The sequence below is a fragment of the Oryctolagus cuniculus genome, chromosome 11, assembly GCF_051225735.1.
Source record: "Oryctolagus cuniculus isolate XC-2025 breed Fujian yellow rabbit chromosome 11, ASM5122573v1, whole genome shotgun sequence".
NCBI lineage: Eukaryota > Metazoa > Chordata > Mammalia > Lagomorpha > Leporidae > Oryctolagus > Oryctolagus cuniculus.
The window spans coordinates 6458040-7611472 of NC_142877.1; the positions used below are offsets into that span (position 1 = coordinate 6458040).

At 43.8% G+C, this 1153433-nt stretch overlaps 5 protein-coding genes, 4 long non-coding RNA genes and 1 pseudogene across 36 annotated transcripts; 4 read left to right on the top strand and 6 right to left on the bottom strand.

Moving 5' to 3' along the window:
* Positions 1-48338: 48338 nt before the first annotated feature.
* Positions 48339-451198, bottom strand: LOC149123309 (uncharacterized). Of its 2 annotated transcripts, none has more exons than XR_016215733.1 (3): positions 447342-451198; positions 178761-178833; positions 48339-48501 (listed from the first exon to the last, which is right to left on the bottom strand). It is a non-coding gene; the product is annotated as an uncharacterized LOC149123309 (long non-coding RNA). The 2 variants fall into 2 exon arrangements; XR_016215732.1 differs by having other exon boundaries at positions 447411-451156.
* On the bottom strand, positions 422764-424168 carry LOC149123310 (uncharacterized). The gene is made up of 2 exons (XR_016215734.1): positions 423544-424168; positions 422764-423473 (listed from the first exon to the last, which is right to left on the bottom strand). It is a non-coding gene; the product is annotated as an uncharacterized LOC149123310 (long non-coding RNA).
* Positions 451199-452083: 885 nt separating the features above from the next.
* DOK5 (docking protein 5) lies at positions 452084-610416 on the bottom strand. 4 transcript variants are annotated; one of them, XM_008274150.5, is made up of 8 exons: positions 609558-610416; positions 540377-540484; positions 510899-511013; positions 510695-510814; positions 507796-507985; positions 493146-493281; positions 460032-460152; positions 452084-452539 (listed from the first exon to the last, which is right to left on the bottom strand). In XM_008274150.5, exons 1-8 carry the CDS (start codon positions 609621-609623, stop codon positions 452475-452477), a joined length of 921 nt encoding a protein of 306 aa, XP_008272372.1. In that variant the 5' UTR covers positions 609624-610416; the 3' UTR covers positions 452084-452474. The 4 variants fall into 4 exon arrangements, with proteins under 4 accessions (XP_008272372.1, XP_008272373.1, XP_089163120.1 ...); XM_008274151.5 differs by lacking the exon at positions 609558-610416 and adding an exon at positions 609130-609328; XM_089306994.1 differs by lacking the exon at positions 609558-610416 and adding an exon at positions 572618-572734.
* A 31900-nt stretch (positions 610417-642316) lies between these two features.
* LOC100349868 (amidophosphoribosyltransferase-like) lies at positions 642317-713520 on the top strand (annotated as a pseudogene).
* On the top strand, positions 711842-712659 carry LOC108178879 (small ribosomal subunit protein eS6). Its single transcript, XM_017350465.4, has one exon. It carries the CDS (start codon positions 711849-711851, stop codon positions 712596-712598), a length of 750 nt encoding a protein of 249 aa, XP_017205954.3. The 5' UTR covers positions 711842-711848; the 3' UTR covers positions 712599-712659.
* Positions 713521-762049: 48529 nt separating the features above from the next.
* LOC149123311 (uncharacterized) lies at positions 762050-848803 on the bottom strand. 8 transcript variants are annotated; one of them, XR_016217078.1, is made up of 5 exons: positions 848397-848803; positions 807944-808013; positions 807765-807815; positions 785374-785486; positions 762050-762606 (listed from the first exon to the last, which is right to left on the bottom strand). It is a non-coding gene; the product is annotated as an uncharacterized LOC149123311 (long non-coding RNA). The 8 variants fall into 8 exon arrangements; XR_016217082.1 differs by lacking the exon at positions 807765-807815 and having other exon boundaries at positions 848397-848617; XR_016217076.1 differs by lacking the exon at positions 785374-785486 and having other exon boundaries at positions 848397-848603.
* Positions 848804-872101: 23298 nt separating this feature from the next.
* PFDN4 (prefoldin subunit 4) lies at positions 872102-882472 on the bottom strand. 3 transcript variants are annotated; one of them, XM_002720880.6, is made up of 4 exons: positions 882440-882472; positions 877054-877161; positions 875464-875604; positions 872102-872495 (listed from the first exon to the last, which is right to left on the bottom strand). In XM_002720880.6, the coding sequence occupies exons 1-4, from the start codon at positions 882461-882463 to the stop codon at positions 872364-872366; spliced, it is 405 nt and encodes a 134-aa protein (XP_002720926.1). In that variant the 5' UTR covers positions 882464-882472; the 3' UTR covers positions 872102-872363. The 3 variants fall into 3 exon arrangements, with proteins under 3 accessions (XP_002720926.1, XP_051688627.1, XP_089163123.1); XM_051832667.3 differs by having other exon boundaries at positions 881314-882472; XM_089306997.1 differs by lacking the exon at positions 882440-882472 and having other exon boundaries at positions 875464-875606; positions 877055-877161.
* Positions 882473-907190: 24718 nt separating this feature from the next.
* On the top strand, positions 907191-924546 carry CYP24A1 (cytochrome P450 family 24 subfamily A member 1). The gene is made up of 12 exons (XM_002720881.6): positions 907191-907947; positions 908090-908280; positions 909383-909476; positions 911275-911371; positions 914851-914942; positions 915934-916045; positions 917253-917398; positions 920045-920211; positions 921657-921735; positions 922584-922781; positions 922881-923001; positions 923432-924546. The coding sequence occupies exons 1-11, from the start codon at positions 907294-907296 to the stop codon at positions 922989-922991; spliced, it is 1941 nt and encodes a 646-aa protein (XP_002720927.4). The 5' UTR covers positions 907191-907293; the 3' UTR covers positions 922992-923001; positions 923432-924546.
* Positions 924547-1008852: 84306 nt separating this feature from the next.
* On the top strand, positions 1008853-1123667 carry BCAS1 (brain enriched myelin associated protein 1). Of its 15 annotated transcripts, XM_017350466.4 has the most exons (13): positions 1008854-1009010; positions 1020060-1020136; positions 1023133-1023211; positions 1045018-1045589; positions 1077268-1077423; positions 1078399-1078443; positions 1080848-1080982; positions 1088282-1088494; positions 1098644-1098694; positions 1104335-1104496; positions 1111955-1112020; positions 1115995-1116258; positions 1122604-1123667. In XM_017350466.4, the coding sequence occupies exons 2-13, from the start codon at positions 1020065-1020067 to the stop codon at positions 1122676-1122678; spliced, it is 1890 nt and encodes a 629-aa protein (XP_017205955.3). In that variant the 5' UTR covers positions 1008854-1009010; positions 1020060-1020064; the 3' UTR covers positions 1122679-1123667. The 15 variants fall into 15 exon arrangements, with proteins under 15 accessions (XP_051688623.2, XP_051688621.2, XP_017205960.2 ...); XM_070051667.2 differs by lacking the exon at positions 1111955-1112020; XM_070051669.2 differs by lacking the exon at positions 1104335-1104496.
* LOC108178880 (uncharacterized) lies at positions 1120312-1126337 on the bottom strand. The gene is made up of 3 exons (XR_011379823.2): positions 1126206-1126337; positions 1121662-1121897; positions 1120312-1121032 (listed from the first exon to the last, which is right to left on the bottom strand). It is a non-coding gene; the product is annotated as an uncharacterized LOC108178880 (long non-coding RNA).
* Between the last annotated feature and the right edge of the window lie 27096 nt (positions 1126338-1153433).

The window sequence follows — 1153433 nt, forward strand, 5'->3', positions numbered from 1 at the left end:
TTTTTTTTTTTTATTTATTTTTTTTATTTTTTTTTGACAGGCAGAGTGGACAGTGAGAGAGAGAGACAGAGAGAAAGGTCTTCCTTTGCCGTTGGTTCACCCTCCAATGGCCGCTGCGGCCGGCGCACCGCGCTGATCCGATGGCAGGAGCCAGGTACTTATCCTGGTCTCCCATGGGGTGCAGGGCCCAAGCACCTGGGCCATCCTCCACTGCGCTCCCTGGCCACAGCAGAGAGCTGGCCTGGAAGAGGGGCAACCGGGACAGAATCCGGCGCCCCAACCGGGATTAGAACCCGGTGTGCCGGCGCCGCAAGGCGGAGGATTAGCCTAGTGAGCCACGGCGCCGGCCAAAATGCAGCTCCTTTGAAATACAGCAGGTAAGTGGAACGCTACAGTCAACCAAATAAGGGAATTAATTGCTGCTGGCTTCTCTCTTTGTGTTCATTGAGGACATTTCTCTATTTTTTTGTTAATAGAAAATATATTTAAACCATTTTTTGGTACTTTTAAAACTTTTGGATTAGCATGAAGTAATCCATAGGCCTCTGGTTTGTAGGGCAATGTTTCGGTAGAGGTACACAGAATAAATCAATTCTATAAAGCTATTGCTCCTTCCTTTTCCTTCATCTCAGGCCATAGTTACCTCCCGTTCTGCAGAACACCATTACTCATCCCCTTCCCATCATCAGCAGCCAAATGTGCATTGATAACCATTATGGGAGCTCCCAATGCTCCCACTCTTCCAAGCTTCTAGTGATCACTATTTTATATTCAAATATACGTGTTTCTATACACACACACACACATACACACCATACACCATTAGAACAAAAGGCAATTTTTTCTGTTATGACTTATTTCTCTTAACATAAAGATCTCCAATTCCATTCATGCTATTGTAAAGTCAAGATTTCATTATTTTATGACTGTGTAGTATTCCACTGTGTATATGTAGCACTTTTCCTTTATCCATTCATCTGTCGATAGCCACCTGTTTTATGATTTTCATAACCTTCCTTTGTGTTTGGGAATCTGGCCTAAAGTCATTATCATCCACCTGCTGTTTAGCTTCCTGTAAATGAAGAGACACCTATTTGACATCATGAATGATGGAAGCTTTGATTTGAACCCTAAACCAATCTCCTCTTTTCTATCTTCCAGCTGATTTTTCAGCTGACAGACACCACTAGTGAAGTTGATATTGTGGGGAAAAACTTCGTTCCAAAGCCAGTTCCAAAACAAGAGCAACAGTTCACTAGGGTCTCTGGCATATCGAAGGGAAAATTTTAGGAAGACATATGGAAAATGAGGGAAAAAATTAAATGTAAATTCCCACAATATTTGAGCCCCGTAAACAGTCAAAATTACAGTCAATGTGTTATTTAACTTACAGCTTTTTTCTTGAGTGTCCTGATGTAGTATACTTGCATAAAATACCTTTATTTTAATATGTTGATCCTACCAAGTACTCATGGAGTTCCAGACATTGAACTAGTTTCTACAAACACAAGATTGAGAGAGGCCTGCTTTGATAATATAAAGCATTCATTCTAGAGTGAGAGAAGGGAGTTGAAGTAATGAAATCATCAGGAGAGTACAGGAAGTGGTAGGAGGATGGAAATAAAGTAACAATAAGGAATGACACAGGTGGTTGAGAAAGGGCCAGGGAAAACTGTAAGGAAGAAGGCTCGGGTGGAAAAGATGAAAAGACCAAGTAAATGGCTCAGGAGGGGCTAAGTCTTTGGGTAGGGATGCAGGATATTTACTACGTGTGACAATAAATGATGTGGTTGGTAGTTACTCTCTTCTTACTTACGGAGAGCCACCATCCCTGTCAATCTAACAGTCTACCAGATAAGCCCATTTTGCAATTCAGCTCTGCATATTTATAGAACTGTGTTTGGCTTTCTAGAGATTGTACCTGGATCATTTGCGCATTTGTTCCTTCAGTCCGCACGTACTCCTAAATGGGTACTCTGTGCTAGAGCCTGTGGTGGTGCTTCTCAAAGGGGCATGGGTAGACCTTCACACAACATTTTATAGGAAGCATATTTTGATTTTAAAAAGATTTAAGGAGCTTGAGTCCTCATAGGTGGAAACATGGGAGTAGAATCTTTGTTTTGAATAAGACCACAACTTTCCAGGTGGTTCTTCCTTACATAGCATGCTAGGAGCCTCACAGCAATAACACATGCTGTTTGTTCATTTGGGAAGAAGGAAGAACCCAGAACTCAGAGCACAGTGGCTGCTGGCTGAATGAATTGGACTCCAATCACATCTCAGCCACTAGTTTACTTGTGGTGGGGGGGGGAATCACTTCAGAAAAAATGTCCTCTACTGAAAGATGAGCTAAAAATTTTTACCTATACCTGTGGACTATTGTGTGGCTCAAGTGAGATGACTGATCCATAAATCTGACCTGCAGTAGGCACTCAACTGAAGCTTGCTTTTGTTATTCCTAATTTGCTGGATCTTTTATTTGGCTTAATTGATAATGTTTAAGAAAAGAGCTATCAAAGGCGATAGAACACACACATTATCTGAAGGGATTTTTGTTCCAAAAGTCAAAGCGTAAATAAGGGAAAAACTACACATAAAAACAATTTAAAAGTCACTAATTCTCCAGGGAATTAAAAATATTAGCGACCTCCCTAAATATATGACTCCACATTGTGGTTTGCCAAGGACATGTGATTCAGAATTTTAGTCAAGTCTGTAGTATAGGTACATAATGAGCTTTCATCATTTGTTAAAGTGACTCAAAACCCCACCCAAAGAGAATAAAATGATTTATTGTCATTTAAGCAACTTTAAGACATTCAAAAACTTGTCTAGAAATCAGCACACTTTCTACTGTCACCTTGTTTCCCTGTTTATAAATGTAAGTTATTTCATTTCATAGGTTTAAAAATCAAATTTATGAAAACAGAGAGAAAGCGAATAGAGAGGCTACTGAAGAATTTCACATCTCCTAGCTATGCACATCATCTTCTGAGTCCCTCCAAGTGAGCCTCTGGAAAGAGTTATCCATCATCATCCAAAGTCAGAGCAGTCCATCAATCACGGAGGTGCAACACAGGTGGGCCCCCAGATGACCACCAATGACCTCTTCAGTCCCGCTCACATCAAGTAAGACCATCTCCATTTTAAGGCTAACACCTCTGAGATGCATCCTTTACCAAACACCAGCAAGGAATGTGACCATGCCAAAGCTTGTCTTAATGCCATTAAACAATGATAACAAGTCATCTACAGGAGTGGGCAGAAAGTCAAGAGGTCTTGTGAAAACGTTCCAAGACTCTTTTAAGATTTATTTATTTATTAAAAAGGCAGAGTTGCAGAGTTACGGAGTGCCAGGACTCTAAAAACCTCAGCTTCAAACTGGCACTGTTGGTCCCATCAGCATTTCTTTAGCCTCAGGAAGTCATGTGGATAAGCCTATGGGGCAGAAAGCATTATTTTGCCCTTGCTTAATGAATCTCAGAAAGAAGCCACTGTACAAACAGCCCTGTACCAAGCCACTGCACAAACTGCCCTGTACCAATATAGCTCCTACCACTTTGGAAGTCTCTGAGCCAGGCACAAAATACCGCAAGGTGTGACTTTCTCAAGCTGACTCTAATTTTCATGTAGGAGAACTATCAGATGACACAGAAAGGTAAACCCAGCGAAGAGCTTAAGTGGAATCCAATAGGATGTCAGGCTGGAACACATGGGAAGAGAAGGATCTGCAGCCAGCAGATACCACATATGTCAAGAAACCCATAGAGGAGGCCCGCACTGTGGTGTAGTGGGTAAAGCTGCCACCTGTGGTGCCAGTATCCCACCAGTTCGAGTCTCAGTTGTTCCACTTCCAATCCAGCTCCCTGCTAATAGCCAGGAAGGCTATAGAAGGTGGCCCAAGTCCTTAGGCCCCTGCACCTGTGTGCGAGACCTGGAAGAACTCCTGGCACCTGGCTTTGGATCAGCGTGGCTCTGGCTGTTGCAGCCATCTGGGAAGTGAACCAGCAGATGGAAGACCTCTCTCTCTCTCTCCCTCTTTGCCTCTGCTTCTGTGTAATTCTGCTTTTCAAGTAAATAAATAAATATTTAGGGGGAAAATGACATCCATAGAGCACCATGAAGTACTACTGGGAACACTGCCCAGTCCAGTTCAGTAAAGCACTGGCATATGACTTCAGTAACAGTTTCCCAAAGATCGTAGATGCAATCACTGGAGACCATCAGCCCAGGCTGTCAGGTGTTTGCTCACACACAACCAAGACCAGAAATTTCTTCCCTTCATTTGTTAGGTGCCCACACTGCGAACCTGTGTAACAACTTACACAGAGTCTGGAAGAGGATGAGATCAATGAAAAAATAGAGTGATTTGAGCTAACTGAAAGCCAATCTCATAAATTGACTGTTTAAATATACATGAGATCATACAGTTTTTAGAATTTGGGACAAATAACAAATAAGTTATAAATAAAATAGTTATATTTAACCCCCTGGTTGTGGCATAAAAGAGTTTGGTACTGTTATAACTAATGATGTATTTCTGAAGTTATTTATGTGGTAGTCACTCTTACAATTCCCAATTTAAATAGGAGGAAACAGGGTGCAGAATTAAGCAATTGCATCTGCCAGAGTTGTTGATTACAGATAACAGAATCCATGCAAGATGGTTAGGCAGGAAAAAAGCTAAAACATGGCATAAGGTAACTGATAGAATGATTAGAAGACCATAAGAAATAAGCTCTTAGCTAAATTTTCAAGAAAAATTCAGCACCACACAGTAAACTGCCCCTGCTGTGATGGGGAAGCTGTCTCCCCCACTCAGCCAGGAACCTCACCACCTCTGCAACAATCCAGGACAGCAAGGTGAACACCACAAGCCCTGCCTGCTTCCTGGTGGAATAAATACATAAAATCAAATTTCCCAGGGTTAAGTCTGACTGGCAGCACCTACAACAGATATGCACCTTAGCAAGAGAAAAGAATGCGTATGCATATATATTCTACATTTTAAAGGCAAGAATCCTGCTAGTAGAAAGTAGTAAATATGAAATATTTAAAAATCCATAGATGCCCATGCCTGTAACTTGCCTGCCTCCATAATGCTTAAACATAGGGATTGTAGCAGCACAGCCAAGGTCACGGTGGTCTCCCCCTGCCAATTCCACAGCCAAGGCTCTTACCTGTCCTTGTCTATAGGTAAGGCATGGCTTTCCCCAAGCAATGCTCTTTCTTTAGTAATAGAATTACTTCACCAGGCCCTCTCATACTCTACATGAACACTTTTCAATTTTTTGCCTTAGTTTATGTATGATTTGTGGTTCACACCTTAGCCAAGGAACATCTCCTTTATAAAGGACTGTAGGTGGTCTTCCTGTCTGTGTTCTCAAAACACTGCAAGCTTATTTCCATCCCTTCATTTCTGGGTTATTTTCCAATAATATGCATGTCTGCGTCCCAAAGATTGACAGATCTTTGAGCACAGGGGTTGTGATCTCAATAGATAATCTTTATCTCCAAAAGCTAACACAACGTTTGACAAGGAGTGCTCATCTGTTAAGTATTACTGAGTGAATGGCACAGGAATTCACTATTGTTTCTGGACATGGTTTTAAAACATCAGGTTTGGGGGGAAAGTATATACCTGTTTGATGTTTGTTTCTTTCTGTCTACTTAAGAAGGCAGAGTGATAGAGACAGAGAGGGCTTCCATCTACTAGCTAACTTCCTCAATGCCCTCAGTCAGCCAAGTTGAAGCCAGGAGCCTAGAACACCAGCTAGGTCTCCCACACAGGGTACAGGTTACGGGGGGCGGGGGGGCACTTGAGCTATCATCTGTCTCCAAAGATGCATTAGCAAAAAGCTGGATCAGAAGTGGAGGAGCTGGGACTTGATCTGGTACTCTAAAATGGAATGCAAAAATCCCAAGTGGTGGTTTAACCCACTATGCCACAATACCCACCTCTCAGAAAAGAAAATTATGGAAAAAGTACAATTCAAGCTCTTTATTAAGTAGATACAATATAGCCAAAAGAGGGACTTGGCCAAGGTTGCACAAACAAAAGGACTGAGCTCCTGGGTGTCTAAAATTACAAACTTCTTATCAAATATCTATCATATTATCCAATAAGGAGAAGCAATTACAAATTTTAATCTAAATAATAATTCAGAAAGAACCACATTATCCCCACTTGACTATTAGAAACCAAGACTCACACAAATAAAATCATTTTCTTAATGACACATGTCTGAAACCAGATTCAAAGTCACTTGTGTCAAATCCAGTGTACTTTCTCTTTCTCTTTAAAATGTTCATTTTATGGGCCAGCATTGTGACATAACAGGTAATGCTGCTGCTTGTGATGCCAGCAGCACATGTGGGCTTCAGTTCGTGTCCTGGTTGCTCCAATTCCCAAACAGCTCCCTACTAATGGCCTGGGAAAGTAGCAGAAAATGACCCAAGTATGTGGGTCCCTGCCACCCATGTTGCAGGCCCAAATGAAGCTCCTAGCTTTTTACTGTCCCAACCCTAGCCATTGGAGCCATCTGGGGAGTGAACTAGCAGATCAAAGATCTCTCTTTCTCTGTCTTTCCCTCTCTTTCTGTAACTCTCATTTCCAAATAAATCCTTGCTAAAACTTCTTTTTATTATTTGCTTCCTCTTTCCTCTGCAATGAGTGAAAATAGTAATAAAGTGTTGAGTATGTTTAGGTGCAGAAATTTAGGTGGACACTCATTTCATGGATTTCTACTAGGTATATATTGACACTCTCCTCATATAACATTTGTAGAGACTTGGGTATACAGAAAAGCGAAATAACTTAGAGAATTTCACATTTGTACCCCCCAAACGCTATATTTTAGTACAAATTATTTCCTTCTGAACCTGGAATTCATCTGAAACTCCCATACTTCAAAAAAAAAAAAACTTTTATTCTTTCTTATTGCTGATCCCTTGACAACACCATTTGGGAATGACTGAGTTTTATATATTTTCCTAGTAAGAAACCCGCAAGATCATCAGCATTGTATTATACCATGCTCGCGTACTTTCCTACCGATACAAACAACTACATTCCTAGAATTTTCTACTAGGTGAAATGATGACTGGATTGTCAAAACCCACTTCCCCATGTGTCCACACTGATCAAAATACTGAGGTTGCTGTGAGAGAGCCCAGTGGCCTGCGGAACTCAACAGGACCATTCCACTTCATGAAGGAGGAGACATAATCTGAGGAGAAGCCAGCAGGAGGCATGACACAGCTACCGCACCTGTTGACAAGAAAGCTTCTCTGCTGTAACCAAGTCTACCTTCAATATAGAACATTTTCCTGCACAAAGTGTCATCTACTGAGACAGCAGCTGGGATGAGTGATAGAAACTGGGGATTAAAGGGCTGTGCACTGGGAACAAAAGTCCACATGGCCTCCCAGTGTTTCTTCATGGGAGTGCGATCTTGAAGGCGCCTGCACAGGGAGACGACACATGTCCCAGGATGGCTGCAGAGTAAGTTGCCAGGGCTTTCTGGTTTCCTCCCCTTCAACCTCCTCGTGAGGAGGAAACCAAGAAAGGCAAAGTGGCCATAGTCCACTGGTGAGAATATTACTACTAGGAAGGCTCATTCAATCCTCACTGTATCCAAGTGCTTCTCTTTTCTATTTTTAAAGTTTTTTTTTTATTTATTGAAAGGCAGAGAAAGAGAGATAGATTGATTGATTTTCCATCCATTGGTTCACTCCTTAAAGGGCCACGCTAAGCCAGGAGCCTGGAACTCTATCTGGGTCTCTCACGTGGGTAGCAGGACCCCAAGTAACTGGGACATCTTTTGCTGCCTTTCCAAGTGTATTAGCCAAGAGCTTGATTGGGTTTCCAATGCAGCCAGGCTTGAACCAGATTCCAGTGTGGGGTACCAGCTTGCAAGTGTCAGCATAACCCTCTGAACCATAATATTCACTCCTAAGGTGCTTACTATACTTCCATTCATTTAATGTGTTCAACTATACCATACATAGGGTTTATTGGCTTATTAAATCTCAACTTGCAGTTAATATGGATTATTTTAGCTTAAAATGATACTCATTGAAATGTTACTTCTTAACACATAGAAGTAAAGGAAAGGTCAGGTGACCAGGTCTTTGAAGGCTGAGTCAATATTGAGGGAGTCATTGGCAGTCTCTTTGGTGCACTCCCTATCATTAAAATGACTCAGTTCAGCCGTTTTCCTTTTGTTTCTGTGCTGGAGGCTGGAATTCCCAGAAGAATGAGTGTTTAAAAAAAGCACTTATTTAATTTATTTGAACAGCAGAGTTAGAGAGAGAGGGAGACACACACACACACACACAGATATCTTCCACCTGCTAGTTCACCTCCAAATAGCTACAACAGCCAGGGCTGGGCCAGACCTACGCTTCTGCTCAGTGTCCCACATGAGTGCAGTAGCCCAAGCGCTTGGGCCATTTTCTGATGCTTTCCCAGGGCACTAGCAGGGAAGTGGAGCAGCTGGGACTTGAACTGGCACCCATATGGTATGCCAGCCTCACAGGCGGCAGCTTTACCTGCTACACCACAGCAATGGCCCTGAGAATGAGTTTTAATGGCTCACTCAGAATCCAATGCTCACCTTGAGATAATTACAGTAGTACAAGACCTCTCATAATAGTGAGAAGTTATATCCAAACAGCACTTACTCAAGTGTTCAAATCACGGGGAGGAACTGAGAGGAGGAGAAATACAGTAAGACATCCCTGTTGTCTGAATGCGTGTGCTGCCCAAACTCATGCTAAACCCTAAACATCAGTGCAGTAGCATTAGGAGGCAGGCCTTTGGGTGTCCCACCCTCTGAAATTGGATTAGTGACTTTAAAAGAGGTTCTTCAGGGAGCCAGTTTGTGAAGATGCAGGAAGAAGGTGCCAACTTCGCAGCAGAGAGTAAGCACTCACCAGACAATCTACTGGTGCCTTCATCCTGGACTGCCCAGCTTCCCCAAGTGTGCAGAGTCAGCTTCTGTTGTTTATAAGTTCCTGATTGTAGGTAGCTGCCCAGTCTTTCCCAGAGACAGATACATCTCAAGCAAAGAAATGGATGCACATTAGGTCAGTATTGCCCAGGTCACAGGCAGCAGGGACAGAAATTAAACTCACCTACCTGATCCAAGAATAATCTTTACATTTAATCTTTACATATGCAGCCCTTCCCACAATGCTGGCTGTGTTTATGTTGGGAGAATACTACCAGGTAGGACTGAAATTAACAGAGACAATACAAAATAAGATGATTCTGAGGTGCCAAATATTGTAGATAGAAAGCAGTTCAAGAAAACTAATTTGCAAATAAAAGACATTAATTACAGCAAAGAAGAGTCCCTTGTGTGAAATGAAGCACTGACAAGAGGGAGCCAAGAGCTATGTAGAATTGTTTCCAGGCTACGGGATTGCATGCTATTCAAAGGATCCTTGCTGCCTGCTACACCAGATTCCAGCATCGCTGTGGACCACCCTACTCCCACTTTTGGATAAGAGAATCTACAGCTGTTATGCCTGTACATCTTATCATTTAATATTGGGCATATGGGTGTAAATTCTCTCTTTAATATATAGAGAACAACAGGAACTCTACTCAAATGCCTCTAAGAGATCATACCTAAAAAGTGCTACCCGTGCCTGAACCTCATTTGGATAACAGACTCTGACACTTGGAGGTTGAACCTGATGTCGAAGTGAACAGTCTTCTTAGTCTGAGGGGAAATACCAAATGCACTAGACATGGGGGAAGGATGTGAATGGTTACAGCCAGAAGGTAGATGTGGAAGGTTTCACTTTCTAAAGATAGACGTAGCCCATTCCACTTGTTCTTTCTACGTTGTGATTGGCGGTTCCTCCCGTCAAGGGTGGTATCAGATTTTTCTGCCCTTGAATCTTAGGTAGCATCTTGTGACTGCTCTAACCAATAGAGTAATTGGTCATATTTTATTAATTAACTGGTAGTGCTTTAAAATTACTTGATTTCCAGCTCCACATTACCTATGGTCTTAAGTAGACTGAACTGTCCTTCCCTTGCCCACAAACTTAAATACTGCAATTATAGTAATAATCACCTTGTATCTTCCTTGATATTTACATTTCTATTTCTTCCCAAATACACTCCCAAGGATAACAAGTTAATTTTTCATTCTAGGCCATCAAGCATAAGGCCTAGAATATATTAAGTATGCAAGCTGCTCAATTACTTTAAAATCCCGGAAGTCTTAAAGCAGAATCCCTGTAACCAGAGCAGGAGATTCAAGGTGTACACAAGGGGAAAGAGTGAGCTAATGGGTCAGGCAGGTGTGGTCCAAGCCTTTCTTTGCTTCGTGGCAGTTTACTGGCCTCAAGGAAGTAACTCAGTTCTTCTAAGCCTCAGTTTACTTGTCTGTTAAATTAGTAAAAAAAAAAAAAAAGCTGTAGGTCATAAATTCATGAGAATGATATGAGACAAAGCATTTACAGCTCTGTAAGAACTATTTGTTTCCACCAAAAAGAGAAAATACTGTAAGGAGTAGATCAATATTCTCATGAAAGTAATCGCTTATAAGTCTTACAGATTTGGGAGGTTGTTAAAAATTGGGATACGGAGAAAATTAAAGACCTACTATATATATACAGGTCTGCACAATGCAATACCTAATACATAATATGAATTAATAAGCATCAATTATCATAACTGTTTTTAATGTGTGACAAATATTGCAACAAATCCCAGAATCATTCTTTCCTTCTTTCTCAATGATAGAACCCAAATTTTGGTTTGCGGAGACAACGTGCCCAGATAAACAGAACATTTTGCTGCCTCACTTACTGTTTCTGGTGCCAGGCAATACAGTTCTCCCTGGTGCACAGGCCTGTTGGAGAGTTTGTGGGAAAAGGATCTTTTTGTTTGTTTGTTTGTTTGGGAAGGTGAGTATCCAGCCCACAGTGTACACTTTCAGTCTCACTCATAGCTAGAGTAGCCATGGATCACAAATCTGTCAATGAGGACATATCACATTTCCCTGGGGTTTTTGAGAAACGTCTAGCTTTCCTGATAGAGGAATTCCTTCTTCCTTAAATATCCAGCTTATTTCTACACAAAGTGTATCATGGATTAGTTTACTCTGACGGCAGACTCAGACAAGTATGCAGAGAGGTTATTCTCCTCACAGGATCAAAACATGCCAACCAAGCAGAAGGTGGCAGGATTGGGCACGGAAGGAAGAAAGGTCATGCAATGGTACTGGAAGACGCAGACAGAGCTGCAGGAACCTGAAGATGAAATGAGGTTTCAGAGCCACTTCCTGTTGCACAAAAGGACTGAGCTCTCCAGCAGTGCGTTAGTGTATAACTGCCCCTTTAGAAAACAGGCATGACTTTGAGCTAAGACAATTCCTATGGGGATCTGGTGGCTGATAGCCTTAAACCTGTGGTTCTCCAGTCCTCCATTCCTGAAGAGGGCGCTAAGCAGTGGCTCAAGACACTCACAGAATTCAAATTCAGGCTGGAGACAGAGCAGTCATCTTGGGTGGGTAAGGCAAGCAAGGAGGATGAAGATCATATGCTAAGCACGGTTTAGCAAAAAGAGACAAGGATTATGGGATACAGAGAACGTGGCATCATCATTTCACCAACCCTGGACTGCCTTTCATATCACTTGCTATCTACTCAGGTCACTGTATTTATCACTCTGCTACATTCATGTTATCACTGTTTACCAAAAAACACATGTATACAATCAAAAATAAAATTAACTATCTTCATTCTAATTCATTATTCAAGGTCTACCCTGTGTCTTTGCAGATCAGTTTTTGTAGATCTGATGCACTGTGAAGAATATTTTTTCACTCTTCTGCCACTCTTCTGTTCTACTCAGTAGAACCCATGGCTGGGCACACTCACTTCTATGATGGTTCACATTTCCTTCTGCTCTTTTTCATGTACTCAGGCTGTGTTACGTGAGAGTTGCATGTTTATCTCACAGGTCTTCCCCAATTCTCCCATGCAAGTCATTTGAGAATAGGTTTTACATCACATATTACATTTGTATCCTCCTCAGTTGAAATGTATAACAATATGGGATATATAAAAGTGATTGATCAATGCAAGGTGGAATGAAAAAGACACTCTAAAAACAATTTTAAATATACAGTAGGCCTCCAATAATATGATAAACTAATAAGATACTCTGTCTCTTAAAAGAAATAAAATAAAAGGTCTGTAAAATAAGATTGCTTAATCCCCTCGCAGTGTTCTTGAATTTAATGAACGCCGACTGCATTTGAGCACACAGCCTCCCTCTCCTGACGCTTCCGCCATTCAGCCTGAATGCTGTGCTTTGTTTTAAATGCCCTTTGAGAGCAAGAGGCGTTCGAAAGCAATGACCTGATGTGCTCCATAAATGATAAGTGCAGAGTCCTCATCAGTAGTAAATAATGCAGACAACAGGAGCCGTGGGGAGGGCACTCACCTCGTACATATGTATGGAGGGCAGTTACTCTGAGGTCCAAGGACAAAGCATTCTGAGGACTCTGAGACAGTGCCCTAGGCCTGCCTGCTTACAACTGCTCCTTTCAGAGTACATCTGGGGACTTGCTGGGTTGCCCCGAGAGCCAACATGTTGTAAGTGAGGAAGGCAGAGGTGACCAGAGGGCCACCCACGTCAGTGTCGAGGCAGTAGCCTCAAGCTTTTGATTATGATGTTGTCCATTGCAGCAAACCACCTTCATCCAAAGCCCGTTTGCCAACCTCAGTTGCCAATTTTGTTAGCTCAGCTCCATGGAAGATACAGTCTGAAGGAACTTGTCTGGTGAGGATTGATTGGGAGGCCTCCCAAAAAGGGCAAGACAATGTAGATTGGCAAGTGAGTTTTTAAGAACAAAACACATCCGATGAAGAAATCAAACAAAATGGATCAGATGCAGTGATTAAAGAGCACTGTGGAACTTTAGAATGCCTTGCCTTAGCTTTAAAATTCCAATCCTCCCATCCCTCAAGAGTTTTAATTAGACATTTTAGCAAGTGACTCCTAAATTAGGGTTAAGGAAGCCATTGTAAGAAACCTGAGACTTGCAGTGATGGAATTAGTAATAAATCTGGGAGGGGATGACCACACCCGGGAACTATCACTTTCCTTTATTTTAGATCCCGGTGGTGCTTAAAGCAAAACCCTGATCTCTTTTTACAGGGCCCATACTGAAAGAAAATAGCTACAACACTAAAAAACTTTACAAGCAAAGCAGCCCTTAAAAAGAAAGATGCACATGCTGCTTCTACCGCCTCATGCAGGCTCACGCCAGCACCCCCTGCCGAGGATGATGGGAACAGAGCCACCAAAGGACAAGGATGTGCATCCTGAAAATCAACTCAGCCCAAACAAAGGGATGCAGATAATGCAACGGGAAAGTGGGCATAAGGCTTACCAAGGTGAGTAAGTGGATGGCAACCAAGTACCTGAAGGTACTTTCAACATCAGCAGTCATGAACAAAGCATAAATAAAGCTTATTGCCATGCACCTACTGTCATGGGTAAGATTAAATAATTAAACAATGCTAAGTGCTAATGAAGATATGGAACATCTTATTTTCAAATGGAACGTCTCTCCTTTTTAAACTCCGTTTTCCTGTTAAGCTAATCCAGCATGCCTTTCTATTTCATTGCATTTTTCACTCTCAGAATTGCTTGTTTTTCAGGATCTTTGTTTCTTGGCTAAAATTTCATATGGTTTTATTACTGCAGATGTATTTTGCTTTACTATATCAAGCAAACTCATAATGGCTCTTATTGCCCTTTTAATGAAGCAAGCTCTCCATCATCCCAGGGTTGGTTGTGGGTAAGCGTCTTTACTGTTCTTTGGTTCTCTTCAAGTCCAGTAACAGGGACTTGTTCCCAGCATATTGTGATGCTGGGACTTGGCTGTTTTTCTTGTTCTTGCAGAGAATTAAGCTGGTGAGACTGACGCTGTGACCTCTGCTCTCAGGAAGCAGCCTGCATTTGAGGTCATGTCTTTTCTCTTGAGGTTTTCTCCTCGTGCTCACGCATTTCAAGGATCAGTCAGACACACGGAGAGGATTTCTGCATAAAATCCGGATTTTTGTCCTCTTGGGCTGGAGTTTGGTTTCTTGAGATTCCTATAAAAAAGCCTCACAAACTCAGTGGCCTGAACAGAAATTTATCATGTCACAGTTCTGGAATCCAGACGTCCTTGATCAAGGCATGAACAAAGGCAATTCCTTCTGAGGACTGTGAGAAAGAACCTGCCCTGCACCCCTCTTCTGATATCTTAAAAAATAAAAGATTTATTTATCTACGTATTTGAAAGGCAGAGTGATGGGGCGGGGAGGGAGGGAGGAGGAAGGAGGAGATCTTCATGTAATGGCTCACTCCCCAAGTGGTATAACAAGCCAGCTCTGAGCCAAGCTGAAGCCAGGAGTCAAGAACTCCATTCTGGCTTCCCATGTATGTGGTGGGGGCCACGCACTTGGGCCATCTTCTGCTGCTTCCCAGGCACATAAGCAGGAAGTTGAACTGGACGTGGAATAACTGGCCCTCAAATTGGCTTTCTGATATGGTATTACAGTGACATAGGTGGCAGCTTAACTCTCTGTGCCACAATGCCAGCCCCACTTTCTCTTTCCTTTCTTCTCTCCTTCCCATCATTTCTTTGAAAGATGGAGTTGGAGAGGGAGAGATATCTTCCATTCACTGGTTCACTCCTCCAAATGTCTGCAACAGCCAGGACTGGGCCAGCCCAAAACCAGGAGCCTGGAATTCAATCCAGATCTCCCACATGGATGCAGGGGCCCAGAGCTTGGGCCATCCTCTGCTACGTTGCCAGGCATATAAGCAGGGAGCTGGATCAAAGTGGAGCCACCGATTCTCTGGCAAACATATGGGATGCCAATGTTGTAGATGGCGGCAACTCACTGCGCAACACTGGCCCAGCCCCACTTCCTAACTTCTTGCTGTTTACTGTCAGTCCCCGTGTCTCCTGGCTTCTAGATGCATCACTTCAGTCTCTGCCTTTGCCTCAACATGGCATTCTCCTATATCCTTACCTGCTCTTGCCTCTCTCCATTCAGCACCTAATGATCTCATTTTGGCTGGATTCTGTCCATGAAAATCTTATTTCTAACTCAGGTCACACTCTGAGGTACTGAAGGTTAGGTTCCAATACATATTTTGGAGGCACACAATTCAACCCATAACAAATGGGGGAAAAAAAAAACAGACAGCGACGGAGCCTAGAACCTGAATAGCCAAAGAAACCAGGAGGAAAGCGGGAGGACCCTTTATCATTTTCTCTCTCCTTCTTAACAGCACCCAAAAGAGATACCAGAGAAAGTGAGAAAAAGTAGATGAGGATTCTGCCACTTCCTCAAGACAAACCTGGCCTGTTCTTTTACAGGGATAGGAGGAAGGCAGGGTTTTCAGACTGATGGTCTCATAGCAAGCGCTTCACTTTTTCACACTAATGTAGTGTACCTATAAAGTTAGAAGTCTGCTTTGACCATAGGAACCCAATCCTCTGACATAGTAATTCATTCCAATGTTACTTTTAAATTTGATCTTGCACTTAGCTTGTAATTAGTCTATGTCTTTAAATGGTGATCAAAAAAAAAAAAAGTATTAAAGACCATATTGCTAGGATTTTGTTTCAAACCAGTAGCAAGTAATTAACTTTCCAAGTTAATTTTCCCTTTGTTTTCAGCCTGAATATAGAAGGACAAAAGGAAATGTAATTCCCTTTGATGCTTCAAGCAAATTTACTTAGCTTGGGTCATGACAAAGCCTTCATTAAGATCTGTAATTTAAAGATGACTCAAGCCTCTTGACAAGTGTTAGCTGAATTTACAGCATCCTATCAGATAACATTGAAACCTGAGGTGTATTATTGCTATTTCAGAGAAAAGAGGGAGGAACTCAGACACAATTGATAACTAATATCCTTGAGAGTCATCTATAATTAACATTTTCATAGGTAACTCCCTGCATATAGTGCTGTTGCTTTGAAATTTATAAGACAAAAGGACAATGCATCAAAATGCTTGTCCTGCAAAGGATCCTGCTTGACATCACAAACTCCAGGCAGAGATTCCATTACTCAACATGAACAAATAAGCAAAAAGAAAAAACAAACTTGGGATAAATTCAGAAACTGCAGTGTAGCATCCTTTGACAATTATGTCCTGAATTTCCCTGATTCCAGGGAATTTTGATCCTTTTACTTCATAATAGATAGATTCAGCAGTAAGTGTATAAACATTCTCCATTTTAGACCTCGTCTGCACAAAAACATAAATGAAGTCAAAACGTTTGGTTGGAAATACATTTTTCATAACAATATTCACTAATGAGAAATGTTCCATGTGATGCATACAAGGGCCAACTATTTTTGCTCCTGGATTGGCTGCAAGCTTCTATTGTTTGGGTGCTGCATACTCAACACTACAGCCCGGAACTTCTCAAATCATCCCCAACTGCAACATTCACACCGCAATTTCAATCTTTCACCCACCACTGAGGTAAATGCAAAAACAAGTATTTTATCTTATTTCACACAAATTTAAGTCAATACTTTTTGGATGATATAATTGATCGAATATATTTAAAGCAAGAAATGCACCTATTTCCTAAGAACAACTATTACAAGTAATTACTAGATTCATCTGAAGAAATAAAAAATCTGCTCTGGGGTCATAAGAGAAAACTTGAATGAACAGAAAAATAAGTCCAGTCTTGAAAACAAAGACTAAGTGTTGCCAGAACTAGCAATGTTTTCTAAATCAATCTGTGGCTTCATGTGATCAGATTAAAGGTAGAATGAGATAGTCTTTCACTGTGATAAAGTAACTCATAATTTGATCTACTAAGTAATTGGGATGGGTCCAAAAAGGCTTGAATAGAGAGAGTCTGCCGTCACCTCTGCCACAAACAGAAAACCAGGACAACATAGCAAGCATCCTATTTCCAGATTGACAGTGGGAAAACAATAGGAAGAGGAACCCCACACAGCACAGAGACTCTGAAAGCCAGCAGAGAGAGGGAGGGAGAGAGGGGAAGAGAGGGGGAGAGAGAGGGAGGGAGGGAGAGAAAGGAGAGAGGGGAAACGAGGGGAAGAGAGGTGGGGGAGAAAAGGAGGGAGAGAGGAGAGAGAGGGGGGGAGAGAGGAGAGAGAGGAGAGAGAGGGAGAGAGAGGAGAGAGAAGGGAGGGAAAGGGAAAGGGAGGGAGGGAGGGGGAGAGGGAGAGAGAGGAAGGAGGGAGGGGGAGAGAGGGAGGGGAGAGGGAGGGGAGAGAGGGAGAGAAAGGGGGACAGGGGAGAGAGGGGGAGAGAAGGGAAAAAGGAGGGAGAGAGCTGAAGAGAGGGGGAGAGAGGAGAGAGAGGAGAGAGAGGGAGAGAGAGGGGAAGAGAGGGGAGGGAAAGGGAAAGGGAGGGAGGGGGAGGGGGAGAGAGAAAGGAGAGAGGGGGAGAGAGGGAAGGGAGAGGGAGGGAGAGAGGGAGGGAGAGAAGGGAATGGGGCAGGGAGGAGGGGAGGAGAGAGGGGAAGAGAGGGGGAAAAGGAGGGAGAGAGGGAGACAGGGAGACAGGGAGAGAGGGAGGGAGAGAGGGAGGGAGGGAGAAACAAAGCACACCACAGCTCCCACCCTGGCTCCGTGGACAGAGGGACTCCATCTTGCTGGGAAGGGAAACCAGGCTCAGCACGCCTACCACTGCTACAGACTGTCAGCCTTAACACCAAAAGGGTTTCACAGCCCTCCCTGGCTTTAAACCAGCCTGGACAATGGACTGAGGCCCAGGCAACTGCTTTCTTCCCAAACAGGAATCTACATTGCCTCCCTCTGCCCCCAAAATCACAGCTGTGGTACAGTTGATCTCAAACTCCCTTTTGTCTGGTGGCTTCTATTGCCACCAGAAGCCCCCAGCGACAGCCAGAACACAGAGCAGAGAGCAGGCCCTTCTGCACCCTGAGCCTGCAGAATTGCTGGGCACAAGCCCTGGAGTCCTGCTTGCTCTGTATGACCTGGGGAGTTTGCCTCTGCCTCTGTGCCCACTGCTCCAGATCTCTATCTACCAGTGTGTAACCCCCAACATAACCCAGACACAACCTTGAGACCCGAATACGGTTTCCACAGCACCCTGCAGGTCTGGGATTGGGACTGCTGGCTCTGTGTGTCCTGGGGACACCTGCACTGTCTTGTGGGAACTGGGAAAGTGTCTATCTCTGTTTCACTGTTGCATGCCCACAATTACCAGGGTGCAATCCACAGCGTAATCTATGAATTTCCCATGGGACCTGAGCAAGATATCCTTTCTGTCCTCAGCTCCGGGACTGGCAGTACTATATTCCTCAGAGTCACAGGAGCCCACACTGTGGGAGCTAGGGAAGTCTCCATCCGTACTATACTGCTGCATGCCCACACCTGCCAGTGCACAGTCCCCAGCACAACATGTGTCTACCCTGTGGAACTGAGTCAAGGTGTCCTTCACATCTCCCAGTGCTAAGACTCGGCATTTGTCACCATAAGCAGCTGCATGACCCAGGCTCACTCAACAGAACCTCAGGGAGATGCCTACCACATTACAGGTTTGCAGAGCAAAAGCTCTTGATACCACAAGTCCCAGCATCACGCAAGCTTGTCCAACAGGACAAGGGGATAGTCCCATGCCCACCAGCCCAAGAAAAGTGGTTAGTGCCATTGCAAACCATAGTGTGACTGCCACCCACTTAACACCCTGGGGCCTGAAGACATACTACCACCTACATGAACTGCTGCAGATAGACAACTGTGGCTCTCCTAGACACTGCTAACATGGATTGCAGCTGAAGATATTGCTCAGAGGTTACACTTCCAGATTCACCCAGAACAAAGATCAAGCAACTACCCAACTGACACCTCATATTCCATCTAAACAAAAAGCCTTTTCCAACATAAGCTATTCCAAAAGAAGAAACTGTTACCTGTTCAGATGTCAATGTAGGAATATGGAAATATGACACTTGCAAAAGAACACAATAGTTCCCTTGAAACAGATCCTGATTCAAAAGGAATCAATGAGATGCCTGAAAAGAAAATCAAAATAATTATACTAGTGAAACTCAATAAAAGGCAAGAGAATACAGAGAAATAATTCAAAGAAGCCAGAAAAACAATGCAAGATGTGAATGAGACACTCAACAGAGATATAAATATTTCCAGTGAACCATTCAGAAAGTTTACAGCAGAAAGGCTTAATCAATGAAATGAAAAATACAACTGAGAGCTTCAACAGCAGAACTGATGAAATGGAAGAGAGAATTTCTGATCTTAAGGACAACACTTTTGATTTAACCCATGAAGCAAAAATAAAGACAAAAAACTAAAAGCATACAGGATAGCATTAGGTGAACAAGTATTTGTTTTATAGAAGTATCTGAAGGAGAAGAGTAGGAAAAAGGCACTGGGAATCTATTGAATCAAACAATACTTGTACTTTCCCCGTTATTTACTATCATGTGTTCATTTGTTTTATTTAGATTCATCTTCTGCTCTATAGCTATCAGCTGCACAAGATGAACACACATTAACAGGTGCACACACTCTTAATGCTTACTATGCTAGAGACTATATTTACAGGCTTTTTTTCTTGTTTATAAAATTTGTAAAGGAGCCTAAGGAAAATCTATTGAGTTTTAGGGGTATTTGATTTACTTTTTCTGTGTGTTCTCTGAAAGAAAATTTTGTGTTCCCAGAATGTTCTTAAAAGTTAAATTATTTCTAAAGCATGAACAGTTGGGCAGTACAACTGGGCAATTAGTAACAACAAGTACAATAGCAAGCACTGGGTTCTAATTAATGTATTCTGGAATGTGACTGGAAATTGGTAGGGAGTTTTAACTACATTAGATGCAGTTTGTGCTCAGTTTCTTTTTGTATTCCAAGTATTACCACAAAATTTAATTGAGGCATTACATTTTCATTAATTCAATAATAAAAATTTGCCACTGTTTTCCTAACAACTAAAACAAATTACTGGGAATACAAGAAGGTGAATTAGCAAGGGGCAAATATTCAATGAGTCCAAAGCAAATGAATGGAGAGACACCATGGAAAGACTATTGAGGATTAGAGAGCTTGGAAAGAGAAGTCAAAAGTTTAGAAACAAAAAGAAAAAAAAATCATATCCTTTGTCTCTGCATGAAAACTATATTTTACTTTTGGTTTTTGATAAAAGTGGAGAATACTCATTCACATTGTTAGCCTGAGGCTTCTCAGGCTTCAGACTATTGATAGTTTGTTGTGGAATTGTTCTGTGGGTTGCAGATTATTTATCAATACCTCTATCCTGTAGCCACTATGTGCAGATACCACCCCCTCAGTACTAACAACAGAAAGGTTGTGTGATGTTGCCAAATGACCTTAAAGGACAGAACTACTCCCAGCTGAGGACCACCAACTGAGGATCAGTCAGATCCTAAACATTTTGAGAGCTGAGGTTCCATCCAGCCCTGGGCTGTGTTCAGAATATATACTAAAATGCAGTCTTGCCTCCAAGGACCTCAACTGCCAGAGATATCAAGGAACAACACAAGACTGAGCATGGCACCTACTTCAACTCAACAATCTGGGAAGCTTCCTAGGGGGAAATGCAAGTGAATGGAGTCCTGAAGACTGAGTTAGTACTTAGCGAGCTGAGGGAATTTTACAAGTCCGTTTCCAGGAATGTAGAGAAAAGAGAGTGCTTTCCGAGGTAGAGCAAAGCATGTTGGAACTTGAGGCTAGAGGATTCCATTCACATACAAGATACTGTAAAGCCTACAGTAAGTGAATCATATAATGCAAATGAATAAAAAGTTAACAAGAACCACTTGGCAAGCAAGAATGTCTTATTTTTGAAATGTGAACACTTAGAACAGGTAATTCAGCTGAATTATTTCAAAAACCGAAGAATGAGACAAGAGAATTCCAAGTATTTATTAGCAATAGGAAAATAGTTTTTCTAAATTTTATTTCGTTTATTTGAAAGGCAGAGATTCTGAAACAGAAACAGAGACACAGATCACTCATTGGCTAGAATATTCCCCAAATGCCTATACTAGTCAGGGTTGGGCCACACTGAAGACAGAGCAAGGAACTCAATCCAGGTCTCCCACATGGGTGGCAGGTACCCAAGTACTTGAACCATCACTTGCTGCCTCCCAGGGAGCATATTAGCAGGAAGATGGAATTGAGAATACAGTTAGAAATGGATCCCAAATACTCTGGTATGGGACCAAAATATCCTAAGTGGCATCCTAACCCCTGCCCTGAACAGCCACCTTTGTAGCAAACAATTTTGGGCTAGCTCTAAGCAGTGGACACTTCGCTAAGATCTAGATGTGTGAAGACAGGAGGCAATCCTAACTGCAAGAAAAGCAGGCAGAATTCAAACTTTTCCTAAAGCTGTGCCTGAAGTCACCAGGAAAAAGCAACAGAACTTACCGCTGTTGCCACAGAGTCTGCAAATGTCTAACACTCATTAATAATGGATATCAACGCTATTTCCAAAAAATAAAAATTGAGAGTTAGTATCTGGGTGAATTAGATGATTAGTTACATATGATAGGCATTACTGAGGTTATTTATAGAAAGATGCACACAGGGGCACCTGAAATCTGTTGCTCTCACCCAAAATCCTGAAAACAGATTAAAACACATCACTGGCCTCACCTTCTTCCAGTAGAGAAATTCCAATACTGATTATCTGACGGTTGCTCAGAGGTCCAGATATCAGAACATGGGCAAAGTATGCAAGAGACACATCATCCAGTCCTGTCCTCCCAATAATCTGAATCCAAAATATCTGAATGCCCAACAAACATCTTCATCAGAAAAGAACTGAAGAGTTGAGAGAAGGCAATATGTAAAGCAAGATTCCTTGACAATTTCAGCCATGCTCATCAACAAGGAGACAAAAGGATGGACCAAGTATCTTGTGTTGAGATCTGATCATTCTTACCACTCTGCTTTCTCATTAATCTCATGTCAGATAAAAAAAAAACTACTAAAAATCTAAGTTTTAATTAACTAAAATCTACTGATTCTTGCAATTTCATATTCTGACTTCTCCTTCATCCCAGTTATCCTTGTGTAGGGTAGATTTGTTGTGGCATTATCTTTGGGATCTCTGCCAAGTAGCAATACTGTTGAAAATGCATTTGTTTAGAGGGATAGAATTATTTGGTTTACAAACACTTCCAAGTATAGTTAAAGCATTGCTAACATTCAGGGGCATCTGAATAGCTCTGGAAAACATCGCTCTTCACCCCATGTCGTCTTATCTGGGCAGAGGTGAGAACAGTTCTGCAATATAATCAAACCTACACAAAAATCTTTGGATAAAGAGAAACAGTTTTTACAACATAGGCATCCAGTTTCAGATGGTGTATCATCATCCTCTGATCCCTTGAGATCACATTTTTATGATTCTACACATGCCTATTGTGATGTGCAGTGTTGAATGTGCCCATGCTGGGGACTCTGACAATTCTAGGATATTCTGGGAGCCTGGAAACCCAGCTTCCTTGAGCCTGGACAAGACATCTTTGGCATCAGGGTAGTCATCATCTGTGGACTTTGACACCTCCTACACCCTCGGTTTTCTCCTCTTGCATGGGACAATGTGCTCATTTGAATCACTTGTAAGAAAAATCTAATCTTGGCGCTTTTGTCTGGAGAAGCCAATTTAACCCAAGCCGGAAGTTTTTGTGATATTTGTGGTATGGGTCAGCTGTCACAAATACAATTCAATATTCTAATATTACGATAAATAAATGTTTGCTCTTGTGTCTAAATTTGAATTTTACATTTTTTTCTTCAAGAGGGATGCTAAAATTGTATAAGATCTGCATGGGTACTCTGCATGGGGTAGAGTAGCACTAAGATTCCATCTGTACCTATCAGTGGGGTAGGAACACAAGACATGAGCCAAGCTTTGGGCTGGCACTGTGGTGTAGTGGGCTAAATTTCAACATGTAGCACCAGCATTCCCTATGGGCACTGGTTCAAGTCCCAGCTACTCCTCTTCCAATTCAGCTCTCTGCTGACAGCCAATGCAGTGGAAGTCAGCTCAGGTGCTTGGGTCCCTGCACCCATGTGGGAGATCTGGAAGAAGCTCCTGTCCCCAGAGATCAGCTCAGCTCTGGCTGTTGCAGCCATTTAGGGAGTGAACAAGGGATAGGAGATCTTTCTCTGCCTCTCTCTAACTCTACAAAAGAAAAGACAGACAGAAAGGATGGACGGACAGATGGACAGAAGGAAGGAAGGAAGGAAGGAAGGAAGGAAGGAAGGAAGGAAGGAAGGAAGGAAGGAAGGAAGGAAGAAGGAAGGAAGTTAGTTAAAAAAAAAAAAAAGGCTTCCAGGGCAAGGGAAAGCATTGATTCTTCCAGAACCAGTGTTACAAACAACAAGTACACTGTCCCCAGTAGCAATGACAGGGAAAGTCCTAATCCAAATCCAGTGTTGATGACACTTAATTCACAAAGTGGAGCTGTAAACATTTTTTGTAGGCACTAAGTTAGCTAGGTGATTATTTGGCAAATTATTTAACTAATGCTGCTTGAGAAGAAAGTGGAGGATCCTTGGATTACAAAAGTCAGATGTAGAAGCAAGGGGATCTAACAACAGGTGATGTCAGAGAAAGAAAGCTGAGTGGACATTTTCACAATGAGGGATTCACGCTTTACAGCCACATCTGCTGAAAGCTCCAAGGTTCTGTGATGGGTTTGGTACTCAGAATTTCACAGCGTCCCAAGCAGAAACAGAGGATGCTCTGCTGTCAATATCATCTTCTACACTCTAACTCGCAAGGTCGTTATTGAGCTATTTTAAGGTTGAATTTGTAATATTTTACTTGCACCACTATCATACATGCTGGCTTGAGTGAGCTCATTAACCCAAATAATCCCCACAATAAATATTTCACCCTTTATCTAAGTTTTAGAGAATGTCGTAAGAATTATGTGATGCATGAAAGATTTTAAAATGCAATTATAAATCCATGCGGTCTTGGAGAACAGTTGAAGTCTGATCATTTTAATATTGTCCATAACTGTGCATTTATGAGTAATTTCTTTTAGATCTACCAATAAGTCATTTAAGAATAATATTTATACTATTGTTATGTTTCTCTATACAGAAATACATATATAATTTTGGACTGTTAAATTGTTTTATCTGATTTAAATATCATTTATTAATTTTAGCACATTTTACCATTTTTCTTCACATTTATTCTACCTTGCATTGATTTTTTTAAAAACATGTGTACTCCATCACTACTTTATATATTGTATATGTGTAATACAAATTTTTAAAGTTATAAATTTTCCTTTGGCCAGAATTTTTACTATATCAATATTTTAATATATGTTGTTTTCTCAATAGTTTATTTTTGCATTATATTATGTAAGTCAGTAGATTTACTATTGGATCTAAAGACTGAGAAGAACTTTTTTTATAAGGTTAAATATTTATTTTTTACTTAGTTTATATTGCATTATAACTAGTAAAAGGCCTATTTAATGGTGTGGGGTTTTTTTTTTTGAGGATTTACTGGTTTTATTTGTACCTCTAATATGTAAATTTAAATAAAGCTATTCCACAGATGCTTCCAAAAAGAGGTGGAAGTTATTAGGTTTTCACAGCTACCCTTATTTATGGTATTTTCCTAAGGTAGTCATAGACTCTTTTATTTTATAATCTTTCAAGTGGTTTAGGAAGGCCTCTATTCCTCTGCTTCTTTGATTCCATAATAATTTAACATTAGCTTTGATTTTCCAGTAAGAAATTTCTATGTATTTTGAAACTCTCAGATCCATTCCCATATATCTCATTTTTCTTTTTATTACATTTTATCTGTTGTCTTTTAGTTTCTCATGTTTATTTTCTACTCCGTTGATTTGAGGATTTGTAATACATAATCTGGAAATTCATATGTTCATTATTGCTCTAAATTTAGCAATCTTGCATGACGTAGCACAATGCCCTTGTAATTAGAATTTATGTATAGTATTCTCCTGAAACTCCAACCAAAATTCTAACAGGTTTCCATTGGAGAAAGTTCCATGCAGATTCTAAAATGTATATTGAAGTGCAATGAGTCAAAAATATTGAAAATAATCCTGGAAAAGGGTAACAAAGTTAGAGAGCTTACACTACCATGGCATAGACTTATTCTAAAGCTACAGTAACTGAGAACGTGTGCTATCATCTCAAGAACACACGAAGAACCAGAGAATAGACTCCAAAACACACACACACACGTATGAACGAAGTACCAAAGTCGACTGAAAGGTCTTTTTGATTTCTATCAATCAATGTGGCAAAATGTGTACCTTTATAAAAATAAAAGTCCAGCCTCATTCTTTATACAGATAATATTATATAATATTAGAGGATTATAAATATAAATGTGAAAGGCAAAAATAAAAAAAAAATAAACAGCATTGGAAATAATTTAGTGGATACTTTCCAAGATTCTCATGGATGCCTGCATGTTTAGGTAGTACTAAACTATACCTACTATGATCTCTCTATGGATGCATCCTCTGATAAGCTTCCCTTATAAAAGATGAACAACAGCTTACTCAAGGTCTAAACAATCTCAGTGCACTAGTTTTTCCCTCCTTATTAAACAGAGAACATTCATCTTCAATTAGAAGAAGCAAGGGAGCCGGTGCTGTGGCTAGCGGGTTAAAGCCCTGGCCTGAAGCACCAGCATCCCATATGGGTGCTGGTTCTAGTCCCGGATGCTCCTCTTCCAATCCAGCTGCTATGGCCTGGGAAAACAGTAGAAAATGGCCCAAATCCTTGAGTCCCTGCACCCACGCGGAATACCTGAAAGAAGCTCCTGGCTCCTGGCTTCGGATCAGCGCAGCTCCAGCTGTTGCAGCCATCTGGGGAGTGAACCAGCGGATGGAAGATCTCTCTGTCTCTACCTCTCTCTCTAACTCTTTCAAATAAATAAAATAAATCTTAAAACAGAAGAAGAAGCACGAATCATCAGCATCAATCCCCTTGTACTTTGGGACCTATGAAGTTAAAGAAGGGCTACTTGAAGGGGCGGTTCTGATCACTGAGTTGGCTGGCAAGTGTCCAAGGACCGGGCAGGGGTAGCACATGCAGCTTGGGCCCTCTGGACCAAGATGACTCATGTCCCCAGAGAGTGGAGCATGACAGCATGGGACTTCACCACACTAATGAACAAATTGCTTCCAGAATTTTGCATTTAATATTTTCAGACCATAGTTGACATGGGCAATTGAAACCACGGGAATATGAAATGGCAGATGGGAGAGAAGCAACCACAAATCTTCCTGAACTGAAACAGAGCACTAACGGTGTTACCTATACAGGAGAACTGGAATCATTGATTTATTAAAGCTGCAAATTAGACAACAAAAAGGCAACCTTTGACATAGAGCGTGAAAGTCATTACTTTCATTCTTATTATACAAAAAAATACTGGGAAAAAAACCTGAAAAATCAACAACTTTTCTGAGGTCTCTCAGATAATTTAGGACGCAAGACAAATTGCCAACCCCAAATTTGGAGATGCAACTGATTGCAACGAAAGACAGATGCCTTGGAGCAAAAGCTGAAGACACAGTGAATGGACAAACACTGAGGGCTGAAAGTGGACTGGCTTGAGAATGAAAGCCTTCTGGGAGTGCAGCCTTAGGACACCTGCACCCCAAGAATCCCACTAACAGAGGAAGATCACAGAACTCTCAGGCATCAGGTGGAGGTGGGTGATGGGGGTAATTTTGGAAATCTGCTAAGTGCAACACTCCAAAGCCTTCCTCCAGTGCAGCTACTTGAGAAAGACTCCTCTGAATTAACGGAGGGGAAAATGAACTCCTCTAGGCCCTTGTACCCACTGGCTCATGAAAGGGGAGATGCTTTATAAATGGCTAAGAAATGTTTCAGAATGTCACATCCCTATGGTTCAGGCTCACTAAAATATAATGATACAATTACAGAACGCTTCCTTCCCAAGGCCTTCCCAAGACATCAACAGGGCTCCAGGATGACAGTAACTGGGAGAGTTGCAAGACACAGATTCAATTTAAGAAGGCATTCTTGGGAGCAGCATTGTGACACAGCTGGTAAAATCACAGCCTACAACACCAGCATGGAAAGTGATGGTAGACGGTCCAAATGCTTGGGTACCTGCACTCATGTTCCCCCTTTTAAATAACTAAAATAAACATTTCAAATGAATGTATATTAGTTGTAAACACATATTCCAAACTATAAGGAAGCCGTTAATTTAATAATACAATTATACAGTAAAAGAAGAAAATGTACTCATAAAATAGTCTATCAAAAATAGAAAAAATTGGAAAATGAGAATGGGGCTTAAGACAAAAAAAGAACAAGGGAAAGAAGTAGAAAGCACTTACAAACATAGTAGAAATTAACTACATCAATAATCACCTGAAATGACAATCGTCCAACTATGCCAATTAAAGACTTTCACAATGAATAAGAAGTTTGGATAAAAAGAAATTAAGGGGTGGTGGGTGTGGTTTCTTAATTGTTCCAGATACACTAATATGAGATGTTAATAATAGGGGAAAGGATCAAGGGGTATATGGGAACTATTCATACTAATACCTCAGAACTCTTGCTTTATAAATTAAAGCTAATCTCAAATAAAATGTTAAAAATAGTAAGATCCAACTACAGGCTGTCTCTAAGAAATTTGCTTTAACTCGAAAGACTCATTTACAAGTACATTAAAGAACAAGAAAGAGAGATACCACGCTTACACTCATGCAAAGAACAATGGAGCACCTATACTTATTTTGAAAAAGCACAATACATAGTAAGAAAAATAATCAGGGATAAAGAGGAGCACTACATAATAACAGAGCCAAATTTCCAGTTTATAATATTCGCTAATTCATGTACAGCTAACAGCATAGCATTAACACATATGAAGCAAACACTGATAAACTGCAAGGAAAAATAAGGCAGCCATGATAGCTGGAGACCCCAACACCCTCTCTATCAGCAACAATCAGTTCAGTAGAAAACCAGTAAGGATATGGTTGAGCTGATAAAAATCATCAATAAGTTGGAGCCAATAGATACTTATTAAATACTTCATCTAACAATAAGAGAGCACACATTTTATTCAACCTAACATGGAACTTTCATAAGAGAGCATATTTGGAGTCATTAAACCTACTCAGAAAATTCAAAATAACAGAAATCACAACAAGTATGTCCTCAAAACACACTGAAATTAATTGAAAATCAAATTCAGCTGGAGATTAGACAACTTCTAAATAACATATGGATGAAAGGAGAATACCCAGGAATATTTTACAAGCATTTGGGATTTAAAAAAATACAACTTAGCCAAATATGTGCCATTAGCCAGTGCTTAGAGAAAATATAGCACTGAATGTGTATATGAAGAAAGACCAAAATCAATAACCTAAGCTTCAATCTTAGAATAGTAGAAAAAAAATCAATGCAAATCTAAAGCAAGTAGAAGGCAAAAAAATAAAAGTTAAAGCAGACGGTGATGACACTGAAAGGATGAAATCAAAATATAAAAAACTAAGAATGTATTATTTGAAAAAAAAATTAATTGGTAAATCACTCTTCAAACCAACCAAGAAAAAGGGAAAGAAGACACAATTACTAATGATAGCCATGAAACACCACTGATCTCACAATTACTAAAGGATCATCCAAGTGAAGGAATCATTACAAACAACTCTGCATGCAAACACAGGGAAATGAATCGATTACATGAAGGACACTACCAAAACTCGCAGGAGAAGAGGAGGTCATCGTAACTAGCCTGTATACGTTAAAGAATTTAAATCAATAATAAAAGTCATCTAAGAAAGAAAACACCAGGGCAAGACACTAGTGAATTTTTTTTTTTTTTTGACAGGCAGAGTGGACAGTGAGAGAGAGACAGAGAAAAAGGTCTTCCTCTTCTATTGGTTCACCCCACAATGGCTGTTGCAGCCAGCGCATCACGCTGATCTGAAGCCAGGAGCCACTGCTTCTCCTGGTCTCCCATGTGGGTGCAGGGCCCAAGGACCTGGGCCATCCTCCACTGCACTCCCTGGCCACAGCAGAGAGCTGGACTGGAAGAGGGGCAACCGGGACAGAATCCGGCACCCCGACGGGGACTAGAACCCCGGGGTGCCTGCGCTGCAGGCGGAGGATTAGCCTATTGAGCCGCTGTGCTGGCAGACACTGGTCAATTTTATCAAAAATTGAAGGAAGAAATAACACTAATACTCTAAAATTGCTTCCAATATTATCCTATAACCAGATGAAAACAGTCATGCAGAACTAAAGAAAAATATCTTAAAGGTAATGAGAAAGAAAAAGACATTTTACTTATAGGACAAAAATAATTTGAATTATTGTATAAAAAGAAATCTCCGAAATCAAGAATAAAAACAGAAAAATTTACAAGTAAGCAAGACCGTACACATATCTCAATATAGACACTAGATAATAAATCCTTGAAAAAATGTTTAATGTCATTATTCATAAGATAAATACAAATTAAACCATAGTACTGATAATTTCACACCTATCAAAATGGCTAAAATACAAAAAATAGTAATGATACTAAAGCTGTAAGAGATGTAGATAAACTGAATAATTCACACAACACTTGTAGGAGCAAAATGGTATCCCTACTCTAGACAACATCAAATATTTTATTTTTTTTTATTTATTTATTTGAAAGAGTTACACAGAGGAGAGGAGAGGCAGAGAGAAAAAGAGAGAGGTATTCCATCCGTTGGTTCATTCCCCAGTTGGTGGCAATGGCTGGAGCTGTGCCGATCTGAAACCAGGAGCCAGGAGCTTCTTCCGGGTCTCCCATGTCCCATGTGGGTGCAGGGGCCCAAGGACTTGGGCCATCTTCTACTGCCTTCCCAGGCCATAGCAGAGAGCTGGATCAGAAGTGGAGCAGCTGGGGCTCGATCTGGCGCCCATATAGGATGCCAGCACTGCAGGCCAGGGCGTTAACCCACTGCAACACAGTGCCAGCTCCAACATCAAATAGTTTCTTAAAGAGACATGTAAGAAACACATAAACTGGCCATCATGCCTGTAGTCATTTATCCCAGAGAAGTCTAACAATGTTTTCACAAAATTGAATGAATATGAAGATGAACATGAATGAGTATAGCACCTTAATCGTAGTAGTCAAAAACTAGAAACAAAACTGCATTGGTTTAATATTGTTGCTGTAACTATCACACACTTAGTGACTAAAAATAACACAAATGTATCATCTTATAATTGTTCTGGGGTTGAGAAGTCCTAGGTGCAAGGTGTCAGCCTTGCCTTCCTTCTACAGACCCCAGGGAAGAACCCGTTCGTTCCCTTGCCTTCTCCAGTTTCTGATGGTTATCTTCATTTCTCCACTCTGGGCTGTCTTACTCCAAACTCTGTTTCCATGCTCACACCCCCTTTTTCCTAACTCTGATCTTCCTGCTTCTCTCTTGCTAAAATTCTGTGATTACATTTGTCCCACCCAGATAATCCAAGGTACTCTGCCCAACTCCAGACCTTAACTTAATCCTAAGTGCAAAGCTTTTTTTTTTTTTTTTTTTTTTTTTTTTTTTTTTGCCATGTAAAAGATGCACAGACTGCAGGCATTAGGACCTGGACATCATTGAGTGGTCGTTAATCAGCCCACCCAAAGCCAGATGTCCTTCAATGGATCAACGACTAAACAAAGTGAAGTACCTCCCTATCGCAGGATGCTACTCCGCAAACACAGCAAACTGCTAAAATATGCAACACCTGAGACTACTCAGAATTATGCTGAATTATACTAATGTGTTGTATATAATTCTATTATATAGTTTTTTAAATGACAGAAGTAGAGGAATAGAAATAGTTTCCAAGGAGTAAGGAAGGGATTTGTGTGGGAGGTAAATGGATATGCTCATATTAAAAGAAACATAAAGGTGTTTTGTGGTGACGGAAGAGTTCTATATCTCGAATGCACCAGTGTCAACATCCTGGCTTCACATTCTACTCTAGCTGTTTAAGACATTACCATTAGAAGAAACGGGGTAAAAATCTACACAGCATCTCCCTCACAAATGCATCAATTTGCAATGATCTCAAAATTAAGTTCAAGTATTTTAGAAGACCCTGGTTGTCACCTTTCCCACTGCTGCTTGCTCTTCAGAAAGCAACTGACATATTGCAGCACCCCTAAAGGGAGGCCAGTATGGGAAGGGCTGAGAGAGAGGTCCACCCCACTTTCTGGAGGAACTGTGGCTCTCAGCCCAGCCACCACCAACAGCCACGTGAGAAAGCTTGGACGCAAATCTCCCTTCCAGCCTCTGCAGATTCCTGTCCCAACCACTCTGCAACAATTGAGGTGTTCGTTGTTTAAATGCAGTAATAAAAAAATGCAACTCTGCATGATCAAGCTATTATACTATTATGGGTATACACCTAGGGTAACATATATGGACCACACAATATTTGTAATGTAATATGCATGTTAGCAATATTTATAATCATTGAGAGACAGAAACAGTGCAAATATTCATCAACAGAAGGGCAGAATGGAAAACCTTACTCTTTTCTGTGATAAGATATCCATTAAACAGATGAGTTTTTCCCATGAGTGTTGTTAGCTTATTCATTTAGGAGGCCCTTGTTTTGTACAGCAAGTTTTCCCAGGCTTCATTTTTATCCCAAATTGGGTGCTGCTTTTGGATTTCACTGCACTATGCAGCTACTGTTCCTCAGCATAAAGCCACCGCTCGATAGATTTTTCCAGAATCAGCCACATGTTGTGCTGATGCCAGCCATTCCCCACAAAACTTCATGTTTCTGTGTTTAGCTCATTCCACTGGGACAGACAACTTTGATTCCTCAAGAAAAGTTTATCTGAGGATAAACTTGTCCACTATTACTAAGGCCCGGTCAATCCCACCCTGTACCAATGTCACCGCTCTCCCTAATTTAGATTTTGGGTATAGCATCATTCAGGTATCAACTTCTTTCCTTCCAGGTCTATAGAATCCTTAGGCCATCGCTCCAACAATTCTGGGGAGACACAAGTTGTAAGCCACACTAGACCCAAAGTCTTGTCAACAAAGCTGGGTAGAGTAAGTATACAGGTGGTGCACTCACACTGCCCAGCTACTTTTTGGGTGACATTCAACTTCCCTAAACCTGTTTCTCCACTGGAAACATGGAGCAGAGTGCACTACTGAAGGCTGTTGTCAGCATCAATAAACTTCAGCACAGTGTCTGGCATAAAGAAATTAATGTGTCAGCCACCGTATGAATTATTTTATTTTACTATTACTACTGTTATTCTCATTTTACATAAACACCTTTGCATCTAGCTTTCTATGTTCAGATAATACATATGTGATCAACTTCCATACTCCTTGCTCATCCTTGGTTCTAAAAACATAGATAGGTATGGTCTGCCCTGTTCAGAACTTTTGCCATTGTTAGTCTATTTACAGAAACATTTGAGTTCGGGCATGTGGAGTGGTCAATATGTTGTTTCTTTCTTGTTCCGAGAAATACTAAAGAGAATTGAGAATGGAAAAAGCAGCAGGTGTTTGTGCTACGTTCTAGCTGTGCCCCATTGTCACTGCCTGGATCCTGGTGTTGAGGAGGATGCAGAGGTCCTGCTTTGGTTTAGCGGAGAGTTTCACTCAGGATGACTGCTATAAGTACAGGAGAAGCAAGCATCCATGTCTTTGATATGCTCACTTTGTACTCATATTTAGTAACTGACTTGTGAATTTGAAAATAAAGGAACTAGTAACTGTATAATTCTGGATTTGCTCTCAGTGTGCTTTGTCATTCCATGAAGTTTAAAGAAAACAAAATTAGTAGCATGAACCCCAGCTATTGACATTTTCCTCTATTTCTTGGCATCCTATTATCTCAGCTGGTCTAGGCATAGCTCAGCAATTACCAAAGTTGTGTGAGTGGCTCTGAGGCCACTTAAGCTGACAATCTGAAATATTTGTGAGGAAAAGGCTGCAGGTGCAGTGGGCTGGCAGAGACCCAGAAGCAGCTTTGCATCCTTTTAGGATTTTAAAAAGTTTGTTCACTATGCCTTATGTTATTAAGTTGCCGCAATTAGTGGCAAAAATCTTATTCTTTCTGTCAGGGATCTTGGTTCATCCATAAAGCACCATCACTCTCCCATTGAAAAAACAAGCAGCATTTTCTAGGTTTCTGTTGTGGATGCATCATGGCTGCGTCTGCTACTGGGGAGCAGGCACAGCCAGAGCTGTGTGTGACAGGCTGACAGGACAGACGACACTCCTGTACCCACTCAGGTTTCTCGCCTCTCTGAACACTTCACATGCAGGCAGACTCTATAAAACAGCCTCACACGTAACCCTCTAAGAGCAATTTTTTCCTTTAATACTCTGATCCATATTACTCTTACGTCCCTCACTAGATTTTGATCATCTCTCATGTCCCTGGGTATTAGGTGAGATGATCAGCTAAATGAAATGAAAATCATGTATAATCAAAATCACATTTTAGACACTGTTAGTATTACATGATAAGTACGATTTATCATAAATGTTGTTAGATGTGATAAGGGAATGGCAGCATACATAATGGACTACATCTCAGCAATCAAAAGGAATAAACTATTGATATATGAAAAAAAACCTTTATGGGCTTCAAAGACATACTGAGAAAAGTCCATCTTGTTGATGCATATGATATCATATGTATCATATATAATAGCCTCAAAACTGTAGAGACAGAAAACAGATTAATGGCTACCAGCAGATAAGATTATGGATAGTAACATGAAGATGGGTGAAAACAAAGACTTAGCAGAAAGAGTTCTTTTGTGATTGAGAGAATAGCTCTGTATATGGATTGCATGGGTGGTTACATGAATCCTCGCATGGGATATAATTACTTGGAAATACATACAACTTAAATAAAATGCAGGTTTGCAACAGTGTTAAAACCTGAAGCAGCCGGTAGCTTAGATAGCAATAATATACAAATATCAATTTCCCGGTTTTGACATTGCATTGAAGTCATGTAAGATGTCACAATCAGGGTGACAGAGTGAAGACAGCTTGGGACTCTACACTATTTTTGCAATACTTCTGAGTTTTTTTTTAAATGCTTTCCTGGAAAATGTGTTGACACCTCTCCCAGCAAGAAGGGTATCTTTGGCTCTACCTTTGAACCACCTTGATGAATAGAAAATGACAGAAGTGCTGCTGCCTTAGTTCTGAGGCTACGGTGGAAAAGGACACAGAGCTCCCAATGAGCATTCGCTGAACACTTGACTGGGGTGTCTCCAGGGGCCACATACAGGGTCTACAGTCCTAGGCCATGAGTACAGCCCACATAGAGAGCTCATAGAATGGAGAAGGAGATGCTGAAGAGGCCAGCTATGCTCCATGCCAGCTGCTTAATTGGCTCCATCCCTGCTACCAAGTATTTTGAAGTCTTTGAGGAGACCCCAAATCCAGCCAGGATCTGACTGCAACCATGTGCGAATTCGCAAGGTTGTCTGAGCTCAATCAATCTTCAGAACTGTAAGCAAAATGAATTAGTGTTGTTACTGTTTTAAACCACTGTGTAGTGGTAGTTTGTTCTGCAGAAATAGATACCGAAAGTACAAGATAAACAAGTTCAAAATCACATTATTGAGGCAGGGGCCACATTGTAAAGGAAGATGCATTTTCTACCCCTGACCACTCTAGTTGAGGTTTAGAATTCTGCATTATCTCACTGCTCCAGTTGGCTTCTCCCAGTGCCTGTAAGTCTATCAGGGGCTTCTTTGCTTAAGAGTCTACAAGATCGATGTCTCAGTAGTGGTTAAAATAGTTCAATTTATTGATGTTATTTGGTAACTCCCATGTTTATTCTTACTTCTATTCTTCATGAGACAATAGAGTAAGCCCTAAACCAAGCCTCGGACCACCTATGATCCAGCAGCTCTAATAGAGCCAGGACATTTTTGGCTTACAAGTGAAGAATGCTAACTCAAAATGTCTTGAATTAAAGATAAATAAATGTGTAAGTGAATGAATGAAATAGTGAAAATCCCAAGATGTCGATCTGTTGTTTCAACAATACCATCAGAAGTCAATACTCCTTTATTTCCTCTCCTTGCTGTTCGCTGTGTTGGTTTCAACAGTATGTCCATTAAGTTAGCAGAGTCTCTGGACGATTCAGAAATATGTTCTCCCACGCCAGCAACAGAACTACCCTATTTCAACCACATTATGTCAGGTTGTATATCATCAGCCTGGCCGGGGTCACTAGAACATATTTAATCCAATCAGGAATTGGCCAGATTTGGGTCCTGTGCCAGCTACTTGAACTTGGAGCTTGTGGGTTGGTCCTGAAGCATTCTCTGATCAGCCTTTTCGGAACCATATGCACTAGAAATTTGAAGGCTATCTACTAAAAGGACAATTGAGGATTTATCACAATATTATGGTAGAGGTAGAAACACTGCATGCTAACAGGAATCTGTAGCTTTATATATCCCAGTTAACTTCCTGGGTCTTCTTCATCAGACCTTTCACGTGACTGCTAAATCCCTACCCAACTTGAGAGGTTAATGATTTACAAGGATGCAGCCTAAACCTATCACTGTGACAGCACAAGGAAAACCACATCTGATACCATCACTGTGACAATTTATGCCCAGAAGACTGTCAAAAACAGGGACAAAGGTGGATTGAATCCGCACAGCAAAGACAAGACAGGAAAAATCCAAAGCTCTTCTCCCCTGATCTTCCAACAATCATACCAAACAAGCCACTTGCCAGGATTGTAAATCATGCAAGCTGTTCAAGGATCTGTGTTGACTCCAGTCATCATCTGATTGTTGAGGACTTGAGCCTAGGAAGATTTTTTTTGTTGTTTTCTGCATCTGCTAATGAAGCTCGTTTTGATGGACAGTCCTAAGCATTTTGGTGTCTCAGTGAATCTGCCATGATTTGATGCATCCTAGTGCTACAGGCTGATTTAATGAGGCACTATGTTGGAAATGATTACAGGGCTGATGGAAGTGGCACGTGGTCCTGGGTGACTTAGAAAGCTGCCTGCCACCAGGATTCTTTGGGGTGCACATGAAAGCACTTGATGCTAGAAATCTGGATAAGCATAAAGGTGGTGGTCAGATTGTGCACCCTCTAGAAAGGCAATTAGCCTTCCATTGCTCCTGCTGCCACCGAATTAATCGGTGTCTTGTTTCATTCACACCTCTGGTCACCCCTAGGAGCCTCCACCTAGCTGCGGAACAAGCTCACACAGTGGGTTTTCCAGGTGCTGAGCAAACCATTTGCACTTGTCACTAGCATTTTTACCTGTGACTTGCTGAAGCCCGGACTGGAATGTTTCCATTCACTTTTTTAAGGGGGCATATATACAGCTCTCTTTCTTTGCCTCCAGCACTGACGTCTCTGACCTCTCACCCACGCTTCTGAGTTGTGACGACGCACTGGAGAGCACACCTGATTTGCTAAGTTTGCTTGCCGCTTTTGTGTTATTTCTCATTTTTTTGCCTTGCTTTAACTCCTCCTGGCAATAACAACATGGACAAGAGCAATAATGAAATCATGAATGCTCAGTGTTCACTAAGTCGAGGCACTGTCTGGAGTGCTTTGCATGTCTGATCTAATTTAATTCTCATTAACAGCCATTTCCCACACTTTACAGACAAGGCAGGCACAGATTAGATGGCTAAGAATCAAACCCAGCTCACGCAAAGGAATCAAATGAAGTCTCCAGATAGACAGACAGACAGACACACACACAAATATTTGACTCAGACCTCATACTCACTCATATTGCACTGGGATAGCAGAAATTATAGAATTACCCTGGCTCATAGACAACTTAAGATAGCAAACTTGCATTGGCAGCTCTAACCACATGGCTAGTGAGATTGAAACAAGGCTTCTGTGAACTTGGAAATTTGAGGGTAGGTAACTTTTGCTTTGACACCGAAAGCCCAGAGAGAATTTTTAGCTGGTAAATCTGGGACAGCCTGTGCTTGCCTTGTGTCACTTGTGAAGCTGATGAAACTGGTACTGTTCTGGGGTTCTCTGTGTTGATACATCACCTACCCACTTTTCTTTCTGGGAACATAGGAACCAGAAGGGAGAGAAACAAGAGGGACTGGCACCCAGAAGTGAAATCCATTCAGTGAGCAGAGAGCGGCCCCTCAAGGATTCTCCCACGTATCTCAGCAGTGGCAACCAGGCCCCAGGGCATTTCCAGAGCTTCACCTGCCAGCGCTCAGGACATTTCAATGGTTTCAAAACTCACATGGCTCTGGTGAACACTAATCCTTGACTCAGGGTCTCTACTAAAAGCTGTTGCACCACCAAATTAAGGAGAAATGGGTGTGATGTATATTTTATCACCTATAGAAGTCATACAATCCAATTCATTTTTTGAATTGATTTGTACCAAGACTTCACACGTACCAAGACTGTGCATCTTTCCATCATGCCTTGAGTTCCGCTGGTGTCCTGACATCACCCTGCCTCCTCTAGAACACACGTCTATTTCAGTTCTCAATGCCTGTCACTTACTGTGTGCACCACAGAACAGCACTGCTGTATCCCTTCCTCATCTGCATTCGCTAGTTGTTTCACTTCTGCATAGTCGAAGTTACTAATTAAATTTGTGAGATGGTGTAGTCCATAATTTCATTGCGTTTCTTCAGAGGCCTCAAACCGAACCGATTCTAGGCTTAACACGATGAGGCAAATAGATGGCCAGGTGGAATTGGCTTTTTTCAGAACCAGGAAATGAGACAAGGGTGGCTATTAGATTTTTTTCAAAAGAAATCATAAATTCAGTCAGTAGGTATGTGACATGACTTCTCCCAGCCTCCAATAAAGCCCCCCATTAATAAACAATCTCACATTAGCCAAATAAAATGTCCATAGAAAAACTTTGCTAAAGAGCTACCATTTTGATTAGAAGGCTATATAGTGAGTCATAAGCTTCAAGGTTAATAAATCAATTGGCAAATATATTGGGAAACTGTCAATATTCCTGGAAATGAACTCCTTGCTTTAACTACTTAGGCAAAATGTTTGATTTTTTGTTTGAATTTTTTCCATCTACAAAATTGGGATATCCAAATTACCAAGGTCACAGGATAAAAGTGAGGATTAAATAAGGAGATATATACAAAACCTGAGTAAAGTGGTTGACATATGGAAATACTAACCAAATAGTAGCCATCATTGGCGTAATGGCTATAGTAGTATTTGCCATTACTGCCATGATCATAGGAAAAATAATGATACTTACTGTTCATTAAATGTTCACTAATCCTTGTAAAAACTATGATAGAAGAATTCTGTATAACTGTGGTGGTGATCATGGTAGTAGAGATGGAAGGAGTAGCAGCTATGGTTACAGTAATAGCAATGAGAATAGAAAAGGCCAAACAGAAATGTATTTAATGTTATTAGAAACAGTATCGATGGTTGAAAGAAAGAGGGTTCGTTGTTTGCGTTTTTTGTGTGTTCTTCTCATCACCATCAAGGTCTATAAGGCACTGTTAGGCACATGGCATGTCAATAAATACTTGCTCAATTGGTTGTTTTTCCCTAGAAACCCATTAAAAGCCTAGTTCTATTCTATTTATGTCCAGGAAGGATTTATGGTGTCTGACTCTTTTTATGTGGCCTCTGATAAGCCTTCAGCCACACCATAGAAATCTTCACCTACGAAGCAATTCTCTCAGGTCTCAAGGACAGAGAGATGAAGCTACTCTTCACCTCTACAACAGGGGAAAGGTGCCCTGTTGGGGAAACACAAAAACACCAACAACCGAGAAAATTTTATTTAAAACAGCTGAGCATAGAAAACTGTGTGTTTTAATGCCAGAAGCTGTCAGGAAGATGCACCAGTGAAATCTTTCACACTTTTTGTCCACGCAGCAAGATAATTTGAGTGGCTTCCCTTGCCCCAGCTGTGAGACAATCTCATTTCTTCCTTGCTGAGGCACAGCCAGATGGTAGGGGCAGCTCACCATACCTCTGCGATCTCCCTGACACCGAAGAAGTCACCAACTGTGCCGTGACCTCCTAATGGAGTCCCTGACCTTGTCTTTGTGGTCACAGGGTTCAAGGCAAAGCATGCTTCATTTGTTGTAGGTTTCCTGGGGGGGGGGGGTACCTTCAGACTTTCAGAACAGATGGTTACTCCTCCATGTAGGAACCAGAAGCCATGAAAGCAGCAGACATCCAAAACACTTTCCAAAATCAGGGAAGAAGATCCACATCACATCTTTGCAAAGATTCTGGTGTAATGAGCAAATTCAGTTTTATCAGTTAACTCTAGAGGCCACTCTTGGTAAGAGAACATTTAAAGAGATATTTGTAAATCTGATTCTCCATGTCAATAGATTACCTTCTCATTTAGACCTATCTCTGTTTCTGCTCAAGATTAGCAAGCTCCAAGCTAAAACACGTATCTCCTACTTTCAGTAGTTCCTTATTGACAGCCTTCTTATACCCTCAGGTTCCAAGCAAGAGTTCCGGGAACCATTCACGTCCTTTGATTTGTGCCCCAAACCCAATCATCACTGTAGTTTGATCAGTCTGTGCTCTACACTTATCTGTATTTCCAACAATCAGTATTGCTCATGGCTTTTATTCCATTTTCTGCACAGCAGTGAAAATAACTTTTATCTACAGCAAATAGGATCCTCACCTATTTAAAATCTCTTCAATGGTTTCCCATTGTCCTTGGGATGAGAGTCAAAAGTCCTTCACATAGCTCACAAGAGCCTCAGGAACTTGAGCCAAATCTACCTCTCCAGCCTTATTTCTGTTTTCTTAAGATACTATGTTCTAACTGAACTAGACTGATGATTATTGGTTCTTGGGGAAAAACACTGTAATAGCCATCATGTTTAGGAGAGCTGTTCTCCAAGATGGACCTCAAAAATCCTTGCCTCCTCTTATTGATATCCTTGTGAAGTCCCCTAACACATTGTATTAGGGTTGGTCTAGCCAACCAATAGAAATATAGATCGAGAGTGTGTGTGTGTCTGTGTGTGTGAAACCAGTTACCATTTCATAGGAACGCATACGCAGCCTTGAGAAACCACATAACATGCAAAAGCTTCCTGCCAACACCAGCACCAACATGCTGTTGAGAGAAGATCAGATTGAGAAAAGATCCCATGGCCCAGTCAACTAATCTTTTAAAAAAGGATTTATTTATTTGAAAGTCAGAGTTACATAGAGAGAGGAGAGGCAGAGAGAGATAAAGAGGTCTTCCCTCCGCTGGTTCACTCCCCAATTGGCCGCAACAGCCGGAGCTGCACTGGTCTGAACCTAGGAGCCAAGAGCCTCCCCTGGGTCTCCCATTCAGGTGCAGGGGCCCAAGGACTCGGCCCATCTCCCACTGCTTTCCCAGGCCATAGCAGAGAGCTGGATCGGAAGTGGGGCAGCCAGGACTCAAATCGGCACCCATACAGGATGCTGGCACTGCAGGCAGTGGCTTGACCAGCTACGCCACAGTGTTGGCCCCTCAGTCAACTATTGATATGACTACAGCTGGCATGTTATCTGCACTATCTTGAGAAATCCTGAACAAAATCACCCATCTACCTGATCTCTTCTTGAATCTCGAACCTTCAGGCACTGTGTAAAGTTAAATGTGCACACATGTATACATGTTTATAACCTTATAGAGTATATAACTATGTATATGTATAATATAAATATGTATAATAATGGGGTTCTCAGAAATGAGTCACGAGGTGACTTTGTCATGTGAGCATCACGGAACGTTCTCATACTAAGATGGCCATATCACCAGGTGATGTCATATGAAACTACTGCTGTATATGCAGTAGTTATCAATCAAACCATCATTACATGACACAGGTATGTGTGTGTGTGTTTGTATATGTGTGTAGCTGTTTCAAGCCTTTGAGTTTTGAGGCAGTTTGTTAAACAGAAATAGATAACCAATAATAAAAACAGTTCAACTTATTGTATCTAATGTAGCTATGCTTAATATTCTATATATAGTCACTTTAATCCTCACAATGATTCCTCAAAGTAGCCTCTATTGTTTCTCCCACTTTAAAGATGATACAATGTGGGCATGGAAAGATTATAAATAATTTTCCCTTTGTTACAAATTTTTTAAATATGACATCTGGGGCTGGCACTATGGTGTAGAGGGTAAAGCTGCCACCTGCACTGCCAGCCTCCTGTAAGGGTGCCAGTTCAAGTCAGGGCTGCTCCATTTCTGATCCAGCTCTCTGCTATGGCCTGGGAAAGCAGTAGAAGATGGCCCAAGTCCTTGTGCCCCTGCACCAGCATGGGAAGCCTAGAAGAATCTCCTGGTCCTGGCTTTGGATTGGCTCAGCTCCAGCCATTGTGGCCATCTGGGGAGTGAACTAGTGGATAGAGGACCTTTCTCTCTCTCTGACTCTGCCTTTCTGTAACTCTGACTTTCAAATAAATAAATGAATCTTTAAAAAATAAACAAACATTATGACATCTACTTTTCTCTATTATTTCATGATTCAAACTTGGGTTTTCCAAATGGAATTACTCATCCCTTTCTTCATTATAGGGCTTCCCATCTTATGTATGTTCTTGCTGTTCCGGAGGAATTGATTTTAACAGCTTCCCTTGACCTGAGATGCTTGGAAAGTATTGCCAGTAACCCCATCATTCCAGCAGATGGCTGATGAATTTCAGTCCCACAGTGGGACATTGTGGAAGTGTGGCTGAGATACCTAATGAAGTGCTAGATTTATATTATGTCCTATCACCCTGCTCATCCCAATTAATTAACAACTATCCCTGAAACTGAAAGTGGAGACATTAGCAGGCCAACCTGTAGTTAAGGTCACAACCAAATGGGGAAAAAATAAATGTAGATAAAAGACCAATAAAAAAAACCTCTTGCATCATCTGGCAGATTCAGTAACAATTTGTATCATTAGCAATCCTTCCAGATAATTCCCAATTAACTAAATCACCTGGTATAATGATCCTATAAGTGCTGGGAACTTTGAAAAAGACTGAAGGAGTCATTAAGAGGCCATTACCAACCTTGATCCAAGGTCACATATGTTTGTAATTCAACCTTCAATAAACAAAGAGCAAAATACTTGCCTAGACAAATAATGGTAACAAATCAATTTCTTAAATCTGCAGATATATGGGGAACCCTATCTTATTGCTACCATTGCCAATGATATCTGAGTATTTTTCACAGAAAACTTTTCCCTTTCCTTAAAATGAACAGAGTGTTTTCAACTAAAACTCTGCTTTATTCTTTTCCAAAATGTCACTTATGCATGCTTTTATAGACACCATTTTCAGCTTCCAAGTTATTGAGAATACTTTCAAGTATTTGGAAAAGATAGAACTGTATTTCTATGTAGCTACCCTCACATTTAGACACTACAGTGTATAAACCTTCATATACAAAGCATGACCTTTACTTACATCAGACCATGTCAGAGGGCTTACGTAGCCCTACAGAAAGGGAGAACAGTGGTAGGTAACTGGTATGATTTATTGTCCTTCTACATCAAGTAAAATGGCATGCTGAATATTCTCAGCAAATATTTTCTTTAATTGATAAATTAATATACTGTTTTCTTCCAAGTTCTGTTTTGGTAAATTTCAAATAATTATAGTGAAAAGGAAAGCAAAGCCTTGCCTTCATATAATATATTACCTGGTCTCAGAGGAAACAAAATTAAAACAAAAACACACAAAATTAAATGAGTAAATAAGTAATTAAATTTGGGTGTGCCTACATCTCAGCAGAGAAATCTCAGGGCCAGTGTTGTAGCATGGCAGTTTAAGTCTCCACCTGAGACTCTGGCAACCTATACACACTTGCTGTTGTCCTGGCTGCTCCATTGCCAATCTAGCTCCTTATCAGTGTGCCTGGGAAAGCAGTCGAACATGTTCCAATTCCTTGGGCCCACATGGGATACCTGGAAGAAGATCCTGGTTCCTGGCTCTGGCTTGGCCCAGCCTTCGCTGTTATGGGAGTGAACCATTTGGGGAGTGAACCAGTAGATGGAAGGTCTTTGTCTTTCTCTCTCTGCAACTCTACCTTTCAAATAAATAATCTTTTTAGAAAGAAAAAAGGAAATTCTCCCTCCTGCTGAATCCCTCTGCTATACTGACTCTGATTTCTTCTGCTACCAGCTAGAGAAATCACGTTACTTTTATAGGGTTTATGTTATTAAATTGAGCTTTCATTGATGATTAGTTTATCACATTTGAAAAATTTCTTTCATCATATAAGGTGATCATTGGATTAACAGCAGGGAGTCCTAGTTACTGGGATCATTAAAAAAAAACTGCCTGAGACAGCATCTGACATCTACACATATAAATCTGAGTACAACCCAATTCATACACATGGGCACTGATGCTTACAGACTTCGGTTTTAAAGAATACTCAACTTAAATACAGGAAAATCCTCTGTCTCCTGCTGAAACATTCGAAGGGCCAGTCCATACTTGGGGAGACTTAATCTACTAGATATGCGGCCATGCCTTGATTGAAAAATGAGCCAAAAAAGCAACTCATGAGAATGAAGAGCTCACTCATTCCTACAACTCAGGTGCAACCCGTAGGAACAGGGATCATTATGATTGTAGTTACTGCAATAGCCATCACATATCAGAAGTTGTAGGCTAAATCAGGTGAAGTCAGCTTAGAAGGGAGTGTATGCCAACCAGAGCTCACTTATGGCATGAAGGATAAAATCCATTCAAACTCATAGTACAGCAATTCAAGTGTGATTGAACACTCTGCAGATGTACAGTATCAGGTAAACATCTGTTTATTTAGCAAGTATTCACTGAAGGCTTAGGAATTTGTTTAAGAGACATATGAGGTCCCTTCATTCACGGAGATGCCAATCTACAGGTAATGAATAAACAAGTGGATAAAAACTAAGTGATGAGTAATTGTAAGTGCTATAGAAAAGTTATAAAATGGGGATAGAATTGATAGCAGAAGCAAGGATAGCTAGAGAAAGACACCTGAACTGAGACGTGCATACATCCCAGGGGAGTCTCAGGAGACACTGACTACAGGAAATGTGGACTTTGGATGGGATCTTGGAATAGAGTATTCAACAAAAATTAAGGATGTAAATAAAGTACAGACTTTATTTACTAATAATGCATCAATAATGGTTCATCACTTTTGAGAAATGCACCATATTCATTGAAGACATTGATAATATCAGAAACTAAGCACAGGAGAAATGGAAACTATGTACTATATTCATAATTTCTCTGAAAATATAAATATGTTCTAAATTTTAAAAACTTTTTATAAAGATTTATTTATTTGAAAGTCAGAGTTATACACACAAAGAGAAAGAGAGAAAGAAAGAGAGAGAGAGAGAAAGAGAGAGAGAGAGAGTCTTCCATCCACTGGTTCACTCCCCAATTGGCCACAATGGTCGGAGCTGCACTGATCCAAAGCCAGGAGCCAAGAGCATCCTCCAGATGTCCCACGCAGGTGCAGGGGCACAAGCACTTGGGCCATCTTCTACTGCTTTCACAGGCCATAGCAGAGAGCTGGATTGGAAGTGGAGCAGCAGGGTCTCAAACCGGCACCCATATGGGATGCCAGCACTTCAGGCCAGGGTGTTAATTCACTGCGCCACAGCTCTGGCCCCTAGAGAATTATTTTTAAAGGCCATTTAAGTGGAGTCATGAATGGGCTATGATTTGCTAAAAAAAAAAATTAATTCCTTAAAAGATTAAGTGGGCTGAAAAAGACATCTTACAATACAGAGAAGAGGAAGATCCTGAAATGATGAAATTTATGATATTCAAAATGGAAAACAAGAAATTTAGGAAAGATTGAATATGAATTCAAGATGAAAAGAGTGGAGCACAAAAGAATAAAGGCAGTAATTGAAGCGGCCACTGGAGGGTGAACTAACAGAAAAGGAAGACTTTGTCTCTCTCCACTGTCCACTCTGCCTGTCAAAACAACAACAACAACAAAAAAAAAAAAAAAGAAAAGAAAAGAAAAGAAAACTACATAAACTGAAAGTCTATAGTTCACGTATAATCTTCACAGTTTATTTTTTCAAAATTCTAAAGGATTTGGCAAAACTGAGCAGGTTTGAAACTCCTGTGATAATGTTTAAGTGGGAAGTTGCTAGAGTAAGGGAACAGAAGCAAAAGACATAAGAAGAACTCATGACAAGTAGGAAACAAAGGTGAAAAAGTACCAGGAGTTACTGCTTCTTTTTAGAAGAACGAAAGAAATAATTTTAAATGCTTAGCATTAACTCTTATGATAAATGCAACTAAGCCTCTTATTTCATATTCCAGAGGATCTTCAATAAATATTTCCATCTCTGTTTAATGTGTTTGTTGTTAAGTATGTCTGTGAGTCTGTGTATATCTGCAGGTGTATGGGATATGCAATAAAATGCTAAATCTGGCTTAAAGATGAGTGCCAGGTGGCTTATCTACATTTAGGTTACATAATAGCACAAGTAAAGCAGATTTTAAAGAACTAAGTATAAGCTCCATTTAATAATAAAGAGAACGCAATAGAATGATGCATAGAATTATACTATCAAAGGTGATATTACTAGTGATATTTATGTTTCCTGGTTTCAAATTTGATCCAGGAATAAATGTTACATTTATTTTTTTTTTAACTTTTATTTAATGAATATACGTTTCCAAAGTACGAATAATGGATTACTATGGCTTCCCCCCCATACCGTCCCTCCCACCCACAACCCTCCCCTTTCCCACTCCCTCTCCCCTTCCATTCACATCAAGATTCATTTTCGATTATCTTAATATACAGAAGATCAGCTTAGTATACATTAAGTAAGGATTTCAACAGTTTGCTCCCACACAGAAACATAAAGTGAAAAATAATAGATGATTTTTTTTAATGATGATGAAATCAGATCAGACCTATTGTCATGTTTAATCCCAGTGAGAGTCAAGTTGGGAGTTGATAGTTTCTTTTCTTTTTTTTTTTTTTTTTTTTTTTTACAGAGGATCAGTTTAGTATGCATTAAGTAAAGATTTCAACAGTTTGCACCCCCATAGAAACACAAAGTGAAATATATTATTTGAGTACTCATTATAGCATTAAATCTCAATGCACAACACATTAAGGACAGAGATCCTACATGAGGAGTAAGTGCACAGTGACTCCTGTTGTTGACTTTACCAATTGACACTCCTGTCTATGGCATCAGTAATCTCCCTATGCTCCAGTCATGAGTTTCCAAGGCTATGGAAGCCCCTTGAGTTCTCCGACTCTTATCTTGTTTAGACAAGGTCATAGTCAAAGTGGAGGTTCTCTCCTCCCTTCAGAGAAAGGTACCTCCTTCTTTGAAGACCTGTTCTTTCCACTGAGATCTCACTCACAGAGATCTTTTGCCAGAGTGTCTTGGCTTTCCATGCCTGAAATACTCTCATGGGCTTTTCAGCCAGATCTGAATGCCTTTAGGGCTGATTCTGAGGCCAGAGTGCTATTTAGGGCATCTGCCATTCTATGAGTCTGCTGAGTATCTCACTTCCCATGTTGGATCACTCTCCCCTTTATTTATTCTATCGGTTAGTGTTAGCAGGTACTAGACTTGCTTATCAGAAAATATTGGTAGAAGTAGTTAACAGATTATTTCTTCGATGCCAGGACAGTAAGAGTCTCCCATTAAGATATAGATGCGGCATTACAAGCAGCATAGGAGAGAAAATCAACCTCCAGACAAGCTGGTGAATACCAGGAAGATAATAATCTGTATTTGTAGAGGAGCTGGTATATACTAATCTTTATAGACAATTAGGATCCCCAGAAGCATCTGATATCAACTCCTGCTTCACATAAGGCTGAAAGTTCCCACATCCACTGCTTGTAGAGGAACTTCACAGCCTGCATCCGTGTCTCCTGACACCACATCACAGTCCCTTCATGATGGCATCACTTCCCACTGTGAAGCTAAGCTTCAGTTTCTACCACAGTTCAGAGTCTGGAGTCTGTCCTGCCCCACGCTTTATGGCACTCCCCATCGCTCTCCATACCACAGTTCAGAGTCTGGAGTCTGTCCTGCCCCACACTTTATGGCACTCCCCATCGCTCTCCAAACCACAGTTCAGAGTCTGGAGTCTGTCCTGCCCCATGCTTTATGGCACTCCCCATCGCTCTCCATGGTCCTGCCACCTTCGATTTTCTCTCTGTTCTGTTTTTCCTTCCTGAGAAAATTACTTCCCCCATGCGAATCTCTCCCAGTCTTGCTGACTCCCTTTCGTTTCTCACCTCTCAGCTGTTGTCAAACAGGTATTATTATCCAGTGCTGATCCATAGATGAATAAACTCCTTCCCCCTTTAAGAAATAAATCCATATGGTTCTTTAACAGTGTTTTCCTGCACTTTTCAAATATGCTGAGGAAAATACAGTAGACATATTAAAAGGATATCCCACAAAATTTTAGCAACTATGGGTAATCCATACTAACTTCAGATATGCTCATATTTTCTTTCATGCCAGGAGCCAAACTGGCTCTATGGACAGATGGTAAACTACTTTTTTGCTGCTCTATCCACCCAGATATCCATTTGTCCAGCCATCCTTGTTCTGTATATAACGCATGCACAGAGAGAGTCACAGAGACAAAAATGCATACGTATGTACTGCTTTCATGGTGGCACACTATTCGTAGCATTTTGTATCCTTCTTCAACTTAACAGTATGTTTGTTTATCCATTTGTTCCCTTGATTTATTAAACAAAACATTTCTGAACATGTCAGACATTATTCAAGACAGTGAAAAGTTACGGACAGGCCATAATTTGTAAAAAGGGATGACAGATCAGATGACATGAATAAATAAAGATCTTTTTGCAATAAAACAGGACGATGAGATAGACTTACTGGGGATGGAAGCTGTTGCTATGGTGGACATAGATGGTTTCTCAGAAGGTGATATTGACCTGAAAGATGCATGGTTAGAAGCAGCAAGCCAGGGTGCAGAAAGACCTCAGGCTCTGAGTAATGCATCAGTCAGCACTCACTTAGCAAGAGCGTCAATATTACACCTGCATACTGTTCCATTATATGGATGCCGTAAGTGGTTGTAAAATATTTACAGTGCTCTCATTTTTAGAATGTACATGTATTTTGCATGTATAAAATGTATTTACATGTATTTTACATGTATAAAAGTGTCTGTGCTTTGTAAGAGACACTTACCTTCCCATGCAAACATCCACATGACATTTAAGAATGGTTTATTTTCTCTTACAGAAAGACACTTGTAATACAACATTAAGTGATAAAAACCATTAAGAACCATGTACGGGGCTGACACCATGGCATAGTAGGCGAAGCTTCTGCTTGTGACTCTGGCATCTCAGATGGGCACCGGTTTGAGTCCCAGCTGCTCTACTTCTGATACAGCTTCGTGCTAATGGCCTGGGAAAACAGTGGAAGATGGCTGAAGTGGCTCATGCACCGGTATGGGAGCCAAAAGGAAGCTCCTGGCTCCCGATAAGCCCAGCTATGGCTGGTGCAGCCATCTGGGGAGTGAACCAGTGGATGGAACCCCCCCACACACACCTCTCTCTCTGCCTTTCCCTCTCTGTGTAACCATCTCTCAAATATATAAATAAATCTTGATTGTGCATTTGTAAAAATAGGTGTGTAAAATGTACACTTACAGTAAAAAGATAACTTATGAAATGGATAAAGAAGGAAACATTAAACTAAAACTGTAGAACTACTTCTGACTTTTCTTAATGGAAATAGAAAAGTTGTAATAAAAGTAGCTTGCTAGAGGAAAAAATCAAATTATAGAACACAAGTTAGTATTTTTTCAAAAGAACTATTGGTATATTTACTCGTTTCTTTCTAGGAAATAGGTATACATATCTGCACACAGGTTGTGAGACTGAATGATCGCCCACTTTCTTCTCTGATCATCTACTTTCTGTAAGTCAAAGATATATCCATTTTATGATAAAAAGTTTAAGTGAACATTTTCCTCATTGTAAAAATACATGTTTGCAGCCGGCGCCGCGGCTCACTAGGCTAATCCTCCGCCTTGCGGCACTGGCACACTGGGTTGTAGTCCCGCTCGGGGCGCCGGATTCCGTCCCAGTTGCCTCTCTTCCTGGCCAGCTCTCTGTTGTGGCCAGGGAGTGCAGTGGAGGATGGCCCAAGTACTTGGACCCTGCACCCCATGGGAGACAAGGATAAGTACCTGGCTCCTGCCATTGGATCAGCGCGGTGCGCTGGCTGCAGAGGCCATTGGAGGGTGAACCAACGGCACAAAGGAAGACCTTTCTGTCTCTCTCTCTCACCGTCCACTCTGCCTGTCAAAAAAAAAAAATTCATGTTTGCAAAAAATAATTTAAAATTCTTGAAGTATTCAAAGCAATTAAAATGATTTCTGCTATTGAGTGACCAAAATCCACATTAAAACTCATGTAACACATACACAGCAATTCACATATAAAATGGTATGTAGTTACAAAAACTTTACAACACGTTATACAGTAGGTCTTATATCAGGGACTCAGCATGGATGTGTGTTTGTGATGTACAGCCGAGGTCCCAAATCTCTTTCTGTAAAGGGTCAGAAAGTAAATATTTTATGTGTGGTGCTCGATGTGTGCTTTCCACACGAAAGCAGCCACAGCCCGCTGCACCACAATGAACACTTACAGACGCAGAGATTTGAATACATTGCTTTCATGTCCTTAATATTAAAAATTTCAACCACTAAAAATGTAAAAATTCATTCTGAGCACACTAGCAAAATCCGGTGGGAGGCAAGCGGAATTTAGCCCAGGTTCATGGCTTAGGGGCTGATCTGTTTACCTTTCCCCTTGCCTTTTAGAGATGCTATGACTTCTGCATAATATTCAGCCTCTGTCAGTCCCGGGCAGCAGCACCATGCCCCTTCCCCAGCAGACCAGAAAACAAACTGCCTACTCTGTTAGCACCGTGCCCACTGCAGTCTCCACAGGCATTAATGGGAAATGTCCTTCTCAGTATCAAACCAGATTTCGATTTCATCCTGAAGAAATATTGCCCTGGCAGAAAACAGAGTCACTAAATTTTTCAAGCTGTACCCAAGGGGCAGCTTTTAAAGTAACATGACTATCAATGGGAACTGCCCAGAACGATCAGCGTGCTCCTGAGTGGAAAACTGTTGGCTGCAGGTTGACCAAAACAACTCAACGGTATAGAAAAGACTCAAGCTACATGGAGGTCTCCCACCAAACCAGAAAGAAATGGCATGTGGTAGTGACATCTAATAGCACTCAGAAGGATTCCCTGACAGCTTCCAGACTGCTTTAGAAAGCTGTTTCACACACATCTGTAGGCAACATCCAAAAAGAACTTCAGTAATCTCCACATAAACATGTGCTACCCAGATTTCCAAAAATGCACATTCTGATTTACAAGATAAAATATGGTAGAGGGATGGCTACAGATCTTAAGGGAAAATATCTTACAGCCAGTGAGGATAGTTGTAACTCAGGACATTTAATTAAATCCAAGGTCCCTTACACATCATGCACATCTCAAAGTTCAGTACCGCTTTTGTTCTGAAGTAATTTTGTCCAAAGAATTCAGTCATTTCCAAGATGGCGGTCGTTTACCTTTTCCCCTTCAATACCATGAGCATCTGTAGGTATACAGGATCCCCAAGAAGTAAAGAATTTTAATATACAACACCACCTTTACTTTCAGGAGAGACTGAGAAATTTAATCGTTAAGAAGTTGAGTGATTTTACTACGTACATTCAGTGTACTATGGTAACTGATATTAACATGTTTGCAATTTTAGTCATTCATAACTGATTTGTACACTCATGGCCAACTATTTTGTAATTTTACCAAGACACAAATTTGTATCCAGTGGGACAGATACTATTTCTTTCATAGGGATTGTCACCCTCATTGTCACATTCAAGTATTGTTCTCATCTGGGTCATACATACATCAAGAATTTAAAAATAGTTACTAATAATAATTTAAAATTTTATTTTCTTGTGAAAAATGAACTTCAGTAAGTTATAGAACTGAAATAAAAGTTTAAAAGGTGATTAACTTGTAAAATACCATGGGAGAACTTTCGGCATGCAGAAATTTTTAGAAAGAATGAGAGAAACTCTACAATCATTTCTGCCTTAGAGTCCTTCAAAAATCTGGTGGAAATTTAAAGTAAAACGTTATTCTGATGCAAATTGTTTTGAAATGCATGCTTTTCCATAATCCACATTTACTATGAACTTTTTGAAGTACTCTCAGATTTGTGGAGTATCAGTGCAGATTGCCAAGGATTCGCTGTTTAACAGAAAATGCTATGATGGATAGAACTGAGATTCACAGTCCTACATATGTGGATGGTGACAATAAGGATGACAACGATGATGATACTATGAATACTTCAACAGTACTAGACACTAGCAGGCTATTCAGAGCCCCACTGGCATGCACATCTTCCTAGAAAAGGGTCAGAAGCAACATTTCAATTCTTCAGTCTCTGGTATCAACTCCACCCTTGCCGAGTTGTGTTGTGTTGTGTTGTATTTCCTTTCCTTTCCTTTGATAAGTAAAACAGTCCAATGCTTGTGTACTTTAAGAATATTCAAACATATATATATATGTGTGTGTGTGTGTATAATGCATACAATATAATGATTGAAAGGGTGTATGTTAATGCAATTCTACTTTAACATTCAAAACTCAATAAATTTAACTCACCATATTAACAGACTAAAGAAAAACTACATGATTGAACCAATCGATAGGAAAAAGCTGACAAAATTTAATGCCAATTTTTGAAAAACATTTCCATAAAAATAGACATGAAAGGGAACTTGCTGAACTTGTCTAAAAAACACCTAAAATAACCTACAGATAATGCTCCACTTAATGACAAAAGACTTTAAACATTTCACTTTGGATCAAGAAGAAAGCTTTGATTGTCCAGTCTCACTACTCTTTCTCAACAAAGTGCTGGAAGCTCTAGCCATTGCACTAAGAAAAAAAATGAAATAAAATGGACACATGTCAGAAAGAAAGAGTAAAAATGTCTCAAAATGCAGATGACTATATAGATTTTAAAATTCCAAATAATCCACAAAAAGAAGTGAGTTCAGTAAAGTTGCAGGATACAAGATAAATGTTCAACATTATTTCTACATTTTAGAAATAGACATGTGGATTGGGAGCCTATGCTGGGTTATAGCAGATTAAGCTTGCTCCTGCAGACACAGCACCAGTTCATGTCTCAGCTGTTCCTCTTCTAATCCAGCTCCCTGCTAATGTGCTGGGGAAAGCAGCAGCAAATGGCCCAAATGCTTGGGCCCCTGCACACACATTGGAAACCCAGAAGAAGCTTCTGGATCCTGGCTCCACCTCTTGTCTCTTCCTCTGTCTAACTCTCTCTTTAAAATGAATAAAATAATCTTTAAAAAAACAGACACATGGACAACAAAATTTAAAATGAAATACCAATTATATGAAATATTTGAGTATAAATCTAACAAAACTTATATAAGACTTGTATTCTGAAAACCCCGAAATGGATAAAAAAAATAGAGTACAATACAGACTCATTGTATTCACAGATCTGAAGATTCAGCAGAGTAGCAATGTCCACTATCTCCAAACACATTCACAACCTCGAAATGATTCTCATCATAATCTTCACAAAGATCATTCTAAAATGTATAATGAAAGGCAAAGGAATGGAAATAAAGTTATTGAAAAATGGCAAACAGTGGGAAGAATTAGTCTATTCAATCCCAAAACTTATTATGTAGCTGTAGGAATTAAGACTATGTGGTGCAACAGAGGGTCACACAAATTAATGTGATAGAACATGCAGAAAGAGTCACACACAAATATGCCCAACTGCTTATAAAGGTGAGAATTCAATTAAATGACAGAAAGATCATGCTTTCAACAAATGGTTTGAGGTGATTAGGCATTCATAGACAAGAAATGGATAGCAACCTAAGTGTCATCTTGTATAAAAAGATTACTATCACTTGTATAGGTCTATGATGGCAAAACTACTTTGGGGAACTATTTCATAGTTTGTTTTTTTTTTTTTTATGAAACATGCAATGTGGGATGGGCATTGTGGCACAGTGGGTTAAGCTGCCATTGGGACTATCAATCCCACACCAGCGTGTCTGGTTTGAGTACCGACTAGGCTGCACTTAAATTTAGCTTCTTGATGATATGCCTGGGAGACAGTGCATGATGGCCCAAGTACATGGGTTTCTGCTACCCATGTAGAAGACCGGGATGGTGTTCCTGACTTCAGCCTGGCCTAGCTCAATCTGTTGCAGGCATTTGGCAAGTGCACCTGCAGATGGAAGATTCTTTTCTCTCTGTCTTACCTCCTCAGACACTTTGTCTTTCTTTTTTTTTTTTTTAACTTTTATTTAATGAATATACGTTTCCAAAGTACGAATAATGGATTACTATGGCTTCCCCCCCATACCGTCCCTCCCACCCACAACCCTCCCCTTTCCCACTCCCTCTCCCCTTCCATTCACATCAAGATTCATTTTCGATTATCTTAATATACAGAAGATCAGCTTAGTATACATTAAGTAAGGATTTCAACAGTTTGCTCCCACACAGAAACATAAAGTGAAAAATAATAGATGATTTTTTTTAATGATGATGAAATCAGATCAGACCTATTGTCATGTTTAATCCCAGTGAGAGTCAAGTTGGGAGTTGATAGTTTCTTTTCTTTTTCTTTTTTTTTTTTTTTTTTTTTTTTTTTTTTTTTTTTTTTTACAGAGGATCAGTTTAGTATGCATTAAGTAAAGATTTCAACAGTTTGCACCCCCATAGAAACACAAAGTGAAATATATTATTTGAGTACTCGTTATAGCATTAAATCTCAATGCACAGCACATTAAGGACAGAGATCCTACATGAGGAGTAAGTGCACAGTGACTCCTGTTGTTGACTTTACCAATTGACTTTCAAATAATACTAAAAAAAAAAAAAAGGCAACCAGCCATTAGGCATGCACTCAGTGTTAGCAATCTTAGTTGAATATGTAAGAAAAGTTATGTCCATACAAAAATGTGTACAACCATTTATAGGCAATTTATTGGTAATAACCAAAAACTCAAAATAACCTGAATGTTCTTCCAGAGCAAATCAGCAAACTGAAATAGCCATACCATTCAACAATGGAAAGGAACCAATAATGACATATGCAACAATCTTGATGAATCTCCACAATTATGCTGAGCACAAAAACCAGTCCAAAATGATCACCTGCTATAACTCTGTTTTTAAGACATTGTTGAAACAGTGCAAATCCAGAACTGGAAACCTGTGCTAGAGGTTAGTGATGGAGACATGGATGGGAGGAAAGTGTGGGTGACCAAAACAGGCAAACAGCAGGGATCTCTTAAACCCTGGAGTGTTTTGACTGTCCGATGTGTCCATGTCCTGGCATGATCTGCTCTCACACATTTTGCAAGCTGTTACACAGAATACAGGGCATACAACACCTGGCTGTGCTCAATCTTGCAACTGTACATTAACATATAATTATCTTAAAATCAAAAGTTTAATCTTTAATGAATAAATGTGCCTTTACATTCGGATCTGGCTGAAGAGCCCATGAGAGTATTTTAGGCATGGAAAGCCAAGACACTCTGGCAAAAAATGAAAAAACAAACAAACAAACAAAAAAAAAACCCACCTAAATGAAAGATCTCTGCGAGTGGGATCCCAGTAGAAAGAACAGGTCATCAAAGAAGGAGGTGCCTTTCTCTGAAGGGAGGAGAGAACTTCCACTTTAACTATGACCTTGTCTAAATAAGATCGGGGTCAGCGAACTCAAAAGGCTTCCTTAGCCTTGGCAACTCTTGACTAGAGCCCAGGGAGATTACTGATGCCATAAACAAGAGTGTCAAATTGTTAAGTCAACAACAGGAGTCACTGTGCACTTACTCCTCATGTAGGATCTCTGTCCTTAATGAGTTGGTCAATGTGAATTAATGCTATAACTAGTACTCAAACAGTATTTTATACTTTATGTTCTGTGTGGGTGCAAACTGATGAAATCTTTACTTAATATATACTAAATTGATCTTCTGTATATAAAGATAATTGAAAATGAATCTTGATGTGAATGGAATGGGAGATGGAGCGGGAGATGGGAGGGTTGTGGGTGGGAGGGAAGTTATGGGGGGCAAAAGCCATTGTAATCCATAAGCTGTACTTTGGAAACTCATATTTACTAAATAAAAGTTTAAAAAAAAATAAATGTGCCCTTAAAAGTGTGCCCACCACTTAACATTTATACAACATTTTTATAAACACCTTTTCTAGATATCTCTATGGCTGCCCAAATTCAATGTAAACAACCCATTACACAGATTTAGAAAATACAACTCAGGGGCTGGCACTGTGGAGCATGGGTTAAGTTGACACAGTAGCCTGCAGTGCCGGCGTCCCATGTGGGCGCTGATTCGAGACTTGGCTGCTCCACTTCTGATCCAGCTCTCTGCTGAGGCCTGGGAAAGCAGAAGATGGCCCACATCCTTGGCCCCCTGAATTCCTGAAGGAGACCTGGAGCAGGATCCTGGCTCCTGGCTTCGGATTGTCGCAGCTCTGCCCATTGAGGCCATTGGGGAGTGAACCTCTGGATGGAAGACCTCTCTCTCTCTTTCTCTCTCTCCCTCTCCCTCTCTCCCTCTCTCTCTGTGTAACTTTGGCTTTCAAATAAATAAATCTTAATAAAAAAAAGAAAGTGCAACTCAGGAGATCAGCAGAAGGCAAACCTCATTCTTTAAACCAGGACTCCTAACATCCTACTGTATACATCATTTTCCTCCAACAAATTTGCCCACAAGATATAGTTCCTTCCACACAGAGATCTCTTAAGAAACTTGCAAAATACACCAACCGCTTAACCTTAGCTTTCTATTATTCTTGCTCCTATGTTTTGGAGGAAAAAAGGAATACTTAAATGAAATTTTACAGGAAAAACTATTGCCAAATTAAAAAAATTTTCATAGAAGAAGAATCAGAGGAATTTTAGTAACTAGCTTTTTCTCACTAAATGAATTCTTTTGATTTTTTTCTTTTATATACCTATTTCCTATCAATTATGTATTTGCATTCAAAATTTTCTTCAGTTTATTTTTAATTTTTTCTTTAAAGATTTATGGAGAGAGAAATGTATGTACAACAATCTGCATTATATAAATGAGAAAAAATTTACATACATATTCATGAAAGTACATACAAAATCAGAACAAAGAGAGTAGAAGAATCTATATTCATTGTTACAATTGCTGACTGAGGAAAATGTTATGGGCTGCATTATATTTTTCTATTCTTTCCATTGACTTCTCCCAACCAACAAACATGTATTAGTGTTATCCAGTGGGAGGAAAGTTGCTTTAAAATAATACTAAGGTACAGAATACACAAAAAACCCACACAAGAAAAGACAACTTGAGTTCTATTCTCTATTAATCAAGTGCCCATTGATATTTCATGATGAGGAGTTGTAACCATAAATTTTAGTCTTGAGAGAAAACTAAAATAAAATCCTTCTTGAACTTTACACATGGCTGAACAGAGAACTAAAAGGCTGTGAACTGATGAATTTGGGGCGGGGGGGTTAGACAGTAATCAAAACTCTCCTGATCCCCCTACTTAAACTTTTCCAACAAAGCCCTCAACTTTTCCAAGGAAGACATTCCTTTTTGACAAGCAAATCCGTTTCAACAATATCATTAGCACAACAATGCATTTGATGAGCAATTTTCAGCTGATGAATGTTCTAGGTTTTTACATTGATATTGCTTTCATTTTCTCCTTAAAACTGCTAAACAGGAGAGTGGCAAAGTGTACCAATCAAGCCAGCTACTGATAATCAGGATATATTCTGACGTGATTGAAGAATCCTGGAACTGTAGACCAGCAATTTGTTTCCTATAGGAAGTCTCCCGAAAGAATTACACATCCCTAGTTTTTGAAACCTACTTTCATTTTTTATTGCAGTGTACTGAAGATTTTCTGGTCCTTCAATTCCAGCCTTCCTCATTTTCATCAGTAAATACGAATATTGTTCAGCTTCAAACTCAAAAATTACAAAAAAATGATGTACTTGATTTCTCTCTCCAATGGGACAGTCATGGTCAGAAGCATATCACTGTACAACTGCAATGTCAACCAAATGAAACCTTCTTAAATGGAAAATAGAAGACTCGTGGCTTTAACACTTCAGGGAAATCTCAAGGAAGGGACACACATGGAGTTCTCCCTGAGTCATTGTTCTGATGCACTGTCATGTCTTCATGATTAATATTTATTATTGTAGTCATCTTATTCACTTGGATGTAATTCTTCATTATTTGTATCCACCCAAATAAATGATAGGTTCTAAGGCCAAGTGACAGGACCTGGCAAAAGATACACAGGAAATAGAATTGGAGCAAAGAAGTGTTTTTGGACATCCTGAAACTGTCATAGAGAAAGTCTCCTAGGTGAACAGCTATTTAAATGTTGTTCAATTGAGAAGCATGGAAAAGATAAAAAGAACCACACTCTTAAAATCATGATATTCTTAAGCAAATCCTGGATCCTTTCAGACCTGAAGCTAGTTCTATGCTGCCATGATGTTTCTTCAGGCTTGAAGCTTCTTGTCTATACTCTAATGTCATCTCCTGCCTCTGCCTCTCAGTCTCTATCCTGGGTCAGTACATTTTGCCAACCAAGTGGTTTTGCAAATAAAGTTTTATTGTAACACAGCCATGCTCATTTGTTGACATGCTGCCAGTGGTCATGTTCCTGCTACAACAGCAGAATGGGGTAGCACAATCTGCCCTACAAAGCCATGGATATCTACGGAATCCATTCACATCTTTTCCAAGCTCTACTCAGACTTGTTTCTTGAACATTTGGGTGGAGGCGTTCAATGAATCATTTCCCTTCAAAGATTTTTCCCTGACTTTCTGAAAGGCTTGTTTCTTCTACTTCAGTTTTAGCCTTAACATCCTCATCTTTCACAAATTAGGTCTTCCTGTCAGATGTCTCAAAGTACTAGGCACAATTTACATTTTGGGTTACAGTAGCTCAGTAAGTTTATACTGAATGGAGAGAAGAGAGAAAGGAAACAAAAGGGATACAATGACTTCAAGGTAAATGGTAACAGCTTTGTCTCTATCTACCTATGTGTATATTATCCCTAAACCATGTAGCCCACGATTTTGGAGCCCCTCATTCCTTTTCTGGCTTGATTTTGGAGCCCCTCATTCCTTTTCTGGCTTTACCACTTGTCCTATTATAAACAAGTTTATGAGGTCTTTTCTGCTTCAGGATTCACATCTGTGAAAACAAATTTAAAACAGAAGATAAAAATCCCTATGATTCTTAATATGTAGTGATTCCATAAAAACTCATTTTTATAATCTTAATTTTTACGCTCAGTTTGGCAGATGATTCTTGTTCCCAGCTGTCCTGTTTGTCTGGTAAGAGTCCTGATTTACTTGGCTGGCAGCTACCATGCAACTCCCGTGGGTTAGTCTTATCCCTGGCTCTGGATGTGGGCACATGAACGACACAAGATTAATCAGAAGATTCCATCTCTTGAACATATTAATTGCAGATTTTATGGCTGTGATACCCTAGACAGACCAATGAGGTCTGAGAACTTTAGAAGAAGCAGTCACCAGAGAGATCACTTCCTACCAGTTTTATGAGCTCCAGGACATAGAAATCTGTAACTGCCAGGGAGCCACCACATGGAGAGAGCTGGCCTATACAGGGGCCCAACAGATAAAAAAGATAGGCAGAACCAAAAAGATAGCAAGAGAAATTCACTTTCTCAAAATCCTTAGTTCCTCTGGAGCCGGCCATACCTGATCGTAGCCCACGCTGAACTGTCACAACACGTGAATTAATAAATCGTGTTTGTCACTATGCATTTAGCTTCTTTGACTTTCAACCAAGAATCTTGGGCAACACTCTCAGATTATCTGTTTTCCTGCTTGAATTTCTTTTTGCAAGAATGCTTTATCTGCTTGGTATTGAACTTTCTACTCCCTGCTGGCCCAGTCTCCTTCCACACTTCCACACTCTTGAATCTTTCTCAATATCTGACATCTGGTCATTTGCTGCCATTAATAGAAGACACAAAAGCAGGTGTGAAAATGGATATTTCCTTGTTCTGCTGGCCCGGGTACCTATCAACAGTAATTATTTTGTATAAATCATTAAAAATAATTGAATTGCCAGGACAAAATTTATCACTGTGCCACCAATCTCACAAAAATGACACGACTCTGGCCCCGTTAGCTTTAAGCTGAGATAAAAAGTAGCCCAGGGTATTCACCTTACTGACTTAAAGAGACCCAGCAGGGAGAAATCAAATCACACTGTGATTATTGAGTATTCCAGGCATTGTAAACCATAGGCTTGCTGGGCTGTGAATGTTCTATGTTGGAAACTTACCAACACTTAACCAGTACAAGTGGAGATTGACACACAATTAAACTGAGACTTTCTGGCCATGACAGGGAAGCACAAAAATCCCATGAGACCTTTCTTTGTGTAGTTAACATTTAATACATTTTTCATATTCTTCATCTCATCATTTCATTATGCTTTTCTGAAGATTAAACCCATTACACGGATAATGACAACTGAGACACACAAAGGCAAGTGGCTTATATGAGACCACATAGATACTTATCAGCAGAGACTACAACCATGCAAACTTAGGGACACCAGCTAAAGCTTAAAAGTTGAATTAAAAATGATTGAAAACCCTGATAAAATCCATAGTTACTTTTCCCAAACACAGGTACAAAGATGTAAAATTCTAATGCAGAATCAGAAGAAATGGAACCCTAAAGCCTATTAATTAAAGTCATTACTATCAACGATGAAGAAATCACGTTTTGATTCCCAGTGTTGAAGTCTTACAACAATGGGTACTATTAACCCATTTTTATCACTTTGAGATAAAAAGCAGTACATTAACATGTACTCAAGTTCGAAGTTCATGCTCCTCTATAGAAGATACAACATGCCATTCCTCCTCCTGTTACAATGAAAACTGCAGTTGTACATTAGCTCCGTTATGCCATGATTGTTTCAGGCCTCTCGGAGATTTTAGGTTTCCACAGCCTAGATGTTAAAAAAGGATTAAACAGTACTCTGTGCTTTGCGTGTCTGTGTGGGTGCAGTCTGTTGAAATTTTTACTTAGTATATACTAAGTTGATCTTCTGTATATAAAGATAATTGAAATGAATCATGATGAAGGATGGGATGGGAGAGGGAGTGGGAGACGGGATGGTTGCCGGTGGAGGGAGGTTATGGAGGAAAAGCTCCTGTGATTCAAAAGTTGTACTTTGGAAATTTACATTTATTAAATAAAAGTTGAAAAAACAGAAAAAAAGGAAGAATTAAAGGGAGGCAGAAAGAATGAGAGGGAAGGGAGTAAGAGGAGGAGGGAAGTGTCTGGTGGTTGTCCACATCATTACTATTTGTGTTTCTTACAACACCATCAAATGTTTTAAATTCTGTTTTAACTTTTTTTCAAGACTTATTTTTTTGAAATAGAGAGAGTGATCAATCTTTCATCTCTGGTTCCCTCCTTAGATGGCCACCATGGCCACGGCTGGGCCAGGCTGAAACCAAGAGCCAGGAACTCCATCCAGGTATCCCATGTGGGTAATAGCGGTGAAAGCACTTGGGCCAACCTCTATGCTGTTTCAGGTACATTAGCAGGGAGCCGGATCTGAACCACAGCATCTGGGACTTGAACCAGCATTCCAATACCGGATGCTGGTGTCCCAGATGGCAGCAGCACAACCCTGACCCTTGTTTTACTTTAATGGTCATCCTTTACCTTATTTCTGGAATTCCACTGAGGATTTATCATGTATCTTACAAAATAATCCTATTAGCCAGTGTTGTGCATTTTCCTTTTAATAGTTTTTGCATATGCTTTCTGCTTTCAGGGAAAAACATCCATATACTGTGGCCTGCACATGATGTCACCATCTCTCAGAGGCACCACCATATGGAAATGGGCACTTCTGTCCACGTGGTCTCTGCCAACCTCAAGAAGGTAGATTTTCTCAGATATCCAAGTACTCTCCCAACACGATACAGAGGTCTTCGAATAGCAGTTTTTTTTAACCTACTGCACTCTCCCAAGTACTAAAATTAAGTCTATGCTGGGCATGACCACTGGGTTGTTCCACTTCATCTATCAATAAGAATTTCTATCTGAGAAGTCTGGTGGGATCTTTAGTGATTACTCCTAACAGTCTTTCCAGTTCAACATTGCCACTCTGGGGTGTGTATTTCCCGCTGCCTGAAGCAGAGTTTGTTCTCCCTTGGTTTGGGCAGTTCAATATGATGGCAATAATTGTGTGCACTGGTTCTGAGCCTGGGTTTCAGGAAGCCCTCAACATGACTGCGCTTGCTGCAACCCTGAGAATCTTACATGAACTCAAGAATCTTATCTGCAAACAAAAAAGCTGTTTGCACCTTAATGTTTATTGCAGCTCAATTCACAATAGCTAAGATATGGAATCAACCCAAATGCCCATCAACAGTAGAATGGATAAAGAAATTATGAGACATGTACTCTATAGAATACTATACAGCACTAAAAAACAATGAAACCCGGTCATCTGCAACAAAATGGAGGAATCTGGAAAACATCATGCTGAGTGAATTAAGCCAGTCCCAAAGGGACAAATATATGTTCTCCCTGATCGGTGACAACTAACCAAGCACAAAAAAGGAAACCTGTTGAAGTGAAAGGGACACTATGAGAAACAGTGACTTGATCAGCTCTTGTCCTGACTGTTGATGTACAATGTAATACTTTATCCCTTTTAGTATTTTTTTTGTTCTAGTAATACTATTGGTTGAACTCCATAATTAACACACATTTATTCTTAGATGTTGAAATTTAACTGAAAAGTGATCCCTGTTAAATATAAGAGTGGGAATAAGAGAGGGAGGAGATGTACAATTCGGGACATGCGCAATCTGACTTGCCCCAAATGGTGGAGTTAGAAATGTGCCAGGAGATTCCAATACAATCCCATCAAGATTGCATGCACCAATGCCATCTCACTAGTCCAAGTGATCAATTTCAGTTCAGAATTGATCACACTGATAGGTCTAAGAGTCAAAGGGATCACACAAACAAGACTAGTGTCTGCGAATACTAACTGATAGAATCAAAAAGGGAGAGAACGATCCAACATGGGAAGTGGGATACACAGCAGACTCATAGAATGGCACATGTCCTAAACAGCACTCTGGCCTCAGAATCAGCCCTTAAGGCATTCAGATCTGGCTGAAGTGCCCATGAGAGTATTTTAGGCATGGAAAGCCAAGACACTCTGGCAAAAAAAAAAAAAAAAAAAAAAAAAACAAAACACAACACAACAACAACAAAACAAACCAAACCTAAATGAAAGATCTCTGTGAGTGAGATCCCAGTAGAAACAACGGGCCATCAAAGAAGGAGGTGCCTTTCTCTGAAGGGAGGAGAGAACTTCCACTTTGACTATGACCTTGTCTAAATAAGATCAAAGTCAGTGAACTCAAGAGGCTTCCATAGCCTTGGCAACTCATGACTAGAGCCTAGGGAGATTTCTGATGCCATAAACAAGAGTGTCTAATTGTTAAGTCTACAACATGAGTCACTGTGTACTTATTCCTCATGTAGGATCTCTGTCCTTAATGTGTTGTCCAATGTGAATTAATGCTATAATTAGTACTCAAACAGTATTTTACACTTTATGTTCTGTGTGGGTGCAAACTGATGAAATCTTTACTTAATATATACTAAATCGATCTTCTGTATATAAAAATAATTGAAAATGAATCTTGATGTGAATGGAATGGGAGAGGGAGAGGGAGATGGGAGGGTTGTGGGTGGGAGGGAAGTTATGGGGGGCAAAAGCCATTGTAATCCATAAACTGTACTTTGGAAAATTATATTTATGAAATAAACGTTTAAAAAATACAAAAAAAAACAGTAAGAAAAAAAAAAGAATCAGAAACCTCAAGGAACAAAGTCAAACCTGCTCATTCATCCTCAGCAGTGAGGCAACCTATAGTCACATGGAAACATAGTAAATCTCTTATGGACCAGTCGTCCCCCGTCATTCCTTGCACGGCTGAGCTACACGCCTGTGGTTTTAGGTTCACAGCACTGAGGTGACTTGTTACTTGGCGACAGCTGACTGGCACATGTTCCTTTCTTCAGAATTGTTTTTCCTCTAGGAGGGCTTCATTTGGTGATGCGAATGCTGTGCAGAGGACCTGCCTTATTAGTTTGGCAAGCAAACTTCATGGCTCTGAATCTCATCAAGGTGATACAGGTTATAACAATCCTGTAGTATCTAAGTTATTGGATTTTTTTGTTTTTAATAGGGATTATGTCAAATAACTGATTTACCTATGTAATGCTTTATATTTCCTTAAAAAGTAGATGTTGAATTATTTTGATTAGTCAAATAGTTTAAGATTTTTATATGGAGCCAACTTTTCATTACTTAAAAACATTTCCTTTTATTTTCTATAAGACCCATTGATCCAATTGCTCCACAAATTTTTAAAATATTATCTTAAAATGGTAGAACTCCAGTAATTCCTTTGTAGAGACTGAATCAATAAATGAATAAACAAAAGTAACCACCTCTTCTTTACCAAGTGCCAGGGTTCAGTAGCTAACACTTATTGAGTTTTTACTATGTACTAGACATTCTGCTACATGTTCTAGATGCATTTTCTCAGTCCTCACAACAGTCATCTCAGACAGGTGCAAATACCTCCCATGGTACAATGCTTAAGTCACTTGGTCAAGATTATAAACCAAATGGCATATTATGGATCAAAGTCATGTCTTGCAAAAGATTTATCATTATTTCTGACTCAGGCCTGATATTACTGCCTCTCTTCCTGACTTCCATCATTGGTTTCTCCAGAACTTGATCAGGTTGTTTACTCTGAGATATTAATCACCACTTCATACATATCAAGTGGTCATTTATATATCATATATAAATATATGCACTTATATGGGAAATTTATATATATATTATACATTTTATAAATTTATACATTCTATATTCTAGGAAATCTCCTGGGCATCTCTGAGGTGTGAATAGGATAACAGGTTCCTCCAATGAACATTGATTTTTCAACACTGATGCTGTATTAGTGGAAGGTGTTTCTTGAGTAAATTTATTTACCTGGCAATATTTCTAGATTACCTTTAATGCTTAAATTATCAGTGGTCTCCAAAATCAAGCTTTTACTTTTCTCCCTCAAATTTCCAGGTTTGGGGGGATTGGCTCATTTAGCGAGGCTGGGTTGGGTTCGGCTCTGTGTGGAAGTCTTCTCTGCACATCTTGAGTGCTTAGGGTCCAACATCCACTGACAGGATGTTCTTTCCATGGTTGCATTGAGAATTCAAGAGCAAAAGTCAGTTGTGCAGATATTTTAAACCTGGTTTGCACTGTGAACCCTAACATTTAAAGGGGGCCAAGAAGGTTACTTGGCTAGAGCCAGTGTTAAAGAGCACACAGATGTACTTCCTCGACCACAAAATCATGGCCACAGTGGAAAATAGAATTCTGTAACAGAGAAGAGTCACAAATTTGGAACCATGATGAAATCTACAGGAATCCTAGGATATTTTTGAAGATTTCCACGCCTCTTAGGTATAATTGACCAATTGAACTTGATAGAAATTTCCTGGAGGTTTCTCTGATAACCCTTCTGAATATGCTGAGTTTAATTCTCAAACAGCAAACTCCCCTCTTGCTATGAAATGATCTGCACAAGGAGAGATGTAGTTAGAGACTAGAGGGACAAAAACACTTCTAACTTCTGTCCATGCTATCAATTAACCACCTTCAGGCAATCAGATATAGTATTTGAAAGATTGGTTTCTGGAGTCATAACAGCATTCAAATCCTGGCTCTGCCACTTACAAGTTGTGTTACTTCTTACAAGTTACTTAATCTGTTAACTCATAACTTCTGCAAAATATGGATATTATCCACCTTCCAGGGGTGTCTTTTGTGTCCCAGCTTCTATAAAGATGTCTACCTCTAATTCCTGGAATTTTTGAATATGTTATACTACATGTCATCATGAGCTTCGTAGATATATAATTGTGTTTACCAGGAAATGACCTTTTAATGAGATTAACCTGGATTATCTGAGTGGGTCCAATCATGAGTTATTAAAAGCAGACAACTTTTTGCAAATGCAGGAAGAGTATGGTAGAACATATGAGAGATTCTAAGCAGAAGCACTTGATATTCTATTGCCAGCTCAGACACAGCAACAGCTGGGGAGAGGCTTTCAGAGCTAATGACAGCCCTAGGTGATGGCCAGGAAGGAATTGGGAACAAGGACCTAAAGCTTCCATATCATCCTGAGTGAGCAAAGACTCAGGTTTCACAGCCAGATTGTCCATTCAGGAAAGAAACATTGCAAACACCTTGATTTCAGCCTGGTGAGACCTGTAGGGCTTCAGACCTGCAGAACCGTGAGATAATAAATGGGTGTTGTTTGAAGCCAACCTTTGCAGTAATTTGTTGCGGCAGTGATGAAAAACTAATGCATCATCTCACGGTGTGGTGGTGAGAGGTCAATGACGGATCAGGTGTACAGCTCTAAGTTTCAACCCCTGTTAACTTGTGTATGTAACTTCTGGCAATTCCTACTGTTTTAAAACATTCAAAATGAAATGCAATTTCTCAAACTCTCTTGGCACAAAAAGATCATTAGTTGAATGTTTTGGGTTCTAGCTAATTAGATATGATACCTAACCAGCAGTGCACTTTGTGTGTTTGTGTACCAAAGCCTTCTGCTACCTGACTATCACAGACACCAAGTTGTTACAAATCCAACCACTGTAACTTCTCATTAAGTTTCCCAGGTTACTGCCCATCAGTAAAAGCCTTTGTCCACCTTGAAGTGCAAATTTTAACATTTCTCACCAACCAACTAAGCAAGATGAAAAGATCCTAAAGTATAGTTACAGAATTCTGGAGATTGGACAACTTAATTTCCTGCGTGTTTCTTTTCCTGCAATATTTCTCTTCCTGTCTGACTCCTTTATTTTCTTTAGCTTTCCTTTCCCAAAGACGTTCATGCTGTAGAGCTTATTCAAAGAATGACACCTTAAAGTTGAAACGAGGAGTTAGAAATTCTGGAGCAGGAAAATTTGATTTTGAGAACAATACCACCACACTGAGTCAGCACGGCAACTTTGCGAGCCAAGGATACTTGCAAACTAGGTTATTCCTGCCTTTCTACAAACAGATGCATTTCTTCTACGTGTTGCCATAAGCATCACTTTCCTCTAACAGATGGGTCATTCTGTAGGGGAAATGGCTGTGAACGGCCATGCCCAGGCAAGACTCTATACTGCTGGTGTGCTGCTTCCTCGGAACTAGTATCTTGTGACCCTAATTAAGAAAACCTCACCACAAAGTGCTCACAGCAGAAAACCACTGTGATGGTGGGGAATGGAGCAGCCAGTCCTGCCACACAACATCACTCCAGCCAAAATGTCTGGAGTGTTTAGCAAACAATGAAAATCCCAGAAATTACCTGCTGTTCTGAGACTTCAGCAAGTCATTCTGCCTGTTCTTCAGCAAATCCTAATTGTGTTGGGCTTGCTACAGGACCAGGATGGAGTACTGAGTCATACTAACTAAGCCTAGAGCAGCAATGAAATTATTGTGGGGACGAAGTCCACAAAGGGCTTTTTCAATTACTCTAACCTGAATTGCCACTATCTGGGGTATGGACAAACAATTGCCATGGCAACCATTAACTCCAGCATCTTGTAGTCTTTGTTCATTTTTGTTTCACTTTTGCAAAGCCTTAGCATTTTCATGGTTATTTTTTTTTAACCAGTCCAATTATGCTCATGTGCAGCCATGCTTAACATCACCTATTCACACTGATATATTTTTCAACGGGCTAGTATTTGCCCATGCATAGTGAAGATAATTTCTTTTGTTATCTCTGAATTAAAATCTACCTGCTTATAGCTCTGCTTTTATCACCAAAGTTTCTTTCAGAATGATTGAAGGAGAGGGGCTGTCTTGAGGTATGTACCATCTCCCAGCTCTTTGTAGTTGAGAGCTGGTGAACAGGGCTGTCCTGATCCGGGCAACTTTTAAGGATGAAATTGAAAGAAAAAAAAAAAAAGGTGGGTGCCTAACTTGATTCCAGTGGCCCTTCCTCTAATCAAAGTGCCAGCCTTGTACATCTTTGCTTTCTCTAACCCTGTACCTGTCTCTCTACCATTTTTCACACATAAAAGTGCAACGTGCTGAGATCTGTCTCTTCACAAGCCTTTAATATCAACGTTCCTCTACTTTCATGAAAAATAATTATGCATTCTTCTAATCCTTTACCTTGCCTAAAAGTTACTTTGGGCTTTGGTGCTATGATTAGAGCAAAAAATAAATGTGTCTCCCCTTTCCTGCTGCATGAATTATGGTTCCTCTGAATGCATTTCTCATCCTGATGGACAGAAACAAGGAAGTCAGTTCTATTTGTTACCAAACACTGTGGCATAGACACATATTTTTTAATGCCAAAAATATCAAGCACTATTATGATGTGCTAACTACAATGCTATGTGCTTTATCTAATTGAATTTAGGCCTTGCTACCATATTTCACACTAGAGGGAAAAGGCTATTTAGAAACATTAAATGACCGGCCAAGGTATCAGAGGCTGTTACATGGAAACCTAGGTACTCGTCCCTAGCCACTGGAGCAACACTGTGGTGGTTTTCAACCTGCAGCATGTTTCAGAATGGCCCGGAAACCTGGAAACCTAGAGGGCTGGGACACAGTCTGGGGCAGGGCTTGATAATCTGCATTTCTAGCAGCTTCCCAGGGAATGCGAATGGCACTGTTGAAGGTTCCAAGTGTTCAGGAACTTCACACCATGGTCTATCTGACCACATCTGACCACATGGTCTATCTGACAAACGGATGTGATCCAGTTGCCATGTGACAGAGGTCACAGACTCTTTCTGAGTAGTATCCAAATATGTTATGTAGGCGACGTGGTGGAGTAAGAAGTCCACAGAGCCTCCCAGGAGGAATTCCATACCACAAAAGGAACTAGGCACGCCCAGTGCATCCCAGTATGGACATGGTTTACTGAGGGGCAGCCTTGAGTTCTGCGGAAAGCAGGTGGATGCAAGGGAAATCTGCAAGTGGACCCTAAGAACCTCTTCTTTGTTGTCTTCCTAAATTGGACTGGGCACAAGGGAGGGGTCTCTCCCGACTCCACCCACCTCACCCCTAGAGAGAGTTATGCTGGTCTAGCAGAGCTCCTGTGCATTTACTGCAGCTGCTAGTGAGAGGCGGGCAACGCCCAGAAGAGGCAGAAATTCTAATAGTAGCCAATACCGTCACACCCAGTGGACACACTGAAGACAGGGTAGATATCAGTGAGTGCTCAGAGGGGGACAGTTTCCCAACAGACCCAGAAATACATGGAGAATATCCAGAATAAAGTTTATAATGAGGGAAGAAATAGGAAAGAAATGAGCATAAATGAGAAAACCCTGAGTCGAATGCAAAAGAATTTTACGTCTGTTCGTTCTCTGTTGAGAAGTGTGCTTTTGTGAAGAGAGAAGCAACACAAATAAAGGTCTGTCTTTATGAATGTTATAAGGCACAAACTAATAAAATGATTACATATTCTATATACACTTATTGTGCAGAGTAGATAATGAAAAACTCTGGCACAGAATGACAAATACTGCATATTCTCACATGTGGAAGATAAAAAGAAAGCATTGATCTCATAGATGAAAAAGTAGAATAGTGGTTACCAGACACTGGGTAGGGTGCTGGGGAGGTAGAAGTAAAGAGGGTGGTTAATGGATATTGGGGTGCAATTTGAAAGAAGAAATTTCTAATGGTTTATAACACAATAGAATAATGAATGGACAACAATCAATTGTATTTCAAAATAAAGAGGGTTTTGAAAGTTCCCACACAAAGAAAAAAATATTGGAGGCAATGGATATGGTAATTACCCTCATCTTGTCATTACACATTTGTATACATGTGTTGGAATAGCATATTGTATCCCATAAACGTATACATTACATCAATTTTTTTAAATGTAAATAAATTCTGGTTGGAATGCCTTATGAAGGAAGGAGGATACAATTTTAGGCAAGAGATAAATTTACATGAAAATATTTTGTGTCCAAACAGTATGTCTTGATGATGTGTTGGGTTTCTTACTTAACAGCTACATATTCTACAACAATGTATGAAGGATGGGCTATTTGAATAAAAAAAAAACAAACACAAGAAATGAATCGGAACCAATCTTCTGACTTCAGGAAGGCATGACAATAGGTCTGATCTGATTTCATCATCATTAAAAAAAATCATCTATTATTTTTCACTTTATGTTTCTGTGTGGGAGCAAACTGTTGAAATCCTTACTTAATGTATACTAAGCTGATCTTCTGTATATTAAGATAATCGAAAATGAATCTTGATGTGAATGGAAGGGGAGAGGGAGTGGGAAAGGGGAGGGTTGTGGGTGGGAGGGACGGTATGGGGGGGAAGCCATAGTAATCCATTATTCATACTTTGGAAACGTATATTCATTAAATAAAAGTTAAAAAAAATTTCATAAAGGAAGAGTGGAGTAGGAAGTGGAAATTCTGCATGGAGGATGCATCTTGAGTACAAATGGTTTTCTGTTGAAACCTGGGCATTTGTGGCCTTGTGTTATGAAGATCTGGGTATTTTAACCTGTATTTTATCAGGCTTTTTCTGATACTGTCCCAGCAGAAGAGACAATGTCACCTCATTACTATCAAAATGGAACAGAATTCCTTGTTCCCCCTTAACTTCCACTGCTACTCCAAGAGGTGAGTCCACTTCACCACTAGGCGGAAGAAGGTGGCTCCCACTAATATATTCCTTACTGGAAGAGGTGAGAGTGGTATATGGGGTAAAAGGAGTGGTGGTCTCCTTACCACTGCGCTGTACTAAAAGTCTTGGCTCTGCAAACAGGCTTCCATGATGCCTTCCCAACAGTGAGAAGGAGCAGCTCTTGAAAGCCAAGTGGAGAGGCCCAAGTGTTTTCCACTGACATTGTGGGTGGTGAGGACAAAAGCCCTTCCTCCCCACTTGGCATTCTCTTACACCATCCTGATGTGGGAATTGGGACCTTGTTAAAGCCTAGGAAATTTGGAAATTTGGGCTCCCCATGCAACCCTGCTTCTTTGCCTTAAGGTGGGGACTTAGATTCCTTTACAATCTTTGGTGACCATAGAGCCAATTTTATGTAAAAGATTGTTGTCTTTCTAGGCGTCCCCATCCTGATTCTTTGCCTAAATAAGTGGATTCTGTTTGGGGATTTCTACGCATGTGCCATTGGCAGTTCTGAGTTGCCAGCTGCTTTGGCTCTAAGTTATGAATAGAGGCAAAAAAAAAACCCAAGGAGTTCACTACCTTGTTGTCTACTTCCCCAACCCCTGGCCCAAGGTCCTTTTTTTAAGCTATTCTGCCTTCTTCCTTTCACCTTTCAGTTTCTACTTATATTTATTTTATATATGAAAGTACTTAAAAGTCTGGAAAAATCAAAGAAAGTTTATCATAGTTATTTCATAATGTTTTTCATAAGCTTTTTGAAAATATCTCAGATCATGAATTTCAAAGTGTTTTTCCATGAAAATAAACATCTTTTAATTCTATTCTCCACAAACTCTTTGAAGTACCATTACACAATGTGTAGGGCTTTTAGCTGTGCTTACCAAGACAAACAGGAAAAAGTGTCATCATATATAGTCCATCTTCCTGGAAGCAGAAATCCAAGAAACACTTTTATATAACCAAATGTCATTGTTTTTTAGAGCAGAACAAGGTTGAGGATGAATGTGGGAAAACAATGGAAGATCTCCAGCAGGAGGTTTAAGTAGGAGAGAACATGTATCTGGTTAGGTTCCTTAAACTTTTAATTATTTTCCTAAAGAAAAACAAACATACACTCTGAACATATTTTTAAATCAAAAAAAGCTTAGATCTATGCATTCAAACTACATCTCTGTGCAGGCTGTTCTTTATGTTCTGTGACACTTTTGTTGAAATTCCTTTTGGTAGTTTCTGCATCATTTGAAAGTGTTTTTATATTTTCTTCATTGAAAAGAAATAATATAAGTGATGACTAAAAACCTCACCTCCTAAAACAGGGCGTTAGAAAATAATCTGTAACCTTGCTAAAAAGATCTGTATTTCTCCTGTCCTCATTTGTATTGGTAGAGTGTCCAACATAATTACCTGCAGCCATTTTGTCCCAAGAGAGCTAAAGACAAGATTACTTGAAGCATATCAATTGTTGTTGGATTCTACCCAACCATCTATTTGCTCATTGATTTTTTTTTTCTAAAAGCTTCACTTCTTATGACAATATCTATTTTCACTTTGTCCCTTAAATATCGTTTGTGCTCAAGTAATAATATCAGAAGTCATTTTCAGGGGAGAATTGGAGGTTAGGTCTCATCACACAAATTGGGAAGTGTCAAGCAATGTTCCTCATCCAGGAGAAATAATACCCCTTTAGATGTACTTTTTGACAGCAGTCCTCAAAGTGATAAATCACAAACTGTAACTAATTTATCCCACATATTCTCACGCTGTGTGCACATATACACAGGCTGGCATAAAATGAGTAACAGAGGCCGGCGCCACGGCTCACTAGGCTAATCCTCCGCCTAGCGGCGCCGGCACCCTGGGTTCTAGTCCCGGTTGGGGCGCCGGATTCTGTCCCGGTTGCCCCTCTTCCAGGCCAGCTCTCTGCTGTGGCCAGGGAGTGCAGTGGAAGATGGCCCAAGTGCTTGGGCCCTGCACCCCATGGGAGACCAGGAAAAGCACCTGGCTCCTGGCTCCTGCCATCGGATCAGCGCGGTGCGCCGGTCGCAGCGTGCCAGCCGCGGCGGCCATTGGAGGGTGAACCAACAGCAAAGGAAGACCTTTCTCTCTGTCTCTCTCACTGTCCACTCTGCCTGTCAAAAATAAATAAATAAATAAATAAATAAATAAATAAAATGAGTAACAGACCCATAGAATGGCAAATGTCCTAAACAGCACTCTGGCCTCAGAATCAGCCCTTAAGGCATGCGGATCCAGCTGAAATGCCCATCAGAGTATTTCAGGCATGGAAAGCCAAGACACTCTGGGGGAAAAAAAAAAAAAACCTAAATGAAAGATCTCCACGAGTGAGATCCCAGTGGAAAGAATGGGTCATCAAAGAAGGAGGTACCTTTCTCTGAAGGGAGGAGAGAACTCCCACTTTGACCATGGCCTTGTCTAAATATGATTAGAGTCAGTGAACTCAGGGGGCTTCCATAGCCTTGGCAGCTCATGACAAGAGCCTAGGGTGATTACTGATGCCTTAAACAAGAGTGTCAATTGGTTAAGTCAACAACAGGAGTCACTGTGCACTTACTCCTCATGTAGGATCTTTGTCCTTAGTGTGCTGTACATTGAGATTTAATGCTATAACTAGTACTCAAACAGTATTTTTCACTTTGTGTTTCTGTGTGGGAGCAAACTGTTGAAATCTTTACTTAATGTATGCTAAACTGATCTTCTGTATGTAAAGAGAATTGAAAATGAATCTTGATGTGAATGGAAGGGGAGAGGGAGTGGGAAAGGGGGGGGTTGCGGGTGGGAGGGACGTTATGGGGGGGAAGCCATTGTACTCCATAAGCTGTACTTTGGAAATTTATATTCATTAAAAAAATAATAAAATAAAATTTAAAAAAATGAGTAACAGCGCTTTTTCGGTAGTACTTGGTATTTTCATTGAGAATTCAGGCTCAATAGTATTCATAACTTAAAAATTTTACCATACTAAATAAATTCTTATTATCCTATCTCTGTCTTCTCAATTATGATAACAATTTGGGTTAGAAAAGATTAAATAAGTTATCATTTAAATTTCCGAATGTAATCATTATGACTCAAGAAAATAATGGATTTTTTAAAAAATTAGCTAATACATACCTGCAACTATCATTATTGGCTGAACTGAACTAAAATGTGACATAATTTATATAAAATATCAAAGCAATAGCATTTAGAACCTATTTTTAAACTGAAAAATTCTAGGGAAAGAGTGATTCTCTGAGATGCAGACATGATTAAAAAAAATAATGCAATGATTACTTTTTTAAAAAACAGCTTTAGTGAGGTGTAACTGATAAATATGATGCACATTTAAAGTTGGTAACTTGATATGTTATGACATATGTACAAAACTATTAGATTAGGTAAATGAACATTCTCTTCATAGTAAAAAGTTAATTTTCACACCTCTTTGCAAGCCTGTGGTCTCATATCTCATACCATCTTGTTCCCTCGGCAACCACAGATTCACTTCCTATTACTGCAGATTAATTTATATTTTCTAATACTGATATAAGTAGAATTACTCAGCATATGCTTTTCAAATTTAACATAAAGAGAGCAGATTTCATGTATTTCATAGATATGATTCTCAGAAGATAATCCTACTTCCCTCTCTCCCTCCCTTTTTTTCAATTTTTTCAGTAACACACTTTTATTTTATAATCAGATTTAATGAATTATTAACCATAATGGTTAAAACGTAAAATTTAGAGAGACCACTGTTCCCTAGGAGTGTGGACAAGAGCCAATTTGATTGTTATAGTATATATTCTTGTTTGGTTTCTTATCTCAGAATTGTTATTCAAGATGCATCCTTGTTGAAGCATTAACAAATAATCCACTGCTATATATCGTTGAGTAATATTCCATTGTATGGATATACCATAGTTTGCTTAGTTCTTAATCTATTATGGCTATTAGAGTTATTTCCTGAGTATTTACAATGAGTAAAAAGCTGCATTTCTGCTCAAGTATTTGCCCTATCTAATATTTTTATTTCTCTTCATTAGTACAAGGGATTACAGTGGCTGATTCATGATAGGGTTTCCCAAAGTTCTTGTATTGCTCGACATTCTCATTAACAATGTATTTGTGTTCCAGTTCCTTTTAACTTAGTTTTTAAAAAACCTAAAATGTTAGCACATCAAGTCCAACAACATATAAAATGTTAATGCATGATGCATAAGTGGAATTGATCCAAGAAATGTGCTAATTCTGCTTCACATTTGAAATCAATGTGATTGATCTAGTCCATTCATTTATGCAACAGATATTCACTAAACATATACCATGTGCCAAAACTATAGTAGACTCTACAGATGCAGCAGTTAAAAAACTATACAACTGTGTGCCTTTGAAGAAATCAAAATATAATGGATTCAAAAATACATTACAGGAGAAACAGATCATTGAATGACAATTGCCATGATATAAACAAAGCAAGGACACAAGATGGATTGTGTGGTTTTTATGTAGGTAAGGTAGACTAGAAAGTCTTCATGGAGTAGACAAAGTCTTGAATAAATGCATCAAAGAAAGGTGGAAGAAGTTCAAGTGGGCATTTGGGGAAAGTGGGCAGAAGGAATGAGTACAACACCTTTGAGGGAGAAGTAGAATGAGCCAGAGGAAGAATAATAGGAAGAGATTATGTTAGATGAACAGAGGGTCTGAAATCATTTCCTAACTTGTGGACCACTTTAGAGATTTTGAGTTTTAATTCTGAAATTGTAAGTCTTGGGAATAAGGTGAACAAGGACTGCCATGACCTGACACACATCAATGCAGTCATTATTCTCCTTTCAGAAAAGACTATAGCAGATTAAGGAAAGAAAGTCAAAAAAATTGCCAAAGAGGATACTCAGTGAGTCCAGATAAGAGATGAATGTGGTTTCCATCAGAGATTCTGCAGGGGAAACAGTAAGATGTAATACATTTTAGATGCATTTTGAAGATACATCAGTTTGTATATTCAGTTATGAAAGAGATCAATAAGAATAAAACTTGTGTTTGTTTGGTTTGGTCTCAATATTTAGAAGATATTTCTACTTGCTTAAATTTGGAAGGATGAACAGGTTTTCAGAGAAAATCAGAAGTGCGTTTTTGGAAACATTTAGTTTTAGAGGCATTTGAGAGACTTAGCTTAAGTAGACTGTTGAATATTCAAAAACTGAGAAGTTTGATTTGAGTATAAATTCAAGTGTATTCATCATATAGGAAGCCATGAAATTTTTTAGGGAGCGACCATTTCTAGGTATGAGATGGGAGAAACAATCAAACAAGATAGAGTTGTATGCTGCCATCTGGCCCAAACTAATTGGAATAGGCAAGCGCCTTTGGGATGTGAACAGGTAAGTAATCCTTAAGACCAGCTACGTGCAAAAGTGTGGCCAATAGTAAAGGAAAGAAAAGAGGATAGTGTATGGTCTCGGAAACCAGATTCTTAAAACTGTCAAATGGTTGGCATTGATCACTTTCTATTCCACAGGAACCAACAACTACACTGAAAACCAGCTTAGGCATTTCTGTTATGGTGGTACTAAAGGCATGAAAATTATCCTGTTTCACCATCTAGAGAGACAGCCTTTATTAGGGCTCCCATGATCTCTGGTTGACCCTGGAATTCCCTTCCCCTCTTGAGTGTGTAGGGACCTGTGAAAAGTCTAATAGAATATAGCAAAGAGGTTAGAGGGTTTCTAGTGTGATTACATTAGATGACTGAAGATGCTCTCTTGCTCTCCTGCCTTCCTTGAAGCAGTAAGTCATCATGTTGTTACTTGCAATGGGGAAGACCACAGGGCAAGAAATTGTGGGTCTTCTAGGACGCAAGGTGGCTTCTAGGCAAAAAGCCACAAAATACTGCGGCTCTCAGCCCTGCAACACCAAGAAAGTTCTCTCTAGAGCAACAGAAGTGAGTTAGAAAGAAGATAATCCCCCAGTTGAGCCTCCAGATAAGAATGCAGCCAAGCTGACAGATTATACCCAAACTCTTGACCTACAGAAACTATGAGATAATTATTAAATGTCTCCTTAAGACAGTGACTGTGTGATATACTGTTACATTAAAACAAACAGCAAAACTAATACACAATCAGGGTTTAAGGAAACTCCTGTTTCCCACACCCATGTCCCTTTCTGTGTAAACCAGAGACTTGGTTCAAGACCAGATGCCTCATGAGTCTACTTCTGAGTAGTTCTTCAGCTAACCCCACCCAGTTTGCTGTTTTTATTTTTCTTTGAAACAGAGCTAAATTGGTACCTAGACCAGGTTGTCTGTCACAGTACTAACCCATCTGCTTTTGTTAGACTAGATTCCATCTTATTCTCATTCCTTTCATTGGATTGAGATGGATGGATTTGAGTTGCTCTCTCCGGATTATGCCTTGGTCTTGCCTCATTTGGCCGTTCTCTGTAATCCTTGATCTTATCCTGCACTTTCCAAGTGATTATTTGTGTGATTTCAACACTACTACCCAAAGTAAAACACACTGGACAATATGTAAATGTGAAAAGAATTTTGTCTTTGGGTTCAGATACAATTTTGCACCCATAACTTACTAAGTGACTGTAGATAAGTCATTTAACCTATCTAAGCCTAGGTTTCCACATCCACAAAATGCTGATAACTCCTTCAAGATTAATAGGAGGATGAAATAAGAACTGTGCAGGAATCATGAGACTTACTGACAGACCATAGATGTCCAATAAAATTGTTGGTTTTATTGACAAATTTCTTCTTTTCAGAATTAACCTAAATACTTGAAGATTTATAGTTCTTAATAGAGAAAAATGTAACTTGTTGCAAATAGATCTACTCTGATATTGACTTGTATTCAAAATATCCATTAAATTCTGAAAACAAAGAATTATTCTGAGAAAAACAGAAAAATCATTAAAGGCTTGGGAAATATATTATTTGCATGTACCGCCAAGGACTACCATTGTTATCAGCTGGATTCACTTGACACTCAGCTCACAACAACTTCAATGGGCTTAAAGGATGAAGTTCAAGGGCGTACATACACTTAAAATGTTCTCAGGCAGGCTTTGATCAAGAAGAAAATAAGTGTATTGAAATACTTTTTGGATAATTGATACAAATTAAACTAAGCTTTAAGTCAATACTATAATTACTAGGATAATGAATAGTGTAAAAAAATATCACTTGGTGCACATGAATTCAGGTTAAGCTTCATAGCATAGTATAACATAGCATAGCTTGGAGCTACATCTACACAACTGTCAATGAAAATGCATACATAACATTTTACCTTATCAGGCCAGTATGTCCTAACCTCATGACCTAAAGTCCCAACTCCCTTTTATCTAATTTTTATCATTACAACATATTTACTAAAGCAAAAGGGTTCAGTTGACCTAAAATTTGACCTTGTGTTATACTGTAACCATTTTAATGAAGAAAGAGTTGAATAGTTTGTATTACTTTTTATAATAATGGGCAACTGATGGAAAAGTAGTTACACACGAATTTCCACTTGCAATGTTTTCATTGGTTTTCCTGTGATTTTTTAACTTGTCAACTAAAATTTCATTGTGCCTTTTATATTTCATTTAGAGTGTTTTTTTCTTGATTAAAGATAGAAAACTTATTTATATAATATAGGATGTAAATAGTCTTCCTAGATTTTGTGTTCAAAATCCCTGAGAAGCAAAGTTACTGGAGGGTTGGCCTGATGGATTTTTTGAAGCATTTTCATTACATAATAATTTCCTTGCAAGTGGTTCTTCCATGAGATTGCTTCTCTTCTAGTGGCTCCTCATTCCTTGGGCTTTTTTGGCACATCTTCACCTACAAGTAGCATATACTTTGTTACCTGGCTCACAAGAGGACAAGCCCTAAGGCACCAAATATTGTGTCTGAGTTAAAATCACTGATACTAATTGACAAAGTCATGCCACATGACCAAGTTAATGTGATGGACAAAGAGACATCCTCTGGATGGAAGAACAGCAAGGTGATGTTGGAAATGAGTGTGGATGTTGACATAAGTGGAATTTATGGCCATTGCAAAATCTACTGTGGCAGTTTCCCATCCGGCCATAAATGATGCATATTCCTCCTACATGAAAATTATGCTCATACATGGATTTGCAATAACTTCACCTGTGTGATAGAATGGGATGTGGGCTCAGGTTTGAAGCTCAGAATGTCATGTAAATGAGGCCAGATATAAAAGAATTTCCTTGGGTACAGTTTCTCTTGATCCAGACACCTGTTAACTAAAAAGCTATTTGCATCTTTCACACCTACTATAATGGTATGATAATAGCAAAATACTGACACATTGGGTTGTTCTAAATGGGAAATGACAGAGAATAGTAGTAACTAATCCATGACAACTTTGACAAGTACTAAGAACATTCCCATCTATGATCAGAAAATATCCATAATGTGGGCCCACTTCTGCTCCCCAGGAGAGACTTCCCAATTGATTCAGTCCTCTTCCTCTTCTTCCTCCTCCTATTCTTCCTTTGTACCCCACTCTTCCTACCCCCAAGCTTTTGGTTCAATTTTCTGAGATAGTTAAAATCCTTGAGGGACTTTAGTGGTGAGGAGGCAGAGTTCTTCCTAGGTTCTACCTAGGTCCAAATCCAAGCCACTTTCTGAGATGAATCCCTCTATTTGGGGTATATCAGGCTTCTATGAGATAAATTCCTTAAGCTATTAAGAGCCATTTTTATCAAACTGAGAGGGTTATTATGCACTTTAAATCTTTCTGAATCTTAAAAAAGGATCATATTCCAGCTCTCTGCTATAGTCTGGGAAAGCATTAGAAGATGACCCAAGTCCTTGGGCCCCTGCACCCACATAGGAAACCCAGACAAGGCTCCTGACTCTTGGCTCCGGATCAGTGCAGCTCCAGCCGTTGCAGCCAACTGGGGAGTAAACCAACGGATGGAAGACCTCTTTCCCTCTTTCCCTCCCTCCCTCCCTCCCTCCCTCCCTCCGTGTTTCTCTCCTTCTCTCTGTGTAACTGACTTTCAAATAAAATAAAATAAATCTTAAAAATAAAGGATCACAGAGCTTGACTCGTGATTTGATATTTACCCTGCATTTGTGATTTTGAGGATGTTTGACCAGCTAGAGAGAATGTCTAGAACCCTCTATGCTTTCTCTAATTGTGCTTGAAATCTAAGCAATTCCTCCTTCACTTCACCTCTTTTTTTTCCCATATTTTATCATGTGCAGTTAAAAGAACCCAGTTGGAACTTTCTCAACATTTTTCTAGGAACCTCATTACCAGGATCCACAAATACATATGTGCATTTTTTTCATCTTGTACATTATTGACAAATATTCCATTGCTGTATGAGACATGCCACCCTTTCTCCAACCTCCAGTAGTAACGATCATTATCCACTCTGAGCTTTCCTGTTTATGTTGGGAATAGATTTGTTTAGAGGGACATAAAAGACTCCAATCACAAAAAAGTTGAAATGCATATATTTTTAAAAGAGCATTTTTAAAGTCAAGCCATTGGGAGGGAAAAGATATTGGCAGTTTGTTTAACTTACAAAGGGCTCACAACCAAGTTATGTGAAAATATCTTCTACAAACCAATAGGTAGAAAGACAAGAAGACAGAAAGAGGCAGGTCAAATGGAGGAAATCCAAATGGCAAGAAGAATGAATGAATATATATGTAATATGTACACACACACACACACATACACATATATATAAACAGACTCTCTACCAGGGCTAAAATAAGTGACAACGTGAAATGAAGCACTGTACACAGTGGGAAGGAGAAAGTTTTGCATAATCCACTACAGTTGAATGTCCCCTCAGCTTCCCACACAGAAATGTCAATAAATATAGACCCAATAGATTATTAATTTAATAACCTCAAACTGGAAGCCATCTAAGTGCCCAGTAAACAGTGATATAATTACACACAGTAACTTGCACATCCATGAAAATAATCAACACAATAGTATTCTAAACAACACTGATAATATTCACGTACATAATAATGATCAAAAGAATTTTAATTATAAACAAAAAGGATTCAATGAAGTCTTATACTTTTGGGGGGTGTATATTTAATATGTGAAGACATGGAGAAATAATAAGTGGTGATAACTATAGAAGCAGAAGTCCGTTGGGACTGGGCTGTATCAGGGGACCTGACCACTACATCTCAAGTCCATGTTGGTAACTTAAAACCAGCCAGGCTGGAAATACTTACATTATGAAAATTAGCAAACAACGTACATCCAAGCTGCGGTTTTTCTTCCAGAGAAAAGGCTGTGAAACATTTGCTAGCCCCTTGCTGCATCAGGATCACAATACTGTCCACTCTCAGGAACCAGGAACAATGGTTATTGGGGACAAAAAATCCTAGATCTTTGCAGATGCTGACGCTCACAGAGCTTGTCAGCTGGAGTTTTAGTTATGCAGGTTTTCCTACACATGTAACGAATCCCAGTGACCCAGTTTTTCAAGGACATAAAGTATATGCAGTAAGGCAAGAAAAATGAAAGGATAAATTTTGAAAAATAAAAGACAAAGGCATCATTTTACAGGGCAGATGATTAACCTACTTGACATGAAAGAAAAACAATGGGCAAAGTGTTCAAATTAACAAGTTCAATAATGTGTCCAGATATAAGGTCAATAAATGATACTTTAAATTCTCCTACATAACCACAGTAATCAGAAAAAGGCAATGAAAACAATTATGAGTGGAAACAAGTATGTATGTCTAGAAAGCAAAGTAACATGCTATACTGCTAGGAATAAAACTACAGAACTTTTCCAGAAGAGAGCTAAATAAACAGAATAAAGATCACATGTCTGGGTTAGAGGGCTCATTATTTTAGCATTGTCTATGATCCAACCAAACTATAGATTGAAAGTCATCCCAACGATTATCACAATACATTATTTTTAAACATTTAAATTGATTACAAAGTCCAAAATGTAAAGAACAGTACATATAACCAGAAACAATGGAAAGAACATATCCTATCAGCCATCTTCATGAGTTATAAAGGAATATTAAATCAGCCAGTACAAAATTGATAAAGGAAGAGAAAAATGGATCAGAACAAAGAGTTGAGGAACATATTTCTGCTAACTTCTGCCTTCATGGTACTTGAAGTGAATTCAGAAAGCCCCCATCCTCATCTGTCGGGCGAAAACAGAACCAGAGCACAGTGCTGTGGGATAGTAGTTCTACTTCCAGCCTTTTTTCAGCCCTTTTTTTTTTTTTTTTTTTTTGACAGGCAGAGTGGACAGTGAGAGAGAGAGACAGAGAGAAAGGCCTTCCTCTGCCGTTGGTTCACCCTCCAATGGCCGCCGCGGCCAGCGCGCTGCAGCCGGTGCACCGCGTTGATCCGAAGGCAGGAGCCAGGTGCTTCTCCTGGTCTCCCATGGGGTGCAGGGCCCAAACACTTGGGCCATCCTCCACTGCACTCCCTGGCCACAGCAGAGAGCTGGCCTGGAAGAGGGGCAACCGGGACAGAATCCGGCGCCCCGACCTGGACTAGAACCCCGTGTGCCGGCGCCGCAAGGCAGAGGATTAGCCTAGTGAGCCACGGCGCTGGCCTACTTCCAGCCTTTCAACTTGAAGAGTGCCCATTTCAGGGTGCCACTACCTGGCTCTGACTTAGCATTTATTTACTGAAAAAAAAATGTGACTATGACAAGGGCTGGAGGAGTGGAGAAAATACAAAAAAAAAAAAAAAAAAAAAAAAAAAAAAAAAAAAAAAAAAAAAAACAACCCTAACAGTTGAAATGTTTTTGCCATCATGTTGGCAAGAAATGAATGATTGAAGCATTCAGTATTGACAACGATATGGGGAAACTTAGGATGTACATGATTCACTACAAATAGTAAAGCTCTTCTGTAAGACCATGTGTCAGTATCTTAACAGAATTTTTATTCAAATTCTTTCCATGTCAAAATTGCTTCTAGAAATCTCTCCAAAGCATATGGCACAAGTGTGCAATGAAAATACTATCATCAGTGTCATATGCATAAAAATCCGAGTACTAACTGCCAGACTGCATTACACAAGTTACACTTTATTGTATAGATAAGAAAACAGAGGCAGAAAAAACTCAATGAGTCATCCCAAGGTTTCAAAGTTAGCACTATAACACCATTTAAAACAGCCAAAAGCTAGATACAGTGTAGATATTCATTTACAGAAAAGTGACTACACAAACTGCAATATGTTTTTAGTCTAGTCTAGAATTCTTCAAAACTTGTAAAATTGGTAAGATTGGTCTATATGTACTGACTTCAACAGATTTCCAAAACAAAATAGGTTGAAGAAAAATGTTTTTAATTTAATCTCATTTGGAATTTGTGTATGCTGGTATTTCAATTTCCCTCGGTGGCATGCAAGCAAGAGAGAGTAGTATCAGGCACTTCAAACATTAACTGATTACTTGAAGTTGGGGAACTTGAAAGGGTCGACTTCCAAGGTTAGACAGCATCTTTATCTACATTCATACACTGAGATACTTGGAACTTTGCAAACACAAGTTTCTCACAATAGTTTTTAGTGATAGGGAGTGAGATCTAGAAAGAGACAGAGACAGAGAGAGATGAATTTCATCCACTAGTTCACTCCCCAGATGCCTGGAAGTTGGGAACTGAATCCAGATCTCAAACATGGAAAACAGGGATCCAGTCAATGGAGCCACCACCAATGCCTCCCAAGGTGTAATGATCATTTACTGGAAGCTGGAATCAGTACTGGAATAGAACTTAGGGACAATGATCTTAATCACTATGCCAAAAGCTCCTCCATGATTAGTATTTTTTTTAATATGAGATGAAAAGCAAAGTGAAACAAGCCTAAGTTATGTTATGCTCTCACTTTGTAGTATTTTGAATAAAGCTAAGCTTATGGCATTTGAACAGAAATTAAGCTGGGTGCATTATAATAAAAGGCATGCAATTGTGAAATGAATGGGGAAAGCAGCAGATGTGTAGAGAAATGGTAGAGTGAACCTGAGAAGTTTGAGACCCTTCTCTATGAGGCATCTGCCATCATTGGAGGAAAGAAGGGGGAACTGGGTTGAAAGGTGGGTGCTGCATTTGAAGAAATAGGATTTACCTGTTGGGAAGGCAGTGGACAGCCGTAACAACTGACAACAACAGTCAACCCCCTTGGGATTCCGACTTCAACAGATCCCTTTATACTTGAAGGAGATGTCCCAGGACTCCTTAGGAACGGTCAGTGGCAACTGGGGAATATAAACTATTCTGTCTTAGCATGCAAAATACTTTAAAACAAGCACCAAGCATGGACGGACACCCATGCACGAGAGAACCACTCAGAAGCAACCTTATTGTTCTGTGTTGCACTTGAGCTGGAATTTTAATTCTCATCTGGGTGTTTATATGTAGAGGCAAAAAAAAAAAAGATAAACAGAGAACACCTAGAAAGGATGATGCCAGACAAGTCACACCTTTCTTATGGAAATGCCCTCTAAATTATGGAAATGGAAGAGTGGATGTGAACAAAACTATAAATTCATGATGACTCTTATAAACACACATACCTCAAAAAATAAGATAACTCGTATTTTTAAGTTGCTATACTTTTTGCATTTTCCACATTACATTAATAAACTCAACTGGTTTTTATTACATTATGGGAGAATATTTTAAATACTTTTAAAAGCGATTTTCTCCAATTAGTCATTTTTCTTAGTAATATGCCAATCATATTCTGTATCTATCTTTGCATGTACAAGAATCCTATAATCTTGAAAATCTCTATAAGAAACAATATCTTAAATTTTTATTTCACAGGGCCAACATGGTGGCATAGTAGGTAAAACCACCACCTGTAACACCAGCATCCGATATGGGTGATGGGTTTGTGTACCGTCTGCTCCACTTTCTTTCTAGCTCCCTGCCAATGGCCTGGGAAAAGCAGAGGAAGATGGCCCAAATGCTATGAACCCCAGCTACCCACATGGGAGACCCAGATGGGATTCCTGGCTCCTGGCTTCAGTCTGGCTCAGTCCCTCCCCCACTTCTTTTAAGGAAAACAAATACTAGAAAATATTTGAAACATTACATAAGAAGATATGAAAACTGTAATTCATATTCCCACAAAATAAAGAAGCAGCTGAATTTATGTGAATTTATGAACTTATATAAGGTGGGAAGGGCTGATGTGGAAAAAGTAAAAGATAAAATAGTGCAAATGATAGGAGCCCATTTATGAGTATTACAATTAAATAAACCATAAGGCCAGCACTGTGGTGGAGTAGGTTAATCCTCCACCTGCGGTGCTAGCATCCCATATGGGCACTGGTTCTAGTCCTGGCTACTCCACTTCCAGTCCAGCTCTCTGCTATGACCTGCGAAAGCAGTATAAGATGGCCCAAGTCCTTGGGACCCTGCACACACGTGGGAGACCTGGAAGAAGCTCCTGGCTCCTGGCTTCAGATTGGTGCAGCTCCAGCCTTTGTGGCCATTTGGGGATTGAATCAACAGAAGGAAGACCTTTCTCTCTGTCTCTCCCTCTCACTGTAGCTGTACTTCTAAAAAAGAAACAAAATCTTTTAAAAAACAAATAAATAGACCACAAAGGATAAAAACACATACACAACATAGTGGTCTGAGTGATTTTTCTCCCTGAAAAACATCCCAAGAAATTATTAACAGTAGCGTTGCTTATGGAGAGGGATGGAGCAAAGGAGAATTAGAATGAAATTTATTACTTTCCTTTAGTTGATCTTTTATATTGTATACATTTATATACAATATAAATATATAAATCTTTTGAGGTGTATGTTTTATATTTCATATATACTAACTTGAGATATTCAAGACTTAAAAATAAACTTGATTAAACCTGAAGAAGGATGTGACTTTGAAAAGCCCCACATGGGAAAGAACGGGTCATCAAAGAAGGAGGTACCTTTCTCTGAAGGGAGGAGAGAACTCCCACTTTGACCATGGCCTTGTCTAAATATGATCAGAGTCAGTGAACTCAGGGGGCTTCCATAGCCTTGCCAGCTCATGACAAGAGCCTAGGGTGATTACTGATGCCATAAACAAGAGTGTCAATTGGTTAAGTCAACAACAGGAGTCACTGTGCACTTACTCCTCATGTAGGATCTTTGTCCTTAGTGTGCTGTGCATTGAGATTTAATGCTATAACTAGTACTCAAACAGTATTTTTCACTTTGTGTTTCTGTGTGGGAGCAAACTGTTGAAATCTTTACTTAATGTATGCTAAACTGATCTTCTGTATATAAAGAGAATTGAAAATGAATCTTGATGTGAATGGAAGGGGAGAGGGAGTGGGAAAGGGGAGGGTTGCGGGTGGGAGGGACGTTATGGGGGGGAAGCCATTGTAATCCATAAGCTGTACTTTGGAAATTTATATTCATTAAATAAAAGTTAAAAATAAAAAAAAAAAGTTAAAAAAAATATGGGACATGTACTCTATAGAATACTATACAGCAGTCAAAAACAATGAAACCCGGTCATTTGCAACAAGATGGAGGAATTTGGAAAACATCATGCTGAGTGAATTAAGCCAGTCCCAAAGGGACAAATATCATATGTTCTCCCTGATCGGTGACAACTAACTGAGCAGGAAAGGGGAAACTTGTTGAAGTGAAATTGACACTATGAGAAACAGTGACTTGATCAGCTCTTGTCCTGACTGTTGATGTACAATGTAATACTTTATCCATTTTAGTATTTTTTTGTTCTAGTACTATTGGTTGAACTCTGTAATTAACACACAATTATTCTTAGGTGTTTACATTTTAACTGAAAAGTGATCCCTGTTAGGAATCTGGAAAGCATTATGGTGAGTGAAATAAGCCAGTCCCAAAGGGACAAATATCATATGTTCTCCCTGATCGGTGACAATTAACTGAGCACCAAAAAGGAAACCTGTTAAAGTGAAATGAACACTATGAGAAACGGTGACTTGATCAGCCCTTGCCCTGACTGTTGATGAACAACTTAATATGTTATCCCTCTTAGTATTTTGTTTGTTCTACTTAATACTTTTGGTTGAATACTGTAATTAATACATAGTTATTCTCAAGTATTGAAACTTAACTGAAAAGTGATCCCTGTTAAATATAAGAGTGGGAATAAGAGAGGGAAGAGATGTGCAATTTGGGACATGCTCAAGCTGACTTACCTCAAACGGTAGAGTTAGAAACATGCCAGGGGATTCCAATTCAATCCCATCAAGGTGACATGTACCAATGCCATCTCACTAGTCCCAGTGATCAATTTCTGTTCACAATGGATCATAATGATAGGACTAAGAACCAAAGGGATCACACAAACAAGACTAGTGTCTGCAAATACTAGCTGATAGAATAAAAAAGGGAGAGAACGATCCAACATGGGAAGTGAGATACACAGCAGACCCATAGAATGCAGATGTCCTACACAGCACTCTGGTCTCAGAATCAGCCCTTAAGGCACGCAGATCTGGCTGAAAAGCCCATGAGAATATTACAGGCATGGAAAGCCAAGACACTCTGGCAAAAAAAAAAAAAAAAAAAAAAAAAAAAACCCTACATGAAAGATCTCCACGAGTGAGATCCCAGTGGAAAGAACAGGTCATCAAAGAAGGAGGTACCTTTCTCTGAAGGAAGGAGAGAACTTCCACTTTGACCATGGCCTTGTCTAAATATGATCAGAGTCAGTAAACTCAGGGGGCCTCCATAGCCTTGGCAGCTCATGACAAGAGCCTAGGGTGATTACTGATGCCATAAACAAGAGTGTCAATTGGTTAAGTCAACAACAGGAGTCACTGTGCACTTACTACTAATGTAGGATCTCTGTCCTTAATGTGCTGTACATTGAGATTTAATACTATAACTAGTACTCAAACAGTATTTTTCACTTTGTGTTTCTATGTGGGTGCAAACTGTTGAAAGCTTTACTTAATGTATGCTAAACTGATCTTCTGTATATAAAGAGAATTGAAAATGAATTTGATGTGAATTGAAGGGGGGAGGGAGAGGGAAAGGGGTGGGTTGCAGGTGGGAGAGAAGTTATGGGTGGGGGGGGGAGCCATTGTAATCCATAAGCTGTACTTTGGAAATTTATATTCATTAAATAAATGTTAAAAAAAAGAAAAGCCCCACATGACTCTGTATTATTTTATCTATGAAAGTATGTGAATAGCATGTGTGTATACATACATGTGTGCATACATGAAAATTTTATATAGTTCTATGTAAAATAATGAGGTGTGCACATTCACATGTTTGAATTACACAGTGAGATCTCTCAGTAAATTAATTATCTCACCAGGCATATTTAATTAAAAAGTTTTCCCTACAAAGAACTTGTCTTCACACAATCCCCTTCCAACAAAAAGCATTGTTCAGCTCTGTATGGGGAAAAGTATTTGAATGGATTTACCAAGGGTTAAAATCATATGGAAATTAATTATTATCTCCCCTACATTTTATTAATCTGGGCATTTTCTCGCTTGAGAACACATGGTGTGCTGAATTTATGGTATATGATCCTGGTTCAGAGAAATAAAGCATCTTAGATTATATCCTTTTTAATTCATTGAAGTATAATGGATAATAAATTATTTAGTTTAATTAAAATCTCTTTATCAGATGGGCATTTACCCATGACATTGTTATGCACAACTAGTGCCTCTGCAGAAGGCATCATTTTCATTTCTCATTTCATTCACGGGTTCCTTTAATTGCATTTCAAATTACATCTATTTCCACAAAGTCTACTATAAACCTGTCAGACATTTGTGCCTATTCCTTTGCCATAGGCATGTTAAAAATCCTCATATTTGCTTTTTAAAAATCATTCTTTCATCATGTTTTTGAAAGAAGCAACCAAGGAACAGCAAAATAGAGTATTTAATGAGTGTACAGTAGACTGACCTGGCTTGAATCACAGCTCTACATTTGGAGAAAGTACTTATCTCTTATGAGACTCAGTTTCTTTTTTTGTCTATGAGGCTAGTAATGGTGCTGAAAATTCAACGAGAAGATTCATGTAAAATAGCACATTTTCTGACATCTGGTAAGAGATACGTTTGGTAAAATCATAATTATTTCAATCAAATTTTACTTAATATATTGAAGTCATCTTTCATTTGGGGCATGGGAAGATAGAGGAATGACATGATGTAGACACAGCTTTGAACATTAAATTTCAGACAGAGAGACTGGAGGTTTTACTAGAGCATTATTAGAATTTTGGCGTCAAAGTTTAATTTCCTTTGAGCACAGGGATTCCCTGAATTCTCAAGGGTTCCACTTTCCCTCTTTACTCCCTCCCTTACAAGTTCATTATATTCTCAATTTTAATATCATTCTGAAATGTTGTAATTTTAAAATGTTGCTAGAGTCTTTGCTTTATTGAACTATTCTAAGAAATGAATGGGATCAAGGTATATAAAATCTATAAGGTACCAGAAGTGAATGTTTTACTAAAGATTTTGTGGAAAGGGAAAATAATTAAAATGCATACCACAGGGCAAAATACAGAGCTGAATTCCCTGTCTTAAAAAGCCTGTTTATCCCTCAAAGGTTTTCTTCTGTTCCACAAAAACATCTCTCTCCTTTCCCATCCTAGCACGGCCTGGGGTGGGGATGGAAGAATCCGTGACTCTCAAGTCTTCAGAACCCCATTCAGCAAAACAAAGCTGATAACTGCCTGAAACAGTGTTAATGTTGCCCCTCAAGCATAGTGACTTGGGCTCCAATCACAGAAAAACCTTAGGCATTGGTGCAACCCAAGGTATTCCAGGTGTCGAATTTTCAGGACATAATTATTCCATCTTAGGGAAAATCAATCCCAGGCCTCTTTTCCCACATCCGAGAGAGAGAAAAAGAGAGAAAGAAAGAAAGTCATACATGCAATTATATTATATGTATATATAAAAACACTCAAATACATGACTGCTTGTAAACAAAAGGAAACATTACACCAGATATCGTGGCATATCTTAAAATTGTATTTCACAGGCCGACACCATGGTGTAGCATAGTAGGCAATGTCGCTACCTGTGACACCAGCATCCCATATGGTGCCAGTTTATGTACTGTCTGCTCCACTTCTGATCCAGCTCCCTGCTAAAGGTCTGGGAAAAGCAGCAGAAGATGGCCCAAATGCTATGGGCCCTTTCCACCTACAGGGGAGACTCAGGAGATGGAAATTACGAAGAAAGGGAGTGGGAGATGTGGAAATGCAGCTAGTCACCTCATCAGAGTGCCATGAGGAGAGAAGAGCAGGAAGTTATACAAAACTATTTTCAGAGGCAAAGATTATATTCTATAACAAATGAAATAGCAAAATAAAGTTTGAAAAATCGCAGAGACATGTTGTAGGGGACTTGGAGTAGGCTAAAGATGCGTTGCAGGCAGAGTGAGAAACAGATACCAATCAAGGAAAGAATTATTCTAATAGCTTTCTTCTCTGCAGCAATGAGAATCTTGCGATGAACTAAAAGGAAGTAAGTTTCCACTGAGACAGCTGCTATCAACACCAGAAGGGGAAGAAAGCCATTTTTACATAAACGATAACTAGGAAAGTTTATTACAAGGAGGATTTTATTAAAGAAGTCTTATAGAGTATGCTTTAAAATATTGTGTTCAAATTACCCTCCAGAAGAAAGGTTGAGGTGCTAGAAGGATTAACAGGAAAATTGATCCAGGAATGTACAGCTAAACAAATATTGTCAATTTTAAAAATTCATATTAATTTATTGTATTCAAATGACAAAATGAAAATGCCGAAGAAAGGCATGTTTCTGTGAAGGTGTAATCAATTTTGTGTTATAAATTTGTTTACTGATTTTGGAAGGATTATGATAATGAATCCAGACTAAGAGGAGGGTGTATAGATTTCAACATGGAAGAAAAGGAGAAACTCTGGAATAAGAGTATCAAGAAGTACTGATGCCATCTTAAGAGAGAGAGGAAGAAGAAAGGAGGAGGAAGAAGAGGAGGAGGAAGAAGAGGAGGAGGAAGAAGAGGAGGAGGAGGAGGGAATTGGGGAGAAGGAGGAGTAGGAAGCAGCAGCAGCAGCAGCTACTGCTTCTTCTAACAGTTGAGACCAGAAAGAAAAAATAAAATCCTAATGACAGAACTCAGCCCAGTCTAAATACATGAGGATATACTAGAATATTCCAGAAAATGTTGCTAATGAAATGAGAAATACAGAGCTATTATTTAAATGAAATTCTGAATAAGGTTTTCTTGGCATCTATGGAGAAATGCTTTTTAAGTGTTTATTGATGGCATAAATTGCAAACTGTCATTCAAATTCCAGACAGAAACTAATGTTGATGGAATCCTTACACTGCAATGGACGCTTTAATCCCCGCAACTCTGTCCTGTATTTTTTTTTTATTTTTTTATTTTTATTTTTTTACAGGCAGAGTGGACAGTGAGAGAGAGACAGAGAGAAAGGTCTTCCTTTGCCGTTGGTTCACCCTCCAATGGCCGCTGCGGCCAGCACGCTGCGGCCGGCACACTGCGCTGATCCAAAGACAGGAGCCAGGTACTTATCCTGGCCTCCCATGGGGTGCAGGGCCCAAGTACTTGGGCCATCCTCCACTGCATTCCCTGGCCACAGCAGAGAGCTGGCCTGGAAGAGGGGCAACCGGGACAGAATCCGGCGCCCCGACCAGGCCTAGAACCTGGTGTGCCGGCGCCGCAAGACGGAAGATTAGCCTAGTGAGCTGCGACGCTGGCCCTGTCCTGTATTTTTACATTAGAGATGAGACCACAGAGGCACCGGTCAATTGGGAAACACAGTCAAGGTTCCACATCCAGGGAACAGTGGAGGGACCAGTGTTAAATCCAAGGATTGTGGGGTAGGAATGACCCCTCTTGATGCAATTTCGGAACCCCAGATAGAAAAAGACTCAAAGAAATAAACACACTAAGATATAGCAATAAAACAAGTTGCACACATGCTGGTACCTGCCATGTGCCCAGCATTCCACGATCTACAGCAGAAACACGAGTCCCTTTCCAAGCAATCACCTGCATCAACATTAACCAGTTATTTCTCTGCATTTTAGGGTGGTTCCCGAGGGCAGCCTCCTGAAATTGACTTTGCCTCTCTCCCTTTCATCTCGGGCCCCATTTTCAATAGCTCAGCTCCTGTTGTGTACAAGGGAACATAAATGGTTGGGTAATCAAAAACTGACCCCATCTTGGTCCCCAAGCCAAGGCAAAGACAGACACAGTCTAGGAAATGTTGCCCTTAAAATTCCAGACCATATTCTGCCAGGTTTGCTGCCAGGTGATCATTACAGGAGTGGGCTTGAAACACTGTAGCTTAACGGAGTTCATTTTCCGAGCACCACAAGGTCTTGTTTTGATCCTGGGCAAGCCTGACAGGATACTAGAAGTGGGAAATTGTTTTCAAAGATGAATGTGAATGTATCAATATGTTTTCCAGGACCAGTGTGCTTGCGCTGGTAGCAATTTGGATGGGGTAGGGCAAAAGGTCAAAGGTTCAGAAAGTGCAGAGGAAAGGAATGAACAAGAAACCGGGAGCATAATTCACAATTTTCCCCCAAACCGTGGCCTCATGGATCCTCAGATGACACACCTTGAACAGTACTCCCTCGGCAGGTGGGGGTTTCATGTTTGCTTCCCCCCTAACTAGGCACAAATTTCAAACAAAATTGGGGTTATGCCAAATGAATAGTTGGCAGCATTTCAACATACATTCTGACGGGCTCACAGGTGTGTCTCATGTCGCGTGGTCTTGGATAGCTTTGTTTTTTCACGCAACTCCCTGTTGCTGCCCTCATCACAAATGTGCATATGAGAACAGGGATGGTCTCAGGAAACAGCACTATGTCTGCTCACTTTTGCCTCTTGGCTGATTGGACAAGTCTACTTTTCTTCAGGAAGTTTTCCTCCCAAATTAGTCAAATCACTCCTTGCTTAATAGATCCTCTCTGCTCTAAATAAGAATTTACTGAGCTGGCATTGTGGGTGGAGATAAAGAATGGAAGAAACTGAGTGGGGATGAGCTCCTCAAAGCACATTTTCAATATTTTGTGTTAGGGTCCATATTTATCATATTAATGGCTGATTTATTTAATCAGTGCAATTGTAACATAATTTTAATGTAAGAATTGCAAAATATTGATCACTGATCTGTCAAATGCTAAATCTATTACACACTTTATTTTATTAAATCCTTACACTGTGATCCTTGTTTTCCCATTTAATCATTGAGGGAATTACACTTTAGAGACATGAATGTGCCTTTTTCACGTAGCTGAAAAGTAGTAAATTCCAACTCAGACAGCATTATCCCAGCATCTATGCTCTTACCTGTGGGTTGCAGAAGATGCTACGTGACTTTAAGGAGGAGAGAGAAACTAGAAAACAAGGTTTTCCACTGAGCACTCTACCAGGTGCCACACAGGAGGCTTTTGATGTGATGTGTCACTGCTCAGAATCCTATAAACCGAGGAGAGAGGAATTATTGTATTCAATTTTAGTATATGAGCAAACCAAGTTGGAGAAATGTTAAGATACTTGACCATTTGACAAAGCTAGTAGTAGACATGCAACTAAAATGCAGGTCTATCTGGTTCCAAGACTTAGCCCTTGCATTTGTTCCAAGGTCGAGTACGGTGTGTTGGGGTAGGCAGCTCTGAAACGGCCTTCGTTATTCCTTATGTACCAATATTCATATCCTTGTACAGTGTGTCACATGGAGTGTGGGCTGGATCTGCTGATTTACATCTGATGAACAGAAAACATGAAAGTGATGGGATGTCACTACAAAGAGTACCTTACAAAAAGGCTGACTTCCATCCCTCCAACGTTCAGAACTCACTGTGGAGACCATAAACTCCCCAGCTGTGAGTAGCTGTAAGGAGACTTTCCCATGCCCGGGAATGGAGGACTCCAGCTACCAGACAAGGGCCATGTGAATCATCTTGGAAATGAATTGCCCAAGACCTCCCTGGTGAGTGAGTGGGAAGTAGATCCTACTGATGTTGAGCCTTGAGTAATCTGTAGCCTCTCCCAACCAACACTTTGAGTGCCACCTTAGGAGACACCTGCCACACAGACACCCAGCTAAGCTCGGCCAGGGTTCTTGACCTAACAGTGACTCTGGGAAGGTCAGTGTTTTTCACATTCAACTGTGGTACTACAGGGCCATTTCTTACATGGCAAGAGACAGCTGACTTGACCCCAGTGGGCAGTGGGGTAAACAACAGAACTGTAACGGGCAGTGGGTTCCAGAAGTTTCTCTTTCCTTTATTAGATGCTCTGCATGCTCCCTCCCAATGCACGCTGGCTCTAAATAAACAAAACATCCAGTAATCACACATGAGTGTGCATTCATTTGGGTTTCCTAGGTTTCTGTTGGAATTCTTATACCTCTATAAGAGATAAAAGTTGGGTCACTTTAATCGGTTCTACACATCACCTGAACTTAGCCTCTGAGAATAAGATATATATATATCTCATCTGAAAGTCAAAGTTACAGATAGAGAGGGAGACAGAGAGGGAGAGATCTTCCATTTGCTGGTTCACTTCCCAGATGGCCACAACAGCCAGTACTGGGCCAGGAGCTTATTCCAGGTCTCCTACATGGGTGCAGGGACCCAAGCACTTGGGCCATCTTCCACTGCTTTCCGAGGTGCATTAGCAGGGAGCGGGATTGGAAGTGGAGCAGCCAGGGCTTGAACTGGCATGCCTATATGAGATGCCAGCATCATAGGCAGCAGTTTAACCCATTACACCACAATACCAGCCCAAATAAATAAATATAAAAAATATAAAGGGCCGGCTCTGTGGTGCACTGGTTGAAGACATGGCCTGTAGCATGTGTATCCCACATGAGCAACGGTTGGCGTCCTGGCTGGGCTGCTCCCTCTCAGTCCAGCTCCATGCTAGTGTGCTTGTGAAGGCAGCAGCAGATGACCCAAGTCATTGGATACTTGCACCCATGTGAGAGACCTGGAAGAAACTCCAAGCTCCTGGCTTTTGTCTGGCCTAGCCCTGGTTGTTGTGCCCATTTGGGGAGTGAACCAGCATTTGAAAGATCTCTGTCTCTCCTTCTCTCTCTCTGTAAATCTGCCTTTCAAATAAAATAAATAAATCTTTAAAAAATAAAATTGTATCTTCTTCAGCATGCATTCATTTATTCATTTTAAATTTAGGACTGTGGTTTTCTCTTCCTTTACAAACCAATATCCCTATAAACTGGATCTGAAATTTTCACACAATTAGCCAACTTTTCTACACACTTCTGAGCAAAAGTGGCAAATAAGCCACTTACCAAGAATATCTGCAAGCTATTCTCAGACAAGCATGATCTAATTTTCAAATCCTCAGGAATTAACATACAACTGCTTGGAGTGCCACCTTCAAAACAAGAAGGCAAACCATGGTGCTCATACAAAAATACTGATCCGGTGGACCACTGAATGTGATTCTTCACAAGACTGTTAGTCTGAAGCAGCATAGTATGTGGAATTTGAAATGATAGCATCTAAGAGCATTTTACATATTTTCACACTTATCTAAAGGATTCCCTTGCAATGAGATTAGCAGACTTGACCTGTGTTAGATTAAACTGGGAATGGGTTCAGGGGATGCTCCTTTTTTTGAAACATTGACTACCCTGAGGAAAAGTAAAGGGTTAGCTGGAGAATTATGCATGAGCAAACAGTGACACACATTCTAGAGTGAAAATACTAGGTTAAGGCCTGCCTTAGAAAACTGCAGAAATTCTAACATGCAGAACGCTTGGCAGCCCCAAACGTTGCCAGTATCATTTTCATTTATCTTTCCTGCCAACCTCCATTTTTCCTTTCAAATCAAAAGCTAAAGTAAGACACACATTTGGGGGAAAGTTGTCAAAATTCATTTTATGGAAATGCACTGCTCCCAAGGATCCTTTGATCAGCAACAGCATCTTTTGAAATTGAAATTGAATAGATTATAGGGTGATCTGCCTCTTCCTCCTTCAGAGTTAGGCCAGAAATAAATTGGAAATACATGTGAAAACGCCAGCTTCAGCGTGGTTTGAGCTTCCCTAATATGGGTTTTGTCCCTTCTTTGAACAAGAAATGCTACAAAGCTGCAAGCGAACATGGCTCATAGAAAACTCTTTAGAAAGAATGGCCTGCTTCCCCAGAAGAAACTATTCATAATTTGTCCATATGAAATTTGCAATTAAACTAAAAATGTTGGGTCTTTGAAACATGAACTCCAAGACTATGCCACACCAAACTTCTAAAGAATCAAATAGGTCTCTTTAGCTTTAGTAAGACCAGCTTGAATTGGCAATTTTTCAGGTTCAAATGGCACAAGTATAAGTCAAACTCAAAGAAAAAATAAAACAACTGAAGTAACTTAGAAATCTAAGAGGGTACCTAGGCTGCGGCATAGCCAGATCCAGGATTCTCAGATTCTCTTCCCTGTCTCCAGCTGTCTCCCCACTCTACTTTTTGTTTTTAATTTTTATTTATTTATTTTGACAGGTAGAGTTATAGACAATGAGAGAGAGAAAGAGAGAAAGGTCTTTTTTTCTGTTGGTTCACTCCCCTAATGGCCGCTATGGCTGGCGCTGAGCCGATCAGAAGGCAAGAGCCAGGAGCTTCTTCCTGGTCTCCCACATAGGTGCAGGGGCCCAAACCCTGGGGCCATCCTCCACTGTCCTCCTGGACCACAGCAGTCCCCACTCTACTTTCTACTCTGCTCTATCTTTGGTCTTGCAGACTCCTCTCATCTGAAGGTTTTGGATGCTCCAGACCTCCGTCCTCACATCCTTTGATCCAGCAGAAGGATCCAGTCTCCTTCCTGGTGACTTCAGCAAACACCGTGAAATCAGGCTCACCTTGAGTGGCTGGCCTGTTTCTGAACCCACTCAGAACAGGCCCAGGATCAGCATGTGCTGACTGGCCAGGCTTGGCTGTGTGCCCACCCCTAGAGAGGATGAGAACTGTGTAACCAGTCCAACTCGAATCATATGGATTGGGTGGGGGCAGGTGGATCTCCAAAGGAAATCTGAAAGGATGTTGTGAAATGGGAAATAAAATCTGAGCAGGGGAATGCAACAGATGTTCATCATACTGCCCCCCAACCAACAAATCTATTAAGCAGGTGCTTTTTTAAAAAACAATTCCTAATGTGTCTTGAACTCCTCATTAGGTTTGACAACTTGGTGATGCACTCCCTTTTATCAAAAGTGATGGAAAACTCCAAATTAAGAAAAATATCAGTAGGCATTTATCACAGATGGCGAATTGGATTCTAAGTGTGGCCTGGCATCATTTTTATTGCCAACACAGAGAATGCCAGAACCTGCACAAATCACTTAAATTGATTCTTACCGCCCATCTGATTGGCAGTGAAAAACAATTTGACCAAAATTGTCTAATGCGCTTGAGGAACCATTCTGTGGGAAAGAAAAGAATGAACTTTCTGAAACCTCAGCTATGTGGCTGGAATACAGCCATGGTGTATACACAGAGCACACAGATTTCCTTTCCAGAAAGACTCCTTTGTAATCTCTAGTGCTTGGCTTCAAGATACCTGGGCCTGATTGCAAAGGGGAAATCCAGGTTCCCTCAAAGCACAAAGACAGTTCACATCCTGAAACAAAACCTCTATGACATGATAAATCTGCTGTGCAATAGGCACTGTGGACAATTCACTTGATTTATTTGGTGGTTCCTAAGCTGAATAATCAGTGTAGTTTCTAAAATGAACACTAAACAGGCTACTGGCAAAGAATGCCAACAAGTTCTGCCATGTCTTCTTGGTCATGTCTATAATTTAACATCCATCTGCAGAAACAATTACAACTGCAAATTAACAGATGGCTCTGTCCATGTAGAGAGAAAAGAGTGTTTCAGACTAGAAAATGATAGTTTTATAAAATAACTATGGGAAAACCATTAGCTTCAAAGAAATTTATATACATTTTCTTTTCTGGCTTTTTAAATCAATACCATCATACAGTCAATCATAATTTCCTGTGTACCAACTCTATACCATGTGCCAAAGTCCTATAAAATAAATCCAAGACAGCTACACATCAGCTTGGGGAGACACAACAGAAACCAAGAACCACCTCAGTCACTCAGTGACTTCACTCCAAGGAGCAAAGCACAGGTTAGTGTGGCAAAGAAGGCATGTGCTTGAGAGTGGGAACTGGAGACAGCAGAAATGATCTAATGTAGAATTTGTAAATAGGAGCAACCTCTTTGAGGAGGAGTTAGAATGAAGAGAAGAAACCAACAAAGTTTTCAGGAGGGTTAGAATGAAAAAAGGGAGCAAACCAAGAGAAGCTTCAGTAGGCAATCTTTTTAAGGAGAGAGCAAGTGCCAGGGTCTTGAAATCATGTTGAGGAAATGAATGCATTTTATTTCTTTACTTTCCTTTATTTGCAAGTCAGGAGAAATATTCTAATGAATTCTTCTCAGAAGCTTTAAAATGAGTTCTGTGCCTTTTATGCTTATGTGTGGACCACAGTCCCTAGTCTGTAAATGTTCATTTTTGTATCAGAATGTAAACTCTTTGATTTTCACTGTTCTCACCACAACAAAGGTATGTAGGGTAACACATCCATTGATTAGTTTGGTTTAGCCTTCCACAACATACACATATTTTAAAACATCATGCTACACAACAAATATATAGTTTTTTTGCTTTAAAATGAAGAAGTGGGGGAGAGAAAGAGACAGGGGGAGCAAGGGAATGAAGAAAAAAGGAAAGAAGAGAAGTTCGGTTGCTATCTTGAGGCCAGGGGTTCTTTTTCAGTGTTGTGAAACTACTGCATTCCCAGACCGCAGGCTTGTTCACAACGTAACAGGCACTCAGATATTTATTGACTGACTAGATGCTCAGCATCAAGTACCACAAAGTACTTAAGAAATTAACATCTAGGGCATGCAAGATGTCTGAGTAGTAAGAAGTGTTTCCCAACCAGGACCCAGAGCTAGGAAAGTCAGAGGCTCTGGATGGGTTCCTGTACACCCACCTGGCCTGGCTGCAGAGACCTGGAGCTCTCTGCACACAGGGGGTGGATGCCACAGTGGGGTCATGGGACACACTGCAAAGTGAGTTAATGCTCTTGGCAGTGCACACTAGGGTGGGTGTGCTATGCTGACACGGTGGGCTCTCTGTGTGGGAATGCAGTAGTTTCTCAACACTGAAAAAGAACCCCTGGCCTCAAGATAGCAACCGAACTTCTCTTCTTTCCTTTTTTCTTTATTCTTTTGCTTCACCCCCACCCCCATCTCTTTCTCCCCCACACCTTCTTCATTTGGAAACAGAAAACTGTGACCAGAGAAACAGACTTTGGGCTCAGCAGTCAGCTCCAACCTGCTCTGCCCTTTCTGACTGTGGCCACAGGTGCCCTATCATGCCCACCTTGGATATCACTCAGGACTCTTACCCACCCACAAATGGTGGCCCAAGCTCCCAGCGCCCACCTAGGACACATTCCTGTAACTCAAACATAAGCCTTAGATGCTCTACTAAGCTACAGAGGTAAATTTTCAGGAACAAATATTTTAATCAAAATAAAAAAAAAAAACCTTCCAGAGGAGAGAGAAAGAAGAGATTCCCCCAGATGCCTAGAAAGATCAATGTTGAAATACAAGAAACATAAAAAAGTAAATATGACTCCCCAAAGTCACAATACATTAATAGTTAAATGTGAAGAGAGATTAGTGTAATACCTGAAAAAGAATTTTAAAAACTGATTATAAAGTTCTCAAAAACAGAGGAATAGTTAAGTGAAATCAAGAAATCATTACATTACATGGACAAGAAATTCACTGTATTTGAATGAAGTTAACTCTATCGTCATTTAATTATTTTTTGTAACCCTTTGCCTGTGTTCCTGTTGAACTATGGCCTTTTATTGCTTATTTAACTATTTAGTGGAGCATTAAGCCTTGGAATATAATGCAAATCAAAAATGTTGCCTCAAAAGTAATAAGTAAAATAGTAACTTGAAAAAATTTAAAACCCTCTTTCAGGATGCACTTTGCTAAATGAAAAAAAAGCATAAAAAGCTGTAAATATTGATGACGTGCAGTAGGATTTTAACTGCATTTCTGCTTCTAACTCCATGCTGAGACTGATTAGGAAGAAGCCGAAGGAGCCACCTGCGAGCCTGATACAAAGTCCCAGTGGCATAATTTTCTAACTACCTTGAGCATTCACCACAAAATATCACTTTTGTTTTTAACTGATTCTCATTATTTGACATCTGCATTATATTTATTTGACAGCCATTTGAGAGCCTTCTACAAACTGGACCTTTCTAAAGACTGAGAACATAAGTTAGTAAACAGTGAAAAAAACCTGAATTCAACAAGATTCTGATATACACAAACAAAACTGAATTTCTTGCAGATTGGCAAATCACAACCAGTTATGTGAGTAGGAGGAGGCAGAGATAAGCCAGAGGGGAATGGAGTAGATGCAACCTATCTACAAGTGTACATGGCTTTTCAAACAACCAGGGTTCCCCACAGATTCCCACCTTCCGCTGACTCTAACACCCATCCTTTAGACTTGGCTAGTCAGGAAGAGGAATCTTTGTTGTGCCTTTCTCTTTAATACTCAGGCTTATAGCAGCATCCAGAAAAACTTGCATTCATAATCCTTGTGCTTAGGGCTTAGGCTGAGTTCTTTAAGGATCTGTGGGAAAGTGATCCAGTTAAAAAATGTCCCTGGGGGCTGGCACTGTGGTATAGCCCGTACAGTTGTCATCTGCAGTGACAGCATCCTATGGCTGCTCCACTTCCAATCCAGCTCTCTGCTGTGGCCTAGGAAAGCAGCAGAAGATGGTCCAAATCCTTGGGCCCCTGCACTCACATGGGATACCTGGAAGAAGCTCCAGGCTCCTGGCTTTGGATCAATCCAGCTCCAGCCGTTGAGACCATTTGGGGGAGTGAACCAGTGGATGGAAGACACCTCTCTCTCTCTCTCTCTTTCTAGCTCTCTGCCTTTCAAATAAATAAATCTTTTAAAAATATTTTAAAAAATGAAATGAAAAGTGTCACTGGAAAAACCAAGAGAGCAGTGAGGGAGTTGGGCTGTGATGGGAGAAGCTGAGAAACCGGTCAGTGTCAAGTAAAGTTTCACAGAGTGGAACCTCAGCTGAGTCCTGCAGGGTATCTCAACTCAGGGCAGGTCACTCCAGAGTCTCCAGTGGGGATGAGCCATCCTGACCTAGGCAGCAGCATTGCATGATGGGGGTTATCCCCGGGAAGGAGACATCTCTCCCTGTGTTCTGGCAGAGCAGGTTCTTGGTGATGGGATTAGAAGCATACTGGGAACTGCTGTCTAAGAATGTGATTAAGGAATCAAAGGATCATGTGTGCAGTTTCGGCAACATCTCCTACATCAGCAGTTCTCTAGACAAACTGTACCAGCATTACTTAAGGACTTGCTAGAAATGCAAATATTGGGATCCCACCCACACCTGTAGGCTTAGCCACAGAATACCAACCAGCCAGCTCTCCAGGTGACAGTGATGGACGCTAAGGCTTAACAGCAGCAGTGCTGTAGAATATATTGACATGTATGTGGGGTTTTTTGCTCATCTTCCTCTTGGGGTTGTCAGGCAGAGGGGTGCCCACTGAACATGAACAGAGCAACTCCCTTCCAGCTTCCCAGTGCCACAGGTAAACCAAATCTGTCTCTAATTTAATAGCTTTCTACCTGGTATTTTTATAAGCAAAGTACAATTCAAGGATTGGAATGGGGACTGAATTTCTCCTCCCAGTTAAGACAGCATCTCTTTGAGTACTGGTCCATGTTCCATGCTCATTACAATGAAATATAGTTTTTAAGGCCTATACCAGAAGTTAGAAACATGATTCTCTAAGAAACAAGGAAAACACACTATATCTGCCTTCTGAGAAGAGTTTAAAATATACTGTGATTTGCACATTCTGGAAGTTTGTTTCTTTGGAACGTTTGACATCTATGGAAGTATTTTTACTCTTCTTGAAGAAAACCATATTGTAAAGCAGTAAGACATAGGAAATAACTGCAAAGACTTGTCATCAGAAAATCCAGGTCTGGAACTTACCAGACCTAGATCTAGGTCAGTCATTTTCCAAGCGTGGACCTCTCCAGATTTCCTTTTATTAAAGGGAAAATTCAAAAGACCTGCCCCATAGGGTTGTTAGAAAAATTGTGGGAGATGACAACCATAAAAATCAACATGGAGTTCATTGTAAACACTCCAAATGTAGTGGCTGTTGTCATTGTCATGATTATTTTATTGATTTTTCAAGTTAAATTATATCTATGTTCACTTAAGTAAAATGTATCTTATATTTATGTCCCAGAAGCTGATAAGGTGATTCTGAATATTTTAACAAGAATTATTAAGCTACCTGTCTTAGAAATATTTTCTGGCCTTTCCTACAAACAGTATATGACCAGTTCTAAGTAATTAGTTTGTGTAATTCCTTACATGACTTGTCAGGTTGTGTGTGTATGGGGGGGTGTGCATTGTAAAGTTTTATAATGTTAGCAAAAAAGGTCTCCAAGCTTCTCAAGCAAGAATATCAGAAAGCTACATCCACCCTGTGTGAAGCAGAGAGCAGCACTCATGGACAGCAGGTGCGCATCCACAGTCTCACTCAGAACTGGGTTAGCACCTCATCCCCAGCCTGGGATCAACTGTGCATGGCACACGTTAACACCAGACAGATTCCTGAGGGGAGACCCCATGTCAGGCCTGGAAAAGAAGGAGAAAAGCTCATTTGGACTCCTTCTGAAAAGAGACAGTGGGAAACCAGGACCTGGTCTTTGAGTGGCGGCCTTGAATCAGCTTAGGTTACACTCTGATCCCTGTGACTTTCTCTATTAATGGGCTTGCTATTACCCAGCCTTTGATCTATGCTGGACTTCCCACTGCTTCTCAGAATAAGACAACTCCCTGGGTTTATTACAGCCCAGCCTATCCATAATGCATTTAATATGATTTCGCCATCCATACTTCCACCCACATTATAGTTTCATGGAGCAGTGATTTTCCTCCTCTAAAAATAAGGCATCATACTCAGTATTACATTTTTAAGATGACAGTAATCCAGTAATCACTTCTAAGAACCCACACTTATAGGACAACATAATGTAATAATTATCATGCATTTAGATAGGTGGCAGGGAATACAAGTCTCATCTTCCCTGATAGTTCCCAGAAGTGAGAGAAGTAGATATAAATTAAAGGTGAGCCGGGAAGGAAAGCTATTTGGGTCTTTTTTTAAAATCTGAGCAAATTCTCTCCAGGTAGGAAACAAAATATTCAAGAGATCCAAAAATTAAAATCTTATTTAATATATATTGCATCAAAGTTCTTCTCCCATCCCCATTTCACTCACAATTACCCAGACGAGTGATTTTCTTGCATTATCAAGTATGAAATTACTTCAAAGAAGATAGTCATTTTCTTCCCCTACCCTATTTGATTTAAACTAGTATTCATCATAGGGTGGTTTTCTTTATCTCCTGCAGGAAGGAAAAAGGAGCCTTTTAGTATTATACTCGCTCCTAATCCCGTTTTCTCTTCCTTCACAACAGACAGCAGGCTTGCCTGGAGGAGGCAGGAATGTTTAATGCCCTTAGTGTTAGGTATCTCATAAATTGCATCTGCTCATCAGTCAGCACAAGCCCAGGCATCCTACATGGAGATACAAAGTTTCACTCCAAGAAATCCTTTCCATGTAAATTGCAGAGAGGGGTCGGGGAGAGAGAGGGGGAGGGAGGGAGGGAGGGGAGAAGGAGGGAGGGAGGGAGAAAAAGAGAGAGACTGTCAAAGCATATAATGCAATGTTTTATGTGACAGTAAAATTATATCCTGGGCTGCTTCCCCAAGGAGAGTTCACTTAGAAATAGTGCTGAAAAGTCAGTCAGTAGGAAAAATATTTCCATCTTCATTTGAAAGATTAGCACCTTATTCTTTTTTGTTACCAAATTGGAAAGAAAACCAGTTTTCTTGGTTTGCATAAGCTATGAGGGAGGAGGCATGTGACTGTATGTGCTGGATCCTGCCGGCACTAACTGTTCTGATGTCAAGCAGCTCCCTCCACTGGGCTAAAAAGGAGTGAAGCCATCAGAATGGGAGATTTTCTATTAGTGATGTCCCCACTATGCTCTGACCTGGTTAGTCTCGTGTGTATGACATCTCAAAGCTAACAGTATGTGTGTATCTCTACTGCAAAATGCCCAAGAGAGTGCACACACACAAACATTTCCATGCGTGGTGGTGTGTAGTACCCAAGAATTCTTGATTCTTTCCATATTTGTGTTGGGTTATGTTACTAATTTCTTATATATATATATATATATATATATATATATATATATATATAAGAATATACAGAAAAGCTTGGAAATGCATGTGCAAAATAAGGCATAGGAGTATCTCAATGAAAAGAATAGAAAAGCTAGGCACAAGGAGAAAAACTGTGTGTAGACTTTGAAACAATTAGCATTTAACTGTGTGTGGTCATGACTAGGATTGTTGTCCTGGCTTAAATAATGCAGCATCTAGTCCAGGACCTGTTACAAAGCAAGCATTTGGGATCATCAATATTTCTTCAGCAGCAGAACCCTAAATAAGCATGTGATTCCAGTTACTGGAATGCCCACGCAGTACCTTCAGATTGGGATAAGGAGTTCAGATGATATTTTTCTGTCTCTTGACTATTTTTCCTCTGTGATGGCTTCATCCTTAGAATATTCCCTTAATTTGGTTATAAGTTGCTCACCAGCAGCTACAGGTTTTGCGAACCTGTTTGCAGGTAGAGATTTAAGGATGGGTGGGAAACTTGTCTCTCCCTATAACACCAGCACAAATCTGGAAGCTTTTCCCATCGTGTCCGAGTGTTATATATTTATGCAAACAGATTTCCATGACTCTGGTTGTCCAAGTATGCATCTCATGGCATTCCTACAACTGGGAATGACTATGCCCTCAAACCCATTGGACAAGGAATGAAAAGGGGGGCGGGCATCCCACAAGGAAACATGAATGGCTGTGATCAGAAAAAAAGAGGAATGCCATTTAGGTTGCTAAAGGAAAGGAAGATGACCCTGGGTCAAGAGGCACGATTGGATGGTGACCAGAAATCAGATCACTTGATGTGGAAAGAATAACAGTCCTGACTCTTGGGGTCAGAATGAGCAGCATGCATGTAAGAGGTGAACAGCTTGAAGGGATCTGTCTGCAAAAATAATATGAGGTTGATTAGTTTTGAGCAAAGATGAGGAACTAATTAGTGTCATAACATAAAAGTGAGCTTCAGGAATATGGAATTAGCACCGTTAACTATAAGGGGCATATGTATATTTCAGCACTAGATTCAAGTACAAGAGAGAATCAAGACTGAAAACTCAAGTTATGTTAGAGAGAGAGAGTCCTCAGCAGGTTGAAGCCATCACATCAAAACTTGTGTGGGTAGATGATGGATGAAGGTGTTTTTAAAAGGATAACCATCGGGAGTGTGTGCAATTGGGCACACAGGAGAGTTAGCTAGATTTGGGGCTGACACAGCTAAAGGGCTGTCTTGAATCCACAGTTCATCTCACTACCATCTCTGTACATTGGTATGAAAACCCAGAGAGTGCCCCTGGGCATCTTGTGAGTCGGTTCTACACACACACACACACACACACACACACGAGAAACAAATTTAGCTAAGCTTAAGAATGACATTTTTATTCCCCTCCATCCACTTTCATGCTTCTCATCAACTTGTAGAACTTGCTGGGTCTAAGTATTTTAATGTCATTATTTGAAAAAGCAAGAGACAGCATGGAACTATTTCCCCTCATAGGATTCTTAGATGTTACAATGAAAAAATTCAATTGAAACATTGCAAAGGCTGTCTCACGTTTTTAAATGTTTTAGAGAACTACTTAATATTGGAATGGTAGTTGGTCTCTGAGTTAAGGAATAACAAGCTTGAAAATCACTGCATTGGGATTAATTTCAGGGCTCTGTTTAACTTCTAAAAATGTGTTTTCTAAATATTGCTTTGCAAATATTACCTCAAAAGCATGTAAATAAATATTTTGTGTTCTTTGAGCTCTGTGACCAAATGCCAGATTCAAACTTAGAATGTTTTGCTAGAACTTCACAGAAATTTTAATTATGAATATCCAAGTGAAGGTTAAGGTTTATGGCATTTCTCAAATTTGCCTCCAAAAGCCTTGTGTTCCATAATGCATCTAGTGTGATCACTGACCCACAGAGCACACTTCGGCAAACAGACTTCTAGACTGCTGTCATTCAGATGTATAGTAATAAATGTGAATCATACAGAATTAAAACATTTAGAAAATGTTATTCTTTTCAGAATCTATTGACAAGTAAAATCAAGATAAAAACTGCAGACCCCTTTGAAATTACAATTTTTAAAATGTTATAATGGAGTAGTGGAACTGAATTTTCTGTCTTTAATGAAGTCATTCCTAGCATTGTCAGATACACGGAAACGTCTACACAAACTAGAGTTTCAATGTTTGAATTTGCTGGCATTAATCTTAAAATGCCCATGATTCTAAAGCAGTCAAATTACAGGCAAGTCCAAAGTGCCATAAAGTCACTTGTCCTTGGGTAGTGTCCCGGATTGCATGACAGCTGAATATATAGTAATTGAAACTGCAGAAACAAGTGGAGATATTTTACATGTGCAAAATTAAGACAAAATCACCGCAAAAAGGAATTGTTTTTCTGGTTAAAAAAAAAAGCAGAGTAATATTTGCCCACCTACTTCATATGCTTTTGCTCTTCTCCCTTCCTTATGGTCCTGGGCACACTTAGGGACTTGGAGGAACTATTCCTACACAAATCATTAGTATGCTAAGAAATGTGACTAGCCCCTCGGCTTTTCCTTCCCCAGGACTCAGATAACCATTGTGATTTTTCTCTAAGAGAAAACGGGAGCTCCACCAAGGATGCCTTTTTAAACCAGCTCTCACAGATTGAAGACGAGCTATCTATTGTGTTCTCATTATCCCATTGGTTTTAATCTTATTCTCCAAACCATAAATCAGACTCCAGGGTAGATCCTTTGAGGACATTGCATGAGAGAAAAGTAGAAAACACTTTATTTTATTCATAGAAATACAGTGGCCTCTTTTGAACATAATTTTATATATAATAATATAATTTTATATGGCTTAAGTTGAGAACAGCCATATAGTCTTCTGGGAATGAAGCTGTTCTTTCCAAAAATAGGTTAGGCTTCTTTACAGCATCATTGTCTTATTTGGAAGGGGACACATGGAGGCTTGAGAAAGCACATGAGGGTAACAAAGTCACAGGTCTGGAGATATGGCATGGAAGGTTAAGCCTCCGCCTGTGGGGCTGGCATCCCATATTGGCACCAGTTCGAGTCCCAGCAGATCCACTTCCGATCCTGCTCCCTGCTGATGGCCAAGGAAAGCAGTGGAAGGTGGCCCAAGTGTTCAGGCCCCTGTACTCACATGGGAGACCCAGATGAAGCTCCTGACTTCAGATTGGCCCAGCTCTGGCAGTTGCAGCCATTTGGGGAGTGAACCAGTGGATGGAAGACACACTCTCACTCTCTCTCTCTCTCTCTCTCTCTCTCTTTTTCCTTCTGTCTGTAACTCTGCCTCTCAAATAAATAAATATTTTAAAACATGAACAAAGCCACTGAAAGGGTCTACCCAGGACATGAAAATGAGCACTGGGCATGGATGACAGTAAGGCTTAGGATGATCTAGGATTGAGAAGTCACATGAGAACCATCCAAAACATCTGACTGAATGTGAAATGCACATAAGGTATAAGCATAGGCTTTCTATGCACAAGAGATCATGCTAGAATAAATCATTGCTTTATCAGCCTCCTTCCAAACACAATAATCCGTTCAGACTTTTCAACATTGTCCCTCTATTTATGTTCCTGGTTAGAAAATTAATGTCAGGATTGAACATTACAACAGGAACTAAAGAAGGAATTTGTGCTCCTGTTTGAGCATGAGGCATTAGCACTCCAATACTTCCAGAATTAAGAGACCATAAACACCTGCACGCTTGTTTCCAAGTTGTCATCTTGTGGCAACACTTGGTAGCTGTCAATCTAATGTTCACTTCCATCTGTATTTTTCACTAACAGAACTCCAGGCATCCATTGTGTTCATCTACAAAATGAAAATTATTTCCTAATCTTTCCTTGGGGTCCTCATGCACCATTGCTCTATCCAATAAGCCATGAGCAGGAGCTCTACGGATCACAATTTTTCCCGAATAAAAAACCAGATCTCTGTTTCCCCCTGCTCCTTTCCCCCTTCCTGGATCTGGGTTGGAAATAGAAGCGTCAGTGTATACTGAAGATTGCATGATCCAGAAGAATGGATCTTTGATAGTTGATAGAAAATGGAATCAAAAGACAAGGCTATTTTGTTGCAAAGCAAAATGAAATCCAAGCAGTTTCTCAGAATGTGCGTTTCTGTGAAGTTTTTTGAATACCCTCATTTCTGTATATCTGCAACTGGTGAACATATCATGTTTATTAGGCACAAGCACACTCACCAAAAAAAGGCTGATTATAGGACTAGAACAAAATGTAAGGTGATTTGTGAAAACTTTTTTATAGGCCTTTTTTAGATTTTTCTATTTATTTGAAAGAGTTACACAAAGAGGAGAAGGAGGGAGGGAGGGAGGGGGAGAGAGAGAGAGAGATCGTCCATCCAATGGTTCACTCCCCCAAATGACTGCAAAGGCCAGAGCTGAGCTGATCCAAAGTCAGGAGCTTCTGCCGGGTCTCCCATGTGGGTGCAGGGGCCCAAGGACTTGGGCCATCTTCTACTGCTTTCCCAGGCCATAGCAGAGAGCTGGATTGGAAATGTAGCAGCTGGGACTCGAACTAGCACACATATGGGATGCCGGCGCTTCAAGCCAGAGTGTTAACCCGCTGAGCCACATCGCCGACCCCTGTGAAAACATTTCTACACCAAGAAGTAAGGAACTGTTCTCAAACTGATGAAAATATGCCCAAGGAACATGGAAATATGTATAGTGCCAAATTTGGAAAATGTTGAGCATTTCATGGATCAGAAACTGATAATATACTGAATTAATCCCTCTAATACTGATACAAATATGTATATATGCACAGATACACGCAAATATATATACACATACACACACACACACACACACACACAAGGAAGATATTTTCATGAACAAAGGAGGTTTTCAAAATTTTTTCATCTCTATTTCCCAGCGGGATAGTAAAAATACTGAATGTGAAAATAACAAGCATTAAAAATTCACCTTTTTGCAAAAAATGTAATGATAGATGATCAAGGCAAAGGTTGGCAATGGGGGTGAAACTCTGCTGTGGAGAGGACTTCTACACGGCTCCAAGTGTCTTGCCACAGAATGTTTAGCAATCTAAGTGGAAGCACGGAAGTAACACAGCAGTAAAGAAGTCTGGCAGATGCCATTAAAATCAGCTGAGCAATGCAAAGTACTCAAATATGGCTCAAGTTGACATCATGTACTTTAGGGAGATACATTGAAAAGGACACACCAAGGGCTAGTGCTGTAACCTAGCAGGTAAACCTGCCTCCTGGTATCCAATATGAGCTCCAGTTCGAGTCCTCCACTTCTGAACCAGCTCCCTGCTAATGGCCTGGGAAAGCGGCGGAGGATGGCCCAAGTGCTTGGGACCCTGCACTCATGTGGGAGACCCAGAAGCAGCTCCTGGTTCCTGGCTTTGGCCTGTCCCAGCTCCAGTAGGGGAAAGCGGCGGAGGATGGCCCAAGTGCTTGGGACCCTGCACTCATGTGGGAGACCCAGAAGCAGCTCCTGGTTCCTGGCTTTGGCCTGTCCCAGCTCCAGTAGGGGAAAGCGGCGGAGGATGGCCCAAGTGCTTGGGACCCTGCACTCATGTGGGAGACCCAGAAGCAGCTCCTGGTTCCTGGCTTTGGCCTGTCCCAGCTCCAGTAGGGGAAAGCGGCGGAGGATGGCCCAAGTGCTTGGGACCCTGCACTCATGTGGGAGACCCAGAAGAAGCTCCTGGTTCCAGGCTTTGGCCTGTCCCAGCTCCAGTAGTTGCGGCCACTTGGGGAGTGAAACAGCGGATGGAAGATCTCTCTATATATACCCCTCCCCCTCTTTAGTTATCCTTCTGCCTTTCAAATAAATTCTTTTAAAAAAATAAAGAAAAGGACATGCCATCCAAAATGTACTACCTGGTGCCAGTGTTGTGGCATAATGGTAAAGCTGCAGCCACCACACACACACACATCCCATGTGGGTGCCAGTTCCTGTCTCAGCTTTTCCACCGCCTATCCAGCTCCCTGCTAAGGGCTTGAGAAAAGCAGAGCAAAACAGTCCAAACACTTGGGGCCCTGCCACCCACAAGGGAGACCCAGAAGAAGCTCCTGGCTTCAACCTGAGCCTGGCTCAGCTCCAGCCATTGCGGCCATCTGGGGAATGAATCAGCTGATGGAGGTGTGTTCTCATGCCCCCTCTCGCTCTTGCTCTCTCTCTCTCTCTCTCGCTCTCGCTCTCTCTCACCCACTTTCCTTTTCTACATCCCTCCCTCTCTTCATAACTCTTTCAAATAATTTTTTAAAAATGTGCTAGCTAAATCCAGTCACAAGAAAAGGACCTGAAAAACCGATACTAAAGGAATTCTACAACAGCATACATGCTTCCCCGCTACATTGCCAATATTAAGAAAAACAAAGTAACAAACTATTTACCAATTAAAGGAAACTAAAGATGCCATAGCTGAAGGCAACACCAGACTCTATGTTGGATCCTGGAATTGGAAAAGTAAAATGTTTAGGATATTTTCTTAAACATTTGTGTAATACATGTATATTACATTATAGAATTCAAACAATGTTAATGTTCCCAAATGTGATAAATGCTTTGTGATTTATACAAGGGATTATTATTTTACTCAGCAGATACAAGCCGATTGTATAAGTTGGAGGAATTACAATGTCCACACGTTACTACCAAATGGTTCAGTAAAAGACACACAAAGAGCTGTGTCTCCACAGCCTTGGCTGGAGGGAGGAAGGAGTGAAGAGGGGAGAGGTGTAGGCAAATGTTGACAGTTGGTGGATAAAAGTGTGGTATTCATCAAATTGCTTTTTAAAATAAAATTGAGAACATATTCAAAAAGTAGAATATTCAGAGATATCATGAGTTTAAATGGTTTCATGTGGAAAAACAGAATTCTAAAAAGGCAGACCATGAATAGAGGGAATAAAGCCAGGAAAAGGAGTACATGATGTAAAATTTAAGACTTGATTAAAAAAAAAGTTACCACCATGCCAAAAAAAGTTAATTTCAACACAACTATTAAAAACACTGTTTACAAAAAAGTAGAATGAAGAAATTGAAAGAGTTTAATTTAGAATATGTGAGAACTACAACAGTTCCAGAAAATATACAAGTCTGTATGTATATACAGTCATTTCACTCAATTGTAACAATTACCAAAATTCACACATTTAAAATTTCAATTTTGAAAGCACGTTTTTCCTCAATTACTGCTCAATGATATTTCATATACACACACCCCTATTGTTTGATAATTGTTTTCTAAAAAAAAATATTTTGAGAAAGACAGACTCCCGATTGCTACTTTATTCTTCAAATGCTCTCAACACACAGAAAGGGTCAGGCCAAAGTCAGAAGCTAGGAACTCAATTCAGGCTCTCACTTGGGTGAGAAGGATCCAAGTGCTTGAACCATCACCTGCTGTCTCCTGGAGTACTCATTGGCAAGAAGTTAGAATCAAGAGCAGAGCTAGGACTGAAACCCCGGAACTCAGGAATGATACGTGAGCATCCCAAACAGCAGTGTAAATGCTGAAAAAAACTACTCACCCCTACCATATTTTTAAAAAGATCTCTCCAGTTCCACTTTATTTAATTTATATATAATCCCTGTATAAAACTGGACAAAAATAAAAGTACAGAACCATCTCAACTTGCAAACACAGATTCAAAAATCCTAATAAAATGTTGGCAAATTATTTCTAGCAGTCCATTAGAGGATAGTAAACCATGACCAGAAAGACTCCTTTAAGGAATCAAGAATCATTTAGTAATAAAAATGGCTGAATTTTATTTTAAACTTCAATAAAGATTAAAATTTTAGAAATGGGATACATTCCAATATTTTTAAATACCTATAACCATATAAGGTATGATTATATATAATAAAATTATACATACACATAGGGACAAGTGAACTAAAAGGAGATAAAGGCAAATGTTTGGTGATAGTTTTATGGGAGATACTTGTTTTTCTTTAATTTTAAATTTGTTTCGCACTTACCAAATCACCTACCAACAATGGAAGACAAGGTTATAATATCATGGAAAAATATATCTAACTGTTAAGATCTTCAATAGAAATTGAATGATCAAATGTGTTTGTTTTAGAAAATGAATCTAAAAATTTGGTAATTTTGTTTAGCATATGTTTCTGAAAATAAGTTTCTTTGGGAGTGTGTCATAAGCTCGGAACATACCATCAGCAGCTTATACATTGTTTTTATTTAGTTATTTTTGGTCCTTTATACTCTCTTGCAATGGTAGACTACTAGAAATTGATTTAAATAGAAAAAGACCAAATGATTTTCTCCTCAAATCACCCCAATTATTTTTATAATGGATAAGTGAATAAATTAGTAAAATGATATTTTAAAATTCCTGGGTTTTTACAAAAAATATTTTTAATGATTTTTGAATTACATTAATCTAAAGAAATTCATATAAATTTGACAGTCTGAATCTCACAATCTTATTTTTGTAACAAAACTGACATCTCCTCTTTAAATTTTAGACTTGATATGAGATCAATTTTTATGATTAATTAACATTAAAAATGATTTTGTTTGTGAGACTCATTTTATTGGCTGAATTAGTGTTAATATATTGCTATTGAAATGTCTTAAGGGAACAAGAACTTGTCAATAGCATCAATACGCCTTTCACTCTTTATAATTAATAGAAAAAGAGGTAAAGTTTAATATTATGAAATTATTTTTAAGTCTTTCTGGTTTATGAATACAAGGCAATTGTTTAGAAACTTATTGAATGAGAATTAATTAGTATTCTGAATTCACTCCTGCTCTTTTGTTTGAAAATAAATGAAGAGAAGGGAAACTAAGCTTTTAAGACGGAATGATCTACGGATAGTCTAATTAATGTGCTGGACCATTTCATTAGCACTTGCATGTTTTATGCAGATTGACAGAGCTCTTGTGATAGATTTGGATGGTAGAGAGCCACCCTCAACAAGAGGCCAGAGTGCTGTCTTCATGTCTGTGCTCTCAAGGGCCCTGGGTAATCTAAGCAGCTCACGTTCATGGCAGACACCAGACAGCTGAAAATGATCATGAGGACAGATACCGGCCCTCCCTAGGGCAAATAGAACCACTGGTGGTGACTTGTGAAAAAACTTGCAGGAATTCTGTTTGACACCCTTTGATAATCTAGAAAAAAGTTCTGACCTCATCTCACATTAGATATTATCCACAGGACACACAGGCATATGGGGGCGTGGGTGGAGCAGAGAGAGAGCAAGCGAGAGTACATGCACAAGCAAGCTGGCTGGCAGTCCTTTCAAGCTCTCACCCACTGCTGGCACTCACCACCACCACCCCTTAACTGTACAGCAAGTGCACATGGTGTATTGTAGCATATATGCTGCTGCTTTATCACTCCTTTCTCCTTTTACTCCTCCTCCTCGTCATGCTCTTTCATCATTGTTAATATTACTCAACTAAGTCATCTAATAAAATATCCTCTGGCTGTGAAATCATTCATTTTCTCCTGCTATATTCAGCCAAGCACTAGAGTCACAACAACAAACACAGAATCGACAAAAGACCTGTGACTTCCTAGGACGTCCCATGTAGTTAGGGATATCATCTGCAAATTAGTGAGCACCATCAAAATAATCACAAATTATGCTAGGTACCAAGAAGAAAGCAAACAGCATGATGTGCCAGAGGCCAAACGGTAGAACCTTTATACAGGAAATCTGTGAAGGCACGATGCTGCAACCGAAGATGTAGCCCAAGAGGAAGATCACCAAATAAGGAGCCAGGGAAGGCATTCTTTGAGAGAAAACAGCAGAGAGAGCAGAGAACGTTGTGTGTTCAAGGAAGCGGCAGGAAGCCAGTGAGAGTCAGTGTGGTTGAAGCACAGCAAAATTGTCCTAAGATGAGGTCTTGTGGGAGTCCAGCCTGCTCTTGCTGAGCCTGGTCACCCATAGGAAATTGTCAGAATTTCATTCTACACACAATGCTTCTATTCAGGGCAGTTAATCATATATTTAATATTAGCATATTCTGTAGTGAAATACAAGGTGCATATACATACATAAATATTTAGTGTATTTATATTCATAGAGGTACATAGAACATAAAAGAATAGATTTATTATTACAAAGTGCAAAGTTACAAAAGCACAAATGCAAAGCAAGAAATAGAGCTTTGCTAGCACCCTTGAAATTCTCTTCTGTTCTTTAATACTCAGAACTTCCTGTGCCCCCATAGGCAACTGGTATTTTGCATTTACAGTAATAACTTTCTTGTGCTTCTTTAGGCCTTTTTCCTCCTAAGTACAAAGAGCTGAACACCAGAGTTTAACTTTCCAGGTCTTTAAATTTTTCAACAAAATGATATTTTGTATCATTTCAACATCTTTTTAAAAATTTCCCCATCTTGTTGCATTCATGTTGTTTCATGTACTTGTAACCTGCTCATTAGTATTGCATGGTTGTATTACGTTATACATCTATCCCTCAAATGAACATTTGTATCCATTTCATGTTCTATATATATTGAGTTCTCATTTGGGTCTGTTGTGAACACTTCTGGTGTGTTCATCTACACATTTCCTGGTTAGTGCATATACTCATTCTGATTGACAGGCTTCTGGTAACAGAACTGATGCATCTCCTCAACTTTAATTGGCAACCCTTTTCCCTTTCAAAGTGGTTTTTTCAACAAAAAGTTATTATGTGTGTGAGATCTGATTACTCCATATCCTCATCATCAATTGGTACTGTGATTCTTTTTAACTTATTATGGTAGGTTATTTCTATTTTTAAAATAATTTTAACGAATGTTAAGTTAAACAGATGCACATAGCAGATTCTGAAGGTAGAACTAGTAGGACTTACCAATAGATCAAACGTAAGAAAAGGGAAATGAGGCGTGGGACTTCCATCTTCTAATTCTAAAAACTGGAATAATGACTAGATCATTTTCTGAGAGAAGACTAGAATTGGAGATAGCTGGAGTTTGGGGAGCCATCAGCTTATCTGAACGTGCTATACAAGAGATATTTATTGGACATCTACTTGGTGCCACATGAATATCCTAATACCTACGTCTTGGACTCAGAGGATCTGGCACCAACAGATGCAAATGTACTATCTAGGGAACCTGTCTAAAACGTAGTTTTGGGAAAGTCTAACATTTAGTAATCCAGGGGAAAGGAAAAGGCCAGAAAGAGCTGGCGAATAATGGAGAAAAACCAAGAATATGATATTTAAAAAATAATCACCAACAAGAAGGCGTTTTACAACAGGATTGGTAAATTGTGCAAACTGCTGTTAAAAGACTAAAAGAAATGCTGTCCAGTGACTTTGTCAATCCAGAGACTGGTGATTTTGAGAAGAGTGGTTACAATGGGCTGGTAGGTAGACAAGCAGCGTTGACATGGGCTGGGAAAGCACTCTTGAAGATGGCGACATTATTTGTAACCTATCCTCAAGTTGTTGGGCCAGAAAGATGAGTAGAGGTAAGAGTCAGAAAGTTAGAGAAGGGTGCAGTCAAGTTGAATATTTTTATATATGATATGATAAACTGGTGGGGAGAAAAAGTGAAAATGAAGAAACAGGAGAAGAGAAATAATTGAAGTCGCGGAGACAGGCAGAGGAGATGCAGATCTAGAGCAGAAAGGAAAGGTGTGGCTATTGAGAGCAGGGCCCAGAGGGCACATATATAGAGGGGGTCAGCTGGGGACAATGTCCCTGAAGGCTGCCATTTTCTGAATAAGATTTAGGCGAGTTCTTCAAGGGACAGACATGAAATGGTGACCAAAGAGATTAACAAAGTAATACAGAAAAACTCCCTTATTAGGAAAGTACGGTAAGATTTTAAAAGCAGAAACTCTGTGTATCTTGTAAGTGTGATTAAAATAGACACCAATCACAGGGGTACATCTTCAACAGTGTTCAACTATGAACACACGTGTAGCAGTGTCATGAACCAAGTCAGCTGCAAGAGGCAGAACTGGGGATTTAGGGATCTGTTTTCCTCTCGCTGTTACTTCCTGGTATTCATTCAGTAGCTAAGGAGTACCACTGAGGATTCCTGCTTTTTTTTTTTCTTTTTTCTTTGCGCTGTCATACTCCATATAGTGCTTTCATTCTCATTACATTAGTATTTATGGTAAGAATAAAACGGAAGAGGCTTCACCAATTTCAAGAGTTTGTATATAGAAAAAATAAAGAGGATTTCCAAGAAACATCCACCGAATTTTCACATACATAATGGTTGTTAGGACAGTGGCACATAGTCTACAAAGAAGAAACAAGAATCTGAAGGCTATCTCATTGAAGTAAACCATGGTTCAGACAGAAAAGACAGAGAGAGGAGCTGGCACTGTGGCATAGTGGGCAAAAGCGCTGCTACCTGTGGTGCTGGTATCCCATATGGGTGCTAGTTCATCTCCTGGCTGCTCCACTTCCAATCCAGTTCCCTGATAATGACCTGGGAAAGTAGTGCAAGATCCCTAAGTCCTTGGGCCCCTCCACCCATATGGGAGACCTGGAAGCAGCTCCTGGCTTCAGATCTGCGCAGCTCTGGCCATTGTGGCCATTTTGGGAGTGAACCAGCATATGGAAGATCTTTCTCTCTCTCTCTACCACTCTCTCTCTAACTCTGCCTTTCAAGTAAATAATTTTTTTTAAAAAGGGGGGGGGGCAGTGCTGTGGCATAGCGGGTAAAGTCGCCACCTGCAGTACCAACATCCCACATGGGCACCAGTTTGAGTCCCGGCTGCTCCACTTCCAATCCAGCTCTCTGCTATGGCCTGGGAAAGCAGTGGAGGATGGCCCATGTACTTGGGCCTCTGCTCCCATGTGGGAGACCTGGAAGAAGTTTCCGGCTCCTGGCTTTGAGTCGGCCCCATTCGGGCCATTGCATCCATCTGGGGAATGAACCAGTGGATGGAAGACCTCTCTTTCTCTGTCTCTCCCTCTCTCTCTGCCTCTGCCTCTCTGTAACTCTGCCTTTCAAATAAATAAATCTTTAAAAAAAGAGAGAATTAATATGTGCTTAAATACATTGCTGTGGCACATGAGGGTGGTGAATATTCGAATTAAACCGCATTGAGGTTTAGTAGGTTGATTTAATCAAGGAAGAAAGAAAGGATTAATGATCTCTGCAAGAACATGATTATCTGCACTAGTAGGATAAAATTGGCCATCACAGAGTGTTGAAAATAAAACACCTTGTGGGAGAGCAATTTCCAAAGAAGAGTTTAAGGACAACTTTTAGTTAATAAACTCGCTGGCATAGATGAGTATGATTTCTAGTCTTTGCTTGTTTTTAAACAATAAATCTTCCAGAAAGTAAACTCCTCTAAAATAATGACTAATCAATTATAGATGCAGAATAATTTTAAATGTATTCATTCTGAAAGATTATATGCCACCAGGTTATGATTTTCCTTTAATGAATTAAAGTGAACTGTGTATGTATCTCTTTGCAAATGGAAAATGTTTTGGTGCCATGACTCTTTTTATGGCCAAAGCTGCATTTTTCATCTGGACTAAACTAATAGCACCAGTAAGCAAGTCAAGATTTTAATCTGAAAAAGAATAGTACTTGGTTGTCTTTCTTTAACCACCCAATTACTTGAGACAATTCATGCACAAGTAGATTCTCACCTCTGCCATTCATAGCAATGGCATCTTCCAAGCAAGTGGCAAGGAGCTCTTTGATGTCTTGTGTATGTGTGTCCGTTTGAACTATCATTGTGATTCATCCACACAGAATTAAAATGGTTAATTATTAAATTGCATTCATTTAAGAGGCAGGGAGCTCCCATTCACTGGTTTATTCTCCATAAAAGCTAGAGCTGGGCCAGGCCAAAGCTGTCTAAGAACTCTGTTGGCAGAAATCCGACTACTTGAGCCATTATTTCTTTGTCCCAGGGTCTGCACTGACAGGAAGCTGGAATCAGAAGCCAAAACCAGGAATTGAATCCAGGTATTCCAATGTGAATTCCAATGTGAATTCCAATGTGAATTCCAATGTGAACACAGGCATCTGCTAGAGTGCTATGGCCTGGGAAAGCATGCTAGAGTGTAGCATTTTTCCATCAGAATGGCTTTGAGTAAGAGAAGCTCACACAGAAACTGCCCCATCTCACAGCTTAAATGTATTGCAGTGCAAGCCCAGATGCACACAAGTAAGTGGTGAAAAAATTCCACTTACGCACATGATGACAGTCTCCTGTCCATTGCACCAGTACTACAAAGAGTTGGTCCCACTGCCCTGGATGAATAAGTCCATCTTGCCATAACCTGGACCTACAGGTAGAATACTACTAGGTTTTTTATTTGAAAACTTATTTTACTTATTTGAAAGACAGAGTTACAGAGAGAGGTAGAGACAGAGAAAGAGATCTTCCACCCACTGGTTCACTCCCCAGATGGCCTCAATGGCTGGAGCTGCACTGATCCAAAGCCAGGAGCCAGGAGCTTCTTCCGGGTATCCCCTGTGGAAGCAGGGGCCCAAGGACTTGGGCCATCTTCCACTGCTATCCTAGGCCATAGCAGAGAGCTGGATCACAAGAGGAGCAACCAGGACTAGAACTGGTGTCCATATGGGATGCTGGTGCTTCAGGCCAGGGTGTTAACCCGCTGCGCCACAGCATCAGCCCCCATAATGCTAGGTTTAATAACAGAAGCTAAATGTATTGAGTACTTGCTATGTACCAGGTACTCTACGGGGGACATTATATGTTTATCGGGAGCAATCCCACAACACTCTTATATGGATCATATGAGCAGTATTCCCATCCCACAGAGGGAGCAATGCTCCTGGAGATGAAGTTCCGTTCTAACATGACGAAGCTGAAATGCAATGGAGCCAGAATTAGATCTCACTCAGGCAGTCAGATTTCAGAACCTATGATTTCCACCCCAATTTTACTTCCATTCAACCCTTCAAAATGCAGGATATTTCAAAAAGTCTCGGGGAAAAACAGAACTAAATGACAAGTTCATTTTGGTGCAAAAAAATTTCTAGGTCTATGCATAGTTTTTTTCATAATACGCAATTTTCATGACGTCTTAAAAGTTCTTTGTACAGATTTTGATTTTTTGCACCAAAATAAATTCATCTTTTAATTCCATTGTCTACAAACATTTTGCAGTACAGATAAAAAGTCACACCTCCAGATCATTTTCCAAACTGAAACAGCCCCTTAGCTCCCAACCCAGACTCCCAGGCGCCTGAGCAGGAGTGGGTTCCTCAGCTTTCTTCTGCGATACAGGCAGCCGGGTTTGGTCAGATTCCTCTTCCTCTACAGCCTTAGAAATCACATTCTCAGAAGGAATACGTTCAGAGGAGAAAGAAAAGGCAAACGAAAAAACCTTGCTAAAACGTAAACCTACACTGCTGAATAAATTGGGCATACTCAGCAAGGCACCTCACAGCCCAACTGATTCCAGGAGGAAAATGTTATCATTTGCCACTGCTTGATGATCATGTGTGCCTTTAATTTCTGTCACATCTCTTTATTTATATCTCTGTGGGTTCTGTGTGTTACTTCCCTTAAGGGAAATAGCACAAAAATAACATCAAACAGCACCCACATTCTCATAAGGGCCTAAGTATCACCTTAACTCAGCCTTGCTTCATCATAAGGGACTGAAGGGCCAAACACAAAGGCAGGCCTACATTTCAACAGCTCTTCACTCCTTCAACCATTTGTTTCCAAATTGAATCTGTCATTTACATTTAGATTAGCTGCCCGTTTTCATTTTTCTTCAAGTGCTGTTCAGGGAACGGCCCATATAATATAGGAACTTTGATTTTTCGTGAAGATCAATCTTTACTTGTTTGGAAGAAAACGTGCCAAAACCTACTGCATTTTAAACTATTAGTCCAGGATCTCATGGTAATTCTACAGGAGCTGAAATTGTTTTATTTCCACTTATTTATCTTAACAATAGTGTGATATTAAGAATGGCAGTGTGAAATATTCAGAGAACCCTACTAAAAAATTGCAGTTTTTATGAAAACCAATAATTGACTCCAGCCTACTTCACCCATTCCTATTCAGACTTGACCAAAATAATCACATCAATTAATTAAAACCAGGAAGCATTGGACTTCTAATTATGAATAATATGCAATTTTCATGAATGTCTTGAAAGTTCTCAGTACAGATTATTATTTTTTGCACCAAAATAAATTTATCTTTTAATACCATTATCTACAAACGCTTTGAAGTATAAGTAAAAAGTCACACCTCCAGATCATTTTCCAAATTGAAGCTTCTAATTTCTTTGCTGATTGTCAAACACCAGTGAAATTATCATTATGCAGGATAACTGTGTCCCACAAAAAATGAAATAAAAAAGGTAATTTAAATTATGAGTTTTATTGTGAAAGCAAAGAAATTGTTTAGTCAAAATTCCTAATTCCCTCCCCCACTAAACTGGTTGGTTTAGTTCCATGAAATACCAATATGTCATATTAAAAATTATTATTCTGCACTCCGTGTGCTCTATAGCTTTTATGAGAATAGTGAACAAAGGCAAGTTCTCAACACAATGCTCACAGCATGGCTGTGACTTGTGCTAACACAACTGCTTAGCACAAGTTGCAAAATGAAATGAGTCGCCCACTGCATACAATTTTCTATCCTTGAATGAATTGAGTCTACTTTAGACATTATTGTTACATGGTCCTCCCCACTCTTCATGCATCCTTATCAATTTTACACCTTTGATTCCTTCTTTTTTTTTTTTTTTTTTTTTTTTGAGAGGCGGAGTGGACAGTGAGAGAGAGAGAGACAGAGAGAAAGGTCTTCCTTTACTGTTGGTTCACCCTCCAATGGCCGCTGCAGTCGGTGGGTCGGTGTGCTGCAGCCAGAGCACTGCGCTGATCTGAAGCCAGGAGCCAGGTGCTTCTCCTGGTCTCCCATGGGGTGCAGGGCCCAAGTACTTGGGCCATCCTCCACTGATTTCCCTGGCCACAGCAGAGAGCTGGCCTGGAAGAGGGGCAACCGGGACAGAATCCAGCACCCCGACCAGGACTAGAACCCGGTGAGCCGACACCACAGGCGGAGGATTAGCCTAGTGAGCCATGGTGCCGGCCATGATTCCTTCTATACCATTTTCTAACATGTTTCTTCCACCTTTTATTAAACACAAAAACTGCAATACTTCCAGCAGTGATGCCTTATGCAGAAGTAACTTTTATTTCTGTTAGCATTTAATAAATATAAATTTTGAAAGTACAACTTTTGGATCATAGCAGTTCCCCCCCCCATAAACTCCCTCCCACCCACAAACTATTCAATCTCCTACTCCCCCTCCCATCCCATTCTTCATTAAGATTTATTTTTAATTATCTTTATATACAGAAGATCAACATAGAATATATGAAGTCAAGATTTCAAGTGTTTGCACCCACACAAAGTATAAAGTACTGTTTGAAGACTAGTTTTACCGTAAATTCACATAGTACAACACATTAAGGACAGAGATCATACATAGAGAGTAAGTGCACAGTGACTCCTGTTGTTGACTTAACAAATTGACACTCTTGTTTATGGTGTCAGTAATCACCTGAGGCTCTTGTCATGAGCTGCCAAGGCTATGGAAGCCTCTTGAGTTCACAAACTGAACTTATTTAAACAAGGCCATAATCAAAGTAGAAGTTCTGTCCTCCATTCAGCAAAAGGTAACTCCTTCTTTGAGGGCCAATTCTTTCCACTGGGATCTCACTCACAGAGATCTTTCATTTAGGTCATTTTTGCCACATTGTCTTGGCTTTCCAACCTGAGAAACTCTCGTGGCCTTTTTAGCCAGATCTGAATGCCTTAAGGGCTGATTCTGATGCCAGAGTGCTGTATAGGACATTGTCATTCTATAAGTCTGCTGTGTATCCTGCTTCCCATGTTGGATGGTTTTCTCCTTTTTTATTCTATCAGTTATTATTACCAGACACTGGTCTTGTTTATGAGATCCCTTTGACAGTTAATCTCATCTTTATGATCAATTATGAACTTAAAACTGATCACTTCAACTATTAAAATGGCATTGGTATATGCCAACTTAAGAGGATTTGGAGTCCCATGACACGTTTCTAGCTCTACCATTAGGGGTAAGTCCGAGTGAGCATGTGCCGAACTGTATATCTCCTCCCTCTCTTTTAATTTTTTTTGACAGGCAGAGTGGACAGTGAGAGAGACAGACAGAGAGAGAGGTCTTCCTTTTGCCGTTGGTTCACCCTCCAATGGCTGCCGCGGCCGGTGCACTGCAGCAGGCGCACTACACGGATCTGAAGGCAGGAGCCAGGTGCTTCTCCTGGTCTCCCATGGGGTGCAGGGCCCAAGCACTTGGGCCATCCTCCACTGCTTTCCCTGGCCACAGCAGAGAGCTGGCCTGGAAGAGGGGCAACCAGGACAGAATCTGGTGCCCTGACCGGGACTAGAACCCCGTGTGCCGGCGCCGCAAGGTGGAGGATTAGCCTACTGAGCCGTGGCGCCAGCTCTCCTCCCGTTCTTATTCCCACTCTTATTTTTAACAGGGATCAATATTCAGTTAAATTTAAACATCTAAGAATACTTGTGTGTTAATTAAAGAGTTCAACCAATAGTATTAAGTAGAACAAGAAAAAACTAAAAACAATAAAATAGTTGCTGTTCCTCGACAGTCAGGACAGGGCTGATCAAGTCATTGCTTCTCATAGTGTCCATTTCACATCTATGCGTTTCCTTTTAGGTGCTCAGTTGTCACAGATCAGGGCGAACATATGATATTTGTCCCTTGGGACTGGCTTATTTCACTCAGCATGACGTTTTCCAGATTCCTCCATTTTGTTGCAAATGACCGGATTTTATTTTATTTTTTTTTACTGGTGTATAGTATAAAAACAGACTACATGTCCCATAATTTCTTTATCTAGTCTTCTGTTGATGGGCATTTTAGGTTGATTCCATGTCTGAACTATTGTGAATTGAGCTGCAATAAACATTGAGGTACAGACAGCTCTTTTATTTGCCAATTTCCTTTGGGTAAATCCTGAGGAGAGGGATGGCTGGGTCGTGTGGTAGGACTATATTCAAGTCTGAGGAATCTCCAAACTGCCTTCCACAGTGGCTTTACAAAATTTTCATTCCCACCAACGGTGGATTAATATGCCTTTCTCCCAACATCCGCACCAGCATCTATTGTTGGTAGATTTCTGAATGTGAGCCATTCTAACTGGGGTGAGGTGAAACCTCATTGTGGTTTTGATTTGCATTTCCTTGATGGCTAGTGATCTTGAACATTTTTTCATGTGTCTGTTGGCCATTTGGATTTCCTCTTTTGAAAAATGTCTATTGAGATCCTTGGCCCATCTCTTAAGTGAGTTGTTTGTTTTGTTGTTGTGGAGTTTCTTTATCTCTTCGCAGATTATGGTTGTTAATCCTTTATCAGTTGCATAAATTGCAAATATTTTTCCCATTCTGTCGGTTGCTTCTTCAATTCCCTGTTTCTTTTGCGTACAGAAACTTCTCAATTTGATGTAATCCCAATTGTTAATTCTTGCTTTGAATGCCTGTGCCTCTGGGGTCTTTTCCAAGAAGTCTTTGTCTGTGCCTATATCTGGTAGGGTTTCTCCAATGTTCTCTAATAATTTGATGGTGTTGGGTCTTAGGCTTAGATCTTTAAGCTATGTTGAGGGGATTTGTGTGTAAGGTACGGGTCTTGATTCTTGTGTCTGCATGTGGAAATCCAGTTTTCCCAGCACCATTTGTTGAATAGACTGTCCTTGCTCCAGGAATTGGTTTTAGCTCCTTGATGAAATATAAATTGGTTGTAGATGTTTAGATTGATTTCTGGTGTTTCTATTCTCTTCCATTGGTCTATCCATCTGTTTCTGTACCAGTATCATGCTGTTTTGATCATAACTGCCCTGTAGTATGTCTTGAAATCTGGTATTGTGATGCTTCCAGCTTTGTTTTTTTTTATACAAGATTGCTTTAGCTATTTGTGGTCTCCTGTACCTCCAAATGAATTTCAGCATCATTTTTTCCAGATCTGAGAAGAATGTCTTTGGTATTTTGATTGGTATGGCATTGAATGCATAAATTGCTTTTGGGAGAATGGACATTTTGATGATATTGATATTTCTAATCCATGAGCATGGAAGATATTTCCATTTTTTGGTATCCACTTCCATTTCTTTAAGGTTTTGTAATTCTCATCATAGAGATCTTTGACATACTTGGTTAAGTTTATTCCTAGGTATTTGATTGTTTTTGTAGCTACTGTGAATGGTATTGATCTTTTTCTTTCTTTTTTTGACAGGCAGAGTTAGACAGTGAGAGAGAGAGACAGAGACAAAGGTTCTCCCTCCGTTGGTTCACCTCCCAAATGGCCACCACAGCCAGTGCACTGCGCCGATCCAAAGCCAGGAGCCAGACGCTCCCTCCTGGTCTCCCATGCAAGCACAGGATCCAAGCACCTGGGCCATCCTGCACTGCCTTCCCAGGCCACAGCAGAGAGCTGGACTGGAAGAGGAGCAACTGGGACAAAACTGGTGCCCCAACCAGGACTAGAACCCGGAGTGCCAGCACCACAGGCAGAGGATTAGCCCAGTGAGCTAGGGTGCCGGCCGGGATTGATCTTAGAAGCTCTTTCTCAGCTGTGGCATTGTGTATACAAAGGCTATTGATTTTTGTGCATTGATTTTATGTCCTGCTACTTTGCCAAACTCTTCTATGAATTCCAATAGTCTCTTAGTAGAGTTCTTTGGATCCCCTAAATAAAGAATCATATCGCCTGCAAAGAGGGATAGTTTGAGGTATTCCTTCCAAATTTGTATCCCTTTACTTTCTTTTTCTTGCCTAATGGATCTGGCTAAAACTTCCAGAACTATATTGAATGGCGGTGGTGAGAGTGGGCTTCCCTGTCTAGTACCAGATCTCAGTGGAAATGCTTCCAACTTTTCCCCCATTCAATAGGATGCTGGCCGTGGTTTTTTCATAAATTGCCTTGATTGTGTTGAGGAATGTAACTTTTATACCCAATTTGCTTAGGGTTTTCTTCATGAAAGGGTGTTGTATTTTATCGAATGCTTTCTCTGGATCTATTGAAATAATCGTATGCTTTTCTTCTGCAGTCTGTTAATGTGGTGTATCACATTGATTGATTTGCAGACGTTGAACCATCCTTGTATACCAGGCATAAATCCCACTTGGCCTGGGTGGATAATCTTTCTGATGTATTGCTGAATTTTATTGGCCAGAATTTTATTGAGGATTTTTACGTCTATGTTCATTGGGGAAATTGGTCTGTAACTCTCTTTCTCTGCTGCATTTTTTCAGGTTTAGGAATTAAGGTGATGCTGGCTTCATAGAATGAATTTGGGAGGATTCCCTCTCTTTCAATAGTTTTAAATAGTTGGAGAAGAATTAGAGTTAGTTCTCCTTTAATATCTGGTAGAATTCAGCAGTGAATCCATCCGTTCCTGGGCATTTCTTTGTTGGGAGGGCCTTTATTACTGAATCAATTTCTGACCTGGTTATGGGTCTGTTTAGGTTTCCTATGCCTTCATAATTCAATCTAGGTAGTTGTATGTGTCCAAGAATCTATCCATTTCTGATAGATTTCCCAGTTTGTTGGCATACAACTCTTTGTAGTAATTTCTGATGACTATTTCTGTGGTGTCTGTTGTTATATTCCCTTTTTCATCTCTGATTTTATTGATTTGGGTCTTTTATGCCCTTTTTTTGGTTAGTTTGGACAATGGTGTGTCAGTTTTATTTTTTCAAAAAACAATCCCTTAGATTTGCTGATCTTGTATTTTTTTGATTCAACTTTGTTGATTTCTTCTCTAATTTTAATTATTTTTCTTCTACTAGTTTTGGGTTTGGTTTGCTGTAGTTTTTCTAGATCCTTGAGATACATCGGAAGCTCATTTATTTGGTGCCTTTCCAATTTCTTGATGTAGGCACCTATTGCTATAAACTTTCCTCTTAACACTGCTTTTGCTGTATCCCATAAGTTTTGATATGTTGTATTGTTATCTTCATTTTCTTCCAGAAAGTTTTTTATTTCTCTTTTGATTTTTTCTATGATCCACTGTTCATTCATGAGCATGTTGTTTAGTCTCCATGTGTTTGCATATGCTCTAGGGATTTTTGGGTTTCTAATTTCCAGCTTCATTCCATGGTGGTCTGAGAAGATACATGGTGTGACTTCAATTCTTTTCAATTTGCTGAGACTTGTTTTATGGCCTAGTATGTGGTCAATCCTAGATAAAGTTCCATGAACTGCTGAGAAGAATGTGTATTCTGAAAATGTAGGATGAAAAGTTTGTAGATACCTGTTAGATCGATTTGGTCTGTAGTGTTGATTAAGTGTGTTGTTTCCTTGTTGATTTTCTATCTGGTTGATCTGTTCATTGCTGAAAGTGGAGTACTGAAGTCCCCCAATACTACCGTATTAGACTCTAAGTATCCCTTTGAGTCACTTAACATTTTTTAAATAGCCCAGTGCTCTGTAATTAGGTGCATATGTTTATAATAGTTACATCTTCCTCTTGAATTGATCCCTTAATCATTATATAGTGACCTTCTTTGTCTCTTTTAACAGCTTTTGTGTTAAAGTCTATATTGTCTGATATAAAGATGGCTATGCCAGCTCTTTTTTTGGTTTCTTTTTCCAACCTTTCACTTTCAGTCTGCATGCACTTCTGTTGGAAAGATGTGTTTCTTATAAGCAACAAATAGATGGGTTTTGTTTTTTAATCCATTCAGCCAGTCTGTGTCTTTTAACTGGAGAGTTGAGGCCATTTACATTCAATGTGACTATTGATAGTGACTTTGCCCTGCCATTTTTTCCAAAGATACTTCTAACATATACTTTGAACTTCCTGTGATCTTTTACTGAGCGATTTCTTTCTTTTCCTTTTTGACTGTATTTCTGTGTTTCTGTGTGTAATATCTTTAAGCATCTTTTGCAGGGCTGGACGAGTGGTGACAAATTCTTTCAAGTTCTGTTTGCTATGGAAAGTCTGTATTTCACATTCATTCACAAATGAGAGCTTTGCAGGATATAATATTCTGGGTTGGCAGCTTTTTTCTCTTAGTACCTGGGCTATATCTCACCATTCCCTCCTAGCCTGTAGGGTTTCTGATGAGAAGTCTGCTGTGAGTCTAATTGGAGATCCTCTGAGAGTAATCTGACGTTTCTCTCTTGCACATTTTAGAATCTTTTCTTTTTGTCTCACTGTGGTGAGTTTGATTACAATATGTCGTGGTGATGATCTTTTCTGGTCATGTTTATTGGGAGTTTGGTATGCTTCCTGTACTTGGATGTCTTTTTCTCCAAATCCAAGAAATTTTCTACTGGTATCTCACTGAAAAGGCCTTCTAATCCTTTCTCTCCATGCCTTCAATAAATCCTAGAATCCGAATGTTGGGTTTTTTAATAGTATCCTGTAGATTCCCAACAATGTTTTTTAGATTTCTAATTTCCTCTTCTTTTCTTTGGTTTGACTGTATACTTTCCTGTGCTCTATCTTCTAAGTCCGATATTCTCTTCTAACTGATTCCGTTTTTATGGCTCTCAACTGCATTTTTTATTTGTTCTATTGAATTCATTTCATTTGATTTCTCTTCAATATCTCAGTTTCATGTTCTACTAGTTTCTTCATTTCATTTTGATTCCTCCTTAAGATTTCATTTTCATGAGAGAGATTTTCTTTCATATCCTGCATGGATTTCAGTAGTTCATGCATCTGTTTTTGATTACTTCTAAGTATTCTTCTCATCAATTTTTTGAGTTCCATTTCTTGCATTTCTTCTATCTCATGAAGTGTCATCTTCTTTTGGGAGCATGATGTTGTCTTCCTTGTTCTTGTTTCTTGGGTTGTTGCATTTGATGTTTGGCATTTGTAGAGATACTCATTGGTTTCTTCTTTTTTCTGCTGTGGTGGCTTTTCTCATTGTACTATGACTCTGTAGATAAATGGACTGTCTGCTCTCAGTGAATCTCTAGAAGCCTGTGGTAGGTGTGGCCAGAGAGCTCTGTTCAGTTCTTCAGGGTTAAGGGTGCACCAAAGGTGACACACCCAGGTTTGGTGTGGCGAATCTCATCAATCTCTCTCTCTCTCTTAATCAGAAGGGAAGTAATCTGCTCAGCTGAGCTCTTCTCCTTGGTGGTGATCTTTGCCTGAGCGCTAGCCCCAGTGGGTGTAATATTTGCTCTGTCCCAAGGACCACACAAAGGATTGTGCAGTCCTCATTGTAAGCTCAGATTCCCCTGTGGTGTCTCTCACCAGGTAGCGAGGGCTGCCTGAGCTTGTGGTGTCTGCCACCAAGACCACTCAATGTCTCGGCCACACTGTGAGTTCTCCTACACACCCTGTTCCCCCCCCCCCAAGTCCGGTTCAGAAGCTCCACACATTCACTAAGTCTTAGTCTACTGTTACTAGTCCCCGCCAGAGTCAGGTTTCTCTGCTTGGCTGATTGCCAGGTACAGCCCCGAGCTGGCACAGGTGTTACATATGTCCAAAATGGCACCTGCACTATCAGCTCGTACACCTTTGCAAGGTGATTGGAGAGAGAGAATCGTGTCTGTACTGTCCTTTTAATTTTTTCTCTCCTCTAGTTAGGCTGGGGTACTTTCCCCATGGGGCTTCAAGCCTCGTTCCCTCCGGGCTCTTCCTGCTGCTTTTCTTCCTGCTGCTTTTCTTCCTGCTCGTCTCACCTCACTCTCCAGTGCTGGTGTGGAGGCTCTTGGCAGCTAGAGTCCCGAGCTGTGGGCACCCGTGCCCTCCACGTAGGTCCACCATGTCCTCTAATTACAGAAGAATTTCCTCTGCTGTTTTTTCCCTAACTCTTCCCTGAGGCTACACTATCTCCACTTTTATTAAACTATCTTCTCCTGGACTAGATCAGTAAGCTGCCTCCCTCTTCTGCCATCTTGTGTTAGCATTTTTAAGGATTATCATTGTTTGGGGGGTCATTCTTGTGACATAACTGCATGCCTTCAGTGATTTGCTCACCTCGTTTTCCCCATAAGTCCCATTGTTTTTAGGAAGTTATTCTGCAAGGTTTTTGGGAAGGCATCTGTTGCAGCACAGCAATGTAACAGCAGGATGTAGTGCATATAGAGCACAAGGCATTTGCCGTTCTGCTTTGGAAGTCTAGTACCTTGCAGGAAGAACTAGAATGGCTTTGTCGTGTAAGCTCTGTAATTTGCATAACTTCTCTCTTTATATTAGACACCTGTCTAATCTGAGAAATTTGAGTCTGAATCTACCTAATATACAGGATTTGATAATATGCATTTTTATTTTAAACATATTTCTGGCTCACTCCATTTCTTTTGCTTTTATGATGGATATTGGTATTTCATCTTTTTTCTCCCATTCCTTTTATAGTCCTGATGCTTTGTATTTATCCTTCTAAACTGCCAATAATATTGTCTAAAAAAGCGGGAGAGTCCAATGCACATATTTATATATACACACTTAGTTATAAATATATACATATAACTAGCACACATATATGCAGAAAGTATACTCTGTATTTAGAACTACTGAGTTATATAAATGAAAGTTGAATGTAAGCAACAGGTGGAAGGAACCCAAAATAAGTCATTCGGCATTAAATAGAAGAGACAGATTTATTACCTTCCTTTCAACAACTTTTAGACCAGTTAATCTAAAGTTGTGGAAAGACTCAATTGCCCCACTAGGAAAGCACTTGTCGTACTGGAATAGTACCAGCATTTCCTGCAAGACATTCTGGATTCATTAAGAAGTTAGTACATTCTCTCAAAATCCCTAACTTACCCACAGCAAGCATTAACAGACGTTGAGTGAATTTGAGTCAGCAAGTCGTAAACGTTGTGTATACACAAATGAGAGAGAAGAATTGGAGGTACAGAGTGTTCAGTGAGATAAAAAGCCAAACTATTACCAAGATGTACAATAAAAGAACTTAAGGAACTTCTATCATCCCAGTTACACAAAGTCTAAAATGCAAAAGAGACAAAGTTTGAGTCACTTAGATTAACATGGGATGAGACTGCAAATTCCACACATTTCATCCATCCAACACTTATTTATTGCCCGCTGTAATGATGGATGCACTCCTCTGTTGGCGCCTCGCCTCGATTCTGTGCCCTAGCAGGTGCACACGTCCCCCAGGTGCTGTAAGTGCTGTCTGCTAATAGCCCTCAGCTGATGGTAGCCACGTCTCATGGCAATGACTTGCTCATGCTGGGCATGGCTTCACTGGCTTCAGAGTGAGACAACTGTTCCTGAGCTCCCTATGAACTGGAGGCTGGGAGACATCAGTTCTGCTCTTGCTACAACTGCCCTGTTTTCTCCCACTGAAAGTGCTGGAAAACCATCAAGCACAACCAAATAGGATGGTCGATCACTCTAGAGCTGAACCACATCTTTCTCATGGGCTTCTTCCCCTGCACTGTCCTGCTCCTCTCGCTTCTCTGCAGAGAACCATCAGTGAAGCCCTTAGACCAAGAAAACTCATCACAGATTCTGCATCTGGAAAACACAACATACACTGTCCACTCACAATGTGCTGGAGGCCGTTAAGGTCCTTAACAAGCCAGGCACAGCCTATTGATAAGTGCAGACAGATATTCCAATGGGTAAACAGGGTGATGTTATAGTGTCTGGGTGCAGAGGAACAGAATCATGTAGAGTGGCCAGGGAAAGGCCTCCTAAAGGAGAAACAAGGGGGATTTACCTAAAATGTTGAGAAGCAGCCAGCTGTATGAAAACATAAAAAGAAGGTTTCAGATAGAAGGAGCAGCAGGTGCAAATGTCCTGGGGCAGAATATGCTTCTCCATTTCTGATGTCCCCTCCTGTGAGGGCCACTCCACTGGAAGAACTCCTGGCATCTCTCTGTCCTCAACTCTCTTTGCATCTGAGAAGTGCACAGACATCTGAGGCATAAATTTGGGCAGGGTACTTATCCATGTATACCCATTTGCACCCATTCCCTTAGGGCCACAGGATATCTTCTAAAGGAGTAGATTTTATTTCGCTTCTCCAGAGGCAGCTCTGACCTACGCGAGGTAGGGGGAGAATGCTGCCATGCTGGAATGCTGCACATGACTGGCCTGGTTAGTCCATCCAACCCTGGAATTCACAATCAAACAGCCTTCTGACCAAAGAGGTCTCAAACTCAGTCATCCTGGGATTCACAATCAAACAGCCTTCTGACCAAGAGGTCTCAAACTCAGTCATCCCCGCTGGCCTATGCAGGTCACCATGACTTATAACTCCCATCTGACATCTCATTATTTCATAATTTTGTCCTCAAAGTGTCCTCCAACCTGACAATATTCTCCATTAAAAATGAGGCCTATAAAAAAGAAGGTTGTATTTGGGAAATAGTATTGTGTGTACTTACAGTACAATTGGGCCAATAAAATTATAATGAATTACATAGTTGCTATAATACACTTAAGCTTAAATTAATGTTATGAGTTTTGATACCCCTAGTTTTCAATTATTCAACATACTTTGCATCTCTTGAATGTTTAAAAAAGTATTAAAAAGTGCATAAAAACCTATGCATACATGTACATTTTTTTCTCTCTTGCCTCGGGCTCAAATTTGATTTGTCAGGGCACTTGTCTTTATTTAAAATTTTGATACTTACAAATTGGTAAAGCCACTATGGAAGTCAGTTTGGAGATTCCCCAGAAACCTGAATACAGCCCTACCATACAACCCACCATACCACTCCTTGGAATTTACCCAAAGGAAATTAAATTGGCAAACATAAAAGCTGTCTACACCTCAATGTTTATTGCAGCTCAATTCACAATAGCTAAGACCTGGAATCAACCCAAATGCCCATCAACAGTAGACTGGATAAAGAAGTTATGGGATATGTACTCCATAGAATACTATACAGCAGTCAAAAACAATGAAATCCAGTCATTTGCAACAAAATAGAGGAATCAGGAAAACATCATGCTGAGTGAAATAAACCAGTCCCAAAGGGACAAATATCATATGTTCTCCCTGATCGGTGACAACTAACCAAGCACCAAAAAGGAAACCTGCTGTAGTGAAAAGGACACTATGAGAAACAGTGACTTGATCAGCTCTTGTCCTGACGGTTGATAAACAACTTAATACTTTATCCCTTTTAGTATTTTTTTGATCTACTTAATACTATCGGTTGAACTCTTTAACACACAATTATTCTTAGGTGTTTAAATTTAACTGAAAAGTGATCCCTATTAAATATAAGAGTGGGAAGAGATGTACAATTTGGGACTTGCTCAATTGGACTTGCCCCAAATGGTAGAGTTAGAAATGTGCCAGGGGATTCCAATTCAATCCCATCAAGGTGGCATGTACCAGTGCCATCTCACTAGTCCCAGTGATCAATTTCTGTTCACAACTGATCATAATGATACGACTAAGAGCCAAAGGGAGCACACAAACAAGACTAGTGTCTGCAAATACTAGCTGATAGAATAAAAAAGGGAGAGAACGATCCAACATGGGAAGTGAGATACACAGCAGACCCATAGAATGCAGATGTCCTAAACAGCACTCTGGCCTCAGAATCAGCCCTTAAGGCATTTGGATCTGGCTGAAGAGTCCATGAGAGTATTTTAGGCATGGAAAGCCAAGACACTCTGGAAAAAAAATAGAGGACCTAAATAAAAGATCTCTGTGAGTGAGATCCCAGTGGAAAGAACAGGTCTCCAAAGAAGGAGGTACCTTTCTCTGAAGGGAGGAGAGAACTTCCACTTTGACTATGACCTTGTCTAAATAAGATCAGAGTTGGTGGACTCAAAAAGCCTCCATAGCCTTGGCAACTCATGACAAGAGCCTAGGGTGATTACTGATGACATAAACAAGAGTGTCAGTTTGTTAAGTCAACAACAGGAGTCACAGTGCACTTACTCCCCATGTAGGATCTCTGTCTTTAATGTGTTGTTCAATGTGAATTAGTGCTATAACTAGTCTTCAAACAGTACTTTACACTTTGTGTTTCTGTGTGGGTGCAAACTGTTGAAAGCTTTACTTAATATATACTAAATTGATCTTCTGTATATAAAGATAATTGAAAATGAATCTTAATGTGAATGGAATGGGAGAAGTAGCGGGAGATGGGAGGGTTGCAGGTGGGAGGGAAGTTATGGGGGGGCGGTAAGCCACCATAATCCAAAAGCTCTACTTTGGAAATTTATATTTACTAAATAAAAGTTATAAAAATGTTGATACTTGTTTCATCATGGATATTTTTACATCCTTTTTTATTCAAAAATAATGCATTAGAGTAGAATTTCTCCTAGTGACTGTTTTGGGGTCCCCTTCATTTTGTGACCGAGTACCTTTCTGAGGCACAATGCAGGAGGTGGGAATGATCAGCATTTTTTGGTGCTTCATGTACCTCACTCTAGTCCCAGCCTCACATGTTGGGTGTCCTAGAAACAGGAGGACAAATGTATAAGTTGAACTTTGTGAGTCACTGCAGGAAAACGTGCAAGGTTGGTAAGAGGTGGACATGTAAGGTGCTTTGGTCAGGGATCAGAACACAGAGCTCAACTGAAGGAGCTGGGAAGCAAGAGGCCGATTCCTTTTCCATGCCCACGACCCACAACAATACCACGTCTAAGCACAATTGTAAGTAATCTCTGGTATTCATGACAGGCATTTTGGGAGCAGGCGTCTAAAAGTTAATATACTGGTTAAAGCATCTGTGACTCATCTTAGGATGCCTGGCTTCCATTGCTCCAACTGGTGACTCCCACTTCCTGCCAATGCAGACCCTGGGGGGCAGCAGTGATGACCCAAGCCAGTCAGTTTATAAACCACGTGGGAGACTTGGATTGTGCTCTTGGTTCTTGGTTTCAGCCAGGCCAAGTCCAGGTCACTGTGGGCATTTGAGGAATGAAGCCGTGGATGGGAGCTCTTTATCAGTTTCTTTCTCTTTGTCTCTATTTCTCTATCTTCCTCTCACATAAATAATAAAAAACTTCTATAATCACAACAGCTACCAGCAATGTCATCTTTCTCATAATGGTTTTCTGAAGAGTTGTCTTCTATCTATTGTATTCATGTGGCTCTGAACAGGACTAATGATATAAAAAAGTAGAAAAAGCATTAACAATCCTAAGGAAGCACCAGGCACCATGAAGTTAAAAGTTGTGAGGTAAGCGAAAGTGGAGAAACTCTTAGGTTATTTTCATTAAAAGAATGTTCTTACCAAATTACAAAAACAATGTTTACATGACCAAAATTTGCTTTATGTAGTGCCAGGCTCATTTGTCTTTGACTATTTTGAATAACAGTTCAAATAGTTCAATAAATAGTTACTAAGAGATGAAGCTATCACAATGCTTTATTCCAAATATATTAAAGAATAAGATATTGGAACTCAATTCCTACCATATTAATATTTTAATATTACTGAAAATATTTTAGAACTTTTATTCAACCATAAAATAGAATGAAATTCTGTCTTTTGCCACAAAATGGATGCCACTGGAAACCATCGTACTTAGTGAAATAAGCCAGTCCCAAAAAGACAAATACCATATGTTTTCCCTGATCTGTGGTCACTAGTAGAGTACCAAAGAAAGTAATTATGAGTGAAATTGACATTTTGAGATTCAATAATTGTTTACAGTCCTCCTTCCTACTTTGAAGAAGTTTTTTTTTCTATTTGTTGAGCCTTTTACTTAGTGTAGAGTTAATCGTATGAGTATAAAGTAGACTGAGAGTATATTGTTGTAAAAATTAAAGTAAAGAAAGGGAAAGGAAGGAAGGTGGGGGCGTGGTTGGGAAGGAGGCAGGGTGGGAAGTATTACTATGCTCCTAAATCTGTACATATGAAATACATGAAATCTGTTTACCTTAAAAGTTAAATTCTGTTCCGTGGAATTTTTATTTCATAAACTTTTGTTGATATCTTTGAGAACTCCCAAAATTGAACACCCATGAGAGAAACAAATATTTACCTAATGAAAGATGACAGGGTGAGTAGTAGGGAATATTATAAATTGTCAGTCTGATGCTGACAGCTACTTTTCAATGCTGCCTGCCAAACAAAACTAAAAGCAAACCATTCCTCTCCAAGTATTTACAGCTACTGGCCTCGTGTTATCATTCTGAATGGGCATCATTGTGCTTAGCTGAATTACGGGATTGCTTTCAAAGGGGATGCTGAGGTACAAAGCTCTAATTGCCTCTAACAGCTCACACTTCCCACACACATTCTCTTAATGTAGCAACTAAAATAGAAGTAAGGGAGTCTGTGGAACAGTAGGCTTATTCCTACCAAATCTGAATCCACTATTCTTTGGATTGCAGATCAAGGCTGGCTTCTGAATTCTCAGGTGAGAGAACATGCATGCCCTTAGTGACAGCTGCTTATTTCCCCATCTGGAGATGTGTTATACTTGTTCCTGGACATTCATTTCTACTCCAGAATTTCCCAATGCCATGACCCCAGTACCCTACATCAATGCCATCGTCTCTTTTGTAAGAGCCCTCTTACCTCATCAGCAGAAGGGAGATCTTCAAATATACATTAGTCATAGTTTTTAGCTGCATGTAGGATAGAAACCTAGGACAAATGTTATGAAGGAGGTTATATAATTCACCAAATGGACAGAAAGGCTATGGAGGCTGGGTGGAGAAAAAGAGAAGAGTCAAAGGAAGATAAGCCATGGACCCATTGCGAAGGTCATGGCCAGGAGCAGTTGCTTGAATAGGGAGAAATGTGCTACTCTCTCTTGTTCCCTTCTCCTTCTGCCATGTGCCTAGTCAAGCCTCTGTTCTGTGCCAGACACCCTTGCTAAAAACAGGTGGGAAGAACAAGATCTATAATGACTGGGAGAGGGCTGGTGAGCTGATCATGGAAGCCTTGTATAGGGGAAGATCCTACTGCACACAGAAAGTCAGACACTGGACAGCCAAATGTGGCAAATATCCATTAACTCCTATTTTACATGAAATTCTGCTCTCATTTTCCATGTCCTTAATAAGATCCAAATTCCTAACCGAACCCCTTCAAGAACTGGCCTCTCCTATGCCCCAACCTCGCCTGTCTTCTTTGAGAAATACGTTTTCCAGCCACAGCAACTGCTTTACGTTCTAGAAACACACCAGCTCCGTGATGTCTCAGTGCCATAAAACAAGCCTCCTTCTCGTCTCAAATTCCTTACCACGTACGCCACCATCCCCAGGCCCTGTGTTGCTCAAGGATTGGCTTCAGTATCACTGTATTGTGAGGAGCCTTCAAGACTTCCTATTAGACATGCAAATTCATGAAGCATTCCATATTTAAAAAAAAAAAAGAATGCTCTCAGGTTTGCTACAATGTTCTCTAGTGGCTTCATGGGTTTCTTTCCTTTGCTAAGATTTTATTTTCATTGTATTTGAAGGGCAAAGGCAGGGGGCCAGAGAGATAGAGAAAGGTCTTCCATCCACTGGTTCACTGCCCAAATGCACACAAGAGCGAGGGCTGAGTCAGGCCAAAGCCAGGAGCCCAACCCTCAGTCCAGGTCTCTCACATGGGTGGCAGGAGGCCAAGTGGTTTTGGCCACGATCTACTGCCACCCAGAATGCACATTCGCAGGAAGCTAGAACGAAAGCAGAGGAGCTGGGACTGAAACCAGCCCTCTGATGCACACATTCGCATGTGGCATTCCAGTTGCCATGCCAGTGCCTGGCCCTTGTTCCTGTGCTTTTTATAACAGTCTGAAAATACATATGTGTTCGTTGGCTTGCTTGCTGTCTTTATTCTGTAGTAGTCTTCAAACTTAGTAAGATGGCAGAAACCTGTCTGATACTGTTTTTGTCTCAAGCACCTAGTAGAGCACTAGGCATGGATATTGTGTTCAGTAATTATTTGTTGAGCACACAAGGGATGTAGAGTTTCAGAAGCCTTATAGAGGAGAATGCTGGCATTTTCAAAATGTGTTTACAACACTGCTCCATGGGTTGCATCAGATGGGGAACAGAACAGAACAATCTTGCCAGACCCTACTTCTACATCACACAGGGCATCTCCTTCTCTGTCTCAAGTAGGCTTCTAGGGCAGACCTCACAGAAAGGATATGCATCTAAGTGAAATTTGACAATGAGTATTTAACTGGAAGAAAAGTTAGTATCTTGATAACTGTCATAGTCTAGGTGGTGAGGAGTAACACTTAGAGATCATTATTATTTAAACAAATTAGTTTAGCACATTAGTCTTGGGAAATCTCTGCTAGTCTAAGTTTAAATTTGCTTATAATGTTTCTGCATACAATGGCCTTTAACTCTGTTGTGGTCTATATTACTAGTGCAGTTGTATACCCACTAGAAAATAATTAAAAATGTAAAAGTATAGCAATGCTTTCTGGGGGTAAGCCAGACTCCAAGTGAGGAGGGATCAGGTTAATTTTGTTCACCTCTCTGTGTCTTGTCATTGGAACAGTGAGTGCCACAGTGAATGTGGTTCATAAATATTCAATGAACAAGACCCTGAAAGAGATGAAGAAAGCGCTCAGAGGCAAGTGTGACATTGGACACCTGGTGCAAAGTCTCAGCCACCAAGCAAGGTAAGGACGCACATCCAAACAGGAGAGGTGGGGTAGTACCTAGAGGGAGTATCAATTCACTGGGTAAAGATATTAAGGACAACAGAAGCTGGATTTTTCACTGTTGGACAAAGGGGCTACACATTTGAAAATTGCAAAAAAAAATGGTTGAAAGATAAATAGATACAGACAGACACAGATACAGGTTAATAATCCAGGGTATATATATTTTCTAACTCTGTCCCCTGAAACAGCCAGGAAGCACAGACAATAGTCACCACACTAGTGCCCATGTCTTGATTTAGTCTCTACTAAAAGGAGTAAGGATGATCCCAGAGCTGAGGTAGGATGAGAACTAGATGAGCCAAGGACCTCTTACGCCACAAAGTGAAGCAGTGGTCAGAGTAGTAGGCAAGACAAAAGAAACCGCTGTCAAACTTCAAAATGTTCCCACTGGTCAAATCAATGTTATCATTAAAGCAGATAATGACAATAAACAATGCTCATTGAATAAAATATGAATCCATCAGATTGCCCTGATATAAGTAGGAAAACAGAAGTTTCCTTATAGTAGACTGTCCACTAACAAATATGTAGAGAATCATGCAGTTAGACAGCTACCATTTTTGGCAACCATAAAGTAATAATGAGTCAAGAGACATCCATAGGGGCAGGCATTGTGGTGAGCAGTTAGGCTGCCACCTGAAGTGCCGGCTTTCCTTATGGGCACTCGTTCAAGTCCTGGCTGCACTACTTCCCATCCAGCTCCCTGTGAAACCCAGGAAAGCAGAGGATGACCCGAGCGCTTAGGCCCCCGCATCCATGAGGGAGACCTGGAAGAAGCTCCTGTCTTCGGCCTGGCCCAGCCCCAGTTGTTGTGGCCATCTGGGCAGTGAACCAGCAGATGGAAGCTCCATTTTTCCCTCTGCATTTCTGTAAGTGTGACTTTCAAATTAAAAAAAAAATCTTTAAAAAAAAAGAGACATCAATAGACACAGAACTAGTAAAAGTTTGCTGTGGAACTAGATATTTATGTATTTTCAAATGCTGTCTCATTACATACCCATTAATTACAAAGGGTAAAGGGTAACTTTCCACTGGAAAAACCTGGAAGTGATCAAAATGAGTATCAATATCAATTAAACACATCACCAGTGAGAAGTGCCCAGCCTTGATACCTGGGACATCCTTGCCCAGGGCATACAACCTGAATGAATGTATGAGGAAGCATCAGACAAACTCAGATTGGGAGACATTCTGAAACATAAACCATCCGTAAAATTCCAAATCGCCAAGTCAATGTCACTAAAGTCAAGGAAAGACTGAGACACTGTTCCAGGCTGAAGAAGACTAAAGAGACATGACAACCTGATGCAATGTGATCTTGGGTTGAATTCTTTAGTTATAAATGGAATTTTTGGAACAACTGGAGGAATGTGGATGGGTGCATAGATGAGATGGTAGTAATACGTCAGTGTTAATGACTTGGGTTTGATGGCTGCTTTGCCATTATATAGAATAATGTTCTCATTTGTGGGAATATACACTAAAATATTAGTGGTGATGGGATATTGTGCCAGCAACTTACTAATGAATAAGGTGGGAGGGGAGTTCCTTCAGTAGCTTTTTATCTAAGCTTGAAATTATTTCTAAATAGAAGAAAAATATATTGCTATATTCTACATCCTCAAACAAGGCAGCCAGTACATCAGTTGATAAAAATCAATTCAAACTTGAACAACATAGGACTATTTTTGAGATGGGAATGTACTGATTTTTTTTAACTTTTATTTAATGAATATAAATTTCCAAAGTACAGCTTATGGAATACAATGGCTTCCCCCCCATAACGTCCCTCCCACCCACAACCCTCCCCTTTCCCACTCCCTCTCCCCTTCCATTCACATCAAGATTCATTTTTGATTCCCTTTATATACAGAAGATCAGTTTAGCATACATTAAGTAAAGATTTCAACAGTTTGCTCCCACACAGAAACACAAAGTGAAAAATACTGTTTGAGTACTAGTTATAGCATTAAATCTCAATGTACAGCACACTAAGGACAAAGATCCTACATGAGGAGTAAGTGCACAGTGACTCCTGTTGTTGACTTAACAAATTGACACTCTTGTTCATGGCCTCAGTAATCACCCTAGGCTCTTGTCATGAGTTGCCAAGGCTATGGAAGCCCCCTGGGTTCACCGACTCTGATCATATTTAGACAAGGCCATGGTCAAAGTGGAAGTTCTCTCCTCCCTTCAGAGAAAGGTACCTCCTTCTTTGATGACCCGTTCTTACCACTGGGATCTCACTCACCCAGATCTTTCATTTAGGTGTGTTTTTTTTTTTTTTCCCCAGAGTGTCTTGGCTTTCTATGCCTGAAATACTCTCATGGGCTTTTCAGCCGGATCCGCATGCCTTAAGGGCTGATTCTGAGGCCAGAGTGCTGTTTAGGACATCTGCCATTCTATGGGTCTGCTGTGTATCCCACTTCCCATGTTGGATCGTTCTCTCCCTTTTTTATTCTATCAGCTAGTATTTGCAGACACTAGTCATGTTTACGTGATCCCTTTGGTTCTTAGTCCTATCATTATGATCAGTTGTGAACAGAAATTGATCACTGGGACTAGTGAGATGGCATTGGTACATGCCACCTTAATGGGATTGAATTGGACTCCCCTGGTATGTTTCTAACTCTACCATTTGAGGTAAGTCAGCTTGAGCATGTCCCGAATTGCACATCTCTTCCCTCTCTTATTCCCACTCTTATATTTAACAGTGATCACTTTTCAGTTAAGTTTCAGCACTTAAGAATAATTGTGTATTGATTACAGTATTCAACCAAAAGTATTAAGTAGAACAAACAAAAAAAATACTAAGAGGAATAACATATTAAGTTGTTCATCAATAGTCAGGGCGAGGGCTGATCAAGTCACCGTTTCTCATAGTGTTCATTTCACTTTAACAGGTTTCCTTTTTGGTGCTCAGTTAGTTGTCACCAATCAGGGAGAACATGTGGTATTTGTCCCTTTGGGATTGGCTTATTTCATTCAGCATAATGTTTTCCAAATTCCTAACAGGGATCACTTTTCAGTTAAAATGTAAACACCTAAGAATAATTGTGTGTTAATTACAGAGTTCAACCAATGTTACGAGAACAAAGAAAATACTAAAATGGATAAAGTATTACATTGTACATCAACAGTCAGGACAAGAGCTGATCAAGTCACTGTTGATGGGCATTTGGGTTGGTTCCAGGCCTTAGCTATTGTGAATTGAGCTGCAATAAACATTGAGGTACAGACAGCTCTTTTATTTGCTAATTTCATTTCCTTTGGGTAAATTCCAAGGAGTGGGATGGCTGGGTTGAATGGTAGGGTTATATTCAGGTTTCTGAGGAATCTCCAGACTGACTTCCATAGTGGCTTGACCAGTTTGCATTCCCACCAACAGTGGGTTAGTGTCTCTTTTTCCCCACATCCTCTCCAGCATCTATTGTTGGTAGATTTCTGCATGTGAACCATTCTAACAGGGGTGAGGTGAAACCTCATTGTGGTTTTGATTTGCATTTCCTTGATTGCTAGTGATCTTGAACATTTTTTCATGTGTCTGTTGGCCATTTGGATTTCTTCTTTTGAAAAATGTCTATTGAGGTCCTTGGCCCATCTCTTAAGTGGGTTGTTTGTTTTGATGTTGTGGAGTTTCTTGATTTCTTTGTAGATTCTGGTTATCAACCCTTTATCTGTTGCATAGTTTGCAAATATTTTTCCTATTCTGTCGGTTGCCTCTTCACTTTCCTGTTTCTTTTGCAGTACAGAAACTTCTCAATTTGATGCAATCCCAAAGTCTCTATTATTGCTTTATTTTTTCATTATTTGAAAGGCAGAAAGGCAGAATGACACAGAGAGAGTGAGATCGATTTTCTATCTGCTGGATCATATCCCAAATGCACCCAATAGCCAGTGCTGAGCCAGACCAAAGCCAGGAGTGCCAAGAGCCAAGACCCCAGTACTCAGGCTATCTTCTGCTACCCCACAGGCACATTAGCAGGAAGTTGGGTCAGAAGCGTGGAGTAGACAGAACTCAAACCAGCACTTTGCTATGGAATGTGGGTGTCCCAAATAGCAGCTTAATCTGCTATGCCATAATGCCTGCCCCTCGATCTCTCTTTTAAGAAGTATTTATGGGCCATGTCCCAGGGTTCAAAGATAGGAGGTGATAGAATGAACAAAATGAATCCTGTTCCTGCTTGCATGGAACCTGCCTTTTTGCTATAAACTTGAACAATGAACACATTTCAACCAAGGAGTATGTAGAGATGTGTGTGTGTGTTCTTGAGTATTATGATAGTCCATTCAGTAAGCCACACATAATTTTAAGTAAAAAAAAGATGTAGCTTCCCTTCTCTCACCACTCTTATTTTCCTGTTGCATTATCACCAGTCTTCCTGTCCTGTTAATTCATTCCCATAATTCAACAATCAAACACAAAAGATAAAGGGGGAAAGAACTTGATGTTCCAAAAACCAGAAAAAATATTTCATTATTTTAGGTAGGTTTGAAGAAATCTGTTATATAAGGAAGTCACCACACTGGGAAACTGACTCTGTAACTACTTTCCAGGGTGCCTACGGGAAAACACTAAGATCAAGAAAAACATCCTTAATTTGTTTTTCTTCCAGATGAGGGGAGAATACAAAGCTAAGGGAATGGACCTAATGCTCTCTTGCTGCTTTTGGTAGAAATAATGCATTTTGGGAAAAGTAACACCATAGGGAGAAATTCAATTGAGAAACTCATTGACAATCTCAAAGAGAATGACAAGCTATAGAGGAAACTATACAATCACATAGTTTGTTCTGAGCTCCATGTATGAACTAATGTATCTTAAGATACTAACTGCACATATCATGATACATATTCATTTTAACCTAGACTTTCCTTCTGGCTTAGTTTCATAGCTGAATAAAATAACACTAAGTCTTTTTTAACATTTATTTAATAAATATAAATTTCAAAAGTACAACTTTTGGATTATAGCAGCTTTTTGCCCCACAACCTCCCTCCCACCCACAACCGTCCCATCTCCCAATCCCTCTTCCATCCCATTCACTAAGTCTTTATCTCTTGCATATAAGAAAAAATCCAAGATGACCATATATCAAGAAAAGGGTATTAGGTATTCTTTTCACGAGATTTTAGCTAATAGGATTGTCATTGTTCTGATTATGACCAAACAAGTTGTACGTTGCAGAAAATTTTGAAAAAAATGGAAAACCATTTTAGAGAAAGAAAATATTAATCTATATTATCACTTGATCACTGTATTTTGATGTATGTCCAATCATATTCAAACATACATGCCACATATACATGTATGTATATGTGTATTTAGATGCATGTCATATATACGTGCCTCATAAAGCAATTTATAAAGCTATGAACATTTCTTAAAAATATTGTTATTTTTGGAAGTGAGAGATACAGAGAAGGGGAGAAACTATATATATGTATATATATATAGTGATATATATATATATAGTGTATATATATAGTGATATATATAGAGAGAAACAGAGAGACAGAGAAATCTTCCATCTGCTGGTTTACTCCCCAGATGGCGGGGGCTGGGCCAGGCTGAATCCAAGAGCTTCAGCCAGTTCTTCCACTGGGTACAGGGTCCCAAGGACTTGGGGATCTTACACTGCTTTCCCAGGTACATTAGTAGGGAGCAGGATGGAAAGAGAAGCAAATGGGGCTAGAACTGGTGCCCATATGGGATGCTGGCATTTCAGGTGGTTGCTTAACCTGTTACGCCACAATGACAGCTCTGAGCACATTCTTTTATGTACTATTTGGTAACTTGCTTTTTAAATATGAAGTAGTTTATAATAGATGCATCATAATTATTTCAACTAAGCCTTTATTTCTGGGCACATTAAAATTGTCTCACCATTTCTTTTTATAAATAATGCTGTAATAAATAATGTACGTAAGGTAGAATATATTATGATAAATTTATCAAAATAGAAGTACATGTTATTGGATACATGTGTAAATTTTATGTGTAAAATTTTTTCTTCATTTTATTCTTCCTTTCAACACTAAAATAAGAAAACAGTAAGTGGGATACTAAGTGATTTGGAATTGTGGCTAATATCAAAATATCTACTTATCACCTATTTCTTATTAACTTAATGCAAATTCATAGGTAGACCATAAGTTACAAATTACTATTGAGGTTTAAAGAAATGTGTACTTAGGCTGGCGCCACGGCTCACTAGGCTAATCCTCCTCCTGCGGCGCCAGCACACCAGGTTCTAGTCCCGGTCGGGGCGCCGGATTCTGTCCCGGTTGCTCCTCTTCCAGGCCAGCTCTCTGCTGTGGCCAGGGAGTGCAGTGGAGGATGGCCCAAGTGCTTGGGCCCTGCACCCCATGGGAGACCAGGAGAAGCACCTGGCTCCTGCCATCGGATCAGCGCAGTGCGCCGGCCACAGCACGCCGGCTGCGGCATCCATTGGAGGGTGAACCAACAGCAAAGGAAGACCTTTCTCTCTCTCTCCCTCTCTCTCTCTCTCTCACTGTCCACTCTGCCTGTCAAAAAAAAAAAAAAAAAAAAGAAAGAAAAGAAAAGAAAGTGTGTACTTGGAGGGAAAAAAAAAAAACACAGGAAAGAACTCTCACTTCTCTATGATGAATTCTGGGTGGACCAAGAACTGCAAGAGTTTTAGGAAACGAGTGAGCAAAGATGGAAACGGTAGGTGCTGGTCACTCATACAACACAGATGTTAAAAAAAAGTGTGACCAGAGCATGTTAAGATTTACAAGGCATAGATTGATACTGCTGGGTATGAAACAATTCGATTTTGTTGGCCAGATCTGTTCTCAAAATGAAATGAATGTCAACCCCCGAACATATTTAGATTCTTAAGACTGCTCTTTTCTAGACCTTTTAAAAAGGTTTTGATAGCATGTCACAAAATTTTGTGTCACATTAATCTACAAGTCAACTTGTTTGGTCGTTAGGCAGTTCCTCAACTCACTGCCTCCAGTTTTCCCACTTGAAAACTGATAATAACACAGCTTTCTAAAATGCAGCTGTGTATTCTAGCGTGTATCTTTTGGGATATGAGTTCAGCTCTCCATGGTTCTTTTCCTCTACTACATAAGTTCCCAGCCACAGAATTTCCCGTATAGAGTTCTGTGCCACCAGTGTCGGGAGCCCGTGTGTGCACCTGGCCAAGCCACATCCATCACAGTCATTTCTTAGACAACTTGGAGTTTGAGCCAAGAGACTTAATGCTCAGAGTAGGACAGAGAGGACATGACATCCAGGAGACCACGGCAGCAGCAAAAGAGCAGGGAGAAGCTGATCAGAAAGAGGAGAAAACCGCTCACATAGCCTCTATCTACTGTCTACCTGTGGCTCCCACAGAAAAACCCTGAATCCTGCAAAGGATTGCTCCCTTGTTGAAGCTGTTTCTAATGTCTAAGCTATCAACGTCTAGCAATAAACATGACTGTCTCCATTTCACAGCTGAGACAATCAAGGTTTAAGGGGACGCATCTCTTTCCACACCACTAGTAAGTGGAAGAAGAACTTTATGAATGAGCTTTGTGTTGTTTCCACCTCTTACTGTATTCTATAATTGGTAAAAGTTTTGTTTTGTTTTGTTTTGTTTTGAGAGACAAAGAGCTCACATCTGCTGATCTGGTTCATTCCTTAAATGCCTGCCTCAGGCTGAGGTAGGCTCAGAAATTGGCAACATAATCCAGGTCTCCCATGAGGTAGCAGGAACCCAATTACTTGAGCTGCCACTGCTGCTCCCAGGATCTGCATTGTTGGGAAGCTTAAGCCAGTAGCCAGAGCCAAGACTCAACCCTAGCTCTCTAATGTGAGATCCAGGCACCTTAACCAACAGGTAAAACACCCACTCAAGTAAAGGATTTTTAAATTTATGTTAATATATAGGTGTCTGTGTGTGTTTATGATAGAGACAGAGATGGAGGGAAGGAGGGAGGAAGAGAGATGGAGGGAGAAAGAACATGTTACTTACCATCCCTCTGTTGGATTTTCTATCATATTAGTGATAAGCATCAGAATGCGAGAAGCCAGATGAAGCATGGCATGGGAAGGCAAGGGCAGCCTGTGGAGGGCACTGAGACGTGGCTCCCATCTCCATGAACATTAAGTCCTGAAGTCCTGGTCTGCATGTACACCTCCACCATGAGGGAGGCACATGTCAGATATGAACTTCACAGTGTTCAACATGGCTACGGCTTAGAACCAGCAAGGCAGATGCTACATTACAGCTCCAACCTCCAACTGCCCTGGCTGCATGCTGGCCAAGAGTGGCAGGTGCAGGACCAGGAAACCCTGGTGTCATGTACCTGTGCTCCTCCTCAACCACCCTTCTTGGGAAGAGGATGCTAAGACACAGGTTGGCATCCTTAGGAGCAAGGCAGGCAATGCAAAAACACTGAGTAGATGGGAGGTCACCAAAACATTCAGCTGTTGCGCATTAGTCACGGAATATACAGTTCCTCTTCAGTTGTGTTCTCCAACTTCTTGTATTATCTGTAGATGTGGATACCAAAATATGCCAACTTTTCTTCTTAGCTTTAATATTAAGAAAGCAACAATTCAAGGACAAGGTTAAAAGGCAAGCTTGGCCTTAGTGTTGGGAGTCGAGGGTGTGATGGGAAATGTCCAGAGATGGAGAATGGGTAATCCATTAAAATAGGAAATACCCTAATAAAACACTAGTAATTTTTGCCATCAGGGAATGAAGCATCGATACTACCTGGTCATCCGACTGCTTTTGTCTTTAATAGAATTACTTAACTCACATAGTGTAAAAATTCACTTATAGTGTTTATTGACTTGATTGCAGTGCATAAAAGTCAGTGGCTTTTAGTCCACTTACAAGCTATGTAATTATCATCATAAGCTAAATTTTAAATTAGTTCACCATCCCCCAAAGAAATCTCATTTCCCTTAGCAATAATTTTCATGGCCTTTCTTTTGCCTCTTCCAGTTTCTGTCTCCATAGATTGGCCTATTCCAGACATGTCACATAGACAGAGCCACTCAATATGTGCTTTTCTGTGACTGATTTTTCCAGTTATCAGAGCATATTAGAGGTTCACCACTTGTAATTTGGCTGCAGCCAGCAGCTGAGATTTTCATGTAAACTCTGCATTTTTCCACAATGCCTACTGATTTAAAAAAACACTGTAGTCCAAATAAAATATATGTGGAGGTGATGTGGTCATTAAGTCACTATTTTGCAAGCTTTGAGGAAAGCATAAACTTTAGCATCCATTAAAGTTATTTATCTCTGGGTCTCTCCTGACTGGAGTAACAGGAAATAGTGGTAGAAAGGGTCAGTCCTAAGTGCAGGCATCATTTTTATTTGAAATGCAGACAGAAACAGACAGGGAGTGAGAGGTCTTCCCTCTTCTGGTTCACTCCCCAAATGCCTACAACAGCTGGAAAGGGAACAGCCAAAAGCCAGGAGCCAAGAACCAAATCTGGGTGTCCCATGTGGGTTGTACAGGTTGCAGGAACCTAACTATTTGAGCCACTACCCACTGCCTCTCTAGGTCCACATTATCAAGAAGCTAGGCTTAAAAGTCAAACCTGGACTTGGTCCCAGGCACTGCGATGTAAGATTCAGGCATCCCACGTCATGTCTTAACTGCTGTGCCAAAAACCTGTCTCCACAGGGAACTTTGAATGAAAATAAAATGACTGAAAGTTGGTCTGTTTCTAATTACCACTATATCAACAGTGTTAAACATTATTAATAAGAAGAACAGTCCTCCTCCAAAAATGTGGTGTGTTTGTCTTAGTTCTAATCAATTGCTGTGGTAACTGCTGGGTTTTATTTAATAATATATAGAAAGTTTCTGGTAAGCACAGTGATATTTTGTATTTCATAAACAATGTTTTGTATAAGGACTGTATTTGGAGAATCTCCAGTTATAAACTAACCCTGCACATACACAGACTCAGTCACATGCATTTATTCCAAGAGAAAATTCTTAAATATTTGGAGCCTTGAAGTTGACTTCAGGCATAGCTTGTCTTTTCAACCCCTGTGGAATGATGGAGTTTATATTGAAATGATAGATGGGAAATAAACACTGCTCACCCAGAGATTATAATAAAGAAAAAGCAAAATATGGGGTACTTCAATTCTGTCTTATGTGACCTCTTGGAGTTTTTGAGTTTGAAAATTTTATAACTTGCTTAATAGACAGAAGCTCCAAGGTTGTTTGCTACTAAGAAATACAGATGTGTAGATAAAGATTTTCCCTTTCTAAAAAATGCATTAGTGCTGGGCCAGTGTTGTGGCTTAGCAGGTTAAGCTCTTGCCTGCAATGCCAACATCACATATAAGCATCAGTTTGAGTCCCAGCTGCTCCACTTCCAATGTGCCTAGGAAAGTAGCAGAAGATGGCCCAAGTGCTTAGGCCCCGGCCGCCCAAGTGGGAGGCTCAGATGGAGGTCTAGGCTCCTGGCTTCAACCTAACCCAACCCATGCCATTGCAGCCATTTGGGGAGTGAACCAGCAGATGGAAGATGTCTCTCTCTCTCTCTCTCTCTCTCTCTCTCTCTGCCTCTTTTATGTAATTCTATCATTCAAATAAATAAATGAATCTTTTAAGAATTCATTAGTGTAATTTAAAACTATAACTTTTTTTCAGTTATTTTTAAAGAAATAAACTGGCATTCCCTTATGGAATGCTGGTATCTCAAGCAACAGCTTAATTCACTGCACAACACCAGACCCTTTATACAGAAAATTTTCTGTCTGAATTTCTTTATGTTATTGAGTTTTGTTGTTATTATTTCACTATGCAATAGTTACTAAAAAGGCTTTTGTCATATAGAGGATGGGAGTGATAAGAAATGATAATGTATCAAATTTACGTGTGTATGCAGGCTTACACATATTGCAGCTAAATGTATCTGTCAGGAATATTAGCAGTGGGGTGCAGAGGAGTCACAGAAACACTTGAGTTTTAAGCCTGGGCAAAGGAAAGAGAGGGATTCCCATTTAATGTGGTTAGGAATATTGCAGCAGTTGGAGCGGATCGAGAGAGGGGTCAAGAAGTTAGGTTTGGGGGCCGGCGCTGTGACTTAACAGGTTAACTCTCCGGCCCTGCAGCCAGCATCCCATATGGGCGCTGGTTCGAGATCCGACTGCTCCACTTTCAATCCAGCTCTCTGCTATGGCCTGGGAAAGCAGATCGCCCAAGTCCTTGGGCCCCTGCACCCATGTGGGAGACCCGGAAGAAGCTCCTGGCTCGGCATAGCTCCAGCCGTTGTGGTCGATGGGGAATGAACCATTGGATGGAAGATCCCTACCTCCCTCCCTCCTTCTGTACGAGTGTCTGTCTGTCCGTCTCTCTCTCTCTCTCTCCCCATAACTCTGACTTTCAAATAAATAAATCTTAAAACAAAAAAGGATGTTAGGTTTTTACCCTTTAAGCTTCAAATGCCTATTAAGCTTGCCAGGATCAACTAGCAGAGGGAGTGTAGGATTCCACAGGGAAGTCACAGCTAAGGACACACATTTGAGGGGCAACAGCATATTCAGTATTGAGTGTCTCAGGACTCTTAAGAGACTGTCCAGAGATTATGTGTTGACCGGGAAGAAAGGACCATTCCTGTAGCACGGGGTTGGCAAGTGAGGCAGGACAACCTAGGAAATGCACAAGAACCCCAGATCCGTGATGGACTGTACACCAAGGCAAGAGCTGGCTCGAGACTGTGATGAATAACTGACCCCAGAGTTCTGACTGTGGAAGACAGGACTGAGAATTAAGCACAACTTACAGCAACAGAGACGTCACGGTGCCCTTGGCTAGTGCAGTGTGGGAAGTAGCCATGGTAAAAGTCAAATTAGACAAATGTCTGAGAAAAACAGAATGGAAATTTGATGGCAGAACATATAGACCGTGCATTGTGAAGCTGCTTTTTTAAAACGGTGACCAGAGAAATGAGGTATTAGCTATAGGAAGATACGCCAATACAAGAGAATTTTATAAAGCATAAAATGATCTGTCAATGAGAAATATATGTATTTGTTCACATGATAATTTTAAGAACAGATTGTATATTACAGTTTTCCAGATATCTACTGCTGTCTTAAAAACTGCTCAAAAACTTCAATGCTCCATGTTTTTGCTTTATAAGAAGGAAGAAACCCTCTCCTAAGTGTATGCCAAGAATTATTACCCAGAGAAAGGAGCAAAACCACTGATGGAAGAGAAAGGAGGAATGTCTGCTGCCCAGAAGTCAAATAAGAGGAAGCTAGAAATTGTGCAAGTGGCAGGATAGGGTCCTGGTTAGCAGGCTAGACAGACACACTGCTTTTGGGTCTGAGCACCCTCAGCCTGGCTCTGAGACAGCTGCCCCCTCATGCTCCTCCCTAATGCCCAGCAGGAAGAGCCCCCACTTAGAGAGAGCATTCTACCTGCTGAACAAAGGGCGTGAATCCACTTCTGGGTCCTACAAGATCTGCTTCCCAGAACCGTCTTCCTGAGGATGGAGCACACATCTAAGGGTGGCCCTTACTTGGGAGAGAGGAAAGAAAGCTGAAAATGAAGGGAGTCTGGACATGAGCTGGGATCTCCAGTACTACTCCTTCCCAAGCCCTGCAATGTTCACAGTAGGATTATCAGATCACTCACCTGTGGTACTTGGAGGTAAGGCAAAGTACGCCATGAAGAAGCTTGTCAGTGGGTAGACACCCAGTATTTATTTATCATGGAGAAGCTCCCTTACGAGTGCTACCCTATCAATAAAAGAGAAAGCAGCAGCAGCAGCCAGGTTCATGTAAAAAGCTGTGCGGGTTTAGGAAGAAAGTCAAAGGGTCCAGGAGAATGGGAGAGTGAACAGACTACAGAAGAATGATAGGGAAGTCAGCAACTTGAAAGACCCACTTTAGGTTTGTGATTATATAGTTAAGGTCAGTCTAGGTAGTAGAATGTGTTCAGGCATAGAAATAGCCCAAAGTTGGATTTCATGTTTGATAAAGTTGAGGACTAAGTGACAAAAGCAAGGTGTAGGTCAACAGCGTAAGAAGCCTTTCTTTGAGTAAAAACTAAAGGACGTAGCCATGGTCTCATGTTTATGTATCCTCCCAAGGCACACGGTGATTCAGAGGCATTAATTGGTGGGCTCTTCAAGCAGAAGACCAGAGTCCAGATCCCTCAAAGTGAAGTCCAAGGAAACTCCTTCACCTCTTCCTTGTGTGAGGAGTCAAAGGAAGTAACAGTCACGAAGCAAAGAATGTCAACAAATATTAAATCGTTGACACCTTGATCTTAGATTTCCCCAGCCCCCCAAATCATGAGCACCGAATTTCCTTTGTCTATAAATTGCCACATTTAGAGAAATTTACTATAGCAGTCGCAAAGGACTAAGATACTTGCTAAGATGGATCTAAACAGCCTGTACACAGCTACATGCATAGTTTCCGCTCAGGCTGCTTCATAATGTACAGACAATTCTGAAAAGACACACACAGAATCCTATCTAGCGTTGCTCTGACGATGGATTCTGGGGCACCAGCAGACCAAGGGGGGAAGGGGTCCTTTTACTTTCTTCTGAAGATAACCTTTTGCATTGTCAGAACATTTTTAATATACCTACATTATTTCCGAGTTCAAAAATAGAAGCAAACTGCCAGTTAATAAAAAAACAAAAATAATACCACTGATCCTAACTGGATTTCTTCATCCAGATTGGCTTTTGGTACAACTCTCAAGAAGTGCTCAGGCTTTTAAATGGAGCCTGTTCTTGAGAATAAAACTCTCAATGCAATCAGGACAATTAAGATGTATTTAAACATCTCTGGGTTGGGGGAAAATTAATTTTCCTTGCTGCTGGCAAATGTGAACAAAAGTCCTATTCTCTACCCAGCTTACTTGAGAAAGCCTGCATCTTGATCAAAGTCCAAATGATTGCAATTTAGCCACCAAATATTTCCTTGCTGATTTAATTAACACAATCCTCCCTTAACAAAATATAACAACATTATTAAGCTGTGTTGATGAAGTGCAGACTCAATACTCACAGAAAGGCTGCCAAAGGACTTGGGCTCAGAGAATATTTTCCCACTTCATACAAGAACAGCTCAAATGGGTGGTGATTATCAACGTTTTAGTAATTGAGGGAACTCATGTGGAAGACTGCAGCCAAGCCCATAGTAGGAGAATTGCATTAAAGCAGACAATACAGACCGTGCATTGACACATCCCAAATATTCCATCACTTCTGGGGACCATCCACTGCATGGCTGAGTGTCATTGACTCAGAGCAATCTTTTTAAGGATTTGCAAAGGCATCATCAGCCACATTGAGGAAGGAGATGCTGCAGATTTACCAAGAAAGGGAGAGGTTCCAGGAGAATGGGCAAGTGAATGGACTGAGAAAAGTTGTTGGAAATTACTAGATGATGTCTACAAATGAGAAGAAAATGCCGAGGACAATTTCCCCCATCTCATCACCAGCACATCTCTCTCACCCCAAAGGGTAAAGAGTGTAACTCCCTACATTTTTTACTTTCCTTTGTTTGGAAAACATAATTTAGAGAAAGTACAAGCTTGCGTGCCCAAATTAAGATACAAACCCAGCATCTACAACAACGTTCCTACAGTACCAAGGCAAATTATTTTGGGTAGTGAACTAAGTCAAATACAAAGTAACTCATCCACTTCTGTTTACACCCACTACCACCATCCCAGCTCAAAGGAATGGGAATGAACTCTTGCAAGCTGGAAAGCTCATGCCTTTGCTAAAGGGGAAACCATTACATGTTTATTGCATGAACTGCAGAGTAGCCACTTATTAGGGGCTGAGCCCAGACTGTGCATCCCATTCTGTCCCTTGAATACTGAGCCAGGTTTTTATAGACAAAAAGCACTCTTCTCGCAGCAGTCACTATGGCTTTAAAAATTTTTTAGTAGTTTCATTCCATTTGAAAAGCACAGGGACAAAGAAATGGAGACAGAGTCAGACAAAGATAGATCATCCGTCCTCTGATTCAGTCCCCAAGTACTTGCAATAACCCATACTGGGCTACACCAAACACAACCCGGGCTCTCCCATGTGGGTGGCAGAGACCCAAGTATTTGAGCCATCATCTGCTACCCCCAAAGTGTGCATTAGTAAGATGCCTGCCTGCAAAGTGTGGCTTTTAAAAATGTCCTTCAAATAGTTTCACATCGCAGCCTGCTTCCAGATCTCTATTGGTTTCCCATTGTTCCTAACGCTCATGGTATAACCTCCTCATTCAGTAGAACCCGGCCCTGCCTCTTTCTCCATCTTCATCCCAAGTACTTTCCTCTCCCTCCTGAAGCCTCAGCCCAGTTTAAACTTGGCCTTTGTGAGTTTTTGTCTGAAATGCACTTCCAAACACAATCATCAACTCCAGCTGACAGATTGTATCCCATTCTTCATTTTCAAATTAAAAATTTCTCCCCAAAGGGGCCATCTCCAAATTGTCATCCTCACGCTGACTGCACTATTCTCTCTCCCTGAGCTCAGCAGCATGCCCCACAATTTGGGTATTAATTCACTCGGTGCCACCCCTCTCATGACAGCCCACGCTCTAGCAAGGCAGATGACATTTTTGTTTTATTCACTACCAAGTCCAGGACAGTGCCCAACACACAGTAGTTGTTCAAGAATATTGCATATGATTAGAAAGAATGTAGGAAGCATGTTGCAGGCACCAGACACACATCCTGCTAACTTAGACTCTCATCAGCTAGGAAGTAATGATTATATTGCTGGTGTAGGCTAGCCAGTTCAAAATATTCAGAGAAACCTGGCATTTCAATTCATTTCAACACACAAAATTAATGCAGGGCCATGAATGTGATTTCAGGGCTTACATGGGAGAGCTTCCGCCTTCCTACCTGGGCCTCTAACCTGGATGGCCAGTGAACGTTGCTATGTTCTTCCCTCTGCCAACAGCAGACCTAATTAATTGGTTACAGCACTCTCTAAGCTGGGAATTAACTTCTGACTCCTTTCCAACACAGGCCAGGCAGCCGCCTACACTGAATGATCATATTCGGCAAGAGAGATGAAGCTGTTCTTCCATCCTCCTCTCCAGCCCTTAAGACATAAGTAAAATAGCCATGGCGTGAACTGACAATTGTTTAAAGTGACACATCGTTGTCTTGCCTTGGGGACTCAAGTTGACAATTAGCTTTCCAAAGGACCATCAATGACAATGCACTGCATCCAAGTCACTCAGATCATACGTCGGCCCAACTCTCAGGCATGTTCATACATGACCTAGGTGGATCATTTCCACAGTCTTTGTTCCTGTCTGGAGTCTGAGAATTTTGAGAAAAATGGACAAAATTTTCCCAAAACCATTTTCAAATATTTCTATTTTCATTAAAACCAAGAAGGCTAAGTTTTGAAGGAATGGTTCAACCTTTAATTTTTAATTCTAATAGGGCAACCACATATCACCCTGTTTATGATGCTCATCAACTCATAAGCCTTCATCATTTTGAATTTAGTTATTCATGAACTTAATTATTCCCCAGCACAAATGAGTGTAATTCAGCCCTTAGAAAAGGATTTCAAGCCATTAATGAAAATCCATAGAAAAAATAAGTCTAGACTTCAACTCCATGTGTTTTTTGTTAGAAGTAAATGATAAAGGAAACACTTTTAATCATTAGCCACTCTAGAGTGTGGGTGTGCTTTGTTTAGAACAGTCAACTCTAAGTCATAACTTTGAGATTTTTAGCTCTTCATAAGGTACTAAAATAAACTGAGTTAATATTTAATGAATCACCAAAAGTCTTTTTTTCACAGAGAAATCAACATCTTTCTCATTAAATATGAAATAGAACAGTAATATAAATTAAACTATTGACTATAAATAATGATTCTGCAAAGGCTAGACTTTGGCTCCTAAATCTTGAAGAGATATTCTCACATACCTACAAAAATTTAAATTTCAGTTATAACAGCACATTTACAGTGCTCATGGTGTGCTCATTACCCCACGTGAAGCATTTCAGAGAAATTGTCATGTTCTCTTTAGAACTATCTTATTATCCCCATTTCATCTATGAATAAGTTGAGGCACACACAAGTTAATTACCCAAAGCCATCCAGCTGGCAAGGAGTCTATCAGACCCAGCCCAGTGTCTCACAGCTGACAAGGTCTGGCTTCAGAGTCCACGCTCTTGATTCCTACACCATGCTGCCACTAAGGTTGAGCAGAGTTTTTTTTTTTTTTTTTTTTTATCCTTACAGGCAACCCAGGAGCATTTTTACCCTATTGAACCTTTTGTTATCTCTTGTATCAACAAAGACCAATAGGAACTCTTGCAGGCAAAGATTGATGAGAAATTCTATGTTTTTTTCATTTTTCACATTGAAAGCCTAAATTTTAGGGCTATTAATATCGATAGATTTTAAAAATGTGCCATCATTGACTGATTCTGGTACTTTTTGCCCACTGGGGAGTCCGCTTCTGATGTCACAGGACATTTGACTCATGATATAAGTAAACTCCCCAATGTAAAGGTCCCCCTTATTAAATCTATTATGGGTGGTAGGGATTCTACCATTTCTAGATCAGAACAGCTGAGCTGAGAATCCCACGCATAGGAAATTAATGTATACTATCACAACGTTCAACTGGAATAAATTGGCCTAAAACAGCTTCATCCTTGAAAATGAGTTGGCCTCTGTGTATAGTGAACTACAACGTAACTTGAAGGGCAAGCAGGTTGTAATATGAGGTATGTTCTTGTAACTAAGCAACCAAGCCTTAGCCCATCACAGCAACCAATCCCTCTGCTAATCCCAGGCTGAAAGCTGCCAAAGTATGTCCATGTAAGGAAAATACTAAACTGCAACAATTGGTAGTTTCTTGTGTGCCATTTCCTGTCTTTCTGATTATAACAGTAGCTCACTACATTGTAGGGTTAATGGGTTGGAGCATTCTGGATAATCTTAGTCTGTAATGCTGTTTTTCTTTTAGTAACACCATCACTGTCCCAGCAGACTCAAGTGTCCAACCAGGCAGATTGCTCCAAAGGAGAGAGAATCTCATCAGGCCACAGCACCCTACCCATGACTTTTTCAAAAGGGCAACACCTTCTAGGAGAGGTAAAAAATGGGTGTAAGGAAACTTGGAGTAAAAATCTCTCAATTATTATGCAGTTGAAACATGAGCTCCTCTGTTCACAAATTTCTAAATTCATTTCTTGACATGAAAAAAATGAAATATGTTTTAAAAGAACATGGAAAAATGTGGGATATGATGAACAGTACAGAAATAATAGGCACTTAAGGAGGTGAGAGTGAGCAGGGAAATTATGAATTAAAATAAATATGAGAGAACAGCTTGAAATGTTTAAATCAAGACATCTGAAAGGGTCAAAGAAACAGAAGTAAAATTAATCCTAGAGATGGAAATCTTCAAGTCTATGAATAGGATTTAGAGATTAAGCCAGAACAAGTTAATTATTGAGAAGACTATCATGAGAGTCTCAGAAGGAATATTATCAACGATGAAACCATGGAAGTAAAAAGACATAAAACTGAAATATAATTAAGATTAAGGACTTAACAATTAAGGTAAACTGAGTCAAAGTGAACAAACCAACGTCTAGTATATACTCCGAGCAGTGGTTCTTATACTTGAGGTAACAGTTGAATCATCTAAAAGCAGAGGTTAGTGACCCCTGGGTTTTCTGCATCAGTAGGTGTGATTTGGAGCTTGAGAATCTGTGTTTCTAACTGGCATAGTCCACTTGGGCTGCTGTAATAATGTACCATGAGCTGAGTGGCTCATAAAAACAAAAATGTATTTCTCACTGTCCTCAGGGTTAAGAAGTCCAAAATAAAAGCTCTAACTTGTTCCTGGTGAGGATTCAATTCCTGTTTCACCGATGGAGCCTTCCAGCTGTCTAATGACAAGGTGGAAAGGGTGAGACAACTCGGTGGGGTCCCTTTTTAAAAGGCACTAATCCCATGCGGGTGGGTTTGGCTTTCATGACCTAATCATGCTCCAAAGGCTCCATCATCTCCTAATATCCCCACCTTGGGAGTTGGGATTTCAAACTACAGATTCTGAGAGTACACAAATATCCAGATCACAAAGCAAAAATTCTCAAGTGATGCTAGTGCTGCTATGGGTTTAGGGAGCCCAGCTAGAAATCTGTGCTCTAAAAAAGCTCTGAAACATTGCTACATAGACATATTTGCAATAGCACTTCCCAAAAATCAAAAAGGAAGCAGTTCAAATAGCCATAGAAAACACATTGGCCAAAAACAATGTGCTCTGATTCCCCGAGATCATTTCACCAGCGAAAAGGAAAGAACTGTGGCTACACAGGATGACACAGAAGAGCATTAGAAACAGTGTTCCCAGCAAGTAACAGGTGACTGCATGCGGAACACAACTGTGTCTACAGCCCAAAAATAAAAGTTACACAGAGATGCGTGTGTATGCAGTGGAAATATTATTTCTGTGGTTACATATGAGAGGTAACACAAGTCAGAGAGAGACTGGGCGAGAGGCCAGGTAATGAGCACAGGTGGTCTCACCAGCATCAACATCCTTTGTGTGGCAGTGCATGGCTACCCGTGACTGCCCAGGTGTGGCTTCATTGTTACTCCTTTCAACTGATAAATGGCATAAATATGTATATGCTCTCTTTCTCATATCAAATACTGATTTTTTTCAGCCATATTCAACATGATGGTTCATTATACACCAACTTGGCTAGGCGCACATATCTGGCCAAACAGTACACTAGATGTTTCTGTGAAGGTAGTGTTTACATAAAGTTCGCATTTAAATCAATAGACATTGAGTGAAACAGGTCATTCTCCATCATGGGAGTGGGCCTCATCTGCTTCATTTAAGGCGTGCAGAAAAAGGGGTCCCATCAACAGACTGCCTTCAAACCACAGTGGGGTCAAGGTGTCCTGGGTCTCCAGCCTGCAGATTTTGTACTTGCTAACACCCATGAGTGCCAGTGAATATATGTACACACAAATGTACAGTTATGAATTTACAGGTATATGTATATATGGGATATGAGCATAAGGATACAAACATGAGGGTACTTCACAAAGTTTGTAAAAAAGTAGAATTAAATGATACATTTACTTTGTTGCAAAAAATTGACATTTGAAATCCACTCATGATGTTTTCATAATTAACACTCCCATGACATTTTTGAAGACTCTGTATATACATGTGCATGTGGATGTAAAATTTGTCCCCAAAATACTATGACTGGACTTTGACCAAGAATAAAAACAGAGCTTGAGGAAGGGTCTACAAGAAGGGTTTCTAGAAGACAGTCGCAGCTGAGACACTGGAGGTGTGACAGGCAGAGTCCCACACCTGTAGAACCCCCAGAAGGAAATTCTTTTCAACCAGCCAGGTGCACAGGGTGAATTGGCCTCGGTTCTTGCATCTCTCAGTTATAAAAATAGACTTAGGCAAGAAAAGTGACTACACATTGATTCTTGAAACAAATCTTCCAAAGAGGAGTCTGGTTTTAGGATATAGGTTGATGCAAGGACTCAAATGGTGTCACTAGCCCTCAGCAACCACAGGTAAGAATGAAGGGGCTTCAAAAAGTTCATGGAAAATGGAATTAAAAGATAACGCTCATTTCCCATATGAATATCCTGAGGACCTCTCAAATAATCCCAGATGCCTGCCATCAGTGAATTGAGTGTTTCTCTTTTTGATATTCGCAACAAGCGTTCTGAAATCACATTTCACTGGAATGTGATGATAGGCTTCAATCTTAAGCCTAATTGCTCTGGCCACCTCTCCCTGTCAAATCACACACATCAAAAGTAGCAGGTGGATTGCTCCTCAATGGAAATCCAATTAGAATGTTGTGATACTGGACAGACTTTGAACAGCCCTTGTCTCGACCGTTGGGGAACATTTTTTTTTTCTCATTCTATTTGTTGAGCTCTTTACCTAGCATAGAGTTAATCGTATGTGTATAACGTTAATTGAAAATAGCTCTTGGTAAAAAATGAGTGGGAATAGGAGAAGGATGAGGAAGGGAGTGGGAGTGGGAGGGCGGGTACGGTGGGAAGAATCTCTATGTTCCTAAAGTTGTATTTGTGAAATGCATGAGCTTTGTATTCCTTAACTTAAAGGTTTCCGGGGGAAAAAATAATCAAATCCATGGGGAGAATGGTTTTCCCCTTGATCCAGAACAAATGACCTTGGCTAATGCTGTTGAAATTGTGAGCTGGATGTAAGAAAACATCCCTCCATAGCCCCAAAACACAGGGAATGACAGAAGCTTGGCACCAAAAGAACCTTTAGATTCTAGAACGTGAAAACATCACCTTGGAGATGAAGAGATTAAAGAGCAAAGATAATAAAAATGGGTACAGGTACAATAAAATAAGCATATGGCAAAATTAGGGCACTTTCTTAATTTCATTTTCTAACATTTTCTTGATATGTACAAAGAGAAAAGGGGAAAATAGATGACAGATAGGAGCTGCAAGCATGGGGAGACCCGGAGCAGCATCCGCAGGAGGAATGCATATGAAAATGGTTATTTTTAAATCCCTGCATGTTAAGTACTCGAGAAGCTTGAATGTATAATTCTTCTAAAACGTATTCACTTTAATGCATTTTCAGTTTTTATTTAGTTAAGGCTCATTCACAGCAGAACTGTTTATTTTGTCAGCTAAGGTCATAACAAATCCAGCTTAATAGCATATACATCTAAATTTCTATAGCAGATAATTCATGTTCGTGCAGTATTATCTCCCATTAGAAAGAAAACACTGTCAAATCCAACTGTCTTCCTCATGCCAAAAGTTAAATTTTCATGTTTTCGTATGCTAAATATCAACTTCACATGTATTTCTAAACCATTTTTATTTTAGCTACTCAGAGGGAGGATGGAGCATCTAAAAATCTGATTTTTCTTCTTGTTGATAATTATATTTTGTGTGCTGAGAACACTTACCATGAGATCTAAACAGATTTTTCAAAATTTGCATTTATTCACTTTCATAATTTATTTGAAAGGCAGAGACAAAGATCTTCCTTCCACTGATTTACTTCTCAAACAGCCAAAACAGCCAGCATCAGGCCTGGCAGAAGCCAGGTTCTCCCACGCAGGTGACAGGGGCCAAGGTACTTGGGATCATCTACTGCTGAATAGGGTGCACGTTAGCAGGAAGCTACAGAAGCCAGAGGCAGGACTCGAACTTGGCACTGTGATATAGGATGCAGGCATCCCAAGTGTTGTCTAGCTGCTGTGCCAACACTCACCCTAACGAGATTTTACAAGTGTGAAAAGTATCAAAATAGCATCCAGTAGACAGAAGGTTGTAGAGCAGATCTCTGGAGATGGTTGACCTGCCTAACGGAAACCTCATGCTTGTTGACTACTGCTGCACATTTGCCCACCCAACTTCCCGCCCTTTGATTCTATTTTATATTTTAGATAATTCCTATGAGTGCAATCAGGCAGGATTTGCCTGTGACCAGATTATTTCACTGAATAATAATGTCCTAAAGCTTCATTCCTGCTGTTGCATATGCAGAATTCCCATTGTGTGTTCTTTTTGAAAGTACAAATGATGTTCTACTGTGTGCCTACCACATTTTCATTATCATCTGTCTGGTGGAAATTTAAGATTTTCCTTTCCCACATCATGTCTATTGTGAATAGGGCTAAATAAAGATCTGATCTCTGAAGTCATGATTTTCCTGGAAAACTCCGTTAGTCTCTCCCGTCCCCTCTTGAGGTGTTAAGCATCAGAAGTACTTATCTGCCCCAAGATGTGGAATGCTCAATCAGAGCACGGCAGAAGATTTATTATCCTACTAACAACCTGAGTGGAACTTACATAAACGTGCACTTCATTCTCCATCTTTGAGGTAGCTGCTGACTACAGCAGACTGCTGGCATTCTCAACAGATGTGTCTGCAGACCCGCCCAAGCCTGTTACTCCACATGTTGCATTTGACTTGCTCCATAAATACATTAATCATGAACCATAGTGCTCGAAGTCTATTGGTATATGTGCAGTAGTAATAAAAAGCAAACACATAACTTTGAAGCAACAGTGCTAAGAAACTGACGATGTCCAGGCCTTGAATTGGTGATAGGCAACTTCACATCTACATCATAGCACAAGTTTAATTTTGTTTCTCCACATTCTTACAATAGATTCCAAGCAGCAGCCCAGAACACAAAATAATATAGCACTTATTTATTGTCTACTAAGATTACCATGCCTTAACTATTTATGATATCTGCCTCCATTTAAAAAATACATTAGATATAAAACACTTCCAAATGTTTGTGAGAAATGGAATTACAATTTATTTTGATACAAAAAAATTCATGCATTATTTCAGAACACATTTTCCATGAGTTTTTGAAGAATCCTCATATACATGGCTTCAAAGATTTTTTTTCTGCATGAAAATAAACTGATAGTTCCACTTCCCCATGGGCTTTCTGAAGCACCGTGAGCAGCTCTAGTACTTTGTGCTGTATATGGAGGACACAAATCGGGAGTGATCCAGCCTAGGGGTAAGGGGCCTTAATTTGGCATCACTATCGTGGATTTGAATTCCAGCCTCCGCTCACTGGCTGTGTGAACTTAGGCCAGATCCTTAGCTCCTGCATGCCTCAAGCGTCTCACCTATGAAAATGGGAATAATGATGGTGCCTGCATCCAGGCTGACAGTGAGGATGAGACACCTTCATTCATGGAGGCACCTTCATTCCACACGCCATACAAGTGAGCAGGGTCACTGCTCCTCCCACGATGCCAGCGTCAGTTTGGTTTTCCATCAGTGTTCAGGCAAAATGGAAACTTTTGCAAACACCCTCTCCAAATGCTCATCTTACTACCGCACCTGATATTCAAGTGGCGTACCCTTGAATGCCATTTGAAACTGTGATTCAGACAAAACATATCGGTTAACAAAATATACCACAATATGAAAAGTAAAACTTCTATCAAAACAGAAATGCTAGGAGGCACTGAATAAATCCGTGGCAGCAAGAACGCAAACTCTGAATTCAAATAACTACAAAATTTTCTCACTCCATCTCTAAGGCTCTAGTCAAACATTGTAAAGAAAGTTTATGTGTAATAAAGTTTTTGAATTTGACGCAAGGGTAACAAATAAAGGAAGTAAATAAAAATTTGAAAAAAGCAGTTTAAATACCTCACTGATAAATCAGAAAAATGTGCCTATGGTTATCATCCATTCCACCAGCATAGTTTATTTTGCTCAGAGAGACAAATGCATTTAACATGCTGACAAGTTCAATTTCCCTACAGCTTTATTACCCAAATTACTTATAACCTGGGAAAATGTCAAGTGTCAGGTCTCTTAAAGGGTAGGCATAGCTTCGCAGCACATTTGTGAAGTCTTAGGAAGAAGCCCCAGAGGCTTCTCCTGCCACTATCTGATTGGCTCTTTACAAAAACAATTTTTTTTAGGGTTGTCATTTTCATGAAGTTCACTTTTATGCTCATTTTCTATCTTTTGATAATTAATTTGCTTTAATGGATCAAGCTATTGAACTTCAAGTTTCCTGTAAATATTTCATTAAAACAAGTTTTTAGGAGAAAATAATCTAAATAGACTAACTGTGGACTTTGTGTATATTGTAGAATTATCTTTGTTAAAGAGAATATCTATTGAGGTTAGAATATGCATAACTAAAGGTATGCTCACCATAAAATTTTATGAAGTTACAACATGAATTTGATTTTTTTAAAGTTCTTCAATATATAATACAAACCAATGGTTGTTATATACCTGTGCTAAATATTTCTCTTACATTAAGAGAATATCCAGGTGCCAGTGCTGTGGCATACAGGATACGGCAGCCGCTTGCAGCAACAGCATCCCATATGGGTGCCAGTTTGTGTCTCAGCTGCTCCTCTTCTGGTCCAGCTCTCTGGTATGGCCTGGGAATGCAATGGGAGATAGCTCAAGTGCTTGGGCCCCTGCACCAGTGTGGGAGACTGTGAAGAAGCACCTGGCTCCTGGCTTCAAATTGGCCCAGCTCCAGCCATTGGGGCCATTTTGGTAGTGAACCAGTGGATGGGAGACTTCAATGTCTCTGCTTCTATTTGTAACTCCCTCTAATAAATATTTTTTAAAAAAAGAGCAGACCCAAATCTACTATCATATACAAAAATCAACACAAGATGGATTAAAGACTTAAATTTAAAACCTGCTGGATGAAAATGTAGGGAAAACATTCCAACATACTTAAAGCAAAACTAAACAAATGGGTGTCTATCAAACTCAGAAGCTTCTGGACAGCAAAATAAATAGAGACATTCAATAGAATGAGAAAAATATTTGTGAGTTACCTATCCAACAAAGGATCACTATGAATGATTTATCAGCAACTCAAAAAAACTCAACAAATAAAACCAATCAAGAAATGGACAAAAGACCTCAAAAGAAGAAATAAAAATGGCCAACAAATGTAGGAAAAAATACTCAGCATCACTAACTATCAGGGAAATACAATTCAAACCACAATGAGATATTATCTCACCCCCCACCCCCATCAGGATAGCTATGTAAGTGCAGGTGAGGATATGGAGAAAAGGGAACAGCCATATTCTGTTTTCTTAATTGAGGTATGTTTACATCAAAATTGATACTTTTGCAAAAGCTATACACTGCAATGGATGACATTTAACTTTAACATCATTGTGTAAAGCCAAGACAGGATTATAGATGTTTATACATCATCAATACACTTGAGTCAAAAACGCTCTCTTATGTAAGAAATGCTTAATGTACAATTTGGTGAATACTATGGGCTAGTACTTCTATGATTAACTATATTTGACTCCAGTTTATAGTCCTGTCTATGAACTGTATACATATTTTTCTGATGAATTCATAAAATCATAAATACTATAATTTAACCATAGCTTATCTGATTAATGAATCCTCTTAAAAAACCAGATATCATTAAAAATATCCATTCCATTTCCTTGGAGATCTAAACTTGCAATTCAGTTGCACAGCTTCTGAAACAAAAATAAGTTTTAAAAAAATGAGAACCTGGGGGCTAACACTGTGGCACAGCTGGTTAAAGCCTCAGTCTGCAGTGTTGGCATCCTATATGGGCACCAGTTCTAGTCCTGGCTGCTCCACTTCCAATCCAGCTCTCTGCTATGGCCTGGGAAAGCAGCGGAGGATGGCCCAAGTGCTTGGGTCCCTGCACCTGCATGGGAGACTGGGAAGAAGCACCTGTCTCCTGGCTTCAGATTATTGTGGTGCCGGCCATAGTGGCCGTTAGGGGAGTGAACCAACGAAGGAAGACCTTTCTCTCTGTCTCTGTCTGTAACTCTGCCTGTCAAATAAAGAAAAAAAATGCCTTTCTTATCGTTGTACCTAGAGAAAGGAAATTTAAGAGAAAAAATGTTACAAGAGTAGTGAATATGATCTTCCTTTTATTCTTTGTATAAATTCTACTGAATTTTTACTAAGTGATAATTCATTAAATAATCAAAAGTGATAAAAATACTACAAAGTTACCACCTGTTCCATTGTTTAATAGATATAGCCACTTACATATAAAATAGGACATGGTATAATATGCTTATATCACATTTGGCATATCATTATAAAGCAAAGAAACTACAGATTATTAAATTGCTTATTGATCCCAATTTCCCAGAAGTGTCCAACTCCATCTCTTTATATTATGCAGAAATATTCAAGATGTTATAACTTATACCCCAGAATTAATAACCATGAGGATTCTGAAAATATAAAATTTCCAATTTACAGGTAATTTTTCTAAAACAAAATATGCCATAGGTACCTGAAGTGAACAGAATTATAACAACAGAAGCCAAAAAGCTGTGATATAATTGGCATTGCATTCGTTCCATCAACTGAAATGCAATCATCTACTCATTATGCTAGGAGAGAAACTCAATGAAATACTTTATGTTGCAAGTGCTCCTGAAAGGTTAGCAACTGAACACTCATTTCAGCATGGGAAGAAAATCACACACACACACATACAAAAACACTTCAATTTACCCACATGAATGTTTATCACTAGGAAGTCAAAATATTCACATACCTCCCTAGTGGGTTCATATCCAGTTGACAGTCTATGTAAGAAATAGACTAGAATTTCCACTGATGTTGTCACATAGGCATAGAGCGCCTTCCACCATCAACCACAGCATTTGCACAAATTATCCAGTCAGGTAGGTACAGTGTGGTCCAGCCTTCAGGCATACGAAATGCTCTTATCAATAGCAAACAGAAAATCTTAAGAGCTCAGCTTCCAGCTGCTCTTCCTTAGAAGCCATGACCCCATTCACACTTCATCAGAAATACTTGGATTTGAGTTGGGGGCATTCAGTCCCCAAACCCACTGACTGAAGTCCATGTCACTAAGGCCTGACCTAAAGGATATAAGGGGAAATGTTGTGTATTGCTGTCCCAAAAATGTTCTTAATAAATACGTGACTTTATGACTGCCAACTTCCATTGGCAGGCCTGCAAACAAGATGACTAGAGCTCAATCAGCCGTTTTGGATTGAGTTAACAAAACCAGCACCAGGAATGGCAGAAGCCATGAGGTTGACACAGCCTTGGTGCTTGACATGATGGAATACCTTACCCAGTTTATCCTACCACTTCTGGCTATTTCTTTAGAGGGGAGAAATAAGTATCTACCCTGTTTAAGCCAGTGTGTTTAAGCCGGGGTAGGGGATAGCAGGTGAGTCTATTTTTACTTTGGGTAGGCCTGAGAGGAAATATCACGCATTGAGCAGGTGCAGTAATTCTTATGAATACAGAACTCAACTAATATTTGTAAGCTGATGGATTCCCTTCCTATTTCCTAGGAGATCTGGGCATCCTATCCTAACAGCAACTAACAAGTTGTACTCAGCACAATGGCCGGGGCACAGACTTGAAACCTGCACACACGATCATGATTTCTAGGGAAGAAAACTACGGAGGGAATGTTGTGGAGTGGCATTACCAGCTAACCATTCATTCTCCAAGTAGAATTGCAGAGGTGTTATTTCCATAGCATCATTTTATATCTCTTTTGATCCGCATCTTTATTTCCTACCTATGCCCATGTATTTCTCAATTGTTGAAATCACAATTTTCCCTAAGCTAAGCTTGATTCCTCATCTATAGGTTTGTCTGTCCTCTTGTTCTACCCCTCTTACCCACAATGAAATCAATATAAATCAAAATGTAAAAACCCATCAAGAAAGGTATCCATTTCTGAGATGAGAAGGTAGAAGGAAGAGGAAGGAGGTTTTATCTGTCTTAGTCAAAGAGAAATACTTGTACTTGCTTTAATATTCAGCTTTAACACCCCTCTTCTTTTCTGGGGTAATTTCCTCAAGAATCTATGTGAGCAACTTGTAAGTTGAATATATTTCTGAAGTGTATATCACTTTTCTTGTTAGTTCTCCTCCAAGAAGGAGAAACCTATTTGAATATGCATGTCGATGCATTGTAAATGGACATTTATTTCTGCACCTCAGAGGAAACACTCTAACTCTTTCTGATAGAATTCTGCTGTTTTTTCCAAAGTATTCCTCCCCAAAGCCTCCTATGCTGTGACTTATGTTTAAAAGGCTCCGTAGACTTTTTAGCTGAAGACTGAGTATCTCCGGAACTGATGACCGAGATGTGTGTGGAGGATTCTGTCCAGAAGGCTTCTCTACCCCACCCCCCACATTGACAGGGCTTGTCCCTCATCCCCGAGGTCTGTGATCAAATGTTCACTTTCTCAGTGAGGTTTCTCCTGACCTCTTCATTCAATACTACAGCTCCCCATAGTCCATCCACCTGGCATCACCATTTCCCACCAACCTTCTTTTTAACAACACTTCCTGATACGTGCATATTCATTTATATAATATTTTTATTGCCTATCTTCACCTTCCATACTGAAAATGTGAAAAATCACAGAGCAGATATCAGTCTATAAGTTAACATAGTTCCTGGAAAATTGGATATCCATATGTGAAAGAAACTATACTCCTCTTTCTCAGACAGAAAAATCAACTCCAAATAGATTAAAGACTTAAATGAAGATGCCCAACTATGAAATTGTTAGAAAAAAACATAGGCAGAACTCTTTAGAACATAGGTTTGGGTTAAGATTTTCTGGATAGTACCCCTAAAGCAAAGCAACAAAAGCAAAACTAGATAAATAAGATTGGAAGGCTTCTGCACAGCAAAGGAAATAACAGAGATGAACTACAGAATGGGAGAGAAATTATCTGTAAATTACTCATCCAACAAATTGGTAATATTCAAATCTATAAAGAACTTAAACCACTCAACAGGAAGAATTAGTCTGATTAAAAAATGGGCGAATGATCAGCTGAATGGACATTAGCCAAAAGAAGACATACAAAAGACCAAAAGGTAAATGAAAAATGCCCAGCATCTGTTATCAGGAAAATCCAAATCAAAACTGCAGTGAGATATTATCTCATTCTAGTTAGATGACATCATAAAAAAATAAGAAATGCTAGAGAGGATTCAGAGAAAGAAGAGCTGTCATATGTTTCTGATGGGAATATAAATTAGTGCAAGCATGAAAAGAGGTTCTCAAAAAAAAAAAAAAGAGAGAAATAGAATTTTCCAAAGGATCCAGCAATCCCATAGTGGGTATAGATCCAAAGGAAATAAAATTAGTCGAAGTAAAGGCATCTGCACATGTTTATTTTTCTTTTTTTTCTTTTTTTTCTTTTTTTCTTTTTTTCTTTTCTTTTTTTTTTTTTTTTTTTTTTTTTGGAAAGGCAGAGAGTGGACAGTGAGAGAGAGAGAGAGAGAGAGAGAAAGGTCTTCCTTTTTGCCGTTGGTTCACCCTCCAATGGCCGCTGCCGCCAGCATGCTGTGGCCGGTGCACCGCACTGATCCGATGGCAGGAGCCAGGTACTTCTCCTGGTCTCCCATGGGGTGCAGGGCCCAAGCACTTGGGCCATCCTCCACTGCACTCCCGGGCCACAGCAGAGAGCTGGCCTGGAAGAGGGGCAACCGGGACAGAATCCAGCACCCCGACCAGGACTAGAACCCAGTGTGCCAGCGCCGCAAGGCAGAGGATTAGCCTAGTGAGCCACGGCGCTGGCCTCTGCACATGTTTATTACAGCACTATTGATACTGGCTGAGATATGGCATCATGGGCTAGGCGCTTGGTAAAGTGGCTAAGATCCATTTTTGGATGTCCACATTTCATATCAGAGTGCCTGGGTTCTAGTCCTGGCTCCATTTCCCAAGCTGAATTCCTGCTAAGGCACACTCTGGGTGGCAGCAGATGGTGGCTCAAGAGCTTGGGTCTATGCCACCCATGTGGGAGTACTAGATTGGGTTCTGAGCTCCTGGCTTCAGTCTGGCACAGTCTTGGCTCTTGTGGGTATTTGAGGATTGAATCAGCAGATTGGGAGAATTCTCTATGTTTGTCTCTACTTTTCAAATACTTGAAATATAATTTAAAAAGATATGCAATCAACCTAGATCTCCACTGGTGGATGAATGTGTAAAGAAATACACACACACATACATACACACACAATGGATTTCATCAAAAATGGGAGTTCTGTCACTGGTAGCAATAGAAATGGAATTGATCACATAGGAGAGGAGTGGTCATGCAGACCAAAGAGAGTGCGTGGGGAAGTAGGTAGAGAGGATCCAGGGCAGAGTTAAATACAAGGGATGACAGATCATGTTCTGTATCCCAGTAGGATTACCATGGTTGACAACAAGCAGTAGACTATTTCAAGATAACTAGTCGAGAGGATTTAGGATGTTCCCCAGATAAGAAATGATAAATGTCTGAGGTGATAGATATGCTAATGACCCTGATATGATTACAAATGGTGTACATGTATAGAAATGGCACACAGAATCTCATAAGCATGTATGATTGCTGTGTCAATTAAACATTTTAAAAATGTATTTTTGGGCCAGCACTCTGGTGTAGTAGACTAAGCCACATGCAGTGCCTGCGTGCCCTGTGCATGCCAGTTTGTGTCTTGGCTGCTCTTCTTCTGATCCAGCTCTCTGCTATGGCCTGAGAAAGCAGCAGAAAATGGCCCCAGTCGTTGGGCCCCTGCACCTGCCTGGGAGACCTGGGAGAAGCTCCATGCTGCTCACTTGAGATCCACCCAGCTCTGGCCTTTGCGGCTCTTTGGGGATGGAAGACCTCTCTGTTTCTCCCTCTATCTGTAACTCTCTCAAATAAATAAATCTTTTAAAAAAACCTATTTCTATAAATAGAAATAAATATAATCTTTTTCTATAAATCCATAAATATAATCTATTTCTATAAATCTATAAAAAGTGCTTTTTATAAGTCAAGCAGGCCCCTGCATGCATGGGCTCCACCTGCAGTTCTGGAAGGCCATTATCTGGTAACAATATGCCCTCAGACCTGCCATGATTGTGCCACGTTCTTGGTGGTTACTTCCAGGGATCTGGTTTTAAAGGATAGATTGGTAAGGGTGAGTTTAAGAGGTAATGTCTGCAGAAGCAGCACTAAGTAGTACAACAGTAGTGAGCCTCTATCTTTATCTGAGCTAAGGTGATTCTTGCCTTGAACAAAGAAAAGTGAAATATCCAGGTTGAGAACACGGCTTTGAACCAAGGGTACAACAATCACAGTCAATTGGGGACAAATTATGGCCTGTATGCAAATGACCAACTTCACTGAAATCTGCAGAGGAATCTTTATGAGCCAGTTAGAGTTCATTTAATTCTTTTCATCAGACCTCCCATAGCTCCTTCTCTCTCTCAATTCACATCTTCATCTCCTTTACTCTCCCTCGTCTTTAACCAACCAGGTGAGTGCCTGCATCTGAAACACGGATTTGAGAAGAAAATTTTTTCCAGCTGTCATGTACCAAAGACAGCTTGGCAGCCACTTTATAATCAGCAACTCAAATTTCCAGCCAGCTCATCCGAATTTCTTCTGTAGCATGCCTGCTTGAGAACCAGAGAAACTGACAGCGTTTGGGACCAGGCTCCTCAGCACAATCTGCGCTACAACGCTTTGATGGAACACGCCAGCCTAGGTGTGTATCTTGCATCCCACGTGTGTTCTCCTTGGCTCCAAAGCCTTTCGTACTGAGCTGCAGGTGACATTTCCTTTGACACAGTGTGACAGGCCTTCATTGCTACACACATCTATGCATCACTCGTAGGGGCCCCTGGAAAACCGGGGGGAGCTTCTGTCAATCACATGCTTCCTTTGTGTGCCTCCAACTCCCTTTGCTGCTTTATTACTCTTAACACTGAGCGTTTAACGAGCCACATCTCCCCGGGCTCAGGCCTGGCATCTCTGCTTGAACACAGAAACCGTTTGCATGCCTTGTGGGATTGTCTAATACTCTCAAGCCAATAAAGTGAAAACTGTGTACTTAACTAGTACCCAGCGAGGCTGTAAATTGTATCCACGCTACAACTGGTTCATGCAAAGGTAATGCTCACTCTTTGGTGACAATTGCTTAGCCTCTCTAATCTCAGTTCTTCTTCTCTTCATCTCTTTTCTAAAATGGTGTAGTAGGCAGAACGCTAAGATGCTTCTGCTGGAGGAGACATTTTTTAAAGATGCATTTGTTTGTTTAAAAGGCAGTTACAGAGACAGGGACAGACACAGAGAGAGGAGAGATCTTCCATCTTCTGGTTCACTCCCCAGATGGCCACAATATAGCCAGGTTGGAGTCTGAAGTTTTTTCTGGGGCTCCTACCAAATTACAGGGACCCTAGTACCTGGGCGATTCTCTACTGCTTTCCTAGGCACATAGCAGGGCGTTGGATAGGAAGTGGAGCAGCTGGGACACAAACAGGTAGCCATATAGGATGCCAGTGTTGCAGGTGGTGGCATTACCCATTATACTACAATGCTGGCCCCTGGAGGAGAATTCTGACAAGGTCAAGAAAGTTTGTTTCAGGTTTAAATCATTCTAATTCAGAAACTGTAGTTGAAAGAATACATTGTTTTCATTATCTCCAAGGGAAAACTGTAACGGTCAACCGTCTGACTATCCTGTCTCAAGTCCTGTACCAATCCCTGGGTAGTCAGTGTGAGCATTGCAATCATGGATGTTGCATGTTCCCTACAGACATTAGCATGTATGCTTAGGTCCAATGTGGCGGGTAGAGGGTGCCTCAGCCACATCCGGGGCATGCCCCTCTGAAATTCAACTGCCAAGAACTGCATCTCTCTGCTCAAAAACTTTATCTATAGCCAGAGTATACTCAGAATTGCAAGGTAAATACAGCAAGTCTGGTTATACTTATATTGCTGATGTCAATAAATAATGTTCAGCATGAGTAAAGACCAGACCTTACAATGGCAGCTTTTTTTCTGAAATTAAAATTTAACCAGGCATGCTGTGTGTCAATTTTTAAACCTGGAAACCCTGTCCACTCTATTAATATATATGCTAGACTACACATGGCAGGTTACAAACTCCTCTGGGAAGAAATTGTCAACTAAACACTGTATGAGTTTCATCCCAGGTGATTCACTCCTTGAGTGGCTTAACTCAAAAGTACCTGTACTGGCTCCCTGAGCACCTCGGCTGACTCCTTCCGTTCTTCCCTCTACTCCACAATTCTACTATCAGTATTCCTGGTGACTTTCTCCCTCCTAAGACATCAGTACTTCTTGCCACACAGTTTTTTTGTTTGTTTTGTTTGACAGTCAGAGTGAGAGAGAGAAACAGAGAGAAAGGTCTTCCTTTGATATTGGTTCACCCCCCAATGGCCCCTGCGGCTGGCACACCACACTGATCCGAAGCCAGGAGCCAGGTGCTTCTCCTGGTCTCCCATGCGGGTGCAGGGCCCAAGCACTTGGGCCATCCTCCACTGCACTCCCGGGCCACAGCAGAGAGCTGGCCTGGAAGAGGAGCAACCAGGACAGAATCCGGTGCCCCAACCAGGACTAGAACCTGGTGTGCCGGCACCACAGTTGGAGGATTAGCCTATTGAGCCGCGGCGCCTTCCTGCCACACAGTTTTAAAGGACTTTCTTACCCTTTTCCCGTTGCAGGATGCTACCCAGTGCTTGCCCCTGCACTACCAGAGGGCACCAGTACACCAAACCTTGGCACTATCTCCACTTTACAGAGCTAAGCTATCACTTACAGAAGGTAAATCAGAGGCTGACAAGGGTCAGAACCAACACTCAGAGTTAGCTAAGTCCCAACACCATGTGCCCAGCAATGTTTCTTTTCTGAGGTCACAAACTGTGTTCTACCTTATTCCTCCTAAATGTGTTCACAGAGTAGGCTCTTGGTAATCAGAATTAAAGTGGACTTAGACAACTGATGTGAACATAGAGACACAGAGTCCAATAAAAGCCATTCAAAGAACAGAGTCCCAATAGGAGGAGAGTGTTCCTAATAAAATTTACTATCTGCTAAGTACCGAACATGCTCAACCTCTGGTAAGACTTAGAGTAACTGTTCTGAGACTTCTATTAGCACTGGCACTGTCTGACACAACCTTCCTTACTATTGCAAATTAATAAAATGTGCACACACAGATATAAACTGATAAAGGCCAGGAGCAGGATGAGAACATGACCTTGATATAGTCACCAATGCTGTTGCTGTCAAGTGCAGTCTCAATAGATTGTTCTCCTTCGGGAGTCAGTCCAAGAAGTCAAATCCTATCATGAAATTATTTTGTTACATTAGTGAAACTGTTTGTCCTAATTAACCCTACTTTCCTTTGGATAATGACATTTTCGATCTCCGCCATAAGCTGATTGCTTGTCTGTTATCACTACAACTACATTGAAACAGGCCACGGCTCTCTCCCAGACCTGGAGACATTTTTAGCTGCTGTCAGAGCTTAGGGTGAAGGGTGCAACTGGCATCCACACTCCACACTCCAGAGGGCGACCTCCAATGACAAGGAAGGTCCCAACCCAAAGTCTCAATAGTGCCGAAGGCCAGGTTCTCTGGATTCAGTCCAGATCTTCCTGGCATGGACTCCCCCACACCACCACACATCTACCATCAAAGTAAACTCTGGGAGTCTGTTCACATGTCCACAACCACAGAGCCTGCCCTCAACCTCTGAGCCCCAAATCCAAACCATTGGTTCCTGCTTAGCCCTCCGTGTTGATCCCCCCAACATATTTTTGTATTATATAGGATTAGATTTTATTGGAGTGATTTGGGTTGCAAGGTCCTTCTAGAGAAAATGTTCCTTAATCATTGATTTTTCTCTCATTCTTACATTCAACAAATGTTTACTGAGCTCCAAATGAGAGAACCTGTGGTGAATTATTATCCGTATCATTGGGCTCCCAGGCACTGGAGTGAGTAAGTAAATAAATGACAGCCTGGCAAACAGTTATCCAAATGCACATTAGTGATTTGGGGGAAGTCGTCTTGAATCAATTGGAGAGATGTGTCTGTTAGAAGCAGGAAGTGGGGACAAGTGTTCGGCACAGCCAGTTCAGACCCCCCTTGGTGCTCCCACATGCCACAGCAGAGTGCCTGAGTTTCAGGCCCTGGTCTGCTCCCTATTCCCCTCACTGCTAATGCACACCTTGGGAAGCAACAAGTGACGATTCCAGTGATTGGGTCCTTGTCACCCATGTGGGACATCTGATACAATTTCTGGCTCTCAGAGCTTCTTTCTGGCTGCCACAGGCACTTCGGCAGTAAACCAACAAATAGGAGATCCTTCTCTATACGTCTCTATATCTCTTGATTCAAATAAATAATTTTTAAAAACACAGAAAAGAGTCATTTGTCTAGAAAAAGAGGAAAGAACCTGATAAATTAATAATCCAGGGTGCAGGTATCAGACCACGTGGACTTGACATTGGGTCTATAGTATACTTGCACAGCAACAGCCACTCTGGGTCCCAGTTCTCACTTGTGTAGACTGCGTATAGGAATGCTCAGTCTTAAAGGGGGTCAGCGAGGGAGTTCAGGTAAGATTGTGCAAGTAGAAGACTAAAGGGCCCTGGCACATAGTAGCTTCTCAATAAGCTCCAGCAATCACAGTTATTTGTGAGAAATGAGGAAAACAGTTGCAAAGGGGAAAGGAATCACATCTTTCTGCCATGAAAAATCAGTGTGTTCAATTGCTTGGGTACCTGATTGGTTTACTGATTTCAAGACTGTCTTCCTAACTAAACTGTTAATGCCTCTGTGGGGACTAGATCTCTATAGTCAACTACCTACCACAGCCTCCAGTCCAATGTCGGGGCACAATAGGTGTTATGGTTATGTGATGACTGAATAAATATTTGTGTGTAAGCAAGAGGAGACCAAGCATAAAAGTTGTCCTCGGGCCGGTGCCATGACTCACTTGGTTAATCCTCTGCCTGCTGCGCTGGCATCCCATATGGGTGCTGGGTTCTAGTCCCAGTTGCTCCTCTTCCAGTCCACCTCTCTGCTGTGGCCCGGAAGGGCAGTGGAGGATGGCCCAAGTGCTTAGGCCCCTGTACCGCATGGGAGACCAGGAGAAAGCACCTGGTTCCTGGCTTTGGAACTGTGCAGCACGCTGGCCGTAGTGGGCATTTGGAGAGTGAACCAACGGAAGGAAGACCTTTCTCTCTGTCTATAAATCTACCTGTCAATTTTTTTAAAATTTAAAAAAATAAAAAATAAAAAAGTCCTCATCAGTCATTATCACATAAACCATAGAAAATCTAGAAATAAAACCATAGTCTCTCCCAGAAGTCTTAAAAATAAGCTTACTATTGCATTGGTCTTTAAAATCTAGCCTAGAGTGGCCGGCGCCGCGGCTCAATAGGCTAATCCTCTGCCTTGCGGCGCCAGCACACCGGGTTCTAGTCCCGGTCGGGGCGCCAGATTCTGTCCCGTTGCCCCTCTTCCAGGCCAGCTCTCTGCTGTGGCCGGGAGTGCAGTGGAGGATGGACCAAGTGCTTGGGCCCTGCACCCCATGGGAGACCAGGAGAAGCACCTGGCTCCTGCCATCCATCAGCTCAGTGCGCCGGCCGCAGCGCGCCAGCGGTGGCAGCCATTGGAGTGTGAACCAATGGCAAAAGGAAGACCTTTCTCTCTCTCTCTCTCTCACTGTCCACTCTGCCTGTCAAAAAAAAAAAAATCTAGCCTAGAGTAAATTTAATAATTATACAGAAAGAGGCCTATTTCTTTAATAAAAAGTAAATTATTAAATGCACAGATACGTATGCTTTACAAATACAAATTATGGAGTGCTAAGAAGAGGGAAGGAATTGGCCAACATCCTAATACTCACAGAAGTAATCACTGGAAGAAGATAAATTCCTGAAAGAAAATACTGGTGAGAATATCACAACTGTGACTTCAAGTTCTGATGTTGCTGCTTCAATTTATCAGAAACAAGAAATGAGACAAAAAATCACTCTTTAAAAGTCATCTGTTGGGGACTGGTGCTGTGGCACATCAGGTAAGGCAGCTGCCTGCAGTGCTAGCATCCCATATGGGCACCAGTTCAAGTCCCGGCTGCTCCACTTGTGAGCCATCTCTCTGCTAAGGACTGGGAAAACAGTGGAAGATGGTGCACCTGCACCTACATGGGATACCCAGAAGAATCTCCTGGCTCCAGATTGGCACAGCCATTGTGGCCATCTGGGGAGTGAACTAGTGGATGGAAGACACCTCTCCTTCTCCCCCACTCTCACTCAATCTCTCTCTCTTCCTTTCAAATAAATAAATCTTTTTTTAAAAAAAAGTCATCACTTCCGTGGAGGTTCCAAGATGGCAGAATAGTGACAGGGCAGTCTGATCTAGACTAGGTGAACTGGTAAAGGATTAATTTCCAGAATCTATAAAGAGCTCAAGAAAATCAACACCAACAACATCAACAAAAAACCCAGTGAAGAAATGGACACAGGACCTCAACACACATTTTTCAAGAGAGGAAATTCACATGGCCAACAGACACATGAAAAAATGTTCAGGATCACTAGCCATCAGCATCAAGGAAATGCAAATCAAAACCACAATGAGGTTTCACTTCACCCCCATTAGAATGTCTCACAGAAATCAACAACAAATGCTGGCGAGGATGTGGGGGAAAAGTACCCTAATCCACTGACAGTGGGAATGTAAACTCATGCAGCCACTGTGCACAGTGTGGAGATACCTCAGAAAACTGAATATAGATCTACAATATGACCCAACCAGCATACACTCTTGGAAATTTACTCAAAGAAAATGAAATCAGCATAAAAGAGTTATCGGCACTGCCCCCCAGCATGTTCATTGCAGCTCAATTTACAATAGCTAAGATATGGAATCAATCCAGATGTCCATTAACTGAAGACTGGATAAAGGAATTAGGGTATATATACACTATGGAATACTACACAGCAGTTAAAAAATGAAATCCTGTCATTTGCAACAAAATGGATATAACTGGAAACCATTAATACTTAGTGAAATACGCCAGTCCCAAAAAGACAAATACCATATGTGCTCCCTGATCTGTGGTAACTAATAGAGTACCTAAAAGGTAATGTATAGGTGTGAAACTGACACTTTGTGATGGGATAGTTTTGAATATCCCTTGTCTTGACTGTTGAGGAAAATTTTTTCTTCTTTTTTCTTCATAGTATTCAGTGAACTCTCTATTAGTGTAGGATTAATCTTATGGATTATAAAATTAACTGAAAATATATCTTGGTAAAAAATAAGAGTGGGAATGGGAGAGGGAGGAGAGTTTGGGCTGGAGGGAGGGTGAGAAGAATCACTATGCTCTCAAATTTGTATATATAAAATGCATGGAGTTTCTATTTCTTAAATAAATTTTTTGAAAAATAAAAAGTCACAAGTTGGGAGAGTAGGAGAGGCAAAGTGAAGAAATATTATCTGTAAGTAAAAAGGCAAAAAAAGAAAAGTAACTTTAAGAAGTGAAGAATAAAGGAAATTCATGACAGCACAAGGACAGTTCCACTTTACTGAGGGCTAGAGGGGAGAATCATTCATTTTTAGGACAAAGGATAAAAACAGAACTGGGATAACAATAAGGGAGAAGCCAAACTCATTGTTATGGGAGAGAAAAGAAAAATCTCCTACACACAGGAAGAAAAGACAGACAAATAACAACAAAGGATCCAGTATTTCATTTTAGGGAAGGCATGGAGGGTATTTGCAGTAGAACTGACGGCTGGAGGGGAAATAGTCTATGTGATATAATGGCTTCAGAAGAGAATGCCAAAGACTAGCACTTCAACATGATGACTCAGGAATACTTTTATTTCTTCCTGGCTCATCAGAACGAGAAACAGAAATGCAAACCTTGAGACCTTCAAGGCTGTCACCCCACGCCTTTACACGTGTTTCAGACCTGTGTGTTTTGGAATCTATCAGCTACCTGGCAGCTCCAGCCTTGTGCTTCACAATTGGATGCATGAGTGGTAATCAAACCCAAGCAAAAAAGCCTTTTAGCCACAGATTGATTTGGGTAACTTTTAGCTACAGGGAGAGTGTGCTGGAAATTAGAGGTCAAAGGGAAAAGGTGATAGAAGATAATAACTATTGTCAAATCTCAATGAAATATAACCTTCTCAGTTTCATGGCACAGAAACATGTCTTTGGCCAATAGTCACACTCCCCGCACCTCCCTCACTCACATCACCCAGCAGGTTGTAATTTTCTGCCGTAATTTAATCTCAGTGCTCCCTACCCTCCTCCTCCTCACCATCCCAACTTCCCCATGAACGTGTCTTCATGCAGCTTTTATTGACAGGTCCTTGAGGATTCACACAACTGAGTATCCAACACAGCCCTCAGCAATACAATCTTACAAATAGAAACACAAAATGTTGATTTGCCTTTTTAATCCTTAACACCAACTTCTCCAAAGGAATACTCAGAGGTTTAATATATTAAAGAAATATGACATATTATTGAGGAGAGATAAATGGGAAAATAAATCCATAGAAATTAAGAAGAAAGTTAGTCACCTCTGGATTCTCAAAAAACATCATTGGAAGGTGTCTGTGAAAAAGGATTTTACTGCAAGTTATTCTGAGTGACTTTCTCTGAGTAATCAGAAATTAGTCATAATCATTCATAATTCCCTGCAGCAAATAGAGCACTTTTTCTAATGACAATCTTTTCTTCCGGTAACTTGTCTTGCTTCCCCAAATAGGTAGGTGGGGAAATACACAAATGTGGTTTTAAAATCTCACTTCCCAAAGAAATGGTGACTATCTTCACAAAACAGTTTTTAGTTGTCATTACACAATTCTGAAAAAAATATGCTTAAAAATGCAATACAATTTTCAATTAGTATCTATGTTCAAATAAGAAAGTTAACCATCTATGTCAAATGAACACCTGTGTGTACCTCCCTGTGGCACCCACCTCCCTGCCTGCACACCCCTGCCACACACACACCAGAGAATTAGCCAGTCCAAAGGCTCAATAATGCTCAGGTGACTATGTCTACTTTAACACACTACTGACTCTTGAGGCAGCGAGTATCATTCTCTCAAAATGTACTAATGAACTGTTGCTGTCCATTTGCCTGTACTGTATAGCTGGCTCTCTGTGACATTAGCAGGAGATAATGCAGACGTACTTATGGTGGCTGATCATTCATAGCCCAGTGGCACTGTCTCCCGAATTTCTCCTGATTCTGGCATCCTGAGAGTTGTAGAACATGTATTAATTCTCATGACTCCATCTGATCCTAATGACTTCCTCATGCAACCACCACATCAGGGGTATGAATTGAAGAGGTCCACAAGTATTCAGTCCATAAAAATCAGCAAATGGCCACCTAGAAACGCTGACCCAGGCAAGATTTGGTCTTTTTTTCCGTGCAAACCTGAAACTGTGTGGATGAGGTCCAGTCACAGTATACAGGGAACCATACAGTACTATACTGGTTACAATAATCATAAAATTTAATGTTTCAATCTTCTAATTTAAGTATTAACCTCCTCTAAAAGCAACCACACAGAAACCCAGAATCATGGTTGGCCAAAAATCTGGGCACTTCATGTCGCAGTCAAGTTGACACCTAAAATGAACCCTGACCAGAAAACCACTCTACAAGGAGAAAGCTGAACTTTGTGGTCATCTGAAAGCTGTGCTTGGAGAGGATGTGTTTTAAGAAGTGGTCCCATGCAGAAAGAGAACCTGGAGTGACAGGCTGTCCTGACAGGAGACCAAGGAAAAAAATCGGTCCAGAGGACAGTGATGGTGGTAAAAGAGGTTCAGAGAGAGTTATACCCACTCATAACCCACATTCCCTTTCAAAGGAGAAGCAGCTCTGCCCATTGACTAAAGACCACCAGGAAATGTCTGCCTAACACAGCTATCAGTGATTATGAAATCTAAGGAGAGAATTGCTGTTCCTGAGAGTCAGATGAGCCAGAGAAAAAGAAAGCCAAGCAGGAGTGAAAGAATCCATACTATTTGTTGGACACTTTTTACTTAGTGTAGGGTTAACTTTACGATCATTAAGTAAACTCAAAGTAGATCTTTGTAAAAATTAAGAGTGGGAATGGGAGAGGGAGGAAGAAGGGTTGGAGAGGGAGGAAGAAGGGTTGGAGAGTGGGTGGGAAGGAGGGTAAGGTGGGAAGTATCACTATGTTCCTAAATCTGTGTAAATGAAATACATGAAACTTATATAACATAAATAAATTAGAAAAAAGAATTTGGTGAAAGCAGAAAAAAATAACAAACATGAACTCCAAGAAGGAGGTGATGGTACCACCGTCATCGTATTTGCACTGGTACTTACTAATGGGGAGACGGTACCACCATCATCGTATTTGCACTGGTACTTACTAATGGGGATGATTATCTCAAATGGCTGGATGTTGGAGGAAAACCGGGGCCAACTTGTGGATTACATGTAGCTCTGTGGATAAAAAAAAAAAAGATGTTTTGAAGTTAATAATCTCCAAGGTAAAATTTATAAATAAGTATATATTAGACATGTACTTCACTGCATTACCAAATGAATGTTCATGGAGTTTGGTCAATAGGGGAATCCAAAAAAAAAAAATCTAAACTATTGGGAAATTACTTGAAAAAACAAGAACTAGCTGAAAGCTCCAATGTCATAGTCTACGAATGTGTGAGTCTGTTAAATTTTAAGGCTGATATGATTTTTTATTACTCGGAAGTAAACCATGTAAAATGAGACCAATTCTCTTTAGAACTAAGTCAAATATTTATCTTCATATTTCAATCTCTTTCAAAGCCTGCTGTTTGAGTGTGGGGAGAGTGGCACTGGGTGCCGTGGTTAAGACACTCCTTGGCACACCCTCATCCAGTAGCAGAGTTCTCAGCTTTGAGTGCCAGCTCCCGCTCCCAATTTCTGCTTTGTGCTAATTCATGACCTGGATCAAGTTCCAGGATCCCAGGCCACCGTGAGTATTTGGGGAAGGAACTAGCCGCTGGAAGCACATGTTGTCTAATAAAAATTACATAAATAAAAAATTTAAATTAAAAGCCTGTTCTTCCATAGTGCTTAATACTCCACATCAAAGTAATGGAGCCGGCGTTGTGACATAGAGAACAAAGCTACCACCTGCAGGGCAGCATCCCCGTGGGCTCTGGTTCACGTCCAGGCTGCTCCACTTCTAATCCAGCTCCCCACTAATGCACCTGGGAAAGCAGTGGATGATGATCCAAGTGCTTGGGCCCCTGTACCCACATGGGAAACATGGAAGAAGCTCCTGGCTCCTAGCTTCACCTTGGACCAGCCCTGGCAGCCATCTTGGGGAGTGAACCAACAGATGGAAGATATCTTACTCTCTGCCTCTCCCTAACTCTTTCAAATAAATAAATAAATCTCTTTAAAAAAAAAAACTGAGTTGGGTATTAGTTTGAGTGCTTGGTAACATAATTGCTACACACACACACAATATTTATGTATTTGTGTGTCTATGCACATTTATAAATTAATTTCTAGAATCAGCTTCCCTCCACACGTACTGAGAAAATAAGTAAAACTGGCTGGCGCCGTGGCTCACCTGGTTAATCCTCTGCCTGCAGCACCAGCATCCCATATGGGCACCAGGTTCTAGTCCCAGTTGCTCCTCTTCTGGCCTAGCTCTCTGCTGTGGCCTGAGAAGGCAGTGGAGGATGGCCCAAGTACTTGAGCCCCAGCACCCGCATGGGAGACCGGGAGGAAGCACCTGGCTTCTGGCTTCGGATCGGTGTGGTGCACCAGCCATAGCGGCCATTTGGGGAGTGAACCAACAGAAGGAAGACCTTTTTCTAACTCTGCCTTTCAAATAAAAAAAAAAAAAAAAGTAAAACTGTGTCAAACAGCCTATATCATGGCTTTCTGTTATATTAACAGACATCAGCTGTTTCTATAAATACATTAACATAATGAATACTGTTTCTTCAATACATATAGACAGTACAGTTACAGTTAAAATAAGTTAAAATAATGCAATATTAAAATATCAGCAGGGCCGGCGCCGCGGCTCAATAGGCTAATCCTCCGCCTTGCGGCACCGGCACACCGGGTTCTAGTCCCGGTCAGGGCACCGGATTCTGTCCTGGTTGCCCCTCTTCCAGGCCAGCTCTCTGCTGTGGCCAGGGAGTGCAGTGGAGGATGGCCCAAGTGCTTGGGCCCTGCACCCCATGGGAGACCAAGAGAAGCACCTGGTTCCTGCCATCAATCAGTGCGGTGCGCCGGCCATGGCGCACCGGCAGTGGCGGCCATTGGAGGGTGAACCAACAGCAAAGGAAGACCTTTCTCTCTGTCTCTCTCACTGTCCACTCTGCCTGTCAAAAAAAAAAAAAAAAAATCAATAAATCTCAGCTTTGGCACAAAATTGTAAACAGTGCAAATAACCGAAAACAATCAGCACTGTGTGGTTTCACCTTACATTTTGAAAATGATTTATTTATTTGAAAGGCATAACAACAGAGGGGGAGAGGGAGAAGACTGGGGCAGGGGTGGAGAATGAAAGGGAGAGCAGGATAGGGGTAAGAGGGGAGGGTGAAGGGAGAGGGGTAGGGAGGAGGGAGAGGGGAGGGTGAAGGGAGAGGGGTAGGGAGGAGGGAGAGGGGAGGGAGGAGGGGGAGAGAGAGGGGAGGGGGAGGGAGGAAGGAGAAGGAAATGGGGAGGGAGGAGGGACAAGGGAGAGAGGGAGGGAGAGGGAGAAGGAAATGGGGAGGGAGGAGGGAGGGAGAAGGAAATGGGGAGGGAGGGGGCAGAAGGGAGAGAGGGAGGGAGAAAGAGGGAGGGAGAGGGAGGCAGAGAGAGGGAGGGAGAGAGAGGGAGGGAGAGAGAGGGAGAAGGAATTGGGGAGGGAGGGAGAAGGAAATGGGGAGGGGGGAGGGAGAAAAAGAGAGGGGGAGGGAGAGGGGGGACAAAGCAGCGGGGCTGTAGGGAAAGGGGATGGGGAGGTTAGAAGGGAAGCAGTGGGAGGGGGAGAAAAGAGAACAGAGAGGGAGAGGGAGGAGGGAGGGAAGTGCAGAGAGGAGAAGGAAAGGAAGAGGAAGTGGGGGGAGGGGGAGAGACAGAGTACAAGAGGGGAGAGGGAGAGCAAGGGGCAGAGAGGGGGGTGAGAATGACAGGGGGAGGTGGGGGAGGATGGGGGAGGACTTGGAGATGGGGGATAGGACAGGCAGAGAGGGGAGGAGAGGGGCTCACTCTCCAAATGGATGCAATAGTCAGGTCTGGGCTGGGCAGAAGCTCGGAGCCTGGAACTCAGTGTTGCTCTCCCGTGTGGGTAGCAAGGGCCCAAGCACCTGGGCCATCTTCTTCTGCCTTCCCAGGTGCAATACCAAGATGTTGCATCAGAAACAGAGGAGCAGGGACTCAAACTGGCACTGGCGTTGCAACTTGCAGCTTGACTTGGCTATGCCACAACACCTGCCCAGCACTGGGTGACGCACGTCATAGTGATCAAGTGAGCTGCACTCTTGATTTCATCCTTGCTGCATGCTGGCCCACTCTCTAGCTGGCCACCAGGAATGATTATCAACCTTCAGAAGTACTAAATGGGACATTTTTTAAAAAATGAATCCCCCACAAAGGCATCATGATGCTTTTGATGTCAAAGTTTTAACATGGATTGTTATAAATTAAATTGTTTTCAATGTATCTCAAGAGTCCTCTAAAGAGAAGTTTCCTTTGTGCTAACACTGGAAGCCATCCCTGAAAATCAATGATATCAGCTGTAATAAAAAAAATACCAGGAGGATGTTTAAATAACCACAGTAATACCCTGTGCCATTAATTTCGAGAATACCTTCATGTGAAATATTAGCAATCACATTGTGGGAATTTAAAGTCGCATTAAAGAAAACATTTGCTACATTGGTAGCAGATTTACAGGAACCAAAAATATACTCCTGCAAACTTTACTTTTACTCTTACTGGAAAAATGATCTTTGAATTATTTGAGTTTAGGATCATGGAGTACCTTTAGGAAAACATGCTTTACATAAATTGTCATTGTACATACAGGCTAAGGCAAGGTGACTGATTTTTTTAAAAATCTACATGTCTTATAAGTAACAATTAGATGTTTGACCATCATTTCCTCCTCTAATTAAATCTTAACTTTTTTATTCACAAAGGTATCTATGTAACATTGTTTACTTGTGGAAATTTAGCTACTAATTGGCAGTACATTATGGATTAGTTTATGCATTTTGGTACAATCGATGGAATGTACAAAATTTAAGTTCATATATATAAGAATAAAAAACTATGTATAAATAAAAAATAAATCTAGAAAAATATGCAGTCTAAGAAGTGGAACTTAGATAGGTACGAAGGAACAGGTAGTTTGATAGAGAAACTTGCATTTTCTTATATAATATTTGAATTACTTATAAGAATGTATATTTTATCACCAAATAAAATAATGGTAATATCTTTCTACACAATCTCTTCCTTAGCTTGTAAGTGAACTTGTGCATTTGAGGGTTCAAAAAATTATAGAAAATGGAACTAAAGTATAAGATTACTTTGGTATAAACAAATTTGGGTGTACATTTTTTTCATGATAGATGTAACATGTGTATTATGAAAAAGGTATGAAAAGGTATGCATTGACTTCAAAAAATTCATGGGTGTGGTGCAGGTAGAGCTAAACACAAAAATGTTGGTCATCAATCCATTTAAGAGGCAACTGATACAAGTATTCTTCTTCACCCCAGTGGAAAAACAGATGTTTTCTGGTTACAAATTTCCAGATGTAAGTTTAAGAAAGATCAGTATATGGATTTTACCTGAAAATATTTCCATACATGGAGGGGGAAAAAGCTTTAAAAGCTGAATTTGGCTTTTCCTTGGTAGCAGATATCAAGGACAGGGAGAGGAGGTAGGAGAGGCCTGTTCGTGTCACTACAGCAAAATAATTCAACTTTTATTACTTTTAAGCTATTTGCATACATTAATACTTATTTTTAAAAGAATTACATTAGTAGGCATAAAATTAAATCAAAATTTTCACTTCTTTGGCTCACTCCCAATATATTTCATTGATTAGTTTATACATTAACCATAGTGCAAAGATTTCTTTCTATAGCTGACATTTGATGAAAAACTTAAAACAGATATTGTTTGATTTTAAAGGTTCTCAAACCACTATGTGTGTAAGCTAGAATTAAATAAATGGTGGTAGTTACTAGGAACTAGTTTGGAATGGAATACACAGATGCACAATGACCCAGGTGGTAACAAAAACTAGAGTTGGAGGCACAGGTGTGAGCTCACTCTCACACTCCTTGGCTGCTTCCTCCCCATCACCTAAGACTTACTCTAGGGTTTTCAGTAGTCTTTTCATTCTCTCGCTCAGCCAGTCACATGTGAGTGACTCCCAAATCGTATCACAGTCTCTAACCTGTCTCTACTGCATCCAGGCTTCCTTCGACAACATGCTTAACAGTCTCGCTGGACAGTGTCCGAGCAACGCCTCCTTCCAGTTGCCCAGCGTGAAGTTGGAACTCTTGTGTAATGTCCTTTTCCATCTTCACAAAGGCACCAACATATTCCTACTGCTTACTACAGCATTCTCCTCTTTCTTACTCCTACTTCTCATTTGTCAGTAAGCTGTGCCATTGTCCTTCTGATTAAACCCCAAATTTCTTCAATGACCTCTTTCTCAACGTCAGCCTTGTCCACAGACCCATCCTACCTGTTTGCCTCCCTGCTTGCACTCTTGTCAACCGTCGATTCATTTCAAATATTCCACAACATACATTGCCCTGCATTTTAATGCCTCAAAAATCGGAGTGCATCTCACAATCAGTTGGTAGAATTTCAGAATTGCACTTGCTCCTTTTCTTCCAAGTTTTAGCATATCAAAACCAAGAGTGGATATTACAATCAACAGTGTCCTTGATGAAGTATGTGGCGTGCATTCTCCACACAAATGTTAAAAATTTTTATAAACCAGAGCATGTTATTTTTCTATCAATAGTATCCCAATGGTTTCTTATTGCTCAGAGAAGGAAAGAGCAAGAGTGAGAGCAAGCAAGTAAGCCCGGTACTCTCCCTAACATGCCCTATGTGGCCTTTTATTATCTGGCCTCTGCCTAATTCCTTGGCTTTTTTCCTCCACACATGCACTCAAGTCTTCATGATTTAGTTGCCCTGATGTTCCTCCAACTTCATGGAATATGCCAAGCCCACACTACTCTTAGGAGTCTCTTTTCTGTTTTTTTCTTAAGATATTTTTATTTTATTTGAAAGGGAGAGTTATAGAGAGAGAGGGAGAGATAGTGAAAGGTCTTCCATGTATTGATTCACTCCCTAAATGACTGCAGTGGCTGGGGCTAGACCAAGTTGAATCCAGGAGCCAGGAATACCCTCTAGGTCTCCTATGGGGACAGCAGGGGCCCAAGTACTTGGATCATCATCTGCTGCTTTCCCAGGAGCATTAGCAAGGAGCTGGCTTGGAAGTAGAGCCGCAGGGACTAGAATCAGTGCTCCTATGGGATTCTGGCATTGCAGGTGGCAGGTTAACCCGCTGTGCCACAATGCCAGCCACCCTTTTTCTGCTGTTGCATAATTTTGTCTCTGCCTTCTTCCTATCACCATGTCCTAATGCACACATGACTTATGGAACCACATGTCTAATGAAGCCATTTTTCATCTCTTACCCCCCCAGCAGGCGTTATTTTTGTTGTAGTATTAATAGCCAATTGGGAAGCCTGCATCCCAAATCAGAGTGCTGGTGCAAGTCCTGGCTGCTCCACTTCCAGTGCAGCTCCCTGCTAACCACCTGGGAAGGCAGTGAAAGATGGCCCACGTGCTTGGCCCCTGCCACCCTTGTGGGAGACCAGGATGAGGTTACTGGCTCCTGGCTTCAGCCTGGCTCAGGCTTGGTTGATTTAGCCCTTTGGGAAGTAAGCCAGCCTGGGAAAGATCCCCGTCTGTCACTCCCTCTTTGACTGTTACTCTGCCTTTTGATCAAATGATGCTGTTTTCAAAAGTTACTTTCTACACAGTACTATTCTATGAAATTACTTCTTTTACTTACTTTTTCACTTGTTTATTGACACTGTTCTCCCTAAGGATATAAATTGTATGATTGCTGATAACTTCACTGGCCCAACTGGCTAATTCTCAGTGCCCAGAACAGGGTCTGGCCTATAAGAAGAGCAAATAATTTTGGTTGATTTTAATGATGAAAATAATTTTTAAAAATACTTAGAAAAATATCATTTAAAATGTCCCTTGGGAAGATAGCATGCCATGATAAAAAGGAGAAATACCAGAACGTACTCAGTACCCACACTTTGGTTTTCAATATTATTCTCCAATACAAGGAACCAGGGCTTCTTAACTGTTTGCTTCTAAAGCTAAGACTGGGAAAATGCAGGATGAGCCAGCAGCCTCTTGACGCACAGGAAATTGAGATAGTGCTCAAAAAAACAAAATGTCAAAAGGTGACAAGGCTGGCTGAGAAAGTTCCCAAAGCCAAAGCTGCAATGCTATGGGCAACACAGTATTGATGATAAGCCAGTGTGTAAGATACACACACACACAGGTCCACACTAACAAATGGCTCAATAAGTGAGGGAAAAGAGAAATCATTTTCCTGAGGAACTCGGACAGCACTTGCAGATTCCTTCCCCATCAAAGATGGAGCTTCCATACATACAAGGAGTCTTCTAAAAGTAAATGAAGAATATGTATTATGAAACAACTATGCATGAATTCCAAATCGTCTTCTACCAACATCAACTAATCTTTTAATTCCATTTCCCATGAGCTTTTTGCAGCACCCTCATACTTTGAGTCTAGGTGGAAGTCAGTGGCCAACTTCCAACAGAGAGTGAACAAATGAGGAAGACCAAGCCAGCCCAGAATCCTGAATACACCTTCACGGTGGACGCACAGCAAAGGCACGTGGGTGTCACATAAAAGGACACAAAGGGCTTAGCACCTCTGTGCTGCTCTTCCTCAAAACTCCCATCATGAGCAAAGCTCAGAAAAATCCACATTAATAGACTGTCCACAAGATAACTAATAAGTAATCCCCAGAACCATCATTATCTCAAAACACAAGAACAATCTGGGAACGCATCACAGACGAGAGAATGCAGGTAAACACAATGATTAAATGCAATTTGGAGGCCAGCACCATGGCTCACTAGGCTAATCCTCCGCCTGTGGCGCTGGCACCCCGGATTCTGTCCTGGTTGCTCTTCTTCTAGTACAGCTCTCTGCTGTGGCCCGGGAATGCAGCAGAGGATGGCCCAAGTCCTTGGGCCCTGCACCCGCACGGGAGACCAGGAGGAAGCACCCGGCTCTTGGCTTCGGATCAGCGCAGCATGCCGGCCATAGCGGCCATCTGCAAGATGAACCAACGGAAAGGAAGACCTTTCTCTCTAACTCTGCCTGTCACAAAAAAAAAAAAAAAAGCAATGTGGAATCCTAGAACAGAAACGCAGGTATCAGTGGCAAAGCCAGTGAGATACAAAGAAATCTGAAGTTTTGTTAAGAGTAACACCCCAGTGTCAGCCCCTCAGTTGTCAGTCACCATCATCACCTGATTTGTAACCCAGGGTGACCTGAACCTGGGTGAGGACACAAGGGGCCTGTTTGCATTCTTCATCCATTTTCCTATCAATCTAATGTTCTTCTAAAATTAAAAAAATATTTATAAAGCTCAATACTGTGGGAATATTTTTAATAAGTAAAATTTCTAGAAAATGGCAGTCACAGGGCTGGGAAATTGACATCTGAAAAAGGAACTTTCCAGCCAAACCTGTGTAGCTCAGGGTTAGTCTGCTGCTTAGCTAGAGCCCTTGTTCCCACTGTCCCTGATATCTCCAAGTCCTGTGTTATGTCACAGCTATGCAGTGAGATACAAGATCAAGTCACTTAGAAGAATTTCCAGGAAGTCTTCTGAATGGAGAGACAGCTGGACAAAGCTGCATTTTAGATTTTTCTCCTTTCTCTTTCCAGCTGTCTAGGATGTGGATAAACAGCTACAGACTTGGGAGTCATCGCCCATCAGAGTGACCCCTGAGGAAGAGCGGCAGGTGTGTGACTAGAACAGCAGCGAGAACCAGAAACCACAGCAGCTCTGAACTGGGCAGCTGAGCATCGCTGTGACGGGTGTCCAGTGAGGTCGTCCCGAACGTCCATACTCTGCCCTGCACCCTCCCATCTTCATGATTTGCATGACGGAAGATTCCGAGGTGGGGAAAAAGTTTAGGCAGTCCTATTGAAGTTTTCACATGTGCAGCATCTATCCTATGCTGGAGTCTCTACAAATGTTTGCTGAATGCAATGCAGAGTTTCAAAAACACTGGGCTTCAGAGAACAGCAAAGTAATTTCCAGGGGCCCTACAGTTGAATCTCACTCATCTTATCAGAACTTCGCAGCAAAATTTTTAGATACAGAGCTGCTAAGGTTAAGCACTTTTTATCTGTACTTGGAGTGGGCGGATGTTTTACGTGCGAAATTAGACGAAGACATGAGATTCTTACAAAGCCTTTCATTTCGGCTTAGCTCTGTTGCCTGACTGCACAATCTGAAATTAGAATTGGTTCCTTTTGTGTGCATCCCAGGCTGTCATTTTCATGACAATTATTCACTGTTTCATTTTTAAAAAACCGTCCACGCCGTATTACAGGGAGTTGGTTCTGTTTCCATTTCTACCCTTCTGACATCACATGACAATAACCACAAATCTGAAACTCAAGGTGGACTAGGAAATACCATCCCTTCTATACCTCTTCTCATTAAATGAATACCAGGTGGGTAGCACATAGATTAACAGGAAAATATTGGGGCCATAGTCTGATTCATTTTTATGGAGGATTCAGACCAATATATCTCCCTGACTTACCTCAGCTCCTCATAAAATAGCACCTGAGCTATTTTAATTATCTCTTCACTCCTGGCATTCCAAAAATTATTCTACTCACTCAGTTATTTATATTGTCACCATAAAATCATTTAACCTGCAAACCTGATGTATTTTACAAATCATCTGGGAGCTGCCGGAGATTGAATCCCCTTATTTTTAGGTTTGCCCAGCATTATATTCTAACCAACTAGCACCATGCCTGGTACAAAGTGCATAGGTGAATAACTTAACCCAAACAGAAAACTGAATGTATAAGTGAGTATATTACTCTTTCTCACTTAAACCCCCTCAGTGATCATTATTTATCAGACATCAACCTCATTTAGGAATCTTCTTGGGTATCAGATATTTTTACTGCTGCAAATATTTTTACTGCTGCATATATTTTGTTTCATAATAATTTCTGTCCATTAATGCTCAGATTAAAGGATAGATAGATGGATGGATTGGTCTGGTTGTGTTTGCTCTGTGAAAACAAACTCACTGAGAACAGAAGCTACCTTTGCCTCCATCTCAGTTGGCACAGTGCCTAGATCATGGTTGGGGCTCAATGAACATCTATCAAGTGTAGCAGAGCTGTTTTATTTCAAGGTGTAAATATTGAAAAATGGTATCTTAAATGATTTGGTAGCTAAATTGTTTGCAAAAAATGAAAAGTCCATTTCTCTACTTTGCTCTGCACAAATATAGGTTGGAGATCATAATCACTTCCACTTCTCATCCTCAAATCACTATCACACGGTAAGAGTCTTGTTTATGCAATGAACATGTAACATCCATGTGCTGCAACAGACTGACATAATAGGATTATTCTAATGATGAAGATTGCACTGCTCCTTATCAATATCTGAGATCCCTTGGCAAAGTTCTTTCTAAGTACCATTTCATTTTGACCCTCTTAAGAACCAACTTTGGAGAAGCTAAGGAAGTTCTATCATTTGCTCAAGCTCACATAACCAGGGTCAGTGATGACGTGGCAGAGGCAAAAATTTGTGCTAATCAGTCTGCTACATCTCTTAGTGTTTACCACAGACTATTGTGCCCTTGTAAACGAGATAAAGCATGGCAAAAACTGCAGTCTTGGAAATGGGACACATGGACTCATAAGAAACTCATCAGCCTTGCTTGTCTTTTAAAATAGAGGGATTTTTCACTTATATATCTTACAGCGTGATGAGAGCCACTTTTCCTAACACTTGGACCAAGCTGTCTCCTGCCTGCATGTATGTTGGTGAGGTGCCAATGTCAGAAGCTCGTCCCTGGTCAATCACATCTTCATGCCAGAGAAAAACAGCCCTATCTCAGAGTTTGTTATAAATAAAATACAGAGTGGCATATTGATTGGTAGTTTGAGTTCTAATATCAGATTCTTGGGACAAAACCTGAAGAACCTGCTATTTTGGTCAAGTCATTTGACCTCCTTGAACTTATAATTTCCTTAGCTGTAGGGAGAAGAGTAGCCATAATTAGTCAGATGGCCACTATGGGAATTAAGTGTATTCACACAGATGAAGTACTAAGCAGAACGTCCAGCTTATCTGAGGACTCAGCCAAGGTGAACGATTTTTCCTTAAGACAGATGACCTCACTGATACTATTTGTGTGCCACTCTGTTTCATTTTTCTTTGAAGCTATTTCCATAAAGTGATGCATTTGTCAACAATATCCATTTGAAATCTTCTTGGCTACAGATGAAAGAAGATGGAGTTAGACAATTACCTGTAAGAGCGAGAGCATCTGTTGACAGATCCTCAAATTTATCGTTCATTGCAGGCCATGTGGCCCTGGTTACCATCGTCTTCCCAATGCTGTGCACCCAGAATTAAAGCAATGAACATGATAAACGGAAGCTCAGCTTGTTTGTGTAATGACGGAAAGATCCAAATGAGCCTTTGTCTCTTATTAAAACCAGCAGATTTCGCCCCAGAGTATTAAAAGTTTTAATCCAACATTCTGTTTGCCTGCAGGCAAGGCATTCTGTTAGGTAAAATAAAAACACAGCATTTCAAATTCAGCTCTGGATGTGATCAATCAAGATTTTAAACAAAAATGACAAATGTGGTTCCTTTTCATAAAAGTAATTTTGAAGCCCAGCTCCGTAATTGCCTCCAGATATCTTAGTTCTTCATGTATATTTCCTAAGAAACTTCAGAATGTTTGTCTCGTTACTAATAAGTTCTAAAGGCAAGTGCAGTTTTCCTTTAAAATGTAGACTCTTCTGTCTTGGATTAATGGGACTGTGTGAGCTTGATGATTTCTTATTTCCTAACCACCACAGCGGAAAACACTGAACTTGTTTATTCTGAATTAAAATAGGATGCATCTTCAAATATTTTTCTTAAAATTCTTCCTTAAAAAAATCTGACTCTCTCAAATGGCAGCCAGTTGAGAAATCTAACACATTGAGGTAGGATCTTGGCACTCAAATCCCAGCCGATTAACCCAAAACGCATCTCCATTTTCTTTGAACATGTCCTATTTTTTTATTTGAAAGTCACTGTGACAGATATCTCCTACTGACTGGCACTATGATACGGGTTGCAGGCATCCCAAGCAACAGCTTAAGCCAGTGCATTACAAAGTCCACCCTGATGCCTTTGCAGCTGATTTCTAAACTGTAGTAATGGGGCCCCCAAGAAGTGTCTGGTAAAGGATATGATAGCATGTCCAATTTTCTCATTTGAACGTTAACATTAACCCTTAGAATTCCCTCCCTCTCTCTGCCCCTTCAACCCTTCTCAACAACAAGCAGCCGCTCTAGAATCTGACGTCAGGCAGAGCTGTCCTCACCTGTGGACGCTCTGTTGCAGGATCATTTCTGCAGTGTTACTAACAGACCAATATAAAGCATGGCTCAATGAAGCAAACAAAGCTGCTAGCATCAGAAAACAGTGTCTTTTCCACTTTACTGTCAAGACCTGTGTGTGGCCAGGAGAAGAACTCTTCTGCCCAAGATGGAAATGTTAGGGATTATTGGGGAAGCATGAACCTTTCAGACTTTGTACGTCTTGTTCCCTCAAAATTCACCAGGCAAAATTGAATATCTGTGTCCCTAACATACAAGTAACTTTTGGGACTGAGCTAATAAAAACCAATAGGGAACAACGTGTTCATCAGTTTTCCAAGCATGTTATAATTTATTCTAGGTAATGCTTGTGAATTACAAACTGACAATTATGAAAGAGAAAAATAAAAGCAGCAAAAACAAAACTCAACATTAATTTCATCACTCAGATAACTGCTTCCATTCTTCCTTCCCCCTTCCCTCCTTTTCTCTTTAATAATCTGTTGCTGGGGGCAGGCATTGTGCCTCAGTTAAGCCACTCTCAAGTGACACTGGCATCCCTTATTAGAGTGCTGGTTTGAGTTCAAGCTGCTCCAATTCTATCCAGCTCCCTGCTGCTCTGCCTGGATAGGCAACAGAAGATGGCCCAAGTGCTTGGAACCTGCTGCCTATGATGGAAACCAGGATGAAGCTCTGAGCTTTGACCTGGCTCAACCAGGACTGTTACAGCCATCTGGGGAGTGAACCAGCAGGTGGAAGGTCTGTCTGTCCCTCTGCCTTTGAAACAAATAAATCTTAAAATGAAATTTGTCTTTGCATCCCAAGATGAGAGTTTAATGACTCTGAGCAAGTTATTTCCCACATACAGAAAGTATGTGTCTCATATTGTAGGGATTAAATTTCCAAGAGCTAAATTTCAGTATAGTGCCTAGAAAATAGGAAATACTCTTGACAGTGTTTATTATGTATCAACACTTCATACAACTGAATCATACCACTTATGGTATTCTGTTAAATAACTGTCTTGAAAATTATATAATTTCAACTTAAGTATTTCTACAATATCATAAATGCATGCTCGAGTTCACTTACACACACACACACACACACACACACACACACACCCTTCTTTCTCAATCAGTTCCCTGCGTGTGCCAATTTCATTGATTTCAATTTTCCAATATGATTATCCAGCTATTCTCTAACCAGAGATCTCATTATTTCACAATTTCTTCTTTATTCCATTGTTCCTTTCCTACTGTTTGAAACACTTTGTGTGAAGGAGACTGGGTTAGCAGTGAAGAAATGCAGATGTGGGGCCAGTGCCATGGCTCACTTGGCTAATCCTCCACCTGCAGCACTGGCATCCCATATGGGTGCCGGGTTCTAGTCCCGGCTGCTCCTCTTCCAGTCCAGCTCTCTGCTGTGGCCCGGGAAGGCAGTGGAGGATGGCCCAAGTGCTTGGGCACCTGCACCAGCACCAGCACCTGGCTCCTGGCTTTGGATCAGTGCAGCGCTGGCTGTAGCGACCATTTGGCGGGGGTGAACCAATGGAAGGAAGACCTTTCTCTCTGTTTCTCTAACTCTGTCAAATAAATAAAAAAAAGAATGCAGATGCCCCACAGGTTGACAGGTTGCCAACACTAGACTGGGAGGACTTCCAAGGGAAGTCATCATGATCCTGGCATTCGATGCCCTGCAGAGGGAGGGGTTCCCTCTCATTGGCAGGCGGTCTTGGCCAAATCACTGAAAATCTAAGCTTCCCCACTTCTCAATGGAGAGAATTCACACACAAGCTAATACCATGTAAAGATTAAGTCAATGAGCACACTAGCAAACTCTTCATGAACTATGAAGAGTAAAGCAAATAAGAACTTCCTTGGGCTATCAGTTTCCATTGATTACTTTGAAATAAATTTTAAAAATTTGATAATATATTGTGCCATATAGATTGTGAAGAAAGGGATTTTCTCATAATAAACAATTGACATATAATTTCTTTGGAGAAGCTATTATCATTAAGGTTTTAATGTAAATGTAACCTTTCTACCAGTGTTTCAAGTTCTGGATTTTATCACAGTACACAAAGAAAGTATGGTCTTTTACAGGAAAATCTTAAAAAATATTCTCATGATTAATAGATAGTTGGTTAAATAAAGCACGAGACACTGTTACTTGGAGAACTGTGCGGTTATACCAAGGATGAGACCAGATCAATGCAAGAAAAGCAAAAATTACAATGAGACAGTTACACATTCACGAGGACAGATAAAACATAAAATGATCCGTAATATCAAGTGCTAATGAAACGTGGAACACCCAGATCTCCTGAACGCTGCTACCCAGAGTATATTTCATGCTACCTTTTGGGAAAAATGTTTGGTGATACAAATATGCCTATACCACTCTCAGGTATATACTAGGGGAAAATAATGCCTATGTCCACCAAAAGAATAAAGATATTTCTAACAGCCTTACTCACAAAAGGGAAAAAAAAAGAAATTAGAAACAGCCCAAATAAGCAGATACAGAATAGACAGTTAGGTTATATTTATCACCATATAGAAATAAATCCCTGGCTTCAACAACAAGGAAAATGACTTTCACAGATAGAACAATGAGTGAAGTCAGGCATAACCAAGTACATAGTGATGACTTAACCATTATGAAGTTTAAAAATAAGCCAATCTGTTTTGACTATTGCTCTGGGTAATAATTTTTTGGGGTACTATACCAAAAGCATAGCAACAAGGACAGAAATAGACTAATGGAATTAAATGAAAATGCTTCTGCACAGCTAAGGCTACAATACAATCAGAGCAAAGAGACAACCTAGGAAATGCGAGAAAAATATTTGCAAAGCATGTATCTCATAATGTGTTAATATCCAAATTGTATAAGGGTCTCAAACAGCTCAATAACAAGTGAACAATTAAAAATGGGTACAGGACCTGAACAGGCATCTCTCTAAAGACAACACACAAATCACCAGCAGGTATTTTAAAAAAATTCAATGTTATCAAGGAAATGCAAGTAAAAACTACAATGGAATATCTCCTCACATCTCCTAGAATGCCTCAGAGAGATAATCTAAAAGTATACAAAATATAAAAGGCTAAAGTATTAAAAAACCACTCTTGTATACTACTTATGGGAATATAAATTTGAAGAGCCATTAGGAAAAGCAATGTAGATAGCCCTCAAAAAATTAAAAATGGAACTACCATACGATCCAGCAATCCCACTCCTGGTTATATATGCAAGGTAAGAGGAGTAAGTAGGCTAAAGAGACATCTACATTTTCACGTTCATTGCAGTATTATTCACAATAGGCAAGATATGGACTCTACCCAAGGGTTATTTGATGTATTAATAAAGAAAATGCGGTGTATACACACACACAAAGTCATATTGAGCTTTTAAAAGTAAGGAAATTCTATTTTTTGTGACAACGTGAATAAACCAAGAAGACATTAAGTGAAATAAGCCAGGCACAGAAAGACAAGCAGTACATGATCTCCGCAATGTTGTGATCTAAAAGAGCCAAACCTATAGATGCAGAGAATAGAAATACATAAGGTCTAAGTCAAAAGATACAAAATTTGGGAGAGCTGCTATAATGAGAGGAATAGTTTCAAGAGCTCTACTCTACCACATGGTGGTTACAGTTAGTGACAATGAATGTATATGTCAAGATTGCTAAGATAGTACACTTTCAATATTTTCACCACAAAGCATGAGGCAATTTATGATACATAAATATATACATTAGCTTGATTTAGCCTGTCCACACGCAATATATACATATTTTTAAATAATATGTAAACCGTAAATGTATTCAAGTTTTGTCCATTAAATAATTTGACATAAGCTACATGATAAAAGCAAAGATTTCATTTTTAAAAATTAGATATTCCTAAAGTAGGCTTAAAATGTATCTATTTAGCATTTAATGAAATATAGGGAGAAAAAGCAGTTTTCCTGAATACTTTCTTATTGTCTCAATGATTTGATCAGTTTTTGTTGTTTTCGTTTTTTAAGATTTATTTATTTTATTTGAAAGGTAGAGGCCAACATTGTGGTGTAGCAGGTAAAGCCACTGCCTGCATACCACATGGACATAGGTTTGAGTCCCGGCTGCTCCAGTCCCTATCCATCTCCCTTCTAATGGCCTAGGAAAAGTAGCAAGAGAGGCCCAAGGTGCCTGGGCCCCACCTCCCACGTGGAAGAACTGGATGAATCTCCTGGCGTCAGTTTGGTTCAGCCCCAGCCATTTCAGTCTTCTGGGGAGTAAACCAGCAAGGGGAAGCATTTCTCTCTCTGTAACACCCCCTTTCAAATAAATAGGTGTTTATATACTTTTAAAAAGAAAGAAGGGAGGGGGGGAGGGGGAAGGGGGGAAGGGGAGGAGCGGGAAGGGGGGAAGGGGAGGAGCGGGAAGGGGAAGAGGTAGGGGGAAAGAGGAGGGAGAGGAGGGAGAGGAGGGAGAGGGGAGGGGTGGGGGAGAGAGAGAATGAGAATCTTCCATTCTCTGGTTCACTTCCCAAATGGCCGCAATGCCTGGGGCTGAACTAGGTCAGGCCAAACCTGGGAGCTAAGAGCTTCTTCTTAGTTTCCCGTGTGGGTAGTAAGGACCCAATATTTGGGCCATCTTCAACTGCGTTCCTCAGGCTCATTAACAGGGAGCTAGACTGGAAGTGCAGCAACTGGGACTTGAACCAGCACCCACATGGGATGCCAGCACCACAGGTGGCAGTTTTACCCACTGTGTGACAATGCTGGCCCCTGATTTGGTTGGATTTTAAAAGGGGTGTTACTGTATCATTTTGTCATTGGGACAAAAATCCTGAAGATTGAAGTAAAGTCCCTATAATTATTATTTTTATCTAAAGCTCTGATTATCACCTTTTGCTTGATATAGAGAAACAGATAGGCCAATGGATGGGAATAGGAGCCAGAAAATTTACTTCTGATTAAACCATGTCATTACTTGCAAAGATACTAAATTCAATTTTCTGTATGTAACTTGTCAGAAGCAATGGTCACAAAGCACCCAGCATACAATGAATGTTCATGGAAAGCCAACGACCATTATTTCATCTTTACATATTCTACACATGCATAACATATGTAAGTACTCAGTTTTTTAAATATTATTCAAAGAAGGAATAGAATGTCTATCGCTTTCAGGTGGGAGATTTCATATGGAAAAAATGTATAGGAATGAAATAGAAATCTTGTGATTTAATTGTTGGTTTTAGCTCTTATTTATATTCTTCTAGAAACTGTGGTCTTTCTAGATTTTATTTGTTGAATTTTATGGTTAGTGGTACATTAAGTAAGGCTCTGATTATAGAGTGGATTGAAATGTTCTTACAAAAATTAAACAAAAAAAAAAAAAGGCAAGAAAGGGGAATGGAGGGAATGAAAAAATCTTTCCTATGATTTTTCTTATACTTTTCCCTGTGTGGTCTCTGATAGGGTCTGGGTATTTGTCCTTTCCAAAACCACTTGAAAAACTTAATCCCTCAGTTCATGTGTTCATGGTACTTGTAGGTAGGGCCTTATGGAGGTCACTAGGACTAAATGGGGTTAGGGTCTGGGGCACCCGTGCCGGCATTTATGGCTCTTAAGAAAAGACCTGTGCCAGCATGGATGCTGTCTCACCACCTGATATCCTCTACCATGTTGCAATTCAGAGAGAGGTTCTCAGCACATCTTCCGCTATGCTCTTCGACTCTCCAAGACCCTGTGCTAAATCATCCTCTGTCCTTTATAAATTACCCAGCCTGTGGTACACTGTTAGAGCAGCAGACAATGATGTAAGACTGTCTCCAAATCTGCTTCACCGTGCTTGAGTCATACCTGTATGGAAAAGGGGTGCCTAAAGAGGAGCTTTATGATAGACTGAGCAATGCCCCCTCATAAGGGATGGAGTCCATGGCTCTGTCCCAGAGCCAGCACAGCCTAGCACATAGAAGGGGCTCAGTAAATATGTGTTGTCTGTGCAAAAAAAAAAAAAAAATGACTCCACAGACATTTGAAAAATAAGAATCCTCGGTTAAGAGGACATAAGAACCACTTCATTTTCCCCCAAGAAGTCTGCTAAAAACAAAGCAGATGTTCTCAAGGATAGTTAGGGAGGATGGATTACAAGCACAGAAGTTCAGAAGTTTAGTGTAATTATGCAGTTGAGTTTATGGATACTCATCAGGTTTTGCTTCCTCTCACAAAAGAAAGATGGCATGAAGTACAGTGGATTTGAAATTCTAAGATTTATCAGTGACAAAACATTAAAATATAAACCTCAGTAGAAGCAAGTAATAAATATTCCATAAGGAATCAGAACTCACATTACCAAATATTCAATAGTGTCCTTTGTCTGGAAGAAACGCCTTTGATGGCAATAAAATGAAGCAAGTGGATTCAATTCCCAGTCAATCAGAAGGATGAACTAAGGAACCCAAAGCCTCACTCTCCATATTTGTTACTATGGAGCAATACAAGGCCACTCCTGACAGTTTACATTGAAAGCTCTGATTCTGTGTCATAATCACACCTCTGCATAAACACGCGAGGACCCCTGATAGAGGGAAACCCTGAAGTGACAGACACAAGACTCCTGGGCAACTCTGACCAGATGTTTACACGTCTTGACCTCCAGAATCCTTCTAAGCAAACTTCTCAGGAAACCAATTTAGAAATTCACTTCCTAGGAATCTCCTAGGAAGCCATTCAGGCTAGCACCACCACCACCCACCCACAACCATACGTACGCATGTGCATGTGCACACGTGCATACACAAACACACACACACACATTCACCCCTCCCAGTAGTCCCAGGGTAACCCTCACTGTGATCAGGATATGAACCTTGTTGCTTTTGGAAAAACATGCCAGGTGGCTGCCACTAGCACTGAACTCATGTTCTAAGTCAGTGACTCACTACCCATTGAGGATTATGAGTTAAACTCTTCAGACCCCAGTGATTAAGGGGAGACATGAAGGAAGAGAGACAGGAGCTCCACTCTTGTAGAACCTGTATTCTGGTGGGCAGAAAAAAGCAAATAGACAAATGACACAATTTCAGATATGAAAATGACTGAATAAGGCAAAATGAGAGCAAAGTGGAAGGCTGGGTGGCATTAAGCTCAGAACTGAATTGAGGTTGAGTTCACTGGGTTAGGAGAGGCTCATGGAGGAAGTGACTTTTGATGGGGAACCTGGACACTAGATGATAACTGAGTAGAGATGGGGGAGAAGGGTATTATAGAAGCAAGGGGCTGGCACCGCGGCTCACTAGGCTAATCCTCCACCTGCGGCGCTGGCACACCAGGTTCTAGTCCCAGTTGCCCCTCTTCCTGGCCAGCTCTCTGCTGTGGCCAGAGAAGGCAGTGGAGGATGGCCCAAGTGCTTGGGCCTTGCACCCCATGGGAGACCAGGATAAGCACCTGGCTCCTGCCTTCGGATCAGTGCAGTGCACGGGCCTTAGCGCACTGGCTACAGCAGCCATTGGAGGGTGAACCAATGGCAAAGGAAGACCTTTCTCTCTGTCTCTCTCTCTCTCTCACTGTCCACTCTGCCTGTCAAAATAAATAAATAAATAAATAAATAAATAAATAAATAATAAAAAAAAATAAAAAAGAAGCAAGGAACAGAAGGAGTGAAGACCCTTGTGGTGAACCAAGTTGTGGCTCAATTCCACTGTTCAGCAAACTCTCTCTGTGAAGTGGCAGCTAGTACAAATTTGTAGGTTTGCATGCAACAAAGTCTCTGTGGCAACAACTCAACCCTACCATCCCCATTCAAAATCACCACTGGCAATATGTAAATACCAGGGCTTGGCTATATTCCAATAAAACTATTTATAAAAACAGGCAGCAGGCACTGCTGGTCCTTCAAACTAATTTACCTACCATTGATCTATTCCTAATGATATTTATTCATACTTCTTCCCCCCCAAATTTCAATCGTATGTGTCTACTTATCTAATAACTTATTAAACTGCAAATCCCATTTTCCAAACTCCCCTGATGTAGTCATTTTAACTCAGTTTTATACTAGCTCTTCCTCACTGACAACAGAAACTAAGATTTTATACCATGCATTAATAGTAAAAAGCACTTTTATTTATATGCAAAATACTGCCATCCATGGATAATTAATATCCCAATAATTTATAGCCACTCTACTACATTACGCATTATAAAACAGGGATAGAATAATCTATAGTGATGTTATAGCTCAGAACAAAAAACAACCTACATGGTTACAGTTTTCTAAATGATAATGTTGTCTTTTATAGGCAATTCACCAATTCACATTTTAATTGTTCTATAAATCAGCTGATTTCTCTTCCCAGCTCCTCTAACATATTTTTCCTTCAGGAGTTAGGGGCAGTCAGAAGAGAAAAATAGAAAGAGATATTTGGAAATCAGCAGAAACACAAAAACACTAGTTATTAAGTTATTCAATATATTGACAGTCTGTCTAAAAGATAAAGTTTTCATTCACCAAAGTTGACTTGGGTTTTAGAAATTTTATGACAGGGTGACCATTATCTTTATAGAATAGAACTGCCAAGTTGAGCATTGTAATCATTATTATATATTTTATTTCTCCTCTTAGACTATAAACATCTTGGGAGCAGAGAATTCTGTCTCACTCACTCCCTATAGCCGCCACAGAGCACAGAATTATTTGCTTATGGTATAAAAAAAATGGCTCAATTTAATTATTTACATTGAGGGATTCAGAGAGTTTGTGCAGTGTGATTAGATACAGATGGAATTGAAGGAAAGGAGATCCTTCCAGCAGACCTGCCATTGGCATTTGCAGCCATCCATTGATTCAGGCACGGGAGCATCTTCATGGGACGTCTCTGTAGACAACAGACTTCTCAGACCAAAACAGCCTGGATCCTTGAAATCTTTATCCATGTGTTGATTCTCTGGATGATGAAAATTACCATTGAACTTAAGAGCTTACCAAACTATTTGACAAATATTAATTGTTCTTTTTCAAAGTACCCACGGACATCAATATTTATGAACCAGTAGCAATAATTTTTCTGTCACAGTTACTACAGGGCTACTTGTAACAGTTTGTAGAATATGGAATCAAAAGATAAGTTTATTTTGATGTAAAAATTTAAGTCCATGCATAGTTTTTTCATAGAATGTTTTCCATAAACTTTTTCGAAGACTCCTTCTATTGTTACTATTGTGCAACTCAGTAATCTGAATAAGATTACAGCTATTTAGTGGAGACACGGGACTTCAAGCCAAATGGACTATCGACTGGTCAAACTCCTAATAGCCATCTCTGAAAGAGACAAAATTTATGGCGCCAAAGTTTTTTCCCATTTCTCTATTTTATTCTATTTATGTTTCATGTTTTCCAAAGACGATTATATTTGTGTTGCAGATTCTAGTTATTCACCTGCTAATATTCCCTTCCCTTCTTCTATATTAGAGGAATCTTTAAATTTTTAGCTGAACATGATAATCCATTATAAAAAAGACTTATGCTGCCTTTGCTGCTAGCTCTGATCATGTGAACAAATTATGGATAAGTTAGATATCAGACCAAGTATCAAATATGATGGAAATTTCCATGATAACACACATGGAATTCTTCCTAAATGATAATGTGTATCCATCTGTTGTCTTTTCTTCTCCCCTATCTTCTTTATCCTGCATAGAGTGCAGGTGCAATTAGTGGTGCTCTAGCCACAATTTTGTACCATGAAGGATAGCACTTCCCCTACAAAATGATAAAGCCCTGAATCTAGGTCCTTGAAGATTTGAGAACCAGAAGAATGACCCCCAACTTTAATTGGTTGTCTTTTTAAATTTTTGTTTAAGTTATACAAGTTTTATATATTTCATACACACGGATTTAGGAACATAGTGGGACCCCCCCCCCAACTCCTTCCTGCCCACATTCCGGCTCTTCCGCCTCCTCTCTCATGGATCCCCATTCTTGATTTCTACAATGATCTATTTTCAGTATATTTAATGATCATACAGTTGACCCTACTCTAAGCAGAGGAGTTCAAAAAATAGTATGAAGAAAAAGAGAACAAAACAGAACCTTGTTCTTCAATGGAAGAGATTAGGGCTATAAACAATCATCTATTCTTGAAACGTCTGTTTTACTCCATACATACAATATCTGTCTTTTGGGGACTGGCTTATTTCACTAAGCCAGTAAATTGTGCTGCTATGAACCTGGAGGGTACAGATATCCTTTCATATGCTGATTTCTTTTGGTTTGGGTAAATTCCTAGGAGTGGGGTGGCTGGATTATATGGTAGGTCTATATTCAGATTTCTGAGGTACTGCATGCTGTCTTCCATAGTGGTTGCACCAATTTACATTGCCACCAGCGGTGGATTAGGGCTCCTTTCCCTCACATTCTTGCCAGCATTTGTCATCTGTGGATTTCTTATGTGAGCCATTCTAACTGGAGTGAGGTGAAACTTCATTGTGGTTTTGATTTGCATTTCCCTGATGGCTAGTGATCCTGAGCATTTTCACAAGTGTCTGTTGGCCATTTGAATTTCTTCTCTTGAAAAATGCCTGTTTAAATCCTTTGCCCATTTCCTCTCTAGATTGCTTGTTTTGTTACTGAGTAATGACAAACCCATGGCCAGCATCCTGTTAAAATGGGAAAAGCTGGAAGCATTCCCCTAAGATCCAGCACCAAACAAGGATGCTCATTCCTACCATTGCTATTGAATATAGTCCTAGAAGTTTCAGCTAGAGCCATTAGGCAAGAAAAATAAATCAAAGGGATGCAAATTGGAAAGGAGCAAATCAAACTATCCCTATTTGCAGATGACATGATTTTATATATAGGGAATCCAAAAGACTCCACTGAGAGACTTCTGGAATTCATAAGAGTTTGGAAGTGTCAGGATATAAAATCAACACAAGAAAATCAATACCCTTTGTATACTCAGACAATGTCACAGCTGAGAAAGAACATCCAAGATCAGTCCCATTCACCACAGCTCCAATAAGAATCAAATACCTTGGAATAAATTTAACCAAGGATGTCAAAGATCTCTATGACAAAAATTACAAACACTAAAGAAAGAAATAGAAGATGTTAAAAAATGGAAAAATCTTCCATGTTCACAGATTGGAAGAATCAACATCATCAAAATGGCAATGCTACCAAAAGCAAGTTACAGATTCAATGTGCTCCCAATCAAAATGCCAACAACATTCTCTGCAATCTAGAGAAACTATGCTGAAATTCATACAGAAACAGGAGACACCTCAAATAGCTAAAGCAATCTTATACAACAAAAACAAAGCCAGAAGCATTACAATACCAAATTTAAAAACACATTACAGCTTGGTACTGGCATAAAACCAGCTTGATACTGGGAAAAAAATGTATTTGTAGACCAATGGAATAGAATAAAACTCCAGAAAGCAAACCATGCATCTATAGCCACCTTATCTTCAATAAAAGATCTAAAATGAATCCATGGAGCAAGAACAGTCTCTTCAGTAAATGGTGCTGAGGAAACCGGATCTCCATGTGCACAAGTATGAAATTAGACCCCTACACCTTACACAAAAATCCACTCAAAATGGATCACAGACCTAAATCAACGATCCAATACTATCGAATCATTAGGCAATATGGAGGAAACTCTACAAGACATTCGCATAGGCAAGGACTTCTTGTAAAAGATCCCAGAAGCATAGGCAATCAAAGCCAAGTTGACAAATGAAATTACGTCAAGCTGAGGAGCTTCTGCACTGAGAAAGGAACACTCAACAGGATGAAAAGATAACCGACAGAATTTGCAAGCTATTCAACTGATAAAGGATTAACATCCAGAGTCTCTAAAGAGCTCAAGATACTCACAACAAAATTGGCATCTTTTGACTATTGCATGAGAGGGGAAACCTTCTGTTTTGTCTAATCTGTTGCTACTCTAAGTCTCTATTACTACATCCAAAATCCAAGCAAAATAAATACCTAACAGGTTTTTACCTCCCACTTTTCTAAATGCAGATGTTTATGAGATATTGTTTAGAAGGGATCAAGGGCCGGCACTGTGGCTCACTAGGCTAATCCTCCGCCTTGCGGCGCCAGCACACTGGGTTCTAGTCCGGATCGGGGTGCCGGATTCTGTCCTGGTTGCCTCTCTTCCAGGCCAGCTCTCTGCTGTGGCCAGGGAGTGCAGTGGAGGATGGCCCAAGTGCTTGGGCCCTGCACCCCATGGGAGACCAGGAGAAGTACCTGGTTCCTGGCTTCAGATCAGCGTGGTGCGCCGGCCGGAGCACGCCAGCCACGGCGGCCATTGGAGGGTGAACCAACAGCAAAGGAAGACCTTTCTCTCTGTCTCTCTCTCTCTCACTGTCCACTCTGCCTGTCAAAAAAAAAAAAAAAAAAAGAAAGAAAAAAAAAGGGATCAAGAAAACATGTCCGTGGTCCCTATCTGCTTTGAGCATATTACATAGACACATATGCAACAGACAATGCTTCAAGATACAAATGTTTAAAAAAAAACAATTGCTAAGGCTCACAGTGAATTATTAATTTCATAAGTTTAATTAGAACTTGAAATATTAATTTTCTTCTGACTTAATTTTCCAGTAACACTAGGTACAATTTATAATCACAGAAATTCAAGGATATTTGAGATGATAAATCCATAGGAAAATTTGTCACTCAAGTTATTATAAAATGCTTTACTACCTTGACAAAATAAGATTAGATGAAATAATCACCAGACGTCAAATTAAAGCTCTCATGGTTTTGAATTTATTGATAAAACAGAGTTATGCAAGGAATTCAAAAAGTTTAAGGAAAATATACATGATCTTCTAATTCCATTCTTCCATTAACTTTTCAAAGTCACTGCCTTGTGTTTGTGAATCACAAGTTGCTTGAATTATTTGATAGGATTCTGTAAATTGTCCTCAATTTCCTTTTTAAGTCTGTTCCTTCCTGACTGAGGCCCTAATGTTGGCTTAAGAGACGTGGGTCTCAGTGGACGAGAGGACCCATTAGGAGGATAAGCAAGGCTCCATGAAGGCTGGCTGCCCTGGTATCTCCTCCTCAGCACACACCTGGCTCCTGGCTCCCAAACAAACTTTGCTCTTCTGCCTTTTTGCCACGGTCCAGCCTCAATGACGTCCATACTCAAACACTATGGGTTTGTCCATGCTTCCCTGTCTTCCTATGTGTGGTGTTTTTGCCTGGGGTGTACTTTCCCTGACTGTCACTGCTGGTTCAGGACTTGACTCAAATGACAATTCCTCAAAAATTTCTTGTCAGATTTTCTCAGTTAACATTTCTTTAATCACTTTCAGGACCACAACGCTACATGTTTTAAGATATTTTTGTAGTGCACATGACCCTTTGAATATAATGTTTAAAAAATATCATTACTGTTTATCATCTGTGTGCTCCCATTCATCCACATCTGAATGATTTATGTAGCATTCTCACAGTATTTGGCACCAAAGTCATCATTTAATATTTCTCAAAAGAATGCATGCGTGAATAAACCAATCATTCTTTCATTTCTTCCATGTTCTGAATGCAACATATCTTGTTTCACACTCTAGGAAAACCTGGTAATAAGAAAAACTCGAGGACAATTATTGGAAACTTGTGAATTGAGTCTTTGAGCAGAAACCCTACTCTCATTTTACCCATAAACATCATCAGTGTAAACAGTAATTGAGTTATAATGCAAAGGCACACTAAACACAGCTTATGTTTTCTCCACGTGGTGCCTACAATGACTGTCTTCAGGAACGAAAAGAATCACTTGATGGGCTGGGTTCTTCCAAACAACCATGTTTGACTTTTCTTTGGCTCGTAGGTACTTATCTATTTCCTTTCCTATCTTTTCCAGCAGATGCAACCAGAGAATCTTAGGTGACAAATCACACAAGATAAAAGATGACAAGCAAGATGCAGAATCACCTTCTCATGAAGTCTCTATAGTATATCTGGACCTTCATTCGTTCATTCATTCATTCATTCAAGAGACCGACTTACAGAGATAGTTCCCATTTGCTGGTTCACTCTCCAAATGCACACAACATTCAGGGCTGTGTAAAGGCCTAAGGCAGGAGCCAGGAACTCAATCCAGGTTTCCCACATGGGTGGGAGGAGCCCTATCACTGCATTAGTGGGAAACAGGAATTAGGAGTTGGAGTTCAGAAAACAAACTCAGGCATTCCAATGTGGGATGTGGATGTCTCTTCATTTTCAAAGGCCACGGCTGCCATTTGGTCAGCAACAAATTACAATGATTTATTCACAAAGTAAATATTAATATAATCCCATTGCAACTTTCAACATGATGCTTAGGTCTATTACTGAAACCACAGCACAACAACGTGAAAGGTAGAACACTTACTCATTAATATTAAAATGCAGATTCATCATGTCTGCTTGTCTAATTTATTTGGCCTGAAAGCTTTTAACTTTTAAACTGAATCCAAGTGTGAACACTTGCAATTTAGTGCCTCTTTTAAAACTTATCTGTTCAGAATGCATGAATATTCCTCCAGCAGAAGGGATAATGGGAAAGTAAATTAATTATATTTTAACTTTCCAATCTCATTTTCACTTTGCAAGAACTGTACAGGATAACTATTAACCTTTCAATTTAAATGAAAAATTTAAAGAATTACCATCAGGTAATTTCAAACTACAACACAAAGCGACCACATATCATGGATCCCTTTTTGCCCAAAAAAAATCATCCTGAAGTATAGATCGATTTAGCATCATCCAAGAATACTTTTAATAGCCTTTAAAAGTTTTTTTTAATTCACAAGTATTCAAGCAGAGATGCTCATAAAATTGGCAGTTATCAAAGTAGAGAAGTTTCAAAAATAGAGCTTGTTTAAATCAACTTTCATTTTTTTCCAGCTAATATTGAACAGAATTACATCTATGCCTGTCTGATCTCAAAATCCATTTATTACACAATACAGAGATTTACTAATTTTATTTAAAACCACCGTATATTTTTGGATTGTAAAGAACTAAGTCTATTTCTTCTACCGCATGGTTTAGAATCTACAGATGTGACGTCGCTGGTTTCTATGCTAGGAGGATCATGTCATGCCTCTTCCAGGCTTAAAACCCTTCAAAGATCTCCTTTGCTTTGAGGATAAAGCCTATAATCCAACAAGCCTGATCAAACGCAACTCCCCTCTCTGGCTTTCTCTCTCTCTACTCACCTCTTCACAGTCTTCACTCCAGATATTCAACGTGCTGTAACCTAGACACTTGGCTGTTTTGTTTTTCTTCCCTTTCATGCTACACTGGTGGAGAGGAGGGACACTTGAGCCACATGACTCCTTTTTCCCATTGCCTCAGTTTCCAATACGGTTCAACACAGCACTTGTAGGTTGAAAATTCTGACACTTTGTTTATGGTAGATTTCTTTGCTTCTAAATAATATTGTATTAAAGTATTAGCTATCTTTATAACTGCTTTTTTGTTGTGCCTTTAAGTTTGGGTCCCAGGGAGAATGAGGCTCTCTCTATGGACCCTCCCTATCACACCTGCTCCCTGCATCTCTGCCTATATACAGCCTGGTACCCGAGGCCTGTGTCGTGCCTATTCACAAGTATGTGAAGACTTAGCAGTTCTGCCTTCTACGAAAAGGGAGCTGGTTTTCCATTCATTACGTGATAAACATAACTCACACCTGTAGGGCATTTGCTGTGAGACAAGTTCCAAGTCTGTTAATCTTGTTGTACCTCAGTGAGGAAAGCAGTTCAGGTGTGGGTCCTGGAGTGCATCCAGGTTAAACCCTGAGAGACATTAACCTTGCTCCAGAGTTCTCAGATTTGAACTTGGAAAATCTGGCACCAGAATTCAAACTTGTATTAATTTTACTACACTCTTTCTCAATGAGTCCAGCTCTTGTTTAATGAGCAAGTGAAGTCCCTCAGAAACATAAAAATTTGAAGGGAAAGCATCAAAGAAACCTACAGATAGGTTAGGACTGAGTAAAATGATTGGTATGGGACCCCAGGATGTTTTTCAGGGGGCAGCACATACTGCACAGGAAGTGCTAAGTGGGTCTGTCTGGTGATGGCTGCTAAATGGCCCAGAGCGTCCTCACAGCAAGAACCTCCGTTCACTTGCATCTGAGGTTGGCCCAGTCCATCCTGATGCTATCTCACACTGGAGACTACCAATACCAGATCCATCCTGTCTCAGCCAATGCCAGTCTGGCAGCACTGAAGACACCTCATTTACTATGCTCCATTGCTCAGTGGGGGTCAGTGGTTAGAAATAGTTATGACCACAAATAACAAAAAAGATTTATGAGTGGCATCATTGGTTACTAATCCCCTGGTTGTACTGATTATATCAAGTGTTTTCAGGAAACGCTCTGTCACCTGCTTCCCATAGAAGAGCCTCAGAGCCCAAGTCACCCTTACTCTCCGCTGACATTCCACCCCTCTCCTTCTGCTCACAGAGAATTCCTACCAACATGAGATGACAGCTCAGATCCCATCTTCCCTGTGAAAGCGCTATCCATCCCTACATCCCTGGCTATTGGTCTAGGCAAGAAGTCAGCATGTTAGACTTCAGCAGACATTTTTGGCTCTGCAGGTGTATATTCTTTGGAATGACCAAACTCTGCTGATAGAGTGAAGCAGCATCCACAGACAATGCAGGTTGCTATGTTTCAATAAAACTTTATTTATAAAAACAACCACTAAGCCCGGATATGGCTCACAGGCCATTGACTATTGACCCCAAGTCTAGGTTAATGTAGTCTCCATCAAAGCCCTTTTTCTCCCACACCAGAACCTAATGTAAACTATGTAATTCCAATATTACTAGTTAAATAAGTTGAAAGAATTAGTTAATGTTAAACCTAAGTTATTGGTTTCATTCCCATTTGAGATCAGTAAATTGTAGCCTTTGGTTAAAAGCAATCTTCAGTGCTTTGAAACAAGATGGTACTTCAGTTTTTGAAACCTAGTAACTAAGTATAAACTCTGTAAATAGATCTGTGTGCATATTGTGTGCCCTTAAGAAAATCTCAACTACTCTGAATCTCGTTTTGCTTATCCATGCATGTGAGTAATATGATCATTTTGTTGTATTAAATGACATATTTCATGTGAAATCTCTATCATACTAGTAATCTAATATTTTATATGGCACTCAACCATACTTGTCTAAAGAACAAAGAAAATGCCACCTCTTCAGTAGCTTGGCTGATTTTTTTTCTCTTGAACATTACATCAAGAGGCAGCCATGCTGACAGACCTACTTAAGTGGACAGACTTACCTAAGAGGATTTGCATTTCCAAATCACCAAAGTAAACACTTACTATTACTCAAAAGATCAACCTTCACTTTGTGTTTAAGCAGAGAGCACAGGACTTTCAAGTACCTCAAAGAATGTTTTCATCACAAACACAGCATCTTTAATGCCTACACCAGTGATTCTACCCACACCATGAAGGACCACTTAAGACTAGCAAAAGCCACCTCTGGAAATGTAGAGGTGAACTGAAATGAAACTCTTCACATTTGAAATTTGTAGAGAGGTTTTCATGGGGAGAATCATGGAGGAAAAGGCAAAATGAGAGGTCTGTATTTTTCGCTTTTGTACACAGCCTATCATCGGGATCCTAATGCACAGGTAATTCATTAATCTTTGCAACAGCGATCCAAAAACCAACATTTCATATTCAGATTGCAAAATGTAAAGGTAAAATGTTGGCAAGATTTTTCATATTGTTTCATATTCCTATTTATATTATTTGCCTGTTTAACATGTGTTTAACAATCCTATGAATTTTATGCCATGTTGAATAAAAATTTTTGAACCTGCACAGAGAAAAAAAGTAAAACATTCCATGTGCCCTCTAAGAGCTTGAGATGTCAACAGAAAAATAGAGGTTCTTAAAAAAAGTTGCTGCATTTCTTATTGCTACCCAATTGTAGTCAAAGTGCGATGCACAGAACTCTCTTCCCTTCCCTCTTTGCCTGTAAGCCTTACTTTTCCTGCAGTATTTCATCTATTCATCCAATTTTCTATTTGTCTATTTGACCATACAAATTTCTCATATAAGAATGCATTCTGCATTTTAGTAATTGTTATTTCTGAGTCCTGGGATCTTTTCTAAAAAGAAAAGTGTGAATATGTCAAGTTGGGAGATTAACAATCCTCATAAAGAGGAAAAACCCACAAGAAAAACAGGATGAGATCATCACAGCTGTTCAAGAAGAGTCCAGCACTGTGGCACAGGTTCATCCTCCGCCTGCGGTGCTGGCATCCCAAATGGGCACCACTTCTCATCCCAGCTGCTCCTCTTCTGATCCAGCTCTCTGCTATGGCCTGGGAAAGCAGTGGAAGATGATCCAAGTCCTTGGGCCCTGAAGAAGCTCCTGGCCCCTGGCTTTGGATTGGCTCAGTTCCAGCCGTTGCAGCCATTTTGGGAGTGAACAAGCAGATGGAAGACCCTTCTGTCTTGCCCTCTCACTATCTGTAACTCTACCTCTCAAATAAATAAGTAAAAGCTTTAAGATTTAAAAAAAAAAAAAAAACCAACCATGATTGGAACTCACGATCCATTTCAATCATTTCGCTTTCTAGATGGTAAAACTGAGAGCCAGAGAATTAAAAACCTTTGTCATCAGCAATGAATAATGTGAGAGTGGTGTTAATATCTAACACTTACTGGGTATGTTCTAGAATAGAGAAGTAGACTTTGTCATTGTTTGCACTTTACAATTGAAAAAAGCAGCAGCGCAGAAATTCCAGATAGCTTTACTAGAATCATTAACCTGGGAAAAACTGAGAAGGTTTTCAAGCCAAACAGGTTCAACATCACATTTTCAACTCTAAACTGAAACTCAGTAATGGCTCTAAAACTAGAGGCATTATTTTAACAGCGTTCTTCCTTTCCTTTTTTCCATTGTAACACCCTTCTATTTGCTCATTAAAATTCAGTTAATTGATAAGAAGTTCCCATGAAAGTCACCTGATCAATTTAACACCCTTGCAAAATCAGAGAAATCTTGTCAGTCTGCTGCTTTGGTTACATGAATAGCTTTTGGATCTCTTGAATGTATCGGTCATTTCCTTATTTAAAATTGTATACAAAGAATTAGCCCACAGGAGGATCATTTATGAGTTCAGCCTGTGGCTCTTTCTACAGTTGAATGGCACCTGGTTGTCCCTAATTTTCCTAAGCCTTCTTTTTTTAAAAAAAGGAGCTAGCATTTTATCAGTTGGAGCATTCTAGCCATGATTCCCTCTGAGACCTGTTATTCAAAGATTATTTGCACCTAGCAATGCATGTTTAACAGTCCACAGTTTGGAAAGCAACTGTTTGACATGCAAAGACTCGATCAAATGAATGCCAGCAAACTCCCCAATCACATAATTTATGTACAGTATTTAGAAGTGAAAAGTTTCAGATCAGCAGGCATGTTCCACCTGACAAGAACTTAGAAAGGGTTTTACTTTAGCAAAAAAAGCCCAAAGGGTATTTACAGAAAAGTTTACTTTGCCTTTCATCTTTTCTCAAACACTGTGGCCTGTTTGCTAATGGGAAGCAGTTTCCACACATCCTGCCTTTCCGTCTTCATGTGTGATATAGGTGGAATGAATCTAGCCACCTGAGGGGCCCAACTCAGGTCAGCATCCATCCACAAATTAAGGAAACATGAAATGTCGTATGAAAAATACTCATTGTCTTACATTGTGAGGGTACTAATATGTTCAAGATTTGCAAGTGGTGTCACCATAACCCTAGCTCATGAACAAAGATTTGAATTTAACTAGAGCATTAGCCAACTGCATTATTCCTAGAACTTTCCAGGTCAGTCAACTCAAGGAGAAAGGGGAGAGTTTGACAACCCTCCCCCTTCCCCTGGAAACGGCAAAATGCTAAGCCAGTCCAAGAGTCCTTCACGGTCAAATACTTGATCCAGCCAAACAGTGAGATACGTTCTCATTCTCTAAAGAGTATTTTTAGGAAACTAATTCCTATGTACAAAATGTGAATTTGGCTAAAATTTTCCTAAATAAAAATTCTAGATTTCCAAAAAAAATGCGGTCTTTTTTTCAACTTTTGATTTCCCCAACCATTACAACACTCTCAAAATAATTACCCTTTCCTCTCCAGCATGCTTCCCAATATTAAAGAAAGGTATTTGGGAACATGGCCTTTTGTTTGCTACTGGCACAGTATCTCCCTGACACCTCAGTAGAACTGAGCTGCGGAATCCTATTAGAGTAATGTTTGATTTCTGAATCTGCAGACGCGGGGAAATGTGATTAAATCCCAGAACATGTAGCATGTCAGCTTTATGATGTTCCCAGTTAACTTCATTTCATACTAATTAAGGGTAAAATTTCCTACTTTGATCCACACTAGAGCATTTAAATGCATAGTGTACAATCATTGTGTTTGTGGAGATTGGGAAGAAAGCCAAAGGCAGTGCCTAATAAAGAAGAGCTTTGTGGAGAGCCCCTGCAAGGGAGGATTCGGGAACTCCTTGGAAAGATGGGGGCAGGATAGCTCCTTCTTAGTTCAGAGCATCCCTCTACCCCTGCATTCCCATCTTGGATATCATCCAGTTTAATGTGTGGCAAGTAACCCTGAAGATTTGAGAAAGAATAAGGGAATCCAACGTACAATACCTTTGACACATTGTCTGGTTCTCAATGAGAGATGAATTTACATAGACTTAGTAAGTGCAACTAATACAAGTCATGGTGGAAAGTGAAACATTCAGATGATCCTAGCAACCTTATGTGTGCTTGTTGAGGGGCTGTATTTACTTATTTCTATTGTTGAAAAAAAATATACATAATGTGAAAGTTATAAATGAGCTATCTTTCAGGACACAATTTCAGTGACACTAAGTACATTTGCATCTCTGGAAAACTACCATGTATCTCCAAACTTCTTTTTCATCACAAGTGAAAAAAAAAAAATCTGTGCCCTCTCAACAGTAACTCTCCATCCTTGGGGCTGGCATTGTGACCCAGCAGCTGAAAACACCACTTTCAAAGCCAGAATCCCTTATCCGAGTGCTGGTTCCAGTCCCGGCCACTCTGCTTCTGACCCAGCTCCCTGCTAATGTGCCGAGGAACGCACCAGATGATGGATGACTCAGGTACTTGGGCTCCTGCTGCATGTGCGGGAGACCAGGGTGGAGTTCCCGCTCCAGCCTAGTCCAGACCTGGCTATTGTGGCCATTTGGGAACTGAACCAGCAGATGGGAGCTCCCGGTGCATCTATTTCTTCCCTCCTCTCTCAAATAAGTACATTTTAAATGTAATCATAGCATGGGAGAAAAGTGTGTAGTTAGAACTTGAAGACATGCCAAGCACATCTTAATTACCTGGTATGAAGTTTTCCATTTAATACTCCCCAAATCCCATGAGGAGATACCATTATTACATCAATTTGACAAATGGGAAAACAAGCAGGTACGAGTTAGGCATTTTGCTGCTGATAAAACAGCTGGTGGCTGAACTGGGATTGAAACCCAATGGTGTGATTCCTGAGGCTGCAATCTTACATTTCACGCTTTGTTTCATATCTACTGCTAAAATATAAACTGCTTTAGATGCTGACTTGCCATCCACCAGAGAGTAGATTAGAGATGACAAACAAACAAAATGTGAGGAAGAAAGTGAGTTTGTGAAATTCTTGAACACAGAAGGAATTTAAAATGGAATAAAAAAAAAAACCACAAAGGAAACCTCAAAGAACATGAGAAAAGATTTAACCAGTTCTCCCTTTCTTTCTCCTCTCCCACCTCTACCTCATTTCTCTCCAAGCACCCAAATCCACACTGCTAACAGAAGATATGGAAGGCTATGGAGACGATGACATTTTAAAAATAATATTTTTATTTTATTGCAATGGGAGCTCTTCCTTCTCCTATTTTGCATCTCAATTTCAAACAAGATTAAAAGAGACAAGGAGGCAGGGATGGCCCCATTAGGAAAGAAAAGTGGCACACACTCCCAGGTGACACGCAGCCTGCACTGCAGTGGTCTCACATTTATCTCAAGGTATTCCAGAATCCAAGGAGGCCAGAAAATAATAAGTTATAATATTGAATATAAAGTTATAAGTACAGTAATAAATTGATATTCTATTAAGAAAAGAGGAAAGTAGATATTGATTAGGCAAGTAATGATGAAAAGACATAGAAAATAATAAAGCAATATTTTATGACATTTTAAGATGAAATATCAAAATAAATCAAGAAGTTTCAAATACAAGAGGAATGAACAGAAAAAAAATTACCAAAAGCTATCAACATTGAACATATAATAAAGTAAAACACGAATAAAACCTTAGATGATTAAAAACTGACATTATCTTAAGCAGCAAAACTGCAGTCTTCAGAGACTATATCTGAGAATATTTAGTATTTGAGACAAAAGTCTCAAAGTATTTTTTGTATCAACTCTGCACTGATACCTCACAAAAAATACAATAAAATTATACATTTAAAAGCAGCTTGATTTGTGCTTTATTGGAAAACAGATGTTTCTACAATTTGTTCTGGAACAATTATGTCTCTATACACAAAGAAACCTCTACACAGGTCTCAGTTTGCGCAGAAATAAGCTCAAGTGCATGATGAACTAAAATGCAAAATAAAAGTGTAAAACAGCTAGAAGAAAACAACAACAACAAAAAAACTATGTTCTATTTGATGACAAGTTTTCACATACAACATGAAAAGCATAAACAGCAAAAGAAAAATTTGATTAACTGCACTTGATTAAAATTTAAAATTTTTTTACTGGAAAGACACTGTTAGAAAATGGACAGACAGCAGTTGCCGAAATAGCTCAGTTGGGAGAGCGTTAGACTGAAGAAAATGGACAGACAAGCCATAGGCTGGCAGAACATTTCTAAGGCATATTCCTGATAAAGAATATTTATCTAAAATATGCAAATAACTCAAAAAGCATAACAAAAATTGTGCAAAAAATCTGGACAGACTTCTATCAAAGAAAATGATAGGTAGATACGTAGCCGAAAAGCATATATATGTAACTTTATTTGTCACTAGGAAAATGCGAACTCAAACCACAGTTAGATACCACTACATACCTAGAATAACTAAATTAAAATACAAAACAAAAAACTAAAAAATCAGTGACATTCTCAATTGCTGGCAAATATGTAGAACAACAGGAACTTTTATTAATTGCTAGGGATGCAAATTGATAGTACTACTCATTTTGGAAGATAGTTGGACACTTTATTACAAGGTTCAATGGTCTCAAATGATTTGAAAAGAATTGTACACACAAAAACATGTACAAGAATTTATATAGCAACTTTATTCATAATTACTGAAAATGGGAAACAATCAAGGTATTCTTCAATTAAGTGAATGAGCGGACAAACTGTGGTACACCCATATAAGGGAAGACTACAGATTGATAAAAGGGAGTGGGTTATAAAATCTTACAAAATTTCAAGCGAATCAAAAATATTTTGCAATGCCAAAGAAGCCAATTTGCCAAGACTACTGTATAACCACATTTATATGGTACATTAATCCACTTTCATTACCTTGACTAAAATACTCAAGAATGCCTTAGGAAACATTTACTTGAGCTTACAGTTTGGAATTGACAGTTGAGGGTTGGGTGGCCCCATAGTCTGTATCTGATGGAAGCTGACATGGCAGGTCCAGAAAACACTCACACAGTGAGTCAGGAAGCAGAGAGGTCAACTAGACAGACTGTGAAACCAAATAATCAACCTTCTTACAAGAACCACCCTCCAAGGGCATGACTTCAATGACCTAAAGACCTCCAACCATACCCACCTTTCAAATGCTATAATTAGATCTAGTCTGCACCCTTAATATATCTATCACTAACATTAACACATCAGAGTTTATACATCTGTACAAGTTTGGGAAGATAAGTCATTATCAATTCATAATATATGGCATTCCGAAAGAGGCGGAACTGTGCTGGTAGTAAAAGTATCCATGTTTTTCAAGAATCTGGGGAAGAGGAAACAGTCAAATTGGTGAAACAGAGGACTTTTAGGGTAGTGAACTGTGTTCTATGATGCTGTATTGGTAATACGTGGCATTATACATTTTTCAAAACCCATGGAATTGTGCAACAGAGTAAAATTTACTGCATGAAATTAAAACTAAAATAATTTATGAGGTCAGAGGATCCAAGGACAGAATACAGAATATGAAAAAAGAATGTATTACCAATGCATGAAATTACCTCTCTCAATTCAATGGGTAAAAGGTGAAAACTTAACTTTGTAAATATGTGACGCCAGCAAGACTGAGCAAAAGGGACTGTGTCTGAACACTCCAGTCTAGTGATAAAATGTTTTCCCATGAGAGCAAGAGCTGGCAACTCAGAAACCATTATACTTCTAGACTGAAACTGAACAATTAAACAGTGGACAATGGACGGTGGGAGCCAGGATTCACAGTATTAGAGAGGGAGACTAGAGATTAAATAGGAGACTCAGTCAAGATGCACCATGTGGTAATAGAATTAGAAATATCAGTATGAGCTAGTATTAATAACTGGAGCTCACTTTCAGACATATGCATTTATATACATGCGTGAATAACTTGGTTGTGTGTGTGTGTATGTGAGAGACAGCAAGCACACAACCAAGTTAATCTATATGTTTTCTTGCTTAGTCAACTGAGACAAACCTACAAGCAACAGCCATGAATAGATCTAGGACTGATAATGTGTTTTTTAATATCACTCTCCAATAAAATCAGCAAACTCTTTGAAGAAATTGCCAATTCTAGAACCAGGGCTGGTAACATTCCACTACAAGATGAATCTAGAGTACCTCACATTGGCAGAAGGAAACACTACAACAAAAATCCCACAGAACTAGAGCAAACTTCAAGGCCTCCAATGGCCAAAGGTGGAACACTCGAGTTAAAAATATCCTAACATTGTTATAAAAAAAGATTGAATATATAAATGGAGGATAATGGACAAACTGGTACAAAGGAATTCTGAATAATTCATACAGATGTGTTACCTTCAAAGCAGGGACCATAACTTCCCAGTACTTAGGTCTTTACCTATGCACAGTGACTTCACATTCCAAAAGATACAGCATGGGGAGGGGCAGGAAAGTAACTTTATAATGGAGAATCCTAACAGATACTGTCTCAGGTAGGTGATTAAGGTCAGCATCAATGGACATAAACCATATTACCCACAACGTCCTGTGATGAAAATACTTCTGTAGCCTTCCTCCCAAAAGCTCATCAGTACAGCCTAGTGTGAGGGGAAAAAAAAGATCCAAATTGGGGGGATAGTCTTCAAAGCAACCGATGTACACCTCAAAATGCTCCGAAGTGATTAAAAACAAGGAAAATATGTGGAATTACAATAGCCTACAGAAGCCTAAAGAAATTATCCTGGATGTAGTCCTAAAGGAAAGCTAAATAGACTTTAATTGATCATCTTGTATCAATATCTGTTCGTTAATTGGGACAAATGCACCATAGGCATGTAAGATATTCTTAACAGGAAACTTGGGTCTGGTGGGTGTGGGAACTCTGTCCTATCTTCACATTTCTGCAAATCTGCAACTGTGCTAAAATATCATCTATTTTTTTAAAGTTTAAATGTAAAAAACAATTTCTTTCTAGAATAAAGAATTCAAAGCTCTAATTGCAAACCATTTGTTGTAGTTACAATAAAAATTTTCATGTGCTTTATGACTTTAAACCAAAATTGAAAATAAAAGCCATGACTCTAAATGTTATAATTTATAGCAAATAAAGAATGTAGATGAACTTATAATCTAACTTGAAATTAGGAAAATGACAATTTGGTAGAAAAAGTACCAAAAATGTAGGAAAATACTTAAAATAACAATGAAATGAATTGACATAAAAAAATGGGTTGAATAAGGCAATTCAAAAGTGGATTGGAAAATTGATCAACATAAAAGTTTTGTATTTTATATCCTTTTAAAATATTTATCAATCTATCTTTCTGTAAATTAGGAAGTACATAAACATATTCATAAATTTATGCAAAATGTATTTTGATATATTTTATAGGCAGAAAAATCAGGCTGGAAGGAAATACAATCAAGTATTAAGTTTATCTTAATTTTTTAATTTTTTTCCTTTTACCTATATTTTCTAGTCCCCTTTGGTTAGATTTGTCTTTAACAATATGAATGCACTTATTTTTAAGATGAAAAGCATGAGCCCATGCCACCCATAGAATGTTCTCCATGAAGTGATTACCAAGACTATATAGTCTGGTAGATTTTTAAAGGCAACACAGACAGAACTTCCTAGTTCTCAACGTGAAAGAGATGATTGTCACAATGGCATCCAAAACAAATAGATTTTCTCCCACTGCTACCATGACACAATTCTCACTCTCCTCCTTGCACACAGTGGCGCATCTGCCATTCACTTCTTCAAAGCAGCCACGGAAGAACAAATGAAGGTATCCCTCGCGTAGGGTCATGTTAAAGACACAGCAGCTGCAGTGTGCAGCTATTCCCAGAGCTAAGTCAAGTGTTTGAAGACTGTGTCTCCATCAACAGCACAAGAAAAGAGTAAAATCTCATTCCCAGAGAACCTTGATGGATCAGTGGACACCACAGCACAAAGACGACTTTGGGAGATAACCTGTATAGCACATACAGAAGCTAACAAGTGCACATCTTGAGCTGTATTCTGGACACATCCTTTGAAATAATAGCACAGTGGTGGATTCCCTGGCATCCAGGGAAGAAACTGTGTGTGCACTCTCACACACACACACACACACTGAAGTGGGATATGAAGAAAAATGCAAGAACCTCTTAAAAAGTTCTGCTTTAAGAGAGCACAGGCCTGGTGTTGACTCTCCCTCTCCTACATGATCACCATGTGACTTTGGCCGAAACATTTGATGTTTCTGGTCTCAATGCCATCTGCAAAAAGTGAATAATAGCTCTGACTTCAAAGGTTTACTTTTAGGATGAAATTTATTAAACACACAGGAGTACTTAGGATAATGCTTGGAACATGCTGGTCACACAGGTTGAGTTGTTAACAATTCTGTTTCTACTTACTCTTAGCACATCTAAGATATATATTACATTAAATACACTGGGGTGCATACTCTTGGTGTCCAGGCATGCAATCAAGATGGCTTGAAGATTGTAGATTAGAGGGCAAGGGATTTGCCTCACGAAGCCCTTCACAGGGACTACCTGCATGCTTATGGTCCATTTGCTGGAATTTTATAGTCTCTAACTTCTACAAGGAGTTAGAACATGCACACTGTGAAGACATTAAGACAGCTCATGGGGCACAGTAGGCTAAGCCTCCGCCTTGCGGCACCAGCACACCGGGTTCTAGTCCCAGTCGGGGCGCCGGATTCTGTCCCGGTTGCCCCTCTTCCAGGCCAGCTCTCTGCTGTGGCCAGGGAGTGCAGTGGAGGATGGCCCAAGTACTTGGGCCCTGCACCCCATGGGAGACCAGGATAAGTACCTGGCTCCTGCCATCGGATCAGCGCAGTGCACCAGCCGTGGTGGCCATTGGAGGGTGAACCAACAGCAAAGGAAGACCTTTCTCTCTGTCTTTCTTACTGTCCACTCTGCCTGTCAAAAAAAAAAAAAAAAAAAAAAAAAAGCTCATGGCTGATGGGATGAAACCTTGTTTTTGAAATATCTCCAATGGAGAAGACAAATTTTCTCTACAGAAGAACTCCAAACAATATGTAGACTCACCCTACCCCTTGAGAGTGCATCTTCACTCATTCACACCTCCCCCTACCCCAACACCAACACCACCACCATCTTGAGTGTGGACTGGACTTAGGGAATCACTTCCAAGGAGAGAGATGAGGAAAGGAAGTTAGAAAGACTTTATACAGCAGAAATAACAGTGTTCTCCTCATTTTTACTTCTGATGCAGGCTCCCTCCAGGGTTTTGGGTAGGGCTAGCCTGGTGGTGATGAGTTCTCTTCTCAGTTTGGAGAATTTATTTCACCCTCACTTCCAGAAGTTTGCTGGATATATTATCCATTTAAAGTTTTTTCTTTCAAGACCTTGAATGTATCTTCTCAGCTAACCCATAGGGCTTCTGCTGAGGAGTCTGCTGTTAGTCTAATGGCTTTTCCTTTACATATAACTTGATGATTTTCTCTTTGATTCCCTCCTCGACCTTAACTTTTGACAAGTTGACTTTAATATACTGGGAATCGTGCCCTGGAAACTGTGGGCATGCAGGAAGGGAATGAAGGTACAGCCATTCTAAGGCTGCGCATTGCATGCAAAGTTGTTTGAGGGAGTTAACAGAGCCAGTAGTCTCAGTCTCAGACTATAGGATTCAGAGGATACCTTATCCACATTTTACAGGTTATGCTGGGTATTGTACACTAGCCTTTGCTAGCCAGGATCAGCGGGATGCAGGTAGAGCCTTCGCCAAAGCCCCACAAGGGAACACAGGTGTTCCTGGGACTTAGAAAACCAACAGTCACAATTGCAGAACTGCAGAATGCAATACGGCCTTACACTGGTCTCAGAGTGCAAGCACAGTTTATGCTGGGTATTGGGGAAAGGCAGGGGACACCCAAGAGCAGAGCAATGTGATGGGGCCCTTCAGGTCACTCCAGGGACAGACAAGTCCCAGTGCTGCAGGATATACAACAGAAGGCCCCTGGTTCCCACAGAGCCTGCAAAGATGATGCCGGAGCTTTTGCCCTTGTCACCCAGCACCCTGTGCTCAGAGATGCAGAAGGGGACTTTCTCAAGTCTTGTCCTCTGAGCGTGGCCCTGAGCCCCAAAAAGCAGAGAGGAAATCACCTCCATGACACAGAATGAGCGAGTGTGCCTCTGGGGATTGAGCCCAGAAATCCCAAGCTCTGGCTGTTGGGGCGTCTGGTAGTGATGGGGTTACCGGCTGGCCCCTAAGACAAAATGGAGCTTGGCAGCAGCTGGACCGCAGCAACCCAGGTCCAGAGCTTTGAGGGTGGAGGGTAGCAGTGGGTTCCTAGTTGTGGAGCCGAGTAATCACCTGGAACACAGTGTTACAGTGTCTGGAACAGTTCCCAGCTGTGTGTTATCCAGATAAACTAGGGCACATCCTATACCTAAATTGTAAAAAAAAATAAAAATAATTAAAACTAAGTAATACTAAGGTCTTTATTTATGCATGGATTCACTTCAGAGTCATCTACATTCTGGTTTGAATAAACAATTTTCCAAACAAATCTATAGTGCTAAATACAGCCAATTGTGGTATTTTAAAATAACCTGGGACTTTTGGTGACAAATAACTATTTTAAATGATTTTTACTTGTTTTAGCATATTATGATTTTCTGCAATTTTATGCTTTTATTGTAGAACTGCCTTGAGTTCTAAACTGCATTATTAGAATGAGGAGCCATTTAAAAGTAAATGAAGAAATACCCTGTGTCCAGAGATGCTAATGTTGGTAGAAATAGAAATCCCAAATCATGGAACATTTTTATGAGACTAAGTGCTATTTGAATATTGCCTATTAATGGTTATATTTAAAGCCTCGATATACCATGATTACCTAAAACTCTTAAGAAAAATTGTGGCATTTAAACTAGAAAATTTTGACATGTTGGAGAATATTTCAGTGTGATTCAATCTACCTACCTGGATTTAAGACAGCCTCATGGTACTCAAAGGTAATAATAACCATTTTCCCTCCACATTTCTCCGCTTCCTCTGTCTGGGGCTCACCTAATCAATTGTATTTCAATGTAGCTTTAGGGTTTTGTTCTTCTCCAACCGCTGGCAGGTATATGCCAAGCATAAAAACAATATTACAACTCCAATGAAACCCTTTTACAGTCAACTTAACTGAAATCGTTTAGAGTAGGGTAGAGGGACTGGCCATACCACTGATTTATTTAAACTCTTGGATACTCTCTTTTCCAGAGCATTCTTTTGTAATAAGAGGCTCTCTTCATCCTAAAACATTCTCATGCATTTAGTGGCTATGAATTCTATTCTGTTATACTTGGTGTAAGAAATGTCATATTACTTTTATTTTTCTAAATGGAATGCAGTCCGAATCCAAGCATCCCAATTGGTCTGTTCTTATGTCAGAGTTACTGGGCCTCCTCCAACCTTCTCAGCTGTTACAAGGGCTTCCTCACCAGAAATACATCTAAGATTATTCAGGACAGGAGATGAAGAGCTATAAATAGCCCAGACTCAAACTTGAAGAAAGATCTTTGGTTTCCATTAGCCCTGGTCACTATCCTTTATGATCATTTTTTTGTGGTCTGCTGAATCAGGCAGCTCTGTGACATCAGTGCTAAGCACCAATACGGGGGGCTTCACCTAAATTTGAAGGCATTAACCAGACATTTCACATGGAGGTCCTTGCAAGTTTATGGGACACTGTGCAGGCTGGAGCCAGATCTGGCTTGCATAAGCTTGCGAGAGCTGATTGCTACCTGGAATTTTGCAAGTAGATTGCGAAATATATTATTCAATTGTAAATAATATAACCTTACAATAACATTAAAATCAAAGGTAAAAATGTGCAAAACCTACCATTTCTTAATGCCTATGTTATCTGTGTGATGGTAACAATGCACAATGGGGTCTACTAATCTCTTCCCAACTCCACATCCAATGTCCCTGCAACAGTGGCTTCAACTGATTGGCAAATGCTCCAATCAGGTCTAGATTTGTTGTCCTGTTAATTTCTAGACAAATTCATGGGGACAACATGGATGATGTAGATTAATCTAAGAGTGTACCATGATTGTGGCCAAATTAATGAAAAACATATGATACACACACACTATTAAAAGTAAAGAGTCACTCTACGCTTTCTAAGCCATTATCTGAATCAACAAGTAAATTTCTCATATAATTGATGAGTAATTGACATTACAACATGTCTTTAAATTTACACTTCTGTCTTTGAAAAAATATCAATATTTTGTGGACAGCATTTTTTGGTCAATGGCAACCATTAGTTCTCCACAGTAATGAGAAAATATAAAACAACCAATTGACCATATGGAATTTGCAATGAAGAACATTGTAGGCTTAACTGAGTATATTTCATGTGATACATCCTTTTCTCAGAAAAAAATCTAATATTCTCTATTTACATATTTATTCACATATTTAAAAATAGGAATTTTCAAACTGCCTATTTTTTTTTTTGACAGGCAGAGTGGACAGTGAGAGACAGAGACAGGGAAAAAGGTCTTCCTTTTGCCATTGGTTCACCCTCCAATGGCCGCCGCCGCTGGTGCGCTGCAGCCAGCGCACTGTGCTGATCCGATGGCAGGAGCCAGGTACTTATCCTGGTCTGCCATGGGGTGCAGGGCCCAAGCACTTGGGCCATCCTCTACTGCCTTCCCAGGCCACAGCAGAGAGCTGGCCTGGAAGAGGGGCAACCGGGACAGAATCCGGCGCCCCGACTGGGACTAGAACCCGGTGTGCTGGCACCGCAGGCAGAGGATTAGCCTATTGAGCTGTGGCGCTGGCCCAACAGCCTATTATTAAACATTTACTAGTATATTATTAACATGAGATTTCAAAACACAAAAGAATAACCAACTTCTTCCTGCCTTTTCCTGCCATCAGTCATGTGGAATTTTTCCAAGACACCTTATTCTCAGCATCCTTTTAACTACATTTCCAAAAAAAACAAACAAACAAACAAAAAAAAACACCTTAAAGTTTCCCTGGACAGCACAGCCATCTAATATCTAATTCCCTTTTAGCAAATGTTTATGCACAAAGCTGTGGCTTCTTCCAGATAGGATTGAGTAAGTGGATGGTCAAACTTCTCATATTGTCTTGTGTTTTGTTGTTGGCTTTGGTTGTGATTTTCCTATATAACTAATCCTATTAAACAGGCTATGAAGGAATTTTCTAATCTCAAAATTCTAGACTTCAAGCACAGTCAACTTAAAAGATTTTAGAAGGTAAAGTAAATTATCTCTTCTGTTCCCTCCGCTTCTTCTCCAACACCTAGTGAGCCCATTGGCTTAGTGAGGTCTCCATTCAATAGTTAAAATTATAATGCTATGTTTCCTGGATGCCCGAATAGACCAGACTGAGAAAACTGAGCCCTCGTCACTAAGTACCACAGCAATATAATATGGGAGAAAAGAGGGAATCCTAATTATTTTTGTTGCTGGTAGATTTAATAAGTCCACGTGTACATTTAGTTACTACACAGAGCAATGGTTTTGGATGAAGTGGGGTGGGTGGTTTTGTCTTCCAGGGAACATTTAAAAATATATGGAAACATTTTTGGTTGTCACAACTTCTGGTAAGGGTTTGTTGCTGGCCTTTATGGGATAGAGAAACAGGATGTATTTTTTTTTTAAATCCTACAAAGGCCAGGACAACCCCCATGGCAAAGAATTATACAGCCCAAAATGTCAACAGTGATGTGACTGAGGATTAAATTCTGTAAAAAAAAATGTGCTCTTCTATATAAAATATTGCCCGTTGTATGACATTGCCCCATTCACAGTTCCATTGTTGGTGTCCTCCCTTCACTTCTCTAGCAGCATGCAAGGTTCAAGCCTCCTGCAACTGCTTTCTGATCTCATGGCCCTTTAGACGCACGTGGGCAAGAGGACCCATGCTTCACACAGGTAACTTGTGAACTCAAAATCACTGGCTAAAGAGTTTAGTTCTGTGCTTTTGAAAAATGTTGCAAGTTTTCTGCTGTGGTTTGAGTGATGGAATCCCCTCCAAATTTCATGTTGAATCCTAATCCTCAAGGAAACAGGTTTAAGAGGTGTGATGGGGAGGTGATTAAACCCAAGCCCTCCTGATCGAGATTCACACCCTTTATAAAGGGCTGGTGGTTGAAGGAAAGCACTCTTGCCCATCCACCTTCTGCCATGTCATGATTTAGAAACAAGATACCAACTCTAGACTACAGAACTATAACAAATTTCTGTTCTTTTATCTATTACCCCATCTGAGGTATTTTGTCATTGCAACACAGACTAAGTGCTCTATTTCAAAATGTTACATTAAACCACCATTCCCTTTTTTAAGATTTATTTATTTGAAAGTCAGAGTTACACAGAAAGAGAAGGAGAGGCAGAAAGAGAGAGGTCTTTCATCCACTGGTTCACTCCCCAATTGGCCAAAGTCATTCCCTTTTAAGGTATGTTTCAAGGATAACCAAAGCAAGCAATCCTCTCCAGATTCTGGTAAAATTCGGCAACTGCACCGTGAAAGTGGAGGAGCTCTCCAATTGCACCGAAATAGCCACACCACATATATCTGACAGAATAAATGCAGAATTTTTTTCCAGCTGATTATTTAAATTTTATTAGTACTAAGTTTCTGAACGATATCAAGTCAATTAACTAAGATTTTATATCAACATTTTGGTAGTCCAAATGCAAAATGAACCAAATTTTTAAAAAATTATTTTTTGAAATTGCTGTTTCATAGTCCCAATTTGTATAATATATGCACATTTATGGGACATTTATAAAGGACTTTTCTGAAAATAAAGATTTCATGATGGTAGCAAAAGTTTTTTCTCTTGCTTAAAGAAAACATAGTGGTCTGTATTTGGCCACTATCTTAACTGCTAGATTCAGTAAAAAAATCATAGGGTTGGATGTTTGGTACAGCAGTGAAGACTCTACTTTAGACACCCACATCCAATATCGGGGTCATGGGTTCAAGTTCCAGCTCCACTCCCAATTCCAGCTTCCTGTTAATGCATACGCTGAGAGGCAGCAGGCGATGGCTCCAGCATCTGTGTCCCTGCCACCAACATGGGAGACCTGGCTGTAGATGCTGGCTCCTGTCCAGCCTGGCCCAGCCCCAGCCATTTGCAGGCTCTTGGGCAGTGATTCAGCAAAAGGAAGATCTCACCCCCACTCCTTGTCTACCCCTCAAATTAAAAAAAAAATGTTTTCTTAAAAATAATTATACAAATAAAGCTTTAAAAGTTAACTTATATTTTTGGCAACAAAAACAGTTTCTCTACTTCTTAGAATTAAAGAAAAATTAAAATTGAGACCACATGGATCAAATGTAATTGTGCATACAGTGACATCTTGTCTTTAGATGCTGACTCAAGAATGCAGAGCGAGGCTGCGTGATAAGAGCCTGTGTTTGTGCATAGCTGAGTTTCCTGCCCCGCACAAGTGATTGCTTTTCCTTCACATGATTCCAAGTCTCATTAACTCTGATTTTGTCATTCAACTCAAATTGCTATATTTATTATAATGCCTTAACCCAGCAGAGGTATTCTCCTTATGGGAAAACAGCCCCTGATCTTTGTCATTGCCGTGTGGCAAAATGTAAAATGCACACTATAAAATTCAATTTCTGAGCTAGTGCATATCATAAGATGACTCACTGTATAAACAAAACTGATGGCAACACAAGCTGTACACTCAAACTGTTTATTTAGAAAGGATCAGATCAGATGCATTGTGTATTGAGAACATTTAGACAAGGATTGCTTCCCCAAAGTCTCTATTTAGCAAGAATTATCCAGTTATGGTACAGAATATGCCTCATCACCAAATCTTATCAACATGCATTAGCAGTACACCACAGATGAGTGGTAGAGAGTTCCATTGTCTGCCAGCTGAAATAATTTTTTAATATTCAAATTTGATTTTTCATTACACAGAGTCAGGCTTCACAAAAGAGATCTTGCCCTCTCAAGCACACTCATATCAATTCCTTTCAAATAGCTCAGATTCCTGTGACTTTGCAGAGAATGTTTCAAGTTTAATATCCTTGAAAAATTACCTGAATGAACAAGTCCAGATATTAATTTCTCCCTAAAAGTGCCGAATTCTGAAACCAACCTTTAGTCTGTGGATATTTACATCCTCATTTTATCAAACAGGTAATAAATACAAAATTCAAATAAAAATCAAACTTCTTTGCTCTGCTCTCTTGTAATATATCCTGAATATAGATGCCTTTTCAGATAATGAGTGTATCATGCAGGCTTTGAAAGGCCCTATGAAAATTACACCATTTGAGAAGAGCCCCAATCGTGAGACCTGTCTGGGACATGTGAGTTGCTTTGGAAGGTGCAGAGATGACGTCCAACCCCATCTGCATGGACCTCAACGCAGAGATATTATCAACTGTCAATCAACAGGTCTCTATGGAGTCTTTACTATGTGCTTAGAATCTTGCTAGGTTCTGGGGAAAATTCAGGAACAATAAAAACACATGGCATCTAGCCAGAGAGCTGTGATAAGGTAGTGAGGGGGAGCTAGGACACACAACACAATCAATAAGGCTGAGTGTGACCAATAAAGCTGCTGGTGCCAGAGTTCATTCTCCTGGCTGTGATGGCTCACAGAGGCCTGAAGGAGCACAGGCACTGGGGAGACAAGAACAGTGACGTCGCCTCAAGCAGGTCAGGCCCGACTTTGCATGGCACTGCACAGGGTATCTAAGCTCTCACGTTCCACAGCTGCCCTGCCTTCTCCGAACTGTTCTTCCAATAACAGAAGAGGCCACAGTGACCCCAGCGGGGGACACTGACCATGAGTAGGTTCAGAGCGTACATTGAAATTCCAATTTTCAGCACTTTACACAAAAGCAGGGCTGATTTCTGAGGGACCTGTGTTGTGGCTGCCACTTGTAATGCCAGCATCCCACTCTGCAGTGCTGGTTTGAGTCTTGGCTACTCTGCTTCTGATGTGGCTTCCTGCTAATGCTCCCAGGGAAGGCAGTGGAACATTGTCCAAGTACTTGGTCCCTGCCACCCACACGGAAACCAGGATGGAGTTCCTGCTCCTGGCTTCATCTGGGCCCACATCTGGCTGTTGCGGACATTTAGGGAGTGAACCAGGAGACAGAAGGTTGTTCTCCCTCTCCTTCCTTTCTCTCTCCCCACCCTACCAAACCTCTGTTGCTCTGCCTTTCCATTCAGTAAATATTTTCAGAACAAACAGGTCTGATTTCTTACAAGAGAAATGAGAGGACATGGGGAGATACTTTAAATCTTAATTGTGTCAACATAAGTAACCCAAATCAGGACTGTCACTGTTGAACACATTGCCATCCGAACCAATGGAGGGAGATTGCTAGAAGTGGGGGAGGAGATAGACTCAAAGTTAGAGACAGACCCAAACCTCTGAATCCTGAGATTAATGTTAAGTTTTTGTAACATTAGGCCCTTGCTACTTCAAGTTATAGAAATTTCACGACTATGCTAAATATTACAGAACCTATATATAGGAAAGTATACCCAGCTACCGTATCTCTGGGTTTTGCATCTGCAAATTCAACCAAACCCTGGCCAGAAATCCACCCCTCCAAAAGAAATGCATCTGTACCAAACATGTACAGAATTTAGTCCTTATTATTACTGCCTAAACAAGACAACAACCACTTACATGGTATTCACATTATAAATAGGGGTAATGAGTGGTATTATTTATAATTACAAGTATTATAAGTAATCCAGAGTTGACTTAAAGAATAGAGGAGGGCCAACGCAGCGGCTCACTAGGCTAATCCTCCACCTAGTGGCGCCAGCACACCGGGTTCTAGTCCTGGTCGGGGCGCTGGATTCTGTCCCGGTTGCCCCTCTTCCAGGCCAGCTCTCTGCTATGGCCCGGGAGTGCAGTGGAGGATGGCCCAGGTGCTTGGGCCCTGCACCCCATGGGAGACCAGGATAAGCACCTGGCTCCTGCCATCGGATCAGCACGGTGTGCTGGCCGCAGTGCACCATCCACGGCGGCCATTGGAGGGTGAACCAATGGCAAAAGGAAGACCTTTCTCTCTGTCTCTCTCTCTCACTGTCCACTTTGCCTGTCAAAAAAAAAAAAAATTGAGGAGGATGTGCATAGATTATACAGAAAGTCTAATTCATTCTATACAGGGCACTTGACCATCCTTAGATGTGGAGGTGTGACAGGATTCTGGCTAGATATGGAAGACTGTCATGTGCCTAGAAGGAGGAGAAGGGGGAGAAGTAGGTGAGATAGAAAGTATCCAACATTTATCGAGTAATAATCCTTCTATATCTGAAGCCATGAGCCGGACACACTCAACGACCCCTCCCACTCGCGAGGTAACGGTGTCAATATCGTTCTAGTTTGCAGGTGACAGAAGTGGCACTCAGAGGCGCAGTGAAGCACCAAGTTGCAGGCAGCTGTGATTCTAACTCAGGAGCTAAAGGACACAGAAAACAAGGGCCGTTGGTGAGCCTGTAAGATGGAGAGTGAGACAGGACAGCCGGAATGTTCTGGAAGAGTAAGAACCATCAGCCGCTGAGGCCGCCAGGCAGCCGTCTGTCTACTTCCACCGAGTCCAGTTCTCCAAAAGAACAATGGGCGCTCATCCTGTGTGCACCCCATTCACAATGATCGTAGGACAGCAAGATGAGACTTCTGCCTTATCTTGTTTGGATTTGGAGTTTTAATTAACTTTATTTTCAAAGGACTGCGAAGGCCTGAGCTGAAGCAGAAGTGTTTCGGTTCTCTTCGTGCCTCCTCCTCCCTCTGTCCCTCCTCCACAGGCTCTTCCTCCTCTATCCTTTGCTCACTCACCCTGTCCCTTTCCTTCATCATGTCATCTTCTCTCCTTCCATTTCTATTTCTCACCCTGTTCTTATTTTATCTGACTCGTGTGTGTGTGTGTGTGTGTGTGTGTGTGTTTCTCCTAAGTAAGCCAAAATCAAGCCCTTACTGGCATTATGTAACATGGAAAACAAACAAGGCCAAGGAATTCCAAGTGGGTCCATCATCCTCTACAAATCTTCAATGAGTATTCGTATCATACTCACCATCCCTGAGCCATCTGGGGCTCTGTCTCCTCATCTTTAATATCTCAAAGTGGGACAAAGAACAATTTAATAAAAAACATGGGAATGAGGAGTGGGAAAGGCGAGGGTTGCGGGTGGGAGGGACGTTATGGTGGGGAAGCCATTGTAATCCATAAGCTGTACTTTGGAAATTTATATTCATTAAATAAAAGTTTAAAATAAAAAAATTTAAAAAAAAAAACATGGGAATGTATATCACTTAGACCATAAATAAGGGCTAACTCACCTTCTAGACAAAAGGAATCATTTTTAAAAGCACAAATCTCATCCAAGCTTCTACACCCTTTCTGTGCAGCATGAAAATCTACATTTAAAGAAATCAGGAAACAAAAATAGCACAACTCCTATTTTAAACTTTTTTGGGACAAATATCCTAAGCAAACACACACGTTTGCAACTCATTAAAAGGAAACAATCTGAAAAGATAAGCTAGTTTTATATAATGCCTTTAATTACATATGCAAGTTTTATTTGTTTGCTCCATGATAAAAATCTTTTTTTCATAGAAACAAATTAAAAAGGAACCATCATTTGCATTATATCTAATTTGTGATTTTTATTCTATTGTTATTCAAGAGGTAATAATTTCATTTCTCATATTTAATTCAAGCAGATAGGCAGAGTCCTTGCTACACAGAATCCTCAAAGATTAAGAAAGTCCCTGCAAATATCAGATCAATTATGAGAACAATAGTCTGGTTAGAAGTCATTTGAATTGTATTCTTATTCACCAAAGGGTATTTTGGGCAAGTGTGTGCAGCAGGGTAGGACTTGGATTGGAATTGCTAAAGGATGACATGGCTTGAGGAAAAGCCATATGGTCTTGGAAGCCTGGGGGAAGAACTTTCCCTCTTTGGGATTATAAGCATCCTTTATGGAAACAGATGTTTCAGATGCTACCTCATTACACGGGTCCAATTTCAATTGAGAGATCAGAACTTCACACTGAAACCCTACATGAAAGATCAACACCTTTAGACTACATTTGTATTTTTGTGTCAAAGGCACCAATAAAATGCCCTTACAGAAAAATTCTACCTGTAGGTACATGCTCTTAATTTAAAAAAAAAATACACTTTTTTAAAAGTCACCTTAACATTCCCTCGCAACCTAAATTTTGGCTCTTTCCAGGTAAGTCCTGTGTCTTCTGCATATCTATTAGGGAGTTTACCATGAGTATTTTCTCCTTCCTTCCAGCCTGCCTCCTACTGTTCCATTCTCCGAGTTCTTGGTTACCTGTTTCCTTCTATCCACAGAAACATCTTCAGATCCAAGTATGGAAACAATATGGAGCAGCAGTTAAGAGTACAAGTTTTGGGGGACAGGGCAACCATCTTGCTTCTGTGAGGGACAAACCTACTTGATATTCAGTTTACCACAGAGTAAAGAAAAGCAGCGGTGAGCACCAGAGGAGGAGAGGAGACTAGGCTGAGGAGAAACCATGTGAGCCATGGAACAGAACTGAGCCTGGGAGTTTACTTTGAAAGCTATGTGTGCTCACGAATTCATTCTCTTAACTTAAGCCACTTTAAGTTGTGTTTTTATCACTGCTTATTGAGTCCTGATTTTTAAAACATTTTGCTTCTATCAGAGAATTTAATATGAATATTTTATTAATTTATTCAATTAATAAGTACTGTGTCCCTGATACATTTGGGGCTTTATGAAGCAAATAATGACATGACTAATAAGATATGACCCCTGCTGGGGATACAAGCACCTGCTGCCAACATGTTAAGTGCTACTAATGTTACAGCTTTATACCAAGAAAAATATACCATCAATAATTAAATTTTCCTTAGTGTCAGTGACTTAATATTCTAAAGAAACTGAAGATATAAGAATGCTTCAAAAAGTTTGTGGAAATGGAATTATAAGTTTATTGAAGTGCAAAAAATTATCATTCATACATACAGGTCTTCAAAACATTCATGAAAGACACGTTTTATGAAAAACTATCCAAGAATTTCAAAAGTGTTTTCACCAAAACACTTTCACATTCATTTTCCATGAACTTTTTGAAGTTCTTTCACACAGATGGTCAATGGTCAAACACTATATAAAAACAGAACTCTCACTTATACCCTGAAAACAATCCACCCTGTAAACAACCCAGAAAACCAACCTGCTCACGCCAGCAAGTCAGACTCCCATCAGTACCAACCTGCTAAGACATAATGTGGTAACATTTGTAGCTATTTACCCAAAATGGCCAGGACTTGATTAACAATTATCAAATTCCCCAATATTCACCTCTGCTTCCGACCAGAATAAGTCAAATAGCCAATCACACAAGCCGTCTGGCTGCTAGTTAGCCTGCCTTCAGGTTCCCTTTGCCAACATATGCCAACCATAAATTTCCTTTATTCCATTGTAAACTTTTCCCATTCCTCTGCCTGCCTTTGAGTCTCTGCAAAACACAAGTAATGGTGGGTGACTCCTTGCTCTTGCAACCTCTGAGTAAACACCATTTGTGTGCTTTTATTTGAGGCTGTATTCATTTATTTTCCCAAAATAAAAGCAAATTCCAGTAACCCTAGCCTGCTCAATGACCTTAGTTTTGAGTAGACTCCATCAACATTGGGACAGACTGGTTCCTTACATGCGCATTTATTCCTGTTCACTTTAGAACTCGATTATACAACACCTGCTGCCTGATTTCTATTACTGGAATGTTGCTTTCACTCTCCACATCTGTCTACCTACACCACTCTGTTTCTGGGGCTTCACCTCCACATTATCTCTAACTCTACATCTACCTGCATCTATCTGCTACTGGAATTTCACTCTCCATATCTAAGTGTGTGTATCTACATCTCAAGTAGGTCTTTCAAGTATCCTCATTCACGGTCCTTTGGTGTCGTACTTTGGAAGGAAATTTTCCAAAGTGGGTAAGATCATGCATCTCAGAAAATCAAGCTATGTGAAGTTTTTAAAATAACATCCAGTGATTAAATTACAGGATCAAGTAAATGGTATAGCCAAGTCTAGCAGAGAAGTCAAAGAGATACCTATATGGAACAAGTTATTTAAATGAATATGCAAATGAGCCTTATGAGAGGGGAGCAGAATTTACATTCATAACTACAGACAGAACTATTTTGCATTTCTAGCAATTATCAATCATTTCCAGAAATGTAGAATAGAATCAGAGACCCAATAAGGGTGTGCTCTAGAGAGCGTACAATTTCATTGAAGTGAGAATTTTTGATATAGGCGATGATTATTTTACATTATTTTTAATCTGACAGTTGTTAAGGTACAGGCACAAAGGCAAGCACAGGAGATGGTCAGAAAAACAAACCTTATTGTATTCGCAGGTTCAGGAAAGAGGGTGTGTTTCATACCCTGCAGCACCACATGGGTATGACACATGGGAGGTAGGAGAGAAAAACTTTAGCCCAGAGCCCCTGCTCTGGTGTCTGTGGCAAAAGCAAGACTGAGCCGGGTAAACAGTTTGACAATGTCAGTGATCTCTAAGCTATCAGGGTGGGCCATTCACGTCAGATACCTGGTCCTGGGATCACCAAGGAAGAGGAGTATTGCCTTCTGGGCCTAGTGTAGTGGCCAGAAAGAGGCGTTCTGGCTCTGCGTTATTCGGGTCACACATCAGACATGCTCCTGATCGAAGACTTGCTGTCTCTAAGAACCGGCTAGCCTTTGCACGGGCAGTCTGACCCTTACCATAAATTTTTATAAGATGTCAAACATAATATATAGAAAATTTTAAAACAGAGATGCAGGATTGGGCCTGATGTGCAAGACGCTCATTAGGATGCCTGCAGCCCACACTGGAGTTCCTTGGTCCAACACCCCACTCGCCTTCCCATCCCAGCATCCTGCTAATGCAGACCCTAGGAGGCAAAGGTGATGACTCAAGCAGTCGGGTTCCTGCCACCCACATGGGAAATGTGGATGGAGCTCCCAGCTCCTAGTCCAGTCCAGCCCCAGCCATGGCAATCATTCAGGGAATAAGCCAGCAGGAGAGAGAGAGGGAACTCTTGCTCTCCCTCCTTGCAACTCAATAAAAAGAATACATATAAAATATAATGGCCAATAAGAATGTTAATGAAAATAAGATAAGCCACCATTTATGAAGGGTCTATTTTTGGCCAGGGCCTTTCCTAAGCACTTTATAAGTACCACCTCAGTAAGTCTACACAATGACACTATCAGAAAGGAATCACCATCCCCATTTCACAGGATGAAGGAATTAAGGCTTCAAGAGGAATTAAGTGTTTTAGGAATCAGAACCAGAACCCATGGTCCTTAGCCCAGCACTGATCAGCCAACACTGTCCTGGGATGAGACCACTCATTAAGTACACACTGTGCTTACAAGGTGATGTCACAGTGTATCTAGCATGTATTTGCTTGTAGCCTGACTGCTCATTTACATATGCAGGTTCCTCTGAAAGTGAGTTTGTGATGCTTTCCTACATGATCAATCAGACATAACATCGTTACAAAAATCTGTTTACATTCAAAAATAACAGCCCTGGAGTAAAAGCTAGGAGTACCCTTGATTCTCACCTTTCCCTCCAATCCATAGCCAATGAACATTACAGCTCTCCATTATGATACAAACATGACAGCAATGTCAAACTCCACACAATACCTGCTGTTATCATGCCTTTTGTCACAAGTAAAAAATAAAAAAACATAGAATTCATGCTGTTTTTATAACAGGATGCAAAGGCATCTGACTTCCATGTGGCTTTCACTTTAAGAAAATCTTCGGGAACAAGAGTACATTGTTTTCCTAGACAAGCACAGAAAGGTAGCTTAGCAAACTAAAGACTGGACTTAATGGATTAAGCATCTGGCTTAAGGAGACTTACATCTGACTTAATGATACTACAAGTCCCCAGAGCCACTGGTTCAAATCCTGACTAAAACTCTCATTCCTCATCAGAAAATGCTGATGCGTTTTCTATAGATTAAAAATTCAAAAACATTTCCATGTCTCCTATTTGCAGTCTGAAGATGAATTTTCTAAAAAGCCACTTTCTCATAGGAGATTCTATGTCCTAAGACTCTAACCCTAGAGGCCTATTCTGTGCCTGAAGAACAATTTCACCACTGCTCTAAGTTCTTTCTTCCCTATCTCACTCTCAGCCCTACCAGTCTTTGCTTAAATGTCATCTTAACAATGAAGTCTCCACTTAAAACTTCTTTAACTTGCAAACACCTCCATTTCCCCTATTCTCTTGGTTTATAAGATTTATTTATTTATTTGAAAGGCAGAGTAATGGAGAAAAGGAGAGACAGAGCTAGCAGTTTCTTCCGGTTTTCTCACATGAGTACAGGGCCCAAGCACATTCCCAGGCACATTAGCAGGGAGCTGGATTAGCAGTGGAGCACCTGGGATTAAAATCAGCAGATATACAGGATGCTGGTGCCACAGGCAGCAGCTTTACCCATGACGCCACAATCCCAGCCCCTCTCCCTTCTCTTTTTCTGCTTTGGTTTCTCTGCTCCTACCCCCATCAATATGATATATATTTTATATGTGGAAACTGCCTCTCTCTCCACCAGGAGAGAAAAAAACTGAAGGAGGATACTGTATGCTTTGTATGTTTACCTCCCAGTTTTACATCTGGGTCCCAGAACAAGGGCTGGTTCACTGCAGAGCTTCAATATACTGCCTCCCATGAATGGATGAATCTTGGTAAATGGCTCCACCAGGGCCCAGTTACCCAAGATCAGAAGTCTTGGTAAAAGGACATGAGGATCATCCTTGAGTCTTCCCCTTTCCTTCTACTCATACCCAGTTTATCAGTATATGCAGCTGGATCAGACCAATCTTACCTCATGACAAATGCATAACACCCCCACCTTCATCATTCAAGTGCAATCCAGTATGAGTTAATGACACACACTACTGAGACTGACCTGAGGTTTTCTGACTGTCTTGCAGTAGAAATTGACAACAGGCCAATGAATTTTGTTTTGGGAAGGGTGGGAGGGCTTTTGCTCCAGCACAAGGAGATAACATGTTAGGAAGTTTCCACCAACTTGCTCCATGGGGGACGCTGGGGCAGGGGTTTTGATCGCGTAGGAAGGGATGGCAGACACCCCCAGCACTTCAATATCAACCTGTGCAGGTACCGTTGTTTCTCTTGCACCAGGCAAGCTCACCACCGCCACCCCAGATGGTCATCTGTCAGTCATCCTCGAGTGACTCTGGCCACGTGTGCAGGCAGTAGAGGGGTCCTTTGTGGTTAACCTGTGAATGCTCTTTACTCATGGCTATTTGCAGCAGGAGATACTTACATATCAGGTTGCTGGGGCTGGATTTTGAAAGTCTGGCTTCTCTCCTGTCTCACTACCACCCTAACCTCCCACCAACCTGCATTTGTCCAGAAGTCCCAGTGCAGGTCACAGTATGTAACTTCCACGTAGCATCAAAAATGGGAAGAGGAGCAGAAATCTTGTGGGACTGAGCATTCGTGTGTGGTTCAGCACATAGTACTAGAATTAAATTACAAACATGGCACACCCAGTCAATGTTCATCAAAGAATTGGTTGGTGTGTCCGGAAGCCCTTTCCACCCTCCCCCCAACATGCCCACACACCTGCTCTCAGTTGTATAATGTAGAATCCTATCAGAGTAGGAAAAACTAATTTTATTTTTATGGAAACACACAGATTAACAACTGAAATCCAGCAGAAGTGCAGGGAGAGTAAGGGATTTGAAGTAGAGTTCTTAGCTAGAGAAAAGGAAATCTGTTTGGAGACTTGAACAAAATCAGGCAAAGAAAAACAGAACAAGAAGTTTTCAACCAGACAGAGCAGCATGGTCAAAGACCAAGGGTAAAAGGTACATTGCACCACAAAGGGAATTGGAAAATCATTTTGGTTGGCATGAGGATGGCATGGGGGCATCCAGAAGAACCTACAAGGCAGAGATCATTGGGGCTCAACCAACTAAAGAAGTCTGGGGTTTGTTGTGAGAGAAATGAGAGGGCTTCAGGAGCTCCTTCATGTTAGTGATATCCTGCTGCTTACTTCTGAATCCACAGCCAAGTGCCAGCCCCAGGACCAGGCTCTGACTCTTCACCTGTTGTTATGCGAGCTGCTGCTGGCTGATTTCCAGTGAAGCCTCCGGCTTTCTGCATTGTCCTCACAGCACTGGAAGCCTTATCACATAGCTTCAGGAAGAGTTGAATTCTACTTCCAGTGTGCATTTGGGGACATTATGCCACCTCTTTCTGAGCATTAGTTTCCTAAGTTAGAGATTAGGATAAATCATCTTTCCTCACTGTATTACCATTGTGAGTAAACCAGACAATATATGTAAACTGCAATAATACTTGGTACCTAAGAGATTCTCAAAACATGACAACTGACAGCCTATTTTATTTCTGATGGCTGTGATTGTTTTTGTATATTAATAAAGCGATTACTTGTATCATTAATTTATTCCCAGAGATGAGTAAATAAATGAGGTTATAGTCATTCTAACAACAAATATGATAAACTCGCCTGGCCAAAACAAAAAAATAAATGTTAAATAAGTGTTATTTATCCATATATGCATTTTGTCAGTTTTAAATACAGTTAAAGAAATTCAGGAGTTCTCATTTGCTGTCTTTTCTCTCAGTTATCTGATATTTCACACAAAGTCTTGCTTTGTCTTGAACAACTGCTTCAATTCTTGCTAATATGAACACAGAAAAGCATGGCTGGAAGGTATATCTAACCAGTGTTCAGCAGTTCAGAAGTAATCATATTATGCTAAACTAACCCAGCCCCTTCTGATAACTTCTTTGCATTCAGTTAATTTATTCTTTCCTGTGTCTCTACTTAAGCATAACTCCCTATTGCTTCATTAACAGCTGCAGCTGTATTACTGCCCGATTACATTAACTTAATGGAAGAATCTATGAAAATTGAACGGTTTCTGGCTGGCCTGGTATCTGAGATTCATCCATTCATTTGTTCATTCATGCCACAGAAATCATATAAGTGAATGTGCCTAACTTTGGATACCTCCAAAAGCAAACTCTGAGATTCAAAAGGTTTCGAAGGGCTGACACTGTGGTCAGTGGGCAAAGCTGCCAGCATCCCACTCTCGATCCAGCTCCCTGCTGTTGCCTGGGAAATTAGTGGAAGATGGCCCAAGTCCTTGGGCCCCTACAGTCATGTGGGAGACCCAGAAGCAGCTCCTGGCTTCGGACCAGCTCAGCTGTTGTGGCCATTTGGGGAGTGAACCAGCAAATGAAAGCTTGCTCTGTCTCCCCCTTCCCCCTATCTCCCTCCTTACTCCCCTCTCTCTCTGCCTAACTCTGCCTTTCAGATAAATAAATATTTTTTTAAAAAGTATTGAGTGCATGAGGATGATTTGGAAGTCACTACTAAACAACAATGATAGTGAAGAGAAGACAGCAAATCTGAGAAAGGAAAACATCAAGAAAGTGGGAGACAATGCACCAGTTCCAGTCAGAGGCATCTGGAGCTAACCTTTTTAGAAGTCTTTGAAGCCATGAACAAAATACCTAAGAATCCCCCCTGCTCCCCGGGGACTGAGCAGCCTGTGCCATTTATCCACGATTTCCTATTTTTTCCATTGGTTGAAGGTTGCCCCAAGCAATATGAACTACTCTTCAATTCCACCTGCATTGACCTAGCAAACTCACTGCTGGAAAAACCAGAGAGCTAGAGAAGAATTCCCAGGTGCCAGGGATTGAGATGGGCAGCTGTGCACTGCTGCTGCCAACAAACTCAGGCTGGGGGGATGGTATCTGATACAATGTAGCAACTGTTGTTCTGGAGGAATGAAATCACATATATATTTAAATGCTTTTTTTTCCTGACAGGCAGAGTTAGAGAAAGAGAAAGGTCTTCCTTCCATTGGTTCACCCCCCAAATGGCTGCTACAGCGGCCAGCGCTGCGCTGATCCGAAGCCAGGAGCCAGGTACTTCCTCCTGGTCTCCCATGGGGTGCAGGGCCCAAGCACTTGAGCCATCCTCCACTGCACCCCCGGGCCACAGCAGAGAGCTGGTCTGGAAGAGGAGCAACTGGGACCAAACCAGTGCCCCAACCGGGACTAGAACCCGGTGTGTCGGTGCCGCAAGGCGGAGGATTAGCCTAGTGAGCCACGGTGCCGGCCAAATGCATTCAACAACCCAAATGCTTGGGTTATGGCTCAGGTTAAGCTGGGTTTCAAAGCCCAGTATCCCATATCCGAGTGCTGTTTCGACTCACAACCACTCTGCTTCTGACCCAGCTTTCTGGTGATGTGCCTAACCACCAAAGACAGCTCAAGGCCTGGAATCCCAGCTACGCTTGTGCGAGTCTTCAGCCTGGTCCAGCCCTGGGTTGTTGCAATCACTGGGGGAGTGAAGCAGTGGGTTGAAGCTCCATCTCTATGCCTTTCAAGTAAGTAAGTTCCTTTAAAAAGTAAACTATGTGAGGCACAGAGTAAACGGTGTAAGCGAAGTTTACTTTGTATTGTTTAAAGAGTTAGGCCCCATTCTAGGTGCTTGGGAAATCGAAAAAAAATTGTGGCAATGTTCCTGTCCTAGATACGTACTTAGACTCAACTTCAAAAACCAACACCAACCTTCGGAGAAGAGTATCCATATATATGTATATATTCACTGCTATTCTAGCAGAATATTTAATGATTTAGACTTGGATGTCCTTTTTTGTTATATCCTTGATACACAATGGAATTAAAGTTCAAATGAAGAAGAAAAAGCATATTTTTCTTTCTCGTGTGTGGAGAGAAAAAACAAAGAAAAACTTTAGAATTTTCACTCTTGCTTGTCCTCACTTGCAGTGTTCCAGAATGCAAAAGTGACTTCTTTAGGTCCGAGATGTGAGTGAGTCTGAATCTCTGGAAAATAAGTTCTATATTTTTCTTACAGAAACACGTTTCCATAATTCCATTGTGCATTATCTTTAGGCTCATAGCCTTGGAAATATGATGGGGAAGAGAAAAGCAAAACAAACACACAAGACATTCGCTGCTATCTGACACCTGCTGTCTATTCAGAGGGTTCATATCTGATCAGAATTAATGTGGCAGATGGAGCCAAATGAATACTGACTGTTACCTTCCTGCTATTATTTCAGGTTATTCTGCAACTCCAGTCATACATCAGGAAGAATAAAATGGAAAACACACACAGTATAATCATTTATGAAAAATGACAGGTTAGGGAAGCCATAACTATAACCTAGCAAACCCAGAGTCCATTAATTTACATGTTCTGGTTTCTGGCTAAAACATAACTCCCAAATGATTTGTAAACTCCCCAATATAATTGCTGTGTGCATTAGCTTTGATGGCCTTCAAAGTCAGTCTTGTTCAGAAATTTGAAGTAATCTCTCTGAGTCCCTGAGTCATATTTAATAGCTCTCTCCTCAGCAAGAAAATCATATCTGTGTAGCTTCTGTAACATGTGCAGAATTATTCATACATGGCATTAAGACTATATTTTCCTATCCTCTAGAAGATCTTTTAACTTGCATTTGCATTTTCACATGTTCACCAAGTTGTTCTTGGTTTCCTATACTTTGTTGATCTCTAGGTATCTTTTAAGTAGCACACTGTAGGGTTCCCGATTTGAATCAAAGCACACATTTTTCTGCTATCCACTAATTATCCTCTGGTGAAATTGGCTGTTAATACACATTAACTTTTTGGAATAGCTGAAAAGGGTGAGTGGCCAGTGCAGGCAAAAATGGAAACTTAAAGGGTTATGGATTTTGTTAATGAACTAAAGGATCCAAATGCTTATTTCAGAAGCTAATATTAAGGGTTTAAATGAAGTTAAAGAGTTACATCTCAAATTTGATGCTGGAAATGCTCTAGTTTAATATGTTTTAAAATTTCCTCCATTTATCTTTGACAATTTAAACAAAGAAACGTAACTTACAGCTTGTGAACAAATGTTATTTAAACAGTGACTTGATCAGCCCTTGTCCTGATTGTCGATGAACAACTTAATACTTTATCCCTTTTAGTGTTTTTTTGTTCTACTTAATACTATTGGTTGAACTCTTTAATTAACACACAATTATTCTTAGGTGTTTAAATTTAACTGAAAAGTGATACCTATTAAATATAAGAGTGGGAATAAGAGAGGGAGGAGATGTACAGTTCGGCACATGCTCAATAGGACTTGCCCCAAACAGTAGAGTTAGAAACGTGCCAAGGGATTCCAATTCAATCCCATCAAGGTGGCATGTACCAATACCATCTCACTAATCAAAGTGATCAGTTTCAGTTCACAGTAGATCATAATGAAAGGATTAAGAGTCAAAGGGATCACATAAACAAGACTAGTGTCTGCTAATACTATCTGAAAGAATTAGAAAGGAGAGAACGATCCAACATGAGAAGCAGGATACACAGCAGACTCATAGAATGGCAGATGTCCTAAACAGCACTCTGGCCTCAGAATCAGCCCTTAAGGCATTTGGATTTGGCTGAAGAGCCCATGAGAGTATTTTAGGCATGGGAAGCCAAGACACTCTGGAAAAAAAAAAAAATTTACCTAAATGAAAGATCTCTGCTAGTGATATCCCAGTGGAACGAATGGGCCAAAGGAGGAGGTACCTTTCTCTGAAGGGAGGAGAGAACTGTCAGGGAATTATGAAGATGAAGAAGCTGCACTCTAAGTGGCCCTGCAAGAGGACATCACTAAACCTAAAAACCGCATCACCATAGCTACGAGACCCTGGGAGGGCGGCAGTTGGGCAGGGCTGACCTTTAGCAACTGTATATAAGTGGACCCTCAGACTCTGTAAGCAGAGGTTGCTCAGCCTCTCTCCCCGGTCCATAGCACCTTGTGCCCGCAGGAGTTTGGCTGAGTAGTCTCTCCCTCTAGATGTCATAATAAAGAGCTTTAAGGTATGTACCTGAATCTTCTCGGTCTCCTTTGTTGAACCCATCATTGGCTTCCTTGCCAGTTGCTAACAATAGGGAAGCTGACAGTTGGCGCCCAAACAGGGTCATGATTGAGGCAGTGTAAGGAGAAGATGACAGAAGGGTGAGTAGCGGTGGTTGGAAAAGACCATGATGGGTGGGACGTCCCAGTCTAAAGAATATAAGAGGGCACTAGAGTGTATGGGAAAGGTAAAAGTCTTTCCAGGACAAACGCAGAAAGGAAAAAGGGTAAAATGCTACACACCAGGTAATGTAACATTGGCTTGTAAGCTGGCAGCAGCTTGTACAGAATGTGACCTCTCCAGTCTTAGGACAGTAGAAGACAGAGAAGATGTTAAAGGACTCCCTTCTAAAGGGAGAAAGTAATCTTGGAAAGGATTATAAGTGCGCAGCCGAGACCCTTAAGGTGCTTGTCTGCTGTGGCAAGGAGCTATGCCCTAGGAATACTGAGGAAGCCTGTAGTCTATATAACATGATTGCAGACTTTCGAGACAGACCTTCGTGGCATGAGCCTTTGCCCACTATGACTGAAGAATGAATGAAAGAGCAAGCAGCCTACCCTGTAGTAGTGTGAGCTGGAAACACAGAATATGAACCATTGGGTCCTAGAGCAATTTCAGCTTCAGTAACAGGTACAGGAACATGGGTTAACAGGAACCCCTACCATTACTTATTTTGGGGTAGTCTCAGTAAATCTTACATCAGTAGATATAAACGTGCTTCTAAATGTAATACCAGGGGCAGCATCAGAGAAACAGTTAATTTTAGAAAAAATAAGAAAAAGCAGAAAATTGGGATGAACACCACCCACCCCTGCCAGCCGGCGCAGCAGGACCAGCACCATTAACATCTGACCAAATAAGGGGAAAAGGCATGACGCCACAGGAAGCGGCTGACCCTGCATTTAATAATGCCCGAGCCCTATACAGTCAGTGGATAATGGAGGCAATGCAAGAAACCCTGAGGGTAGTTAGTGGGGCTCCAAGAGCAGTTAGCATAAGGCAAGGACCAAAAGAACCTTATTCTGATTTTATTGACAGGCTATATTCTCAAATTGACTTAGAGGTACCTAGAGAAGAATTTAGGGAGTACTTAAAGAGCACCATGAGCATTCAAAATGCCAATGATGAATGCAAGAAACTGCTTAAAAACTGCTTAGAAATTTAAGACCAGAAAACTCCTTAGAGGATAAAAATGTATGCTTGTCGAGAGTTTGGGTCCACAGCCTTTAAGATAGCAATACTGGCAGAAGCATTTAAGGTGGGAAATGAAAAGGGAAGCTCTAATACACTTAAAGGAGATTGCCATAAGTGTGGAAAAAGAGGTCATATGGTAAGAGAATGCCGTGGGAGGGAAGCCAATAGACCTCCTTTAAAATGTTATAGCTGTGGGCTACTTGGAGAATTGTATCAAGAACTCATAGTAAAAATGATACAGGAAGGAACATGGGAGCCCTCCATGAAGAACCCGTTCAAAGGACTCCAAAAAGAACAACAAAAACAAAAGGCAGGAGAACTGCAGGAACAGTTGCAGGAAATAAAAGAGAAACTAACTGAATGGGAGCCAGTAAGGTATACACAGGTAAGGAAAAATCACCGCCTCTTATAAAAGTGAGATTCATATCCTCAATAATGTTAGTGATACTACTAGTAGTGCAGTCTCAAATGCTGGGTTTAGTTGAAGTTCCTCCAGCCTATAAGATTCCTGGCATAAGGGAAGTACCATGGACCCGTGAGTCGAAGGTACCAAATATAGGATGTGAACTTCCAGGGACTCTTTCCAACATACGGTACCATAGGACTAAAACCATCCAATGGACTGCACAGATAATGGAGCTCACCAAATTATGTTTACAGAAAATAGAATAGAAAGTTCATGTAAGACAGAAAAAATAGGATGTTCAAATTTCACATGCAGAAGCAACTCAGATAATATTGCTATGACCTGTGACGGTACAATAAAGACATTAAAGGAACCTCTAAATATCCTAGTACGAGAAAAAATTAGCATACAGGCAGTAGATTCAGCAGGGCCTTACGACGGGGGCATGAGTTTCATATCTATACCCAAAAGGCCAGTAATGACATGGGATTAGAGGATAAGAGCATTCTTCCCGGAGTACATGGTGGTGCACACTCCAGGGTTCACTTATGTGCCAGTCAACACGACTGACCTGGTTCCACTGAGACCAAAATGAGACTTTGGAATAACAGCAGCCATAATAGCAATGGTAGTCACAGCAGCCACGGTCACGGGAGCTGTGACAGGAGCGCTGGCTCTTGGCACTGCCTAATTACAGGGGGAAGCCTTGGAGTCTGTTCTGCAGGCAACGCAGAATGAGCAGGCTCAGCTAGTGCTCCAGAGTTGCTAAAGGCACATTCTTGAGGGTTCCAAATTCTGGAAGTATGGATAAGTCAGATGGAACAACTAATCACAGTGTTAAAATAGGAAAGTGAATTAAAATGTGAAACAGTGTATCCACGGCTGTGCATCACCCATATTCCATGGAAGAATCTCTCAATCCCTAATTGCACACAACTGGCAGAGATGTTTGCAAACTCCTCCCTGACTTGGCAAGACTGGGTTAGTAAAACCTCTTCCTTAGAATATAATATCACCCAAAATGCGATAAATTTAACCACCACCATAGCCAGAGCTAAGCTTAATCTAGATAGAGTACAAACAGTGGAAAATATAATCACATCCATGAGCAGTACGCTTAGTAACTGGTTGCCCACATGGTCTTGGATAAGATCAGCTATTATCATCCTGGCAATTATAATATGTCTACCTGTTCTCCAGTGCCTTTTCTTGACTGGAAGGAATTTGGCGAAGAGCTACCCTGTCTTCCAGGAGCAACAGTCCCAGCAATAGAGAAAGAAAGCGACAGCGAAAACTACGAGGACACAAAGGGACATTCTGGAAGAACATGCGAGCCTTGGTCAAAGGCATCTGCCCCTCTGGCCCAGCAGCTCAGCAGGCTCTACAACAATATAAACAGCTCTAAAATAAAAGGAAAGGGTGAACTGTCAGGGAGATACCAAGACGAAGAAGCTGCACTCTAAGCAGTCCTGCAAGAGGAAATCGCCAAACCTAAAAACCGCATCACCATAGCTATGAGAACCTGGGAGGGCGGCAGTTGGGCGGGGCTGACCTTTAGCAACTGTATATAAGTGGATCCTCAGACTCTGTAAGCAGAGGTTGCTCAGCCTCTCTCCCCGGTCCATAGCGCCTTGTGCCCGCAGAAGTTTGGCCGAGTAGTCTCTACCTCTAGGATGTTGTAATAAAGAGCTTTAAGGTATGTACCTGAGTCTTCTCAGTCTCCTTTGTTGAACCCGTCGTTGGCTTCCTTGCCAGTTGCTAACGATCGGGAAGCCGACAAGAACTTCCACTTTGATTATGACCTTGTCTAAATAAGATCAGAGTTGGTGAACTCAAAAGGCTTCCATAGCCTTGGCAACTCATGACTAGAGCCTAGGGTGATTACTGACTCCATAAACAAGAGTGTCAATTGTTAAGTCAACAACAGGAGTCACTGTGCACTTACTCCCCATGTAGGATCTCTGTCCTTAATGTGTTGTCCAATGTAAATTAATGCTATAGCTAGTACTCAAACAGTACTTTACACTTTGTGTTTCTGTGTGGGTGCAAACTGTTGAAATCTTTACTTAATATATACTAAATTGATCTTCTGTATATAAAGATAATTGAAAATGAATCTTGATGTGAATGGAATGGGAGAAGGAGCGGGAGATGGGAGGGTTGCGGGTGGGAGGGAAGTTGCTGGGGTGGGGGGCGGGAAGCAACTGTAACCCAAAAGCTGTACTTTGGAAATTTATATGTATTAAATAAAAGTTTAAAATAATAAAATATAATATTTTAAAATATAAAAAAATCAGGAAAAGCGAAAGTGCAAGGGAACTTCAAAAAGTTTGCAGAGACTGGAATTTAGATAAATTCATTTTGATGCAAAAAAATTTAAACCCATACATAGCTTTTTGCATGATACACATTATTCCATGAACTCGAAGACTCCTGTGATGAGTTCCACCTTTTTTCCATTAACATTTGCAGTGTTATTTGTTATGTCAGGCATTCTTTAAGAACTTCCCACCCATACCTCTTTCTTCTAACACCAGTGTTAGCAAGATTGATTCAATGGGAAGAAAGCGAATGTAATGTTTGGGACAACTGGGACTCCTCTACTGAACAGTCACTTGCAGTTTAGACGTACTCTCTTTGTGACAAATATTTTTAACACAGTCCACTGAGACCTCTTCTATAGATAAACTACCAAAAGTTATCTCCTTGTCACAATCCTTCCTCTACAAATACTTGTTACCCATACAAATTAAAGAGCTGCTATGGGGATGCAGGGTGTATAGTGAGATACAGGCTGTATCTGTCTCCTGTCACGGAACCACCTTGTGGCTTCCAACAGTGACTAGTTGGTGCCCAATGCCTGGAAAGCACAGAGCTCATCACTGGTGCTGAATAAATGCCGATTCACTCACTACTGAGTGAAGAATTTGCGGACTTTTAAATCACCTTGTCCTCCAAATCATGAGTCTAGACAACTAACAGCTCTTCACCTTCTATGCATATAGCATTCATACCTACCTCGTACTGATGTTCCAGTAATTAAATGAGTCATTTTTTGAAAGAGTTACAAAGAGAAGGAGAAACAGGGTTCCTCCATTTGCTGCTTCACTACTCAAAAGGTTGCAACAGCCATCTCTGGGCCAGGCTGAAGCCGGGAGATTCATCCAGTCTCTCACAGGGCTGGCAGGGGCCCAGATGCTGGAGCTACCTTCCGAGGCTTTTCCCAGGCTGTTAGGGAGCTGGATCAGAAATGGAACAGCTAGGAAATGAACCAGCAACCACATGGGATGCCGGTGTTGCTGGTGACAGCTTTTCTTGCTATGCTGCAACACTGGCCCCTATCATTAGATATTAAACACATAAAATCATGTGGCACATGACAGGACTTCATAAAATTTGTGGGATAATAGAATGATAAGTGTGTTTTGGTACAAAAATATCTGAAATCTGCCTTTGTTTCTCCCTGTCTATAACTATCTCTCAAATAAATAAAATCTTACAAACACACACACACGCATACACAAGGGGACTAGCAAAGTAGCGTAGCGGGTTAAGTCACCACCTGCAGTGCCAGCATCCCACATGGTCACCGGTGATAGTCCTAGCTGCTCCTCTTCCGATATAGCTCTCTGCTGTTACCTGGGAAAGCAGTGGAAGATGGCCCAAGTCCTGAGCCCCTGCACCCACATGGGAGACCTGGAAGCAGCTCCTGGCTCCTGGCTTTGTTTTGGCCCAGCTCTAGCCATTGCAGCCATTTGGGGAGTGAACCAGCAGATCGAAGACCTCTCTCTGTCTCTCCCTCTGTAATTCTATTTCTCAAATAAATAAAATCTTCCCCCCAAAAATCTGAAATCTATACAGGTTTTTTAAAATACACTTTTCCATTTTTCCATGAAATTTTTCAGGAAAATGTTTGTAACATTTCAATACTTATTTGATACTGATATTACCATCATTATTAGTGTCTTATGAACATCTATCCCCTAGCTAAGAGCTACAGCATAATCTTCTTTGTGGTAAAAATACTTTTTTCCCCTCTCCAGTAAGTCCTGCGGTTTTAGGTGGGACCACCTGTCCAGCTCTCCCTTCTACCTTGAGTGCCAGGAGACCCAAGTGTGCCAAAATACACAAGCCCATGTTTCTAAGGGCACGTGGCCATGTTGGAACAATATGAATCAACTTATTTCAAAATTTAAATGAGACCAACAGGAAGTAAAACTTATCCTAACATTGTGAGTAATATTGAGAGAGGAAAATTTAAGAAAGGGAGGAAGTGGAAGAAAGGCAAGTGGAAGGAGGGAGGAGAGAAAGAAGGGACACCAGAGACTTCATCTGGAACACCTGAATTTAATAATCCATCACCTGTACACCGTGAGCCAGTTCATTTCTTAAACTCCTTCTTAAAAAATGTTAGCCAGGCCGGCGCCGCGGCTCACTAGGCTAATCCTCCGCCTAGCGGCGCCGGCACACCGGGTTCTAGTCCCGGTCGGGGCGCCGGATTCTGTCCCGGTTGCCCCTCTTCCAGGCCAGCTCTCTGCTGTGGCCAGGGAGTGCAGTGGAGGATGGCCCAGGTGCTTGGGCCCTGCACCCCATGGGAGACCAGGAAAAGCACCTGGCTCCTGGCTCCTGCCACCGGATCAGTGCGGTGCGCCGGCCGCAGCGTGCCGGCCGCGACAGCCATTGGAGGGTAAACCAACACCAAAGGAAGACCTTTCTCTCTGTCTCTCTCTCTCACTGTCCACTCTGCCTGTCAAAAAAAAAAAAAAAGTTAGCCAGTGGGAGTTACGATTCTGCCCATTTCAATCAATAAAAAGCCCCGATTCCTACAGCCATTGGTCGCTTGTCTGCACAAGGAAGGCATTAGACAAAGCATCTCCACTGAACTTCTGCAATCCTGTGCCGACACAGCAGCCACCACATTCTCAGGACAGTCTACTGGAGGGCACAGGTTGCATGTGGTGCTGTAACAAGCCTGCTGCCCTTTCTTATAATGAGTTTGCCATCCTTAGTCTGGGGTTGCAAAGGGTCACCTACAACAAGGCTGACATTGACTTGGAATGATCTTTGAAAGACCAAGTCCTCTTTTCCAGATCACAAGGAGAAAGTGGTATAAAATGGCTGTATTTCCTACTTTTTAAAAAAGCAACCATTATGGTCAATAAATTAGGAAAGCAAAAGATCAAAAAGAAAATGCAAAAAGGCTAATATTCCATATTCCTTAAAGGGATACTCTTTCTGTCCAATCAATTCAGGAAAGGTAGACATTTATGATCTTGAGCAGGATTTTTTTTAATTTTATGAACTTAAATAAAGAGCCTATCATTTCTGTTAGATAACCTAAAGTTCTTAACAGAACTGAAATTAACAGAAGATGTTAAGCAACCTTAGTTGTAAGCTTGGTACAAGCATGTAGAAGCTAAGAATAAGTTCAGGTAAATCACTTTAAGCCTCAAATTCAGTTTTTTTGAACTTTAAAATGTTTGTGGGGAAATAGAATTAAAAGATAAGACTACAGGGACAAGTGTTTGGCCTAGCATTTAAGACACTGCTTGGGATGCCCACATCTCATACCACAACGCCTGGGTTTGAGTACTGCCTCCATTTCTAGCTTCCCACTAATGTGCACCCTGGAAGATAGCAGGTGATGGCTCAAGTGGTTGAGTCCCTGTCACACACATGGGAAGTCTGGACTGAGTTTCTGGCTCCTGACTAGCCTGGCTGAGACTCCTCTGCTACAGAAATTTGTAGAATGAAACAGTAGATGCAACATCATCACACTTACTGTGTCTGTCTCTAGCTCAGCCTTTCACGCAAAATAAAATTTGGAAAAAAAAATTAGTCTATTTTGGTGCAAACATTTGAAACCCATGAATTCAAGAGATCAAAAAGTTCATGAACAATGCTAATCATGAAAACTATGCCTGGATTATAAGATCTTTGCACTGAAGCGAGCTTATCTTTTAATTCCATCTTTCTACAAACTTGAGAGGCCCTTGCATGTTAGTTAGCTTTTTGCTACTTTAGCTAAAATACTTGGAAGGAGCTACTTAGGAAAGAAGAATGTTCTGGATTACAAGTTTGGAGATTCACAGCCCAAAATCAGATGACCCTATCAGTCTATCATCTGATGAGAGTGGCAGAATCCGCGTGCAAGGAGGATCATAAGGCAAACTGGACAGAGACAGTAGCTGAACTGATGTGGGCTGATATGGCCAACTCTGTTGAGAGCCACCTGCTGAGGACACACCCCCAAGAACCTAAAGACCTCCCATAGGGTCCACATCCTAGCTGCCAGAATTAGATCAAGTCTCCATTCTTAATACATTAATTATTAGTTATTAACAAGACATTGGGGACCAAGTCCACAACACATGGGCCTTTAGAGACCACCAGAACTCTTATCCAAACTGTAAAATTCTGTAGAAGAATTGAAAGAGGTGATATGCAATGTTAACTCTATAATTCTACAGGGTCCTAGAAGATTGTGAAGGTAGAATCTCATCATGAAAAGGAAATGTCTGAGATGAGAGCTGTAAGAAGGAAAGATGAGCTATCACTTTACACATGAACAATGACAACAAGATACGACAAGCAATCATGGATCAGTAAGCTACACTTGTCAGAGAGGCAGCTGATAAGTCTGAGATGTGTTAAAGACCTCCCTAGAAAAGTGCCCCAGAAGAGAGCTTCAAAGCCTGAAGATTGAAACTTGCAACATTCCTTTAAGTGTTTTAAAGGTTTTCTTTTCCCTTTCAGTTTTTAGAGATGCATATTAGTAAAAAACAAACAAACAAAAAAACAAACAAAAAAAACCACTTTGTTTATCTAAGAGGTATAGAAAGAATGTGAACTTACTCTTCATGTGGCCATCTCTTGTTATTTTTTTCCTCCTCTCTTAAACCTCAGGAAAGCATTGAAGGGATCATAGAAAGTGAGAAGGTGCTTAAACAGTTCCTTTTTAATTAGAATCCTTATCAGGAACTCTGGCCACATTTAATGTGGTAATGTCCCTTGACTGCAATGTAGCAGACCCAGCAGGGGAAGAGATTTCCAGTTAATGACTCCTGAGTAGGCTTCTGCTCCTATCCCCTGGCTCCCAGCCCTAGCTTCACCCTGTCACTTTCAGTCTTGGAGATTCAAACAGATTCTGATGTTATTCTAAAAAGTTTTTAGCCTTCACACAGTTCAGACCTCTTGAGTCTGCCCCCATTACCTAGAAGGCTTGAGGAAGTCATTAAGCAAGCCCCTGTAAATCGGGCCTTGGGAGTGTGATTTTCATTGGCTGTGAAAGTCAAGGAAGTCAATATTCTTGAATACAGTTGGACAGAAAGCCATTTTTTCATCACACCAATCCCTCCTAACGAACAGCACCACAAGAAAAATTTTGAGTAGTATGTGTACTTAATCAATTACACCATAAAAATAAAAGAGGAATGTCCTCATTACATCTTATCATAAACAATAGCGAGAGAGCTGGAGGAAACGACTTTAAGCGGTTTTCCATCATTTCTTATCAGACTCCACAGTGCACCCCAGGAAGTGACACCAGCCCATTTCCAAGTTAGTAAGTATACCACTTTCATTTAATCTAAAAACTAATTCCGTCTTATTTTCCCTCTGTGATCTCAATCTACAACTGTTCCCATCTATATCACAGTGTATAATTTACATGCCCAACTCCTTTCTACCTACAAGGACCTTTATTTGAATATTTCTTAGTTCAGAATCTGGTAGTCTCCAGGTACACTGCGGGGCACGGGCGCGGCCAGGCCAGGCGACTCTGCACGCGCAGGTGCCCCCGGGCACCCGCACCCAAGCCACACAGAGCAGAGCCGCGTGGAGCTGGGCCCGCAAACCAACCCGAGCTCGCCCGGAGCCGGCCTGCAGGTGTCCTGGGGATGCCGGCAGCTGTCCCAGGCATGGCGGCGGGTGTCCGGGCATGGCGGCAGGTGTCCCGGAGCCAGCCTGCAGGTGTCCGGGCATGGCAGTGCACACGCGGCGGGTTCCCGGGCATGGCGGCGCGCACGCAGCACGTGGCCCCGGACGCCGCCATGGCAGACGAGGAGGGGTCAACATGAAGCGCGCCTGGCTCCAGGAGGCGCAGGGCGGCTGCAGCGCCTGGAAGGCTTCATCTCCAGCCTGCAGGCGCTGGAGGAGCGGGACTGTGGGCCGGAGCGTGTGCACCGCTGCGCCATGATGCCGCTGCGCCCAGGGCCCGCCAGGAGCAAACTGCCGCCGCGCAAGCAGGGGGAGTGGATCCTGGAGCAGCTGGCGCCGCCACAGCCCCCTGGCAAGAGGACCACTGGGAGCCAGATGGAGAGGGACCCGGCGGCTGACAACGATGCCGGCCGCCTCCTCTCCACCCGGCCCTACGAGAGGGGCAAAGATGGCGCCCAGAGGAAGCAAGATGGGCGGAGCTCAAAGTTTACCACCAAAGCTGATTGGCTGTGCAGCATCAGGGGAAGTGACGACAACTGATGACGAGTAGATAGACATATGGCTAGTCCTATAGAAATCGCCCCGTAAAATGATCTTTTAAGTGATTGGTTGGTCCTTATGCCCTGCTCCAATGACTCTGCAGTTTTGTGCTTTAAAAGGCTCTGTTACGCGTGAAATAAACGAGTCCCTCCTTGACTTGGCTCCCTTCTGCTTCTCATTGTCTCCCGGGTTCCCAGGCTGGGAAACGGCAAATGGCACGCTTACCTTTCCTTGGACCCAGTCCATCCTCGTATGGGTGTACTAAGACCCTGCAGTACCCTATGGAATTCCATAGAAGAGCTATCACAACCAAATTTAAATTCATGACCTATGAAAGCTGCTCACAGGTGTGGCATGATTAGGTTACAGTAAGAATGCTAGGGTGTTGTCCCTTCTAACATGCTGTGATCTTACAACATTGTGATTGGGCAAAGCCATTTTGAGATTATGTTAATTCTAATCATGGAAGAACTAGTAGCTTGACTAACTGGAATATCAGCTCTTGATATATTCTTTCCTTTTTCATAGTCATCCAGAGTTACATTAAATAGGCCCAAATAGTAGTCACCCTGGGTCACTTATTCCTACATGAGTTTTTATTTTCCACTTAAGAATACAAATAATACCCTTAATTCCATCTGCATCTGGAAAGAGAGGCAAATACTCGCACACAAAAGATGGGGCGTATCTAGTGATCAAAGTCTGCCAGGAAAAAGCACAGTTGTCCTTAAACAGCTACCACTCCAAAATTAGTAAACAGTTTCTACAGGCTAAAAATCTTTACTTGTAGACAATAGTTAGATTGGAGTTCAGAAAGTCATATCCCAAAGCATGATGCCTGAATGAGCCTGAAGAGCAGATAATGGCCTGGGGCAGATTTCCCCCTTGGCTTTGAGTGAGGCACTCGCAAATTATAGAGAGGAGGAGTGGAACTCTGTTGAATATTTCATCTTCCCTAGGTATTTATGCGATGCTTTAGGAATATAAGGCAAATGCTCTTCAGGCTCATTCAGTAGCGTTACTGCCCTTCTAAAACCTTCTATCCGTTATGAACAGGGTATTTAAGACTAAACCATCTGGCCCTTCTTTGAATTTCATATTTTGCATGACTCCATGCTTATATATATGTGAATAGATTTGTATACCTTTCCTCCTGTCCATCTGCCTATTATTGGTTTATTTCAGCAGAACTTCACAAAGCATAAGGGAAACTTCCCTTGCCCCTACAGTTTTGATCATAGTCATATTAAGGGTGGTACTAGTAATAACAGTAACAAGAATAAATAATGAATACTCTACATTTTTAAGTTGTTTTTCTATGTATCAAATCTTCTGTTCTTAGCATGAGCCTGAGTCAGGTATTATTGTTCCTATTATTTTACAAATATGGAAATCTGGTTTCATCCAACTTGCTTAAAGACACTCATAGTAAGTTGTGCAACACATGATTCCAAGTCCATCTACTAGCTCCAAGACCACAGAGCCACCTAAGCTTAGCAGCACTCGGGCTACCATAACTTGCTAGGGACACAGGACAGGAGTAAAGTACAGCAGAGCAGGAGTATTAAAGGAAGAACCCAGGAATCCCAAAGACTTGTACTGAGGCAGGCTTGTCTTTGCCACGTCCTAGCTGAATCGTCTTGATTCTATTTCTGTTTATTCTTCTAGAAATAACACATGTCAAAAGTATGGCTTATTAATTGTTCAATAAATGGTAGCTTTCAAGATACTGATATTCTCTTTTATACTCAGGTAGTCTTGCTAATTATTATCAAAAAGTCATTATCAGTAGAGGATGGCAGTGCAAGAAAAATGGAGCAAGTTATTGGAAAAAAATCAAACATTAGGGGCCAGCGCTGTGGTGCAGCATGTAAAGCCACCACCTGCAGTGCTGGCATCCTATATGGGTGCTGGTTCGAGACCCAGCTGCTCCACTTCTGATCCAACTCTCTGCTGTGGCCTGGGAAAGCAGTAGAGGATGGCCCAAGTCCTTGGGCCCCTGCACCCATATGGGAGACCTGGAGGAAGCTCCTGGCTCCTGGCTTTGGATCAGCACAGCTCTGGCCATTGCAGCCAACGGGGGAGTGAACCAGTTGATGGAAGACCTCTCTCTCTGCCTCTCCTTCTCTCTGTGTAACTCTGACTTTCAAATAAATAAATCTTAAAAAAAAATTGAACGGCAGGCAAAGTAGTGTGGGTATTACATTCTTCATCTTCAAGGTTCATCCATGCTGTTACTTTCACTCACTCTCACAGTTGTCAGCTCCATTTAATATGCCACAGCCATTTTTTTCTTTCTTCTCCTGAATATGGTCTATTTTAAATATGGTTATCTCATCTTTCTCATCCACTTTCTTTATGGTAAGAAATAGTTCATATTTCAGTCTTTCATATTTCATGCAAATATGAAGTCAAATTTATTGACATACTCCGTAAGTCTCACCATAGTGCTTGACAAGTGACATAAACTCAACTAATTAATGTATGTCAAATTCAATTAATGAGATGATTACATGGCACCAATTATATCTGCTTCCCATGGCAGTGTCCTGATGAAAACTTGAGCATTAGGAAGATTTTCAACAGAATAGCATACAGGGTGGATAATAATATAAAGAGAATCAAAATATAACACAGACGGGGGGAGGATGCTATCATGGACACAGTGAAATGGAATGCAAATCTGGTTTTAGGAACAGGGGATTCAGCATACCAAAACAATGAAGCTGAACTTGATGACAGAGTCAGCTTAGGAATTAAAGAATGAACAGATGATGTCCGGGGGACTAGATTGGGAAGGATAACAGTGATGTGAACAACAACTGCTATCACGACACTTGCAATGGATGATTGGTTATTACAGTTCTGTCCACTTCTTTAATGACATTAATACCATACTTTTTTTTTCCAGAATCACTATGAAGACTCTTATTGGCTTAAATGTGGTGAATATTACCAGAACAAATGTCATTAGTGTTGGTAAACCCAATGTCTGAGTAAACAAGGAGATCTGATTTTCAAAGTTTTTAGGTTATACTCATAACACAAATGTATTCCAACCCATTATGCCCTCAAATGTTGAAAATTTTTTAAATCCTTCAATATTTTTCCCATTTAAAATATACTTCTCTTAAACAGAACCATGGAGGTAACAGAATAGAGAAGCAGGACGCTTCCAATATTATCCAAGTAAACACTAAAATTGTTGATTAGAAATTTTAGATAGTACTGTCTCAGTTCTCCACTTCTCAGATTATATTATTTGAAACAAACACCTGGCTTTAGTTGAAAGTTTAAGTGTATGTTTTACTATGGTGTAAATAAGCCATTATCTATGATCAAATATGATGAAATATAATTTTAATAATGACAAACATACTAAAAAACTGAAAAGTCACACCCAGCCTCTAGAGTATGTTTAAGATGTAATGAATAAATTGAGTTATTAAATGAAGTTGTTCACAATTGTCGAACTAATTGTCCTTAAGCAACAGGGAAATTGCTCATTGTATACTCAAATGTGTAACACTTTAAAAATTGATTTTTTTTCTAAAAAAATAAACTTAAGAGTTGGATGGAATAGTGTAGAAAATTGACCAGTCTCTTTTATCATCATGTATGAGTCAAATGGTAGGAAAAAGAGGGTTTTAACAGTTTTCTCCTCACAGTGAATGAAGAAGCACATTTCACAGCTGCTTAATAACATGTTTCCTCAAAGTTTGAGTAATGAGATTGTCCAGGCAAGCAAAATAGAACATCATGCTCTGGCAAGAAAAACTGACCAAGCAGCCAAAGCCACTGCCAATTCCACTCTTTCCTATGAGTTAAAGCCAGCTCAGCAAAATAAGATGACACATTCATAGTCAAACCTTGGCCTTCACCTGCTAATCAGTACAGTAAAAACAGCCTGGAAAGAGGCACTTTAAATCACTAAAAAAATTATCTAGCTTCTACCCACGTGACTCAGAAGTTGCCGTTGAAGAATTGCCTGAGTAACTTCAGCCTTAAGACAGGCAAAGGCTCCAGGGCAGAATTTGCCAAGGCCTCCTCCACGTGGCTCACGCGTAGGAAGCTGGTTCTCTCCCTTGAACACCACAGCCCATCTCTAAGTTCCTGCAGCATCACTGAAGCTCAGATCACAACTGCAAAGTTCTGGCTTGAAAAGAACAGTATTTGCTGACACACGCACAGATGCAAAAACGCACCCATCCATACTGAGAATGCACAGAAATCTACATGTCTATATGAACATAAACATACATGCATGAAGGTACACATCTACTGTATATGCATATGTACATACACATAATTGGATATTATAAAGACAAGCACATAGATACATGCACACATACACATTCACAAGCATGTATATAAACAAATGTGTATATAGATAAGTGCACACACATGCATATACCTTCAGTTACACACAAAGATGTTCATAACACACATGCACATGTATATATGTATATATTCATAGTTAGACAATATGAAGTTAGCTATAACAAGCTTGGTTTACAAAACCCATGAAGAAATATCCCTTCTCTTGAAATCATAACTCTTTATAGTCACATCAAACAGATATTCTTGGGAGAGTAGAAAATGAAATCAGGAATTGGAAACCACCTATGAGTATGGTATGAAAATATTTTCCAAAAAATGGGACCTAAAGAGTAATGATTTGCAAAAGATTCAAATAATAGATTTAACTTTCTTAAAACATGAAGAGTTTTTGCATACAACAAAGGTATGTACTGTTTCCTGGAGCAAAAACATAATACACATGACCAGATTTCTGAACTCTGTCTTCCATGAAGGTTTAGAATGTCTGACCTGGAGCTACTTCAATATGTCCCTTTAACCTCAATTTCACTTCTCAAAAGGTCAGAAAAAATATTTCTCATAGTGTAAACCTCTTTATTTGCATTTTTGAAAATCTGAATTTCACTTGTTGTAACTATCTAGTGTAACACCCAGAAATATCCGATCAGCTAGGAATCTTTAAAATAAAGAACCAGAGACTGCAGTAGAATTTCAAACTCAAATTTCTGACATTTCTTATGAGCTTGGAAAAAAAAGAAGTCAGAAGCCAAATGTTATGTAGGAGCATCTTGCATAGGCTCTGTAGGCAAGGAGGTATTAGATCAACTTGATAGTGAATTATAGCTGCAAAATTCAGACCTAGACTCATCTGTGTGGGCAAATCTTACATTTTGGAAAGGGCAGTAGGCAAATATTAGAATTTGCAAAAGCAATCCCTTTCTTTAGATCAGTAAAACATATCTCTTTACTTTCAAAATTTGGATTTGATTGTACTTCAAAGTCTTTCTCCAGGAGACCTCTAACTTGAAAGGAAAATCAAACCATTCAGGCACAAAAGATTTTGTGATGAGATTTTGAAAAGAGCCACAAGGCAAAACCAAAGTTTTGAGGTGAGAAATAACCAGAGGGCACCTACTTCTGACTTCACTGCCGACACCACCTGGACTGTCAATTTCAGAAGGCGACAACAAAAACCCTAACCTTCAGAGCAGCGATCATCCTCTTGTCCAGCTAGATAGTAAACCACATGAATAAGAGGAGCAGAGTTACAGGAAGTCTTTGCCTGAGTGCTTCAAAAAGGAAGTGAAGACAGACAGGGAAAAATGTTTTCCGAGTAGGTGAGGAAGCAAAACTCACAGGAATGTCTGTCAGGGTGTGGGCCCTGGAATATGTTAGCCTGACGTTCCTGTATCACTCCATCTCCTGTTCTCCACTCTTGCCAGATAAATATCTGGAGCTCAAACAGGCATCCGTTGCCCAGATGTAATGAAATGCAATTAAGAATTTATCTTTCTCTGACAAGTAGAAGAGCAATCTTCAAAGGAAACCATCTAAACTTACAAGGATTCTACTTTATCTTAGAGTTCCACTTTAACTAATGGTTTCTAAATTACTTGAGTGGAAAATTAACAATGCAAAACTTCACTTAAGGATGCATTAGGAACAAAGTGTTTTGCAGTAAAACTTTCATTAAGGAAGCCATGTACACAAGCATTTAAAAATACACAACTATGTTTCTGGAACGAAGGTAAAGAGACAAGGTAATCTGATTAATCTGGACACATTTAAGTTTTTTTTTTTTTTTAATCATGCTTATCCAACATTGAGTTCTAAAGACAACCACTTTCCCCACCCTCATTCTCTCCTTGAGAGTCTAAATAATTTCTGCATCAAAAACTATTTTTATTGGGGGGAGGATGCTATTTTGTCATCATAACTGCTTTGGAAAATAAGCAAATAGAAAGCAAAGTATAAAAACAAGCAAAGCTTCTGGACCACTGCTGTTTAAAAAAATTTGAAAGAGATACAGAGAGAAGGAGAGACAGAATCTTCCATCCACTGGTTCACTTTCCAAATAGCCATGACAGCCGGGAATGGGCCAGACAAAAGACAGGAGCTTTTTACAGGTCTCCCATGTGGGTGCAGGGGACAAAGTACTTGGACCATCTTTTGCTGCTCTCCCAAGAGCACTGGCAGGGAGCTGGATACAAGTGGAGCATCTGGAACTTGAATCAGCACCCATACAGGATGCCTACACTGCAGGAGGCAGCTTAACCTTCCACACCATAGCACCAGCCCTGGACCAGTGCTTCTTAAATTGTTAAAAACTGCAGATTGTGATGCAATAGCTTTAGGGAAAGAGCCCAAGCTTCTTCACATCTAACACTCTCCCAGGGTACTACTGCTGTACTGACTCACCCTCCCATTACCAACCCCAGAACAAAGGCACCAGGACAGTTCTCTGCCCCCACCAAGGCATCACACAGGGCTCAGTGCATACAAGTGCTTTTTTAAGCACACCCACAGGCCCTGCAATTCCTAGGATGCATGGTGAACTTTCACTCTTATGTACACAAGGAAGCAAATTAGGAAAGCTAATAGTGTTGGGCATAGAATATGGAATCATCACTAGTTGAATATCATTTGCAAAATCAACCATCTCATCTATTATCGCCCAGTTGGTTGGCCTTTTGAGAATTGCTATTCCTAAGGAAAATTAAAAGCCATCATTAAATATCTAAACAAATTCTTGCTGCTGTTTATCCCTGGGAAGTTCTACAGAGTTGCCCAAGTAGGAAGTACCTCATTAATGAATTAGCACTGGGTGTTGGGAGCAAATACTCATATGGCTATTAATTGTGAGTCTCATAGTAATGCTGTCATGCTCCCCTTCTCTAGAGCACTGGATGTGTCTGCTCCACCCTTGGAGGCTGGGAGACACATGCACTCTCCTGCCTTTGTCTGGGTTTCAGTATCTGAAAAATGACTGCTACATTAAGGAACTTTCTGAAATACATGCACCTATAACACATTGGTTATTGGGTGTATATCACTTAGTTTATTTCTTTTTAAAGATTTATTTATTTGTTGGAAAGGCAGAGTTACAGGGAGGCAGAGAGACAGAGACACAGAGAGACAGAGAGAGAGGTATTCCATCCATTAGTTCACTCCCTAAATGTCCACAATGTTTGGAGCTGGGCCATTCCAAAACCAGGAGCTTCTTCCAGGTCTCCCACATGGGTATAGGGCCCAAGGGCTTGGGCCATAGCAGAGAGCTGGATTGGAAGTAGAGCAGCTGGGACTCGAACACATGAGATGCCAGCAGTGCAGGGGGTGGTTTTTATCCACTATGTCAGCTCCAGCCCCTCACTTAGTTTATGTAAAGGCAATTCATCCTGCGAATACTGATAGAATAAAAAAAGGAAAGAACGATCCAACATGGGAAGTGCGATACACAGCAGACTCATAGAATGGCAGATGTCCTAAACAGCACTCTGACCTCAGAATCAGCCCTTAAGGCATTTGGATCTGGCTGAAGTGCCCATAAGAGTATTTTAGGCATGGAAAGCCAAGACACTCTGGCAAAAACAAAACAAAACAAAACAAAACAAAACAAAACAAAAACAGCAACTAAATGAAAGATCTCTGTGGGTGAGATCCCAGTTGAAAGAACGGGCCATCAAAGAAGGAGGTACCTTTCTCTGAAGGGAGGAGAGAACTTCCACTCTGACTATGACCTTATCTAAATAAGATCAAAGTCAGCGAACTCAAGAGGCTTCCATAGCCTTGGAAACTCATGACTAGAGCTTAGGGAGATTTCTGATGCCATAAACAAGAGTGTCAAATTGTTAAGTCAACAACAGGAGTCACTGTGTACTTATTCCTCATGTGGGATCTCTGTCCTTAATGTGTTGTCCAATGTGAATTAATGCTATAACTAGTACTGAAACAGTATTTTACACTTTATGTTCTGTGTGGGTGCAAACTGATGAAATCTTTACTTAATATATACTAAATTGATCTTCTGTACATAAAGATAATTGAAAATGAATCTTGATGTGAATGGAATGGGAGAGGGAGCAGAAGATGGGAGGGTTGCAGGTAGGAGGGAAGTTATGGTGGGGAAAAAGCCATTGTAATCCATAAACTGTACTTTGGAAAATTACTAAATTAAATTACTAAATTACTAAAATTACTAAATAAAAGTTAAAAAAAAGAAAATTCTACATAACAATTACAATAAGGAGGGCAGAGAGCGAAGCCTTCCTATGAGTAAATTCATATGATCTCCATCATTATCCAAAGGAAAATGGATGTAACAATAATTTTATTCTAAGAAATTCATTATATACCAAAAAAAGGCAATTCATCCTAAAAGTATTTTCAAAAATTGGCCTAATTTTTGCAGCCATGTATATGGTAATATAGATTTTTAATTTCACTTAATTCTCCATTCCCAAAATGTTAATGATTTTGTGGCATTGTTAGGAGAACCACTGTTCTAAATAAGGCAGCAAAATATCCTATGACATGTATGTTAACGGGATTAAATTTGAGAAGAGAATAGTGGTGCAACATTAATATGCCTAGGCCTGGTGCTCAGTAGGCACACAAAGATGACTGAAATAAATCTGCAGACACAGTCAGCAGTACCGCCTCAGAAAACACTGCACATTCTCAACCTCATCACAGCCATGCTTCAGCTATAACTCATGGTTTTAATCAGGATTTTTCACTTAGATTTATGATGTTTAACGCAAAGACCGGGAGCGGGAAATTAAGACAGCTTATTCCGGATCCTTTGTTGTAACAGTTTGTTACTAAAAAATATGACATGAAAATTCACTCAAGATATATTTACCCAAATCACAGTACCACAAACCCGTGGCTTAGATTAGTGGTTGCATTTCATTCCTTGTTTTAAAACAACTGTTGTATTACAATGTGTTTAAAGTAAGACAGAACTCAGTATGAGACAAAGAGGATGCCCTTGACATACATTCCTTTATCACACAGCAAAGTCTGGAGCTCATGCTTCTTTAAACAAAGGCCTTCCTCCTGGTGTGCAGTCAGCTGGGAATCCCAAGGGCCCCATGAAAACTAACCCAAGGACCACTGGATGGTAGAGAACAATGATAGAACTGAACATTAAAAAAATGAAATAAAATCTATAAGTGGCCATTTTAAGAAGAAAGAGGCAGTTTTAGATACAGGAGGCTAGACGGATATCCAATCATGCTGAACACTTTTTGTTCTGTGTCCATGTGAAACCAAAGTGCCAATCAGCCAATGACAATGACAAAACAGAACAGTCAGGCCCTTGCCTCACTCCCAGTGACAGATTCCTGTTCGCTGAGTCACAGTGACATGGTGGGGGCTCAGCTCGCTCACTCTTCAATCACACAGAATCAAAGCACCTGACATGGGGTGACCATGAACTTTGCGTGTCTGGCCCTGACACATTCAGTATGCTCAGGTGCTTCCCCTCTTCTAGAAGATTCCTGACTTGGGTGTCTCCCTGAAGCATCCAGGTGGCTCTCACGGTAAAATGGACACCGAGAGCCCTCTCAACTGCTTAGCAAAGCCATTTTCTGAAAGTCCCTGTATGCATTCCAGGTCAAGAATTACGCTGGGGTTGGGGAGGGAGACACAAGTGTGCGTGTTTGCTATTTTGTCAGTTTGGTCTCTCATCCTTGAAGGGATAAAAAGCTCACTCTGAAGAAACACTTCAGAAAACCTTTTTTCAGGAAAAAATATTTGGCTCTTCCTCTACATTTCTATTTGCTTGGCTTTGGTACGTGTCCGTCTATACACATGTGTATGTTGTTAAAAAGTGTGGGAAGCAAAATAATGGAACTTAGATTTGGTCCCCACATGGGATGTAATGAGAACATCAAGAAACAGATGTTAATTTTGTGGGAAAATTCACCCAGTAAGGTATCTTATTAAATTACATGGTTGAATTAGTTAAAATTTAGTGCCTCTTAATTGTTCACTAGCTGAATTTTTCCCCCTTTTCAGTAAATACCTGCAATTACTTAATTAGTCTGGATCAGTGATAATTCTTGTGGTCAGACAAGCAGACAGTTCACAGAGGAGGAAGTAGCTCTCGTTGTGGGTCCTTGTTTCTTTCTAAATGTTTCTTTATTATTTGTTTTCATCTACTTGAAAGGCAGAGGGACAGAAAAAACAAAATTTCCATCTACTAGTTTACTCCCCAAATGCCCACAACAGTAGGGCTAGGCCAGGCCAAATCTGGGAGCCAAAAACTCCATCTGGGTCTCACACATGGGTGGCAGGAGTCCAAGTGTTTGGGACATTATCTGATGTTTCCTAGGATGCATTAGTAGGAAGACAGATTGAAAGTGGAGCCAGGACTCCAATTAGGCCCTCCAGTATGGGATGCAGGTGCATCTGGGTGGCCTTTCCAGAGGCGAAATGCTGACAAGGCGAATCTCCTAGCACCAGATGTGATACTTGGCAGAGGGGATATTGTCTTTGTGGGACTAGTTCGTTTACTGCATGTGGTTCAGGTGAGGACAGGAGATCTAAGGACTGCTGGAACCAGGACAGGGCCCTCCAGGATATGCAAAGGCATAAAGGGCTTAGAAGACATGCAACTATAGCTCCCAGAAAGAACACTCTGCAACACCAAATGGGGAGAGATCACAGAAAATTAAATTTCACTTTGATGAGTCTTTTAGCAGTGGTTTGATATGCACTGACAATGTTCCTGTAGAAAATCCAAAATTAAACAACCTGTACATACCTTGGTCCATGTTTTAAACTCTATGCCACTTTGAATGTTAAATAATCGAGGAGATTTATTGTGCAGATTATTGAGATAACCAACTCAGAAATTTTGGCAAGGACCTCGGCATCTTTCTCTCCCTCACTCTCCAATATGCAATCCAGTCCACCTCCCATGGATTTGATCCAATCCGTATTCTCCATGTGTGACTTCCTAAGTTCCAGCCTCCACCCCTCCATGCCTTAGTTTAACCACCTCCAACCTGCACCCCGTTTGTACCCTCTAGGGCTGGCCACTACACTGGTTTTGTCTGCTGAGGGGGGAGCAGGGCTGCTGACCAGCTATGGCCTCACTCACCCTCCTCCTATGATAAACCCAATCACCAGGTCCGCCACCCCTCCAGAGGAAGGGGCACATTTGCAAAAGGAATGAATTGTTCAGCCTGTACTAGTGTTAGCCCTCCTTACTCTCCATCAGTGTCTTTGCTAAGATATCATTGGCTATGTGTTAGCATTTTGTTCAAAAGCTTTCAAAGGCCTGAGACCACTGCTCTTAGATAAAGTGAATAAAATCCATACTTTTTAAAGCACACCTTATAGAACTTTGTATGGCATTGGCCAACCACAATCCTCTTGAGTTCCACTCAGCGTTCATGCTAGAGTCATATGAAACTAACTTGAAGAACCCAACCCAACCTACTGTTCTATGACTCAGTTCACAAGCCTTCCCAGAGACTTGTACCCTACGTATGCAGCCGTCAGCATGCTTCGTGGATAGGCAGAAGCTGTTTTGAATTCATCTGGAGCCCCTCTCTTGGCTGGCATGGACCTTGGTATCCAGGAAATGCTTGATTAAGTTGCCAAATTACTTTAATTGGACATCAGAATTTACGGGTCTTCCTCTGCTGACATTCCTGATGCTACCTCTGAAGGGATGGAGTAGAGAGAGTTGACGGGAGAGGTGGTGGAATAGATTCTGAAGATTCATCCTCTGACACTTATATTAAAAATCTGTCAGTGAGAGGGAATGAGGAGCTTACTAGTTGCATTTTCTCCACTGTGACTTTAAATGATACCCTTGTCAAGGAAAGGCATGCAGAGAATTACTTAGGCTAAAATTGTTTTTCAAAAAAAGATTCAACCATTAGCAAGAAGTTAATTTTGCTTTCAAATACTTGGTTAACTTTTGAGTTCACTTTGATATATTCATGTATCTCTCTTTTATGGTAAAACTTCAAAAGAAACTGAAAGATTTGAAAGCTATAAAGCAAAGTTCTGTACGGTAAAATATGGAAGTCCTTGTGAACACAAGACTTGCACACACACATATACACCCACACATACCCAGTAAATAAAATGTCACTGTCAAGTCATTTTTATTTCTGTATCTTATCAATCTCAGCATCATTCCAACCTACCACACTCTAGATTCTCACACAAGGATACTTCATGGGGGCAGATATTTGGCCTAGTGGGTAAGCCACCAGTTGGAATACATACATCTCATATCAGAGTGCCTGTGTTCAAGTCCTGGCTCGACTCCCAATTTTTTCTTTTTTGACAGGCAGAGTGGACAGTGAGAGAGAGACAGAGAGAAAGGTCTTCCTTTTGCCGTTGGTTAACCCTCCAATGGCCGCCACAGCCAGTGCGCTGCAGCCAGCGCACTGCGCTGATCTGATGGCAGGAGCCAGGTATTTATCCTGGTCTCCCATGGGGTGCAGGGCCCAAGCACTTGGGCCATCCTCCACTGCACTCCCTGGCCACAGTAGAGAGCTGGCCTGGAAGAGGGGCAACCAGGACAGAATCTGGCGCCCCGACCAGGAGTAGAACCCGGTGTGCCAGTGCCGCAAGGCGGAGGATTAGCCTAGTGAGCCGCGGCACCGGTGTCGACTCCCAATTCTAACTCCTAGGTGACGTATACTGCACAAGACAGCAGTGATCACTCTAGTTGTTGGGTTCCTGCTACCCCTTTGGGAAACCTAAACTGAGTTCCCAGCTCCCTGCTTCGGCCTGGCCCAGCTGCAGGTGTTATGAACAGTTGGGTGGTAAACCAATGGATGGGAGCTTCATTTGGTGTCTAATAATTTTTTAAATCAATTTATTAAAAAGGGAAGTAAAATGTAAGTCTTCTTTGGTCCAAGGAATTTGAAATCCATGCATATGTGTGATCTTCAAAAGTTTATAGAAAATGCCTGTTAGAAAAGTAAAATGCAAGGATTACAAAATCTGGGGCAGCGTCAAAATACACTTTTTTTTTCCATGAACTTTTGAAGCTCCTCATTTAAATGAAAATCACTTGCCACTTGGGCTTCTAACTCTGCAGGGGTTCCCCACGAAATCCTGAGCATCACAAACCACATCCATCATCACTGGGTTATTCCCCCATCAGAGTGAAACCAAGCCCCAAGATTCTTCACTACCTTTGCTCCATCACAAGAAGTCCAGACAGGCCACAGAGTCGTCTACCTCCTTGGCCCTGTGTCTCCTGCTCTGCCACCTCTTTCTGGACACTAATTCCTGTCTATGCTTTTTATTCTTGCATGATACTCCTCCAGGATCGCCTCTCCCATGAAGGCTCACCACAGCATCTCTTTCTTGTGCTTGCCAAGGAACTTTTATTCTTACTCTTTGGGAACCCCATCCTTCGGCATAAGTTTTGGACGAGTCCCACACTCCCTGGGCATAGCCAAAGCCTGAAACTCAGAGACCTCAGTCCCTGGATTGGTTTGCTTGGCTTGCCAGTCTCAGGAAGAAACTAGTAGGAATGATGAAGGATTCTTTTCTTGGAGGAGCTGGAGAATGGAAGAGAAAATGTGAAACAAAGCAAAATAAAGAGCAAGGTCACTTCTGAGGCAGGATTTTGCTGTTCAAGGATAAAGTAAATAAGCTGTTGCTGGAGCCAAAGCCGGAAGTCAGAGGAAGATCCTCAGGTTGGTTTGGCATGCAGCTAAAGATCTGGAGGTCCTTGAAGACCTTCAGTCCAGGGGTTGGACTGGATCTAGAGCCTGGGCAGTGCTGAGCCAGCCTCAGTCAGCTAAGTGAGCTTGCACTGCGCACTGACATGCTCACAGCAATCTAGCAAATCTGCACACTGAGGGGTGAGGCATGGCCTGGTGGAACAGGCTCTTGGACTCTCTGGTTGTAACCCTGGATCAGATCCTTGAATTTTTCTGAGCCACAGTTTGCTCACCATTAAATAATAATAAAAAAATGACTTAGCAGAGCTGTGGTGAGACTTATGAAGATTATATACAAAACACTTCACTCAACCTTAAGCAGAATAAAGTCCTCATAAATTCTACATTTCATCATTATAATCTCTAAGGAAAGATGGGTTCTCAAAATATGGTCTACCCAAGTGCCTATGAAAATTGCCAATTCCTGGGCCTTGTGACCAACTCACTAAACCAAAATTGAGATCTCCAAGTCTGCATTTTAATAGCCTTCCAAGTAATTGTTAAATAAGAACCATAAATCTGAGATTCCTTTTCAAAAAAGATTATTTATTTTGAAAGAGTTGCAGAAAAAGGTAGAGACAGATCTTACATCTGTTGGTTTACTCCCCAAATGGCCGCAGTAGCCAAGGCTGGGCCAGCTGAAGCCAGGAGCTTCACCCAGGTCTCCCAACACGGGTGCAGGGTGCCATAGACTTAGGCCATCTTCTGCTACTCTTCCTAGACCATTAGCAGAGAACTGGATCAGAAGCAGAGCAACTGGGACGTGAACCAGCACCCATATGGGCTGCTGGTGTTGCAGGTGGTGGCTGAACCTACCATGCCACAATGCTGGCCCCCTGAGGATCCCTTAAAGAAGCAGGAGTTCAAATAAAATAAGACAGAAGGGTGGAAGATAATAGGCAAGAAAGACAGAAGGGACATGGGCTTTCTACCGCTAACAATACTCACAGAAACAATCAGAGCAGTAACAGCAGCAGAGGAACTACAATCAGAACAACGAAAACACACACAGTATTCCCAAAGCATTCTTCACTGGACTGTTCTAAATGCTTTCGATATACTTAGTCTTCATAATAATTCCATGAGAAATGTCCCACCACTATCCCCCTATCTCAGCTGACAGAACTGAAGTTCCAAGAACTCAAGTCACACACCAGTTAATGATAAGGCTGTGATTCAAAGGCAGTGTTTTTCCTTCATACAATTTGTTGAACTCTTTAGTTAGTGTAGGGTTAATCTTTTGAGCATAGAGTAAACTAAAAAGAGATCTTTGTAAAAATTAAGAACAGGAATAGGAGAGGGAAGAGGAAGAAGATTTGAAGCATGGGCAGGAGGGTGGTGGGGGGCAAGTATCACTCTGTTCCTAAATCTAAATACAGGAAATACATGAAGTTTGTATACTTTAAATAAACCTTTTATAGAAATATTTGTTCGTTTGAAAGGCAGTTATGGGGGGTTTGGGAGCAGAGGAGAGAGAGATCTTTCATCTGCTGGTTCATTGCCCCAGATAGCCACAATGACTGGGGTTGGGCAAGGCCAAAGCAAGGATCCTGGAATTTCATCAAGGTCTCCCACATGGGTGGCAGGGGTGCAGCTTCTTGGACTATTTTCCACTGCTTTCCCAGGCGCATTGGTGAGGAGCTGCATGGGAAGTAGAGCAGCCATAACTTGAACTGGCGCTCCTATGGGATGCAGGGGTCATTGGCCATGGCTTGACCCTCTGTGCCACAATCCTGGCCCCTAAAGATGGTTTTTGAATTACCACCTAGGCCAAACTCTACACTCAAGTTGTTTATAACCTAACGAAGAAATAAATGTATATCAGCATTGTGGCAATAGCAGGTAAACTCGCCGCCTGCAACACCGGCATCCCCTGTGGGTGCTGGTTTCAATCCCAGTTGCTCCACTTCAAATCCATCTCCCTAATGATAGCCTGGGAAAACAGTGGAGGATGCCCTAGTTCTTGGGCCCCTGTACCCACATGGGAGACTCGGAAGAAGCTCCTGGCCTGGGGCTGGCACGGTGGGTAAGTCTGCTGCCTTCAGTTCCAGCATCCATATGGGCGCCAGTTCAAGTCCCGGCTGCTTCACTTCTGATCCAGCTCTCTGCTATGGCCTGGAAAAGCAGTAGAAGGTGGCCCAAGTCCTTGGGCCCCTGTGCCCACTTGGGAGATCCAGAAGCAGCTCCTGGCTCCCGGCTGCAGATCAGTGCAGCTCTGGTCATTGTTGCCATCTGGGGAGTGAACCAGTGGATTAAAGACCTCTCTCTCTGCCTCTCTAACTCTGAGAAAGAAAGAAAAGAAAAATATTAAAAAAAAAAAAAAAGCAGCAGCAGTTCCTGGCTTCTGTCTGACCCAGCCCTGGCTATTGCTACTGCTTGGGGAGTGAACCAGTGGATGGAAGAACTCTAACTCTGCATTCCAAGTAAATAAAATATATATTAAAAATAAACATATTAATGCCATATACTGTGTTTTCACAATAAAAGAATATCAAAACTCACACACACACACACACACACACACATAAAACAAAGCCAGTCAGGCTGCTTATAGAAGACATAATCTCAGCCACTGTGCTACAAGAGGCAGCACCCCAGCATGGGCATACACGCTCCGGTCAGCCCCACAGTGGTGGCCATGCATGCCACGGGACCCAAGCACCCAGCGTCCCTCACATCTCTGCATCCTCGCAGTGCTTGATGATGCCAGGTGGAAAGGGAGACAACTGAGGCTTGGATGACTTAAGACCTTGTAAGGCTCAGGCCCTGGCCTTCTAGATGGGAGCCCAGCCCTCTTCACACCGTGCAACGTGGTGAGGCTTGGATGACTTAAGACCTTGTAAGGCTCAGGCCCTGGCCTTCTAGATGGGAGCCCAGCCCTCTTCACACCATGCAACGTGGTGAGGCTTGGATGACTTAAGACCTTGTAAGGCTCAGGCCCTGGCCTTCTAGATGGGAGCCCAGCCCTCTTCACACCATGCAACGTGGTGAGGCTTGGATGACTTAAGACCTTGTAAGGCTCAGGCCTGGCCTTCTAGATGGGAGCCCAGCCCTCTTCACACCATGCAACGTGGTGAGGCTTGGATGACTTAAGACCTTGTAAGGCTCAGGCCCTGGCCTTCTAGATGGGAGCCCAGCCCTCTTCACACCATGCAACGTGGTGAGGCTTGGATGACTTAAGACCTTGCAAGGCTCAGGCCTGGCCTTCTAGATGGGAGCCCAGCCCTCTTCACACCATGCAACGTGGTGAGGCTTGGATGACTTAAGACCTTGTAAGGCTCAGGCCCTGGCCTTCTAGATGGGAGCCCAGCCCTCTTCACACCGTGCAACGTGGTGAGGCTTGGATGACTTAAGACCTTGTAAGGCTCAGGCCCTGGCCTTCTAGATGGGAGCCCAGCCCTCTTCACACCGTGCAACGTGGTGAGGCTTTAAGAGACAGAGGATTTAAAACGAGAGCCTGCCAGCTTTGAAGAAGTCTTCTTTCTGTGATGGTTTACACTGTCTTTTAGCCTGTAGTAAGACAGATTAATTATAAACTCACTCATGTTTGTGGTACTTATTATCTCTCAACTGGACTTCCTATGAATTAATTTTAAAAAAGCATACTTTAAGATGCCAAGTGATTTATTTTAACTTGCTTTCCATATATCCTATCATCCCTTACATTTATAGAATTTTTAAAAGTAGGGGAAAGCACTCTTAAAATAAGAAAGAGAAGACACCAAAGTGTCATTTAATATAAAGTTTTATCATGACATCAACTCGTAGATGATTTATTGAACCCTGATAATGGATCACTGAGGTGACTGAGGCTTGGGAAATGATGAATCCTGCCTTCAAGGAAGCCATTGCTCCATGGGTGTTAATAACAAGGACTCACATTTTTAGAGCACCCAATAAGCTCTGCATATAGGCATACACTCTTGGGCTCCCACGGCCTGCCAGGGAGGAGACGAGGCTCAAATGGTTCAGTTACCCAGTGTCGCAAGGGACCACAGGACGGAGTCAGCATCTGAATCCAGAACCGAGTTTCAGAGCTCACGCTTTCAATCACGATTCTAGGTTGCTTTTGGATAAGATACACAAATTAATACTGCACTACCAGAGAACTGCAAAGATCGGGAAAAAAACAAACAGGAACAAAATCAGCCTGAGAAAATTAGGGAAGTCCATGGTGGCGGCAGCTTTTGACAAGGCCCCCGTCACCCCCACCTTCTGGTGTGCAGCCCTTGAGTGTGGGCCAGACCCAGGGACTCATTTCTCAGGAGTGCCACACACGAGACATGAAGGGCTGTCACTGCTGGGGGTTCCAGAAGACAACTCCATCCTACTCCTGCTCTTCCTGGTACTCTGATCAAGTCAGCTGCCATGTTGGCAAGAGCTCTGTGGGCAAGCTTGTGGGGAAAGCAGGCCAGGGGGGACTCTGGCCAAAGCCCAGACAGAAACTGGGCCCTCAGTTCAACCACTTGCAAGGAGCAGATTCCTGCCACAACCAGAACTTGTCTTAGTCTGTAGACTGAGCAGTTTCAACAACAGAAATTCGTGTTCTGGAACCTGGAAGTCTAAGAATCAAGGTGCTGGCCCACTTGGTACCCATAAGGGCCAGCTCCCAGGCTTGCGTGTTGCTGAATTCTAGCTGTATTCTCACAAGACCAGTGAAGATTCTCTCCCGTCTCCTAATGATGGCTCTAACCCGATTCATAAAGGCTCTATCTTCACACTCTGATTTCCTCCCAGAGGCCTCATTCCCCAGATACCACAGTGGGAATCAGGACTTTAACACAAGGGTTTGAGGCTGAGCAAGGGTCAAACATTCAATCCACAACATATGCCTTTTCCAGTCAAGCCTTGAGATGTTACAAACCTTGCAGGAACTCAGCTAAGCCACACTGGATTTCTGACCCGCAGAAACTAAAGTAGCATAAGTAAAGGTGTGTTGTGACAGTCACATGATTCAACAAGCCTTTCCACCATCTACACCAAGGCCTGTTTCAACTTCATGGGACCCCTGGGCTAGAAGAGCAGGGAATCTAATGTCCCTGGAGTAACCCCCACATGATGCAAGCCAGAGGAAAACGGTCCAAGCTAACCCTTCGCATAGTTCTAGAAGGTTCTCAGAACCATTCTTAGGAGGCTACCAATAGGCCAGAATTCAGCTTCACTGCCAAGAGCAGAAGCTTAGATCAAGTACCCAAACATGGGTGGCACTTGGTTCTCATGCCTGGCTCATTTCTCACTGCCTTATCCCATTGGCCAGATCATGTACCAAGTAAACTACCTGCATTCAAAGTCTTGCTGTAAGCTCTAATGTGAGGGAGATTACAATAATGTAACAGTAATTAGAATGGATCCCCCATTGTAGAAGCAGTTACTTTGAGAACTCTTCTGACAGGTAAAGTAATAATAATAGTGATGATAATTATTATAGCCCACGTCTGGCTTTGAAACATACATACACTTGCTTGACAATTCCACAAATTGGTATTGGAGGAGCCAGCTGTATTTACAAAATCATCTGGCTCTGGCCAGCATGACCAGCAGCCTGCATGCAGCCAGCCCTTTCCTGGGTCCTTCTTGCTCCCCCCTCCTTCAGCCCCTGTCAAAAGCTCTCCTGCTAACTTGAGGATCTGAGAAGGTCTTGCTAGGAATTATTTCCACCATTTCTTCAAGACTGCATTTTTTAAAAGATTTATTTGGAAGGCAAAGAGAGAAAGGGGTAGATACAGACACACAGAGACAGAAATCTTCCATCTGCTGGTTCATTCCCCACAAATGGCCACAATAGCCTTGGCTAGGGTAGGCTGAAGCCAGGAGCTAGGCACTCCATTATGGGTCTTCTCTGTGGGTGGCAGAGGCCCAATGATGGGGCTATCTTCCACTGCCTCCCCAGGCACATTAGCAGGGAGCTGGATCAGAAACAGAGCAGCCAAGACTCAAATCAGCACTTGGATATAGGATGCCAATGGCACAGGCTTAACCTGATGCACCACAACACTGACCCCTGTCAGCTCTTTGAATAAATCTGATTTCTTTGCATCAACTCTTATATCTCAAATATTGGTCTTTGATTAGCAAGCAGCCCCAAGCACACAGGATTGAACTGACAAGGGTTATCTAAAGGGCCTGTCTATGCCACGCGGATCCTGGGCAGGTACCTGGCTTCAGTGGAAGAGAGAAAGCAAGTTAGCAGTGGAAAAGCAAAAGAGCCTTATTAAATGAAGCAGCAAAGAGCAGACCACGTCACAGAGCATCCTTGGGTGTTGTTGGAGTTCTACATTTATGGGGTCTGGGAAATGTATGTTAAGGTGAACATTCTGTCCAGTTATTTCTGGAAGAGGGACATGACTTCCAGGAAGGAGGGATTCACCTCTTTTTTCTCCCTGAATGATCATTTATGCATGTTGTCCTGGTAATTTTAAGTTGTTGTGGCATGGAAGGAGTAATTTTTATTATGTTGATGCATTGCAATGAGGGATATAATGAGGTCAGGGATCAGGTAGCAATTACTCTAGACACAATATTGGATCCATCCAGTTTGTACCAGTCTCTGGTTTGCCTCCTGTTACTGCGGTCTTGGCAATATGCCAACCTTGCAGACTAGTTTTTGTGGGTGGGGGCTGGGGCTTGCCACAGACTGCCTCAGAACCATCCTTGGGGTAGGATTTCAATAGCAAAATAGTTTCTGGTAAACCAAAGAGGAGAGGGGAGGGAAAAGAGGAATCATGTTCAGGAGACAGCAAACAGTGTGGTTTGGTGTGGCCACCATGTTATGACCAAGTACAGAATTTAAGAAAGGGGGTAGGAGAACAAGAAACCCAGGCAAGGACTCTGGCACCAGCCTATTTTCCACGAAAGCATGCATTTTAGCATCATACTTCAGAGCATCAAAGACAAGGAAACGTGCAAGCAACCCACCTTAGATTTTTGAAGGAGCAACCCATGCATGTTGCTGGAACAGGAAGAGCCTTCCTACTTCCTGTTCTCCACATCCTGGACACTGCCCTAAGCTTTGCTGTGTAAGCTCTGGCAGGGACGGGCGTCATGGTGTAATGGGTTAAGCCGCCACCTGTGCCACCATGCTGCTGTCTGTGAAGACGGCACTGCTCCATTTCCAATCCAGCTCCCAGCTGATGCACTTGGGAATGCAGCAGATGATGGCCCAAGTACATGGGTCCTTGCACCTACATGGGAGACCCAGAATAAATTCTGCATTGGGGGCAGCAGTTTTCTCTAGAAAACTACAGCTTTTGGCCAGTGCCGTGGCTCACTAGGCTAATCCTCCACCTAGCAGCGCCGGCACACCGGGTTCTAGTCCCGGTCAGGGCGCCGGATTCTGTCCCGGTTGCCCCTCTTCCAGGCCAGCTCTCTGCTGTGGCCCGGGAGTGCAGTGGAAGATGGCCCAAGTGCTTGGGCCCTGCACCCCATTGGAGACCAGGAGAAGCACCTGGCTTCTGCCATTGGATCAGCGCGGTGCGCCACCTGTAGTGGCCATTGGAGGGTGAACCAATGGCAAAAAAAAAAAAAAAGAAAAGAAAAGAAAACTACAGCTTTCCATTGTTTCCTTTCCTTGTCATAAGCATATTTTCCTCTGAGCAACTCACACTTGAGAAGTTGAATGTTTACAGACCCCTTGTGACCACAAATAATTTTCACTTACCTGAAAGATTTGGGTTGCTTGCTACACTAGACATCCCAATCTCCAGTCCTGGAGACCCTGATTCCTGGGGAAAAGATCTGTGAAACTGCCTCCTTTTAATCCATAACTGCACTGATTGCATTTTTAGCCATTAAATTTCAGAAATACTGGGTTGGATGCAGGATGAGCCTCCTGGGGGACAGGGAGGGAGTGAGGGATGGATCAACTGCAATCCCAGTTAGGCTCACAAAGAAGAAACTCAATCTTTCTTAAAAAGTGGAAATGTACTCTGAAAGCAACAGAGAGCTACAAAAGTTTTTGCGCAGACACCTATGATGACTCAGGCATTATGAAATCATCTAGGAATAGCAAGACAGAAATATGTTTCCAAAGACAAGAATTTAGAGAAGATACAATATTAGAGCATGAAGGCCAGTAAAAAGGTTATTGCAAATCTTCAGGTAAAGTGGAACAGGGATTCAACTGAAATACTCAAAACTGATCAAAAAGGGGAGAGGAAGAAGCTTTTGTGAAAGAAGCCTGAAGTTTTAATAAAACAGGCTCGCCTCCCTGCATTTCCCTCTCTGTGCCTCCTACAGACTGCATTTGTAGTAGCTTGGTGCATTTCTTTATCATTTTTGGCATGCAGTATTAATTTCTCTCTGGTAATTAATTACCATTACATTAGCCTCAAAGTTATAGAGTTTTCTCAGGGGAAAACTCTATTGCACACTAAAGAAATGGATGGTTATTTATGTAGCTGGACCTCCTGGAAACATTTACATTTTGCTACATGATGATTAAAGTCTAATGCAAATAAGTTTTTAACTTAGGTTCCAAACATATTTTTATGTGTATAATTGGAAGTTTGACACTTACCTGAGTGTTAGTTTTGAAATGAAGCAGATTTTTTAATTAAATTAAATAAGAAATTCATTACTGCCTTAAAACAGAATGTTCTAACACAAAGAAGGGAAAGAGACCAACATAGTCTCCTTGTTTGGATTCCATTCGGCTCTCGTATTTGTCTTTTGGGCTAGAGAATTAAGCAATACCTACCACAAGAAAGACCTTGCATTTTTTTAAAGATTTATTTTATTTTTATTTGAAAGTCAAAGTCAAAGGAGAGGCAGAGAGAGAGGTCCTCCATCTGATGGTTCACTCCCCAATTGGCTGCCTTGGCCACAGCTGCTCCAATCCAAAGCCAGGAGTCAGGAGCCTCTTCCAGGTCTCCCATGTGGACCATATTCTACTGCCTTCCCAGGCCACAGAAAAGAGCCGGATTGGAAGTGGAGCAGCCGGGTCCTGAACCGGCGCCCGTGTGGGATGCTGGTGCATCAGGCCAGGGCGTTAACCTGCTGTGCCACAGCACTGGCCCCAGATCTTGCATTCTTAACACTGAGGTTTTGTTTGTTTGTTTGTTTTGCTATTTTAACAGCAAATGCATATTATCTTCCTCTCTCTTCTCCCTGCCTTCCTCCTCCACCCTTCACCTCCTCCTGTTTTACAATAGTAGTAATAGTAGTAGTAAGTATAGAGCACAAGAATTCTATTACTCTCAGATCTCAAGAGGAAGCTTCCTCTTTATGACACATGACCCACGTGCACATGAGAACTGGAACTACAAGGAGTGGAGGCCACCCAACTAGTTTCCATCCCAACTGTGACATCTGCATGCTTTGTGTTCGTGGACAATCTTAATACCAAACTCATGGAACAGCCATAAAGATGAAAATCAACAAATTAGAGATTCTTAAAAGAAAACCTGGGACCAGAGTTATAGCACAGGGGGTTATGTTGCCACTTGCAACCCTGGCACGCAGTTAGAGTCCCAGCTGCTCCACTTCCAATCCAGTTTCTTGTTAATGCTGGGAAAGCAATGGATGATGGCCCAAGTACTTGGGTCCCTGCTACCCATGTAGGAGACCTAGATGGAATTCCAAGCTCTTGGCTTCAGCCTGGCCCAGCCCTGGCTGTTGTGAGCATTTGGGGTGTGAAACAGATCAAAGATCTCTCCCCCACCTCCTTACTCTCTCCCTTTCTCTGTCACTCTTTCAAGCAAGCAAATCTTAAAAAAAAAATGGTACTTTATAAATGACCCCATGAAGAACCCTCAGTGTTTATTGCACCTCACACCCCTGCCACACAGACACCTTGCTCTCATCTCCGAGGCAGGCAGTGGTGGTGGAGGGGTTGGGACACATGGCTCCTGGGCAGATCCTTTGTGGCTGCAGAGTCCACAGGTCCCCCTCCTCCACTGTCATGAATGAAGCAAGCTCCCAACCTTCACTGCATGTCTGAAGAACTGGAATTATATAAACTTACTGTATTTATTTACTCATATGAATCTATAACCTTTATCATCACTGAAATAGATTCAACTCCCTTTTTGCTTGGTTAATTCAGAGGACACTTTTTTCTGGGATAAATTATTTCACATATCTGTTATTATGGAAAGCTGAGAGGATAATGAAATTAAGTAGTATCTTATTCGTTCTTTCAAAGTATTTGGGCTGTCGGAGAAGATATGGCTATTCTTGAAGCCTAATTTATTTTCTTTAAAACAAAAAAACAAAGTTCAGAAGGCCTCCAAAGGTAAGTTAGGGAATCCGTTTCCTCTTCCATGACTTTAGGTCACTCAACAGCAAATGCATCATCTCACAAAGCCACCGTTATTACGTTTTGCTGGGATTAATGAAGAAAGAAAACCTAATGGAAACTAGAATATCTTTCAAAAAGGAAGAGAAAAAGAGTTGGGGTTGAGGGAGAGTGAGAGTGAGCAAGAGAGGAACGGAGAGAGAGGAGGGCGAAGAGAGAGATGCTCAAAAGGGGGAGGAGCCACGGCAGAACCATTCGTCTGAAATACAGCGAATCAAGTTCTGTTAATAGGAAGGGAAGCCAGTACGCTGTGCATTCTAGTACTCTCATGTTCAGGAAAACAACCAAGAAGACAAATAAGGCTTCATGGCGCCGGTATCCTTACAACCGCAGAAGCTGCAGGAACCAGGACCACGGCTGGAATTCAGCAAAATGATGTGAGGAGCGCAGCTACTACTGAGAGCACTGGCGCCCCTCCTGGTGGCCAGGACAAGTGCGCCTCACGTGAAGGACCTGGCGTGCAAGCAGAAGGAGCCTGACCCACAGAAGGAGCAGGGTGTGGGGCAAGCAGCAGCCCAGGGCAGGAGAATGGCCCAGGGAGGGATTTGCAAAGTGTAGAAATAATGAAATCATGAGGGGGTGAACTTGAGTTGGAAACACAGTGGGTTGGATTAGCCCTAAGAGCAAGAATTTTTTGTTCTGAATACAAAATCGCCCCTGTCGGAATGCATAGTCAGTACTGGCAGAGCAACAGCGACCGCTTCAGGGATACGCCACGTGACCGGGAAACGCCATGTGACCAGGATACGCCACGTGACCGGGATACGCCATGTGACCGGGAAACCCACGTGACCGGGAAACGCCACACGCATTTCCCCGCGGAGAGAAGTGCGCTTGGGTCACGAGGCAGGTGTCAGCCTCCTGGAGCGATGGTCTCGCTGGCCCTTGCTCCACCCAGGGGCCGGGGGAGATGGACAGGCCCATTCACCGCTTCTCTTCTCCTCCCAAGCCTGTGTGTCTGGCGACAAGGAGTATGGCCGTGAGTGTGGAGTGGCAGGTCGAAGCAGGAATCCCCCGTGGACAGCCTCGCTCGTCTGGCAGGGAGCTGCGCACGAGGAGGAGCCGGGACAAAAACGGACCTCGGTGCAGAGGGAGACAGCGATTTCCCATCGCACAGAACAAGCGAGGCAGAAATGTTTATGCTGCCGCAGTTTACCCGCTGTGAGGTCGACTATTCCCCCAACACGGTGCAAGACAAACCCTTAAATGTATAATCTTAATCCTCCCCAAAACACGTATTATTATTATTATTTCATTTTACAGGTCAGAAGAACTTGAGCTGTTAGTCCCAACACTGGGGCCTGAGTCCTACGGTGGCTCCATGGCGGCACTGGCAGCGAATCTCGAGATTTTAGTCTGCAGTTCAGCCTCTTAGCTTCTCTGCTCTGTTGCTTCCTGAATTAATCTTGCTACACAAATATTTTTAATATAATCTGTAGTGAGAAACTACGGTCCAGTTTCAGGTTTCATGATAAGTAATCGTGATCGGTTTAGGGGTAAAATCTTCTACCACTTACACTCCATGAAATTAAGTATGTGTTAACACTCAAGACTGTTGCTTTGGAAGAAAACTGAGAGGCAAGGGGGAAGCAGAAACACAGCACCATCAGTCGGAGGGTGGGAGGGATCTTCTCCCATGAGAGTTTGATGGATTCTCAGCTTGTTACCCCAGTTACAGCTGCCGCTGTGGTTCTCACAAGTTCCCTAAAATCTGTCTCCTTTTGGACACTTTCCAAGCCTATGTCTACCTTCTATTTTATGACGGAGGAAGCACTGCAGGTCCCTCGGTATAGATTTACAAGAAAGCTTACTGAAGGAATGCACACAGAAGTTCAGCATCACAAGGAAAGAGCAAAAGGTGGTTATTTTTAAATTACATTTTCTCTGAGCATTGAGTCCACCATCAAGATAAACTAGAGTCCAGTTGCAAATAATAAACTTAATCTAAAGAAATTGATTTTTTTATGTCGTACCCATCTTGCTGTCTACATTTTTATAAGCACTATGCTAATGCAAAGTAGATACTGGGCCACATTAACACAAAGGCTTGACTTTCTCTTACAGTCCTGTAAGCACAGAGCTGCTTATTTTATTACTAAATATATGAAACACAATACTGGCCCAACCTTTGCTGTCAGGAGGAAATGAAGAGAAAAAAAATATGCCAGGGGGAAAAACTGCCATAGTCTTTCCTGGTCCTTGTGACAATCAGAGTTCACCAGTTTGCCTGTATTTCTTACTCCAACTCCTGCAAACTTAAACTTCAAATGACAAAGATACATAAGAGAGAAAGCGATCTAGCTCATGCCACAAACCATAAGGAAACTGGCCATTTGTTTATAGTTTTAAGAATGTGTAGCCTCATAAATTAGAGCTAATGAATGATAGTACATGGACAACACAAACCATGAGTAACTTCGCATAAAAAAACAAGCTGGGGTGGGGGGGGCGGTATGGTAGTGCACTAGGTTAATCCTCCTCCTGTGGCGCCTGCATCCCATATGGGCACCGCGTTCTAGTCCTGGTTGCTCCTCTTCCAGTCCAGCTCTCTGCTGTGGCCCGGGAAGGCAGTGGAGGATGGCCCAAGTGCTTGAGCCCTGCACCCGCATGGGAGACCAGGAGGAAGCACCTTGCTCCTGGCTTCGGATCGGCGCAGCACCGGCCGCTGCAGCCATCTGGGGAGTGAACCAACGGAAGGAAAACCTTTCTCTCTGTCTGTAACTCTACCTGTCAAATTAATAAATAATCTTAAAAAAAAAAAAAAAAGACAAGCTAGGGGCCGACACTGTGGCTTAGCGGGTAAAGCCGCCACCTGCAATGCCAGTATCCCATATCCACGCTGGTTTGAGTCCTGGCTGCTCCACTTCTGATCTAGCACCCTGCTAATGGCCTGGGAAAGCAGTAGAAGATGGCCCAAGTCCTTGGGCCCCTGCACCCACGTGGGACATCCAAAAGAAGCTCCTGGTTCCTGGCTTCAGATCCCTCTCCCTGCCTCTCCTCTGTGTAACTCTGTGTAACTTGAAAGTGAATGAATAAATGTTAAAAAATGAAAAAGAAAGAAAGATGAGTTGTCCAAGTGAACGAGTCTATGAGAAGAACCCATGTGAAGGCAGAAATTGAGAAAAGCTATGTGGTGTGGATCAGGAGAAACCACACAATGCTCTTTAGGGGTAGGGCCTGGATAAATATTTAATGTCATTAGTGCAAAAAGACAAGGGAATGGGTGTGTGCTCCTATGGCCAGATCATGTTTTATTTGGATGGCACTATATGGCAAAGGAAAAATTTCAAATATTTAAGCAAAAACACTGAATATATGACACCAAAAGTCTAGACAAAGATAAAGGCCTAATAATTCATGTAGAAAAAAATGAAAATGTATTAAGCCCTTGTTTTAAAAGATAAAAGATCTCAGCTTGTAAATTTGTTTTAAAAAAATTGGCTAAATAATGGTTAGAGGAAACACAACTGAATTAAAATGGTAAAGAAAAATAAAGGAATAGTATCCTTTATTGAGTACGGCCTGCTCGGTAGCCACCACTCTAAGTGTTGTTACAGATTTTTATGTTTAATATTAATAATCACACAAACGTAGGTACTATTTTATAACCATTTTGCAGCATGGAAAACTGGGTCACAGAGGTTACTTTTTTCCAATCCAGATTTTGCTCTGTGGCAGATCTCAGGGGCCAAAAAAAAAGTCAAAGTCTAACAGATAAATTCCAATGAGAGTAAAGAGGCATGGGATAGTAACATGAGTTTTACTACTCTCCGTTCGCTTGATGCTGCCGTATTGAACAGGAAATTGGACATGCACCCCCACGTAACACAGTAAAATTAAAAATTAAATATTGTGGGCCGGCGCCGCAGCTCACTAGGCTAATCCTCCACCTAGCGGCGCCGGCACACCGGGTTCTAGTCCCGGTCGGGGCGCCGGATTCTGTCCCGGTTGCCCCTCTTCCAGGCCAGCTCTCTGCTGTGGCCAGGGAGTGCAGTGGAGGATGGCCCAGGTGCTTGGGCCCTGCACCCCATGGGAGACCAGGAAAAGCACCTGGCTCCTGCCATCGGATCAGCACGGTGCGCCGGCCACAGCGCGCCAGCCATGGCGGCCATTGGAGGGTGAACCAACGGCAAAGGAAGACCTTTCTCTCTGTCTCTCTCTCTCACTGTCCACTCTGCCAGTCAAAAAAAAAAAAAAAAATTAAATATTGTGATAAAAAAATCAAGAGATGTAAGGGTAGTATTTCTTTTTTTAACATACATAGAGCACAAGGAGACTACTCAGCCAGGTGAAATGATAAAAGGTCATTCATGAAAAACCTCATTGGTTTCTTTGTTGAGAACAACCATGGTCTGCTACAAGGTGGAGGCCAACTATGATTTTCCCACAGCTGAAAGATTGTGGGAACCCACGCACGCCTCTCAGTTTATGACAGTCCAGATTGTTAAACAATTTTCCAAACATGTAACATCTATTTTGCTATGTAAAATAACCTGGAATCCTGAAGACAGAAATTGCCTGACCACAAGGTAAAAATTTTAACTAGAAACAAGCAGCAACATGAACCACTTACATTTTTAAAACCCAACAAAAACACTCTCCAAAAGACAAGGCAAAGCTGCAAGTGCCTGCCTAAGCATATGACAATGGTAAGGAAAACCTCGGACAGAAAACACTTAAACAAGCCTTCAAAAACAAACCGCCACGGCTGACGCTGTGGCTCACTAGACTAATCCTCCAACTGCGGCACCAGCACCCTGGGTTCTAGTCCCGGTCAGGGCACCGGTTTCTGTCCCGGTTGCCCCTCTTCCAGGCCAGCTCTCTGCAGTGGCCCGGGAGTGCAGTGGAGGATGGCCCAGGTCCTTGGGCCCTGCACCCACATGGGAGACCAGGAGAAGGACCTGGCTCCTGCCTTCGGATCAGCACAGTGCGCCAGTCCCAGTGGCCATTGGGGGGTTAACCAACGGAAAAAGGAATACCTTTCTCTCTGTCTCTCTCTCACTGTCCACTCTGCCTGTCAACGAAAAAAAGATTAAAAAAAAAAAAAAAAAAAAAAAAAAACCAGTCCGCCAGCCACTGCAATTTGGGGATACTATTCTAAATAAATAGTGATGAGTGGGTGTGATCATTTTCCTGAAACAATGGTACTCTTGTCTATGACAGAGCCCAGAAGTCTATCAGAGAGAGAGCTAATTAAAGAAAACCGCCCTGCATTCATCTAACTTTTTTTACAATAGAGTGATATTCTATGTATGATAAAAAGTTAAAGAAAGCATTTTACTATGATATTGCATGAAATAGGTAGGAAAAAAAAGATGTGTATGTCTCTATTTAATGCCAAGACTGACAGACTTATGTACTAACAGATGCTAATAATGGAAAGGTGAGTTTTTATTCCAACCTGTGGTTTGTATATGCATTAGATACCTGGAAGATGTGTTAAATATGCTCATGTATTTGTCATCCATTGGCCACATTTTCCTGACACTGTATCTATCAAGTATTTTCCATGCATAACCTTCTCATAACACACATTTTCCATGAACTTTCTGAAAACCTCTCCTACGCATGGATTTCAGAACTTTCCATAATAAAATAAATTTCTTTTAATTTCCTTTTCTGAAATGTTTTGAAGTACCCTCATGCTGTTTCTCAGGAAAGTCTTCAAAATCCTTCTCACAAGAAAAAGCTAACCTTGTCATTTAATTAAAGACAGCCTCTTCCCAGTCTACACACACACACACACGCACACACACTTCACTGCTTGGTAATTTTTCAAAATTGTGGATTTAGTTTTATGAGATAAAGGGTGACTCTTCTAACCAGGAGTTACTGCAGTAAAATGGATAGCCATGCCTTTATAATTGCCTCTAAGACTCATTTTTTAAAAAGACAAAGTATGACAGATATATTCATTTTTCTGTCTTAACATATTCCTTTAAGGAAAAAAATAGTGTGTTTTCTGCCAAATTTAAAAGTTAATTACTGTGTTGTAATTGTGAAATCTTTTTTAAAGGAATCTCTTATCATCCCTAAATTTAAAATAACTTGATGACAGTAAAAGTAATTGTTACAATCTTCCAGTGTCAGAGTCCCAGATGGCGTGATAAAAAAATTATCAATAGCAATTTAGCACTCATTATATTTATAAAAAATTATAATGATTAGATTCAACATTTGCACATATTTCTCAAAATGCACTTATGCATAAAATTGTATTTTGTGCAACTTAATTACATGTTGCATTCATATTATACATAATTGTCAAGGTATAGTCTTCAGTTCTATAAATTCCCACATGAATACAGTGACAATTCAAAGCACCAGTACATCGGTGCAACTGAGGATCATATTATGCAGAGAGCAAGCTGCTTCTGGGCTTCGCGGTCATGGGTGCATTTACTGTGAATAGCGAGCAGTTTCCAGAGAGACAGGGATGAGGACAAAGGCAGGACACAGAGACCCTGACAGGAAGCGGGGTTGTGAGGAATGTGGTCTGCCCGCAGAGGTGAGCGAGCACTTTTGCCTGAACCGTGTGACTTGAAAAGAAACAAGACAGTGTGTCCACTACAGAAGAAAAGCTTAAATGAGGGAAACAAAGCTAAGACATTTTCAACAACTTTGGCTGAGATGACCCTGCTCAATTCAATGAGTGATGGGGAGGTATGTGATCTCTTTAGAAGAACAATTATGTGCGTATAACTTCAAGGTGGAGATACTTTTTGGCTATATACTATTAAAGGGAAGAGGAATAAGAGTCTACATTCTAGGTTGTCAATTGAATCATTGTTCTATTTTAGTGGCTCAGCCACTTCAGTGTCAGGATCAGAATCATCTGGAAGTTTTGTCAAAATATGGATCACTCGGGCCCCACCCACAGAGTGCCAGGTTCCATCAGTCTAGGATAAAAGCTTGAGTATTCACATTGCCTGGATATAGTTGACTCTTAAGTAAATGTAGAACAAGAGAAAAAAAAAGTCAAGACAGCGAAAGCATTGATTCATACAACCCAGTAAGCAGAATGACCCTGGGGCAGCACCTTACAACCCTTGATGAGGGATTCCCACCACCTGGTTATCCCTAGATCCTGAGGCTAAGAAGATGGTATGGCCAGACAGGGTCTTTGGGAGAGCTTAGTGTTGCCTTTCTTAAATGCATGTATGTTAGTTTAACCTATAAGAATACCATAAATGGAGCAAAGAATTCCTCAAAATGTAGATGGCTACACAGCTCAGGTTTGCAAGTTTAGCCAATACACAAGGCTACATTTAAGGTTGGGGAATACATCTTGTTGAATATCTACAATACTGTATATAGCACACCTTTCATAAAGTTTTCACCTTAATATTACTTGTGAAATTATTCCACTAGGTGGAAATCTTCATGAGGACAAGGAGCCTCATGAATGATAGGAGATAGAGCATAGTTAGCAAAACCTAATACTAAAAACTCATTTGTCTGTCATTTTCATTCCTGTAATATCAGTGGTAGGAATGTCGGTTGTGTTTTTATTTCCCATTTTCTCACCATTATGTCACCACACCAAGTCCAGCATTAAAGGAAGCATTTCACAAATATCTGACAAATAAGTGGGATAGAAATCGAGCCAGAAAATCCCTTTCTCTATATTTTGACCCTTTCATCTTCTTTGAAACAAGCTTCAGATAAAAATAAAATATCCAGGTATTTTTATTTGAAAGGCAGAGAGACAGACACAGCGATCTTTGATCTGCCAGTTTTATTTCCCAAATGCCCGCAACAGCTGGGGCTGGGCCAGGCCAAAGCCAGGAGCCAAGAATTTAACCCAGGTGTTCCACACCGGAGGCAAAGAACCACTTACTTTGCTGCCTCCCAGGGCACACATTAGCCGGAAGCTCCAACTGGAAAAGGAGCCAAGACTGTAAGCTACGCACTCCACAGTGGGGTGTAGGTGCATCCCAAGCACCATCTTAGCTGCTTGGCAAGATGCCTACCTGCAACACGTTTTTAAACTAAGTGGCTAGAGTTTTAGCATTTTTTTTTGTAAATCACAAGTCATACTGGATATTTTTATGGTTCTCAAACTGAATACAGAACGTACTACCTTCACATCACCATGTTGTCCAATGAACCCGTTCCTTCCCAAACCACAGACCTTTCTATTTAGATGCATGAGCTGATAAAGTCCACCCAACCTTGAACAATCACTGCCACTTATTCAGGAAGAAGCTGCCCTCACACACACCACCCACTCCTGTGGAAGGAGAGTGGGGCTGGTGGCTGACTCCGAGAGCACTCAGAATGCAACATCAGTCTAGGAACAAGGGTCAGAGTGCACAGATCTCAGGCTGTTTCATGGGGTGCTGATGAAGCCACAGAAACTGTGCCTTTTTGCTGATCAGAGATGACAAATGAGCCCAGGACATCTGTCAGCCACCACAATGCTGAGCAACACTCTCAAACATGATCGTGATCGATTGGTGTCGCACACAATCTGGAGTCTCAGAAACAAGGTGTCACCTGCAGATCACTGCCGACACGTGACATGCGTGGACGTGAGCTGTGTGTGCATACCCAACGTTCTGTGCTAAAAAGACAAGACAGTGGTTCTAATTCAGAGACACAACAAGCAGAGTTCACAGGCCTTCACACAGAATTCTATGGTTCTGGTCCGGCTCTCTCATAAAACAATACGGCTCCTTTAAAAGGTGTCTGTTGACATTAGTTACAGTGGGAAAACAGAATGAAAGCTATGGTCAAAGCAGCCATTAATTGCCCATTCACTGTTCGCCAAATGCTCAACCTATTTGATCACATTTCATCCTCCCAACAATCCTATGAGGCAGGAGTTCTGTCCCCATCTGGGAGATGGACCAACCAAACGAGGCCTGGAAAGATCGAGGACTCTGGCCACAGATGGTGCACTTTGGCCTGCATTTGTGTGATCAAAGCTTGTGCTTTCCATCACTGCATTATATGGACTCATTAGGGTTCCATTTCTCCATGCTAAGAACTCAACACAGAATACAGGACATTACGAGTTACCTGGCCCATGAACACCTTATACTCAGTAACAGAATACACAACTATTTGAATTTATCTTTGAAATCTTAATATATTCATATACATCATTAAATGATTACGAGGTTGGTAAGCAATATACTCAAGTCAAAGAATATAGCTTGAAATTTAAATGTCCCTTGAAAACACTTGCCCAGGACAGATTGTTTGGAAACACATTGGCATTTGATTTGAAAGGTACTGAATTTCCGCATCCAGTATAGCTATTCATGGACTTAGAGTGACGTGTGTGTTTGAGTTTTTTTCTGTTGACTGCCACATATATAACTGCATCGCAACATTTTTTGTTTTTAAGGATTTATTTCAAGGGCAGAGTGAGAGGAGATACAAAATTATATTTCTTGTTTCCCTCATGACGTCAAAGATCTTGGAATGCAGACTTATGACTTAAAATGTTTTATGTTCTTACATCTGTCTGTAATTGCTTTACAAGATAGATGCTCAATAAATATTTGTTGAATTGAATTATTAAGCATCTTAACAGTCAATTTCCATGTGAGTTGACTCCATGTTATCTTGTTCTACAGGAAGTAGAGTGTAAGTTATGGGGAATCTGTCTAGAATTTCAAAAAGCTTCAGAGAAAAACCTGAAGATTAGAGATCATGGCTTTTGATTTGTGACCAGAAATTTACTCCAAAAAGTCACTCAGCCTCTCTAAATTATATATGGTCGGCTCCCCATTATACTGCATAATATCAACCTAATGTATTATTCATGAGAACCTTGATTTACTCTCCTTCATCAATTCCCAGCTGGTTATCGTGTTGCCGACATCCAGGCTAGCCCTAAGAGCCTGCATACGGAGAGCAGAGGGCACCTGAACAGATGTCCTCAAAAGGAATAATATACCAAACACCTACTACGTATTGGGCATCGTGCTGGGTGGTTTACTCATATAAACTCATTTCATCCTCAATCGACCTTGGGGAAAAAATTCTAGTCTTATAATTAAGATGTAGAACATTAAATAACTAGAAGCAATAGGAATAGGGCAGTGTCGCTATTGTTCACTGCTCTCTTCCTTGTGCCTAGAATTCTGCACGTCAGACAGTAAGCGCCTAGTAAATATCCACCGAATGAATGAATTTGCCTCAGGTTATGGAGTCACTAACACAGGAACCGGGCTCTACACTGAGATTCTGCCCGTTTCTCCATTAGGTATCTCCTAGGTATGTTGAGCTCGGCAACAGCAGCATCAGCATCCTTTGGAACTTTTTAGAAACAGAGCCTGCATTTGACAAGAATCCCAGGTGATTCTTGCACACATTGAAGTCTCAGAAGCTCTACTCTGTGGCATGTTTTACAGTGTGTATCCCAACTGTTATAATAATTCTCATTGCTACTGACATGTTTCTCTCACTCAACTAAAATGGGAATAAAATCACTGATAATGAAAAGTTAGGTGATCAGTGTAACAGTAAGTGATGCGGGCCGGCGCCGCAGCTCACTAGGCTAATCCTCCGCCTAGCGGTGCCGGCATACCAGGTTCTAGTCCCGGTCCGGGTGCCGGATTCTGTCCCGGTTGCCCCTCTTCCAGGCCAGCTCTCTGCTGTGGCCAGGGAGTGCAGTGGAGGATGGCCCAGGTGCTTGGGCCCTGCACCCCATGGGAGACCAGGAAAAGCACCTGGCTCCTGGCTCCTGCCATCGGATCAGCGCGGTGCGCCGGCCGCAGCGCGCTGGCCGCGGCGGCCATTGGAGGGTGAACCAACGGCAAAGGAAGACCTTTCTCTCTCTCTCTCTCACTGTCCACTCTGCCTGTCCAAAAAAAAAAAAAAAAAAAAGTAAGTGATGCCCTTCATCCCATGCCCCTGCGTCAGGGTACACAGGCACAACTATCAACAAAGAAAATTCCAGCCCACATTTGTTATCTGGACCCCTGGCTCAGCTTCCCTACCACCTGCATCCCGCTTGTCATTACACACATTGCACTTTGCACTCATGGGTTTGAGCAAGTGCTCACATACGTGCATATTCAAAAACACACATCCAAGGTCTTAATCCAATGGTAAAAATCACTTCAGTTTGTATTTTTCCTTTTTCTAAATTTTCCTGCACATTCTAGGCTTATTAGGTTACTTGTTCTACTCTGGTTCTAAACTATATCACCTAAATCACCGGAGGCATTTATTACACATTCAGATACCTAAAACCTTTCCTAATCTACCAAAAGCATATATTCAGGGTTAGAGGCCATGTAATTACAATTTTAAACAGCTTTTAAGGTGATTTTAATACTCCACCGGTGGGGAAACACATGCTCTATATACAACCTTCTCAAACATTAATGATGTGCCTCACAACACTACAAAACCTTACGAAAACCCGGGTTCTGGTGAAACGCATCTGGGCACAGGCCCGAGAGTCTGCCTTTCTAACAAACTGCCGATGCTGCTGGCTTGGGTAACAACTTTGAGTAGCAGCTCTGCTTCCCTTTCTATTCTCATATCTTCTATATCTATTCTCGGGATACTCTCGGCCCCAATTTTAGTGCTTGGTAACTCTAGAAACAGTACACAGATTTGAGGACCACACCCACAACATAGAAGAGACTGTAAAGAGCACTGGAGGTGATATTGCTTTGGTGGGTGTTTCAAGGGAACCCTACAAGAACAGGTGGCGAGGTCCGGGTGGGAAGACCACCTGATGTTTTCAATGGCAGAGCTCCCTGTAGAGCTTGCCAGCAGGGTTACTTGTTGAAACACAGAATGATAAACTCAGTGTTACTAAGTTGTCATCAAAGAATGATGACCGTTTTCGAAATGCAGGTCTTCCATGATATCCTGTAAAGAGGTGATGGAAGACACAATATTTTATTCATCCCAAGGCTCAATCAACAATTCTTTGAGGCAGCTGGAACGTTCGCACCTTAGCTGAAAAGCCTTCCCTCGGACTGGTGTGTCGCTCCCCCTCTTCGTGGAGGAACAACACAGGACCCTGCGCTGTTCTTTCGTCTGCTCGGCCCTCCCCGGGTTTGCTGCTGGTTCTTCCCGGGTTGGCTACTATCCCTTCCACCTCCGTGGAAGGGCAGTTCCCCCTGGCCACATTCCCCACTTCCGCAGGGGAGCGGCACACCGCCGGCCGGCTTTTCTCGGGGGCTGCACGGGTGTTCCTTCAGCTAGATGTTCCCCATAGATGTTCCTGATGCATGCCGTCTCTCTCCTCCTTTATAGTCCTCCTCCGCCAATCCCAACTCGGCTGCCCACACGCCGAGTACGCTGCTCTCCTCCAATCAGGAGCAAGTCCTACAGTTAATTGGTTGAACTGGAGGCAGCTGTGCGGAAGCTGTTTACTTCTCTCCCAGCGCCATATTGTGGGAGAGCAGATGCATAGAATAAGTCTTAATTCCAGTAACTTAGTCTAGTCCGAGCTGCTCCCCACAGAGGAGAGCAGATGCATAGAATAAGTCCTAATTCGAGTAACTTAGTCTAGTCCGGATTGCTCCCCACACTGGTGTAGTAAGAAAACTTAAACATTGCATTAAGCAAACACCTTTGGAATGGAATCGCACAACATTTCTTCTGCCAACCACACATGTATAGGTAAAGTCACATAACTGCAGGCATATTGCTGTAAGTCACCAGCTCATTATACAGAGGGTTAAAGCAGCAACATGCAGGAAAAAAATCGAGTTCCAAGATATGCTGTATTTCCAGTAATTATACAATGACTACTTAAATAAAAACACCAGCAATCATCATATCCCATAGAAGTTTTAAGAGCTAATAACAAATCTGAAATCAGCATAAGAAAAACAAAGAATTTTAAAACTGCACAATGCATTGAGGCGCTGTAATGAGGAGCAAGGCTTTTGCTTTCTTTCTCCCTGCAGCTGATCACCTGTTTCTGTGTCCTACTTCCTGGTACCAATTTCTCTCACAGGTGGATCCCATTCGTACAGAGACAGGAGCTCCTGAAACTTAGGATTTGTATGTTTAGAAGAATTCCTGATAGTAAAAGATTCTTGGCCCCTAAGTCTCACTGGACCAGCCTGCATCCTATGTTCTTCATTGAAACACGTCAGTATGGCCAGAGGATGACCAATATGGCCATCCCCTTAAACAAGTTAATATGGTGAACAGATGACCCATCTGTTACTGCAAGCAGGTGGGGATGGCACTGTGGCAGTGCAGCTTCCAGTCGTCCCTCAGGATCTGTAGGGGATTGGTTCCAGGACCCTCCTTTTATACCAAAACCCACAGATGTTCAAATCCTTCATATAAATGAAATGGTGTTATATTTGCACTTAACCTTATCACATCTTCCTATTTGTTTTAAATCATCTCTAGAGCACCCATAATACCTAAATGTTGTCTAAATGATGTCATATTGCATTGTTTAGGGACCATGACTTGAATAGCCTACACATGGTTCAGTTTAGACACAACTTAAAATTTCTATCTATGATTGATTGAATTCACAGATGCAGAATCGACAAGTCTATGTTCTTTTTTTTTAAGATTTTATTTACTTATTTGAGAGGTAGAGTTACAGACAGTGAGAGGGAGTGACAGAGAGAAGGGTCTTCCCTCCACTGGTTCACTCCTCAGATGGCCACAACGGCTGGAGCTGCACCGATCTGAAGCCAGGAGCCTCCTCCAGGTCCCCCATGCAAGTGCAGGGGCCCAAGCACTTGGGCCATCTTCTACTGCTTTCCCAGGCCTTAGAGAGCTGGACCAGAAGAGGGGCAGCTGAGACTAGAACCAGCACTCACATGGGATGCTGGCGCCGCAGGCAGAGGATTAACCCACTGAGCCATGGTGCCGGCCCCAACAACTCTATGTTCTTATTTTTCATATGTTTTCATGAAAGGCAACTGCTTATTTTCCCCCAAAAGAAACCTTTTATTTAAGGAATACAAACTTCATACATCATATAAGTACAACTTAAAGAATATAGTAATTCTTCCCACCACACCCACACTCCCACCTTCTTCCTCCTCCTCCCATTCCCAGTTCCATTCTCCACTAAAATCCATTTTCAATTAACTTTATACACAGAAGGCCAACGCTATATTAAGTAACAGGATATAAAATCAACACAAAGAAACAGACTTTGCATGCACAGACAATGCTACAGCTGAGAAAGAACTTCTAAGATCAATCCCATTCACAATAGCTACCACAAAATTCAAATACCTTGGAATTAATTTAGCCAAAGATGTCAAAGATCTCTACAATGAGAATTACAAACATTAAAGAAATAGAAGAGAGGCTGGTGCTATGGCGCAGTGGGTTAAGACCTGGCCTGAAGTGCCAGAATCCCATATAGGCACCGGCTCTAGTTCCAGCTGCTCCTCTTCAAATTCAGCTCTCTGCTGTGGCCTGGGAAAGCAGAAGATGGCCCAAGTCCTTGGGCCCCTGCACCCATGTGAGAGACCCGGAAGAGGCTCTGGCTTCGGATTGGCACAGTTCCGTCTGCTGCAACCATTCAGGGAGTAAACCAATGGATGGAAGACCTCACTCTCTGTCACTCTCTTTCTAATAAATAAATTAAATCATTTTAAAAAATAAAGAAATAGAAGATACCAAAAAATGGCAAAATCTTCCATGTTCATGGAAAGGTAACATTAATATAATCAAAATGTCTATTCTTCTGAAAGCATTTTAGAGATTGAAGGTGATACCAATCAAAATACCCAAGTCATTCTTCAGAAAAATGGCTGCTGAAATCCATTTGGAAACACAGGAGACCTCGAATAGCCAAAGCAATCTTATACAGCAAAAACAAAGTCTGAGACATCATAATACCGGATTTCAAGAGATACTACAAGGCAATTGTAATCAAAACAGCCTAGTATTGGTACAAAAACAGATGGATATACAAATGGAACAGAATAGAAATATCATAAATCAATCCAAGTATCTACAACCATCTTATGTTTGACCAAGAGCTAAAATCAATCCCTGGAGCAAGGACAGCCTCCTCAACAAATGGTGCTGGGAAAATTGGATTTTCACATGCTGAGAGAAATAAGCCAGTCCCAAAGGGACAAATATCATATCTCCCTGATCTGTGATAACTAACAGAGCACCTAAAAGGAAGCCTGTAGAAGTGAAATTGACACTATGAGAAGCAACCACTTGAACAGCCCTTGTCTTGACTGTCGAGGAACAGGTTTTTTTTTCCCCCTTAATACCACTGTTTGAACTCTTTACTTAACACAGAATTAATAATGTGTATAAAGTCAATTGAAAATAGATCAGTTAAAAAAAAAGTGCAAATAAGAGATGGAGGAAATATATAGTTCTGCATACCTTCCTACAGACTTACTTCTGGGGTAGAGCTAAACACTTGCCCTAGGACCCCAAATCCTATCAAGCTGGTGGTAATAATACCATTTTAAGTGTTAAAGTGATCATATTAAGTGTTAAATTGATCATACAGATAGGATTAAGTGTTTTAGGGAGCATATAAATAAGATCAAGTGTCTGGTAATAGCAATAGATACATTTAAATTGGAGAGAATGTTCTAACATGGGAAGCAGTCCACACAGCAGACTCATAGAAAGACAATAGCTCTAATTAGCACTCTGATCTCATAGTCAGCCCTTAAGGCATTCTGATCTGTCTGAAAAGCCAATGAGAGCATTTCAGGCATGGAAAACCAAGACATTGTGGCAAGAAAAAAAAAAAAAAAAGTCCTACATGAAGGATCTCTGTGAATAAGACTCCAGTGGAAAGAAGAGGCCAAAGAAAGATGGCCCTTTTCTAAAGGGAGGAAAGAACTTCCACTTTGCTTACAGCCTTGTCTAAATACTGATGGAAACTGTAAACTCAAAATGCTTTCATAGCCTTGATAGCTCATATCAAGAGGCTTGGGTGATCACTGATGTCATACATAAGAATGTTAATTTTTTTTTTTTTTTTGACAGGCGGAGTGGACAGTGAGAGAGAGAGACAGAAAGGTCTTCCTTTTGCCATTGGTTCACCCTCCAATGGCCGCCATGGCTGGCGTGCTGCGGCCAGCGTACCATGCTGATCCGAAGGAAGGAGCCAGGTGCTTCTCCTGGTCTCCCATGGGGTGCAGGGCCCAAGGACTTGGGCCATCCTCCACTGCACTCCCTGGCCACAGCAGAGAGCTGGCCTGGAAGAGGGGCAACCGGGACAGAATCCGGCACCCCGACCAGGACTAGAACCCAGTGTGCCGGTGCCACTAGGTGGAGGATTAGCTTATCAAGCCATGGCACCGGCCAAGAATGTTAATTGTTAAATCAACAACAGGAGTCAGTGTGCACTTACTCCTCATGCAGGACCTCTGTCCTTAATCGGTTGTACCATGAGAATTAACTGTAAAGCATATTCTCAAACTTTTTTATCTTGTGTGTGTGCAAATTATTGAAATCTTTACTTAGTATAGAGTTGGTCTTCTATGTATAAAGTTAATTGAAAATGAATCTTGCCGGCGCCGCGGCTCAATAAGCTAATCCTCCACCTTGCGGCGCCGGCATACCGGGTCTAATCCCGGTCGAGGCGCCGGATTCTGTCCCAGTTGCCCCTCTTCCAGGCCAGCTCTCTGCTATGGCCCAGGAGTGCAGTGGAGGATGGCCCAAGTGCTTGGGCCCTGCACCCCATGGGAGACCAGGAGAAGCACCTGGCTCTTGCCTTCAGATCAGTGCAGCGCGCCGGCCATTGGAGGGTGAACAAACAGCAAAGGAAGACCTTTCTCTCTGTCTCTCACTGTCCACTCTGCCTGTCCAAAAAAAAAAAAAAATGAATCTCAATGGAGAATGGGACTGGGAATGGGAGAGGGAGGAAGAGGTGGGATGGAAGTGAGAGGGTGGGTGTGGTGAGAAGAATCACTATATTAATAGAGTTGTACTTATCAACATTGTACTCATTAAATAAAAGGGTTTTTGGGAAAAAGAAGAAAAAGAATAGCATATAGTACAAAAAGTACAAGGAAGCAGATAATAAACCTAACAGCAGAAATTGATGAAAGAGAAAATAAGAAAATAATGAGACAGATAAGTCAAATCTTTTTTGAAATAAAATCAACCAATTCCTAGGTAAACAAATAAAAAAGACAAAATCAACAATGAATGAAACAATAATGCCACAGACCCTCCAGACATTAAATAGAAAAGAAGAATCATCAATAATTTTGTGCCAATAAATGCTATAATTTAAATGCAATTGTCAAATTCCTTGGAAAAAATTACCAAAACTAGCAAAAGAACCTAAATGAAATAATATGAGTAACAGTTTACTTCTGAAGAACATAATTTATGACAACAAACAAACTACAGGACAAAGTGGCTTCATTGGTGATTTCTAGTAAATAGTTATAGAAGAAATATCCATATTATAGAAACTGTTTCAGGAAACAGATGAGGAAGGAATGCTTCCAAACTTATTTCATGCTTCAATGTTCCTGTGGAAGTCTCATTTAGGACGTGAAGCCAAGAAAATAAAATGAAAGGTAGAATAGAGACTAGAAGTTAAACTGTCATTAGCCACAGATGACATTATCACTTATATACAGGAGTCTTTAAAATTTATTGATAATTAATATACGAGTTAACCAAGGAAGCTGGATATAATTTAAAACTGAAAAAAATTCATTTGCAGTACAAATCAAATTCAGAAACTATCAATTGCAATAGGATCACAAAATATTTAGAAGTCTAGCAAAATACATGTAAAACCTGTATACTACACAAACAATGCAGAAATTAGTGATCTAATTAAATGGAGAAATACATTATATTCCTGGATTAGAAGACTCGATGCTGTTTTCACTCAATTCTTCCTGTGTTTCCAGAATTTTTCTTAAGTGTTTAAATCCATTTGAAAATTGATCCCTGTTAAAAATAAGAGTGGGAATAAGAGAGGGAGGAGATGTACAGTTTGGCACATGTTCCCTCAGACTTACCCTTAAGGGTAAAGCTAAAAACTTGCCATGGGACTCCAAATCCCATTAAGTTGGCAGGTACCAATGCTATTTTACTAAAGTGATCAGCTTAAGTTCATAACTGATCATAAAGATAGGATTAAGTGTCAAAGGGATCACATAAACAAGACCAGTGTCTGCTAGTAATAACTGACAGAATTAAAAAGGAGAGAACAATCCCACATGGGAAACAGGACACACAGCAGACTCATAGAATGACAAATGCCCTAAACAGCACTCTGGCCTCAGAATCAGCCCTTAAGGCATTCCGTTCTGGCTAAAAACACATAAGAACATTTCAGGCATGGAAAGCCAAGACACTGTGGCAAAAAATGACCTAAATGAAAGATCTCTGTGAGTGAGATCCCAGTGGAAAGAACGGGCCATCAAAGAAGGAGGTACCTTTCTCTGAAGGGAGGAGAGAACTTCCACTTTGATTATGGCCTCATCTAAATAACGTCTGAGTTTTGTGACTCAAGAGGCTTTCATAGCCTTGGCAACTCATGACAAGGGCCTCAGGTGATCACTGACATCATAAGTAGTATGTCTATTAAATCAACAACAGGAGTCACTGCACTTGTTCCCCATGTAGGACCTTTGTCCTTAGTGAGTTGTACTATGATAATTAACGGTTAAATTAGTCTTCAAACAGTCCTTTATACTTTGTGTGTATGTGTGGGTGCAAACTGTTTAAATCTTTACTTAGTATAAAGTTGGTCTTCTGTATATGAGGATAATCAAAAATGAATCTTAATGAAGAATGGGATGGGCGAGGGAATAAGAGGTGGGATGGGAGTGGGGTGGGAGGGAGGTATAGGGGGAGAAACCGCTGTAGTCCAAAAGCTGTACCTATGAAGTTTATATTCATTAAATAAAAGCTTTCTATTAAAAAGATTCACTGTACACCATTTAGAAAAATCTAAGAACTTAAAATAGCCAGATAATCAAACAAAATAAAAGAAATAAATTAAGATTTTTTTCTTTTTTTTTTTTTTTGATAAGTTTTAGGGTTACTTTGAAAGGCAGCATGACAGAGATGGAGAGAGGGGGAGAGACATAAAAATAAGACTCTTCTATCCACTGGTTCACTCCACACATGGTGGCAACAGCCATTGCTGGACCAGCAGCAGGGACCTGAATCAGCACGCCAACGTGGGAAGCCTGTGTCACAGTGGCATCCCCTGGGCAGGGCTTTTTTTTGTTTTTTTCTTGTCTAAGACTTTACGTGTTCTGAAGTTATAGTTACTCCATGTTCTTTTAAAAAGCTTATAGTTTTAACTTTTATATTCAGGCCTATTCCACATCTCAAATTAATATTGAATATGGTATGATATATGAATTGGGAGTCAATAGTTTTCCACATAAATATCCACTTATTCCAGTACTGTTTGCCGAAAAGACTGGATGTTCCATATTAAAAATGCACACTCATGGAGGAAGGAGTCCCCAATACTTATATCTGACACAGGGTTTTGATCTAGAATGTATGGAGATCTAAAACAATTCATTATTTTAAAAAAAATCACAAAGCCATTAAGAGAAGTCAAAAGACTGAATTGCCTCAGCACAGGTGTATCAATGGCTAGTAAAAGCAGAAAATGTGTTTAACACCAACATTTACCAGGGAAATGCAAATTTAAGAAGCACAATGAGGTATCACCACACCTAGTAGCATTTCATGTCTGAAAGATACCTGAACTTCTATATCCAAATATTCTATTTTATCCCACAATATATGCTTATAATTAAAATTGATCTTTATTTTTCTTAGTGGCACATAATATAAGGATGTATTTTAATGTGGCGTTTTAGATTTGCTGTAATATAGTTCTATTATTAGCCAATATTCCCTTATTTTCCAAATCATGCAGTGCCCCTGTGGGGGCAATTCCAAGCAAATCTGACCCCGCCAGTTAGCAGTTGCCTATCTTGACCTCATCAGCTCTGTACCCCACTCCCAGCTCATGTGTCTTGACATGACAAAATGTTCCAGCTCATTCTTTTTTCCACCCCTTCATAATCTCAGCTTTTATGCTTAGTTAGGTCTTAAAAGCAAAAAGGTATATCTAGTAAAAAATAGGAAATACAAATTAATTCAGAGAATGAGAGACATGTTGTTTCTCTGACCCATAACCTCAATTCTGGTTCAGCAGACAATCTGTGCCTCTCCCATTCCGGAAAAACAGTAAATCCCTATGGATAGACATCTCATCAAGGGGACTTTAGGGAAGACGGGAAGTGATTGAGAAGTTTTCATTCCACGTAAAGGAACGGGTGGGAGCCCTCCCAGTCTGCCTGTTTCAGGAGTGTGTCTGTCAAGGGAGCGTCACACCCTACAAGTTGCGTCTCAGATTTTCTTCCATGTAGACTCTTGCTCTCCCACCTCCCCCCATTTGTATTTCTGTAATTGATTCATGGTGTCTGTGCCTAGTTGGAGGGCTATACATAAATGAAAGGCAAGCTTAAAATAATTAGCTAAAATCCTAGTCATTCTTCTGGTGACAATGTAACCAAGCTTTAAGTGCTCTTTGAAATAAGTGTTGGCAAAATATTCCATCCAGAATTAGGTTTCTGAATACTGCAGGATGAAGTGACTAATTAACAAGGTAACAAAGCTGAGGAGGGAAGGGAAGCCAGCAATGCGTGCTTACAGGGCTAAGGTTCTAGAAATGACACAATAGAATACGTCCCTCAGACTGAGCACTCACCTGGGTCTCACAACACGGGACAACCACCATACTTCAAAACATGCTGTGTGTCAAAGAAAACGTGCAGAACTCAGCAAAGAAGGGTGAAATCATTGCTGGCGACTTCGGAACCTTATACATCACAGCAGTTTTTGTAACAGACATCATTTAATTGACATTCCACTTAGTCTGCTCCGTTATCTGTGAATTTGATACCTTCCCCTCTAAATGAGTGTACCAGCACGAATGTAAATTCATTTGCTCCAGAAAAAAAACATGCAGAAAGGAGAGAACTCTGAGTGCTCATGTCAGATCAGCCTTCACAGGTTTGACTGACACTGTGAAAGAAGTAAAATCGCAGGCATATTCCTCAGGAAAAAACAAAATGCACACTGTATCATGCTTTCTACTGGCAAGACCATCATCTGGGTGCTTCACGCCACTTTAATCTTACAAGATGGATACTGTTATTTTCCACATTTGACCCACCAGATGACTGCATTCTTAAGGACAGAACTGACTTGGAGCTGCTTGGAGAGAGTTCTGTTCTTTTTCTCTAGGGAGTATGGCTGTCCAATTTTGACCCCAGGATAAGGGAAGTGGGCTTGGTGCTGTGCTTTTTGAAGTCAGAGACTCCTAACTGAGCAATTGGAGCAAGTTTTCACTGGTGCATTACAACTGGCCTAAGTTAGTTGGTTTCCCTTAAGGCATTCGGATCTGGCTAAAAGGCCCATGAGAGCATTTCAGGCATAGAACCAAGACACTTTGGCAAAAAAAAAAAAAAAAAACCTACATGAAAGATCTCTGTGAGTGAGATCCCAGCGGAAAGAATGGGCCATCAAAGAAGGAGGTACCTTTCTCTGAAGGGAGGAGAGAACTTGCATTTTGATTATGGCCATGTCTGAGTTTGTGGACTCAGGAGGCTTCCACAGCCTTGGCAGCTCATGAGAAGAGCCTCAGATGATCACTGATGTCATAAATAAGAGTGTCAATTGTTAAATCAACAACAGGAGTCACTGTGCACTTACTCCCCATGTAGGACCTCTGTCCTTAATATGTTGTACTATGAGAATTAACAGTAAAACTGGACTTCAAATAGTACTTTGTATCCACAAATACACACGAAGTATAAACTGTTGAAATCTTTACTTCATATATAGAGTTAATCTTCTGTATATAAAGACAATTAAAATTAATCTTAATGAAGAATGGGATAGGAGAGGGAGTAGGAGATGGGATGGGAGTGGGGAAGGGAGAGCGGGTATGAGGGGGAAAACCACTATAATCCAAAAGTTGCATCTATGAAATTTACTTTTTTAAATAAAAGCTTTCAAAACAAACAAAAAACAAGTTAACTGGCTTGACTCAAAACCCCACGGGGAAATTTCACACACAGGTCTTGGCGATTTAACCTGGAGAAAAGGAACTTAGGCTTCAGTATCTCCTAGACCTTGCTACATGCCTGCGCTCTCTCTTGCTGCTTTCTGTCATTTGACTTTAAGTAAAAGCTTTTTATTGTGAATATTATCTGTGAGTCCTTTCACATGTCCCATCTGGGGCAATCTTCCCATGAGGCATGCTGTAACCAGCCCAAGTCCAGCAGGCTAGTTAATGACAGTACCAGATGGTGAAGCTAGGGCTTCTGGTTCCAGCATCTTGAGGCTATGCCACTTGTCACTAACATCAGTGCCCAAGTTATAATAACCTGGAGACCTCATTAGCTTCCACTTCCACCCTTTCTCAGTACTGACAAATGTTTCAGGGAACCCCTGAAGTTTCATTTAGGATTGCAGTTGATCCTACAAGGTTCTTCTGCATCAGCAACCCAGCTGATGTTCTTGGTATCAGTAGAATTCTAGAACATCCCCCAAGATTTTTGAACCCAGTGGCATAAACTAAGCCCTGCACATTTCCTTGGCTGTATGTGGTGTATTTTATTCCATGAGGAGGCTACATTATCATATGTATGCAGTGGTCTTCATGTCAGGATAGTGACTCAAATGGGCCTGAACTAATCAGGGAAGCCCTATAGCACCAGCAAATACCCACAGTGTGTTAGTGGAGGGACTGAAGATGGACCAGCCCCCCAAGGAGACGACAACTGTGGACCCTGCCCAGTCTGAGGATGGTGCCAGAAGAATAGGCATTAACAAGCTCTACTAACTAGCCTTTATCTGCCATTTATTTGCTTTCTTCCAAGTTGCCACCATCAAAGACTCAAAGTCCACTTTCCCTGTCACTTCACTGAAAACTTATTAAGTCTCCATTGAAGACAGTATATAAGCTGGAGTTCCTAGACAGCTTTAAGAACTCATTCCAGGGCAAGCTCTGTGGTATAACAGGTTAAACCACTGCCTTTCGCACCAGCATCCCACATGGGCATCAGGTTGAGTTCTGGCTGCTCCACTTCTGATCCAGCTCTCTACTAATGTACCTGTGAAAGTAGTGGAAGATGGCCCAAGTCCCTGGGCCCCTGCACCCATGTGGGAGACCTGGATGGAGCTCCTGACTCTTGGCTTTGGTCTGGCCAGCCCTAGCTGTTGCGGCCATTTGAGGAGCAAACCAGCAGATGGAAGATTTCTCTCTCTCTGCCTCTGCCTCTCCCCTAAATCTGCTTTTCAAACAAATAAATCTAAAAAACAAACTCTGATGTTTTTTTAAAAAAAGAATTACTCATCCCCTAGTTATCTCCCTTGTATAGCTGAAATACAGGTTATTGAACATATGTATATTTTTCTCATTAGACTGCCTTTTGTCATGAAGTTCCACACCTCCTCAGCACCTGCCAGAGTTATTCTTCCCCTATATCCACCCACCTGGACTTCTGGTCTACAAATTGAGAGATAATAAATGGGTGTTGTGGGAAGCTGCTAGGTGTGTAGCAATTTGTTATGCAGCATAGAGAATGCATGGATCACCACAGTCACTTCCCTAAGCTCTCTAGTCTCAGTCCACAATGAAGGCTTCTGTAGCTTTAGAGTTGCAGTGCCAGGGCTTCCTGGGGCAGTGTCTCCCAGGACTCTTCCCAGAAACGAGGAGCACATTCTCATCACAAGTCTGTGCATCCCTCTGCCACCAGAGCCCAAGCCACACTCTATGCCATGCCACAGCCCGACTACCAGAGAAAACAGCAATGGCAACCTTGGCTGTCAGCTATCTCACTCCACAAGGCTCGGACTTCATCTGTGAGCTAGCTGAGGACTGGAGGTATTATCATCCCCTCTTTCCTCTTCTCTCCCTTCTCTGACCTGGCCGATAGACCTAGTCCCCATATTTGTGTGGAACTGCTCAAGAAAATTTTATCAAGTCCATGGTTGTCCTCCACCCCCAAACTCATATGCTGAAGCTCTAACCTTCAATATGGTGGTACTCGAGGGTTGGGTTCTTGAGGATGTACTGATGTCCAAGGTATGAGGGTGGAGGTCCCATTACAGGATAAATCCCCCTACCAAGGATGGAAAAGACCAGGGCTCTTCTCTCTGCCATGGGAAGACACAGCAAGAGTATGTCTACAACCCAGGAAGCAAGTTCTCACCAGGAACCAAATCAGCTGGTACCTTTGGATTTCCCAACTTCCAAATCTGTGTAAAATATTTGCTGTTGAAGTTACCTAATCTATAGTATTCTGTTACAGCAGACCGAACTGATTGAAGTAGTGATTCTCTTTTTTTTGTTTACCAAGATGAGAAGAATGGAAGTACCTGATAGATGGATGCCACCATCTTGGGCATTCCTGAGAATAAGACCACCATGAGCACGGCAAAGTCAAGAGATGATGAGAAGGGGGCAAGGACGAGATGGCAGCTTCACTGGGACCCATTGACCCAACCATCTAGACAAGAGCCAATGTCTCTCCTTGACTCAGCTGTCTGAGTTCTTGCCATAGCCACTGAATCCCTATTGTTCTCCTCATCCAATCAGCTTCCACTCAGTTATGTCGCTGTGCTGTAATTGTCCTCATCCTTGATGAAAGGGTCGGGTCACTTATGGGACACCATTTTCTTTTCTCACACATGTCCCTGTTGGTTCCTGCTTTATGACTCATGTAGCATTTTGCTTGATTTTTACTTATTTTTAATGCTCAGCCATTGTTCATATATAATCTCTATTACCCTGGACAAATATCAAAGAAAGTTTCCCAAAGCCTTTAATTAAACTTCATGAGCTACTTCTTCTTAGAGCACTTTAACCACCCACCACAGTCAAGTATTTTATGATCTTTCTGGGGGCAAGAAGCATGGAGAAAGGAAGATGTAGAGGTGCTGTAAACAAACAATTGCCCGTGGCACTCGATTTGGGAGATGAGACTGTCAAGGAAGAAATAGTACACATAAAAGTAAAAAACGACCTTGATGTTGGTGCAAGGGTGTTTGTGTTGAACTTACATTGGAGATTTGGAAAAGCTCCTTGAAAGCTTTAAGTGGAGAAGTGCCACCATGTTCCAAAGTTACCCCTACAGACGTGCTTTTTTGCATTGAAGGAGAGATCCTTCCTATCAGAGGACCCTGAGAAATTTGCTGAAGAATCTTAATTTGTTATTTTATTCATTCCATGGGAGCAAAGTTGAAAAATCTTCTAGGTAAACTTTACTATTAGAAAACTCAAGATAGTATATAATAATGACAACTGTTACCTCCCCTTCCTCATTAAACATCATTTATCAGGCACTTAATATACACTGAGATAAACTTTACACTCAATTCTCATGAAAGTCAGAGAGCTTGTAATAATAGTATCCTATCTTACACTGGCTAACTATTGAGTCATGATCTCATCTTAATTTCTCTGCCTCCAAGATTGATCTTTTGGGGGTAGCAGTTTCCTTCACACATTAGTTTCAAGACAGTGGCTTCCTAACAAACCATTACCTCCTACACACATCCACATTCACACATGCTGATCCACATGTGCATATAGGAACACACATGTGCGCACCCATATATACACAAACATGTACACACTTCTCCATCACAGGGGTTCCCATTTTGTTTTGTTCATCCTCATCCATGGGTTCTAAGAAAGTGACCATAGCCACAGTTTTAGGGATAGCTAAGAAGTCATGTGGGGCAATCATGGAAATTCATCTGTTACTTAACTGGCTTGAGAAGTGTTGAGAGGCTCTGTGACCCCATTCTGTCAAGTGAGATACATATCCAAGTCCATGGCCAGATCTTCCCAGGAGCTTCTCTTTGGTTTTAAGGAAAGAAACCATGTAGAAGGCCTGCCCCTCTTCTGCTACTGAACACTGAAGCTGCTCAGGGCACTGTATGCCCATGAGAGCGCTGAGGTAGCATACCATAAAGGACAAAGTAAGAAGTCAGAAAGGACCCAAGTTCTTGATAGTATCGTTGAGCCTCAGAATTAATTGAGCTTGAAGCTGCTCCAACATGGGACTATTTGAAAAATTTTTTTCATTGAGCCACAGGGAATTGAATCTGTGGCTTTCCATCTGATACTTCTAAGAAACCCCCAATTTTTACTGCATGGTCTGGTAAAAGAAATATTCATTAACTTAAAACATTTGCCCTCTTCACACCTTTGGCTCTTCTAGGCCCACAGGCTACCCCTGGACCGTTATTAACTAAAATCATCGTCCCTAACAAAATGAAGAGAATAGAGCAAGCCAACCTAACGTGTGATGGTATGATTATGTCACCCAAGGTGACAGCTCCCTTCTCGCTGAATTCTCATTCCTGTTCTGGCTTTGGGAAAGTGAGCGTCTATGTCAGAGAATTCCAAGTGGCCAGGAACTAAGAGACACCTAGAGGAGCTCAGAGTGACCTCCAGCTGGCAACCAACAAGCAGCCAGAACCCTCAGTACCACTGCAAGAAAACAAATTCTGCCAACTATGCAAGCTTCCACTTGAGACCCAGCCCTTCCCGAGACTGTGAAGTCACCCTTACAAAGCACCCTGTCCACTTACACTGGGACCTCTGACCCACAGAACCAGCGAGCTAGGAAATATGTCGTATTTTAAAGGATTCAGCTCGTTACAGTGCGCTGTACAGAAAAAGAAAGTGGACATGGATTTGAAAATGTGCACAGAGAGCTTCTTCATGTTGTGATTTAGGCTCCTGCTTCTACATCCCACCAGATATTTTTTTAACCTAGAGTTTAGGAAGATTTGACAAAAGCTGAGCTAAACTGGATTATTTTCCCTATACAAAGTATTAAACACAAAATTATACTTGATAGCTTTGCTAAACTATTAACTACATTTTTGAGAAAACATATCTTCCTTGAAATACCAGCCCCTGGTTCCATAAATACCAGTCCCTGGTTCAAATAAAGATTTCAACACTGGTCAGGATGCCAGCTACAACAGGATTTCCAGTTTTTTTCCCTTTTATTTAAACATTTCAAAAGATATGTGATCAGAGAAACTCAAGTTATCAAACTTAAAAATTATCTCTCCTACTCTAGGTCATACATGTGAAGGGGGGCAGAGATTACACCAATCACAAAGGAGAAAACTTTAGTGACACAACATTGTTAAATATAAAAAAAGAAAAATAACTTAAGTTATACAAGTTTCAAATAATTCATATATACAGATTTAGAAACATAGTGACATTTTGCCCCCTACTCTCCCCTCTCCCCGACCCACGCTCCAACCCTTCCCCGTCTTCTCTCTCATATTCCCACTCTTAATTTTTACAAACATTTATTTTCAGTTTGCTTAATGATCAAATCGTTAACCCTACACTAACAGTTTTTGGCATATAAATAAACAACAATAGAAAACATCTAATAAACATCAACTATATATTAGGAACTGATCTATCTGTATTAAGTTTTACTGTACTGAACTCCTATAAAAATGTAGTTTTTGGGCCAGTGTTGTGGTGTGGCAGGTAAAGCCACCCACCTGCAATGCTGGCATACCATGTGGGCAACTGTTGAAGTCCCAGCTGCTTTACTTCCAATCCAGCTCACTGTTAATGGCCTGCAAAAAACAGCAGAAGATGGTTTAAGTATTTGGGTCTCTGCTCCCATGTGGGATACCCAAATGAAGCTCCTGGCTTCTGCCTGGGGCAGCCCTAGACATTGGAACCATTTGGGGAGTGAATCAACAGAAAGATCTCTCTGTGTCTCTCCCTGTCAATAACTCTTTCAAATAAGACAAGTGAATCTTTTTAAAAATAGTTTTATTATGCCCATTTTACAGAAGGGGGTGCCATGTCCAGGAGAGAATAGACATGTGTCCGTGGACAGTCAGTGGTTCAAACAGAAGGAAACATTAGAATCCACTCTTAACATATCACAGGCCCCTCCCCTCTCCTCCCTCTGCCCACTGTTCACTGCCCTTGACAAACATTTGATCTCCCTATACTTCTTGTTTTGAGAGTGAGCCTATCTGCTAACATGAGGTGCTGTCTATTATGAAGTTATGATACAAGGAAAATGGGTCTCAGGTGGTCTTTCAAAGTTGTGCTTTGCTGTCAGTAGTGTTTATGTTTTCTCTGCCTTTTGTTTCTTTTTTCCTTTTTAAAAAGATAGGCTTGGCCGTCTTCCCAATTCATGTTATCTGATGTGCTCTTCCAAAAAGAAACTAGCAACCATACATTACTGCAGTCACTGGACACTTCGAGTGAAGAATGTTAACCTCGCCTTGCAACAAGTGATTGTACCTCCTGAAGGGGAGTGCCCTCTCCTTGTGCACCCAAAGCCACCCACTCTGGTTCATGACTAACACTAATGCAAAGGAGAAAGATAGATCCTAGGATTTCACTCTGCCATTTATTAATTTATATTTGAATAAACAGATTACTCCTAAATGAACTTTGAAGAACAAAAAATGCAAACCACTGACATCAGATTAGAATGCAATGATTATAAATGGGATCAAGGAGAGAGTATACGTCAGGTAAACATATTAGTCCTGAATTTTCTATGCATCTGAAATATTTCCTTCCACTGCTCTGGCCCATTGAGGTGGAAAATTGATTCACCTCTTCTGCCAAGGTGCACTATGTCTGTCCTCCATAATCCACTGAAGATCTTAATTGATGTAGAACCACCTGTCTCTTTGGACACATCATCCCCACCCCAGTCCTGTGAAGTATTCTCTGCTACAGGAGGGTGAGTAAAACAGCCTACAGGTGTCACACCGCAGATCATCATTAACTTCTCTCTCCAACCTGTCCTCAACCAATCCAGGGGCTCATCAATTTCATAAACCTAGATGTTCAATGAAAGCATGACATCAAGGGATGAAATTTCATTGACTATATGGAATCAAGTAGTTGAGAAGGGAGCTGGATTATTTTCCCACAGAAATGAAATTCAGAAATTGCAATGAGTCTTCAAAGCTTCCTTCGCCACATTCACTTCCTGCATTCCAGCCACCCGTGAATGTGTAAGGGCACATTTGCTTGTCTGGTCTCACAAAACTTGATCACAGGAGAGAGAAGAGCTCCATTCTCAATCCTAGAACTGAGCCAACCAAAGTGTTCTGAGAACCACTGAGGGTGGACGTGTTGCCTGAGCTGGGCCAACGTGAACCCTGGGGCTTTCGTGAGAGATGCTGGAGAACAGAGCTTCGCTTTTTCTCTGCTGGACTTGTCCTAGGGAGGATTCAGCTCCAAATTCCCTTGACTGTCATGGTGCGGAAACAAGAGGAAAGGGCAATGGAGTCAACTGAGAAGATGCAGAAGCGAGGATGGGAAATGGAAGCAAGGAACTTTCTGTAGTCTGAGTCTCTGCTTCCAGTCCAACCCAAAGTTAGATCTGCTCCCATTCCATTCATATTTGTAAGCCAGAAATTCTGTATTTTCTACCTAGAACAAATTAGAATGGATATTTTTTCACGCTTGCCACCAAAGGCAAGTTGAAAGATACAGTCTTTGAAAGTTGCTTTTATTATAAAAACAAAGACCCCACTGTACATTCAATGAACCTCACTGACAGCACCTACTGTCAGATGCTCCTTATCCTAAGTCCTGGTTGTTTTTTTCTTTAAAGCAGAGTGACAGAGTCAAGAAACAGATCTTCCATCTGCTGGTTCACTCTCTAAATGGCTGCAACAGCTGGGACTGATTCACATCAAAGGCAGATGCCCAAAACACCATCCAGGCTTCCCACATGGGTGGCAAGGGCCCAAGCACTTGGGCCACCTTCTACTGCTTTCCCAGGAGCGTTTTCAGGGAGACAGATGGCAAATGGAGCAGTCAGGACTCAAACTGGGATGCCAGTGTAGCCATCAGTGGCTTAACCTGGCATACCACAGCAGCAGCCCAGTCCTGTTTCAGCCAGGCATGCACCCACAAGGAACACTGGCTGGGAGCTCAGGCCCGGAGTCAGCTGAGCTCAATTCAAATCAGGAGTCATTGTTGACCAGCTGCATAGCCCTGGCCAGTCCTCTCGCCTCCGTGTGCTTCCATCTCCCCATTCTCAGGTATTACATAGCACATTCGTCCTATGGGATCACAAGCTGACAATGGAATAATGTATGAGAAACCGTAGAACTGAGACTGTCATGCTCTTAACATAAATGAATAGAATGTCAGCCTTAAAATCTCATTCACCTGACAGTTGTCAAATGTAAAACAAATATCTATATAAATCAATATGAATATATAAAAACCATGAACGGTTTTTTTCAAGCATCTTCTCCCTTTAATATCATCTCTTTCCTGTAGGTGCCCACGGCCATTTTGCTGCCCCGATTCCCCATCAAAAACTTACATCCACAAGAAGCAATTTGGAATTGTGTCCCACTTCCCTCTGTCCTGTCCTATGCAAACTAAACACACAAAAGCACATGCATAGTGCCTCTCGTACATGTGAAAAGAGCATGCTACAGAGTTAAGATGTGGTCACCATATGGTATGCATATCCTCTGGTTCACACCCCAAATGGCCACAAAACCCAGATCTGAGTCAGGTCAAAGCCAGGAGCCTAGAACTCCACCAGGGTCTATCACCTGGGTAGCAGGGGTCCAAGCAGTTGTGCCATCTTCTGCCACCTTCTCAGGTCCATTAGCAGGAACTTGATTGGAAGCAGAAGAGCCTGGAGTGGAACCTACACTCTGACACAGGATGCTGGCATCTCAAGCAGTGGCTTAACCAGCTACACCACAAAGCTGACCCTAGGGTAGCCAACTCTGTAACTGATTTTCATTCAGTGTCATCTGGGGACAGATGGTTTGTGGAATTTCTGGGTGTTCTTGTACTGAGAACATTATCATGGTTGAATCCCCAACATTCAGCTTGGCACTTAATAAATGAATCAGAGCCTGTGTTTTTGACTGAAAGTTTTATTGTGTGGGAAGCCATCTTTAAGTAACCTGGTGAAAATGTGTACATGTACTTATGGAAACCAGAAGTGAGGAAGAATACTTTGCCATCCTTTCCTAATTGGTTGTGGGCACATGGGAGATAGAGACTTGGAGCTGGGGCTACACGTGCTTTGCTTTCTTGGTCCACTGCAATCATGTTGACATGGTCAACTTCACCCAGATTAGGAGCTACGCTCACACAGAGTTTGCTCTATGCTAGAGAGAGGTAGTCTCCTCAGAGCAGGCACTGAATGACCCCCAGTGAAAGTGATGGATGGAAAATAGAGAAGCTTGACTATAGTATTTAACACAGAAAAGGCATTCAAAGGAAAAAAGTTATAGAAAAATAAAATCAAAATTGTGGCTGTAAGGCAAAGTAAATGAACCTAACAGCTTATGCTCTGTCAGCAACATTGCTTAAAGCCAGCAAATTAAGAAGTAGAGAGATAAATACATGCAAGTCATTTAGCTTGACAGAGGTAAATACCAGAAAACCTAAAGCAAAGATAACCCAACACGAATGGTGGTGGGAGTCAGGGCAGAAGGAAGGGTCCAGCTTTGCACTCCATAGTGCTGTGTTTTTGCCTGAACGCATCCCCCTTCATCTTCCCCTGTAAGGTTGGCAGCACGCACAAGGCCAGCTTCCACGCACCTGTCCCTCCCACCTTGCACATATCCTCCTCTGAATGTACATAAAAGAAGTCATAACTGTGTTGTACAATCAAGCATTTTTATTTGCATGTGTCTCTAGCAATTCTAAATTCTTCAAAATCAATAAACACAAGTCCTTTGAGTCTAGTATATGTTGAATAAATGCGACTGACATGTCAAAATGTTTCCTACAGACAAGATACTAACACAATAGAACAATTTAGTGTCCTCTCATCAGATGGCCATATAACTTTACCTGTCTGAAGCGTTAGGATAACTAATCTGTCTTAAATGTGGAGGAAGGAAGCAAGCAAGCTAGAAGGAGGAAAGAAGGGAATGGTGAGAGGGGGGAGGAATGCAGAAAATTAAGTTCTTAAATGAGAAGGGTGTGAACACAGTTAAATTTTGGGCCTTCTACACACAGGCCAGAGAGCTCCAATTAGTTGGAGTCATGGTGAAGGGGGTCTAATTAAAATCTCCCCTTTTGTACAAAGAGAAAACCACTTGGGAAAGGTGGCAGGCATGACTGGATGTCAGCTTCCTTGCAGAGAAGGCAGCCTTAGCAATCATGAAGACGAGACCTTAGACACTTCTGGGAGCTGCATATTGCAACAGGCAGAAACACGAAATCTAAGAATTTTGTGCAGAAGAAAACCCACCAAAAAAAGTAAAGGTTGACCGCAAGATAGGTAATGTGTTGACAGAAAAAGGTTTGGCTAAACAAAGTTCAGATTCACATAGATTCCTCTTTGTAACTAGGACAAATATACCTTGGTATAATTGTGAGATAAAATTATTTTTAAATCAACTTTAGTTGAGCAAATCGAAGGAAGGAAGGAAGGGAAGCCAAGTGGAGGGGAGAAGAAAGCAAAGAGCCTGGAATCCTTATAAATTGTTCAAAGGAGGGGGCCAGCACTGTGGCACAGTGGGTTAACACCCTGGCCTGAAGTGCTAGCATCCCATATGGGCGCCTGTTCTAGTCCCAGCTGCTCCACTTCCGACCTAGCTCTCTGCTATGACATGGGAAAGCAGAAGATGACCCAAGTCCTTGGGCCCCTGCACCCACATGGGAAACCGGAAGCAGCTCCTGGCTCCTGGCTCCGGATTGGCGCAGCTCCAGCTGTTGAGGCCATCTGGGGAGTTAACCATTGGATGGAAGACCTCTCTATCTCTACCTCTCTTTGTAACTCTTTCAAATAAGATAAATCTTTACAAAAAAATTGTTCAGGCCGGCGCCACGGCTCACTAGGCTAATCCTCCACCTAGCGGTGCCAGCACACCGGGTTCTAGTCCCGGTTGGGGTGCCGGATTCTGTCCCGGTTGCCTCTCTTCCAGGCCAGCTCTCTGCTGTGGCCAGGGAGTGCAGTGGAGGATGGCCCAAGTCCTTGGGCCCTGCACCCCATGGGAGACCAGGATAAGTACCTGGCTCCTGCCATCGGATCAGCGCGGTGCACCAGCCACAGCGCGTCTGCCGCGGAGGCCATTGGAGGGTGAACCAACGGCAAAAAGGAAGACCTTTCTCTCTGTCTCTCTGTCACTGTCCACTCTGCCTGTCAAAAAAATAAAAAAATAAAATAAAATAAAATTGTTCAAAGGAGAACATTCCCTAGAACATAGTTGGGGGGATGGAATTAAAGACTTGTTTTTATGCAAAAATTAAAATCTTTGCAAGTTTTTTTTTTCATAGTACACATTTAGCATGAACTCTTTGAAGGCCCCTAATATAAGCTCCAAGCAAACAAGACTTGAAAGCTTCTAATTCACTATATGTCCTTGGTGACTGAATAGAAAAACCTGAGCAGAGTAGGTATTTTATAGATAGTCATTGAGTAGACACCTGGTTTTTGACCCAAATTATTGATAATACACAAATTATAATTCCCTACATGAACAGAAGGGGAAATGACTGTTCATATGCTATGGTGGACATAAAATTATAAGCTTTACAGAGGGAGCTTGCAATGTATCTCAAAAGCTTTGAACATATGCTGCTGCAAGACCACCTCCACCATCATCATCATATAACCTCAGAGTAGTTCATCTGATTAATCAGGCACTGTGCCAGATACATCACTGGGGGCACTCATTTTTAACTCCTCACAGCTTTATATACGGCGCTCACTTTATCTCTGGGCACATGTGCAAGAGAACAAGCTGATGCTTAAAACAAGGCAGGTGCAATGCACCCAACAAGCAAGTAGTGTAAGATTCTAAACCAGCCAGTTCTGATTTAAGACTAACTCCTCACCACAATAGTGCATTGTCCCCAAAGAGAACATTGGATGCATTTTCATAGGTCTTCCAACGCCACTTCTAGGAATTATGTTAGAGAAAATGATCGCATGCTTTGAAATGTAAAATAAGTGTAAAGTTTATTTAACATTCTGCCTTACGCTTCTGTGTTTTCCTAAAATTATTCAACTTGAGCCTTTAGTTCACATCCCTGCAAAAGCATCATTTCTCACTGAAAGTCTGGAGAATTTTTGAAGCAACAGAGCATCTTAAAATTAAACACCAGTTACTGTCTAGGATGAAAGCTATTAGTGAGCCTCCTGTGGCCATCTCTCTTCTTGGGTCATAAGGCCACTGGATTTCTATAAAGTGCTCCTTCCGTATCAAGTCACTTCTTCATTTCTCCGTATATTCCCACCTACAGAACCCTTAGTTTGGTGAATTGGCTGTCAGTCAACTGGCCCATATTCCCCATACTAGGGTCACAAAGGGAAAACAAATGCACCTCCTTTATTATACAGAACAATTCACCTTCAATTTAATCACTCCACTTAGACTAGACTCTGGGACTGCCTGAATAGTTTATGGCACAATACACAGAATACTATAGAGCAAAGGTAAATTGTATCATAGCAGTTGAGAATTTTTTGCAATTTAGAATACACTGAGTAAAAAAGGAAGACGTAAAAAAGATCCCATGCCATGCCAAACAAACATTTAAGTTGCATTAATACTTGCAATAATGTATATCAAAGCTTATCATGGAAGTATTTTCTACACTGCGAGAATATAAAGTTTAACCCATAAAAATATACATAAATACAAATGTATATGAAATTACATATGTAGATTACATTCTGGATGAAAATTTAAAATATTTATCATCTAAATATTCTGAAATAAAAATTACAGTTCGTAAAACCATAAGAACAGTCATTATTGTACCTTTTATTTACTTCTGCATTTCTGAGGTGGTCACTGAAATACAGTGAGTTTTTTATTTTTGAGGCAATAAATGTGAATTCTTTGTAAAATAAACCATAGATTTTCTAAAAAATATACAGAAAAAGGCTAGTGCTGCGGCTCACTAGGCTAATCCTCCGCCTTGCGGCGCCAGCACACCGGGTTCTAGTCCTGGTCAGGACACCAGATTCTGTCCTGGTTGCCCCTCTTCCAGGCCAGCTCTCTGCTGTGGCCTGGGAAGGCAGTGGAGGATGGCCCAAGTGCTTGGGCCCTGCACCCCATGGGAGACCAGGAGAAGTACCTGGCTCCTGCCATCGGATCAGCGCGGTGCGCCAGCCGCAGCGTGCCAGCCACAGTGGCCACTGGAGGGTGAACCAACAGCAAAGGAAGACCTTTCTCTCTGACTCTCACTGTCCACTCTGCCTGTCAAAAAAAAAATACAGAAAAAAATTATCTGTACAAGAACTAATCTCTATATCATACTATGTACCAAAAATAAATTGCAGATAGGTAAGAGTTGGGTATAGCTCGTTAAGTCAGTTTTCCTACTTCAATCTATTTCCGATACAGCCAGAATGATCTTTCCACCACATACACTTGATCATATCACTCCTCTGTTGAAAAAGTTTCAAGAGTTTGCAACTGAGTTGGAACTGAGTTTAAAATGTTAGCAATACTCAGCACAGCCTAGAGCTCTGCGTGGGACGGTGCTGCCCACTCTTCCACTCCCTTACTTTCTCTCCATCGCTGTAGCGTGCGGGGCTGAGACTTTTTTCCAAAACTCCAAACTCTTAGTCTCAGGAATCCCAAGGAGTTGCCTTCCTTCTGAAATGCTGTGTCTGCCAACCAGACAGGATTCCCATTCCCAACAAATCTCTGCAATTGCAACTTTCTGGAATTTGCATGGTCTCAAAGTATTTTGCCACAAAATGCACGCTTGTAACAAAGGGAAAACTAACTTGACAGTACAGTAATCAGGTATCTCCTTCCTCAAGTGCCAAAGCCTCCAGGGGGTATGCATTGAAAAGGACTCAACCTTGCCGCACAAATACGGGACCTGCAGCTGATGGTGAGCACTCACCATGAAAGCAACCTGAGTGACAGTCTACGACAGGCCAGTATTCTTCAAAAACACCAAGGTCACAAAAGACAGGGAAATACTGACAAAGGTGATGGACAAGACAACAAATAAATGCAAAGCAGAATTCTGCACGGAATCCTGGACCAAGAGAGGACATGAATGGGACATTGTTGGAACCTGAAAAGATCTGTCAATTAGATAGTAACATTGCTGTTGTCAATTTCCTAGTTCTGTAATTAGTATTTGGGCTAATACAACATTACACTGAAATATCTCTAAGTGAATGGGCATGTTTGCAAGTTACTTTCTTTTTATTTAATAAATGTAAATTTACAAAGTACAACTTTAGTATTGTTGTGACTCCACCCCCCCAACCTCCCTCCCTCCCTCGGCCCTCCCCTCTCCCATCCCACCCTTCATCGAGTTTCATTTTCAATTAACTTCATATAGAGAAGATCAACTTAGTCTATACTAAGCAAGGATTTCAATAGGCTGCACTCACACAACTGCACAAGGTATAGAGTGCTGTTCGACTAGTAGTGTTGTCTTTAACTCTCATAGTAAAACACATTAAGGACAGAGATCCTACGTGGGGAGCATGTACCCAGTGACTCCCGGTGTTGATTTAATAATCGGCACTCTTATTTATGATGTCACTAATCACCCGAGACTCTTGCCATGAGCTGTCTAGGCTATGGAAGCCCCTTGAGTTCACCAACTCTGAAACAAGTTACTTTCAAACACTTGGGAAAATAAAAACATAACTGTAACGTAGATACATGCATATGTACACACACAGTGGTGATGGGGTGGGTCATAAACTAAGAAGGGTAGCGAGATGTTAGCATCTGGAGCACATAGGTGAATGGATATAGAATTATTTGTTCTGTCTTTGCATCTTTTTATGAACTAAAACTTGCATACAGTTCACATGCAACTGCAAGAACTGGAGACATTCCAGTATACCTCACCCTGTTTCTCCTAGTAGCAGCTTGCAAAACTACAGCACAGTGTCACAACACTGGCATTGAGGCAGTCACCCTACAGAACACGTTACCGCAAGATTCCTCATTACCTTTTACAGCCACATGCTTCCCACCCACAACACTCTTTTTTTAGGGTTTATTTTGAAAGTCAGAGTTACAGACAGGGAGGGAGAGAGGGAGAGAAAGAAATCTTCCAGACACTCCTTCATTCCCCAAATGGCTGCAACAGCTGGAGCTGGGCCAGGCCAAAGCCAAAAGCTCCATCCAGTCTCCCACTTCAGTGTCAGGGGCCTAAACACGTGAACCATTGTCCATGCTTTTCCTTGGCCTTTAGCAGGGAGCTGGATGGGAAGTGGGGCAGCCAAGACAAGATCCAGCCCTATATCCAGTTAACCCTCTGTGCCACAAGGCAGCCCCTACACTCAACAGGGCTCTTTAACCCAATGATTTGCATCTGTTCTCCATTTCTAATGTACTTATTTTGGGAATCTTAAGTGAAATAAACCACAGCTTTAGGCTCTTGGAATTGGCTTTTTCTACTAAGCATAATTCTCCGGGGATTCAGCCAGGTTTGCAATTGGTTACAGTAAACTTGTTCCTTTTTATTCTGAGTAGTATTCTGTAATATGCATTGCCACTGTTTCTTTATCCATTGCCTCCACTGAAAAACATTTGGTCATTTTCAGTATGGGGCTATTATGAATGAGCTACTGTGAACACAAATGGACTGTGTTTTTATATGACTGCAGGTCTTTTTTCATAGATTTTTATAGAGATCTATGTGTAGTTTTATATGTGTTATATGTTTAATGGTCAGACCATTTTCTCTCGTGACTGTGCCACTTTAGCTCCCCTTGCTGGGGTGGTCTAGATCCTCTCCGTACTGTCATGACCTGTGAAAGTCATTCCACTTCCGATACTGTGTAGTCTTAAGCTCACTGTAACTATATTGAACACTACCTTGCGGCCCAGTGTTCACATATTTTCATGTTCCTACTTGGCATTTATATACCTTCATTGAAATGCCTCTTCATGCCTCTTGGATGGGTTCCTTCTCTTGCTGTTGAGTTTTGAGTATATTTTCGTATCAACACTGCTTCTCTGTTAAGTATGTGGTTTGCAAGTATCTTTTCCCACTTACCTTTTCATCTTCCTAACAGGTAAACTTTGAGGAAAAATAGTTTTTATTTTGATGAGGCTCAACTTTCCAACTTTTCCTTTTAGAAACTGCATTTCCAGGGTTAAGAACTTTGAGATTTAAATCCTAAAGATTTTCTCCTGTATATTTCTAGAACTTTTACAGCTTTAAATTTTACAGCAAATTCCATGATCCTTTCTGAGTTTATTTTTGTATTTGTGCGAGGTTCGGGACAAAGTGTGTTTTGTTGCCTGAAAACATCCAGTTATTGCAGGATCATTTGCTGAAAAGGGGCACCATTGAGGAGTTCCTTTGCACCTTCATCAAAATGAGTTTGGTAAGAACCTCTAGCTCCATGTCTGAAATGTAAAGATATTGGAACATCTCTCACTCATCCTTATAAGAAAAGATGAAAAACTGGAAAATGAACATTTTTTCTTAGACATCTCAGAGGGCAAACCACTGCCCCCTAAGCAACAGATAACCCACGAACCCAGAGTCACAGCTTTGATCCACTTGCTTACAGCGTAAGTCACTGGAACCAGGAACCAGTAGAAACACATTAAGAGTGATTTTGGTGAATTCTTGGTAGCTGACTTTAGACTAGCATAAGAGAGGCCTGTGAACCAGAGATCTAAGGGAATGTCTGAAATCAGAGATGACCCCCTAAAATTCATGCAGTTGTAGCCTGTATGCCTGCCTACTTCACCTCCACTTTTGTGGATATTACTCAGTAGTGTTCCTACCCGATTCTCCTTGTGGAGGTTTGAAAGAGATAATGAATCATGTGGACAAACTCCTAGTACCTCTCCCTAATAGGGACAAAAGGCTGTATCCCATCTAGGCAAAGGGGGTTTCTTCATCCAACCCTTTCCAACCTTTGCATCTCATCTAAGGGAGCCATCCCCCAAAGAAACATGTGGTAAGGTCACAGTACAGCGACACATGCCTTCTAAAAGTCTGCGACTTCATGAGAAGATTCTAGGGGCCTTCCCTCCTCCCATATTTCCCAACCACAGAGAGCTCCAGTAGAGTTAAGAGCAAGTTAAAACTAAAGAGTTACAAGAGGCAACCTGTCCTTGATAAGGATTATTTAGGTTCACAGTCAGAGAGGCTGATAGGGGACTCTGAAATCCGACAGCTAAATACCAAACAAATTAAACAGCCCAACTCATAGGAAAGGAAGTGTAAAATCTCAGTTCCTACTACCAAATACCCTGACTTTGTGCTCAAAATAGAAAATATACCAAAAGGCACTTTTTAAAGATTGTCTGACCAAAGCAAGCCAAATTGACTCAACTGTGATGCACATGTTGAAGTTCTCAGAATTTAAAATAACCTTGATTATTATGCTAAGGGCTCTAACATTCAACTTGAAAGGACAGACAGGTGATATAAACAGAAAGATGGAAGCTTCAAAGATGAGCCCAAAGACAAGGCTAGAAATAAACACCACAGGGCCAGCTCTGTGGTGTAGCGGCATCCAATACAGGTGACAGAGTCCCAGCTGCTCTGCTTCGATCCAGCTCTCTACTGTGGCCTGGGAAAGCAGTGGAAGATGCCCCTGCACCCATGTGGGAGACCTGGAAGAAGCTCCTGGCTCCTGGCTTTGAATCAGCTCATCTCCAAGCTGTTGCAGCCATTTGGGGAGTGGATGGAAGACCTCACACTTTCTCGCTCTCTCGCTCTCTCTGCCTAACTCTTTCAAATAAATTAACTTAAAAAAAAAAAAACATCAAAATAGGATACTCAGACTACATACAATAAGGAAAAAGTTAACAAGCTTAAAAACAGCTTAACATAAACCTCCCTAACTAAAACACAAATAAAAAATCTACAAACTCAGGAATGATTTCAAAAGGCTTATCATGTATAAATGGACTATGACAAGAAGAGCAAAGAAATACTAAGAACTTTCCAAAGTTAATGACAGGAAGAATGGGAAATACTCCGTTATAGGTTGCTGTAGTGCATATGAGTAGCACAGCATTGAGGGTGCACTTTGATTACTTCTTTCAAATCTTAGAAGTGCTTTAGAGCAACCACAAAATACTCAAACTTGAAGAATCATTGATATACTAACAGATGAAGATAGAATCTTACAAAACATGATTTGGTTTTTTATTGTTGAGATTTTAAGAGTCTCTTGAATATTACGGATACAAGCGTTGTATCAGATTTGTGTTTTGTAAACATTTTATCCCAGGCTAAGGCTAATCTTTTCATTCTCTTAACAGTGATGCTCACAGAGCAGAAACTTTTAATAGGGGCAGTTAATGCCTGCTTCATAAATCATGCTCTTGATGTTGCACCTAAAAACTCATCACCAAATCCAAGATCACATATGTTTTCTTATGGTTTCCTCTATTAGTTTTATGATTCTGTATTTTAAGCATACTTCAGTATTTCAATTATTTTTGTGAAAAAAAAGTTAACATATTTATACCTGACTACAAATGGTCAATTATTCCAGTATCATTTGTTGAAAGACCATCTTTTCTATTTTGAGTTAATCAAAAAACCCAAGGAACTCACCGCCATGTTATTCCTTGGTCCTGAGGTTCCTATCATATCGGACTCTTCACTGCACCTGTTGGAATGTCTTGTAACTTGGGCCAGCACTGTGGGGCAGCAGGTTAAAGCATCTGCCTGCAGTGCCAGCAGCCCATATGGGCACTGGTTCAAGTCCCGGCTGCTCTACTTCCGATCCAGCTCTCTGCTATGGCCTGGGAAAGTAGTGGAAGATGGCCCAAATGCTTGGGCCCCTGCACCCGTGTGGGAGACATGGAAGAAGCTCCTGGCTTCAGATCAGCACAGCTCTAGCTGTTGCAGCCATTTGGGGAGTGAACCAGCAGATGGAAGACCTCTGTCTCTGCCTCTCTAACTCTTTCAGTAAATAAAATAAATCTTTTAAAAAGAAAAGTTCTGAGACAATGCGCACTCATCCAGTCCCGGTCTTGTTTCTGCTGTTGCAAGACTCTCCCTAGAGCATAAAGATGTTCCTTAAGGTCAAAAAAGAAAAAAAGAAAAGTTCCAGGGCTTCATACTTCCCCATCACACTGCTCAAATTACAACTGGGTGCTTATTAGTGCAATTGTGACCTGCCTCACACACTTAGCCTAGAAAACTCACAAGGTCAGGGCTGGCACTGTGGTTAATCCTCACTTGGTTAATCCTCTGCCTACAGCGCCAGGATCCCATATGGGTGCCAGGTTCTAGTCCCATCTGCTCCTCTTCCAGTCCAGCTCTCTGCTGTGGCCGAGGGGGGCCTAGCAGTGGAGGATGGCCCAAGTGCTTGGGTCCCTGCACCCTCATGGGAGACCAGGAAGAAGCACCTGGCTTCTGGCTTCGGATTGGCACAGCGCCAGCCGTAGCAACCATTTGGGGGGTGAACCAATGGAAGAAGACCTTTCTCTCTGTCTCTAACTCTACCTGGCAAATAAAAAAAATTTCACAAGGTCACGAAACATCTCCACTGTTCTCAAAACCATCCTTGTTAAATGTTTATAAATATAATAAACTCGTACCTAACATAGATTTCCTAAAGATTAAAACATTGTGCAATCTACAAAGGAAGAAGCACCAAGGGCTAATACAAAACAGAAATGCAAAATATTCTATTCATATTAAAACATTTTTAGTGATGATGTATGCATATTAAAATAGTAATAATGGGTAAATGTATTAGTCAGGGAATCAGAACTTCTTCAAATATTGCAGATTAGGAAAAAAATTGACATTTTTGGAGGAGCTTTTGATGGAACTTATAATAATTTTGTGTAGATAATTACGACAGTATTCAAACAAATGCTCTTTTATATACTTCAATCTGGATTTTTTCTTTCTGGATTTATAAGATATGTAAACAAAGTGTAACTGAAACTGAATAAAAAATTGTGTACTTTGAAAACTGTATCTATAAACATATGTATATTCTCCAACATTTTCTTGGAACTGAATGTGTAAAAGCATGCTTTTAATGGCTGCTTCATTATATCCAAATCTGAAAGAAAGTCCCCAAAATGTCCATCAACAGAATTATGAAACATTTATTCTATGAAATACTTGTCAGCAGTGAAAATGAAACACCAGTCTAACACAAAACACAGATAAACCTCACAACCACGAGACTGAGTAAAATAACCCACACACAAGATCATTTACTGTATGATTCCATTTATGTTAAGCTGAAAAGCGGGCAAGATCAATCTATCATGGCAGAGGTAAGCATTCCCCTTTGAGACAGAGAATGAGGGTACAGGCTGTGCGTGGAACCTAACAGAGGGCTCTAACTTCAACTGTGTGACCTGTCAGTTACCTGGGGTACAGAGACATCGACATGTATCAGAATGTACATTTGAAGTGTCGTCTATTACGTATAGGTTATGCACTAAAAATATACATTGGGATGCATCCATCAGATAGAATACCACTAGAAATGATGTAGAAATTTAGTAATGTTAGACACACTGAGCACAAAAAGCTTAGGAGCAGTTGTTCAGCCTCCTGATTTAGAGGCCTACCTCCCATTTGCGAGTACCTGAATTTGGTTCCTGACTCTGACGGCGGATTCCATCTTCCTCCAAGTGCAGACCCTGGGAGGCAGTGATGACGACTCGAGTAGGTGGATGCCACCCACCCACATCAGGGACTTGGATTGTGAGTTCCCAAGCTCTCAGTTTTGCCCCAGCTCAGACCCAACCTTTGCGGGCATTTGAAGAGTGAGCCATCCAAATGGAGTGTTCTCTCTGCCCCTCAAAAATACAAAATGTTTATTTGGAACACTAAGAAGCATAAAAAATACCCATGTTTGGGCTGGCACTGCGGCATAGTAGGTAAAGCTGCCGCCTGCAGTGCCGGCATCCCATATGGGCACTGGTTCAAGTCCTGGCTGCTCCAATTCCAATCCAGCTCTCTGCTGTGACCTGGGAAAGCAGAAGATGGCCCAAGTTTTTGGTCCCCTGCACCCATGTGGGAGACCTGGAAGAATTCCCTGTCTCCAGATAGGCACAGCTCCAGCCATTGCAGCCAAGTGGGGGAGAAAACCAGCAGATGAAAGACCTCTTTCTCTTTCTCTGCCTCTCCTTCTGTCTCTGTGTAACTCTGACTTTCAAATAAATAAATGAGTCTTTAAAAAAAATATTCAAAAATAACATGACAAAATTCATCCATTGGCTTTTCCAATAACTAGGGAAATAGGATGATTATGGTGGATTTACTTCTAATATATGAAATTTTCTGTGCTTCTGGAATTTCTTCTCAGATACTTTTCCTAACAGCTTTATTAAGGTGAAAGTTACATGTCATAGGAGTATACAATTCAACAAACTTGATAACACAGAATTGTACAACCTTTATCTCATCCTAATTTAGAAAATATTTGTATTACCTCAAATAGAAGCCCTGTGCCTACTCCCACACCAGCCCTATGAAACCATTAATCTTCTGCCTTTTTATATCTGCCTTCATTTCTTTCTTTCTTTCTTTTTTTTTTTTTTTTTTGACAGGCAGAGTGTACAGTGAGAGAGAGAGACAGAGAGAAAGGTCCTCCTTTGCCGTTGGTTCACACTCCAACGGCTGCCGTGGCCGGCGCACTACGGCCGGCATACCGCGCTGATCCAATGGCAGGAGCCAGGTGCTTCTCCTGGTCTCCCATGGGGTGCAGGGCCCAAGGACTTGGGCCATCCTTCACTGCACTCCCTGGCCACAGCAGAAAGTTGGCCTGGAAGAGGGGCAACCGGGACAGAATCCGGCACCCCAGCCGGGACTAGAACCCGGTGTGCTGGCGCCGCTAGGCGGAGGATTAGCCTAGTGAGCCGTGGCGCCGGCCTGCCTTCATTTCTTATAAATACAATCATATGTGTATCTGACCTCTGTTGTAATATAGTGTCTTGAATGTTGATATGTTATAACATCTATATAGTACTTCATTTATACATATTATTTATAATTTTATAATTTTTTTATTTTTAAAGGGAAGGGAAGGGGGAGTGGGGAAAGGGACACATAGGCAGAGAGAGAGAGAGATCTCTTACTCACTGGGTTTACTCCCCAAATGCTGACAATTGCTGGGGCTGGGCCTGGCCAAAGCTGGGACTAGGAACTCAAACTGGGTCTCCCACATACATTGCAGGGACCCAAGTATTTGAGCCATCACCTGCTGCTACCATGGGTCTTCATGAGCAGGAAGCTGGGGTCAAGAACAGAGCCTCACTCTGTTATGGAATGTAGACATGAGTGATGTTTTGATCACTCTGCAAAAAGATGACCCCACACATACATTATTTAATTGTACTGACATGCCACATTTTATCTATTCTACATTGGATGGATGTGTTGATTGTCCCCCTCCTGCTTTTTAAAAAATACTTATGTATTTATTTGAAAGCCAGAGTTACAGAGACAGAGGGATAGATAGAGATCTTCCACCACTGGTCCACTCCCTAAATGACAACAATGGCTGGGCTGGACTAGGCTGAAGCCACGAGCCTGAAACTCCATCCAGGTCTTTCACATGGGCAGCAGGGGCCCAAACACCTGGGCCATCTTTCACTGCTTTTCCCAGGCCATCAGCAGAGAGCTGGACCAGAAGTGGAGCAGCCAGGACAGGAGCCGGCACGCACCTGGGATGCCGCCATCATAGGCAGCGGCTTCACTGCTATGCCGATCCCTCATTTCCCCTTTTTGGACACTGTAAACAATACCAGTAGAAACATTGTGTGAGACTCTATGTAGACACGTTTCTCTCAGTTTTCCTGGATCTATACCTAAGAATAGGATTGCTGGGTCTTACGGTACTCCTACTTTTAACAGTTTGAGAAATTACCTAATGGTTTCCAATTTACATCGCTTTCCAGTCCAACCTATAGCACGTGAGGGCTCCAGTTTCTCCACATCCTTACCAAATGCTTTTGCTGCCTTTCTGTTATAACCATAGTAGTGGATGTGAAGTTACAACACAGTGATTTACATTTTCCTTCTGACTAATGATGTTAAGCATGTTCTTATGTTCTTACTGGTCGTTTATATATCTTATTTAGGAAAATATCTATTCGAATCCTTAGTCTATTTTTGAAATGAATGACCAATATCCTTATTTTTAACTTTTTTCATATATTTTGGGTATAAATGCCTTAACTTGACTTGAAAATTTTCCAGCCTATAGCTTTTTTTTTTGTACTTTCTTGATTTGTGTCTTTTAAAGTGCAAAAGTTGTTTTAATGCAATGCTAAGTATTTTGCACCAGATATATGTGTATATACCTAACTAAGCAAATAACAATTTTGAAAAAAATAATTAAAATGTATTTGTCACATACTCTGCTAAGGAGTTCGAAAATGAAAGAGGTAAACAATATACAAGTACAAGTGTAACACCCATATCAAACTACATTCTTTTTCTCATTACCATTTACATACACACATCCCAGACTGATTTAGTGACTATTCTACCAGTTAATAGGAGGTTTAACGTAGTTAAAATGTCAGTCTTCTTCATTGCCCATAGCAACAGTGTCGATTAATGATAACAGTTCGGGTTATTAAGCTGGTAGAATGAAGATAGACATTTGCTACAATTGAAGTCTACCCAAGACATTTTTATTAAAACCTGAACATGATCACACCAAGAATCCATCAAGTATTCATTATGTCACCTTTTGAAAAAGCTTGTCTGAAGTGGGAAAAAAAACACTGCTACAAAGAGATTTTTGTTTCTTTCTAGGTTTTTAGTTATTGCTGTTGTCATTTGCAAATTTATTTCGAAACAGAAGGACACCTGTTAAAAATGAATGCCTGGTCAAAAATTTTAAAAAATATGTTTCTATTTCAAGAAAGGAAATCTAAATGGCCACCAAACACATGCAGAAATGCTCAGGATCACCAGCCATCAGGGAAATGCAAATCGATACGACAAGGCCTTGAGGATGTGGAGGGAAAAGGCACCCACATCCACTGCTGTTGGGAATGTAAACTGGTATCACCACTGTGGAAGATACGATGGATACACGCAAAATCTGAATATAGGCGTACCACAGGAGCCAGCCCTTCCAGCCCTGGGAATGTACCCAAGGGAAATGAAATCAGCATACGAAAGAAGAGTTATCTCTGCCCCCATATTTACTACAGCTCAATTCACAAGAGCAAAGATATGCAATCAGCCAAAATGCCCGTCCCCTCAAGACTGAATGAAGACATTATGGGCTGTGGACACCACACATGCGTCTGCAGACTGCAAAGCCTGGCTACTGTGCATCCTACTGCAATAAGCATAGGCCTGTGAAAGCCTCTCTGTCTACACAATGATTCCGTTTCCTTCAATATGCTCCCAGTAGTGGGTACATCCATACAGTTTTCCATGTTGACAGGACTAATTTCAGAAAAGACTTTTTTGTTAGGAATTTGAGCACTAGAAATAATGGAAAGTATTTACAAAACATTTTTAAAATTAGCCTTTGACTTAGGATCTGCCTAAAAAACCCATCGGAGTTTCTCAAGCATGGAAAGCCAAGACACTATGGCAAAAAATGACCTAAATGAAAGATCTGTGAGATCTCAGTGGAAAGAACGGGCCATCAAAGGAGGAGGTACCCTTCTCTGAAGGGAGGAGAGAACTTCCACTTTGACAATGGCCTTGTCTAAATAATGTCGGAGTTTGTGAACTCAAGAGGCTTCCATAGCCTTGGCTGCTCATGACAAGAGCCTCGGGTGATTACTGACATCATAAATAAGAGTGTCAATTGGCCAGCGCCGTGGATCAATAGGCTAATCCTCCACCTAGCGGCGCTGGCACACCGGGTTCTAGTCCCGGTTGGGGCGCCGGATTCTGTCCCGGTTGCCCCTCTTCCAGGCCAGCTCTCTGCTATGGCCCGGGAAGGCAGTGGAGGATGGCCCAAGTGCTTGGGCCCTGCACCCCATGGGAGACCAGGAGAAGCACCTGGCTCCTGCCTTCGGATCAGCGTGGTGTGCCGGCCGCTGCGCGCCAGCCGCGGCGGCCACTGGCAGGTGAATCAACAGCAAAAGGAAGACCATTCTCTCTGTCTGTCTCTCTCACTATCCGCTCTGCCTGTCAAAAAAAAAAAAAAAAAAAGTGTCAATTGTTAAATCCACAACGGGGCTGACGCCACAGCTCACTAGGCTACTCCTCCGCCTGCGGCACCGGCACCCCAGGTTCTAGTCCCAGTTGGGGCGCTGGATTCTGTCCCAGTTGCTCCTCTTCCAGTCCAGCTCTCTGCTGTGGCCTGGGAGTACAGTGGAGGATGGCCCAGGTCCTTGAGCCCTGTACCTGCTTGGGATACCAGGAGAAGCACCTGGCTTCAGATAGGTGCAGCGCACCAACCGCAACGCTCCAGCCGTAACGGCCACTTGGGGGGTGAACCAACAGAAAAAGGAAGACCTTTCTGTCTAACTCTGCCTGTCAAAAAAAATCAATAGGGTCACTGTGCAGTTACTCCTCATGTAGGATCTCTGACCTTAACGTGTCTTACTATGAGAATTAACGGTAAAACTAGTATTTAAACAGTACTTTATACTTTGTGTGTCTGTTGGGTGCAATCTGTTCAAATCTTTAATTAGTATATACTAAGTTGATCTTCTGTATATAAAGATAATTAAAAATGAATCTTAATGAAGAATGGAATGGGAGGGGGAGTAAGAGATGGGATTGTTTGTGGGTAGGAGGGAGGTTATGGGGGGAAAACTGCTATAATCTAAAAGTTATACTTTTGAAATTTATATTAATTAAATAACCATTTTCTTAAAAAATTAGCCTTTGAAATATTTTTCCTTAGAAGAATCATCAATAAAGCAGCAGCATTTCAGTCCATATTTTGTCAGTAAAATGGGAAATGCACAGCTAAGCCAAAGTTAACTCTATGTAAGGTCATAAAAAGCCAATAGTTAGAGGAGAAATTGGGACCTCTATAAAGATTTTTATTCACAAAAAAGATACTGTTCCCTGCAAATGAAAATCAGACCAGAATTCCACTAGAAAACCGTTAACATGGGCCCATCCATAATTTATAGAAGATGTTTAATGAAATATTTTAACAAAGAACATTGGTGTTGCATGTTCAATAAGGAGCAGGCATATTTGGATATGGCATAAAGTGTGATCCTACACTGCTCTGGTTTTTCTTCAAATCATTATTAATAAATTATTATACTCAAACTGAACATCAGTTTATAAAGTCCCAATTATTGAAGTAATTATTTGGGGATATCCTTGTGTATTTGCTGACCTGGAGATTCAATATTTGTTCAGAGAGGCACAATGGTGTTGTCCTAGGGCATGCCTTTTAAACATTCAGATTTTAAGATCTAGTAATAATTTATAGTAATCTCGATTATTATAGGCTTCAGTAATTATACTTGACAGTGGAATTACTGGAGCCTTTCTTCTGTCATTAGTGGTTATTTGATGAACAATCCCTATTAAGCATTAGTCCCAATTATCCCTTCAAATTCATGCATTCAATGAACTTACAGAATACTATGTGTCTGGACAGTGTGTATTCCTTTCACTCGGGACTTACTTATATCATTCTAAGCACCATGCATATGCCCACGCAATAACCATGTGATAAGAGTAGTGCTATTAACCTTGTGTTATGAAGGAATCAGCATTAAAGACTAGTAGCTTCACCTAAGAGGTAATAGTTTGTAAATGGTAGATTAAGTACTTTGTCTGTAGAGTCCAGTTCTTAACCATTCCATGCTATCTTCTTGTTGAATATCTTTAAGTGTCATAGTGGATGTCTAACCTAGCAGGTAAGTTTCCTTGTGTCTCACATCAGAGTGCTTGGGTTCAATTCCTGGCTCTGGCTCCTGACTCCAGCTTCCTGCTAATGCAGACCCTGGGAGGCAGTAGTGATGGTTCCAGTGATTGGGCTCATCTCATCACATGGGAGACCAGTATTGTGTTTTCAGCTAACAGCTCTGGCTCCAGGCCCAACCCCAGCCTCTGTGGGTATTTGGGAAATAAAGCCAGATGGGGTCTGTGTGTGTGCGCGTGCGTGCACATGCGTGCACAATTGTACACCACTAAAATCTTTAAAAGAGAATATTTAAACAATGTCTTCCAAGCAAACTGGAGTCCTCAATCTTTTATCTAAATCCTGTGAGGAGGGGAAGGGTGGAATTAGATTCTGAACGGAAAGTGTTCCTAACTTAAATTTTAATTCAAAATCAGTTATATAATTTATGGGATTAAATGTTTTGATATAAGTAGAAAGATAATGTACTTGTTCCAGTAATCAATCATTGTACTATTAGTGCCATCAAACACATGAGTGACAGTTATGGTTTGACTCAACTCAATCTAGATTATGTTCTATGAACTGAATTTTTGGCAACAATTTTACCAAAAAATGAAAAGTTTGACATCCAGGATTTGCTGCACTTTAGAATTACAGTGCGATGTTTGGGGACTGTTTGCTGCCAACTGTGGCTGCCCAGAATCACTCCACAGGCACATGTGGCTTCCTCCAGTCCCAACTGACTCCCCGAGCTTTCTGATTCCAGTTTGCTCAACCCTTTCATGGAAGGAAATGAACTTGGTCTACCCTTGGGTTTAAAGTGTCAATAGTAATATGAATTCAGTGAAGATTCTCATCATTTTTCTTTAAGGTTTAATATTTTATTTTTGCAAATCCAATCAATAAATGCAGGAAAGAAGTCTGAAAGTTACTCTTGCATATTTAGGAATAGCAAGTGCTTAGTTTGAGAAAACAAGAGTTTAGAATGGTTGACCAGAAGAGAGTATGCTGCTATTGTGTTTTAAAGACATTGTGATGCTTTTTGCTTAGCACCATTTCTTTCCTCCCCAACAGCTCTGGGGTGAGCCACAATGCAACAATGCATTTCAAAGTTCTAGAATCAGAGAGTTAAGGATGTCCAGATGTACATTTTTTCTTACACGATGCTCGTTTGGCACTTGATAAAAATCAAGCACTGGTGACACACCACATTGAACAGAAGCGTCCCTCACACTTTGGGTTGAAGATCCTTGTCCACCTATTTCTGATCCTGGGACTTTAACTCTTCATCACTGTAAATATTTTCAGCCATTTGACATATCTGCAGGATGTCATCCTCAAGGCACAGAAGTAGGCTCCAAAAACTTTATCAAAATGTGTTCACAATGAAGACAGCTGCTTAAACTTTTATATATAAAGAATTGATCTTAGCCTAAAAATACGTTCACAGTAAAGAGGAAAAAAGCATGTTAGACTCGGGCAAGTCTGTTACAATAATATTTGTGTCTACGGATCTAGAGAACAAAAGAAAAACAGTCATTGGGATGTTAGTTTTAACATCTGAATAAGTTGAGAATCATCTTTGTTATACCATACCTGCATCTTTTTAAAATAAAAAATAGGGGGCCCACGCCACAGCTCACTTGGTTAATCCTCTGCTTGTGGCACCGGCATCCCATGTGGGCACCAGTTCTAGTCTCAGCTGCTTCTCTTCCAATCTGGCTCTCTGCTGTGGCCTGGGAAGGCAGTGGAGGATGGCCCAAGTGCTTGGGCACCTGCACTCACACGGGAGACCAGGAATAAGAACCTGGCTCCTGGCTTCGGATCGGCGCAGCGCCAGCTGTGGTGGCCCTTGGGGAGTGTACCAACAGAAGGAAGACCTTTCTGTCTCTCTGTCTATAACTCTGTCAAATAAATTAAAAAATATAAAATAAAAAATAGTTGTTTTCTATCAGGTTAAACTGTTGCTTGACAGGCCCGTGTCCTATATCAGAGTGTCAATTCAAATTCTAGCTGCTCCACTTCTGGTTCAGCTTTCCGCTAACACACCTAGGAAGGCAGCAGAGGATAACCCAATTTCTTCATCCCCTGTCACCCATGTAGGAGACCACAATGGAGTTTCTGGCTCCTGGCCTTAGCTCCGCACAGCCCTAGTGGTGCAGCATTTGGGGGGAAATGAACCAGTGGACGGAAGAGCTGTTTCTCTTTGCTTCTCCCTGTTACTGTGCCTTCTAAGGTCAATCAATTTTATTTTTAAAGTTCATTCTAATGTCTTGACATTCACAAAGCATCATTTTTCCCATCTTATTTGCATCCACAAATATTTAACACAAGTAGATTTTATGTGGCTGGGACATTCAAAAAGTCATTTAAGAAATCAGACTTGGAGCTCATGCTGTGGCATAGTAGGCTAAGCCTCCGCCTGTGGCTGTGATTCATGTCCCAGCTGCTTTTCTGCCAACAGAGCTCTCTGCATATGGCCTGGGAAAGCAGCAGAAGATGGCCCAAGTGCTTGGGGACTGCACCTATGTGGGAAACCTGGAAGAAGCTCCTGGCTTCAGATCAGCCCAGCTCCAGCCTTTATGGCCATTTGGGAAATGAACCAGAAGATGTAAAACCTATCTGTCTCTCCCTCTCTAACTTTACCTCTCAACCAGATTCAATTTTAATTTCAAAAAGCTATGAGAACTTGCTTTGAGATTGAACAATCCTGAATTCTTATTTATAGCAATGTCCAATGTCCATATTTCTCTCCCTACTGTAAGAGAATCATTGAGTTTCTTCATTAAGGTAGTAGTAACTTATGAAATCTTATAAATACTATGCCACTTAGGTTTCTGTGTATGCTCCAAGTAAAATTATTTTGAGATTAAATTGTGCAAAGGCAACTTAAAGAGCTATACATGTACCTCCAAATTGTACGTATTTGAGAAGTCAAAGATTATTGCAAAAGAAATAAACTGAAAATAATTTTAAAAGTCAGGGAAGTATTTTAAATTGCTATCAGTGCTAACAACGATGTCTCATTTAACCGTTTATCATATGTCATCTTTCCATTTTTCTAAATGTCTTTATACATGTATTTAGAAAACATTTTGATGTGCACGGATTCTGTATTCCTTGTTACTCCATGAATGATTAGATCAATGAATACTGTAGATTTAGGATATGATTTAAAAATTATGAGCTTCAAAAGTCCATAGCCTGGTAGAAAGTAAACACAATGCAAATAGCATTTTGAACAGATACACTAAAATCTCAGCAAATCCCTTAAAGTGGGAGAAAGGAAACTCAATTTAAATTAATTTTAAAGTTAGAAATGGTTTTAATTCCATAGCTTTATAGTATTTAGCCATACTACCAAGTAAATAGGGAAACATTTTAACCAAAACTTAGCAAAGTTTTCCAAGAATATAAAGGCTACTGGAACATTAATGAAGATTCTTTCAATTTTGCTTATTCTATTAATATTTTCTTATATACCTCCCCTTCTCAAAAATTGGGCAGAGAGATACTGTACCACAGGAGTCCTGAGACAGCAGTTTGAAAAAGGAAAAATGGAACCCAATATATGACCTATCACCTAAAAACTGATTAATACCCATGAATAAGTCATAATATAGTCATTGTTCACCAGACGTAACCTAAATGCTCCCCAATTTACTATGGGATTATGTCTGTTAAACCCATCATAATTTCAGCACATCTTAATTTGAGACTGCATCAAACACGTGTAACCCATTTCAGATCCCTGCCCAGTAACACAGCACACAGAGCACTGGGTATTCCCTTAACTGGGATCTGGGACCCATGACTGCTGCTGTTGCTGGCCAGGGTCACAGACAGGATTAGGCTGCATTGTGTTAGCCTGGGACAAACATCTGACTTCAGGATTCAAAGTAGCTTCTCTTGAACACACATCACTTAGGCACCATCATGAAGCCAAAAATTGTAAGTCAGAGACCATCTGTATGCATTATGCATGATGTAGCTAATGCATATGCAAAGAGCCCACCATATAGATATAATGCACTCTAGCATCACTAAAATAGAATAGGATGTGTCCTCATTGAGTCCCTCAGTCTCATGTAAAATGCAGTCTCTGTTAGTTTCCCAATACCTGGCAACTTGGTCAAAATTCCATCTTTGTTCTCAAACAAAATTTAGCGAGACTAATCATTTTTCCTCAAGAACTGATCATGTATCCTGTGGTAACTTGCACAATAGAAGCCATGTTCAAATGACAAGCAGGAAAATGTGGCCAAGACTATTCTAATATTGCACAGGACTTTCTCCTTCAACCTTCAGAGCAACCCTATGAGGCAGACATTATCCCAAACCCTATTTTAGAGCCAAGAATGCTGCGAGAGAGAGTTTGAAAGAGTTGCCCAAATTATACAGCCCGATGTCAGCTAACTTATTTGCTTAATTGTAAGTTAGCTAATATAGGTTGACAGAACAGAACATTTAAATCTATTCAGTGGCTCCCCTATAAGTCTATCCAGATATGGTTCCCTATTGATTGCCCAAATCTTTTCTTCCTTCCAAAGATGACCAGCCCCTAAAATAGAATTACTAAGAGTATCAATTCTCAGAATATCGAGGGTAGGCAGCACAATGATAATGTGTTAATTTGAGAGGAAAAGATACAGCTATCAAATGAAATATGAAATTCTGGGTCCATGTTACTAGAATATGTTCTGTTTTCTGCCATGTAAAAGTGAAGCTTCATGCAAAGATCAAAACATATTTATAAAACTTTTCATCAATGTACATGACAACTGATCTTTTCCTGGTTAGGTGGCTAAGATGCCACTTAGGGAAGCCAGCAATGTGGCATAGTGGGAAAACCTCTGCCTGCAGTGCCAGCATCCCAGATGGGCACCGGTTCAAGACCCAGCTGCTCCGCTTCTGATCCAGCTCTCTGCTGTGGTCTGGGAAATCAGAAGATGGCCCAAAGTCGTGGGGCCCTGTACCCACATGGGGGACCCAGAAGAAGCTCCTGGCTTCGAATTGACTCCGCTCCAGCCATTTGGGAAGTGAACCAGCAGGAGGATGATCTCTCTCTAGTTCTGCCTTATAAATAGGTAGGTAGAAATAGATAGAGCGAGCCAGCCACTGAGGATACCAATATCTCTTATTGGAGCACCTGTTTCAACTTCCCATTCCTGATTCCTGCTAACGCAGGAAAAAAAAAAAAAAAAAAAAAAAAAAACCCTGGGAGGTAGCAGGTGATGGCTTAAGTTGTTTGGTCCCTGCCATGCATGTGAGAGACCTAGACTCCAGGATTCCATCTTCGGCTGTTATTGGGGTGAGTGAACCAGTAGATGGAATCTATCTATCCCCCTCCCTCACTCTCTTCTTCTCAAAAATAAGCAAAACACTGTTCTCAAACTGGAAATACTTACAGACCATTTGTTGAGCCCTTCTACAGACTGCCTAAGAATCATGCTATTCACAGATATACCACAAGCAACTAGGGCTCTTTGAACCAAAAATGTCCTGCCATCTACTAATATTCATTTTTTAATTCAGTAAGCACAGACTGAACAATATGAAAGAGCTGGATATATGAGTGAATAGGACATACTAGTCTGATAAAGATAATCTGATATCTCAGCAAAGATACCTTGATGAATTCCTTTTAATAAGAATTGTTTTAATGAAAACATGAAAGACACTTATAAGCACTTTGCAAGTACTAATTTATCACAATCACCTAAAATGGTGTTAATATAATCCCCACTTTACAGATGGAAAAACAAAGGCAAAATGTGGTAAGGAAACCACTTTAATATCATAAATCATTCAACAGTGCATCCAGGAAATCCCTATCTATGTGCATTTATACATACACACACTCACTCCATTATCACTTCTGTATGAAAACACAGAGCCTGTGGACTCAGATTTCATTTCTCCTGGACAGAACTTGGCAACTGCCAATATTTCTCAACATGATTTTAATTTTTCCCCTGTTAACTGTTACTTTATTAAATAAAATATATCATGGACCTAATCTGAAATGATTTAAAATTATCTCTGCCCTGACCAACACGATGTTGATTTTTGTATGTTAATCAGCATAATTGGTTATGCACAAATATTTTTTCAAACTTTGTTGTAAGTAAAAATACTCAAGTAAAAGATATACTTCCTGACACTACCTCTCAGCCAGGGTTAGTTTCGGACCTGTGATCAAGTTACCAACTATGTCAGTGAGAATCCACTGCATTGGGAAGGAAAGCTATCATTTTCCTGAAAAAGGGAATATAGTTGTCTGGCCCTTGCTGTGCCCTTTGTCCTCCTCATTCCTGCCTGGAATACACACAAGATGGCAGCAGCTTCAACAGCCATACTCAGGCCATGGGTTTCGAAGCCAATGACTGAAGAATGAAAGTAAAACCAAGTGAAGCCTAGATCTCCATCACAGTCATGGGGCTACCATTTCACCCCCAGCTTTCTTCCTCCGCCCACTCACTAGGTGAGAAGAGTAATCGCCCATGTGGTTAATCTGCTGTAGAATTTGTATTCCATGCATCTGAAAGTAATCGTACTTAACAGACTAAGTTTCAACAGGAAATTATTGATGTTATTTTTCCATCGTCAGGGTACATCTTAATTATTATGCACGTATAGAAAAAATATATATAGATAGCTGACAAAATGTTATTGAAGAGAGAGGTATCTATTTTAAGCAATCACATACAAAGAAACATGATTATTCTGAAATTACCTTCCCTGCTATTTCTGCTACTTTTTCTTCTTTTGGTTATTTCCCAGTTCACTACGCTACACCAAATGACTATTAGAAAAATAAAAGTTGCCCTTTGAATTAAGGTGATTTTGTTATTGTTCAGTCATTTGGAATGACAGTGTTCATTGGAAAAAAAAAAAGAGGTATAGAGGTTAGTATTTTAACTATTCAATTAATAAATATAAATTATACCACTAACATCTCAGATATAATTTGAATTCAAACAATTCAAGCTGATATTTAAGTTCATTGTTTATGAAAAAGAATGTAAGTTTTTTCCACAGGATAGTACATCCAAGTAATTTCTCAGCTTCATGAAAATCCCATTCATTACTTTTCAAGCATCTTGGGCTCAAAACCAACCATTTCCATAAATTCAATCTTCATTTGTAAGTAGCTTTGCAGTGATAATCAAAGAAAGATCGGAAAATGCAGTGGTCCAGATTATTGAGAAAGAAGAGGGTGACATGAAAAATGGTCACTGGCATATAATTTCACTTTTGAGAAACAGAAACCTAGAGGGAAAAAATATAGACACTCAGGTCTCTGAACTGTCTCAGAAGGAGAAAAGCCGTTTAGATTGCTGTGCTGCCGTAACAAGCAGCAGAGTTTATTGTTTTGTTTGCAGACCGAGGTCTACAGAAAATAACCATCTGCAGCTGAGGGCATCCGGAGATAATGAACACCCACAAGTGCAACTACACCCCGAGGTACTTTGAGAATCATCTCACTGACAGAGAAGAAAGGAGATAAAGCAGCAGAGAAGAAATTTTTGCAGTGGTGAAGCAGAGGGGCGGCTGCACGGCAGAGAGAGCAGCCGCCTGGTAAAGAATGGCATCGCCTTCCCCCCCGGCCAGCAGCCACATCCTCTCAAGGCTTATTAAAGAACAGGATTCACTTAAATTCTGGGGCAAGGCCTTTCACGTAGGGAATGCTAATCAGCTAGAGAAGTAGTTGTGGTTTCACGAAGTTGACCTGCATCCTCCTCCCTTCTCTTCCATCAGCCACAACCCCCTACAGGGGACACAGCAGGACCAGCACAGCTCAGGTATGGTTGGTTCGTGTTCATTTTGATAAAATAATCCCTCATGAGTGTTAGAGAAGAGAACTAACTCAACCAGAGTTGTCTCTATCAGTTATAAAAATTGAATTTGATTATTTATTAGCTCATTTCAGATCCTAGAGAGCAAAGTTTGAATACTAGGTCCTTAGAAAACCGTGAAGTGCCCTATGTACCGAGTATCCATTCGATTACCTTTGTTCATTCACGTATGAGTCCACCAGTTCCACAAATGTCCACTTACTGCTTACACCTAAAGCACTAGTTTCAGGTGCTTGTCTCTACTGAGACACACTGGGCACAAACACTGCCCTAAAGACATGAGGGTATACAGCAAGGAAAAAAAAATGCACCAATATTACAAAGAGATGCAAATAAATAGAGAAGTGGCAGAGGAGTATCCAGAAGAACAGAGTGGAAATAGTTCTAGCTATTAAATAAAAGACGACTTGATGGACAGTTACGTATTTGACCATTACTGCTGTTTAGAATTTGGTTATGCCAACATAGGAGCCAGAAAGACAGTAAGCTTAAGCATGACAATTGCTGTGTCTTGTTCCTATGGAAAATGCTAAGCATGTGTCTGCAAAGCACTCATTCAAATCCAGAAAGTGAAATCATTATATCCCATCATCCATTCGTACCAGTCCAACTGTTAGGAACCTTGGATAGCACCTCTTTCAATGACTTCATTTTCTTATTATATTGATTCTTAGTAACTCTTTACATTTTAATTTGAAACTATCACAAAAATTTTAAAAATCAGTATTTGACAAGAAGAGAAAAACAGACATAAACTTAAACTGGAAAGAAAGCAAAGTGTTTAAGTTCTCCACAGATCTGCTTGGTGTCCTGTGCTAAACCATCAGTGTTAAAAATGGAGACTAGGGGCCTTCATTGTGGTGTAGCAAGTAAAGCTGCTGCCTGCAACACCAGCATCCCAAATGGGCTCCAGTTCCAGCCCCAGCTCCCTACTAGTGTTCCTGGAAAGAAGCTGAAGATGGCCCAAGCGCATGGGCACCTGCCATCCATGGAGCAGATCTGGAAGAAGCTCCTGGATCCTTGCTTCAGACCAGCACAGCTCTGGCTGTTGTGGCCATTTGGGGAGTAAACCAGCAGTTGGAAGATTCTCCCACACACACACATCTCTCTCTCCTTCTTTATAATAAATAAATCTTTCAAAAACTGGAGACTAACAAGACATAAAGAGGGATCACTAGTCATTGGATCCAAAAACGCTTAGTAGGTGAGATGACAGATATGATAATTAGCTTGATTTAGTCATTCTGCATTGTATAAATAACAAATCTTTATAAGTTAACTTAAAAATTTAAACTCCTATTTAAGTCATATCAAGAGTTTGCTCTTGACAAAAATCACAGAAGAACAGGCCATCAAAGAAGGAGGTACCTTTCTCTGAAGGAAGGAGAGAACTTCCACTTTGACTATGACCTTGTCTAAGTAAGATCAAAGTCGGCGAACTCAAAAGGCCTCCATAGCCTTGGCAACTCATGACAAGAGCCTAGGGAGATTACTGACACCATAAACAAGAGTGTCAATTTGTTAAGTCAACAACAGCAGTCACTGTGCACTTCCCTCCTCATGTAGGATCTCTGTCCTTAATGTGCTGTTCAGTGTGAATTAATGCTATAACTAGTACTGAAACAGTATTTTACATTTTATGTTCTGTGTGAGTGCAAACTGTTGAAATCTTTATTTAATATATACTAAATTGATCTTCTGTATATAAAGAGAATTGAAAATGAATCTTGATGTGAATGGAATGGGAGAAGGAGCGGGAGATGGGAGGGTTGTGGGTGGGAGGGAAGTTTTTTTTGGGGGGGAAGCCATTGTAATCCATAAGCTGTACTGTGTAAATTTATATTTATTAAATAAAAGTTTAAAAAAAATAGGAAAAAACAAAGGAAAAGAAGTTTCTCATTATTGAATGCTACTTAATGTTATGTATAGTAAATATGCAGCTCATTTTTACTAAAGATATCAGTGGCACACTTTTGAGCGGGGAAATTAACCTACAGAGGCATCCAGACTTGGATCCAAATTCCAGCCACATAAAGTAACTGAACAATCTTATGGGTAAACTTTAAACTTCCCTGTGAAAGACAACTCATTCTTCTTCCTCTTATGAAGAATATTTATTTCTAGAGACACATATATAAAACAGTTACAGACACAGATATCCATATGCATATGGATATATAGTTCCTATATGGAGGGAGAGAGATCAAAATAGATGACCATATCTAGAGAAACGGTGGCGGGGATGGGAGGGAGGTGACAAACATCTAGTATATAGGATGTATGTGACAGGATTGAAATCATAAAAATGAAGTTAAATAAAATTTGAAACCAAGCTACGGTCCTTTCAACATCACTGAAAGCTTCTATAAAAACCAACAATACATCAGAATACTAATACAGTGTTAGAAGGGAAAAAAAAAAACAATAAAAATCAGTGCTAAAACAATATTCCAAGAGAATTCTAAATCTACAAAGATTCAAATCTAAGTACAAATCAATATTTGTGTCTACATACAGAAATATCTGCTGGAATCTATTAAAAATAAATTGTAAGATTTAGAATCATTCATATAGTTGTCTTCTGAGCATATGTTTAAAATATTAAGTAATTCTCCATGTAAGATTTTTCAGGTAAGGAGAGAAAAATCCAGATAACCATCTGCATACCTCATCAAGCAATTATCTTGTCTTTTCTTGGGACAATGTTCCTCTAGATATTTTACTGATATCTTGTGTTTGGTAAAACAGCTAAGTATCTGGGTGTTCTAGCAAAAGAGCACAAATGACTGCTGCTTGCAATGAAGACTTAATTATCCACATGCAAATAATTTCTGATTATTTGTGTGTGTGAGTCTGTTACCACCCTTCTGCCAAGCAGTCTTCTAGGCCAGTTTTCTCCACTGTTGGTTGGGATGCTTGAGGAAATCCATACACGTTTCAGTAGAGCCTCAAAAACTGTAATTATATGAATCTGCTTGACAAAATGTAGTCAAACCACATAATGTATTCTAAAACCAAGCATCAGTTAGAGTAGACGGTACAAGCTTCTTGGCTACTGTCCATCGGAGAGGATATATGAAAACTACAGGTCATCTTCATCTACACTTGAGTTCACATGAAAACAAAGTCACTAAATTCTTACATCTGTCCCACTCCAAACATTCACGTTTTAAAAGGGGTTGGGGCCGACACTGCGGCTCACTAGGCTAATCCTCTGCCTTGCAGCGCCAGCACACCAGGTTCTAGTCCCGGTCAGGGCGCCGGATTCTGTCCCGGTTGCCCCTCTTACAGGCCAGCTCTCTGCTGTGGCCAGGGAGTGCAGTGGAGGATGGCCCAAGTACTTGGGCCCTGCACCCCATGGGAGACCAGAATAAGTACCTGGCTCCTGCCATCGGATCAGCACGGTGCACCGGCCGCAGCGCGAACCAACGGCAAAGGAAGACCTTTCTCTCTGTCTCTCTCTCTCTCTCTGTCCACTCTGCCTGTCAAAAGAAAAAAGGGGGGGGGGGGGGTTGGGAGGGTTGTGTATCCTGGTATAGTGTCTCTGTCCATGGTACTGTAAAGCAGATTTGCCGTTCTTAGTTTATATTTACCATTTGATCAAGGAAATCATGCCATTCCTGGTTTCTGTTCACCTCCTCATGGAAAATAAAAGCAAAAGATGCATCTGATTAGGATGGCTTGAGTTTACAGTTCTCAAGGAAATTAGTAGTTGGCTTGTCCAGCTAGTGAATCTAATTGAAGAGAAATTGACATTGCCCTTAATTGGAGGTAGTATGTAATCTAATTGCAGTAACTTTGAACTTGTATTATCTATGCACCAGATACTTTGGTAAGCATTGGAAGAATATGTTATCTTATATAAGACAACAATATTCTAAGGTAAAAACTATAAACCTATACATTACAAATGAGGAAATAGATTCAAAAGCATTAAGTCCTTCACCCAGTGACAGTTGAGGATGGCAGAGGCCGGACCCCTGGCAAGCCTGACTTCATGCCCAGGATCTTAATCACTTTGCTCTTGTGTCTCCTTTCCCATTTCCAAAGTTAGGAACAACATCACACTCAACTATCACAGGCCAGAGGCATTAAGATCAGCAACAGTTAAACTCAAAGGCTGACATCCTCAGATGTGATTTACTTCAGCTTGGAGCCCTCACAAAGCAAAGAAACAGACACTGGAAATTATCTGGTGGCCGGAGTACAATGAGATGAAGGCCATCAGCTAGAAGGTCAGAGAATCCTCCATGCAGATTTCTAGTGCTGGCTGTCTCAAGGTTACTGCTTGATTTTGTTGTCTTTTCTAATTTGTTTACTCTAAAAAGGTCATTTCAAATTCCGTGTCTGCTTAATAGTGACACTGATTTTTATTAGAATTTCCAACTGGATGGACTAAAGCTTGAGAAGGTCAATGACAATGAGTCAGTGGCTCTGGCCACATTGGAGTGGAGACTGTTGGAGGTTCTCACTGCAATTTACTCTTTTATTAATCACATCACCCTTACTGTTTGTTTAGTATATTACTGTTGTTCATCAAAATTCCTAATGTTAGGCTAAGGATTAAAACAATCAACACCACTTTCCATCTTATATCTTCCAAATCAACTTTTAATTTTACTTAATTAAAATGCATTGGGATGACAGGATATTTTTTCCATGTAAGAGGAATCTCAAATTTATTTTAAAAGTGCACAGAATTTCCATGTCCTGTATAACAAGGACCCAGAAAGGTAAGTACGCTTACATTCAGATTTATTCTAAAGAGCACCTCTTGTTTTAGTTGCTACTTCTTTGATTATTCAAAATTGATTGTCCTGTGATGAATAATTGCTTTACTTCTGAGTCCACACAGTGTGGACAGATCTCTCTCTAGTGTTACAACTGAGTGATTGAAGGGGGAGGGAATATCTGGCCCAAGCCTGATCACTCAACATTCTCATTGCTATCACTAATACTGATGGTGCCAAAGATGGCTAAATGGTCCAAGTGAAAAAATGAAACTTAATTTTAGCTCTTTGTTGTGACTTTTGGAAAAGTGGCTGCATGTTGAGATGGTAGAATATGATCCTGGAGCCACTGGTAGCCATCTTGTTACCACATGGAAACAGACTGCCTAGGAATTTCTCCCTGTCTCATTTCCATCCACTCTCTCTGTCCCTCCCCCAACACACACACAACAGAAAAGTAGAAAAATTCCTGTGATGATATTTGAGCCCACAGATTCAGCCAGAGTCTACCCTGGAATTCTTATAAGACAAAATGGACTTTTGTCTTTGCTTTGTTTTTCTTCTTCACCTAGGCCAAGCAAAGATTCTGATTGTTTGAAAGCAAGAGTTTCAATTAAAAATAGATTTAGCCTTTGCCTTTTTAAAAAGTATTTCCAACATGAAGATTTCTGCTTTCCTGACATAATAAATATAGTATCACAAGCTTTTCTTACCAAGTTCGGACCTTACGCAGAGTATCAATTCTCAGTCTCATACACGTAGGAGGAGATTGGCTCTGCTGTTTTCTGGCTCTGACGCACTTGACAGGTAAGGGATTTTGAAATAAATCGACATTCTCGGTTTCTAATCACTTTCCATTTTCTATTAAAAAATCAAAGGGAGTGAAAAATATTTGTACATATACACATAACTGATAAATAGCTTTTAATATTGGTAGGGACAGAGGTAATTTTGTTAACGGTTCTTGAAAGCCTGCCTTCAGAGTTGCAAAGCTAGCTCACGATGAGCTCAATTTGTCCTCTGAGCAAAGTGACTACTCCCATGCCTCAGCCTCCTAACAGATATGAGAACCTACAGCCTAATTTGCTGAAAAACAAAATGGATGAAGGCAAAGCACAAATCGTGGGGTCATAGAAAAGGATCTGTCATTTGTTTAATGAAGCAAACCAATGAGTGAAAGCTAAATTATCAAGATAAAAAAAGAAAAAATTGTAGTTTGAGGTTATCAATGAGAACTTTGACCATGCAAAAGATCTCCAACAGGTTCAAAGAAAGTAAATATTATGAAAAAATTCAAACATTTCTGCTCCAATATAGATTTATATTTTAATTCCATTTTTCATGACCTTTTGCAAGTACCCTTATCTCAAGGTGACAGAGATTCAGTAAACCTCAGCGGTCTCAGGACCATCTGGCATTTATTTCATTCTACATGTTCTGACTCATTTTCAGCAGCAGAGATATCATAAAATAGCATACCCCTTTGGGATAAAGAACCATGTTTAGGATGAAGTGAAAAATCCCTTCACCCAGCCTAACAGATCTTACAGGTTCTGATGCATGCTTGTCCATCCTTCCTCAACTCTTTCCACAGTCCCTCCTGCCTCATTCTCTGACTGTTCATTTTAACATTTATTTTGGATGGGGAGGGGGGTAGTGGTGGTGGAGTGGTGCTCCTTCATTCCCCAAATGGCCACAATGGCTGGGGCTGGGCCATGCTGAAGCCACAAGTGTGAAGCTTCTTCCGGGTCTCCCACATGGGTACAGGAGGCCAAAAACTTGGACTTCGTCGACTGCATTCTCAGGCACAGTAGCAGGGAATGGATCGGATGTGGAACAGCCAGAACTTCAATCAGCACGCATGTGCGATGTCAGCACTGCAGGCAGCAGCTTCACCTGCTATGCCACGATGCCAGCTCCTGTTCTCATTTTCTAACACACCAAGTTCCTTCCAGCCTCAAGCCCCTCCCCTGTGGCTTCCTTAGTCTACAGTTCTTTTTAAGCACTTTTCACCCAGGTAATTCAACCACTCCTATTAAACTCCGTTTACCCTCTATTAGGAGTTTTCTTTGATGTTTCTAAAATAAAAGACTGCTCTCATATTTTCATTTAATTTTCCTTTAAGAATTTGCTATCATCTTTAATTATATATTCAACACATAAAATTTTCTTTAAAACATTTCACTATTCTTTAAGCTATGAAGTCAGAGGCTGTGTTTTCTAATAAGCTAATTGTACCATATATGAAGTTTCCTCAAAAGGCCCCTGCAAAAATTAAAGATAATGCATATGGTTCCAGGAACTTTTTCAACATCCCTTGTATAATAGGTATTCAAAAATTTATTCAAAAAGAATTAACAAGGGGCCGGCACTGAGGCTTAGTGGGTTAAAGCCCTGGCTTGAAGTGCCGGCATCCCGTATGGGTGCCAGTTCGAGTTCCGGCTGCTCCATTTCTGATCCAGCTCTCTGCTATGGCCTGGAAAAGCAGAAGATGGCCTAAGTCCTTGGGCCCCTGCACCCACGTGGGAGACCCAGGGGAAGCTCCTGGCTCTTGGGTTCGGATCAGCGCAGCTACAGCCATTGCAGCCATCTAGGGCGTGAACCAGCAGATGGAAGACCTCTCTCTTGCTCTCTCTCTCTGCCTCTCCTTCTTTTTCTGTGTAACTCTGACTTTCAAGTAAATAATAAATCTTAAAAAGAATTAGCAAATAACTGGGAATACCTGAAGAAATAAAATAACAGGCTCAGAACAGAAAAATGTCCAGGTGCTTTCAAAGTTTGACTGATAATAGTAGCCTGAATGACTAAGACTAACAGTGGTCTGGGATTCTGTTGTAAAGTGACTTATAAACAGACACTTACGCCCCACAGTGCAGGAGGCTGAGAAGTCCAAGTTAAAGTCACTGTCGGAGTCAGTTTCTGGTGAGGGCCTGCGTCTTACCACATGACTAGTTGTCTTCCCACTGAGCCCCCACTCAGTGGAAGGGATATGGGAGCTGTCTGGGGTTTCCTTTACAGATGCACTAATTCCATTCATGGGGGTGGAACTCTCACAGCCTAAACATTTCCCAAAAGCCCTACTCCAAATACCAACATAGTGGGGACAAGGTTGTGACATTAGAACTTGGGGGCTACACAAGATTTCTGTGAATGGTATTCCAGTAGCTCTTTATCATTTGTTTATAAATGTAATCATGTTTTATGTGCATGTGTATACCTGCAAATCACGTATGTGTATATACATATATACACACTGCAATTTGTTGAATTTTCACCTAATGAATGTTCAACTGCAAGTTCCAATTCATTATCATGTTCAAAAAACACAACTATAAGTTAGGTGTTCCATGTACTCATGTTTACGTACACATACACATAACACATGTGCATCTACATATACATGGGTGGGTATAGTAGGTAACAAAATTTACTTTATGAATTAAAATCAAAATACATGAAACGTACTGTATTAAACTTGTGTTTCAATGATGTGGCTTCTTTGGTTTCCAATTTTTTTTTAATCACTTCTTTCACCACTACAGTTGAAATAGGTCACACTTTGATTTCCTGTCTTTTTTTTTTCATTAACACAAGACAGAATGAACTCAGAATTTACAACCAATTCTATATTGCAGTTTTTAAACAAACAACTAAGGCTCTCTGAGCTTCAGCTTCTCTACCAAATGAGGCTCACCTCAGACCCCTGCAATAATTGTCAAGCTAAGTGCAATGATAATCCCTTTGAGGACAAAGACTATGTATTTCACACACTTTGTATTTTCACCCATGGCAAGGCACTCAAAAAATATTGATTGGCTAAAATGATACATAATTATATTGCATGCATAATCTAACATAGTGCCTTACACAAAATATTAACAATACAAGAAATTATCACTAGGAATTAGAAACAAGGAGAGTTGGGAGCCACTATTGTGGCTTAGCAGGCAAAGCTGTCACCTGCAATGCCAGCATCCCATAGGCATGCCGGTTCACATGCCAGCTACTCTACTTCGCATCCAGCTCTCTGCTAATGGCCTGGGAAAAGCAGTGGGAGGTTGGCCCAAGTGTTTGGGCCCCGCCATCTTGATTCAGCATGGCCCAGCTCTGGTCATTACAGCCATCTAGGGGAGTGAACAAGCAGATGGGAAGATTTCTTTTCTCTCTCTCTCCATATATATGTATGTATATATGTATATAAACTGACTTTCAAATAGACAAAATCTTTTTTAAAAAGCAAGGGGAGTTATCTTAAGTCATACCACGGACATGTAAAATGGAAATATTTATCTGAAGGACTGTTGACACTTTTTGCATAATGCAATAATGAAAACTATGTAGTTTCAAGCAATTAACAGAGGACATTCAAACCAAAGGACAAGCAAACCAATGTTAACACATATATACTGGGGCCGGCGCTGTGGCACAGCGGGTTAACGCCCTGACCTGAAGCACCAGCATCCCATATGGGTACTGGTTCGAGACCCGGCTGCCCCACTTCCCATCCAGCTCTCTGCTATGGCCTGGGATAGCAGAAGATGGCCCAAGTCCTTGGTCCCCTGCACCCACGTGGGAAACCCGGAAGAAGTTCCTGGCTCCTGGCTTTAGATCTGCGCAGCTCTGGCCGTTGCAGCCAACTGGGGAGCGAATCATCGAATGAAGACCTCCCTCTCTCTCTCTGCCTCTCCTCTATGTAAGTCTGACTTTCAAGTAAAATAAATCAATCTTAAAAAAACATAATACATTTTGGAATGAAAAATCTCCCAAAATGAATGCCCTTCAGGAGAAAATTCACACTGCCTGAGTGAAAGCACAAAACCAGAACAAGATCAGTGACTCAAAGCCCAAGTTCCCAAATCCATTTAAAGGCTTCAAAGTTGTAAGATCGCCAGGAATTTTCTCAAGTCAAGTCCATATGTGTGTATATATAGAAACATACATATTTAATATGCACGTGTGTATAGATGTCTTGTGTGACTATATTTATGTAGCATCTCCCCTCTATCATAGATATACATAAAATTTTCTCTACATTCCTCAAAGAAAAAATGGTTCAGAATTTATCAAAAGAAAAAATGAACAAGTCCAAGAAATAAGTGCTTCTTCGGCAAGATTTGCAAAAACTAAAAAAGAAATTATAAATCAAAGAACAAAATCTTCTGTCTGAAACCCATTAAGAGACTGTCTCCTATTTCCAAATAGTCTAGTGTTTCTATGGTCTTCAAAAGCCGTTATTCTGGGAGATTCCAAGGTGGCAGATTAGGGGATGCCATACTGTGCTAGGCTAGGGATAAGCAGTAAAAATACATACATAAACGTGAAGGAAGTGCCATTTGGGAGAATTGGAAAGAAAACTGCACTGGAAATTCTGTAAGAGGAAGAACGTTGTTGAGCTGAATTGGAGGCTGTAGATGAGCAGCACAAACATGAACACAAGCACGTTGTAGGCGCCAACAGCAGAGCAGGTGGCAGCTCAGAGACCGAGGTGAGACCAGGATGCAGCAAACCACGGTGATGTAGCCTGGGGGAGACGGTGGTGCGAGTCCAGACTGAGCCCTGGGCACTAGCAGCTACTAGTGGTTGCCCTTGGACCCTGTGGAACTAGAGGGGGCACATTTATCTCACCTCAACTTCCCCACAACAGCACCCACAGGCGAGCTAAGAAAGGATAGGTGCCATTTTGGGTTTGGGCAGGAGCTGTGCGGGTTTGTGTGGAAGATTTTGTGTGCACACACAGCAACTGGCTGAGATAGGACACCATCTTCTCGGCAGTACTGGAGGCAGTGGAGGGAGAGAGCAACTGTTGACTGGATACAGAAATTATGATATATATACACTATGGAGTACTACACAGCTGTAAAAAAGTGAAATCCTGTCTTCTGCAACAAGATGGCTTCAAGTAGAAACCATTATACTTAGTGAAATAAACCATTCCCAAAAAGACAGATATCATAGGTTTTCCTTGATCCGAGGTAACTAACACAGTACCCAAAACACAATGTACTGGAGTGATAGAGACATTTTGAGATTTGATGATTGTTTGCAGCCCTTGTCTCTTCCATTTAGGAAGTTTATTTTTTCTTCATATGCGTTGAACTCTCTTACTTAGTACAGGGGTAACCATACAATCATTAAGTGAAAACAGGTCTTTGTAAAAATTAAGAGCAGGAATGGGAGAGGGAGGGGGAGGAAGTTTTGGAACATGGGCAGGAGGGAGGGTTGGGGGAGGGGAATGTCACTATGTTCCTAAATCTGCATATATGAAATACATGAAACTTGTATAACTTAAATTGTAAAAAGTCACTATTCTAAAGTCATATCTTAGTAAATGAAGTTTCAAGCAGACCCTTAGTAAAAAATATACTCATATACTGGACAATGGGTACAAGTAGTGGTAAAGGCAGTATTTTCTACATTGATAAATTAACCAGGCCTTAAGCTAGCCTGGTCTCTGATTTCTCATCTCCTTGTAGAACATTGCTAATGCCTTGCAAAAAAAAATTAAAAAGGATAAAATTAGCAAATTCAGTAAAAATTATAATCATGGTGACTGGGACATACAAAGAGCCAGGATACATTTGCTACTGTTAGTTATATTTAGGGTTTTCTGTATAAACCCTTGTCTCCTCATCTGCTCGAGTCTTTAAAAGATTTTATTTATCTGAATGGCAGATTCACAGAGAGGGAAGGGGGAGGAGAGAGGGTGAGAGGAAGGGAAGGAGAGGAGGGAATCTTCCATCCGCTGGTTCACTTCCCAGGTGGCCTCCATGGCTGGAGCTGGGCCAGGCTGAAACCAGTTTGCAGTCCCTCAGAACAAAAACAGGGTAGCTCCAGAGTCTTCCCTTGTGTGTTCTTAGTAGTAGACCTGTGTCACATACTTGAGTACAACTCATAGGGAAAGAGTCGGGGGCACCAGGAGGGAAGAGGGACAGCGGCAGAAAGCAGGAAAGGCAAGAGTCCTCTCACGGGGTGGGCGCCAGAACTTAACCCTGTCAAGGAGACGTGGTGCTGGTGCATGCCTGGAAATACCAACACAGCAGAGTCAAGAGGCGAGGGATCCTATCAGGACCAGGAAACCCCGGCCCCAATCAGCCTGCTCATGCTATTGAGGGCAGCAGGAGTTTCTGCTATTAGGTGTGAGTGAAGAACTCGGGCACAGTGACTGCTGCAATCTACCAGGGACCCAAGAGCTTGGGTATTTGGCCCAAGTGTCACAGAGAGAACAACCTACTTAGACTCTGGGGAGGAATAAATGAGCTGGTGCATAAAACACACTGTGCACGTTGAGTGCTCAGCATGTGGTACGTCCCAAAGGAATGTTAGCATGAGGTGACACAGAGAGGAAATGTTTGGTCCACTTTTCATGTGGGAAAACGTTTCTTGTCTGCATACCCAGGAAGAAGTCACTGTCTCATGGAAACCAGGTCCACTAAGAAAGTCTAAAGGATGTCCTAACTTTATTGATGTCCATCCTTAATAGAATGTCTCCCAGTTCATAGCTAAACAAACATTTTAAATGGTGCACAATTATCCTGATTAAAATACTCTAGGGGCCGGTGTTGTGGTACAGTTGATTGAGCCGCTTCCTGTGGTGGCATCCCATATGGGCACTAGTTCAGGTCCCAGCTGCTTCACTCCTGATCCAGCTCTCTGTTAATGGCCTGGGAAAAACAGAAGATGGAACAGGTCCTTGGGCCTCTGACACCCACGTGAGAGACCCAGGTGAAGCTCCTGGCTTCAGCCTGGCCCTGAGCCTCTGCCGTTGCAGCGATTTAGGGAGTGAACCAGCACATAGAAGGTTTGTCTCTTCCTAATTCTGACTTTCAAATAAATAAATTTCAAATAAATACAGGAACTCTCATTTTTCATTGTACCTGCATGCCTAACTGTAATGTTTCTATTTCAGTGTACCGGAAGATCTAAGTTCAGTTCCATTCAATTATACACTATGTGTTTGTTGAGCATCCACTATGTGCTGGGCAACATGCTCTCTATTAAGGATATAAATATGCAGAAAACCAGTAACTTTTACATTAAAAATATTTTCCATTTTGTTTTAATTTCTAGTATGATTGGGGATTTTGTTATATCCAGTTTCTTTCAGTAAAACTTTTAGTAAACCTCTAGAATAGTTTAACCATGTAGCAGTATAATGTTGAATAATTCAAGAAGCCAAAAGTTGCTTTGCTGCATTTTAAACAAAGCTTTACGAAGCACAAAACTAGACATTCTGCTACCAAAGCTTTTTTTTAAAAGATTTATTATTTGAAAGTCAGTTACACAGAGAGAGGAGAGGCAGAGAAAGAGAGAGAGAGGGAGGTCTTCCATCTGATGGTTCACTCCCCAATTGGCTGCAACTGCTGGAACTGTGCTGAACTGATGCCAGGAGCCTCCTCCGGGTCTCCCACGTGGGTTCAGGGGCCTAAGGATTTGGGCCATCTTCTACTGCTTTCCCAGGCCATAGCAGAGAGCTGGATGAGAATTGGAGCAGCCAGGTCTCGAACTGGTGCCCATATGGGATGCCAGTGCTTCAGGCCAAGGTGTTAACCCACTACACCACAGCACCAGCTCCCCTAAAGCTTATCTTCTTGCCATCATTAAAACCAAATAGCACTCTGGCCTCAGAATCAGCCCTTAAGGCATTTGGATCTGGCTGAAGAGCCCATGAGAGTATTTTAGGCATGGAAAGCCAAGACACTCTGGCAAAAAAAAAAAAAAAAACCGACCTAAATGAAAGATCTCTGTGAGTGAGATCCCAGTGGAAAGAACGGGGCCATCAAAGAAGGGAGGAGAGAACTTCCACTTTGACTATGACCCTGTCGGAATAAGATGGAAGTCAGCGAACCCAAAAGGCTTCCATAGCCTTGGCAACTCATGACAAGAGCCTAGGGAGATTACTGACGCCATAAACAAGAGTGTCGAATTGTTAAGTCAACAACAGGAGTCACTGTGTACTTACTCCTCATGTGGGATCTGTCCTTAATGTGTTGTCCAATGTGAAGTAATGCTATAACTAGTACTGAAACAGTATTTTTATACTTTGTGTTTCTGTGTGGGTGCAAACTGATGAAATCTTTACCTAATATTTACTGAATCGATCTTCTGTATATAAAGATAATTGAAAATAAATCTTGATGTGAATGGAATGGGAGAGGGAGCAAGAGATGGGAGGGGTGCAAGTGGGAGTGAAATTATTGGGAGGGGGGGAGCCAATGTAATCCATAAACTGTACTTTGGAAATTTATATTTACTAAAAAAAAAAAGAAGAAGAAGAAGAAGCCAGGCACCGGCACACCGGGTTCTAGTCCCAGTTGCCCCTCTTCCAGGCCAGCTCTCTGCTATGGGCTGGGAGTACAGTGGAGCATGGCCCAAGTTCTTGGGCCTGCACCCGCATGGGAGACCAGGAGAAGCACCTGGCTCCTGGCTTCGGATCAGTGCATTGCGCCGGCTGCGGCAGCCATTGGAGGGTGAACCAAGGGCAAAAGGAAGACCTTTCTCTCTGTCCACTTTGCCTGTCAAAAAAAAAAAAAAAACCAAATGAACAAAAATTTTATTTATTATACTTGTGTATACTTTATCAGATTTTTTTAAAAGTTTGATACTTCAAATTATAGCAAGTTATAGAGGTCTGTGGGTGATTTCTGGTTTTTTCTGAGATGATTTAGATCTTATTCCTGCCACTAGCCATGAATGGAAAATGTACCAACTTCAAAACAAAGTTTGCACCACATTATTTTCAGCAAAGCATGTGAACTGACTGAGGGTTTCAACATCATGGGGGCTGACAATGTTCAAGGATGACAAATAATGAAATTGGTCAAAGATTCATTGTTAGCTCCATCTCTTGCTTCCAGCAAGGATCAGAAATCACAAGAGTTTCCCTCCTAAGAACTTGGAGACATCAGAACAAGGAGAAGCTTGATCTGTTAAGGTCCAGATCAGAAAATCTTGGGATTCAAACTCTCCTTCATGTTTCCACAGGAGTGCATGAGCTGTGCCTAGGCTGTGTGTTCCTGAGAGGAAGGCAAGCAGCACTAACGCTACCAGCAGACGGTATTTCCACTGACCACACACCTTCCTCCATTGCTTTGTATACAGAATGTCCAAATACTTGGCCTTCCTTTTATCTAAAGTGATTATTTTAACAGTAACTATAGCTGCATATTAATTTATATTCCAAGGCAGATTTTATTTTAAATGTAGTATCAGTTGTCAATGATTTTTTTTTTTTATTTCACAGGTAGAGTTAGAGAGAGAGAGAGAGAGAGAAAGGCCTTCCTTCCATTGGTTCACCCCCCAAATGGCCGCCATGGCCGATCCGACGCCAGGAGCCAGCTGCTTCCTCCTGGTCTCCCACACGAGTGCAGGGGCCCAAGCACTTGGGCCATCCTACACTGCCTTCCCAGGCCACAGCAGAGAGCTGGACTGGAAGAGGAGCAACCGGGACTAGAACCCGGTGCCCATATGGGATGCCAGCACTGCAGGTGGAGGATTACCCAAGTGAGCCACGGTGCCAGCCCTATGGCTGCATTTTCTACCCTTCTTAGCAAGGCATGACGCTGTATGGGAACAGTCCAGAGCATAGAGAACAAATTACAGTAGAAGTGGCCACAGTGCAAGGGACTCCTTGGAGCCACTGAGGAACAGAGGCTCGCCATCTTCCATACCAGGATTTCCCACTCGTGGGAAATTCTTCAGCTGAAATAGATGCCACAGAGCTGAAATAAACTCTACCTTTTATTTATATCTAAACGCCTTCCTCTTGGTATCTCCTTGTGTCTCTCACCTTAACTTCTCTCCGTCAAAGGCTGTGTGAGCTAGAATCCCCAGTGTTCCACGTACCTACTATTTATCTAAATTGTATGTAGCTTTTCCCATAATCATCTCAGTCATGATGGATAGCGGAGGGAAATCCCATAACCAGGACAAAGGGGGCATGGGCTCCCCAGCTTGAGTTTAGCTGGCACCTTGCTCCTCTTCTTTGTCTTACTTCACAGTGTCTAAGTCATACATACTCTCCTTAATTTCCTGATTTTTATTTCAGTTAATTGTTATGTAAAATCCCCTAAGCATATTTAATCTCGTAATTATAAAGTCTCAGAATTTACTAAATCTCTTACCAAACAACAGCTCTACTGAGAGACCTACATGACAGAAACCATTCCAAGAACTTCCATGTATTCAGGCAATTCTCACAAACCTCCTGTGGAGTAGACACAGTGCACAGAGCGGTGGAGCAGAAAAGAAATTAACTCTTAAAGCTTTGGTGTTCGATTACAAACCCAAGCATTCCAGATACAAAACCCACATCCTTAATTACAGTATTTGTGTTCCATATATTAATTCTTCTCATTCTAACACAGAAGAAAATTCTATACAGCATCGTTCATCAACTGATATAACGTGTAAGAACTGGGTAGAAGCAAGGCTTGCCAGTACATTTAGATGTGTAAGGTTATACCTAAACAGGTGGGCCCGAGGCGGCCATAAATTCTTGCACTAATGACTGCCTCCCCCTCACCTGCTCATCCCATATAGATAGTCTGCTCCAGGCCACCCTGTGTCATGTTCATTTCCAACTACCCATGATGAACCAGTCAAAGCCCATCTCTCATCACCTGCCAGGACCAAGGATACAAGTTATGCCCATCAAGCTCTCTGCACAGAGACTTGGAGTTGGGGTTACAAGACTCTGTTGGGCTCTCAACTCAAATATTTGGGTGAAGTAGGAAGGAACATTTCCTTTTCCCTGTTTATTTCCTTATTTCTTAGTTTACAAATAAGTATATATTGCACACACGACTTACACAACATGTGTTTACATATGTATGCGTTATGCAATCGGTAAATTAAGCTAATAATATGCATTACTACATTTTGTGGCAGGAACATAATTTTCTGTGATCAGAGTACTTAAAGTCTACTCTTAGAAATTTCAAAGCACACAGTATATTGTTGTTAATGATAGCTCTCATGATACACTGTAGGATCCCTTCAACTTCAAGATTTTTATATCCTTTCAACAACATCTTGTCTTCTCAGTATTAACCCAGTAACCACCATTCTCCCCTCTGTGGGATCAAATTTTGTTGATTCCACGTATGAGCGAGATCATGTGTTATTTCTCTTCCTGTACTTGCTTTATTCCACTTCATGTAATGTCCTCCAAAGTCATCCAACTTGTTCTAAATTACAGGATTTCCTTCTTTCTGAAGGTTGAATGGCATTCCACTGTGTATATGCACTTTTTTATCCATTTCTAACATTTAGGTTGTTTCTATATCTTGACTGTTATGAATAATGCTACAATGAACATGGGAGAGCAACTCTTCTACATACCGATTTCTTATCTTTTGCACATACAGTCAGAAATAAGTTTGCTGGATCATGTGGTAGGTGCATTTTTAATTCCCTCTGAAACTTCCATACTGTTTTCCATAATGACCATAGCAATTCACATGAGGGGTGGCCACTTCCTGTCCAGTGCAGGGAGAAGCAGAAAAAGCCTAACCATGGAGACCAAGGGAAATAAACATCTACAGAGACGAGTGGAAATGAGACCCCATTTGGCGGTTGAGCAATGAAGAGAAAAACTCCAGTTGATAAATTCAAATTCTAGTCCCTCAAACCTTTGTGCATTTCCTGCCTGTGACATTTTAGATGTCCTGATCCTCTCATAGTTACACATACTTTTTCTAAAATTTAATCAATTTCACTAAGCCTTTGCTACTTGGAACTAAAATGTACCAAATTTAAAACAAAACGGCAAAGCCAAATGTTCAGTCGAATCTGCTTTTCCCAAACAAAATGCTAGCATTCCTGTATCGTTAATTCAATCAGGGGACATGACACATGAACAGACTCCTGCACTTTACTCTTAACTTACGTGGACCAAATATCTAACACCTCAGATTTCGTAGGACACATAAATGCTCATCTTTTGTTGCACTACTTTTCTGGGGGCAGAGATCTTTTATTTCACTTATTTGAGAGGCAGACAGAAAGAAAGGGTGAAGTTCCATCTGCTGGTTCACTCCCTAAACACCTACAACTGCTGAGGCTGGGACAGGATGAAGCCAGGAACTCAGTCCAGGTCTCTTAAGTGGATGGCAGGAGTCCAAGTATTCGATTCATCACGGCAGCCTCCCAGGACCTGAATTAGCGGAGAGTTGGAGGCTAGAGCCAGAGCCAGACATCAGACCCAGGGAGTGCCAGGGTGGTAGGTAGGCACCCCAGTCAATACCAACCGTTAGCCAAATGCTTGCCCTGGGCAGAGGTATTTGAAGTGGCTACAGAGTCCCAGATTAGGACTATGAGATAACATGGACTCCAGTAGACTGTGTTAAGAGTCATTCAACCCATGGACTCAAGATTCAGTAAGGTAGACATCTGAAATCAGGGACCTAAGTTACACACAGTCCTATGGCTGACAGCGCTGTGCGATCCTTATGCACCTGGTTTCTAAGATGTTATTCACAGATCACCAACGGATCTCTCAAGAAAGATAGTTTTCCTAGCTAAAAAATGTAAACTTGTATTAGATTCCTTATGTGGCTCTTTTCAGTCATTAGATACCTTACTTCATTGACTGGATATTTACTTCCATACCAAATAACGCATTAATGCAATGTATGGTTATCACCGTGGCTTTGTGGGTAACAGTGTGATTCTGATGCCAGATAGATGAGAAGTTGATAATGCTGCCCCTTTGTAGCTATGTGAACCTCTCACTTGCTCCGAGCCTCAGCCTCCAAACTACATATAATACAATTACAGAAACCCTTTCCCAAGATAATGAAGATGTAATGAGATGGTGCTGTCAAGGTTTTCAAGAATCCCCTAGCACAGAGGAAGTGCTTGGCGCTTGGTGCCGTCACCACCTCCATGTGCAGTGTTAGGAAGGCACTACCTCTTCTCACCATGGTTTATTAAGTACAGATAAAAAATTTTAAATAAAAAATGCATCCCTCCTGATGTTAATTTATATCACTTATTTGCATTGATTTGATGGCTACAATTGTGTTTCCTCAAGTTAAACATTTAAGACCAAAGTTTTTTTTTTAGTTTTTATTTTGTAGAAATCCTATCTCCTACCTTTTCAAATCCTATATTCCCAGAACAATGTACTATCACATGATCAAGAAAACCTAGATGACTTTTGTGGAAGTGGCCTTTTTATTCTGTCCCCTTGGGACTGTCTCTCTTGCTATGACCCAAGTTGATGGACCACAATTCATCGCATAAACAAATGCTGTTCAATTAGGTGACTACACTAATATATGAAGGAGGTTTGACCTCTGAAAGCAGGAATCATGAAACCACTTTGCTGCATAAAAGATGAGTATTGACACTTGGTTTAGCTTGCACTTGGGACCCATGAAACTAACCTCATGGTAGGAAGTCTCAGAATAGAGAAAATGCATCATTTGAGACCATAACCTCCAGATGTTGTTGACTTTGTTCAAACCTTGTTACGTAACAGTTTGCCGACACTGCCATATGTGATTCATTCATGTCCGGTGGCTAATACGTCTGTAGTTTCAGTTGTTACTCTGAAAAGCAGGTGCGAGGTTGTGTGGCAGTGACACTATGACATTTTCTATTTAATCTCCAGCATATTCCCTAATTAACAGGAAATGGCTGGAATGCAAGAGAATATTATCTGTACTAAACCAGTGGTAATCGTTTCAGGCATCTATTGTAGGCATGCTTGTTTTATCTCTTTTCAATTAACTATTGGCTTTTTCTCTCCATACTGTTTCAAGACTGAATTTTCTTCAGTTTGGCATAGCTGGCTATGCATTCTCAGTCTGAAAGGTGCACTACATAAAGCTCATACAAATTGATACCAACTCCTTGAAGCCAGTGCCTGCCAGCCAGCATTACAACTGATTGACCCTTTTTAATGGCAGGTGCCTCTGGACAAGTGGAATGCATGAGGAAAACTAAGAGGTGGACATCTGGTGGAACAATTCCCTTTCTGAAGAATGAATGACCAAAAGTCCACTAACTGACTGTACCTCTCACTCCATTTTCACTTGAGCATGAACAGAAAACGGCCACATTCTATTACCATTCAACAGCAGTTTGTTTGCACAGAAAAACAAATTATTATACCCAGAAACCAAAATAAAGTGTGCTACTGTCCTGTCTAAGGTGTCTTTAAAAAATAGTAGCTTGGTGTTGGATATAATGATTCATCAAGCAAATCCAACAGCTATGAAGGCAAGGAATTCTTGAAGGTCACAGACAAAGGTTGACGACAACCTCCATCAAGAACAACAGCTGAAATTTAGGACTAAATCTCCCTGGTAATGTTAGAGGAATAGAAACTTTGTGTCAGACACAAAGAAAATCAAAGTACAAGAGGTCTTTGAAAAATTCACAGAAAGCCGGCGCCATGGCTCAATAGGCTAATCCTCCATCTGTGGCGCCGGCACACCGGGTTCTAACCCCGGTTGGGGCACTGGATTCTGTCCCAGTTGCCCCTCTTCCAGTCCAGCTCTCTGCTGTGGCCCAGGAGTGCAGTATATTATGGCCCAAGTCCTCGGGCCCTGCACCTGCACAGGAGACCAAGAGAAGCAGCTGGCTCCTGGCTTCGGATCAGTGTGGGGCGCCGGCCGCAGCGCGCCGGCCTCAGCGCGCCGGCCTCAGCGGCCATTGGGGGGTGAACCAACGGCAAAGGAAGACCTTTCTCCCTGTCTCTCTCTCACTGTCCACTCTGCCTGTCCAAAAAAGAAAAATCCACAGAAAATGCGTATGATAAAAACAATGCATGAATTTCAAGTTCTCTTGCGCCACAATTATCTTTTAATTCCATTTGCCCCAATTTTGAAGTGCCCATGCACTAAACAAAGATGATTATCACTGGTTTTATAGTTGCTGCTACTGCACCTAAGAGGCCAAGATTCTAAACATGGGCTTAGCCATGGACTACTGATGATTTCAGTTATTTTTAATCCAATTAATTCTTTAATGGTGCATGGGAAGAAAAGTGTTTGCAAGTAGTCCTGAAGGCCTTTCTTCTGGTTCTTGTGTATGTCTCATGGAGAAAACGAAGAGCCCGGGTCAAATCTCCTTGATGATATGCTAATGAAAGAACAACAAGCAAGCTCACAGATGGTATTCACTAGTGGGAGCACTCATATCTATGAAATACAATCACGAGGCCAGCGCTGTGGCACAGCGGGTTAAAGCCCTTGTATCCCATATTGGCACTGGTTCAAGTCCTGGCTGCTCCACTTCCAATCCAGCTCTCTGCTATGGTCTTGGAAAGCAGAAGATGGCCCAAGTCCTTGGGCCCCTGCACCCATATCAGAGACTGAGAAGAAGCTCCTGATTCTGGATCAGCTCAGCTCTGGTTGTTGCAGTCATTTGGGGAGCGAACCTCTCTGTAACTCTTTCAAATAAATAATTTTTTAAAAATGCTATCACTAGAAGATATTGGATTCATCCAGGGTTGTTAACCAATCTGAAACCTACGGCTCCCTGGAAAATGCTACATACACTATCTAAATGAAGTATAAAATGGAAATACTGTGTAAGTTATCTACCTGCATACACTTGTTAGCTATCCCACATTCTTAATTTTGGCTGGAGCATGCCAAAAAGGAAAATAAAAAGGAAGCTATTTGACCGTCTTCACATCTTCTGTGTGTTTCCTCTATGCCTCCTGATTGCTTTCATGCTTAGCCTTCGATTAATTCAGAAAGCTTAGTACACGGTTCTATGGTCTCAATGTTTTTCTTCAGAACTCTGAGTTTGAAGCTTAATCACCAACATGATTGTGTTGAAAAGTGGAGCTTTCAGAGGTGATTGGACAAGTTGGTGCCCTTATGAAAGGGGATGGGAGGGAGCTCTGTGCCCTTCCTGCTAAGTGAGGACCAAAACCACGCCGTGGGCTTGAAGCAGAGTAGGATTTTACCCAACACTGAACCTGCTGGCAGGTTGATGTTGGACTTCTTAGCCTCCCAAACTGTAAGAAATAAGCTGTTCCTGAGGCACTGAGTTGGACTTGGTTTCTGTGAGTCTTGTGTAACAATTTGATCAAAAGACAATAAACGAAGGGACTTCAAAAGGTTCATGAAAAATAGAGCTGAAAAGTTAACTTATTTTGATGCAGAAAATTTCTGAATGCATGCCTGGCTTTTCTGATACATATTTACCTCAAATTTCTTGAAGATCTTTCATAACAGTGTAGTGATTCATTAGTATGAATATAATAAACTTTAGTTACATGTATTATTTCACAAAGCAGAACTGAAGTTGAGGTTATCAAATAACAAAATGGTACATATACCAAAATGCTCTTTGTTAAGTGCACATGGGTGCACCCAAGTGCATACACACACACACACACAGTAAGTGCTTAGGAAATAACCTGAAAGCCTCCATATATCAAACTGTTAGTGGTGGTTGCTCTGTGGAATAAAGCTGAGTGGAAGAAATTTGAGAGTCTCATTCTTTATTCACTTTTTTCTATTTAAGGAATAAAAACATTGCACATTTCATATACACAAATTTAGGAACATAGTGATTCTTCCCACTCTACCTCCCTCCCACCCATATTCCTACCCTTCTTCCTCCTCCCTGTCCTATTCGTTTTTTTTTTTAAACAAAGATCTTTTTTCAGCTAACTTTATATTCCTAAGATTAACCCTACACTAAGAGAGTTCAACATATAGTATGAAGAAAAAACTAAAAAACGTTGTTCCTCAACTGTCAACACAAGGGCTGTTCAAAAGCATCGCATCACAAACTGTCAATTTCACTCCTATAGATTACCTTTTTAGATACCATATTTGTTACCACAGATCAGAGAGAACACATGGTATTTGTCTTTTTGAGACTGGCTTATATCCTCTTTTCAAATCCAACCTTAACCATGACATACTTAAAGGTAAAGGATAAAGTATTTGACATGAAATTCAGTGGCTTTGAAGGGTACAAAATGCCCCCCCCTTGTCCTTGGGTTTGTCACCCTCATCATCCAACTCGTGTCTTTTGTGCTTGCATTCCATACAGTACTGTTTAACATTGCAGCCATTTGGGGAGTGAGCCAGTGGATGGAGAATATGTATCTTACTCTGCCTTTCAAATAAATAAGTCTTTTTGAAAATTGCAATTGAGATACAGATAAATTCAAGGTGATGTGTTCTTGTAACAGCATAAAACTGCGTAGGAATTAAATGAATGCAATCAGGATGGATTGTTTTTAGCATGACTAGATCTCAAAAAGAGCCAATAGCCCTGGCTTTGCTCCGCCCTCCACAAGTGCGCCTGCCTGCCAGTGCACCACAAGCATTCCTGCCTTTGTCCTTTGAACCAGGAGTGGCTTCAGCTTTAGAGCAGAAGCTTTGGAATTAAACCTGGCTTCCAAATAATTTTTAAAAAGGAAGAAAAGTTAGAGAAGTTTGAAGCTGTTTTTAGCGAAATATATATTTGTGCTAAAAGCTTATGAAAAGGATGGAAGATACACAGAAGCTTCACCTAGCATTACTGAGGGAATAGGAGTTGTGATAGATAGGAAGAAAATGGATAGAGGAGGAAGCCCCTGTATATGCCGTGCTTCCTGTAAACAGTCAGGTACAGTTTGGTAGGCTGGTATCTATTATAATCAGATAATAGACATTCTCTGGATAATTTATAACATTTTCTGTATTTTCCTCTTTTTCAGGTATTTAATTTATAAGTGTTTTATCTAATGTACACATATACTTATCTATGAAGACATTTGTATAAAAATATGCTGTAGATATTTATATGTACACAAAATATGTGTATATAAAGCTATATTTATATTTTATTTATAATATAAAACATCTTTTACATATGTTATATAAATTATGTTATATATGTAATATGTAATATATATAAGCTCAGATTTCCATCAACTGATGACTAAATAAAAAATTGTGGTATATACACATGATGGAATACTATACCATAAAAAGATCAAAATCCCATCTTAACAAAAAGGGTCCAGAGACCATTATGCTTACAGAAATTATCCAGTCCCAAAAGATAGGTATCATACATATTTCCTAAGTTGTGGTACCTAATATACAGAGTACAAAATAAGTATGTATGTGAATGAAATTTACACTTTTAGATTCATTGTTTATAGCTTTTGTTTATACTCCTGAGAATAGTGGTTTTTCTACTTACTACCTGTTGCATTCCTCATTTAGTGGAGGGTTAAAAAAATTTAAAATATGTCATTGTAAAAATTAAAAGGAAAATAAGGAAGGAGAAAGGAGAGTGGAACCCAGGAAGGGAGGGATGGAAAGTATCATATTCTTGAACACTGTACATATAAAATTTGCTCCCTTTATATAAATAAAATTCTACAGATATATAAAACCCATGGACCAATATCCCTAGTGAACATAGATGCAAAAATCCTCAACAAAATACTACCTGATCAAATCTAACAACACATCAGAAAGATCATTCACCTACACCAAGTGGGATTTACCCCTATTATAAAGGGATGGTTCAATATTTGCAAGTCAATAAATGTGATACATCATATTAGCAAACTGAAGAACAAAAAAACATATGGTCATTTCAATATGCCAAGAAAACTTTTGATAAAATTAACTTTCTCTCATTATGAAAGCCTTAAGCAAATTGGGTATAGAAAGATTATTCTTCAACACAATCAAGGTAATTCATGACAAACCCACAGCCAGCACCTATTGAATGGAAAGGAAAATTGGAAGCATTCCACCCTAAGATCCGGAATCAGACAAAGATGCCCACTCTCATTACTATTCAACATAGTCCTGGAAGTTTTAGACAGACCATTAAGAAAAAGAAATCAAAGGGATTTAAATTGGGAAAGAGGAAGTCAAACTACCCCTATTTGTAGATGACATGATTCTATATTTAGGAGATCCAAAAGACTCCATAAGAGACTATTGAAACTCATTGAAGAGTTTGGTAAAGTGGCAGGATATACAATTAACACACAAAAATCAACAGCCTTTCTTTACACAGACAATGGCTGAGAAATAACTTCTAAGATCACTGGCATTCACAATAGCTACAATAGAATTATATCTTAGAATCAATTTAACCAAGGAAGTCAAAGATCTCTACAGTGAAAATTATAGAACATTAAAAGAAATAGAAGACAGAAGTAAAAATCCTCTGTTTATGGAAGAATATTAAAATGTCCAAACTATCAAAAGCAATTTATAGTTTCAATGCTATGACAATCAAAAAAATCAATGACACTCTGAGATATAGAAAAACCAATGCCAAAATTAATATGGAAATACAAGAGACCCCAAATAGCTAAACTAATCTCAAACAACAAAAACTTGGAGGCATCACAATACCAGATTTCAAGACATACTACATGGCAGATAGAATCAAAAGAGCCTGGTATTGGGAAAAAAAATAGACATGGAGACCAATGGAACAGCATAGAAATTGCAGAAATCAATCCATGCACCTACAACAACTAATCCTCAATAAAGGAGTTGAAATCAATCCCTGGTGCAAGGAAAGTCTCTTTAACAAATAGAACTGGAAAAACTGGATCTCTGTGGGAAGAAATATGAAACAAGATGCCTACCTTACCTTACACAAAAACCCACTCAAAATGGAGCAAAGATCTAAATCTTTGACCAAATACCACCAAATTACTAGAGAACATTGGGAAAACTCTGCTAGACATTGGCATAGGCAAAGGCTTCTTAGAAAAGATGCCAGGCTGGCACCGTGGCTCAATAGGCTAATCCTCTGCCTGTGGCACTGGTACACTGGGTTCTAGTCCCGGTCGGGGCACCGGATTCTGTCCCGGTTGCCCCTCTTCCAGGCCAGCTCTCTGCTGTGGCCCAGGAGTGCAGTGGAGGATGGCCCAAGTGCTTGGGCCCTGCACCCCATGGGAGACCAGGAGAAGCACCTGGCTCCTTGCTTTGGATCAGCGTGATGCACCAGCCGCAGCGCGCCAGTTGCAGCGGCCATTAGAGGGTGAGCCAACGGCAAAAAAAAGACCTTTCTCCCTGTCTGTCTACTCTGCCTGTCAAAAAAAAAAAAAAAAAAAAAAGAAAGAAAGAAAAGACAAGACCCCAGCAGCACAGGCAATCAAAGTCAAAATTGACAGATTACATTACACCAAGCTGAGAAGCTTCTGCACTGTAAAGGAAACAACCAGCAAAGTGAAGAGGCAACCAACAGAATGGGAGAAAATATTCGCAAACTGTGCAACTGATGAAGTTTAGTATCCAGAATCTACAAAAAACTTAAGAAACTCAACAAAAACAAACAATCCAGTTAATAAATGGGCAAAGGACTTGAACAGGCATTTTTCAAATGAGGAAATTCAACTGGCCAGACACATGAAAAAATGTTCAGGATCACTAGCCATTAGGGAAATGCAAATCAAAGAAAGCCACATTGAGGTTTCACCACACCCCAGTCAGAAAGGCTCTCATATGTAAATCAATAAATAAATGCTGGTGAGATTGTGGAGGAAAAGATACCTTAATCCACTGTGGATGGAATGTGAACTGGTGCAGCCATTATGGAAGACAGGTTGGTGATAGAAAGCTGAAAATAGATCTACCATATGACCCAGCAATCCCACTCCTGAGAATTTATCCAAGGGGAATGAAATCAGTATCTGAATTATCTGTACTCATGTTTATTGCAGCTCAGTTCACAATAGCTAAGACATGGAATCCACCCAGATGTCCACCAACTGATGACTGGATAAAGAAATCATGGTGTATATACACACTATGGAATACTACAACAGTAAAAAAAAAAAATTGCAATTTTGTCTTTGACTACAAAATGGATGTACCTAAAAACCATTGTATTTACTGAAATAAGCCATCCCAAAAATACAGACCTAATGTTTTCCCTGATCTGTGCTAATAGAGTACTTAATATATAATGTAAAGAAAATGTACTGTTAAAAATATTACATATATAAATTGCTGTCAAAAGAGAAATAGGATACACCCCAAAGAGACATGATGCATGATGGCTTCCTCCCAATATGACATTATACGTTTTTTATTGCTTGCTCTAGCATAGTAACCATCAGTATAAATTTGTCCTGAATTAAGGTACATTAATGTCATAGAACAATTTACATAACTGGACATGCATGGCTGTGGTTATATATATTTTTATGTATTAAGTGTTTTTAGAAGATCAGAGTAGAGTTTTAACATGCCAAATCAAAGATTCATTTAAAAGCAGTCAAGTCAGTTCTGTGTTCTGCCCAACAGCCTCAATGCAAATAACAAATCAAGACTGCCTTTCATTTTGTGTGTTCTGTGGGCCAAATCCTGTTCTAGAAGATGTACCTGTTTAAAGCCATTCACTTCTAAGCATCATGAGTTCACTTTTATCATTGTACCTGCCTTGTGTATCACAAAGAATGTAAGCAATTCGCCTTCTGTGAAGAAGTGCTGAAAACACCATTTGCAGAAGGACCTGTGACTTCAAAGTCTGCATTCCCAAAGATTTAATTTGCCAGAACCAACCAAGAGCTTAGTATTCTCCAGTGGGTTCGATTCTACCTAACACACACGTAAATGCACTTGTTTCCATTGGTATTTCCAAACTAGCCTAAACAGGTCTTTAAAAAGAAATAGAGCAAGTTTTCCCACGAATCCTCTGGCCATGCTGAGCAACTGTAGAGTTCCACAGAAAAATACTGCAGCCCAATGCAAGAAGTCTTCAGTGTCTGTGAGATAAAAATTCTGAGACTTCCAGGAATCCCACTTAAGAATACTAGTTCACACACAACATTCTCCCACAAGTCAGAAACAGGGGCAAACCATCAGGGTGAGCACAGGTGGCCAAATTTCAGAAAGGAACTATGGCTCTATCAGGCATTCTTTAGGTGGGATGATAGAGGCAGCATGGCCCCAGTCACAGGCAGGTGTTCCTCATGCCACTGGGCTTGCTCACTTCCCTCTGCACCTCACAGACTCCAAATTCAAATCCTGCCTCTAGTAAGACACCCAATGACTGCACATCAGGTCATTTTTCAGTAGCTTTCTGCCCCCAGAAGATTCTTCCAAACACCAACAGAGTAGAGTGCTCAGGGTTCCTTTAGGAAGAGCAAATACAGCAAGGGGGGATGGAGGACACTCTCAGCAGGTAATCCAAGTTCATGCCACCAGGTCCACAGTCATTCAGAGCCCTTAAGATGACCTGGTGTTCTAGAATATTCTTACATCTTTGTAACTCTGTCCTCCCGGATAACTGGCTCATCTTCTAATGGCTACCAATTGCTGACCCCTCTACTCCCAATACCAGAGCCTCTTCCTTCTCTCCATGGGACTCCGAATTTCGACTTCACTCTTCTTCCATATCCTGCTATACCAAGCAGAGACTTCTGATGTGATCTGGTGGGACCTATCACTCTTCCCCAACCCAGACCAGTCTCATTGGCCAGAGTTCTCTCTCCAGGCCCTCCCTAAGGCTACTAAGCCTTCTCTCCCGACAGGGCTACTTCCTGGCTCTGTGTGAATTTAGGAAGTTCTTTTTGCCTTGGTTTCCCTGAATACAAAAGGGGAATTATCAGAGCCCACTTCATTAGACAAAGCAACATGTGCAGTGGCAATGGGCAGCGTCCAGGTGAGCTTGTGTTTCCTTTCTACACTGAGCACCTCACTGGGTCACCCACAGAGCTATGCTTTTACAGATTCCCCTTGTGGCCCCAGTGAATTCTACAAAGCACTCATGCTAACCCTCAAAGGACAAACGTTTACTGTAGAGCAGAAACAAAACTACAATTTCTCTACAGAGTAATCTTCTCCCTTCTAATCCCTTACACTGAATTTTTTGGTTAACATCCAAAACAGGTTGCTTCCATTTCTCTTGGTTGAAGCACAACACATAAGCCATGACTGGATTCACTCATCTTGCTGGAAAATCAGCTCAGGCTCTTCCTATGACAGAGCAAAGACCCAGATAACATTTACTCCAGGCCCAGGTTTATGGAGGCAGACCACGTCAGAAGTCAAGAAGCAGAAGAGGAAATGTAACTTGACACTTGCTCCTTGCCAAATGCCAAGATGTACGCAGAGTCACTTCTGCAACCAAGAGTTCCCAGATTCCAAATGGCCACATCAGAGTAAGACCATCTCATTCGATACTTAGCTTGCTGCGGTCTTTTGGGTCTAAAGTTTCCAGAAAAAAATTATCAGCAAATTCAGAGCTTTCATGCCAAGACTCAAGATACCAGAGTGAAAAAAACCATCTGTACCTCATTATTGAACCGGGTAAAGTGGCAGAAGGAAGAACTGGCCGCTACATCTGTTGTCTAGAATTTATTAAGCCAGAGCACATGTAGAGAAAGCCTTAGACTTTATTTTTTGTCTTGTGACTGACACATGCTGTAATGATATCCTACATTTAATAGAACACAATAGCAGCATTCACATACAGCATGAATAAATTGCATGTGCTGGACAAATTCCTGATGGAGGTGGAGGCTGGGGCTAGACGAGTCCTAGAAGTATTCAGCATCTCAAAGAAGCCCCAAAATAATTGAAACAAGATATTTTTATATGTCTTGAAACAAGTATGGGAAACACTATGCATTATTTATTTTTTAAATGGTGTGTTTTTATTGTGTCAGCTAAAAACATTTTTCTCATATTGCTGATAAAACAACATGTACCACAAGAGAGAAAGTCCATCACAGAATCAAAGATAAGGAGCAGAGAAGTCAGATTGTGGTGTCTAACTTTTAAATTCTCATCCAAATATTGCAATCTGTGCTACACTTATGTAAGTTCAAATGAGCAGAACCTAAATACAAAGACTGGGAAAAACTAATATTCAGAAGTATTTGTTCTGTGATTTTGAGATTCAGCCCTTTTCTGTGTTAATTGTTTAAGCCTTGGAAAATTCAAGCTAATAAGATCCTTGAGGGGGAAATTAAAGAAAATGACAATCGGACTATGAAAGTCAGAGTGTTTAAACGAGGGATTCTTGCTTCGGGGATCTGGAGTTCGTGAATAAAGACCCCAGAATAATAGTGGCATAAATGCTTATAGACAGGGGAGGAGGGAGTCACTCACCAAAACAGAGGTTGAGAAGTCTCACAATCTACCCTCTGCCAGTTGGGAACCCAAGGGGATTTCCTTCCCCTCTCCCCTGTGGAGACCCAGGAAGTCTAGTCATATAATTCAACCTGAGTCCAGGGGCCTCAGGACAATGGGGACTGATGGTCCAAATCACAGACAGAGACAGACAAGAGAAGGAAGAGACAGACATCTCAGCCCTAGCGGTGAGGTAGAAAAACAGACGACTTCCTCCTTCCTCGCCTTTCATTCTAACCAGGTCCTCCAGGGATTGGATGTCGTCATCCATTCATACAAGGGGATTGGCTGGTGCCATGGCTCACTAGGCTAATCCTCCGCCTGCAGCGCTGGCACTCTGGGTTCTAGTCCCAATTGGGGTGCCGGTTCTGTCCCAGTTGCTCCTCTTCCAGTCCAGCTCTCTGCTGTGGCCCGGGAAGGCAGTGGAGGATGGCCCAAGTGTTTGGGCCCTGCACCTGCATGGGAGACCAGGAGTAAGCACCTGGCTCCTGATTGGTGTAGCTCTGGCGTGGCAGCCATTTAGGGGGTGAACCAACAGAAGGAAGACCTTTCTCTCTGTCTCTCTCACACTGTCTAACTCTGCCTGTCAAAAAAAAAAAAAAAAAGGCGGGGGGAATAGAGAACAGTTCACTGAGTCTACACACTCAAATGCTAGTTGCATCCAGCAAATTCCCATTTAGGCACACTCAGGTGTGATATTTAATTTAATGCACCTCATGGCATAGTCAAGTTGACAGGAAAAATTAACCATCAAGACTTGAAACAACATTAGACCGTGACCAACAGCACTGTGTTAGTGAAGAGAGTTGGGAAATGCAGACTTACAGGGATTGGCTAATAGCTGTGACTGGTTAGGAGGTGTCTCTAGAACACGGCCTGCCCTCCAAACCAGACTACACCACAAGTCAAGATTCCAAAGACCCCTACATCTTTATTGGTAAAATGGAAAAAGGAATACCCAACTCTTACAGTTCACTGGATATTTAAATGAGGAAGCATAGGTAAAGTATTGACTGATTAATATTTTCCATAGTGAGGGGAAACAACTCTAAACACCATTGGTGAGAATGCAAAAATCTTACATTGGGCAATATAGCAGTGTCAACCACAATTTTACAAAAACATACCTTTAGACAAGTCATTTTTTTCTCAATGTTTGTCTTACAGGAATATTGATCCAAGTATTAAAATTTGAATAAGAATAGTCATTACAGCATTATGAGTGATGTTTATTAAATGAGATCTGAGTTTTTATCAATAAGGAATTGGTTAAATAAGTTTTGTCACCAACAATGATTTGCTGTGTAGATATTCAGAATAACAAATGAATTAGAGACATACAGAAAATATTGAGTATGTTTTACTTTAAATTATACATGCATATTGATAAACAGTATTCAACTATGATCATGCATTGTATCAAGCCCATGGAATGCTAACATATTTGATGTATATGCATGTGTATGACAAATCTAATTCGTGTATAACTTTAGAGACAGCTCTGAGGATTGACACAAAAAGAAACATAGGATTAGAGATTTCTTCAAGAGTTTTTTCCCCTGTTATAATTTATTTAATCCTTTTCTTTAGTTTAAAATGGAAAATATGAAAAAACAAAAACTGAATAACACATCACAACCTATGTTCTTGGGGCCGGCGCTGTGGTGCAGTAGGTTAACGCCCTGGCCTGAAGCGCCAGCATCCCATATGGGCACCAGTTCTATTCCTGGCTGCTCCAATTCTCATCCAGCTCTCTGCTATGGCCTGGGATAGCAGTGGAAGATGGCCCAAGTCCTTGGGCCCCTGTACCCACGTGTGAGCCCCTGAAGAAGCTCCTGGCTTCAGATTGGCACAGCTCCGACCTTTGCAGCCAATTGGGCAGTGAACCATCAGATGGAAGACCTCTCTCTCTCTCTCTGCCTCTCTTCTCTGTGTAACTGACTCTCAAGTAAAAAAACAAATCTTAGAAAAAAAAAAACCTATGTCTTAACTTATCAGTCCAATAAAGTACAGACACATCTAACCTCAAATTTTAAAAGACATAGAGGGGATTGGATTGAGATGATGGAGTAGGAAGGGAGCTTGCTGCTCTTATCTTGAAGATAGCTTTGAAAAAGTAGGAAGTGCACAATCAGGGAAGAGTTAGGGAGAAAGCAGCAGAGGAACCTCTACCCAAATTGGAGGGACACAGTGGACCTACATGGAGAGCAAAGAAATGCACAACTCAGGACCCCAGCCGAGAGCCTCCACACTAGCATTGGATAGTGACGTGAGACCAAACTGCAGCAGCCCAAGCAACTGGTGGGGACAAAAAGCTGCAGTAAGAGCCTACAGGGAATCGGCTTGGGGCACCATGGTGGGTAGTGTACCTGCCAGACTAGAGTAGAACAAACAAGGGGAAGGGCATGTTTTCTCTCTCCCTGATCACCCTACAACTCTGTCCTGTAACAAGCTGACAGAAAGCAGGTGCCATTTTGGGCATAAGTAACAGATGTGCCACCTCCTGTCAGCACCCAGCAACCAGCCAAGTAGAGACTCCTGAGCCTGGTGGGTAGAACAGATGGGGCTAGGTTCTTGTGACTGTGGGAAACTTGGGTGAAATTACAGAGGTTGTATGGGAGGACTCAGGGTGTGGACATTGGGCAGTCACATGATCAGGGCTTCCTAGTTACCTGGTGAGGTACACTGCTGGAGAATCTGAGCTTTCACTGAGGACAGCACAGATCCTTTGTGTGGTCCTTGTGGCAGAGCAGACGAATAATATACCCGCTGGGGCTACTGCTCAGGCACTGTCTCCTTTGAGGAGAGAAGCTCAGCTGAATCGACAGAACAGAGAATAACAAATCTCCCTTGGGAAAAAAAAAAAAGACCACTGCAGACATGGGTGTGTCACCTCAGACCTTCCCTTTACCCTGGAGCACTAAACAGAGCTCCTTGGATGCACCCACCACATCCCTCTATGTATTCCCTAAAAGCAGAAACTCCACTACTCTACACATAGTCTAAAGATAAAAGCTGCCACACTTAAAAAAAAAAAAGAGAGAGAGAGAGAGAGAGAGAGAGAGAGAGAGAGAGAGAGAGAATCTCCAGTAATTTCAAACAACAAATGTGCCAATTCAAGAAACAAGTATAAGGAAGACAATATGGGCTAGCACCACAGCTCAATAGGCTAATCCTACACCTAGTGGCACTGGCACACCGGGTTCTAGTCCTGGTCGGGGTGCCGAATTCTGTCCCGGTTGCCCCCCTTCCAGGCCAGCTCTCTGCTGTGGCCTGGGAAGGCAGTGGAGGATGGCCCAAGTGCTTGGGCCCTGCACCCCATGGGAGACTAGGAGAAGCACCTGGCTCCTGCCTTCAGATCAGCACGGTGCGCCGGCCGCAGAGCGCCAGCCGTGGCAGCCATTGAAGGGTGAACCAATGGCAAAAGGAAGACCTTTCTCTCTGCTCTCTCTCACTATCCACTCTGTCAAAAAAAAAAAAAAAAAAAGACAGACAATATGGCACACTAAGAACACAACACTTCTAGATTGCGAAGATGAGATTGCATTGCCAAAAATGAATTCAAAAAATTGATCATAGGATTACTTAGAAGTAATCAGAAGCAAATGCATGAACTAATGAAATCCATACACGACATGAAAGAAGATTTCTTCCATGATATTGAGATCTTAAAGAGAAATCAAAATGAAATCTTGGAAATGAATAATTCAATAGAATAAAAAAATTCAGTGGAAAGGTTTAACAACAAAATCAGTGATCCAAATAAGACAAATCACATGAAAGTATAGAGTCAGACAAAACAAAAGAAATTATAAAACTAAGACACTGTTGGTAATCTACAGAAAACTATCAAATGACCCAACATAGGGGTTCTAGGAGTTCCTAAAGTCATGGAAAGAGAGAAAGGATTAGAAGGCCTTTTTATTGAAATAATAACAGAAAATTCCCCCAATCTGGAGAAAGGGACATCCAAGTACAGGAAGCACATAGAATTTCTAATAGACATGACCAGAAAAGATCTTTACCATGACACATTGTAATCAAACTCACAAAAGACAAAGGATTCTAAATGTGCACAAGAGAAATGCCAGATTATTTTCAAAAAATCTCCAATTAGACTCAGAGCTGACTTCTCATCAGAAACCCTACAGGCTAGGAGAGAATGGCAAGATATAGTCCAAGTCTTAAGAGAAAAAAAAAGTCAACCCAGAATACTATACCCTGCAAAGCTCAAATTTATAAGCAAAGGTGAAAGGCCTTTCATGACAAATCAAAAGAATGTCACCTCCTTCCAGCAATACAAAAGATGCTTAAGCATGTGCTGCACACAGCAACACAGAAACATGCTTATCACTATGAAAGAAAGTAAAGCAAGAAATATCCCAGTAAAGGAAATCCAAAGGAAAAAATAGGAATATTTATGGAAAAATGGCAAGGTAAAGTCATTACTTATCAATAGTCACCTTGAATGTAAATGGCTTCAAGTCTGCAGTTAAAAGACAGAAAATGGCTGAATGGATTACAAACAAAACCCATCTAATTTGATGCTTACAAGAAACACATCTCACCAACTAAGATGTACACGAACTGAAAGTGAAAGGATGGAAAAAGATTCCACATTAACAAACCAAAAAAGAGCTGGTATAGCCATCCTAATGAGAAAAAAATAGACTAACACATAAACTGTTAAAGAAACAAAGAAGGGCACTATGTGACGATTAAGGGAGCAACTCAACAGGAAAATATAACTATTATAAACATATACGCACCTAATTACAGGGCACCTGGCTATTTAAAAGAAATATTAAGGGAAATAAAGAGGCATAGATTCCAGTACAACAGTAATGGGGGACTTCTATACCCCACTTTCATCAATGGACATATCAACAAGACAGAAAATCAGCAAACAGCAGAATTAATCAACACTATAGATCAAATGGACCTAACAGATATATACAGAATTTTCCATCCTACAGCTGCAGAATACATTCTTCTCAGTAGCACACAAAACTACTTCTAGGATTGACAACATGCTAGGCCCTAAAGCAAGTATTGCCAAATTAAAAAAAAAAATCTGGATCATACAATATATCTTCTCTGTTCACAATGGAATGAAGCTGGAAATCAGCAACTCAGGAATCTCTAGAACATATGCAAACATATAGAGACTGTACGACATGCTCTTGGATGAACAGTGTGTCAAAAAAGAACTCAAAAGATAAAAAAATTTCTGGAAAAAATGAAGATAACGATAAAACATACCAAAACTTATGGGATACAGCTAAAGCAGTGTTAAGCGGAAAGTTTATACCAATTGGTGCCTACATCAAGAAATTGGAGCGCCAAATAAATGAGTTATCAATGCATCTTAAGGATCTAGAAAAACAGCAAACCAAACCCCAAACTAGGAGAAAAAAATTAAGAAATCAAAATTGAAACCGAAATAACACAAAATCTCAGCAAAATGAAGAGCTGTTTAAAAAAAATGATGCACTATTGGCCTAAGTAACCAAAAAAAGGAGAGAGAAGACCCAAATCAATAAAATTAGAGATGAAAAAGGAAATGTAACAGATACCACAGAAATAAAAAGTCATCAGAAATTACTACAAAGAACTGTATGCCAACAAACTGGGAAACCTAGAAGAAATGCATAGATTTCTGGACACAAACAACTGACCTAAATCTAACCATTAAGATATACAAAACCTAAACAGATCCATTGCCAAGACAGAAATTGTATCAGTAATAAAGACCCTCCCAACAAAGAAAAGCCCAGGACCAGATGGCTTCCCTGCTTAAGACACCAGACATTTAAAGAATAACTAATTCTTCTCAAGTTATTCAAAACAATTGAAAGAAAGGGAGTCCTCCCCAATTTTTTTATATGAAGCCAGCATCACCTTAATTCCTAAGCCTGGAAACAAAACCACAGAGAAAGAACTACAAGCCAATTTCCTTGATGAACATAGATGCAAAAACCCTCAACAAAATTCCAGCCAATTGAATTCAACAACACATCAGAAAGATCATTCACCCAGACCAAGTGGGATTTATCCCTGGTATGCAGGGATGGGTCAACATTTACAAATCAATCAACATAGTACATCACATTAACAAACTGAACAAAAACGATATGATTATCTCAATAGATGTGCAGAAAGCATTTGATAAAATATAATACTCTTTCATGATGAAAACTCAAATTGGGTATAGTAGGAACATTCCTCAACACAACCAAGGCAATTTATGAAAAACCCACGGCCAGTGCCCTAATGAATGGAGAAAAGTTGGAAGCATTCCCACTGAGATTCAGAACAAGGATGCCCACTCTCACCATTGCTATTCAATATAGTCCTGGAAGTTTTTAGCAAGTTTAGCAAGAAAACTTTAGGCAAGAAAAAGATATCAAATGGATTCAAATTGGGAAAGAGGAAGTCAAACTATCCCTATTTGCAGATGACATGATTCTATATGTAGGGGATTCAGAAGACACCACCAAGAGACTATTGGAACTCATTGAAGAGTTTGGTAGAGTACAGGGATTTGAATTAATCCACAAAAATCAACAGCCTTTGTATACACAGACAATCCCATTGCTGAGAAAGAACTTCTAAGATCAATCCCATTCACAATAGCTACAAAAAAAATCAAATACCTTGGAATAAATTTAACCAAGGATGTCAAAGATCTCTACGATAAGACTTGCAAAACATTAAAGAAATAGAAAATACAAAAAAAAGGAAAAATCTTCCATGTTCATGGATTGGAAGAATATCAGAATGTCCATTCTCCCAAAAGCAATTTACAGATTCAGTGCAATACCAATCAAAATACCAAAGACCTAAATCTATGACCTGATACCATTAAATTATTAGAGAACACTGGGGTTACTCTAAGATATTGGCACAGGCAAAGAAATTTTGGAAAGGACCCAGAGGCACAGGCAATCAAAGCCAAGATTAATAAATGGGATGACATCAAATTGAGAAGTTTCTGTACTGTGAAAGAAACACTTAGCAAAGGTGCAACTGACAGAATGGGAGAAATTATTTGCCAATTATGCAACTGATAAAGGATCAAAGATCAACAAACTCAACAATGAAACAACCCAATTAAGAAATGGGCAAAGGAGTTCACATTCCATTGTGAACAGAGAAGACATTTTTCAAAAGAGGAAGTCCAAATGGCCAACAGATACATGAAGAAATGTTCAGGATCACTTGCCACCAGGGAAATGCAAATCAAAACCACAATGAGGTTTCACCTCATCCCAGTTAGAATGGCTTTCATACAAAAATCAACAAATAACAAATGCTGACAAGGACGGGGGGGTGGAGGGGATGGTGCCCTAATGCACTGTTGGTAAAAACGCAAACTGGTAAAACCACTATGGAAAAATGTATGGAGATACCTCAGAAGTCTGAATAAAGACCAACCATATGACTGAGCCATCCAACTCTGGGAATTTACCCAAGGGAAATGAAATCCGCAAGTATGTTTTCTGCACCCCCATGTTTACTGCAGCTCAGTTCATAATAGCTAAGACATGGAATCAACCTAAATGCCCCTGAACTGAAGACTGGATAAAGAAATTATGATACATGTATTCTATAGAATACTACATAGCAGTAAAAAAAAATGAAATCCAGTCATTTGCAACAAAATGGATGAATCTGGAAATCATTTTTAGTGAAATAAGCCAGTCCCAAAGGGACAAATACCATATGTTCTCCCTGATTTGTGAGAATAGAGAAATCAGTCGAAGTGAAATTGACATTTTGAAAAGCAATGACATGAACAGCCCTTGTCTTGACTGTCAAGGAAGTTTTTTTCTCTTCTTCATGCTAATTTTGAACTCTTTAACATAGGTAATCATATGTGTATAAAGCCAATTGAAAATAGATCAGTAAACGAGAGAGAGGAGCAAGTTTGTAACTAAAGCTGAATAGTTCTGCATGCATTCCTACGGACTTAATTCTAAGGATACAGTTTTTAAACTTGTTTAAAAACTTGCCATGGGACCCCAAATCCCATTAAGCCACATGGTAAAAACGCCTTCTTAAGTGTTAAAGTGACCATATTACATGTTAAAGTGATCAGATAGATAGGATTAAGTGTTAAAGGGATCATGTAAATAAGATCAAATGTCTGGTAATAGAATTAAAAATGAGAGAATGTTCCAACCTGGGAAGCAGTCTACAGCAGACTCATAGAATGCCAATCACTATAAATAGCACTCTGATCTCAAAATCAGCCCTTAAGGCATTCTGGTCTGGCTGAAAAGACCATGAGAGAATTTCAGGCATGAAAATCCAAGACACTGTAGCAAAAGCATATTGTATATGAAGGATCTCAGAGACCACAGGGGAAACAAGGGGCTATCAAAGGAGGATGTATTGGGGCCGGTGCTGTGGCTCACCTGGTTAATCCTCTGCCTGTGGCACCAGCATTCCATATGGGCACCAGGTTCTAGTCCCAGTTGCTCCTCTTCCAGTCTAGCTCTCTGCAGTGGCCCGGGAGGGCAGTGGAAGATGGCCCAAGTTCTTGGGCCCTGCACCCACATGGAAGACCTGGAGGAAGCATCTGGCTCCTGGCTTCAGATTGGCACAGCGCACCAGCCATAGCAGCCATTTGGAGAGTGAATCAACAGAAGGAAGACCTTTCTGTCTCACTAAATCTGCCTAATTAAAAAAAAGGATGTACTTTTCTCTGAAGGAAGGAGAGGACATCCACTTTGCTTGTGGCCTCATCTAAACACTGACGAGATTGTGGATTCAAAAGGCAGGTCATGTCAAGAGCCTTGGGTGATCACTGACATCATAAGAGTGTTAATTGTTAAATTAACAAGAGTCACTGAGCAATTGACTCCCCGTGCAGCACTTCTATCCTCAATGAGCTTTTTTATGAGAACTAGCTATAAAACTTGTTCTCAAACTTTACGTGTGTATCCAAATTATTGATATATTTACATAGTATAGAGTTGGTCTTCTGTGTAAAAAGTTAATTGAAAATGAATCTTAATGAAGAATGGGACTGGAAATGGGAGAGGGAGGAAGAGGTGAATTGGGAGTGGAGGTGGGAAAGCGGGTATGGTAGGAAGAATCTATATTCCTAAAGTTGTACTTATAAAATTTATACTCATTAAATAAAAGTTTTTAGGAAAAAAAAAAAAACTTGTAGCATACCCTTTAATCCAGAGAGGATCCTGTCTACAGCTATGTGTGTATGCCAAAGCTCTCCGGACTCAGTCTTTCAAGAAATCCAGTATCACATTTACATGTTCTGGAGTTTTCTTTGCAGATTTGCCTCAAGACTGTTGGTTTGTGGAGCTCAAGGGCTGTGAAACCCCCACCGGTTTCTTTCCATAACACTGGGTTTCTGCTGGTTACAGCACTGTTCCAACACAAAGTAGTGTTAGCCTACTACATAAAATGTCACTGTTTAGTCGTAAGGAATTTCCTTTGAGACTTCAGTGAAATGGGGCAGAGGAGGCTGGACACAAAGGACTACTTTTCCTCACTTTTCTCCAAATCATATTGTGAATTGTATGGAGATATAGTTAAATATTTTTTTTAACTTTTATTTAATGAATATAAATTTCCAAAGTACGAATTATGGATTACAATGGCTTCCCCCCCATACCGTCCCTCCCACCCACAACCCTCCCCTTTCCCACTCCCTCTCCCCTTCCATTCACATCAAGATTCATTTTTGATTATCTTAATATACAGAAGATCAGCTTAGTATACATTAAGTAAGGATTTCAACAGTTTGCTCCCACACAGAAACAAAGTGAAAAATGATAGATGATTTTTTTAAATGATGATGAAATCAGATCAGACCTATTGTCATGTTTAATCCCAGTGAGAGTCAAGTTGGGAGTTGATAATTTCTTTTTTTTTTTTTTTTTTTTTACAGAGGATCAGTTTAGTGTGCATTAAGTAAAGATTTCAACAGTTTGCACCCCCATAGAAACACAAAGTGAAATATATTGTTTGAGTACTCGTTATAGCATTAAATCTCAATGCACAGCACATTAAGGACAGAGATCCTACATGAGGAGTAAGTGCACAGTGACTCCTGTTGTTGACTTTACCAATTGACACTCCTGTCTATGGCATCAGTAATCTCCCTATGCTCCAGTCATGAGTTTCCAAGGCTATGGAAGCCCTCTGAGTTCTCCGATTCTTATCTTGTTTAGACAAGGTCATAGTCAAAGTGGAGGTTCTCTCCTCCCTTCAGAGAAAGGTACCTCCTTCTTTGAAGACCTGTTCTTTCCACTGAGATCTCACTCACAGAAATCTTTTGCCAGAGTGTCTTGGCTTTCCATGCCTGAAATACTCTCATGGGCTTTTCAGCCAGATCCAAATGCCTTTAGGGCTGATTCTGAGGCCAGAGTGCTATTTAGGACATCTGCCATTCTATGAGTCTGCTGAGTATCTCACTTCCCATGTTGGATCACTCTCCCCTTTATTTATTCTATCGGTTAGTGTTAGCAGGTACTAGACTTGCTTATGTGCTCCCTTTGACTCTTAGTCCTTTCATTATGATCAATTGTGAACTGAAATTGATCACTTGGACTAGTGAGATGGCATTGGTACATGCCACCTTGATGGGATTAAATTGGAGTCCCCTGGTATGTTTCTAACTCTACCATTTGAGGCAAGTCAGCTTGAGCATGTCCCAAATTATATATCTCTTCCCTCTCTTATTCCTACACTTATGTTTAACAGGGATCACATTTCAGTTAAATTTCAACACTTAAGAATAACTGTGTATTAATTACAGAATTAAACCAGTCATATTAAGTAGAACAGACAAAAAAACTACTAAGAGGGATAATGTATTAAGTTGTTCATTAACCGTCAGGGCTATGCTGATCAAGTCACCGTTTCCCATAGTGTCCATTCCACTTCAACAGGTTTCCTTTTTGGTGTTCAGTCAGTTGTCACCGATCAGGGAGAACATATGGTATTTGTCCCTTTGGGACTGGCTTATTTCACTCAGCATGATGTGTTCCAGATTCCTCCATTTTGTTGCAAATGACTGGATTTCGTTGTTTCTTACTGCGGTATAGTATTCTAAAGAGTACATATCCCATAATTTCTTTATCCAGTCTACCGTTGATGGGCATTTAGGTTGGTTCCAGGTCTTAGCTATTGTGAATTGAGCTGCAATAAACATTAGGCTGCAGACCGCTTTTTTGTTTGCCAATTTAAATTCCTTTGGGTAAATTCCAAGGAGTGGGATGGCTGGGTCGAACGGTAGGGTTATCTTCAGGTTTCTGAGGGATCTCCAGACTGACTTCCATAGTGGCTTGACCAGTTTGCATTCCCACCAACAGTGGGTTAGTGTCCCTTTTTCCCCACATCCTCGCCAGCATCTGTTGTTGGTAGATTTCTGAATGTGAGCCATTCTAACCGGGGTGAGGTGGAACCTCATTGTGGTTTTGATTTGCATTTCCCTGATTGCTAATGACCTTGAACATTTTTTCATGTGCCTGTTGGCCATTTGGATTTCCTCTTTTGAAAAATGTCTATTGAGGTCCTTGGCCCATCTCTTAAGTGGGTTGTTGGTTTTATTTTTGTGGAGTTTCTTGATCTCTTTGTAGATTCTGGTTATTAACCCTTTATCTGTTGCATAGTTTGCAAATATTTTTTCCCATTCTGACGGTTGTCTCTTCACTCTCCTGACTGTTTCTTTTGCAGTACAGAAACTTCTCAATTTGATGCAATCCCAATAGCTAATTTTGGCTTTGACTGCCTGTGCCTCCTGGGCCTTTTCCAGAAACTCTTTGCCTGTGCCAATATCTTGAAGGGTTTCTCCAATGTTCTCTAGTAACTTGATGGTGTCAGGTCGTAGATTTAGGTCTTTAATCCATGTTGAGTGGATTTTTGTGTAAGGTGTAAGGTAGGGGTCTTGCTTCATGATTCTGCACGTGGAAATCCAATTTTCCCAGCACCATTTATTGAATAGACTGTCCTTGCTCCAGGAATTAGTTTTAGATCCTTGATCAAATATAAGTTGGCTGTAGATGTTTGGGTTGATTTCTGGTATTTCAATTCTGTTCCATTGGTCTATCCATCTGTTTCTGTACCAGTACCATGCTGTTTTGATTACAACTGCCCTGTAGTATGCCCTGAAATCTGGTATTGTGATGCCTCCGGCTTTGTTTTTGTTGTACAAGATTGCTTTAGCTATTCGAGGTCTCTTGTGCCTCCATATAAATTTCAGCACCAATTTTTCCAGATCTGAGAAGAAGGTCTTCGGTATCTTGATTGGTATTGCATTGAATTTATAAATTGCTTTTGGGAGAATGGACATTTTGATGATATTGATTCTTCCAATCCATGAGCATGGAAGATTTTTCCATTTCTTGGTATCCTCTTCTATTTCTTTCTTTAAGGTTTTGTAATTTTCATCGTAGAGATCTTTAACGTCCTTGGTTAAGTTTATTCCAAGGTATTTGATTGGTTTTGTAGCTATTGTGAATGGGATTGATCTTAGAAGTTCTTCCTCAGCCATGGCATTGTCTGTGTATACAAAGGCTGTTGATTTTTGTGCATTGATTTTATACCCTGATACTTTGCCAAACTCTTCTATGAGTTCCAATAGTCTCTTAGTAGAGTTCTTTGGGTCCCCTAAATAAAGAATCATGTCATCTGCAAAGAGGGATAGTTTGAGTTCTTCCTTCCCAATTTGTATCCCTTTAATTTCTTTTTCTTGCCTAATAGCTCTGGCTAGAACCTCCAGAACTATATTGAATAGCAGTGGTGAGAGTGGACATCCCTGTCTGGTACCAGATCTCAGTGGAAATGCTTCCAACTTTTCCCCATTCAATAGGATGTTGGCTGTGGGTTTTTCATAGATTGCTTTGATTGTATTGAGGAATGTTCCTTCCAAACCCAGTTTGCTTAGAGTTTTCATCATGAACGGGTGTTGTATTTTATCAAATGCTTTCTCGGCATCTATTGAGATAATCATATGGTTTTTCTTCTGCAGTCTGTTAATGTAGTGTATCACATTGATTGTCTTGCGCACATTAAACCATCCCTGCATACCAGGGATAAATCCCACTTGGTCTGGGTGGATGATCTTTCTGATGTGTTGTTGCATTCTATTGGCGAGAATTTTATTGAGGATTTTTGCATCTATGTTCATCAGGGATATTGGTCTGTAATTCTCTTTCAGTGCTGCATCTTTTTCCGGCTTAGGAATTAAGGTGATGCTGGCTTCATAGAACGAATTTGGGAGGATTCCCTCTTCTTCGATTGTTCTGAATAGTTTGAGAAGAATTGGAGTTAGTTCTTCTTTAAATGTCTGGTAGAATTCAGCAGTGAATCCATCTGGTCCTGGGCTTTTCTTTGTTGGGAGGGCCTTTATTACTGTTTCAATTTCTGTCTCAGTTATGGGTCTGTTTAGGTTTTCGATGTCTTCCTGGTTCAATTTAGGTAGGTTGCATGTGTCCAGGAATCTATCCATTTCTGATAGGTTTCCCTGTTTGCTGGCATACAAGTCCTTGTAGTAATTTCTGATGATTCTTTTTATTTCTGTGGTGTCTGTTGTTACATTTCCTTTTTCATCTCTGATTTTATTGATTTGGGTCTTTTCTTTTTTTAGTTAGTTGGGCCAATGGGGTGTCAATTTTGTTTATTTTTTCAAAAAACCAGCTCCTCGTTTGGCTGATTTTTTGGAATGTTTTTCTTGATTCAATCCTGTTGATTTCTTCTCTGATTTTAATTATTTCTCTTCTCCTACTAGATTTGGGTCTGGTTTGCTGCAGATTTTCTAGATCCTTGAGATGTGTTGAAAGCTCATTTATTTGGTGCCTTTCCAATTTCTTGATGTAGGCACCTATTGATATAAACTTTCCTCTTAACACTGCTTTTGCTGCATCCCATAAGTTTTGGTATGTTGTGCTGTTATCCTCATTTACTTCCAGAAAGTTTTTGATTTCTCTTTTGATTTCTTCTATGACCCATTGTTCATTCAGGAGCATGTTGTTCAATCTCCATGTGTTTGCATATGCTCTAGGGATTCCTGAGTTGTTCATTTCCAACTTCATTCCTTTATGGTCTGAGAAGCTGCATGGTATGATTCTAATTCTTTTGAATTTGCTGAGACTTGCTTTATGGCCTAGTATGTGGTCAATCCTAGAGAAGGTTCCATGTACTGCTGAGAAGAATGTAAAATCTTTAGCTGTAGGATTGAAAGTTCTGTATATATCTGTTAGATCCATTTGGGCTATAGTGTCGTTTAAATCTACTGTATCCTTGTTGATCTTCTGTCCTATTGATCTGTCTATTTCTGAGAGTGGAGTATTGAAGTCCCCCAGTACTATTGTATTGGGGTCTAAGTCTCCCTTTAAGTCCATTAACAAATCTTTTAGATAAACCGGTGCCCTGTAGTTAGGTGCATATACATTGATAATTGTTATATCTTCCTGTTGAATTGATCCCTTAATCATTATGTAGTGTCCCTCTTTGTCTCTCTTAACGGTTTTTGTGGTAAAGTTTATGGTGTCTGAAATTAAGATGGCTACGCCCGCTCTTTTTTCATTTCTGTTGGCATGGTATATCTTTTTCCAGCCTTTCACTTTCAGTCTGTATGGATCTTTGTTGGAAAGATGTGTTTCTTGTAAGCAGCAAATAGATGGGTTTTGTTCCTTAACCCAATCAGCCAAACGGTGTCTTTTAACTGGACAGTTCAGGCCATTCACGTTCAATGTGACTAATGATAAGTGGTAACTTTGCCCTGCCATTTGCCAAAGATAAGTTCTAATATATGCTTTGAATTCCCTGTGATCTTTTGCTGTGAGGTTTCCTTCCTTGGTTTCCTTCCTTTACCTTCTTTCATATTGATGACCGTGTTTCTTTGTTTCTGTGTGTAACACATCTTTAAGCATCTTTTGCAGGGCTGGACGAGTGGCAACAAATTCTTTCAATTTCTGTTTGTTATGAAAAGTCTTTATTTCACCTTCATTCACAAATGATAGCTTTGCAGGATATAATATTCTGGGCTGGCAGTTGTTCTCTTAGTACCTGGGCTATATCTCGCCATTCCCTCCTAGCTTGTAGAGTTTCTGATGAGAAGTCAGCTGTGAGTCTGACTGGAGATCCTCTGAGAGGAATCTGACGTTTCTCTCTTGCACATTTTAGGATCTTTTCTTTATGTTTCACTGTGGAGAGTTTAATTACAACGTGTCGTGGTGAGGATCTCTTTTGGTCGTGTTTATTAGGGGTTCTGTGAGCTTCCTGTACTAGGATTTCTCTGTCCTTCTCCAAACCTGGGAAATTTTCTGCTAATATCTCACTAAAAAGGCCTTCTAATCCTTTCTCCCTCTCCATGCCTTCAGGAACTCCTAGAACCCGAATGTTGGGTTTTTTAATAGTATCCTGAAGATTCCCGACAATATGTTTTAGATTTCTAATTTCCTCTTCTTTTCTTTGGTCTGACTGTATCCTTTCCTGTTCTCTGTCTTCTAAGTCCGATATTCTCTCTTCTGCTTCTCCCATTCTGTTTGTAAGGCTCTCTATTGTGTTTTTCATTTGATCTATTGAATTCTTCACTTCAGTCACTATCACAGTTTCCTGTTGTACTAGTTGTTTCGTTTCATTTTGATTCCTCCTTAATATTTCATTTTCACGAGAGAGATTTTCTATCTTGTCCATTAAGGATTTCTGTAGTTCAAGAATTTGTTTTTGAGAACTTCTTAATGTTCTTATCAATTTTTTGAGATCTGCTTCTTGCATTTCTTCTATGTCATCATCCTCATAATCTTGAATTGGGGTGTCTTTTTCATTTGAGGGCTTCATGGTGACTTCCTTGTTTTTATTACCTTGGTTTCTGCGTTTGTTATTTGTCATATTGGAGATATTTGGTTTCTTCACTGTGGTGCTTTTTCTTGTTATACTATGACTCTAGATTAAGTGGACTATCTGTTTTTGATGGAGCCTTAGGGCTTGAGATGGGTGTGGCCTGAGAGCTCTGTTTGGTGTGCCAAAGGTGACACTCCCAGGTTAGGCGTGGTAAACCTCTCTCTCTCTCTCTCTTTTTTTTTGATTCAAAAGGGAAGTTATTCTGCACAGCTGAATGAAGTTGGAGGTAGTTAGCAGGCAAATGATATACCCACAGGAGCCAGAGATCGGAAGCTCTTTCCCAAGGACCACACAGGGAATCTGTTCGGCCCTCGGAGTGGGCTCAAATTCTCCTTCAGTCTCCCACTGGGTTGCCAAAGTTACGGAATTGTAGCGTCTCTGGAGAGTGCTCACGTGAATTCCGTGAGTTCTCTCCCCCACCGTCTCTTTTTTCACAGTCTCAGTTCAGTAGCGCCACAAATTTACTAGGTCCTAATCTCCTGTTAATTCGCCCCACCCAGAGTCAGGTTTTTCTGCTAGGCTCAGGGCCGGTGCAGACCTGAGGTCGCTCTGCTTATGACGTATGTCCAAGATGGTGCCTGCTCTTTGTCTTGCTCGCCCTTGAGAGGTGAGCGGAGAGAGAAATCCGTGTCCGTACCAGTCACCTTTTTTTTTTCCCTCTCTCTCTCTTCTAGTTAGCTTGGTGAAGTCCCCCCACCGGGGGGTCGTTCCCTCTAGTCTCCTCTCTCCGCTTGCCTGCCGGTGTCTCGGGTCATTGAGGTTCGGCTCACCTCGCGTTCCAGCGCTGGTGTGTTGAGTCTGCCGCTGGTGTCCCGAACTGTGGGCTCCCACGCTCTCCACGCAGGTCTGCTCCCCTTCCAGCGCCGATGTGTGGACTCGGAGCCCTGGACGTCCCAAGTCTCCCCGCTGTTGCACTCCCCTTCGAGCACTTGCGCGCAGACCCTGCAGCTTGCGCAGCTCAGTCCCGCGGCTCGGCTTCCGCGGCTCAGTCCCGCGGCTCGGTCCTGCGGCTCGGCTTTCTCGCGCGGTGGGCGACCTTGTTCTCCCAGTAGGTCCTCCGATTCACGCCCACTGGATCCAGAAGAGTTTTGTCTGCAATATTTTCCTGGTTCTTTTTTCTGAGGCTACCATAACTCCCCTTTTATTAAACTAAATTTTCCCGGACTATCGGTGCGCGCCCTCACTATTCCGCCATCTTGGCTCCGCCCCGATATAGTTAAATATTGATCTGTTTAATTGATGGCCTCTGATGCTTCAAATAGAATTTCCAAGGTGTTTTGCTGTATTCTCTTTTCAAAATATGGTTCCTTGTCTCATCCAAGGTTTCTCATCCAAGGAACACTGAATGGAAACAAAGCATTCTTTGAATACCTTAACAAGCACAAATATACTACTACTTCAATACTAATTCATCTTCTTCAGCACAGCTATAGCTTCTAACTTGACTTTAGAAAGAATGAAAGTCAGGGACAAATTGCAGCCGTTGGCTTAATAAGATTCCATGAAGTCATTACAGGAATCACAGGCACACCTGTTTAAGACACTTAACCTAGAATTAATAGATATGAGCTGTGCAAGAAATGGAGACGCTGTATCAGTTTGCTTGGGCTGTCATAACAAAACAGCAAACCAGGTGACTGTAACAAATGTATTTTATCATGTCCTAAAGGCTGGAGGTTCAGAATCGAGGTGTTGGTGGACTTGACTCCCATGAGGCCTTCCGCTGGGCTTGCAGATGTCCCCACGTGGTTTTTCCTATGTGCTCACACATCACTGACATCTCTGTGTGTCCAGATTTCTTCTTCTTATAAGGACATCAATCATATTGTAACAGGGCCTACACTAGCAGCCTCATTTTAACAATTTTTTAATTTTTAAAAATTTTTTGAAAGGCAGAGTTAGGAGGAGAGACAGATATTTCCATTTGCTTGTTCACTCCCCCAAATGGTTACAATGGCCGTGACTGGGCCAGGTAGAAGTCAGAAGCCCAGAGCTTCTTCCAGATCTCCCAGCTGGGTGCAGAGGCCCAAGCACTTGGGCCATCTTCTGCTGCTTTACCCAGGCACAATAACAAGGAGCTGGATCAGAAGCTGAGTGGCCATATGGGATACTGGTATTGCAGGAGGAGGCTTAACCTGATATGCCACAACACCATCCCCAACTTAATCATTTCTTTAAAGGCTCTATCTCAGACACAGTCACATTCTGATGTACTGGGGATTAAAAATTCAGCACAAGAATTGATCATGGTGGAGGGCAGGGGAAGAACACAACTCAGCCTTTAACAGATAGGTACACTATAAGCTCTAAGTATACAGTTGGCCTTATGTTTTTCAACAAGAGAATAGACTCCTATTTGGAACCTACCCATTCCTACTCTGGTTCTACAAGGATTACGGAAATATCCAGTATGAAGTTCAAAACTAATGCAATAAGACTGAGTATCTGGAGCAGAAAGGAAGCTCTGTTTCTTGCTGGATTTTGCCTTGGATGTTCTGCAGCCAATTTGCCTGTAAAGTTAGCAGAAGATATGGTCTGCTCCCTGGTCCCTAATCATAAAATTAGTCCCAGGGAAATGAGTAACCAGGTGAGAGGGAATAAAATTCTATCACCATCATTTTATCCTGAATCTAACCATATCCCTAAAAGGAGCATGACCCTACAACTTTTCAGTTGTGTTATATAAAGTGGATGTGGGTTGTTTTTTCTTGGACCTAAAAAAGCCTTGACCAATCTAATGCATACCTTTCATTATGGAGATGTTGAAACTCTCAGGTTTTACACAGCTATTCCATGAAAACAAAAGAAAAAAATGACTTGTCTATGTTGCAAAGCAAGCTTGCACATAGAAAGCACTACCAAATGGTCACTGTAAAAGGCACTGCTCTAGGTAATACAGCCAATGGTATTGTGAAGGTGGAAACAATCTGGTGATGATGGTCAGCAAGTTTGGCCCGGCCAGAGATCCTTAGGGCACTGGGGGCATGCCCACAGAAGGAAATCCTTGTGAGAAGGTTTGTCACAGAAGTCCAAGTAGGGTCTGGTCGCTGTTTCCACACGTGATCCTTCCCTGTACACGCTGTCATTACCATCCAACTTGCTCAGTGGTAAACCAATGGGGCTGCCCAGCCATGGACTTGAACCTCCAAAACTATGAGCTAAACAAGCCTCTATTTGCTTTGTAAGTAGTTTATCCTGAGGACTTCATTGTACTAATGAAAGCTAACATAGTCACTCTGCTTTGCAGCCACGTGAGAACAATATTGCTATCTTTCTAGAAGTAGCAAGCATTTTTTTGTTTTGTTTTACAGATAGAGTTAGTGAGAGAGAGAGAGAAAGGTCTTCCTTCCATTGGTTCACCCCCCAAATGGCCACTATGGCGAGAGCTATACCGATGAAAAGCCAAGAGCCAGGTGCTTCCTCCTGGTCTCCCATGTGGGTGCAGGGGCCCAAGCACTTGGGCTATCCTCCACTGCCCTCCCGGGCCACAGCAGAGAGCTAGACTGGAAGAGAAGCAACTAGGACCAGAACCCGGCACCCATATGGGATGCTGGCGCCACAGGTGGAGGATTAACCAAGTGAACCACAGCGCCGGCCCCAAGTAGTAGCATTTTAATCACTAAACTTTAAGATGCCCATGCCTCATCATAAGACTCTCTAGCACCATTTTGCTTTACTCAAATGGTCAGCACATTCATAATTCTTCCCGCAGAGCACCTAACAAGTCACACAATTCCCTGCATAGCACTTTTCTCTCATCTGTGGTGAATATTTTGGGTAAGGGGTTTCAAACATATTGAAGCCACACCATTTTGGAACCCCTTAATCAGGGATACTTTCTTTAAACATGAATATGCAAATTTTGCAGACATTCCTAAGCTATGGCTTTGGAAACTTAATGAAGATAAATTTCATTGGCATTTCGGTGTTGTACTTGTACTGGGACCAGCCAAGCCCCTTTAAATACATTATGTAAAGTGTTTATCATGTACCTCCACCTACTCAGAATGCTGCCTTGGCATGGCCAGAGTCTCTAGGGTAAGCAGGCCCCAAGACATTGAATTCTACAGTCTTAATAAAATAAAAGTGAAGTCCTGGAGTCTGCATAATGTATGTGTGTTAGAGAGAAAACACACCCATTAAACTGCAGCCTTTCAGAACATGATGTCACAAGTCAGATCCTATTAAAGGAAGCAGAAGATGAATGTTTGCTCCAGGCAGCTGGAAGGAGTCAAAAAGAAAATACATTATAAATCTTCCCACTGCGTGCCCAAATTGTAAAAGATGACTTTCAGCATCCCCCAGACTTCTTCCAATGAATAACTTCTTCCCCACAAAGAAATTCCAAGCAGTTGGTAAATATAAAATATGGATAGTCTGATTAGCAGAGGGAAACTCAGGCAAGTGATACAGCACATTCTCCCAGTTGGAACCTGACCAGATTTTAAAGATGGTATCTAAGGGCAGACAGAGACTCTGCATCAGGAAAAGAGAAGAGACAGAGAATTCAGAGGAGCAACTTTATTCACATAAATAACCCCATGGGAAACTCTATCGTCTTTACAACAGAGAGGAGTTTGTAGATTACCTCCCAGTTGGACTAGCTGTATGATTACAACAGCTCTCCACTCCATTTGCTGTGTCAGTTTTCTCTAAGTTTTGTTAATGACTTTGTATTCCATGGAATCTTCAACAGATTAAAAATAAGGTCATTGGGCCTGCTCTCCAGCACAATTCCACAGGCACATATACACACATGAAACCCGCCTCCTGGGCCACTGCTGGGTCCAAGAAAGAGCTGCCAGCGAGGAGAGAAGATCCTCCAGGAACCTGATGCACGGAGGAGGAAAATCCTGTTTGGAAAAGGATCAAGAACCTGACATCCAAGCTATCACATTATTGCCCAATATTGCTAAGTGTCTCTCATATATTACACACTGACACCTGCATACATCTGGGCAGCCAGCCACAGCATATGTCTTCACTTCCGTGTGAGCATGGTATAATGATAGATGCCACAAAACAGGTTTTTGAACACACAAGAAACAATGTGCAAGGACGAAGAATATAAAAGAACAAAGTGAACAGAAAATACAGATACAAATTCTGGAAAGAGAATACGAATGGAAAACAGGCTCATTGCCAATGGGCTTCCTGAAGTGTCATTTGGCATGCTTCCAAATTAGAAACTCACATTCTATTGAGTTGAAATTAATGAATGACTGCCATGTCGAATTGCAGAAATATTGACTATTGGACAGAAGGTTCGTTTGAATTTACAGTGGGGAATTAATGTTCCAGTTCATCATTCTAAGATAACAGAATCGCCTTCCCCCTTAGATTGACCTTAACATCTTCGGGGAGAAGGAATCCTGTATTATAGATTTTTCATCTAACATTGATTACAACTTTCTCAATACCAGCCTTCAGGTTTTAGAATGGCTGGAACAAGAGAATAAGGGATTAGTTTTCTTAAAACTCCCCAAGTTTATCCTAGCAGGGCCAAATGTATCTAAAAAAATTAACATACTGACAAACTGAGAGTGTACTACAGTATCTCATGAATGAATGCCACATGAAGAGAGATACAAAATAGTCAAATCCACACTTTTGGAAATTGTCCACATACCCAGGATAGGAACTCTACAGATTGACTCACCCACAATATTTGAAGACAAGTATTTTTCAAGTTCCTCCTCATGTCTCTCTGAACCCAAGTCCTCACCTGTGCTGAGAATTCTGAGGTTGTCCAGACTCGGGAGAAAAGTGTACAGTTATGGGTGCAGCAAAGGTGTCACCCCACCTCATCCTCAGTTATACACACACACACACACACCTGCTGCAGGTAAGGAAACGGAGGCTCTGCCTGCAGAGAGGTTAGAGCGGTTCCCTAACAGTACAGAGTGAATCACGGGAAATGGCATTACAAGAGCCACAGTTCACTATTTCTGCCATCCTCAGGGTGGGATTTTTTTTTTATAAGATTGTTTATATAAGAGGTAGAGTTAGAGACAGTCAGAAGGAGACAGAAAGGTCTTCCTTCTGTTGGTTCATTTCCCAAATGGTGGCAACAGCGGGAGCTACGCCTATCCAAAACCAGGAGCCTCCTTCCAGTCTCCCATGAGGGTGCAGGGTCCTAAACACTTGGGCCATCTTCCACTGTTCCCAGGCCACAGCAGAGAGCTAGATTGGAAGAGGAGCAGCCAGGACTAGAACCAATGCCTATATGGAATGCCAGCACTGCAGGCAGAGAATTAACTTACTGCGCCAGGCGCCAGCCCCCAGTGTGGGATCTTTCACCAAGTCCTTTGCCTCCTATACTGGTGTCCTGATAAATTCAACCTACAAGTGGAGAAATCAACTGAACACCTAACATTGAAGATGGCCCATTATAAACAGCCTCACAATTTATGAAAACTTCATTCAATTAAGCTGTCCAACGACTTGATCCCACTAGGCACAATGGTCGCCAAGAATGTTGAGTTATATTGATAAAATTCTCAGACCACGAATGAATCCAAGTCTTATTGCAGCTTCCTAAATTTTAACACAAGGAGTTGTAAACAGAAGAGCAAACACACACCTTTATATTAAAAATGCCAGATCATTGGCTAGTAGCAAATTTCAGGTTGGCTGAAACTTCCTAAACTTAATGAAAAAAATTAAAAACACCTGAAAAACACAAAAGCAGTGCTGTAAATACTTTGCCATCTAAGCTTGTTACCAGAGTTTAACTTATTTTGACTTCACTTTTCTGCCTGTGCTATACTCTTTTGGGTTTGTATCCAATTTTACATTCTGAGGTGTCTTTCTGCATCATCCCTGTGGAGGTCCTTGTTATACTTGGCCCTTTAACAATTTCCGAAGCACTGATTTAGTAGTAAAGTTGACAATGTGATAAGAGGCATTTTGTAATCTAACATTTAGGCAATCAATTTAATATTTAACATCATGAGATAATACATTTTAACTGAAACAAAATATGGATTCATCAATTAATATACTTTGGTTACTGTTAACATAATTACAACTCCATAACTGGGCTATTATTTGATCAATTGTCCTTTTTTCATTATATGTTGAAGAATTTTTGCCAAATGTTTTTCTGCAATCTCAATCTATCCTGTATCTAAGCCATTTGTCTGTTTTAATAATGTGATCTGCCAATTTTTTTAAGTTTGATATTTATTTTTGTTAACTCCAGGGAATAATCAATTCTTAGTGTGCCTGCTTGTTTAATAATGTGTTCCAATATATCCCAGTGATTGATCTCAAACATTCTGGTTTATGGCTCCCAAAAGTGACAATTTACCACCTTTTAGAAAATTAGTACGCAAGTTTGTCTCCAAATTTGATCCCTCACTCAGCCAACACCATCTGTTATAAATTGATGGTTCCTTAGACTTATCTCCAGGTTTTTCAGCATGCTAGTATATTTTGTTTAATAGCAGAGAATTTCATAACCAGAGTAAAAATGGCTAAGTGATCTCTTATGTTAGAGTTGTCATATTGCCTCCAATCCAACTCTGGTTCAAATATTTTTATAGATATCAAAAAACAATTGCTTTAAAATATGTTTAAGTAGTGGAAAAACAAAAACAACACTACATGATATGTGAATATTACATGCAATTTAGATGTCAGCATCCACAAACTACGTTTTATTAAAACAAAGTGACACTGACCCATTTGTGTATTATCCATGTCTGCGTTTGTGCTACAAAAACGTGCCTGAGGAGGTACACCAGGGACTGTTAGGATTGCAATGCCAAAAATATTTACATTCTGGCTTTTACAGAAAGTTTGCCAATACCTGATGATTTTAATGTTGTAAAGGCATCTTTAATTCTTCCATTAATGATGGTTGCTCGACACATTGAGACTGAAGATCATATTTCTAGGTAAAGAATATTGAGACAAGAGGACTGAATGACTCTGCCATCATCTAACTTCTTTCTTTGCCCCAAGCTGAGAGCTGCCTGTCATTTATCTTCTGCCTGGCATATCACTACAAAGCATTATTATGAAGGTGAGGCTCTTGAACTCATGCAGATGGTTAAAATTTAATCTCCAAAGTCTTGTATTGACTCTACCGGGAGAGTGGAGACTTGGTTCAGTTATGACATTTAGGAGGTGGGCCTGGTATGAGTCCCTCGGGTCAGTGGGGATAGGTCCTCGGGAGGTGGTTCTTGAGATAGTGTTGGTTCTGAAAGCCCGAGTCCAGCCCAGCTGCTTGTCCCGTGCTTTTTGGCTCACTCTGACCCTTCCTCCATGTTCTCCCCTTCCCACTGCCATCTCTGACCTCAGCAGATGACCAACCCATGGGACCTGCCTGCCCTGATACTGTGGTCTTCCAAAACCATGCTCCCAAATGAGTCTCCTTCCTTCACACATGGCTTGTCTTGGTATTTCACTGTAGCGATGCTGACTGATACGAGCATTCCTCCCTTGTCTGTAGTATTTCCATAAGCTTTAATATGTCATTAGCTTTAGCCTCCCTAAAAATACTCCTGTGTGTCTGCAACATGTTTTTCTTCCATAGTTGGTCTTGTTTATATTCATTTTAGTTCCCTATTTGGGCAAATACATCACAAATCTGCTTACCTATACACACTGGCTTCTTTATATGTCTCCCTTTTTTGCATGAACATAAATCAAAATATTAAGCATAATTAACTGATCACCTACTGTTAGCACCATTATATTTTGGAATCTCTTTTCAAGTGCTCCTACTATTTCCAGTGTCTTTTTACAACTGATTCTTCTCAAGTATAGGCCTGGGATCTGTGTGGCACCAGCCCCTCTACTCTGTATTTATAGGTAGTAAATATTGCTAAAGATGAGTGTTCTATTCACTCAATCCCAGTCTAAATGTGATCCCAAGTTTCTGATCAAATAGGATAGTAAGAAACCTATCAGCACCTCAAACCGCTCCTGGTTTAGCCTCATAGTCTGACAAGCAGAAATTTTGCATTCAAACCCAAAATCTAGCTCTTCTCTTCTGGGAAGAAGCCAGTATTATTAATTGAAAATTGTAAGGTTTCTGAATTACACGTCTGGCTCACTAAACTTCTCTATCCTCAAGAGATGAAAGAGAAAATGCCTGATCAGGATTTGCTATGTAGTCAAAAGTCATTTTTTAAAAACTGAAAATGTTATTTGTTAGAAAAAGAATCTATCTCACAGTATAAGAACATCAGAAAATGTATTCGATAATGGACTTCTAGGTTGCAAATCTCTTTTCTGGTTTAAAAAAAAAAAAGAGGAAAAGGAAAACAGAGAAACTGACAGGTTCCCAAGTCATTCCTGAGAGATTCCCCTAACTGACCACGTGAGGTAATAACGCCTGTCTCAAACAATCCAGAAAAACTGGATGCGAATGAATGGCAAAGTCTCCTTGTTCCTTCGCTTAAAAATGTGCAATTCATTCACTAAGGGATGCATAAAAAAATTCTTAACTATTAAACATAAAATTGCTGATTTAATATTTGATTGCCAAACTAATTTTTAACATTTTTGCTTTGTTTTAGAATGATCCAAATTTAAAATATAATCAAACTAAGGTCATTATGAATTGAACTCAAAATAAGAAAGCAATAAAGAAATTAACTTTTAAATTAAAAAGTGACTTAAAATTTTCTTTCACTTATTTGAAAGGCGGACAGCACTCCCATCTGCTGATTCATTCCTCAAATGTCCGTAACAGCTGAGGCTGATCTAGGGGCAAAGCCAGGGACTCAGAACTCGATTCATGTCTCCCACATGGGTGGCAGAAATCCACCTACTTCAGTCATCACCACTGCCTCCCAGGATCTTCATTAGCAGGAACCTGAAGTCAAGAGCCAAAGCTGGGAATGAAACCTGGGCACTCAGATGCAGCACATGGGTGTCTTAGCCACTAGACTGAAGTCCCACTCCGAAGAGAAACTTTAGAAGCCTTATTTGCTACTGTCTCCCCGCCACCAAGAATCCCACGTTCGTTTATTAAAAAGAACCCTTGACTCTGTCAGCTCTATTATACCACACACCAGTTTAAAAAATTACAAAGGTTGGGGCCAGCGCTGTGGCACAGTGGGTAAACACCCTGGCCTGAGACGCCGGCATCCCATATGGGCACCAGTTTGAGACCCAGCTGCTCCACTTCCTGTCCAGCTCTCTGCTGTGGCCTGGGAAAGCAGTAGAAGATGGCCCAAGTCCTTGGGCCCCTGCATCCACGTGGGAGACCTGGAAGAAGCTCCTGGCTTCGGATTGGCACAGCTCCAGCTGTTGCAGCCATCTGGGGAGTGAACCATTGGATGGAAGAGCTCTCTCTCTCTCTGCCTCTCCTCTGTGTAACTCTTTCAAATAACTAAATCTTTACAAAAAATTTACAAAGGTTGCAGTATAACTGGGGGTCTTGTAAAGATTGACATCTATCCTAAAAAATTGACAATAGACCTTCTGCCAAGATTGTTCCCTCAACACAGGCAGCAGTCTATGCTCCTTCCAGATCCCCATGGCAATAGCCAAGGAACCAGAAGGCAGAGTCAGAACTGGAAATGAAGAAGGTGCCTCCAACATCTTGGATTCCAACAATTTTTGACAATGAGTAGATGGGATAAACTACAGAAGCTATAGAAAAATCATTCTGTGAATGAGTTATCTCCATGGATTATAGAAGAACCAGTCCTAGAGCTGGGGATGGGGGGAATAAACCACTGTCATGAAGCTACACCAATGTGCATGGTTAGCTTCAAAATATAAACATATTCCTTGGATGTGGGAGGAAAATGAAAGATCTGAGAAAGGAAGAGAAAATCATTAAGATTGAATGGCAATGAGAGAAGACTGGTACCTAGATTCCTGCAAGGGGAAAAAGGCAACCCTAGAGGAAGGCTGCCGATAGTGTGAAGCATGAAGAAGTCATACACCACACACTTAAACAAATTGCCCAGTAGGTGATGAAGCAACAATGAATGACTGGTCCTCCAGGGCCTTGGTGACCAGGACAAAAGTTGTCTTGGTGGCTCAGGGGAGGGTTAACTGACCCAGTACCAGAAGACATCTAGTCTTCAACATCATCCCATTGCTCAAAATTGGAAATGAAGGCTCTGGACTTCTTGACTTCTTTTACTGCTTAACTACTAGAATAAAGTTTCATTTATTAAATTTTTTTAGATTTGAGAGTCAGAGTGAGGCAGAGTGAGGCAGAGTAAGGCAGAGTGAGGTAGAGAGAGGACTTCCATCCACCCATTTACTCCCCAAATGGCTGCAATGGCCAGATCTGGGCCAGGAGCCATGTGGGTGCAGGGGCCCAAGCACTTGGGTCATCTTCCATTGCTTTCCCAGGCCATAGACAGCTGGATTGGAAGAGCAGCAGCCCAGACTCAAACCTGCACCCAATACGGGATTCTGGTGCCATGGGTGGACACTTAGCCTACTATACCACAGCACCAGCCCCAAGAGTAAGGTTTCAGAGTCAGGAATTAAAGGGATTTTTAAAAACTGAAAGTAAGCATTCCTGTAGAGCTGATGCTATGGACCATGTCCTACACCAATTACAGCCTAAAAGAGTGCAAGGTGGTGCACTGTTTCCTTCTCCCTACAATCAACTGAACAAGCTATGTGGCCCCCATGGCAGGACATCTTTGAGAAGTCAAGGGTAGAACAAGAAGCTCCTTTTAGTGGCAGAATGTGTCTTTGTACAAGACCTACTGAATAAGGAGACAGTCTGAGATGGGAGGTTTCCCAGGTCAGAGCACAGAAAGCAGGGTGACTATAGGGGCAATAATGAGGCCACCCCAAAATATGAAAACCACAGAAATTCCCTCAACCTGTGAAATGAGGTACACGCCCAAGGGGATGTCACTTTCTAAATTAAACTTTACTAAGGAAAATCAGATTTTAGAAATGACATTACATCATTATCGACACAGCGAAGAGGGACAAGACCTGACGTTGCTACACTTGGAGCTCACAGTCAAGGAAGAGGACAATAAAATCAAGCAGCGCTATGAGAGGGCCAGTGCTTTGGTGTAGCAGGCTAAGCCTCCACCTGTGGCTCTGGAATCCCATATGGGCACCAATTCAGGTCGCAGCTACTCCACTTCTGATCCAATTCTCTGCTATGGCCTGGGAAAGCAGTACAAGATGGCCCAAGTGCTTGGGCCCCTGTACCCACATGGGAGACCTGGAAGAAGCTCCTGGCTTCTGATTTAGGATCTGCTCAGCTCCAGCCAATCCACCATCTGGGGAGTGAACCAGCAGACAGGAGACCTTTCTGTCTCTCCTTCTGTCTGTAATTTTACCTCTCAAAATAAAAATTAGTAAAAAAGTGCTACAATTAAAATAAGCATCAATTGGCTGAACCAAGAAGCTGGATAGAGGCTCAGAATGATATAGTGGCTGCTGTAGAAAGAGGAATTCATGTTGAAATGACTTGAAGACTTTACCTCTAGAACTACAAAAAATATATTAAACGAGAAAGCAGTAGAGTTGAACAGAAAAAAAAAAAAAAACTTGAAAAACAGGCTGAATAAATCAAACTCAAGTATAACAGAAACCCCAAAGGGGCAGTTGCACTTAATCAACAGATATTGGAAGACAACCTTTTGCGCATTCCTGGCCATTGCTACACATCAAGACTCCTCCTGGATGGGCTTTGTGGTGTAGTAGTGTAAGCCACTGCTCACATCCCATGTTAGCGCACTCATGCCGGTACCAGCTACTCTGCTTCTGGTCCAGGTTTGTGCTAAGAAGCATTCTCGCAGCCAGTGCTTGGGTCCCTGCCACCTACACGGGAGACCTAGATCAAGTTCCCAGCTCCCGGCTTCAGCCTGGCCCAGCCCCGGCTGTTGTGGTCGTTTGGGGAGTGAAATCAGCTGAGAAAGAGCAATCTTCTGACTTTCAAGTAGATGAAAATCAACATTAAAAATACTTCTTCTAATACTAAGTAACTTAATAGATTCTGGTACCTATAGCTTGTTGGTTATTTTTTTTTCCTTTAGGAAGATATTCCACAAAATTTCTTAAAAATTTATTGGTATGAATAGAAATGTTCCCATTCAACCAAGTCTTCTACATTTAACAACTATAAACTAGAAAAAACAAAACCACCTGAAGGCAGGAGAAAAGAATACAAGTATTTAATGGAAGAATGTAATGATATTTAAGACTAGATCTTAGCATTTTGAACTGTATGGGGGAGGGTGTTGGGGAGGGGGAGAGAGAGGGAGAGAGAAAGCAAAAGTAGAGCAATGTTAATTGTAGAATCTAGCTGGTTACTACATGGGTGACCCTAGTTCTTTTATTTTCTTTCCAAAGAACTATATAACTTTCAGAAAACTAAATAGATTCAGTTTTTGAAGACAATAAATCACAAAACTTTTACCTAAGGTTCACCCAGAATTTTCAGAGAAATTACTTTGGTCAAGGCTATATATAGTCAGAATTCACTTGCTTAATGGAAAATGTTGGCAAGATTTCTACTTTCAGCATCCCCAAGTGCCTCTCTACTGCATGAAGAAATCCTTAACAATTTAGTTTCAAGCTTAAGATGTGTCACTACATTTAAAAATTAAAGATTGTAAGAAGAATGTACTCCAGGACTGTGCTAGTTAAAGACAAGCTTTCAGAATGTGAACATGGTCTTTGGAAGTGGATCTTAGTTTTATCTTGGTTTTCCATTCCCAGTTGACTACAAGTTCAGTAAGAGACCTGTAGAGTCCACAATAGCAAAGAATGCACACATCTCCTAAGGAGAGATGGATATATATTCCATGAGAAAAGTAAATACGAAACATTCATTTGAAGCCAGCTTGTGAAACTCATTGGACTTTTGGTTGGATTTCATCTTTATTAAGTGCTGCCAACTTGCAAATTCTGTTCTACCTCTAAGTGTTTTCTCGTTCTGCACAGCCAATCACAGAAAAGATGTAATAAAGAGATTCTATTTCATGGGCCAGCGCTATGATATAACAGGTAAAGCCACCACCTGCAATGCCAGCATCCCACATGGGTGCCAGTTCGAGACTCAGCTGCTCCACTTCCAATCCAGCTCTCTGCTGTGGCCTGGGAAAGCAGCAGAAGTTGGTCCAAGTCCTTAGACCCCTGCACTCAGGTGGGAGACCCAGAAGAAGCTCCTGGCTCCAGATCAGCCCTGTTCTGGCTGTTGTGGCCATTTGGGGAGTGAACCAGCAGATGGAAGATCTAAGTAAATAACTTTTCTTAAAAAAAAAAAAAAAAAAAGATTCTATTTCACAAAAAAAAATTGAAAAACTGTTTGCATTAGAGACCAGTGGGAGGGGGAGGGGCTATGCACACACTTTATATGATCCATCATAACCTATGCACTGAATAGAGTATTGGAGATAAAATCGAGAAATTAGAGATAATCCAACTGTCAAGGAGTTCAGTTTACTTAGTGCCTTCAACATGGCAAATAATTAAATTACACACATACACAATGTTATTGGAATATAAAGGGAACATTTTAAAGAATAGCTAGAAAACAATAGTAATGTAAGATGTGGAAAATGGAGAATGGAATTTGCAAATGGAATCGGCCTGGGCATAGCAACAGGCACCAAGCAACCTGTGTTCATAGAGAAGAATTTTTGAAAAAACAGTAAACAGAAAAGAGATGAGGGTACTAAGTAGGATGGAGTTAAGACACAAAAGGCTGAGAAAGCCTTCAAAGAACCACTATGAGGCAGAGATCCAACAACTTGTTTTTATAAGCAGGTGACATATTACTGTCAATTCTGTACAAAGATAACTTGGCTGGAAATGGGGAAGAAGAATCATCATGCATTTGCATGAATGGGTACAAACAGGAAACCCATCATTCCATCTGATATTGAAACTACTCCCCAGATATATTTTCTCACACGAACACTGGCAAGACAACCGATTATCAGTGAGAACTTGGGAAGAATTTTAATTTCCCTAAAACGTGTTAATATGCCATGCCATCAGTAAGTGAAATGTTGGATGATTGATTCTATTTGTAAATGTTTCTGTAGTGGGACAGCCTTTCTGAAGCATATTGCCATTTGGCGGTTCATCACAAATTACTAATATATTACCACCATGCTGTGGTAGCCCCTTCTTCCCCAAGCTCCAGTGAAATTCCTGTAATCAACACGTGCTTATTCTACCATTGATGCCTGGAGACCAATACTGGAGAAGAAATAAAACACGAAAATGTAATGCCATTCAGAAAATAAGTTCAAGATAATCCAATTAACATTTACCATTTGCCTTCTGGACCCAGACTGCCATTTTGATATGAAGACTTACACAAATAAGCAATGAGAATATATAATGTGATGTGGAGCCATCAGTCCCCATATAGACACCCAGGACAAGGAATTTTACTTCCTGGGCCACTCCCAGTCCAGCTGGATTGTACCATGGAAGCAGAATGTGCATGAATGCAGCCCATCTTCAATTATCTGCTCTAGGGGAAGGATAATCACCTTTCGTGTTTTATTGTAATTTCTATTTGCTGTGCTCCGTCCGAACTTGACTGGGGGCAGTACAGAGTAAGGGTAGCTAGCATATGAGATAAAAACATGAATTTTAAAGATCATATTTGAAGCCTTTTTTTGGCAATATAAAGGCATCTACTAAATCTGCTAATACTCATTATCTTTCTTGTGGCAACAACAACCTGATATTTGTTATTAAACATCCCTTCTTCACTTTCTGTCCCTATAGATGGTACAAATCCATTTGCCCCTTACACTTTCAAACTCCAGTTCCATGAATGGTAACACCTCACCTACGATTAGTATTCCAGTAACCATAGCTGCAAAACAAATGTTCCCAAAACTTAGTGGCTTAAGACCATAATGGTATCTTTTTGCCTAGGCTCATTACCCTCCAAGCCTGAAAATCATCTAAAATCTCCCTCATGGGTCTAGTTGTTGATGTTTGCCATCAGTGGAGACCTTGGCTAAGTTTGTGCCCAGAACACATATAGAAAGCCAATCCATTTGACCTTAGTTTTTTTTTCCCCTACACATTGGGGTTATCAATGTTGGGTGTCTTAAGAGATTCAGGTGAGGGCACTCTTGGTTTTTACAACCTAGACACAGAAGTTGTTTATCATTCACTTCCAGTGAGTTTTCTTCTTTGAAACAATTACAACCCTATTATAAACTCTACCTTTCAATGTAAATTTCTAGAAGAAAATATGAAAGCCACTTATTGTTTTGGCTTTAAAAAAAATACCACCTACCAGATCTACATATCATGTCTCTCTCACCACATACATTGGTTCAGCAATTGAAATTCCACTCCAAGGAAACCAAATTCTAAGACTTTTCATGAAATTACTGTAAAAAAATGATTTTTTTCTTCTGATGAAATGTGCATGCTAAATAAAGATAATCCAGAATCAAGAAATACAGGAAGACAGATACCACCACAGGTGCACTGCTATATTGCAGACCTTTGCAATGAATTCTTTTTTCAATCCAGTTTAAGTCTGGTTATTTCTTCACTTGTGACTAAGCCATCTTGATTAGTGAGGCCATTGACCAAGTGAGAAATTTCAGACAAGATATCCAACTTGAGTGTTCACTACTTTCCTACAAATGGGAGGTACAAGTCCCTACCACATCATGTTCTTTTAAGGATAGGGGGAAATATAGCTTGTGGAAATTAGTCATACAAAATATTCTTTTTGCAGGTACATCTACAAAAACCAATTTACCTCCCTTCAATTCAGAGACCCTGGTCTGAAATACATAGAAATCCTAGAGATATTATAAAGCAAAATTTCCCCACGCAAAATGGTAAAATTTCAGTTGATCATACTAGGAACAGAATCTAGGTAAAGGGTGCATTTTTATTGAGGAACTGGAAATGTCTTCTTTACCCACTAGAGCATCAGCTCTAAGAGAGTAGGCATCATAGTCCCCTTGTTGGTACCTGAATCACCTGGGCCTTGCACAGTGCTCACTGTTGTGTAAGGATTCATACATCAATAGACTGACCCAGGGGTGGGCTAAATCTTAATGAGTACCTTAGAAAATATTTCAGAAGAAAAAGTAACTGAAAAAACATCAAGTTGACACTAGCAATCTACTCAAAATTTAACTTCTAAGGAGCTACTGAACTCTAATTTCATTACTGTGTCCTCTGCCCTGTCCACATACAGTCCTGGTCACTGAAAATTCAAGTTCTTCATTCTCTTATTGAAAATATGCCATGAGCCGGGCTTTGAAGAGGACATTCTCTCAATAAATCAGATTGATTGAAGTTTCACATACTCATGGCATAGCTAAATGAAGCAAATCCATTATTTGGGTATATTATAAACTGGTTTTATATCTTTGATCTTGGAATAAGAAAAACAGTGTGCCAGAGATTACAAACTGGCTGTCTGTGGGATGTTTCTGTCCTGAAGGTGTGTTAGTTTGACCTGCACTATAGAAGGACATTTACAACTATTACTAGGGGCCAGGGCTGTGGCATAGCAGGTAAAGCTGCTGCCTGCAGTGGTGGCATCCCATATGGGCACCAGTTCGAGTCCCGGCTGCTCCACCTCTGATCCAGCTCTCTGCTATGGCCTGAGAAAGCAGTGGAAGATGGCCCAAGTGCTTGAGCTCCTGAACCCATGTGGGAGACCCAGAAGAAGGTCCTGGCTCCTGCCTTCAGATCGGCACAGCTCTGGCCATTGTAGCCAACTGGGGAGTGAACCAGCACATGGAAGACCTCTCTCTCTGCCTCTCTAACTCTGCCTTTCAAATAATAAAATCTTTAAAAAAAAATACAGGAGTAAATCAACATAAATATTTAAAAAGGATATTTACTACACATTCACTGTAAATCAGTAACCATAGTTTAAGCCCACATGAAAATCCAGATTCTGAGGCAGGGTTTTGGCACTGCAGCCAAAATGCTATTTGGCAGGCGCGTATCCCACATCAGATTTGAGTAGCAACTCTCCTGACCCGGCTGCTGGGTCCCTCCCACCCATGTGGGAGATCCAGGTTGAGCCCCAAGATCCTGGTTCCGGCCTGGCACAGCCCTAGCTATTGTAGGCATTTGGTAGTAGAGAAGCTGATTGAAGATCTCATTCTCTCTCAATGTGTCTCTATCTTTCAAATTAAAAAGATGTTTTAAAATCCAGATTCTCATCTTGCTTCATAAAATGAAAACACAGAACAAGTTTCTGTCTGCATTTCCAAGAAGCAATAATAAGCTGGATTCAAGTGGCAGCTGGATGGTCCTGTTGGCTGACAGCCCGCTTCACCCTTAGCCTAGCTCCTCTGGGTATTTGTTCCCAGCCCCACCCCGACACAGGGTATAACATGTGCAACAATCAGGTACATGGCTGTAAGTTCCTAACAACCCACATTTGCTGTCCAGCTCTGCACTGCCCTAGTCAGATGTGGCTTTACCTCTCAGCCTCAGCTAACCTGTCTCCAAGGTAGCAGTAAAAATAGAACCCTCATCAGTGATGTTGTGAAGGTTAAGTAAGCTGATTCCCAAAATCTGATTAAGGAAAGAATTAAGCTTAATTATTTGAATCTTTATTAAGCTACTATATTAGTCCTCTGGGGCTACCATTAAAAATACACCAGCCAGGGTGGATTAAACAAGCTAAGTGTTTGCCTTGCCGTTTTGGAGACTGAAGTTCAAGATGAGACGCCAGCAGAGTTGTTTCTGCTGAGGCCTCTCCCCTGGGTTTGCCAGGTGCTGCCTTCTATGTCCTCCCGTCATTTTTTCTCTGCTGGCACATTCCTTTTTTCCTAAGCAATTCACTTGTCCTACTAGATAAGCCCTCCCCTAATGACCTCCTTTAATCCTAATTATCCCTTTAAAGGCCCCAAAACCCAAAAAGTTTGCACAAATAGAAAACTATTTCAGTGCAAATAAAAATGAAGTCCCTGTATAACTCCTTCGTACTACCCGATCCTGTCATCGCTTCAGTCCCTTCTATACATGAGTTTCAGTAACTTTTGCCCCAAATTAAACACATCTTAGTCCCAGTGAATGTTCAGGTCTCATCTATGGATTTAGGGAGGAGCAAACAGGTACACGGTGCAGATCAGCTTAACAAGCTCGGGGGGGGGGGGGTGGAAATTAATACTCATTTAACAGAAAAAGAAACAGCGTCCAGAACACCACCATTTGCCTGATATGCAGAGAGCAGTGGTGGAAAGCAGGTTCTAGTGGGTCAGTCTGGCTCCAAATTCCCCCGTGCTCTTCTAAAGGAGGCTTCCCTCTAGCTCTCTCCTATGCATTCTCCATCCTCATAGTCTCTATTCTTTGTCTATTTACAGGAACCTCATAAACCTGTCTATGTACCCAAATTGGAAAGTTGCTACCCAAAAAAAAAAGGTCCCAGTGAAATTGAAGAATAAAGAATAAGAAAACAGGCAGCTCAGTGTAATCCAGACACACACAAGTGCTAGCACTGGACTTTGACATCACACCTTTTACGTGCTGACCACTGGCTTAAGGAATCAATGACCAAGAACCTGTGGGATGAGACACCCAACCGGAATGGCACAACACAGATGTATACGTGTTACAAGGATCCAACAAGTTTGGGAAAACTGTCATTTTGTAGACCCACCCTCAGACCTATTGTAGATCGATTTTGTACAGCTTGTGTAATAAATTAGCACTCACGTAAGGGCTCACATGTAGGCCAACTGTCCCCTGTTTTTGTATTTCAGAAATCTGGCTGGGTGCAACTCAACTTGGTCCTCTGCCAGCCTGGGCTCTTATCTGGAGGAGTTGGGGTAGAATCCCCTCCAGACTTGTCGAGGTTTCTGGAGGACCTCAGTTCCATGCTGTTAGAAGACTGATAGCCCTGTTCCTTGCTGGCTGTTGACCAGGCGTAACTCAGTTTCTCGAGGCCACCCACAATCCTTGGCACATCGCCCTCATCTTCAAAACACATAGCCAAGCACCCAACTCTTCCCTGCTCAGGATCCGTCTGACCTTTTCCCCACTTAGGCACGAGCAAGCTCTGCTTCTAGGGGCTCCCATGATTACCCTGAGCTCACTCTGATAATCCAAACTAATCCTATTTTAAGGTCAAGCAAGTAGTAACATTAACTGTCTACCGACTCTGACTGCACAACTTAACACACTTAGAAGCATGAAACTAGGGGTAGGTATCAAAGGAGCCAAGATACTGCCTACCCTATACAACACACAGAAATGAGTACTGGTCTTCATTAATCAGGCTAATTTCCAGCTGAAAAACTGATGACCAACTTGGAAATGCATGTACAAACAGAGGAAACAGCACTTTTCTGAGTTTTTTTTTTAAACATACATAGGCTCTGAACTCAGTGTGAAGACAAAGGCAGAAGGCGTTACAATGGGGAAGGCAGAAGGGTGTTCCACCATCACTCACTGCAAGAGGGAGGGAGGTGGGTTTGCAGACATGGAACCAATCCACCTGAATCAAGGAGAGGTGGTTGCTCAGAGATAAATGAGATAAAAGGGATTTTCTACAAATTAATGACTACAAAGTGCCAATTAAATGCAGATAAAGAAATGTTTCTTAATCCAGGATAGAAAATAAAAACAGGGGCTGGCGCTGTGGCACAGCTAGTTAATGCCCCGGCCTGAAGTGCCAGCATCCCATATGGGCACCAGTTCATGTCCTAGCTGCTCCACTTCTGATCCAGCTTTCTGCTATGGCCTGGGAAAACAGTGGAAGATGGCCCAAGTCCTTGGGCCTCTGCACTCACGTGGGAGACCAAGAGCAGGCACCTGGCTTCGGATCAGCACAGCTCCAGCAGTTGCAGCCAACTGGGGAGTGAACCAGCAGATGAAGACCTCTCCTCTCTGTGTAACTCTTTCAAATAAATCTTAAAAAAAAAAAAAAGGAAAAATAAGAAATGACATTGAAAACTTTTTCTGTATGGGATTTCCACTCAATGACATGGCTTGTCAGTGACACTAATAAGAGGTAACATGTAACACCCTCGTGTGACAGAGCCCTGAGGTCAGCAGGCTTGTCATTACTCACAGGTAATAAAGTGAAGCATTGGCACAGTTTAGTCGCTTGTCCAAAGCTTGACACAGCTGGTAAAGCTGAAGCCCAAATGAAACCTAGCAGTGTGACTGCAGAACCCACACTCTGAAGCATCCCTGTGCTTTCTAGGAAAGGGACTCCCGGATACGTCTGCACCTAAACACCATAGAGCTAAAGTCTGCAGAAATAATGAGGTCAGCCACTGCCTTTTGAGCTCAACAGAGCTGGAAGTGGGAGCAGAGGGAAAAGACAGTGGTATATTTCTCTCTACACTTTCGAACATAAGCAAAAAACCATGCCAATGACAAAGCCTGCATCCACACAGCCAAGTCCAGAGATCCAGGCATTTGTAGTCATGTCCTCAGACATCTGCTTCTAACCTAAGTCAACATTTTTAAAGTTAGCTTAGCTTACAGACTTTGAAACTGTGAATGTTAAATATAAAGACCATGCATTCGAGACAAGATAAATCTCATGATGGGTTTATTATTCATGGTTTTAGACTGCATAATCTAGAAGTTTTTGGTAAAATTTGTGGGTCAAGGACTATTCTTTCTGCAGACCCAGAATAGGGATGTTGTCTTTCCATGACTATTTTCCACAGCTTGATACAATAGGGCAATTCATGACTTCCTCCCATTCCACGGAGCCTACGAACATGTACACTTACGTGGCAAAAGGGACATTGCAGGTGTGATTATGCTAACAATCTGAGACCCTAATCCTGCACTATCCGGGTGGATTCAGTACAGGATCGGCGACAAAGAACAGAGATCAGCGCACGCACAGGAAGAAGAATCAACATTAGGCTTCTGGCTTTGATGACGGGCATCCAAGGATGCAGGTGGCCTTGAGAACCTAGAAAAGGCAAGAAAACCTCCCTCCCCTAGAACCTCTAGAAGGAAATAGCCCTGAGAACACCTTGATTTCTGGACTTCTGACTTGCAGAACTTGATAAATCGGAGTTGTTTCAAGTCACTACACTCGAGTATTTTTTTTTTTACAACAGCAATAAGAAACATACCTGGTCATAACCAAATATTTTCTGGTATATCACAGTAGCTGTGAAGCTCCAAGTCTCTTTCTTCCTTGCTTGTTCGTTCTATTAAAGTGCAGGGAGATATTAAGGCAGAGGATAATGGCAAAAATGAAGTATTATGAAGTAAGCATGGAGCAAAGTCGACTCCCTTTACTATCCCAGTGAGTTAAGAGTTCTCTGCCTCCCCAGTCAGCTTCTCTTCTCTCCAAGTGGGTTTCTAGTGAAGGTACAGGGAATAAGAGACACAGCAGCGATTCCTGAATACGGTCTCATTCATTGGGACTGTGACAGATTCTACCCTCTGGTTTTAGTCTGAGCAAACATAGATGACAATAAAATAAAGTTGGAGATTTTTGTAGATCAAGTAATAGAAAGTTAACATTTTATTACGTGTAAGAACACACCAGTTCCACATAGCCCCTGCCAGCTGCGCATTCAACATTCTGTGCAAAATCCCACGACACGATTCAGCAAGTGGACACCAGGAACCACAATTGCCGAGAGTGGGAGCTGAAGAAAAACCATTTGCCTGCAATTCTTCTGTAGCTGAAACAGCTTCCCAGGCCCTCTGGCCCTAGAAATCTGTCCTCAATCTTGGGGATTCATTTCGATTTCATTGCTTTTGTCCCTGCCTCCAATTTATGGTCCCCTCCCAGAAGTTTAAGTGACAAGCTCAACTCCAGCTGCAGACAGTTGACAGAGAGCAACTGAAACTTTACCTCCACCAAGTTTATTCTCTCCTGATGGCTCAATTGGGCTTGACTGCCTACCAAGCAAAAAAATCAAATAGAAATGTAGGCCAGATTCTGCACAGGGACATTCTGCTCTTTGCTTCGTCTCTGATAACTTTTTTATCCTATTAAGCAGATGCAGACAGCTTCCAAAGGCATCTATGCAATGCTTATATTCTCGGTATCTGTGCAAACAGTTTTTGCACTTTCATTTGTGTGAGAGGAACAACAGCATATTAAAAATTTCTGACACCTCTGCAGCAGAAATGCAATTAAACTTCAGTCAAGGAAAATAATATAAACTGGAAGTTGTAACTAAAAGGCAACACAGAACGTCATGGGTAAGGCGTGGGGATTGCCAGTCATCTGAAAGTCGCATTCTCGTAGCGTGGACCATACCAAGGCTATGACTCAATCCTCTTCACACAGTGACATTTCTTTTTGCTTTCATTCTGGCTGTCTGATTCACAGCTGTAGTGATAACAAAAACCTTGCAATTTAAAAGCAATGAAATTCTCAGTTGATAGGGCCTGGAAAGCTGTAACCAGCTAATCTGATTGTGTTGCAAACAAGTTCACCCTCAGAAAAAAAAGGCAGCAGGAAAACCAGAGGATACAGCTGCCCACCAACCAACCAAATCACCACCAAGCTCCACATCTGCAAAGATAATTAAACTGTAATTAAATGCTCGGTCCCACTTCAAGCTATAGATCACACAATTTAAGCACTTTTCTGCTAGGATTAGGCAGTCACGTGTCCTGGGGAAAGAAACAACTTTGGATTGATTTTGCTTCACTGTGTAAACAAGTAAATGAAATAATCCATTTGAGAAGCAAATGGCAGAAGTAACAGGCCTGCTCCTCCTCTAACCCAGTTTAAACAAAATTTGCGTTGCTTATAGCTGCTTAAGATCACTTGTAATAAAGGGGTGCAGCGGGGGAAAATGATCCAATCAGGGAAGGGTCCGAGGGTCTTCGGATGGGTGTCACTGTGGCTTCTCCTGCAGTCGCTATGCCCAGTTACAGAATTCCAGCAACCCCACCAACAACCTTGATATTTTAGATAACACATCAATTTTTCAATGACCTCAATTAGGCTTCATCTAGTTCCACAACTCAAGTGTTTAATGACTGAGGATGGATTTGTCATTGCTTATGTAAGGACACATACGTAAGCCTACTAGAGAGGAGGTGGTTGCAAACAGAGATGCATGCTCTTCTAAAAGCTGGCTGCTCAGTGACTCTTAATCTTACACAAAGCAGGCTCTGCCTGTTTCGCCAAAATGTCACGTGCTGAGAGAGGCTTCCTTTCTAAGACAGTCTACTTCGATCACAGGTGCCCCCCCCACCACTGGACAGCACCATGTGACATGTGAACTTGTTGTTTCTTTATTGTCTCCCTGTGAGAGGGACATGTGAGTTCTTCGGACTTATTATTCAATACACTGACCATTTCTAAACTCTGCTAGTGAATTATGGGCCCATCGCTCTAATATACATAAATATTTTCCAACTTACTAGAGCCCACGACAGACATACGATTGAAATTTCAGTCCATCTCAGAGCTTGGATTTTCAATTGATATTTTAAATGAAAAAGCAAAGGCTCTCTCCCCCTTAAAAATGGCCTTTTCTTTATACTTTAACAGGTGTTCAGTCAAGAAGCCAGATTTGGAAATCCAAGAGACCCAAGTTCTGTATTTATCATAGTCTTCTCAATTTCTCATTAAATAAGTAGACAGGTAAGCAGACAGGTGGACAGCTGGACACGGAGATGACTGACAAGTAGACATTTTTTGCCACCCCCACCATCTGAATTGGTGATCTGTAAGACTAAGTCCACCCCAACTATGAGACCCATCCTTAGATTCAATCTAAGGCACTTCTTCTACATGATTAATAAGCAAGACGGTCCCACAAACTTATTGGATAATCACCTCTGGTACTCTAAGAAATTATGACAGAGGCAAAAGTCTAATGTGAAAAAAAGAATGAAGAACAGTACTTAACATGTTAAAAATTTCAATACCTTTAAGAAGGGCTTTTCAACATCAGTAAACACAAAAGTATTTCAAAACCAAGCTTATAAATATCACTTATGACAAATAGTTCTACAGAATGACCCCTATAGCTAATACTCCATTGTGTGTGTGTATATATATTTTAAAGATTCACTATTTATTTGAAAGGCAAAGTTACATAGAGGCAGAGAGAGGTCTTCCATCCACTGGCTCACTCCCCAATTGGCCACAACAGCTGGAGCTACGCCAATCTGAAGCCAGGAGCTTCTTCCAGGTCTCCCATGTGCGTACATGGGCCCAAGGACTTGGGCTATCTTCCACTGCTATCCCAGGCCACAGCAGAGCCGAATAGGAAGTGGAGCAGCCAGGATACGAACTGGCACCCATATGGGATGCTGGGACTATAGGAGCTGGCTTTACCCACTATGCCCACTGTCTATTTTAAGTTTACTGAGATGGTAGATCTTAGCTTAAGTATCTTTCCAAAAGGAAAAAAAGAGAAAACAGAATAAAGGAGGCAAAATGGAACTTTGGGAATCGGTATGTTTAAGTCCTCAGTGATGATCCCCTAAGTCAAGTGAGATATATACAAAGATGTGCAGCTTTTGTATGTCAATCACACCTCAGTAAACAGTGAGTTTATAGCCTTTGTGCGATGTAACTTGGAAGCATCTAGTAATTTTTGATCATTCCTATTACTTGCTGTAGCCACCCTGGGTTGGACATGTACTAGAGTGACACACCTCACTTCCCCCAATGAGACTTTCCCTAGATGGTTTCCTCTTGAGTGCAAAAAACACATGCTTCTAAATCAAGAGAATATGGCAAAAGCAATGGGATGCCTGAGCCACCTTAGACTTTGTCTCTGTCTTAACAGACTCCTCCTTACCTGGAGGAAGGCAGCAGCCATGTTGTAAACTCTATGGACAGGACTACAGGTGCTTCCATGACTTGAGAGACCTCAGCCAACAGCCAGTAAGAAAATGGGGTCTCAGTTCAATACCCACAGGAGAACAAATTCTGCCAACAACCTAAATGACCTCAGCCACGCTGGGGGGAGGTCATAGCCCAGGAGATGCCTTGATGGGGCCTTGCGAGGATACAGGTACTCTAATTGGGTAGGAATGGCCTGAGAGACAATAAATGGATGTTCTCAGCTGCTTAGTCTAAGGTAGTTTTTATGCAACACTAAGAAACTCACAAAAACCTTCATTGGGGTTTTCTAGGCTCTTAGAATGAAATAGAAGCACATGACAATGTCTGTGGCAGCACAGTTCATAATGGAAAAAAATAATCAGAATGTATATCAATGACAAAATGGCTGGAAAAACTAGTGGTTTATTCATATTATGGAATATCACTTTAAAAAAAGTCAATTATCAATAAGTAACTGACCTAGAAAAAAATCCATAATCAATGTTTTAAAAAGGGATTCAGAACATTTACATTACAAAAAAAAGCATTTGCTTGTTTGTATGGAATGTAAATACGTATTTGACATGTCTTATAAGACTCCAGCTGTTAGTACTGGTTACCTTGCCATGAGGGAACCAGCAGCACAGTGGGGAGACAGATTCCCAGTATCTGCTTGTCCTAGATGACTCACTACCTCAGCTCATTCAGATCTCTGAATGTCCATAGCACCAGGCATCTCTCTAGGTGATGGAGGTAACTGTGTAGGAAGACTTGGACAAATGAGTAAATGAATCAAGAAGATGTTATTTGGTAACAGTTGCTACAGATACAATAAAATGGGGTAACGTAATACAATGTGACCTAGGCTGAGTGCTGTCACCCATCAATTGAATTCCTATTTCATCTAGGACGCTGGCAAGGCACCTTCACTGCTATGTTCCCTGGAGGGATACCACTTAGCTTTGTGTTTTTAAGTTTATTAGTTGTCAACTCTCAAAGCACAGTTTAGAGCTGCCAAACTAATAAACATACACCCTGGAATTGAAGACAATTTCATCCTGGGCAGATGTTATTCATGCCTTTAGCTAACAAACAAGTCTTTGATTATGAGTAGCCATCTTTAGAAGAGATTCTCTATGCCTCTAGTTATGACTAACATGTTATATTTGTATGATTTTTACCAATGATGATTCTAAAATTTTAAAAAGGTAACCAAAAAATCCTTCCCCATTGATAGAATATTTAACAAGCCCCATCCACTGGGATTTCCAGGACTGAGGCACCTCTCTGCCCTCAGTCCTGCTACAAGTTGAGTATGTCATGGGCTGATCCCCACTCCGATGACTGCCCCAGTTCATGGGCTGTGGAGATAGGATGCCTGTTCCTTCCTTGACTGTCACAGTTTCAACCCTGGGGTGGACACTAGGGATGTTTCTTCATCAATGTCTTCTCCTTAGCCTTCAGTTGGGAGTCCTTCATCCCGAAATTTACCTCTCCCTTGTTCACCCCCAGAATGTAGCCATATAGCTCATAGACTCAGGGATAAGCGATGTTGTTTCAAGCTAGATTAAGAGCAAGAAAGAACCCCAAAGATCACCATCAAAAGTCAGATTCTGTGGAAGACAAGAATTGATAAGCTGAAGAAAGGGAAGTGTTAAGTGCGTGACTGCGGGCTCACCTGCCATTGGCCACGGTCTGCACTTAGGTGAGTTATTGAGTACTTCAGTGTGGTTCAGGAAAACACCAGATACTTCCTGAACACTGCCCTGACATGGGAGTTATACTGGAGAATATGCAAAGAGCTCTTGCCCTTCATGGAGCTTACAGTCTAGTGCCTATAGTAGTATTTACCTCCTAGTTGCTGTGAAAATTCATTGATGAACATTGACAGAGTACTTAGATTAGGGTGAGGCATGTCATAAGAGAATTGTGATATAGTTGTATAGTTATTGTTGCCACAACTTCACAAACATAGAAATAACATTCCAAGCTCAGTATGAAGATGAAATGAGTAGTTGTAAAATACTTTATAAAATCAAGTAGAAAGTGTTCAATACATTATCTATTATCATTGTTATTGCTAAGTTAAATGGTTTATGTCAAAGCCATAGAAGTTATTGGCAGGGCAGAGCTGGGAGTTCCTCCCGCCTGTCTATGCATTTGTGAAAACTCACAGCCTGTGTCATGATCATTTGATTCCTGACCATCATTCCTGTTTAGTTAGAGCCATGGAGCCAAGTTCTCTGTGGCTCAGATTCACCACACCCATCCCAACGCTGGATCTCTGCTCACCAGGGCCCTACTACTGGAAGCCGCTAAGAATAGTGTCCATCATGTGTCAACAAACATGATAATCTCATATACCTTCCTTTGCAATACATTATATCATGCATTTACTCCACATTTGTTTCAATGAATATTTGGTTTTTGAGTACCTTATATCATCGCCCATTCATTATTTAGATAAATCTCAGTTGAGCCCTTTATAAGACAACACCCCAAGCTAAACACAGACCCTTGTTACTATTCTTTCCTCCTTTCTTGTTACAATACCTCAACTCATTTTAAAGTCTACTTGGTTTTTTGCCCGTTTTTCATGAAGACTATGTAACTCATGGCAAGAGTGAGTATTGCTGACTCATAGATGTATCACTAGTATGTGGCACATAGTAGGTGTGCTACACTATAAATTTAAATTGAACAAATGCCATCAGATCACTGCCCTCAGTGAGGACGAATCCCAGCAGAGGACAATTTTCTGATACTGCAACATAATACATCATGCAACAGAGACAAAAGCCTGTATATTAGTTGATGCTATCCATGTGTGATACCCAAAACACACAGAGACAAAACTTCTCGTGGCTGCCTATAGCGAGGGTGGATTCGGGGGGACTGCAAACTGGCACCAGGGATCATGTAGGCATAAAGGAACTGTTCTTAAATGAGGTTCTGATGAGAATTACCCAGCTTTATATATTTACCAAAAATGGGTGATCTTTGTAATCAGTTACACCTCAATAAAGCCATTTGAGGAAACAGACAATAAACAAATAAACCAATTATTTATTTGGTTCCAGTTGCAGCAAGTCCTTTGAAGACAAAATCCACAGTGCTAGGAAAGCATAAAACAAGGGCCGTGACTATGGTATAGTGAGTAAAACTGCGTCCTGCAGTGCCAGCATCCCCTATGGGCACTAGTTCAAGTCCCAGCTGCTCCACTTCCGATACAGCTCTCTGCTATGGCCTGGGAAAGCAGTGCACGATTGTCTAAGCCCTTGGGCCCCTGTACCCACATAGGAGACCCAGAAGAAGCCCCTGGCTCCAGATCACAGCTCCAGCCATCGCAGCCAATTGGGGAGTGAACCATCGGATTGAAGATCTCTCCCTCTGACTTAATAAATTTTTAAAAAGGCATAAAACAGGCTACGACGTCCCAAAATCTGGACAGAAAATGTGTAAGGAAGGGCTGCTGCGTTCATCATTGGAAGGGAAGTGTCACTGTGGGTTCAAAGAGGCCAGGGCCAAGTTTGCACACAGCATCTGTGGGCTGCTGGAGAGGCTGAGGTGGCGGCGTGTCCCTGCAACTGTACCCAGACTGCAACCAGGGGGGCTCAATGCGACATTGAGGAGGACATAGGATGACAACCACAGGGGTCTATTAAGGACTGAGTCACTCAGGCCTTTTAGAAACATCTATGGAGGCAGAAGCTGTGGTGTAGTGGGCTAAGCCTCAGCCTGGGGAGCCAACATCCCATAAGGGCGTCAGTTTACATCCCAGTTGCTCTTCTTCCCATCCAGCTCTCTAATGGCCTGGGAAAGCAGTTGGAAGATGGCCCAAGTGCTCGGGTCCTGCTGCCATGTGGGAGACCTGGAAGAAGCCCCTTGCTTCAGATTGGCCCAACTCCAGCAGTTGCACCATCTGGGGAGTGAACCTGTGGATGGAAGACTATTCGGTCTCTCCCTCTGTAACCCTGCCTCTCAGATCAATCTTAAAAACAAAACACCGATAGTTGCAGGGTGGAGAATGGGATTGCAAGAGTAATGCACAAGCTGTTGCAGAAGCCAACTTTCAACTCGCCTTCATCCTTCTCCATTTAGCCAAACTGATGGCGTTTTGCATAGCATTCCAACAGGTTCTGCCTGATCAATGTCCAATGCATTGCTGATTCAAACAGCATTAGAAGAGAACAGAAAACTGCCTTGCTATGAACCCAGTGTTTTATAAATCAAGTTTTCAAAGAGAAGCTTCTAAGATTTCCACCACACATACAGCAATACTTTCAGATAAACCCCATATCACTAGTACATTATGGTCAACTTTTAACAGTCCATTAAAAGGGTAATAACTGTAGAACACCTACATTTGCAAACAACCTTCAGGATTTTCGCTCCCAATATAAAGACAATTCCTCAATTTGGACAAAAACTTCCACAAACACTGAAAGGTAAAGTGTCAGATTACTTGGGTTGTATTAGAATATGAAGATCTATTTTCAAGACAACTATTTTGAAGAACTTTCCATTTTAAAAGAATTTGCACACATTTTTCTTTGAAGCATCCTGCTCTCTTCATTATGAATCACCTCTTTCATTCTTCTGCATTCTTCTAAAATATATATACCGTATTTCATTAGGACCAGAAGGCTCTAGGTTTTTTAAAAAACCAAGATTTGAAAGGTAGAGTGACAGGCAGAGGAGAGAGAGAGAAATCTTCAACCACTGGTTCAGCCTCAAAATAACTGCCAACAGCCAAGGCTGGACCAGGCTGAAGCCTGGAACTCTATCCGGGTCCCCCACACGAGTGGCAGCAACCCACGTGCTGGGGCCGTTACCTGCTGCTTGCTCAGCTGCATTAGCAGGGACCGGATGGGAACCAGTGCTTCAGTATGCAGTGCAGCCATTCCAAGGAGGGCTCAGTAATGCGCACCCCAGAAGGTTGAGACATTCGATGTTGTGGAGAAGCAAATGTTTTGTGCGATGATGACTGTCTGCTTTCCTGCGTATTCTTACAGAGCAGTGACTTCAAGGACGTGAGTGAGTAATCTCCCCCTGCTTCGGTTGCACATTTTTGAAATCAACCTTCCCCAACCACCTCAAACATCTCCACTTCTCTGCACAACCAGCAAGGGAGGCTGTGAGTCACCCCTCTGGGTCAGGATGCCCCCAGCAAGTCCAAGGACTGAACTGGGACCACAGCAGGGCTCCTGGGCTCCCACTTTCTCCTACATGACGAGGTTTATTTTCAGAGCCAAACTAGTTGGGAAACAGATCTTTGTGTAGCCAAGTGTAGTGGAAAGCTTATAGAGACTAATTGTCTTCAAACTGTACATGCTACATACAAAAATAACTTTATGTTCATATATATGCATGTATATATCCATTACCCATCTATATAGCTATTGTGTATACACAATCATCCCCTTTGGAAAAATCAAACATGAATGAGGCGTTTAAAATGTTGAAGTCATCCTAGATGATAGCCCGCTCGAAACCCTCCAGAGATGTTTCAAAGTGGAATACAACAGCCTTCTAGGGTCTGCAGGGTCCTAGGTATTTGCCATGACTCCCATCCTCATCAGGCTAATTTTCTAGATGTTTCTCCTTGCCGGCTTCATCATAACCACACTGAATCACTGCTGCTCTTCCAACACAGTCCTAGTCCTATCTCAGGGCCTTTGTATTTGCTGCTTGCTCTGCCTGCAACATTCCTCCCCCAGAGAGGCACTTGGCTGGCTCCCTCCCTTGGCTCTGTCAAGCAGCACTTCTAGCCTATGGGTTTCCCTGGCCAACCTCTCTCCCCCACTTCAGTTTTGCTCCTTGCCTTATTGTAACCTGACACATTCTTTATAGACCATTTCTTGCTTGTATCTGCCCCATTCTCATGGATCCTTCAAGGTAGTGGGAGCTTTGTCTTTTTTTAAATACCACAAATGCCCAGAACAGGGAGGTTTGCAAAAATTTGAACGAGACTTGTTCTGATGCAACTGGACTAGACTGCATCACTCACAAAGCTTGCAATTGGAGAGGAACTGGAGGTAGCAACTCATGTATGTCCCCTGCTGGGGGAGGGGAGTGGGTATCACATCCCCATCATGTTCTGAAAGTCAGGAGAAATATCACAATCCAAAAAGACAGCCTGGGAAACCAGCCACTTTGGCAAAGGATCCCTTCAGGCAGCCCATGGGGAGAGTCCCTAGACACTAGGTTGCCATCAATCAGGTAAGCAAGTTTCTTAGACCTGTGAGTCACAGGGCAGTGCCAAGTGGTAGGAGTCACTGGGGCCTCGGGGAATGTGAGCCCCAAAGAACATGTACCTGGTTTTCTGGGCAGTTTGTATGAAACCACCAGAAGCTAAATCCACAAATAAAAAGCAAAAGGGCCAGTGTTTGGTGCAGCACTTAAAAATGCTGCTTGAGATGCCTGCACTCCATATTCCAGTCCCTGGGTTCAAGTCCCAGCTCCGATTCCAATTCCAGCCTCCTGCTAATGCAGATCCTGGGAGGTGCAGGTGGTAGCTCAAGGAGTTGGGTCCCTGCCACCCATGTGGGAGACTCAGATTGATATCCAGGCTCTCAGCTTCAGTCTGACCCAGCTCTAGTTGTTGTGGGCATTTAGGGAGTGAACCAGGGGGTGCAAGATCTTTCTCGGCCCTCCCCACCACCTTTCAAATAGATGGAAAGCACCAGAGCTGAGAAGCTGAGCAATGAACCTCTGTGGCTCCCTAGATCAGGTGGAGTCTTATCAACAAGGTCCATTGCAACGTCATATGGTCAGGTGATAATAGTTGAAGGTTCCAGGGCAGAATGTGACCCAGTAGAGGACACTCAAGCCATCTGGGTCCTACCTGTGACTGCCCAGCAGGACTTGAAACAAGGAGTAGCAGGGAGACCACTTGTGCTGTCTCCACCCGCCTGATGCTCAAGGCAGGTCTCCTGCTCTGTATTTCCTGTAACTTCTCCACCATTTCTCTGCTTCAGTCATCCTAGCCAGAGCCCGAAGTCCGAAAAAGATTTTCTTTCATGTGAAAAAAACAGGTTTTGCCCTGCTTTTCACCATGGGAGATCCTGTAGGTGTGCAGGCTGCGAAGGCCCAGCATCACCTTCCCATTAAATAGAGGAGGATGCCAGCCAACAAGGGACCTATAGGGAAGGGCAGGAAAGCAACAAAAGAGGAACAAAGTATTTCTCGGGGAATAGAAGCAGATGCGCAGATCCTGCACACAAGAAACGGAACTGGACAAAGGAGGGGAAGGGGAGAATGGGGCTGCTGAGGGAGGTGTCTCAGGAGAGGAAGGGCCAGGTGAGCCCCAGGAAATCGCTCAGTTCAACCACAGCAATGCCCACTGTCGCCGTCCAAGGAGATGACCTGCTCAGGGCAGCTCACCCGCGACAGCCTTAGATGCAGCATTTCCCAGGCGCCACCTTGTCCCCTGCCCTCCTACTGTGAGGGATGAGGACATGGCCCCTGGGGATGAACCTCCGGCTGGTGCTGAGCAAAGACTCCACTTCGTTCTGGAAGAGCACCATCTCCCCCTCACCTCCTCCAGGGCTCACCCTCACCCTGACCCTGACCCCAGCTTCCCAGCTTCTTCCTTTGTGCTGGGGAGGAGAGGGGAGGGAGCAAATCAGGATTCCAGAACAGTCCTTTCTCTCCATGAGGAGACAAAGCTCAAAAGGGAAGCAGGGAACAGGCTACCTTTTCCTCCCAGAGAAGGCTGGACAGGTGCCTGTGCAGGCCGAGGGAGGGAGGGAGGATGCTTTACAAAAACAGGTAGAAACCATGGGGACCAGGTGTTCCTGTTCATCCAAGAATGACAAGGCTGGGGCAGGCGTTGAGGCAAAGCTGGTTAAGCCGCTGTGTGTGACACCAGCATCCCCATCAGAGCACTGGTTCAAGTCCCAGCCGCTCCACTTCTGACCCAGCTCCCTGCCGACTTGCCTGGGAAAGCAACAGATGACGGCTCAAACACTCGGGCTCCTACCACTCAGGTTGGAGACCTGGCTCAGTGCTGCTCTTGTGGCCATTTGGGGAGCGAACCAGCAGAGGGAAGAGGTCTCTCTCCACCTTCCTATCTCCCGGACAGATCAGTAGATAAGAAGAAAAAAAAAAAAGACAACACTCTAACCCACCATCCAGATTGGACCCTGTCATCTTCAGGTGAGAAAGTCCACAGGGAGCAGACGTGGACGAACACCTGGTGGCTGCGGCGTTCCCTCTCCACGACCTCCCGGAGACCCTCGGGGCTCTGACGCCTGCCCTTCGCTGCTGGTCCCCCTTCATCCACTCGCCTCCCACTGGGTCTCCCGGCTGAGCGGCTCCAGATGGACAGGCTGGTTCCCTGTCCTGTCCTTGCAGCCGGGTCTTGCGGCCGCAGACTCTGAGCTGGGATACGCGTGTCTGGGGAAGCGGAACGGAAGCCGGCAGGTGCAGCGGTTTCCGCCCTGGCTCTCGCCCAGGCTCTGGGACCACGTAGCCCGAGCGCGTGCCGGCAGACAAGGCGCTGGGGCTGCGATCGCCGCAGAAATGAACGGCCTGGGCTTGGCGTGGCAGGGAGGCAGACAGCGCCGTGAGCTAAATAAGAGGAAGCGTGTCCGCTGTTTTGACTTTATTAGCGATAAACCCAGGCTTAGGCAGGGATCAGAGAACCCAGCCAACCACTTTAAACAAGTTGCTCATTCTCTCGCGCCTCTCCCCGCTTTTCCAAATGAGGACGTCGCCACCTGGTGGGCAGTGCCTCCACCTGCAGCGTCTGGAACAACCTGGCGTCGGAGCCGGAACCCCTGGTCCTGGCCCGCGGTCGGCGGCTGGCAGGGAGAGGGGCTGCAGACAATGACCGAGCTCAGATCTCAAATTACTGGATAACCTTTCAGAGTCCTTCCATGTGGTCTGCTCCTAGGAGACTGGGTCTCTGACAAACCCTCCGCTCCTCTGTGGTCTTACCGGGAGGCATTCTTCCAGGAACACCTGTTCCTGCCGCTACTCCCTCGGATTTTGCCTCCATGTAATGTCTCCTACGCTTCTCCCTCCCCAGAGAGCGCAAAGACACCGTTTCCCACTACAATGGTCTTCAGGTGCATCCCGCGTGCCACAAGACTCTTATCCAGATACCAAAAGCTTTTTTGCATCAAAATAGCCATCTTTCAATTCCATTTTCCACGGACCCCTGGAGCTCCCGAGCGTTAGCTAATGCAGCAGCTGTCTGGAGGTCGCCTGCTGGAACATCCAGACTGGGGGATGAGCTCCCCGATCTCTTCGACCGGTGCCAAGGTCTCAAACCCAAAGTCCAGGGAGACAGTGCAGCCTGGAGTCTGTGCGGTTTGGACACTTACACTACAAAAGTAAGACAGCTGCCTTTCTTTCAAAATTGGTAGATTTGACAGAAGAAAAATAGCATTCCTGCAATTTCTAGAAACCCATTTTAAGTTTTATTTATTATTCACTTGAAAGGCAGGGAGATACATCTTCCACCAGCTGATTTACTCCCCAAGCCAGAGCTAACAGTTGTAAGTTCAGCCCAGGTCTCCCACAGGAGTGCCAGGGACCTAACCACTTATGCCAGCACCTGCTGCCTCCCAGAGCATGCATTAGTAGGAAGCTGGAATTGGAAGCAGAGCTGGTACTCAAATCCAAGCACTCTGCTATGGGATAACAGTGACTCTTGGTAACTACCATCACAAATACCTACTGCCCCTACCCCCAAAAATGCTGTCTGCCAAAGCTTGGTCTGAGCGAAGCAGGCATGTTACTACTTCACCACAGTCACCACACACCGTTGTCCCATTAATACCAAGTTTGGATTTCAGTTGCCATTTGTCATCACGCTCTCAGTTTTCTTGTATTTAAGGATTTTTAGGGGCTGGTGACGTGGCATAGCAGGTAAAGCTGCTGCCTGTGTCTCCGGCATCTCATGTGGGCACGGTTCAGGTCCCAGCTGCTCCACTTCTCATCTAGCTCCCTGCTATGGCCTGGGAAAGCAGAAGATGGCCCAAGTGTTTGGGCCCCCGCACCCACATGGGAGACTTGGAAGAAGCTCCTGGGTCCAGATCAGCACAGCTCCGGCCATTGCAGCCATTCGGGGAGTGAACCAGCAAGTGGAAGATCTTGCTCTTTATAACTCTACCCTCCAAATAAATAGATCTTTAAAAAGAAAAAGCTTGCCTTTAAACAGATTAATAAGGACTTTTAAAACAGAATGTTTATGCTTATTTTTTTTATCAACAGTAGAGAATTAAATCATAGCCCAATTAGAGAAACCTTTTTCAAAGTGGCAGAATATCTTTTGGGATCCTATCCATTTAGCCTGCACACACCCACCTCTGTCCTCTCTGGGCTCCATGTCTGGCCTTGACAGCATCTGTGTCTGTCCTGCCTGCTTCTCTGTAGGATGCTCTGCGCTTCCCACAAGGGTTTTGCTCAAGAAAGCTGCTTTCCCTGCCCAGCTGCCCCATGGCCCTGCACTGTGCCTGTAGAGCAGAGGCTGGAAATGTTTTACGGTTATTTATCGGCAGAGTGACAGAGACAGCAAGAGACGGATCTTCCATTCATTGGTTCACTCCCCTAATGGCTACAACGGCCAGGGCTGGGCCAGGTTGAAGCCAGGAGCTCCATCTGGATCTATTGCATGGTTGACAGGGGCCCAAGCACTTGGGCTATCTTCCAGTGCTTTTCCCAGGCCATCAGCACGGAGCTGGATGAGAAGTAGAGCAGCTGGGATTCGAACTGGGCCCATAGAGGATACTGGTGTTGCAGGTGGTGGCTTAACCCTAGGCCACATCATCAGCCCTGGGAAATCATCTTTGAAAGGGCTTTTCAGGCTAATGAGAAGACTTCATAAAGATCATGGAAATGGAATTAAAAGATCAGTTTATTCTGGTGCACAAACATTTGCAATCATTGTTTTCATAACATGCATTTTTCCCCCACAAGTTTTTTGAAGATCCCTCAGAAGTACAAATTTCATGATCTTTGGACCAGAATAAAACTTATCCTTTCAATGCCCTTCCAGACTTTCTTGAATTGCTTGTATGTTGTCTGTGACAGCTACTGGACTCAACCAGTCTAGCACAAAAGCAGTCTTGAGCTAGTTGGCATGACTGTGCACCAGTAACACTGGACCTGCATCAGCAAACAAGGCTGACAGTCCCTGCAACAGGTCACCCACCTCTCCTCCGGTCCTCCTTTTGACATCACTTCCTCCAGCCTCTGCCAGGCCTTACCGCCAGTGTGTTCTCAGAGCACCCTTATCTTGACTAAATCCAACCAGATTTTAACTTAAAAACCCAATTAAAAAAAGCAACCAACTTCAAGTCTTTACCCCCTACCAGACTGAAAGCACCCAACTCTTAGGACAAAGACTCCTGTAAACACAAGTCCACAGTACACATGGGTGGAGCCGAAGCAAGGACCCCGAAGGTCGTAGCAAAACCCCCAAGGACCCTGGCTTCAATGAGATTGACGTCTCCTGCTTCTCTCTCCTGCAGCAGAACAGAGCAGGCAGTACCACTGTGGGATGAACCCAGGCTCCTCCTGTCTTGTCTGTCATCCTGAGAACTCCTGTCCCAGGTTCCGGATGTCAGAGCTAGTCCCCACTACCACGTGTGCCTGGAAGAGATCAAGTTCTAAGGCAAGTTTTTCAAAACAAAAGCTGAAGAAGTACCTGAAAGATGCCATCAGCACCATTTCTCTTTTCTCGTCGGCACAGAAGTGGATCCTCCAGGAGGACAAGTTGTAGGGACCAGCCCTGTGGCACAGGCTCTGATGCTGTTTGACATGCCCCCATCTCATGTCGGGGTCCACTTCTGCTTTTCAGCCAGGTTCCTGCTAACACTCCCAAGAGGCAATGGTGCCTCAAGTACTCTAGTCCCTGCCACTTATGTGGGAGACCCAGATGGGTTCCTGGTTCCTGGCCCAGCACCCATGGTTACAGACATTTGGGGGATGAACCAGTAGACAGAAAAATCTCACTCCCTCTGTTTATCACTCCACCTTTCAATAAATAGGAAAAAAAAATTCTCAGGGACCAGCACTGTGGTATAGTGGATAAAACTGCTGCCTGCAGTGCCAGCATCCCATATGGGTGCTTGTTTAAGTCCCAGCTGCCCCTCTTCCTATCCAGCTCTCTGCTATGGCCTGGGAAAGCAGAAGATGGCCCAAGTACTTGGGCCCCTACACCAGCATGGGAGACCCAGAAGAAGCTCCTGGCTTTGGATCATGAAGCCATTTGGGGAGTGAACCAGTGGATTGAAGACCTCTCTCCCTCTCAATCTGACTTGCAAATATATTTTTTTTAAAAATTAAGATAAAATCCCATTTCCTGTTTAAATAAATCCAAGAAGGATTAGTTAAAATTCCATCATGCTATTTCAACAAGGTTCCTGCCTAGAATGTTTCCTAAGAGTTTAAATGGTCGCTCCCCACACACAAGGCAGCCCTCTACCTATACCAATTTGTTGGGAACTTTTTTTTTTTTATAGAATCAATCAGATATTTGTTTACTTGTTTATTGTCTGTCTCAGTTACTCACCTTAAGGATGAGGAAGGCCTGGTACTTGGAAGATTGACAATCAGTATTGATCAAGTGACTAAATATGTCTTTTGCCATTATTTTGCAACAGAAGAGGAAAAGAGACCACTCATTTCTGCCCAATTCATATGGAGAACTTAGCGTCCCAAGTCCAAGGTCACCGAGCTTCCTGCTTTGCCATGATCCCAGCATTAAGAGAAACAACCTTGTTCAACTCAGTCCCTGCGCACCTGTTTTGCCCATGGAGCCCACACTGGGGTTCTGCTGTGACTGCCTTCCCTGTGGAGACGCATGTAGCTGAAGAGGACATCGACGCCTCCATCAGCTCACTGTACACTGGAGAACCGTGACTGCGCTGTTCAATGAAGACGAACGTATTTACTTATTCACATGCTGTTTTCAAAAACCAGCTAAGTGGAATGTTGATTGAATGAAAGTGAACAAAATTCCTCGGAGAAATTTTTTGGAATTAATTCAAATCTAGGTGTTCTTTTTTAGGATTAATGAGATTAAATTCCCTTGACTTACAACTTCACCCACTTCATGAATAGTGCCACCTCCCTATCATATAAAACAGGAGCTTCCAGCCTGGCCAAACTTCTGTATAAATGTCACCCAAAACCAGTCAAGCTGCTAGACCTGAGGACAGGGGGAACCAAAGCCAAGCTCATTAGCTCAGAGGTGAACAGCAGCCCCTCGGTGCTTCAGTGAAGGACCCCAGGACCTTTGTATAACCCAGGTGAGACTGGAGTCTTCCACCTACCAATTCAGCTGGATGGGGGTCCAGGGAGGGATTTAAGTAAAAACATACTTGGTGTACTTGAACTTGGTGACTAAGATCCATGTCTACCTTACAACCTGACCAGGACAGACAGACATGGAAGCATACCCCCACCAGAGTACCAGATCAGCATCTCTGTCTTGCCAGAAGGAAGCCAAGTGCCATGGCCAGGGTCATCCCCAGCCCCCACGGAGATGGTGCTCACCTTGAGAGGGGCAGAGCAGTGTAGCCAAGCTAGATGGAAGACAACGCCCAAGCCACCCATTCCTCTCCCCCAGGAGACCCAAGTGGGCTCCCCAGTGACTTCCCACTGCCGTCTTCTATCCCTCAAGTGCCTCTCCACAAAGCAGGGATCCTTTCAGAATCAGACCAGCTTACTCTCCATTCCCTTTAAGCCCTCTAGCGACCTCCTATCAAACCTGGTGCCTTACTCTATGTGACACCTGCTATCCCCACGGTCCACTCCTCTGCAGCCTCCATGGCCCAACACAGAGCTTTTACTCTCACCACCTCCCTTCCACTTGAAAAGCTTCGTCCCCTCAATGTTCCTCTTGGCGCTCTCGCTCTCTCTGGCTCGCTCTCTTTCTCTCTTTCTCTCTCTCTCTCTCTCACACACACACACAATTTTATTCAGATCCCTGTTCTCAACCTCTCCCTCTGCCACACTATCTTGCTTTACTTTCTCCCTAGCAGTAATCACACTCAGTATTGTTAAATGTTGTTTTAATGCTGTCTGCTTTATCCTTAGAAGATGCTCTTAGAGAATAGGTCCTTGCTTCCCTTTCCCACTTTTCCTAGTTTAAGTAAAGAGCCCGACTCCGGGAAGACTCCTAATAAGAACCATTTAGTTAGCAAATCTATCCATCCGTCCTTTGAAGGTTTTATGGTGCTTCAACAAGATCATCAGGGAGAGAGTGGGCTTACTTCTCTGGAGACATCCAAATGGTTTCTGAACTACCCTTGGCAGAGTCTTGTAGTCGGGGATTAAGGTATTTGACGTGCTAAAACGTCAGGATGCTTTATGCACCAAGATTCAGACACCTGCATGGTTAACCTCAAGGGGTCCCATGATCCTGTGGATTATCTCAGAGTTTAATATGCACAGCTTAATTTTTCCAAAGGAAGAATTCAAATGTTCACTGAGTATTCCTCAGATACTGTCAAAAATGTGGAGGATCCAAGGTAAACAAGGCAGGCACAGCCCCTGCCTTTGTGAAGTTCAAGTCTAATGGGAACAAATAGTACAGGGGCACACAAGGAAATTGGACTTGTGAAATGAACAGTGCTGAGAGCCAAGACAAGGGTCCCACATCTACTCTTTGGCTCCAAGGCATTAACTTTTGGGTAGAAGCACAAAGAATGTTTTGGATGTAACCGGGTAAGGTTGGGAACCTAAAGGATTGAGATCCAGTGGCCTGAAAGTTTCTTTATAAGAATAGCACATAAGCATATAAGGCTCAGGGCATGCCCAGAACGACCCAGGTTGGCAACCAATCCCAAACTCTTGAAGAGAAAAATTCTTTTTACTCTGAGACACAGACGTCAATACTGAACTGGCAAGACATCAACAAGGCCACCAGAACCGTGTCCACAGAAATACACCCTTAGTGCTCAGGTCCACGGACCAACCTGCCCTTGCAAAAGCAATGAGCATGTGGCAGTAGCAGAGAGCCCAAGCTCTGAGCAGCCCAGATTCATTAATAAGTACTGTTCAGTGCCTCCAGTGAACAACATTAAGGCCCTTCTGTCTTTCCGTGTGAATACAGGGTCTTTTAATTGTCTGAAGTCTATTACCCAGGCTTGGAGAGTTTAGCTCCCATTAACAGAGTTCACAGCCCCAAGCAAGGCATTGCATGACAGAACCCCATTTCCCTGGGTTCTGGAGAAGGCCCCATTGAGGAGGGTGGCGACATACAGATGTGCCGTCTAAGGCAGTGCGTATCACCTAGTGATCTTAGGAAGCTTAAATTCTGTCCCTCCAGCTTATCAAATACACAGGAGTGTTACCTTCCCTGCTGAGCTGTAGTGAAGGATAAATGTTTCCTGTACATTGAACCGGTTCCAGCTCTTCCTCCTTTAACCCTCTGCTTCCGCCCAAGTTCCTAAAGCACTGACTACCTGGGCTCTCTCTGAGACATGCTAAAGCCCTCAGGCACCTCATGCACTGGAATCAAGTCCAGCTACGTAACTGGAGGTTACGTGCCAGGTTCACGATGCGGAGCCACCTGTTCCAGACTTAAAACCAAGCCTAGGCCCCTCATACGAGCAGAGCCCCGAGTGACTGCACGGGTCACACATCCATGAAACCAATCCTGGATAGCCTAGCAGTTTCATCACGTCAGTGTTAACTTCCAGAAAGGGACAAAACCACTGACATCGTAATTTGACCTTATACTGTCTTATTTCATTCTACCTTTATAATAGACACTATTATTTTTCCCATTTTACAAATGGGGAAGCCAGGTTTCAAGGAGTGGGTATGGTTGAGCCAGTTGACGAAGGTTAAAACGCCTTTGGAATCTAGATCTTTCACCCGAAGACTAACACTAACCAGGGGTCTATTCAGTTAAATGAATATTCAGGACTCCCAAGATCACTATTGGCCACTCTTGATCCTCTTAGGGCAACAGAGCAAGCCAACAGGACAGCAGAGGGCATGCTACCACTGGAGAGAAGAGGCCCCAGGCAGAGGACATGCCTCCCGAGTCCTCAAACACACCAAAGCCTTCAGCTGTGGCTTTCCATCATCCAATTATGGTTCACCTGTGGCTGCTCCCTGGCCCATACAGTTTGTCACTCGGCAGCAATTTCTATACTGACCAATGTTGCCTGGTAACACAGCAGGCATACTGTCTTCATCAGGTATCCAGGGCAACAGAGGCAGAACAGGAACTCAAAGTCCAAAACAAAGGGAATTTCAAATTTATGGAAAGTGGGAATAAAAGGATAAGTTTGTTGGTATAAAGAATAGTTGAAACCCATGCATACATGGGATCTTCAAAAAGTTAATGGGAAATGGGTATTGCCAACTATGCATGAATTTCAAGATCTTTTTGCACCAAAATAACCTTTTAATTCCATTTCTATCAACTTTTTGGAGCATCCTTGTGTGTTACTTCAAAAAATTACTTTGTTGACCCCTTTCCTCCAACTGCTATCAATAAAAATCTGTTATCAAAACAAAGGAATCTCCTAACATGTAAGGAACTCTCAGGGCAGCAGGAGAGCAAGTGCTATGAGCAACACTACCTCATGTCTTGCTTTATTCTCAGCACCTCCACAAAGGCTGCCATGACTTCTTCTACATGAAGATTTGCTCCTTTTAGCGGTAGTATTTATTCATAGCAAGGCAACAGTCAAATGGGCATAGCGAGATGACCAGGGCAATACACATCCTCAACTCAGTGGTTCCCCTTCTAGGACTCTGAGACCAAGGTACACATTCATGGATTCTCATTACAACACCACTTTTGAAAGTGAGCTTTCAGGAAATATTCGAGTATGGAATAATCATTTATGTAATTTTTAACATATTGAAATATAATGAAGAAAAAGCACATGTTCTAATATTCTTTAATGATCTGTAAATTCTTGTAATGTCATTGACTAAACAAAAGCAGTTGTTTATACGGTGTAGTCATGCAATTCCAATTTTGTGATCGTAAATGGAACACACATATACACCTAGAAGTGGCAAAGGAAATAAAGGTGTCCAAAGTAACTGAATTCAGCAGTTTCAAATACAACTTATCCGATTTTCTTTATTCTTACCTATGTCTGTACTTCAAACAATACATTTAAATTTTTAAGAAATGAAAAATGAGTTTAAGTCAGTATCTTTAAAAATCTGTTTTAAATGAAATTCTACAACTTGCCACAGAAACACACATACCTGAGGCTTATTTGCTGAAGCTAACCATACGTCTGCTGCTGCTCTAAGAATACACACACTAAGGAATTATTCTATGTAATGATTCTATCCAGCAATTCTATTCTAAACACTAGAGATAAGAACACACAAGATGAAAAGGTAGGAATGGATTTTTAAAATAAGGATGAAATAACAGCTCGAGATGTTGAGCTGCGGAGTTTTCGGCCGAAAGGTATTTGGGGACAAATTCTCGTTTAGCCTGGAGTTCAGAGGAGTCCGTGTGGGAAGGAGCTGGGAGTTCACTGCAAGTGCCCTGCACGGCAGGCTCCACTTTGCCTTTGTAGCCCCGGCAGACTCCACAAAGGTTTGCTTCCAACAAAGATGCAGAACAGTCTCAGACAAACCTGCCACACTTTCAGCTTCAACTAACTTATTTAAAAAAATAAAAAACACCCTAGAAACTGACTTCCATGCATCCATTTCCAGGATGCAAGTACTACTTATTCCCTGCATAAATCAGAAAGTATAAAGTTTAAACTTACCCCAAAATCCTTCAACCCAGATTACCAGCAGCAGTTGACATGTAAGCTGTTTGCTATGCTGACACTCTGAATTTTGCATGTGTGCGTACGCACTGTTCACATACACATATTTGTAAATCTACATTTTTATGAAGGGTCTACAGAAAGTTCATGGCAAATGCATATTTTGAAAGAAACTAAATGATTTCAAAAGTATTCTAATTATTTAAGTTCCTTCACAGAAGTCCATGGAAATGGTGTAGTCTGTGCACATTATTCCTTAATCTTTCCCAGAGGAACACATCATATCTGAGCGCTTACGTGCCAGACACTGCACTAGGCTTAGTATAGATCCATAAATGCAAAGTTCTTTGCCTTCATGGAACTTATGTTTTAGAGAAGAAACACAAGGTACGGAAGTCCGAGAAGAACGAAGTTTGAAGTCTGTTAGGAGTTGCTATCAGAAGCGCGAGCAGTCCATCAGGGGTCTGAGGCACGGCCAGGCAGGGGCCTGGGGCAGCAGAGTTACTTTTACTCAGTTGAGGACCTAGAGAAAGGCTCATCTGAGCAAGTCAGGGATGAGAATCCCTGGGGTAGCAGGACAGAATGCAGAGGATTGGGTCAGAGCAGGCCTGCATGTTAAGAGCAAGACCGACCAAGAGTGAGAGTCAGGAGTCAAGGTGTGGAGGTGACTGATCACCAAGGACTTTGAAAACTGTTATTAGCACCGGTCTTTTCATGAAGGTGGCAGGAAAGGTGGCTGTGACTGGCGACACACCACGGGCCACGTATTCCTCATCGCCAACAACAGAGACATCTTTGGGGAGCTGACCGACTCGGGGAAAAGATACCATGGTGGTGAATGAACCCTGGAATACCCTTTCCATTTTAAACCTGTGACGGGAGCGGTTGGCATCCCAACTGTCGCTCCCCCTCTTCGTGGGGGAACGACACTGAACCCTGCGCTGTTCTTTCGTCTGCTCGGCCCTCCCCGGGTTTGCCGCTGGTTCTTCCCGGGTTGGCCACTATCCCTTCCACCTCCGTGGAAGGGCAGTTCCCCCTGGCCGCATTCCCCACTTCCGCAGGGGAGCGGCACACCGCCGGCCGGCTCTCTGGGGGCTGCACGGGTTCCCTTAGATGTTCCCCATAGATGTTCCCTGGTGCATGCCGTCTCTCTCCTCCTTTATAGTCCTCCTCCGCCAATCCCAACTCGGCTGAGTACGCTGCTCTCCAATCAGGAGCAAGTCCTACAGTTAATTGGTTGAACTGGAGGCAGCTGTGCGGAAGCTGTTTACTTCTCTCCCAGCGCCATATTGTGGGAGAGCAGATGCATAGAATAAGTCCTAATTCGAGTAACTTAGTCCAGTCCGGATTGCTCCCCACAGATCCCCCTTTCTTTTTATTTTTTGGCGTTGATACGCGCCTGTCTTCGGTGTCCCGCAGCACACGCTCTGCTGTACTTGCTAGAGTTGCCACAGGCTCTTACAAGTCCTATCAATCAGGAAAACCGAATCCGGGTCCTCTCTTCGCCATTGTGAGGAGGTTTTTAGGCGCTGATGCATGCCTGTGTTCGGTGCCCTGCAGCGCATGCTCTGCTCTGCCCGCAGGGGCTTACAAAACCTATCAGGCAAACCGAATCCAAGCCTTCTCATTGCCTTATTGTGGGGGAGACTTATTAGTGTTGGTTCGTGCCTATCTTCGGTGACCTGCAGCTCATACTCTGGTCGAGCTTTGCTGGCGCTTACCGCCTTAAATCAGGCAGACCGAATCCAAGCCTTCTAATTGGCATGTTGAGGGGAGGCCTTATTTTTCTCTATTTCTCTATCTCCGGGCATTCCTACCTCTCCCATTTCACTTCTATCTTCCAGCATTCCCATTTCTCTTTTACTTCACTTCCAAACTTCTGTTTCTCTTATCCCTGCGGCTTTCCGGCACCTCGCCCCGCCGGCGGGTTCCCGGCTCTGCGCCGCTTCAGCCCGCGCGCCTCTCTGCGCGGCTTCCCGGCTTTGCGCGGTCCGCGGTCTCCACGCTTAACCCTTTCGCGTCTGAACCACGGCCTACGCCAGCGTTCCCTATCTATTCACGCCCCGTGCTCTCTCTGCACGCGGCGGCTTCCGCGAGTAACACAGCGTAGCTTGCGTCTCCGCCACTAGGATTCAATCTAAGTTCCCCGGGCTAGCCTGGCGAATTCAACCCAGCGTACGTCTCCGCCCCACGATCTGGCTTCCCGTCCTTTGCTCCCCGGGCTAATCAGACGGATCCCAATCTGGCTTACGTCTCAGCTTCTGGTTTTAACTTTTCGCCCCCTATTCCCGGGCTAACTTGAGAATCCCAAAGTGGCTTTCGTTTCCGCCTCGGCCTGCCCCCCGCGGCTTCAATTTCCCTAACATTTTTCTCTACCCGGTATGTTTCCCCAAGCTTTCCTCCAACGATATTCCTCCCTCATTTCTCCTGGCCTCTCCCCACAGTCCGCGTCCGAGTCTGTTTGTTCTAGCTTTCACTTTCGCTTTCGACCTTAGAGATTTCTCCCAGCTTCCCCCCGTAGTCCGTATCCGAGTCTATGCCTAGGCTTTCAATAGCTTCTTCCGGCTCCTTTTTCGTCCGGCTTTTCCCTAGGCTGTTTCGAGTCTATGCCTAGGCTTTCAATAGCTTCTTCCGGCACCCTTTTTCGTCCGGCTTTTCCCTAGGCTGTTTACTAGTCTCTTTCTCCGGTAATTTCCCTAGGCTCTTTGCTAGTTTCTCTCTCCGATATTTTCCCAGTTCTTCCCGTTTCTTCCCTCCTAAGTTTGCTATCCGTCCTAAGTTTCCTATCCGAGTCACGGCACCATTATGTCGCTCCCCCTCTTCGTGGGGGAACGACACTGAACCCTGCGCTGTTCTTTCGTCTGCTCGGCCCTCCCCGGGTTTGCCGCTGGTTCTTCCCGGGTTGGCCACTATCCCTTCCACCTCCGTGGAAGGGCAGTTCCCCCTGGCCGCATTCCCCACTTCCGCAGGGGAGCGGCACACCGCCGGCCGGCTCTCTGGGGGCTGCACGGGTTCCCTTAGATGTTCCCCATAGATGTTCCCTGGTGCATGCCGTCTCTCTCCTCCTTTATAGTCCTCCTCCGCCAATCCCAACTCGGCTGAGTACGCTGCTCTCCAATCAGGAGCAAGTCCTACAGTTAATTGGTTGAACTGGAGGCAGCTGTGCGGAAGCTGTTTACTTCTCTCCCAGCGCCATATTGTGGGAGAGCAGATGCATAGAATAAGTCCTAATTCGAGTAACTTAGTCCAGTCCGGATTGCTCCCCACACCAACTCTGCACCTGCACACAGAAGTAAAGATGATTCCACGAGGCCGGGCTGTTGGTGCAACGACTAAGTCACTGCTTGGGATGCCCTTGTCCCAAATCCAGGAGGCCGGTTCCAGTCCTAGCTACTTGGCTTCCAGTCCAGCTTCCCAATGATGTACTGGGAGGCAGCAGGTGGTGGCCTGAGTGCTTGGGTTCCTGCCACCTGTGTGGGAAACCTGGGTCAAGTTCAGGGGTTCTTCCTTCCCCATGGTCCAGCCCTGGCTGCTGTGAGCATTTGGAGTATGAAACAGAGGATGGAAGCCTTCTCCCACCCTCCATTCTTCCCTCTCCCCGTGTGTGTGTGTGTGTGTGTGTGTGTCTCAAAAATGAAGCTTGTCTGACTTGCCCCAAATGGTAGAGTTAGAAACATACCAGGGGATTCCAATTCAATCCCATCAAGGTGGCATGTACCAATGCCATCTCACTGGTCCAAGTGATCAATTTCAGTTCACAATTGATCATAATGAAAGCACTAAGAGTCAAAGTGATCACATAAACAAGTCTAGTGCCTGCTAATACTAACCTATAGAATAAATAAAGGGGAGAGTGATCCAGCATGGGAAGTGAGATACTCAGCAGACTCATAGAATGGCAGATGTCCTAAACAGCACTCTGGCCTCAGAATCAGCCCTAAAGGCATTTGGATCCGGCTGAAAAGCCATGAGAGTATTTCAGGCATGGAAAGCAAAGACACTCTGGCAAAAAAAAAAAAAAAAGAAAAAAAACCCAAAAAACCAACCAACCTAGATGAAAGATCTCTGAGTAAGATCCCAGTGGAAAGAACAGGTCTTCAAAGAAGGAGGTACCTTTCTCTGAAGGGAGGAGAGAACTTCCACTTTGACTATGACCTTGTCTAAACAAGATAACAGTCGGAGAACTCAAGGGGCTTCCATAGCCTTGGCAACTCATGACTGGAGCATAGGGAGATTACTGATGCCATAAACAGGAGTGTCAATTTGTAAAGTCAACAACAGGAGTCACTGTGCACTTACTCCTCATGTAGGATCTCTGTCCTTAATGTGCTGTACATTGTGATTTAATGCTATAACGAGTACTCAAACAGTATATTTCACTTTGCGTTTCTATGTGGGTGCAAACTGTTGAAATCTTAATGTATACTAAACTGATCTTCTGTATATATAGAAAATTGAAAATGAATCTTGATATGAATGGAAGGGGAGAGAGAGCGGGAAAGGGGAGGGTTGCAGGTGGGAGGGAAGTCATGGCCGGGGGGGGGGGGAGCCAATGTAATCCATAAGCTGTACTTTGGAAATCTATATTCATTAAATAAAAGTTAAAAAAAATGAAGCTTGTTTTTCAAAAACAGTCTTCACCATTACCAAGTAGTTAAGAAGGTGCAAACCCACAGGCACAAATGGGCACAAACACCCACACAGGCAAGATGGAAAGCTTCCTCTGAATACAAGTATTGGAACTGGCAAGAACTGTTTTCCTACAATTTATTCTTCTGTGTCAAGGACCGGAACCGGACATCTTTTATGGTCACCACCTCCTCCATCATTCCAGCTCTCATTAAGGACAAAGGAAACACCCTGGGGGCTTTCCTGCCCTGCAGGTGCCACTCCCACTGGGTGGTGCTCTGCACCCTGAACCCATCTCTGACTTTGTTCCTCCCTCCCCTCCAGCAGCCCTGCCCTGTTTTAGGACAACTTCCATTCCTTTGAAGTCCTGCCCCACAGCTTTTGACCTCCCTGCTCTCCTTCTTGGAAGCTTTCCCCTTGAATGCCCATGAAGTGGAGGCTATGTCGTGTGTCCAAGCTCCCAGGAGTCACATCTGAAATACTTTCACCTTTCCCTTCCCCTCAGTGCCCCCTCAAGCAGGAAGCCTGGAGATTTGAACCCTTGCCAGGAGGGCAGAGTGAACCCCTACACAGGGACAAGAGGCACGTGGGCATCCAGCTCTGGGCAGGGTGGTCAGGAGCCCCAACCCGTGTCTCCACCATCCTATACCATCCTAGTTCTTCCCACCTGTGGCCAGCAGCCAGGTCTGTTACAGTGCTTTATTCCCTCTACTTCCTGCCTGGTATTTTCACAACATTGTCTTTCTATTCCATGGACACACACACCTGGAAGGCTGAAAGATGTTCTGGGCTGTCCCCTGCTCCTTTTTCTCCCTACTAAACTTGCCCCACTCTGGGGCAATGCCTGTTCAGGTTGCAATATATCTTCAGACATTTTGTAGGCATTATCTCCTCCAGGAAGCCATCCCTGGCCATCCAGACAGGATGAAGACCCTCTCCTCCCAGCTTTGGGACTTTCAGGCTTCCCCTGTCTTCACAATCTTATTGTCCCCAGTTGTCGCACTGAACTAGCATCTCAGTCCTCTTGGACTCTCTCACGTGGAGTTTAGCTGCACTTAAGGAGATGAAGAGCCCTTCAACGTAGTTCTTCATATTCCCTAGACCCTAAGGTGATGCTTGGCACCTAATAAAGCTGAGAGTCTCACTCGAGGAACAAATAAATGCAATCAACATGTGTGCCCCACACACTTGTATATTTACACTCGTGTATGTTACTCTGGATTTCTGCGAGAGCACATGGATAAGTCAAAAAGCCAAAGTCCGGCTTTCAGCAAGAGAGTAATAGGTAGAGAGAGAAAAGGAAGACAGGAGCATGTCTGATCAACTCGGGCATTCCAAGTCTCCTGCTATCTGTGCCTCTCAGATGTTTTGTGGAAGGTGCCTGGTGCTTCCAACAACCAAATCTCTTAATGGAGCAAACACCATGGGGAATTCAGAAAGTCTCTGGAAGATGGAATTAAAACCTAAGTTTATTCTGATTCCAGAAATTTTGCCATCTATGCATGGTTTTTATATACACACTTTCCATGAACTTTTTAAGACCCTTCATTTTGCACAGTATTCTCTCCAGTGCCGCTTTGGAATTCCTGAACCAGGAAGGAGGCAAACAGACTGAACACAGGCACATCCGAGAGCAGTGAGAATGAACTCTTTAGTCCGTCTCCTGCAGAAAGAAAGCACCAGTGTTTCTTCTATAGAATTTGAATAAGTTGATACAAGGGAAATTTCTTCTTCCCCACCGGCCACTTCGCAAGAGGATGTTTTCTTATCACAGCAGGATCCATCACTGTGTGTGTGTCAAGTTCATTTGCTGTATTTTTCTGCATGCAGTAGAAAAATATAAAGCAGCCCCGTGCATAGGATATTTACATACAGATTATATTTCTCACTTTTATGGCATACTACAAAATCATCAGTGTACTCTGATGTGTCACTGTATAATGTTATAAAGGGGGAAATACACATTTTTCTAATACCCAACTGCTTCCGTCCCCCCATGGACAGATCTGAAAGAGTTATAAGAAGAAAATCTCTACAACAGAAAAACCAAGTCTGGAATTCTGACAACTTCGTCCGATGAAAGTTGGTTAAATGAGTCTGAGTTAATGGATCTTACCATGCTGTCTGATTGCTGTGCTTGGACCATGGGTTTTCTAACAATCCTATGGAACAAAATCATTAAAGGAGGGATGCTAGGATATCGCAGTAATGACTGTAGGAGAGAGCACTGGGCCTTAATTAAATTCAAGTGAAAAGATTGCTCTTTTGCAAAAGTTAGTGAATGCCACTCTGAGAGCAAACAGCTTCTATGACCCCAGTTCTCTGCACAACAAGATAGAGTTTACAGTGGATAGATGCCAGACAACTTAAGGGCATTAAGTACAATGTTTACTGAGTGCCAACCATACGCCAGACACCAAGTTGCACATATATAAATGCCCATAGTCCTTTTTAGAACACAACTCCAGGGCCAGCACTGTGGTCCAACAGGTCAAGTGTAGCTTGCAACAACAGCATCCCAAGTCAGAGGGCTGATTCAAGTGTGCACTGCTCCTGCCAATATACCTGGGAAAGCAGCAGAGGAGGGTCCCACTACTTGGGTCCCTGCCACTCATGAGAGCAGGCTGGAGTTCCAGGGTCCCAGCTTCACTCAAAGTACTGTGGGCTTTGACTCTTACTAATTCAGCCAAGGATTAAATCAAATGTGTAAAACTGATACCCAGAGAAATCAAAGAATTTGCCTCGATCCATGCTAGGGTTCATACTTAGTTCTTTTGGATGCTGAAACCTTGCCAGGGCCCCTGCATGAGTGGGGACCGTGTTCCTTTATCCGTGGGAGAAAGACCATAGCAAGAGCAAGAAGAAATGAGACCGACTCCTTGTTGAAATGAGGCAGTATCCCAGGCCATATAATAATTTTCATGGGCTATAAATACTTTCATCTTCATTGTCCTATTCCTCTATAAAAAGGTATTAAAACTGTATTACATGGTACAAATACAAATGTAATCTCGATTAGGTTTTTTTTCTTTAAAAGAAAGTAAAACATTTTCATGAACCCCTAAAGCCCAGACGCTGTATTCACTGGGCCTCATATCACGTAACATCCCCATCGACTACAAATACTGTGCCTGTGTGCACATGCATGTAGACACACACACACACACACACACACACGAGAGAGAGAGAGAGAGAGAGAGAGAGACCTGCTATAAGCCATGCTCCTGCAAGGTTTTGATGCTCAAAGAATTTACCCAACACCAATGAAATAAATACCTGCCAGCTAAATTGGAGGTGTGTATGGATGCACACACCAGAGTTTCCTGTGATTTTTTCCTGTGAAACAAGTCAAGACATGTGCATTGCATGGGTAGTACAGCTATTCAAGGCGAGTCTTGACTGATCTTCCTTCTAACTTCTCCAGCATCCTTACTTCAGAGGATTTGTTAACTCAGGGAAGCAAGATGGCTTTTCTACCTTCACACATCCACCCACATTCCAAGCACGTTGGAGAGGAAAGTGCGGAGGACCAAGGCTTTCTCCTCTAGAGGCTTTGTTTAATGGGGAAGGGATGTCTTCTGCCTACATCTCAGTGACTGTAACCGAGTCCCATTAAAACCACCAGAGAACCTGAAAAACTACTTTCATATACAACCATTGCTTCCTCCACACAAAATCAGGATTGTCAGCAAGGACAAATCGGATCCCAAGGCCAGTCAGCCATAATTTCTCTAAAATAAGATGACTCTAGTCCCACTGTAAGACTACATCTGAAGGCCGGTGCCGCGGCTCAATAGGCTAATCCTCTGCCTGCAGCGCCGGTACACCGGGTTCTAGCCCTGGTCGGGGCGCCGGATTCTGTCCCAGTTGCCCCTCTTCCAGGCCAGCTCTCTGCTGTGGCCAGGGAGTGCAGTGGAGGATGGCCCAAGTGCTTGGGCCCTGCACCCCATGGGCGACCAGGATAAGCACCTGGCTCCTGGCTTCGGATCAGCCGTGGTGGCCATTGGAGGGCGAACCAATGGCAAAAGGAAGACCTTTCTCCCTGTCTCTGAACACTCTGCCTGTCAATAAATAAATAAATAAAATATAAAAAAGAGACTACATCTGAAAATACTACTCAAATCAGGAAAGTTTCCACCCAGCAGAAAATGAAGTCCTTCGGTTTTCACTAGAACTCGAGATAACCTAGACCCCCCTGGCCTCTGTCAGTTTCTGGGGCAAACTGATAACTAGAGGTGACATCATGTGTAGGTGACACGCGTCCACAGCTAGTACATCTATAGCACCTACCTCCACAGGCTGCCTGTACTTTCCCAAGTCATTTCTTTTAGTACAAAACACTTGGCTCTTGTTTTCTAGGTCAATAAAAATAGGTGTGTTGTTTGCATCTGCTTTTGCCTTGCTAAATCTTACCTGTGGGCTAATTTTGAACTCAAGTGCTATTCTCTCAATAGCCACATTGCTGCATGCACCAAGAGGGCCGAATGTGCCTCTTGGTTCAATGCTGGTGACCCACACCCAGCCCAGGGGCAGGCGTTTGATATGGCAGTCAAGACGCCCTCTTGGAACCTTCAGGTCCTGGCTCCTCTCCTTTTGATTCTACTTCCTGTTAGTATGCACCCTGGGAGGCAGGGGTGACAGCTTAAGTACTTGGTAACCTCCCACCCAAGTGGGAGATCCGGATTGAATTCTGGGCTCATGGCTCTCCCTGGCTTTCAAATAAGATGAAAATTAAATTAAATCAATAAAATTCAATCTATTGTGTAATGACCATTGTGATTCACTCTAGCGTTTTCTTTCATTTTTAAAAGTGTTTTAACATGTTAGACTTATTTTATCCCCAGTTTAAAGAAAAAAGCCTCAGATTGAGCCCAACCTCATGAACTCTAGAGGTGACAAACCTTTAGAGTGAGAAGGCACGTAAGTGGTTTCTTAAAGCCAAAGGGCTCAGGAGTTGATTGCAAGGAATCAGGAGGGAAATTTGAGGCAATACAACATTCTAGATCTTGGTATTTTGACCATGGTGGTTAAAGGATATGCTCCTTTATCAAAACTCAAGCCACACTTAAAGTATGGATATAGTGTTAATTAGAACTCTAATCATTTATTTTTTTGTGTGTTTTTTTTTATAATTTTTTAATTTTTAAAAAAGTTTTAACAAGCTTTTAACAGGTTCAATATATAGCATATACAGTTCTTTAACTTTTTTTATTTTCAATTATCTTTATAAACAGAAGATCAATTTAGCGTATGTTAAGTAAAGATTACCACATTTTGCTCCCACACAGAAACATAAAGTGTAAAATACTATTTGAGTACTAGTTATAGCATTAATTAAATACCTAAGAGTAATTGTGTATTAATTACAGAGCTCAACCAATAGTTTTAAGTAGAATATAAAATGCATCTTTTGCATTGTTGTGGCTTCCCCCCGACCTCCCTCCCTCCCATGGCCCTCCCCTCACCCACTTCCTCTCCCCTCCCCCACCTTCATCACGTTTCATTTTCGGTTACCTTCTTATACCGAAGATCAATTTAGTATATACTAAGCAGGGATTTCAACAGGTTGCACTCACACAACCGAACCAGGTATAGGGTATTGTTCGACTAGTAGTGTTGTTTTTGAGTTTCATAGATAAACATATTAAGGACAGAGATCCTGCAAGGGGAGCATGAACCCAGTGACTCCCGTTGTTGATTTAACAATTGGCACTCTTATTTATGACGTCAGCAATCACCCGAGACTCTTGCTATGAGCTGTCTAGGCTATGGAAGCCCCTTGAGTTCACCAACTCTGAATTTGTTTAGTCAAGGCCATATCACAGTGGAGGTTCCTTCCTCCCTTCAGAGAAAGGCGCGTCTCTCCTTGATGGCCTGATCCTTCTGCTGGAGTGTTGTTCACCAGGATCCTTCATTTAGATTGTTTTTTGCCACCGTGTCATGGCTTTCCATGCCTGTGAGACTCTCATGGACCTTTTAGTCAGATCCGAATGTCCCAAGGGTTGATTCTGAGACAGGAGTGCTGTTTTGGGCATTTGCCATTCTATGAGTCTGCTGTGTGACCTGTTTCCCCCGCAGGATCATTCTCAACCCTTTTGATTCTATCTTTCATTATTTGCTTACACTGGTCTTATTTGTGTAATCTCTTCGACACTTACCCTGTCTTTTGGATCAGTTGTGTATTTATATTTGTCTCTTTACCAAGTGTGCTGGCATTGGTACCTGCCTCCTTGGTAAGATTGAGTTGAAATCCCCTGGCACATTTCCAGTTCCACCATTGGAGGTAGGTCTGAGTGAGTATGTGCCATCCTATATATCTCCTCCCTCTCTTATTCCCACTCCCATGTTCCACAGAGATCAATTTCCTATTAATTTTTAAACGCTTAAGAATGGTTGTGCATTGATTGCAGAGTTCAACCAGTGGTCTTGTGTAGAGCATACCGAGCAACAACAACAACAACAAAAATACTAAAGGAACAAAATAGTAAGTTTTTCCTCAACAGTCTAGACAAGGGCTGCTCATGTCATTGTCTCTCATAGTGTCCATTTCACTTCAATGGGTATCATTTTAGGTGCTCGTTTAGTTGCCATCAATCAGGGAGAACATGTGATATTTATCCCTTTTGGACTGGCTTATTTCACTCAGCATGATGTTTTCCAGCTTCCTCCATTTTGTTGTGAATGCCCGGATTTCGTTGTTTTTTACTGCTGTATAGTGTTCCATAGAGTACATATCCCATAGTTTCTTTATCCAGTCATCCGTTGATGGACATTTAGGTTGATTCCATGTCTTAGCTATTGTGAATTGAGCTGCAGCAAATATTGAGGTGCAAATGGCTTTTTTCACCCCTTTAATTCCATTTGGGTATATTCCAAGGAGTGGGATGGCTGGGTCCTGTGGTAGTGCTATGTTCAGGTTTCTGAGGACTCTCCAGACTGTCTTCCATAGTGGCTTTACCAGCTTGCATTCCCACCAACAGTGGATTAGTGTCCCCTTTTCTCCACATCCTCGCCAGCATCTGTTGTTGGTTGATTTCTGTATGTAAGCCAATCTAACCGGAGTGAGGTGGTATCTCATTGTGGTTTTGATCTGCATTTCCCTGATGGCTAGGGATCCTGAGCATTTTTTCATGTGCCTGTTGGCCATTGGATTTCCTCTTTTGAAAAATGCCTGTTAAGGTCCTTGGCCCATTTTTTTATTGGGTTGTTTGTTTTGATTCTGTGGTGTTTTTTGATCATTGTGTAGATTCTAGTTGTTAATCCTTTATCTGTTGTGTAGTTTGCGAATAACGTCTCCCATTCTGTTGGTTGCCTCTTCGCTTTCCTGACTGTTTCCTTTGCTGTTAAGAAACTCTTCAATTTTAGGTAATCCCATTTGTTTATTTTATCTTTGATTACCCGTGCCTGTGGGGTCTTCTCCAGGAATTCTTCGCCTATTCCGATATCTTGGAGGGTTTCCCCTATGCTCTCAATTAGTTTCATGGTGTCGTGGCGCAACTCTATTTCTTTGATCCATGTTGAGTGGATTTTTGTATAAGGTGTAAGGTAGGGGTCTTGCTTCATACTGCGGCATGTGGACATCCAGTTTTCCCAGCACCATTTGTTGAAGAGGCTGTCCTTGTTCCAGGGGTTGGTTTTAGGTCCTTTGTCAAATATGAGTTGATTATAGATGTTTGGATTGATCTCTGGTGTTTCTATTCTGTTCCATTGGTCTATCCATCTGTTTTTGTACCAGTACCAGGCTGTTTTGATTATAACTGCCCTGTAGTATGCTTTGAAGTCTGGAATTGTGATGCCTCTGGCCTTGTTTTTATTGTAAAGGATTGCTTTAGCTATTCTGGGTCTCCTGTTTCTCCATATGAATTTCAGCATCGTTTTTTCTAGGTCTTTGAAGAATGACTTTGGTATTTTGATTGGTATTGCATTGAACTTGTAAATTGCTTTTGGGAGAATGGACATTTTGATGATATTGATTCTTCCAATCCATGAGCATGGCAGGTTTTTCCATTTTTTTGTGTCGTCTTCTATTTCTTTCTTTAGTGTTTTGTAATTTTCATCATAGAGGTCTTTGACCTCCTTGGTTAAATTTATTCCAAGGTACTTTATTGTTTTTGTGGTTATTGTGAATGGGATTGATCTTAGTAGTTCTTCCTCAGCCCTGGCATTGTCTGTGTATACAAAGGCTGTTGATTTCTGAGCGTTGACTTTGTATCCTGCTACTTTACCAAACTCTTCTATGAGTTTCAGTAGCCTCTTATAGGAGTTTATTGGGTCCTCTATATATAGTATCATGTCATCTGCAAACAGGGATAGTTTGACTTCCTCCTTTCCCATTTGTATCCCTTTAATTTCTTTTTCTTGCCTGATGGCTCTGGCTAAGACTTCCAGGAATATATTGAATAGCAATGGTGAGAGTGGGCATCCCTGTCTGGTGCCAGTTCTCAATGGAAATGCCTCCAACTTTTCCCCATTCAATATGATGCTGGCCTTTGGTTTATCATAGATTGCCTTAATTGTGTTGAGGAATGTTCCTTCTAACCCCAATTTGCTTAGGGTTTTCATCATGAAGGGGTGTTGTATTTTGTCAAATGTTTTCTCTGCATCTATTGAGATAACCATATGATTTTTGTTTCTCAATTTGTTAATGTGCTGGATTACGTTGATTGACTTTCGAATATTGAACCATCCCTGCATACCAGGGATAAATCCCACTTGGTCTGGGTGAATGATCTTTCTGATGTGTAGTTGGATTCGGTTTGCCAGAATTTTATTGAGTATTTTTGCATCTATGTTCATCAGGGAGATAGGTCTGTAGTTTTCTTTCTCTGCTGTGTCTTTTCCGGGCTTAGGAATTAAGGTGATATTGGCTTCGTAGAAGGAATTTGGGAGGATTCCCTCTCTTTCAATCGTTTGGAATAATTTGACAAGAACTGGGGTTAGTTGTTCTCTAAATGCCTGGTAAAATTCGGCAGTGAAGCCATCCGGTCCTGGACTCTTCTTTTTCGGTAGTGAGTTTATTACTGATTCAATTTCTTCCATGGTTATGGGTCTGTTTAGATTTTCTATATCTTCACGGCTCAGTTTAGGAAGGTTGCATTTGTCCAGGAATCTATCCATTTCTTCCAGGTTCCCCAATTTGTTAGCATACATCTCTTTGTAGTAGTTTCTGATGATTCTTTTTATTTCTATTGTGTCAGTTGTTACATTTCCATTACTATCTTTGATTTTACAGATTTGGGTCTTCTCTCTCCTTTTTTTGGTTAGTTGGGCCAATGGTGTGTTGATTTTGTTTATTTTTTCAAAGAACCAGCTCCTGGTTTTGTTGATCTTTTGTATTGTTTTTTTGGTTTCAATTCTGTTTATTCTCTGATCTTTAGTATTTCTTTCCTCCTTTTGGATTTGGGCTTGATTTGCTGCTGTTTTTCTAGTTCCTTGAGGTGCATGGAGAGAACTCTAATCATTTAAAAGAAGGGTGTTACGGTGGCCAATAGATGCCACTGAAGTATTCTACCAAGTTTAGAAGTTCTTGGCATTCAAATTACATAATAAAGGAATACTCAGATTTGACACCTATGGAGCCTTGAACTCTACACCTTTGTTGGTCAACCCTCAAAACTGGTAACTGACAGGATTCAAACATGACTCCCCAAAATATGGCATCATGGCTTTGATTAAAACAGCTTGTACCTTCTCCATGTCTACTGAAGCTGGCCATAAAACCTAGGACAAGTAATTCCTGCCTTCTCAAGCCATGGATGTGACAGGTGTGTGGCCCTACCTCCAGGAGAGAAGGTCACAGAGTCCCCAGAGAAGGAATGTCACACAGGAAGGCCAAGAAGAGCCTTAACACAGGAAGGCCTTGCTGAGCCTCCCCAGGTCATTACCATTGGATGTTGCCTTTGTCTTCCAATCCCATTTCTGTACAACCATCTAGAAAAATACACAGGTTTACCTGTTTCTTTGGAGGCTTCATTTCTGAAGGTGCTTTTGTCATGTAAGATGTGTTAAGTACATTTGTGCACTATTCTTACTAGCCTCTTAATAGAGGAGTCATCCATGAACCCCATGACAAGTAGAAGAGAGATCTCTGCCTTGCATGACAAGTGCTTGAAAATTCCTACCATTCCCAAGGCCTGTGTAAGATCTTGTTATTTCATGTAGGCATCACAGCCACAACTCAAGTTAGTTATTGCCATGAGTTTTATTTTTTAACTTTTATTTAATGAATATAAATTTCCAAAGTACAGCTTATGGAGTACAATGGCTTCCCCCCCATAACTTCCCTCCCACCCGCAACCCTCCCCTTTCCCACTCCCTCTCCCCTTCCATTCATATCTAGATTCATTTTCAATTCTCTTTATATACAGAAGATCAATTTAGCATATATTGAGTAAAGATTTCAACAGTTTGCACCCACACAGAAACACAAAGTGAAACATACTGTTTGAGTACTAGTTATAGCATTAAATCACAATGTACAGCACATTAAGGACAGAGATCCTACATGAGGAGTAAGTGCACAGTGACTCCTGTTGTTGACTTAACAAATTGGCACTCTTGTTTATGGCATCAGTAATCACCCTAGGCTCTTGTCATGAGTTGCCAAGGCTATGGAAGCCTTGAGTTCGCCGACTCTTATTTAGACAAGGCCATAGTCAAGGTGGAAGTTCTCTCCTGCCTTCAGAGAAAGGTACCTCCTTTGATGGCCCCGTTCTTTCCACTGGGATCTCACTCAGAGATCTTTCATTTAGGTCATTTTTTTTTTTTTTTTTTTTTTTGCCAGAGTGTGTTGGCTTTCCATGCCTGAAATACTCTCATGGGCTTTTCAGCCTGATCCACATGGCTTAAGGGCTGATTCTGAGGCCAGAGTGCTGTTTAGGACATCTGCCATTCTAGGAGTCTGCTGTGTATCTCGCTTCCCATGTTGGATCGCTCTCTCCCTTTTTTTATTCTATCAGTTAGTATTTGCAGACACTAGTCTTGTGAGTTTTATAACTGAGAAAAGTGAGGTATGAACAGTCCAAGTCTCTTGTCCACGTTTATGCAGTTAATCAATGGCAGAAGGTGAGAGTCCAACTTTAGTCTCTGAATCCATGGCTCGTAGTTCTTGCCCTTGGAGCCATGACCTCCCATACCACGGGGAATCTTCATTTCCTACTTCCCTTTAAATTCTCAGACACTTGACTTCGCCAACTACTTGTCATTGCCTTAAACCTTGCATCCAATCTGCTTCTGCCACTTGAAGCAATATATCCTACATGTTTTGACAAATGTTGGATGTTTACACATCAAGTAGATATCGTATTTTATCAGTTTGGTTTTCTGTAAGGTTGATCAACAAAACAGCAGTAACAACTAAGCTAAGCTAAGTATAGCTCTTGAAAGGACAAGGTCTTGGCACTTCATCTTTCTAGACAATGGAGATCAAGTTTCACCACACCTGAGTCTGTCAACAGTGTCTGGACACAGGTTTTACTGGACTGTCACATAAGATAACACGCTGAAGATGAGTTAAGAGATCAGAGCTTTCAAGTCTCTGAATGGCTGGGAGTGAATGGAAGTGCAGGGAGAGTAAATTTTATTCAATTCTTGGAATCATTCATTAAGAGTCCCTTACTCTACCCCAGGAAGCAGTCATCTAGTAGTGGTTACCGTACTATGTGCTCATCACGTTGTCTTTCTCCATTTGCAAAGGTAATATCAATGGCTGATACATGATTGAAGCCCTTGATCGCAACCCCATTTAATATGAGGGATTTAAAAATGGCAAATCCAGCCGGCGCCGTGGCTCACTAGGCTAATCCTCTGCCTTGCAGTGCCGGCACACCGGGTTCTAGTCCCGGTCGGGGCGCCGGATTCTGTCCCAGTTGCCCCTCTTCCAGGCTAGCTCTCTGCTGTGGCCCGGGAGTGCAGTGGAGGATGGCCCAAGTGCTTGGGCCCTGCACCCACATGGGAGACCAGGAGAAGCACCTAGCTCCTGCCATCGGATCAGCACAGCGCGCCGGCCGCAGCGGCCATTGGAGGGTGAATCAACGGCAAAGGAAGACCTTTCTCTCTCTCTCTCTCTCACTGTCCACTCTGCCTGCCAAAAAAAAAAAAAAAAAAAAAAAAATGGCAAATCCACTGATTTTTGGCTCAGTTTTGTCCCCCATACTTTTCCCTACAAATTGTTACCCAGCTTGATATTTAAGGTGGTCTCCAACTCTCAAAAGTAGGAAAATTTTACAAGTTTAGAAGATAGAAGCAATAGATTAACTGAAAACAGAACAGAAAAATCTTGAAGACTTAGCAATTCTTGAACCCACATCCCAATGTGGCAACCATCAGCTTAGTTTGAGTAAACTTGACCATGGGACAAGGACTATGTTCCCCATCCCTACAACTCATTCACGGGCATTACACGCACAGCCCACTTGGCAATTGAATTCAGGCTGCAGTTTATTTTTATTTTTATTTGACAGGCAGAGTTAGAGAGAAAAGTCTTCCTTCCATTGGTTCACCCACCAAATGGCCGCCACGGCCGGCGCCCTGCACCGATCTGAAGCCAGGAGCCAGGTGCTTCCTCCTGGTCTCCCAAGCGCGTGCAGGGCCCAAGCACTTGGGCCATCCTCCACTGCACTCCCAGGCCACAGCAGAGAGCTGGACTGGAAGAGGGACAACCGGTACTAGAACCGGCACCCCAACCGGGACTAGAACCCGGGGTGCCGTGCCACAGGCGGAGGATTAGCCTAGTGAGCTGCGGCACCAGCAGGCTGCAGTTTAAGTATTAGCACGACTACTTTCCTAAAATATATGTACTTTCTGCCCCTATCGCTGCTGACACACGGCCCAGCCCTCAGGTGGCTGCCTAACAGGTGGGCCACCACTGACACAATGAGTACCTTAAGTGTTCACAGTAGCTTTCTCTGGGTGAGCAATCAGAGTGGCCCACTGTTCAATGCACATCAAGGCCAAGGAGAGCTACGCTATTGTATGCTTAGAGAAATGTCAGTTTTTGCCGGCTCTACGACTCAATAAGCTAATATCCTCTGCCTGTGGCACCGGCTCACTGGGTTCTAGTCCTGGTCAGGGTGCCGGATTCTGTCCCGGTTGCTCCTCTTCCAGTCCAGCTCTCTGCTGTGGCCTGGGAGTGCAGTGGAGGATGGCCTAAGTGCTTGGGCCCTGCACCCACATGGGAGACCAGGAGAAGCACCTGGCTCCTGGCTTCGGATCAGTGCGGCGCACCAGCCACAGCGGCCATTGGGAGGTGAACCAACGGCAAAGGAAGACCTTTCTGTCTCACTGTCTACTCTGCCTGTCAAAAAAAAAAAGAAAAGAAGAAATGTCAGTTTCAGAGTTCTGATTAATTCAGTTCAAGGTCATTCCTGCTTCCTGGCTGAGAGAATTTGAGTACTTGCCTCTTGTTGTGTGCCAGTTCTCTTCTGAGATGAGGTAAAACTCTTATGTATATGAAGATGCAATGAGACAATTAAACAATCTCAATTTCTCAGTACTAACTCCCTATACTATTTTTTATAGTTTATTAACAAATTCAATGTAGTTCATAGAATTCTAAGAATATGAAAATATTCCCTTCCTCCCTCCCATTTGAGAGAACATTTTTAACTTATTTTTACAGTCAAGGGCTTATTGCCCCACTTAGTGAAGAGTTCAAACAAAAAGACCCTATTGAATCATAAGTATAGGCAAGGGTGATCAGCCATGAGCAGATGGAGAGATGACCATTTACCCGACATCCAGCAGGTTTCCAAGTAACCACAGAGCGTTAGAACTACAGTAGTATCACATTCTTAACCAGTGGTTTTTACAAAGGTATAGAGAGAGGTTTGACAAAATTCTGTTTGCAGTAATACTGACATACCCAAGTATTCTTTTGATTCTCGAGTTCCTTCCCTGTTTTTAATTTAGCTCCTGCACATAAGGGAGAACATGTGGTATTTGTCCTTCTGTGTCTGGCTTATTTCACTCAGCATGATGTCCTCCAGCTGTAACCATTTTGAGCAAATGGGCGAGTTTCATTCTTTTTATAGCTGAATAACATTCTATTATATATATGCACGGCACATTTTCTTTATCCATTCATCTAATGGATACCTTGGTTGATTCCCTGTATCCTTCTCCTACAACCTGGAATTTGAGTCTTTATAAGGTCACAAGGATATTTCATTTTATCTACTTTCCATAGGAGTCTTCATCTCATTTTAGGAGAGCCAACCGATAAAGGAAGAACTTCACCAGCACCTCTCATTGAATCATTTTACCATCTCCAAAGGATTGTCACACTCAGTAGACTTCAATCAGCTTCTGAGACAAAATTGTCATTCCTACTTTGTAGTGGAGATAGCAGATGCTAAAGGAAACGAACTTTGGAAAAGGGTAAATGTAAAGTTTATTCAGGAGCCAGTGCTGTAGCATAGTGGGTAAAGCCACTGCCCACAGAGCCAGCATCCAGTATGGGCACTGGTTTGAGTTCCAGCTGCTCCACTTCTGATCCACCTCTGCTATGGCCTGGGAAACCAGCAGAAGATGGTCCAAGTCCTTGGGCCCCTGCACCTCCTTGGGGGACCAGGAGGAAGCTCCTGGCTCTGGATTGGCACAGCTCCAGCCGTTGCAGCCATTTGGGGAGTGAATCAATGGTTCTCTGCTCCTGCCTCTCTGTAACTCTGCCTTTCAAGTTAATAAGTCTTAAAAAAAATTTATTAATATGAGCGGCCTAGTCTGGGAAGACATAAGCCTGATAACTTCTGATGAGTCTTGGGAAGTAGTCAGAGCTGACATACCCCATGACAGTAAATTTTCATTTATCATCACAGCAACACTACATTGACTTGGCCAGAAAAAGCAGGCTTTTGGTAAGTGAGGACAGGCTCCCCACATGTTGAAGATTATTGTTTTTAGAACATGATTTGTTGCAAACACTTTGGGAAGCATGGTATGCTCGAGACGGCGTCTGATCAATTCTGCGAGGGACTTTTTAGGAATAAGGAAGTTTAAAAACAGGGTTGTAGAAGCCAGCTCCAGATGGACAAGACAAAATACCCTGTGTGCACATCATTCGTGTCCGATTGACCTCTGGAGAAGGTTAATAGCTCCGTCCAGACATGGCTCAGATAGGTCTAAGGTATTGCTCTTGGATGCTTTGCAGCACATGCCAGCTGCCTCTGGAACATTTCTAGTCCTTATTATCGTCTTGGGTAGAGCTGTCAGGGTACAAGGAAATACTACCAACGTAGAACCCCTTGGAACTGAAAATACAGAAGCAGGCGGGTCCTCTCTGACCCTTTTCCACTGAAACAGGTCACCAGAACCATAGTTCTAGTGACTTCTGAGGGCAGCCTCAAGACCCAAGAAGGTTACTCTGACCTCTTCTGAAGGTCCTCGTGTGACATGCATGATCCATGTTATAGAGGGAGATCAAGAAGGAGCTGAAAAGAAAGGTCTCACTGGGGCCGGTGCTGTGGCCTAGTGGGGCTAAGCCACTAAGGGGCCACTAAGCCCAGATTCACTCCCCAGATGGCCACAACTGCTGAATCAGCGAATGGAAGACCTCTCTGTAGCTCTACCTCCCAAATAAGCAAAACCTTAAAAATCAAGGGGAAAAAAAAGGCCTTGCTAAGTTCTTTCCAGTTTGTTACCCTTGAATCCTTTTTTTCTTAAAGGATTTATTTCACTTGGGGTGGGGACCAGGAACAGGAATCTTCCACCCAATGCTAGGAGCATCTTCTGTGTCTCCCACATGGGTGCAGAGGTCCAAACATTTGGACCATCTTCCACGGCTTTCCCAGTCCATAGCAGAGAGCTGGATCAGTAGAGGACAGCCAGGACTCGAACCAGCACTCACATGGGATACTGAAGGCAGAGGCTTAACCCACTATGTCACAACCCATGGATTTTTGTTTTGTCATCCAATCCTACTTCTGCATAGCTGTCCATACATATAACTTTCCCTTGTGTGTGTGTGTGGGGGGGGGATTATATTTCTGCAGGTTCTTGTGGCACATAAAATTTCTAAGATGGAACTTTTACTTTCTTAATCTGTGATTTGTTATAGGGACCCAAACATAAGCCTAGTGATAAACGAACAAGGATGTTTGTTCCCCCCTAAGGCACCCTAAAGAGCATTTTTAAATTACTACCTCACTTGAGTAGGATAATAGTAATCAGGACAGAGAGATTAAATGACTTGTCCAGGGTCACACAACTATGTACGGAGAACTCTCCAGTTCCTAAAGCAGGGTTCCTGGGATCCCAGTTCTGAAAGCTATTTCAAGGAAATAATTCTCTCAAGTTCTAGAAGTGCAGTATCGATTTTTACAAAGAAAATGATCAGTATATCAGCATACTTCAAGAAGTCAACTGGAATTAACAAAATTCATTTTGATGGAAGTAATTTTTATAATCCATGCATAGGAGTGTTTTAGTTTTAATCTATACATGTAATACTTGCAAAACCCTAACTGGAGATCTACATTCCAGGAGTGGTAAACTGACGTTTAAGGAAAGGAAAAAAATCTTACCAGAACCTTTACTGCAAAGATGGGTTTTTTTAATTCTCGTACCCAATGCCAGAGCATTGTTAACTAGTTTAGCAGTTGCTAGAAATGTTTGTTAATAAGTGGGTGTGCGAGATCATGACTAATCCTGTAGTCATCCCCATTCCTGCAGGATTAGACTCCTGTAGGCCCAAGAACATTCTCCTTATGAACTGGAGCCCTCTTAGGCTCAGGACTCCACCTGGTCCCTCCCATGGGTGCTCTGAGATGCCCCCACCTGGCACAAAATCCTCAGCAGACCACTGGTGCTGGAATCTCTGCAAGGTAGTGATATCAGAGATTACCCCTAAAATATATAGCAAAATGAGGCCCCTTAAAGTTCCCCAGAAGCGCCATCTGGGATGCCACATATGTTATCAGAATTTGGGGTACCATACGCTATCACCATATGCTTGTTAATAAATCCCCAATATTAAAAAGCCTGAGAGGGTTCTTGCCTAATATTTAGAGAAGAATTCTAAATACCGGCATAAATCAACGAGGTAGCATGGTCCATTTTAGGCTTTTATTCAGTGAGAGAAATCACAGGTGTGTGAGAGCTTTATCTAAGAGAGGCAAATCCGGGTTCATACCGAGCACCAGGAACCAGCCACGTGGAGGAGCATCTAGGCCAGGAAGCCTAGGGCAGGTGGCCCAAAGGCCACTTGCCCTAGAGGCACAGGGCTATAGCTACCCCCCTCCTGGCAAGAGGCCAGGGCAAAGAAGAGACAGACACACTGTGTCCCAGGCTTTTAACCCACTTCCAAAGGAGTGGTTAATTAACCTGATTGGCTGGCGGGCCATCAGGTATGGCCAGGTAGAGGCATGTGGTTACACAGGGGCGTGGTGAAGGCGTGGTCTTCTAGCTCACAAAGCTATCGATTTTAACCTGTATGCCTGCCTGCCTGCTTCATTAGTACAACCTGAACTCCTCATAGGACTGAGAGCTCCCTGCTCAGGTCATAGCACTGTTCTTGTGCCTGCCAGCTCATGACTATTACAAGTGTGTAGAAATGTGGTGCAGTTTGCATTGAGGAAAAGGGAGAAGTTCCATGTCCTAGATTTCATTACAAAGGGCCAGGAATGGAAGAGAGGAGAAAGGGGGGTTGATCAGTGAACAAGTCTACAGGCTGAAAAGAACAGACCTCTGTTTCCTGAATGTAGCCTTTAGTAAAAACCTTAACTCAAATCCCAGCACCTGCTTCCTCCCCTCTCCCTGGCCTGCATCCTGCTTACAACCCCACCAAGCCAGAGTTAATGATTTCTGCCCTACAGACAGCCCTCCTAGCCAAAGCTCTTCCTGCTTCATGTAACCCCACCCATTCTATCTACATCCAATGGAGGTTCAGTGCACACAACTGAAGCCTGCCTTCCTCAATCCTCATTACATAGATCCTGTGGACATGCTCCCAACAGCTGTATCCACTTGCTGCTGGGAGCTCAAGGAACTTGTCCATCATCCACAATGGCTCAACGGGTCTCAGGCTTCTTGGTTTAGTGGAAGTAACCATCTGACGGCCGTCTTTGAGGAGGAAGACACCTGCCCTGGCCTACCCAAATGATTGGAAGCCACAGATTCAAGAGCCATCCCCACCAGCTGTCACGATGGCTTAGGTCAGTTTGCATCCTGTGTTGCATTTCCTAAACTTAGACTTCTGGAAAGCCCAACCCAGAAACCAAATTGGTTCAACTCAGTATGCATGAGAACTTCACTGAAGAATGAACTATTTTTCCCCCATGAACCTCAACTGGCATCTCGTGAGTCACACTCGGTCAAAATCCTGGCCTCGGCTTGTCTGATCCCCTGCTCTTCACTGGCATTTCCTCCTCCAGGCACGAAAGACCAGAATCAGGCGTCCGTCTTTCTGCCTTCAGAGCCCAGTTCATCCTATTGTTCTCTGCCCTTTTCTTCCGTCTCCCGGTAAATCAGAGGATCATCAGAGGCGCCATTGAAGCCTCCCCAGGATCCCACTGTGATCTTTTATCTTCAAAGCCATCCCTCTAGGCCTCTGGCTGGAAATTTGCATGACAGCTAAAGGAAAGTAAATTTGGGGGCTGGCTCCCTTTGATAACCAAATGCTCCTCTGTCTTTGTTCTGAAGATAGGGCTCCAAAAGGAATTCAGCGACGAGGAAAATAACTCCACAGCGTTTAGCACCGTGCAGTCTGTGACTGGCATGGGGACTCTGCTTAGTAGGAGCTGCATGGCTTCCATTTTGCACCCAGGTCAGTCACTCATCGAGTGGACTCCACAAAAAGGTGGGTGTCGGTCCTGGGAGGGAGCCACAGGCAACAAGGAGAAAGCAGAAGTCCCAAGTCCTATTCACCTTGCCTTCTGCAGAGGGCTGGCTCCACGATTCCAAGACCCAGACGAGGGCTCCTTGTCCAAAAATTAGGAAAAAGCACCCTACAAAAGGGAAGTAAAGTGCAAAGTGTTTTTCTTCTTTCTCCCATGTCATTGCATTTTTTAAAATTTGTTGTTTAATGTCATTGTTAGTGAAGAATTAGGATTTAGTCACGGGCACAGAATTTACCATCAACCTTTATATTGTACGACAGCTGCTGTGTCCATGTGAGAACACATCATACATACGCTGGAGCACAGACCTACAGAGCTAACCCATAGCTCACACACGCACCTGAACAGAGCCACAGAAGGCAGCACAGAACTCCCCGCGGGTTTTCATTTCCCTCTCCACCTTCGGCCAACAGAGAAGGAATCACAGGAAAAGGCACCATGGGTTGTTCCAACTTCACTGTAGTGTTGTTTAGAACTGAAACTGAACCCCAGTAATTTAAAAGCTGGACGCGGCCTCTTGTCCATCCATGCCCCTTAGCCTAAAGTGTCCCTGCCTGTCCTTTATCAAAAGGAATTCACTGACCTGCCCAAGTGATCCAGCTGGCCTTACGAGGTTCTCAGTAGATTAGAACCTCCATGACTGGTGCTCCCCTGGGGTGGTTTGTGTCTGGGAATTCCAGGTCTGGGCAGAATGTAACTGTCACTTGCACCACCTAACCCTCAGACCAACTGGAGCCCACCTGGCCACCACAAATTCCCCAAACAGCACGGCATCGCCAGCCAATCAACAGAAGGTCACGAGCTCCATTGACCAACCAGGAGCTTGGGCACTTGGGTACCTCTCAGCTCCAATTTCAGTCTGAGAACCTTCACCCCCAACTCCTTGGGGAGCCAGGGAATTAAGTGCCAGCTACCCGGCTCCTTGCTCTGCATTTTGCAGTAAATACTTCCTTTCGTCCACCACCCTGATGTCAGCGGTTGGCTTTCTGCATGTTGGGCTAGCAGAGCCAGTTTGAGGAGTTGTTCGGCAACAGAACCAACACTTGGAATAGCCCACACAGCTGGAAAATGAAACATTATGAATGTGTCAACATTGGAGTCAGACTGTCTGATTTGCAAGCTGCCTCCTAAAACCCGGGACCAAGTCGCTACCTGTCTCAGCGTTTTAGGTTCTGCAGGTTAAAATTAGGGTCAGGGGGAAGGGCAGACACCTCACGGAGTTGGAGTTAAGTATTACCCAAGGCACCCAGCAGTTTCCGTAATGGAAACAGCATTAAGGTTAGGAAAAGAGGCACAGGATAGAGGGGAGGCAGTGTAGGAATTTACAGCCAGACCGAATTTACGCAGAGAAAGTGAATTTGCAGAGGTGGTTGACCAACTGCCTGCCTGCACACCCTGACCCCCAGAGGCCGGATCTCTTTATATTTCAGGAGAGCTAGGGATGGGGGTGGGGTGTGCATGCTGGCAGTTGGTTTCTGCTGCCTCCTTCTCCCACCCCCATCCCTAGCTCTCCTGAAATAAAGAGAGGTCAGGGAATTCTGGAACAGGGCGGGGCCTTGAGAACTTGGAAAAGAATGTAAGGTGGGGTATGAAGGCAATAGGCTGCGAGATCCACTGAGATTCAAGAGCAAGAAATACCTTCCGACGTTTATCTTTTAGGCAATGAGCGAGACTGGCTGAGGTTTATGTCTTTGTTTTATCAAACACTCTTCATCTGCAGTAGAAGCCCCACTACCCTATACCATGACTCAATGCACTCTCTGCTCTCACTGTCCATTTGTTTATAAATGAATATTGTGAAGCACCTGCTAACTCGACCAGGAATTTTAGTGCTGGGGGTACAGTGCTGAGCCAAAGAGAGTGCCTGCCCATAGAGAGCTTACAGAAGCCTGGAGAAGGCTCTCACCATACACACAGGAATTATCAGCAGTTACAAGCACCATGCATAACTTGAGAAGTAGATAGCTGGCAGCCTCAACTGGCCTAGGGAGCTCAGGAAGACACTCCGAGCCCTTGGCATTTAAATTGACCTTGGAAGCAGCATCATTATTGAAAGAGTGGACAAAGCCAGAAGTTTTCCAGGCAACAGCAGAAACAGTGAGGCTTGCAGTGGGAAGGAGCGAGCCTTGCTCCGGGAACAGCTCAAACTTGCAACCCATGGGACATGCCGATTTCACAGCAAATACCAACAAGACACACGTGCAGTAGACTGCAGCCTGGATGAGCAACTGGCCCCAAAGGGTGTCAGAGAGGATTCTGCCAGCGTAGACAGCAAATGGTCTCTGCGACAGCAACTGACCTCTGCTGCCACAGCACAAAAGCAATCATCAGCGAGACTTCAATAGTCACAGCCACATACCAATAAACCTGATCATACAGAAGCAGGAAGCACAGCGGCATTGACCCTTGGACAAGCTTGAGGCTCTTACTATCAAGGACTTTCCTGGGTCCCTTTTTTTTTTTGCCTTGCTACAGAGTTGGGTCCAGAGAGGGTAACTATCTCATGGAAAAACCTTCCAGGATCCCAGGTCCTAGGGCTGGGAGGGTTCCCAATGTCCACAAGCAAATGGGAACAGAACAGGTGAGCCCAACGCAGCAGCTGAGGTCTGCCACAGCGCCCAGCAGGAGTCTAGCCAAGGCTGAAGATGTTAAAGGTAGTGTTGCAGTGCCCTGGGGAGGAGACAGGGCGGGAGAGCAGCAGCTGGGCTCTGGCCCAGCACCACCGGACTCATTAGCATTAGGGGCCGTTCTCCGGCTTCTCCTGTCTCTCGAGGTCTGTGCTTTGTGTTCACAAGCTGCTCCCAGCTGGTTATTTCCTATTACAAAAAAAAAAAAAAAAAAAAATTGCAGTGCAGGAAGCCCTTGCACTTCAAGCATCTCAGAGAAACAGAGACAACCAAACTGAGTCTCCTTATTAGTTGTTGTAGCAACAAAGAAAATACCGCAGACACATACACAATGCCAGGAGCGCACTCACTTGCAGGGCTGCAGTGACAACCCATCTGCTCTTCCTGTGTGTAGCTGATTCACAGAATCGTGGTCCTACCTGTGTCCAAAAATCAAAAATTGTCAGGTCTCGGAGCCGGGAGTGTCAGACATCCTACACGACTGGAAGCAACCTACTTGTCTTCTCCCACTGACTTCCTGCAGGTGTCCCATATATGGGAGGCTGATGATGGCCTCCAGGTGCGGAGACTTACCTGATGGGCACTCTCAATTTCTGTAACCTCAAGGTTTTCTTCAACTGAGATTTTATACCACTTACCAAATGCATTTTGAAATCCCCTAGAGATGCCAATTAAATGTGCAGTTTCTTTTTTTTTTTTTTTTTTTTTTTGACAGGCAGAGTGGACAGTGAGAGAGAGACAGAGAGAAAGGTCTTCCTTTGCTGTTGGTTCACCCTCCAATGGCTGCCGCGGCTGGCACACTGCGGCCTGCACACCGTGCGGATCCAAAGGCAGGAGCCAGGTGCTTCTCCTGGTCTCCCATGGGGTGCAGGGCCCAAGCACTTGGGCCATCCTCCACTGCACTCCCGGGCCACAGCAGAGAGCTGGCCTGGAAGAGGGGCAACCGGGACAGAATCCGGCGCCCTGACCGGGACTAGAACCCGGTGTGCCGGCGCTGCAAGGCGGAGGATTAGCCTAGTGAGCCATGGCGCTGGCCCAAATGTGCAGTTTCATGGGCTCCCCCTGAGATCTGCTGAGTCCTGAGCCCGTCGTCTGAGTTCTGCTTAGAGTGAGGGCAATGGTTCCTTGTTTAGTACAGATGCAAGCAAATGGTTACTGTAGCCCTTCCGTGGCTGAATCAAAGCTCAGTAGATTGCTCCAGCGATCAGCCAACTGTTGATATTCATCAGCAGATGCACAGCCTGTCCCCATCAACATTTCAACTACAGAACTCGAATTCTCAGTCTGAAGGGGAAATACCAAGTCTGCTGTCTTAACAGAAGTCTGGAAACAGGTAATTTTTTCTGGGTCAAAAGGGAAGAGAATTCTCTTGGTTAATTGTCAGTCTAGGACTCCCCTTCTCAAAAGTCAAGACTGTCCCAAAAAGAGATAGTGAAAAATCTCTATAGAAATGTATCAAGGCATATCAAAGAGCTTATAGAAAGATGGAATTAAAGATACATTTATTTTCATCCAAAGAATTTTGAAAGCCATGTATAGTTTTAGTAAAAAGTGTTTTCTATCAACTTTGTGAAGACCTCACATGCGTTCTCTTCAGCTTTTTGTTTCTGGAGCAATTGGCTTAAACAGTTTGAACCTGAGGGCCAGCCTTGCTAGGAGCAGGGACACTGCTCTTGGCATACCCAGGGAGGACCTGAAATACTTGGTAAATAATGAGTGACTTTCGGAGACTCAAGGAGTTTTACTCCGGGGAGCACTTTAATAACTGCTGCATGATTCTGCCGTAAGCTGGATAAAGCATCTTTCTAACCCCGGCTGAGCACACAGAGAGGAAAACACGCCGTTGACTCTCCCGTCCTCCACCTCACCTTCCAATCCCCCTCCAGTGTTGCTTCTCCCAGTATAAGATCAGAACATCAACTCTGAGAAGCATCCCATGACCCAGCTTCCAGGGGTGGCGTCAACGGTTTATTATTTAGTCTGAACCAGGTACCAATACATCCACCACAGCTTAGAAAAACCTATGCATTCCTCACATTCACGTGTTCATCGTTTAGGTTAGAGATTTAGAAAAACAAAACATTCAACATCGCCTCAAATTGCCGTTCTCTTCACTGAAGGCAAGAGATGGCAGAGTTTCCATTCCCCATGGTTTCTGCTTGCAACTAATCAAATGTAGTAGTTGAGGTTTGTATTATCCAAGACTGGTGCTTTAAAAATCAAGTGTGGATGAACCCAGACTGCCACTTGTTTTCCTGAGCAAAGCTTTGTTGAAACGTCACACTTGTCCATTTAGGCATTGTGTGGGGCCCCTCTGGCCCTCCAGAGGCCATATAACCAACAAAGGCTAAAATATTTACATTCTGACCCTTTTTAGAAAAAGTTCGCTCTGCCCTGAGCTGTTGTTTATGAGGGATTTACAGAGCAGGCTGAGGAATCAGATTGCTGTCTGGATTCAAAGGTGAATTTACCTTGCAGTAGGTAAGAGATCCTGGGTGTATTAATTCATCAGCCTCCTAGAGGCTGTTTTTCCATCCATAAAATGGAGATAATTATACTTACCCATGGTGCTATTGTGGGGATTAAATAATACAGCTAAACTACTTGGAATTGTGCTCAACAATAAATAAAAGCTGTTAGGATAACCTAATAAAACGCCTTTTCTGCTAATGTTTCTTTTCTTTGAACCCCTAAAGGAGGCTCCCAGTAGCAGTTAAATGCATCTAGCAACATCTCTCTGCACACTCATTAGCTTGAGACTTGCTTCAGCAATTTAACTTCATTAAAATTATAATTATTTCTTTAATTCCATTTCCTTTATCTACTTCTTCAACTTAATCCCCCTGGTGGCCGACAAGGCTCTGGGAATCAGAGACTCTCTTACGAGACAGTCTTAGAAGAGAAAGAAAATAAAGAACCAGATCCAGTCAGGAAAACGAACAGTGAGGAAATTCTCACGTGTGCCTGGCAAAGCGAATTTCTCAAGATGGAAATGGATGCCCCTGAGCGAGCACGAGGAGCTAACGTGTGGTGAGACATAGCCACGGGGAACGCAGGGAGAGCCGACCCGTGCCGGTGAAGCCATGAGCACCAGGCCGTGAAAACATGCCTGAACCCCTAATTAATTGTTAGCTGAATCCAATCCTCCTTTCCCCAATGGCTCTCAACCCCTGTGAAAGGACATCTTGACCAGCAGTGTCCATGGAATCCCAGAGCCCAGGGAATTAACTCAGCAAACCTGGATTTCAACCGGGCTAAATACATTAGGATTCCATGATGTAAAATATTTATTTATTTTTATTTATTTGAAAGGCAGAGAGAGAGAGAGCTCTTCCATCTGCTGATTCACTCTCCAAATGCCTACGACAGTTGGGGCTGAGCCAGGCTGCACTCAGGAGTCAAGAATTCAAGTCTTCATGTGGTAGCACTGCAGCCATCATCTGCTGCCATCCAGGCCCATTAGCAGGAACCGGGTCAGAACTAGAGGAACCAGGACTTGAAGGTCGCACTCTGATATAGGATGTGGTGTCGAGAGTGGCACCTTGACCTGCTGTGCCACAACACCCTCCCCTTATGTACATTTTGGAAGGAACACAAATGAAATGAACCCCTTTACATGACCCTTTCTTAGGGCTTAGTGAAAAAAGGAAAGATAGAAAATACAGGATACCATTTTCCTGTTTATCTGGAATTCAAGTTTAATTGGGATCCTGTGTTGTATCTGGCACCCCTACTGCAGACGGCAATGAGTAAGACTGACACACGCCCTGCACACCCTCGGGTGCCTACAAGACTCAACGCGCATCTGCACTCCCCTGGTGAGGCCTGGAGAACAAGTGACTGTCCCTTTAGAAACTTGTCCAGGGCCACCAGGGCCATTCAGCAGGTGCCACTTGGTATTGTCATTGTGACTCTTCCCTTGTCCATCCTCCTCCGGAATTAGGGTCCCAGCCAACAGGGTCTGTATCTTTTTTTTTTTTTAAGAATTTTTTATCTGGGGGCTGGCACTGTGGCGCAATGGGTTAACGCCCTGGCCTGAAGTGCCAGCATCCCATATGGGCACCGGTTCATCCGGCCTGCTCCTCTTCCGATCCAGCTCCCTGCTATGGCCTGGGAAAGCAGCGGAAGATGGCCTAAGGATGCACCCATGTGGGAGACCCAAAGGACGCTCCTGGCTCCTGATTTTGGATCGGCTCAGCTCCAGCCATTGCGGCCATTTGAAAAGTAAATCAGTGGATAGAAGACCTTTCTCTCTCCCTCTACCTCTCTGTGTAACTCTTTCAAATAAATAAAAAATTTTTGAAAAGATTTATCTGAAAAGCAGAATTACAAAGGCAGAGGTAGAGAGAGAGAGGTCTTCCAACTACTGGTTCACTCCCCAAATGACTGCAATGGCCAGAGCTGGGCCAATCTGAAGCCAGGAGCCAGGAGCTTCTTCCAGGTATCCCACATGGTTGTAGGGGCCAAGAACTTGGGCCATCTTCCACTGCTTTCCCAGGCCACAGCAGAGAGCTGGATCAAAAGTGGAGCATCCGGGACTCGAACCAGTGCCCATATGGGATGCCAGCAGTGCAGGTGGAGGCTTTACACGCTCTGTGTCTTTTTACCTTTGTGCCCCTGGAACTAGGCGGTGTTCATCACAGCTGGGCTTAATGAATGAGTGAGCAAACATGTCAATGGTTGGTTTTATGTGGAACACAACACAGAAGCCTACTCACAACTCCTGGGGGAATGTTTCCCTCACTTCTGAGACACAGAGGACTCAGCGAAACCCATAGTGTCAGAATCCAAAGACCATGGCGCCAAAGAATGGCGTTCGATTTTAAAATGTCTTTAGAAGTTTCGCCAAATGGAATAAGGGCTTTAAAAAGGGGGTGGGGATGAAGAAGCAGAGGATGAGGACAGCGGACGAGAGAGAAGCTGAAACCCAGGGAGCAGTCCTGAGGGCTCCTTGGAAGGGATGCCGGTGAGCAGAGCCGGTGAGAGTGAGTCACGGCACTGATTAGGTAATTGACAGTCTAATCAAAGATGATTTCCAGGAGTTAACCAGAACCACAGGACTAATAGCCGGCAGGAACAGGGTATAAACAAATAACCAATAATTAAGAGCCATTTTATTGTCAGTACTGACTGTGGTACAATTGAAACACTCAGAAGGAAAATCACAAGAATCCACAAAAGGACAGATTCAGAGCAGCGCAGGGGGACATGGTATCTACAATAGAAAATCATTTGGTGGGATTGACTTCTCTCTGCCCAGCTGTAAAAGACGAACGAAAAGTCGATACCTATAGAGCATGTTTGAATTACGCTAAGACTTAAAAAAAAATTGATTGTATTGCAGAGTTTCCCGAGGACCGCACAACTAGCCCGGACTTTATGCTGTTTCTCTCGGTCGTGGCGTCCCTTGCCATCACTCTGCGACCTCCAGCGTGGCTGACTCATCTCATCCCAAGTGAGCGGGCGATTCTTGGTCGTCGCTGTCAGTGCTCGGATCGGTAGGTGGGAAAAGTCTCTGTTCTGTGCAGCTTCAGAGGGCTGGTGACATCTTTTCCAAAAGGAACGGAAAGGCAACAGTTAGTTCCAGAAAAGCCCACGATCAAATTAGCCAGTAACATGAATAACTCACATACTCATGATGGGGTTTTCTTCCCCAAGGCCACTCACAGAGCTAGGCAGGAGTCCTGACAGATTACATGATTCACGTGGCATTTGCAGGGGGCCTTACACTAAGCTGTGGTCAGTCCATTAGCAGTTGTTTTTCCCTGCATCAACCCCTACACCCGGGGTGTTGAGGGAAATGAAACTATAACACAGGACTATGGGGCCAGTGCTGTGGCATAGCGGGTAAAACTGTTGCCTGCAGTGCTGGCATCCCATATGGGTGCTGGTTCGAGTACCAGCTGCTCCACTTCTGATCCAGCTCTCTGCTATGGCCTGGGGAAGCAGTAGAAGATGACCCAAGTCCTTGGGCCCCTGCACCCACGTTGGAGACCTGGAAGAAACTCCTGGCTCCTGGCTTGGAATCGGCACAGCCCCAGCCATTGCGGCCAGTTAGGGAGTGAACCAGCGGATGGAAGACCTCTCTCTGTCTCTACCTCTCTCTCTCTCTCTCTCTAAACACACACACACACACGCACACAGGAATAGAGGAGCTAGCTCATGGTCTGGACACTCTGGAAAACTGATCAGCAATAAGATACTTGTTATGCTTACACTTGAACCATCTTGTTGTATCTGTAAAGAAGGATTGTCTTTTAACTTTGCATAATTATAAGGCAGAGAGAATGAGAGAGACAGATGAGAGAGAGATCGAGAGAGAGAGAGGAGAGAGCATCTATCCACTGATTCACTCCCCAAAAGCCTGCAACAGCCAAGATTGGGCCAGGTCAAAGTCAGGAGCCAGGAGCTCCATCTGGGACTGAGCACTGGGGTCATCTGCTGCTGTTTCACAGGTGCACTAGCGGGGAGCTGGCTGGGGAGGGGAGGAGCCTGCACTTGAATCAGCGCTCTGAGACAAGATGCGGCATCAGTGCTTTAACCCATCCCAAGAAGGACTTAGCAAAACCCATTTGGCATTTATTATTTCAGGTTTATCTCCCAAATCAAGCAACATCAAGAAAGCCAAGGAGACGGCACACAAGGCACTATCCACCTCTGTTATGGCACGACACAGGGGTTAGCAAACGTTTTCTATAAAGTGCCTGGCCTGCATAAGGAAGCATGAGTGATATGTGGTGAGTGGGCATGGATGTTCCAATAAAACTTTATTCAGGAAAACAGCAGACTGGACTGCCCAGAAGCACAGCTGGCCAGTTCTTGTAGACCTACTCCCTTGACTGTAAAAAACCAAGCGGTTTGACTGCCATCTGCCATCTGCTGGCTGAGACAGTAGTTGCATTATCCAGGACCTACTTCAGGTAGGGAGATCAAACAGGAAGGGGTGACCAAGGCAACTGTCCTCGGCTGTGCCTGGTTTTATTCGTAGCATTTTATCCCGCCATGCCTTCATAACCAAATGCAAAAATCAAGGGGTCAGAAGACACAGGGGGACAGGACTGAAGCCAAGTTGAGCCTGCGTGCTGGTCCACGTGTGTTCACAAGGAGGCTGCTTTCAAACTCTGGACCCTGGTGGTGTGCCCTTGGGACTTCAGTTGGCCCTGGCCACAGCCCACCCTCCATGAGAGTCCCAGGAGACCTCCTGGAAGAAGTCAGGTGAGGAAGCACACAGCTGCTGTCTCATCGTCCACTTCTGCATACTGGGAAGTAAACATTTGCTTTGCCCTCCCCAGCATGTGGCTGAGAGCCAAAGAAAACAGAAGGGACTCTGGGACCTGTGGAGCCTCCTGGAAGCCACTATGGGCCCAACACCCAAACAGAAGCAAACAAAAGAGGTACTTGGGTTTGGAGATTCACAAGCCTCCAATCCAAACCAGAATATAAAAAGGATTCATCCAGTCGTAGAGGTCCTAGGACACAGTGGCAGTGATTATTATTAGAAAAGTCTTCAATGTAAAGTCTCCCAAATGATGAGAAATCATTTCTTCCAAACTCCCAGTTTGAAGATACATTCTATTCACTTTCCAACACAAACACACACACACACACACGCACACACGCATACACACACACACACATACACACAATGTGGTAGAGCAGAGATGGTGAGCCTTGTTACCTCCAGGGGCCATGTGAGTATTTATAACATCATTCATGGTCCATACAAAAATTATCAACTTAGAAATTAGCCTTCTCTAGGGATTGAATTTCAAGTCCCTGCTGTGGTTGCCTTGGCAGCCAGACCAAATGATTTTGCAGGCCTTACACCCAGGTGTAGAGAAGTGGTTTTAATGGGTTGCAGTACTGTAAGTACAAATCTCCATCTGTCTTTAACAAAGTCTGATCAAATGCCCTGCAGGAAGCAGGCAGGGCACAATAGTGTTGATGCAAAATCCAAACCTCAGTCAAGTGCACAGCCCTCGCCTGCACCTGCAACGGTAGCTCCTTAAACTCTATGAGTTCGCAAGCAAAGTGACTGCATCCACGCGGGTTCAGTCAGGGGAAAACGGCTTCCAGCACAGTGGCTGGCGCCTCGTTCGAGCTCGGTTTGACTGCTGTGTTTTGCTGAAGGAAGGGCAGGGATGGAAGGACTTTCCCGGCACGGACTTGCGGTGCACATGAAGCTCACAAGCTGGTATGGCCGTGACCACATGTGGGCCCAGACATTCTCTGGACTACACAGGTTCCCACAACATCCAGGCTCTCAGGTCACTGTTTACATTGCTGCAAACTTCCCACATAGGTGTCAGTTTCTCTGTTCTCTTAGCAAAACTGCAAGACATACTGGCCCCATATTCTGCCACCACCTGGCTGGCTAGAGGTGGCTGCAGGGCACCGTCGGCCGAGGACCTGTGCCTCTCCCACACTCACGAGGCCCCAGGCCACTCCAGTCCTGACCTCCTTCTTGTTCATGCCTTGCCCAGCCCCTGTGGACCTGTGAGCTTGGGACCCTGGCTGACCTGTCACACACACACACACACACACACACACACGCCATATGTCCTCACTTCTTAATCTTGACTGCTGCACACACAATATATGTGACCACCTTGGAATTAATCTTTCAAAAGTAATGTTAGTAACTTCCAAGTAGCCACCTGCTCCCAGAATCCATCATCCTCGAAGCAAACACTGGAGGCGCACAGGCTGATGTCCAGGCATTTCGGCGCCAGGGATTTCCTCCCATGCATGAGCTCCTCTGCTGGAAGAAAGAGCTCCAGGCCAGGAGTCACAACAATGCCACTTCCTCTGCCCGCTGGTCTGGTGTCCTTGGGCAAGCATTGACCTGCAAAGGCCTCAGGTTCTTGCTTCATTGCAATAGAGAGGACTGTCCTACTCTCGCCAGCAGAACCAAGCAAGGCAATGTGGCACGTGCCTGGCACAGAGACACGCACACCTAGGACCCCCCCCCCCTCGGTTTCCTAGCTGTTTGGTCACAGGGTGCCTATTTTTGGCTTGGTTTTTTGTTACCAGTGATGCTATCCGCCCAAGCAGTGCCAGTAGCAACAGTGTAGCAATGGAGCATCTTGTGCACAAGGCGGAGATTCCCACGATGGTAACCGAGAGAAGGACATGGGTCCGAGGGGAGCACTGTGCTGAGACCACACTCCGAGCTTGTGTGCGCTGGCCTCAGGGCTGGCAGTTGCTTGCACTCAAATATGCATAAAATCTGACACTGTCACACCTTGGTCCTTCTTTCCATCACACTCCTAACAAGGAAATCTTAAGCACCTGGGACCATCACCCCAGCCACCTCATCACACCCTGTGCGCACCAGCCATGCAGCCTCTGTTCTGCTCTTTGAATGCCTGGATCTTTGCACTTGCTGATCTCTCTGTGGAGAATGTTTCTCCTCCACTCTCTCTATGGCTGCCTTTTCCAGACTTAACATCTTAGGGTAAATGCTGAGGCTTCCAGTGCCCACATGTAATGAAGCCCCTTTCTCATTATTTCCCTAGAACCGACATCGGCCTCCACAACAATTTCACCTCCACTGTTACATGTACAGACTTGAAATTAAATAGGTTTGCTTAATTACTGTGACTCCCCTTGGGTCAGAAGACCCAGAAGGGAATACATGCCTGTCTCCAAGCCTTGTGTACACCTGTCACTCACCAGCATGCATGGCATAAACATTTCTTTGCCAAGAAAATGAATGAGTGGGTGGATGAAGGAAAATGGATAAAAGCTTAACATCTTAACTCCTTAGTGTCGCTCCCCCTCTTCGTGGAGGAATGACATAGGACCCTGCGCTGTTCTTTTGTCTGCTCGGCCCTCCCCGGGTTTGCTGCTGGTTCTTCCCGGGTTGGCTACTGTCCCTTCCACCTCCGTGGAAGGGCGGTTCCCCCTGCCACTTTCCCCACTTCCGCGGGGGGAGCGGCACACCGCCGGAGGGCTCTCTCGGGGGCTGCACAGGTGTTCCTTCTAAATGTTCCTGGTGCATGTTGTCTCTCTCCTCCTTTATAGTCCTCTTCCAGCAATCCCAACTCTGCTACCCACACGCCGAGCACGCTGCTCTCCTCCAATCAGGAGCAGGTCCTGCAGCTTGTCAAGTTGGTGAGAGGCAGCTGTGTAGAAGCTGTTTGCTCCTCTCCCAGCACCATATTGTGGGAGAGCAGATGCATAGAATAAGTCTTAATTCGAGTAACAGTCTAGTCTGAGTTGCTCCCCACACTTAGAAGATATGTGTCGAATACACATCGCCAGCCCTTCAAATTCTTGGATTCTTAGTGAAAATAAGCATAAAATACTCTATCAGAAGCAGTATTGAGATGCACATGGATTATGTATCTAGGTTTCTATGCAAAGCCTAGTGCACAATATGTCCTCTGAAAGTAGCTTCTAAATATTTGATATTAAAAATTTTAAATTATTTTTATTTATCTGAAAGGGAGAGAGACAGAGAAGAGAAAGTGGAGAAAAAGATATCATCCATCTATCACTCCTCAAATGCTTGCAACAGCAGGGCTAGAATAGGCCGAAGGCAAGAGCCAGCAACTCAATCCAGGTCTCCCACATGGGTGCTGGTGCCCAAGCACTTGACCATTACCTGCTGCCTCCCAGGGTGCACATTAGCAGGAAGCTGGAATCGGGAGTGGAGCTGGGACCCAAACCCAGGCCCTCCTATATGGAATGTGCTCCCAAGCAGTGTCTACACCACTGCACTGAACACCTGCCTCCAAAAGAGTAACTTTGTAACAGACACTCACTGGAGAGGTCCCGCCTCTCTTGGAAGGAACAAATCAGGGGCCTCAGCACTTTTCCGGCGGTGGGTTACTGTTGCTTCTATAAGCAAAGGAGAGAAAGGCTTTGTTTCTAATGATGCACTCTCTACTAGAGGACATCTCAGAGCCTTGAAAGCACCGATTTGCAGCCTGGCACTCTAAGAAGAGAAATAAACATGTACCACTTTCCCCAAACCTGCTTGACACGATCTGTTTTCTGAGGGCAGGGGAGCTCTCTACCAGGGCTAGAACGCCACAGAACATCGGGAGACACCACTCCTGTTGTTTTATCCATGTCCTCCTAAAAGAATCCTAGGTCTGGTGCAGTGTTCAATATAAACTCCCTGAACGCTTCACTTTCATCAGTTCTTCCAATTTTCATGATAAACCTCCCTCAGGTGCAGCCTGCAGACCTGCCTTGCTGTAGAAGACAATTTCTATGAAAACTGGAAAAGGCATCGGGAGAGGCCATGAAGGGAGATTCATCCAAGTGGCCGGATCACAACCGCAGTGATAAAGTGATGATTTCACAATCAACCAGCAGGGGGCATTCTAGGACTAAATTTGGGGAGGAGCTGACCATTTCTCCAATCAGTTTGACGACGTCCCCGGGAAGGGTCTGTGTGATTTTCAAGATTAACCTCTAGCTCTGCCAAGAAAAGCCAGCCTGGACTCTATCACACACAGTAGTGAACTGGCTGGAAGAATTACAACGCACGAACACCAGCAAAACAAGCTTGCGTCACAGGCACACACAGAGTAACCCGGGCGCGTGATTTTCCCAATTTCTTTTGGTTTCTAGGAGTGAATGAACTCATTTTCCCAGGTTCTGGTTATGCAAATAACCACCCTTGATAAGGAAGATAATGTTAGGTAGGTAGTGTGTAAGCATCTTTTACCTTCCATAATTATTATTTATCTTATAGTTTATTTTAAAAGTATAACCAGTAGTTATAGTAGAGGAAGTAAAATATATTTTTATTTTAAAAAAGACATTTAAATAAAAGAGACTAAATAAAATTGAAAATGGTTTAAGTACTGGGTATATGTTATATACCTATTGCTACCAGCAGTAATTATTAGCAATAATTTCAGTCACATGTATATGGCAAAAAATGATATCGCAAAAATTACAAGATTTTCCAATTTGAAAGGGGAATAAGTGGTATTCACGACAACCTGATCCAGCCCAACTCTGCAGCTGTCTTGGGAGGGAAAGTCTTTGTCCACCCCTCATCAATTCAGCCAGCTACTCAGCCACTCAGACGGGCACTGGGGATCTATTTGTGCAGCGTCTGCTGTGTGCCAGGCTTTCAGTGAACAGAGCACGGAGTCAGATAGACTAGAGATAAATACCGCTGACACCGTCTTAACGTAACACGCTCTCAACGAATGCTAATGGAATGACTTCTCCATGCGAGGGGCGGGAGGGTGACATGGGTAAAAAGGGCCACAGCTCTCCTGCCCTCCTGAACAGCGTTGCTTCCTGGAAGAGCCAGACACAAGTCAGCAGCCACATAATTAAGCATGAGATGAAGGCAGAGAGGGGCCAGGCAGGAGGGAGCGTCACCAGCTTCCCCGCACAAGGGCAGTGATCAAGTGATCAATGCCACCCTAGTTATCATAAAGTGAAAGGTGGCCTGCAGCCAGGGGGCTCTGGAGGGGAGACCCCAGGTGGGCAGGAGATAACTAGCCCAGGGGAAAGGGCACAGCATTGGGGAATAGAGAACCAGAACAAAGGACTGAAAGGAAGCTGGTGTGACCCGGCAGAGTAGCACTGTTTTCTGTGATCACTCCTGCATTCTTGCTTTTGTTTATTCAGCAAAGATCTGCTTGCAAAGAGCAGGTGCAGCCCATGCATACTCTCTCAAGGCCAGGGATCCTGCACCCCATCTGCTCAGTGTTCACCAAGGATTCTCCACACAAGGTGAGTGATTTATTAGTTACTGATTTATAAACTGTATATACCCTTGCCTTGACCCTGTCTAGGGTTTGCTACAAGTATACACTGCTACACCCCAGGACCCAGGATGTCAGCAAAGAAGGGCCCAAGAGCCTACCTTGCAAACAACTCCCCCCAAGACATGGTGGTGGGCGAAAATATCTGAGAATCAGGCTCTAGAGATGAAGTGTCCCGTGTCCTGACGCCTTGATGGGAGCTGAGCCTCTGGAGCAGGGGGCTGGCCAGCAAGATGTGCAACAGCAGTTTGAGCTGAGCCCCGCCCCCAGAGCTGCCGCCCAGTGGGTGGCGCTTACCTTGCAGGCGGTAGAGCTGCCCGGTGCTGTGCTGCCGGGTGATGTGCTGCCAGTAGGCGCTGCGAGGCAGGGGCACCATGGTGCTCAGGGAGGCGGCTCGCTCGCTCATCTTCATCTGGAGCTGCAAAGGGAAGAGAGGTGCATAAGCAACGCTGCTCTGAGACTGACCGGGGAGCCGCCGGGAGAGCAGGGCGGCGGAGCAGCAAGGAGCTGGCCTGCCCCCAAATCCAGACACATTTCCAGTGGTGATGGCCGGAACGGACTCCATTCTACCGCCCACTGGCAACATGCACTGAGTTTCCTTTGACAAACCTCTTCTATTCGGCTCCATGCCTCTCGCCGTGGTGGCAGAGCTCACTACAGTAGCCAGGGTTGGGCTGGGGACTCAAGCCAGGCCAACAAGACTCAGTCCCTGAGATCCTTTCTAGGACTTCGTGGAAGAGAAAATTGCTGGAGGCAACTTAAGTCCAGGGCCTGTTATGTTCATCGCGCTATCTCCAGGGTATAGAAAACTCACTGGTGCATAGTAGGTGTGCAAGAAATACTTGCTCAACAGAATCAATGAGCATTGTGAGTGGTCGCTGGGCACACAGCAGACACGATGGCAGTCTGTCTCGGAGAAGGCGACAGTGGTTGGACGCCACTCGGAAGAGGATGACCAGGAAAGCAGAGGGAGGCTCTCACCAGCTCCCCTGAGACCTGGATCCCACCTGAAACCAGAGGGCAGCCCCAGACCTTTCCATTATACGAGCCGTTATTTCTTTTTCACCAATTTGGATATTTATAACATGATTCACAGACCTTACAAAACGATCAACTTAAAAATGAGCCTGCTACAGTTACTGAATTTTGAGTCCCACCTGTGGTTGCCCCAGCAGGGCCAGACCCAGTGACATCTCACACCCCTGGAGGATGGACTGGATGGGTAGAATAAAAGGAAGAGGAAAATGAGGAAGTGGTAAGCATGGGAGGGCCAGGTGAGCAGCCCTGCAGTGCCCTGTCCTCAGCCATTGTTGTGCCATGGTTTTATTGTGCCATTGCACAAGAAGTGACTATTGGCAACATTTGATTTCCTGGACACTTGAATATCAAGTCATGCTGCTCAGTCTTCTGAAATGCACTCACAAATATATAGATTTGTACAAGATTTTCACTGGGATGTAATTTGCAATGAGCGAAAATGAGCTAACTGAAGTATCCCTCAATCGAGGCCTGGTTAATTGCACAGGATAACCCAAGGATGGAAGACTGACACCAACAGAAAGGAAGCAGTTCCACCTCCTGCTGTGAAGGAAACCCAGTGGGACGCAGAAACCAGCCCCAGCACAATGCCATTTTAGCTGCTCGCATGGAAAACAGTTGCGTTCAACGCCTACCCATTTGGATTGTGGCAGTACTTGATGCCTACTTCATCTTGTCTAGCACAAAATAAGGAAAGGACAAAAATGGAGATGGTGATGATGGCTACAAATTGCAATGCTCATATAAAGAACTTTTTTTTTTTTTTTAAGAAATTCCTCCTGCTACACATGTTGTCAACCTGGCAGCTTAAGGCATACTCTCTGTACATAGCTCACTAAAACCAAAATAATATGCAGCTTCATACGCCAGAGAACAAAACACAGGGGCAGATTGAGGAGAGTTGACTTGAACAAAGGGGCCGGTGCTGTAGCGTAGCAGGTAAAGCCTCCATCTGTGATGCCAGCATCCCATATGGATGGCCCAAGTGCCTGGGTCCTTGCACCTGTGTGGGAGATCCAGAAGAAGCTCCTGGCTCCTGGCTTCCGATTGGCCCAGCTCCGGCCATTGCGGCCATTTGGGGAGTGGATGGAAGATCTTTCTTTCCATCTCTCCCTATCTAACTCTGCTTCTCAAATAAATAAATAAATAAATACTAAAAAGAAAAAAACTTGGACAAAAGATTAAGATTAAAGCAAATCACCACAAAGATCATTTCATCTACATGTGTTACATTCACTATTGCTGAATTCCCGTCCCTGTCAAAACAGCAAAGTGACCAAAACATGACCGAGATGGAATTAAACACTAGGCTGTATCAGGACTGTTTTCTTGTTTCTAAAAGTGTCCTCTTAGATTAACTAGTCAAAAAGTCAATCACTAAGTAGAGAAATTCTGTAGCTATTTTTATGGGTGAAAGAGAGAGAGAAATAGAGAAAGGAAGGGAGGAAGGAGGGAGGGAGGAAAGAGAGAGGGAGGCAGAGGAAGGACGGAGGGCAGAAGGGCATTTGCTGGTGGCTTCAGGTGACATTCAACCTCATTTACATGAATGCAAGAAAATTAAGGGAAGAAGAGAACCAGGTTTAAGGTACGGGTTATTTGATTTTCTTAATATGAAGAGATTAGATGTAATACAATAAAAAGTCAATATAAGAAAGACACTTGGGGAATGGCAGTCACTTCAAATTATTCACCACTTGCAAAATACAGGAAGGCAGTGCGGCATGATTTGGTTGTATTTTTAGAAGGCTTATTTAGGGAGAGAGTGAACTGACACCAGCGCCGTGTTTTGCAGCGAACAGTACAAAGCCTGGCTCTCATTTCCTCCTGAATCCTTGAAAGACTATCTAATTTACGAAAGCAGCATTTTAATTGCCTTTGGAGAAAAATGACAAGAAAAGCCTTCAGTTGGCTCAGGGTCCGAGAGAAGAGTCCCGGAGAAGACTTGGGACGTCCTTGGGTGGAATCAAGCGGGGGAGACTGTCCCAGTATCTATCTCTGTGAGCCGCACTGGACCCTGATAGGAGCAACAGGGCAGGAGAAGTGCGCAATGTTCTGGACAGCACCAGCAGAAGCACCCACTGGGCAGAGGCTACAACTGGGGAAGCTGGAGCAGCAGAGAGACAGCCTACCTGGAATTAAAACAATCAAACACTTTCACCTAGTTTGATTTTTTTTGTTACAATAAATAAAATATTTCCACCTTAAGCAGTAAAAATGCAAACAGGATTGTAAAGTCTGGGGACTTTGGCTCTAACATGACACTGCCGTTCCTGAAAACCCTCCCATGGACACAGCTGTGCGGAAAGTCAGGTTGCGGGAAGCCCACTCAACACGGATGCCCATCTACAACCACAGTCACCGTCCCTTTGCTGGGTAGGCTGGAGCCCCGTGAGGCGGGAGGCTAACTCGAGGTTACCAAAAAGTGCAGGAAAATGCTTGGCTGGAAATGTTGGTTTGAGGAAATCCAGGTGACACAGGCAGAGGTAAAGGCCAGTACCAGTGGCCACGTCGCCACATGAGCCACAGGTGAGCTGGCAGCACGGGGCTGGGCACACAGCCATAGTGAGAGGGACCCTCAGACCCACGGGCACTGCTCTTGGACAGGGCCCTGCCTGGCAGGAGCTTATCAAGGACTTGTCCCTTCCAGCCGAAGGTGACAACTTCAGTCCTGAGAACGTGGGCTTCCCTGGCCTAGGAAAAAGCACTTACGGACAGGCACAGCGTCAGTGAGGTGAGGAATCCTCAGGCATGTCCCTGAGCTTAGTGGGAACAGAAGCAAACTGTCTTCCTAAAGCAAACTGCATATGATTTCAGACCCACAGCAATACCCTATCAGCCTATGTCCTTAAATTCTGTAAAGAACACTAACAACTGGGGCCGGGGCTGTGGTGTAAAGGGTAAAGCCACCACCTGCAGTGCCGGCATCCCATATGGACACTGATTCGAGACCCGGCTGCTCCACTTCCGATCCAGCTCTCTGCTAGGAGAGCAGTAGAAGATGGCCCAGGTGCTTGGGTCCCTGCACCCACATGGGAGACCGGGAGGAAGCTCCTGGCTTCTGTGTTCAAATTGGCCAAGCTCTGGTTGTTGCGGCCATTTGGGGAGTGAACTAAAAGATGGAAGACCCCTCTCTCTTTCTCTGCCTTTGCCTCTCTATAACTCTTTCAAAAAAAAAAATACTAACAACAACAACAAAACTCACAAACCATCTGTATTGCTTGCCTGCAGATGTCAGGGAAATTTAACAGGATCATGGGCTGTGGGAGTTGGAGGGACCACAGGGGCATCTGCCCAGTCTCCTGAGTTAACGAACCGGGAATCCTAGGCCACCTAGCAAATCAGAAGCACTGTTCACCCAAGGCTGAATGCTTGCTGAAACTTCAGTCCAGGATAATGAACACAGCCATCGCTGGCCGTGGCGGGACATGGTAATAAGACGCTGGTTCCACTCTCCTTTGCTACTCAAGTGAGAAACACAAGGACTCAGGAAGATACGCTTGTGCACAGATGTACAACCATTCAGGACAGTCCTACAGCAGAGGGCTGTGACTCTATACACTTGTTCCCTCTGTCAGCAGTATCACCTAAGATCCCACTAAGACCAGGCTTCAGGAAAGTCTAAGAGATGACTCCACCTTCCCACTAAACAGCCGGGATACATGCAGGTCTCTTCCTAACCCAGCCTACGTGAGCTCTGCTGCTGCCCAGAGACTTGATATCTCAGAGAAATCCATCAACCTACATACTTGATCCGGGTCTGAACAGACAAAAAGCACCTTGCTGCCAGGCAAGTGGAGCCGACAGTGGGCCAGGAGATCCCAGCTGCAGTCTGAGCTACAGTCTGAGCTACAGCCTAAGCTACAGTCTGAACTAGTCTAAGCTACGTCTAAGCTACAATCTGAGCTCTGCTCCACCTGAGCTGTTTGCACTGCATTGTCTGTTTTCTGGTGGCATTGAGAATGACAATGAAAGTAAACACAAATTAACAAAAAGGAGTGAAACTTTGATACATAGTACAATATATATGAGCCTGAAAACTTGGTGTTAGATGGAAAAGCCAGCTACCAAAGACCATATATTATACTATTCTGTCGATCTGAAATGCTTCAGATAGGCAAATCCCTGGAGGGAAAAAGCAGATCAGTGCTTGGCTGACTATTACGTGTTTCGCAGATTATTTTAAAAAGCATGACGTCAGGATTAGGGATGTCCACATCCCATATCTGAGTGCTGAGTTCAGATCTGGCTTTGCTCTGGATTGAGTTCCAGCTCCTGGCTTCCAGTCAACCTGCTCCTTGTCATTGTGGGTATTTGGGGAAGTGAATGAGTGGCTGGGAGATAGCACTATCTGTCTCTGTTCCTCTCAAATACATCCACAATTTTTTAAAGACTGAAATGACACGATGAATCACTGGGTGGCTACTTCTGGCCAAATGGTTCCAGGGGGAGGTAACATTTAAAGGGAGACCTGAGGGAAAACCTTGTTAGCATAGTCTCAACAGTACGATAAGAGCCCTCTTAAAATCCCCTAATATTCACAGTGAACAGGAGGCTCATGACAAGGTCCCACCTCATAATGATGAGAAAATCAGATCAACCGTCTTGGGAGAGAAAATAATTCTAATGACCAGCCCACTCTGCATAGCTTGTTCGTTGGAAAAGAAAACCAATTGCCGTGCCCCTGTCCCCAGTGCTGTTGACTGCAGGGTTGATTTTTGTTCTTCACAGGCAGTGGGCTGACACTACTTGCTGCCAAAGCTCATCTTTTAAGAGCCTGGGACAGGAGTGGGAGCCACGGCAGGGCTCAGCCACAGCGCTGCACTACACAGCCCTTCTCTGGACTCCAGCTGTTTGCACTGCAGAGTACCATGTTTTGCGAAGTTGAACAGCACGGCAGGATGTAACTGTTTGCTAGCGCAGTCCATTGTGAACACCGTATGTTGAGTGTGTGACATCAGCCAGGGTCCATTCGCAGCAAGCACAAACCATCACAGTGGCAGAGATCCACACCTCAGGACCTCATTCTGTCCCTACCAGACTTAATCTTCACCCCAGGGTGCTCCTCAGAGCAACTCAAGCAGGGTCTCTGCCAAGAGCAACTGTGCATTTGCAAATCACATGGTGATTTTCCACTCATTCAACCTGGACTGTGACACAGGGCTCAGAGGAGAGGCAGAAGCCACACCCGGATGCCTCCTCAACCTCAAAACCTTCCAAGGGTCATCCAAGCCTGAATTATTCTTGGTTTAAGACAAAATGTAAGGGCTGGCATTGTGGTGCAGGGGATTAAGCCTCTGCCTACAATGCTGGTATCCCATTTGACTCCCAGCTGCTCCACTTCCAATCCAACTCCCTGTTAATGCACCTGGGAAGGCAGTAGAAGATGGTCCAAGTCCTTGGGGCCTTGTACCTGTGTGGGAGACCCAAATGGAGTTCCTGGCTTTGGCCTGGCCCAGCTCTAACTGTAGCAGCCATTTGTAGAGTGAACCCACAGATGAAAGATTGAAAGATCTTTCTCTGTCTTTCCCTCTCTTTCTGTAATACTGCCTTTTAAATAGACGAATCATTTTTTTAAATGACAAATGCATACACACTAATTTTCTATGGAATTTTAAGCATAAAATGTGTTCAAAATTCGAGTCAGAAAGGAGAACTCATTCCAAGAGAGAAAGAGGAAAACTGGGTTCCCAATGGAAGCAGCCTGGGGATAATTTCTTTCTCCCATCACACTCCAGGCTCAGCTGTCTCATCCCTACTGCCCTACATTCCTGGATGTTCTCCAGCAGGTTCCTGAATGATGCCTTCAGATTCTGCCTCTGTTCTCCCTGCGAGAAAAATACTTGAAAACATAATCCACCTGTGCTCTCTGCGTCCAGGGTCCACAGCTCTCCAATGTTAGCAAACACCACCTGAAGGGGTCATTACAATGCACTTCTCCAGCCCCAGCCCCAGCCCCAGAAGAGTGCATTTCTAACAAGTTCCCAGATGGTTCTGCTCTTACTGGTCCAAGGATCACAGTTAAAGAACCACTGTCTTACACTGTTGATAACCTCTGGATCCACCACTCTAGGAAGAGTTCCCACTATGGTAAGAGCTCAGACTTGGGAGTCAGAAAAATCCAAAGAAGTCTGGGATCTGCCACTCGCAAGGAGTCATACGACCAGACTTGCCACTTGACCTCCCATAAGCCCTTTGCAGCTTTGCCAATTGCAAAAGAAAGAAGGGGCCGGTGCTGTGGTGCAGAGGGTGAAAGCCCTGGTCTGCAGCACCAGCATCCCATATGGGCACCGGTTCTAGTTCCAGCTGCTCCACTTCCCATCCAGCTCTCTGCTATGGCCTGGAAAGCAGTGGAAGGTGGCCCGAGTGCTTGAGCCCTGCACCTGTGTGGGAGACCCAGAAAGAAGAAGCTCCAGGCTCCTGGCTTCGGATCAGTGCAGCGTTGGCTGTTGTAGTCATTTGGGGAGTGAACCAGCAGATGGAAGACTTCTCTCTCTCTCTATCTCTGGCTCTACAGCTCTATGTAGCTCTTTCAAATAAATAAAATTAATCTTTAAAACAAAAAAGAAAAAGAAAGAGAATAGTTCTTGTCTTGCAGCTGCTTCCTGGGATACACATGACACATGGTGGGGTCCTACTAATGTCAGCAATACTCACCTATATAACATCAGCCCTGTATAGTGCTACTGTCTTTTTTTTTTTTTTTTTTGACAGGTAGAGTTATAGACAGTGAGAAAGAGAAACAGAAAAGTCTTCCTTCCGTTGGTTCACTCCCCAAATGGCTGCTACGGCTGGTGCTGCACTGATCCAAAACCAGGAGCCAGGTGCCTCCTCCTGGTCTCCCATGCAGGTACAGGGGTCCAAGCACTTGGGCCATCTTCCACTGCCTTCCCAGGCCACAGCAGAGAGCTGGACCAGAAGAGGAGCAACAGGGACTAGAACCCAGCGCCCATATGGGATGCTGGCGCCGCAGGCGGTGGATTAACCAAGTGAGCCACGGTGCCAGCCTGCTACTGTCTTTAACAAGAGTTTCTGATCAATGTCATTACAGAAACATTCACACTTTCTTTTATATCCTAAGCAAGTGACACGTTTCTGGCTCAAGGGAAGAGGCTTTAGAAATGTAAAACAAACAGAAAAGCAACACATACAATCAAACACATACAGAGGCTCAGAGAACAAATTTCAGCTTCTGATCCCAATCAGCATATGACAATGTGAGTGAGCCGGCAGTAAGATCCTACAATGAGGGGCTGGTGCTGTGGTGTAGTGGATAAAGCCATGCCTGCAATGCCGGCATCCCATATAGGCGCTGGTCAAGTCTTGGCTGCTCCACTTCCGATCCAGCTTGCTGCTGTGGCCTGGGAAAGCAGTAGAAGATGGCCCAAGTGCTTGGGCCCCTGCACCCACGTGGGAGACCCGGAAGAAGCTCCTGGCTCCTGGCTTGGGATCAGCGCAGCTCCATCCGTTGTGGTCATCTGGGGAGTGAACCATGGGATGGAAGACCTCTCTCTCTCTGCCTCTCTCTCTGTGTAACTCTGACTTTCAAGAATATAAATAAATCTTAAAAAAAAAAAAAGATCTTACAATGGGCACACACAGCTGTGACACCTGGAAAACTGACTTCTAGGACTCATCTCCTACTCAGGCTTCCCAAGTAGTCTGCTTTCAGATCACCAGCTTTCTCGCACACCAACATGCAAAGCACAGAGCTATCTCAGGGCCTTGGCACAACTGGCCTAGGGGAAGCTTCATGGCTTGTCCCTCATCCTCACCCTCTGCTGCTTTACATGGTCATCTTCACAGCACCCAGCAGCTCTTAATCTGTGTTTACACGCTGCTTGCTGATTGGCTGCCTCCCTTCACAACAGTGGAGTAAACTCCTGGGGAATAAGGACTAGTTCCTGTTCTCTGCTGTGCTCGCAGTCAGTCACAATCTAAAACAATACATGGAAAATTAAAGAAATAAATAATTCCTAAGTGCCAAATAACTTTTACTATAGCACAAGTTACAACTGCTCTACTTTTTACCCGTTGTTGCTGTTGTTATCTTCCTGTGCCTAACATAAAGTTCATCTTAGAAAAAATACACATACGCAGGGGTTCAGTGTGATACACACTTCCAGGCACCCACCAGGGACACTGGACTGTATCCTCCATGGATCAGCAGAGGACTGAACTCATATTTGTAGAAAGAATGGGTTTATTAATCAGTGGACATGTTTTACATCTCATAGGGAATCCATATTCTGCAAGGATGCAGAAGCATCTGGTAATGTGTTTCTGGGAATGTAAACAGGGTTCTGGGACGTCAAGCAGGTGGACTTCACAGAGGACATTCTCGGGCACTGTCTGTAGTTTACACCATACGCAAATGAAATCTTTTCATCTGAAAGCTTTATCTTGAGGTAATGCATTGCAAAGTACACCTTTCATTCAGTTTAAAGGTAAGGCTTTGAGTAAGGCTTTGAGGGAGAGTTAAGGACCTCACTATCCCAAGAACAGGCTCGTAGAAAAGAGAGATATTCCCCTTACAAACACTTCAGGGTTCTACACGTCCTCCTTCCAATCTTCAGCCCACCCCTCCCCCTTTGGTTAAGTTTGTTAAAAATGTGATTGAGAGGCTCAGAGAAAGACAGAGAGACCAAGCTTCTAATCATTGGTCCACATCACAGATGCCTGCAATGGCCAGGGCTGTGCTGGGGCTGAAGCCAAGAGCCAGGACTCAGTCCAGGTCTCCCATGGGGGTGACAGAAATGCAATTACTTGAGCCATCACTGCTGCTTCCCAGGGTCTGCGTTAGCAGGAAGCTGGAGTCAGGAGCCAGAGGTGGGGATTGAATCCAGGCACTCTCATATGGGACATGGGCATCTTAACCAGCAGGCAAATGTCCAGCCCCAGTCCAAACCCCTTTGGCTTTCTCTAAAAGACACTAGGGAAAAAAAAAAAAAAAAAAAAACACAGAGGAAGTTAAAGGGAGACCAGAAAAGAATTCTTAAAGAAACAACCAATTTCAAATCTCAAACTCGAAAGAAGTAATTCATGAATAGTAAATATGTTTTGAACTTCATTTTAAAATGTTAAGTTTATTTTGATAAAATCCAGACCAAATGTTCTCCCTTTAAAGAGAACATGGTCTGAGAAAATAAACTTTCTAAGAAAGACTTTCAAAATCAAGCATGTGTAGCATCCTTGTGTAGCATGCAATCTATTTTCTAAGTCTGACAAATGTCTCTTTCCGAGGCTGATCAAATACCCTTATGGCTGGAGCTGTGGTGTAGCAGGCTAAAGCCTCCACCTGTCATGCCAGCATCCCATATGGGCACCAGTTCAAGTCCCAGCTGCTCCTCTTCCTATCCAGCTCTCCGCTATGGCCTAGGAGAGCAGTGGAAGATGGTCCAAGTGCTTGTGTCCCTGCACCCATGTAGGGGATCTGGAAGAAGCTCCTGGCTTCTGGCTTCAGATCGGCTCAATTCCAGCCGTTGTGGCCATTTGGGGAATGAATCAGTGGATGGAAGACTTCTTTGTCTCTCCCTCTCTCTGTCTGTAACTCTACCTCTCAAAATAAATAACGAAAATATTTTAAAAGAATACTCTCATAAAGTTCTCACCAATGCATCGGGTGTGGTTTAGTGCTGGCGTAATTTATAAATACACTCGCCACATTCTTTGGGGCTCTTGTTGATGAATTTGGTTCATGTAATGAATACAAACTGGTTAAAACGTGAATCGCTATGCTAAGCAGCAGCAACGAACTCCTCTGGAACAGGGCCAGAGGCGGTGTCCAGCAAGGTTTGTAGTCTCCGAGAGGCCACAAACGGTTGATGAGAAGGGCCGGTTATCTCCAGGCGTGCAGGCACCAGCGGAGTGGTTCCTGCGCACTCTCCCTCCCACTAGCTTGGACAGGCACAACTGCCTTCGAGTTAAAGGAACAGTATTTTCACAATGGGATCTACTTTTCTCCAGTGAGAAAGCTTAACTTTACACTTCCCTCTAAATACACAAAACCTCATGAACACACACTGGTGCTATCCTCGTAATGACTGGTCGGTGACCCTATGATTAGACAAGCAAGAAACTGCGCCACTATTGACACTCTGTTCTCGGCACCAGGTTTTAGATCGTCTCCTGGGAAGCACAAAGCCCATGTGATGCCCTCCAACTCCTGCTTTAGTCCTTGTCTTCCTGAGACCGTCACACATCCTGAAAACTCACACCATTGTTTTCCAGGGGCACTTTAGAGCAGTGGTTCTCACAGTGTGACTCTTGGACCAGCAATATCAGAGTCCTATTGAAAATGGGAATTCCAGGGGCTGGCACTGTGGTGCAGTAGGTTAATCCTCCACCTGCAGAGCCGGCATCCCATATGAGCACCAGTTCTAGTCCTGGCTGCTCCACTTCCAATCCAGCTCTCTGCTGGGATTTCCAGCCTGGGAAAGCAGTGGAGGATGGCCCAAGTCCTTGGGCCCCTGCACCCGCATGGGAGACCAGGAAGAAGCACCTGGCTCCTGGCTTTGGATTGGTGCAGCTCCAGTCATTGCGGCCATCTGGGAAGTAAACCAACAGAAGGAAGACCTTTCTCACTGTCTCTCCCTCTCACTGTCTGTAACTCAGCCTCTAAAAAAATAAATAAAATCTTTAAAAAAAAAAAAGAAAGAAAATGAGAATTCCAAGGCCCCACCCCAGACCTGCCGAGACCTACAGGTGGCACCCACCACTGAGTAATCTGCAGCTTAATGGGCCAGGCAGGGGCCCTGGCACACAGCTGGAGACCCCCTGAGTCTTCACTTTCCTTCCTTCACCCTGTCATTCCGACCCCACCATATACACACACCCGGGCCCTAGCAGCTCTGCGCTTTTGACCTTGGAAAGGAATTGTCAATCTATCCCTTCTTCTCAGTTCCCACTGGGTACAAGTCTAGGACTTTATGTTCCCATCCTGGGTTACTAATTACGAACCGCTGAGCCTCAGGTTCCTCCTCCATGAAATGGTCCTACTAATACCACAAATCAAATACAAAGTACACCAGGGTTTTGGAAGAAAAAACAGTAAAGCCTAATACAACTTAAACAAATAATTATACTCTAGTTCAGTGTCGCTCCCCCTCTTCGTGGAGGAGCGACACTAGACCCTGCGCTGTTCTTTTGTCTGCTCGGCCCTTCCCGGGTTTGCTGCTGGTTCCTCCCGGGTTGGCTACTGTCCCTTCCACCTCCGTGGAAGGGCGGTTCCCCCTGCCACATTCCCCACTTCCGCAGGGGAGCGGCACACCGCCGGCCAGCTCTCTCGGGGGCTGCACAGGTGTTCCTTCAGATATTCCCCTTAGATGTTCCCCTTAGATGTTCCTGGTGCATGCCGTCTCTCTCCTCCTTTATAGTCCTCCTCTGCCAATCCCAACTCGGCTGCCCACACGCCGAGTACGCTGCTCTCCTCCAATCAGGAGCAAGTCCTACAGTTTATTGGCTGAACTGGAGGCAGCTGTGTAGAAGCTGTTTTCTTCTCTCCCAGCGCCATATTGTGGGAGAGCAGATGCATAGAATAAGTCTTAATTCCAGTAACTTAGTCTAGACCGAGTTGCTCCCCACAGTTCAGCACTCCTACTCTTGAGTTTAAAAACTCAGTTAAGAAGCCAGCACTGTGGCACAACAGGTTAGTGCCCTGGCCTGAAGCACCAGCATCCCATATGGACACCGGTTCAAGTCCCAGCTGCTCCACTTCTGATCCAGCTCTCTGCTATGGCCTGGGAAAGCATTGGAAGATGGCCCAAGTCCTTGGGACCCTGCACCCACATGGGAGACTCGGAGGAAGCTACTGGCTCCTGGCTTCGGATTGGCGCAGCTCCAGCCATTGCAGCCAACTGGGGAGTGACCCATTGGATGGAAGACCTCTCTCTCTCTCTTTCTCGCTCTCTCTGCCTCTCCTCTCTCTGTGTAACTCTGACTTTCAAATAAATAAATAAATCTTAAAAAAACTCAGTTAACTTTAGTTTAAAAAGTCAGTTAAATAAAGCTAACACTATATGGATGCTTAGTATTGTTATTTTTTCATTTTCATATATTTATTTAGTTTTTATTTGAGAGAGAGTGAGAGAGAGAGAGAGAGATCTCTTATCTGCTAGTTCACTCACCACATACATCTGGGGTTGAGCCGGCCGAGCCAAGGCTGGGAATTCAATTCAGGTCTCACACATGTGTGGCAGGGACCCAAACGCCTGGACCATTACCTGCTGCCTCCTGTGGTGCACATTAGCAGGAAGCTGGAATCAAAAATGGAGCCGAGACTCAAGCTCAGGTACTCTGACAGGAGATGCCCGCATCCAAGCAAAGTCGTATAACCACAAGGCCAGATGCACCTCCTAATTTAGTATCTTATTAACGGCAACACACATCTGATATCCCACAATCAGACTTAATTACATTACATCAAAACCCTGAAATGGCATACAGGCAATACAAAGAATGAACAAGGCCAAGGCTGGCTAATTTTTCTGTTACGGGCCAGATAGTAAATGGTTTTATAGATGGCACACTCTCCACTGGCAACTACTCAACTCTGCTGTTTCAGTGTGACAACAACCATAGCAAATATATAAATAAACTTTGAGCACAGCTGTGTTCCAATAAAACTTTACTTATAAAAATAGGCACAGGCTAGATGTTGCCAGTAGGCTATAGTTTACCAACTCCTAAATTAGAACTACACTACATGACTTGGAAGGAGTGTTTCCATTAGGAATTTATTGTTGATTGAGAAAACCGGGGAGTAGTTTTTAAATGTGTAATATGATCAGAATTTCATAAACAATGGCCCCCAAATTCCCAACTTCTTTTTGTATTTATGTGCATGTCTGCCTATGTATTTATGTAGATAGAGACATCTGTGTAGGATCATATGTGTACACAGAAAAACATGGAAAGACACAAACTTCTTAAGGTTTAGAAGTCGCTAATAAGGGGACAAAAGAGGAAAAGAGATGTGTTCAAACACATAATGAAAAGAGAAATACAGCACTAATCATCATCTATATGATCATAATTTTGCAGTTAGTTAAATTTTACCTACATGTGCTTATGTAAAAATAAATTAAATAGCATTCAGAAACCGGTCCTCATCTCCAAGGATAGTTGTGGAAATTAACTGAAATACAGTGCGCAGACTCTCAGCAAAGAGCCAGATGGAGCTGCTCATTCCAACTCCAATTATCCCTCAATTAGACTCAGCCTGGTAACCAGGTTTCTGCTTATCCGCTCCCTGCCTGTCGACCCCAGCCCCTTCCCTCCTTGCTTTCCCCGAATTCCACACTTGGCCCCTTGGTTCCTGCATTCACTCGTCTCCTCCATTTAGAACTCGAGCTGCCCTTTAGAAACCTGCACCGTGCTGGGCCCTGCACACCGACAAGTGAGTGACTGACAGTCGCTCTGCTCCTCGGGACCCTGTGGTGCACAGGTAGCTGAGCGTTGCAAGCCCAGCTGTGCTCACAGGGCCTGCTGCCTCCTCTCCCCTGTGAGAGCGAGCAGACCCTGTGCTAAGCAGAGCTCCTCTACCTTGGGGCAGGAAAGACGTCTTGTCGATGCTCATACACATAGAGCACACAGTCGGTGCTTAATGAAGCCTGACTAAATCACTGACGGATGATTTCACTGGCTGACTAAATCAGTCATTAAGGTGACGAGAATCCTCTACAATCCACCTTCCCTTTGCCATTTTAACCTTTCTTAGGGCAAGTCAATGACAGCCGCAGTTCAGATAACTTCTGTGTTTAGTAGGTACCGGGCACTGTACCAATAAATTGCTTTGTCTTGTCTCACCTGGTAAGGTAAGAATGAACACCTGCTGTAAAGCAGGGAACAAATACTCAGGGTGGGAAAGCAACTCACAAAAGCCACCGAAGTCTGCTGGGAAAAGCAGCAAAAGATGGCCCAAGTGTTTGGGCCCCTGGCACCCACATGGGAGACCCAGAAGAAACTCCTGGCTCCTGGCTTTGGCCTGCCCAGCTCTGGCCATTGCAGCCATCTGGACAGTGAACCAGTGGATGGAAGATCTATCTCACTCTCTCCCTCTCTGAAACTCTTTCAAATAAATAAATATTAAAAAAAAAAGGCACCAAGCCTGAGTTGAAGACCCAGCTCTGATTCCAGGGCTATTGTTCCCACCACTGTCATGTGTAGTTCTCATAGGAGTATTGGAGTTGTTATGAGGACCCTGAAAGACGGGCTAGTGTCTGTTCTCTTCACAATGTCAGGCTCCCGAGTTTCACTGCCAAAGCTCAGAGAAATGGGAACTGGTCCAACCTGCAGCGAGGCGGGAGTGCCCCTGCACCTCGGGACAGGGCATCAGAATTCCGACCAGGCCCTCGCACCCCTCTCTGTCCCCCAAGGCCTTCTTTCCAGCAGAAATGAACTTGCTCCCAACACATGCTCTCTCCCAACCTTCTGCAAAAGTCTTCATGGGCTGCCTCAGCTCTGACAGGTGTCTGGCAGGGCCCACCCCTTACCCCAGCCCCTCCCCCCTGTTCTGACATCTGGGGGAGCAGTGCTGGGCATTCCTGCCTCCAACACGTGATGGCGCTGTCAAGGAAATGCAGCAAGCAGGGCCGTACTTCTTCCACGTGGCACAACACAAAACCAAAGAGAACAAGAAACAGTGGGCAGGAGAGAGGAAGACTGCTCTCCTGCTAAGGAGAAAATGCAAAAGAGACCCGGCTTGGCAAGCAGAACTCTGGCTAAAACAATGCCGCCATTGTGGCGTAGAGCTTTGACAAGCAGGCTGGTAGTGAAATCAACCATTCGGGGCCAAATTTCCCAGTGCCGTATTTTGCTAAGCACCAGATGCACGCAAATGGTTATTTTCATGGGGAATGAAAGCGATTTGCATCCATCTATTCAGAGCCATCTGAGTTCTCAGCGCATGCATGAAACAACATCACTGCTCCCTTTGCTTCTGCTAATTTTCTATGGCTCCTCACCAAGGGAATCCTCTCCCACCTGTACGCTGAAAGAGAAGCCCCTCCCCTCCCCCCAGACTGAGTTTCCCACGACCTTTTCAAGGAGACTAGCTTGGAGCCTGAGCCTTGTTTGAGCCTTTGGTGGGAACTGGATTACTGGATTTGGTGTTTTGGCTTCTTTTTCCTTTTTCTCTGTGCTTGTAAAATAATTGTTTTCAATTACTCTCAATACCGCATACAGAGCTTAGTACAGAAAATGTGGCCTTGTTCTTGCCTTCCAGAGGGTTATACCCTAGCAAAGCTGCTGGTTGCTCAGAAGGCAAATTTTAAAGTGAATGCATAGGGCAAGAATTCCATGTGGCCAGAGTGACCCTGTCAACTGGACTCACAGTTAATGAACTCAGGGACTTCCTGTTTCCTATCTTTAAAAAAATTCACCAAGTTATTTACTTTGATTTGAAAGGCAGCGAGACACACAGAGAGAAAGAGAGAGACAGATGGAGAGAGATCTTCCATACACTGATTCACTCTCCAAATGCCTACAACATCCAGGGCTGGGCCAGGCCAAAGCCAGAGCCAGGAATTCCATCCAGCTCTCCCTTGTGGATGGCAGGGTCCCAAGTACCTGAGTCACCATCTACTGCACCCCAGGGTGCTCATTAGCAGGGCACTGGAATCTGAAACTGAGTAGCCAGGATAGGAACTAGGCGTTCCAATATGGGATGCAGATGTGCCAAGCAGTGACAACCATTGTGCCAAACGTCCACTGTATGTTTCCAACCTTATGCTCTTCTGGGGCCCAGGTTCAGAGTGCAATGGTGGAAGGGCAGGCAGACTCAGCAGCACCATGTAGATGTGTTGAACTTGGCTTTGTTGTCTGGCTGTCCTTGGCTTTGCAGAGTAAGCACGGCTCACTTTCTGTGCATATCCACGAAGCTCCAACTGAGTGGGCAGGCTCAGCCTAATCAGAAGGCAGAGGTCTTCCCACATAGTCTGATGGGGGCATGCTTGCTCCATTATTGGATAACACACCACTACCATCAGCCCCGTCACCCAAATTCCCTCTGTTGCCTGTTTCTACCCCCATTGCTTCAGGGTAAATCCCAGGTTGTACCAGCTTGTGTAAAAAGGGCACCATCAGAACAGATTACAAAGCCCCACACTTTGTTAGATCTTCCTCACATGTACCAGCTCATGTGGACCACACAGCACTGCAGGCACAGGCCCTCATCATCGCTCGTGCACTGCATATGAAGTGCGAAATGGCAAAAGGAGGTCAGGCTGCAGCACTCAGAAGGGACATCCAATCACAGACATACTGACCCATCCAATTCTGGCCCAGCCTGAAAGCAGAACCTTGGCGCCACTGATATTTGGGCCAGGTTACTGTGTGTTGTGAACGCCATGCTAGTGGGAAGAGTCAGTCAGGGTTTCCTGGTGGGAAGTGAGGGTGCAAAATGCTTGCTTCCCCCAAATGTTTTGTTCAGCATGGTCAAAAATGCCTGCTCCACTCCTTGGGAGCTTCCAATCTTACCATGAGAATAGCAAGGGAGTACGGATTTCATCCCTCTGAGCTCACAGTTTACTGTAAAAAACAAGTTACCCATCCCACCCCTCAGCAGCTAAGATTACAGATCAGGTCTTTTGATGGGTTTTATCCTTGCCTTGTAACTGAATGTCAGCTGATAAGTGTTTTTCTTCCCCAAAATTGTGCTTAAAAACCCTAGTACCACCAGCCCATTTAGGTTTTTCCTCTCTTGGAGCCTCCTTCAAGGCCGCTCTCGCTGTAGGTTTCCGACTTAAATAAATCTTGCTTTTAAATACTTTGCGTTTTTATCTCTGCCTTGTATGCTTGGAAATTCTTCTTCCACCAGTGGATGTTAGTAGGATCCCCAGGACTGACCACCAGAAATGACTACAGGTAGCACAAAATGTCTCCCTGGAAGCAAAACTGCTACCCATTGAGAACCAGTGCCTTCGTCTGCCTGCTGGCATCCTGCATCAGGGCTGGCTTCATGGACCAACAACATGGACAGTCACACAGGGCCCAAGGATAAGTACCTAAGGGTGGTTTGCTGTTTTGCTGCTGCCATCTTGAAAATCTCAATAGTTTTTGAGTGATATTTTCATTTTAATCCAACTCTATAAGCTACTTAATCGGTTTTCTTCATACTATAACCCACTTTTACTCTCAAAGGTGTCCCAGCTTGGAAAAAAAATGCCCAAAGTCACCATTCTGATCTACCTGAAACAGCCTTGGAAAGCTTCCCATTCGGTTTTTGCCTTACTGACTGAGAAATACAACAGCCTGGTTTACTGTCCTGTAGCATCACCCGCTGGCTCACACCACGCACAGTCACACACTTCTAAGCTTTGGAATGCACATCTACCTGACACTTTCCTCAGTAAGAGCTGCCTTCGCTACCACCGCAAAGCCTACAGCCTTCAGTATAAAGGGAAACCTGGGACATAATTTTCCTGACAAAAGTATACTGGATAACCAAGTATACGTTGCTCCCCTAAACCAGAGGTTGCAAACTCGAATGCCTACGTGAGTCACAGAGGCAGCACCAATAAGTAAAACTTTCTGGTTATTCAGACAACAAGAAATGGTAAGACTTAGGAAACACAGAGAATGAACCATCTCAAAATGACAGCTGATATTAAATTTTAGCTCAGGCAGGCTGGGTGTTGTCAGATATCCTCATATTTCAAAAGATAGAAATCTGTACTTCATGTGGAATCTCCCAAACATTGGGAACAAATTTAATTAAAAAAGATCATTTGAGCCAATACCTTGTAGACCAAACATAAAGCAGCCTCCATGGGCCACTTTATAGCACTTTCCCCACAATCTTTGGTAATTTTAATTCCTTTACCTTGGTCTGGCCATTTGAGACATTGACCAATGTTTGCTTGCTGCCCGAACTTGAGCCAACAGATAACTTGCCACCTCTCCCTTAATAGTTACATCACAGAGAAGGTCTCCTATTCCGTGTTTGGATAAGTGAATAATTAATACTTGGGCAGAGACCGCTTAAGCAGCCAATTTCTAGCTCTGCAGAAATCATTGACTCGACCTCCCCAAAATGCTCATCCCTTCACAGCAGATGTCACCATCCTGGCTTCTGGTTGTCAACTGCTGGTTATATCTGAAACTTCAATGCCATGGAAGAAAGAGCCATGAAACAGGGCAAAGCCTTAGTCTGCTGGGGCAACCACAAGCTGGAACCTTCTTTGAATTATCTTTATTATCTCTAAAAAGTGCTGATTCTGGTTAAAAATCATAAATGACCTCTGAATCCATGGCTGGGCTTTTGGGATTACCGTTTGGGGCCTCAGTAAACTCTAAGAGGAAAAAGTGACTGCACATGGTTTGGAGAGGAGAGACCGGTGGAGTAAGTACAGTTGTATCTAATGCCTAAGAAAAAAAGGTTGAGAGCAGGGATCAGAGAACTACGTCTGCAGCCCACATCCTGGTTTTGTGTGGGCTCAGATTTAAATAGATCTTACCATGCTTTAAATAAAGATGGTGAGGAAGAAGAGGCAGTGGCAAAGAAAGAGCAGCAGGGACAATCTGTGGCCCACAAAGTCAAAAATATTTACTTCTTGGCCCTCTATAGAAAATGCCAACCTCTAAAGGAAATGCATAAATCACCAATTTCCTGACTTCTCAAATCAGAGTAGAAACAGCACTGAACTGATCCCATTCAGCCCTCAGACCTCATCACCACTCCTGTCGCTGTCTCCTTCCAGTCTCTGTGAGTGACACCAGGAAACCACGTTACTGACCGCTGTCCACATGGCCAACCACGGGCACCCACGAGCCTCTGCTCTCAAGGGGTGAGGAGAATCTCCCAGCTGACCTACTGTCTTGCCACCATCAGACTTTCAAGCGGCTGCTTTCTTACGGAGCCACTATCTTAAACATTACTGTTAGTGCTGGAGTTCCTAAACAAAGCTGCATTGTTAGTAACGTTCAATTTGTGCAGTCAGGAGCTAAACAACCACAGCACGGGGACAGGAATGCACAGCCCTGGGGAGGAACTGCATAAGGTAAGGCAGCCAGTAACAAGCAGGAGAGAGTCCTGTTAAACACACCACTGCACTGTGCAAGTTATTATGCTGTTATGAGACTGCGAGGGATGTGCTCAGAAAATAAGATCATTTCTTTAATCCAGGGAGCAAATTCATAGCAAATTTCAGGAAGAAGCCTGAGCTTCGCCTGCATCTACCCTGTCCAAATGAAGTTGAGTCTGTCTCATCTTGAGGGGGAGGTGAATCCCATTTAGCTTCTTTTAATTTCTAAATACTTCCTGCTGAATGCTCTGTGACTTAATTTGGTCAATTTACCTTGAGCTGGGTTGCAGTGTCGGCACTAGAGTGAGCAGCCACTCCAGTTTAAGTTCTGGCTTCATTGCTTCCTCAACCTTAAAAATGGGATGATAGCGCCTGCATCAAAAGGGTCACGTCGAAGATGCAATTGTGACACACATCTAGTGCTTGCAGTATGTCCGGCACACTCCTCCCCCTCCTTCCTCCCTCCCTTCCTTCCTTCTTTCTTTCCTTCCTCTCTCCCTCCCTCCCTCTACCTCTCCCTTCCTCCTTCTTCCACTTCCTCCTCCTCCTTATCAGCAACAGACCTGAGTAGCTAACTCTTGTTCACCTTAAAACTGAGCTCAGGCATAAAACTCTCAGGAAGACGCTCTTGACCCCAGACAGAGACTCAATGCCTTGCCTTGAAGCTTCCTATCAAGTTTGTAAGCTCAACCACTTAATTTTTTTAATTTGTTATCTTTTACCCTGCATTTTATATATTCTGGGCAAGAGGACCCTCCCTCCCCCACCAGTTGCATCAGTTCCATTTGCCCCGAGCTGGAAAGTTAACCACCTTTCTCTACCTTTGTGAATATAATTAGGTAGCTATGGCTTAAACAAATTAAGTGGGAGAGAAAGACACAAAGTGATACATAAAAGTCCCTGTCCAGGCGCTCAGACCTCAGTGTTGCTCCCCAAAGGCAGCCATCACTCACACCTACATGTGCATTCTGCTGGAAGATAATCGCTATGCTTATAGAAACACACATGAGTATGCCACAAGCTGCCTATTATTCTGCCTCATCTTCATTCATTTATTTTAGACACCTGACATTAATACACACAACTCTTCCTGTAGTCATTAATGCATATTATTCTCTATTTCTTTTTTAAGCATTATCTATTTTATTTGAAAGAAAGAGTTACAGGGAGAGGGAGGGAGAAGGGGATGGAGAAAGAGAGAGAAAGAGAGAAAGAGGCCTTCCATCTTCTGGCTCACCCCTTAAATTGTCTCAATGGCCAGACTGGGCTGGTCCAAAGCCAGGAGGCAGGAGCTTCCTTCAGATATCCCACGTGGGTGCAGGGGCCCAAGCAATTGGGCCATCTTCCACTGCCCTCCCAGGCGCGTTAGCAAGGAGCCAGATTGGAAGCGGAGCAGCCAGGACACAAACATGGGATGCCAGCACCGCTGGCAGTGGCTTCACCCACTACACCATAGATTCTCTTCTATTTCTGCCTCATGAATCCCTCTTACATCATGTGCCATAATCAGTTCCCTGTTGGTAGACACTTAACCTCTCTCTAGTCACTTCCATTACAAATAAGGTCCCAGGAGTAAGAATTTCTTCTTCTTTAGAGTCATTTCCCCAGCACCTCATGTACTACCTAGTGCAAGGGTGGGGAACCTCTGTTCTGCCATTAGGAAGTTTGTAACATCGTTCGTGAGCCATACAAAATAAACAACTTGAGAATTAGGTTGCTATAGATTTATTGAGTTTCAAGTCCCACCCTCAGTTGCTTTGGCAAGGCCTAACCAAATGATTTCACCAGCCCCATGCAGCCCAATATTCCCCACTCCTGATGATTCCAGTGGATAGCAGGGCTCATCAACTATTTGTTGGAAAGAAGAAAAGACGTTTGGCTAGAGATAAACCTTGGTTAAGACACCTCTTATGCCAGAGAACTGGGTTCAATAACCGACTCTGGCTCCTGACTCCTGGCAACCTGCTAATGTGGACGTCAGGAGGCAGCGATATTCACTCAAGTCCTTGGGTCACTGCCATCCATATGAGAAACTTGGATTGATTCCTGGCTCATGGCTTCAGCCCCACCCTAGCTTCAGCCATTAAAAGCATTTGGAAGAGTGAACAAATAGATGGGAACTTTCTCTTTGTTTTTAAATAAAAAATAAACAGGGGCCAGCATTGTGGTGTGGAGGCAGAGGTGCTACCTGCAACACCAGTGTCATTTATGGACACTGGTTTGAGTCCCAGCTGCTCTACTTCCAATCCAGCTCCCTGCTAATGCATGTGGGAAATGCAGTGAAAGATGGCCCAAGGGCTTGGGCAGCTGCCACCCATGTGGGAGACCTGGTTAAAGCTCTGGGCTCCTGGCTTTGGCCTGGCCCATCTTGGCTGTTACGGCCATCTGGGAAGTGAACCAGTGGATGGAATATTTCTCTATGTAACTCTTCCAAATAAATAAATAAATCTTAAAAAAAATGACAACAAAGAAAAGAAAACCCTGTTTTTAAAAAGAGGAATGGGAGAATAAAGGAATGGCAATCTTCCTCCTCCCCTCCTTAAGCCAATGAATATTTGTGAACCCCTCAGCTTTGCTTGTGCTAGTATATCTTTAAATCTCTAAAAGCGCTACTGATGGGTACAAAGCTGTGTGAATTTAATTTTGATGAATAAGGGCAAATTAGTCTTCAAAGAGAACACAACAAATTAAACTCACAGAACAATATTATTGCATATTTTGAGTGGTAGATGTGGGGAGCAGCTCGGACTAGACTGTTACTGGAATTAAGACTTATTCTATGCACCTGCTCTCCCACAATATGGCGCTGGGAGAGAAGAAAACAGCTTCTACACAGCTGCCTCCAGTTCAACCAATAAACTGTAGGACTTGCTCCTGATTGGAGGAGAGCAGCGTACTCAGCGTGTGGGCAGCCGAGTTGGGATTGGCAGAGGAGGACTATAAAGGAGGAGAGAGACGGCATGCACCAGGAACATCTAAGGGGAACATCTGAGGGAACACCTGTGCAGCCCCCGAGAGAGCCGGCCGGCGGAGTGCCGCTCCCCTGCGGAAGTGGGGAAAGTGGCCAGGGGGAACCGCCCTTCCATGGAGGTGGAAGGGACAGTAGCCAACCCGGGAAGAACCAGCAGCAAACCCGGGGAGGGCCGAGCAGACGAAAGAACAGCGCAGGGTCCTGTGTCGTTCCTCCACGAAGAGGGGGAGTGACAGTAGAAATCAGAACGTTTTATCTGGATATTAAGCTCCTGTAAAAATGCAAAAAAGGCCAGTGCCACAGCTCACTAGTAATCCTTCGCCTGCGGTGCCGGTACTCTGGGTTCTAGTCCCGGTCCGGGCGCTGGATTCTGTTTCTGTCCCGGTTGCTCCTCTTCCAGTCTAGCTCTCTGCTGTGGCCCGGGAAGGCAGTGGAGGATGGCCCAAGTGCTTGGGCCCCTGCACCCGCATGGGAGACCAGGAGGAAGCACCTGGCTTCTGGCAGCGTGCGGGCTATAGCGGCCATTTGGAGGGTGAATCAATGGAAGGAAGACTTTTCTCTCTCTCTCTCTCTGACTCTCTCTCTCTCACTGTCTAACTCTGCCTGTCAAATAAAAAAAAATGCAAAAGATTTCTTCATGTTTTATTATAAATTATCCATAAAACCTAACACATTGCTTTTACAAGCACTACACAAGTATCCTATAAAAAGAACTTAATTCAGGAGGGGGAAAAGCTGATAAATGCTTTAAGTAGTACATTAGGAAATCCATAAATTAACCCAGTTAATTAGAAGGGATACGGATTCATGAAGATCTGATAAGAACACATCATACAGAGGTCAGTTTCAATGCCTGAAAAGCAATGAAATTGATTCCATGATTTCTTTGATGCCCTCTATATATTAAAAAAAAAAAAAGTAGGAGAGCATGCTGGTTTTGAAACCAGGTTGAATATAAATTAATTTGGTTTCAAGAACCGTGGAAGAAACCCACTTGAATTCTACAAATTTGCCAGCAATGCTTATGTGTGAAACCCAGCTTGGAAGTAACTCAATCCATTGAACAAAGGAGGAAGAAGTGAGGAAGAGTAGTTCAGACTTAGCATGCCAGCCTGTGTGTCCTCGGGGCCCCTGAGTCCGCAGGAGCCCGCCCTCTGGGGCCTGTCTGTCACCCTCAGTGGGGCCGCCTCTGCAGCCCCAGAGAAAACCTGCTAAATCGCAGCCCGCCTTCACCCTGAGGCGCCCGCCTTGAAGGAAATTCTAAAAGTGACAGATCGGGGAGTGAGGAACATCCCACACACTGCCACTCCTCGTTCCAAAATTAGACTTTGTCATAGACACTGCTCTCAAAGGCGGCAAAAATAGCCGGCTGCTCAGGGGAGGGCCGGGCTGCCCTGCGGTCCCTGCCGCTCGAGCGAGGCAGCTGGCAGCTGGTGGGCGAGCAAGTCCTCACCCCAGCGCAGGCAACGGGCGGGCGGGCCCCTCCAACGCTGCACGCCCACCTCCTCAAACACCACCCTGTAGAACAAATAACATTCCTGCGAATTACAAGAGTGGGAAGGTGTGGGAGGAGGAATTATAAGATTGCTATCTGGTGCCAAGACTACAGAAAGAAATGGAATTTCTCTTAACAATAAATTATTTTTTTAATGTAAGTTGGTGGATGCTTCTGCAAGGTAATCTTGATATTCAAGCTGTTGTAGGCTGAGTTTGATTTGTCTCCCCAGAACTCATGCAGCTGTTTAAACTCCGATGCCTTGATGTTTCCGGTTGATGGATTGGGGATTTTACCTAATTATGGTGTCCGAGAGGTTGGACCACTGGGACATCTTTGAGTCATTGGGGGCTGCCCTTGGAGGGTTGATCTTGTGAGAGGTTTGATTGCTAGAGTTCTAGTTCAACCTAGGTGGTCTCTCTCTCTCTCAGTTCCTAGTTTACCACGTACGTGATCCTTGTGCCTCCACGCCCGTCATGACCAGTCTCCATCAAATACAGGACTATGGAACCGCCTGATTTCAAATCCGTCAAGAGAGTCAGACATTGTCCTCATTCCCTTGAGATAGGGGTTCAGGAACCACGTAAAGCTATCCTGCATTCCTGATGCCAGCAACGACTCTATACCTGCAGAGAAGTGACTTGATCCCACTAAGGCATCATTTTTCACCTATACAGTTGGGACAATGACTCCTTCCAGGTCAAAGTCATGAATAAAACATTGTGTTCTACGCCCACTGGGGGTGTGGGCCTCACGTGTCTATTTAACGCTGTACTCTCTAGCACACAGCAAAGTGTAGTACATTCTCAATAAACATCTTTGATTGAGCAAGTGAGTAAGAATGAATGCATGGATCTCTAGCGATTAAGAAAAGGCAACGAGAGCTTCTAGCATGTTGTAGGAGGCCTGAAAAATGACAGTGGCTTCTTATTGAAGCATCTGGCATATAGCAGAAGTTCAATAAATATGTTATCATTATGGGGACGGCATTGTGATGTAGTGGGTTAAGCTGCCGCCTGCAATGCTGACAATCCTATTTGGGCACAAATTTGAATATAGGCTGCACCACTTCCAATCTGACTCCTTGTTAATCTGCCTGGGAAAACAGCAGAAGGTGGCCAAACTGCTTGGGCCCCTGCACCCATGTGGGAGACCATGAAGATGTTCCTGGCTCCTGGCCTTGGCCTGGCCCAACCCTGTCTGTTGCAGCTGTTTGGGGGATGAACCAGCAGATGGAAGACCTCTTTCTGTCTCTCTCTATGACTCTGACTTTCAAATAAATAAATAAATGTAAATAAGTAAAATAAATAAATGTTATTACTAGTAAAATCAAACAGTAGGAAAAACATTAAAAAGGTAAAAATCAGAACAGGAAATGAATATGAGGGGCTGCTGTTGTGGCATAGCAGGTAAAGCCACTGCCCGTGACACCAGCATCCCGTATGAGTGCCGGTTTGTGTCCCAGCTGCTCCATTTCCGATCCAGCTCCTCCCTGCTAATGCCCTGGGAAAAGCAGTGGGAAGATGGCCGCTGCCACTCATGTGTAGACCTGGAGGAGGCTCCTGGCTTCAGATCGGATTGTCTTAGCTCCGACTATTGCAGCCATTTGGGGATGAACCAGCGAAGACAATCTCTCTATATACAACTATTTCAAATAAATAAATATTTTTTAAAAAAGAAAGAAATATGATTCCAGATATTCACATGGTGTAGAGGAGAGACATGAGCTAGCCCTATGTCTACTCCTTCTGACGCTCATGGCTTCTGGGCCCCTACCTGGACTGACTTTGAATCAACAATGAGGTGGTCCACAGGGTTGTGGCCTCTCCCAGAAGGAGACCCCCACTCTTGCTAGCTTTGATAAAGTAAGTGGCTATGCACAGAAGGCCACGTGGCAAGGAGTTGAAGGTGGCCTCCAATCCAATGGCCAGTGAGAAACCAAGGCCCTAGATTCCATAAGCACAAGGAACTAAATTCCACCTCTGATCACATGAGCATGGCAGTGCATTCTCCCCCCCTCTAACCTTAAGATGAGATCACTGCCCCAGCCAGCACCTGCACTGCAGCCCTGTAAGCAATGGAGGCAGGAGGCCCGGCTAAGCTGCATCCAAACCCCTGACCCGCAGGAACTACGAGATAATGCATGTGTGTTGCCTTAATGGTGCATAGTTTGTAGTTCTTTGTTATGCATAAACAGAAAACTAATACCTGTAGTAATAGAGACACCCGTGGGCCACCAAGGGACCTCCTGTGGAGTGGAGCCACAGGGAGTCGGGGGCGGGGGTGGGGGGGGAGGACCGTGAACTGAAGATGTGCTCTGACTGCAGTGGGCAGACACTACAGGGCACCTAATCAGCGCCACAGCAGGATGTGAGATTGGCCTCCCTAGACTCACTCACTTTGAAGACAGTGCAAGGATCTCAGTTTTAGAAGAAACCTCTTAGCTTTTCAGCATTGGCCACTAACTGGGAGTTTGTAGAGCAGCAGTGAGCCAGTCTCTCGCAGGGCAAAGAGAACATGTGTAGGGCCTTGACTCAGATGCACTGCAGGTGGGGGTCATCCCACACCTGCTTCCAATTTGAGCCCCATTACCTCCACGCAGAGGCTTTAAGCCTTCAGCCCAAGGGCCATTGTGAAAGAAAGTTCCAAAAATGTCCTTAAAATACCGTCTATTATAGAGACACATCATAGTTTCATTTTAGTATTACTGATATTATTATATTAGCTTTTGTAATAAATTATCACAAATCCGTGTCTTAACACAAACATATTGCTCCACAGTTCCGGAGATCAGAAGTCCAAACTCAGTTTCACCGGGTGATGGCAAGGCATTGGCAGGACTGGAACCTTCTGGAAGCCTAAGGGCACAATCCATTTCCGTGCGATTTCCGACTTCTGGAGGCCACCGACTTCCTCTGGCTGACGGCCCCTTCTCTACCTCTTAGGCCAGCCACCTGGCATCTTTCAGTCTCTCTCCCTTCTGCCTCTCTTCTTCCTTTGTCACATCGCCCTCCATCTCCCTCATGATTCCCTCTCTTATGGACATGTGTGATGGCACTGGACCCACCTGGATAATCTGGGCTAATCTCTGCATCTTAAGATCCTTAATTTGATTAACACTTGCAAAATCCCTTTTGCCACATAAGCGAACGTTCACAGGATGTAGGGATAAGGATGGGGATCTCTTTGGGAGCCATTATTCGACCTACCATAACTATTATTGTGATTATCCATCCCACCAGCCTCCTCTTGATGAGCTCTGGGACTCCAGGTCACAGGGCTGATCCAAATCAATCCACACAAGGCTGCAGCATCAGACGGGGCAAGCCCCTGGATCCTGCTGGCCGGAGATGCCCTCCTGGGAGTTTCACGAGAGCAGCAATTAACAGTGATTAGGACTCCCTGATGATGAGGCCAAGGCCAGAGGTGAGTCTCCCCAGCTCTCTCCAGTCATAACCGTGGGCATCTCGAGGAAGCAATGGCTCCGAGATTACTCCTGCAGGACACGGCACTTCTCCCTTGCCAGAAAACTCAAACAGCAGCCCAGGGAGGGAGGGCCAGCAGTGCTGTCTTCACATCCTGTCTCTTTCCTCCCATGGTTAGGGATTGTTTCAGTACATTGATTTTAAGCTTTTCACAATCCCAGCTTAACTTCCTTGAGATTCAGATCCCATTTTCAAGCCTCCTCATTTCATTTAAAAGAGGAAATTGTTGCCTTAAAATCACATCTATTTTATTCAACTCGTTAAGCACACGGTAAATTAAGAGCAAATGACATTATTTTCTAGTTAAATTTGCAAAGGGATGATCTGAACGAATTACTCATATTCCTGATTAATTTTTAGCGGAAATAATGAGGAGGCTGTAAATGGAAAAACATGTGCATACAGAACCTGCTTTTCAAGCACAAAATAATGTATGCTAATTATGGCTTTATAAATAAGGTAATTCTGGAAAAATGTCTTTGGGTGCTTAAAGGCATCTAAAGGGATAGCTACACAATTCTAATGCAATAATGTCTTGCCCTATAAGTTTTAAATGACTTGAATAATATTTTACAGTTCTCTCTCCCTCTAACTCTTTCTCCTCCCATCCATCTACCTATCGACCTCTCCTAAAATATCCAGAGTTGGTGAGCATTTGGGGAAATGGATATCAAGGCTATTTGGAAGGAAAATCAAATCCTTAAAATCAATCACAGCCTTGGATTCAGTAATCAATATTTAAAAATTTATCCTAAGCAAATCATCATTTATACATACAGATTGAAAAAATATGGAATTAGTATATAACTCTGAAATATATTGCAGATTTTTAAAAAAATTTATTCATTTATTTGAAAGGCAGAGCTACAGAGAGGCAGAAGCAGAGAGAGAGAGAGGACCTCCATCCGCTGGTTCTCTTCCTAAATGGCTACAACAACCAGAGCTGAGCCAATCCAAAGCCAGGAGACAGAGCTTCTTCTGGGTCTCCCATGGGGGTGTGGGGGCCCAAGAATTTGCGCCATCCTCCACTGCTCTCCCAGGCTAGAGCAGGGAGCTGGATTGGAAGTGGAGCAGCTGGGGCTCGAACCAGGGCTCATATGGGACACCTGCACTGCAGATGGCGGCCTAACCTGCTACACCACAGCACCTCCCCCTGCAGATTTTTTTTAAAGATTTTTTTTTTAATTTGAAAGAGTTAGAGAGAGAGAGAGAGATCTTCCACCCACTGATTCACTTCCTAGATGATCCCAATAGTCAGGGCTGAACCAAGCCGAAGCCAGGAGTTCCATCTGGGTCTCCCACATGGGTGGCAGAGGCCCAAGCACTTCGGCCATCTTCCACTGCTTTTTCCAGGCCATCAGCAGGAAGCTGGATTGTGGGGAGCAACTCAGACTAGACTAAGTTACTGGAATTAAGACTTATTCTATGCATCTGCTCTCCCACAATATGGCGCTGGGAGAGGAGGAAACAGCTTCTACACAGCTGCCTCCAGTTCGACCAGTAACCTGCAGGAGCTGATCCTGCTCCTGATTGGAGGAGAGCAGAGTACTCAGCGTGTGGGTAGCAGAGTTGGGATTGGTGGAAGAAGACTATAAAGGAGGAGAGAGACAACATGCACCAGGAACATCTAAGGGGAACATCCGGATAACATCTGATCAGCCCCCGAGAGAGCCGGCCGGCGGTGTGCCGCTCCCCCACAGAAGTGGGGAAAGTAGCAGGGGGGCCCGCCCCTCCACGGAGGTGGAGGGACGGCAGCCAACCTGGGAAGAACCAGCAGCAAACCCGGGGAGGGCCGAGCAGACAAAAGAACAGTGCAGGGTCCTGTGTCATCAGTGGGGGAGTTGGGACACAAAGTGGTTGGGAAGCCAGTGTCACGGGTGGTGGCTTTACCTACTATGCTACAACACCAGTCCATATATTGTAAATTTTTAATGAGGTAGAAATATATAGACAAAATCTTTTTGCAAAAAGCTAGTCATAAGCAGTGTGTTCAGTATAATTCTATTTTCTAAGTACAAATAGTCTAAATACTAAAAGGTTACACACAAAAGTTAGCAATGAAGGAGTGAGCATTTAGCGTACAGTGTAAGACACCCACATCTCATATCAGAGGACCTGGGTTAACTTTCCAGCTCTGGCTCCTGACTTCTCTTCCTGCCAATGAAGAACCAGAGAAGCAGCTGGTGATAGCTCAAGTATTTGGGTCCCTGCTACTCTTGTGGGAGACCTGCACTGAATTCTGGGCTCCAGGTTTCAGCCCAGCCCAGACCTGACTGTGGGCATTTGGAGAGTGAACCAGTGTACAGGCATACTCTCTATCTTTCTCTCTCTCTATCTGCTTCACTCCTCAAAAATACAGAAAAGGGGCTGGTGCTGTGGCTTAGCTGGTAAGGCTGCCGCCTGCAGTGCTGGCATCCATATGGATGCTGGTTCGAGCCCCAGCTGCTTTACTTCCAATCCAGCTCTCTGCTATGGCCTGAGAAAGCAGTAGAAGATGGCCCAAGTCCTTGGGCCCCAGTACCTGCATGGGAGACCCGGAGGAGGCTCCTGGCTCCTGGTTTCAGCTCAGCTCAGCTCCAGCTGTTGCAGCCATCTGAGGAGTGAACCAATGAATGGAAGACCTCTCTCTCTCTCTCTCTGCCTCTGACCCTCAGTAACTCTGCCCTTCAAATAACAAATAAAATCTTTACTAAAAAAAAAAACACACACACACACAGAAAAGAAAAAAAAGGAAAAAGAAAAATATTTAAGTGAACGGTGGCTGTATTCCTGTGTGATATATGATTTCTTTTGTTCTTCTGCATTGTATTGTCTTCAATTTTTCAGTAAGAAGCCACTTTCTTTGGAAATAAGAAAATAGCAAATGCATATGGTTCCTATCATTTCTATGGTTGCTTCTGATTCTCTAAAACCTATAAATTACATCATTCTCAACTCCTTCCTATCTTCTCTATAGTTTTTCTCTGCTCAGGAACTCAGAGAAAGATGTGGTGAAGATGAAAACGGACTTGATGGACTCAGTGTTTGCTGGACAATGCTCTCTCATGGCCATTCTCATCAAGCATGGCTGGGACCAATCTGGACCAAGCATTCTGCCCAGCTATTAGTAACTGGGGTGATAATAGTGCCCTCCCATCTTTTTAGCAGCTGCCTTCCACTGAAACTTACTGCATCATGGCCTTTTGGCTGAATGTGTTACAGCAGTATCTCACTTAAATCTCACATGAGCAGCATAAGACAAACACTGTCTGTAACTTCCCCATGCTATAAAGCGGAGCACTGGAGCTTTGAGAAATCCAGAAATTTGCCCTCCTCTGTAAGGCTCGAATGTTTCAGGGTTGGCATTAGCACCAGCTCTGACTCCACAGGCAGAGATCCCCTGACCATGGCCCAGGCCTGCACAGCCCGTCCGTCATGGCCACCTTGGCAACTGGGCCTCCATTGGCAGGTCCAGCTTCATCTGTTCTGAATGCATAAGCCAGGGCTGGCACAGGTGTGCACCTGTTCCCTTCTAACAGTAACCCAGGGCCACAGCCCAAATCCAGCCTGTGCCTGGTTTCTAGGACACATAGCAAAAATGTTATATATATATATATATATATATATATATTTTTTTTTTTTAAGTGGTGAGGGAGGGAAATAAATCTCATGGTAAAGGGAAACATGGATTGCAGTGTCTTTATAAAGTATGTTCGGAGCACAGCTGTGCCCATTTGGTCGCATGTTTTCTATGGCTACTTTTGTGCTACAGTGGCCTTTATCAGTTCCAACAGGGACTGTACTTGTCCACAGAGACAAAAACATTTACCATCTGGCCCTTCACAGAAAATTTCTTGACCCTGGCTCTCATAGCCAGAACACTGTACACAAGGCACAGGGGACAATCCGGGCTTCCCAGGATAGGTCATGCCAGTGGCACTCTTAGCCTGCTCTTAAAGTCCAGCCACCCCACAGGTTAAATCAGACATCTTCCAACTACCCTAATCCTACCAGGGAGAGCCAGTTCCTCCCAGATGGGCAGCTCTGTGTGGGTGTTTACAGCCGCGTTTGTGGGGTTTGCTTTATTTCACAGTTGTGCATTCCTTTAAGACGTAATGAATTCACTCAGCTTGAAGAAATTCCTGAATCATAATTCTACAGATAGTCCAGAGCACAATCCAATAAGAGTAGGAGCTCTGAGGGCAAGCTAATACATCTCACACATCGATACATCGATGGCTGTGAAGGTTTATCAGTCAAAGACAGCAAACGTATGGCTATGTGTGGCAGGCAGACTGGTTCTTTTTATTCCACAAAGTGTCATTATTCTAACTGGAATAATTTCTAACTGTTACCAGCTAGAGGGTTTTACACATACACACGCACACACACAGGAACTTGTAAAAGTTAACAGAAGTGAAATTAAAAGATGTACTTATTTTGATGCAAAAATTTTTTGAAATTCATGCATACACTAGTCTTCAAGAAGTTCATGGAAATGGGTATTTTGGGGAAAAGAGCTGCATGGATTTCAAAATTTTTAAAATTCCATTTTATGCTTTACATTTTAAAAAATTATTTACTTGAGAAGCACAGAAACAGAGAAAGAGAGATACAGAGACAAAGAGAGAAAGCACTCTCATCCAATGGTTCACTCCCTAAATGCCCACAATGGCTGGGCCAGGGCCAGGCTGAAGCCAGGAGGAAGAACTAAATCCAGGTTTCGCATGTGGGTGGCAGGAACCCAGCTACTGGATTCATCACTGCTACTTCCCAGGGTCTGCGTGAGCAGGAAGCTGTGATGGGGACCAGAGCCACCAGCACTTGAACTCAGGCATTCCAAAATGGGATGAGAATGTCTTAAGCACTAGGCCAAGTGCCCACCAACTTAATTCCATTGTCTTACAAACTGAAGTATCCTCACACACACACTCAAATCTTTGGCTTCCGCTGAAAAATCAAGAGATCAACTTTGCATGGAGCCCATAATCTTGTGCCAACCACTGTCTCGGGCTTCTCATTCCAGTCCAGCTTTTCTCAGTCCACCTCTCTCATTTCTGTCTTCACTGTGGACTGCGCTGGTATTTGAGCTTACTGTTTCTATTATTTCTGATGCAGCTATAAATGCATATCCATAGGTCGGTGACCCACACCCCAGTGTCTGCTGATCTCTGTACACACCCAGATTTGCTATAGACATACACAATAATCAAATCACAAAGCACACAGACACATGATGAGGAATACATGATGATAGTGTTACCAACTGGTCACTCTGGATGGGATTTAATCCAAATAATACATGATTGAGTACAGGAGTAACCATGTGTTCAAATAATGCTGGCCATATTTTAGGATAAAAATTTCCAGGTTGCATTCCACAGTGGCATATTCTGGGTCATAAGGAAGAAATTCCAAACATACCATTGAGTTTTTCACGCTCTGTAGCAAGCGCTCATGCTGCTCAGCTATGGCCAAGGCAGCAGAGTGAACTTTCTGATAGATGGCTTCACCGTCTCGCGTCTGAAAGATAAACAGCCCTTCTCCAGTCTCGCACATCCTGTGAAAGCAAAAACAAGAGGTGTCTGAAAACCCAGCTCTCAGCCTATCAGTGCACAAGAGCATAATCCACAAGGCTGTGTCTCTATTTTTCACAAGATTAAGATTCTTGTTCCTATTTGGAAATCGGAATCCAAACGGCCCGAGTGTCCAGTGAATTGTTAACAACATGGGCAGGGAACCCAATCACTCTAGACCAGCATGTACAGAATGTGGTGTTATTATTTTTAATCACCAAGCAATGTAGAAGGCTAATTTTAAGAACAGGCACTGGATGCAGCAGTTCAGGCACACTTGGGATTCTCCACAATGCTATCAGAGTGCCAGGGTTTGCATCTGGCTTTGATTCCAACTTCCCTCTACTGTGCCTCCCTTGGGAGGCAGCAGAGGATGGCCCAAGGCCTTAGGTCCTTGCTATCACATGGGAGGCCCAAATGGAGTTCCTAGCTCCAGGCTTCAGCCTGGCCCTATCCTGGCTGCTGCAGGCATTTAGGGAGTAAACCAGAAAACGGGAAATCTTTTTCTACTACTTGAATAAAAAAGGAAAATAAATAAAATCTAAAAATTTTTAAGCCATTTCTTGATTCTCAATCTAACCCCCACACTCCACCTACGCCTCCAGAGAGGCTGCGTGTGGCTGTATGCCACAGAGATAGTCCACAGAGAACTCCTCATCAGAGACGAGCCCAGGCAGCTCAGAAGGAGAAGGGAGATTCTACGCTTCTCTCAAAAGTCTAGCCTTCCACACTGACGATGACTTTCAGGATGCCTTCATTTCTAGCATCCCAGGTCACATTTGACTTCAGCTTCCACTTGGTGTGATGGATTAAAGACGGAACTTTTTAAAAAAAAAAAAAAAATACAAGCATGATTGTGCAGAATGGATGTGTGGGGACGAAAAGGAGTTCTTCAAGGCAGGCTAAGTGGGTTGGATACATGAACGTCATGTGTCAGGTTCACCTCCACCCCAGACCACTACAAAACAGAGACAAGCTTCATCAGTGAGGGGAGACTGGCACCAGAAGGGGGTAAGAACCAGACAAAGCAGGGTCGGGGGCAGGAGGCAGCAGGTTAGACTCCCACCTAGGACGCCCGCCTCCCCATCCTAGTGCCTGAGATCAAGTCCTGCCTCCCCACCAAGTCCAGCTTTCTGCTAACGTGTACCCTGGGAGGCAGCAGGTGATGGCCTAGGAATTTGGCTTCCAGCCACCCACGTGGGAGGCTTGGAGTGAGTTCCTGGCTCTTGCTTTGGTTTGCTCCAGCCTCAACTGCTGCGGGAATCTCTATTTCTCTGCCTTTCAGATCAATAAATCTTAGAAGAAAAAAAAAAGAAGAATCAAGCAAACGCTTTTAAATTACATACATATTAGTATACAAGAGAACTTCAAAAAGGTCATGAAAGTGAAATTAAAAGTTAAGTTTTGGTGCAAAAAAAATTGAAATTCATGCACATTTTCTTAATTCATATTCTTCATGAACATTTTGAAGATCCCTTATATACATGTATACTAAAATATATTTAATTATCATAATTATTTTTACAGAATATTCACAAAATCATATACATGGACATTAAAACATATCTGATTTTGGATATACATATGTCCATAGTAAACTATGAGGCTACTCTTGTTTGTTTCAATTATTCGAATGCATAGTACCATGCCTTCTGTGTCAGAATGGTATGCTGAAAAAATTAAACACCAACTTTACTGCCTGAGCCTTCCTTGTTAGTAAAATGGCGCAGTCTTATCTATGGCACAATCTACACCTTGACACATTTTAGGCTCCAGCCCCTCCGCCAGGTGGCCGCATGGCCCAACCAACAACCACCGATGTCAAGCTCCACACTTATCCTAATGGGATTCGCTGCTCTTGCTACCCTGCCTACCCCCTGGCAAAGTTTTGAAAGGACCTGTTCCTGAATACGTGTCTTTCTCTCTCTCTCTTCCTCTCCGTCTCCTGACCTCTGTCTGTGTCTCTCTTACACTCTCTTCCCTCTTTTCCTTCTTCCCCCCATCCCTCCAGTCTGTCAGGTTTCCCCCAATAAATTCTTTCCCTAACTCCGGTGTTTGGTGTAGATTCCTTACATCTAAAAAGCTATTTAACACAGCATGGCGACGAAGCTAAATTTCAACACAACACTGTTAACATTTTAAAAAATCTACCCCAGTCTATAAATTAATGTAACAAAACTCATTCTGGATTGAGTCCTGACTCCTGGCTTTGGTGACAGCTCAGCACTAGCTATTGTGGGCCTTGGGGGAGAGAACCATAAATAAATAAATTAAATAAATAATTTTCTACCTAAGAAAGAAAGACAAAATGCACCAAAGACCTCTAAATAGAAATTAAGCCTGTGGTTGTATCTGCTCAGTGGCCTGTGATCTTCCTCCGGAAGCCATGACCCAGGAAGTTGCTAATGAAGCAACCCTGACCTTTAGAGGCTCTTCCACAAGGTCTCCGCTACCTCCAGCCAGAGTGCTTTCATCTCGTTCACCCCCTCCAAATTCCTTTGTTTGGGACTGTTTCATAAGCAGCTTTCCAGCACACTAAAATGTTGCTCCAGGCCCCCATCAAAATTATGTAATGGGCTAACTCCCCAAGGCAGAAAGAAGAAAGGGGAGGGGTGGGGAAGAAGGGAGGTAAAAAGAAAGCACAGCAAATCAATCAAACAGGCTAATGGTCTTACATGATCTACTACAATGTCTGCTTCTCCTCCAGGGAGAAAGCACAGCCCCCAACAAAGATGCCTTAATGGGCTCACCCACAGCAGAACAGCAAATCCACATGTTTCCCCTTTTGTTTGGTCCTCAATTCCTTTCTTATCTTCCCCCATGGATTTTTAGCTGGACACTTGTCCACCAACCAAAGTGGTAGCAAATGACCCCATGCTCTTCCCTCGAGGCCTCAATACTCACACAAATCAGTGGATTCGAAAACCAGAGAAGATGAAATAATGATGTCTCTGTGCAGATAAAGTTTCAGATATAAGAATATCACAGCCATCATGAAGCACTACACTTTCGAATTTCCTAATAATTATTTTGCCTAAATGATATGCCTATCATTTCAAACCATGAAGTATTCAATTTGTCAAGAACTCAGAAGACATTGGGAAATCTGTTAATTCATCCACGTACCAATCATTTCCCAACAAACATAAGAGGCAAGAGCTTGGGCTGGGGATCAGCTGGCCAGAACCATTCCCCAGCTCTGGGACCCAGCACAAGCTATTTCACCTCTCTGTAACTAAGTGGTCTCATTGGTTAAACCACCATAACTATAATAACTCTCACCAAGACTTACTGCAAGTATTAAACACAATATGTAGAGTACAGAATGCACTCTTCAAGTAAGGAGTGCTTCCGCTACTGCACTGGAATGTAAGCTCCTATACACAGGGATTTTCTTCGGATTTACTCACAGCTTTTCCACTCCTGGCTAGGACATGGCATGGCTTATCAATGGACTGTGAAACAGTAGACGGTGCTTGGAGATGCCCTGTTGGAGGGCTGATCCATATTTCCTTGAGCAAGTTTGGAAGAGACAGCAAGAAACGCCCTAACAGAAAGGACTGCACATATCAAGTGTGCAGGTGCAACGCAGATGAGAAAATCCATTTGAGGAGAGGCTGTTGGGGCAGCCAGCGTGGCCAGGGTGCAGCGGACTGAACTTGAGCACCCTGAGACAATGGCATCTCCTTCAGCAAGGACATATTACACCAATGTACTTCCCAAAACATCAGGATAAGATTGGACTTAGGAAAAATCAAAGTAAATTATGGTTGACAGTGTTAAGAGGCGCACTTAGGAAATAAGTAAATGAATGTCACATTTCTTCACCGCCAACATGTATTTTGTCCATGTGTGTGCACGCACACATGTGTTTCGAAAATTTGGATATTGCTAGAAGAACTCATTTTGTATTCAACATATATATTTAAGATTTCCTTTTCTCCAAACACCCCTGCAAAAACAACTATTAAACCAGAGCTGAGTTGTCCATTTCCCATGACTGATAATAACTGAAAGAATAAGGTGCTGCTCCACCTACCGCGAGGCAGAACCTGACAGGTGCCATGCAGGATGTAAACAACATAAAGACTTAGCGTTTTTGCCTGAGAAACTCCGAATTTACCTGGTGAGACAAGACCTGCACATGTGAAAGTTCAAGAATAATATGGTTGACCGAGCCACAGTGATCAGAAGGGAAGGAATAATAGAAACGGAGTACAGAAAAGAGGGGTGTTGTCAGAGCTGCTGAGGGGGGCAAATCAGAGGGACCTGACCGTGGGAGAACCCAGATTAGGAGTCAAAAACCTGCACTTTTCTACCCTTTTGTCTGTAACACGGAGGTGAACTGAAACTACAATTGGAACGAATGGACTACAAGTCTCGTTCCAGCCCCAGGACCATTGCACTGCCAACAACACTGGGCAAGAAAACACACAGAGAGACAAGAAAGGAAACAAACAAGAAGCTTCCCCACATGGGATCTGGTAACTCCATTCTGAAGAAAAGTCTAGGAGGAGTGTTTGGAGCTGGTGGTGGGGACTCTGATACCAGGACCTGTGCCATCAGCACTATTGGTACCTCCCTGCCACTCTTCATTAGGTCCTGAGCCTTGTAGAAGGTTGAGTCGCACATCCAGCCTCTACTCACCGGATGCCGGTAGAATCTTCCTATGTGACAACTGACACTGGCTGGCAGCATTGACCAATGTCCCCCATCAGCTGAGAACTACTGAAATAGCCCACAAACAAGAGGACTGGGGAGGAACGGAGTTATACTTCAAGGCAAGGGGCTGCAGAGTTGAGGCAGCTTCTGGGTTCAAGGAAACTATCGGCTCACCATGCACCAGGCTGACAGGGGCATTCTGCAGCGGTGCCATCGCTGCCTTTCCTGTTCTGGTCCTTGGCATCATGGCCTGGTTGATCTCAGCTCAGGCCGATGCAAATTCCATTCCCCGAGGCCCTGAGTGAGTACTGGCCAGGGATGAGGGCAACCCAGCCCACGGCTGCTGTGAATGCTGTGAGCAGCAGGGTGAAAACCAGGGACCCACGTGAGACTCTCTGTCATTTCCCATTGTACGGCCGGGTTTCTGAGCGCAGGGCCGCTCGTTACATCAAAGCTGGCCTAGCCCTGACCACTGTGGGCTTCAGGGGAGTGAACCTAAGTGAGTCCTTTTTGTTTGCTTGTTTGTGTTAAGGTTCAAAATGGAGACTTAAGAGAAGTGATGTCATCATACTGATGTAACATTATGGCTGTATTACCTAAAATTTGGTAATACATTTTGGGAAACATAGATGCAGCTCCTAGGGCCTGCTCTGGGACGTTTGGGAGCAAGGGTGAAAGACGGAAGTCTCAATTCCAGCTCCCTCACATGGCAGAATTAGGACTCTGAACAACTCTAGGACTACTTGAAGCTTCTATCCCAAATGTGAGGAGTAAGACAACCTAGAGCTCTTGAGGTGCTGGGAGATCATGTTTGGTATTTGGCTAAGGCTCTGGCTTCATTCAGATGAGTGTTTCATTAAGATCTGTTGTTGTGACTTTAACCCATTAAAATATCAAGGCTGGTGAGGCCAGGCTTTTCAGGGGGACTTCTTAAGGGGGTCTCTGTCTTTTTTTTTTTTTTTTTTTTTTTTGGACAGGCAGAGTGGACAGTGAGAGGGAGAGACAGAGAGAAAGGTCTTCCTTTTGCCATTGGTTCACCCTCCAATGGCCGCCGCAGCCGGCGCGCTGCGGCCGGCACACCGCGCTGATCCGATGGCAGGAACCAGGTACTTATCCTGGTCTTCCATGCAGGTGCAGGGCCCAAGCACTTGGGCCATCCTCCACTGCACTCCCTGGCCACAGCAGAGAGTTGGCCTGGAAGAGGGGCAACCGGGACAGAATCCGGCGCCCCAACTGGGACTAGAACCCGGTGTGCCGGCGCTGCTAGGTGGAGGATTAGCCTAGTGAGCCGCGGCGCCGGCCAGGTCTCTGTCTTAAGGGAAATGTGGGAGGCCACATGCCAGAATAACTGTGGGGAGGAGAGAGTGGCAAAGGGACATGGGCATGGAGCAGGTGGGGCCAGAGGGAGACTGATGCTGGAGGATCCCGGGCAGCAAAACCAGGATAGCACCAACCCTTTCCTTGAGAGTGAAAATAGGAATTGAGAAACGGGATCTCCTTCAAAGAACACCAGCAGCTTTAGTGAGATAGACACCAGGTGTGTTACTTCCCTGGCTCCAGAGCACTGGGCACACCTCACAGGATCCAGAAGCTTCTTCAAGGGCTGGGTGAGCAGGACAAAGACACAGGTCCCACTTCAGGCTGAGCATGGCCTGTTTGTCCTCACCGTGCACATCACCATCACCATCACCAGATTTCCTACCAGTCAGAGAGTTCATCAACCTGTAGAGACCACTGCTCTTGCTTTTCGATATAAACCCGAACCCTTACTGTGTGGACTTGAAGATTTCTAGGGAAATAAAAAATGAGATAACGATCTGAAGTCACAGGACACGGCTAGTGTTAAGAGAGAGTGGCTGTTTGTCATCAAATGCATCTGTTCTGAATCACTTAACACGGAAAATCAAAGAAGGGTCGTTTTTCTCACTGTCGCCTTCTCATTTCATGACAAGAGACAGATCCGACTTCTGGTGTCAAGGAAGCGTTTTCACACGTCCTGCGAGAAACCACTTTGTAAGGCACAGGTGGGAATTACAAGTGCTTTTAACAGTTGCTGAACCCAAACATTATGTGCAGCTTTATCAGTCCCCGACAGGATGCAAAGCCCGTTTGGTAGATGGGGCATTTGCTGAAGGAGTCTTGAAGTCAACACGAACAAAACCAGACTGGGTGTCACCATCAGCCCGGATGCTCATGCCCCAAACTGAGCTGTTCCTGGAGGGTCTCTACCATCCCTCCTTCCCTCCTACACCCATCCAACCTGTCAGTAAATCCTGGTATTGTTACTTTAGAAACACTTAGAGCCTCGCTCACTGTAACCAACCTGCCTGCAGCCGCCTTCACCCCTCCTGTGAGGACCACAATGCCTTCCCCTAACTAGTTTTAGGCCAAGAGAGGAAAAAAAATTAAAAGATCATGTCACATCTTTGTTTATCACCTTCTGTGTAAAAAAGAACTCAACATTGTCACACTGCCATGAGCTCCTGGGAGGTGGGCTTTGCTTATCTGGGGGCCTTGGGCTTGCCAAATAGAAACATTATTGGGGGGGGGGGTGCTTCAGGTCACGTGATCCACAGGGCTCAGTCATGGACCATCAATCATCACGTCAAGTTTGGAGTCCCAGTAAGCAGTCTGCCCCAGCTGGCAGCACTCTGCGTATGCTGTCACACAGTCACAGGGGTTGACTCCCAGCACAGGGACAACAGGGGCTCCACCTTTGCTACTCTCTGAACCCCACCCTGTGCACTTCTCCCCCTGGCTGATCTTAATCAGTTTTCTCTACTGTGATACACTGTAGCCATGAGTTTAACAGCATTCAGTGAGCTCCATAGGGAGCCATTCTAGTGAATTATCAAATTTTAGCATGGTTTTGGGAACCTAGGAGTTTGCAATTGGTGTCAGAAGTGAGGGTGGTCTTGGGGACCATCCCCTCAATTTCTGCTGGACAACCCTATCCAATGCCCCATAGCGCCCCATCTGGCTGGACCTGGAAGCCCACTCCTTCTTTGTCATGCATTGCTCCCTCCTCATTCTGCTCAGTCTTTCTTGGAACACTTCCTCCTTGGCATCTTTCCATCCTTGTTTGGGCAGGAATGATTTTCTCCTGGATTCCTCCATGGCTCACTCTCACCCCTCTTCCAGGTCTTCATTCACCTTCTTTACAACCGTAGTCCTTCCCTGGCACTCCTATTGACCTCCTTCTTTACTTTTCACTGTGGGACACAACATATATATGACTTTTTTAAAATTCATCACTGTCCACATTCTCTCTATTGAGTTAGTTTCACAAGGACAAAGCACTTGCATGCTGCGTTCAGTTCTCCATCTGCAGTGCACAGAACCACATTTAGGCTGCACTGGGTGAACATCTGAGGAGTGACGCATGTGTGTGATTTCTTTCTAGAACGCTGAGGTACCACTACAAATAATGTGATCACACACACACACACCAGTAGGCCACCACCTACATGAAGACGGCCACAGGACAGGGTACACTGCTGAGCGCCCAACTTTGCCTCAAAGTTAGAAGAAAGTCATCTTTTCCATGGGATGACTTTTCCAATTATTGAAATTGCAGAGGCCAGCACCGCGGCTCACTAGGCTAATCCTCCATCTTGCGGCACCGGCGCACCAGGTTCTAGTCCCTGTCAGGGCGCTGGATTCTGTCCCGGTTGCCCCTCTTCCAGGCCAACTCTCTGCTGTGGCCAGGGAGTGCAGTGGAGGATGGCCCAAGTGCTTGGGCCCTGCACCCCATGGGAGACCAGGATAAGTACCTGGCTCCTGCCATCGGATCAGCGCGTTGTGCCGGCCGCAGTGCGCCGGCCGCAGTGGCCATTGAAGGGTGAACCAACTGCAAAAGGAAGACCTTTCTCTCTGTCTCTCTCTCACTGTCCACTCTGCCTGTCAAAAAAAAAAAAAAAAAAAAAGAAATTGCAGAAGCGCCAGGATAGATGGGACACAGCGAAGCTTCCTGCCGTGGTGGTAACCTCAGCTGTCTTCACGCTGCCTCACCTGGCACGGCATGGCACAATGCTGAAACACCAGGAAGAGGATGCCCATGGAGGTCACTCTGTGGACCGGAACAGAGAATTCTCCTTTCTGGTCCCCTGCATGCCTCCACTACTGGAATATTTGTAAGTGCACATTACTTTATAATTAAAATTATTTTTTGAGAAATGATAATGAAGAATGAATGCTATCTACATGGTGTACTATAGTTTCTACTCTCTTGCAGAAGAATTTCCTTTCTCCTGAGCAGGCCTGTCTGTGAGCTCCAGCACATCTGTGTTAGACTCACTCTACTCGCCAGAGCAGGGAGAACTGGGGATGCTGCATTGCTGATTTGCTTTCAATTCTTTAATAAGAATTAGAACATGCCCTGTAAGACGTTCAGAAATTAAATGCCTACGACGCTAGAATCACAAAGGAAAAGAAAATTCAAATATTCACTTATTCAGATAGACAAAGATTTCAGATACCCAAACAGAAAAATGGAGACTATTCAAAAAATACAAGAACAGCTATCATTTGACCTGCAAACTTACCAATTAAAGGAGGAAACAGTTTTTTTCTCCAATGAGAATTTATTTCAGCAGTTAGACTATGTCTAGGTGAAATATGCAAGAAATGAAAGCTTTGGTTCCCAAGGCTATTCAGACGCCTTTACATGCAAACAACTTTTTCACAAACTTATGGACTCCATTTAAGGAAAAGTAGTTGTCTATGCACTTTGGATTTTCATATTTTCTTGGCATACCTAAAGCTTCTTTTAAAACAATGTCAAGAGCATGAAAGAGATTCCCTCTGGCTGGTGAAGAAAGGCACTCATGGGTGGTAATTATTTGGTACATTCTGCCAAATGTCACCTGGGCTGCTCTCACTCCTGCAGGTGCAAAGCTCAAGGTATTAATTTAAATCAGTCAGGAGGTAAGGTGGAGTCTGACACTGAGGCTCGCCACCTCAGCAGCCGACTGTAAAATTAACGGGAAAATGTACTGGACACCTGCCACCCTTCTTTAAACAATAACATTTCAACAATGGTTGCATGGGGATGTTGCTGCAGTCAGAACCTCGTGTCAACTGGCTCTTCCCCGAGAACATCAGAGCTCCTGCCAGTCTGATGGGTACAAATGAAGCACTGGGCTGTGAAGTGGAAAAAAAACAAACAAAAGACTAAAGAAACCTCAAACAAAATAAGCACTACGTCTCTCAATCCCTCCAAACCAACTCAGTGTTCTTTATCTCCAAGGGCAATTCATCGTGCGATGGCACCTTATAAAAAATTTCATATTTCAACTCTGAATCTCCCCAAGGGAAAACACAGAGCTCTGGCCAGATCAGCTCATATTAGAGAAGAGGAAAAGAAACAGCAGGTGGAAGACCCCAGTGATCTACAAACCCTCACATTGCTGCCCGGAAACGACGGCCAGTCCTGTCCTTAGGTGTCTATACTCCAGAGGAAAAGAACACATAGGAATTTGCAGAACAAAAGTCACACGAAGAATATTTACACGCTAGTGCACAGCTCAGGAGGCGTGTGCAAATTACCAATAGCTTGCAAGTCTGAGCACAATGAAGGAGGCCTTCCTCACTGGCACCAATGAGGGGGCTAATATTCTGACACAATCATCCAAAATAGTTATAGAAAGCGTTGGCTTTGTGTGTATACCTTGCCTTCCTTAGCTCTGCAGAGGCTAAGTAAGACTAGTTAATTAATTAATTAAGCCTTCTCAGAAATGGATAGTATGAAAGCAAAGGAAGCAGGCATGAGCCCCAAATCTACCACTTGGTAGCCTCATGCCTTCAGGTGTCAACCATTTCCCAAGATGCTTCTTAAAATAGAAACGACAGTAACTCCTAGTTTATAAGATCAGAGAGTGGTTAAATTAAATGGTGCATGTAAAATGCCTGGCACAGTGACTTTCATACAGTAAGGGCTCAATAAATGTTATTATTTCCAGTGGCTCCAACACCTGCTGAGCAGGGTTTCTCAGCCACATAATTGGATGTGGTGATTCACGGTCACGGTGACTGTTTAGGGCAGAGTAGGATGCTTGGCAGCCTCACTACACACAAAGTGCCAACTGTACCTTCTACCCAAGTTGTGATGACCAAACATATCTTCAGAAATTATCAAGTTTCTCTTGGGAGCAAAATCACTCTTGATTGAGCACCACTGTTCTGGAGAGCAGCACTCTAATGAATAATATTGTTCATTACTCTCAAATAGCCTCATTACCCTATTTGCTTTGAAAATTTGTTAAAATCTACATTGTACATATTTTGGTAGTTTTAAAAAATCTCATATCCATTCCCTTTCTGATGGCAAGAATACCCCCTTTGTGTCTTGGGATAACTATCCTTGTTCTGGTTGTACTCTGTGGGCTTTGGACAGTGCCTGGCACATAGCAAATTTAATAGTGACACCCAGTAGTAATTTAGCTCTCTTCTCTGGAACAATGGTGTGGAAGGTTGCCACGTGCAGCCAGAATGAAACCACTCTAGAAGCAACTGGACTACTGAGTGAAGCCTTAGGTCACGATTTAGACACTGAACCAAGCCACACCTGAAATCATGTCTTCTTCCCGGCTTCAGAGTTATAATAGAATCCAGTGACTTTCTTTTCTGTGCCGGTCTGGATCGCTACAACTGCTTGCTCCATGCCAGGCACTCTTCCAGATGTGTTTACATGTGTCTTTATCTTATCTCCATAGTGTCTTTTGAGACAGTAATACATCATTGTCATTTCACAGAGGACAATGGAATCTCAACATGTTAGGTGACATACTCACGTTCTCACAAACAGTATGTAGTAGAACAGTTGTTTAATGCCCTTTCCTCCAATTGCCGGCCCAGTTTATTACAAATGACCCATTGTCAGTTTTGATGGGCGGAACGGGGCCTTTGAACAGGGATAGCTCTCGGTTCTAGTCCTGGATGTGCACAGAAATTTGTCCCCAGGCCTTGGGAAGAATAAATCTGGTGTTCTGGAAGAACATAGTGCCAAACCTTTTGCAGGTGCATGTTGGATATGGGAAGACTATTTGACCAGAGACTTAACTCCTGCTCACTTCTTGATATGAAAGAAGAAGCAAATTACATTAGTTAATAGGAAGCTGCCTTGTTTTGAACACATCCAAAAATAGGAAAGGAAAAAAATTATCTCCACTAATAAAGTAAGGCAGATATGAAACCTTCACGCTTGGGGAAACACAAATGATCTTATTATCCTGTGCATCTTGATGGTAACTATAAAAATTCATCTTTATTTGAGTTTCAGGCAAAATATAAAATAGTAATATTACCTTGCATTTAACACTTTCCATACCCTGTTAGCCTGAGTCCTGCACCAAAAGTAATCAGAATAGCAAAGATACTATTTAGGAGACCTTACTATGTCATCTATGTGCATGGCTGCTTTTACCTATAACAACCCTAACAGAAAGTATAAACTTACAAGAACAGTTAAGCACTTTGTCCAAGACAAACAATTAGTAAAGAATCAAGACTGGAACCTAGAGTCATTCTGACCCTCAAACCAGTGTTCTATACCTACACCACGGTGTTCGAGAACTCAGAAAGATGCTAAGAGCACATTCCCCATACTTTTTCTTCTGATCCTTTAACTTTGAGTCTGCACCAGCCCTACAAAGCATGGCCAGTGAACAAAAATGTCATTCAAAACCTCAATACTCTGCATGTTAACAATATTGGAGTACAACCGTGTGTAGCCTGGACTGTAGATACTATTGTCACCTAACTGCACTGTCCTTGGAAGAAATACCCAGAAAGACAGACCATAAAGGGGCCATCGGAGTCATGGGATAAAACGCTTTCATTTTCCAAGTCAGCACTTTATAGCTTTTGGTCAAAGAGCACTGAAATACTTCTGGAATGTATGTGCCCAATATAACCCTACTTGTCATCCACCATTTCTTCCACCTGACCTACTTTAGTATCTTCCCATATCCACACCTGTCCCCTCTGTCCTGTTGTCCACAGTGCTGTCACAGTGACTTACAGAAAATATGACTTCAATCACCTCTCTCTCTCTCTCTCTCTCTCTCTCTCTCACACACACACACACACACACACACCATGTTTATAAACTGTATGGCTTTCTATTATACTTGGGAGAAATATCAAAAATTTTTGAATAATTTTATAGATCTTCAGAAATTCTACTAGATAGCAATAGGAACAAATTAAATTTTTGCATGACATGAGTAGTAGTCATTTTATACCTGGAAAAGTCATAATTGCAAAAGAAACTTTGAAATGATCATAAGATACCATATATATTTAGTAAGGCTTAGCTCTCAGATATTACCATGAAAGCCATATACTTTTTCTCCTCTAACATTTCATAAAAGCAGTAAATCAAAGAATTGAAATGCTTGAATAATAGCTACCCAAAACAAGCCCCTAAGTCCAAATCAATACAGAATTCTCTGACACAACAATAGGAATGAGGAATGATATGATGTGTCTAGTCAATAGAAAAGTCCATTTCTATTATGAAACATTTTCCAGAGCTAGGCTTCACTGGTTACAATTAACACATAAAGAATTTCTGAGATCCAAAGATAGACGTATACCAACCTTACCAAGCAAATGCTTAATTTTCTATAAACACTTTCCCTTGGGGATAGTAAGTAACTGACAAAAGAAGAACATTGCTATAAATATTAAAGTTTTGTATTTTTAACATAAAGATATTGGTAGTCTGGGAGATCCACTGACTCATTTCCAGATACTTGAAAATAAAATAAACCAGAAAAGAGCTGCATTGTACAGAGGTATTTTAACACTTTCTAAGACAGCTATAAGAATATCAAATGTGGGTCTTATTTCTGAAAAGCAAAATTTAAATAATTGGGCTTTGTCTAAAATAGAATGAATGGAGAAATTTGAGGGGAGTGTTTTTAACATTGAGTCACATGAATTAGGGTCTTGGGGTGTTTACTCTTTTTATTCTCTTTATGCCCAATATTATATACCTGCAGGAAAAGCTCAACTTTCCTAAAGACTTTTTAAAGTGTTACATGTTGATGGTTTTCAACCTCAATGTCATGTCAGGCCACATACTGAAGAATCTACATTTTCTAAAACTTAGTCTTTAAAAAATTTTAAATGTCAAACTTGCTTTTGGTGTTTTACAAAACAGCCTATATTCCGAGGAAGAGTGAAAGGGACAAAGAAAATGAGATACTGATAAGTAGAACCACACTGTAGGTATCGATCAACCCAAATATTATTGGCACTGTCTTCTCTCTCCCAAATGAACATCCGAAAGGAGCTAGGGAAAGCCATAAATGTGCTTATGAAACAGTCACAATCAGCAAGTTTTAGAATGAACCTCTGCAGCGCCAGCGTCATTCACCACCTTGGGAGCAAAACAGACGGGACTGCAGGTCTGCAGCTTAAAGACCTGCACGGCTCCTTCTGGGAGGATCTGCCACTTAGCTCAGATGATAACACACACATGGAGTAGCCACAGGCGCGTTTCCCAAAACCAAGACGTTGACGTCTGTTCAGCCTGACTTAGTAAAACGGCACGTTTTCAGCATTTTTACCTCCCTCAACTTCAGTCTGTGTTACAAAACCAAAGTGGAATGAAAAATTCATAACACATTTGTGAAACATTAGGATCTCCCCCAGGGGAGAAAACGCACACAGATAGATGAAAAGCACACAACACCTCCCACGTGACGCGATTTACCACTTTCGGAGTTTCTGGAAGTACTCTGCAGGTGGGCTGCTGGCTGAAAACCCAGGCCTCATGGGATGGGAGACCGGGAAAAACAAACCAAAAACCTGGAAGAAGAGTCACTCACCTCCCTGCCTCAAAAGTGAACCACGTAGTGTCACGTCCATATCGCCGCAGGGCGCTTAGTGGCCATGAGATGAGTTTGACTCTGGGATTCTGGATGTCCCAAAGACAGATATACTCATATGTAATCTGCAAGGCACATTCGCCATGTACATCTAAGTTAGGAGATGGCATCAAATACACATTGAATCTCTCTGGGAGAAAAACAGAAGGTTAGTCTAAAATCCCCAGGAATAAGACATCAAAGACATTGCAGGAACACAGAAGCATTTAAAAATAATTCAAGCTCACATGCTAGGTTTTGGTTCAAGAAGATAAACGAGTCTCATAAATGAACAGTTCCAGAAAATGGTATTTTATATGCAGACCCTATTAAATCACATAATAATGATATAGTCTGGCTGTCAACATCACTAAACACTATTTACATGAGCAAATACCATTTTTAGAATTTTTAAATTTGCATAATAAAAAAATTTATATGCCAATAAAAGACTAAAGCAATGAAACCATTAAAAGCTATTTTTTTCCTGCCAAGCAAACATTAATTACACCCACACTTTTGTGTTCATAAAAGATGCAGGTGTATGATAATTGTTTCATGGTTTAATGATACTAAAGTTATAGTGATCAACTTATAATGTCTATAACTCAGTGAACAAAACTGGATCTCAAATTATTTAAATTAAATGCACAGTTATTATTTTAATTAAACTCAACACTAATCCTGACTAACTAACCAATAATTTGAGAAATTGCCACAGATAATCCAATGTTAACGAAAAACTTTCTTTGGCCAAATCTTGGAAAGAACATTCATTTGTTTGTTTGGATGATTGTTAAAATGTAACAAAGATTACTCTACACAAACTGCTTGGCCAATCACAGAAAAGAAATTCTGATACCCACAAATATTTCCATCACATTTCCAAAACATGCATTAGCTTATGAAATTACAGAATCAGAACCTTTAAGTGAAATATGAACAAAAATATTACTCCTATAGCAAACACATTTCCACTAATCCATCACTAAGGTAGACTGACTACATTTGACAAAGTATTGTGCCAGTAGCAATTTTATAACGGTGGTATTCAAAATTAATTGTTTTAAAAGAACCATTAGGATTTCCATAGATTTCAGTTAAATCTAGTCAACAGTAATGTAAAGACTGTGTTCATGGAATGTTCATATGTATCTACAATTCAAAAGTTTTCTAAATAATTTCAAATTCCCAATAATCATATTTTCTGCTTTCCAGTAACTGTAAGTTTTAGTATATATTCTAATGAGGCAAACTCCCTCCCAAGTGTTCTAGACCAAGGGAGAAAGACTTTCTTCACGAAGCAAAAGCTAAGAGGGGTCATCACCCAATATTTACTCAGAAGTTCTTCTGTGACTCTACCCTACTCAGGAAGCACAGCAGAGAAGTGGCGAGAATGAACACTCCAACCAGAAGTCATATCAATCAATAGCGTAAAGTGCTTTGACAGACATCACTGGTAGTTAGGTACCAAGCGATTGACAGAAGGGAAAACCAAGGCACTGAAGACTGGCCCGGGGAAAGTAACCTCTAGGCTCAGACAATTCTTGAATTCAGTTTATAGCACCATCAGGATACTGCTTCACAAATAGAGCTGTGAAAATTAAGTGCTGATCTGAGCCCTCTAGCTTCAAAACAACAATACTAATCAAAACCTGTCATACTTTCTTCTTGATGTTTGGCTCCCAGACATGTGTCTATGGGGCATTCTGAGTGCATCCACTCTGCCCAGGGGCGTTCTGATTTAGTGAACCAGAGAGGGAGGGGACTGGGGATGAGCCGTGTGACCCCAATAAACAACTCAGCCTCTCTATAGTTCCCTTTCCCAGCCTATAAAGAGGCTCCTTGGAAATAGTAGCACTCCTACGACTTGGTCAATAACACTGTCCTGATTACAGATTATGGTAGATAGGGTGTATCTGGTATAGTTTGATTGCAAACGTATCAAGAAGACACAGTTCCGCTGGGAGGGACAGCACTGTCCACTAACACTAGGGAGTGTGTGTTCTGGGGAGGGTCAGCACCACTCCACTTCTGCTGAGTTTGTATCCAAGCCAGGTGACCCCAAGCCCTTTAATGCCTCCTCATGGATCCAATCGTCTGCCTTGAGCAGAACCCCAGGACCCAGTCCACCCTGCACGAGGCTCAGCTGTTTGGAAACGAACAAACGATGCTTCCCTTTCAGGCTCACACTCTAAACTGACCCTGATTTCTGCTGAAGTGTTCGTGAATATTTTAGTCATTATTATTTTAAATGATTTATTCCTACATTGGGTGTTGAACTCAGAGTTGGGTCAAGTGCTTCAGTGGGAAAAAAAAATCATAGATGTTTTAGGTGGGTTTAAACTTGATGAAATATTCATGACATTTGAATTCTAACAAAAGCACGGGAAAATGCTCAGTAACATTACAAGTGAAAAAGGCAGGAAAAACCCCCCTACACTCTGAAATCTGTGCATTGTAAATGTTCATACAGACACACAGGTGTGGTCTAGAATGAAACATTAGGTAGTTATTGGAGTTGGAGCGTGCCTTTAGCTCCTCTAAGCTTCAGTTTCCTCATCTGTAAAATAGGCAAAGGGATAATACTTATGCCATAAGGCTGATGTGAAAATTATATAATTTAATATGGGCAAAGCACCTGCCACCAAACTGGCACATGGCAGGTTCTCCTCAATTTCTAGCTAATCCTACTAACACAGATCCATTCATATTATGCACTGAAAATAATATCAAGGGAAAAATACATTGAAATGTTAACACAGGCTGTGGGTTGTACAGAATAAAGATATCTTACATGTTATTATATGGGAACCAAAGTAGTTTTGAAAGACAGACGGGAAGAATTCCCTCTACGTACCACTCTGTTCTCGTTCAACTCCGGTAGCCAGTAAGTCGGGCTCTCCAAGGCTGATGTCATTGATCCGTGTCCCTACGCATTCCATCTGGAGGACTTTGCACCACTCGTCGGCCTCAAGATCTGTAGAAACATCCAGAAGATCACCCCAGGTGCCCAGAACCCACTCACAGGCTAAGGGCGAAGCTTCCTCTGCCCGAGACAAACCTGATTCACAGGCGAAGGTCTTGGAGGTGTCATCGTTGAAGTAGATCCCCACTGCGTGTTTCTTTGTGCTCTTTGGCAGCCGAGCTACGTTCTTCACGTTGTTGAGCTCTGTAACCTGAAAAACGACAACCGGAAGTTCACTCACACCCGCTGAGTGAATGTCTCCAGTGTGTAACACCGAAGCTAAGGCAGAAGGAGCAGAAGGGTTGGCACACACATCGTGCATTAAGCTGCCGCGTGGGACACCAGTACTCACAAAAGGGAGGACTGATTCCAATTCCAGCAGCTCCGCTTCCAATCTAGCTGCCTACTAACACACCCTGGGAGAAAGCAGATCATGACTCAGGTGCTGGAGTCCCTGCCACTGCATGGGAGACCTGGATGGAACTCCTGGCTTCTGGACTTAGCCTAGCCCAGCCCCAGCAGTGGTGGGCATTTGGGGCCTGATCCAGTAGGTGGAGGATCTCTGTCTCTCATCTTGTCACTCCACCTTTCAAGCAGGTGAAAAGAAATATACAAACATTTTTAGAGAAGAAGCAGTAAGGCACATCACAGATGCCCTCCCCACTCCCCACCGTGAAGTGCCTGTGTGCTGGGAAGCTAAGGATTATTTAAGTGAATTCAAGCGTTCTCTTAAGAGAGCCAGGAAAGTTAACGAAAGATCCTTCCAAAATTTCCAAAAGCCTGTTAAGTGGCATAGGCTCAGACCTTCTTAGAGGTTAAAAAACTTGCTTTAGTTTTTAAATTTTATCTTCCAAACACTCTGCCCGATCAGTAGTTGTCATGCTTGTCCCACGGTGGACAGCCTGCATCTTCAGCTGACGGCAAAGCCTCCACAGCCTCTATCCCTTTGGTACACCCCAAGTGTGAGTGCCTTACACAGTGACCCAGAGGACGCAGGGGTGGGAGGCCCCCTTCAGAACTAAATTATCTCATTCTTTGCTGTCAGAGATGAAATGTCAGGAGTCTCAGAAACCACCTCCCGCTCCAGTTCAAGTCGTAGAGGCCGGCACTGGTCCACGATAACTTGGCTTCCCAAGCACCCTCACGCTCTGACTTACTCCTAGCCTCTCAATGGCTGCAGGGCCTCTGTTTCCACATCTGAGGATGCTACAGGCTACCGCCTGCTTCCCATCAGCTGAGACCTGTCCCCATTGGACGTCCTTTCTCCTTCCCCTCTCCCACTAACCCTACACCCCAGAGTGCTGGAACCTCGTGTCTCCACAAGGGCGGCACTCCAGTCAGTGACTTCTGGGTCCTTTGCTCTCCTGCCCAGAGGGGTGATTATTTGGGTCCTGCTTGAGAGGCGTCTTAGGCAGCTTCAGAATATTTATAAGATAAATAAGCCTTTCATCCCAACAACTTTAACTTCCTTTTATTTATCTCTTCTGTGTGTTGTACAAAAGAACCAGCCTCCCATCAAGCTTTGCCGGCAATGATGCTGTACTATTTCTCCCATCTATTACTCTAAATTCAATAAGTGCCTGGCTCAGGAATGAGGTGGGAAGAGAAATATCCTCCATGCACACAATCTGATGATTTCATTTCCCTGCTTCTTAACCTCCACCAACCTTTTTTGCAGGGCAAATGCAAATCTCTTAGCCTGAAAATCATACTAGTGGCTCCTTAGAAACTGGCTAAACCAACCCCTTCAGTGACCCAGCACCTCGCATCTTATTCCCTAACTACAGCACATCACTCAGGGTTCACCAGATTGACCCACCTGATTTTACTCGTTTATTTATTTTTGTGCCATCACCCAACACAAGACACCATCGTCTCATCACAACCACTGATTGGTTTCTCTCCACTTCCATTCTCATCCCCATGAGACGATCTTTCCAAAGTGCAAGTCTGAGTCCAGCATTTCTATGCATACAACAGGGCACTTCAATGACTTCCCGTGGCACTTGGAACAAAGTCCAGCATCCTAGACTCACCGTGAAGACCCTCCAGAGTCTAAGCCCTGGCTGTCTCACCAGCATCCTGTCTGCCTCTTTCCCCATGCTTAGCATGTCCCAGCCACACTGGACTTGATTCAGTTCCCAGAAGGCACCAGGATGCTCCTGGCATGAACTTTCCCCTCTCCTTCCCAACTGCACCCCTACTCACCCTAAAGATCTTGGTTTAAAATCAGTTACCCAGAGAGGTCCCACTGGAACCTCCCACCCAGGACATCTACTCAAACTAGGGCCACAACATCCACTGGCATCCTGGCCCTTTCCTCATAACGTCTCGTGGTTATATGGGCTATCAGTTTAGTCGCCATCCTGCTCCAAGAATGGAAGGTGTATGGGGTAGAGGCAGTATTTTCGGTTAACATTTTGTTCCCTGAGTCTAACACAGAGCCTGTCGCTTGGGGAGAACTCAATAAATATTTGTGGATTCTATGAACAAAAGACGAAACTCACTCACTTGCATGGTGCTTCCATGAAGCAAATGCCTCTCTTCTCTCTCCCCTCCCCTCCTTTTCCCTCCCCTCTCCCTCCCCTCTCCTTTTTCCCTCTTCCCCTCCTCTCCTCTTTCTCCTTCCTCTTCTCCCTCTTCTTCTTCTTCTTTTCTCTCTCTCCCCCTCCTCTCTCTCCCTCACTCTCCTCTCTCTCTCTCCCTCACCCCAGAACATTTTTCACTTTCTCTTCAAAGATCCCTTCCTCAGGATCTTTATAATAATCTGAAGGTAAATTAATCATTCCCTTCTTTATGCTCCCATATGTGTTACACAAAATTCCACTCTATCAACTGTTATTACAATTAATCTCTCTCTCCAGCTCCCAGGTGAAACTGAGTCATCTGGAAATGACTTACTGATGGACTGAATCAATGAAATACAATCATATTGAGAAACATAACTTACTGAGCCACCAAATTCCACACTCTGTGCCTGATCATTTACATAGACTGCCTCATTTGATCTTCATAAAACCCCTATGACGTAAGGGCTGTGACAGTCTGCATTTTCCAGAGCAGGAAACTGAGAATGACAAAGGTTAAGTTTACGCAACCAAGTTCACAGCTGAAAGCCATGGAAATGAATGAGGCAAACACAAAACACTAAACCCATCTGAAGCAGTAATGGCTAACTTTAAAACTTCCAGCCCAGAGGAGCATCAGCCCCTGAAATCACCTCCCGTTGGAAGGAATCTTTCTTTTCAACATGATATCTCTTGAGAGGTGTAAGTAAGGCACAAGTGTGCCAGACTTTCTTCTAACCCTTCACCGAGATGTTATGTAAGAGCAGCCCACCCTAGCCTGCACACAGGGATGACTTTGAAATATGTCATACATTACAGACCCATTGGGGGGACACAGGAAACAGGTCATCCAATGTGGCAGGGGTGGGGTGGCACCTGTTTGAGTCAAACTCAACTGCCTGTTCTGGAAACTGATTTAGGGAATAAGAATTCAACAGCCTCTGCAGGGAGGCTAGAGAAGACGGAGTTCACAGAGCAGGTAGGGTCCTGATTTTCTGTGTCAAAGAAAAATTAGGTTATAAAGTAAAAGCAGCTGTCCCCACCTTGGAAGCACACCTCAGTGAGCACTTGCAACACACACATACAACAACACTCACCCTTGTAAATACATCCAGACACACTTCCAAGAGTTACAGTCTACACTAATGCCTAAGACAGCCTTCCTCCATATCATAACAGTGACAGAGGCTTTGTAAGTCAGATAAAATGTTCATAAGATGCATTTATTTCCCCATTGCTCCATTTTGCAAAAGAGGAAACTGAGGAAGGACTGTTTTTAATATTAATAGTCCTTTTACAAGGAAATAAATTTTCTCCGAATGACTTTTGAAGAAAATGTACCTTTTGATAAAACCTCAGATTCTCACTTGATATCAATGTTATTTGCAACAGAGACTCCATAACAGAAAGGAATCATCAAAAGTGACCTTTATATTACCACCCACCTCAAAGAGGACGGGTCCTTGATAGTCCTCTGGCTCACCTTCGGGTTGAATTTCCTGAAATTCTGTCCTGAGCATCTGTAGTATGAATTTTATTCTTTGTTTGCAGCCCAAAAGAATAGACGCACTGTAAACTCTACAGTAACGATGTTCACTCACATTGTTTTGGTCTTCCACCAAAGCAGCTGGGTCTGTATTGTACGTCTTTGTGCACAGATTCAGACAGAATGTTCTTCAGGATGAAAGAACATTTAAGGAGGGATTGGGGAACAAACCTTGTAGTAGAACCACATTCCTGCTCCAAGAGTCATCCTTGTCTCCATCCATTAGTCCTTCAAAAATTGCAATTCTTCATTTACTCATTCATTCATGTACTTTCAACACTTACTCTGTGCTTAGTACTGTTCTATCCACGGAGAGCAGAGGACAACTGATGGAAAATGTTCCTGACCTACCCGAACCACATTTACATCAAGGGAGAAAACAAACATAAACTGGCCACTATCTAGAGAGAAGCAGGTGCATTGAAGACAATAAAGCTGCCTAAAAGCATTTAGTGTGAGCTCAGCAGAATTTTGCTCTTTTGGATAAGGGGCCAAAGAAACATTTTCTGAAAAGAGAGTATTTGAGCTGGTGCTCCTAAGATCTTATGTGAGGAAATCACGAGGAAAATTTGGCCCTGGTTTTCCCAATCCAGGTGATTGGCCTTGTGATGAAACACCTTTGGCAAGCACTCAGTTTTAGCATTGAGTCCCTTCCCTTGATAGCTCCATCCCAAAAGTAGCCATGCTGCAGTCCCCTGTACCTGCCCCACCCACCTTCCACTAAAGGCTGTGTAGGGCAGGCATACACAGGGTCAACATCTCTAACGCTCACTTCTTCACTGGCTTCCCTTCAATTCAGCCAGAACTCATTTGGTTGCTTTATTTTGTGTCTCAATTTTAACTGAAAATGCCACACATACAGTAGAAAAATGCAATCATATAAAGAGACAGACAACAGAAAGTCTACCAAGACTCTCAGTCTTCCTCACCCTACAGTCAAGGTTAATGTGAACATGTGTACTCTCACCACGCAGTCAAAGTTAAAGGAACACATATACCCTCACCCCACAGTCAAGGTTATGTGGACATGTGTACTTGGGCACATGTACACATGATCTATTACAGAAAGGGAACAAACACACCAATGAGAGCATTGCTCTTCGAATATGGACTTCTAACATTTTACTTTTCCACTCAAATGTTTACTTTTCTTTCAATTTAAGTGTGCTACATGGATTTAGCTAGATATATTATAAACAAGTGTGGCTGTCTTAGATTAACATATCGACTCCAAAGGATGAATTAAGCTGTAGCTTTGGGAAGACGTCTGAGGAGTCGCTCCAGGTGACAGAACCCTGTGGTGACATCCCAGAGAGCACCTGCCCTGCCGCTTCTGTGGCACATGCACTCCTGTATTTCTATCTTGGCTACCTCCACCATGTCCACTTCTTTGAGTCATAGTATCCTAATTTCTTTCTTTTATTAGAATATTAATTTGAAAGGTGGAGTGAGAGAAAGAGAGAATCTTCCATCCATTGACTCCAGATTCTTACTCTTGAAACAGAGCTAGAATCTGTAACTATCAAAGAAGACCAGAAATTTCTACATGACTTACTGACAATGTTAAGACCACTGAAATGCTGGATTTTTTGCAGAAGTTGGGTGTTTACGTTAAGATGTCTAGTTTAGTTTCTTTCTTTCTTTCTTTCTTTCTTTCTTTCTTTCTTTCTTTCTTTCTTTCTTTCTTTTTTTAACAGGCAGAGTGGACAGTGAGAGAGAGAGACAGAGAGAAAGGTCTTCCTTTGCCGTTGGTTCACCCTCCAATGGCCGCCGTGGCCGGCGTGCTGCGGCCAGCACACCGCGCTGATCCGATGGCAGGAGCCAGGTACTTATCCTGGTCTCCCATGGGGTGCAAGGCCCAAGGACCTGGGCCATCCTCCACTGCACTCCTGGGCCATAGCAGAGAGCTGGCCTGGAAGAGGGGCAACCGGGACAGAATCCAGCGCCCCGACCAGGACTAGAACCCGGTGTGCCGGTGCCTCAAGGCGGAGGATTAGCCTAGTGAGCCGCGGCGCTGGCCAACCTAGTTTAGTTTCACTGGTTTTGCACATCCTGGAGTTAGTTCTTAGATAAATTACCATAGACTAATGTAGAATGCACAGAAGAGAGTGGATCCACAAAGATCCAGTTGGCAAAGGATAATGAACTCTCAACAGAGAGCTTTGTCAGGCATGAAGAATTCTTCAGTGTGGAGACTGAGAAAAGCTTAGGTAAAGAAAAAACGTGGCAAAAAGAATCCCTTCTCTAGCACTTAGAAGTTTTTCAGCCAAACCAAATTCTGCATCTCACAGCCATCTTCATATTTTGGCCTTAGACTAAGTTACTTAGTCACAATCATTCATTCTCTCCCAGCCCTTGCAATTCCTTTCTGAAGACTTTCGTCCTGGTCTCACAGCCTGCTGTAGCCAACAGAACATGAGCCAATCTGACACATTCAAAGAGATGCTTCCAATGCTTGTGTTTTTTGTTTTTTTTTTTTTTTTTTTTTTTTGTTATTTTTTTTTTTTAACTTTTATTTAATGAATATACGTTTCCAAAGTACGAATAATGGATTACTATGGCTTCCCCCCCATACCGTCCCACCCACAACCCTCCCCTTTCCCACTCCCTCTCCCCTTCCATTCACATCAAGATTCATTTTCGATTATCTTAATATACAGAAGATCAGCTTAGTATACATTAAGTAAGGATTTCAACAGTTTGCTCCCACACAGAAACATAAAGTGAAAAATAATAGATGATTTTTTTTAATGATGATGAAATCAGATCAGACCTATTGTCATGTTTAATCCCAGTGAGAGTCAAGTTGGGAGTTGATAGTTTCTTTTCTTTTCTTTTTTTTTTTTTTTTTTTTTTTTTTTTTACAGAGGATCAGTTTAGTATGCATTAAGTAAAGATTTCAACAGTTTGCACCCCCATAGAAACACAAAGTGAAATATATTATTTGAGTACTCATTATAGCATTAAATCTCAATGCACAGCACATTAAGGACAGAGATCCTACATGAGGAGTAAGTGCACAGTGACTCCTGTTGTTGACTTTACCAATTGACACTCCTGTCTATGGCATCAGTAATCTCCCTATGCTCCAGTCATGAGTTTCCAAGGCTATGGAAGCCCCTTGAGTTCTCCGACTCTTATCTTGTTTAGACAAGGTCATAGTCAAAGTGGAGGTTCTCTCCTCCCTTCAGAGAAAGGTACCTCCTTCTTTGAAGACCTGTTCTTTCCACTGAGATCTCACTCACAGAGATCTTTTGCCAGAGTGTCTTGGCTTTCCATGCCTGAAATACTCTCATGGGCTTTTCAGCCAGATCTGAATGCCTTTAGGGCTGATTCTGAGGCCAGAGTGCTATTTAGGGCATCTGCCATTCTATGAGTCTGCTGAGTATCTCACTTCCCATGTTGGATCACTCTCCCCTTTATTTATTCTATCGGTTAGTGTTAGCAGGTACTAGACTTGCTTATGTGCTCCCTTTGACTCTTAGTCCTTTCATTATGATCAATTGCGAACTGAAATTGATCACTTGGACTAGTGAGATGGCATTGGTACATGCCACCTTGATGGGATTAAATTGGAGTCCCCTGGTATGTTTCTAACTCTACCATTTGGGGCAAGTCAGCTTGAGCATGTCCCAAATTATATATCTCTTCCCTCCAATGCTTGTGTTATTAGGTAGGTTCCCCTCTCCTTGAGCTTCCAATCCCCCTTCAACCCTGAATACACACACAGCTCTCAGCTGTGTCCAACTAACCCAGCTGCACCCAGGACACCCACAGTCAGTCTGGAGCGCTGGTGTAACGGGGGCAAGAGATGGGATGTGTCGCTATAAGCTGCTAAAATGTTGGAATGATTGTCACAGCAGATGTCAGCTAATACACCCTCTGTTTCAGTTTTTCTCTCAAATCCCACTGTGTAACAATATTGCTTTTCATACGAAGGAGGCCAGATTTCCTAGCCAAATGTACAATCATCAGGGAACTGTACTAGAATATAGGTGATCAGTTTTATTGTAAGAGTTAAAGCATGTTGGGAATGGTGCTGTGGTGTAGTGGGTTAAGCCGCCATCTGCAGTGCTGCCATCCCATACGGGTGCCAGTTCGAGACTCAGCTGCTCCACTTCCAATCCAGCTCTCTGCTATGGCCTGGGAAAGCAGTGGAAGAAGGCCCTTGGGCCCCTGCACCCACATGGGAGACCCAGAAGAAGCTCCTGGCTTCAGATAGGTGCAGCTCTGGCCATTGTGGCCAATTAGGGAGTGAACCAGCAGATGGAAGACCTCTCTCTCTCTCTCTCTCTCTCTGCCTCTCCTCTCTCTGTGTAACTCTGACTTTCAACAAAAGAAATAAAATCTTTAAAAAACAAATAGCTAAAGCATGTTTCTTTGATGTCCCATTGTACGGAAGTAGATCTAGGCCAATCAAAGGAAGAAAGGAGCCCACATTATCCCTTCCCATAGAAATATTTAGAAATCTACTTCACAAGAGGGAAGCCTGCTCACTTCAAACAGAATACTGCTGATCACATGTGATGCTAAATCCTCAAGACAATGTGACATCCTGGGCTCTGTTACCAAGCCCATGGCAAGGATGAAACAGTGAGAACCAATAAAGTAACTTAATTATGATTCAAATAGAAAGGGAGGGTGGAGACACACTCATACCTAGAACTCCTGACTTCTCTACAGGAGTGTTTTTCCTAATTCTACTCTCCATAGCATGTCCTCCCTCAAAAGAAAATAGGAATAAGTGAATGAATGAATGAGTGTATGAACAAATGAATACAACAAGAAATGCAAACCATCTCAGAGGAACTATGTCAGAGGATATTTTTGCAAATTGTAAACTAGATCTGTGAAACTGTACCACTTGGGAGTAGAGATAGAAATAGCAATGCAAATCTTAATTTCAAAGTAAAAATAAAATATATGTCAATTCAAAAGAAGGCAGTCCAAATTGAACTCAGCTTTTCTCCTTGCACCTTACTATGCAGAAGCACCTTGGTCTTGAAGCCCCAGCTATGGCTCAGGTGCAAGACTGTCCCAGCACAGGCTGAATGTCAGGTCTCAGGAAGAAAACACATGCAGGAAAAGACAGAAATCTCACAAACCCTCAGGTGTGCACACCTCTGTAGCTACCACCCACATTCACACAATTCCACCCAGCACCATCTCTTCCTGGTCAGCACTGACTGTCGGCCAGGAAAATCATTCTACACCCACACCTATACCTACACCACCACTGGTTGGTTCTGCACTTTAAAACACTGTATATAAATGGGATCATGTCATAGTCTTTTCTGCATCTGGATTCTTTCACCTGATATGTCAGTGTGATTCATGCACACTCTTAATATATGTTTTCATTTCCATCTACTACTCCATTATATGAATGACCATTTTATTTAAAATTTATCTTAAATTTTTGTTTGCTCTCATCTTAGAGCTCTTATAGTATCAAATAACCTATTTTTAAGAAACGTACATTTGGATTATCATAGTTTCAGCCAATCTAAGATATTGTCTCTTTGTATGAGTGTTAAATAAATTTAAATTAATTATTTTCATTGACTCTTTTAGGAAATTATTTCAGTCTTTTTTTAGCCTTTCTAACTCCTTTAATGTTTCATTTATTTAAATTTTTCCTTCCCGTGCGCTTCTCTCCAGGAATGTTTTTTTCATGGTTGTCTTATCCAGACTTTTCTTTGGAAGATCTTCAAACACAGAAAAGCTGCAAGAATAACACAGTAGACACCCATGTGTCCTTTACCTAGGATCAGCGGTGACCAACATTTGCTAACTCCACTGCATTGGCTCTCCCTCTGCCTTTACACACAAATGCAACAAGCCTCTGTGCTTCCGCATGTCCACATATGTGCACATACTTGGTTTTGATTGGACTATGTGAAAATAAATTACAGGCATTCACATGCAATCATCTCTACAACTTCAACAAATATTTCATAGGTAACAAAGCTTGGAGCAGGATTCTCACAGAGGCCATGCCGAGGATTTCAGCAGGAAGCTGCCTTATTTATTTTTTTTAAAGATTTATTTATTTATATGAGAGGCAGAGGTATGGAGAGAGAAGGAGAGAGAGATCTTCTGCTCCTCAAATGGCCGGAGCTGGGCTGATCCAAAGCCAGGAGCCAGGAGCCAGGAGCTTCTCCCAGATCTCCCACATGGCAGGGGCCCAAGGACTTGGGCTACCTTCCATCGCTTTCCCAGGCACATTAGCAGGGAGCTGGATGGAAAGTGGAGCTGCCAGGACTAAAACTGGCTTCCATATGGGACACTGACACTGCAGGTGGAGACTTAACCTGCTATACCACAATGCTGACCCCAGGAAGCAGCTTTATTTTATGCCAGCAGGCCCAGGGGATTTTTATCCAATGTCTGGGCCATAAAACAAAGCAGAGTGTTGTCTTTTACATGCTGGTACAAACAACCTTAAGTCTCCCTTTACACATCTAGTTACACACAGCTTGATTGGCTATAAGGCTGCACATGCACATACTAAAACTGCTTAGGTTGCCAGGTGGCTTTTCTTGTCTCCTTCACCCCCTTGGTACCAGAAGGCCCCGAAGATATCTGCCCCTAGTGGGTTCCCCTTACACCTTAACTTCTCACTTCCTTTTGTTTTGCAATGGGTCTCTGCCAGAGGCTCCCCTACATCTCTTCAATGCCATCTGCACAACTTAGAGAGTAGGCAAGAATTCTTTGCAACATCCAATTTCCACTCCACCTATGGGGTTCCCTTAAAGTTCCCAAAATATTCTCTAGCACTGAGCCCACACCTGTCTGCCATTGCTCCACTGGTGGACTCACGCATTTTATGGCTTCTTCTCTCTCTGAGGTTTTTAATCTAGAAGAGATGCAAACCCATGCTGTCAATGACACTTGCCTTCTGAGGAGACCACGTCATCCTTGCTGTAGAAGGCTCTGTATGTTCTCCTACAGTTCCCTTCATCGTCCCAGCCCCTGAATCTCTTCTAAAACAGAAGCCGTGCCTGAAAGCTGGATGGGATTCAGAAACACGTTTCTGATGTGAATACTCTGTAGGTGGTGTTGTGGCCTTCACGCTGCACCACACCACCGGGCCAACAACGCCAGAACCTCCCTCTTCTCCCACTAGTGAGGCTCAGCTGGATTACCCGGACATAGCTGCCACTTCTCTGGATAGTAACACAGCAACTTTCCTTTTTCTAATTAGTGCCGGGGCACACTGTGGCATCATGACAATGTCCTGTTCCCAGCTGCATCTCGGCGACGACTCCTCGCAGCGAGGGCTGCCTGCCGCCTCACAACGCTGTTCTTTCTAATCCCGCTGGTTTGTCAGCCTAAGCCCACAGATCTATGATTGCCAGATCCAAGGCAAACACAGTCTGAGGATGCGTTTCCTGTCTCCAGCCCACACGGCTTTTTATTTAAGTAATAAACACAGAGCCCAGTGATTGCTGGAACCACTATAATTATTCACTTTTTAATTAAAAAAAAAAAAAACACAACCCACACAACTAGTGTATCCGTGCATGCGCGGACACCCTCATCTTGTCTCCAGCTTAGACTTGTCAGTGAGGAGCCTCTTGCAGCCCCTCAGGTAGTGAGCTCTGGAAGGGGACCCTGCCACTGAGACGTCACAGCATCGTCTCCTCATGGGCATTCCAGCGGGGACAGCCAGCCAGCTGTTGTCACGGTCCTAAGTGCCCACTCTAGTTAATTAGCTAAGAACACCAAGCACAGGTGGATACAAGGATCCACTAGGTGCCGTTCCTAGACCTACTGAGAAGGGACCTGGGTGATGCGCTGCCCCGGACCCATGGGTGGCACCTGCATTCACTGCGTCCTGAGCAGCCCCTTCCCTGCCTCCTCCTGCTGGCGACGTCCCTTAAGCAGAGACACGCGGCAGATGGTGACAGCGGTCCGCCTCGCCTTTCCTGGAGCCTGGTAGGCAACGACAGAAGGCCAGCTTGTTGGCGACGTGCTTTTTGGCTCCGGCATGTAGTGAGGTTGGACGTTGCTGCCTGAAAATCAGTCTGAAGGAACTCTGGTTCACGTTCTCCAGATACATTCTCGCAGGAGGCGTACTCCCACACACTCTGCAACCCCGGAGAGAACCGGCTCCCGCTGCACAGCCGGAGGAGACACAGCTGCACACGGGAGTCCTGCTTGCCCGCTGGGCAGGGCCTGGACATTGCAGCACGCTTCCACACACCGCTCTGTGAACCACACCTCTATCTTAGACGCACAGTCTACTCCAGACTTGTCAGTGCATGGCTGAATTTACCATCCTACATGCCCAACTTGATTTTATCTTTAAAGCTCAACAGAAACACATTATTGATGTTGTTTATTCTGTCCTACCCAACAAGCATGCCCCTGTTCGAAGACTTGCACACTTGGTCTTCCTTAGTCTGGAGCCGCTTCTACCTACGCCATGGGTTCACTCACACCTGACCTGCAGCTACTCACAGATGATTTTCCTAGACACCTCGCTGATTACTCTATCCAAACCCGGAACACTCTCATTCCGTTTCCACTACCCCCTCCTTGGATTGATTTCCTCCTTGGCATATTTCAGGCACACTGAAACACTATGTATTTCAAAGTTTCCTGTATGAGTCTCTTCCCCACAAGGCAGAGCCAAAGATCATCTGCCTTCTTCACCACTGTAGCCACAGTGCTTCCCACAGGGTGGTCCTGCCGTTAAGTGCTGCTTAATTAGGAGCTCTGTCTCCTGCAGTAGCTGCTCTTCATTCCATTATAAAAGCAGGAAGACTGGGGCCATTGTTCTGGCATAGACTATAAGGCCCCCATCTTGCAGTGCCAGCATCCCATATGGGTGCCAGCTGGTGTCCCGGCTGCTCTACTTCTGATCCAGCTCCCAGCCAATGGCCTGGGAAAAGCAGCAAAGGATGGCCCAAGTGCTTGTGCCCCTGCCACCCACATGGGAGACCCAGAGGAAGCTTCTGGCTCCTGGCTTCAGCCTGGCCCAGATCTTGAGGCCATCTGAGGAGTGAACCAGCAGATAGAAGATTTCTCTGTCTCTCTCTTTCTGTAACTCTGCCATTCAAATAAATAAATAAATCATGGGGGAAAAAAAGTAAGTTGAGGCCTAAAGAGGTTAATTTGTTCACACAGCTGGCAAATAGCACAGAGAGTAACTGAAACACAGAGAAGCATACCACTCTCTCCTAAACCACCAAAGGCCACCAAGTGCATACAGTGCAGGCAGGAGGCCATCATTCCCAAGTCAGGTCTCGTCAGTCCAAAGACACGTTGGAAAGGATGAGCAAGGGTTCATGAGGCAAAGAGGAATCTCCAGGCTAAAGAAACCACATGTGCCCTATCATGAAATAGCAGAGTTGGGAGAGATGCAACCCGGGGAAGAGCAATGGTGAGGCATGAGGCTGGGGCTTCTGGACCAGGGCTAGTTCCTAAGGGGCCTAATTGCTGCCATAAGGAGTTTAGTGTGAATCACAAAACATGATGAGGATAAATTACATGACTTATGCAGACAAATGGGATGATCATATCTGTGCATTGTCTTCCCACCCAAGACATTTGGCAATGTCTGAAGACACTTGTGGTTGTCAAAATGAAAGAGTGCCACCAGCATCAAGTGGGTGGAAGCCAGGGATGAGGCTGAAGATCCTACCATGCACAAGACAGCCTCACAACTACATTGTCAGCAGTGCTGGGTAGACAGTGAACAGAGAGTAGACAGTGGACAAAGCCGCTGCTCATGAAACCACAAGTGGCATTCTTAAGGAATTGCTAAGTGGGGGGCCTCCTGAAGTTGTGTTGAGTGCAGTGGACTTGGCCTTAACCCTGGAGAGCATGGGAATAGGACTTGCGAGCAAACGATGAAGCGTGGAGAGCCCCGGCGACAACACAGCAATATAGTACTGAAACTTCCACTTGGCTTAGAATTGGGAGGAATGAGAGGGCAGAGAGGGACTTAACTTACCATACAAGTCCTGCTTGCTAAGTACCCAATACACAAAGTACTAGGTGGTTCCATCAGAGGAAAGAACTACTCACAAGTCTCCTAGATTTCTGACAGACCTGAAAGTATGCTGTCCAATTAGGAATTCCCAACAATGGACTGCCGGAGTGTCTGTTTAAAGCCACTGGAGACGTCTGATTCTCCATAACTGATGGTTTTTATCGGACTCAATGTTTAACAGTCAGTGATTAACAAAGTGGTCGTACGTTAAAAGTTTAATTTGCTACCGATATAGTTTTTGCATTAGCAACTTGGGAAACAATTGCAAATTGCACAATTCAATTTTCCAAATGGATTATTTTGTAACTGGATGGAGAAAGTCGTGAAATTTCTTCTAGTGTCTCAAGGGACGAGGAATACAATCAGATTTTTAAACAGCACAATCCCTTGAGAAACCTGCATATTCTTGTCAAAATTATGCAATTAGTGGACACTGAGGGGGAATATTAAGTAGGTTTCTAATGTGTGGTGGAGGAAAAAGCCATTTAGGAAAACAAGAATTTGATTTCCAATTCTCCCTCTTCTTTCACTGATGGTAATTCACAGATGATGATTTATTTATATTTACCAAGTGGAAACGAGACTGCTACCTAAAAGGCAATTTTCTGCCCAGCCTTCGTAGGCTGCATTCTAATTATTTTTTCCCTTGTGGGACTGAATGAATTAAGTGAGCAACTCACTTTGTATATGCAAATTGCCAAGCTCTGCAGAAGCTTCAAATTACTTCATTCTTAAAAAAGAAAATTAAAGTCATTATCCTACTGAAAATGGATAGGCACAAGCCCCTCTAACTTTTGTATGTTGTCTTTGGAAATAAAAATAATATAAACACAATCCACTTCTGGGTCCACAATATTATCTGATGTAGCAATAAACAATCAATTAAATTACAGAATAACAATGTTATCTAATGTTTGATGTACTCTAATAAAAATTTCGATTAAAAATTTCCAAAAGACTTTATGTAATGCGTTCCAAAACCTTTAACTTTCTCATGTTAGTTTTCTTTAAAAAGCACAAATGGTGGGGCTGGCACTGTGATGTAGCAGGTGAGGCTACATCCCATATGGGCACTGGTTCGAATCCCAGCTGTTCCACTGCCGGGCCAGCTCTATGCTATGGCTTGGGAAAGCAGTGGAGGATGGTGCAAGACTTTGGGCCCCTGCATCCACATGGGAGACCCAGAAGAAGCTTCTGGCTCCTGGCTTCGATCGGCCCAACTCTGGCCATTGAGGTCATCTGGGGAGTGAACCAGCAGATGGAAGACCTCTCTCTCTCTCTCTCTCCCTCTCCCTCTCCCTCTCTGCCTCTCTGCCTCTCTGTCTCTGCCTCTGCCTCTGCCTCTGCCTCTCTGTAACTCTGCCCTTCAAATAAATGGGTGAATCTTAGAAAAAAAGCACCAACAGTTTAAACAGTGTCAGGATGGAGGGACAGGCAAACAAGGAGAGACATACTCAATTCTAAACAAAAGTTGGAACACAAGAACTTGACATCCAAGTCCCCCTCATGTCCCTGGGACAAAGCAGTCCAAGTCAACATCCTATAAATATTTCTTAAGAAAGAAGCAGTCTAGACACTTACACCCCAACCGCTGTAATAGATGGCTTTGTTCTTTCCAGAAGTAGCCACATGGCCTTGGTCACTGAAAATAAACTGGACCAGTGCCTGTCTGAGTGATAAATCTACCCTGTCTCCCTGAGGAGCGTATCTTTATTTGCACAGTGCAAGGCCTGAAATCCACTGGCTCACTGTGTCTTCCTTAAAAACTGTATACACTGAAAAGTTTACATCTGCAAGGCATAGCATGGAATGTGGCATGAGGGACATTTTCATAGTTTGTCAGTGAGTATATGATTCTGTACCACTGTTCTAGCAATAGCTACAGATAGTCTCACTTTTAAGACTCTTCCATCCAAAAACATTAGCTTAAGCACATAAAGATAGATGCACAGTTCTTCACTATAACAGACTTTGTGTTAGAAACCTTGTTTTCCATCAATGTGGAAAATGAAAAGGAAATCTGAAAAAAATTCTAATGAAGTATGCAAATTTCCATCCTCTATTGACAACGACTTTCTGAGCAGCATTGGCCTGTGATTTCTTCCAGAAATTGGCCTATTAGCCTGTGATTTCTTCCAGACCAGAACCAGTGGCATAGTTTTCTCCCCTGACCACAGACTTAACAGTTCATGAAAACTCATCACATTCCACACCAACCAAGATTCTGGGATCCCAGAGCTGGGCACACAATGCACACCTCTGGTCTCTTGGGGCTCACTGTCTACAGGCAGTCAACAACACACACAGATACACGACATTATTGCTTTGTTATAAATCCTGTGAATCTGAGACACTAGAGAAGCATGAGTGGGAGCTGCATGGAATGTTCAAGTAAGGTCTGTGTGAGGCGATGACATTGGAGTCGGTATCTGAAGGAAGAGAAGAAACCTGCGGGAAAGCATGACACAACAAAGCAGCAGCAGTGCAAAGGCCCTGCAGGGGCCAAGTGGGTGAAATCCACTACAGCAGGGTGGCAGGTGGCATGGGGTAGCTTGAGATATAGGCTGGAGCCGAATCGTGCAAGGTCTTGGAGTCCATGATAATAGCCGGCGTCCTGACATAATTCCAAGGGTGACCAGAAGCCTCAAAACAACAAGAACAGCAGAACCTGCAGAGGCACAGCTTTGAGGGTATCTTGTACTTGCCGCTCACAGGGGACACGGGCTCAACGCTCACGACTTCTGACGCAGTACATGGTGTGACACGGGACTGACGCCCTTCTGCGGTCGTGGGCATGCTGCATGGTGGACTTACACTTCTCCTTGATCTTCCTCTTTGTCTTCCTTGAAACCTGTCATTCTGGCTTAGAAAAATCTGCAACTTTGCAATCACAATTGGGCACTCTTGTAGAAGAGACACAGAGAACAAATTCACCGTTGGCAGTCTTAATGGCATTTTGATGAAAATAATACTTCATGAAGACTCTGTGCCTCTGAGAGTATAGCTGAAACGTTTGTGATGTTTTTCATCACAATGAATGTATATTAGTAAATGTAGATGAATAACTGAAAGAAAAAGCTAAGTTCATTACAATGAAGTATTTGTGGCAGTTTTGTTTATAATTTACACATTCAGGGAACCTCAAAAAGTTTGGGGAAATTTGCATTACCTTCTCATTTCAGTTCTTTAAGAGTTTTATGAAGCATTAAAATAGTAGACCCACCAAATATAGTGTTATGTGTTGACTTCTAGCAAGATGATCATTGTTCTATTTCTATTATTAGTTCAAGAGGTAAATAAGAGCTTTAAAACAGAAGAAAGAAAGAGAAGAAAGCAGCTTACAGGACAATGCAGATAAGAAATATTCAATTTGGCCCATATGGTAGTAAAAACATACTTAAATATGAGAAGTTTCAACTCAAAATTCTGAATTTCCTGTTCTCTTGAAAAAAAAATAGGATGTGTGACAGCAGTGGGCCCACATTTCTATTGGAAACAATAACATGGAATTGGACAATGGGAAAACAAAGAAGAGCTGACAAAGTAGACCAGAGAGAAGGGATGCTACCCAACAAAGTAGAAACACAGTCTCCAGTATGTGAGATTGACCTCAAGAAACAATTCTCCACTTGGATGGGGAAGGGCACTACCTTTGTGTACATTACTGAATGTCACACATGTAATCAATAGAACACGTCTTTAAAGCAATGCAATCATCAAAATGTGTAAGGAAGAGGGAAAATGCATAATGAGGATTACAATATGACAAATTAGGGAAGGGCATACTGCTCTAGGCTGGGGTAAAGAGTTAAAAAAAAAATAGGGCTAGCACATGGTATAGTGGGTAAAGCCACAATCTGCACTGCCAGGATCCCAAATGGGCATTGGTTTGAGACCCAGCTCTTCTCCTTCTGATCCAGCTCTCTGCTGTGGACTGGGAAAGCAGTAGAAGATGGTCCAAGTCCTTGGGCCCCTGCATCCATGTGGGAGACCCAGAAGAAGCTCCTGGCTACTGGCTTCAGACCAGCCTACCTCCAGCTGTTGCAGCCATTTGGAGATTGAACCAGCAGATGGAAGATCTCTCTCTTCTTCCCTCCCTCCATCCCTCTCTCTGCCTCTGTGTCTCTGTCGCTAATGATGTCTTTCAAATAAATAAATACATCTTTAAAAATTAAATTAATAAAGAAAAAGAGAAATATTTAAAAAAGTGGAGGAAGTCCATTCTCAGGGGAGAGTTAGAGAGAAAACAGCAATGAAAATTCTACATGGGGAAGAGCGACACTGGATCAGTGTGGAAGGTGCAGACGCTCAACACGAGCTCAGAAAGAACACAGGACCCCAGCATCCGAGAGGCAGAAAAGCGCCAGCTTCAGAGAGCAAGGCGAGAACAGACTGAGCAGCCCATGCCACTGGCGATATAGCCCGAGGAAGAGCTTGGTGTGAGTCTGGTCTGGAGCCCTAAGAGGAATAGGATGCCTGCTAACCCAGTGAAAAAGTATGGGGGGGCACGTTTCTCTTTCCCTATCCCCCAGCAACCAGCTGAGAGAGGGCAGGTGCCATTACGGGATGCAGCAGCAGCTGTGGAAGGTCTTGTGCATGCACCCAGGACGGGATGCTCTCTTCCCATCAGCAGCTGTGGCAACAGCTCAGTGCATGCACCCAGGACAGGATGCTCTCTTCCCATCAGCAGCTGTGGCAACAGCTCAGTGCATGCACGCAACAACTGGCAGGGAGAAGGCAACATTGTGAAATGAGTACAGGCTGCAGCCAGCGGCTCTTGTGCATGTATAATCCAGAGATTCTACCAGAGGGAAAAGTCCACGTTCCCCACTGACTTCGAGACTGGGTAGGAGGATTGACAGAGACTGGGTGCCCACGTAGTACTATGAGATGCCTCCAGTCTTTCAACATATCATATCATAAGCTCAAACTGCCTAAGCAGAGCACCCACAGGCAGCTGGCTTTGGGACCATCTCAGCCTCTCTGTGCACAGGACAGGCTAGCGGGGTAGAGCAGATCCTCTGCACCCCATGACTGGAAGCCGTGTGTGCTGAGACTATGGGAACTCTGTGACTGCACAAGAGGGTGCAGTATAGCTGGGTCTCTGGGGAATCAATGTGAATGGCTCCATAAGGTAAGAACTCCCTGATTGCCTGGGTTGAGTCATTGCAATGGGATCCATGTTCATACTGATGACTCAACAGATCCTTTGTGTGGTTCATATGACAGCATGGATGGGTATTGCACCAACCGTGAGCTAACACCTAGGCACTTATCACCTTGGAAGAGAAGATGTGAAGTTATGATTGTATCAGCAGATCATGCCCTACCCCTGCGGAGATTAGAGGGATCTACCATGTTCAACTCGGGTGCTGCCCTGGATACTCACCCCACCCTGGAGCACTGACCAGAGCTCACTGGCTATACCCAGCACACACCTCTGGGTATTCACTGAAAGAGCAGACACTACGCTAAGCCACAGAGCCTAGATGAAAGCTATCAGAGGAAAAAAACCAACAAGTATCTCCACGAATGCCTAAAAATAAACACAGAAATTTGAGAAACAAGAATAAGAAAGACAACATGACGTCCTAAAGTAACATAATAACACCTCAATATTGGAATATGAAGATGAAGAGATTGATGAAATGCCTGAAACGGAATCCAAAAGATTTTTCATAGGAATACTCAGAAGCAATGAGAGGCAAATTCATGAATTAAAGAAATCCATACATTACGTGAATGAAAAATTTTCCAATGAAGCTGAGATTTTGAAAAGAAATCAAAATGAAATATTAGAAATGAAAGATTCAATATGTCAAAAAATTCAGAGGAAAGCCTTAAGAACAGACTTGGTGATGCAGAAAAAAAGAATATCTAAGCTAAAAGATAAATCTTTGGAAATTTTTCACTCAGACCAAAAAAAAAAATAGAAAATTTAAAAAGAGTGGTGCAGATTTATGAGATACTATCAAATGACCCAACATACGATCTTAGGAGTTCCTGAAGATATAGAAAGATAATGGATTACAAGGCCTATTCATTGAAATGATTACATAAAGCTTCTCTAATTTGGAGAAAGAAAGGAATGTCCAAGTTCAGGAGGCACAAAGAACTCCTTATAGACATGACCAGAAAAGATCTTTACCATGACACACTGTAGTCAAATTTTCAACAGTAAAACATAAAGAAAAGATTTTAAAATGTGTATCAAGGGAAACGCCAGATTATTTTCAGATATAATCTCCAACTAGATTCTCAGATAACTTATCAGAAACCCTGCAGGCTAGGAGAGAATGGAGAGACATAGTCAAAATCTTAATAGAAAAATTGTCAACCCAAAATACTATACCCTGCAAGCTCTCCTTTATGCACAAAGGTGAAATAAAGACCTTCCATAACAGAAATTGAAAAAATTGTCACCATTCACCCAGCCTTACAAAAAGATGCTTGAGGATGTGCTACATACAGAGACACAGAAAGACAGTCATCATTATTAAAGAATGTGAAGGCAGAAAATCTCCAAGTAAAAGTACAAAGGAACTCCAAAGGAAACAATAGAAATATTTATGGATATGTGGCAGGGCCAAGTCATTACTTATCAATAGTAACCTTAAATATAAATGGCTTAAACTCTCCAATTAAAAGATAAAGGTTGGCTGAATGGATAAAAAAACAAGACCCATCTGTTTGCTACCTACAAGAAATATACTTCACCAACAAAGATATACACAGACTGAAAGTGAAAAGTAGAAAAAAATATTCCATGCTAATGAAGCTGAAAAGAGCAGGTATAACCATCCTAATATCAGACAAAACAGACTTTAATACAGAAACTCTTCAAAGAGAGAAAGAAGAACAGCATGTAATAACTAAGGGATCAATTTAACAGGAAGATGTAACTATAATAAATGTATATGCATCCTATGTCAGGGCACCTGGCTATTTAAAACAAATGTTAATAGATCTAAAGGGAGACATAGACTCCAGTACAATACTAATGGGGGACTTTAACATGCCACTTTCATGAATGGACAGATCAACTAGACAGAAAAGCAACAAAGAAACACAACAGAGCTAACTGACACTATGGATCAAGTGGAACTAACCGATATCTATAGAATCTTTCATCCCATGGTTGCAGAAAATACATTCTTTTCATCAGCGCACGGAACTTTCTCTAGGATAGACCATATGGTAGGCCAGAAAGCAAGTCTCAGCAAATTCAAAAAAACTGAAAACATACCATGCATCTTTCCTGACCACAATGGAATATAGCTAGAAACTGATAACTCAAGAATTTCAAGAACATATGCAAACACATGGAAGGTGAGCAATGCTCATGAATGAACACTGGTCACAGAAGAAATCAAAAGAGAATTCAAAAAATTTCTGGAAACTAATGAACACCACAATACAACATACCAAAACTTATGGAATACAGCAAAAGTGGTGTTAAGAGAAGTTTATAGCAATTGGTGCCTATATCAAGAAATTGGAAAGGTACCAAACAAATGAGCTGCCAGTGCATCTCAAGGACCTAGAAAAACAACAAACCAAACCCAAAATTAGTAGGAGGAAAGAAATAATTAAAATAAGAGAAGAAATAAATAAAATTGAAACAAAAAATACAAAAGCTCAGTGAAATAAAAAAGTGTTTTTTGAAAAAATAAACAAAATTGAGTCATGGAGACATAGAAAGCCTAAACAGACCATTACCAAGATAGAGATTGAATCAGTAAGAAAAACCCTCCCAAAAAAGAAAAGCCCAGGGACTGGATGACTTCACTGCTGAATTCTACCAGACATTTAAAAGAACTTTCACCAATTCTCAAGCTATTCAAAACAACTTAAAGGAAGCGAATCCTCCCAAATTCCTTCTGTGAAGCCAGCATCATCTTAATCCGTAAACCTGAAAAAGATAACAATAGACAAAGAGAACCAAAGATGCAAAAATCTTCAACAAAATACTAGCTAACTGAATCCAACAGCACATCAGAATGATCATTCACCTTGACTAAGTGAGATTTATCCCTTGTATGCAGGGATGGTTCAATTTTTGCAAATCAATCAATGTGATACATCACATTAACAAACTGAAGAACAAAAATCAAATGTTTATCTCAATATGCAGAAAAAGCAATACGCCTTCATGATGAAAACCTTAAGTTAATTGGGTATAGATAGAACATTCCTCAACACAAATAAAGCAACTTCTGACACACCTACAGCCAGCATCTTACTGACTGGGGAAAAGTTGGAAGCATTTCCACTAGATCATGACCATGCTTGGTCACACCTTTCTGCACAGAGTATTCACTTTGGGGAGCCTTGTGTCCAACTAAAATTCAGACATGTGGGATGGGCACTGCAGTACAGTGGGGTAAGCCACCACTTGGGACACCCACATCCCATACTGGAGTGCCTGAAATCAAGTTCCATTTTGCCTCTGCTTCTGATTCAGTTTCCTGCTAATATGCCCGGGAGGCAAGCAGTGAGTCCCTACCACCTATGTAGGAGACCTGAACAGAATTCCTGGCTCTGGTCTTCAACTTGATACAGCCCTGTCTGGGGCAGGCATTTGGGGAGTGAACTACTGGATGGAAGATCTCTTTCTCTGTCACTCTAGCTTTTGCATAAACAAAAATGAATAAATAAGCATTTAAAAAGAAAAATCACACATCCATTGGGTCCGACTAAGCAATCATCACCAGCCAGACAGCACCAGCCATCACCAAGAACAGAAGTCCATCCATGCAGCAGGGGCCCTGTAGAAGGAGTAACTCAGGTGGGTCAGGAGGAGTAACTCAGGAGAGGCAAAGACAAAGGAGAGAGTTTGAGAGATGGATAAAACATTTGCTCCCTGGACCAGGACAGGAAGAGAATCTATGCAGGGGGAGCAGTATGTGCAAACCTAGTGATGAATTGGATATGGGAGGGTAAATCAAGGGCCATTCGTTGCTTCTGCCATGGGTAACAGAATGGAATTTGGTGCCATTCAATGAGACAGAGAACCACAGAAAGGAACCAAGCCTGGGGAGGAAAGATAGTTAATTCAGTTTTGAACATATCGTAGGAGGCTTTGGCACTCTGGTACATATGTGCACCTTCCAGACTAGTAAAAAATCAGACTAATTAGATTAGACTAATTGCTTCTAAGTAGTCTAATTAGATTAGACTAATTGCCAGGACCAGCCCATTCTGTCCACCCAACCTACGTCTTAGAAACGTGGGTGTACAAGCATTTACCACAGTATATTCAGCACAGTATATTCTAATTTAATTCTTGGAGATGTAAAAGTCCTGTCCACTTCAGTGTATGTTAAGGAAACTTCGAGAGCATGGCCTGGTGGATAGTTTCTTGTGCAAGAGGGGTGACTCCAAAGCAGGTATTAGAATGCTGAAAGAGGCCGGCGCCGCGGCTCACTAGGCTAATCCTCTGCATTGCGGTGCCGGTACACCGGGTTCTAGTCCCGGTCGGGGCGGCGGATTCTGTCCCGGTTGCCCCTCTTCCAGTACAGCTCTCTGCTGTGGCCCGGGAAGGCAGTGGAGGATGGCCCAGGTGCTTGGGCCCTACACCCCATGGGAGACCAGGAGAAGTACCTGGCTCCTGCCTTCGGATCAGCGCGGTGCGCCGGCCGCAGTGCACCAGCCGCGGCAGCCATTGGAGGGTGAACCAACGGCAAAAAGGAAGACCTTTCTCTCTGTCTCTCTCTCTCACTGTCCACTCTGCCTGTGAAAAAAATTTAAAAAAAAAGAATGCTGAAAGAAGCATCAGCTATACATATTTTCAGATCTTAAAAGACATACTATAGACAGCCACGTCAGAAGAGAAAATGATTTACAAGAGAGAGAAACTGAGTAAAAAGTCATTAGTATAGAAAAAATTGTGATCACCCAGGCATGCACACCTGCACACAAACGCACATAAGTTGACAGAAACCCCAGAGAAACAATTTTTGTTATATTTCCTCACTGTACAGAACTTGAGTCCAAGAACAACCTCTGGCACTGAGCTAAGGACATTCAAGAGTGACCCGGGGGCCGGTGCTGTGGCACAGTGGGTTAAAGCCCTGGCTTGAAGTGCCGGCATCCCATATGGGCGCCAGTTCTAGTCCTGGCTGTCCCTCTTCTGATCCAGCTCTCTGCTGTGGTCTGGGAAAGCAGTAGAAGAAGGCCCAAGTGCTTGGGCCCCTGCACCCGTGTGGGAGACCTGGAAGAAGCTCCTTGCTCCTGGCTTTGGATCGGTGCAGCTCCGGCCATTGCAGCCATCTAGGGAGTGAACCAGTGGATGGAAGACCTCTCTCTCTGTCTCTACCTCTCTCTGTAATGCTTTCAAATAAATCAAATAAATCTTTAAAAAAAAGTGACCTGGTCACCAAGGAAAGATAAAATGACAGAACAAGCCTGGCAAAACAACAGGAATAACAACGGCAATTATTCCCCGCTGTCAAAAGGGCCTTTCATTTCTCAAACACATTCACAAACACCTGATCATGTTGTCCACAGGTGCACCGTAGGATTTCAAGGAAGTGGGAACCACCATGCTTAAACAACAATGGGCCAAGTAGACCGTTAATAAATAAGCTAACACCCAAAGGAATGTATCCAAAACTGTGCTCCTTAGAATTCAATTTATTTGTTCTATGGGACAAGATATTAAATAATAAACAAGTCCATGATGCAACCTGCTTCTGGAACTCGGGCTTCCTCACTGCAGGATTTGTCAGAGCCCAGGAAGCCACAGTGGACGGTGGACCTCCAAGGGCATAGAAAAGCCACAGTGGACGGTGGACCTCCAAGGGCATAGAAAAGCTGCAGGTCCCATATGTCTTTGCCTGCTCAACACTGTTAATCCTGAAAGTCTCTTTTGCCACTCTCTAGTACACACTTTGCAAAATGCTATACTCAGGATTTGCTGGAATTGTGCACCTGGTCCAAAGTGAACTGAATCCTGCGTTTCAGCTGTATGTGATGATAGGGAAGACAATGTGGGCCTTGCCTCAGAGGTCACCTTTACACAGACAGCAGAAACTTGCCAGAGACACACAGTGGCAAAGCCAGGATTAGACCCAGGCTTCCCAAATCCAGGACCGGTACCCATCCCTCCTCACCGCTGGCCCTGGTCTCAAAGGCAGCGGATGGCTTTCCTTCTGCTTGGATTTCCTCCCGATTGTCATTCATGTGAAGAAGGTAAACTATGTGTGCAAACTCTGAACCCCTACCGAGTAGGGTGAGCAACTTTTCTTTCCTGAATGGAAACAGGGAACTTGCATTGAGCGAGAAAGTCAGGCACTATATTTAAAGCCAGTGGAGTCTTAATGTTGTTGCAATTACAGTTAATCAAATTCACAGCCATCTCTGACAGCTCTGGGTGCTTGGGGGCGCTTCACGGAAGAAGTAAAGAAATGAAAAATGAATTGTTCCATATGTGCATTATTCATGTATTTATTTCCCACTTTTTGCATGAGAGCACCTTTAGCTACATTTTCAGTGAGAAATAGCCCAAGTTTTAAAATTCGACAGCCAAGTTCTCATGTTAAAACTTCTAAAATCATTCATGTATGGAAAATTGGCATTTTCTCCTTAATAATATCTTTTAAAATATTATTATATGTGTTCTTATAAATGCCCTAGGTTTCCTACAGGAGGGATATGTCCATATATTCCATCCTTGCGTTGATCAAATACCATAATGTACATTCCCTCATTTCTCTTGGAAATTGTTTTATTTTTATTAAACTCTGAAATCTGGTCACAGTTTGCTACTTATAACCCCAGTGTTTTATTATCAAGATTCATAAATTACAGAGCATTTAGATTTAAAAAATGCATATCTCAGAATTACTCCAGCTTTTTATATGCCCCCAAGAGATTAATACTCAACATATCAGATCTAAAAGAGTAAGGAGGATGAATGGCTACAGGAACTCATCAGGGCCTGCAGGCTTACTGTAGATAATTCTTCCCTTCTAATGCTTTGAACTTTGGTTAATGATTATAATAGATGAAAGAGAATGTGGCTTACCACATTCCCCAAAGATTTACATATTAAATTCCAAAGCCAGCAGGTAGAAGTCTGAAATAGGGCAAGTTTGTCCTAAACGTCCCCTTACTCATTTCACATTCAAGGAAGAATTTTTCACTGCAGGTTGGTTTTACATTTGAGTTCTCTTCTTTACACCTCCCAGGCCTGGCTTTTTCTGCTTCCACCACCATCCACCCCATTTCTTCTTCCTGGTTTGACACTTCAGGTAGATTTCTTCAGGCAAGCAAATAAAAGCAGGACACATAAACATCCATTTGTACCCCAGTTTCTCTATTAATAACATACACTGCTTTCCAGCAAATACTTTAAAATGTGTCTACTATGTGTTCCTTGCTGGTAATTAATGAGGTACCATTCCTCTACCAAAAATAAAGTAAACAATAACAACAACAACAACAAAAATCCTGTCCTCCTGTACTTCCTTTTATGATAGGAAAAAAACCACCCAGCAGGTGCATAGAGAGTGATCAGCATAGGGAAGAATGCGAAAGAGGTATGTAAAGTGGGCATGTAGATAGATTCCATCTTCAGTAAGGGGGTCAGGGAACAGACTCACTTAGAGGACGAATTTGAATGATGCCCCAGCAAAGTAAAGGAATGAGGTATGTGGGAAAAAGCAATCAGGGAAAAGAAAGAGTAAAAACCAAAGGAATGTGCTTACATCTTCTAAGGAAAGCAAAGAGCCCAGGGTCTCTGGAGCAGAGTAAGCTAGGACTGAGGAGACAGAGACGAGCTAACCAGGAAACAGACAGCCAAGTCATGTGATCACATGGCCCTTATCAGGACTGGGCTGAAGGATCAGGACTGGGCTGAAGGATCCGGAGTGAAGCCTGCCATGTGTTCCTATGCAATATTCTTCTCTTGCCCTTTCTCTTTTTCTAGGTATCTATTGGTCTGTCGGGAAAAGAGAGAGGCAAGTGTAGGGAGCTGCACAGATTCAGATATTTCTGGACCTATTTGGAACTCTACCAGAACAAGAAAGCACTGGAGAACATTAACAGCTGCATATAGGCCGGCTCCATGGCTCAATATGTTAATCCTCCGCCTGCGGCGCCGGCACCCTGGGTTCTAGTCCTGGTCGGAGCGTCGGATTCTGTCCCGGTTGCTCCTCTTCCAGTCCAGCTCTCTGCTGTGGCCCGGGAGTACAGTGGAGGATGGCCCAAGTCCTTGGGCCCTGCACCCGCATGGGAAACCAGGAGAGGCACCTGGCTCCTGGCTTCGGATCAGCGCGGTGCACCGGCCACAGCGCACCAGCCACAGCGGCCATTAGGGGGTGAACCAACGGAAAAAGGAAGACCTTTCTCTCTGTCTTTCTCTCTCACTGCCCACTCTGCCTGTCAAAAAATAATAATAATAATAACAGCTGCATACAGTGACCAATGCATGGATATGACGGTGAATCATGAAGTTATAGGCAAGCTGGGCTTCCCAAGAGAAAAGCTGATGGGCTGGCGTTGTGGCACAGCGGATAAAGCTGCCGCCTGCGACACCTGCATCCTGTATGGGCTGCTCCACTTCCAAGTCAGTTCCCTGCTAATGTGCCTGGAAAAGTAGTGGAAGATAAGCCAAGGGTTTGGGTCCCTGCACCCACAGGAGAGACCTGGTTCCTGGCTTCAGCATGGCCCGGCCTTAACCATTGTGGCCATTTGGGGAGTGAACCAGTAGATGGAAAACTTCTCTGTTTCTTCCTCTCTCTGCCTCTCCCTCTTCTCTATGTAATTGTGACTTTGACAGAAACAAATAAATCTTGAAAATAAATAGATAAATCTTTAACATTAAGAAAAAGAAAAGTCGATGTGGAACTGTAATTTCTGGCCACCTAAATGTTGTCCTTGTTCCTTAGATAAGCCCAACACCCTCTTGGGTATTTTCAGGTTCCTTTGAAGGTAAGGCCTCTCAAGAAAAAGTAAGCACATCTTGTCATTAGGTAGGATATACGTACATGGGAAATAGCTGGCACATAACATGTCTAGCCAAAAACGGTTGTATCTCAGTGGTCTAGACTATCACAGAAATGGAAAGTTTGGCTGAAGCTTATTTGCAAAGGTTGAAAATTCTGCTATCACTGCTTTTATGGATCACTGCTCCTAAGTAATAGGTTTGCAACTGAAGGACTCCTTCTGGGAGACAAAAAAAATCTTATTTGAAATAGCAGAAAGACCTAGCATTTAGCAGATAAAGAGCAGCCGAGACCTGGTCTCTACTATGGGGAGAAGGCAGGCTGGGAGTAGGGCTGGTCTTGGCAGGGGGAACTACTGGGCAGAATGCAATATGAGAAGATGTTCCCCTTGACGCCTGTCTCTTCTTGTCTCAAAGCCTCGTCTTGTGCTTTCTCTCCTCATGAATGTACAGATGTGTCTGTAGGGCACAGGACACTCTGCTGCTGGCACTGGAAGGGGAATGCAACTTCCCCACTGCATTTCCTCACTGTACAAAGAAGGCCTTTATAACATGTTGTAGGGTCGCTACCTTCAGAGAATTTGCACTACTTAGCCATGTTTCTCCGCTAATGGCTCTACTGCCTTCAAGTAAGATTTTAAATGGCAAAGAGGCCCAACCCCAGTGAATTCTCACTAAATGAGAAATAAAGAATCTTCAAGATGGGAAATAAAAATTAAAATATTTATCATTAAAATAAACATAGTCCCTCCATCGATAAAAGAGTAATAATTTCTCAATATCGGAAAAATCGGAGCTTTTGGGAAGTACTTTATACCCTTTCATGAGGAGATAAAATACACAGGCTGCAAATTATCAGGGAACATGAAAAAAATATTGCCATATAAAAAGACTTACCTAATTTATGAATCCAAATGATAAAGAGATCTCCAATCTACTTTAATTTTCTACTCCTGAATGATGTATTTTATCACATAATTATTATTGTTAGCAAGGAGGTCTCATTACTACTAAAAATCTGTGAGTCTGAATAAACGTTAGTCACCAAACTTAAGTAAGTCAGCGAATGGGGAGAACTTTCTCCTCTTCCACGGATCACCTGCTTTCGGCCCACCCCGACCCCCACTGCCACTCACATTTCCCAAGGTTCAGTCACCATCTCTTCTGCACCTGACACTGTCTGGACACAAGGAGATCCAATCTTTACATCCAAGAGCCTTCTGTGTTGGCAGTAGGGCTACTCACTCAAATAGAAAATTCACATAACGACAACACAGTACTTTTCTCTATTAGCTTAGAAAGCAGCAACAAATAACAGGGAACTAGAAGAATGGCTTTACATAAGTTAATCAGTTTAAATAATAAGCAGATGCTATTTTGCAGATGTGTTTTGTCCTTGGAAAAAGTATAATTCATACCTTTGTTAAATAAGCAGAAGATTTTGGTCTTGTGAGTCTAAATTACCACCTTATAAAAAGATTTCTGGAAAGCTACCACAATCGAGTCTTACCTTATGATAACACCTAAAATATGCAGCACGTTCATCAGAAAACTTCTCCAGTCGTTTTGGACCCTTGCTTGAAGCTTTCTTGAATACCAACCAGCATCGCTGATAAATCTAGAAGGAAACACAAAGGCTGAGCTTAGCATTTCCAATGACTCTGCTATGTCTGATATTTGCATTTAAATGTTTTCTTTTTGATGTTTTCACCTGCAATATATTCACAAGCTAGAAGTGTGATGCTACTTTGGGAAAATAAAATTTGAAAAACCAAAATTGTTTCCACAATGGGCATATTATGTTGTCGTTCAGACAATTACTAGAATAAAAAGAAACTTAGTATATGAAGGTGAATTTCTTCATGTTTTGATAAGAACATCACTAGGCACATTTCAGAAAATGTCCCAGAGATAAAAATAAGTTCGAACGGCATAGACCTTCATGGTACATACTCCAATTTCCAATGCAATTAAATCTGAAAATCATGAACTTGTTATGCTAAAAATCTCACTGCCAATCACAGAATGAGACAGCCAATGTGTGCCATGTGACATTCCTCACAACTGATGGTGAAGAGTTGGGCCAACACAAGACTAGCAAATAACTGGCTGAGCCACACCAACCAGATTCTTGATGGGAAATTCAACCCAGAGGCTTGAAGTTTGTTGCCAGAGTGGCAGCCTGAGCTGGGAAGTCAACACTGGAGGTTATAAACTGAGGTTGGCTACGGTGCTGAATTCTCTGCAAGGGAGATAAAACGTGGAAACTGCCACAGAGAACTACAGCATCTCTGCTCTAGGAGGGGGAGACTTTTCAGTCTTTATCCATCTTTCAGTTCCCAACGTTGAGATCCAGTCCTTCCTCCAGGCTTCTTGGAAATCTCCTGTACTCCCAGTAAGCCACCACCATCACCATCTCTATGACTTTTAACTGAGCTAGGCTGAATGTAGATCTGATTCAAATAACCAAAACTGTGCTGATAGGAATAATCAATGTAAACTAAATGAGTACATTGAAGGATTAATAAAGCCAAAGAGAGAAACACAAAAAATGAGCACATGGAAAGCAGCACTGTCCAAAAGAAAAATCAAATGAGTTGCTTTGAAAGCCTAAAAACTAACAAGGGTTCAAATCATGATAATATTCGCAGATGGTAAAGATCTGAGTGGCACTATTATAATCTGCCTGTGACTGCTAAAGGCAAATGTCAACAAATGATCTGAAAAGATTAGGAACCCAGCCCCCCAACAAACCCAAAAAGCAATGACGAAAGAACACTCTGTTCTGTTCAAGTACAGGTGGGTGAACACTGCTCAGACATGATCATCCTTGATCCTTAAATCAGATTCAAAATATCATGTATATGTGGTTTGTGTATTCAGCCTATAAATAAATTTTATGCAATATAAGGTTTAAGAACCTCTGAGGCAATAAAAAGAAACAAAATATAGTCAACATAAAACACTGGTCATTAAAAAAACCACAGTTAATTTAAAATCTTACAGTTCTATTAGTATCTGGCAAATGAGTGAGGAATTCAGGTTTGCTACTAGCTGTTGCAATGTTTGGTATATTTCATTTTACTCTTCTGCCCTGGCTATATGAATATAACATTAATTTCCTTGTTTGGGATGTTAAAGAGAAAACGAAATCCACTGTATTCTGACTACAGTGGAAAAGAGATGTGTCTGATACTGTTGAACAAAAACAAAATGTTAACAGTATTACTTATACTAGTTAAAATTAGAAACTACTCAATCTCCAACAATAAGGATTGATGGCATAATTATAATAGAGGTTGTTATTATTTTGAGTAAATATGGTACACATAAATATAGTCAATATGCAGTACATGTTACATCTAAAGTATGCCTCTAACATATATCTATAATATATGCAGCTATATAACATATGTAATATATAACATGATGTAATCTAGAAATAACAGCCATATGCAAATAGTCATAGGAAGTATATAAGATACATAATAGATCACATCTATAGTATTTCAGAAGAAATTGATAAATACACAGGCAAGCATTAATAATATGTTATGCTGGGAGGGAAGGCCGAATATAAAATTATTTATCTCTTGTCCTGCACTATATTGCAAACACATGGAAAAGACAAAGAAAACAGCAAAATGCTAATACTGTTTTCTCTGAGTCAGGAGACCATGCTTTGGGTTTTGTTTGTTTTGTTAATACATGTTAATGCTATAAATTAAATGAAAGAGAATGTTATTGCTTAAATACCCAGAGGTATTAGTATAATTAAAGTCAATTCTATTGCACAATCATTGAATCTACCAAGGGAACATTTACACTTGGAGACAGAGGTACACAAGCAATTCAATGAAGGAAGAGTCACCTTTCAACAAACAGTGCTGGGGCAACTGGAGATCCCGATGCAAAAAATACAAAACAAAGCAACTTTATATAAACATTAAAATACCCACTTTATGTAAAATTTAACCAAAATAGACTTTAATACAAAATAAACCTAAATAACTTGTAGCAAAAAATGAAAAAGATGCTCAAGATCAAGACAGCAATTTTTTTGCCTTTGCCAAAAGCGCAATCTATAAAAAAGAAAACTAGATAAATTGGGCCTCATCAAATTTAAAAACTTTTACTGTGTGGAAAATGCCTGTTAAGAAAATGAAAAGAGAAGAGAGAGCCTAGAAGGAACCATTTGCAAAGCACAAATCTGACCCAGGGCGCATATCTGCAATAGATAAAGAAGTCTGAAATCTCAAAGTGAAAAATCAAACAAGCCCAGTACAAAATGTGGAAAAGATATGGACAGATATTTCACCAGAGAGGATATACACATGGCCCAGAGCACATGAAAAGGTGTTCACATCACTAACAACAAGGGAGCTGTAAGTTAAAACCACATGGGGTACCACTACACATCTATAAGTCCAGTAACAGTAATAATACCAACACCAAAGGCAGACAAGAATATGGAAAAACTGGATGCTTCATACATGGCTACTAGCAAAATAAAATGGCACAGCCACTATGAAAAGCAGGTGGCAGTTTCTTTAGATCCCAACATGCTACCTGTGACTAGCAGTTGCATATTTAGAAATTATCCCACAGAAATGCAAACCTATACCCCCACCAAAAAAGTTGGTAGGCAAGTTATTATTCATGGGCCAACACTGTGGCTCAGCAGGTAAAGCCACTGCTTGCAACACTGGCATCCCATATGGGCACCGATCTGAGTCCTGGCTGTTCCATTTCCAATCCAGCTCCCAGCTAATGTGCCTGGGAAAGCAGTGGAAGAATGGCCCAAGCGCTTGGACCCCTGCACCTACATGGGAGACTCAGGAGCTCCTGGCTCCTGGATTCTGCCTGGCCTAGACGTGGCCATTGCACCCACATGGGGAGTGAACTAGCAAATGGGAGACCTCTCTCTCTCTCTTTCCCCTTCTCTTTCTCTGTAACTCTGCTTTCAAATAAAGAAATAAAATATTTTTAAAAAGTTATTATTCATAATAGTCCAAACCTGAAATAATCATGTGTCTCTCAGTAGGTGAAGGGTTAAATGAAATATGGTGCTTCTATGCCATGGAATAGTACTCCACAATGAAAAGATGAACGAATCTCCAGAGAACTATGTATAAATAAAAATTAAAAGAGAGTCAAACCTAACAGTCTACACATAATACAATTGCATTTAGATACCATTCTTAACATGGCAAAACTATAGAAATGGAAAACAGATGAGACATGTGAGAATCAGGTATTAATGACAGTGTTTTGATTTGACTCTGTTTATTATAGTTTTGGGATTCTTCACTACCAGAGAAATTGAGTAAAGGGTATCAGATCTTTGTATAATATTTCTCACAACTGAATGTGAATCTATAATTATCTCAGAATAAAATGCTTAATTAATTTTTTAAAAAGACATAGAATGGGGCTGGCGCTGTGGCATAGTAGGTAAAGCCACCGCCTGCACTGCCAGCATCCATATGGGCACTGGTTTGAGTCCCAGCAGCTCCACTTCCAATCCAGCTCTCTGCTATGGCCTGGGAAAGCAGTAGAAGATGGCCCAAGTCCCTGGACCCCTGCACCCACATGGGAGACCCAGAAGAAGCTCCTGGCTTTGGATCAGCACAGCTCTGGCCATTGCAGCCAATTGGGGAGTGAACCAGCAGATGGAAAACCTCTCACTCATGTGGGAGCTTTATCTGGGTCTCCCACATGAGTGCACTTGGGCCATCTTCTGATGCTTTCCCAGGAGCATTAGCAGGGAGCTGGATCAGAAGTAGAGGAGCCAGGCTATGAACTGAACTGGCGCCCATATGGGATGTTGTCATTGCAGACGGCAGCTTAACCCACCATGCCACAGCACCAGCCCCTCACGAAGATCTTAAGAGTTCAGCCAAATCTAACAACTGTCATCTACATTCTCCCTCAGTCCTGTGTGCCATGCCTACAGAGCACAAGTAACTAACCACTAGACTCAGCAGCTTAAGAGGAACCATTGGTAAGAGCGGAAGCACAAAATCCTTTTCAGGCTGCAGTCAGCCATGAAAATCAGCATTCTCAGGCAGAGTCTTATGGATGCCTTGCTTGTGTTGTAATACCTGGTGAGAAGTTTGGCTTCCTTGAGATACTACCAGCATCAGCCGACTGCAACTACAGGGAGAATGACTGTCACTCTGCCTGTCCAAATGCAGGGTGTGGCAAACAGCCATCTTCCTGTCACTCTGTCCCTGGCGCCCTCTCACTTTTGTGCAACCCCAGAAAATGCATTCTGCAGCTGGACATCCTAGAGGTGTGTAAAAAAGCATGCCACTGTAAGAGAAAAGAACATATTTTTACCGAGGATGAGATCTCGCATTTTCCAATCATGCCTCCGTTTCCAGGCTTCATCTGTAATGACAGCTTTCCTAACATTCTTTCTTCTAATTTGTTTATTTTCTGCTCAGGGGAGCCAGTGTCTGTCTCCCTTATTTCCAGGTGCTGTTGAAGGGGAGTTGAAGATTATTCAGTTTCAGCTTGTACCTCTTTGACACCGCTATATCAACTTGAGGGGTTGTTGTTTTCTTTCTTTTGGTGGTGTTGTTGTTTAGTAGTAGTGGGAAATGTGCAATCTTATAATCAATTAACAGCAAAAATACTACCATATAAATTCACACACAACACTGCTGGATTAAGCCAGCATTGTGTGCCTGCCAAGGCTGGCATCCATATTAAAATGCCACTTCCAGTCCTGGCTGCTCCACTTCTGATCCAGCTTCCTGTTATAATGTGTCTGGGAAGGCAGATGAAGATGGCCCACGTATGTGGATCTCTGCCAACCATGTAGACCTGGATGGACTTCCAGGCTCCTGGCTTTCACCAGGCCCAGCCCCAGCCATTGTGGCCATTTGGGTAGTGAACCAGCAGATGGAAGGTCTCTGTCTCTGTCTCTCTATCTCTCTCTTTCTCTCTAGCTCTGCCTTTCAAATAAATTTTAAAAAATTTCCGGACAGGCACTATGGAATCAACCAAAACATGCTGGCTCACTATGAGACAAAGGAAGCAAATCTGATTAACGAAAGGCAGCTGAAGATGTCAGGGTGTTGCACACAAATGCTGAGTGCGAAGTGGGCACACAAAGGCTGAGAGTGGTCTGAGTAAGCAGTCACATTCACCTTGGTAGTGATGCTCCAAGTGTAGCTAGCATCACTCAAGAGGACTGCTCAGCATGTGGGTTCCTACATAACCACCAAGGTCTACGAAATCCGAACCTTTCTGGTAGCGCCACGTAACTTTGCTCCTTAACATGAACATGTTCCCCAGCCATTTTATTCCTAATTTGCAAGCCACTGCCACGAATATTTACAGAATGTTCACAGACCTTGTGCCTCCCCTGTGGGACTACTAATGAGGATTCTCCCGCTAGTGCTCGCCATGGCTTCTGAGATGATTTCCAATAAGAGGCACAAGGCGGCCTTCACAATAGGGCAGCACAAGATGTTCTCTTGCGTTTGAGAGAGACAGTGAAGATAAAATGGAAACTGTGGTGCCAGAGTCAACTGGCCCCCTCTGCCCTACAAATGCTAGAAGAGCCACCTAGTACCCAGAGGACTAAACACAGGCCCAAGATAACTGACAGCTGACAACAGGACATAAAACAAGAAGACTCACTAATAGTAACACATGGAAATGAGTTGGATTAATCCTGAAGAAAAAAGGAAAATACCTCTTTCACTTAATAGTTTATGGAAGTCTGTTTAAATTAACTTATTCAACTATTTCATTCATTATTTTACATCACAAAGTTAATTACATCTATGGTATTACTTAATTAAGATTTTTACTTAAATTGACTTTAAGATTTTATTTTATTTATTTGAGAGGTAGAGTTAGAAAGAGGGAGAGACAGAGAGAAAGGTCTCCCATCCACTGGTTCATTCCCCATATGGCCACAATGGCTGGAGCTGCGCTGATCTGAAGCCAGGAGCCAGAAGCTTCTTCCATGTCTCCCCTGTGGGTTCAGGGGTCAAGCACTTGGGCCATCTTCCACTGCTTTCTGAGGCCAGAAGCAGAGAGCTGGATCTAAAGAGGAGCAGCTGGGACTCAAACCATCACCCCTATGCGATGCAACACAGGCAGGGGCTTAGCCTACTATGCCACAGCAAATGCCCCCAGATTGACTTTTCTCACTAACAAATGTTTTTATTTAAATGAGGAACATTTCATTCCAAAGGAATAGTTTCACCAGCCATAAACAGTAGAAAATGCTGATGATAAATACACTGGGAGAGAATGTGATCACAGTATCTTTTGCTGAGACATCTCATGGCCTATTCATCAGTGTTTCTCAATTTCAGCACTGATGTTTCCTGTTGTTCCCCAACAAGGGGCGTGGAGCTGTCCCGTACATTGTAGGATGCTTATTAGCGTTTCTGGCCTCGAGCCATCAATGCCAGTAACATCCTCCCCTACACACCCCAGCCAACAACCAAGACAAGCCAAATGTCCCCAGGTGGGGGAGTGGGGAGGCAAAATAAGAACCAGTGCCATAGATTAATGCTGATCTAAAACTGCAAATTTGAAGACTATGAGGCTTTGTGATTTTCTTTTCTTTTTTTTTCCTGAGGCTTTGTGATTTTCTTCAAAGCCCCTGATTTGAACAAGTCAATCCATACAAAGTACTACCAAAGCTTTCACAGATAAGCACATCACACAGTTCCAAGAACCCAAACAGATACACAAGCAGATTAGTAGTTATATGAAAATTTTATTTCATGTGTATTTGGTCATTGGTGATGGTTTTATTATATCTAATTTTCAGCCTTAAATTGTCACCAATCCATAAAAAATTTGTTCTATTTTTTCCACTGTCTTTTTGTTTCTTTAAAATTTGATAGCCTGAATAATCGTTTAGCTCTGGTTTAAAATCCATGACATGTTTATTGGCTTATTTTCCTAGCAAAGAATACTTTCATAGGTTCACCATGATTTCCACAGCTAAACTGAGCCAACTGAGAATTTGCTTAGAGTTCCTATTTTATTAGCAGCCAATCACCAAGTCTTTATCAGAGTCACCATAATACTTCTGGAGGCCACCTGGACAGTGATGAAGATAACAGAAATCAGGTTTTGGTAGCAAAATTCCTAAGAAAAGAAAGTAGAATAATGCTTCCATGTAAGCTGTAAGTAAACAACAGCCTAATAAGATGTGATCATTTAGGCCTTTATAGTCTACCACAAGAGTCAGCAAATTCTTTCTATAGAGGGCCAAAGAGTAAATAATTTAGTATTTGTGAACACTACAGTCCTTGCTGCCACTACTCAACTCTTCAGATACAACATGCAGGCAGCCACAGAGAATATAAATGGATGTGGCCACCTTCCAATAAAACTTTATTTGCAAAATCTCAACCAGTGGGCCACAGCTTGCCAACCTTTGATCCACAGTAGTATTTCTCAACTCTCAGCTCTTTAAGCTCAGGTCATCTTTGATGAGCATAAAAATCTGTTGGATATGTCCCTCCTGGGGACTGCCACAGATGAGAATCCCTATATTTCACATCTCCTGACAAGCCAAAGTTTTACCTCAATAAAATTAGATGGAAACATGGACTTGAAGCCTCTTCAATGCCTCTGACAATTGTCTAGTCTCCCTTCCACTACTGGGGAATCACCACCCTATAATTAATGGGGTTGCCATCTTGAAGAGTACTGTTAGTTTCTCCATCTCTAGCCTTAGGGTATAGTTAGGTGTTCGTAGTCATTGTACTATATGAAAGCTAAGTCACTACTGTTTCCCATTTGGCCAGAAGTCCTTTTCTGTAAACACATTGGGTTTCTCTTTTCGGAGCATTCTCTCCAAACTCTAAAGACAGATCCTCAGCCACACAGTGCTAAATGAGACTCATTTCTCAAGCCCTACCCTCTAAAATTCTTCTTCACCCAGGAGGCTAGTACTGATACCCAGCATTGGTTGCACACTTTCTCTGTGTACTGCAGAATGCTGAGCCTCCTCTATGCTCAGCATTGAATGAATCCTCGAGGCTAATATCACCCCTATTTACAGATGAGTAAACACAGCCCTAGTAAAGCTAAGGTCTTAGTCAAGGTCATGAACCTGTAGAAATAAGCCAGGATTTCACTTCAGTTTGCTTGATTCTGGAAAGCGGGCTCTTAACCATTACTCCAGGATTTTTCCAAAAAAGTTGGATTCCTGGGGATGCAGAAACTCATGCTGAGGGTCGAGCCATCTGTAAAAAGTTTAATTTGAAGCTTATCATAGTCTAAAAAGAGACATTCAGTTGTAACCATATGTTCTTTCATCTGGACGACCATTTTATAGCTGATCTATTTCAGCGTGACATTTGCATTTATGATTTTAAGTTCAGTAGCACCAAGTGTTCACCTACAGTCATAGTTTTTAAAGTGTTTCTGAAACTGGAAACTAATCCAGGACTTGAAGTTAGACTTGTAGTCCACAAGGAAAGGATTCTATACTCTCTCTCCTAAGTGAGAACTTACTCAGTCTCCCTGATGGAAGTCCAGAAACCCAAGTGCAGGGAGCAAGTCCAACACTAGACACAGCTCGTGCCAGTCTCAGTTTTCCTTGACCTTCCTCACCTAACTCTCAGCCTCTTGTGCTTCCTTAGTCATGGCGGCAGCAAACTGTGCTGGGTCCTGGACTCCCTGCTGGCCCGTGAGGCCACTCCCTGGGGCTGAACCGCCACTTCTCCATGAGCACCTGACCACTCCCTTTCGACTAAGGCTGCCCACTCAGATCTCAGACTCCTCCATCATCTTCAGATGGCTGAAAACACCACAGTGCAAAGACTCTCCAACAGCACAGACAATGATGCTGACTGTGACAACCTAGAAGTCAAGGGAAGAAACTGTAACCAGAGAAAAAACAGGACAAAGGAGGGAGGCAGTTTGATACCCCATTGCCTGCAAACTTCTCCTGCTACAATATCAGACTCCGCCCAATCATCTCTGAGACTAAGAAATTCAAACTTCCCTGCCCTGTTAATGACTCTGCTGTGATAAGATTTCAGAGGTTGGTATGAGAAGAGTGCAAAGGAGGGAGTTCTTTGCTATCCTTGAATCATTACATGGAGGCTGCTACCAATTCCACTTAGAAAAATAATGAGCTGCATCCGAAGCATGTATTTTATGAAGGAAAAACAAATCTTTTTTTAATGTGTAAACAATCTGATTCCATGCCAATGATTTGCATAGACCTTTCATTTGTAAGGAGAGAAATGCTAATTTGCACAATGGCTAGCAAGGTAAAGAATGTCTGCAAAAGTGCCATAAGGAATCATAAAATAAAATATGTATAAAGAGGACTGAAAACACTCAAAAAGCATTCATGGGCAATAAACCACCCATGTGAACCCCTTACTTATGGTGAACTAAATCAGCACAACCTTCCAGGAGGCAGCGTTAGGACTACAGTTAGACTTAGAAATACCACTTCTAGGAACTTCGCTCTAAGGAAATGACTAAGGAAACATGCAAACATACGGGAATAGGGTCCTTGGCACAACCGGAAATCCTCTAAGTGTTCCAGAGGAGCAGTGTAATTAACTGCAGCATATCCGTAAACTGGACAACTGCCATCATTAAAAATGATGCTGTAAAACAATATTCATACTATAGAAAATGCCACTCATAAATTATTCAGTATAAAAAGGAGGTTATCTTTGCTTTTTATTCTTACGTTCATGCAGGGAATAGGGCCCAGTTGCTCATTAAGATTATGAACTATATTTGATTCTCTCTCTCTCTCTCTCTCTCACACACACACACACACACACACCCTTCTAGGGGAAAAATATTTGTGCTTCCATAGGAAACACTTTTACAGGATGATCTGCCTCTTATTTTGTGGGAACTCTTCTCCAACTCTGGAAACCTTAGGTAGCTGATCGCAATGCGAAATAACTCTTGTGCGTAAAGAAGCAAATCCTGTCCTGTTTTGTTGGCGATTCCATTGATTTTCCCACCCCCAGGATGAAGCCAGACCTGCCTCCTTTGAGCATGCACTTCGCTATGGATATATAAACATGTGGGTTCTTTCAATTGCCCTTTGAACTTCTTACAACATTCTGCTTTGTTCCTTCATTCAATTAGCGAGTTAAGTAGAATCTTGAACACATGTTCGCTCCGCGTCTGCATGCCGTGACTTTACTTGTTTCTGAAAATTGTCTTTTAACACAATCCATCAGTCATCAAGTCCTGCTCCCCTGCCCCTAGCTGCAAGAGCAACACCTTCATTTCCGCCCTAACCTCAGACACCACCTGCGGCTCTTCAGAGCACTCCCTGCTTTCCTTCTTGCCATTTTTAATCTACTTTCCACAGAACATCTGGGCTGACCTTTGAAACACTAAGCCCGCCCCATCATTCCTCTGGGGAAAGCCTCCCTGTGGCTGCCCGCTGCCTCCAGGGTGGAATCCAGCCTCTTAACCAGGCATTCCAGAACCTGCCAGTACTGGCCACTGCCTACCCCACACTTTTTTTTCTTTTTTTTTTTGGCTGCTTCCTTCACTTTATATTCTTCACTTGTAAATATATGGCCTGTAGTAAACATGCATTTTCAATATAATCCAAAGGAGTCATGCTATTTCTGAAAAAGTCCTCCTGGAATCAGTATCCACCATGAATTTCTCAGGTCATTCTTGTCACACAGGAAACCCCTCCCTGGTGTGCACAAGGCTGACCCCTGTGCACAGACCCAGCACTAAGAAAGAAAGCTAAGTTCCTTTTTCCTTCCCTCCAATGCCTTCTGTTCTCCACATCTATAAAGTGGGAGTAACAGCAAATAGGAAAACTGCAGGAAGACGTCACTGCAATTATATTTATCTAGCTTCTAACTAACAGATCTCAGTAGTTTATTTTTTTCCCTTTTTTAAGATTTATTTATTTATTTATTCATTTGAAAGTCAGAGTTACAGAGAGAGAGAGAGAAAGAGAGAGAGAGGTCTTCCAGCTGCTGGTTCACTCCCCAATTGTGCCAATCTGAAGCCAGGAGCCAGGAGCTGTCCGGCAAAGGATAACAGCCTATGCCAGAACTCTCTCCCCGTGACGTTCACACAGTCTACTTCTCTTCCGTCAGGTCTCAGGTAGAAATTGTGCATCTGAAACCCCTGCTATCAAACCACCCCAACGCTTAGGAGCTTAGAGCAACAACCATTTATCACTTCTTGCGACTGTAACGGTTGAGTGGGCGGTTCTGCTAATCTGACCCGGCTTCATCAATCACCGCCAAGTTCATTCACATGTGAGCAGTCAAGCCATGGCGTGTTTAGAGGTGGCCTGGGACAACGCAGTTCTGCAGCAGGCAGCCTCTGATTCCTCAGCAGGCTACAGGGGCTTATTCTCCCGCAGCAAACAGGAGCCCAAGAGAGTAAGCAGGACCTTGTAAATGCTTTTTTACGTTCTAGTTCATCTTTTTATCTGAAGATGATGAAAGATTCTCATACAGTTGTAGCAGATACTAGAGAGAAATCTTCTGTACCCTTTACCAGTTTTCTCCAAAGCAGGGGTGGAGAACATCTGGCCCATGGGCCACATGAGGTCTACGAAATCATTCGGTCATACACTGCCAAGGCAACCATAGGCGGGACTCGAAATTCAATCTACAAACAGCAGGCTAATGTTTAAGTTGTTAATTTTGTATGGCCCAAGAATGATTACGTAAATACCCAAATGGACCTTGGCAGGAAAAAGGTACCCCACCCCTTGCGAAACTATAGTATATCATAATTAGTGCACACACCAACGTCAGGACACACACATTTCCATCACTGCTTGCCCTTCCATCACAGCTACTCCCCACCCCAACCCCGCAGTCTCTGTATCATCTGGGGATCAGTCATCTGCTCGCCTTTCAAATAATTTCAGCGCCCCAACAACATTCTGTAAGTGTAATCATAGAGTACGCAACCATCGGAACTTGGCTTTTGGCACTCAACACAATTCTCTGCAGACTCATCCACGTGCTAGTATTCCCTGATACTAATGCATCACCGTTGGTTTACCTTTTCTCTCGCTGAAGGACATCTAACTTGTGTCCAGTTCCTGGCTGTTAAGAATAAAGCAGCTCTAAATGTTCACATAGAGGTTTTTTGTGTGGTCAGAAGTCATCATTTCTCTGGGATCAATCTTACCACCCTTCAGTGAATGCTAAATATCCCATTTATAACTGTCTTGCTTCCTCTACACACATTCAGAGTCATCCCCCCAGACAGTGATAGAATTTTTGCTTGAATGTCAAACACAATCCAGGAAACCTGAAAGGGGAAGAAAGACCTGCTGCTCTCACCTACAGTTTCACTCGCTGACTTCTTCCATCCCTCATGATCCTTCAGGAGCCCCTCCTACACACATTCCCTTCTGTTCTGAACTCTTGCATTAATTACAGTTTTTAGGGTAAGTCCAAAGGTGACCAATTCTCTTTGGTTTTCTTTGACATTTCAACTCCTCATTAGGGATGAGATTCAGGGTTGAGAGTGCCTTTCTTTGAGCACTTAAGAGTAAACTTTCTGGCTGGCGCCGCGGCTCACTAGGCTAATCCTCCGCCTTGCGGCGCTGGCACACCGGGTTCTAGTCCCGGTTGGGGCGCCGGATCCTGTCCCGGTTGCTCCTCTTCCAGGACAGCTCTCTGCTGTGGCCTGGGAGTGCAGTGGAGGATGGCCCAAGTGCTTGGGCCCTGCACCCCATGGGAGACCAGGAGAAGTACCTGGCTCCTGCCATCGGATCAGTGCAGTGCACCACTGCAGCGCGCCAGCCACGGCGACCATTGAAGGGTGAACCAACGGCAAAGGAAGACCTTTCTCTCTGTCTCTCTCTCTCACTGTCCACTCTGTCAAAAAATAAATAAATAAAAAATAAAAAAGAGTAAACTTTCTGCCAACCCCTTTCGCCCATTATTTCTTCGAGAACATTTTTACTACTTTTTATTCTCTCTTTCCTTTTGAGCTCTAATAAAATGAACATTAGAATTTTCATTATAATCCCACTGGTCTTAGAACTTCAGTTTTTGGGTTTTTTTTTCTCTCTGTTGTTCCAACTGAGAAATTTCTTTTGTTCTATCTTCCTCCATCTTTCCATTCTGCTGTTGAGCTCATTGACTAAGCTTTTCACTTGAGTTATTGTATTTTTCTGGTCTAAAATTTGCACTTGGGTCTTCTTCATGTTTCTCTTGGGGGAAAATTTCTGTTTCTCTAGTGAGATTTTATTTTTTAGAGTGTCTTAAGCCTGTCTATTATTGCTCATTAAGGCATTCTTAATGTGGTTTCTTTAGTGTCTTTGTCATACAGTTCTATCATTTCTATAATCTCCAGGTTGGCATCCATTGTTTCAGATCCTATGGATTCTTAGTGTGATGAGAAAATTTATTGGAACCTGAGCATTTCAGGATATTATGCTATGAGAGTTTGTATCTTAGCTAAACATATTCTCTCTGGATCCCTCTAACACTGCTACAACAAGAATGGGAGGCCTGGCTCCCTACTTGGCTTTTGTAGATACTCCCTGGGTGAGGTGTTGAGCCACCTAACCATTGACTCAGATGGTTGGAAGTCTAGGTCTCTCACTCTGCCTTCATGGATGAGGGTGGAGCCATGGTCTTTTCTGTGGTGCCCGGCTGTTGTCAGCAGTTATTATCTAGAAATTTTGTCTTACTAGGCTGTCATCTTTCCTGGTTCTCTGGCCAGAGAGAGAAGGCTCTTGTTGGGCTTTTTTTTTTCTGTGTTGTTGGTGTTTCGGGGTTGCTAACTTCTGCAGTTCCAGAAGTGGGATATGTGAGGCCAAAGTCAGCCAACCGCTCTTTTCTCTGCCTTTCAGATCTTCTCAAGTTGGATTTATATACACAGTCATGAGTTTATAGTCTCATCTACCCACCATTCCTGGAAATGAAAGGCTATAAATGCTTTTATATACCTTTGCTTATGTCAGGTTTGCTAATACTTCATCATTCATGATTAAGCCTAGACTCAGAGTGGTTGAGCACAATAAAGTCTCAGGGTAAAGATTAAGGTAGTAATTGAGGCCATTAATTCATTCACAATCTACACGATGCTGTCATCTCAAGAGAAACTTCCTCACCTACCAACCATAAAGTACCCCCAGGCCTCCCACGTTGACTTTAAATCAATATCGGAAGTAATGTTGCTTACTGACTTGTCTGCATTTCTATTTTTTGTCTCCTTCCTTAAAATATAAAAAAATACATATTTTTATCTTAACCACTTTGGGACCACAAGGCCTAAGAGAGCACTAAGTTCTAATTTCCTTATTTTTGAATGGCTAACTAAACAAATGAGCAAATAAATGAATGGTGGAAAGCCGTAGCAAGAATTCATGAGGTTCTTAGAATTTCATTAATGATGCCTTTGGATTTGAGTATTAAAGAGCATCAGAGAGGCCGACACTGTGGCGTAGCGGGTAAAGCCGCCGCCTGCAGTGCTGGCATCCCATATGGGCATCAGTTCGAGCCCCAGCTCCTCCATTTCCAATACAGCTCTCTGCTGTTGCCTGGAAAAGCAGTGGAAGATGGCCCAAGTCCTTGGGCTCCTGCACTCATGTGGGAAGATCTGGAGGAAGCTCCTGGCTTTGGATTAGCACAGCTGCAGCCATTGTGGCCAATCAGAGAGTGAGCCAGCAGATGGAGGACCTCTCTTTCTCTGTCTCTCTCTCTCTCTGCTTCTCCTTCTCTCTATGTGTAACTCTGACTTTCAAATAAATAAATAAATCTTTAAAAAAATAATAAAAAAACAAACAGTATCAGAATGGGTCTAACTTTTCCAAATCAGCATCTCTATATGAGACAAAGACATAAAATAAAAACCAGGATACACAGAATACAACATTCAGATCATTTCAAGAAACACTGTTTTAAAACAAATATTCTTTTAAATAATTATGTAACATAGTTTTTATTTAAAAAGTCATTCCAAAAAATGTTATTTTTTTATACTGTGGAGAAAGGCACCAGTGGTCATTCGTCATGTCAGTGTTTTCCAACATCACTGGGTTTTGTTCTAAAACCACGGAACCTCAAAATGAATGAATTTCCACATACACTAAAACAAGTACATCCCCCCAATGAGAAGCAGGCACTAACAAAATTGGGGAAATGCCAATCACTCATGGCAAAAAATAAATTAATTAATTAATTAAGGCGTTTTCACTAAAACTGACTATTTTGAACCAGAATCAAGATAATGATTCCAGAAGCAGGGCAGGGCCCTCCACCCTCCACCCTCTACATTATTGGAGCAATGCTGAGTTAAAGTCCTTCTGTCCAAGGGCTCAGTACAGAAAATTAGAATGTCACTCTCTCCGAAAGGAAGAGAAATGAATTCCATGGTTGAGAAAGCACTCTTAACACACACACACACGAGGAACAGATGTTACCCGCAAAGGGCAGACAGCTGAAGAATAATGGTCAGGATGTAAAAAAAATTTAAGCCAAGAATTCAAGAGAAGGGAGCCTGGGTGGCTATCGAGGAAACAGCAGCAGATTTTCATGGGCAATTTACAGTGAAGAAACGTGTTTGCAAAATCTGTTCTTGCTGTGAAGAGATGTCAAACTGAAATTATGTGCAAGGTGTTTTTTGTTTTGTGTCTTTTTTTAAGGATGAGAGATACTGAACACGGCCAATATACTAACAATTTATTATGCTGGTACATCATCATCATCCTCACCGGCCTTCATTACTTCCTGTCATGGGTGCTCAGTGAGGTACTAGGCCACTTTAAATAAAGTCTGTGTGGCAGTAGGCATTCGACAGAGCAGCTAAGACGCCTCCGGGACACTGGCGTCCCACATCAGAGGGCCTGAGTTCGAGTCCTGACTCCTATTCCTAGTCCATCTTCCTGCTAATGTGCACCCTGGGAGGCAGCAGGCGGTCACTCAGGTAGCTGGGTCCCTGCCACCCACATGCAGGTGCCAGATCCAGCCCTAGGTGTTGCAAGCATTTGGGGCATGAACCAGTGGATGGCAGATCTCTCTGTCTCTGTCCATGCCCCTGCCTTTCAAATAATAAAAAGTCAGTTAATTTTTTAAAAACTAAAAAATTCAAGGAAAATAGGATTAAAAGATATGTTGATTTTGGTATAAAATGTGAAAATCAGTTATTTTATGATATGACTTTTCCATTAACTTTTTCAATATCCTTTATATGTATGAATTTAAATAATTTTCGTACCAAAGTAAATTTATCTTTTATTTCCCCTTTACACAAACTTTCTAAAATTTCCTCTTATTTAACATGTAATTTCTCATTTAATTGTCCAGCAAGCAGTGTGGATGAGGGCCTAATAACTCAGCTATACACAACTTTTTTAAAAAGGAAAAATCAAGGCAAAGAGACTGTGCAACATGACCAAGATCACACACCTAAAATGCAACAGGGCCACAATCTGAACTCAGGCCTCCCTGGCCCAGCCCTGCAGCCTGAGCTCAGACCCCAGGGTTTGATCCAAAGCAGATCTTCAGAACCACTGGTTTCGCATCATCGGCAGTCCACCTACACTGCCATCTTCTTGGTGAATTCATTCTTCAAGGATTGAATTTACTCCTGAGGATGAAGGAGCACTTTCCAAAGTCACCACCAGCACAGACACAGGGAGAGGGTTAGGAAGGAAGAAGCCATGCTACTCGGGCCACTGTCCAGACACCACTGTTTCAAAACAGCCACCAGCAAATTTTCTCTAAAATTACAATATCAATCAGAAATACAACTTCCATCTTTTAACTTGACTTTTATTTATCAAAAGCAATAATTTATCTTTGAGTTAAATAATACACAGTGATTAAAAAATCAAAGGTTGTTTATTAAATCATAAAGTCAATATTGAGAGAAGTGCAACCTAAGCTGTAACAATGGGAAGCTTGGGATGAAATCAGGTTATAAAATATCACTATCCATCTGACTTTGAACAAACAAACGACTGGCCCTTTTGAGCTTCAGGGTTTTCATCTGTTAAACAATGATGACAATGGCACATCTCCTTAAGTTTGTGTAAGGCATCCAGTGTTTAGCTATTGCTAAAGGTCAGTTATTATTTTCTAAATTGTGTGCTACATTATTACCTATAAAAGATTAGAGAAAAAGTCTAAATCTAAAATTATTGGAATGCAGTAAAACACCTTTGCTCTGTATTTCCCAGGTCATAAAAACAATCAGTCATGCCCCGTGCTACCTACCATCCAGCATGAGAGAAGAATCGTAGCAGTGGCCCCTGATCCATGGGGGTCAGGTCCAAAGTCTCCCAGAGGATGCCTGAAACTTCAGATGGTACTAAGACCTCCATCTACCATGATTTTTCCAATATCACCTACCTATGATACAAGCCTATTTTATAAATTAGGCACAGTAAAAAACTAACAACAATAACAAGGAAATAAAACAAATATAACTACAATAAGAATTCTGTATTTATGGCAGCACTTGTTCTCTCTCTCAATATCTTTTTATTTATTTGTTTGTTTGTTTGTTTGTTTATATAAGAGGTAGAGCTACAGATGGAGAAAGGGAGAGACAGAGAGGTCTTCCATCCTCTGGTTCACTCCCCAGATGGCTGCAACAGCTGGAGCTGGGATGATCCGAAGCCAGGAGCTAGGAGCTTCCTCCAGGTCTCCCAAGCAAGTGCAGGGGCCCAAACACTTGGGCCATGTTCCACTGCTTTCCCAGGCCATAGCAGAGAGCTAGATGTGAAGAGGAGCAGCCGGGACTTGAACTGGCACCCATACAGGGCATTGGTGCCGCAGGCAGAGGCTTAGCCTACTATGCCACAGCAACAGCCCCATCTCTCTCAGTATCTTATGGTACTGTACTCTCTTTGATATATTCCAACTGTCAGCACCACTCCTCTTGAACTTTGTAGCCATTATTAAACAAAATAAGGGTTTCCTTGAACATAAGCCCTATAATATTACGACAGTGACCAACATGGCTACTAAGTGACTGACAGGTGGGTAGCACATACAGGGAGGATATGCTGGACAGAGACATGATTCACAGCTTGGGCAGGAGGGAGCTGGGTGGTGCAAGATTTTGTCGCACTACTTCAAATGGCATGTAATCTAAAACTCATGAATTGTTTTAAGAATTATCTAATTAATATTTTTAGAAGTGTGGTTGACCCCAGGTAATTGAAACCACATAAAAGTGAAACCATAGCCAAGAGGGCACTACTGTGAAGACTGATCTGACTGTCACAGCTGGGAGATACCACAGGCTGAGACCAGAGTCAGAGATGAACAGAGAGAGGGAGAGAAAGAGAAAAAGACAGGGGGTTCAATCTGGTTCAATCTACAAATGCTTGTGACAGCTGGGGTTGGGACAGGCCAAAGCGAGAAGCTTTGCACTCCATCTGGGTCTCCCATGTGGGTGGCAGGAACCCATTACATGCTGCGTGTTACATGTTAGCAGGAACCTGGAATCAGAAGCAGAGCCAGGACTCAAATCCAGGCCCTTTGCTGATGTAAGATGCAGATGTCCCAAGCAGTGTCTTAGTCACTGTGCCAAATGCCTACCTTTAAATATTCTTATAAATGCACAGAAAAGCCCTCATTGAAAGAACTTTATGACCCCAAATGTCAACAGTATTGATGTTGAAAAGATGTTAGATAAGCAAAAGCTTTCTCAAAAATAAAGTCTGTATCCCAGTTTTAAAAAGAATAATTGATCGGTGTTAAGTCCAGCTGATGAGGAGGCAATGTACAAGTATAACTAAAGTGTAGCCAGATGCAGTAAAAGCAAGTATGAGGTTGGAAACCAGACTTCAAGATGACCGAGCGACTCCGACAGTGTGGAGATCGCTCTGGGGTCAGGTAGACACAAATCCCCACTTTGTTTTTCAAGCTGAGACGTGGCTGTTGTCCCAGGAGAAGACATTCAAAACTTCAAAGAATTTTCAGACTCAAGTGGCAGTAATTAGTTCTGGCCCAGGAGGTTTGAACAAAACCCCAGGAAATGCCTCTCAGACCGCAGGTCTCTGAGCCTCCTGGCTTCGGGCCCAAACTTGAGGCTGGCCAGAAATGTCCTTGCCAACGACGCAGACGTGGGAAACAAGAGGAAAGGTGACACAGAAAGCATCAGTCAGAAGGAACAGAAGCACAGCCGAGGCTGGGAACAGCAGCAGCCCTGCATATAAAGGCTCCAGTCTGCCTGCGACTTACAAGACTTGTGCTAAGCTGTGGGGCCATCCCCACCTACAACCTCCCATGCCACCAGCCTTCCTCTCTCCTGAAGCCACCCCCGTCTTCTTTCTTGTACCTGCGTGCAGCAATTTTCCTCATCTCATCCCTGCTACCCAACTTCGGTCTTTCCTTCACGGTTCCCGTTACTTCTTCTAGGAAGCCTTCCCTTCCGCCTTCGTCCTTCTTCCTGCCACCTCCACGCCAATGTTGCACACACAGCACGCAGAGAAGTGGGTGCGACACAGTGAAGAGCACAGCCTCAGGAGCCCCCTTGCAGGGCTTCACGTGGATTCCAAGATGTGCATGCTGTGCAGGCTTCGCAGGTACTCCACATCTCCATCCTTCCCCTCTAGGTATAATAGTGCCTACGCGCCGGCGCCGCGGCTCACTAGGCTAATCCTCTGCATTGCGGCGCTGGCACACCGGGTTCTAGTCCCAGTCGGGGCGCTGGATTCTGTCCCAGTTGCCCCTCTTCCAGGACAGCTCTCTGCTGTGGCCCGGGAGTGCAGTGGAGGATGGCCCAAGTGCTTGGGCCCTGCACCCCATGGGAGACCAGGAGGAAGCACCTGGCTCCTGCCATCGGATCAGTGCGGTGCGCTGGCTGCAGCGCACCGGCCGCGGTGGCCATTGGAGGGTGAACCAACAACAAAGGAAGACCTTTCTCTCTGTCTCTCTCTCTCACTGTCCACTCTGCCTGTCAAAAAAATAAAAATAAAAAATAAAAAAAAATAGTGCCTATGCATTGGGCTTTTGGGAGAGTCCAGTGAGTTATTACTACATTTAAAGCAACTTGGGATAAAGCCTGGCACATCCTAAGCATTTGATAAATGACAGACACTCTCACTAGAGCGTACCCTCCAGGAGTGGGGGGTGTCTGTGTGGATTCTTCCTTGTTTTGTCCCCAGCTCCAACACAACGCGCGCCGTGTTGGGGGTACTCAGTACACACTTGATGTGTACATAAATTACGTCCAGAGCCTCCTGACTCCCCGCCATAAGCAAACTGTGTACTTTATGGTAACTGTTTAATGATCTCTCTTTAGACTTCAAGCTCTGTGAGGGGTACAGCCAGCTTTATGTACTACTCTAATTAATCAGCTCATACACAAGCAAACAGTTCCCCAGCGGAACCAAGAAATCAATGAATCCCAGACTTAGAGCATCAATAGCTAGCGTTGTCCATAGAGCCCACAACACTCATCTACATTCCTTCTCCGGTTTTTGTAGAAATTTGTTTCTGCGCAATTTGACTGGATTTGTCTTTGTTTCTACAAAGGATACAAAGAAAGTGGTAGTCTTTGCATGAGAAAGGAATTGGAAGCCAATTTCCCAAAACCTTTGTCTCTAATACCAACATACGAAGACAGATGGCTCGACTTCTGAGTTCCTTGTATTCTGGACCACCGGGAAGAGCTGTTATTATGAAGCTCTGGAGTAGTCTCCCACTCTGGTTCATTCAAAATGAAGTCACACTGGTGATCTGTTCCCCACAACAACAATTTATCCTGAGGTGTCCATCTATGGTGGATTTTCCCAAAACTCGTCCCAAATTTAAGTGCTTCCCTATCTTTAAGCCACATTCTAGTGCAATCTTTGTCTTTTGGAGCAAAAGTCCTATAATCAAAATTTATTCAAGACTTCTCTGAGTGAGAATTTTAAGCTTCAACATAATGGTTTTCCAACACCATGTGATGGACCAAAATGAATCGACACAAACATAAAAATCCATAATGTAATTTCAGATACTTTTTAATGGTGGGCAACAAATTTGGTTCTCAGCAAGTAACATAATGCAAACTTGATGAGTTATGCCTCACATTCTCTGTAAGATTAAAAAACCCGATCATCAGGGAGTCATAGCTATCCTTCACATGCGGTCCAGAGAGAAATGATGCCTCAGGGGGTTTGCAACAGATGGAAGTGCGGTTCAGACAACTGCCAAGAAGGGTAATTTGGCAAAATCATGCCCCCAAAACATTCATAGCCTTTGATCCAGCAATCCCACTTGTAGAGATATACTTACTCTTGCACACGTGGGTAATAATGGCTGTACAATGGTATTCACTGCTGCACTCTTTGAAATAGCAAAGATTTGAAACAACAGGCATGTCCATCATACAGGCAGCAGTGAAGCGGAATAAGACCCCCACGGATGAGCAAGCTGGAGGCAGCCCTGCCACCTATCAATATGACCTGGTCTCCTCCCAAAGAAACTGAAAAAGCAAGGTGAACACCAAGAGTAATTTAAAACACACATTTATTAAAAAACTCATACTCAAATATTCACAGCAACAAGATTCATAATAGTCAAAAAAGAGAAACAGCAAAATGTGGATCAACAGAAGAATAAACAGGCTGGCGTCCATACACTGGACTTGTATTCAGCTTTGAAAAGGAATAAAGCCGGGAATAGGTGCTCCAACACAGTTGAGCACTGAAAGCATTATACTAAGTGAAAGAAGCCAGACACAAAAGAACGCGCATTATGATTGATTTCTATGAAAAATACAAGAAAAGCCAATCCACAGAAAGGGAAAGTGGATGAGTAGTGTCAGGGATTTGGGGTATGCAGGATGGAAAGTGACTTCTAAGGGGTGGGAGATTGCTCTTTGGAGTGCTGGGAAAATTCCATACGTAGTGTAGGGATGGTTACAGACCATAACTCCACTGAATTGTACATTTTACTTTTTTTTTAAAAAAAGATTTGTCTATTTATTTGAAAGGCAGAGTTAGAGAGAGAGAGAGAGAGAGAGAGAGAAATAGATGGAGAAAGAGCGATCTTTCATTTGCTGGTTCACTCCTCAAATGGCCAAAATGGTCAGGGTTAGGCCAGGCCAAAGCCAGGAGCCAGGAACTTCTTCCAGGTCTCCCTCGTGGGTGCAGGGGTCCAAGGACTTGGGCCATCTTCTGCTGCTTTCCCAGGCAAATTAGCAGGGAGGTGGATCAGAAGTGGAGCAGCAGGGACCAGAACTGGCACCCATATGGGATGCTGGCACTGCCGGTGGAAGGCAGCTTAGCTCGCGGTGCCACAGTGCTGGCCCCCTGAATTGTACATTTTAAAGAAATGAATTTTACATGATATAAAGTCTATCTCAACAACAAGTCACTAACATGGACTAGTTACAGGGCGAAGTCAGCATGTGGGTGCGCACCCTCATCTCACGGATATCGAGCACTTACTACTGGTCAATCGTCTGCGTGTCATTCACTATCTTCTTCAATGTCTAAGGCACTTCCAATGGTACATGGGAATTAGCAGAACCATTTTGGAGGTGAGAATCTGAGGTTTAGAATAAGAACCATTCTGACTCAAGAACCAGCCACTTCAACAAAGCGTCTAACATATTTTAGACTTATTATTGTAATAATTATGTCTGGCTTCTTTAACATCCAAGGCCTTTTAGCCACCCAGAGGCTAAACGGCAGCTAAAATTTAGTACTTCATCGTTAGCATTGTATATATGCAAATAATTTTAATAGTAATAAAAAAATCCATGAAATCCGAATTTAGTCTGCGCCCTGCTGTCTGGTCCTGGGCTGATCAGGAGTACATGGGGTCTCTGGGAGGTGATCCCTTCTAAGATTCAAAGATGCTCTGACATTCTGTCTCAGATCCAAGCAGGACACAGAACTCCCGTTTCTATCAACCTGCTCATCTTAGAAAGATGGGCCCCCATCTCCCCACTTAGGGTTTTACATCTTCTTTAAAATATATCATTCTGGGGCCAGCACTGTGGCATAGTAGGTAAATGCCACCTGCAGTACCGGCATCCCACATGGGCACCCATTCGAGTCCTGGCTGCTCCACTTCTGATCCAGCTCTCAGCTATGCCTGGGAAAGCAGTAGAAGATGGCCCAAGTCCTTGGGCCCCTGCACCCACGCGGGAGACCCGGAAGAAGTTCCAGGCTCCTGGTTTCAGATTGGCCCAGCTCAGGCCATTGCAGCCACTTGGGGAGTGACCCAGTGGATGGAAGACCCCCCCTCCTCTGCTTCTGCCTTCTTAACTCTGCCTTTCAAATAAATAAATAAATATTTAAACATATATATATATATATTTCTAAGTGCTTTTTTACTGATTAATTTTAAAATGATCATTTTAAGAGTCAGCTATAGGGATGGGAGTTATAAAGCAGCAGGTTAAGCTGCCACTGGGGAAGCCCACATCCCATATTCGTGCGCTGGTTCGAGTCCCTGCTGCTCCACCTCCCATCTTCCTGCCTGCTGATGTGCATCCTGGGAGTCAGCAGTTGATGGACCCAAGCTCTCGGGCTCCTGACACATTGGAGACCCCAGTGGAACTCCTGGCTCCTGGCTTTGCCTGGTCCAGCCTGGGCTGTATGGGCATTTGGGATGTGAACCAGAGGATAGAAACTTTCCATATCTCATCTTGCTCTGTCACTCCTCATTTCAAATTTTAGAAAACTAAAAAATTTTAGTCAGTTATATGTAGGTAAGAAAATGGAAAGCTCCCTGGCCAGGATCTGTCGGGCCACTGGGTGCAAGTCATTAACCCGAAGCCTGGTGGAATTTTTACAGTCTAGCAGGTACTCTGTCTGGAACATTCCAAACCACCAGCACAATACATTGTAAATCAGCAGCTGCACCTCCAATTTCCTCTTATCACAGTCAATAGTTACCGCTGGGGCTTTCCAAATTCCTGTTCAGTTACACACGAGCCTCCTACTGGCCAGTAGCTTCAGAGGGCTGCCACCTGCTGCCCTAGTGGACGGATGTCTTACTTCAGGCCCAGCTGTGCTGGTCTCCTAAAATAAGTCTTTTCTGTCTTGACAAGTTGCCTCCATGGTCCTTGGGGCAGACACCGCGAGCCTGGCATAGCCTCCGTCCGCCCTCCTAGGGCCCAGAGGTTGCTATTTGCAGAGTTCCAGAAAGTTGCCTCCCTTCAGCTGTTCTTTCCTATTCAAAAGCAGAAAAACCCTGAGCCACAGCCAGCTGAGGGACTGCCTTTCTGAGGCTTCCAGGAGAAGCCAGGTAAGCTAAACACCAGGCAAGGAGGTATAAGAAGTAGGATTGGAAACAGAGCAGCCAGGACACAAACTGGCGCCCATACGGGATGGTAGCATCGCAGGCTGTGGCTATACCTGCTGTGCCACAAGGCCGGCCCTGCAGCAGCCATACTGGACCATGAGGCAGCCTTGAGGTAGAAAGCCGTTACCAGAGTGCTAGAACAGACATACAAAAGAAACCTCACCTCGTTACTTATTACCCATGGGAAAGAGCACAGTAACTTTGACTCCTTTTCCATCAAAGAAAACAAAGCAACCTGAATAAGGTGCTATTATTCTGAAGGTTGGGGCACATGCAGGCAAATCTAATTCAAATAGAGATATAATTATGCTATTTTATTCACAAACGTGTGTCTCAAATAATAAAGCTCATATCGAGTACCATGTTCTGCAGAGCTTTTGCTGACTTTTCCACATGAAAGTAAACCAAAGGCAACTTCCACTCAAATACGCACCACCCTCGTCCTTTGTAAGGCTTCCACAGTTTTCTGAGGGAGGGAAATAACCATCTTTCCCGTATCTCAAAGCCTAGGGTGGACACAAATCGTTTCCCTGTGTTCCCTTGCCATTTTAAGTTCTTTGTTTAAATGCATCTCTTTCTAAAAAAAATAAGATAAAATAGATCCTTTCTTCTCTCCTGCTTTCCCATGGCAGTGAGCTTCTCTAAGCAACTGTGTTTCTCAGCTTCCGTTTGGGGACATTAACAACAAGCCCCTTGGGGTTAGCGTTCCCCACAGTGGGTACTGGAGCATATGCCACAGCAGGGTACATCCACCTGAGAGCTCTGCTCTCCCCCGTGAACTCAGCTGCGGGTGCCATGACAACAGCCAGTCAGGGGAAAGGAAGCAAGCGGAGGGCACCTGCCGAGGAGCACCGAGGGAGCTGCAAGTGCAGAGGAGCCCCGTGAAATTCTACTCACGGAACATCTGCGAAGACTGCATCTTCTAGCCACACCAGAGCCACGAATTGCCAGCAACATGAAGAGAAATAAAATAAAAATAAAGTAGAACATTTGAAAGCGGCCACTCCCCAAAAGAAGACAAATTCTGAACCAAAGTTCCCGAAGGTTGCTGCTGGAATAAGAATTGCAACCAGGTGGCTAAAACAGACGCCATCCATCATTCAAAGACCAAACCCAGGCTTTACAGCAAGTTGCTCAAGCTTCCCATTTTCAAGAGAAATGGGAATAAAAGAAATTCTCTGGGTTGCTCTTTCTGCCCAAAGTACATTATGGCAGTGTCCTTATCAGCCCTCTATAGAAACCTCAACTATTTCAAACCACCTCTCAGTGAAATACAGAAAGAGGCAAACTGTACAAACAAAGAAAAATCTCATTATTTCATAGGCATTACCCGTTGGTGGTATGCAACTGGTCTTAAAGCATCGCTGTGTCTGAGTAAGAAATCGCGCTCGCCTCTCAAACTGGGCGTTAGAGACGAAGAAAAGAACAAGAATCAGCTTTTAGATAGCAGAGAGCACTGCAGTTGGCTCTGGAAGTCCAGACACAGGCCTGGGCATGAGGAGATATCTATTACGGGGAGGTGGAGTGGCTCCAGGCACTTCTCAAAAACACCTTAGTTTAATTACATGGATCTAAGGGACTCCCAGCAATTGGACATCGTTTTGTAGTTGTGTGTGTGTGTGTGTGCGTGTGTGTGTGTTTTCACTACCTCTACTTGGCTTCTGCCAAAAAGCACTCATTTGCTTCAGAGTCAAACCCTGAGTCCCCAGCAGGGTCCGAATGCCCAGGAGACAACCTTGACTCCTAAGGGTCTATGACAGCAAACTCATCAGCCTGCTCCTTTCCCTTGGCTTCCCAGCCGCACCCCAGGCTGTCAGCTCTGGGTCAAAGGGAACACACACACCTCTTTCCCGAATATTCACAAGTTTCAACTCCCTGGGTGCTGGCGCCACACACAGGGCCAGGGGGACCAAGCTTTGGGGCCTGGCCACACACAAGGCAGAGAAAAGAGAAATGGGCCAGCTTGGCAAGGCGGAAATCTGACCTCTTCAAACCGAAAATAGAAGAATGCAGGAAACAGTTTAAAAAAAATCCTCTTGGTTGCCTTGACTCAGGTTCCCGGGCCTGAGATCAGAGAAGAGGGAGCCTTGAGCCGTTAAAAAACAAAACCACACACTCATGCACACAGATTTTTAAAAGTTGATTTCCCTTTTAATATACGGCCCCAAAACTGCAGGCAAATCTTGAAAACAAATTGAACCAGCAAATGGGGATGTCTCAGAAGTCCTAACTTCTATCAAACCCCTCTATAATTTCAGTAAATATGAAAGGATTGCCTAAATCACAGCTTTAAAAGACAATTTTGAATTATAAAAATAGCAGCACACTGTTTGCTTTCAATTTGCTTCTGTGTGGATGTAGCCTAAGTAACTCCACCAACAAGGTGCCTGGCCACGGGCTGCTTAAGGAACGGACAGTTTCTGAGAAATGGGTCCACAGGCAATGTCACCATGTGAGACCACAGAGTGTACTTAGTTATGGATGAAACGGCAGCAGAGAAATGTCTAACCCAGTGCTTCGTCTCACATGGGGGAAGCATTGCCTAGCGGACAAGGCAGAGGAGAAAGCAAGATCTATTTAAGTCAGAGGCCTCCAGCCAGAGTGGCCTGCAGGGGGACTCCAAGAGAAGCAAAACTCAAAAGAGCTGGTGGGAGTGGGGCTTCTAAGCAGGATTTTGGGGAAAAAACTGTCAATCAGCACAAGGTGGAACAAACCCATCGGGAGACCTGATTTGCAGTCTTTCACCTTGTCTGGCTTGCTTATGATAAATAAGCCATCAGAAGGGTGGGGTACCTAACTAGTTCTACAGTAAAGTGGGAGCTCGCAAGGGTGGCGTCCCCACTCCCTTGCTGTCCCCACTCCCTTGTAAGACTGGAAGCTCCCAAGGTGTGGGCGGGCAGGCACTTTTGATCTCTTGCTAAAGATAATTCTTGAGGAAAGCAAGTATTTTGCACCCTCAGTTTCCACCATGACCAACCTGACTGCCTATTAACCTGACTCCTCATTCTCATTCTCACAGACTGAGACAGGAACTGTTAGGAAAAGGGTCACAGATTGCTGCCTCCCCACACAGGGCACCAAAAATGTCAGGAAAAGAGATGCAGAATAGAGAGGAGGCAGTGTACGAATTTACAGCCAGACCGAATTTATTCAGAGAAAATAAATTCGTAGAGATGGGTGACAAAGTGCTGGTGTACACATTGATGGAACATGTGGTAGAGGACCCCGACCCTCAGGGGCGGGGCCTTTTTATACTTTAGGGTGCGGGCAGGGGGCAGCAGGCAGAGGTGAATTCCTAGAACTGGGCATGAAATCGGAGGTGACTCCCTAAAATCTATACAGAAATGTGGCCCTTTAGAGTTCCCCAGAACTATCTGGGGTGCCACATGTGCTACCAGAATTTGGGGTGCCATACAATATCACCATATGCTTATTAATAAATCCCCAATCTTAATAAGCCCAAGAGGGTTCTTGCCTAATATTTAGATGAGAATTCTAAATACCGGCACAGATAAATGAGGCAGCATGGTACATTGTAAGCCTTTATTTACTGAGAAAAATGCATAGAAGAGTGAGAGCTTTATTAAGGGAGAGAGGTAAATCTGGGTTCATAACAAGCACCAGGAACCAGCCACATGGTGGAGCATTTAGGCCAGGAAGCATCTAGGCCATGCCTTAGGGCCACGTGCCCTGGGGGCGCAGGGCTACAGCAAGCCCCCTCCTGGCAAGAGGCCAGGGAAGAAGAGAAAGGTGGGACACACCCTGTCCCAGGCTTTTAACCCACTTCCAAAGGGGAGTGGTTAATTAACCTGATTGGCTGGTGGGCACCCAGGTGTGGCCAGGTAGGGGCATGAGGTCACACAGGGGCGTGGTGAAGGCGGGGTCTTCCAGCTCACAAACCTAATCAGTTTTAACCTATATGCTGCCTACTTCAGGCAGAGGCCTTGGAAACCTGGAAAAGAATGCAAGGTGGGGTATGAAGGCAATAGGGTGTGAGACCCAGTGAGATTCAAGGCCAAGGAATTCATTCCAGTGTTTACCTTCGGGACAATGAGCAGGAAGGGCTGAGGTGTGTGTCTTTGCTCCACCATCTACAAGGACCAGCACTAATTACAGTATCCTCATCTCCATGTTATCAATGAAGAAAGCCCCAAGGGGTAACAGACCTGGCCATTCCCACATCCTCTTTCACCTGTTGTCCTAGCACTACAGGGAAAACGGCAGCGACAAAGAAAGTGACCTCAGTCCTTGCCTCATCCAGAAGAATTTCCACACAGATAAAGCAGTGAGCAAGGCAAGATTTATTTATTTTTCTTTTATTTATTTATAGGAAGATTTATTTAAGTCAGAACCTTGCAGCCACAGCAGCCAGGAGGGGGATCCAGGAGGGGGATGGTGGAGTCTTTGAAGCACAATTTGGGGGGAAAGCAGAACAGTCAGGGGTAGGGACAAAACCCAGCCAAGGCCTGGACTGTAATCCAGTATAGTGTGCTCCTGATAAAACAAAAACGCCATCAGAAGGGTGTGATTGGTCACTCCTTTCTACTCGCATGATAAATTAAAAACTCAGAAGGGGAGAACCACTACTTCCTTACTCTTCTTGTGATAAAATTGGAAACTCAGGAGTGGAATTAGCACTTTTATCTTGCTAAAGGAGCTTTGGGGAGAAGCTGGCATTTTCACCATCTTAAAGAGACCTGGCCAGCACCGCGGCTCACTAGGCTAATCCTCCACCTTGCGGTGCCGGCACACCGGATTCTAGTCCCGGTCAGGGCACCGGATTCTGTCCTGGTTGCCCCTCCCACATGGGAGACCAGGAGAAGCACCTGGCTCCCGGCTTCGGATCAGCGCGGTGCGCCAGCCACAGCAGCCATTGGAGGGTGAACCAACGGTAAAGGAAGACCTTTGTCTCTGTCTCTCTCTCTCACTGTCCACTCTGCCTGTCAAAAAGAAAAAAAAAGAAAAAAGAGACTTCCCCTTTCCTCATTCTCAGGGACCCAGTCCGTGTACCCCTCACACTAGGTGTCTCACTATTCTTGCTGGCATAAAGTAATAAAACATAGAAGTATATGTTACTAGTTCTTGGGGATACTTCACGGGAGGATGTATTCATTGCATACATATGTTCAGAGGATGCCTACTGGAAAATGAAATAAGAATTTACTACTCAAGCCCAAAAGAAAATTCACTTAGACTCGATAAATTTCCATATGTGTCTCTAATACTCCTCTGCACCCACGTTCAACAGAATGACTAATACAAGGATACCCAATGAACGCAGGGGTTAAGACTACACCTTCCTGTGCCACAGCTCAGTTTGTCGGTCCATCGCCCACCCTTGGGGAAACACTTCCTCTCAGGAAAAGGACACTCATAATTAGACCCACTAAAAATAACCTGGGCGTTCAGAGCAATGCCACTCCGAGTATTTAACAAGTGGGCCAGGCAAGAGCTCTTGTCAGCTCTCCCACAAAAAGGTGACCATTTGCCACTGAGCCAGTCCTGGAATAATGTTCTTTTCCAAAGGGCTGTCCTCTGGCTAACAAAATCCCAACCAAACTTCACAACTTCAAAGCAATACAGAGTGACAAAAAAGAGAGAGAGAAAGAAAGGAAGGAAAAAGAAAAGCTCACTCTGTTTTTAAAGTCCAATTATTAATCAAGAAAGGGCTGGTACAGGTTGGTTTCAGCTATAAGCTCAAGAGCATGCTAAGTGTCTTAATGCAAATTACTCACAAAGACAGACAAAATAAGACATCAGAGAGGGAACATTAAAAACCCCAAGAGGCCGCTGCCACGGCTCACTAGGCTAATCCACCTAGTGGCGCCGGCACACCGGGTTCTAGTCCCGGTCGGGGCACCGGATTCTGTCCCAGTTGCCCCTCTTCCAGGCCAGCTCTCTGCTGTGGCCCGGGAGTGCAGTGGAGGATGGCCCAGGTGCTTGGGCCCTGCACCCCATGGGAGACCAGGAGAAGTACCTGGCTCCTGCCATCGGATCAGCGCGGTGCGCCAGCCGCAGCGTGCCGGCCACGGCGGCCATTGGAGGGTGAACCAACAGCAAAGGAAGACCTTTCTCTCTGTCTCTCTCTCTCACTGTCCACTCTGCCTGTCAAAAAATAAAAATAAAATAAAATAAAATAAAAAACAAGAAATTATGTGCATTGTAAATCTCCTTTACTATCAGAGAGAGCGGAGTTCTTCCACCCTGTGTCCTTGGGCATATACATCCCTAAAATCCTTTGTCTCGGCTTTCCCCAGTTGTTAGTGAAATGGTGTTGTATTATCTGAGGCCCATTTTGGGCTCTGGCCCAGCCGCCACCTTGTACACCAAGTTCTGGCCTCTCCAGGATCCAGCCTGGCTCACCAGGAGTCAGGTGACCAAATGGCCCAACCATAAGCAGCAACTCTAAATCGGCCCTCACGGGATTCGCTGTTTCCACTCCCTCATCCCTGCAAAGCTACACAAAGGCCTGCCTTTCAACACAGGCCCTCTTCCCGCCCTCTCACCTCTCCCTGCAGCCTGTCAGGTTTCCCCCTGAACTGACAGTAAACCTCTCCTTTAACTCCAGTGTTTGCTGTTTGGTGGTGGCCTTTCACCAGCCAGCATCTTCATTGCTCCCCTACAGCATGACTACAGGTGATACAGACCTACGGTAAGTGGTTTCCGTGTTAATCACAGGTAGCAGATTTCCCTAAAATCAGATCACTCGAGGGGGCCTTGTGGTTTGAAACACAGAACTGAGGATTTCAAAGAGCAAGTGCTGCTAATTATATCACTGCTCTCTAACGAGAGCTTCGTCAGCAAATATTTGCTTTTGAGAGCATGCGAACCACACTGATTCTGCGAGAACTAAGGCACTAAGTAAGAAAAATCCCAAGTTAGAGCCTTCCCGGAGGCAGAGCCGCCATTCACTCCTCCCAGCCTCAGCGCTGATGCCACGTTCCCTCTCCACTCACCGAGCTGCCTCCCAGCCCCTCTCCCCTCTCCCGCCACGCTCCGTCCCCCTTCAGCTCCCCACCACCAGAGAGGCACTGAAGTTGAGTGTGATCTGGGAGAGGTGAGTGGGATGAACCACTGCCTACCGCCCTTTCATAACCCTCTGGTGCTGATCTTCAGACCACATGTTGAACTAATTGTTGTAACATTTCCATTGGAGTTTTCAAGGTAAGTGCCCTCAGGGAGACCGTAGTTGGTAGCTCCCTGCAGAGTCTTTTCTGGGTTTCCAATGTCAGCACCACAATAACAAGTACTCAGATATGCAGGAGTTTTCTCCCACCAGGCAACAGAAGCTTTTCCCTGTGTAGTAATTGTCCACTCAGTCAACAACTACTTACTGAACACCTACTATGTGCCAGGCACACGTCTTTTATCCTTGTGGGCTTAGAAGGGTTGCATTAGCCCAGGTACTCCAACTTAACAAAAGATGGAAAAGCATGCAACATTGCAGAGAGAGGCAAAGCACTGGGAACTTTCCAAGGAGAACGAAGACATCAAAAAGGGTTAAAACTCACACCAGAAGGTTCTGCAGAAAACAACTCAGTTCCTTTCTCTTTCTCCGAGCTTTGTGGGGCATGCCCACACTCAAGTCTGCCTCTACCTGCGGTCTTCTTCATTAACTACCAAATTAATTGATTAGTGCTTAATGTAATTCTGTTAAGTCGTTCAGTCAATAGGTGCTTGTGGCACACCCGGCACCATTCTGGAGGGTCTGTAAGGGCAGTCACTGGCTGCAGAGTGGGAGTCCGGCAGGTGGAGATGGACAATACACCTGTGCACACACTATGCAGCAGGCTGGCTGGTGTGACGCAATAAGGAACAGATATTTCACCTGTGCCCCTGATTGCTGGCAAAGAGCTCCTGAAACCCTTGGGGTTTCCTAAATAATAGGAGTCTTTGGATTACCCTTCCTTATTCAGAACCAGCCCCTTTCAAACAGATCAGAGTTCATTCAAATGAGATGACCCTCCACCAAAGGAACCAACTCTGTAATTCGAGGACTGGACCTGAGAGCCTCCCCCTCCGCTCAGAAAGGGAGAGGAGCTGGAGACTGAGTCAATTACCATTGGCTGGGGTGAGCACTGTGGCACAGGGGCTTAAGCCGCTGCTTGGGACACCCACATCCCATGTCAGAGTGGTTGCTCTGCTTCTAATCCAGCTCCCCACTAATGCACCTGGGAAGGCAGCAGAGGATGGCCCAAGCGTTTGGGTCTTATCCACCCATGTGGCAGACCCAGATGGAGTCCTGGCTATTGGCTTTGGCCTGGTCCAGCCCCAGCTGTTATGGGAATTTGGGTAGTGAACCAGCAGGTGGAAGATCACTCTGTGTCTTTTGCTCTTAATCACTCCACCTTTCAAATAAATATATATACACATTTTTTAAAATTACCAATGGCTAACAACTTAATCAGCCACAGCTATGTACTAAAATCTCCAGAAAAACAGGGTTTGGAGAGCTTCAGCACTGAACGCAGTGAGGTGCCAGGAGGGATGAGCCCACGGGACTCTGTTCCCTGGCCCCACGTCTCTTCCGTTGGCTGCTCTCAGCTGCATGCGCTGCAATAATCCACTGAACACAAGTCACGTGCTTTCCTGGGTTCTGTGGGTAGCATGTGGATAGCCCGGCACCCACATGCACTCCGCATGTGAAACAGGGCCGTCTCGGGGGGCTGAGCTCCTCACCTGTGGGACCTGTACTAACTCCAGGTCTCAGCATCAGAACTGAATTAATTCCCGGACACCCAGTCAGTATTAGGGAACTGGAGAGGTGGCAAGGCAAAGTTCTCAAAACTTACGTCATGATAAAAAGACATCTGCGCTAGGGACAAGCACTGTGAAGCCAGCTAAGGAAAATGGGGGAAGCCATGCGCTGCTGCGGAGCTTGCTCGTGAGTGATTTCTCCCACCGGCGCCACTCTGCACAAGCAGGGAAGGAAAATTACAGGTAGTAAGAAGTAAATCTAGGGGCTGGCACTCTGGCCTAGCGAGTTAAGCCACCTGCATCCCATATGGGCATATCAGTTCAAGTCCTGGCTGCTCCACTTCCAATCCAGCTCCCTGCTAATGGGCCTGGGAAAGCAGTGGAGAATGGCCCAGGTGCTTGGGCCCCTGCACCCATGTGGGAGACCCAGAGGAAGCTCCTGGTTCCTGGATTCCAACTGACCCAGCTCCAGCTGCTGCAGCCATTTGGGAAGTTAACCAGTGGATGGAAGATGGATCTCCTCTCCTCTCCTCTCCTCTCCTCTCCTCTCCTCTGCTCTCCTCTCCTCTCCTCTCCTCCCCTCCCCTCCCCTCCCCTCTCCTCTCCTCCCCTCTCCTCCCCTCTCCTCCCCTCTCCTCCCCTCCTCCCCTCTCCTCTCCTCTTCTTTCTTTCTTTCTTTCTTTCTTTCTTTCTCTCTCTCTCTCTCTAACTCTGCCTTTCCAAATAAATAAATAAATATTAAAAGAAAAAAGGAGAAGTAAATCTAGATGTATTTGAGCATCAAGCTAACAAAGTTTGCCAGGGGACCACAGATGAAATGTGAGAGGAAGAGAGGAGCCAAGGATGACTCAAGGTTGACACCCTGTGCACCGGAAGGTGTCGCTGCCCGTGGCTGATGGGCGGGACTCAAGAGGAGTGTGTGTGGGGAGCTGGACTGAGGTCCTGTGCTCCAGTGAGCCGTGGCGGGGGGGGGGGGCCATAACATGAGCACTGCAACAGGAGTCCAGGGGTCCGTGAAGCTGTAGCCAAACAAACAGCACCTATGGGCAGGTGCATGTGCCACAGGTGCCCAAACACAGACACCCCAGGTCCCTGCCTTACGACAGCTCCTTATAATTTTCTACTTGACAATCTGTGAGGAGGCCACATGCATTCAGTAAAACCATATTTCCAGGTGTGTAGTTTGATCGTTTGCCCGGGCCAGTGGCAGCTGCACAGTCTGATTCTCTCCCACACTGCTGGGAGGTGACAGCAGCCACAGGTCCTGTCAGTGGCCGTGGTCCCCGCCGTGGGTACACTGACACCCTGTGATGAGCTGCACTGCTAAGCTCTGATGCTCAGTAGGTCCCGGGCACTAAATGCATTCTCCAGTCCTGCCAGTTTCAACGCAGCAACAGGTTTGTCAGACACAACCCCGTCCTGTGTTGAGCAGCAACCGTACTTGACTGTCAAAGACCAAAACATTACGAATGCAACAGGATTCTCCCTTGAGGTTTTGAAATGAGGCGTTACTAACAGCCTGCAGTCAGATTTGCCACAGATCATCTGCTATTTCTAGTGCGTCACATTGCTTTGAAGCCAAAACAAGTATTAATTTAATGATAAAATAAGACAAATAGGTTGGTAGCATAGAGCCAAATTCATAAATATGGTTACTGGACGCATCATTCACCTTCAAATGAACCAGTATAGCTCCATGTTTAAACAGCTCATTTCTCTTTCTTAACCGAATCCAAACAGGATGGCATTATAGACTTAAGATTTGTTGAAAGGACAAGCTAGTTATTTGACAAAAATTACTGCAAGTCCCATTCAAACTTGAAACTTTGAGCTACATGAAGAATGTAGTTCTGCTTTTCGGTAGACTTGATAGCAGTCTTGTCGCTACCTTAACTTCAGTGATTTGGAAACTCCCAGAATTGGCATCACTACAAAGGAGAACAAACCATTTCAGAATTTCTGGATGGTCTTAAACTTTAAACGCAAAAATAGAAATATCATGAACAAAGTATTATTTGTGTGCAGATTAAAGAAATGGCTCTAATATTCACTAAATGCCTCGATTCATTTAACATATACAAAGGAACAGATGCTAAACGTTTAGCATACATGTCCCTTTTAATCTTCCTAACACCTGATTCTTGATAGAGGAAAATGCAGTTCAAACTACCAGAGCACAATAAAAACATTAAGAGACACTGTACACAGTAGAAGTGGGAAAAATTTACATTGAGTTCCTAGGTGTGTTGATTCCTACCAAGGTGAACACAGAGATGTTAATGGGCTCCACTAAACTTCACTTTCCTCATTAAAATGCAGGATTATGACAGCAGCTGCCACCCAGGGGCACAGAGGTAACACAGTTAGAGCATCTGGAGAAAGTCGGGGCTCAGCAGCTCTGAGGCCGCCTACGTCTTTTCCAGCTGCTATATCGAAATATCCCAGACTGGGTGGCTTAGAAACAACAAATGCTTATTCCCCACAGTCCTGGAGGCTGGGCAGTTGAAGACCACGGCCCTGGCCCATTTGGGGTCTGCTGAGGGCCTGTTCCTTGGCTCACCCACAGCAGCGCTCTGGTCTGTGTCCTCCGTGGCAGTAGGGCGAGCAAGTACTCCAGTGTCTCTGTTGTCAGGGCCATCCTCACGGTCTCACCACCTCCCGGGAACCCACCTTGTGTTACCATCACCGTGGGAGTCTGAACTTCAGCCCATGAATTCCAAGACTCAAGCATTGAGTGTCTTGCAGAGGCTGCAAACCCACCAGCATCACGAGAGGAAATCCACTATGATTAAATGAATTACCCAGAGCCACACAGCTTGTGAATGGCAAAGCCAGCACTGACACGAAGCACATGTCACTTCGAAGAAGACACAATCCAGATTCAAGGTGTCCAACGCCAGCATGTTATCCCACATCACCCACAGCACAATGCTGCATTTCCGAACTTAATCACGTGACAGTACTACCTGGCTTTATAAAAAACTCCCACAAAACAGCCCGGGATCCCCATGAGAATCCACGCCCACACCCATTCTTCAGGTGAAGGAGCCGAGGCCAGCTTAGCCCAGGTGAGCTATCCAAGTGCTAGTAAGTCTAGACGAGACACAGTCGCAGGTGTAACAGCAGCTACATTTGAGTCACAACAGCTCCACTAATTCTTCAGGGGCTTTGTATAGGGCAGCACCACTTTTAAATTCTCAAATAAAGAAAATAAAATGGGGAGATTATGACAGAGTAAAAAGTACCAACATGGCTTTCAGAAAATTCGATCATGGGAGGGATTTTGAGCCCAGGAGATAGTTTGTTGAAACAAAATTGCTACCAGAAAAAGAAAAGTTTTAAATCCAGCTTTTGAGAATAAATGCAAAGATGTTAAAGATTTCATTGCACGAGGCCAGCACTGTGGCACAGGAAGTTAATCCTCGGCCGACAGAGCCGGCATCCCATATGGGCCCTGGTTCTAGTCCCGGCTGTTCCTCATCGACCCAGCTCTCTGCTGTGGCCTGGGAAGAAAGTGGAAGATGGCCCAAGCTCCTAGCTCCTGGCTTTGGATCTGCACAGCTCCGGCCGTTGAGGCCATCTGGAGAGTGAAAACAGCAAATGGAAGACCTCTCTCTCTGCCTCTCCCTCCTTCTGTAACTCTACCTCTCAAATAAATAAAATCTTAAAAAAAAAAGATTTCATTTCTAGGTTAGAAGTAAGCCTACCTCTAACCTATAAAATCTTTGAGGGCAGAAACTAAATTCAGTCTATTTCCAGGTCTAGTACAAATCCTGACTTTTAGTACCTATTTAGTAGTTGAATGAATGTGTGAACACATATTCTAATTTTTTCATCATTTATTGCTATGCCAGATCTTGGGTCATTCCCACATGTCTGGGGTGAAACTGCCTAAGCTAGAGGCCCACTCTGTCCACCCCTTGGAGGGCCCTGAGCTTTTGTGGGGATGCAGTTCTTAACACAGGTACACCAAGGGCAGAAACAGCTTAGACATGGCAGCATTCTCCACCCAGGCCCAGGGAAGATAAGATGTCCCAAAAGCTAATGTATTTCCGAAGGGTTACATTTAAATTACTTTCTCCTCTCATTTCTATCTTTCCATCTGCTGTGCCAACGTCTCTCAATAAGGCAGCACTATAGAACACACGCATACATCCTCTCTCCTAAGAGGCAATCATTTCAACAACACTGCTCAGTTCTTTTTAGCCTGAATTAGAATCCCTATTTGAATAAAATCAACCCCCACATCATATTCAAATTCACCACTTTTTTTCTTACAGTAATTAAATATGGCTCTGTGGCTGACAATGAGTGCTCCACATGCATATTTAAAGACAGCTCCTCTTCCCACTATAACAGGATTATATAACCAGACTCACTTCTGTCCACTTAAGGAATTACAGACAGGGAAATGAGAAAACGGGAGCAGGACTATGAGACGCTGTCTATCTTTAGCCTGAGGGTGTGTGATACGCTGCAAGTGAACATTTTATTCTCGCACACACTACTCTTTGGGTTTCTCTTGTCCACCGTAAGCAATGAGAGTCAGAAAGAGATGGATTGTGTCAGGGATTGCTGTCGGCAAATGCCTTCTCCAGTTACTGCAGCATCCCAGACCCGCATCAAAGCGAGCCTTGGACACGCCAGCCGCGGCCCACAACGCTGGCTGGGTGCCAGCGATCCGCCCTCCCTGGGTGACAGGAGCACATTTCTGTGTCACTAGCACCTCCTCGGGAGGCTCAAAGCCTGACAATGCTTCTCCTCCCGGGCTGACCATGTTGCTTTTTGTTGTCAATCAGCAAAAATAATGATTTGCCCTCTTAGTAAATAAGGTCACTTTCTGAAAAGGATTAAATGAGAGAACACAAGCTCAAAACTCTACAAATTTGTATCTGAACTGGCCTGGGTAGCATGTTCCTGAATATAAGATCTCAAACTTAAAAATTCAGTCATCACTATCAACATAGTGTATTACTACAGTAGATGAGAAAAAAAAAAAAGCCCCTCGTCCCCAGATGCCCATGTCCTAATTCCTAGCATAGATAAAGGTAGCACTTGGGGGCTGGTTTTGTACTGCAACAGGTAAGCCACCACCAGCAACACAAGCATTCCATACGGGCACCGGTTCAAGTCCCAGCTGCTCCATTTCTGATCCAACTTCCCACGAATGCGCCTGTGAAAGCAGCAGCAGATGTCTCAAGTGCTTAGGCCCCTGCCACCCATGAGGGAGACCCAGATGGAGTTCCAGTTCCTGGCTTTGGACAGGCCCAGCCACGGTCGTTGTGGCCATTTGGGGATAAGAGGATAAGAGCCCTGTCTCTGTGTCTCTCCCTCTCTATAACTCTGCCCTTCAAATTAATTAATTAATTAATCCTTTTTTTTAAACGGGTTACATGGCAAAAGATATTCTGTAGCTGTAATTAATTGAATTAAGGCTCCTGAGATGGAGAGATTATCCTGGATTATCTGGGTGGACCCAGTGGAATCTGTCCTTTTATAGGACAGGCAAGGGGGCCAAACTGAGACAGTGGAAGCTGATGTGACAATGGAAACAGGCTGGAGTGAGGAACTCTGAAGATGAAAGAAGTGGCCATGCGGCACGGAATGAAAACAGCTTCTAGAAGGTGCAAAAGAGGAACGGTTTTCCCCTTGTGACTCCAGAAGGAATACTTGAAAAGTACAAGTTCAGAACGTGTTATTCTACTACACCTCTGCTTACACATGTGTATTTCTCTCTAGGTAAGTAAATTTTAAAATAATAATAATAAAAACCACTTTGCAGACAATTCTTTGTAAGGTGCCATTTACATGGCAAAAACCTGACAATTGCATTTCCAGGGATACACATATTTATGTAAATACCTAGAAATCATCCATAATTATATTGGGCAAATTGATAACAAGGGCAACTCCCATTAAGGAACGGAAGGCAAGAGGACACCCTAGCGCTAGCATTGCTTTGTACTTTTCTAACTTCCCATGGAGAGAACGCTATGCATCATTCACGCACGTACTTAGAGTGAATGATGAAATATCAAAGCTGCATAAGTGAGCAGGCATCAACTGAGTAGAACTTGAGGCAGAGTCAGTCAGCTCTGGAAGGGAAAAGCACAGTTGTCTACAACACGGGGTACAAAGGAAGACAGGAAAAAATAAACAGCAGAAGACTGGACAAATGACCCGTCCAGTCCAGGGCTGGGCCTTCAAGGAAACCCCCAAAAGCATTCAGCCCAAAGAACAAGGTCACCACCTCTCTGAAAAGCCTTCCCTAAAACACACTGTGCCCACAGCATAGCTACCGCTATGGTGAACCAATCGGTTCCCAGTAGATTCAGTGCCTTTCTACTTCTTGAATACTAAGGTTTTTTATTTGTTTGAGAAGCAGTGAAACAGAAAGAAGGAGGGAAGGAGGGGCAGGAGGGGAGAGAGAAAGAGAGCGAGCGAGCAAGCTCCCCGTTCACTGCTTAACTCCTCCAAATGCTAGCAGGGCAGGAGCCGGAAACTCAACCTGGCACTCCGCCCAGTCACTGATACCAACACCTGTTGCCTCCCAGCGTCTGCATTATCAGGGAAGCTGGAGCCAGCCCTCAAACTCCAGCACTCCAACGTGGCATACAGGTGTCCTAACGTGTAGTAGACTAAGATTCAGGATGTTCCAGGGGCATTCATTCAGCCTGATGCCCACATCCATGCACCTGGCTCAGACATGACAGCTAACGAAGAGTGTTAACTGAATAAAGTGCAGTTTCCTACAGCACATTGTACTAATGGTTGCATTAACTTACATCACATTTCCCCTCAGTTTTCTTTTTTACAAATCAAAGCTAATTTTTAAAGACAGAAATAGCACAATTGGGCCTCAAGGGCAGAAGGCTGTACCAAGTGCCCATTGATGGCTCACACACCCCCAGGTCCCCACAGAGCTCTTTAATATCCAATGTGGAACAGATCAACAACTTAGTTGTAGAACCAGACTTAGAAAAATGGGCGGTGGGAACAACTAGGATTTGTCTTCACCAGTAGTGCTTTCCCAGTAGGTTAAAAGGATCAGAAGGAAGAAGAAGAGGGAAAATCTAGTAATAAAGCCTGTTATAACACAAAACTTAGAGCGTGGAGGAAGGCCCATAGAACATTATCTAGGTTGCTTTAAAAAAAGACAAGGAAAAAACAAGATCTGGAGGGAGAAACTGAGGGCACTTCCACAACTCAACTCCTTTCAACACACTTCAAAGTAGTCACAGTGAGAAAGGACAACACACCTTGAACCTGTTTCTCATCACCTCCAACAAGGACCTATGGGAGTGCAAGGCCCTACCAACATCAGTCTTGTGACCTCAAGCCCCAGAGAGATACCTTAGTTCCCATTCACTTCTCAGTGAACCACATCTCCCATTGGTCTCCCATGACTGCCCCTCTGTGCCAGGAAAAATAAAGAATTAAATAAAAGTCAAATCTCTTAGAAAACTAGTGAAGCTGCAGTTACCAGGCAACCCTCCATATATTTTAAAATAATTTGAAGTTCTTTGGCAGAAGGAAAGAATATTCAAGACCCCATTAAACGCTGAATTTTTCAAGCACATCTGAGCCAATGTTCACAAGAAGAGAGATGGACCTCCACTGCCGGCACCCTTGGAATTCCTTTTCTGTCTGAAAGCTGAAGTACAGCCATGGGCTCCCAGAAACTCTTGACATCTCATGACATGTGGAAATGGCAAATGCTCACACTTGGTACAGTATCGGGGTGATGAGGCTTTGCAGAATTATCCAGAATAATGAAAGAGGAGAAAAATGTCAAGTTGGCATCTGTCAGGCAAGAAGAAGTGACTCCCCAAGGGGACTCCAGAAGAAATCCTGCACTCAAAGTCAGGTGCCCGTGAACGGGAGTGGTGTTGGCACATGAGCGCCACAAACCCCTCATAAGCAATCAGAATCCAAAGCCACTAAGTACTCGTTAGCTATCACCCTGAGCTGAACTCTGCAGTGAACAGGGTGCAAAAGGTGGGCACAGCCCCGAACACCTTCAGGCTAAGCCTCACAACTCCAGACAAAGGTCATCCCCAGTACACACACAAATTCCTCTCAGAATCTAAGTTTACAAACACCTCTACAGAACAAAGGTCAACAGCCTTTCACCCCGTTCCGTCTAAAACAATAATTCTCTGTATCCAGAAAAATGTCCTTACTTTTATTCAAAGTCCTTCCCCTTAAAAAATAGATCAACTGGATTTTTGTACTGTATTCCAGAAGAAAATTGGTCAACATCATCTGTTTAAAATCTCTTCGTAGGGTTGGGTATTTGGTGCTAGCGGTTCAAATGCAGGTTGGGACACCTGCAGTCCCTACCAGAGTGCTTCCAATCCAGCTTTCTACTAACGTGCACCCCAGGAGGCAGCGGGTGGTCACTCAAGTACCTGGGTCCCTGCCACTCACATGGAAAATGCACCTTGAGTTCCTGGCTCCTGACTTCAACCTGGCCCAGCCCCCACTGATGTGGGAATTTGGGACGTGAGCCAGTGGACTAAAGGTGTCTCTCTACCTTTCAAATAAATATAAATACTTATAAAGTATAAAATATTTCAAAAATAAATATAAAATCCCTTCATGTATTTGAAAGCTATTAGTCAACTTGTAGCTCACTCTACTCCAACTTTAATAATCTCAGGGTTGTTGTTTTTTTTAATCTTCTTTCATCTTAGCATAGTCCTCCTTCTCTAGTCCTTTTGTGACTCACTTCCAAATCACCTTCAACTTATCCATGGCCACTGAATGACTAACAAAAGGAATGAAGGATCATAAAGGCAAAATAGTAGCCAGTAAGTGTGCTTCCCCCTCCCCTGCTAGAGAATTAAAACCCAGATCTCCAAGTTTGCTTTAAAGAACTGGAAAAGCTGACAACTCTAGGTAGCCAGGCTGGATGTGAGAAGAGCCTGCTTCATTGCTATGGGCAAGTGCTCTCTATTTTACTGCAGTCCCCACACAGTCCTCTTTACTTATTTATGCCAACAACTTGCTCCAAAATATTTGGGTTTCTGACTCTTTGGAATAAAGTCTTCAACAGTCATAGCTCACTGTTGAGCATTTAAGTAGGGGCCAGTCACCCAGAAATAACACCATCAACAAGGCACTGAGTCCATTAATTCCCACAATTCTCACCTACTGGTTTAGGTATTACGGTTATTCTGATTTCACATAATGAAGGTGGTGAGGCTAGGAAACAGAACGACAGATTTCAACTAGGTTATCTGAAACCAAACCAAACCTTCCTCCACACTGAGCCCTGTCTTCCACGTGGGGTGAAGCATCTACCGATGATACGGAGGTGATGTACCTGAGCAACAGCCAGGCCATCAGGCACAATGAAATCAAGCAGTGCACTTAACTCCCACTGCTCGTCAATTAGTCCACAGCCAGTTAAGCAATCGTAGGAACCAGGATTAGATTTTCCGACCCTGGAAGTCATTCCTGACTACAGATGCTGACCGGTTTAAAGATTTGGGACAGGCCAGTGCCGCGGCTCACTAGGCTAATCCTCCGCCTAGTGGCGCCGGCACACCGGGTTCTAGTCCCGGTTGGGGAGCTGGATCTGTCCTGGTTGCTCCTCTTCCAGGCCAGCTCTCTGCTGTGGCCCGGGAGGGCAGTGGAGGATGGCCCAAGCGCTTGGGCCCTGCATCTGCATGGGAGACCAGGAGGAAGCACCTGGCTCCTGGCTTCAGATCGGTGCAGCGCACCAGCCGCAGCAGCCACATGGAGGGTGAACCAACAGAAAAAGGAAGATCTTTCTCTCTCTCTCTCTCTCTCTCTCTCTAACTCTGCCTGTCAAAAAAAAAAAAAAAAAAAGATTTGGGACAAAGGCATTTAATTAATTTCTCTGTTACTTGTCAAATGCAATCTATCAGATAACTGCCACCTTCCCTTCTTTATGTTCTTTGGCTTCATCTTTTTGGTAGGGCCAGAGGGCATACTTGTTGTATGAGATCAGCAAGTTAAAGAGGTTACTTCTCCCTCCCACACCTAAGTCCTCTTTGGCAAAGCAAGGTCAATGGCTAATTACTATCGAGCAGTTACTATGGACCAGGCACCACAGTATCCTACTTAATACCGCAGTTCTCTTGTATATTTTTTAAGATTTATTTATTTATTTATTTGAAAGGCAGAGTCACAGGGAGTAAAAGGCCGAGAGCGAGTAAGCGAGCAAGAGAGAGGCATCTTCCATCTGCTGGTTCACTCCCCATATGGCTGCAATGGCCAGAACTGAGCTGATCCAAAGCCAGGAGCCAGGAGCTTCTTCTGGGTCTCCCACACAGGTGCAGGGCCCAAAGTTTTGGAACATCTTCTATTGCTTTTCCCAGGCCATAGCATAGAGCGGGATGGGAAGTAGAGGAGCCAGGACACGCACCGGCACCCATATGGGATGCCAGCACTGCAGGCAGCAGCTTTACCCACTATGCCACAGTGCTGGCCCCAGTTCTCTTGTATTTTAAAGATGTGTAAATGTGCAACTCCAGGTAGTAGGACATAACTCAAAGACACAAAAGTAGGAAGTGGTCAACACAGTGCGATAGCCAAGAGAGAGTGATTTCAAGCTCCTATTGCCTAAAGTGATGCTACCCAGCTCATGAGGTTGTGGTAAGGCTACATGAAAAACAACGTGAACATGGTCAGCTCAGCACAGACGCACAGAAAATACGCTCTCCGTGATAGCTACCGCTGTTGTTGTCATTGTTGTTGATATCGGGTGGCCTTGGCTGTCCTCAGACACAAATGCTATTCTGTATGGTCACGCTGAGCACCATGCACAGTTAGCATTGAACAAGCCAGCCTTGCCGAGCCCTCTGGCTCATTCCCATTTTAACCGGCTGCTCTTTCGACTGCAGAGGCCCAGAAGTGAAATCAAGTGGATGCACGTGTAGATGGGATGTGTGCCCAATGGCTGAGCAGGGAGAGTAATTCTGGCCCATTGAGCTCACAGAGCCAGGCAGCCTTCCAAGCCACCACAACCTGGGGCCATGTAAGTGAATGCAAGCAAAGCAGAGGGGGATGGGCTAACCGGATTCCCAGGTGAGGAAGGAGAAATGCTCTCTCCCAAGCCAGGCCATCGGATCCAATGGCACATCAATTTTGAAAGCCTCTACAATATTTCTCTCGGTGTACCAACAATATTGTCAGGCTTCCCAGTTAGTCATGCTATAAAGTGATTTTTCTGAGTGTACATCTCTGGCTGTGGTTTAACGAGATTAACAATGAAACACTTCTGTTAACCATGACCAGAAATTTACCATCAAAGGGCTTATTCTTTCTTTAAATCTAGTAAAAAGCTAAAAACGTGCCCAGGTGCAAAGTGTCAAAGTGGCTGTTTTAAAACATCGCATCATTGACGTATACACTTATATTTTAGGATTAAATATAAAATGTTCCTCTTAATTACTCAGCATTAGTGGACAGGGCAGCCGCCCTCCCCAGCAAGCTTCTCTGATCAAGGGAGGAAGACAGGAGGCCGCAAGCCAGAAGAAAAATGAATGGCTCCGTGCAATGCAACAGCATCTTTTCCAGGGAATCCTGGCGTAAATAAACAAAGAATGCAAACAAAGGGCGAATCGATGTTTTTCAGAGTCTGCACTGTGGTCTGAAAGCCGCCAGTGGACAGTTCCAGGTTTCAGTGCCACTGGACCGTTTTTAGTGGATTGGCCCCAGGCAGCATTTGTCTTCTGGAGTAGTGCAGGCCGGGGTCAGGGTGAGCCGGCGAGCAGGCTGTCCAGAGCGAAATTTCTCTCTGGAAGCAAAGTGTCGTTGTTAGCAGCTGAGTTCTCCACGTACAGAATCTAATTAGAGAAAGTGGACGGGAGGGAGGGAAAGTCTTCTGGCCAAGAATTAATGCTCCTGTCACCATCTGGCTATAAACCCTTTCATTTGTTCTGGCTTTGCATATACTAAAGACAAAGCGGAGGAGAACAGGAATGGAAAGTGTTCAACAGAAGGCAAGACCCAGACCGACCCGTCTCATGCTTGCAACCCACCAATCGCCTCCCATCACTTACAGAAAGACAGTCGCTCCCTGGGATCCATTAGGACGCTTTCCAGGACCCCCCACAGAAACCAAAGTCCACAGATGCTCCAGTGGCCTTGCACACTCTTTGTATGCAACTCCCTCCCCCCAGCCTCCTGTATGCTGCAAGGCTCCCTATGTGGCTGATAGCATCTAATGTTACGTAAATACTTGTCTTACTGTATTGTTTATGCAATAATGACAAGGAAACGCCATCTGTACCTGTTCAGTATGGATACACATTGTCTTCCTATTTTCAAGTGGCAGTTGGTTGACTCCCCTGGTACAGAATCCATGGAAAGGGAGGCCCAACAGAGCTGCTCCAGGGCGGAAGTATTTTCTATGCGATTTGTGCCTTGACCTACCATTTTCATCCACTTCCCACATGCCTCCCCCCAGGACCCTGTGATCTTGCAGAAGGCAGGGGCTCCATCTGTCTTGTTCACACCACAGCTTCAGAGTTTCAGGGCATTCCAGCTCCTGGAACATGGGCAGGACTTAGTGATTTTTTTTTTTTAATTTTGATTTACTTATTCTTTAAAGTCAGAGTTACACAGACAGAGACAGAGAGATCTTCCATCTGCTGGTTCACTCTCCAGATGGCTCCAACAGGCAGCGCTGGGCCAAGCCAAAGCCAGGAGCCAGGAGTTTCCTCTGGGTCTCCCATGTGGGTGCTGCTTTTCCTAGGCCATTACAGGGAGCTGGATTGGAAGTGGAGCCACCCCTATGGGATGCCAGAATGGCAGGCGGTGGTTTTACCTGCTATGCCACAACGCTGGCGCCCAAATGAATGATTTTATAGCAGCTGTTGTATCAGTGTTGAACACTTAGATGCATTATTCAAATAAAATTGATATCCCTATTTAACAGATAAGGACAGGGACATAGATTAAGTAGGCTGTACGTGGCTAATTTTTTAAAATCATGACTTGGACCCAGGCCCAGTCTATGTTATTCCCCCAACGCCATGCTGCCCCTGAGCACTGAGCTCTCATACAATCTCAATCCTATTGTTTCTTACACATAGTAGGAATTCAAAATGTTTACTGAATAAGTCCTTGGTAAGGACATCAGCCATGATAACGAGAGCTAACATTAACACTTCTTGGATCCATAATGTGCGCCGTGGATGGTTCTAGCCATTGACATTGCCACCAAGACCCCTTCCAGGAGCCTCAAAATGAGAATGTGCAATCCTGAATTCTTAATCTTTGCTCGACAATGTTCCCTGTCTCCATTCGTTCCACTTTCAGTTAGGGGAATTCCATTCTCCCTGTTGAGTAAGTCAAAGTACGAAGTCCTTTTTGCCTCTTCTCTCTGCTTCCCCAAGTCTGCCAGGAAGCCTTGTTTTCATTGCTCAGTGCCTCCAGACCCCGACTGCTCCTCACCTCCTCACAGTGACAGCCCCGCTCAAGCTGCCGTGAGCACTGCCACGGTCGCCAGATGAACTCGCGGCTTGTGCCCCGTGCAGGCAGCCAGAGTGGTGCCTTCGACACAGAAGCAAAGCAAGCCGCTCGCTGGCTCACAGCCATTCACGACTTCCCACTCATTCAGAACAAAACGCAACATCCTCTCAGTAGCTGGGGAAGGTGCTACCCCACGGACTGTGCGTGGGCTCCTCTCCACGGCTCACTCTTCACGCCGCCACGTGCCTCCATCTCTGAACAAACATCATTCAATGTGGGTTCACTGATCACCCCAAATACTACTGCCACTCACACATTACACACACACTGATACACTCAGGCTTACCCACTAACTCTCTCACTCTCTCTCTCCCTTTTTCTCCCTTCCTGCTTTTTCCTCTCCATACCACCCAACGATCTGACATCCCATTTTTGCTTCCAGTTCTGTGCTTTAATGTCTGTCTCTGCCAGTCCCAAGAAGCTAGTCCTACACACAATGGCCACTCACTGAAAAGGCACTGAATAAATGAATGAACGTGTGGGAAGTATGGATCCACGATCAATTAAGTACGTGAAATATTTTAAACTACAGGACTGACTGGGTCACTTGTATAATGATCATTAAATTGGTCTCTACTGTTAATGTGGTTTCTTATCATGTTATAAACATACCACAAATAGCCAGAAGTGACTAAAAGGTATACTTTCTCCTTATTCTTATCCTTCCCAGCACTGCAGTAGTTGGAGCACAACTGACCAGCCAGGAACCTCAAAGCCACACTCAGTGCTCTCCACAGCTACCAAGTAACAATCACTGCATTCAGAGAAATGTTTTAAAGATTTACTTACTTACTTACTTATTTTTTATGTGAAAGGCAGAGTGACAGAGAGAGAGAGAGCTTCTATCCACTAGTTCATTTCCCAAATGGCCACAACAGCCAGCTCTGTGCAAGGTCGAGGCCAGGAGCCAGGAACTCCACCCTGTCTCCCACATGAGTGTCAGGGGAGCCAGTAATCCTCTACTACCGTCCCAGGCCCACTAGAAGGGAGCTGGAACACAAGCAGAGTAGCTAGAGCTGGTACCAGCACTCTGCTGTGCGACACCGTCATTGCAAACGGCAGCTTATCCCATCGCGCCACAACACCAGCCCTGCCTCCAGAGTATTAACAGAAGAACTGAAATGTGCTCAGAGCTCAGAGATCCACATCAAGTGTTCTCTCTTCAGTTTGGAGACAAATGAAATCGGGATGTTCACTGAGATACTTAATGGCAGCTTTCATGTGTTGGAGACGGCCCAGCTCCCCATCAAAAAGTGCATATTTAATTTTCTCTGGTTATAATGAAATTCCTAAATAAGTTAAAGCATTTACAGAAGATCTAAATTATGGAAGCCACAAAACACTGCATTTGTCTTCGTGGTAAAGGCCAAACAGAGAACTGTAGAGATGACTTTATTTTGTTACTCAGTTTGGGATCCTGAGCCAAGCCCTGTACCCAGAGCATGGATGACTGCAAAGCAAATGCATTGTTACCACCCGGCTACACTCCTACTCTTAAAAACTGGTCATTGAGGCTGGTGCTGTGGCACAGCGGGTAAAGCTGCCGCCGGCAGTGCCGGCATCCCATATGGCTGCTGGTTCAAGTCCCGGCTCATCCACTTCGGATCCAGCTCTCTGCTATGTCCTGGGAAAACAGTAGAAGTTGGTCCAAATGCTTGGGCCCCTGCACCTGAGTGGAGACCTGGAAGAAGCTCCTGGCTTCAGATCGGCTCAGCTCTGGCCATTTTGGCCATTTGGGGAGTGGATGGAAGATCTCCCTCTCTTTCTCTCTGCCTCTGCCTCTCTCTAACTCTGCCTTTCAAGTAAAATAAATAAATCTTTAACAACAACAACAACAAAGTCATCATCCCCTTGGACATTTCTGGCAGCCATGTGCATATCTGTGGCCCACAGGGAAGTTGGTTTATGATACGTATCTAGGGTCACACACATATTCAAGTTCTCTGGCCTCATCATCACAGCCACTCCCAGGAAACAATCCAAAGCATGGGCACAACGACAAGCCTGAGTGTTAGTTACAATGAGAAACAATGTAAGTGTTTTAACTATCAAGTAAATTATGTACACAGGCATCAGAAGCTTCAAAATTATGGTTTTATAGACTATGTAAATATTTGCAGAAGTACTTAAATGCAATACTTTAAAAACATAGGCAGGGTATGACTGCAAATATGTAATAACCAAGTGAAATCTTAGATATTTAGGATGGGAAGAGATAACGTAAAAGGATACTGTAGGGTAGGTTTACATGATTTTCTTATGAAGAAAACATTAAAAAATCCAGTACAACAAGTAATAATAAGAAAGGAATAACTTTTATTTGTATCAGTGTTTTGTGAATATTATAAGCTTAGTTTACTAAACTGAGATGACCTTGGTGATTAATTCTTCTAAAGGCTTATTTACGGAATTCAGCTTTAGTCAATGTTTCCTAAGGGAATGCAAAAACCCAAGTGCCCTCAAACCTCCCAGCTGCCCTCTTCCGCTAGTGTTTTGCAAGTCAGTAGCACGACATTTACTTTGGTTTCCTTGTATTTCTGTTTGTTTGTTTGTTTGTTTTTATTCTTTTTTCCATTAGCAACTCTGTGAAGTTTCTTCTCATTTGCAGAGAATTGGGTGACATCCTTCAAGATGCGACCTACAACAGATTCCCAGAGCAGTGACTCCGGTATTTGTCAAGTCTTACTACTAACACTGAAGTTAAATGTGTTGCAAATAGAAGGCCGGCGCCGCGGCTCACTAGGCTAATCCTCCGCCTTGCGGCGCCAGCACACCGGGTTCTAGTCCCGGTCGGGGCGCTGGATTCTGTCCCAGTTGCCCCTCTTCCAGGCCAGCTCTCTGCTGTGGCCAGGGAGTACAGTGGAGGATGGCCCAAGTGCTTGGACCCTGCACCTGCATGGGAGACCAGGAGGAAGCACCTGGCTCCTGGCTTTGGATCGGCGCAGCGCCGGCCATAGCGGCCATTGGAGGGTGAACCAACGGCAAAAGGAAGACCTTTCTCTCTGTCTCTCTCTCTCTCACTGTCCACTCTGCCTGTCAAAAAAAACATTTAAAAAAAATGTGTTGCAAATAGAAACATGTGCCAATAAATGATCTGGAGAAAACTGTGCACCATTCCAAATTCTAACTTCTTCAGCTGTACAGTGAAGACACTGACAATCCTCCCTAAGAGGTGGACCTGAATGCAGACCTAGATTTGATCAGCATGCTACATGAGCGACTTCAAACAGTTCACGGGACAAACAGAATTAAAAGACAAGTTTCTTTTGATGCCAAAAAAAAAAAAAAATTGAAATTCATACCTACAAGGGGCCTTCAAAAAATTAATAGAAAAATGTGTACTATGAAAAAGACTGCATGCATTTGAAAAGTTGTTTGCAACAAAACAAACCTTTGGTTCTATTTTCCATGAACTTTTTGAAGTCTCCTTGTATTGCCACTTAGTCAAATCATGTCATTAACCATAAAAACAGAAGCAAGGGCCTATCTGGTAGGTTCATCTGTGTCTTTATCTTACTAATATACACAGAGATCCTTTCAAATCAGCCAAAGAGACATTGTGAGTGAGGCCGCGCACCTCCCATTTCGTCACCATTCCCTCCCACTTTGTCACAGGCTCAACAGCAATACAGGAAATGCCGTCGCAGCAGAATGTCCTTAGTGCAGCCAAGGTCCTGAGGCAGCTTCTGGGATTGTGTGGGTCAGGGGAGGTCCCGGGGGCAGCTGAACCAGCAAAGGCACCAGCACCACGGTTATAACTCAAACCCGCTTCAGTCCGTCACCATTTCTGTGACTCTGCCCAGCTGCTCACTTCTCTGCGCCTGGGTTTCCTGAAACCTTATGTGAAGCTGATAACACGTGCCTTAAAGGAGCAGTAAGGACAGAATTCAAAAGATGATGAATATGGGGTGGGTGCTGTGGCATAGCTGGTAAAGTCGCTGCCTGCAGCACTGGCATCCCATATGGGCACCAGTTCAAGTCCCGGCTGCTCCACTTCTGATCCAGCTCTCTGCTATGGCCTGGGAAAGTAGTGGAAGACGGCCCAAGTGTTTGGGCCCCTGCACCCATGTGGGAGACCCAGAAGAAGCTCCTGGCTCCTGATCGGCCTGGCTCCAGCCATTGCGGTCACCTGGGGAGTGAACCAGCAGACAGAAGATCTCTCTCTTTCCCTCTCTTTCTCTCTCTCACTGCCTCTGCCTCTCTATAACTCTGCCTTTCAAATAAATAAAAAATAAATAAATGCAAAAAAATAGATGATGAATATAACAAAGCTAGCATAGTATGTAAAATTCCTCCCTTCCCTTCCAAAGGTAGTAAAACCAATAGTAAAATGTTGATCCAAGAGGTAACTCAAGAGTCAATTAAATGGGCCCAAGTTCGTATTCTGGCTTTTCTCTCTGGATCATCTGACCTTACACAAGTCTTACAAGAGCTCTGACCCTGATTCACAAAAAGGAGTCACAGGCAGTAACTGCCCTGCTATGCACCTGGTGCTCTGCCTACGGTATCACCTGCTATTAAGTGTCCCACAGTTAAGTTCAAACTCAGAATACTTATTCCTACACTTCTATTTCTGTGCTACAACTGACCCCACTGATGCGGTAATTACACGGCTTGATTTCCACCATAGAAAAATTCTTATCTGGCTACAGAGTCAAAATCTACTAAAATATTAGCTTTTGGAAACAAACTTTTACAAAATAAGCTCAAGGGGACATGATGTTCTTCCTCATTTTCTAATATTCTCCTAAACATGACACGTTGCTTCTATAATTTTTACAGTTCATCAGTTCTGGTTCTACATATTTAATATAATTTTGCTACATAAAAGCAAACACCAATATTTGTGAGACCACTGAAAAACTGGAAGTGACCAAATTAGCCAAGTCAAATTATCAAAATCAGCTTGATTTACTCTGAAAATCTGACCCATCTGCCTTTTCCCAGTTGCTCAATCTAAGTATAGTTTCTCACTGCCCAAGTTGCAATATTTGAATTTATGACCATAGGGATCTAAATACTATCTTTCTCTCCCTTGACAAACTGGAACTGCTATTTTTCCCTTGATAGCCATAATACAAAATATAAAGAGACAATTTAATCTTCTAATCTGTAACAATGAGTGAGATGTTGTTAAAACTCTGAGCTATCAATGCACCTAATAAAACATTAATAATGGTCACTAAAGGAAAATATATTTCATTCCAATTGTCTAGCTGTCTTGTGCAATTTTTGGCAAAGCCACAATAATCATGCTAAGGTACCAAAAGTAACACCACCCACTACCTCTCATGCAAAGGAAACTATACGGAGACAATAACAAATGCATAGATTTACATAAGGATAAACAGAGTAGGTCACTATCCAAGGTCCCGATAGACATGGAGGAGAAAGGGTCAGTAACACTACTGGACTATGTCTTTCTGGATAATATATGAGTATATGCCCTTATCCCACAGAGAACAGATTTACAATATATCTCAAATAAAATGGGCTTGCAAAAAAAGCTCTCAGTCCCCCAACCACTGTCCCGTCCCTTGTCTCTACCGAATTATGGACACAACATTTGTTTTTATTATACAACCAAAGGCATGACTATACATTGTAGAAACAGATAAACAAAGAGCCAAAAAATAAGAAACAAAGAACCACCTAACTCACCTCACCTCCACCCAAGCCCACATTTTTAGTGAAAAACACACTAACTTCAAAACAATTGCAACCGAAACCCACACCTTCCTTCCTTTTTCTTCATCCATGCAGAAAGATACATGTGCTCACATTGGTGCCAAAAATCCTTCCTTTTTCTTGACATTTCATAATGTACTGGGACAATTTTCTACAAGGAGTAGAAAAGGAGCAAAGTAGAACGGAACCTTCAAATCCACTGTTGATCCATTTATGAAGGCGTCAATTCATTGGTGGGTGATTCTTCGCCTCACAGCAGGTTACGCTGCCTTTCAAACTCCCCAACTCCACTTCACAGAGGACTTCTGGGTGGGTGTCATGGAGCAGCAGGTTGAACACTGCTTGTGATGCTGGCAACTCATATCGGAGCGTCCGTTTGAGTCCCAGCTGCTCTGATTCCAACCCAGCTCCCTGCTAACGCACCTGGGAAGGATCCCTGCCACCCACATGGGACATCTGGATGGAGTTCCTGGCTCCTGGGTTGAGTGTGGGTGTTGAGGGCATTTGGGGAGTGAACCAGTGGATGGGAGATCCTTCCTTCCTCCCTCCCTCCCTCCCTTCTTTCTCTCTCTTTCTTTCCCCTTCTATTCCTCCCTCCCTTTGACTCTGCCACTCTGCCTTTCAAATGTATGAATAAATCCTTAAAAAATAAATACATAAATCTTCAAAAATAAATAAATAAGCAATGACTGCCATGGTTTGAATGTTTGTGTCCCCCTCGTGTTGAGACTTAATCCCCAATGCAACAAGTTAAGGGGTCTGACCTTTGGGCAGCGATCACTTTATAAAGACTCTACCTTTGTGAATGGATTAGGGTCTTAGAAGAGCTAAAGGGAACTAGCTAGGACCTTCATAGCCTTCTGCCTCCACCATGTGAAGACCCAGCACTCGCTCCCTTCCGAGAACACAGCAATGAGGTACCATCCTAGAAGCACCAGACATGACAACCAACCTGCCAACGCCTTGCCCTTGGACTTCCAGCCTCCAGAACTCAGAGAAGTGAATGCTTGTTCTTTGTTAATGACCCAGGCTGCAGGTTTTGTCATAGCAGCACTTCTGAACCAATACAATGTCTTTTACCAAAACTACACAAGTTCATACTTTAATGACAAGAATTTGGAGACAGATATTCAAGGAGGGAAGAAACTGCATGTTGTTTAAATGCAAGACTCTTAACTGACACTTAGAACTGACAATGCGTTCAGCCTTGGGAGGGCACACAGCACGTGGACCACATTTTGGTTTGTGGTGTTTACCCAGTGATGCATTAAGGGCCCAACAAGTTCCTGGCTGTGTGAGGGGCTCAGGGATCCAGTTCAACAGCCAAGCCCAGAATCTGCTTTCCAAAGTCAGCAAGGCACGACAAAATGCACTACATTGATTATTCAATTTTCACAACATTCCTGAGACAGAAACCATAGCTGTTTTGCTGATCCCTTTTAATGAGGAAACTTAGGAAATGTTCAGTAACAGGCCCCAAACTGAAGTGAATCAGTAGCACAGAAAGATCTGTTGGCCACATCTCATGGCTTTATGCCCTCAGTCCTAGTCATAAACTTTACAGCTTGAAAATGTGGCTTCTGGTGGCCAGCACTGTGGCGTAGCAGGTAAAGCCACTGCCTGCAGTGTTGGCATCTCAGATGTGAGCCAGGTCAAGACCTGGCTGCTCCACTTCCAATCTGGCTTCCTGCCAATGCACCTGGGAAAGCAGTGGAGGTTGGCCCAGGTGCTTGGGCCCTTGTACAGTGTGGAAGACTGGAAGACGCTCCTGGCTCCCGGCTCCTGGCTTCAGTTTGGCCCAGCCCTGGCCATTGCAGCCATTTGGAGAGTTAACCAGCAGATGGAAGATCTCTCTCTCTCTCTCTCTCTCTCTCTCTCTCTCTCTCTGTAACTCTGCCTTTCAAATAAATAAATAAATCCTAAAAAAGAAAATATGGTGTCTGGGATTGGGCATCTGGCCTGGTGTTGAGACACCCATATACTCCACATCAGAGTCCCTGTTCAACTCCTGGCTCCCACACCAGCTGCAGCTTTCTGCTAAGGCAGACCCTAGGAGGCAGTTCTGATGGCTCAAGTAATTGTGTCGCTTGCACCCACATGGAAGACCCAGACTGTGTTCCGGATTCGTGGTTCTGGGCCTGGCCTAGTCCCAGCTATTGCAAGCAGTTGGAGTATAAATCCACAGATAGGAGTCTATCTGTTTGTCTCTTTCTGTCTCTCAAATAAATATTTTGAATTGAGTTTTGTATATGTTAATATTTATATTTAAAATTTAAACACACATGTCTATATGGTTTCTGAGTGGCTAGAGCCTTAAAGAAGTCGTGAAATCCCCCTGGGCCTGAATTTTCCCATCAGCAGATTCACAGGAATCCTGTCCATTAAAGTCCCCACTCCACATCTCTTGGATTCCCGAGTCCTTGAGAAAATGATGTCGTGGTTACATATAACCTACACACAGCCTCCCTATGATTTAAGTCACCTGTGAATGACTTACAATACTTCATACACTGTATGTTCTATATAAGCAGCATTACACTGAGTTGCTTCCAGAATGTCAAGTTCATCAACTTTTTTTGTGGGTTTTTTTTTTTTGCTTTGTTTTTTAAAGATTTATTCATTTATTTGAAAGGCAGAGTTACAGAAAGGCAGAGACAGAGAAAGAGGGGTCTTCCATCCACTGGTTCACTCCCCAAAAGGTCACAACTGCTGGAGCTGCCCCCATTGAAGCCAGGAGCCAGGAGCTTCTTCCAGGTCTCCCACGCTGGGTACAGGGGCCCAAGGACCTGGGTCATCTTTCACTGCTTTCCTAGGCCATAGCAGAGAGCTGGATCGGAAGTGGAGCTGCTGGGATTTGAACTGGTGCCCATATGGAATGCTGGCACTGCAGGCACTTTACCCGCTACACCACAGCGCTGGCACCAAGTTCATATATTTTTTAAAAAAATACTTCAATCCACAGGTGGCTGAATCCTTGGATGCAGACAAAACCTGTGGTCCAAAGGGCCAGCCACAATATCAAATCTCTTTGCATTATGAACGTTGATTTATGCTGGCCTTTTTCACTTTTCTCTGATTGTCAAACTTGAACTAACATTGTTCTTTGAATATACTATCCTTTGAATTCAATATAATCTTCACTTGTATGCCTCTTTAGGTCAAAGAAGAGTAAGAAACATTTTTAATAACCCTTTTATTCTCCCTGCTGGCCTTTCCTCCAACTAATATGGCACTGCTTTCCTCAGCTTGAATCTTTGGGAGAGAAAAATGAAAAACTGCCATTTCTAACTTGCTATGCCCAATGCCTATCTACAGTCAAGGTTACAAACTCCCTAGTATGCATGACCTTAACCTGTGGGGGTCTGACCCATTCTTTGAGTTAAAATTAGAGCAATTAGTCTAACAAAAGAATTTTTCTCATCTTTGAAATAACCAACTTCATCTATCTCTAAAAACTAGGCTTCAAAATTAAGTGCCAACAAAATGTCCAATCTCCTTCACACACACTTGATCCTGTGTCTATCCCTCCAAAATGAACTGAACTTCAGAAATGTATTCCGTATAAGGAGGACATTTCCAGATCTACACTGTCAGTCTCCAGAGGTCACCCAGCAAGTGTGCTTCCTTCTAAATCTCTAATCCACCTCGAAGCATCTGCTGGTCGGCACAGCTTTATAACTCCACCTATTATACAAATATTCCTCAAAAAATTACAATCGCCCAAAGAGTCGGCAGTGATGAGGAAGAAAATAAGCAAATTATGTCTTCTAGGCGACTAAGTGATTGGGTCAAAGTCATGTCAGGATTAAGGTGGAGTCAAATCCACGCCCAGCAGCTTTTCCTTCCTTCTGGCTGCAAGACGCTAGAGCTAGAATCTCCTTTCGTGATGGTATACACTGGTGCTCAGAAAAAGATCAGTAAGGCCGGCGCCTCGGCTCACTAGGCTAATCCTCCGTCTTGCGGCGCCAGCACACCGGGTTCTAGTCCCGGTCGGGGCGCTGGATTCTGTCCTGGTTGCCCCTCTTCCAGGCCAGTTCTCTGCTGTGGCCCGGGAATGCAGTGGAGGATGGCCCGAGTCCTTGGGCCCTGCACCCCATGGGAGACCAGGAGAAGCACCTGGCTCCTGCCATCGGATCAGCGCGGTGCGCCGTCCGCAGTGCGCCGGCCGTGGCAGCCATTGGAGGGTGAACCAACGGCAAAGGAAGACCTTTCTCTCTGTCTCTCTCTCTCACTGTCCACTCTGCCTGTCCAAAAAAAAAAAAAAAAAAATCAGTAATCAGGCTTTCAAGCAAAATAAATCAAATCAATATGCATATAAACATCACTTACTATTTTTCTGGAGCTTTGTCCCCCACAGAAAAACATGGTTGACAGTGATAATTTACCCAGTCTAATTCAATGCACTAAACCATTAAGGTATTTTCCTCCTTCTTTCAGTAGATGGATCTATTGAAGAAACTACAGTGTTTAACAGTATAACAAAAGAAATAAGCTACAGGCTTCCATTTTATGAAAATTAAAGAACCATCTTGCTTTCAAGAACACTGAGTGAAATACAAAGAGACATCAGAGGCCAATGAGCAAGCAGATGCCCGCCAACAGTCCTGGACCGCTTTCCAGCAGGGCAAAAGCTGCAGAGTTTCCGTGACCTCAGAGCTGCTGCCCGCTGAGATTCCCAGGAAGCGGATGCTGAGAAGGAGATGAGCCACAGGACGATCACTGCGGAGGGCTCTCAGGGTGGAGACGTCAGAGGGACTGAAGACCTCCTAATGGCTTCCACTCCCCCTCAGAAACCTGCAGCAAGTTCAGCTGGCCAAAACCGGGGCCGTCATTCAGTGGGCTGTCCCCAGGAAAAGAGCTTGCTTTTTGGTAATGCAGTACTCTGGCCCCACTGTTAGCAGCTGGGGAAGGAATGAGTCAGTCCTGGAAGAGGGAGGTAGGGGTCCAGGAGGCACCCCACCTCTCCACGGTCAGGGAAGGGCCACTGGAACATCTAACCTCACGGGGCAGGTTAAATATTCCTAGATGATGATGTGAAGACATTAAGAATCCTGCCAAGGTATCAAGCTGGGAAGCACAAGGGGCTGTGGATAAAAAGTATGGATATCCAGCCCTTGTGAAGAACAAAACTGAACACTAAGACACAGTGCCAGCATCCCATATGTGCACCAGTTTGAGTCTCGGCTGCTCCACTTCCAATCCAGCTCTCTGCTATGGCCTGGGAAAGCAACGGAAGATGGCCCAAGTCCTCAGGCTCTGCACCTGTGTGGGAGATGCAAAAGAAACTCCTGGCTCCTAGCTTCAGATTGGCACAGCTCCAGCCGTTACGGCCATTCGGGTAGTGAACCAGCAGATGGAAGACCTCTCTCTCTCAATCTCTCTCTCTCTCTCTCTCTCTCTCTCTGCCTCTCTGTAACTTCGCCTTTCAAATAAACAAATAAATCTTAAAAAAAAAAAAAGTTAAACACAAGCACACACCCAAGGTAAGCATCCCCTGGGTTAGGACTAGTTGAAATAAAATCTTCATGCACACTCAGGTCACAGCGTAATTGGTTCAAGTTCTTCAAAGGAGATTTGCTGCATTTATCAAAACTGCAAACGCTCACACCTTTGGAAGAGCACCTTCCTTCTCAGGATTCTTCTGAAATATCCCGTATCATAGGGGCGTAAGAGTATGCCCAAGGCTGTAACTGCTTCATTGTTCAACCAGTAAAAGGAAATTACCTAAAAATGTCCGTTATCAGTGGGCTGAGGATAAGGAAATCACAGCATGGTCCGATGAATATTGGATTTCTATATAACAATTTCCCATAAAGATTCAGAGAAAATGTCATGATTTATATGTTCCTAAATGCCTAATTCGCAGCCACTTTTTAAGTAAATATCACTGTTAGAGAAGATGACAAAATTGCAAAAATTTCTAATTGTAAAATGGCCTAAAAACCAGTATTACGCTTGAGAAAACCTATACACAAAAAAGTCCATTTTTCACTTCAGGCAAAACACAAGAAAACTCTCCAAGCCCAGTGCTGGGGGAAATGGGCTGCCTCCGAGGAGGCTGGGGCACATCCTTCAAGGTGACTCAAATTTATGCACTGCTGGGGGAGAGGGGAGACCTGCACCAGTGTGCAATGGAGGGGGAACAAAGGGAATTAGTTCACCAAAGAGATGCAGTTTGGATTCCAATCTGGCTTGGCCGCATAGAGATGCGTAACTTGGCCAAAAACTCAACCTCTTAGCGTCTCAGCTTCAGGGTTCGTAAAACAGGCACCACCTTCTTTCCAGATCTATTTAACAATAAGTTTAAGAAAGGAAGGTATGGAAGCAGAAAGAGTGAGAAGTCGTTACTGTGAATGTGAATGAAGGGAAGACGAGACAGGGGCTCGGCAAGTCGGAGATAAGTTTGTGTGATCTGTGGGCTGAGAGGTGACACACACCCAACCGCCAGGACGGAGGGAATTTCCATACCACAGTGACACTGGGAAAATGGTATTGTGCACCCTGAAAGTCCAATTGTCAGGGTATTTTAATAAAATAAAGCCCCATGTCAGCTTTACAGAAATTTTAGAAAATCTATTAAAAATGTCCCTGGGTCTCTGAACCTTCAGTCCTGCACGGGCCACTGTTTGGATGGGTGCTGTCTCGGCCAAATATGCCTCCTGCCATGATTTCTGTCGCTTCTTGCTGACACCTACAGTTTAAGATATAATAGCAGCCAGCGCCGCGGCTCACTAGGCTAATCCTCCACCTGCGGTACTGGCACCCCGGGTTCTAGTCCCGGTTGGGGTGCCGGATTCTGTCCTGGTTGCTCCTCTTCCAATCCAGCTCTCTGCTGTGGCCTGAGAAGGCAGTGGAGGATGGCCCAAGTGCTTGGGCCCTGCACCCACACGGGAGACCAGGAGGAAGCACCTGGCTCCTGGCTTTGGATCGGCGCAGCTCCAGCCGTAGCAGCCATTTGGGGGGTGAACCAACAGAAGGAAGACTTTTCTCTCTGTCTCTTTCTCACTGTATAACTCTGCCTGTCAAAAAAAAATACTAAAAAAAAAAATAGCTAGTATCTATCATAGATAATAATTTCATCGCCTTTTAAATTGAATAACCTTATATAAAGGGAAGCTACATATTCTTACCTTAAACAGAAACCAGTGTCACTTACAGTAAGTGCAAAATTATAAAATAAAGTTATTAGCATTGAAATATTGGTAATGTGAAGACTTTGTGCCCAAGGATGGCTCGCTCCCTATTAAAGGGCCTACTAGCTGGCAACTCTTTGAGATACACTGAATAATAAGTAATACTTTTCTCATTTTATAATTCAGTGCTGGTAGGGCCAGCATTATAGTGTGGTAGGCTAAGCCTCCACCTGTGGCACTGGCATCCCACATGGGCACCGGTTCCTCTCCTGGCTGCTCCTCTTCCAATCCAGCTCGCTGCTAATGGCCTGGGATAGCAGCAGAAGATAGCCCAGATACTTGGGTCCCTGCACCCATATGGGAGACCTAGAATAAGCTCCTGGCTTCAGATCGGCTCAGCTCTGGCCATTGCAGCCATCTGGGGAATGAACCAACTGATGGAAGACCTCTCTCTGTGTCTCTCCCTCTCTCTCTCTGTAACTCTGCCTCTCAAATAAATAAATCCTTAAAAAAAAAAATTCAGTGCTGGTGTACTGTCCTAAATCTCTCTCCAGATCTATAGTTTTACTATTTGGACACCACTACTGGAGTCAACAGAGCTGGTGCTGTGGTACAGTGGGCTAAGCCACAGCTTGCAATTCCAGCATCTCATATGAGAGTGCCAATTCAAGTCCCAAATGCTCCACTTCCGATCCAGCTTCCTGTTGATGCCCTAGGGAAGGCAGTGGAATATGGTACAAGTACTTGGACCCCTGCTACCCACGAGGAAGAGCAGGATGGGGTGCCTGGTTCCTCCTTTGGCCTGGTCCAACCCTGGCTGTTGAGGGCATTAGGAAAGTGAACCAGCACTCGCTCGCTCTCTCCCTCTACCTTTCAAATAAGTAAATAAATTTAAATATATATATATATATGTGTGTGTGTGTGTATCACTATACCCCTATAAGAATGGCTAAAATAAAAAAAATAATACCACCACCAAAAGCAGTGGCAACAATATCAAACACTGCTGATGATGCAGACAGACTAGATCAGTCATATGTTGCTGGAATGAATGCGAAATGTTACAGCTGCTAGGAAAAACAGCTGGGCGGTGTCTTAAAAAACTAAACAGGCAGCTATCATACAACCCAGCAACTGCATTTCTGGGCACTTCTCTCAAGGTATGAAAACGTGTGTTTACCTAAAAACATGTAGATACACATTGATATCAGCCTTATTCATAATAGCTCCAACCTGGAAACAACCCAGAAATCCTTCAACAGGTGACCAGCTGAACAAATGATGGGGCATCCGTCCACCACGAGGGGGCTGTGTGGAGAGGGAATGCCCTGTATCTTGGCTCTCAGTGTCACTCTCTGCGACACTGTACTACAGGTTTGAAAGACAGTACCTCTAGGGGACCTGGGTAAGGAGCTTGGGTATCTTAGCGCTCATAGCACCCCTTATAATTGCATGGGAACCTACAATTAACTAAAAGTAAAGAGGTGCATTTTGAAAAGTGAGACCATGGTTCTTAAGCTTCTGGAAAGTATAGGGAGGGACTTGGGGAGGGCCTGGGCTAGGGAGATCCACAATCTGATACATGTGCATCTACAACGCATCTCCTTTGGAAAGTCGCTCCCCTTGTCTCCCCCAGGAGCGGTGCAAAACTCACTCAAGAACACAGTGCATGCAGCAAACACCATTTCTGTGGAATATCATGAACAGGGGCTTAGAATACAGCCCCCGCCGCCCCCACCACCAACCACTCCACTAAAGTCAGCTTCCAAGACCTAGTCATCTGCAGTCTAGAAAGAAGCTACTTGGATTTCAATATTCACATACAGCTTGTGGCTTCTGTGAACCCACAATTTTATCTTGAATTCCTTGGGGAACATGGGCTGCCTAAGGGAAGGTTCAACGTCCCTTCCTGACTCAGAATCTCCAAAGGTTTCATTTCTACCTGGTGGGACCACAGTCAGGGTCAGAGCAAACCAAATGTGCCCTTCGTCACTTCACAGAAATGGAATAGGGAGTGGCCGAAGCGGCCATGGTGGGTGGACCAACGGAAAAGGAAGACCTTTCTCTCTGTCTCTCTCTCTCTCACTGTCCACTCTGCCTGTCAAAAAAAAAAAAAAAAAAATGGAGTAGGGAGAAATCCCCGGATACCTTCCCACATCAGTATGTGGCCTGTTCCTCAGACTAGCTCACCCTCAACTACAGCAACTACATTAATCTCTTGTTAACAAGTTAAATATTGCAATGGCAATTCCTTGTGGCTGGTGATTATACCTGCCTTTATTAAGGTGGTTTATACTGAGGTTAACTCTAATAGGCACTCAACACGATTTGACAAATGCTGAAATAATGAAAGCAAATAGATCCCAAATGAAAACTAAATTCTTCAAATACCGAAGATAACGAGTCTCCACAAAATTGATAAAGCTGCTTAAAAATAAATATTTCTAGTCATCTAATGAATATGATGAAACAATACACTGGCAGATGCGACAGAAATCACCACATTGGTAATTTGGTTTATATCTACACACAAAGCCACTAAATTAGTCATTCGTTGCTTAAATCAATTTGGGGGAGGGTGATGAAAGGCTTTTATGCATAATTAATCATATTGTCCACACGGACAATTGGATACAGATGACTAAAATATTAGCTGGAAAGCACTTCCTGACATGGAAACCACATCAGTGAGGCTGATACCCGTGGAGCTGAAACATGGAGTAGTCTTGACTTACACACATGCCTGGGCTTAGATTTCCCTATTGGCAAAGTTATCCTCAAGCAATTTCATGTACCTTACCAACGGGTTGCATGTATACGTGTGAGAGTCCATAAATTCAGCTAACAATAGCATACGATCAGTAGATTCTATGATTTTCATATTGGATTATTATGACTTTGCCAAGGGACTATAAAAATGCATATGTTCTTGAATGACTAAGTAAAAATCTTGAATCAACTATCAAAGACTCTGGCCTACTGGGTCAGGGGGACCAGAGAAAGGAAGGGGTGAGAAAATGCCTCCTTGTAAGACCTGGCCGTTAACTGACCAGCCTTTCCAGTCTGTTCTCTGCCACCCAAGTGCCAGTGACTGCACTCAAATGGAAGCTCCATGGAGGTGCACTTCCACGGTGGAAATCTTTCAAAGATGAACGTTCTTCATGTACCCTACGGTCAGTGGCGAGCAATATTTGGGTTTGCACACTGATTGTTTCACAGATGTTAAGTTTGTTTTCTTAACTAAACCAAAAGTTCTTTGAGGATAAGAGCTGTTGTTGCACCAGCCTTGAAAACAAGAACCTCTAAGTATCATCAACCGCTGACAGCATTAGTTGCAGGACTGGGAGCAGAAATAAACATTAATTGGGTTTGTGCTGTGTTAAGTCCTCTGTGATGAGCCTCTATTAGGTGGGCATTAAGTCTTTCTATTTTTACAGAAGGCTGAGACTTATCCATATTAAATAAGCAGCCCGGAAGTCACATAATCAGTCAGTGAGTTGGGATTTTCATGTAGTCTTATGTCCAAGTCTAAGCTTTTAAACCATTACATGGTAATGGAGTCATTCATCCACCCACTCTTTCAACAAATCTGCATCAAGTGCCCTCTCTGTATCAGGCACTGTACTAGGCATTAGGGTACAACTTAGAAAGAAAGGAGAAAAATCCTAGCCTTCCTAGACTTACATGCTCTTTGGGGAACAAAGACAATAAACCCACAAATAAAATACAGAAACTCCCATAGGAGTGGGTGATAAGTCCAGGCAGAAGAAGGGGGAGAAAAGAAATAAGATACAGTGATCCAGAGGACCTCATGGAGAAGGGGGGATTTCAGGAAAACCTGAAGGAGGTAAAGAAGTCAGACCTATGAGGAACAGCGCTCTAAGCAGAGGGCAGAGCAGAGCAAAGATTCTGCACAGTCATTGGTGGCATCAGCCACCAGGCAACGTGGTATGTATTACATATCCGAAGGCTCACTGGGGCTGCTGTATTGATAATGGATGAGGGGAGTGAGGGGCCGGGAGGGAGACAAAAGAAGAAATTATTGCAACATCACAGAGGCAGAGGATGGGGTGCTGAACCAGGTTAGCAGCAGTGCATAATATAAGAGAGAGTCCCAGTCTGGACAGAGCCCACAGACAGGGGTGGGGAATTTCTTTTTCTTTTTTTTTCTGCCAAAGGCCATTGGGATATTTAGAGCATCATTCGCAGGCCATGCAAATTGTCAACCTAAAAATTAGTCTGCTATAGATTTATTGAATGTTGAGTCCTGCCTGTAGTTGCCTTAACAGGGCCAAATCAAATGATTTCTCAGGCCTTACACAGTCCACAGGTTGGATGTTCCCCAGCACTCTCAGAAGGTCTCCCAGTGGGTTGGTTATACAGTGAGACAAGGCAGAAGAGAGAATGACCAAGTTTGCTTGCTTGCTCAACTGGTTTTTAGCTTGGCAACTAAAACATTGGGACAATTGGTGGCTGAGAGAGAAATGACTCTAGGAGAAGTAGACGGGAATGAGTGCAGTAAGTTTGAGATGTTGGTTAGAGTTCTAAGTAGAGGTATGGGATTGACCAGAGAATTTGCTAGAGTGGAGTTCAGAGAGGTCCAAGTTGATAAATTTTTGATAGAGCAAAAATATTTAAAGACAAGTAACTGGGGGCATTGTGGTGCAGCAAGGTAAGTAGCTAGCTGGGATGACCCATATCAGTGGACCAGTTCAAGTCCCAGCTACTCTGCTTCCAATTCAGCTCCCTGCTAATGAGCCTAGTAAGGCAGCAGATGATGGCCCAAGTGCTTGGGTCCCTGCTACCCACATGAGAGATCCAGATGGAGTTCTGGACCCTGGCTTTGCCCTAGCCTAGCCCAGATGATGGCAGGCATTTGGGAAGTAAACCAGCAGAAGAAAAAATAAACTGATCTCTCTCTCTCTCTCTCTCTCTCTCTCTCTCTCTCTCTCTCTCCCCCCCTACTTTTCAAATAAATAAATCTTAAAAGAAATAACCAAGACAAGTACCTGAGGGGCTACATGTAAACAAAGAAAATAAGTCGAAGGTTAAGGTCTGAAAGTTACATCAAGGACAGCCATGACAGTTTTCTAAAATTTTTAAGAGAGTTAAGCCTCCACCTGCAGTGCTGGTATCCCATACTCTGCTAATGCGCCTGGAAAAGCAGTAGAAGATGGCCTACATGGGAGATCCAGAAGTTCCTGATTCCTGGCTTCACCTGACCCAGCCCTGGCCATTGCAGCCATCTGGAGAGTGAGCCAGTAGATGGAAGATTCTCTCCCTCTACCTATCTCTCTTCTTTCTCTCTGTGTATCTCTGCCTTTCAAATAAATAAATTAATCTTTAAAAAATTTAATTATTTGAGAGGCAGAGTGACAGGGGAGGGGGTGGGTGTGAGAGGAGAGAGCTCCCACTCACCCACTCACCGGTTCACTCCTCAATACCTACAATGACAAGGATTGGGCTGGGGCTGAAGCCAGGAGCTGGGAACTCAATCAAGATCTCCCATGCCCACTCCTGGCCACCCCACCAGGTCTCTGACTTAAATAAATATTGCTTTTAAATAAAAAAAAAAATCTCCCATGAAGATGGCAGCAACTCAGTTCCTTGAGCCATCACTACTGCCACCAGGGTCTACACTGGCAGGAAGCTGGAGTCAGGAGCCGAGCTGGAAACTGAACCCAGGCCCTCCAGTATGGAACACTGGCATCTTAACCGCCAGACTAAATGCCCACTCCCCGTGGCAATTATTAATTTAAAAATTCTCTCCATTGCAAGTGAAGAGCCCATATGACGCCATGTAAATCATGCACTGGTAGGTTAGTGATGTGCAAATTGCCTGATTCACCACTCATCTAAGAAGAAATTTTTAGTGCTTTTGGTGGATGAATCAGATGGTTATAAATAACCACTCTCCTCCCCACCCCAGGACCCCCAAATAGTAACACCGACATTCCCGAACAAACACCGCACCCAGGGCGTGGCTTGAGACCTCTGTGAGCCCATGTATTTAAGAAAAGTTGATGTGAAGATTCCAAGATTTCTGAGTTAATCAAATAATATTTCATTAAACTTTCTCAAGTTAAAAAAAAAGAGTCTATACATATTTGATTGTTTGACCACTAAACTGGTCAGGATCTCAACTAAAGATAACCACTTACCTGTGACCCACTTGAACAGAGATGTTCTTAGAACGCTCTCTGTCTTGGGACAGGGATTCGGAGCAGCAGGTAAGTTGCCACTGGGGATGCCTGCCTCCCTTATCAGAGGCCTGGTTAGAGTTCTTCTCCCGCTTCTGGTCCAGCTTCCTGCTAACATGCACCAAGGGAGGCAGCAGGTAATGGCTCAGGCACTTGGGTCCCTGTTATCCATATGGGAGACCAAGACTGACTTCCTGACTCCTGGTTTCAGGCTGGTCTGGCACTGACTGTTGTGGGTACCTGGGGAATGGTCCAGTGCATGGAAGATCTCTTTATGTCTGCATCTCTACCTTTCACAGAAAATAAAAATAAATAAGCAGATAACTTTTCATACTAAAAGTAGTAGCTGTCCCATAAAAGTATATACCATAGAAATATATATTCATTAATTTGTAAAAGCTTCATCTAGTAAAAACATCTAGAGCTGCATAAACATTTATGCCTTTAGACACTTCTAGAAAGAAAAACAGACACTTCTACATAGGAAAACAGAAATCAGTAATTCCTATATCTCTCCACCAATCCTAACTCAGACTAGAGTACACCAAAGAACACAATAAACCAAAATCAATCTTCTACATGGTCATTGCATTTTCACAACTATTTCCTGATCTCCTGCTCTGAGGAACATCATTAAGTCATGTTCACTGTGTAGACTACAAAGCCAAGGCCAAGAAAAGCCAAGAGTCCTAACACCAACAAGTACAGAAGCAGAATGTGTCCCTCACCCCTCTTTTCTCAAACCTGAGGGAGCATTCCTTGCACAACAGCTGCTTGCCATAACGTGCTGTTTTCTAGTTTAATTATAAAACCTCCCAAACATGGTGATAATCCACAAATGCTTGTTTGGATTCCATTAATAAAACCATTGTCCAATTAGTTCCTAAGGAGGACCACAAATTGCAGGCCAGACGCTCACTCTGGTCTCCAGTGCACATTTCAGCAGGCACCTACTGCACACTCTCTCCGTGCCAGGCACAAAGCTCTTCTCTTGGAGATGAGAATATCCATTCAAACTTTAGTTTACATAGCGTTTTGACAACTATGCAATCAGCCCACTCTATAAATCATATTCCAGGACATTTCTAAAAATTAACAAGTCATTAAAAACCAATGTTAACAACTAAGATGAGATTTATTTTATCATATTTTGACCCTTTCTCTCCATAACTATAATTCATTGGATATCCTGAAATCTATTTGGATGTCAACACAGACAAAAGGAATAAATCTTAAGAAAATACGCTGTTCACTGGCATCCAAAATACTATAAAATATAAACTGAATGCAGACTAAACTATATTTCATTTCCTTCTGCTTCAAATATCTGCCCATAAATGTTGGCACACATATAGGACAACTGTAATAACATAGGAAAATAATCTCAATTACCACAAACTAGAAAGTAATGGTAACCAGTCTTTCAAATAAATCACCATGTGTCGCAATTTGGCCTAAACTCTGATCCTTATGAATAATGCACATTGTATGCATTAATAATGCATGGCTTCTTCCTATTGGAATGCTCCTTAACACAGAATGAATGTCTATTACCAATTCTCTGAATTGGCAGATGGAATAAATCTAATGTAGAATGGTATTTTTAATGCTCTCTTTAAAAATGTAATGGTTGGCAGACCCATTGGTTATCAAAAAATAAAAGAGTTCCTACAGTTCTTGCCTAATCCATGGGGGTTGCATGGTCAAATATCCCAACACTGGTTGCTCTCCCAGATGAGACCATTTGCATAGCCCAGAAGAAAAGCAAGGAAACTTTGGCAGAGCTGATGGGGATGGGTTAACTGTTCCATTTCTCCCTACTTATACATTTACATATTCACAATAACTCAGTACATAATTGCCAAAACAATGATAACGATAACCAGGAGGGGGAAAAAAAGACCAACATGATTCAGACAAGAGTTTTATTATAATTAGGGACATTCCTCCCTAGCTCAGTTTTCCACAGTGAAATCTGTTTTCAATGTTCAGGGAAATTATCAGACATAGAAGAAAAGTTCAGAGCCCAAGGGAGAGCAAGAAGCCAAACGACAGATAGGGGTCAAGAAGGATGCTCAGCCCACCACTCCTGCACATCAGCACTCACCCACCCATCCTGACTACTGCTAAAGTAAACTTGGCTCCCCTAGCCCATAGCACACCACCAACTGCAACAGCAAGAACACCTGCTACAAGGCACATGGGCAGTTGAAATGAAATGAAATGAAATGAAATGGGAAGAAAGAGAGAAAGAAAGAAAGAAAGAAAGAAAGAAAGAAAGAAAGAAAGAAAGAAAGAAAGAAAGAAAGAAAGAAAGAAAGAAAGAAAGAAAGACTGACTCCAGCATCTCCCCCTCCCTCAATAATTCCTTCGCCCTCACGCCAGCCCAAAGAGAAGCAAACAGAACAGGTTCTCTCCCTGTTAGTCCCCCCAGGAAGAGCAGAGTAAGGGACAAAAAGCGCGTTTGGAACCTCCTGGGCCCACATCCGTCCCCACGCACCCTCAGACTCATTCATGCTTTGCTTTCAGAACACCCTCAGGACGCACTTGCTCTGGGGTTCGCATTCTGGTCCACCGTAACTCGTCTTCCAGTGGGGGTCCAATGCGTATTCCACCCCGACTAAGGACAAGGAGAAATTAGGATTTGGGCTTCTACGCGAAATGGGCCTGCCCGGGGGCTGCCCCACTCCTCCTTTGTCAACACCTGGGACAAGGGGTAGTCATTGCCCGGGACCACGCGTCCAAGAGACCCCTCTCCCGGCAGAATCCTCTCCCCGGGGTCATGGGGTCACCGACCTGGTTCACACCCAGAGCGTCTGCGCCCTTCTCAGCCAGGCGACCCATGGCCTGGAAAAGTTAAGTTGGCGTCGGCCACGGAAGACAGGGGCGCTGGGGGCTCCCGGCAGGCGCAGCACCCCCGCCCGGCTTCTCAGCTCCAACTCCCATGGCTACGGAGAAATATTTATTTCGAGTGGATGGGCACCGGTGGCCACTGAAGCCGACACGCGGCCACCGACAGAAAGCCAAGTCATCCGAGAGATAAAGATAGATCCATTACACACCCAGACGCCGGCCGGGCAGTGACAGCCCCGGGAGATGTCCATTTCGGCGGCGAAGCCACAGCGAGATTGAGCAACGCGCGGCCAGGACCTCCTGGGACGCTGGCTAAGGATAAAAACCATGGATCAGGCAAAGGGGAAAAAAGGAGGAAGATCGATACTTACCCCTAGGCGCCTGCTCCGGATCCTCACGTACCCTTGCTTCACTATGTCATTAAAATTGGAAGCCATCCCAGACAGCCGGCGACCGCCGTACCCAAGCGCACGCACTCTAAGAGGCTTTGGCGAGGATTGAGGGCAGGGTCAAGAGAAGGAATGGGAGGGGCGGGGAGAAAGTTGGGCAGGTGAAGCGGCTTCGGCTGCGGCTCCGCGGGGCTTCAGACAGCGCACATCACTTTCTCTGCGCCCCAAACCCTGGAAGTGGGCGGCCGGCTTGCAGCCACTTCGGGGAGCGCAGAGCGCGCGGCGCAGGGAGGCGAGGCTGGAGCGCCGGCGTCAGCTGACTCCGTAGCCAGCCAGGAGGAGGAGCGGCGGCAGCTAAGGGATCCAGGAGGAGAAGGGGGTGGAGGGAAGAGGAGAGGGGGCGGGGGGCGCAGAGGAGGGGCCGTGCGGGTCCCAGCGCCGCGCCGCGGCCACCCGCGAGCAGACGCACCGGATTGCGCCCCTGCCCTCCTCCCCTCGCCGTCCGCCCACCTTTCTCCGCACGGCAGCCCTTCCGATCCCTCCCAGGCCTCGGCCTCGGAGCGCGCCCCAGCCCGCCCCCACACCTCGCCCACAGCCTGCCGAGACAGCGCGAGCTCTCTTCGCGCTCCCGTGGCTTATTTTGGAGGAGAGGAAATTTCACTTTTTCCCAGCTGCTGCCTTCCCCGCCTCTCCCCGAGCAGGGTTGATGTTCCGTGCGCGCGTCCGGGGAGGTGGTGTTGCCATGGTGTGCCGTGACCTTGGCAGAGAGCAACGGGGGATGCTGTGGTGGCTCGAGGAAGCGCCTCCTGGGGTTGCCTGCATGCCGGGTCTAGCCCTCAGACGAGTGCCTTTCTCGCGGGACTCTCTCCCCAAACACTGGCCCCGAGGAGGTGCTCAGCCAATCCTCAATGGCTATCAAGTGGCTATCTAGACCCTTTGCAGGGATCCGCTTACCTAGAGTCCCTGCAGGGTTTGGGTGCACCCATGTGAATTCCAGGTCTAGTTAGACCTCGGGAGACTGGCAGTAGAGCTCAGCCTGCAACCATTATGAGAGTCTGTAAATGCGGCCTAGAAAGTCAGATTAAAAGGGGCCCGGATTTGACTCTCACCAGCCCGCGGCCATATCATCTTCCAGGAGCTGATCAGGGTTAAAGCCGGTGGAGCACCAGCCTGCCCGGCATTATGCTAATCTTGTTAAGGGGATGATGAGTCAGTTACTAGCATCCACAGGTGACAGAAAGTGAAAATCAGAAGCGTTCAGCCGCTGGCACTTGCCCTGGGCCCCACTGCTAGCCACCATCTGCGCCGGGATGGAAGGGTGGGGTGTGTGGTGCCCAGGTCTGCTCCTAAACGCTGGGCTGGACCTTCTTGGAAGAGCACATGTTAGTGCTTTACCGTTTTCATTGTCTATAGAGGCAAAGAAGGAATCAGAAGTTAGACAGTTCCTGTTCACCACAGTGGATCAGACCAAGTGCAGGTGACCCACGACCAGCGTTAAGGAGAATTCACTTATCCAGTGGCCTGTTTGTTCTGATGGCAACGCCAATCCTTTCAGCTCCAAAGCTACGTGACTCTTCCCTTTCTTATTACCGAGAACACAGATGTTTGTCACCTGACTTAGCTGGTGTCCAAGAAGAGAATCATCGGGTGTCCCGTGGGAGAACCGAGTCTAAAATTGCAACAACAAGAAGCAAATATTCCAGCAGGGAGAACTCTTTCTGTCATTTAGTGAATCATTCACTCTGGGTTCACATTGCCCTTCTATGAGAATTGAATTTTAAGTATGGATCTTTCACTTAATAGGGTAAAATGGTAAGATCGTTTGGAAAGCTCTTTCTGAAGGGTTAAAACTTTTTTAAAAAAACATACTTTCCATGCTTGCCATGAAATACAGATGCTCATGGAAGGCACTTGTCCAACACTTCATTGGTAGACCAAATCTACACTATCATGGAAATAAAGAATGGAGATGTTAAGGGGTAAAGAGCTTGAAGTGCATGGCCCAGAAACAATTATGACAAAAACTAAGGTGGAGAAATCTACCCCGTGACAGTCGATGTTGAGTATATAATCAGCATCCAAATATCATTAAACTGGACACGAAGAAACTAGAATCAAATAGAAAATATCAAACCATATCTGACAAAGCAACTGATTTTTTTTAGTTGCAAGATTGAATTCAGCATATGGTTTTATTTCTTTGATAAATGCAACCTTACATACATGCGAAATATGCAGGCTATGGAGACTGGCTGTCAAGGCTGAGCGGTGCTGAGATTTGCACATGCCTGAGAATGAGTGCTTCCTTCAGTCTCCCGTCCCAGTGCTGGTGCCTGGTCCTGATACTGTCCTTATTAAATTAGGGTTCATTAAAAATCATGGATGTGTGCTCCAAAGAGAAGCCATTTACGAGCAAGGACTCTTGTCCTGCGTGGGCATCATCGATCTGATACCAAGCTACGCCATGCACTGAAACAGGGCCTCCCTGTGCCCGCAGCATGGCAAACAGCAATCCAGGGTGAACGTGGCCCGCCACATTCAAAGCAGAAACTCGTTCTAATGGAGACACACAAGCCGCTCTTGCCCTTCCCTCTGCATTCCATTCCGCAAAGTGCTTTTTATCAACATCGTTATTAGCACACGATAGCTGCGCAGGACAAGAAGTTATGTTCAGAAATGCAGGCTTCTGCGCTCTCCCAGAGCAGGCGCTCAGTTTGTACGCTTTATTAAGGGAGGTTGTATTCTTGCCAACCAAGTACCAGAGAGCACCAAGGCTGGGGCTGCCATGGCGCTTGGCCAACACCCTTCCCAAAAATAACTTGAGCTTTGGCCCTGCCGCCTGCTGCTCTCGGTGGGAGTGTCACAGAAACATATGCAGCTTTTCCTCGGGCAAGGTGAGACGGCACTGACCAAAGTGACCTGGCTGTTGCCAAGAAGGGCGGTGGCTTGCTCTGTGGTCAGGGCTCTCCTCCGCCGGTTCTTATAAGGGGAAGAGGAATGGCTTGGAAGGTGACACCAAGTCAGATGAGAGAAAATCTGGGAACAGGTCTGCTTCCTTCCTTCCTTCCTGCACTCAACAAGTATTTGTGTGAGTACCAGCTCTGGGCAGGTATTGCCCCAAATAAGATTACACTTGCACCCTATAAGGTTCCAGTCCCAATAGAACAGGTAAAGCCACCGCCTGTAGGGCTGGCATCCCATATGGGTGCAGGTTCGAGTCCCAGCTGCTCCACTTCCGATCCAGCTCCCTGCTAATGCTCCTGGGAAAGCCGGAGAAGATGGCCCAAGTCCTTGGGTCCCTGCACGACCTGGGAGATCCAGAAGAAGCTCCTGGCTCCTGGCTTCAGATCAGCTCAGTTCTAGCTGTTGCGGACATCTGGGGAGTGAATCAGCAGATAGTAGAGCGCTCTCTCTCTCTCTCTCTCTGCCTTTCAAATAAATAAATCTTTTTAGAAAATGGTTAAGATGGTAACTTTAAAAAAAAGACTGAAGGGGAAAAAAAACCCCACATTAAATAGCTACAGATGGTGGTGGGAAGAAACTCAGTGACATTCAATGTGGGCAGTTTAAGGAGCTCTACTTCAGAGAAGAAAGAGAGCGTCGGTCAGGGAAGCCTTCTTAGAGGAGGTGACATTTATGGTAGGATATGGAAGATGAGAAGCAGCTGTGGAGACTGTGGGGCGGGGGTGGGAGTGTGGTCCTGCTGTACAGAAGAGAATCTGCAGAGCCTGCAATGCCAAGAAAGAACCAGGCAAGTTCAAGGAGCTGTAGAAGGGACAGCAGGTCTGACGCCCAGAGGAGGGAGTGAACGGTGTGGAAGGCAGGCCTGGGGGTAGGAAGTGCCAGTGTGACCCAAGGCCTCGCAGGTCCCAGCAAAGAGACTGCACTTTCTTCAAAGTCACAAAGAAGAAGCATCTGATCTGTGTTTTAAAATATCGGCCAGTCTGATGAATTAAAAAAGAAAGACAAAGGACTGAACTGGAAATGGTGAGAGCATATAAAATCTACTTCTAAAGGCCGTTACCCCAGGTCTTCAGAATAATGCATGCCAGTGGGAATGTGAGTTTATATCAACTGATACAAGTGTTTGGGAGCATAAGTGATGACAGCTGGTAACGAATTAAAAACTTTGATAATTGCTTACCATTGATCCCCACAATTCCAATTCTGGAGATGTATCCAAAGTCACAAATATTTACTTACAAGAATGTTCACAACAGTGCTACGATGCTGGTGGGAGTACGACCGTTTGCTCTTTCTCATGGAGCTTGTAAGAGTGCCTGAGTGATGTATGTGCTAACAGCTCCATCTGCAACCGTCTCTGGCCACCCTTACCCAATCAGCTTTCGGGAATCCAGTGCCCCAGAGGTGTGCTGGGTTTCCTTTGCCCTTCCAGGTGGGGCCCTGGGGGCATCTACTCTAAGACAATCCTAGTTGTTCACTCTGTGGTTAGCTGGCCAGAGGAAAAGCTCACTGCGGGCTGTCCCCATCAGCTAACTTCCAGGCAGCTGCTGCTCTTATCTGTGCCACAGGCAGGACAGTCAGCCAGCCTCAGATCTCACCCTGAGGCTAGCGGGGTGGGTGGGGCAGACACCTGTGCCTGTGTCCCCTTTCTGGACAAGTTGCATATCTAGCCTTCTGGGTGATCTTGAAAACCGCTCCACTGCTTTCAGCTCTGTGGCGAGTTCCCCTGTCCATGGTTCCCAGGGGAAGGAGAAAGCTGTCCGTGGAGACGCCTTCTTTCATCTCTTTCACCACAATGTCGCATTTGGGGTGCAGGGGCACGATGCGCCCCTGCTAAGGAAACTATTGTGAGCTGTGCTTTGTGTCCATTTCTGCATGGATGCCCCAGCACCTTGCTTTAGACTGTTGTCTAAATGTTTTTCCTCTCCAGGCCTTTAAGGCTTCTGCTGTCATGAAGCCACCAGAAAGAGTCCCATTTGCCATTTAGCATCCTGTTACAAATCCGTATCATCACTGTTAAAATGTGTGGAAAAGGTGTCCCTTGTTTGCTCATTCGGCAGGTGTTGTTTGAGCCAGCCAGGCTCATATCCAGGGAGGAGGGAGTGGATGGAAGCGGCCAGATGCTCCAGCCTCGGGGAGGTGGCAGTTGGTGGCTGGGAGTGAGGTTCCAGAGGAGCTGGATTGTGTACAGTTCTGCCCGGGGAAAGTCGCATGGTGCTGTATCAGGTGGACGACGACAAAGGACCTGACACGTTGGGAGGTGGAGAGAGAGAGACTGGGGGGCTGAGATGGGATGAGGGTAGAGGGAGTGGTGGGGAGAGGGCCAGCAGGGGCCGACACAGGACAGAAGGGCGTGTGGACGGTGAGCACCAAGAGAAGGTGAGCAGGGCTGCAACTGGGAGAATGGGCAGAGACTGGTGGGCAGTGGAGTCAGAGAGGACGGAAGTGTACAGTCTGAAAAGTTGTCTGTCCAGCAAGGTCTCACTTTTTAATGACATGCTTTTTATATACATACAAACCTGGCTGACTGTGTCTCCCCTAAAATACTAGCGGTGGATGTTTGGTAGCAGAATAATGATGTCCGTGTTCACCTGTATAATTTTTTTTCTAAAAACAATACATTCCAAGTGCAAATTACTGTTTCTTTGTGCACAGACAGGTTATGCATCCTAAGTTTTATAACATAGGACACAAAAAGTTCACTTCTGGTGTACTTGGCCGGGACTCAGGGAAGAGTCTACGACCCTTCGCCTCTCCCCGATATTTTGTTTCTTTTGGATGAGAATTGCCCTCCTCTCTATAGGTCACAGCAAAACATTCAGTGAAAATCCAGGCCAATGCACAAGAAAAACACCAGCGAGAGACTCGGCACATAACAAAGGCATTTGGCATTTAGAGGGCCAAAAGGAAGCATGTACCCAGGGCTTGTTGCAACAAGATTAGAAGTCAATATTGCAGAGGCCTCTTTAGGGCCATTTCCCTACTTCGCGGGGTGACTTTGGGCTAGCCATTAATTTCTCCCTGCCTCATAGCCTGATCTGGAAAACAGAGATAAATGGGCGCAGCCTTGTTGGTTCCGTCTGTTGAGGTCCCTGGATAAAACGTGTGAAGAGGGCACAGTCTCGCATTCCAAGAGCTCTGCCAATGTTAATTAATCCTCACAGCACCCAAAGCCCTGTGATATTATCCACGTTTCACAGCTGAGGGACTTGAGGCAGAAAGTCTAAATGACTGGTCCAGAGACACAGAAGCCTGCGTCAGGGTGGGAAAGGATTAGCACTCAGCAGCACTGGCATCCAAAGAGTAAGCATTTTAATGTCACTTCGAGAATGCCATTAAATCAAGTCTGAGAGGTTTATATTTTCAAAACATAGTTTCTGCATCAATGAATTTTAGGCACGGAAAAAAATTAAACACAATGGGGCCCACCCATGTGCAGTTTCAGGGACTGCTTTTCTGACAGTTGACTATAATGAACGTATTTATTTTCATTGTATTTGCAAGGCAGGACAGAGAGAGAGAGAGAGAGAGAAAGAGAGATCTTCCATCCCCTGGCTCACTCTGTAAATGCCTATAACTGCCAGGGCCAGACGAGGCCAAACCCAGGAGCCAGAAATTCAGTCCAGGTCTCCCACGTGGGTGGCAGGAACTCGAGTAATTGAGCCATTATCTGCTGCCTCCCCGGGTACACAGGAACAGGAACTAGATCTGAAGTGGAGCTGGAACCAAATGCAGTCACTCTGATAAAGGGCGTGGGCCTCCCAAGCTGCACCTTTAACCTCTGTGCCAAATGCCCAGCCCCCAGTGAGTACACTCAGCTGCCCGCCCCGATTCACCTTTAACCTCATGGGTCCTAACTTCGTCACGTGGCCTTGATCTCACAACCTGGTGGGAAACAGGCTTTACTCTGGGAGTGTTGCGTACAAACAGAAGCTGCTGTGTGGGGATGGAGCAGAAAGACCCTCAGAGGATGCGCCTAGCAGGGGACGAGAGGCAGCCCCCACCCTAACGCCCTGATCTTGACATGTCGAAAGACATTCACAGGCCTCTCCACATCGTCCCCAACTAGTGTTCCCTCCTCCATCAGTTAGCGTGTTTGTAGCTGAAAATAGCTAACACTCAGGCACCAGAATTTCAAATCTAAAGCATTCATTGTTGTAGTTTATGAGCTCAAAGATGCCACTACTTTTGAAAATGCACCACCATCCTATGTACTAATAAGGAAAAAAATTACTACCAAGTCAACTTTTACTAACAATGAACAATCATATTTTGGGGGGCAGCTTCATTGAGATATAATTGGCATTCAGTGATCTGTACATACAAGTAGATACAGTGTAAAATCTCATAAAGATTGACCTATATGCACACTTGTGAAGTCATCACCATAATCAAGAGAATGAATGTATCCATCGCTCCTCGAAGTCTCTGTGTGTCTTGTCTCGTCTCGTCTCGTCTCGTCTCTTCTCTTCTCTTCTCTTCTCTTCTCTTCTCTTCTCTCTCTCTCTCTCTCTCTCTCTTTCTCTTTCTCTTTCTCTGTCTCTTTCTCTTTCTCTCTCCCTCTCTCTTCCTCTCACTGACCTCTAATCCTCCGGCAACCACTGCTCTGCTTTGTTACTATAAATTACACTTTCTAGATTTTTACATAAACAGAATCATATATATGTATTCTGCTTTGTCTGGTTCCTTTCAATCAACACAGTTACTTTGAGATCCAGCCATGCTGGTGAAAATATCAACAGTTGTTTTTTTCATTGCAAAGAAGTACTCCACTGGCCGGCGCCATGGCTCACTAGGTTAATCCTCCACCTTGCAGCGCCAGCACACCAGGTTCTAGTCCCGGTCGGGGCACCGGATTCTGTCCCAGTTGCCCCTCTTCCAGACCAGCTCTCTGCTGTGGCCAGGGAGTGCAGTGGAGGATGGCCCAGGTGCTTGGGCCCTGCACCCCATGGGAGACCAGGAGAAGCACCTGGCTCCTGCCATCGGATCAGTGCGGTGCGCCGGCCGCAGCGCACCGGCCGCGGCGGCCATTGGAGGGTGAACCAACGGCAAAGGAAGACCTTTCTCTCTGTCTCTCTCTCTCACTGTCTACTCTGCCTGTCAAAAAATAAAAAAATAAAAAAAAAAGAAGTACTCCATCGCATGGCTCAGTTTGCTCACCCTTTTTACCTACTAATAGATGCTTAAGTTGTTTCCAGGTTAGGGTTATTACAAATAAATCTGCTGTGAGTATTTGTGTGCTGGTGTTTGCACAGACTGTGTGCTCTTTTCTTCCCCATTAATAGCTACATGTGCAACGACTGGATCCCATGATAGTTTGTATCTGAAGGAATTTGTCTATTGACATAAATCCCTACATTTTCCGACTATCCTTTCAATGTCTGCAGAATCTGTGGTGATTTCAGCTCGCTCATTCCGGATGCTGATAACTTCATTCTTTTCTTTTTTTCTTGAGCCCCTGACTAGAGGTGTGTCAATTTTATTTACTCAAAGAAACAGCTCTGTTTTCAGTGAGTTACTGTAGTGTTTGTCTTTTTCCATACTTGATCTCATGCTAATTTTTATTATTTCGTTTCTTCTGCTTTGTTTAATTTACTGTTGTTTGTTATAGTTTCTTTATATGAAAACTGAGGTCATTGCATACTTTTCACCTTTTTAAATATTGGTTTATAGTGCTATGAATTCCCTTTTAATTATTACTTCAGTAAGCCAACAATTTTTAATATTTTCACATAAGCTCAAAATATTTTCTATCTTTAAAATTTATTTCTTCTTTGTTTTATGCACAACTTAAAGTGTGTTATTTGCTTTGAATGTTTTCCAGATAGCTTTCTGCTTTTGATTTTTTAAATTTGAAGTTCAGAGACACAGAAAAGAGACATATAGAGAGACAGGCAGCCAAAAATCTCCCATTCTCTGGTTCATTCCTCAAATGCCTGTCAAAGGGCTGGGCCAAGCCCAAGCCAGGAACCAGGAACGTAATCCGGGCCCTCCACATGGGTGGCAGGGACCCAACTACTTGAGCCATCATCTACTGCTTCTCAAGGTCACCCTGGGAACTGGAACTGGGAGTGGAGTCAGGACTCGAACCCATGCACTCCAGTATGGGATGTGGGTGTCCTCAGCAGTGTCTCAACTGCTATGCCAAACACCTGTATCTCAGTTATTGATTCTTTATTAATTTCATCACTGTCAAAGCTATTTGTACGGATCCTTTTCTAAAACCCTTGTTTTGTGGTGCAGAGTATTATCTGTCTTGGTAAGCATTCCGTGTGGGTTTGAGAGGAATATGCATTCTGCTGCCATCTGGGCAGACTTACAGAAATCTATTAGGTCTTGTTGATGATGTTCTGTCTACTCTGCCAATTACTGAGAGGGGAAATTGAAGTCACTCGCTACAATGGTGTAGTTGTTTATTTCCCCCTGCTATTTTTGCTTCATTCATTTTGAAGCACTGCTATTAAGTCAGAAACACTGAGGGATACTTGCTCTCTGGGTGAGCTGGCCCCTTTATCAATATCTCTGCATGTTCTCTGCCCTGAAATCCACTTTGTTGAATGTCAACATCATCACCTCAGATTTATTTTGAGGGATTGCTTGATATTGTTTTTTCCATGTTTATTCTAATCTGTGTCTTTTTATTTATAGTAGTTTTTTGTAACCACTACAGAATATCATTTATAGTTGGGTCTTTATTTATGCACTCATTTGATTTGTTCATTTACGTGAACAGCAAAGTGACACAGAGAGAGGAACAGAGATGGGGGAGAGGGAGAGAGAACTCTTTTTTCTGCTGGTGCACTCCCAGAATGCTCACAACGTAAAGGCTGTCGTGTCTGTGCAGGCAAAGGCCAGGATCCAGGAACTCCACTCGGGCCTACACACGGCTGGCAGGGGCCCCAGCAGGGCCAGCCTCTGCTGTCTGCCCAGGCACATCGGCAAGGAGCTGCATCGGAGGTACAGCAGCCATCACCCCAGCTGGGGCTCCTGCATGGCACGCTGGCACCACAATGGCAGCTGCAGGCGTTCCATTTGTACACTATCTCTTCCTCTCAATTGTAATCCAATGCCATTATCAACATGACTGTGAGTTTCTCATCTCGCTATTCATTTTCTGTTTGTCTCTTCTAGTCCTCTTCTTTCCATTTTCCCTATTTCTTTAATTTTTAAGATTCCTATTGTTTCCTTTGACTAGCAGCTGGCATACAAGGCGCTCAGTAGATATTTGATGAATCAAAGACCAGTGCTTTGTGCAGGAGTTGCTCTCTTATTTTCTTAGGCTAAATCCCAAGATAGGGGATTGATGTCAAAAGGCAAGCTAACACCCACATTTAACATTTTCTTCTTCCTACAAGTTTCCTTCCCTGTTTTTTTTTTTTCCTAAGACAAAATTTGCATCCAATAAGATGTAAAGAATTTACGTTCGCAACAGACAAGTTCTGACATGTGTGTACCTCTGTAGCCAACACCTCAACAGAGTCCCCACCTCCATCCACGGGTAGAAAATTCCCGTTAACCTGGAAGCTCCCTCGGGCCACTTTCCAGTCTCCTCCCCCTCCCCCAGAAGCATCCACTGCCTTAATCTCCATCCTTTAAATTATGTCCATGCTGGAACTTCCTAGAACCAAAATCAACATAAATGAAATTCATAAAATTCAACACAAAAGAAACAGCAGTTGCTCTTTCTTCTGGCTTTGCTTTTCACTGTGTTTTGTTTGGCTCTATAACCAGCACGCTGTTGAGAACTGTGTGTGTTACTGAGCACATCACATCTAATTTGTCGTGTACGGTGTTCCGCTGTGTGCGGACACAACAATTATTTGTATACAGTGATGGCCTTTGTTTCCAGTGTTTAGCTATTAAGAATAAAACTGCTGTGAACACATTTGTAAGACATTTTTTGGTCATTTCCCTGGGTTAATACCTACGAAAGGAAGTCCTCCATGCTAAGAGGGGCATGTTTAATCTGCAGGAAACTGTCAGTTTTCCAAAGTGGTCTTGCACTGATGAAAAGTTCCTGTTACCCTACATCCTTCCTAATGCTGGGTATTTTTCAGTTATTTTATATTTTAGCCATTCCCATTGCAATAAAATATATCTAGTCTTGGCTTTCATTTTGGTTTATTTGATGTTGATAGATATAGAGCACAAGTGAGTGTGCTTATCAGAAACCCCTTAACCACAAGCTCCCTATAAGGACACACACCAGGTTCAGCCCTGGAAACGCCTTCACAAGCTTGTCCTCAATAGCTGTGTGTCTTGCATGGTGTTAGCGCAATGCACTTAGAAAACACCAAGCAAATACATAGACAAGAATGGTGAAAGAGGCAACAAGCGCCCACAAGAACACTTCAGAATTACCAAGTCTTAGCATTTTTCCTAAGGTACTCAGATCGTTTTTAATACAAATAAAACAGAACCGCTGAAGTTGAATTTCCACTTTGTCCCACTCTAGTCCATTTTCCTCTCTCCAAGTAGAAATGAAAAACTGTCTAAAACTCCTGACAACCATTGGCACTCAACATCAGAATTCTTCAAGAATATCGGTGCCCCTGGGCTTTTTAAAAACAGAAATCAAATACTCTATAGGCCTTCTAAGGAATGAGTGCAATAAAGTAGTCTGTTTTGTAGAAACTCTGCTGGGAAAACAGAAACTCAACTAATATAGTTTAAATATTTCTTTGATTTCCCTTGTAAGCTTCAGTCTTTCAAACCCTCTTATCAGTCTATTTAAATAACTGAACATGTAAGTAGGATGATGGGAGGAAAAGCATGCACGACTTGGCATTAGTGTATTAGCTGAACAAAGGACTTTTGTTCTTCCTTTTCTAGTGGCCTGCAGAAGGTCGTGTTCCGTTCACACCCAGAATAAAATCCACAGCCCTCCAGTGGCCTGGGATGTCGGCTATGCGCTGGTCCTCATCCCATGCCCAGCTCGTGAGGTCCCGCCTTCCCCTGGCCCTGTCACTACCCACCGGCTCAAAAGCTGCCTTTCCACTCCTCAAACACTCCAAACGCACTCCCACGGCAGCCTCTCGGTGTTTGCTTGTTCCCCTCTTTTAGCAAATATTTACTCATTTTTTATTTATTTGGAAGACAGAACGACAAAGTGGGGGGGGGGGCCAGGGGTTGGAGAGAGAGAAAGAATTGATCTCTCAGCCCCTGGTTCACTCCCCCAATGCTAGCAGCAGCCAGAGCTGGGCTAAGCGGAAGCCAGGAACCCAGGACGCCATCCTGGTCCCGATACGGGTGGCAAGGACCCAGTACCCGAGCCCTCTGCTACCTCCCACGTGCCTTAGCAGGAAGCTGGACCTTACACAGAGGCAGAGGTGGACCCAGTCCCGGGCACTCTGAATGCCTGCCCCACCCTGTTCACCTCTTTTGTGAACTCTTCTCTCAGGTTTTTCTCATGACTGACATCTTCTTGCCATTTAGGTCTCAGTCTGTTGTCATCTCCTCTGAGAAGCCCTCCCTGACCTCTGACCTCTGAATCCAGATTAGCATCCTGCCCCCGACCAAGTCACTCACCTTCTTGAAACTGTTTTTGTTTTTCTTTTTTCAAAACACTCACTACACATTGGAAGGACCTTGCTTCCTGCCAGGTTAGCAGGTCTCCTGTCTGCTCTCCAGCCCCGTGAGAGCAGGCGAGAGTGGGGACTTCTCTGACCTGTCCATCTCAGAGCCTCGTGGCCTATGGCCATGCCCCGTATTACTGAATGGGCAAAATTAGAGCAGCACGGGCAGTGCTTGCAGCCCGATACTTGATATTCCATATGTCCTGAGACGTGCAACACACGGTAGAAACATAAGCTAGTGTGCATACATCCCTCTCACGTGGAGCTTCCTCTACAATTAGCTACTTGTACCTAAAGACCTCTCCTCATTGCGTTGCTTTAAAGTTACACAGTAAAATCTGAAACCTCTGTGTTCAGACAGACTGGCAGTCTTGCTGGCTAAATCCCTACAGTGGCAGAGAGCGTCACAGGGCAAGTGGGAAGGAGTGGCGTGTCTGCCTGTGTCCGTGGGGTGTCCCTAAGATCACCAGGATTGGATAATGCGGGCTCAACCTTAAGGACCCAATGGATCCGATCACCTCACAGAAGCCCCACCTCTGAGCATCATAACTGTATTACGTTTCCACTCTTGGTGCCATTAACTGAAGATGTCCGGGGCCAAATACCTAAGTTCACAGGGACAAATAGTCAAAGCTACTGGTGGGGTCAAGCAGAGTCACAGCGGTGACAAATGACAAAGCACTGGTCAACGTCAGGCAGCCAGGCCAGCTGTGCGTGTGAGCCGGCCATCAAGAAGTCAGGATGCTGTCTTCCCAGAGACTGGGAGGCCGAGGTACCCCACCAAGGCAGTCCTGAGGCGTGAGAGAGCGCCAGAGCAGGATTCACAGCTCTGAGCCCTTTTTAAATAAAGGCTTTAAGAGAGGGAGGTCGGAGACTAGGGTCAGGTATGGGCGAGAACACGCAGTAAGTGCTTTGAGTAGCCTGGAGCCTTCTCAGGCAGGCACTTGAAGGAGGGCTCAGGTCATCTTAGGGATGCAGCCTTGAGCTATTGGAGTTTGTTTGTGTCTTTCAGTGTGGCAGAGAAGGGTGGATGATGCCATTTGGGCCAAGAGTCTGCAGTTTTCCTAGGCTGAGCTTGAGACCTACGGAGAAGAGGTCTCGGAGGACCTGGCTATGTAGTCCAGAGAATCTTCGTTGCCTCTCTCCTAAGTTCCACAGCTGTAGGCACAGTAACGGCAGCTTACTCGTGCTGAGTACTTACTGCAGGTCAGGCCTGATCCGGGAGCTGGCCAAACATTAGCTCACTGTTCACCGAGCAATGCAGGGGTAGGTCCTGCCATTATTACCCACAGTCACCGTGGTAGACGAGTGGCAGAGAGAGGTTAAGGAACTTGCTCCAGGCTTGGAACCCACGAATGCATAAGACAAGTTCTGCACACCACCGGAGCATGCAGAGCGCACACATTTAACCACCTGGTCTTCTCTCTGCCTAAATCTGGGCTCCACAAGGCTCTGCTCATGCATGCTGTGAGAGCTAATACCCCAGAAGCTTCTGTCCTCACCCGACTTGAGCGAAGCAACCAGGATCATCGTTCACATCAGCTTGGTAAGAGGCGGACTCTGCAACCTGGAGGTCCCTACGGCCTGGGGTGCAACCGAGAGCACCCAGCAACTCTCCTGGCCTCACCAGCCTTTGTTTTAGCTCCTGGGTCACAGATCTCAGAAGACAAAGAGATGCCATCCCAGGTAGCTCTCATGGCCCTGGACTCCGTTTCCACTCAAGGTCCTCATTCTGTCCCATCCCAGCAGTCTGTACTTCCCACCCAGCTTGCATCTTTTAAGAAATATATATTTATTTATTTGAAAGGTCAAGTGACAGAGGGAGAGAGAGAGAGTTACAGACACACAGAGAGATCTTCCACCTGTTAGTTCTCCATAAAGTGCCTGCAACAGCCAGGCCTGGGCCAGGTGAAAGCCAGGAGCCAGGAACTCCATCTGTGTCTCCCATATGGGTGACAAAACCCTACGACTTGGGCCATCACTGGCTGCCTCCCAGGTGCATCCACGGGCAGTTGGATTGGAACAGCAGAGCAGTCAGCCCTTGAACCAGGTACTCGGACATGGGCTGCAGGCACCTCATGGGGCTTAACCCACCCTGCCTCGATGCCCACCTCTCGCTTGCCCGCTTGACTACCACTCACAGCTCCCTGAGGATGGAGCCGCGGCTCAGAAGATGACCCCAGACACGGTGCTTGGCATACTGAGTCTCTTAAACCGAAGGAAACGGAGAAAACCACAGAAGTGCAAAGGTCGCTTCCTGACTGCTCAGTTTTCTCCCTAAAAGCCACGAAAAGACTTCTCCAAGTTAATTTCCCTCAAGGTGGGTCCTCTGTCCTGTACTCCAGAGCCATCCCATCCTGCGCTTGGAAGGAAGAGATGCTACACAGAGAGACCAGGAGGGATCTCAACAGACAGAGCTTAGCAGATTTCCCCCAGGAGTTTCTACCACATCACGCCCCCTTTGGCCAGCTATGCTCCTCCCCTACTCTTCACCACAACACACGCCTCTCCCCTGTTCTCTGAGGCGTCCCTCCTGAAGGCTTCTCCCCTCATAAAGCTTACATTAAGTGCCTTTGCTATACTTTTTCCTGAGGCAGGGGGCCCACCATGAGCCTTGAGACAGATGAGGAAAGACGTTGCTTTCTCTGCCCTGTCCTTGACATCTGTCAATGTTTCCTGTGTCAGCCTGAAGACCCGTGGCTCGGTCAGGAGTCCTGAACTCTTGCACACACTCTTCACTTAGGACCATGCAACTCTCACCAAATGACATCCCTCTCTACCTTGTTTTCTCCTATTTAACGTGGGAGGCATCCCTGACACCTTCTCAGTCCCACTGCACACTTCCCTAGCCCCCCAGACCTACCTAGGGGTGACACCTTCCCCCACTCATGGTAAGCATCATGGCTGACACTCCTATGATGCAAGGTTAGCAAGAGGAAAGAATAACAAACTATGTAATCAAAGTTTTCATTGACGACAGGGCCTTGAGAAATGAAGATCCCAGAGATCCAGAGAAAACTTGCTCATGTTCTGCTTAAACAAATGAATGAACAGCCCTGCAGAAACAGGACTCCACAAAGGATGATGATCCGATGGTCACAGAAGCAGTATCTGTGCATTTATCCTCTTCTGGGCCTCTTCCTAGTGTGCCAAGTGTCAGGGACAGGGCAGGCCCTGCCTGGAACGGGAGTCCTCAAGAGAAAAGGGAGAGCCTGTCCTCAACCTTCATGGCTGGCTCCGGGAGGGAGGGGTTCCAGTTTCCAAGGCCTGTACCGGGGAAGAGGAAAAGGAGGGCAGCAGGAGGGCAAAGACAGCTTCTTGGCCGGCGCCGCGGCTCACTAGGCTAATCCTCTGCCTTGCGGCGCGGGCATACCGGGTTCTAGTCCCGGTCGGGGCGCCGGATTCTGTCCCAGTTGCCCCTCTTCCAGGCCAGCTCTCTGCTGTGGCCAGGGAGTGCAGTGGAGGATGGCCCAAGTGCTTGGGCCCTGCACCCCATGGGAGACCAAGAGAAGTACCTGGCTCCTGCCATTGGATCAGCGTGGCGCGCCGGCCACGGCAGCCATTGGAGGGTGAACCAATGGCAAAGGAAGACCTTTCTCTCTCTCTCTCTCACTGTCCACTCTGCCTGTCAAAAAAAAAAAAAAAAAAAAAGACATCTTCCTTCGGAGGCCCTTCCAGTGACTTCCAGCCACAGCACAACACTTCGGGGTGTCATGTCCTGAGCCCCAATATCTAGCTGGCCTTTCTCTATATTCCATCCCAGCTCACTCACTCTGTAACAAGCATCTCTTAATATCCCAGCTGGCGCTTCCACCCTTAATTTCTCCATCTCAAAATCCACCCTCTCAAATACTTTATAAATTTTTTCATATGAAAGAGTGATGGGAGGGGTGATGGGGGGAGGAGGGAGGGGTGGTGAAGGGTGGGGGGGAAGGTATTCCATCTGCTGGTTCACTCCTCAAATGCCCATAACAGCTGGGGCTGGGCCAGGCCAACGCCAGGAGCCTGGAATTCCATGCAGTTCTCCCAAGTGGGTGGCTAGATCCCCAGTAATCTAGCCATCACCTGCTGCCTCTCAGGCGCATTGGCAGGAAGCTTATTGGAAGCAGAAGAGGCAGGACTCAACCCTGCGCTCCAGTATGGGATGAAGGCAAGTGGCAGCTTAGCCTGCTGTGCCATGGTACCCTCCCCAGTATCACTTGACTTACCTATTTTATATATACTTTGTTTTGTGCATAAAGATACATGATGATTTTTTCATTGTGTTGTAAAATTTGAAAATCAAATGAATTTCCTTTGTAACAATCATTTCTGTGTTCAGTTATACTTTTTTAAATGAATATAATTTCGTGTGTACAAGATGCTGTGCTAGGCTCACACATCACTGTCCATCCTTCATTTTACATCTCTGGATATCATTTTAAAGTATGCTAGTTTTCAATTAGTAAATAATAGTAAGCATCTGTTCACTAAGTAGTTCAATTCATGTTCATTTCTATCAGTTATTGTTATATTTGGTCTCCATTCTGCTTTCTTAATTTTGGCTCTCTGTTTTACACTCGCTTTATGTTTCATCTCTCCCTTTGTCTATAAAAGTTATGTTTCCTTTTAATTTTAATAATGCTAATGTTGCAAAAATGTTGACAACTGGTATATTCATCCACATGACTGACATTAACATAACCTTATTGTGCATTATCTTCTGGACTGGAAATTTTTTTTTAATTAAAAAAAATAATTTTAGAGGAAGAGAGAGAGAGACAGGCAAGCAGGCCTCCCATACACTAGTTCACTCTCTAAGTGCCTGCAAAAGCTGGAGCTGGGCCAAGCTGAAGCTGGGAACCAGGAACTTGGTCCAGGTTTTCCACAAGGGTGACAAGGACTCGGGGCTGCCTCCCAGTCTGTGTTTTATCGGGAAGTTGGAATCAGGAGCCAGACCCAGGCAGTGCTATGCAGGTGCCCGCGTCTTAACTGCTAGGCTAAATACAGGACATTCTTTCCTGGAGAGATGAAGTTGCAAATAACTTCTCTGTTTGTTTCAGAAACTTCCTGAAAATCCTTTTATCTGAACACATGGTTTATCTTGTTCTCTTGAGATCAAAAAACAATAGCCCTTTCTCCCTATTAAACTATGGATTTGTCAAATTATTGTTTATTCTTTGCACGAGTCACCCAAATACCCTTATCTCCACACACCCATCAAATCTGGACGACTGCAATACAAAGTGTGTCCAGTCACAGTCAGGGACTGAAACGCTCCCCTAGGACAAGAGCACAGGAAGGTCACTCTCTTCTGTCTTCCCCTTGGGAGCCTTCCCAGGGTGGGAATGGGCACACTTGGCTTTGCTCCATCTGCACGTAGTTTTCACATCTTCCATGGAGTCAGCAGCCAACAATAGTTTGCAGGAGCCCCTCAGAAGAGTTGGTTCAAGGATTACTTGAAGCTGAAGGTCTCTGAGATTCAACAGATTCTAGGGCGGAAAAGTCTTGTAGGAGCTTCCGTTATCTGAAAAAAAACCAACCACTTCCGGGAAAGGAGGGGGCTCTCCATTCTCTTCATGGCAGACCCATTGTGAGAAAGAAGAACCCAACCTGCACCTACTGCACACCCCAGCTCCAGAGTCATGCTCCTGCAGGAGAGGGAAATCACTCATCCTGGAGAGAACACCTTATCATGGATTCCTCACCTCCTGTGTGTTCTCCCGAAAATCCACTTAGCTTTCCAAATAGTTATTTGTTTTCCCCTAAGTGCCTTGCGGCGCCGGCACACCGGGTTCTAGTCCCGGTTGGGGTGCCGGATTCTGTCCCGGTTGCCCCTCTTCCAGGCCAGCTCTCTGCTGTGGCCAGGGAGTGCAGTGGAGGATGGCCCAGGTGCTTGGGCCCTGCACCCCATGGGAGACCAGGAAAAGCACCTGGCTCCTGCCATCGGATCAGCGCAGTGCGCTGGCCGTAGCGTGCCGGCCGGCCGCGGCGGCCATTGGAGGATGAACCAACGGTAAAGGAAGACCTTTCTCTCTGTCTCTCTCTCTCACTGTCCACTCTGTCTGTTAAAAAAAAAATGATATATAAATTGAAAACCCTAACTCCTTTGAGTTACTTATCACTGAGTTGGCCTACATATATGCACATTGTACATGTAAATAAACTGCTTTTCTTTTTCTTCTTGATAATATGTCATTAGTTTAATTTGCAGGCTATAGTGATAGAGTCTAAACAGGAAGAGAAGGTTTTTTTTTTCTCCTCTCCTACACTATCTTCTTTCTATTCTCCAGGCAATTAGTTACTCTTACAATTTTATGAATATATTTGAATTTATATTAAAAGTCCAGCTGCTTGCAAAAGACAAAAACTAAGCAAGTTGTGTTTCTCCTTGGTCCAAGTCCTTTCCTTGCTTTTGCTTATATAATATATGGAATTATAGAAATGATGATGATTTTACATCATCGTTGCTTTTCTCAAGAACTATTTTGGGGCGTGGCCGTTACACTCAGTGTGAAGCCACCGCCTGGATGCCCTCAGCTTCCTGGGATGGATCCCAGGCTCTGCTGTTTCAGCTTCCTGCTGATGGACCTGGCAGGCAGGCAGCAGGTGATGGCCCAGGTTCCCACGTGGAAGACCAGGTTGGAGTTTCAGCCTCCAGACCTCAGCCTGTTTCCGTCATGGCTGCTGTGGGCATTTGGGGAGTGAACCAGAAGATAGAGAATCTTTCTCTCTGTTTCTCCCTTTATCTGTTGCCTTTCAAATAAATGGACAAAAGAAAAATTATGTTTTGCTTTTGTATTAGTTTTGATGATAAGTATATAAACATCTGCAGTTGAAAATTTAATAAAATGTTTTATGTCATTGCTATCCTACCCTTTCTAGTATCTATTGATAGGATCTGGTGCTTTTAATCTAAAGATCTATTATTCGGGGCCGGCGCTGTGGCTCACTTGATTAATCCTCTGCCTGTGGTGCCGGCATCCCATGTGGGTACCAGGTTCTAGTCCCAGTTGCTCCTCTTCCAGTCCAGCTCTCTGCTGTGGCCCAGGAGGGAAGTGGAGGATGGCCCAAGTGCTTGGGCCCTGCACCTGCATGGGAGACCAGGAGGAAGCACCTGGCTCCTGGCTTTGGATCAGCATAGCTCCAGCCGTAGCAGCCATTTGGGGAGTGAACCAATGGAAGGAAGACCTTCCTGTATCTGTCAAATACATAAATAAATAAATAAGATCTATTATTCATTTTTTCCTTTATGTTCTCATTCAGAAATTGTTTTAAAAATTTGTATGTAATATCTTTGATATATTTAACTAAACCCTACCATGAAATTATATCGCTCTTAATCACTGCCAGTTTTCTGTTTTTTTTTTTTTTTTTTTTTTCCAATCCTTTCATTTTCCTTCTCTGAAATCCTTCCCTTTGATGAACTTATTTTATTTTGCTTGGTCTGTCCATTTTCATTTTCCTTAATAGAGAGAGATAGAGAGAGACAGACACAGAGAGAGTATCTGCTGCTTTACTTAACAGACACCACGACAGCTGGGGTTGAGCCTGGTCACAGCCAGGAGCTGGAAACTCAGTCTAGGTTTTCCACAAGTGAGTCCTTGAGCCCTAGCTGCTCCCTCCCAGGGTGTACATTGGCAGGAAGCTGTACAGAAGCACTGGAGCCGGGACTCAAAGCGTGCACTCAGCTACGGGATGCTGGCTTCCCAAGCTGAGCCTGAGCTGCTGCAGGCAAGCCTCCCTGCCCCCCATGCGTCAGGATGAGCAGCAGGAGGATGTCCTTACTCTCATATTCAGGAAAGGTGCCCACTTCTCCTGCCAGTAGAATGACCTCATGAATTTAAGTGCAAATCAGACACAGGCCATGTGAGGTCTACAAGAATTCAACTGGAAATTATTATAAACATTTCTTCCATCAGTTCCATGAATTTGAGAATATGTTAAAAATGAGCTCATCAGTCTGATGAGTCTTTATCCTTGGGCAGCAATTATATTTATGTCTTTAAAATTCCATCACATTCATGGGTTTAAGTTAGCAAGGACCAACGTAATGTGCTTCAAGAGGCAGGGGAGAGAAGCAAAAGGTGTTGAAAATATCTGAGGCCATGAGGTTTTGTAAAAGGAACAAGATATTTGTCAAAGATCCCTTAAAGGGGATTCTTAATATCTGCTGGATTTACAAATGCACGAGCCACACTTAAAGGCTAAGAAATAGCTAATTTACTTTTTAATTTTTTTTTTTTTGACAGGCAGAGTTAGACAGTAAGAGAGACAGAGAGAAAGGTCTTCCTTCCGTTGGTTCACCCTCTAAATGGCTGCTACGGCCGGCGCGCTGCACTGATTCGAAGCCAGGAGCCAGGTGCTTCTCCTGGTCTCCCATGGGGTGCAGGGCCCAAGCACTTGGGCCATCCTCCACTGCACTCCCAGGCCATAGCAGAGAGCTGGCCTGGAAGAGGGGCAACCGGGACAGAATCCTGTGCCCCAACCGGGACTAGAACCCAGGGTGCCAGCGCCACAGGCGGAGGATTAGCCTAGTGAGCTGCGGCGCCGGCGAGCTAATTTACTTTTATACTTCTAACTTAAATAAATTAAATGCTAATTGTTATAAAATCTCTGAGTAGTATTTTCTGCATTAACTAATTTGAGGGCACACAAAACACTCACAGACACACACACACACACACACACACAGCCCTCACATAACTACATCCTTTTTTTTGTAGTGCTTCATCAAGCATTTACTGAGTCATTCAACACAGATTTATTAAGTGCCTGTTTCAGCCCATGTAAATGGGGAAGACATCGGGGATACAGCGAAAAATGAGGCAGCATATTAGCAATATGCTTACACAGACACACATTTTCCTATTTTTTGTAAATTTTAACCACAATTCATTTAGATGGCTTTCTTCTTCCCCACCAGTTGCCTGTTGTTGTTTTTTTTTTCAACCTTTCCCTTTTTATTAAGTAGTGGTTGACTATTTGTGGACGTTGGTTTGACCTGGCTAAGGAAAAGATGAATTTGAGAAATACTGGCTTCGGGTTTTGTGGGATATATTTATGTGATTCATAGTTATTGATGTGCTCATCTAAGGTTTTTTGCTGACGGCTTTGCTGTGGAAATTGCTTCTCAATCGATTCCCAGTACCTACTGGGTCGACCTCTGGCGTTGGAACACAAGGTCAGAAGTGGTTTCAAAAATGAGACATGATCTTGACCCCACCAGTATGTGGGTCTGGGAGAAGACACAAGTCTGGGAATGCTCAGAGTTAGATGGTAGTCGGCGGAAAACTCTAACACCAAAGATCTCTGTCACTGAGACCCTACTCAGCAACATTACACACGGGACAATAAATCCAAACAATTTTATTTCTCTTTTGATAGAAATGGAGAATTTCAGGAATTGTGAATTCCTGGCATACATGCCACCATAGTACCAGCATAGTAAATCACATCCTAGGGTTATCTAACACATCCTGTCTTGATGAAGTCTTGGGAACCCAGACAAAACAGCACACAGAGCTGCCCTCAAAAGAGAAATTATCAACTCTAGGAGAAAAAACACTGAATTATCTTTCAATTCTCCTTCTAGAAAATGATGTTGTAAATCATAGTCACAGGAAGGAAAGATTAAGAGGTATGCCCATAAAAATGTAGATTAAAAAGTACTATATGGATATGAGTGATAATTTACCAACAAAAATGTTAACTGAGTTCACTTTATGACTTATGTGGTTTTCATCAACTTTCATATCATTTTGTGAGGGTGGGTGTTGTGATGCAGTGGGTGAAGCTGCCCCTTGGGACACCCACCTTCCATATCGGAGCGCTGGTTCACCGCCTGTCCACTCTACATCTATCCAGTTTACTACTACTGCATCTGGGAGGCAGCAAGTGATGACTCAAGAGCTTGGGTCCCCAGTATCCCCAGCACCCACCTGTAGGTCCCAGACGGAGGTCCTGGATCCTGACTTCAGCCTGGCCCAGCCCTGGCCACTGGAGTCAGTTGAGGAGTAACCAGCAGGTAGAAGATGTCTCTTTCTCTCTCTCTATGCTTTTCAAACAAATACAATAAATATTTTAAGTGATTTTAAATTTGTAATTTATGATTTTTTATAATTTGGTTTGTTGACTTATTTATTCTCTTATTCTAGATAAATGTTCAGTCTGTATCTAATTTTTTATCTGTAATTTTATATGCTTTTTCTTTTTAACAGGAGTTCTAACAGTTGTAAAAGCTTCAGACCACAAGAACCAGGACCTGTCACTAGTGTGGAACAAAGGCTGAAATTCCCGGGTTCATGCTTTCGCAGTGGGAGGTACCTGTCCCACCCTTGAGGAGTAACAGTGACATGCTTAGGTCTAGATTCTTACTTTATTTTCTTTCATCCCCCTAAATCTACAGACGTAATTCCCGTTGAATTTGGAGTACAGTATCACAGAAGACTGGCAATGGGGAAAGGAGAAGACACCAGAGCCACTGTGACGGGAAGGCCATCACATACAAAACCTGTGTGCATGGGCGTAGTGGGTGCAGGTTCGAGTCCTGGCTGCTCCACTCTCTGCTATGACCTGAGAAAGCAGTAGATGGCCCAAGTCCTTGGGCCCCTGCACCCATGTGGGAGACCCAGAGGAAGCTCCTGGTTCCTGGCTTTAGATTGGCGATGGAAGCCCTCTCTCTCCCTCCCTCCCTCCCTCCCTCCCTCCCTCCCTCTCTCTCTCTGCCTCTCCTTCTTTCTATGAAGAACTCTGACTTTCAAATAAATACATAAATCTTTAAAAAAAAATGTGTGCCAGTGGAAGAAGATGCATTGTGTTTGCCTGCAGCTCATCTCAGCATCGCCTTGCTGCACATAAATGTGTGCTTCCTTGACTTTCCCCTTAAACTGGCTGGAATGTCAGCCTAAACTCTTCACAGAAGTAAAATAAAATCTTTCTTTTTAAAAATGCATTTTTTTAATTTGAAAGGCAGAAAGAGAGAGAGAGAGAAAGAAATGAGAATCTTCCATCTACTGATTCACTTCTCAAATGGTTGCAACAGCCACGGCTGGGCCAGGCTGAAGCCAGAAGCCAGGAACTCCATCTGGGTCTCCCACACACGGGTAGCCTGTATCCAAGTACTTGAGCCATCATCTGCTGCTTCTCAGGGGCATTAGCAGAGAGCTGGATTGGAAGTGGAGCAGCTGGGACTCAAACTGGCACTCCAATAGGAAATGCTGGTGTTCCAAGTAGCTTGATCTGCTGTACCACAACCACCACCCCTAAAATAAAATCTTAAGCATAAACATATGTTCATTTTGATATCTGTATAGGAGTCACGATTTTATCTCTTTCAAAAATTATCTTTCAACAATGATCAGACTGTCACTGAAGGGAAGGATGGAGAGAGTAGAATGTTCCTTTCCTTGTAGATAATTTGCTTTTCCCCCTCTAGATAATTAAGACATTTTTCTTTATCGTTGAAGGTATGAAATGCCACCATAAATAAATGCTATTAGTTTGTTGTGATATGGAGAATTTAAAAATAAAGAAGACAACCTCTAATTAAAGCCAGGCAAAAAATTCAGCAATGATTATATTGACTGTTTTTTAATTATCTGGTTTAACAGAATTTATAAATGTTGCCAAATATTCTTGAACTTGTAACCAACTATCAATTATTTTACATTAAAAAATCAAGTAATATTAGAGTTAGACAAAGCCTTAGAGACATGAAAAGCTCATATTCTCATCCAGTTATTTACTTAATGCCCACTGGGTCTATTTTGGTCCATCCTAAGGGTATTATTATCTTGAATTTCAAGGGTAAATAAAAAATCCGATGTGTAATATGATGTTATTTTGCTCTCAGATTTCTTCTTCAGACAGGTTGAGATTGTAATATTGTCAACAACGCTCATGTGTCTTGTAATGATGCAATTTATAGCATTCTGAGGCTTAAAGGGTCACATGTTTAACATGCTCAGACTAAGTTTAAATAAAGCGGGGGTGCCTATTTTTAGTACACAAATGAAATGCTTCAAACCTGTTGTGTTCATGCATCTCCCCAAGACATTTTCTTCTGCACTGATTACTTAACATTCCTCTTCAAACACGAGCAGTCGTCTATTTTTTCTTCTGTAGAACACATAATGGAAAACACAGCAAGACTGAATCGTGTCAATAGCCAGGAATGGTCGGCACTCAAAAGTGTTTGGCAAATGCTGCCTTGATCTCATCTAAGACCCTCTCCTTACTACCAGAGTTAATCTTTTTAAAATGCAGATGTGCCAAAATACTATTTGGAAAATTTCCTTTAGGATGAAGTCTAATGTTAATTCCAAAAAAAAAAAAAAAAAAAGGCAGAGGGAGGGAAACAGAAAATTCTCTTGTTGGAAAGATGCATAGATAGAAGTATAGATATCTCAATATTCTAAAAGAGAAACTATGAAACAAAGAATATATTGAATTGATTCAAATATATCACACTGAAGGTTGTACACGAAACACTAAAAACTGGGTGTTGAGGTTAAAGGTGATCTCAATATTCATATTTATAGCTGTCTACACTGTGCAATCTACTTAACAAGCTCAGATTAATGAAACAAGAGGCAGAGTAGTCTTGTGTAAGTAAAGATGTTACTGTGCAGTGACAGAGTTCAGGTTCCTCCGCACAGCATGAAGACATCTGCAACCCACAGCAGCCTGCCCGTGTCCACGTCCGTGCCCCCGTGCCCCCAGGCCCCTGGCAGCAGACACTGCAGCGCCACACGAGAGACAACACGGATTCCACACTGCTGGTGCGGGCACAGTCACCTTCCTGGATTCCGGTTTCTGCCTTGAGGAAATCTTCCCCGATGTCTCTCCATGGCACAAGTTGTATCTGCCGCGTTCTGCAAACACATCAGTGGAACTTGTCACCTCCCGGCTGTGAGTCTAGAGTTTTCTCCACTCGCCTGTGGGTTCACCTGGGGTGCTGGCCTCCTCTTGTGTCTCTGTCCCTCCGGGGTCAAAGCCTGAAAGTGCTCTCTGTTTGCTGACGGCATGAGCAGTCAGCAATCACATTCCAAACAAGATCCTGGGAACTTTATTCGTTGAGTTTCAAACTGTAGAGAGCACTTCCTGTGTCCTCCATAGAGCTGCTCTCCTAATTGACATCCTTTTCTGTGAGTTCGGTGAGAAAGCCGAATGTTGACTGTCTGTGCTGACAAAACCTCGCTTTTCTTCCAGAACAAACACAAGAAACACTCATTCACGTCTCTGGGGAGAAACTGGTTTCCTCATAAGAAATCTCCAGTGTATAAATAAAGGAAGCGATTTCTGAAACCTGCCGTGGAATCACATCTAGGTCAGAAATTATCATCCTTTTCTGTGTATCTCGTTTATTTTGGAGTGATTTATTATTCTGGCAAAAAAAGAAAAAAAAAAGACGCCCAGTGGGGGAATTAGCTCTTGCATGAAGGAAGTTGTTGGGGTCATAGTAAAAGGATTCTTGACTTCATGAAGGCCATCCCATGAATACTTCCTCATCTTCTGGGTTAGCTGGCAGTGATAGGTTTAATAATTATACAGTTTTTCCTCAGAAAACTTGAATCTCATACCCCCCTCCCCTGCTCTGTCCCCTCTACCAAAGGCCATCTTCTTGTCATAAAACCCAGGAGGTCCAGGAGTCTTTGTACGGTGGGGTCAGACTGTGCCTCCCGAAAAGATATGTTGATGTCTTAATCCCCAGTACTTTATTTAGAAAGGTCGCCGTAGGTATAATTAGCTGAGATGAGATCACAGCAGCTGGGCTGGGCCTTTAATCCCACAGGACGGATGGCTTTCTAAGAAGAGGAGAGCAGATACCCAGGGAGGTAGAGATCGGAGTGATCCTCTACAGGACACCACGGATTGCCTGCGGCCACCAGAGGCTGGAAGAAGCGTGGAAGGACCCTGCCCCAGAGACTTCCCCGAGAACACAGCCCTGTTGACACCTCGAGTCTAGATGTCTGCCCTACAGAACTCTGAGACCACGGATTTCTGCTGTTTGAGCCACACAGTCTGCAGGACAGTCATGTGTCACTGAGTGACAGAGACTACACTTGGAAAAATGCAACAGTAGACCCCATTGCCATTGTGTGACTGTCCTAGAGTGACATACACAAACTTAGATGGTGTTGCCAACAACTCACCCGGGCTACATGGTGTAGCCACCAGCCTGCGTGTGATCCACCGTTGACCAAACATTATACGCAGGTGTGACTTGACTGTGGCATGGAGCCCTAGAAAGCTAATACATATGGACAGATTCAACCCATTTTCAGGACGTTAGGTGTGGTTTTTGGTGAAAATGGGCCCAAATCCACATCTCCTGTTTTCAGGCAGTATGTTGTGGAGTAGGAGACAATTGTAACTCTTGAGTTATGATTTTCCTGGTTCTACCATAAATGTTGGCCGTGACTGTTCAGTCCTTAACTGTAGATGGTGGAACATAAATTTGCAGAGAGATGGACTTCTCTTTTCTCTTCTGCAAACTTGGTTTAAGTGTCAAGAACAAACCCAGTAGGGTTAAACGAGGCTATAATTGTGTATTACCTTTCATACATTTATCCATCCTGATATACTGAGGAGTCAAGGTTTCTGCTTAGTAGCCTTTTAGAAAAAGCAAGCCTGGCTTTTTGGTTAGAAGCTAGAACAGTAGGAACAATGACCTCAAGTGGCACTGTAGTTCCCATCAAGGAATTTGGCCTTGTGGATGTCTTTTTGTGAGTGGCCACTTGTTACCTGGAAGAGGAAATGGAGATGAGGACAAATGATGAACTAAAAGAGAATAAAATGGACAGATCCGAACCAGGAATTCATTCCAATGCTTGTAAGCAATCGATCTGTGACATCCACGGAAAGCAAATGCTTGACATGAAGGCAGAAGAGGGTGGAGGTTAAGAGGACAGTGTTTGGAGCCAGACTTCTACTTTAAAATTCCGCATTCTGCCCTTTATCAGCCTTCAGAACCTGGATGACTCACAAAAGCTGTGCGTGCCTCAGTTGTCTCAAACAGCCAATGGGGATAAGAGTACCTTCCCTATAGGGTTGTTACTAGCATAAAAAATTCTTAGATTCCAAATTCAAGAGGAAAACAAAAAGCCACTAATTGTACTTCAAAATTATTTATTGAATATTTGAAAGGCAGAGACAGAAAGAGATGTTTCAGCCTCTGCTTCCTTCCCCAACTGCCTACAACAACCAGGGTTGGGCCAGGCTGAAGCCAGGAGCCCAGAACTCAATCCGGCTTCTACGTTTGGGTGGCAGGGTCCCAAGAACTTGGGCTATCATCTGCTGCCACCTAGGGTGTGCACTAGCAGGAAGCAGGAATTGGAGGCAGAGCCAGGATTAGGACACAGGCACTTCCATATAGAATGTGGGTGTCCCACCCAGTGTCTTGATTGCTGCACTGAATACCAGTGCTCACAGATACTGTGCCCTAGTTTGTACCAGGAACAAGTAACCACCAGAAAGGCGTTTTAAGTACACCCCAAAGTATGTCTGATAACTTACCCAAGCACTTTGATCTGACAGGGTGCCCGGCAGCCTTACACAACTGGCCAGGCCTCCAGACCTTGGCCAACAAGCCCTCAACCATTTGGAAGCCCACAGTCACTTACCACCACAAGCTCACAAGCAGCAAAGAGATCAGCTCTTTGCAAAGTCTCTCTTGGTTAGCAAGCGATAAATTCTGACTCTTGTTTCAGACAATTGAATGGTGGAAGCTGCCTTCAACCCTGTAAGAATAAACCTCTAAAGATGGAGCTTCAAAAATTTTGGTAGAAATGGAATTAAAGGGTAAGTTTATTTTGGTGCAAAAAATTTTGAAACAGTACCCATTTTTCTTGAAATTTTTGAAATGCCCTCAGACAGGTAGATGATGATGATGTTAAATAGGGAAGATAAAGTAGATCCCTTATACAGTGCAGTGAGCATTCAATAAACATTTATCATAGTTATGAAAAACTGTGGGAGGTGGGGCTGGTGCCATGGCTCACTTGGCTAATTCTCCGCCTGAGGCGCCACCATCCCATATGGGCCACCGGGTTCTAGTCCCGGCTGCTCATCTTCCAGTCCAGCTCTCTGCTGTGGCCCGGGAGGGCAGTGGAGGATGGCCCAAGTGCTTGGGCTCCTGTACCCACGTGGGAGACCAGGAGGAAGCACCTGGCTCCTGGCTTCAGATTGGCATAGTTCCGGCTGTAGTGGCCATTTGGGGAGTGAACCAATGGAAGGAAGACCTTTCTCTGTTTTTCTCTCTCACTGTCTGTAACTCTACCTCTCAAATAAGTAAATAAAATCTTAAAATAAAATAAAAAAACTGTGGGAGGGAGTAGTGTTTGGGTTCGTGGTTAAGATTCCAGCTGGAACACGTGCATCCCGTGCTGGAGTGGTCTGGGTTTGAGTCCTGCCTTCATTCTCAGTTCCTCCTTCCTGCTTCACACCAGCCTGGGAGATAGCAGGTTATGGTTCTGATATCTGGGTTCCTTTCACCCACACGGGATACCTGTACAGAGTTCCCAGCTCCTGGCTTCGGCCTGATCCAATGATGGCTGTCACAAGCATTGGGGAGCGAACCAGAGGATGGGAACACTCTGTCCAATCAAAAAGGCAAACAAACAAACAAACTGCAGAAGCCCTGATGACCTGATAAGCCAGCAGGAGGAGAGAGAATACCAGAAGCGTACTATTCAAAATAGACTCCAGGATCAAGACGATCAAACTCCAGCTGCTGGCTGGCCACTTAGACACAGGTAAACTCCTTGCAGGACTGGCAAGCTCCAGGGACTACGTGCAGCCTAGGGCTCGTTGGAAGCAGAACTACTCCCCTTTATTTATGTAACATGGGTGGCTGCTTTGAATCTACCATGGCGGAGCTGCAGAGTTGGAACCCAGACTCCAAGGCCCACATAACCTAAAATGCTTCCCAGCTGGCATTTACGGAAGAAGTGAGTCCTGCTCTGCAAGGCTTAGGTGCTGCAAACATAAATGATGTCAACATGGGCAGCTGTGGATGTCAAAGGAAGCAGCGTGTGTCAGGCACACCGGAAACCCTTAATATGAAGAACCAGCCATCCACACAGTGGGCAGCAGCACAAGCTACAGTTCGGTTGTTTTTTTTTTTTTTTTTTTTTTTTTTACTTGAGCATGAATTCTCTTAGCTGGGACCTGACTCTTGAGTGTGGCCACAACACTTCCTTTCCCCGCTTTCTTTAAAATTAGACTGACCTTCACCTGCCTAGCTACTGTAGCCATTTTAAGTTTCACACTACAGCTGATCCAAGTATCAGGCATTACTATTTTAACAATTACTTTCTTCTAAGGGGTCACCTTATATCTCACAAATCTTCCTTGGTTCTAAGATTAAATGACTAAATATCCTTTTAGAAAGAGAACAGTAGGCATAGCAGAGAATCATTATGTATGTGATTTCAATTTATTGCAGGCAGGTGCCACACAACGACATTTCCATCCATAGCATACCACATAGATGATGCTGGCACCATACGATCATAATGGAGTCGAAAAACTCCTCTCCCCCGTGACGTCATAGCACAATGCCTTCTCACTCTTAAGTGTGTGGTGACACTGGTATAAACAGACTTGCTGTGCTGCCAGTCATATGAAAGTATGGCACCGTTATGCACAGTGAAGAATGCTTGATGGTGATAACAAGCAGCGAGGTTACTGCTTTAATGTATTTATCAAGCTGTACTTTGTTATCATTATTTTAGGATGTACTCATTATAAAAGAAAAACCAAGGGTGGCATTGTGGTGTAGCAGGTAAAGCCATCGCCTGTGATGCCAGCTTCCCCTATGGGTACTGGGTGGTGTCCCACCTGCTCTGCTTCCAATTCAGCTTCCTGCTAATCAGCTGTGAAAAGCAGCAGAGGGTGCCCCAAGTGGGCCCCTGGGTGAAGCTCCTGGTTCCTAACTTCAGCCTGGCTCAGCGCTGGCCATTGCAGCTCTCTGCAGAGTGAACCAGGGGATGGAAGATCTCCCTCTCTCTCTGCATCTCCCTCTCCCAACATAATTATGACTTCAGAATAAAAATAAACAAATCTTTTAAAAAATGAGAGAAAAAAAGGAAAGAAAAAGCAGTCCTGTGAAGCAGTGTGCTATGTTATGTTGGCAGCAGCCTCGGGCATTGTGTGTGTGCGTGCAAATATCCTGATTGCATCATTTCATCTTGTGCTTGATTTGATCTCACATTGTTTAGATCCTTATGGCCCTAGGGGCAGTAGGATGGACACACACACATACACACTCACTGTATAGTCTAGATGTGTAGTAGGCTATACCATCTAGGCCTACATATACACACTCTGATGTTTGCCCAGTGACAAAATCCCCTAACAATGCATGTCTCAGGACACATCCAACTGTGGAGCCATGTGCCATTGTAGTTACAAGCACTCTTCTAGGATCTAGCAAAGGGGGAGTTTCTTTAATAAGGTGTAGAACAGCCTCCCTAGGGAGGAAATCTCAGAGCCTGCATCAGTGATAGGAGAAGGGGCAGAGAAAAGGCTTTGCGGCTGATTCAGTGACAGGTGCAAAGTCAGGTGCACCACCAGCTGTGAGACAGGCCAGGGCAGAGCCAGGTGAGTGGGCACTGAGCAGTGCCTCGTGGCAGGGAACACGCACACGGCTGAAGCTTTAAATCATGTCAGAAATGGGATCTGATTTACTTACTTGAAAAATGGCATTGGGTGCTCTTTGGGAAAATGGATGGATGACTAAGAGAATGAATGGTGAGTCAGTTTTCTGTGTTCATTATTGAGGAGTCGACAGGGAGTGGTTTAGTAACTCAGCTGAAATCAGGAGGCACGACAAGTACATCTGAACCTTCGCTGTGGGAAGGCTGGGCACCCTCAGTCAGGTCTTGCCTGGGCTGTGTACGCCAGAGGTGAACAGGGAAATGCCAACTGGTGAAGAGCTGGCCTGAGACTGCTGCAGCAGGGACAACTCTCCTCCTAGGGCAGTCTTTAAAAAATCTGTTGTGCAAATTTTTTATTTATTATTTTTATTTATTTGAAAAGCAGAGAGAGAGAAAGCATCCATCTTTGGGTCCACTCCCCAAATGCCCACAACAGCTCAAGCTGGGTCAGGCTGAATCCAGGGGCCAGGAACTCTTCCCAAGTCTACCAGTCTCCCATGTGGATGGCATGGACCCAGCTACTTGAGGCATCCTTTGCTGCCTCCCAGGGTGTGCATTAGCAGGGACTGGATCAGAAGCCGAGGTGAGACTCCAACTCAGGCACTCCGAGGTGGGATGTGTGCACCCAAAGCATGACTTAACTCACTGAGCATAATACCAGCCCCTGTTGTGCAAATATGTAATTAAACTTTTTAAGTTCTAGCTAGACACAGCCAGAAATACATTCAACTATGCAGAAATTTTTAGGGTCTAGTTTAAAAGAATACAGACAAGAGATATCTTGTTAGGGGTGGGTGTTGTGGCACAGTGGATTAAACAGCCACTCAGGACAGCTACAACCCAGATCAGAGTGATGCTTTGAGTGCTGGCTCCCATGCTTCCAACTCAGCTTCCTGCTACTATGGTTGGGAAGGCAGCAGATGATGCCTCAAGTATCTGTGAGACCTGCCATCCATGGGGCAGACATAGATGAAGGTCTGGGCTCCTGACTTTGGCCTGCCCAGCCCCATATTTGCAGGCATTTGAGGAGTGCAATAGCAAATGAAAGATTTCCCTCTACCTCTACCCTCCCTCTTTGTCACTCTGCTTTTCAAAATAAGTGAATAAATAAATCTTAAAATGAGAGAGAAAGAGAGAGAGCACTATCGCTGTTAATGTGTTTTTGTGAATTCTGGGAGGGTAGGATATACTTTGAAAATAATTTGCCCAGAAAGTCTTGATATTGCTCTTAAAATTAAATACCTAATACAGACTGAGCTCTTTGGCTATGTCTAGATACATAATTCGTTTGTCCATGTAGACATGCCTATCCATTTCACTCATTCAATTGATATTAGTTGAGTAATGCATATTTTCAGGTATTTGTTATGTTTGGAGTACTGTGCTAGGCATATAACCCTTGCATCTTGTCCCCACAAACCCCTATAATTACTAATATTAGGAATAATCAGCAAGTGAGCTTAAAGAAGGAAGTCCTGCCACCTGTGACAACCCAAAGAAACTGCAAGGTATTAAGCTAAGTAAGCCAGACACGGAGACAGCACTGCATGATCTCACTGCTATGTGGAAGAACCGAATTCAGAGAACCCTGGAGAGGAGAAGGCTGTTTGCTGGCGAGGGGCAGAAGGGAGATGTTCGTCAGCGAGTACAAAGTACCAGTCATGCAAGACGAGTCAGTTCTGGAGATCTAATGCATAGCCCTAGGACTGTAGTTAATAATCCTCTATTATGAACTTGAAATCTATTCAGGGTAGATTTAAATGTTCTCATCACACACAAACAGCAAATGGTAACTCTGTGACATAGGGAAGATGTCAATTAGTTCCAGTGTTGTGATTATTTCACAAAGTATCCACGCAGCAAAATCCAGTGGTACACCTTAATCATACACATTTTTGTACCAATTATAGCCCAGTAAAACTGGAAACAATGTGAAATGAGTGAAATCCTGAGACGTACTGAGAGCAGTGCTCTTGGTGACTATTAGCTGCTATCACCACCATCAAGGTCATTACTATTACCGATGTCTTTATCACCACTGCTTCGCAATTATTAACTCCATCAATAGATGAGGAAACAGAGGCGAGGGAAATTAAGTCACTTTCTCTGGGTCAAGTAAAAGGGTGAGGATTAGAATCGTGGAGTCACCCTTCAGAGCCACATTGAGCCACCAGACCCTCCCAGACCCACAGTGATGACCATCTGGCTGAAGATGCTGCTGCCGGCACCAAATATTTGCATGTGTTGTCTGTATGAATGCATTCTGGATGTCCCTTTGCCATGTCTGATAGGCCAACACACACGTGTATGTATGCACACACAGATACACACACAAACTGTCTGCCTTCCAAGTTCTAGGTGTACTTGGGACATGCAATAAATCACAATAGATTCTCTGTGCGGAATGTGCTGTGTATGCCAGGGAAGAATCCACAGGCAGGCTTTTTAAACCTTTAAAAATACATTATAGGCCAGCGCCGCAGCTCACTAGGCTAATCCTCCGCCTTGCAGCTCCGGCACACCGGGTTCTAGTCCCGGTCGGGGCACCAGATTCTGTCCCGGTTGCCTCTCTTCCAGGCCAGTTCTCTGCTGTGGCCAGGGAGTGCAGTGGAGGATGGCCCAAGTGCTTGGGCCCTGCACCCCATGGGAGACCAGGAGAAGCATCTGGCTCCTGCCTTCGGATCAGCGTGGTGCGCCGGCCGCAGCACGCCGGCCGCGGCGGCCATTGGAGGGTGAACCAACGGCAAAGGAAGACCTTTCTCTCTGTCTCTCTCACTGTCCACTCTGCCTATCAAAAAATAAAAAAAAATACATTATAAACATGAGAATATAAAATCATTGCCAATGAAAAATATTCCCTAATTGTGATCCATTCTTAACAATACATTCCCTAGTGTTGCCATTATTTCAACAGAGGCATAACTTTGTGTGCAAAAAGCCTGGAGGAAATTCCAAAGGCAGCTTCTGGTGAATGGACAGTTTTCTTTTTTCTTCCTCTTCTTTTGCTTAGCTCAGGTGGTTTCTCAAGCAAGGTCTCAGGGAAGCAAAAAGGAAGGATTATTCCAATGGGAGCATATGCAGAACTTAAAAGTTGCAAATTACTGTCAATATGGTGGATATTATTAAAGGAGGAAAACAGTGCTGATGAAGCTGCAGGCAGACAGAATCTGCTGAGCGCCGGGCTGCGTCACCCACTGAGAAACGTAGCCTGCATTTTGCTTGTTTGGGATTTTTGTGACAGGTTCCAAGCACACGAGCCGCTTTCTCGCCACCGCCGTCTGCTTTCAGACTGCCGACAGCATATGCCACGAAGACCTTCTCCCGCTCTGCTCAGTGACTCAGGAACACCCGAGGCTTAAGTCAGATTACAAAATAATTCCCATTCGACCTCTCTTGCACTCTTTATCTAAAGTTCACTGAAGTGCAGCTCTTTGCCAGATTAATTGGCTGGCTCTGTAGCCCTCTGCCAAATCAGGCTAGCAAAAGTGACAGAAACCCCTTCTGGGTTACCCCAGAGTCACAACCCATCAAAAAGTCACCACGGGTACTGGTAACTGTGGTCTACCAGTGGACCCCTCTTGCTCGAGGCCCTTGTCCAAAGCTGTGGAATGAGTGGGGTAAAAGTGTGTCAACCCAAAGGCCAACAATAACACTTTCCCCAGTCACAGAAAGCTATGATCTAAATGTTCATACTTTTATTTTTGTATTCTTCTATTCCTATTCAGAATTCGTATGCTGAAACCTGGTCATCAATACAATGTGCTGGGAAGTAGGGTCTTGGGAAGATAATTAGTCCATGAGGGTGGGGCCCTAAACTTCCCCTTGCCTTGTCTACCAAGGCAGCAAGCAGAGAGAAGACTCTTCTCTATGAACTGGTTCACAGACCCTACAGACGTCAGCCTGGCCGATGCCTTCATCTTGGACTTGCAGTTTACAGAATTGTGAGGAGTGACTGTTGTTGTTTATAATCCACCCAGGATATGGTATGTTGTCATGGCAACCTGAAAGGACTAAGACACAGGATTTCAGTTTTATTCAAATATCCGGCCCGGGGTCCTGAGGAAAGAAGGGAGTAAGCATGGGGTCAGGAGAGCTGAGTGTGACAGGAGGGGAGGACACAGAGATTGTTGGGCTGCTGGAAGGGGGGCTCCATCTCTGACAAAAGGGGACACAAGTTCGCTGTTAGTAAACTGGTGCCGTCTTAAGCTGTGGGCGCCCTGTTAGGCTCTGGTCCCTATCGTCAACTCGCACAGTAAGCTTCTGTCTTAAGCCCAGCCTGGCTTGCTAGAAGTCAGGTGACCAAATGGCCCACCCTCAAGCGTCAGCTCCCCACCTCCCTAAGGGGATTCATTGCTCCCACGTCCCTACCCCCTGCAAGGCTATAACAGGACCTGCGTCCCCACACGTGCGCTCTCTCTCTCTCTCTCTCTCAACACTTTTCCCTTTCCGCCCTCTCTTGCCCTCTCCAGCCAGCCTGTCGGGTTTCCCCCACTGGACAATAAACGTTTCCTTTAACTCCGGTGTTTGTGTTTTGTGCTGGCCTTTCACAGGCTGCTCCTCTTTGTCTTCAAAGGGGTTGGGGTGGGACACGGGTGCAGGACAGTCAGGGCCATCTTGGGAGATCAGGGTTAAGTTTGGAGTCGCAGGGGAGCTGACATGGAGCTGAGCCATCCCCAGCCTTCATGTTGCTCCAAAAACTCGGTTTATGTGATAAAACAACACACTCCTTTCACCAGCCTGATCTTCCACTTACAGCCCAAAGAAACCTACAGCAACTGTTTCCTGGAGGTCACGACAATGCTTATATAGCACAGGAGAGCTGAGACTGAAGCCAGGAGGGGTTGTGAGCATCCCAAGTGGTGGCTTAGCCCGCTGCGCCACAATGGCCACCCCTTTTTTTCTTTTAATAGTGTTTTTCTTACTTACGATCTATCCTCATCTTGAACTGATATATGCAGAAACTTCTAGCCTTATGCATATGCTGTGATAAGTTGTATTTGAGACCTTGGGATCTTTAATTTGTCAAATGTTTGGAAGAAAAATATATTGCTCTAATTATAGCATGCAGATGGTGCTTTGAAAGCTTACAAACTATGTCATTTAACAAAGAGAACGTAAGAGAATCATGCTTTACCAAGTGACCTTATTTTCTCAAAGGGATTTTGTGTGTGTGTGAATCTCACTTTGAAAGGCATAAACAAGCTGTCCACACATTCTTATATGGATACCTCAAATGCGTCCATTAAACACTGGTTACAATAATCTCAACCATCAATTATAAAAGTGGGCCTTTCTAATTATAGGCAACATGGAACATTTGGGACTCATTTATTGCTGGTTATATAAATTGCAGCTCTCCCTAAAGCCAAATACACCCTGGATGGATTTTTACCCCACATTTCTAAATTTCTAATTATATTGTGATGTCATCAGCACTCCTTTGGAAAAAAATGTAAAACCTCATGTCTCAAAATCACCTACAGGGAAACTTCTAGAAGCAAAGGGGCAATGTAACATAGTGCATGGCCCCAAATCAAAGCCAAATATCCATGGGAACAAGCTCTGAAGAGCACGAGTATCTTCTACCAACACCAGGCTCTATTTCCTTGTGAGGTTTCTAGAAGGGACCCAAAGCTCTTGGACTTGGCCATTTCCTCCGCAGGTTCACAGAACACCCACAAACCCGATGCCACAGCCATGAAACACGTCGTGCAGGTTCCACTTCTCCCAGGGAGTGTGGCGTGAAGGGCACCGGGGGCAAACACCAATGAACGAATGAATTCCATGTGTTTGCACTGAGTACGGGTAAGACCAAACACTCCACCTTTACAGACTGCATTTTCTAGCTGTTATTAACAGGATTATGAAACTCACTCAAGGCATTTTTGAAACGAAGGTTGTCATTTATCAGACATGGTGAAAAAGGGTCTCCTACCTAAAGGGCATACTCATTAGTGTCAGGGCCGGAGAGGGTGAAGCCGCTGCCTGCGATGCTGGCGTCCCATATGATCACCAGTAACATATGTGTGTGTGTGTGTGTGTGTGTGTGTATTTAATGTATCCCAATATACAGTGTATACTTAGAGGGCTTTTCCCATTTAAAGAAAAGCATTAAATAAATAAGAACAGATTTTTGATGACACAAAAATATGGCAAAAATTATGAGAGTGACACACAAGTGACCTCAAGGTTTTGCATGTACTAATCTCTTCAGAAGGCGATATTAGTGAAAATGTAATTCTAAATTGTGGGCACGTAAATGCTTGATATTAGGAAGAATTGTTTAACTCTAGACTGTTCATTTTATCAACCGCATGGATTCACGTCTAGGTGTGCATATATGACAATACATATCTACACCTGCAAATAACTTGATTAGAGACTTGTTATATTCCAGGCACTACTCTAAGCATTTTACATATTTGACATCATTTAATTCACACAATATTTTGAAATAGATAAAATTATTGTTTTCATTTGCAGTTTAAGGCATGGAAAGCCAAGACACTCTGGTAAAAAAAGTTTAAGAGTTTAAGAAACTTTGGCACATAGAAAAACGTGACTAGAGGAATAAGAGGTAAACCTGCCTGTTTTCAGATGGTATATTTACATATCTGGGAGACCTAATGAAATCAGTGGAATATTTTCACAAATAATGAGCTCACATAGTAAAGTAACAGGTATAAAATCAACATGCTAAAGCCAATAGTCTTTTATGTGTACAGTCTAAAGTACAATGAACCTGAGAACATACAGTGAAAGAGAAGTAAAAAAATGAACAAATGGATACAATATCCAAGTGTAAACTTTACAAGAAATATTCAAGAATGGTCAAGAAAACTATAAAATATTCCTGTGAAACACGAAAATTAACTTGGATCAAATGAGAGACACAGAATCATATGAACATATTGCATCATAAAAATGTCAATTCTTGGTAACTTAATTTATAAATTTGACATCTTCCCGATAGCAATATAAAACTATTTTATGGAGGTAGACAATTCTATTATAAATTGCACTTGACAAAACAAAAATGTCAAAAGTAGTCAGGAAGACCCTAAAAAGAAGGAACAATCGAGTAGAGAATAGCCCATCCAAGCAAATATTAGACATTCATGATGAGTATAAAATGCCTATAAAAGTGATACTGGCGCCTGAATGGACATTGAGAATTATGGATCAGAAAAGAAATCCAGAAAAAGACCCATTCACAAAGATAAATTTATTATGCAAAAAATTCAGAATTGCAATTCAATTAAGGTAGATATTTTAGTTAGTGATGCTCCAATAACTAGACTTCTACATAGAAAGATCAAATAGATACAATCCTCACAGTTTACACAATGATAATGTCCAAATTGTTAAATATTTACATGTGAAGAAAACAATTATTAGAAGAAAATATTGATGAATCTCTCTATAAGTTGAGTATGCTGAAAGTTTTCCTAATTGTAACTCTATATCACAATTGGTGAATTTAATTACTTAAAAATATTCTTTTGTACTATAAGCAAAAGGAAAAAAAAGGAAACCATAAACCAGCAAAAAATATGTAGAAACTGAGGGGAGCATTTGGTGTAATGTTCAAGGCAACACCTGGGACACCGGCATCTCATCTTGGAGTGCATGGGTTCTAGTCCTGGCTTTGTTCTGGATTCCGGCTTCCTGTTCAAGTGCCGCTGGGTGGCAGCAGGTGATGGCTCAAGTGCTTGGGTCCTCTGCCCTCCTTGTGGGAGAATTCAGTTCTGTGCTCCTGGCTTTAGCATGGTCCAGCCTTGGCTCTTGCAAGCATTTGGGGAGTGAACCAGCAGATGGAGGATCTCTGTCTCCACACATAAATATGTACAATTTACAATAAAGAATGAATACCCTAATCCTTGTAGAAATATAAATGATGAATTTCAACAGATGGTTCACAGGAGAAAATGCAAATACTTCAAAAACATAAGACAGGGCATTCAACCTTGACTCATAAAAAAGTTGCTAATTAAAATGACTTGGATGCTGTGAAAGAAAGAAATACTAGCAGACCTGTGACCTCCTGCCTCTTGCTTCTGGGCAATGCACTTCAGACAGGCTTCCTGATAAACATGTTAACACTTTTCCCAGGATGCAGCTGGCTGGTCAAGATTGCTTAGCATAAACAAGCCTAGAATCTGAGTGCACGGAGCAGGGCAAGTTGCAGAATGGAAGGTGGGTTGCATTTGCATAACCTCTCTCTGTATATGACTAGCAGTATCAAACTGTGAAGCCCCAACCTTCCCCAGCCCCCTCTGAGCTAACCTGTGTCACACACCTTGTTAGCATGTGTCTTACTCTGACACTGATACATCATCCAAACGTGTTCCTCAATGAGAAAGGGATTATCTTTTGGAAGCTGCACGTTATGGTCTGGGGTCCCTCCAGAGACGTGTGGGATGTCTCTGTTGCTACTTGCTTTATCTTTTGAATCATCAGTAGAGTCTGGTGTTGGATAAGATCTATGATCTGGGTGATTATCTTTGACAAGCTGACATTTTGTGGTAAAGTAGACTATATTGCCCACCTGTTAGGCTGGCAATCATCTGTTGGTGTTAGTGTGGGGGCAGAAGCAGGTTTATACATTGCTGCTTGGAAAATAAAATGACGTGCAATCTAGCAATGTAGACTACCATCTTTTATCCTCCTACCTTTTGATCTAGTGCTCCCTCTTATCAGAATTTATTCTAAAGATATGCCACCCCCCCAAAAAAAAAAACAACATAGGCACAAGGTTATTAATTGAAGCCCTATTTGAAATAGCAGAAGTTTGAAAACAACTCAAGTGTTAATCCATAAACAACTGATTTATTAAGCAATAGAATATCTACACCATGGAGAAATATGCAACCGTCAACAAATGTAAAGTTCTTAATCTGCTGCCATGGAGAGGTTTCCAGAATCTATCATTAAGTGAAAAAGCAAGCTGTAGAACAGTGTATTCAGTGTCCACATTTTATCTAAGAAATGAGCATTACATAAACATATGTACACATGGGCTTATTTTGCAAATAATCAATAGGAGGACAAACTAGGATCTTAAAGTAATAGGTCATCCATATGACAATTGAGAAGACAGAGGGCCAAAGATGTAAGCTAAACTTCCTTTCCCTGAATATTTTTTGCTTTGAGTTTCTCATCTATAAATCAAAAATAAAAGAAATTTTTAAGAAAAAGGAATCTCGGAGAAGGCAAGATGGTGGAATAGGAAGGGAGCACACTGATAGTCCGGGGAGAGATAGTTTAATAAAAGTGGAGATACTGTAGGTTCAAGGAAGAGTAGGGGAGGAAACAGCAGAAGAAACTCTTCCGGAACGCGTGATTCACAGCGGACTTGCGTGGAGAGTGTGGGAGCCCACAGTTCGGGACACCAGCGGCAGACTCAACACACCAGCGCTGGAATGCGAGGTGAGCTGAACCTCAATAGCCCGAGACACCGGCAGGCAAGCGGAGAGAGGAGACTAGAGGGAATGACCCCCGGGGGGGAAAAGTTCACCAGGCTAACTGGAAGAGAGAGAGAGAGAGAAAAAAAAAAGGTGACTGGTACGGACACGGGTTTCTCTCTCTCCGCTCACCTCTCAAAGGCGAGCAAGACAAAGAGCAGGTGCCATCTTGGACAACGTCATAAGCAGAGCGACCTCAGGTCTGCACCGGCCCTGAGCCTAGCAGAAAAACCTGACTCTGGGCGGGGCGAATTAACAGGAGATTAGGACCTAGTAAATTTGTGGTGCTATTGAACTGAGACTGTGAAAAAAGAGACGGTGGGGGAGAGAACTCACGGAATTCACGTGAGCACTCTCCAGAGACGCTACAATTCCGTAACTTTGGCAACCCAGTGGGAGACTGAAGGAGAATTTGAGCCCACTCTGAGGGCCAAACAGATTCCCTGTGTGGTCCTTGGGAAAGAGCTTCCGATCTCTGGCTCCTGTGGGTATATCATTTGCCTGCTAACTACCTCCAACTTCGTTCAGCTGTGTGGAATTACTTCCCTTTTGAATAAAAAAAAAGAGAGAGAGAGAGAGATTTACCACGCCTAACCTGGGAGTGTCACCTTTGGCACACCAAACAGAGCTCTCAGGCCACACCCATCTCAAGCCCTAAGGCTCCATCAAAAACAGATAGTCCACTTAATCTAGAGTCATAGTATAACAAGAAAAAGCACCACAGTGAAGAAACCAAATATCTCCAATATGCCAAATAACAAACGCAAAAACCGAGGTAATAAAAACAAGGAAGTCACCATGACGCCCTCAAATGAAAAAGACACCCCAATTCAAGATTATGAAGATGATGACATAGAAGAAATGCAAGAAGCAGATCTCAAAAAATTGATAAGAACATTAAGAAGTTCTCAAAAACAAATTCTGGAACTACAGAAATCCTTAATGGACAAGATAGAAAATCTCTCTCGTGAAAATGAAATATTAAGGAGGAATCAAAATGAAATGAAACAACTAGTACAACAGGAAACTGTGATAGTGACTGAAGTGAAGAATTCAATAGATCAAATGAAAAACACAATAGAGAGCCTTACAAACAGAATGGGTGAAGCAGAAGAGAGAATATCGGACTTAGAAGACAGAGAACAGGAAAGGATACAGTCAGACCAAAGAAAAGAAGAGGAAATTAGAAATCTAAAACATATTGTCAGGAATCTTCAGGATACTATTAAAAAACCCAACATTCGGGTTCTAGGAGTTCCTGAAGGCATGGAGAGGGAGAAAGGATTAGAAGGCCTTTTTAGTGAGATATTAGGAGAAAATTTCCCAGGTTTGGAGAAGGACAGAGAAATCCTACTACAGGAAGCTCACAGAACCCCTAATAAACACGACCAAAAGAGATCCTCAACACGACACGTTGTAATTAAACTCTCCACAGTGAAACATAAAGAAAAGATCCTAAAATGTGCAAGAGAGAAACGTCAGATTCCTCTCAGAGGATCTCCAGTCAGACTCACAGCTGACTTCTCATCAGAAACTCTACAAGCTAGGAGGGAATGGCGAGATATAGCCCAGGTACTAAGAGAGAAAAACTGCCAGCCCAGAATATTATATCCTGCAAAGCTATCATTTGTGAATGAAGGTGAAATAAAGACTTTTCATAGCAAATAGAAATTGAAAGAATTTGTCGCCACTTGTCCAGCCCTGCAAAAGATGCTTAAAGATGTGCTACACACAGAAACACAGAAACACGGTCATCAATATGAAAGAAGATAAAGGAAGGAAACCTCACAGCAAAAGATCACAGGGAATTCAAAGCATATATTAGAACTTATCTTTGGCAAATGGCAGGGCAAAGTTACCACTTTTCATTAGTCACATTGAACGTTAATGGCCTGAACTGTCCAGTTAAAAGACACCGATTGGCTGATTGGGTTAAGGAACAAAACCCATCTATTTGCTGCTTACAAGAAACACATCTTTCCAACAAAGATCCATACAGACTGAAAGTGAAAGGCTAGAAAAAGATATACCATGCCAACAGAAATGAAAAAAGAGTGGGCGTAGCCATCTTAATATCGGACAACATAAACTTTACCAAAAAAACTGTTAAGAGAGACAAAGAGGGGCACTATATAATCATTAAGGGATCAATACAACAGGAAGATATAACAATTATCAATGTATATGCACCTAACTACAGGGCACAAGTTTATCTAACAGATTTGTTAACGGACTTAAAGGGAGACTTAGACCCCAATACAATAGTACTGGGGGACTTCAATACTCCACTCTCAGAAATAGATCAATAGGACAGAAGATCAACAAGGATACAGTAGATTTAAACAACACTATAGCCCAAATGGATCTAACAGATATCTACAGGACTTTCAATCCTACAGCTAAAGATTTTACATTCTTCTCAGCAGTACATGGAACCTTCTCTAGGATTGACCACATACTAGGCCATAAAGCAAGTTTCAGCAAATTCAAAAGAATTAGAATCATACCATGCAGCTTCTCAGACCAAAAAGGAATGAAGTTGGAAATTAGTAACTCAGGAATCCCTAGAGCATACGCAAACACATGGAGATTGAACAACATGCTCCTGAGTGAACAATGGGTCATAGAAGAAATTAAAAGAGAAATCAAAAATTTTCTGGAAGTAAATGAGGATAACAACACAACATACCAAAACTTATGGGACACAGCAAAAGCAGTGTTAAGAGGAAAGTTTATATCAATAGGTGCCTACATCAAGAAATTGGAAAGACACCAAATAGATGAGCTTTCAATTCACCTCAAGGATCTAGAAAACCTACAGTAAACCAGACCCAAATCTAGTAGGAGAAGAGAAATATTTAAAATCAGAGAAGAAATCAACAGGATTGAATCAAGAAAAACATTACAAAAAATCAGCCAAACGAGGAGCTGGTTTTTTGAAAAAATAAACAAAATTGACACCGCATTGGCCCAACTAACTAAAAAAAAGAAGAGAAAAGACCCAAATCAATAAAATCAGAGATGAAAAAGGAAACATAACAACAGACACCACAGAAATAAAAAGAATCATCAGAAATTACTACAAGGACTTGTATGCCAGCAAACAGGGAAACCTATCAGAAATGGATAGATTCCTGGACACATGCAACCTACCTAAATTGAACCAGGAAGACATTGAAAACCTAAACAGACCAATAACTGAGACAGAAATTGAAACAGTAATAAAGGCCCTCCCAACAAAGAAAAGCCCAGGACCAGATGGATTCACTGCTGAATTCTACCAGACATTTAAAGAAGAACTAACTCCAATTCTTCTCAAACTATTCAGAACAATCGAAGAAGAGGGAATCCTCCCAAATTCTTTCTATGAAGCCAGCATCACCTTAATTCCTAAGCCGGAAAAAGATGCAGCACTGAAAGAGAATTACAGACCAATATCCCTGATGAACATAGATGCAAAAATCCTCAATAAAATTCTCGCCAATAGAATGCAACAACACATCAGAAAGATCATCCACCCAGACCAAGTGGGATTTATCCCTGGTATGCAGGGATGGTTTAATGTGCGCAAGACAATCAATGTGATACACCACATTAACAGACTGCAGAGGAAAAACCATATGATTATCTCAATAGATGCCGAGAAAGCATTTGATAAAATACAACACCCGTTCATGATGAAAATTCTAAGCAAACTGGGTTTGGAAGGAACATTCCTCAATACAATCAAAGCAATCTATGAAAAACCCACAGCCAACATCCTATTGAATGGGGAAAAGTTGGGAGCATTTCCACTGAGATCTGGTACCAGACAGGGATGCCCACTCTCACCACTGCTATTCAATATAGTTCTGGAGGTTCTAGCCAGAGCTATTAGGCAAGAAAAAGAAATTAAAGGCATACAAATTGGGAAGGAAGAACTCAAACTATCCCTCTTTGCAGATGACATGGTTCTTTATTTAGGGGACCCAAAGAACTCTACTAAGAGACTATTGGAACTCATAGAAGATTTTGGCAAAGTAGCAGGGTATAAAATCAATGCACAAAAATCAACAGCCTTTGTATACACAGACAATGCCATGGCTGAGGAAGAACTTCTAAGATCAATCCCATTCACAATAGCTACAAAAATAATCAAATACCTTGGAATAAACTTAACCAAGGACGTTAAAGATCTCTACGATGAAAATTACAAAACCTTAAAGAAAGAAATAGAAGAGGATACCAAGAAATGGAAAAATCTTCCATGCTCATGGATTGGAAGAATCAATATCATCAAAATGTCCATTCTCCCAAAAGCAATTTATAGATTCAATGCGATACCAATCAAGATACCGAAGACCTTCTTCTCAGATCTGGAAAAAATGGTGCTGAAATTTATATGGAGGCACAAGAGACCTCGAATAGCTAAAACAATCTTGTACAACAAAAACAAAGCCGAGGCATCACAATACCAGACTTCAGGACATACTACAGGGCAGTTATAATCAAAACAGCATGGTACTGGTACAGAAACAGATGTATAGACCAATGGAACAGAATTGAAACACCAGAAATCAACCCAAACATCTACAGCCAACTTATATTTGACCAAGGATCTAAAACCAATTCCTGGAGCAAGGACAGTCTATTCAATAAATGGTGCTGGGAAAATTGGATTTCCACGAGCAGAATCATGAAGCAAGACCCCTACCTTTCACCTTACACAAAAATCCACTCAACATGGATTAAAGACCTAAATCTATGACCTGACACCATCAAGTTACTAGAGAACATTGGAGAAACCCTTCAAGATATTGGCACAGGCAAAGAATTTCTGGAAAAGACCCGGGAGGCACAGGCATTCAAAGCCAAAATCAACTATTGGGATTGCATCAAATTGAGAAGTTTCTGTACTGCAAAAGAAACAGTCAGGAGAGTGAAGAGACAACCGACAGAATGGGAAAAAATATTTGCAAACTATGCAACAGATAAAGGGTTAATAACCAGAATCTGCAAAAAGATGAAGAAACTCCACAAAAAAAAACAAAACAAACAACCTACTTAAGAGATGGGCCAAGGACCTCAATAGACATTTTTCAAAAGAGGAAATCCAAATGGCCAGCAGACACATGAAAAAATGTTCAAGGTCATTAGCAATCAGGGAAATGCAAATCAAAACCACAATGAGGTTTCACCTCACCCCGGTTAGAATGGCTCACATGCAGAAATCTACCAACAACAGATGCTGGCGAGGATGTGGGGAAAAAGGGACACTAACCCACTGTTGGTGGGAATACAAACTGGTCAAGCCACTATGGAAGTCAGTCTGGAGATTCCTCAGAAACCTGAAGATAACCCTTCCGTTCGACCCAGCCATCCCACTCCTTGGGATTTACCCAAAGGAATTTAAATTGGCAAACAAAAAAGCGGTCTGCACCCTAATGTTTATTGCAGCTCAATTCACAATAGCCAAGACCTGGAACCAACCTAAATGCCCATCAACAGAAGACTGGATAAAGAAATTATGGGATATGTACTCTTTAGAATACTATACCGCAGTAAGAAACAATGAAATCCAGTCATTTGCAACAAAATGGAGGAATCTGGAACACATCATGCTGAGTGAAATAAGCCAGTCCCAAAGGGACAAATACCATATGTTCTCCCTGATCGGTGACAACTGACTGAACACCAAAAAGGAAACCTGTTGAAGTGAAATGGATACTATGAGAAACGGTGACTTGATCAGCATAGCCCTGACTGTTAATGAACAACTTAATACATTATCCCTCTTAGTAGTTTTTTTGTCTGTTCTACTTAATATGACTGGTTTAATTCTGTAATTAATACACAGTTATTCTTAAGTGTTGAAATTTAACTGAAATGTGATCCCTGTTAAACATAAGAGTGGGAATAAGAGAGGGAAGAGATGTACAATTTGGGACATGCTCAAGCTAACTTGCCCCAAATGGTAGAGTTAGAAACATACCAGGGGACTCCAATTCAATCCCATCAAGGTGGCATGTACCAATGCCATCTCACCAGTCCAAGTGATCAATTTCAGTTCACAATTGATCAAAATGAAAGGACTAAGAGTCAAAGGGAGCACATAAACAAGTCTAGTACCTGCTAATACTAACTGATAGAATAATTAAAGGGGAGAGTGATCCAACATGGAAAGCGAGATACTCAGCAGACTCATAGAATGGTGGATGTCCTAAACAGCACTCTGGCCTCAGAATCAGCCGTAAAGGCATTCGGATCTGGCTGAAAAGCCCATGAGAGTATTTCAGGCATGGAAAGCCAAGACACTCTGGGGAAAAAAAAAAAAACTAAATGAAAGATCTCCGCGAGTGAGATCCCAGTGGAAAGAACAGGTCATCAAAGAAGGAGGTACCTTTCTCTGAAGGGTGGAGAGAACCTCCACTTTGAATATGACCTTGTCTAAACAAGATAAGAGTCAGTGAACTCAAAAGGCTTCCATAGCCTTGGAAACTCATGACTGGTGCATAGGGAGATTACTGATACCATAAACAGGAGTGTCAATTTGTAAAGTTAACAACAGGAGTCACTGTGCACTTACTCCTCATGTAGGATCTCTGTCCTTAACATGCTGTACATTGAGACTTAATGCTATAACGAGTACTCAAACAGTATATTTCGCTTTGTGTTTCTATGGGGGTGCAAACTGTTGAAATCTTTACTTAATGTATACTAAACTGATCTTCTGTTAAAAAAAAAAAAAGAAGAAATTATCAATTCCCAACTTGACTCTCACTGGGATTAAACATGACAATAGGTCTGATCTTATTTCATCATCATTTAAAAAATCATCTATTATTTTTCACTTTATGTTTCTGTGTGGGAGCAAACTGTTGAAATCTTTACTTAATGTATGCTAAACTGATCTTCTGTATATAAAGAGAATCGAAAATGAATTCTCATGTGAATGGAAGGGGAGAGGGAGTGGGAAAGGGGAGGGATGCGGGTGGGAGAGACAATATGGGGGGGAAGCCATTGTAATCCATACTTTGGAAATTTATATTCATTAAATAAAAGTTAAAAAAAAAAAAAAGAAAAAGGAATCTCTAAAACGGCAGAGAGGAGCTGAGGTTTGACAGCCCCAGCTTGCTGTTAGCACATGCAGGCCAGCCTACGTGACCGTTCCAGCTGCCCACGTGGAAATCCTGGCCGGCCTCTCTGCACCAGAAACCCCCTTTTCCTGCACTACCCAACCTCATTTCTGGGTAATACCCAACCTCCCTTTTCATGCACTGCCCAACCCTCCCTACTTTTGTATAGGAGAAGCTCAAATTCTGTGATGTTGCAAACTCACACCATGTGCCAGCTGGAAACATGAACATGCCTACAGGCTATGTCCCTGCCATGACCTGTAGGCCATTATAAAAAAACTGCCACGGCCGACACTCGCACTTCTGTCATGCACCTGACACCATCATATTTCACATAGAATAAAAGGCCAGCTGAGGCCAACGCTGCAGTGCAACGGGTTAAAACCCTAGCCTGAAACGCTGGCATCCCATATGGGCACGGTTCTAGTCTTGGCTGCTCCTCTTCCAATCCAGCTCTCCGCTATGGCCTGGGAAGGCAGTAGAAGATGGCCCAAGTCCTTGGGCTCCTGCACCCATGTAGGAGACCCAGAAGAAGCTCCTGGCTCCTGGCTTCGGATCAGCTCACCTCCGGCAGTTGTAGCCATTTGGGGAGTGAAGCAGCGGATGGAAGACCCCCCCCCCCACTCTGTAACTCTGTCTTTCAAATAAATAAAATCAATTAAAAAAAAAAATGGGCCAGGAAACTGGCAATACTCAAGCCCCACCCCAAACTCTGACCCTTTGCATATTCAATTATTGCCCCATCACTTGCTGTCCTCTGGGATGTATTAGCAAGAAGCTGGATCAGAAATGAATTCACGGCCGGCGCCGCGGCTCACTAGGCTAATCCTCTGCCTTGTGGCGCCAGCACACAGGGTTCTAGTCCCGGTCGGGGCGCCGGGTTCTGTCCCGGTTGCCCCTCTTCCAGGCCAGCTCTCTGCTGTGGCCAGGGAGTGCAGTGGAGGATGGCCCAAGTGCTTGGGCCCTGCACCCCATGGGAGACCAGGAGAAGCACCTGGCTCCTGCCATCGGATCAGCACGGTGCGCCGGCCGCAGCTCTCACCGTCCACTCTGCTTGTCAAAAAAAAAAAAGAAAGAAATGAATTCACCAGGACCTGACCAGGCATCCAATATTGGATGCAGGCAAAATAAGGGAAGCTTAACTTGCTGTCACAACACCTCTCTTGGTACTATTGTGCATGCTTGAAGGTTTCCATAGTAAATGAGTGTATACACACACACACACACACACACACATACACACACACAGCAAGAGAAACAGTCGCAAGATGTTAACCAGCTCACCCAGTGTCACACTGTCATTAAGTACAGGGCTGTTAACCACTATAAAAATTAAAGATATTAAGATTATGAAAATTTTGAAGAGTGGGACTAGATCTTATCTTTTTTCTAACCCTCCAGGTCTTAGCAGGGTATTCGGTATCAAGTTGTCTAAGAAAGCTTTGCTGTATGAAATATTTTTAAATACGATCTTGTTTCTAAAAGGATTTATAATCAGATGATGGAATGAAGTTGACATGCAAAGAATTATTATGGAATTAGGATGTTTATTTAAATGTAATAAACATTTTTGATATATTTTTGAATATATGAGGAAAATTTAGAAAGTTCAGGTAGGGGTGGGTGCTTTGTGTGTAGTAAAGTCACCATGTTGGATGCCCACATCCCACATCTGTGTGCCTAGGTTCGAGTCCAGGCTTCACTCCTGATTCCAGTTTCCTGCTAATGCACACCCAGGAAGGCTGAAGATGATGGCTGAAGTACTTGGGTTCCTGACACTCACATGGGAGACCAGTATTGAGGTCTGGGCTCCTGGCTTTGGCCTGGCCCAGCTCCTCTGGTTGTGGGCATTTGCAGAGTAAACCAGTGGATGGAAGATTTCTGTCGCTGCCTTTCAGATAAAATGGAAATGGATAAAAATTTAAAAGGAAAGTTCGTGTGAAAATAGAATTCAAAGATAAGTTCACTTTGGCATAAAAATGTTTGAGATCTATGCATAGTTTTTTTCTAGTATGCGTTTTTCCATGAACTTTTTGAGGATCCCATGTACCTGGATTTAGTAATTTATTCAACAAAGTGTTTTTCCTGAATGAAGTACAGAGCTCTGGTGGGAAAAGGCTATAGTGGTTCAGGAATATTAACTTTCTTCATGTGGCCAGTTATTCCACAAACTATTTAGTACCTACTATTTGCCAGATGTTCTATGTTCTGCTGTTCGCATTCAAAGCCATGATTGCAATTAATAACAGGGCAATATCTAAGTTAATCCATTCCTTTAAGATCATCTTTCCTCTAAACTTGGTATAAAATCCTGTCTGTTGTGTGCTGAGCTCAGCTCCCCACCCATAAACTCAGTGCCTGCAGAGAATCTGCCTTGACTGTTTCAGCCCAGTTCCATTTTCAAACCTAGCACGCATAAAATGCTTTATACAAAGATCCATTACAAAGTTCCTGGGAATTGTGAGTCATGAAAAAATTGTATGTAGATTTTGACATTTCTTGTACCACAATACATTTATCTTTTTTTTTTTTTTTTTGAAGATTTAATTTATTTGAAAGGCAGAGTTACAGAGGCAGAGAATGGTTTTCCGTCTGCTGGTTCACTCCCCAAATGGTTGCAACAGCCAGAATTGGGCTGATCCGCAGTCAGGAGTCCGGTGCTTTCCTCCAGGCCTCCTATGTGGGTCCAGAGGTCCAGGCACTTGGGCCATCTTCTACTGCTTTACACAGGCCACAGCAGAGAGCTGGATTGGAAGTGGAGCAGTAGGGACTCAAACTGGTGCCCATATGGGATGCTGGCACTGCAGGCAGGGTCCCATTCACTACAGCACAGCACTGGCCTCAATACACTCATCTTTTAATTCCGTTTTTCCACGAATGTGTTGGAGAACCTTTGTATGAGCTCAGTACATCAGCTGAATTTCTCAGCATCTCACCCAGGGCCACAAAGGCAGAGCATGTCTCTCATATTCCATTCCCTACAGAACTTAGACCACAATGTACACATGGCAGAATCCCCAGTGATAAATTCATGGGTTCCTGATAAAAAGAAGTGTATTAACATGATCTCTGCCAAGAATGCTGTTAGGAGTAGTGGCAGCAAATGTATATTGAAAACTTACTATTTGTTCATGGTATTTTAAAAATTTTATTTAATTATTCCAACAACTCTGCATTAGGTATAGCTACTAATTCATTATACAAATAAGTAAACTGAGTTTCAGAGATCAGGCAGAAGAACTGGGGTTGGAACCTAGGCCAGTGTGACTCAACATCGCTCACAACAATTACAGCCCTCTGCTTTTTCTAAATGAAAATATAATTAGACGTAACAGAGAGTTCTCTGCCTGTGGCTGCTGCAACGATCCCTGTAAATGCACTTGAGGGCAGACTTTATTCCAGGAACATTTTTTTTTTTATGAAAAGCTGGAAATGCAATGATCGAGGTACAACCTCAAAAGACTGGCCCTTCCCAATCACTTCTTTGTTACACATTAAATAACCAAGAAGAAAGTTATATTATTTCCTCTGCACAACTTCAAGTTAAGGCCAACCCTCACTATTGTAAATAAAGTTTTATTGGAACACATTCACATTCATTCATTTACGTGTTGTCCATGGCCACTTTTATGCTACCCCAGCCATGTTGGTAGTTGGGCCCTAAACCGTCCTGCCATTTACTGAATAAGTTCGTGACTCTCAGATTACATGAATTACTAAGATTCCTAACAACTTATGTGTTTGCAGTACCCAATACATGGGAAAAGTGAACATTAACCGCAAAAGTTTGTCAGTGTGGACAGGCAGCCCAACAGTGTTAGGAATCCTATCTTGGTATTAGAAGATAACATACAAAGATTTTGGATATATAATGAGAAAATAGAAAAGAAGTAGGAAAGAAAAGAAAGGAATTTTAAGAAGTTGAATGTTTGTGTGCTCTTTATTTTTTTTTTTTATTTTTAATGTATTCAGAAGTTGTGCTAGAATGTAGTAAACAAGGAATGGACAATGATTTTCCTAGAATCCAGTCTGTAAACACATGTCTGGCAAGATAGGCCAGAATGCTCCATGGCAGTTTTGTATTAGTGAATTCTGGGAGATAACCCCAATGCTTGTATATGGGGTCTGCAGGCAGTGGACTGGTCCCCAGAAGGAAACATTCAGATCTCACATAGGACGATGCCATCATACACTTACTAAAATCATTTTGAGACTAAGCAAGTTAAACAATGATAAATATTATAGTGTTACCTAAAACAAGACAAAGAAATTTTAAATTTTAAAAATAAATTTTTAGCCATAGAAAAAGGTATGGAAAACATACCCTTAACTATTAAAAAGTTCTCTATGGGTAGGAAGAGGGTGAGATGTTTTGGGGATGAGAACATTTAACAAGCTAATTTCTTTCCTAGCTGGAAGGTACACAAGACCTTGATGCACTGAAACATTTTTTTCTCTTTCATTTTCATGTTTCCTTCCATGCATACAACAACTCAAGGGACTTGGAGAGTGGCTTGTGGCCTGGTACAGTGCAATCCAATCTTTGTGATCCCCTGTCAAGAGTGGGTCATTAGCAATAGCCAGGATCAGATTGGGTGACCGCATTGGAGTTCAACCCCAGCGTGAGAGAAAAGTAAGGCACGTGGCACCGGCAGGAAGACGGAGTGGGAAGCATGTGGGTTTTGTGATCTTACACGAAGGCTTCTGTGTTTGATTGGCATCATTCTAAGTAATGAATACATCCAAAGCAGAGAACACTTCAAAAAAAGGGAAATAGATGATATTTATGAATTGGTAATGACTGAGTGTTTCTCTTCTTTCAAGACTACGTGGGCCTGGCGCCATGGATCACTTGGCTAATCCTCCACCTGCTGCGCCAGCATCCCATATGGGCACCAGGTTCTAGTCCTGGTTGCTCCTCTTCCAGTCCAGCTCTCTGCTGTGGCCCAGGAGGGAGGCACCTGGCTCCTGGCTTCGGATTGATGCAGTGCCGGCCGTAGGGGCCATTTGGGGGGTGAACCAACGGGAGGAAGACCTTTCTCTCTGTCTCTCTAACTCTACCTGTCAAATAAATAAATAATCTTTAAAAAAGAATATGTATAATTGAAATACAATTGAGTTATAAAATGCAGTTATTGGGAATCTACTGCTTCCAGTATATAATTTCCAACAGGCTAGTGCAATGTATCTGAGTATTTATATTATATGTATGTATGCATACAAGATTAATGTGTTTATAAACATATATCATAGAAACATGTTCATATATAGTAACATACACACACACATGATTTTCATTTCTTCTGCACAACCACCTAAGAGACAGGGTTAATTAGTCTCCATGTGACAAGGAACTGCTAAGCCCAAATTCACACAGCCAAGCCAGCAGCAGACTTTGGATTTATCTGCGCTGATGGAGCCCTGGAGCCCCAGAACTGTCCTTTGACTGGGTCCATGTCACGTGTCTGGAAACTGTGGATATGGACGTGTAGTACTGCTGGGAGGTGGTGAGGTGGCAGGGATTATGCTGCTAATGAGCTGATCTTGAGAGGGGAGTGTAATCCCGGATCATCCAGGCAGCCCTGTGTAATCACAGAAATGCTTACAAGTAGGAGTGGAGGCGCGGGACTCAGGACAAAGTGAGAGCCACACAGTGCAAGCAAGGCTCAGCCAGACTTTGCCGACCTTGAGCACACAGAGGGTCAACAGCTCTGGCTGTGGGCTGACTCTGGTGGGTGGGCAAATGCAAGGAAATGGATTCTACAGGGTTCTGAGGAACACAGCCCTGCCAACACACAGAGGTTAGCCCAGTGGGACCCATTTTCAGCTTCTGACCTCCAAAAATGTGAGATAGTGAATTTGTGCAACTTCAAGCTACTAATCTTGTGATAATTTTTGTATCAGCAATAATAAACAAAATACAATCCCTATTTAAAAAACAAAAACAAAAACGCATTCATTTTCAACCTCATCAGGCATTTTTCCCAGAAGCGTGCACTCGCGTCCTTAACGATACGGCGACAACAGGGTAAATTTGGAGAAATGCTCTGTTAGATGATATTTTGCTGTTGTGCAAACACCTGAGTGACCTCACACAAACAACAACGGCTACAGTATCACTCGGAGATGTCACCTTATGAGCCATTGCCTTATTTGTGGCCTGGCATCGCCCTAAATGTCATTATGTGCTGTGTGACGTTCCTGACTCAGAAATCAATAGGCTGACTCATTTTTTTCCAGTATCAACAGACACAGGGATGTAACTCTCCTCCATCAGTCACAGTGGCTCATGTCGAAGTCCACAGTGAGTCAGCGGTGCTTAGCAAAGTTGAAAAAGCACACCCACGTAGCATGACATACACCCAACCTCCCCCAGAACTACTAGAGGAGACAGACAAAATCCAAACCAAGCAATGATCTTGTCCTCTGAATTTAATATTTCAGAAATGACCCAGCTCCTGTTTGACCTGCTTCACGGTTCAACAGACTACAAAACAGCAAGACATCATTAGAAGTCACTTCCGTGGACTAGCGAGTTAGCAGTAGCATATTTGTGAAGGAAGAGTTTTCATGTCAAGATAGAGGATGGAGGGGCCGGGCTGTGGCAAAGCAGGTAAAGCTGCCACCTGCGGCACCAACATCCCATATGGGCACCAGCTGGAGTTTCAGCTTCTCCATTTCCAATCCAGCTCCTGCTAGTGCACCTGGGAAAGCAGTGGACAATGACCCAAATGCTTGGGCCCCTGCCACTCACATGGGAAATCCAGATGAAGCTCCTGGCTCCTGACCTTGGCCTTGCCCGGCCCTGGACATTGAAGCCATCTGGGGAGTGAACCAGCAGATGGAAGATCTTTCTCTCTCCCTGTGTCTGCCTCTCCCTCTCTTTCTTCCTCTCCATCCCCATAACTCTTTCAAGTAAAATAAATACGTCTTTTTTTAATAAAAGATATAGAATGGAATAATGTGGTGAAGGTCTAGGGAATTATTCATCCTGTGGTGAAGGTCTAGGGAATTATCCAAGTCCCATTTATAAATTACAAAGAATTTCTAAGGGGTGATTTGGTGTCTCTGGTGTGGGGCTCAGATATGGCTGTTTCCAGGCATTTCTCTCTGTTATTGGTTCAAGCCCAAATCACTTCTCTGAGCTAGAGCAGCCTCTGACTTGGTCTCCTGGCTTCTATTCTCCTTACCCCAGCGATAACCAGCCTATCACAGCCTGCACCAAGAGTGATGCAACCAGGTTACATCTGCCTTTGGTTAACCAAGAGCCTGTGCTTGGATTCTTCATTCCAGAGAAGTCCAACACTTCCATCAGGGCTTGGAAGGCCCTCTCAGTCTTATTGCTGCCTACTTCCTTTAAAAACGTTGAGCAGTGAGCATTTCACATAGTGCTTAAGCCGCCATTTAAGATGCTTGCTCCCACACCTGAGAGTCTGGTTTGCATCCTGGTGCCTCCACGCAAGATCCAGTTTCCTGCTAATGCGCACTCTGGGAGGTAGCAGGTGACAGTTCAAGTACTTGAGTCCCCATCACCCCTGTAAGATACCTGGATTGAGTTCTATGTTGTAGCATGTTTTCTATGAAGGATATTTCATTGCATGGGAGTACTAAATTTTGTTTACTGATTCGCCTGTTGATGGACATTTTAGTTTCTTCTTTTTGGCTGTTACGGTTACTGCTGCTATGAACATCAGTGTCAAGTTTGTGTGTAGACATCTGCTTTCATTTCTCTGCATGTAGAGTTCTTATACTGATTTTTATTACTAACTTTGAGGAGTTTCCACGCTGTTTTCCAAAGAATAGCACCATTTTATCTCCCCACAGCAGTGTATTAGGATTGTAATTTCTCCAAATTCTGCCAATTCTTGTTATTTTCTGTCTTTCGCTTCTAGCCATCTTATTAGATATAAAGTACTATCTCATTACAGTGTTTTAAAGATTTATTTATTCATTTGACATACAGAGTGACAGAGAGAGAGAGAGAGAGAGAGAGAGAGAGAGGGAGAGAGAAAGAGAGAGAAAGGAGACCTTCCATCTGACGGTTCACTCCCCAAATGGCTGCAATGGCTGAAGGTGTGCCAGTCCAAAGCCAAGAGTCTGGAACTCCATCTGAGTTTCCCACATTGGTGGCAGGGGCCCAAGTACTTGAGCCATCTTCTGCTGTTTTCCCAGGCACATTAGCAGGGAGCTGGTTTGGAAGTGGAGCATCCAGGATTTAAACCATTTGCCACTGTATGGGATGTGGGTATCCAAGCATTGGCTTAACCTGCTGTGCCACAACACCAGCCCCCTAGATACAGTTTTGATTTGCCCTCCACTGATGGCTTATTATGCTCAACCTCTTCTAATGTGATCATTGGCCATTTTGTGTATCTTCTTTGGGAAGTGTCTGTGAGCTCTGATGTTCATTTTTGTGTTAGATTACCAGTCTTTGTCTTATTACATTCAAAAGTTCCCTATATATTCTAGATCAAAGTCCTTTATCAGATACATAGTGTTTACCCATTGTGTGGGTTATATTTTCATTTTCTTCAGAGCCTTTGAAACACAGAAATTATTAATTTTTATGAAGTCCAATGTATCCCTTTTTTGTATTTTTGTACTCTGAGTGTCATATTTAAGAAGGCTTTGATAACTAAGGTCATGAAGATTTACTCATATTTTCTTCTAAGAAATTTATAGTTTGAGCCTTTACATTAGACTCGTGACCCACTTTGAATTAATTTTTGTAGATGGTGAGAGTATGTGAATATCCAGTGGTATTGGCAACATTTTTTGAAGAGACTGTTATATCTCCACTAAGTTGTCTTGGAACTCTTGACAGAAGTCATTTGACTGGTATGGGCATTGTGGTGCAGTGGGTTAAGCTGCTGCTTGGAACATCTTCGTCCCATATGGGAGTGTCCAAGTCCCAGCTCCTCTGCTTCAAAACCAGCTTCCTGCTAATGTGCATGGAAGGGCAGTCGAAGCTGGTGCATGTACTGGGGTCCCTGCCACCCACATGGGAGATTTGCCTAGAATTCCAGGCTTCTGGCATCAGCCTGGCTTACCTTCGGCTGGGGCAAGAATTTGGGAAGTGAACCAGCAGATGAAAGATCTCTGTCTCTGTCTCTCTCTCTTTTTCTGTTTCCCTCTTTCTCTATCTTACAAATAAATAAACAAAAAATAAATTTAAAAAACAATTTGACTACGGAGTGGGCTAAATACCCACTAAATTATCACTAGTGGTTATGATGCCCACATCCCACATTTAAGTGCTTAGGTGCAATTCCTGGCTCTGGCTCCTGACTACAGATCCTTGCTGATGCACACTCTAGGAAGCACAGCTGATGGCTCAAGTACTTGGATCCCTGCAACCCATATGGGAGACCCAGGTTGAATTCCTTGCTGCTGGTTTTGATCACAGATTTGGGCATGAACTAACAGATGGGTGACCTCTGTCTAACTCTGCGACTCTGAAATAAATAATAAATACAATTTTTGGATGCCCTGAGCCATTTTCTTGGCCACATGTTCAGCCATCCCAGTTACTTCTTCCAGTCGCTGCTTGTGTTTACCTGGCCTGGTAAATAAAACTGTGTGTTCACTGGGAAAATATTCAAGCAAACAGAAGGGCACCACCATGAAATCCTACATCCTCACCAATAAGACTTAATAATATTTAGCATTTTGTCATACTTCTTTATGTTACTGAATATTTTTATAAAACAAATCTGCAACTATATTAACAATATTGACATTTTACCCTGGATATATGAATAGAGTCTTAAAGTACTATGGCTGGCGCTGTGGCTCAATAGGCTAATCCTCTGCCTGTGGTGCCGGCACACCGGGTTCTAGTTCCAGTCAGGGCACCAGATTCTGTCCCGGTTGCCCCTCTTCCAGTCCAGCTCTCTGCTATGGCCCAGGAGTACAGTGGAGGATGGCCCAACTGCTTGGGTCCTATGCCCACATGGTAGACCAGGAGGAGCACCTGGCTCCTGGCTTTGGATCAGCGTGGTGCACCGGCCGCAGCGGCCATTGAAGGGTGAACCAACGTTAAAGGAAGACCTTTCTCTCTGCCTCTCTCTCACTGTCCACTCTAAGGATATTTCCTTTATAACCGAAACATACACATGCATACACAATTTTCTTAATACCTAATATCCAGGCCATATTGACATTTCCTCACTTGCTTCCAATTCAGGGTTTTGTGTTTTTTTTTTTTTTTTTTTTTTTTTTTTTTTTTGCCCATTTGTTAAAACCTGGATCACATCAAGGTTTGTAATTTGCATTTGGTTACATCTTTTTAAATTTAGAACAGACACACCCCCTCAACTTTTCTTTAAAATAACACTGGGAAGTTGGATTTGTTGTTCTATAATTATCTTGTGCATTTTGTTTACTTTTTCGAAACCCTATTCAAGGCTGTCACTCCTAGTGAGCGCTGGCTTTGTCTGTCTTGTTCCCCAGTGAATTCCCAGGGCCTGGCACAAAGCAGATGTTCAATAACTATTTCTTAAGTAAGTGGACAAGTGAGTGAATGAATGAAGTTTTCATTGTGGAGGATGGACAAAGTGCTACAGGAATGTAGAGGGAGATATTTGTATACAGATGCCCCTGTAAGACCACTAAAGGAATCTCACGGGGCAGCCATTGGTGTAGTGGTTAAGACAATGATGGGCATGCCGGCAACGCAAAGTGCCTGGGTCTGGGTCCTGGCTCCGCTCCTCATTCCAGCTTTCTGGGAGGTGGCAGGTGATGCCTCAAGTATGTGGGTTGTAATTCAACAATGGCGAGACCTGGATCGGCTCTCCAGCCCTGGCTGTTATAGGCCCCGGGGAAATGAACCAGCACACGAGAGAGCTCTGTGTGCTGTCTCTTTCTCTTTGCTTTTCAAATAAACATTTTAAAGAACTTTATAAGGACTATATCCCATTTTAAAGGTTTATTTTTTATTTATTTAAAAGACAGAGTTACAGAGAGAGGGAGAGACAGAGGGAGAGAGGTATTCCATTCACTGGTTTACTCCCCAAATGGCTGCAATGGTTGGAGCTGAGCCAGGAGCCAGGAGCTTCTTCTGGGTCTCCCACATGGATGCAGGGGCCCAAGCCCTTGGGCCATCCTCTGTTGCTATCGCAGGCACATTAGCAAGGAACTGGATCAGAAGTGGAGCAGCCAGGACACAAACTGGCACCCATATCAGATGCCTGCCCTGCAGGCCGGGGCTTTAACCCGCTGTTCCACTGTGCCGGCCCCAGGACTATATTTTTAAATATACTCTGCTTTGAAGAAGGGTTTCAAAGAGAAATGCCTCATACAGAAATGCCCTCCCTGACAATTGGCCTATCTCTCTGGATCCATATTTAATTAAAAGATGAGCCAAAGCATTACATCTCAGAGTCACTTTCTTCTTGGATACGCAGTCGGTCTTTCCATCCTTCTCAAACCTCTCCTATTTTTGAATTCATCTTCCAAGAGAATTAAAATTCCAGCACTGCGGCATATACCCAAATCTTTGAGCTTTAAAATAAACCCTTTGTTTCCGAGGTTCACAGTATAATAGGCCATACTGGGCGGGGGAGGGGAGGGAGAGAGGCATGACTTGAGCTACGGTTTTCCTCCTGGAACTTCAACTATTTCCCTCCTTAGTTTCGACGTGAATAATGTAAAATGGTTCCTATGGCATTTAGAAAGAATTTAAAGTGTGAATGGACTCATATTACTTTACAAGCTGTACTGCCTTATACCTCCTGACAGAGCCCATTTCCCTAACATTAAAATTTAATACAACCATTTCTCCTCTTCTCAATTTGGTGTTTAAAAATGTAAGCACTCTTATATCCAAGCTCTTTTAAACAACCCTTTCCAGACTCAAATGCCTCCTGTGAACTTTTTCTGTTTTTGAAAATGGTGACCACTGGAACTTTTCAGTTTTGTCATCCAGAATGAAATGCAAGGAGCTTGGCATGGCTTTCAGCATAAGCTACACACCGCCTGGAGTTGTGTGAACCTCTTTCTTCTAAAGGAAAGTGTTGCCTATGGGAAGGGAGTTTAAAGTGAGTGGATGATGTCCTTCCCCAAGGCTTGATTCTATGCTCGTAGAGTGGCTATTCCACTAAAGACCTAAAGAAAGCTGTGAATGAATGTGAATTTGATGTCACTGTTCAACCTATTCTCCGTTGATAGATATGTTTTGTTTGTTGGTTAGTTCATTTTTGTTACATAAATTGTCCATTTTGTTTTTTTTTTAATAACTACATTTCTTGTATTCTGAAAAGGAATTCTCTTTAACGTGGTTCATTTGGTTGATGTAGGATTGAACCTACTCACTTTGCTCCACGGGTACTCACATGACTAATGAATGGCCACTTTTCCACCTGGATTCTATCTTTGGCCCAGGAACGTACACCGCCAAACCAACGAGACACGGTCTTAAGATTTCAACGAAATCATTGCAAAAAAAAGAAATTCTCTTTGCAACGAGGTTGCTGTTAGAACAGTGTATCTGTTTAGAACTACTGGAGGCCATGTTATTACAATGACTCACAGGCCTGACTGAAAACAGAAGCAAGGGCAAGAGATACAGACAAATCTGTAATGTGAAAGCCTGACTGCCTGGATTAAACCATTCCTAAAGATTACTCTGAATTTTTCTGCTAACCCAGTCAACAGATCATCTATTACTGAAGACACTGTGAGTCATACTTTTGCCTTTTGGAACTTCCAGAATACTGAAAAATATACAACCATGACTGTCTGATTGTAAGTGGCCCGACTTCTGGAATTCCGGACTAGATCCAGTCTCACATTAACAGCTCAAAGCACGGATTCATATGGTATTCATCTAGAGCCAAATGAGTCTTCAGGAATTTTCATTAAGAATTTAGTTCCATAAGAAAACTGTAACATGACATTTTCTCTTTTTCTTGTGTGTTACATTCTTTGTGGGCATTCAAAGGAAAAAATGGACATCTAGATGTAGCAGCATTCAATGGAAACAGGTCATACTCACTGCTACTTATTTTCTTTGCTAAATGTTTATTTCAAGTTCAAGTCAACTTTGCCAGAAGACCAGATTGGAATATTGATGTGGCCCACAGATAGGAAAGCCAACTTTAGCCAGCATGGACAAAGCACCATCTGTAGCAAATGAAATCTGACTGCTTGGCACAGTCTTCTAGATCCCCATCATGGATAAGTTCTGGGAGGGTGAAGAAGAATCCAGAATTATACCTCACATTAAATCACTCATGTTCTTGGGACAATGGGGGGAAGGAAAGAAAAGTCCACCTACAAATGACAAATGATCAACACAGCATGTTTGTCAAGTGAAGCTGACTCACTTGTTACCTCTGAGGTGCTTTCAAGGTGTTAGAGAATGAGCTTATCTATATTTCACATTTGCTAAGACATAAGGCAATATATTCTAGGCATGCATCATTGCCCGGTAATAAGTTACTCACATCATCCTCACGATAGTGGAGTACTGATCAGAGCATTAGGTGGTCATGATTGAGACTCCAAGCACATTTTTGTCAAAGCATATGCAATGAAAAATGTTTTCATAGCAAAGAGACTCGAAGAAACACATAGTGGGAAGTTCCTGGACTCTGATTTCAGTGGGATAACAACACTTGATTTATTCAATCACAGCACATTATTTGCAATCTGTGTGATTTGCATGCTACTGATTTCTAAAGAATCCAAGAGCATTCGTGGTCTATCTCATTTATCTTTCTAATTTTCTTGGGTAGACTGATTGGCAAACCCAACCCAAATCATCATGCTTTATAAATGAGAACCTCACAGTACAGGAAGGTAGATTTTATGTACCTGATGGCATACAGAAAATCTAAATTACCAAGAATGTACTGAGTTTCTCTCATCATTGGGTCTCAAATACCCTGAATTGGAAAATGAACTAAACTTCTTGGTCATGGGTGGTAACTGTCAAGTGATAGCTCTCTCTCCATGCTACATTTCAATCCCTTCCGCAGAGGTTTCTCAGCAGTGCAGGTGAACACAACGCACACAGCTCTTCACAAGCCCTGTGCCTCCCTCTGTGCTAGGCCTAGAGGTTGAAAGATGAATGATTCAGAAATCCCGGTTCCAGAATCTCTTACCCTGATGGGAGAGAGATAGTAGACACACAAGATGTGCAGTTAAACATGTAAGAGATAAAGTTACACATATAAAAGTTGTGACACTAACTATCTCATACACTATTTCCTCCTCATTTATTAAAAATTATTTTATTTTTATTTATTTGAAAGAGAGACACATACAGATAGAGGTCTTCCATTCACTGGTTCACTCCTCATATCCTCCCAACAACCAAGGCTAGTCCAGGCCCAAAACAGAAGCCTGACTCTCAGTAGAGGTCTCCCACAAGGATAGCAGAATCCGAGTATTTGAGCCATCACCTGCTTCCTCTCAACAAATGCACAAGCTGAAAGTTGGGATGCCAGTGTTGCAGGCAGAGGATTAACCTACTGCACCACAGTGCCTGCCCCAGCCAATTGTACTTTCTAAATAGGATCAAATGGTATGTCATACTTCATGGTATGAAAAACATTGTAATTGCTTTTTTTAGTGTAGTAATATCATAAATATCCCTTTTAGCATATTTGGGGAAAATTAACTTTTTAAATAGATTTATAATAGCCTATAATAGCCTATAATATGGATACTATCATTTCTTTCCCAAATAAATCTTTCATTTAATGTGTATGAATTTCTTAAGTACAACTTTAGGAATATAGTAATTCTTCTCACCATATCCACTGTCCCACCTCCACTCCCACCCCACCTCCTCCTCCCTCTCCCATTCCCAGTCCCATTGTCCATTAAGATTCATTTTCAATTAACTTTATACACAGAAGACCAACTCTATACTAAGTAAAGAGTTTGACAATTTGCACACACACACACGTAAACTGAGAACAAGTTTTACAGTTAATTCTCATAATACAATTCATTAAGGATAGAAGTCCTATGTGAGAAGTAAGTGCACAGTGACTCCTGTTGTTAATTTAACAATTAACACTGTTATACACTACATCAGTGATCACCTGAGGCTCTTGACGTGAGCTTCCAAGGCTATGGAAGCCTTTTGAATCCACAATCTCTATCAGTATTTAGACAAGACAATAAGCAAAGTGGAAGTTCTCTCCTCCCTTCAGAGAAAAGTACATCCTTCTTTAATGGCCATTTCTTTCTCTCATAGATATACTTCATATAGGATATTTTTTTTGCCACACTGTCTTAGATTTCCATGCCTGAAAAGTTCTCATGGGCTTTTTAACCAGACCAGAGTCCCTTAAGGGCTGATTCTGAGGTCAGAGTGCTATTTAAAGCAATTGTCTATGAGTCTGCTGTGTGAACTGCTTCCCATGTTGGAACATTCTCATCTTTTTTTTTTTTTTTTTTGACAGGCAAACAGTGAGAGAGACAGAGAGAAAGGTCTTCCTTTGTCGTTGGTTCACCCTCAAATGGCTGCCGCGGCTGGTGCACTGTGGCCGAAGCACCACGCTGATCCAAAGGCAGGAGCCAGGTGCTTCTCCTGGTCTCCCATGGGGTGCAGGGCCCAAGCACCTGGGCCATCCTCCACTGCACTCCCGGGCCACAGCAGAGAGCTGGCCTGGAAGAGGGGCAACCGGGACAGAATCTGGTGCCCCGACCAGGACTAGAACCCGGTGTGCTGGCGCCGCAAGGCGGAGGACTAGCCTACTGAGCTGTGGCGCCAGCCCATTCTCATTTTTTAACTCTATCTATTATTATTATGAGACACTTGATATTATTTATATGAACCCTTTAATACTTAATCCTACCTATATGATCACTTTAACACTTTAGATGGTGTTATTACCACCCAGCTTAATGGGATTTGGAGTCCCATGGCAAGTTTTAAAACTGTACCCTTAGAAGTTAAGTCTGGAGCCGGCGCCGTGGCTCAATAGGCTAATCCTCCACCTTGCGGCGCCGGCACACCGGGTTCTAGTCCCGGTTGGGGCGCCGGATTCTGTCCCGGTTGCCCCTCTTCCAGGCCAGCTCTCTGCTATGGCCAGGGAGTGCAGTGGAGGATGGCCCAGGTGCTTGGGCCCTGCACCCCATGGGAGACCAGGAAAAGCACCTGGCTCCTGGCTCCTGCCAGGATCAGCGCGGTGCGCCGGCTGCAGCGGCGGCCATTGGAGGGTGAACCAGCGGCAAAGGAAGACCTTTCTCTCTCTGTCTCTCTCTCTCACTGTCCACTCTGCCTGTCAAAAAAAAAAAAAAAAAAAAAAAAAAAAAAAGAAGTTAAGTCTGTAGGAGTGTATGTAGAACTATAGAGCTTCATAGTTACAAACTTCCTACTCCCTCTCTTATTCACACTCTTATTTTTTACTGAAATCTATTTTCAATCAACTTCATACACACATGACTAACTCTGTGTTAAGTAAGGAGTTCAACAACTACTAGTATGCATAAGAAAAAAATAACTACCTCAATAGCAAGACAAGGGCTGTTTAAGTCATTGTTTCTCAAAGTGTCAATTACCCTTCTACAGATTTGTTTTTAGGTGTTCTATTGGTTATCACAGATCAGGGAGAACATCTGGTATTTGTCCCTTTTGGACCGGATTATTTCACTAAGTATGATGTTTTCCAGATTCATCCTGTTTGTTGCAAATGACTGGACTTCATTTTTTACCACTGTGTAGCATTCCATAGAGCATATATCCCTTAATTTCTTTACCCAGTCTTCAGTTGATGGGCATTAAGGTTAATTCCATGCCTTAGGTATTGTGAATTAAGCTGCAATAAACATGGTGGTGCAGTTAACTCTTTCATTTGCTGATTTCATTTCTTTTGAGTAAATTCCCAGGAGTGGGATGTCTGGATCATATAGTAGATCTATATTCAGATTTCTGAGGCATCTCCAAACTGTCTTCCACAGTGGTTTAACAAGTTTACATTCCCACCAACAATGGATTAGGGTACCTTTTTCTTTATATGTTCCCCAGTATTTGTTGTTTATTGAATTCTGCATGAAAGCCATTCTAGCTGGGGTGAGGTGAAACCTCTTTGTGGTTTTGATTTGCATTTCCCTGATGTCTAGTTATCCTAAACATTTTTTCATGTGTCTGTTGGCCATTTGGATTTCCTCTTTTGAAAAATGTCTGTATAACTCCTTTGTCCATTTCTTAACTGGGTTGTTTGTTTTGTTGTTGTTGAGTTTCTTAAATTCTTTATATATTCTGGTTATTAATCCTTTATCAGTTGCTATTCTTTATCAGAGACAATCTGTCCGTTGCCTCTTCACTTTGCTGAGTTTTTCTTTTGCAATACAGGAGCTTCTCAACTTGATGTAATCCCATTTGTTAATTTTGGTTTTGAATGCCTGTGTCTCTGGGGTCTTTCCCAAGAACTCTTTGCCTATGCCAATATCTTGCAGAGTTTAACCAATGTTCTCTAATAATTTGATAATTTGATGGTATTAGGTCATAGATTTAGGTCTTTAATCAATTTTGAATTGATTTTTGTGTAAGATATAAGGAAGGGATCCTGCTTCATACTTCTGCATGTGGAGATCAGTTTCCCATTGGTTTTAGCTCCTTGGTCAAATATAAGTTGGTTGTAGATGCTTGGATTGATTTCTGGCATTTCTATTCTGTTCTATTGGTCTATCCACCTGTTTTTCTACCAATACCAGGCTGTTTTGATTATAACTGCCTTGTAGTGTATCTTGAAATCTGGTATTGTGATGTGACCAGCTTTGTTTTTGTTGTATAAGATTGCTTTAGTTATTCGAGGTCTCCTGTATTTCCATATGAATTTCAGCATCATTTTTTCTAAATCTGAGAAGAATGTCTGGTTTTGATTGGGATCACATTGAATCTGTAGATTGCTTTCAGAAGAATGGACATTTTGATGATACTGATTCTTCCAATACAGGAACATAGAAGATTTTCCCATTTTTTGTGTCTTTTTCTATTTCTTTCTTTAACGTTTTGCAATTCTCATCATAGAGATCTTTGACATCCTTGGTTAAATTTATTCCAAAATATTTTATTTTTTTGTAGCTATTGTGAATGGGATTGATCTTAGAAGTTCTTTTTCAGCCATGGCATTGTCTGTGTATACAAAGGCTTTTGATTTTTGTGCATTGATGTTATATCTTGCTATTTTATTAAACTGTTTATGAGTTACAATGTTCTCTTGATAGAGTCTTTTGGATCCCCGATATATATAGTCATGTCATGTACAAATAGGGATAGTTTGACTTCCTCCTTCCTAATTTGTATCCCTTTGATTCCTTTTTTTTCTATTGGCTCTGGCTAAAACTTCCAGGACTATATTGAATAGCAAAAGTGAGAGTGGACATCCTTGTCTGGTTGTGAATCTCAGTGGGAATGCTTCCAACTTTTTGGCACTCAATAGGATACTGGCCATAGGTTTGTCATAAATTGCCTTGATTGTGTTGAGGAATATTCCTTCTATACATGATATGCTTAGAGTTTCATCATGAAAGGGTATTGTATTTTATCAAATGCTTTCTGTGCATCTATTGAGATAATCATATTGTTTTTGTTCTGTAGTTTGTTAATGTAATGTATCACCTTGATTGATTTGCAAATATTTGATGATCCTTGCATATTAGGAATAAATCCCACTTGGTCCAGGTGAATGATCTTTCTAATATGTTGTTGGATTCGATTGGATACAATAATGTTGTGGATTTCTGCATCTATGTTCATCAGGGAAATTGGTCTGTAGCTGTCTTTTTCTGTTGTGTATTTTGGAGTTTACGAATTAAGGTGATGCTGACTTCATAGAAAGAATTTGGGAGGATTCCCTCCCTTTCAATTGTTTTGAATAACTTGAAAAGAAGTGGAGTTAGTGCTTTTTTAAACGTCTGGTAGTATTCAGCAGTGAAGCCATCTGGTCCTGGGCTTTTCGTTTTTGGGAGGGCCTTTATTACTGATTCAATTTCCATCTTGTTAATGGGTCTGCTTAGGTTTTCTATGTCTTTGTGGCTCAATTTAGGTAGGTTGTATGTGTCCAAAAATCTTTGCATTTCTTCTAGGTTTCTCAGTTTGTTGGCATACAGCTCTTTGTAATACTTTCTGATGATTCTGTTTTATTTCTGTGGTGTTTGTTGTTATATTTCATTTTCATCTCTAACATTATTAATTTGGGTCTTATCTCTCCTTTTTTTGGTTAGTTGGGCCAATGCTATGTCAATTTTATTTTTTCAAAATACCAGCTCTTCATTTTGCTGATCTTTTGTATTTTTGTTTCAATTTTGTTGATTTCTTCTCTAATTTTAATGATTTCTTTTCTCTTACCAGTTTTGGGTTTGGTTTGCTGTTGTTTTTCTAGATTCTTGAGATGCATTGATAGCTCATTTATTGGTGCTTTTCCAAGTTCTTGATATATGCACCTATTGCTATAAACCTTCCTCTTAACACTGCTTTTGCTGTATCCCACAAATTTTGATATGTTGTATTGTCATCTTCATTTGTTTCCTGAAATTTTTAATTTCTCTCTTGATTTATTCTATGATGCACTGTTCATTCAGGAGCATGTTGTTCAGTCTCCACGTGTTTGAGTATGTTCTAGAGATTCCTGAGTTGCTGATTTCCAGCTTCATTCCATTGTGTCTGAGAAGATGCGTGGTACTATTTTGATTTTTTTTTAATTTACTGAAAATTACTTTATGGCCTAGTATGTGCTCAATCCTAAAGAAAGTTCTGTGCACTGTTGAGAAGAATATGTATTCTGCAACTGTAGGGCTAAAAGTTTTGTAGATATCTGTTAGGCTGGTTTGGTCTATAGTGTCAGTTAAATCTTCTGTTTCTGGCCAGTGCCACGGCTCAACAGGCTAATCCTCCACCTTGCGGCACCGGCACACCGGGTTCTAGTCCCGGTTGGGGCGCCGGATTCTGTCCCAGTTGCCCCTCTTCCAGGCCAGCTCTCTGCTATGGCCCGGGAGTGGAGGATGGCCCAAGTCCTTGGGCCCTGCACCCCATGGGAGACCAGGAGGAAGCACCTGGCTCCTGCTTTTGGATCAGCGCGGTGCGCCGGCCGTGGTGCGCCGGCCGCAGCATGCCGGCCACAGTGGCCATTGGAGGGTGAACCAATGGCAAAGGAAGATCTTTGTCTCTCTCTCTCACGCTCTCTCTCACTCACTGTCCACTCTGTCAAAAAAAAAAAATAATAATCTTCTGTTTCTTTGATGATTTCTGTCAGGTTGATCTGACCATTGCTGAAAATGGGGTATTGAGATCCCCAATTATTATTGTATTTGAGTCTCTTTCCCTTTATATCATTTAACATTTCTTTTAAATAGCTAGGTGCCCTGTAATTAGATGCATATATGTTTATAATAGTTACATTTTCCTGTTGAATTGATCCTTTAATCATTACATATTGCTCTTCTTTGTCTCTTTTAAGCGTTTTTTGTGTGAAAGTGTCTATTTTTGTGTTAAAGTCTGATATTAGGATGGCTACACCAGCTCTTCTTTGGTTTCTGTTGGCATGGAATATCTTTTTCCATATTTTCACTTTCAGTCTTCATGCATCTTTGTTGGTGAGATGTGTTTCTTGTAGGCAGCAATTAGATGGGTATTGTTTTTTAATCCATTCAGCCAGTCTGTGTCTTTTAACTGGAGAGCTGAGGCCATTTACATTAAAGGTGACTATTGATAAGTAACGACTTTGTCCTGCCATTTTTCCATAAATATTCCTGGTTTTTATTTTGAATTTCCTTTGTACTTTTACTGGGAGATTTCTTTCTTTACCGTCTTTCATACTGATGACCATGTTTCTGTTTCTGTGTGCACCACATCCTTAAGCATCTTCTGCAGGGCAGAAGATTTAAATTTAAATTCTTTAAATTTCTGTTTGTCATGGAAGGTCTATTTCACCTTCATTCACAAATGAGAGCTTTGCAGGGTATAATATTGTGGGTTGACAGTTCTTTTCTCTTAAGACTTGGAATATATCTCACCATTCTCTCCTAGCCTGTAAGGTTTCTGATGAGAAGTTTGCTGTGAGTCTAATTGGAGGTCCTCTGAAAGTAATCTGGCGTTGCTTTCATGCACATTTGGAATCTTTATGTTTTACTGTGCAGAGTTTAATTACAATGTGTCGTGGTAAAGATCTTTTCTGGTTATGTCTATTAGGAGTTATACGTGTTTTCTGTACTTGGATGTCCCTTTCTTTGTACAAACTGGGGAATTTTTCCGTTATTATTTCACTAAAAAGGCCTTATAATCCTTTCTCTCTTTCCATGCCTTCAGGAACTGCTAGAACCCGTATTTTGGGTAATTTGATAGTATCCTGTAGATTATCAACAGTGTTTTTTAGCTTTCTAATTTTTTCTTCTTGTGTTTGGTCTGTCCGTATAATTTCCTGCACTTTGTCTTCTAAGTCAGATATTCTTTTTTCTGCTTCTCCAATTCTTTTATTGAAGATTTCCATGGCATTTTTTATTCTATTGAATTATTCATTTCCAAAATTTCATTTTGATTTCTCTTTAAGATCTCAATTTAGTGGGGGAAATTTTCTTTCATGTCATGGATGGATTTCATCAGTTCACGCATTTGCTTCTCATTACTTCTATGTAATCCTATAGATCAATTTTTTGAATTCCATTTATGGGATTTCTTGAATCTCATCATCTTTACAATCCAGTATTGAAGTGCTATGTTCTTTTAGGGGCATAATGTTGTCTTCCTTATTTTTGTTTGTTGAATTGGTGTGTTTGTTATTTGGCATTTGTGGAGATACTAGGTTTTTTGTTTTTGTTTTTGTTTTTGTTTTTTTTTCACTGTGGTGGCTTTTATCTTTGGACTATCTATGTGGATTAGTGGAGTGTCTGCTTTCAGAGAACACTTAGAGGAGTGTGGTGGGTATGGCCAAGGAGCTCTCTTCAGTGCTCCAGGGTGATGGGCATGTCTGAGGTGACACAATCAGGTTGGGCAAGGTAGATCATTTTTTTTTTTTTCAGAGGGAAGGTTTGTTCTTGTCTGTGGCATAGACTCAACTGAGTTCCCCTTCTCCAAGGAGATCAGTGCCTAGGCATTAGCCCCAGTGGGTATATTATTTGTCCACTCCCATAAGGACCACATAAAGGATCTGAAGGATCTGTTCTGTCCTCAGTGTAAGCTCAGATTCCCCAACTATGTCCCTCGCCAGGTAACCATGGAGCCCTGATCATGTGGAACCTCCCACAGTGACTGTCCAAAGTCCCAGGCACACCCTGGGTCCTCCTACACAGCCTCAGTGTTTTCATGGTCCCAGCACACAAGCATCCCACAGACATGAGCACCCAGCCCTATCTGTTCTCCCCACCAGACTCAGGAGTTTCTGCTTGGCTGGTTGTTGGCTGCGGACGTGCAGCTGTTACGTATGTCCAAAATGGTGACTTCTCTCTATCAGCTTGTTACAGAATGCCATTGCAGAGTGATCGGGGAGAGAGAAAACATGCCCCCCACCTTGTTTTTTCTCCTCTAGTTTGGTGGTACACTCTCTCCCACAGGACTTCAAGCCAGATTCCCTCTAGGCTCTTCCTGCAGCTTTTTTGCCAGTGGTTTGGTCTTCTGCAGTCTGGTCTCACTTCATTCTCCAGTGCTGGCATGGAGGCTCTTGGCTACTTGGGCTCTAAGTTGTACGTGTGTTTTCCCTCCATGTAGGTCCATCGTGTCCCTCCAATTTGTGTAGAGTTTCTTATGCTGTTTTCTCCCTAACTCTTCCCGGAGACTGCACTTTTTAAAAACTATCTTCTAGACTAGAGCAACAAGCTCCCCCACTACTCTACCATCTTGATCAATTTCAAAACCTTTTGGATACTATCTTTTTTAAAAGATGTATTTATTTATTTGAAAGGCAGAGTTACAGAGAGACATAGGCACAGACAGAGAGAGAGAGACAGAGAGAGAGAGAGAGAGAGAGAGAGAGAGAATATCTTGCATCTGTTGGTTCACTCCCCAAACAGCCATAACAATCGGAGCTGAGCCAATCTGAAGCCAGCAGTAAGGAGCTTGTTCTGGATCTTCCATGTGGGTGCAGGGGCCCAGGGACTTGGATCATCTTCTGCTGCTTTCCCAGGTGCATTAGCAGGGAGCTGGATTGGAAGTGGAGCAGACAGACTCGAACCAGTGCTCTTATGAGACACTGGTGCTGCAGGCAGCGGCTTGACCCACTACTCCACCACCAGCCCCAGATACTATCCTTAATTCAGCTATCCCATAATAATTGACATTCCAGTTATTTTTTGTGTTTTTCCCCAGTGACTTCTTTTCTTCCTTTCTCTCTTCCTCTTCTTCCATTTTTTTTAAATAAACCCCAAAGCAAGTTGCAAGAAACATGTTTGTACTTATTTTTCCACTGAAGGAATTTTCTATTTCTGTCAAAAAGATTCACAAACTGGGACTTCCAGTTTAACATGTACAGCTTTACTTCCCGTTAAGTATTTTTGTATTTTTGTTAACAGTCATCCTGGGTGGTCAGCCTGTTTATTTATATTTATGTCTTTTCTCATATCAAGTGATTCTTTGGATGAAGGGGTGAGTGGTAAGAGGTCAGCAATTGTCGCTCCCCCTCTTCGTGGAGGAACGACACAGGACCCTGCGCTGTTCTTTCTGTCTGCTCGGCCCTCCCCGGGTTTGCTGCTGGTTCTTCCCGGGTTGGCTACTATCCCTTCCACCTCCGTGGAAGGGCAGTTCCCCCTGCCACATTCCCCACTTCCGCAGGGGAGCGGCACACCGCTGGCCGGCTCTCTGGGGGGCTGCACAGGTGTTCCCCTTAGATGTTCCCCTTAGATGTTCCTGGTGCATGCCGTCTCTCTCCTCCTTTATAGTCCTCCTCCGCCAATCCTAACTCGGCTGCCCACACGCCGAGTACGCTGCTCTCCAATCAGGAGCAAGTCCTACAGTTAATTGGTTGAACTGGAGGCAGCTGTGCGGAAGCTGTTTACTTCTCTCCCAGCGCCATATTGTGGGAGAGCAGATGCATAGAATAAGTCTTAATTTCAGTAACTTAGTCCAGTCCGGATTGCTCCCCACAAGCAATGTCATGATGGTGTCCATTACACTACCAATGAATCTGTACTTCACAATAGTCTAAATCATACTCTTTACAAAATTACTCATTTCAGAAGCAAAGACACACACACACAGAACAGGAAAGGGGGGAGTTGGGGAGGAAGAGAGAGAAAGAGAGAGAGAGAGAGACACTCTTCCATTCACTTGTTCATTCCCCAAATGCCAACAACAGTCAGAACTGGGATGTGGCCAAAGGCAGGAACAAGGAACTCCATCTGGGTTTTTCACATGGGTGGACGGACCCCAGTTACATGAGCTATGACTACTATCTCCCAGCGTCTGCATCAGTATTCAGCTGGATTCAGGAGCTGGAGTTAGATATCAAACCCAGGCACTCCGAATGTGCCCACCAACTCATCTGACCTTCAACCACCTGTAGGGTATTAGTGTCCCCATTTTACGGAAAATAAAGCTAATACGGGCTAAGTAAGTTGCCAATGGCTACACAGTTGTGAGCAGGAGGATGAGGACAGGTTCTGGCTGAGCCTACACATCCACTGTGTGCACTACCCTCTTCAAGCAAGCAAAGAACCCAGCAACTAGGAGAGGCGTAATTTTGGAGTCAACTATCAATTCTTTCTAGTCTCATATCCCCAAGAAATTAATATTTCTGAATCTGCTTTCTCATTTTTAAAATAAATAGCTTCTCATAAAGGTGATTGAATGAGGCAATATCTGCAGAGTGTCTGGAGCAGGATTCCATGATTGTTTTGTCTCTGGTCCCCTTCCTTTCTGCATTCTTTCTTCTTTCTTGATTTCTCTTGTTCAAGTCCAGCATGCAACATTCCAAAACCTTATTATTTCTCTTTCTTCTTTCATTATCTCCTGCTGCATAATTCCTGACCTCAACCTACTGCTTTGTCATTTAAAATACACTCAATAATTGAAGGTTGAATTCACAAACTTCAGTCCAGCATTAAAACCATCAGAAAAATGTTTAAAAACATATATCTATGTACATACATATAAAGAAAGGCCATGCACCAATCCTTGAGAGTTGATTTAGAATTCTACAGCTTCAGCGGGTAATGTTAACATGCATCCAGAAATGAGAGGCGCTGTTTGATGGCAAGGTCTGTATTCTCAGCCACCTTGATATATCTGCGGCTCCTAACTGAGGTGCCTCAGCCACTTGGCTGGAGGGATTATTAGAGAATCTGCTTTGGGTCTCATCCCCAGTTCCTGATTCAGTAGGTATGGGATGGCACCCAAGACTCCACTGGTACCAAGTTCCCAGGTGAAGACAATGGTGCCAGTCAGGATAATGCCCCTGTTGTGGCATCGCGGGTAAAGCTGCCTCCTGCGGCACTGGCAACCCATGTGGGCGCCTCTTCTAGTCCCAGTTGCTCCACTTTGGATCCAGTTCCCTGCTAATGCATCTGGGAAAGCAGCATAAGATGGTCCAAGTGTTTGGGCCCCTGCTCGAAGATGGCAGACCCAGAAGAAGCTCCTGGCTCTGGTCTGGCCCAGCCCTGGCATTTGTGGCCATTTGGGGAGTGAATCAGCAGATGGAAGATTTCTCTCTCTTTCTCCCTCTCCCTCCTCCGCACCCCCGCCCCGTCTCTCCCCATTTGAAAAAAAAAAAAAAAAGAGCAGGGTGCTTATGTTTTGCTGAGAAAAGACAGTATTCTCCTTAAATTACAAATTGGGTTATTTGAAATTGAACCCATTCTGTGCACCGAACACGTACTTAGGTTTTACTTCTACCATAATACGTAGCATATTTATCTGTTCCTCAGTTAGAATGAATTCTTCTCCAGTATTAAAAGTATGATTTTTTCTTTCTTCTGATACTACAATGGTGATCTAGCCCTAACACAAAGTAGGCATTCATAAAACACTGAATTAATGTAAGACTTTTAACTAGAGTAGAAGCAGTTGGGAAAGTTCTTGATTCATCACTAAATATTATCTCACTTGAATTTTATTTATTCAAAATTCCTGAGATCAGTTGGAGAGGAACATGCAATAGAGAAAATAAAAATACCCAACAGTGCATCAGATCCACCTGATTGCTGGTTCTGTTGTCATAATGGAACAGACAGCCACCTCTGGCTGTGGCTTTCATATAGTGAAAATCAGTTCTACATCCTGCAACAGGAATATTCAGCTAATCCATATTCCTACCTCTCCCGCCCATCCCATTTTAATTTAGCAGGTGTTTGATAGTGTGTAATTATATCTCATCACGGTTTGGGATAGGGAAATTACAAATCCAATTTGCATTTTAGGAATAATTTTCAAAGCTGAAAGCTAATTTCCTAAGATCATATTTGGCCAAATAGAAGAAGTGATAATCATTTGACAATAAACTCTGGTATTTATGTGGACAAATCTGAGAACTGGGTGTGAAATAATTTGTAAATTAATTGATTTTAGGTAATATTAGGTAACATTCTTTTAAAAAAAAAAACTATTTATTTATTTATTTATTTGAAAGACAGAGTTACAGAGAGAGGTAGAGACAGAGAGAGGTCTTCAATCCACTGGTTCACTCCCCAGATGGCTACAACGGCTGGAGCTGTGCTGATCTGAAGCCAGGAGCCAGGAGCTTCTTCCGGGTCTCCCACGTGGGTTCAGGGGCTCAAGGACTTGGGCCATCTTCTACTACTTTCCCAGGCCATAGCAGAGAGCTGGATTGGAAGACCAGCAGCTGGGACTAGAACCGGTGCCCATATGGGATGCCAGCGCTTCAGGCCAGGACTTTAACCTGCTATGCCACAGTGCCGACCCCTAGGTAATATTCTTAGTAGGAGACATTAAAGCAAATTTGTTTTTTGGTTGTCTGTTCCTATTCCTCACTTTCCCTTTGGGGATCCCCTCTTCCCATTTTTTTGTGGGTGGTCTCGGTAGTAGGTTAAGCCCTAGGGTTGCCTCTCCCTTGGGAACTAAAGTTAAAAAGAAAAAAAAAGAAAGAAACCTACTTTCTCTTCTTGACACAGGATGAGATCTATTTGTGAATAAATCACTACTGGGTACTCCCTCTAGGATTTTGATGTTAGCGACTGATAAACAGAAAGAGAACACTGCTGCTGGCCACTTGAGCCAGGTCATCCCAGACGTAATGTGGTTACCAAGCTTCTTGCATCCTTGGTTCTGGGTCATGCTCAAGCCTAGGATACCAGACTCCTTCTAATTCTGCCAGTCCTCCAGCACTATGACCCCTGCCCATTACTCTTCACTGCTAACTCCTCTGGTGACACCCGTTTTGGGATTCCCTGGAACTCTGTTTGCAATTCTCTCATTTCAATACAAAAAAATAGAAATATGTATTTTGAGTTCTTCCATGGCTTTTTCCTTTCAAATGAAATCTTCACCCAAATTTTACACATTTATAATATATATTAGAGTTTAATACAAGCATTAACTGCTATATTGAAGCTCTATAACCCATAATATTTTCATCATAGTGAGTATTTTTCTCTCCAGAGTAATATGGTATATCCTGTGTTCTCTGAGAGAACTTCAGAAAGTTCATGAAGAAATGGAATAAAAAGATAAATTTATTTTGGTGCAGAGCATTTGAAACCCACACACGCTTTTACATGAAACATATGTTGTGTGAACATTTTGAGGACCCCTCCTATAATAGTTCTTATTTTAGAAAGCAAATATGAAAATATCTGTGTCACCAGAATTTAATTTAGTAGTATCTGGTATGTGCCGGTGTATTTTTTTTAAGGATGGACTATTGCTTCAAACAAGGATGCTGAAGAGACATTAAAGATCAACAAGATCAATTGTTTACTTACTCATATAAAAAGTGAGGGTTGGGGACCAGCATTGTGGCACAGCAGGTTAAGCTGTTGCCTCTGACACCAGCATCTTATATGAGCATAGGTTCAACTCCTGGATGCTCCACTTCCTACCTAGCTACCTACTAATGCATCTGGGAAAGCAGCCAAAGATGGCCCAAGAAATTAAGCCCCTGGACCCATGTGGGAGACCTGGATGGAGTTCCAGGCTCCTGGTTTTGGCCTAGCCCAGCCCTTGCTGTTGCAGCCATTTAGAGAGTGAACTATCAGGTGGAAGATCTCTCTCTCTCCCTCTCTGTTTCTCCATCTTTCTGCAACTCCTTCAAGGAAATAAATAATATTATTTTTAAAAATAATAAAAGATAAAATTTGGGGTTGGGAGTTGCTGTTTTGTTTGTCCAGAGATGTCCGAAGCCAGCCATGAGCTTTATAAGGGCTTTGGGTTCTGACGGCTCTGGATATTATGCACATCTCTTCACACCTTATGGACTCTGTTCCCTCTGATCCATGGTGGGGGTGATAACATCCATCTCTCTGAAGGTAAAAAGGCTTAGCAGAAAGTCAATCAAATAATGCAAGCTAGTAAATGGTACTATTATCATTGCTGTAATTAAGATGTTAATCTTTCTGATATTTGTTACCTCAGCTAAGTTACCTGAAGGCCACTGCTATACTTTTCTGAGTAGGATCTAAGAACTATTTTATTGATGACCAAATTAAACAATGTCTCTTAACAATGTTGGCAGTACTTGGAAATAGTGGAAGGACTGCATGTCCAAGAAAAACCAAAGAAAGCTAGTAATTTTAAAACAGTACATCAGGAATGGAAAGCCAAGACAATGTGGCAAAAAGTGTCCTACATGAAGGACCTCTGTGGGTGAGACCCCGTGGAAAGAAGTGGTTGTCAAAGAAGGATGTACTTGTCTCTGAAGGGAGGAGAGAACTTTCACTTTGCTATGACTTTGTCTAAATATGGAAGGAGATTATGGATTCAAAAGGCTTCCATAGCCTTCACAGCTCATGTCAAGATCCTCGGGTGATCACTGACATCATACATAAGAGTGTTAATTGTTAAATTAACAACAGGAGTCACTGTGCACTAACCTCCCATGCAGGACCTCTGTCCTCAAAGAGTGGGATTATGAGAGTTAATTAATAGTAAAACTTGTTTGCAAAGATTTACTTCATTTTAATGTATTAAGTGGAAGATATTCTTATGTCTCATAAGCTATAGTTATATCTAAGTGCTAGCAAAAGATACACCATTCTTGGGTTCTTCTTCAAAGTTAATTAAGTTTCTCAAAAAAATTATGTATGTATATATATTTAAATTAAACTCAGAAAGGTTTATTTTTCTTGAATTAAAAAGTACTTTTTTCCCTTATTGTAAAAATAATTATTTTGGTGTTCTATAGCATAGTAGGGTAACAATAGTTAATAATAACATACTGTATTTTTCTAAATAGCTGGAAGAAAGACTTTTGAATGTTCACACTACAAAGAAATCTTGAATATATGAAGTGATGGAAGCTAATTATCCTAAAATGTATGCATGTACATTGTACCCCATAAATATATATAATTATTGTTTGTCAATAAATACAAATAATCTATAAAAATAAACTAGTACAACTGGCTGAGTTACTTAAAGAATGATGTTGTAAGTCAGAGATGGCATAGGCAACTGATCAAGTCTGAAGACCAGGTAGACATAAAAGGCAATTTTCATGTTGAAGGATAAAACAGGCACCTTCTGCCTTATGGGGAATCATATAGGTAAGGGATCAGCAAAGTATGACCAGGGGGCCAATCTAGCCTAGCACCTGTTTCTGTAAATAAAGTTTTATTGGAACATAGCCAAATTCCTTCAGTAACATATTGTCTTTAGCTGCTTTGTGCTACAACAGCAAGTGTTGTGGAAACAGAGAACACAGGACCTGGGAATGTTAGAGAACTTATTAATGATCCCTTGTTGGAAAGACTTTTTGACCCCTGACCTAGATGATTTGCCCTCCTCATCTTTTCAATGACATCTCAATAGCTGTAAAATTCAATTTCTGTGCAGTACTTCAAGCTCTGATTTAAACTGCCTTTCCCTGTATTTTACCCCTAATGTAGCACGTTTACTCTTGCTATGACTTGTCTGATTATTTACATACATACTTGTGAATCAATCTTTTTGACCCAGGTACCTGTTGGAATACCCTATAATGATGGCTGAAGAAAAAAAAAAAAGTAGATTTGCAGAGAAGTGGTGCAGTGGGTTAAGTCAGGATCCCATATCGAAGTGTGGTTTCAAGTTCCAGCTACTCTGGTTCCGACCCGTCTCCCTCCTAATGAGCTGTCAAGGCAGAAGATGATGGCCCAAGTATTTTGGTCCCTACTATCCATCTGGCAGACCCCAATGCAGTTCCTGATTTCTGGTCTCTGTCTGGCTCAGTTGTGGCTGTTGCAGCTGCTTGGGGAGTGAACCATCAGATAGAAGATCTCTCTCTTTTTCTGTCTCTCCTCTACTTTCTCTCTGTCACCCTGTTTTTCAAATAATTAATATTTTTAAAAAAATTTGCAAACAGTAAGTGGAAAGTATCTTTGGGTTTTGGATGCTTCTCTTGTGGAAAATGTTTATCAAAGTCATTATACACACATAACACAAAACTGTGACAGTGGCAAAAGCCAGGTCTCAGAAGAAACTGACAGAAAAGCTGATTGTAAATTCACCCTAGGATGTGTGAGTTTTTCAAAGGATGATGTGTATTTCACAGTGATGGCAAGCATGGGTCTACTCAGTGAAAGGCATTAATTGGATGCTGATTACCAAGTTATTGCAGCTGAAAGGAGCACTATGCTGGTAATTAGAATGGAACAGAAAAACCCCAAAGCATAGCAGCATTGGAGTGAAGGGTTCCAACAGGAGGAGCAGCACCTGGAATACCAAAGGTAAAGCGGAGGCCAGCGAAGTAAGGAAGACAATGGAGCTCAATCCCCTGAAATCACACTTATGAAACACTCCATCTGCTGAATGGCTGGCCTGCTCCAACTAGGCCATGAACCATGACCTATTTCACCAGAATTCATAGTAGCTATTTGATCCAGAGCCTAGAGAGGGAGTCCACCATCCTCGATGTCACTCCTGTGGGAGGAGGTGAGTACTCCCAGACAAGGGAATGCGGCTGCACAGGAAGCCAGGCTACAGGTGGAATCCTTTGGCCTCCCAGTTCATCCACAGGCCATGGCCATGGTGGGCCTGTGGCAGGCAAGTCCAGAAGTCTGTCCCCTACAATTTGTGAGGATTGAACTGAACTGTAACTGTAAGATGGAGACACCAGGGTGGCAGGCATTCACCTCTAAAAGACGGCTGCCCAAGTCCACTGCGGTAAAACAGGTAAAACATACGTGTTAAAATGTAAAACTTTAGAGAAAAATACTAAAAGGCAGAGCAGGGGGGTGGCTAACATTTTGGCTTAGCAGGTAAAGCTGCCACCTGCAACGTCAGCATCCCATATGGGTGCCAGTTCGAGTCCCACTTGCTCCACTTCTGATCCAGCTCCTGGCTAATGCACCTGGGACAGCAGCAGAAATTGGCTCAAGTCATTTTGTCCCCACATTCACGTGAGAGACCTGGAAGAAGAACCTGGCTCCTGGCTTTGGATTGGCCTGACCCTAGCCATTGTAGTCATTTGGGGAGAGAACCAGCAGGTGGAATCTCTCTCTCTTTTTCTCTCTCTGTAACTCTGCCTTTCAAATAAATGGAAGGAAGGAAGGGAGGGAGGGAGGGAGGGAGGGAGGGAGGACAAACTATGAAAGACTGTTCTGTGTGACACAAGTTGCCATAAATTGCTTATAGAAACAAATTTTGCATCTGAGGACTGCTTCCTAAAAACTACAGCTATGACCATTCACGAGGAGTTGTGGGAGAGTCCAGGGACACTCCAGGACCCTCGGGGTGTGATCTGGGGTGGGAATTACAGCAGCTCTGCAGATAAAAAATGGCCCCAAGAGCTGGAGTTTCTAATAATTGTGCCCAGTTCTTGTGCCCATGACCTATCATACACCTTCCACCTTGGTGACTCATGTAGGAGAGAGCTTGTCATGGGCCCTCACCCATCTATCCCTCCTTGGCTAATGGTGACAGATATATTTCATTTTTCAGCTGAGTGTCTGTATGACTGTACACATGTCTATTTGTTGGAGTGAGTGTGAATGACTAAGCTTCCATTCTTTGCAGCTCTGAGTAAACAAGTGTTCAACCTAACTTCAAATGTGAGTTGAGAGCATCCACTTGAGCCTACAACAATTTATTTTCTATTAAAATTTTCATTAGAGAGAGAGAGAGATCTTCTATCTGCTAGGTCTGTCTCCAAATGCCTACAACTGCCAGGGATGAGCCAGGCCAAATCCAAGAGCCTGGAACTCAATCTGGGTCTCCCACGTGGGTGGCAGGAACCTCAGCATTTGAGCCATCATTTGCTGTCTCCCAGGATATGTATTAGCAGGGAGCTGCATCAGGAGTAGAGGAGGCAGGATTCAAATCAGGCACTTGGATGCAATGTGTCAAATGCCCACCTCTTACAATGTATGCAGTACTTGAGTCCTGGTAGTCTGCAACCTTCACACTCCTTCTTAGACCTCTTATGTGTGTAAGGTCCAGATGATTCTTATCAATACACCAAAACTTTAAAATCTGCAGGTAAATCTTAAATCCTCTGTTTCCCAGCCTCCTTCAAGCCATTGTCCTTTTAATTTATGCTAGGTGTGGAAAATGGAACAGGATGCACACTGAACTCTGGCAAAAACAATTTTAATACAACTGACCGACTTATGGCAGAAACCATTTGTGCTAGTAGCTCTCATCTCAGCTTTGCCCACAATAGTCCTCTTATACCCTCTTCAACATAGAGCCAGTGGCTCCGTTTAGAGAACACTTACTATATGCTGGACCTGCACTATGCTTCTTACATGTTGTATCTTCCTTCAACCTTCCCAACAACCCTGCAAGTCAATATCATGAGCATTTAGATTTTACAGGTGTGGAAACTGAGTTGGCATAGAAAAATAACTCACCCAAGGTCACACAGCTAATAAGGGGTATAGCAAGGTTAACAATACTGCTTTGGGGGCTGACATTGTGGTGCAGCAGGTAAACTCGCCACCTGCAATGTGGCATCCCATATGGGCACCAGTTCATGTCCCAGATGCTCTACTTCTAATCCAGTTCCCTACTAGTGGCCTGGGAAGAGCAGCGGAGGATGGTCCAAATGGTTGGACTCCTCCTGCCCACATGGAAAATCCAGAGGAGGCTCCTAGCTCCTGGCTTTGGCTTTGCCCAGCCCTGGCTATTGCTGCCATCTGGGGAGTGAACTGGTGACCGGTGGGTGGAGACTCTCTCTGTCTCTCTGTCTCTCTCTCTCTCCCTCCCTTCCTCCTTCTCTTTGTGGCTCTTTCAAATAAATAAATAAATCTTTAAAGAAAATAATACTGCTTTGACAATCTCCAGGGCCTGGCTCCTCGTCATGCCTCTTTAAGATAATTTTTGCCAAAGGAGAATAAATAAATACTAAAATCCTGGGATTAGCAAACTATGGCCTATGGCCATCTGGGTCAGCATCTAATATGAGGGTGCTCCAGAAAGTTTGTGGAAATGGAATTAAAAAATGCTTATTTTTATGCAACAAATTTTTGAAATCTATGCAGTTTTTTCCAGAGTATGCATTTTTCATGTTTGTCAACTCTCTCATGTAGCTCAGGAGATGAGCATCGTTTCTATCTGGTTTTTAATGGTTGGGGTAAAAATCACAATAAGAAATTATATAAACTCAACTTTCAGTGACCATTAAGTTCTATTGGAACACCATCCTGCTCACCCTGTTATTTATTGCCCATGGCTGTGTTTTCACTACAAGTGCAGATTGGAAGAGTTGGGACAGAGATCATGTGGCTGGCAGCTCCTAGAATATTTATCCTCTGCCTCTTAACAGAAAGTTCTCTGGCCCCAGCCCTAATTTGCTCTGTGGCACACAGTCAGTCCTCAAAGCTTCAGTGGGTTGTTCCCAACAGCAGGACTTTGGGAAAGACAATGTCAAGATGGAGGAAAAACAGAGACTGTCTTTGTCTTCCTTAGCCTACCAAGGATCCTAACAGCTGTAGGAGCCTATAGTTGGAGTCATGGCTAGCATTGCCATGTTTTCACTTCGGGTTTAAAACATCACTCACTTCTGTTCAAAACCAAGATACAAAGGGAGGCCGAGGCTGCCGCTGCTTTCTCCCAGGGCTGCTGTGTGAGCAGATAGCATGGTCACATTCCTGCTTACTGAACCTGAAGTCCAACAGCGCAATTAGGTAGAAAACTTAATGAACTGATACAGTAATGAGACTGACTCATTCCACAGCACACGAACCACCACCACCGCTGCTGAGCACGGTCCTGACTCTATTTGTGCATGTAAAAATATACTGGAAAAACTGTGCTCTTACAGCTCAGAGTTGCAGCTTTCATTTTTTAAATCTTGTGTTTCCATGCCAAATAAAGATTGATTAACGTGTAAAGTCTTAACCCATTAAGAAAGTTATCCATTTAAGAGAGACTTACAATTCAGGTCAACATATTCCATCAGTAGCATCCTTTCTAATACCCAGTGGGTCTGATCTTTCTCCCATCATGCTCATTAGCACACTGGCTGTAGCTCATTACGTCAGGGACTTGCTAAGAGAATGGCCACACACAAACTAAGCAAACTGGAGTTCAGGTTTTAATGAGTAGGGGGTGATGGGTTACTTCTTCCATGTCAGCATCACCACATTCTAATTTGATAGCCACAACTCTCCTTGATTCTTCCTTTAAGTCCCTCTGAGGAGTTCCCTTTAAGCTAATCCTGTATCTTTCTTAAACTTATTCCTAGGTATTGGTCTTTTCTTCTTTTTTATTATAACTGTGAATTATATTGCATATATAGTATGTTTTCTAATGGACAATTTTTAGCACTTGGAATGGCTACTGACTTTTGAAAATTTATTTTTCTGGCCACTTATGAAGCTTATTGTGAAATTAATTTTTCTAACTTTTCCCACATGCTTATATTCATAAACTGTATTTCTTTTTTTTGTCCTGTTTTAAATTATCTTTATTGTATGAAGCCCAAATTTAGATTTTGTAATGATCTCTGTTCTTTCTAAAAATAAGTAGCCCAAGTAGAAATAAATTAATAAATTTTTATCTGCAAAATCATTTGCCGAAGTCATTTCTGTTTCCAAACCCCTATTTGTAAAATGGAAATGAGAATTCATTATATTTTATTTTGATGTTTTATTTCAGTATTGGATAAGTAAAACAAAATAATAAATACAGCTTTGCTTAATAAATGCCAAATCATTAATTTTATGGGAAAGCTGTATTTGTGGAAGTTAAAAAGATGCTCTCTTTCTGATTTGGGAATATCATGTTCTCAGGGATGTTATCTTGATGGTATCCATATTATTGCTGAGTTTGTGATGTTCTCTTACTCAAAAGTTCTGAAATTAATAGGATTTTAATTACCTCCTTACCAGAGTAATCTTTCCAAAAACGTTTTGGATGAGTCATTTGCTTGATTCTGTACAGTCACTGGTTTCCCCAGACCTGGCTGCCTAAGGTTCCTGTTGAAGATCCAAAAGCCATTTCACAAATGCATTGAAGTCATCTTTCTCACTGATAACTTCTTCCATCGTGATTGTTCTGCGCCCATCTCCCTACGTGTGCTCTCCATACGCACTGAGTGCATTGGACACCTCTTCAACACTCCAAGGCACGCTGGTGGAAGTAGCAGTCCTCTACTGTGCCCTGCTGTGCCTAAGTTTTTATGACATGCCTCAACATGCAGTACAGTTATTTTTTTATATTTCTTTCTCTCCCTCCAAAGAGTTAGCTTGAAATCAATGAAAATGTCATAAATAATTTTAATATTCAGAACCTACCACAATTCCTGACACAGGATATTCAACAACATATTTTGTGTGTAAAGCTATTTTCCCATTGACTTTGACAACATGCAAAGACTTCTTGGACAGGTCATAGTACAGCAATAGGTTTCATACTTTCCCTCTAACATAAACATTGATAAAAGGCATGCAACATTGTATGAAAGTAAAATAAATGTTAGCAGCACAAAGAATGTGAACGTGATGAAGCATATTTTATAAAGTACTTACATTATATTTTATTTTAGATAATATTAATTCAGAGTACACTAGTAAGGACACTTGTAATTCTTTGATTAGTCCTTCTAAAAGTAAAATCAAAAAGTATTACCAAAAACCAATAGAAAAGATAAAACCAAATATGATCAAAAGTATGTGTAAAAAAGAGAAAAAAGGTAACAAAAGAAAGTCGGAATAAACAGAAAATTAAGCAGGCTTGTAGATATAAAATTAACCATATTAATAATAACCTTAAACAAATATAAATGGACTAAGCATGCCAAGTAAGAGGGGAAGATTATTACATTTTTAAAAATCAAGACCAAGGCTATGTTGTTTCTCCGAGACATGTTTTAAATATAAAGACAGAAGAAACAATAGAATATGCAAGCACTAATCTAAGGAATGCTAAAATGGCCAGTATATTAATATTAGACAAAGTATTAGACAAAGTAGACTTCATGTTCAAGATCAATACTAGAGATAAAGGAGGACATTCCATTATGGTATGTGAATGAAAAATGAAGGCATAATAATCATAATGCATATGCACCTAATTACAGTGCCTCAAATTACATAAAGCAAAAACTAATAAACAGAAAATAAATTCAAAGAGTTGCAGATTTTAATATCCCTTTATCAGTAACAGATAGAAGAAATACACAGAAAAACAGCAAAGCATAAATAATTCAATTAAATAAAACACCCAAAACAACTCCAGCATAGACATTCTTTTCAAATGCACATGAAACATTCATTGAGATAATCCATAGACGGGACCATAAAAAGTTCTATTTCTTTTAGTTTAAGAATTAGAAACAGGGACTGGTGTTGTGGTATAGCAAGTAACGCTGGGGCCTGTGATGCCAGCATCCCGTATGGGTGCCAGTTCACATCCTGGCTGCTCCACTTGAGATCCAGGTCCCTGCTCATGGCCCGGGAAAAGTGGCAGAAGATTGCCCAAGTGTTTGGGTCCCTGCCGTCCACACGGGAGACCCAGATGAAGCTTCTGGCTCTTGGCTATGACCTGGCCCTGCCCTGGCTGTTGTGGCCATCTGGAGAGTAAACCAGTGGATGGAAGATTTCTCTCTCAAATAAATATTTTTTAAAAAATAATTAGAAACAAATCAAGGATGTCTGTTCTTATCACTTCTATAAAACATTGTATGGTAGGTTGTGATAACTATAACAAGAAAAGGAAAAGGAAAACCACCAAGTTTGAAAAGCATGAAGTAATTCTGTCTTTATGTGCTAATGACTATTCTATGCATGTAGGACATCTTCAGGAATCGAAAAACAATGACAAGAACTAGTAAGTAAACTGGCCAAGATCTCAGGATAAAATACCAATCTAAAAAATAATTATATGTCTAATACAAGCTAAGACAAATTGGAAAATAAAATTTACTGCAATAATGACAATTGCAGCAACATGGAAAAACAGAATACTCAAGAATGAATTTAGCAGCACCTGTGGTATCTACCCAAAACTTGCACCAAACACTGATGGAAATGAAGTAAGGGAGAATTATGGCCTCTTCATGGATAGAAAATCTCAGCAGTTATGATGAGCATTCTCCAAAATTTCTCTACAAGTGAAATACAATCCCAATTAAAATTACAACAGATATCTTCTTTGGGTAGAAATTGCCAATCTGATTAGAAAATTTCTATAGAAATATAAAGAACCTGGAAAAGCCAAACAGCTTTCAAATGAAGAAAATTGAAAGATCAGAACTCTTATAATAAACCTAGATTAAGTGTGGCATTTGCATGTTGTGGAAACAGATACACACTTCTGAAATAAATACACACATGCATGGTTAACAAATTTTTGCAACTTTGCCAACAAAAATTAAGGAAAGAAAACAGATCTCAGCAAACTGTGATTGGAAGAACTAGATAATGTTGATCTTTACCTCACACCATCACCAAAAATCAAGAGAAACATGTATGATGGGTCACACACATAAACGTGCAAACACAATAAAGTTCTAGAAGAAAACAAAAAAGAATGCCTGTGGAACCTGAGGTAAGCAAAGGCTTCTTAGGACACACAAAGCCATCTGCAGCAGGCAAAATTTCTAACACAATGTGAAAATGACAGGTTAGGCTTTGCCAAAACACACATCTCCTATTAAAAGACATGATAAGGAAAATGAGGAGTAGTCACAGGCTGGGAGAAAATAGTTCTAAATCTTACAAATAACAGTGGACTTGTATTCCTTTCCTACAAATCAGTAATAAAAAGATAATCAATCCAGTTAAACGATGAGAAAAGACTTCAGTAGATCTACAAAGAGATAAACACATAACCAATAAGTGCATGGAAAACTGCCTGTTATCCAACATAATCAGACACACAAAGACCGTAAGTACCGTGAGTTACCACCACACACAAAGCATGATGGCTGAAAGCACAAGACTGACACCATAAAATCTGGGCAAGGCTGTGGAGCATGTAGAACTCTTATTCACTGGTTCTGGGGGATGGCAAAGTGGTTCAATCATTTTGGAAAACTATGTGCAATCTCCTATAAATTTCCGGATACACTAACCTACCATACAATTAATTTGGCCACATTTTAATCCTTTAAATATGAATTTAAATATATGAATATGCCACCACATTGTGTAAGTCCACCAGACAGCTGGCTTCATTGTTAGCCAGTGGCACACACTAAAGGAAATACCCTACATTATATAAAAGACATCAATAACGTAAAAGGCATTGCACTGCATATCGCTTTCCTAAGATCACCAGAATCCTGTTTATCTAGCTGTTACCTGAATGTTGTTTTTACTTCTTAATTTAATGGTAAATAGATATTATTCTCCTTTTAGTACCAGTGGTACCCAGTTTTTAGTAGTTGCTGGACGAAAGGCAAGAACTGAGATGTGCAGGAAAGAGTTCCACTATCAGTTAAGAATAACTGCAATCCATTCGCCTGGGGTTGGGCTAAACGCATGCTCTAAGCAGCAATTGCCAACCTGGACTTCCTTAACATTTATCAAATAACCCAAATGCAAGTATGAAACACTAACAATGCACTCAACAGAATTTAATATTTCTTGGAGGATTTAAAGGAAACTTAAAAGATACTATAGGACAACAAGCTTATCCCTAGGATCATCAACTGCTGAACTAAAAATCTTGTTTCCAGTCTGGACAAGTAAATGCTTACTGGCTACCAAATGGCTGTGTGTTTAAATAAAAGTGCTTTTAATTGAGAAAGTACCTATGAAGGGAAAGATCCCTACCATTTTAGACTGTGTTGGGTGTTCCTTTACCAGACTTCAGTAACATGAAGCAAGACTTTGACAAGATGATAGGCATTGTAGCAGCCAAATCAAATCCCTGGACATCACTCTAAGCCTTAATGAGTGGCTTTATCTGCTGAAACAGCAGGAGAATGGTTTTCTCACTCCCTACAGTTTGAATTCCAGATGTTGGGTGCTGCGCAGCAGGGGTTGGCAGCTCCACACATTTCTTATCAGATAGTTCTATGTTCACTGCCTTGGAGACAAAATGAGTTGGCAAATTTGCAATGCATTCTTTTCAAAGGAAAAAGAAGGGAAAACAATCTGCATTTTTACTAAGCTGTTGGTTACAATTTTCATCATCTTTTCTGTGTTCAAGACCATGCATCCCCCGGAGAGAGAACAGAATAAAGGGGCTGAACCCACAAAGATCCAACAAAAATCCAGCCATGGGTTTCCCGACTTCAAGCCATCAAATGTAAAACTACACTATTGTACTGCTCCTCGGAGAGAAATCAGAGTGAGGTTGTTTATCTGGGGGACCCACGTGCCTACTCTAATGATGCTTGGCTTACCAGAGCGCTATTTCACTTTTCTTCTCAGAAATTTATCCCAATACAGCATTGAGCTTGATGCATTAATGAAGTCTTTCTTCCTCTTCCTCTTTTCTTCTCCACTGAGCTTGCTACTTGGAGCTGAAATTACAGGCAGCAAATCTGTCCGCCTTTCTTTCAGATACAGCTTCGTGGAGTGCTAAGAAGCTACTAAAAACAAATATTGTAATATTTAAATCCCAGAATGTGAAAGATCATTAAGTAAACCTTTGCAATAGGGTTGTGGTACATTTGGGGAATGAGTGGCTACAGACTCAGTTCTGATGCTGAGTTAATGAACCAAGTCTATATTTTTTGGCTCCAGAATCAAAGAGGCTGGCATCACAGCCCAGCTTTGCCCTATCAGCTATGTGAGCAGAAGGGCAGTTTCTTCCTCTGGGAATTGGGAATATGCTATGCCTGTCTCATAGGATGTCCACAGGGATTAAAAAGCGTGTCTGTGAGGAGCTTGCACAATGCTTGGCAAAGCCAGTACTGAGCTGACAGTAAACACTATTTCTAGAGACTAAGTTATTCTCCTTTCTGGGCCTCCCTGTATGTGTGTGTGTGTGTGTGTGTACATGAATGTGTATACATGAATGTTGACTTTTTTCACCCAAATGTGCCTTGAAGACCTCTAGGGACCCTGTTCAATCTCCTAGTGACTAACAAGTTTTGGGGGGATGATGCCTAGGGGTGCTGGGGTTCTCAGAACTTTTATCGCCTTTATGCTCCCACAAAGTAGATTTCTGCTGAAGATATCCTATGAAGAGTTCTCTGAAGTTTAAAACCCAGTGTGGGGGGGGCATTGAAAATTTAAGAAATCTAGATTTTTCTCCCAGTTTTCCCACATCTGTAAAGACTGTTTGAAGACCTACTATGAGCCGGTCTCTTCCCTAGGCATGAGCTTTTCCGAGATTCTTGCTCCCCACCTAGTTCTCAAAGCCTTTGATGCACAGATAAAGAAACAAAACAGAAGCAGAGTTTGGACGTGACCATTAGGTGAAAGCCCGGAAAAAGAGGTGCTCTGACGGGAGAATCCGGGACAGAACCGCAGTGCAGGTGACAGCACAAGTGCCCGTTATCAGTAACAATCACCGGAGCTTACCATGCGCCAGGCAAGACTGTGATGATTTACTCGGATCTTCTTGTTGAATGCAGCCAAAACGTACCTTAGGCAAAGAGCTGAGAAGAGGAAAGCACTACTGCTCCCCGTTTGTCCTGGTCACCGGCTGAGTCTAGGTCCTGGCACACCAAGTACACCGCCACCCTAAGGCAGCCTGACTCTGAAGGGTGAAGACCAGAACTCACCAGTTCTAAATGTCCTCTGCTTTTCACATTGTGTATCTCAGAAATTGGGGAACATCTAACATTCAATTACATAGTGTAGGTTTCTTAGAGGCAATTTTTCTTCTTTCCTGATGGCATAAAAAATTAATATTGTGTCTTGGATGTAGAAAACATCTTAGACTGGATGAAGCAAGGTGATGTTTGCTAAAGAGGTAGCCCCTATCCTACCACAGATGAACCGGCAGGTACAGAGGCATGAGGTAGCATATTGTAGTCAGGGAAAAGGAAACCATGTGGGGCCTGCGTGAATAATGGCAAGAGCTTAGCCACACATTCAAAACCGGGCTACAGCAGGGCTCTTGCAGCTGTTGCTATTTCTTTTCTTTTTTAAAAAACTTTTATTTAATAAATAAAAATTTCAAAAGTACAACTTTAGGTTTATAGCAGCTTTTCCCCCCATAACCTCCCTCCCAACCCACAACCATCCTATCTCCCACTCCCTCTCCCATCCCATTCTTCATCAAGATTCATTTTCAATTATCTTTATATACAGAAGATCAATTTAGTATATACTAAGTAAAGATTTCAACAGTTTGCACCCACACAGATAAACAAAGTATAAAGTACTGTTTGCGTACTAGTTTCAATGTTAATTCACATAATACAACACATTAAGGACAGAGATCCTATATGGGGAGTAAGTGCACAGTGACTCCTGTTGATTTAATAATTGACACTCTTATTTATGACGGCAGTAATCACCCGAGGCTCTTGTCATGGGTTGCCAAGGCTATGGAAGCCTCTTGAGTTCACAAACTCTAATCTTATTTAGACAAGGCCATAATCAAAGTGGAAGTTACCTATTTCTTTGGTGGCCCATTCTTCCCACTGGGATCTCACATAGATCTTTCATTTAGGTCATTGTTTTTTGCCACAGTGTCTTGGCTTTCCATGCCTGTGAAACTCTCATGGGCTTTTTAGCCGGATCTGAATGCCTTAAGGGTTGATTCTGAGGCCAGAGTGCTGTTTAGGACATCTGCCATTCTCTGAGTCTGCTGTGTATCCTGCTTCCCATGTTGAATCGTTCTCTCCTTTTTAACTCTATCAGTTATTATTAGCAGACACTAGTCTTGTTTATGTGATCCCTTTGACACTTCATCCTATCTTTTTGATCAGTTATGAACTTAAACTGATCACTTTGACTAGTGAGATGGCATTGGTACATGCCACCTTAATGGGATTGATTTGGAATCCCCTGGCACGTTTCTAGCTCTACCATTAGGGGTACGTCCCAGTGAGTATGTGCCGAACTGTACATCTCCTCCCTTTCTTATTCCCACTCATATTTAACAGGGATCACTTTTCAGTTAAATTTAAGCACCTAAGAATAATTGTGTGTTAGTTAAGGAGTTCAACCAATGGTATAAAGTAGAACAAAAAAAAAAAATACTAAAGGGAATAAAATAGTAAGTGGTTCCTCGACAGGACAAGGGCTGATCAAGTCATTGTTTCTCATAGTGTCTGTTTCACTTCAACAGATTTCCTTTTAGGTGCTCAGTTATTTGTCACCCATCAGGGAGAACATATGGTATTTGTCCCTTTGGGACTGGCTTAATTCACTCAGCATGATGTTTTCCAGCTTCCTCCATTTTGTTGCAAATGACCGGATTTCATTTTTTTTTACTGCTGTATAGTATTCTATAGAGTACATATCCCATAATTTCTTTATCCAGTCTTCTGTTGATGGACATTTGGGTTGATTCCAGGTCTTAGCTATTGTGAATTGAGCTGCAATAAACATTGAGGTACAGACAGTTCTTTTATTTGCCAATTTAATTTCCTTTGGGTAAATTCCAAGGAATGGGATGGCTGGGTGGTATGGTAGGGTTATATTAGGTTTCTGAGGAATCTCCAAACTGACTTCCATAGTGGCTTTACCAGTTTACATTCCCACCAACAGTGGATTAGTGTGCCTTTTCCCCTACACCCTCACCAGCATCTGTTGTTAGTTGATTTCTGTATGTGAGCTGTTATAACCGGGGTGAGGTGAAGCCTCATTGTGGTTTTGATTTGCATTTCCCTGATGACTAGTGATCCTGAACATTTTTTCATGTGTCTGTCAGCGTTTGGATTTCCTCTTTTGAAAAATGTCTATGTAGGTCCTTGGCCCATCTCTCTCTCTCTCTTCTTTCTCTCTCTTTTTTAAAGATTTTTATTTATTTGACAGGTAGAGTTACAGACAGTGAGAGAGACAGAGACAGAGAGAAAGGTCTTCTTTCCGTTGGTTCACTCCCCAAATGGCCGCAATGGCAGGAGCTATGCCAATCCGAAGCGAGGTGCTTCCTCCTGATCTCCCATGTGGGTGCAGGGACCCAAGGACTTGGGCCATCTTCTATTGCTTTCCCAGGCCACAGCAGAGAGCTGGACTGGAAGAGGAGCAACCTTGACTAGAACTGGTGCCCATATGGAATGCTGGCACCACAGGCAGAGGATTAACCTAGTGCGCCATGGCGCTGGCCCCTGGCCCATCTCTTAAGTGGGTTGTTTGTTTTGTTGTTGTGGAGTTTCTTGATCTCTTTGTAGATTTTGGTTATTAATCCTTTATCAGTTCATAATTTGCAAGTATTTTTTCCCATTCTGTCAGTTGCCTCTTCACTCTCCTGACTGTTTCTTTTGCAGTACAGAAACTTCTCAATTTGATGTAATCTCAGTGTTAAGTCTGGCTTTGACTGCCTGTGCCTCTGGGATCTTTTCCAGGAAATCTATGCCTGTGCCTATATCTTGCAGGGTTCCTCCAATGTTCTCTAATAATCTGATGGTGTCGGGTCGTAGATTTAAGTCTTTAATCTATGTTGAGTGGATATTTGTGTAAGGTGTAAGGTAGGGGTCTTGCTTCATGCTTCTGCATGTGGAAATCCAGTTTTCCCAGCACCTTTTGTTGAATAGACTGTCCTTGCTCCAGGAATTGGTTTTAGCTCCTTGATCAAATATAAGTTGGCTGTAGATGTTTGGATTGATTTCTGGTGTTTCTATTCTCTTCCATTGGTCTATCCTTCTGTTTCTGTACCAGTACCATGCTGCCTTGATTACAACTGCCCTGTAGTATGTCTTGAAATCTGGTATTGTGATGCCTCTGGCTTTGTTTTTGTTGTACAAGGTTTCTTTAGCTATTTGAGGTCTCCTGTGCCTCCATATGAATTTCAGCATCATTTTTTCCAGATCTGAGAAGAATGTCTTTGGTATCACATTGAATCTATAAATTGCTTTTGGGAAAATGGACATTTTGATGATATGATTTCTTCCAATCAGCTCTTATTATTTCCCCAAATGGGGAGGATGGAAGTACATGGGACTGATTCTTGTTTTTCCTGTAAGTTCAAAAAGTTCATGGGAAATGCCTATATTCTTTTAATTCCATTTGTCCACAATTTCCTGAAGTAGCCTCACATTTAGTGGAGTCAGGAGGAGGCTCTAGATGCAAATATCTTGCAATGCATAAGATGGTTCAAGGAAGAATCGTCTCACCTTCTGGCTCCCTTTCAAATGCCGTTCAATGAAAACCCACTTTACAAGGAACTGAGATTAGAACCAGCACAGGAGCATGATGCATTTTTGGAGGATTATAACTTTCAGTGATCTTCCCAAATATGGAAGCACTATGGAAATGGAGAAAAGCTTGTCTTCTGTGTTGCTGGAACTACCAGCTTCCCTAACTGGTAAAATCCTTTCACCAACAAACATGTAGATCACAGTAAGTAAGTTGCCATCCACACACCAGGACCAGTCTGCATAGGAAGCTGCTATGGGTGTGAGCATCAAGGTGTATCATTGTGCCTTCTAAAGCCGTGGAGTCCACGCATTATTATCTTGAAGTGCCTGTTGATTTATTATAATTTGCATTTTTATTTCTGCTTCATTATAGTTTACCATTATACCTATCATATATATCTGCATACATATTTAGATTACATTAGTTACAAATTTCATTCCTTTCATGGCAACTAAGGGACTTACAAATACTTGTTGTAAAAAGACAGGGAGGGCCGAGGGTCTGCACAGGTTGTAAACTACCAGGCAAGATCAAGATTGATACATTTAATAAAAATTCAGATTTGAGAGGCAATTAAGAAGAATCAGAGTATTTTTGATAGGATTTAGAAAGCTTAGAAAATAGAGAAAAGATATTAAGAATCAAATAAGCATTATTGGTGAGTTATCCAGAAATAAGCACTGTTAATTTTTTGTCTCTTTTTAAATTTATTTATTTGAAAGGCAAAGTTACAGAGAGGGAGAAAGAGAGGTCTTACATCTGCTGGTTCACTCCCCCAAAGCAGCCAGAGCTGGGGTGATCCAAAGCCAGGAGCCAGAAGTTTCTTCTGGGTCTCCCACACGGGTACAGGGGTCTAAGCACTTGAGCCATTTTCTACTGCTTTCCCAGGCTGTAGCAGAGAGCTAGATTGGAAGTGGAGTAGCTGGGACTTGAACCAGCACCCATATGGGATGCTGGCATTGCAGGCGGATGCTTTCCCTGCTATGCTACAGCATCGGCCCCTTTTTGTCTTTTTTTTTCCCCATGCACATGTATTTTCATTTTTAAAAATTGTTTGGATTATTTGCTTTTCTAGTTCTTTCCCCCACAGTGGTCCATGACATTAATTATTTTTTCTAAATGCCTTTTTTATGACCTAGTATTTTTCCATCAGAAGTAATTCCACGTTTTTATTTTAGGATGCATCCAGGAGAGATAGTTAAATCTCCCAAGATATTTTGTAAAGAGTAGGCAGTAACAGAATTTTACTGTGTAAGGGGCTTTAGAATTTTCCAGATTAATTTCCATGTAGCACAGATAAGATAATGGAGGAGCAAAAAGGAAATGTCATAGGTCACTTAGCAGGACAGCAACCACCAGAATCCCAGCCTCCTCCTGCTCAGATAAATGCTTCTTTGTATTATTCTATAGCTGCCTTCCCCACGCTCCCTCTTTAAGGAATTGACTTGTGACTGGCATCTCCAGGGTGTTTTTAATCACTTATTGTAACTATCGATTTGGTTCTCAGTCCAGACAAAAACTGGACATTCAACGGGGTGTGCAGCTAAAAGGCAATGCTTTCTGCTTTGGGAGCAAAACACATGCAGATAAACAAGCAACATCTCTCCGCCTCAGTGCCCAGCAGGCCACAGCAGGAGTTCTTCACGATTGAGGCCAACTTATTGTATGATTCCAAGAAAGTTTTATCACCAGAAACATATGGAAGCACTGAGACTTTATGCCAAATCATTTTGAGTTATAATAAAGATGGTAACAGCTTTACTTCCAATGTTACACATAGCATGTGGCACTACAAATTACAGTTGGGTTGCTTGTTCCAGGTGAATGCGGGCCATTGTGCACATGGAGAATGTGGGTTCATAACAGAAAGCAGCTACGGCATTGAATTTAAATAAAGGAGCTGCACTTACAGTCCATTCTGCAGATGCGAACTATGACCTATCTGGAAGTGGTCAGGCTAGGCTCTTTGTAAGGGATAAATGCACAGCCCAAGTAGCACATTAGTTGTGGAGTTAAGGGAAGGGGCTGGGAATAAGGCCAACAAAGAAGTGCAATTCATATTTTCTCAGGAAGAAGCCTGAATGATGTTTCTGGGGCATTGATTTCCTATGAAGCCTTCATCTGTCACCACCATCTCAGCCTAAAGGATTTCAGTGGCTTCTGCACAGGTCTCCATGCTCCATCCTTTTCACCCAAACAGGATGCATGATGGGGTTAAAACCCAAGACATGGGCCTCAGACTGAAGTTAGGACAAAAACAGCAGTGCCGTGGGCAGCTTTTGGGCTGCAGAGCCAATGCCTTTTCCTCATCTCTCTCTCTGCCTCGGGTTCCTTGGAGAAGTCAAATGTATTGTATACAATCAAGTGGGGGGATAGAAGGGGCTAGAACCAATCACCACACCTCCCAGAACACCCTATTCTTCGTGATCTTGTAGCTGCTCAAAGTCCCTTTGAAATTCAGCTATGAAAGATAACCGACTTTTATTTGACCATTTCATTAAATGTTTTCCCCCTCTAGGAATTGAAAAGAAAATCCAAAGATGCACATGGTGAGATGTTTCACCTAATTATTGATGGGTGCAGCTGAGGCCTGGATCCAACAAATCAGCTCAGGTCTGCTACGGGAGAAAATATCTCACTGCAAACCTAAACAGAAATTTCTCTACAAATCTTACTGGGGTTGGGTGTGGATGTCCTTGGGCCGACCTCAACTACAGCAAAAAATAGGTGTGTAGAATCACTGGTTTGAGCAGAGCTGGTATTGCAGAGAGACTAAGAGTCAGCTACTGATCCAAGCACCTGCCATGATGAAGGAGCAGAAATGATGAGGATGGCCATGACAGCATGATGATGATGGTGATGATGGTGGTGATGGTGGTGATGGTGGTGATGATGATGGTGGTGATGGTGATGATGGTGGTGATGATGGTGGTGATGGTGGTGATGATGATGATGATGATGATGGTAATGAGGGTGGTGATGGTATGATGGTGGTGGTGGTGATGGTGATGGTGGTGATGATGGTGGTGATGGTGATGATGGTGGTGATGGTATGATGGTGGTGGTGGTGGTGGTGATGATGGTGGTGATGGTGATGATGGTGGTGATGGTGGTGATGGTGGTGATGATGATGGTGGTGATGGTGATGATGGTGGTGATGATGGTGGTGATGGTGGTGATGATGATGATGATGATGATGGTAATGAGGGTGGTGATGGTATGATGGTGGTGGTGGTGATGGTGATGGTGGTGATGATGGTGGTGATGGTGATGATGGTGGTGATGGTATGATGGTGGTGGTGGTGGTGGTGATGATGGTGGTGATGGTGATGATGGTGGTGATGGTATGATGGTGGTGGTGGTGGTGATGGTGGTGATGGTGATGATGGTGGTGGTGGTGGTGGTGGTGGTGATGGTATAATGGTGGTGGTGGTGATGGTGATGGTGGTGATGTTGGTGATGGTGATGATGGTGGTGATGGTATATGGTGGTGATGGTATGATGGTGGTGGTGGTGGTGGTGATGATGGTGGTGATGGTGATGATGGTGGTGATGGTATGATGGTGGTGGTGGTGGTGGTGATGGTGGTGATGGTGCTGATGTTGGTGATGATGGTGATGGTGATGGTAATGGTGGTGGTGGTGATGGTGATGGTGGTGATGGTAACGATGGTGGTGGTGGTGGTGGTGATAATCTGCCTTTTGGAAGAACAGATGCCATAATCACAACATTAATGAAAGCTTGACAACAAAAGGAAAGAAATGCCAGGAAGATAAGCATAGTCTGTGAAAATGGAACCTAACCAAGAGCAGGAATGTGAGGTGCCAAGGGAGATGAGCACAGGAGGATCAGAAAAGACAGAGGGAAGAGCGTGTGCAAAAGCCACGTGGTAGAGGGGCACTCTCAGCCTTTGCAGCACTCAGGGCCAAGCATGTAGTGAGTCGTGGGTGAGTGGCAAAGGCGGAGGTGGAGCTCTGGTTGGGGGAGGGTGCCAGGACACACGTGAACTGGAGCCCAGCTTGAGAAATGTGGTTGTTCTACTGTGAGTGAGATGGAAAGGAATGGGAATCCTTTGAGCATGAGAGTGGCTGATTCGACAGACTCGGGCAGAATGGCTCTGCCTGTTATGTTAAGAGTAGATACACAGGAACAAGGGCAGGAAGAGGAACTGAGGTGCATGATATTAACAACATTTTTATTTTTAAAAATTTTAAAAAGATTTATTTATTTACTTGAAAGAGTTACAGAGACAGAGACAGAAAGAGAGAGAGAGAGAGGGAGAGGGAGAGAAAGAAAGAGAAAGAGAGAGAGAGACAGACAGACAGACAGAGATCTTTCATCTATTGATTCACTCCCCAAATGACTGCAACAATCAGGGCTGGGCCAGGAGGAAGCCAGGAGCCTGGAGCTTCCTCTAGGTTTCTCAAGTGGGTGACAGGGGCCCAAGCACTCAGGTCATCCTCTGCTGCCTTCCCAGACCATTAGCAGGGAGCTGGATCAGAATTAGAACAGCCAGGACACTAACCGGCACCGACATGGGATGCCAGCATCACGGGAGGCAACTTTACCACTGCACCACCCTGGGCCCCTACATTTATTGTTCAACTTCATTAATTTAGGAGGTAGAAGGACAGAGAAAGAAATACTGACAGTGAGACAGAGACAGCTCCCTTCCATTGGTTAGTCTCCAAATGCCCACAACAGCTGCTGCTGCATGAGGGCAGAAGCCAGGAACTGGGTACACAATCCAGGTCCCTCGTGTGGGTAGCGAGGCCCCATGTACTTGACCATCAATCTCCTAGGGTCTTCCCCAACAGGAAGCTGGAATCAGGAACCAGAGGTGGGTATTGAGCCCAGACACCACGATACGGGCCACACGGTCTAACTAGAGTCTTACCTCCAAACACCTACCCCTGACTACATTTTTACTTAAGTTGGTTGTGGTTAGAATTGCCATTTGTTGAATCTTAATGGAGAATGGGACTGGGAATGGGAGAGGGAGAGGGAGGAGGAGGCAGTGCGTGGGAGGGCGGTTATGGTGGAAACAATCACTGTATTCTTAAAGTTGTAGTTATGAAATTTGCACTCATGAAATAAAAGGTTTCTCTGGGGGAAAAATAAAAAGAATTACCATTTGTACTCCCAAGCACACATTTGCAGTTTCCACTAATGGAAAATGAGTCCTCAGGATTTTGACTCATTGAAACAGTGTTTAAAATAGATCTGTACTATCAGGAAATGTATCAATAGATTAAACAGAAGCTACAGAGCAAAACCCCCACTTATATTTATATTTCATTGCATTCAGAAAGAGTTATCATGGAGAAGAAGAGCGTATCTCCTGTTTTGCATGCGCTTTTTATCTCTGCCTTCAAAGGCAGCGCTCTCTGGTCATGTTTTTAATATCATCGTGTTTGCATTTAACTAAAAATCAGCGCTGACAGGAAAGCTCCAACTCATTGAAAATGTGCCACCCGGAGAGCTCCTCACCCTGAGTGCCTTCTGGAGTCTGCGTTTCGTTCTGAGAACTGTCTCAGTGGCTGCAAGCACATATGAGATATAAGTCAAAGATTTTGGTGTGAGAACAGAATTTACCACCGAGCTATAAAAATGGTGCTATTAGGGCAAACTGTCAAGAAATGATTAATATTTCTAACTGGCTCCCATTCCTTTTAGTCTTCACACTTGAGCAGGCCATTAATCTGAAACTGTTACCACGGCAGCAAGTGTCACTGGCTCTGTTTGCCCAGAGGGGCCAAGATAACTTCTTCGGAAATAAGAAATGCCACCAGATTAAGGCTGGTGCTTCAGTTGGATGCGTTAGCATGCATGCAGGTAATATGTGTGTTTGCATGTGCTTGTGTGTGTGTATGTATATGTGTCTAGAATGTTCCATGGGTAAACAAGGGACCATTTCTTGGCAACTTAGTGAGGCAACATTTTGTTAGTTTACTGGTGTGAATGATTTATCTTTCTCTTCCATTGAACAAAGAATTGAAGAATGCTCATAAAAATTGACCCAGGGTTGTGAACATTATTTTTCAATCCACTGTGGAGATAGAAAATAATCAGCTTATCTAAATTTTTATGCTTGCTTCCATTAAGCATTTTATTAACAAGAACTTAAAGACTTAGCCCTCATATGCAATTAAGAAAACTGAGCCCTATCTCCTCACCCTTCTTGGGTTTCTAATTTATACCCTGTTTGTGGTGTTTTTAGGAGTTATGAGCCAGGAAATACCCTTATTACTCTACTATCAAGTCTGTCAGATGTATAATACCCTTAGCAGGTACCATGACAAAAAGGAAATTGGCAAAGACATGTATGTACCAGGAGAAATGCTGAACTTAAAATATTTTTAACCGAACACAAGAAAATTCAGAAAAAAATATTTCTAAGATAAACCAACTTTCTTATTGAAACATAATTAAAATAATAAAAAGATCAGCAATAAAATTCAGTTATATGTTTGTTCAACTGTGGACTTTGCTTTCAAAATTTCTGTGCATTTTAATGTCTTCTCAGTGATGCAGAAATGAATATTTAGGCAATTCTGATCCAGGATATTTACTGAAAAGAATCACACCTCAACTATCTCTGCTAGTAGAGCTATAAGAAGAATTGATTCAAAAGATAATAGAATGGAAAGATTCGGGGAGGGATTTTGGCCAGGTTTCTTTTGTAATAATGTTGTAGTTATTAAACATATTTAATAAGTAATAAATAGCATACTGTTCATGTTACAATCTGGCTAGCTGCTTCTGGGGGTGGGAGAGACTGACGAGGAGCAGTTTGGTTAAAAATATCCCAGGAGAAGAAAACATGGGGGAAACCCTTCTTAAATCAGCCTGGGCAATGATTATTTATGACACTGCAAGTACAGGCAACAAAAATAAAAATAAACCACTGGGATTGCATCAAAGCAAAAACAGGACAGTCAATAGAGTAAAGAGACAATCTATGGAATGGAAAGCAGTATTTACAAACAAGATTTCTGATAACGGATTAATGCCCAAAGTGTTTAAGAACATCATACACCACAAGAGAAAGAGAAGAAAAAATCCAACCTAAAAAGGCTTAAAAGACCTGTCCAGAGATTTTTCAAAAGACAACATATCCGTGGCTCACAAATACATGAAAATTACTCAATGTCACTAATCATCAGGGAATGCAAATGCAAATCACAATGAAATACCTGCTCATTCATGCCTGTTAGGATGTCTGGAATCAAAAAGACAAAGGAAGAAAATCGCAGTCCAGGAGGGGAGAAAGGAGAACGGCTTGTGTACCCTTGGTGGGACAGTGAGCTGGTGCAACCACATCTGTGAGTGATTTACAAAGTACGGAGATTCTTTAAAAAGTTAAACATAGAACTGCCCTAAGATCCAGCAATCACGCCCTAGGGAAATATCCAAAGGAAATGAAATAAGTATCTAGAAGCAATATCTATACCCCATGTTTATTCCTATATTATTCATAACAGCCAAGATAGAAAATCAGCCAAAACATCCATAAACTAATGAATGGTTAAGTCAAATGTGTGCATTCATGTGTGTGTGTGTGTCTGTGTGTGTGTAGATATATAATTGTGCACACACACATACAATGGAATAGTATACAACCATAAAAGGAAATTCCAGACTTGGTGACAACCTAGACGAGCCTGGAGGGCATCACACTAAGTGAAGCAAACCGGGTAGACAGAGGCAAATGCTGTCTGATCTCACGCATGAGTGGAATTTTACAAAGGGAAACTCCCAGAGGCAGAGAGCAGAATGGTGGTTGCCAGGGGCTGAGGGTAGTGGGATTTGGGGAGACGTTGGTCAAAAGGTATGAAGTTTCACGTAAGCAGGAATGCATTCAGGGAATCTAACGACAGCACAGTAGAGATAGTTAGTGACGCTGTATCGTGTGCTTGGAATTTGCTAAGACAGTCGGTGTTACACCTCGCTCTCTGTGCCTCACCCACAAATGGTAATTAAGTGAGGGGTGAATATGCTTATTAGCTTTACATATACATATTGTATATATGGACATCTTTGACACATTCAATATATATACTTTTATCAACTGTACCAGAAAAAAAACGGAGAAATAAAAAAAGAAAGAGTTTAAAAGTCACTGGAAATGATAGACTTTAGCAAAGTCTGTAAGAAAGCTTGCAGAGCCGTGACTAACGGACACCACAGAGCACAGGAAGCTGCCCCAGGAACACATGCACAGTTCTGCCTGCCTGCACAGTGGGAGCTCAGAAGGCTCCTCTGAACTCCGGGAAGACAAAACCTATGGCTGGAATGAGAAAAGGGGGCTGCAAACTGTAGAGAACGTTGGAAAAGTCAGGTGGTTCCAGTCATTGTAGATGCTTGGATGGGGCTGGCTGACAAATCTCCGAGTGAAGACAACACCCAGCAAATCCAGTGAAGTGCAACTAAGTGACCCTTACAAAACTCATGCATTCCAACCAGGCCAAATTCTTCAGGGCCCCCACCCAGGGAATTCAGATTTAACTCAGAGCATCAGGGTGTCTAGTTATGTCCAGCACTGGGAGCTCTCCCAAAAGGATACACATCATTCAGTGAGCAACTGCACTGGTGCACGCCCTAAACCCTCAGTGCTCATCAAGTACAGCCCGTTCTTCAATAGAAGAGAGTATTGGAGGAGAAGATTGAGACCCTCAAGGACCTACTTAGAGTCTTGGGAAACACGAAGTTTTGGCCACAGATAATTCTGTCTTCAGATAAAAGGCTGAAGAACTTACGTGCTCATCTCAAAGCCACTATAAACACCTGCAGCATACATGTAGATATACTAAGTGTTAGCGCTCCTACTACCTATGAAAATCAAGAGGTGCATCAGGTGAGATTTGACATCAGCGTCCTTCAGTCGAGGAAGGGTGATAAATCTATGTCCACGAAACTGCGAGGCCCCCAGGGAGACACGTAAGGGAGTGGAGGCATTGAGGGCATGAAGACTGGCAGACAAAACACGAGCACAATTTGAACTTGAGATAAAGAACAAATACTAATTGTTAGTGTAAGTGTACACCCAACACTGCTAGGACATAGTTTTTTAGGACAAATAGTGAATGGATTGCTATGGAGACTGGAGGCAAAACAGCCCAGGCACAATAGGGAATGCCTGGCTCAGAAGTCAGGAACCAGGGACTCAACCTCGGTCTCCCATGTGGATGGCAGGGACCTACGTACTTGAGCCATCGTCTGCTGTCCCCCTGGGAGCTGGAGCAGAAGTGGAGCCAGGGTGATCTTCTGAGGCCTAGGTCTCAAGGCTGCAGCTGGTTGGTTCAATGACCTGGGCCGCAGCTGCAGCTTCCTCCATGTGCTTCCAGGGGAATCCGAGAGGGATGTGGCGTGTTCGGGGCCATCACCTCCAGGCGAGGGGCCCACACAGCTGCATGTGCCGCATGTGATCATGCTGGGACTCGTGGGGCTGCAGTGCCGGGGTCAGAGGCGTGCTGGCATTGTCACCAGTGACGGCAGTTAGTGCCAACGTTCAAAACACACAAGAGAATGGGGCTTGTAAGTCACGTCTTCACGGAAGACAATCTGAAGAAATTATATAGTTCTGAGAGTGAAATGATCACCCCGTTACTGGCCTACCCCCCTCCCCTGGAACAAGACGACACCCCAGACTGGGTAGCCAGGGTTACTAACTTGAAGGAAGCACCCACAGCATACTCGCTGCTTATCACGCACACAGATGTGACTTATGCAGTGCAAGACCCTTACGGAAATCGTCCTCTGTGCATCGGCCACCTGATTCCAGTTTCTAATATAAATGATAAAGAGAAAAAAAACATCGGGAAAAATGAAGCTGAATATCTCCTTCCCAGCCACTGGCTGCCAGAAACTCATCGAAGTGGACGATGAACGTAAACTTCGTACTTTCTATGAGAAGCGTATGGCCACAGAAGTTGCTGCCGACGCTCTGGGTGAAGAATGGAAGGGTTATGTGGTCCGGATCAGTGGTGGGAATGATAAACAAGGTTTTCCCATGAAGCAAGGTGTCTTGACCCATGGGCGGGTCCGCCTGCTGCTGAGTAAGGGGCATTCCTGTTACAGACCAAGGAGAACTGGAGAAAGAAAGCGCAAATCAGTTCGGGGCTGCATTGTCGATGCCAATTTGAGTGTTCTCAACTTGGTTATTGTAAAAAAAGGAGAGAAAGATATTCCTGGATTGACTGATACCACGGTGCCTCGTCGCCTGGGTCCTAAAAGAGCCAGCAGAATTCGTAAACTTTTCAATCTTTCTAAAGAAGATGATGTACGCCAGTATGTTGTAAGAAAGCCCTTAAACAAAGAAGGTAAGAAACCTAGGACCAAAGCACCCAAGATTCAGCGTCTGGTTACTCCACGTGTCCTGCAACACAAACGCCGGCGAATTGCTCTGAAGAAACAGCGTACTAAGAAGAACAAGGAGGAGGCTGCAGAATATGCTAAACTCTTGGCCAAGAGAATGAAGGAGGCCAAAGAAAAACGCCAGGAACAGATTGCCAAGAGACGTAGGCTGTCTTCTCTGAGAGCGTCTACTTCTAAATCTGAGTCCAGTCAAAAATAAGGTTTAATAACGACAAATAAATAAGATTGTGTTTCAAAAAAAAAAAAAAAAAAACATCGGAAACAGGAGGATGGGTAGTGTCTTCAGAATTTCATAGGTTTTTCTCTATTGGTGCAAGGTACTGCCATGAAGCCTGCCTGGAGAAATCGTGGGAATATCCAGATATAACATTTGAACTCTGGATATTATACCAAGATCTGAAGGAAAGCCAGTGGCTTTTTGTGTCTTTGAATATGTATATTTTGCAAGACTGGAGAGCATGTTTGAAAACCAAACAGTTTACACAGTCAGATACCACAGCGGTCAGCAGCTGGCGACTGAAGCACCCAAGGATGCAGACCTGGTCAGCACTGTTCCAGTCTGTGACCCCTGCTGTCCTTGGCTATGCAGCTAACTGTTGACTGCCCCACGTGGAGGTGCTGTCAAAACCAATACGTGGGAAGAACCTTCATTCAACCAAACGTGAGGTTAAGACAGCTGGGCGTGGCCAAAAATTCAGAGTACTGTCCGGATAACTTTAAAGGAAAAAGAATTGTTCTTGTAGAGGATTCTGTTGTGAGAAGCAACACTATCTCACCCAAAGAATCGCTCCAGGAATCCGGCACGAAAGAGGTTCACATTCGAGTAGCTTCACCGCCAACTAGATAATAATGCTTCATGAGAATAAGCATTCCCACAAAAGAAGAGCTTATTGCCAATAAGCAGAACTTGATAGCCTTGCGGAATATCTTGGAGCCAGCAGGGTTATGTATCTGTCAGTAGACTGGTTTCGTCTATACGAGAAGAGATAAAATTTAAAAAGCAGAAAATGAAAAAGCACAATATGACTCAAGAAAATGGCATTGGCCTAGAAACCTTTGAAAAGAATGGTCGGTGCACAGCCTGTCTCACTGGCAAATACCCTGTTGAACTGGAATGGTAGCGGGCTGGGGCAGGTGCATTGCTTCAATAAACAGCTGGGCAAGAAGTCGCTGTGGTTATACCCTTCCTATTTACTGGATCTCGTTGGCACAATAGAAAATGCCACATGCTGTGTACCTCCTGTACCAGTTTTGGGGTTTTTTTCTGAAAAGATTACTAAAGCTTATAATTGAGTCTTGCTAATTGTATGTCATATAGCAATGTATAGTTATGGCTTATTTTTTTATAAGCAGTGGTAGACCCTTGCCAGTCAGAGAAGGCAGCTGGTAAGTGGCACTTGCCAGTTCCATGTTTTAAAGAGTTTGCAAGATGTTAGACTAAGACAGGAGATGTGAGGCAGATGGGATAAGTGAGTTAAATATAACAGTTCATGGGGCCAGCAGTGTGACACAGCAGGTTAACACCCTGGCCTGAAGCGCCGGCATCCCATATGAGCGCCAGTTCTAGTCTCAGCTGCTCTTCTTCCAATCCCGCTCTCAGCTATGGCCTGGGATAGCAGTAGAAGACGGCCCAAGTCTTTAGGCCCCTGCACCTGCGTGGGAGACCCAGAGGTAGCTCCTGGCTCCTGGCTTCAGATCAGCACAGCTCCGGCCGTTGCAACCATCTGGGGAGTGAACCAGTAGATGGAAGAACTTTCTTTCTCTACCTCTCTAAGTAACTCTTTCAAATAAATAAAATAAATCTTAAAAAAAAAAAAAAAAAAACAGTTCATGCAAGGTTTGAATGAATCAGATCCCACAGGTGGCTAGCCTCCATAGTTCTGGCTATAGCTAGGAATTTGGCTTCCCTATCTACCCTTAGACAAAGCTTTATAAAATAAAACCAGAAATCATCTTTTTGTGTCTGTTTCCCCACTTGTGCAGTGGGGTACTTTTATTGCTAAATAATTATTGTGAATAAGTCATACTCCTGGTGATTCGAGTCGACATCTCACTCCTACATTTTAAGATAGCATGAGTTTTTTTAGCTTTTGAAAGCTAATGGTTACCAACTTTTTTGAAATTAGTTTGCAGTTAAGGTTTCATGGTAGAGGAGGGGAAACACAAGTTAGGCAGGTCTTTGCCATCTGTCTCTAGGGTGCCCAAGAATGGCTGTAAAAATCTGCCTATGGAGGGCCGGTGCCATGGCTCACTTGGTTAATCCTCCACCTGCAGCACCAGCATCCCATATGGGTTCAGAGTTCTAGTCCCGGTTGCTCCTCTTCCAGTCCAGCTCTCTGCTGTGGCCTGGGAGGGCAGTGGAGGATGGCCCAGGTGCTTGGGCCCCTGCACTTGCATGGGAGGAAACACCTGGCTCCTGGCTTCAGATCGGCGCAGCACCGGCCGTAGTGGCCATTTTTGGAGTGAACCAATGGAAGGAAGAGCGTTCTCTCTGTCTCTCTCTCTCACTGTCAATAACTCTACCTGTCAAATAAGTAAAAAAAAAAAATAAAAATTTAAAAATGATAATAATAATCTGCCTACAGAAAAGTTTCCTACATTTGACTACAAAATATGATTCGTAACATTTAGTGCCCTGATGCTATAAGCACAGCAAATAACGCAGTACATCTGAAATGAAGACAAATGTTTGTATCCCAACAAACCCTTTCTCTGCTTAACTATCATATGCTTTTTGAATGAAGTGCTTAATCACTCACAAGCATATATACATTTGTGTGTATATATAGATGTATACACACATATGCACAATTGCAATTAATAATCAGGTAGAAACATGTAGGGACCAAGTTTGCTTAAGAATCAAGGAGACAACTACTGTCTTGGAATTCTAATGCCACTATTTAAGCATCAACTTACAGCCCCTCTTTTCTACTTAATTAGGATCTAGAGAGTTTGATTTTTTAGTTTTTTTCTTATAACATCTGAAATTTAGGTTAGGACAACTTGCCTATCAAATCTGCTTATGTAAGACTTTTTTTATTTTTATTTATATTTTTATTTTTTTTTTTTTGACAGGCAGAGTAGACAGTGAGAGAGAGAGACAGAGAGAAAGGTCTTCCTTTGCCATTGGTTCACCCTCCAATGGCCGCCACGGCCGGCGCGCTGTGGCCGGCGCACCGTGCTGATCCAATGGCAGGAGCCAGGTACTTCTCCTGGTCTCCCATGGGGTGCAGGGCCCAAGGACTTGGGCCATCCTCCACTGCACTCCCTGGCTACAGCAGAGAGCTGGCCTGGAAGAGGGGCAACCAGGACAGAATCCGGTGCCCTGACCGGGACTAGAACCTGGTGTGCTGGCGCCGCAAGGCGGAGGATTAGCCTAGTGAGCCGCGGCGCCAGCCTATTATGTAAGACTTTTTAAGCATAAAAGTGTTTGTTTCTGTTATTACCACAGTCTGATGGATATAGTGAAGGATTAAAAAGTTAAAAGCCGCTCCCCCCCAACCTCCTCTGGTGAACTTTCCTGACCTCGTTAGACTTGCTCTGCATAACCATTCTCTGTAAAGTTAATTAGTCAGTAAATTACCCCAATGTGAGCATAACCTTAGTTTCACCTAAGTGAGATAGAAGAAGTCACCGTATGTCTCTTTGCCTCCTGGAACTCTGACCCCACCATGTGTCCCTTTTCGCCATTCAGCTGCATTCCTAGGTATCATCAAGGCAGTTCCTGCAATCTTGTGTGGCCCTCCCTTTTGGCAATAGGAGGCTTTTTGATACTCCCTGTATAGGCCATATGGTTCTTTGAGGTCTAATCAGGCCCTTACTCGGTATCCTGTACTCCCTGTATTCATAAATCAACTGGTTGTAAAATCACTTAACTTGTATCAATTGTTTACTCTATACCTCTGTCTGATCTATGCAATGATTGATTTTCTTTGTTTAAACATGTATAAAAACCCCAACCCAAGACTATTTGGGGCCGCTCGCCTGTACTGACATGTCGGATCATCAATAAACCTCGCAGCTACAGAGTCTAAATGGGCCGCTCGCCTGTACTAGGACGGGGGCCCCGACATGTCGGATCATCAATAAACTTTACCCTTTGTTAATTACATGAGAGAAGGTCTCTTGGAGCGTTTTTGGGGTGGCAAGAGCAATTCAACTCTAATTCAACTGTAACAATAGCATTCAAACCTGCTCAGTTCAGCATTTATTAATGGCTGCAATTGCTGGTCTTCATCTGGCGTAACAGCTGGTGCCCTGCAGCAGCAGCTCAGGTGCCAAGCAGAGTGGCAGTGCAGAGCCCTCCGTGTATTCCTCCCGGCAGCAGGAGGCGGCGAGCCCCAAGGCTCACGTGTGACCTGTCCTTCCTTGCCTTTGATGCTTTTAAAAGATTTATCTATTTACTAGAAAGTCAGAGACAGAGAAAGAGAGAGAGAGAGAGGTCTTCCCATCCGATGGTTCACTCCCCAGTTGGCCGCAACAGCCAGAGCTCCGCAATCTGAAGCCAGGAGCCAGGAGCTTCTTCCAGGTCTCACACGTGGGTGCAGGGGCCCAAGGACTTGGGCATCCTCCACTGCTTTCCCAGGCCACAGCAGAGAGTTGGATGGGAAGTCGAGCAGCCGGGACTCGAACAGGTGCCCATATGGGATGCCGGAATTGCAGGAGCTGGCTTTACCCACTACGCCACAGGGCCGGCCCCCCTTACCTTTGAATTGTAAAACACAAGACAACCAGGGAAAGCACTACACCAAAATCTCTGATCAGCCTTCACGCTCTTCCTAGTTCATTTCACTGAGACGCTTTATAAAGGAAGATAATGCTGCGACATTTTTGCTAATGCAACAGATTCCATAGTTTTTCTCCAACATGGACTTGGATTCCACAAGTTTCTGATACTTGAATTAAATCACAGGGTTTCAGGTTTTTTTTTTTTTAAGCTGATGTTTCAAATGTTGTTTAACTGCTTTAAATTTATAGGAAAATTGTAAACTACAAAGATGAAAGCTGTGTTTTCACTGGATCTATATTGTGAACTAAACTAAGCCTGCTTTCTTGTGACCTCTTTGTGATGCCTTGGTGGTAAGTATATGTAATAAGAGTGTTTGAACATATATGTGCTTTTTAAAAAATGGTGGGAAAAAAAAGTGGCACCAGGACTCAAACAGGGCTGCAGGCATCCCAAGCCGTGCTGACTGCTATCCCAGACACCGGACCTGCTACTTCCTTCACTCAACATGCGCCCACCACAAGACAGATCAGTGTTGTTGTGTTGATCGTTTATTTTCCCCTTAAAGAATGTGACAGCAGGAAATGTCTGTCTTGTTCACTGTTGACTGAATGAATGACAAGTGAACACACAAATAAAGAAAAATCCATGTATACTGGATAGAATTTATCTTGGAACACGAATCATCTCAGGACACTTCATGAGGGGAAAGGAAGGAGACTGCAAAGATGCTGCAGACTGGGGCTTAGGATAAAACTACAATCCCAGAAGAAAAACAAATCCTAGATATTTATTTTACTAAACTTCTGGAAACCTTTGGTCATCAACAATATAATGCAGAGGTCTTGACCACGATGAAACTGGAAAGGGCAGCCAAAAGATGTACTGAAGTGAAAGTGGAACAAGACCAACGATGTTTCAACAAACAATACAGAGATGAATTTTAATGAAACAGAAAAGGCAACAACAGAATGAAAACATACAGGGAGAGATGAACAACAAAATTAATAATGTGCCGACTTTGATCAGTGATGATGTAATCAAACTCAGAAGTCACATCGGAATGGGAAAAGGGAACAGAGGTACAAAGGGCAGGAGCCCTTCCACACGAGGAAGCAAAGAATGAGTGTCTGATTGGGATGGAAGTCCTGATTAATTCTATTCATCCACTCAATGAACACTCGTCGTGCACTGCCTGTGCTAAATGCTGCGCTAGTTGATACTATTAAAAGGATTAATAAAAAAATGGGTTCTGCTTTTTAAAAGATCCTAGTTGTATTGTGGGAAGTCAGTGTTGAAAGGATTTCAGCTCAATGGAGTAATCCCCATACTAAAGAAATGCACAGGCATGGGACCTGCTGTTAAATTGCAAGTGGGGATTGTGAACACCGGGATCATAATGGAGCCGGACCAGAGAGCACTCTGCGAATGTTCCTTTGTGCCTGATAGGTTGGAGGGGTCTGAGAGGACCCTTGGGCATGGGAAGGAAGGGTCCAGAAAATTTCATGAAAGCTAGAACATTTAGAAAGAGATTCAAAGAAGTTCATCCAAAAGAGAAGAGGACACCCTTCCCTCTGCTCTTCTCCCACACACGTGTGTGTGCATCCCCCGAGGGCAGAATCACGGCTGTCCAAGTACTAGTAGCTTGGGGGTGTTAGGCACGCTTGGCCCTTGCCTCTCAGTGCTAAAGAAGTCCGATTTTAAACTTGAGACATTACTTTTGCAAATGACAGCTGCAAACTGTGCCAGAGGTGCTCTGATAAGATGAAAGAAGCCCTTCATCTGCAATATATTGGATTACAAGCAGACCAAATTGCACAACAAACTGGTGTTTTAAAATTTTTCCCATAGAAATCTTGTAGGGGCCAGAGCCATGGCACAGTGGGTTGAAGCCCTGGCCTGAAGTACCAGGATCCCATATGGGCGCTGGTTTGAGTCCTGGGTACTCTTCTTCTGATCCAGCTCTCTGCTATGGGAAAAGTAGTAGAAGATGGCCCAGGTCCTTGGGCCCCTGCACCCACGTGGGAGACCTGGAAGAAGCTCCTGGCTCCTGGCTTCAGATAGACGCAGCTCTGGCCTTTGCAGCCATCTGGGAAGTGAACCAGTGGATGGAAGACCTCTCTCTACCTCTCTCTACCTCTCTCTCTAACTGTCTTTCAAATAAATAAAATAAATCTTTAAGGAAAAAAAGAAAAAGAAATCTTGTAATAAGTACAAGTGTACTGCACTGTATTTCTTTGAAGTTGGTGAATTGACAAACTGCAAATATTTAAAATACATCTCACTTTACATAACCTTGTTTTCACATACCTTTTTTAAAAAGTCAGGTTTTCCTGACACATGAAGTATTCTCAAAAAACTCACAAAAAATGCATGTTATGAGAAAAGCTAACCATGGGCATCAATGTTTTTGCACCAAAATATTTTATTTATGTATTATTAGTTATTTGTGCCAACGTAGGTTATCTTTTAATTCCATTTTCCCAGGAACCCTTTGAACCACCCTTGCATCATCACATATGCATGTATAGATTAGCTATTTAATTGAGTTTCCCTCCAAAGATATCAAGCTAGTCCAGAGCCTCCATTTCCTTCAGTGGTGTTCCCCATCCCAGTTTGCTGCGGTGGCCGTCACAGGCCTGAGGTCAGTACGCAGCATAAAGTAGTACTTCCCAATCACACATACTGAATTAAGTAAGATCCTGTAGAAATTGGAAGTTGATGTTTTTCCTTCCAAATAATGTGTTTTTCAGCTGATATGGTACACCTGTTTACAGTACAGAGCAGTTGATTATCGTTTGTGATGAACATCCAAATGTAGTCTTCAAACTGAGAAAGATTTTTGAAAACATTACCAATTTTCCAACCCTTCTCATTTCCACCACCTTTGCAAACGATCTTGCAAAGGACAGCGTCTCCTCTCTACCCATTGAATCTGAGCTAGTCTTGTGACTCTCGTTGGCTGACAGATGCAGCAGAAGCTGTGATGTGTGAATATTGAGATGAGGACACTGGACGACCTGGAAACTTCTGCTCCCTCTAGGAGTCCTTATTCCCATGTGAGAACAAGCCGGAACTAGACTGCAGGCAGCTGAGATGTCATGTGGAAGGGAGCCCACTTGTTCTGGAAAACGCGATTTTGGACCAACCTAGAGCCAACAAACCCCTAAGGATCTCAGACAGCTCACCTGATCATGCTGAGCCATTCACTTGTAGACTCAACTCAGAAGTAACCCCACAACCAGCGCTGTGGTGTAGCAGGTTAATCCTCCACCTGTGGCACCAACATAACATATGGGCGCTGGTTCTAGTCCCAGCTGTTCCACTTCCAATCCAGCTCTGTGCTATGGCCTGGGAAAGCAGTACAAGATGGCCCAAGTCCTTGGGCCCCTGCACCCATGTGAGAGACCCAGAAGAAGCTCCTGGCTCCTGGCTTCAGATGGGCACAGCTCAGGCCGTTGTAGCCAACTGGGGAGTGAACCAGTGGAAGACCTCTCTCTCTCTCTGCCTCTACTTCTCTCTCTGTGTAACTCTGACTTTCAAATAAATAAATAAATCTTTAAAAAAAAGTAAGTCTGGTGAGCAGAACCTCGCAGCTGATTGACTCATCAGAATAGATACTCATTGTATGTCTGCCTACTTCGGAGTTGCTGCACAGTAATAACTGACTGATATAGGTTTTTACATATAACTTTAAAAAGACTGAATGCATTCTATTCGTATTACTTTTCATAGGACATATTTACTTAAATCCAGGATTTCCTTAGCTACTCAAACAGAATTAGAGAGGAGATGATGGCTAGAATGCATCTTTCTAATTATTTTCCTTTCAATGACATTTAATAACATTAACAAATGATGCTTGGACGTTATCTGTGCTTTTCCCCTACTGGCTGTTTGCATAAGATTATAAGCAATCTTCCCTGTGTTTGGGGATTAGTGTGACTGACATGGTTTAAATGCTTCAAAAATCTTCCAAGTTTTGGTCTAGAAACTTGGCATCTTGCATCACAAACAACACTTCCTAGACCGAGAGGGTTTTTTCCTGAATAGCAGTTCCAGGAAACGCTGTCTTACTTGGCTCCTGTTACTACGACAACAGTCCCACAGGGCTCTTTAGCTCAAGTTCATTCTTTTAATTAGCAGACTGAGATCTGTCTTCCTCCCCTAGGAAAATTTCCCAAACAACTCTGGCTCTTCTCTTGCCTTTGGGTGTTTGCGTGATGCCAGAAGGAATTTGTTAATTAGAATATCTTAGTGTTTGGTGATGGCTTTTGTAATTTTGAGAGCGCATTTGTAAAGCAGATTTTTCCTAAGAGGTGTTTTTTTTCCCCCAAAGGGATAATCCCATGATAAATGTCTTTCTGCAGAAGGGAGCTAGAGTTGGTTCTCATATGGTGAGCTAGAGATTCGTGTCAGCAAGATGGGTTAAGAATGTGGAATCAAGGGTGGCTTTTGGCTGTGGCAGTTATCTTGATGTTTGGGATGCCGGCATCCCAAACCAGAGTGCCTGGTTTTTGTCTAGCTCCTCCACTTCCCATCCATCTTCAGGAGGCAGCAGGTGATAACCGAAGTGCTTGGGTCCCTGCTACCCACATGGGAGATTGAGATTGACTTCTGGACTCCTGGCTTTGGCCTGGCCTAGTCCTGGCTGCTGTGGATAATTGGGGAGTGAACTGGTAGGCAGAAAATCTGTCTGTCTCTGTCTCTCTGCCTTTCAAATCAAATATATTTTTTGAAAGTGTGGAATCATACTGAAGAGGGATTCTTCCCTATTTCTGCTGACTTCCACGTGACCTTTATTAATTCATCTAGTAGTTTTACCACTTTCCAGAAATGATGGTGAACTGGAGACTGTGATGGGTGATGCCCTGTATTCCTAGAGCTTAGCTATCAGCTGCAGAATGTGATGTGTGCTAGGAAGACAGTATACACACAGGAGGGCTTCCTACCTGGAGTTTCTTTTACTGACTTTTAAAGTGGATATGGTTCTAGTACTGCCATTGTTGTGTTATGTGTGGTTTCCGTGATGAAATTCATGACAATGTCCCTTAGATTTTCAGTGGTGTGTCACAGAAAGAGTAAACAGAAGTTCATGCTCCTGTAACCAAAGGTTTGGAGGCAGACAATTCCTGGTATTGTATCAGTGGCTCCACATGGTGGAGATCTCTTGGTTTTGTTCTCAGCATCTAAACACAGCTGCTGTAGTTCCAGCTTTTATGCCTGTGTCCACAGCTAGACTTGAGAACAGCCAGACTAATCTCTATTCTTAGTAAGTAAAAGCTGTTCCAGAACACATCCTGTGGTTTCACTCTAGGATTGTGGGGACTGACTGCAACACAGGGTCACTAGCAGCTGTAGGGGAAGCTGCGAATGGGGCACTTAGCACTCCCAGTGTCTGCAAGGCCGAGAGAGAGAAAGGTGCTGGATCTGCGAACCTAATGGGTAGGCCACAGTGCGTAAACGAAGCACGCAACACAGTCAGCCTTCAGCGCCCGTGGCTGTCTGTTCCTTCAAGCTTTCTTGAAGCTCTAGATATAAAAAGTTTTCTAGATGAAGACTGATGCAGCCAACCAGGAAATCAAACTTTCTTTTTCTTTTCTTTAAAGAAGATCATCTAGCTTTTTCTCTCTTTTTTTTATTTATTTATTTGAAAGAGTTACAGAGAGGCAGAGAGAGAGAGAGAGAGGGAGGGAGGGAGGGAGGGAGGTTGGTTTCCCATCTGCTGGTTCACTCCCCAGATGGCCGCAATGGCCAGAGTATGCCGATCCGAAGCCAGGAGCCGGGAGCTTCTTCCAGATCTCCCACATGGGTGCAAGGGCCCAAGGAGTTGGGTCATCTTCTACTGCTTTCCCAGGCCACAGCAGAGAGCTGGATGGGAAGTGGAGCAGCCAGGACTCAACCCAGCACCCATATGGGCTGCCAGCACTGCATAAGGGCAGCTTTCCCCGCTACACCACAGCACTGGTCCCGATTTTTCATTAACTTAATCAATTTAGGACCAGTCAGCAATTTCCTGGGACCGAGCATAACTGCTGAAGAATTTTAAATAGAAAAGCAACTATATCCAGGTGGTTTGGAAAAATGCCACTTATAAGAAAAGAAAAATATTATACACAGATGAATGGTTAGAAATTGGGGCCAGCGAGTAAAGCTGTCACCTGTGATGCCAGCATCCCATATGGGCACTAGTTCATGTCCTGGCTGCTCCACTTTCAATACAATTCCCTGCTAATGGCCTGGGAAAAACAGCATAAGATGGCCCAAGTGTTTGGAGCCCTTCTACCCACGTGGAAGACCCAGATGAAGCTCCTAGCTCCTGGCTGCTGGCTCCTGGCTCCTGGCTCCTGGCTCTTGGCTCTTGGCTCCTGGCTCCCGGCTGGGAATGAGCATATCCAAGTACCATGCCCTGGCTCCTACTGCACCCCCTCGGTTACCACTGGTTAAAGAGAGTCCATCACTCCCCCAAGCTTCACGCACATGGGGTCCTGTGATCCTCCTGTATGCTTCAGGATGGGTGCAGGAACTGAACATGTCATTCCAACATCTGTAATAGTTATAATTATTGGGTAGCTGGGGCCGGCTCTGTGGCTCAGCGGGTTAACGCCCTGGCCTAAAGCATCGGCATCTCATATGGGCGCCGGTTCTAGTACCGGCTGCTCCACTTCCTATCCAGCTCTCTGCTATGGCCTGGGATAGCAGTAGAGGATGGCCCAGGTCCTTGGGTCCCTGCACCCGCATGGGAGACCTGGAAGAAGCTCCTGGCTCCTGGCTTTGGATCGGCCCAGCTCTGGCCATTGCGGCCATCTGGGGAGTGAACCAGCAGATGGAAGACCTCTTTATCTCTCTGCCCCTACCTCTCTCTGTAAATCTTTCAAATAAACAAAATAAACCTTTTTAAAAAATTATTGTGTAGCTAAATGCTGTCACTTCTTTTCAGCATCAGAGTATGAATTCATGATTGAGTTGTGGTCAAGGTGTGCTACTGTGATTCTTTATGGAAAGAAGAATAGAAGTCCATTATCACAGGTACATGATCCATTCATACCGGTGGTGGTAAAATATGCCACAGTACACTGAGGAAATGAGCAACCCAAACCTAAAAATGCAAGGTGGGAAACTGCCTGACATGCACTACTGGAACCATGTACACTCAGAAAAACCTTGGTTGTAAGCTGCTGCTGCTGCTACATTTCCTTTTTTTTAAAGATTTATTTCATTTATTTGAAAAAGTTATAGAGAGTGGTAGAGATAGAGAGAAAGGTCTTCCATCCACTGGTTCACTCCCCAGATGGCTGCAACAGCCGGAGCCGCGCCAATCCGAAGCCAGGAGCCAGGAGCTTCTCCTGGGTTTCCCACGTGGGTGCAGGGGCCCAAGGACTTGGTCCATCTTCTACTGCTTTCCCAGGCCATAGCAGAGAGCTGGATTGGAAGAGGAGCAGCCGGGACTAGAACCAGTGCCCATATGGGATGGCGGCACTACAGGTCAGGACTTTAACCAGCTGAGCCACAGCACCGGCCCCTACATTTACTTTTATGAATAGACATTTGGATTCAGCAATATAACATCATCTAAGCTAATGTTTTCATAGTTTAATTTGATATTAGCTTATAAATTTGAAGTGCTTCTATCACTGAGGTATAAAAAGATTGCCATAGTTTTGCTTATTAAATAACAATTTGACAAGCAATTTAAGATATTACAAAGGGGTGTGTTAGAATGTTTTTGCATGGGCTAGCGTTGTGGCGTAGAGTGGTTAAGTTGCTGCCTGAGATGCCAACATTCTTCATGGGTGCTGGTTCAAGTCCCAGCTGCTCCACTTCCAATTCAGAGTCCTGCCAATGTGCCTGAGAAAGCTGAAGATGGCCTAAGTCTCTGCCTCACTCTTGGCTTCAGTCTGGCCCACCCTTGGCTGTTGTGGCCATCTGGGGAGTGAACCAACAGATAGAAGATATTCTCTGTCTCCCCCCCCCCCCCGTAATTCTGCCTTTCAAATAAAATAAACAAATCTTAAAATGAATATGTTTTCATACCTGTATCTTGTAAAAGTTAGAAATATATTGCATAAATTAGAAAATCATTCAAAATGACCCAATCCAACAAATACATTGGCATCTCCATCTTATTGGACAAGGTATGGGCTGTAGACAAAATAGAGCCCATGTTGTAAATCAAAACCTATTCTTAAATGCTGGTACCGCCACTGAGCAAGTTTTCTAACTTCTCTTTGCACGTATTTCTGTAAGCAAATACAACAGCCCCAAATCGTAAGGTAATGTGGGTGTCACCACTGTTGACATAGTCCCTATTTCATGGGCAATGGCAGGGATCCAGAGAGCTGATGTTTGTGGTCCCAGGAACATGATGGACTCGCTGTCCTTGGTAACAGCCATTATGGAAGCTGTCGCTGTGACTGCTCCAAGTGCCAGTGAGGGTTGAAGCCTCTCACTGAGCTCTCGTTGGCTGCCTTGGAAGACCAGCCTTTTGGCGGAGGACTCTCAAGCCTTCTCCTACCCCCAGTAATGTTCTGCATCTGCCCAGATGGATCCATTCGGCTCAAACAGACGTGGAACTCTGGCAGTTTTTTGAGGTACTTCATTAAAGTAATGAAACAAGTCAGATCATTAACATACAACATTCACAAGCAATAGTCACTGCAGGAGTAGAAATATTAACCCTGGAAATTACACAGAAAGCATAAGAGTCCTTTTGATGGTTCTGATCTGTGTAACTCTACACACAATTTGTTACTGAGCAAAATCATGTTAGATAGACACTTTGATTTCTCTGCTTGCTTAAAATTCGCTTTGCCCTTGCCTCCCAGGGGTTTCATGGAGCTATGCACAAAGGGGGGAAAATGGACGTTCAAAGCACTTATTCAAGAGAACTTGGGAGTGAGTTTTGTTGTTTTTCTCCTGCTGAAAACATTCTTCTCTTCTATATATCTACATTATGAAGCCACTAAGAGACATAATTCCACTTAGGTACATAAATATTTATAACCTAATGTGCAGAACACTGCAATAATAAAATCTAGGAACAATTTTTTCAAACATCAATGACTTTAATTTGGTGTTGGCAATTAGAATTTTCAAAACACAGAGGCTATGAATATGAGTGCCTAAATTGATCTCCAACGAACCATCTTTCATAAGCATATGCATCGTTTACGCTTTGTAAACACCAAAGGCTTTGAAAAGCAATTGCTCAACAAATATTTTTCTTAATGTCACTTTCTCATTACAACAGCCCCAAATCATAAGGTAATAGTCAACTAATGAATTTCTTCCTCAGGTTAGAGTTCTAAATGAAACTTTCCACGTCAGGAATTTTGCTCACAACCACGTTGAAACTCAAATAATTTTATGCATAAGTACAACCTTCAAAAAGTAATTGGTAATAACTGTAGCAAATGCCTTGTATTATTCCCAACCTAATTCTCAAATTTGATTTTCCAGTGTAAAACTCAAAGCAAAACAATAACCAATCATCCAGCTAATTACTGTGAAATACTAAGGCATCTTTCCACTGATTTAGTTTGTAATATGCTTTGCTTTTATTTACCTATGATGCACTCAACACATTACAACTTCTTTATTCTTATGAAAATTAATGGTAAACAGAGTCATACTCTGGGTGCTAGAGGATAAGACTCCTTATCATTTGCAAAGTAATCTGCCTTCTCCCTCCCATTCCCTTACTCAGGAGCTAAAAGCATGTTGGCAACTTCCAACACAAGAAGGCAATCTGTGAGGTTCACCTGAGCCAGGGGCCAGGTTCCAATCACATTTCAATCTTTAAGAAAAAGGACAACATGGCTTTGACTTAGAATTTATATTTCTCCCTAGAAATTGTTAAAATTTAACCAACTAGATATTCTAACGGTATTGTGTCTAAAAAAATCTTCCTTGGTCACAAATGAAGACTTCAAATTCCTTTTTTCCTTTTTAAAATTAATTCAGAAAGATCTGTTGCCAACCAGGAAACATACAGGAGTCTATTTCTGTTGGCCTTGGTAAATGAAAACAAGAAAAAAATCCACTTTATGTTTCCATCCAGATATTTGGCACAGCAGGTAAGTAGGCTACTGCTTGAAACTTCTGCAATTCATGTCAGAGTACCCGGGTTTGAATCCTGGCTCCATTTCCGATTTCAGTTTCCTGCTAATGATCATGCTGGGAGGCAGCTAGGGATGGTTCAAGTGGTTTGGGTTCCTACCACTCCCTTGGGATACCCAGATCAAGTTTCTGGCTCCTGGCTTCAGCCTGGCACAGCCCTGGCTATTGGTGCCATTTGGGGAAGGAACCACGAGTTGGAATATCTTTCTCTGTCTCTATTTTTCTCTGTGTTTCAAATAAAAATGAAAAATAAATGAAGTTTTAAAAATTTGAGAAGCAAGGAAAAAGAGAGAGAGAGGGAGAGAGGGAGGAAGGGAGGAAGGGAGGGAGGGAGGGATGGAGGGAGGGAGGTACAGACAGACAGAAGCAGGCAGTGCTTGCATCTCCTCTGTAACTATGTAAATGCCCATGAGAGCTAGCATAAGGCCAAGGCCAAAGCCAGGGATTCAATCTAGGTCTCTGTTATGGGTGGCATGGGTCCAATGACTTGGGCCATCACCCGTTGCCTCCTAAGGTCTACACTGGAGGGAAGGTCAAATCAGGAGCTGGAGCCAAGAATTTAACTAGGCACTTTGATGTAGGCATAGGGCATCATAACCAGTGTCTTAACTGCCGGGCCAAACATCCACTCCAGGAAAGTGCCAATCAAGTAGGTGACATCAGCATGTTCCAGTTATCAAGCCATGTTTATGTCTATAGGCACACATAATTTTAAAAGGTTATGAAAATTCCACCCCAGGACCTGCTTCCATAAACATTTCTTTCTACTCATATGTGGGGACCCATGAGCCGGCCATGGGCCCACATGCTAAGGCTTGGCTTGCTGACCGTTTGCAATAGTCACTGCTGTGTGGATGTTTATGGTTTCTGTTAAGCTGCGATATCGGGACCGTTTCATAACCCCAGGCTAGAGTCAAAACAACTATGGCCTTGGGGCTTCCCGTACTTCTTTTCCCACTGACCAAGGCTGAGAAAACACCAGGTGGAAGCTTGTTGTTAGCACCCGAGTCGCCTGCTACGTGACCAGGAGCTTGATTGGATGAAGGCGCGTGATCACCTTTATGGTTGGACAAGGAGCGCATGGACTGTGCGTGATCAGGCACCCGACTGGAGCACCGCCGCATGGACTGTAGCATGGACTAAGCTTGCATTACATGCGTCTGCAATGATATACTATATAAGCTGTTTGTGATATGGTACGGGAGCTTCCCCTTTCTTTCGGAGCTTCCCTTGCTCAAGGGTTTCTCTTTCTATCCTGTTTAAATAAAAGTCTACTGAAGACCGATCAGCTGGGAGAAGTGTCGTTCCTTTGCGGGCAAGGGAGCGACACTCATACACTGGAAATCTATCCATTAAGTAGCATCTCTCAAGCCGCGAGGTGACACTGGGTTTGTCAGACTGATGATCCCATCGTATTAGTGTTTGCATATGTGCTGGGGTAAGGGGTAAAATTCTTCAACAGGTTGTGAGCTCTATAGAGAAAAAGCAAGTCTATTAAACCTGGTCTTTTGATTCTTCCACTATCTGGAATAGAATGGTGTGCAAAATGATTTGTGGAATAAAGGTGTCAACAATTATCTATTAAGTGGTCATTATGTGCTAGGCATCATTTTAGGAACCAACAATACAGTAGGGAACAGAAGGCTTCTTGCTTTCAGAGTCAACATGCTACTTGGGATGACAGACAATAGACAAATACTCAAATGGAGAAGAAAAAAAATGTTCAACAAAGCTAAGTGTCTTGCAGAGATGGGAAGCAGGATAAAGCGGCAGAGTAGTGGTTCTCAAAGTATGATCCCCAATCAGCATTAGCACTTGGGAACTTGTTAGAAATATGAATTCTTGGGCCCTGCCCCAAATCTGCTGAATTTGAAACTCTGGGGCTGTGGCTCAGCAAATTCTGCTCTAACAAGTCCTCCAAGTGATGGTGATGTGTGCTCAGGTGTGCGGACCTGAGACAGACAGCGCCAAGGTAGCTCTTACAGAGACCAGTGAAGAGCTCTCAGAGGTGATATTTAAGGTAAGCACAGGAGAAAGAAACAGGTGCAACAGCCATGGAAGATCAAGAGGGAGAGCCTTCCAGACAGAGGAACCAGATCACACAGATCCTAAGACAGGAAGCAGGTGACTGCAAGGTCCAGCAAAAAGGTGACAGTGGCAGCGGTTGTGGGGAGCAATCCGGACTGGACTAAGTTACTGGAATTAAGACTTATTCTATGCATCTGCTCTCCCACAATATGGCGCTGGGAGAGAAGTAAACAGCTTCCGCACAGCTGCCTCCAGTTCAATCAATTAACTGTAGGACTTGCTCCTGATTGGAGAGCAGCGTACTCGGCGTGTGGGCAGCCGAGTTGGGATTGGCGGAGGAGGACTATAAAGGAGGAGAGAGACGGCATGCACCAGGAACATCTATGGGGAACATCTAAGGGAACCTGTGCAGCCCCCGAGAAGAGCCGGCCGGCGGTGTGCCGCTCCCCTGCGGAAGTGGGGAATGTGGCCAGGGGGAACTGCCCTTCCACGGAGGTGGAAGGGATAGTAGCCAACCCGGGAAGAACCAGCAGCAAACCCGGGGAGGGCCGAGCAGACGAAAAGAACAGCGCAGGGTTCAGTGTTGCTCCTCCATGAAGAGGGGGAGCGACATAATGGTGCCGTGACTCGGATAGGAAGCCTGGGCAGGGTTTAGTGTCGTTCCTCCACGAAGAGGGGGAGCGACATGATGGTGCCGTGACTCGGATAGGAAACCTAGCTCGGATAGGAAACCTGACTCGGATAGGAAACCTAGCTCGGATAGGAAACCTAGGACGGATAGGAAACTTAGGAGGGAAGAAACGGGAAGAAGCAGGAAAATACCAGAGAGAGAGACTAGCGAAGAGCCTAGGGGAAAGCTGGACAAGAAAGGTGCCGGAAGAAGCTATTGAAAGCCTAGGCATAGACTCGGATACGGACTGTGGGAAAGAAGTTAGGATTGAAAGCAAAAGTGAAAGCTTTCATAGACTCGGATGCGGACTATGGCGGGGAAGCTAGGAGATTGAAAGCGAAAGTGAAACCTGGAGGAGGCTTGGACTCGGATATGGACTGTGGGAAAGAAGTTAGGATTTAAAGTGAAAGCAAGAAGAAACTTAGATACGGACTGCAGGTTGAAAGTGAAAGTGAAACCTATAAGAAACTTAGACTTGGATACGGACTGTGGGGAGAAGCCAGGAGAAATGAGAGGAATATTGTTGGAAGAAAACTTAAGGAAACATACCGGGTAGAGAAAAATGTTAGGGAGGATGAAGCCGCGAGTGCAGGCCAAGGCGGAGACATAAGCCACCTTGGAATTCTTCAAGTCACCCCGGGGAGCAAGAGGCGAAGATCTGGAACCAGAGGCAGAGACGTGGGCCGCCAGGTTGAAATTCGCCAGGTTAGTCCGGGGAACTTGGACTGAATGCCGGTGGTGGCGGAAACATTCGCGGAAGCCGCCGCGTGCAGAGAGAGCACGGGGCGTGAATAGATAGGGAACGCAGGGCTGGCGCAAGGCCGTGGTGCGGGCGCGAAGTGCGTGGAGACCGCGGAGTGTGCGCGCGAAGCCGAGTCGCGCAGATGAGAGAAGCGCGGGCTGAAGCGGCGCAAAGCCGGGAAGCCGCCGCGGGGCGGGCGCCGGCGGGGCGAGGCGCCGGGAAGCCGCGCAGAGCCGTGAAGCTGCCGCAGGGCGAGGTGCCGAGAAGCAGCCTCGGGCGGGCAGCGGGAAGCTGCGGGGATAAGAGAAACAGAAGTTTGGAAGTGGAGTGAGAGAAATGGGAATGTTGGCAGACAGAAGTAAAATGGGAGAAATAGGAATGCCCGGAGATAGAGAAATAGAGAAATAGAAAGGCCTCCCTACAATACCACAATTAGAAGGCTTGGATTCGGTCTGCCCGATTAGTGAGGCGATGAGCACCTGGGCGGCTAGCAGCTTATGCGCCGCAGGTCACCGAAGACAGGCACGAATTAACATCAGTAAGGCCTCCCCACAAAAAGGCAATGAGAAGGCTTGGATTCGGTTTGCCTGATAGGGCTTGTAAGCCCCTGCAGGCTCGACCAGAGCATGCGCTGCAGGGCACCGAACACAGGCACGCATCAGCGCCTAAAAACCTCCTCACAACATGGCGAAGAGAGGACCCGGATTCGGTTTGCCTGATTGATAGGACTTGTAAGAGCCTGTGGCAACTCTAGCAAGTAGAGCAGAGTGTGTGCCGCGGGACACCGAAGACAGGCGCGTATCAACGCCAAAAATAAAAAGAAAGGGGGATCTGTGGGGAGCAATCCGGACTGGACTAAGTTACTGGAATTAAGACTTATTCTATGCATCTGCTCTCCCACAATATGGCGCTGGGAGAGAAGTAAACAGCTTCCGCACAGCTGCCTCCAGTTCAATCAATTAACTGTAGGACTTGCTCCTGATTGGAGAGCAGCGTACTCGGCGTGTGGGCAGCCGAGTTGGGATTGGCGGAGGAGGACTATAAAGGAGGAGAGAGACGGCATGCACCAGGAACATCTATGGGGAACATCTAAGGGAACCTGTGCAGCCCCCGAGAAGAGCCGGCCGGCGGTGTGCCGCTCCCCTGCGGAAGTGGGGAATGTGGCCAGGGGGAACTGCCCTTCCACGGAGGTGGAAGGGATAGTAGCCAACCCGGGAAGAACCAGCAGCAAACCCGGGGAGGGCCGAGCAGACGAAAAGAACAGCGCAGGGTTCAGTGTTGCTCCTCCACGAAGAGGGGGAGCGACATAATGGTGCCGTGACTCGGATAGGAAGCCTGGGCAGGGTTTAGTGTCGTTCCTCCACGAAGAGGGGGAGCGACAGCGGTGAATTTGAGAGAAGGGCAAACTCTTTTTCTGGCCTTTGACTCTCGTGGGATGAGATGCCTCGAGGATATCATGCAGTGGAATAGTCTGGACCGAAAATACTGGACAAAGAACTTCGTGCATACAACTTACACACACACACACACACACACACATTTGCATATATTTGACATTCGTTCCCACCAAAACAAATCGATTCGTTAGTTTGAGATAATGAGTTTAGAAAATGGTTTGGTGGCTACAACTTTGCATGTCCCCAGAAATGAACCTGCTTCTGAGTAAGAGGTTTTCAGTGGAAGTTATTCCTGGGGTAGGCACTGATTCCCTAGCTTTCATAGTCTCTCATAAATATGAATACTGCCTGCCAAAGCCCTCCTCACTGAACTGGCAGCAAGAAAGTCCTTGGCGGGTGAAAAGGAAGGGGTGTTGTCAAGCTGAGGAAGAACAGAGCTGAGAACTATTTTGATGCCATTCAGGTGACATCATTGGGTTGCCATAATGAACGCCACATCTTGAGCTGTCAGAGAACACAAGGGTGGGACAGAATCTCACTTGTGAGACAAAATAAAAGAATCCCTGATTAATAACTATCAAGACCACCAGCTTACTCCCTCTGCACTAGGAAAACCAAACCACAGATGAATGACCCACAGGACTAGCCCCCACCTAACACCAAAATAGTCAAACACACTTCTTTACTGAGAGCATATTTGTAATAACACCCAGTGCCCTTACTTTCCTAGCATCTTTGTTATTCTAGAATACAGCATCTTTTACACTACGGAAGGCAGAAGCAGGGACAATTCATGAATCTAGAAATTCTAATTTTATTCTGATAGTTTCACTAATGAATAATTTACATACTAATGTTAATTAGACGAATTAATGATTTTTCTCATGTGGCAAGATTATTATTAAAATAGTTCATCCTAAGGACATTAGCCCATTTCTTTGCAGTTTTAACCAGCGCTGAACTTGAGATGCCATCAATTTGTACCTCTTGTCTCCTTTCTAGAACTGTCATCCATTAAAAAAAAAAAAAATCCAGCATACATTTTTTCTTCCACACATTTGCATGTAAATTAAAGCTTTTTTTTAGCAGAAAATTTCTTTCTTTTTATTCTAATTTACTGGCCTGCTAATGGGTTTCTGAGTATTTGTTTTCCAATTCACAGCTCCACTCATTAAAAATAACATCCTTTGAAATCTGTGAAGGACTGTGAGTTTTAAAAGATTGTTTATTTTGATTAAAAAAAAAAACACAGGGACATTTCAGAACTTCCTATTTGAAAATAAAAATTCAAAAGTGAAAGTTAAAACCTATTTGTTGGGCATAAAAATGGGCTCAATTATTGCTGTTGCCTACCTTTTGCTTATGACTGCATTAATTTGTTCATGATTATTTTACACCATCTCATAGAGCTATCTCAAAAAGTGCTTATCCCATTAAGACCCATGCACGTATCAGCCCTGGTTTTATGACTAATAAGTGATTTGTTGAACACCTCCTATGGTAAAAAAAAAAAAAAAAAAAAACCAAGAGTAATAATTCCTGACAAGTTTTTGACAAGGTCATCGGGAAGGTGTAATTGTTTCTCAAGAGGAGGTAACATCATGGCGGAGATGAATGTCTTGGGCGAGGAGGAGCTGTGCTATTCAGAGACAACTGCCGAGTCAACGAGGTCTCTGGCTGACTTCTGAGCATGGCTGATGATGGGAATCAACCGGAAAGCTTCTAGAAACAGATGCTCAAGCACACGAGTTAACTTGCTGCTGCTATAATGAAATACCTGAAACAGGGTAAGTAAAGAGGTCTATTTACTCTGCAGTTCTGGAAGTCCAAGAGCACAGTGCCAGCTGGTGACTGGCTCGGCGAGGGCTTCTGGTGATGTCACCACGCGGCAGATGATACCATGGCTGGAGTGAGCGGCAGAAGGAAGGGTCCCGGAGGGAAACAGGAAGCCAGAGAGACTCAGGGGCCAGGCTCACTCTTGTAATAACAACCCACTCTTTTGGGAACTAACTGGAGTCCCTCAAGAACTGCTGTAATCCCTTCTAAAGATGGTGGCCTCAGTCACCTAACCACTTTAGCTGAGGGCCCACCTCAACCCTGCCACTCTGTGTTCCAAGCTTCCAATACAGGAACATTCGGGGACCTGCTCAAACCCTACCACAATCACAACACCAAGTAATGCCCTACCTTGCTCCATCCCTAAACCTGCTGAATCAGACTCCAGGGGTAAGCCCAGGAACCCACATTTGGAAAAGCCACCAGGGCACTGGGGGGATCTAGTCCTGCCCTAGTCCTTGAACCACCGCTCTGGAATTTCAAAGAAAAAGGGCTCTCATGTCCGTTGGTAATGGTCATAAAGGTTTGTGCAGATGAGATGAGGTCAGGCAGAGTCTTGGGAAATAGGGCAAGCCCAAGAGAAATGAGGGCGACAGGCCAGGCAGGGTGAATTCTCTGAGCAAAGCCAAAGATGGCTGTGCACACAAGGAGAAGGACAGATGCAGTTGGTTTGAAGTTGCTTTGCTGGCCATGGCTATGGAAACAGGCAAGCCGACGGGAGCCTGGCATCGCCTCAAGGCAGACACTGTATGTGAGAAACTAGAAAATATTTGAGCATTGTCAACACTGTGGCAGGTATTTGGGGCAGCAGATAAGTCATCTCCGAGAATGCCTGCATCCCATATTGGAGTTGCACGGGTTCAAATCCTGGCTCCTCCACTTCTGATCCAGCTTCTCATTAACACACCTAGGAGGCAACAGATGATGGTACAAGCACTTGGGTCCCTGCCACCAATATGACAGACTCAGAGGGAGTACCAGGTTCCTGGCTTTGACCTGGCCCGATGATAGTAATTGCAGCCATTTGGGGAGTAAAGAAGCACACAGATCTCCATCTGCCTGTCTGTCTCTTTCTCTCCCTTTCAAATAAAATGAAAATTAATAAAAAATTTAATAAAAATAAATATTTTTTAACTTTTATTTAATGAATATAAATTTCCAAAGTACAGCTTATGGATTACAATGGCTTTCCCCCCATAATTTCCCTCCCACCCGCAACCCTCCCCTTTCCCTCTCCCTCTCCCCTTCCATTCACATCAAGATTCATTTTCAATTCTCTTTATATACAGAAGATCAGTTTAGCATACATTAAGTAAAGATTTCAACAGTTTGCACCCACATAGAAACACAAAGTGAAAAATACTGTTTTAGTTATAGCATTAAATCACAATGTACAAGCACATTAAGGACAGAGATCCTACATGAGGAGTAAGTGCACAGTGACTCCTGTTGTTGACTTAACAAATTGACACTCTTGTTTATGGCATCAGTAATCACCCTATGCTCCAGTCATGAGTTTCCAAGGCTATGGAAGCCTTTTGAGTTTACTGATTCTGATCATATTTAGACAAGGTCATAGTCAAAGTGGAAGTTTTCTCCTCCCTTCAGAGAAAGGTACCTCCTTCTTTGATGACCTGTTCTTTCCACTGGGATCTCACTCGCGGAGATCTTTCATTTAGGTGTTTTTTGTTTTTTGTTTTTTGTTTTTTGTTTTTTGTTTGTTTGTTTGTTTGTTTTTGCCAGTGTTTTGGCTTTCCATGCCTGTAATACTCTCATGGGCTTTTCAGCCAGATTCGTGTGCCTTAAGGATCTTCCCCACCCTGCATGTATTTTCCTTTTATACCTTAACTCTTCTCCAAATTTAATATACTACGATTTTTTTTTACAAATTTAATTGAAAATTTTAATTACTGTTACTGGTCACCAAGTTCATGCTCCATTAAAAAAATCATGCACTTCTCTCAGTTAAACAATAATGTTTAAAGATCTGTTTCTAGTTAAATGTTGGCTGTTCTTGCCAGTCAAGGGTTTCAAAGACCTCTCAAGAAGACTTAGATCCAAGTGGAAAAGGGACATCAGTGGCTATATTTCCTTAATCTTTTCTTTTTAAAGTTTATTTATTTATTTGAAAGTCAGAGTTACATAGAGAGACAAGGAGAGGCAGAGAGAGAAAGAGGTCTTCCATTGGCTGGTTCACTCCCAAATTGGCTGCAACGGTTGGAGCTGAGCTGATCCAAAGCCAGGAGCCAGGAGCTTCTTCAGGGTGTCCCACATGGGTGCAGGGGCCCAAGGACTTGGTCCATCTTCTACTGCTTTCCCAGGCCACAGCAGAGAGCTGGATTGGAGGTAGAGCAGCAGGGACTTGAACCGTCGTTCATATGGGATGGCAGCACTGCAGGTGGTGGCTTTACCCGCTATGCCACAGCGCTGGCCCCTACATTTCCTAAATCTTGATATTCATTTTCAGACCCAACTGCCAATAAAAGCAAAAATTTTTGAATTATTTTTTTATTTGAGAAACAGAGAGAGAGAACTCTCCCACCTGTGGGTACACTTGCCAGATGCATGCATTTGGGACTGTGCCAGGGCAGAGGATGGGAACTCAATCCATGTCTCCCCCATGGTTGGTAGGAACCCAAGCATTTGAGGCATCACTGCTGTCTTCTAGGGTCTGTAGCACCCAAAACCTGGAACCAGGACCAGGAGCCACTGTCAAACCCACGCACTCCAAGGTCAGTATCTTGACAGACGGCCTCAACATCCACTCCACAAACACATTTGCGAAAAACTGCTAAATGTGAATCACTCCTAATATCAACTAATTATTTTTGAAAATTAAATGCAAGATGCAGTCTCATTTTTAAACTACTAGGTTCATGAACCCATTAAAACTCTTCCTCAGGAAAATTGTTTTCATGGGATAGAAATGTGTTTTTATTTTTTAAGTTTGGATATGTTCCTCTACCCACTCACCCTTACACTCATTTTTAAAAGACTCTTTGTGACAACATGATTCTTTTGAAAAGCAAATTTACCCATACTCCCCAAAAGCCTGACTCCAGGGAGACTATTCTGCTGGGTTTCTTTTAACCTTGGAATGTGGTTGGGGCATATCTGATACTGAGAGTAGGAGTGGTGTTGGCTGGCATTTGCTTGCTATGTGATGGTGGTTATGTTATTATTGCAATTTTCAATCTGCGTTTCCTTTTATGGAATCTTATTCAGTCTTTCGCAATTTGGAGAGGGTATGTTTAATTAAATCTACATTACAAGGACTCTGCATTCACTTCCCACGCACATGTTATCTGCACTGTCCTGGGCAGCAGTGAAGCAATGGGCACAGGTGCTTCTGTGGACCGCTCCGTGTTAAGAATTCCGGCTCTTCCTTCCTTTGCCCAGAGACTGCCTGAGGAGTGATCCCCGGGCTAAGACTGGAGCGCACATGCCAATGTCGATTTATATAATGACTGCTGGAGAGCTCGACTGCGTTCCTGCCTCACATAAATAGAAGCACCAAGACGAGCTGCACGGTTTTGTTCCCGCCTTCCTGGCTCTCCTGGGTCATTAGGAGGCTTGTGCCCTCTGTGGTGGAGACCACTGAACCTGGCTGGTTTGTGAGGCTGTTCAGGGAAGGGATACAGCAGCAGGAATTACAGAACAGGCTGGAGGCTGGAGGGGTGGTGGTGGTGGTGGGTTGGGGGATGGCTCTCTTCCTGGGCTCTGAATTTCAAAAACCCCATCTCTGGGGGACAGAAAAGGCCCTGGGTATAGTTGGGGAAATAAGTGGTGAATAAGAGGACTGTTTTCCCTCCCCTCTGAGTACAAAATCTCTCTTTAGATGAGAGGAAGGGAGAGATTCTGGAGGCAATCAATAAGCAAGCAAACTTCAGGGATTTCCCAAGAGGAAGTCCTGGGCCCTGCTTGTCAGGGAAATTTGTGGGATCCTAGATAAAACAGAGCCCAGGCCTTGGGCCATGGGCTTTAGGACATGACATGACCTTTGGACTAGAATGTTTATCCAATACATTTTGCAACCTGCACACTTTAAAAAAAGGATTATTTTATTTGAAAGGGAGAGACAGAGATATCTCCCATTTGGTGGTTCAGTCCCCAAATGCTTGCAACAGTGGGGCCATCCTAGGCAGAAGCCAGGAGCCTGGAACTCAACACTGGGCTCCACATGGGTGACAGGGACCCAAGTACTTGAGCCATCACCTGCTGCCTCCCGGGGTGTGCATTAGCGGGAAGTTGGAATCAAGAAGGGAGTCAGGACTTGAATCTATGTACTCCAAAATGGAGTGCGTCCAGCCAGCCCTAGCAGCACACTTTCAAACATTTCCTGAAACTTCTGTAAATGTGCATTGGAATTTAACTTTTAACTCCTTCATAGACGCAACACCAAATTCCAGGATTTGCAAAGCATGCACTGAAACCAACCGACTGAAGGTATTTTAGACTCTGCTATTCAGAAGGTGAGGAGCATGGAAAACGTACAACAGCGGCCTTTGCATGGAACATGAAATGTTGAGCAAAGGAGTCCTAGTTACATTGGCTTTAAATTCACAAAACCGGAAGTTATAGAGGTTGGACTGAGGTCTTTACCACAGACTTTTTAGCTATAAAAAGAAACATGATGAACAGTCTGTGCATCATTTTCTTAGGAAACTTTAGAAATGCCTTGCAACCCAATTTTCTTTACTAATCTATCTTTCTTGTGCTATGTAGTCAAATTGCCCATGGACATAGGTAATCACTAGGCTCACTTGAGTAAATTGCAGGTTAACCATGCTTTTGTCCCTTGCATGATCTGCTACTCAAATGTGGAAGGCTGTGATTGCAGAATTGAAAGCATTCTACTCAAAAGAAATTAACGTAGGTAAGGGTGCCTTTCCACAAACGTATCCCATATTGCAAAGACAAATTGTGGGATAGTGAGAAAATTTTAAAATATCTTGCATCTCTGCTAGCAGATAATTGGAATGACCCAGCTTCAGAGACGTCTTATAATTGCTGCTACGGAGCAGTCTCTGAGAACTCCAATGATACCCTCTTATAGCGCACCAGAGAGGGAAGACGAACGCCATCTGGCCCTTTTTCCAAAACAGTTGGTTATCTCAGCTGACACTCATTTCTGCTGAAATGGGGCTGGGGGCTGTGTCTGGTGGTCTTCTCCACTGACATCCTTCAGCGTTAGCCTTTGGTCCTGAGAGGGATTTTCTGTTGCTGCTAATGTTTATTTTGTAAAAATTTGGACTTAACTATAGGATATTTGTAATTACAAACTAATATTTTGTTAAAATTTTGATTTAACTTTAGCATATTTATAATTACAAAGTAACTCATGTTCTTAAAAAGAATTCAGACAACTAGGGGAAGTATAAAGAAATGAGTAAATTTTCCTTGTAATCCCAAAACTCAGGAATAATAACTCTTAATGTTCTGACTTACATATGTATCTAGAGACTTATGTGTATCTAATTTAAATAAAAATAAAATTGTATTTACTGGTTTTGACTTGTTTTTACTTACTATCAAATATAGATTCTTTTTCAGCTCAATGAAATAACTTTATAAGTAACAATTGTTACATTTGTATAATTTGAGTACATATGACATGTACCAGAAATACTAATCAATTTCATATGGATAAACATTAGGCTATTTTTAATATTTTGTTAAATTAGGCATTTTTTTTTAAAAATCAGTCTACCGATAGTATTTGAATATCATAAAATCTGTTCAACTATTCTTATATATAAAAAGTTTGCATGTTAAAAATTATTTCCTTAGCCTAAGTCCTTAGAAATTAAATCATTGTCCTAAAGTGCATATGTATTAAAGGTTTCTTATACAACTTGTGAAATACCAAAATAGAGTGCCAGGAAATATTTATTTCTGATTTCTATGTTATTTAAATATTTGTGTATATATGTATATATATGTTGTATATATTCCAAATATATATTATTTATATATTTCAAATATTTGTATATTAGTTCTTAAAGCAATTTTAGAATGATCTTCAAAACAGGTCTTTAAGTCCCCACATGATACGGCCTCTGCCAACCAATTTCTCCAGGCCAGTCACATGCCCCTTGAACACCATGCTTCATAGATACTGGTGGACACTCCATGGTCCCGATGCTCCAAGTTTTTCCCTACTCAGTACATTTGCCATATTCCCTGCACCATGGCCTCCTAGCAACCAATGTGGTGGATCTTTACATCATTCAAGTCTCACGGTAGGCAAGGCCTCCTCAGAAAGATCTTCCTCCAACCAACGCCTCCAAAGTTCATTCTGCCAGGGTTTTCTATGTCTGCACTTGCTTGTTTCCCAAGAACCTAGTACAATGTGGGCAGTTTTTTGTCTATGCACTTGGTTTTTATCTTGCTCAACAGAATGTAGATTCCACAAGGGCAGAGGACTTCTGTGTCTTTCACAGTTAATAGGTGGTATTTGTCTGTTTTCTGCTGCTGATTCAAATTCCTGAGGCTGACCAATTTGTAAAGAAAAAGATTTTACTTAGCTACAGTTCTGAAGGTTCAGAAGCATGGTGCTGACTTGTGCTTGGCCCAGTGGGAGCAGCAGGGAAGAGATTGCTTGGCTAGACAGGAAGCCAGAGAGAGAGAGGGCCAGGTTTACTCTTTCATAACAACCTGCTCTCACGGGAGCCACTGGGGTCCTGTAAGAACTCTCATAGGCACTTGTGAGGGCAATGTCCACAGAGATGTAGCTGCCTTCCACCAGGCTCCCCCTCTTACAGGTTCTATCACCGTTCAATACTGTCACACCGGGAATCAAACTTCCAACCCTTGAATTTGGAGGGACACACTCAAATCATAGCAGGTGTCCTATATATGTTTGTGGAAAAATTAAAGATCAGTGAACACATGGAAGATATTAGTGGGCTTGTGGTATATATGAAACCAGCTGAGCAAAATCTTAAAAAAATAATTAAAATAGAATCACATTTTTTATTTATTTGTTTTTAATTATTTGAGTCATTTTCCCAAATCCATAAGGGTCAAATGCTAGTGGTATAAGAAAATCTAGGACACTGATAGATGATAAAAGAAGAGTATTATTTCTAAGCAAATATTTCTCACCTCTCATTTTCTTGCTCAATCCTGCAAATATTGGCTCCCCTCTGAAGCCACAGAAATTGTCCTGTCCTGTTTGCTGATGGTTTCCATGTTGCTAAAGCTGCTGATTTTCTCTGTCCTTCTGCAATGGTGACGCACTGGCTCCACTCCATCCTTCCCAAGATCCTTCTCACTCTTGCTATCTTCCTACTACCCCATTAGTGCTTCTTTCGACCTGATCTCCAACCATAGCAGTGCCCCAAGAATTCAAACCTCCTTCTTCAGTTTTCTAGTTAGAAACTTCTCATCCAGTCCAAATCCCAAACTGTTATTTATATACTTCTCGAATATTTATCTCCTGACCAAGTCAGTCCTCTGAATTCTAGATTCAATGACATAGACCATTGCCTACTTGAAACCTGGCTCCTATCTTACCTTTAATGTGTCTGATGCAGTGTCTGAATCCAGCTTCTACCCTTTCCCCATCTCAGGTACACTCAACGATGTTTCTCCCAGACTCTATTATCATATCACATGAAACTTCCCTTAACATACCACCTCAAGCTTTATACTTAAGGGTAACTCTTATTTCCTTTCTGATATCCACTTCAAACAACCTACCTTCAAGATCTGTAAATGCATATTTGAAATCGACCCTCTTCTTTCCACCTCTTCTGCTACCCCCTAGCTGGAAACCATCACCATCTCTCACCCTGGTTACAGTGACGTCCTTCCAATTTCAAAGCTTTCACTCTCTCCTATCTACAAGGAATGTTGTACAGAGAAATCAGAGGGACCTCTTAAAAATGCAACCTAGATTATGTCACTCCTCTACTAAGGGTTACTGTAAGTAACCCTCAATTCTTACTTAATTACGGGATTCTTATATCCCTTAATTAAAGAGTGTAAGGCACTTACAGGCAAGGACAAGACAGCTGTGACAGAAATTTCCATTTAGAAAATGGAAGAATGAAAGGCATGTAAGCGTTACCGGTCTGGGGAGGCGCTGCGGCGTAGTGGGGAAAGCCTCTGCCTGCAGGGCTGGCATCCCACATGGGCACCGGCTTGAGTCCCAGCTCTCTGCTGTGGCCTGGGAAAGCAGAAGAAGATGGGCCCCGTCCTTGGACCCTGCACCCACACAGGAGACTCAGCAGAAGCTCCTGGCTCCTGATCGTCTCAGCTCCAGTCACTGCAGCCATTTGGGGAGTGAACCAGCAATGGAAAACCTCTCTCTGTCTCTGTCTCTGCCTCTGCCTCTTTATAACTCTCTGCCCTTTGAATAAATAAATATTTTTAAAAAACAGCAAAGTCCATTAGCCATGTGACATTGATAACCATCATTAAAAAAAAAAAAGTTACCAGTCCATACAAATTCTGAAGTCCAGGAGACCACATGTAGTCAGGGTTTCTCCCTCAAAATATTGGACGATCCTTGATTAGGGCCCGTTCACACTCTCCAGACATGGTCTTTGATGCACTGTTCTTTTCTACCTCTGGTTGATAACCCTATTCTAAACCCATTTATGTAGCCTTGGCACCTGCCATCACACTAAAATATTTGCCATGAAATATATTTATCTGTGAGCAGGGACTGTAATTCATTCTTGTAATTCCCACTGAGCAAGACTCAATTTACAGACTCTACTAAAGAAGGTATCTGTGAACTTTTTTTTGCTGAATATCATTTTTACAGTCTACAAATATCAGAAAGAGCTGTCTCAAACTTGGAAGATCTTGGGGCTGGAGCTATGGCGCAGCAGGTTAACACCCTGGCCTGAAGCCTCAGCATCCCATATGGGTGCCAGTTTTAGTCCCAGCTGTTCCTCTTCCAATCCAGCTCTCTGCTGTGGCCTGGGAAAGCAGTAGAAGATGGCCCAAGTGCTTGGACCCCTGCATCCATGTGGGAGACCCAGAAGAATCTCTTGGCTCCTGGCTTCAGATCGGTGTTGCAGCAATCTGGGGAGTGAACCAGCAGATGGAAGACCTCTCTCTCTGTCTCTCTCTGTCTCTCTCTCTCTCTCTGTAACTCTGCCTTTCCAATAAGTAAAATAAAATTTTTTAAAAAAGAAAAAACTTGGAAGATCCATGTCAGATCATAGGCGAGCACTTAGAAGAGAAAAAAGAAAATATTGGTTTCAAATTGTCATGAATAAGTCAATAAACCATTTTTATCCAAAATATTCTGAAACTATTATCTCAGAGCAAAGTTGAATCACTTCAATTTAATACCAGATAGGAGCTCTCGGAGGAGGAAATATTTGCATGATAATTAAGATATCAAAACATTGCTTCTTGCTATTGGCCAACTGGTAGGCATTCGTAAGTTGGTGTTTAGAGTGTAGAGAGTGCACAGTAGATCCACACAACCTGTCTGTTTACTGACAAGAGCTCTCTTCATTATATGCAGACGTGATTATCAAATAACAATACTGATAACCAACTCATGCAGATTTCCCATATGCTATGGACTGTATTCTCTTAAAATTCATATGTTCAAGCCCTAATCTATAATATGATAGTGTTGGAAATAGGCTTTGGAAAGGTAATTAAGGCTAGATGAGGTCATAAGTGTGAGTTGCAGTTTGGATGTCTATACCAAAACTCATACTGGAACTTAATTTCCATTGTGAGGTATTAGGAGCATGGAAATAATACAACTAGACAGGGCCTTTGGGATATGAATAGGTAAATAAGGTCAGCATGGTAGGGCTCCCATGACTGAATGCTGGTGACTTTAGATGAGGGAAAGAGACAGAAGACGTGCACACACTCTGTCTCTTGCCATGTGATGCCCTGAGCAACCTCCAGAATCCGTCAGTAAGAAGACCATCAACAGATGCTGCCCATCAACCCTAGAGAACCAAAATAAACTCTCTTTTATTTATAACCTGTCCAGTCTGTGATATTGTGTTCTTAGCCAAAGAAAATAGACAAAGGCAGCCGGGGTTCCTATTGATGGGCTCAGTGTCCTTAGAAAAAGAGACATCAGACAGCCGAAAGCCAGGAACTGGCCCTGCAAGCGCCCTGATCTTGCTATTGTGGTGTGGCCATCGAGTTGACAAATACACTACACATTATTTTCTTAGACCTGAATTTACCTGCGTGAGCAGGTTCACTATTGGCCTCACAGATGTATGTAATAAATTGAGAATCAATGAAATTCAGAAGCTTCCCAAATTTAATCAGTTTTCAGTCTCTGCCCCCCAGTATCTGGGAAAGGATCCTTGGTTGTAGCAGAGGTCGGGGTAGGGCAGGTGGTAGGGAGGTCCTGTGCACTGTAGGGTACTGAGCAGCACCCAGGGCCTCTAACCACCAGGTTCCAGCAGCATCACCCACTCCTCAGTTATGACGATCAAACATGTTTCCATGGGGCCGATATTTGGCCTGGCGGTTAAGAACTGGTTAAGATGACTGCATCCCAAACTGGAGCACCTGGGTTCTGTCCTCAGCTCTGACTCCTGACTCCAGATTCCTATGAATGTAGTCTCTGGGAGGCAGTGGGAATGGCTCCAGAGACTGGGTATCTGCCATCCACATAGGAGACTTGGATTGAGTTCCTGGCTTGCAGCTTAGGCCTTTGTTCAGTTTCGTTCAGTCCCTGTCATTGTGGTCGTTTGGTAACCGAAGCAGTGAATGGGAGCTCCTTCTGTCATTCTCTCTCTGCTTGTCAAATTAAGGAAGTATCATTTTTAAAAGTCTCAAGATGAGGCCGGCACTGCGGCTCAACAGGCTAATCCTCCGCCTAGCGGCACCGGCACACCAGGTTCTAGTCCCGATCGGGGCACCGGATTCTGTCCCAGTTGCCCCTCTTCCAGGCCAGCTCTCTGCTGTGGCCTGGGAAGGCAGTGGAGGATGGCCCAAGTGCTTGGGCCCTGCACCCCATGGGAGACCAGGAGAAGCACCTGGCTCCTGCCATCGGATCAGCGGGATGTGCCGGTCACAGCGCGCCAGCTGTGGCGGCCATTGGAGGGTGAACCAACGGCAAAGGAAGACCTTTCTCTCTGTCTCTCTCTCTCACTGTCCACTCTGCCTGTCCAAAAAAATAAATAAATAAATAAATAAATAAATAAATAAATAAATAAATAAAAATAAAAAGAAAGTCTCAAGATGGGCTGGGCCTTGTGGTGTTGCCGACTAAGCTGCCATCTGGGACTCTGGCATATTCATATATCGTAGTGCTGGCTGGAGCCCCATCTCATCTGCTTCTAGTCCAGCTTCTTGCTAATGTGCCAGAGAAAGCAGCAGATGATGGCACATGTGCTTGGGTGACCTGGAGTTCCAAGTTCCTGGCTTCAGCCCGGCCCAGCCTCACCTGTTGAGTGCATTTGGGGAGTGAACCAATGGATAGAGGATCTCTCCCCGACCCCCCCATCCATCCATCCATCCATCCCTCTGTGTCCCTCAAATAAATAAATAAAATCTTAAAGAAAAAGACTCCAGACACGCCACGTTTCCCCTGCCTGGGCCAGACTGTTGATGAGAATGCTGATTTGCAGTCTTACTGGAACCAGTTACTTTGGGCAGCACCAACATAGTTTATGTCTTTTATAGAGCTCATACTGCTTGATGTTGCAATCTATAAAAGCTGTAAATGGCTTTAAAAAAGAAAATCCAAGTGACTGAATGTTATGACAGTTTGGGGCAGGCTCCATTTCAACAGAAGGTGCAACTTGGGAACAATGTTTTCCATAATTGAGTTTCTTCCAATCTGAGGCGGGGAATCTGCAGGTGGCCCTCTCTTTGTTGGTGGCAAACTTCCAAACTCAAAGAAATCCATATGTCGCTGTAGCACCAGGCTTGTCGCCTGTGCCCTTAAGCGAAGGAAGTTTAGACTGTTGGCATTTTGTGACGCTCTCCAGAATGTCTGATTTCATAGACTTTTAAAAAAAAATTCAGCCACTGTGGACTCAAAATTAGCAAATAATTAAATGGAAAGTATTGCTACTCCTGAAAAAGTATGACAGTTTCCATTACATGTATTACCTTTGGCTATTTAAAAATTATACATAATAGGATTGTAGCTATTTTTGTCATTTTCACATGAAGAAAAATCAAATATAAATCCCTGATTTGCATATAGAGATTATGTTTTTCCTAAAATTGTATTATCAAATGTCCATCTCCTTGAAATGGACAAGATTTTATATGAGATTTGATCTGATATGCTAAGATTAGGTTTGAGATGGAGTTACCTATTCTTAGTCATATTTCATCAATTTATTGATAGTGATTCTGTCACAGGAAACCCCACGAGTCCTTTAAAGTCTAAAACTTAAAACACCTGGAAAAGTTGTTTCATTTTACCCCGCCTCCAATACACACTAGAACAATTTCTGAATTTGAGAGCAGTGTCAACCTCCAGAAAGCATTTCCTCTTCCACTTCAATTTTGCCTGTCAGTCAGCTGGAGAGTTACAAGGACTTGTTTGCCTGAAGGAGCAGACTCTGACTGCAAGTCAGCAACACCCAAGTCTGTTCTCAGCGGCCACAGAGGGGCCGGAAGGAAAAGTTTTGTTCCAAATACAGATATAAATGATCATGTTCACCCCCCAACCATTTTTTACTTGGTAATCATAAGCCAAATTTTGAACCAAATCTTGACAATGACCCTGCTAAAAATACATGTCTATGCGATGGGGTGTGGAGTTTAAGATCTTTATAAAAATGCCTTTATTAGCTTTATAAGGTGGATATTTCCCCTTACTCATTTAAAACAAACAACAAAAAGCAATGACTACTCTTTTCTAAAAATATACAAAGCAAGGTGAGATTGAAAACTTCCTTTTCTCATGCCATCTGCAATTGCCCTTCTCAGGGAAACCTACCGTTAAATTGTCATATATTCAGATTTTTTTAAAAATTAAAAACTGGATATATGAATGCACGTTTTATAACCAGAGATTTAACTATCCTAATGCTATCCACCCTGACGTTTACATGCAATTATATACCGTAGGGATATTTTTATAGCTTCTCTCGATCTCTTTTTGAAGTGTGTATGGAAACTGGTCACATTATTATGGAGTTCCAGAAGCCCCATGATCTGCTATCTGGAAGCTGGAAGATCTGAAAAGCCAGTGATAGAATTGAGCCTGAGACCAAAGGCCTGGAAAGCAGAGGAGCTGATGCTGTACGTCCTGGTCTCTAAGTCCCAAAGGCTGTAAGAACCAAGAACACCACCTCGGAGGGCCCTGGGTATCCCAGGAAGAGACAGAGAGCAACTCGGTCCTTCCTCCGCCTTTCATCCTGCTCAGGCTGTCAGATTAGATGAGGCTCAGCCACCCTGGAGACGGCAATCTGTACTCAATCTACTGATTGAAATGCTAATCTGTTTTGGAAATGCTTCCACAGATACACCCAGGAATAATGTTTTACCAGCTCCCTGGGCATCCCTTAGGCCAGGCAAGCTGACACATACAAGTAGCGATCACAAATGGTTATGTCATTGTTTTAAAAACAAATACCCTCTGGATGGGTGCTCAGGTAGTTTATGAACCTGTTGTAGCCACCTGTGGATAGATGCAACTCTGCTTCTTCCTGCCGGCTGCTCCATCATGCTCACCCAACCCACCGGCATACACCTGCTAGATACCGGGGCCTCCTCCCTGGTCTCGAAGTTTGGATCTTCTTTCTCTGTTATCTATTCCCTACTTAGCAGCCAGAGTGATCTCATTGAAATATACATCCTATGGTTCACTTTCCTACCCAGAGCCCTACCATATTTTCCCATTTTGCTGTAAGTAAAAGCCAAAGCCATCTCGACGGAAAAACAGCAGATGCCTTCTCTGTTCCCTCTGTTACACCTGTCACTTCTCTAACCTCACCTGTTTCCCCATTTTTTTTTTTTCTCTAGTTTATTCCATCCCAACCACAGGCCTCCCTAATGCTTCTTCAAGGTGCCAGGCACCGTCCCACCCCACGGCCTTCACACCTGCTGTACACTCGGGCTTGACCTAGCTTCCTCCTCAACTTTCCTCCCTCTCCTCTTTTTGGTCTTTTCTTAAATTTCTGGTAAGGTCTTTCTTGACAATCATACTTTAAAACTCCATATACTCCGTGCAGATTTCCATTCTCATATCACAATTTCATATTTTCTACTTTAACTCTATTCTTTGTTTCCTTTCACAATAAGAATATAAACTCTACTGAGGAGAGAAAAACAAATTTAAACATTTGTTAACAACTGACTCCCTAAAGCCTTGAACATAGTAAGCACCCGAAAACATGTATGAGTGAACATAATAGTGATAAAATGAGAATCTGGTCAAAAACTGTTGAATTGATTGTTAGAAAAAGAATCTCTAGATCAAAAGGAAAACAGTCACATGTTTATACAGTCTTCGAGGGGTCAACATTAGAGACAGCAGAAATATTTGAAATCCGACTGAACCGGGGAAACATTCCGGGGAGCAGAAAATTGAAGAAACGGTTGTTGGTGAGGCGCTCAAGCTGTCCTCGGCCTCAGGCAACTGTATCAGGCAGGGCCGTTAAAATTCTTGCCATGGTTAAGACAGATGACAAGAGTAATCTCGAGTGTTTATTTCCCTTGATTCCTGTATCAACAAAGGACTGAGCCAGAAAATAAGCCAGAAAAAAACAGATCAAATATTTTTTAAAAAATGAAGCAGTAGCAAAGAAGGAAACAAAACCTACTATATCCCGAATCCAACGCCATCACAGCCTCGTGGTGCTGTAATTTCTGCATTCACAGAGGCACAAAGCCCCCATGAGTGTGAGTGTCTTGCTCATCAGCTCCTGTTTACATCTCAGTCTTGTCAAGCTGAGAAAAAGCATCAACCCATCAAACCATCTATTTCAAACCAGACTCAGTGTCAAATTCAGGGCCATGCAATTAAATATAATTAGAGGGAGCTCAAGTCCAAGTCATTCCCATAACTCCAATGTCAAACTCATCAAATGCCATTAATATCCACCAGTGTAATTACATGACGAACGTTGCTCTAGCACTGTGACCAAAGCACACATGTGTGGGCACAAACATGACACACAAGTATGCGTGTGTGTGCGCGCGCACACACACACACACACACACTACACTATTTTCCTAAATTCCCTAGGCAGCCTGCAGATTTGTCTTTCTGTCAAGGCCCCTCCTAGTGAATACGGAGAACAATAACATCAGGCAAGGCCACCATGGCAGACGCATGTCTAGTGATGAACTGCCTTCTGCAAGAGTTAATTCTTTGTGAAAATATTGACTCACTCTTTGCTATTTCTCCTTGGGCTTTTTTCCAAACTTATATGTGCCATTTATGTTATTGAGATATTTTTTAACACCCACTAGAAGCTTGAAAATCCAAAGTTGCCTTCTACAACCAGAAACATTCTTGTGAAGCAAGAATAGAAATGCAATGAACAGGGCAGAATTAGCTTAAGATGTGGATTTCTGATTTATTGCCCTTTGTTAAAATGGTATATATGCCTCTTTGTCAGACTGCCTCTTTGGGGTTTTCAATTAATTTCTGTGAGACTTCTTGTGCATATGAAATAAAGCTTTTTTCCATTAATCTGTTATTTATCATATTAATTTCCAAGACCTAAGCCACATAATCAGAATTTAGAAAAGATTTCCCCCTCCTCTATAGATATTTAATGTCTGCCAAACTTCCCTCTGGGCACAAGGCTTGCCAAGTGGGTTTTGGAATTCAACTCATTTTTGCAACCTGTGGGAACTTAGGGAATTTAAGGAACTTTTTAAGTTTCTGGTTAAGAAAAGCCAGATTCCTTTTTTGTTAGTGTTGCTGGTTTTTGTACTTTTTAAAAATTTTTAGCTCCCACATATAAGGGTGCACATGCTGTACTGGTCTTTCTGTCTGGCTATTTCACTCAACGTTACATGCTCCAGTTGCATCCATTTGATGCGAATGTTAGAATTTCGTTCATTTTTTATAGCTGAAATGTCTATGTGCACCAGAATTGCTGCAAATATATTTTTGTCAACCTTTGTTTTATATCTTTGTCAAACCAACGGTTAAGAATGCTACACTGGGGCTGACGCTGTGGTGCAGCAGGTAAAAGCCCTGACCTGAAGTGCCAGCATCCCATATGGACACCAGTTCTAGTCCCAGCTGCTCCACTTCCCATCCAGCTCCCTGCTGTGGCCTGGGATAGTGGTGGAAGATGACCCAAGTCCTTGGGCCCCAGCACCCGTGTGGGAGACCCGGAAGAAGCTCCTAGCTCCTGACTCCTGGCTTCAGATCGGCACAGCTCCACCTGTTGCGGCCATTTAGGGAGTGAACCAGTGGATGGGGGACTTCTCTCTGTGTCTCTACCTTTCTCTGTAACTCTTTCAAATAAATAAAATAAATCTTAAAAAAAAGAATGCTATACTAATATAGTTTTAATGATCTATAATTATTTTAAAATGTATTGTATATTGGTGAAATGGTTAACTTTTCATTTGATTACTGTTTATAGCCCTTGCCTATATTACCACTGAACTAGGGTCTTTTTACTTTTTACTTGTTGATCTCTTCAGTTAGTGGAACAGCAAGCCCTCGACTGTAATGTTAACTAAAAACGTGTTATCTAAAAAACTAAAAAAGAAGGAAGGAAAAAAGGGAAGGAGGGAATATCATTGTATTCTTAGAATTGTGTCTATGCCTTTCTCTGTCTCTCCCTCTCTCTGTGACTCTGCCTCTCAAATAAAGAAATAAAATCTTTAAAAAAAAAAAAAAAAGGCTGGAGGGGGAAGAGGCTGGCACAGTATGTAGGCTGGGCTTCTGCCTGCAGCGTCGGCATCTCATATGTTCATGTCCCAGCTGCTCCTCTTTTTTTGTTTGTTTGTTTTAAAGATTTATTTATTTATTTGGCGGGCGCCGCGGCTCACTAGGCTAATCCTCCACCTAGCGGCGCCGGCACACCAGGTTCTAGTCCCTGTCGGGGCACCGGATTCTGTCCTGGTTGCCCCTCTTCCAGGCCAGCTCTCTGCTGTGGCCCGGGAGTGCAGTGGAGGATGGCCCAGGTGCTTGGGCCCTGCACCCCATGGGAGACCAGGAGAAGCACCTGGCTCCTGCCATCGGATCAGCGCGGTGCGCCGGCCACAGCGCGCCAGCCGCGGCGGCCATTGGAGGGTGAACCAACGGCAAAGGAAGACCTTTCTCTCTGTCTCTCTCTCTCACTGTCCACTCTGCCTGTCAAAAAATAAAAAATAAATAAATAAATAAAATTTAAAAATAAAGATTTATTTATCTATTTGAAAGGCAGAGTTACAGAGAGGCAGAGGCAAAGAGAGAGAGATGTCTTCCATCCGCTGGTTCACTTCCCAAATGGTAGCAACGGCCAGAGTTGAGCCAATCTGAAGCCAGGAGACAGGAGTTTCTTCTGGGTCTCCCATGCAGATGCAGGGGCCCAAGGACTTGGGCCATCTTCCACTGCCTTCCCAGGCCATAGCAGAGAGCTGGATTGGAAGTAGAACAGCCATATCTTGAACTGGTGCCCATATGGGATGCTAGCACTACAGGCAGTGGCTTTACCTGCTAAGCCACAGTGCCGGCCCCCAGCTGCTCCTCTTCTGATCCAGCTCTCTACCTGTGGCATGAGAGGGCAGTGGAGGATGGCCTAACTGTTTGGACCCCTGCACCCCTGTGGGAGACCCAGAGGAAACTACTGGCTCCTGGCTTCAGATTGGCCTAGATCCGGCCATTGTAGCCATCCGTAAAGCGGCCAATGGAAGATCTTTCTCTCTGCCTCTCAACTAAATAAATACAATCTTTTAAAAATGAGAGAGAATTGTGTCTGTGAACTATGAAAAAACAGACTATTGGCCAGCACCACGGCTCATTTGGCTAATTCTCTGCCTGCGGCGCCAGCACCCTGGGTTCTAGTCCCGGTTGGGGCACCAGATTCTGTCCCGGTTGCTCCTTTTCCAGTCCAGCTTTCTGCCGTGGCCTGGGAGGGCAGTGGAGGATGGCCCAGGTGCTTGGGCCCCTGCACCTGCATGGGAGACTAGGAGGAAGCACCTGGCTCCTGGCTTCGGATTGGTGCAGTGCGCCAGCCGCAGCTCACCAGCTATAGCGGCCATTTGGGGGGTGAACCAACGGAAAAAGGAAGACCTTTCTCTCTGTTTCTAACTCTGCCTGTCAAAAAAACAGACTATCATAAAAAACTATCTTAAAAAAAACCTTCTCATGGCTAAAGTCCTCATCTTTAACTATTTCCCTTCACCGTTTTTGTAAGAATTTTCATAATTATTAATGGGCATTTATCAGTCACCACGCTGAATTTTAGGAGATTTGTTAAAATTTTTCATGACAATCCCATGATGCAGGCATTATTACTATTCCTACTTCACATGTTAAGTCATAGATGCAGAAAAGCAAAATAAACAGCCCAGATGTGCACAGCCAGTGGGTGAGGGGCTAGGAGCAGAACTCCAAACCCTATATCTACCCTCACTTTGTTCTACTGCCAGTATTTAACATGGTGCTCATGCTTAATAAAAAATAATGCTGGTTGCTGTTATTATTATAATTATTATTACTCTCTAGAATTTACTTTCTCTGCCTACCTTGCATGTGGTTTTACCAATTTAATGCATAAGCTCTGCATAAATGCACTGGATTCTTCCTATTTTTATTAGAATTTGAGTTAATTAGGGTTTTTGTCACTAGCTGGTGTATTTCAGGTTTTGAAAACAGCTCATTAAAAACATGCCTAAACAGGCTATTTGCTTGGGGCATTTTCAGCACACTACAATTCTTCGCTCTGATCCTGCAACTCCACAGATGCATTCCAGGAAAAGCCTCAGGTTCCCCGAGAGGACCCCCGCTACCCAGCTCTCACAGCCAAAAAGCCACTTGATTTAACCCTTTCAGAAATATTGACAATAATTTTTAAAATCATTCTTCTTCATGAGGTGTGGACTCAAATAGAACTTTCCGTAAGTCACATGTTTTAAACTCCTAAGTGCAGAGCAAGGTTTCTCAGCTTGGACATCACTGGTCGCTCTCCGTTGTGGAAGCTGTCACGTGCGTGGTGAGGTCAGCAGCCTCCTGGTCATAACTTCTAGTGCAGAAGTGTCCCCACCCTGCTGGCAACAACCGAAACATCTTTGCGCATTGGTGAATTTTTCTTCTGGGTCAAGTGAGAGTCACTGATGCAGAGAAATATTTTGAAAAACTGATAAACTTTCCTATGACACTGCCTATCAGTTACTGCCCTGAGGTTGGTGGTGTATGCTGGTGGCATGGCTAGGAGGGACAGTAACTGGTTGACAATGTAATGGAGGACCACAGTTCATTTTAGACCCATTGCCCACACAGTTAAGTGTTTATACGAAATTCACTCTACACTGCATCCTATTATGTGCTACTCTGAGATTTATCACTTGCCACACGTAAAAAAGCAGCTTATAATCATAATATTCATTTTTATCAAATGCAAAGGGTTTTACATACATTGTCTTAACTAATCTCACCAACTCCGTGGTCATGATGAGAGCGAGGATCACACAACCCCAGTAAATTGCACAAACACTCTAGAGGGTAAAGAAGCGAGGGTAAGCTCACCCCTGAAGGTTCTCTAAGTCCAATGTCATTATCAACTATCAAGCTCTAGCACTTAGTCATGGCCTCATCTAGCCATGACTTGGGACCCCAAGGAGCAACAGATGGGATCCATGTCCCTGGTTGTAACAGCCTCTTAGATGATTTGCATTCCTTAAGCAAGCAACTACTGAGCACATCCTAGATGCCAACCATTCTCCTAAGTGCTGAAAAGGACCATGGGGGACAATGCATAGGGGAGCAGAACTGGCTTCATTGTCACCTACATGGTCTACCTTGTGTCCCAACTCTCAGTTCAGCAAGGTTCCAATTATTGCCGTATATACAAAGACAGGACTCTATTTTTTTAAAGATTCATTTATTTATTTATTTGAAAGTCAGAGTTACTCAGAGAGAGGAGAGGCAGAGAGAGAGAGAGAGAGAGAGAGGTCTTCCATCCAATGGTTCACTTCCCAACTGGCCACAATGGTTGCAGCTGTGCTGATCTGAAGCCAGGAGCCAGGAGCTTCTTCTGGGCCTCCCACATGGGTGCAGGGGCCCAAGGACTTGGGCCATCTTCTACTGCTTTCCCAGGCCATAGCAGACAGCTGATTGGAAGTGGAGCAGCCAGGTCTCGAACCAGTGCCCATATGGCATGCGAGCGCTTCAGGCCAGGGCGTTAACCCGCTTCGTCCGTCACAGCACTGGCCCCAACAGGACTCTGTTGTGCCTGAATACCCACTGCTAGCAGGATTCTGCAAATGTCCCTGAATACTGTTCATTTGGTATAAGGAATAAAGTGAATATTGTCATTTTGTGTAAGGAGTGTATGGGAGAATAAAGACAACCTTGATCAGGCAGGCAACACGCACATGTTAGAAAATGGTCTTCTTTGATCTTAAATACAAGCTTAGAGAAACGTGCTTGACTGCATTCTATGAGGGTTTTTTTTTTTCTTTCTATTCAATTTTTTTTTTTTGACAGGCAGAGTTAGACAGTGAGAGACAGAGACAGAGAGAAAGGTCTTCCTTCCATTGGTTCACCCCTCAAATGGCCGCTATAGCCGGCACACTGCGCAGATCTGAAGTCAGGAGCCAGGTGCCTCCTCCTGGTCTCCCATGCGGGTGCAGGGCCCAAGCACTTGGGCCATCCTCCACTGCACTCCTGGGCCACGGCAGAGAGCTGGACTGGAAGAGGAGCAACCAGGACAGAATCCGGCACCCCAACTGGGACTAGAACCTGGGGTGCCGGCGCCACAGGCGGAGGATTAGCCTAGTGAGCCACGGCGCCGGCCTTTCTATTCAATTTTCAACTTCAGCCTTGGGTGGAAACATTCTACACTTCTAAACGCTGGTGGATATATCCAGAATGTCTTTGCCAAAGATTCCCTGGGGCACAGAAATCTGGAGCAAACTAGAACATTTTACACACAAGAACTGGATCTCATTCTTTCACAGGCAAACCCTTTTGATGTCGACAGAAGGCTGGGAACAAAAGATTAAACCATGGATAGCGAATTTCAGGTAATTACCTCACCAACGGCACACAGAATGAGATTGACTGGGTCTTTGTGCTTGGCATGCAGATTATTAAATGAGTCTTAATTGGCCCATCCAGTGACAGGACTGCCAAACAGTAAGAAATCAGGAAAGGGAGGTGGGGTGAAAGAAATAGAGAGGGAGAGAGGAAGAGAGGGAGGAAGGGGAGGAGAAGGGGAGAGGGGGAGGGGGAGAGGAGGGAGAGAGAGAGAGAGCGCGAGCGAGCGCTCAGGCGAGCTGGGGGAGTGGGAGGAGAGGAAGTAAAGCGAGAAGGGTTGGGAGAAATAGGGAGAAGGAGACAGGGAGAGATGGAGAGAGGCGGAGGAGGAGGAGGAGCTGTCCGTCCAAGTTCCCTGGGGATGTGGTTAACAGATTGCCAGCCACAAAGACAAAGTCAGCTCCTCGGCTTTAGAAAGCTGTGTCGACAGATTCAAACCTGTTTAGGGACTCAGAGGTGGTAAAGGGGGAAAATGATGCCCTAACCATATCTGGAGAAAGTGCATATTTGCATATTTATTGCTGCAGGAATTCAGATTTCTTTTTATGGTATTCCCTAACACTTACAGATGGAGCAGGAGTGTGAGCAGTGGGGAGGCGATTTGTTTCTTCCTCACAGGCTGCAACTCAATTCAGGAGAAAAATAATCAGGCTTTCAGGAGCAAGCAGATTAAGTTCACAATGGAGACTCTGGGCAAGTTTCATTGTCTGCCGGGATCATTTCTTGTGCCACTTGGCGAGTAGCTGGTGAAAACCAGCCATGTCCTCATTCTTCACAGGGCTTTCTCAACAAACTTGCCCAAGATAATGCGCTTACTAATCCAACACATTAGAAACCCTGTCTGTTCTGCCTCTTATACCCCTCATTGACAAGGTGGTGTAGCGCTTAGGAGTCTTGGACTGCAAGCAACAGAAAATTACTCTGGTCAGCCAAAGCAGAAGAATGGACAGTAGGCCATCCAAATCCATGGGCTCCACATTGTGCATTAAACTAACATTGGATAAAAAAAAATATTTTTTCAAATGTCTATTGATCATATAGACTTTTTTCCTTGTCATTATTCCTTAAACAATATAGTATCAAAGCCACATATTTACTCAGCATTGTAATACCATCGCATTAGGTATTATGAGTGAGAGACTATGCAAATGATATATGAAAAGACCACACCATTTTATATAAGGGATTTGCACATTTACAGGTTTGGGTATCTGAAGGACTCCTGGAATCAACCCCCTATGAATACTGAGAGAAAACTGTATATTAGAAGCCATTGGAAAAGTAAACTGTAATTATGCCATTGTAAAAATTAAAGGAAAGGGGCCGATGCTGTGGCATAGTGGGTAAAGCCACCATCTGCAGCACTAGCATTCCACATGTGCATCGCTTCGAGTCCCAGCTACTCCACTTCCCATCCAGCTCTCTGCTATGGCCTGGGAAAGCAGTACAAGATGGCCCAAGTCCTTGGGCCCCAGCACCCATGTGGGAGACCTGGAAGAAGCTCCTGGCTCCTGGCTTCAGATCAGCCCAGCTCTGAACCAGCAGATGGAAGACACCTCCCTCTCTCTACCTCTCTCTCTGCCTATGTGCCTTTCAAATAAATACATAAGTCTTTTAAAAAAATTAAAGGAAAAAAAAAAAAGCAAGGAAGGAAGGAGGAGAGATTGAGGGAGTGGGTGGGAAAGAAGCATGGTTACTTTCTTAGAATTGCACCTATGAAATACATAAAATTTGTTCCCTTTGTATCAATAAAAACTCTACAAAGAAGCTATCAGTACCTCATTCACTTCTCCCAGCAGGTTGGACAACTTGAGTGGGACTTCACAAGAATCAAGGAAATTCTACAGGGTCAGGACGCCAAAGCGAACCTGGAGAAGGTATTGTTTGTTCAGGGAGCTGCTGCTGGAATGAACAAACTTTGAGCCTGTGCTCTCCTAGCCAGTAACCACAGGCAACTGAAATGCAACTGGTCTGAAAACAGTAAAAATAATATAAAGTGGGACCCGCGCTGTGGTGCAGGAGGTTAATCCTCCACCTGCAGTGCCAACATCCCATATGCCAACAGTTCTAGTCCTGGCTGCTCCTCTTCAGATCCAGCTTTCTACTATGTCCTGGGAAAGCAGTAGAAGATGGCCTAAGTGCTTGGGACCCTGCACCCTCTTGGGAGACCTGGAAGAAGCTCCCGGCTCCTGGCCTGCACTGCTCCAGCCATTGTAGCCATCTAAGGAGTGAACCAGCAGATGGAAGACCTCTCTCTCTCTCTCTCTCTCTCTCTCTCCTTCTCACTGTCTGTAACTCTACTTCTCAAATAAATGAATAAAATCTTTTAAAAAAATATCAGGCACCCCAAAAATTACCACTGGAATGATACATTTAAGTGATATTTTGGACTTATTAGGTTAAATAAAAATAATGAAAATTAAACCTATGTCTTTCAAGATTTTATTAGCTATTAGAATATTAAAAGTTATATATGTGATTCATATTTGTGACCTGAATTGTATTTCTACCAGACAACATTCACTAACCATTTTTTCTTGTATGAGAAGCCAAAGTTTTTGTATGACAAAATGGCCAAGCTTAGTCCGTGTGCCTGGTCTCTTGGCACAACCAGCGTGGCATTGAACAGGGGACTGGCTTCCAGTTTGAGGACTGCACACAACCGGGGAGAAATAAGGCCTGAAAGGAGGAAGGCAGTAAAGCAAGGGGCAGTAAGGGAGTGTCTGCTGGGAAGGGTCAGTGCGGGCACACAACAGGCCCTTAAACGCTATCTGCTCCGGGCGTGCACAAAGGGACGTCAGCAAACACAGCACAGTTGTTCCTGCTTCCCTTCATGTTCCAGGCCCCGCTTCCATCCCGGACCAGAAGAAGTCACATTTAACGTGCAGAAGACCTCCGCGCTCCTGCGTCCGTGAGTTCTGTGTTCAGAGCTCTTTATCTGGGTTCTCATTCTGTACAACATTGCACTAATGGACATTCTGACTCATTCGTCTTGATCATCAACTAACTTTTACAGAGCTAGTCAAAGCTAGTCATAGCCAATCGAGACATCTTTTCTCTCTCTACACATGTAGCCTTAATGATGTCATCCAGCTTCATAGATCTAAAGACCATTTATCATATGATATTTTGCTTTCAATAGCACATATACTGATAACTCCCACATTTATAGCTTCCAGAGGACTGACTCAAATTCTAGACTCAGCCAAACACTCAACAGCCTTCCTGGCATCTCTAGTGGATGATTAGCAGGCATCTCAAACTCAACTTGTCCAAAATGGAAACCAAGTCACTTCCTCCTGCAGCCTCCTCCTCTCGGGGAACAGCTCCTTTATCTTGTCAGTCGGCCAGAAGCTCTGGAGCCATCCTCAGCCCTCGCTTTCCATCACAATCCTCACGCAAGCTACAGGAAATCTTTTTGGCTCTATGGTCAAACATGTCATAAGCCACTTCCCACCTCCAATGCCCAGTTCTGGGCTGAGCGCCCTCATCTCTCCAGGATTGTTACCTACTTGATCTTGCTGCTTAACACTTAAAAAAATAAACAAATTGATTATTTTTAATTTATTTGAAAAGCAGGGAAACAAAGATAAGGGGTGGGGTTGCAGAGAAAGACATCTTTCTTCTTCTGTTCACTCCTCAAATGCCTGCAACCAATAGCTGGGGCCAACTCAAGCCAAAGCCAAGAGTTTGGAAATCAAGCCTGGGTCTCCCATATGCAGGTCAGGGACTGTGGGGGTTTAGTTACTATTATATAGCTTAGTGCAGAAGTGTAGATTCTAAAGCAGGAGTGAGTTCTGTGCATCTAAATGGTGCTGGGCTGCTCTGGGCTTGACCTTTCCCAGTAAGACGCAGAACGATGGAGGTGATCAATCTGGTGCAACGGCACCTGATTGTCCTTGTGCCCAATAAATGACAGGAGCAGAATCGGTCGCCTGTTCATCTGAGAACATGGCGCTCCCCACCTTGGATGCTTGACAAAATAAATCGATTAGGGCTACCTTGTTTCTTGTTTCACCCTGTTCTTAGTTCTGTACTGATCACATTAAAGAGCTTTGTGATATTTACTGTTTCCCTGTTATTGGTAGTGTTTGTTACTAATAGTTAATGAATAAGACCTAGCAACTCTGAGCTCATAGTCCCGGTTGGGCGCTGGATTCTGTCCCAGTTGCTCCTCTTCCAGTCCAGCTCTCTGCTGTGTCCCGGGAAGGCAGTGGAGGATGGCCCAAGTGCTTGGGCCCTGCACCCGCATGGGAGACCAGGAGGAAGCACCTGGCTCCTGGCTTCGGATCGGCACAGCGCGCTGGCCATAGCAGCCATTTGGGGGGTGAACCAACGGAAAGGAAGACCTTTCTCTATTTCTCTTTCTCTCTCTCTCTCTAACTCTGCCTGTCAAAAAAAAGGGGGGGGGGAACAGTTTTGTTTATACCTTGCTTTGTTCTGATAGATTGAAGGAGTTTCAAACTATTCACTGAGTTTCGATGCTATTATATCTGTACTTGGATGATGTTAATGATTACACCATTGTAGTTCAATAAAAATGAGGAGCAAGAGACATTGGGGGATCTCATGCACCATATGCAGAGTCCCCGATCCCTGCTTTTCTTCTCTCCACTCTGTGTTGTAATTCTTTCAGCGCCCATTACTCTGCCCTTGGCTTGCCTCACAGTTGTCGGCTGATCCACGACCTGCTGCCTCCTAAGGTCTGCATTAGCAGGAAGCTAGCGTTGGAAGTGGAAGCAGGACTAGAACCCAGGCAATCTGACATGGCATGCAGGCATCTCAAGGGGCATCTTCACTGCTGCACCCAGCTTCAGCCTCTGTCAGCTAAGGATGTACACTCTCTCCAAAACTTCTAAATGATGTTTCTTTATTATTATTTTTAAATGTTGGAGGAAGACAAAAAGAAAGCACCCACTCCCTGGTTCACACCCCAAATGCCCACAACATCCAGGGTTGCTCCAGGCTGAAGCTTGCCGTCAGGAACTCAGTCTGGGTCTCCGACGTTGATGGCAAGGACCCAAATATTTGAACTGTCACCTCCTGTGTCCCAGGGTGCACATTAGCAGGAAGCTAGAATTAGGAATGGATCCAGGGTTCATACTCAGGCCCTCTGATATGGGTTGCAGGTGCCCCATGTCCCATGTCTTCACCACTACATCGAACACCCACCCCCACAGTTCTTTTAAAATCATAAGTCATGTCCTTTGCCTACTTTAAACCCTCCAAGGCAGCCCATTTCACTTCAAGTAAAATCCAGGGCCCTGCAAATGGTCTCCCTGCCCTAACTGATAGAGCACCAGGCGCTCATTTCCTGTCTGTTCTCTTCTCTTCCTCACTTGCTCCGGTCAGTACATAGACTGGCCTCTTGGCTACGGCACAGCCACGCTGAGTGCACACCCACCCTAGTCCTTGCACCAGCCTTTCCCTCTACCTGGCCATGTCTGCATTTGGACACACACGTCTGTTTCTCATCCCCTTAAAACCACTGCCCAAGCATCCTCTTCTCAATGAGGACCCCCGAACTACTAATTTATTTTAGAGCAATAGTCATTGACATTAAATAACTAAAAAAGATAATAATGCCATGTATTCATCAAGACCTATCTTTGTTTAAAATACATATATGTAGGTATCATAAAGAAAAAGAGATCAGTAGGACACAAGTAAAAAATAATAAGGTTATTTCCACTCTTGACCTCAGTATTTTAAAAAAATTCTTTATTTGTATTTTATTTACTTAAAAAGGAGAGAGAGAGAGAGAGAGACAGACAGACAGACACCGACCATCCATTCGCTGATTCCCTTCGCAAATGCCTGCAACAGTTAGGGCTGGGCTTGATCACTTTCAACATGTTTTCTTTTTCCTTTTGCATTTCTCACTTTCAAACAAACTTTTTACTTACATGACCATGCTAATTTACCTTTATTATTTATTGTTTTTATTTTGTTTTGTTTTGCCTGACATCCTACATCAATGAAAATTCTATAAGGAAATGGATTTCTTTTTCTATTTTGTTCACTGTTACAAGAGGTCTTCAAAAAGTTTGTGGCAAATGTATGTCGTGAAAACAACTACACACGGACTACAAAATTCAGAGGCATCAAAACAATCTTTTAATTCCATTTTTCCATAAACTTTCTGACACCCTCTGTTGCATCCCAAGTGTTTAGGAAAATGCCTGGCACACAGTAGGTTTCACTGTTATTTGTTGAATATATGATTCTAGACTCTCCCCCCCTCCCAAATGTGCAATTGGTCCTCTTACAGAATTACTTTTAGCAATAATAAATTTCCATTCTTTTTTTTTAAAGATTTATTTATTTTATTTGAAAGTCAGAGTTACACAGAGAGAGGAGAGGCAGAGATAGAGAGATCTTCCATCCGATGGTTCACTCCCCAATTGGCCACAGCGGCCAGAGCTGTGCTGATCCGAAGCCAGGAGCTTCCTCCAGGTCTCCCACGTGGGTGTAGGGGCCCAAGGACTTGGGCCATCTTGTACTGCTTTCCCAGGCCATAGCAGAGAGCTGGATTGGAAGTGGAGCAGCCAGGTCTCGAACTCATGCCCATATGGGATGCCGGCACTTCAGGCCAGGCCAGGGCATTAACCCGCTGCGTCACAGCTCTGGCCCCATGAATTTCCATTGTTATCCAAGCTGACCCATGCCTACCCCTCAAAAAAAAAAAAAAAAAAAAAGAACTGGCCAAGGTCATCTGAAGTAGAAAGTGGGAAATAACTATTTCTTTCACGGAAAGGAGATCTGTTTGCCATTCAAAGCCCCTCTTCGGAGAGCAGCAGCCTCAGCCACCCTCCGTTTCTATCCAGGTAACCGTGTCTGATCCCGGTAGAGACCCGATGCCACGTGTCCCCACCGCAGCGCTGCGTCTGCCGCTGAGAACCGCCTGCGCTTTGCGAGGCTGCGTGCGCGCCCACCGCATGACCTTCCCATCTGTTTCCATCTGTGAATATTTCAAACGACCAAATAATGTCGAAATCACCTAACAGAGTTTCTTTATTAGTGATAAACTTTTACAATTCAATTTAAAAAGTTTATAGCCCTTAACGCTGCGAGAACCGCCGTTTCCCAAAGCGCCACCCCACCCTTCATCACGGCCCACAGCAGCGCTGACCTTTTCTAACAGCTTCGCTGGAAGGAGACGATTTCAAAAGCAGATACTGAGTGACCAAGACTTCACTGATAGTACAGCGTGTAACAGTTAACACAGGTTATGGTTATTAGACTGTGTGAAATGATGCCTTAGCAGACACTTAGCTGTTCCCGGGGTGCTGGCTCCTCTTCCTGACAAAACATTTTTTATGACTTTTAAAACTTGCAGAGATCATAAAAATGTAAAGGAACAAGCTGGACTGCTTTTGCTCAGCACATCCGCATCGGAATTGTCAGCCGAATTCTGATGCTAGAGCTGGAGGGCTGCTGCCGAACTCAGAGCAGGGAAGAGCAGGGTCTTGGACTCCTGCAGGACTTCTGGCCCAGCCCGGCCCTCTTAGGGGAGACAGGGAACAGAACAAAACCCTGTGATGCCAAGTAAGGGTCATTGTCTGTTGAGAATAACAAAAAGAGCACTGGTAAGGACTTGTGCAAGGTCATACTTATGCCAAATCAGGAGTCATAAAACAGAGGCTCTGTTCTCCCAGCCCACAGAAAACCCAATTGATAGCAGCCACGGACTGCTGCCTGGTGCGTCCAGGTTAGTCCTACACATCCAGGAAACACACCATGCATGAGGATGTCTTCAAAGAGTTCAGAGAAAATGTGCATTATGAAAAAATTAAGAATGGATTTCAAAATGTTTATGCACCAAGACAAACTTGCCTAGAACTTCCTCTTCCATCTGCTGGTTCATTCCACCAAATGCCTGCAACAGCCAGGCCTGGGCCAGGCTGAAGCCAGGAGCCTGTAACTCAATCTAGGTCTCCTATGGAGGGGCAGAGACCCAAGCTGTACATTATTAGCAGGGAGCTGGAATCAAAATTGAAGCTGGGACTCAAATCCAGGAATATTGATGCAGAATGCAGGCAATCTAAGCAGCAGATTAACTGCTGCACCAAGTATCTACCCTTGTTTTTCTTAATTTTTATTTATACATTTGAGATGTAGAGATGCAAAGAGAGAGCGTGAGTGACAGCAAAAGAGAGAAAGCACGCCTGTCCACTGGTTCACTTCCTCAGATGCCTGCAACAGCCCAGGCTGGGACGGGTTCAAGCTGGGAGCTAGAAACTCAGTGCAAGTTTGGCAGGAATCCAATTACCGAAGCCGTTAGCCGGCCCCCACTGCCAACTGCCCCCAGGCTGTATTAGCAAGAAGCTGGATCAAGAGCTAGAACAAGGTACCAAAGCAGGTAGTCTGATGTGATGCATGAGCATTTTAGCTGGCATCTTGACTCCAGGCCAAAAGCCTGCCCCAAACTTTCTTTTAATTCCATTTTCCCATGCACTTTTTATAGTACCCTTAGGAGAAGGCGACAGTTCAACATCCACTGCCTCAGGGTATTTCCTGCTCTGGCCATGTCCTCATCACTTTCTATTCCTTACAGCACCTGAGCCATAAATCAGATTCAAGAACTATTTTGGAAAGTTTCACCAGAAAGCTATTAGACATAACAATTTATTTGCTATCCCCTGTGGCAAGGATTGATATCAGGGAGAGGATACCAACCCCCTCCTTCTCGGTGAAAATTGTTCAGGAAGTGTTCTTACTCTTCCAAATGAATTTTATAATGTATGTGTTAGGTTCACTGAAAAATCTTATTCAATGTGGATTCCAACTAAAATGTCAATTTACAGATTCGTTTGAGAATTAACATCTTTACCGTGGTGAGTCTTCTCTACAAATACTGTCCATTAAGTTCAAGTGGGTATTGCCATTGATTATCTCATGACACCTACTGATTAACTCTTATTATCTCAAATTATAAGAAATGTTATCCAGAAGCAAGAATAGAATCTATAGGGTATTGTCAAAGACAATTTTAGTAGACATTGACATTATGCCAATGGGTTTCTTCAGAGTTAGATGAGAGATGAGTTGTAGTAATGTAACCTCCTCTTACACGAAAGGTTTATTTTGTGTTTTGTCAGTTTGTTTAAAGATTTTCTTGCATATTTGAAAGGCAGAGTTACAGAGAGGCAGAGGCAGAGGCAGAAAGATATTGAGAGATCTTTCATCTGCTGGTTCACTCCCCAAATGGCCAAAACGGCTGGAACTTGGCTGATCTGGAGCCAGGAGCCAGGAGCTCCTTTTGGGTCTCCTATGTGAGTGCAGCAGCCAAAGATCTGGGTCATCTTCCGCTGCTTTCCTAGGCACATCAGCAGGGAGCTGGACCAGGAGTGGAACAGTGGGGCCTTGAACCGGCGGCCATATGAGATGCTGGTACTGCATGTGCTGGCTTTACCCACTACACCACAGCACCTGCCCCTACACAAAAGTTTATTATGCAAGATTGCTAGGCTCCTGCAATGTAATTATAAATATGTGCTTGGCAATTCTTACTTTAAAAGAGAAGAAAATATGTGGCCAAGAATGCATAATGGCTTTATTATTTTCACTTGAAGATGAGTCTAGATCCTACACACAGCATCTCTGCCTGTATGGAGGCAAAGTCATTCTAGTTAATTTTCTGAGAAGATTAACTGCTGGCTCACTTGTTAATCTTACTGACTACTGGAGTCGTATCTTGTTTTTAACATCAACAGCCTGTTTGTTTCTTGGAACGCTCAATGTTTTGCATCTATGGTGAGAAGAAATTTACACCCAACATCTCTAGAAAGTTTACTGGAGTAAATAATCCCCAAAACAGATCTTCAATCCCAGAATCTCATGGGACTTGAGATTTATATCATCTGGTTCAACAAGCAATGGCATTTTCATTTCGTTTCTTTATCACTCTTGCTTCATCCAAAGGAGGGAAGCACAAAATTTAATATTGGGGATGGGCTAAAAAGTTTTAAAAAGACAAAACCCTGAAGTTATAAGATCAAACCTAAAAACACATAAGATAAATCAATGTGTGAATAAATATAGATAGTCACATATTTGTATTTTTAAATATACTATGTAACTTTATAAAAGAAATAACACAGGTAACTTGGTTTTAAAAATATTTTTCTTTGTTTTTCTGAATTTCACAAAACACTGTTAGATATTCTATAATAAATAATAAATGACATCATACAGATATATATAGATGTAGACTTCATTAAAGGGAAGTAAATGCATAGATACAGAGGTAGATAAATAGATAAATAATAAACAGAAGGGTTTAGGATATATCTTACTAAAAACTGGCTGAGGATGGAAACATATCCTATTGGTTCTATTTCTTTGGAAAACACTAACTGACATGGTACTTTAAGAAGAATCAAACCACAAAGCACATCCTACTGAGGGTGTTACTGGAAAGATGGGTTCAACCACAACGTGACTCTGGAGCCTCAGATTTCTCCTTTCCTGAACTATCGCAGAGAGTGCAGAAACTTAATCCAGAGCACAGAATGGGCATGTGGTGAGCTAGAGCCAATTTTATCTGCATCTTAAACACAGTGACTTCCACTGATTCCTGGGCTACACAAACTAGAATTTACTTTGTTTTAATTTGACAGGTAGAGTTAGAGAGAGAGAGAGAGAGAGAGAGAGAGAGAGAAGGAGAGAGAGAAAAGAGAGAGAAAGGTCTTCCTTCCATTGGTTCACTCCCCAAACGGCCACTACGGCCAGCACTGCACTGATCCGAAGCCAGGAGCCAGGTGCTTCTTCCTGGTTTCCCATGCAGGTACAGGGGCCCAAGCACCTGGGCCATCCTCCACGACCCTCCTGGGCCACAGCAGAGAGCTGGACTGGAAGAGGAGCAACCGAGACAAGAACTGGTACCCATATGGGATGCCGGCACCACAGGCACCAAGTGAGCCACGCGCCGGCCCCTTGCAATACATTAATCTTTGTTTCCTTCCACCGTCTCCTAAAGTAGGCAAGGCAGTGCTAAGAGGACCAGATTTTCAAAAGGATTTTCTTCACTCACTTTGTTTCTTCAAACTCTTAAATAAGTTACCTCATCAACCTCACCCTAGAAACTTAACAATAACCTTTCCACCCCATAAAACCACTTTCATATCTGAAATCTTGACAGTAGTAGATGCTTTGTTTCACTCTTCTCAATCACTCCTTTGTTTGGAATTTTATATATATGCATATATATTATAATGTGTATAATATAATATAATATAATATATAATATACCAGGCTTCTGTGTTTTGTTGCCAGCTCCTTTGAATGTGATCATTGTGAGTTCATTGTTGTATCTCCTCCTTCGGCATAGTTCTTTGTGCACAGTAAGGGATGGACAATGACGCCGATGATGTCAGTCCATTATACCCAGAAGCCTGTCTTGCTGCAAGTATTCCAGCTATGATCACGTATCAGAGAGGCTCAAATTTTCCAAACCCACTTCCATGGAAACACCTCCACGCAGTTACCCATGCCTGGAAGGACCTCCCCCAGCTATAATCCACTGTTTCCATCACACCATGAGGTCTTTGCTTCAAAGTTATTTCGCTGAAGAGGTCTTTTCTAAATCCATATCCAAAGGAACTCCCCCCAAACCAAGCCCTGCCCCGGGCCCACCCAGTCCTGTCCACCCATTTTATTCCTTTTCACTTATCATGGCTTGAAACTCTGCTGGGTATACATTTGCTTCCACGTTCTACTGCCTTTTGCCTACCACTGTAAGGATAGCGCCATGAGGTCAGGGAGCTGTTTATTCAACAGGGGCACAGAGGCACACGGTACATGATGAAGGCTGGATGACCGTGTTGTTTGGCTGGCCTGCCTTGACACACTAGGAATTTGAGAGCAACATCCGTGGAAGAGTCCTTACTATACCAGGCAAAGAACACACATAAACATGCGTATTTCCAATCATTGCAACAACCCCTCAGGAGACATGACCCGTCACGTTCCCCAAGTGAGGAGGACTCTTAGGCTGAAAGAGTGAGGCAGCCCGCCTGCCACAATGCTGGGATGTGAGGTCAAAACCCACAGACTCGACTATTTATGCTTTTCCTTTTTTCAAGGCAGAGGTTTTTTTCATGTTTATTTATGTTCACCTCCTAGAAAAGTGTAGAAAGAGAGAGCTCGTCTATCCATTGGTTCACTCCTCAAATTCCTTCAACAGCTGAGGCGGGCCAGGCTGCAGCCCCAAACTGTATCAAGATCTCCCATGTGGGTGGCATCAAGATCTCCCATGTGGGTGGCAGGGCCGCGTATGTGAGCCATGATCGGTTGCTTCCAAAGATGCATTCGCAGGAAGACGAAGAGGAGGCAGGACTCTGATATGGAATGCAGGCTTCCCAAGCAATGGCTGTACCCACTGCACCACAATACCCACCCTAAGCATCTACATTCTTTATACTAACAATTCCACAAAGCTCATTCACTTGTCTAAAGACAATTCTCTAAGGGCAATGCCAAATAAATTTTAACAAGCACAACTTTGTTGAAATAGGCAGAACCAGTGATATAATTTGTGGAGGCAAAGTACAAAATCAAAATGTGGGGTCCTGCTGAGCGTGAGGCTTTATGTGACTGCCCAGGCTACACTCCCACAAAGGCAGCCCGGGAAACACAAGTATATCCTTCCATGAGGTTCATACTCATTTGGGAATGTTGGTCAAAAGTGGAATAATGTCTTTCCCAATACACTTAACTCTGTGTTTTCCCCCAACATCACAACCACATGGGTGAAACCTAGCAAAGATTGCAAACAGTCTTCTTGTGGTAATTAGGCTCCCACAAATTCCATTTGGTTTCCAATTTGTAAGAGGATGCAAGGAAACTTGATTGCAGGTTCCCATGCCTGAACAGGTGTTAGAATAAAATTGAAGCCTGAAGGTAAAACCTCCAGAGAAGCAGACTCTCTCAGCTCCTCTGTGCTAAAACTCCTGGTTGCTGAGATGTTCTCAGCCTGTTCATACAGAAGCTCTGGGCTCGTTGCATTGAGATAAAGAAAGAAAAAATGTGAATTTGTCTCTGCCCATTGTCTCTCCTTCTGTATATACCCTCGTGTGTTACTACTTGCAAGAACACTATCCACAACGCCACTGTCTACAGCTGTCAGTCAACGCATCTTTCACTCATACACTGTAGGTACCACAATAAACCTCTAAACTCCATTTATCTATCTTTTGGACCTCACCACCTGGTGTCCCTCAGGAACCTTAAACCAGAAATGTGTCCCCAGTTCTCCCTATCTCTCGGACGCAATAGGTTCTTAATGGAATGTTTGTGGCACTTCCAAACTCCCACCTTCATTGACTTTCTCCCTCATTCATTCAACACAGATCTGTCAATTTCCATGTGCCCTTATAGTGGGTTGAATAGTGCTTCCTACAAAGAATCATCCACCCAAAACCTGCAAATGTGACCTTATTAATAAAAAATCTTTCCATATAGAAATAAGTTAAATATATCCAGATCAACCTGAATCAGGATAACATCTAAAAATAGATGGGATGCAGGAAGGCAAAAGACACAGGGACATGGAGGAGAAGAAATTGGAGAAGTGTGTCCAGGAACCAAGGAATGCTGGGAGCCACCAGAAAACAGGGAGGGGCAAGGAGAGTCTTTGGACAAAATGTGACTCTGCTGACACTTTAATTTCCAAAGTCTGGCTTTCAGAAGGGTAAGAAAAATAAATTGTGTTCTATCAAGTTTACAATAATCTCTTGTGGTATCATTACACAACTAATACTGCCATGTTCTCTTAGGATGAGATCATCAATATGACAAATATGCAGTTAATTATACATTGTAATGTCTGGATGCTCTAAATATTACAAATAGGGGTGCGAGATAAAATCAGATATACCCAATTACATCTGAATGTCATATATACAAATATATATTTGGTGTAAGTATATCTCAACTACATCTACTAAAAAAAACTCTGTTCTGTATCTGAAATTCAAAGTTAACTGGATGACTTAATATTTTATTTGTTAAATCTGTTAACCTTGACAACAAAATAAGATAGGGAAAGGGTTAGTTTCTGGGCAGGGTGTAGGGGAGAAAGTTCTTTGAACCAGGGTGGTTAAGGAAGGTGTTTCTCACCAGAAATCAACCCAAACATCTACAGCCAACTTATATTTGATCAAGGATCTAAAACCAATTCCTGGAGCAAGGACAGTCTATTCAATAAATGGTGCTGGGAAAACTGGATTTCCACGTGCAGAAGCATGAAGCAAGATCCCTACCTTACACCTTACACAAAAATCCACTCAACATGGATTAAAGACCTAAATCTATGACCTGACACCATCAAGTTATAGGAGAACATTGGAGAAACCCTTCAAGATATTGGCACAGGCAAAGAATTTCTGGAAAAGACCCGGGAGGCACAGGCAGTCAAAGCCAAAATCAACTATTGGGATTGCATCAAATTGAGAAGTTTCTGTACTGCAAAAGAAACAGTCAGGAGAGTGAAGAGACAACCGACAGAATGGGAAAAAATATTTGCAAACTATGCAACAGATAAAGGGTTAATAACCAGAATCTACAAAGAGATCAAGAAACTCCACAAAAACAAAACCAACAACCCACTTAAGAGATGGGCCAAGGACCTCAATAGACATTTTTCAAAAGAGGAAATCCAAATGGCCAGCAGACACATGAAAAAATGTTCAAGATCACTAGCAATCAGGGAAATGCAAATCAAAACCACAATGAGGTTTCACCTCACCCCAGTTAGAATGGCTCACATTCAGAAATCTACCAACAACAGATGCTGGCGAGGATGTGGGGAAAAAGGGACACTAATCCACTGTTGGTGGGAATGCAAACTGGTCAAGCCACTATGGAAGTCAGTCTGGAGATTCCTCAGAAACCTGAAGATAACCCTACCATTTGACCCAGCCATCCCACTCCTTGGAATTTACCCAAAGGAATTTAAATTGGCAAACAAAAAAGCGGTCTGCACCCTAATGTTTACTGCAGCACAATTCACAATAGCCAAGACCTGGAACCAACCTAAATGCCCATCAACGGTAGACTGGATAAAGAAATTATGGGATATGTACTCTTTAGAATACTATACCACAGTAAGAAACAATGAAATCCAGTCATTTGCAACAAAATGGAGGAATCTGGAACACATTATGCTGAGTGAAATAAGCCAGTCCCAAAGGGACAAATATCATATGTTCTCCCTGATCAGTGACAACTGACTGAACACCAAAAAGGAAACCTGGTGAAATGAAATGGACACTATGAGAAACGGTGACTTGATCAGCATAGCCCTGTTACTTAATACATTATCCCTCTTAGTAGTTTTTTTGTCTGTTCTACTTAATATGACTGGTTTAATTCTGTAATTAATACACAGTTATTCTTAAGTGTTGAAATTTAACTGAAATGTGATCCCTGTTAAACATAAGAGTGGGAATAAGAGGGAAAAGATATACAATTTGGGACATGCTCAAGCTGACTTGCCCCAAATGGTAGAGTTAGAAACATACCAGGAGACTCCAATTCAATCCCATCAAGGTGGCATGTACCAATGCCATCTCACTAGTCCAAGTGATCAATTTCAGTTCACAATTGATCATAATGAAAGGACTAAGAGTCAAAGAGATCACATAAACAAGTCTAGTACCTGCTAATACTAACTGATAGAATAAATAAAGGGGAGAGTGATCCAACATGGGAAGTGAGATATTCAGCAGACTCATAGAATGGCAGATGTCCTAAACAGCACTCTGGCCTCAGAATCAGCCCTAAAGGCATTCGGATCTGGCTGAAAAGCCCATGAGAGTATTTCAGGAATGGAAAGCCAAGACACTCTGGCAAAAAAAAAAAAAACCTAAATGAAAGATCTCTGTGAGTGAGATCCCAGTGGAAAGAACAGGTCTTCAAAGAAGGAGGTACCTTTCTCTGAAGGGAGGAGAGAACCTCCACTTTGAATATGACCTTGTCTAAACAAGATAAGAGTCAGAGAACTGAAAAGGCTTCCATAGCCTTGGAAACTCATGACTGGAGCATAGGGAGATTACTGATGCCATAAACAGGAGTGTCAATTTGTTAAGTCAACAACAGGAGTCACTGTGCACTTACTCCTCATGTAGGATCTCTGTCTTTAATGTGCTGTGCATTGAGATTTAATGCTATAACGAGTACTCAAACAGTATATTTCACTTTGTGTTTCTATGTGGGTGCAAACTGTTGAAATCTTTACTTAATGTATACTAAACTGATCTTCTGTATATATAGAAAATTGAAAATGAATCTTGATATGAATGGAAGGGGAGAGAGAGCGGGAAAGGGGAGGGTTGTGGGTGGGAGGGAAGTCATCGGGGGGGAGGGGGATGTCAATGTAGTCCATAAGCTGTACTTTGGAAATCTATATTCATTAAATGAAAGTTAAAAAAAAAGGAAGGTGTCTTTGAATGAAGACCTGAACAAAATAAAAGGGTAAGCTGTGACACAGTCTGGGCCATAGTGTTCTAGGCTCACAGAAACCAAAGGCACAGGCTTGAGGCAGAAATATGCAGGCTCTGTGTAGCTTCATTCAATAATACAGCAAGAGAGAAACTCTTACTCTTCCTTAACTTGAAATGTTCCTGAACTAAATGGCAAGAAATCTGTGTTAAAGTATTCACCAACCTATCGATCTCAGCTTTTAATGAGCTGGACTTAGATTATTGAGATGTCAGGCATGCCTAGTGTCCAAGGTTTATTATCCTCTTAAATAACCATAGGCAATCCAGTAAGTCGTAAAACAACACAACGCACCATATAGTTGCCATGGTCAGAAATCTTGGCATATAATTAATGCAGAGGCCAGTATCTATGTGCTTTTCTCTATAACAGATTCATTAACAGTGTCTTAAGTTATATTACTGACTCTTAAATTTCTGATGTCATTGGAATCCATTCAAAAGAGAAGGCTTTTTTTTTTATTTTAACATTTTGCAAGTTTAATAGTATGTTTCCCTTCCTTCCTTCCTTCCTCCTTCTCTCTACTTTCCCTTCCCCTTGCTTCTTCCTTCTCTTTGATTTTTCAAACCATGCTTCAGTGAACACTCCTGTGCATATATTAAAATGAATCACTTAGAATTAGTCAAAGATTCCAGGGTGAATAAAAAAATGTCAAGATTTTGAAGAACCATTAAAGGTCAAAAATTTTCCTCACATTGGTATTGCTCTCTTAGACTAATTTAGACTTCATATCAAATGATGAAAAGGTTAAATTATGCATCTGTCATTACAGGCATTTGTTCCATAGTCGAACACAAATGTGCATTTGTAGTCCAGATACCAAAAGAGACATGTTTCTCAAAGGTAACAGGCATGTACTGAGCTTAGTCTGATGTCCTAAAATATAAGGGTAACTGACTATGGGGTTCTCATTCTTTCACAAGATTGGGATACAGAGGTCAGCAGAACATTTAGAGACAGTATGGCTTTTTTTTTTGTCATGTCTCTGTGCACACACACAAACACACATGGAACACTACTAAATTATGAATGACAGAATTTATCATGAACTAGGCAAATCACAAGTATCATGACAGGGCTCAAATACTTGGGGCAAGGTGCTATTGCTGCATCAGCTTCCCAGAGGAGGAAAGGATGCAGTAGACCCTTCTTATCTGTGGTTCCTACACTCTTGGATTCAACCAACCACAGACAGTGTGCCATGTTCTTAGCCTATGATGGTTGTCTGTACTGAAAATGTACAGACTTCTTCTTGCCATGATTCCCAAAGTAATAAAGTACAGCAACTATTTACATAGTATTTGCATGGTACTAGGTATATGAGGTATTATATACAGATGATTTAAAGGCTACAGGATGACTTCATAAGTTATATAACATACCATGCCATTCTATAAAAGGGACTTGAACATGAGTGCATTTTAAACCAATCCCATGTGGACATCAAAGGACAACTCTACTTGCGGTACTTTGCTCAAGAGAAACAAGGTTGGAAGATAGGCTCTGAATATACAGGTTGTAGTGAGTTTATATTACTGCTTCATGGGAGAAATATCACTAACAATTTGCAGTGCAAATGATGTAGTCAGAATATTGTGATATCAGGTTAGATTGTTCTATCCTCCAAAAACAGAGGATAGTGGGAATATCAGGCATACATCTAAAAATTCACAGCCAGTGTGGAAAGGCAAGGGTGAGGACCAAGTGCTCAGAGTATGATAAACAGCAGGGCCAAGTTCTTACTTACCAATAGTCACCTTGAACATAAATGGCCTCAACTTTCCAGTTAAAAGATATAGACTGGCTGAATGGATTAAAAAACAAGACCCATCTATTTCCTGCCTACAAGAAACACATCTCACCAACAAAGATACAAGAAGACTGACAGTGAAAGGATGAAAAAAGATATTCCATGCTAACAGAAACTAAAAAAGAGCTGGTATAGTCATTCTAATATCAGAGAACAAACTAGGAAACCTAGAAGAAATAAATAGATTCCTGGACACATACAACCTTCCTAAATTGAGCCATGAAGATACAGAAAACCAAACAGACCAATAACCAAGACAGAAATTGAATCAGTAATAAAGACCCTCCCAGTAAAGAAAAGCCCAGGCTCAGATGGTGTCATTGCTGAATTTTACCAGACATTTTAAAGTAGAACTAACACCAAGTCTTCCCAATCTAATCAAAAACAATTGAAAGGGAGGGAATCCTCCCAAAATCCTTCTATGAAGCCAGCATCACCTTAATTCCTAAATGTGAAAAAGATACAACAGAGAAAGAGAACTATAGACCAATTTCCCTGATGAATATAAACATAAAAATCCTCAACAAAATACTAGCCAATCAAATCCAACAATATATCAGGAAGATCATTCAAACAGACCAAATGGGATTCATCCCTGGTATGCAGGGATGGTTCAACATTTGCAAATCAATCAATGTGACTCAACTCATTAACAAATTGAAGAACAAAAACCATATGATTATCTCAATAGATGCACAGAAAATGGTTGATAAAATACAATATCCTTTCATGATGAAAACACTAAGCAAATTGGGTTTAGAAGAAATATTCCTCAACACAATTAAGGTAATCCATGACAAACCCACAGCCAGTGTACAATTGAATGGCAAAAAGTTGGAAGCATTCCCACTGAGATCCAGAACCAGACAAGGATGTCTACTCTCACCATTGCTATTCAATATAATTCTGGAAGTTTTAGCCAGAGACATTAGGCAAGAAAAAGAAATCAAAGGGATTCAAATTGGGAAATAGGAAGTCAAACTATTCCTATTTGCAGATGACATGATTCTATATACAGGAGATCCAAAAGACTCTGCTAAGTTATGAGTTACTTTATGTAACTCATAAAAGAGTTTGGTAAAGTTGAAGGATATAAAATTAAAACAGAAAAATCAATAGCCTTTATATACACAGAAAATATCATGGCTGAAAAAGAACTTCTAAGATCAATCCCATTCACGATAGCCACAAAAAAATTAAATACCTTTGAATAAATTTAACCAAGGACATCATGAGAATTAGAAAACACTAAAGAAAGAAACAGAAGAAGACACAAAAACATGGAAAAAATCTTCCATCTTCATGGATTGGAAGAATCAACATCATCAAAATGTCCATACTACCAAAAGCAATTTACAGATTCAATGTGATCCCAATCAAAATACCAATGACATTCTTTGAAGATATAGAAAAAAATGATGCTAAAATTCATATGAAAACACAGGATACTTTGAATAGCTAAAGCAATCTTATACAACAAAAGCAAAGCAGGATGCATCCCAATACCAGATTTCAAGACATACTATAGGGCAACTGTAATTAAAACAGCCCGATACTGGTATAAAAACAGATGGGCAGACCAATGGAACAGAATAAATTCTCCAGAAATCAATCCATGCATCTACAACCAACTTATCTTTGACAAAGAAGCTAAAATCAATCCCTGGAACAAGGACAGACTCTTTAACAAATGGTGCTGGAAAACCTGATCACCACATGCAGAAGTATGAAGCAAGACCCCTACCTTACAGCTCACACAAAAATCCACTCAAAATGGATCAAAGACCTAAATCTGTGACTCAATACCATCAAATTATTAGAGAACATTGGGGAAACTCTACAAGACATTGGCATAGGCAAAGAGTTCTTGGAAAAGACCCCAGAGGAACAAACAATCAAAGCCAAAATTGACAAATAGGATTACATAAAACTGAGAAGCTTCTGCACTGCAAAAGAAACACTGAGCAAAGTGAAGAGGCAACCAACAGAATAGGAGAAATTATTTGCAAACTATGCAACTGATAAAGGATTAATAACCAGAATATGTAAAGAACATAAGAAACTCCACAACAACAAAACAAACAACCCAGTTCAGAAATGGGCAAAGGACTTAAACAGGCATTTTTCAAAAGAGGAAATCCAAATGGCCAACACTTTAAAAAATGCTCAGGATGGGGCCGGCGCCGTGGCTCACTTGGTTAATCTTCCACCTGCGGTGCCGGCATCCCATATGGTTGCCGGGTTCTAGTCCCAGTGGCTCCTCTACCAGTCCAGCTCTCTGCTATGGCCTGGGAGGGCAGTGGAGGATGGCCCAGGTGCTTGAGCCCTGACACCCACATGGGAGACCAGGAGGAGGCCCCTGGCTCCTGGTTTCGGATCAGCTCAGCGCTGACCATAGCAGCCATTTGGGGAGTGAACCAATGGAAAGAAGACCTTTCTCTCTGTCTCTCTCTCACACTGTCTATAACTCTACCTGTCAAAAAAAAATGCTCAAGATCATTAGCCATCAGGGAAATGCAAATCGAAACCACAGTGAGATTTCACCTCACTCCTGTTAGAATGGCTTTCATACAGAAATCAACAAACAACAAACGCTGGCAAGGGTGTGGAGGAAAATGTACCCTAATCCACTGTTGGTGGGAATGTAAACTGATAAAGCCACTCTGGAAGACAGAATGGAAATAGCTCAGAAATCGGAATGTAGACCTACCATATGACCCAGCCATCTCACTCCTGGGAATTTTCCCAAGCAAAATGAAATCAGCATATGAAAGAGTCATCTGTACCTCCATGTTTATTGCATCTCAATTCACAATAGCTAAGATATGGAATCAACCAAATGCCCATAAACTGAAGACTAGAAAATGAAGTTATGGGAGGGGCCGGTGCTGTGGTGCAGCAGATTAAATCCCTGGCCTGAAGTGTCAGTATCCCATATGGGCACCGGTTCTAGCCCCAGCTGCTCCTCTTCTGATCTAGCTCTCTGCTATGGCCTGGGAAAGCAATAGAAGATGGCCCAAGTCCTTGGGCCCCTGCACCCATGTGGGAGACCCGGAAGAAGCTCCTGGCTCCTGGCTTCAGATTGGCAGAGCTCCAGCTGTTGCAGCCATTTGGGGAGTGAACCAGTGGATGGAAGACCTCTCTCTGTGTCTCTACCTCTCTCTATAACTCTTTCAGATAAATAAAATAAATCTTTTAAAAAAAGAAATTATGGGATGTGTACATCATGGAATTCTATATAGCAATTTAAAAAAATGAAATCCTATCATTTGCAACAAAATGGATGAAACTGAAAAACATTAAATTTAGTGACATAAGCCAGTCCCAAAAGGACAAGTACTGTTTGTTCTCTCTGATCTGTGGTAGATAATAGAGTACCTAAAAGGTAGTCTATAAAAGTGAAATTGACTGAGATATGATTACTTTGAATAGCCCTTGTCTCAACTATTGAGGAACATTTTTTAATACTATTTGTTGAACTCTTTACTTAGTATAGGGATGATCCTATATGTGTAAAGTTAGTTGAAAATATATCTTAGTAAAAAAATAAGAATGGGAATAGGAGAGGGAGGATGAAGAAGGGTGAGAGTGCAGGTGGAAGGGTGGCAGGGTGGGAAGAATCACTATATTCTTAAATTTGTATTTATGAAATGCATAAAGTTTATATACCTTACTTAAAAGGTTAAAAGGTCTAAGAAAAAAAAGGATATAGGCTCTGCTTCTCTGACTGTAGACTTTTGAGTCTCAAAGTGGCTGTTGCAATTTTAGGAATTCCTTTCCTTCATAACTGTATCCAAAGGAAAACAGGGAAACTTCCTTAAATTGATAAAAATCAGCCAAGTGGATAAAGCTTCTTGCCCCTTTGTGTAGAATTGGGTCACATGCTGCTGTCTAAACCCCTCATCCACCAAGGGAAGCAAGACCACCGCATCACAATTGGTTTGGACCAATCAAGATTCACTTAATTCCCTTTAAAGAGCACGGATAATTGGTGAGGTGGGGGTGGGATGGGGCTCTGTCATTGATATAGAAGGTAGTGCATGGCTCTGCAGCAGTGATGCTGGGGGCAGAGCAAAAGGCCACATGTAAAACAGCTTGGACAATACCCATAGCTCCATTTGTATTAAATAATGGTCACATGAAGACTATTTTCCAACTGCTTGGTATATGCAAGAGTGACTCCATTTCACACTTTGTCTCCTTTAACTTTTGCCATATCTCTAAACTATCTGTAATATTGCTTATTTGATATTTCTTTGTAAGATTTTCACATTTTATACATAATGTACATTATGAGGTAAAAGGAGAACTTTACATCATTGCTTGAATGGAAAGTGAATATATCCTGCCATAAATAAAAGACACATGTACATACATACATATGCGTGTGTATGCATATACATACATATATGTATATGTGTATGTATATATATACATATATATGTATAAGTGTACATATATACGTATGTATGACTCTGAAGGTGGATACTGCACCCATTTAGATATAAAGGGAAAGCAAGTGTTTAGCCTAACAATTAAGATGCCCATGTTCCACATTGTGCTACCTGGGTTCATTTCTCCACTCCAGCTGCTGACTCCAGCTTCCTTCTAATATAGACCCTGGGAAGCAGCGGTAATGGCTCAAGTCACTGAGCGCCTGACACCTGTAGGAGACCTCAACGGAGCTCCCAGCTCCTCTTGGCCCTGACTCTAGTTCAGCACTGGCCATCTGGGAAATGAACTAGCAGATAGGAGTTCTCTGTCAATCACTTCCCTCTCCTCTCCCCCTCCCTCCCTCCCTCCCTCCATCTCTCTCTTCCTCCCTCTCATTTGACAATTTAAAAAAAATGTGAATTTGGGGGCTGGCACTGTGGCATAGCAGGTAAAGCTGCCGCCTACAGTTCTAGCATTCCATAGGGGCTCTGGTTCAAGTCCTGGCTGTTCCACTTCCAACTCTGCTATGGCCTGGGAAAGCAGAAGATAGCCCAAATCCTTGGGTCCCTGCACCCACGTGGGAGACCCAGAAGAAGCTTCCTGGCTTCCAATCAGTGCAACTCCAGCCATTGAGGCTATTTGGGGAGTACACGAGCGGATGGAAGACCTCTCTCTCTCTCTCTCTCTCTCTCTCTCTCTCTCTCTCTGCCTCTCTGTAACTCTATCTTTCAAATAAATAAATAAACCTTTAAAATGAATTTTTCATTAACTTTATGGAAAAAAAGGGGGAGATAAGTAAGACATTTGGAGGGTTAACACCATATTAGGACCAAATTAAAAATTTCAATGCATCTGTTCACATCATGGGAAAAAAAAAAAAACACAAAGAAGCAATTTTCTAACATGGAAATTAATGATGGTCAGTGCTACATCCACCTAAACAAATCTTGCATGTCTCTCACACTTTGGGAGACACCATCCTGCATGATGGGTTACTGACTGGGTAGAAGTGTAAGTGACTTGTCAGATGCCCATTACAGACATTTTCCCTGGGCTATAGGGTAGAGGACATACTGGAGCAGAGAGAAGCAAGACCTGAGGCTCTTTAGAGGCTGCTGAGTTTGCCCTAGAAGGAACAGCATATGGGTGCTGGCTGGAGTCCCAGCTGCTCCACTTCTAATCCAGCTCCTTGATGATGACCTGCGAAAGCAGTGGAAGATGGCCCAAGTGTTTGAGTCCCTGCAACCGTGTGGAAGATCCGGCAGAAGCTCCAGGCTCCTGACTTCAGATCGGCCCAGCTCCAGCCATCGCAGCCATTTGAGGAGTGAACCAGCAGATGGAAGACCTTTCTCCCTGTCTGTAATTCCACCTCTCAAATAAATAAATCTTATTTAAAAAAAAAAAGTCAAAATGACATGAAAAATCTTCCAGTAATTCCTGAAACTCTCTTTTAAAGATCTTGATGGCAGTGGCAAGCTCCAGTTCAAGGAGACAGGTTCTATCCATTCAAGTTCATTATTTCTCCCTTCTATGATTGAAATCAACACTATTAGCAGAATTGAGAGATGAAATAAATGTTGGGGGGATGTCTGTAGTTGTGATCTTGTAGAGAATTTCTTAACTTGGAAGTATTTTTAAAATAGCCATCTATCGTGTTCTTAAAAAATATTTTCTAAATACAGATTATTTCCAAATAAACAATATCATACCCAAAGAAGTCTAATACAGGGACTTTGTGCCTGCAACTCAATAACTATTCAATATAGGATTATTCCTCTGAGCAAAATAACCACAAAATACCCGAGTAGCTAATCTTAAATAAATCCAAGATTTAATCAGAAAGCAAATTTCCAAGAAAACTTAGTAGAGCCTAATCATAAGCCCACATGGCTGATCTGTGACAGTCCTGGGTGCTTCCTTTCACTTCTGCAGATGCCTATAAAACAATGCTTTCTGCTTTGTCCCAAAGGCATGAAAAAATATTAATCTCCCCTCTTCAGGCTAGCACATTAAATATTCATCATCTTCATTCCCTTTTTATGATTTGATCTGAATCTTAATCAAGAACTAAAGGGGCTCTTTTGTTTTTGATTTGGTCCTTGTAAGCAAAAGGCCAGTGTGAATGCTTGAATTCCCCAAAGCTTCTCCCAGATACATAGCCACTGGCACAGTGCGGAGAATTTACTCAACTTATCCAGTGTGAGCCTCTGGGGTGCTGACCAGCCCAGCCTTCTTCTCCTTGCGGTATATTTCCACCTTTATAGATCCTGAATATCTCAAGCTCAGTGGGTTAAAAACCAAACTAATAATTAATTATCGCCATAAACCAACCCTTCATTTCCTACTGAGATGGCCTCCTCTTTAACAACAATTAATTATAGGTAATAATGTGTAATTACCTGTTCTGTACAAGACTCTGGGATAAATAATTGACAATTGTCATCTCACTGATTCATAACAGATTCTATGTGAGATTTACCATTTGGTGGAAAACTGACACTTAGAAAAACATCAAAAGGTCAGTCATCCTGCCAAGGCAGCATGCATCTGACTCAACACTTCCTTTCCAGTGGATCCCGTCCTAGTATCTTAGTTTCCATTTTGCTCTTGGGGAAACATTCCCACCTTCTAAGTCAGAGCTGTCATCTAATTATAAATGCTGAAGGTGTCAGACGCTCCAGAACTCTGCTGCAGCTAAGACATACTAGGCTGTGTGTTTTAAGTTCTCCCATTCTGACGTATGTACACACTTACAGACTTAGAATCAAATAGAAGTTCAGCAAAGGTGCTGGTGACAGAAGGAAGGCAAGTGGGGCGAAAGAGCTGTCACTGCCTCCCTTCTCAGGGTGTGGCAGATAATCGCTTTGGCAGCAGCATCCCCAGGCCACAACGGATGGCATGGTTGTCCAGCCTGTCATACCCATGTTCATGTGCATCTGTGGTGTCTACGTCCAAGGACCAATGTAGAGCACTATTTCTGGTTGCATAACCCCCAAGCCTGTCTCTTCAGCCCTCCCAGGAATCTGTGAGCTACCCTCTGTTCTTTAGGAAATCCATTTCTATTTAAATAAGTGATGATGTCTCCAGCTTGTAGCGAAGAACCCTGGACCACTGTAACAAACTTGTAAGTGGTCTCCCTATTTCCACCCTGAATCACCTACAATTTGGTCTCTGAACAACAGATATTTAAAACCTAAGTCAGGTCTGCTAAAACCTTGCAGTGGTTTTTCTGTCTGAGATTGGACCAAAATCCCAGAGCTGACCAGGGTTTACGCGGCTGTACCTTGACTAAGTCACTGAGTTCAGCTCCCGCTTTTCACCTTTATCTCAGCCTCACCAACCCCACCCACCCACAGCCACCTGCTTCCCTTCTTTGCTGATGCCCCGGGGGTGTGCATCCAGCTCCCTGCTCCAGGCAACGCTCCTGAAAAGGCAGAAAGATCAGGGGATCAGGAGTCAACAGGAACACTCTCCATGTTTCCCTTGACCTTAAACAAAGTCCTTCCTCTGCCTGCATCGATCCTCCGCATGCGGAAAATGGAGATAAGCCGCTGGCTCCCACGGCTGTTGTGAGGACGAGACAAAGCAGTGAGCACAGCACCTGCCACCCAAGGAACTGGTCAGTTTCATTCTGCTTTTCAACATCACAGATGCCAACAATGTGTTAGACGATTGCATTTGTTTAAAATTCAATTAGTTTGCTTGGGAAAATCTTGTTCTAAAGTCATACCCCCTGAACATACTTCTCTTGACAGTGTGTGGCTAACAGGAGCCAGGAATGAGCAGTGTACATAGGTTCAATTTAAAACATTTTCTTGGAAAGGTGCGCTGCTATTTATACTCCCTTCTTTCCCTTTCTCACCTCTTCCTTTCTCCTCTCCCTCCATCTTCACTTCTCTTCCTTCCACTTTTTTTCTGTTTTATTTTTCCTTTTGTCTTTTCTCTTTTTCTTCCACTTTTATGACTTTTCATACTTGGATTTGGCTGGTAAGATTTTATTTTCTTTGATAACTGAATAAAAAGAAATAAGTCACCGTGAAAGCATTCTTGTTATTATGGTACAGGACAAAATTAATTTTCTGTTTCTTATTATTCCAATATATGTCTTTTCCTAGCAGCTGGTTGAAAGAATTAAGCCATCTGCTATTTGGGGAAAAAATGAAAATCATTGAAAATAGTTTTCAATAGTTGGTGATGAATGCATCCTTATTACTGCATAATTTCTTGCCTCTCTTACTAATATTTCTGATAACATACAGAAATATTCATTGAATCATGATCTGTAATCATTACTTTTAAAATACAAGTCAAATCAAAACAAGTGTCAAGTTGTTGAGTAATTTCTCTCTACTGAGCCTACATTCTAAATCTGAGCTAATTAAATGGTATGAGGCATGATTTCTACTAAAGACTACAAAAGCAAAATAAATGACGACATCACTGGTGATTTAAACTAACTAAATCAGGAGGCTTGAATAAAAAGTACTTCCATATTCACAAAGAAATTATTGCATATAAGGGGTCTTTGGAATAACACAAATCTAATTGATGTAGTTACATTACATGAGTTTGCAAAGGAGAAAAATTACACCATTAATTTGACATGTATTCGAAAATTTATCTGATATACAGTTTGGCAAGACCTTCTCGAAGTTGTGAAGCTGCACATACCTTTTGGATATTACTTTACACAGCAAGCCTCAGAAAATGAATCACTTTCCTATCACATGTCAGGCACTATTGATAGATACGGCAGGGAACAAAATAGACAAGGTCCCTACATACTTAATTCTTTTTTTAAAAAAGATTTATTTATTTATGTGAAAGAGTTATAGAGAAAGAGAGAGAGAGAGCTATCCTCCACCCTGATTCACTCCCCAGATAGCTGCAATGGCCTGGACTGGGGAAGGCAAAGCCAGGAGCCAGGAGCTTCCTCCAGGTCTCTCACTTGGGTAAGTAGGGGCCCAAGCACGTGGGCCACCTTCTGTTGCTATTCCCAGGCCATTAGCAGGGAAGTGGATCAACAAATCAGCACCCACATGGGATGATGGCATGTAGACAGCAGTTTTACTTGCTATGGCACAACACTGGTCCCCTACATATTTGATTCTTAAAGGAAAGTAACATTTAAGATGACAGTCTAAGATGAACCACTATTATCTGGCTCCGATATTTAACTATGAGGACATGCACAGTAGCAATAAAATAAATAAAAATATGTAACCATACAATTATATACAGAGATAAAAACATTAAGCCTTTTTATTGTAATGTAAATTTGAAATATATTATCTCAAAAACTCAAAGAAAGGAGGAGAAAGGGATGGTAGGAGAAGAGAGGCAGAAGGGATTGTCATTATATTCTGAGAATTATATCTATGAACCACACTTAATCTGTTAAAAACTAATTAAAATTTAAAAGTATATAAATATACAACTATAGATATATAAATGCATATTATGTATAATATTTACATATATTATCTATACTGTATGGTTATGTATTTTTATATATGTACATTCTCACAGTTCTAGAGGCTGGGAAGTCCAAGGTATGTATATGAAAAAGTAGAGGCCGGCGCCGCAGCTCACTAGGCTAATCTGCCTTGCGGCACCGGCACACCGGGTTCTAGTCCCGGTCGGGGCACCGGATTCTGTCCCGGTTGCCCCTCTTCCAGGCCAGCTCTCTGCTGAGGCCAGGGAGTGCAGTGGAGGATGGCCCAAGTGCTTGGGCCCTGCACCCCATGGGAGACCAGGAGAAGCACCTGGCTCCTGCCATCGGGTCCGCGCAGTGCGCCGGCCATTGGAAGGTGAACCAACGGCAAAGGAAGACCTTACTCTCTCTGTTTCTCTCTCTCACTGTCCACTCTGCCTGTCAAAAAAAAAAAAAAAAAAAAAAAGGCAGAGAAAGCCAAAAAGTCCAAATCCATAATAGAACTCATAAATAAAGCAATGTACTGTCATAAAAGGAAATACTGTGACATTCAAAATTACGGTAAACTATGAAATGACAGAGATTTATATAGCTTATCCAAAAGAAATAAACTACAATCTAAATATTTTTTAAATCTTAAATATGAATAGTTTCCTTGGACTGCCATCAAAAATTACCACAAACTGGATGGCTAAAAACAATAGAAACTCATGGCCAGCGATCTGGTGCAGCAGGGAGCACTGGCGTGCCAGTTCAAGTCCCAGCAGCTCTGCTCCCAATGCAGCTCCCTGCTAATGTACCCCAGAAGGCAGCAGCAGACGGCCCAAGTGCTTGGGCCCCTACCACCCACGTGGGAGACCTGGATGGATACCTGGCCCAGCCCCGACTGCCATGGCCATTTGGGGAGTGAACCAGTGAATGAATGGAAAAGATCTCTCTCTCCCCTGCACCCACATCACTCTGCCTTTCAAATAAATAAATAAATCATTTTTAGAAAATACAAGAGACTTATTTTCTCCCAGCTCTGGGGGCCACAAGTCTGAAGTCGAGGACTGGCAGTGTCAGGGTCTCCGGGAGGCTGTGGGGAGAACGTGCCCCATCCTCTGTCCCAGCTTCGGTGGGGGTGCAGCAATTCATAGCAATCTCGGCTTACAGATACCAGGGTCCCCTTGATAATTCCACCTTGCTTGTTTTGTGAAGGTGAGGTTACTGGTAATTTTTACTTCCTCTTCTTCTTCTTAACATTTCCTAACAATTAGCATATATTCATAAGTAATACCACATGAGACATTCTTCTCATAAAGGAGGAACAGTCGGAGAATCACTGTAAGTTTTACAATCTTGGCTGGCGCCACGGCTCACTAGGCTAATCCTCCGCCTTGCGGCGCCGGCACACCGGGTTCTAGTCCCAGTCGGGGTGCCGGATTCTGTCCCAGTTGCCCCTCTTCCAGGCCAGCTCTCTGCTATGGCCAGGGAGTGCAGTGGAGGATGGCCCAAGTGCTTGGGCCCTGCACCCCATGGGAGACCAAGAGAAGCACCTGGCTCCTGCCATCAGATCAGCACGGTGTGCCGGCCGCAGCGCGCCGGTCGTGACGGCCATTGGAGGGTGAACCAACGGCAAGAGGAGAGCTTTCTCTCTGTCTCTCTCTCTCACTGTCCACTCTGCCTATCAAAAAAAAAAAAAATTTACAATCTTATTTACAAGGGAAATCTTGAGTCACCGCCATAAAGGAAAATCAAGTGTCCCTGGCCATAAGCAGAGGATTTTAAATAGACCCAAATTAGACATTCCACTAAACATCATTTTGTAAACACCAGACACTAACATTATGTAGGAACTTTTTTTTTCCATTTTACAGATGAGAAAACTAGACATAGAAATTCATAATAGTATCTCCAAAGTCATGCATATTAAATGAAAATATGTTGAAAATGAGAAGTAATTTCAGACCCACGCCCTGAATCATTCTATAATCAAGGTGGTGTTTGGCAAAATCAGCTGAGCAGCATAATAAACTGGATGGGAGGAGAGACACACAAACAGCAGAGAGAACATGGTCCAAGGTAGAATGGTAGAGCGAGAACAAAGAGAAAAAAATCTATGCACTGAACTGTGTCCCCTCCACGTTCTCATGTTGAAGCCCTCACCTCCAGGGCCTCAGTGAGTGGTTGTGTCGGAGATAAGGTCTTTCGCGAAGTAAGTGAGAATGAGGCTGTTGGGATGGGCCCTAGTCCAGGGACGGACGTCCTTCCAAGCAGAGCTATGAGGACACAGACACAAACACAGACACAAGATCATGTGAAGACGCTGGGAGAAGGAGGCCACCCAAAAACCAAGGAGAGGCCTCGAAGAATCAACCCTGCCGACATCTTGTTCTCAGACTCCCAGCCTGCAGAATTGTGGGAAAATAAATGTTGTGGATTCAGTCGCCCAGTCTGTAATCCTTTATTATTGCAGCCCTACGAAACAAATGCTCCAGGGGTACAAGCCAACTGAATGATGCCATAACGACTCAGACGTGTACTTACCGGGCAGGACACCCGAGCAGAGGTGGGGAGGAGGGAGCTGTCCAGCAGAACCCTGAGACTCAAGGGTGGCCACCACCAGACAGAGCCTCCACCAAATGACTGGAGGGAGAGTGTATCTCAGAACTGCCAGCCGCTCTTCTGTATGATTACTCCTAATCTATAGTCCCTGCTGGGCCAGAAATTATGCTATGGCTGATGCGAAATTCAATTACTTATAGAACATTCTTTCATTTGATAAATGCAATGGTTATTAAATCTGAGAATTTGTTCACTTTCCAGAGATTTCTGAAATGACAGCATGTATTCACAAAAATATTCTGCAAGCTTCTGTTCCTTATAAGACTTTTAATTATAAAATTTTAATCCTTCAGAAAATACTTATGTAAACATACACTACAAAGATATAAAAATTCTTAATATTTCAGTGTATAATAGTTATATAATAATTTAATGTATTCTCTTTTGATGTTTTCTTTCTAAAGAAAATAAATTTAACTTACTCATAGGCTTCTCATTTTTCTTTCTGGGAGATAACTACTGTGCATATTTTAAGACTTTGATAGACACACGCACACATAAATGAGAGTACTTTAAAAATCTTAGAAAACAATAAAAAGTTCATTGTGCAGAAAATTTTGAATTCTATGCATATGAGAAAATTCTAAAAGTTCAAGAAAATGCATATTATGAAGAAGCTATGCATGAATTTCAAAAATTTTTGCACCAAAATAACCTTAATTTCTATAAACATTTTGAAGCATCTTTGTACATTTTTAAGCAATGTACATACATATATATGTATGTATGTATATTTTTGAAGAGAGAGAGAGCAACAGAGCGTGCCCATGTAGCATGATTTACTCCCCCAAATGCCCACCATCCAGGACCCAATCAGGGTTTCTCAGATGGGTTACAGGGATCCAGTCATAAGAGCTGTCTCCATGGATGAACATCAGCAGGAAGCTGAAGTCAGGAGTCAGAGTTGGGAATTGAATCTAGATACTCTGATGCGAAATGAGGGCATCTTAACTGGCATGTTACTAAGACAAATGCCAGTCCCTGGTTTCCTATTATTTAAAATTATAGATAAATGGTAAGCTTTCTCTCTCTCTGCTCAACATTAAGTCATTTGATTTATCCTTGTTATAAATATAGAACTCATGTAGATCTGTTGAAGCATAATCTGTGCATAAATATGACATGTTAATCTGTTCCCCTAATGACGGGAAATATTGTTTTACTTTTTCAGCCATGACAGATAACTACAGTGACTATCTCTGCATCTGTCTCCTTGTGTAACACACAAAGTTCTCTTTTTAACTTTGCTCAGTGCAGTTCACAAACTTTGCCTCTGGCCTGAACTGAGAATATTCACTGCTCCTAATCTCCCCCAGACACTGTCTCAACCCTGTGATGAATTTGATAATATCAGCTAAACAGAGGCAATGCTAACCTACTGCTGTTTAACTTCAGCTTGGATTTGAATCCAAGTCTGCAGAAATTGGCTGGCATGCATCATTTCGTGTGAAATCACATTAAATGATGATATTGAGTCCTTGGGTAACTAGGCTGATAATATGAGAAACAGTTATATATCCCATTACTCATTACATTGCTTGAAGGAGAAAATACACAACTTTCCTTTGTCACCTGTTCACAAAAGAAGTATTGAATCCCAACCCCTCTGATGAGGAAAATTTATTTCAAGGAAGAACCTCCATTTTTAAATACAGTGAGCTTCGCCGGCGCCATGGCTCACTAGGCTAATCCTCCGCCTGCGGCGCCGGCACACCGGGTTCTAGTCCCGGTCGGGGTGCCGGATTCTGTCCCAGTTGCCCCTCTTCCAGGCCAGCTCTCTGCTGTGGCCCAGGAGTGCAGTGGATGATGGCCCAAGTGCTTGGGCCCTGCACCCCATGGGAGACCAGGAGAAGTACCTAGCTCCTGCCATCGGATCAGCGCGGTGCACCGGCCGCAGCGGCCACTGGAGGGTTGGAGGGTGAACCAACGGCAAAAGGAAGACCTTTCTCTCTGTCTCTCTCTCACTGTCCACTCTGCCTGTCAAAAAAAAAAAATAATAATAATACAGTGAGCTTCCTTATCAAACTCATCTAAGCTGCATAATCCCCCTTTATAGAAGTTGTTTACTGAGGCTAAGAGTTTACTGTCCTTTTACATGACTTACTTATTTATTTAAGAGGCAGAGGTGGAGAGTTGGAGAGACACAGAGAGAAAATCATACATAAAGAAAGAGAAAGAGAGCTCCCTTCTGCTGGTTCACTTACCAAATGCACACACTAAAACCAGGAGCTCAGTCCAGGTCTCCCATGTGGGTGGCAAAAATCCAATTACAGGATCTTCATTAGATCAGGAGTGGAGCCAGGTATCAAACACAGGTACTATGATATAGGACACAGGTGTCTTAACCAGCACCTTTTTGTTTTTAGATTATTTACTTATTTGAAAGGCAGAGTTATAGAGGGAGAGAGGTAGAGAGAGAGAGAGAGAGAACGAGAGAGAGAGAGATCATCCATCTACTGGTTCACTCCCAAGATGGCTGCAACAGCAAGAGCTGGACCAGTCTGAAGCCAGGAGCCAGAAGCTTCTTCTGTGTCTCACACGTGGTCACAAGGGCCCAAGGACTTGGGCCATCTTCCGCTGCTTTCCCAGGTGCATCAGCAGGGAGCTGGATCAGAAGGGGAGCAGCCAGGACTGCAACCGGTCCCCATATGGGATGCCAGGATTACAGGCGGCCGCTCAGCCCCCTGTACCACACGCTGGCCCATTCATCAGAATCTTAAAACACTAGATCAAATGCCTATCCCTGAGCCCTGGCAAGAAATTTGAAGTTTATCCCATATAAGTAAGGTATTCTCAATCAATAGTGGCAAAACTTGTAAGGGCTGCCTGACGCTCACCAACTATTTCCTCTTCTGATGTGGATGCCTTGATCTTCCTTGGTGAACTGATTTCTCTCACACTCATCATAAATGATTCAGGTAGAGCCAGTACAACACTGCTCATCTCAGAGGCAGATCCAGGGCCTGGGCCCAGTGCATCAGCAACTCCCATTCTCCTAACACAGGTGACTGACAGAACAATGAGCACCCAAGCCAGGCAAGCACCTCTGAATCGGCACCAGCACTTCTGCTTGAACTGTTGAGAAAGGGGATTTCTCTCGTCTCTCCTTCCTCTGGAGTTCTTGAGCTCAGAAAACTATAAACCCAGATCTGGCACTAAAAGATGACCTTCCTGAGAATGAAGACTAAACAAATGGAGAAATAGATGAAGCTTTTTTAAAATTTATTTATTTATTTGAAAGAGTTACACACAGAGAGAAAGAGAGGCAGAGAGAAAGAGAGGTCTTCGATCTGTTGGTTCACTCTCCAAATGGCTGCAACGGCCAGAGCTGCGCCGATCTGAAGCCAGGGGCTTCTTCCTGGTCTCCCATGCGAGTGCAGGGGCCCAAGGACTTAGGCCATCTTCTGCTGCTTTCCCAGGCCACAGCAGACAGCTAGATTGGAAGAGGAGCAGCCAGGACTAGAACTGGCAAAAATATGGGATGCCAGCACCTCAGACACTGGATTAACCTACTGTGCCACGATGCCGGTTCCAGATGAAGTCTTAATGACATCCTTTGAGCCCTGGATCCAACCATACCTAAAGCTTGCAGCTACCTCTTGATTCCCAGACTACACACATGTGATCTAACGCATTTTCTTTTAAAATACTTGACTTCAACATAGCATAGCAATTCAAAGTACAACCTCTGAAGTCAATCTGGTCAATCTCAAATCCCTCCTCTACTATAACTAGCTGTGAGATCTTGTAGGGGGGAAATGACATAAAAGGTCAGAACAGTGTCCACATATAACTGATCCTCAATATGCTTTAGCCATTATTAGGAAGTTAGTGCAGTTACTTTTCCTGTAAGTTATCACCCAAAGATTGTGCAGTTGTTAGTTTTATGTGTGAGCATCACACACTTCTAACTAGAAATGCTAATCTAGGTGTTCCTATGAAAGTACAGTAGAGGTGATTAACAACTCCAAAGAGTTGTTTTGGGAAAAGGGCATTCCCCTCGATAATCATGTGCGAAAGAAGAAATTCCAGAAGAAGACATCAAGAAGACTCGAGATATCAGCTCTTACCCTAGAGCTTCCAGCCGGAGGGCTCGCCCGACAGATTTCAGACTTGCCAGTGCCGAAGTCTCAGTCCTTTTTGTGTTGCTATAGCAAAATACCTGAGGCTGGATCATGTGTAAAGAGGTATAATTGGACTCACTCTTCTGGTGGCTGGAAGGTCCAGGCAGCATGTTAGCATCCTGACGGGGGCCCTCTGGGTGAGTCCCAACACGGTGGAGTAGAATGAGCATCAGCCATGTGCAGTAAAGGCCAAGGTGTGAATGGGTGATAACAACACGTTTTCATGAGAACTAATGCAATCACACAAGGCCTATACCATCTCCTCAGGAGCAGCATTAACCCATTAATGAAGTGGACCCCGATGATGTAATTCCTTTCATTAGGACCCACCTACGAAAGCTTCTATCATGTCAACAATGTAACACTTGGGACAAAGCTTCAAGGCACACCGTATCCAAACCATAGCTCACCAGTTCCTTACAATAAATCCTTCTCTCTCTACCCACACACCCCTCATCTACACACCCATATCTATCCATCCTCCATCCACCCATCATCGTCTATCCATCTTGTCGCCCATCCATCCATGTCAGTCCATTCATCCATCATCTCCTATTAGTTATGTTTCTCTGGTAAGCCCTACTGTGCACATCCTTCCTAACTCAATTTTTGAAAATACTAGGAAAGAGAAACTCTTTGCTTTTGAACCTCAATGATCTACATGAAAGCTAGTGTACTCCAAATAAAGACTGCCAGAAAATTATCTAAGACAACTATATTTTTTTCTGAATTTAGCAAGAAATCATGTAGAAGCTGAGAAGCTGTCAGAGTTTAAGTTGACATAGTATATGGTAGCGTGAGTTGGGAAGTACATTGTATGTTTCAGTGTCTTTCATAATTTCTTTGGTGCCAGAAAACCGTTCATGTTTTTTAAACACTGAGAAGTATCTCCCTTCTCCCCTCAGCACACGGGAAATGTCATCACACAAATGATCTAACTACATATAACTATACCGAAGAGATTGGGATTTATATTCATGAGAAACACACACACACATAATTCATGAGTGATGCTGACACAAGTGAGCAATCAGCGGGCCCTGTTGGATTATAGATCAAGTCTAACTCTGTCGTATTTAGTACATCATTGAGTCGTACAACTCTTCATCTTAAAAATTGTCACTGCGTGGATTGCACTCTGTGCTTGTGACTGCCGAGCTGCCAGGCCTTCCTTTCAGACATGTATGTAGCCTGTATTTTATTACATTCAAATACTATGTTTTATCCATAATTCTGTTGTGACCTCAGTACTTGGGGCCTTGTGTTGATTTATGAGGCATTCAAGATTCCAAGAGGAAATTTCACAACCCCAGAGGATCTGCCTGAATGGACACATTATTTTGCTAATATGCATAGACATAAATCTTGTCTCTCACACACTGGAGTTTATGAGGATGACATTAAGCTGGTTACTGCTCTGTAGACTCAATGCTGCCCAAGTGTTTGGAGAGAAGATACACAGGGGGTAATTTATGTTGGTGCTGTTAAGGAGACAGGGCCTTCTAGCTCATCTCTGTGAAGCTGGGGGAGGAGGGCTTTTATCTGCCAAAGGTCATAAGATGTTTATAACATCATTCATAGGTGATACAAACTGATCAACTTGACATTTACGCCACTGTAGATTTATTGAATTTTGAGTCTTGCCTGCAGTTGCCTTGGCGGGGCCAGATCAAATGACTTGCTGGGCCTCGTACAGTCCATAGGCTGGACAGTCCCCCTCCCTCGGAGTGTCATCAAAATAGCAGTGAAAGCCACATCTGGGAAAACTTCTCTTATTAATAAATTATTAAATGGCGCTCTCAAACTTGAAACTTGAGACTTGGAAGGAATATCACTCATTTATTCCCCATTCATTTCACTGCTCCTATGTACTTTACTCGCTGTCCCTGGGATTCTAATAAGACATCCATAATAATAATTTAATATATTCAATTTTTTAATTAAAAGTCAATCAGTGAAAAGCACTATAAACTTCAACAAGTACACACAGGAGGAGACTGCTGCTACTTACATTTAATTATCTAACCATCAGGCAATAAATGAGAATTGCTTTCTGATTATTCAATAAAATTAGTAAGAAGTGTTTTATGTTTTTTGAGTAGATAGCTGGATAGACAATTCCAAATTGGTTTTTGAAAAGAAGATGGTTAGATAGTTCTAAATTGGCTTTTGAGATAAGATTGACACTTCATATGTATGCTAATTGATGTCAAGTATTTCATAGGTATTTTCCATCATTTCCTGCAATAACATCCAAAGAATATTTTATACTTAGACCCTTTTTTAGTGGTGTGACGTGGGAGCTATGTGGGTTAGATGGCTCTATTTTTAAATCACCTTTGGGAATATCTGGGCAGCCCATGTCAGATCTCCACTCTGTTTATATGGGAAGATCTTGACACCTGGCAAGAGGTGAACTGGTTTGTATGATAAACACCGCATTAGCTGGCTATCGGAGGAAAGATGTTTGCTCTTTGTCCAGCTCCACTGTTCTTGGAGGCCCAATACCTGAATACAATCGGCGCGGCTGTATGACATGTACAGACGTGAGCGGGGGGAGGGGGGGGTCTCTTCCATGAGGCAGAGAGCTGTCCTCATACTGAAGAGATTTGTCCCACTTGATCAAAGCCTGCATTCCTTCCACCAATTTGCCAGTTTTCTTCTTCTTCTTAACATTCTGTGAATTTCTGTCTTTGGTCTCCGCACAGGAGTTGGAATCTGGATGAGGTAAACTGCAAAGCGGGCAGTTGGAAGAGGAGGAGAGGAGAGCGAGTGTGACACTTGGACCAAGGCGCGTGGACAGGTGCAGGAAAAGGAGCAAGTGGAAGTGGAGGCTCTCAAAAAGAAGGTTTTTGGAGAGCTGTGGGTCCCTGCCTTTGTGACTTAGCTAGTCCTGGCTGCTCCTCTTCCAATCCAGCTCCCTGCTATGGCCTGGGAAAGCAGCGAAGGATGGCCCAAGTCCTACGGCCTCTGCACCCACATGGGAGATCTGGAAGAAACTCCATGCTCCTGGCTTCAAATCTGCCCAGCTCTACCTATTGCGGCCATTTGTGGAGTGAACCAGCGGATGGAAGACCTTTCTCTCTATCTCTCCTTCTCTCTGTAATTCCACCTCTCAAATAAATAAACAAAATATCTAATAAAAAATGCACGTGGCCACTGTGCAATTGAACTGTGTGTGGTTCCTTCAATCTCAGAAGTGATGCAAAAATAAAACATAAATCAGATTCTAAAAATTTAGAAAACACAAACTGTCTTACAAATCTTTTTTTTGATTACATGATGAGATAATACTTTAAATACACTGGGTTAAGTAAAATATGTCATTCATATCATTTTTCCTATTTTTACCTTGTATGATATGTCTACAAGGATATTTAAAATTACATAGATTACTTGTATTTTTTTAATAGATAATGCCAGGCTAGCACACACAAAGCCATCATTCTAAATTATGTCAGAAATCACTCATAAAATCGCAGTATTCTTCCTCATCTGGCAATTCCCATGCTGAAAGAACAAGAAGAAACTGCAGATGTCTGGGTATTTACACATTTTCTGCTCTCAAGGTAAATAGAAACTTCTTGGGTAAATCAAGGAGGGATGTAAAATTCGAAATTGTCTGCATCTTAACCAGGTTTATACATTTGATTTAATAAGCTGAATACACATTAGTAGTTTGCAAAGATTTTGTTAAGAATTAAATGGAGACTATGAGGGGACTGAGCAGCCAAGTGAATACGCTTATGAAGTGGCTCTTGTGAACAGCCCAGAGTGCGTTACGCCTCCCATCTCTTCTCGTACTGACCTTGGCGCATCTCAGAGAGGAGTGGGGATTGCCTTCCAAAGGGACCCAGGCTGCAGCCATGTCTTCCTCCTCTGCCTACTGGCAACACACACAGCCACTAGCCTTTCTCCTTGGTCTATGCTAGCATACTGTCCATCTCTTGACCACCTGAATTTAATCCCAATTGATTCTTAATTATACATTTTTTCACCTAGCATCCACAGGGATCCCTTTTGTAAGCTGATTTATTGATAGGGCAAGTGCTATGGCGCAATGAAATTGCACTCTGCATGGCCCTGCTGGCCTTGCCTCATGGTGCTGGTCTAGGTGTCTGTTTTGTTTCCCCCACTAAAATGTAAAGGCTGTGAGAAAGGCGATCTTGTCTCTCCTGTTCATCCTTGTCCCCAGTTTTACAACCAGTAGGAAGCACCTAAGCAACAATAAATACTCGTATAATGCATATAAATGAACAGACATTATATATGAGAAAAACTTAGATTGCAGAGGCTTAAATAATTGGTCTAAAATCCCAGTTAGTTTGGGAGAAAATCTTACAATTCTAGGTTTAATTAATCTAATCCAAGATAAACTAGAGGATTTATTAGAGCAGCAAATGGGAGGATTAATCACATCTTCTGATCTTATCTACACCTGCTGGTTCCATGGACACAGTACACAAACTCAACAAATGTATTAAATGCTTTGGAAAATATATTTCAAATAGTAAATGTAAGAAGCTTTTAAGACAATGCAGTAGAGGCCAGCACTGTGGCATAGTAGGTTAAGCCTCCACCTGCAGTGCTGGCATCCCATATGGGTGCCAGTTCATGTCCCGGCTAGTCCTCTTCTGATCCAGCTCTCTGCTAAGGGCTTGGAAAAGCAATGGAAGATGGCTCAGGTGCTTTGGCCCTGAACCCGTGTGGGAGACCTGGAAGAAGCTCCTGGCCCCTGGCTTCAGATTCACCCAGCTTCAGCCATTGCAGCCATTAAGGGAGTGAACCAGCAGATGTAAGACCTCTCCCTGTCTCTACCTCTGTCTGTAACTCTTCCTTTCAAATAAATAAATACATCTTAAAAAAATAAAATAAGAAGACAATGCAATAACAAACTGAGTCGAGGATTAAACTGTAGCAAACCACCACCAGTCTAGAGAATCAAATAGCTTCTTGGATGCTTATCAACAGAGCATGTAGAAAGGTCTACATTTGCCACCGCATTGCAGAAAACACTACAGTGTGGCGGCTGTTTGTTTTATTCTCTCTGCCAGAATGAGACACTTGTCTTCTGAGCCAGCATATTAATGATTTAGAACTAGTAATTGTTTCTATTATGTCTATGAGTTGTTTTATGAGGATACTTCAAGAAGTGCATGAAAAACGGAATTAAAAGGTGAGGTTATTTTGGTACAAAAATTTTTGTGAAATCCATGTCTAGTTTTTTCATAATATACATTTACCATGAAAATTTTGAAAGCCTCTTTGTGTATATTATACAAAGACTAGGTATGCATATTTTTTAAAAATTGCACCAAAATAAACTTATCTTTAATTTCATTTTCCATAACCTTCTTGAAGTAGCCTCATATTTCAAGGTCAGTTGAAAGATTATCTCATGATAACAAGTTTGTACCTAGAAAATTAAATACCATGTTTCCTCTAAGTTGCATTTATTTAGGTATAAATTTCCAATTTAAGGATCCTCAACTTTGTAATGCAACTTCCAATCTGTTTCACAAGAAATTCACTGTGATGGCCAGGAGTCCCTGGGCTGGTCCTCTCTGATTTGACTTTGATATGTCACACCCTCTCACACACAATGGGGTTCACCAGGATATTACAGAAACGCTAAGACTTCCAAAACCCACTGCAGGAGACAGGAGACGCCGTGGCTGCCATTTTGTTCTTTTGGATCACTCATGCGTGGGGGAAGCCAGATGTGATTTTTTAAATATATTCGAGCATCCTGTGGGGAGGTCTGCATGTTGAGAGACCAACAGCTCCTGCCAACAGCCAGCACCAAGGGAAACATCTGCCTTCTGCAAAGTGCACCCTCATCCCCTCTTGAGCCTACAGATGACACAGCCCTAACTGACCCTGAAACACAACTTCAAGAGGGACCTCAGCCAGAACCACCCAGCTCTGCCGCTCCTGATTTCCTGACTCAAGAAACAGTGTGACACAGCGAGTACAATCTGTCACATCACAATAGATGATGAATACACTCCAAGCATCTTACAACAGAGGACACATGCTCTCACTCCCTATTTGTGCCAGATTCTTACTGCTAACTGCAAAATAGCTATAATCTCAATAAGACATAATTACAATCTTGAAAATACAGTTTTTCAAAACATTTCAAGATAAACCCAAAACCATAGACTACATTGATCCTGAAAAATTAGGCTTGGCTCAGTTATTATGTTGCTTCTCAAGTATGGTTTGTGTAGAATAAACTCTTCTCTATGCTGATTTATTTTTATTTTTTAATAATTATTTTATTTATTTGAAAGATAGAGTTACAGAGAGAGGTAGAGCCAAAGAGAGAGAGGTCTTCCATTCCACTGGTTCACTCCTCAAATGACTTCAATGGCCAGAGGTGAACTGATCTGAAGCCAGGAGCCAGCATCTTCTTCCAGATCTCCCACACTGGTGCAGGGGCTCAAGCACTTGGGCCATCTTCTACTGCTTTCCCAGGCCATAGCAGAGAGCTGGATCAGAAGAGGAGCAGCCAGGTCTTGAACTGGCACCCATATGGAATGTCGGCGCTGCATGCTGGAGCTTTAACTCGCTGTGCTATAGCGCCAGCCCCTAGGTTGATTTATTTAATAATCTATAAAACTTGGGGGTCAAATGTCACTATTTCACTAAGCCTAAGAATTACCCACAGCTCACTTGTAGCTCTCTCTCTCCTAGATAATGTTGATCTTCATGGCAGTTTCTATTGCTGGATTTTGAAAGGAATGATTTACCCTGGTGTGATTTCCTAAGTCTTCAAATTGCAAGACATTAAAATTATTTTCTATTGGAAAAACAAGCAGAGTTAATACCTGATTACATTTCTCCTACCGTGAGCTGTGAACAAAGGATAAATGTTAATTTGCCATAGGAGATCCATATTGAGCAGATAGGTATATTTTCCCTTGGGAAAACACTGTCCTACAGCAATGGAAATTAATTGGGTTAATATGTTCCTAATGGCAACATTTTTACTTATGTCTGTCTGTCTAAACAGACGTTAAAAAAAAAAGAATCAAAAGAAGCAATCCAATTACATCATCATTCTCCAAGGAAAATCTAATGACAACTGTCTATAAAATTCACTTAGGTTAAAGTGAGAATTTGCATCTCATTAGATTCAAATATCATTATGGAGTTAAAAGAGTCTACAAATAGCAAAGAGAATATTATGCAGTTATTTCTGGTTTAAAAGTTCAATTTTGCCTTCAACATCTCTTTAAAAACATTATATCTGATTTCAGCCATTAGAGTCAACGACTGCTTCTATCTAATGCAGTCTGCTTTCAAATTCCCTCAGCTATACTTCTTTTCAGATTGCTTCTTCAGGCCTTGTCTGAAAATGTTAGCTCCAAATACTAGTATGCAACCTCTTTTCCCACCTCCGTTGGAGTTTTTCAACATGGTGCAGGCCCTCTCTCAGAAGTGCCACTGTCTAAAACAACGAACCCGAGCTCACACACGCGTACTCTACAAGTGCCCCCTTCCTCCCGCCACGGTCCTGCCCCTGCATATTGCCTGGAACATTTTCCGTTCCTTCCAGGGCATGGCGAGGACAGAGCTCTCATCCTGGTGTGGAGGCAGGGTGGCTACAACACTGAACCAGCTAACGGAATGAGGAAGGACTGACACCGACCACTTGGAGGCCTGCCCGTCAGCCTTCCCATGGTCCTCCCTTCTTTAGCTCATGCAGAAGAAGCAAGCAGCCTGGGAAGTCAGATCTTGCTGGTGGCTTTAGAGCAGTAAATAAAGAGGCTGAATCTCGAATCCAGGATTAGAGGAAAACCATCTATTCAACACTTTCCCTGGACTCTTACCTGAATAAAAAATAGCCTTTTACTGTGTTGAACCACTGGGATTTGGGGAATGCATCTACAATAGCTAGAATTGTCTGAAAATATTAAACTAAGACCGTACTACACAGAAGAATTTATATAGAATACATTTTTGAAATATACTAACAGTTATAGAATAGCTTCTGTGTACCAGACAGGAGCCGGATACAGCAGTGATAGGACAAATTCACTGCCTTAGAAGAGGTGAAGGGATGGGCAATATGCAAAATTACAATTTATAAAATGATGAATGTGGGCCGGCGCCGCGGCTCACTAGGCTAATCCTCCGCCTAGCGGTGCTGGCACACCGGGTTCTAGTCCCGGTTGGGGCGCCGGATTCTGTCCCGGTTGCCCCTCTTCCAGGCCAGCTCTCTGCTGTGGCCCAGGAGTGCAGTGGAGGATGGCCCAGGTGCTTGGGCCCTGCACCCACATGGGAGACCAGGAAAAGCACCTGGCTCCTGGCTCCTGCCATCGGATCAGCGCGGTGCGCCGGCCGCAGCGCGCCGGCCGCGGCGGCCATTGGAGGGTGAACTAACGGCAAAGGAAGACCTTTCTCTCTGTCTCTCTCTCTCACTGTCCACTCTGCCTGTCAAAAAAAAAAAAATATATATATATAAAATGATGAATGTGGCTTGGAATCAGTGCTATTGAGAAGATACGGTAGAATTACATGAGAGCAGTTGTTCCAGATAAGCCCCTTTGGCAATAAGGAACTACGTACCTGAGAATTTTACACTTGAGCTGCGATTTCTAAATATGGAGCCAGAGTGTCCCAGTTAAGAGGACACAGCATCCAAACGCCCTGCTCTGGGAGACTTCTGGCATTCGGGGCAAAGGGAAGCAAGTGAGTGGGAGATGGCAGAGGAAGAATGGGCAGCGTTTGAGATGACATCAGGGAGATAGGAAGTGTCAGCATCCTAAGGATCTGGTGGCCAGGCTAAGGAGTTGGGGTTTTACTCTGAACATGCTGGCAAGCCAAAACTTCCCAAAAAAGATGCGTCTTATTCTGAGACATTATAAAGAAAAATTGTGAAAGTTTTAAATAGGAATTTTTATTTTTATTTTTATTTTTTGACAGGCAGAGTTAGACAGTGAAAGAGAGACAGAAAGGTCTTCCTTTTTCTATTGGTTCACCCCCCAAATGGCTGCTACGGCTGGCGCACTGCGCAGATCCGAAGTCAGGAGCCAGGTGCTTCCTCCTGGCCTCCCATGAGGGTGCAGGGCTCAAGCACTTGGGCCATCCTCCACTCTCTTCCTGGGCCACAGCAGAGAGCTGGACAGGAAGAGGAGCAATCGGGACAGAATCCGGCACCCCAACCAGGACTAGAACCCGGGGTGCCGGCGCCGCAGGCAGAGGATTAGCCAAGTGAGCCACGGCGCCGGCCTAAATAGGAATTTTAAAAAATGCTTAGCTGGTACCCTATCTAGATCACACAGCTGGGCTCTTTCCACTTGGTCGTTGTCTTGGAGCTAAAACCTGAAAGTATGGCAAATGGTTCCTGCCCACAGGATCTCCCTGTGTCTGGAAGCATGCAATTGATTCTTGCCCTATGGCTATTGACCAGTTTTTCTTCTATTAAGCAAATTCCCTTCCGCATTTGGTGGGCTTTCTAGTTATCTGTTCTTTGGATTCTCTTTTGAGTCAGTTGTATTGTCCTGTTGTTTCCTCTACTAGTCAATAAGTGAAATAAAATCACTGATACATCTTCATTTTACTTCTATTTGCATGGAGTCAAAATTTTTGCCTTTACGAAACATTATCATTTAATAGGATAAGCACTCCCACAGTAGAACTACCACACAATCAACCAATCACCCAATTCCAGTTCCCGTTTATTGGATTTAATTGAGCCATCATAATCACACAGCTAATCCTAGGCCTAGCACATCAACAACCCCAAAAGCAATCTCTGAGCTGCTGTATGTGGGGGGTACGGACTAGAGAGCAAAGATCCACAACATTGCCTTTGTAGAAGGTGCTTTATGCCTCCCTCCCTCCATAACCCCCCTCACCTTTCACACTCAGAACCACTTCCCCCACCCTCTCCCTTCCTCCCTCTCCTAGGGACCCTAGAGGGGTAGGGAAAATCATAACTGAAACATTTGAGTGGAAGCTCCCAGAAGGCAGCAGGTGTTGGAGGTGAGTCCTGTGGAGGCTGTTCACAAACAGCTGAGCTTCATTTTCCCCGTTGTCAAAGAGATCAACTAAGAATAAAATATGCAAAATGTGTTTTTGATGACTTGATACCACCTCCGGGTCTACCACAGCATCTTCCAAGCATAAATTACCCTCTGATAGGATGGCTTTGAAGTCACACCTTCTGCCAACATGACTTCAGGTGCAGTCCAGCCTCCAGGAACAGGGAACATTCTCAAGATAACCTTCTAGTGTATTCTGAAATTACACGGCCTTTGCTAAAATTTCTGGGAACAACTTAGACCTTCATAGCATAGGTCTCTTGAGAGTTCTAAAGAAACGTGGGATGCATTCTATTGTAGACCCAATATTTATTAAAAATGTGATGAGACAAATGATATTCGGGAAAGACATACTTGTCTCACAATTGGCACATTGGCTCTTCCAGGTATTTTCAGAACTCAGAATCAAATCAGAGAAGCCAATGTTATCTGACCTCACCACCTCCTACTCTTTCTTCCCTCACCTATCACACCCATCCTAAAGTTTCATACCGAATTGGATTTACATCATCACAAATTTGCTTTCATTTTTAATGGGAATCACAGGTAAGTAAAATTTTCTGTATTCTCATACAATCAAAAGAGATGTAAAAATTTGTGAGCATTTAGATAACTTTTATGCTAAATAAAATATTTCAATGTCCTTATTAGCTGCTGGAAGCTTAGAGCCACATTTGTACCTCAGCTACAATTAAGTATCTCTATAATTTTGTTCTAAGGGTTCTATTGTCTTTTTTTTCTGGCTCTGTCTTTAGCGACAGACTTTTAGGTATTGCTGTCTTGTATTTTTCTCCCTCTTTGTACTTTAAATCTTTTCAGAAACATAGGAGAGTTTAAGAAAAACAGATAGAATTAAATACAATAGGATAGCTTCCAGCCTCTATAAAGAATGAAATTTTGCAATATGTGACAATATGAATGAACCTTAAGGATATTATGCTGAGTGAAATAAGCCAGCCACAGAGAGACCAATACTTACATGAGAAATCTAAAACAGTCAAAGTCACAGAGGCAAAGAGTAGAATGTTGGGTGCCTGGGGCTAGGGGTAAGAGGAAGTGAGGAGTTACCAACCCCGGGCACAAAACGGCAGTTTAGTAAGATCTACTCTAGGACACGACACTGAAAGTCAGCAGTAGTGGTACACATCAAGATTTCTCATATTAAGTGTTCTTGCCACAACAAAATGAAATTGGTAAGGTTATTAGAAAAACTAACAAAGTCACCAGTCCTAGGAAATGATGAACTTGATTCTGCTTGCACTATTTTTAATCTTGCGAAAGATACAATGATTATTCCATATATTAATGAAAACTAGAAGTCCATTATTTAAACTAAAATTCCAGGCGGATATTTTTAAATGCAGGCTCACATTCCACCAACATATCCCCAACATTCTTTCCTTGGAAGTCTTACTTTTCTCACTGGCTTAGACAACTTATTTGTTAAAAAATGAGAGTAGATTATACTTTGGGCAAATATATTAATAAGGACTCTCAATGGCAAGTAATGGAAAACTGCCTAAAAAGGGGCTCAGCAAACCTTAGAACATAGAGGTTTAGGCATTGAATAGAACCAGCTTCAAGCATGGCCCAGTAGCATTGGGCATCATCTACCTGTACCCACTGCTTTCTTGGGTTTCATTTGCAAGCCGTCTCCTCCTATGTAGAGCTAATTCTGCCAGCGCAGCAGGCTTAAACAGCACCCATGCGCTTCCCAGCTCCACCCTGAAACACCTAACACTAGAAGCAGAACACATTTATAGAATCCTCATAATTGAAGCAGATCTGTAGAAGAAAGTGGTGGTTGTCTTGTCACTAAACATTGTCTTCGTTGTGACATGAATATTTAGCAGCTTAGCAGACAAAAAGAATCCAGAATCTAGTTTCTAAAACAGAAATCTCAACAGAGACTAGACCTCTGTTGGAAAGTGAATAATCTCTGCTGATGTTCTCCAAGGATTAAATGGGATTCCATTTCTCTTTAATTCTGTTCCATTTACCCTCCAGGCATTTCTCCTCCACTGCACAACCAGGGCTTTTGTTTTTCCTATACTCTCAGGTTCAAGTCACTGAGCCAAAGTCCATGACGAATGGCTATTCCATTCTTTCTTGATTTCAGCTTTCTATAGATAAACAGTACTAAGATTTATGGTTAATATAACTAAAATACTATAGGAAAGCACATGATCTCAATGGGGTCAATGAGTTCTGGCAATAAAAGAAGTTACAATGGCAAAGTTGGTTTCAATTCACAGAACAAAATCTAGGAATATGCACATTTCCCTGACAACAACCACTTATAGTTTTCACTCCTACTAGGTACCTATGGAAGAAAACAAGATTTGCATTTGTGTGCATGGACACATGTATTTTCTCTGGCTCTGTGTTCCCCTTTCTCGTTGCACTGAGGTGAAGATGGCAGGCTGGAGGCAGAACAGGAGGGGATCTATGACCACATCTCCCACACCTGGTCAAACATGTTTCTTACTGCCACCCTTACAAAAGTGGTTTTCCTTTGTTTGCTTGTTTTGTTTTTGCTGTGGGGAGGTGCTACACGGTGAGAAGAGGAGGAGGGAGAAAGAATGCAAAGATGGAAGAGTCAACACAATTGTTTTTGCTTCTAAAAAGTCAAGAACAGAAACTATAGCTACCAAAAGCAGCCTGGAGAGGGTAAGCCCTCTGCCATCTCCTGGGCACTTGGCATGCATCTGGCTTTGTAAACTTGGTCTCACTGATTCTCATGGAAAGCTGCAAGACGTCGCTGGTGCTGTCTGTCACATCCCGGCCTCTGACTTTCCCTGCAGCTGCAGTGGCCCATTTCATCCAAGCTCTGGTCCACCTTCTACTAACAAGTCCAGCCTGAACACCAGCTTCTGCTTCTTCCCCATAGGAGAATGCTCCTCTCGGCATAAATCAACACAAACGAATTAGCACTGTTGGGGCCGGTGCTGTGGTGTAGTGGGCAAAGCTGACTCCTGCAGTGCCGGCATCCCATATGGATGCCAGTTCGAGTCCCAGCTCCTCCATTTCCGATCCAGCTCTCTGCTATGGCCTGGGAAAGCAGCAGAAGATGGCCCAAGTCCTTCGGATCTCTGTTGTTGGGAAGAATCCAAGCTAAAATACAATCTCGCTACAACAACCACTTGGGTGAAACTGATTCAGAGAAATTCAGTCTACTGGCACACACTGGTAGGGAAAAGAGCCAGGGTCCAAGTCTAGGCCAGGGAAGCATCAGAAGGCACACGTTCCCCACTGTGCAACGCCCCTGTCTGGATCACAGGAACCCTTCGGTCCACCCCTTCCTTCTCTCTCCAACAAATCATCAAAAAGTCATGATTCAGTGGACCCCTGTGTTAGAGCATTTCCTCTCCTGTCTTCAAGAGAACATCTTTGCCTCACTGGAAAATTCAGCTCAATGCTAGTTCCTGCAGAGAGAATTATATTGGGAAATTCAGGTTCAGGCCTGCGCCGCAGCTCACTAGGCTAATCCTCCGCCTTGCGGCGCCGGCACACCGGGTTCTAGTCCCGGTCAGGGCACCAGATTCTGTCCCGGTTGCCCCTCTTCCAGGCCAGCTCTCTGCTGTGGCCCGGGAGTGCAGTGGAGGATGGCCCAGGTGCTTGGGCCCTGCACCCCATGGGAGACCAGGAGAAGCACCTGGCTCCTGCCTTCGGATCAGCGTGGTGTGCCGGCCACAGCGTGCCAGCCGTGGCGGCCATTGGAGGGTGAACCAACAGCAAAAGGAAGACCTTTCTCTCTGTCTCTCTCACCATCCACTCTGTCAAAAAAAAAAAAAAAAAAAAAAAAAAAAAAAAAAAAAGAAAGAAGGAAAGAAAGAAATTCAGGTTCATCCACTCAGTCAGCTAGTATTCAGTGAGAGCACACATGTGCCGTCGGCTGCAGTGTCACTGCCACGAGTGTGGTCATGAAAAGCACCCCCCTCACACAAGATCACAGTAGGGGAAGGGAACCAGGTAAACTAACAATGCTGAACGGTGAGTGTGGTTGACACACAAAGCAGGTGCCTCATCCGGCTGGCGCTAGCGCAGGTGAGGTGGAGGGAGGTACGCAGGAAAGGTTTCTGGAACTGTCAAGCCGCCAGAGAGCAGGTGGACACGCAGGCTCTGATTCCGTTAAGTCTAGGCCAGCACCTGAGCCTCTGCGTTTCTAGTAAGACCCCCGGTGAAGCTAACGCTGCTGGGCCTAGATAGCCCTGGAGGAGCCGAGTTTGGACTGCCCTCCAGCCTGTGTTTCTAAGAACTGAGGATGTTTTTTGCAAGGATTTGTAATAGCCAGTCTGTTAAGGCACTGATAGAAGGAAATGTAAATGTATAAGAAATTAATTCAATTGGGTCATGATTAGAAATTAACTTGGAAGTAAATTTTTAGGGCAACTAGTAAAAATCGAAACATAATGACCATACTAAGTACTTCCTTACAATAAAACAACCACAAAATGGAGGGGCATGAATTCAGCCTTGTAGAGAATCACAGGACATGTATACTGTTTTCCTTGCCTGATGTCAAACATAGGATTGCCAGTCCATGAGTATAGGTAAAAATAAAAATAATAGAGTATATTGTTTCAGTGCTTACTATGTATTAAGATGTTATATATAATTTATCATTTAATCCACATAAGCACACAACTAGTTAGATACTACAATTATCCCCATTCCATAGACCAAAAGAACAGAGGCTTTTATCTAGGTAAACTAGACATAGATAAGTAAGTCCATCCAAGGAAATGGAATTGGACAACCGACTTTGAATACAGTAACTAAACTCAGAATGTATGTTAGTGTTCAATGATAACTTTCTAAAGAAGATAGAATCATGGTATACAAATACAAACTAAATGAATCAAAAATTTTATTGAACTCATTAATGAGGGACTCAATTGTTGCTACCAATGGTTTAAAAAAATTGAAGTGCCACATATTATAGCTAGATTTAAAAAAGCAGAAATGAATTTACAAATGGGATGCAAAGCCAGGTCAGCATCCAGAGTGATGACTTACTGCCTTCTAGGAAACACAATTTGCCTCTTAATGGACAGGGTTACTTTCATTCCTCTCAGCTCCCTTACACAGCTGTGAAACAGATTAGACCAAGACAAGAAAATGCAGAGACAGCCAGGTTCGATGGGCTAATCAAAACACCCACCAAATTGCAGTCTTTCACAATCTCCTTATACTATTGATCACGTTGCTATGTACTGTGTCTCTGAATAAGAGGTAAAAATAAAAGGGTGACTATTTAGAGGGAAGAGCTTAGAATTAAGATGGAAATAATGTTGATTTCTACAATGGTGCTCCCAGAACGTGGTGAAGTGCATCCTGACATCTCAGCAGATGCTCGTTAGTAAACTCAAAGCTAACTGACTCTATTCTCTGGGTCAGTAGAAGAAAATAATAAATGTAATAATTGACAATTTCACAAATATTTTTGGCCCAAATATTAATGACAGCAAATTTGTAATTCTTGATTCTTGGCAACACACTGATCAGGATGAAACTTGCAAGTTAACATAAACTTTCCAGCTCTATTTCTGCTTTTTGCTGACAACTGTACACCACTGAAGGTCAGACTTTGATGTTGTCCCCATGGACATGCACCTGCTTCATGGTCCTGGTTAAAGACTTTCAGGATTCAGGGGCCATAATACAATGATGTTATTGTATTATGTATAACCTTGGAAGGACTTTGTCTCCTGAGACCATTTCAAAGATACGAGCAACAGAGAGAGAGATAGAAAGAGGGAGGGAGGGAGGGAGGGAGGGAGGGAGGGAGGGAGGGAGGGAGGGAGAAGGGGTTTCCAGTGCTCAGATGTTTCTAGACCACTGATCTCCCAACACTGAAACATAAAAATTCAGGTGGCTCTGAACCTTCCCAGACATGGTTTAGTAATGTACCCCATTAATTATCCCACCAATGGACACAGTCCTTAGATTTTGCAATTAGTATTTTAAAATGTCTAAGTCACAAATTGCCCAGCACAAGTAATCTTCATTTACAACCTGTATTAACTACTTAACCCCAAAGAGATGCAGCCAAACTTGATAGGGACAATTCAATACTGTCCCCATATAAATTTTAGATGATGTGAGTATGTCCAACTATAATGGATTAACTGTCATATTTACTTTTAAAGTAAGAAATCTTCACCAACACAATGCCAGTTTATGCTGTTCTGGAACTAACCAACTACAATTAAATCACAGAAAACATAAGAAAGAAATCACTACTCAAAAGGTAGAAACTAAAGGGTAAAATATCTCAGAGTTCTAGCTCAGGCTAAAGAAACAGAATCATAAGGCAATGCAGTTCTTCTACACTAATAGCTATTGTTATGCATGAATTCCTTCTACAGCAGTTCCCAGGCTGGTGCCTGGGGATTGGGCACAGAGAGTGAAGAACTGTGCTCAGTGTGTGGGTGTGTATATCACTAGGAAGTGCAGAGAGAGAATATAGTAGTCCCCCTCGAATCTGCAAAGCATTTTCAAGATCTCCAGTAAAAACCTAAAGCTGCACATAGTATCAAATCCCACACATACTTTACTATTCCCATGATATAGCTTAATCTATAAATTAGGCAGAGTAAAAAATGAGCAACAATAACTAGAAACATATACTATAAAGATTCTGTGACTGTTCTCTCTTGCTCCCACACCCCTTCTCTCCACCACAAAATATCTTGTGTCTTATTGGACCATAGCACTTAGAGACCAGAGTATGTCGTTTTTTCCTTTGCTAAGCCAAGAAGTGTTACTTTTTTAATTAAAGGCAGCACTTTATGGCATGATTTCTCTTTGGCATATTCAAACTGCCACTGTCACTACTCCTGCACTTTGAGGCTTTTGAGTCAAATAAGGGTTCCTGAGTATAAGCACTATTATACTCTGGTAACTGAGATGGCTACTCAGTGACTGACAGGTAGCACATAGGCATGAATGAATACACTGGACAAAGAGCTGATTCAAGTCTCGCAGGACTGCACAGGATGTCACAAGATTTCATCATGCTGTTGGGAATGGCATGCAATTTAAAATCTAGGAATTGTTTATTTCTGCAACTTTTCATATAATATGTTTGGACCACTATTCAGTGCAGGTAGCTGAAATAGTGGATAAGGAAGGTGACCATATGCTGTCCTTGAGCTTGGTAAAGCCTGATGCGCCTTGTGGTGCATAGCTGCATAGGCTGTGCTGATGCTTGGCTTCCCAGAACCCATAACTGCTCACAGCCATGACTCCTAACACAAGATCAAAGTGTCCTGTGTTAGAATAGTTTGGCCACACAAACCTTATGTGAGAGCCACTGACTGACTTCCTTGTACTGGAATTAGTGTTTTTTGGAACACTAAGAATGTCCCATAAGATATCATAGAAATATACCATTATGTATCACACAAATCTCCACAGAGCCTTCCAACATAGAGCTGTCAATATGTATTTTCACGACCAGGGTATAAGAATATCTGTTTCCCAAACCCTCAGCAACACGGCCATTGTGTATCTTCCAGGAGAGTAATTTGGATTCTCTAAGAGTTCAATCCCTATTTTTCACATCTCCTTCATTTTCCTCAGTTCATCTGGCAAATAAATCTGTTTTCCACTGGAATAAATATGACAATTAAAAATTAACCCAGCCACCTGCTGAGCCACTGCTCATGCGTCTTTCTGACAAGAACAGACTAGCAGTGCTTAACTGGGAAGAGAATGTGGTTCATTAGGAAGGATACATTGTACTTACCGGGCTATGAGGAGAAGGGAGAATTTACTCCTTGTTCCGCCAAGGTGATGTCTAAATAGAACCAAGTGTTGGCTTTTAGACAAACCTAACCATACCCAAATGTGCTCAAAGTACAGTTCCGACCAATTTGTTCAGACACCAGAATGACACGGGACACGGCAGAGGATGAGTAGCCATACCTCTCTTTGTCGCTCTTCTCATCAAGACTTGGGGTCTACTTCTCCATCCTCCTGATCATAGCCTTGTGATCTGCTTTAAGCAAGAGGAAAGCAGTGGATGAGACATCATCTGGCTTCTGAGGCTAAGCCCCAAGGGAAGCTTATTGGTTTTGTTCTTGTTTTTAGGAATACTGTGCTATGTGAACATACCCAAGGGAGCTTACTGGAGAGGTGACAGAGATGGGAATGAAGGAGCCCCATCCAAGCAGCTGAATGTGAAGGGAGCCCTGGAGGAGCAGGTAGCCCCTAGTTGGCCAAGGGTAGGCAAATGCCGGAATGAGCCCAGCCCACACCATTTGGCACAGAGAAGCAGGTACTCCAACCAAACCCAGCCCTCACTGCTAGTCTAGTGTGCTAGAATAGTGTGTGTGCAGGTGGGGGTGGGATGCTACTTGAAGTCATACAATTTTGGGATGGCTTTTTGTGCAGCAAAAGATAATAAAGAAAAAGTAGATTTTAAGGGGCCAGCACCATGGCACAGTGGATAAAACCATCACCTGCAGTGCCAGCATCCCATATGGGCACAGGTTCAAGTCCTGGCTTCTCCGTTTCCAATCCAGCTTCCTGTTATGGCCTGGGAAAGCAGCAGAAGATGGCCCAAGTCCTTGGGCCCCTGGACCCATGTGGGAGACCCGGAAGAAGCCCCTGGCTCCTGGCTTCAGATCAGCTCAGCTTTGGCCATTGTAGCCATCTGGGGAATAAGCCAGCAGATGGAAAATCTCTGTCTTTTCCTCTCTGTAATTCTGCCTTTCAAATAAATAAACAATTTTTTAAAAGTAGATTTTAAATAAATTTCAATATAATCCTACTACAAGTCCTCCTATATGAGGTCTGAAATCATAGTCTATCAATACAGAAATGCTTCTAAATTCCACACTGATGACTCAAATGACTATCGTGAATTTTGATTTTCTGCAACTGATCTTTATCAATTACTTATGAAAGAATATACATTTCATACAAATATAAGTCATTTAGTTATGTCCAAATTGGTACCAAATAGTGATTTTCTCCCTTAGGTTTCAGCCAAGGCACTTCACATAGAACTTCTACTGCATTTCTCTACCACCAGAATGGAAGGATTTTTTTTTTTCTGTTCTCTTTATTGATGTAACCATAACAGCTACAATAGTACCTGGCATATAGTAGTCACTCAATAAATATTTCTTGAATAAAAGTGAGAAGCGCTAAAACATGAGTATTTGAATAAATGAATTGGCATTATCATTTTCCCAGTAAATCCAGCTAATTTTTTATGTGTCAGAATTAAATGATAAAATTCTATTCAATCTGCAAAGGCAAATATATTAGTTTCATGAGAGATAAGTTCTTCCACAGGTAGTTATGCAGCCAATAACCTGAGGAGTTAAGTGTAATTAAGGCATATCACCCTGGGGAAGAAAGCTAATATCTTTTTCTATCTCTGCATTTATGTTCCATTCATTAAAATCTTACAGTCCATTAAGTCATTAATAATCACAGAATGCAATAACAGTGATATATATGTGACTCAGTATTTCATGTCACTTTATTGATGAAAGCATTTAGTTAGCCAAGGGACAAAATATTCAGCAAGCACCACTGCAGACTTTTTGTCAAAAAAGAAAGTTAAAAAGTAGATGTAATCGTGGTAACTTCTTATTTACATGCATCTGCACTCTGGAAATTAGTAACATAATGAAAAGATGAGGCCAAGAACTAAAATAGAGTCATGTTTGGATTTCTTAGTTTGTTATAATTGTTGTTATGCTAAACTCAAAGATGCAAGACACAGTCTAGGCAACATACATTTTTGCCATGTTAAGGGGATATTTTACAGGATAATTCCTAGAGACACAAATTCCGGACATTTTTGATTTTAATTGCTAATTCTGGTTTCCATCCCTGAGAGATGTATAAACTTACACAAACTGTTTAAAAGATTGACAGTTTATATAAAGACACACTATTCAGTGAAAAAGGAAGCTCTACGTAATTACAAATAATATGTTATAATGCTTACAGGAGATAGAAACTTAATAATCTAAGTATACATAGAAAGGAAGGAAACAAAAAAGACGACATATGTAGCAAACTACTCAAGATTTTCTCTGCAATCTATTTACAAGACACTACCACATTCTGCAGTATGGTCCTTGGCAATGTTTGAATTTTATATTACACATAAGTATTTTTGCTTCAATTGCTATGTCTTATTTTTGATACTTTTCATATTTAAAAAATCTGAATCTTCGTATTTAATAATCTACTTGTTTCAGCTAAGATGCTTTGATCAAATAGCAAATTGTCAACCATTTCTTAAATAAGGAAAGATGTCTAATCAACTTCCAATTCCTCCTCTCCATCTGCCATCTATATAAATAACCAGAAGTTATAATAAGTTGGTGGTTAGGTGGCTCTAGGCTTTATTCAGAAGAGGGGATGGATCAGCACGCAGGATCTCTCGCTCTGCACCCTGCGATCTTCAGCATTCTGGACTTTCAGCCTTGGACTTGTTTCTCTTCGTACCCAATATGGCCGTCACAGCTCCATGCTTCGACACTCACCTGACCCAGTTAGATAAACAGTCAGGACTCTCTTGACTTTCGTATGTCCTGGAAATCAGTGATCAAAGTATCTCTGCACTGCGTGAAACAAGGAGTCTCAAAAGAATGGTTTTCGGCACTCTAGCTGTCTGAAACTTCAGTCCTAACATTCCCCTCTAAACGGGGCTGTGGCCCATTTCATTTCTCTCTATGGAGAAGACCACAACCCTCATCGGCTAAAGGCAAACACTGTAGACAGGGCTGCAGACCCCTACGCCAGACAATTAGATCTCCACAGATTCTAGCACTCACTTGCCTCCTTCTCAAGTGATTTCTTCTTCAAACATCGAATGACTGGCCTAAGGAAAGCAGTGCTACAATAGTTCATCCTGAGGTCCACGGTGTAGGGTGGGATCCTGATCAGGAATAGGACAATGGGGACCTCCCTTGGGAACCTGAGAACTGGAACGAGGAGAAGCCGGACACATGTTCCAGAGAAACAAGCTGTAGGTCTGGGGTATTTCCCAGAGCGCACATGCGCAAGTCCAGGGTGCCAGCAAAGGGGAGGCCAAGTGAAGACTCAAATAAATAAACCGAATGTGCAGAGAGAAGGAGGACAGAGAAGAAAACGGTAATGTTTATGCTATGCAAATCTCTAAATCCCAGTGTCTCTGGGGCCCGGCCACATCACTCACTGGAGTTTGTAAGGGATACCTCAGAATCCTTATCGGAAATGCCTCTTTAGGCTCATGCTTATTTGTGATAGCTTTCTATTATTTACAAGCATAAGAGACATCATCCAGCCTGCTGGAAATCTCAGTCCTCTTATCTCCCTTTAACTACATCCCCACATCACTGCATTCTGTCTCTTCCTGGAGGAACAGCAGCCTCCATCTGCTGCAGGCGATATATTTTAGGCAGGACTTGAGAACTGCATAGCAACGCAAATTAACTCTTCTCAGTAGACATCTTCAGTCTGTGAGAAAGAGTTAAAGTTAGCTTGTTAGCTTCATAAAAATCAGCTATGTTCCCTGACACACATTGGATCCTGGAATGGACATGCTTGAGTTTGGCAAGTGGAAAACTTGGGGAGAGAATAGATAATGTTACTGGTACGTGTGTGTGTGTGTGTGTGTGTGTGTGTGTGTGTTTGGGGTGGAGGAAGAGATGATGAGCTCAATGTAATCCCCAGCTCACTGATTGTGTAGGTGAAGGTAGGTGCCCAGGCCAGAGATGACACAACTTGGAAGAAGGCACAGACTCAGAGACAAAGCAGCCCAACTCCACTCACTCAGGAATACTTCAAGAGAGTCTTCCCATCCCAGGCGCTCTACTGTGTCTTTGGCGTGTTCCTATTTTCCTTTTAACAAATGGCTGTTGACCATTTTTTGTGTGAAGATGCCATGTAAGTAGCGCTGGAAGATAAAATCTTCAGGGGGTAAAACCTCAATGATGTGAGGAAGGAGTCACGGAGGCCGAGAATCCCTGAGTTCTGTCACCCCTGGAGTTACCACATTGAAAATGCACATTGTAGCAGCTCCCCCACCTGGTGAAAAACTGTAGCAAGTGAGCTAAAGCTCCCAGTAGCTTTGGGCTCTACTGGGAGACAAGGTAGTCCAACAGGCTGAGGACCTGGACTGTTATGGCTACTTATTGACTATGTGTCCTTAGAGTGAGTTACTTCATTCTTCTGCGTTAGTTTCCTCATCCACAAAGTAGAGATAACAATGGAGTCGACCACATGGGGTTACAGTGAGAACAAAAGAAGCTCTCTGTAAAAAGCAAGTAAAATATTGCCTAGAATATCACCAGCACTTTCAAATATATGTGCTGAATATTTACTGTTGTTGTTACAGTGACAAATAATGGCAGGCTCTGTGCCAGTTGACGAACACCATCTCATTTCACCTTAACAACCTGGAGGGGGTGGTATTATTACCTCTGCTTAGAGGTGCCGAGTGGTCCGATATCACACAGCTGCCAACTGCAAAGCAGAGATGCAAAGCCAGATCCCTCTAAACCCTAGGAACATGCTTGTGCTTTCCCCACGCAAACACGTTCATCGGAGAAGCAGCTAACACAGCAAAACAGACAAGAGGCACGAGTGCACTGGTTTTAGAGCCTAAGAGATTATCCCACTCATCTAGGACACTTCATATGGAGTCCTAATCACTACCCAAATACCTGATTTGGCAGATATTGAGGGAGCTACAGAAATCAACAATTTTTTAAAGATTTATTTTTTGTTATTTGAGAAAGAGAGACAAACAGATCTTCCTTGTTCACTCCCCAAATAACCAGCCAGGAGCCTGCAACTCCACCTAGGTCTCCCATGTGAGTAGCAATGACCCAAGTACTTGAGCCATCATTTGGCCGGCGCCTCGGCTCAATAGGATAATCCTCCACCTGCGGCGCAGGCACACTAGGTTCTAGTCCTGGTCGGGGCGCCGGATTCTGTCCCAGTTGCCCCTCTTCCAGGCCAGCTCTCTGCTGTGGCCAGGGAGTGCAGTGGAGGATGGCCCAAGTCCTCAGGCCCTGCACCTGCATGGGAGAACAGGAGAAGCACTTGGATCAGTGCAGTGCGCCGGCCTCGGCAGCCACTGGAGGGTGAATCAATGGCAAAGGAAGACCTTTCTCTCTGTCTCTCTCACTGTCCACTCTGCCTGTCAAAAAAAAGAGAGAGAGCCGTCATCTGTTGCCTTCTCAGGTGCAACAGTAGGGAGCTGGATGAGAAGCAGAGTGGGGATGAGAACTGGTGCTGATTTGGGATGCCAGTGTTGCAGGCAACAGCTTAACCTGCTACAAGGCCAGCCCCAGGAATCAACCATCTTAACAACCCTTTGTTGAAGAGCGTTCGTGATTTGCTTCAGATTCAGATCAGAGGTTCAGAAGTTGGCCTGGCCCCTTGGGGCTTGATGGAGGTAGTAGAATTAATTCCAACCTGAAGGGTTGGAAAAACCTAATAATAGATTTGACCTAGATGGAGTGTTTCACCTCTGAGTGAAGGTGAGGGAGAGAAATGCAAATGGTGGGCACATGAGTGTTCAAAGAACTGTGTCCACTCCAAGTTCCAGTGGCAAGAAGTAGTAAGAACTAAAACTGGAAAAGGAAGGAGTGGTCAAATCATGGGAAAGTCTCAGCCTTCAGGGAGATGTGTGCAGTACGACATCATGCCCGGGCTCCAGACAGGTGTTTCTGCACTGGGTGCCTGCGTCATTTATTATTGTAATAACTTACTGGCTTCCTAAAGGGTCTTCCCACTTTGTCTTCTGATCTTCTATATCCAAGCCCCAGACAGAACAAAAGTCAATTCAAACAACATAAATCAAATCATATGCCTCCTCTGTCTAACAGTGCCCTATTGCCCTAGAAATAAAATCCTGACTCTTATCCATCATTCACATGAGGGGACACCTGCTACTTGGCAACTTGGCCACTTCATCTTTCAGCACCTGCCCCTGTTCAACAGGTCTGGCTTTTGGTCTGATTATTCTCTTCCCATTCTTTTACCCTGCCATGTATTTCATTCATCTTACCATGTGGATTTCAGTGCAAACATCACCTCCTGAATTCATATTTGTCTACCCAACCTAAGTTTATTCACGTCTCCCATACCTTCTTTATCACATCATCTGCATTTTTTCCTTCATAACATGGACATGTTTATCTGCTCATCTGCATTATAATCTGGTCCCCAGCACTAACAGGATGTAAGTGTCCCATGGGGAGGGACCTTACGTATTTTACTCACTTCTTGCTATGATCAAATGTTTGTGGCTCTCTAAAATTTCTCTGTTAAACTCCCAGTTCCCAGAGTGATCCTCAAGGTAATCCACAGGAGATGGAATCTTGGGGAGGGAATTAGTCATGAGGGTGGAGCTGTCGTGAAGGGGATTACTGTCCTCATAAGAGAGGTGGAGAGAGCTCTGCCCGCCATGTGAGAATACAGAAGGCACCAACGGGGCTCCTTCAGACACCAAATCTGCAAGTGCCTTCATCTTGGACTTGAGTCTCCGGAGTGATGGGAAACAAATCTGTTGTTTCTAAGCCATGGAGCCTATGGTGTGGACTTTAAAGACTGACTGATTTGAAAGGGACGGGGAGAGGGAGAGGGAGAGAGCGAGAGCATTTGCTGGTCCATTCCTCAAATGCTTACAATATTCCGAGTTGGGTCAGGCTAAAACCAGGATCCAGAAACACCATTCTGGTCTCCCACATGGGTGACAGGGACCCAAGCACTTGAGCCATTCTGCACTGTCTTCCCAGGCACATTATCAGGAAGCTGGATCGGAAATGGAGCAGCTGGGACTCCAATGGGCTTATAAGGATGCCAGCATGCCGTACCACCCCCGTTGATGGTATTTTGTTACATCAACCCAAATGGACTCAGACACTCTTCTCCAGCAACTAGAACAATGCCTAAAAGCTAACATACGCATAATAGATGTTTGCTGCATGAAGAAATGATGACAGTGTTAGCAAATGTCCTGGGGAAGTAGTGGATGTTGCTGTTGTGGGGGAGGTTAGGGGAGGTTAAAAGACAGACTCTACCATCTCCTATTCAGTAACCAGGATGACTCTCCCTGTTAGGATCCTGTTTAATATTGAAGACACTAACTCTGTTTTTGTTATGTTAATGGGATTTAATTAAACTAATGATGTCTGACTTCCAACTACATCAGGCCAGTCTACTAACCTTTTCCCGGCAGTTCAAATAGCTCTGAAATATGAGAACACATTTACAATTATTCTGGCAAAAAGAGTTAATTAACAGTGTACTTAATCACACTTCTGAGCTCTAATATATCAGCATTGGGTGTCATTTTCATTAATATACTCCAATATTTATATTTCTTCAGACTGAAAGAATGTTGCTAATGGGGTACAGAGGAAGAGATCATTTTCTTGCTGAACAATGTCCGTATGATTAAGTACCCAGACTGTGGTTTAAAAAAAATGAATGCAGAAACCTTTAAATCCTTTCCATATAGACAAATGAATATATTTTTCATAATAACATTGCTGCGACTCAAGGCAGTGGAGTGGATCCCGGGGACTTTGCCTGTGAGTGTCAGATTTACAATGCAATGCACCAAGCGGAGAGAGACGCTATGACACATTGATAAACAAGCTAAAATAATATCACTTGCACTACGTCATTTGTATACCAGCAGCCTACAGATCATTTCAAAAATTACCCAGAGTAAATCCATTTAAGCCAGAAAGGAAACACTATCAGTGCTCTGAGTTGTGGTCTCATCTGGTTCTGGTCAGTACCGTGTAACAGATGGTTTTCCAGACTCAAACTGAGAGAGGAAAATCCATTTCTGACTTCCATTGAAGGTGATGACATTTAAATCTGTCACCAGCATTGCAGCCTCATCCTAATTGCAAAATTTCTTGTGCTTTAAGTCTTCGCTGCATTTTTAATCTTAGGAATCGCAAACCACTCATGACAAGGCAGGTAGAAAAATTAGAGGACGCTCAATGTGTCCAAGAGGATGATCAAAAATGGAGCATTTCTTTGAAAATGCAGAGGGTGAAAACGCAGAACCAAATAGGGAACGAAAGGAAAGCCGCTGCTATTTGCACCCCCACACCTCCCACTGTGATTGCTACCACTTCTTCTGTGCTGCTCTGACCAAGAGACCCCTAAAGCAACATCGTAGTAAAGCTGTGTATGAACAAAATTAAATTCAGATAAGAGCCATTTAAGCAGAAGGCCATTTGCTTCATCCATTTTTTTTTTCCAGAAAACAAACTTATTAAAGTGTATAACCACCAAGAAAAGGAAACAGGTTTTAATGATGCTTGGTTTTTTTAAAATATCCTTCAAACTATGTGGGGAGCAACTCAGACTAGACTAAGTTACTCGAATTAAGACTTATTCTATGCATCTGCTCTCCCACAATATGGCGCTGAGAAGGGAGTAAACAGCTTCTACACAGCTGCCGCTCACCAATTTGATTGAGCTGCAGGAGCTGATCTTGCTCCTGATTGGAGGAGAGCAGCGTACTCGGCGTGTGGGTAGCAGAGTTGGGATTGGTGGAAGAGGACTATAAAGGAGGAGAGAGACAACACGCACCAGGAACATCTATCTGAAGGGACACCTGAGCAGCCCCCGAGAGAGCCGGCCGGCGGTGTGCCGCTCCCCCGCGGAAGTGGGGAAAGTGGCAGGGGGCACCACCCTTCCACGGAGGTGGAAGGGTCGGTAGCCAACCCGGGAAGAACCAGCAGCAAACCCGGGGAGGGCCGAGCAGACAAAAGAACAGCGCAGGGTCCTGTGTCGTTCCTCCGCGAAGATGGGGAGCGATGAAACTATAGGAATCTTGTCTCTCAGATCTCTAAATCTAATCATTTAAGTGCCCGAACCTACAGCGGACCTAGGCTGGGACAAAAAGCAAACAAGTGAGCAAATATACAGAATATGAAATTTTCTTCGCAGTCACCTTCGGAGCAAGACAATTTTATTTCTTCCTACAGCAGCCATCTCCTGAGTCCCTGTTTGCCAGCTGCTGCAGATTCCACAGCTCGTAGGGATCAAAACCTCCACCTTTGTACAACTCGTATTTTACAAGGAGAAACATGGACCAGAAATACAGTTAGTGGATTTAAAAAGTTAGAAAGTGTCGAGTGCTATGGAACGAGACAGAGGGAGAAAGGAAGGAGAGAAGGAAGGGAGGGAGGAAAAGAATTCCCAGGGAGGGCAAAGGCAGGGGTGCCTCGCAGCAGGGGTCAGGTGTCTGTCACTGTGGACCCCTTACTCCAAAGCTCAGGGGCCAGGTGCTCCTCCCTCACAGCTTGGAAAGGGCATCTGCCTCCACACTTGCTCCTGCATGGTTGGCCAGCCTTGATATTTGCCTTAGGTATTCATCATATAGGATTTTTTGTCCTCATACCGATCTTTTGGGTTTTTTTTTTAGCCACGGATTCATAATGTAAAGCTGGACTTTTCTGGTGAAACAGTGCCTGTTTTGAGGAATGTTGGCTTCTACGCACTGCACAGCCCACGCTCACAGCGCAAACCCGGAGCAGTTGCCATTTACTGAGGGCTCACGTGTGGCTAAATACAGTGCCAAGCCTTGGACTCATGCCAGTCAATCTGCTCATAGAAGCCGTCTATGAGGAGCAACTAGCCCCTTCTATGGTGGGCAAGCTGAGCCTCAGGTATGTGGGGCTTCTACAGATGTCACAGGGCTGGTACAAGTAGGCACCAGGACTCCAAAAGCGTACTCAAATATACTCCCAAATCCTTTTAGTCATTTCTGGATGACTTGTGGTCCCTAAAACAATGTAAATGCTGTGGAAATAGTTCCTAGACTGCATTGTGTAAGGAATAATAGTAACAAAAAAATCTGTATCTGTTCATACAGACACAATTTTTTTCCCAAATATTTCCAATCCATGGTTGGATGAACAACAAAGAACACTTGGATATGGACAGCTGAGTGCACATGAAGAGACTGATACATGCACACACCTAGATATGTACACACATAATTAATATCACTATACAGAGGGGACTTCAAAAAATTTAGGAAAATAGACATCAAAGATAAGTTTATTTTGTTGCAAAAAAAGAACTCCTTTGAAATTCTGCATAGTTTTTTATAATACGTATTTTCCATGAAATTTTTTGTATGCATGGATTTCAAAAATTCTCTGCAACAAGATAAACTGATCTTCTAATTCCAATTTCCATGAATTTTTCTAAGTGTTAGTAAAAAGGCATGGTCCTATCTGTGGCACTATCTATGCCCCGGACACCATCGTAGGCTCTAGCCCCCATTGCCATTGCTAGAGGCCAGGTGATGGCCCAACCACAGGTGTCAGTTCTACCCCCACTCTAATGGGATTCATTGCTACTTCCCTGCCCCTCAGCAAGGGTATAAGGGGACCTGCTTCCCACACATGTGTTCTTTCTCTCCCTCACTCCCTCTCTCCCTCATAAACCCTTTCCCTTAACACCAGTGTTTAGTGTGTTTTGTGGTGACCTTATCCTAAGTATCCTGTGTGTGTGCACGTGGGCATCCTTGCTCGGGTGTGTTTACATAAAATCAGCAGATTAAAGGAGATAAAGCCTACATTAGAATATCCTGAATATGTTAAAGTCCTGCAACAAGAATTTCCAATTAAAAAGATTCAGGCTCAAGCTCCAAGAAATTGAGCTCATAATTCATTGTGAAAGAAGAGATATGAAACCGTGTAGCATTTCTAAAGAACATTTTTCTAGTGACAAGCACAATTTAAAGGATCTTATCAATGATAAATTATTCTTATCGATGATTAAATCTAACTTTCCAAACAGTTGGCTGGGGCATAGTACCCACATTAGATCATTGATTTAATTGTGACATTTATTTGGGTTCAACATGGCAAAAAGGGAACATAAAATGGGCCTGACATTGGAGACATCTTACTTCTCTGTTGAAATCTCTCCACACATCATTCATAACAGTGCTCTATTCCAGATTCCCGACTGGTGAAAGAATCATTAGCTCACATTCCTAACATAACTTCCATTGTATGCTTGATGTTTACGAAACAAAAGCTGCAGATAAACACCTGGGGTCCACTTCCCGAGAAGTTACCAATTAAAAATACCATTTATTTCAGCACAGAGGTAGCAATAACAGCCTTGAATTCTCAGGACGGCAATGCCAGGAGCCACGTGGCACCTCGTGTCAATCAACAGACACACATTCTCCAACAAGGCCTACATCTGATCCTGCAGTTGGTTAAGTTAGCAGAACACAAAGAGACAAAGCTTTGTCATAGGAAGAATGGGCTTTGATTCCGGCTCAGCCATTTCCTAATCGTGAGACCGCACATCTCTTGGATTCGGTGCCTTCATCTGTGAAATAGTAATATAAGTAACCCTGGAGGATATTTGTGAGAAGTAGGAAGTTAGATAGGCAGAGCCTCGCCCACAGAGTATGTTCCAGTTCGGTGCTCATGGTCACATCTCCATCCTATCCTCTACATCGGTATCAGCCACATCCCACATGCAGGCAGTTGTTGGATTTTTTTTTGTGTGTGTGTGTGTGTGTGTGTGCACCTCCACTGTGCAGGGCAATGAGCTCCATTGTGAGGAGAGTGAACAAAGCTTAACGAAAAAGACATTAGGCAAGGGAGATGAGACACAGAAGTCAATGACACAGGGGTCCTGTCCATCTTAAGCTGGGTGGTGAGGTCAAGGCCATGCACTTCAATGTGACTCATTGATTGTTTAAATGCCCTTTTGGTGTATGTATCAGAGCGACACTTAGCAATCAGCCATGCACATATTAGCATGAAATCCATGACACCCCTATAGTCGAGGAAATAGTCTTTACATGTAAATAGCCTTTGACAATTTATGGTGGAGTCAACCTTTGGGAAGGGGGATGGTTATGAACAAGCAGCAATTTTTCCCCTACATAAAGTTCTTATCTGAGTGGTTGACAGCCTCTTCCCAAATCTCTCAATGGTTTTGTGTGGATTGGAAAATTCTTAATCACTTTTGGCCACTGAAACTTAGTCCACAGCTATTCAAAATTTCAATCTCACATTCAACTCCAAGTTCACTTACCTACAGCATGCCAGTCTTCTGAATGGAGGTGCTTGCAGTGGGGGGAAAGGCAAGGAGAGCTCCTGGTGCATCTCTTTGGTGTTGGGGTCGGGGACAAGATTAGGAAGGTGGGGAACATCTCCAAGAAGCCAGAGCCTCCATTCCCCATCTGACCAGCATCTGCGACAGTCTGGATATCATTTTGGTTGTTAAATATGCCCAAAAGATTCATGTGTTGAAAGCTTGGTCCCCCAGATCTCATTTTAGGGTACTAAGAGGGTCGAAATTTAATTCAATACGGTACCTGAAGGTGAGGTCTGTGGGAAGAGATTGGGTTAGTTGCAAGGTGGAGCCCCGTTACAGAACCATGGTGGTTTTGTAAGGAGAGACACAGACAGACACACAGATTCCTTCCTGCCACAACATCATCACCAGATATTGGACTGTGAACCTCTACAACTGTGAGCCAAAATAAATCTCCTTCCTTCTCAAGTAGCTTGTCTCAGGTATTTCATCCCAGTAACACAGAGCTAACAAACACAGCAATTCAAATACTGCCTCTCGTGGGTCACAGGTGCTTTGCAATGGCAGAGGAAGTCTTTCCACCATATCTATGTTACCTGTTACGTACAGCTTGTTTGTCTGGTTGGAAGCCATCCCCAGGAAGAGAGCAGGGACATGAGAAATTCCCACATCTTTGCTCCATCACACACAGAAAGTGCAGATCCACCTCAAGTCTCAAGATTCTTTTTTTCCAATCTCTTAAGTAGAGGCACAAAATGAAAAACCCACTGCTCAGGCAGTATCCAGCCAGGAAATACAAAAATGTGCCTTTCTTCTTACAGATGTGCCTGTAACGTCAATGATTCTCTTGAGCACCTCACATTTTGGTGTTGAGGAAACAACAGCCCATTGCATCTCTTGTTTTCACTGTGGATTGCAGGCAAATGGGAAATGTCAGCTTCCCTTTCTATGAAATGGAGGTAATACGCTCACCCTCCTCATGGGGTGTCAGATTTAGTCCAAGAGATAATGAAGAGTTCATGTTCAGAAAGTCCCTCACATACATGAACTGGGGCTGATGACCATGACAATCTGTCCAAAATCCATCCAGGTTCTCTCCAAACAGCAACAGCTCAAAGTGGAGGAGAGAAGAATCCTCTGTTTTCATTCCACGCCTCTTTAATGCCTCCAGTCCTAACTACTTCCACCACACTTATTCCTCCACTGAATATCCCACCCTCAGCTTCCCACAGCTCCTTTGTCTGTGTGGAAGCCCCACAGGCAAGTGTGTATAGGCAGTCACATTTACATGTCAAGGTTCACTTTGGACTTGGCAACTGGGAGTTATGTAAATAGAACAGGAAAACAAAACCAAGTTTAAGTTAAGGGAAAAATATTTGACAAGGAACAAACAGAGTTTTGGAGACATGATTTTGCTATTCACTGGGTAGAATACCTCATTTCTAAGCATACCCAAGTGAATTTGACCACATTATACTAATGGATGTGTTTCAATTAATTTAAAACAAGGGGTGGCCACAATACTCCTTATGAACCTATATTTAAGATAACTCATATATAGGGATCTCTTAGCAATAGGCAATTTGTTGTGATTAAATAAGTGAAGTGAAATTAAAAAAAGTGTGTCACTTTTTATCCTAAAAGCAATCTTTCCCTTTAGCAAAACAGCATATTCAATTATCTTGTTCAATGGATAAAAATGATTTCCACCTTGAAAATAAATATTTGCTTCTGAAGAGCGCATTATAGAAAATCAAATCACATGCTTGTTTTTATTATTAACAAGAATAAGATTCAAAGCCCTGGATGCACTACACCTGTCACTCTCCATAGCCTACAATCAAATTTCCCTTTAAATCTCATCAAATAACTCACAAAGTCAATAAAAGAGGTTACGACACACTGTTCACAGAGAGCTCAATGTCTTTCATATATCTTTAAGTGGTTATTAATCTGAATTAGTTTAGAATACATTAACCTTCAAGGTAAATTAGATCAATCAGGAAAATGACTCATAAGAGCTCAACTTGTCTTTTTTGATGTTGTTTTCTCATTCAGCTTAAGTGCCATGATGCACCAGGCAGGGGCACGGCTGTGGCCATCACCACTGATTTCAGGGACTCCAAGTTATAGGAGGGTGCTGGTTATGTTCTGAGCCTAGTTCTTCCTCCTCCTAGGCAGGGAGGAAGAATGACGTAATAGCACAACCTCTGCAGAGCAGGATGATTTGACTGTTGCATCACTAGGGGAAAACAGCTTATTTAGGTCCTATTATTCATGTTACTTGCATTTGAGAATTCTCTGCCACTAAGTGTAGGATGGAAGAAAGCAAGAAATTATACCGTAAAACAACAGAATTGCTCTTTGAAAGTCCCAAGGAATGTGGATAGCAAATGCACAACCTTCAATTTTCATTCAAAAAACAGATACAGAGAGCCATCTTCAGAAAGTAATTAGAACTATAGAAAATGGTCAGAATCATGTGCCTATCACTTTTCTATTCAACAGAGGCCTAATGATGGTGATGATCATGGAAAGACTCCACCTCAGGGCTGGCACTGTGGAGCAGGTTAAAGCCCCAGCCTGCAGCGCCAGCATCCCATATGGGGGCCAGTTTGAGTCCTGGCTGATACTCTTCTGATCCAGCTCCCTGATAATGCACCTGGAAAAGCAATGGAGGATGGTCCAAGTCATTGGACCCCTGCACCCATGTGGGAGACCCAGAAGAAGCTCCTGGCTCCTTCGGATCAGCGCAGCTCCAGCTGTTGCAGCCATTTGGTAATCGAACCAGCAGATGGAAGACCCCTTTCTCTGTCTCTGCCTCTCTGTAACTCTTAAAATAAATCTTTAAAAAATAATAATAAATAAGATTCAATCTTGAGTTTCTACAGTAGGTCCTTGGTTCATCAGAACTCCAAATTCTTTATTACATTGGTCAGGGCATGAAAAAATATGAAATGCAAACCCAGGGGACCAGGGAATGCATCCTCGAAGCTCTGAATTTCTTGAACAATGCTACTGGAGAGACAGGAGCCCAGTGCTGTGGTTTTCCTGGACACCTTAGTGGTTTACTCCTTTTAGAGTCCTATATTCTTTTGATTCAGAATAGAGTCAGCTCTAATAAATGTGAGGGCACCACAAAAATTTCATGGAAAATGGAATTAAAAAATAAATTCATTTGTGTATAAACTGAAAATCCAGGCATATAAAGTATCTTCAAAAAGTTCATAGAAAATGCATATCGTTGGCCAGCGCCGCGGCTCACTAGGCTAATCCTCCGCCTTGTGGCGCCGGCACACCGGGTTCTAGTCCCGGTCAGGGCGCCGGATTCTGTCTCGGTTGCCCCTCTTCCAGGCCAGCCCTCTGCTGTGGCCAGGGAGTGCAGTGGAGGATGGCCCAAGTGCTTGGGCCCTGCACCCCATGGGAGACCAGGAAAAGCACCTGGCTCCTGGCTCCTGCCATCGGATCAGCGCGATGCGCCGGCCGCAGTGGCCATTGGAGGGTGAACCAACGGCAAAGGAAGACCTTTCTCTCTGTCTCTCTCTCTCACTGTCCACTCTGCCTGTCAAAAAAAAAAAAAAGAAAGAAAGAAAAAGAAAAAAAGAAAATGCATATCGTGGCCGTCTCTTCTTCTCTGGCCTCTTGCCAGGAGGGGGCTGGCTATAGCCCTGCAGCTTCAGGGCGCATGGCCTTCAGGCCACCCACCCTATACTTCCTGGCCTACATGCTCCTCCATGTGGCTGGTTCCTGGTGCTCGGTGTGAACCCAGATTTACCCAATTTACCAGATTTACCCCTCTTTCTTAGATAAAGCTCTCACTCCCCTACATATCTTTCTCACTAGATAAAAGCCTAAAGTGTATCATGCTGCCTCATTTATGGATGCCAGTATTTAGAATTCTTCTCTAATATTAGGCAAGAACCCTCCCAGGTTTATTAACATTGGGATTTATTAATAAGCATATGGTGCTAGCGTATGGTACCCCAAATTCCAGTAGCATATGTGGCATCCCAGATGGCACTTCTGGGGAACTTTAAGGGACCACATTTCTGTATAGATTTTAGGGGGACACCTCCGATATCATGATAACCACAAAGGGATGTATAACATGTAAAATGTTTAAGAAATTTTAAAACGGGGGCGGAGCCAAGATGGCGGAATAGTGAGGGCGCGCACCGATAGTCCGGGAAAATTTAGTTTAATAAAAGGGGAGTTACGGTAGCCGCAGAAAATAGAACCAAAAAATTGCAGGGGAAACCCTTCTGGATGGAGCAGGCGTGAATTGGAGGACCTACTGGGAGAACAAGGTCGCCCACCGCGCGGAAGCCAAATTGCGGGACCCAGCCACAGAAGCCCCAGGGTCTACGCGACAGTGCTCCAAGGGGAGTGCATGCCACACAGACAACAGCGGGGAGACTTGGGACGCTCAGGGCTCCGAGTCCACACATCGGCGCTGGAAGGGGAGGTGAGCTCAATAACCCGAGACATTGGTGGGGAAACGGGGGTCAGAATCTAGAGGGGGGCCGGAAAGTGCAGCAAACTCACTACCGGAAAGAAGGAAAAGAAAAAGCTTCGGGGTTTCTCTTCCCCCTAACCTTGCAAAGGTTACAAGGCTGCAACACTTGAAGAATTCCCAAGAGACAAAGAGCAGGCCTCCTCTTTGGATTTACATATCAATGGGGGAGAGTTAAGGAACTGAGTCACTACAATTCAGTAGCCTACGCAACCCAGTGGGAGTCCAGAGGAGCCAAAGACTGGAAGCTAAATACCATCAATGCTGCACAGCCCTGCCCTGCGGTGTTACTTACCCCTTGAATAAATAAAATAAATAAATAAATAAAAAGAGAGAGATTTACCACGCATAACCTGAGGGTGTCACCTTTGCACACCCTTAACCAGGAAGAACCAGGCAGAGCTCTCAGGCCGCACCCATCTCAAGCCTCCAAGGCTCCTCCAACAGCAGGCAGTCCACTTAACACGGACACAGTATAAAAAAAAAAAAAAAGAAAAAAAAAACGCACAGTGACGCAAGAAGAATTAACTATGCCGAGTAACAAACACAGAAATAGAGGGAGCAAGATCAACGATGACACTATGATGCCTCCAAATAAGCAAAACACCCCAAGCCAAGAGTATGAAGATGATGAGATAGAAGAAATGCAAGATACGGATTTCAAAAAATTTATGATAAGAACATTTAGAAGTTTTCAAAAGCAAATCCTTGAACTACAGAAATCCTTAATGGACAAGATTGAAAATCTCTCTCGTGAAAATGAAATTTTAAGGAAGAGTCAAAATGAAACTCAGAAACTAGTAGAACAGGAAAGTGTAATAGTCAAGAGAAATCAAAATGAAATGAAGAGCTCAATAGATCAAATGACAAACACATTAGAAAGCCTTAAAAACAGAATGGGTGAAGCAGAAGAGAGAATATCGGACTTAGAGCACAGGAAAACATACAGTCAAACCAAAGAAAAGAAGAGGAAATTAGAAACCTAAAAAATATTGTTGGGAATCTACAGGATACTATTAAAAAAACCAACATTCGAGTTCTAGGAGTTCCTGAAGGCATGGAGAGAGAGAAAGGATTGGAAGGCCTTTTTAGTGAGATACTAGCAGAGAACTTTCCAGGTTTGGAGAAAGACAGAGATATCCTAGTACAGGAAGCTCATAGAACCCCCAATAAACATGACCAAAAGAGATCCTCACCACGACACGTGGTAATTAAACTTACCACAGTGAAACATAAAGAAAAGATCCTAAAATGTGCAAGAGAGAAACGTCAGATTACTCTCAGAGGATCTCCAATCAGACTCACAGCTGACTTCTCATCAGAAACCCTACAAGCCAGGAGGGAATGGCGAGACATAGCACAGGTGCTAAGAGAGAAAAATTGCCAGCCCAGAATATTATATCCTGCCAAGCTCTCATTTGTGAATGAAGGTGAAATAAAGACCTTTCATAGCAAACAGAAATTGAAGGACTTTGTGGCCACTCGTCCGGCCCTGCAAAAGATACTTAAAGATGTGCTACACTCAGAAACACAGAAACACGGCCATCAATATGAAAGAAGGGAAAGGAAGAACACCTACCAGTAAAAGAGCATGGGAAGCTCAAAGCATATACTAGAAAATATTTCCGGGAAAATGGCAGGGCAAAGTCACTACGTATCAATTGTCACATTGAACATTAATGGTCTGAATTCTTCAGTTAAAAGACACCGTTTGGCTGACTGGCTCACAGAACACAACCCAACTATTTGTTGCCTACAAGAAACACATCTCTCTAACAAAGAGGCATGCAGACTGAAAGTGAAAGGCTGGAATAAGATATTCCATGCCAACAGAAACCAAAAAAAAGCAGGTGTAGCCATATTAATATCAGACAAAATAAACTTTAATACAAAAACTGTTAAGAGAGACAAAGAGGGACACTATATAGTGATTAAGGGTTCAATTCAACAGGAAGATGTAACTATTATAAATGTATATGCACCTAATTACAGGGCACCGGTCTATTTAAAAGATATGTTAAGGGACTTAAAGGGAGATTTAGATTCCAATACAATAGTACTGGGGGACTTCAATACTCCACTCTCAGAAATAGACAGATCATCCGGACAGAAGATCAACAAGGAAACAGCAGATTTAATTGACACTATTGCCCAAATGGATCTAACAGATATCTACAGAACTTTCAACCCTACATCTACAGACTTCACATTCTTCTCAGCAGCGCATGGAACCTTCTCTAGGATTGATCACATACTAGGCCATAAAGCAAGTCTCAGCAAATTTAAAAGAATTAGAATCATACCATGCAGCTTCTCAGACCACAGCGGGATGAAGCTGGAAATTAGCAACTCAGGAAACCCCAGAAAGTATGCAAACACATGGAGACTGAACAACATGCTCCTGAATGAACACTGGGTCATTCAAGAAATCAAAAGAGAAATCAAAAACTTTCTGGAAGTAAATGAAGACAACAACACAACATATCAAAACTTATGGGATACAGCAAAAGCAGTATTGAGAGGCAAATTTATAGCAATAGGTGCCTATATCAAGAAATTGGAAAGGTACCAAATAAATGAGCTTTCAGCGCACCTCAAGGACCTAGAAAACCTACAGCAAACCAAACCCAAATCTAGTAGGAGAAGAGAAATAATTAAAACCAGAGAAGAAATTAACAGGATTGAATCCAGAAAAACATTACAAAAAATCAGCCAAGCGAGAAGCTGGTTTTTTGAAAAAATAAACAAAATTGACACCCCATTGGCCCAACTAACTAAAAAAAGAAGAGAAAAGACCCAAATCAATAAAATCAGAGATGAAAAAGGAAACGTAACAACAGACACCACAGAAATAAAAAGAATCATCAGAAATTACTACAAGGACCTGTATGCCAGCAAACAGGAAAACCTATCAGAAATGGATAGATTCCTGGACACATGCAACCTACCTAAATTGAACCATGAAGACATCGAAAACCTAAATAGACCCATAACTGAAACAGAAATTGAAACAGTAATAAAGGCCCTCCCAACAAAGAAAAGCCCAGGACCAGATGGATTCACTGCTGAATTCTACCAGACATTTAAAGAAGAACTAATCCCATTTCTTCTCAAACTATTCAGAACATTCGAAGAAGAGGGAATCCTCCCAAATTCTTTCTATGAAGCCAGCATCACCTTAATCCCTAAGCCAGAGAAAGATGCAGCACTGAAAGAAAATTACAGACCAATATCCCTGATGAACATAGATGCAAAAATCCTCAATAAAATTCTGGCCAATAGAATACAACAACACATCAGGAAAATCATCCACCCAGACCAAGTGGGATTCATCCCTGGTATGCAGGGATGGTTCAACATTCGCAAATCAATCAATGTGATTCACCACATTAACAGACTGCAGAAGAAAAACCATATGGTTATCTCAATTGATGCAGAGAAAGCATTTGATAAAATTCAACACCCTTTCATGATGAAAACTCTAAGCAAATTGGGTATAGAAGGAACATTCCTCAATATAATCAAAGCAATTTATAAAAAACCCACAGCCAGCATCCTATTGAATGGGGAAAAGTTGGAATCATTTCCACTGAAATCTGGCACCAGGCAGGGATGCCCACTCTCACCACTGCTATTTAACATAGTTCTGGAAGTTTTAGCCAGAGCCATCAGACAAGAAAAAGAAATCAAAGGAATACAAATCAAGAAGGAAGAAGTCAAACTATCCCTCTTTGCAGACGATATGATTCTGTACTTAGAGGATCCAAAGAACTCTACTAAGAGACTATTGGAACTCATAGAGGAGTTTGGCAAAGTGGCAGGATATAAAATCAATGCACAAAAATCAACAGCCTTTGTATACACAAGCAATGCCATGACTGAGAAAGAACTGCTAAGATCAATCCCATTCACAATAGCTACAAAAACAATCAAATACCTTGGAATAAACTTAACCAAGGACGTTAAAGATCTCTACGATGAAAATTACAAAACCTTAAAGAAAGAAATAGAAGAGGATACCAAAAAATGGAAAAATCTTCCATGCTCATGGATTGGAAGAATCAACATCATCAAAATGTCCATTCTCCCAAAAGCAATTTATAGATTCAATGCAATCCCAATCAAGATACCAAAGACATTCTTCGCAGATCTAGAAAAAATGATGCTGAAATTCATATGGAAGCACAAGAGACCTCGAATAGCTAAAGCAATCTTGTACAACAAAAACAAAGCCGGAGGCATCACAATACCAGACTTCAGGACATACTACAGGGCAGTTGTAATCAAAACAGCATGGTACTGGTACAGAAACAGATGGATAGACCAATGGAACAGAATTGAAACACCAGAAATCAATCCAAACATCTACAGCCAACTTATATTTGATCAAGGATCTAAAACTAATTCCTGGAGCAAGGGCAGTCTATTCAATAAATGGTGCTGGGAAAACTGGATTTCCACGTGCAGAATCATGAAGCAAGACCCCTACCTTACACCTTACACAAAAATCCACTCAACATGGATTAAAGACCTAAATCTACGTCCTGACACCATTAAGTTATTAGAGAACATTGGAGAAACCCTTCAAGATATTGGCACAGGCAAAGAATTTCTGGAAAAGACCCGGGAGGCACAGGCAGTCAAAGCAAAAATCAACTATTGGGATTGCATCAAATTGAGAAGTTTCTGTACTGCAAAAGAAACAGTCAGGAGAGTGAAGAGACAACCAACGGAATGGGAAAAAATATTTGCAAACTATGCAACAGATAAAGGGTTAATAACCAGAATCTACAAAGAGATCAAGAAACTCCACAAAAACAAAACCAACAACCCACTTAAGAGATGGGCCAAGGACTTCAATAGACATTTTTCAAAAGAGGAAATCCAAATGGCCAACAGGCACATGAAAAAATGTTCAAGGTCACTAGCAATCAGGGAAATGCAAATCAAAAGCACAATGAGGTTTCACCTCACCCCGGTTAGAATGGCTCACATACAATCTACCAACAACAGATGCTGGCGAGGATGTGGGGAAAAAGGGACACTAACCCACTGTTGGTGGGAATGCAAACTGGTCAAGCCACTATGGAAATCAGTCTGGAGATTCCTCAGAAACCTGAATATAACCCTACCGTTCGACCCAGCCATCCCACTCCTTGGAATTTACCCAAAGGAGTTTAAATTGATAAAGAAAAAAGCGGTCTGCACCCTAATGTTTATTGCAGCACAATTCACAATAGCCAAGACCTGGAACCAACCTAAATGCCCATCAATGGTAGACTGGATAAAGAAATTATGGGATGTGTATTCTTTAGAATACTATACCGCAGTAAGAAACAACGAAATCCAGTCATTTGCAACAAAATGGAGGAATCTGGAACACATCATGCTGAGTGAAGTAAGCCAGTCCCAAAGGGACAAATACCATATGTTCTCCCTGATCGGTGACAACTGACTGAACACCAAAAAGGAAACCTCCTGAAGTGAAATGGACACTATGGGAAATGGTGACTTGATCAGCATAGCCCTGACTGCTAATGGACAACTTAATATATTATCCCTCATAGTATTTTTTTTTGTCTGTTCTACTTAATATGACTGGTTTAATTCTGTAATTATCACACAGTTATTCTTAAGTGTTGAAAATTAACTGAAATATGATCCCTGTTAAACATAAAAGTGGGAATAAGAGAGGGAAGAGATGTATAATTTGGGGCATGCTCGGGCTGACTTGCCCCAATTGGTAGAGCTGGAAACATACCAGGGGATTCCAATTCAATCCCATCAAGGTGGCATGTGCCAATGCCATCTCACTATTCCAAGTCATCAATTTCAGTTCACAATTGATCATAATGAAAGGACTAAGAGTCAAAGGGAGCACATAAACAAGTTAGTATCTGCTAACACTAACCGATAGAATAAATAAAGGGGAGAGTGATCCAACATGGGAAGTGAGATACTCAGCAGACTCATAGAATGGCAGATGTCCTAAATAGCACTCTGGCCTCAGAATCAGCCCTAAAGGCACTCGGATCTGGCTGAAAAGCCCATGAGAGTATTTCAGGCATGGAAAGCCAAGGCACTCTGGCAAAAAGATCTCTGTGAGTGAGATCCCAGTGGAAAGAACAGGTCTTCAAAGAGGGAGGTACCTTTCTCTGAAGGGAGGAGAGAACCTCCACTTTGTCTATGACCTTGTCTAAACAAGATAAGAGTCGGAGAACTCAAGGGGCTTCCATAGCCTTGGAAACTCATGACTGGTGCATAGGGAGATTATTGATGCCATAAACAGGAGTGTCAATTTGTAAAGTCAACAACAGGAGTCACTGTGCACTTACTCCTCATGTAGGATCTCTGTCCTTAATGTGCTGTACACTGAGGCTTAATGCTATAACGAGTACTCAAACAGTATATTTCACTTTGTGTTTCTATGGGGGTGCAAACGATTGAAATCTTTACTTAATGTACACTAAACAGATCTTCTGTAAAAAAAAAAAAAAAAAAAAAGAAATTATCAATTCCCAACTTGACTCTCACTGGGATTAAACATGACAATAGGTCTGATCTGATTTCATCATGATTTAAAAAAAAATCATCTATTATTTTTCACTTTATGTTTCTGTGTGGGAACAAACTGTTGAAATCCTTACTTAAGGTATACTAAGCTGATCTTCTGTATATTAAGATAATCGAAAATGAATCTTGATGTGAATGGAAGGGGAGAGGGAGTGGGAAAGGGGAGGGTTGTGGGTGGGAGGGACGGTATGGGGGGGAAAGCCATTGTAACCCATGAGTCGTACTTTGGAAATTTATATTCATTAAATAAAAGATAAAAAAAAAAAAAAAAAAGAAATTTTAAAACTAGGCAGCATGGTGGTAGCGGACTTCCTGTGGCTTCTGACCCTATCTCTCTGCTTGCACCCTCTCTCTCCATTTGGGTTGGTGCTTTCCCTGCGCACCCAGCCATGGGAACGCAGGGCTCCAAAGCGCCTGCCCTGGTGGGTTGTGCTCATGGACTTTGCCAGGGAAGGGCACATCTTTTTCTTCAGCCATGGTGATGGCTGCAAGGCAGGGATAGGATGGCCAGACTTGCGGGTGCTGCGGGCACCCTGGATCTGGCCTCCCAGTTTCCGGAGGGTGACCCACAGGGAGCTGCACTTCCACCCGCATCTCGAGCTAGTCCTGCCCTGCACCAGCACATGGCAGTCCGCCTCGGTGGCCAGTGAGCACACTCAAAGCAAGCCGAGATGGGTGTAGGGAGAGGAGCCTAGTGCGGTAGTTGACCATGTGGAGTGAGGCTGGAGCCACCCTCCCCTGGGGGAGAGGAGCAGCTGGCTCCCACAAAATACAAGTGAGATTTTCTTTCTTTCTATTTTCTTTTGTTTTGCTGGTAGCTTTCAAAAAGGAAGGCATGGATTGTTTTGTTTGTTTGTTTTGTGGTTTCTGGCTTTTAAGGACTTTAGTGTCATTGCTAGCGCAATGTAATAAAAGAGAAGACACATTTACATGGAGAAAAAACTCCTAAGGATTCTAGCTTGGTTGTAGTGTGTTTCAAACACAATTTACGTGTTTTTCTAAGGTTAAGTTTTAACTAGTATCAGCAGCTAAAAAAAGGTCTAAAACATTTCTCCTTGTCCCTGGGCCTTATCATACAAGCTTTCAATCGCTAATTTCAAGTTGGAGAATTGGTCAGTCTGGTTGCTTAGAAACATGTCAGCGTCAGGAAGGAGGAGCTTAAAACATGGAAGACACTCTATTTCCTGTCATGGAGGGTGGGACTTCCACCCCAAGATGGCGGCCCCCATGGCCCACCACATGCTACATGCCTGATTAATAGAGCAATGTATATTAAATGTTTTTAATTTATTGTTTTCCCCTTCGGAACGGACCCCACTTATTTGTTATTTTTGCCTCTGGAGTGGCATTAAATCATATTTTTATTTTTTTTAATTTCTTCTTCAGAGCAGATACCCCTCATTCCAGTTTGTTGTTTTTGCCTCTGGAGCAGGGTTCTCACAGTCTGGAATGGCATTTCTCAGACTGAGTGGTTTATATTTCCCTGGTATGATGTATATGCATTAAGCTCTATAATAGGCATAGCAGCACTGAGAAGTCAGATTACTGGTTAAGGTAGATGATCAGAGATGTAACTGGGCCAAAGCTTAGCCCTATTTACCTCCTGTCTCCCCGGGTTACAAGGTGATTTAGCTATGGGTAGTTCTACATCTGCTCCTTTGGAGACTCCCTGAAAGATCTACACTTAATTGGGAGACCCTTCGACTAGATGGGATTAAGGAATTATAGCTAATACAATGTATCCATGTAAAATGCTTAACAATAATTAAGCTCATGAAGAGCTGTGTCTGTTTTTATTTTCTCGGGTCCTACAGAGAGACTAAAGGTGTAGAGCTCTGCATGCATTCTTACGTACTTACTTCTAAGGGTACAGTTTAAAGCTTGCTATGGGATAACAAATCCCCTTGGGCTAGGTGGTAATGGTAACATCTTAATTTTTAAAGTGATCATATAGGCAAGATTAAGTGTTAAAGTGATTGGGTCAATAGAATTAAGAGTTTACTACTAATAATAATAAAGTTAAAGAGGAGTAAATGCTCCAACATGGGAAGGAGTCTGTACAGCAGACTCAGAGTGGCAATCGCTTTAAGTAGCACTCATCGACCTCAGCATCCGCCCTAAAGGCATTCTGGTCTGGCTAGAAGGCCCACAAGAGCATTTCAGGCATGGGAAGCCAGGACACTCGTGGAAAAATGTCCCTACGTGGAGAACCTCCCTGGGTGAGATCCCAGTGGAAAAGAGTGGCCACCAAAGAAGGATGTACTTTTCTCCGGAGGGAAGAGAGAACTTCCACTTTGCATATGGCCCTGTCTGAATACTGACGGAGTTTGCAGAACTCAGAAGGCTTCCGTGGCCTAGGCAGCTCATGTCAAGGACCTTGGGTGACCACTGACTTCATAACATCATAACTGACATGCCAATCAGAAACCTTAAATACTTCAAAGCAAAAAGGATAAGTAAAACTTTTGCCTTTGTCTCCTTAAGGCAAACATGCTGTACCTGCCTTTCTTAATTATCTCTGGGAACTGTTATTGATGATAAAGCTACCTAATGATTTCTTCTATTATAATTCTCTATACTCAAGCCAAATGGGTTTATAACTTACATAAGGGTAGCCTATCACTACCCACTCTCTGGAAATCTGTAAGATAAGTTCTTTCCATGTTATGGGGCACCCCACTTATAATTGGTTTTGTTCTAGTTTTACTTATACCAATTAACAACTTATATGTTTCAGAACTCTACTTCTGGGAGCAACTATGCAGGGGACACAGACATTGGCAATGACGGAGACTGCTCCAGCTCACAAAGCAAGTTTGTTACATGGAATACACAGAGACTTTCAGACCCTGGACAGGCAGGCCTGCACTACGCCCCTCATAAGCAGGAAGCAGTGACACAAGAGATGACTCGATGCCCATCAACGTCCCTTAGGATTAAGGGATGGAGTCTCGGGGGGGGGGGGGGCAGGAAGTAGGCAGGCATTCAGTTAAAATCATCTAGGTTTGTGAGCTGGAAGACCCCGCCTTCACCATGCCCCTGTGTGACCTCATGCCCCTACCTGGCCACGCCTGGGTGCCTACCAGCCAATCAGGTTAATTAACCACTCCCCTTTGGAACTGGGTTAAAAGCCTGGGACATGGTGTGTCCAGCCCGTCTCTTTTCCCTGGCCTCTTGCCAGGAGGGGGCTGGCTGTAACCCTGCACCTTCAGGGTGCATGGCCTTCAGGCCACCCGCCCGCCCTAGGCTTCCTGGCCTAGATGCTCCTCCATGTGGCTGGTTCCTGGTGCTCAGTATGAACCCAGATTTACCTCTTTCTGTTAAATAAAGCTCTCACTCTCCTATGTGTCTTTGGCACTAAATAAAAGCCTAAAATGTAAAAAAAAAAAAAAAAAGAAAAAAAAGCATACTGTGAAAAGACTACACATGGATTTCAAACTATTTCCCACCTAAATAAACTTACCTTATAATTCTGTTTTCCATGAACTTTCAGAATTACCCTCGTGCAACAAACTTAAATATATATTGAAAAGAAAATCAGAAGGTATCCTTCCACAGATATTTTTCTCTTTCCCTAAAATCACCATGCATAAAAATAAAATACCCAGAGGAGGGAAGCCCCTGAAAGAATGTTTGTCGATGACTTCAAGGACAGAAGAAAATTCTTTGACTAGTGCTTCACGACGATAGCAAAGATGGAGTAAAATAAGCTTGGGTTTATTAAGTTACATAGATTTCAGGAACAAATGTTTGGAAATGCAACTATGTCAATACATATGATGGAAACTTCAAAAAGGAACTGTCAACCAAGACTCAAACAGCCATTAAAAAAGAAAAGCAAGAAAAAGAGAGAACCATGGTTATGAGTATAGGGCTGGGGATATTTGAGAGCACTGGTACCTCCTGCACACTACGACCATCAGCCTGGAAGAATCATCTAATTACAATATCCAATACAGAGAAAAGCGTGGAGATAAATCTCAGTGGACAGAGTGAGAAGTTAGCCTTTGATTCATCTCATCATGAAATGCCTCTTCCCCTTCTGTCGAATGAAGCAGCTCACAAAAATGAGAGCCATTCAGATAGCCATATCTTAGATGGACCTCCACTTTCTGAAACATGAAATTTCCCATTATTTTCTTTTATCCTAAGTCCTCTCAAATTACAGGAAACTGTGAGATAGGGCTTTGCCTTATTTAACAATGTATGAGACAAATAATCCTTTAATGATCTTGTTTCCATCAAAACATAGCGACTAACAGAACCCATCATAATTAAAAATAAGTAGGGCATTTACTTGAAATAAATCATATTTTAATTGGCAGTTTTATTGAAGGGATGTTAAATATAATGACAATATATTATTGCAGATTGTACACATTACGCAAAATTTTCATGCTACTGTTTTAACATTTTAGTTGAAAATATGAGTTGTTATTTGAAAATAACAGTAAGACTTTATATTTTAAATATATGGATTATAATATTTGTAACCCAGTCCTGCCAAATTCCTTCCTGCAATTGCCAGGAGATACTTCCCCAGGGGTTTCTCATGATTCTGCACAGAATCCTGTGGCAGCTTTTATTCCATACTATCTTTTCAAGGCTGTGCATATAGCAAAAGGCCACAGAAGAGAGAGACAGGAGCTCCCCAGGGGCAGCGGGCAGATCCGTTCCCTGACAATATAATAAAGATGATGTCTCCCTCGAGGTAAGGGCTAGACAGCTTTGCTGGCAGACCCCTTTAGAAGACAGGGATATTTTAAGCTCTGGGATCTCAGTTGTGATCCAGCTTGGTGTGCAGCATCTTCCCGGGCTACCTCCCATCCTCCCCATGGAACTTGGCAAAAGGGAGCGTGGTGGGAAGAAGACGCTCATGCTGCTGCTTTGCCGTGAATCCTAACAGGCGTCTGCCTCGGACCCCAGAGTGCTGTGTTTTCTGCCAGAATGAGGAACTGTAGCAGGCTAAGTTGTTTGCTTTCAAGCAAAAATAAAAATCTTTCTGTGTTCTTGACAGAAATGAGAGAGAATTCTTCAGAAAAGCAGCACATAGACCAACAACAACAACAAAAAATGGCATTACTAACTAACCTGAAAATGTTGCTCTATCAAATATCTAATCTTGGGAATGATCAGCTAAATTTCTTTAAGGCAGGCAAGAGTTACAGGGTAGAGTATAATTGTGTCTCTTTCCTGTTTCTCTCTTCATATCTGCAGATCACCTCCTAATTCAGGGCTCACAAGCTGTCAGAGGAGCTGTCCATCATGGCATAAAGGCTGTTCCTGAGAGATGAAACTCCTGACATCCCTAAAGGATAGATACAACTTCTTTTTGAGAAATGCACTGGCCAAGACAGAGATGCCCATCCATTATACTCCAGTGCTTCCAACCCAGCCTGGAAAATTAGCCTGGGTACCATTAGTGGCCGAGATTGCAAGGCTGGGTGAGGAAACTGGAAAGAGGGAGGGGTAAACAACTTGTGAGCTTACAAACTGATCACCGTGTTCTTGCAGCTCTGAATAATGTAAGGGTCTGGAGTGCTGGGAAGATGCAGGGTTCACTTCCCCGCACAGGGGGGCGGGTCTGTGGTTACAGTCTTGGCTCACAGCGCTGTGTCTATTTATCAGTGCACTGCATGCTCTTCGGGGCCATTCTCCAGATTTATGTGCCCCGAGGTCATGGAATCGCAGCCACAAGAGTGATACTACTACTGAGTTTCCTCCCACTGCAAGGCTTTGCCCTGCCTGCTCAAGCCATAAATTCCCTACACGGCCAGTGGAAATTCATGTAGGGAGAATCGGCATTTCATTTACAAACCCTAGCCAAGTTACAGACACAAGTCTCACCTCGGAACTGGACCTGACTCTCAAAGACACAAAGCATCTCAAGGTCCCTCTGTTGGTCCTGTAAAATCCACGCAGTCTTGGCTATCGCTCACATGGGCCCAAAGTCAGCAAGTGGGTCCCAGGACTCTAAAGGTTCTTGTTCTAAAAAGTATAAGCAGATGAAACTGAGCACCTTCTGGGGACTTTCCAATTCTGTACCAAACCCAATTAGGAGTATGTACACATTTGTCTTTAATTGTTGCCTATTTATTTTGATTTATTTGAAAGATTTTCACCTGCTGGTTTACTCCTCAAATGCCTGAAACAGCCAGGGCTGGGCCAGCCCACAGCCGGGAGCCTAGAACGCCATCCAGGTCTCCCCAAGTTGTGGCAGGGATCCAAGCACACGAGCCATCATCTGCCACCGCCTCCCAAGGTGCACATTAGCTGGAAGCTGGATCAGAAGGGGAGGAGCCAGGACTCTATCCCAGGCACTCCAGCATGTTACGCAGCTGTCCAAACCAACGGCTTAACCACTGTGTCTTAGTGCCCCTGCCCCACAGTTAAACATATCTTCACAAAGTGATCTGAGAATGATTTTAAAAGAAATGTGTGTCTTATTGAAGATGTCACATGGAGGTGAAGAAGAGGGGCTGATTTGCCCAGTTCTCACGTGGAAATTTGGTAAAACTCCGCTCTTGCCACACCCATGGACCCCTCACACCTGCAGCCTAGCGACAGTCTCTCAGAATGACCCGCCCTTGTCCCTCAGCTTCTATGTACACATCATCAGCACAAGTACAGCCGGGCCCGAGGCAGCAGAGTGACAGTGGAGACCTGTCCTTAGGCACCAGGCTCCACAGCTGCTTTCGCTTTGCCCCGACGTCCTCACTATCAAACAGCAGAGTCTCAGCTTATTCATTCAGCAAAAGCAGACGGGAGTTTCACCTCCCTCAATGCAAAAGGCACTGATGCGTGCAAACTGTTCAGCCTGGAGTCTGGGGGACATATCTGGCTCACCCCGCTATGGGGCTACAGGGGAAGCAAACTAAAACTTCACTGTGCCGTCTCATCTGCGCGGGAATGCATGAAGTCCTTTTTTGCAATAAGCAGTAATGAAGTGTTTCAAGCATTCTCTCTGGGAGAGTCCGCCGCGGTCCAGCCCAGTGGGAAGAACGTGCTCACCTGCGTCTCCAGCAACAGCCACATTTTCAGCACCGCCCTTCCCTGGAAGAAATGCTTCCTGCGCCGTGTGACTGAGAAACCCCCTAGTGGCAGCATCTCATATGGGAATTTCAGCTCCCCTGGCCTCTGGAGCCACCCAGAGCAGGTGGGCTCCGACAGGTGTTGTGGCTGGGCCTCTGGGATATTCCTGACTTCAACGTGCACACAAAACTGTTCCAGCATGGTGGTAGACAGAGATGGGATGGTTTATAAATGTAAAAGTTCAAAGAGAAAAACAGGTGTTTTGTTTTAGAAAATAAGATGGTATTACGTTTGTACAACACCAGGTAATTAAATTTGTTATCTACATTTTTTACATTAATTTATTTGACAAGTGAAAGAAAGGTGGTGGGTGTGTCTGTGAGTGAGAGAAAGAGACAGAGCGAGCGAGCGACAGAGAGACACACACACACACAGAGAGAGAGAGAGAGAGAGAGAGAGACCTTCTATCAGGTGGTTCACTCCCCAAATGTCTGCAATGGGCCCCAGCAGGCGGCTGAAGTTGACAGCCAGGAACTCAACCTGGGTCTCCCGTGTGGGTGCCCCATCACCATCTCTTCCCAGTCTTCCCATCAGCAGGAAGCTGGAGTCAGGAGGAGACCTGCGTATAGAACCCAGGCACTCTGATGTGGGACACCCCAAAGGCAGGGCCCTACATTTTGATTTTACATTCCATGAATAAGAAAAATTAGAACATGTATCCCCAATACCAGACTTTTAATTATACACATGTGTCACTAGACTTATATATGCTGAACCTAATAAACACACACAAACTATTAAAAAAGTGATAGATAGGGGCTGGTGCTGTGGCGTAGCAGGTTAAGCCGGTGCCTGCAGCACCTGCATCCCATGTGGGTGCCAGTTCAAGTCCCAGCTGCTCCACTTCCAATCAAGCTCCTGCTAGTGAACCTGGGAAAGCAGCAGGTGATGGCCGAAGTCCTCAGGCCCCTGCACCCACATGGGAGACCCAGAAGAAGATCCTGGCTCCTGACTCCTGCCTAGCCCAGCCCTAGTCATTGTGGCTATTTAGGGAGTGAACCAACAGATCTCTGTCTCTCCCTCTAACTCTCTGCCTTTCAAATTAAATGAAATTTTTTAAAAAGTGAAAGCTAAGTAATTTTTGGTAAAAGCCAATGTGAATGAGCAGCTTTCATCTTTCTGAAACTCTTGGCTTCATACTTCATGATTGAGCAATTCCAAGATCTCATTTGACATTTAATTTATTTCACTTCTTGTTTTAATACCTGTGATGTGTAAAACAGTTCCAAACATAAGAAGGGGATTATTGACTATACTTAACAAAAGTGAAACTCAATTTTCAGGCCCTTCAACTAATTATACATGAATTTGTGTTGAAAAACTCTTGCACCTGTTCTGGTATTCTCTTCAGAACACACTTTCTTGGCTGAAATATTCTTAAGCCACTTTCTCAGCTTCTAAGGATGAATCTGGCATTGTAGTTCATAAGTCCACTTCAGCAAGCTCATGTTTAACAGGCCTGAGCTGTTTTGCTCTCTGATAGATCTCTAGGTTCCAAATCAAACAGGTGAATAGGAGGTGCTCAACAAATGTTTTCAAATAAAAGTTTCAAAGTGAGTGCTTCAACTTCCAAATGGAAACTGGATTTCAATGCAGATAGAGCATAGATACAGAGCCAAGGTAGAGGCCACTGCAGCTATTCTGGAAAAAATGGAAGAAACCAATTATTTTCTCTTTTGAAAGAGCCCACAGGCTGTAGGGATGGATTAGGTGATGTAGAGTTGGAGACAGCTGTCAAAGAGGACTGTCAGGGCCAGCCTCACCTGCAGTGCTGGCCTCCCAGGTGAGCACTGGGTGAGTCCCCACTGCTCCACTTCATACCCAGCTCCCCACCAATGTGCCTGGCAAAGCCGCAGAAGCTTCCCAAGTGCCTGGACTCCTGCCACCCACATGGGAGACCCAGATGCAGTTCCAGGCCTGGCCCAGACCCAGGCATTGCAACCATCTGGGGAGTGAATCAGCAGATGGAATCTCTCCCCCCTCCCTCCCCCCTCCCCCCTCCCCCCTCCCTCTCTCCCTCTCTCCCTCTCTCCCTCTCTCCCTCTCTCCCTCCTTCTTAAATAAATTTAAAAACAAGCAAACAAGAGACGACTGCCAAGGTTGCACTTGAGTAACTGGTTTGTAGTGGTTGCACTGGCTGAAGCTTGGAAGAGCTAAAACTGAATGAATGTGCATAAAATATGTCACAAAGACCCAATGGCTCTATTTTTAAAATTTACCCCAAATCCAGAAAATTCTCCCAAAAAATCTCTACAACCAACCTCACTGACATCATTACTGTATTTCACCTGCATTTTTCACAGTCTCCTAGTCAGTCACTCTGCTTTCACTCTGGACTCTAATCTACACAGCAGTCACAGATATATTTTTAAATTCAGGGTATGGAGCTATAATTTACATACAGAAAAATGTACCCTTTTCAGGCATACATTTCTATGTGCTTTGACAAATACATAAATTGTACAGCTACTGTGGCAGTCAAGCTATAGGATAGTACCAACAATTCAAAAAGTGCTAAGATTATATAAAACATAAATCATACCACACTACTAAAATGCTCAGATCCTTCTATTGTCTTCCATGCCCTTTTTCCTATTTTTATTTATCTCAGAGACAGACAGAGCTCCCATCCAGTGGTTCACTCACCGAATGCCTGCGATACCCTGGGAGCCAGGAACTCAACCCAGGTCTCCCACGTAGGTGGAAGGAACGCAGTTACTTGAGCCATGACCTGCTGCCCCTCGAGTTCTGCATCAGTAGGAAGCTACACCCAAGATCTGGGGCCAGGACTCAAACCCAGGCACTCTCGTATGGGATGTGGCTTGTCCCAACCAATGTCTTAACCACTAGGCCAAACACTCAACTCACAGCCCTTCCCTTCAGGAATACAATGCATTGCCTCTAAGGCCCCAGAGACATGGTCTTTCCCTTAGCCATCTCTCTGCCCACAACTCCTGTGCACTTCTTAAAAATTACGCAGTAGTCAAAATGGCATCCTTGCTATTCCCGGACATCTCAAGTCCATCCCGACAGCTTCACTCGGGTGTCTGTTGAATTAGGCAAACACATACACACACTCTCTCTCGCACACATACACTTTTCTCTGACCCAACACCCATTAAAATGTAAGCTCCATACAAACAAGATCTTGTTCATTTTATTCTCTGTTGTATTTCCAGTACCTAGAAGAGGGCCAGAGGCATAGAAAATATCAATAAACATTTGAATGAAGACATGGACAGGTGGGTTGGTGGGTGGATAGATGGATGGAACAACGGACTAGAAGTAACACAGTAATCACCTACATTGTTCATTATACATGGCTGCGTTGGGGCCGGCGCTGTGGCGCAGCAGGTTAAAGCCCTGGCCTGAAGTGCCGGCATCCCATATGGGCGCCGGTTCTAGTCCTGGCTGCTCCTCTTCCGGTCCAGCTCTCTGCTGTGACCTGGGAAAGCAGTAGAAGATGGCCCAAGTCCTTGGGCCCCTGTACCCACATGGGAGACCCAGAAGAAGCTCCCGGCTCCTGGCTTTGATAGGCACAGCTCCAGCCATTGTGACCATCTGGGGAGAGAACCAGCGGATGGAAGACCTCTGTCTCTACCTCTCTCTAACTCTGTCTTCCAAATAAATAAAAAATCTTGAAAAGAAAAGATCATGGGAAAATGGAATTAAAGGATAAGATTATTAAAAAAAAAAAAAAAAAAAAACATGGCTGAGTTAGTACCTCCCCTCTTCCGTCTGCTGGCTGGGGCAGATGTCTGCACTGAAACTCTTAGGCTTACTGCAATACTAAGACTCCCATGTAGGATATCACACGAGGGACATACACTCTAAGTGCACTATCTTCAGTGGGAAAAAAAACTCTCACATCACACAGGTCTGTAGTACCTGCCACCATAGCTATGGAGAGAATCTACCTTTAACACCAAAGGTGCTCACACTCCCTGTATCTGTATCTGCTCTTCACAGTAACCCCTTTTGCCTCAGAATCTATCTTCTTAGTATTGTATTCTCTGACATTTGCACCTCCAAAATAAACAGGGTCCTTTCCCCTAAACAGCTGCAATGAGGTTCATTTTATGGAACATTTTGGAAAAATCCTCCACAGTGTTTCACTTAATTAGGTCATGTGGTATAATTTGCATTCAGTATTTCACAGATTATGACTTTTTATTTTTCCTCAAAAATTTTTTTTGGGTTTTTAAGAAAGACATTCTGTTGGCAAAAGGCCATTTGCTGACTATAATTGCCAAATTCCCTTACAAGTGCTCCTTTGGGCAAATATGTTCAATGCTATGGCTATTATTATTGGCCAGGTTTATTATTTCTATTTAGGAATTTGTACAGTTAGCTACATATAGCAGTTATATGAATTGTCCAATATCCAACTGTTTTAAGGGAGGGAAAATATTTTTTTCTTTAAAACATACACACTGTGACTAATGAAATCATCAGTAAGAGGAGAAATGTTCCGACCCGCCCAGTGTGAGGTGGCAATGTGTGTGTCGTCTACTCCTCACCTGCTCAGCACACAAGTCATCCGAGGGGAAGATGGAAGAAAACAAGAGCAAAGCTGTGAGTCTGAGGACTTAGCAAGACACACGAGCTGTCGTTGCAAACGTCCAGCCTTGCAGCCGGCTTGGAGCTCAGTTTGTCTGGGCTTGTACTTCGGATGCTATAGAAATGGAAAGCTGTCACTTTCCTAGGATCCCTAATACTTCTGTACTCAGAAAGGAAATTGGAAAGGTTCTTAGTTGCCCTTTTATGATTGAACATCTCTGGGGAAGCCACGAGTCTGAGCCATGTCCCCAGCTGATGTAATTGCTATTCCCAGATATTAAGGCAACGCCTCCACAAAGAAAAGAATCTCAATGATTTATTTGGCATTTTTCCAATTAGGAAGGGATTGCTGGATTTTTCTGTTTCATACTGAAATATGAAAGGGAAGAAGCTGAAGAGAGGGAGGAAAACAATGACCCATCATTTTGAAACAACCTGTGAATCGGATGGGAGCACTCTTTAAAATACCCTCTAGAAATCATTCTCCCACTCACACTAGTGTCAAAGTTAAAATTTATAAATTGAATTATTACTTCTTTATAATTATCTGAGAAGCAGAGACACAGAGAAGGCGTAAGAGAGCTCTCACCCACCAGTTCACTCCCCCAGATGCCTGCGCTGGCTGAAGCCAAGAGCTGCAAACTCCTTCCCTCTGAGGATGCACACCAGCACCCATGGAAAATGTACAGGCACACACCCTGTGTTGCATCAGTTCTGCTGCTAGTTCACTCATCAGACACTCACATAAATTCCCAAAGATAATCTAACATGCCTGTTTTCAACTGTGTGCATTGCAAAACTGTTGAGAATAGAACACTATCAATGTTCATCACTTAGAGAAATAAGTTCTAGTGCATTCAAACAACATAGTTGAAAAAGAGACTGAAATAATCTGTAAGTGCTAATGTGTAAAGATCTCCAGGCTATATTAAGTAGAATCAATCAAGTTGCAGCTCGAAATATAAAATGCAAGTGCTACTGATCTCCAAGTCCCATAGCTAGACTGACTTCAAAACCAGCTCCTCTACTTACTGGTCATGTGACCCTGGGCTGCTGGCTGGCTGTCTTTCTGATTTTGTTTCCTTTCTGTAAAATAGGGAAAATGTGTTATATTCTCCAAAAGGTGCTGGTTGATATTAAATGAGTTAATAATCGGAAAGCACTTGAACACTGGGTTCAATAAAGCTGTGGTTAGTGGCAGCAGTATCATTATGACTTATTTTTCCTCAAAAAGAAAAAATGTAGTCCTTTCCTGTCAAAACAGTTACTTGTCATTAATCTTTTTTTTTTCTTTTTTCTTTTTCTTTTTCTTTTTTTTTTTTTTTTTTTTTTTGACAGGCAGAGTGGACAGTGAGAGAGAGAGAGACAGAGAGAAAGGTCTTCCTTTGCCGTTGGTTCACCCTCCAATGGCCGCCGCGGCTGGCGCGCTGCGGCCGGCGCACCGCGCTGATCCGATGGCAGGAGCCAGGAGCCAGGTGCTTTTCCTGGTCTCCCATGGGGTGCAGGGCCCAAGCACTTGGGCCATCCTCCACTGCACTCCCTGGCCACAGCAGAGGGCTGGCCTGGAAGAGGGGCAACCGGAACAGACTCCGGCGCCCCGACCGGGACTAGAACCCTGTGTGCCGGTGCCGCTAGGCGGAGAATTAGCCTAGTGAGCCGCGGCGCCGGCCTAATCTTATTTCAAGTTATTATTTCCTGGCTTAAGTCCATTTAGGTTATCATGGATCAGATACATAGTCATGACATTATTTAAAGTGTCAAAAATTAGAAATAAAGGGAGTATCCATTAGTAGGTGGTTGTTTGAAAGACTATGTCATCTATGAAATACTATATGAACATTAAATAATTGAATTATAATTATATGGGTAGGCTGAAGAGAGAATTCTTTTCCAATCACCATTGGGTAAGAAAACTAAGACACAGCATAAGTATACAATTGAATTTTGGTGAAATAAGGATGTAACTATATGCAGTTATGTGTGTGTGCATATGTGTGTGTGTGTATGAAGTTACATGATGATGCAGTGAACTTGAAGAAAATAGTCAACACCCATGCCAAGTAACAAGAATTCAATTCACACTACAATCTGAAGCAATCAAAAACAACAATACCTGACATAATAAATGAAGCAATGCTTTTCAGGACAACAAAAGACAACGATTCTGAGCGACAGAAAACAAAACAGGTAAGACCTCAATAGTTCCAGTTAAATATCTTAAGAGAACTCGCAGGCCCTGGGACCTAAGGAGCTGGAACAAACTGGACACACCGCTTGATTAAGGAAACAGAGCTGATGGCCTGGGGTGACCAAGGTAGCCAGAGTCGAGAGGACAGGTTAGTGTAGAGGAAGAAACTGCACAGAGAAAAAGCACGTGGAAAACCCACAGAGGGGCTCCATCAAGGATTCAACTGTAAGCAACTCAGTTCACGTGTGTGCACAAACCACATGCAGCCACAGAAAGAACCATCCTAGAACGCTACATGAGTGCTGAGTTCCCAGCAATCACACAGGGCTGCAGAATCAGCCATCTGCACAAAGCAAGTCAGGAGACTTTATTAGACATGGGATGTCTGGTAAAACACACAAAGGTCTTGCTTTAGTAATGGGAAATAATTAATCCAAAACTGAGCCCTTCTCCAGACTACTAGACCCTAAGAGCAGTGTCTGCAAGGATCCTGTTTCCACGTAAGTCGCTGTGTCCAAGAACATTATTGGAGAATCAATGGGAAACAAAAATGCTCATCACCCAAGGAGATGAATCTCACGATATTTGGTATGCAATTAAGAAATTTACTAAAGGGCCAACATTGTGGCACAGCAGGTAAAGTTGCTGCCTGCAACGCTGGCATCACATTTGGGTGCCAGTTCCTGTCCCAGCTGCTCAACATTTGTGTGTGTGTGTGTGTGTGTGACAGGCAGAGTGGACAGTGAGGCAGAGAGAGAGAGAAAGGTCTTCCTTTGCCGTTGGTTCACCCTGCAATGGCCGCTGCGGCTGGCGCACCGCGCTGATCCGAAACCAGGAGCCAGGTGCTTCTCCTGGTCTCCCATGCAGGTGCAGGGCCCAAGGACTTGGGCCATCCTCCACTGTACTCCTGGGACACAGCAGCCAGCTGCTCAAATTTCAATCCAGATCCCTGCTAATGTGCTTGGGGAAGCACAGAAGATGGCCCAAATGCTTGGGCCCCTGCACCCATGTGGGGATCCACATGAAGCTCCAGGCTCCTGTTTTTAGCTTGGCCCAGCCCTAGCTATTGTGGTCATCTGGGGAATGATTCCGATTCTGGAAGATCTTAGAAAAGCAAACTGCTCCACGGTGACAGCAGATCAGTATTTTCTGGGGCTGGGAGAGGGGTGAGGAAGGACAGTGGATAGGCATTGGAAAGGAACGCAAGGAAACCTCTGGGAATGATGGGTAATTTCACCCACTTGATTTTGATGATGGGTTTGTGCTGTTAAAACATCAAATTTCATACTTGAACTATGTACAGTTATTTATGTGCTACCCATACTTCAATAAATCGCCCAAAAAACTTAGAAACTAGATTTTTTAACCTGGCCAAGGAGGAGTGGAAATGGGACTGACGTGTATGGATGGAGAGCTCAAGCAACACAGGAAAAGATGGGACTAGCCAAAAAATGACCAAAAATGAGACATTCACAAAAAAGGATTTATATAAAATTACAAATGCACAGCAGTTAATGAGGGAAAACGCTGTAACCCACTTTGTTCTGAAAGGGCCTAGTGTACTAAGTGCGCTTACCCCTCACCCTGTCTTCACAATGGCTCTGAGCACAAGGTACTGAGAGCACCGTCCTCCAGTACAAAGGAGGGCAGCAGAAAGCAGTCCGGATTTTTCTGTCCCTGACTTCCTACCACCAGAACTGTCTGTGTTCATGGATGCTGGTCCCTGAAGGAGTTAGACTATGGGCCAGAACAGAAGAGGAACAACTGCCCCCCAAATAAAGCAAAACTCCATTCTTAGTGAAAAGCTTTAAGAAGTAAATTAAAAAGCATATATATTTGGGTGCTGGTTCAAGTCCTGACTGCTCCACTTCCAACTCAGCTCTCTGCTATGGCCTGGGAAAGCAGTGGAAGATGGCCCAAGTCCTTGGGCCCCTGCACCCGCATGGGAGACCTGGAAGAAGCTCCTGGCTTCGGATCAGCCCTGCTCCAGCCGTTGCAGCTGTTTGGTGAGTGAACCCATGGATGGAAGACCTCTCTCCCTCTGTCTCTCTGCCTCCTCCTCTGTAACTCTGCCTCTCAGATAAATACATTTTTTAAAAAAATAAAGCATATATATAAACTAACACATATAATTGAGTGATCCTATGTCTATTCTTGTAGTATACTAGATGCACATCCATTTTAAATCATATATAATGATACTCATTACATACATTTCATAAAGTGAAATGTATTCTCTCCATACAGTAACAGAGTCCGTGAGATAAAGTCCGTTGGAGTATGTTGCACTCTCTTATTGCACCCATCAATTTTCTTCCACCTATCAACTCTCTTCCAACTCTCCTCACATCAGAACGTCATTTTGGGTGATCTGAGGTTTTGCCACTCCAAGTGTCAACCCACAGTGAATCCTGGAATCTCCCCAGGAGCATGTCAGAAGTGCAGAGTCTCGGCCCTATTCCAGGCTGATTCAGAATCTGCCCACACTTGTGCCTGTGGAGCAGTGCTCTAACACAGCGGCCCAGAGCAAGCTTCACTGCTGTTAACCAATCACATTAACATTAATCAAATTATTGTCTCCTCTATTCACTACCCACCATCCTGCCAAATGGCTGGCTACAGCAGCAACTAGTTACAATTACCAAGAAGAATGGCCAGGTTTGGTTCAATATCTTTGTCTCTTCTTACACCGAGAAGGCCAGGTGCTTCAACTATCACTGATTATAAAGGATTCAGACACCAGTGAGTCTGAACCCAGCTGCACCTGGGAGAACTGGGGGAAAAAACCACTTTCCTACTCCATTCCAAAATTGTTCAATTAGCCACTTTGAGGAGAGGCCTGGATAACCCTAAAGGAAGTGAAATAAACTGGCTTGAGACCAGCCGTGCTTAATTCCGGCTGCATGATAGGAGAGTCATGGGGAGGACACCCCGAGGCCACGGCCACACACAAGCCGGAATCCTGCACCTCCTTCCCCTCAACCCGCTGCTCCACCACCTTTGCCACCCCTCCTTACGCTAGAACAGATACATCAACGAGCATCCCTCCTTAGAAACAAACCTGAACTCCCCAGAAGGCTCGCATCTGGCGTGGAGGTGAGCAACATCTCAACATCAAATAGGAAAGGAGCTTTCTAAAGTTTGAGAGACTTTGGAAAGACTTGGAGGTAAGATGACTTCCTGAGTGACGGGAACAGAGAAAAGACTGCCAGAAATGTGGGCATAAATGACGGAGCTGCATATGCTAACGAAGATTTCTGGAATCTAAGGTCTTATGGACCCTACAGAGGGTGCCAGGAGGACTGTTTTTGCTTAATTTCTACTCTCTCTTCTGTTGAGTTCCACTATAAGGAACTGACCCTTCATCATAAAAAGAAAACACAGGTCACCTTGCTCCAGAGGATGCGTGGGTTTTCCCGCCATGCACCCCAGCACCGGCTGCTTAATCTTCTTGGTCAGCTCCTTGGTCTAGGCTCTTGCCCTAACAAGATTGGAACCATTCTGCTGCCTCCTCCCCTCCTGCCTCGTTAGCACCTGGTGATTAGCTCCAGGCCCCGCCCTGGCACTCACCTGTGATACTGGCAGTTCCTGCCTCTCTAGCCGAGACCTCCAGTGGAGGTCCAGGCCTTAGACAGGCGGCCTCTCACCGGCTTCTCACATTCGGTCCTTTGCAATCTGGACCATTATGCCCAGTGATGGATGCAGTCATCCACCTTATTCTTGGCAATACCTTCCAAGACCCACATGGGTACTTGGAACCGTGAATAGTACTGAAGTCTACATATACTGCTTTATCCCATATACCTACGGTAGAGTTAAGTTATAAATCAAGCACAGTGACAGATTAACAATAATAACTAATAATCAAATCGAATGATTTTAATGATAGCCTGTGATAAAAGTTATGTGAAAGCACCCTTTAAAAATATTGTACTGTAGGGCCGGCGCCATGGTTCACTAGGCTAATCCTCCGCCTGTGCGCCTACACCCCGGGTTCTAGTCCCGGTTGGGGCGCTAGGTACTAGTCCTGGTTGCTCCTCTTCCAGTTAAGCTCTCTGCTGTGGCCCGGGAGGGAAGCAGAGGATGGCCCAAGTGCTTGGGTCTCTGCACCCACATGGGAGACCAGGAGGAAGTACCCTGCTCTTGGCTTCTGATCGGTGCAGTGCCGGCCATCGCAGCCATTAGGGGAGTGAACCAATGGAAGGAAGACCTTTCTCTCTGTCTCTCTCTCACTGTCTATAACTCTACCTGTCAAATAAAAAAAATATATTGTACTGTACCTAGCCTTCTTCTTGGGAGGACACGAGGTAATGCAAAGTCTACACAAGGAGATGACAGGAGGTGGCAGGGTTACCTGACCTCAAGCACTGTGACCCCCTGACAGCAGGTCTGGTGACCTGCACAGCTATGAAGGGAATAGTGGACTGGCAGCTTCCACGGTGGGCAGACCCTGGACTTACATGCCAGGCAGGATGGAGCACATGTCTCAAGATTCCATTCCATTACTCAGAGCAGCATGCTGTTTAATACTTAAGAACGGTTTATTGCTGGAATTTACGATTTAGTATTTTTGGTCCATGGTTAACCACAGATAACTGAAATCGAAGAAAACAAAACTGCTAATAAGGGAGTACCAAGGATTGCTGAGCAGAGTGCCTCTGCTTGAACTCAGCCCGCGTGCTCCTCCCAGGCCATTGGCTCTCTTACCCGAGGAATGAGCCCAGCCTCAGAGGCTCCAAGGAGCACAATCTTCAAAGCATTTACTTGGCTCACACTCTCTGCACCTGCTCCTGCATTCACACCGTCATCATTCACTCGTTCACCCATACATCTCCCTGGAGCATGTTCTCTGGGGTGGCGTCGTCTAAGTGCTCTGGCCACAGAGCTGAAGCACACAATCTTTATCCTCAAAGTGATCAGCCACCATTGAAGAATCGAGACAGTCAAACCACTCTGGATGCCTGCATCTCCTATCAGAGTGGCTGAGTTCAAGCCCCACCCCTGCCTCTGATCAAGCTGCCTGTTGATGCATCTTGGGATGCAGCAGGTCACGGCTCAAGGATTGCATTCCTACCACCCACAAGGGACAGCCATGGAGTTCCCGCCTCCTAGCTTTGGCCTGGCCCAACCCTGGCTGTTGTGGGCTTCTGGGGTGAGCCAGCGGATCTCTCTCTCTCTCTCGCTCATTCTCTGACTTTCAAATATATAAAAATGAAACAACAAAATGAAATGGCTGGTAATAACACTGCGGACGATGTTAAGGGGTGGTAGAGACATGAAGTGGCTGGAACTGCCATGCATCGCTAGAAGGAGGAAAAAATGGCATGAGCAGTTTGCACGAGAGTTTGTCAGCTTCTTATAAAGCTAAATCTGCATTTTCCATATGAGCCAGAAGCCCCACTCTGAGTATTTACTCAGGAAAAATAAAAATTTATGTCCCTATGAACCCCTGCAAGTGTTTATAGCAGATTTATTCACAATCTCCAAAAACTGGAAGCAGTCCAAACAGCCATCCCAGCTGAAGCTGTGGTGCACCAGACAGTGGGATAGAAAGCAATAAAAAGAACAGATTACTGATACATTCAGCAATATAGATAAACCTCACAAGCATTATGGTAAGTGAAAGAAGTTAAATACAAAATAGCACATCTTGCTTTCTGATTCCATTGGTAGAACATTCTGGAAAAAAGGAACACCTCAAGTACAACAAAAAGACCTGGGCCTGGTAGGGGTTGGGAGTATGTTTGGGGGTGGGGGTGGAGGCAGCACTGAAGGGTGAGTGTGACAGGATTTGTAGAGGTTATGGAAACATGCATTATGATAACTGGTAGTTGTAAGATTCCTTACATTTGTTACAACCTTGAAAAGATCTGCAAACAGTAAGTTTTACTTGTTGTAAGTCACACCTCTATAGACAAGACAGAAGTTACTCATGAAAGCAATACATGCTCCTTGTAAAAAAAATTAAAATATGTGGTAAAAAGTAAACTAGACTGTGGGCTGCCTGCTGAGACCCTGTGTGTGTTTCCTCTGCTTTCACTCTGGCTGCACATTGCAGGCACTGGTCAGAAAAAGTACACTGTCCCACTAACAAAGAGTGAATTTTACTGTACGTGAATTACAACTCAACAAGCCTGACGTGAAAAAAAATACAAGATGCTCCACTGAGAACTATAGGAGACAGAAAGAACCTTGAGAGATTCAGCAACTCGGTGGGTAGTTTGCATTTTATTAAAGGCTGGATAACTGCTATGGCCAGAACTGTATGATTTAAATCCCATCTACAAAGCCACGGCAAATCCACGATATTTTTTTTTTCACTTTGAAATGTTTCATATAGCTTTTAAAGAAACATGCTTTTGGCCTGATTCTGTCATCCTTATGCTGACACTAGCATTCCTTGAGCAGGCTGACTGGGACAGTGGCGGAAGAGACAGGAAAATAAGCTAACGTCTCACTAAGAGTTTAAAACATATAAAGAAGCGGCAGGAGGGGTCAGGAAGGGTTCCAGGAGATTCTCCTGAGCTATGCTGTGGAAGGTTGGAGGAATCCCCTCTCTTAGGAGGGATTATTGGGTGGAGGGTGCTGGTATGTGACGGGCAATTCACCTAGCCTAGGTGGGCCTTGCACTGCGCCGTCTCTTGGCTTAGGCGCTCATGGCTGCCCCTTCTCTGCTGCAGGGTTCCCTGTGTGCCACCGCGCGTGCTGCAGCCTCCTGGCCTGGACACACTCTGTGCCAGTGACACTCCCCCCAGACACACACACACACACACACACACACACACACACACAGCCCTGGGATACCCAGACGTGTCCTCAGACACTGTCAAACATTGGGAACCAAATCAGCACTGCTATCCTCAGGCACTGCTCTGTGGCCCCAGAGACACAACAAAGAGGGATCCGCCTTGAGAGGCTCAGCACAGGGAGGAACCAGCGGCCAGGACCTGCTCCGGGCTGCTTCACGTCACCGACCCTGTGTGTGTGTGTGTGTGTGTGTGTGTTTACATTCTAAACAAGAAAGACCACTATGGGATGGTTGTTTGATAAGAAACAATTGAGACACCCACCCCCACATCAAAGTGCCTGGGTTAGAGTCCCAGATCCACTCCAGTCCCAACTTCCTGCTAATGCACACCCTGAGAGGCACCAGGTGATGGCTCAAGTAGTTGGGTCCTTGCTACTCAAGCAGGAGACCTGGATTGAGTTCCTGCCTCTGGATTTTATCCCCTGGGCTTTGTGGGTGTCTAGGGAGTGAACCAGGGGATGAGAATGCTCTCTCTCTCTCTCTCTCTCTCTCCCCCTCTGTGTGTGTGTGTGTGTGTGTGTGTGTAAATTTTACAGAGAGACATGGCATGGTGGTGAGGTGTGTAAATCTAGAAACAGGCTTTCAGGGTTAAGTTCAATCTCTGGTCAGTATGTATGTGACTTGAAGCAAGTCACCTAACATGTCCAGTTTACCTGTTTGTTGAATATTAGACAAAAAAGAGAAATAATATCAGAGGATTATTGAAAACATTAAACAACCAGATTAGAGAGCACAGCATCTCATGCATGGCAAAACCCAACCAGGCCTTCAGTAAATGGCAGTCATTGGTGACTCCTCCCTCTTTAAGGCTCAAAGCTCCATTGTACTAATGTGCCCTAAGTATAGAAGATTCTTCATGAATATTTGAGGAAAAGAAGTTAAGAATAAGTAAAAATCTTACCTGGCTATAAGTTTTCCCATCTCCAAAACAGGTCTGTAGGTCCCTGCGGGGCAGGGTGAAAAAGAGATTAAGATGACCTCACACAGTGTCTGATACCGGCACGAGCACAAGAGGTGTTAGGGGTTGCTGTTATGGCTTAACTATCAGTCAGCGAGACACGTCAGTCCAAGAGACCTCAGACGGATCAGGCTGTGAGGGAAAGGGCTCGCTGGTTCTGCAATCTTCCTCATAGACTTTCTCTTTCAAACGTGGCTGGAAAGATTCCCCCATTGATGGCCAAGTGCAGCCAGGGAGCCAGATTGCTGTGACAATGCTGCTCCAATCAGAGGCGGAGGGAGAAGAGGTAGGACTGACGGCAGCTGTTTGGCATGAAGGAAGTTTCAGCACTCACTCACTCACTCGGACCATCTGTCTGTCTATGTTCTGGGTTCACTGAATACCAGGGAGATGAAAGCCGAGGAAAAGCACAAACCTGGGGCAGGGCATTTGGCTTAGGGGCTAAGATGCTGCTTAGAGCCCTGCATCCCGGGTCCTGGTCCTCTCCTGAGTCCACCTTCCTGCTGATGTGCAACCTGGGAGGCAGCTGTGAAGCCTCGGGTAGTGCGTTCCTGCCACCCCCGCGGGAGCCCTGGGAGCCCTGGATCGAGTCCCCAGCTCCTAGCGTTGGCCTGGCCCGGCCTGGCCACTGTGGGCATTTAGGTGAGTGAACCAGCAGATGGCAGCTCTCTGTCTGAACAGAACGAAAAAGGCAGACTCGGGCTGAAGTTCTCCCTGCCCGACTTTTGATCTGGAGCATCAGTCTTCTGGTCCGTAGGCTCCACTAGGGGTCCCCAGCTCACTAGCCTCCTACTACACTGCCGCTTTCCTGGGTCTCCAGCTCGCAGAGGGCAGGACTGCTCAGCCACAAGCCGCGACACCGTAGTCCTGTGTTTAAATTGCTCAGCTCTGACCATTTGGAGGCCCCGAAAATAGTCAACCCACTACAACTGAACATTCTTCCCATGCAGTTCATAGTCCCGAGAATAATTTCCTGTTAAAAGGAACTAGAGTTCCCTTAGCAATAAACAGCTAGTTTCAGGACTAGGGCAGAAACGTATGAGAATATCCTGAATTTCCCTGTTATACTAGAAAGCAAAGAAGCTGTCTACAGCTAAGTGAAACCCTGAGGGAGTGGAGAGCCGGAAGCCAGGAGCCGTCTGCTGACCTCATTACTAGCAACCATGCAGCAAATCCTTCCCAAAGTGAGATCCTTCCAGAAGACACACAGCCCTGTGTCTACCACATGGTTAAAATCAGAAAAATGGGTGCCGGGGCTGTGATGTACTAGGTGAAGCCTCCACTTGTGGTGCTGGCAACCCATATTGACATAGGTTCGAGTCCTGGCTTCTCCACTTCCCATCCAGCTCTCTGCTAATGGATTGGCAAGGCAGTGGGGGGATGGCCCAAGTACTTGAGCCCCTGTACCCACAAGGGGGACCTGGAAGAAGTTCCGGATTCCTGGCTTCAGATCAGCCCAGCTCTGGCCATTGTGGCCATCTGGGGAATGAGCCAGTGGATGGGAGACCTTTCTCTCTGTCTCTCCCTCTCTCTTTCTGTAACTCTGCCTTTCAAATAATAAATAAATTGTTTTTTAAAAATGAAAATAAAAAATCACTAAAGTGAAGATTTGGAGAAATCTCATCGCATAAATGATCCATTTTCTTCAAGAAACAAATGACAAGACAAAAGCAGATGATTCAAAGAGACTTAAGAAATATATCAGCCAATCACAACGCATGGAATGACTTGAATCCTCATTTGAAAAAAGCACATTGTAAAAACGGTTATCACAGAAATGTGAACAATGACTAGATACTTAAAAATATTAAGGAATTGTGATTTTTTGTTTTAAATATTTTTTAAAAAACAGTATTTTGAGAGATTCATAATGGTAGCCTCTCAATTTTATAAACACATTTTCTTTCTTTTTTAAGATTTATTTATTTGAATTCAGAGTTATACAGAGAGAAGGAGAGGCAGAGAGAGAGAGAGAGAGAGAGAGAGAGAGAGGTCTTTCACCTGCTGATTCACTCCCCCAATTGGCCACATGACCAGAGCTGTGCCAATCCAAAGCCAGGAGCCAGGAGCTTCTTTGGGCCTCCCATGTGGGTGCAGAGGCCCAAGCACTTGGGCCATCGTCCACTGCTTTCCCAGGCCACAGCAGAGAGCTGGATCAGAAGTGGAGCAGCTGGGACTCGATACGGCACCCGTAGGGGATGCTGGCACTGCAGGTGGTGGCTTTACCCACTACGCCACAGCACCAGCCTCAACATTTACATTTTCCATAATAAAAATTTAAAGTTTCTACTGGTTCTTTGAGGGTAAAATTGCCTGGACTTGGGGTAAGACTGGGCACTGGGGACAGAGGCAAGTGGAGATGGATTCCCTCCAGGCATCATCTGAGCAACTGGTCGTGGGCTGCCGTACTCTGAAGGCAGGCGGTTTGCCCAAACACCCACTCTTTGGTTTAATGATCCTGCCAAAAGATGACGTCAAACGAGCAATATGTCTGCTTTGTGAATCAGAAGAGAGATGCAACCTGGAGATACAGTCAGGGCGTATCAGTGTCCATGTGAAATTCCCGGGAGAAACTATGTAGAAAGAGAGACGTGTGAAGACTTAGCTCCGCTTCAGCCCTGTCCTGAGCCCAGCAGCATTACCCAGCTTTGTCGATTTCAAGTTTGAAGTCTCAGGAAGCTGCAGAATTCACACAGAGAGTTCTCACAGGCCCCTCTCCCGGCTTCCCACTGAGAATACCTCACATAACTGCAGAATATTGCCAGCACCAGAAATCCTGACATTATTCAGACTTCACCATTTTCACATGAGGTTGTGCATGGGTGTGTGCACGCATGTATGTAGCTCTAGGGGATTTTATCACATATATACAGTCACACAACTCTCACTTTGTTAAGCTGTAGTAATATTTCAAGGACAATTGGAATGTGTCTGTTTCGGACTAGTTAACTTAGTTCAAAGGTCATTTTGCAGAAGCTACTTAGTCCAACAGCTTCCTGGGAGCCTTTCTTAGAGCTGTGCTCGTTAGAAACGAAATACAATTGCCAGCATCAAAATGACTCACATTGCTGATTCTGAAAAACAAACCAGATACCTAAAATGACCTTTTTTTAAAGAAAAATTGTTTTGCTCTTAAAGATTACTAAATTTCTTCATGTACTCAATGAGAATTTCTCACGACTTACCAATACACAAGGTGTTGATTAGCTGGAAAATGACTGTACTATTTCCTTTCTCCAAGCAAACACCAAATGACATCTGTGACTTTCGCGGGCATGCAAGGTCTCAGAGACGTCGAGGAGAGGGGCCACCGCAGTGACACTCCCTACACATGTGGCTGCTTCCCTGGAGATGAGCCCCTTCCAGGTCCCTGTGTGGCTGGCCACACAGAGATTAATAAAGCAGTGATCACTTCTAGAATGAAAAATAGCAAATCAAGCTGGAGAGAACAAAGATGCGTAGGATGAGGAACCGAGCCAGGGGCCAGCAAGCACGTCAGCTCCACGAGGGGGCAGAGAAGCACACTCATTAGAGTGACAAATATCTCTCTGTTTCCTCCAGACGAAGGCATTCTTCAGGAAGTCACTGCAGAGCTGGTGCTGTGGCGCACAGGTTAAGTCACCTCCTGCCATGCCAGCATCCCATATGGACGCCGGTTCAAATCTCGGCTGTTCCACTTCAGATCCAGCTTCCCACTAATGCGCCTGGGACAGCAGAAGAGGATGGCCCAAGTGCTTGGGCCCCTGCACCCACATGAGAGCCCCAGATGAAGCTCCTGGTTTGGCCTGGCCCAGCTCTGACAGTTCCCACCATGTGGGGAGTAAACCATCTCTCCCTCCCTCTGTCTGCAGTACTGCTTTTTCAAGGAAATAAAAATAAATCTTTTTTTCTTTTTTAAAGAAAGAAGTCACTGCATTCTTCGATATTCAGTTAGATCAATGATTCTGTGAAGCATCTAAAAACACTTTCAAACCCAAGGTTTTGAATGCTCCAGAAAACTCAGGATCCAAAAGGCGGAGAGTACATTGAGCCTCAGAATCTTGGCTCACCTGCTTTCTAATGGCTCTGTTTATTTTACAAATGGGCTCAGCTAAACAGCACACACACTCTCTGCATGTGTGCATGTAAATCAGAACAAGTTCTGTTCCTTCAAGATAATGATTTGGGGAAAATAAAAACTTGGAGATGGTAAATTAAATCTAAGAAGCAGGTGTCTCTGTGCAGATCTCTGCATACATTTTGTTCTCTCTCTCCTTTCCTATTTCCTGTCTCATCAACTCATCTTTGACCTCCAAAGATACAATCAGTTTCTGTTTTTTGTCTTAAATCAGTATGTCTCACAGAAAAGGAAAATTAGCTTTTCTCATGGACTCTAAATCAATTACCTTAAACATTGCAATACAAAGCACTGCTGAAAACGTTGTTTAAAAGATCATTACAGTTCAATCTGGAATAACTAGAAAATATGATTGTATTTTGTGAGCTTGAGCCAATGATTTCTTGATGCACAACTAAAAACATTAGATATTTTATAGCTTCGTGCCTTCTTCTTGGGGAATATTCTCCTTGACATCTGAGGCCCTGTGGGCAACACGGAGGCCAAAATCAGTGTGTTGTGCTTGTTGTTGTCCTTGTGGCCTTTCTGTGCCTCTCTGGGACTGATTTAATGTATCTGAGCAAGGATCATTCGGAAACCATGAAAGCTCAATCAAGATCTTGCTTGCCCCTGTATCTGCTCTACGTGCCTCATATCACCATTTCTAAGCATGCTCTACCTTCTTTGTTGTTTTTTTTTTTTCAAAATTCACATATTAGCTGGAAATAACTTTTAATTTTCTAAGCTTTTTTTTTTTTTTTTAACAAACTCTGTTAAGGGTTTTCCTTAAACTTGAATGTGTTTCATTAGGAGGATAAAACAAAGCAATCTCACCAGCCTTTATGAATAATTAGTGACTTAGCAACAAGCCTTGAAGTTAGTGAAAAATTCACAGTGAGGTAGGGAAATGATAAAACTACACTGAAGCCTATACGTTGATGCACTTTAAAGAAATCATCGTAGACTAATAATATGGTATCTCAAAGAAACAGATCGTACTGACAGGAAAATTACTTTTCAAGAAACAAAGTGATGATGACATTTATGACGCCCTTTATAAAGGTTTGTAGCACGAGGAGAGGAAATTTAATTCCATTATTTCCACGTGCCTCATCAGTAACCTCAGTTGAAGGGCAGATGTGAGTGCACACACACCCGTCTTTCAGAAAGGGAAGCACATTTTCTTCCACTCCCGAGGATAAAGAAGAGCCAATAACTTTCTCGCTGCTGTTTCTCCTTCCTTCTTTTCCTAGAAAAGTCCATTTGGAATAGACTCACAATCATGCTAATGTGCCCAAGGTAAAAATGGCCGAGTTGCCATGTACGGGTCCTTTTACACAGAATTCTTCATCTCCGCAATGCCATTTTCTATAGAACCAAACAGAACACTTTTCTTGAGTCACTCAGCCTTTGTTAATAGCATTCAGAGATGTCCAAGTTGTTTCTTTTCAATTTGTCAAGATGTTTTATACACACCGAGCTGAAAAAAAAAAAAAACCACACCTTGTAAAATTGAAAATCACTTATTCAGTAGATGAATCCAGAGGTTTCTTTTTTATTGCTACTCTCAAAGTAAGCAACCAAATGGGAAAAAGTCCTTTAAAATGGAATCAATAACTAAGCTATTTTTTCCCTCAAATTCAGTCAAAAAAGGAACAAAAACAAATTTTTTAAATTAGGGGCGGGTGTTGTGGTATAGAGGGTTAAAGCCCCAGCTTGCGGCACTGGCATCCCATATGGCCACGGGTTCAAATCCCGGCAGCTCCACTTCCGATTTCGCTCTCTGCCATGGCCTGGGAAAGCAGTAGTAGATGGCCCAAGTCTTTGGGCCCCTGCACCCACGTGGGAGACCCGGAAGAAGCTCCTGGCTTTGGATCAGCGCAGGTCTAGCAACTGCAGTTATCTGGGGAATGAACCAGCAGATGGAAGACCTTTCTCTCCCTCTCTCTCTCTCTCTCTCTTTATCTCTTTTTCTCTCTCTTTCTCTCTCTCCATCCTCCATCAAATAAATAAAAAGAAAGAAAGAAAAAGAAAATGCCTTGCAGACAACACTGGAGCTTTGCACAAATGCTCATCTTATAGACTGGGTTCTGTGGTTGCCTTAGAGACTAAAATGTCCTATGACACAGTCCTCTTGGTACAGATGTGTGCCACTCAGCATCTGAGACAATCGCCAAGGTCCTGCTTGTTGGTTTCCTGGTATTCCTCTCTGCAGGTCCATCACTCTCTGCCCTTCAGAGTGGGCTGGACTCACTGGCTTATTTTCAATGAGCCAAAGATGTAGAAGTGATGAGTGTCATTGCTGAGACAAGTTGACAAAAGTTGGGAATTCCAAATTGCAAGCTTTCTCCCATTCTCACTGTTTGCTCTGTGCCAGGGTGGAAACATTGGACCCATGGGCCGTATAAGGCTCATGAAAACATTTGATCTGGCCCTGCCAAGTCAACTGGGACTCAATATTCAATAACTCCATAGCAGCCTAATGTTTTTAACTTTTTTAATTTATTTTTTAAGGAATACAAATTTCATAAGTACAACTTTAGTAATAAAGTGATTCTTCCCAACATATCAGCCCTCCCACCCACCCTTCCACCCCTCCTCCTCCTCCCTCTCCCCTTCCCAGTCCCATTCTCCATTAAGATTCATTTTCAATTAACTTTGTACACAGAAGACCAAATCTATACTAAGTAAATATTTCAATAATTTGCACACACACACACAGTTTGAGAACTGGTTTTACAGTTGACTCTCAATACAACTCATTGAGGACAGAAGTCCTGCATGGGAAGTACACAGTGACTACTGTTGTTAATTTAACAATTAACACTCTTATGTATGATGTCAGTGACCACCCGAGGCTCTTGAAATAAGCTGCCTAGGCTATGAAAGCCTTTTGAGTCCACAAACTCTTTCAGTATTTAGACAAGGCCATAACAAAGTGGAAGTTCTCTCCTCCCTTCAGAGAAAAGTACATCCTTCTGTCATGGCCACTTCTTTCCACTGGGGACTCACTCACAGAGATCCTACAGGTAGAAGGTTTTTTGCCATAGTGTCTCAGCTTTCCATAGGAGGCTAATTTTTAAGTTGATAATTTTGTTGACCCACAAATGATGTCATAAATACTCAAATGGCCCTTGGCAGAAAAAGTTTCCCCACCCCTGCAAAGGAAGCCCACCCCATGCGTGTCTGAGATAGCCACATGGAGGGTCCCAAGTGAGTAAGCTTGGATGAAGATTATCTGAGATCTATAATGGCCACAGGAGAGAACCTTCAAAAGCAGACCCTCCCCTAGGTGAGCTGTGCTCCTGGCAGACTCCTGAGACAGGCGATCCAGCTTGAGCTGCTCCCAGACTCCTGCCCCACCGAAATTGTGAGACAGTCAAATTTGCTTCCAGCTGGTTTGCTAATATATAACTCATATAAGATGGAACTGAATCCTTTGCCCAAGATACATGAACTGGATAAAGGATTCATGCTGTAGAAAGCTTCAGAGTGGTTATTCATGGAAGTGGTTTCTAAAGCGATGGAGTTTTGAGAAGAGATCATTTCCTTCTGATGCCAAGAACTGATCTCACTTTCATTAGTTTCAAATTAGACATGAAGACGGGATGAGAGAAGGCAGCAAGGTACTTTAACAGTTAAACAAGGAAACTAACGGGTTATTATGAAGTCTCCCTTCTGCGACATTCCCGGTGTATAGGGAATATAACACAGGCCTTGCTAAGAGAAAACTGTAAGTGCAGAGCCATGTAAGAAAGCAGCCTATTGAAAATAAACATTGAAAGGGGATGCAGGACAAATTCAAGGATCAAAATGATGCAGGGCTTATATGTTCTCTCCGTCTCTGTCGCTCCCCGTCTTCGTGGAGGAACGACACAGGACCCTGCGCTGTTCTTTTGTCTGCTCGGCCCTCCCCGGGTTTGCTGCTGGTTCTTCCCGGGTTGGCTACCGACCCTTCCACCTCCGTGGAAGGGCGGTTCCCCCTGCCACTTTCCCCACTTCCGCGGGGGAGCGGCACACCGCCAGCCGGCTCTCTCGGGGGCTGCTCAGATGTTCCTCAGGTGTTCCTTCAGATAGATGTTCCTGGTGCATGTTGTCTCTCTCCTCCTTTATAGTCCTCTTCCACCAATCCCAACTCTGCTACCCACACGCCGAGTATGCTGCTCTCCTCCAATCAGGAGCAGGTCCTACAGTTTATTGGTTGAACTGGAGGCAGCTGTGTAGAAGCTGTTTCCTCCTCTCCCTGCGCCATATTGTGGGAGAGCAGATGCATAGAATAAGTCTTAATTCCAGTAACTTAGTCTAGTCCGAGTTGCTCCCCACACGTCTCGAAGATGGGTTGGTCTTTGAGTGTGTAGGTGTTTTAAGGTTTCAACCCTTTGGCGTGAGGATTCATGGTCTCCCTGGCACCAGTGCCTACCTCTTTGGATAATATCCCTTCTGGCTCTAGCCCATAGGTCTTTGTGTGACTCCACCTACAGCCCCAGAAGCAGAGCATGAGTCCCAGGCCCAGGCAATCAAACCACCAAACCTTCCTGGTATGGGTCAGGGATGGGCATGTGACTTGAGCAAGCCCAGTGACAACAGATCACTAAGTGTTGTAACCTCAACAAGCAAGGCTTTTATTCTTTCATGCGGCTTGAACTTGAAAAGGTCTGAAGATGCAGCCACTGAAGTCGTCTCTCCAAATGAATGCAGCTGCGGAGTGCTATTGGGTAAAATCTTCAAATGTCCTTGATGGCAGCAGACGGCAGGAGGAATCAAGGCAGATGACACTGTGTGAGCCCTGAAATCAGCCCCCGACAGCGGTCCTCTCGGTATGTCCTGTTTCATGCACCATTTCCTTCTTAGCTAACATTGATTAGAAGCTGGTCAGTTGCTTGCTTTAGATCACATTCAGTAGAAATTATCTTAGTAACATTAGGTCCAGGCATTTAAAAAAATGCTACCATTTTCACTTGGCATATGTCCTAAAGAGTTTGGGTTCAGTTTTTATCAAAACTTCATAAAATCTTTATTGTATACAGAAACTGCTATTGTCTGCCAAGGCAAAAGTGGAAGTTTATCTTTCATAATGGTAATAACATCTACATATTGAGCTCTTTATGTATTGAGCACAGTGTTCCACACTTACATATGTTGTCTCACTCTTCTTCATTTTTCTAGAATCAGGAGAGTAAAGTAGCCTAAAACACAGGCTCTAGAACTCAAATGCCTAAAGTTGGAGGCTTTCTATCAGTTTAACTTTATTTAAAAGGTCTGTGCCTCAAATTCCCAGTCTGTAAAGTGCTGGTGACACCAGTGTCTTTGTCATAAAATTGTGAGAATTGAATGAATTCATGCTCATAAAGTGCTTGGCATAGTGCCTGGCACACAGAGAGTACTATTTGTGTGGTTTCTGTTTCTTACAGTAGTCAAATGATCCAGGCATCATCACATTCACTTTCCCAACAAGGAAACTAGCCTAATATGAAAGCCCACATATAGCCCATCAAGATGACCATTTTAAAAATTGCTTCTATTACTGAAGCAAAATGCTGGGAGACCAAGGACATTACCTGGCATGGTGTCCTTCCAGTGACAATTAACACGATGTGAACAAAGCAATTGAGACGATATCTAAAGAGAATATAATTGGATAAAGGATACCAGCTTAAGAGTTAAGAGTCCCGGGACACTGTGTTAGCTCTTGGTCGTTGTCTAACGAATATCCCCAAAATACAACAGCTGAACACGGCACACATCACACACTCCAGCTGCTATGGACCAGGGATCCATGCACTGCCGAGCTCAGTGATCTCTCACAAAGCTGCAGTCAAAGCCTATTCCGGCCGGCGCCGCGGCTCACTAGGCTAATTTCCCCTATAGGTGCCGGCACACCAGGTTCTAGTCCCGGTCGGGGCGCCGGATTCTGTCCCGGTTGCCCCTCTTCCAGGCCAGCTCTCTGCTGTGGCCAGGGAGTGCAGTGGAGGATGGCCCAAGTGCTTGGGCCCTGCACCCCATGGGAGACCAGGAGAAGCACCTGGCTCCTGCCATCGGATCAGCGCGGTGCGCCGGCCGCAGCGCGCCAGCCGCGGCGGCCATTGGAGGGTGAACCAAAGGCAAAGGAAGACCTTTCTCTCTGTCTCTCTCTCTCACTGTCCACTCTGCCTGTCAAAAAAAAAAAAAAAAAAAAAAAAAAAAAAAAAAAAAGAAGCCTATTCCAGGACTGCAGTCTCTCAGAAGCACCCACTATGAGGTTCATTTGTGGAGTTGTTGGCGGAAGTCAGTCCCTCCAGGTATATAGGACTGAGGGCCTCTGGTCCCTCAAGTGTGGCAGGTAATTGGCCTCTCGAGCTGGCTTCATCAGTCAAGCATTAGAGAAGAGTGAGTGAGAGAGACAGAGAGACAGAGAGACAGAGAGAGAGAGAGAGAGAGACTGGGGAAAGGGCCGACCAGATGGTAGCTGCAGTCTTTTGGAACCTGCATGGATGACCCATCCCATCACTCCTGCTGTATTCGGCTCCAGTTCACACTGGAGAAGAAAAGATTATTCAAGGGCATGGCTATCAGGAGGTGCGGATTACTGTGAGTCGATGTGCAGGACCGACCACAGATGTGGAATCCAAGCTGACTGTTGCTCTTTGGCCCCAGTGTAGTGAGCCATTCTGGGCCTTGATTCTCCTATCTGTAAAATGTACATTTTAACTCCCCGAGGCCCCTTTAGGCTACAACATGATTCTAAGAGCCTGTGAAAAGGAACAGAAAGCACAGTTTCTTTTAAAAAAAAAAAAATCTTTATTTTATTTGAAAGGCAGAGTAGGCAGAGGCAGAGAGAGAGAGGTCTTCCATCTACTACTTCACTCCCTGGATGGCCACAACGGCCAGAGCTGTGAAAATCCAAAGCCAGGAGCCAGAAGCTTCTTCTGGGTCTCTCACATGGGCTCAGGGGCCCAAGGACTTGGGCCATCTTCTACTGCTTTCCCAGGCCATAGCAGAGAGCTGGATCGGAAGTGGAGCAGCCGGGACTAGAACCGGCGTCCCTATGAGATGGTGGCACTGCAGGCGGAGGCTTTACTCACTAGGCCAGAGCTCCGGCCACAGAACGCACACTTTCAATCCATCTTTAACCTCTAAATGGCTCAGCTGCAAACATGAAAAGGGTTGCAACCTTTCCTCCTTTCACCGACATCACATCTCATCACCTCATTTCTGCATCAGAGAACGTCTTTGTGAGGAAAATGCTAGAACGTGCCCCTGAGCCCATTCCCGAGCCAGGAGGAGGTTTGGAAGAAAAGGGGCAGCTGTGGTTACATGCTGGCTTGCCGCATTGAAGAAAGCAGGAACGCGCGTTTCCAAAATCTGATTGAAACGGAGCCTTTTATTAGTTTACCCTGAAGTGTCAATGAAATTGGTGCACGCCAGATGGTTTTCCTGTGGTCCCAACAGTCGCTGTCTTGAGGTTAATAACCCTTGTGCTTGATGGACTTACTGGTAAATGCTCTCTGGTGGTATTTAAGTTTGTTTAGACATCTTCTCTACTTTATAAAAGAAAAAATTCTGTCCACTGCTGCTTTTTCTATCTACTGAAGAAACGTCATACTCCTTTCCTCTTGAATAATATTCTGGAATCTCTTAACTCATCCTAGCAACCAAGTAAGACATTAAACTAAAGACTGCATTTAAACAGTTCACTGATTTTGCAAAAAAAAAAAAAAAAAAAAAGGTAATTCTTGCCATAGATGTATTTATTTTCCCTTTAACTTAAAGAAAGGGATGTCTCCATTAAGTTGAAGATAGGAACCAATTGTTGAATAGTGTTACTTGGTTAAAATTCCAAAGGAACAAGGGTTTCCTTTTTGCTATTAATTAACGGACTTTTTTCAGCCCTCGCCAATTCGGCTCAACAGCTATACACCACAGTGAATTGGCCATGCACTGGGGTCTGTGCACTGGGGTCTTCAGAGTTTTGTCATTTGTCTTTTAGCATTCGGTTCTCAATGGTCTCTTAAATCTTCAAATGATTTGGCACCATTTAAAAATTGGGAGATTTCACACTTAAAGATAGTCAGATTTTTGGCTCTCCTCGAATGATCTGAAGTTTTGGCAAACCTTGCCCACGTCACAAGGCAGCAGCAGCCGGTGGAGCTGCAGGGCTGTTCCCTTCCGATGGGAGCGTGTGTTTGCCTGCCCCCAGCAGCTCCCCACTAGCACGGTGTGAACACCAGATGAAGGACACCCTAGAAGCCCTTCTTCCATAGCAGCCACCGTGCCTTTACTGTTGAGGAGACAGTGGGATGCTGTCTTCACCACTTCCCAAGCGTGGACAATGGCCTCCTGTGGGTCTCACACTCATCTGGTTCTCACATTTCTTGGTCCTGAGAGCAATTACACTCACCACTGTTGACAGAACAGGGTGGTGTGTTGCCGTCTTTGTGCTGTCTTGGTTTTGCAGAAAGGACCTGCTGTGTCAAGATTAATCCACGCTTGACCCTCACCTCTTGCCCTGTATGGCACACAGCTGTTAAGTACACAGAATGAAGATGTGGGAGCATCCTATATAACATTTAGCACTTCCTTAGTGCACTATTTTGGCCCTCAGTTCCTATGTGTTTGTTTGCTTTTAAAGACCTTCATGAAAGGTTACACACACTGACCACTAGCCAGGAGCTATTTAAATCCCATGGACAAATACCATCTAAATTGTTTGAGAATTTTTTTTTTCCCTTCAATGTTCTCTCAAAGTCCTTCTGGACCGGTTCAGGCCCTAGGCAAACAGGTGATTTCAAACTTTCAAGGGAACATGCATTCTATGCACAGATGTTGCTGTGGGCTTGGCTCCAAGAGATGGCTATTTAACCTGAAACTAGATCTGTGTATTTTTGAAAATTTAAAATTCGTTATCTGTACCAAGGTCTATTTAGACTCCAGCATTTTGTAGCATTTCATCAAATGCTTTTTCCTTATTCCAAATTGGATAAAACTGTACAAAACATCATTTTCATGAATTGACATTTTTACAGGGTGTTTTGTGAGTTTTCATTAAATCAAAACCTCTTCACTATCATTTGAACCCAAATGACATTTCATGCCAATGGCTGCATATGTCATCTACAGCAACTTTGTAGAAGAACAAGACAAGGAGACTCTCTTGTCTTCAAAAAGAATTCTGTGTGGTTGTCTTGTTCAAGCAGCCTCCTGTCCTCCCCGGAAGAGCCCACACTCTCCCGCCAGGCACCGACGCGCTCTTCTGCATGGAGGCAGGACCTGCTTCTCCAGCAGGCACAGCAGGCACCTTAAGCACCCATGAAAATACTGAATTCCCTTTAAAATCCAAAAAAGTAATAAACATAATCCAGCCTGAGTTACATTTGTCTTTATACCAAGGCAGCCACCCAATGAGTTTTAAATATTTGTCTGTGGGGCCAACGCTGCAGCTCACTAGGCTAATCCTCCGCCTTGCGGCGCCGGCACACCGGGTTCTAGTCCCAGTCGGGACGCCAGATTCTGTCCCGGTTGCCCCTCTTCCAGGCCAGCTCTCTGCTGTGGCCAGGGAGTGCAGTGGAGGATGGCCCAAGTGCTTGGGCCCTGCACCCCATGGGAGACCAGGAGGAAGCACCTGGCTCCTGGCTTCAGATTGGCGCAGGGGGTGAACCAATGAAAGGAAGACCTTTCTCTCTGTCTCTCTCTCACTAACTCTGCCTGTCAAAAAAAAAAAAAAATTGTCTGTGGGAGAAGGGGCTGCAGAGGCAAAAATACTTGGCACCCCTGGAAATTATACTGTGTGCTGCAGCCAGGTCATCACAAACACTCCCTCACACACAGAGCTCCTGGATGCAACTGTCGCTCCCCCTCTTCGTGGAGGAGCAACACAGGACCCTGCGCTGTTCTTTCTGTCTGCTCGGCCCTCCCCGGGTTTGCTGCTGGTTCTTCCCGGGTTGGCTACTATCCCTTCCACCTCCGTGGAAGGGCAGTTCCCCCTGGCCGCATTCCCCACTTCCGCAGGGGAGCGGCACACCGCCGGCCGGCTCTTCTCGGGGGCTGCACAGGTGTTCCCCTTAGATGTTCCCCATAGATGTTCCCGGTGCATGCCGTCTCTCTCCTCCTTTATAGTCCTCCTCCGCCAATCCTAACTCGGCTGCCCACACGCCGAGTACGCTGCTCTCCAATCAGGAGCAAGTCCTACAATTTATTAGTTGAACTGGAGGCAGCTGTGCGGAAGCTGTTTACTTCTCTCCCAGCGCCATATTGTGGGAGAGCAGATGCATAGAATGTCTTAATTCGAGTAACTTAGTCTAGTCCGGATTGCTCCCCACATGCAACGGCACAAATGCACGCCCCTCTGTTACAAGGCCCCTCTGGGCCTCTATTTTTCAAAGGACTAATCACAGTGGGCAACAGTGACTGAGTTCTTACTGTGTGCCAGGCCTCAAGGGGAACACCTAGCAGGAGTCATCTCACGCTGTCCCTCAGCAGAGCAATGGCAGGAGCCACGTCCCGTGCAGCAGTGCTAGCAACGACAGACGGCAACTGTCCCAACACAGGGAGCCGGCCCTGCTGCTCGGCAGCCAGCTCCGCACTTCCAGGAAGTGGGGCCATGAGCGGGGCCATGAGCAAGATATCAGGGCCTTGGTCTTCATCTGAAAAATGGAGAGAAAACATAAAATAGTCCTCACTGAGCACTCTGAACAGAGATAGCAAAGTGTACTGTCTTTCCCTTCCCAATTGTGTCTTCCCGCCCCCCGTCAAATCACTACTCAAAGCTTTTCTATCACTTATTCCCCGAGGAAGAGTATCTGTGAGATGCACTCCTATTCAACCGCTCTCCACAGACACCGCCCTGACTGTGCTGCAACCATGGCCCCCAGCCCAGCCCCTGGTTTACCCCATCTCCTTCTCTCCTGGACCCCTCCCATCTACCCCATGGCCTCCCATATTCTCTAAGAAACAATCGATACTACAATGGCACTGTGATCCAATATCTTCTTCCCTCCACTCGTAAAAATACTTTTCATTTGCTGCCTCCAAATCTCACATCACACGCGGCTCTGTGCTTTGGAATCTGTCTACTCCCAGCAACCAGGATGTCCCTAGCCACTGCACCCCTAGGACGAATGGGCCAATCTCTTCAATGCTCTCCTACCTTGTCGACCTGCCACTCTAACCTGCATGAAGAACTCTCAGTTGGTGCACCTGTCTCCCCACCCCGCAAAAGACAAAATTTGTTGGATCCAGACTGGTCATTTTGCCAAGTCAGAGTCACCTGCAGGGCTTGTGTCTTAGTCCAACTCTATTGTTCTAACAGAATACCTGAGACTGGGTAATTTTTAAAGAACAGGAATTCATTCCTCACAGTTTTAGAAGGAAGTCCAAGAGCATGACACTAGCATCAAGGCCTCCTTGCGCCATCATCCCACGGCTGAAGGCAAAAGGGCAAGACAGGGAACGAGCAAGCAAGGACAGAACTCTTAGCACAAACCCATTCCCAAGATACTAGTCACCTCTCAACTGTCCCACCTCTCAACACTGTCACATTGAAGAAGTTTCTAACACATGACGCTCAAGGACACACAGAAACACAGCAGCCTGTTAAACACCAGGCCTGCCCCCAAGGTCCTACAGAATCAATTGTGACTCAACACCACTGCCCAATGAGGCTCATTCCTAAGACACTGCCGGGTAATCTTGCTGCTGCTGATGCCGTGTTCACAGTCTGGGAGCCTCTGAACTAAAGACTGTTGGGATGTGGTTTTGATCCTTAGCACCCGATCACGGTCACGCCACCTGGAAGACTTTTCCAAACCACACCACTGCTGGTGCCTGTCAGGAGAGGGCAAGCACCTCAGGTATGCGTAGGGTGTGTAGGTGTGGACTACCATTCAGAACTTCTGAGCCATTAAATCCAGCTCCCTTCCCTCAGCCTCTCCATTCCCTTTGACATGGTTCCCCACACTCGCCTGCCTTCACCCCTCTGCGGGTTCCTAGGGTTCTGCACTCTGGTAGCTTCTGTCTCCTTGGCTGATTCTTTTCTTCCCACTTAGGTTCTTCCTAAGTCCTCTTCTCTTTCATGAGAGGCTACTCTGGCCATCCAAGGCATGTCAGCCCCTACTCCAAACCCACTGAGCCAGAATCTACATTTTACAAATGCCCCTCTAGGATGAAAATGATTCTCAGATATACCTTTCCACTGCCACCTATCTCAATGAAACACACTTTTCCAACTGCCAGTTACTATCTCCATGTGGTTGATGCCGCAGCCACCCCAGGGCTCACACATCCAGCTCTGGGCTTTCTCTCACCGTCCCTTTCCTCACTCCTGCTCTAACCTCTACTGCGAACCAGACGCCTCCAAATTCCCTACCTTGGTCAACAATACCAGCTTCCAGGGACCGTAAGGCTGAACATGAGCAGGCACTTGCTACTAGCCAGGAGGCCAGGCTGGATAGGGAGTAGGGTGAAGACAGTCAGCTCCAATGGGCAAACCACTGAAGCCTGCCATTTGGAAATATGATTTGAATGTTGCCAAGTGAAACTGAATTTTTATGTCAGATCTCCAGGATTTATTGTGACAACAAATACAATTAAAAAAACTAGAAAACCTGCTGTAGGCTGTGTTTGGCCTGTGCTCAACACCAAGTTCTCTCTGCTTCTCCTCTCTGCTCTTCCCTCTCTAATCACTGCCAAGACCTCTACATTCCACCACCTCTTTTAAGCCCCCGCCTTCCTCTCTTCTTCTGACAGCTGACTCCGTGCACCATACACCTGTGTCCTGCCTCCATCTCTTTGTGGCAAAACGTACCCAACAACTGTCAGATTACTGTAGAGTGTTGCTCAGTCATGCATATGCCTTGGCATTCAAAACCCCAAGCCTCCCCCTGGACTCCAGCCATCAAAGCCCTACTGTCTCAAGTGGTGTGTTTCCTCCTTCCTCCCTTAACTAGCCGTGCTTTTGACCTGGGCTCCCAGGGCTTGGACAGGAGGGTGTTGGTGGAGGTGGAAGGAAACGGGCAGACTTGAGAAGTATTTGAAAATTAGGCAGTAGCACAGCAGCTAGTGAGACTCCTTAGAGAGCAAATTATCTACTGCCCACTTCCTGTCAAAAGCTTGCATATGACACAGCTTGCTCCCAAGTGTGCAGCTGCAGCCTGTGGGTCAGATTTGTTGAACAAACCTTTTGTTGGACCCACATTGCTTTACAAACATGAGTATAGTTGCACACTCTGAAAACAGTGATTGTGAGATGGGTGTTGGGGTGCAGTGGGCTCAGCTGCCGCGTAGGATGCCCGCATCCCATACTGCGGTGCCCGAGATGGAGTCGCCGCCTCTGCTCCCACTCCAGCTTCCCGCTTGTGCTAGGGAGGCAGCAGACGGCGGCTCAAGTACTGAGTCCCTGCCACCCACGTGGCCGAACTGGAATGACCAGCCTGTCCTAGCCCTGGCTGTTGCAAGCATTTGGGAAGTGAACCAGCAAATGGAAAATCAGTCTACTTTTCTATTACTCTGCCTTGTAAATAACTAAATAAATGCACATAAAGCTCAAGGTTTCTGCCTAAACAAAAGTTCACAGGACAAATCCAGATTAAAACAATTCATGGCAATTTCCTTTCAGACACGCAGCCCACTGGTTGTGGGTCTTCACTTAGCCTGAATAGAAAAGGCTACTTAAATAAACTTTAAAAATGAGCTTAAAATGGGAATCAGTTATTGCTCACATCCTAAAATTTCAGTTAAATAAGAAAAACAAATCTGATACATAATAAATCCCACCACCAACCAATGTCACATATTTGTTTTGTATTAGGTTCACTTGTAAATTTATTCCCAGGCGGTTATGTAACTCCACTTCCCAGCACATAACCCCAGTGAGCGCTCACTGTTCAACAGCTAAACTCCAACTATCCTCCTCTGCCAGATCTTCTGTTGGTCCAGGTAGATCCATCCACTTGCCTAGGGCCTGGATCTTGCAAGAGCTCAACACTGACTCGGCTTCTGGATCCCAACTGGGCTTGGCCAATGGTGGCACCCAGAACATCGCGACCCCCGGCTCCATTACGGCAGGGATGTCACAGGCCGCCGTGTTGCTCGCCCAGTGAAGGGGAGGAAGGGGGAGCTGCTTCCTCTCCAGTGGAGGATACAAAAGGCCCCTGGTGGTCATCCTTGGCCACTGTAACCTTGGCTATGACTAAATTACACTAATCCCTTGGCATCCCCGAGGGACTGGTTCCAGGATCCAACACCCACGTAAAAGGACCTGGTATTTGCACGCAACTCACACGGGCACATGCTCCTGTACAGAAGCACCTGTCCCGTGACGTGTGTGACCCGCGTCCCAGTGCAGGCTGGAGGGACTGTCACTCTAGTTCACAGCACTGACCCTTCAGCTGCACACTGCTCAGGTGCATGCCAAAAAATATCATGTTATCCCCTTAGTCACTGTGAACATTTTTAACAATTAAAACGTTTCCCTGGATACTGTCAAGAATGTTAGCAGTTACATATTCTTCTGTTTTTAAGCCTCAATTAATGTTTATAAGCATTTAACCAAAAAATACATATACAGCCTTGAAGACTAAAAAACACTTCCTCTAATACTATGTATATTAATCCTAAAAATATCCTCATTCTCCCATTGCAACCCTTCTACTGGTATCTCAGCATATCAGTGCCATCTGCTGGAAAGGTAACAGAATTAGGCCTTCCAAATTCCAATATCTGTGTCTTTTTGGGGTGGTTGAGTAGGGAGCGAAGGTACTGTTTAAGAAGCCTTACTCTGAAATGCACAGCTGCTGAACTCCCACACCATCATCAGTGCGAGCCCCATTAATGACACAGCACTGAAAGCCTAAAACGGATCATTACACATACAAAACACAGAAAACACCAACCACGCCTTCTCACGGACACACCTCCTGGTTTCCAGTGTTCTGCTCTGCCTTACTCTGACGTCTAGGTGTAGTTAGTGTGCCTCAATGTGCCTCAGTTTCCCCGATTCATCAACATCAATTATATTGATAGTTTTGTAAGGGATGTGAAATGTTTAAATATGTTACATAGATTTAAATATGTACATTTATGTTTTTTACTATGTGACAAAGGTTTAGTTTTGAAATACGCTGACAGATGCAAGATTGTACATCTTTATGTGGTGCAGTAGATAGCAACTGAAATCAGACATAAACAGGACACAACTGTTAGATTTTCTTATAAATAAAAACTAATAAATATTCTAAATGATAATATAGAAACATAAAAGGTTGCTTAACTGATTTTAATTACATGACATAAAGCCCCTAGACTTTATATAATTGTTATGCAAAATACATAGATGAATACTGTCTTCTTTTAAAAATATAAAATAAATAAGCAAGACATGTGAAAATAGGCAAGTTTCCATTAAATAAATGAAAAATTTTAAAAAAGAAAGTTTCCTTTCCATGTCATTTGAAGAAGGGAAATTATCATTTTAAACAATATTCAAGTTTATTAAACAAATTAAAAAAAGTTTTATAAAATGTTTAACTTTCATCAGCTTCAAGGTTTATGTTGCTCCCGAATTTTGCATATAACTGAACTTTCAAATCTGCTAACACTCGTTGAATGGATTCCACTCTGGATTCTAAGGCGTCAATTTCTTCTTGCAAATTTTTCTGGAAAAAAATAATTTAAATTAATTATATTCAAATGGATGATTTCTGAGCATCTGTGTCTGAAATAATACTGGGAATGATTTTAGTTCAAGTTCTAAACTTGGAGAGGGAGCTAAATAACACCAACAATTAGATCTAAACCAAAAATCAGAATTTAAATTCATGGCCCATATTTACTCACCACAGAACAAAGCAAGCTTGTTTTCTCAGTTTTTGCTGATCTAAAAACTCTAATAGCTAAAAAAATTCCTAAATTATCATATTATAATACACTAAGAATCACACAAAAAGACTTTAAAACAGTTAATCATGGGTCTACCTGGTTCTAACACAGCCTCTCCCAACTTACAAAATAAGTACAAAAATAACTAGGAAATTAGAGGAAATGACAAAATCACAATACCACCAATCAGTAAGAGTAACAACTGATGGTCACACACTCTGAGGCCTCTGGAGAGAAATGGGGAGAGAGGCTACAGGCGCCTCATTTTTAAGACTGGGCAGCTGTGCCCACATGAAACGTCACATGTTCCTTCCCGACTAAGACATAAAGCAAGATTTTCCCAAACTATGACTGAGAAAATATGAAAGCACAGAAATGGCAATCTATTACCTTTAAGACAAAAGATGACTACTTAGTACCAGCAAATACATTCTTCTTTTAGAAATTTGGCCAGTGGTTCTCAAAGTGTGGTCACCAGATCATATCCCATGGGAACTTGTTAGACCACCGAGTTCTGGGGCCCTATCTGAGGCCTCCTCAATTAGAAATTCTTTGGGTTGGGCCCGACAATGTGCGAGCTCTGGGGGTAATTCTGATTAATGCCATATCTTTGAGAATGGCTGCTAGAAGGAATAAGATGTACAGCTTTAGCTATTATGAAGAAGATAAAATTTCTATACTTAAAAAACCCAGCAGGGGCTGGCACTGTGGCACAGCAGGTAAAGCCCCAGCCTAGAGGGCCAGTGTCCCATTTGGACACCAGTTCGAGACCCAGCTGCTCCACTTCCAATCCAGCTCTCTGCTATGGCCTGGGATAGCAGTGGAACATGGCCCAAGTCCTTAGGCCCCTGCATCTGCATGGGAGATCTGGAAGAAGCTCCTGGCTTCGGATTGGTGCAGCTCCAGCCGTTGCAGACAAACTGGGAGTGAACCAGTAGATGGAAGATCTCTCTCTCTCTCTCTCTCTCTCTCTCTCTCTCTCTCTGCCTCTCTCTGCCTCTCTGCCTCTCATTATGTAACTCTTTCAAATAAATGTTAGGACCACAAATCCAAACATATCACCCTTTCTCAGACCCCCTAAAAGGGAAACTAAAGCCCACAGGCCAAATCTAGCCTGCAGCTTGTCTTTCTGAAGTGTCAGTGGAACACATTCAGAGATCAACTTCCACAAACGTGCGGTCACGTGGCCCACAAAACCCGCTACACCTACATGAACCTTCCTGCCCCTTACACAAAGTTTGCTGACCCCTGCCTAAGCTAAGGACAGCTTCTTCAACTGGATTGAGTTTTCTAAGGTCTGACCATGATTTCAGATGCTCTCTAACCTCCAGCAAACAAGTCATATTTTGTTGTCCCCTGTATCCCCAGTTCATGGCAGAACCCGATACAGAGTGGGCATGTGGTACTCCTGAGATGGACGGAGGACAAAGGAAAGTTCAGTATCTACGTGTGTTCTAAGGGGAGGGGCATTCACGATAACTGCAACGTGAAATGCTCCCAATAAAAACATCTCAGAGTGGTTAAAAAAAAAAAATCACAAAATTCCACTGTGGCCCGGGAGTACAGTGGAGGATGGCCCAGGTCCTTGGGCCCTGCACCCACATGGGAGACCAGGAGAAGCACCTGGCTTCTGGCTTTGGATCAGCGCAATGCACCGGCCGCAGCGGCCATTGGGGGGTGAACCAACGGAAATGGAAGACCTTTCTCTCTGTCTCTCTCTCCCTCACTGTCCACTCTGCCTGTCAAAAAAAAATAAATAAAAATAAATAAAAAATAAAAAAAATAAAAAAAAAAAACAACCAAAAAAAAACCCTAAACTTAAAGGAGACATACAAGGTTTCTGCATGGAAAGAGCCAGGAAAAAAGTATGTTTGTCCAAGGTTTGAAATGCAGGCTTAGCCCTGCTTTTTATGGCATCTGAAAAAAGGAGACTGGCAGTGTAGGTAATATTTAAGTTAATTAAGCAAAAGTCTTAGGCAGTGATTAACTCCACCAGCTCCTCATACACAAACAAGATCACCTTCTCATATAGAGCTGAAGCACAAATTACTCGGAAGGTAATTTCATATAATGCATCAAATGTTTCAACATTACACATCTGATTATTTACCTAAAACAATTTTCTAAATGTAAACAGATTTATGTACAAGAATGATCACTGTAATATTACTGTAGCAATATTGGAAACTCATGTTAACCATATGAGCACAGGGAACCAAATCAATGTTCATCAACACATTACAGAATCAGAAAAAATGTTTTTAAAGTGTGAGTGCCTGGTCCCAAGCAGGTTCCCAATGAATATGAGCCGGATAAGCAAACACTAAAAAGAATGAGAAAAAGCTTCTATTTGAATGTTAACTAACCAAAGTGCAAAGCAAAACAATGCAGAGAGAGAGAGAGAGAGGGAGAGAGACCATGAAATACATGATATCATGGATAGTTATCTTTGGGTGTTGGGATTACAGGGTCCTGTCTTTCCTACTTTATAATATACACTACACTTTCTAAATACTTTTCATTTAGAGCAAAGTTCTGGAGTCAAAAGAATCTGACCCTGAGTAAACCCCATTACCCTTCTAATCCTTTATTCTTCATCTCCCAGTTGGGATCATTGTTAGTATTAAATAAAATCCCACTGGCAAAGCATTCAGAGAATGCCCGGGACATCAGCCAGCATTCCCCATTCCCTACCCCTATAATCACAAGCTCTTTCTAATGACATCACTAACTCCATCAACATACCTTTGCCTCTTCTAACATTTCCTGTGTTTCTTCTTGCGAGTGGCTGATGAAAACGTCACCGATCTGATAAGGAATCATCAAGCAGTCATCCTCTGCAAGCATGATGTCGTCACAGGCATCTTCTAAATTTTGGAGTTGTTTCTACAAACACAAAGTAAACAGCAGTGAAACTGCACTGGAAATTCCGTGACAAAAGCTACAGGCCAGGTTTAATTTGGGGATGCCAAGTCCCTGCGGGGCCCTTTCACAAAGGTACTGCCACACTAAAATAATTTAATTTCGCACATTTTTAGATGACATTTCACAGCAAGCACTTAGGAGGCTGCACACTGTCCTCTTATTCCTGACTGTTGCGAGCATCCTGGAGTGGCAGCAGGTGCCCACGGTCACTGAAACGTCTCCTACTGTAGGAATCTCCTTCCTGGGGAACTCTGCCTTCCTATGAAATAAAACCATAGAAAGCAAAAACCTTCCCCAGCCTTCCTAGTCAACAGGGTGTAAACAAGTAATAACTTAAATTCCACTAATCAAAACTGCATGGATTGGGGCTGGCGCTGTGGCATAATGGGTAAAGCTGCTGCCTCCAGTGCCGGCATCCCATATGGGCGTCGGTTCAAGTCCTGGCTGCTCCACTTCCAATCCAGCTCTGCTATGGCCTGGGAAAGCAGTGAAGATGGCCCAAGTCCTTGGGCCCCTACACCCACGTGGGAGACACAGAAGAGGCTCCTGGCTCCCAGCTTCAGATCGGCCCAGCTCTGGCCATTGTGGCCATTTGGGGAGTGAACCAGTGGATGGAAGACTTATCTCTATCTCTGCCTCTGCCTCTCTGTAACTCTACCTTTTAAAGAAATAAATAAATCCTAAAAAAAAAAAAAAAAAAAAAAAAAAAAGTGCATGGACTGAGGGCAGAGTATGAGAGGGACAGCTTCGTCACTAAGGAGGCTCTGAGGTCAGTGGAGCCAGCATCAAGGCTGATCCTCCTCCGAGACAGTTTCAGGACTTGCTCTTGGAAGCTCAGCCTAGAGTCAAACCCCTCAAAACTCTAAAATTATTTCACATCCCTTCAAAAACGTCTTTCTACTGAAACTTACCTGCTATGTCATATGCAAACTTTTGACAGGAAGTGGGTAGTAGATAATTTGCTCTGTAAGGAGTCTCACTAGCTGCTGTGCTACTGCCTAATTTTCAAATACTTCTCAAGTCTGCCCGTTTCCTTCCACCTCCACCAACACCCTCCTGTCCAAGCCCTGGGAGCCCAGGTCAAAAGCACGGCTAGTTAAGGGAGGAAGGAGGAAACACCACTTGAGACAGTAGGGCTTTGATGGCTGGAGTCCAGGGGGAGGCTTGGGGTTTTTGAATGCAAAGGCGTATGCATGACTGAGCAACACTCTACAGTAATCTGACAGTTGTTGGGTACGTTTTGCCACAAAGAGATGGAGGCAGGACACAGGTGTATGGTGCACGGAGTCAGCTGTCAGAAGAAGAGAGGAAGGCGGGGGCTTAAAAGAGGTGGTGGAATGTAGAGGTCTTGGCAGTGATTAGAGAGGGAAGAGTAAAGAGAGGAGAAGCAGAGATAAACATTTTTAATACCTTTTTTACTTCTATTTCTTCCTTTAGCTCTGTGATTCTACTCGTATTCCTTGCGAATTTGTTTATCTTTTGTTGATCTTCAAAAGTAACATTGACATCTTCTGCAGCCTGAAAAACATTTTAATTTTTGTAACATTTTAATAGAGAAGTTAGAGGTTTTTATCTGGCGCTCAATAATTCAATAAACTATTGCTCTCATACAGTGAAGAATCACATCATATAGAAATGCCTTATTTGATTTTTCAATGACCTTAAGATCTGTTCATCAATCTGTAATCTTTCCCAGTATTCTACCGCAAGTGCCTATGCTACAGAAACATTTTACTAACCCTCCTACGCAAAGAAAAGCCAACCTTTAGCCAAGAGTGTGCCTCAAGCTGAAACATTTTTTCGGCAAATAAAAAAGTCACAGGATCAAATAATGTTGGGAAATGCCTCATAGTTTTTGTTTTTTCTTAGTCAGGACTTACTGTGGTGATCAGAAATCTGAGTCTTTAACCCAACTGCTATATTGGCCAAAGAACTGCATTTCAGTGGTTATACTCCACATGCAGCAAAAATACATTCATTTTAATGTAGCATCTGCTTACATGTGTTCATTAATGTGGTAAAATTCACTATAAATGTGAAAACTGAATGCTTAATACTAAAAATTTAATATATACAATAATCATTGAATATGACTATGTTTGAGTATTTATAATACTTGGGGGGCCGGCGCTGTGGTGCAGCAGGCCTGCGGTGCTGGCATCCCATATGGGCGCCGGTTTGAAACCAGGCTGCGCGTGCTCTCTCTCTCTCTCTCTCTCTCAGGCTGCACGTGCGCGTGCTCTCTCTCTCTCTCTCCACCTCTCCTCTCTCTGGGTAACTCTGACTTTCAAATAAATTAATAAATCTTTAAAAAAAAAATTTTAAAAATGAAGTCATAGGCTGGCGCCGTGGCTCACTAGGCGCCAGTTCTGTCCTGGTTGCTCCTCTTCCAGTCCAGCTCTCTGCTGTGGCCCGGGAAGGCAGTGGAGGATGGCCCAAGTGCTTGGGCCGTGCACCTGCATGGGAGACTGGGAAGAAGCACCTTGCTCCTGGCTTCAGATCGGCGCAGTGCGCCAGCCGTGGCAACCATCTGGGGGGTGAACCTACGGAAGGAAGACCTTTCTCTCACTGTCTAACTCTGCCTGTTAAAAAAAAAAAAAAAAAAAAAAAAAAAAAAGTCATACTGGCAAAAGATGAAAATAAGTTTAAAAGTTAGATGATATGTCAATTGGAGCAGCGGATTATTTAGCAACATTAATGTCACAATCACATTAAAAAATACTTGGGTGACATAATTAACCATGAAAAAATAAAAATAATAGCTAACATTGACTGAACGCTCCCTGTGGATCCAGACCTTTCTATGTGCATCACCTACTCCGCTAACCCTCCAGTCTCAGCAGGAGGGATTCTCACTCAGCACTACTGCTTTACAGCTGGAGAAGCTGGGGCACAGCCCACGGAAAGCCACACAGTCAGCAAGTGGGAGCGCCTGACTTCAACCCAGGCAGCCTGGCTTAGAGGCCGCAGACAGGCCCAAAGGGCTCTTGGAAACAGAACGTGGGAGCATGCACACGTGTATGTGTGTGCACAGGGACTTACACATACTTAGGAGGGGCAGTGGAAGTCCTCTGCTTTCATCAGATTCTCAGAGGGGATCTACGTATTAAATAAACAAGTAAGCAGAGTCTCCCTAGGGTTCCCATCATTTATAAAATAGAAGCAAGAGAACCTGATTGTAGTATAAAGAAAACTGTGTATATAAAAATAATCCTGAGTTAATTTATTGTATATATCAATATGACAGGTTATATGCATTAATTACATACAAATGTTTATGTGTGTAACATAAAAGTAGCCTCAATAAAGACTGCTGGCTCTTTTGCCAGCAACAGTGAAGGGTTCACAATATCCTGTCCTGACCTTCATCTGGTCTCTCTCGACCAGTGACACAAGATACACGCCTTTATTTCTCCAGAGGTTGAAAGGCAACCTGCAGTCTCAAGCAACAGAGCTCAGAGGTCAGAATTTCAAGGCAGACACCTAGAACCTGGCCCTGCCCCTCATCAGGCCTCCCTTTCCACTAGACAATTGCACGTGGTCAGGATCTGCCTGACACGCAACTGCTTCTGAATCTAAATCCTGCTTGATCAGATTCAAGTCTGCAGCTTCTGAAAAGCAGTAGAGAATCCAGCTCTCTGCTTCCCACCTTCCCACTGCAGCCCCACCACACAGCAGCCACCAGCACTCTTGGCCCCTGGTGTCCAGTTCTTTACCTGGCTTTCGCACTGGGGTGAAGGGCGGAAGTTGGGTGCATCTGCAGGCCACTCATCGGGGTGGCTGACAGCACAGTTAACATGTTCTGTTTTAACCCTACTGAGCCAAACACTCCTACTTTTCCTGAACTGCCTTTGGGCACAGACAGTTCCTAACTGGGGTCCACAGACACTGAGAGGTCAGGTCACCCCCTGAGACTCTGTGCCCAACAGTGTGTGCAGGAAGTGTGTTTTTCGAGAACTCAGATTCTCAAAGCAGCCACAGTAGCAGGATAGGGGCTCCTGCCTCAAGAGAAGCCACCTCTGTTACCACACTCATGAAGGCAGGAGCTCTTGGAGGAGGAAGTTACTTTGTGATACCTGAGGCCACAGGGGGCACAGTCAGAAAGGTTCCAATCCAAGCACAGGAACCTCGGGCAAATCACTCAATTCTTTGGAATCACTTCATGTTTTTAAAATGGAGAAGTCAGTTCCCACCTTGCTGGGGTGAAAAAATACCCAGGGCCTGGGACCAACAAATGAGAGGTCAGCACTTATTTTCCTCAATATTGCGAACCAAAAATCATTTCAAAGGAACAAGAGGTCCACCCCTAGACTTGTGCTAGGCCTAAGAAAAATATGACAAGATACAAGGTGAAGGGTTAGGGCAGGTTAAGCCGGCATCCGACATAGGTGCCGGTTCAAGTCCTGGCTGCTCCACTTCCAGTTAGCTCCCTGCCAACGTGCCTGGGAAAGCAGCAGAAAATGGCCCAGCTCTGGCCATTGTGGTCAGTTGCGGAGGGAACCAGTTGATGAAAGATCTCTCTGTAACTGAAAATTAAAATTCCCTGGGCTCCGACTATGCCCTTTTCCTGAAATTAGCATTTCATGGGATTTCAGGAGGAAATGGAGCCATACTCAGTCACGCCCCACATCAACCATGGGTGTCACCCAGATTGCACTGACAGCTGCGTCCTCAGAAAGAAATTCTGGTTAATTTCATTCCACTTTTATTTTCATTTCTGAAAGGTGCTTACCAAGTCCATATGATGTAAATTTTTGCTTTGTGTTTTGTTCACCTTTCATGCATACAGCTACTCATGTAGCAACTATTTAGTATTTCCTAAGCGCCAGGAGTCATAGTCCTACCTTCCTGAACACCAACAAGCCTCCATGGTGGAAGAGGCAGACAAAAACAGGGTGAACAAGAGAACATTACACAGTGATAAATGTGACAGTAAAAATAAATTCTATTAGGGGCTGAAGGTTTTGGGGAGCTGGGGAGTGAAAGCAGCTTCTTTCGAGAGAGGTCAAAGACTGCCTTTCTGAGCCTGGGGACATTCGTACCTAGGAGACCCCTTCAGCCAGGAAGCAAGCTTAGGAAGCAGACGTTTAAGGGGGAGAACTGTGCCATCTCCACTAAAGGTTCTCACCTGCGAAGTCATGACTAGTGGGAGGCAGCTAACATGTAGCCAGCAAAAAGCACTCCAGGTTGCAAAGGATACACTTTTTACTAAACCCAGAGGGGAAACACAGACAGCTCAAGCTCCAAAGACCCTTCATGAACTGGCCACTGCCGGTCCCTCACCATGTTTTCCCAGCCCCTACCCTGTCTGCCTTCCTTTTACCAACTGCACAAGGTTCTCCCCCTCTGAACCTCACTTCCTCTGCAGCTCTGCCCTTCCTCCTGTGTAATCTCAGACCTCGGCTTCAAATGACACCTCCTCTCGGCTTCCCTCAGTTCTCGCTGGAGGTGGAAGCGAGTTTTCTGAGGGACAATCTCGGTGCTGCCTGCTTCTCTCCAAGAGCCTAACAAGCGAACAATACAATGAGGATGCAAACTCCAAGCGCTCATCACTGTCAGTCCCTTAAAACGGACTCTGCTATGTGCCCTGATCAAAAAACCGCAGGGAACGAAAAAATAAAAAGGGTGGTCCCAGAAATGCTGCGCTCAGGGTTCAGATCATCCTCTTACCATTCTCTCAAATGCTCACTTGCTCTCTGCATTCCACACCCCACCTCCGCCGGCCGCACCACTGCTGGTATCCCCCGTGGAATGAAAGCCCGCACTTAACAAAGGACCCAATTTCACCAAGCACAGGTGAAGCGAATTTCACGTTTCACGCTTGTCTCCATCTCCCTGGCTCTGGGGCCCCTACTCAGGTGCTCCGTAAGCATCTGAGGGGGCAGGGGCAGGCCAGGAGGGTGAGCCCTTCATCCCCAGCTGCAGAATGGGACGGCTGGGCGCCTCCTACACCAGGCCCAGGCCCAGGCCACATGGACTGTGCGGTGCTGGGCAGTCAGAGAGCAAAAGACGTCCTAACGTGGTCCCAGGGCTAGGACGAAGGCAAACGCGCCCAAGACCGGGGGGTCCGCAGCAGAGACCCCCGCCGCAGTTAAGAACGCCACAGCTGCAATGCCTAATCCCTGATTTGGCCTCTGCGCTTCGGATTGCTCGTTTGCCAAATAAGGATCCAAAGCACCTCCCAGAAGAGGAGCCCAGGAGGGAAATGGATCAGATGCCGAGCTCCAGCCCTGCCCGGCAGCTGAGTCACTTGGGAGCCACTAACCGCCGCCGTCTACGGTTCCCCATCAGCGAGGAGGGGGCGCTCGGACGATAATCGGCCGGCGGTGAGGCCCCGACGGGAGACGCAGGGGCTGGGCGCAGCCACCCGCCCGTACGCGGACGCCGGGCCCGCTCCGGCCTCCGCCCGGCCGCGCGCTCGGACAGGTGCCTCCCCGGCCCCCGGCCCCCGGCCCCCGGCCCCCGGCCCCCGGCCCCGGCAGCGCTGCCGCGGTACCCAGGTGAAGCCCACCTTGGGCGTCAGGCCCGCGGCTGCCATAGGCGGTCGCTTGCCGCTGCCGGGGGCAAGACCCGGACCGCTGGAGTCCCCAGGGGAGAGGCGAGAGGCGGCCCAGAGCACCCCCCAGAGCCCCGGGGCCGGGGGCGCGGGCGGGCGCCGCAGCGGCACCGCCCTGACGGCTGGTGGCCTCGGCCCCGGGACCGCTCCGGCCCCCAGGGCTGCGCACCGCCGGCATCCCACGCCCGGGCCCCCGAGACCGACCCCGGCCGCCGCCCGGTCCCCGGGCGCCCCACTCACCGCCTTCTTCATGGTGGCCGCCATCTTGGGACTGGACTACGGGGCGAGGCGGGGAGGGCCGCAACGGTGCGGTCACCCGCGGGCCCCCTCTCACGCCCTACCGGCCCAGGACTCCCAAAGAAATCCAACGCCGTCTCCTCATCCCCTCCTGCTGGGCCTCCGACCAATGATTCCTCACGGCGGGCACTCGGGGAGCAAGCGTAACCTGGGAGGACTTGGTACATGCCAATTAAAGAGACAGGCGTCTCCCTGGGGGCGGACAGAGGCGCCGACGCCGACCGCGGACGGCAGGGGGCGCGCGGCGGGCGGGCCGGGCCGGGCCGGGCCGGGCCGGGACCTGGAGGGCGGGCCCGGAAGTCTGTTTTCCGGCATCCGACACGGGCGCTCCCTAAGAGGTAGGAACGCAGGGCCTTGCCCTTAGGATGTGAGGTTTGTGTCTCCTGGTGACTCCAAAGGTGCGACGCGGGAGGGCCCCTATGCGTTTATTCAACAGTGCAGCTGAACAGCTAATTAATCCTCCTGATTCTTTATTATCTTTAAAATTTTAGCCTCGAGAGCCGTTACAACTTTAATAATTATTGAGGACACCAAAGAACTTCTCTTTTTGTGAGTTACATTCATCGATAGTTACTATATTAGAAACTAAACCAGGATTTTAAAAAATGTATTCATTCATCTAAAATACTAAAACTCATTCCGTAGTAATAGGAAACAACATTTTAAGTGAAAAGCAACTTATTTGCCAAGGTAAAATTTTTTTTGAGAAAAAGATGACAGAGTTTTTTACATTTTTGCCAACCGAACGTCAGGCTTAATACAAAGTTACAGCCTCACTTCCCATCAGTCAGTGATGTATCATTTAGCTGATACCTCTGAGCTCTTTCCCCCAAGTCAGCTTCCCCTTGGTTAAATCCTGGTAAGAGGGTCCTCCTGCACCCTGTCTCCCAGCCCACCGGGCACCCACGGCCCCTGCCTGTTCTGTCGGTTGCCAGCTCCCAACTCCAAGCAGCAAGCCTAATGATTACCTTCAACAATTACGGTTAATTCCCTGCAGCTGGAAATACGGCTGCCTGCCCATCACTGGGCGTCTGAAACAAGGACGAGGAAGCAGAGAGGACAGCAGCCGGGCGCTCAGCAACTGTGCCTTCCATGCAGGTCTGGGCGTCAGATGGCGCTGTCTGCAAGGCCTGGCCAGTGTCCTTTTTGAGATTGATTGATTGATTGATGATTGATTTGAAAGGCAGGGTGCCAGAGAAAGATCCATCTTCCATCCACTGGTTCATTCCCCACATAGCCACAATGGCCTGGGGCTGGGCCAGGCTGAAGCCAGAAGCCTGTAACTCCCTACGGGTCTCACATGGGTGCAGGGGCCACTGGGGCCATGTGCTGCTGCTTTCCCAGGTGCATCAGTGGGGAGCAGGATTGGGAGTGGAGCAGCCAGCGCTCCAACCAATGCCTGTGTGGGATGCCAGTGCTGTGGGTGGCTTCACCCACTGTACCGCCAGCACTGGCCCCAGGGCAGTGTCCTTTCATCTGGGCAGGTACAGTGGCTGGAAACCCTCGCTGGCTTCCAGTTTCAGGGGCTCTTACTCTATTTCTCACCATCCTGGGTCACCCCTCTCCCCTAACCTTTTCTGTCCTTTGAGCTTCTCTCTCTCTCCTGCAGGGAAGTCAGTTCTGCAGGTGTTCTTGTGCTGGGGACTTTGAAGTCTCCTGTTTAGAATTCTTTCATTTCCTGCGGTTGAGCCTTTGCACCCTTTGTTTCTGGTTCTCTCTTCTGCAGGACACTGTCCCCAGCTGTTTGCACCAGCAAAATGGAGAGGCCCAGGGTACAAATAGAAGCATTTGGTGGCTGCAGGTCAGGGCAGAAAAGCACCAAAGGCCACTTGAATGTAACTTCCTGGCCAAGGGTGAATGAAGAAGTTTCCTTACAGCGGACTGGAAACCAGCCACCCACCGACTGGATCCAAGATATGCCAGTTCATTCATGCAGTTTTCTTTCATTCAACTACTATCTGAAATTCAAGCAAATTCACTCAACAATATCAGCCTTTTTAGTTTTGCTTGAGCTTGAACGATCACAGTCCCAATGACATTTCACCTGTGTTCCTGCGTGCCAGCAGCTGCTGGTGCCAACTGAGCTTGGCCCATTTTTGCTACTATGCCCTCTCCAGTCCTCCCTATCCCCAACACACACATACACGCACACCAAGATGGCTACTCCCAGAGCACCTGCCTCATCTGTGTGCTTGTCTGTCAGAACCTGTAACCCCTGGCTCTGACACACCAAAATGAGGGAGTTGGTGTGTGCGTTTGTTGCTACTGCAAATAGGAAGATGAGTCAGACAAGGTGCTTGGCCTGGTGGAGCTTCTGGGTGGCGACCCTGCGTTCCACACTTCCTGGCTTCCAGAGCTGCAGGCCTGGATGTGGTCTGGGAGGAGTAGCGCAGGGTCAACGGTGGCATGTTGCTGGACCAAGAAGGGCAGGTGCACCACACTGGGAGTACAACTGACAAAATCCCTGTCCTTGTGCAGCTCCCATTCTAGTTAATAAAGAGACCACAGCAAAACCCACAAGTTATGAAGTATGCTGTATGTTACAAAGTATGTTGTAAAGTGTTACTAGTTACTCCAACAAGAACTCAAGAAACAGTAACCAAGGACCATGTAACTACCAGCATGGATACTCCATGCTCTGTGAGGAACTTACAAAGAAAGAGAGAGGAAAAACCCAAAACTTGTTTGAATTGACATGGAGGAGACAAAATCGTCCAGACACGACCCAGCTTAATTTAGAGTCTGTCATAAAAAGCAAAAAATGAGCTCTTTGCATCATAGCATGGCAGTGTGTGCAACGGCAACACTAGGTTGCCAGTGCTAAGACTTCGGTGCCGACGCCGCCTGAGCCATCCTGAGTGGGGGCCAGGAGCCACCCGTCCCATCTCTCAGTCATTTGGTTTAGTGCCTGCAGGGGGCGCCCAAGGATCGCAGCAGTGCTCCCCAGGCTCAGGACACTGAAGTCTGATCTTCATAATATTTTGTCTTCGTTGGAATCTTCTTGTGCTGGGTAATGCTAAATGTGTCCATTTGTATTTAGCTCAACAGTTTGGCAAATTTGTTTGCCATGACCTTGTTTTAAATTATTTACTGTCTTCCTGTTGTGCTTAGGGTATAATCTTAAGTTCCCACCCACAGTGTAGCCTCCCTCTCTGACCTGGTTTCACACCATCCTCCCCTACCCTCCCTGTGACCCGTCCTCTGGGGCACCCACTCCTGCCTCAGGGGCTTGACTCTCGATTCTGCTACCCAGGATCCCCCTATCCTGTTGTGCACCTCGCTAAGTTCTACTCCCCCTCAAGACACCCTCCTGGTCACTCCACCAAGGAAGCTGCTGTGACCTGACATATTCCCCACATGCATATGTGGAAACAGAGCTGCCGGTGTGATGGTGTAGGGGCTGGGGTCTGAAGAGGCAGCCACAGCTGGAGGCAGAGCCTCATGTATGGATTCAGGGCCCTAATAATGTTAGGGGTGAAATGGTGGTGGAGAAAGATGACCTCGATTCTTTGGCTCACATGAAATAAGAATTCCCACGCAGATGAGACAGAGAGAAAAGCAAGATTTATTTAAGTCAGAAACCTCCTGCCACAGTGATCAAAGGCTGGTGGATGTGGGGTTTTCAAGCACAAGTTTTGGAAAGCTAAGGATCAGTTAGAAGGCAGGGACAAAACCCATCAAAAGGCTGGATTTGTAATCATATTTGCCCAGTCTAGCTTGCTCATGATAAGACAAAAAAGAAGGAGAAGGAGAAGAAGGGTGAGATCTGTTTTCATGATAAACTGAGAATTCAGAAGGGTGCAATCCCCACATCCTTGCTATTCTCATGATAAATTGGAAGCTGGCAAGGAGTGACAGGCACTTTTGTCTTGCTAAAGGAAGCTCTTGGGGTGCAACGGAATTTGGCACCTTGATCTTGCTAAAGATAACTTTTTTGGGGGGAAGCAAGCATTTTGCACCATCTCAAAGAGATCTCCCTTTCCTCATCACTGGGCCCTGCCTGACTCCTCTCAGTACTAGGGTCGAGGGAGGTCAGTTCTCTCCTCTGGAGGGCAAGGCACCAAGGCACCATCCAGGAAAGAACAGCGGGGCCTCTCATCAGGCACCAATCCTGACACCTTTATGTTGGACTTGCAAATCTCAGAACTCTGAGGAAAAAAATCTATTGTTCCAGATGACCCCATTGTAGCAACACAGACGAGGACAGATGTTCCTTAAACACGGCCACCACCCAGACAAGAACAGCCTCCTGTCCCCATACCAACTTTCTAGCCCTTGCTGGTACCTTGCCTTTGAATCCTGACTCCCCATTCAAGTGAGAGCACCAAGGGAAACAAACCAGGCCTGCGTTCTCCATCCCCATAATCTTGGCACCAACAGGGAAGTCAGCACATAAATAAATGCTTGCATGCAGGAGTTGTGACCGGCAAGAGACCAAAGAAACCCAAAGGCGCTGGAGGCTTTGGGGAGGAAAGACACACAGTTAATTTATGCATGCCAGCTTGACTAATGTCTCAAGAATCAAGCCCCATCTGATCCTTTGTTTCCCTACTTTTATACCCTAAATTGCCAAGGCAGTCAGTCAGGAGGCAGTTTCGGGGTGGGGGACACACTGTTACCTTAGACCCTCAGTGATTAACAAATCACAACTGCACGGTAAGATGGTTTCAGGATACAGGAACTTAAAGGCAGTTTCAGGAGGCACACAGCTATCTGAGGTGTGGGACTAGGCAGGCAGGCCAGGCGGGGAATTGGTTTCTAAAGTCAGTATTGGTTGGCTGAGCCCTTGATATCAAGCAGGAGAGAGTCTAGCATTCCCTCGAGCTCGCTCCTTGAACGTCCTGCAGGAGAGGTCTGCACCAGAGTGACTCCTGCGTATTCAGAGATGAGTGTGCTGACATGTAACGCCATGCGGCTGCCGCTGAGTCCACTCGGTCATGATGCACCAGGGTCCATAAAAGTCTTCCTTTCCCTGTGGTTGTTATGTAAGCTCTAGGACCCACGAGGACACACTGCCTGAACAACCTTCTGTTATTCTCCAGGTGGCGCTGTGACCCCAGAATCTGATATTTTCTTCTTGGCTCTGCAATTCCTTAATGGTCTGCACTCTGCAGGGCAAGATGGTCCGGAACCCAAAAAACCTCCACTCTGTCTCTGGGCCAACAACGCAAGCATCTGTTGGTAGTTTTAGTTACCAGTTTAATTTTTAGTAGGCAAGAAGTGCAACTTTTTTTTTTTTCAAAGACGTCCCGTGTAAACAACTGTCTAAACCATCAGCTGCCCTGTTCATTTATAGCATTTTGGATATTGAAGAAGGTGTTACCACTTGTTATAAGTAACAGAGCATATCTTTGAATTGAAATATATATTCCCTCATGTGATCCGTTTACCAGGGTGTCATACAGACCCTCGTGTGCACTTAGCACTGAGCGGCAGCCCGTCGGGCAGGTGATGGGCAGGAAAGGACCAGTTGTGCTGTGACCGGTCACTATCTGTTGAACACTTTCCTCCATGTTTGGAGACATTTCTGGGTCATCCTCCTACCTCTCCACTCTAGAAGTCGGAATGCAATCATCAGCTTCCATGCAAGCCCAGGTCAGGCCGCTCAGATTCACCTGTGCGCGTCTCTGGTGTGAAAGAGAACAAGACGAGAGAAGCAGGTGCCACAGAGAATCCCAGGACCCCTTCCTGGGGAGAGGGCAGCAGTGGGGGTGGGAGGGGGACCTGAAGCTCCCTGAAGCATTGCAACACCTGGCCTCAGTGCCTGGGGCCCGGAGGGCTGGGGCCGGAGCCACCAGTCATCAGACAAGGAGTTTGCATTCACTGCAAAGACACTGCTTCTCCACAATTCCTCTGCTGAATTCAGCTGGAGGGTATTTTATGTTGCTTGCCAGAAGAAACCAAGGAGAGATTTTTTTAAATTCAATTTTTAAATTTTTTTTTATTTTTTATTTTTTATATTTTTTTGGCAGGCAGAGTGGACAGTGAGAGAGAGAGAGAGAGAGAGACAGAGAGAAAGGTCTTCCTTTGCCGTTGGTTCACCCTCCAATGGCCGCTGCGGCCAGCGCGCTGCGGCCGGCGCACTGCGCTGATCCGATGGCAGGAGCCAGGTACTTCTCCTGGTCTCCCATGGGGTGCAGGGCCCAAGGACTTGGGCCATCCTCCACTGCACTCCCTGGCCACAGCAGAGAGCTGGCCTGGAAGAGGGGCAACCGGGACAGAATCCGGCGCCCCGACTGGGACTAGAACCCGGTGTGCCGGCGCCTCAAGGCAGAGGATTAGCCTAGTGAGCCACAGCACCAGCTTAATTCAATTTATTTTATTAGAGAGATTGATCTCGCATCTGCTGGAGTCCCAGACTCAAGGCAGGTCTCCCACATGGATGGCAGGGACCCAGCTACTGGGGCCATCACCTGCTGCCTCACAAGGGGTCGCATTGCAGGAAGCTGGAATCAGAAGCAGGGCCAGGACCCAGTCCTAGGAATGCTCATAAGGGATGCATGCATACCAAGTGGCATCTTAATCTCCACGCCAAATTCCCACCCCAGTTTTTTTTAAAAAGAAAATGTATTCCTTTGCAATTACAGGCTCAGCCAAGACAATCAGGAAGGGATGAGAAAGCAAAGCATGCGGTGACATGCACCAGGCTGGAGGATCTGCTGAATTTCACTAGCAATAGAATCAGCAAGATTCCACTGGAAGGGGAAAAAAGTCCTTCCTTTGTTGCGACGGTGCACACAAATCTCAAGTATGGATGCTGCACTGATTTCAGTTGTTTTAATTGCCTAAACCACACACTCGAGGTTGCATTTGTGTAAGATGGACACGGATCTCCAGGAAGAGGCATCCAAGGCAACCACAACCCCCAAAACCAGTACACCCAATCACCACCACCACAGAGCCACAGCCGGGGGCTCACCCATGCCCTTGGAAAAGCAAACCTAGAGAGAGTACGAGACCAACAGCTTCCACACCTCCGCCACTGCAGTGAGGCTGTCAGAGCCTCACAAGGTATCGTGCACAGATCTCTTCAGAAACCTGCTTCAATTGTTGGCCAAAAAAAAGGAAGACCTTGAAGGCGTCATGGGAACCACTGTCAACAATTTGTTTTAGTCCTTTCTGGGAGCGGAGCAGCTTAGAGGCACCCAGGTGATGAAGAGAAATAAAGAAAAGCAGTCCCACCCCTGGCCTGTGCTCAGCCCCCAGGAAACTGCCTGGGAAGATGCAGGTTAGCCAGATGAATGCAATTTTTATTGTTTGAGGGATACTGCTGTTTCTGACGATCTACTCTGTGAGAATGGGCCCCAAACCAAAAAAAAAGCATTTACACAAATATGCTGATTAAAGTAGGATTCAGAAGAATGAAGCATTGGGACCACTGTAAAAATATTAAAAAGACACCAAGTGGCCAAAACACAGGTAATACACATTTTCATAATGCTAATTGTTAAGGCTATAACATGGGAAAACAGGTAGAAAGCAAAGCTATGATTTCAATTTTGTTTTTAAAATATGATTATATATAGATATAGATGGATATACTTGGAAAAATATAGGAAGGACACATAAAAATGGTAATATGTAAGAGTGATTTTTACATCTAAGTTCAGGAATGGAAGGCAACTTTTTCTTGTATCTTTACTATTTCCTGCCCGTCTTTTCTGAACTTTTTAAAGTGAAGATTGCTTTTTCTATTTAGGTAGAAATCCATGTTAATTTAATTTATCTGTAAAACTGCAATTACAAATAATGAAAGCAACTATAAAATTTGCACACTGAGATTCTAACTTAGAAATTTGAATCTACCTATAGATAGAATACACAGGATGAAATATACAGAATTCTTGTGAGTTGTCACTGAGTGATGTCATGAAGTCAGTCCAGCTTTTTCTTATTTGTAAGTTCTCAAATTTCTCTTAATGATTATACATTATTTTTATAAAAGTTGGGAAACTTCTTTTTTAAGATCTGACACTTGTAAATATAGGTGAGGAGAATGAGGTAATTCTCACATCCACTAGTCACAGAGCCAAAGCCTCAACAGTGAAGATTTATGTCTACACAGGTATTTCCATGGTATTACCTGAGTTTTGGGGGAAGAAATGAGAAGCTCCCTGAGATACTGAACACTTCACTAGAATTTTTTTAATTTTCACAAATTTACTCTTTCATGTGGTAAGCTTAAATATCAAAACATGATTGCTGGGGCTGGGGCTGGTGCTGTGGTATAGTGAGTTAGAGCCCTGGTCTGCAGTGCCGGCATCCCATATGGGCACCAGTTTGAGTCCTGGCTGCTCTACTTTCAATGTAGCTCTGCTATGGCCTGGGAAAGCAGTGGAAGATGGCCCAAGTCCTTGGGCCCCTGCATCCATGTGGGAGACAAAGCTCCGGCCATTGCGGTCAATTGAGGAGTGAACCAGCAGATAGAAGACTTCTCTCTCCCTCTCTGCCTCTCCTTCTCTTTCTAACTCTGATTTTCAAATAAATAAACATCTTTTTTTTTTTTTTAAGAAAAAGCATGATTTCTATAAGAAATTATAGTTATGGGACTGGCGCTGTGGCACAGTAGTGGGTTAAGCATCCCATATGGGTGTCAGTTCAACACCCAGCTGCTCCATTTCCAATCCAGCTTCCTGCTAATGCACCTCAGAAAACAGCAGAAAATGACCCAGGTCCTTGGGCTACTGCCACTCACATGGGAGACTCGGAAGTAAATCCTGGCTTGAGGCCATTTGGGGACTGAACCACCCAATGGAAGATCTCTCTCCTTTTCTCTCTTGTAACTTTGCCTTTCAAATAAATAAATACAATCTTTTTTTTTTTTTTTAAAAGAGATTATACTTGTTCACTTAATCTATAAAAATGTTAAAAGCTATAATTAAGTACATGTACTTTTCGATAATTAATACTGTATACAAGCATACTTCAGAAAGTTCACGGGAATGTGTATTATGAAAAAAGCTATGCATAGATTTCCAAATCTCTCTACACCAAAATTAAATTACCTTTTAGTTCCATTTTTCCACAACCTTGTTGAAATAGATACACTTGCATATTCTCTTGTTTTATAAGAAAGCTTCCAGCCCACCAACCTGTTTTGTCCTTTACATTTGTCAGAATAAAGGGTGTCCCTACCAGATGCAAATGCAAGCCACATGGCAAAGCCTTATCCTTCCATAATACAAGGTTCAGAGTGCGTTGCTACTATGCATATGTGTGTCAATGAAAGCAGACTCACTCCAGTGTTTTTCTATGTATTCTCTTATGTTCAAAAGGAAGCCAGAGACTGGGACCACCTGTAGGCTTGGGGTTGGATATAGCTAGGGTAGTTTCTATCTTGCTGAGTAATAGGGAAAAAAATCACAAATTATTATGTTAACATCAAGTAAGGAAATGGCAGAATAATGTAGGACAAGTCAGATTGTGGCGGGCTTGCATATCACAGGGACCAATATGGACTTGAGTATTCAGACAAAAGGGATAAAATGCAAGTTCAGAGATGGGAACTGACCCAAGCTTTGGGGAAGACTGTGTGGTGAATGAGGTTTACAAAGCATCAGCTAATGAACCATGATGCTACTTGGATTTAGAATTTGGGATCCAGTGGATCAAGGAGAAAAGCCAGCCAGAGAGTTCACCTGATATGCTGCCCAGTCCTCTGAGGGAGAAAGGGTTACCATAGTTACACGCAGGCAGTGAAACTGCTAGAATTCACTCAAGGTCAGAGTTAGAATGTGATTAGTACTTCTCACACTCTCTGCCCTTAACCCCGTATCATACATCGAGAGACAGAAAGGAAGGGAGACTGCAAAGAACTAATGAACATAATTTGGGAATTTGCAGGTTGTGATCTATCCCAAGGTAAAATAAAGAATAACTCAAGCGTTTCATTTCTTGTTAAAAAAAATACAAAAGTCAATTTAAGCACAGTAAGATGTTTGTCCAGCCTATATTTAAGAATTCAGAATTAATATTGTTTTTACATCACTATTGTTAAAGTTGTCCCTACATCCAATGGTGACCAACACTGGCTCCACCAGCAGAGTCAATTTAATTTCCAGGTAAGGCATTACCATAAAATGCTCAAATCTTCCCGAGGGAAAAATCCTGTTTCTGTGAGAGCCACTTCATCATCTGTTGGGTACTAAGCCCCTCTGGCATCTGGCCAGGTCTGGGGTTCTGGCTACAATCAATTCCACTACCTGGAAGTGGGGACCAGCCAGTGTGTCCCCTGCTTCTCACAGCACTCGTAGGACATGGACCCTGTGAGAAGACCACCTGTGAGCTGCTGTGTGCAGAACTGAGAAAGAACTTTTTGTGCAAATACATGAGGAACAGAGACATCCCCTACGTTGTCACGTTGTCATTGGAACTGAGAGAGAGGTCCCACTTGGATGAAGCACTAAGTCCCAAGCTTTCAATTTTGTAAACATTTCAATGACATAATATTTATTTCAAAGTTACCATAAGTGGCATCTTTATTGCTCAAATTAAGTCATGATAGGTCTCCTATGCATAGGACACTGGGGGCACAATGAGTTAATAAACACTGGGTTCTTACCGTTTCGAACTCATTCAGTTCTAAACCCCAGGAACAATTTCCATTTCATCAATGAGGAAATGGAGGCTGAGGACAGCTGGGCAATTTCTCCAAGTTCTCATGCTTGGGATGGAAGTTTTATGGAATTTTATGGTAAAATAAGAATGAAAATCCTCATTATTCTCAACTACATCATCTTTTCCCACTCATCAAAGAAAATATTCAGTATGATACCTCTCAAAGAAGTACTGCCAAATAGCTATGATAACTGGTTATGTTTAGAAAATAATTCTATCTGTAATTTTTGCATAATGGCAAGATATATAGGACAATATAACAATGAAAACTTCCTTCCTTTGTATTTAAAGGCCCTACTCCAAAACATAGTCATATTTATATGCACTTGAAAAATTCATAAATAGCAAATTAATTTATGTGATGCATCAACTGTGATTAATAGGTTTAGTATCCAATTGTAACTCACTGGTATAGACCTCATTGGATAATATTCTCTCTGCTAGTGGGGATCAGAAGGAAAATTGTGTGTGGAGCCAACACCAAAAGAACATTGAGAAATAGAGAGAGGTGGAACAGGACTTGAAAAAAATGTCTTCCCGTCATCACACTGAGCTGAGCCAGTTGAGCTCTTCAATGACAGGAGTCGTGGAATGTGCCTGCCAAAGGAAGATGGCGTTAGTTCCCTGCCTCATAAAATCAAAAATGTTCTAGCTGAAGCCTGTCAGCCGCACTGCTGTCTCAGCAAGCCTGAGACACGGGCTTGCTCGGGAAGTTAAGCTGGAGAAGTGATCGGGGAACAAGAACTGGACCCAGGTGGGGGGAAGTGAAAAAGGTGCGGGCAGGAAGCTGTTCCAAGCTCCGAGGCTGGCAGTTACTCCTCCTGGGAAGCCCTGAGGACCTGCACCCCCTCCTTCACAGCTGTCATCAGTGCAGACAGTGGCAGTTAGTCAAGGGTTGTTAACTCCTTCACACTTCCAGGGTTGGTCTTGCAGTGGAATGATGGGGGAGCAACTTGTAGCCAGCAGGAAAGCCCCAGGGGGTGAGCCACAGCTAAGGGAAGGTGCATCTGGGTGCAGCTGTTTGTCAGCACCATGGCTAGAGAAAAAACATAGTTCAGGAGGACAAAAGATGAGGTGTTAGGGATAACCAATGGCATTAATATCAACTATCAGCACAGCACATTGGTCTCCAAGGATTATATACTCTGTAATTTTGATTAACATTGGACAAGAACAGGGCTGAATCTGCTGGCACCCAATCAAGACCTACATGTGGGTGTCCCACACACTACACTTCCGATGGGGTGATCTTCTTGGGGGGATTTCTCAAATCCCAGAACTGTTTTCTTGCAGACCTGGGTCACACTAGTGATGAGTGGGTAAGGGAGGGCTTTCACTTGAACAGAATGGGTGGTCCCTGTGTCATTTGTCAGAGAGAGAGAGAGATCAGTGTTGATCTGGTAGATGAGATCTAGGGAGGTAAACCTTAGACCTGGAAGAAGCTCCTGGCTCCTGATTTCAGCCTGGCCCAGCCCTGGCTATTGCAGCCATCTAGGGAGGGAACCAGCAGATGGAACGTATCTCTCTCTCTCTCTCTCCCTTTCTCTGCAACTCTGTCTTATAAATAAATACATAAATAAATGATCTTTTTGAAAAAAATCAGATGATGGGAAAATGTTCTACTTTCACCTTGACCCAGAGTTCAAGGATTCGGGGAGCAGGCCTTATCCACTCACCCACTGATCCAATGCAAATTTATTGAACGTCATCAGGACCAGCCACATAACTGGTGAGGCCCAGTTCCAAATGTAAACTCAGGGGCCTCGTCCAAACATGATTAGAAAGTTCAAGATGGCGACAGCAGTGCATCAAACCTAGCACTGGAGTCTTCAGAGTGCAGGCCATGGGAGCTGTCCTGGGCAATGACCCTGTGTGGCTGCCCTGTGAGACTGCTCAGTCACACACCTGGGAAACCAGACCTGCCTGCCCCCAATACATCAAGTTCTCAGCGTGCACTGGCCAACAAAGCAGACACGATGTCATCCTCATAGATCTTGGATTCCAGGCTGGGTGGGATTCAAGCCATTCCCACCATCAGTCTCCTTCCCAGATGTCTTTCACAGCACAAACCCTCACTATAGTTAATTTGATTCTAGTTTCTGTAAACTTTGTAAATTTATTTAAAAGGCAAAGTGACACATGGAGGAGAGAGAGAGAGAGAGAGAGAGAGAGAGAAAATCTTCCATCCACTGGTTCATTTCCCAGATGGCTACAATACTCAAGGCTGCACCAAGAAGAAGCCAGCATCCAGAAACTCTATCCAGGTCTCCTATGTGGGTGGCAGGGACACAAGTACATGGATCATCATCTGCTCATTTCCCAGGTGCATTATACATTAGCAGGGAGTTGAATCAGAAGCACAACGGCCAGGACCTGAACTGGTGCTCTTATGGTATGCCAGTATTGCAAACCAAGGCTTCACCTACTACGCCACAACACCCACCCTAGCTTTTATCTTTTTCCTACAACCTGTTCCCCAGTGCTCTGGAGCTTAAATGATGAAACAGTGATTTCTTCTAATGGGGGGTTGGAGAGGGGATGGTTCTGGATACCCTGAGGGATGTTTGGTGTGTATCTGGGAAGCAGGTGGGTATCTGAGGGGCAACTTTCCTGTGGGTGATCCTGTGAGACTGCCTGCCTAGTTCATGCAGTTAGCCTGACTGCTGGCAGGTGGCAGGAGTCCCAGGCACATTTTCCCCCACCCCTGCCTTCTGCCAGTAAGGTAAACTGCTCCTGGGTGTGGCCCAGGCCCACCTGGAAAGCTACCCTAGCTAATTGGAGAGGCATGTTGGAGCGAGTGGTGGTTCTGTCCTACAGAGTTAGTGAACTAACTGAATTAGTTACACCCCTTCCACCTGCCCTTTAAAAGCATATGTGGTCGTTAATAAAGCGGACATGTTCGCTGAAGCCTGTCCCTGGCGCTTCTTGTGGAAGAACACTATCTCCTTTTTCTCCTCATTCCCCAAGGAATGGGCAGGTATAATTCTATTTCACTTTTTAAATTTTATTTATTTATTTCAGAGACAGACAAGGGAAGGGGTGCTCCCATCCAGTGATTCACTCCCTAAGCATCTGCAATGGCTGTCACTGAGCAGGAATGCAATCTCTCTCACATGGGTGATGGGAACCCGAATGCGTAGGTCATCACCTGCTGCCTTCCTTCCAGGTTTATATCAGGAGGAAGTTGGAGTCAGGAGCCAGAGCCAGGAATTGAAGCCACGTATTCTGGCGTGGGACACAGGTACCTCACTCACTGAACACCTGCCCCGGGAACAACTTTAACTACTGGAAGCAGTTGACTTATGAACTGACTTAGGGCCTGACTTCCAGGTTGGTTGTGTCTCCATGGAGCTCCCTGTGCACCCCAGCTGTCACCACGTTCCGTGGCTTTATACCTATTCATCTGACACAGCCACACTGGCTGCAGAGTCTGGGAAGGCACTGGGGCCCGGGATGGCTGAAACAACTGGTGCCCACTAGTTAAGCACTGTGTGCACGTGATCCTTGCATGCATTCTCAAAGAACATCTCTGTGCAGCCTCTCTCGCCCACCAGCACCTCCATCTGCATAGGGAGAGAGCCTTCAGGCAAGGCCCCGGCCCTAACTAGTTCCTTCTGGACTGGAAAATGAGGGGCAGGTCCCACCACGTGAGGTGGGAGGGAGCTCAGGTACAGGACGTACCACCTGTGACTCACATATTCTTAGTCCAGGACTTTCTGTACTCGTCCTGCCACAGATAACACTACTTACACTATAGGAATTCGTATTTTCACGTCGCTTGGGTGATACGAATCACTCTTATCATGTTCTTACTTACAGGTACTCTCACTTGCATTTCTGTTGCAATGAGTTCAGAGCTTCCCTGAAGACTTGAAGGAGTTATCCTCACTGATGCTGAAAGACAGCGGCGCCAGACAGAAGTCAGGGGTCTCTGGCACGGAGGGGACAGCACCAGGAAGGTCAAGTGAATGGGCTGATAAAGACCATGTGTGTATTCACATAATTTCCCTAAAAGACAAATGACGATTTAAAGCAAAATCCATCACATCACAAGCTGGCACTTACGACGTATATAAAAGCAAAGGACAAGATAACAAGAGCACAAAATAGAATGCTATTGTTGAAGGCCATTGCATCTTTGGACTGCAATTAACTTTGAAATATTAGGGATGTAAAGAATTCCCCTAGCAGGGGTGAGCAACACCTGGCCCACGGGCCCCATAAGGCCTGCGAAATCATTTGGCCTGGCCCTGCCAAGGCAACCATAAGCAGGCCTTGAAATTCACAAACTGTACAGCAGGCTAATTTTTAAGCTGATAATTTTGTATGGCTTGCAGAAGATGTTATAAATTTCCAAATGGTTCTTGGCAGAAGAAAGGCTCTGCACCCCTGTGAGGAACAAAACCAAAATGAAAAGATTGAGCAAAGGAGCAAGTGTTTGGCCTAGGGGTTACAACGCACATCGGAGTGCCTGGGGTCGATTGGTTGATTGTTGGTTCCAGTACCTGACTCCAGTTTCCCATCGTGATGCGCAGACCCTGGCAGGCAGTAGTGATGGCTGAATTAATTCAGTCCCTATGTCCCATGTGGGAGACCCAGATTGCTTTCCCAGATCCTGACCTCTGCTCCAGCACAGCCCGAGGTGCTGCAACCATCTGGGGAGAGAATCAGCAGATGGGAGCATTCTCTGCCTCATAAATAAATAAAGACATAGCAAAGAAACCAATAAAAGAAATGGAATACTAAGGACAATCTTAACCTTCTCAAAAGAGGCAAAAACAATAAAGATAGTGCTACCAGCAGTACCAACAATATCAAAGGCAGAAGGAATAAGTGAAAACTGACCCATTTTATATTTATAGAACACTACACTCAACCAGTGCAAAATACAAATTCATTAGTGTTCTCCTAGACAAACTATGAATTGGATTTAAAAAGTAAGTCTAAATATAATTTAAAATATTGAAATATTAGAGACCATATCCTCAGACAACAAAGGAATTAAATCAGAAATTAATGAAAATCCAGAACAATATCCAAATATTAGGAAATTAAAAATGAAGTCAAAATCAAAGTAGAAGGAATAAAATAATACTACAGCAAAAAAATGGAATAAATATTACATAAAATTAACAAAAACCATAGTTGGATCTTTGAAAAAATTAATATGATTGATAAACCCCAGGTAAGATTAATCAAGAAAAAGAAAAAAGAAACACCTCCCAAAAGTAGCAAGAATAAGGCAGCAGATATAATTACATATTCAACAGACATTTAATAAGATAATAAAGCAATACCATCAGTAGTTATATGTCAAAGATTCAATATCTTAGAAAAATGGACAAGTTCTGTGAAAATCAGGACATAAAGACCAACTCAATAAATACAATCACACATCTATTGGGATGACCTAATTTAAAAGATCATGGAGTATTGGTGAGGGTGTAGAGGAACCTATACTCTCCTTTGCCGCTGGTAGGAATGTGAAATGGAGCAGCCATTTCTGTCACCACCACCCCCAATAAGATCCACGTTTGTGTGTTTGCCCATGACCGGTACAACAGGATTGTGGGTTACAGGATCATTGAAGCCCGTGATGGAAAGGAGTCATTCCTTTTCATATTCAAGCCATGTTAGGTACATCTTCACCCCTACAAGTTATTTTAGGTGAGATGAGGTCTGACTGGCACGTGAACTCTTAGTCTGTGTTAACTTGTCACATTCTTTTCCGGGCACATCTGTGTGGCCAGACACTTTGCTAATCATCTAAACAGGTCATGTTTACTGAACTCATATTCATCTGGAACACAGGTGATAACGGGAACAACTGAGTGACAGATGGAAATGACTGTGGCCTGTGGTTGATCTGGAGAGAAAGTGTCCATCATGAACACAGGCAATGTGGAAGCCTGTCAGATCAGATATGTCACAGGTTGTCAGCCAGATCAAAATAAAAGCCAAAATGAATAAGAGCCTATCTTCCATCAAGCACTGTGCCAAGTGGCTGCTTAATATTATCTTACTTAATTCTTCTGATAATTCTGCAAGGTAAATAGTATTTCAGAAGGATCTACAGACTGGCCTCCATCAAATAAAGACAGCAGACACATCTGGAGTCACAGCTGTAGTCCCCCCTTAATGCCTACAATTCAGCAATCAAATAGATTTTTTGAAAATCATCCTGTACAGAACATTCATATATTAGAAGCAAAGAAATAAAAAACAGTTTTTTAGGATTTCATTTCATGACCTTGTATTTCATTAAATCACTTGAGGCCAGGAAGATTACACCTTTTCCTAGCCCTAGATGATTTTTCTTGTAATTAAAAGTAAAGAAGGTCCGACTAGCAACATAATGATTGGATGACTACATCAGTTGGTATCCTCTATGTTGCAAGAGGAGAAGCCCAGATCCAAGTAGAAAAATGAGAAATGTGTTGGTGCGTGCATAAGAAATCTCAGAATGGCTGGATGGTCCCAAACTATGACACCAGGGTCTAACATTCCCACCTCTTGCCCTGTCCTTCACCTCCTCCTCTCAGCTCTCCTCGCCCTGTGTTGGCTCTGCCCCTACACCAGCCCTCTCCACCCAGGGGCCCACAGCAAACCCAAACCCTCAAGGAAATGTCCCAGGGGAAAGGTTCTTCTCCTTCCTACTTGCTCCAGTGAAAGCCCCAGGACCCCTGTGATGTCACAGACCTGGAACCTGAACTCATTGCAGATGCATGCCCTGAGCCTCAGCCAAAGGGAGGCAATATGCTGTGTGGACTCAAGGATTTCAGCCTTAACTCTCTCCCTTGGAGGAAGAGATCACCCCCCAAGAGTCACACAGCCCACTGGAGGGAGAAGGAACTCCTTGAACAGAAATGGGAAGAAAAGTGCTTGGATGCAGGTCATGAGGAACCCAAGAAATCTCATCACATAGGTCCTAGCTCTGTTCAGCATGCCCTGGGAGCAAGTAGATCTCTCAGGGAGCAGAAGAAAGGCTGGCCACATGCCTCTAACCTCATACAGGTGCCCAAAGGTATCTGTGCAGTGCCTGGTTGATGAAGTGACACGCAAACAGCCTTTCACTTGCTAGGCACTTGGCCCAGTGGTTAAGACATTGGTTGGGATGCCCACATCACATATCGCAGTGCCTGGGTTTGACACCTGGCTCCAGCTCCCAACTCTGGCTTCCTGTTAACATGCAACCTAGGAGGAGGCAGCCCTGATGGCTCAAGTAATGGGGCTCCTGCCACCCACATAGGAGACCTCTACTGTGTTCCCCAGCTCCTGGATCAGGCCCTGGGCAGCATCTACGGAATGAATCACTAAATGGGAGCTCCATCTCTCTTTCACTCCTCCTGTCTCTCTGCCTATCAAATAAGTAAATGAAAAAAAAATTAAACAAAACATTCAGGGACTAAGAAACCTCACAGAAGTTCTTTGCACCTGTGGACTGCTAACAGTAAAGAATGTAGTCCTAACGACGTATTCAGTCTACTTGTTGCTTTAATAAGCTCAGGTATATTTAAAGACTCTTAACTTCCTTTTTTTTAAGATTTATTTTATTCATTTGAAAGGCAGAGTTATGGAGAGGGAGAGGGGAGGGAGAGAGTGGGGGGGGGGGAGAGGGGAGAGAGCGAGAGTGAGAGCGAGAGACCTTCTATCCACTGATTCATTCCCCAAATGGCCACAAGAGCCAGGGCTGGGCCAGGCTGAGGCAAGGAGCCAGGAGCTAGAATCTTAACTTTCACACCTGTGACACTGAAGATAACAACCTTGAAGTAATAAACCATCTCTGCAATGCTGGAGTGTGGCAAACAGGAGCTGTTTGAAAATTAGATTTAGAGCAGCAGGAAATGCTGTTCCTCTGACTTAGGATGAATAAAATATAACTGTGCTTCTTAATGGGGTCCTCTGTGTGTTTCTGTACGTGGGTCTCCTTAAGACTTTGCACTATCAGTCTGATGAGCCTCTGCTTCCCTCCCTCCAGGTACGGGTAAGGTTCGCTACTCATAGTCTGGATCTGAGCTGGAACGCCTAGTTTAATGTCTGTGTGAAATCAAGCTATTTGTTACATGTTACATGTGTGAGCTGCCTTCCTCATGGAATGTGAGCTCCCTGAGGGTACAGCCCTTGTCTGTCTTGTTCATCATCATATCCCTGGCACTGAGAATGGCGCCTGGCACTTAGTTGGTACTCAATAACTACTTATTGAATGTCTCTTACTTCCAAAGAATCCTATCCTAACTGGATACAGTAAAAGACAAATCAGGAAATCTCTGGAACTGTACATCAAACTGTTTTTCAATGGAAAATGCCATTATTTATTTAGAGCAATCTGTGCATGTTCATGTAAACATACAGGAGTCCAGATTATCCTAGCCAAGTTGCAACAGGGCTGGTTCCGAGAAATTTCCCTCTCAGTGCTGTGGACGTCACATTTGATATTGCACAAACATCAGAATACAGAAGGTCGTATAGCTGTTCTCCCCGGATGGAAAATCAGGTATAAAATGGAGATTGGGATGGCTGTTTGGCAGCTTTTACTGCACAGACTGTATCAGTACTCTGATAACTAAGCTCTTCTTTTTCCAAAGATAAAAGGACTCTTACAGGATCACTCCATCCCCTTTATGACCAGTAACAAAGCTCCGTATTTGTATTCATTCTCCCAGAGTTCCCTGACCCTAACCACAGAGGTCCTTTCCAGCAGTTCCTCTGAGTGTCAATCACCTTGTGTGGTATGGGCTTGCTGGCTCCTATAAAAGCTCTGTCACAATGCAATCAAATTTCAGTTATGCTCTATCCAAGTCAACAGTCACTGTGAGATATGACAAGATGGGCTCTTGACACACAGGAGCAAATGAAACTGTACTTTGGGTCCAAATAATTGGCAGTAATAACCTTGCCATGGAACTTCCCTGATTTTCACTCAGATGGAAGTAGCCAAAGTGTCCATGCAAGAAATCACAGAAAAGGTGTCTGTGCAATGATATACACCTAATATACACCGAATGCATGAGAAGTGCTTACTTCCTGTATAACAAATGCTATTCAAAATATTTTTGCACATATTGACTCATATAACTGATTCTCTATTTTTATCTGTTAGTTATATTATGGTCCTAATATAATGGCATAAAAGAGCCACTATTATTATTCCCATTTTATAGATGAGGACAAGGTGAAATAATTTATTCACAATAGTAGAATGGAGTAGGGTAGATTTGAAACCAAATCTGGTTTAAATTCCATACAAAACCAAGGTTTAGTCTTAGTGAATTGGGGGATAATAATTCCTTGCAGCTTTTCTGTGTGGAGATATTAAAACTGCTGACACATATGTAGTAATTCATCAATAAATTATAATTTGTAGTCATATTAAAGTTATTTGTAAACTTGAGTGTACACACTATATAGTTGTTTTTTTTTTTTGAAATGTAACAACTCTGAATGATAAATCTGTTCAGAAGTTCTCCCTGTGTAGCTACATTTTGGAAGATTTATGATACATTTCCCATACTACAAAGAACTTTACCAACATGAGTGAATTCTACTCAGCAATCATCCAGCGAGTCCAGAAGTAAAATGGATTTTTTATGAAGATAATGGTTGTGTCTCATCTTAACCTTTCTGAGCCAGGGGTGTAATGATCCTCAATTTTACTAACGAGGACACTGGGTGGAGACAGAGAACTTTCCCCAAACCTCACAACTAGTGAGTGGGAGAGCTGTTGTTGGACCTAAGCTGTGGCCACCAGACGACTATGTGTGTCAGCTAGGACGTTTTCAGTATGACGCACCGATGAAGCCCTCTGTTAGTTACCAATAACTTCCTCTCAAGACAAAGGATGCATTGAGACTGATCTTTCCTTTTTCACTTGGGAATGAGGAAATAATTGACGATCAGTTTCCTATTGTTTGCAGATTGGGTGCTAGCCTATGTCAACTGCACTGGGCCAGATGCCCCAGAGAGACAAGACAAAGAGACCAGGTTTATGATTGCAAGGAGGTACATCTAATTGGTCAGAGAACCCCAAGACAAAGGGGATAGAGATCATGGCCTTAACTATTTCCAAGTCCAGCGTCTGCAGATGTTAATGACATCAACAACACTTGTGCCAGGCACTTCCAGGGCTCTCTCATCCTCAGGAGAACCTGAGGGGTAGTTCTTGTCCTTGTCACCACCTCCAAGCTGAGGCAACCCAGGCTTAGAGAGAGAAGTAAATTGCCACTGGTTTACTTGATTACTAACTGGTTGAGGTAGGATTTGAACTCACCAGAACTTCTTTGTTAATCATCCTTTAGTTTTAATGTTATATGGTTTCTTGAGTCAAAAATTACAACTATTAAGTTGAACACAACGTATAATAAATGAAACATCTAAATTGCTTCCTTACTTGAAAAAAAATTGTCGCTCCCCCTCTTCGTGGAGGAACGACACTAAACCCTGCCTAGGCTTCATATCCGAGTCACGGCACCATTATGTCGCTCCCCCTCTTCGTGGAGGAACGACACAGGACCCTGCGCTGTTCTTTCGTCTGCTCGGCCCTCCCTGGGTTTGCTGCTGGTTCTTCCCGGGTTGGCTACTGTCCCTTCCACCTCCGTGGAAGGGCAGTTCCCCCTGGCCACATTCCCCACTTCCGCAGGGGAGCGGCACACCGCCGGCCGGCTTTCTCGGGGGTTGCACAGGTGTTCCTTCAGCTAGATGTTCCCCTTAGATGTTCCCCATAGATGTTCCCCATAGATGTTCCTGGTGCATGCCGTCTCTCTCCTCCTTTATAGTCCTCCTCCGCCAATCCTAACTCGGCTGCCCACACGCCGAGTACGCTGCTCTCCAATCAGTAGCAAGTCCTACAGTTTATTGGTTGAACTGGAGGCAGCTGTGCGGAAGCTGTTTACTTCTCTCCCAGCGCCATATTGTGGGAGAGCAGATGCATAGAATAAGTCTTAATTCCAGTAACTCAGTCTAGTCCGGATTGCTCCCCACAAAAATCAAGGCATGTAATACAGTAACACAAACTGAGCACTTTCCTGCACTAACTTTATCTGCATTACTCTCTCAGGGACACCTGCAAGACTGGTTGTTGTTGCTCATCTTATTTCCATAAAGGTTGAGCTTTCTTGTGAGGTTCATCCCAATATTATCTACTCAACTGACATAGATAATAAGTCCTCCAAGTTTATATTATCAGAAAGTGGATCTAAGACTCACCACCCAGTTATTCAAAGTTTGGAACACAAGATTACATTGCCATTCCATATATTTGAAAGGGTTTTGTATTTTTCAGTACAGAGTCCCTAGCCCTTACCCTGCTACAGAAAAGCAAGACACACACACACACACACACACACACACACACACACACTTGGTGTGAGGGCTGGAATAAAATTACCCATTCCAAGACTTGGAAGGATTTCCCCAGAGGGCCTGGGCCTGTGTCAGTCACAATGGCTGGCATTTATGAGGCACGGCAAGGTCTCTCATGAATCATTCCCGACAGGCTCCCTGTCCTCATGACTCACAAAGGCTGAGGGCTGAGTGATAGGCGAGGCCAAGGGAGTTTCTGGGCCTGGGCTCAAAGCAGTTATTTTGAATGTAATTTCACCTCATCGAGGATGGGCAGGTGCTGAAGTCAAAGAAGCTTCAAAGAATGACTTGTTGCAATCCAGTGCAAAATAAAATAAAATGAAATAAAAATCACTGGAGACTTTCTCCAGTCGACATGGGTAATCCATGTCCCTGAAATGGGATTTTTCCTTTTGGCCATCATGTGGCTAACGATGGCCTCTACTTCTAGCTATCCATCTAGGGTACCTAAGGCAAAAAGACAGCACAAAATTCATGGGAAAATCCAGCAAACCTGAAATGGAAAGGATAGGGAGAAAATAACTCAAGAACTGAAATGACAGTAAGAGTTACTCTCCACTCGACTTCCGCTATGCCTGGCACTATTCCAGAAGCCAGTGCTCAGTAAGAAATGGAATGAATCTTCTGGTTGGGCTGTTCCTTTTCTCCACCATCAGCACACAAAACCACTGCATCCCACCATCCTAGACGTCGTCCCGGGACTCAGTCACACAAAACCACTGCATCCCACCATCCTAAACGCCATCATGGGACTCAGTCACACAAAACCACTGCATCCCACTGTCCTAGACGTTGTCATGGGACTCAGTCACACAAAACCACTGCACCCCACCGTCCTAGACGCCGTCATGGGACCCATTCACACAAAACCACTGCATCCCACCATCCTAGACGTCGTCACGGGACCCATTCACACAAAACCACTGCATCCCACCGTCCTAGACGCCGTCATGGGACTCATTCACAGAAACCCACTGCATCCACCATCCTAGACGCCGTCATGGGACTCAGTCACACAAACCCACTGCATCCCACCATCCTAGACGCCGTCATGGGACTCATTCTGCATCCCACCCACCCTTATTGGGGACATGCCCACATAAGGAATCTTTCCGATATTCCGAGACACCTTCCTTTCAGAAAAGGTGATACAGCACAGCATCAGATATAGATAGATATGTATAGATGATATAGATGTAGATATGGAAAGGCCCAGGTTAGAATTGGGAAAGTTTGGTTTTGAATCCCACTTGGGCCAATAGTAAGATCTGTTGGACAATCTTAGTGTCAAGGTTTTTTGTTGCTTTTGCTGCTTATTTTTTGTGCTTCTAATTTTAATTTAATTTTTTTGGCACTGGACTCAGATGAGAACTAAATGGGAAAATTGATGTGAAATGCCTAGCTCAGTGTCTGATTTATCATTAGCCCTAAAAAGCTTTCATTTGCATACTGTATAACATAGAACATGTACGTATAACATACAATCTATAGTATATAGTATATATGGTAAATAATCTATGGTATTTACCACAGACTATACATTTTATAGTGCACATAAAATAGGTATGATACATTTTGTAATATACTATGGCTAATAAATGACCAGCTATTATTTTTATTCACATAAACAGTCATTAAGCTTTCAAGAAAAATCTGAAATGGCAGTGTTCAAGCTCATGTTGGACTGCAAAAGGTTTTCAAGAACCAAACTAAATGTTGACAAGAGCCGGAGCAGGGAAGGAGCTGTCAGCCCCAGGGTCCAGACGAGCCAGTCAGGTGAGAGAAGAGCAGGAGACGGAGGCCCTCTCCTCCTCCCTGGCTGCTGGAACTCTGTGTTGCATCAGCATGAAAGACTCGGACATCTAAGACAGTCAGCAAAGGTCTCCCCCTGCCCTCCTGAATTGGGAAAGCGGGTTATACTCATGGCAGCCACCATGACTCTAGAAACTTGTGTGTGCCCTCGTGCTAGCTTAGGGTAGGCTTTGGAGGGGGTGGGGTGCAAATGGTTGAGGAGCCACCGTTTGCCCAGAGTGGCAGGGATACGAGCAGAGGGGTGCGATGGTGAATTTCCCTTGGTGAATTCTGGCACCGCCATGGCAAGCCCGCACTCTCACCACGCACTTCTGAAGAGGGGACAACTGCAGCACCTCTTCTGTACTGAGTATAGTTAGGGCAAGAGGCGTCTGTAGGCGTGGTCCCGCATTAATCCGTTCAACCCTTTTAGCAACCTAAACTGGAGCAGCCTGGAGGAAAGTCTGCGAGCTCCATGGGCTCCTCTCATTCTTGTTCACCCTCTAGGGGGAAATCCCCTCTTCACAGGCATTTTACAAAGTGTCAAATCCTCCCAGGGGCCAAGCTTCCTCCGAAAGAAGCTTAGGGCAGGCGGAAACCTGGCTCCGCGGCAGGCGCGCGCCCCTGGCAGGCGCAGCCCTCCTTCCCCTCCTTCCCCACTCGGGGACCTCGCCCGCCCAGCGTCGCGGTTGTGTAAGCGCCGGGCTGCAGCCTGGACCCGCTCCTGCCCGCCGGGCAAGGGCGGGGAGACGCGCTCGGCGCGCACCCGGTGAACTCCGGCTCCGCGTGCCTCCCTGGGGCTTCATCTCCGGGGCGGAGCCCGCAGTTCCCGCTCAGGCAGCAGCGCACCGGTCACCCGAGGCCTGGGTGCCCTCGCTCACCTCGCTGACTCCTTGTGCTTTCCGCCCCCATCCCCTCCCCCGGGTCCCGCGTCCCTCGGGGCTTGGCCAGCCCAGGCCCACTCCGCCCCCTGCGGCACGTCTATTGGCCACCCAGGGCTGCCCTGGCTCCATAAAAACTGGTCCCCGGGCATGGGCGCACGGAGAGCGACGGGAGGCAACGGCGCCACCAGCAGCATCGCTTCCACCCTGCTGGCCACCGCCCGTCAGATCGTAGAAGTCAGACTTGCAGAGTCCCCGGCAGACCCACAGTCCTCCCTCTGCTCTCCCGAGAGGCACCAAACACCGGCTACGCTCCTCCAGGCCCTGAAGCCACAGCAGGCGGGCACCTGCGCCCCGAGGCAGCTGCACAGCGCAGCGCTGCCAAGCATCTTCACCGAAGTCCTTCCTGCCCCGCGTCCCTCCTCTGTCCCCTCCGTCACACCCGCTGGCTCTCTTTGCCTCTCCTTCCCAGATTTGTCCAGACCCCAAATCTCGCCAGCGCCCCCCCGTATTTCGCCTTCCACGCGTCCGGTTTCCCGCCCTGTCATGAGCTCCCCCATCGGCAACAGCCGCTCCCTGGCCGCCTTCCTGCGGCAGCTGAGCGGCCTCGGGCAGCCCCCCAGAAGCGTGACATCCGCGGCGTGCGGGCCCCCGGAGCCGCCCGAGGTGCCCCTCTGCCCGCTGGGCGCACGTGGCGAGACGCAGGACGCGGCCGCCCTGCCCGGCCCCACCAACTGGCCACTGCTGGGCAGCCTGCTGGAGATTCTCTGGAAAGGGGGGCTCAAGAAACAGCACGACACCCTGGTAAACACCACCTCCCGACCCCGCGCCCACGCCCTCCCCGGGAGCGCGGGTGTCCCCAGGACCCCGGGGGCGGAGGGAGGAGGCTGCGCGCTCAGCTCCGCTGTGGATGCGCGCTGACTCCCGCCGCGCCGGTCCGCTGCAGGCCGGGTACCACAGGAAGTACGGCGAGATCTTCCGCATGAAGCTGGGCTCCTTCGACTCCGTGCACCTGGGCTCGCCCGGCCTTCTGGAAGCGCTGTACCGCACCGAGAGCGCCTACCCGCAGCGGCTGGAGATCAAACCCTGGAAGGCCTATCGCGACTACCGCAAGGAAGGCTACGGGCTGCTGATCCTGTGAGTCCGGCGGGCGGCACTGGGGCCAGGAATTTGGGGGAAAGGCCAGAGCGAGGGGACCCTGGGGTCCGACCCTACTTAGGAGGGGCTGAATTCAAAGCCCATTCATGGAGCAGGTGCCATCCTGAACACCAGCAGTGTCCCGGCACCTGCGTTCTCTCGGGCAGCTGGGAAGGGGCTTACTTTCCATCAGAGATACCAAAACACGATTAGTCGAACTGTCACGGTCAGATTCTTGGGAGGGATGAGGTTCTCAACTCAGCATGCCAGGCAAAGCCCTCTACACACAAAATGATCCCCCCGTGTCAGCTGAAAACTGAAACTTTACCTCCTCCGCTCTGGGCACTGCTCTTGCTTTCTGTAGAGGATGAGGTGTCACTTCCTAGGATTATCTGCAAAGGTGGGATGAGGAGGGATGTCAGGGTCCCATTTTAGTTAGAAAAATGCTCTTGTGTAATGTGACTCCTCTGCTTTTTAATTGCTAGCATTTAACAAGTAGGTGCTCTTTCTTTAAAATCCCCAAATTGTAATACCTAGTAGTTGTATGGGGGGGGGGGGGCAGAATTACTAGAACTAAAAATCCCACTAAGGCAGGAGCATCACAAAGCTGTTGGTCAGCTAGGAGCACCTGTACAAGGGTGCGTCAAGGCAGTAGGCTTTTTACTAGCCAGGGCAGGCTCTGACTGTGGAAAAATTCTAAATTTGGGGTGTTTGGGGAATGCGAGACCCAAGTCCATGAATTGAAAGAAGTCAAGTTTTTTCCTGGATCAAATCCCAGTGGTTTGCTGAGGGACCGCTTGCGTCCCTGCTCCCTTTGGAGGGAATTAAGGCTCCAGACCCCCTAGTCCTAGCCCTACGAAGGCCCCTTCACTGCCCCAGGCTCCACCTTTCTGGTGCAGTCTGTAGCTGGGAGGAAAGGTGCTTTTTTTTAACTCTCTGGGCAAACCAGCCTGCGATATGCTAATGCGAACGCCCCTGGGTGTTTCCTGGCCTGACTGGCAGTGCTCATTTGATTGATGGTTCAGGAAGTTGCAGCGGGAGGTATCCTCGCGCCCCCTTTCCTTTTCGATCTGCTCTAAATGAAATCCTGCTTCTCTCCCAGGGAAGGAAAAGACTGGCAGAGAGTCCGGAGTGCCTTTCAAAAGAAACTAATGAAACCAGCGGAAGTCATGAAGCTGGACGCCAAAATCAATGAGGTTGGCAGACTGGCGCCGGCTTTCCTGGGACTCTTGGGGATAGAGGGATGTCCATGGGGCTTCAAGGCTCACCTACAGTGCACAGAGAAAAGCATGCCAATTGGATGATGCAGAGGTCTTCTCTTTCTTTTCCTCTCTGTAACCTCCCCATCCCAAATCCTTATTCCTCTCTCTTTACCCTTCTTTAAAGCAATATCACAATGACGAAGCAGTTAAGAGTACAGATGGTGGTATTTTACAGTCTTGAATTTAAGTCCCTGCCTTCCACCCATCGGATACCTGACCATGCTTCAGTTTCCCAGTCTACAAAGTGGGGGTAACAGTTTCTACCCCACAGGTTTGCTATGAGGATTTCATGAGAAAAAGCTTCTAAAGTTCTTAGGGACATTTGAGCTGGGTTTTGCAGGATGATAGGAGTCTGCAAGGCACAGAAGGTAAAGAGAAGCATTCAGGCCAATAGTCTGCTGACCCCACTGAGGCATGAGATGACTCAGTGTGCTGAGAACTGGACATTCAGTGGGCTGACGTGAGGGTTTCTCTGAACCAAGGCTAGTCTTCACAGTGTTTCTATGCCGGGCTCAGGCACTACCACATTACCCTTTAGCCAACAGAGGGCTAAATGGGGCTTTATGCATATGGCCATCTCTTTCTGCTCCTGTTCACTTTGGATGCTTGTTTTGAACTGAACTTGGTCCCAGATGGGGTTGTACAGGTGAAGGCTTACCAACTCGGAAGCTTCCAGCATTCACATAATTAATATACAAGAATAAGACAGGCCCAGCAAGGATTTTAGCAAATGAATCATGCATGCCCTTCCAGTTCCAGCAAATTACTGCCACATGGGGATGAAGACCCAGTGTCGCCTGGAGCAGCCATGCAATTAGTATTTTTTGATGAGCGGAAGGAAATCTATAGGTTCATGTGAAATCTCTTGATTTTTTAATGATTACAAACTCAAAGCACTTTTTCATGCACTAAATGGGCAAGCTAACCATGCCTATTGGTTCCTGGTGCAGGCTTTATAGTCATGCACAGCTGGTTTCCAGGGTTCAGAATAGCAACTCGTCAGCCATAAGTCCATGGGCAAGTGACTGAGCATCCAAAGGCTCAGCTTTCTGGTTTGTTACAGAATGGGAGGAGTGACTGTACCGACCACCACACAGGGCTGCTGTGAGGATCAGCTAGTAAATCACTTGGTTCTTCATTAAACGTGAAATGCTATTCATCTAAAAGCCTGGTTTCTGAAACCAGCATCTGAAGACCTGTGACTGTCCCGAGGTCCCAGAGCTGGGCGGTGAGGGAGCTGCATCCAGAGTTCGCAAACCTCCCGCCACCAGGTTAGACCTGCTTAGCCCAGCAATCAGAGAATAAAGAGATGCTTGCTGGCCCTGACGTGGAAGTGCAAACCTCAGGACGGCTGTGGCCTCTCCAGCCTTGAGCTGTCGTGCCCACCCAGACACTTGGCTGAGTCCTCCCTTGTGGTTTGTTTCCCCATTCTGAGTAAAAGAAACGTTTTCTGTTTCTTGAGTTGCCAGAAACATTTTTAGATGGAAAGCTGAAACCTAAGCTTCAGGGTGGCTTCAGAGAGAACTCGGGAAATAACCCCAGACCAGGTTGTTAGAGGACAAGGTGGGTTCCCAGAGGAATGCCTCATCAAATAATGTGAGGTCGGAAGGAATCACATTATAGGCCGAGAATACACAATGTAGCAAAACCCGGAGTTCTCACACTAAGCTTGAAACTTTTGTTTTCCTTCAATGGCATTAAAATGTATCCTTTACGGTTGGTTTCTTTCAAGGTCCTGGCTGATTTTATGGGTAGAATGGATGAACTCTGTGATGAAAGAGGCCACATTGGAGACCTCTACGGTGAACTGAACAAGTGGTCATTTGAAAGTAAGTTGTTTTCTCGTGGGGTTCATTTGATTTTGTAAGCAACAAGGGGGGATAACACACAGCTATTGGTGATTATTCTATTGCTGGTAGGGCCCTTTGCATGCCTCTTTTAGCCACTTCATTTACGCCTTGCACCATAGGGTGTTTCTGAAGTCGTTGAACACCTACTATGTGCAGGTACTGCGCTAGGTGCCAGGGACACAGCAATGAATGAAACAGGCAACATGCTTGCCCTCCTGGAGCCCAGATACTAGGGATGACGATGGATATGTAAAACATTTTACTCACACTCTGTCAGGGAGCAAGAGTAATGGAGTTAAGAAAGAGAAGTGCCTGGGCGAGAGAAATCCTCTCTAGTAGGAAGATATCTGAGGTGAGACTTAGGGAAGGAGCAAGGCATGGGGGTTACTGGAAACGGGCATTCCAGGCAGTGTTGATGGGAAGTGCAAATGCCCAGGAGAGAAGAAGCAGGAATGCTACATCTGAGAAACATAGAGGCTGCTGATGGGAGTGGATCATGATGAGCAAGGGACAAAGGACAGGAGGCTATGAAACAAGACAAGGTCAAGAGAGGCAGACACCAGGTCCCAGCGAGAACTTGAACTCCTAACCTTATCACATGGTGTGGTAAGGACACAAGAAGAGAGTAGCACAGCAGCCAGCTCATAGAAGGCCTACAAACCAAGGACCAGAGCTTGGATTTGAGCCTGTGAGAGGGCAGAGCTATGCTGGAAGGCTTTTAGCATGGAGTGACCTAGTCGGTTTTGCTGGAAGGATCATTTTGGCTGCTGAAGAGAGGGACTGGAGAAGGAGCCTTTCGTGGTGACCTGACCCCATCAGATCAGCTTCTTTTAATATTTGTGGACCAACTGTCTCAACACATTAGAAATGTCTGCGCAAATAAAAAGCATAGGAGGTACTAAGAGAAACAGGAACCAATGGAGCGACCAGTTACAGAGGAGAAAAGAAGTGAATGTTTTGGAATTTCCCGCTGAAAGTACTAATTAAGGAGCAAGGAATGCATTTGGTTGCAAGTCAAGGAACACTTGACTCTGGTGGTTTCACAGATGTTGTCTAGCAGTAGGCGACGTCTCGAGGAAGGCAGCCCACAGCTGCCATTCCAGGGTGCACTCACACCCCAAACCCTTTCCAGCTTCCAGCTCACTCAGCCTTGGTGCACGGTGGCGGGCGGGCGGCAGCTGCTGCTCCTGGCCTTGCTCCTGCATTCTAGGCAAAATGGAGGAAAGGGGGAGGAGCTAAGGCAGAGGCCCTGGTCTCCCTTTGTCAGGAAAGTAAAATGAGGACTTTGTGTAGGTTTCACTGACCAAGACTGGGTCATGCAGTTACTGTGGCTGCTACAAAGGAGGCTGGGAGAGCAGGCAACAGGTGTGTCATCAGAGTCTTAACTGTGAGTTTTTTATCTGACACACTAAAAAACTTGGCTTCTTCTAGGGAAGAGATGGGAGAGAGGATGAATATTGAGCAGGACGTTATCAATGTCTGCTCTACATGAGATCAATGATAAACTCCAGCAAAAGGAGGTATTTCAGGAGAGATTCATTCTCGTGTAGTGAATGCAAACGAATGCATTTGCACAGTGGCAACTGCGTGCATTTGATTTGAAACGGGTACCCCCAGATTCCACACACATGGGAAAACAGCCCTCCTGGCTGCTGCTCCCACCCAAGCTTAGTGTTTCCGAAACCCTGGAATGTGTGGGTGGGTTGGTCCTGCTGCTACCGTGGGGCTGTGACCCCCCAAATGCCCTGCAGAAGTTTGTGCTGTTGAGTGTTTTATTAACAAAGAGGGCCAGTGAAACAGTGATCACCCGGTAAGCAGTCAGTTCCCACATTTCATACATTGAGGAACTGCATACCACCTGGTGACAGAGCTACCTTCCATTTGCACTAATGCTCTAGGTTTACTTTGAGAACTCAGAACATGTCCATAAATCCAAAGTGAGAACCACTCCATAAATAGGCCACTGTAAACATCAGCAACTTTGTTTTGAAAGTTCATGTAACACTGTGAGCTACCCTAATCCTCCCAGGGGTACCCGAACCATGCTTCGGTGAACACAAACAGGAGGAAACGTGGAAAGGTTGAGTAAGGAGAGTGGAGTTTGCGGAACATGGATGGGCAGGCTCAGCATCCTTAGTCCGAAAATCCACAATCGGAAACGCTCCCAGATCCAACCCTTTCTGAGCACTGACTGACACCCCAAGGGGAAACCTTCAGACACTGCAACTTAGCTTCATGCACAAAAATTATTCTACATATGGTATAAAATGACCTTCAGGCTCTGGGCAGCAGGGGTATGAGGAACATAAATGAATTTTGTGTTTGGACTTGAGTCCCATCCTCAAGGTACCTCATTAGGCATAGGCAAATGTCCCATAATTCCAAAAAATCTGAAATCAGAAACCCTTTGGGACTTGTGCATTTTGGGTGAGGGAGAGTCACCTGCAGTCCGGAGAGTTAGGGAGCTGTGCTGCCCCAGGTGTCTCAGGCCTCAGCTTCGTCATCATAGCTCAGTTATTTACCCTGCGGGTCCAATGGCAGAGCTGGTTATCCACCCACCAAAAGGCAGTGATGGTGGTCCTGGCTCTCAAAAGAAAATGGCTATAGGAAATCATTTCTAGGACCACAAGGAAGCTTTTAGGAGGGTGCATGGTAGACATACTACAGCACGGCCAGTGTTAGGGTGTTACTGACTCCATGCTCCTGCAGGACAAGGCCTTTGTTCTTGGGGGTCACTGCCAAAGTGTTGCACTGTGAAGCCTTGTGCACGGTGACGGAGCCTTCACACGCTCAGCACACAGACACCTGCACATGGACACGCACACACACAGAGGGCAGTACGCAAGCTCTTACTGGTCACTGCGTTCTGCATTCAGTGTGGAGCACAGAGAAGACAGATGTGTTATACTGTTCTGTCTTTTCTGCAGGAAAAAAATTTCAAAATAAAGACTTGAGGATTTTAGTTTTTAAAAGTTTATGTCAAAATGAGGAAATGGAAATCCATCTACCCATCTATCTAATCTTTCTATCAAAACTAGCCCAATACATGGCACACTGTGGGGACTCACTCCCTAAGTCCTGCATCTCCATGTCTTCCTCTCACCAATTGGCTTCCCTTTGGTCAAAACAGGAACAGAAGCCAACACACCTCTCCAATAATGCAGCTGGGCTATGGGCATAGCACAGCCCTGACTGGTTGCACCTTGGACACAGCCCGTGGCTCACTACACCAGAACACTGTGCCTCTGGCCAAGAGGTCCAAGGGGAGGGATCATTGCACCCAGAGATATTTGCAGAACAAGGGATCCTGTTCCCTTCCCTTGGATTGTCTTTCTTCCCATGTTCTTGGGCTTCTGCTTGTCCTTTAACAAGACACAGAATGCAGTCTATTAGCCAGCTAATCGCAGACTCCAGTGTCGCTGTGACTGTGTAACAGTGGTGATTATTTTCAATAACAGGTATCTGCCTGGTGTTGTATGAGAAGAGATTTGGGCTCCTTCAGAAGAATGCAAGGGATGATGCTTTGAACTTCATTGCGGCCATCAAAACAGTAAGCATCCCCACTGGGAGACCAGGTTTTCCTGAGTGATGCTTTACAGCACTGAACGCTTGTGCATCACAGCACTTCCTGAGGGTGGTGTGCCTACGTCTTATTTCAGTAGCCAAGTGTTCACTTTGATGTGTGTTACGCACTTTAATTTATGCAAGTGTGCAGATGCACATATCACAAATAAGCACGAGACACCCATGATGTCTTTCTTTAGGCAAGGTTAAAATAGGTATTGCGATTGAAAGTCAGTTGATTAACAGAGTTTTTAAGAAGCACCTGGGCCAGCGCCACGGCTCACTAGGCTAATCCTCTGCCTTGCAGTGCCGGCACACTGGGTTCTAGTCCCGGTTGGGGCGCCAGATTCTGTCCTGGTTGCCCCTCTTCCAGGCCAGCTCTCTGCTGTGGCCAGGGAGTGCAGTGGAGGATGGCCCAAGTACTTGGGCCCTGTACCCCATGGGAGACCAGGATAAGTACCTGGCTCCTGGCTTCAGATCAGCCGCGGCGGCCATTGGAGGGTGAACCAACAGCAACAGGAAGACCTTTCTCTCTGTCTCTCTCTCTCACTGTCCACTCTGTCAAAAAAAAAAAAAAAAAAAAAAGCACCTGAAGTTTTACAGATTTTAAATATTTGAGTAGTTTAGAAAGTGTGTGGATATGACAGATGGAATAGCAGAGGCTTGGAAATTATTAGAAGCGGAAGTATATGTGAAAGTTAAAGTCTTCCCTTTCTTATTATTTCATTTTAATTTTTGGTGATTCAGTCCTAAGACCTAACATCTGTTATTGAATACACCCACTGGAAAATCATCTCATAGGTGACTTTGGGTAAACGTGGGCACTGCCTGCAGGACCAGCGTGGAGCAGGCGGGGCTGTCTTTGAGTTCTGCTCTTTGAGGAGCACAGGGGCTGTGGCGTGGAGTAGTGTCCTTCCAGGATGTAAGTCCATGTGAAAGGAGACGCTGGAAGCTAGAGGTGTTGGTGTTTCCCGCAGATGATGAGCACGTTTGGGAGGATGATGGTCACGCCTGTCGAGCTGCACCGGAGCCTCAACACCAAGATCTGGCAGGCCCACACGCTGGCCTGGGACACTATTTTCAGATCAGGTAAAGGGGCCGTCTTTACCTGGGGCCAAGACAGCCCCCGCAGCCCTGCCTCCCAGCTGCTGTGGCGCGGTCTTCAAGGGTCTGCTTGGTCTCACTGCCTTGGCCCTACCATAGGGTTGCTCCTCCTGGGTCGTTCAGGCTTTGCACACAAATGGGTTTGGGACCCCTCTCGTGTAGAGTGCTAGGGGAAGGAAGGAGACAGCCTTCTGTAGTCTCCTTTGGGAACTAAGAATGGCTTAGAAAGCAAGAGTTTTGAAGTCAACATCCCTGAGTTCATGGGTATGGTGGCTTGGTCAAATGTGCTGGCAGCTTTTCATCCTCACTTGCCTGGTCTCTAAAATGGGCTAACAATAATAATAGTCCCTACCTCAGTACCTAATATAGATAGCCTACCAATAATAAAAGTGTCATACTTTCTCAGTGTGTCAGAGCTGTTTCTGCTGCACGATGGAGGGATTTTGTTCACACACAGATTCATCTAATCTGCACTACAGATCTATACAGCGGGTCCATTAGCCATCCATGAGGTGACATTAAGTAAGGTCACACGTGGGGCGATGGTGAGGCCAGGGCTGAGGCCAGGAGGAAGGGTCCCAGCCCTCAAACCCTGATGCCGTACCACACAGCAGCAGCAGCAGCAGCAGCCGTATTCCTAGTCTGGTGGCTGCTTGCATAATCGACCGAAGGGAAGGAGCCACCTGCCCAGAATGTGCTTTACAGATGCTAGAAACCTACAGCAGTATTGTCAGCACGCGTGGACACTCCGCTTATGCACACATGGTGTGTGTGTGTGTTTGGTGATTCCTAGACCCAAGTTTCGATCCTGGAAGTAAGCGCAAATCCCACCTCCCTCTCATGCTGGTCTCTTTCAAACCCCGAGATCATCTTGCTGCTCACACACGGCCTGCAGACCAGCAGCACCTGCACCCCTTGGGAACTTGGTAAAGATGCAGATTTCCAGGCCCACTCTAGGCCCCTGAGTCAGGCTCTGCATTTTAAGATGCCGTGGTGATCCCGATGCAGGTTAGAGTTTGCGCATGCACAAACCCTTGTTTAACAAGAAGGCAGCATCAGCTTAGTTCTGGAACTATCAGCGTGCCTGCAAAGTCCCTAGAGATGCTGCAAGGATCTCGGCCTTGGCTTCCCTCTCATTCTTTCCCTCCTACTTTTCAACTGATGCCCCCCCCCCTTCCTCTCCTCCTAACAGTCAAGTCTTGTGTCGACAACCGGCTAGAGAAATATTCCCAGCAGCCCAGCGCGGACTTCCTTTGTGATATTTACCACCGCAGTCAGCTTTCCAAGAAAGAGCTGTATGCTGCCGTCACGGAGCTCCAGCTGGCCGCGGTGGAGACGGTGAGTGAGGCCTTGGTGCAGGGTGCTCAAGTCACAGAGAGGAGAGAGAGCTGGGGCCAGCGTTGTGGCGTAGCAGGTAAAGCTGCCACCTGCAGTGCCAGCATCCCATATGGGCTCCAGTTCAAGTGTGGGCTGTTTCTCTTCCACTCCAGCTCTCTGCTATGGCCTGAGAAAGCAGTAGAAGATGGCTCAAGTCCTTGGGCTCCTACACCCATGTGGGAGACCCAGAGGAAGCTCCAGGCTCCTGGCTTCAGATTTTCCCAGCTCTGGCCATTGCAGCCATCTGGGGAATGTACCAGCAGATGGAAGACCTCTCTCTCTCTGCCTCTGCATAACTCTGCCTTTCAAATAAATAAATAAGTCTTGAGAGAGAGAGAGAGAATATGAATGAGAATATCTTCTACGCACTGGTTCACTCCACAATGGCCAAGACAGATCCAGGCTGACGCCAGGAGCCTAGAAGTCCATCTGGGTCTCCCATGTAGGTGACAGGGTCCCAAGCACTTAGGCCATCATCTGCTGTCTTCCTCGGTGCAACAGCAGGGAGCTCGACTGGAAGTGGAGCAGCTGGGACTTGAGCTGGTGCTCCTATGGGATGCTGCCACTGCAGGAGGTGGCTTACCCTGCTGTGCCACACACTGGCCTCTCTTAGTGCTTTTTTGCCTAAAGGAAATGTAGAATTTTCTACATCTGGGAACAAAGGTCTCATCTCCTCACACTCCATAGGGTTGATAAAAGCAGTGTATTTTAGGTCACTTTCCTATGGAACCACTTACCCTGAGATTCCATAGAATGATCAAAGTAATCAGTTATTCTTACTTTTTCTAACTAATGTGAGCCCTATGAGGGAGTAATATTGGAACTGATTCTGTAGTGATGAGAAGGAGCCCATCACAGCAATACTTGGTCAAGAACACTCTGGGCAGCAAAACAGCATGTGCAAAGGCCCTGGGGCAGAAAGGGAAATGAGGCCAGAGAGCTGGCAAATGTGGTCAGAGTTGAGACTGGAGAAGTCAGTGAGGCACGCTGGCCAGAGCCAGGTGAGCCTCTGTGGGGCATCTGGATTTCGCTCCTCTATGATGGGGATCTCTTGGAGCATCTTTAGTGAGGGAGTCACCTGATCAGTTTCTGATTTGAAAAGCGGACTCTGATGGAGGCTGGAGTATGACCTTGGTGGGAGGGAGCGTGGACGCAGAGGCCAGAGGAGGAGGCTGGGGGTCTCCACCACAGAGGCCAAGCCAGGAGAGTTTGTGTCCAGGAACGTTCCCAGGCCGCGGCCTCTCGGACCAGCCCCACGGTCTTCCTAGAGTCCAAGCCTCAGCCATCCTCTGCCCTCGGGTTGCTCTGTGCGGCACGGTGGTACGGGGCTCGCTGATACAGTATAAACTTCCTCCGTGTCTGTTTTCTCCTGGCTATTCTGAACGTCGCCTTGGGAAAATCAGAGAAATCTGGAAGTGCATCTAATTGAGTGGTTCTGCCCGCTTCCTGTTTTGCAAAGTGGGCTCGGGTAATAATGCCATTCACGGTTTATTTGTGGCTGAAGCTGCCACACCTCGGACATGGGGAAGGCTGCCTGGGAGGCATCTCCTTCCAAAAATAAGAAATAACCATGGGCTCCGATGGCGTTGCACTTTGTCCGTCCGCGTGAGTGGCACGGGCACTTAGTGGCAGCGTCTTCCTGTCTACAGCGGGAGGACGCGGCGGCCAGTTTCAGGGCACTATCTGGCTGCAATAGCTAGGAAAGGCCCAAAACAAATACGGATGACGAGGAGGGGTGACTGTTATGTAACTGAAAACCACACTGACTGCTTCCATCAACACTTTTCCTCTTCCCTTTGCCTTGGGGAGGAAACGGAGGCCACTTCAAAGGCCCCGCGAGAGCCTCTGTCAGGAACTGCCCGGTCCTCAATGCTCAGCTCCGCACTAGAACTGCCTATTCTGGTGCTGGCAGTCTCTGACCAGGGCTTCCTGCACGTCCCTCAACCCCTGAGTGTAGATAACGCCCTTTTATTTTGTGGTAACTTTTTGGGGCATGGGTAAAAAAGCAAAAAAAAAAAAAAGTTTTCTTGTGCATTTCATTTGCGCTGTCAACTTTTTTTAAAACTCTCTTTTTAGCCATGCTCCAAGGACTTCACTCATTTACAGCATTTTTAATGGAAGTTTCTAATGAGACTTTTCACTGTTGAAACCTATAAATTCACACTTGGTCCTAAGAAAAAACAGAGGATCCCTATATCCATCCCCCCGTCTCCTCCAGGGCTAGTGGCCCGCAGAACCATAAAACATGATCACAGCCTTGCAGCTGGCATGGAGAGAATCCCCAGTGTTACCCTGTTTCACCAGCCTTCCTGTGCTCAGCAGAGGTCAAACAATTACTGCATCAAACCCTATTTTAAATGTCCTAATGCAGTTTTTTCTCTGTTGCATTCTAGTTAACAGTCCCTCAAGCAGTAGCCATCCTTAGTCAACACATTTTGCAAAACAAGTGTGACTTTTCATATCACTGCATTTGTTTAAGGCACAGCTACCAAGGGCCAGAGAAGAGACAGAACTGGCCTATTTGCCGAGCGCCACCTCTGTGCACACAGCAGTACTGCAAGGCACTTTATTTGCAGAAACTCAGTTTTGTGTCCATTTGGCTTTCAGACAGCAAACAGCTTAATGTGGGTGCTCTACAACTTATCTCGTCACCCTCAAGTCCAGCAGGAGCTTCTGAAGGAAATTCAGCGTGTACTGCCTGGTCACCGGGTGCCACGGGCAGAGGATTTGAGCAACCTGCCATACTTAAAAGCCTGCCTCAAAGAATCAATGAGGTAAGAAGACACGCATGCCCACGGCAGCATGAATGAATGTGTCAGGAATCTGCCCTCCTAGCCGGCGCTGCGGCTCACTAGGCTAATCCTTTGCCTTGTGGCGCCAGCACACCGGGTTCTAGTCCCGGTCAGGGCACTGGATTCTGTCCTGGTTGCCCCCCTTCCAGGCCAGCTCTCTTCTGTGGCCAAGGAGTGCAGTGGAGGATGGCCCAAGTCCTTGGGCCCTGCACCCCATAGGAGACCAGGATAAGTACCTGGCTCCTGCCATCGGATCAGCGCGGTGCGCCGGCCGCAGCGGCCATTGGAGGGTGAACCAATGGCAAAGGAAGATCTTTCTCTCTGTCTGTCTCTCTCACTGTCCACTCTGCCTGTCAAAAAAAAAAAAAAAAAAAAAAAAAAGGAATCTGCTCTCCTAAATGTGTCACAAGGATTCCCCCACTCGTACACAGCTCCCCCTGTTGACAATAAACATTTGTCACCCTGAGAAATCAACAGCCTTTTCTATTACTCATTTCCTAGACTTGGGCAAACGCTAGTGAGTCTTGGTAAGCTGGTGTCTTCCCCTTTAAATCCATAAAACTACTCTTTTTTTTTTTAAGAAATACTTTTTTATGTATTTGAAATACAGAGTTATGGGGGGGGAGGAAGAGAAAGAAGAGAGAGAGAATCTTCCATCTGCCTGTTCACTCCCCACATGGCCACAATGGCCAGGTCTGGGCCAGGCCAAAGCCAGGAGTCAGGAGCTTCATCTGGGTCTCCACGTGGGTAGCAGTAGACCAAGCACTTGGGCCAGCTTCTGCTGCTTTTCTCTGGTCATTAGCAGGGAGTTGGATCAGACGTGGAGCAGCTGGGACACGAATTGGCATCCTTATGGGATGCCAGGGGTGCTATACCACAATGCTGGCCCCCAGTAAAACTACTAATGGATGCTATCAGCAATAATTAAGATCAAGGCATGAATGAGGGACACGAGAGGCAGGCTTAGTGCAACCTGTATTGTTATATAAGGAGACACAGAAACATCTTTATTTTTGAGCCTCTTACCAAATGCTCTTTGCAAATTCTTTCTAAATACTTTCTGGGAAAAAAAACTCCCATCTTGGACTTAGAAGGAAACAGTGTTAGTTTCGTGGAGGGTATAGAGCGGAGACAGAGAACAAGCCATCAGCCTTCATGGCAAAGCAGGAAGCACGTGCACTGAGGAGCGAGAAAACCACCACTGACAGCCAGCGGGAGCCTCAAACTGACCTTGATCATCAGAGAGACAGCAACAAAACGTGCACTTGTTGGCAAACAGACAGGTCTTCTTGAAGAGCTGTGACGCGTTTCCCTCTGGAGTGCGAGCGAGAGCGGCACTCCCTGGTGGGGCCCGAGCTGCTCTCCTGCTGACCCTGGACACAGAACCAGGGGCCGCACCCACCTTTACTGCACACTCTGTGTTTCAGGCTGACTCCGACCGTGCCGTTCACAACTCGGACGCTCGACAAGGCAACAGTTCTGGGTGAATACGCTTTACCCAAAGGGGTAAGTAGAATTTGTAGAATTTGAACATTCTGTAGCTTATATAACTTGGAGGTATACCTTCCAAATACTTAGCACATCTCCCTAAAACTGGTCACCAGGAGAGCAGTCATTTTGCAAACACACAGGTGGTGATACAAGGTTGACCAGGTGCATAGTACAGGATTAGGAATAACTGCTGTGGTGCTGTAGGGACAGAGACTCAAATTCAGTTCCACCTTTATTTGTAGTCTCAAGTTAGTTACCTGACCTCTGTGAGAGTCAACTACTCAGCTGCAGAATGGGGAGAATAATAGAATCTATTCCATGGGGTTCTTTCTTCTCTCTCTCTCTCTCTCTCTCTTTCTTTGAAAGGCAGAGTTACAGAGAGGCAGAGGCAGAGAGGGAGGGAGAGAGGGCCACTCCCCAGAAGGCTGCAACAGCCAGAGCTGAGCTGATCTGAAGCCAGGAGCCAGGAGCTTCTTCCAGGTCTCCCATATGGGTGCAGGAGCCCAAGGACTTGGGCCATCTTCCACTGCCTTCCCAGGCCATAGCTGAGAGCTGGATTGGAAGTAGAGCAGCCGGGACTCAAACTGAACCCCACATGGGATGCTAGTACTGCAGGCAGCAATTTTACCCACTATCCAAGTACTGGCCCCATGGGGTTGTTGTGAGATTGTGATGCAAGATGTGAACATTCTTTACCTATTTATTACCTGGTATTATTGTAAACACTCACTGAATATTGACAATCATCATCTCCACAAATTTGTGAGTTAGCTTTGCATACGTAAGGTCGTCACTCTGTCAATTTTGCTGTTCAAATGTTCTCTTCTGCTTATTTCAAATGTTATGTGTTTGTGTGTTTTTAGACGGTGTTGATGCTAAATACCCAGGTGTTGGGGTCCAGTGAAGACAACTTTGAAGATTCACAGCAGTTCAGACCCGAACGTTGGCTTCAGGACAGGAAGAAGATTAATCCGTTTGCACATCTTCCGTTTGGGGTTGGGAAGAGAATGTGCATTGGTCGCAGGCTGGCCGAGCTCCAGCTCCACTTGGCTCTTTGCTGGGTAAGGCCCTCCCTGGATTTCTGCCCTTGTTTCTGTGCTCTTCAATAGAGCAGGAGAACAGAGAGGGCGATTCTGCTATTTTGTGCGTGTGTGTTGCAGATTGTCCGCAAATACGCCATCGTGGCCACAGACAACGAGCCCGTGGAGAGGCTGCACTTGGGCATCATGGTGCCAGGCCGGGAGCTCCCCATCGCCTTCTGCCAGCGATAGGACCCCTCAGGTGAGCTTGGCCAGCGTTCGTAGCTCCTGCAAGGTGCTGGGAGCGACAAAGGGGTGAGCCAAGCTGGAAAGTCGGCCAGACTTGGGTTTAGACTCCCGAGCCCTGGGTGACCTTGTGAAGTTACTTAACTTCCCTGCCTCCACTTTTTGCATTTGTCAAATGGGGACCAAAATAATAACTATGGTATAGAACTGATGTGAATACCAGTGACTTTGCCCACAGCCTGGCATTCAGTAAATGTTCAGTAAATGCCAGCTGCTGTAGTGTTCACGTACGAACAGCAGAGGCTGGCACAGTTCTCTAGATGGAGGATCTCTGTCTCTCCCTCTGTCACTCTGCATTTCAAGTAAATAAACAAATATTTTTTAAAAAATCCTCTCATTTAACTATACTTCTTTGTTATATACTTTGGATTCGCCTTATTTTCCAGCCTTTTCCCATCCAGACCAAGAACAGCAATCGTTACCTCACACAAGTATGGTGCCTTCGGCTTCTGCATTACTGGAAAGCAAACATCAACAACCACAGCATGCAACGTTCAAGCTCAGGTGTCCATTCTCTTCTTCACAACTGTTCCAGAAGCTGTGCTGGCTGTGTGATGATGGTATGTTCCAAGATGATAACCAACCCAGGGAAGCATGTTGAGTGTTGGCATACGAGACCCTCCGGGGCCTACTGCTGGTTTACATGCAGCCAGTGTCAGCACCATCCTCGCTCAGATTTCTCAGGAGCTGGTTTATTTTGTGTCTTCCACAAAATAAAACGTTACAGAGCAATCAAAGAACACACATTTTAAGAAGCACTTTAAGGGAGTTGGAGCGTCCAACATAAGAATGCTTTAATGGTTTACTGTGGCATCATTTTTCCCAGTGACTCTGAAATTCTTTATTTCGTTCGTGTATTTCCTCTATGACATGGGGGTGTGGATAAATCAACAGTTTCTAAACTGTGTATTTGTGTGTACAGGGTTGTGTGTGGCTCTACTGGCCATTTGCTTCAGTCGTTTATGTATAAACTACACCTGATTTAGGATCTGTGGTGCAGGGCAATGATCTGAAATTCAGTCAGAGCTTAAAAATTTCATGACGACTTTCAGAAAGTGACTTTCCATGCCTCAGTTTCCCGACAGTCAGTAGGACACAAGTAAAGTGTGCATATATTAGAGATTAACTATATAATACCTTTCATATATTGTGAGTTCCTTGGAAAACGGGATTTTATAAATGTAAAATGCAGACATCTATAAGACTTTAAATGTTATGTTTACACATCATTTGTACATTTTTTGTTACTACTTTTCCTGAAAGCAGACTATATATTTCTGGATATTTGATAAAGATTTCCCTTTTCAGGTTATGTTCTTGGAATATTTCAGAAATGTACATTTCTATCTTTATATGTGGATACATGCATATCACTAGATATTTTCTTTCTCTCTGCTGTGAAAGTATTTTTAGAATTATAAATCCATATGAGTTGTTGTATCTGATCTATATATATATTTGAATTCTCTGAAAGTAAGAATAAAAGTTTTTAAATATTTGAGAGAGTTGTTCTCTTCATTGTATTGTTATGACAAAATTTTGAAAATTCAAACTTGGTCTTAGCAGGAGAAAATAGTCTCCCATGGCCACTTTACCAACTTCATATCAAAAATCTACCCTCACAAACATCTAGGTTTTGGAAAAGCAATTTTACTGAAAGATGATTCTCTGGATTGCAAAATAATTTTGCATGTTTCGGCTGCTTAAATATTTTATAGGTAAATTCATTCTGCTCCAATACCCACCCACCCCAACGCTGGCTGTAACCATTAGAACCTCTTGCCTGGATCACTCCAGTAATTCCCAGTTGATCCCCCAACTCTTACTTCCATCTGTCTTCAACACAAAACCCAAACCTAATCATGTCTCGTCCCTAGTCTGCAGCTTCCCGTTGCTCTAACGCAAAGAACCACATATGTAAAGTGGGCCCCCACCGAGCTCCAGACCTCAGCTCCCACACCCACTCAATGCTCTGGACTCTGGCCACAGTGGATTCTCACAGTCCCTCTGTTCCTGGAACACTGTTCTCCCAGAAGCAGGGGCACCTGCAGCCCTTCCTCCTGGCACCTTTTCTGCTACCATTCAGAGCCCGGCTTTAGCTTCCTGGAGGAACTCTTCCTGGGGAGCCGCGTTCCACAGGCTGTCCCTGTACCTGGGTTCTTGGGAGACCCGTGAAGCCGAGAGGGCACAGGGATGGAGAAGGAAAAACACTGAGCAACACAAGGCTGTGACATCAGGTGCAGTTCCAGCCTCAGCCCAACCCCCAGGGGCCTGAAGTCTGCATTGCTGACCAGTACACTGCAGCCCGGTTTGCTCCCCCTGTGGCCAGGGAGTGGGCTTCTGCCCTCCTTCCCGTCAGCTTCATGTGGGGATACAACCTTCAGAGGTTCTAGTTCCTGAATTCATTGAAAAATGCCATAGCAGCCCAAGGGTAGTCTTTGTTAGGAGCAAAGCAGGTAGATGGGCAAAATGTGGGCAGAGATAGGGACAGAGAAAGGGGTGGCTGCTGCCCCTCCCCTCTCTGAGCAAGTCACCTACAGTAGACCCTGACATCAACACCATTGTAACCATGACGATGATAGCTAATACCTATGGACTATGCCGGCCCCAGACACTTCTGAGCACCTGCTGAGTATGAATTCACAAATCCTCACCACTACCTGTACAGTAGGCATGCTCGTCCTTCAGGCACAAAAAAGACTAGTAATCGTCTTAGAATCACCAAATATAGCACAGGGGAGCCAGGATGCCGATGGAGGTAGACTGGCTCCGGCTCAGCCAGACATCCACCATGGACTTCTCCTTCATAACTCACCACAATAGCAAGTTTGTGTACCTTTGCACGGTTACTTGATTGACACTCATGATCCTCCCTCTGCCCCACCTCCAACTGGTCCAACGATGTTCAATTTGGTTTTCCACTGTACCCGTCATGGTGCCTGACTTGCAACTCACGACAGGCACTAATTCAATATCTCCTCTTCACTGATGTGTCCTTCTTGGTAATGTGTACCACAATGCTTTATGGTGATCAATAAAGCTGGGCAAATTCTCTCTGAGGTCCGTAGATCCATGTGTAGCACACAGCTCGTCACAATTAAGTGCTTAGTAACTCAGCTGTCATGGTCATCGTCAATAATACCTGTGTTCAGGGCACACAGCTTATTATTTACATCTCCAGCCTCTACGGTGTCTCCCTCAAAACTAATCCGATTCTTTAGCTTGAGCAAAAGACCCCTGGACATTTGTAAGAAACCAGTCACAGTGAAAGGTTGCAGTCTCCTTGGCTTTTATGATGTCCAAATAATTTATCCTAATTTATTTTATTTGAAAGGCAGAGTTACAGAGAAAGGAAACACACACACACACACACACACACACAAGGGGAGAGGGGGAGAGAGAGAGAGAGAGAGAGAAAGAGAGAGAGAGAGAAGGGGGAGGAGAGAGAAGGAGGGAAGGAGGGAAGGAGGGAGAGAGGGAGAGAGGGAGAGAGAGAGAGAGAGAGAGACTGACTGTATCTGCTGGTTTACTTCCAAAATGGCTGCAATAGCAGGGGCTAGACCAGGCTGAAGCCAGTAGCCAGGAGCTTCCTCTGGGTCTTCTATGTGAATGCAGGGACCCAAGCACTTGGGCCATCTTATACTGCTTTCCCAGGTGCATTAGCAGGGAGCTGGATCAGAGATGAAGCAGCTGGGACTTGAACCACTGCCCACATGGGATGTCAGCAGCTTTACCTACTACATCATGACACCAGCCCCCCAAATAATTTTTTGAGAGAGAAGAGAGAAAAAGAAAGAAGGGAAAAGGAGACAATAAGGGAAGGAGAAAACTGAGAGATTAAGGGACTTCTTCAATGTTTGTGGCAAAGATTCTACAGATCAATGACCCCACTGGAGAGCAGGGAACTATCTAGGGGAAAACTACTTCTAGTAAGTGTTAGGGTAGGTTGCATTGTATGCACATTTAACCCATGCAAATCCAACCACTGGAGCTGGGGCAGAGGCTGGAAGAGAATGCAGCACCCTGAGTGTAAAAAGACAGATGGGAGAGGTGATCCAGGGTGTGCCTCCTTTCTCATGCACAACTCCAAGTGTGAGCATCTTCCCACCCTGCGTGTGGTTCTAGGATTTAAGGATGTGCATTCTTCACATGCTATGGCCCCTGGACATAAGCCGCCTACTTCATGCAGCTTTCAATCAAGGCAAGAGATGTTTCCAACACCAGAGGGAATGCTGTTGGAGAGGATCAACAAGACACAAGACTACCTCTGCGATGAAGCACGAGGTGCTGCATGAATAATTTAAGGGACACAAAGGTTACTGTGACTCTAAGAAAATTTCCCATTGCTCTGGTGACGTTCCAACCTACTTGCCCAAAGTGCCTCCTCTCCAGTGAAACACATGGGAGTCCCACTCCCTGTAAACTGAATGCGGGCATGGTGAGGAAAACGTGGATTTTAGAATTGGTATTCGCACCTGGGTTTCAGCTCTGCAGAGACATTTTCTACTGTGTGACATGAGGAGTTTATTTAACCTCTCTGACCCCAGCTGGCAGAAGGTGACCAACATGACTCATGTACACGTGTCCTCCTGGGACTGTGGAAGTGTGAAAAGCACCTTGCTCGGGCCCGGGGTGGGCACTCAGGTGTCTGCTGCAAATGCGCAAAAACGAAGCCCCTGCCTTGACAGGAGGACAGCAGTCAGGGGAAACTTTCTGAGCCCGGGTGGTAGAATGGGGGGCAAAACATCTAAAAATATGATTATAACCCGTTTTATCTACTTATAGAGCAGATCTTGTTAGATTTGGGGAACATTAGAAGTTTGTGTTTGTTGCAAGTTTTCATGGGAGAATTACCAGGACAACTTGAAAACATTTATTCCATTAAGCCAGTGGTCTAAGCATGGAAGATTTTATGCTAAATACTGGAAACTACAAATCCCCAGATTACATTTAACACTTCATATATGGTCTCAGCGTGGCTGCCAAACAGTGGTTTTTTTTCTAATTCCACCACTCTTTCTACATTTATTAGTTGCATTCTGTCAGAAAGGATATTTTTCTTCTTCATAATTTGTAAGTTTGTTGGATTCTTATGTTTTGAACATGGTTTAATCTTTTATTATTAGTAGTATTAACTTGGATGTTCAGTATATCCAATATTTGACCAATGGGAGCCTCTTAAAATATATTCCTGTGGGTTTTGAGGTGCTTTTTATCATTTTTGAGTACTCACTTTCTGGAACAAGAGGATTTCCCAAGCTGATTGTGTTTACCTGTCCCAGGCTGGTGTCACCTATTTCTTCAGTAGACAATGCCATTTGGAAACCAAGATTTTTGTGCTGAGGCCGCTGCCATGTGTAGTGGCACCTGAGATGCCAGCAACCCGTATGGGTGCTGGTTCAAGTCCTGGCTGCTCCATTTCTGGTCCAGCTCCCTGCTAGTGTCCTGGGAAAGCAGCAGAAGATGGTCCAAGTGCTCAGACTCCTGCCATTTACGTGGAAGACCCGGAGGAAGCTCCTGGCTCCTGGCTTTGGCCTGGTCCAGCCGTTGCGGCCACCTGGGGAGTGAACCAGCAGATGGAAGATCTCTCCCTCCCTCTCTGCTTCTACCTCTCTTTCTCTCTGTAACTCTTTCAGATAAATTAAAAAAAAATCTTAAAAAAAAAAAGAAATAGAGGAGCCTGGACATGAACAGGTACTCGGATATGGGATGTGGATGTTCCAGGCAGCTGCTCCAGCTGCTATGCCACAGTGCCCGCCCCACTGAAATTTTTTTTTTTAAAGAGAGGCTCCTTTTCTGTTGTTTTAAAGACTTGTTTATTTGAAAGGTAGGGTTAGAGAGAGAGAGACAGAGAAGGAGATCTTCCAACCTCTGTTTCACTTCCCAAATAGCAAAGCCAGGAGCCAGGAGCTTCTTCTGGGTATGCTCACTGCTTCTGGGATATACTGCTCCTAGCTATTCTCAGAACTAGGAAATACTGTGTGGGGTAGTAGGGTAAAAGGACAAAGAAAAAGCATTAAAATCTTAAACATTTTGACAGTGAAAGGTACAATGGAATTTTTTGTAATATTCTTATATTTTTTTAAAATTATTTCAAAATAAGTTCAAAGAAAAACAGAGACAGGCAGTTTAACAAGTGGTTAAAAACTGAATGCTGGAAGGAGATAGATTCTGTTTAAATCCCAGCCCCTCTGTGGCACTGGGCAAGTGATTCTGATCTCTCTGTGGTTACCTCATTCACGGAGCAGAGAACGATCAGAATGTACTTCATAGGGTTACTGAGAATGCGTTGAAATAATACATTGGCTGGCGCTGCGGCTCAGTAGGCTAATCCTCCACCTTGCAGCGCCAGCACACCGGGTTCTAGCTCCGGTCGGGGCACCGGATTCTGTCCCGGTTGCCCCTCTTCCAGGCCAGCTCTCTGCTGTGGCCAGGGAGGGCAGTGGAGGATGGCCCAGGTGCTTGGGCCCTGCACCCCATGGGAGACCAGGATAAGTACCTGGCTCCTGCCTTCGGATAGGCACGGTGCGCCGGCCATTGGAGGGTGAACCAACGGCAAAGGAAGACCTTTCTTTCTGTCTCTCTCTCTCTCACTGTCCACTCTGCCTGTCAAAAAAAAAAAAAAGAAAAAAAAAAGAAATAATACATTAAAACTATCAGAATCTATCTGGTCCATTATGAGTCTTCAACAAGTATCACTTTTTTTTTTTTTAATGTACCAACATTTAACAGTTTTGAGATTTCACATACTGTTTAAGAATCTCTAAAGGAATCCTCAAAAACATTACAGAAAAAAGCATGCATGAATTTCAAAAAAATTGCAACACATAAATTCACCTTTCAATTTTACTTTTCCACGAACTTTTTGAAGACCCCTTAAATTTCAGTAACCCACTGAAGTGTACAAATATTTGAATAGGGTAACTAATATTTTAAAGCACATTCTAGACCCTCTCCATTCCTTTGCCTCAACTATTTCTTACATAACTTCATTTTTAGTAGCCTCGGAGAATTTAAATATTTTAGTTGAAGAAACACAGTAAGTAGAAAACCTGGTCTCTCTTACCCCCACAGTCCTTGCTTTTTTCCTTACACTTTATGGTGCTCAAATACCTAAAAATCGATTAATCTATCATCAAGTATTTAGGATAAGCCAAAGCTGCACTGATGATTCAGCCTAATTTGTTGAGCTTTCTCTAATCTCCTGGATTGGATACCAATCCAAATAACTAACCATTTATTGCTGCTCCATGATTGCTCTGTCCTGCTGAACAACTCTAATCAGCAACAAAGTATTTGTAGAATTCTTAATCATCCGGATGTCCTGCACCCGCACCCTGCAAGCAGTGTCCACAGCTAAGTGCCAGTGCTTCAGAATTAACTGGAGGATTTGCACAGCAGGAACTTCTTCCTCCCCAAATGTGTTTTGCTTTAGTGAGAAAGGCACTTTTGCACATGTGAACAGAGAGGGGAGGTGATGAGGATGGCCCAGCTTGTGGGAGAAGACAGCCCAGGAAGCCAAAGCTAATATCGAGCCAAGAGTTGACTACACATACTTGAAAAACAAATGCTTTGGTTTTTCATTTGCATTTCTTTTTTAATAAGCTAATTTCCCCTGCAGTTCATTTATTATGCTTGTCAAGGTACAGTTTTCCCAAATGGCCTTCTGTTAGCTGAAGTCACGTAAGAACACTTGTGCGTGGGGCTGTAACTCTGCTCTGCTCTGTGCCGGCATCAGTTGCTTGCTGATGGCTGACGGAAGCACGGCACTGAGAGGCACGGTAAGGGGTGGGTGGTTGGTGCGTGGTTAGGACACCACTTGGGATGCCTGCATCCCATATGCAAGTGCTTAGGTTAAAGTTGTGTCTCCACCCCCACTTCCAGCTTCATGCTACTGCACACACTGGAAGGCAGCAGGTGATCGCTCAAGTAGTTAGGTCTCTGCCACCAGTTGGAGACCTGGATTAAATTCCTGGCTCCTGGCTTCAGCCTGGCCCACCTTTGACTGTTGTAGGCATTTAAAGACTGAAGCAACACATGAGAGATGTGTGTGTATGTGTGTGTGTGTGTCTGCTTGCAAATAAATAAATTTAAGATAAATGAATAAAAATAAAGTTGAGTTCAGATGTAGCAGGAAAGAGACCATGATTAGTCAATATTGTCTGCCAAAGGTGCCAGAAGAGACTCACAGCCTGAGTCTTATTTTGCCTGCCCTACACACAAAATACAGTACTTCAGAGGTGCATGGAAAAATGGAGTGAAAATAAGGCTTATTTTGTAACAGTAAATTGAAATCCACACATATATTTTTTAGTAATATGCACTTCCTATTAACATTTTGAAGAGCCTTTGTATGTATTAATTTCCACTTTTTTGCACTCAAATAAACTTTATCTTTTAATTCCATTTTCTATGAACTTTTTAAGCACCCTGAAAATAGCTTACATTTATTAAGCACCATCTGTGTGCTTGGCACTATATTAAGTGTATTACATTGATATTTTTCAGTGTTTTATTGAGGGTGCATGTATACAAGTTAATTGAGGGAGGAATTTCAGGGTGATACAAACATTTTCATTACTGGTAATGTATATGTTTACAATTAATTATCTGGCAATGCTAATTCTTCCTGAATGTCTGGTGGTATTATTCAATTTACTTCTTTAAGCTAATTGATTTCCGTTTTAAAGGGTTTATAATTAAATAGTTAGCAAATGTCATTAAATGAGGCATGCAAATTGGATAAAAATAAAAATGGCTCAAGAATGGCTGGAAATTAGGAATTGCCAGAATTGAACAACTCTAGGATAAAAGTGTACATGCATTTTTCCTTTTATAGAAGAGAAAACAGGCTTGGAGATTACTAAAATGCTTAAAGTTCATGGCAGTCTTGAGCCATGGAGCCAGGAAGCCTGACCCTCGGTATCTCCACCCTCCAGGGATCTCATCTTTGTGTGAACCCCTTCCCCAGCCTGGGCAAGGGCTATGACTTGCTCTTAACCAGCACAGTGTGTCAAAGGTGATGAGCTGTCACTATATGATTGTGTCGTAGAAGACTGTCCCACGTACCTGGCTTTGATGAAGTCAACAGCTGTGCTGGGGAGGCCCACAAGGCAAGGAACAGATGGCAACCTCTCATTAAAGACATAAAAGTAAGGACGCCAAAGATCCTGAATTAACCATCAGAACTGGCATCGTGTGTTCATTTAGCCAACAAACACATGCCAAACCCTTACTTCTTTTTTTTTTTTTAAGATTTATTTATTTGAAAGGCAGAGTTACACAGAGATGGGGAGACAGAGAGAGAAAGGGGCTGGCACTGTGGCACAGCAGGTTAAAGTCCTGGCCTGAAGCGCAGGCAAACCATATGGGCCTGGTTCTAATTCTGCCTGCTCCACCAGAATTGAACCAGCTCTCTATTATGGCTTGAGAAAGCAGTGGAAGATGGCCCAAGTCTTTGGGCCCCTGCAACCACGTGGGAAACCCAGAAGAAGCTCCTGGCTCCTGGCTCCTGGCTTCGGATCAGCACAGCTTCGGCCATTGTGGCCATCTGGGGAGTGAACCAGCAAACAGAAGACCTCTCTCTCTGTCTCTATCTCTATCTGAAACTCAAATATATTTCAAATAAATAAAATAAATCTTTAAAGAGAGAGACACAGAGAGATCATCCATCTGCTGGTTCACTCCCCCAAATGGCTGTAACAGCTAGAGCTCGGCCAGGCCAAAGCCAGGAGCCAGAAGCTTCTTCTGGGTCTCCCACATGAGTGGCATGGTCCCAGGCACTTGAGCCATCTTCTGCTGCTTTTTCCAGGCCATTAGTAGGGAGCTGGTTAGGAAATTGAGCGTCTGGGATGCAAACTGGTACCCACATGGGATGCTGGGGTCCCAGGAGGCAGCTTTACCCTCTGTGCCACAACACTGGCCCCAACACTTTTTTTTTTTTATTTTATTTATTTACTTGAAAAGCAGAGTTACACACAGTAAGAAGGAGAGACAGAGAGAAAGGTCCTCCCTCTACTGGTTCGCTCCCCAAATGGCTGCAATGGCTGGAGCTGTGCTGATCTGAAGCCAGGAGCCAGAAGCCAGAAGCTTCCTCCCGGTCTCCCAAGCGGGTGCAGGAGCCAAAGCACTTGGGCCATCCTCCATTGTTTTCCCAGGCCACAGCAGAGAGTTGGATTGGAAGAAGGGCAGCCAGGACTAGAACTGGTGCCCATATGGGATGCTGGCACCTCGCGAGGAGGATTAACCTACTGCGCTGTGGCGCCGGGCCCCTGAGACTTACTTTTGACAGATTCACACACTGGGTCGATGTCAAAAGAATTCTGTTTTCATGTTATGGGAATTGCTTCTTACTCCCTCCCAGAGGTCCTCCTTTCCCCACAGGTTAATCACTAGAAGGACAAGCTCATCCCACGTTTCATACTGGGATTTGTTCTTTTTTACTACCTAAATTGGAGCAAATTCTCTTGAAACCACTGTTCTCAAATATTTGTAATATTTTTTATCCCAGGGGCAATTTACTGTAGGAAAACCTCCTATAAAAGTTGTCTCACTTTCACTGAAAATGAAAAAAAATGAAAGCAAGGAAGAAAACACAAAGCTGGGTAAAAAGAAAGGCCCTGGGGTGGGTGCTATGGCACAGCGGGTCAAGTCACTGCATCCCATATCAGAGGGCCTGGTTTCAAGTCCTGCCTCTGCTTCCAATCCAGCTTCCTGGTAGTGTGCCTGGGAGGCAGCAGATGATGGCTCAAGTGTTTGGGTTCCTGCTACCCAGGTGGGAGTCCCAGATGGAGTTCCTGGTTCCTGGCTTTGGCCTGGTACAGTCCAGACTATTGCCTATGGGAAGAGAGCCAGCGAATGGAAGATCTCTCTGTGTCTCTCCTTCTCTATCATTCTGCTTTTCAAATAAATCAATAATCTTTTCAAAATGAACCAAAACTCTGATATTTCTGAGATACCATTGGTTGGTTTTGGTTTTCTTTAGTGGCAAAAAGAGATCATTAGTGCAAGGGAACAACTGAAACCATAACCCCAAAGGTGCAAAGATTATCTCCCAGTCACTTCTAGAGAAACAGTTAGCTAGAGCAGAGCCGCACACACCGCAGAATAACACACATGTTGCCACTGTGCTCACAGATTCTGATACAATTCCACCTTTTCTGTTTTTCTTAGAGCTTCCGGAAGATGATGCTGAGTCTGTCTTTGGACAAGCACCGAGTCGATTTGCCAAATCTTTCCAAGGTTCACTAACAAGTGACCTGGAAAAAAAATTCATATTAAGACTCTAAAAGTCTGCAAGTGCCGGAAGAGTTTAGAATGGTTAACTCATCAACTAACCCAGGACAAACGGAGGTGCTTGTCTAGCACGTTCTTGTTGGGACCGGAAAATAAACCAGAAAACAACCTCGCCTGCAGAGAGGACCATTCAGTCGCACAGGTCAGAAGCAAACTGCTTAGGTAATGAATGACTACGGAGTTATTCACATGCTGGCAGACCTCATGAAATCACATTTTAACCAGAAGTTTCTAAGTGACTCAAGATCTTGGAAGCCCGCACAGATAACATGAATCTTCTTCAGTGAACTGAGTAACTCCTTTTCCTGTTTTCAGAAAAGTTTTTGGATTTTTCTGTACCTTAGAAGTTATACAACTCATCTGTACAATTATATGAGCATGAATAGGACCCTCTGAATAGTATGCAGGGCCCAGTACAAGCTAAAATGAGAGGCTTCTTACTTTTTAAAAAAGTAAGGATTTTCAGATAGTGGGAGCAAAGCATTAGACCAAGTACAGGGCTCTCCCAAACAAGGGGCCCTGTGACACTTCCCAGGCGGAGGCCCAGGTGCCTGGAGCCAGTCCCAGCACGGACATGGAGACGTCTGACCACTGCTGAATCCTTCACAGCTATTGATTTACTCAGATTTTATTTTCCCTCTTGGGTCAGTCTAAGTAAGCATCATTTTTCTAGAAAATTGTCAGTCTCATTTAAATTTATAAGCTTACTGGTGCATACTTGGCTTAGTGTTTTCTCTTGTGACTTTAAAAATACTGTAATTGTAGTGTTCTTTCTATTCTTAACATCATTTTTATGCTGTGTATCTCAAGAAGAATCTATGATTTTAGTTCTTTGAAATAACAAAGCTTCTGTTTTTCTTTCTCATTTCATTGCTTGATGATTTAATTTCCGTCCTTCCTTCCCTCCTACCCTATGTTTCTCTCCCCTGTCACCTCTCTCCTTCTTCCCTCCTCTCCTCTCCCTTCTCTTCTCTCTTTTCTCTTTCTCTCCCTCCCTCTTTCTCTTCCCCCTGATGTCTACAGACTCAGGAATTTAACATAGAGCCTGGAATAGTTCCCATCAAAACGAAGGGACTTACACCAAACCCCACCCTATAACTTACATGACACTAATACCGACCTCCACAAAATGTCAAAACCAGCACATCTCACAACCCTTGGGATGCACCTTTGGGATTCTTACCTCAGCCTTTACATGGCAAGGATGTGGACTAGAAAAACAGGCGACTTATAAAAACCTCACCTCTGTAACAAGAACATTCATTCCATAAACACCTGGTGAATTTGGGTAAATTAAGACACACGTCTATAGTCACCTACCTGGTACAGAGGAGTGCGGACAGGGATCTAGGACTTTTACTGTGAAAGGTCTAAAAAACTCATCTCATCTCATCGCATAAAAAAATTTTAATGTTTGGCGCCGCGGCTCACTAGGCTAATCCTTCGCCTTGCAGCGCCGGCACACCGGGTTCTAGTCCCAGTCGGGGTGCCGGATTCTGTCCCGGTTGCCCCTCTTCCAGGCCAGCTCTCTGCTGTGGCCAGGGAGTGCAGTGGAGGATGGCCCAAGTGCTTGGGCCCTGCACCCCATGGGAGACCAGGAGAAGTACCTGGCTCCTGCCATTGGATCAGCGCAGTGCGCTGGCCACAGTGCGCCGGCCGCGGCAGCCATTGGAGGGTGAACCAACGGCAAAGGAAGACCTTTCTCTCTGTCTCTCTCTCTCACTGTCCACTCTGCCTGTCAAAAAAATAAAATAAAATAAAAATAAATTTTTTAACACAATTATCCACTTACCACAGCCTCCCATTGTGCTAAGCACTTTATATGTAATTTCCAAAACAACTTCATCAAACTACCGATATCCCCAGATTTAATCAACTGACAGATATGTCACTACCCTAGAAAGTAAAGTAGCACATCTGGGCTTCCAACCCAAGTCCTCCTCGGCCAGAGACTCACACTTGCTGCCCAATCAAATGACCTGTAACTGGATTAATGGAGCAAGGCGCTCATTTCCTAAGTCTTAATTTCTTCACAAAAGGAACAGAACCAGAAGTATCCTACTATCTTTTTCTATTTGATTTAATAACTTGCTTTTTCTCCTCATTGGAAAAAGGAAGATAACATTAAGTCAGTTGGTACAGACGCAATGTAAGGTACTTATATGTGGGTATTTCAAAAAGCTCATGCAGAGTGGAATTTTAATAGTTTGGGAAAAAAAAATCTGTAAATCTGTAAATCATGCATATGTGGGGCTTTCAGAAAGTTCATGGAAGACATCACACATGGATTTCAAAACTCCAAGCTGGCAAAAGGCAAGTTGTTGGCTATTGGCAGGAAGGCTGAGTGCTCAATATAGGGATCACCTCTGGTGACAAGGCGCCAAGAAAGAACAAGAAAGAACCACATTCTCTATCAAGACAGAGCTTGGAGGTGTCCCATGCCACGTCTGCAACATTCTGTTGGCTACACAGGGCTGGGCTGGTGAAGGTGGCACTGGGACACACAAGAGCTGGAACGTTGTGGAAGGACCATTGGGACCACCTTGGAGATAACCACCACCGTGCTCCACACAGAGAACAACAGCAGCAGCAGCAGCGACGAAAGCTGTCGTTTGCTGAAGTGCTCACTAGGTGCCAACTGTCCATCCCTCTGCATATATTGCTTAATTTTAAATGAACATCATAGCAACAAACAACACTATTACCAACCCCAGGATGCAAATACATTTGCATAAATTTAGAGAAAGTCATCTGCCTAGCAGGGAGGACACTGGACATGGATCTGGGACTTTGATCGTAAACCTTAAGGTCTGACTTCCTTCCATAGGATTTTTTTTTTTTTTTTTTTTTTTTTTTGGAAAAGGGGCCAGTGTTGTGACACAGTAGGTAAAGCCTCCACCTGCAACACTGGCATCCTACATGGGCGCTAGTTCATGTCCTCACTGCTCCACTTCTGATCCAGCAGCTTGTTAATGGCCTGGAAAAAGCAGTGGAAGATGGCACAAGTGTTTGGGCCCCTGCCACACATGTGGAAGACCAGGATGAAGCTGCTGGCTCCTGGCTTTGGTCTGGCCCAGCCCTGGCCATTGTGGTCATCTGGGGAGCAAACCAGCGGGTAGAAGATCTCCCCCACCCCGTAACTCTGACTTCCAAATAAATAAGTAAATCTTTTTAAAAAAAAGGAAGGAAGGGAGGGAAGGGAGGGAAGGGAGGAAGGGAGGAAGGGAGGAAGGGAAGAAGGAAGGAATTATTCAGACTAGCCCCTATCTTCACAAAGCATTTCTTCTGGATCAGGCCTTCTCAACCTCAGCAAATATGCATTTAAGTCCAGATAATTCTTTATTGTTGGGGCACTGCCCTGCACACTCTATAGATATTTAGTGGTGTTTCTGACCTCAACCTCCTATAAGACACCAGCTTCCCCTTTCAGTTGTGACCATCAAAGATGTCACCAGACATTGCCAAGTGTCTACTTTGGGGTTCCAGCTCTCTATCATTAGAATTTTTCTCTGTGGAGATTCCATTAAAATATACTACAACATTTCAACTGTTAGATGCAAACTTAATTCATGGAGATGAGAATTTTTAAAGGAACAGATATTCATCCCACAAACATTTGTTGTCTCCCTAGAGACCTATACAAACAATTTTAAAAATGCCCACCCTCACAGTCATTAACTTTCCAAGATGAGTGGGAATGGGTTATTAATTGTTGGAGATCAAAATCTTCATTATGGATTAGCAATGGGACAAAGAATTGGCTTGCCCAGTTGACCAAGCTATGAACCACAGAAACAATTGAATTAATTGTAACAAAAGGTGTAGTTAACAGAATGCATTCCATTTACCCAATTCAGAAGGAATTTCACCTGTCTCTGAAGCAAAGCTTAGAGAATCTGTCAATTTCCACACCAGTGTTGAAATTGCTTTGGGGATCTAATCATTACTAAAATATTTACCACACATCGTAAACAGTTCCATGGCTGTTGTATGAGCACTCAGAAAGAAAAATGACTTATAACCATGATATTAATTCACCCAGTTGGTTGCTCAGTTCTAAACAATGGCTTTGGGAAACACCTTTATCTCAACAAGTTATTCACTTTTATTTATTATTAGATAAATGGGCAGCTACTGATTAATGCAATACAAGTTTTATTTAAAAAGAATTATATTTCTTTTCCTTCCCTCCCACTAATGTAATTAATTTATGTGTGTTGATGGAAATCTTGCAAATTTATAGCAACTTCCAACAACTTGCAGAAGGCTCACCAAGCTGAGCAACGAACGCTGTTTGCTTCGCCTAGCTATCGACTGAGTTGTGAGCACTAGGAGGCTGGGGCTCAGGGAGCTTTGCTCTCAGCTACCTTGTCAGAAACTAAACTCATATGTGGAACAGAGTAGATACTCAACAACCTTAGCTGAATAAATGAATGGTCTTTAAAAGCTCATTGCCTCATTTCCCAGAAGACCAACAAGAAATGAAATCCTACATTTTACCCTTCATCATGTTCTAAATCATCTTTTAACACCTTTTGATATAAATACCTAAATCATTAGGTCATTCTTTAACTTTGAGAGTGATTTGATTTTGCATCGGGGCTGAACTTAGATGCTCCTGCTGAGCTGGTCCAAGGTTGACTCACATCGCATCACAAGGGAGAATGGCGAGCCTGCCAGATTTTACCAAACTGGAGGGGAATTTCTCATGACAGGCCCTAGCACCTCACATCCTGACTATGCATTACCAGGGACACCATAATCAAGATCACCAAGGTCACTGTAACTCCAATCCAAGTGGACTGCATACCTGACTTCCCAGACATGTTAGAATGTCAGCAACTTACAGACAAACACTTCACAGCATAGCTGTGTTATGTGCTCATGGTAAAAGAAATACTGTTAAGGAGAAGTGGCTGAGAATTTATTAAGTCATTCATATGGCTAAATTTGTTATTAGCATAGCCTCACTGTAATCTTCACATCAATCATGAGCTATGAGGTAGGGTTAACTCTGTTTCAGATGAGGAGACAGATGCTTAGAGGGGTTAAGAAATATACCTCGGGTCATGAACTAATAAGTGGAAGACCTGACCTTTGAACAAATATTCTTTGGGCTCCAGAGCATGAGCCCACCACGACTGTAACTCATGACCCCAAATGAGAATCTGAGAACAAATTAACATCATCAAAATATTAGGCACAAGCTAAGTCTGTATTCAATACTGAAAGTGATGGAGAGACAAGCTGCCTTGATTTACTGATGCAGAGGGTTCTTGCTTTAAATGGTATTGTGGCAAAACAAAATCACTGCATAGGGGAAACCCCTCCCTCACTTTGCACAGTTCCATGGTGCTGTGGTCTCAATACTGGTGTCCCCAAAAATCCACTCCTCAGAACCTCACAGCTGATGTAAGAGTAGTACTAAACGGTGCCTGTGGGACATGATTATGTCTCAATGACTTCTCACTCACAAATGCGATTTGTGCCTTTGAAAAACAGGAGAGCATCCTTACCGCCTTCCATCATGGAGGACACAGCAAGAAGACTCCGCCTCTGCAGCAGGGATCAGGCCCTCAGCAGACACCAAAGCTGTTGTCACCTTGATCGTGGACTTCTCAGCCTCCTGAAATACAAACAAGACATTTTTGTTCTTTATAAATTACCCAATCTGAGGTTTTTTGTTACAGGAGCCCACACAGACTGAGATACATGGTAAAGAGATCACAGGTCAGTCACTAAAGAACCATGCAAAGCAAGGGACAGCTCTAGTGTGCTTGGGTTTCAGGTGTGTACAAAGCAAACACAACCTGTGCAAAGTGGAAGAAAACCTTGGAGGAGTTCACCCAGGCAAACTCCCATGAACTCATTCCTAAGTGGATGGGATGGTGTCACCAGCTAACAAAATGATCTCCCATCCTGAGTCGGTTTGGGTCTCTGGAATCTGATGGTGTTGACTAGAATTTCTTCTTTTAACTTCTATTATTTGCAGAGAATCCTCTAAAAACACTTGTACTCGGGGCCGGCATTGTGGCACAGCAGTTTAAACTGCCACCAGTGACCCCAGCATCCATATTAAAGGGCAGATTCAAGTCCTGACTGCTCTACTTCCAATCCAACTCTCTGCTAATATGCCTGGGAAGGCAGACGATGATGGTCCAAGTACTTGGGCCCTTGTCATCACATGGGAAGTCCAGATGGAACTCCTGACAGCGGACTTTGGCCTGGCCCAGCTCCAGCAATTGCAGCCATCTGCAGAGTAAACCACCAGATGGAACATCTCCTTCCTTGTTTCTCCCTCTCTCTGTTCCTCTACCTTTCAAATAAATACAAATAAATCTTATTTTAAAAAATATGTGTACCCAAGGATAGGACTACCTATAACCACCTTATGATTCATCTCATTATATTACATTGTGTATGTGGTTGCTATGTTTCCAGAGATCCACAACACATAACTGCATAATTGTGACTACAACTTTGATTGCTTGCACATACATGCACATAGATACGTATGTACTTACCTTTCTATATTCATATGTGGACTTTTGTTCATGTAAGTTTGATTTCTCCTACTCTAAGATCTTTCCTAACCTTGGTCCTATGCACTTCATCCCACTATTAGCTAGGAGCACTACAAAGAATATCTGTTATGAGTTTATTCTAATATTTGCTGAAGTCAGAGGTCAAAACGCTACTGGCTGGATTTGCCCTGCAAGTGTGTTTGATTTGGCTTCGCCACAGTCCCTTTGCACAGGCCACGTGTCCTCAGTTCACCACAGTTCCCTCCTGAGCCTAATTCACTAAATTATGTTCCTTGCCTGCCCCTGTAGGTATTTGATTTTTCAAACAAGGCTTAATAAAGTATCAATGAGAAGTAAATTTCTTAAACAAATCCTGTGGGGAGCAGGGTCCGTCTCCCGCAACATGGCGGGGTGCCCGGGAGACAAATAAATAAGTGCTGAGACTGTGGACTGAAACTAACTCTATGCGTCTGGTCTCCCACCATATGGCGTTGAGAGGGAGTAAACAAATCTTACACATCTGTTTCGTCAATTAGCTGATTCCTGATCCAACCTCTGATTGGAGGAAAGCGGTGTGCTCAGCACGCGGGCAGCAGAGCACGGATTGGTGGGAGAGGACTATAAAAGGGGGAGAGACACCAGCGGAGGCGGGGGTGCGGAGCGAATCTGGGAAGGACCGGGGAAAGAAAACAGTGTCTGGTGTCGTTCCTCCGCGGAGGCGGGGGAGTGACAAAATCCCAAAACACAGACCAAAGAAAAATAGTAAAGAGGAAGAGAAGGAAAGAAGTCAAAAGTAGAGGAAGAAAGAATAAACTCTGTACAGATTGGTTATTTGTGGATGAAAGGACACAGAATTATTCTGACGCTTCTGTTTCATCAGAAGCAAGGCCTCTAACAGTGAGGACTAGGAAGAGGTGTGCGGGAGATGAAGATATGGAAATGCCACCTTTAACAAAAGAGCAATCTGCCATGGGACAGGCAGAACTTAGATCCCACTTGATATCTGTGATCATGCCCAGATCAACATGTTGGCGCACTCCGCCATGGTCTGGGTGTGGCTACAAAGCTTCAGATTTCCCAGGGCTGCTGTTCTGCAAGGATGGAAGAAAGGAGGGTGATCAACCAGCATCCAGGGTGGCCTGCAGTGGTCCTTGCCTCTGATGTCCATGCCTTTGTGTGGTCCCTTCCTCTCCCACACTAAGAATGCCTGTGCGACCAACAGAAAACTGTGAAAACAATGATGTGTGACTTCCAAGGCTACATCACAGAGGACACTGTAACACTGACCTTGCATTCTCTCAGATCACTCTCCTTGAGCAGTCACCACCTCGTGAGGACATTTACGAAGCCCTACAGAGAGGCCTCCTGCCTACCTCCAAGACTGGCTACCAGGCATGTAAGTAACTCAGCTTGGGAAATTAATCTTCCAGCCACGTTCCGGTCTCTTGCAACTAGGGTGCTAGCTGAGGTCTGACTGAAACCTCAGGAGAGAGCCTCAGGCAGCTGCCCCCAGCTAAGCTCTACTGCATTCTTGATCTACAAATACTGTATGAAACAACAAACTCTTCTCGTCTTAAGCCACTAACGTTTTGCTTAACTGGTTAGTGCTTGTGATGCAGCAACAGACAACTAACAGGAAAGGAAAGGGTATTTTCAAGGGCACAATTATACTGATGAACTAAGGAACTTGCACCACAGTCAACTCACAAGCAGGGAAGTGAGGAAGAGAAGGATGTGAATGGACACGCGTGTAATTGAATGAAGTCCTGACTTCTCACCGTGGTCCACCTAACAAGCTCCTGATGCCCCCTGAAATAATCTCCTCCCAGCACCTTCCTGCTCACGAGGAAGAGCCAGACACAGATTCTACAAATGCTATGGGTATTGTTCCTGCCATAAGCTAAGTGCATCTCTGCCTGAGCACTTTTTGCAACAATGATGCCATAACCCTGAGTACTCCTCACTCAAATCATCCTCTCATTTTTTAGATCCCAGGATGAAATTCACATATTCTGAGAGAACTGCTTTATCCACTGTGGCCATGCCTCCATCCCCACTCAGCCACTTACGCTGATGCCCTATTTTATTTCCTTCGAATCTCACAGTGCTATGTAAAGTTATATTGTTTGTTTGTCTACTCCCTTATCTCATCAACAGGAATATACAAGAACAGAGACCTTATTTATCTTGCTTACTGCGGGGATCCCCAGCATCTTAAATAGTACTTTCACCATAGTCAACTCATCATAAATAGCTCCCGCGAGAATGGGGGAATGAAAAGAAGGGAGCGACATAGCCTGAATGGGGACTTACACAAGCAGTACCAAGTACTGACACAGGAAATGCTGATGAGATGCATAACTGAGCAACCGAGAGGCAGGACAGACACCTGTAGCCTGCCACTCCCGACTCAGCTCTGGACAGCGGCCACGTACAACTGAAGCAGATGCTGGCTTCTGAATGGAAATGGCATGTTAGCCAGAGTGACCAGTGTGCAGTTGTGACAGCACAGCGGTGGCAAGCGACCTGGCACTCCACCAGCCCTGTCTCCCTCCAGAAGCACCCAGCTTTGGCGCACTGTGACTTTTTCATGGCTCTGCACACAGCACGTGGGGAAGGCAGCATCACCTGGGAAACCGTTCCTCCCGTGTCAGAATACACCGCAGTGTTCAAGAACATTCCACCCAAACATGAGTGATCTTGTACTCACTCACTACCGTCCTAACTGGGTGCTCTGACCCTAACGCTAACACATTATTGGCAACTAGACCCACAGTAGCCTCACACCAATTATGAGTTTACAAGCTGCTGACACACCACAGGCAGGCATTTTTAATCATTAAGGCGAACTCGGGAACAGTTTATGATTCCCGACTGCATGTTGCTGTTCATGCCCGCAGCTGGGCAGCTTTAGACTTCAAAGGGGGTGAAACTCATCTCCGTGTCCACATGAGTCACTGTACAGATCTCAGCACATTGCAAGGCTGTTAAATAGATGCTTTAGGTCTTAACCAAGACAATAAAATTCCATTCTTGAAAGGGAAACAATCTTCTTTCCTTCTGATGAAAAGTTAGAGTTCTTGTTTGGAAAACTGTAGCCAGAGCCACAAGGAATTCTCCTTATTTGGGAGCTGGCATGAGTAACAACCAATAATTTTAAAGATCTATTTATTGATTTGAAAGTCAGAGTTACACACTGAGAGAAGGAGAGGCAGAGAGAGAGAGAGAGGTCTTCCATCCACTGGTTCATTCCCCAGATGGTCATAGAGGCCAGAGCTGAGCTGATCCAAAGCCAGGAGCCAGGAGCTTCCTCCGGGTCTCCCACGCGCGTGCAGGGGCCCAAGGACTTGGACCATCTTTTACTGTTTTCCCAGGCCACAGCAGAGAGCTGGGTCAGAAGTGGAGCAGCCAGGACTTGAACTGGCGCCCATATGGCATGCCGGCACTGTGGGCGCGGCAGCTTTACCCGCCATGCCACAGCATTGGCCCCAACAACCAATAATTTTAATAGGAGGCTGATTTATCTGGCACATTAGCCAGCCACAGTCATGGTGTACAACTATTTGAGTGGCTTTCTTTCATCCAGCTGGAAATGCAGCTTTTCAGATGGGTCCCAAGAGTTGCTTGAGTGTGGTACCATCTCTTAGCATTGCACGCTGAATCCAAATACAAAAGTGACAGTGAAAGGAAATGAAGAAATCCATCAATGAGCATATTCTAAGAACAGACTTACAATATTTATGGTAGATTTGGGATTATTTTTTCCTCTTCCTATAGGATGTAAATAGTAAGCATTGATGAAAATGAGTCCTAGAGAAATCTGGTTTCCATCTAATCAAGAGCCGAAAAGGGAGTCCCAAGCAATGTTCAAAGTTTCACAATTGGAAAAGTCCTACCTGAGTCCTCCCATTAAGTACTGAAAATGACAAACTACATAAAAGAGCTCTCTGCATTTTCAATGGAAACTTGGGACCTTGTTAAGCTGAGAAAGATTCTAGGAACAGGAGAATGCTGAATGCAGAAGGAAGAATGGCAGACAGACAAGGATTGGGAAATAGGAGAGGGGACTGAACCAGACAAAGAGCTGGAGAGTAGGAGAGGGGACTGAAGCGGGGGAGATGTTGAGCGGAATAGGAGACTTGTGAGAAGAGTCAAAAGGAAGCCAAGAAAGTTCACTGCCGATTGTGGGACGGAGCCACTGGCTGTAAAGGCCCAACTAGCTCTGGCTGGGGTACATCGTCCCCATCCACCTGTTTACCTTTCCAACCAGATCCATCTATGCCCAACTCTATCCCTGAGATGCTGACCTCCATGGTCCACATCTCTGGGTCGCAATTCCTTTCTCAGTGGCTACATTTAGATCCCGCCACTGCACTCTGGCCCCAGCAGAGCATCCGAGGATGGGGAGTGGAAGAGGCAGGGGACTGTATCTGTCCCACTCTGGCATCACATTGGGTCCTGTCTTCTCCAGGCCACAGCTCCCTCCAGATGGCCCTTCCTCCACTGTTTCTGCTCTCAATGGCCCCCGCAAAAGCTGTTTCTGCTTCTCATATCTTCAGACTAAATGTTCCTATGTCTTCCCACAGATGTTAGTCTTGGGTGCCTCAACCGCCCTTGACAGTTCTCTTACCTAACCAAGCTTAGTAAATAGTGACTTTAATAAGAGAGCTCTGATGAAACATCTAAACGGGATTCTGTTTTGCACAAGGACTCTGAGGCAGCAGAGTCCTGCCACCTGGCGCCCCCTCATTTCAGCGCTCCAAGGTTGGCAGATGTGGGAGACGTGAGATACTCCACATCACTAACCCTGCGGTGGGAGGGGGAGGGAGTGGGAGTGGGAGTGTGTGTATATGTGAGAGAGAGAGAGAGAGAGAGAGAGGGAGGGGCAGGCAGGCCTAGGGGAATTTCTGTGTTTATTTTTTTCCCTTGGCATGGTCACTCCTCTCTCCAAATAACTTGGTCTTCCTAATCCAAGAAAGAGAGGAGGAGGATTTTTTCCCCCTCTTTCACAATTAAGTGCACCACAAAATGTGTGCAGGATAGAATGAATGGCTCATGCTCCCCAGTAGCCCTTCCCACTCCCTACCTCTTTCTCCCCAGTGGAACCCAAACTCGGTGTCAGGCATCAGGCCTGCTTGTGATAAGCTAGGAGCACCTACATCTTCAAAGGCTGCATCTTGATCAAAAGCCTGGCCAGCCACGATTATTTCCTTCTTCAGCAAGATTTTAGTTCTGGCTGATGAATTGTGAGGGCAAGTGTCCTCCTACTTTTTTAAACAAAGACACAGAGGAAGCTCCTGGCCATTGGGTGTTGCTGGGAAGACACAATGCCAGGAGCTGCTGCTATCTTAAAACCATGACAGATGATCCTACAGATGATGGAAGCCCAAATCCCAAAGGTGTCAGGATGGAAAAGGAGGGTGGAACTTCCCTAAATCTTTGATGACAGTTTGCTGAGTGAGAACATGCTTCTAGGCATAGAGGATGGCAGGTATCCTTTCCTCTAAGAGTTGATTTATGAGTTGGTTCTTTGCTTACTGATGGCCCAATTGGTTCTGACATAGGAGGTCTCAGTAGATGTTGGATGCAGACCTAGAGACCTAGTTTTAACAGTCACAGCACAGTTTGTGCTTTGAGAATAAAGACATAACATGGGCAAAATGCTGCACTTGGACCATTATGGACAGCGATATTTGCTAGCAGAGCCCTATTTTGCCAGATTATTTAAATTCAGCCCCATTCCCACGGCCACAGTGTACATGGGGCATGTACTATTTAATGGTATTTCCCTAACCTGTGGTTGTATTAAGAAGGGGTAAGAAACTTTATACTACACAATATGACTGCAAGGCTTCTAAAAAGCTCCTGAAAAAAATCCACAAAGTAAAGACGAAAGAACCAAGAGATCAAAATACACTTTCCACATTGCTTTCCTGGCAGCAGCTAGAGGGATGATCTCCTCTGTTAGTCCACTCTCCCTTAGTGATGACAAAGAAAAATCCAGTGCTGATGAGCTTAAGGAAGGAAGGCTTGTTATAGAAGATATTCTGGCATCAGGTATGGCTGGATCCAGAGGACGTAATGCTATTGCTAGTACTAGATTCCTTTGTCTCCCTATCTTACCTCTGCTTTCCTTTGTATGGCCTTCGTTCTCCAGTGACAATCCCCTTCACTTCTAGATCTATATCCCACCAGCTTAACGTCTTCAGAACAAAGAAGTTTTTCTTTCCCAATAATCGCAACAAAAGTCCCCAAATTGAATCTCACAGGCCTTTGGCCAATAACTTACAGTAGCACAATGATTGGCCAGGGTGATGGCTGGACAAAGGGTAGATCATGTGTCTACACCTGAAGTTGAGGTAGGAAGGATGGAATGGGTCAGCCCTCCCTAAACTTTATGGACTCAACAGAGGAAAGATAAGCCAAAATCAGGGTGCTGATTCCTGTATGAGAAGAAACTGATGCAAAATAGCTAACAAGAAATGCCCTGTACACGTCCCTTAGAAAGATAAGAAGTAGCCCCATTAAGAACTTGTCTGCTTAAAGGTTTCCAATAAGAAGCTACCCAATGTCGTGGGCCAATCCCAAGCAGGGAAGGAAGGGGGGTTTTAGGCTGGGAAGTTGGCAGGTGCTCAATCCAAAAATGGCAACCCAGTATACTGGGCAGCCAGACACCCACGGGTTAAAGTTTGGGTGTGTAGCACCTGCAGCTGAGCTCAGCCAGGAGGCGGCATGGTCACACCTGTGTAGATTCTAGAGGCTCTGACAGAGACCAGTGTGTGGTCTGAAGACCTGTGAAGATGTAGTTTCCACAGCAGTGATCACACTCCAGTTCTGTCCTGCCTGTGTTCTGCAAGTTGGGGCTGACTCTCTTTGGAGCTGATTAACGCCTCCACACCTGCACCCCCTGTCCTTGCCTCTCTCCTCTCGACTGTCAGACATGAGGAAGCTACCTGGAAATGGTGCAGCGCTTGTGAGTCTGAGGGTTGGAGGATGAGGTTCCAGGTGTGGATCCTCGTTTCCCCCACGCCCAGCTGGCTCTACCCTGAGCAAATCATTTGTCCTTCCACCTGTTTTCCTTAAAGATGAGATCCTAAATGCAAGAGCCTACATTCTAGAATTCTTACAAAGACACAATAATATGTAGAAAACACTGAAAACTGCTTGGCCCCTAGGATGTACTTGACACATGTTGACTCCTATTATTACATGTAGGATAACTGAACAAGTGTGTGAAGCCATTCATATGTGACCTGAGACAGATACCTTCACATACCTGGTTACCCATATGCATGACTCCTACCTGCAAAGAGGTTTTGAGGATCAAATAAGAGAATTTGTCATTCCCTTGTTTATATCTTATCCAGTAAAGAGGATTTAAGATGGGTCAGGTTATTACGAAAAAACAAAACAGGAAAACTCAAAAACTAAAAATCAGAAATAACAAGTGCTGGCAATTCTATGGAAAAATCAGAATCTTTGTACTCCACTGGTGTGGAATGTAAAGTGGTGCAGCTGCTGTGAGGATTCTCAAAAGCTAAAAATACTATGATTCAACAATCCTACTTTCTGGGTATGTATCCAAAAAATCGAAATCAAGATCTCAAAAAGATATTTGCATTCTCATGTTCATTGTAGCATTGCTCACAGCAGCTAACATGTGAAAGAAGCCCCAATGTGTCCGGATGAAAGGATGGATGAAGGACAAGTGGCGCATGCACAATGGGATGCTACACAGCCTTTGAAGAAGGTCCTGGGGCCAGCATTATGATGTAGCAGGTTAAGCCGCTGCCTGTGACACCAGCATCCCGTAAGAACACCAGTGAGGGACCCAGCTGCTCCACTCCCAGGAAAGCAGCAGAAGATGGCCCAAGTGCTTGGGTCCCTGCACCTACGTGGGAGACCTGGAAGAAGCTCCAGATTCCTGGCTTCAGACTGGCCTAGCTCCAGCCATTGAGCCATCTGGGGAATGAAACAGCAGATGAAAGACCTACTGTTTCTCTCTCTCCCTCTCCCCCTCCCTCCTCTCCCTCTCCATCTATAACTCTACCTTTCCAATAAATAAATAAATAAATAAAATCCTTTAAAAAATAAAAAGAAGATGCTGCCATAAATGACAACCTGGGTTAACCTCATAGAAGTGAAATAAGAAGTGAAATATGCCAGTCAGACAAGGACAAACATGTCTTTCTGCTCAGGCGAGGTATTTCACAGAGCCAACTTCACAGAAGCAGGGAGTAGTATGGGGTTGCCTGGGGCTGGGGCATGGAGAAGTGACTATGCAATGAGTGTGAAATGGGAGATGAATTAGTTCTAGGGATCTGCTGAACATAGGGTCTACAGATATTAATAACACTGTACACTGAAATACTTGCTAAATGGGTAGGTCTTTTGTTATATGATCTAACTACAATTTTTTTAAAGACAGCCTAGCAAGATAGACTCCCCACAGCAAAATTAAATAATTTAATAGGTAAATGGGCAAGACAGTGGCAGGCGTTGTGGCACAACAGGTTATAACAGCTTCCGCTTGGGACACCCAGATCCTATATAAAAGCATCAGTTTGAGTCCTGGCTACTTGGCTTCTAGTCCAGTTCCCTGCTAATGTGCCTGGGAGGCAGTAGACGATGGCCCAAGCATTGGTCTCTGCTACCGTATGGGACATATGAGATACCAATATGAGACAGAGTTTTGGGATCCTGGCTTTGGCCTGGCCCAGACCTGTCTGTTTCAGAAATTTGAAGAGTGAACCAACAGAGTGAAGATTGCTTGCTCGCTCGCTCGCTCTCTCTCTCTCTCTCCCACTTCTTTCTTACTCTGCCTTTCAAACAAATCAATATTTTAAGAAAAGAGAAAAATGACCACTAATTTTTAAAAACCCCAATTTTTACAAGAAAATAAAAATCACTTAGAAATAAAGAAAGGAGTGAAGCAGATCATGAACCTCGTGGTACCCACTAAAAGCACTACTCGAAGAGGCTTACACACAACCTGGCCCCTTCCCTGAGTCTCATACACAAACCCACATTCACAAGTCAAGAGGAGGCGAGACAAAGTGCAGGCAGAAACCAAGAGGCAGCTCTTGCCTCTCCCTCTGGGCATTGCATCACCATCAAACATAATCCAGGGGTCTTTGGGCACATGGTGAGAGCTTTCTCCCATAGAGAACTGGGTCCATAACCCAGTGATGATCCCCCAGACCCAATGATGGCCTGGCTTTCACTGACCCCACAGGACCTGTGATAAAGCAACTGGGTAAGCTCAACAGGAACTCTGTGTAGAGAAAAAAAAAGTCTAAGTGGAGGAAACCAATGTGGATGGGGTCACACCCCTGGTCATGAACAGCATCCTGAGATCAGCATCCCTCTCCCACCACCTATACCCTACCCTTCAAGGAGATCTGAACATGCTTGAGAATACTCTACTTTCCCATGTTGGTAATTTTGAGGAAAATAATAAAAATAACATGTTAAAAATACCCTATGGCACAGCAGGTTAAAGCCCCAGCCTCTAATGCAGTCTTCCCATATGGGCACCGGTTCAAGTCCTGGCTGCTCCACTTCCAATCCAGCCCCTGACTAATGAACCTGGGAAAACAGCAGAAGATGGCCCAAGTGCTAGGGTCCCTATACCCACGTGGGAGACCTGGAAGAAGCTCCTGGCTCCTGACTTCAGCTTGGCCCAGACCTGGTCGTTGCAGCCATTTGGGGAGTGAAGCAGCAGAAGGAAGACCTCTCTCTCTGTGTCTCTCCACTTCTCTAACTCTGCTTTTCAAATAAGTAAAAATAAATATTAAAAAAAAAACACCCAATTGGCCAACATGAAGTAGAGAAAACAGAGGAGAGATTTAAAAGGAAATAAGGTGACTGCCCTGAGAAGTAACTCCATGAAGACTACATATGCCTCTCTGGGTTGAAGGCTTTTGGGAGTCAACAGAATAAGCACCCCAAGGCTGGAAAATAGGCTCCCCATTTGTGTCGGAGCAAGGGGGTGATCTGCCACACACGTGGAGCTATGAGGCCCTCTGCCTGGAGCCGGTTACCTTCAGCAGTGACTGAAGACGCCCAAGTGTCTGCTGCCGCTTCTTCAACATGTGTGGGGCTAACTGTGGAGTCTTATGGAGAGCCACACGCTCTACCCTAAGCAAGGAATGTGCTGCACACACAACTGGCTCCTCCAAGCAGCCCCATGTAAGGACAGCGCGTCTGGTCCCTAGGACCCCAAGATTCCCACATCCTTTCCTTCTCTCAGGCCACCCCTGTCATGTTCCACGTGCAGGCAGGAACTCACTCACCCTAACTCAGCTGGGTTCACAAGAGGAAGCGAGCCAGATGAGCACCCTGGACATCTCTGCCTTTGGAATGCCAGCTTTGCCAACAAGCCTGGAGACTGTAACCCTCACCAAGTGTAGCTGCAGCACCACTGCCATGTCCTCTCACCGGCTGCCGGCGGTTGGAGCCATCTCTGGCATTTTTCCTTTGTTCTCCCCTCTCAGGGTTCTTCTGAACCATCGCATTCAGCAGTCTGGGCCATCAGTGGAGATAGAGCCACCCAGTGAAGCAGGTGATTTCATCATACCCACTTTACAAACCAGGAAACCAAGGTGCAGGCAAAGTAACTGCCACAGACACACAGTAGGCAAGGGACCGAGCTCACATGGAACAACCACATTACGCCTTCCTCCAGAACAGTGGCAAACAAGAGACTTTCTTGAGTGCCCACTGAGTGCCTGGCACCATGCTTGGTGTCAGGGGTGTAATATGGGAAGCAGAAGCAGATGCACAGCCTGCTCCCAGGAAGCCCCAGCTGTGGAGGGGGAGGTCACACAAACAGCAGCACCCCACTGGGAGCATGCAAGGAGTTGGGAGTGCTTTCTGCAGGCCTGTGCTCCATTGAGGGGCTCCTCCAGAGCCCTAGGATGGGATTTCTACTTTCGAGATGACATTCATAGAGTAACTGGCCCACATGCATAAACCTTTTCCAGCTCTCAGTGCATACACTGGTCACCTTCACTTCCCCTGGGTGTTTCCAACATAGACGACGGCCCTCCCTTCACAAGCCCAAGCCAGCATTGTATCCCGTTAGCCAGTTCCTGAATGGACCCATGTAGGCCTATCAGGTCATAAAGTCAAGGCTATAACTTCAAGTATATAAAGTCTGAACACCTTGGGAACTGTTTAGCTTTTGATGAACCTCAGGAATTAGTCTCCTTATTGATGAGGCTATAAAACATAGGCTTCCTTAAAAATCACTGACCACAACCATGTTAGGACAGTATGATTTAGGATACGCTTTTCACAGGGCTTGCAGAAGTGATTGAGTCCTAAGAAAAAAATAGTGTTCCTAATGTATGACCAGGAAACATTAAAACCACATACAATAAATACTGACTTAAATAACTACAAACCAGTAAATTGTCAATGACCAGCTCTTAATAAAATCAGTGTCTACATATGTATGCCTGTGTGTGTAAACACGACTTAGTGTGAATGTGGTTGAAATTAAGCCTACTATGTGTGACAGAACATTCCAGGTGGAAGAGGAAGCTGACTCGGGGGGACAAGATATTTGAAAAAAAGGAGCAAGGGAACCTGAGGGTCCGTGGTGAGTTGGGCCAGGCTTCTGAAGAACAATCCCAAGCAAGCTGTTTTACCTCGCTGTCCATCAGTTTTTAAGACTTCTTTTAACTAATGTCTCTTCATGAGCTAACTGAATAGAGTGGGCCATTTTTCCTGGTAGACTCACCTGGCATTCATGCCCCAGGAACTCACTGAGCACCCACGCTGCTGAACCCTGGTCACATTCCTGTGCGAGGCGCAAGCCTAATCCATCCTTCCAGAGTGCTTTTGGGTTTGCTCTGGCACCAAGAGAGGCAAAGACAAAGTCAACAGTGTCTTCTTCCCTGCCTGTCTTCGGCAAGAGACAACAAGCCTTGGCCTTCGTGGGAGAAGCACTGCCTTGTGGAGTGAACCCGCTCACCCGGCTGCCTCTCCGCTGAGTGACTCACAGGAGCCCTGCTTGCCCTCCTGCCGGAGTCTGGGAGCCCCAGAGACAGGCAGCTTGCCCTGCAATGGGTCTAGACCCAGAAGTGACTCAGAAGGTGCGTCTCCGTCTCCGGAACTCCCTGTGCAGGAAGAACTGGCCTCCCAGGGTTGTGAAAAGTCAGCTCTGGGGAGCTGTGCAGGCTGGGGTTGGGGGACAGTGGAGCTGGGGATGGAGGCAGCTGATTGCCGTGGTCCCCCTTCCCTTTCTCTCTCTCTGAAGGACGCCCACAGGACAGCCTGCTAGCTAGCAGCATCCTGCCCTTTCCTCCTCACAAACCAAACCAAACTTTGACATCCCACTCAAGGAGGAACCTAGCCTTCGCCGGCTTCTCCTGCCACGGCTCAGAAAGGACTGAAGCAGTCCTGACAGGGACTTCGTGAGCTAATTCACGTCTCCATGTTCTTCCTGGAGGGTGAGGGGATGGGGAGGGATTCATGAACCCCTGGAAGACCATCAGGATGCAGCTGCACTGGGTGTGAACTGCACAGCTGGGGACTCAGAGGTCAAGACTCTGCTACCTCTCCACACTGATGGCATCCTAGGTGTTGAATTAATGCCTGGGGACAGACACTGTTCTTTGAATTCATTTAATCCTCCCAACCAAGTTAGGAACTGCCACCACTACTGTTATCATACTGAACCTACCAACCCCAAACTGGCCAACAAAAGCAGTGCAACCAGGAATCTGACCCAAGCACTCTGGTTCTTGTATCCACGTGTCTAACCACTGCACCATACTGCCTAGCTGAAATGAAAGAGCAACTAATTTATCTCGGTTTAGCCTACTCTGAATGAGAAGCAATATAGAAAAATGAACCCCAATAAAGAACCGCTGAACCTCCTGGGCTGTTTGAACACCAAGCCCTCCTGTAAAAACTCCAAAGCAATGCTGCTGAGAAAATTCATCCAACACCCCCAGAACCTTGAGAATTCCGTGACCCCCAACAGAAATGTGGTATGAGAAGGGTCTGCCAAAAATGAACAGTCAATGCACACTGCCTTCTAAATCTGCTTCCACAGACTTTCCAAATACCCCTCAGCTCTCACACTAAGTCATGCCCTAGAGAACACCTGTTTTCTTAGGACACACACAGCTAGCAGCATGAGTCTTTATCAACACTGACCCACTGGGTGAGAAAAACATCATCCAAGGCTCATTGTTTCTCTATCCCAACGTGATCCAAAAAGCACTGTGAGGGCTGTGGACTTGGCCCTGCTTCTCCTGGGTGTGGTGTGGGCTCTGATGCAAAGAGGACGGACACTTCGATTAAACAGTTCTTCCGCCTTGTTTACACTGGGGCATCAGCTTGGAAGCTTTGGGCGTGTTGGCAGTCCCTACTGTGGAAACATGTGTGTTTATGTGTCAGATGTTGTGTTATGAACATTACGTGTTGTGTATCATGTGACCCTCACAGCCTCCTGAGGCAGGGCCATTACAGCCCATATATTCTAGACCAGGAAGAGAAATAAGGAACAGCTAAGACAGGGCCACGGGAGCCCCCAGCTCATGAAGTGCAGAACCACAAAATGCATTGGTTTGGTTGGTCTCACTAAGTGCCAGTGTTTGCTTGCTGTCTTGTATTTTGGAAACATGTGTATGAATGTCTGATTTGTCACTGAAATTTTAATCAATGAAAAATCTGCTTTCTATCCTTATTTGACTATATTTTCCTGTTTTAAATAGTTTAAAGTACCATAACTATTTTAGTATTTCTTCAAAAGATGATGTCCTTAAAAAAAGATTTATTTACTTATTTGAAAGGCAGAGTTACAGAGAGACAGAAAGAGATCTTCCATCCACTGGTCTGTTCCCCAAATGACCACAATGGCTGGAGCTGTTTCTGTCTGAAGCCAGGATTCTGGAGCTTCTTCCAGGTATCCCATGTGGGTGCAGGTGCCCAAGTACTCTGACCACCTTCCAGTGATTTCCCAGGCACATTAGCAGGGAGCTGGATTGGAAGTGGAGCAGCCAGGACTTGAATGGGAGCCCATATGGAATGCTGGCCCCACAGGCAGCAACTCTGCCCACTACACCACAGTGCCGGCTCTAATGATGTCCTTAAAATAACTTCGTTGATTATTACTTTAAAGGAAATCTACCTGGTCCTAAATAGGAAAAATTACAGTCCGGCCTTCACCCGACACTGAAGGTCATGGGCTTCCAATTCGACTCTGACTCACTCCTGGGTTGCACAGATGTCCGGGAGGAGGCCACGGTACAGCTGCTGTTCTTTTGGTTGGTGGTGCTTTAAAGATGCTCAGAGCAGAAAAACAGGATCGACAGAACATGAAAACCATAAGCAGCCTCTGGGCCAGCAATGTGCTGCAACTGCAGAGGCAGAAGCAGTTCCAGGGGCTGCGTTAGTGAGGGAAGGAGCAGTGGCTGGGCATTAAAGATTTGCCAGATGGTGTTTTCTTCATTCTATTTTTGGGGCTCTACTGAGCAAAAAAGCCCCTGCATCTCATAAACGTGGACTCTGAACATCCTCTCTCTAGTTTACTATAAAAAGAAGAATCTTTAACAAAACCAATGCTGGCCTAGAGTTAACGTGTTTTCATGCTCTCAACAACCTTCCTGTTGCTCCTGGGTTTCTGGCTGAACAAGCACAAAGTGACAAAAGCAAGGAGGAAACAGAAGTAAAATATTGTCTTGATTCAAGTTCCTTTCCAGGAGCAAGAGTCCCAAAAATCACCAGACTGTGGATTCCTGCCGGAAGCAGACGCTTGACGGGGAGTGATGCGAGGCCCAGGTGCCCCACCAGGAAAGGTGTGGGTGCTGCCAGGTCCCTTAGCAGGAGTCACAGCTGGGCGGCGGCCCCCAGAGGTGGCCCTCAGATGGGCTTTGCTTAGCTTCCTTGGTGTATCTTCAACTTTGAACTACGATGTCAACTTTTAAAAATTGAAAGATTCATCCTCAAAATTAGGATTTTTCATTTCTCTCCAGCAATTAGAGCTGTCCACAGGAGAACACTTCCTGTCCAGCACAGCCAGAGACAGCTAGGTAACCAAAGCCCCTGTGGCAGGGGTGGTCCAGTCTCTACTCTTCTCTGTCCCCTCCCACCCAGTCTATCTTATTTAAATGCCTTTCCTTACCCCTTATGCCTTTGGGACTTTAGCTTGTGCCACAGGCTAGGGACAGTCACTTATCCCTCTACTCCCTATTTTATTGACCTCTGAAACAGGAAAAAAGTAAACATAAAACACCAAGAGTTGAAAAACTAAAGTTCTTTTTAGCTCTCTCTCTAGCTGTGAAACCTTAAGGGAGAGGTACCTCTCTACACTCTTGTATTCTGGACTTTGTTTCCAAGATTAGAAAACTCACCCCCTTGTAAATACTGAGCCCCAGTCTCTTCCCAGCTCCCCTCCCACCCAACCATGGGCTGGAGCCAAACCACAGCTGCCCTGGGGAGGGGAATGACTTGTGTCACACCTTTTGTGCTGCCACCAGAGGCTTCTGCTGCCAGGGCCAACTCTACCATCAGTCACGGTGCCTGGAGTCCACAAAAATGTTTTCATTTGCATTTATTTTAAAATCAGAAAAATGGGTGGACGTGGTGTAGCAGGTAAACCCGTTACCTACGATGCAAGTATCCCATATGGGCAGTGGTTTGTGTCCTGGCTGCTCCACTTCTGATCCAGCAGGGGCCAATGGCATGGGAAAAGCAGTGAGAGATGGGCCAAGCGCTCGGGCCCCTGCCACCCACATTGGAGACCAGATGGAGCTCCTGGCTTCAGCCTGGCCCAGCCCTGGCTATTGTAGCCATTTGGGGAATGAACCAGTGGATGGAAGATCTCTCTCCTCTCTGTCTCCCCTGCCCCCTCTACCTTGTAACTTTGACTTTCAGATAAATACATAAATATTTTTAATAAAAGGTAAGATCAGAAAAAACATGTACTAATGATGAGTGTATAATAGTGAATCCAGTCTGGACTATATTTGTTCCTATACAATTCTATATAATTTATTTTTTAACTGAAGGAAGTGGCCTGTGAAGACAATCGTACCCAGAGCAAGCAAAAATCATGGCAAGTGCTGTGAGCAAGTAATTTTGCAATCCCAGGATTGCCATTGTTTTGAGTTTCTTTTTAAAACAAACAAAAGACGTATTTGCAAGTCAGATTTATAGAGAAGGCGACAGACAGACAGAAACACACACACACACAGTGAGAGAGAGAGAGAGAAAGTGAGATCTTCCATCTACTCGTTCACTCCCCAGGTAGCCACAACTGCCAGTGCTGAGCCAGGCCAAAGCCAGAAGTTTTGTCCAGGTCTCCCACGTGGAGGACAGGGTCACAAACACTTGGGCCATCTTCCACTGGTTTTTTCAGACATTTAGCAGGGAGCTGGATGGCAAGAGGAGCAGTCAGGACATGAACTGGCGTCCATATGGAATGCCAGCATTGCAGGTAGGGGCTTTACCTGCTACGCCACACTGCCAGTCCCTGAGTTTTTACAGATGCAGCAGATCAACTGCTTTTCACATGGAGGCTAAGAACACAGACACTGGAGCTAGACCACGGATTTGGAGTCAGGCGCTGCAACCTCAAGCCATGTGACCTTGGGCAAGATAATCCAAATACTCAATCTTATCTGTGAAATGGGGATGAAAGTGTGGCCTCCTTTTAAACTTGTTTGAATGCTGAATGGGTGCATGTATATTTAAAGCACTTGGAACCTTAAATTCCGTAAGTACTTAATCTTATTGCTTATGTTGTTACACTCTCAATGTTTGTGTCCCCCTATGGCCATCAATAAAGTCACTGTTGAGGCCCTGACCTTGGTGTGATAGTGCTTGGGGGCAGGGGGACTTTTGGAAGCATTTGGGTTTATAAGAGGTCACGAGTGTGGGGCTTCACTATGAAATTGGCTGCCTTATAAGAAAAGAATGCAGAGTGCTCCCTCCATCCTTCCCCATCTCTAACACATAAAGACACAATGATAAAGTCATCTCCAAGCCAGGAAGAAGGTCCTCACCAGAACCCAACAGCACTAGGACTGTGATCTCACAATTCCAGACTCCAAAACTTTGATAAAATTAATGTCTGTCGTTTAAAGCACCCAGTGTGTGGTTTTCTGTTAGGGCAGCCAGAGCTAAGACACACATGCACATACAGAAGGGTTTTATTTGACTGTTAGCATTTGGTGGCAGCTGCCTGACAGGTCCTGACTTGGACCTTCTGAGCCTTGGCACTGGGGACATTCAGATCAGACACATTTTTCCTTGCTGCTGGGGTGGGCGGCGGCTTGCAGGTGTAGCAGCCTCCCTGTCCTCTAGCCCCTGGATGAGGCAGCACCCTTTACTGTGACAACCAGAATGTCTCTGGACACTGACATGTGTCCCCTGCAGGAAAGAACTGGCCTCACGGAGAGCCACTCGCCCAACTCATTTCAGTCCTAAAATACTTGGCATTGTGATCAGCAGAGCTCAGTGCCTCTACTCTCTACTAGTCTTGAATTTACCAGGAGCCTAACAGCAAAATTCTCTGTGCTCATTGATGCTCTGTCATTTTCCCACCTGTTGGCATTGACACACGTTTTGGTTGCAAGTGCCACAGACTGTTACAACACAGTACTCACTAAGGTCTTGCTTCATGAATACAAAGGGGCTGGGTTTTACATCTCCCCCTTGAGAGGCCCTCGGATTCCCACTACCAGTGCAGTCAGGGAAGCAGTGGCACTTAGAAGGTCCCTATACAATGCTCTCTCCCTCTGTTTTCCCCAGCTTTATAGGGTACAATTGGTACACACCGTGATGCTCTTATGTACGAGTGTTATGAAATAATTACCACAATGAAGCTAATGTTTACCTACTTGCACGGTTACTTCCCTGAGTGCTTCATGGGTGGCTCTCAACATGTCTTAGGAGATGGTCCCCAATCTCACACGACAGGCTCCCAACTCCAACCTTCTCAGCATTTATTAACACACAGGAGAGAGAAGCAATGGGCCGCTCAGGCTGCTCAGCTCAAACAACCAGGAGGCAGGATGGCTGAGTGGTGAGGAGCTCAGCCCCCAAAGAGATAAATACAGGAGTCAATGGTCTTGGCCTCTGTGCTCAATCTTCCTGCAGCTTCTGCATGTAACTGGAGCAGTGAAATACACACCCAACAGGGCTATACAGAATCAGAAGCAATAAGGCACACAATGCACTCACCTCAGATCTGTGAGTATGGCTAATCATCATGGTAAGGACAAAAGATCAGGACCAGTGTTTGGCACCAGTGAAGGAGGGCCTGGGTTCAAGTTCCAGCTCTGCTTCCAGTTCCTGCTTCCTTCGAATGTATGCCCTAGGAGGTGGCAGGCGATGCCTCAAGTGGTGGGGTGCATGCCTCCCATGTGGGGCACCTGGATTGATTTTGTGGCTCTCAGCATCTGCGTAGGATCCAGCGGATGGGATCCCCCCCATCACTGCAAATAAATGAATCTAATGACAATAATAAACAACATTTACTGAGAATGTACTATGTGTTAGTCTCAGTAACTGCTATGCATGCACAATGATACTTATCACTCACAAGATCTCTACAGTAACTGTCAGTGCCATGCTCACTTGTGAGCATCAGAAACAGACTCAAAGGGGCTAGCACTGTGGGTAGCAGGTTAATCCTCCATCTGCAGTGCCTGCATCCCATATGGGCGACAGTTCAAAATCCCGGCTGCTCCAATTCCAATCCAGCGCCCTGCTAATGCATCTGGGAAAGCAGTGGAAGATAGCCCAAGTGCTTGGGCCCCTGCAAACGTGTAAGAGAACCCGAAGAAGTTCCTGATTCTAGCTTTGGCCTGGCCCAGCTCCAGCTATTGCAGCCATTTGGGGAGTGAACCAGCAATTGGAAGATCTCTTTCTCCTTCTCTCTGTATTTCTGCCTTTCAAATACATAAAATAAATCTTAAAAAAAAAAAGAATAGGAAAGGAAAGGAAAGAAAGGGAAGAAAAGAAACAGACTTGGAGATGCCAAGTGATTTTCCCAAGATCACACCATGTGGAGTCAGGATTCGAACTCAGTGTTGATAGTCCCTGCAGTGTTAATCATGAAAACTTTATCAGTTGGATGCTGTCCATCACCTCCATTTTATAGATGAAGAAACCGAGGCACAGAGCAGTCCATTCAGTTGCCCAGGTCTCCCAGCTAGTCACAGGCAGTCACACAGCCCTTGTCCACTGTGCCAGGTGCTGAGCCCTTATGTATGGTCCCATCTAGCCTTGGCAAATGCTGTGAGGAAGGATCATCACCCATGTTGTGAACCGGGGCATCGAGGCTTGAAGATGTCAAATCTGGCTCCAGCTGGCCACAGGGCCTGTGCTCCTCACTGCCACAGAACTCAGTCCCCATGACCCAGATCTCAAGAGGCCACCGTTCTCCCTTCTCCTACATCCCTTTCCCATGCTCCCCAAAACCCAGGGTGTTTGAGATACGGCCTCAAACTGGGACTAGACTTTACTCCCAGCAACGCAGTGAAAGGTCAGAGCTGCGGAGCAGAGCCACGGGGGAGGGTGCCTGCCAATGATTGCCAGCTGAACCTCCCCACCCCACCCCTCGCTGGAAGTCAATGGGTTCACATATTGCAAAACCAAGTAGAGACATCTGCTTATATCCTTTCCCGGTAAACAGCAATGAAGAAACTGCTTTCTCACCACTGTGCATAAAATCAAAGAGGAACATGCTCATCCTACTGACAACTCATCTGCATGTCCAGGTGAACACCACTGGCACCAGAGGGGCCCACAAGTTCATCAGTGATCCTTTGTTTTTAAATTTTATTTATTTAAAAGGCAGAGTGACAGAGTGGGGTGGGGGGAGACGAAGCAAGAGAGAGAGAGTGAGCACATACTCACATCCACTTGCTCATTCCCCAAATGCCAACAACAGCCAGACCTGGGTCCAGCTGAAACCAGGAGCCAGGAACTCCATCTGGGTCTCCCATGTGGTGGCTGGAACCTCAGTACCTGGGCCGTCATCTGCTGCCTCCCAGGTGCATGAGCAGGACCTGGGTCAGAAGCAGAGACTGGACTCAATCCTGAACATTCCCATATGGGACGCAGGCATCCCCAGCAGCTCCTGAACTCAGCAGAGCTGGCAGCCAAAGACAGGAACCACCTGAAGCCTCGGTGACACCGGAACCGCGTCTTTCCTGACCATCTCTGCTCTCAGGGATGTGCATGGTCCACATCAGCAGTTGACCCTGTACCACACATTTACACACTTGCCCTACTCAAGGGTTACACACTTGTCTGCACCACACTGTTCCACACACACCGACACCACGCAGTTACATACCTGCTTGGTTCACACAGTGATACACCTGCCTGCACCAGGTGGTCATACAACTGCCTGGACCAGGATTCAAAGATCAAAAGGAGCTGATCACCGGGGGCGCAGGCACTGCCACACACCAACGACGTGAGCTGCAGGAGTGCTGGCTCCAGACCAGCCTTTAGAATGCTCACAATGCCTGTTAATCTACTTTACCTAAATCTCTGGGGAGAGGGGCCGGCGCTGTGGCACAGCAGGTTAATGTCCTGGCCTGAAGTGCCGGCATCCCATATGGGCACCGGTTTGTGTCCCAGCTGTTCCTGTTCCAATCCAGCTCTCTGCCATGGCCTGGGATAGCAACAGAAGATGGCCCAAGTCCTTGGGCCCCTGCACCCATGGGGGAGACCCAGAAGAAGCTCCTGGCTCCTGGCTTCGGATCAGCGCAGCTCCAGCCGTTGCGGCCTTCTGGGGAATGAATCAGCAGATGGAAGACCTCTTTCTCTGTCTCTACCTCTCTCTGTAACTCTTTCAAATAAATAAAATAAATCTTAATAAAGAAAAATAAATCTCTGGGGAACAGGGCCTAGGTGTCAGCATGTGAAGCTCTCCTGGGAATGCCCAGGGACAGTGAAGTTTGATGACCACTGGTGCCTATGGATAACAGTCCTGGAATGCACACTTCAAAACCTGTTAGGATGACAGCGCTCATGTGTTGTATTTATTTATTTATTTTTGACAAGCAGAGTGGACAGTGAGAGAGACAGACAGAGAGAAAGGTCTTCCTTTTCCGCTGGTTCACCCCTCAATGGCCGCTGCGCTGCAGCCAGCGCACCGCCCTGAGCCAAAGCCAGGAGCCAGGTGCTTCTCCTGGTCTCCCATGCTGGTGCAGGGCCCAATGACTTGGGCCATCCTCCACTACACTCCCGGGCCACAGCAGAGAGCTGGACTGGAAGAGGAGCTACCGGGACTAGAACCCGGTGTGTTGGCGCCACAGGCGGAGGATTAGTCTATTGAGCTGCGGTGCCGGCCACATGTGTTGTATTTTTACCACCATAAAATACACTAACAAAACACACAGCCCACAACCCAGCTGCAGGGAAGCTCTGCCTAACGTTCCCCACTGGCTTCCTTGGAGCATACATTCTGTAAAGGATGCAAAGTCCTTCCCTGCCTTTGATGAGTGGTTTTGCTGTTGGAAAGATATTGCTGAACCCAGCAAGGTGCACTGAGCTGGGAACTTATAAGTTACAACATACAAAGCTATTTACTTTGGACTTCACAGACACATCTTAATGTCCTGTTGCAGTTGTACACACAGTTGTTCACATATGCACACGCATGCAGGTCACCCGTTGGGTTTGTCCCCACTGACACGGGGTTCCTATGTGAACTGGATGCCTCACCTGATCGTGGTCCACTGTGATTGGGTTCACCCTCTAACTGGAAAGCTACAGAGCTCGCTGGCCTCTCTGGACCTCCCTCAGAAGGTCAGGAGTCACTGAGTGCACACCTGACTTCCTCCCTAAGCCCTAGCTCTGCGCTGCTGGTTAGTGAGGGTGAGCAGAGAGAGGGAGGAATGCTGTGGGCCGAGCCCTTTGTTCTGGAAAAGTCATCTCATCTCCTGGCCCCAGGCCCTCCGTGGGCCTCAAGTGTGAATGGGGAGCTTTCCCCGAGGGCTCTGGGAGCTCACGGGGACCCACTGTGCATGAATTATTAACTCAACCCTGACTCCCACTGCACCGTGTGACCTTTCATCTGAATCCAGCCAAAAACAAGTCCTAGCACTGGAACTGGAGTCTCTGCACCCAAAACCGCTGGCAGAGGGTTTGTAGCAGGAAGAAAACACCCTTCCCCACCGCCCCCCGCCCCCACCAACGCGTACCCAGGTAGAGGTGCAGGAAGTGTGGAAGCCACAAAATGGACCAAGACACACACAGAGAGAAGCCAAGCAAGCAAGGGATGGCATTTGCAAATCACGAAACATTGCCAGCACAGCGAAGCTCCACCTGTCTTTGTCAAACCCTGAGGCCATCACTCATGCCCCAACGCTGTCACGAGAACCAAAATGTTCCAGATGCAACAGGATTGCACGGATTTTCTTTCTCTGCAAACCCATTCTCATCGCTCCCTTCTGTTAGTTCCAGAAATACCAGCTCATCTGAACTCCAGACTTTGTATTCATCATTTCCAGCCTGCCTTACACTAGCGATATCGACAAACACGTGCGTGCTCCATCTATGGTTCTGTCTGCAGGCTCGTTCTGCATGTATCCTTCTGCAACTGGCTTTTAGTCCAACATTTTACATTCAAGATATTCCCTGGCTGGAGCTCAGAGCTCCACCTCCGATCTATTTAGTTATCATCAACACGAGATTCCACTGTATGACTTTATCCTAGTTTTTTGGCCCATCATGTTGCTGAGCCCCCAGCTATTTCCACTCTTTACCATTTCAAACTCTCCCATCCTCAATACTCTTGCTGGTGTCCCCTTGCACACGTGAGCGAGAGCTGCTCCAACACAGCAGAGAACTGCGAGGTCATGGCCAGGCCCGGCTCATTCTTACTGCAGCCTGCCAAGCTGCTCTCTGTTGTGGTGAGAGCAATCTGTATTCCCACCAGTCCCTACGAGAGTTCCCACTGCTGCACAATGCAGTATGGTTTCATTCACACAAAACTCTTAATGAATAGTTTCTATTTGTGGGAGGAAAAAGAAAGCAATAGAAACTGATGACGAAAAGCAGCATGACTCTTAGCCCTAAACAATGTGCATATAATTATATTTACATTTTATATAAAAAGGATCTACCTATGAGACAGAATCGCAGCCTTCTGAAACACAGGTCAATGTGGTAATAACAATAATTTAAAAATCATGGGTAACATAGTGAGCTTTGCCTGTGTGTCAGCAACACTGCACACCCAACAACTGCAGGATCTCATTCATCGTCACAAGAGCCTCCACTCGCCCCACGACTGGGACTCCAGTTGTGCAGAGGAGCTGCTAAAGCTACAGCAGAGAAGCACTTGGGCTGCAGCTCCCAGTCAGGAGCTACAGGAAGCAGATGGTCCTCCTGTACTCTGGGGAACTACGGAAAACTTCCCTCCTTTCCCTGCTTCTATTTCCCTGCCCGGGAAGGAGAACACACCAGGACCTGTCTCCAGGGACCCAACTGACTGCACGCAAGGAAAACGGCCTAGCAACGAGCACCTGAACACAGCTGGTGCCGCTGCTCTTCTGTCTAGAAGTTCCGTCATTTGAGAACTACAAAGGCACAGACAGCACCAGGAAAGCTAACAGGGGAAACCTCTGCTGCCACAACGTGCTTTTCTAAGGGCTCCAAGTCGTGTGCCTGCCATCCTGTCGTCTCCGTGTCTCTGAACAGTACAGGACGGTGCTGGCTTCGAGCTCGGCTTGTGGCCAGCTTCACCAGTGGCTCAGAGCACCCCTTACCAGCCTCAGTTCCAATGGGGTGTGCAATCCTTTTCAATCCACAAGTGACCCAGCTGAAGGCACATCCAGCCCCCCAAAAATTGAAGCAACTGAGTAAATGCCTAGAACTCTGAAGACAAAAGGCAAAGAGGCGGGGCCAGTTAAGGCACCAGCATCCCGTATCTGAGCGCCTCTTGGAGTCCCAGCTGCTCTACTTCCTGTCCAGCTCCCTGCTAATGCACCTGAGAAAGCAACAGATGACGGCCCATATGCTTGGACTCCTGCCATCATGTGGGAGATCCAGAGGGGGAATGAATCAGCAGATGGAAGATTGGAAGATTCTCTCCTTATCTTTCAAATAAATAAAATAAATTTTAATTTTTTTAAGAAAAGGCAAATAGGTAACCACCCTTGGTCAAACCAGAAACCTGCACCACGGCCCTCCCAAGAGCTAGCCCGAGTCAAAGAATTTCAGGTTATGAAGAGCCTCTGGCTACAGACTGTCTTCCGAATGAGCTTGGGATGCAGACCCCTCCACAACCCACGTCGGGGAACGGCCCTGTGCATCAGCACATCACAGCTGAGAGGTCCAATAACAACAGGGATCGGTTTCACTTACTAACTGTCTTCTCTCCCTAGGTCGGTGGGTCACAGCATGCTTTAACCATTAAGGCTCCCAGGAGCCAACCTTGCGATTAAGATATTTAAAATTTTGTCACCATTTATCGTTTTGACCTTTAAATGCATTTTTGAATGGGGGGTTCCTGTCCATCAATTCAATCAACTTTAGCTCTCATTTTCTAGAATTGCTGTCTTCACTCAGAAGTTCCATTGGTTTTCCCAAACTTAGGAAACCAACACCTCCAGGAACCAACAGCCCTAGGCCTCAGCTTTGAGGCCCACTGATCTCAATGAACTTCTTATCTTAGGAAGAATGAAGGCCAACACAATGGGCTACTGGAGTTCAGTGCCTTCTCCATCCCCTCACACATTTCCTTCTTGGAAGAGAAGAGCCACTCACTGCACTACCCAGGAAAATCACCTCATTTTTTTCACAGAGTTCAGTATCTAACCACGTTTTCCCCTCTTCTTATCTGCTGAGTACCACCAAGCACTGCAATTAAATCATTAACTTGACCATTGTAAACTGAGGATTCTGATACCCATTTCACAGATGAGCTGAGGTTTTTGTTTTTCCAGTCAGAGAGAGAGAGAGAGAGTTCATTCTTCCATCCGCTGGTTCACTCCCCAGATGGCCACACAGCACTGGGCCTGGCCAAAGCCGGGCCAGGAGCTTCATCTGGGTCTCCCACATGGGCAGGGCTCTAAACATGTGGGCTATCTTCTGCTGCTTTCCTAGGCCTTTAGCCGGGAGCTGGGTTGGAAGAGGAGAAACCACGACATGAACTGGTGCCCTCATGGGATGCCGGCATCATAGGCAGCAGCTTTACCTGCTACACCACAACACTGGCTCCACTGAGTTTTAATGAGAAAATCATCAGAGCTGGCATCTGTCACTTCCAAAGCACTTCTAACTGTGGCAGTAAACTGACTTAGCCACTTCCGTAGTAAGGGGCAGGAAGGCTCAGACGAGTTCTCTAGAGAAGCAAAGAACTTCTTGATAACTTTTAGCTATACTGCCTTGCTGAGAGCATTATCTCAGTGTATCACAGCGGAACTTGTGCAGAGAGGGGAACTCAATCCCAAAGTTCCACCACAGTTAAAGGCACAGCCCAGCTCTTCTAAATAATGCCTCCTTTCCAAGCATGACCGAGACTGTCTAAGGCACGTTATTGCCAACGTCTGGGCTGGTTCTTGGTGTTACGCAGGGAAAAACAGCTGGAGTTTGGTGTTAGGAAGATACCAGTCCTACCTCTGAGACTCAGTTTCCTCGTGTGCAGGAGCACCTGCCCCAGTGCATGGCACAGAACTGACCTGCAGCAAAGCTGCTTCTTTCTCCTCTCATGCACTCAATGACCCTCACTTCTCCTGTCATCAATTTGATTTGGCCCCCAGTGCCCCTGTGAGCTGGCAGCTTCACCCCAGCACACGGGCATTGACAAAGGGACTGCTTTACCATCGCTATCAATCCAGGTCAGTTTCTGGGCTGGAACATGCCGCACCTATGCCTCAGTGACCACAGTGGCCTGGAAAAAATGATGGCTCAGACACCCTCAGTGACCTGCCTGGAATACACCACGCTCCTGCTGGAACACATCTGTCATCAGGATATCCTCCCTGGCCTCACGCTAGGCACCTGCAGGAGGAAAACAGACTGTCAACTACTGTTCAAAGGGCAAAGGAAAGCTCAGTCTTGGATTTTCAGAAAATCTGCTCACGCTCATCGTTTAAGTGCATCCAAGCGATGAATGCCACGGCATCTGACGGCTTGCACCTGCTCTTGGCTCACTCAGCTGGGAGCCTGGCCCAGATGTGATCCCATTCATCTGCATCTTTGAGTGAAGCTTCACTGAATTTGGGGGCTGTTTGTACAACCCCCAGGGTTTGTGCTGGGGCTTGGTTGCACTTTCACAAGAAGGGAGATGGGGACAGAAGAAAGGGGAGTGGCCTTACTGAAGGACGCCAGGACGTATGACACAAATCCAGTCGTCACATGAGCTCATCAAGGCAGGAGTTATTCTTATTTCACCCAGAGAACCTGAGTGAGATGACACAGGACGTGACCAGAGAGCAAGGGCAGCACTGAGAAGCAAGGTCCCGAGGCTTGGCCACAGGACCACAGGACACAAAACCCAGGTTCCTGTGCCACATGGTATAGTCGAGACCACAGGAAGCCAATCCTGAGTGGGTTCTTACAATCTCTAGTGGTGGCGATGAAGAATGAACTAATATAATGTAATTCTGTTAAGTCATGACCCATGTGATTCTTCACACGTCAGGAAACCCAATCTGTCATTTAAAAGCAATTCCAGGGGATGGTGCCATGGTTCACTTGATTAATCTTCCGCCTGTGACGCCGGCATCCCATATGAGCGCCGGGTTCTAGTCCTCGTTGCTCCTCTTCCAGTCCAGCTCTCTGCTGTGGCCCGGGAGTGCAGTGGAGGATGGCCCAAGTGCTTGGGCCCCTGCACCCACATGGGAGACCAGGAGGGGGCACCTGGCTTCTGGCTTGGGATCACTGTAGCTCCAGCCATAGTGGTCATTTTGGGGGGTGAACCAACGGAAGGAAGACCTTTCTCTCTCTCTCTCTCTCACTGTCTAACTCTGTCAAATAAAAAAATAAAAAAAATGCAATTCATTAAAACTCAAGGGTCCCACACTGAGTTCTCTATAACAATGAGCTGCAACTCCACTGTACTTTCTCACTATCCTCACTTACTGCTGTGTCTGGGCATCTCTCTTAAGCTCTCCAAAACCTGTTCCTATTACGTTGCTTATTCCTAAATCCTGCTTCTTCTAACCCTTGCCTTCTTGCTCTTAGAAATTCTTTAAAAAAAAAAAAAAGATTTTATTTAACTTGAGAGGCAGAGTTACAGAGAGAGAAAGAGGAAGAAACAGAGAGAATGTTCTTCCATCTGAAGATTCAGGCCCCAAATCACTGCAACGGCTGAAGCTGGGCCAATCCAAAGCCAGGAGCCAGGTCTCCCACATGGTTGCAGGGGCCCAACCACATGGGCCATCTTCCACTGCTTTCCCAGGCCATTAGCAGAGAGCTGGATCAGAAGAGGAGCAGCCAGGACACAAACCACCCAGTGGGGTCAACAAAGTTGAGGCAGATTTGTTCATTTTGGGACACCCAGGGTCTCTGCTAGACGGCCTGCCTTGCGTAATCTCAAGGTGGGATGTAAAAGACCCAGGTTGGGGGTTGGGGGCAGAAAACAGCCACCTGTCCCTGGTGCCCCCTGTCCTGCCTGCTATTTGGAGTCAAAGCTGAGCCCTGGGGACTTGGGGGGTGGGGAGGGGTTGCTCTAATAGTTGTTCCTGGGCCTAGAGCCCAAGAATCACCTGAGACCACCAGGACTCTGCAATTCTTTCCCATGAGGCATGGGGTCCCGGTGAGGACCACAGAATTTACTTTGCTATCAAGTGCCTTTAGATGATGCAAACAATGCTGACATTTTGAGAACCAGGACTCTAACAAGCACAGCTTTTTCCTTGATATTTGCATAGCATTCAGTGACACATACAGCCTCTGTTTATTCCAGATGCTAATGGTCTGGGAGTCAATAAAGGAAAAAAATTTTTTTTGTTTCACAAAACTACTCTGGGGAATGCCTGGGCTCTGACCATCTAGAATATAATCCAACTTTGCCCCCTGCTGACTCAAGCAGGAAGTACACATGGTATCCGAACATCCTGCTTCCGATGGCTCAAGGCCAATTTATCTTGGCAAATTCTGTGTGACACTGGAGACTAACCACCACCATTCTCGCCTTTAGTCCTTTAGGGAATAATAAACTTGGGTAATTCAAAAAAAAATTACACTTATAGCCAATACTACTAACGTTTGCAGTGTGCCAGCACCTGCACTTGGCTAGGCGCCTCGTGGGAAACTGAGTCACAAAGAATTTAAGTCAGCTGCTTATAGTTGCACAGCAAAAATGGCGGAGATGGGACTCACCAGGAAAGCTGCCCAAGTCCTGGCTCTAGGTGTCTGGGCTATGCTACTTCACCAAAAAACACCTGGAGGTTAATTATCTCACCTTTCCCAGAAACAACACTGGACTATGCTTTCATCCAAGCTATTCCATCAAATTTACTTTAAATTTAATTTTTTATTTTTTAATTTCTTCATGTATGAAGGGCAGACACAGAGAAGTTCCATCTCTGATTCATTCCCTCAAATACCTATGACAGCCAGGCTAGGTCAGGTTGAAACCAGAGCCAGGAACCCAATCTGGGTATCCCATGTTAGTGGTAGGGACCCAACTACTTGAGCCATCACCTGCTGCTTCCCAGGGAGCACATGAGCAGGAATCTGGAATTGGAACCAAGCCAGGAATTGGACCCGCCCACTCAGACATGGCATGCAAGTGTCTTAACTGCTTTGCCAAATGCCCATCCCCCACCCCCATTTAGTTTATAAGGGGGAAAAAAAAACCTGGAGCCCAGAGAGGTGACCTGCTGTGCCCACAGTCACACAGCAAGTTGGTGGCAGATTAGCAAGGTCACCTGGGTTCCTGGGCCTTGCCACACTCTAGCAGCATTTACTGAGGGTCTGTTAGGTCCCCAGCATCAGCCAGGCCTCAGGGGAAAAGCTCAGAACAGTTCAAGCTGTGATTATAGGGGGAGCCTATGACTCCAGAGACAATGGATTGACTAAAAAATTATCATCATGCATTCTGTATTCCACCATTTAAAAAATTGTTTTCAAATAAAAAAAAGCATTTTCTTATTTGAATAAGCTATTTTTGAACATGTACTGCCTGGATAATTATTTACTCACTATTTTGCTATAATGAGTTGATTGTTTTATTAGTCTGTGAAATCAGGTGTGGGGCACCGCTTGATCAGGTAGTGGTTTGCTTTGCTCACTTACAGTACAGGAGTTAATCTGTGTTCCTCCCAGAAGCACCCTACTCCCTCCCGGTGATGTCTTCCCAAGTTTCTGGGATAGGCGAGCAGGACACTCGTGGTCCTGGGACCTGCATTCCCTTCCGGGTGCGGTCATCCGTTGCCTGTGTGATGTGGGGCAGGGTATGCACCCGACTCCCCGGTTTTGCCACTTTTGAAGTGGGACCACTGTCATGTCCTGACTCATGGCTGAAATGGGATAGGGTGTGATAAGCCACAGAGAATCTGTCAGGATGCCCCATCCAAGCAAGGACTGCTGCAACCTGAGCTATGATTACAGCTCCGAGGAGAAGCCACACTTGTCCTTTTCAGATGGACAATCATGAGTCTCAAGGACGGTCGTATGTTTAGCACTTCACTGTTTAAGAATGCTGAACTTGGGGTCTGCGCCGTGGAGCAGTGGGAAAGCTGTCGCCTGCAGTGCTGGCATCCTGTGTGGGCGCAGTTCGAGTCCCAGCTGCTCCACTTCCAACCTAGCTCCCTGCTGAAGCACCTGGGGAAGCAGCAGAACATGGCCCGAGTGCTTGGGTCCCAACACCCACAGGAGAGACCCAGAAGAAGCTTCTGGCCCTTGGTTTCAGACTAGCCCAGCCCTGGCCATTGTGGCCATTTGGGGTGTGAACCAGCAGATAGAAGACTTCCCTCTCTCTAGCTCTGCTTTTCAAATAAGTAAAATAGATCTTAAAAGAAGAAATTTCAATACCCATTTGACAGCTGGACACACTGAGGTTTATGATGATATCATCATCATGAATCTTTGCATGACTCAACAGGAGTATGGCATTTCCAAATCTAGAAGTCAGCAAGAGGTGTTCATTTGCATTTCTTACCTAGCTGTAGGGCGGGGAGTTCATGCTGCAAAGGCATGAATGTTTGATTCCTTATCAGGAAACAAACCATGAATTCTTAATGCCACCTCCTCAGAAGGAACCTGACTGAGAACAGTCCTGTTTCTTTCACAAAGAGCAGCTCTTCTGCTCCAAGAACAAATCGTTCAAGTGGAGAAACCACTTAGAACTTGTAAATTCTTCCACCTATTCAGGGAGAGGAAATTCAATTTGACCATATTCTTTGAGATTTTTATACCAGAGATATGGAAATCAGGTAATTTCAGGGAGGACCTGGTGACCCCGAGTACTGAAATAATCATACACGAACAGCAAAGCAGGAATTACTAAAGCAGATTCCACTTCAAACTCCAGAGCCCCCTCAATGGAGCGATTGTTCTCTCTTCAAGGAGAGGCTGAGAGAAAGTAGACGGTCCCAGACGAAATCAGGAAAGCACACTTCATTTGTTTCTCCCCACAGCCCGCCACTACACAGAGGAATTACATATTTGTGAACCAGCTGGGGGAAGAGGCACACAGTTCTGCAATGGAATGAATGCTGGGGTTTGCACACATGCTTGCTTTAATAATATGCTTTGTGTTTCTGCCTGTGCCTGTTACTTAATCTCCTCTGGTTAGGAATGTCTCAGTGAATTAATTAGCCTGCTCTGTAGTATCAGCCCCCGCCACAATAGCAAGAGTGGGTGCTCAGTGGGGCTCCTCTCTGCATCAGAAACTCTCCAGCTTGGATACACCTGGAAACTTCCGGAGTAGACTTAACAACACAAAGCACCCTGCCCAGATCTCATCCGTGATCTCCGGAATCTTAACGCCCGGGAGGGCAGGCAGCTCAGATGACTCCACCCTGCGGTCAGGACTGAGAGCCACTGAGGCAGAGGCAGTGGGTGGCACTGGACAGCTCTCCATCACAGAGCCAGCTGGGGTCTATGCAAGGTCTGATCCACCTGTGCTGAGAGGCGCACTGTGGGAGGAAGGGTAAGGAGTCAACACCCGTGCATCAGGGAAGTCATGACTCTGATTGGCTGAATTTCTTCAGGGCTGTCCGTAACCGCTCTGAACCTTTTCTCTTCTGTGAACTGAGGGTAAGAAAAACGCCATTCAGCGATGATTCATGAAATCAGCAGTGTGGCCCACAATAATTTAATGGGTCAGAATACAGAATAGAACAAAAATAAAGTATAAGCATAGAGTAAAAATAAACATTCAGATCAAGTGTTATGTGCATGTACATGTGTGTGTCTGCATTTCTGTGAACCACATCCTCATGCAAAATATCTGTCTTCATCATAACTTTTCCAGAGATATTTGAAGAAGTCTTTTCTGGGTTTTTGTGAAAACAAAATAAGATAATACTGTGGTACATGTCACAGAAGAAGAACTACATAGATCAAATAGATGATAGATAACATAGGGGATGGATGGATGGATGGATGATGGATGGTGGATAGATGATAGCGATATATGATAGATAATGTATGGATGGATAGGTGACAGAAAAAGATGATGGATGGATGGATATATGAGAGAGACAATCTATGTGGGTGATCCTGTGAGACTGCCTGCCTAGCCCATGCAGTTAGCCTGACTGCTGGCAGGTGGTTGGAGCCCTGGGCACATTTCCGCCCACCCCCACCTTCTGCCAATCAGGTAAACTGCTCCTGGGTGTGGCCCAGGCCCATCAGGAAAGCTACCGTAGCCCACATGACCTTCAAGCTGCCTGGAGAAGCATAGTGGCACCAATATCGGCTCTATCCTGTAAAATCAGTGTTGCCCTGAATTAGCTTCGCCCCCTCTGCCTGTCCTTTGCCCCCTCTGCCTGTCCTTTGCCCCCTCTGCCTGTCCTTTGCCCCCTCTGTCTGTCCTTTGCCCCCTCTGCCTGCCCTTTAAAAGGTGTGCTTGCTCATTAATAAAGCAGACATGTTCACTGAAACTTTCCCCAGTGCTTGTTGAAGAGTGCCGTCACCCCACCCACGCCGGCAGTGTGTGGGCCTTGCGGGATGAGCCCACAAATCTAAAGTACACATGCCTAACTCAGCATACAGAAGACAAACAGCTCCATGGCAGTGTGGCTACCTCAGCTGCGGCACCACGAGCAGCAGAAGTGGAAGGGCTGTGCTGCTGTAGGAATGTGACTTCCAAAGGGCCTTGGGCCTCCAATGAACTGTCTCATGTAATGGATGGAAACCTGCTTTACAACACTGAAATTCAAAAACATGCACATCTCTTCTTTTTTCTTTATCAAGTGAATTCACCAACTCCATTCCTAAGAAATTCAATTTTAATATTGGTTACGGGGTTGCTATTCTTTTTATGACCATACAATATCGGAAGATAAGTTTGACAAGCTATCATTTTCTAGCTTTATCATGTGCTAGGTACTGTGCTGGGCACCTTGAACATATTACCTAATTGAATGCTACCCATGAGTTAGACCTGCTCTAGTCCCGCTTTGGATGCTGCTGTTAGGATGCAACACCTGATCAGCAGTAATCACAAAATAATAAGCCAAGGGCAAAAGCCAATGCTGAGGGTGGTTCAATGGCAAGATGGAAAGACATTACTCCCTTGGTGACATTACTGAGCCACTGCATCACTCCTGGGCCTGCTGATCTGTGGGCTTCTTGAGATAAGCAAATGAATTTAAGATTTCAACCTCTCTGAGCTGCGCAAGCTGCAGGGTCTGCCCGCAAGTGCTCGAAGGGGAGTGCAACAGCGGGGAGACTTGGGAAGTCCAGGGCTCCGAGTCCACACATCGGCGCTGGAAGGGGAGCAGACCTGCGTGGAGAGCGTGGGAGCCCACAGTTCGGGACATCAGCGGCAGACTCAACACACCAGCGCTGGAACGCGAGGTGAGCCGAACCTCAATAACCCGAGACACCGGCAGGCAAGCAGAGAGAGGAGACTAGAGGGAACGACCCCCGGGGCGGGGGGGACTTCACCAAGCTAACTGGAAGAGAGAGAGAGGGAAAAAAAAAAGGTGACTGGTATGGACACGGGTTTCTCTCTCTCCGCTCACCTCTCAAGGGCGAGCAAGACAAAGAGCAGGCGCCATCTTGGACATACGTCATAAGCAGAGCGACCTCAGGTCTGCACCGGCCCTGAGCCTAGCAGTAAAACCTGACTCTGGGTGGGGCGAATTAACAGGAGATTAGGACTTAGTAAATTTATGGTGCTACTGAACTGAGACTGTGAAAAAAGAGACGGTGGGGGAGAGAACTCACGGAATTCACGTGAGCACTCTCCAGAGACGCTACAATTCCGTAACTTTGGCAACCCAGTGGGAGACTGAAGGAGAATTTGAGCCCACTCTAAGGGCCGAACAGATTCCCTGTGTGGTCCTTGGGAAAGAGCTTCTGATCTCTGGCTCCTGTGGGTATATCATTCGCCTGCTAACTACCTCCAACTTTGTTCAGCTGTGCAGAATAACTTCCCTGTTGAATCAAAAAAAAAAAAGAGAGAGAGAGAGAGAAAGAGAGAGGTTTACCACGCCTAACCTGGGAGTGTCACCTTAGGCACACCAAACAGAGCTCTCAGGCCACACCCATCTCAAGCCCTAAGGCTCCCTCAAAAACAGATAGTCCACTTAATCTAGAGTCGTAGTATAACAAGAAAAAGCACCACAGTGAAGAAACCAAATATCTCCAATATGACAAATAACAAACGCAAAAACCAAGGTAATAAAAACAAGGAAGTCACCATGAAGCCCTCAAATGAAAAAGACACCCCAATTCAAGATTATGAAGATGATGACATAGAAGAAATGCAAGAAGCAGATCTCAAAAAATTGATAAGAACATTAAGAAGTTCTCAAAAACAAATTCTTGAACTACAGAAATCCTTAATGGACAAGATAGAAAATCTCTCTCGTGAAAATGAAATATTAAGGAGGAATCAAAATGAAACGAAACAACTAGTACAACAGGAAACTGGGATAGTGACTGAAGTGAAGAATTCAATAGATCAAATGAAAAACACAATAGAGAGCCTTACAAACAGAATGGGAGAAGCAGAAGAGAGAATATCGGACTTAGAAGACAGAGAACAGGAAAGGATACAGTCAGACCAAAGAAAAGAAGAGGAAATTAGGAATCTAAAACATATTGTCGGGAATCTTCAGGATACTATTAAAAAACCCAACATTCGGGTTCTAGGAGTTCCTGAAGGCATGGAGAGGGAGAAAGGATTAGAAGGCCTTTTTAGTGAGATATTAGCAGAAAATTTCCCAGGTTTGGAGAAGGACAGAGAAATCCTAGTACAGGAAGCTCACAGAACCCCTAATAAACACGACCAAAAGAGACCCTCACCACGGCACGTTGTAATTAAACTCTCCACAGTGAAACATAAAGAAAAGATCCTAAAATGTGCAAGAGAGAAACGTCAGATTACTCTCAGAGGATCTCCAATCAGACTCACAGCTGACTTCTCATCAGAAACTCTACAAGCTAGGAGGGAATGGCAAGATATAGCCCAGGTACTAAGAGAGAACAACTGCCAGCCCAGAATATTATATCCTGCCAAGCTCTCATTTGTGAATGAAGGTGAAATAAAGACTTTTCATAACAAACAGAAATTGAAAGAATTTGTTGCCACTCGTCCAGCCCTGCAAAAGATGCTTAAAGATGTGTTACACACAGAAACACAGAAACACGGTCATCAATATGAAAGAAGGTAAAGGAAGGAAACCAAGGAAGGAAAGCTCACAGCTAAAGATCACAGGGAATTCAAAGCATATATTAGAACTTATCTTTGGCAAATGGCAGGGCAAAGTTACCACTTATCATTAGTCACATTGAACGTGAATGGCCTGAACTGTCCAGTTAAAAGACACCGTTTGGCTGATTGGGTTAAAAAACAAAACCCATCTATTTGCTGCTTACAAGAAACACATCTTTCCAACAAAGATCCATACAGACTGAAAGTGAAAGGCTGGAAAAAGATATACCATGCCAACAGAAATGAAAAAAGAGCAGGCGTAGCCATCTTAATATCAGACACCATAAACTTTACCACAAAAACCATTAAGAGAGACAAAGAGGGACACTACATAATGATTAAGGGATCAATTCAACAGGAAGATATAACAATTATCAATGTATATGCACCTAACTACAGGGCACCGGTTTATCTAAAAGATTTGTTAACGGACTTAAAGGGAGACTTAGACCCCAATACAATAGTACTGGGGGACTTCAATACTCCACTCTCAGAAATAGACAGATCAATAGGACAGAAGATCAACAAGGATACAGTAGATTTAAACGACACTATAGCCCAAATGGATCTAACAGATATATACAGAACTTTCAATCCTACAGCTAAAGATTATACATTCTTCTCAGCAGTACATGGAACCTTCTCTAGGATTGACCACATACTAGGCCATAAAGCAAGTCTCAGCAAATTCAAAAGAATTAGAATCATACCATGCAGCTTCTCAGACCATAAAGGAATGAAGTTGGAAATGAACAACTCAGGAATCCCTAGAGCATACGCAAACACATGGAGATTGAACAATGGGTCATAGAAGAAATCAAAAGAGAAATCAAAAACTTTCTGGAAGTAAATGAGGATAACAGCACAACATACCAAAACTTATGGGACGCAGCAAAAGCAGTGTTAAGAGGAAAGTTTATATCAATAGGTGCCTACATCAAGAAATTGGAAAGGCACCAAATAGATGAGCTTTCTATTCACCTCAAGGATCTAGAAAACCTACAGCAAACCAGACCCAAATCTAGTAGGAGAAGAGAAATAATTAAAATCAGAGAAGAAATCAACAGGATTGAATCAAGAAAAACATTACAAAAAATCAGCCAAACGAGGAGCTGGTTTTTTGAAAAAATAAACAAAATTGACACCCCATTGGCCCAACTAACTAAAAAAAGAAGAGAAAAGACCCAAATCAATAAAATCAGAGATGAAAAAGGAAATGTAACAACAGACACCACAGAAATAAAAAGAATCATCAGAAATTACTACAAGGACTTGTATGCCAGCAAACAGGGAAACCTATCAGAAATGGATAGATTCCTGGACACATGCAACCTACCTAAATTGAACCAGGAAGACATCGAAAACCTAAACAGACCCATAACTGAGACAGAAATTGAAACAGTAATAAAGGCCCTCCCAACAAAGAAAAGCCCAGGACCAGATGGATTCACTGCTGAATTCTACCAGACATTTAAAGAAGAACTAACTCCAATTCTTCTCAAACTATTCAGAACAATTGAAGAAGAGGGAATCCTCCCAAATTCTTTCTATGAAGCCAGCATCACCTTAATTCCTAAGCCGGGAAAAGATGCAGCACTGAAAGAGAATTACAGACCAATATCCCTGATGAACATAGATGCAAAAATCCTCAATAAAATTCTCGCCAATAGAATGCAACAACACATCAGAAAGATCATCCACCCAGACCAAGTGGGATTTATCCCTGGTATGCAGGGATGGTTTAATGTGCGCAAGACAATCAATGTGATACACCACATTAACAGACTGCAGAAGAAAAACCATATGATTCTCTCAATAGATGCCGAGAAAGCATTTGATAAAATACAACACCCGTTCATGATGAAAACTCTAAGCAAACTGGGTTTGGAAGGAACATTCCTCAATACAATCAAAGCAATCTATGAAAAACCCACAGCCAACATCCTATTGAATGGGGAAAAGTTGGAAGCATTTCCACTGAGATCTGGGACCAGACAGGGATGTCCACTCTCACCACTGCTATTCAATATAGTTCTGGAGGTTCTAGCCAGAGCTATTAGGCAAGAAAAAGAAATTAAAGGGATACAAATTGGGAAGGAAGAACTCAAACTATCCCTCTTTGCAGATGACATGATTCTTTATTTAGGGGACCCAAAGAACTCTACCAAGAGACTATTGGAACTCATAGAAGAGTTTGGCAAAGTAGCAGGGTATAAAATCAATGCACAAAAATCAACAGCCTTTGTATACACAGACAATGCCATGGCTGAGGAAGAAATTCTAAGATCAATCCCATTCACAATAGCTACAAAAACAATCAAATACCTTGGAATGAACTTAACCAAGGACGTTAAAGATCTCTACGATGAAAATTACAAAACCTTAAAGAAAGAAATAGAAGAGGATACCAAGAAATGGAAAAATCTTCCATGCTCATGGATTGGAAGAATCAATATCATCAAAATGTCCATTCTCCCAAAAGCAATTTATAGATTCAATGCAATACCAATCAAGATACCGAAGACCTTCTTCTCAGATCTGGAAAAATTGGTGCTGAAATTTATATGGAGGCACAAGAGACCTCGAATAGCTAAAGCAATCTTGTACAACAAAAACAAAGCCGGAGGCATCACAATACCAGATTTCAGGACATACTACAGGGCAGTTGTAATCAAAACAGCATGGTACTGGTACAGAAACAGAAGGATAGACCAATGGAACAGAATTGAAATACCAGAAATCAACCCAAACATCTACAGCCAACTTATATTTGATCAAGGATCTAAAACTAATTCCTTGAGCAAGGACAGTCTATTCAATAAATGGTGCTGGGAAAATTGGATTTCCACGTGCAGAATCATGAAGCAAGACCCCTACCTTACACCTTACACAAAAATCCACTCAACATGGATTAAAGACCTAAATCTACGACCTGACACCATCAAGTTACTAGAGAACATTGGAGAAACCCTTCAAGATATTGGCACAGGCAAAGAGTTTCTGGAAAAGACCCGGGAGGCACAGGCAGTCAAAGCCAAAATTAACTATTGGGATTGCATCAAATTGAGAAGTTTCTGTACTGCAAAAGAAACAGTCAGGAGAGTGAAGAGACAACCGACAGAATGGGAAAAAATATTTGCAAACTATGCAACAGATAAAGGGTTAATAACCAGAATCTACAAAGAGATCAAGAAACTCCACAAAAACAAAACCAACAACCCAATTAAGAGATGGGCCAAGGACCTCAATAGACATTTTTCAAAAGAGGAAATCCAAATGGCCAACAGGCACATGAAAAAATGTTCAAGGTCATTAGCAATCAGAGAAATGCAAATCAAAACCACAATGAGGTTCCACCTCACCCCGGTTAGAATGGCTCACATTCAGAAATCTACCAACAACAGATGCTGGAGAGGATGTGGGGAAAAAGGGACACTAACCCACTGTTGGTGGGAATGCAAACTGGTCAAGCCACTATGGAAATCAGTCTGGAGATTCCTCAGAAACCTGAATATAACCCTACCTTTCGACCCAGCCATCCCACTCCTTGGGATTTACCCAAAGGAATTTAAATTGGCAAACAAAAAAGCGGTCTGCAGCCTAATGTTTATTGCAGCTCAATTCACAATAGCTAAGACCTGGAACCAACCTAAATGCCCATCAACGGTAGACTGGATAAAGAAATTATGGGATATGTACTCTTTAGAATACTATACCGCAGTAAGAAACAATGAAATCCAGTCATTTGCAACAAAATGGAGGAATCTGGAACACATCATGCTGAGTGAAATAAGCCAGTCCCAAAGGGACAAATACCATATGTTCTCCCTGATCGGTGACAACTGACTGAACACCAAAAAGGAAACTTGTTGAAGTGAAAGGGACACTATGGGAAACGGTGACTTGATCAGCATAGCCCTGACTGTTAATGAACAACTTAATACATTATCCCTCTTAGTAGTTTTTTTGTCTGTTCTACTTAATATGACTGATTTAATTCTGTAATTAATACACAGTTATTCTTAAGTGTTGAAATTTAACTGAAATGTGATCCCTGTTAAACATAAGAGTAGGAATAAGAGAGGGAAGAGATATATAATTTGGGACATGCTCAAGCTGACTTGCCCCAAATGGTAGAGTTAGAAACATACCAGGGGACTCCAATTTAATCCCATCAAGGTGGCATGTACCAATGCCATCTCACTAGTCCAAGTGATCAATTTCAGTTCGCAATTGATCATAATGAAAGGACTAAGAGTCAAAGGGAGCACATAAGCAAGTCTAGTACCTGCTAACACTAACCGATAGAATAAATAAAGGGGAGAGTGATCCAACATGGGAAGTGAGATACTCAGCAGACTCATAGAATGGCAGATGCCCTAAATAGCACTCTGGCCTCAGAATCAGCCCTAAAGGCATTCAGATCTGGCTGAAAAGCCCATGAGAGTATTTCAGGCATGGAAAGCCAAGACACTCTGGCAAAAGATCTCTGTGAGTGAGATCTCAGTGAAAAGAACAGGTCTTCAAAGAAGGAGGTACCTTTCTCTGAAGGGAGGAGAGAACCTCCACTTTGACTATGACCTTGTCTAAACAAGATAAGAGTCGGAGAACTCAAGGGGCTTCCATAGCCTTGGAAACTCATGACTGGAGCATAGGGAGATTACTGATGCCATAGACAGGAGTGTCAATTGGTAAAGTCAACAACAGGAGTCACTGTGCACTTACTCCTCATGTAGGATCTCTGTCATTAATGTGCTGTGCATTGAGATTTAATGCTATAACGAGTACTCAAATAATATATTTCACTTTGTGTTTCTATGGGGGTGCAAACTGTTGAAATCTTTACTTAATGCATACTAAACTGATCCTCTGTAAAAAAAAAAAAAAAAAAAAAAAAGAATAGAAACTATCAACTCCCAACTTGACTCTCACTGGGATTAAACATGACAATAGGTCTGATCTGATTTCATCATCATTAAAAAAAATCATCTATTATTTTTCACTTTATGTTTCTGTGTGGGAGCAAACTGTTGAAATCCTTACTTAATGTATACTAAGCTGATCTTCTGTATATTAAGATAATCGAAAATGAATCTTGATGTGAATGGAAGGGGAGAGGGAGTGGGAAAGGGGAGGGTTGTGGGTGGGAGGGACGGTATGGGGGGGAAGCCATAGTAATCCATTATTTGTACTTTGGAAACATATATTCATTAAATAAAAGTTAAAAAAAAAATAAAAAAAAATAAAAGTATTTAAATTCAGTAAAAAAAAAAAAAAAAAAAAAAAAAGATTTCAACCTCTGTTTGTTGGGCATTCTTCTACTTGCAGCCAACAGCACTGCCTACACATAAATAAATCTTGCAGGCAAGGGGGAGAAATGTTACCTGAAAGCAAATATTAGGGGCTGGGGCTGTGGCATAGTGGGTAAAGCCGCCGCCTACAATGCCGGCATCCCATATGGGCACAGGTTCAAGTCCTGGCTGCCCCACTTCCAATCCAGCTCTCTGCTATGGCCTGGGAAAGCAGTACAATATGGCCCAAGTGCTTGGGCCCCTGCAGCCACGTGGGAGACCTGGTGGATGCTCCTGGCTTCGAATTGACACAGCTCCGGCCGTTGTGGCCATTTGGGGAGTAAATCAGCAGATGGAAGACCTCTCTCTCTCTCTCTCTTCCTCTGTTTCTGCCTCTCTGTAACTCTTCCTTTCAAGTAAACAAATAAATCTTAAAAATAATCTAATATTAAACAAACTTCTCAATCTAACAGTGACTTTTCTTTCTTTTTTTTTCTTTTTTTTTTTTTTTTTTTTTTGACAGGCAGAGTGGACAGTGAGAGAGAGAGAGAGAGACAGAGAGAAAGGTCTTCCTTTTTCCCCCTTTTTCAGTGCACCGTGCTGATCTGAAGCCAGGAGCCAGGTACTTCTCCTGGTTTCCCATGCGGGTGCAGGGCCCAAGGACTTGGGCCATCCTCCACTGCACTCCTGGGCCACAGCAGAGAGCTGACTGGAAGAGGAGCAACCGGGACAGAATCCAGCGCCCCGACCAGGACTAGAACCTGGTGTGCCAGCACCGCAGGCGGAGGATTAGCCTATTGAGCCATGGCGCTGGCCATGACTTGCTTTTTTCCATCCTTTGCTTATTTGTTTATTCAAACCTGATCTTCAACAAGCTTAGCCCCCAAGCCTCCTTCCAGTTTAAGAGTTTGGATTTTGCGCTATTGCCTATCAACACAAAAGGATTTGTGTCTCTGGCAAAACACTTCAAAGACTCTGCAGATAATTCACTAATATTTACTGGTCCCATAGAATGCTGCACAGCACACTGGGCAGCGGGCAGGCTGTGACATGGGATGAATTCCCCCATCCTTATGGGGCTTGCTCTCTACCAGAGACATAGGCACAGAAGGAAACAGTCTCAAATGTAACCCAGTAGGTGAAGACAATGCCAAGTGAGCAGAGAGGAGGGAAGATGCCACTCAAGCAGACTTGGTGGCCTCAGGGAATTGTGGCATAAAGTAGAAGTGGTCAGAAGGGGAGGGCCTGGCCCACCCTTGGCAGCAATAAAGGACCAACCAGGGAAGTTTTCTGGGGGGAGAGGGAGGGGAATGAGAAAGTCTGGATGGAAGGAAAGGGATGTGGAAGTTTCTGGAAGGCTACCTGGGCCCAGGGTCCTCTTCTGTGTTTCAAGAATTGACTTCTGAGAAGAGAATTGTCTGTCCTCTTAAAAATAACCCCAGGTGAGAAGGTCAAACGCCTGGCTGGAATTGGGAGTGAGGGGAAATAATTAACAAGCACAAATGATGGTAAAATCTTCTAGATTCCTAAGATTTCCCCATCATCTATTGTTGCCTTGTTCCCAACCAACTTGACAGCAACTATTACCTTTATTATTTGAGACCTGAGAGATAGAGACCGTCAGTCCCCTAATTCACTCCCCAGGGGCCTGCAATGGCCAAGCCGGGTCAGGCCAAAGCTGGGAGTAGAGAATTCAATGTAGGTCCCCCGTGTGTGTGGCAGGAATCCAATTACATGAACTTCACAGGGCCATCACTGGTGGAAAGCTACAGTAGGAACCAGAGCTGGGCATCAACCCCAGTTACACAATATGGGACACAGGCGTCCTTAGCTAAGCTAAATGCCCACTCCCTGACAGCAATTTTTTTTTTTGACAGGCAGAGTGGACAGTGAGAGAGAGAGAGAGAGAGAGAGAGAAAGGTCTTCCTTTGCTGTTGGTTCACCCTCCAATGGCCGCTGCGGCCGGCGCACTGTGGCCAGCGCACCGCACTGATCCGAAGGCAGGAGCCAGGTGCTTCTCCTGGTCTCCCATGCCGGTGCAGGGCCCAAGCACTTGGGCCATCCTCCACTGCACTCCCGGGCCACAGCAGAGAGCTGGCCTGGAAGAGGGGCAACCGGGACAGAATCTGGCGCCCCAACCGGTACTAGAACCCGGTGTGCAGGCGCCGCAAGGCAGAGGATTAGCCTAATGAGCCGCGGCACCGGCAGCAATTATTTTTTAAAGCTGTTTTTTTCCTAAACTTTTTCCCCGCCAACCAATTTAACTGAATTTCCACCAAAACACCACCTCTATTTTGATCCTTATAATTTACCAAAATTTTTATTATTATCTATTTCCATTTTCACTAGCAGGTACTGCAGGCAGAGGCAGGTATAGGGACAAATACAACTGAGAAAATGTAGAACTCGATGATGGGAACAAGATGCGCCCAGATTTTGGAATACCCAGATCCTGTGCACTGTCAGCTGCTGGGGGCATTGTCAGAGTGCTTCACAGGCCAGGCATGCACACAGGAATCACACATTTACAGACGGAACCGGATAAGTTAATCCAGTGCAGCTGTGAGCAGAGGGGACGACTAAGTTCTATCCCACTTCAGTCAGTGATCCCACCCCGACTTTGCCACCTACTTCCTTGCACTGGATGTGGTGTGTCTTGAACTGCCATGCAGGACGACATGCCTGCTGCTTTAGAACACTTGCTCAACTTGACTTCGTACCCTCGAGCTGCCAGCTCAGCAGTCAGTCAACAGTGCAACTGGTCTGAAACAAAAGCCCTTGTTGCTACAGCAACCAACTTTATCCTACACCCTCTCCTAATGGGCCCATTGCTGCTACCACAGGTTTCCACAATAATCTGTCCTGCCACACCCCACCACACCTGGAAATAGATCTACTGCCCCACTTTGGCGCTTGCTGACACACCACTGGATGGCTCTCATGAATTCCTTCTACTAACTGATGATTCCACAGTCAGAGGAGGTGCAAATGAGCAGGGGGAGGATCCAGCTACAGGAATATCTTCCTGTTCATAGTAGATGTTGTAAAGAGTCTGATGCCGGGGGCGGAGCCAAGATGGCAGAATAGTGAGGGCACACACCAATAGTCTGGGAAAAGATAGTTTAATAAAAGTGGAGTTACCGTAGCCACAGGAAAAGACTCAGGAAAAAATTGCAGAGGAAACTCTTCTGGATCTAGTGGATGTGACACGGAGGACCTACGGGGAGAACAAGGTCGCCTACCGCGTGGAAGCCCAGCCGCAGAGCCTGTGCACCAGCGCTGGAAGGGGAGGTGAGACAAAAACCCTGGTAACCCGAGACATTGGCGGGGAAAGGCAGAAAGAGCCTACAGGGAACGAGGCCTGAAGCCCCACTGGGGAAAGTTCACCAGGCTGACTGGAGGAGAGAAAAAAAAAACAAATAAATAAGGGGAACCGGCACGGACACTAGCCTCTCTCCACTCACCTTACAAGGCCGAGCAAGACAAAGAGCAGGTGCCATTTTACATAGGTAAAGCGGCGCCCGCCATTAGCCAAGCAGAAAAACCTGACTCTGGTGGGGAGAAATAACAGGAGGTTAGGACCTAGTCAAAGTGTGGAGCTAACGAACTGAGACTGAAAATCTGAGGGGGGGGGGGGAGAGAACTCACTGAGTACACAAACTCGGTAACCTTGGCAACCCGGTGAGAGACTGTGGAGAAATTTGAGACCACACTGAGGGCTGCATAAACTCTTTGTGTGGTCCCAGGGGTAGAGCAAATACCCACAGGGGCGAGATTTCATACATCAACTACCCTCAATTCCACTCAACTGTGCGGAATTACTTCCCAACTGAGTCAAAAAAAAAAAAAAAAGAGAGAGAGAGAGAGAGAGAGCAAGCGAGTGAGAGAACAATCTGGGTGAGTCACCTTTGGCACACCCTTAACCCTGAAGGACCAAACAGAGCTCTCTGGCCACACCTATCACAGCCTCTAAGGATCCATCAAAAGCAGACAGTACACTTAATCTAGAGTCATAGTGTTGGGCACCAAAAAGTAGGTTGTGCCCAGATCGTTAGATCCCTGCAGAGACCCCTGGAGAGTCGATCACACTGAACTGCAAAAACAAGGTTTATTCGGGAGTACAAGCCGCGACAGGGACCCCATCCAACCAACCGGCACAGCGGAGGAAGGAGTGAGGCCCCGGTCTTTGTTAGGGAGAGTTTTTAAAGGAAAAAAGGGCTACATCAGCAGGAAAAAAGAGTTACATACAGCATGGAAGCTCTGGGCACAGGGAGTTACAGTGGGGGCTCACAGCACGGGAGCTCTGGGCACAGGGAGTTACTTTGTTTAGCAATATCTACTGTGCTGTCCTTGGTCTACAGAGCTAGCTGTCCCTGGTAAGCTTTCATATCTCTGGAATGCCTGAATGCCTGCTTTTACGAGGACCCGGGTCTGCTATGGGAAATGGAGGCTGCTTTTTTTTATTGTTTAAAAATGGAGTCACTTTGGTTCTTCAATAGTACAACGAGAAACAAAGCACCACAGCGAAGAAACCAAAGAATATCTCCACAATGTCAAACAAATGCAGAAACCAAGGTAACAAGAACAAGGAAGACACTATGATGCCCCCAAATGAAAAAGACACCCCAATTCAAGATTATCAAGATGATGAGATAGAAGAAATGCAAGAAGCGGATCTCAAAAAATTGATAAGAACATTAAGAAGTTCTCAAAAACAAATTCTTGAACTACAGAAATCCTTAATGGACAAGATAGAAAATATCTCTCACGAAAATGAAATATTAAGGAGGAATCAAAATGAAATGAAACAACTAGTAGAACATGAAACTGTGATAGTGACGAGAAATCATAATGAAATGAAGAATTCAATAGATCAAATGACAAACACATTAGAGAGCCTTAAAAACAGAATGGGTGAAGCAGAAGAGAGAATATCGGACTTAGAAGACAGAGAACAGGAAAGTAGATAGTCAAACCAAAGAAAAGAAGAAATTAGAAATCTAAAAAATATTGTCAGGATCTACAGGATACTATTTAAAAACCCAACATTCGGGTTCTAGGAGTTCCTGAAGGCATGGAGAGGGAGAAAGGATTAGAAGGCCTTTTTAGTGAGATACTAGCAGAAAATTTCCCAGGTTTGGAGAAGGACAGAGACATCCTAGTACAGGAAGCTCATAGAACCCCTGATAAACATGACCAAAAGAGATCCTCACCATGACACGTTGTAATTAAACTCACTGCAGTGAAACAGAAAGAAAAGATCCTAAAATGTGCAAAGGAGAAACGTCAGATTACTCTCAGAGGATCTCCAATCAGATTCACAGCTGACTTCTCATCAGAAACCCTACAAGCTAGGAGGGAATGGCGAGATATAGCCCAGGTACTAAGAGAGAAAAACTGCCAGCCCAGAATATTATATCCTGCAAAGCTATCATTTGTGAATGAAGGTGAAATAAAGACCTTTCACAGCAAACAGAAATTGAAAGAATTTGTCCCCACTTGTCCAGCCCTGCAAAAGATGCTTAAAGATGTGTTACACACAGAAACACAGAAACACGGTCATCAATATGAAAGAAGGTAAACGAAGGAAACCTCACAGCAAAAGATCACAGGAAGTTCAAAACATGTATTAGAAAATATCTTTGGCAAATGGCAGGGCAAAGTTACTACTTAGCAATAGTCACACTGAACGTTAATGGCCTGAATTGTCCAGTTAAAAGACACAGATTGGCTGATTGGGTTAAGGAACAAAACCCATCTATTTGCTGCTTACAAGAAACACATCTTTCCAACAAAGATCCATACAGACTGAAAGTGAAAGGCTAGAAAAAGATATACCATGCCAACAGAAATGAAAAAAGAGCGGGCATAGCCATCTTAATATCAGACAACATAAACTTTACCACAAAAACTGTTAAGAGAGACAAAGAGGGACACTATATAATGATTAAGAGATCAATTCAACAGGAAGATATAACGATTATCAATGTATATGCACCTAATTACAGGGCACCGGTTTATTTAAAAGATTTGTTAAGGGACTTAAAGGGAGACTTAGACCCCAATACAATAGTACTGGGGGACTTCAATACTCCACTCTCAGAAACAGACAGATCAATAGGACAGAAGATCAACAAGGAGACAGTAGATTTAAACAACACTATAGCCCAAATGAATCTAACAGATATCTACAGAACTTTTCATCCTACACATAAAGCATTTACATTCTTCTCAGCAGTACATGGAACCTTCTTTAGGATTGACCACATACTAGGCCATAAAGCAAGTCTCAGCAAATTCAAAAGAATTAGAATCATACCATGCAGCTTCTCAGACCATAAAGGAATGAAGGTGGAAATTAGCAACTCAGGAATCCCTAGAGCATATGCAAACACATGGAGATTGAACAACATGCTCCTGAATGAACACTGGGTCATAGAGGAAATCAAAAGAGAAATCAAAAATTTTCTGGAAGTAAATGAGGATAACAGCACAACATACCAAAACTTATGGGATACAGCAAAAGCAGTGTTAAGAGCAAAGTTCATATCAATAGGTGCCTACACCAAGAAATTGGAAAGGCACCAAAGAGATGAGCTTTCAATTCATCTCAAGGATCTAGAAAACCTACAGCAAACCAGACCCAAATCTAGTAGGAGAAGAGAAATAATTAAAATCAGAGAAGAAATTAACAGGATTGAATCAAAAAAAATTACAAAAAATCAGCCAAACGAGGAGCTGGTTTTTTGAAAAAATAAACAAAACTGACACCCCATTGGCCCAACTAACTACAAAAAAAGAGAAAAGACCCAAATCAATAAAATCAGAGATAAAAAAGGAAATGTAACAACAGACACCACAGAAATAAAAAGAATCATCAGAAATTACTACAAGGACTTGTATGCCAGCAAATAGGAAAATCTATCAGAAATGGATAGATTCCTGGACACATGCAACCTACCTAAATTGAACCAGGAAGACATCGAAAACCTAAACAGACCCATAACTGAGACAGAAATTGAAACAGTAATAAAGGCCCTCCCAACAAAGAAAAGCCAAGGACCAGATGGATTCACTGCTGAATTCTACCAGACATTTAAAGAAGAACTAACTCCAATTCTTCTCAAACTATTCAAAACAATCGAAGAAGAGGGAATCCTCCCAAATTCTTTCTATGAAGCCAGCATCACCTTAATTCCTAAGCCGGAAAAAGATGCAGCATTGAAAGAGAATTACAGACCAATATCCCTGATGAACATAGATGCAAAAATCCTCAATAAAATTCTCGCCAATAGAATGCAACAACACATCAGAAAGATCATCCACCCAGACCAAGTGGGATTTATCCCTGGTATGCAGGGATGGTTTAATGTGCGCAAGACAATCAATGTGATACACCACATTAACAGACTGCAGAAGAAAAACCATATGATTCTCTCAATAGACGCAGAGAAAGCATCTGATAAAATACAACACCCGTTCATGATGAAAACTCTAAGCAAACTGGGTATGGAAGGAACATTCCTCAATACAATCAAAGCAATTTATGAAAAACCTATGGCCAACATCCTATTGAATGGCGAAAAGTTGGAAGCATTTCCACTGAGATCTGGTACCAGACAGGGATGCCCACTCTCACCACTGTTATTCAATATAGTTCTCGAAGTTTTAGCCAGAGCTAGTAGGCACGAAAAAGAAATTAAAGGGATACAAATTGGGAAGGAAGACCTCAAACTATCCCTTTTTGCAGATGATATGATTTTTTATTTAGGAGACCCAAAGAACTCTATTAAGAGACTATTGGAACTCATAGAAAAGTTTGGCAAAGTAGCAGGATATAAAATCAATGTACAAAAATCAACCGCCTTTGTATACACAGGTAATGCCATGACTAAGGAAGAACTTCTAAGATCAATCCCATTCACAATAGCTACAAAAACAATCAAATACCTTGGAATAAACTTAACCAAGGACGTTAAAGATCTCTACGATGAAAATTACAAAACCTTAAAGAAAGAAATAGAAGAGGATACCAAAAAATGGAAAAATCTTCCATGCTCATGGATTGGAAGAATCAGTATCATCAAAATGTCCATTCTCCCAAAAGCAATTTATAGATTCAATGCAATACCAATCAAGATACCAAAGACCTTCTTCTCAGATCTGGAAAAAATGATGCTGAAATTCATATGGAGACACAGGAGACCTCGAATAGCTAACGCAATCTTGTACAACAAAAACAAAGCCAGAGTCATCACAATACCAGATTTCAGGACATACTACAGGGCAGTTGTTATCAAAACAGCATGGTATTGGTACATAAACAGATGGATAGACCAAGGGAACAGAATTGAAACACCAGAAATCAATCCAAACATCTACAGCCAACTTATATTTGATCAAGGATCCAAAACCAATCCCTGGAATAAGGACAGTCTATTCAATAAATGGTGCTGGGAAAACTCGATTTCCACGTGCAGAATCATGAAGCAAGACCCCTACCTTTCACCTTACACAAAAATTCACTCAACATGGATTAAAGACTTAAATCTACGACCCAACACCATCAAATTATTAGAGAGCATTGGAGAAACCCTGCAAGATATAGGTACTGGCAAAGACTTCTTGGAAAAGACCACAGAAGCACAGGCAGTCAAAGTCAAAATTAACATTTGTGATTGCATCAAATTGAGAAGTTTCTGTACTTCAAAAGATACAGTCAGGAGAGTGAAGAGACAACCAACAGAATGGGAAAAAATATTTGTAAACTATGCAACAGATAAAGGGTTGATAACCAGAATCTACAAAGAAATCAAGAAACTCCACAACAACAAAACAAACAACCCACTTAAGAGATGGGCCAAGGACCTCAACAAACATTTCTCAAAAGAGGAAATCCAAAGGGCCAACAGACACATGAAAAAATGTTCAAGATCACTAGCAATCAGGGAAATGCAAATCAAAACCACAATGAGGTTTCACCTCACCCCGGTGAGAATGGCTCACATTCAGAAATCTACCAACAACAGATGCTGGAGAGGATGTGGGGAAAAAGGGACACTAACCCACTGTTGGTGGGAATGCAAACTGGTCAAGCCACTATGGAAGTCAGTCTGGAGATTCCTCAGAAACCTGAATATAACCCTACCATACAACCCAGCCATACCACTCCTTGGAATTTACACAAAGGAAATGAAATTGGCAAACAAAAAAGCTGTCTGCACCTTAATGTTTATTGCAGCTCAATTCACAATAGCTAAGACCTGGAACCAACCCAAATGCCCATCAACAGTAGAATGGATAAAGAAATTATGGGACACGTACTCTATAGAATACTATACAGCAGTCAAAAACAATGAAACCCAGTCATTTGCAACAAGATGGAGGAATCTGGAAAACATTATGCTGAGTGAATTAAGCCAGTCCCAAAGGGACATATATCATATGTTCTCCCTGATCGGCGACAACTAACTGAGCACCAAAGGGGAAATCTGTTGAAGTGAAATAGACACTGTGAGAAACAGTGACTTGATCAGCTCTTGTCCTGTTGATGTACAATGTAATACTTTATCCATTTTAGTATTTTTTTTTTGTTCTAGTACTACTGGTTGAACTCTGTAATTAACACACAAGTATTCTTAGGTGTTTAAATTTTAACTGAAAAGTGATCCCTGTTAAATATGAGTGGGAATAAGAGAGGGAACAGATGTACAATTTGAGACATGCTCAATCGGACTTGCCCCAAATGGTGGAGTTAGAAATGCGCTAGGAGATTCCAATACAATCCCATCAAGATTGCATGCACCAATGCCATCTCACTAGTCCAAGTGATCAACTTCAGTTCACAATTGATCACACTGATAGGTCTAAGAGTCAAAGGGATCACACAAACAAGACTAGTTTCTGTGAATACTAACTGATAGAATCAAAAAGGGAGAGAACCATCCAACATGGGAAGCAGGACACACAGCAGACTCATAGAATGGCAGATGTCCTAAATAGCACTCTGGCCTCAGAATCAGCACTTAAGGCATTCTGATCTGGCTGAAGAGCCCATGAGAGTATTTTAGGCTTGGAAAGTCAAGACACTGTGGGCGGGGGGGGAGAGGAAGATCTAAATGAAAGATCTCTGCGAGTGAGATCCCAGTGGAAAGAACGGGGCCATCAAAGAAGGAGGTACCTTTCTCTGAAGGGAGGAGAGAACTTACACTTTGACTATGACCCTATCAGAATAAGATCGAAGTCGGCAAACCCAAAAGGCTTCCATAGCCTTGGCAACTCATGACTAGAGCCTAGGGAGATTACTGACGCCATAAACAAGAGTGTCAAATTGTTAAGTCAACAACAGGAGTCACTGTGTACTTACTTATCTTGTGGGATCTGTCCTTAATATGTTGTCCAATGTGAAGTAATACTATAACTAGTCCTGAAACAGTATTTTTACACTTTGTGTTTCTGTGTGGGTGCAAACTGATGCAATCTTTACTTAATATATACTGAATCGATCTTCTGTATATAAAGGTAATTGAAAATGAATCTTGATGTGAATGGAATGGGAGAGGGAGCGGGAGATGGGAGGGATGCGAGTGGGAGGGAAATTATGGGGGGGGGGGGAGCCAATGTAATCCATAAACTGTACTTTGGAAATTTATATTTACTAAGTAAAAAAAAAAAAAGAAAAAATAAATAAATAAATGAATCCTTAAAAAAAAAAAAAGAGTCTGATGCCACCCTTCAGAAAATAAACTTGGTGGCAAGGGTGTGCCATTGTTTGAGAATCTCCTTGCCATACATGCTCTCTGAACAGCTGTTCTTGGCTTTCAAACAGGGCAGTGGCTGTTTATGAAAGTTTGCACCCTGTAACCAAGACAAGAAAAAATAGGATTCACAGGAAACCAGGAGCCACAAATGTGTCATCACAGATGGCATGACAGGACAAGGGACGGGTATGTCCTAGTTGTCAAGAACCCTCTTTTCTCCCTTCTTTTGGAAACCTAGAAGAGTGTAGCGGATGTGCTGGATCCTAAGAGTAGGAAAAACAGCAGTAAAGCCAGAGTTGCACACACGAGTGAAGCCCCACCGCGGGCAGCGTGACACCACTTTCTGTGCCAGCCGGACTTGGGCTTCATCACAGCTGGAGAGCAGCCACTGGTCCTGCTCCCTAGATGAGGAACTGCAGGCTGAAGGGGGAAATTTCTCCAGATCCCACAGACAGTAAGCTCAGAAGCCAGGATTCAAACCCAGGTCTGCCTGGGTGCAGAGCTGCCTGGTGTCACTTAGTGCTTCAGTCACCTTGGGCAGGGCACCAAGTGCTCAGGGCCCCAGCTTATAAAGTGAGATAGTTGTTACCACACAACTCTGGTCAAGATTAACTCAGGTGCCTTCTGCCCACTGCCAAGGTCCTTGTTGCCCACGGGCTGTGCAGGGAAAGGGCAGGGGGTCAGAACTGCCCAGGAGCTGAGGTTCACCTTGCTGTTGCGCCTCCAATTTTGTAATTCTTGATCTTGACCAACTCAGGGCTTCAGAATAACAATAACCCTGAACAACCACCACTCATTTCATGCCAACACTGGGCCAAGAGTACCACATGCATTACCTCTGCTGAATCCTGAGAGAGAACTGCTATGCCCTATTTTAGCAGTAAATAAACGGAGTATCAAAGAAGTTCAGCAACCTGGCGAATACTGCACAGGTAGGGGCTGGCAGAGTTCGCATTACAACCCAGTCCTTCTGGCTCCCGCACCTTTGCTTTAAGCACCACTCTATACCATCTCCCTATTTTTAATTCTATTTAACAAACACTTCTATTCTTACTCTATGACAGGAACTGTTGTAAATACTTCAAATGTTGATTTGTATGATTTTCATAAACATTCCATGGATTCCATGCCCAACACTGCAGGTAGAGAAAATTGAGACCCAGAGTGATTAAGTGACTTCCCAAGGTCACATGGTCTTTCTCATCCCAAACCCACTTTCCTTAAAGTTGGCAAACAGACCCAGTGTCAGGAACCACGTATTCTGGGGATGCCAAGTCTCAATTGCCTACAATGTTGTTGCAAATGGTGTGACCTTCTAGGGCTCTGTTTTGTTTTGTTTTGGTTTGGTTTTTGTTTTTTTACAAGCAGAGTTAGACAGTGAGAGAGAGAGAGACAGAGAGAAAGGTTTTCCTTCCATTGGTTCACTCCCCAAATGGCCACTACGGCCAACGCGCTGCGCCAATCCAAAGCCAGGAGCCAGGCACTTCCTCCTGGTCTCCCATGCGGGTGCAGGGGCCCAAGGACTTGGGCCATCCTCCACTGCCTTCCCGGGCCTCAGCAGAGAGCTGGACTGAAAGAGGAGCAACCGGGACAGAATCCAGCGCCCCAACCAGGACTAGAACCCAGGGTGCCAGCGCCACAGGCGGAGGATTAGCCAAGTGAGCCGCGGCACTGGCTAAGGCTCTGTTTTTTGTAAAAGATAAAGGAAACAGATGTCAGTTTTCAACCCTCGACCTCACCATAATGGGGGTAGATGATGGCCTTAGCAGAGGTTCCAAGAAAATTTGCAAAAGCAAACCCTGCTCTGGTTTAACCTCACACCTCCGAGGGACCCTGCACCACTGGTCTGCAGGCAACAACTCTGCACTGGAACTCTAACAACAGGCAGCCCTGGCCAGGTGACACAAGCTGGAGAAAGTCCCCTCTCTTGTGCAGCAAGTGTCTGGTGGATGTCATGGGCTGAAGACAACAGGTTAATTGCTCTGAGTAATACTGTGGCATTTAGTCCTGATGCCAAACAACTTGGGACAATATTGACCAAGATTCAGCCAACATCAGAATGTAAACACAAATGAAAACCCAAGTCCTTAGGCAGAGAGAGCCCAAGCAAGAATCTCAATGTCCAAGAGGATTAATCAAGAAGGAGTCAGGCACCTGAGAACCTAGAATGTGGAAGTTTATGTCCCAGCACTCTATTGCTAGCAGCCATGTGAGTGGGGCCTTTGCACGTGTTCCAGTATGGCTCACAACTTGCTTCTCTCCACCAGACCTGTAGCTTTTATCTGACCACAGCCATCTTTCTAGCCAGGTCTCAGTTTATAAGATGCTTCCATCAGGAAGGACAGCTCCTCCTCAGTCTCAGGTTCCCCTTTGTCTGCTGCTGTTTGAATATTTTCCGTGTATATACACATTTTGCTCCCAACTGGTCTGTGGACTGCATCGGAATTATACTCTTCTTATCTTTGTTTCCTTTTCTAATTTTAGCAGCTAGTGACTGGTGCATGGTCAGTGCTCAATAAATGTTGGAAGGAACAAGGCATGGATGGATGGATGAACAAACAGATGAAACAGTGGGTGACTGGGTAAGTGGTGAATGGGCTGGTGGGTAGGTGAATGAATGACTGGATGGTTTGATGAATGGATAGACGGATGGACAGATGGATGGACGGATGGATGCTCTAAAGGAGACAAACTGATCAAAGAGTGACAGGAAGTTTCATCTTCTGGAATTAAAAAAAAAACAAACCTAGGTTTCTCCATTCAAAATTGGTCCACAAAATTCTATAAACACATCACTAGAGAAGAAGACTCACCCTTCTCCTTATTCAGAATGCAAGCTGTCCCATTTCTGGGCTTCTTCAAGATGGTCTAGTCACTAATTTACCAGATTTCCTCTGGATCCAAATACAGTTTGATATGAATTGCCTCTGTGATGGACTTTAAGAGTCTGATGCCCCACCTCTCCTGTTGCTAAGGGAAAACAACACTGCTATGGAGTTTTCTGACCTAGCTATTTGATGGGGAAAGAAAATTATCATCTGTTTCTTAAGCTGTGGGGGGTGCTGTAGGCATTTGAGGTGTGAACTAGTGGATAGGAGTTCTCACTCACTCTCATTCTCACTCTCATAGATAAATAAATAGCTTTAAAATAAAGACAGTGCCAACATCATGGTTCAGTCAGTTAAGCCACTGCCCATAAGGCTAACATCCCAAGTGAGTGCCAGTTCCAGTCCCAGATGCTCTGCTCCTGATCCAGCTCCCTGCCAATGTTCCTAGGAAAGCAGCAGAAGATGGCCCAAGTGTTTGGGTCCCTGTCACCCACATGGGAGACCCAAATGGAATTCCTGGCTCTTGGTTTTGGCCTGGCCAAGCCCTGGCTGTTGTGGCCATTTGGAGAGTGAACCAGCAAATGAAAAATCTTTCTCTCTGTGTCTCTCCTTCTCTTTCATTCTGCCTTTAAAATAAATAAAAAATACATCTTTAAAAAAAGATAGTCTTAGTTTACACTAGAATTTCTTCTAACATCTTTTAATAGAGTGAAGTGGCCTTGTGTGTAGATCCTGGACCAATAAAATAAAGTGAGAATGTAAGGCAAGACTTTCTTTACATGTGCTGCAGATGCATTTTTAATTTTCCCTCTCATGTGTGGAAAACAATACTGGTTTTCCATCTATGGCAGTCATACCCCATTTCTTTATACCCAAAATTCATTAAACAAAGTAATGCACTGCCTCTTGGAAAACATTTAAGTCATAGTTTAGCTGTCATGGGGCAGATGGCAAAAACCTAAGCGAATGAATGAAGCCGGGGTAACCCTGCATTAGGAAGGAGAAGACATGTTTAACTTGATAATGCTCAGATCCAAATCCACTTAAGAAACACCTGCCGTCTGTTCTGTCTCAGTCCATCAAAGGAGTGTTCACTATTGCCCCTCTGAGGTGGCTTCTCGTGTTCTCAGCTGGAGCTCCCCAGAGAGGCTAAGATAACCCGGACATGTAAACACTACATCGAACAAGCTGGAAAATCTCCCCCCAAGAGACAGGGAAACACTCACGGAGCTCAGCTTAAACTTCCGCCTAGTGCAGCAGGAAGGTCAATGGAGAGCACCTGGCCCCTCATCAGGCTCAGGAACTCCAAGGTCACTGGGGTCAGAGAGACCCAGCGTACACGGTGCATGCATCCTCTACACTGCAGCTACACACCCTTGACGTCTGAGCACCCTGTCAGAGTTTATGCTGGGAAAACTAATGATGTGTACTGGGTGAAAGAATTCACACTTGCTATTTTAAACCCAGACCATTTGTATTTTAAGTATGCACAACCAAATTTATATGAAAAATCGCCATTACTGTTATGTCACAGATGTGTAACACATATGAACACATGGAACTTTACTTCTCCAAGGATGTTTCACTTGTCATAGTGACCTGGGATCCCCTACTCCTCTTTTTTCATGCTTTTGATAGACATGGGCATAAGAAATAGCTGATGATGCCTAGACCTTTATTTCAAGAAAAATGGCCACGCACGGGGGAACAAACAGCAACTGAGACAGAGACATAGGGCTAGAGCAGGGAGGCAGGGCTGCAGATCAAGGTAAAGGAGGAAACTGTATCCCTTTGAAAGGGAGCCATGCTCCTGCCCCAGTCAAATGTGTTGTGAGAATACTGTCAAATCCTTTTTTTTTTTTTAAATGAGACATCAGAATGCTGAATTGTCATGAGGTTCCCTAATTATTAAATGTTAGCAACTAATCCTCACTTTGAAAACACTCTTCCCTCACGCACCACTACAGAAGGTTAATCACAAAGATCCTGCCCTGAGTGCCCCTTATTTTTATCTCTGTCTTGTGCAGTGATGGAAACTGGGAAGGAGCCAAGGGCTGGAAGATGATGAAAGAAACTGGGTGTCAATAGTCAAAGGCTTTGACAACTGACAAATGTCCAACAAGCACGTGACATTTTCAACTTCATGGTTGCCAAAGAAATAATAATCCCAAGAGGAATCCTAATCGGAGACCTTTTCTAATTAATACAAAATAATTTTCAAATGTTCATACGCAATTTTAACCTAGTCACAAAGAAACTATCATTCACACATCCACCTATCTAGTTGTGGAAATATAGAAAATAATCCCAAGTAACAGAGACCCGGCCTCATTGAAGCTACTCCAGCTGTGGAGGAATCTGGCCAAATGCATCAAGGGCCCCTAAAGTCTAACCACCCCTTGGTCCACGCCTTAGTGTCTGGGAAATGCTTCTCAGAGACAAATGTAGGAAATGAGTGCAATGATACTGCTGCAAGGATGTCCATCTCTGCTGCGTTCACATCAGCACAGATGTCAGACCCTCCACACCAACAGGGCCAAGGAGTTAATTCTCTGGACGTACTAAAGGAACTCCCAACCCTCACTATTGATGACACTGGGCATCATCTATAATAGCAAAAAATGACATTTCTGATTTCAACATAACATTTCAGAATGAATAATATATGTATTACGTTGGTAAAGAAGGAGATAGATTTGAAAGGGTGTTTATCAGGTTGGCGCCGCGGCTCAATAGGCTAATCCTCCACCTTGAGGCGCCGGCACACCGGGTTCTAGTCCCGGTCGGGGCGCTGGATTCTGTCCCGGTTGCCCCTCTTCCAGGCCAGCTCTCTGCTGTGGCCAGGGAGTGCAGTGGAGGATGGCCCAAGTACTTGGGCCCTGCACCCCATGGGAGACCAGGAGAAGCACCTGGCTCCTGCCTTCGGATCAGCGCGGTGCGCCGGCCGCAGTGCGCCAGCCGCAGCGGCCATTGGAGGGTGAACCAACGGCAAAAGGAAGACCTTTCTCTCTGTCTCTCTCTCTCTCACTGTCCACTCTGCCTGTCAAAAAAAAAAATTAAAAAAAAAAAAGAAAGGGTGTTTATCAGTGACAGCATTATAGATGATAACTTTTAATATGCTGTTCCTTGTGTGTTTTATAATAAGCATTGATTCCTTTAGTAATGAGAAAAAGAGGGTAGTTTTCAAGTTTTTTCCCCTGGAGCCCTTTATTTACTGAAGGGTTTTCGTGTCTGTGGGTTAGAGATGTTGTTGTCAACCACATTAGGAATAACAGATTTTAAAAATGTGTCTATAATTTAATTTTCAAAGAATAATAAATGTATTCCATGTTAACAAAAGTAACATTTTTATGAGATGTAACTATTTTTCCAATAGTTTTCCAACAAAACTGTTTTTTACCTCAAACCTCAACAAAGACAAAAATAATGGTATGGCATTGGGTTTTTGCAAATCTCTGGGTGTCTGAATGGAAGACAAGTGGATGCCCATGGCATTGGGTTTTTGCAAATCTCTGGGTGTCTGAATGGAAGACAAGTGGATGCCCATGCCTGCTGCTGCAGTCTGCCGGTTTTCACGTGTTGCTTTGGTGAAAGTATGTAAAGACACCCCAGCTGCACCCAGGGATGTAGCTGGAGAAGGAAGCAGTTCAACAGCTTTCTCAAATAATTGAGGGTAATTTCTACATCACACCAAAACTTGGCAAGTGACAGCTTCTGAAAGTCAATTGTAATGTGGATCTGCATCCACATCAATGAATTCTAATTCTCTCTATACCTGTGAGAGAATGAGATTGAAAAAAGAAAATAGCATCTTAGCATTATTATGAAGACTGATGGATTTTATAAACTCCCCAGAAGGATCAGGGATGCCCAGGGGTTCCTGGATCATCCTTTGTGAATCGCTGTCTTAGACCAGGCTCAAGGCGGCAGAGCTCTGCGACAGCTGTGGTGGTGGCTCTGCGACAGCTGTGGTGGTGGCTCTGCGACAGCTGTGGTGGTGGCTCCGCTCTGCAGTCTGCATTTCTCGGGATCACCTTTTACTTTCATGACTTTCTCATATTCCTGTGTGAACTCAAACAGAATCAGTAAACTTCCCTAAAGCCACGGTCACAGGCAGGTTCCACGAGGAGCAGACTCTGGGATGGAGATCTAAAGAGCGTTCCTCTGGAAACCAGCCCTGCAGGGGAGTGACAGCAGCAGAGCTGGCAGCAGGGAGGGTGGGCTGCGATCGCCTCCACCGCCAGCCTTCCAGGGAGCTCTGAGCCCGTCAGCCAGTCAGCCCTTCACAGCAATGCCCACTGCAGCAAGCAAGCAGGACTCTGTATCTTGCATCTGCTGGTCAATGGATGCCAGGCAGAGGCACCATCTGCAGGGAGAGCCAGGTGCTGCTGTTGGGCTGAGGGCAAGTTCCTGAGAGGAAGTGAGCCACCCACAGCCCACATGTGCAGAAGCCAGGGCTGGGTACCACAGCTACGTGGCAAATCAAGGCTGGTGCTGGGATGGACTCTGGAGCCTCCGCAGAGACCTCTGAACACTGCCATGACTGAGCACAGGCCTGTGCAGTCCATGCCATGTGGGCGCAGTCACGTGGGATGGACAAGAAGCAAACAGAGGTGGGAAGAGCTGCTGCTGCGGGTGAGGAAACCCAATCCATGTTCTTGAAAGAAAGCAAAACCAATTCCCATGTGGCCCGAGTGTGCGGCAGTCACGTGACTCAGGGGAGTAGTGGTGGAGGGAGACTGCTCATCACCCCTGAAGTCCTCGGTTCTGACTCTGGTGGAAGCATCTGCCGATGCTTATAATAAAATGCAGCCTCCTAACAAAGTCTCCCTGAGCAGAGTGGGTGCACAACGGGGCCCCGCTGGCCACACCGACGCCTTTTGATTTTACCCTGCGTTCTCCACAATGAAGTCTTGAACAAGCCTGAGAAACGGCAGAGTAGATTCCCTTCTCCATCTCTCTCTCCCCACACCCACACAGACGTTCTCCCAGAAGCCTGTGCGCTGTCCCTCCTGCGGGCTCTCTCCACGATGCTGGGCATGCATGGAGTGGGCTGACTTCAGCCCGGAGCAGGTGCTGGGACCAGTCTTGCACATCAAGTCCGTGACAGAAGCCCAGCTCCTGTACCCTGTCCAACCTCTAAAACTTCAGTGTGTCCCCAGGCTGGGACCCATGCATGGGGCCAAGTTTCCTTTCTTCTGTCATTTAGAAGCTCATGAGATCTTTTTCTTTCCAAACCCAGAACCCAACATGGGGAGGACTTCATTCCCAAAGAATGTTGGATCTTAGCTTTGTTATGACTGCTTGCTGACAGTAAAGATCTTAACCATCACAACAGGGAGATGAGGCAGATTCTAGGAGACTGCCCACCCAACAGAGACTAAGCTTCTGCATTTTTACCTGGCCATCCAGACTAGGAATCTCACAAACTGCTCCTCTCTCACCAGACAGCTTGCCTTGCCAGCTCTGCTTCCAGATCATCTCTGCTGTTTCCTCTCATCCCCAATTCCTTTCTGTTTTTTTTTTTTTCAATCCCCCTCTTACCTGGATCACTGTACTGTGGTTGCCAGTAGACTGGTCTACATCCGTCTCTTTGGAGACAGAGCCTGTGCCCAGTTACCTGTAGAGCCTCGGATGCTTAACATAGATCTGGCTGCTAGCAGGTGCTCCAAAAACCTCTGTGGAACCAAAGAATCACCTCCTACCTCCATTGCTCATGGAGCAGACACTGTTGGTGGCCATCAGTTTTTCCCATTCCCCATGGTCCTACTAACAGACTCTGGATTTAGTACTTTGGCAATGGGTTCACCCCCCAGGAGGAATCATGATTTGTTTGCATTAAGGACTCTACCCTAATTTGCACTTTACAATCATGGACACTGTTAAAACCACATACCCACAGGCTCCAGTGGAAAAGATGTGGACTTAAATTTTTAGAAGCCCTCTGGGTGAGCTTAGCACATAGTCAGGGTTAAAAACTGCTGTTCTAAGCCAGGGGTAGCAGACAATGGCCAGAAACAACGGCCAGCTGCTTTTGTCACTGAGGTCATCAGGAACACGGCTACTTCCACGTGTTAATGGGTGGTCTGTGGTTGTGCTGGCACTAAAACAGCAGTGCTGAGGACTTGCAAGGGAGATGATATGGCCCCCAAAGCTAAGTAGTCATTATTTCTACTTAAGTTTGATACATGGCAAAAAGTATTTGTCAAGGTTCTTTTCTCTTTTGTGAGTGTGACTGACCAACTGTTCCAGCATCCTTTGTTAATTGACCATCCTTTCTCTCCTACACTACTGATTACTAATGCTGGCAAAAACAAATTGGCCATAAAGGTCCAAAATTGGCCCAATACCTTTTTGGCTTTTTAAGACTGTAAAGCATTTCTATTTTTAAAATAACTTTTAAAATATTTTTAAGTGACTACATTTTAGATATAAATACTGTGGCACAGCAGGTTAGGCTGCTGCTTGGGACACCTGCATCCCCTATCAGAGAGCAAGGCTGAGTTCCAGTTACTCCACTTCCTATCCAGCTTCCTGTTAATGTGCCTGGTGGACAGCAGATGAGGGACCAAGTACTTGGGCCTCTGCCTCTCATGTGAGGACCTGGATGAAGTTCGTGGCTCTTGGCTCCTGGCTCCTGACTCTGGCTTGGCCCAGGCCTGCCTAGCTGTTGCAGGCATTTGGGGGAGTCAATCAGCAGATGGAAGATGTCTTTCTTCTCTGTCTCTCCCTCTATATCACTTCCAAATAAATAAATAAATCATATATATGTTTATATATATATATATGTAAAGGAAAAAGTGCTAAATTCATCATTGAAAAGATTCACTTAGAACAGAAGGGAGCACAGGGAACAGTTCCACCTGCTCTGACCCCCGTCTTCCAATCTCCCCACAAACAGATGATTCTTGTCATTCCCTTATAGACTTTCCACATCAGTGCACAAGTACGAGCTTTTTACAAACTTTTTTTGAACTATGACACCCACACAGACCTTCCTAAATACTGTGGCAAAATACACATAACATTAAATGTACCATCCTCACCACTTGTGAGCGGACAGTTCAGCAGTGTTTAGCGCATTCACACCACTGCACAGCCATCACCACCATCCATCTCCAGAACCTCTTCATCTTACAAAACCAAAACCCAGTCCCCATTAAAAACAGATCCCTATGCTCCCCTCCCTCTGGCCCTTGGCAACCACTGTTCTCCTTTCTGTCTCTGCATTTGACGACTGCATATACCCCATCAAGCAGAATTGTGTATTTCTCTTCATGTGACTATTTCTTAGTATAATGCCCTCAAGGTTCCTCCACGTTGCGGCATGTGTCAGAATTTTCTTCCTTCATAGGCTGAATAGTATTCCATTGTACATACATGCCGCATTCTGATTATCCATTCATCTATCAGTGAACATCTGGGTTACTTCCACCTTGAGGCTATCGCAAATAACACTGCTGTGAACCTGAGTGCAGAAGTATCTCAACGAGTTTCTGCTTTTAAGGCTGAGTCCATACACAGAAGTGGTATGGCTGAATCACATGATAAGTCTATTTGTAATTTTTTTTAGGAAACTCCACACTATTTTCCACGGTGGCTGCACTGTTTTCTATTCCTTCCCATGAGTACACAAGGGATCCAACTGATCCCCATTCTCACCAGCACTTTTCTGGCTTCGTTTGTTTGGATTTGTTTTTTGCTAATGGCCAACCTAATAGGTGTCAAGTGGATAAAGACCAGGTGTTCATGTATTATAAGATACTGGAAGGGCGGAAGCTATACGAATATTCACAGGTGGGTCCCTAGGGAGGTGAATATGATTAGATAAGGCCATTAGGGTGGGGCCCCTATGATTTATAGAGAGGGAGAGGCCGAAAAGACACAGGTAGTGTCACCTTAGGACTCGGCCAGCAAGAAGGCCACCACCAGAACCATGAACTAAAATGAACTTCCTTTCCTTATAAAGTAGCCTGCCCCAGGCTACTTTTTACAGCAATGAAAAGCAGACTAACACTCCTCCCCTCTGTTTCTCCCCTAGTCACCACCACCGCTCCCCCCAATCCCTCCACAGACACAAGCACCATTAACAGTTAGGACTCCTATTGGAAATCCTATTGTCGTTCTTAAGCTCAGCAAACTTAGATGCCTGCTGGTCTTCTTCCATCCATCCCCCTGTGCTCAGCTCCACCTGCCACTTCTGAAACAAGCACCCTCGTAGGTTGCTATTATCGTCCCCACTTGCAGCTGAGTTTCAGAGAGGGGAAGACACAAGGCAAAGTCAGCAATTCAGGGCGGGTGAAGGCACTCACTCCAAGTCCAGTTTCTTTCCTCAGTGTCCTCTACCCCGTTCCTGTTCCCATCCTTAGGGCTTAATTGCTGTGTTACTATCTGTTTGCTTTTTATATAAAGTTTTACTGGAATACCCACATCCATTCATTTGTATTTGGCCTGTGCCTGCCTTCACGCAGCAACAGTAGGGAATGAGTAGCTTGCAAAGAGACTGTGGCCCTCAAAGACAAAAACGTTTATGATCTGGATCTTTCCAGAAAAAGTTTACTGACTCCTGGCCGAAGCCACTCACAGCAACCCCTCTAGGGGTGGGCATCCTGAGATCCCATGCCAAGCAGTGAGGCACACAGGGAAGGCTCTGCCTCTGGCCTGGGATTCTCTGAAGCTGTCTCCATGGATGTGATTATTCTAGGTGTGCAATGTGAGTGGAGTCACACAGCACCTCTCTTGTGTCTGACTTACTTCCCCAGCATTGTGTCTTCAGGGTCAGCCACACTGTCACGCTGGTCAGAACATTTTATCTGGCGACAACTCCCCAGGATAAAGCCCAGATTCCTCGCCCGACAGTCAAGATCGTGCCCGATCTGGCCCTGGCCACAGCCACAGCCTTACCTTCAGTGCAAATAATAACAACAACTCGGGCAATAATTCCTCCAGATTATCTGGCTCTCTAGTGGCTGGAACACAGGGTGCTATTCCTGAAATACTGCTTACATTAAAATTTGATCCAAAGAATCAGATTTTTTCAGAATCCAGTGATCAATACTCAGTACAGTCTGCCCATGGTTTTTAGCTCATTTTGTGAATTTTATGAATAACTTATATCCTTCAGTTATCTGTGTGTATTTGTTTATCTCTGCATGTGTGTATACATTTTTATGTATGCATATTGAACATTAGGCAGTTATGAGTATAGGTCTGGAAGTCAAATGACAGGTGTTTAAAACCCAACCCTACTCTGTGTGCCTGTATCATTGTATTAACTATGGAATATTGTCTGTGAATCGTCTCGTTTCATTCCCACAGCAACTCTAGGACTTTGCTGCTGCCAATATACCCATTTTATAGATGGAAAACAAGGCACAGAGGTCACACAGTTAATCAGCTAATGAAGTCAGGATGCTTTCTCAGGCTGGAACTTCAGACACTGAGTTCCTAACTGACACTGAGCCCTGAGTATAGCCTTGAGAGGTCGGATTCTCCTGCCTCTGGTTTAATTTGCGTTAAGACACTGGTCTTCTCTGAACCTGTTTCCTCCTTACCTGGACAGACACTTCTTACATCAGAACTGTAACAAGAAGCACATGAGGTAACTTGTAAGAAGGAGATCCAAAAAATGTCAAGCAATGGGCGAGTACAAAAAAGACCAAGTTGAGCTGGGTATTTAATCCACCTTGGGATACCCATGTCCCACGTTGATGTGCCTCGGTTTGAGCCCTGGCTCTACTCTTGATTCCAGCTTCTTGCTACTGCACACACTGGAGGGCAGCAAGCTGGCTCAAGTAGTTGGGTTCCTGCTACTCTCAAGGGAGAATTCGATGGAATTCTTGGCTCCTGGCTTTTGCCTGGCCCAGCCCTGGTCATTGAGGGCACTTGGGGAGTCAATCAGTGTTCAGAAGCTCTCCCTCCAACTCTCAAATAAATATTTTTAAAATAATAATAAAAGACAAAGGCACATGTCAGCTGGACTATCTGTCACAGGGTGGATGTCCTGCTAGACAGATGCTGGGCAGTCATCCACAGGTCACACACAACTGACCACACTGCTCTGTTGGGTCCTGCTCTGTGATCAACACTGCTGACGTTAGCTGGAAAGCAATGAGAGCCTGGGGAGAGGACGGAAGGTGTACTGGGAGGGCAGGCAGGCCGGGAGACTTCCAAGGAAGCAGCCCCATCCCTGATTCTCAGGAGAGCAGTCTGATAGCAGGGGCTGACAAATTCATGAGTCAGTCAATATTTGAGGAGGGGTAGAGATCGCGCCACAAGAAGACTGGAAGGTGAACCAAGTTGGAGAGACACCACCTAAGAGTATGTGTGGCAGGGAGAAACTCCGCTGGGCCAACTCCCTCCCATGCTGACACAAAGAAATTCTTCCACCTAGAAGGTCACGCTTCCAAAGACACTGCTACCTCCTCCTGGGCATAGTGTACTGCTCTGTAGTCACCATCTTGAATTCCTGGTAGTGCTGTCTTTGAACTTGTATAAGGAAATCTAATATGTGCGCGGATAAGCACAATGTCCATGTCTGTTGTCCCTTGCCACTATTCGCACTTAGTATTCGTGGTTCTCACAAGCAGAGAATTTTGGTGGACTCACGATGAATGTGTATTCAACAGGCCTCAAGAGGCATTGAGAACTGAGAGAGCCCACCCGTCCCATTCAAGTCAGAAATGTCTCAAATGCATGGGTGGGTGTTTGGCACAGCGGTTAACATGCCACTTGGGATGCCTACATCCCATATGGAGTTCCTGGGTTCAAGTCCTGACTGTGATCCCAAGTCCTGCTTTCTGGAAATGCACACCCTGGGAGGCAGCCAGCAATGGCTCAAATATTTGAGTCCCTCCCACCTACATGGGAGACCTGGATTGAGTTCCTGGCTCCTGGTTTTGACCTGGCTCAGCCCCAAACTGTTGCAGGTGTTTGGAGAGTGAAGCAGTAGGTGGGGGATCTCCCTCTCTTTCTCCCTCTCTCTCACTCTGCCTTTCAAATCGTCTCAAAAACAGAAACAAGAACAACAGAAGCACCCTGTTGCCCTCCAAAGCTGTGCTACCTTGCTGTGGGGTCTGACCACTGCTGCTGAACCTGACCACACAGAAGGAAGCAGGCAGACAGGGCATCCCAAAGTCTCTCTTCCTTGGAATCCTGCCTGTCATCAGCAGACTGTAGGTGGGCAGTGTTGGGGCTGGTCCTCTAGAAGTGAAGTAGAACCCTCGTGACAGCTTTGCACAGCATTTGTGCTGCTTTCGCAAGCATGAGATACACGGAGATTACAAAAGAGGGGCTGTGTGCTTTGGTGACGCTGCACAGGAGTTCACTGCGTTTCCACCAGCATTGCATGCTATACAGATGAACGGTCAAATTCATGCTAATAACAGAATTCTCACATTTTTCATTACTTAGAATGACTTTGAATCACAATACGTGAAAAGCAGAGAGGGGCTGTGGAAGAAAGCTGCTGTCCGTCACTCTCACCTTTTGAGGTCACAGAAGTCTGTGTTGCTTGTTGTTAGTGTGGGCTGCTTCTTTTACCCAGTAGTTTTCTTAGTACTTTTCCCTGGACTTTTAGAACAAGGAGTTTTGCTTTCTCCTTTTGTACTGGGTCCCGCAAATTATGCAGCTGGCCCTTCGCCCACTGCCTGCTACTGACTGTTAGCCCTAGAGGATGGTCTGCAGTTTGCTAGAGCGGCTGTTTAGTGCCCTGCCTGAACGGCTTCCCCTAACTGCCTAAGTTGTTCATATTCCTAAGCTTCACATTCTTTGTAAGAGTGCAGCTCATCCTAAGTCTCAGGGCCTGCAATGTGCCAGGCGGGAAAAGCCGCTTCCTGTGATGCCAGCATCCCATGTGGATGCCACTTTGAGTCCTGGCTGCTCCACTCTGACCCAGCTCCATGTTAATGACTTTGGGGAAACAGCAGAAGATGGACCAAGTACTTGGGCCCCTGCCACCCTGTGGGAGACCCAGATGAAGCTCTTGGCTCCTGGCTTCAGCCTGGCCCCGCCCTGGCCATTGCAGCCATCCAGGAGTGAACCAGCAGATGGAAGATCTCTTTCTTGTTCATTGTCTCTCTGTAACTCTGACTTTCAAATAAATAAATAGCTTTTAAAAAAAAAAAAGATCCTAATCCTAGTGTAGACACAAATGAGATGGACACATGGATAGATGGATGAGTGGATGAATAGCTGGGTGGATGGACAGATGGAGGTACGGGTGACAGATGCATACATGAATGGGTGGTTGGATGAATGGATGAGTGGATGGACAGCTGGGTGGATGGACAGATGGATGTATGGGTAACAGATGGATACATGAATGGGTGGCTGGATGAATGGATGAGTAGATGGATGGATAGACATGAGTGGATAGATGATGGGTGCATAGATGGACGGATGCAAAAGGCTTTACAGAGTAAAATGCCATCCCAATGGCACTGTCCTATGTGATGTTAAGAACGAAGAAGTCGAGTCAGCCAGTGCCTGTGAACACCCGCTCCATGGGAGCAAGACCGTCACCCTCACCTTACAGCATGCAGGAATTGGGAACACAAAAACAGATGCAAAACAAACACAGAAGAGCTCACAACCAAAGCCGGGTGGGACCGGCTGACACTCAAGGAAGTCAAACAGTTGGCTCACAACCACACAGCTGGTCCTTAGCAATCAAGACGCAAGCCCTTGTCTGTCCAAAGCTCAGACCACACACCCACGCTCCTGAATCTTTGGGCCAGACGCCTTTGATTGGTTGGCATGGTGTGTGACCACAGTAGCTGCTTAGTCATTGAGTTATTACATTCCAAACTTACATGGACAACGCTGAGCTGGAATCAAATTTATAGCCCTAATTATGGTGTGCTTGGTTGGGAAATTCAATATTGATTTGAATAGTATTTTTGTTCCTTAAATTTTGCTTTCTGAAGAGGGTTCTCTGGCTTGCTCTGCCTTTTTTTTTTTTTTTTTGAACTGCCTTGACTGTTCCTTTTTTTTTTTTTTTTAAAGATTTTATTTGATAGGTAGAGTTAAAGACAGAGAGGGAGAAACAGAGAGAAAGGTATTCCATCTTCTGGTTCACTCTCCAAATAGCCACAATGGCCAGAGCTGAGCCAATCCAAAGCCAGGAGCTTCTTCTGGGTCTCCATGTGGGTGCAAGGGCCCAAGCACTCAGACCATCCTCCACTGCTGTCCCAGGCCACAGCAGAGCTGGACTGGAGGAGGAGGCTGGGACATGAACCAGTGCCCATATGGGATGGCGGCATTGCAGGCAGAGACTTAGCCTACTACGCCACTGCTCCTGCAGCTGTTCCTTTATAATGAGGATCCCCTCTGTAATTCCTTATTTTTTCAGGTCTCTGAGTTTCATGAAAAGTCCACGGAGGCTTGAGATCAGCCTCTTTTCCTCTCCACTCTGAACCTAGGCTCCTGTGTATCCTGGTGCTCCCCCAGTCCTCATGATGGGGATCTGACCTAAGCGTACGACTGAATCAAGCTCCAGTAATTACTTGCTTGCATTTCCCTTGACTGTTTTCTCAATTGCACTGTGTAGTATAGCTTACTATGTTTTCCTTTTTTGCACTGGCTACTAGGAAGCTCAAAGCCACATGTGTGAACTCTTCATAAAAACTCTGAAAATATGTATACTTATTTTTCACTTGGATACCTTTTGATGCCCTCACTCTTCTCTTCTGCTCTTCTTTTGCTGTATTTTAATTTTTGTTCTCATACTGCATTGCTGAGGCCCTTGTAAGAAAGTTGAATAATTATCTTTGCTGGAATTAATTAAGTTAAATAGTCTCTCTTGAATTTCTGGCCAGCAGAGAAAAAGAATGCCCTTTGTGGTGTCATTTTTTTTTGTTGTTGTTCTGCAGAGAAATAACCACCCTTAGTTACCGTTTTGCAGGGTCCTGAGCCCCTGGAACTGTATTTACATGGCTGGCTGTACAGTGGGTGAGAGGCTGGTCTTTCCACCAGGTGGTGAGGTGGTGGTTAGGCTGTGGAGGAGCGAATCAAGGTGAAAGGCAGACAGAACAGCAAAATCTCACAGAACATGTTTTCCCAGCTCTGACCCGACCCACAGTTACTGGGGAAGGGAATTAGCTACCGAGGTCCACCTGGGCAGCCTTGGTGGGTGAGGGGCACAGGACGGCATGCCCAGAGTGCCAGGGAAGCATGAATGCACGAGAAACCAGGTGCTCAGCTGTTACTGGCGAGGGGAGGGCAGCGCCAGTCCAGGAAGAGAAGCTGTTTCCTAGGCCGGGTGGGGAGGACTCCACCCAGGCTTGTGTTTGCCCTGCTCTGTGTGTTCAGGCTGCAAACGGGGAAGCAGAGGGCTTGGCTCAGTCTGGCACTGGGCACAATCAGCTCAAGACACAGGACCTGAGCAGGAGCAGCTCCAGTGACATCAGGGGCCTGGCGAGACTCCCAGGAGGGGGCCAACAGGTAACCGCTCTCAGATCTGTATGCATGGCTTGAGGGTTTGTTGTATGTGACTGGCAGTGGAAGACAGAGGCCAGGGGGTGAGAGAGGGTCGAGTTCGGCCTCAGCTCCTTGGGTATGTGTGAGCCTCAGTTCCACCATCTGTGAAATGGACTCAAAGAACACACCTTCCTAATAGTGTTGCTTAATGACAGTGCGGGCAGTGTCAGGTTTGAGCAACACTGACAGATCCTGTCTGCATGGAACTACTAAAGGTCATTGAAGGTGCGAGATGCAGGGAGCAGCAGTCAGTGGAGGGGGTGTGGGCTCTGCAATACGAGGGTTACTGCTAGGGCAGGAATACCCCAGAGCGCAGCGGACTCTACTCTGCACCTAGGGCGTTGTCTAAAGAAGCAGGGAGACTTGCTGAGTGCCTTCTGGGAAGCTGGCTCTTCCCATGAATTACGTCCTTTACATTCAAGACAATTAGTGAGGCAGGTGCCAGATTCAAACCCCAGCTGCTGAGCTTTGAATATCTGCAACGCCCTCCGTACCTCGACTTCCAGCCTTGGGAAAGCCTTGGTGATTAGGGGGTTGGCTGCCTGGATGACAGGCCCTGCCCCATCAGGGCTGGCTTGGGACCTTGGGGCCCTCAGTAAAACGGGCATAATAACAGGACTGTGCAAACGACACCTGAGCACCCAACAGCCATTAGCCGTGGGCTTTGTTGTTGCCAGCGGCTCCACTTCCCAACTGGGAGAGCAAGGCTCAGTGGGAGACAGGAAGGCACTGCTTCCCAGATCTCACAGAAAGGAAGCTTAGAGCTGGGATCCAGCTGCGACTGGGGAGAGGGGAAGACAAGGAGGCATTCACACTGGGTGCAAAATCCAAGGGCCACCCAAACCTCAGTCATCCAAGTAAGTCACATTTTAAGACCACTTACAAATGAAAAATCAATGTCCAGCCAGCCATCAGGGACAAAACTTCAACATGGTAAGGAAAGATGGAACTGGCAACAGCCTGAGTTCGGACTTTGTAATGTTGTGTTAAACTGTTACACATCTGGTGAAGAAGGGTTTTTTGTTTTGTTTTGTTTTGTTTTTGGTGTCCCTGAAGTTTTGCACTGCAGGCCAGCACCTGACCTGCCTCCCTCTGGCTGGCTGGGAGCCCTCGGGTAAGTGCGTGTCGGGCTTTCTCCCTGCACAAAAAGCAGAGAACAGCTACTCGCAGGTCACTCCAGGCTAGGAGACAGCAGGGGGATAAGTCAATGTCCCCAGTCACAGAGGATTCTGTTTTTTAATGAGTTCTGAGATGCCAGGAGACTTATTTTTAGGAACAGATGTGTGCTTTGGGAAAGCAATGGGCCTGCAACTCAAGCCATCCCAGCTGGTTTATGGTGACAAGAGACACACGTGCGAGGGCGGGCTGACTGCCCCACGCAGGTGCAGCGGTCCTGCTGGAGTCTTCGCCAGGAGACTCCGCTCGCCTCAGCCACGTGCCGTGCTGGGAGGCGGTTAAGGATCGGAGGACTCTAGTGCCTGCACCTGGTTCAAACCCCAGCTCGGCCTCACCACAGCTTGCTTTGCTCACTTCATCAGCAAATAAGAACTGAGGACTCCCTGTGGGCAGGCAGGACAAACAGGATGGCTGACCTCATGGAGCTCGCTTTGGGTAGCAGAGGGACTGCATCACCAAACCTCAGCTTCCCCTATCTGTATAATGAGGGACTAATGGGCCCCTGCGAGTGAAAGAAAGAAATGTATGTGACGCTCCAAGCACCAAGGCCTCGACTAGGGTGGAGCAAGTGAGACCTGGGCACAAACCAGAAAGGTGCTCACTCTGTTGATGGTTCTGCACCTGCCGAGCCTAAGGGAGAGCTCTCCTTGCCTTGTGTGCCTGTCTGGTGCACACTAAGTCTTCAAGTAATGTTATCTGCTCTCTTTATTGGCTTAATGAGGTTCAGTGCAATACGAAGAATGAGTGACTCCCAGGCCTTCTAAGATCATCAAGCACTTTTGCAAATGGCTGAGCTCCAGGAGCAATGCCTCCATCACCAAGCATGCCAAAATTCTAATGCAGGCACCGCTTCCCTGGATGCACGAGGTCTCACACCAAGGCCTGGGGAGCATGTCGAGGGGCTTCAGTCCCTTGGGAGCCTCTAGAGTGGACGCAGCCTGTACCGCTGTGCATGCTGGCCCTGACACAGTGCGTGGGTACTGGTGCTGTGCTGGACACACAGGGGAGTGCAGGGGTGGGGCCTGGCAGAGCAGGCCTGTTCTCTCTGCTCATCCACGTACCGACCTTGCCTCCAGAGGGCTGGTTCTGTGGGGTGTGCCAGCCTGGCCATGTTGGCATTGCCCTCTGCTGGGTGGCGAGGGAGGCCCCCGGTTTGCACACATTCCACTGCGTTGATCAAAGGTGTTCCTTGTTTACGCAGTGACTAATTCTGTCAGCACCATTCCGCCCTTCACCAGCCACCCTCTTCCAGCTGATAGCCATTTAGCTTCAGCAAAGCACTTTCTCCAGGCCTGGCTGCGTCACATTTGGTGTTTGGCCTGCTCCCGGGAGGAATGTCTGGTTCGCATGTAACTAACAAATATGTAACTAACATGTAGCAGCAAGGGAATCAGTCCCTGGAGTGGCAGAGGGGTCCCAGGGCAGCCTCCCCAGTGGAATTCACTCATGGGTCGGAACAGGAAGCTACTGAGATCACGACACGAGTAAGAGAAATAGTGGGCATTAGTCACAACCAGCTCCTACTCCCTGGACTCCTGCCAAGCCCCGGCGCTAAATCCTCACGATTATCGACGACAGCCCCAGCTCAGTCCACACTCCTCGACAAGGCAGATTCTTGATTTCTTATTTCAAAGATGGATAGGCAGTAAATGTTTGTATTCTATGTCCTGTTATGTTACAGAGAAATATTTCATCGAATGCTAACATGACTCACATGACAGAAGAGACAGGAGAAGGACAATGGTAAAAAGTTAACCCTGAACTCTAGAATCTGCCTCTAAAGGATTCTTGATTCTCCCACTTCCTAGCTCCTGATTTGTGCTTCAATTACCAGACCACCACAGAATCAGTTACAGTCCTAGAGGTCGCAAGCCCGAGATCAGGATGCCCCCGGTTGGGTTCTGCTCAGAGCCCCCTTTCTGACCTGCTGGCAGCTGCTCTCTTGCTGTGTCTTCATGTGGTGGGGGCTGGAGGGAGAGAAGAGAGAGAGGAGCTCTTTGCTGTCTCACAGCCCTCGCCCATAACCTCATTTACCCTTCCCTGAGATCTTAGAGACCCCATTTCCAAATACAGTCACATCAGGGGGTGGGGCTTCAACGCATGCACTTGAGGAGACATGATTCCATCTGCGGTGTGAACTTGGGTGAGGAACTTAAGCTCCTTGGACTCAGGTTGTCCATCTGTAAAATGGGAACAATAAGAACAGCTGCCATGTGGGGCTCTGCTGAGGATGTGATGAGTGAATCAGAAGCCTGTTTACAGCAAGGCCTTGAAGAGTGTAGACACTGTAAGAAAGTTAGGTGGTGGTATTATTATTATTATTATTATTATTATTATTATATCAGCCCTCCAAATCCAAGGGCTCTGCATCCATGAATTCAACCGAGGATCAAAAATATTTGAACTGCATCTGCACTGAACAGTACTGACTTCATTTGTGTCATTATGCCCTAAACGGTACAGTATAAAACTGGTTTACCTAGCATTGATGCTGTGTGTAAGTAACCCAGGGATGATCTGAAGTGGACGAGGGGATCGTGTGGGTTCTAGGTAAATCCCACTCCGTTTTATGTAAAGGACAGGAGGACCCTCACATTGTGGTTTCAGTGGGGGGTGCCAGAGCCAACCCCCTCCACAGCCACCAAGAAACAACTGCTCCAGAGTACAGTGCATTTCAGCCACCACTTATGGTAACAGCTGATCTCTGTTCATCGTCTGCTGTGCCCCCGCACTGGGCTCAATACCATGTGGCCTGAGCCCTGTGCATCTCCACTGGAGCCCCATGGGGAGATCACCTGTGACCCCAGGCAGGCTGCTCCCTTTCACTGTTGTGGATTAATCTGCCAGCCAGCTCTTTAGAACTGGTGGAGCCCTATGGACCCTGGGAGTCCCTCAGTCCAGCCCCTAGAGCAGGGCCCCTTAGCCTCAGCACAACTGACGCTTGGGGACCGGTCACTGTCAGGGAAGAGAATGTGTAGCAGCATCCCACCTCTGCTCCCTGGACACCGACGCATCCCCCATAATGAATGGTGACCGTCACAGCTGTACCCAGGCATCACCAATCATTCACCGCTACTGGGAGAAACATTGCGCTCACTCAAGTCAAGGACAGAACAAAGAACAGCGTATTTCCAAAGAGCAAACAATTAGCACAGCCATGTAAGTCATGAAGGAACAGGACAAGATTTAACATGAAAAATTAATATGTTGCCCTAGAAAACTGGGACTGAAAATCCCCACCCCAGATATTATACGTGCATTATGTATAATGTCTGTTACACTCGTGTGTGTGTGTGTGTGTGTGTATATATATACAATATGTGTATGTGTGTGTGTGTGACATATGGATCCTCAATACATATCGGGTACTCACGCCCTGCCAGGCACACATCTGTCCCATCCCCCCCCCCCCACAATACCAGGATGTGTAAGAACAGCAGGATAAGGGCCAAAGCCCCTCTGAACCTCAGGTTCTCACAGAAAATTGGGGAAGTGAAGGGCCTGGCCCAGGGGGTTGTTGGGAGGACCACCAGTGGCAAATACATGCAGAGTAGAGAGCATAGCACTGGAAAACGCTCCAAACGCTGACTGCTGTCCTGCTGTGAACAGGAACCATGCAGAGGGTCAACGGTGCCATCCACAGCTTCACACTGGGGGACTCAGCCAAGGCCTGGTTCCCTCCAGGGCTGTTTTTCTTGGGGACAGAGCAGATGCCACTGCTCCCATCAGGTGTCCCACCCATGCCCACAGTCCTCCACAGGCATCACATGATTCACACGTCCACGGCCACTAGCAAGGGAGGATGTCTGAGAGTGGGCGTGCCCTACACTCCCACCCCTGAGGATGGCCCAGTGCAATTCTCTGATGTGCAACTGACAAGGCCACCTCTGGCTAAGCAGTGCCCTGCAAGGCATGTGAATGGCTTCAGACACCATGGTTTGTGGACCCCAAAGTTTGAGGCCTTTCTGCCACTGGGCTGGCAGCATCCAGGTGAGACCTCTGACCCAGGAAGGATACTCACTCACTTATAACCCGCTCCCCCACCCCAAAAATACCCCAAGCAGGGGCTCTCAGCGGTGACCTCTGGAAAATGCACCCATACCTAGCCCCGCCCTGGGAGAATCCATTACCCTGTCTGGCTGGGGCCTGGGCACAGGGCCTCCAAGTTCCCCAGGGACAGCCTGGGATTCAGTCTGGGACTCAGGCCAGGAGGGAGAGAAACAACAAGACTTTCTCAGCCACAGATGGAACCCACAGGGGCAAAGTGTTGGGGCCTCCAATTTCAAAAGGAAACCCCCTGTCATATGGCAGTTTCACATGTTTAATGACAAATAAGGTCATAAAGCCAATCAACTAACACTATTAGTTCATGAAACAAAGGGCATTTTTTTTTTTAAATTTATTTGACAAAGTTATAGACAGTGAGAAAGAGAGACAGGGAGAAAGGTCTTCCTTCCGTTGGTTCACCCCCCAAATGGCTGCTACGCTGGCGCTGTGCCGATCCGAAGCCAGGAGCCAGGTGCTTCTTTCTAGTCTCCCATACAGGTGCAGGGGCCCAAGCACTTGTGCCATCCTCCACTGCCCTCCTGGGCCACAGCAGAGAGCTGGACTAGAAGAGGAGCAACCAGGACTAGAACCTGGCACCCATATGGGATGCCAGTGCCGCAGGCGGAGGATTAACCAAGTGAGCCGCGGCGCTGGCCCCCAACAAAGGGCATTTTAACATCACATTCATCCCCCATCCCCCCCCCCCCCGCCAGATAAAAGCCAACTCTTTCAACTGAATCAGTTTATCTAAAACCCATCTGATTTACTTTCCTCATTTGTTACGAGCTGGAGAAAACTCCATCACAGACAGAAATTATTACAGGAATTGCCTTAAGATTCAGTCTTCCTATCTGTCAAATGAGGATAAAAAGAAAAAAAGAATCCCTGCCTTGGAATCCTTGAGTAACTCATGGGACACTGCAGTCATTATGATTTGCTCAGAAATTTTGGCGGTGTGTGTGTATATATATAACATTTCTTCTGAGAAGCAGGGAGACAGATGGGAGGAGGGGTCCAAGAGGATGGAAGGAGGGGGAGACAGGGAGAGCAAGCTGCCATTTGTGATTTACTCCCCAAATGCTCGGGAGCCAGGAACTCCATCCAGGTCTTCTATGTGGGTGGCAGGGACCCACGTACTTGAGTGATCACCTGCTAACCCCCAGGGTGTCCATTAGCAGGAAGCTGGAATCAGCAGAGGCAGGTCTCAAGCCCAGGTACTCCGAGGCGGCAAGTGGGTATCCCAATCTCTGTGTTAACTGCCACGTGGAATACCTGTCCCCTGGACTTGGTTTTAGTACAAAAGTCCTGTACCCCAGGACGCCCTCACTCTGGAGATAACCCAAAAGATGGCCACCATCACAGTAGTTTCTGTTGGCTCCTAGCCATTTCTCACTGGAGAAATTTGCCAAAAATATTCCAAGGCCCCAACTCAACTTTTTGGTGAGAGGATTGTGGTAATCAGAAAACTGGAAGATTGTATGCACAGGCACCTCTGGGACAGACCCACTGCAAATGGTAAGGACAACAATGACCACTGCAGCTCCGACAGTGTGGTCTTTTGTTGTTGTTATGGTAACTTTCAAGCAGGGGTAGACTTGAGATCTTCTTGCTGGCTTCATTGCTAAACATCAAAATCCTGTCACTTGGACCTAGCCTTGTAGGCTGAATTCATTTCTGCTCTTACATAGGCCAACAGGTGGCAGTAACCTTTCACTTTCACACTATAGAAACCTTTCTCTTAAAAAATCTGATGGTCGGGCTGGGCCAACTTTGCAACATGTGCGTCACGAGGGCTGGTGAACGCAGGACTGTCTGGTTTATGGCAATCACTGCAGAGTGTATGGCTGAGTTTGCCCTCTTTCAGTTCCCTCTGCCCCAATGCTGGTGACAGCTACCTGAAACGGGACAGAGATCAGAATCGTGCACTCCCTCCCTGTGGGATGGAAAAGCTTTCTCCCAGCTGCACACATCTCCCAGCCTGGTTCTTTACAAACTCCCACCTTCATTCCAAGTAGCACCCAGAGGTTCATTACAAACTCCCACCTTTATTCCAAGTAGCACCCAGTAGGCAGTTGTTTGGCACACTGGTTAAGACCACACTTGGGTTGCAGGTATTGTAGACTGGGTGCCTTCTTTCGAGTTCTGGCACTGCTTCCAACTCCAGCCTCCTGCTAATTCACACCCTGGCAGGCAGCTATGGTGGCTCAATGGTTGGGTCCCTCCCACTCTATAGAGACCTGGATTAGGTTCCTGGCTCCTGGTCTGGCCTAGCCTCGTCTGGCTACCGTAAGCATCTGGAGAGTGAACCAGTGAATGGAAGATCTCTATCTACCTCCCTTCCTCTCTGTCTCTCAAATAACTAAAAATGAATAAAAAGAAAGTAGCCCCCAAATAGAATTGAATTTAAATTGAATAGCTTTAAGAGTTTTCTATCCATTGTTGAATAATTTTAACATTGTTAAAAGCTGAATTCAGATGGAGATTGTGTGTGTTTGTGTGTGTGTGTTCTTGCCCGTGACATTGGTCAAGAGATTTAATGTATGTGCCTCAGTTTCCTCATCTGCACAGCTGGAAAAATAATGACACTGATGCAAAAAGTAACTTAGTTTTACTACAGGTAAAGCTCTTAGCCCAGTTTCTCAACACATGGTAAGCACTCACTAGATGTTCTTGCTATTACTATCCTATGGTAACTGTGGTTGTCAGAGTTGTTATGTTTATATGCAGCAGGTTCAAATCCTCATCAGCCTTATTAGGAACGACATCTCTCAGATGCCTTGGTGAGCACAAGTTGGTCCTGAGCAGACACAGTGAACTTTCAGGAAAGGGAGGATAGTAAATTTCTTCAGCTTAGTGAGTCACCTCCACTGCTGTTCAACTCTGCCACACAGCAGAAAGACAACAGGGGGACAGCACAGGCGCACATGGCCATGGCCGTCTTCCCACTGAACCTCACTTACAGACGCTGACGTTCGACTTCCATATCATTCTCACGTGCTACAACTGTTCATAAATGTAGAAGCTGTCCTCAGCTCACTGACCATGCCAAAACAGGCCACAAGCTGGATCTGGCCACCGTTGTTTTTTGCTGAGCCTGGTCCTGAGGATTCAGCTTTGCATTCATAAACTTACCCTGTTCCTAGAAGAAGTGCATATCACAGACTTAACAAACAGAAACTGTTACAGGAACAAGTGTCCTGCACGGTTTTCAGTGCTGTGCAGCTTTATCACATGGTAGGATTAGAAAACACAGAAATCCCTAGATTCTGTTTTGCATCTAACTCCCCCTGGAGAGCAGGGGGTGGATCCGTGACCCTTGGTGGCCTCCCTAATTTCCCATGACTCTGTGTATCTAGAACCAGGGAGTAAAACTCCTCCTAAGGGCAAGAGGCTCACGGGAATGCTGGAGATGGGTGGGCTGCTTTCAGTTAGAAAGCACAGGTCCTGCTTTTACTCTGAGGGGCTGGGGAGGAGGCCCCCTTGGAACTGTCTGTGTGTGTGGGAAACACCTTCAGGCAGCAAGACGGGTCCTCGTCCTGGACTCAGACATGCTTGGGGTGGAATCCTCCTTCGGCCAAGTCCCCGGGTGAGTTTTGGAAGCTGAGCCCCCTCCTCTCCTGGGGGAGCCAACGACACAGGCAACATGGCAGCAGTCAAGGGCAGAGGCGACTGCATCAGAGTCCCAGCTCTTCCCTCACTGACTGCTGAGACCTGCGGAAAGTCACACAGCCCCTGTGAGCCTCAGCCAACTCAGATCAAGAGAAAGATCGTGAGGATACCTGGGTCTCACAGGGCTGAGCCAGACCACACAAGCAAAGCCAAGGGCACTGAGACCAAGCTAAGTAACAGTCTCCTGACCAGGTTCCCGGGCAGTTCAGTGATGACACGGGCCTGTGCCTAGGTCGGTCTCCAACAGATGAGGAAGAGTCACCAAGTGTTATTACCTCCATTCAACTAGCACTCAATAGCTGAGCTCCTAGTAAACAGAAACACACTGCCAGAACAAGGAGATAAGAAGTAGGTGAACCCCAAGTCTTGTGCAGCCATTAGCTGGGGAAGGGAGACACAAATAGTCTATTTTTCCCCCTAGTCTGGGGCAAAGACACCAGTGGTGGCTCCAGAATCCTCTTAACCTGTACCACCACCCTATACCGTACCACTCCCCGCCCAAGTAATGCCACCAGTGTACCTGTATTCACATATATCTCACTGCATGTGTGACTACATCCACATATATTGCTTATTAGGGGCCCGACATTGTTCTGACTACTTTATACAAATCAACCCACCAAGTCCTTGGTGCAGACTTACAGGCACAGGGATGCTAACCAACTCTCCTAAGGACACACAGCAGAGGAGCAGAAAGGATGGACGCCCAGGCCATCTTGCACTAGTCCAAACCATGCTCCCATCATCTCTGTGCCATGTAGCCTTAAACGAGCGGAAATGCCTTGGCTTGTGGATTTATCGTCTATTTGTTTATTACCTGTATGCCTAGCAAATTGCAACTCAGTGAAGTCAGATAGCCTCAGCTGTGTAATTCACAGCTGTAAACAGAGTGCCTGGCACAGTGGTAGTTGAAGAGGTGTACTTAACATGTTTGTTGAGTCAACGAATGTATAAAAATATAGCCAAATAAATCTATCATAACAAACAGTGCCAAGTGCTATGAAAAAAAAAAAAAACACATTGCTGGTACCCCGAGTAGTTTTAAAGGGAATTAATTTGGTTTGAGGATCAGAGAAAGCTAAAAATTGTATTATTTCAATTACACCTCATTTTTTTTATTTGACAGGTAGAGTTAGACAGTGAGAGAGAGAGACAGAGAGAAAGGTCTTCCTTCCGTTGGTTCGCCCCCCAAATGGCCACTACCTCCTGAGCTACGCCGATCGGAAGCCAGGAGCCAGGTGCTTTCTCCTGGTCTCCCATGCGGGTGCAGGGGCCCAAGGACTTGGGTCATCCTCCACTGCCTTCCCAGGTCACAGCAGAGAGCTGGACTGGAAAAAGAGCAGCCGGGACTAGAACCCAGTGCCCATATGGGATTCCAGTGCAGCAGGTGGAGGATTAGCCAAGTGAGCCATGGCGCCGGCCCCAATTACACCTCATTCTAAAGTCTCTTTGACACAACAGCTTGGCTCCAACTGGAGGAAAGAAAACATTATCTACGTTGAATATGCCTTTCATTGTGATAAACCTCTTCCCCCAGCAATGAAATGCAATTGAAAATTAGTGCTGGGGCTGGCGCCGTGGCTCACTTGGTTAGTCCTCCGCCTGTGGTGCCAGCATCCCATGTGGGCTCCAGGTTCTAGTCCTGGTTGCTCCTCTTCTGATCCACCTCTCTGCAGTGGCCGGGGAAGGCAGTGGAGGATGGCCCAGGTGCTTGGGCCCTGCACCCGCATGGGAGATCTGGAGGAGGCACCTGGCTCCTGGCTTCTGATCCATGCAGCGCCAGCCATGGCAGCCATTTGCAGGGTGAGCCGATGGAGGGAAGACCTTTCTCTCTGTCTCTCTCTCTCTCACTGTCTATAACTCTACCTGTCAAATAAAAAGGGAAAAAGAAAATTAGTGCTGCATTTGACTTCAATTGTGTTCAATGTAAGGCTCCAAAATCTCCTCTCACTCCCCAAAATGAATCTAAACAGTCAGGTCAAAGCTGGGCCTGTGAGAATCCACCCCAGAGACATGTGCAGGCCTCCATACCTCTGCTTCCCACATAGGAGTTGGATTTTCGTTTGCTTTTGGTTCTGATTATTTTTCTCTTTCCCTCTCTCATTTTCTTCTCCATTGCAGGAACGATGGGTAACCAAATGAGTGTTCCACAGAGAGTTGAAGACCAAGAAAGTGAATCAGAAGCGGACACTTACAAGGTATGCAGTTGCAACCCCAGGAACATTGGCTATAGTGGGGAAAGCCACAGAGGACAGAACACAATGGCTGGTGATGGGCTGCATTCTCAGGAGGCTTCTAGGAGCCACTGAGGAGCTTGTCCAAACTGCAGGTTCTGAGGTCCCACCTAAGGCAGACTGAAGCAGAAACTGCATAGGTTAGCACCCGTGGAGTCTCCACCAGTGATTCCTTTGAAACCAGTTTGCTAGCTGCTTCCAGGTGGGCTCTCAATTATGAGTCAATTTGCTCCTCCCCCTGCACCAGGACACTTGGCAATGTCCAGAGACATTTCTGATGGTCACAACTCATGAGAGAGGGTGCTCCCCAGTGGGTGGAGGCCAGAGATGCTGCCACACATCCTACAATGCACAGAACGCCCCCCAGCAAGGAAGGAGCTGACCCCAAATGTCCACCACACTGAGGATGAGAAGCTCGGGTCTAGAGCAATGGTTCATGGTTTAGCTGCACAGTAGAATCACCTGGGAAACTTGCAGAACTTCTTGACACCTGAGTTGCCCGTCTAGGCCAATGAAATCAGCAGCTGTGCAGAGCGAGAGCAGGAATCAGTATCTTCGAAGCTCCTGGCTGTTGGAGTGTGCAGCCAAGGTGAGGATCTATGAGTTGGAAGACACCTCTCAAAGGCTGAAACCAAGGAGATTCAATGCTTGTCCTTGGATCTTCTACCGCCAGGCAGTGGAAAGCTGGAATTTCCACCACTGGTGCTTCTCACATCAATTCAGCGTGGAATCCAGAGCTTTGCTCCACATGGAGGGCCCTCCAGGAGGGAGACATATACCTAGGAACTAATGTAGATCACACTGCAGAGGGAATTCCGCTCACGACAGAAGGTCAGAGTTAAGGAAACGGCCTGAAAACTTCAATGCTGGCAGCACGGCTTCGGGCGGTGCACAGTAAAATCACCTGAGCTGCTTTCATCACCTGATGCCAGCGCCATTCACAATTCTGGGTAAGGGGCCCAGGACTCAGATTTCCTCAGTTCCCCAAGCAACGCCAAACCCAGCTCAATCTGGGAACTGTGAGCCTCCAGGAGCTAGGAAGTAAAAAAGTAACCTAAGGTAGGCCTCTGAAGGCTGTAGGCTCCAGCTGACGTACGTCAATGACGTGAGCAGTGTCCCTCTGTTCTTGCTTCCCACTGGGAGCTGAAAAACTGTTAATGAAATATTCCAAGTTTTAAATATGGGCAACTGACTCCAAAATATTTAAATATCAGATTTGCACATCCACCAAGTACTGACCTGGGAATGCCAGTTGTAACATCTAGGCCATGTGGTTTAATGTTTAGATAGAGTTAATGCTAAGTTCAAGACCACAGAATGACCTCAGACAATGAGCACCATCACAAAAACAGAAAGAGAAATCCTTCTTCACGGCCTCAGGAGGGTCCCATCTTCAGAGACTGGCATTTGGTCTTCAAGTTTTTTTTCTCTCTGCACTCATTTAGCAAGTATTCTCACTACAATGAGTATTAACAAAATAAGGCGGTATATGCAGCATGGTTAGCATATCATCAATAGTCAATGTCAGTTGTTGGCAGTACAATTTATTACTAAAATAACAAAGCATATTCTCTTTTGCAACTATTTTTCTTCCCATGTGAGTATGTACAAAGGCACATCAAAAAGCTTGTGGAAAATGAAATTAAAAGGTATGTTTACTTTAGTGCAAAAATATTTTTAAATCCCTGCATCGTTTTTTATAAAGTATGTTTTCTGTGAACTTTTTGATGACCCTTTGTATATGATTTCAAACATTTTTGACCCAAATTTATCTTTGGATTTTATTTTCTTTTTTAAAAATTAATTAACTTATTTATCTTTTAAGGAATACAAATTTCGTAAGTACAACTTTAGGAACAGTTATTCTTCTCACCATACCCGCCATCCCACCTACACTCCCACCCTTCCTCCTCCTGCCTCTCCCCTTCTCAATCCCATTCTCCATTAAAATTCATTTTCAATTAACTTTGTACACAGAAGGCCAACTCTGTACTAAGTAAAGATTTCAACAATTTGCACACACATGCACACACACAAAAACTGTTTGAGAATTAGTTTTTCAGTTAACTCTCATAATACAACTCACTGCGGACAGAAGTCCTGCATGGGGAGTTAGTGCACAGTGACTCCTGTTGTTAATTTAACAATTAACACTCTTATGTATGACATCAGTGACCACCTGAGGCTCTTGTCATGCGCTGCCTAGGCTATGGAAGCCTTCTGAATTCACAAACTCCTTCAGTATTTAGACAAGGCCATAACCAAGGTGGAAGTTCTCTCCTCCCTTTAGAGAAAAGTATATCCTTCTTTGATGGCAACTTCTTTCCACAGGGGTCTCACTCACAAAGAATGGATTCTATTTCCTACAAACTGTTTGAAGTGCCCTGTGTGTGTTCACACTGTATACACAGTCTTTAATATATCTATATAAATATTAGAAGAGAAAAAGATCAGAACAGTGGCCTAAAGGTGGAAAGGGCTGCAACAATGAAGACAGAGGGAGGGCGTGCAGAGCAGGTGAAAACCCAAGGCCCACAATGGACTTCCTGTATTTGACAAGTTTGTTGACTGAAGACCTGGTAGAAGATTGCCTGTGTGAGACAGTGGAGTGCAGGTAGCCTCACAGCTTTCAGAATTGGCTGTGAACTCCTGCTCCACCCACTCTCAGTGCCCCACCTGAGCCTCAACGCCCCATCTGTACAATGGGTCAGTGCCTGCCTGTGGTTATGGGGTGAGGAAGCACACGACAAAGTGCTCTGTGGTAGCAGGAACCCAGTCCTCAGTGTGGGTGATTCTGCTGCTCTGAGGCATGATGGGAAGCTGGGTAAATTCCAGAAACACAGTCTTTAAGTGAAGCTTGCTTTCTGAGAGGCATGTCTGTAGTGTAGCTTTAAGGTTCTTCCCTGAGTCCTTCCAGTTTTCCCAGAGACTTGACAATAACACCACATGCTCTGTTGCAGGTGACGTGGGACAGTGAGTGTGGTCAGAATGGGTCGGCAGTGATCGTGTCCACCCACACTGTTCAACACTACGATGAAGGTCAGTGCCTGCGGGGACAGGGGCTGCTCCTGTGTGTGGAGACACAAAACTAAAGGGTTGATGCCATGGGCTGGCTCTGAAAACCTGTGCGTCGGCTCCTCCTGGCTGCGTGGAGAGCAGTGCAGGCGGGGGCTTGAACACTAGAAATCTGAGTCATTACCCACTATCTCCTACGGTGCCCATCAGCAGGAAGCTGGAATCAGAAACGGGAGCCAGAAGTCAAGCCCAGGCACTGTGATGTCACAGATGTTTTCAATGGCATCTTAACTGCTAGGCTAAATCCCAGTCCCTGAGTTGAATTGTATCAAATGTAAACTATATCTCAATCAGATAAATCTGATTCAAAAACTGTCAATGTACAATGAGGTTTTAAAAAATTCCAGGCCGGCACCACAGCTCAGTAGGCTAATCCTCCGCCTACGGCACCGGCACACCGGGTTCTAGTCCCGGTCAGGGAGCCGGATTCTGTCCCAGTTGCTCCTCTTCCAGTCCAGCTCTCTGCTGTGGCCCGGGAGTGCAGTGGAGGATGGCCCAAGTCCTTGGGCCCTGCACCCGCATGGGAGACCAGGAGAAGCACCTGGCTCCTGGCTTCGGACCGGCGCCATGCGCCGGCCGTAGTGCACCGGCTGGAGCGGCCATTGGGGGGTGAACCAACGGAAAAGGAAGACCTTTCTCTCTGTCTCTCTCTCTCTATCACTGTCTACTCTGCCTGTCCAAAAAAAAAAAAATCCAGATAATCAAGAGCTATGCATATCAATTAAAGACAGAACAAACATTAAATTCTGTCAAGAGTCTTTTCTGTGGAAGAAATAGATCACTGGTTGTTTTTGAAGGACATCTGTTCACTGCATTCTGCTGTATCCTCTGAATTTATGAGAGGTATTTTATGAAGAGGCAACAGCTCTTAACTATTTTGTCTGAGTATCCTGGTCCTATATAGAACCCAGCAGAAGGCAACCTCAGCAGACAGTCGTCACCTGACACCCTTGAGCTCCCACCAACAAGTGCATGCACGACTGTATTGCATCTCCTCCAATCTGATGGTCTTGGAGGTGGGCCGTGCCTCCCGCAGGGGCCGCCTGTGTGCTTTGCTCATCTGTAGAATCAGATGGATTGTCAATGAGAAACTGACAGTTCAAAGATCACACCGTGAGAGACAGGACACTTAGTCCCCCACATCTGCAGGCCAGACCAAATCAATCATCAGAGACAGAACATGGCTCTTTACCTAGTAAGACATCAGCTCCAGAGATGCCAAGTTGTAAGATCAGAGAATGACAGTCATTTATCCCTTTTTCACCCAAAGCTAAAAGGAGAAACCAATGACTAAGCCTGGGAATTCTGGGGAGAAATACCTGAAAATGTTCCCAAGGACTTCAGGAACACTATGTTTTCTGGTTTGTTTTTTGCAAAAGATTGTTCATCTCTCCTAAGAATATATATGGCAAGGATCAACATACAGCAAGCTATGTGAGAGCACGGATAATTCTGCTGTGACTTAATTAACAGTTTGTCCTTCAATAACACAAACATGGTTTTGTGGTTTTTTTTAATATATTTATTTATTAATCTGAAAGGTAGTGTTGCAGAGAGAGAGAGAAAGAGACAAAGAAAGAGATCTTCCATCTAGTGGTTCACTCCCAAGATGGCTGCAGTGACCAGAGTTGAAGTTCAAAGCCAGGAGCCAGGTGCTTCTTCCAGGTCTCCCACATGGTGTGTGGGGAGCAACTCGGACTAGACTAAGTTACTGGAATTAAGACTTATTCTATGCATCTGCTCTCCCACAATATGGCGCTGGGAGAGGAGTAAACAACTTCTACACAGCTGCCTCTCGCCAATTTGATTGAGCTGCAGGAGCTGCTCCTGATTGGAGGAGAGCAGCGTACTCGGCGTGTGGGTAGCAGAGTTGGGATTGGTGGAAGAGGACTATAAAGGAGGACAGAAACAACATGCACCAGGAACATCTAAAGGGAACATCCGAATAACATCTGAGCAGCCCCCGAGAGAGCCGGCCGGCGGTATGCCGCTCCCCCGCGGAAGTGGGGAAAGTGCCAGGGGGCACCACCCTTTCACGGAGGTGGAAGGGTCGGTAGCCAACCCGGGAAGAACCAGCAGCAAACCCAGGGAGGGCCGAGCAGACAAAAGAACAGTGCAGGGTCCTGTGTCGTTCCTCCACGAAGAGGGGGAGCGACAATGGTGCAGGGACCCAAACACTTAGTCCATCTTCCACTGCTTTCCCAGGCCATTAGCAGAGAGCTGGATTGGAAGTGAAGCAGTGGGACTCAAACCAGCACCCATATGGGATGCTAGAATCACGATTGGTGGCTTAACCCACTACACCACAATGCTGGCCCCACAAACATGGATTTTAAAAGGCACACCTGCTGTGGAGGGAGATCCTGGAGTCACTCTCTTGCTTAAGAAAAGCTGAGGAGGGGCTGGCGCTATGGCACAGCAGGTAAAGCTGCCACCTGCAGTGTCAGCATCCCATATGGGCACCAGTTCGAGTCCCGGCTGCTCCATTTCTGATCCAGCTCTCTGCTATGGCCTGGGAGAGCAGTAGAAGATGGCCCAAGTGCTTGGGTCCCTGCACCCATGTGGGAGGTCCAGAGGAAGCTCCTGGCTCCTGGCTTCAGATGGGCGCAGCTCTGGCCATTATGGCCAACTGGGGAGTGAACCAGCAGATGGAAGACCTCTCTCTCTGCCTCTCCTTCTCTCTCTGTGTAACTCTGACTTTCAAATAAATAAATAAATCTTTAAAAACACACACACACACACACACACACACACACACACTGCGGAGTCAGGGAGGTCCTGGGGAGTGGACAGCCACAGCATAAAGGAGTGGACAATCGGGAGTTCACAGTGGCCTCACAGGTAGCTTCCAGGGCTCAGAGCTAAGGGCTCATTAAGAGCTAAGCGAATTGCCGGCGCCGTGGCTCAATAGGCTAATCCTCCACCTTGCGGCGCCGGCACACCGGGTTCTAGTCCCGGTTGGGGCGCCGGATTCTGTCCCGGTTGCCCCTCTTCCAGGCCAGCTCTCTGCTATGGCCAGGGAGTGCAGTGGAGGATGGCCCAGGTGCTTGGGCCCTGCACCCCATGGGAGACCAGGAAAAGCACCTGGCTCCTGGCTCCTGCCAGGATCAGCGCGGTGCGCCGGCTGCAGCGGCGGCCATTGGAGGGTGAACCAACGGCAAAGGAAGACCTTTCTCTCTCTGTCTCTCTCCTCTCTCTCTCACTGTCCACTCTGCCTGTCAAAAAAAAAAAAAAAAAAAAAAAAGAGCTAAGCGAATGCCACCCAGACACAGATGTTGAATGTCTGTGCGTGTTCTATATCCATGCTGTGTACATAAAAAGGATGAGTTTCTCTCACGGTCCCCCTGTTAGTCCATTTGCCATGGCTATTACAAAATGCATGAAGTCAGATGCTCATAAAAAAAGGTTGCATTTACCCATGGTTCCTGAGGTCCCAGAGCACAGCACTGGCCTCTACTTGGCTCTGGTGAAGGCCTCATGGCACCTGGCGGCACATGATGAGATGTGGGCAGAAGAGATCGTGCAGGGGGACAGGAAGGCGGAGGGCAACACAGTGGTCCTGCTTGCTCTTTTATATCATTCCCTCTTGTGAGGCCTCACTCGCTCCACAAGACCAGCATTCATTAGCCAGAAATAGGGCAAATGACCACCACTAACTGCACATGATGAAGAGAAATCAAGTATCTGAGTAACTACTGAAACGATGAATGAATGAGGGAATGAATGAATGGTGAGAGTGAGGCTGGCGTAGACTGGCTGTTAGACGGGCAACCAAGAGTATCTGCCAGAGGGGATTACAAAGCACAGCTGAACAACCAAAGCAGCTCCTGTCTTTACTTAAGCCTTTCAAAGACGTGAAAGGGATGGAACTCATTTCCTAACCTCCTGTCATCTTGCTGAACACACCTCACTCAACAAGCTCTGGCCAGGAAGCGTGCTGGGCGCCCCCGTCCTCACAGACACTCGCCTTTCCCCTTCCTTCCGCTGCCTGGGATCTACCCCCAGCCTAAGCAGCCTCTGCCTCTCCTCCTGCCACGCTCACCCTGGGGAATCTGGCCACAAGGTCAGACATCTGACATCCCTGAGATGCCTGAGATGCAGAAGCCCAAGCCAGTCACACGAAGAAGCTGTGAGGTGACAAACAGGTGGCAGCAGGGGCCGGTATTGTGGCACAGTGGGTTAAGCAGCTGTCTGCAAGGCCAGAGTCCCATATGGGCGCTGGTTCAAGTCCTGGTTGTTTCACTTGTGCACTTGATACTTTAGTTGATCTTCCAGCTCCCTGCTACTGCACCTAGGAAAGCAGCAGAAACTGGCCTGGGTGCCTGGGCCCCTGAACCCCCATGGGAGACTCGGATAAAGCTCCTGGCTCCTGGCTTTGGCCTGGCCCAGCTCCAGCTGTTGCAGCTATTTGGGGAGTGAATCAGGAAATGGAAGATTCTTTCTCTTTCTCTCTCCTCCCTCCCCCAGCTCTCTAGCTCTCCCTCTCTAACTCTGCCTTTCAAATAAATAAATAAATCCTTAAAAAAAGAGAGAGGTGCCCGCAGATACCAATGCTGCCCCAGTCCAGGAATCAGACCTGTTTTAAAAGTCGCCAGTGGGGACGTTCCAGCCACTGGAAGCCAGGCAAAAAGGGGCTACAGAATCAAAACCAAGGTCCCCAGACACACGTCCCTGTGTGAGCCTTCCTGGTCAGTTCCAGCCATCATGGCAGGCCCGCAGCTCCAGGCATCATGGAGCACTGAGGAGCTGTTCCTGCTGCCCCTGCCTGAATTCTTAACACAGAATTGGGAGCACTGGTTTTGGAGATGCTGTTACACAGCCATGGCTAACTACTAGTGTGCATTCTCATTCTTTCCATTTTATTTTTACATGCTAATTTACATAATGTGAATAAATGCAATCACTTTCTGTTACTGTTCTTTTGAGAAAAACTTTCTCCTTCCTTTTTTTTTTTTTTTTGGCTCCTCCCTCATCTCATCTGCCCCCACCCCCTCCAAAGGCAGTCAGCTAATAATTCCTCATTTCTTCCATATTGTTCTCTCTGCTCTATATCCTCACATCCACCGTGTTATTTTATCATTCCTTGTTTTATTCAGATGAGATCATGTTTCACGTGTTTCTACTCTTCGGCACTCTGAGTGTTCTGGCACATTTTTGATCCTTTGCATGTTAGGTAGTTTCTGCAGCAGGGAAGCTATGCAGTGAAGCGGCTGGAGTCAGGACTCACGGATGAACCATGGGGGTTTGAGGCTTCCCTCTACCTCTCTGGAGGGAGCACAGACAAGAGTCCTGACTTCTCAACCTCTTCTTGTGAAGAAACAAAGGGACCTGTTACATAAATGCCTGCAAATCCCTTTACCGGTACCTGTTACAATACACGGAGCCAGTAATATTGTGAAGGCTTTTGAAAACAGCAGTCCCCTACCTCGTATGCGTGTTAGGATCACTGGAGAGCTTTCAGAATTCCCATGCCAAGCCCCACCCAAGCATACTGAGGTCAGAAACTTCAGGTGGGGCCTGGCCACAAGTATTTTCAAAATGTTCAGCCAGTGTTGGAAACTTTAGGGTACTCTCAGATGGGAAACGCTGCATTCATCATTTTCTGTTTTAAGTTCTTTGGGACTGTTTCTGTCCCATGGCTGATGGTCTGGAAACAACTTCGTATCTCCCTGGTTTACTCAGTGCCACACACCTGCGGCTAAGTAATACACACCTGCTCTCCGCCTCTGTGGACCCAGAAGGAAACCGACCAGCTGCAAACTCTGCATCTGCCTGGCTTTGGGATTCTGAGCAACCCTAACTTGCTTCTGTCTTAGAGGGCAGACCCAGGAAAGACCACCAGGAAATATGAAAAACAGAAAAGAAAAACAGGATTGTCACGTTCAAACTGCGTTCTCTCATGTCTGTTCCCCACGTGTGATTGAACCAAGTCTTGACATTGAACAAACACACCTACAATTCCTATCCTAGAGTGGACTTTTTTTTAACATCTTTGCAGTCACATGTCACTTAATGACACGGCCACCTTCTGAGAAACATGCCCTTGGGTGCTTTCTTCTCTATGGGGACCTTATAGAATGCACCCACGCAGGTGAGACAGCTGGGACCACACCAGGCCACAGAATCCACGGGACCAACCGCTGTAAATTTTACTTTGCTTGCTGACATTGCTCTTGCTGACCAAAGTATCATTACATGATATGTGATCATACCAGATTTTTGTTTATTTTTTTAACCATACCAGTTTTTCACATCCTTTTACAATGGGAAGAACTTGCCAATGCTTTTCACTTAGCAAAAATAAAAACAATCAGTGACCTCAAGATTCCTGAAGTTTACCAATAACAGCAACATATGAGAGGGTGAGATCCGATATGTACAAAGCAAACCTCAAATACCAAGTATTTCTGGAAAGAGACGAGAACAGAAGCCGAGTTTGGCTCCGACTCTCGGAGCCGTCCTGGCCAGCAACATCACAGCACCTGGAAATCTGTCAGGCTCAAAGACTCTGGGGGGCAAGGCCCACCGAGGGTCCTCCGGAGCCTTCCAGAAGATTCTGAGAGTTGTTCGAGTCACGCAGGTTGAGGGAACCGGAAGTGCCCCCGCTTGGAGGGCTCGCTGGGCCACCCCTCACAGGTACTCCAACAACTGCCTAGGTTTAGGATTTTCAAGTGAGATTTCCCAATTCAAAAAAAAAAATATCAAAATCTGCACACCAGGCTGGCCACACCGCGCCGGCCGCCGCCCATGCTCAGCGTCTCAGCAAGGAGACCTCGGAACAACGCTCCCCTCAGCCGGTGCCGGCTGCAAGCCACGTCACTCACCTCCTGCGGCCACTCCACGCCGCGAGGCGGCCACCGGAGGACATGGCGGGGCTCCTGGCCGGCCCACGGCCCTCCTCAAGTGCACACGCTGGCTGCGTCCTAACAGCGGTGCACCGAGTCCACACTGAGAGCCGGGGTCTCGGCAATGGCCGCTGTGGAGATGGTCCCGGGCCCGCGCAACAGGAAGTGGGTCGGACGGCCGGGCAGTCGGCCTTGGCGCCCACCTCTCGGTCCTAGACCCTTCCGACATTAGTTCTTTAATTATCGGAACAAGGTTAATGGTAAGGGCTGGGCGGGGCGTCCTACAGAGACGCTGCGCAGGTTCTGAACGCTACGACACGCGGGACAGGAAGTCCCTCCCCCAACGCTGACTGAGCTCCGCCGGGGTCCCCACGCGGGTTCTGAACGCTACTGCACGCGGGACAGGAAGCCCCTCCCCGAACACTGAGCTCCGCCGGGGTCCCCACGCGGGTTCTGAACACGCGGGGCAGGAAGTCCCTCCCAGAACGCTGACTGAGCTCCGCCGGGGTCCCCACGCGGGTTCTGAACGCTACTGCTCGCAGGACAGGAAGTCCCTCCCCGAACGCTGAGCTTCGCCGGGGTCCCCACGCGGGTTCTGAACGCTACTGCACGCGGGACAGGAAGCCCCTCCCCCAACGCTGACTGAGCTCCCCGGGGTCCCCACGCCGTCCGTGGAGGCAGCTGTTAGCCGCTCAAGGACCAGGCCGGGTGGGTCCCTCACTGAAGACTTCCCAGGCAGACGAAGAGAGTGAGTAAAGCGGTTTTTATTTATTTTTTAAAAAGATCGATTTATGTATTTGGAAGAGTTACACAGAGAGAGAAGGAGAGGAGGCAGAGAGAGAGAGAGGTCTTCCATCCGCTGGTTCACTCCCCAGATGGCTGTATCGGCTGGAGCTGCGCGGATCCGGAGCCAGGAGCCAAGAGCTTCTTCCAGGTCTCTCACGCGGGTGCAGGAGTCCAAGGACCTGGGCCATCTTCTACAGCTTTCCCAGGCCACAGCAGAGAGCTGGATTGAAAGTGGAGCAGCCAGGACTTGAACCAGCGGCTATATGGGATGCCTGCACTGCAGGCGGCGGTTTTACCCGCAACACCGCAGCACTGGCCCCACAGCACATGTTTAAGAACACAATCAACAGCTTGGGTAACAAGAAAAAACTACATAGCCCTTTGTTGGAATGCTTTACATTTTCCACAGGACAGAAACTAAAATAACCTGCTGTGTAAGTAGTCACAAATGCAGTTTTTGAGGTTTTTTTGCCCACATGCATGAGTATTGTCTAAAACATGTCTTCTTTGTGGCAGCTAGGCCTTGCCACTGCTGTGCTCGGCTGAGCTCCCAAGTCTGTGGTAACCTGTAGCTTCCCTGTCACATCTCTGGCTCGGCTCTCCTCTCCTGCTAACTGTTGGTTCCTGGAAGTTATTAAAACCGTCTGCCACAGCCATAGCAGCTACTGCTGCTAGAGCCGCCATAGCCACCTTGCTTTCCTGGTTTGGCAAAATATTGGCCACCACCACCACCACATGGGCCGGAGCTTCTGCCTCCCTCCCTTCATGGGTCCAAAATTTGAAGACTGATTTTGTGATTGCCAAAACCATTGTAGCTTCCACTGCCTCCAAAACGTCTTCCATAATTACCAAATCCATAGTAGCCATTGCCACTGCCACCGCAACCGGGACCGCCTCGGCTGCCACCAGTGATCGCTGAAGCTCCCTCCACAACCAAAAAGCTGTCATTGCCACCAGAACCACCTCCACGACCACCACCAGAGTTTCTAGAACCAGTTTGCCCTCTTGGAGTGGACGAAGTGCTGGCCACATCCTGCTTCGAAAGGACCTTCCTGCTTCATAGCTGTGGCCTTTCACAGTTTGGTATTTCTGAATGACAGTCTTATCCATAGGGTCATGCTCATCAAAAGTCACAAAGGCAAGACCCCGCTTTTTGCCACTGCCTCAGTCACTGCCGCAGTCACTTCCGTTTTCCAACACTGTTCAAAGTCATCTGTGAGGTGAAGCCCGTCCGTGTGTTCTGTGACGCCACCAACAAAGATCTTTTGCACAGTTAGGTGGGCACCTGGGCTTTGAGCATCTCTTGAGACAGCTTTCTTTTGTTCCACAACTTGGAGGGAGGCTCCCGATGCAGCAGTGGGGGGGGGGGGGGTAGGGGGGCACTCCAAAGGAGGCCCTATTATCACACAAAAAGGGATGTGTTGCTTTTGGTTGGCTGTTGTAAAGGATCTGAGCTGTGTCCAATTGGTGAGGCAGAAAGGGTCATGGAAATACAGTTTTCACTGGTGTATATAAGGTAAGGGGTAACAACTAATTGGGGAAACAGGGACAGAAACTACTTTCCAATCAGCAACAGGGGGTAAGAACCAGTGAGGGAGCCAGGAACAGAAGTAACTGCCTCATCAGCAAACAGAGGGTCTCCTTGCGTGTCCCCCTGTGTCAGGGAGGTATCACACCCAGTTTTACATGGTAAGCAATGGGAGAAGTATTTTTTTTCACTTTTGAAAGCACTTTGTTCCTTTTTCTCATTCTTTTTTTTTTTTTAAGAAGGGAAATTTCAATGTTTGTTTAATTGTATTTAAATACAGGGACCTCACCCAACTGCCTATTAACTCATCTAACTCCTCCCGTTAGCACTGCACTGTCTTAGGGTCAGAGAGATCCCAAGTATGTACATTCATAAATTCTCTCCTCTGCCACCCAGCGCTATTTTTTAAGAACAAAAGGGACCCTACTTTGTGCCCTGTTGGTTGCGATTGATTTCCACGTCCTGTGCATCGGGGATGCTACTGCCTGTGGAGTTTCACTGGATAGACACAGGCTGACTGATGGAAGCAGGGCCCTGCTGTAATTACTGAGGGCAGGTTCAGTCTTTAGCCTTGCAAACAGTATCAGGTCCAGTGAATGTATTCCCAAGTCTTGGTGCACCCATGCAATTATATTTATAGGGTAATATTTCTAGAAGTGGGATTCAGAACTCAAAGAGTATGTGGAACTTAAAGGATGGATGGATAGATACATCGAACAAATGAAGTTATTCCCTACAGAGGCTGCCAGATACACTCTCACTGGTAACATACCTGGCTGCTTTTTCCGTCTTCTTTCTCCACTACAATTATGAAATGTGTGTCTTTTACCAACCTGACAGATGAAAAGCTTGTATTTTACTTCATCTGCGGCAGGTATGTTTTCATGGGTGTAACAGCTGTAGTCCCTTTCGTGTGAAGGGTTGTTAGTTGTTCATTCTCCACCCCTCCCTGGCGTTGTTGCCTTTTTTTTTTTTCATGTGCTTCTTTTAAAACTTGAGAGATGATTCACAGCACTGTAAAATTCAGCTTGTAAAGTGGACATTTCTGTGTGTTTAAGTGTTTTCACCAGGAAGTGCCATGCTCCCTGCTGTCTAATTCCATCACCCCAACAAAAGCTCATCCTCACCCCTCAGTCCTGCTTCCTAGCCCCTGGTGACCACTGCTCTGCTTTGTTCCTCCATGGATCTGCCTGTTCTGGACATTGCTTGTGAGTGGAACTACAGCTTGTATCATTTTGTCATGGCCCATACGTGTGGTAGCAGGTGTTAGTACTTACCTGTTCTTTAGGGCGGAATAATACTCCACCGTATGCATGTGCCACATACTGTTTATCCATGCATCAGTTGGTGGACATTTGTCATATCCTTGTTAGCAGAGATTGTAGTGGGGTTTCTTGTCTTCACACAAGAAAGAATTCAGGCATGAGACAGAGAGCAGTGGTAAGCAAAGTAGCAAGGTTTATTGGGGACAGGGCATCCGGGATGGGACAGAATCCAAGAGAAAGAGAGAGAGAGAGCCCAGTCACTTAGACTGGGGGAAGCAAGGTTGCATGGCTAAATGGAGAGAATACACCTGCAGGCCAGGTGGGCGACTCAGCAGAGAGCTGGGAGCTGAGCCTGCAGTCTGTCTTCAGACTGCGACATAAAGAAAAGGGGTCCAGTTTTTCCCACCCTCTCTCCTTCCCCTCCTCCAGGACAAAGAAAATTCCTCCCAGGTTTTACTATCCAGTGCCTTCAGACTGGGTAGCCCGCCTGGCTACCCAGGTGGGCAGAAAAGCTTCCCCTAGGGTGCTTGCCTTGGAGGAAGAATGTAATGTGTGCTTGCTTGTTTGTTTTTTTAAAGATTTATTTATTTATTTGAAAGGCAGAGTTACAAAGAGGCAGAGAGAGAGAAAGAGAGGTCTTCCATCCGTTGGTTCACTCCCCAGATGACCGCAACGGCTGGAGCTGTGCCAATCTGAATCCAGGAACAGGAGCTTCCTCTGGGCCTCCCATGCAGGTGCAGGGGCCCAAGGACTCAGGCCATCTTCTGCTGCTTTCCCAGGACATAGCAGAGGGCTGGATCAGAAGTAGAGCAGCCAGGACTAGAACTGGTGCCCATATGGGATGCTGGCACTGCAGGTGGGGGCTTTACCCGCTATGCCACAGTGCTGGTCCCTGTAATGGTTTTATTGCTCAGTGAATTCAGGCCAGGTAGCCCAGTGGGTGCCGCGGAGAGAGGATTCTCCTGAGGAGCTTTCCGTGGGGGAAGGGCTGAGAGCACCTGGAAAATTGTCAGGGTCTGGGCAGGACATAGAAATGTAGACTCCTGGGCTGCTTCCAAGGGGAGCTCCCACAGCTGCTGTTTTCCGCAGCCCTTCTCATGTACACGTAGGCTAATTTCTAACTTCCTACCTTACATCCTTATTATTATTTATTTATTTTTTTTTTTTTGGACAGGCAGAGTGGATAGTTAGAGAGAGAGAGAGAGACAGAGTGAAAGGTCTTCCTTTTTCCATTGGTTCACCCTCCAATGGCCGCTACGGATGGCGCATTGTGGCCGGCGCGCTGCACCAATCCAAAGCCAGGAGCCAGGCCCTCCCCCCAACCCAACCCCCCGTCTCCCATGCGGGTGCAGGGCCCAAGAACCTGGGCCATCCTCCACTGCGCTCCCGGACCACAGCAGAGAGCTGGACTGGAAGAGGAGCAACCGGGACAGAACCGGCACCCAACCAGGACTAGAACCCCGGGGTGCCGGTGCCTCAGGCGGAGGATTAGCCCAGTGAGCCACGGTGACAGCCCTAACATCCTTACTAAGGAATATCACTCAGCTAGTAAAAAGATGAGCTAGATTTGGATATATTGACTGAGGACTAACCACCATGTGTACAAGCAATCAAAATTATTTCTAACACAATCCAATATTTATAAAACCAGCAACAACAAATGCAACCACAGTATACACGTATCTGGTATACTTGTATATGTTTGCATGCCTGTGAGCATAGTATTTTTAAAAAATATTTATTTGAGGGGCCAGCACTGTGGCATAGTGGGTGAAGCCACCACCTGCAGTGCTGGCATCCCACTTGGGCACCGGTTTGAGGCCTGGCTGCTCCACTTCCGATCCAGCTCTCCGCTATGTCCTGGGAAATCAGTGGAGGGTGGCCCAAGTCCTTGGGCCCCAGTACCTGCATGGGAGACTCAGAGGAAGCTCCTGGCTCCTGGCTTTGGATCAGCACAGTTCCAGCCATTGTGGCCAGTTGGGGGGTGAATCAGCGGATGGCAGATCTCTCTTTGCTCTCTGCCTCTCCCTTCTCTGTGTAACTCTGACTTTCAAGTAAAATAAATAAATAAATCTAAAAAAAAATTTATTTGAAAGGCAGAGTTTCAGAGAGGCAGAGGCAGAGGGGGGCGGTGGTCTTCGTCTACTGGTTCACTCCACAGTTGGCCGCAATGGCCGGAGCTGTGCCAATCCGAAGCCAGGAGCCAGGAGCTTCTCCCGGGTCTCCCACACAGGTGCAGGGGCCCAAGCACTTGGGGCCATCTTCTACTGCTTCCTCAGGCCATGGAAGAGAGCTTGATCAGAAGTAGAGCAGCCGAGACTCAAACCGGTGCCCGTATGGGATGCTGGCACCTGCATGCCACATACCCACATGCCACAGCGTCGGCCCCCCATGAACACAGTTTGATAAGCCATGTCAGGTTGTGACTGCTAGTTTTTTTTTTTGCAAAAAGAGTAGAGGGTGGAGACAGGAAAGGAAAAAGGTTAGAGAGCAATACATTTTATTAAATTCATGTTAAATATGCATAGTGATTGAATTTTGAAAATGAAACCGATGAGATCAAACACCTGATGTGTCATTGACAGGCAGTATTTATGCATGTCAGAGGAAATGCTGACTTGGCGCTGACTGCTAGCCCAGGTTTTTTGCAGGCATAGGAATGACAGGAAACAGCCAAGGAAAGGGGATTGGAGACCCTTTGTGTCGTTGTTTCAGCCCTGCAGAGACTGAACACTGCCTTCTCCAGAGAACTGGGTTGGTGGTCACCTTTTGCCCACGTCCCATTAGAATCCAGCATCACCATCACTTAGTGTCCAGCCCTGTGTACCAGCTGGTAGTCAAGGCTTCTTCCCCGGGATCCCCAGGCCCCACTTTCTGCTTTAATTTATGCTGGAATGTCTTGACAAAGATGTCCTGCCTTTTAAATACTGAAATGAAAGACACGAAATGTGATCACTCAGTGAAATTTTCAAATATGACGTCTTCCTCCAGTGCAGAAGTATTTGCCACATGAATCCTGACTGCAAGCCTTTAGAACAGGCACATTTGCACAACACAGGGAGCCACAGCCGTTTGAAGTGTCATTTGACCACAAAGAGGTCAGTTTTGCAGAACTTCTTGAGGTCTCCCTGAGCATCCCAAGGGCCTAGGGTAATCCTTTGATATTCAAATAGAATGCTCTTTTGAAGAACTAGTCATCTCCTGTCCTTCTGTGAGCTGCTCTAACTCAGCTAGGCCCTGGGTCAACAATGGCTGTGTGTGAGCTGAGCCACTTACCCACGCGACCAGCTCCCATGTCTTTTGCCAGATTAGCAATTGCCCTCTGCAGTGAGCGCACAGGACAAGGGGTGTACAGAAAGCTCATGGGCCAGGCACATGATCTTTCAATTCCATTTCCCTCAAGCTTTGTGACGTGCCCTCATCCATGTACACTTTATTTCCCTTTTATTCTGGGAGATCAGGCTGTTGGCACACAGGATGGCACTAGGAGAAGGGGTGTGTGAGTGCAGTATACCTTTCATCGGTGAGTAATGTGATGGTGTAGAACTTATCTGCTCTCCTCTTTAACCATAGAACAAGGAGGATTTGGGTAATGAATTCTCAGAAAAGAAGTGGTCTCTCCGGCACCGCCACTATTGTAAGGATGGCGAACCCCGCTGCTCTTACAATCCTGGTCTGGGGGCTAGAGCTCTGGTGTAGTGGGCTAAAGTCTCCATCTGTGGCGCCAGCATCCCATATGGGCACCTGTTCGAGTCCCAGCTGCTCCACTTCCGATCCAGCTCTCTGCTGTGGCCTGGGAAAGTAGTAGAAGGTGGCCCAAGTCCTTGGGCCCCTGCACCTGTGTGGGAGACCTGGAGGAAGCTCCTGGCTCCTGGCTGCGGATTGGCCCAGCTCTGGCCACTGTGGCCATTTGGGGAGTGAACCAGCAGATGGAAGATCTCTCTCTCTGTCTCTCCCTCTCTCTTTCTGTAACTCTACCTCTCAAAATAAATAAATAATTTTTTTTAAAAAAAGGGAATCTTGGTCTGTGCTGTGCTTGCAAAGCTCTGTTTCACAGGTTCTGTGCTCGCAGCCTCACCCTGTTGCCTGCCTCACCCCTATTGCCACTGATGATGCAGCTGCGACCAGACAATAGCGGTCCCTGTGCACGTGAGGCCTCCCTCCTAGTGTGGAGGAAACTCATGGACAAGGAATTGTAGGGGTCTGCCTTTGCCCATGGGGACATGGCCCAAGACCCCAGGGGCTGCTTGAAGCAGTAGGTAGTACCGAATCCCACATGCACTCTTTGCCCCTGTCTGCACATACCTGTGGGGAAGTTTTATTTGTAAATTAGGCACAGTAAGAGATTAACAGCAATAACTAAAAATAACATAGAACAATTATAACAATAAACTATATTATAATACAAGGTACAAGAATGGATTCTCTCTCTCCCCCTCCCCCTCTCCCTCCCCCTCTCCCTCTCTCTCCTTCCCTTCCTCCCTCCCTCCCTCCTAATGTTTTTGGACAACAAGTAACAGCAGATACCTGAAATGGCAAACATTAAGTTCATGACTAAGGGGGCGGGGACCCCTGTGATGAGCTCATGAGAGAACGACAGACACTCTGTGGGTTCCAGAGAGTGAGGGTGCCTAGGAGGAGTCAGCTCAGATGGGGTGGTCAGGGAGGGCCTGAATAACAAGGGAGCCATGGGGGAGGTTTGGGGGGAGAGCATTCCCAGGTGGGGAGAACCAAGGCAAGGTGCTCCAGGTGGAGGCAAGGCTGGTGTGCTGGGAGGTGTGAGAAAGAACTCAGTGTGAGCGCAGGCTCCAGTGGGGTGGGGAGCGTCCAGCCTGTAGGCCGTGGAAGGCCTGGGAAATCCTGAGTCCGGCCCTGCCAAGGCAACTGCATGCAGGAAATGCAGTGAATCCACAGCAGGCTCATTTCTAAGACGATAGTTTCTTACGTCTTGTAAATGAGGTTATAAATATCCACGTGGCACTTGGCAGGAAAATGGTTCCCCACCCTTGCGTCTAGAGAGTGGAGAGAGTGTGGATCCGTTTAATTGTGCTGAGGTCTTCTTTGCATGGTTTCATGCAGATGAGTGCCATGATCATGTTGTTCATTTGCTCCCCTTATTTGCCGATGTTTCCTGGATACGAGCAAACGTAGCTTCCTCCCACCCTGTGTCTGAGTTTCGTGTGGAAATTCACCAGTTTGGTTGGCCAAGCTTTGTCTGCTTTGTTTGTCTTCCCTTCCTTCCCTTTCTCCTTTCTTTTCTGTTGTGCTCCTGCTGCCACGCGTTGTTGGGTGTTTGAACTTTGGAATCAGGCAGACTTGGGTTCAAATCCCAACTCCACCACTAACGTTCTGGGCAACATGAGAAAAGGGACTTGATTTCTGGAGCCTTAGTTCCCCATGGAAGTGGTGATGGTACCTAATCGCAGATGTGTTGCAAGACTTAGCGAGCCTCTTACTGGGTGCCTCATTCTCTGACATGGGAAGCACTCAGTGAACATGCTAGTTTTTTTATAGTCATACAAGTGAAAATTTTACCTTTGGCACATGAAGAAAAATGAGAGAAGATAATCCTTCCCCAGAATTTCTGAGTGTTGTGATACAGATGTGCTGCTGTAAGTGTGTGATTGGGCCTCTGAGGGAGTCCTTGTTTTAACTAAGAATACTTCATGCCAGGAAAATGATATAGTTTGCCGAAACTTCTCTGTCCTAGAGCCTTGTGTTTCTAAGGATAAGTTGCTTGCTCCTGTCATTTACTCTCTGTAGAAGTCTTTTAAGAGCACTCCAGTTTGTGGGTTAAAGCCTTGGAACAATTCTTTTCCTTCAGGCTTCTATTTAGGAATATAAAATAATAAATATAACAAAACAACTGCTGCTTTTTTAAAAATTTTTATTTGACAGGTAGAGTTATAGACAGTGAGAGAGAAAGGTCTTCCTTCCGTTGGTTAAGTCCCCTAACGACCGTTAGGGCCAGCACTGTGGCGATCTGAAGCCAGGAACCGGGCACTTCCTCCCGGTCTCCCATGTGGGTGCAGGGACCCAAGCACTTGGGCCATCCTCCACTGCCCTCCCGGGCCACAGCAGAGAGCTGGACTGGAAGAGGAGCAACCAGGACTAGTACCCAGCGCCCCAACCGGGACTAGAACCCAGGGTGCCAGCGCCACAAGCAGAGGATTAGCCAAGTGAGTCACGACGCCGGCCGACAACTGCTGCTTTTCAAACATGTGCCACACGTCAGTGTGTGATAAACACTTCATACAAGGTACTGTAATCCTCACAACAAACCCTTGAAGAGATGCTGCTACTTTCATGCCACTTAAAGGAAACTGAGGCACAGGTGGACAAGATAACTTGCCAGGTCACCCATGTAATAAGCGAGGGGTTAAGAGTCAAAGCCATGGGTCAGCATTGTGGTACAGGGGGTTGAGTGCCCCTTGCAATGCCAGGGCGCCTGTACAAGCCCTGGCTACTCCACTTCCAATCCAGCTTCCTGCTGATACTCCTGGAAAGGCAGGAGATAATGGCCAAGTGCGTGGGCCTCTGCCAGCCACGTGGGAGAGCTGGACACTTCCAGGCTCCCGGCTTCAGCCTGGTCCAGCCCTGGCTGTTGTGCCCATTTCAGGGAGTGAACTAGTAGATGGAAAAATCTCTCTCTCTCCCTCTCTGTGTCTCTCTCTCTGCCCCCACCCCCACCCCGATGCGCTGCCTTTCAAATAAATAAATATTTAAAAAGAAAACATGAGTCAAAGCCAGGTCCCTCTGATCCACCACCCCACTACTTAACAATCATAAGTTCTCAATCCCATATCAACATAAAATGACTTTATTTTAAAAACATGCCTGGAGAACAAAATATCTTCTCTGCAGTGAGATCAAGTTTTTCAACTCCATCTCTTCAGGCGTTGGGACCTGCCATTTGTGTTCCTGCTTGATTTCTTTTTATCTTCCCTGAAGTCTTGCACTTTTTTATGAAAAGTGAAATCTCTTTGGTGTGTCATCTGTATACTTTATAAAGAAATGTTTTATTGAAACCAGATTTCAGATGGGCTTCTCCCAAGATTTTTCAAAGGCACTTAAAGCTTAGTTCTGATCTTCTTGTAAGCAACCCTTAATATTTTCCATAAAAATATGGGGAAGGCATTGAAATGGTCCCCAGCTTTCCAAGAGTGTCAAGCTGGCAAGTCCAATGGCTCTTCTTCCTACCAAGTAGCGTAGAATGGTTGTGTGTCTGAGTGTATTTTAGAACTTACTTGTCTGCTTTTAGTGTTTGTCTAAGGCCTCTGATGACTGTCATCTCTTCTTCCCAGTAGATTTTTTTCCCTTCATTTTTATTGAGAAAACAGTGTTGGTGGGTGTTTTTCATTTCTGCCCAGCTCCTTAGAACTCACTTCCTCACCTTTTGTTCTCTGTCCTCTTCCCTCCCGTCCTACATGCCTGCTAGACACACTTGAGCCTGATGACAGCTTCACTAGATCAGGACTGATTGCTACTAATCGACAAGGGTATTGGATACTAACCAATTCCCTGGAACTCTGCCCACGTCACTGAGAATGTACTTGATTGGAACTGGCAGAAGTTGAGGGGGACAGGGAAAGGATTTATTGGCTTATGTAATTCTAAACTCCAACTTCAGGAACAGCTAGAGTTGAATAGCACTGGGCACTGCCTCCTGGACCTCCTGGCTCTGCTATCACTGTGTTGGTTCTCAAGTTTGGTCACCACTGTCAAATGTACCCCCTGTTGGTTTTCCCAACCCAAGCATGAATCTGTTCTAATAGATTGAGCTAATGTCACAGGATTTGGTCTATCTTGGGTCATGGACTCACCTAGAGGGTGTGCCTCTCAGGGAAACAGAAGCCCGGGCTGTGGGCCTGGGCATGCTCTCAGCTGAGGTGGTGAGCAGGGCTTTGGTCATCATGGAATGTACCACTTAAGAACTTGGTGTTCTTACAGGTGGTGGGAAACACTTTATTCACTGACACCAAAAGCTAAACCTGCTGTCCTTGCTAAGTGTGTGGAAGGTTAATCCAGATACCTGGTTATAGGGATTTCATCCCTTTCAAAGCAATATATTGGCACTTTTTAAAAAGTCCATCCACAGAAAGTTGCTGTTGCTGTCCCCCGCCCCCCCCAAGACTTTTTCTCTGGCTGTAACGGTCTCCCTTACCACTGGCTCCTTTGGTTCTCAGCTAGGGGTCAGGAACAAGAGGGAAAGAATCAGTGATGCTTTCTCCTATGCATTTAGAGAAGCCCTTCTTGTCCTGTGTCTTTGCCTCTCCCTTTCTGCCAACCGTTTCCTCTGCTCCTGGCATGGACCACCCCATGACTCATTTATATTCACTGGGACACTCCAGCAACCTCACTTGCTGCTTGTACCCTGATTCATCCGTCTACCGCTGCCTCCCTTCCCCTCGCTGCCTCCTCTCCCCCCTTCCCTATAATCCTTTCCTCCATTGCCAGTTCCTGAACCACAGGAAATAAGTACAGAGAAGCTAGAAGTGCAGCCATTGGGCTGCAGGGTGTCTCCTGGAGGCCCAGTGCCCACTGCTGGGCTTGCCTTGCATCATGTCTTCTCTGCTGTCTTTACCTAATGCGGACACTGCCCCTTCTGTACAGGAACGTAACACGCGTTCCCGCTCTCGCTCCTCCCTCTCCCTCTCCCTCTCCCTCTCCCTCTCACTCGCACTCTCTCTCTTTCTCCTTCCTTGTTTGTTTCTTCCTGATTCTAAACATAGTGAAATACTGGAGTTGGGCAGAAGCAATCGCTGACAGATGCACTTGTTTGTGTGTGTGTGTGCGCACACGTGCCTCACTACGTATCAATGAGCAGTATGAGCATACCAAAGAAGTCTCAATCTTCTCCCCTTCTTTTTCCTTATCTTCATACAAACAGATATTAAGAAGTGTCTGACTCTCCCTTATATATGGGAGCTAAAAATGAAAGAGAGAGAGAGAGAAGGGAAGGAAAGGTGATGTGTATCAGTTTTGCTAAAAATACAGTCTTTTGTCAAAATTTGTTTTAAATATTTGTCCAACAAATTGATAGAAATTACATATTACTATAGTATTAATGATTTTGCAACTATTTAAAAATTAAGAAGAGTGAAATTGAAAATATTTTCATTTGACAATTGTTTATAGATTTGCATATTTTCCCACTGACCGTGGTCTTTACTTTTATTTGTTGAACTTTGTTTAGCAGAGCCATTAAGTCTTAGATTCTAAGTCTTAGATTCTAAAGAATATGTTATCTCCAAAAAAAAAGGAAAAAATACTTAAGTATAATTCTAAAAACAAGCAGCATATGGCTACAAATGTATCAGGCAAAATTCAGTAGTGCCCAGGACACAGGAGAAACCTTGAACATGGTCACAGAATGCATCCATTAAGAATCACCTGCCATGGACATTGCTCTGGGCCAGATCCTTTGTGTGGGTTCTCCACTTGACTTCACAGCAGCCTTCCCAGGCAGCTGCTGCTGTGCACACTTTACAAATAGGAAAAAGTGAAGACTTCAGTGACTTGCCCACAACTGCATACCTTGTTCTTAGAAAGTCTCAATCTTAAACTATGATTCCAAAATTCTTGGTATTTCCCCCCCTGCATATTATACAGCTTTATACAGAAAAGAAGAAAAGTTCTAGAAGAGAAGGCAGTGCTACTAGGCAGAGGCAGAGATCAGCAGAAGCAGGTGGGTGTTGCGAGAAGGCAGAGCCTGCATCTGCACACAGTCTTGGTCAGCTAGACTCACACCTTTAATTCCACGTAGACCAAGGTCAAATCTGCCTTCTTTGGTGGATATCTGCCCTTCCAGCCTTCAAAATGCAAACTTCCTGGGTATTGTTTTTTAAAGTCTTCAGGATTCATAACAGTCTTTGCTAATATAAGTCCTATGGTGAGAGACAAGACACCAGCTTAGGGTTCTGGGTTCTTCCTAAAGCCAGAATTAAACACTCCCAGCTTACTGGACAGCTGTGGGAAGGTGGGCTGACCTCACTGGCCATCAGTTTTCCCACTTAGATTTTTTATTTTTTTAAAGATTTTATTTATTTATTCATTTGAGAGGTAGAGTTATGGACAGAGAGAAGGACAGACAAATAAAAAGATCTTCAACCCACTGGGTCACTTCCAAAATGGTTGTAATGGCCAAAACTGTGCCAATCCAAAGCCAAGAACCAGCAGCTTCTTCAGGTCTCCCATGTAGGCTCAGAGGCCCAAGCACTTGGACCATCTTCTACTGCTTTCTCAGGACATAGCAGAGATATGGATTGGGATGGGAACCAGTGGATGGAAGATGTGTGTGTGTGTGTGTGTGTGTGTCCCCCAAAATAAAATAATTTTTGAAAATCATTAACTCGGCCGGCGCCGCAGCTCACTAGGCTAATCCTCCGCCTGCGGCGCCGGTACACCGGGTTCTAGTCCCAGTCGGGGTGCCGGATTCTGTCCCGGTTGCCCCTCTTCTAGGCTAGCTCTCTGCTATGGCCCGGGAGTGCAGTGGAGGATGGCCCAAGTGCTTGGGCCCTGTACCCGCATGGGAGACCAGGAGAAGCACGTGGCTCCTGGCTTTGGATCGGTGTGGTGCGCCAGCCACAGCGCACCGGCCGCAGTGGCCACCGGAGGGTGAACCAATGGTAAAAGGAAGACCTTTCTCTCTGTCTCTCTCTCTCTCACTGTCCACTCTGCCTGTCAAAAAAAAAAAAAAAAAAGAAAAGAAAATCATTAACTCACGTAATATTTATAATAGAATTCTGAGGTGAGTTTTATTCTTTGCCTCATTTTATCAGGAAGTTGGGGCACAGGAAAATTAAGAAACCTGGGTTCAAAGAGACATCCATGGTCCTCAGATGTGAGCAATTTTGCCCCCAGTGGCAATATCTGGAGGCATTTTTGGTTGTCCCTTGGTGTCTGGTGGACGGAGGCCAGGGAGGTTGTCCACACCCCTCGGTGCCTGGGAAGAATCCCCACAGGAAGAACGACCCACCCCAGTGTCAGCCAGGTCACAGGTGAGAAGTCTCGTTCTAGCTCCAAAGCCCCACCTGTGAGCCCTTGTCCTGAGTGCCCGTGGAGATCATGACAGTGTGCTTCTGCCAGGGTCCCTCGGAAGACACAGAAGGTACTAACGTGACATGCCACTCGTGCAGTGCCTGGAAGCTGTGGCTTTCCTTCCTCACCAAAGAGAACGGGTCGGGAGACATCTGGGGGCCAACTCCTGCTTGGCGGAGTGACCACCAGACAGTGTAGCCCCGGCTTGCGCGATGGCCTCTGTTGTATATAAGACGCTGGGAGTCCATTATGCATCCTTGAATTTCCTGGCTTGGTTGAATAACTTGTTTCTGTTTGTGTTTACAGTCGATCTGGGAATAAGCATGAAGACGGATAATGTGGCCACTTCTTCCCCTGAGACAATGGACATAAGTGCTGCGGCCAGTGCCAACGGAAAGAATCTTGGGAAAGAGGCCAAACCCGAAGCACCAGCTGCTAAATCTCGTTTTTTCTTGACGCTCTCTCGGCCTGTACCAGGACGTCCCGGAGACCAAGGCTGGGATTCATCCCCGGGATCAGCGAAGCTTGATGTCAGCCCCAGTAAAGCGCCACTGAACAAAGACCCGAGTGAGAGCGTGGCGCTTCCTGGGGCAGCTGCACCAGGGCCCAACGCGCATAAAACCCCAGAGCAGACCCCAGCCAAGGACCAGGCCCTCTCTGCCACCTGGGCTCCAGCGCCTGCCCCACCTGAGTCAGGGGAAACAGCCCCCTCCAAGCCCAAGGACTTGAGCTTTTTCGAGAAATTCTTCAAACTGGACAAGGGACGGGAAAAGGCACCAAGTGACAACCAACAGGAATCCAAGAGGACAGAGCACGAAGACGGGGCCGAGGAGACTCCTGGATTATCCGAGCAGCCTGCTGGAGTCCCTGCAGCAGAGGTAAGTGTGCAAAAGGGCTGCTCACCCGGCCCCTGGAATGCAGACTGCGGGGGAGGGGCACTGATGGGGTGAGGCCTCCGCACACACAACCCCCTCCATCATCTGGGGGCCCTCAACAAGGTGGCAAGCCGTTGACCCCTGTAGAACAAAGAGCACATTGTCGCATGGTGTCTCCTCCATGTTTGTGTGGGCAGCAACATCTGTTAGAAGAACAATAACAGCTGTGGCATCTGTTTTATGTCAAAGGGAGGAGGAGGTGAGTTGCACGCAGATGCATTTGTCCTCCTGTCTATCAAAGGCAGAGCTACAGGTTGCATTTATGATCAGCAGAGTCCAGAGGGAGAGGCATAAGAGGAATAAAAATGATTCCGAAAAGACTTAAATACTCTGCCCGGGCTTGGTAGCTTGTCGGACAGGTGGTATGGACTGTGGTTGGGACATATTTCATTCCTAACTCTTAAGAGCCTGCATGGAGTTTTAACTGTTTCACACTGTCATGATAGCTCTAGGCAGACTCTTTAATGGGCTGATTATTTTCCAACAAGCCAGAGGGAAACCTTTGTAAAAAAAAAAAGAGGTTGTTTTTTAAAGGAAGTATCCTGAGCCAGGTGCTCTCTTTCCTGAACAAAGCAAGGCGAGTTCTTTTCAATGTTAAAAGAAGCATTTACTTTAAGCCTGGAGAGAGTTTGTTTGCATTCAGGGCAGGAAAGGGATTCTTTGAATGAAGAAAGAAATCAAAGTTGATATAATTTTATATTTATTGTATTTAGCTAGTTCTTTGGTTAACAGACTTTTAAAGAACAGTATTTTTCAAAATTTAGGAATAAGATTAAAGTACTGCTATTTGAGTTGAAAACCAGAAAAATTATACAGGCTTGGTTGTGTGTTGCTGCCATCAGCCTATCCATTGTAACAATAACATAACCATGTACATGCACTGCCAAGATGCCAAGAATAATACTGTCATTTATTGAGTGCTTACAGTATGCCAGTCTCTGTTCTAAATGCTGCACATGAATTATTTTTATGAAAATGAGTATCACATTCACCTGTGATTTCAGTGCGAACAGGGTGTGTCAGAATTATGCTGCAAACATTAGGCACCAAGTGAAAACTCTGGACAATTGAGAAAAGAGAAAAAGGCTCATGTGTTTTGTTTTTTCCTAACAGCATTCTTGCCATTTCTATAAACTTTGGTGCAGAGAGCTTATTTTCAGAACTGCTTTGAGGAGTTTAAAAAACATCCCTTCACATGCCCACTTCCCAAAATGCACTGCAGAGTGCAGGGGACCATTTGAGCACATTCAGGCACAAATCCTCAGATGCATGCAGGCATCCGTGCTTTACTGAGTGAGGTACCGTGCCAGTGCAGGGGGGCACAGGCACCCCAGTGATGCACAGGACAGTCCTTGCCCTCCTGGAGTTTGCTGCCCTGAGAAGGAAGACCAATAAATAAGCCTGCAACTGCCAGGGGCACCAAGCGCCCTGCTGTGGAGGCAGAGTGTCAGGGACAGGGGACGCTGCCACAAGGAAAATCAGCCTCACGGGTCCAGATAGTAGTCCATCCGATGTGCGTACCAGGGGCTGCCTCGTCGGGCTGGAAGGGAACACAGTGTTCCTGAAGGCCTGAGAAAGTGTTTGCGATTTTCCCTGGATGGGAAGCACTTATTGAGTCCTCATTTTTCATGGTTTCTGAAGTTGCTCTGAGGTGTAATTCCCTTGAACGCTTTCATGTTTCTTTTGCGTGTGCATTCAAAGCCAATCCAGTGCCCAAGATAGAGAAAAGATTGAATTATTGATCAGAAGGGAATGAAGGACTGTGCTCATCCATCTTTGGACAGGCATCCAGTGACTCACCCAAATCCCTCTCTTCATCGATAAACCAACCCAGTTCAGCAGAGGATAGCCCGCTTCTGTCTGTGTAGCCATTGACCTCCGACACACTCGGTCCATCCTGTGTGAGATGAGTGAGCTGTAACTTCAGAGCTGTGCCTTTTCAGCTTGGGTCCCTGCGTTGAAAGAACAGTGCCTCCGTCTGAGTGGATGAGTTCCTCTGATCTGGAAGCAGATGGGCCTCACGTCAGAATATGCGAGGTCTCCATCTAGTCAAGCCCAGGGCTGGTATTTTGAAGTTTTTACTATCTCTTAGAAAACCCCCAAATTGCAGCCTATTTGCCTTTCTGAATAAGTGAGTTGGTGCACCCAGATTCACCACTGGAATCTGAATCTGATTTTGGGGCACTACAGATTTCTGGTTTTTATTGGTGGAATTGTTGGAACTTGAAGTACTGACTGCCTGCTGTGCACTATATATGTACAAAACATAGAAAGGTTACAAAGTAGCCATTTCTCCTTCAATCCATGTACTGTCAAATATTCAGATACATACAAGGGAAATTCAAAAATGTCATGGAAACATGGAATTTAGAATATTATTTATTTTTGTGCAAGAAACATTATCAGTAAAAAATTTTATAATACATGAAAATTCATATTTTGTAAAAACAGTGCAGGATTTCAAAAAAAGTTTGCACTAAAATAAACTCATGCTTTTAATTTCATTTTTTCCCATGAGGTTTTTGAGATATCCTTGTGTGTTTGTAAGAATTTTAAACAAATAATGGCCTTCTGATTGTTAAGGTTTTTTATCCGATCCCTAGTTACACAATTCTTTATTTGTGTGTGGTGGGGGAGGGGTGAGGACCAATTGTCCTATAAGTGTAATAAGAGAATCCAGCTCTCAGAAAGTAGCAAGAAACATGAATAAAACTTCTCAGTCAGTGGGCCTGTCAGTGGGAGTGCCACATTATGCATAGATGGACGTCAGTGTATTAATTCAGAGTTCTTAGGATAAATTATGCCCTGGCCTCAGCCCCGTCAGCTGTCCCTCTCCTGCCCCCTGCCACACGCCCAACCCCACACTTGCACAGCCTGGCCCAGGCTGGATTCGAATTCCAACCAGAACCCCACAGAGCTGTGAATTGGGAGAAGGATGCCACCACTTCATTCTGGAGGAAACACAAAAATCTTCTGTGTTTTCAGGATGACAATCTTATTTTTGTGCCTTATAAAACTACATTCAGCACATAGCATAATTAAAACAAGGCAAGAATTCATGAACAAATGAAGCCTTTACTACATAAGCCAGAGAAGAGATAAATTATGTGCCTGAAAGGTCTCCCTGAGCAGTGATTCACACAAACCAACATGTTGGCAGGGATGAAAGTTTTTCCTTTCTGTCCCCTCAACAAGGGCCCCAGAGCTATAAGATGCTCGTTTTCAAAACTCATGACATCCACACAAAAATGATCACTTAATGGAAATTTGGTTTTATTAAAAACACTAAGATTCTGTTATCAACATGTCCCTCCCAGGAGTCTCTGTGTCGGGGTGGGGGATGGGGAGAATGTTGCCATGCACAGTTTCATAAAGTGTAAGGAGAATGTTTCTTTTTTTCCAAACATTTCACTGAAGTCTGCAGTAGTTTTGCAGATGGCAACCTTGTGTAAGGCATGTGAAAGATAAAGTCGTGCCCCTGGGTCCTTCAGGGAGCACATAACCTAGAGAGAGACGTCACTTCTAAGGGATGTGCTAAAGGCCCTCATCTAGGCTCAGGCTACTAGTGAGTGCAATGCCGTGCGTTCTCTTCCTCCTCCTTTTCTGTCTTCACCGTGCTCCCTTCAGGCTCTTGTCCACCCTCACCCCCTCACCCTCACGGATGAGTCCACTTCGTCTTCCTCGTCCTCCTCCACCTGCTCTGCGGGAACTCTGACATCCTGCGCCACCCCTTCTTTCTTTGTTCCAAATGTTTTCTTTAAACTTCGTGTATTTATTTGGGAGATGGAGGGAGAGTTCCCCTCTGCTGGTTCTCTCCTTAAATGCCTGCAACAGCTGAGACTGGGTGGGTCTGAAGCCGGGGACTGGGAGCTCAGTCTGGGTCTCCCACAGGGCTGCTTGAGCCATCACTACTCTCCCCTGGGGTTTGCTTAGCAATAAACTGGAGTTAGGAGTTGGAGGCAGGTACTGAACTCAGTACTCTGTAATGGAGTGTGGACATCTTACCCGCTGGACCAAATGCCTGTCCCCATCCTCCTTCTCGAAGCGTCATCTTCACTTGGTTTCCAGGCTCTCCCACCACCCTGGCCACACTCCTGTGATCTCCTTTGCTGGGGTCACTCTTTAAATATTGATGCTCCCCAGGGCTCAGTAATTGGACGTCTTCCCCAACTACACTTGCTTCCTTGAAGCTGCCCCTAGTCCCAAAGGTTTGCATATATCTCTGTGTGGTCAAGTACCAAGATTGTCTCTCTCATCTATCATCTATCAGCTGCCTTTTGTGCGTGTCTCCTGGAATTTCTTTTTTTCTTTTTAAAAAATTTTTTTTTTAACAGGCAGAGTGGATAGTGAAAGAGAGAGACAGAGAAAGGTCTTCCTTTACCGTTGGTTCACCCTCCAGTGGCCGCTGTGGCCGGTGTACTGCGTTGATCCGAAGCCATGAGCCAGGTGCTTCTCCTGGTCTGCCATGCGGGTGCAGGGCCCAAGCACTTGGGCCATCCTCCACTGCACTTCCCAGCCACAGCAGAGAGCTGGCCTGGAAGAGGGGCAACCCGGACAGAATCTGGCACCCCGACTGGGACTAGAACCTGGTGTGCCAGCGCCGCAGGCAGAGGATTAGCCTAGTGAGCTAGGCTTTTATTTAATGAATATAAATTTCCAAAGTACAGCTTATGGATTACAATGTCTTCCCCCCCCCATAACTTCCCTCCCACCCGCAACCCTCCCCTTTCCCTCTCCCTCTCCCCTTCCATTCACATCAAGATTCATTTTCAATTCTCTTTATATACAGAGATCAGTTTAGCATATATTAAGTAAAGATTTCAACAGTTTGTACCTACATAGAAACACAAAGTGAAAAATACTGTTTGAGTACTAGTTATAGCATTAAATCACAATGTACAGCACATTAAGGACAGAGATCCTACACGAGGAGTAAGTGCACAGTGACTCCTGTTGTTGACTTAACAAATTGGCACTCTTGTTTATGGCATCAGTAATCACCCTAGGCTCTTGTCATGAGTTGCCAAGGCTATGGAAGCCTTTTGAGTTCACTGACTCTGATCATATTTAGACAAGGTCGTAGTCAAAGTGGAAGTTCTCTTCTCCCTTCAAAGAAAGGTACCTCCTTCTTTGATGGCCCCGTTCTTTCCACTGGGATCTCACTCGCAGAGATCTTTCATTTAGGTCATTTTTTTTTTTCCAGAGTGTCTTGGCTTTCCATGCCTGAAATACTCTCATGGGCTTTTCAGCCGGATCCACATGCCTTAAGTGCTGATTCTGAGGCCAGAGTGCTGTTTAGGACATCCGCCATTCTATGAGTCTGCTGTGTATCTCGCTTCCCATGTTGGATCATTCTCTCCCTTTTTTATTCTATCAGCTAGTATTTGCAGACACTGTTCTTGTTTATGTGGTCCCTTCGGCTCTTAGTCCTATCATTCTGATCAATTGTGAACAGAAATTGATCACTTGGACTAGTGAGATGGCATTGGTGCATGCCACCTTGATGGGATTGAATTGGAATCCCCTGGTATGTTTCTAACTCTGCTGTTTGGGGCAAGTCAGCTTGAGCATGTCCCGAATTGCACATCTCTTCCCTCTCTTATTCCCACTCTTATATTTAACAGAGATCACTTTTCAGTTAAGTTTCAATGCTTAAGAATAACTGTGTATTAATTACAGAATTCAACTAATAGTATTAAGTAGAACAAACAAAAAAAAAATGCTAAGAGAGATAACGTATTAAGTTGTTCATCAACAGTTGCGGTGACTGTTCCTCGCCACCGCCGGAGAATTAGGCAGGCTGCCGGCAGCTTGCCTTGACCGAGGAGGGGAAGTGCGCCACCCGCCACTCAGCCTTCCCCAAACCCCGGGGACAGTCAGACGCGGTGTGGAGCCCAGTGGAAGCAGGCTCTCACTGTATTGTAAAAGGGAGGTGTATATGTAGCTGAGGTACAGAGCGGATGGTACAGAGCAGATGAGCGGATGCGGGCAAGGGGTGGGGTGTTGTGATGCAAAAGGGTCTTAGCCACTCCTGTTATACCACCTTGATGATCCTTAGGCAGAAGGGCCCTGGGGCTGGGGTGTTTGCTACCAGGGATTTGAAACTTGAAGTCAGGTTTTCAAATTCGCGGCAGGCTCAGGAAGTTTCCTCTAGGCCTCTCCGGATTCAGTGTCCCCCACAAACAGTCAGGGCGAGGGCTGATCAAGTCACTGTTTCTCATAGTGTTCATTTCACTTTAACAGATTTCCTTTTTGGTGCTCGGTTAGTTGTCACCGATCAGGGAGAACATATGATATTTGTCCCTTTGGGACTGGCTTATTTCACTCAGCATAATGTTTTCCAGATTCCTCCATTTTATTGCAAATGACCGGATTTCATTGTTTTTTACTGCTGTATAGTATTCTGTAGAGTACATATCCCATAATTTCTTTATCCAGTCTACTGTTGATGGGCATTTGGGTTGATTCTAGGTCTTAGCTATTGTGAATTGAGCTGCAATAAACATTAAGGTGCAGACCGTTTTTTTGTTTCCCAATTTAATTTCCTTTGGGTAAATTCCAAGGAGTGGGATGGCTGGGTTGAATGGTAGGGTTATATTCAGGTTTCTGAGGAATCTCCAGACTGACTTCCATAGTGGCTTAACCAGTTTGCATTCCCACCAACAGTGGGTTAGTGTCCCTTTTTCCCCACATCCTCGCCAGCATCTGTTGTTGGTAGATTTCTGAATGTGAGCCATTCTAACTGGGGTGAGGTGGAACCTCATTGTGCTTTTGATTTGCATTTCCCTGATTGCTAGTGATCTTGAACATTTTTTCATGTGTCTGCTGGCCATTTGGATTTGCTCTTTTGAGAAATGTCTATTGAGGTCCTTGGCCCATCTCTTAAGTGGGTTGTTTGTTTTGTTGTTGTGGAGTTTCTTGATCCCTTTGTAGATTCTGGTTATTAATCCTTTATCTGGAATTTCTACATCTTCATTTGAATGTTCCCTGAGTTTCTTGACCTCAATATGTCCCAAACTGAGCCCTTCATGCACCAGCTCACGCCAACAACAATGTCCACCACTTTTATCCACAGACTTCGTCATCCAGCTTAAGGTTGATTCTGTCCTGCCACTGCTATGTAGGAGTAGAGTTGGAATTAAAATGCCATAGTCGCCGGCGCCACGGCTCACTAGGCTAATCCTCCGCCTTGCGGCGCCTGCACACCGGGTTCTAGTCCCGGTCGGGGCGCTGGATTCTGTCCCGGTTGCCCCTCTTCCAGTCCAGCTCTTTGCTGTGGCCCGGGAGTGCAGTGGAGGATGGCCCAAGTGCTTGGGCCCTGCACCCGCATGGCAGACCAGGAGAAGCACCTGGCTCCTGGCTTCAGATCAGCGTGATGCGCCGGCCGTAGCATGCCGGCCGCAGTGGCCATTGGAGGGTGAACCAACGGCAAAAAGGAAGACCTTTCTCTCTGTCTCTCTCTCTCACTGTCCACTCTGCCTGTAAAAAAAAAAAAAAAAAAAAAAAAAGCCATAGTCTCCAGCATCCTTTTCTACATGGTATTAGGTAGTGTGTTAAAACATAAGCATCACAGCTGGCGCCACGGCTCACTAGGCTAATCCTCCACCTTGCGGCGCTGGCACACCGGGTTCTAGTCCCGGTCAGGGCACCGGATTCTGTCCCGGTTGCCCCTCTTCCAGGCCAGCTCTCTGCTGTTGCCCGGGAGTGCAGTGGAGGATGGCCCAAGTGCTTGGGTCCTGCACCCCATGGGAGACCAGGAGAAGTACCTGGCTCCTGGCTTCGGATCAGCACAATGTGCCTGCTACAGCGTGCCTGCTGCGGCAGCCATTGGAGGGTGAACCAACGGCAAAGGAAGACCTTTCTCTCTCTCTCTCTCTCTCTCTCTCTCTCTCTCTCACTATCCACTCTGCCTGTCAAAATAAATAAATAAATAAAAACATAAGCATCACAGTCAAACAGCCTGGGTTTCTGCTCTGCCTCCGTCTCCTGCTGGCTGTGTGTCCTTGGGCAAGCTACCCAAGCCTCTGTCTACCTCATCTGGGAAATGGGGATAATGCTAGTGTCTAGCACATTTTCCCACTATTCATGTTCGTGAAAATTAAATTAGGCACATAAAGTGTCTAGTACTGAGAAATTGCGTTTTACAGAGAGGAAAAGGTGGCTACTGCTACTGTCGCGGGAGTTCTCCATGCTCTCCTCTACCTTTTGCTCTTTTTACCTTTCCTCTTGATGGTCCCCAATCAAACCTCACAGGGAGAGCACAATTAAAACTAAACTGAGAAAGAGATAAGCACCGGCGTAAGTCTAATGTGGCCGAGAAGGTTGCAGAAGTTGTAAAAGCATTTTGGAAGCCGTAGATTGGGCCCATCCCCACCGCCCTGGTTTCTAGTCTGGTATTCAAGCATCTTCCCATTCTTCCCTCTGTTTTCTCAGCTATTTCCTTAAATCTCTCCGGTCCGTATGACCCGTTTGAGACCTAAGCAGTTGCCGTCTGTTCACAGTATTTCCTCTGCCTGTATCTCTTTCTCTGTTCATCAAAAATGTACTTCCCCTTCCGGCGTCAAGTTCTCCGTAAGCTGACCAGATGCCCCTGCTCCTGGGTGGTTCCTGACAACAAGACTCTTTGCTAGCATTTTCTTGTATGCTGCATGTGCAGTCAGTTTCTGTGATGAGATCTCTTCAGGGGATAATCCCATCAGACCATCAAGCTGACAGGGAAATGCCCATATTTGCAACATTTGACAGACCGAGAAGCCAAAGACCCAGAGGAACAGAGTCACTGCAAGTCACGCAGCGAACGCATGGCAAAGCCAGAACCTCCATCTTCTAAGTCCATACCCTCAGTGCTCATTGTTCCTGTTTTCACCCACCTCCTTGGATCCTGTGCGGTGAGGTTTCAACTTAGGCAAAATTGAACAACATCAGTTTGAATAAGCGTCACCCAAAAGTGTTAGTACATGCAAAATTGAAGATACCAAGCTAATCCCAGATGAAAGAGTTGCAGTGTTAGAAAGCCAAGTAAGTTATATGCTAGGGTTTCTGTTTTCTTTTGTTTTTACCTCTGACGACAAAGCTGTGCCATTTTGGCCAGTGAAGAGAACTGTCTGCCCCCAGACTTTGTCAGTGCAAAGAGTGAACCCCATCCTAAACCGTGCAGGTGAGGAGTGAGTAAGGTCTTCATCCCAACACTGTAGTCCTGATGCACTGAGCCTAAGAAACATGAAAAATGGTTACAGCAGCAGCAGCTTTACGGAAATGCTCAGAGTCTTAGTGATGTGTGATCAAGTCAGATCATCATGATTGTTCCACAACTCATTATTCCTAGGCTGTGTAGTTAAGAATGTCGTAGACATTATCTGCTTCAATCCTTATAATAATACAGCAGGGTGGATTTTTTAATTGCCACTTGACAGATAAGAAAGCTGGGTCTAAGAGAAATCAAGTTACCTGCCCCAAACCACACAGCTAGTTAGCAACAGTGCGGGAATCAAGATCCTGATGTAACTTAAGTGTGTTAGGCTTGGTCATTTCAAAACTTCATGCTGTTCTCCTCAGAGAGGAGGTTTACCCCCGTTAGGGTTCTTGTAAGGATGGGAGGATGACGTAAGTCATCAGTGGTTGTGATAGTCACTGAGAAAGTGCACTTTCTAAATCGTCAGGAACTTGGAAGTGAAGAATTCTGAAGTAGACCAGACGGTGTTCTGGTGTGGTAGAGCCTGGGTAGTACATCATTTAGGGATTAGTAGTGTTTCATTCTCATTTGGCTGCAAGAAGTGCACACACACACACACACACATACACACCTCACCCCTCAGTAGTGGTACATGCCTAACACACACATACACACTTCACCCCATCAGTAGTGGCTCATGTGTAACATATACATGCACACATACACACACACAGATACCCCTCACCCCTCAGTAGTGGTACATGCCCAACACACATATACACACTTCACCCCATCAGTAGTGGCTCATGTGTAACATATACATGCACACACACACACACACACACACACCCCTCACCCCATCAGTAGTGGCTCATGCCTATCAAGAACTGGAACGTCAGGCAGTTTAGGATGCCATGTCTCTGCTTCTCATTCGCTGGTATTCCCATGCCTGGCACACACTGGCATACCATGATGTTTGTTAGAAGCACCTGAAAGAATGAGAATGGTGCTTGTCTTGTGAATTTTCAAAGAATTTGGATACATTATTTATTATAGTGTTAGCTCTTCTTAACACAACTTTATATAGAAGGTGATTTCAAAATATACACATGATATAAGGCTATCACTCCATAAACCGTTGATTTCTACCATGGACCACTTATTTGGTGCTTTTAGTTCAGTCTTTGGCATGTTGTGATATTAAGGCCTAGTTCAAATGCATTGCTGAAGAGTCACTTGGGATATCAGACTCCTAGAGGCTCTGAGAAGTCTTGCAGCAAGTATGCCTGTGTCACTGTTTAACCAGATGTTTCACCAGCTTGATTGTCCATGCAGTTGTTAACCAGCTGTGTGACAAGTAGAGAATACCTGAGATAGCCATTTAAACCAGAAGTTGGAAACTGATCACCTGTAGAATGCATCCAGCCATAGATATGTCTCATTTGACCTGCACAGTGCTTTCCTGGGCATTTGGCATAGTGGTTAAGACACCACTTGGGGTGCCCACCTCTCACATCAGAGATGGGTTCAAGTCCCAGCTCTGCTCTCAGTTCCAGCTTCCTGCTAATGCGCATCCTGGAAGGTAGCAATTGAGGCTCAAGTGCTCAGGTCCTTGCTGCTCACAAGGGAGAGTTGGATGGAGTTCCTGGCTTTGGCCTGATCCAGCTCCTGCTACTTCAGGAGTTTCATGAATGAGCCAGCAGATGAGATCTCGATTCTCTCTCTCTGTCTCTCTCTCCCCCCACCTTTCTCTCTGTTTTAAATAAAAGAATAAATAAAAATTAAAACAGTATTTTCATTAATTGATTACATCTTTAATTGTCAAGCATGACAATATTTGAAAACTAAAATATCTTAACACAATTTCTTATTTTGAACATTTCTGGAAAATGGGACATTTCATCTGATATGTCCAGATACAGCGTGAGTTGTGACTGCCCTTTGCAATGCGACATTTTCTCTCCTGTCATCCAAGTCCCCACCCCTCCCTATCGACTCACTTCTCACAACTTGAAGCTACCAGGGTGACTTTCTGGTTACCAGACTGGAACGCCAGCCTGTGAGCTATTAAGCAATAAGTAGGAAGGGTGGGTACTCTTACTCATTCATTCAACAAACATATGAGTGCTTTCTGTGTGCCAGGAATATAAATTTTAGGTTCCAGGGTGGATAGACCAGTGCTTCTCCTGGAAGCTTTCATTCTCATGGAGAGACAACAACAAAAAAAAATAAACAAACAAGGAAGCAGCTCCAGGGTACAAAAAGGACAATGAATGAAATAAGTAGAGTTGGGGATAGAAAATAGAATAAAGGAAAGAGTGATCATTAAAATCGGGAGAGGGGGCAGAGTCAGGAAAGAATTTGATGTCATCTGAACATTCAAGAAAAGGAACGTGACTTTTCTTTTCCTTTGTACCAGGGCAAATAATTACTTTTTTAAAGATTTATTTATTTGAAAGGAAGAGTTACAGAGAGGAAGAGGCAGGGAGACGGAGAGAGAAGAGAGAGAGAGAGAGAGAGAGAGAGAGAGAGAGAGGTCCTCCATCTGCTGGTTCACTCCGCAAGTGACTGCAATGGCCAGAGCTGGGCCATCCAAAGTCAGGAGCCAGGAGCTTCTTCCAGATCCCCTACGCAGGTACAGGGGCCCAAGGACTTAGGCTATCTTCCACTGCTTTCCCAGGCCACAGCAGAGAGCCAGATCGGAAGTGGAGCAACCAGGACTTGAACCGGCATCCATATGGGATACTGGCACTGCCGATGGCTTTATCCACTACACCACAGCGTCAGCCCCAGGGCAAATAATTCTTAGAAAGTCTGCAGCCTAATTTTGGCAGCTCTCAAGACCGTTTTCTCACTATTGGGAGGTGTTTGTTAAACAGATGACAAACAAGTGCTAGGCTGTGAGTTGTTAGTTCTTGCGTTTTCACTGAATTGCAGAGTTTTTTTTTTTCTTCTAATAAATGTGAAATACCATTATCCTCCTGGAGGTTATATACTTGGATCTAATCACTGAATAGAAGAATTGTCCACGAACTCGTTTTGCTGGAAGTCACTTACCCTGGGACTCACTCCCTACCCATCTTCGTCAACAGCAAACGTGGTTTTCCATTTTCACAGCTGACCTCAGTGGGCTTTATTTCAGACGTGATAACGTGTACATCCTAAGGAACATCCCCCAGGCTACCACTGCTGCCCGAAAGGAAGAAGCAGAAGGCCGTTTCTTTGCTAAATCTCTACCCATTGGAGATCAGGTTGACAAATGCACTTAGCCCTCAAGTAGAGGGATTGTTGAGAGAGAAATAGAAAACCTTTACTCACAGTAAACAGTGTGATTACTTTCCTGGACAGAGTTCTTTCCACCCTCCCTCAATGACTACCAAGAAAGCTGGTTTGTTGAATCTTACAAATGCAACATCCCTGTAACAATCAGTGGCTGTGGATTTACGAGGACCTGCCATGTATGTAAAAGTTCTGTGTTAAACTTCTGCTGCCAAGATAGGAGTTTTTAATACCCTGAGGTTACTACAGAGTAGTAAGACCAATGATGTTATTATTCACAACAATGTCATGGTGGACATTGAGGTCTACTGGTTCAATTAGTGTAAGTGACCAAAATTAACAATATTGCCTACCTCGTCCCCAAAGGAGGCAGGGAAATAGATAAGAACAAAGGTTTAGATTTATGTTATATAACTTAAATTTCCCTCTTAGAAAACATGCTGGATGGGGCCAGCGCTGTGGCACAGTGGGTTAAAGCCCTGGCCTACAGCGCCAGCATCCCAAATGGGCGCCAGTTTGGAGTTTCAGCTGTTCTACTTCTGATCCAGCTCTCCACTAATGCTCCTGGGAAAGCAGTGGAGGATGGCCCAAGTGCTTGGGCTCCTGCACCCATGTGGGAGACCTGGAAGAAGCTCTTGGCTCCTGGCTTCAGCTCAGCCCAGCTCTGGCCATTGCAGCCATTTCCGGAGTGAATCAGCAGATGGAAGATCTCTCTCTCTCTTTCTCTCTCTCTCTCTCTCTCTCTCTGTACCCCTCTCTGTAATTCTGTCTTTCAAATAAATAAAACAAATTTTTTTTAAAAAAGAAAAAATGTTGGAGCATGATGACAGTTTAGTTGATAAGTTTATGTCATATTTTTTCCTTCTGAACTTTCTGATAATTTTTTAACTACGTGGATCACCAGAAAGTTTATTTCAAGCATATACTTTGGCAACACAGAATTATAAAGTTTTACATCACACACGTTTTTGAATGAGCCGTTCTGTTTAAGAATTATTGAGAAACAAACAAAATTTTATCTACAGGAATTTCAAAGAAAAAAATCCTAACACTGTTTAAAGGGAAAGCTTCTCCTGATTATGGCACATCCTTGACTGGACGACATAAGAGAGGATGATGTAGAACTGGAGACTGACACGTGACGGCATCCTCATATGATTTTACATGGGAAAACCAGGTTTTAATTTGGAATAATTTGGATTTGGAGTCATTCCTTTTGGGTAAAAAATGTTCTCTGCCTTCCTGCCCATATATATCTTCTTTCATCAAATATGGGAAATTGAAAATTGCTAATAGTAGCTATCTTTCAGCAATGGAATAATGGGACTTTTAAAAAATTCTTTCTTCATCTGTGTTTTCCAAAATCTCTTTAGTAAAAGAAGCTGCGTGGTGAACTGCGTGATGACAGCCACATCATTTCCTAGTTCCTCCACTAGATGGCGCTGTGAGGCTGAGGCATCCAGACTTGTATTAGAAATTGCCATGGGCTGCTGGCCCCAATGGCTTCAACACAAAAGGATGTTTCTCCCAAGAATTCCTGAACCATGCAGTCCAGAACCATGTGGCAATTCCTTGTTCAGAATCAACATTGGCTTTAAAAATATACTTGTACTTAATGTGTTATAATCCTAATAGGATATCAGAAAGTTTGGTTTGGATGGAAATTTTGAAGTTTCAAATTTTAAAAAAATTTTATTTGAAAGGTAAAAAAAAATATTAGAAAAGTGAAATGACAGAGTGAGAGAGCCAGAGAGAGAGAGAGAGAGTTCGTCCATCTGCTGATTCAGTTCTCAAGTGCCTGCAACAGCCAGGGCTGGGCCAGGGTGAAACCAGAAGCTGGGAACTCCATCCTGGTCTCCTATATAAGTGGGACATGAACCATCATCCGCCGATCCCAGCTGCATTGGACTTGTGGAATAGCTGGGACTCAAACCAGGCTCTCCAGTATGGGATACAGGCATCCGAGGTCAGGTTAACTCTCTGTGCCCCAACACCTGCTCCTTGAAGCTCTTTCCTAGTTGACTTTTCCAATAGTTTTTTGCCATTTGAGTTATTTACCTCCCTCTTTTTCCCATGGGTTTAAAAGATACAAATGCACTTTTATCAGTTAATATGAACTGGATAGAAATAGTTGAAAAAATAGAATATTGCCTGTATCAATACATTTGTGACCCTTTAAGTGGGTTTAAACTTTATATTTAAAAAAAAGTTAATTAAAAGAAATCACAGTCTGCTTAGATTTTATAATTCCACAAAATATCTTAGTACAAGGGGTCTTCAAAACATTTATGGGAAATGCATATTATGAAATCAGTATGCATGGATTTTAAAAAATTTTGCCAAAATTTATCTTTTAATTTGATTTTCCCACCAATTTTTTGAGATACCCTCATATTTGGTCTTATTTGTTCCTTCCTACTGGTTTATTAATTTGCTTTCCTTTCTCGGCAAATTGGAGAACAACCCATATTGGCAAAAATCAGCCAAACCCCATTTTCCCTCCTGAGTCTGACAGGGGCTTCCTGGGGGGGGTGGTGTTCTGTGCAGAAGGAGGTGGAGACTTGGGGGTCCTCCGGAGACCCTAAGTGCCGGGCCAGTGGAGGCCTTTGTGCTCCTGTGACTTCAGGGGAGGGGAAACCCAGTTTTCCCTTTCTTCCCAGGCGACTCGCAGCTCAGATTTCCAACAGATGGGAAGGAGTGGAGTCGTGCTTTTCTGTACCAGTCAGCATTTTTCAGACAGACAAATTTTCCTGTCTAAATCTGTGCTTGAAGCCTTGATTCTTGGCATGAAAATTGAAAACGAAGCCAGGAATGCACCCTAAGGAAATGTAAATGAGGTAGCCTCAGCACCACCAGTCCCGGACGGCTGTTTGAGTCTTGATCCTCCCGTTCACCTTACGTTTTCACTTCCACGTTGCAGCCCTCGCTTAAAGGAGCCTGAAACCCAGGTGAACATTTCTAGTGGAAGGAAGGTGCCAGAAGTTCCATATGGGCTTTACTAGACAATTGAATTAAGAGAAGGCAGCGCTGGTTTTCAACATGACAAACTGATCACGCAGCTAGTGTTTCTGTCTGCTTGCTCTTTGAAGCCAGCAGAAAGGAAAAATAGAAGCTGCTTGCTCGGAGATGAAGACAGAGCTGACGCTGTGAGCACCTGTTTCCTTAAAAGGCGCTTGCAGGTAGCTCCTAAGGAGCATCTGTGCTTTGGTCTTTAATGTCTGCTTGCTGAGAAGGAGCCAGGGGCCTGATGAGAACAGCCAAGACACACTTGTGGTCAAAGACAAAGACCACTGGAGACCTAGGCTGCAAGTGGGTGGCCTGAATACTGGATAGCTCTCTCAGTGACTGGTCTGACCCTCTGGATTTTGTTGAAAATTTCTTAACTAGTCTTGCTCATTGTTTAGAAAGATTTATTTAATTATTTGAAAGGCAGGGTTACAGAGAGAGAGAGAGAGAGAATTTTCCACCTCCTGGCTCACTTCCCAAACAGCTACAATAGCGGAGGCTGTGCCAGGCCGAAACCAGGTCTCCCATGTGGGTGGCAGGGGCCAGAGTACATCCCCTGCTGCCCTCCCAGATGCACTAACAGGGAGCTAGGTCATAGTTGCAGCAGCCGAGGCTGGAACAGGCCCTCTGATACGGGATGCTGACCTTGCAGGTGGTAGCCTAGCTCACTGCTGGCCCTCAAATTTAGTTTCAATCTTGATTTTAACAGGTTAATGAATTCACCCAACTCAAACAAAAAATTAGAAAAATATATACTTATCCACCAGTGCCACCCCAATAATTACTGTTTGTAATGTCTCCTTCTAGGGTTTCTTTGGCCATATGCAAGCAAATAAAACATGAATTCTTATTCTTTCTTTTGTACACACATGGTATTATAAAATGCACCCTACTCTACTGCACCTTTTCTTTTTGTTACAGCACTTTCTGTATCTGTCCATGAAGAGCTCCCTCGTTTGTGATACCTGCAGTGTGTTCTGAATGAAGCCTTCAGGGCTCATTCAACCAGGGCCCTAGGAACCATCCGGCCCTGGTTTTCAGACTTCTGCCGCTAATGGCACTGTAATGAATAACTTCATATGTCTGTTATTTCACCCATGTGTGGAGTTAGGTTGAGAATCAACTCTTAAAGAATTGCTGGATAAAATAAGACATTCTATTTAAAATGTTGGGGCAGAGGATGCTGTGTCCCCGCCCCCGCCCCATCAAGAGTGAGTTGATGTACCCTTCTACCAGCAATATGTGAGCCTTCTTCGCCCAGCCTTCCAAATGTGTGTTTTTTGTCAACATTTGGAATTTTTTATTTTCAGTCTTTCTTTTCATGGCTTCCGGATTCTTAGTTATAAGTGCCAAAGTAAAAAGACATTTTCCATGTTCTCTTCTAGTATTTTAATCCATTTTGGTTTTACCCTGGTGTAGGATTGAGTTGTGACACCATGTTAATCTTTTCCCCAAGTGGGTGCTCTTTTGTTGTTGCATCTTTCGCTACAGAGACCTCCATAACTACCACAGATTTAAGGTGGCGCCTTTACCGTGCACTGAATTCCCATATGCCTCTGGGTATAATGGGTTGTATGGCTGATGGTACCTAAGACAGAAGGTACATAGCAGGAAAAAGGACAGAGAAGAAGGAACTTGAAACAGAAAGGGCCTTCCTTCCTAAGGGAAGGAAGATGAGCAAATCAAAGTAGCACAGAACTTACATACCCTTTGCTTCTGAAATATTTTGAGCCTGGGCTTAAATCCCAGCTCTACTGCGTGACCTGGGGAAAGTTCTTTATTCTTGTCAGGCAGCAACTTACTCTCCACTGAAATGGCTAGTATAAATAGTGCATTCGTCGTGAGATGCTTAGGAAGTTAGATGAGGTTTCTTTTAACTATCCTAGCATTGGGCCTAACATTTAAAGGGGGGGCATTTTTGCTACTGTCAGGGACATTGTCTTTTTTCATTGCACATGCCTCAAATCATTCAAGACTGTAAAATATCCCCTTGTATGGCTGTGGGCTAATTGTGCCCATCACTACTAATTGTGTTCATTATTCAGCTGTTCCAGAACTGTCTGACTTTTTCATGGTTCTTTTTTTATTTTTTTTAAGATTTTATTTATTTATTGAGAGGCAGAGTTATAGACAGAGAGAGGAAGAGACAGAGAGAGAGGTCTTCCATCCACTGGTTCACTCCCCAAATGGCTGCAACAGCCAAGCCTGGGATGATCCAAAGCCAGGAGCCAGGAGCTTCTTCTGGGTCTCCAACATGCGTGCAGAGGCCCAAGCACTTGAGTCATCTTCCATTGCCTCCGGGTGTATTAGCAGGGAGCTGGATTGGTAGTGGAGCAGCCAGACACAAACCAGGACCCATATGGGATGCCAACATCACAGGCTGAGGCTTAGCCTACTACGTCATAACGCTGGCCCCTTTTGTAGTTCTTATCTGTCGTTCTTCTACTGCTAAACTATAAAGATTTTAAAAAATCCTCAATTTTTAAATTATGTAGATTGACCCACAATCCCTTTACATGATGTTACCTGGTGGTAAAATCTTGTAAATTGTAGTGCAATATCACAGCCAGAAAATTGGCATTGATGCACTCAAGAACAAGCCCATCACTACCAGGGCCCAGTGCTGCCCTTCTATAGACATAACCCTTCCCTCTAACCACCTTCTTTTTCCTAACTCCTCCTGGAAATCACTAATGTTCTCCATTCCTGCAGTTTTGGCATTTCAAGAATGTTATGTAGGCCGGCGCCGCGGCTCACTAGGCTAATCCTCCACCTAGCGGGGCCGGCACACCGGGTTCTAGTCTTGGTCGGGGCGCCGGATTCTGTCCCGGTTGCCCCTCTTCCAGTCCAGCTCTCTGCTGTGGCCCGGGAGTGCAGTGGAGGATGGCCCAGGTGCTTGGGCCCTGCACCCCATGGGAGACCAGGAAAAGCACCTGGCTCCTGGCTCCTGCCATCGGATCAGCGCGGTGCGCCGGCCGCAGCGCGCCGGCCGCAGCGGCCATTGGAGGGTGAACCAACGGCAAAAGGAAGACCTTTCTCTCTGTCTCTCTCTCTCTCACTGTCCACTCTGCCTGTCAAAAAAAAAAAAAAAAAAAAAAAAGAATGTTATGTAGGAGCCGACAGTTGACACAGCGGGATGCCTGTGTCCCTGTATCCTGCATCAGTGTTCTGGGGTATGAGTTCTGGCTCCATTTCTGATTCCAGCTTCCTGCTAATGTGAACTCCAGGAGACAACATTGATGGCTTAGGTATTTGGGTTCCTGACACACACATGGAAGATCAGATTGAGTGCCTGGCTCCTGGCTTCCATCTGGCCCAGCCCCAGCTGTTGCGGGCATTTAGGGAGTGTGTCAGCAGAAAGAAACTCTCTCCCTCTCTGTCTCTCTCTCTGCCTTTCAAATAAAAAATTTTTTAAAAGAAATTTTGGAGTAGCAATTAAGATACTGCTTGAGAAACTTTAAAAAATTATTTTAAAAATGGTTGTATAAATAAATTCATATCATATATGCCAATTTTGAATAGGCTTTTTGTTTGTTTGTTTTTGACAGGCAGAGTGGACAGTGAGAGAGAGAGACAGAGAGAAAGGTCTTCCTTTACCGTTGATTCATCCCTCAATGGCCTCTGCGACTGGCGCGCTGCGGCCAGGGCGCTGCAGCCGGGGCGCTGCAGCCGGGGCGCTGCAGCCGGTGCACCGCGCTGATCCGAAGCCAGAAGCCAGGTGCTTCTCCTGGTCTCCCATGGGGTGCAGGGCCCAAGCACTTGGGCCATCCTCCACTGCCTTCCCGGGCCACAGCAGAGAGCTGGCCTGGAAGAGGGGCAACCTGGACAGAATCCGGTGCCCCGACCAGGACTGGAACCCGGTGTGCCAGCGCCGCAGGCAGAGGATTAGCCTATTGAGCCGCAGCGCTGGCCCTTGGACAGGCTTTTAACTACTCTAGATAATTCTCCAGGGATTCATCCAGGTCATGGAATATATCAATAAATAGTATTTATTTCCTTCCTTTTTCATTGTTGCATAGGATTCCACACCATGGATGCAGCTCTTGGTTGAATCATTTATCCATTGAAAAGCAATTGGGCCATTGTAAATAAAGTTGCTATCAATGTTAATTATGAATTTTTATGAAAGGTACCTCTTCATTTCTGTAGGAGAAGTGCCCAGGAACGCAGTCAGTGGTTTGCATTGTGGGACATGTTTAGTTCTTTAGAATACTGCTCTCTGTCCTGGCTGGCTACATCATTCTACTGCCACCAGTGATGGTTGAGTGATGTGGATTCTCTGCATCCTTGCCAGCATCTCATGGCATTGCTGTCTTTCAGGCCAGCCATTCTGACAATTCATTGTGGTTTTAACGTGAGTTTCCCTACTAGGTAATGTAGGTGAACACCCTTCATGTGCTTGCCTGCTGTCTGCAAGTCATCTGCAGTGCAATTGTCTCTGTGTCTTTGGCCCATTTTCTAATGGGATTGGTTTTTTGTTGTTTCGCTGTTGAGTTTTAAGAGTTTTTTTTTTATGTATATTCTATATACTAGTCCCTTGACAGATTTGCAACCTGCAAATACTTTCTCCCATTCTCTAGCTCCTCTTTTCATCCTTTTAACAAAATTTTTCACAGAACAAAACCTTTTGATTTTGAAAAATTTTTACCTATCACTTTTATCTGTATGGGTTGTGCTCTTGGAATCAAGTCCCAGAATTTTTCTCTTATTTTATTCTAAGTTTTGTATTTGAGATTTAAAATCTGTGTTTCATTTTGAGTTAACTTTTGCATAAAGTGTGAGATATAGCTTGTGGGTTTTTTTTCTCTCTCTCTGTCAAATTACTCTAAAAGCGTTTGTTGAAAAGATTCTTTTTGGAGCCTCTGCTGTGGCATAGTAAGCCAAGCCTCCGCCTGTGACATCAGCATCCCATATGGGCTCTTGTTCAAGTCCCAGCTGCTCCACTTCCAATTCAGCTCCCTACTAATGGCCTGAGAAAGCAATGGAAGATGGCCCAAGGGCTTGGCCCGTTGCAGCCATGTGGGAGATCTGAAAGAAGCTCCTTGCTCCTGGCATCAGATCAGCCCAGCTCCAGTGCTGTGGCCATTTGGGGAGTGAACCAGTGAATGGAAAACTTGTCTTTCTCTTTCTCCCTCTCTGTGTCCATAACTCCGCCTCTCAAATAAATAAATAAATCTTTTTTTTTTAATTTATTTTAAAAAAAAGATTCTCTTTCCTTCCTTGCTTTTACAGCTTTGTGAAAAATCAATTGCAAATATTTGTGTGGATTTATTTGTGGGTTCTCTAGCCTGTTCAATTGTTCCATGAGTCAGTGTCCCTTCCCATGCCACTCAGCCTTGCTTGCAGTAGCTGTGGTGTGGCAAGACTGCAGCGTACCATACTTCTTTTTTAAAATAAGTAAAATATTCATCAAGAATTAAATGAGCTTATGGAATGTGATCAGTACATGTAGGACACTCAGGATGGATATAATAGTACTACTCACACAAAGTTAAATTTCACTTCAAAAAATCACAAAAGAAAAAGAATTCTGTTATAACAAAGTAGTATATTTCATGCAAGATCCTAATCTTCCCTCCCCAACCCCACTTTTCCAGCAAATAAAAGCTTCATATAACAAGCCTTGACAAACCAGTAAGCTTATTCTTTCTGGGGCTACTGTTGTGGTGTAGTTGGTTAAGCCACCACCTGCAACACTGGCGTTCCATAAGGGTGCCAGTTCAAGTCCTGGCTGTTTCGCTTCCACTCCAACTCTCTGCTAATAGCCTGGGAAAGCAGGAGAAGGTGGTTCAAGAGCTTGGGCTCCCACCCCCCACATCCAAGGTGGGAGCCTGGGATAGAGTTCTGGGCTCCTGGATTTGACCTGGCCACGCCCCAGCCATTGCAACCATCTGGGGAGTAACTCAGTGGATGGAAGATTTCCCTCTCTCTCTCTATAGCTCTTTCTTTCAATTAAATCTTTTATTTTAAAAACGCTTATTCTTTCTACTATATTCTGCTATTTTAAAAAAATTAGCTATTCTAATGACTTTGACTTTCCATATAAATTTTAGAATGATCTTCTCTATATAGGATATCTTGCTGAGATGTCAATAGTAATTATTTTAAATTTGTATATAAATTGCACATAAATTGACATCTTTGCAGTGTTGAGTTTTCCTGTTCATGAACACTGTATGTCTAAATCATTTATTTAGATCTTCTTTGATTCAGTATTGTCTAATTTCTAGCATAAAAATACTGTGCATTTTGTTAGATGAGCCCTAGTATTTCATTTTTGCATCATTACATATGGTGTTGTATTTTTAAATTTCAGTAACCATGGGTTTGTTCTAGTATATGGATGGTTTTTGTATGTTTATCTTGTATCCTTCAGCCTTGCTGAACTCATTAATTGTGGGAGTTTCCTATTGATTCCACAAGGAATTTGAAAATAGTTCTGCCCTCTGCTACTAGGGACAGTTTTATTTCTTCCTTTCTAATCTGAATGTACTTTATTTTATTGCCTTATTTTACTGCCTGGAACTTCCAGTACTTTGTTGAGTAAGAATGGTGAGGGATGACATCCTTGCCTTTTTCCTAATCTTAGGGGGAAAACATTCAGTCTTTCTGAAATAAGGATAACATTAGCTCTAAGATTTGTTTTGTTTTGTTTTGTAGATAGTCTTTAAAGTCCCTTCTATTTAGGACATTTATTATGAATGGATGATTGCATTGTCAGATACTTTTTCTTCATCCATCATTATGGTTTCATTAGTTTTCTTCTTTAGTCTCTAAATACTGTGTGTAAGATCTGTTGACTCTCAGCCGGCGCCGTGGCTCAATAGGCTAATCCTCTGTCTAGCAGCGCCGACACACCGGGTTCTAGTCCCGGTCGGGGCACCGGAGTCTGTCCTGGTTGCCCCTCTTCCAGGCCAGCTCTCTGCTGTGGAGGATGGCCCAAGTCCTTGGGCCCTGCACCCCATGGGAGACCAGGAGAAGTACCTGGCTCCTGCCATCGGATCAGCGCAGTGCGCCGGCTGCAGCGCGCCGGCTGCAGTGGCCGATGGAGGCTGAACCAACGGCAAAGGAAGACCTTTCTCTCTGTCTCTCTCTCTCACTGTCCACTCTGCCTGTCAAAAAAAAAAAAAAAAAAAAAAAGATCTGTTGACTCTCAAATATTGAGTCAGGTTTGCAGACCTGTAATAAACCCTACTTGGTTACAATGTATACTTCCTTTTGCTTATTGCTAGAATACATTTGCTGATATTTTGTTAAGGATGTTGGCATCTCATTGTTCTTAGCATCCTCTGTCCTTCTGATGTTATCAGTTCTGCAGTAACAGTTGTTTCTTCAAAGTGATCATTTTTATTTTTACTCTCTCTTTTTGTTTCTGTATCACTCTTTTTTTTAATGCTGGAGCTAAGAAATTAGATCTTTATTTATTTTATTGATTTTTTTAAAGATTTACTTATTTATTTGAAAGTCAGAGTTACACAGAAAGAGAGAGAGAGAGAGAGAGAGAGAGAGAGAGGTCTTCCATTCACTGGTTCACTCCCCAGTTGACTGCAATGGCTGGAGCTGCACCACTCCGAAGCCAGGAACCAGGAGCCTCTTCTGGGCCTCCCATGTGGGTGCAGGGGCCCAAAGACTTGGGCCGTCTTCTACTGCTTTCCCAGGCCATAGTAGGGAGCTGGATTGGAAGTGGAGCAGCCAGGACTTGGACCGGCGCCCATATGCGATGCCGGTACTGCAGGTGGAGGCTTTACCCCTCTGTATCAGTGCTGGCCCCTCTGTATCCGTCTTACTGGAGGTTTCCACTGATTCTTCCCTCTGTCTCTTTCACTGGGCTTTTGGGTTATTGATTTATATAGATTTTTGTTTGGCTTTGTTTTTCCTGTTGCTAGAGTGTCAGCTCCCCGAGGACAGGGACTGTGTGCATCTCACCGATATCAGTATGTCCTTTCCTCATTCCTCGTAATGTTGTCAACAGATCCCCCAAATCAGTGATTCAGAATTCCAGCCTCATCCCAATGTCAGAACTCCCACTTCACGTGGATTCTAACCTTCATCCCGGTTGCTTATCCCAGTTCTTTCCAGCAGCAAGTCCGGAGCCTCCCATGACCCATGCATAGTGAGTTCTGGCAGGGGAGGGTTGGTTTTTCTCGCTCTCCCTCTGTCTGGTGTGTGAGTCCAACAGGGAGGGGCGACAGGGAAAGAACTCAGTCCGTTGTGAGCACGGCCTCTGGGAGGCATGAGGGAGGGCCCTCCGCATCTCCACAGCTTCTGCTGCTCCTGGATCCCCTGTGCCCTGTGCCCACCCCTTGGGCAACGCACAGCAAGACTGCTGCAGCCGGATGACTGCTTCTGAAGCTGGCGCTCGGCACTTTTCTCCTGACCGCCTTGCTTTTTATGCCCCCAGCCCAGCTAGAATGAATAACTTGCCCCCAGCTCATCCTCTGCAGCTTCTCCACGCTCCTTTCACCGTCACCACCCCTCCCTCCCCAACAGCTGCACAAGACTCAGGCTCTGTAACCCAGGGCGAGCCTGCTTCATCTCCCAGCCTTCCCTCAGCCTCTGATTCCCAAGCTGTTCCCCACCTTGGTGCACATTGGAACCCCTGGGAGCTCTAAAAATGTGGGTGCCTGAGCCTCCCCTCCGGAAGTCTAATTCCACTGTTCTGGGTGGTGCCTGGGCCTTGTTTTTTTTTTAAATAGCTGCCCTTATGATGACCACATGCAGCTAGGCTGAGGCCCGGTGGGTGGGTGCAGGTCACCTCCTCAAGCATCTGTGGCCCCCTGCTGCCCTGTATCCCTGTATCCACGAGATCCGCTGAGTGCCAGGGAGAAGCACATGATGGCTTCGTCTTGCGAACCTCGCAGCTCACCACAGTGCTCAGGAATTGAAATCATAAAAGCAGCTAAGATTTATTGGATGCTGACTGCAGGCTGCACATTGTTCTAAATCCTCTGGAGGAATTATCTCATTTACTCCTTTATGTGGCAGGTGGTCCTCGTTATCGACTTTTACAGTGAGCACACCAAGACACTGATGTGAGGATAATCCCCAGACTCGCAAAGTATAGGGGCAGAGCAGGGGTTAGGTCAGGCACCGCTGGCTCCAGAGCTCCTGTGCACACTGGGTGGCCTCCTCACAGTTTGGCAATAATCAGAACTCCTCCCCCTACACACGCAGTGATTGAACGAAGATGAATAAATGAATGGATGGAAATAGCTTGTTCCTGGACAAGATCTTATTTAGGCCTAGTGGAGAATTCCTCACTCTGGATTTATCTCTTGAACTACTTTCCTAAGGGCTCATCTTTGATACACCTGCTCAATTATTTATGTAATATTTTTATTTAAAATTTTAAGATTTCGCTTTATGTAAGCAAGAATAGTCACACTATTAGCGATTCGACACTAGAAATATTCTTGTAGTGCACACTGTCAGTTCAGGCACTGTCAGAGTGCCGTGAACGGGGTGGTCTAGAGACAGTGGAAGCTGGCTTCCCATAGTTCTGGGTGCTGCAAGTCTGAATCCGAGCACCAGTATGGCAGAATTCTGGGGAGCCCCGTTCTGCCTACAGGCTGCCAGTGCTTGTCTGTGTCCTCCAGTGGCAGAAAAACTACAGTGCTCTCTGGGTCTCTTTCATTAGAGCACTGATCTCACTCATGAGGGCTTTATCCCCATTACCTAAATCACTGCCCAAGGCCCCAGATCCTCACACCACAATAACGCAGTTGGGGTTTCAATGTGTAAGTGTTGGACACACAAACTGCATCCTCAAAACACCCCAAAAGGCTAATGTCACAGTCGTGTACTACCTAAAACAAAAATCTCCTCCCTGTAGGTGTACCAATGCTCATCTGTTATTAACACATTTTTCAGCCATCCTTCTTATCAACCAGTGTAACAACTTGGATCCTCAGTACTCTGTGGAATTATGAAATGTCTACTTCATATTGGAATCTGTTTAAGATTATTTTCATGAAACACAGAGCAGTAGAGATAGAGAGAGTGAGAGAGATCTTTCATCCACTAGTCAATTCCCTAAATGGTCACAATAGCTGGGGTTGAACCAGGCTGAAGCCAGAACCCAGGAACTTCATCCAGGTCTCCCACATGGTGGCAGGGGCCCAAGTATTTGGGCCATCATCCACTGCCTTCCCAAGCTCATTAACAGGAAGTTGAATCAGAAGCAGAGTAGCCAGGACTTGAACCGACCTTCTGAAATGGGATATCAGCTTTGTAAGCTGTGGTTTAACCCACTGTACCACAATGCCAACCTCAAAACTATTTTTTAAAGATATATTTATTTATTTTGAAAGGCAGAAATACAGAGAGAAAGAGATGGAGATACAGAGAGAGAATCTTCCATCCTCTGGTTCACTCCCCAAATGGCCACAACAGCCAGGGCTGGGCCAGGCTGAAACCAGTAGTCACTAGCTTCCTCTGGGTCTCCCACATAGGTAACAGGGGCCCAGGTACTTGAGCCATCCTCCTGTGCTTTCCCAGGCTCATTAGCAAGTTGGATCAGAAGTGGAGCAGCCGGGACTTGAACTAGCGCCTATATGGGATGCCGGCACCACAGGCAGCAGCCTTACCTGCTACACCACAGCACTGGCCCCCAGAGCTATTTTTTTTAAAGTGCTTCTCTTGCAAAGGAAAAACACTTTTAGCCTAGAATTAACAAGAGAAACTAACAAGATGGTTATGGCTATGGCTTTTACTTGCTTTCAGTTTTACAAAGCTCCAGCTCTTTATGAGCCCTTTCACGGGAAGCTGGTCTCTGGAAAGAGTCCTGGGGCTGAATGGAATCCTTGTGGAATACATGCATTATTTTTTTAAATATTCGCCCAAATGGGCTGCATGCATTTTTGTAGCCACTCTACAAGAGCCTAATTTTTCAGGCAGACCATTCATTCCAGGCTGGGCTTTGGCATTGGGCTGGTCTGAGTACATAAACTAAGTGCCAAGTGAGTGCTGAAAATAACAGAGAGAGATAGAGCCTTGAGTGGCATGGCTTAGAAAGACCTCAGCGGGAGAAGATAGACATGAGTGACCCCTGAGGAATGGATGTGCCCAAGGAGGCCTGGCATGGGAAGAGACGGCAGGAGCTGAAGAGCAGGCGTGAGGCACGGAGGGTCAGGGAGGGGCACTGGCTCCTTCTCACCCACGCACTCAGCAAAGGCTGCTCACAGAGGTACTCTGCGTCAGGCACTGCAGGTCGCATGGAGTGTCCACTGTTTCCTTGCTGCTTTAGCCAACATTTACTAAGTGCTTCTAGAGCAGGCATTATGCTAAGAAATTCACGTGCAGTATTTCTCATGAAAGCTCGCCATAAATTATCTGGAGTTTGGTTTATTATTAATGCCATGTTTGATGAGGAAATTGTGTCTCAGAGACGCTAAGGCCCAAGCTGGTGTCCCTCAGATGCAGGAAGTGGAGCTGGGAGGTGAGCAGAGTCCACCTCTGCGGCTGGAGCTTCTGTCATCTACTCGATCCTGTTGTGAGTGAGACCGACACAGTGTCTGTCCTCATCGAGCTCCTAGCTGAGCAGGGAGTGCTGATGATGGTGGTTCCATAGGATGGGTTCTGAAGAGAGGGGAGACATGAGAACAAACAGCAGTGCTAATGAGACTAAGACCTTGTTTCCAAAAATCACTTAATTGAATACCAGTCTACATAAAAAATGAAAAGGTATTAATAATCAATATCCAGGCCGGCACCGTGGCTCAATAGGCTAATCCTCCTCCTGCGGCGCTGGCACAGGAGTGCTGGATTCTGTCCCGGTTGCTCCTCTTCCTGTCCAGCTCTCTGCTGTGGCCCGGGAGTGTAGTGGAGGATGGCCCAAATGCTTGGGCCCTGCACCCACATGGGAGAACAGGAGGAGCACCTGGCTCCTGGCTTTGGATCAGTGCGGTGCGCCGGCTGCAGCGTGCCAGCTGCAGTGGCCATTGGGGAGCAAACCAACAGAAAAGGAAGACCTTTCTCTCTGTCTCTCTCACTGTCCACTCTGCCTATCAAAAAATTAATAATAATCAATATCCATTCATTCATTTAGAAGTAATGCTCATGATCATATCACACTAATCAATATCACAAGGCATAAATTATACCTGCAGTTAATTTTAGGACAAAATATCAGAAGTGAGAGATATGCAGAGAGAAGCCCAGAAGTCTACTGGCAGTCCTCCTAGAATATTGCTTGTCCTGATCAGGGTATCCATTTGAGGGAAATGGTGAAGGCTTGGAAGGAAATACCTGAGAGGAATAGAAGTATGCACTTGGCATTTCCAGAGGGCTGGAATGCTGCCTTTTCCCACTAGCCAGGCTGGGGAAGCTCATTACTCACCAGGCCCTCAGGGCTCAGGAGGGTATTTTCTCACCAGTTAGGAAAAATCTGCTCCCAGGATGAGACACTGCTGTGGTCCTGCCTGATAAATCTCAGAGCAAAAACTGAAAGGATCAATCTGTTTTCAAGGGTACTCACTGCATCCCAGAACAAAACTCAAGACTACAGGAGCACGGAACTATTCAGGAAGACAGAACTATCCAGTATCCAAACAAGCAAAACTTACGATGTCTGGCATCCAACCAAAAATTACAAGGGCAGCAAAGAACAGGAAATGTACTCATGATGTGAAGAAAGCCCAACTGAAACTGACACAGGTGTTAGAACTGGCAGAAAAGGGCACTGAAAGAATGAGTAGAAATAGACTTCACACTTTAGAAAGCTAAGTAGAGACAAGATGTATTTTAAAGCTTGGAGACTCCAGTCACAGAGTAGCAGCACAGAAGAGGAAATGTGTAATGCCGATTAGATCAACACACAACATGCACATAGATTGAGTTGCTACCCTGTAGCCCATAAATATGCAAAATTATTGTTAATAAAAATTTTTTTAAAAAATCTTCAAACTTCCAGGATGAAAACTCCAGAGTGTAAGGGGAAAAGCACACTGGATGAGATTGACAGCAGATTAGACAATGCAGAAAAAACATGAGTGAGTCTAACGATGTAGCAATAGAAACTTTCTGAAAGGAGACATTGATGGGGAAGGGGAGGATGGGTGGGTGGAGAATTTAAATGAAGGGAAAAAACCATCAATGAGCTGTATACCTCCAAGCAGGCTTGCCTATGTGGAAGAAAAATATATGCAGACATAATGGTAAAACTTGATGAGACCAAATCATTCACTCACTCTTAATTATTGAGTGTCCACTATGTACTCAAGTCTATGATGTGAGGAAACACAAAGGAGGAAAAGAACAAAAATGCTCCAGAATGACCAAGTCACATCTTTATTATAAAACAGGGTCTCTGTGAGCATTTCAGGCATAGAAAGCCAAGACACTGTGGCAAAAAATGTTCCACATGTAGGCTCTCTGTGAATGAGACCCCAGTGGAAAGAAGTGGCCATCAACGAAGGAGGTACTTTTCTCTAAAGGGAAGAGAGAACTCCACTTTACTTATGGCCTTTTCTAAATATGGAAGGAGATTGTGGATTCAAAAGGCTTCCATAGCCTAGGCAGCTTATGTCAAGAGCCTTGGGTGGTCACTGATGTCATACATAAGAGTGTTAATTGTTAAATTAACAAGAGGAGTCACTGTGCACTAACTCCCCATGCAGGACCTCTGTCCTCAATGAGTTGTATTGAGAGTTAACTGTGAAACTAGTTCTCTGTTTATGTGTATGCAAATTATTGAAATCTCTACTTGGTATAGAGTTGGTCTTCTGTGTACAAAGTTAACTGGAAATGAATCCTAACGGAGAATGGGACTGGCAAGGGGAGAGGGAGGAGGAGTGCAAGGGTGGCCAGAATTGCTATATTCCTAAAATTATACTTACAAAATTTACATTCCTTAAAACATAAAAAAAGAAGTGAATGGACATTTAAAGAAAAAAACAGGGTCTTTCCATCTCAGTACTCTTGCCCCTTTGGGCAGGATAATTCTTTGCCGTGTGCATTGTAGGATGCTGAGTGGCATCTCTGGCTTCTAGACAGTAGATAGCCTCGTTGTGACAACTGAAAATAGCTCCAGATAGTGCCGCATATCCTTGGGACAGGGGAGTGAGTGATGGACTAGACGTCATGGACGCCAGGGAAATGAAATGAGGCCTATAGCAACAACAGCCTATGCTGGTACAGAGCCAGCGCAATTTAAAGCAGTGGTCAAGAAAAGAGCTCAATGGAAATGTGACTTTTGTAAAAAGCTTGTAGGAATTAAGGTACCCGGCTCCCGGCAGGCAGAAGCTCAGGTGCAAAGGCACTGAGGCAAGAGCCCACTTGGAATAATCAAAGAACAGCCAGAATGCCACTGGGACTATGGTAGAGTGACCAAGGGAAAAAACAAAACAAGCTGTGTGACCTTGGACAAGAAACCTAACCATTCTGAGCCTCATTTCACTGTTTGAAAAACTGACAGTTGTAATATTTGTCTTGGAAAATTATTATAATGATCAAATGACACATATTTAATGTACTATTTATACTGTTGTTTGCATATGACAAATGAAAAATACTTGACATTATATATTATTCTATGTTAGGATTAGTAACCTTGTTGAAATTATATTAGCTTACAAAACACAGGGCACTAGAATTGCTTAACAAATAGTCATTAAATTTAATTAAATTGTTTTTCAGTGGTTCAATCCATATCGGTTTACACTAGGCTTCCAAAAGTTACCCACCCCAGAAGAGGGAGCGACCAGTCTGGGGGGTCTGGGTGCAGGGCTGCCATGTTCCCTCTCCACTACTGGAGGAAGTCATAGAATGCTCAGAAATGCCGAGTTTCCTGTGGCTTCTCCCAGCTCACACACAGAGCACTGTTAGAAATCCCTGTGAAGAAACATGAGAGCTTCCTTCCTCTCTCCTTTAAGTCAGGGGAGAATGGGAGAGTGCTTTGAGGAAGGCCTTGGGATGAAGGAAAGGACCAAGGGGTTTAAGGGATGGAGCGAAAGAGATAGGACGCACAGACCAGGAGGGAAAAATTGAGTTAACTTCCCTTGCTCCACCCACCTCCAGACAAGCTCACCATGTCAACCCACAGTCCCTGGGCCCTGGCCTGTCTTCCCTGGACATGTCTGATGCAAGCACCTGCCACCTCTGACAATGAACCCAACAACTGTACAGACCCAGACATACCTGCTGGACCTATTTTGCAAGAGTGTTTATCAAGTGATAAAATTTGCATATGTGTCGAACCACAAATTTCACTCATGCTAATTTTTCCCAAGGAAATATCAACACACAGGAGTGATTGGAAATGGAAGTGTGCATGTCCATTTTAACACTGCCTGTAACACCCTAGATGGAAAACTATCAGGACCATAAGTGAGGCTGAAAGTAGCTTTGATGTGTCTGAAAAACTCAAAGAAAGCTGGCCAGGAAGAATGGAATGAAGAAGAGAGTACCAGAGAGAGGCTGGAGGCTTAGGCCTGGGCCAGTCCTTGTAAGACATAGGAGAGCCTGGGCCAGAACGGGGCCCTGATGCTGAGGACCACAGGGAGCCGCTGGAGGCTGGTAAGGATGGGAGGAAGAGGTCTGTTGAGGAAGGAATAGGTAGAAGGGGCTTGGAGCTCAAGCAGCTGGGAAGGGGACTATTGCAGGCTTAGAGTGGAGATGACAGAATCTTGGCTCAGGGTTGTAGGGGTGAAGATGGGTCACAGGAGACACATTCAGAATGCACCCAACCTTCCTTGGTGTGCCCTATCCATCCCTTGAACCAATAAACTCCCAAGTGAGATCCTTAAAACAGAGTAACAGTGATGCCCCTCTGTGCGCACTGTGGGAAATCAAATAGAGGCGTCCCTGAGGGTAATGTACAAACCCTTGAACACGGGGGCCACACCGTCGGGAAACAGTGGCCTCCCACACAACCTCTTTGCAGAATTGGGAGAAAAGTGTTTGTGTTCGGAATACAACACGCACCGCTGTGTTTATCACCCTCAGGCTCCAACCATTGCCCCTTCAACCAACTGCAGATGCTGTGTTACACAGCAGGGGGAGGGAAGGAAGAGGGACTCGCACAGGCCTGTGATTGTTCCGCACGCCCGTGGGCAGAAGAAGTATGGCTGGAATTAGGGGATAAGGCTGAAAGGGGCGCAAAGCAAAACTTACTTTCAGAGTCTGCTTTCAACAAGTTGCAGCCGTGAAAACTCTGTTCTGCTCTAGGACGCAGCTGCTGGCGAGGAAGAAGGAGAAGAAACTGGAACTTTGAGTTGCTCTGTCCCTGGCGACCCAGAAGAACCAGAGGCTGCAAAGGCAGACGCCCAGACAGCAGACACAACTGAGATTAACAGCCCCATCATGAGTTTCTTTAAAACCCTGGTGAGTAGTTTCCTCACTTTCCCAGAACCCCCTCCCATTCTGTTGCCCCAGTTTGTGTTCATTCTAAAAATAGTGGGTTATTATAATAATAATATTATTATATTATTATGTTATATTATATTATATTGTTATATAATAATGACCTTTACTGGGCCATTATTATAATGGGTTAACATTATCATTTTAATGCAGCTGGAACAGGAAAGAGGGACAGGATCCTACATCAGGCTCCCGGCGAGGTAACTTCTAGAGTTGGAAGCCCAAACTATGCACCATGAGCCACATTGTAATGGAATTCTATTGCCATTGGTTGGCTTAGGATCACTGATCATAAATATAACTGGAAAATAACCCTTGAAATTGCTGAGCCATTAAAGCAGGTTTGCCAATCAAATGAGAAGTAAACCCTACAGAGAGCACTGTCTGTCCCGATACCTCTGAAGTCTGGCCCTTCAGCTTGCATGAGAGTAGGGGCCGTGCCTCTGCATTGCTTGCTCTTCTCTGACCTTGTAGGTCAGAGCCCCCAGCCTGGCACGTAGCAGACCTGGAAACAGAGCTGAATGAATGAATGAGGAGCTAGCCAAAGGTGCTGGGGCTGTTTACAAACATCAAGACTAAACTCAAAAGATAAAATGAAAACTAGTCAAGGGACCGTGCGTGGTAACCAAGCGTTGCGCATGTGTGTGGAATAAGAGCAGCAGAGAGTGGAAGTTGCTGGCCCTCAGGAGGTATTTATGCGTCTGATCAGACTCTTAGTGAATGTCCAAGGTCTGATGCATTTCATTATAAAATAGCAGTTTTGTTAACTTTTGTATTACCCAGAGGTCCTTGGGTTTCTGCGAAACAGTAGTAGTTCTCATTTCCCTGTTGATACTTACGGAGAAGTGGGCCGCCGTAAAGAACCATGTGTCTGGGAACTAGCGACCATCCTGAAGAGCTGTGGTTCTTAACATTGTGTTTTCTCAAACGTTTAAGGTTTCACCCAACAAGGCGGAAACAAAAAAAGATCCAGAAGACACGGTAAGTAGTTGGAGGTTTGTGTGTATTTGGGTTTGCACATAGAATTGGATTTGGATTTGTGCCTGTTTGTTGCTTGAATTATAGCACTATGACACACAAGTCATATCTATCTGTACTCATATTCATATAGGCATATAATTTAATATAGTTAGCAATTTAGTAGTCCTGTTAGATGTCATTAAAATATTTTGTTTAGATTAACACTATTTTAATAAAAATTTCAGTGGGAAGCCTGAAAGATAGGTTAATTCTGGTTCAATATTGTCCCAATAGCCAATTTCTTATGTAAAATTAAATAGAAGATTAATAATTAAATCACGATCTCTGTCTTTTTAATTGTATTTAGAAAGACACAGTGAATAGAATGGAAAAAAACACTCCATTTTAAACTAGAAGAAAGCTGCTGTTCTTTTGTTCTTTAAAAAATATGTTCTTTTTTTTAATGTGATTTGAAAACAAATAAATCCTTGCTGCAAAGGACATTGATGAAATAAACCAGTTGCCAGGGGACAGGCACCAAGGGCAGGGCCGAGCAGAATTAGGACTCTGGAGAGGCTAGATTTTTCACTTCCTCCTAGAATTTCAGCCAGTTCCCCTCAAAATAAATTTGACTTGGAACAATCTTTTCTCGAGATGTTTTCCCTTCACACGTGCCAGAACCGGTGGCCTCTAGTGGAACACGTGGTTTGAATTTCAGGGGACCCATAGGAAAGTTTATCTCGGTGACGGAGAAGTGTCTTGCATCTTTTTTTTGATAACTCAAAGTGCTTTCAAAGACACTGGGACAAATAATGGCTTACCCAGCTCCGTACGCCTGCTCCCCACGTGGGTAGGAGCCCAGTTGTGGGTAAAGCATTGCGTTTTACTCTCCAAAGAGCTGCATTTATGTCCACTCTACCCCTCCTCACTGTGATTTTTGATAGTGGTGGAATCCTAATCTGCCAGAACCTAAGTCTCCAAGGCTATGAAAAAAATGATAAAAATGATAAAAATCCTCTCTCCCAGACCCCAGGGCGGGGAGGGGCTTGTAATTTGTAGAGTGCTGTTCATGTGCAGGTGATCCCTTTTCCATAATCATGTGTAAGACAGCTGGAATGCCATGATGACGTGTGTGCTACGTTGATTGCTTCCTCTCAAATTTCTTTTCCCTTTGGAAAAAATATATGACTGAGGCATCTACGTCCATTTTCCTATAAAATTGCTCATTTGCCACAAGGCAGATAGGGTCAAGTTCAATGAATGATTGGGTCAAAACATGTCTTCTTTTGGTTCTGTGTTTTGCATTGTTGGAAGCCACACAGCATAAAAAGGTATCAAAAGTGGGGTGTGGGTATGTTACGTGGTTTCCCAAGTGGCCTGATTCACTCTTTTGCTTCACTTGGTCATGGATCAAAACACTTCCTCGTCTCAGAAGGGAGGCCCCAACTGAACCTACCTCACTGAAAAAATTTCATTTTCCTGCCCAGAGAGCAGAGGGGCCCTTGCTAATGGACCTGGGTCTCCGAAGCAGGTTTCGTGAACGTAGACATTTCACAACACCCACAGACAGGCCTCTTTCCTGCAAACCTGGTTCCCGTACCTTGCTGCTTTGACATCTCTTCCTGTGCTGGTTACAGTCTGTACTCTCTGTCCCTACACAATTTCTAGCTGCATTCCCAGCACAAACTCTTGCAAATTTGTACCTTGAACCAACAGTCCTGAGTGGCTGTAGCTGGGCTGTTTCAGTTCCAGCCTCCTCTGGTGTCAGCCGAATGGACTGATTCACACCAGAAACTGCCATCTCGAAACCCACGGGAATTGGTGTGGGTGGTAACTGCTTCCATTAAGCTCCTAACCCTGAGTCAGAGATGATCAGTTTGAGACATGAACACCATTCAGTGACAGAATTTGCCTTGACTCCAGTATACAAAAATAAATTGTGTGTCTGCAGACATCTTTTTCTTTCCCTTGTGACAAAATCATTTAGATATTTTTAAACTATCAAGTAGGGACTGCATTATCTTTTTTGTTTGGATATTTTAAATCATGTAGATAGAGCTTAAATGTCCTGTTAATTGTTTTTTATTTTCTTTAGCAGAGAGTGGTGTTGAGTTTTGGGTTTTTGGAGGGGAAGTGCTGTTGGCCATTTGGCTTTTCTTTTGTTTTCTGAGATGCATTAATCTGGTTCATTGAAATAGATCACCCAGTTGAAAATCAATATGTACCCGAAATTGACTATGAATATTCTGTTTAGCAAATTGTCTTTGAGCATTGAAAAAAGATAAGTATCCACATAGTGTTCCATGATTGGGAGATAGGAGTGGTAGGCCAGCAGTTCATTGTCACCGTACATTAATGCATTTTAAAGCAACATGGATTCTGTTTAATGATAAAGTTCTAAGGTGTGACTGCTGTTGCTCAAAAGGCATCCAAAGCAGAAAGTGTGTGTGACGGACACGCTGGTCAGAAGACTTCCGAGATCCAGGCCAAAGGCACCAAGAAAAAGCACCTGGATAGCCCCAGGCTAGGACTCGCCTTTAGAAAGCTCTTTAGGCATAAGGTCTGTATCTTGTTCACCCAGGAGAACACAAAGAACCCTGGTCTTCACCTCCCTGAGGCAGGTGTCACCCTGTGCCTACCCACTCCGTGTCAGTGAATACGGAGCTTAGAGGGATTGGGATCGTCCAAGGGAAACTAAATCAGTGTGGTGAAGTCCCCGAGTCATAAACCTCTCAGACTGGTTTCTCTGAGTGTGGACCAGGGTTCTGTGATTGTGCCTTCCCACCCAGCGTTTTCCAGATGTGGGTCATTGCATACCACTGACACTATGTTTATTAGATATGCTATTATTTACTTAGTATTTTTAGAATGAAATTGCTGATTTCCTATTTCAGTGTACCTTTAAAAACTTTATGTTACATCATAGATAGACAACTATATACCTTCAGAAGAAGGTAGCCATTAATATGGCTAATAAAAAAGATATTATGTTCTAGCTACCTTGTTTGTGGTAAGCTCTGATTCAATTGCCCTTTCTAGCTTTATTAAAAGGCAGCTAGCCAAAGGTAGGAAAATGTTAAAGACACACCAGTACCAGACTAAAACTTTGCTCAGAATGTTGTTAGAAGGATTGAATGAAAAATGGAAAGGAAAAGTATTTTCACTGTTTGAAAGTTACTATCATTTTCCGTGCAATCTAAAATCGTTTTTGATCTGCCAGTGGTATGCTTCCTCCACTTGGGGAAATACTCTTCTAACCTCAAGATAACATTTTTATCTGTCTGTGGTCTGTTTCATCCATTCACAGTATTAACTAAGCTAACACTGAACCCAAATAGAAGCCCAGGAGGAGAAAAGCAGTGAATGGAGGCAGAGCGAGTTATAGCTCCATGTCCCTGGCAAGTGAGGGCGACACTGAAGTTCCTTTTGGAACCTGCCTTCTTTGAATGTCTAAGGAGTCGCCAGGGTTCCTCTGAAACCATCATTCAAAAGGATCCCTGAATTGGATCTGCATACTGGAAAATTTGTTGAAAGCATACACCATTCTGCACCAAGTTGAATGACTGTATTTAAGAAACTTCCCCAGCTGCAAGATGCAGTCCCCGGATTGTGTATGCAGATAAAAGCTCCATACAGGGGTCTCATAGTTGATTTATGTTTGCATAAACAAATGATGCTATGGAGACACCAGTTTCTGTACGAGCTTATTTTGTCCTGTAAAGAGAGAAGGCTGTAGAGTGATGGGTAATACTGCAGTGAAGGAGGGATATTCAAAAAGTGGTGTGATTGTGTATGGGCCACAATTTAGTAACTGCTGGTGATGGATCTCATACAAAAGAATCTAGTTTAACTCCCACTGGGAGTTTCTATGCATGGAAAGCCTGGAACATCTGAAAGTGTAAGACATTTCCCCCATATCTGCACTTCATTATGATATTCATTTCATGCACTCAAGATTTCATGTCTTGCCACCATAAGTGGACCACCCAAGCTCAGTGTTATTATTCCTTGGACTTCCCAAAATCACTGGGTTCACATTCTGCCTCTGAGGTAACTTTGATGGGAAGACAGATTGTGGAATACTAGGAAGACTTGGAGGAATTGCTCTGTAATACAGACACAGGGACTACAGGGTTTGCCCCAGAGCTAATTAAGAGTATGTTTTATGTGCCCATAAATTAAAGGAAGAGGATGATTCCAAAGTGTTCTCAATTCTCATTTATGGTAGAGCTCATTGGTCTTTACCTCTTCATCTAAGACAGTTTTTTTTTTTCTAGATTATTCTGCAGTCTGCAACAGCAGGAAAATCAGGTGTATCAGTGAGCCTCGCAGCCTGATCATACACACTGTGATACTCACCCTTGATTTCACCAAGAGACTGTAGACCAGGACAGCAAAGGAGAGCAAATACAACGCTTGCCAGTTCCGGCTAGCCCCTGGGTTTACTTCTCTCAGCGTTCCTTCCCGAGAAAAGAAGTTTCTTAGTTTACAAAAGTGGGGCAGTCTGGAATTAATAAGAGGAATAAGTTTATTATAAGTAGCAAGAGTGTCAGCTTTACTTTGCTGAGTCTACATCATTTTTTTTTCTTGGCTTTATCATGTGCAGTGCCTCAGAATCAAACTTTTTCACACCTCGTCCAGTGCCAGATGGCAACAGCACACAAAGCAAGGCATTGTTTCAGACTTTCCCGCCGTGCTCAGAAACGCTCCTCTCCCCGCTCTGGTTTCCTGGTGCCCACCCTCTCTTCCAGGTGGCTAAGCTCTCAGCAGCAGGCTCACCTGATCCTAAGCTCTGCCACACATTCACTGTTTTTGGTGCTTGGTGTAATGCCTACTTACATCTTACTAACAGCCCCTTTCCCACTCCCAAAGGCGAAAACAAAATGAGAACTTACTATGAAAGTAAGGTCATGTGACATGCAATCTACAAATCTCATACATTAGGATTCCATGGTAGAGATTCCAGATAAAGAGTACCCAATTAAATGCAAATTTCAGAAAACAAGAAATCATTGCTGAGTATAAATATAAGTATGCTCCATGTAATTTGGGGGATATACTTATTTGAGAAAATTATTCTTTGCTGATCTGAAATTCAAATTGAATGATGTATGTTCTATTCTCATTTCTGTTTGCTAAGTCTGGCAACTCTGCTATTCATGAGATTGCCTCTGAAAACATGATTAGACTTTTTGTGTTCCCCTGTGTCATTCACACAAAGACTATTAAGTTGGTTTCAGGCTGGCAGAACGTGGGAGACTTGTTTGGTAGGGGGTAGGCAGGGAGTAAGGAGCCTAACATTGCTCTTATCCCAGTGGGTGTTTGTAGAGGTGGTGGGAATACAACACAGCAGGATCTGGTGTGAGTGTCCCTCCGTGGTCCCTTTTAGTTAGTTCCTTCGTTCATGTCTATTTTGCACTGTGTCTAATGAGACCTAGGAATGCAATGATGACACTTGCCCTCTAGGAGCTCGAAGTCTAGTAAGGGAGATAGGCTACAATTTCACATTACTATGGGTATAATAGAGTCATGGCCTATGCTTTTCAAGGGTCTCCCAGCACAGAGAGATCTTGCCCTGGCAAAGAGAAGAGAGGGGGCTGTTTGTCAGTGAAACTGATCAGTGAAGATGCATTTCTCAATATTTTTCTCACTGTGAAACCATTTTATACATTTCTTCCCCTAATCATGCTGCCCCCAGTGGGATTTTAATACACCAAATGTGCCATGTGTCCCCTTATGCTCTGTGATCCTTTGGAAGGTCACAGAGCATGCTGATATCTAATTTTTTGTAACCCCTTGGAGAACAAGGACAGTAGTATCACCCCAAACCTTCCCACCCTGGAGTGACATTGAGAAGAGCGGTGTAGCTGTTTCCTCCCTTGGTGGCTAGAACAGCCCTGGGAGTGGGGACACATGATTCTCCCGAGAAGGTGTAAGATAGAGTCCCTGTCAGTGGTTGAGTTTGGAGATCAGACTCCCTGGATTCTGCTGTCAAGGCTGCTCCTTCTTAGTGTGGGCAAGCTGCTTCCCCACTAAGCACTCAGATTGTCTGCTTTAAAATGGACATAATGATCGGTTCCTCCCTCGCAGGACTGTGGCTAGCACAGGCACATACTTAGCAACAGTGCCTGGCACTTTTACCTTTTATTAGTCAAAGTCTGACATTGAAATCGTGTCTTGACGAGGTGACAGTGGTTCAAGGGCACTAGCAGAGGGAGAGGAGGCCGAGTGGGGAACCAGCCACACAACTGATCTGTGGATGGCTGGAGCTGTCTCAGAGAGAATATGGAATCCTGGACCTAGGGGCCTTTTCTGTAACTCCAGTGACTCTGGTAAGTAGGCAGAGTGCATGTCAGGGGCAGCCATGAGCTAGACAAATACTGCAGCATGGCAAGTGTGAAGAGCCCAGCAGCGGGACTTACATCCACAGCCCAGAGTCACCAGGTGCTGAACCTCCACTGCAGTGACCTTCGCAGGGTTGATGACCGGCTTACACCAGCCAGAGACCTGCTTAGAGACAGAGATGAGCTCAGTCCCAATCTGCGATGTTTTGTCTTAATTCAAGAGGCAGAGAGACAAAAACAGAGAGAGAAGAGAGCTCTTGTCTACTGGTTTATTCCCCAAAATGCCCACAGCAGCCAGGACTGGGCCAAGGCTGAAGTGCAGAGCCAGGAACTCAATCCAGGTCTCCCAGATGGGTGGCAGGGACCACTACTTGAGCCACCAGCACTGCCTCCCAGCGTCTGCATTAGCAGAAAGCTGGAGTCAGGAGCCAGAGCTGGGAATTGAACTCCGGCACTCTGAGATGTGACATGAGTGTCTTCACCAGCGTCTTGACCACTTGGCTAAACACCTGTCACCCCAGGTTCTTGGTCTGTAAGGGACCCCTGAGCAAATGGAGATTGTCCCAGGAAGGCAGAAGGACAGGTTGGTGCTGGGGAGGTCACCCAGCTTGACCACTCCTACTCGTGCTGCTTCTGTCCTGGTCCTCGCTTGCTTGCCCCATGTCTTCTTGATGAAGGTTTCAGAGCAGCTGTTCCCTGTGCGGGGCACACACTTCTCCCCTCCCCAGGTTAATTCCCAGTCACCTTCAGATCAAAGTGTGTCCACCTCCTCTCAGTAAAGCCTCCTGTGTTCTTTTAAATATTTATTTATTTGAAAGTCAGAGTTACACAGAGAGAAGAGAGGTCATCCATCCGCTGAGTCACTCCCCAATTGGCCACACTGGCTGGAGCTGCGCCGATCCAAAGCCAGGAGCCAGGAGCTTCCTCCAGGTCTCCCACGCAGGTGCAGGGGCCCAAGGACTTGGGCCATCTTGTACCACTTTCCCAGGCCATAGCAGAGAGCTGAATCAGAAGTGGAGCAGCCGGGTCTCGAACCGGCACCTATATGGGATGTCAGCACTGCAGGCGGCAGCTTTACCTGCTATGCCACAGCGCCAGCCCATGTTTGTTTGTTTTTTTAAGATTTGTTTATTTATTTGAAAGGCAGAGTTACAGAGAGGCAGAGGCATGCACACACACACACACACACACACAGAGGTCTTCCATTCGCTGTTTCACTCCCCAGATGGCTGCAAACCCCAAGTGGGGCTTTTTAAGAATAAATAACCTTTCTTGTGTTTTCTGAAGAAGAAATTAAGTGATTTAGTTAGGGGTGAAGGTGCTTCCCCTTTGCCAGTCCCCTGTAATTTCATTATCACTTAGGGCTAAAATAGCACCAAGCATTCCTGACCCAGAAACTATGGGCCTGCCCCTTTTGACCACACTCTCTATAAAATGCAGAATTATTTTGAATTTCAGTGTTACGCTATTTTGCACACTCTTACTGGAACTAGTGTTACTGCAGAATTGAGTATTTCTATACTTTCATCCTTTGTCATGATTTGAATTTTGAATCTGTTCAACAAATGACTCCCTCATAGTACCAAAAACCAAGGAAGGGACGAGAATCTCTCATATCCCATGGTAAAGTTCATGTTATTTGCAAACACCCTTGGGAGAGGCAATATCCTGGGTGGAATGGGAACTAAACTGGAACCAGAAGAGTCCAGATTTGAGGCCAAGTGGTGCCCCTTAGGTCTTGGTTTTCCCACCTATTAAAACGTCAAACATCAGACTCTTCCCAGCACCAAAAATATGGCGAAACTTCCTAAATTTATCCACACTCCACTTCCACTGGCAGGGTTTTTCCCCACCTCTTAGTCAGACGATACAAAGATATGCTTTTCTGAGAATGTAAAGGCATTGAGTCATAAGTCCCTGGAGCAAAAAATCAAGAAAGGGAGACGCTCAGGATGGAGAGGTCAGGTCACATGGACATGCGATTTTTAGTACTGATAATCATTCATACAAGATCAGTCGTGTCTGTAACTCTCCCAACTCTTCCTTAATCCTGTGACTCAGGGGGGCGGGAGTGGGAATCAATGGACCCTCACAGAAGGGATGGGACACCCTGGAAATGGACTTCAACTCAGACCCCTGGGTGGGGGGGGCTGGACAGAATGAAGTAACATTTAAAGACCTTCTGGTTGTAAGTGTAGGTTGTAAGTGTAAGGGAAGAAGGGGGTTTGTGGATCCCCTTCCATTTCACGACCTTTTCACCACGTTCCAGTCTAGCCTAGGACATGCCCTCCCAGGAGGACACCAACATTGGAGAAAAATTTCACAACTTCTATTGTAATGATGTTTTTTTAATAATTTTTTAAAAGATTTATTTATTTATTTGAAAGAGTTACACAGAGAGAAGGAGAGGCAGAGAGAAAGAGAAAGAAGTCTTCCATCCACTGGTTCACTTCCCAAATGGCCGCAACGGCTGGAGCTGCGCCAATCCAAAGCCAGGAGCCAGGAGCTTCTTCCGGGTCTCCCATGCAGGTGCAGGAGCTCAAGGACTTGGGCCATCTTCTACTGCTTTCCCAGGCCATAGCAGAGCTGGATCAGAAGTGGAGCAGCTGAGACTAGAACCGGCGCCCATATGGGATGCTGGCACTGCAGGCAGCAGCTTTACCCTCTATGTCACATCACCGGCCCCTGTAATGATGTTTACTTTTACCCTTCTTGAATTTCTCATGTGGATTAGTAGATCGCTACAAGTTATTATATTTACTAAAATGAGTATGCATATATTGAAGGTGCATTTTATTGATAGGAGCCTGAGCAAAGCCATTTGGAGACCCCTGGCCTAGGGAAGAATTCCATGTTCCTTTTTTTTTTTTTTTTTTTTTTTTTTTTTTTTTGACAGGCAGAGTGGACAGTGAGAGAGAGAGACAGAGAGAAAGGTCTTCCTTCGCCGTTGGTTCAGCCTCCAACGGCTGCTGCAGCCGGCGCGCTGCAGCCGGCGCACTGCGCTGATCCGATGGCAAGAGCCAGGAGCCAGGTGCTTATCCTGGTCTCCCATGGGGTGCAGGGCCCAAGGACTTGGGCCATCCTCCACTGTACTCCCTGGCCACAGCAGAAAGCTGGCCAGGAAGAGGGGCAACCGGGACAGAATCCGGCGCCCCGACTGGGACTAGAACCCGGTGTGCCTGCACCGCAAGGCGGAGGATTGGCCTAGTGAGCCGCGGCGCCAGCCGAATTCCATGTTCTAACAGCAAAATTACCTCCTACCATAACCTCGACTGCTAATGACTTACTTCCTTGAACAGAGTCCATAAATACTTCTATTTTTATTTTCTCCAAAAAGAAAACATCTTGACTTTTTCTGAGATTTTAATACAAATCTCTATTTACACTAGGAATTTGGAAAACACAGAAAATGAAAAAGAAGAAAATTAACAACATGCATAGCCCCTGCCCATTTTTGAAAAAAAGAGAATTTGAGATCATTTTGAATCTTCCCTCCATATTTTTTGAAATTATAGGGTGCCGAGAAATCACCCACCACCTCCCCGGACCTCAAGAAAGACACAGCAAACTCCGTGCCCTCGGGGACCCCCCGGGCCGCCAAGAATCCTAAAGGCTGCAGCCCTTCAGCTCCGCCGCAGCCTGAGACACTGGCAGAGACTGCAAAGGAAGGCACCAAGGAGAAGGCAGGACCCACGTCTCTGCCGCTGGGCAAACTCTTCTGGAAAAAGGTGAGTGAGATTTTCAGCCCTTGCAGGTGACCTGGGACTGAGGCGACACAGAAATGATCTCTATCAGGTCGCTCACGGTATCCAGCAATGCATGGAATCTAGGGTGTTTGTTTTTTCTTCTCCAAAATGACTCAACTTGTCCTTGAGATGCAATGTTTCAGTGTCCTCCGGGGAGGAGCGAAAGACCTGTTGTGTCACCCAATCCATGTTTGCAGTGAAGAACAGGAAATGAACAAGTAGACATTTTCATTCTTTGAATGACTCTGGTCGTGACAGAGGGCCATGGTGTTTCATGGTTTCCTTTTCCTTCTGAGATGATTTCTGTCTTGGCTTCCTCCTGCTCTCCTCTGAGCAAGCTCACCCGGGCAGCATGAACCTTGTCTTGGGTTCCTGTACCCCGGGCAGCTGCAGTCGGTCCGCGGAAGCCCCTTGTTCTCACTCTCCCTTAAGAAGAGTGGGGCGGCCACCAGATCACAGCCCCGCGGCAAGCACAGCTGTGCTTTGGGACAGGAAAATTAGTCCTGCGCACCAACTTTCCCTCCCTCCAGAATTAGATACCAAGCACGGCCCTGCCAGGGGCCAGGTGGGTGAGGCTGAGCGTTCCGAGAGCCGCTCCTCAGTGAGCCTTGTGTCGCAGGCGCAGCGGCCACACACATGCAGAGGGCTCGCCTGTTTCCAGTGGGGCCAGAAGATGAGCGTGAAGTCGGGGCGAGGGGCTGGAAATGCACTGAGCTGGAAAAATCCAGCTTAGGCCTTGCCTCAGACCATCCGTGCCACTGGCACACCCTGCGGAGCAGAGGCCACTGTGGTGTCGTTACTCTGCATTCCTGAGCCGCTTTGCTGTTTGTTTCCTGCTGTACGGATGCCTTCCTTCCAGGTTCTTCCCCCAACACCACCCCGAGTGATTCATGGAAACTTTGGACGATGTCAGCTGACATTCTGTCCTGATCTTTCTTCCTCAACTACCATGCCTTATTTAAACAAACAAAAAACCTTTAGCAGCCACAGAATGTAGGGAGCGATTTCCACCCAAGCTATTCACCTAGGTTAGTGACCGGGGACATGACTTGGTTGACCCAAATGTGGACTTATTTTTTGATTGATACACACCCCACATCTACACACACAGAGGGTCTTTAAGAAGTCCATGGCAAATGCACATTCTGAAAAAATTCTTCATGGAATTCAAAATATTTTGCACCAGAATAAACTTATCTTTCAATTCCATTTTTATGACTTTTTAAAGCACCTTACATATATACCTATATATTATAGGTATATATTCTCAAAGTATATTACAGAAAATACAGGTAGCACATTAAACTCGAGATCTAACCTCTATTTTGCTCAAGGAAGACTAAATATATTTAGCTTAAAAATGAATCCAATTAAAAGGAGAGTGCTACATAAATAGTGACACTGATATTAAGTAAATAATGGTAAATTTGGGTGAAGCAGAGACCAAGACAAAATTGACAAGAAAAGCGTTATTAGACATGAAGAAAAGATAAACATTTAAGGGGATGGAAATGCTAATTACCTGGATTTGATAATCACACATTGTACAGCTGTATCAAATTATCACATCGTACCCCAAAAATGCCTACAATTGAGGGAACATTTAGGAAATTGAACAAGTGAAAAAGACTTGTGGGTGGGTGGAAAATGCCTGCACAGGATCAAGGGGCAGGAGTAGCGAGAGCCTTCACAGCACAGTGGGGGTGACATCTGGGGGGAGGGGGTGGGGAGACCGCGGTGATGGTGAGGGTGAGGTTGGGGGTGGTGCAGAGGGTCTTGGCCAAGCCAGCAGGGAGTCTTGGCATACTGGCTGCTCGTGCTGGGAGTCTCACTCTGGACAGGAACGGAAGCTCCAGTTCTTCCACAGTGTGTTGGCACTGGGCCTCAGCACCAACACAGCAGAGGTGGAAGCTGAGGACCTTCTGTGGGTGGAGCTGGGCAGCCACCTCCTCAGCCACAGGTGACAGGTGCCAGCAGCGAAAACCACAGGTGGGGGTGAAGGACCACAGTGGAGGAATGCCCTGTAGGGTTCAAGTTTGGAGTCAGGGAGATCTGACATTGAGTCCTACTCCACCTCTCAGAATCTGTTCCCTTGTTTGTAAAAGGCAAATAATAATAGTACTGAGGGTATAGAAATGAAGTGAGCATTAAATCAATTAGTGCTGGTAAAACTTCTAACACCACACCTTGTACAAAAGTCACCAATGAACGGGCGCTGTTAACTGTCCCTCATTTCCTCTGTGCTCAGGAGCTGAGGGAGAACACACCCACTGCTGTATCTTTCTCCACCATTCACTGTGGGAAATGCACTCACATACTGGTCTCAGATGCTTCTTAAATGCTTGGGATCTATAAATGATAGGACAGGTCCTCTTTGAAGTTCAAACTTCCCCCACACAGAAACATCAAGATAACTTGGCCTCCACCTTAGCTGAAGTGCCCTTATTTCTGATTCATTTGCCCCGTGATGCAGCGTGTGTCTCCAGGAGATGATCAACAGTAATGAAGCTCAGGCACCTGAGAAACAAATCGCCTGTACCGTGCGGAAAAGCTCCCTGTGGAGTAACGTGTGGCAGTTTCCCTTATTTAATGATGTTTTATCACTTGGGTTATGCTAAGTCCGCAGGAGAAAGAGTTGTGTGACATCCAGACATTGAGAAGATAGTGAACATACCCCTGCCCTTCCCTAACTTACCTCCTTTTTTTGTTTTTAAGGACTTATTTATTAATAAAATAAGGGCAGAGTTACAGAGAGGCGGGGGGGGGGGGGCCTTCCGTCTGCTGATTCACTCCCCAGATGGCCGAAATGGCCGGAGCTGTGCCAATCCAAAGCCTGGAGCCTGGAGCTTCCTCCAGGTCTCCCATGAGTATGCAGGGGCCTGTCTGGATCAGAAGGGGAGCAACCAGGACTCGAACCAGCGCCCACATGGGATGCTGGCACTGCAGGCAGGGCTTTACCCACTATGCCACAGTGCCCAGGCTCCCCTAGCTTACCTTCTTGCAGAGGGCTTATATTCTAATGGGAAACAACATGAGAACTATTATTTAATTAGAAAAACTGTTTATAAAATCACCCTTGTATGGATTTTGAAAAATGGAAAGGAAAACATTAGAAAATGTTTCTATTTTCACTAACCCTAACCTCCCTTTCTTCTCTCTTTTAATTAAGAAGCTTTAAAAAAAAACAATTGATTTTTAAAGTTTATGAATCTGTAGTTATGAATGTCAGAAATGGCTTTTTCCTGGAACAGGCTATCGGCATGAAAGTAGAAGTTATTTTGATTTATAGCCTTGAATGTTGAAGTTGTTCTAATTATTTTATAAAAAAAAAAAAAACCTTTGAGGAAATTAATTTCAAATTATTTTGTGCTTCCCTCAAAATGCTTAAAGTCCAGTTACCAGGACTGAACATGCCAGTCATTTGGGGGTTAGTGGGTTGCTGCTTGCTGTGCCCTGATCTGTAGAGAGGGTTGGGACAGATCCTCTTGTCCATGGCAAACTTCGTGCACGGGAATCAGAAAGATGGGGCTGTGTAGGCGTGGACAAGTGCCGTGACTGCCCTGAACCCCTGTATTCTTGTCTGTAAAGTAGGAACCGCTCCCCTCACAGCGTTGTCATGAGAAACCAGCGAGTGTAGACATAGAGCAGTGGGACGTCATCAGTAGTCGCTGGGTGATGTCATCGTTTCTTCGCGAAACAGGCACGTGTGGCTGCTGACGCCAACGACACCTTGAGTACAGCGAGAGTGGCCATCCGTGTGTGGGCGCGTGGGCGCGGGCGTTGGTGAACGACGAAGGCAGGACTCTTCCGAGAGCCCCCTGCTCTTCCCTGAGGGGAGACGAATGGCTGGGTGGAAACAGTGGGGACTCTGACGCCGCTGAGGCGCCACACCTCAGTCTCGGGCTTCCTGTAGCTTCGAATTGTAGCAGGTCACTTCCTGAGGCTGTGAAACTGGCCAGCGACGTTCACCTCCCATAAGTGAGAGAGAGAGAGAGAGAGAGAAAGAGGGCGTTCAGAGCGTGACAGTCCTATTCCAAAAAAGTGAAGTTTGCGGTGCAGGGTTCATCTACAGGCTCCAAGTTACAGATGCTATGGTGCTTAGAAAGAGAGCAATCCATGTAGCTCAAAATAGACTGGGAAAACTTCAGAATTCCTCAGAATCACCTGAGCTGTTTGTTTCTTTTTTTAAAAGAGATTGATGAATTAATTTGAAAGAGTTACACAGAGCGAGGAGAAGCGGAGAAAGAGGTGTCTTCCATCCACTGGTTCACTCCCCAGTCGCAAGGCTGGAGCTGTGCCAGTCTGGAGCCAGGAGCTTCTTCCAGGTCTCCGACGAGGGTGCGGGGGCCCAAGGCGTTGGGCCATCTTTTACTGCTTTCCCAGGCCACAGCAGAGAGCTGGATTAGAAGTGGAGCAGCTGGGACACGAACCGATGCCCATATGGGATGCCAGTGCTGCAGATGGTGGCTTTACCTGCTATGCCACAGCGCCGGCCCCTGTTTGTTTCACATGTGGATTTTTACACCTTCCCTTGGGGATTCTGGTTAAGAAAGTCTGGGCATATGGCTGAACAATTATGGAAGGCCTTGAAAGATTGGGCTGAAAAATCTGGGCTTGATTGAAAAGGTCTTAGGGCTACTGTGAAATCAGCCAACTCAGAACAGCTGTCTTATGATCAAAATCCCACAAGATGCACCAACCACGGACATCTGTTGGCTTAAGTGCTACCAGGTGCAAGTATCTTAAAGCTGCTTTGTTTTCAGAATCTAATGTGCTCTTCAAAGGAGAGAAGCCTTGTTATTCAGGCACGTACCGGTAAGTTCTATACGGTATGGCTTCTTAGCCACATAAATGTCCACATGGCATCTTTTCTAATGGATTTTTCTTATTGTTAAATGAGGCTGGACTAGTTTTCGAGTCACCCCATAAGAGTCAGATGTCCAGTTCTTTGGAAAAGACTGGAAGTGATGGGATTTCCCACTCTGTGTTTCCCGACTGTGTGGGAAGCGTAAGGACATGAGAAATCACCCTCAGTGTGTGGAGACCGAGCCGCACCCCCAGACGGCTCTGTGCTCGTCGCGCTCGTGCTGTCCAGTCTTGCTCCTTGGTGTCAATCCCCATCCCAAACACACGCCCCGTGTGGAAGTCAGATCATCTTTCCACCTTTCAGACGCTGTCCACCCGTGGAAACAGTGGTCTGGATTCGGGTACTCCTGGCTGTCTGCTGTGTGGGAGGCAACACTGAGCACAGGGAGAGGAAGTTGCCTGAGGCCTTCATTTGTCGCTGTGTTCTGAGCATGGAAACCATGCTGGCTACAAACACAGGTTAACCCTGGGACGCAGCTTTGGCTCAAAGACCTGGCTCACTGGGGGAGCTGTAATACATCAGTCAGCTTTCCAGGAAAGCAGCGCCACACCTCCAACCTCAAAGGGAAAGATGACTTTGGAATAGGAGCGAAGGTTTGTTAGACACTGAGCAGAGCCTGGAAGTGAAGAGAGCTCTGCTTGGAGCACTGACTTGAAATATTCACGTTAAGCTTGTAACCCACTGCCTAGCGCGGAGCCCAACAATGTGGGTTGCTATTGTTATTATTATCTTTTTTGGTTTCACTGTTTTTTTATTTTGCTCTCTACTGTGGCATCTAATGCATGCTGATAACATGGAGGGATGCAAGCCAAGAAAGGATATTTTTAAAGGAACAAAGCCCATGGCAAGAAGCTCTTCTTAGAAGGGCTTCTGGAATCTGATGCTAGCCCTGTTTATTCAAACTTTGTTTCAGTAACTTGGACAATGTCCTAAAATCACACCTATCAAGTTGGCAAACTAGGTACATTCACTAATGCAGCCCAAATGACTCAGGAACTCCAATGTCTCATAAATGACAGTGTTCTCAAAATATTGGCACAAGGAGCTGAGGTCAGTATGACCTAGAAGTTTCCTGTTACAAAGGTCAGTGTGCCACCATATTATAAGGAGTCACAAAGATTTTAACTGAAATCCATGTTATTCCCTATCCAATTCCAGAGAAGAGCATACACCTTGTGAGTAGTGTTTACAATGTCTGTTCACAAGGAGCCCAGGAGCAAACACACATCTGACCTTAGCAGACTTGAGGACATTTTAAAAGCAACAAAAAAATGATCAAAATAAAAGGTCTGAAGTAGGCCAAACCTGGCAGAGACCACTTCTTAGCATTCCTAAAAATTGCCACCCTAGGGGTGGACCTTTGGCCTAGTAATCAAAACACCTGCATCCCACATTGGAGTACCTGGGCTCCGTACCCAGCTTCAGTAGCAGACTCCAATTCCTCTGGTGCAGACCCTGGGAGGTAGCAGTGATGGCTCAAGTAATTGGGCCCCTGCCACCCTGGTAGGGGATCTAGATGAGTTCCCAGCTCCCAACTTTGGCCCCAAACAGGAACCGCGGTGGGCATTTGGAGAGTGAACCAGCAGACAGGAGTGTGCTCACTCTCTCTCTCTTTTTCTCATTCTCTCTCCTCAGATAAATAAACAGCATTAACAAATTTTAAATTGCTACTATTAATTAAACACATAGCTTATGAAGGCTCTGCTAGATGCTGTACATATACAAGGTAAATATCAGCAATTTGCAGAGACTAACGTACATAAATTAATCTTTGCCTCTACCTATTCTACCTAGAAGTTCTGTGAATACAGAATAGGCGATCGTGAATCAGTTGGGGCTGCCATATGTCCCCTGAGCCACACTACCGCCACCAAGGAGATGACCTATGCTAATGTACCCCGCCCCTTCCCGAACTTGCCTGCCATAGATCTCCCGCTTTCACAGAAGCAGGGAACATAGGCTCAGCCCCAGAGGAGAATCCCGTTTGCACCCTGAGTGATCCCATTTAAAAAGCCCCATTCTTAGCATCAGCACACACCCACGTCAAGCATAACCAAGCCGTGCTGGTACCCAGACCCACTGGTCTATGCGAGCCCTGGAGGAGCTGGTTCACCTGGAGTTCTGATTCCCAATGGTGGATTCTGTTTCTAGGGTTCACTTGTTGACATCTTTATTTCTGTCCTACTGCATAAACCCTGACTTCTAGACCAGCCTGAAAAAGGTTGAGCTTAGTTAAAGACACTGCCCAATTCATTTCTCCTCACCGTGCTGCCCACATCTTCCAGGCTGTTCAGTGCTATGCAAGTGAGGGTCTTCATATGACTACCGAGAGGACCTGTGTGGCTTGAGCCCAGCCACTAGACCTTAGTGGGTATCAGTTCTGCTTCAGCCATGATTCAGCCCACACGCTTTATTTTACCTATTCCTTAAGGAAATCCTACGGCTGGTAGAAAGTCTAATAGTTAACCTTGGGTGAGTGAGCTCAGGCTCAGGTAATGAACTTGTCCATGTCTGCACAGCTGGAATGCTGAACTTGAACCTGGCTCCAGTGACCATTTTCTAGATGAGTCAAACACCAAAGAGGAGCTGGAAGCTGGGTTCTTGTTATCCCTTATGGATCCTTATATTAACTGAATATTAACTGAATATCTCAACAGCTGCTGACATGAAGTTTATACCTGAGGGTTTGTATGCAAATGTGCAAAAAACCACATGATTCTGGGTGGTCCCTGAATACAGTCCTAAAAAACCATATAATTTACACAGTTCAATGTTATTTCCTTTCTTTATTATACTCCAATTCTTTTGGAGACACTAAGAGGAAAGTCTCAATATTAGCAGGAATTTATCACTACACTAACACTTGCTGCTCTCTTTTTAACAAAGACTGTAAAATAATTGGAACTTAATGCGTGGATTTGTTTTATTCATTGCAGTTGTTTGAGTACTATTTACAGCAGGGGTATCAGTGTTACATTTACAATAATGACAAGAAGCTTTGTTTTACAATATATTTAAGTAAAAAGTCAGTTTAAAGAAAAATATCAAGAATGAGAAGATGTGTCAGAGTGCTTGGTGCCAGTTTTCCAAACATCTGCAAGATCTGGAAGTCCACGACACTACAAAGATCCAGGGGGCAGCAGTGTTCAGAAGTAGATCCTCTGTTCACTGCCATCACTTTGGAATACAGTGAACAACCAGCAGCCAAGAACTGCTGAGACAAAGAAAATTGAAAAATACAGACTCATTACAGTCTCATTACAGCCAACTGGAGCAGGAAGAGGGTTTGAAAAGTACATGAGCTTTATTCTTAAATAAATGTGGTCGAATGTAGACCACATATTGATTGACTTCTGAAACTTCAATGGAGCAGACTTGAGTAGGTCTGTCTTTTAAAACATCATTTGAGGGGGCTGGTGCCATGGCTCACTTGGTTAATCCTCCGCCTGCGGCACTGGCATCCCATATGGGCACCAGGTTCTAGTTCAGGTTGCTCCTCTTCCAGTCCAGCTTTCTGCTGTGGCCCGGGAAGGCAGTGGAGGATGGCCCAAGTGCTTGGGCCCCTGCACCCACATGGGAGACCAGGAGGAAGCACCTGGCTCCTGGCTTCGGATCGGTGCAGCACCGGCTGTAGTGGCCATTTGGGGAGTAAACCAAGGGAAGGAAGATTTTCTCTTTGTCTCTCTCTCTCTCACTGTCTAACTCTATCTGTCAAATAAATAAATAAATAAAACATCATTTGATTCTTTTCCTATTCATACTATTGTATAACATCTGACTGTTCTCAGAGAGAACATATAGTTCCAAGATAGCAGCATAGTGAATACACTATGTTTTCCTGACAATCAGAAGCTTCCAGAAATACTACAGTCCTTTTAAGCGTTGTGCCCAGAGAAACTTTATTATGGGAAGGTGAACAAAAATAAATGATTCAAGCTGAAGATCTTTTCTGGAGAGACAGCAAGCCTGGTACTGGAGTAGGATGTTCACATGGCTACCTACAAATGTGCTTCGATCCTTAAAGTCAGCCTGCAGGTCTTGGAACCATTTCCACCGCTTTCTTGCTGCTGCCCCAAACAAATGACTTCACCCTGCCATCCCTCTGTTTCACATTGTGTAAATGAGGACCACAGAATTTACATTTGGGGGTACTTTAAGCTGGATCATGTATGCAAGGTGCCTCATATGAAAAATTCACTTATAAGTATCATGTCTCTTCTCCCACTAAATGACTTTAAAGAGGTTAAAAAAAAAATGGGGCTTGGTAACAAAAACGATATAGGGAAGAGTTTTTAAATCTGGAAGATTTTTAAAAAGAGTTTTAAAATCTGTAGCCCCAGAGAGGGGCTACAGAAGATATATGAACACCCTGAAATTATTCACAAAGTATTTTATGCTCATTTTTCGAGAGTCTAGATCCATCACATTAGTGAGTCTCAAAGTGTTGTGTGGCCACCATCACCACCACCCCTGGAAGTGCCTAAGAACCAGTAAGGAGAGACACAAAGGTGACCCCAAGGTCAGAGCTTGGCTGGACGGTGATTGGTGATTGAGACATTTGAGAGAGCGGGGATAACTGCTCTCCCATCAGGGCAGACTGCGTAGTCAGAACTCCGCAGGCAGTAAAACCGAGTTTGAACTTGGCCTCCGGCTCTCTGGCCCTCCATAGAAGTGTCTTCCCTAAACTCAATGGTAGCCATGATGAAAGTGGCCAGGCTGAGGGCCAATGAAAGACACAGCCTCTGCTGCTGGCCACTGAGCTATGGTTAGGATAAGGCTGAGGACCCGATGCACAGCGTGACAGTGCCCGGGTACTCTCTAAGGACTGTGGAAGGAATTTCTCTGGACTTCTTACCAGAATCTTCTTGAGCAGCTCATTTGCTTTTATCTAGCAGTGACTGTGGGTTGAGTGAGTGATCACCTTCCCCCCTTTCGTCAGCTGCTAGAAAGTGCCAAGGCAAGGGTGTTGCTCGGCCACTACCAAGACTTAATGGGTTATGTTCCCTTCCCCTCGCTCCCTTGTATCCTGGCTGTGTCTGTATGTATGTTTTCCCTTTGTTGCCTGTTAAGCTTTGTAACTCGGTTACATTCTCTCACTATGTTAATTTCATTTGCCTAAGTTCTTTTTGGAACAAGGTCTACATTAGATTCCAGAAACAGAAATTGTACCACCGGGGCTACTAGCCCAGCTAACCCTTTGCTTTGATGTAACCTTTTTTTGGATGACACCTTGACTCTCACTTTTGTTTTTTATCTTCCTGTAGTCAGTAAAAGAGGATTCAGGCCCCACAGCCCCCACAGGTGCAGAGGAGAATGTAAGTGAACATTGAATGCAGCATCATTCCATGCTCATCTTTGGTGTATGGGGCCGCCGCTGCGGTGCTGAGATCTTGCATGCTCCCAGTGGTTCATCTGGTGTAGGCTCTTTCATCCCTTCCCGTGACTAGGGACCTGTCAGAAACGCCTCGTGGGTGGCTCCCACAGAATCAATACACAATGAGTGCAGAATTAGAGCACCCATTTTCATAATTTGTTATCATTTAAGGGCTGAAAGAGTCTACTCAACCTAAGCACAGCTTCGCGCTTCCATGAGGGTTGCTACGCCTTCTGCTCCACTCTACGCTGATTGCAGGTTCACCTTTATCTCCATGGCAACCCAGTTTCTTACTAACTTTGGGCACGACCTAGGCCACGGAATTGCATCAGACATGACAGCATCTTGCAGGAACTGCTGCTGACTGTGGGTCTCAGGCCGGAGAGCTGGCTCTGTGGGTCTGCACCTGACGGGTAAGTGCAGTCTCACCTGTCTGGCCTTTCACCTTCCGGACTGATGGTCAGATGGTGTCTGAAGGGATGAAGCAACACAAAAATGTGTCTCTCCAAAGCATCCTCCCGCGGCTGAGTACATGGGCCTCATGACTTTCAGACCCACAGCAGCAGTTCTCAGCCCTGAAAAGTGCAGTCTGGAAAATTTTAGAAGTGGGGCTAAGTGAATTCACAGCTCCTTAAGATAGAAACTAAATGTGATCATTTTGCCAAAGCAAAATATGTCTGGCTCCTTGTGGATGTCTCCTGTTTACTGGCCAGGGAGAGGGAGTGTATTTGCATTTTTATTTAGTTCCTGGAACTGAACAGATGTTGAAATTCCAAACAGGATCCAGAAATGTTGCCCATGACGTGGAATGAACATTTCAACAGTTTTTCCTGTTTATTGTTTTTCTTCCTTTCCATCCCTCCCTCACTTCCTCCATTCCTTCTTCTCATCCTTCCTCCATGTCTTCCTTTCTTTCTTGAGCCAAACTCAAAAACAATAAATTAGCAACAACAACAAAAATACTGACTTCAGCAAAGCTCAGGTCTCTCATAATTCCAGAAACTTCTCAGAAATGTACTGACTGTTTTCTAGAGAGTCAAAGTCTGTAGTTCAGCAACCTACAAGGAGGAACTCCATGCATGTTCTTCCCATGAACTTTAAACTTACAACCTACAGATAAATCCCAAACATCTGTTTGCTTTGGGGTTCCGAGTTCTCTGGAGAGAAACTCATTCGATGTTCATGTTCTTGTTTATCTGAAGAACACTGTATCTCCTGCAGCTCAAATGCTGAAGTGAACATTGATTTCTAACAAGAAAACAGAAGGGATTTCGTTTTCTAGGGTGAAACTTAAAGCAGGAATAAACATGAGCTACAGGTTAAATAATTGATACCAAAAGATAACAGCTGACAGGGATATGAAAGAAGGCAAAATAATTTTCAAAGAAAAGAAAGGGGCCTTATAAGAATTCATTAAATTGCTTAGCCCTACAAATTATACTTCTGTTTTTAAGATTCAACATCCCACCTCCTAATGGCTTATCTTTGGAGGAAATGAGGCTAAATAGTTGCGATGTTCACTCTGTCATCTCCAGGCCATGTCACCACTTAGTCCTCACTCTACTCATCTATTAAATGGTGCTGATGCCTACATATCATGGTTCTTTTGGAAATTAAATGAGATGATTCGGGAAATGTGCTTGCTTCAGTGAAATGCAAAAAGAACTCAGTGACTTAGGAATCAGCAGGGTACAGCTCCTGGGCCAAAGCCAGCACACCGCCTGTTGTCACACAGCCCATGGGTTAAGAATGACTTCTTACATTTGGGGATGGTTGAAAAGACATTGGAAGAAAAATAGTATTTGGTAATATGTGAAAATTTTATGAAATAAAATTTCAGTGGCCATAAATTTTCATTAGAACACAGCCACATTCATTCCTTTACATCATCGTCTATGTGGGTTTGTGGCTAAGGCTGTAGTGTGGAGTAGTTACAGCACAGGGTGCGGATCTGGCAGGGTCTGCGCCAGGAAAAGCTGCCCCCTCTGCAGTAATTGGTAGGGAGTTGGAGATAACAGAGTAAGTAGGTGCTTCCCAGCTGTCAGAGATGATATTTTCTGGTGAAATTGTGTATCCCATAGCTGACTCAGACTCCATGAAGGAGTGAACGAATATGTAACACAGAGTTAAATCTCCTTAGACTAAATATGAGAAATGTCAGCATTAGTCAAAGCAATGTACAGTACTCTAAGGCTTCACAACAGGGTGATAAGACATGAGTCACTGTCTTAGGAGAGGGCTTTAACCAGTGATGGCTTCTGGCTAAATTATGGCTGAGTTAATTCGTGAAAAATTTCTCTACCCACAACTTTCCAAAAGGAAATCTATGCATGTTTAGCACTTTTCCAAGAATCTGCTTCTGGTCTGATCAGAAATAAAACCTATCTTGGCTATAGAATTTATTGAATCCTTCAGTGGTCATATAAAAGTAGTTTGGCCATTGATTGAGTTAATACTCTAGCTAATAAAAGAATTCCTTCACAAGGATCTACAAGGTCAAGGAAACAGACACTTCTGTTGTTTATCTCTGTTACTAATCTCTCAGTTCCAAGTGAAAGGAAACCTGACTCGGCTTGGATTAAGAAGAACATGGAATTCATTGGCTCTCATCTCTTGAACGTAAACTTGGTTTGAACTAAAGCTTCTTTCACGCTCCCCCTTCCTCAGCCACCTGGCCTCGCTGGCTACATTTTCTGCTTTCCAACCTGCACCACCCAGTCCGAAGGAAAGGATTTATTTGTCCAGTCGGAGCACTGCATGTCTGCCTTCTTTTCCCATTCATTGGATCAAATGCACTCCCACGCTCTAGTAGTCGCCTTTTGCCAGGCTTGTTGCAGTAACAACCAAGTCCCCAATTTCAGGGCCTCTCACCAGCAAATATTTGGCTTTTTCTCGCTCATTCTGAAGTCAGTTGTAGGTTGACTATGGCTGGTTCACATGGGTCTTCTTGAGATCTAGAGTGAACATGCATCCAGTGGCAGAAACAAAACACCTGCAGTGCCTTGGGGTGAACCCTGCAATTGGTCCTGCCGCTTCTGCTCAGCTGTCAATGACCTCACATCTACTCACATTCCATTCACTAAAGCCACCACACAGCAATGGGAATGGGTGTGCAGTTCCTTTAGAGGAAGGTAAAGTGAAGAAGTGAGAAAATAAAACGTTCTGCTACATACTGTCCTTTCCGGGGGGAGCCTGGTCAAGGCGCTAGACCGTGTTGACTGAGTTAGACTTTTTCACTGGCTGCATCTAAATCACATAAAGTTAGAGAACAGTGCTCCCCCAAGCAAAATTGAGATGCTATAAACCGATGAGGGGGAGTCATCATCATACAGAAAAAAACTCTCTATGAGATTTTCCTAACAAATAATCACATTATAAATCCAATCAAAATAATCTGAAAAAGATTCTGAAATAAAACCCTTCACTATCAACATTATTGTGGGTGGAGTTTAAGTGGACAGTATCTACAAATCGATCTCCATAACTCACAGCTCCAGTAAAACCTGTATAAACCAGATTTCACAAGAAAGAACAGTGTAAAATTTGAAGCAAAAAGTGCATTTTTAAAATGCATATTTTCTGTGTTAAACATACCAGGCATCTTCATGTACTGTACATCATATCTTCTTAAATCAAGGGGATTTAATTTGAAAACGCATTACAAATCTGACTTTAATTATGTCCATCATGCCCAAAATTAAAATGTGCAGATACAGTCATATTCTCTAAATAGGAATGACTTATTCCAAACCCCTGGCCTGGAATGAAATCAGAAAACTATCCAAGTAAAAATTGAATGCTTATGTTGTGTATGCAAATCTGATCCAACTTAGTCCCAAATTTTTTTGTCAGTGGATTTGCCTTGGCTACTGAAAGCCAGTTTCTTGGCCTGACTTCAAAGGTAATGGCAGGCCCTAAGTCCTCCCTCCTATTTTTTCTGTTTTAAATCCACTGAAATAGTTGTGCTTTGGAGAATGGATTTGTGGTCCAGGACTGATGACTTGACACCTCTCAACATTTGGAAAGGCCCAGGAAGGGAAATATTGACCTTCAAATAAGATTGATTTTAAAAGTTATTGTCATACAATCTGACCTTGTTATCACATCAGTGATGTTCCCTCCAGGCCCTTACAAACAAAACAGATTCCACTGATTTGAAGAGAAGACTTTTAACTCCTCAGTTTAGACCTTGGTTGACAAAGGAGAAATGCCAGAGATCACACCAATGCTTGACTGCCAGGTGGGATGGCCCGCTGTGATTTAGTTGCCACACTTCATAGTATCCTGATTTATCCCTGCGTCTGCCGACCATGGGAATATTGAGTGTTCTTATTTTGGAAAGTGTGAGTCATTTGCAAACCAGTAGAATATTCTGTATGATGGAAGGGAAGGGAAATGGTTTCTTCACAAGTGTACTTAGGAAAAAAAAATAATTCCCCTTCCCCTGCCACTGACTCTAGAGCAAGCCTCCAAGGGAGCTGGGGTCGAAGACACACATACATGGAAGTCTTTGCCTTGATCAAACTGTACCCTGAGGCTGGAGGTGGGAAGCTAGCTCTGTGAAGGGTACTCAGTATTTTAGGGCATGTGGGCCATTTTTGCTCTCTGTTCTATATCTTCCTGTCTTTAAAAAAAAAAAAAAAGTTTGCAATCCTTTAAAAGTATAAAAACCAGACTTGACTCAGGCCATATAGAAACAGGCACCGGGCTTGATCTGGCATTTTTCCAACCCCTCCCTGAGCAAACAAAAGAGAAATTGTAAAACCTTTCTCTCCAATTAACTGTCCCATTGCAGGGACCAATATACAGGTGCAGAAACCACCGTGGGTGTGATCGGGCTACACCGATGGAGGACAAGAGTTAGAATCACATGGGAGTGAATGGAACCTTCCAGGGGAAGCCCCCGGCTGCCTGTCCTGTGTTTGTCATAGTCAGTCAGTGCGTATTGGGCTCTCTGGTGCTTTGCAGGGGCCATCACAGCTTAGCCATAGTTTTCTTGAAAAGTTCACTTTTCTTCTGAATGCATGAACTTAAATGGTAAGGATACCAGATCAGTGTTGGGGGGTGGGGAATGAGTTAATGAGGAAATCAAGTTAGTAATTTGAGTGGATTTTATACTGTCCCCTCTGCAATGTGACAGTCTCCCCATAGCCACAGGGTAACTGGAACATGGACGGCAGGGTGTTCAGGTTGGACCATTAAGGAAATGATTACTCCAGCCTGCGACACAGGCCTGATGTGCTTTATTTTTGTGGAGACTGAAGACGTGGGTTTTCTAGAATGGAAGGACTTTTGGCATGCTCTGAACAGCAGTTACCCCAAGGGGACCTCCCGTCTGTGCCTTGTGCCTTCATGGGGAAGAAATTTCTCCACTTCCATATCAACCTAATTAACCACTGCTCAGAAATTGGCAATTTGGGAGCACATTAGACAATATGAGTTTACTTCTTCAAGATAATGCCTGTGTGGAAATGGCCTTGGAGTCACCCGTGGTTGGGGTAGCCAGGACCTCACTTGATGAGACATGTTTAGGGGAATGTTTTTTTTTTTCACTCTCTCATTACCTGGTAAAATGATCCAGGTAGTGTGTGAAGCACCAGTAGAGGTAACAGAGTCGGAGGAAGCCTTGCCGGCAGTGGATCTCAGTGGAGAAGAGGGTGCGCCTGAAGATGCAGAGGTCAAACCCAAAAGAGAAGAAAGGAAGGCACCGAGAACCTCCTTCATGGCGCTTCTCAGACAAATGGTAAGCCACTTGTTTCCAGTGCAGGAAAATGCGGCAGCCAGCCCGGCCCTGAGCACAGGGCCCTCACACCCCAGCTGGTGCGAGACAGGATTACAGGTGGTCCAGTAGACTATGAGCGGGATGTGTGTGGTGCAGGGAGAAAAGTCCTTTGCGCCCTTCAGTTTCAATAATAGGGAGAATTTGTTTATGTCTGATATTCATTAACCTCTACTAACTCCCTTATAATAAAGGAAGAGCAGGCCTCAGCATTTACCTAGGAGTTACTGTTTCTGTTTTCATTGTGTTTATTTTAAACAATGGCAAACGTTACTGCTTCTCTTACAGAAGTGATATGAAGGTTTCTTTGAAAACACATTTATTTACATAAAGAACAGAAGGCATTTTTAAGGATTAAGAAAAAATAGTCCAAGTTATTTATTGATGTGGTGAAAATTCTGAAGATGACCTGTGAATGACACTAATTTGGGCAAAACTGATGTACAGATCACTCAAACAAGGAAGCAGCAAATAATGTTCTATAATGAATTTGTGTTTATCACTTAGCTGGTGAGTTTGTCGTGCTTTTAGCTCAAATAGAATGGAAAGAATGTGAATAGCCATCTTTTGGTGTCTATGAAACCATGGACATTAAATATTTAAACAGCCAGAAACTTGAGTCATATAAAGCAACAAAACCAAATCAACTGGAGGACAAAAGACAAAAAGCCATGTAAAAGGTCATCAGTTTAATTCTCTTTTAATGAAAAACAAGGATTTCATTATAGTGTGCTCGTGTTTTGGGGAGTATTGAGAGGTTAAGCCTTTGAGAATGCAACTCTCTTATTTCATAGGCTCTACCCTGTTAAGGAATTCTTTCTGGTCCATAAAACAAAATGAAACAGAACAAAACCCAGCAAAAGCCCTCGCCAGTGGGAGTTAGGGCCTATTAGAAATAATTCTGCTAGAAACGGTTGGCAGGAATAATTTTATTTTCTTGCTGGATAGTGATGGAGAAAAAGGTGTAGAGTGGTAGTAGGCAACCAGTATGTCCCAAATCCACATCCATACTACTGGCTATTCACTCTGATTTCATGCTGTAACTGGGATCAAGGTTTGAGACTTCTTAAAAAAAAAATCTTTTTTTCACTTTTAGAAGTTCTCTCTCTCTCTTTTTTTTTATTTGAAAGACAGAGTGACAGAGAAGGAAAGGGAGAAGGGGAAGGAGAGAGAAAGAAAAAAGAGGGTCGGGGGAGATGTTCTATCCAGTGGTTCACTTCCCAGAGGCCTGCAACAGCCAGAGCTGGGGCAGGTTGAAGCCAGGAGCCCAGAACTCTAAGATCTCCCATGTGTGTGGCAAGGACCCAAATATTTGAGCCATCAGCTGCCTCCCAGTGTGTGTATTAGCAGGAAGCTGCACTGGAATGAGAGGTAGGACTTGATGCCAGGCAATCCGATATGGAGTGTGGGTATCCCAAGTGGCAGCTTAACCCACTGCACCATATGGCCTGCCCCAAAGTTTGAGACTTTTAAACCAGTGTTTACACAATGCCAGGGAAGAAAAAAACAGTTGGCTATTTCTGGCAACTCATCTAGATGATCAAATAGCTCATCATAATGTCTATGGTAATAGCAAATAGGGTGACAGTCTCTTCCAAATAACCTACATATAGCTCCTTCAGAATACTCTGGTTTCTTTTCAGATCATATAAATCTTTTGCCTTTTACATAGCTCCTCCACCTACATGAGGGAAAAATACAACAAACCCAAAGCATGAAAACACCTCTAAACCATTCATGGCACCCACCCAAAACAAATCTTAAATTCAAATGTGATCCCATATTACTGAATTTTATCCCCCAGAACTATCTGTTAGCTGTTGCTTCAGGAAATGTTCCAGCAGCAGAAACTGGGTAAGCCTGGACAGTTAGGAGAACAAATTTGACACTAAGGAATCCTTGGGGATTGATTCTCCATCGGATAGGGATGGAGGTAGATGAGGACAAAGTTCCCCAAATAGTCTTCAGGGCACTCAGAGCGTCAAGTCTTGTGATGTGCTCTTACTACTCACTGCCCAGGAAGAGGGTTACACGTGGGAACTTTAGTGTTCTGCTCTTCTTCCCCAGAACGTGCATGATGGCTGGGATTCCCCTAGTATCCCAGATACCCCAATTATCCCTACCTCTTTTTTTCTGTTTTGTTTTCATTAGACATTCTATTTTCATGGTGATTAATTTAAATACACAAAGGACCTGGGTTTTCAGTTTACCAAAAATTCCCAACACTCCCTATTGGCACACCCAACCCATCTGATTCATTTGTATGACTGGCCCTATTCCTGTGGGTGTGTGAGTTTGTAACCTCATAGTCACCATATTCTTTATAACTTCTTTGAAATACATTGTTTGGATATCATACTCAGATTAATTGCTCTGTGGGTGGACATTTGTTTTGTTTATAACATTTTGTATTTCATTCATTCATTTATTCAACAAATAATAATTGAGTGTGCACTACATTCCAGGTATACAGCAGTGAGCATAAATACTGCAGTTTCTGCCCTCAGGGAAAATAAAACCCAATGTAGACACCAGACATTAATTTTAAGCCTATCCTCATATTCAGTGAACAGACATCAAGTGTCCTACATATATTATCTCAATCACTAAGCTGCGTGAAGATCTTTGCACACCTGTATTTGTGCATAGGTGTCCATGTCTCCAGTGGGTAGATTCCTGGAGGCTGGCTCCTGCAGTTACTCTCAGAAGATACTTTTTGGTAACAAGTTTATGGCTTCCAAACTTTGGATTTATTCAGTGGGAGGAATCTGTTCTAAGGGATTGAAAATAGAGACAGCATCTGGCCCGACACGCAGGATTTGAGCAGGGGCTGGTGGGGAGCGAGGGAGGGTGAGCCTGAACGAAATAAGCCAGTGTTTCAAATTCGTTTTAAATTGTGTTAGCAAGCTCTGAGTTTTTTTTTTTTTTCAAATAGTTGATTTAATAGAAGAGAAAATCAATTGTAAAACTTCTGTATTCAACTTTTTTATTCATCAGATCATTGATTTTCTGTTCTAGCCTTTGCCTCTCAGGTTTCTCCAAGATAACATAGCTTAGCATCCCTGACCAAGTAGCTCTTGGTTATTTTTTTTAATAAATACATTGTCCAATTCATTTCTAAAGATATCTTTTTTCTTTCTAGAAATTAACCTCTTGTAAATATAAAAATAGAAAGTCATTTGTCAAATAACTTGATTTTAAGGAAAAAAGAAAATTTATGTAAGTCCTAACATTGCATTCAACCCATGTAGATGGACCACTTCACCAAAGTCCTGGGGCTCCTACAAGACTTCAAAATAATGGCAAAGAATATCTAAGACATCTGTCATCCTTAAATAGAAAAAGAGTCTTACATATATTAATTCAACCAGATGTCAAGAACTTGGATATTTGAAGTGCTGGTATATTTTTATGAAGTGAGTGGGTAGAGAGCTGTATTCATGTATCTACAAACCAGGTATAAGCAGATGAAACCATAGGGTGATAGATAGAAGTATACAGGTACAGATTTATAGTTCATCAGTATTAATAGCACCTTGCCCTTGCAAAGTGTCTTCTTCCTTTAAACTCTCCCCACATTATTTCATTTAATCCTCTTCATGACTCACTATTAACATCCTCAGACTTAGAGGAATATTAGACAAATGAAAGGCCCAAGTGAGGAGACAGCCATGAAATCAGAGGGTTTTGTTGATTATATTCAGTGGAGTAAGTTTACTAAACCTACTGAAATGTTCTGCCTGGAGGAAATAAGATAGGGATTTGTGATGGTAACTGCAAAACCAAAAGCAAGAATCTTCTAGCCACAGTTTTTGATGTCATATTCTTCCTTGAGTATTAAGATTTTCACTTTGACTTATCTTTAAAGAAACGTGTTTGACAAGCATTTGTCTGAGCCTGTCTTCACCAGGGACTTGGATTCCTGACCCTTGCGTTCTCTGAGAGTCAAAGGGCTCGGTAGTCATCTGGCACTTCTGGGTTAGGGGCAGCAGTAACAGTAACTGCTACCACGTATTCACTGTGTGAATGAGCGGGCAGGCATGGCACTGAGCACACTGCATGCACCACCTCCTTGATTGATGGGGAAACCCTAGGAAGCGAATGAGGGCATTGAGATCCAAGAGTGGACAAGAGATGTGTCCGTGTCAGAGCCAGAATTCCAGCTCTGATTTTTCACTGTTATTGTTGGCTCTGAAGCTCACCCTGTTGTTGCTACTTCTTGTGCTTCCAGCAGCTGGTTTTCTTTGAGATTGTGTGGAGGTAGAGCAGATGTAAACTCCACTTCGTGATTTCCTTAGTCTTGTTTTCTGCAGAAGCATCCTGTTTATGTGTGGGACCATCCATCCCTCTTACCTAAAATCACAGCAAGGCAAACAAAGAGCACAGTCAGTCATGGCTTACGTAAAACGTGGACTTGGGTTTTCTGAGTATATTTGTTATGAATGTAAAATTCACCTCTGAGGGGTAATTGTGTCTGAACAGTTAAATTCCATTTCAAGTGGGCCTGTTCGTAAAACATAAAGCTTGGACACAGAACCTTTGTTGATCTTGGAAATGTCCAGGGGAACTTGCTGTTACGGAGCTGACCTATAAATAATGTTGCTGATAATACTCAGACTTTGTGAAGCTTTCATCCCCAACCCTTTTTTACATCTCAGCTTTGGTTGAATTGGGTTGCCATCAAAATGCATTTATATTCCTTCCAAGAGATCACCCAGCATTTCTGTTAGAATTTTGAATATCTAAGTGATAGGTATTGGAGATGCTTCAGACGGTCCCCAGAGGAAGTATCCAGCTACGGGAATGCATGACACAATGCAGAACCTAAAAAGTGACCTCACTAATACGCAAGGCTTGGGTGCCACAACTGGAATCCACCTCCAGACCACAGGCTGAAAGCCCCAGAGGCTTCACCTTTGACGCTCATGAATAAAAATAAATTCCAGGAAGAAAGTTGCTCAGTATCACACTGGAAAAATCTCTGAAATTTCTTCATAGTCTTCAAACTGCTCTTCAAAGTAGTAGTCTCTGAAGGAGTTTCAGTCTCTTTAGATCATAAGTTTGCTATTTTTGACAGCTGGGAACAATAAGATTCTGTGGTTATGGTCCTTTGAATTACAAAAGCCCAGCATGGATTATCCTGATTTCTCTCTGGAAGAGAGCTCTGCAAAATGAAAGAGAGGGACAGGAGGAAAAAAGGAAGGAGGGAAGAGAGGAAGGGAGAAAGGACAGAGGGAGGGCGGGAAAGGGCTTATTGGTAATAACAACTGTTGGGCTAGTATGGAAGCAACCTCAGATGGACTTAATTATGTCCTTAGTGTAAACTCAGCATGCAGTCACTTTGGCATGCATACCATTTTATATGCCTCAAAGTGAACAGAGGAGAAAAGAGTCACTGAACAGTTGGGATGCGCTCTGCTGGTTTAAGGGGCTGAACTTTCAGTGATCCCCCGATAACCTGAAGTTTTCATGGTGCCAGTTGAGATCCATTGCTGCCAGCACAGCCTTCCTTCCCATTCAACCCAAATTCCCCTCCAGGGCTATCAAAGGAAGAAGGCAGAAGAATGCAAACTGAAACTTTAAACTGGCTGATTATCTAATAGATATCAAATTGAAACCACCAACAGAAAGCTAAAAATCCCTCTCTCTTAGGGAGTAAGAGAGCTAACTTTATTTTCCAGAAGGTAGTGGGAGGGCTACATGAGCCCAGATGTCCACTGAGTTTTTCCTTGCTCTTACTCTTGTTGTTATTACCCTAAAGGACACTTCGGAGTGTTATGGAGTAGGAAGGGCTCTTATGGCACAGCTTAAATCCTAGAGTCTCAATGAAATCCCAGTGTCAAAAGCTTTGGGTGCGAGGGGCCGCCTGCCAGAGCTGGCCATGGGGAGGAAAGCCATAGCCAAGAGAGTCAATGCCATCTTCCAAGGCTGAGGACCATAGTTGCTTCCAAAGGCCATTTGGATATTTTTAACATCATCCATCGGCCACACAAAATTACTGACTTAAATATTAGCCTGCCATAGATTTATTGAATTTCAAGCCCCACCCACAGTTGCCTTGGCAGGGCCAGACCAAATGAATTCCTGGGCCTTACACAGCCTGCAGCCAGATGTTCCCCACCATTGCAAGACAGGCCCTTGTAGAAAAACAGAGAAGAGAAGAACCCAGGAGGCAGAGGGGGAACACCCACTTTCCTTGTTAGTCGGTCTAAATTTTCTAAAGATTTATTTTATTTATAACTGCAGAGTTACAGAGAGAGAGACAGACAGATCTTCCATCTGCTGGTTCACTTCCCAAATTACTGCAATCGCCAGGGCTGGGCTAGGCCAAAGTCAGAAGCCAGGAGCTACATCCGGGTCTCCCACCTGGTTGCAGGAACTCAAACACTTGGGCCATCTTCTGCTGCTTTCCCAGGTGCATTAGCAGGGAGCTGGATTGGAAGTGGAGCAGCCAGAACTTGATCAGGTACCCATGTGGAATGCCTGAGTTGTAGGTGGTGGCTCTACTTCTACACCATGATGCCGGCCCCAGGGAATCTAAATTTTATGTGGAGGACAGATTCTTATTTACCTTTGGGTTGAAAATTTTGGTGATATCCCTAAGAGAAATATATGTAACTTCCAGAGCCCACTTCTTCCATTGTTAACAATCAAGAAGCCAAGTATCAAGATTCCACCCTCTGCCAAGCTCTGTAAAGATGCTCAAATTGAGTACGCCTCTGAACCACCTGGAAGGTAGTTTAGGGTTTTGTCGAACAGTTTGCTAAGGCCTGCCTCCCAGAGTCCCTGCCTCAGCAGGTCTGGAGTGAGGTTCAAGAATTCACATTTCCAACAAGTTCCTGGGTGATGCTGAAGCTTCTGGTCCTAGAATCACACGTTGGGAGTCATGATCTTAGAACATGGGGGTTCAGGAGACAAAACTGAATTCAGCTCCATCCAGCCCTGTCACAGATGCCATAGAGGGCACTAAAGGACAGAAGTGGAATGCTCAATACAACTCCTCGCCTACTAGGAGGGAAAACAACACATCCAAGTGCCCACCACCCACAGGTTACCAATGGAAGGCCATGGATGGTTTGATTGTTCTGTTATTCATTCAATGTGTTCAGTTACCCCTTGTTTCCAGTATTAGCATTTTCTTCATCATTTATTTATCCCAGAATTACTTAATCCTGGGGTTTAGGACTGTCAACATGGTTGTTAGTTTCAGAGGCCAACACGTGTATTTGATAAGACTGTGGTTACGGATTGCATAGAGATCTGTGTATCTCATGAGCACCATGTTTCCAGTGGATCTTGGTTTGTCTTGATCCTGAATCTCTGTAATCAGTTAGTGAGATCGTCATTTCCAGACCTGCCTTGCATTCCCCCATTCACTGTGCTTATGGTAGCTGAAAGGCCATTATCTGTTTGTTATTTTAGTCAGTGAAAGGGGATGGAGGGATCACCGACTCGGAAGAAATAAATGGGAAAGATTCCAGCTACCAAGTAAGTGACGTTGAATTCTGATCGGTGACGGGTTTAATGGTGTGTTCTCATTTCTTTCCAGCCCCCTTCTCAATGCAGTTCTCATCACAGCCAACCCATGTGGCATCTCTAGGCTGAGTACTTATTGTCTAACAGGCACCGTGGTGGACTCCGGAGCCAAGGCACCAGCAGGCTCAAGCCCCTCAGCTCTCACACATGCTCTTCAGTCTTGCCATAAATATCATCTCCTCAAGGAGATCTTCCATACCTCCCTCTGCCACTACACGTTGAATTTTTTTTTTTTTTACTTCATAACACTTATCATGAATTACAACAGCCCATTGGTCTGACAGTTGCCTGTCTCCCCTACCCCTTTGCACCCTTGCTTGTCTACTTTTCTGTCTTATCACATGGTGCCTGGCACATAGAAGAGCTATTGCTTGAATTAGTGCATGAAATACATGGGGTCCCCCTGTTTCCTTCCATTATTTTCTCTAACGACACAGAGCTATTACACTTTTATAACTGAGTTTTTTAAAAAAATGAAATTGTGCATAATATGCTATGTTATGATCTGCTCTCTTTTTCTAACTAAAAAGCATGTCTTTACAAAATGTCATCCTTTTTAACTATTCTGTTAATTTTGTCAAGATGGAGAAGTGCTTAAGGCATGAGATGTAGACTCAAATAGCCTAGGTTCAAATCCTGTCTCAGACGCATTTTAGCTGTGTGACTGTAAGCAGATTACAAAATTGCCCAGGGCCTCACTTTCCTCCTCTGTATCACGGAGCTGGGAAAAGTACCTCATAGAATGTCACACTAAGATGAGTCAGCACATGTGAAGCACTTCGAACATTCCTGGACTGAGGGCTTCGTGTTTGTTGCTGCATTGGGATGGGCTCCCATAACAAGATACCACAGATAGGCAGCTTGAACAACAGAAAATCATTTCTCACAGTTTTAGAGATTGGGAAAGCCAAGATAAAGTGCCAGCAAGGTTCAGTTTCTGGTGAGGGCTCCCATTCTGGATTGCAGATGGCAGCTTCTTGCTGTGCCCCCACAAGGCACAGAGAGGGAAAGCGAACATGTGCCCTCTGATGTCTCTTACTCCAAGGACGTTAGCCAATCCCGTTGATCAGGTCCCCACGCTTATTACCTCATAGCTTCCTTACTCCAAGTGCCACCATTAGTGGATGGATGTTCAGATAGGAGTTTGGGGTGGCACAGTTCAGTCTGTGGTGGTCACCCCTTGTTACCTATGCAGCTGATGGAATGTTACCATCTGATACTGTTGATCAACTCCTATCACACATATACATGGACGGCAAAGCCTGCAAAGAGTTTGTGGTATTTCTCTTTCCATAGTCATCAGTTTACTGTTTCAACTGGAAAAACTGCTTTTCACTGCTTGGCATTCCACCAGGGCCAGACTCTGGGCTAAGTTGGCTTTCTAGTCTTAGCCACACTACGCAGTTCCATGTCTTTTGCTCACTCCCATACAGATGAGGAAACTGAGAGATCAAACCATGTGTTCCAGGTCACACAGCAAGGAAAGGATGGAACTAGAACTAAACCAGGTCCCTCTGACTCCAGACAATAGATCTTAAGATTTTCTGCACAGGAGCCAGTGCTGTGGTGTAGTAGGCTAAGCCTCTGCCTGCGGTGCCGGCATCCCATATGGGTGCCAGTCTAGTCCCGGCTGCTCCTCTTCCAATCCAGCTCTCTGCTGTGGCCTGGGAAAGCAGTAGAAGAAGGCCCATGTGCTTGGGCCCCTGCACCCGTATGGGAGACCTGGAAGAAGCTCCTGGCTCCTGGCTTTGGATTGGTTTGGAGAGTGAACCAGTGGGTAGAAGAACTTTATTTCTGTCTCTCCCTTTCTCTGTGAAGGTATCTGAACCAGAGTGACTGTTTTCTGACTTCCCGAAGGGCATGGTGGTAGGTGTTTCTGTTTTGATTTTTTTTTTTCTTTTCAAGATGTTATTTATTTGAAAGGCAGAGTTACATAGAGAAAGATCCTCCATCTGCTGGTTTACTCCCAAATGGCCACAGAGGCCAGGGCTGATCCAGGCAAGGAGCCAGAAACTCCATTCGGGTCTCTCACGTGGGTGGCAGGGGCCCAAATACACTGCCTTCCCAAGTGTACTAGTAGGGAGATGGATTGGAAGCAGGGCAGCTAGGACTCAAACTGGCACCCATGTGGGATGCCAGCATTGCAGGCGGTGGCTTAACCCACTGTGCCACAGCCGCCAGCACCCCTGTTTTCCTTCTAAGGCCCATATCTGCTTTGGGCAGTCGAGGGTGCTTGGACATCTGATGTCAGCATTTGCTGCAGCTTTGGCGGCTGGGCTGCACGCTGGACGTCTGATGCCCCTTCCTGGGGACTTGTACCGGGAAGAGCTGCAGCCTGCAGAAACCAGTGGGAGAGGGCAGCCCCGTCTGTCTCGCCACTTACTGCTAAGAGGTGTGTTTGATTCACTGATGCAGATGACACTTTTCCTTTTCTTGCTGCTTTCTCAGTCACAACTGCACCTCTGACACTGAACTTTTGACTTGGGGACAGTACGTGAGTTTATGAATCAGAAGTTATGAACGTGTTTGGTGGATCCAGCACGGCTCCCAGGAGTGGTTGTGTCCCCAGTGTTTGTCCTGAACTTTTGAAGCTGATGCTTAAAAGTTGATGTATTTGCATTTCAAACATTTAAAGGCTCCACTGAAAACATAAGAAGATGTGACAGCACTGGGGTGCTGAGTCTACGCGATACCTCTCACTGGGGGTCCTTTGAGTGGAGCATGTGACACTTGATGCCCTGCAGTCCCCCTACTCCAGATTGTCTCCCAGCACCACAGTCAGCACTGCTTGAACTGGTGTTTTCTTGCACTGGAGAAATGGTGCTTTGGACTTGTGCAGTTTTCACAGCTGGAAAGAAGGTCTTCACGTGGTCTGTCTTACTCCCAACCTCATTTTTGTTTCTATGTGATCTCTGTCCCTCCTACAGGCACCTACGAGAAAGTACGAGAAAAGAATGTCTACTTCCGTACAAATTGTTTTTTGGTTATCCGTAATTTACCCAGAAACTTCCAGAATTTTGTACTTGACAGCTTCATCCTCCAAACTGTAATAACCAGGGAGAATTGCACACTCTCATTTTTGGCACAGAAGATGTATATTCAAAACTAAACATAAAGCACAATCACTTTTTTTAAACTACCATTTCATAGAGCAGAAAAATCAGTTTTACACCCCAAAATTAAGGTAGATGTGATCATGAAGGAAAAAATTGGCATCCCCAATAAAAAAAAATAACATGTGAGGGTGCAAGTAAGAGAAGCCCTCTTAAGGCCCAGACATGGGCTTCAGGAAGAGCCAAGTCCAGGAGTCACACATGAGGTCCTCCGTACCTGCTCCCTTTCCCCTTCTCCTCGTCTCTCAGTTCTGCTTGCTTCTGCACTGGCTTCCTTTTCAGGAAGATTTTCCCTGGAAATAGTGGTGCTTCTAGAAGCTCCAGACTTCCACGTCCAGTGAAGCCTCAAGCCCTGTGAAAAGGAAGCAATCCTCTCTCTTGATTATCTTAGTAAAGCTCTAAAAACTAGTTCAGTTCTCTTCTGTGGTCAGCTATGCTGGTGCAGTCATATGCAATGCTCTGATTGGCTGAGCCTGAGTCACTTGACCTTGTGCATGGAAAAGATGGGGGGGGGGGGCATGAATGGTTTCCCAAGGAGGATCCAAGTTCTGGTACCAGAAGGGGAAAATGATGCCTGCTGGCAAAGCATAGAGTTAATGAATGGATTATTGGATACATAAGTGAATGTCCACTGCTGTCACCTTGCACCATGGTACATTTGCACACTGTTCTTATTTTTTCATGCCACCCTAGACTCATGAGAGTGTCAGTACCATCCAGCATTAGAATGCCTCTGTTGTAACGGAGTTACTCCCCTGTATGGAGAGGCGACTTGCAGCCACTAATTATGCACTGTGCTTGACATTGCTGTAGACCTCCAACTCCACGGAGAAGGCCATCACGCCACCAGAGCCGGAACCCGCGGGAGCAGCCCCGAAGGGCAAAGAGGGCTCCTCGAAGGACAAGAAGTCAGCTGCCGAGATGAGCAAGCGGAAGAATAGCAAGCAGGAAGCCGCAGCAGCCGCCCAGTGCGCAGAGCAGGCCGTGGTGGATGGAAACTCGCTGCAGAATGGGGACAGGGCCCAGAGGAGACCTGAGAAGCGGCAGCAGTCCCTTGGAGGCTTCTTCAAAGGCCTGGTAGGTGGATTTTTGCTGCTGTGTTCTGAGCTGTCAGACAAAGAGGACGGTTGGATAGGAGCTGGCTGAACATTTGGCAAATATTCATTGTGCTCCCACTCCATGCCAGGCGCTGTGCTGGGCACAGGAAGCAAGGTGGACGCAGCCACTGGTGTTCCAGGGCCAGCATCAGGTGCAGAATGGATAGGGGTGCCAGGCACTGCATGTGGGAGGAGCCAGGAGGGGAGAAGGGAGTCATGCAAGGGAGGCTGTGAGGCCGTGGTCAGGTCTGGGGTTTGGAGGGCAGGGTCAGAGATTACAGGTCGGTGGGGCCTCCCCTTTGGCTACAGGGGAGGTCTGAAGGCAGACAGTGGGAGCAACAGGTGCAAGGGTGGGATGGCGGGAAGCCTGGGGTTGGTGTTCAGTCTGCTGGGATGGATGGGGAGACAGTGCGCGATGGCCCTGGGGGATGCAGTCATCCCTGGGCAAGAGCTGCTCCAGGGACCCGTCCCCTGTGAGAGGAGGCCACGTGACCTTTGCCTGCTTTCTTCGTGTTTTGTCTGGCTCTTCCTGATCTCCTCTCACACCATTGGCTTAGGGAGGAGAGTGACCGACGTGCTGTCCTCCCATACAAGACACCCTGGGGTACTTGTCGAAAGAAAAGAGTGAGTGAGTCTTGGGTGGATGGAGTGGAATATGGCATGAGTAGGCATTTGATTACCCCTGGAATAATGTCAGTTCTGCAAACCTGGGGGTCCGTAGGCTCATTACTCGGATTATAAGCAGGGGATTCCTGTAGTCAGGGCATTGGTTTCAGTGTCCCCCAAAGGCCCAGGTGTTAAAGGCTTGGCCCAGGGTGCCACTATTGGGAGAGGTGGAAACTTGATCCAATGATAGTGTCTAGGGTGGGCCTAGTGGGAGGTGCTGAGGTCACTGAGGTCCCTGGGCCCTGGGAAGGTAGTACTCAGGAGGTCTGGTTCTGTAAGCCTGAGGCAGACCCAGCTGTTTCCTCTCTGCTTCCTGGCTCACCACGTGCTCCTCCCTCTAAACCCATTCCATCACCCACTGTCCTCGGCAGACACCAGACCAAGAACGCCTCTCAGTCCTGGGCTGTGATCCAAACTTGTGACCCCAAATAAACCTTCTTCCTTTACAAGTCGCTCCTCTCGGCTATTTGTCAGAGCGATGAAAATCTGACACAGTGATACTGCACCAAGTCAGAGAAGAAGGAGGGAGGTCTTAGCCAGGTCCATGGGGATGTGGCTAGAGGTAGGGGCAACCAGGGACCACTGACTCCAGCAGAGAACTGGGGTCAACCTTGTGGCAGCACGAAGCGAGCTGACCTCAACCCACTTACTTTCAGAACCACTCTGTCCTGTGGATACCTGTGGACACCTGTGGCCTCCAACATGGAGGTAGATGAGTCCACAGACCCTCTGCCCCAGCAGTGAGCCTCAGAACGGCATCCCAGTGGAGCTTGTTAGAAATCCAGAATCTCGGCCGGCGCTGCAGCTCACTAGGCTAATCCTCCGCCTGCAGCGCCGGCACACTGGGTTCTAGTCCCGGTCGGGGCGCCAGATTCTGTCCTGGTTGCCCCTCTTCCAGGCCAGCTCTCTGCTGTGGCCAGGGAGTGCAGTGGAGGATGGCCCAGGTGCTTGGGCCCTGCACCCCATGGGAGATCAGGAGAAGCACCTGGCTCCTGCCATCGGATCAGCGCGGTGCACCGGCCGCAGCACACCGGCCGCGGCAGCCATTGGAGGGTGAACCAATGGCAAAGGAAGACCTTTCTCTCTGTCTCTCTTTCACTGTCCACTCTGCCTGTCAAAAAAATTAAAAAGAAAAAATAAAGAAATTCAGAATCTCAGTCCCAGCCGTAGAGATTTGTGAGAACCATCGTTTTCTGCCTCATCTCTGTGTCCTCGAATTCGTGTGGGACCTGCCCTTGAGGTGGTGATAAAAAGTGAGACTTGAGGCTGTTTGGGGAAGTCCTTGCCCGCAGTGCCCTTGCTCTTCCCAGCTCCTCGGGGAGCAGGCCTGTCTCCAGTTCTAAAGAGAACAGCCTCAGAAAAGGAAGGCATGTGAGGACCAATCCCCATCGGACGGTTTAGCTGGGGTCTGCGTCTCCAGGCTCAGTTCTCACAGCCTGCAGGTGGGTGGCGTCCTAATCATACTTGCCTCAGTTAGTCCCAAATTGACTGTGTGTTTTCTCTACCTCGCAATTCTCTGCAGAGTTGTGGTGCACGGGGTGGTGCACACTCAGGGGAGGGCTGGTCCCAAAGCTTCTGAGCCCAGAGCCACAGCTTGCTTCTCTGGAATTTTTGGGTGATCTCTGCATCCCCTGAACCCCTGATTGGGGGTGGGGATGGTCCTGATCCAGTGGTCCTTAACCAGGGGTTATTTTGTGTGCCAGGGGACATCTGGTGATGTTCAGAGACAACTTTTTTCATTGTCACAACTCTGAGTAGGTGCTGCGGGGATGTTGTATGCCAGACATGTTGCTAACTGTCTTGTAAGGTGAATGACAATCCCCATAGCAAAGAAGTATCCATCCCTAAGCATCAGTAGGTCCAGAGGCAGCAGCAGAGGCTGGGCTGCGTCCAGGGCTCCCAAGCCCAAGCCTGCGTTCATCTGGACATCTGCAGCCATGATGATGGGGCCTCAGAGGCTCCACCTGGATGTGTTCCCCTGGGGTTGCCTGACAGGACAGGAATCAGGAGCCAAAGTCAAGGTTCAAATCCTGATGCTCCAATGTGGGACCAGAAATCTTAGCCAGCCTTGTAAGTGCTGGGCCAAACACCTGCCCGCATTTTCTTTTCTTTTTGAATAGAGGGCTTTCTTTTATGGAAGGAAAAGTTTAGAATCGTGTGTGTGTGTGCACAGACACATGTGCATGGACGAGCGTGTGCAGTTGGTCCCCAGCTTAACGCTGGCATCACTCACGGTTCTCCAGCTTCACAGGGGTGTGGACGGGACATGTGTCCAGTAGAAGCCATGCTTGAACATGCATTCAGCATGCGTCAGTGGTAAGGACACACACAACCTTCACTTTCAGTGCAGCAATTCAACACTCATTGTGCACCAGGCTTTGTGGCAGAGGCTTTTGCCCAGCTGGAGGCAGTAGTGTTCTGGCACTTTAAAAAAATGATTTATTTATTTATTTATTTGAAAGGCAGAGTTCAGAGAGGCCAAGGCAGAGAGAGAGGTCTTCCATCTGCTGGTTCACTCCCCAGTTGGCTGCAACTGTGCCAATCTGAAGCCAGGAGCCAGGATCTTCCTCTGGGTCCCTGACGTGGGTGCAGGGGCCCAAGGACTTGGGCCATCCTCCACTGCTTTCCCAGGCCACAACAGAGAGCTGGATCGGAAGTGGAGCAGCCGGGACTCAACAGGCACCCTTATGGGATGTCGGCTCCATAACCTGCTATGCCACAGCGCGGGCCCCAGCACTTCATTTTTGAATGTCATCATTTAGCTTTAAAAACAATAGGACAGTCTGCTTGTGAAATGACGTCCATCTATAAGGCAATAGCAGCCCACGTTTGCTGTATTTAGTCTGAGGGACCCAAGGTCACAGTACCTAAGGATGGCACTACGGAGCTAAGCTTTGATAGAGGGAGTGGCTGGGGTGGGGGAGGCACAGAGACATGCTGGGAACAGCAGGGGCAGGCAGGACGCACCTTCCCTCTGGGCCAGCCTGGGGCAGGACCAGAAACCAGAAGCAGCTTGTTCCTGGTTTGCACCTGGCTCCACCAGGCCGTGGCTGTGTGACCCTGGGAAAGTCACTTCTGAGTTTCAGGCATCAGAGCAAGGAGGCTAACAGCAGTCACGTGCCAGGCTAAGCAGGAAGATGAGGCGAGAAAATGGCAGTTCTCACAGGTCCAGAAAGAGCAACTGTGGTGAGATTATCAGGTCGCCAGCCCAGGCCGGAGGCTGAGAGGGAAGGGGGGGGGGGGGGGGGGGACTCAGCCCTGCCTCGAGGGCATAAATACGATTGGAGCTCAGGCTCCTCCTGTGTCCCCGGGAGGGCCAGTGGGGTCACTGTCGCTGGCAGCCAAGCCGGCTGGACACCCCTTGGGCTGGGGAGGAGGGCACCCACAAAGCCTGGAATCATGCAGCAGTCCTCATACCCTGTGTGGCCGGCCCCTTGAGACTAGGTTTCAGTAGCCTGTGGTGGGTGGGTCCTGTCTTCTTTAGACCCCTGAAGACCCACGCCGCGTGTTCTGCAGAGCAGATGCTCAGCACGTGCTGTTGAGTGAACCCAGCCACCACCACTGAAAGGAGTAGCAGTGGCTCTCTCCTGCAGCCCACGAGGGGACCGACCCTTTCCCCGGCACTTTACGTGAATCAGCATCTCGTGTTCAGCACTTAAGGTGCATAGAGTCAAGTACTTGACTGAAGTCACACAGCGAGGGAGGGCAGATCTGGGATTCAAACCCCAGGAATCTGACTCCAGTGTTAAATTACGTTCTATTCTATTACACAATGCAGTGTATACTAATGCGAACCTATATTGTCCCATGCTACGTATGCTGCAATGCACTGCACTAGAGATATTATACTGTAGACAAATACCATAGATACTGATTTTTAAAAGATTTTTATTTATTTATTTGAGAGGCAAGGTTACAGACAGTGAGAGGGAGAGACAGAGAGAAAGGACTTCCATCCCCTCCCCAAATGGCTGCAAATACCGGAGTTGAGCCAATCCGAAGCCAGGAGTCAGGAACTTCTTCCAGGTTTCCCACTGGCCCAAGCACTTGGGTCATCTTCTACTGCTTTCCCAGGCCATAGCAGAGAGCTGGATTGGAAGTGGAGTAGCTGGGACTAGAACCAGTGCCCATATAGGAAGCTGGCTCCACAGGTGGAGGATTAACCTACTGTGCCACAGTGCCGGCCCCATAGATACTATTATACACACCCCACATACACCCTGTATCTATCCATACGTACTGTGCTACAGTTACACTGTATTTACTATGCTATAGAAGACCATGCATACTAGACAACATACTACACTATAAAATGTATAGTATAGTGTGCAACACTAAGCATCATATTGTATGTATTTTATGACAGTACATGGTAGTAGCCTGCCTTATGTATTATACCGTACTGTACTTTATATCCTGTGCCCTACTATAGTACCTTTCCTGTACGATACTCCGCATGTGGATGCACTACACTATATAAGTTATGCTGCACATAAGTTACATATACTTATATAACTGTCCTATAGTACGTTACGTTCATCATACTATACATACATCTGTACCACATAATACACACTATCTTATACTATGCTATGCTACACTGTACTGTCCGTATGCTCTCTGTACTGTACACATATGATACTATGGTATATCCTACTGTCCTGTGCTCTGTAACCCTCCAGGACCCTGTCCTCTAAGTTGGGGCCCTCGCTAGTACCTCTGATGTATGTAGTAACGGGGGCGAATCTCAGATCCACGTGCTGCCTGAAAGAAGGCTGAGAGGCTCTTCACCCTGATCCCACGATCCAGCGTCCTGGGAAAGACCAAACTCAGGGACAGAGAAGGCACCGGTGGTTCCAGGGTCTGCGAGTGGGGCGGTCTTAACCACAAAGGGGCCATACAAGGTCCTGAGTTGGGAGGTGATAGCGTGCGCATGTGTGTCAACCTCCGCTCCTAGACCACGTGCAGAAAGGGTTAATGTCAGTCTTTGTAGGTTACACTTGACAGCAAAGGTAAAAGAACAGTCGAATTAACAACACTCGTGCCCACTCACCCATTCCGTCAATACCAAGGCACCTCTCCTGTGCCAGGCTCTGGCAACACCCGAAGGCACAGGTGCCGAACCCACAGAGCTTTTGTGCTCGTGGAGACAGATGTTAGATCAGACAGTCAGACCACTGCAGAGAGTGCTGGGTTTATAAGAAAAGAAGACAGGGCGATACGACCAGACTGTGGTCCGGGGAGGCAATGGCTAAGGTGAGCTAGAACCGTGGGGATTTGGAAACCCCGGGGAGGCAATGGCTAAGGTGAGCTAGAACCATGGGGATTTGGAAACCCCGGGGAGGCAATGGCTAAGGTGAGCTAGAACCGTGGGGATTTGGAAACCCCGGGAGGGGGAGGTGAGCTCACTGCATCTTTGGAGCAACTCCCTGAGATGAGTCTTTTCGTTCCCTTCTTAAAGAAACCGAAGCACAGAGTTAAGTCACTTGTCGGAGATTTCACAAAGCTAGAAAGTGATGTACCTGGGCATTGAACCAGGATCTCTGGTAGGAGGCCACCCTTCATCCCGCGTTCGCGAATGAGATGTGTTTGCTTAGCACCCACTGAGCACACCGTGACTGCCGATCAATGGCTCCCACGTCTTTATGTCTTTCTCCAGGGACCCAAGCGGATGTCGGACGCTCAAGTGCAAACAGACCCTGTGTCCATCGGCCCCGTCGGCAAATCCAAGTAATCAAATCTCCACAGTGCCCTCCGGGTTCTCTCATCCCCCATCTCCTCCCCAGACAGACTCCATGTACATAGCTTTCCTTCGGATGCCCGTCCGGTGAAATCCTGCCTACAGAGACAGCCCGGGCTGTGATTGTATGTTGTGGGGCACGGTTTTTGTCTCGGGTCCAGTCTTTCTGGCAAGCAACAGTCGAGGTGTTTTAGCAGGTGGACTAGTCAGGTCAGAAGGGTTGAGGAGGGGGTTGGCATGCGTTTGGGTTCAGTTTGATAAATGGTGGAGGCGAGTGAAGTGACGGAAGAAATACACCAGTGAGAAGGAATGGAGTTCTGTGCTGGACGCACACTCGCACCCTCAGCCTGGGGAGGGGAGGCCAGAACCCATTTGTCTGAGTTCACGTTTCCAGGACAGCGAACACAGGCTCTGCATCGGGCAGTCGCCAATTTCCGGGAATGGAATGTGTGGCTATGAAGAAGCAATGAGTAAGAATGGCTTTTTTCTAACAGGGTCTCTGAAAGTTGCTGAACAGAGAGAAATGGAGAGGGCTTAAGACGATTGGAAAAACAATTGCTTAAGAGGCTCAGGGACAAGGACCAGTGTGACAGCTTCAACAAATAAAGGAAGTTGCAAGTTTACCACCAGGGGGCGCCAGGGGCTCCTTTAATCCTGCCTCCTTTAGCCTAACACAGATTGGTCCTCTCCTCACGGCTGAGGGACTGGCTTCTCTGTTCTGTCTGACACTTATCTCAGGTCTGTCTGTAACTTCCTAATGTTCCCAAGATGTGCTCTGATAAAACCTCTCCCTAACCCCAGTTAATAAAAATTTACAGAAGATTATTCAAATACCTGAGTTTTTTTTAATACTTTACAGAGAAAGAAATAAGACCGTGAGTCTATTAAAATGTAATTCAAAGTAGCGAACAATTGACTACTGACAGGCATGTATACTGCACCTTTCTGTTTCTGATTTAATAAAAGATGTATCTACTTCTAAAGTATCTGTTAATGTTCAACTTTTGAAGCAGGTCTCTCCAGCTCTGTGTGAGATGGTGTGCAGTCAGTGTGCTTCCTCCTTTGTCTTCTTCGGAAAATAATCCCCTCGCAAACCCCTCTGGATTTCCTTGTAAATGTGTGCACACACTCACACACATACACACACGTGTGTCCACACATGTATCTCTGCATGTCCACTCATGATGCGTAAGAGAAGTGCTGAACCGAGACAAGGTTTCAGATGCGTGTGACACACTGACAGTGGGTTCCTGGGGAAGAGGGAGGGGACAGTACAGGGGCTGAGGAGGAGTTGGGCAAGGAGCAGGTTCAGCTGGAACATGAATTACACACAGTTGGTCCAACCTCCAGGCAAGGTGCTGAGCCTTTGTATCCGGTAGGTGAGCAGGGGCTGCCCTGGGAGGTGGTAGGGCCACGAAGCTGCTCCCGCTGCACTGAGAAGCCAGGATCCCCAAGCAGCTGGCGGGTGACTGCATGGGCAGTGTCCCCTGCCTGCAGATTCAGATACATCTTACATGCACATGTGTGCATACATACATGTGTGTCAGAATGGATAAATACATGTGCACACACACACTGCACATGGAACTAGTACTGACTGACACATGCACACTGGCTCACACGGCTGCATCCCCTGGTAGAAATCAACACTGCATGTTCTCTCCCAATATGGAGCTGGATAGAGACCTGTCCGTTCCTTAGGCAAATTAGACCCCAGCTCTGGCAAAAAGGCCTTCGGGAAATGTGTGCCAGAGAACAGGTGTTTGGCCTGGCATTGACACGCCTGCGTGCCACGTCAGACTGCCTGGGTTAGATGGGCGCCTCTGGCTCCTGACCCCCGCTTCCTGCCGATGCAGGTCCTGGGAGGCAGCGGTGATGGCCAGGCTGGAGCCTGGGTTGAACCCTGGCTCCAGCTCCCAGCTTCAGGCCAGCCCAGCCCCAGGTGCTGCAGCCCTTTGAGGAGTGAAGCAACAGACGGGAGCTCTGTCTCTCCTTCTCTCTCACAAATACGTGATTTCTAAAAAGAAAATGCGCTCGGTAAGATGCAGAATCCCCAAAAATCCAGAGTAGGGGGCTGCTGGAGGCTGCTGGCTCCCCACTTGGACGGGCCGCACCCCAGCTTTCAGATGCAGACACGTGGCCCCTTCTGTAGCCCTGGAGACGCGCTGTGTGCCGTGCCCCTCCCTGCCCTCGGCACAGCACAAGAACAAACCTAGGGGAGGTGACTTTCCTGTGGTGCAGGAAGACCGTGCAGCTGCCAGCTTCTTTGTCCCCAGTGCCCCCAGAGCCTCCACAGAGGGAGGCAGTAGTGTCATTTGCCACTCTCACTTCACTGGGCAGTGGCTTTTTGCAGGCGCGTGTGTGTGCTCCACAAAGCCCACCCACAGCTCCAGTCCTGGTCTCCCATCCTCCTTGGGCCACAGAAGAGAACAACCTTGTAATAAAATTGCTTTTTTTAAAAAAAGGCAAGAAAATGTAAGCCAGAGAGAACTCAAAAAACTCTAATTCCAGGTATAGCTTCAGAAGCAATTTACAAGGCCACTTTGGTGCTTTGTGTGTCCGTGTGTGTGTGTGTGTATGTGTCTGTGTGTGTTGTTCAGAGCCTGTCCCTGAGACATTTACGGTAAATGCTCCTCTCCAGGTTTCTTGCTGGACTAGTGAAAAAAGAAAAACTCCCAGGTGAGGGCTGGAGAGCCCTTGGGACCCAGACTCAGGGCACGGAGCTCCTCCGGGGTGGGGAAGGAGTCTGCACACGGCCCTGGGCACAGAAAGGGGCACACAGCGGGGCACAGGGAAGAGCAAGGCAGAGCCAGGCCGGGCGCCGGGCTGCCTGTGTCAGCCTTACTATTTATTTCCGTATTTATCTATTTTTAGGCGCACAGGGAAGTCTATCCTCTCCCTCGCCAAGAAGAAGTGGCCTTTCCAAGAACGGAGCTATTGAGCTGGCATGGCTGTCCTCACGTATGCAGCACGTGCACACACACACACACACACACACACACACACAGCTCTGGCTCCAGTTGCAGCTGACGTGACTTTCTGACTGATGTCTGTTAAAGAATTCATTCAAAAGAGCAGTCGCTCCCCTCTCGAATTCATCATCCTGGGGACCTGGAGATGCCACAGGCACGGAAAAGAGGAAGGGAAGTGCTTGTGTTTTTGTTTGTACCTCCTTGCTCTTTAAACAAATGATCAGGGATTTAACCTCTCTCTCTCTCTCTCTCTCTCTCTCTCTCTCTCTCTCTCTCTCTCTCTCTCTCCCCCCGTCTTCTCTCTCTCTCTCTGTTTGTTTGCAAATAGTCCAAATGCACACTAGGGTCCCATTAAATTAGATTCCAAGAGACCAGCACGTGTCCCGCTGGCTCCTTCCCAAGGAGCCTGGAAGGAGGCAGGTTCCCCCAACCTGGATCCCTGCCGGTACTTCTGTCCAGTAGTCCCAGGCCGATCTGAGGCCTTAAAACACAAAGTCAGCTCCGCTTACTGCCTCCCAGAGAGGGAAATGGCTCCAATTATTAACTTACCCACATGGTGGATACCGGGGGCTGGCGGCACCCACCCTCTCAGCGCCCCTCCTTAAAGGGCAAGTTGGAATGGTGAGTAGAATTAGGCTCCTCTGTGGTCGCGACTTTGTTCACTCCATCAGTGGAAATGAAGTGGCCGGCCCTCCTGCAAATGACGGGCTCCATTAGGAAGAAAAGAAATAACTGACCGAGCAGCAAATTCTGTGCATTTGTAATTCAGATCCTTAGCTGGGCAGGGTCCAGTCCTCTGCATAAATTGGCTTTCTGGGAAGTTTAACTCTTTAGTTGCTGTCACCTCCGTCCAAAGCGCCAGTTACTGTGGCCGCTCCGTCTCCTGGCCCTTTAATGCACCAGAGTGGAGGCAGAAGTCCGTGCCATTTCACGGAAGCCAGGATAACAGCAATCAGGTCTTGCGTGATCAAAGTTTACAGTTTATAAAATGCTTTCTGAACACATCACCTAATTTAAAGTTGTGTGTCCCCGACCGCATTTAGCTGCTCCCTTTGTTGCATTTTATCATGGGGGAAGGGAAGCTGGCAGGCACCTCTCAGGGGTTTTTGTTCTCCTTGTTTTTCAAATGAGCACTCCTTGACAAAATGGCCCCCAGCTGCCTGCAATGATTGCTGTTGAAGGCGCTCATTCCTTAGGTGAGTGACTCCCGCTAGAGTGCGTTTTTAGCTCAATCAACCACATGGGGGCGCTCCAGGACCTGGGGTTCTGCAGTCTCTGTCCAGGCTTTTTCCCTGGTTGCATAATCAGGAAATTGGGCCAGAGCAGGGTGAGAGTGTGTGTGTTGATCAATTCTAGAAAGCCGTCGTCAAGTTTAAAGAACTAGAATGAGAAAGCCAAACCAAGCAGGTCAGTTGCCTTCTATGATTCCTAGCCGTCCGAACCAAGATAAGGTCGGTTGGTTGGTTTTCCCATTCTCCTCTACTCCATCTTGGGAAAAGCTTAAGGCAGGATGTGTGATTGTCCAGCATTTAAAGTCATCCTGAGTGGCCCATTATGCTCCACAAAGTGGCCGGATCAGCCTGTCACTTTCTCCACACCCAACTCCAGGGCAGGGGACTTCAGCTCTCAGCACCTTCATCAGCAGTGGGCTCATGACAGTACCTCCCCGTGGGACTGCTGTGAGCAGGGAGTGAGATGGTCCATCCCAGATGGTGAAGTGGTGCCACATAAGAGCCACCTAGCTAATGAGAGCCATTGTACCATCGGCCACTGTTAGCACCAAGTAGCCAAAAATCCCATGCTCAAATGGGGTGATAAAAGTGAGAGGCATACATTAGGAGCTATGTAACAGCACTGGATTTGATTCTCAGAGACTCTTCTGGCTAATAATGACAAGGAAGTTTATCTTTACGTGTGGCAGGTGCTGTGTGACAGCCTGGCTCTGATGCTCTGAGACTCTGCCCTGCCCTGTTCCTAAAACTGGTGCCAGTCAGTTGGCAGGTGATCAGCCCAGTGGCTCTTAAAGTAGTTCACAGGACCCTAAGCATCAGCATCACCAAGAATTTGTCAGGATTAAAAATTCTCCAGCTGCAGTCCCTTGGATCAAAGACTAGTGCAGTGGGAGCCAGTCATGTTTGAACAAGCCTTCCAGGGGGTTCTGACCCAGGACAAAATTTGGAAACCAATGGCCTACGCAAAGCTACCACTTCTCGGAGTGTTTGGTGCGAAGACCAGCCTTCATGATGCATAGATAATAAAAGCTAACATTGGACCTACTGTACACAGGTATCGTGTGCCACATGAATGGTTTGTACACTGCCCATCTTACAGATGAAGATGCTAAAACTCGGAGACAAAAAGCGACTTTGCCCATGGAAACACATGGCAGACTCAAGGCTGAAACCCAACCTAAGCTCTTAAAGGCACTGCCTTCCCGTTAGTGGGAGAGACAGGCAGGCGGAAGACAACAACACGAAGCAAGAGAGGCAAGCCGCAAGATGCTGTGGGAGACAGAGGAAGGCACAGCCACGTGATCGTAGTGGGTGGAGACTGGCTATGCATTTGAGGAGGCGCCAGTTGAGCGAACTCACAAAGAAAGAAGCAGGGCTGGCCCAGGGGCTCCCAGCGGAGCCGCAAGTGCAAAAGCAGAGAGCCTACAGGGACACAGGGAAGTGCTTCAGCACGGCTGCAGGTAGGACAGGTAAGAGGGAGGAGGCAGGGAGACATCACAGACCGGATCACCCAGGACAGGTAGCAAGGAGTCGTTGAGGGAGGTTGAAGCCCTCTTCCTAGGGCAATGGGGAGCCATGGAGGAGACTCCAGCTGGGGAGTCACACAGGTTTGCATTGGGCTGCTGGTGGGATCTGATACAAACTCAAGTCAATGACAACTCATTGAGTGCCCTCAGCTATCTGCTAGATAACCACAGAACGCCATCGTTGACTTTTGAAATTTCTTTAAAAGTATAACCAACAGCCTAGATACAGTCTCTAATGGCTTTGGCTAATGTTTAAAAACAAAACTGAGACAGGTTTAGCTTAGCAAAGATTGCTTAAGCAAGAAAAAGATTCTAGAACTAGTCAGCACCCTAGACCCAAGATGGCTCCTGATGCCTGTTCTTACAGAGCCGGGAGCCACTCTTATACCAGAATGACAGGAAATGAGTTGTGTAGTCTGGTTTGCCTTATTTGAGCATAATTTGGCAGTCTTCAGCCTGGTGTTGGTTGAGGGGTCACTGCTGTGATTGGTCGAGGGGTCAGCTACTATTATTGGTTGATGCTCAGTTGCTTAGCTACAGAAGATTTCGTTTGGACTACTACCAGCTCACACATCAAGCTAGGTTGTAGTTCATTGCATACCAGGCCCCTTTGGACCAAACTCATGTTTAAGTGTGGAGGCTGGCTTAGAACCATTTATTCCAGTTCAGCCCCCTTGAAAGAACACTTCAATGGTCATTTCAGAGCGTCACAAGTGTAAATTTGGAACCTAGCCCCACCATCCACCCAGCTGACCCACGCCTGTGATCCGAGGCTGTGAGATCTTGAGCAAATCACCTGCCTTTGTGGAGCCTTAGTCTGGTCCTTTAACGAATGGGAATGATGGTGGCACTTAGAGAGCTGCTAAGAAGCGTGAGGGAGACAGTGGCCTTGGTGCACGCAAGCACATTGCCTGGTAGGCGGTAAGAGCTCCCTCCGCTGGCATCACTGAGAAGGGTGCAGAGGACAACAGCCGACACAGAGCACGTGGCTACTCCTTCATGGCTCGAGGTCGTCAGAGCACCCCTAAACTTTATCCAGTCTCTGCTCGTGTTGATAGCCAGTTGGCTGACTGGCTCATACAGAAAGAAAAGGAAGGGAGGGAGGGAGGGAGGGGTGGAGGGGAGTAAAGAAGAATGTTTGATTTGCCCCATGTTCATCCCATTCTAAAGTAAAGTGAAGCTTCTGGGTCTGCCCTTGGCTTTTCTTGGTTGTGCCTACTTACATTCTGAGCCAGGTCGCCACGGCAGAAGGTTCTGCAGATGGCCTCCCCCATCTCTTTCAGCACCGACAGCTCCCCGCGTCAAAGGCCTTGCTCTTTCCCTGCTTCTCAGCAGGTTTTCCCCAGGGGCTGGGGGAGCGTGTGCAATCCACCAGCGGGGCATTCTGGAAATACCTGGAATGTTGTGTCCCCAGGGACAAACCTCAACTAATGAGGGATCAGAGATGGAAAAGAAACATCTCGGCTTCCCCATCTCTCAATGGGACAATGGTGGGGTGTCTCCATGTTCCCTCCTGGGTCCTCAGCAAGACTGACCCACAGCTGCCCACATTAGCAACCAACTTATGAACACCCCTCTCCCCCCACTTGTGCTTCCTGGGATCACCTCCCACACAAGCCACCTGCACCCAAAAGACCACCTCGGAGTCTGCCTCTCACTTAGGGTCTTCGCCAGGAAACCCAGCCCCTGCAAGTAGCTGGATGAGGGATATGGAAATTGTCACTCATTTCCAAGGTGCAGAAGGAGTTCAAAGACAAGCATGGGGCTCCCAGAAAGGAGAGCCAGAAGGAAGCTATGACAGCATGGCTCGATGTCACAGGAGCTGGGGATCCTGAGCGCCCTGGGGGAAGGAGACAGCCAGGCCAGTGGAAAGGAGGTTGCACAGGGGTAGCTGGGACCTGGGGGGCTCCCTGGATGCGTTGCCTTTCTGTTGGTAGGAGGGACAGGGAAGCTATCTCAGCATCAGTGTTTCCTGCTGGCTGACCCAACCCCAAAGCCTGCTGGCCATGGAGCCCGAGAGACGCAGTTTGGAGAGAAGTTTGCACAGAGGATCCAAGAACGAACAAACAAGCAAACACCCACCCCAGTTTGAGGCTCTGCACCGAGAGAGGAAAGCTCAGGGAATGTTCCTGGTTGAGGTCCCACCTCCCACCCCGGGCTGAGTAAATGAACGTGTATGGGGTTTTGGTCACGGCACATCCCTGGCACCTTGCTTATCTTCAGAGCAGAGCTGTGGTTAGGAACGGAACACAGGCTCAGGGTGCAAATGGGCCTTGGTTGAAATCCCACTTCTGCTACTTGCTAACCATGTGGTCTTGAGCAAGTTTTAACTTCTTCAAACTCCACTTTTCATCCATAAAATGAAGATGACAATGAAATCCACTCCATTGAGTTGCTATGGGGATTTAATGACACACTCCACACAAAGCAGTTAGCACTGTGCCCGGCATGCAGTAAATACCTAATAAATGTCGGTGCTTCTGGAAACATTTTGGGATTCCACTGTTCTTTGAGGGTCAGCCCATTAAAATTCCTTCTAGAATTTGTTTCTCCTCTTTATCACTATGCCCCCACCTTCAATGTCTATTTAGAATCTGCTGCCTGAGTCCCTACTTCATTGCCCTAAAAAAAAAAAGTCACTTTCACAGAGGTTCTGCCAGCCCTGAGCAGGACAGCTTTTCTCCTCCCTCCTTGGCTCACAGCCCTCTGCCCGCATCCCCCACCCCCTCCCTATCTTGGCTGGCCAGTTGTTCACAAGTAGCTTAGCAGTTTTGAGAATACAAAAACAGGAAATTATGCCCCAGCCCTGACTAAGGCTAAAAAACTCATGCAAATCCTTCAACGAAAAGATTTCTTCAGCTCTCAAAAACTAGAACCTTGAAAAATCAGGTCCCTGGGCCAAGATCGCTGGATTTGCTTAATCATTTCCTTTGCAAATCTGCAGTCTGTTTAAGCATGAAGAAGAGATGGTGAGAAAGGAAGAGGCGGGAGTTGAAATGTTGTAAGTCAACCGCAAGACGGGACAGGGCATTCTGGGGGGGAGGAAGGGAAGCATTTTTCATTAATCCCTCAGTGGCAGTACAGCCTGAGAGATCAGCACGGGAACACTGTTAGCCAAGAAATGGCCATTCTAGGCTATTCTTTTGTGCTGACCCAGAAGGAAATATCGTGGCCTTCTCCAGTGGCTCAACAGAGAAGAGCAGAGCCGAGAAGGCTGAGATGCCCTGGGCTGGCCGTTTGTGGCGTCCCACAGCAGCCATGCTGGATGTCCACACACCCTGCACTGTGTAGAGAGGACGGGCTGGGTTCTCCCTGGGTCAGTGCCTGATGAGTGGTGAGGAGTCTGCTGGAGGCTCCCAGCTGTAGGAAAATAAAGTGGGTGACCCAGAGCTGTTTTCTGGTTAAAATTCTGGGAAAATAAAAGGAAATGGCTTCTTTTGCCCTTCCGTGAACATTTCCTGCCAAAGTACTTTATTCATCCTTACAGTAAGTCCCTGTCATTGTTTGTCTTTTAAACTGAAAACCAACCTGTTAGTGTTAATCCAGCATAAAGAATAAAATAGCATAGAATAGAATAGAACAGAATAGGATAGATCTCAAGATGCATCACAAGTAACATAGGTAATATAAACTAGTGAAAGGTTTATTTGTGTTATAAACCCAAGTCTCAAGATATATTTCTTATTATGGCTTATAATAAGAAAAATTTAAAGTCTCTGCCCTTTCTACAGTATTGTGATTAAAAGTGTGGAATCTGGAGGCAAACATTTGGTGCAGTAACAAAGATGCCACTTGGGACATCTGCACCCCATATCAGAGTTCAAGTCCCAGCTCTGCTCTGGGTTTCAGGTTACTGCTATTGTGCATCCCGACAAGTAACAGGTGATGGCTCAAATACTCGGGCCCTGCCAGCCACATTGGAGACTCAAATTAAGTTCCAGGCTCCGGGCTTTGGCATGGCCCAGCCCTGGCTGTCGCAGGCCTTTGGGGAGTGAACCAGTAGAAGGACGATGACGATCTCTCTCTCTCTCTCTCTCTCTCTCTCTCTCTCTCTCTCTCTCCATCTCGCTACCCTTCAAATAGAGAAATAAGGAAAATGTAGCATCTGGAGTATGTTGGCATAGGTGTGAATCTCAGCCTGCCACTTGCTACTTGAGGTTGCCAAAGTGGATCAACTTCTCTGGATGTCAGTAACTTTGGAAATTACAACACAGCACAGAGAAATCAAACTTAGTATTGGATCTCACAGTCTCAGGGGTTCTGAGGTCACTTATTTTTAGAAAGTGACATCCTGCCCCTTGTATCTTTCCTTTGGCCCCAGAATGCTGCTAATCTTTTGAGGTCCAATCCTCTTCATTAAAACTGTTCATTGTAGCCTGCTTTTCCTCTGATCTTCTCTCACTCCTTTGATCCCGAGTTGCTATCTCTGTTATCATTTGGGGAAACCAAGCTCCAGATCCAAAACTTCTCTCCAGAAAATGGCTAAACTGCTACTCACAGGCTACTTCATTTACTGGGCAAGCGCTAGACCAAATCTATCTATCTATCATCTAATCAATCATCCTAGACCAGAGTGATGGTGTCCTACTTTTATGGAAAGCAATAATGAGACTGACAGCTGACTTTTCAGCAGTGCTGATGGGAGCCAGAGAACAGAAAGGAAGGAAAGTTGGGAAACAACAGAGGGAGAGGAGGAGGGAGAGAAAGGTAAGGAAGGGAGGGAGGGAGAGGGGGAGGGAGGCAGGGAGGGAGGGAGGCAGGGAGGGAGGGAGGGGGATGGGAGAGGGAGGGAATTCAGCAGCTGAGAGAAAGTAGTTGCCAAACTTTAATTCGACATTTAATAAAAATGCTCATCCACACCGAAGACAAAATAAATACGTCTTCAGGAAAACAAAAACTGACTTAATACATTAACAGCATCCCCTCACTAAAAGAAGTCTTTTAAGAGAAAAAGAAAATGGTCTAAGAGAAAAACAAAAATTTAGGAAAGAATGAAGAATGACATAAAGACAAATGTGTTAGTAAATCTAAATGACCATCCACTGTATCAAAAGATAATAATGTCCTGTGAGGTTTAAATATGTAGAGAATCAAAAGACATGGCAGCAACGGCACAAGACTGGCATCGAGAGAAAAGAATTGAACATGACCCCACTGCCTCATGTTTCCTGAGAAGTAGTAGACAGGCCAGTTTTATCAGACTATGACAAGTCAGGCATAATAATTTTAATCAGGATTTTAAATAAAAGAAAATATGGAAATAATAAGCTAATAGGAGAAAAAGGATCATTTAAAAAATACTCCTTAATTTAAAAGGTCAGTAAAAGAAAAAGGGAAACTCTAAATAGTAATATATTAGTATTATGTTAATAATGAACTAATAGCATACTAATATTATGTTAATATTGACTTAATGATTACATTAAATGTAAATGGATTAAAGACTCCAATTAAAAGACAGATTTCATGCTAAATGAAAAAAGAAAACCCAACTATGTTCTGTGTACAAGAGACATACCCCAGGGGCTGGCGCTGTGGCATAGTAGAGGAAGCCTCCACCTGCAGAACCGGAACCCCATATAGGCACCAGTTCATGTTCCGGCTGTTCCACTTCCAATCCAGCTTCCTGCTGATGGCCTGGGAAAGCAATGGAAGATGGCCCAAGTGCTTGGGTCCCTACACCCATGTGGGAGACCTGGAAGAAGCTTCTGTCTCCTGGCTCCTGGCTTCAGATTGGCCCAGCTCTGGCCATTGCAGCCATCTGAGAAGTGAATCAGCAGTGGGAGATCCGTCTCTCCCTCCGTCTGTAACCCTGTCTCTCAAATAAATAAATCTTTAAAAAAAGAGAGACATACTGCAAATATAAGGATGGAGAAAGTTTAAAAATAAAAAGATGGAAACTGCTATTGCATGTACACAGTAACAAAAGGAAAACTAATACAGCTATTCCAACATTAGACGAAGTCAATTTTTTTTTTTTTTTTTTTTGACAGGCAAAGGGGACAGTGAGAGAGAGAGAGAGAGAGACAGAGAAAGGTCTTCCTTTACCGTTGGTTCAACCTCCAATGGCCACCGCGGCTGGCACACAGTGCTGATCTGATGGCAGGAGCCAGGTACTTATCCTGGTCTCCCATGGGGTGCAGGGCCCAAGCACTTGGGCCATCCTCCACTGCACTCCCAGGCCACAGCAGAGAGCTGCCCTGGAAGAGGGGCTACTGGGACAGAATCCGGCACCCCGACCGGGACTAGAACCTGGTGTGCCAGTGCCGCAAGGTGGAGGATTAGCCTAGTGAGCCACGGCACCAGCTCAGATGAAGTCAATTTTTAAGGAAAGAAGTAACATACAGAGATTTTTTAAAAATATTTATTTCATTTATGTGAAAGAACAGAAATGGGGAGAAAGAGAGAGAGCGAGAGAGATCTTCCATCTGCTGGTTCACTCCCCAAATGGCAGCAATGGCCAGGCCTGGGCCAGACCAAAGCCAGAAGTGAGGAGCCAAGAGCCAGGAGCTTCTTCCAGGTCTCTCATGTGGGTGACAGGGGTCCAAGCCCTTGGGCCGTCTTCCGCTGCTTTCCCAGGAGCGTTAGCAGGGAGCTGGGTCAGAAAGTGAAGTAGCTAGGACTCAAACCGGCTCCCATTTGGGACGCCAGCATTTTGCGAGTGGTGACTTTACCCACTACGCCACAATACCAGCCCCAAGAGAGATATTTTATAATAGCAAAAGGAGTCATATTCACCAGAAGAATAAAATAATTCTTAATCTACAAGTACCTAGGAAGGTAGCCTGAATGTACAGACCCAGAGGAGAAATAAAGAAATACATGATTACAGTGATAGGCAATAATACTCACACACCTCTGTTAATCACTGACAGCTAAAGACAATGAAACAGTAAGAAATCAGGAATTTTGGCCAGCACTATTTATGCTCTTGACCAAATTGACGTTTATAGACCAAAATATTAACTTCTCAATGCATTTTTACATATCCACGGAACATTTGCCAAAAATTGTCACACACACTGGCCAATGGAACAGATCTCAACAAACTTCAAAAGATAAAAGTATAGGGGCCAGCGCTGTGGCACAGCAGGTTAAAGCCCCGGCCTGCAGCGCTGGCATCCCATATGAACACTGGTTAGAGTCCTGGCTGCTCCACTTGTGATCCAGCTCCCTGCTAATGCACCTGGGAAAGCAGCAGAAGACGGCCCAAGTGATTGGGTCCCTGTACCCACGTGGGAGACCTGGAAGAAGCTCCTAGCTCCAGGCTTAAGCCTGGCCCAGCCCTGGCTGTTGCAGCTATTTGGGAAATAAATCAATGGATGGAAGAACTCTCTCTCTGTCTCTACCTCTCTCTGTAAATCTGCCTTTCAAATAAATAACAAGAAATCTTTGAAAAAAAAAAAAGACAAAAGTATATACAATCTGTTTTCCCTTGACCACAATGTAATTGTAGGGAAAGCTGTGGAAAATAAGATATGAAAATGCTTAAAGTAGCTATAAATTAAACAACCCATGTCTTAAAGAAGAAAACATAATGGAAATTAGATAATATTTTGGTGAAATGATTAACTAAGATGTCAAAATAGGATTCAACCGAAGCCTTGCTTAGACAGAAGCATTTCTTTAAACACTCGCATTAGAGGGATGGACATTTGGCACAGCAGTCAGGATACTGCTTGGGTTGCCCACAGCTCATAGCCGAGGGCTTGGATTCCAGTCCTGGCTCCACTCCAAGTTCCAGCTTCCCACTAATGCGTCCTGGGAAGCAGCAAATGATGGCTCAAGGACTGGAGTCCCTGTCACCCACATGGCAGACAGGGATTGAATTTCCGGCTCCTGGGCCAGCCCCAGCTGCTGTGGGCTTTGGGGAGTGAATTGGCAGATGGGAGATCCCTGTATGTGTGTCTGTCTCTGTTTGTCTCACATAGATGAAAATAAATACGCAAAAATTAAATCTATGTATTAGAAAAGGAGAGAGGATGGACAACATTGACGTAAGCATTCACCTTGGGAAATTAGAAAAGCGAAAGCAAATTAAGTCTCTAAAGGTAGCAACAGGGAGATAAGAGAGCAGAGAAGAAAGTCAGGCGAAAGGAAACAAAAGCACAATAAATTCCCGGGGCAGAGGCGCCACAAGTCTTGTTGCTAGACCACCAGCACAGCCGTCCCCTTGTTCATCCACCCTTGCGTTCATTCACTCGTCCATTTGTTCTAACTGGTGTGTTCTGATTTCTTAGAATAGGGAAGTCATTAAAACGAAGTTCCTGCCCTCCCCCCCACCCCCCCAAGGAGCTTATAGTTTAGTGCAAGAAGCTGGCAGTGAACAGCCAGGGATTTGATATCAAGAAGTGAAGTGCATTATGAAAAACAGAGTGGAAGGCAATACAGCGTGAAGAGCCTGTGAATTTAGTTCGGGTGATCGGGGACGGCCCCGGTTAAGGGGACATCTGAGCACAGAACTGCACGACGCAAGGAGTGCAGCAGGCCAGTGCCAAGGAGCACAGCTTCGTGGAGACAAGGCAGAGCCCTGTAGGAGCCCCGGTGCCCTGGGACGATGTGGGAGAAGCTGTCGGTGGCCACAGAGGCTTGGTGGCCGTGGGACGCCCTGCATATCAGCATGAATCCCATAGGAAGATGCCAGGGAGTTTTCCCCAGAGAAGTGACAGCGCCTGATCACTCACAAGACACCTGTCTCCGCTGCCCCTTCAAGCAGCTTAATCCGTCACCCTGCTTCCTGCCAGGTTTGAATTCTGTAATTAACGTTCCATTAGTATGATTTTCCAAAGGAAGAACAAACTTTCCCCACAGACGAATCCTCCTGCCCTGCTGCCAGGACAGGGCTCCAGGCAGCCTTTCAAAGAGCGGTTTTCTCACCCAGCCCAGGTGCACGTTAGGGAAGTGTGGGGGGCGGGCGTGTGGGGTCTAAAACGGCACTGAAGTAGGCGGTTGCTTGACAGAGGGGTGAGGTCCCTGTAGCTCCTCCCCATCAGCAAGGGGGAGCACCTGGAGGGAGGGAGTGGAAACAACGACCTGTCTGGGTGTGGACCTCCTGCTCTGGGCTGGGGAGTCCTTCAGATGTGGGGTGTGAGGCTGCAGTGTAGGCGTGTAGACCTGTGGACACCACCCCAGAGAAGAGTTCCCAGTCAGATGCGGATCTGGTAGCAACACCCAAATGCAACCCCCCCCCCCCCCGCCCCGAGCACTTCCCTGGGGAAGAAGCAAAGCAGTCCGTTAAAAGCTTGAGTTCATTTCCAAGATTTAAATACCAGAAGATGTCACAGGCAAAATCCAGATTTTTCAGAAGTTTGGGGGATGGGAGTCGAATGTGGGAATTAGGGGAGCACAGTGTCCCCCCGGGGATGGGCTTCGTCTTCGTCAGCACCATTTGCCCCAGAACTTCTGCTACCTGCACTGCACCCGAGTCGTCTGCAGGTGCACCCTCCACTGCAGACGTGAGGTCGAGGGATTGGTGATGGGCTGCCCCTGGGAACTGCCAGTCCTCCCAGATATTCTCAAGGCTGTAAGGTTTTATACGGTGGTCGGCAGAGTCCTCAGATGGCCCTCAAGATAGCCCCCAACTCCTGGGGTGCCTGTCCTGGGTGAGCCCCTTCCCAGGAACCCCACCCGGCCTTGGAATTGATGGTTGCGTTATACAGCAAAGGTGGAAGGGTTTGGTAATGAGTCCCCAACCCAGAGGGGATGGTCCTGGTGGGCCTTACCTCCAAGCACCAGCAGATGCAATTCTCTTAGCCTTGAGAAGCAAACTGCCACACTGGACACCGAGCCACATGGCAGCCCAAGGAGCTGAGTTCTTCAGTTCTCCAACTGCAAAGAACTGAATTCTGCCAAACCTGTGACCTTGGGGGAGGACCTGAGCCTCTCAAATGCCACTGCGTCTTGTCTTCCTGGGAAGGCTGCAGGACTCGCAGGCGGATGACGGGGTCTGAGAAGACCCTACAGTGAATAACCCTTACAAGGCGTTGAACCCAGTGCCTGGGGCTTACTGGAGCCAGTGGTGACCTAGTGGTGTGTGGTGTAGACTTTGTGAATGGCCGGACCAGAAGCCAGGTACTTAGAGATAGTGAAGGAGCAAAGCAGCCAAAAAAGTGCCCAGAGAAAGGCACGAGGTCCCAGCATCCTCCGCACAGCAGCCAGTGTGAGGCTTCTAACAGGGAGTCACTGCTCCAACCCTCCCCAGGGAGGAAACCGGGAGAGGAGCTGGGAGGCTGCAGCTGTCACTCACTCACACGAGTGGACTTAGACTGGGGTGCTGCTGCAGGGAGGAGTGATCCAGTCTGGAAACTTCCAGAAGGTGGGTCAGTAAGGGTTTGCTATTGCACCAGACAGGGGTATGAGAAAGAGAGGGGTCAAGGTTGACGATGAAGGGCCCTGTGCCCTGAAGTCAAGAGTGATTCAAGCTGAGGAGTCATTTAGGAAAGGCAGGTGTGTGTGTGTGTGTGTGTGTGTGTGGGACTGTGATGCGTTCAGAAAGCAGTCAGAAGGATTTACATATATGACTCAATCTGGGAGCGAACCTGTGTCCAACTGAACATGAAGCAATTATTCAAACTTGGTTTCTGGATCATTCCCAGGGTGAAATAACTTCCTGTTTTTATCTCTGCCTTCTCAGCTTAAGCGTTTGTTTGTCTTGTGAACTGGCATCACTGTTTCAATTGGGATTTGTTGAGCACATAGGAAAAAACTCCATGCAAGTCCCGGGAGTTGATGGGTACCTCTGAACAAACAGCATCAACAACCCACTTGCTCATGGACTAAGTGCCGACTGTGAACCAGGGGCGGGGGAGAAGGGGAAGGCTGACCCCCAGCCCTCGAGATCACCCGGGCACCCTTGGGTAGCAGACCCTGGTGGGCGTGTTTGGAGGGGCTGTGAAGAACATGGATCCCGGAACTTGACTCGCAGACAAACACACAGACATGGGCTTCACACGAAACGTGTCTCGGTCTCTCACCAAAATGGAGGTGGGGTCACTGATCATTGATCCTCGTAGCAGTAGATCAGACAGACACACAGAACTGCTCAGCGCCCAGGAGGAAATCAGCACAAAATTAGCACTGGCGATTCATACCACTGGGTTTCAGACACTGCTTTTCTTACTACAAAACCATATGCTTTTTTTAATGTCGGTGTAGGAAATGATAAAACCACCCACCAGAGTCCCATCCCTCTGCTATGAGCTCATTTTTAAAAATTCCTTTCATACTAACTTTTCCATACTCAGGGAAGGGCCTGGCCTGCAGTAAAAGCTTTCTTTTTATTCACCCAATAAAATGTTCAAAGCCTCCCTGCCTGCCCGATTCAATGCAAACTATTTTTGTTTGTTTTATGCTTTGTGTACCTAAACTTATGTCATACACGTTCCCCTTGTGCCTTCTTCATAAACGACATGCTAATCTCTTTATGGCTGCAGCTATCTCATTGTGTCCGTGAATAAAGCATTTCTCTGTGGCTGTGCGGTTATAAATGGAATTACTGCAGACCGCACTCTATTAGATAACACCACTAGAGCCGCTTTGAATGCGGCGTTGTGCCTTTTTTTGCAAGATGTCGTAAGGCAGTCATAGAATATGGAAATGAGTAGTCCCAGCTAAACCTTAAGGCAGCCACTAAGGGAGCCTAAGAAGGTTCAAACTGAGTGGAAGTCCTCACATGAGAAGTAGCAAAATGCACTCCACAGGACGTTGGGCTCATGTACGTGCTGACCCTATTTGCATTTGAGACATTCTAATGTTGCTATCTTCTGTATATAAAGAGAATTAAAAATGAATCTTAATGAAGAATGGGATGGGAGAGGGAGTAGGAGGTGGGATGGTTTGGGGGTGGGAGGGCAGGTATGGGGGGGAGAACTGCTATAATCCAAAAGTTATACCTATGAAATTTATATTTATTAAATAAAAGCTTTCTATAAAAATAAAATAAAAAAAAAGAAATTGCAACTCCTCGAATCCATCCATAGAGACATGAGCATCTGATGGATTCAATCACACAAATAACTGCTTAAACACCTTGGTAGAGGGAAGAGCTCAGCAGATCTGGTTAATTGCTTTTTTTAAAAGATTTATTTCATTTATTTGAAATACAGAGTTACAGAGAGAGGTAGAGGCAGAGAGAGAGGTCTTCTATCCGCTGGTTCACTCCCCAGATGGCCGCAACGGCTAGAGTTGTGCCGATCCAAAGCCAGGGAGCTTCTTCTGGGTCTCCCACGTTGGTACAGGGGCCCAAGGACTTGGGCATCTTCTGCTGCTTTCCCAGGCCACAGCAGAGAGCTGGATCGGAAGTGGAGCAGCCGGGACTAGGACTGGCGTCCATATGGGATGCCAGCGCTTCAGGCCAGGGCTTGTAACCCGCTGTGCCACAGCGCCGGCCCCAGATCAGGTTAATTCTAAGACTGGCTTCCACAAGCTCCTGGGAAATATTTTCAGCTCTTATTATAATTTCCAAAGTAGCAACTTGCAAAATGTGTGCCACGTCAGATGGATACACGTCTCCCCCATGGTGCTGTTGCAGCGAGGAGGAAGGGGGAATCCCAAGGATCTGTTGGAGCTTCACCCTCCCAGACGTCCGTGGGACAGGGGCTCACCTGGTGACACAGACAGCCCCCACAGCAGGGACAGCTTGCTGCTGCGGAGTGGTCTCCAGAGCCAGGACCAGTGCCGCTGCCATGTGCCACCTGGTGGCTGTGGGCACGTTGGCCACCGACAGGGGCCGGGCTGGGGCCCAGGCCTCCACACCTGAGGCTCCTCTCCCCGGACTGGTTATCCTCCCCCTGTGCTTGGCTCCAAAGGTCACCAGAAACGGGGAGAAGGGAGTGTGGCAGCCATCACTCAGTAACAGACGATGGCGGTTTGGATTAGAGTGGTTGCTAAAGAGATGGGGAGACTGATTGTTTTCAGGGTTTATCTGAATAATATTTGACTGGATAATATAATCGATGTGAAATCCAGTCATATATCCCAAAGGGGGCTTCACACTCACAACACAGCCGGTAGTAATGTTACAAAACAGGTGTGGATACCAACCTGGAATTTGTCAGCTTTGCTTTTCAGAAAAGTCTACAGATGACAGCCTTTCTCCCGACTGCTCTTTCTTACCTTGCCCTGTGAACTGTGGTCCTCCAGAGAGAGTGAGGAGGGAAAGCTAAACAACCTGAGGATGAAGTCGACCTTGGCGACGCGGTGATCCTCGGATGTTCAGCCCGAGGTATTTTACTCCACTGAGTCCTCCCAGGGCCTCGGTGAGAGGGATCGTCGTATCCTTTCTAAACATGAGAAAACCAATGTTGAGAAAAGCTACGGAATTCTCCAGAAGCCACAGAGTTGAGCAAAAGAGCAAGGATTGCAGAGTGTAAGACTGCAGCATGAGGCTGCCTGGCCTCCTACCACTGAGACACAGGCAGTCCCTGGCGCTGGGAGCAGGGGTGGGGGAGGGGTGTGGGGAGCTGGGGTGTGTTGGGGGAGGACTTGAGTTTTGCCACAAAGCCCTGGGAAAGTTGACGGCTCTCGGTCCTTTTACTGTGTGGAAACCTGAGATTTGATATTCAGGCTAAAGGGGAGGGAAACGCCTTCGAAAGTCCAAATCTGGGCTGCTCAGAGCCTGCCTGCTCACCGCCTTGCCAAACAGGAATCCTTGCTTGGCTGTCTTCCCTCCTAAATGATTTTCAAACTACAGTCTTAAAAACAGTTCTTTGGGGGATGATAAAAGCCATACTGTTTTCAATAGAAAATCAGTGTGTCAACAGAAATGCATAAAAAAATAACACCGCCCATTTGCCCATCGCCCCGAGGGAAACACCGTCCGCACGTGAGATTTCTGCCCGTTCTGCCCCTTAGGCAGAGAGGCTGCTTTGTAAACCCAACTGGGCTCTACTGAACAAAACGTTCTGGAGCATGTACTCCAAACAAGCAAACCACATGTCACTAGCACTTCCCCGTGTTTTAAAAATGTCAAACCGACTTGGAAAACTTGATTCTAGCGACTCCCCCGTCTACTCCGCAGACCGATAACACACCAGCATTTCTCTGTTAGTGGGTAGTTTTGGGGGGCATGACCCTTTCAAGCATTGCTTCCCCCTTACACACGCCAAGGCTTTCTGTACCGGCATTGTGGTTGTATTTCACCAAGCAAGCAACTTTGAGTTCTCCCCACGTTCCCGCTAGACTTTTCTATATCACAAGAACTCGGATACAAACTCAAGGAATGATCTCAGCTCAGAAGCAAACTGCACGTCTCCCTGCAGAAGCAATGCCTTCAAGGGAAGCCAAAGTGCCCTTTTCCTGTGCTTTTTGAATCACCCCAGGAAAAGGCAAACCCGTAAAGAGGCCGCCCTCGACTCTCCCGGCCCAGCCCTGCCGAGGCCAAGTGCTCCTCTTTCCTTCACTTCCGTTTCTGCCTCTTTGTCTCCCGGGTCCTCCTGATGTGTTGTAATCGGCTTTCCACTCCCACTGTTCTGTTGAAAGAGCCCTTGCAAAATGCCAACCCCATTGTCCTACTCTTTAGTTTTTAATCTCACAAGTGACATAGAAGTGAATTTTTCCAGTTAAAATAGCAATGAGCAATTTAAAGAGAAAGGTGAATGAATGTCCTTTTCATTACGTAGTCCCAGTCTTGGAAACACCCCCTCTCCGACATGGATGGCCAGGGCAGTAGGCGTGACGAGTGTTGTTCAGCTCAGTACCTAGGTGAGCAGCAGAGAGACTAAACTCCTCAAATGTTCCACAATAGCTGGGACTGAGCCAGGTCAAAGCTAGGAAGCTGGAACTCGACCCAAGTGCTTGAGCCGGCACCTGCTGCCTCCCAGGGTGCGCACCAGCAGGAAGCTGGATTGGAAGCAGAGCCGGCCCTCCGAAGGCAAACACTCCAGTAGGGGATGCGTCGTCCCGAGGGGCATCTTAACACCTGCTTCCTCAAGGTATCTGAACGTCTAAACTGTTCTCTAACCGTCCACAGCAGACACATCATGATTTAGTTACCTGTACCTCCATGGGCAGATGTTTAGGATGTTTTGATTTTGTCACTACAACCAACAAAAGGCACCCTTCACCCAGTCTCTGCACTGCTGTGGGAATCTCATGTCTCTAGGGCAGATGCAGAGAACTGCAGCCGCAGGTCATTTGAGTGTGCACTTTTCCCCCTGAACATTAATTGGCATGGACACCCACCCCCCCCGCCCCCGCAGAGTAGAGCAGAGATTTCCATGGTCCCGCCCATGGCCCCACTTGGATCTCTCATGCTGCTGCTCCTCCCTGTTGCTTGTTGCCTCTCCCAGCTTAGCTTCTCCAAATCCCCTTTGCCATCTTCCCCTGTTCCATCTGTCCTGAAATGTGGTTGTTGCCTGGAATTCACAACTTCTTGCTCTGCCTGAGCCATTGCGCCTATCCCCGTAGCTCGTGTAACCAGTCCCCTCAGGTGTCATGACAAACATGTTTGTAGGAGCCAGGGCCTGAAAGAAACCCTGGGGAGTCCATGCACCTCTCGCTGCTACCCAAGCCCTGTCTCATCCCCATCTCTGCTCTGCTTCTGTGCCAGAATCCATGCCTAACACATTCAAATATTTTTTTCCAAAGGAATCTGATAATTGGCCGGCACCGCGGCTCACTAGGCTAATCCTCCACCTGCAGTGCTGGCACCCCAGGTTGTGCGGCGCCGGATTCTGTCCCGGTTGCTCCTCTTCCAGGCCAGCTCTCTGCTGTGGCCCAGTGGAGGATGGCCCAAGTGCTTGGGCCCTGCACCTGCATGGGAGACCAGGAGAAGCACCTGGCTCCTGGCTTCGGATCAGCGCGGTGTGCCGGCCACAGTGGCTATTGTGGAGTGAACCAACAGAAACGGAAGACCTTTCTCTCTGTCTCTCACTGTCCACTCTGCCTGTCAAATAATAATAATAATAATAATACTAAAAGGAATCTGGTAATCTAGATTTGAATGGAAAGGCTCACATTGTTTTAAAGATTTGAGAATTAAAGGAAATTTTCATCCCATGTGGTCAGTAAAACACACCTATAGGGTAGATTCAGCTGCCAAGTTGCCAGATCCTAACTTGTATTTCCCACAAACTCACTCTTTCCCTCAAATCCCCATTTTCTTAACCCACACCTGCCCCCTGGCAGACACACGTGCTGTGACTCCTGAGAAACGTTCTCAGTTCAGCCCAGGCTTCCCTCCTCACTTCCCTCCATTCAGACTCTCACCAAACTGCATCCACATTGCCTCCAGGGCATCCTAAACGCTTTCCTCGTATTGGTTGATACTTACTCCTGCCTTCTGCCACCCTCCTCTCCTGCAGTGTCCCCACCACAGCTGTGGAGCAGCCTCATGTCAGAGGGTGCAGAAAGGGAGGAAGAGGAGGGGGGGGAGGAGGAGGACCTATGCCCTGCCCTCCCCTCCACTCAGGGAGCCTGTGAAGCAAAATGGCCAACGGTGGCCCCATTTGTCCAGCGCTTGATTCAGCACATGTTCAATGTTAGCAAATCAGATCTCATATAAATATTCAAATATTGAGCTTTTCCTGAAACATATGACTGGCGGGTAGCACTGTGTCTGCAGTCTCACATGGAATCAGCCAGCTGGAGCTGGGCAGGGACCGGCAGCTTGGGGAGACAGGAGCTTTGCAGTTGTGCAGTTTTGCTCTTCCCTGTCTCCCCACTCCTGCCAGCCTCACACACCAGCACTGCTGCTCGGCCCTGTTGGACCGTGCACCACAGGAAGCACAGGCTAAAACCCAGCCTGCCACGTGCACACAAGACCCTGCCCCACCTGGCCCCCAAGCTTCTAATCTCAACCTTTCCCTTCACCCCCATCCTTTCTTGCACCACTAATAGCAGCTGACTCACAAAGAAATTGTTGCAGCCCTGAACCTAACTACCGCTCAAATGGCATGGCTGTTTCAGTTACTTAAATTGAAGTGGACGTACCCTGCTCAGAGAGGCCTTCCCTTTGGCTCAATACATCTCTCCTCAAATCATTAATGAAGTTGAACTTGCTGTGGACAGTGCATTTCAGCTTGCAGAAACTCCTACTGAAGCTCTTTATTTAGTCCTTGGGAGTTAAGTGTCTCGCTCAGCTCCAATGCTAACAGAGGAAGACAGAGATGCTGACAAAGATACATCTAATTCATTTAAAACCCCCAGGAGAAATGCACTGAGGATCGTTCAACCAGAATGCCGCTCACATTCACAGAGAAACACACACACACACACACACACACACCTCTTAACTGTTATCCTCTACATAATTTAATTGCTATGCATGATCATTGTTTTGCTCCACCTAATTATGCACAAATGAAAGTTGCTCATATAAACAATTTGGGATTATTTTTTGCAAAACTAGGTACCTTTTTTAAAAGTTTCTTTTGTACTAGGATTCTTTGAAACAGTAGAAGTTACCTGATGCCTACCTCAGATCCAGGTTCTCTTCTTCCCTAGTAACAAAATAGCAACCAGAAGGGGAGGGTGGGGGGGGGGAGAGTATTTTTTAAACTACATTTCCCAAACCCCTTTGCAGCTAAGGCGTGGCCATCTAATAGACTTCTAGCCAATGAGATGTCAGAAGCCATTAGGTACCCATTCTAGCTGCTTAAAGGCAGAGGGAGGCGGGGTGGTGTAGAGTGCTGACTCAGGTGAAACTGTGTGCCCTCCTCCCTTCCTGCTACCTGCAATTCTGTGTGACTGAGGGAAAGGCCAAAAAGTCTGGCCTTAAAATCCACACCACACCAGCACTGGACTTCACAGGCAGTGGGAAAAATAAATATCTGGTATTTGGGTATTCTGATTTAGGCAGGAAAACTATATTCTGTTCCAAGCTACTACAAATACCTTCTTCCCGTCGACTAGCTCATCAAAAAACCACAGCAAGGTCCTAATTAAGAGACAGCTGTAAATCCCATTCTATTCATGATGTCTCAAAATCCTGACTATGCTATTTCACCATGTTGTGTCTTTTGGCCCCAAGACAACCCGACCGGAACTGCATCAGCTTGCACACGCAAAACCAGTAATGTGGAGATCAGAGCCATCTGCAAAATCTAAACCCCAATTTTTATTTCCATTTGGGCCGAAAGCAAGATGTTCCTTTCGGAGGTGGGAGGCCCTCAGTTTCCCTCTTAACTCTGTGTGACTCAAGCTGAAAGCATCCCCCCCCAATCATTCTGGACTTTTCTGTAATCTCTGCTCCTTAATACGTGCAAGGCAGTGCCGGCCATCACCAACCGCTTATAAAAGCACCCCTGTCCCGGGTTGGGATCGGGGATACAACCCTGGCCAGTAGCTGTATCTCTCGCGCATCTGAGTATTTGCTTCAGTTCCCCACTTGTTTCTGTGTGAGGGTAGGCCTGACCTCCGAGCATGGCTGAACATGACTCATAGTCAAACCGAGAGTTTCAACGCTAAATGGGACAGCATCGCCATCTCTGCTTTCCTTCCAGCAGATTATTCAAATACCATCGAGTTGAAGTCAAGCTGTCCCACGTCCCGCACAATCTGGCTCCAAAGGCCCCGTCAGAGCCCCTGGGCGAGCTTCCTGCGCTGCACTGTAATCTTTCTCGGTGAATATGTGACGATTGCATGTTTTTGGCCCAATTCTCCCCTCCCGCCTCCTGTGCCCTAGAGATCCCGATGCCTCCTTATGAAAACCATGTGCGCCTTATCTCTTCCCATGCAGTGGCTGAAGCCAAAACGCAGGCTGGAAAACACTCCCCTGGCTGTACTGTTTCCCATCATGTCTCTCTGACACCTCCAGATAACTTGTTAGCATATTGTCCTCTCCTAGGCCGCGCAGCCCCGCTGGGCGTCTGGGGGCTTGATGACATCACCCCGGAATTTATAATTAGAACCAAAAAGGCCACATCTGTAACACCAGCAGGCAATTTGAGAAATGCTAAGAAGCTGCTGGGGAGACTCTAAATGAGGTTACCAGGAAAAGTTCTGGAAACAAGTGGCCAGTGGATCTTCCTCCTGCCAATGCCGCAGCATCAGCCACAGGCCAGGGCTGAGTGGAGAGGCTGGGGGCCAGCCTCTGGCATTGTACAGGCGCTGTCTCCGGCCATTGGCCCTTCCCAGGCAGAGCTGTGTTTCTCAAAGTTCCTGGAAGTCTTGGAGAAGGGGTGTGCATTTTGCCACTGTGGACCAGGCAGAGGGACGTTGGCTCTTTGAGATTTTATTCATTCCGTGTGCTTTCTCCTCCCAGCAGGGTCTTTGTGGCTGCCATCAAGGGTGTGTTCCTATGAGTAACAGAACCAGAGCTCTGCTGGGTAACGCGTTAGCCACTAGACACGTGCAACTGACTATTGAACACAAATCTAGACTTAAAAGATTAAATACGGCTCAGTGGCAGTAACTGCGTGTGGGCGGTGGTTCCCTACCGGACCCGCTTGGCCCCCTGGGAAACTCTCTTTGCACCGTGCCAGACTGGGTTTTCGGATCTGGCTCAGACACTCTGGCCAGGACACCTGCTGTGGGGGCGTGGTCGTTCCCAGATCCCTCTTTCACTCCCGGCGACTCGGCCACCCTCTCGCCCGGGGTGAGAACCCTTCTGTGGGTTGCGACTGCCCGGCTCTCCCCGCCTCCCCGACCCTCGCACCCACCCAGTCCAACTATCTCACTCGCAGGAGACAAACCAGCCAACCCCCGTGAGCGCGCTCTCCGCGCTCCCAAAGCGATCGTTTCCTTCTCGGCGGCTTCGGGTTTGCTTCTTTCTTCCCCTTGCCCAGGACAGCTCAGCCCGGCCTCTCTGCCCCGGGATGGCCGCAGATCGGACGGGAGTGGGGAGGCGGGAGGCGGCCCGGGCTTCCCGCGGCGACGCGCCCTCCCCGGCGCGCCCAGCAGAGGGCATCCGCGCCCGCGGGTCTCGGGGAGTCTCGGGGAGTCTCGATCGCTAGGGATTTTTTTTTTTTCTTTCCAGCAGTGACACTTTGTGCGAGAGCCGCAGTGCAAGGTGCCAGGCTAGGACGCGCGCCGCGGACCGGGCTTTGCGGAACACTCGGGACCCGCGGTCCTGCGGGCCGAGAGGAGCCCTCGCGGAAGGCGGGGCTGCCAGATTGTGGCGACCGTGAAAGACGGCCCTGGGGACCAGACGCGCACGATCTACGCAGCTTGCTTGGGCAGGGCTGTCCACACCGCACGCCATCGGTCGGGCGCAGCCTCTTGTTCGCTCTCTCCCTCGCCCTCTCCACGCCCTTCGCCTTCTCCCCGCTGTCGCCGCGTCCCTCCGGCCACTGAAAGGGCTCAAGTCTCCACCGCGCCGCCGGCCCTCGCCTCGCCCCGTCCTTGGAGAGCCTCGCGGGCGCCTTGGCTGCGCGCGCCCGCAGAGAGAGGCGCGGGACAGCGCCGGTTTGGGTCGGCGGTTTGGGTGCATTGAACATCTGTATGAGATGACAAGGCCCGTTTGTAAGGGGATGTAACTGCTCGTTTTACTGTTACCAGAACACTCACTGGAGGGGCTTCCCGATGGAAAACACCTGGTGCTCCTCCAGCCCACCTGCGGGGGAGATGAGCATGGGGCGAGGGGTGGGGGCCCCTTCCTGGAGGAACGGACACGGCGCCTGCGCCCGTCCTGGGGCCCGCCAGCAGCTGTTATTTCTTTCCTTCGTTGCCTCGAGCCCCCTCCCCAAGGCCTAGAGCGTGGCTTCTGCAGGCCAAGTACTCGTTGGAGGGAACAGAGTTACGCAGCCCGAGTGCAGCAGGTGAGGCGGGCCCTCCTGCCCTGGCCTCTGGGACTCTGTAAGTCCCCTGTGGGTGCTGAGGCCCTTTCCCTCAGCGAGGAACAAACGGCCACCCTCGCATGCAGGAGTCTTAGAGCTCCTGGAGCAGGGCTGCGTTGTGACATCGTGTTGACAATGTGCCTCTTACTCTCCTAAGTGTCTCAGAGGTAATAGGAACTGTCATTCACCGTGCAGAGAATTTAACACCAAGCCTGAGCAAGTTCAATCAAGTTAGAGACAAAGGGGGCAGTGGATGGAGGCAGGAGACTACACAGAGAGGTACTTGGATAGATAACAGACAGAGGGATGACAGGTAGGTAGGCAGGTGGATCGGGGAATAGATCAGTGACAGGTTGTTAGAAACAAGATACCTGGGGCCGGCTTTGTGATATGGCAGGTAAAGCCACCGCCCGAGACACTGGCATCTATTCACTTACCTACCTGCCATTCTGTTATCTATCTACCTACCCTATCTATCTATCTATATCTATCTATCTATCTATCTATCTATCTATCATCTATCTATCTATATCATCTATCATCTATCTCTCCCTATTTCCTATCTATGTGTCTGTCATCTAGGTATCTTTTTTTTTAAGATTTATTTTATTTACTTGAAAGGCAGAGATACAGAGAAGACAGAGAAAGATCTTCCAACCACTCATTCATACCCCAAATGGCCGCAGTGGCTAGAGCTGGGCTGGTCCAAAGCCAAGAGCCAGGGTTTTCTTCCAGGTCTCCCACATGGGTGCAGGGGCCCAAGCACTGGGCCGTCCTCTGCTGCTTTCCCAGGCCTTTAGCAGGGAGCTGGATCAGACGTGGAGCAGCCAGGCCTCTGCTTCTTGTGGAAACTAGGATCGTCAGGTAGCACCTGCCTCCAGGGTGCTGAGCTCATGGGTGACAGGTGCTGGGTGCCTCGTAAGCCCAGGACTTCTCCACAGGCGACGAGCAGCAGTTACAATGCAGCAAGAAGGACATTAACCCTCCCCCCAGGAAAGGAAGAGAATCCTCAAAGGAAAATGAGCTTCTCATAGCATATGAAGTTGTGTGTCATCTCAAAAGTGCACTGTAGGATTTCGTTGTTTTTTCTTTTGAATGTCACTTGGAGCCAGGGAGAAGCCTGTCAGCTTCCCTCCTTTCTTTCTGAGAGGCAGAAATACAGAGAGAGCTCCCATCTGCTGGTTCACTACACAAACGCCTGCAACAACCAGAGCTGAGCCAGGCCGGAGCCAGAAGCCAGAACTTCCCTGCAGGTCTCCCTGTGGCTGCCTGAGCCATCACCATGCCTTCCAGGTCTGCGTTAGCAGGAAGCTGGAGCCAAGAGCTGGAGCTGCGATGCAGATGCCTTAGCTGAGGTCTTAACCACTAGGCCAAACACCCAGCCCCTCATCACCCCAAAAGTACATGAAAATCTCAGGTGGCCTTGCAGATCGGAAGAGCTCAGGCTGCCATAAGTATCAGACGGTGCCCATGCAAAGAGGCAACTACACGGCAGGCCAGGGGGGTGAAGGCACAGAACGGACACCATTGGACGGGAGCAAAGATGATGGGTCCATGGCTCCTGTCTCAGCCGGGGACAGGAGATGGGAGACCGCATGCAAGTGGCTTTGCAAATAAAAGGCTCCAACTTTGCAAATAAAAGCCTGTGTTCTACTCACACGTGCCCCACACAACCAGGCTGCAGCCGTGAGCAAAGGAGTTGCAGCATTTATTTCATAACTATCCATGTCTCCCACTTCACCAACTTCCTGAAGATCTCCGACTTTACCCAGGCTCCTGAAAACAGCATCAGCCGCTGCTTGCTGCAAAAGGCCATCGCAGGCTGTGCCCCCGAGTCCCGGGCCACACCCTGAGATCAGCACTATCATCACACCTGTGCCACGCACCTGTGATGTCCCGAGTGCACTGGCCTCCCCGGCAGGGGCAGAGTGTCCATTTTCCCTTGCTTGTTTAGCATCTCTCTCCTCATTAGGACGGACGCACCACGTGCCTGGGCCTGTTCTCCATCTGATTCCCCGAGGTAGTCCCGGCTTCTAGAACAGTTACTGACACGTTGTTGGCGCTCGGTCACCACCTGAGAAGGGGCTGCATGGACCGACCTCAGCATCCCGGGCCGCCCTTGAGTGCCTTGCCCTGCCCCGGCACCGCCCGTGTCTTTCCTATTCTCAGTCTTTTCCACTTGACACTCAGCATTTCCGTCTTCCTTACAAAGTCATTGAAAGAGGAAACTAACAGAAATGATCCCACATGGAGAATTAGATTCATCTTTTCCCCGTCTCGTCTCGAGCGGGGACCTGCGCGCTAAGGGAGGCGCTTTCTCGGCCTCGTCTCAACTGAGCCAATTTGCGGGAAGAGCTGGGGAGGATCCGGGGCAGGAGCTCTTCCACGCCTGGCCACAGACGCGGCTGGGACTACAGCCGCACCACGCCCGGCGGGATTCAGACTCGGCCCCACGCTACACGCCACCAGGCAGGTAGGCCCGTGTTTGCCTAGTGTGTTAGGTTATAGACGGGAAAGAAGAGAGGGAGGAGAGAGGGAGGGAGGGAAGGAAGGAGAGAGGGAGAGAGGAGAGGAGAGAGGGAGGGAGGGAGGGTGGGAAGGACAGATGGAAGGGTCAAATCTAAGAGGCAAAAAAAGCCTTCTGAAGTGCAGTGATCCCTCGCATCAGCATCAGTAATCCTCAGGTTTGTGTATGCGTGAGAATCACTTGGAGAGTTGAACCCCCGAGCCTCACCATCCATAAAGCCTTACAGAATGAGGATATTGGCCACAGGCTTCTTCCTAGCCATCTGTCAAGTTTTTGTTCTGTTTTGTTTTTCAATTAAGTATGTTTTAGCTAGAAATAGTTCCATGACAGTTGGCAGAAAACTCAAACTGATTTACTCAAAATAGGAACTCATTGACTCCCATCATGTAGGCAGCTTCAGGCGTGGGGGGATCCAGGAATTCAAACCACAGCCGCTCAGTTCCTCCCTTTTTCTGCTTTCTTCAGAGTTGGCTTCACTCCTGGGTCTGCGCTCTCTGGAGCAGCTCCTAGTAACTTGACATTCACATCCTCTCTGTTGTAAACCCGGGAGACAAAACAGCCCAGTGAAAGTCCCGAGTTCAAGTCACATGTGACCATCTTAATGCCCATTCAGGGACCCATCAATATGCCAGGTCTGGGAATCAATGTCCAGTCTTAAGTCAGGCGACCTAGTCAGTACCCCCCCTTCAAAAAAAAGGCTAGAGCCTTGGCTCACTTGGTTAATCCTCCGCCTGTGGCACCGGCATCCGGGTTCTAGTCCCCGTTGCTCCCCTTCCAGGCCAGCTCTCTGCTGTGGCCCAGGAGGGCAGTGGAGGATGGTCCAAGTACTTGGGCCCTGCACCCCCTGGGAGACCGGGAGGAAGCACCTGGCTCCTGGCTTCGGATCGGCACAGCACCGGCCATAGCAGCCATTTGGGGGGTGAACCAATGGAAGGAAGACCTTTCTCTCTGTCTCTCTCTCACTGTCTATAACTCTACCTGTCAAACAAAAAAAAAACATGAGCTGAAAGTGGGGTGGAAGCTAGTAAAAAAAAAAAATCAGAGGCCGGTGCTGTGGCAGACGCAGTGGGTTAAGCGCTGATTGTGACATCAGTATCCCGTATCAGAGCGCCAGTTCAGTCCTAACTGCTCTGTTTCTGATCCAGCTCCCTGCTAATGCGCCTGGGAAGGCAGCAGATGATGCACCAACTACTTAGAGCCCTGTTACCCACATGGGAGGCATGGAGGGAGTGCCTGGTTCCTAACTTTGGCCTGACCCAGACCTGGTTGTAGTGGGCATTTGGAGAGTAAGTCACAAATGGAAGATTTCTCTGTCTTTCTCTCTCTCAAATAAGTAAATAAATAAAAATTTTAAAGATTTATTTTATTCATTTTGGAAGTCAGAGTAATAGAAACAGAGGGAGAGGCAGAGAGAGAGAGAGAGATCTTCCATCTGTTGATTCACTCCCAAGATGGAAACAATGGCCAGCGCTGGGCTACGATGAAGCCAGGAGCATCTTCTGGGTCTCCTGTGTGGGTGCAGGGGCCCGAGGACTTGGGCCGTCCTCTACTGCTTTCCCAGGTGCATTAGCAGGGAGCTGGATGCAAAGTGGAGCAGCCAGGACTCCAACCAGTGCCCATATGGGACGCTGGCATTGCAGGCGGCGGCTGTACACGCTACATCGCCACGCCAGTTCCAAATAAACATTGTTAAAAAGAAGGAAAATAGTTACTATAAAAACAAACTGGCAGAGTCCCCGACACATAACCTGGCACACAGCGGGTTCCAATGCACACCT

Bases quoted from the DNA above. Each gene is read 5' to 3' on its own strand.
- DOK5 (XM_089306994.1), bottom strand. From the start codon at position 572,719: ATGAAGAAGACCGCAGGTAGAGGCAGACTTGAGTGTGGGCATGCCCCA. The intron at 540,485-572,617 runs GTGAGTTTTAAC...GTTTCCTTCTAG, and splicing joins TTTCTGCAGAACCTTCTGGT to ATTTATCAGCGATGCTGGTT. The intron at 493,282-507,795 runs GTGAGTGACTCT...TTGCTTTCACAG, and splicing joins TTCACTTTTGAGGCAGGGAG to GATGTGCGAGACTGGAGAAG.
- LOC108178879 (XM_017350465.4), top strand. From the start codon at position 711,849: ATGAAGCTGAATATCTCCTTCCCAGCCACTGGCTGCCAGAAACTCATC.
- PFDN4 (XM_002720880.6), bottom strand. From the start codon at position 882,463: ATGGCGGCCACCATGAAGAAGGCG. The intron at 877,162-882,439 runs GTGAGTGGGGCG...AATGTTTTTCAG, and splicing joins CGGCCACCATGAAGAAGGCG to GCTGCAGAAGATGTCAATGT. The intron at 875,605-877,053 runs GTATTAAAAATG...TTGTGTTTGTAG, and splicing joins AAGAAATAGAAGTAAAAAAG to AAACAACTCCAAAATTTAGA.
- CYP24A1 (XM_002720881.6), top strand. From the start codon at position 907,294: ATGGGCGCACGGAGAGCGACGGGAGGCAACGGCGCCACCAGCAGCATC. The intron at 908,281-909,382 runs GTGAGTCCGGCG...CTTCTCTCCCAG, and splicing joins GGCTACGGGCTGCTGATCCT to GGAAGGAAAAGACTGGCAGA. The intron at 911,372-914,850 runs GTAAGTTGTTTT...TTTCAATAACAG, and splicing joins GAACAAGTGGTCATTTGAAA to GTATCTGCCTGGTGTTGTAT.
- BCAS1 (XM_017350466.4), top strand. From the start codon at position 1,020,065: ATGGGTAACCAAATGAGTGTTCCACAGAGAGTTGAAGACCAAGAAAGT. The intron at 1,080,983-1,088,281 runs GTCTGTATCTTG...TTGAAATTATAG, and splicing joins GAAAGCTCTTTAGGCATAAG to GGTGCCGAGAAATCACCCAC. The intron at 1,088,495-1,098,643 runs GTGAGTGAGATT...ATCTTCCTGTAG, and splicing joins GCAAACTCTTCTGGAAAAAG to TCAGTAAAAGAGGATTCAGG.